The sequence below is a fragment of the Lissotriton helveticus genome, chromosome 5_1 (genome assembly GCF_964261635.1).
Source record: "Lissotriton helveticus chromosome 5_1, aLisHel1.1, whole genome shotgun sequence".
Taxonomy (NCBI): domain Eukaryota; kingdom Metazoa; phylum Chordata; class Amphibia; order Caudata; family Salamandridae; genus Lissotriton; species Lissotriton helveticus.
Window position 1 is genome coordinate 134,141,373 of NC_136065.1, and position 1,153,433 is coordinate 135,294,805.

At 45.3% G+C, this 1,153,433-nt stretch overlaps 2 protein-coding genes across 3 annotated transcripts; both read right to left on the bottom strand.

The window, feature by feature from the left end:
• Nucleotides 1–92,356: 92,356 nt before the first annotated feature.
• CAMSAP1 (calmodulin regulated spectrin associated protein 1) lies at nt 92,357–584,091 on the bottom strand. 2 transcript variants are annotated; one of them, XM_078641882.1, is made up of 18 exons: nt 583,435–584,091; nt 578,650–578,812; nt 465,555–465,817; nt 406,738–406,899; nt 361,054–361,134; nt 336,180–336,321; nt 307,853–307,992; nt 307,671–307,767; nt 260,016–260,196; nt 232,563–232,654; nt 223,329–223,413; nt 220,542–222,969; nt 212,723–212,859; nt 149,963–150,171; nt 149,777–149,879; nt 115,136–115,251; nt 95,681–95,799; nt 92,357–94,471 (listed from the first exon to the last, which is right to left on the bottom strand). In XM_078641882.1, exons 2-18 carry the CDS (start codon nt 578,810–578,812, stop codon nt 94,169–94,171), a joined length of 4,821 nt encoding a protein of 1,606 aa, XP_078498008.1. In that variant the 5' UTR covers nt 583,435–584,091; the 3' UTR covers nt 92,357–94,168. The 2 variants fall into 2 exon arrangements, with proteins under 2 accessions (XP_078498008.1, XP_078498009.1); XM_078641883.1 differs by lacking the exon at nt 578,650–578,812 and having other exon boundaries at nt 583,435–583,579.
• A 327,314-nt stretch (nt 584,092–911,405) lies between these two features.
• On the bottom strand, nt 911,406–1,099,852 carry UBAC1 (UBA domain containing 1). Its single transcript, XM_078641884.1, has 10 exons — nt 1,099,550–1,099,852; nt 1,029,712–1,029,832; nt 1,027,344–1,027,417; nt 1,013,179–1,013,286; nt 1,012,910–1,013,012; nt 1,000,560–1,000,668; nt 991,641–991,875; nt 963,820–963,906; nt 921,046–921,184; nt 911,406–917,110 (listed from the first exon to the last, which is right to left on the bottom strand). The coding sequence occupies exons 1-10, from the start codon at nt 1,099,685–1,099,687 to the stop codon at nt 916,995–916,997; spliced, it is 1,230 nt and encodes a 409-aa protein (XP_078498010.1). The 5' UTR covers nt 1,099,688–1,099,852; the 3' UTR covers nt 911,406–916,994.
• Nucleotides 1,099,853–1,153,433: the final 53,581 nt, after the last annotated feature.

Here is a 1,153,433-nt window from a genome sequence, read left to right on the forward strand (position 1 = left end):
ATAACGTTACAGACTTCAGGAGGTAAGTCAAATGGCCTCAACTGTCACCGCTCAATCTCCAAGCATGGAGGTGGAGACTGGACAGGTTCGGTTGGAGGACCGTTCCCTGTTGCTGCGACAGAAGGTCCTCCTGAAGAGGCAGACGAACCGGGGGATCGACTGACATACTGAGTAGCTCTGGATACCAGTACCTTCGTGCCCAGTCCGGAGCCACAAGGATGACTTGGGCCCGGTCGTGCTTGATCTTCTTCAGCACTCTGGGCAGAAGTGGTATAGGCGGAAAGGCGTACAATAGACCGCAACTCCACTCGCGACGAAAAGCGTCTCCGAGCGAGTGCCGCCTTGGAAATTCCAACGCGCAGAACTGATGACATTGCGCGTTCTCTTCGGTGGCGAATAGATCTAACCAAGGCTCTCCCCATTGCTGAAAGAGGCCTTGCGCCACGTCCGAGTTTAGACGCCATTCGTGATCCATCATGCACTGGCGGCTGAGCTCGTCCGCCTTGGGGTTCAGAGAACCTGCCAGGTGTTGAGCCACCAGGGTCACGCCCTGGCGTTCCAGCCATTGCCAGAGGCGCAGAGCCTCCTGGCAAAGGGTCCACGACCCCACCCCGCCCTGTTTGTTGCAGTACCACATGGCGGTGGTGTTGTCCGTGAACACCTGCACTACACTCCCCCGGACAGAGGGGAGGAATGCCTTCAGTGCTAAACGAATCGCCCGTAACTCCAACAGGTTGATGTGGAGCCGGGCCTCCGCCGGAGACCAGAGGCCTCTGATCTCCGCCTCTCCCATGTGGCCTCCCCAGCCCAGGAGGGACGCGTCCGTCACAAGTACGTGCTCCGGTTGGGGGAGGGAGAGGGATCTGCCGCTGACCCAATGGCGGTCCGTGAGCCACCACTGCAGCTGTCGCGCAGTGCCCTCCGAGATCAGGACGTGGTCGGACAGGTTGCCCTGATGCTGGGCCCACTGAAACTTCAGGTCCCACTGCAGAGCCCACATCCGCCACCTGGCGTGATGCACCAGTAGGATGCAGGAGGCCATTAGCCCCAGAAGCCGCAGCGTCAACCTGACGGAGACCCGGGATAACGGCTGAAAGATGGGAATCAGAGCCTGAATATCCCGGACCCGCTGTTCGGGTGGATAAACCCGAAACCGCGCCGAGTCGAGAACCGCTCCGATGAAGAGGAGCTTCTGAGAGGGGCACAGGTGTGACTTTGGCACATTGATGGAGAACCCCAGCTGGTGCAGGAGATCTGCCGTAGTCTGGAGGTGGCTGACGACTGTCTGGGGCGAGCCCGCCTTCAACAACCAGTTGTCGAGGTAGGGGAAGACTGAAACCCCTAACCTGCGCAGATGAGCTGCGACCACCGCCATCACCTTTGTGAACACCCGTGGGGCGCTGGTAAGGCCGAAGGGGAGCACGGTATACTGAAAGTGCTCGTGGCCAACCGTGAACCGCAGGTAGAGCCGGTGGGCCGGCAGGACGGGGATGTGGAAATAAGCGTTCTGCAAGTCCAACGCTACCATCCAGTCTCCTGGGTCCAGGGCAGCTAAGACTTGAGCCAGTGTCAGCATTTTGAACTTCTCCTTCGGGAGGAAGCCGTTGACATTCACGAGGTCCAAGATAGGGCGTAGGCCCCCTTTACCCTTCTTGGGTACCAGAAAGTAGTGGGAGTAGCAACCACACCCTACTTCTGGCCCAGGAACGCGCTCGATGGCCCCCTTGGCCAAGAGGGCCGTAACTTCCTCCTGCAGAAGTCGCAAATGATCCCCCGATACACGGTGGTTTTGCGGTGGCATGGCTGGAGGAGTCGCCTCGAAGGGGAGGGAGTAGCCCCCTCGGACGATCTGCAGCACCCACCTGTCCGACGTGACAGTGCGCCAGTGGAGGAGGTGATGGCGAACCCTGCCCCCCACTGGCGTCACATGGGCCTGAAAGCACGGACTAGGAGGGTTTTGAGGTGGATGCTGCGAGGGAAGGTGTGGATTGACCTCGCCGTTGTCCCCGACCGCCGGGACGGCGGTTCCCACGGCCGCCACCGCGTTGGGTATTACCTTGCGGAGCGTGGCTGGCAGCACGTGTGGGTACACCCCTTCCGTGGCCACGAAAGGAGTGAAAGGCAGCCGATTGCTGGCGCGGGGCCGAGAGGCCCAAGGACTTGGCCGTAGCCCTGGAGTCCTTAAAGCGCTCAAGCGCATGGTCTGCCTTGTCGCCAAAGAGGCGACGGCCATCAAACGGCATGTCCATCAGTGTGTTTTGGACATCGGCCGAAAAGTTGGCGGACCTCAACCAGGCGTGGCGTCTGACCGCCACCGTCGTTGCCATCGCTCTACCTAGTGAGTCGGTGATATCCAGCCCACACCGAATAGAATATTTGGCTGCATCCCGGCCCTCCACGAGGGCTTGGCCGAGTTTGGCCCGTACCTCCAACGGACACTGTGGCAGCACTTCCGCAACCGTATCCCACAGAGAGTGGGTGTAGCGGCCCAAGAGGCATGCAGTGTTGGAAGACCGCAGTCCCAGACTAAGGGACGAGAAGATCTTTTTACCGTACTGCTCGGACCTCTTGGATTCCTGGTCCGGCGGAGCCGACGGGAATGCCGTCTGGGAATTGGAGGCCAGGCTCTCGGGGGTGGGGTGGGTGGACAGGAAACATGGGTCGCCCGGGGCCGGGCGGTGGCGTCTGGCCACGTTCCTATCTACGGGCGAACCCGTAGCGGGCTTGGACCAAGTGCCCAAAAGAACGTCGGTTAAGGCCTCGTTAAACTGCAGCAGAGGCTCGGCTGAGCATGACTGCGGCTTAAGGACCTCGGTGAGGAGGTTAGTCCTCACGGCCGCGACGGGGAGCTCAAGGCCCAAGGCCTTGGCTGCCCTCATCAACACCATACTATAGGTTGCCCCCTCCTCCGTAGCCACGGTAGGAGGCGAGACAAAGCCAGTGTCAGGCGAAGTGTCTATACCACTAGCCTCCCCAAGTTCACCTGCCCAGTCCTCTTGAGACTGGCATTCACGTGCCAGAGGGTCCTCAGACCCCTCCCAATCCTCCTCATCACCCATCTTCTGGTACTCAGGGTTAGCAAAGGATGGGGCTGGTTCATGGAAAGTAAACTCTCCGAACGGCGTCTGAGCGGCGCCGTTCCGACGCCGGAACCGGGTCGAGGGAGGCGTCGGGGACGGCGCCGCCCGAGGACGGCGCCGGTTGTGAAACCTGAGGGGTCGGCGCCGGGGAGGTCGTTAAATCCACTGGCGACGACGCGGACCTGGAACCGGATCCAGCGGGGCCCTGCAGCGCCGGGCCCGAAGACGCCGGCTGCGTCGGAGCCGAAGCACCCGACAGCGTCGGGGCCGGAGCCCCCGACCCGCCAGGACCCCCAGACGGGACCGCTGGGCCCGAAGGCGCCGCAGAGCCCGTCGGAGGAGAGAGGGCCCTCATGGCCACGAGGAACCGCTCGATCTCCTCCGGCGCCGCGTTAGGCCCAGGGACCGAAGGGTGTGAAGCCGGACGCGGCGCCTGCGACTCCGACGGAGCCGCGTGGGTGGTGCCACCTGAACCCCCGGCCACGTCGCGCGAGCGTCGGGGGGAGTCGGAAGAGTGATGACGTCTCTTCGACTTCTTGTGCTTACCTGACGACTTCGACCCTGAGGAGTGATGTCAACTCCCGGAGCTATGATGGCTCCGCTCCCGCGACCGGTCCCTCGACCTCCGTCCGGACCGGGACCTCTCTTGGCGCGGGGCCGACTGCCGGAGTTCGAGTCGCTTACGGGACCGCTCCCATCTAGCCTTCGAAGTTAGGGCCCGGCAGTCGGAACAGGCCTTGTCGTCGTGGTCGACGCCGAGACAGTGGAGACACCGACGGTGAGGGTCCGTGACCGACATCAGTCGGTCGCAATCCTCACAGGGCTTAAAACCAGGCATCCCTACCGGCACCGTTTCGGAGTCGAAGACTCAAAAAAAAGGATGATCAAAGATCAAAAAGAGTTAGCCAAAAAGTGACTAAGGTACCACTTTTTCCGGATCTGCGCTGCTGGCGCGGAAAAAAGAAGAACTGACGTCAGCACGCAGAGGCGGTGTCTAAGTACTCCGATGACATCATCACGGCACCCACGACGCCGACGACGGACGCGGAGCCGCAGATGACGCCTACCGACGCGCAAGGGTACTGCTACGCAAAAAATTCCGGATCCAGTCTGACGCCTGGGGATATTCTAAGGTAAGGAATCTATCACTAATGTGTCTCTTTCAGATAAGAAAAGTCAATAAGGGTATGCACACATTATCAATTCCTTAACTTTTTTGGGAGTTTCTCACGTGTTGAAATCAGGATAAGGTAGTGTTAAGCAGTGTAGGCAGGGGGTGGGAAGTTCGAGGTTTGGTAACCCACATATATCCAACATTAGTTCAGATGGAGAGCCAAGAGTTCGCTTAGTAGATGTATTGAAGCAAAATGAGAAGTTGGTTGAGATCAAAATGGGACATATGTTCGAAACAGTAGGGTTTCAGCCCCCATTTAAAAGAGTTGTAGGGTTGAATAATTTGTAGCTTCAGTGGAAGAGAGTTCCAGATCTTGAGAGTAATTCCAGAGAAGGTCAGAGCAAATGTTTGCTGCTTATTGAAGAGAGGAGTTTCCAAGTGTAAAAAATCTGTGCTTCCCAAAGGTCATTGGTTGCCTGTCCTGTGTGGAGTGTTTTTTGGGACAATACTGCCCGGTTTGAAGATCCTTCTTGTTTCAATACTTAGTCATCAGGGAGTGATAAGTACAAGTGTGCTGAGGCCAGCTTGGTTGCACCCTGAAGGGTTGTTTTCAAGGGTGTGAGGTGGGTCTTAGAAATCCCAGGCAGTAGGGACACCCTGTAGAGCAGTCTGGAGAGAACCAGGCTTTGGGACACTGTATTGAATTTAGATTCCGGGTTTGATACTTCCCCACAGTATTGGTTGAAGATTGACACTTCTTTATGTTGGCGTGCATGCTGGGTTTCTTTTCCAGTGCAATACAGAGAGATTCAGTATAATTAATGAACAAGGGTTTGCAGACTAAGTGCAGGAAGGTAGGTTATTAGTAGGTGGGGGTAGGTACCTACAGCTAGTAATAATACCACAATCACTAATAAGGTCCAGTCAAGTCTCAATAAATCAATCCTTGCTCAAACCTTGGTAGCTAGCAACGAGAAGTCAGGCTGCACCTAGGAGACAGGTGTGTAAAGCATTTATTTTTATCATCAAAACAGTAAGTAATTAAAAGACCCAATGCAATAAAAATCCAACACCAATTGAAAAGATTACAGAATATTTGTATTTTTAAAATGACACAAAGATGACAAAAATACAATGTAGGGAACCAGAGATATGAATTTTTAAAGAATAAATTGCAGTGTAGTGCCTAATAAATAAACCGCCAACCGCAGCTATCTGGTCACAATTGACCAGATCAAATCTACAAGTTCATGCCATTCACAATGGAGCGCAGGTCGGAAAGAGTTACAGATAGTTTCGCTGAAATTTTACCTTTTCAAGTTCTGTGCCAAGAGTCACATTTGCGGTGACAAAGTTCGCCAGGAGTAAGGAGAGATTCGCTGGTGATGGTTGGCGGTGGCGAAGAGCAGGATGGGCATCACGGATGGACAGGCTGGAGCCTCATGATGGCGATCCATACTGGCGGACATTGGTTGCTGTTCGAAGAGACAAACTTGCACGGCTCGCACTGATTCTTTGGGCGAGCAGTACAGTTCCAGTCAGTACGAAAGGGCCAGTTTGCATTTGCAAAGAGCCATAAAGGCTTGATTTTAAGAGCTACTGATCCACCCAAGGGCCCAAGACCTGAGAGGCACCTCTTGAGGGTAAGGAACTGGAGGCAGACGGGTCCAGGGGATAATGTATGGTAAACTACATTGGATTTTTGTCATTTTGGTGAAGTTTTAAAGCTAAAAATATTCCCTATTTGTATAAATTGGTGTTGGCTTTTTATTGTGTTTTGTCTTTTATTTATTTACCGTTTAAGTAATATTAATAGCTTTTCACACCTGCCTCATTAAGTTAAGCCTGACTGCTCGTTTGCTAAGCAACCAAGGGTTGAGCAATGATTACATTTATTGAGACTTGGCAGGACCTTATTCGTGATTGTGGTATTATTACTAGCTGAAGGTACCTACCTCCACCTACTAATAACACCACCTTCCTACACACTGATAATGAGCATGTCAATCCACGATTTAAACAAAACGAAGGCATATAAGGAGAAACTACATTTTGAGTGGGTTCAGTTAGAGGTGATGTCTCATCCAGGATTGGATGTCTGCTTGGTGAGAAGTTCTGGGTGTGATATCTTCCAGGGAGGATGGTTTGAGAAATAGATGGGTGATAACAGTGTATAGCTGGCAGACTGTATTGGTGTGATGCAAGATAGAGATGAGAGGTTTGATGTTGAGCTTGAAAAGTATTGGTGGGAGCATTGAGCCATAGGGAAAACCCTGTTCTATAGCACAGGGGTCTGAGAGAGTATGTTTACCTTAATTTGTTGGTTTCAGTCTGCGATAAAAGAGAAGAACAAGCTTATTTATTCCCATATATGACCATGTCATATTTTGAGCTTTTGTTCTGGGTGGGGATATTGTCTGCGTTGGATGCTGTAGAGAGGTCTAGAAGGATGAGAGGACATGAGTCCCCATTGTCTGGAATGCAAGGAGTATCATCAATTATTTGTAGCACGGCTGCGTCTCCGCTGTTGCCTTCTCCAAAGCTTGATAACAGGTTCTCGAGTTGATCATTCTCATGGATATTGTGGTTGAGATGCGAGGCAACATATTTTTCTATTACTTGGGTTAACAAATAAAAGGATGTTACTGGTTGAAAGTTGTTTAGGTCTTCATAATCAGCTTTCATTTTTTTTCAATTGGGAGGGGTGTTACAAGACTTGTTTTTAGGCTATTTGGAAATATTCCCTCTTTCAAAGATGTACAGATGATTTTCTTCCAGAGAGGGGGTTCAGCTGTCTTTCATGAGGTGTCCAGTAGCTGGCTGTGCACAGAGAGAAGAGGATTTAGTGTTTGAGATTGTATTCGTCACTTAGGCAAGTATGACCTCTTTGAAAGAGAATTAATTCTATGCAGACTTCTTCCTTGGTAGTTGGTGAACTTGGTCTAATGTACACGATGGAATTGTAGACAAAAACACTCAATCTTTCGTTATGTTGTCATTGAAGAATTGTGCACATTCTTCGCTTTTTCTGTGGGGTTGTTCAGTAGAGGAGGGGTTGACTTGTTGTCTGCCTGAACATTTCAAATAGTTTCTTTTTGTTTGTTTTAGGCTGGTCATTGGTCTGCTCTGAAGGCGTACACTTTGCTTCATTTATTGGTTTTTGTAGACTCTGTGTCCTTGTTGTAGGCATTCGAGGTTTTTAATAGATGATGTTTGCTGCCAAATATGTTCAGTGGCTTTGAGGAATGTCCTTGCTTTGCTAAGATGTTCTGTTACCAGGAGCTGAGTGTTTCCTCTCTCTGTCTTTTTGTCTTAGAGGTGCAAGACCTTTAAGCACTGTAGTCATAGGCTCGGTGGAGTGCTCCACTAATAAATTACCTCTGTGTCCTCGATGACGTGAGTATGGCGGGTGTGATGGTCCTTTCCAGAGAGGACACATAAATGCATTTTGTGTCCCTTACTCAGATTTTAGGTCTCACACATTCTGTCAGTGTCACCTGTAGTAACAATGAACATCATATGCACTTCTGGGAAAAAACTAAACAGGCATGAGGATTCGGCATTGACATAGGAGATGGTTGGTAATGGGAAGCAAAGTCGACATTTTTGGGGTGAATCAGATTTTTAAGATGGTCTGGTTAAAAACTAAACTTTGCGATCAAATCTCAAGAGTTATATCATGGTAGCTTTGATAAAAATGTAAATGTATCGAAGTCATCAATTTTAAATGAAACGCAAAATGAGAAACTATATACCACACCGACTGTTGCAGGCATCCAATTGCCCTTTTGGAGAAACTCTATAACGTGTGCCAGATTGGATTCTAAAGAAAAAACTATTTGAGCGTAGACCACCCAACCATGTCTGAAGGGTGAAGTATCCTGAATAAAACCCCATTCTTCTCTCACATGAAGGACCTGCTTCTATGTTTCCCAACCCAGTGAGTTTCTGACCTTCCGAATTAGGGTTCTCTGATTGACAACAATTTCCTGGATGATGCCGAGAGGAGGAAGGAGTCTGCGGATACATCTTTCTGACTTCCCTACATGAACAGTCAGTCCCTGATCCTGTGTGATTTTCCTGCTACTGAAGGTATAATGATATTCTAGATTTGAACAGCAGAAAATCCCACTTGACCAGGGCTGAGTTAGAAGTTCTTTGTTATTTGGGCCTACTGGCAGTGGAGCTGAATGGAGTGGACTTTATGCATCTTCTGAGTTGAATATAGGACTTTTCTGTACTTTTTTTGATAATACCATCCGTGCTATGGGAAGAAATATGTGAGCAGCATAACCAACGGAAGTGGTCTTCCTAATTGAAACGGATGTCCTGTTTGAGGGACCTTCCCATGTTTGGAATACTGTATGTATGCGTGAATAGTCCAAAGACTTAAGCCAAAGAACATAGGGGAATATTTACAAGCCCCTTGTGCCACTTTTACGCCGCCGTTGCATCACTTTTTTTGACGCAGCAGCGGCACAAAAAATGCGCCATGTTGCGGGGTATTTACAACGTGGCGCATCTCCCAGATGCATCACGTTGTAAAGCCCTGCGCCAGAAGAGGCGTACCATCGCAGGGAGAGGCGTTCTGTCGCAGGAACGCCTCCCAAAAGTGGCTGAGTGAAATCTACAAGATTTCACTCAGTCACTTTTGGGCACATGCTGCGTCAAAACCCTGCGCCTGCTTGAAGCAGGCATAAGGATTGACACAGCATTGTGCACATCGGGCCCCCCTGATCATTGCTAGAGCTGCATCGCGCTTGCGACGCAACTCCAGCAATGCACCGCTTTTACGGCATAGATGCATGACGCATCTGTGCCGTTTTTGCCCCATGGTGCGCCGCATTGTAAATGCGGCGCATCAAATGTGGCGGAGCTGCGGCGCACAATTACTGGCGCATCCCTGCTGATATGCAGGGATGCGTCAGTAATTATAAATCTGCCCCATAATATTTAACACATTATATCTGGCTTTGCAAGAGACCAAAGAAACCTCGACTCCAAAACTACCAGACTTTACACCAAAGGCACAGACAGTTTATTCAACAACTAGGTGCGCATAATACACTTTGTCAGGTGGATTAAGCTCATTTGACCGTTTCAGGAATACGTGTTCTTTCTGCAGCCGCATTAATTTTCCCTCGGCATCGTCCCTCGAAATCCCCCCTTGCCCGGCGCCCCGCTGTTACCTGCACGGACCGCGGCTGCTTGCCTACCCTTAGGCCTAAAGGAGTCATGCGGCATGGTACCCACAGTTAATGCATCTGAGGCACCTCCGCCCATTCAGTGGTAGTGGCTCAGAGATTGCTGAGCACCAGTGTCCAGCTCTTGGGTGCTTTGAAGCCTCGCCTAGCCATTCAAGAAGGGGCACACAACGAGTCGGGGACCTCAGAGGAACACCCCTCCCCAGGTGTGCTAGACATTCTCTGCTGCAGATTCTCACTCAAGATTCAGACCAGCCTTCAGTTGACGTATCCTCTCAAACGCATTTACATTTGTGACCTAGAAAACACATATTATGGATACAGACTTCAGGATGCGCCCATCCAGTCACCGAGTCCTGCACCCTGTGGCATGATGATGCCTGCAGTGCTGCCACCTCTGGGGCTAGTAGGAGACACCCAGGGGTATATTTACAAGGAGACAGCACCACCAGAACGTCACTTTCAGTGAAGTTCTGGTGGCGCTATGGCCTTCTCCATATTTACAAAGCAGTGTTAAGTCATTTGTTGTGGCTTAACGCTGCCTTGTAAATATGGCCTCTTTACACGCATCACTTTGTGTGAAAGGGGAGTGCAATGGGTGTTGCTGTTGGCATTACACTGCAACACCCATTGCTTGTTGACGCTGCACCAGAATTACAAGGATATGGTAATCTGAGGCAGCGGCAAAAACTAACGCCATGTAATAGCAGGGTTAGAATGGTGTGACGAGGAGAAATACTTTTATTTCTCCTCGTTTTTAGGGTTCGGGGCGGAGCTCCGAGATCCTAATGTTAAAGAAAAAAAAAAGTTTCTTTAGGGCTCGGGAAAGACACATTCCTTAGTGCGCGAGTGTGTTTTTCTTATCTGAATGGTGATTGGTTGTCGCGGTGCTGTTTTTGTAGTAGTCTTGATGCCATAGGGCATTAGGCGGCCATGTTGGCATATTCTGTGCGGTAACGCGCACGGCAGAATATTAATCTTAATTAGGAGCTGTCAGAGTGCCCTTGTAATGCAATCCAGATGTTCCAGTGATATTTTTGCAGTTAACGTGGGCCTTTCGTTCAGCTGTGCTCTCGCGCCGCTGCGAATCACGCCTAGCCGCATTTCCACGTCAGGTTTTCAGCCCCTTCTGTCACCCGCGTTTCCCAAGGAAACAGCCAGGCTTCCGGATTCCCACAGCAGCCTTGGATGCTGCTCGTGCCCCCGAAGCCATGCCAGGCGGGGTTGCCCGCCCTCCTTCTGGCCCGCGTGTGCGTGCTGAGAGCGGGAATCCGTTCGACACTTCGTGAATCACGTTGTTTGGAAACCCAAAGCAAAGGCAGGGAAAGGGAGTGGTGTCGCGATGAATAAGTGCTGGGCTTAAATGACTTCTCTAGACGTGAGGTGGGGAAGAAGGGAGATGTAAGCGGTAAAGACAAAACGAGCTCCTGCGCAGCCCAGTTTTGCTGAGTAATATGCAGAATAGGTCGTGGCATGGATGAAAATACAGAGGCGAAAACTTGCGCCATTACTCCCTCTGTAGATTTCAATACGAAGCAATTATCTTATAGTGGTTTACTGAACTGTGCTTGTGGGACCTTATTACCTATAGTGAAATGAGAGTGTACATCTGCTTTCTGAGCTCTGAGGCACTTTGATATAACCAAAGGGGCCACGGGCTCTTCTGTAACACAGATAGCTCCAGGGCACATGTAGGTGTGATCCTATAAAAGGGGGGGGGGGGGGGAGTTGACTGTTGAATGATTGTGATATTTTTGCAGTTAACGTGGGCCTTTCGTTCAGCTGTGCTCTCGCGCCGCAGCGAATCACGCCTAGCCGCATTTCCACGTCAGGTTTTTAGCCCCTTCTGTCACCCGCGTTTCCCAACGTTTGTAAACAGTATTTATTTAAATACATTTTCTGTACATCTGAAAGACAACCGAGTTACCATTATTAACTCCATTGCGAGGATTATTTGGGGGTATTCAATGTTACGATCAAACTATGTCTCTGTGCATATTTCAACCACATAAGTGTACCTCGAATAGAAGGCAATCATGGGATCTACTGCAGGGGTAGGATGGAATAGGGTGAGGAGGGGGACCAAGCTGTCCATACATGCCTTAAATAAGGCCTCTGCATTGTTGAAGAAATCCATGGCGTACACACTCGCAGGGACTGTATAATTGCCTTGTATTCTGTTATGCTGTGGCCAGATGCGCTGCGGGGGAAAAAATGTCAAATTGGTGTGCACCATTGCAATGTCCTTATATGTTTTCCTAGTCTAAGGGGGATGACACTGCTGTACTGCTTGAATATTTAAATCAGAAAGCATCAGTACCACCAGTACTACCAGTACTGTGAGTAGTGAGTAGAGTAGTGAGAGAGTGCAGAGTAGTGAGTGCAGAGTAGTGAGTGCAGAGTAGTGAGTGTAGAGTAGTGAGTGTAGAGTAGTGAGTAGAGTAGTGAGTAGTGAGTAGAGTAGTGAGTAGAAAGTAGTGAGTAGAGTAGTGAGTAGAGTAGTGAGTAGAGAGTAGTGAGTAGAGTAGTGAGTAGTGAGCAGAGTAGTGAGTGCAGAGTAGTGAGTAGTGAGTGCAGAGTAGTGAGTAGTGAGTGCAGAGTAGTGAGTAGAGTAGTGAGTAGAGTAGTGAGTAGAGTAGTGAGTAGAGTAGTGAGTAAGTAGTGAGTAGTGAGTAGAGTAGTGAGTAGAGTAGTGAGTAGTGAGTAGAGTAGTGAGTAGTGCCACGCCTGCAAATTCACCTGCATCCGGACCTGCCCCGCTCCAGCGCCCGCCAAGTCGACCTCCAGCAGCACCCACCTCAAGTGCATCCTGCTCAACACCCGCTCCGTCCACAGGCACGCCGTCGAACTCTGGAACCTCCTAGACGCCACAGCACCGGACGTTGCCTTCCTCACGGAGACCTGGATGAACGCCTCTTCAGCTCCCGACATCGCCATCGCCATCCCAGAGGGCTACAAGATCGTCCGCAGGGACCGCAACGCCAACCAGATGGGAGGAGGCATCGCCATCATCCACAGGAACACCATCCGTCTCACGACCAGCACCGACAACACCCTGACCACCGCCGAACACCTGCATTTCCAGATCCACACCGACCCGAAGACCACCCTCAGAGGCACCCTGATCTACCGACCCCCGGGACCACGCACACAATTCTGCGAGGACATCGCCGACTTCGTCAGCCCGCATGCCCTCCCCTCCGCCGACTACATCCTCCTGGGGGACCTCAACTTCCACCTGGAGAACAACAACGACCGCAACACCAGCACCCTGCTCGACAACCTCGCCAATCTTGGACTCAAGCAGCTGGTGTCCACCCCCACCCACCTCGCCGGACACACACTCGACGCAGTCTTCTCCTCCAGCACAGACATCGACTTCAGCCACGCCACAGAGCTGCAATGGACGGACCACAGCTGCGTCCACTTCACCTCCAAGAGAACGACGACCCACCACCACCAGCAACAGGCAGCCCGCAGAAGCTGGAACAAGATCACAGCAGACCAGCTCGCCACCTCCCTGAGCCAGCACCCTCCTGCCAGCTCAGCGAACCCCAGCCAGGCCGCCGACAACCTCACGAAGTGGATCAGCACCTGCGCGGACGAGCTCGCCCCGATGAGGACCCCGCCCAGCAGACCCGGCAGCAAGAAAGCCCCGTGGTTCACCGACGAACTCAAGAGCTCCAAGAAGAACTGCCGAGCCCTCGAGAAAGTCTGGAAAAGGGATCCTACACCAGACAACAGGACCACCTTCAAGCTGGCCTCCCGGAAGCACCACCAGCTGATCCGCGCCGCCAAGAAAACTGCATTCAAGGACCGGCTGGACAACAACGCACAAAACTGCAAGGAACTCTTCAACATCGTGAAAGAGCTATCCAACCCCAGCGCAGGAAACAACGACATCACCCCATCGCAAGACCTCTGCAACTCCCTCGCTTCATACTTCCACAACAAGATCAAGGACATACACAACAGCTTCAACAACCAAACAACGCACACCAAGACCGAACAACCACCCCCCACCACCACCCTTCACGCCTGGACCCCGATCAGCACCGAAGACACCATCCGGACGATGAACTCCATCCACTCCGGATCACCGACCGACCCCTGCCCTCACCACGTCTTCAACAAGGCCGACGCCGTCATCGCACCCCACCTGCGAGACATCATCAACACATCCTTCGACACCGCCACCTTCCCCGAGAGCTGGAAGCACGCCGAACTCACCGCTCTACTCAAGAAACCCACAGCGGACCCCACCGAACTCAAGAATTACCGCCCCATCTCGCTCCTCCCGTTTCCCGCCAAAGTCATCGAGAAGACCGTCAACAAGCAGATGACCGCCTTCCTCGAGACGAATGGATCCCTCGACCCCTCACAGTCCGGCTTCCGAGCCAATCACAGCACCGAGACCGCCCTCCTCGCCGCCACCGATGACATCCGAGCCCTGATGGACAACGGAGAAACAGCGGCCCTCATCCTCCTAGACCTCTCCGCGGCATTCGACACTGTCTGCCACCGCACCCTAGTACAGCGCCTCAGCAACGTCGGAATCCAGGACAAGGCGCTGGAATGGATCATCTCCTTCCTCGACGGAAGAACACAGAGAGTCCGCCTACCACCGTACAAGTCAGAGGCCTCCGAAGTCATCTGCGGCGTCCCCCAAGGATCCTCGCTGAGCCCCACCCTCTTCAACGTCTACATGAGCCCCCTCGCGGCCATCGCACGCCAACACAACCTCAGCATAATCTCCTACGCCGACGACACCCAGCTGATCCTCTCCCTGACCAACGACCCCGCCGCCGCCAGAGCCAACCTGCACGAAGGGATGAAAGAAGTAGCCGAGTGGATGACGACCAGCCGCCTGAAACTGAACTCTGACAAGACGGAGGTCCTCATCCTGGGCTCCTCACCCTCCGCCTGGGACGACTCCTGGTGGCCTCCCGCCCTGGGCACCGCACCCAAACCGACAGACCATGCACGCAACCTGGGCTTCATCCTGGACTCCTCCCTCTCCATGACCAGACAAGTCAACAACGTCTCCTCGGCTTGCTTCAACATCCTACGCATGCTACGGAAGATCTTCTGGTGGATCCCCACCAAGACCAGGAAGACCGTCACCCAGGCCCTCGTCACCAGCCGACTGGACTACGGCAACGCCCTCTACGCCGGTACCACCGCCAAGCTCCAGAAGAGACTCCAGCGGATCCAGAACGCCTCAGCCAGACTCATCCTCGACATCCCACGAACCAGCCACATCTCCGGACACCTGAGAGACCTTCACTGGCTCCCCGTCAACAAAAGAATCACCTTCCGTCTCCTCACCCACGCACACAAGGCCCTACACGACCAAGGCCCGAGCTACCTCAACAACCGGATCAACTTCTACGCTCCCAAACGCCACCTCCGATCAGCCAACCACCCCCTCGCCGCCGTCCCCCGCATCCGAAGAGCGACTACAGGAGAAAGGTCCTTCTCCTACCTGGCCGCCAAGACCTGGAACTCCCTCCCGACCGACCTGCGCCTGACCCAAGACCACCTCTCCTTCAGGAAGAAGCTGAAGACCTGGCTGTTCGAGCAGTAGCGGCACCCCCCCTCCCCCAGCGCCTTGAGACCCTACGGGTATGTAGCGCGCTATATAAATGTCATTGATTGATTGAGTAGTGAGTAGTGAGTGCAGAGTAGTGAGTAGAGTAGTGAGTAGTGAGTGCAGAGTAGTGAGTAGAGTAGTGAGTAGAGTAGTGAGTAGTGAGTAGAGTAGTGAGTAGAGAGTAGTGAGTAGAGTAGTGAGTAGTGAGCAGAGTAGTGAGTGCAGAGTAGTGAGTAGTGAGTGCAGAGTAGTGAGTAGTGAGTGCAGAGTAGAGTAGTGAGTAGAGTTGTGAGTAGAGTAGTGAGTAAGTAGTGAGTAGTGAGTAGAGTAGTGAGTAGAGTAGTGAGTAGTGAGTAGAGTAGTGAGTAGTGAGTGCAGAGTAGTGAGTAGAGTAGTGAGTAGAGTAGTGAGTAGAGTAGTGAGTAGAGTAGTGAGTAGTGAGTGCAGAGTAGTGAGTAGAGTAGTGAGTAGGACATCACAGGCAGCAGCTGTGCAAGCTTCTTACACTCACAAGGAGACCACAGGCAGCTGAGGTGCAAGCTTCTCACACTCACAAGAACGACATCACAGGCAGCAGCAGTGCAAGCTTCTTATACTCACAAGGAGACCACAGGCAGCAGAGGTGCAAGCTTCTCACACTCACAAGAAAGACATCACAGGCAGTAACGGTGCAATATTCTCACACTCACAAGGAGATCACTGGCAGTACACACCACATGAACACACTCCATAACACATAGCAACAATACATTGGCATTTACAATGCCATTAGCTCAAACTCAAATAAATCCGAGCCCGATTGCATTTCTAATGCTTGTTTCTTTTTCTATGTCTGCAGCACACACAGAAAGAGCAAAACACCATTCCCTGCAATGCAGGCAACCTGGCACTGTGGGGCAAGGGTCCCTGCATTGGCAGTAGGCAGCAAATTTTAGCGACAGCGTTAGTGAAAAAACAGGGGTGCAGAATCCTTGTAAATACGGCGCATCCCTGTGTTTTGGAAATGTCAGAGTGCTGCGCTGCCAAATTGGGTGCAGCTCTGCGCTCTGATATTTCCTTGTAAATATGCCCCTCAGTGCTTATTTTGAACCTGAGGGCCCCCTGGCACTCATTTTTGGGGGCCATCACTTATTTTTCTCCATCAGTTTTGACCCAGAGCAAGAGAGAGGAAAACACATCAGAGGGACAAGAAGAGGAAGAGAACCGCAGAAAACCTGTGGCAAAGGGAGAGAGCAGGTATGAAAAGGAACTTGCAAGAGTGAGAGAAAGGGAGAGAGAGCATCTGGTCGTGGAAGCAAGAGGCATGAGGTGGAATCAATACAATGCAGCCTTGGTATTTGGCACCTTCAATGGTGCCAGGCCTGGGCTTCTGAGCCAGCGTTTTAGCCTGAACACTTTTTCTTTTACAAACTAAGCACTGGAGACACCCACACACATCTGTACCTAGGGGGTCAAAGGATTGTGTGGGAAGTTCTCTCATTCCCTTCACAGCCATTCGGGTGGGGGCATCTTACACCCTATAGGATGCAAATGGACCTTACCACCAAATGAAAGACCCCAGCTGCTTTCTAGGGCCTCTTTTTTTTATGGCAGCTGATCTCAGCAAGCCTGATGTCCTGAAGCTGTGATCTCAGGCTAGTCAGATGTGGCGCTGAACATTTAATACGAGAGATCCTTCCTTCTCCAAGTCTGACGATTCCTTTCTAGACTTTGTTCTAAAAGTTTTTTTTTTTAAATGGCCCATCTTATCCCACATTGACAATTCACATCATGCCATGATAGTCTTTGGTTTTTAATTGTATTATCACCTAGGCTGATCTAAGGTAAATTTTGAGATGAAGTGGAGGCTGAAGGTACCATCCCTTTACCAAACACAGCTGCCCCCTATTTGGTACTGGTGGTCTAATTGGCACTAAGCCAGTCTAGGGGCAGAAACTTGGTATGTCAAATGCAGGGCCATCAGTGGTCAAACTATTGAAATGGTTTGCCACACCTGGGTAAAATATGATTATGTAAGTGGGTTGATGCAGGTAAGGGAAAGCTGAATGGCAGGCAGTCTGTGTGAGGGCTGCGGATGGAATTCCAAAGGCTGAGGAGGAAGATTTGACCTATGCTATGAACATATGAACTAGGCATGTACATCTGCCATAGTCTACGTTCCGACATTCCCATGGCTACCAGAACCTTGGATGTCAATTAAAGTAATCCCGGATAACAGCTGCTACAAAGTTAGATACTCCTGGCCTCAGGCATGCCTGAGGTTTTTGCAGAGCCTAGGAAAACTTCACGTGCCCACACAAACTTAATTTGGAACACCCTCACAGCAGGAGCTGAACATTGCACAAAAATATGTCCTCTGGGGAAAGGGAAAACGTTGCAGACCTGGCCCGATCTGGTGGTATAAGCCATTTTAGCTGTTTTATCATTCTTAACCAGAATGCCTTGCTTAAAAATATATATAACAACATTTTAGAGCAAGAGGGAGGGTCCTGAGAGGGCGGGCCCTAAAGAAGTGAGAACATCTGTTATCAATTAGGGGACTGGACGGAGAAAAGAATCAATGTGGTCAACTCCTTTGGTCGAACATAAGAATTGCTGTTTGGTGTGAAGTTATTTCGCAGGTCAAATTAGGTAAACGTAATGAAACCCTGACCACGTATTGTATTCCTTTTTTTCTACATGGCACATGGAAAGCTTTGTTTCTGTTTTTATTTGATATTTTAACACTAAAACGTGATGTGTCCAGGTAAAGCGCTTGCATCTGGGACTGACTATAAGTAGTACACATTGTACGTCTTATTAGCTATGAGGCATTCGAGTCAGGTCTGTGGTTTGAAGCCATAATACTGCCACTTTTACATTTTGTATACTTTGGTGCCCTCTTGTGGCAATCAAGAAGAATACTGGCGTGGTGGAAGTCTATCAGGCAGACCGACCATCGGAGACGTAAAACTAATAAAAAAAATCGTAATGCAACATTTATATAGAGCTTACTAACCTATATGGGGTGCTGAAACGCTTGCCTATATGAGAAGCACGCTGCACCACCTACGATGTGTAGCTGGAAGGATGTTCTCTTTGTTTTGTGATCCTATATGTGAAGTTTTTCTATGTCCCTAAGTGTGATGACCTCCGAAGTGCAGTTATCATGTTATGGGAGTAGCAGTGTATTTGTTGGATGATGAAATGTAAGAGACAGACGCACAGTTTTATGGTTTTAGATTTGAACAGCTCTGCAGGTGTCTTTATGGTATTTCAGATGGTATAATCGCCTTAGATTGTTACTGCACCGTATTGTTCACTCTGAGATTTTGTGGTACTGAGATGGCATAGCTGGAGGGAGAGAGGAGTGGAGAGATCTGTTGGGAGGGGCATTTTTATTATCACCCCGTATCTGAGTGCCTTTCTGAGATGTAAATAAGCATTCAGATTGTATAGAGATTTGAGACCTGCGGTGGTGGACTATATTAAACTCCCCGGAATTGTTCGGCAGTGTGCGTCAGATCTCTTCAGTTATTCCATGCCTGCTCATTTGGTGGAGCATGTGTTTTTTGACTGTTCAAAGCTGGTGATGGACAGCATCCTGTTTTCTGAACTTGCTTTTGTTGGCTTTAGGACTCTGTGCACTTTACCACTGCTAACAAGAGCTAAAGTTCTTGAGCTCTTTCCTTTAAACATTCTGAAAGTGGCTTACACCCAATTGGCACATTCAATTTACTTGTAGGTCCCTAGGAAAGTGGTATAACATGTACCAAGGGACTGCAAATTAAACGCTACTAGTGGGAGTACAGCTTTTATTGTGCCACCCACTTAAGTAGCCTTTTTAAACATATCTTAGGCCTCCCATTGAAGCCTGTGGGCAGTTTTAAACTGCCATTTTAACCTGGCAAAATAAACCTTTTACCAGGCCCAAACCTTTCTTTTCAATACATATAAGTTACCCCTAAGACTAGGCCCTAAAGAGCCCATGGGGCAGGGGTTAGTGTATTTAAAAAGCTGGACATGTACCTTTAAGTTTTACAATTCCGGTTAGTGAAAAACTGCTAAAATTGTTTTTCACCACTGCAGGAATACTCCTGCCATAGGATCACATAGGGTTGCTTTATTTTATGTAATAAGTGATAACTTCTGATTAGGAGTAGATATAAATGTTTAGTTTGGCCTCTAAAGAATTGTAATTTAAAACCCTCTTTAATGGTAAAGTCAGATTTTAGGACAGAATTCTGAAAATGTGAATTTTAGAAAGTTTGAATGTGTGTGGGTGCTGCACACTGTAATACAATTTTTAGCAAAATTTAATCTGATACGAGTGCTACCTTTGATTGGTGCCTGCTAACACCTAATGAAACATGTATGTAGCCTGGCACCTGAATGGCTGCCAGGGCTCTTGGGTGCACTCTTAAATGAGTAAACTCTTAATTAGCTTTCAACATTTCAATTCTTGTTTAATCAATTATTTGTATGATATATTGAATCAGTATATCCATCGTAATCAAACATTACTGACATTTTTAAACATAAATCAAAGCAAGTTCATGACATTCAATTCATCAACCAAAATATACAATATAAAGTACATCAACCCAATGCATTTCGGGACCTTGTGGCCCCTTCGTCAGGGGTCTGCCAAAGGAAAACATGAAGAAAAGAAGAATAGTAGAAGGAAGAGAAAAAGAGAAAAAGAAAACTCGTTACTCTCGATGTTTAAAGGTTTCTCAGTTACTTGATATTTGCCAGTATTATCATTTAAATGACTTAAGCTCTCATATATTGAGATGCAATCTCTTTATGTATTATTGTGAAAATTGTTATTAGTTCTGCAACAAGGAGTAAATTGTACTTCACGCAAGTTTATTTAAAAAGTGTTCTTAGTTGAGCAATAGGCTTTTTACTAAGCCTGCCTACCGTTATTATAAGGTTGTTCTTGTTGATGAACAGCTTCTCTACAGAAAAACAAAAATGAGTACAGGGTAGCTTACTACACTGCAAGCTAAACATTATTATTTGCACATTGTTAATTCTCCGCCTTTATGGTTACCTGCGAGCCTATGCGTGCCGCGTCGGTCTCGCTTCTGTGATCCGGACAAACAAATACTATCTAATGGAAAAAAGAACCAATTGAAATCTAGGTTCATTTGGTAATATCTGATAAGCATATCTGTATTAAACACCATAGTTTACCTCTTTGGGAAGTTGTATTTGCACCTTTTAATTCTTTTACTTAGCCAGCCTGCAACAACCTGTCAAGAAGTTGAAGACGCTATTTTAGTTCAACTTTACAAAAAGACAGACACGCTGCCTAAAATCGCACACGCTAGCAGTTTAGAAATTGCTAGCGTGCCTCATCCAAAAGCTCGGGTTAGTTTTTACCTGCGGTCCTAGGCAAAGAGGCTTCGGTCCCGCAGAGTTTGTTGGGGGTCGTGGCCTGCAAAAATACAACCGCGTATTATGAGGTTGCAATTTTCAGCATAAATGAAAATGCCTGAAAGCGCCTAATCCTTTCGAAGCAACGCTCTCGCGTCTTACCGAGTTATTTGCTTCTGGCTCCGTCTTACAGGATTCTGTGCTCGAAAGCTTCATGCCTCAATCGGGCTTGTAGTCCTTCATCTATACTAAGGTCGATCCTATCATGGAAATCAGCGAAGGACTTGCAATCATTGCGTAGTGGCCATCTTTGAATTTCTAAAACATATGTTTACTTTAATTTGGGTTTCCTCTAAGATTAATCGGTTCTGTTCAATCTATGGGCTTCCAAGATATACGTCACAAGCGGAAAAGAAAAAGGAAGATTAGGAAAAGTATTCATACATAAATGTAACGATTAACTCAAATTACAAAGATTATCAAAATGTTATTATGAAACTGTTTCATACTCAACCAAATCCATACAAAAAAAAAAACCTTTTGTTAAATGCCTGCCTATTTACAAACTTGAGCTCTGTGTATAGTTATTCCATATGAATTGTTTTAGTGTGGACAAAGTGCTGTTCAACTATGTGCTTATTTACAAAACTTTGTGTGTGTGTTTTACTGTTCGATACATCGCGGGTCTGAATTCACGGGGCTTCAGAACTGGCCTTGTTTTATGACTGTTTAAAGAAAACAAACCATCTCCATTTTATCATTGAGTCCGAAAGGGACAAGTGTCTGTAATTTCCGCATCCAGTAAGCTTCTCTCTGGAGTAGGATCCTTGCATTATCAAAACCAAGCCTTTGCGGAACTTGCTCAACTATTTGAAATCTTAGTTGAGCGATTGTGTGTCTAAATTCAATCCAATGCTGCGCCAGCGGTGATGTGGTATTCTTGAGTCTTATCCGGCTTTTGTGCTCGGTTAACCTCACTTTTAATTTCCTGTCTGTTTTTCCTACATATAGGAGTCCACATGGGCACTTAATGGTGTAAATCACATGTTCAGAGTTGCAGGTTGTGTTATGTTTTAGTTGAATTTGTTCACCAGTTCTTGGGTGTAGGATTACACTCCCTGGTATTACATTGTTGCAATTTTTGCAATTGTGACATTTTGTCGTTCCTTTGAAAATTGTAGGTTCAATGTCTTCTTTACTGAGGCTCAAACATTTCTTTACGATAGTGAATCCAGTTCAAGCTGAGGACAACGAAGAAGTCAAATTTAGACCGAAGAGCACTTTTCTAGCTCCAATTTCACATAAAACACTTGATACCTTCGAAACACTAGTCAAGGCGGACTTAAGCAAAATACATTTTAAACGGAAATTGAGCAATCTAACTAAGGCTGAATATAGTGCTTTACAAGCATTAGCCAAAAACCCTGCAATCGTAATCCAGAAAGCGGACAAAGGAGGGGGTCTAGTGATAATGGATTCTGCATTTTATCTACAAAAAGGCACTGAGCATGTAAATGACACAACAACTTATGTAAAATTGAATAATGATCCAACAATGGAAATAGCATTTAGCACCAAAATACTGGATAAAGCTGAGGAATTAAATTGGATCAACCCAACAATCAAGCGTTACCTAAGACAAATTTACCCGAGAAGACCGAGGATTTATTTCTTGCCAAAAATCCATAAACACCTTCAAGACCCACCATTCAGACCTATAGTGTCTGGATGCTCCTCAATATTCGAAAACTTAGGCATATTCATTGATAGCCACATGCAATCATTCATACAACAATGGCCCACATATCTGGAGGACACTTCTGACTTTTTAAGAAATCTCAAAACTATTGATGTGAAATCAGTGAGTGAATGGATTATCTGCACAATAGATGTTACAGCATTGTACACATCGATACCGCATAAACTGGGCTTGGAAGCCATGGAATGGGCTTTACTAAAAGGAGAAAAGCCAGAAGAGGTCAAATGTATGATCATCCAGTTATTGGAATTTTGTTTAGAAAATAGCTATTTTACCTGGCAAAATGATTTTTTCTTGCAATTGAATGGTACAGCCATGGGCTTTCCTGGAGCCTGTATCTATGCTAACGTCTTCATGGCGAAATTAGAAGAAGATCACATTTTGAAGCATCCGGAGTGGCAAGTAGGCCTGGTCTATTATAAAAGATATATAGACGATATCTTTTTAATTTGGAAAGAATCACAGACAAAGCTGGTCGAGAACATTCAGCATTTGAATACCATTGATCCACGAATTCAGTTCACACACAGTATGAGCACTGAAGCGTTGCCATTTTTAGATGTCTTAGTAGAAATTAAAGATGAGTCCATACACACAAGTGTTTATAAAAAACCCACAGACAAAAATAATGCACTACTATATGGAAGCTTCCACCCTGCAAGTCTGATTAACAACTTACCAGTGTCGCAATTCATGCGAATAAAGAGAATCACGTCAAATCCAGTTATCTGTGAAAAAACCATTGAAGAGCAAAAACAAAAGTATTTGGATAGAGGGTACCCGAAAAAACTTCTCGAAGCACATGTTGAAAAAATTAAAACTATCCCTAGGCATGAACTACTCCAGAAGAAACTTAAAAAAACAAACAAAAGGATGGTATTTGTGACAAAATACTCCACGGCATCTTGGGAGATTAAGAAAATAATAAAGAAAAGATGGGAAATTCTGCAAGCCGAAAAAGACTTCGGTTCTCTTTTTCTTGAGCAACCCCTGTTTGCCTACAAAAGGGCTCAGAATCTCAAAGAAATGCTAAGTAAATCTAATAAATCTAAAGAAGACATTGAACCTACAATTTTCAAAGGAACGACAAAATGTCACAATTGCAAAAATTGCAACAATGTAATACCAGGGAGTGTAATCCTACACCCAAGAACTGGTGAACAAATTCAACTAAAACATAACACAACCTGCAACTCTGAACATGTGATTTACACCATTAAGTGCCCATGTGGACTCCTATATGTAGGAAAAACAGACAGGAAATTAAAAGTGAGGTTAACCGAGCACAAAAGCCGGATAAGACTCAAGAATACCACATCACCGCTGGCGCAGCATTGGATTGAATTTAGACACACAATCGCTCAACTAAGATTTCAAATAGTTGAGCAAGTTCCGCAAAGGCTTGGTTTTGATAATGCAAGGATCCTACTCCAGAGAGAAGCTTACTGGATGCGGAAATTACAGACACTTGTCCCTTTCGGACTCAATGATAAAATGGAGATGGTTTGTTTTCTTTAAACAGTCATAAAACAAGGCCAGTTCTGAAGCCCCGTGAATTCAGACCCGCGATGTATCGAACAGTAAAACACACACACAAAGTTTTGTAAATAAGCACATAGTTGAACAGCACTTTGTCCACACTAAAACAATTCATATGGAATAACTATACACAGAGCTCAAGTTTGTAAATAGGCAGGCATTTAACAAAAGGTTGTTTTTTTTTGTATGGATTTGGTTGAGTATGAAACAGTTTCATAATAACATTTTGATAATCTTTGTAATTTGAGTTAATCGTTACATTTATGTATGAATACTTTTCCTAATCTTCCTTTTTCTTTTCCGCTTGTGACGTATATCTTGGAAGCCCATAGATTGAACAGAACCGATTAATCTTAGAGGAAACCCAAATTAAAGTAAACATATGTTTTAGACATTCAAAGATGGCCACTACGCAATGATTGCAAGTCCTTCGCTGATTTCCATGATAGGATCGACCTTAGTATAGATGAAGGACTACAAGCCCGATTGAGGCACGAAGCTTTCGAGCACAGAATCCTGTAAGACGGAGCCAGAAGCAAATAACTCGGTAAGACGCGAGAGCGTTGCTTCGAAAGGATTAGGCGCTTTCAGGCATTTTCATTTATGCTGAAAATTGCAACCTCATAATACGCGGTTGTATTTTTGCAGGCCACGACCCCCAACAAACTCTGCGGGACCGAAGCCTCTTTGCCTAGGACCGCAGGTAAAAACTAACCCGAGCTTTTGGATGAGGCATGCTAGCAATTTCTAAACTGCTAGCGTGTGCGATTTTAGGCAGCGTTTCTGTCTTTTTGTAAAGTTGAACTAAAATAGCGTCTTCAACTTCTTGACAGGTTGTTGCAGGCTGGCTAAGTAAAAGAATTAAAAGGTGCAAATACAACTTCCCAAAGAGGTAAACTATGGTGTTTAATACAGATATGCTTATCAGATATTACCAAATGAACCTAGATTTCAATTGGTTCTTTTTTCCATTAGATAGTATTTGTTTGTCCGGATCACAGAAGCGAGACCGACGCGGCACGCATAGGCTCGCAGGTAACCATAAAGGCGGAGAATTAACAATGTGCAAATAATAATGTTTAGCTTGCAGTGTAGTAAGCTACCCTGTACTCATTTTTGTTTTTCTGTAGAGAAGCTGTTCATCAACAAGAACAACCTTATAATAACGGTAGGCAGGCTTAGTAAAAAGCCTATTGCTCAACTAAGAACACGTTTTAAATAAACTTGCGTGAAGTACAATTTACTCCTTGTTGCAGAACTAATAACAATTTTCACAATAATTTATAAAGAGATTGCATCTCAATATATGAGAGCTTAAGTCATTTAAATGATAATACTGGCAAATATCAAGTAACTGAGAAACCTTTAAACATCGAGAGTAACGAGTTTTCTTTTTCTCTTTTTCTCTTCCTTCTACTATTCTTCTTTTCTTCATGTTTTCCTTTGGCAGACCCCTGACGAAGGGGCCACAAGGTCCCGAAATGCATTGGGTTGATGTACTTTATATTGTATATTTTGGTTGATGAATTGAATGTCATGAACTTGCTTTGATTTATGTTTATAAATGTCAGTAATGTTTGATTACGATGGATATACTGATTCAATATATCATACAAATAATTGATTAAACAAGAATTGAAATGTTGAAAGCTAATTAAGAGTTTACTCATTTAAGAGTGCACCCAAGAGCCCTGGCAGCCATTCAGGTGCCAGGCTACATACAAATTTTAGAAAGTTGGCATTTTCTACAACCTGTATCATGGGTCACATGACTAGAAGTAGCTGATATAAATATTAGACCCTCTGATGTAACTCTTCAGTACACTCCTGGACCTATGGAAAAAGGACTGACCTGCTGCCAGAGGACTTCCCTGCTGTATGACAATGAAGACTGGCCCTGAGTTATGTTATGTTATGTTAATTTAGTCTTTTATAGCGCGCGGCTACTCCGATAGAGTGTCCTGGCGCTTTTATTGACAGCCTGCGAAAGACAAACACAACACAAAAATAAAAAGACAAAGCCAGCAGAGAAAAGAAGAGCACACTAAAGGGCAAAGAGCCAAGTTTGAAGGCCCTTCCTAAAAGTCAGCAAATTAGAGGTGCTGCGTAATGCCAAAGGCAAAGTATTCCAAAGCTGTGGAGCCCGCAGCCTAAAAGAGCGGCCTCCAATGCGGGCCTTCTTTACTCGAAGAACCACAGCGAGGAACAACGATTCAGATCTCAGAGATCGGGCCGGATGGTAAAAGGCAAGCCTCCTTTGGAGATATTTAGCTCCCGAGGCGTGAAGAGCCTTGTGTGCCAAGGTCAAGGCCTTAAAAACTATCCGCTTCCGGATAGGCAGCCAATGAAGTGACTGCAAAAGGCCGGAGACTCTGGCTCGCCTGTGAAGGCCAAAAATGGCCCGCGCGGCCGTGTTCTGGACCACCTGCAGCCGTTGTAAGAGATACTCCGGCAGGCAAAGGTATAGGACGTTGGAATAGTCCAATCTTGAACCAATTAAGGCCTGCACCGTGGTCTTCCTGTGATCTTCTGAGAGCAGAGGAAGAAAATTCCGGAGCATCCTAAGGAGGCCAAAACAGGTACCCGTAAGAGCAAGGATCTGAGATCTTAAAGTCAGACCATTATAAATCTTGATCCCCAAGTTCTTTGCTAGCTGGGACGATCGTGCTGGAGGAGACATATTAGCAGGCCACCATTCCTGCCAATCTGGGTCGGATAGGCAGCCGAAGAAGAGTACCTCAGATTTATCTGAGTTGCACCTGAGGCTGTTCAGCTGGAACCATTTAAAAACAGCCCCAAGGCACTCATGGATACTCTCTTCATCAAAATCTTCTCCTTTCCCGCACGTAAAGAGGAGCTGGGTATCGTCGGCATAAGATACGATCTGGGCCCCGAAAGACTCGGCCAATGCCGCCAGAGGGGTCATAAAGATGTTAAAAAGAGTCGGGCTCAACACAGAGCCCTGCGGGACTCCGACTCCCAAAGGCGGCATCACGGCAGAGCTAGGTGAGGCCCAGACCGTTTGTCGACGGCCAGCCAAAAATTATCTAAACCAGCTGAGCACCGTCCCCCTCAGACCGATCTCATGAAGTCTGACGAGCAGACCCTCGTGGGGGACGGTGTCAAAGGCCGCCGACAGGTCAAGCATTACAAGCATAGCTTTGCCTCCCGAATCCAGTGCCTCTTTAATGGCTTCGGACACCTCCAAAAGCGCCGTCTCGGTGCTTAAATTGGAGTGACTTAAATTGGAGTGACTCCAACAGTCAGCTGATGGACCTTCTGTTCAGAGCTACTGGAGCACAACAACTCCACAGGCCTGCCTCAACTGCCCAGCTGTCCTGCTGCACTAGACCTGCTGGAGTGAGTTACTGATCTTCAAGTGGTGCCTCCTAGGTCCTGGGCCTTTGTCCGGCATAAGAGAGAGAATGATGCAAATTCCCGCAAAGCATCACCGCACAGCTGCCAGCCTCATCGGAACCGACATAGAAAGACACAAAGCACAGCAAAGCCTCGCTGCACAATCTAACCTGAACCGATGTTGGACGACGTAAAGCAAGGCCACACAGACCGCACAAGGATATAAGGTAAAATCCTCAGTGGGCCAAATTTGGTCATGTGCCCGGCCTGTGCTCCATCATGCTCGGCCTGAACTGGCGACTTTATCCAGTGACAATGCGACCAGATACCTTCAGTTGCGGCTTTGAACCTTTTGCGGCTACTTTTATCTAACTCATTTAAAATTGCATATCCCCAGTTCTGTTAATTAGATTTTTGTCATTCCGGTCTCAAATACTTTATTAAATTTACCCTATTTCTCAAAATTGGTATGGGATTTTTCTTGTGTTGTGTTTTCACTTTATCACTTTTTGTGTGCTGCACAAACCCTTTATACATTGCCTCTAAGTTATGCCTGACTGCTTTTGTGACAAGCAACCAGAGGGTTAAGAGCAGGTTAATTTAGTGACTTTTTGTGTTTCTCCCTGTCAGGAATTGTGATTGTTGCTTAAGAAGGGCACAGATCCCCTCAACCAGCAACCCAATTTCTTACAGTATGCAAATACATAACTATATATTCTCACAGTGAACAATAGGTCGTCCCTTCTTAGCTAATGTGCATAGCAAAGGCAGTTTGCTTGTTGAGTTTCCAGTTCTTGGGTTGTAAGCTGAGCATTGCACTTGATGGTGTGAATGTTTTCTGGGCTCTATACTCATGATATTCTGTGAGGCTATTTTTTGTGAAGCTCTCAGAAGCTTCTTAGCATGAGGACAATCAGTGGTAACTGATGCCTTAGAGCATGTCAGGGCCCCTATCAACTAGTCTTGTCTACCTGACGTGAGCACCAAACAGATCAGTTTTGAGGGTGTGGGTGTTGCAAAGTCATCCTGTGCCCTGTGCATCCCTCAAATGTGTTGCTGCTTGGTACTGGTGGTGACAGACTGACTATCCCTGGGCTCTGTCTAACCAGGCCTAGGGCCAGTGCTATGCTGAAAAAGACACTATGGGTTAGAGTACCCTTATAATTGGCATGACCTCCCCTATAAGGCCCTAGAACATAATAGTGGTTCCAACACAGGGCTGGGGCTCAGAGCAGTAAGGCCAAGCCTCACAAAAGTAACCAACAATATGACTGCCAGTACTGCCAATCTATTTAGTTTCTTTTTCAAGGGGACGTATTGACCTCAAACAATATGTACCATAGATCTGAAATAAATCAATTAATTTTATTTGTATTTCACATATCAAAAACAATTTTTTCTTTTTGTATATTTTCAAAACATGATTTACATTTGCACCTTATCACATCCTAAAAGACCAAATACTTCACATTCATTCTCTCTGTTTCATGCACTCTTTTCATACATTCCTACATTTACCATCCATTTATCCAAACATACACTTTTTCAAAAAACAATACAATATATACATTTTTCATCAATTATTTACACAAAACACCCATGGGATATCTTTTGATAAACTTTTCATTTATGACATATGTAAACTCTCCTAAGGCTGTATGAAGAACTGGTCTACGCGGTTCGAACGCCCTAGATTGAGGGGAGTTCTCATCAGGACCACGTAGCTTAGTACTGCTATGTACAACTGTGTTTCTCATGAAAGAATTGATGTCTTCTAGGACTGTCAATTGTTTGTATTCACTTGAAGACTTTAGAAGGATTGGGGGCCTGGGTCCATTCAGGCAATAGTAGGTCCGCGTTTTCTCATTTTGGATGAGTCCTCTGAATTAAGTTTGCGGGCATTCAGTATTGTGTAGGTCTATTCAACGTGCATTTCTCTTTCTTGTTTCCTGGTCAATAGAACATAATAAGGCAGGGAGATTGAAACTACCCTTAAATCCCTAGTCTATAATATGGCATGGCAGTTTAGAGGCCAGCATCCCTTTCTGCACTTGCATGGGTGCACTGCTGAAGAATGATGTCTTTTTTAAAGTGGCTCTGTGCTACAGGACTGCTTTTAAAAATTAAATTGTGCCCAAACTCAATATTTGTGTTAGGGGCACTTAATAATGGTTGACCTACAATGCTTGGGCATATTAGGTACCCCCAGGGTCTCCCCAAGGTGTTCCAATGGTGGGGGGGGGGGGGAGTAGGCATTTATAAGTAGGACCCTTATAAAATGAGTTTTATATGCCCTGGGTTTAGTGACATTGTACATTTCACTTCCCACATTGTTGTAAAGTGCTTGCCAAAATCGACCTTTGTACTAGGAGCACTGTGGAGTGAGGATCTGCAATATTTTTACATATTCAGAAACACTAAAGTCTCCCCTAGGTGTTCCAAGGGTGTTGGTATAGGCAGGACCCTTATAAAATATGTTTTATAAGCCCTGGTGTTAGAAAAATGTCCCACGTTATTTTCCCATTGAAAATCCCCTGCTACATAGGTTAACATGGCAAGAAGGTAGTAACTAATAATTCCCACTAGGAGAATCGAATCATAAACTGCCCCCTTCAAACACTTCCTAGAATGGTATTGATAAATCAAACAATATGGTTTTGTTGAATTTCCCCTAAAGTGTACCTACAAAAGGTTATACGTCTTTCTGGTCTGTAAGCCAAAATTCAGCCTTCCAGTGGTCTGTCCTGATTGGTCAGAGTTAAGTGGATTAGCCAGGCTCCTTAGATGAGGTGCGACATAGCCCCTGGGGTTAGAAATGTTTTTTGGGAGGGCATGGTTCTGCTACAAAGGGAAGCAGAGCAGCGGGAGGGGTCATAAACCATATTCTTCAATGCAAGGAGGAGACAGGCAGAAGAAGACAGTTTCAATTTACACCTCTCCCCTTTGAACCCAGCCAGATGGTGGGATTAAGGAAGGAACAAGCAGAGGCAAGGGGTAGAGACTATGGAGATTAACAATCCTGGGGTTGTGTTTAGCTAGTTCTTCTCTCCCTACTGGAAAATCAGCCATGATGAATTTTGGAGAAATGGTGCTCTCTGGGAGAAAATAGTGCCACACTTTGGAGGATGTGGTCATACCCTGGGGCATTGCCCTGCACCTAATCGGACAGGAGTGCCCTCCCGCTTGGCCCAGAGAACTTGGAATAAGTATCTGTGAGGGTCAGAACTTCTCGGACTTGCTGCTCAAAACGTAACCCATTTACCGCGGCTGAAAATCCGCCGCGGTGCAGCAGCATTGAAGAGTGGGCGGGCCGCATCGGCCTAAGGACGTGCGCAGCACTACGGAGGTAGTGCTTCCGACGGCCGTTGGCCGACAGAAGCAGCGAATGAGTTAAGAGAGAAGAAGGGCCTACGCTAAGGAGTTTGATTGACACCAACCAGGCCCTGCACTCTGAAGATTGCGCCTGCTGCACACTCTGAACTACAGCCCTGTGGATTTAACTTGCTTCAAAAGGACTAAAGAATGCACTCCCTGCAAGCTACAAGTTAAAAGAGCTCACCTGGAACGTCACCGCCAAGAATCCTCAGCCTGGTGTACTACCAGTGGATTTGCAAGGGTTTTGTTCAAGTGGACTGTGGGAACTGAAGTCCCAAACTTTCAAGAACCATCGTGGAGCTTCCAAACCCTTGGAGTAAGTTTTGGACCATTTGAGACCCTTTGGGAACTTCAGGAAGAAGTTCCAGACTTTTGGAGTAACTTTGGAAAAAAAGCTCCATAAGTGGACCGACTCGACCCAGCCAGCCACACCGGCGACCCTCAAACCCTGAGACGGCCTGCCATCCAGTTTCGTCTCACTGAAAGGCTCTGGATGTCCAACTTCCAGAGTCTGACTGGGAATAAGCTGAAACCCAAGCTGGTGAACCCTCACTGAAGCTGGCCTGGTGCATAGCACTGAGGGACCCCTGCAGAAAAAGCTCAGTAAAAGTTTCTAAGTCCAAATGTAGGAAAGGTGACCGGGACCAACCGCGAAAACCAAGCTGCCCACATTTAACTGCGAGACAGCCTGGAACCCTGGTTCATCCGCCCGGAAAAGCTTCAGAAGTCAGAATACCACATGTTTGACTGGGAGCTCCTAGTAATGCCAACCGGTGAACCATCACTGAATCTGGACTGGCTGAGAGCTTTGAGGGACCCCAGGAAGAAAAGCTCCAAAAAAGTTTTTAAGTCAGAAGGTAAAATCTCTGACAGAGACCTACAGCAGAAGTTAGTTGCGCAGAGCTCAGTTACGGTCATCCTGAAACTTTGACCTTATCTAGTGCGACCAGATGTTTCAATAAGCGTTATAGGTTTCTATGTGCTACATAGTGCTAAATCTTTACAAATTAAGATCTACGGTTCCCTACATTGGATTCTTTTTGTTTTGGTGTCATTTTAAAGATAAACATTTTTCCTACTTTTATTAATATTGTGTATGATTTATATTGTGAGTTGTGTCTTAATTATTTACTGAATTGGTATTTTTAAATTCTTTACATACCTGTCTTTGAAGTTAAGCCTGCATGCTCACAGCCAAGCTACCTAAGGTTGAGCAATGGAATCATTTTCTAAGACTTGTACTGAGCCCTATGTTGCATTAGTGGCCATATTTCCAGTGGTAGATACATTTACCACTACTAATAACCCACTTTCCAACAGTGGGTGAGAGAATATAGTGCCTAATTTATACACATAGTTCCAGGTGGTGGGTACGGACAATTATTATTGGGCCCTTACTTTATGTTTCAGCATCAGAATTAGACCCAGAGGATGAAAGAGGAAGAAAAGAGGAAACAAAAAGTAGGAAAAAAAACTTTAAGGAGCTGAAAAGACAGGAAATGTAGGATAGTGGATAAAAGACATATGGAGGGCAATACGGACCAGAAAGCCTATGTGTTGAAAAACTCCGTCATGAAGTTTGTACCTGGGTATATTATTTTAAATCCCTGACATCGAACTGCAACAGTACTGATGCATATTTGCTTTCTAACTGTTCCTTAGACAGAGTATTAACAAGGGTTTTTGTTGTCTGTTCAATTTTATAGGTTATTAAATAATACAGGAGGAATAGTGGGAATTATGCCTCCAGGCACATTAAATAATCCTTGAGTAATTGATGGCAATGTGAAATTTAACAATGTGTTCTTTTTCTGTTGGAGAAAGGAATAATACGTGAGGACTATGTCATCAAAGCTCTACCAGTCTGCCACTGATGCTTGGACTCCTGAATTAGATATGGAAAATTAACAGGAATGCAAAGAAGTAACAATATAAGATAAACTATGCACATCGTTGAGTACATCACCTTTTGGCACACTCACCCAAGATCAACTATTTTCTGCACCACGCATACAAATTTTACACGTCAGGCATGGTAGTTCATCCACTCGTTTTTTGGTACCTGTAGTTGTGCCACTATAAATGCTGAACTTCAGTTCCTTAGTAACACCTTTTATGGTAGAGACTCTATCTAACTGCAGGTTACTCACCTTAGAATATTCCCCAGGTGTCAGGCTGGATCTTGAGTAGTACCTCTGCAGGCAGTGAGTGGTGTCAACTACTCTACCAAATAATCAAAAGAGAAGGATCACTTGTCCTGTATAACCAAGGTATGCAGGTTTCGTTCCAGCTAGTCCCAAATAAAAAACCCTCATGCACGTGTAGAGTGTGGTAACTTAAGCGGTATATCTTGATTCTCCGCTGTTCTTGACAAGTGTCTGCATAATCATAGGGTTTAGTGGTTATGCATCCTCCACCCGGAGGTTTTACTCTTGGTTAAAAACAGTAGTGATCAGTGACCAGTGACGTGAAGGTGTGAACTATAAAGGTTAAAATCTCGTACAGGCAGAATGGTAAATTTTATTCGTTCTGGATTGAAAATGTTAAAATTAAGTTGTGTGCTAGAGAGTGATTAGGGCTCTCACACACTCTTATTAGTGAATATTGAAGGTCGACATGTTTCAGCCCTTCGTTGCCGGTTAGGTCAAGTGGGCTTTCATCAGAACCGTTGTGCAGGGTGTGTAGAGACCTCGGGCGTCTCTGTGAGTGTTGCGCAGATAGGCTTTTTATTGGTTGCCTATTTTCTGATGATTGAGGAGATGATATGTTAATCCTTCTCCTGGTTGGTCACTAGGTACCTGCAATGAGAAAACAAAAAATAGACTAGGGAATTAGGGGGTCGGGGGGGACTCATTTTTCTACTGGACTAGTATACTGGTAATTCTTACCAGGAACATAAAAACGCTATTAAAGCGAAGCAACTAAAAAATGGCAATACTTCACTTGTACCACTCACACACTAATGGCAAAGGTCAACTCTCCCAAGGATGGGACATTATGTTCAGTATGGCAAGATTTCCCTACTCATTCTATAATGTCAACATGCATTCGATAAAAGGGTTAGCCCATTGGAGTTAGGCTGTTATGTTAGCTATTTCTCGCTACGTGCAGCTTAGTTAGAAGTTCATGGCCCTGATCTTTAATATCATGCGCTGCCGTGAAGTTGCCAGTATAAAGGTAGTTAGTCAAACCTATGTGGCTGTAGAACAGATACGCGGAGTTAACACGTACCCGCCTGGTGTAGTATGGCAAAACTTCTCACAAATGCTGATGGTAAAGTTCAACTCTCCCAAAATAGGGACATAAATTGTAGTCATTCCCCAAAAACAACAGCCCTTAGGGATAGGCTGTCCGGTTAGTTATTACGCATTGCTTGCAGTACGATATAAAGTTCATGCCCCCAGATGCTAAAAATTATGCGCTACTATAACCTTGAGTTGCCGGTATAAAGATAGTTATTATTCATATGCACCTGGAAAACTGATTTGCGATGTTAACACGTACCTGCCTGGTGTGGTATTGTGCCACATCGGGGTCCCAGCGAGTCAAAGAGGCCTACTAGAAGTAATAATATAATTTCAGTACCTATTCCGGTTATAGGGAATACATTACGGTTTTGTTGCGGCGTCTGTTTTTCTCCAAGTGCTACCTGCGGTCTCGTTCGCACCACTTGTGCTGACTCTGCCACTCTGGGTCCGGGATAGTGCGAGCTGTTCCAGGTGGCTGGACTTAAAGTGACGGCAGCATGGCCATCAAAAAAAGACTCCTAAATGTAAATATGGGTCTGTTCTCCCTTTTGTTTGGAATCGCCAAGTGAAATTGTTTATTTTATTTAAAATAGACTTAGGAAGAGGAAAAATATAAATTAGAGAATATCATGGTCCAGTTTAGTCTCACGGACTGTTTGGTGTTCAGATTGTAATGGGCCTTATTTTCAACCACGTGTTGGAATCATGTAAGGTACAGTTAAAAAAAAAACATTGTCTCGGGATATAAGTCGCTGTATGTATTTCACTTAATTTCTGCAGGTGAAAAATGATAGCACACAACTTAATTTTAACATCTCGAATCCAGAACGAATAAAATGTACCATTCTGGCTGTATGAGATTTTAACCTTTATAGTTCACACCTTAACGTCACTGGTCACTGATCACTACTGTTTTTAACCAAGAGTAAGTTAGTTAAAAAGGAAAGAGAGTACCCTTCTAGTAACACCCACAGGAACAGGGTAATAATGCAAAAAAAGATTTGAGTGTTCCCTGGGTTGTTGATTCAAATGGGGAACCAAATTATTCATTCATCTCATTATATTGTCGCTCAGCCTATTCCTCAACCCTGTGCTATAGTAGAACCACAAAAACATAGATTTTGTATACAAAAACTTCAGAATCTTTATTATAAAAAATGTTTGTTTAAAAAGTATTCAATACATTGTAAAACATAAATTCTCCACAGATAGTTAAAAACAATTTCCGTCTGTTCAGTAGTGCCCAGGTTTCGGGTTTTTTTTTGGTCAAATACATGGGCACAAAATGTACAGATTAACACACTTTCCAAAACATCAAATTACAATAAAAAATAATTATAAAATATACACAATTAATACATCCCCTGCGGGGTAGTCGACGCGTTTCGGTGGTTATGGCAATAAGCCCCACCTTCCTCAGGACAGTTCTGATGTACACAAATATCTGTAAGCAGAAAATACCAGTATAAGAGTACATTCACAATATAATAAACTGCTTTATTTCTTCTTTATCATTCATTTTTGTAATTATCCATATTAATTTTGTGGTCCCACTATGCACTAACATTACTGTGATAGCCCTTAGAACCAACCCCCTTAAGGATCCATGTGGCCTTGGACAGATGGACTCATCTACCCCTGCATACATACATTTCCCTCAACTTAAGCATCACGCAATCAGTAGGATTGTATACCTCTTAAAGATATCCCTTTCTATTCAGGACATCTATGTGAAGTAAAACTTCTTTAGCGGCTTATTGAAGTCTCGCTCTACCAACAAAAAAAAGGAATTTATTATTAGCTGGATCATTCGTCTAGCTATCTAGTTTTAGGCTTACTGAAATTCCTCAAACTCATACCTTTTGTTTTTAGGCAAGGTCCTTAATTTTGCTCGCGGTATTTATTCTTTTCTCATTTCTGGCAGTTACGTTCAATTCTGCCCTGTGGGGGATCAGTTTGTCACATTAAATTCACCCTCCATTGTCATTATTTTAACTATTAACTAGATTGTCCTATCATGTTACACACCTTAGTTAGGGTAATCAGGTGTTTACACCGGTGTACTCTTCTGTTTTGTTGTCTCAGTGCTTTTCTTTATTCTGTAAAATTAGAATAATTCCCTTTAGTTACATGGTTGTGCCCTTTCTTTTCGCCCGTCACAGGAGAGCCTCACTCACCTCTTTTTTTCGAGTTCTTCTCAGTTAGCCGTTTTTATTTTGAGAATTTGCTGATTCCAACTCTAGAAAGAGCATGAGTGTGCATTAGTCACTTCCCCTTTTTTTTACTTTTTGGGATTCTTTTTATACTTCCAACTTCATTCTAGTTCTCACCTTTTAGTATCAAGTCTGATTTCCTGATGTGGATAAACCCGCATTACTTCTGCTGCGAATTGGACTTCCTTCAATTGTCCTTCTTGCAGGGGTCTCTATAAAAAATGTCATAATGTTATCCCCTTTGTGCAAACATATTTATGTTTCTATGCTACCCTCGATGCTGTATGGGCATAGTTTTATTTTTATGTATTATCAGCATGAGGAACTCAATGTTTTAATTTTGTAGTTTATTTAACATGCTGTTTATTATGCTCCCACTTTTTATTTGTCTTCTAATCTACAGTGCTTGAACCTGTTTACAGCCTCATATTCACATTGCCCATGTCTCACCCCAATGTTGCATATTTGGTGACATTTTCCTTAATCTTACCCCCATTCGCCACGCGGGCTTTCTGTCAATAATTATCTGTTTATATTTCTAATCGCGTAATCTGGGTGGATGTACCTTTTACCCTTAAGCGCTTACGCCAGCGATGTGTTGGGCTGATGCTCCTGTGAGCAATGAAGGTTCCCGGCGCTGCGCATTTTCAGAACAATTGTTTAACGCGATGGATTATTTATATCCACATTCAAAGTTTAACCGGGCATTATTCCCGCATTATTAAGACACAATTCGACTACCCTTTCATTCTAAGTCTGTGCCTATGCGCTGCTGAAAGATATCGGGCTGAAGGCAGCTATTTCCGATTACGTCTTCGGCTTTGCCTAGCGCTTTTGCCGGTGACATAAATTGACATTTCACCAATGTTACCGAGACAATTCCTCACCGTGTTGCTAGTTGTCTAACCGGTGTATCCCCAAAGTTTTAATTCCTGAAGAAACGCGCTGTTCTCACCAGCTTCTTTTTAAGGCGTGTTGAACTTAGCTCACCTCCCCGTTTTTGCACATGTGACCCCTCTCTTTACTAGACATCGACGAGGTTATCATTACATTCGGTAATCGGCGCCATCTCTGAGTGGTTATCGTTACATTCAGTAATCGGCGCCATCTATAAGTGGTTAGCGAAGTATATAACTGGAAGATTAAGCTCTATTTATTCGACATGATTTATTTTAGTTCACAATTTAAATTCCTTTTACATTAATATTTTAGACTTGAACTCCCCTTATATTATAAGTTCTTCAGATTGATTTAAAGCGCTTCTATTCTCTGTTCCTACTTTGGATTCATGTGCCTTTTTAGACTCTTCCACGTAACCCACTACATGTTAAATAGTCAGTATTCATGAATAGTCCAACCTTATTTCTTATTTATATTTCCCGGTCTTATTAGTAGATGTCCCTGATTTTTCATAGGGAAGGTATTATCGATACAGCCTTTCCCATTCCTCCCGGTTGTTTAGGCCCTCAGTATGTGTTCTGAATTTGCACATAAAAAACTGTTCTCTCATTTTTCGTTTTTTCTCCCAGTTACCCCCTCTTCTGGACATCGTGATTTTTTCCACAACGCACCACCTTAGGTCCTCTACTTTATGTTTTTTGTGCAGCCAATGCTCTGTTAATGGAGCATTGCACTTATTGATCCTAATAGCTGAGCGATGTTCATTTAACCGGATCCTTACTTCCCTTCCGGTTTCACCGATGTAGCCCAATACCATTCTGGCTGTACGAGATTTTAACCTTTATAGTTCACACCTTCACGTCACTGGTCACTGATCACTACTGTTTTTAACCAAGAGTAAAACCTCCGGGTGGAGGATGCATAACCACTAAACCCAATGATTATGCAGACACGTGTCAAGAACAGCGGAGAATCAAGATATACCGCTTAAGTTACCACACTCTACACGTGCATGAGGGTTTTTTATTTGGGATACCTTGGTTATACAGGACAAGTGATCCTTCTCTTTTGATTATTTGATATTGAAATTAAGGAAGCTGAACGGATCACGTCTTCCTCCTCCCCCTCTTCTGATTTTTTGGTCAACCACTCTACATCAGCATTGAAAGTGATGTCTCAGTGCATATATAAGTGCTACTCCAGCGCCATGATATCAGTTTTTCCTGTGACTATTTGCATGCCAGATATGCAGAGCTGCGTAAAAAATTATGGTTTGACCAGTGTGCAGTATCTAATGGGATCTTTAGGGTGAAGAGTTTCTACCAGTAAAGGCATTACTGAAGGTAAGTAACTTGGTCCTCTGTTAGGGACTTCTAACCTCAGATTCTTCACCTTAGAATAGATAACCAAGCAATACCTCCCAGAAGGCGGGCCTGCGAACTGGTTCAAACAAAAAAGTCCTGGAGGACTGAACCGGCAAAATGCCTACCTCGCCGGACCTAACTGTTAAAGCAGTGGTGCTTTGTGAACGTGTGGAGTCACGCCCCGGTAGGCACTTGGCAGATGCCCTGGAGAGGTACCCAGCAGGCTTACACTGCAGTAGTGGCGTTGACCCTGGTAGAATGGGGCCACATGTCTTCGGGAGGCTGCTTCTTAGCTAGTGCATAGCAGATCTTAATGCAAAGTACAGTCCATTGATCGATGATCCACCCCTCCACAGCCTTGCCATTTTCACTCCAGTGAACCTGATGAAACATGGATTGTCCACCCAATGGACTTTGGTGCGATCTCTATAGAATTGCAGAGCTCTCTTTGGGTCCAGGCAATGAAGTTTCTACCTTTCCTTGGAAGAATGAGGCAGGGTGAAAAATGTAGGCTGAGTGATACTCTGGCCGACATAAAGGGGGTGACCACCTTTGGCAAGTAGGAGGCCTGTGTCTGAAGGACCAGTTTGTCAGGGAAAATCCTGGTGTAAGGAGGCTAGACTGACCGAGCTTGAAGCTCTGTGACCTTCCTGGCTGATGTAATGGTCACTATGAAGACCGTTTTGAGAGTCAAGAGTCGTAAAGGACAGATGTGTATTGGCTCAAAGGGAGAACACATCAGAAAATTGAGGACCAGAATGAGGTACCTATGGGGCATCACAAAGAGGGTAGGAGGAAACAAGTGTTGTATACCTTTCAGAAAATGAGTCATAACAGGTGACGTGAAAAGGGAGGGCTGGTCGGGCAACCGCAGGAAAGCCCAAATGGCGGACAAGTACCCCTTAACAATGCCCAGGGCAAGGACTTGCCAGCTAAAGATAAAACAACAACACCTCTGGCAGTGGTGCAGAAGGGGGTCCACATGACATGAGCAGCACCGAGTTACAAACGTATCCCAATAGCAGGCGTAGACCATTTTTGGTGGAGAGACACCTGGCTGCCAAGATGACATCGCAGACCTCTGGAGGATGATTGAAATCTCTCAACTGCTACTGCTCAATCTCCATGCCTGAAGGTGAAGTGTGACCAGATTCGGGTGCAGGACCATGCACTGCTGCTGTCCCAGGAGATCCTCCTGAAAGGGAAGCCTGATCAGAGGACCAAGTCTCATGCTCAGGAGTTTGGGATACCATATTCTCAATGCCAAATCTAGAGCTACTAGGATGATATGGGTCCAGCCGGTCCTGACATTCATGAGAACCCTGGGCAGGGGTGGTATCGGCGGAAAGGCTTAAAGGAGTCCTAGTTCAATGATAAATGGAATGAGTCTCTGACTCCAAGTGAGAGCCACTTTGGAAACTCCAAAAGTGCTGAAATTGAGCGTTTTGAGCGGCAACCCACAGATCGAGCCAAGGTTCTCTCCATTTTTGGAGAAGACCACGTGCCACCTCTGGGTGTATTTGCTATTCGTGATCCACAATGCATCGATATCTTTGTTCGTCCACCCTAGCGTTTAAGGAACTGACCAGGTGTGGTATCACCAGAAAAATATCCTATTGATGCACTCAAGTTCAGAGGTGCAGAGCCTCCTCAAACATATTTCATGACCTCACCCTGCACTGTTTGTTGTGATATCACATTGAGGTGGCACTGTCCGTGAACATCAGAACAAGCCACCCTTTGATGGATAGAAGGAAGGCTGTCAGTGCTAAGAAGATTACTCTCAGCTGCAGAAGATGGAGAAATATTTTCTTGTACTTCTTTAACTTCCTCGATTTGAAGGAAGAGGTCTTACAATGCAAAGACAACTGTCCACAGGAACGGCTCTGAGAGAGGCCCTGAGGTCTGTCCCAGAACCGGGATTGACAATGGCGTTGACTAGGAGATTCATTACCTACTCACGAATCACCTTTGGGTGCATCCACTTGCACTTGACGTGGACCTTGGAGTCAGGACTCAACACTAGGCACCAGAGACAAACCAAGTGGGGATCAAACACAGACATCTGCTACATTACCCGCAAGGGTTGTCAGAGGACATGTCCCTAGCACTCTGGGAGCAATAGCTCAAAAATGGTCGACAAAAGGTCAAAAAGTTGGTCAAAAAATGACCGGGGTAGCTCTTGAGATTGGCTCTGTTGGCACAGAAAGAAGGGAACTGATGTCAGTGTACTGGAGTGGCTCATATATATCTCCGCATTGTCACTTCCAACGTGGTGCCAATTGAAGCCTCTTACCGGTGCACAGAGCTACTGCAAAAGATTTTCCGGATCCAGTCTAACATCAGGTGAATTTTCTAAGGTGAGGAATCTGCAGTTAGAAGTCTCTTTCAGAACAGGAAATTTAGACCAAGTGCAAGCACATAAGAAGTGAGCTACTCATAACCAGACATAGAATGAAGCATATCCTGGTTGTTCTTGTAAAGTACTTGCTATGTCTGTAAGTGAGGCTTGCACTGCTTCTTGTACTTGGGTATGTGGGGGTGAAGCTTCCACTTCTGCTTTATGCATTGTACCTGCTCTGTTTAGGTCAGAAAGGCTTGCTCTACTGATGCCTATTCTGCATTTGTTATGTGTTTATGAGGGAAGCTTGTACTATGACACCAATGCTGCCTTCCATGCACCATGTCGATTTCCATCATACCTACTCGGTACTGGAAGATCTTTCTTGATGCCCATTCAACCATTGGTCTGTTTTCCGAGTCTTCAGTGTTACACCATTAAAAGGTTAGCAACTCATTTATACAGAGGTCATGGTACTACCGAATAAAAAGATAAAAAGTAAAATAAAAAAATAAAAAATAGTCATGCTAAGAAGTCCAGCGATTCTCCATTAAATATATATTTAAGGACACTAAGGACATGAAATAAGACCAATATCACAAGCCTAAGGGTGTAGCCCTGTAGATCCAAACATATTTAAAGACAACCAGGGCTTCAAAGCAGGTTAGCCTTTGTGCAACTGCATCTTCCTTTGGAGAAGGCTCAAACTCTAATAGGCTTTACATTTATTTTTAAAACAAATTTTATTTGGTTTTATGATGGTATGCAGTGACCGAGGCCAACTTATCACTAATTGTCAATGTACAAGTCTTCTTGTACCAATAGAAGAAAATAAAAGAAAGAGAAGATAATAATTAACCTTGGCTAGACTGGGCACAAACTTGACCCCCCTCGCCCCCCCCCACATCTTTCAACCATCAATACATCACGTAGGTCAGGTAGTTATGCCTAGTATATGGAGACTATAAAATTGAGTTGCTTTCCCACTGCATGACTCCACAGTGGGCAGGTCAATGCCTCTATAGTCCGCCCATCGTTGCCATATCCGTTGGTGCTTCTGTGGGCAACCCCGTGCTTGCAATACAGCCAATTCCATTCCCATGCACCAATCTATGGCTTTTTTCCACTTCCCTAAAGGTGGCAGAGCAAAACTCTTCCAATGTTGTGCGATATCCCGCTTAGCAAGCGCGACTCCCAGGAAATATAAGTGTTGCTTATACCTATTACCACCTATTCCATCTGTGCTACGTAACAAAACTATTTTGTGATCGGGCGCGAGATTTGATGAGAGTATCTTGCCAAGGCTGGCCAGTATTTTACACCAGTAAGTTAGGGGAGCGCTGCAGCTCCATACCATACGGAAGAAGGTGCCAGCTTCTCGATGACACCTCAGATATAACGGGGATACGTCACAGGCGATCTCCAGTGTAAAAGGTTCGGTGCAGAAATTTGAACTGAATTAGCCAGTGGCGGGTCGCTATAGCGGCGCCACAAGGATTCGCCAGTGCCTCCGTCCAGTCATCATCTGATAGGTCTGGTTCTAACGTTCTATTGTTGTGCGTGACAATGGTTTGATATGTTTGCTTAATCTTGTGTTCTCCAATATCTCCCATTAATAGTCGCTCTTCCAGCGGATAGAATTATGGAAGTTCTGTCAGTGTTGCTATGTGTGTGGATAGGGCATGTCACAGTTTTAAATATTTATAGAATTTATTACTGTGGAGGTGGTACTCCTCCTGCAGTTGTTGGAAGGATTTAAGAACAGCACCCTTCGTAATGTTTCCTAGTGTAGATATGCCAATGAGATCCCATGCACGGAACCCAGAGAGTGTCCCCACCTGTCGAAGGTGAGATCCCGGCCACAGTGGAATCGCCTGCGTCAAGCCCCCCATCCCATTTGCCGAACCACACATCACTACAGCTGAATCACCACTCTGATGGCAGGTGGGAGACAGCCCAAGCGACCATGGTTGTACAGCAAGTCCAGCAACGACTGGTCCTCCATCACAATTCTCTCTACTGCGAATGCAGGATCTGTCTGGGGATTATACCACTGCGTAGTATGCAAAAATATTCTCTGTCGCTATCCCGCCACAGTAGATGGATTGAGTACCTGCTTGCAGTGCGACACACATAACCACGCCAACCCCACAAGAAGGTATTAAGGAAACCATATAGGTAATTCTGAAGTCTATATAAGATCTGTAGTAATGAGACCATCTTAAAGATGGTCGACCTGCCATACAGGGAGAAGGGAAGAGGAGACCAGGCCCGTACCTCGTCTTTAATTTTGGATATTAGAGGAGTTGTGTTGCGTGCCCAGTGCACCCCCTGATCAGTGGACACAAAAACACCCAAGTATGTGAAGCCATCAGATGCATGCGTCAGTTGTGTCACCTAAGTGCCCCGCCACTGATCATCACAGACCAGGAAGAGTATGGACTTAGACGGATTAGTGTAGAGACCCCATGTTTCTCCAAACACACAGGATTTGCAGAATCCAAGGGCCCGTGAACCTCGGGTCTGTAAGGAAGAACAGGACGTCATCCGCTTATAATGAGATCTTGTCTGACACCTCCCTGGGCCATTGAAAGCCTCGGACCAGTTGATAGGTTTTACATCTTTGATATATGGTAATATTGGACATCTGCATAGGGCCCAAATTACACCACTCTCAAAAGTGTGTGTATACAAAAGAGTATGCCTAGAACCTTTTCACTCTGACCAATAATGCCCTGATTCAAGTGCTGCCCATTCCTAGGCCTCAAATAATTCTTGCCATTCCATAATGATAGTATACTATGGCCATAGTGTACTATCATTATAGAAGGGCAAGAATTATTTGAGTTTCATCATAACATAGATATCTAAAATATGCCAAGATTCATTATCAATATGCCAAGATTCATTATCAATATGCCAAGGCCAACCAATACCAGCATTATGCTGAATGGCTAAAATATGCCAATAATTATCATTAAGCTGGGACCAGCACTAGATCAGGAGAGCGAGCCATATTACCACGAATGCACATAAAATGCAGGGGAATTACCTACATAATGCCTGGGTCAAGGCTATCATGCCATGGATGCCCACAAGAAGCAATGCATTACCACCACTGTGCCAGGGCTAACACGGTACAAGGATTGTGCACCATCATGAGAAAGGTTGTGTTCATTTGAATTAAAATGTGCATTAACACCAGTTGCTCTACACCTCAATTCACACGTGTACACTGACATAGCTTTTGCTATTGAAACAAAATCATTATGTTAAAGTGTGTTCTTTCTGGCTTGGGCAAACTAGGTCTGAGTTAGGCTTTGACGCCATTTTGTTCAAAATGGTTGCAGTATCATGTTGTTCATTCTGTTTTTCTCGCCTGAACCTACATGCAGCAGGACATGGATTATTTATTTCTGTATGACACTTCTCAAAGAGCTCGCTAGAGGAAATCATTTTGCTACATTCTCTAAGATTCTCCCTGCTGCACACTGCTGTACATTCATTCACAATGGTTTTCTGTTTTTTATGTTCCTAGTTGATTCCAACACCTCCGCACGATATTGTGTCAGAAGGGGCAGTATTCGTGTGTAGTGGGTAAATGCTAAGGTGATCGGGTTATGTGACATTCTACAGTGTGATTTCAAGGATCATATCGTGCGGACTTTGCAGTCTTAACATTTCCTGTGCAAGAAAACTGTATAGTAACTCTTGAATTTGTGGGTGAGACAGGGAACATATTAAGACCTTTCCTGAGCAATGGAACGCTACCCGATTTATTACTGATTTTGCAGCACACTTGGGACTTACTATTTCACTGATTTTCGACCATTATTATATCATTTTGCATTTGATAGCCTTAATGTGAAATGATTTATATGTAATTCAGTGAGTTTCTTGTTGCATCTGTATTTGATTATTTCTGTATTGTACCTTTACATTTTGTAATAAACATTTACGGTTTTCTAATTTTTAATCTCAAACGCCCTTTTTGAGTCACTCCTTCCTTATTGCATGTATTTTGAAATGCTGTTTGAATCTTGTATCTAGGGACACATTTCCTCATAGTCTTTGAGGTCAGCACCATCCACGGTCCACTCAACTTTGGGACACCTCTGTCATGCAGATTTCCTAGCGCCCTGCGTGCAACCATTCTAGGAATGCCCAAATGTGGCCCATAATCTCCCCCATTATTCTTGGGCCAGCGCTTTACCATATGTAGCCCCCCCCCCCCAAACTCATGACGACCCACAATATGCCAAGAGTTTCCACCATTTCCAGAGTCAGGATTGCCGAAAAGAGGGGTAATGTCTAGTCATGGATTTGACAACATACAAGTAATGACCCTCATTATGCCAGGGCCAGCTCTGTAGCAGGTGTGGGAAACGAGATGCCATGCCACATAAATATAAAGAATTACTAGCCAGTTTCCAAGAATTACCACCATTATATCAGGGTCAGCTGTATCCCAAGGGTGGGCACAATCATGCCATGTGTGCCCATGGCATACAAAGAATTAAGACGATGCCAGACCAGCACTGTACCAATTGTGGAACTATCCAAGCTTACAATATGCCATGAATTACTAATGTGCCAGGGCCAGCTGTACGCCAAGATTGGGCACTGCTATTCCATAGATGCCCACAATATGCCAAGAATTACCACTATTTCTAGGAAGCACAATATCTCACCTGAGGATGCACAAATATTCCATGAATACCACCATTTTATCATGGCCAGTATTATACAAATGAGAATCAGCATTACAAAAGGAATAATCACAAATCAAAATCACCAAGAAAATCCACCATTATACCATTGACAACATTGCCCAATGGATGTGCACCATCATGCCCATATATGCCAAGAATTCAGACAGATATGTCAGGGCAATATTAAGCGAGGGTTGAGCCCAGCGTTCTCTCATATGCAGGCAGAGACATAGACTGCAGAAGTATTCAATTTTTTAAAATTTTTAGAACACTTGCCCATATCCCGCTCTGTCTGATCTCCCTCCTTTACTGCTACCCTCTTGGTCCTGCTGCTTCACACTCTCTGTTTCATCACATTGCTCTGAGACGCTTTCCCGCTGCACATAGGGTACTGCATCACACTTAGGTCATGATTAATAGGCTAAAAGAATGTGCACCTGCTAATTTACATTAGCTTGGGGTGCACAAATGAGTCCCCCCTCCCACAGGCTCCCAACAATATGAAAGCTGTGGTGTCCCAGGTGGGATCGCGGCACCCCCAAAAAAAATGCCAAAATTGTTCCCTGTTCCTGGCAAGGTGTGTTCCCATAATGCCCTTTGTAAGTAAATTTGCATATGTTTTACAGCTTTGCAGTGCTCTAATCTGGGGAACAAGCACTACCAACATGTTATAGGGGGATGTAGGGAGCGCAGCCCCCTCCTCTGGACACCTCCTTCCCTCCAGCAATCATTTATTAAAAGGTAACCCAACATTTCATGGGGTGTTTACAGTGTGACACCAGGAAAGGTTCATGGGGTTTGAAAACATTCCCAGAGCTAAAGGTTTGCTTTTCAGCTGGGACCTCTTGTGGTTGATCTTATGACTGTATTGTATTGCCTGAGGAGTGTAAAAGAAAGACTCTGACACTATTTAATGTTGATTTATTTAAAGGTTTATTGTTTGACTAGCATTGCAATGCTTGTTATTAAAAATGAATGCCTTGAATATAGAATTGGATTATATCGGTTTATACTGTTTAATCATAACAGGATTACTGTTTTATTAAGGTGGCATCTCTTTGACAAAGCCAATAGGCTTGCCTGATAGGCTTGCCTAATATATTGATATGGCCAGACCTCCATAACGCCAATGGGCCTGCCTTTTACATATTGATGTGTTGACCCCTTGACAAAGCCAGTAGAGTGGCCGTATTTAAAACACCCCATTATAGTGCAATAAGCACTCCCCTTAGCTGGCATTTATGGGGGGAAGAAATTGGCCATCCCCAGTGGGGTTGGGTGCAGGGCCTGTCTGCTACAGGCCAATGACGGTATGATAGTAAGATCACACTTACATTTTTAGTGAATACATAGGGTTTTTGCAATGCAAAAGTTAAAGTAACGTTATAGTTAGGTGGAATAATAAGATCAATCTTTATGTAAAAATAAATCCTAGAAATTCACACACAAAAAAAACCAAAGGTTGAAGTGAAAATGGTTATGGTGGAAATGCCAGTCAAACTAGAGATTGCTGAAATTTGCCAGTTATAGTTTACTGAGCTAACTATAACTTGCAAGTTAAAAATATCCCAAGTCTAGAAACCTGCACACTGGTCAAAGCCAATTTGATGTTGGGGCTCTGTAATGTGGATAGCCATGAAAGCCCCTGACATCAATGCGAGGGATTGGTGCCTATATTGACCCTGCACGTCATTTCCAGAGTGGAACAGCATCAGTGTGGAGTGTGCAGCACCACCCACGGTCATGCAGAAGTACTGCTAAATAGTTTCCAGGTCCAGTCTGACACCTGGTGACTATTCAAAAGGTGAGGAAAATGCAGTTAGATGGACTCTCTACCGGAATGAGCGTTACCAAAGGTAAATAACTTGTTCATCAAGTTATACTTGCAAGTCTCCTTACTACATGCTATTTAATATGGACCAGTTAGAAAATGCCTTTCTTCATTTAGTCATGTCTCCATAAAGTAGAACTCATTTGCTCTAATGTTGAGCAACGCAAAGAATAGAGCCTATAGCCTATGTAAGTCTGTTACTCAACCCTTACCCCATTTACTCTCTGCTGATCATCTCATCTGAATGGATGGACCCTTCATCCAGTGCACCTGCTGTGTCTAAACTACTGAAAGAATATAGGGACATTAAGAGTCAGACAGTAGGATGGTTGATTTGTGGGACAGAATGTCTACCTTAATATGTTTTCAGATATACTTATGTATGTCAGCATGTATTTATATAGACTCAATGAAACATGCAAATAACCAACCCACCCAGAGGCAGACAACCCAGCCAGGTGTAGACAACCCCCCCATAGGCAGCCAATCTCATGCTGCACACAACCTTTTATCACACATGAGGTTGACCGTCCAACCTCCGCACGCAGAACCCCTTAGGCAGCCAACCTCATGCTGCACAGGGCCTTTGTTCATGCTTGGTGTGGGGTTGGCCGCAGGGCCTGTGTTGCAGCCAGGCCCAACTACCAACTCCCCGCAGGCAGGCAACCCCAAAGGCTGTGAGCAGCTGGGTGTTGGTAACAGGTCTTGGCCTGCCACTAGGCCATGTAACCAAACCTCCATCTGGCTGCAATCCCCACACCGTGCACAGCCTTTGACATTTGCAGCGTAGGGTTGACCTTCGGACCCAGGGACCCCATCCTCTGGAGTCAAAATATATATCAAGGGAAAGGGGCATGCAGTCCCCTCTCCACCCCTTAATAGGCCCGGGGACCACAACCCCAGGGGGCACAATAGAATTTGAAAAAAGGTAGGGTAGACCCGGAGGCCTCTCATCCCCCATGGCCAAAATCTTAGGTATGACCCCCCACCCCCTCCTCCAAGCCTTCTTAGACCCACGGAATCCCATCCCCTGGGGACAAATCAATGGGGAAGGGGCTGTGTGGCCCCAGTGACCCCAACCCCGGGGGCCATAGTTTATTTAAAGGGGGAGGGGGCCGCACAGCTGCCCACCCCCATACCAGGGGCCAAAACACATGAAACCGAGGATGGGGGTATGCAGTACCCCTCCCTGAGGCTTATTCGGCACCAGGGACCCCATCCCCCAGGGCCGAGTTATTATTAAAGGGGAGGGGCATGCGGCCCGAGCCTAATTAGGCCCCGGGAACCCCATACCCTGGGGCCGCAATGTAAATAAAAGGGGAGGGAGATCCCTCTCCCCAAAACTTTATAGGCCCCGGAGACCCAATTCCCCGGGCCTTCATTTTAAAAAGGTGAGTGCCCCAGTGCCCACTTGGGTCACCCACCATGCACACATTGGAGGCTGGGGGGGGAGGGGGGAACCAAGGGTCACTGCGGCCCCAGCCAGCTCCCCGCATGCAGCAGAAGCCATAATTGCTCGTGCCCAGAGAGAGCAGGTATTTATGCTGCTCCCTCTGGGCAAGAGCAATATGTTGTTCTGTTTCCCTGTCCACATCAGTGTTTATGGAACATCGGCAGATTGGATTGCACTCTCAGCAGCTCTGGCATAGAATTCCAAAGCTTGGAAGTATGGTACACAAAACCTCTGCCACTACAACTTTGAAAAAACAATAGTTGATGGACAGAATGCAGAACAATGTCATACATTCCCCCCAGTACAGAGATCTGGGCCTAAATCCATAGTTTTTTTGCTCACCATGCCATTGCAGTTTGGACCCAGCCATATGCAAATCAGTCTTGACCGTGTGCCCCAAGGCAACAGTCCAGCCCGAACTGCCAAGCCAGGTCCTCCCTGGACTGGAAACAAGCATCCTAGGACCGGTTTCGGGCTTTCAGCCCTCATCAGCCAGGATAGCTTGATTCCAGTGGCATGGAGAGCAAGGGACTCACGTCTGAGCATATCCGTCCCACTCGGGGTGACAAATGCAAAAACAACAGTTGATGGACATAATGCAGAACAATGTCATACATACACCTCAGTACAGAGATCTGGGCGCCTAAATCCAACGTTTTTTTGCTCACCATGCCCTTCCAGTTTGGACCCAGCCATATGCAAATCAGTCTTGACTCTGTGCCCCATGGAGTGAGCTAAAGAACGATGATGGATTGTACCCAGATCATTTGACTGGGGGTGAGTGCTTGCATTGTTCAACACTCCAATCTCATGTAACACTCTAGGAGGGCATGGATCTACTGCCCCTCCCTGATTTAATGATTAATATCAATTCCTTTAGAGTGGAAAATTGCGGAAAGTCACAAGATTTTCTTTTGAAGGATATTCCTTGCCCGATGGACAGCCATCCCTCTAGATCACACTTTACTCATCATAGACATCCTCAACCTTTTTCTTAAATCATCACAGAGGTGTCTACATGGGAGTAGTGGGCTAACAAATGACAGGAGTGCAGCACTTATTTTTAATGTCCTTCTTTCCGTCATTATTCCTTTTTTTCTGTTAGAAAGTCATAATTTTGCCCTGTTCACCTCCATCTTTTGCTGAATGATACTGGTGGGAATTGACTGACTGTACTATGAGCTCTGCTAACCAGACCAAGGTGCAATGCTATGTTTAAAAAGGTACATGTAATCGGGTACACTTACAATTGGCAAGAACAGACCCTACAAATCCCCAGTAGATAATAGGGCCAGCTGGTGCAATCTACCTATAAATCCCTTGTATATATTAGGGTATAGAGGTTTAGAGGCCCTGAAGATTTCCTGCACTTGCATGAGTGCACTTATGTGTGCCTGCTGTCTGTTTAAATTAAGAAAAGGGAGAGGACCCGGTCACAAGTTTTTGTTCTGCTATCTTTTTTATTTAGAGCAGAGGCATATACTGAGGTATTTAATCCTTAGATATGCGTTTTTTATTATAAATAGATGAAGAAAAAAATTGTATCAATTTATACATACTTCTGACAGTCCGAAGAATTACTCACTGTCCTGCACACAGACACATATATTTACAGATGATTACAAACATACATTACTAAACATAACAGAAAAAATGAATGAAACATTCGTAACGATTTCAACCAAAGAATTCAACAAATAAGATTTTTTTCTTTTGTGGAAGTACCCTGTCCACAATTTCTATATCAGGCCACTAAGATGCTTATTTTTCAATATTTTGGCCTGATAAGCGCAACGGCAAGTATTACAATACACATTCAATTTATGTTTGATTGTATACAAAGCAAAGCCATATGCGCAACCAAAAGACATTCGAATTTAGAACGAATGAGAAGCCTGTAAGCCGACGCGTTTCTGAGCCTGTCTCTCTACTTGTTCAGGCTCTTCCTCAGGGCTTCGGGGCTGGGTACCTATGTAAATATAAGCAGAAGGCTTATTAGAATTGGGACCCTTACTAATGTTGTCACTAGCTTGGTTAAGCATCAATTGTTGTTACCTTGTTGCTCAATTTGAAACTTCGTGTGTTCAATCTCTTGGAGGACTCCTTGTATTCTGCAATAAAAGCAGTGATATAATGTCTGTTTCTTGCTAATGTTTTATGATGCTGTTTATTAACAATAATGGGAGCTTCACTCACGTGGTTTCCAGGCAGGGCGTTTTCGAATAAATTATGGGTTTCAGTATGTGTTGTTGACTGTCGTCAGAGCTGAAATGTCAACAAACGTGTGTTTTTTAATTTTTCCCGGAAAGTGAAAAGCGAGAGCTTCACAGTACTCTACAGGCAAATGAATATGTCAGCACTTACTTATTATTGCTCAGTTGGGCGCGGAGCGCCTAGCTTGTCAAGGCCTGGGGCGCCACCTCTTGACTTTTAATTGTTCTCGGCGCTGAAAAGTATAACTACCGTTGCGTTTTAATGGGACAAATATTTAAACGTCCTTAACGTTTTGTAATTTTTAGTATTAAAGTGAGCACCTACTTGCACTCTGTTTCAGGATGTGCCGGACGCCAGGCCTCTGCTAAACGGGGCGTTACTCAATTCTTTGTTTGTTCCGAGTGTGCAATTAATGCTGAAAACAATAAACGGAACAAGATTCTTAGGATTTGAGATTTCCCGATGTTTAGAAGCAATGTCTAGTTAACGCGCATGAAGGCATTTACCTGTAGAGTCATTGCGAGACGCCGCTATCTGCTTCGGATACCTCTGGTGAGTGAAAGCTCAAGTCTCACGAGAATTTAGAATTTAAACATGTGACTTAATGATTGTGGGACTTGTAGTCCAGAACGTGCATCATGGTTTTACGGTGATCTATACTGCCTACGACCCAGTTACTGATTTTGGCATTCAGTATGTTCATTAAGTCCTGCACTCACGCAGTCATATTTCAAAATTAAATATGCTTCCCTTTTTGATAGCAGTTCTTCTACATTACCTCCTCTAGTTGGGACTTTAATTTTGGATAACACAGACCACTTCAAATCTTTTTCTGTGTGACCAAGGTCAATGCAGTGCTGTACCATCGGCGCATTGAGAACTTTTTGTTTTATCCTAGATCTGTGTTGAGCCAATCTTTGTGAGACTTGTTGCGTAGTTTTTCCAATGTAGAGTTTGTCGCAAGGACAAATAATTACATAAACTACATTTTTACTTTTGAGTTCGTGAATTCCACATGGGTCCACCTGTTACTATGGTGTTCAAAGGTAGAGCCTTCAATGGTGTTTGTACATGAAATGCAATTACCGCATTTATGGTGTCCTTTGACCGGGTCCAATTTCCACAATGTGGGTAAATCTTTTTTCGGTTGCACGATGCCCAGGTCCGCTCGGATTATTTGTTGTCCGATGTTTTTATTCTTTTTTAAGGCGAACAAAGGCTTTGGGAAAGGTATGTCTAAGTTGGACAGCAGGTGCCAGTTTATTAATACAATGGCTTTGAATTTATTAGTCAGTGGGCCGAATTCAGTCTAAATGATACTTATTTTGAGTGTGTACCTTTATATTTGAGTAATGGAATGTTTAATTGTTTTGTAATCGACCACCCTTTTTTTATAACATTGTACTGACCCAGGTCGATGAGGTAAGGGTTTACCCCATTATGAACAAGTAGAGAGACAGGCTCAGAAACGCGTCGGCTTACAGGCTTCTCATTCGTTCTAAATTCGAATGTCTTTTGGTTGCGCATATGGCTTTGCTTTGTATACAATCAAACATAAATTGAATGTGTATTGTAATACTTGCCGTTGCGCTTATCAGGCCAAAATATTGAAAAATAAGCATCTTAGTGGCCTGATATAGAAATTGTGGACAGGGTACTTCCACAAAAGAAAAAAATCTTATTTGTTGAATTCTTTGGTTGAAATCGTTACGAATGTTTCATTCATTTTTTCTGTTATGTTTAGTAATGTATGTTTGTAATCATCTGTAAATATATGTGTCTGTGTGCAGGACAGTGAGTAATTCTTCGGACTGTCAGAAGTATGTATAAATTGATACAATTTTTTTCTTCATCTATTTATAATAAAAAACGCATATCTAAGGATTAAATACCTCAGTATATGCCTCTGCTCTAAATAAAAAAGATAGCAGAACAAAAACTTGTGACCGGGTCCTCTCCCTTTTCTTAATCAAATATTGTCCTACCCGGCCACACTACCGGACATAACCCCCCATATAAAAAAAAAAAATGCTGTCTGTTTAAAGGCAGAACTGATTTGCAGCCTGTCTTTAAAAGTAAATTTTCACAATTGGTACTGACATAGGAAATTTGAACCCCCTAGCCATTATATATGAGGGACCAATAGGCTCTAAGTCCCTCTAATATAATAGGGCATGGAAGTTTAGAGGCCCAGCACATTTCTTGCACATGTATGTGTGCACTGCTGAGTGCCTGCTCTCAGTTTTAAGGCAATATTGTTTTGCAGACTGTCTTTGATTGTCAATTGTATACAAACTCGACTTTGGTAGCACAGGCACTTTAAAAGTGATAATCTACTTTATTTGTACATATTAGGCACTCCCCAAGGTCTCCACCAGGAGTCCCAGGGGTGGAGGGCCATGAAACTATAAGCAGGGACCATATAAAAGATGTCTTATATATCCTGGTGAGGGAAAACCTGTCCATTTCATAGTTTCCCCATTGTAGATGCTTAGCTCCATAGGCTAGCAAAGCAATGAAAAAAGAGTAAATCTCATTCAAAGACTTGATACATTCAACAACTTGCCACTGTTGAATTTATCATGCTTAGTACAGAAGAGAAGTTATAGAACTTTCTCTTCTGCAAGCCAAATTCATTCCAGCCTTCTAGTAGTGTCTGCTGATTAGTCAGCCTTAACAGGCTTAGTTAGGCTGCTTTAATTAGATAAGTAGACTGGCCGGAGTAGAGGTTATCTGATGGAGAGCGCTATGAAGCTGCCGAGAATGGTTTATACAGAGTGGGCTGGGTAAATCAAACTAAGCTCAAAGAGAGCAGATCAGTAAAGAATGCCAGGAGTACCTACCCAAACATCCTTTGCCTCAATTTGACAGAAATTTGTAGAGGTCAGGGGGAAGGAGAGCAAATGGAAATGAGCCACACTGTGGTTTGGTTTAGCCAGCTCTTACTCCTCTGGTGATAAATCATCAATGTTGGATTTTGGAAGTGCAGTGCTTTGTGGGACAAGAAGATGCCACACTTTGGAGGAAGTTGTGATGCTTTTGGGTGGCACCCAACATCTCATTGGACAGATGTGCCCTCCTGATTGTCGCCCCAGAACACTGAATAAATATGTGAGAGCTGCATTGGCTCTCAGATCTGCTACCTGAAACTACAAGGAGGAGGAGGACTACCCTGCTGGAATCTGGATCTGCACCCAAAGGCCTGCACTCTGAATAACTGTACCTGCTGCACAATCTGGTAATACAATCTTGGGGACTGTGCATTGCTTCAAGAAGGATTTGAGTATGTTATGTCTTACTTGTTTGATGTTTTGCTGTTTTCAAATGCTTAACACACCTGTCTCCTAAGTTAGGCCTGAATGCTCGTTGTCAGATACCAGGAGATGAGCAGAGGGCTAATTTAGTCAGCCCTTTACAGGACCATATACCGTGTTCGTGGCCTTATTACTAGTGGTACCCCTACCAATACCCCACTTTCGAACACTTTCATTATTCCTTGTTTCCTTCTTTCTTGCAATGTTTTCTTCCTTTCTTCTTCTTTGGTTCTTTCCTTTTTCTTTCTTGCTTTACTTCCTTGGACTTTCTTGCCTTTCTCTTTCCTTCTTGTTCCCTTCCTTAATTTCTTTCCTTTTTCATTTATTTCCATCTATCCTTTCTTTCCTTTTTCTTTCTTTCTATATGTTTGCTTTGACTTTCCTTCATTCTTGATATCCTTTTCTTTCACTCTTGCTTTCTTTCCATTCCTTCCCCATTGCATTGTTTTTTCCCTTTTCCTGCATTCTTCCCTTCCTTTCTTTGCTTTTCATTCCTTCTTGACTTTTCCTAGTCTTCTTTCTTTTTTCTATCCTGTTTGCTTTCCTTCTTCTTTCTTTCTTATCTTCATTTCCTTATTTTGTTCTAACCTTCATTCTATCATTTCTTTCTTGCCTTCTTTCTATCTTACGTTCCTTCCTCCTTTCCTTCTTTCTTTCCCTCCTTCGCTTTCCTTTGTTCACGATTTCTCTTTCTATCCTTCCTTTTTCCTGTCTTCCATCTTTCTTTCCATATTTCTCTTTTCTCTTTTTCCTTCCTTCTTTACATGCCTTTTCTCTTTCTTGCCTTCTTTCCTTATGTCTTGCCTTTTGTTTTTCTTCCTTTCCTTCATTCCTAAATTCAAGAGGCTGGCAGCCAATAGCAGAACCAATGGCCTTTTTGGGGTTTTATTAAACAGGAGCATTTGATTTAACTACAATCATGTGTATGACATGTTTACTTATAGGGATTTGCAGCCACACGTCATCTATTTCGCTGTAGTTGTGTTATTTACATTATTCTCCAACCCACTCAAGCACGCATCAAGAGGCAATGCATCTTCCCATATCAGCGATTGACTGACTTCACTAGGAGTTCCAGTTTGCTGCACTTTCACAATGATCACATTCACACACAAAGTAGTTCCCTTCAGTGCCAGATAGTATCATAATGTGTGCTTAAAAACATTTTGCCTTTACCCAATGTTTTTTTTAGATTGACAAAACCACAACAGCATCCTAAACAAAATGTTTTGCAAAAGCCACGACAAAACATAGCAAGAATTGACAAAAAGCTGGCGAACAATGCCAAGCCTATAGACTTTGCCAATGCTTGTGCTATATGAGCTCTGCTTCTCACAAGATGATCTGTTGTGAAATCAGGTGCATTATTAGTATTCACAAGTCTCTTCAACAGGCAGGCTCCCACTCCACATCTCCCCCTCAAGCATTGGGCACAGGCAACATCACCCTACAACTGTGCACATTACACTGAGCCCCTAAAACCATCATGTGCTCAGCATGGCACATGAGGGGCATTGGCCAAGTGTTTGCCATCTAAATGATATACCCATTTAAGTAATACTGGCCCATCTACATCCTATGACTAACGTGCTTGTCAACCATCCTTCAGTAACAAAATTAAACTTACCACACCCGCATAAAAATGTAATTTAGATCCACCTGAAAGGTAAGCCCCAAAAGAATTACACAAACAGAAATTCACATGAAGCTGCACACATGTCCATAGCAGGGTCAATTTGAATCCAGGAGTTACAAAAAAAATATTGTCTACTCTACGTTGCCATCCACATTTAAAAGATCCCAAACAAAACCAAACACAATATCAACAGACTACTTTAACTCCAGTCATTGAAGCTTTCAGGACCATGAAGGGAGACCAAATTCTGAAAGTGATTTGGATCCATATAAGTTGTGGAAATGCACTAAAGAAAGGTACATTGCAAATACCGTGACCATTTGTTCAAGTGTTCCACTCATAAAAGATTCTGCAAGCCTTCCCAATACAATATGTCCATCACAGTTGGTTCTAGTTCCTTGCGGAGTTGAATTGCAGCCAATGGAGCTGGTTTCAATGGAGCGTGAGACAACTGTAGAGAACTAAAGTAAAGCACGGTTGGAGGACAAGAAATATGCAGGAACCCCCAGGTCCAGCAAGCTCATACAAGAATGAATCCTGAGATAATTCAGAAGAGGTGTGGGAATCACCTCTTGAGTAGTAAACACTGTTTGCTGAGGGGTAAAGCCTCCCCGGCCATGGTCTACAGCACTACTCCTAGCAGTGGAATGTAATGATATGGCATCAGCGAACATGTATCTATACTCAGTAAGAAGCTTAAGCTGTAAACGAGAAGGCATTTGTCCAAAGTACCCCATTGGAGTCTTCCACATCACTGCATCAACCAAGTGAAATGATAGATTTACTGTTTATGCAGGTTGACATTACGTTTGTAAGTACCAGGGGAGCCAAGTGGAGGGCAAAGGGAGGCATGGAACTCAAAATATTCACTTTCTATCACAGATTACTGGACGTTTCTGTACCATTAACAATGAAGATGCATTTCGAGAGAAAACAGTATATATTGCAAGGGGCAGGCCCAAAAAATGGGGGAAGATCTGGAATCCGTGGAACTCATACCGTGGAGATATTTGTACACCCCCGCTCACCGCCACCCAGAGTCCTTCCCCGTCGCCCTGACCTATAGCCCTTCCGGCTGTGGTATATCGTACTGCTCATATGCAATTCTGCCTCCGCCTCCCTCCCCTCATCTGTATTCAAAGACTTTTTTCTTCTGCTATCATGTATCTCCCGTCCTCCTTGAGCACAGACCTAATGACTGTATTATTACTGTACTGCCTTGCTTGTTTGTTTGATGTATTGTTTTTTTTGTGTTTCAAATAATAAAAAGTTACAAAAAAAAAAAAACAATGAAGATGCAGAAATGTGTCTTATATGTCTAAAGAAGATATCCAGTCTTCAAAGAATGCAAATTAATTTACAGTGCACAGCATTGAGCTCTTGAGGTATCCTCAGGAAACAGGGATTTAACAACCACGGGTCAGTGAATGACTTTAGAGTGAGGGTGGTGGTATGGAAAAGTCTGGGTTAAAAGTCCTTCCAAAAGATCTGATTCATAACTTTCTGAAGACCTAGAGGAAGAGTATTCCATGCTCTACCACCAGTTCATCCACACACTGGCACAACCACAAGGAAGGTCGAACTATTTGATATCACACATTTCTGTAAAGGGAATCAATTACTATTTTAAGGTACTTAGTAATTAGCTAACTGCACGGCAGATACATCTGGCTATAGTCTATAAAAGGGAGTGCTTTGAAACTATGCACAATTACCATTTTCAATTTTCGCTTATAAACGACTTGTTGAGAACTGCCCACTTTACACTGCCTTTAAAAAACACCATCACCTAGAAAGACCACCACTTGCGTGCGCCTTAAGTACCGTCAACAGTGCTAAGGTCTTTACCTGAGGGCCAGCCTAGAGTAGGATGGCTTGGGTCGTCCTGCTACTCATTTTGCAATAATCTGCTATTGCCTCATATATCCAAAAATGCTTATTTATGGCTACCTATTCATCGCTCTTATTGTGTCCTTAACCATTATTTCTGTCCTCTCCTCAGCTGCCTTGCTTGGTGTGCATGTGCTGTCTCTCTATTATCTAGGCTTATCTCTCCCTCACCTGCTACATGGGGTGTTTGGAATGTTTATTTACTCCAAGAAGTTACACTTCTACTATTGGTTTTTACTTTTGTTTTAATCTTCTGCTCCATCGTATTAGTGAATCCAAACCTCTGATCTCAACCAAGATTCCTATGGAAATGACACACTTCCATTTCGCCAACTCTAGATTACCACTTTCCTTCATATTCTTGATAATCCATAATCCTAACTGTCCTTCCTCCTTTTGAGATGAAGCCAACACTTCATTTGGCCTATTCCATCTCTTTCTTGCCTGTTCTTTCTCATTGGGGGCTGCAATCACCATCTTGGCTCCTCTTCCACAATTACTCCCTTCCTTTCTATCTTTAAGATCTCCTCAATTGTACCAGTTATCAGGTTCCTTTGTGGACTTCATTTCTGCTAATACTTTACACATGTCATGTCTATGCCCATCTAATTCCGACATCAGATCTCTTGCCGTCCTCTTGAATTTACCTTTCCCTATCTTAACCTCTTTGGACTTCAGAGTGCCTTACTTACAAAATAACCTTGCTTTAAGGATCTCTCCATCTTTGACACACTGCCTTTCTCAACCTAAGTCTTGTATCAATGCTGATCTAAGTGGCACTCAACTCATTCTCTCTTGCTCCCTCTTTCACTGCAAACCATACATGCACTCTCTTCAGTAAGATTTTTCTTGCTTCTCCCTTCTAGCCTCCCACATTCTCATGCTTCTACCTAATTGCAGACTCCGACCACATTTCTTCCGGTGCAAATCCTACAGCAGCACCTTCTCCCTTCCCTCTAGGTCCTTCCTTATCGTATTTTTCTCTCTGGTTGCTTTCATACCTCCTTTAACCATGCTGCTATTCAACCACTTTCAAAAAATCCTTTGCTGACCCCTCCGTGTCCTCAGGCCTTTTTTTGTAAAACTGACCCAAGATGAAGACCCTTCCAAACCCATGGGGCCCGACTTTTGTTCATGGAGTTCAACAGACGGAAAATGGGGGTCCTGGATTCATAAAATTCTTGAAGTTGGGCTGGGGTTGCTCTGGGAAATGAAGGAAAGCAAAGAGCAGACCCAGTGTCAGACACCGCTCCACAGAAACAACTTGGGAAGTGGGGCATGGACCTGTGGCATTGTTTCCTCCTATCCTCCAAAGAATGGGAGCGACACAGAGAAGACAAAGAATACTTAGACTTCTCCTCGTGAGACTTGCATTTAGTCAAGGATCGAAATAAAGATCGACCCGAGCGACTCTGCGAGTAGTCCCCGAAAACTCCCTCATGAATGGGACCTGGAGCGGTCCCGAGTCGCATGATGACCTGCCAAAAGCTTCCTGGCTTGCTCGTGGATAGGCTTGGGGTTCATAGTCTTGCATTCTACATGGGTCGCAGAGTTGTGGTCCTGCTTCAGGCACTACAGACATACCAAGTGGGTGTCTGTCACATATATCTGTGAAAGGCACCACAAGGCTTGAAAGCAGTAGGCTTCTTTAGGGACATCTCTGAAATATAAAATTGGAAGAAAAAAGGCACACTAGTCGCTTTCGATACGTTAAAAAAAAGCCAGCCAAAAAATTACTGAGGGGGGCTCAACTGGATCCACGCTGATGGCACGAAAAGAAAACTGAGGTCAGCACACCTGGGTGGCACCTTTATAGGCACTACTCACTTCACTTCCAGCACGGAGATCGCCTCGCGGAGCCGAACCACACCTCCAACCGGCATGCAAGGGGATTGCTAAAAATTTCTGGATGCAGTCTGATCTCCAAGGAATCTGCGGCTAGAAGTCTATCAGATCGATGCTCATTTAGATTTTTAATCTATTTAACCTCTTCAGTCAGGATTTCATCTAGTTTGGTCAAACGAGACTGGTCTGCTTGCAGTTCTAACAATGTCAATGCTGCTCCTAACAGTGACCTATGTTCCAAGGTATCTTTCATCTATCCACCTCACGTAACACAGTGGGCCACTCATTCCTTCTCTCGACTCTATTCATTACATTTTTCTGGCACTATGTCTCCTTAGAAGTTCTTTTACATTTCAAATCAGTCTTTTGGTATCAAGGACTACCTCACCACCTTCTTCGATGCCTCTCTAAAGCACAACCCAGGGATGAGTCATTACAGCCCTGTATCTTTTCTCCATCTACACATGTCCCACTCTTATTTCTTATTACTCCACTTGAGCTTCTCTAAGATGTATATGCTAACTACTTGAGTCGGTCTTTTTCTATCTTTGACTTGCTCTCCACAATTGAATGAGTTTCCCTCATCTAACAACTCCTGGATCACATGCACTGAATTTAAAGGATTCCTAAACCAATATTCTCTATTTTCCTGCTACATCCCTTTACCCTTTTTTGTAGTCTCATGCTTATCACCTTCAGGTTTACAATTTATATAAAATCTCCTTTAGCTGAACTTTCTCTGCTGTTAAATCCCTTATGCTATATCTGGTTTTCTCTCACCTCATTTAATGCTCTGCCTTCCACATCGCTCTTCCTACCAACTCAATCACACCCTGGAGATTTGCTTTCACTTTAGTCATTAGTCTGATTTTAAATCTCAATCTATTAGCTCCCCTCGCTCTGCATGCTGTCTGTCTACACTGGATTTATTACCCTACCCCTTTCTCTGTGCATATTTTATGTGCTTGTAGGGTCGCCCATACTATCTCTTTCTTTTTCAGCTCTATGTACCTTAGCGACTCAGAACCATTAGGTTCAGAACCACCTGCAGGTGCCCTCACTTGCTTTAAATAATTCTCTATTAGCCCCCGACTCGTAGACTCCTCCATCATCTATGCTACACTAGTTCCACTAAATTCCATATTTCTGGCCTCAGTCAAAGCTGTGTCTCGGCGACACACTTCAAGATAGTTTTAGCTACTCCATATCCTCTTAACTGCCATTTGTCCCTATATTCAATTCTATCATCCAATAACCTTCAATGGCAGATCTGTGTGTGCATTAGGCAGAAGCGCTATAAAAGAAACTGAAATTAAATCCTAAATTTTGCAGATGGAAGATTATCTCCCTGCACTGAGAGAGAGAGAGAGAGCGCAAATTGACTGACCCAGAAATATCTGTGATTTAGACTCTTGCCTCTTGTGTAAAGTTCGTAGCCTTAGGGTCTATGAAAAAATATTAACAGAGTTTGAATGGTGGTCTTACCTTAAGCAAAATATGTACAACAAACGTTCAAGGAGATATACATGACATTTGACTACTGAATTCCAGTCAATACTTGCATCTTGAAAATTTGATAATTGAATTGTATGGATAGCTGATAGATTTGAGCAAGAAGGGTGGACAGATGTAGTCAACTAGTCTCAATTCAGGATTATTTGGGCCATTGAAAAAATAGAGAATTTACTCTGGTGCAGGTGCCAATTTTATGGAGCCATTTACAGCAGAAGCGTCTACCAAAGGTGGCCGAGTGAGAAAACAAATCCAGTTCAACATTGCTGCATGGAGATCCTACTAGATGAGGAATCTTTAGAAAGTAGTGTCCATTAGAAATATAATAGTAATCAAACTTAATTTTGGAACACAATGATGGAGAGATTAGCACAGTGGATGTTAGTTACCTCAGAATTAATTTTTCACCAGTGATTTGTGTTTGATGCTGATGTGATGCTCATTGTGGTCATAATTTTCGCTTTGCCCCTCAAAGAAGATCATTCACAACCAAATTGTGATTTAGTGACATTCCATTATTTCAGGAGCATAAATGTTACACTCACGCAAAGAGGTATGTCTTCAAGAGCATTCTAAATTTCCATATGAGGGGAAGCACAGTAGAAAGGCATTTGAAAACCTGTCCTTATACCTGGTATCCTTTTCGCCTTCATACCTCCAGTTCTTGCGCATTTTATTTTTGCTGGCCTTAGATCTCTGCACACTTTAGAACTGCTAACCAGTGCTAAAGTGCTTGTGATCTCTCCTTAAAACATGTTAGTTTGTCTTCTACCCAATTGGCATATTTAATTTACTTGTCAGTCACTAGTAAAGAGGCAATACCTGGTCCTGTTATTAAGTTTAATGCTATTAGTGGGTCTGCAGCACCGGTTGTGCGCTCCACTTATGTAGAGCTCTAAACATGTCCCAGGCCTGCAATTGCAACCTGTGTGTTAAACTCATTTCGACCTGGAAAAACAAGCATTTTGTCAGGGCCAAACCTTCCTTTTTAATACATATAAACCACCCATAAGGTAGGCCCTGAACGGCCCAAGAGCCAGATAGATAGTGTGTTTAAAAAGTTGGACATGTACTTCTGAGTTTTGCAAGAGCCAGTAGTGGAAAAACCCTTAAATTCATATTTCACTACTGCAAGGCCGACCTCTCCCATAGATTAACATTGGAGTTACCTTATTACATTTTATAAGTGTAATTTCCAACATCGAACATATAATCTAGTTCATGTTTGGTGTCTCAGGAATTCAAATTTAAAATCCTAATTTATAGTGAAATTACGATTTTGAAAAAGCCCCTTTTAGAAAATTGTCTTTTTCTTGCCATTTAGTGCCTGCAACCTGTCACTGGGTCACATAACTAGGTGTGGCTGACAGTTGGACTTTGTTTATTATTCACAGACTTTCACACAGAATAGAGGGCTTAGGTGTGACTGGATGGGCCATCACAGGCAGGATGGGGAGGGGCTGGGCCCAGCCCCACTTACACTTTAATAGACTGTGCCTTGTCTCCATACAAAGGGCTGCATACCCCTTTGGGCGGATGACATTAGACTTGCACAAAGTGCCAGGTTTTTAGTTTCTTCCTGAACAGCAATGAGTTACTAACAGAGCATAGCTCCATCAGGAGCTGGTTCCATGCTGAGGCACCCAAAAATGTTAGTTATCTCCTGTCAAATCTTTAATGCTGGTACTCTGGGATCACAGCTAGGAGCTTGTTGGTAGAGCGTAAACATCTGGCTGGGTTATAAAAGCTAAATCTAGCTCGAAGGTATTCGGGGCCTGTCTGAAACAGAGTATCATGTACCAATGTCAGAGCCTTGAATTTAATCCTTTCTTTAATGGGCAACTAGTGAAGTCCCTGCAAATGTGGGCTAATGCTTTGTCTTTTTGGCACATTTAGCAGAAGGCGAGCTGCCGCATTCTGGATCAACTGCAGTTTGTCCATAAGATATTCCGGTATACCGAGATAAAGAGCATTACCGTAATCAAGTCTAGAAGTGACTAATGCCTGAATGACTGTTTTCTTAGTAGAAAAGGAGAGTTGGGGTAGAAATTTCTTAAGACCTCAAAATTCCATAGCATGTACCTGACCCGAGGACAAAAGGATAATTTATTATCAAAGGTTATTCCCAGATTTTTTACCGAGCCCTTTTGAGGACCTGGCAGGGAAACATCTGGCCCAATAGTTAGCACAAAGTCAGGTGGGAAAGTCACACACAAGAGAATTTCTGTCTTATCTTCATTACATTTAAGTTGTGCTTAGACTAGCCAGTGGAAAACTGCGGTAAGACAGATGTTAATTTGAGTGCCATTAGGCTCGGATCCCTTACTCCAGGAGAAAAGCAATTGAGCGTAGTCTGCAGAAGATAACATCTTCATTCCAAATTCTTCTGCTAGAAATGCTAAGGTGTAAGGATTACGTTGAAAAGTGTTGGGCTTAGGGCCAAACCTTGAGAAACACCAGTGTCCACTTTCCTTGGGCTAGCCGCGCAGGGCGGAATCAAAACTTGCTGGCTTCTTTCTGCTAAAGAGGATGTTAGCCAGTCCAAAGCACATCCTGTCACTCCAATAAATAAATAAATAAATAAATAAATAAATGTCCTGGAGACGGTCTAGTAGCAATGCATGGGGAATGGCATTGAAGGCAGCTGACCGGTTCAATATGACCATAAGGCTGCTTCCCCTCCCCCCATGTAGGGTTCCTTTGATGTATTACGATACCTCAACCAGTGCAGTATCTGTACTGTAGCAGTCTCTAAAGCCCGACTGGTTAGGATGTAGCAGCTTATTAGCTTTCAGGAAGTTTGACAGTTGCATATTCACTTGCTTCTCCAATATTTTGGAAAGCGCTGGTAAGCAAGTAAATCGGTCTATAAATGGACAGGATGGTTGAGTCCGCCGTTGGATTTTTAATAAATGGAAGGATCTTCACCTGCTTCCAACTATTAGGGACTGAGGCTGTACTTATTGAGGTATTTATAATCCGGTTTAACACTGGGTTGATAGTCTCTGCCGCCAATGCCAGCAATTTCGGGGGAGGCATGGATCATTGGGAGAGCCATATTTAATGACTTTAAGAGCCCTCATCGTGCAGTCCAACTGAACAGAATTAAAACCACTAAGACTTGTCCTAGCTCTTGGAATCTTCTTAGCTAGCCATTGGATCTCTGGGCCGATCTAGGGTAGCAACACTACTACCAGGGTAGCTTGAATGCTAACAATCTTATTGGTAAAGAAGCTTGCTAACATTTCACACCAGTCTATGGAGGCTGCCTTGGTATAAGTGCAAGACGCTGAGGACATAAAGCTCTTGACAATAGAAAAGATCTCTGTAGATCCATTTCCTATGCGCTCCTAAAAGTAAGCTTGCTTCGCTTTGGCTATAGCTGCATGGTGCCTTTTGTGCCATCTTGAACATCTTTGTCTGCTGAACTATAACCCTTCCTCCATTTACGCTCAAGTGTCTTACAATGTTTTTTCTCTATAATAAGGGCAGCCGAAAACCATGGACTAGAAGATGTACTTCTGTGTACGCTGCTCCAGAAAACCAGGGCCAAATTCTCTGTAGCATTTCTAATCCAATTATCACAGTTCCTGAGATAGTCATTCAGAATGTCGGATAATTCTGGGACATGTTACTTTAACACCTTTGAGAAATTGTGTAGATCTATTCTATTAAAAGCTTTCCCATTTCGGGTCAGCACATTCTGGAAAGGGTCCTGCATTACTTGTTGTTGCCACGAAAATCTAATTAAAAAAGGATCCGACCAGAACAGTGGTTGTAGATCCTTCATCTGAATTGGCACGTTAGAACAAACTTGATCCAGCGTGTGTCCTCCTTGATGAGTCTGTTTCGCCACGTACATGCTAAGGTTAAGCTTTTTCATTGTCTATTTGAAGGCCAGAGCATCCGCACTGTCTATTTTGTGTAAATGTATGTTAAATTCACCTAAAATCATGAAATGGGCATATTTAAGGCGAAATGAGAAATAGCTTGATCCAGAAACTTCAGACAAGCGCTAGCAGGACCCGGTAGCCTATAGACTAGCACTCTGGCTCCTGATTGTTGGTGAGATAGAGAGCTACAAAAGCCCATGGCTTCTGCGCCCTACAGGTTCTTCACCCTGGCTCATGGAAACCCCAATCTTCTCTACGGATAATTGCTAGTCCTCCTCCCCTGCCTTCTTGGTCTGACTTTTTATCAATTTTAAAACCCTTCGGTACAGCATTAATGTTCGTAGGGTTCGATTTTTTTGATAGCCAGGTTTCCATGATACGCAGAAAATCCAGGCTGCCTTTCTCTAGAAGGTCATAAATGCTATACGCGTGTTTTTGCATTGAACGTGCATTTATCAATGCAATGTGCACTGGAGAAGTGGCTTTTTTCGAAGAGCGGAGAAAGATGCATTTAACTGTTTCAGTACCCTCCGTGTAACTGAAATGACAATCTGGGCAGTGTATCTTATCCTCTTTAAAAGAGGCCCTAGACTCTATTTGGCATTTGGTCATCGGCGCGAGATCCAGCAGAGTCTCTCTGCTGTAGCGGATGCGCATCTTACCACCTATGAACTCACGGGCAACGTTGCTGGCGCTGGCCGTCTGTAGGATACGGACGGCGCAGACAGGCTTGCCTTAGGCACGCCCGCTGCGCCCATCCATGCAGCGTAACTGCATTTAAGCATGAAGCCCCTGCGACCACTAGAGCACGCACAAGCAAAAAATTGCCAGCTCGATTTGTCTAACCGGAAGGCTCCTTTCTCCTCCCTTCCTGTGCTGCGCGACTACCCTACCAGAGGCCCGATCAGAAAAATACTGGTACGTACAATTATTATTCCAAGATAAAAGTATTAAAAGTTTAAAACATCAAATTTGATTAGTTGCTGTAGAAAACAAGTCAGGGTAATCAAGTGCAGAGTGCAATTCACAAGCAAAAAACGTTGTGCTTAACACGGACCAACCTCCTATATATACTGGACCTCAGACACAACCACTCCAGTACGCTTCTGGACCTGGGGATACTATGCCAGGAAGGACTGCTGTGCTGCTGAACGACTGACACTCTGCTGGACTGCAGCTCTGAAGGAACTCTTGCGCCCTGCTGTGCTTACCTGCTGCCCTCTTGTCTAGGTGAGGAGGACTGGGCCTGCATCTCTTGAACCTAAAGGGACTTCAAGGACTAGTTGGCTGGCTGCCTGCCTGAACTGAAGCTTCAGGGACATAGCAGGCTTCAAACAACCTTGCACTTGGACTCTGCTTTCTGTCAGTCTATCCTGCCACGTAGTGCCACCCTAGTATTGGATCCTTGGAAGTGGGCTTAAGGCACTCTGCCAAGCAACCAGATCGCCAGAGTTTACAATATGTGCTCTTTGGCACTATTTTTACAAAAATCTTTAACATTGAATCTCTCCAGTTCTACTGATTCGATTTATATTGATTTGGTCTTGTTTTATTTATTAAAAGAAACACTTCCTAGCTTGGTTTGGGACCCTTGTGTGTCTTGCCTTCACTTCTTACTGTTCACAAATACCGTACACATTGCCTCCAGGTTAAGCCTGACTGCTCTATGCCAAACTACCAGAGGGTTGAGCACATGTTAATTTAGCGTTGGCTTATGCCTCACCCGGACAGAGATTGTAGTTACTGTTTGACCAGGGCTCACATCCCAGTCAACCAGTAACCCAATTTCTCACACCTGTTTTTTTTTGGGAGAGAAAATCTTTGGCTGCCTCTCCACTGAAATCAAGACTTTGGAGTAGCCAGGAGACATTAGAATGGATTCATGCATACAAGTACAGCTTTATAAATTATTGAACACAGTTTTACAAACCACTCTAGTAAAAAAACTTTGTAGAAAATGGAAGGATGATTCAAGTTCTAATGCCTACAGTCAGGAATGGAATTAGGCTCTGAATGATTTTTAATGTTACCAGATGATTTGCCTTCAGGTCTCACTAGGGAAAGCTTACAAAACCACATCCTGAACAAAGCAAGGTTCCAATTACGTACTTATGTTAATCCTTAAGAGATAAAGAGTAAGGTGCACCAGAATAGAGAAGTGGATAATGAACACCTATACACCACCCCTCCAACCTCAGTGTCAGATTACATTCAAAACCACATATGACTTGAGGTTTCGAACTTGCTAAATCAATGGAGATCTCCAGACTGACCAAATTGGAGGTAGGCGGTATCTGGTCAGAAAGCATAAGGACGTGACAGAATCCTAGAGGAATTGCTCTCTATTTGCCATATTGTGCACACATCAGCGGTAATGTATTCCAACACAAAATAGACATCCTCTGACACCATGGTAAAACCCTTCTGCAGACCCATCAAAAACAGACCTGCATGTAATAATCGCAGGAATTCAATTGGAGAGCTCAGGAACTCAATTCATGAGTGATTGCATGCACATGTTCAGCAAAAAAGGGAAAAAAACTAGAAGCCCTATAGCATACAGTTAACTTTATCTATCTCTATCTCCCAAATCCAGATACTCCACTTTAAATCTAGTGAGTTTGCTACTGGGCCAAACATGGACAATACTTCTGACTAGACATTAAAAAGCATGGTTTAAGTGGGCACTCAGTATTCAAAGAATATTCAAATGTTCAAGGCAGCAGTGTTAAAACTACTAGAGTTCATATTCTTTTGACACAACTTCAAGAATGCTTTACACATCACTGTCCGATAGAGTTCTAAGAATAAAAAGCAAAGGACATTTACTCCTCCTCAACTATTTGTTAAAGATAACACTGCTGTAATCAGACGTAACAGATCTGTACGTTCACAAACATCATTAACCCCTTCAGCGCTGATGACAAAGCCAGCTCGTCATGGGCGTTACCTGCGCTACGCGGATGACGAGCTGGCTTTGTCACAAAACGCGCGAATTTTCAAATTTCAGCGCACAGCGGGAAAACCCGCTAGCGCGGTAGAGGTTAACTTCTGAACATCAAAAATCATACTTCAAGTACTTTTGAGGTGGCTAAAAGGAGGCTTGGCTATTGCAAGTTGTTTTTTCGATTCAGAGGGTAGATAGCCTGTGATTTCGCACTTACTTGGCAATGCGCATGGACACAACCACATTATTGGATTGTTTTTCAAAGAGCAAGTGAGCATTAGTATGGAGTGGTGAGTAGCGTGAATATGGTGATCGTGCAAATGGTGTATAGATGTTAATATTACAGAGGGGTGCAACAAGACACTATCTCAAAGGAGGAGGGTGGGTGCATATGAATCTACAGCACTAAAAGCTACGAACAGATGCTTGCAGGAGAAGTAACATTTTCCATTCATACCATGTGGAGCTGTAGATACACATGCTCTACACAGTCTGCAAGCCGGGCCGAAGACGCCTGAAATGGCAGAAACCGGTCCCCGGAAGCTTGTTTCCTTACCAGTGTAAGAATTGGCTTTTGTAGTCTGGTCTGCCCTGTTCCCATGATGCACTGGGCCAGGGACAGACTAATTTGCATACAGCCAGGTTCTGAAACTGGGATGGTGCAATGAGCTAAAAAACGGTGTTGGATCTAGCCCTGATCTCTTGACTGGGTGAGAGTACTCTGCTTAATTCAGAGACTCTGTCCATCACCACCCCTTGTTGTAAATTATTTTGTCCACCCTAAGCGTGGAAGGGTATACTCAGATGTGAGTCCCTTGCTCATTGCACCATCAGGATTCAAGCAAGCCGGGCCGAAGACGCCTGAAATGGCAGAAACCGGTCCCCGGAAGCTTGTTTCCTTACCAGTGTAAGAATTGGCTTTTGTAGTCTGGTCTGCCCTGTTCCCATGATGCACTGGGCCAGGGACAGACTAATTTGCATACAGCCAGGTTCTGAAACTGGGATGGTGCAATGAGCTAAACAACGGTGTTGGATCTAGCCCTGATCTCTTGACTGGGTGAGAGTACTCTGCTTAATTCAGAGACTCTGTCCATCACCACCCCTTGTTGTAAATTATTTTGTCCACCCTAAGCGTGGAAGGGTATACTCAGATGTGAGTCCCTTGCTCATTGCACCATCAGGATTCAAGCAAGCCGGGCCGAAGACGCCTGAAATGGCAGAAACCGGTCCCCGGAAGCTTGTTTCCTTACCAGTGTAAGAATTGGCTTTTGTAGTCTGGTCTGCCCTGTTCCCATGATGCACTGGGCCAGGGACAGACTAATTTGCATACAGCCAGGTTCTGAAACTGGGATGGTGCAATGAGCTAAAAAACGGTGTTGGATCTAGCCCTGATCTCTTGACTGGGTGAGAGTACTCTGCTTAATTCAGAGACTCTGTCCATCACCACCCCTTGTTGTAAATTATTTTGTCCACCCTAAGCGTGGAAGGGTATACTCAGATGTGAGTCCCTTGCTCATTGCACCATCAGGATTCAAGCAAGCCGGGCCGAAGACGCCTGAAATGGCAGAAACCGGTCCCCGGAAGCTTGTTTCCTTACCAGTGTAAGAATTGGCTTTTGTAGTCTGGTCTGCCCTGTTCCCATGATGCACTGGGCCAGGGACAGACTAATTTGCATACAGCCAGGTTCTGAAACTGGGATGGTGCAATGAGCTAAAAAACGGTGTTGGATCTAGCCCTGATCTCTTGACTGGGTGAGAGTACTCTGCTTAATTCAGAGACTCTGTCCATCACCACCCCTTGTTGTAAATTATTTTGTCCACCCTAAGCGTGGAAGGGTATACTCAGATGTGAGTCCCTTGCTCATTGCACCATCAGGATTCAAGCAAGCCGGGCCGAAGACGCCTGAAATGGCAGAAACCGGTCCCCGGAAGCTTGTTTCCTTACCAGTGTAAGAATTGGCTTTTGTAGTCTGGTCTGCCCTGTTCCCATGATGCACTGGGCCAGGGACAGACTAATTTGCATACAGCCAGGTTCTGAAACTGGGATGGTGCAATGAGCTAAAAAACGGTGTTGGATCTAGCCCTGATCTCTTGACTGGGTGAGAGTACTCTGCTTAATTCAGAGACTCTGTCCATCACCACCCCTTGTTGTAAATTATTTTGTCCACCCTAAGCGTGGAAGGGTATACTCAGATGTGAGTCCCTTGCTCATTGCACCATCAGGATTCAAGCAAGCCGGGCCGAAGACGCCTGAAATGGCAGAAACCGGTCCCCGGAAGCTTGTTTCCTTACCAGTGTAAGAATTGGCTTTTGTAGTCTGGTCTGCCCTGTTCCCATGATGCACTGGGCCAGGGACAGACTAATTTGCATACAGCCAGGTTCAGAAACTGGGATGGTGCAATGAGCTTAAAAAACGGTGTTGGATCTAGCCCTGATCTCTTGACTGGGTGAGAGTACTCTGCTTAATTCAGAGACTCTGTCCATCACCACCCCTTGTTGTAAATTATTTTGTCCACCCTAAGCGTGGAAGGGTATACTCAGATGTGAGTCCCTTGCTCATTGCACCATCAGGATTCAAGCAAGCCGGGCCGAAGACGCCTGAAATGGCAGAAACCGGTCCCCGGAAGCTTGTTTCCTTACCAGTGTAAGAATTGGCTTTTGTAGTCTGGTCTGCCCTGTTCCCATGATGCACTGGGCCAGGGACAGACTAATTTGCATACAGCCAGGTTCTGAAACTGGGATGGTGCAATGAGCTAAAAAACGGTGTTGGATCTAGCCCTGATCTCTTGACTGGGTGAGAGTACTCTGCTTAATTCAGAGACTCTGTCCATCACCACCCCTTGTTGTAAATTATTTTGTCCACCCTAAGCGTGGAAGGGTATACTCAGATGTGAGTCCCTTGCTCATTGCACCATCAGGATTCAAGCAAGCCGGGCCGAAGACGCCTGAAATGGCAGAAACCGGTCCCCGGAAGCTTGTTTCCTTACCAGTGTAAGAATTGGCTTTTGTAGTCTGGTCTGCCCTGTTCCCATGATGCACTGGGCCAGGGACAGACTAATTTGCATACAGCCAGGTTCTGAAACTGGGATGGTGCAATGAGCTAAAAAACGGTGTTGGATCTAGCCCTGATCTCTTGACTGGGTGAGAGTACTCTGCTTAATTCAGAGACTCTGTCCATCACCACCCCTTGTTGTAAACTACACAGTCTGTAGAGCATTACTCCCCAAAGTGTTGGATATTCAGTGGATGATGCAGATATCTAAAATAAAGTTCTTAATACTGTTTGTCCAGCTGACAGGCATGAATATCCACACAGTAATGCTTACTAAAGGTGTGTAGCTGCTTTACAGGTGTCAACCATGGGAAATATTCCATAAAAAAGGCCATTGTTGCCCCCTTCTACCTAGTAGAATGTGGCCTTGGGGAGAACTCTTTTTGATTTAACAATCCATCTAGCTAGGCCAGCTTTTAATACTGTGTAGTCTTAATGAGGTTTTGCAAAAGGAACAAAAATCTGCTGCATTTTAGGAAAAGGTCTAGTTCTGGCAATGTAGTATATGGTTCTTTTAACATCTAAATTGTGAGGGGAAAAAGACTACTATCTTAATTGCTTGGTTGAAGTGGAAAGGAGAGACCACCTTGGAAAGGAATATAGGCTCAGCTCTAAAAACAAACCTATCTGCATGAAATTTGTTTAAAGGTTCTTGTAAAGTTAGGGCCTGTAACTCACTTGAATACCTTAGAAGTTAATCGATATAACGAGAGCTACTTTCCATGAGAGCAACTGCAAAGGACATGAAGCACAAGTTACTACTTGTGTAACAATATATCTGTAAGAGACATTAGTTAGTTATAGATTCCTTACCTTAGAATATCCCCAGGCGTCAGGCTGGATCCAGAAAAGTTCTTCTGCTTAGCAGTACCTCTGAGCGACAGTAGGTGGCATCCTGTGGCTCCGTGTCCGTCACTGGCGTCGTAGGCACCAAGATGACGTCACTGAGAGTACTTAGGCACCACCCATGCGCTCTGACGTCAGTTCTATACACAACTATTCCGCGCCTAAATGCAGAGCCATGCAAGAGACTGACAAATGGTGCAGAAACTAGGGCACTAAAAAAAGGAGAGGACCTTAACCCTAGTAATTAGTTTGCAGAACGGGGAGGATGGGTGGTGCGGGAAGGAATATATCACTAACTAATGTCTCTTACAGATATATTGTTTAGAATAGATACCCCAGAAATACCAACCCCGGTGGAGGGTCTGCGAACAGGATTACACCAGAAAGTCACGGAGCACAGACCGGCCAAAGAAGCAGTCTCTCCGGACTGGACTGTCAAGGCAGTAGTGCTTGGTAAACGTGTGCAGCGAGGCCCACGTTGCTGCCTGACAAATATCCTGCAAGGGGACACCGTGTTCCAAGGAAGTAGTGACTGCAGTTGCCCTGGTCGAATGGGCATGCAGCCCCACAGGAGGCTCCTTCTTGGCCAAGGAGTAACATGCTTTGATGCACAGAACGACCCACTGGGAGATGGTCCATTTGCGCACCGCCCTACCTTTCTTGGTGCCCACGTAGCCAACAAAGAGCTGATCATCCACCTGCAACTGCTGTATACTCTGCAGATAGAATGCTAGCGCACGTTTTGGGTCCAGACGGTGGAGCCTCTCCTCCTCCCGTGAAGGGTGCGGAGGCAGAAAGAAGGTGGGCAAAGTGATGGTCTGCCCGATGTGGAAGGGTGTGACAACCTTTGGCAAGAAAGAAGGACGAGTCCTTATAACCACCTTGTCCGGATGAACAGAAAGGAAAGGAGGGGAGGTTTAGAATAAAGAGCCTGGAGTTCACTCACTCTTCTGGCAGAGATGATAGGTACCAGGATAGCTGTCTTGAGAGTAAGAAGACGAAAGGGACAATTATGAAGGGGCTCAAAGGGAGCGCACATCAGAAAAGATTCAAGTCCCACTGAGGCATTAGGAAGGGTACTGGTGGAAACGTACGCGTAATGCCTTTAAGGAAACGGTTTACAACCGGGGACTTAAAAGAGAAGGCTGATCTGGAAGCCATAGAAAGGCAGAGATGGTCGAAAGATAACCTTTGATAGTGACCAGAGCAGAGCCCTGCTGGGCCAAAGAGAGAAGAAACAGAAGAACCTCAGAAAGCGGGGCAGAAAGGGGATCCACAGTCTTAGCTGTGCACCAAGCCACAAATCTGTTCCACCTGGAGGCGTATACCGTTTTGGTGGAGGGATGCCTGGCTGCTAGATTGACATCACAGACTTCGAGAGGAAGATCGAAAGGTGTCAACTGTCGCCGCTCAATCTCCACGCATGGAGGTCCAGGCTGGACAGGTTCGGGTGGAGGACCGTTACCCTGCTGCTGCGACAGAAGATCCTCCCGAAGAGGCAGACGGATCGGGGGGTCGATGCTTATACTGAGTAGCTCGGGATACCAAACTCTTCGAGCCCAGTTCGGAGCCACAAGAATGACTTGGCCCCGGTCGCGCCTGATCTTCTTCAGCACTCTGGGCAGAAGTGGTATAGATGGAAAGGCACACAATAGGCCGCAGCTCCACTTGCGTCGAAAAGTGTCGCCGAGCGAGTGCCGCCTTGGAAATTCCAACGCGCAGAACTGACGACATTGCGCGTTCTCTTCGGTAGCGAAAAGATCTAACCAAGGCAGGGGCGTAACAAACACCCCCGCAGCCCCCGCAATGCGGGGGGGGAGGGGCCAGGCTTCAGTCGGTGAAGGGGGCCCCCTCAGCTCTTCGGTAGAGAGCTGTGGGAGAGAGGCTTGCACTAAAGCAAGCCTCTCTCCCTCTAAAGCAGGTGCAGTGTGCAGCCTGCTCTGAGCTCCTCGCCCTGACTGAAGAGAAACAAAGTAACAACTTACATTGTTTCTCTTCAGTCAGAGCCACCAGCCAGGACTGGAACAAGGATAGGGTGGGGGCCCTCTGAGTTACAGGTCTGGGATGTGCAGTTAGAGGGCTCTGTAAGTAGGAGTGTTAACCCAGTGATTAGGGACATCTTAAGGAATTTGGGGGCCCCGGGTCAAACGGAGCTCGGGGGACCCCTGTTCAGAACAGTTTTGCATTTCTGATCTTATTTCAGCTCTATTATGCCATCTTTGGCCAGGTCAATGAAAATGCACAGACTCACTCATCTAAATTCTAAATGTTTATTTCTAAAAAATTCAGGGACAGTGAGGTGTGTTTTCAATATTGTAACACAGCAGCAGCTCACTAATATTACTGCAAATAATCTCTTGAGACCCCCTCCCATTTCTCATACATGGGGTCTGGTTTCGATCTAAAAGGAAAATATTTATGGATGTTTTGATGAAACCTAGACACAACATTTGGCTGCAAAATGCCCGTAATAGACTATCACATCACCCACATTAAAAATAAATTAAAGGTAAACTGTATTTAAAAGAATTTGTTTAAAATAATTAGTCAGTCATGAGGGCAAGACTGCAGAACAGAACTGGCTCTGTAAGTGGGCCACTTGAAAGGCTGGGGCCTTAGGCAAAAACCCACTTTGCCCATACGTTAAAACGTCTCTGCATTCGTGCACCTACCTGCATGTACCCACGTATCCCACCCATGAACCCCTACCTGTGACTGCACCCCCCGGCCACCACCTGTGTTTCAAAATTATGGCGTGTCCCCTACCTACAGGGATCAGAAGACGCACTGTGCACCCCAGGTATAGCCCCACCCTTGTTTCCGGGCGAGAGAGGTGCAACCCACGCACCCTATGCAGGACCTTATCAGTAACTAGAAGTGCCTTTAAGGAAAAATGGAAGACGGCCAATCAACAAAAGCCGCCCAGGCACCAGCTGCAGGGGCACTCAGCCGCTCACGCCTCCTCATCATCCACACGGTTTAATAATCCTACGACCTTCCTGTTACTGGGTCAAAAAAGTTGTTGAGAAGACAGCCATCCAATCATTGGCCTCTCTGTAGAGCGCACAGAGCAATTGGTCACTATTCTATTTGCCAATTTGTGTAATGTTTGCGCTGGAGATACACAGCTGTCTTAAGGCTGATAAGGCAAAATAAAATACAGTGTTTATAGGTGAGTGGGTGCATTGTGTGTTTGAGCGATTAAAACACTCTGAAGATCACTACAGCTTCCACAGGTCCCATAATTTAAAAAAATCAATAGTAATTATGTATAGCAAAATAACGGCTGTTACTTATTTATCTTGAAGAGCTAACGATCATTGATAAAGCCAATAGCCCAGGCTGATTTTAGGTTGTGAGTTGTGTTATATATCTGGATGAACATACAGCAATCTCAGAGAGGAACCAAAATACCGATTGGTTGGCATACTATCAGAATCACAGAAATTTAGTTTACTTCTTTAAGTCACAACCTTAATTACATAGACCACCCCCCTTTCAGAGACCCCCGCTTTTTGCATCCCATGTAAAGTCCTTGTCAGTGGCATCAAGAAGGCTCCGCATGGGACTGGCTGCATCATTCTGCATAAGGCCGGTCCCTACACATTCTTCTGCTGGATCTCGATCCTTGTAAGTAAAGTATTTTATAGCGCTTCGCAACCTACTTAATCAGCTCTAGTTAGGGTGACCAACTGGCATGGGTGCACATTCAGGACAGTGAGTTTAAAAATTCAGGACCAAGGGTTAAAATTAAGGACAAAAATTAAGGACAGGAAGTCGGAATGCAGGACAAAAGGTACGTTTTTCAGACACATCAGAGGAGGTTGCGCAAAAGTATATCAGTAAGTACATAGACAACCACTTGAGTACAAGTGAAAATAAGTTTATATTTGGTTGAGCCAATTGTGCACTTCATGGTTTTTCAGTATGCGCAGCTTTGAGCAAATGTGCAGGTCAAAACCGCCCGCCCCACCCCACCTTTCCAGCCTCCCAGGGAAACGCATGATGCCCGGTCCAGCCAGTCCGGCATTGCAACCACCCTCCAATGGTGCCCCTAATCTCCACAAAGACCCTCTCTCATGTGTATTTAATTTCTTTTATAGTGCTACTCATCCCAAGTAAGTAGGACAGGGTGTTGGGTGCGTTACATCACTCACATCATACAGAGACAATGACTCATATAAACGTGAAAGTCAATGTATAGGAAATGTTACTTAAGATAATGGGGGTTACAAGGTGTAACCATTCTTTCATCCATCATTCAGTCTTTCACCATTCATTCTGTCCTTCCATCTGTGTGACCATCCATATCAAATATTCAACCATTTGCAAGCCTATCCATCCATCATTACACTCATCTATCCCTCCACCCACCATTTTACTCATCCATACCTCCATTCATACTTTCACCCTATCCATTCGTACACTCATCCATCCACTCTTCCATCTAGCCATTTAACCTTTCACCCATCCAGCCATACTTTCACTTACTCATTCATCCACACATTCACCCTTTGTCATCCATCCATCCTCCCTTTCTCTCTCCATCCCCTTTCACTTAGTCATCCATCCTTCCATCCATCTACTCATCCACTCATGAATCCATCCATTGACCCCATCACTCATCCATCCTTTCACTCATCCATTCAACCGTTCTCTCATCCATCCACCCTTTCACTCCGTCACTCATCCATCCATCCTTTCTCTCATCCATCCACCCTTTTACTCCTTCACTCATCTATCCACCCTTTTGTCCATTTACCCTCCCTTGCCCTCACTCATCCAGCCTTACATCCACCCTTTCACTCATCCATCCATCGTTTCATCATTTCCTTTATCAATTCATAAATCCTCCGATCAGTTCACTCACCTATCACCCACCCTTTCACTCATCCATCCAAACATCCATCTAATTACCCGTCCATCTACCCTTCCAGGCAAACATCCATGCATTTACCTTCTCTCATCCATCCATCCATCCACTCACTTATCCGTGTATCCTTTCTCTCATTAGCCATTCATTCACCCTTCCATTCATCCATTCACCCTTTCACTAATCCATCCAGCCATCCACCCATCCCTTCACTTATTCACTTTTTCACATTAATTATGACCTGAGCCTTTGTCTGCAGAGTTGCAGACAGAAGGGGCCAATCAAGTGCTTCACCCCTGCTGTAGTTCCTAAAGCAAGGCGTGGGACAGGGGAGGGCTCACTATACCCCTGTACATAGGCAGTCAAAAAAAGGTGGAAGTCATGAGTCATGCATGAAGCTCGGTGCCACTGTGACTTGGTGTTTTCAGGGCTTTAAGTGGGATGAAAAAACTGGGGGGTCTCTCCAAAGTGGGTCTTCGATTTAACTAAGGGCATGGCTTAAAACAACTAAGCTAAAAATCTGTGCTTAGCATAGTGTGCCACCCGACAGGTAATTTGCTGCTTCTTTCATTGCATCCCGATATATAACACAACAAGTAGAGTTACACCTACACGCCAGAACTATTGGCTTTGTCAATGGTTGTCAGTTGCATAAAATAAAAAAGTAGCAAGCATAGCTTTGTGGAATAGAACACTGAAAATGCCTCCGTTTTAAAATGATGAGACGGTGAAAGACCCATAACCCTTTTTTTTTTTACTTGTTTCACCGCCTTCTTTTTGTGAAGCTGATTCTCGTGTAGCAGCATTGGCGTTTTTGTGAATTTCTTCCACCTGACTGAATGCCCTGCCCTAGACCGAGGCTGCAGGAGGCCAACACATGCATTAAGAGCCCAGACTTTCCCATTGTCATTCTGCATGTGGCAATCAGCCCCATACAGAATGAAAATGGGTGGATGGGGCTTGCCTTGCGCTCAGAGGATGAGTGCGTGGTGGCCCCATCAGGGAGGTGAGGCTTCTGGCAGGGGAACAGTTATGTACCCCAATGCCCAAAACTACAGACAAAAGGCATCCGTAAAAGGGATCGTCATGGACAACAGACGTGAGATCCAAATTATGGACGGTCTGTGAAATTTATAGACGGTTGGTCACTCTAGCTCTAGTTGAGTCAAGTGGATCACGTTTCTCTGAAAGAAGTATATGCATTCTCTTTTTTTACAAAGCACAAAACGCAAACCCAACCTGTTAAATGTATATATATTTAGTAATTGTTTTGTAAAACGGAAGCACACAGCCGGTCTGCTTTTAGTCATTTAGGCTCCGGTCTGCTTTTAGTTATTTAGGCTCTCTCAGTACAAAGGTGTTTGATGTATTTCTTCACTAGCTCTGATGTACTGTGCCATTTTGATTATATTCCTTATTAATTTTATAACTGTTCTAGATTGTACCGACTCTGTTTAGGGAAATGAATAACATCGAGGACATGCAGAGGAAGGACTACATATGCCCAAATACATGTTTTTGGTTGCATTGGTTTTATTCGCCGTTGGGGCTTTCCTATGTATTTTTACATTTGTAATTCACTCAATATAGTTTAGTACATAATTGCAGTAGCAACATAACAGTGGTCCTGAAGAAGGCATAGGACACAATAATGTCCACAGGTGCTGAAACAGGTTGACCCTTTAAATCACGAACATCCGACAGTTATTTGTTATAGACTGTCGTGTTTGCACTGTTTTTAGGTTTGACTAGTGCGAGACAATAATAAAGATAGGGTCTCTCATAGGTCAATTTTAATTCACTACATATTCCTCTTTTTTGTGCACTGCATTTCTTTCCCACAAATAGTTAGGTGCTCTCATCTGTATATCCATAGTGTCCCTAACAAAACATCCTCGGGCTCCCCTATATAAGGTTGTAGCCCTTAGTGTCACGATGATGACTGCAATGAGGAGACCCAGATGATGAAGCAGGTCACTTACGGGTGAGTGATGGGAATCCTACTAATTGATAAATATTTCCTGGTATAACAGTTTTCACTCTAGTAACTGGGGTGCACATTTAGTCTGGTATGTATAGGTAGTTACTGCGTTCAGAGTTATTAGTACAGACCCCTGGATACCTATGTGTTTAAAATGAATAACATCTCCAAAAATGCAACATGCTATTGGCTCGAAGGTCAGGGCAGTCTGTAGTTTGTCAAATCTGGTATAGCGAACTTGGTGGGATGTCACATAATTTTTTTTTTAAAGTTTTTATAAATGCAAAGTTTGGCTCTGTCCTCAAATCTATCAGATAGATATACAATCTCCTCTTCCAAAATATGTATATTAAGTTTACCACGTAGTCCATGTCACAAGGAGCCCCCTATTCAGGGCCATCTAATCCTTTTACAAAGCATTGTAACTTGGAAGATATCTATCTGGCAAGAATAGAGAAAGAAGGCTTTACATTTTAAGGATTGTATATTGTATTAATCTTTGCAATCAAGACAACCAAGGAAAGTTTATCAGAGCATATATTGCCAGGATGAATATATTTATTTCACAAAACCGAAACGGCTGACAAAAGAACAAGAAGTTTCTGAAAGTAAACAGTTCTTATCGACATCCTGTTTGCCCTCTGCTCTTCATTTTGATCTACCTGCCATGGGTCGCAAGGGAAGTGCCATGGGTCGCAAGGGGAGTGCCAGGGGTCGCAAGGGGAGTGCCATTAGTAGCAATGTGTCGCAGGTGATAGTCCATGGTTGCATCCTTCCTCCTGGTACATTTCATTGGCTCCTGCCTCTGCTACAGTGCTTCACTAGGAGCCCCTGCCTTGCAGCTTGCACTGACTACTAGAGAAGAGCACAAGCCTCCAACCTCTGGAGGGCCTAGGATGACTAGGTGTCCTGGATTCGCCAGGACAGTCCAGGTTTTTCACCAGCTGACCCATTAGATTTCAACAATTTTAGCCCATGTCCTGGTTTTCAGAGAGGGTCGACTAAAGACATAGGGAGGCATGTTTTTATGGGTTTCATGGGCAGTATGGCGGGTCTCTGGCTTGAGAGCTCTTGACTGGCATGGAGAATAGGGGGCCCCCTCCATGTACTTTGCAGGGGGTTCCCCTCAAGTTTCGATACGCCACTGAACCAAGGCTCTCCCCCACTGCAGAAAGAGACCTTGTGCCACGTCCGAGGTCAGACACCATTCTTGATCCATCATGCACCAGTGGCTGAGTTCATCCGCCCTGGCGTTCAAAGACCCTGCCTGGTGTTGAACCACCAAGGGAATGCCTTGATGTTCCAGCCATGTCCAGAGGCGCAGAGGCTCCTGACATAGGGTCCAGGACCCCATCCCGCCCTGTTTGTTGCAATACCACATGGCGGTGGAGTTGTCTGTGAACACCTGCACCACACTTCCCCAGACAGAGGGAAGGAATGCCTTCAGTGCAAGCCGGATCGCCCACAGCTCCAGAAGGTTGATATGGAGCCGGCACTCCGCCGGGGGACCAGAGGCCTCTGATCTCCGCCTCTCTCATGTGGCCTCCCCATCCCAGGAGGGACGCATCGGTCACCACTGTGTGCTCTGGGTGGGGAAAGGAGAGGGATCTGCCACTGACCCAATCGCGATTTGTGAGCCACCACTGCAAATGTCATGCAGGACCCTCCGAGATCTGGACGTGATCCGACAGGTTGCCCTGATGCTGTGCCCACTGAAACTTCAGGTCCCACTGAGGAGCACGCATATGCCACCTGGCATGCGACACTAGCAGGATGCAGGAAACCTTCAGGCCCAGAAGTCGGAGGGTCATCCTGACAGAAACCCGGGATAGAGGCCGAAAGAGCGGAATCATAGCTTGAATATCCCGGACTCGCTGCTCGGGAGGATAAACCCAAGACGGCATCGAATCCAGAACCGCTCCGATGAAGGGGAGCTGCTGAGAGGGACTCAGGTGCGACTTCGGCACACTGATGGAGAACCCCAGCAAGTGCAGGAGGTCGGCCGTAGTCTGAAGGTGGACGACGACTGCCTGAGACGAGCCAGCCTTCAACAGCCAGTCGTCGAGGTAGGGGAAGACCGACACCCCTGACTTGCGCAGATGAGCTGCGACCACCACCATCGTGAACAACCGAGGGGCACTTGTAAGGCCGAAGGGCAGCACAGCAAACTGAAAATGCTCCTGACCTACCCTGACCCGCAGGTAGCGCCGGTGGGCCGGCAGGACAGGGACATGGAAATAAGCGTCCTGCAAGTCCAACGCCATCATCCAGTCTCCAGGGTCCAGGGCAGCCAGGACCTGAGCCAGAGTTAGCTTCTTGAACTTCTCCTTCCGGAGGAAGTGATTTACGTCCCGGAGGTCCAAAATGGGGCTTAGGCCCCCCTTTTCCTTCTTGGGGACCAGGAAGTAGTGGGAACAACAACCACTCCCTACTTCCTAACCGGGGAACGCGCTCGATGGCCCCCTTGGCCAAGAGGGCCATGACTTCCTGACGGAGAAGAGCCAAAGGATCCCCCGACAAGCAGTGGTACCGAGGTTGCATGGCCGGAGGGGAGGACAGAAAGGGGAGCGAGTAACCGTGACAGATTATCTGTAGCACCCACTTGTCCGAGGTAATGTCGCGCCAGTGGTTGAGGTGGTGACGTATTCTGCCACCCACCGGCATGGGGTGCTCCCTGAAGCTCAGATTAGAAAGGCTTAGAGGCGGAATCATTGGGGGTGGAGGTGGACTGACCCGCTTGCTGGTTACCAGACCCGGCCCTGCGGAAGCCACGGCCGCGGCCATGCTGGTGCTGGTTCTGCACAGGCTTAGCAGAGGAGCGTGCTTGGGCGTTCTTACCCTGGCCACGAAAGGAACAAAACCCAGAGGTGGCAGGGGCCTTCATGGAAAGACCCAAAGACTTGGCCGCGGCGCGCAAGTCTTTAAAGCGCTCCAGGGCACTGTCCACCTTGTCGCCAAAGAGACGGGAGCCATCAAAGGGCATGTCCATGATCGAGCTCTGGACATCAGGTGAGAACCCAGTGGAACGCAACCAGGCATGGCTCCGCAACACTACCGTCGTGGAAATTGCCCTGCCCAACGAATCAGCAGTGTCCAAACCACACCTGATGACAAACTTCGCCGCATCCTTGCCCTCCGCAATTGCTTGGGAAAGGACAGCCTGGACCTCCTCGGTGCACTGAGGGAGAACCTCTGCCACCGAATCCCATACTGCGTGGGAGTAACGGCCCAACAAACAAGCAACATTAACCGATCTCAACCCCAAACTGGCTGAGAACAGCCTGTTGCCATATTGATCCAGCCGCTTAGAGTCCTTATCCGGTGAAGCGGAGGGAAAGGCACTCTGCGATGTTGAGGCCTGAATGACCAGGCTCTCAGGCATGGGGTGAGTGGTCAAAAAGGCGGGATCACCAGGCGCCGGACGATGACGCCTAGCGACGTTCTTATCCACCGGTGCTCCGGAGGCCGGCTGCAACCAAGTACCCAAGAGGACCTCGGTAAGGGACTCATTGAAAGGGAGCAGCGGCTCCGCCGCCGTAGCCGCCGTCTGGAGCACCTCCGTAAGGAGGTTGGTCTTAAGGGTCACCGTAGGAAGGTCGAAGTGGAGGGCCTCCGCAGCTCGACGCAGCACCATGGTGTAGGAAGCGCCCTCCTCCATAGTAGGCGGAGGGGAGGCAAACCCCGGGTCCGAAGACACATCAAGGTCACCCGCAACCTGAACGTCATCCACCCAATCCTGCTCGGCGTCACACTGCCGCGCCAGGGGGTCCTCGGAGCCGTCCCAGTCCTCGTCCGGCTCCAGGGTAGACTGAGCTGGCCGCGGCAGCAGGAGCCAGAGAGGGGCCCAGTTGCGCCGGTCGCGGCGCCAGCCGGGGCCGCGCCGGAGCCGCATCCCAACACGGATCCCAGGCTGGTACAAAATGGTCCGGGAACCGCGGCAGGGCGGGATAAACGGCACCCAGGGCGGCGCCTGGGCCGGAGTCAAGGGCAGTGCCTAGGCCGGAGCCGGATTCCCAGGCTCCAGAGGAGCCGCAGGGACGGAGCCCCTGTCTCCCACATCCGCCTCCGGGGAGCGACAGGGGGATGTCAGAGGGCGAACACGATTCTTCACTTCTTATGGCGTCGCTTACCGGAGTCCAAAGGTGAAGACCTCGAGTCCGAGGAGCGACGGCCCCGGTCCCGCAAGCAGCCCCTAGACCCAGAGCGGCGATGAGGAGTGCCGCACCTCTAGCAACTTCAGGCACGCTCCCACAAAGCCTTCAGGGCCATAGCCCGGCAGTCCAGACAATCCCGGGAGTCATGGTTTCGTGCTTCTAAGGACAATGGTTCGGCCCATCTGAAAAGCACTCTGCGGCCGTATGCCAATACCAGGACATTGCGCTCTAACTCCCTACTTCTCCTAGCAACTCCCAGATTCGAACTCGTGCTGGATGGAAAACATTTGAGGTTTGTGCTACTCAGTGTTGGAACAAGCTTCCGTTTGCCCTACGTGCCTGACAAACAGAATCGGCATTCCGAAAGTCTCTTAAGACCCACCTTTTCTCCATATAATGCTCTCTCTGTTACTACGCCCCCTGTTCCCGATCTATCAGCGCCGGGACGCCCCGTTGGGGCAGCTGTGCGCTTTATAAAATACACAAATAAATAAATGGTCATTCTCCAGGCAGTAGAGGCAGACGTCATGGGGGTCCGCCACCGACATATTACGGTGGCACGATCCACAAGACTTAAAGCCGGGCGCCCCTACGTGCACCATAGACAATAGAGGGAGATAAAAAGCATAGCTGCCAAGGTTTCAGCTTGCTATGTGTGACATTTTAATAATTTCATTGTATTTATGAGTGACATTTCAACAACTGTGAGTGAGACTTTCTCGTGAGCAAAATCAGGCAAAGAAGATGAGGGGAACATAAACATCAGAAATTGGAGTTCATGAGGGACTATGTTTAAAAACTGAAATGTTTGCTGTCTTTCAGCAGGGCATCGGAAGCAGTCAGATCTTTTGAGATCCAGCCTCAGCAGATATGACTGTAAAACAGTAAATCAATGGTCGCCATGAGGACAGGCAGCAAACTGGCGTCACTCAGGGAGCAGCATTTTACTGTTAGCTGGCCGAGGGGGTGAAGTATGATATGGTGAAAACTAAAGTGAACTCGCGGAGGAGTCACTGTCAGTCAACTCTACTGACATGGTACCTGCAGCAGCGGACTCACTGCCAGCACTCATTATCTGCACTCATTCACCTGCAACGCACTGAATTTACATCTGTGAATTTATATGCACTCAGAGACAAAAATCTGTTCATAGACCTCTACACAGGTGAGATTATCGAGGAATGTGCACTCATACACCTGCCATTGCCGCACATGTGAGATTACCACGAATCCTGCCTCTGAATGTGCACATGGACACCTGACATCCTGTGTACCACAATACACACACAGGATTATCTCTAAATGTGTACACATACCTGTGAGCCAGCACTCCCATTTTGAAGCAGAGGCATTTTAGGCGGGAGACAACCAGTACAATGAAGCCATTTTTGGCTTCAAAAATCGTGAGTCTCGGGCCTGAGGAGGGTCTTATCTATGCAAATTTTACTCACCTCAAATGCTTAGCAAGTTAAGTAACTGTAACAGAAACATTTTTAAAGTTTTCTCGGCACGGCAGCCGCATGGTGTTAATCAAAACTCGGGTGGGCTGGTACTTACGAATCATTTGCCTCTGGTCTCCTTAGTCCAGGGCTGTTCTCAGAGTCTACCCGGCTGTTCTCAGAGTCTGCTGCTGTCCGGTGAGTGACAATGTCCTCGGGCGGCCACTGCAACTGCCGGTCACCGACTCCATAACGTGAGTTCGGTAATGAATTTTAGAACGCGGGCTCACAAGATTTTAGACAGCACGCTACGACGGCCCGCACTGGGCAGGTGCGAGGAGCAGGCAGTGCTGCGAGGGACATGATTGCAATGGTGCCCACAAACCAGTAGCCGCCCGAACGCTTCTTCCCAAAACAAACTCCCCACCTTCCTTAGCAGGACGTGACGTCCCCCACGGCGCCAGATGGATATAATCACTGGACACTACCGTGACGTCATGCTGTGAGCCACGCAACGGAAAATATTCAAAATTTAAACATTGTAGCACAGTGCAGTGAGCCTGCCAACAGTCATAACTCAGCTGCAAGAACTAAACCAGAACCAGGAACAGCACGTGCAGTCTCGGGTGGCGCACTGCCAGCTGCCACGCTCTCGATATCGTTTAGGCAGTGCTTCAGTGAGGAGGCTGAGGCACTATACATATGCGTGACAATGCATTTCAGTGCGGTGTTGCGGAACACCACACTGAAATGCATTAGTCTAACGCCCGATGCGTGATGCTTGGCAGGACTGAAAAAGCCTCAAAAAAGTGGTCAAAAAGCGACTGAGGTACGTGCTCAATCCGGATCTGCACTATCGGCGCAGAAAAATAAAGAACTGACATCAGCGCGCATGGGTGGCGCCTAAGTACTCTGTGATGTCATCTCGGCGCCTACGACGCCAGTGACGGATGCAGAGCCACAGGACGCCACCTGCTGGCGCGCAGAGGTACTGCTAAGCAGAAATACTTTTCCGGATCCAGCCTGATGCCCGGGGATATTCTAAGGTAAGGAATCTATCACTAACTTGTCTCTTTCAGATTGGAGTGACTTAAAAGGGGGGCTCTAGGAGTCTTGCGAGTACTAGATTGAGATTCCAGAGAGAATTCTTTTAAATCCTTCCATGAACGCTTTAATGACTGGGATTCTAAAAAGTGAAGAATATTATTTGTTCTGCATGTATGCGGCAATTGCCACAAGGTGTAGGCCTATTGAGGTACAGCCTAACTCAGATTTCTAAAAGTGTAGTAAATAACAATGTTTTGGACCTCTGCTTTACGGCTGGATAGATTTTTTAGAATTACAGTAGAGGACAAACCTTTTCCATTTTGCTGCAAAGGAAACTCCAGGAGTAGATCTCCAAGCTTCATTCGGGGCGGCAATGCATTCCTGTTGGAGATTAGATACCCAAACCTGTAGACCTCAGGTACCAAACTGTTAGATTGAGTTATTTGGAGTAGGAGTGTCTGATCTTGCTCTGTTCCTATATGGGAAGTTCAGGCATGTTGGGGAGCTTCTTGTGAGGAGAAACGAGAAAAAGACATCTCAAGGAGGGTTGAGAACTATGGTTGTCTGGACCATGTGGGAGCCACCAGAATGAGGGTGAGAACCGTTTGTTGCAGCATCTTTACCACGTATGGAAGAAGAGGGAGAGGAGGAAAAGCATTAGCAAATAACCCTGACCAGTTCAACCGTGTGGGTAACCGGAGGCAACGTTTTGGCATTATGCATTTTCAGGCCAATAGGTCTATTTGCAGGAACCCCCAGCATTAGAAGTAGGGAGTAGGACTTGCGGGTGGAGTTTCTGCTGAGCAGATTGGCAAAGTCGCTGTCCACTCCAGACAGGTACTCTTTAAGAAAGTGAATAAGGCGAATTGCCCAATTCCAAATGTTCTGCAACTGTGTAGAGAGCTGTTGAGTCCCATTCTGTTTCTGCAGGTAGTACATGGGTGTCATTGTCTGTAACAGTACTACCCTGCCCTCAATGTCCTTTTGCCTACTGTGTCAATGTGCTTACTCTCTTCATCAGGTAATGGGGCATCAACTGTGGCTTGCGCAGAGTCCCGCATATGGGGGACTCAGCGCAGGGGGGTGCACCACCAGAGAGTTAGGCTACATACCTCCTCCTGTATATGGGATCAGATGGAGAGGGAATTTCTACTCTGCATGTAAACACCATGACCCTCGCTTGGCTTTGCAAAGAACTTGGAGTTTGTCAGCAGCATCCCACTGCGCACTGGAAGAAAATGCAAGGAGCGCTCTGATTTGAAGAATGTTTCAAAGAGGGACCCTTCCACCTCAGGTACCATGTGCACATCTAACTTATGGTAGGCAACTGCATGTTGCAATTCCCCTGGTTGGTGGTGGCACCTTTGGGGAGTTGGGGGGTGGGGGCCTTATAAGGACATGATGTAAATCGGGATCCCCCTGCAGGTCTATATCATATTGCTGTCAGGGGTAATTCATAGGGTGAGAATGGGAGGAGTCCTCATATTCCTCTGGAGGGGTGTATGGGTTTCCTTTGTCGGAGTATGAATGTGGTGTGCCCCTTAGTAAGCATAGTGAAGGGACATGGAATAGGAGATGGAGGAGGCAATGGTGATGGTGGAGAAGGAAGAGGGCTAGTAACCATGTCCTTGATCGGGCGGGTATAGCCTCCAAACAAGTGTGTAGAGCCAGTCCTTTTTCAAATAATTGTAATGGGGTAACCCAGTAACCCTCAGAACCTGAGTAGGCAATGGCAAACAAAAAATTTGGTTCTGTCGGGGAGTAAACAATTTCTTAGTTATATAACATATATTCCAATAACTTTTGTTCACTGTATTATACACTTAAATCACTTGATCACATTTAATTCACTTGTGCACTTTGTTTTGAAATTTATTGTATGGACAACCAATTTTTTAAGTGTTGAAATGAATTTCTGTAAAGGGATTGATGAATAAGAACCTTTCTCTTTTTGAAAAATGTGTGGTGTGTGATTTTCCTATTCAAATACTTCCAAGTATAACTAAGTAAGAAAAGTTATTGGAATATATGTTATATAACTAAGAAATTGTTTACTCCCCGACAGAACCAAATTTTTTGTTTGCCAGTCCTTTTTCAAAGGCAAGTCTTCTCCTAGAAGGTGCCTGTAGTCTCGGAGGTGGAGGGATGGTCATCTTTGGCAGTAATGTTGTGTGCGGAGGGATTAATAAATAGCCATTTTGTTTCTTGTGAAGATGCTCTTGAATTTTTTCGAGATTTGGCCTCTCTGAGATCAGCCCAATCGTGAAAGCAGGTCACGACGCCAATGTTTGTTTTTTTATTCCTAAAATGCAGGCTTGGATGGTGCAATAAGCTTCAAAAAGTGTTGTGGCTTCTTGGTGCTGGATTGTGTCTTCGGATCCGAAGGCTGACCAGATTCGACATGCATTGATGGATCCTTTTTCGGCTCAAACGTCTTCCCTTGAAGCCAACCAGAGCCTGAAGGCGGTGGAGGCCCAGAGCGCTGCAGTTTCTTGTGCACAAGGCTGGAGGCCTGACTCTCAAGAGAGCGGTGCTCTAGCTCAGAGTTTGGTCTCTTATGAGACTTGTGATCTGCTTGGGCTTTGACCATACTACTCACAAGTCTGGGTATTTTCTTCCTCTAAGGTCCGGACTCAGCCAAAGTGGACAGAGCCTCTTCTTCCTAATCATCGGCAATAGATGCACCAGAGCAGCTGAACTCTGGGCTGGGTTGGTGAGTGGAAACGCCCGAAGACTCAATGTCTGGTCACTGAGGAGGCCTGGTTCTCCCATGATATTCAGGGTTTCTTCAGCTGTTTCCCTTAGCAACTTGAAGTGATTCAAGAGTCTGTCTGTGTGATAAAGCAGTTTCAGAGCAGTTAGCTGCTCACTTGCTTGTTTGCTGCAAAGAATTGAGTTTTGCACTAGAAAAACCGCGCAAATTTCCTTTAAATCATTTTAATTCTTGTATTTTAATTTGTGTTTCATTTCATCTGCATTGGGAATGGAGGAGGGAAGTGGGAATCGAACCCTGAGTTAGGACACCTCTCCTATTGCTTTTGCCATTTCAGACTGCCATCTTTGTTAGTCAGCGGTCTAGTTGTTACACCCAGGGGGAAATAAACCAGGACGCGCCGCAAGCGCACTTGACCCAGTTTCAGAGCAGTTAGCTGCTCACTTGCGTGTTTGCCGCTAAAAATTGCGTTTTGCACCGGAAAAACTGCACTGAATTGCTTTTAAATCATTTTAATTCTTGTATTTTAATTCGTGTTTCATTTCATCTGCATTGGGAATTGAGGAGGGAGGTGGGAATTGAACCCTCAGTTAGGACACCTCTCCTATTGCTTTTGCCATTTCAGACCGCAATCTTTGTTAGTCAGCGGTCTAGTTGTTACACCCTGGGGGAAATAAAACGGGACACGGCGCCAAAGGTAAGCCCGTCTGCGCCCTTCAGCGTCCCGGAGGCGACCGGCGACGGAAATGCTGCACAGAGTGTATTGGTGTCTCAAGGTATAATGCATTCCAAATCTGAGTTATTAACTATTGGAAAGAATTTAAATTGTCAACCTCATATCTCGCTGCCGATGGTTGAGATGAACCCAGTCTGTAATTTATGCGGTTGGACAGCCAGTTACAGGAATGAAGGCAGAGCCGCCTTACAGATACCAGGTGATAACGCTCAAGAGGAAGCGAGTGCCATAAAGGCTATTTTGTTTAACATCAGATCATTAAAGAAGAGTTGCAGTTATTTGATCTTTTAACTGATCTAAAACCAGACATTATGTTTCTAACAGAAACCTGGTTAAACGGTGCTTCTAACCCTACTATCACTAATGCGATTATCCCAGGATATAGGATCCTAAGGAAGGATAGACTAGGGGGTAGGGGTGGGGGGGTGTCCATTATTTATAAAGATTTGTACTCTTGCTCTCCACTACCCATTGCAGAGAGAGAGGGAGCGGAGGGGCTAGGCTAGGCTTTGTTTTAACTGTGTCAGCTCATCAATCAATAGCGGGGGTAGTGATTTATCGTCCCCCGGGTACAGCTGTTAAATTTTTAGAATCCGTTAATCATGCCGCAGCCCCGTTAGCATCGAAATATAAGCACTGTATGATACTTGGTGGCTTTAATATTCATATGGATCAAGCAGAGGAACTTGCACCATCCAGACTGTGCGAATCAATGGCGATTTTTATTTTTGGCCCCTTATGTCTTTCAGCCCACCCATGAAAAAGGCCATACTTTGGATCAGGTTTTCTCATCGAGAAATCTAGTGATGGAGGAGCCTCTTCCCTGGATATGGTCTGATCACTTTTTACATCCTCTTGAAATACCAACAGGTGTCAGTCGCCACCACTTTCAAAGTGGTACCCGCCCAAGAACCTTTAGGACCTTTAACAATTTCACTACTGAGCCTCTGGAGAAGGCTATAAAGTTGTGTCCCATTCCTTTTAGTGGAGTACTAGAGAAGGATGTCATGTCTATGGACAATTGGCTTCAACTCCGCTTAGATGAATTAGCACCTATGACGATCAGGGTAGCTAAGGTCAGAAGAACCTCCGCTCCCTGGTTTACAGAGGTGCTCAGAAAAAGTAAAAGCGCATGTAAATGTCTGGAGCGAGCATGGCGGAGAAATTTTGATCCCTCTGAAAAAGTTCGTTATAAACAGGCTCTGAAAGCTCACTATTCTAAGGTGCAAGAGGAAAAGAGCAGATTCCTCACCTCCCAAATTGAACGGGCTGGTAATAAAAGTAAGGAACATTTTAAGGTTGTCAACGACTTCATTTCCCCTATGGCTATGACAAATTCTTTCACTCCGACTAGTGACTGGACGGACAGTCTAGCGCAGTATTTTTACGAGAAGATCAAAGTCATTCAGGACTCCTTTAAAGATTTGCCCTTGGAAGTGAGACCTAACAGAATGACCCTTAGCGGGAGAAAAACTGCGCAGGGAGTGTCTTTGGTGCAATTTCCTCCTATCACATTGGAGAAATCCCTGGAGCTAGCAAGAGCCTTAAAATCGGTCTCCCCGTCAGATCCATGTCCAGCACGTGTACTGGTGTCAATATCGGAAGCTATTAATCCATCAGTCAACCGTGTGTTGAACACTTCACTGGCACAGGGGGAAATGCCAGAGAGTTGGAAGCAAGCCAAAATGCGTCCATTGGTAAAAAAATCTACCGCTGACCCTTTGATGGCTAGTAATTATCGACCAATTTCATTATTGCCATTTGTTTCCAAGGTTTTAGAGAAATACGTTAATACTGTTACCTCAGAGTTTATTGAGGTGAACAATATACTTCATCTGGATGGTGGAGGAAAAGCGGTTCTGGTACTATTGGATTTGTCGGCGGCCTTGGACACCGTGCCCCTACGACCAACTCCTGGAAAGACTCCGGGACTGTGGGATTGGTGGCACGGTGTTAAAATGGTTTAGCTCTTTCTTAAGTGGTCGCCGGCAAACAGTATGGTCACCCCCTTATTCAGCCCAAATGAATTCCATGAAGGTGGATGTTCCCCAGGGCTCGGTGTTGAGCCCCGTGTGGTTGAATATGTATATGACCCCGCTTGCGCTTTTGGCTGAACAACATGGAGCTAAAATAGTGCCTTATGCAGACGACACGTAACTTCTATTTACTTGTGAAAAGAACTGCGTGTTCAGAGGAAGCGAGATAAATAGCTGTCTAACAGAGGTTTTTAGCTGGCTACAGAGGAGACAACTGAAGTGTTAATCTGAAAAATCTGAAATTATCTTTTTTGGCTCTGACCTGAGCATTGAGTGGCGCATGTGGTGACCACAAGACATGTCCCTCACCTAAGTGTTCTGTTACCACAGTGAAGAACTTAGGGGTAAAGATGGATGCTGACATGTCTTTGAATACCCAAATTCAAACCGTGGGGGGGGGACGTGTTTTGGTCTTTTAAAAATGCTGAGAAAGTTTCTTCCCCTGCTCCCAGTTTCTCTCAGAAAGACGGTAGTTCAGGCCCTTATTACTTCTAGGTTGTACTATGCCAACATGCTGTATCTGGGCCTTCCCGAATATCTCATGAGTCGCCTACAGGTGATACAAAATTCGGCGGCTAGAGCTATTTTATTGACAAAACCCAGGGAACCCATGTCCCCTCACCTGAAATCCGTCAACTGGCTTCCAATGAGGAAGCAGGTGCAGTTCAAGGCCCTGACTCAGGCTTTTAAGGCCTTCCATAACTCTGGAGCTTATTATATTAGGAAGAGGATACAGCATTATGTCCCTAAACGTGAACTGAGGTCCACGGGGCAGTATCTGATGACCACCCCTAAATTCCTTCATTCGCGGAGGGGTGGAAGCTCGTTTCAAGTGCTAGCCACTCGTCTCTGGAATGATCTTCCTACGGCTCTCAGACAGACCAGCAGTTTAGGGGAGTTCAGGAGCAAATTGAAGACCTGGTTGTTTAGTAATTAGCGGCTGAGACAGCTTGTGTCCTCTCTGCCTGTTTCTTTGGGTCTTTTAGCGCCGGGACACTCTACGGAGTTACAATACAATTACAATAAAGGGTCTTCTTACAGTAAAAGCGAGACAGGAACCATACTTGTCATCGTTAAGGGCTGGGGACGTTACATACGCTATGGAGGTCTGCCCTGGAATATTTAGCATGTTATCAAGAACCTTTCGTAAATGGTTTCCGTTCCATCACCTATCACCCATGGACATTCTCCAACATTGAAGAAGGGAAGATCGAAGACACAAGGCCCCAAAGGGGCATGGATGACTCAAGGCTACGGGACCATGAGTTGCTTGACAGTTTCCTAAGTACGTGGGAGTGGAGAGATATCGGAAGTGATACTCTGATTAACAGTCTGATTTGGATACAGGAGTGGAGGGGAAACCATGAGGACCTTAAGCTCAAAATTAGAATACAAATCCGGAAGCCTTGTTGTTCTGTCTGAATCAAATGGTGGAGAAAAACAATCAAACAATGGAGTTGGAGCCCATACACATTGTCAACTGTGACTCAAAAAGAATTCTTCAAACAGCCAACAACTTTGTACGTCGGAGTCCAACACTAGATGGCAGGAGTATGCAGTGCATGTGTACCTGCAGCCACACAGGAGTTACATAATCATTCTCAAGTCTTAATTTGACAAAAAGTAACAGAGGCCAGGTAGAAATAACAAAACCCAAATTCAAACAAGTATCAGATTTTTACAGAGGGTAGTACAACTTCTGTTTTAAAATAGATATTAGGTAATGCCAGCTGTGATAATTGGATGAGGCGACGAGAATGAATGCCAACATTTAAAAAAAAATCCTTCATTATTGATTTTATTACATTTCAGTGCTTTCATAAAATAAATATGGTATATAATAGCAAACATACAGTGGTAAGAGGAGAGAAATGAGCACAAGCATGAAAAAGCATGATAACAGAAAAAAAATTACACTCAAATTTGTAGCACTTTAGAAATCAGAGCCATTATTTACAGACAGCTTGTTCTTCAAATTATATACAAGAACTGCAGCAACCTATGGTCAAGTACTTAAAAACTTGCTTGAGGTGGGGGAGGTGTAGAGAAAAATGCAACAGAAACCTTAAATTTCCTCTGGTTAGTGTTCAGTACAATTTTATGCGGGATTTTCTGTCTTATTTTCAAACGAACACAATGTTGCCTACGCCACTATTGTCATGAGAATGCAGTCTTCAGAGTTCAGATTCTTTTTGTACTATCCTACAGTTCCCTTTTCTGTACCAAGTGCATATGTCAAGTAACACTTTAAATAAAAGTAAACATGTGCAAACCGAAAAAAACTAAAAATAAAACAAAAATCTAATGAAGAAAAAACGTTTGTCAGAAATTTGGACAACTTCAAAATTGATGCTATAGTGGTGCTCTGCCAAAGTGCAAGAATGTGCTTGCAGAACCCGAAACACTGTTGCAGCACAAATTAAGACTGTGCTCTATAAGCAAAAAACAAAGATAACTGCACAAACAGCCCCGGCCATTGGAAAGTCTTGATTCTGCGATATTTTTGGGGGTCATAATCGAAAAATCTTCAATTTGAGGCCACATCAACTGAAATGCGATTCTGCGACATAAGAACAGGGTGTCTGAATGTAAAATGCTTGCTTGTTTTTAAATAGGAGATAAAAACAAATGATTCAGTAACTAAGAATACATAAATATCACATAGAAACAACAGTAAAAAAATATTTGAACAACGATGTGTGCACGCTTTGACAAGGTGCTTGTTCAACACCTAAAGACAAAAGACAACTGTGGGATTACACTTCATGACATCATAATCTAGTGAGTGCGGACAGTGACCTGCATTAGTGCATCATTACATATAAGTACCGTGCTCAGTGGACACGTTCAATGTCTAGCACAATCCGACTCTGGGGGAACGGCTCCTCCATGTCAGATGCACTGTCTGGGGCACAGGTACATCAACTTTGTGTTGGTATTCTTGGAGCTAGCCAGGACCACCCGTGACATTACATACCTCTTCATGATTTAATTAGGGCGATTTTAAGCCAAACATGGTTGACGCCCATCTCTTTAAGATCAGATTTTGCAATATTTTTTTGTGACAAGTGAATATAAAGTCAGTTTTGTTCAAAGCAGCATGGTTGGGGCTTCTCATTCCGTTATGGAAGCTTTACTATTGGCAGCAAGTATCTACGTTACAGTTTACCAAACCCTCCTCCTTGCCCCCATAATAAAACCAGTTCAAACAAAAACAAAATCAAAACTTTTTAAAACATGAGTGACCCGAAACTATTCAGAAGTTTAAAGATTGCCAGCTTATAAGAAGGACTGCAGCTGGAACGAAAATGTTCCTATTTCTTAGAGTTAGTTCTTCAAGTAAAAGGAAATGCACCGATTCCAGATCTTGCTGCACGCCCCGCCCCGCCCTCGCCCGCCTCCAGTCCTCAGTAGTTCGAGTGGTAGCGAAATAGCAGAAGAATCATCCACTGAAGACCGCGGAGTGGTCCTGCTCTTATGCGTTTTCATTGGTTCAAGTCTTTGCCAATGACTGAAGGTTCCGCACGTTCCGTACCGCATGAGGGACGCAGGACCGCGCGCTCTCCTGCTGACGTCACAGCCCCAAGCTCAGGGTCATTTCTGAGTCGGGGTTTTCTTTGGCACTGCGGGTCGCTTCGCTTGCCACAGGTGGTTGTGAATCGTGATAGCATCAACACTGACGGACATGGTTTTGGCTGGAATCACGGTGAACTGTTTTCTGTCCGAACTGTATTTGTAGAGTTTGTCTATCATTTTCCGGGTAATGTTCTTTGGCCCTGTCCCAGTGAGCTTGAACATTTCCTCGGATTCGGGGAAGTAGGAATAAAGTGCTCTAAACATGCAGCCCGCGTCCCGAAACAGAATGATGTAATGGTTGGCTTCACATCTCTCGAGTTCCTATTTTTAGGAAAAAAGAAACATTACACAAATGAGATTACACTTCATTGTATACCTGAATATACATCTAAGTTTAAACAAATTATCCAAAACTTCGAGATAAAGGTAATATTTTAACACACTTCACTGCTTAAAATACATCTATGAGACCATTTCTGGTCTTCCTGAAAGGGAACTTGAAAAGGGGCTCTTTCTTCCAGCAAAGTTGTTTTTGGAAACTAAGTGGGAAGGTGTTTGCAGGCAGAGCATCTCAGCATCCATTTAAAGAAAGACCGCGCTACCCTTTGTTTAGGTCAAGCCTGGGCAGCGCATGCGCTGCTCTGCGAGGCATGCTGTATTCAGGTAGGGAGTTGAAGCTCCACTCACTTCCTGCCCATATTTTTTATTGGCTTGTGTAATTGTCCACTGTAAACCGTGGCTGTTCATTGGTCAATAGGCTTAGTAGTCCCTCCTGGTCTCATTTTGTAACCTCCCATACGTGTGTTGTTACTCTGTGGCTTTAATTACAGCCTCCGAGTACTCTTTTCTCAAATAGCTTTGCCATATATAGCACAAACGCATTTGCAATGCAATAGGTCTCACATTTGCGAGAGTTTAAGCTATTGGCATTGAAAATGACAATTTCTTTTATGTGTTTAAAAACGAATAAAACACAAATAAAAGGCATTGTCAACTGCAATACTAATAGCTCATACTCTTGTAAATGCGAGACCTATTGCATGGAAAAGCTTGTTTAAACTTTATTTAGAGCTAGCCAATCTCCAGCCTTTTCAGTTCATGCAAAGGAGGCAGGCGGTTGCATAGACTGCAAGTTCTGTGGCAGTTTTAAAAAGTACATGTTTGGGAACCTACTGAATCATGTTAAAGTAACAAATTGTACAGACTGGCAGATTCTACCAAAAGAGTAGGCCTTGCCCTGGCACAGCTAATTGCATTCGTGTTTGGAAATGAGAAAATGTAAAGTGCATGCTGAGGTTAATGCATCAGCTTCTATAATTGGTCAAGCAAGTCGTATTGCTTAGGGCAAGCTATTCATTTCATAATGACCATACCTTTGACAGAGACTGATACCCTGACACTGGAGTTATTCTAGATGCAAAGCAGCTCACCAGGCACTATAATACCTACGTAATCCATGTGCGAAAATTACCCAGGCAACCCCAAGTTAAAAGTGCTCAATACACTTTCATTAGTCCAGGCTACACTCACCTCCAATATTGAATTTTTCTGTGACTCGTTTACTTTTCCAGCCAAACAACAGTGGGATATCGCATTGTGAATGATGGGCTTGTTCGACTTGCTGCTTGGTTCTTTATAAAGTTTTGGACCTAAAGAGTAGGAGGAGGAGAAATTAAAACATAAATCCATTTAATGAATGGCCACATTTTGATACCACAATTTGCAATCACTTTCTGGAAAAGTGCATTACAACAGAATAGACTAAAAGGTAACTGCAGTTGCATGGTCCCTAAAATTTCACTAAAACGTTGTATTGAGTTATAGACAATCCCATCTTTAACGTTGTGTCACTGGTCTGAGAAAGGAAGACCAGAAAAGACTCTGGTATTCTTGAGATCAAATACACCACTTACTACTGTATTCTGCCTTTATCATTACAAAATGCATACACACCATGGGAATATGTATGGGCCTTTGTATCACCCTATTACACTGCTGTATGCACACTTCAAGCCTCAGTTCCAAAAAGGTAGTCAAATGAAAACAGAATTCCGTACTGCACCTTAGATGGTAAGAAAGCTTGTCCGTTGTTGAGAACATAGGACAAACGCCCTACCAGTGTTCTATTTATCACAGGGACTCTCTCCTGATATCGCCTACTCCGTTAACTTAGAGCTTTTTAAAACAGACCATGAAGAGAAGAATAGTAAAATGTGGGAAATGAGTAGTGCCTCTAATTAACGAGAGCACCTTGCTAAATTCAACACATTCTTAAAGCCCACTCTGCCTCCACCAAACCCACCTGCTATTGAAATTCATGGGGAAAAACAAAACTAACCTAAATGCTGATCTGGCACCACACCCTGGTTGACTTGGTCATCGAAAATTGCTTCTTCCAATGATAAGCGCTAAAAAGTCCATTATCTCTTTTCAAAATCCATCAAGCCTATCATCAAATCTGCCTGTCCCTGCCAGGACTCTCAAAATACAATTTACAACATATTTCAAGAAAGCACTGTGTAAGAAATTGGGTAACAGGTTGTGGGGGTGGGGTAGACCATTCTCAAGCAGCAACCATAATTCTTCTTAGGGTGAAGTCACAAGCACACTGTAAATTAACCTGTGCTCAACCCTCAGGTAGTTTTGCACAGATCAGTCAGGCCTAACCCAGAGGCAATGCGCTAAGTATTTGTGCAACACTCAGCAGAACCAGAAATATTCGAATTTGAAGATTTTAGTAAAAATCGTGCAAAAAGTTGTAAAGTGTCAACTGTGGATATCTGGTTGTGCCAGACCGGGTCAAAGTCACAAGTTCAGGCCAACCACGATGGACCGCAAACCAGCTACAAGGACACAATTAGGCCCCCTGAACAGAGTACCTTTAATCCTGTTCGGAGTACCGTTGAGAGGCTCATCGTTGAATATGCGTTGCACAGCCGAAGTGTTGCATAGGTACTGCGATGCAGCAAGGCTGCAGTGGGAAGTCCTGTGTTGCCGTTGAGGATCCCATCGGCGAAGGGCTTGCAATATGAAGTCTGGCGTCAAGGATGCGTCATGCAGTCTGGTCCATGCATCAGTTTAGGAGCTGCAAGGCTGCGATACGAAGTCCAGCATCGAGGCTGCCGGTGATAAGAGATGCGGGGCCCTGTGCCGAGGATGTGTAACGGGAGCAGCGGTACCGATAAGGCAACGGGGCTGCGATGCAGTTCTTTGCAACAGTTCCGATACCTGAAGCAGCAGCAGCGATGCGTCAGCTCTGCTCGAGATTTGTGCCGTGCAACAGAGGAGATGCATCTGATCCATTGGATCCAGAGGTTTGCAAGCACCAAGGGTCCAGGACTGGCGTGGCGCCACTTGGTAGGGAAGACTCACATATGTCATAGTTCAGATGCAGAGGCAAGGTTGTTGGATGTCCGTTGTGTCCCTGAGGCTTCGGATCAGGAGGCCAGCCAACTAGCCATTGGAGTCACTCTGGGGTTCATTCTGGGTTTAAGAGCTTCATGTCCATTCCTTCTCACACAGGCACGAGGGCAGAAGATCAGCACAGCAAGGCAGCAGTCTAACAGAGTGGCAGTCCTTCAGCAGCCCAGTAGTCCTTAGCAGAGTAGCTACAGGTTTAGAAGTGTACTGAAGAGATGGTGGTTGAGGTCCTTTATTTATACCTAGGTGTGCCTTTGATGGAGTAGTTTCTGTCCTGTAACTCCAGTTCTGTAGTAGGGGTATCTCAGTTATAGTCATAATCTAGTGAATAGTCCCGCTCATGAGCGTGGACCCCGCAGCAATCAAAAATAATCTCTTAAGCTGTCTAAAAATGCAGTCCTACAAGACACTTAAGAGACAATTTAAAGACAGATAATGCAGCCTATATCCACAGGCTGTGCTGTTTGTGGTTTTGGTGTAATGTGTAGTTGAAGTGCTGGACAGTATAGCCTGTGGATATAGGCTGCATTATCTGTCTTTAAATTGTCTCTTAAGTGTCTTGCAGGACTGCATTTTTAGACAGCTTAAGAGATTATTTTTGATTGCTGCGGGGTCCTACTTCTGTAGTAGGGGAATCTCTGTTATAGTCATAATCTAGTGAATAGTCCCACTCATGAGCGTGGACCCCGGAGCAATCCAAAATAATCTCTTAAGCTGTCTAAAAATGCAGTCTTGCAAGACACTTAAGAGAGAATTTAAAGACAGATAATGCAGCCTATATCCACAGGCTACACTGTCCAGCACTTCAACTAGACATTCCACCAAAACCACAAACCGCACAGCCTGCCAAGTTTTCTTCATAGAGAAAAACTTCCCCTTTACCAACAAAGCCTCTGGAATGATAGAGAGGAAGGGGAGGACAGACAAGCCCCATAGGCTGCAATTATGTGGCTCAAAAAGGGATACCGTGCCTTTAAGAAAACTTTCCAGAACTTTCCTGGTATCCCAGAATGCTCAGCAGGTCCCATTTACTTTCAGTTCTTTTTGAAGGCGTATAACGCTAGACCTGTCGCATTTCGACCATGAACATCTTTCTCCACCGGGGAGGAGGGCGGGCGCTTATGACTATAACAGAGATACCCCTACAGAACTGGAGTTACAGGACAGAAACGACTCCTTCTGTAGTAGGGGATCTCTGTGTATAGTCATAATCTAGTGAATAGAATGGCAAGCCCATCCCCCACACCAAAGCGGCGGTGGAGAAAAAGAAGTACAACACCACTACTGTGCGAACAGATTTCGCAGCGAAGCATGCCCAACCTGAGCGTCTGCCCTGGCATCAGTGTCCAGACAGTAATGCTTAGCAAAGGTATGGACCGACTTCCAAGTGGCCGCCCTGCAGATTTCTGCAATGGGAACATTACGTAACAAAGCAGTCGTGGCAGTTTGCCCCTGGTGGAATGAGCCTTAGGTTTACCCCCTAAGATCTTATCAGCCTTTTGATAACACAATTGTATACAGGACACAATCCACCCCGAAATGGACTGTTTTGAGGTAGCAAGACCTGTCCTGACTGACCCATAATTGATAAACAATTGGTCTGACCTACGAATATCCTTGGTTTTATCCAGATACAATTTCAACACCCTCCTGACATCCAGGGAATGTAGAGACCGCTGGAGAGGAGGGATTCTGAAAAAACATAGGTAAAGTTATGGTCTGGTTAACATGCAAACCAGAAATAACCTTAGGAAGAAATTTAGGGTAAGTACGCATAACAACCTTAGCAGCATGAAATACAGTATAAGGTTCTTGGCAACATAACGCCTGAATTTCACTCACCCTGCGCGCCGATGTAATGGCCACGAGGAACGCCGCCTTCCAGGACAGGTGCTGCAACGAAGCCTTATGAATAGGTTCAAAAGGTTCCTTCATCAATCTGGACAGCACCACATTTAATTCCCATGAAGGCGAAGGAAGACGAACAGAGGGAAACACTTTCTTCAAGCCTTCCAAAAAATCTTTGATCACAGCGATCTGGAAGAAGGAGGTCTGTGAAGGGCATTTCCTGTAGGCAGTCAGCGCAGCCAGCCAGCAGTCAGCGCAGCGAGATGAACCTTAATGGAATGAAAATTAAGGCCAGACTGCGCCAAATGTAAAAGTTCCGGAAGGATGACATCTTCCTTACATTCTTGGACTTGCACCAGATGCAAAATCTCTTCCACTTGTACGCATAAGAAGTCCTAGTGGATCTTGGCTTCCTTCAGTATGTCCATACAATCTGCAGGGAGATTCAAATGGCCATATTGCACTATCCCAGGACCCATGCCGCCAAAATCAAAGACGAGAGATTGGGGTGCACCATCTGCCCCCCGAACTTCGTGAGAAGGTCCTGCCGGCACGGCAGTCTAATGTGAGGAAGGAGAGACCGGTGAAGCAGGTCCGTGAACCACCACTGCCTGGGCCATTCCGGGGCAATCAGGATCATCCACGCCCTGGAATGGGCCAGCTTGAGTAGCACCGCCGGAATCAGGGGAATGGGTGGAAAAGCGTACAGAAAGCTGTTCGACCAGTTGATCCATAACGCATTCCCCAGCGTTCCCTGCTGGTAGTACCTGGATGCGAAGCCCCCCTGCTTGTTGAGGTAATACATCGTGGTCGTATTGTCCGTCTGTACAAGCAGAGAGTTGGTCTGGGAGGACGGATGAAAGGCCTTCAGTGCCAAGTGAACAGCTCTGAGTTCCAGAAAATTGATGTGGTAAGTGGGCTCCGTCTGGGACCACGTTCCCTGGAATGCGCTCCCCAGCCGTGGAGAGAAGCATCCGTCACAATAGTCTGAGTGGGAATGTCCTTGTGGAAGGGAACCCCCTTGAGGAGATTCTCCGCTGAACACCACCATTTCAGAGACTGTAGAGAATGCAGAGACAGTCGTATCTTGTCCCAGTTTCCCCTCCTCTGGTCCCACTGATCCTCCAGACATCCCTGCAGCGGTCTCATGTGTAGCCGTGAGGCAGATACAGGAGGCCATCGACCCCAGTAGAGAAGACACCGTCCTCGCTGTCGTAGATGGAGCGGTCATAAGAGCCTGAGCCTTCCGAAGGAGTGATAAACGTCTTTCCTCCGAAGGAGACACGCTTGCTGACAGCATATTGATGGAGGCTCCCAAGTACTGTAGGCATTGGACCGGAGTCGGGACAGACTTGGACATGTTGATGTGCAACCCCAGCTTGTTCAAGAGAACAGACGTCTTCTGGAAGTGTGCTTGAGCTTCCGAGAAGGAGGATGCCTTGATCAACCAATCGTCCAGGTACGGGTAGACAAACACCTTGTTCTTTGTCAGGTGTGCCGCTACCACTGCCATGCATTTGGAAAAGGTCCTGGGCGCAGACTTCAGCCCGAACGGTAACACTGTGTATTGATAGTGATTGGCGCCGACTTGGAATCGCAGGAACTTCCGGTGTTTCTGTGCAATGGGCACATGGAAGTATGCATCCTGTAGGTTTATCGCGCACAGCCAGTCTCCCCTTTGCAGTTGAGGGTAAATCTGGTGCAAAGACAGCATGCAAAAATTTTCTCTGCGAATCCACTTGTTTGCTTGTCGCAAACCCAGAATAGGCCTTACTCGTTCTTGTCCTTTTTGCGGACCCGAAAGAGCCATGAGTATAGACCTTTTCTCCTTTGAGACAGAGGGACGTCTTTTATCGCCCTTTTCCTTAACAGGGTAATCGGCCTCCGCCTGGAGCTCGCACAGCTGAAACTGCGAGCAAACCGGTGGAATTGCTGGAGGCGGGCTGGTGAACCGAAGACTGTATCCATTGCAAACAATATTCAGCACCCACTTGTCCTGAGTAATTTTTCTCCACTCTGCCAGAAAATATTGAACGCTTCCCCCACCGGAGTGGGTAACGGATGACGGGGAAGTAATCGCTCAGGGTCGCGGTGGCAGACTGCTGACCACCCCTGCCCCTCTGACGTTTCTGGAAGGGCTTCCTCTGGAACTGCTGCTGCTGCTGTACAGACTGTTGACCTCGCCCTCTGCCCTGTGCCCCATGCCGTCTTTTGGAACGGGCGGTAGTTCTTCTGGTCCTTGGGCTTCTCCAAGCCCACAGCCGTCAGAGTCTCTGCCTCTGCCTTCATGTGGGCCATCTCATCGTCGGCGTGTTTCCTGAATAGGGTCTCTCCCGAGAAAGGCAGGTTGGCCACCCTCTGCTGGGCTTCAGTGACGTCAATCTGAGCCAAGCGTGGCGCCTCTGATTAACTCCATGGCAGTATCCGTGGACCGCCAGGAGCGACGAGTCTGCAGCTGCGCTGATCAGCTGGTTCGACACCAGCAATCCCTCATTCAGGATCTCCATAAAATCCTCCTTTTCCCGTGGGAGGAGGTCGGCGAACTGTTGGAGGGACTCCCACAGCGCCCGATAATAGCGCCCCAACAGCGCAGATGCACTGGCAGCATTCATGGAGGTAGCGGCCGTCCCGCACACCTTTCTGCCCTGAGACCAACCAGCGACTCTCCTTGTCCGGAGGCACATTTGAGGACGGGGTGGTGGCATGTTGCTTCCTCGCCACTGTCACAATTACGGAATCCGGGGCTGGATCCAATCGGAGGAAAGCCGGGTCCGCATCAGGAGCCTTGTATTTCTTTTGCAGCCTGGAGGGGGCTGCTTTCGCCACCGCTGGAGCAAGGAAGAGCTCCATGGCGGGTTCCACTAATCCAGGCACCAAGGGCAACAGAGGCCTAGACAGGTGCTGCTTGTGGAGAGTCTCAAATATTACGGAGGTCGTAGGCGTGGGCACAGTCAGTTGGATGCCCAGCTTGCTCGCACCCCTCAACAAGACTTCCTGAAAGGAGACCACGTCGTCCACAGGGGATACCCTCGTCTGAGGGGATTCTGAAAGAGTTGGCGAATAGTCTCTTGCGCTGGACGAATCTGTGCTGTACCTAGACCGACCCTTCCTACGGTGTCGTCTGGATTTCGTCGATGAGCGACGGCGACTCCTGGATCTCCCTCTCCGTCCGGAGGGAGATCTAGGTCTTCTAGGCCTTAGGCGTTCCACGGGTGCTTGGGGCGGAGCCTGCGGTGGTGGCCTGACCTCGGCCGAGGTGCCCCCTTAGGCGGCGTAGGGAGGTGAGTCAGTGAGGCCGACCTCGGAGGTGGCGGTCCATGTGGAGGAACAGGAGGGGTGGTGGCGAAGGAGTTTGCGGCGGCGGCTCCTTAGGCAGTGGAGGAGGAGGAGTAGGTGACTTCGGCTTGGGGGGCGAGAACACCACAGACTACACCGAGCCCGGTGACTCCCTCATCTTCCTTGGCGTAGGTGATCGAGAGGCAGCGCCCCCTGTCGGTGACCGACGTCGCCGTCGTGCCCCGGAGGATCTGGAAGGACTCCTGGCTCCAGAACGTCTCCTGGAGGATGATCTCTTCCTCTTAGGCGCCGAGCGCCTCTTCGGCATCGACGAACGCCTCCTCGACGCCGATGAACGTCGTCTCGGCGTCGATGACCTATGCCTCGACGACAGGCTTCGCCGCCTCGACGCTGATGATCTGCTGCGCCTTGACGTCGAATGTGTCCTTCTCGACGCCGATCGCAGAGTCGACGTCTAGGGCGAACAGCGGTGTTGCCTCGACGGCGAGCGCCGACGCCGTCTGGAATCCTTACGACGTCGAAGTGTCGACGACGATAAGGACGTCTTCGGCGGCGACCTCGACGGCGGTCTCGTCAGTCCCCTCGACGACAAACGTTGACGTCGCCTCGACCAAGAGCCCTGGGGAGACGGGGAGCAGATCGCCGTCATGCCTCTCGACGCCGTCTATGCCATCGACGTCGACGGAGAACAGCGACACTTTGTGGCCTTCTTGAAGCCGGGGAGCCCCCCCAGAGGCCTCAGCATGGGCGGAGGAAGCAGATCCAGCATGCCCAGACCCACCTTGACTTTGCAGCCTTCTTTCCTCCAGTCCTTGGAGCCTGATCTTCTTTCTGTCTCTCAGGGTCCTGGTGGAGAAGGTCTGGCAAATCTCACACTTCTGAGGGAAATGAGTAGAAGGGAGGCACAGGATACAACACAGGGTGTGGGTCCGACTTGGCCTTCTTCCTGGAGCACTCCGGGCATTTATCAAACAATGCTGGCATTTTTGACAAAAAAGGAATGCTCAAAATACTAGAAAAGAGGGCACCAAAACACGTAGAGTGTAAACACTCACACACTTAAAAAGTGCAAAATTCTTACAATAAACCCAAAAAAGGGAGAGCTCAATGCTCCAGGGTCCTGCTAGCAGAAGCCGGAAAAAAGAACTGAAAGTAAATGGGACCTGCTGAGCATTCTGGGATACCAGGAAAGTTCTGGAAAGTTTTCTTAAAGGCACGGTATCCCTTTTTGAGCCACATAATGGCAGCCTATGGGGCTTGTCTGTCCTCCCTTTCCTCTCTATCATTCCAGAGGCTTTGTTGGTAAAGGGGAAGTTTTTCTCTATGAAGAAAACTTGGCAGGCTGTGCGGTTTGTGGTTTTGGTGGAATGTCTAGTTGAAGTGCTGGACAGTGTAGCCTGTGGATATAGGCTGCATTATCTGTCTTTAAATTCTCTCTTAAGTGTCTTGCAGGACTGCATTTTTAGACAGCTTAAGAGATTATTTTTGATTGCTCCGGGGTCCACGCTCATGAGTGGGACTATTCACTAGATTATGACTATAACAGAGATTCCCCTACTACAGAAGTAGGGGATAATTTTCTAGAGGTTTACCTTTGACACCCGAAGACATTCTGCCATCCCTGCCCTGGCTCCAGACTTCGGGGGTATGCATACCTTTGTTTGGAGGCAGTACACAGCCTATTCAAGTGTAAGTAGGGCCAGCCCCTCCCTCCCATCCTGTCCCTAATGGCCCATACAGGCTCACCTATGCTCTTTTATGTGTGGCTGTCTAGGAGAAATACACAAAGCTCAACTGTCAGCTCATGTGACCCAGAAACAAGCTACAGACCTAGTGGCGAAGGCCAGAAAATTCTAACTTTCTAAAGTGGGATTTCCAAAATTGTAATTTAAAATCAGACTTCACCATAAGTTAGGATTTTTCATTACAATTCCAAAGAGACTACAATTTAACTGGTTACCTGACCCCATTTGGAAATTATAGCGAATTAAATGTAATAAGGTAGCTCCAATGTTATCCTATGGGAGGTTTAAGCCTTGCAGTAGTGAAAAAGAAATGTAGTCGTTTATCAATTACAGGACAGGTAAAACTTAAAAGTATGTGCTTTCAGTGATTTAAATACACAGCACTCTGCCCTCTGGGCTGCCCAGGATCTAATCTAGGGGTGGTTTATATGTGTTAAAAAGGAAGGTTTAGGCCTGGCAAAAGGTTTATTTTGCTGGGTCAAAATGACAGTGTAAAACTGCACACACAGGCTGCAATGGCAGGTCTGAGGCATGTTTAAAGTGCTACGTAAGTGTGTGGCACAATAAGTGCTGTTGGCCCATTTGAATGTAGGGTAACTGTTGGGGGGGGCAGGGATTGAAATAGTGGTTTGTTTTATAGTATTAGTAGTACTATTTTACGTGACAGTGTAACTTTGGTTTAGTTGGAGAGCATGCAGAGGGGTGAAGTACAAGCACTTTGGTAGGATACACGAGTGGTTATCAAGGAAGAGGTTGGAGGGGGGAGTCAAGGTTGATGAGTGATACTGTATTGATTATTTAGGTATTTTTATTGTGTTTAATAAGCTCACAATGAGCAGCCGGTTGAACTGTTTTCATTGTTTCGGAGACCCCTGATGAAGAGCTTAGGCTCAAAATGCATTGGGCATAATAAAATGAGTCTATCTTGGTGTATGATTGACCTGCACGTGCCATTTGTGAAAGCCTGGATGGGCACACAAGAGGTGATTGAAAATGTTTAATACAGAATGAAGGTGCAATCAAACTGTCTCTGTAGTGATTGTACAAACAGAAATGAAGAAAGAAGATTTTGGAATATCTTTGGATTACAGTGGCTAAAATATGGATAACTAATGAGGAAAAAAACAAATGGGAAGAAGCATCCCTTTTTCAGAAGTGCGACAGGTGGGGACTCGAGAGAGGTGCCCTTTATTATACTTTGTTGGCCCATTAGTAGCATTTAAATTTACAGGACCTGAGCACATGTAGTGCCACTTTACCAGGAATCTGCAAGTAAATTAAATATGCCAATTGGGGATAAGCCAATGTTACCCTGTTTTAAGGAGGGCACACAGGCAATTTAGCACTAGATGGCAGTGGTAAAATGTGCAGAGGTCTAAGGAAGTATAAACAAGATCAGCACAAAAATGGAGGAGGAAGCAAAAATGCTTAGGGGAAAGGCCACCCTAAGGCTGGCAGGTCTAAAACACTGGGTTAAACATTCCATCACAGCGTCCCAGGGGAGCCCTGGATCAAGCCCGCCCCAGGGGAGCAGTGAGTCAAGCCCGCCCCAGGGGAGCACTAGGTTAAGCACACCCCAGGAGAGCACTGTATATAATCATCCCATTCATCATTAAGCCCATCATCTGATAGTTTTCCTTTGAATTCTGTCAGAAGCAGGTCTTCCAGCGCTGCAGGTCTCCCGGACTTTGCTATGCACCTCTGCAGCCTTTGACCTGCCTTGTGCTTGGGATGCCTGCCTTTAGGTTCAGCAAATACTGTACTGCATTGCCGTGCCTATATACTCTTCTTTTTCTGTGTCACCCCTTTCACCTCTGTACATTATATTACTGTGTAGCCTGCCATGTACACCACACTTTTGGAACCGATCACTCCGTTGCTGCTCGTGTTCCCGACACCAAGAACCCCGCCCCCTCAGTGGACCTACTTAATGGAGACTGCAGTGACAAGGGACCATCTATGCTACCTAGACATTATACCTTTACCGGACTCACCGGGATAGTATTGTGCTGCACCTTACTACTTTGCTTTTACAAGTTATGTATACGTGCTTTGACTTGCATTTAACTGATTTATAAAGAACTTTACTTACTGTAAAGCGCTCGGATATCCGCAAGGGTCTTGTACGCGCTCTATAAAACTTTCTAAATAAAGGTAAGCCTGTCTGCGCCCATCCATGCCTAGACCGCACCCACTGCCAGGAAGCTTGGTCACACGGCCACCCTCTGATACTCCTATCTAGCTTCCGGGCGCTTCAACAACAACTGCTGCATCATCGCTCCACGATCAACCAAAGGGCCCTTCAACTGCTGCCACTACCGCTTTACATCCAACACAGGAACCCACGCTGCTTGTGACCCTCCGACCTCTGTCGCCCCTCAACAGATCCAGTCCATGCTGCTCAAGGTCCGTTCCCTCTGTAAACACGTCACAGAAATCTGGGACACCATCACCACCCTCACCCCAACGTGATTTTCATCACGAGACCTGGCTCAACCCATCCTCAAACCCAAACATTGCGACCGCAGCACCCTTTGGCTACAAGGTGACACACAGAGACTGCACAAAGACGCACTGAGAAGGCATCACCATCATTCTCAAGGAAACCCTCCGATGCACCACCATTGAAGATGACACCACAAAAACACCTAAACTTCCAAATCCACACCAACGCAAAGAAAACCAGATGAATCCTCTCCTACAGACCCCCAGGTCCCCGCACCAGCTTCTGCAATGCTATCTCCAAATTCATCTCCCCTCTAGCAATCAACTCCAAGCGCTATATCTTCCTCTGCAACCTCAACTTCCAATCTCGACGACCCGAAAGACACAGAATCCACCAACCTCCTGGAAAGCTTGAGCAACACTGGCCTCATGCAGCAGTTCACCAACTTCACACACAGCGCAGGACACACACTGGACTTCATCTTCGCATCCAGTGACAGAGTCAAGTCCAGCCATGTCACAGAACTAACCTGTAACGACCACAGCATCGTCCACTTCACCAATGCAGGCCCCCCCGGACTCCATCTGCAAGCCCCTCAGCTCCTCCCGTCGCAGATGGAACAAAGTCACAGAAACCCAGTGAAAAACCACCCTCAACACCACCAGGTCCAACACCACCAGCGACCTTGGAACTGGCTGTGCAGAACTTCTCCGACTGAATCTCCAAGTGTGCCGACACAGTTGCCCTATTAAAACGTCTAGCACCAGCAGGTCCTGCAAACACGTCAGTCTGTTCACCGCAGTACTCTGGTCCATCAAACGTGAGTGCAAGAGGCTGGAAAGACCATGGCACTCCAACAAGAACTCCACAGACCGCACCACCATCAAGGCAGCCCATAGCAAATACCACCAATACCTCAAAGAAGCCTAACAAACTGCATCAAAGCAAGCGCCAACCACACCAAAGAACTTTTCAGCATCTTCAGAGAGTTCTCCTGCCCTTCAGCCACCGAAAACATGGTTCGCCCTTCCAAGCGCTCTTCGACACCCTGGTAAACTACTTCTACCACAAGGTATCTGACTTCTAATGCAACTTCGACCCACAACCCACCGACATCGGCCAACTACTGACCCAGACAGATGCCGCCAACATCACCCTCTCACCGCTTGGATACCACTCATCATGCAGAGCACCACAGCCATCATGATGTCCATCCACTCAGGAGGACAGAATGCCCCCTGCTCCAACCACTTCTTCAACCTGGGACACATAGAAATTAGCAGTGCCCTCACGAACATCCTCAACGCATCCATCACCATGGTCACCACCCCACACACATGGAACAGGAAGAAGTCAAACCCCTCCTGAAGAAACCCTTTGCCGACCTCAGTGAACTCTAGAATTTCCACTCCATCTCGCTGCTCCCTTTCCATGCCAAGGTCCTTGAGAAAGCCATCAACCGCCAGCTCACCGAATAGCTGAAAGGAAACAACCTACTCTACACCTCTCAATCCGGCTTCCGCGCCAACCACAGGACCGAGACCACCCTACTTGTAGCAACTTACATCTGAACCCTCCTGGACAGAGGTGAGAAAGCAGCCCTGATCCTCCTTGACCTCTCAGAGGAATTCGACACCGCATCCCACTGCATCATCATTAGAAGACACCACCACATCGGCTTCCACGAAATGCCCTCAAGTGGGACACCTCCTTTTAACAGGACTCACTCCGAGAATCCGCCTAGCACCCTTTACCCCGAGCCCAAGAGCATCATTTGAGGTGTCTCCTAAAGTTCCTCTCTCAGCCCCACCCTGTTTAACGCCTACATGACTCCTCTGCCGACACTGTCCAGACCCACAAACTCAATATCTTCTATTCAGACGACACCCAACTCATCCTCTCTCTCACTAAACACACCATCATCACTAGAAACAACTTCAGGAAAGCCATGATAAACATCTGAGTGGATGAGGTCCAACTGCCTGAACAGAACAAATACAAGACAGAAGTGCTTATCTTCGGAAGGAACATCTCATCGTGGGATGACACCTGGTGGCCCACTGAACTCTGGCCAACACCCACCCCCACAGACCACCCATGCAACCTCTGCATCATCCTGGGCAGCAAACCCACCATGAAGTGCCAGACCAACGCAGTATCCGCCTCCTGTTGCCACTTCCTCCGTATGCTTCGATAGATCTTCAGGTGGATCCCATCAATACCAGGAAGACAGTCACTCAAGTTCTCGTCACCAGCTGACTACACTACGGAGCCACACTACGCTGGCACCACTACCCATCTCCTCAAACAATTCCAGACCACACTTAATGCCACAGCCAAACTCATCCTCAACCTCCCCAAACGTACCAGCATTACCCCCCAATTCAGAAGCCTCCACTGACTCCCCGTCCAGAAGAGATGCCAGTTGAAGATGCTAGCTCACGCCTACAAAGCACTACACAACCAGGGACCAGCCTACATCAATCACTGTCTGACCTTCCACCAACATGCCAGACATCTGCACTTTTGCCGCCCACGTCCCACACATCTCCCACATCCGCCAAAGCCACAGCAGAGTTTGTTCCTTCTCCTAACTTGCCGCCAAGTCAAGGAATTTCCTCCTCCTTCACCTGCAAAGCTTTCCTTCACTCACTGACTTCAGAAAGAGACTCAAGACCTGGCTCTTCGACTAACGACCTGGGGGAACTCAGCGCCTGGATACTGGTGACTATCCGCGCAATACAAGTACTGTCTGATTTGATTCTAATTCAGAGTAAACTGAATCTGAAGAATCCTTAACTCCCATATCCTTAAGAGTAGGTGGGACCAGTGTTTGTGAGACTGTCCTTAGATGCCAGTCCACTGGAGGTGCAGGGGGTGAGGGAGGAGGTGGTGCTGGCAGCAGAGGTGATGGAGGTGGAGGAGTACTAGATATTCCTGCAGGCTGCTGAGGACTCATTTTTGAAAGGTGTCCACATGCTGTAAGGTTGCGGAAAACTTAACAGGGGCCTGCAACACTTCTGAATCTGTTTAACCATCACGATGTGTATAGGTCTGAGGGTGACCCACTTCTGTGGCTGATAGTCAAACTCAGAAAGAGCCTCAAGATTGGCCAAGCTTTCTCCCTAAAACTCTGGCATGTGACTCACATCCAATTCACAGGACTATACACAGTTTCAAAAGCATCCTAATTCAGAATCAAGAATCTGAATGGGAAGGCTTGCTATCATTTGAACGGGTGAAAGGTGATTGATTTGGAAGAAAACTGAAGACTACAGGGTTGATGCAGACGTCGGGAATAGCGACACCCCCAGAGTCATCATTGCTGATGGTCTTGATGTTTAATGTGCTGTGGAAGTCAAAGACTATGTTGGCAGGGCACTGTGATCTCCACGTCATCGATGAGGGTCTAGTCATCATCGTCACAGTCAATGAAGTTTTTTCTTCGCCACAGCGGCTGGAGATAAGTTGAGGACATCCAAAGAGATAGATTTTCAAGCTGAGTTTTGCATATACTAGTGTTTAGCATGCCTGGAAAGTTATTCTGAAGAAATCCAGTCTTATTCTGTGTGGAGGTAGCTGTAGGCGTTTTTTAATGTAAATCCACCTCTGGGAAATCCACGTTTTTGCGCATCTTCGCGGAAAACTTCAGGGAAGCACATTTCATTGAAACATCTACAGGTGAGGGAGCAATCCCTTAGAATGAGGATATCTTACGTTTTGGACACAAAGGGCCAGACTACTCTCTATCTTTCATGATCTTTGAAGGAAAAGTAATATAAATATCAGAGTGCAAAGATTGGTGCGCTGGATAAAGGCAGTAAATAAATTAGTCATTGTGGTCATATGCGGAGATTTTCTTCTGACCACAGGTAGAGCAGGATTTGAAGAGATTTTCTCTCTCTCACTGTTATGATGGCAGTTGCTGACTAAAGAGTAGGACTCCATGGGTCCGAAAATTAGAAATTAGATAATTTACTCCAAAAACTGAAAGCTGAAGATGGGACTTGCTAAGCTCCAGAGTAGACCAGAAGTATCAGATTAAGGTTGATGAAAAATTAGAGCAGGGTTCTTCACAGGGACTCCCCTCGCACATGACTATTGGTAGAAATCAGAGCTGGAGTAGGAGGAGCTATCACTTCCACTTCATTGGCTGGAGTTCGGTTTACTTTAAATAAAGTGGATTTGCTACTAACCAAACACTATGTTGAAGACTATAGCCATTTCAACATGTTTATCACTGTTTAAGATTACTGGGGATTCCCAGCCTGACTGCAGTGAATAATTCAGTCATGTGAATTTATGGAAAATCCAATGCTGAAGAATGTACAGTGCAGGGGAACAGGGTAATGCACAATGAGGTGCATGATGATGTACGTGAGGAGGCAAACACCGCTGCATCGAAAACAAGCATTGGAGGAGCCAACAGAGCTTGCCTTGGAGACCTATTGGCTTCACCAATGATTTTTAGCCATGCTGTGTACATCATCCACGAAGTGATGAAGCACGGTTGAAGAGACACAACAAATGGTCACTGTATGACAAGGTGGCCGAATCATTTTGTAGCTGTGTGAACCATGCATGCACACACCTAAAAATGGCCTTAACTGTTTTCTTTTTATTTACCAAGTTGGATCTATAAATAACAATAAATAGTAGCGCAAAAGGATGTTTTCTTTAATAGGAGTAGGTGAGAAGGAGCAACATGGAGGGCACTAGTGGGGGCATAATCACAAAGGATACAGGTAGGTAAAGTATCGCAAAGAATGCAGGTGGGGAAACAACTCACAGGGCGGGAGGAACAGAAACAACATGAAAGGAGGGGGGTACAGAAGCAATATGGAGGGCAGGGGTGGGGAGAAGCAACAGGAGACGTGGAGCAGGCAGGGGAAAAGCACTCTGGCAAGAAAGCAACGCTGGGGAAAGATGTGCACAAGAGCCAGTGCAACATAGAGGGGGTAGAAGAGAAGCTGTGATATATTTATTATGGGTACTGTATCGATCCCCCTGTTTCTGACCCTTGTCTGGTTAATAATTAACTAGCAGCCATTCAACTGCACAGAAATCCGTTATCTGATTAGCCACACAACGGCACGGAAGCCCGTTATCTGATTAGGTCATAGCGCGTGCCATCATTAGACAAGCACTATTCCTCCAGACCCCTAATAGGCATACGGTGTTCTCAAAACAAATCAAACCTACCACGATCTGGGAAATCCCCACAGCCATTGTTTTGATTTAGCCGAGAACTTCAGTAAAGAATGTGCGAACGATCAAGTTCGTATGACATCCTTATTGACGTATTTATGTCCATCCTTACGTCAATCCCGGCACCTTTCAGGTATAAATAATACCGACATTGCCTTAAGCAAACACACGAGGTGGTGACAAGATTGGAGCAGCGAGACTTGCCGAGGAGCCCAGCTGACAGCGAAGCCCACAGACGCTGCCCCTCCTTTCTGACGCGCTGAGAGAGAGACGCTGCCTTTTCTCCTGCCGAGAAATCCAGCTACGGCGCTTCCAAGCAGCCCTCGCAGGCAGCTGGAATATCAAGACCTGAGATAGAGATACCAGCCCTCCAGCCTTCTAAATCCCAGGTACTGAACTGAATCATCCTTTGTAGAGAATTCTTGAAGCAGACCCTTGGTAAAACAAACTTAACTTAAACTGCTACTTATCTACTCCCGCCACGTATTAGGCTTAGGTCAGGTACATTGGGGTAGGCGTAGTTAGAAGCACCAGTTGAGTACGATTAGTCAATGTATATATGTATGTATCTATTTTATCCATTTTAAGTATCATATGGCTAAGAAACGATATCAATGCTTTTACAGTATTATTTTATAATTCTGTTATTACTGTATGCACTTTACTTAACTATAAGTATTGCAATAATAGCGATTCATTTCTCTTGTATGAGAAAAGAGACTGATCAATAAATAACATCTTTTTATTGAACACGCCCGTCTCTTCCTTTTCTCTACAATCTGGTGAAACTAAGAATGCACTGAACTGACTGAGTAAAATAAGTTGTCTTTTGTTTTCACACGACTCTAGAGATACACTCTTGATTAGGGGAGAGCAAAGTTGTCATGTTCTATGGTTGTCAAACTAAATCCTTTCTTGTCTATCCAGGGAAGTTAAACTCCTCCTTGTCTATTCGAGAAAGTGTCTAGTGAACTCTGAGCTAGCTGGCAAACACTAAACTTTAAGTCTAATATCGACAGTAGAAGACCTAGTTAACTTCTGTCCTACGTCTATACTATTGAAGATATTATTCCAATGCGCAGAGCCTATTGGGATGATAGGAACTACACTACAAAGCATACTGGTGACCGAGAGCAACGCTTGGACTGACCCGGGGAAAGAAGTGCAAGAGTGAGACAGCTGGAAAACCCATGTATTGTATAAATTCAAAAACACAACCAGTAAAACTATACTGGAAGGTTCAACACTTGACTTCACAAACAAATTAAACAATACAACAAGGCACAACCAAATTCCAAACAGAATGTCTGGAGACAGACAATCAGTACTTTGTACTGGTAGAGCCCAGGAGAAATCAGGTTTACATAAGTCATGAACAGACACAAACACGCAACAGAGCAGGAAGATAGCTTAACAGACAGATGACTGTACAGTGGTTTAATACATCAGCTTAAGCATTAGCTATTAGTGTGCCAACTCGAGATAGAACTTTAGTCACAGTATGAACAGCAAAAGTTACTTTATCTTTTCAATTTAATTGTAACAATAATTCAGAGACAATTAGCAATGAAACCAATAATGGGGAGAATTTTATCTACTCCCCTCCAGTGTGGAGTTCCCCAGGGCTCTTCTTTGAGCCCTACCTTGTTTAACATTTATATGGCCCCACTGGAGGAGGTGGTGGCCCCCTTCGGGATTAAATCAGTCACCTACGCAGACGACACCCAATTAGTCGTCTCGTTGACTCAACAAGAGGGATGTCCGGATAATCTTTCGGCCTGCCTTACCGGAATTTTCTCTTGGATGACTGGCTCAAAGCTCAAATTGAATGGAGCAAAAACTGAGATCATGATCCTGGGCCACCAATTTACATCTCTGCCCAAAGCTTTCTGGCCTCCCTGTATGGGCGAGCTGCCTTTGCCAAAAGAAAAAAATCAAAAGCCTAGGGGTGTGGTTTGAGCCCGAACTAACCTTCAGGACGCATGCTCAGAAAGTCGCTGGCGTGTGCTTCGGCCTGCTTCGGGCAGTGCGGAAAGTTCTCCCTCTCCTGCCTTTCCAGTCCAGGAAACTACTGATCCAGGGATTAATTTTATCCAGACTGGATTATAACAACGCCCTACTCCTGGCAGCTCCGGAAGCCACCATTAATATCCTGCAGCGGGTGCAGAACGCAGCAGCCAGGATGCTTTCGGGGGCTCCAAGAAGAGCGTCGGCCAAACCATTGCTGAGAGCTCTCCACTGGCTTCCAGTTCGTGAGAGAATTGCCTTCAAACCATTATGCATTGCCCATAAGACACTCCAAGGCAAAGGTCCTCCGGCTTTTAGGAGCCTGAATCGTCCCTATAGACCCTCTAGGGCCCTCCGGTCGGATTTGGAAAATCTTGCCATAGTCCCAAGAGTGAGGAAGGCCCGCACAGGAGGCCGCCGCTTTACTGTAAATGCAGCAAAAAACTGGAACGTTCTCCCTAGGCATATTCGGACCGAACCCTGCTATCTTAAGTTCCGAAAGTCGCTTAAAACTTTTCTTTTCCCTAAGATCCCCTAAGTACCGGTTCCTCTTTGAGTTTCTTCCTGTTATCTGTTGGGTAGCGCTGGGACGCTCTAGGGCAGCCATGCGCTTTACAAATTAAATTTCATTTCATTTCAATTTTAAATTTGGATGGGTGTGCTAAATAAGCAGTATTCAAAATACAAAGTTTGACTATTGATTAAATACGAGGGCTGAGATGATGGTCGATAAAGTGTAGTCAGTAACTGAGATTCAAAGGGGTAAAGAAGTAAAACGAAACTAAGAAAATGTATATGAACAGTGAAGTTCCAAGACTAAAAATACTATCTAATACTGCAAGAAACACCAACAACAGTGCAATGGTGTACTCAATGGCAATGAGAAGGCAAAGACACTGTTCAAACGCCAAGGAAATAATGCAAAAGGACCGTGAAGAAGAAGCTCACAACACAATAGGGTTCAGATAAGGTTCATGTAGGTTTTTAAAAAGCTCTTTTACCAGCAAACATTACCTGTGTATTCTGCCACTGAAGCAATTGAAGATGCAGTAGAGGCATTTTCCCAATCCCGGTCAACACTTCTACTTGCATTCCTGCTTAGTACCGGTAAGGTTTCCATTGAATCAACACTTTGGGAGGAAAACAAGAGATCGGTAACGTTAGTGTAGGCAAAGTACATAATTTCACTAAAAAAATAGTCTTTGTCAATCAATAAAGTCAGTAATCCAGTAAATAAATAGTAGAATGACCGTCATAGTGATTCTAGTACTATTAGCACCCCTTCAAAAGTGGTCAACACCTGCCTGAGTTGAAGGCAGACTCCTAAAAAGCTTTTATAATAGAACACATACTTTAAAATAATCATGGAGAACCCACGATTGCTCAACCCCCACAAAACCTGTGCTCAGCCTCCTTGGATGTGAGAGTCACCAACTGCCTCAGTCAGTTGCTACATGCTTTTCCCCAACATACAAGGTTGCAGCACACCATGCACTACTTGAAATGGAGGGGTGTTCTGAAAGATAGTGCAGGAACTAAAACAAAAGCGATCACAATAAAGGTTATTTCTTTCTAACTATGTCGTCTTCCTCTACTGCCATCACAAGTGTTAGGTAAACGCAGAGCGCCAAATCCTTGGTGGGGCACACAACGTGTAAGCAGAGGCAGGCTATACTCGAACATGCTGCATAGAACGGCCTTGCCCATAGCTGCACCTTCTCTATTAGACACATTTAGAGAGTAATATTTTCACAAAGCATAGAGAATAGTTCAAGGTGCTACACTGAGTGTGATAGTGACGTGGCTTTGGAAGGTTTGTGCTGCTGTCCTTGCTCTGATGGAGTTGGTATGAGGTTACCAAGAAGCCTGAACCCTCAGATTGTCTTAGAGTTTTGAAATTTAAGAAGCTATCTATATTGCAATAGTGTGTTCACCCCTCTGACTGCAGTAAACCACCACACAAGACAACGGATGCACAGAGAGACTGAAGAAGTTAGTGATTTCCACTTAAAACTCTAAAGTCCTAAAGGTCTCAAACTTGTGCAGTTTCTTCTGTCTCCAGAGTCTTTAGCCAGAGAAGCACGTCTAAACTGAAAATAAAGTGGGGAGAGGGGACAATTTTCAGATTTAAATTCAACTAAATACCTATGGAATGAAGGAAGGGGCCATTTGAAAGACAACCTTGTCCTTGTGGAGAATTAGCTTTTCGTATGAAAGAAGTCAAAGCCTGCAGAAACTCCAAGCAGAGGTGATCTAGATCTCAGAAGGCCAGAAGCTCAGATGGCTTAATCATGAGGAGCAAAGCACAAGTTACTACTTGTGTAACGATATATCTGTAAGAGACATTAGTTAGTATTAGATTCCTTACCTTAGAATATCCCCAGGCGTCAGACTGGATCCGGAAAATTTTGCGTAGCAGTACCCTTGCGCGTCGGTAGGCGTCGTCTGCGGCTCCGCGTCCGTCGTCGGCGTCGTGGGCGCCGTGATGACGTCGGAGTACTTAGACGCCGCCTCCGCGTGCTGACGTCAGTTCTTAGACACAGCTTTTCCGCGCCAGAAACGCAGAGCTATGCCAAAAACCAACACTGGTGCCAATAAAACTAGGGCCCTGAAGGGAACAACCCTAACCCTAGGTATCGGTTCGCAGAACGGGGAGGATGGGTGGGTCGGTAAGGAATCTAATACTAACTAATGTCTCTTACAGATATATCGTTACACAAGTAGTAACTTGTGCATCTGAAAGAGACACGTTAGTATTAGATTCCTTACCTTAGAATAGATACCCCAGCAATACCAACCCCGGTGGTGGGTCTGCGAACCAATACTCACACCAGAAAGTCCTGGAGGACGGAACGGCCAAAGAAGCCGTCCCTCCGGACTTGGCTGTCCAGGCAGTAGTGTCTTGCAAACGTGTGCAGCGATGCCCACGTATCTGCCTGACAGATGTCTTGTAAGGGCACACCCCTGCCTAGGGCAGTGGTGGTAGCCGTGGCTCGGGTGGAATGAGCCCGCAATCCAGCAGGGGGCTCCTTCCTAGCCAAGGAGTAGCATGCCTGGATACACAAGATGATCCACCGGGAGATGGTCCTCTTGTGCACCGCTTTCCCCTTCTTAGCGCCCACGTAACCAACAAAGAGTTGGTCATCCACCCGGAACTGGCGTGTGCGATCCAAATAGAATGAGAGCGCAGGTTTTGGGTCCAGACGATGGAGCCGCTCTTCCTCTTTAGAGGGATGCGGTGGCGGAAAGAAGGTTGGCAAAGTGATAGACTGCCCGATGTGAAAGGCCGTGACAACCTTGGGCAGGAAAGAAGGACGGGTCCTCAGAACAACCTTGTCCGGATGGACTGAGAGGAAAGGAGGTTTAGAAGATAGAGCCTGGAGCTCACTCACTCTCCTGGCAGAGGTGATGGCAACCAGGAAAGCAGTCTTCAAAGTCAGAAGGCGAAGAGAACAGTTGTGAAGTGGCTCAAAGGGAGCGCACATCAGGAATGTTAACACCAGGTTCAAGTCCCACTGAGGCATCACAAACGGAACAGGAGGAAACGTGTGAGTGATGCCCTTAAGAAATCTATTTACAATGGGGGACTTGAACAAAGAAGGCTGATCAGGTAGCCTGAGAAAGGCTGAAAGGGCAGAAAGGTAGCCCTTGAGAGTGCCCAGAGCAGAGCCCTGCTGGGCAAGAGAAAGAAGGAAGAGAAGAACCTCAGAAAGAGGGGCAGAAAGAGGCTCCACAGCCTTTGCTGTGCACCATGCCACAAATCTGTTCCACCTGCAGGCGTATACCGACTTTGTGGAGGGACGCCTGGCTGCCAGAATGATGTTACAGACTTGAGGAGGCAAGTCAAATGGCCTCAACTGTCGCCGCTCAATCTCCAAGCATGGAGGTGGAGACTGGACAGGTTCGGGTGGAGGACCGTCCCCTGCTGCTGCGACAGAAGGTCCTCCTGAAGAGGCAGACGAACCGGGGGATCAACTGACAGACTGAGTATCTCTGGATACCAGTACCTTCGAGCCCAGTCCGGAGCCACAAGGATGACTCGCGCTTCATCTTCTTCAGCACTCTGGGCAGAAGTGGTATAGGCGGAAAGGCATACAACAGACCGCAACTCCACTCGCGACGAAAAGCGTCTCCGAGCGAGTGCCGCCTTGGAAATTCCAACGCACAGAACTGATGACATTGCGCGTTCTCTTCGGTGGCGAATAGATCTAACCAAGGCTCTCCCCATCGCTGAAAGAGGCCTTGCGCCACGTCCAAGTTCAGACGCCATTCGTGATCCATCATGCACCGACGGCTGAGCTCGTCCGCCCTGGCGTTCAGAGAACCTGCCAGGTGTTGAGCCACCAGGGTCACGCCCTGGCGTTCCAGGCATTGCCAAAGGCGAAGAGCCTCTTGACAAAGGATCCACGACCCCACACCACCCTGTTTGTTGCAGTACCACATGGCGGTGGTGTTGTCCGTGAACACCTGCACTACACTCCCCCGGACAGAGGGGAGGAATGCCTTCAGTGCCAGACGAATCGCCCTGAGCTCCAACAGGTTGATGTGGAGCCGGGCCTCCGCCGGAGACCAGAGGCCTCTGATCTCCGCCTCTCCCATGTGGCCTCCCCAGCCCTGGAGGGACGCGTCCGTCACAACTACGTGCTCCGGTTGGGGTAGGGAGAGGGATCTGCCGCTGACCCAATCGCAGTCCGTAAGCCACCACTGCAGCTGTCTCGCAGTGCCCTCCGAGATCAGGACGTGGTCGGATAGGTTGCCCTGATGCTGGGCCCACTGAAACTTCAGGTCCCACTGCAGAGCCTGCATCCGCCACCTGGCGTGATGCACCAGTAGGATGCAGGAGGCCATCAGCCCCAGAAGCCGCACCGTCAACCTGACCGAGACCCGGGATAACGGCTGAAAGATGGGAATCAGAGCCTGAATATCCCGGACCCGCTGTTCGGGCGGATAAACCCGAAATCGCGCCGAGTCCAGAACCGCTCCGATGAAGAGGAGCTTCTGAGAGGGACACAGGTGCGACTTCGGCACACTGATGGAAAACCCCAGCTGGTGCAGGTCTGCCGTCGTCTGGAGGTGGCTGACGACTGTCTGGGACGAGCCCGCCTTCAACAACCAGTCGTCGAGGTAGGGGAAGACTGAAACCCCTAACCGGCGCAGATGAGCTGCGACCACCGCCATCACTTTCGTGAACACCCGTGGGGCGCTGGTAAGGCCGAAGGGGAGCACGGTAAACTGAAAGTGCTCGTGGCCCACCATGAACCGCAGGTAGCGCCGGTGGGCAGGCAGGACGGGGATATGAAAATAAGCGTCCTGCAAGTCCAACGCTACCATCCAGTCTCCTGGGTCCAGGGCAGCAAGGACCTGAGCCAGTGTCAGCATCTTGAACTTCTCCTTCCGGAGGAAGCCGTTGACGTTCCGTAGGTCCAAGATAGGGCGTAGGCCCCCTTGCCCTTCTTGGGTACCAGGAAGTAGTGGGAGTAGCAACCACACCCTACTTCTGGCCCAGGAACGCGCTCGATGGCCCCCTTGGCCAAGAGGGCCGTAACTTCCTCCTGCAGAAGTCGCAAGTGATCCCCCGATACACGGTGGTTCTGCGGTGGCATGGCTGGAGGAGTCGCCTCGAAGGGGAGGGAGTAGCCCCTTCGGACGATTTGCAGCACCCACCTGTCCGAAGTGACGGTGCGCCAGTGGAGGTGGTGATGGCGAACCCTGCCTCCAACTGGCGTCACATGGGCCTGAAAGCACGGACTAGGAGGGTTTTGAGGCGGATGCTGCGGGGGTATGTGTGGACTGACCTCGCCGTTGCCCTCGACCGCCCGGACGGCAGTTCCCACGGCCGCCACCGCGTTGGGTATTGCCCTGCGGCGCGTGGCTGGCGGCGCGTGTGGGCGCACCCCTTCCGTGGCCACGAAAGGAGTGATAGGCAGCCCGTTGCTGGCGTTGGCCCGAAAGGCCTAAGGACTTGGCCGTAGCCCTGGAGTCCTTAAAACGCTCAAGCGCATGGTCTGCCTTGTCGCCAAAGAGGCGACGGCCATCGAACGGCATGTCCATGAGTGTGTTCTGGACATCTGCCGAGAAATTGGCGGACCTCAGCCAGGCGTGGCGTCTGACCGCCACCGTCGTTGCCATCGCTTTGCCTAGCGAGTCGGTGGTATCAAGCCCACACCTAATGGAGTATTTCGCTGCGTCCCGGCCCTCCACAAGGGCTTGGCCGAGTTTGGCATGTACCTCCAACTGACACTCTGGCAGCACTTCCGCGACCTTATCCCACACCGAGTGGGTGTAACGCCCCAAGAGGCAGGCGGTATTGGAAGACCGCAGGCCAAGGCTCAAGGATGAGAAGATCTTCTTCCCATACTGGTCATACCTCTTGGATTCCCGATCCGGCGGGGCCGACGGGAATGCGGTCTGGGAATTGGAGGCCTGGATGACCAGGCTCTCAGGGGTGGGGTGGGTGGACAGGAAACATGGGTCGCCCGGGGCTGGGCGGTGGCGTCTGGCCACGTTCCTATCTACGGGCGAACCCGTAGCGGGCCTGGACCAAGTGCCCAAAAGAACGTCCGTTAAGGCCTCATTAAAGGGCAGCAGAGGCTCGGCCGAGCTTGACTGCGGTTTAAGGACCTCAGTGAGGAGGTTAGTCCTCACGGCCGCGACGGGGAGCTCAAGGCCCAAGGCCTTGGCAGCCCTCATCAGCACCACACTATTAGTTGCCCCCTCCACCGAAGCCACGGTAGGAGGGGAGACAAAACCAGTGTCTGGAGAAGTGTCCAGACCACTGGCCTCCCCAAGGTCTCCTGACCAGTCCTCATGAGACTGACACTCCCTGGTCAGAGGGTCCTCAGACCCCTCCCAGTCCTCCTCCTCACCCATCTCCTGAGATTCAGGGTCCTCAATCAATGGGGCCTGCTCATAAAAGTGAAAATCACCATACGACGTCTGGAGCGGCGCCCATCGGGGCCGTCCTGACGGCTGAACAGGAATGGGGACAGGACCGGAGCCGGCGGTGACACCTGAGGGTCCGACGCCGGGGAGGTCGTCATATCCACCAGCGACGAACCAGATCCCGAAGGGGGGCCAGCGGCGTCCTGCGGCGCCGGGCCCTCGGCGCCGGCGGCGTCGGAACAACTGGACCCCTTGGCGCCGGGCCCGAGGGCACCGGCGGCGTCGGGATAACAGGGAGCTGCGGCGCCGGCGGCGTCGGGACCAAAGCACTGACGGTGTCGGGGCCGGAGGCGCCGACCCGCTAGGACTCCCAGACGGGTCCGCTGGGCCCGGAGGCGTCGCGGAACCCGTCGGAGGAGAGAGTTTCCTCATGGCCATGAGGAAGCGCTCGATCTCCTCCGGCGACGCGTTCAGCCCAGGGACCGGAGGGTATGGAGCCGGACGCGGCGCCCGCGGCCCCGACGGAGCCGTGTGGGCGGTGTCACCCGAACCCCCGGCCGCATCGCGCGAGCGTCGGGGGGAGTCCGAGGAGCGATGACGCCGCTTGGACTTCTTGTGCCTCTTACCTGACGACGACTTCGACCCGGAAGAGTGAGGCCTACTCTCGGAGCTGTGGTGGCTCCGGGCCCGCGACCTGTCCCTCGACCTCCCGTGGGATCGGGACCTCTCACGGCGCGGGACCGACTGTCGGAGTTCGAGGCGCCTACGGGACCGCTCCCGCCTGGCCTTCGAAGAGAGGGCCCGACAGTCGGAGCAGGCCTTGTCGTCGTGGTCGACGCCCAGACACGACAAACAGACGCGGTGAGGATCCGTGACCGACATCAGCCGGTCGCAATCGTCACAAGGCTTGAAGCCGGGCATCCCTAAGGCACCGAATCGGAGTCGAGAGACTCGAAACAGGATCAAAAAGGATTAAAAAAAGTTAGTCAAAAATTGACTAGGGTTACTGCTTTTTCCAGATCTGCGCTTGCTGGCGCGGAAAAAAGAAGAACTGACGTCAGCACGCGGAGGCGGCGTCTAAGTACTCCGACGACGTCATCACGGCGCCCACGACGCCGACGACGGACGCGGAGCCGCAGACGACGCCTACCGACGCGCAAGGGTACTGCTACGCAAAATTTTCCGGATCCAGTCTGACGCCTGGGGATATTCTAAGGTAAGGAATCTAATACTAACGTGTCTCTTTCAGATATCTAAACGTAAGCCCATAGAGGAGCAGAATCTTCCATAGGTGAAGATCATTAAAAGAGGGGCTAACAAAATAATTTACCAAGGAAAAAGCTTCAGTGGCAAACTGTAACACTTCAGTGCAATCCTAATGGCAGAGCAAAATATGGAGGGCCAAAGCAGGCCCAATTGAAGTTGTTAAAACTTATAGATATTTAGGGGTGGTGTTTGATAACAGAGTTTCTTTTAAATACCATTTTAAGGACTTAAGGGCAAAAACTGTGATTTTAACTCATGCTTTCAAATGCTTAAAAAAAATGGTTGAATTGTAAATCATATGACTATATTCTCAAAGTCATGAAAGCCAAGTTACAGCCAACCCTTCAATATGGCCTCACCCATTCCCTGCGAGAAAGATGCAAAGCTCCTAGATCTATTGGTAGTTAAGGCCTTTAAAGCAACCTTTGAAATTCCCAGATCAGTAGGCAAAGCAGGACTAAGATTACAGTTTGACCTCCAGAGAGAGTGCCTGGTATCAGAAGGAGCATTTTTTAAATGTATGTTTTCTATGTTTTTATCAGCCCCTGCATCCCTAGAAAACAATTGCTGGCTGAAAACAGATAAGTCTGCTTATGCTGTCAAATGGAGATCCCATATCTTAACCTCCCTAAGGGATATGGGTCTGCAAATAGCTTGTGAGTTTGGACCCATTAGGTGTTATTAAAAGACCCCTCACACACCAACCTAGTTGGTGTCATGCTTCATCATTGGGGTCCCAACCAGGCGGCCGAGAGCCACCCGGTAATGCTACGACGCCCGATTACAGCGGAGCTGGTGTGGGTGCAAATAATGTGATGTGATATGATACAGTTAGAAATACCTCTCGGAATCCTTACCTTTGTATTTTAATATTGGCGGCCCAGGGTATCGTTAAAATATGTGTGGTGCAACTACTAAAGGAATAATATACCTATGAGTTGGCTTATGTGTGGTGGTCTACATGTTTCAGCCCCCGCTGTGTCATTAACGGGGCTTTCTTCAGGACTAGAACGGTGAAAGGTGAGTGTCGAAAGGTGAAAGTAGCCACGTGAAAAACCAGTGTTGTACCTAAAAACTCGATAAGGTGTGTGGTTTGAAAGAATTTCGGCATACTCAAAGACACTTTAAAATAGCAAAAAAAAAGTTTCAATGCTAAGAAGGTTAGGGCAGAGATCGGGGCTCGGGGTAGAGGCTCATCCTGAATCCGATTTGGTAGTGTTGCGTCCTCTGTTGTAAACCTATCTGTGGTCCCTGTGGTCCCAACATTTTTTCAAACCACACACCTTAGCAAGTGTGTAGGTACAACACTGTTTTTTCACGTGGCTACTTTCGCCACTCACCTTTCATCGCTCCGGTCCTGAAGAAAGCCCCGTTAATGACACAGCGGGGGCTGAAACATGTAGACCGCCACACATAAGCCAACTCATAGGTATATCATTCCTTCAGTAGTTGCACCACACATTTTAACGATACCCTGGGCCGCCAATATTAAAATACAAAGGTAAGGATTCCCAGAGGTATTTTTAACTTTATCATATCACATCACATTCTTTGCACCCACACCAACTCCGCTGTAATCAGGCGTCATAGCACAACCGGGTGGCACTCGGCCGCCTGGTTGTGACCCCAATGATGAAGCATGACACCAACTAACTTGGTGTGTGAGGGGTCTTTTAATAACACCTAATGGGTCCAAACTCAGGCCACAAAACAGTGACAAAACAAATTACACACACATAGTGGGCCCGTCCACATTGTTTAAAAATATTACTCTTCTGGGGAACAGGACGTGCTACTGAAACCCTTGCTCTCCCATTGAATTTTCGAGTCTGCAAATGGCTCTCCAAGACTTGAACATGCTCAACTACAAGTTAGTTTAAAAAAACAGACCAAAGCTGAATCCCTCAAGTTGGATAAAAATGCAGTAGCAGGGGAAAATTATGCATGGTATGTGAAGAACTCATACCAATTTCTACACATTCAGCCATATTTGACAGCTTATTTTTCAGCAAAAATATATATTTTTTAAATTACGAATGGGAATAAATGCAACAAAAGAGGGCACGCAGTCAAGGATTCAGCAGTGGCAAGATTCCCATTGTAGACTATGAGGTTGGCCACAAGAAACATTAGTACATATAGTGTGCGTGTCCTTAACTGATTAACATTCGACATGCCTTTTTGTAACCACTTTTCCTGAAGATTGGGGTTAGATCAGCTCGCCAGGCACTGATTAGGTCACTATCTGGTGAATCGATGCCGCTGTTATGCCAATTGATTAAAATCTTTAACTGCAGCCAAAATTTTATTGATATAACAAGTTTGAGATGTATTATTTTTATTTCCCTGGAACCTAAAAGCTTTTTTATATATATTTTGCTATTTTGTTTAACTTAGTGTTCATGTCGCAAGGGGGAAAATTAGAAATGTAACAATATAAGCTTCCCTGTTACAGTAAATATTGATGCACTTTATTACTGTCATTATACAATGGAATTAGTAATTATTGCACACTGGCACTTTAAAATGCAATATGTGCAATATCTTGTTATAGTAATTATTGATGCATTTTTATTGCATTTTATTCTTGTCTTTATATGTTGTAATTAGTAATCATTGCACATTGGCACTTTAAAATGCAATATGTGCAATATCTTGTTATAGTAACTAATTAAGTATTTTTATTGCATGTTATCCTTGTCTTTATATGTTGTAATTAGTCATTATTGCACGATGGCACTTTAAACTGCAATATGTGCAATATCCTGTTATAGTAATTATTGATGTCTTTTATATGTGCTACCAATGTAATTAGCTATGCATGATTAAGCCCATGTCTGATTGATTTTATTTCCTTTCTTTATATGTACAATGTATGGTGAATTGGTCTGGTTTTGTGACTTAATTATGAATGTATTGGTAATTTCTTAAATCATATTTGTGGTACAGTTTTTAGATATTGTGTAATGTAAAGATGTTTTGATTGCAATGATTTTAATTAATCAAGCAATAAAGATTTATTATTAGTATTATTAATGACAGAGCAGCCAAATTGGAAATGAAAGTCAACATGTTATTTAGAAATAGAGTATTTAAATATCTCCCCAATGCTCATTGTCAATATATTATCAGTGTGTCTCCGTTTTGCCTACTGGTAGAATTTTCAGCTGACTGAAAAACGGCTGTACAAAGGAAAACTACATGAAATCATAAAGATGAAGAAAGTTGTAGGACCCCTTACCATTTTCTCATGGAGAAATCACAGCAGTACTCTATCTGCCCCCTTTCAGAGGATGGGATCAATTCTGTTCTACTACTCTTGGAAACAGGTGCCTCTCTAGTATCTGCAGAGGTAACTTGGGTGTCAAAGAGAAAATAGGTTGCCTGGGTGGAAGCAGCTGGAAAACTGTCCTCTGGGTGACACAGTATGTCAAATCTCTACAAATACATTAGTGGAGACTGCTGTCCAGCGGCGATAGCGCAGGGAATCACCAACCCCGGTGGAGTGGACTAAGCTTTCCCCTGAACACTTTACATTTGAATAGGGGGCTAACTCATCGAAGAGGAGGAAGCAGCAAGAGGCTTGGAAAAAAAGTGGTTTTAGTCTTAAAAGACTGACAGGAATTCAGTGGTTGCAAAGCACACTGCAGGTTGGTTGTTAACGCTTTGAAGCTGTTGCAGTGCTAAATTTGAGCTGGTGGTTCAGCACCAGCACTTATGACAGTCCACCACATGGTAGTGCAGTTTGTCCAATTCTCAGCCTCATGTGTGAGGGGATGACAGGAGCAGAAGATTAATACCCAAGAATTAAAGAAAAGAAGCTTCTTTAGCTTCCTCTTGGGATAAGGCTTCTCGCTGGATGAACAAAAACCATTACAAGCAGCCTCCTCCACCTACATTCAACACCCAGCAGGAGATTGACAACATGGGTAGAGTCGTCAAGCAGATCAGAATCTGAAAACCAGACAAAGAGGGATTTAGTACAATCGTTCTACCAATTTTCTGTAGCAAGATAATTGTGTCCCTTAGCTCCTAGTTTTTCGGAGACCTTTCCCTGGAGCTTAATAACTGGATACTCCGGAAACAAATTGCCAAGTAAAAGTGAAAAAGCAACCATGTACTTTTCCAGGGTTACTCACATCACTTAAATGTGGCCAGAGGGAGCGACTGCCAACTGGGTTGGGAGTACGGTTAGATGGGCTGCCTTTCTGCCTGCCGAAAAAAGAGTTAAATACCACACCTGGCATTGAGGCCCCCATACTGACTTCTTGATTTTTCTTACGCAGGATAGGGCCGACAGATTAATCCACATGTACAGCACACTTTTCTGGAAGGACCTTGTATTAATGGCAGCAGACAGAGCTGAGGCATGCAATGAATCAATGTTCCCCAAAAAGGAGGCGAAAGTTATAGGGGTCAGATGCTGCCAACAACCAGTGACATGCCAAGCATGGGATGAAGCCAGTCTATATGTATGAGCTATCTGAGCAGAAGGAAGAGGAGATAAAGAATGAGAAAGGAGCACAAACGTGAAAAAAGAACATAGGGGGCCCCTTTTGCAATTCTCAGACAGAGATACTGGTTTCAATTCTAATAGACAAACAATAAAAGTGGCCAGTGTGCAGACTCCTCATACAGGAAGGTATCATGCTGCATATTACGTGCACCTGTGGGCATAGTACCAGGGATACAGGCTACTATTATATAGCTATAAAAGCAAGTTTCCATTCATACCGCTAGATCCTTTACAAACTGACAGGATAAGAATGCAAGGGAACCAGGGCGTAGGAGGACCTTATATTCTTCGGGTTATACCAAGAAAAACAAAGATGGAGGTGGCACAGTGGTAAAAAAAAAAAAGCATGGCGTAGCCTACAATCTGTGCAGTGAAGCGGTTATATTTATATGCATGTTTCCCAAGAGTAATGTATCTTATTTTTCCTTGCAACATTATACTGCGCTGTGACAGTAAATGACTTCAATATTTAAACCCTACGTCAGGCTGAAGTAATTTGCCAATGGTCGGCAGTCTAACTAAATTTACATGCACTTCAAGGAAAATCAAGGAAGAACTACGTTTCCCATAATCCATCTGCACTTTTAACAAAGACAGACTATCGAAGAAGTTTCTTTCTTTTTTGTTTTAACATGGATGCGCCCAATGTTGTCCAAGCACTCGATGCTGTCTTGCACTTTTGGCACTTACCTAACTGCTGTCCAGTTTCTCATCCTGATAAAGCTCAGAGGGCAAGAAAATGTTTGATGATTATACTTAAACAAAAGGCTTTTAAAATTGCTGCATGGCAAATTAGAAATAGCTTAACGCTACATCCAGGAGTGTGTCTGCTTTCTTCATTTATTCCAACTAGAACTAGTTAGATTTAAATTAACACACCATGCCTCATTCAAGCTATTACTGACTGGCCTTCGTGAGGCCAAGGTCCTCTGTTTCATGCACTGTTGCAACTTCTTAAAGCATTTCAGCTTTAAATTGGCAATGTACATGAAGATACATTTACAAATAGATGCCCATCTACGAATTAGGTATAGAAAATAGACAACAGGAGCTTAGCACTCTTGTCTAAATAACATTTACAGCATTTCTAGTACAGTGATAATATCGTTCAATGTAAAAAACACATCACCACTCCAGGTAAACCCCTAGGAAACAACCTCAATCTGAATACCTGATTAAATCTTAATTAACATGCACTGAAAACATGCATTAGGACTGACAAACTGTCGCTTCTCTACGCTTAAAACATGTTTACATTTTCATGAATCATTTTTAGTTATTCGTTGGGCATAACTTTCCGTTGACAAGGTGACTTGTGCCATGCTTATAACGTTGATATCAATGACGAATCTGCACAAAACGTCCAAAGAAACAGCATTAGTGACTACGTTTCAGCATGTTAGTTTCACCCAGATCTTTCCAGTCGGAAGGAAGATGCAGATGTTGAAAGTGGATTACAGGGAGAAGTTGTGGGAGGACATCGGAATATTTTGGAAATCAATGGTGAGTCGTACTAAACTAAAAGATCAAAGCAAGTTTTGGAATTCTATTAACAGTTTAGACCACTATCAATTCCAAACAGAAAATGGGGCGTCAATGAATGGCAACTTCACAGTCTACAAACATATCATGATAATAGTGCAGAATACTAAACTTCCTCAGTTAGACTTCAAACAGCCTGTACAAGAAAAGACGACTACTTACAGAACAGAGAGTAAAGAACATAAACACACAAAGCCCTAAATCTGCTCTAAATGATACAGATGAAGCCGCATCCCAGGGCCAAATGGAATAGCTGCTTCTTCGCTCTAGGCCGACAGACTACTGGGAGACGTACGCATTTTTTTAAATCTATCAACACTTACAGAATCATGGCACGGTTCAATTGTATGTCCCCTTTCCAATAAAATAAAGAAAAGGACACCACTCAGGTCCAACTTGCTACCATCTCACAGAGTTACTGGATGTTGAAAGTAAAGCATATAACATAATTTCGTTGAAGGAATTAGAATCATTGATAGAAGTTTTTTTCAAACAGGCTTTAGACCTGGCTACTAGAATAGTACAACACAAAATAAAAGTAAACAAATTCAGATTATCTTGGCACTTATCATTCACAGACACAAGGTTCAGGCTTTGCGATTTTAAACATGAATCACTAATTCACCTTCATCTGCTGCTACCTTGCAGTCAAGCTAGGGCAGAACATTTATATTAATCAGATTAGGCTTGGGAATAAAATCACACTTTGTAAAGATGCATTCAAATAGTGTTTTAATTCAAAGAACATATCAGAACTTTATTGCTGCGTGAAATGACTCCAAATTGTTTTTTTTTAAAAAGCGTTTTCAAATATCTTCATTACCAAGTGTGATTTTAATCCTTTTAAGCAATAACTGTTTGGCAATTCTGTCACATATTGAATTCTAAAATTCCTGTCAGTTTTAATTACTTATAATTTGTATGCAACTTGGTAATGATGCTTACTCGCCACTTCAATATTTTCACCCTTTTGACACCGTAACCCCAGGCTACGTCAACAAAGGACTATCAAACCAGAAACGTTCAACCAAGCCACACGTGGCCACAGTTTTAGACTAGAGACAACCTAGTCCAATCATAAAACTAGCAACGACCTAAGTGCCAAACACATCTATAGCAATGTCTCTTCCATGTTAAAAAACACATGAAGCCCTCAGCTAACTTATACATAACTGTAAAAGCATCCCATAAGTCCTGGTTTCTACTGGATCAAAAACCATCTAAACTTATGCTTGCACCTCCACACTAAAATCACTCCATGAATTCCTACATGTAGCCTCTCAGCCCCCACACAACTTAGCCATAGCGCCCAAGATATACAACAATGAATCTTTTCATAAATTAAACCTGGCACAGCGTCTGAAAATGTTATCCCACCAAACCAAAAGGACCAGCTGCTTCTCCCCAGCAGAAAACATCTCAACACCAAATCTAAATCCCGATCTAAGGACCCCTAGAGGTATCTGTTAAATCCCATAATTACTTCTTGCATTCCAACTTGGCCAACACTTCAATCTACATTAAAGTAGCCCCTCCCCACTTAATGATTACATCATGATGTTCATCTCTGTAAAGCCCATTAGGGCTGGAAGAAGAGTTGCAGTCTTCAATTCAAATTTGGAAAACTGAAGTCCTTGCCACTAACACAAGTTTTAACCCCCATCATACTAATCTTTGCCAACCATCAACTTTTCCATCTTAACATCTTTCTTAATTCTGACCAAAAACATAAGAGGCGTTATTAACACAGGCCTGAGGATGCATGCCCAGGGACGAGTGAAAAAGATGGTAGAAGGTAGGCACAGCCTGCAGTAAAGTGTTCCAGTACTGAGGATGCAACTGTTTCTGAGTGAGTGGCTCCTGACTCTGGGGGCATTAATAATAATGTGCTGGAGAGACTGTCTGATTTTGCTAAGTTAAAGTCCTAAAGAGGTAGCTCTTTCACCTTGGTGTGACTTAAACTCACAATCTGGCAAGTTATTTTTTACTGGCCATGAAAGGAAGAGGGCTTCAAACACTTCTTCTGATACTGAATTTTCGTGCCAGTGGGAAGTTGAGATCTGATCACACTTCCCTTCATTTCAATTTCAGTGCATGCCTCTTTGATGGTAGTGATGAAAACATCAGGTCGCTTGGCATAAGGCCTTTTCAGGGAGCAGGTGTATTTTGGTGACTCTAGACCAAGCCACAAGGTACTTTGAGGTGCTGTCCCTTAGGACTAGTATAGTGCATTTGATGGTAAGAGTCCTGTGCTATGTGATTTTCCTAGAGTGTTGTTCCTCACGGAGGTCAATTTTGACAGATGAAACAACTTCCGGTAAGCCTACATAACAGCTATATGGAACATGCCATGAGCTCTCCAATTGTTTCTTCCACAAGCCAATAGGCTTATTGAGATTCAATAAAAGCCTGAGAGGCACAACTTGGGACAAGAAAAGCTCCTTGTCCATAAGGATATTTGAGCTTGTTTATGTTGGGAAGCTTATCAGCCAAAGAAATTTGCTTCAAGGAAATGTCGGGGGAAAAGCTTGCTAAGTCCCACACAGAAAAGTTTGGCAGACCGCAGAGAATGCCTTAAGTAAGTTGTTGAGCAGCTGTGAAACAGTCACGAATAGACATCAAAAACTTGGTAAGGGATAGCTGCCTTTTCCTTTTTTTTTTTTTATATTATTCTAAAACATGTATGCCTAACCTGGTGAGTAATAGGAGGTCTAAGTTACTTAAGGGACTACAAACAGAAGCTGATAAGAGGAGGAGCAACTTGCTTGCATTCAAAAGAACAAGTTACTTACCTTCGGTAACAATGTATCTGATTGAGACATATGTTAGTTGTAGATTCCTAACCTTAAAATTTCCCCCAGGCATCATTCTGGATCCACAGATTTTTTCTTCAGCAGTAACTCTGTGCGTCATTAGGGGGCATCTGTTGGCTCCCCGTCCGTTGTCAGCATGGTGGGTGCCAGGATGACATCAAAGACCTACACAGACGCCACCTATGCGCCCGGACATCAGTTCTTAACACAACCTTCTGCAGCAGAAGCGCAGACCCATGAAAGACGCTGACCTCTGGTGCTTTAAAACTAGGGCCCTTAGGGGAGTCCCTATCCCTAGAAATCAGTTCACAGAGCGGCGAGGATGGGTAGGGCGGTAAGGAATCTACAACTAACATCTCTCTACCAGCAGCAACACAGCACAACACAGCAGTAAGTCCCGAGGTCGTAGGGACAAGCAGCAACCTTCTCAACTCCCAGGTGGGTCCCCACTGTAGTCAATGACGGGGAGTTGCTAAACGAAGTTTTGGTGAAGCTGTTGACGTTGGTGGGAAAAGCGGGAAAAGCTGGATTTTCCGGCCAAGGAGGTTGTTGTTGTCGTCGTTGATGAGCTGCTGGTCATCGTCGAACCAGTGAAGATTTCTACCTTCGGACTTAGAACTTTTTCTTTAGCTCTGCTTCACCCAGCAGGATGGGCCTGCAGGCTGTAGCCGAAGAGGGTTGCAGGAGGTTCAGCTGAAGAGGATTTGCTGCTGCAGAGAACGTAGCGGGAGATGCAGCAAAGTCACTCCCACCAGCGATGCACCTTCAGCGGATGGGCTTACAGTTGGGTTCTGGTCTTCTGTCAGTTCTCAGAGCAGTTTTGCTGATAAATGCTTTAAATACCAGACTTTGGATTCCGGTAAGCGGATGCCACTCCAGCACTACCACCACAAATGTACAGGACCTATGGTGCTCCACTTGGGGGGTAGGACTCACTCCAGCAGGGGACAGCAGCAATGTTAAAGGCCTCAGGAACTTGTTATGTCCATGCAGCTCACAAGGGAGGCCAGCCAACTAGACTTTGGAGTTACTCTGATGGTCCTTGGTTCAAGGAGCAGGTACAGTTCTCTCTACCAGATGCATTGTTACCGGAGGGAGGTAATTTGTTCATCTGATAGACACTGCTAGTTGTAGATTTCTTACCTTAGAATAGATATCCCAGCAATACCACCCCCGGAGGATCTGCGAACCAAGATCAAACGATAAAGTCCCGGAGGACCAAAAAGGCAAAGTTTCCAGCCCCCCCCGGACTTGGCTATCCAGGCAGTAGTGTCTGGTAAACGTGTTCAAGGATGCCCAAGCTGCTGCCTGACAAATGTCAAGGACTGGAACTCCACGTGCTAAGGCCGCGGTCGCTGCCTTTCCTCTGGTGGAATGAGTATGCAACCCCACCGGATGGTTCTTCTTTGCCAAAGCATTGCATACTGTGATGCATAGGACAGTCCATCGGAAGATGGTCCATTCCTGAACAGCCCAACCTTTCTTGGCACAGATATAGCCAATTGTTGCAAAGTCATCCTGTGCCCTGGGCACCCCCCAACTTTTTGTTGACTGATACTGGGCTTTGTCTAACCAGGCCCAGGGCCAGTGCTAAGCTGAAAGAGACACAGTTAAAACACCTAACATTCACTAGAATACACTATGGTATGGTGGGGTACCCCTGTAATTGGCATGACCTACCCCATAAGACCCTAGTATATAATAGGGCAGGGTATTGAAACTACCTAGAAGTCCCCAGTACCCTCGGGCATAGCAGTTTAGAGGCCAGCAGCTTTTTCTGCACTTGCATGTGTGCAGTAAATTGTGCCCAAACGAGACTGTGGTGGTAGGGGCACTTAAAAATGGATAATCTACAATGTTTTGGCATATTAGGGACCCCCTGGGTCTCACCTAGGTATCTATAAGGTACGCCCTTATAAAATGAGTTTTTATATGCCTGGGTAAAGTGAAATTTCACTTTTCACTCCCCACATTGTGGTAAAGTGCTGCTCAAATTCGATTTTGATGCTAGAAGCACAGTAAAAGGGGAATCTGCAACACGTACGGATTCAGAACCCCTAAAGTCTCCCCTAGTTGCACATGGCGGGGGGGGGGAGGGGAGGTTCCTGTATATATAAGACAATCACTTAAAAAATATGTTTTTGTAAGTCCTGGTGCTGGAAATATGGCCCAACTCATTTTTCCCATTGCAAATACCTTGTTACATAGGTTAACATGGTAGAAAGTTATTGATTAATAACTACTGATAGGAGAGGACTAGACTGGCCATTCAAAGACTTCCCAGAATGGTAGTAGTAAATCCAACAATATCATATTGTTGAATTTCTCCTAAAGTGGACATACTAGAAGTTATAAGACTTTCTTGTTTGTAAGTCCAAATTCAGCCTTCCAGTGGTCTGCCCTGAATGGTCATAGTTAAGTGGATTAGCCAGGCTGCCGTCATAAAGAGCCCCTGGGTTTAACCAGCTCTGCTGGCAGGCCAGTGTGTTGTTCAATAGGAATGCCAGGCCAGGGGGAGGGGTCGTAAACCATGGTCTTCAAAGGCAGAGGGGTAGCCAAAGTGTCAGTTTCCACTTTACGCTTTTGGCCCCCACCAGAACCAGGATTAGGGAAGGTATGTGCAGATGGTAGGGGGAGTCTATGGAAATAAGCCATCCTAGGGGGTGGGTTTAGCCAGCTCTTACCTCCTTGCTGGAAAATCAGCCATTATGGATTTGGAAGATTCGATGCACTCTGGGACGAAATAATGCCACACTCTACAGGATATGGTCATAACTATGAGGAGTTACCCTGCTCCCATTGGTCAGAAGTGACCTCCTGCTTGACCCAGAGAACTTGGAATAAGTATCTGAGAGGGGCAGAGCCCACCAGATCTGCTGCTTGAAACTTTCTGAAGCAAGAAGTGCCCTGCTGAGAAGATTTTGCTGTGCAAGGAACTTTAAGGCCTGACCTCTGAAGACTGCACCATCTGAAACTACATCCCTGTGGATTATCTTGCTGGAAAAGAACTAAAGAGCGGACTCCCTGAAAGCTACATGTTAAAAGAGTTCAACTGTAACATCACCAACTAAATCTACACCTTGGAAAACCATCAGTGGATTTGTGAGGGTTTTCTATCAGTGGATTGTGGGAACTGAAGTCCTCAACTTTCAAGCACCATCTTGGAGCTTCCAGACCCTTGGAGTGAGTTTAAGATACTTTGGGACCCCTTGAGGAACTTCAGGAAGAAGTTCAAAAAGTTTGGAGAACTTTGAACCAACTTAGATGGAGACAAGAGAAAATCTGAAGCCAGCGAACCCTCACCGAATCCGGCTACATGAGGAGCATCAAGAGACCCCATGAGAAAAAGCTCCAGAAAAGTTTTTACGTCCGCTCGTAGAAAAGTCGACCGGGAGCAACCGCGAGAGCCAGGACGCCAGCCTTCCATCGTGTCGGCCTGGATTTATGGGTTGTTCCGCTGATGCAATCTTGAAATATTTTCTAAGTCAGCTCCACGGAAGTTGACCGGGACCTCGTCACAAGTCAAGCTGGCCAACCCTCACCGGATCCAGACTGGCTGAAAGCTTTGAGGGGCCTCGGGAGAAAAAGCTCCAGAAAAGTTTCCAAGCGTGAAGGTAGAAACTGAGACCGGGACCTGCCAGGGGCTGTAGCCGCTCAGGGCTCCATCGAGCCCTGTCTGAAACTTTGACTTCGCCCTGGTCTATCGCAAGCAGGTATCACAATTTGGTGCTATAATCTTCTAAGTGCTATATTTTATTAAATCTTTGAAAATTCATATCTCCGGTTCCTTACATTGGATTTTTGTCGTTTTTGTGTCATTTAAAATATTTCCTATTCTTATAAATTGGTGTTGGATTTTTATTATGTGTTGTGTCTTAATTATTTACTGAAATGGTGCTTTTATATGCTTTACATACCAGTCTTTGAAGTTCAGCTTGTCTGCTCGCAGCCACGTTACCAATGGTTGAGCATAGAAATAATTTACTAAGACCTATGCTCGGTCCTACCAAGTGGTAGTGGCCTTATTGCCAGTGGCAGACCTACATTTGCCCCTACCAATAACCCACTTTCCAACACCAATGAAGAGTTGATCATCCACCCAGAAGTCTTTTGTGCGATCAAGATAAAAAGACAATGCATGGTTAGGGTCCAGACGGTGGAGACTCCTTCTTGGAGGGATGTTGAGGTGGATAAAAAGTGGGCAGAGTGATAGATCGTCCGATATGAAAAGGCGTGACGACATTAGGAAGGAATGAAGGTTTGATCTGAAACGCCACGTTATCCGGATAGACTGAAAAGAGGGCTTAGAAGATAAGGCCTGCAGCTGCCTCACCCTGCTAGCAGAAGTGATGGCAACAAGAAAGGCAGTTTTTGTTAGTCAGCAACCTGAAAAGACAGTTATGAAGAGGTTTGAAGGGAGCACACAAAGTTGAGAACCAGATTTAAGTCCCATTGGGGCATAATAAAAGGAGATGGAGGGAACAGATGAGTAAGGCTCTTAACCCCTTCGGCGCTCATGACAAGGCCAGCTCGTCATGGGCGTAACCTGCGCTACGCGGATGACGAGCTGACCTTGTCACGTAACCAGCGATTTTTGAAATCGCAGCGCGCAGCCGGAAAACCGCTAGCGCGCATGCGGTTAAAGAATCTGTTAGTGATATTAGATTTAAATTAAGATGACGGCCAACAGCAGATCCCGGCTGGGCCAAGGAAAGCATATACAAAAGGACCTCAGATAAAGGAGCAGAGAGGGCTTCAACAGCCTTTGCTGTGCTCCATGCCACAAATTTGTTCCATCAACAGACGTAAACTGTTTTAGTGGCGGGACATCTGGCTGCCAAGATAACATCACCGACTTCGGGTGAAAGGTCGAAAGCTGTCAACTGCCGCAGCGCCATCTCCACGCAAGGATGAAGAACCTTTCCCTGCTGCTGCGACAGAAGATGTTCTCGAAGAAGCATACTGATCAGAGGATCGATGGCCATGCTCAGAGGGTCATGGTAAAAGACTCTACTTGTCCAGTCGCACAAGTTACGTACCTTTGGTAACGATCTATTTGTAAGAAACATTAGTAGTGATAGATTCCTTACCTTAGAATTACCCCCAGGCGTCAGACTGGATCCGGAAAGTTTTTCGTCAGCAGTATCCTTGCGCGTCGGTAGGTGTCGTCGTGCGGATCCGCGTGCGTCATTGGCGCCGATGACGTCGTCGGAGCTACTTAGACGCGCCCACGCTCGCTGATGTCAGTTTTCTTTTTCCGCGCCAGCAAGCGCAGATCCGGGAAGAGCAAGTACCCCAGTCACTTTTTGGCTGAGTTTTTTTTAGGCCTTTTACCTCATCTTTTCGAGACTATCAACTCCTGGTGTGTAGGGAAGCCAAGGTTCAAGAACTGTGGAGACTGTCACAGCATAATGTCCGTGACGGACCCACACCGCGTGTGTGTCTACTGCCTGGGGCGCGACCATGACCACAAGTTGTGCCCTGACTGCCGGGCCATGGTGCCGAAGACTTTGCGGGAGCGGTCCCGAAAGTTGCTTGAAGTTTGGCAGTCGGTGGAGCTACTTAGACGCGCCCACGCGCGCGGACGTCAGTTCTGTACACGACTTGCAGCGCCAGGAACGCAGAGCCATGCAAGAAACTGACCACTGGTGCCATGAAGCTAGGACCATGAAAGGGATAGCCTTAACCCTAGAAATCGGTTTGCAGAAAGGGGAGGATGGGTGGGGCGGTAAGTAATTTATCACTACTAATGCTTCTTACAGATATATTGTTACCGAAGGTAAGTACCTTCGCATCTGAAAGAAACACGTAGATTCCTTACCTTAGAATAGATACCCCAGAAATACCAACCCCGGTGGGTCTGCAAACCAAGATCACACCACAAAGACCTGGAGAACAGAACGGCCAAAGAAGGCAGTAGTGCTTGGTAAACGTGTGCAGCAAGGCCCACGTAGCTGCCTGACAGATGTCATGCAAGGGAACTCCCCGTCCCAGAGCAGTAGTGGCTGCCCTCTCCCTGGTAGAGTGGGCGCGCAACCCCATCGAAGGCTCCTTTTTGACAAAGGAGTAACAAGCCTTTATGCACAGAACAACCCACCGGGAGATGGTCCGCTTGTGCACAGCCCGACCGGTCTTGGCGCCCAGGTAGTCAACAAAGAGCTGGTCACCCACCCGGAACTGTTGTGTGCGGTCCAGATAGAAAGAGAGAGCACGTTTTGGGTCCAGATGGTGGAGCCTCTCTTCCTCTTTTGAGGGATGCGGAAAGAAGGTGGGCAAAGTGATTGTTTGCCCGATGTGAAAGGCAGTGACAAGCTTTGGCAGAAAAGAAGAATGAGTCCTTAGAACAACTTTGCCCGGATGAACAGAGAGAAAAAGAGGCTTAGAAGAGAGCCTGGAGCTCACTCACCCTTCTGGCAGAGGTGATGGCAACCAGGAAAGCAGTCTTTAGAGTGAGGAGACGAAGAGGGCCATTGTCAAGTGGCATCAGAAAAGTAAGAACGAGATAAAAAAGTCCCACTGAGGCATCACAAATGGAACAGGAGGAAACATGTGTGTGATGCCTTTCAAGAATCTATTTACAACAGGGGACTTAAAAAGGGAAGGCTTATCTGGAAGCCTTAGAAAGGCGGAAATGGCAGAGAGATAGGCCTTGATAGTGCCCAGAGCAGAGCCCTGCTGGGCCAAAGAGAGAAGGAAAAGAAGAACCTCTGAAAGAGGGGCGGAAAGGGGATCCACAGCCTTTGCTGTGCACCATGCCACAAACTTATTCCACCTGCAGGCATATACAGACTTAGTGGAGGGACGCCTGGCTGCCAAGATAACATTACAGACCTCGGGAGGCAGGTCGAAAGACGTCAACTGCCGCCGCTCATACTCCACGCAAGGAGGTGGAGACTGGACAGGTTTGGGTGGAAGACCGACCCCTGCTGCTGCGACAGAAGATCTTCCCGAAGAAGCAGACGGATTGGGGGATCGATGCTCATACTGAATAGCTCGGGACACAATACTCTTAGAGCCCAGTCCTGAGCCACAAGGATGACTTGGGCCCGGTTGCGTCTGATCTTCTTCAGCACTCTGGGCAGAAGTGGTATAGGCGGAAAGGCGTACAACAGACCGCAACTCCACTCGTGACGAAAAGCAGCCCCGAGCGAGTGCCGCCTTGGAAATTTCAACGCACAGAAGTGATGACAATGCGCGTTCTCTTTGGTGGCGAATAGATCTAACCAAGGCTCTCCCCATTGCTGAAAGAGACCGTGCGCCACATCCGAGTTGATCCATCATGCACCGGCGGCTGAGTTCGTCCGCCCTGGCGTTCAGAGAACCTGCCAGGTGTTGAACCACCAGGGACATGCTCTGATGTTCCAGTCAAGCCCAGAGGCGCATAGCCTCTTGGCAAAGGATCCACGACCCCACCCCGCCCTGTTTGTTGCAGTACCACATGGGGGGGTGTTGTCGGTGAACACCTGCACTACCCTCCCCACGACAGAAGGAAGGATTGCCTTCAGGGCAAGTCGGATCGCCCGAAGCTCTAGAAGGTTGATGTGGACCTTGGACTCCGCCGGAGGCCAGAGCCTCTGATCTCCGCCCCATCCCAGAAGGGACGCGTCTGTCACAACTGTATATTCCGGTTGAGGAAGGGAGAGGGATCTGCCATTGACCCAATTGCGATTCGTGAGCCACCACTGCAATTGCCTTGCAGCGCCCTCCGAGATCTGGATGTGATCGGACAGGTGCTGTGCCCACTGGAACTTCAGAGCCCGCATATGCCATCTGGCATGATCCACCAGCAGGATGCAGGAGGCCATCCGACCCAAAAGTCGAAGTGTCATCCTGACCGAAACCCGGGACAGAGCCTGACAGATCGGAATCATAGCCTGAATGTCCCGGACTCGCTGCTCGGGAGGATAAACCAGAAACTGCGCCGAGTCCAGAACCGCTCTGATGAAAAGGAGCTTCCGTGAGGAAATCATGTGCGACTTCGGCACATTCATGGAGAACCCCAGCGAATGCAGGAGGTCGGCCGTAATCTGGAGGTGGGAGACAACTGCCTGGGGCGAGCCCACCTTCAACAGCCAGTCGTCCAGATAGGGGAAGACGGAAACCCCTGATCTGCGCAGATGAGCTGTGACCACCACCATCACTTTCGTGAACATCCGAGGAGTGCTGGGGTAAGGCCAATGGGGAGCACGGTGAACCGAAAATGCTTGTGGCCTACCGTGAATCGCAGGTAGTGCCTGTGGGCAGGCAGGACGGGGATATGGAAATGGGCGTCCTGCAAGTCCAACGCTACCATCCAGTCTTGCGGGTCTTGGGCAGACAAGACCCGAGCAAGTGTGAGCATCTTAAACTTCTCCTTCCGGAGGAAGCGATTGACGTTTCAAAGGACTAAGATAGGACGCAGGCCCTTGTCCTTCTTTGGATCCAGAAAGTAGTGTGAATAACAACCACGACCTACTTCTGGTGTCAGAACGCGCGTGATGGCCCCCTTGGCCAAGAGGGCCGCAACTTCCTGCTGGAGAAGTGCCAAGTGATCTCCTGACATGCGGTGGAACTAGGGTGGAATGGCTGGAGGGCTTGTCTCGAAGGGGAGGGCGTAGCCCCTTCGTACAATTTGCAGCACCCACTTGTCCGAAGTGATGTTGCGCCAGTGGTGAAGATGATGGCGTATTCGTTCACCCACTGGCGTCTGATGGGCGAGAAAGGTCGGACTAGGTGTGCTTAGAAGCGGCGACACCGGTGCTGGTGCCGCCGGAGATGGCAAAGCAGGACCCCCAGTCGGGCCCGCGGGACCCAGAGGCTCACCGGCAGGGCCAGATGGCCCAAAGAGTCAGGCCATGTCAGCAAGAAACTCTTGCATCTAGGCAGGCGTCGCACCCAAGGTCTAAAAAAACTCATTCAAAAAGTGACTGGGGTACTTGCTCTTCCCGGATCTACCCTTGCTGATGCGTAAAAAGTAAGAACTGACATCAGTGCGCCTGGGCACGTCTAAGTAGCTCCGACGACGTCATCCCGGCACCCACGACGAAGCCTACCGACGGGCAGGGGTACTGCTGACGAAAAACTTTCAGGATCCAGTCTGACGCCTGGGGGTAATTCTAAGGTAAGGAATCTATCACTACTTGTTTCTTGCAGATTGGACCCTCAAGAAGGACTTGGCTTGATCTTCTTGAGAACTCTAGGTAGAAGTGGTAAAGGCAGGAAAGCGTACAGGGGGCTGAAGCTCCACTTGCGACCTGCTGACACTACACATTTTCATCGGTGGCAAACAGACCTAACTTAGGCTCTCCCCACCTCTGAAAGAGACCTTGCACTATCTCCAGATGGAGACTCTATTCATGATCGCCTAGGCACCGACGGCAGTGTTCGTCCACCCTAGCATTCAGGGTGCCCGCCAGGTGTTGAACCACCAGGGTTATGTCCTGATGTTTCAGCCATGTCCAGAGGCGGAGGGCCTCTTGACAAAGGGTTCACGACCCCACCCCGCCCTGTTTGTTGCAGTACCACATGGCGTTGGTGTGGTGGGTGAATGCCTGCACGACTTTCCCCTTGAGAAAGGGAAGGAATGCTTTCAGTGCCAGTCTGATCACCCAGAGCTTCAAAAGATTGATATAAAGTTACTGTTTGGGGGGCGCTAGTGAGCGCGCAAGCAGTATGGCCGCATTCACGTGAGGCTCCTGCTGCCTGGATGAATATCCTGCATTTATTCTCCTTATTCCGCCACCTTTGTCCTTCCTGACCCCTCTCGGACGGAGAGGCGGCTGTCTGACAGCCTCGGTGCAATTTTTGTGAAACTCCGATCTGCCGTTTCAAGGTTACAACACTCGTAAGCTTTGACCGGAGCTTGGCCCGGAGCTGGCTGCTGGGGCCGGCGGGCTCGGCGACCTACTGGAGGCCGCGGCGCACCACGAGGAGGTAAGGCCCTTAGGTGCCTGCTGCACCGTGGTGACCTTCTACACGCTTCAAGGCCCCCTCCCGGACGGAGAGGTGGGTGTCTGGTGGCATCGGTAAGCTCTTCAGGGAAATCCGATTTGCCGATTTTAAAACACAGCACCTGGGATCTTGGTCGGAGCTGAGCTCAGAACTGGCTGCTGCGGCCGGCGGACTACTTGAGCCCGTGGCGCTCCACGAGGAGACCAGGCCCTGGAGAGCATATTTCGCCGTGGTGCCATCCTTAACGCTTTGCGCCCATTCGGGCCGCGGTGTCCACGCCAGGGAAGCGTACCTTCGAGGGCACCATTGTGAGGCGCATACTTTCAGCCCCCCCTGCGGGAAAAACGCTATTTAATTGTGACGCTAGGAGCAACGTGGGAAGATCAGACCCGGAGAATAGTGATTGTCTCCGCTGGCCCTCACAGAGCACGACGGCTTCTGGTCTCAGAGGTACTGGGGTTGTTGTGGGAGCCCCAGACAGCGGCTGCTTGCTCTGGACCGACTGCTGCCTCCCCCCCCCCCCCACAGCGAGACTGCATCTTGGGGCGCTGCGCTGCCTCCCCTCCGTGCTTAGGGACACACAGCCGGTGAAGGAGAGAACTTGCGCGCGCTAAATGTGCTTTGGCGACTACCCTGCCCCCATTTCTCTCTTGACTCTGGTACATTGACCTCCGGGAAGCGACTTGTTGCCCAGCATATCCTGCCTTTGTTGGGGCTAATATGTCACACTGGTAAACTGACTGTATACTCACCACTGCTGCACCAATTGCCCCCCCCAGGGGCATCGCGGTATTCACAAGGAGTGCGACTAGGCAAGGGGCAGTCATTTGTTCCAGGGCCCGTCCATTGACTCTGTGGGGCCCAAAGGTGCGTCGGCAGAGCCGGGCAGCCAGAATATGAGGAACAAGGCCTCATAGACCTGCTGGGTCTGGAGAGGAGACACTCAGGCAAAGGGAGGGAGGTGCGGAGCAGTCTTTTTTTTTTTTGCAGAGTTTTATATAGCGCGAACTAGACCCGAACTGAATCATGTATCAGAGCGCTTTACATAGCACCAGTTACGTTACATGAGGACGGACACACATTCAGTTTAGGCACGGGGAGATTAAGTGATTTGCCCAGAATCACAGGAGGTTTTGGCGTCGTTACCGAGACCCGAACCCAGGTCCGAGGTCGAGCGCCCTAGCCGTTAGGCCAACTCCTCTCCCCAAAGTCAGTCCAGTGAGTAAAATACAAGCTCAAGTGAGCGGTCTGTCTTCAGATAAAGGAACAGCTTTGAAGACACTTCAGTGAATGAAAATAAGGTGTGCTTTGGGCATCAACAACTTTAAAGAATAAAAACATGCTTTTTTAAAATGTATGCTGAAATGTAAAACAAGCAAGCAGAGCTGTCAGAAAAACGCTCTTTTGGAGTATGCTTCAAATGCCTACTAGCAGATCATTAATAACCATTGTTGGAAACAAAATTATAAGATATAAAAAATATAATGGATTATATAGTATCGAAAGTATCCAGCAGTGTTGTTAACACGCATTAGATAAAAGAAAATATTTCCATTAGAGACACAAGACAAATCAACAAAATCAATATATCAAAATAAAAAAGGACAGTACCATATTGTGAGCTTAACTGCTGCTTCCCTGAGCATTAGACATAAGATAGATGTAACAATACAGAACAATGATAAATTGCACTCTTTTTAGTACTTTGTTTTAACTTGTGCTTACTTGGTGCTCTCTGATATAAACTTTGTAAATAAATATTAAACACATAAATGAATACATATTTAGGATTGTCTTGAGATATCCCGTTTTGTTTCCCCCGTCCTGATGAAACCAACAAACCTATGATTTTAAAAAGGAAGACTGAGATGGAACATACCAGTCACAGCTATTAAACGCTTAATTAATTATAAGAGAGTTTTGAGAACTACTTCGATGGAGATCCGATCCTTGCCACACACCTTTACCATTCGGAAGACTAGTAGTAGTTTTGTACTATGCTAAAAGTCTTCTCCTTGGCTTTTTGTAAATTGGAATGGATATGTGAGCTAAATAATTACAGCATGTTTTTTGGTAGTATGGTCTTCAGAATATCGGCTTGTGTATCTCTTTGGTTTCTGAGTTCTTATTCCCTGTACTGTTAGTAAGGACTGTGAATGTATTTCTGTTGCTCCTAAATCTAGGTGACTAGGCTAGCATTTCTCCAGTATGCTTACCTTCCTCAGCCCACTGCTGTGCTGTAGTACCCGAGTTCAGTTGTTCCATCTTATAGAAGTGTTCTTTTAAACAATCTTTAGCCTTTTCCCACAGTTTTTGTGAATCTGTTTGCAGATGATCTTCTACGATTGCTCTATCTGGGACGCTAAATCACTAAGAGTTTTCTCCTTAGCTCTACTCATCCCAATAGTTAAAAAAAATAATTTCTCCTCTTTTGCCCAGACTATTTCTAAACTTGTGGCAAGATTAATTTTAAAAAACTCTTTATTGTATAGTTTTATTTCCGAAACCAAGTCTTCGTCATGCCAAAGAAGTTTGTTCAATTGCTAGTTAAAAATGTTACCTTTATTAGTACATGTGGGTATCTCGGTTACTATGGTAATATGATCAGAAAACCTAACTTCAGTTGGTGTGGTGTCAGTCTTTAAACTTGTAGGAAAACAATCAATGTGAGTCACTGTGCTCAGTCTTCTAAAAGCAAAAGTATGTTCAATTGGTTTTGGATTATCGATTCTCCAAGGATACATGTTAGCAATTTCAACTTTTGATGCATTAATCAATGCTATTACGTTAGTTGTGATATATTTTTTTCAGGTATCTAAGTTGAGTATCTAAATTAAATGTAAATCCCTCCTAATTATGGTTTCCATTTTGAGAAAAACTCAACTCATCAGGGATATCTTTCTGGAGGCTAGAAAACTAGAATCATGGAGTTTTAATGATGACTTAATTATGCACTTTTGTAATCAATTATCTCTTTGTGTCATACGATATTTTTCCAGACAGCTGCTTAATATTTTAAAGAAAAATTGTAAATATATAAGAATGTAGAGCTCCACTGCATTCTCTCTGTAAAGTCATTGTATATAAAAAAAGAAAAAGAAAATATTAGTCTGTCAAGTGGTAAGGTTATGTAATTTTATCTGTAAAATCATTTACAATATTTGTAATTGCACCTTACTCCATTTCAACTATTCTATTTAAGTACATATCTAAGGCTTTTTTAAACGTCCATCAAAGTGTCATAAACAAATCTAAACATGACTTCACTTTATCCTTGGTATTTCGTCAAATTAGGAATGTTATCCTGGCTAGGGGATCCTAGGAATACTTTTTCATATTATGTAAAACAGCATGTTGCCACCTTGCTAGCTTCTCTATTTGTCTCTCTGTTTCTGTTGAAATAATAAGCTCTAACTGACATTTGTGCTGGGTCTCGGATCATAAAAATTTGGTTTCCATGGCTGTTCAGTGTTCAGTGGTTTTTGCAGCCAGGATGGTTTTCCTGCTCATGAATACCTCTTCTATGTGCTTTAAAGAAAGTCTCCTTTCTACAGCAATGGATATTTCATAGGTTTGTGTACTCGAATTATTAATTTAGTATTGCAACAATTCCAATTCCTGTATACATCATGTATGACCCATACTCTGACCAATGTGGTGGAGAGGGTTTGCGCTCAAATTATTTGCTGCACGCTAAGGGAAAGGGGAGTGTTGAGAGCTTTGTTCAAAGAATACATTTACTTCACAGAATGCTGAGACTTCTTCAAAATAAAAAGTCTTTATACTGTGTAACTTGTTTCGAAAAGATTTTTGTAAAGGAAGATTGACACTATGAGTGCATTTATTGTCTTCACCCGATCGCATTCATCAGAATTGTGACATTTGGAACACTTTCAGCAAAAGTCCTGAGCCAGTAAAGTAATATCTATGTATGTTTTTTAAGCCATCGCCTCAGGAGATGTATTGGTTCACAATACCCTACATCTTTAACAATTAAAAAATTTCAGGTAGAGTTAACATCAGTGTATGAGTACTCTGGAGAAAAAGAATTGCCTCAGTCTGCTTTGGATCCCTCGCTGGCTGCAGTTAAGACAGAGATTATTTTTTGCCACCTTAACAGACATCAGTTGCTTTGACCCCCAACACCAGAGGCCATGCTGCTCACCAAAAGTGTATCATTGCATTGGCATTTTCTTATTTTATCCCATTGATAACATCTTGCTTTATCCACTGACTATTGGGGGTCATCCACTGGGAACTGCTGGTCAAGTGGACAATGAAACAATTCCCAAGGCTTCTTTAGGTGCTTCTTGGCATTCGACTAATTCAGAATTGTAACTTTGGTCCTAATTATTTTTTTTAACTCCAAGTGGCGCCGATCTTTGTGCAGTAGACATCAGAAAGATCCATGTATATCACTATTTGATTATTCAACAGGAAAGATTTACAAATTGTGATCAAAATAATTCATCTTCGTAGAATAGGCTTCCCTTCGGCCACAGCTCACTGCCCAAGGTCATGACTGTGATGGTCCTGTGGTAAAAAATGGCCTTGACTGCTGACTGACTGTGGGCCTCCTCTGGCAAGTACTCTTTTAAAGCCACTATTTGCTCTTTGACCTATAACTTTCCATTACCAAACCTATTAGCCAATTTCTCGCAGTGCTTTCGATATACTGGTTTCCCCAGATCTTTCCTTGCTCACCTTTGGTAGTTAGTCTGGAACAGCACAAGCAGCTCGAGACAATGGGAGGAATTATGCATAGAGGTTTTCAGCCAAACATTGATATAGTTATGAAATACAGAACCCAAAGGTCCACATTATGTTCATGCAAAATATTTGATATAAACAAATGGAGAAAACTGATCAAACCTTACTAGGATTATGAAACAAATAAAATAGCTCTTAGGAATCCATGGTTTAATGAAACCAACAAGGACTGTAAACAAATTGAGAATTGTTCACAGTGTCTTCTGAAGAGTGTTAAATAGTCTAGGCATCTCCTATGCCTGACTTTATAGTTATCACATTCAAAGTGAGGGACTTTCTAAGTTGGTGAAGAATTCAAACAGCAAGTAATTGTTGTATCTGACATATGCCTTCCAACATAAAATAGCATATAGATTTATAGTTTTTTTAATTATATTTTAGAGTTTTATATAGCACAAACTTGACCCGAAGGTATCGGGTATCTGAGTGCTTTACATAGCACCAGTTGCGTTACAGGAGGACATTAATTTTTGTTAGGCACGGGGAGATTAAGTGATTTGGCCAGAATCACAGGATTTTCAGCGTCATTACCGAGACTCGAACCCGGTTCCCCAGATTCGACGTAAACCACCCTAGCCGTTAGGCCAACTCCTCTTCCCAAGATGCAGCAAATAGGGCTACAGAGGCTACTATGAATGTAGTATCAGCTATTGGTGTATGTTGCCATGTTTAGTTATATTTTGCTTTATTTTATTTGTGATATTTACTGATAAATAAGCACTGTATTTGGTGTGCGAATAATGGTTTGTGTGGTTGGTATGTAAGTTATGTATTGTGCTCCTTTTCAGATCTTGTGAATGTCCGTGTTTTTCTCATTGTTTTTATTTCTTAACAATGAATGCACTTTAATGATGGTGTTTCGGTGGACGTCAGAGGTTTTTTCTAAACATGCATTGAGGTGCTGCCAACAAATGCACAACACAACTTGATAAAACTTTGATTTGTTTGATCAGATACTACGTCCAAGAGTTTCCAACATCCAACACTTACTGGGTAGCCAACTCCCACCGCAAGTGGTCTTCAACTGGGCACATCGGTGGTAGGCACAGAGCCTGGCCTCCAAAAGGCCCTGTGCCCAACTTTTCGCAGATGGGCAACACCCACAATGAACAGCCTCTGGCTCTGTGCAGTCGAGGTTGGACGAAGGACCTCACCGGAGAACAATGCCAGCACCCAACCCTCAATGGGCAACCAACACCCACTGCACAGAGACTTCACAGCAGCTGGTTCCCTGAGCTGGCCTCCAGGCCCTGCACCCAACCCTCTGTGTGGGGTCAAACCCAAATGTGCAAGGCCATGTTGAGAGTGGCTGGGGTCCCATCAATTGGCCTTCTGCCAGAGGTGGTGCATAACGTTCAGTAGGAGGCCAACTCCCTCTGCATGTAGACTTTGGTTGCGCACAATAGGGGATGGCCCCAGGTGGCCAGGCACTCTGTGTAAACACCAGCCTGAAGTCAATCTCTGCTGTGCAGGGTCAGCTGTGTGCCTTAAGGGTTGGCAGCACTCATCGAGCTGCAAGCAACTGCAGACAGGCCCTACACCCTCCCCGCATCATGCAGCCAACCCCCATGTGTGGACAACAGTGAAACACAGCAGTGGTGCACTGTATACTTATTTTGCTGGATCCTAAAATCCTGAGGCCCAGGAAGAGTCCAGATTTGTGAATCCATCAAAGGATGTGTAAATACTGCAATAAAAGTCCTTTTTTGATTGAGTGACCGACACGTGGACCCGGGGTCAGGTTATGATCACCCTTCCCCTTATGTCCTTTTATTTCTTGCCAAAAATGTGCTCAGCGCACCATGTAGAGTACTGGCTCCTGCAACAGAACATTCTCTCCGACAGCCAACAAATCAGAGCATGCTTCAGGAGAAAAATGTCCTTGCTCCAATAGCTTGCCTCTTATTTTTTTAAACTGGATCCATGAATCTGCCATAGATTCAAATCTACAGAGGATCCACAAATTAATAATCTAGACATCTCTAAAATGTAGCCTCTTCATGTTCAGACTAGAAGTTATTAAAAGCTAATTTCCTGAAAACTATGAATGGATTTACATACAACCAAGCAATGGAACTTCCTTGTGTAAAATTCCATTTAAGCTGGGCTTGGCGCAATTCCATTTAGCCTTTTTTCCTGTATCGAGGAACAAAGCATGCTTTGGCAGTCAAATTGTGCAGATGTCACTTTTGGGACCCCTCTATGTTTAGGCCCCATCTTGTTGCATCTTCATGCAGCTTGCCGTAAGGTACCGATTCATATGCCAGACTGCCCCACCAGAACCACATCCTCAATAGTATTGGCATGAACCAACATTGCCTTCTCAACAATAGCCAGTGGTTCCTACTCAGCCACCAGCTACAAAAGCTCAGGAGATTAAGACAGAGCTACTCAACCAGCCGCTCCTGATGCTCAGGCTGTACACTCTTTGCAATCTCATGAGCAACCTCAGCACACAAATATGTCCGTAAAATGATGAATGAAGTCAAGCACAAAGGGATGAACTGACGATGACCCCGAGAATGACTTAAAAGATCTGACCACAAACGGCAACCAAACACTTACATGGGATGCTTAGAACCCTTCTGAAGGAGTGTCTCAAGATCATTTTCTATATGATTCTCATCCAAATCACATTGGCAACTTTCACAGCCTGATCATTTAATATCCCAATTCCAACAATGAGATTCTTGTTTGATTTTAAAGACGAGGTCAGAAGGTTGAAAAGATCCAACTCAATCACCTTGGGAAGAACATGTTACCTGTGGGATAGTAAAAGTGTTTTTATTTTCATGTTTAGTTTCCTCTTCCATGACAAACTGACTCGTCACATTTTGATATTGCAAGACTGTTTTATTTTTATATAATTGAGTGCCTTTGACAAATGTTAGCACGGAGCATGCTGCAGGACAATTAGCTATAGTGTGCTTTGAATACCATGACTGGCAAATATCAGACGTTTTTAAGTGTTCGTTTAACCCTAACTAAACACTTAATTATTTTTGTTCTCTGCGGAATAAAAAGTACTGCTAAAACATCGCTGATCTGGAGTGGCTCGTTCTTCACCAGGAAGCCGGTGAGCATTTATAATATATATTTATAATAATTGTAACAGTTTTTTCCCATTAATTTCTTTAGGTTTTAGATACACTAGATTTACCTGCATATTAAGTACCCATTCTGACCAGCAACCACCTGCTCATATATCCTACCATCCATTGCCTTGTTTTTTGTTTGTTTTTTAGAAGAAATACAGAGTAAAAGTGGCGAGCTTCATGAAATTTGCAATTTTAGAAAATGGTGCCTGATACAGGATAGTGTGTCGTGATCCTGAAATCTGTCAAAATCATGAGTTTACAGTGGCAAATTTGTTTATTTAGATTTTTACTTCCGTTTTCCATGCTTCCACAAGACCCCTATTTAGCATCTGTGGTCGAACACCACTCATACTGCCTCTCGCTTTGCTGGGAATTTTCTTTTCTTCTAATTGTGCAAAAATCCCGATTTGGACAAAATTAGGATTTTTAAGATGGCAGATGCTTTTTTTTTTATCACCTTCAAAGGCCAATTTCGTTTTGAAAAATTACACATGCTTGACAGAAATCGCAAATTAAGTCAAATATATGAATATAATAAAAACATACAAAATGTTAAGCCTTTCAAGGCAAAATGGCATCCTTGTGTGCCTCTTATTTCTGAAAAAACGTCAGGATTCATTTACATGAACCAGAGACAAATATGCAGTCTGCCATAAGTCAGTTGAGCGCTTTTTGCAGTGGTGAGCAAATCTCACCACCCTCGTCTCACCATTTTGTGCAGATCTGTCCACTGTGATCAGAGTTACAGGCAAATGAAAAAATTATTTATTAATGGAAAGTTGCCCTGAACCATAACTACTCATACAGGGACACGAGAAATATTGAGGACAATTCTTACCGGTGAGATGGAGTGCCTCCAGAATGTACACTGTCTGCTTCGGTTGTTGCTCCAGAGGCCAGAGAAAGACTGGAACCAGACTGGGCACTACTTAAGTTATCAGCTGTGCAACAAAATAAAGATATTATTCTACTAACCAACAAATCATGGGCAAATCTACTAAACAAGTACATTTATGTCACTTACGGGTAGAAGAACACTTTGTTCCAGAATCGCTGTATGACTCTTCACGATGAACAGATTTAGGCCGAGGTTTCTTGGGTTTGGGTTTAGGTCGACCAAGACCTTGCTCTTCTAAAATCTGCTGCTGTTTTCTCCTTAAGTATTCTTGTTTAATTAGTTCTCGCCGTGCCTTCTCTTCATCTTTCCTTATTCGTTCTTCTTCAGCTTTGCGCCTGAGAGATTATGAACACACAGATACCTTGTTAGTAAAATCAAAAGACATGTTACTAATTTCTTTCACTTGACAAAGTCTGATATGCGGTCTCCTAGCTACAACATCCTGAAGTCAGTATGCTGTCACCTAGCTACAACCATCCTGAAGGTAGTAAGTGGTACCAAGTTACCAGGTGTAAAAATCCAAATCGAGAGAAGATGCACAGTTAAACGTGCGTGCCTGATTAAGCTATCTAACGAGATAGCAGTGAAGGCACTTACATACTCCTATAGGTTAACCAAGTTTGAAAGGGAAATAAACTAAGCAATTCTAACTCTCAATGTTCTCTATGCATGCTCTTTCATTGTTAACAATTAGTCCCGTTAGAGGGGTCCAACTCTTTCACAAAGCAGACTTGCACCACACTTCCCCGAAAAAACATCATAAACAGATGTCATCGCACTGATTTTATTCAATGTTTTATTTTGTTGTTCAAAGTCGGTAGCAGAGTGTGGTCTGTTTCTTCGTCCTTCCATAATTTAGGAGTGTGGTTTGTTGAGGATACGTGCGCTGGCACAATGCACCAGGTGGAATCCTTAGCGGTGTGTGATTCCATGTGTGTGAGTACTTGAAGAGATGGTGACAATGCATATTTGTGGAGACAGCCTGCTTAGGTGGAGACATCTTGATCTCAACACACCAAGGGCTATATTGATAAAGATCTGTATCAGGTGTGTGGAGCCCATTGGTATCCAACTCATATTTTCACTTCTCCCTTAAAACAGTGCATAACGGCAAACATCTGTACTTCAAAAGTATCATTGGTAAATCACACCAAGCAACAGAGCATGCATTCACAGCATCCAGACTCAAACATTCATGGCATGACTTTTTCCTAACAACTTGTTCTTATTAAAAAGGCTTCAAGATGGTAATAAAACAAGACATGTAACCAAAAATGCAAAGCAACCGAGCCTCAAAGGGAACTTGCATAAAGGTAATAACAGAAAATTAATGGTTTCACTTTTACAAGCTAATGAGAACATTTTAATATCAATAAAGGATAGCTTTTAGAGTATCGATAATCAATTCAGTAGTGCATATTGATGCAAAGTGAACTAAGAATATTTACATTAGTAAATTAAAAGCAACACAGGTATGCATTCGTCAAAAAGGTCTAGCACGTTAAATGACGCAGTGCCAAGAATGTGAGAACCCAAAAAGTGGTGTAAGATTAGAAAAATGATTTGCATGCAACAATGAAGAACACAACCGGCCACAATATTATTCAAAGGCAAAGAAAAGGAAAACAATTAAATCAAGTCAAATTATCTTTTTTCTTTTTAGAGGAGTAATTATAATAATTACTCCCTTGATACCTTAAATTATATACAAAAACTAAATAAGTAAGTTAGGCCACACGGCTACATAAGGATAAAAAGGAATTTTACAATATCCTACTAAGCAATAGTAAGCTTCGCCTTTAATTTTAAATTAACAACCAGATTACTCCATATAGGTAATAACCAATGGCAGCTTTCTTGTATAAAAATGTTTTACATTGAAAAAAAACATGGGTTTCCAATTCAACTCTTAATCCACAAAAAGTAATTGACCTTAGATGGTCTAATTTCCTTTAGGTCTCTACACTCCTGCAAAGGTGTAACTTGTATGGGATCACCAAATATCTATGTTTAAATTGGAGACTCGTATCTTCAAAGTATTCTTGAATGCATTTGCTTCATTTTAATATGCTCACGAAAGCCCTATCCTAACCTTAACAAATGAGTTTCAATTAATCTTTAAACACTTTTCTGAACTACTTGTATGCAGTGTCTTCTTGCTACACTAAACCTGTGTAGAAAAGAAAGCAAACAATCACGCAATTTAATGCCATTTTTCTTCAACATGAACCTGACAACTTTTAGACCCTTGAGAAAATGTGTGACTGCACTCTGTCCTTTGCATGATAAAAATGATGTTTACATGTTTGAAAGCATTGGAGATGGCTGCTGTAGGAAAATACCCCTTTTCCTGGTTTCTGGGCTTTGCACTTTCTGGTATTGCTATCCATTGACCAGTGTATGCACTCTGACCCATATAAACATGCAACAATTGGTATACACCTAGCATATTTACTGTACCTACACTACCTAGTAAATGGTACAAATTGCAAACCGGGCCTGTAAATTAAATGGCATTAGTGTACTGCAGCTCGCACTGTGCCACCACTAGAGTGAGAGTGCAAAAACTTGACAACAGATATACTACAACAGACTGTCAGTGCAGTTTTAAAACTGCAAATTCGACATGTCTAAATAACCTCCTTTTGACAGGCCTAAACCTGTTTTAAACATTAAAGAGTCACTCCTGAGTAGGCCTTAGTGCTAAATAAGGAAGGGTACATGGTATTTTAAAGTAAGGCATGTAAAAATTTAAAGTAAAACATGTCCTTACAGTGACAAGGCCCCAAAAGCATTTTTCTCTGTAGCTTGTCCATTAGAAGGCACTGGGATACAAGATTACAATTAAATAATATTATCTCTGCAAAGGAAACTGCTATAAAGTTAATTTTGGGACTTTCTAAAATATGTATTACAAGCCCACTTCATCGGAAAAGTTGGATTTGTAACTATTTTACAAAAGGTACTTTTAAAAAGGCACCTTTACCACCTACAGCCTCTAGAAGCCCATTTGAATAAGCATCCAACTGTGACGGAGCTGAATAGCCCCTTTATTTAGGTGTGAACTTGCTTGTAGAGCTCAGACAAAGGCCTTGGGTGTGGGGAGTTATTCTGTTCCTCTGACAGGACTGCCATCTGGGATAGGCCTAGGAACCTAACTAACTTCAAAGAGGCCTACCCTGTCACAGGCACATGTAGCTAACACCTGGGCATGCCCCTTCTTTATCTTTTTAGTCAGCCAGGCACCAATGCCAGTGGAAGAGGAGCTGTCCACTAACCGATTTTGAGTGAGCACATAGGATGGGTTGCTTTTTTCCCGGGCCTCAACTCAAGGCTGGGCACAAGAAGAAATGTGTTACTTACCTGTAACTGCAGTTATCCAGTATTGGTATCGTTCCTAGATTCACATGCCTGAATCATTCCCCATCGCCGGGATGGGAGGGAATTATTCAGGCATGTGAATCTATGAAAGATACCCTAATACTGGATAAGAAATGCGTTACTTACCTGTAACTGCAGTTATCCAGTATTGGTATCTTTCATAGATTCACATGCCTGAATCATTCCCTCCCATCCCGACGACGGGGGATGATTCAGGCATGTGAATCTATGAAAGATACCCTAATACTGGATAACTCTGCACGGTGGACGAGAGGTTCTGCCATGATAGATTTAGGTAGAGAAGGGGCACTGTGGGTTGGTTTGCAGTGGGGCACACAGGAACTGCTGTAACAATGGGTAGAGATACTCCCAGGAACATTTTCCCTATTGGTTAGTAAAAGGCCAGACGTGGTCACACTCCTCCCAAGACTAGTGCCAGGCATAAATGTGGTACCCTGGACATCCTCTTCAGAACACTAGGAGGACGGCACCTGCTGTTGAGGCCTGTGAAAGACCTGAATGGCTGGGCCTACTCCCACTTGTATCCAGGACAAAGAAGTGGACTCGAAGGATCGGTTGGCTGAATGCCTGTTAAGCTGCAAGAAGCCCTTTTTCCAAAAAAGCTCAGCTGAACAATTCCAAATGGACCTGCCCTGGGACCCTGCTGGTGACTTCTGTCAGAGGGAGTCTTGACCACCAAGTGCTGTTCCTAAGGTTCTGGGACTTTTGTCAGTGTTAAAGTGTACTCCTCCTTACATCCTAAAATACCGGGCTCCAAAGATCTCCACAGGAAGGGACAAACCTTCCAAGTTTGTCTGACGAAGATGCACTGACACTGGTCCAAAGATTCAAGTTGCTCTCGATCTGAGTTTTTCTGCAGGAGCAAATGTGAGTAGCGGGAAATTGTGGAGAGGCTATCAGGCTTTGTGCAACCCTGTTGGTCTCAAGCTTTTACTGCTCTGATGGATGAATCCAAACGCCAAAAAAGCAAGTTAGTCCGACGGTAGAAATCTTCACCGGAACAAGGTGCCAAAAATATCCAGCTGGTGAGGGACCTTCCTGGAGCGTGAATTTAGAATTTCCCCCACACTGAGCTTTCCCACCAAAAGTCCACATCTTCACCGAGACCTCGTTCAACAGCGATCTGGCCTCGTGGAGCCCATTGCAGACACAGCCTACTGCATTCCACCACTAAGGATTTTTTACATTGATTTCAGAGACTAGATAAAGTTAAAACTTCTAACTGGGACAAACCTAGTTTCTGTATTCGACCCAGCCATCACGGTTTGCCGTAAATCATGCCCAAGTCTGGTCAAGGCCAACCAGATGACTGCTGTTAGAGTTTACCGCATTTTAAAACTTTTAAAATTCATATCTACGGTTGCCTTCATTGGATTTTGTATCATTTTGGTGTCTGTTTGTTAAAGTCTTTATTTTTATAAATTGGAGTGGGATTTTTATTGCGTTGTATATTTTTTTTTGTAAACTCTTGTAAATTCTAAATACTTTACACATTTTCTTAAGTTACGCTCGTCTGCTCTGTGCCACGGCTACCAGGCGTTGAGCTCAGGTTTAAATTACTGAAACCTTTATCGAACAGGACAAGAATAGTGACATTACTTGTGGCGGACTATCATCCACCCCAACTAATAAAACACTTTCTGTACATAAAAATAGAAAAATTATGATCAGCAAAGATGTCCATAAGATGAAAAATAATAGAACCATTCTTATCTCAAATCCAAACATGGCTCTCTAACAACGACCAATAGTGCATCTCCCCGAGTGTTTAAAACTTCTAGGCCGCACCATAAAACTGAACTATTTATTAATTCGCAATTTGGACAAATAAAAAACATGTACAACACGACTCTTAAGCCTCCTCAGAAAGATCACACCCTACGTGACAGCAACAAATTTGTAGTTGCTGTTATTTTATACAGGCAATGGCACTGCACTCCTTACTGGTTTCATGAACAAAGAAATAATGACCCTGGAGGATGTCTTTCGCGCGTCTGCCTAGCTTATCACAGGTGAGCAAGCATATGAAAGCCCACATTTAACTGAAGACTTCAAGATTGTAAACACCAAGTAGCAGGACTCTAGGTGAGAAATGCAAACTCTGGACAATACTGCTCAAACTCTGGATTACTTTGCACCACAAACTGCAGTGTGTGTGTGGACAGAAGAGTGGAATATTAATCCTGTTTGGAGTGAAATTCAGACAAGATTAAGTCGAAGATGGATGTGTCCTAGTGGTCAATTTCCTAACAACATTCAGAATATACAGAATGTCTGGTGAAAGGTATGGAGTGGGTGGATATATCTTGCTTTGGATCTCCGTTGAAGGGTCCCTGGAAACAGTGGAAAAAGCTGTGGGAGAGAGGATACCTTCTATGTGCCTCAGATTCCAGAGGCGCTGATTCCAGACGTTACGCTTGTTCTCCTGCAAGCCAATTAGGAAGACTTTCTCCCTGTCTTGCTGCATCATCCTAGAAGTCATCTGGCAGTGTGGATGATGGGAACTGGAAAGGCACGCAATCTATGAATTGTGAGGGTCTATCTAGGACTTTGTTTCTTCCACAAATAGAACACTTCACAAAAAGGGAGGGCATTGTGGGAAAAAAGCTACCATTTCACCAGAAGACTGAAAATGTATATTCCCTGTTGCAAAAGACTAAAGTTAGTTTTAAAAAAAAGCCATAATAAGTAGAGTTCAGTGCTCCACTATCCTGTCACCAGGAAGCTAATACAAAAATAACTAGATCGACTGGTAGTGAGAGGGATACTGGTGATATGCTGTTCTTAAACAAGTAGTGACAGTTTTCCTACCTTTTATGCTACATGTTAAGAAAATACTTTGACCTGCCTCCCACCCCCATCCTTCCCTTAAAAGGTTTAGTGAAAGGGCTCGGTTTTTAAAGAAAATAAGTGAAAATTGACCAAGATATCCAGTGATAGGGTGTAAAAATAACTTGCTTCAAAAGAATTCGCTTTTCACAGAACAAATGCACTGTTTGTATTTTTCTTTAGGCGTGCTTTGGGATCCCATACATGGTGAGGACAACTCAGTACTTGGGACTATAAATGAAGATCGCTTGAAGGATAGTAAAAGAGTCCACCAAAAGAAGGCCTCCTTGTTATTTTGCAAAAGTTTACACATTTTCAGATGCAAATCTTTGAGCATGATGATTATGATCATTTCAATGCAAAAGATGCACAGTTAAATGATATAACAGCATTGCAATGAAGAGGTTTCAAGGAAAGTTAAGGACTCATTTATTTACATCGTGCACCACTTGCATCGCCATCAAGCAGCAGCATTTCCAGAAATACCGCAAAGCAATGTACAACACTAGTGTAGATAGATTGGAACTTGTAATTCCAGGACTTTGGGAGATAATCAGGGTTTCACCATTAAGGCCCGTGGTGATATAATCAACATTCTCTCAATTTCGTTTAAAAAAGGCTGACCATCAGGGATGCCAACTGAGTTCTGGCAATAATCTCAAAGACGGCATTTCCCCTTCTCAGTATACTATGGACCATAAGTAATGGACTTAGCATCAGTTACCTCATACAAATACCTCAAGCCGCAAAACGCACAAACACACCAAACATTCATATTGGTAAAGATAGCTTCACTAACCAAACCATAGGAACCACTACAACACTTGTATGAACATACATACAAAAATAGTGACCAAAAACTCTACAAATGATCCTACTTCACCAAAAAGAGGCTCCAATCTTTGATAGAATCTTGGGGCGCAATGAGTGCAGAAACTTCGCTTTTGCAGATGGGGTACTTCATCACGATTGGAGTAACCTCTCCTATAAACTATTCCTCTGTGAATATTTGGGAATAATCATCTCCTCAACATACTGCCTACACCCTCTTGACCCCAGAGGGTTGAAACAACAAATTCCTGCATGCCTCATCTGCCCACGTAGGATCAACACCAGTTAGCCAAAATTTAGATTTGCATAGCAAAATATCCATTTAGTAGGTTGTTCAGTTACTAAATTGCACTGTTTCGTACAGCCGACAAGGTGCATGAGCTCCAGGATGGTAGTCACTCGGGGTGGGGTGGGGGGTGGGAGGGAGGTGGGGGGCAGCAGATTGGGGTCAAGCGGGGCCAAGCCAGTCCATTTGTCAGTGGAGCCCCCCTGATCTTTCCAAAGCTTACATGTTTAATTTAATTACTGTAGTGTTTATGTAGTCCCGATCCCATGCTTGTATTTTTCTAGTGAGTACAGCTGTGGCTATGCAAATTAAACTGCCTGTTGCTATGTCTAGAGGGCTAGTTGGCATGCTTCTGACGTATTAATTGGTGGTAGTTGATGGGAGAATCATCACACCTGCCATTCAGCCTGGGCTACAAGTTAGTTTTGGCCTGCTTCGTGAACAGCGGCAAACTACCTGCCAGTACACTGTAAGTGACAAAAGCAGATAGGGATCAATGCAAGCGCCGGAGCTGGCCTGTTTTATGCCCTTATCTTTCTCAGAGCATGCCATCAGTGATTTGGGATAGCAGTCTGAATTAAGCTGGAATGGTAGCAACAAGGAGGCCAAAGGAGAAGAAAGTAAAAACACAGGTATAATTCAGTGTCCCGTTTTCAAACAATGTTGTTTTGAGACTCATGATAGATTAAAGTGAAAACATGTAAGGAAAAAATCTCAGTATATTAATTTATGTGTCCGGCGGAAAGAGTAACAAGCATTTACAATGCAACGGTTTCGGCTTTGTAAAAGTTAGAGCTATTGGCATTGTAAATGACAAATTTTTTATTTATGTGTTGGTTTTGAAAACAGATGGATTAATGGCATTGTCATTTACAATGCCAATAGCTTAATCTCTAGCAAATGGACGATGGTTACAAAAATTCTTAAAAAGTGCTCTATAGAATCAGGAGCCGTCGGGGAGGGATAATGAATAGAGATAGAGCCAAGAAGGAAAAACAAATTAAACCAGGGTGTCCTGGTACATCAATTGGGTACCTGCTGACACTGGGGCAGAGAAGTCCGTGCGGGGAGGGCGGGAGCAGGAAACCATGAGTCTGGACCTGCAGTGAAAGGAATAGGGGTAGGGCAGGGGAACACGGCGTGAAAATGTAGGTAAATCTCAGCCAAGAGGTTACCTGTAGCGAGTAAATCCGAGGTGGCTGGGCGGCGAATGATTTGATCCAGTCCACATCAAAGGAGGCAGCTGATGCGAAGTGGGACTGCAATCTGGGAGTAGGGATGACAAACGGCCCGGGGTAACTACCAGCACGTATGGCAGAAGCACACGGGAAAGTACTGGCTGGGGCATCATAAGCTTACCTAGGAGAAGGTTCTAATCGGCAGCACGGATGCCGATGTCTGCAGGACGGGGAAGAAATCCGATCAGGCCCTGCAAGGTAGTGTTTCAAGGGTCCGGGATGTGTCCGGTAGCGAGACTAGTAAAGCATCACACTCTTACTAATCAACGGTTCCATGTTAAATGGAAACCTGCAAGGGGAGGGTGGGGTCACGTGGGTGTAAGGGGACGTGACACGTGGGAGGAAAAGGAGCTGGTGCATGCTCGCTCAGGGTCGTCAAGGGCATGTGTGTGCATGCAATCCACTGCACATCCAGGAGACACGGACAGCGGGAGGGGGGGCGGGAACGGGCACATGGACAGCGGGAGGGGGCACACGCACAGCGGGAGGGGGGCAGGAACGGGCACACGGACAGCGGGCTTCATGAAGTGCTCTCTGAACTGCGCACGCGCATTTTGCTGAACAGGGTACTTAAGACATACTTGATATGGTCGCCTGTCTGTGCTTCAACGCAAGGATGGTATGTGTTCGTCCTTCTAACTGCTGGTCCGAACACGGCGTTCTCGACGCCTCAGTGACCGCCTCCCGACCCTGCTTCTTCTCCTGTTGTGGACAGCTTTGGCGGCTATGCCACGTCCGCCATGATGGATCACAATTCCCCCCTCTTGATACAGCCCGTGGCTTGCCGTTGCATCTGCGCAGTGAAACTGCCTTGTGTGCCCCGTTCTGTAGCCATATTAGAACAAGGGTCGGTAGCTGTTCGAATACGAAGCTACTGCCCGGGCCCCATCTTCGGAGAAATTACCAAAACAAACCTTTAAAAAAAAAAAAAAACACCGCCCACCTCCGCATGAAGTTCTAAAAGGGGCGGAGCTAGGAAAAAATCACCGGAACGCCCACGAATCTGCTCCAACATTTACTGGCACATCTCTCTTCCAATGGCTAGCCTCCATTTATGGAGCTAGCCAATGGAAGACAGATGCGGGTTAAAGCCCCGTACTGAAGAACAAAAGATTTCGCCTGCGCAGTGGACGCCAGGCGAAACCTAAAAAGGGTTAAGTGCATACTGCTAAATACATTTTAGATAAATGATCAAAGATGTGAAAAACAGGTCTTGGGGGAAATGTATTGCTTTACTTTCAATGAAAGGGATCAAGATATACAGCCTTTGCAACAAACAAATAGAATTGGTTAGGATAAACTAATTAACATTCATCTTATAAACTCTTCAATCATCCCAGTGCTATTGAGCTGTAGAGAAGCACTGCTGCACCTCTCCCTCTGTAGTGAGTTCAAGGCTAGTCCTGGGGATCCTTTCCCTGCAGTACCTGGCTCTGGAGTCTAACTGCCTTCAATTTGAGAAGAACCCATTTGAAGTAATATAATATTTGCAAATGTGTTGTGGTTAAACATGGTGTGCTACAAAAGATAAATATGTAGTACAAAGCCCACAATGCAATCCCATGCTATTCAGGCCCAGGTGCAGGCACGATCCTCTTGACGTAGGTTGTTGGATTGTTTCAAAAATCATTTTTGTTAGTGTAGTTGGTAATTTCGCTGAAACGTTTAATTGGTAATAATTCTATTTCAAGGTCGGAAGTGAATGCTCAAGATATGCTTGGCCATTGCAAGCTTTTTGCCAGCAGTTCCTTGCTTTCTGGGATTTGGAACTTTACTTTTGGAGATGATTTCTACTACGTGTTTACAGTTAATAAGACTGTATAGTTTTGATAAATAAATAAATAACTCCTAGCAGACAGTGCAAGCTTTCGTGCGGCAAATAAAGAATGTCAGTTTACAGTGAGCTTAGTGCCTGCCCATTTTCTTATTGTCGTTTGGCTTTCCTGTCACTCATTTGCTTGCTTCTCATTCGTTGCTCATGAAGGCTTTCCTTCCTCATCTTGTGTTTGTCCCTCACCTAGAGCAGGAACGCATTTCTTTCTCATTTATGTGCTTCTTGCCACCAATTTCATGTTGCTCTCTCTTTAACTGTTGCTTCTCGTCTTCCACCCTCGCACCCCGTGTTTCTCGTGTTTCCAGGGGTCCTCCGGATTGTCTCCCCTACCCGCGTCCTTTGGGCTACTTCCCCCTGCGCCCCGATCCTTTGTAAGGCACCCTTTGGTGTGCCCCCCCACCCGCGCTTCAGAATGGAGCGTGCCAACTTAGTAACAAGCATTTACAATGCAGCGGTCTCGCCTTTGCAAAAGTTAGAGCTATTGGCATTGTAGATGACTTTGAAAACAAATAAATGGCATTGTCATTTACAATGCCAATAGCTTAATCTCTCGCAAATGCCACACACAAACACACAGACCCACACAGAGCCCTACACACACACACCCACACACACACAGAGCGCCCCACACACACACACACACACAGAGCCCAACACACACACAGAGCCCAACACACACACACACAGCCCAACACACACACACACAGAGCCCAACACACACACACAGAGCCCAACACACACACACAGAGCCCAACACACACACACAGAGCCCAACACACACAGAGCCCAACACACACACACACATCTGATTTGCTGCATTTATCGTATGTAAAAAAGAATATATAGGCGATTTAGTTTTGTTCAACCACCAGGAGGATCTGTTTATCATACATACAATTTTGATTCTATTGTAGTTACCTTTCACATTGAGTGACCAATGAGAGTTGGGAGTTAATTTGTAACATTCATAGTGGGCAGCCAACATTGTGGTGTCTTGGAACAGGGGATTGTGGTGGCTGATCTCTTCTCTGGCTTGTGCACTTGGCAATAGTGAAATGTGCAGTCGTTTGTGCAGTCGTGTCCTGCTATCGCCATGTGCATGTGGCTGCTTAAGGGAATCAAACAGAAGGACTCCCCCTACCTGGCTGACCTGAGGCAGCCCCAGCCGTGAGAGAGGAGGATGGCTTCTTCCTTCAGCAGCAGAGGTTCCCTCAGCATGGACCGTGAAGGTGGACCCCCAGCTGCTGACTCGCCCCTACGCTCTCGGGGGGCTCTCCCGCCCCCAGAGCTGCACCCCTCAGCCCTTTACCCCAAATGAGCTGTTTACCGCAAATTCACCCCAGCTGCTTTCTTCACCCCCAATGCTGCCCCTCACCTCCGGTGTCTGCACCAGTCTCCAGACCCAGGGGAGAAGCCCCCCTTTCCACGGTCGCCCCTGTCCTCCCTCCTGAGCTGCCCCCACCCCCTTCCGCACCCACCGTCTGCGTAGGGATGGCGCTCAGCACGCCCCTCATGGTTGCGTCTCCTCCGCACTCTCCTCGCTACTTTACAGGCGGCTGCTCTAGAGCTACGTACACCCAGCACAGCCGGAAGTGCGGCCCGGAAATGAACACAAGACCAACGTCCACTTCCGGCCGGCTCGGGCACCACCTTGGAATGGGACTGCGCAGTCGAACCTACCTCTTGAACCCGCTGTCTCAGGGTACAAGACAAAAACAATAAGAAGCAGGGAACAGAGGCAAAAAAAACCAAAACAATAAGAAGCACGGAACAGAGGCAAGAAAAAAAACGATAAGCACGGAACAGAGGCAAGAAAAAAACGATAAGAAGCACGGAACAGAGGCAAGAAAAAACCCAATAAGAAGCAGGGAACAGAGGCAAGAAAAACAAGCACTTACTCTCGGTAGCTCCGGCAGGAAAGCGGACCATGCCACAAAGCCAACCTTCTTTCTCCGAGGCAAAGCAGAAATGCCTCAGAGAAAGCACCGTCATTTTCGGATTCCGGGGTGTGTTTTTCTTTCTCTCCTCTTCCCATTGGCTGGAAGGTAAAATTCCAGCCAATGGGAAGAGGAGAGAAAGAAAAGAGAAAGAAAGTAAAAAACACCCCCCCGAATCCCAAAAAGACTGGGCTTGAACGGAGTGACGCCCCTCTCCTCCAATGGCTGGCCTCCGTTTAGTAAACCAGCCAATGGAGAAGAGGGGCGGGTTCAAGCCCCCACACTCATAACATAAGATCTCTCCCTGCAGGCTACGCAGGTCTCGACCTAAAAAAGGGTTAGCATAATTTTTTAGACATGTGCAGGCACCTCCAAAATGACATGGAGGCTGCATCATAGTGCCTTTTTTAGGTCTTGCCTAGGCAGCGCTTACGCGTTGTCTCTTTGAGACATGCTGTATCTACAATACGGGCTTCAAGCACCGCAAATCTTTCACATTGGTTCCTCTTACTGTCCTTTGTAAACGCTGGTTTTTGTTTGGTGAAGACACTTAGTAGTGCCTCCTTTTGGACTCTTGTATCCTCCCATGAGAACTGCCCCTGTTACATGTGCTCTGACTCTTCAGGTGATTTAGGATACTTTGAGAGCACTCTTTTTTTTTTTTTGTTGGTCTGTCTATGCTCATGTTAAGTCTTGTGTTTACTTCGTGCACCGGGTTGTTTTATTTTGTTTCAGCCCATGAGTTTGAAATGTCTGGCTTTTCTTCCTGTAGTTTCCTGTACGTGTTTCATCCCTCCTGATTATCGTGTGCTTCAAACGTCAGCTTTTCTTCCAGCAAGCATTAGGTGCTAATAAACTTTCAGCCATTGATTTATTTGCATTTCGGATCGGCATGTGTCTGCACTTTTGTAGGACAGGAAGTGCAGATGCAGAGACTCACACCTGATGCCCCAGTTCCAAAGTCGATACAAAAGGGGGTGGTGATGGACGGAGTTGATGCTTGATTCCGGTCTGGGAAAGACATGGCTTGGTAGTTCGGACTGGACTGTTCCCATGAGGCACAGGGTCAGAGCTGATTTGCATATAGACAGTGTCTAACCCAGGGTGGTGTGTAGTGCAAAAAAACGATGGATTTAGGCCCAGATCCTTGTACTGGGGGAATGTATGACATTGTTCTACATTCTGTCCATCAACTATGTTTTTTGCCAGTTCCAAAGTCGGCAGCTCTTGATGTTGTGCTACATCCTCTCACTATAAATATCAGCTTATTTTGGTGTCTTTGTCTCCTTTTGTGTATCTGAGCACACCCTGTACTCAATATCCTGGGGGGTCTGATTAGGTATTATTATCCTGTTTGTTGCGCGTGTCGGCCAACGGCTGTCGCGAGCACTACTTCCATAGTGCTGTGCACGTCCGTTGGCCGACGAGGCACCGCCCGCGCACGGAAACGTCCACACTGCGGCAGATTCTACGACCCCAGGGTAAGTGCTGCTCGCCAGATATTCATTGCATTAACTTGTTGATCAAATAATTAGAAAGCAACTTACATATGAAATGGAAACAGTCCAGTTTTGGAATTCAGGGGCAGCGTGACGGATTTTACAAATGAGTTGGTTGAACTTCATTTGCAAAATACATGCAGTTATGTTTTGCTTCATGCCTGTCACTGATTGCCAGGCATAGAATGCACCAGAAATAACACAAATGTTTAGCGTTTTAAGCTCATAATAATGCTTCTGTGAACAATTTGGCTTTTCATAATCTTAAAAATTTCATTTATTGTATGATTAAGTTTGATCATCGTTTCATGTGCTGTTAAAACAATGATGTCTGTGCGGTTTATTCAGTTGACATCTGTTCATCAAAGCATTAAAACGTTGCAGGAATAAGACATCCTGCTGTTGTGAAATTAGGGGCAGTCAAAACGGAAGCTCTGTGACATGCTGTGCAGCCCAAAACATGTTCCACCACAGCCAGCACCAGTGTGCAGCAGCACACACCAGAGCCAGGTCTCCCATAGCATAGGTCAAACCATGGTCGGCGCTCCTGCAACCACTGATCACACAACGGCCAGTGCACTAGTCCCATAGCCAGTGTTTGTTCGCCACAACCTCACATGTGAGCCACCCACTAAAAGCTCGAGCCAGGTTTAAGCCTTGAGACTGGCTCTGCTCAAGGTCCTGTTTGAACCTGAAACCCATAACAAGCTGAGCTTTCATTTGGCTTCTGCCTGCCTTTCTCTACGCAGGATGTGGCTTACAGCCAGAGCTGCTAATTGGGGAACTGGCATTCAGTATCAGCATCAGCTTAACACCCTGTGATTCTAGGCAAATCACTTAATCTCCCCATACCTATAAACAATTATGTGTTGCCTTGTGTAATGGAACTGGTGCTCATGTAAAGTTCTCCTATAACCTTCTGGTCGAGTTTGCGCTATATTTTGAAATGTGCACTGAGATAAAAACAAACCTTAGCAAAAGGAAGGACATACTGATACCCATTTATTGGCCGATTTGTATAAAGTGAAAAGAGAAAACCTGGAATCATTGTGCCTTCCTCGCTTAAGATGTGTTATCAGGCAATTATTTAACTAAAACTTTTTTTCTTCATTATCGGGAATAACAGTTCATGTTAATAAACTGTGTTTAGTGATAATCGGATATACTAAGGTGTAATCTTGTTAAATAAATGCCCTTTTTTATTTTGAAGAGGCTTTACCACATTTTTACATGCTTTTTTTGCATGATTTACATGGCAAACATTTTCATGGCTTGGCTCTTGCACAGGCTCATACAGGAAATCGTATGGCTCGGCTCTCTGTTAATTAGTTGGTACATCCAACTTTTTATGTATAACTACTACTTACTAGTCTGCATGCAGTGTAAGATTAAAAAAAACTCACATAGTGCTGAGAAGACCAGAGATTATTACATCGAAAGAAGATTTTACATTTGAAATTTTATTTTGAAATACATTTAGTTTCAATGTTATAACTTTTGAAAATAAATGGGTCTGAAAAATGCTAGGTGAAAGTTAAAATTGCAGTAATAATGTGACATTAGGTTTAGGTGAGCAAAAATAAAGAATAATTAAAAAATTAAAGGTAAAGAAGCACTTTGAATTGGGGTTGCTTTATGTGTAAGAAGCGCACTTGGCCACTTGCTTATCAATGGTGTTTGGTTTATCAAAAAAGTTCCTAAAACCATATTGCCACTTGACAAGCAATCACGTAAAACCTTACTCACCATGGCAAGATGAATGTCGTCTTAGCTTCATCAAATAAGTCAGTTAACAGTGGACTGATCTTCAGCCTGTCTGTCAGTGGTGTCCAAGCATAGGTTCACCATTTGCAAGACATAAGGGGGATTACTACCCTGGCAGCACCTAGGATCCTGGGAGGAGATGGATTTGACCATTATGACCTCACTGTTTGTCAGTGGTCAAATGAAGCCAAGATAACTGCATAATAACAGCTTAATCTTGAATCATGCCCAGTTGATGGAAAATGGACTGAATACAAAAAGTTGCCAGTTTTTGCCTAACTGTAATGGACAATAAATGAGGGTAGTCCATCCTTTGTAAATTCAATGTTGTATTTATTTTAGTAGTATCCAGAAGAGAGCCCCACCAGGAGCAGTCTGTGCTCTGCTCAGCCCATTCAGCAACTGATGCAACCATACCAACATTCTAACATTCAACATTCTACACATCACACATCCTTGCTGAGCAGCATACTACATCTTCTCCCTTCTTTGCAATGAGAAGGGAGAACTTAAAGAGGTACAATAAGTTACAAGCAAAATTTAAAATGAAAATATCTTGAAGGGATGGAATGATGAATACATTTTTAAACATGTAATGAGATGATGATTAATATTAAAACATGTAAACGAGAGGTGGATACTTTTTTAAACATGTAAAAGAGTGAATGAACATAAATTAAGAAATAATCCAACCCTTCTTCCCCCTTATACGGAGAGAACAGATTTGATAAAAAATGAAAATGCAGCATGGTAAAAGGAAAAGTGATGTACAGACAAGCAAGAAGAGATATGAAATGTGCGCAACAATGGTGGCGCAACACATGAAGGGTAAAGAATAGAGATTCTAATCACCACCAGGGCACACTGGTTGGCCAGACCAGTGTGGAAGTAGCGAGCAGAAACGGAAAAGAAAAAGAACAGTTAGTGCAGGAGAGGAAAAGAATAGCACTATAGATATGTGAGGCAGGTGTGTAAGGTACACCTAGGTGAATTTTGAAAATAAATCCACTAAACAATATTAAAATGTAAAATCACATACAAATACTATGTAGGGTGAAATACATATTGTAATAAATCCCATGCACAGGGAATGTGTAAGGAAAGTACTGCAAGGTACTGTGAGATTACGCAACAAAGTTGTGTAAAGAAAATGAGCACTGTAATGTAACGTGCAAGGTGTGCGAAAATGGCACACGGCAAAAAAAATGTATTGCCTGAAACTGAAAATGGATGTGGAGTAGGACCACATGAAGCAGTAAATATTTCCCTCAAGTTGAGTGGAAGGTGTGGAAGGTGCCCATACTGTACGAAGTAAAAAAAAAAAAAGTGAAATGCAACATGGGCATTAGAAGTGGATGTACCACGAAAATTATGTGAAGAACAAACATGCGCAAACAATAAACATATAATGCAATGTACTGTGTCAGTGGGTGTACTTTAAAATACAACACATGTAAAACATAGAAATTGAAACTGGCATTTAGAGGAGAAGAAGGTGTGGAGAAAAACCACACAATAACTGGTGATGCGAAGCTAAAGAAGGTGGTGAGAATTAAGTTTCCACATAGTGGAAAACATATGATGTGAACAAGGTAATTGTAGGACCGTCCACCACTTTTTACCAAACTACACAATACAAATGTAATATGGAGTAACAGTTCGCGTTAATCACCAGTTAAAGCAAGTAAATAACAATTATGTCAAGGTTATGAAAATGGTAAATGCCATATGATATGAGTTGAGCTTGAAACATCAACTTCAATTAAATATAACAGAAGGAAAACTAGAAGTAAATTCAATGTTGTATTTATTTTAGTAGTATCCAGGAGAGAGCCCCACCAGGAACAGTGTGTTCTGCTCAGCCCATTCAGCAACTGATCCAATCATACCAACATTCTAACATTCAACATTCAACACATCACACATCCTTGGCTGAGCAGCATACTACACTAACCTAATCAGGTTAATTTGGTATGGTAAGGAGCTGGTGGCATGCTCATGATTTTTGGATAAATTTCCATTTTAATGGGGACCATGGAGCATTCCACGCCAGTATTACTTGATTTCTTCTAACACCAGTATTATTTGATTTCTTCTACAGAAGAACTGTCTCGTCTCAGTGACCAGATTTGCAAATATAACACCTTTTTATGTTGTTATTATTAAAATGAAGGGATTGGAGAAGCTCATCATCAGATGTCAAATGTCTATTCTGTTGGGAGCAGCAACAGCATGCCAACGCAATCCATTGAATACGTCATGTTTGGTTCCATAGGATTGTTTCACAGAACAGATATATTTGAACTGTATGAAAGGATGACTGTCAGACCACATTTAGGAGGCCACAAGGCACCATTAGGCTACTGGGTCACAACTGTGGGGGGTGAGGGCCTTATACCAGTACTGTCCTAAGGCCAGCCTTGCTAAGACTCTGAAACTGGACCAAGTACAAACCTTTCCACACTTGCCTCTCAGTGGTAGCATAGACGAATAGTCACAGGTTTCTATGGGAGATTAGTGTGGGGGTTACTCAGGCTTGAGAATAAATACTATGCCCCAGCAATGCATTAAGATCAATGTCCAGCCCAGTTCTTCTCTCTGTACACAGACAAGTACTTTATTATAAAAAAAAAGGATTTCCACTACGCATTCCTTCCTGAACGAATTCCCGACTCGCAGTCTTTTTGCTCTTAGGTGCCTCTACTGACTAGACTTAAACTTGTCTCTTGTGCCCCCCCTTGTAGCACTCATTCTCCCAGGCCTAGGCCCTTTCAGTCTGTCGTCAAGTCTATCATAGTAGTGCAGAGCCATGTTTTGCCCTCCTACAGCAGCAGGATCTCACTAGCAGCGGTAGCCAGGAGCCTTCACTCGCTATGCAGCAGTCCAAAAGATGTGCAGGGTTGCATTCTGCCTTCATGCAGCAGCAAGATCTCTCCAATGCATCGAGCAGGGGCTCCAGACAGCACACAGCAGTCCTCTTAGGAGCTGTGTGCCAGCCAGCTGCACAGCACCATCACTCACAGGAGCCCCAGAGACTTCTATTGGCTCTATTCTGGGCGGCAGCAGCAGATCACCGCTTGCTCTGCTTTGCGATGGATACCAGACTCGCATCGCGGCTCACTCTGGTGCTATAACAAGCACTTACATCCATCTTTATAGGCCAGGCGCCCACATGCTCACAAACGTTGGTTCATCTGTGCAGTGAAAACCAATTGCTATCTTTGGTGCACAGTGCCTCGAGATTACAATCTCAATTCTTCATGGGGCACCTTAAGGGTACCTCTTGGATCGCTTTGCCTTCAAGATTGGTCCGACCAAACACTTTGCAGGTTTATGGTCACGCAATCCACTTACGGGCACAAGGTCCACCAGCATACGCTTATCACAGGTTCAGATAGTCCATTACAAAGACACACCACTGTGAGAATCTGATGTCTATGACTGAGGTATATGACGAAGATCACACTGTTCGATCCGGCAATACGAGTACTTCTGCACTTTTGCTCAGTCTGTCAGACAGACCCTACGCCAGGGTCAATTACTTCCACTAAGTGCTGCTCCTGCCGGGTTGACACTTCTTTTTCTCGCTCACAGCTAGTAGGTCCTGGCACACTGGACAGTCAGTAATTCTCACTTCAGATCGGACTCTGGGTGGCGTTCTCATGCCTCAGGGGAGTTGGCTGTCCGTGTGACACCAACCCTTGGCTGTGTAGCACGTCCCTGAGTACTCTGTAGAGAATACCGGCCCCGGGAGAAGAGACTGCAACAAACACCAATGCTTCTTGAGCACATATTTTTATACTGCTTCCGTAGGTGGAGTGTGCGTGTGTGTGTATTCCATGTCTGCTCTTCAGAACTGGTTTGGGTTTGTTCCCCTTTAATGTGTCCTTGCCAAGCCACCTTCCAGACCTGGCCTTTGCATGCAAGGATGTTCTACCCAGCCCACCTCTGCACCAGGTGCAGTGCACACCACACAAGTACACAGAGGTGAGAGCAGGCTGCACCCAGCTATTTATGACCTCCCCCCAACCACTTCACATAGACCAGGAAGGGAGACACAAATCTTGGCCCCTCAAAGGACTCCTTTCCCTAACAACGGATACCCCCCTGCCATCTACCTAATGGCAGCTGCATTAGGAAGGGCCCTGGAACTTCTAAATACAGCCTGTCTCCTCTTCCTCACAATAGCGTCTGGTGTTGCCTCATCCCTCTAGGAGGTGCCAACAATACACATATGCTGCCTAGAGAAAGCAACCTCCCTTCCGTCTTGTACTCCCAGTTACGAAAATCGATCCTAGGTATTGAGATAGGGTTAGAAAGCGGCAAGACCAAAAATCAACATCACCAGTATGCAACTGTGCACACAGGACAGGGGGCACGGCTCCATATCATGCAGGGCGCATTCCCTTCCCAACAATGACTAATTTGAATATTTGTTTTTTAACCTTGTTCCCAACACACACCGTCTTTCAATAACATTAACTTGTCATTTAATACAGACCTTCATATTGCACTTCTGTGATTGCCACGAGAAACAGGTGTTATTCTTATCTAATTAATGGTACTCGATTTACCGACCTCGGAAGGATGTAAAGATGGTCTGCCTTAGCTGGCATTTGAAGTTGTGACTGCTACTCCGTAGGTTGAGCTTTGTAGGTAGAGGATGGGGCATAATGTGGCATGTATGGGATGAGATTTGTGAAGGGCGGCGAGAGATACAGCCATATAAGCTGATACTTCTAAGACTACTGGCATCATCTTCAAGATATAATGCAGTGCTCCTGTCATAACCTGAGAATATTTTTTCTGTGCTTAATTGTGGAGGGAAGCACCGCGGGTGGATAAGAGAAGGTTGCATGTCTTGATATTTACGATCTATCTTTGTGTGGGTAACTGATTCTTTATGCATCTGGTATAGGTTTGGGAGTGTTTACTGTATGTGGGTCATTTGTGTGGGAACATTCAGCTCTTTATTACCTTCCAGAATCCCAGCTGTTTGAGGTGGTTTCTCATCTTTGCTGTTAATTAGTTTCAGAGAGAAGTTGTCTGAATGAACAAGAATCACTATCAATGCATGTGTTGTTGAATGGTGGAGCCAGTCTTTAGTGAGTACACCTAGTTTTCATGCATCACTGATGTGAAGGATGGTCCTGTGCGAGAAGGGCTGAGTGACGCGAAGGTGTTTCCCATCTTGGGGTACCCACTGGAACACTCGCCATGCTAGTGCATGAAGCAGTTGTGTAGGTATAGTAGTTCTAGGCTGCTGCATTTTGAACCTTAATGGTGAAACCTAGTAGATGGAAAATGCAGTAAAGTTTTGCAGCACGAGGAAGGCACTGCTGGGTACATGATTAATTTGCAGCGCTGGGGATAAGAATGCTGCCAGACGGCCGTTGGAAAGCAATTCTCCCAGTTCCTGCTGGTGTGGATCACAATTTATAAGGAGTTCATTCTGAGGTGGTGAATTAGCATCTACTGGTCTGTGACTCTGAAGCAGTGGTCCCAGCCAGAGCAGTCTATAACTTTAGGTTTTCGGGTTGGAACATGGATCTGTGTGTTATTGATGTAACGCTACATTGAAGAGCATGAACTCCGGTGGTAAGCTAAGGAATAAGCACTGAAGAGGAGTTGAGAGATGATGAAATCTTGCAACACACCAGAGTCAGTACTGTACCGAATGAAAGAGTATGGTAGAATCTCACTGATACTTGGATTTGTTATATTCTGGAGTACTGAGGTCTTCTAGACTCTGTAGCAGGGTGGGGTCAGTCACTCTTATTTTCTTTGTTGAGGATCTGGGTGACTGTTCAATCATTCACTGGAGACTGGTGGTTAGTTCACCGGTACTGCTGGATTGATGTTTTGTGTCTTCAAGTTCGCTTCACATAGGAGGTATTGAGGACATTTGGGAATATGCCTGAGGTCTATGTCAGTAACAGAATGGGACAGTTTTCTGCAGTTCAAATGGCAGCAGTTTAACAAGTAAATGTCTAAAATACAAATCTAGCATAATTTAAAGCCTAATACATTGTATTGTTTCCAGACAGTGGTGTATGTCATACCCATTCCAATATGCCTGTCAATATGACTTTCTCAATCGGTTGAAAACTCCAACCATGATCAATAACACTGCCCATAATCCCTTTCATTTCAGTCATTGCCAGTGGCCTTAAACCTAGGTTCCTTGCTACGGCCAAAGATCTCACCGCTTTGTCGTAGTTAAAAGCCGCTACCAACAAGAAAGTGTGTGAATGGATGTTGTATTTGTACACAGGGCACGAGTCTGGGGTCCACGCGGGTGGAAGGCATCCACCCAATATTTTCACAGGGTGAACGCCGTCCACCCTGCCAAGAAGTTGGCCCCCACTGAATAATGTGCAGAACTCGTCCTGGTGTAATTTCCAAACACACTTTCAGCAGCACCTGCACGTTGTCTGCTTTCCATCTGCAACAAGCAACAACGTTCAGGTGGGGACGGGGTTTTCTTATTTAAGACTCCTTCTGGGCCCACAACAAAAGCCGAATTTGAGGGCGTCATCAGGCCTCCCTTTGTTGGAGTCTTCTAGGAATACTAACCCCTGTTTGTTGTGGGTAATCAGGCTAGTAGCAGATGATTTAATGTAATGTAATGTAAAAATTATTTATAAAGCGCGCGGACACCAAAGGGTTTCATGGCGCTAAAAAACGGATGTGCAAAAGTGAGAGACTGAGTGCAGTTGTTAATCGTAGGCTTGGCGGAACAAGTGAGTTTTTAACATTTTCCTGAAAGATGAGTAACAGGAGATAGACCGGAGTTCGTGTGGGAGAGAATTCCATAGTTTGGGTGCCAGAAATGAAAACCTGAGGCCACCATGTTTTTTCCGTTTAAAGGAGGGAACGGAAAGAAGGTTGTGGTGTAAGGAACGGAGGTTACGAGATGGAACGTAACGGTGAATCCTAGATGCGATAAAAGCAGGACCATGGCCAGTTAATGACTTAAAGGTGGTGCAGCCGAATTTAAAGATACAGCGTTTTGCCACCGGAAGCCAAAGGAGCCTCTTCAGCAAAGGGGAGACATGTTGGTGTTTAGGTTAATGAAAAATAAGTCTCGCCGCTTGATTCTGAACCAGTTGTAGTTGGCGAAGCTGGTAGGCTGGAATGCCAACGCAAAGAACGTTGGCGTAGTCAAGGCGGGAGGTGACCAATGCCATAATGACTAATATGAAGGCCTCAGTGGTCAGGAACCTGCAAATTTTTCGGATTCTCCGAAGGTGGAAGAAACATGATGAGGTGACTGCATTAATCTGAGGTTTTAAAGAAAGATCCTTGCTCATGATAACCCCTAGACTCTTCATGGAGTCAGCAGGGGAGGGAGCGGAGCCCCAGGAGGGTGGCCAGAAGTTGGGGTTCCATGGATTAAGAGACCCTCCAGTTAAAACAAGCTCCTTTGTGTCGGGGTTAAGTTTCAATTGGCTTTGACGCATCCATTCGCCAATAAAAGTCATAGTAGACTGAAAGTTGGCGATGGATGTGGGAGAAGAATCAAGATTAAAGACCATTTGAATATCATCAGCGCAATTGAGGATAGTGGCTGAGCCATTACATAGGGATCGAATCATGGGTTGCATATACAAGTTAAATAAGAGTGGCAATAAGGCAGACCCTTGTGGGACCCCACAGGTTTATTTCCTAGGAGTGGCTGAGAAGGTGGATAGATGAACAGCCTGGAAGCGGTGAAGTAAGAAGGATCTGATCCACTCCAGAGCCACGCCCCGGATGCCGGCGCCGTTGACACGGTCGATCAAAAGATCGTGATCGACCGTGTCAAAAGCAGCCTACAGATCCAGAAGCACAAGCGCCTGGGTGATATTATTATCGGCTCCCCTCCTGAGCTCGTCCATCACAGCCACAATAACCGCCTCAGTGGAATGCGCCGGCCTGAAACCCGCCTGCTGGGGGTCTAAGAATTGGGAAGACTCAATAAATGAACTAAGACAGTTGGTCACATGAGCCTCTAAAATTTTACTAAGGAACGGGAGCAGGGAGATAGGGCGGAAATTGCTCAACACAAGGGGATCGGCATTGGTTTTTTTTAGAATGGGTACCACTGCGGCGCATTTGAAGGTATCAGGGACAATACCTGTAATCAAGGAGTTGTTAAGAAATGAAAGTAGGGGATCGGGACAAGCCCGGAAAGCTTCTTTTAAAATCTGGGGAGGACAGCAGTCATTTGGGGAGCCTGAGCTTACTCTGTTCAAGAGGGTCAAAAACTCTGCCTTAGAGATCAGAGGAATCTGATCTAACAACAATGGATTTTTACAGATGGTTATGGGGACCGAGGATGGAATAGAAGGAAGGATATTGTTTTTAATAGTGATAATTTTATCAATGAAAAAAGCGTTCAATGAGTCGCACAAAGTCTGCGAGGGGACCGGTTTGGCCAGCACCCGGTCTGGTTGAGTGAGCTCATTAACGATAGAGAAGACATCTTTGGATTTGAACGAAGAATTAATGATTTTTTGAGAGAAATATGTAGTTTTAGTTTGTAAGATATCAATCAGGACATTTATAGAGCGCACTACTCACCCGTAGGGTCTCAAGGCGCTAGGGGGGGGGGGGGGTGCCGTTACTGCTCGAACAGCCAGGTCTTGAGCTTCTTCCTGAAGGAGAGGTGGTCTTGGGTCAGGCGCAGGTCGGTCGGGAGGGAGTTCCAGGTCTTGGCGGCCAGGTAGGAGAAGGACCTTCCTCCTGTTGTCGCTCTTCGGATGCGGGGGACGGCGGCGAGGGCGTGGCTGGTCGATCTGAGGTGGCGTTTGGGAGCGTAGAAGTTGATTCGGTTGTTGAGGTAGCTCGGGCCTTGATCGTGTAGGGCTTTGTGTGCGTGGGAGAGGAGACGGAAGGTGATTCTTTTGTTGACGGGGAGCCAGTGCAGGTCTCTCAGATGTCCGGAGATGTGGCTGTTTCGTGGGATGTCGAGGATGAGTCTGGCTGAGGCGTTCTGGATCCGCTGGAGTCTCTTCTGGAGCTTGGCGGTGGTTCCGGCGTAGAGGGCATTGCCGTAGTCCAGTCGGCTGGTGACGAGGGCCTGGGTGACAGTCTTCCTGGTCTCGGTGGGGATCCACCAGAAGATCTTCCGTAGCATGCGCAGGATGTTGAAGCATGACGAGGAGACGGCGTTGACTTGTCTGGTCATGGAGAGGGAGGAGTCCAGGATGAAGCCCAGGTTGCGTGCGTGGTCCGTCGGTTTGGGTGCGGTGCCCAGGGCGGGGGGCCACCAGGAGTCGTCCCAGGCGGAGGGCGAGGAGCCCAGGATGAGGACCTCCGTCTTGTCTGAGTTCAGTTTCAGGCGGCTGGTCGTCATCCACTCGGCTACCTCTTTCATCCCTTCGTGCAGGTTGGCTCTGGCGGCGGCGGGGTCGTTGGTCAGGGAGAGGATCAGCTGGGTGTCGTCGGCGTAGGAGATAATGTTGAGGTTGTGTTGGCGTGGGATGGCCGCGAGGGGGCTCATGTAGACGTTGAAGAGGGTGGGGCTCAGCGAGGATCCTTGAGGTACGCCGCAGATGACTTCGGTGGCCTCTGACTTGTACGGTGGTAGGCGGACTCTCTGTGTTCTTCCGTCGAGGAAGGATGTGATCCATTCCAGTGCCTTCTCCTGGATTCCGATGTTGCCGAGGCGCTGCACTAGGGTGCGGTGGCAGACTGTGTCGAATGCCGCGGAGAGGTCCAGGAGGATGAGGGCCGCTGTTTCTCCGTTGTCCATCAGGGCTCGGATGTCATCGGTGGCAGCGATGAGGGCGGTCTCGGTGCTGTGGTTGGCTCGGAAGCCAGACTGTGAGGGGTCGAGGGATCCATTCGTCTCGAGGAAGGCGGCCAGCTGTTTGTTGACGGTCTTTTCGATGACTTTGGCCGGGAACGGGAGGAGCGAGATGGGACGGTAGTTCTTGAGTTCGGTGGGGTCCGCTGTAGGTTTCTTGAGTAGAGCGCTGAGTTCGGCGTGCTTCCAGCTCTCAGGGAAGGTGGCGGTGTCGAAGGAGGTGTTGATAATGTCCCGCAGGTGGGGTGCGATGACAGCGTCGGCCTTGTTGAAGACGTGGTGAGGGCAGGGGTCGGTCGGAGATCCGGAGTGGACGGAGTTCATTGTGCGGACGGTGTCTTCGGTGCTGATCGGAGTCCAGGCGCGGAGGGTGGTGGTGGGTGGCGTTGCTGCGGTTGTGGCGTGCGTCGGTTGGGTGCTGAAGCTGTTGTGTATGTCCGCGATCTTGTTGTGGAAGTAGGAGGCGAGGGAGTTGCAGAGGTCTTGCGATGGGGTGATGTCGTTGTTTCCGGCGTTGGGGTTGGAGAGCTCTTTCACGATGTTGAAGAGTTCCTTGCAGTTGTGTGCGTTGTTGTCCAGCCGGTCCTTGTATGCATAGAATTTTTATAATGTTTTAACAGGGTGATATAGATAGTTTTCTCCTTGGGGGTATATTGACGCCGCCAGCGGCGCTCAGCCTGCCGAAGGGCCAGTTTTTCCTTCTTCAATTCATCCGAAAACCATCGCTGAGCATCATGAGGGCGCTTGGTTTTAATTTTTTTCAAGGGAGCGACTTTATCGCTGGCTGATTCCAACCAGCTAGTTATACTTGACGCTTGGTCGGAGATGGAAGCCAGTTCTTTAGGAGGAGAGGAGATCAGGAGACTATGAAATTCGTTCTGGTCAGCCCGCTACCAGTTTTGGGCTAAAAGGTTATTAACAGGGATCGGAGGAACATAAGGGGTCTGAGTAATGATGAAGGAAATAAAGGAATGATCCGCCAAGGACAAGGGGAAATGAGGAAGGGGGGGTGATTGCAATGTTAGCAGTCCAAACTTGATCCAGGATGTGCCCCTTGATGTGGGTAGCTTTATTAATATATTGGGAAAAATTCAAGCCAGTCAAAAGATCCGAGAATTCAACCGACAGGTTTTTTTCACGTGGATCTAGAGGCCAATAGTTGAAATCGCCAATGACGATGATTCTGGCATGATTGATAACGAGTTGAGAGATCAATTCTCCAAAGAGCTGAGGGAATAGAGGCATATAATCAGGGGGTCGATAGAAAAGGGCACAAATAAAGGAGAACTTAGGGGAGGTAAATTTCAAAATAAGACGTCGACACGAGGGAGGCTGACCCTTTCTAAGATGGTAAATTTATGCTTTTGATGGATGATAGCTGCGACTCCGCCGCCTGTTTTACCCTGGGTTCGATTTGATTGAAGAATATAATATCCAGTAGGTATTGCGGCTAAGATATCGGGTGCAGAGTCATCCGTTAACCAAGTTTCTGACAAAAGAAGAATGTCAATAGTATTGGCGTCAAGTAATTGGAAGATCTCCAGTTGATGTTTCACCATCGAGCGTGTGTTTAGATAGGTGATGGCCAATGGGGCTAAGACCGGGGATGTCGGTCTAGAAGGCCAGTGGGGGATCTCAGGGAGCATAACAGATGGTAGTCGCGTGTGTTGGCCGGGGCAAGTAGGTCCATATGTAGTCCATAACATAAATTGATCAATATTGCGACTCACAGATGTTTGGCAAAATGTGCCACAGCATGCAACGGGTTATTAAGTTAAACTGTGTGCGTCGAAATCCTTAACTTTATTAATGCAAACTTCACAAACCCCATCTGTTTTTAAAATTCACTGGCAGATGAGCCACGGGTCAAGCAGAGGTTACTTGGCTCAACCCTGGGGGTTGCAGCCTTTTACTCTTGATGTCTCAAGGCCCAACCTACTATGGATCCTGAGACACTGGGCTAAGTACCCCTTCTGCACTTGATTCTCGGCAGTAATGTGGATGGACAGACCAAGCCATTCACAAACAGCTACACAGTCCCCCTGAAGGCAGGGCTCTAGTGTTTCTTTAGGCGGTTTCCCAGGTCCCACTCCCTCCTAGCGAGAGTGGTTATTCTCCATTCACTACAGGCAACATCCAGGGTAGGCCTCACTAGTAGTCCAAGTTTCAAGAACCCACTCTGAATCTATTTTAAATTCAACAGCATCCCAGTGCCACAGTCCTGCAGCAATGTTGCCCAGGGCAGAGTGGCCTAAAATCAATCTTACCCTCACACTCTGCAGAATCAGAGTGTCTAGAGTTCCTGAGTGTGCCCATTTCACGGACGCTTGAGTGGTAAAAGTTGATCTAAGTAAGTTTACGGAAGGCAGCCAAGGTGGGCTGCACTCTGCAGAGTTCCTCAAACTCAGTCACGCCTCCGCAGCAACCAGGGGTTCTATGTGGCGACTCCTTGCAGAATAAGTCTCTGTTGGTGTGAATCCTTCGTCTTAGGCGGGTGTGCAGAGTCCAACAGCAGCCTCACTGAGGAGAAGACTCCAACCAGGTTGCGTGTTATGTTATGTTAAAGTGGCTTGTATAGAGCACAGCTGCCCCAGCGAAGGGGCGTCCCGGCGCTTTCAGCTACAAGGTGATGGACGCACAGAAACATAATAACAGCCAGAAATACATAGAAATACCATAGGTTACGCTAATGGGAAGAGGAGAGTCTTGACCGCTTTCCTAAAGGCGAGTAAAGTCCATACCACGGATCTGTTCCGGCAAGGAGTTCCACAGCTTAGCTGCCAGGTAGAGGAAGGAACGCCCTTCCGCCCGGCTGCGCTTAACCCGAGGGACACCGACCAACTGCCGGCCGTAACCTGCGCTTGGGAACATACAGAGTGAGCAAATTGCTCAACAAGCTGGGGTGGGCTGATTTCACAATTTTAAAGGATAGGCACAATGCCTTAAATTGAATCCTACTCTCCATAGGAAGCCAATGCAGTTTCCGGATAGTATCAGCAGCAGAGCAGAATCGTGGGAGACCTACAAGCGCTCTTGCGGCAGAATTTTGGACGCGTTGTAGCCAACATATTTCGGCCTTATTAGCCCCAAGTAAAGGAGAGCTGGCATAATCAAGGCGTGAAAGAATAGTAGCCTGTATAACCAGCTGACGTGTAGTGGGATCGAAAATGTTCAAAAGGGGCTTAAGACCCCGCAACAGGCCGAGACAAGTGCCGGCCACTTTCCTAGTATGATCCTGAAAGCTAAGGGAAGCATCCATCCAAACCCCAAGATTTTTTACCAGGGTCTTAGGCGTGGGAACTGCACCCAGAACGGTTGGCCACCACTGCTCGTTCCAAAGATTAACGTTCTTCCCAAACAACAAAACCTCGGTTTTGTTGGCATTAAGTTGCAAACAGTTGGAAGCCATCCAACGAGCAACAGCCGCCATCCCATCTCTAAACCTAGAGGCATTAGGAGAAGAACCTTCCGCCAAGGTGACAACCAACTGCGTATTGTCGGCATATGAGACCATAAAAAGATCCCATAGCCTGGCGACCGCAGCCAGAGGCTGGACATAAAGAATGAACAAAGCCGGGCTCAGGGCGGAGCCCTGGGGTACTCCCTGATCAATGGGATGGGCTTGGGAGAGAAACGGAGGAGCGGACACTCTGAAAGATCTCTCGGTGAGAAAAGATCTGAACCATTCCAGAGCTGACCCGTTCACTCCAGCTTCCTCAAGCCGCTGTAGCAAGAGGTTATGTGAGACCGTGTGAAAGGCGGCACTAAGGTCTAACAAAATAAGTGCCGCACTTTGACCGTCATCAAGAATGGACCGCAGGTGCTCAGAGGTGGCCAAGAGAGCGGTCTCCGTACTGTGTCCCGATCGAAATCCATTCTGAGAAACATCCAGGATATCATTGGATTGCAGGAATTGAGTGAGCACTTTGTTAACATGTGCCTCTGCGACCTTCACCGCCCAAGGGAGCAGGGAAATGGGCCTGAAATTTTCCGGCTTGGACGGGTCCAGTGTAGGTTTCTTAAGAATGGGGGACACACAAGCCTGTTTCCAAAGAGCAGGTACAATAGCAGTGAAGAAGGAGGCATTGATTATATTACGGAGAGGGGCCTGGAAGATGGAAAAGGACTCTCTAAATTGAGAAGGCCTTAAAGGGTCAGAAGGTGAGCCAGTTTTAATTTTACCACTCAACCGAGTGAGCTCCTCCTGAGACAAATGAGGGATGGCTGACAGCGTCTGCCGCAGTCCAGTGTCTGGGGGCACTGGGATAGAGCAAGAGGGGGCTAGAGGGAAAGAATGGTAAATGGCACGCAACTTTTCTACAAAAAAGGTGGCTAAATCATCACACTGCTGTGCCGATGATATAGCAGGCATCGAGACCTTCTTAGACGTAAGATCTTTAAGAATCTTAAAGATACATTTTGCTGGGTTAGGGCTCAGCTTGATTTGACTCGCATAGTAATCAGCCCGAGATTTACATATGGCTTTATGGTACTGCTTGATGAATTTTTTCTCAAGATCATAGTCCCTTCTCCACTCTCGTTCAGCTTTTTTTACATATTTTCCTTAATACACTCAAGGAATCGGTGTACCAGGGGCTAGTGTTAGACGATCGCCCCTTGAACCATTTGGCAGGGATCAGAGTCAAGACCGAGTTTTATCCAGTCACAAAATGAGCCATAGTCAGATTCTGAGTCAGATAAAGGGCCCAGAGGGTTCCTGGCTAGAAAGTCATGTAACTCCTCAATTTTCAATTTACGCCAGGGACGTTTGAGAACCAATTTTACAGAATCGTTGTAACGAGGCTCTATGAGCGGGACAGACATGACAACCAAGGCATGGTCAGTCCAGCCAATAGGAGTAGGTGTATCCACCTTAAAAGACTGAACATTAGAAAATATAGGGTCCAACAAGTGCCCTGCAGCATGTCTCCTGGTCCCGTTGACCCTCTCCGGCATATGGATCACTGCATCTTCAAGGTAAACTCGCTCTGGCCCGTTCACCGCATATTCACGGTAAACGGGCTCGGGCCCATTCGGCAAAGTCAACTCCTCGATGGTGGCCCCTCCTTACATACGCGGTTGCGGCCCACTACTGCACAAGGCTACTGCCCTCACTGCACTGCAGTCTTCTCATGGTGGACCCTCCTGACATACGTGGCCTTCTGCCCTGCACAGGCTCCAGCCCGATCAGCACACCGATGCACACAGCTTAACTCACAGAGGCCCACTTCTGGCATACGAGGTTCGCCGACTTCGTCCTGCACACAGGCAATGACCTGATTGGTGCAGTAGACATCTCCTCAGACCTCGTAAAGGGAGTCCACTCGTCCAGGCTCCACACTGGACCGTGCTCTCTCTAACACTTTCCTCTTCATCATGGGGCACACTGGTCTTGTCAAGCAGGGCGGTGCTGGTGCTTTATGCTCCAAGGTGGGTGATCTTAGATTCCCTGGGTGATGTCCACTCACCCAGCAGGCCAGACCAGCAGGTCCTCCTTACACAACCAGTCTGGCTGCTTGGCAGATGACCATTCTGGGGGTCTTAATCTCCCCTTCTTATACTTCATTTCCAGAAGCCAAATGTGATTTAGAGTTTGAGTCCTTGAATTTTATGTTGGCGTCTGCTTCTTTTGAGGTGCCCACCCCTCTGCCCCCTCTCCCTCTTGTAAGCATTCTGTCTGAAAGTAGTCTGTCAAAGCAGAAGCGACTCCAAAGCTGATAGCCCAGCAACACAAGCCATAGAAGTGACTAGAGCAAGCCACTGAAATAGTGTGCCCTGCACTATCCACATGCAGCAATGTGGTAGCAGCTGACCAGTTGCCACGCCTAATGTAATCATGGAGCCGAGTAGCAAGATGAGCGCGGCGGGGTGCTGAGGCCCGACCACGCAGTGTGCGGTCAATAAACAGAAGCACCTGGATTGGAGTCAGGGCAGCAGAGTGGCTTGGAGATGATCAGAAGGGAGGAGGGAAGTGGAGTACCAGCATAGGTGGCTTACAGCCCGTACTTGCTCAGTTATAATTGTTATATGGAAAGTGAGACTGGGGAATGTTGGACATTGAGGCGTGGAGAGAGGCCGTGTGTTTGAAACCTCTGAGAACAGTTCAGAAGATCGTTAAAAACCCCAATTGATTATCCCCACGGCATCCACCCTTACGGGCTACCCCTCCCCACCCCCTCCACAGTAGCGCACTCGCGCAGCTCATGCATGTGCCTGCCTGCCTGACCGCTCCCACAGTGCCGATCTATTCTTCCAGCGTTTCCCAGCTTCTGACTTTCAGACGCCGGTTTTTGCATTTGCCCCATTGAGCTTGGCGCCTCTGTGCTTCAGAGCTTTTGATTTCGCTGTTTCACGCCACGTAATTCTTCAGTTCAAGGAAACCGTTGTGGTGCAAGAAGCACTCTAAAAGTAGCAGAAGGGGCAGCCTGTATTAAAATATAGTTGGAATACCTATGAGAGGACAGAGCACTGGGGAGGGTGGTGGAGGCGATGACTGCAAATAAATATGTTCACAATTATTAATTTGACAGCTACATTTTCTCCCCTAATTCTTCGTCCTAATTGAGCCCTTCAAGGTCTAGGTAAGAGTATGGAGAAGTCAACCAAAAGGAGGAAACATTCAAATCTACTGATCCGGTCAGGCCTTTGAAGAAGAAGAAGAATGTGACTTTCTCCCTCCCTCAACTACCTCAAAAAGGAATTTTGTCACAAAGCATTTTAACCGTGGCTCTAATCCCCCGGCCGATCAAAATCTGAGAATACAGAACATTAGTGAAGTTACTGCTGGCGATTCAGCTCATGGGGAACGCTGGGAGGATTAGTTGGCTACTAACCTGGAGGAAGGCCCCAGCCTCATCTTCCTCACGCCTTCGCTTTCCAGAATCTCTAGAAGAAGGAGGCTTCAAGAGGTGCGAGGTCCAGCTCGAATGCTTTGGATAATGGGTAACACCTCCTTGACACAATAGCTATTAAGCCATGTGACATTCTCTAATCATGCTGGAGTGTCCTCATCGATTAATTTACAACTTTCTGCATCTTCATCTCTACTGGGCATCTTGGAGACTTTTGTGGAGGCTAGCTCCAATCAAGTCCAGCAAACCAATTTTCTGCAGAAAATCCATTTGGAACTTCCTACGGTTAACAACTGTTTGCTATTTGTAATGAACCCTGCAGTACTCATGGGTTCTGGAAGCCATGAGTACCCAGGAATCCAGTCTACCCCCACTGAGCTCTCCTTGCCAGGAGCATAGCAAGACTCCTAACTCAGTTTACATTTCTAAACGCCCTATGTTTGTTAGGAAAAGATTTTATGGATCGAGTTGTTTGAAATTCTCATCTAACTACTATTTGTCACAGTGTAGGTGGACAAGTAAAAGACCTAGGAAGCTGGGCGGGAGGACAAGCAATAGGGATATACAGAAAGGCAAAGGGGAACAGCTGCAGGTGAGCTCTGGAAGACCTAATAGGGTTCATCCTCAGCTTCCTAGTCGTAGGGCTATGACAGGGTCAAGTTTCAATGTGTCTCAAATATAGAGAAAAATCGGGTAGGTGGTAGGAGAATCCCTGTAAATAATCAAGTACCTTTACAAAAACAAGCATCTGGCCTGAGAGTTAGAGTGGGCTCCAAGGGCACCAACTCGAGAGTTGGAGCAGGTACTAAGAGTACGAAGGCCCTAGACTTAATGTAAAATAGGCCGACAGTAAAGTTGCTGTTAGATCAACAGCCCACTCTTGCGCCGGGGAAAGAGTACATTACTATTAAATGTCGTATGTAAGGGTGAGAAAGCTAGAAATTTGAGATCATGGAATTGGTCAAAGATTTTAGCTGTGTTCCAACAAATCCCCTCACTGTCGGGAATTTCTTTAAGTAATCTAACATAAGTGGGTGTTTTGCCCGGAGAAGAGGGGAGAGAACTAAGATTGACTTGATCTCCCCCCCTGATTGCAAACCGGGTGGTGAACGCAGAACAAGATCTATCTGGAGGTTGGGCTCGGAATAAGGATACCGCCAAATGGTAGGTGTACTTAAAGTGGTGTTGTCCCGACTTCCAGCCCTACTCTCTAAAGAGGGGTATCCCCAAGTAAGTGGGAGTATACATTCCTCTTGAGAAGCATGGGAAAGACCCCCACCCCAGGGCGTGCCTTTCAGAGATTTGGGGTGACTCACGGATAATTTGAGACTTGTATTTATGCATGGCAGGGCCTTCGAGCAATCAAGGTCTTCCCATAGAATTACACAAAATAAAAGGTTCACCCCCCTTTTGTAGCATTTTCAGGGTTTGAGAGATGGGGAAGGTCACTGATTTATAGAAAGAGGAATCCTCTTGTATGCTGAGAATCCGAAATCTGAATATTCATGGGGTTGCCCAGCTTTTGAAATTAGGCGGTTTGTTTAGAAAAGTAAGCCAGCACCATATAGTGTTCCTACAGGAGTCCTAGTTACGAGAAGAGAAATCAGTTAAATGTATGGGTAATAAACAAGGGATAGGTAGGTTCTCCAGTGGTATGTTAACCCTCTCTACTAAGATAGTTAAAAAAATGTTGGTAGTAACCTCCCCAGTCATGAGAGTACAAATCATGCTATGGGTGAAGATAAATGTTTGTAGGCAGTTTGTTTTGATAAATCTATATATACCTAAAGAGGAGCAGCACAAAATAAATGATTGCATTGATACTCTTGATTGCTTCTTCAAGAAAGATGGGGCATTTCCTAAAGCTGTGCGGATTCTGGCTTGGGATTAAAGCTGGGGGTTTTGGAACACTATAATATACCCAATGCCTCTTTTTCAAGAGGCACACTTAAGAAAGAGGAAATGTGTAACTAGTTAGTAGATAATGGACTTATGTTCGAACCAATGCTTTGAGAAGTATACGCTAGCTGTCCAGACATTTTGTTCTGGTTCCTTCGGCTGCCCGATCGATTATATGTTTGTTCCAGCTTGGCAGTTTGGGTATTATTCGAATTTTAAAGCAATGGGCTTTCAGCGAAGTGATCAATGGGCTCTCTCTGGTGACTTAATGTTTTGGGAAACTGACAGGCACTGACATGGTCTTACCGCTAAGCAGGAGTTTTCCTCAGAGGCTTAAAACACACTTGCATCTGCCCTTTTTAACCTTTCTGGGCGCGTACCAAGTGTCGGACAACCTGAATAATAAGGTTTGATAAAATGTGCCAACATGTATTCAAGTGAAATATATGGCCCGAGGGAAAGTCCATGATAGAGGTTGGTTTGACGTGTCCTGTCAGAATATGAAATCTCACTTAAGAAAGGTTACTCGACCGATCAAATGAGGGGTTACAACTCTTTCCAGGGAAGATTTGAGGCAATTAAGGAACCAGTATAGACACCTGCCGAGAGAGAAAAAAAACTGCCTAAAGACAATTTACCAAGGAGACCAGAGAGCCTTCAGGCAAAAGGTTAACAAACTCAGCAATGCACACCATGGAGAGCTTCCCTGTATGATCTGTGGATATCATTCATACCTGGAAGTCTCATACTCACTTTTAAAGCCAACTAATTAAGATCTGTGCCCAAATTTCAGTTTGATCTGCGATTGGTTTTCGGGATAAAGAGATGAAGCTGACAATTGATCACCTTAAGTTAACTAGGGCTGTGGGGCCAGACATTCGGGAGTGCTGACTGAGGTAAACAGCGATTGGCAGGCAAGGGTTTATGCGCACTTGTTAGGTTGGATAGTTACAATGGGATACTAACTTCGTTCATGTAAAGGCAGCCTATTATGGAAAAAGGAATTGGCAATCCCCCCTCGAGTTATAGGCTAATAGGCCTTCTTCATATCTCTTAGAAGGTTTTTGTTTCTATCCTTTTATCTCATTTGGAGAAATGGGTCCAGATAAATAGGATCATTCCCATCGAACAGGGTTTTTTTTTTAGGGAGGGTCATTTTACAGCGGATCACTGCTTTGCCTCGTGCACCATTAGTGAGAAATATGTGGTAGTAAAATAAAAGCTATGTTGCTGTTTTATACATTTTTGCACAGGCTTTGACACAGTTCATAGAGGAGTACTGTGGGAAAAGCTCATTCTCTGGAAAATACCAAGTGAGCTTATTTGTATGATCCAGGCACTGCATAATACTAACTGGGAGCTGGATAGCTCGGAGTGTTTGTCCAGGAGGATTCCTATCTATAATAGTCTACCGGCAGGGGTGTATTCTGGCCCTGACCTTATTTAGTTTATTCTTGGCAAATTTACCCTCATTCTTAATATCATGTAATTTGTTTCCTCAAAGTAGGGACCGTGCATATCCCTTGCTTGCCAAATGCACATGATTTAATTTTGTTGGCCTATACTCCACTGGGTCAACAAAGGAAATTCCCGAAGAATAAGTATGAGATATAACTAAGATAATGGTGATGTAGAACCCCAGTTGAAGAGGGAGATGCATATAAATAAAAAATAAATAAAAAAAAAAAAAAAACACCAAAGGTGGTGATGGACGGAGCGTTGACAATACAAACACTCACCCCCAGTCAACTGATCTGGGTTTAATCCATCACCGTTCTTTAGCTCACTCCGCCACCCCAGTTCAGACATGGCTATATGCAAATCAGTCTGACCCTATGCCTCATGGGAACAGTCCAGCCCGAACTGCCAAGCCATGTCTTCCCTGGACCGGAATCAAGCTTCCCAGGACCGGTTTCTGGCATTACAGCCGTCTTCAGCCGGGCTTGCTTGACTCCAGTGGCAAAGTGAGCAAGGGACTCACGTCTGAGCATATCCTGCCAACTTAGGACGAACAAAGAAAAAACAAAGGTGGTGATGGACGGAGCGTTGACAATACAAACACTCACCCCCAGTCAACTGATCTGGGTTTAATCCATCACCGTTCTTTAGCTCACTCCGCCACCCCAGTTCAGACATGGCTATATGCAAATCAGTCTGACCCTGTGCCTCATGGGAACAGTCCAGCCCGAACTGCCAAGCCATGTCTTCCCTGGACCGGAATCAAGCTTCCAAGTACCGGTTGGTGGCATTACAGCCGTCTTCAGCCGGGCTTGCTTGACTCCAGTGGCAAAGTGAGCAAGGGACTCGCGTATGAGCATATAAATACCTGGGACTTACATTTCTAGTAACTTAAAGTGGGATGTCCATATGAGGAGCAAAAGATGTAGAGCTCAGTTAAAAACCAAGTCTTTAGCTAGGTTTAATCAGATGTATGGGGATATGTCTTTGGCGCCTCTCATTAAACCTTTTGAAGGAACATACCATCTCTTGCTATGTATGGTGCTGAATTTCTTGTACTTGGCCAATCCCTCAATTGGGATGTGGTGGAAAGTACAGTCCTTAAGGGCCTACTAACTTTACCTCCGGCTGTACTGGTCCCGGGTATAAGAAGAGAATTGAATCTGGTCCCTTGTATGTACTGCCCAATTCCTGTTTGTTGAAGTTTTTGAATAACTTAGTGCAGTGTACTGCAAATATCAAAATGATGCTGGGAAGAGATCCTTGCCAGGTATGGGGAGTGGGCCCAGGATGTTCGTCAAAGGATACATGATTTTAAATCCCTTCGCACAATATGGGGTACAATAGAAAGTTGGTCACCCATTCATATAAAAAAGGCACTGAGGGAATCGGACCACAGAGTGGAATTAATGATGGATACCCACCCTCTCGAACTTTTTACCTTTCTGTGAAAACTCAAAGTCACTGTGATAAGCTTGCCAAACTCACTTTTGGAGAGGTGTTTATTTATGCTTACACGTCTGAATAAGCTTCTACTCTTTATTTTCTGCATCTCTTCCTTAATATAAAACTGCATTTCCCTTGTAGCATGGTATATTTCTTTTCTTTAACTATGGTGGTGTTTTTATCTTTGAAATTCGATTTGTACAACATACCTTAGCCATCCTGTTTAGGGAAAATATTTGCACAAGTGTTTATGAGGCTTGCAATGTAAGGTTAAACATGGTTATATTAACCTGTTTCTGGAAGATGGCAGTGCAGAGGCATACGAGGCTGTGCATGCACATAGCTATCTGTATATGGGCATGCCATGCTGACTGAACGGACAAAGCTGTTCTTTGCATACATGGTACGTGTTTATAGGACAATGTGCATAGTCATTTGAGGCACGACATGTGCATAGGAGACAATACTTTTCAAACATGGGCAACGTAAGAGTTTTTAATGAAAACAAAATTATATATATGGTCAAATTTTGTAAATTTACACACAAAAAATACAGTAATCGGACAAAACAGATATTCAATGAAAAGTACAAGCCATTATTTAGAGACTATAACAAAAACGCTCCATGATCGCCTTGCGTACTCATGAGATGTAATCCTCAAATAATTCTAATATCAAGCGGAAGTTGGAAGTGACGTTGCGGACGCCATGCTAGTGGGAGGTTCAGAACGACGACCCAGTTTTGCTTGAGATTCTCGATTCCAGACTCTCAGCCCTTGTCACCCAGCCTCCGACTCTGCCATTAAAAACATTGGTCAGTAGGACGTGCGAGCCTCAGGAGATTCAAGAGCCCAGCTGAGGTACTTGGAGGACGGGGATTGTTTCGCCATGTGGGTTCTGCGTGTGCTGGAGAGTTCCTGTGTCCGGCACTTGGCTGTGGAGGTCAAGAGGATTGGTTATACCACAGGTGGTGCAAGAGAACGAGTAGGTGGACCACAACGCTTTAGGTGCTGGATAGAGCTATGGTGCACAGAAGCAGTCGGCCCAGGTGTCGGTGAGGCTTGATCACCCTATAGCCCCCCCACCTCTCCCTTTTGTGCCACCCCTGTTGCTTCGACAATCTCAGTTCCTTGAACATCAGATGAAGGAGAGGTTGGTGTGTTCATGCCCTCCCTTATTTGGTTCTCCACAAAATCCAGTCCTATTAGGAATAAGTCCCCCCATTTAAAAGTGGTGAAGGGCTCAAACTCCCTTTTCCATTTCTTCCAAAAGGAAGACATGGGGCCCAGTGAGATCTTTCAAACGTTGGCTAAACGAGAGGTCCCACTTGCCTGCTTGAATGCAAGGATTCCTGCAAAACAGGATTCCTTGACTCATTAATCTACACGAATAGGGCACTCAGTAGGTGGAAGAAAGAAAACAAGTTACTTACCTGTAACTGTTGTTCCCCAGTATTGGTAACTTTCATAGATTCCCATGCTTTTGTATCATTCCCCGTCGTCGGAATGGGAGTCTCGGTAACAAAATAACATAGCAGTAGGTACAAAGAGAGAGAAAAAGGCCTAGGCCTCATTCCCTTTTGTAGCATATCTGCCTCTTTTTGTAAAAGAGACCAAACTTAGACATCAGCCAATCAGAAGAGCCTCACCCCATAGAACCCTCCTGAAGGAACTTCAGCGCCTCAGATTTTCGTAGCCGTTGTGTAACAGTCACCATATCTGCTGAAGACTGAGCTTTACTCGGGGAGGTGGGTGGGCGCATGGGAATCTATGAAAGTTACCAATACTGTGGAACCACAGTTACAGGTAAGTAACTTGTTTTCTTGCCCCAGTATTGGAACTTTCATAGATTCCCATGCTTTTGCATCAGAGTAGCAAGCAGTCAGCCATAAGCACATTTTGTGGCATAAATAAACATTGCAATAGCCATTATCACATGAGAACCAAAATGTGCAGAATAAAAGGAAGGTGGGATAGAAAGGAAAGCTCACCAATTAGTGGAAGAGGTTCCTCAGGACCGCTTGGCCTACAGCCGTATCTTCCTGTTGCAAGGAATCCAAGCAGTAATGCTTCGGAAAGGTGTGCACACTGCTCCAAGTCGCAGCTCTGCAAATGTTCTTGATGTGCACTCCCGCAAAGAGTGCCGTTGTAGAAGCCACCGATCTTGTGGAATGTGCTCTAACACTGCTGGTCAGCGGCTTTCCAGCTGAATTATGGCACTGTAGAATGGCACTCTAATACACCTTGCAATCCCTTGTTTGGAAAGAGGGCGGCCCTTCTGAGGACCACCAAAAGCAATAAATAATTGGGAGGATTTACGGAATCCGGAATCCTTTGGTGCGATCCAAGTAAAATTTTAAGCACCTTTGTACATCCAGAGAATGTAGCGACCTCTCCGCTGGTGAAGTGGGGTGCGGAAAGAAAGCTTTAAAAATTACAGGTTCATTCAAGTGGAAGTCCGAGGGCACCTTGGGTATGAATTTTGGATTAGTCGGTAAAATCACAGTGTTCCTTTTGAATTGGAGAAAAGGCTCTTGGATCGTGAGCGCCTGCAATTCCCCAACTCGTCTTGCTGATGTGAGGGCAAGAAGGAGAGCCAACTTCCATGAAAGGAATTTCATATCTGAACGATTTATTGGTTCAAAGGTCCCGTCATGAGCTGTGTAAGGACCAAATGCAATTGCCGTGGGGTAGACACGAAATAAACCTTTAAGAAATTGTTTTATTATCCTGGAAGACCAACGAAAAGAGGTCCAGACGCTGAACGTCTGTATCTGGAAATTGCTGCCAAATGAACTTTTATGGATGAATGGGCCAGCACAGACTTAGCCAGGGACAAAAGATAAGGCAGAACTTGATGAGGTTGTGAAGAGAAGGGGTCAACATCCTCCGTCTTGCACCAAATGCAAAATCTTTTCCATTTGAGACGGTGTGTCTTGTTAGTGGAAGGGGCTCTAGCCTGGGAGAGAACTTCCTTTATTTCATTTGAGATGGGAAGGTTCATAAACTCTCGCTGCTCAGGAGCCATGCTGTCAGGTGCAACGACGCTGGATCCGGATACCGAACTTGCCCTTCGGACATTGTGAGGCGATCTGGAATCGTCCGCAAGGGAATTGGAGGAACTAGTGACAACAGGTGGAGTTCCGTGAACCAGAACTGTCTCGCCCAAGCAGGGGCTATCAAGATCATCCTGCATGGTTCCACCTTGATCTTCCTGATAAGCCTCGGGATCAGTGGTATGGGGTGAAAGGCGTAGACAAATGTCCCTGACCAGGCTATCGAAAGCACATTCCCCATTGACTCTCGGTGGTGAAGCCTGCTTGCATTAGACCGGCATTTCTTGTTGGTCGGCGTGGCAAATAGATCTATCGCAGGCTTTCCCCACTGTCGGAAGACCTCGTCCAGAACTTGTTGGTTCAAGTCCCACTCGTGACTGACTGAGGATGACCTGCTTAGTCTGTCGGCATTTTCGTTTAAAAACTCCAGGCAGGTGCTCCGCCTGTAGTGAAATCCCATGTTGGATCGCCCATTCCCATATTTCTTGAGCTTCCTGAGACAACGGAAGAGACCTGGTTCCCCCTTCTTTGTTCACGTAATGCATGGCTGTGGTGTTGTCTGTCCGGATGAGAACTTTTGAACCTCTTAGACGAGGGGGAAAAGCCTGAAGATTGCCCTGAGCTCCAAGAGACTGATGTGGAGCCAACGAGTTTGAGGAGACCAATGCCCACTGACATGCAGGTCCTGTAGTACTGCTCCCCAACCATCCAATGACGCATCCGTCGTCACAACCTGAGGAGATGGATCACTTACGAAGGACAGACCTTGGGACAAGTTCTCCTGCTGTGTCCACCACACGGCAGCTTTTTTCATTGCCGAGGTGATGGTCACCTTGTCGAACGACCAGTGAACTTGTCTCCACTGGATGTCCAGTTGCTCTTGAAGAGGACGCATCCTCAATCTGCAGTGTGGAATCAGAGGAATTCATGAAGAGATTACCCCCAGAAGGGATTTGTAACGGCATACTGAAAGACACCTTCTTCTTCGTAAGTCAATCGCCATGGTTTGCAGTTTTTCTAGTCTCTCCAAGGTTGGGAATGCCTTCATAAGATTTGAGTCAAAGATGGCTCCCAGGAAGCGTGCTGTCCTTGACGGAACCAGAGATGATTTTTCCCTGTTTAGAGCGAGACCCAAATTCTGGAAGAGGTTTGTGCACACGTTGACCGCTTCCCTCGCAGACTCCCTGGACAGAGCCTTCAGCAACCAATCGTTCAGGTAAGGGAAGACCTGCAAATGATTCTTCCGTGGAAATGCAGCTACTGGTGCCAGGACCTTTGTGAAAATTCACGGAGCTGAGCGAAGTCCAAAGGGTAAAACCCTGAATTGGAAGTGGCTCTTGGCTACTGTGAATCGTAGAAACCTTCTGTGTGCCGGGTGAATTGGTACGTGAAAGTACGCATCTTCGAGATCGAGCGTGGCCATGAAATCCCCTGGATTGACAAGACGTAAAATGTCTTGAAGAGAGACCATCCGGAAGGATAGGGAGATGAGATAGGTGTTGAGCTACCTGAGATCTAAAATTGGGCGCCATTTCTCTAGCGTCTTCCTGACCAGGAAGAACCTGGAATAGAATCCTTCTCTTTGGGCGGAGGGAACCGGCTCTATCGCTCCTTTCAGGAGCATCTGATGAACCTTGAGCCGCAGAAGACGCAGATGTTTTGATGGAATGGCAGCAGGGGGCTTGGATGGTGGGATTTGCGTGAATTCCAGAGTATGGCCCTTTCGAATGATGTTGAGCACCCATTGGTCTGATGTTATCTTGGACCAATTTCGAAGGTATTGTGAAACCCTGCCTCCTACTGATGATTTTGCAGAGGTGGGTACAGTAGTAAGAGCCAGGAGGCCGCTATTGTCTTTTGGACGCATCACGCCCTTGGCGAGCCTGCTTCCCTCTGTTGTTAGGCCTTGAGTGATTTGTAGACTGACCTTGCCTTTGCTGGTACGGTTGATGGTACTGATGTGAACCTGAGCCATATGATGAGTACCTCTGCTGTTGATTAGAGCCTCTGTAGGAAGTGCTCTTGCCCCTAGAACCCCTAAAAGGAGCTTTGCGGTACTGAAGCGTACCCAGAGACTTAGCAGTCTCAGTATCTTTCTTAATTTCTTGGAGGGTGTCATCAATCAGCTTACCAAATAGTGCTTCTCCATCAAAGGGCAAATCCAAGATCTTATTTTGGATTTCGGGCCTGAACCAGGTCACCTTAAGCCACCCCTGGCGACGAAGAACTGCAGCTCCAGCCAAGGAACGAAAATCTGTTGTGGCAATTTCCATGGCACAGTCTATGACTTCCATTGACGTTGCTTCCCCTTCTTGCAAGATCTTTTTTACCTCTGTCTTGGACTCCGGAGGAAGTTGATCTACGTGTGGCGAGGAAGTTGATCTAAGTGTGGCGATCGTACCTGCCCAATAGCGCCAAGGCATTAGCTGCTCTCACCAACAGACTCGCCATTGAAGAAAACCTTTTTCCGGCGTTATCCAGCCTCCTGCCCTCTTTATCCGGAGGAGTCATCAAAGGAGCCGAGGGGTTGCGAGACTTCCTCTGTGTAGCTTGTGAGATTACCGAGTCCGGTCGCGGGTGCCCCGTCAAAGACGCCGGACCATCCTCAGGTGCTTTGTATTTTTTGTCGAGGCGCGGTAGTACAGGGACCACCGTCGCTGGATTTTTCATCGCCTTAAGGCCTTCATCCCACAGATGTTGAACAATAGGGATGGACCTCATTACCTTCCTATAAGGTTCTTTAAAATCATATAAAAACACACTCAGTGGAAGTAGAAGGCATAGATAGCTTGAATCTGCCAGCCGCTCTCTCCATTAGCTTGTGAAACCCCCCTATATCCGCTGGTGGGGAGTCCACCGTATCGGGACACGGAGATGCTGGGTCAGGAGTGACATGCTCATCCAATTCCACCCCTTGACCAGGCCTTTCATCAAAATTTTCATCCTCCTCCGATGAATCATCATGGGTGTCCAATGGAACCGAAGGCTCTTGTGGAACCGGAGTCTGTGGCCGAGATGGTACCTGAGATGGCCGCTGGGGCAGGCAAGTCCTGCATAGGTGGGACGGTAGCAGCAGCAGGTTGTGAACATCTTGATTTATAGTCTTGCAGCATATTGTGAAGGTCCTGCAATAATGATGAAGGAACCGATACCATGTCCTGTTTCGAGTACTGTTGTGGCTGGGAAGAATGATGATGGTGATAACCACATTCCTGGCTGTACTCCCCGTTAGAATCTGTCTCCTCACATTTGACGAGAAGCTGCGAAGGACGATTCGCATAGCCATACGCGTCCTGTTCATGATCTTCTGACTCATCGTCATCCTCCTCTAAAAGCAGAGCTGGAGGCAAGGGGGTAACTCTCCTAGGAGATGTCATGTCCGGTGTGATCCTTGTCATAGAGATGGTAATCCTCTTTTCCGACGACAAAATCGTCGACGATCCAGTCGACAATGGAGTTGTCAATATTGCCGGCGTCGTCGACGGAATAAACGTCGTCGACGAAAGAACACTCGACGACGAGATGGGTGTCGTTGATGCCGTCGACAAGACTGTTGACGCTCCTGCCGTCGTCGTCAATGTTGTCGTCGTCACCACCGTCGACAAACCCTTCGTCGTCACTGCCGTCGTCGACATCCTTGTCGTCGCTGCCGACACTGGTATCACTGCCGTCGACGAGTGCTTCCTCACGTCTATGTCGATTGTCCCGTCGACGAGCCCGTCGACGGTACCATTTCAAGAGCAGGCTTCAACTCCTTAGACGAGGCCTGCGTCGACGACGCCTTCATCGTCGACGACTTGGTACTCCTGTCAGGTTTTTTTTTTTAGGCCTTAGAAGAACGCTCCACAGAAAGAGAAGGGGAAACCCTACCCCTTTTGACTGACCTTCTAGAAGATGACGCAGATGAAGAGTCCACACTGTCACTGGAGACTGTGTCCTTACGGACTTCAACTTCTGGAGCCAGGTCAGAAGCCTACCCTCACGATCCCGGAGGGTCTTGGTGGAAAAGGTGCGGCAGATCTTGCAATCCGCAGCCTTATGGTTAGGATAGAGGCAGTAGATGCAATCCATATGCTTATCCTCCACAAAAAGCCTTTTCTTGCCACAGGTGGAACATGTCTTAAAAAGGGCCTTCTTTTCCTTTTCAGACATCCTGGAAGGAATAGCTAACAATCCTGAAAGAGAAATTCTTAAGAAAACTGCTGAAGAGAAGAGTTTGAGCAGAGCTCAAAGGAGACTCCCTAAGCACAACGTGCGGTAGAAAATCTGAGGCTCTGAGGTTCCTTCAGGAGGGTTCTATGGGGTGAGGCTCTTCTGACTGGCGGATGCCTAAGTTTGGTCTCTTTTTACAAAAAGAGGCGGATATGCTACAAAAGGGAATGAGGCCTAGGCCTTTTGCTCTCTCTTTTGTACCTACTGCTATGTTATTTTGTTACCGAGACTCCCATTCCGACGATGGGGAATGATACAAAAGCATGGGAATCTATGAAAGTTCCAATACTGGGGCAATCTCAATTGCCATAATGGGGATTTCACTCGACGAGATGTGGATATTCAGCGGGGAAAGCGATATTCAGACGTGAGAATTCGCCCTGCAACTTTGTTGTGTAGTCAGCAGAAATCAGCATTAAAGTTTTTTCGCAGTACCCCTACGGATTTATCAGTATCCTACCCTGAGGGTTCACTGACAAAATATCAAAACCACAAATACCGTGGGACATAAATAGTGCGGCAAAAAATATCATGTACAAAAATATTGTTATCCTACACTTATAATGTAATTAACAAGAATATCGATAACAAATATTGCTATACACTAATATCAAACACAAAAATATTGTTTTTTTAAATAAACATAGCAAACATTAAATATATTAACAATAAGCAGTAATATAAAGTAAGGATTATGTTACTTACCTATTAAGCATCTATTCCTGGCCTGTAGAGCTGTAGATTCACATGCTTGGCATACTCCTGCCATCTAGTGTTGAGTCCGGATGTTTGCAAGTTGTTTTTCTTCGAAGAAGTCTTTCCAGTCACGAGGAAAGTGCGCATGGGCATCAACTCCATTGTTAGATTGTTTTCCCGCAAGAGGGCGAGAATGGAGTATGTAAGTGAGTAGAGGTGTCCATGCGTATGCATGTATAAGTAAAAACTGCAACAACTATAGGTTCTCGAGGAGGCGGAAGGGCGCATGTGAATCTACAGCTCTACGTGGCAAGAACAGATGCTTACTGGGTAAGTAACATAATCCGTTCGAGGTATGTGTGCTGTAGCTACACATACTTTGCATACAATATAAAGCAGTATACTTCCAAAGCGGTGGCTAACTGGTAAGTTTTGCAGTTGTTTGAAAAAGTGCTTTAAGCACTGCTTGGCTTACATTAGCTTGTTGGCGTGCTAACACATATACACAATAGTGTTTGGTAAATGTGTGTGGTGTAGAACATGTCGCTCCATATGACAGCTAAAGGTATGTTACCAAAAAAGCCACAGTAGCTCCTATTTTGCAAGTGGAATGCGCTATATAGGGTATAGATAAAATTCTTTTAGCTTTTGCATAGCATGTCTGAATGCATTTGACAATCCATCTTGAACTGCCAGATTTAGAGATGGGATTGCCTTTCTGAGGTGGAGCAAATGCAACAACAGTTTGGTTTTGTAAAACTCTTTGGGCCTTTCTATGTAGTACAATAAGGTTCTTTTCACATCAACCGCGTGAAGAGCTCCTTCTGTTACAGAATCAGGTTATGGAAAAAACACAGGTAACTCAACTGATTGTTTTATATGAAAGGAAAAACTACCAACTCTCCTCAATGAAGTGATTGCAATGAGGAAAGCAACCTTCCATGAAAAACTGTAAAGGACAATTATGCAATGGTTCAAAAGGTGGACCCATAAGCTTTGTTAGGACAATGTTAAGATTCCACACTGGTGTAGGGGGAATTCTTGGTGTTATTACCCTTTTCAAGCTTTCCATAAAGGCTTAGATTACTGGAATAGTGATCAATGCTGCCTGTTTTGCAAATACGCAGCCACCGCAAGGTGCAAATGAATAGATGTATAAGTCACTCCAGTTTGCTGTAAGTGCAACAAGTAATGTTTTGTATAGAAGCATCTAGAAGATTGATGATGATCTTGTTACTACAATAGACAACAAATCTTTTCCATTTTGATGCATAAAAAGCTCTGGTAGTAGGCTTTCTTACCTCCTTTAGAATAGTCATACAGTCTGGTGGTAGATTTAAATAACCAAACTTTATGACTTCAAGAGCCAAGTCGAAAAGTTTAGTTCTTTGGAATTTGGATGCCTGATTTCTCCATGGTTCTGAGTGAGGACCCTAGAGTTGAGATGTAGCTTTTGATGTGGAACTAATGACGGCTCCAACAGGGTGGTGTACCATGGTTGACGGGCCCATTTGAGAGCTACCAGAATCAGTGTGAGGGATGTTTGTCTGAGCTTCCGAACCAGACATGGAATGAGTGGGAGAGACGGAAAAGCGTAGGCAAATGTCCCTGACAAGTTCATCCATGGGCATTGCCTTTTGAGAGTGGGTGTGGGAACCTGGAGCAAAGGTTTGGAAACTTTTGCATTGACGATTGTGGCGAACACGTCTATTTGTGGGAATCCCCATTGTTGGAAGTATGGAAGGAGAACTTTGGGATGAAGTCCCTACTCGTGAATTTGCTGCCTCTTTCAGCTGAGGTCGGCAATCTGATTCTTTAACCCTGGAAGGTGTTCTGCCAGAAGATGCATCCTGTGATGGATTGCCCAATTCCAAATGGCTTGAGAGAGGCGTGACAGTTGGAGAGTGTGTGTCCCCCCTGTTTTTGTACATAGTATACTGCTGTCAAGTTCTCTGTGAGGACTAGGACAATTTTGCCTATGAGGTGAGTTTGAAAAGCTTTGAGCGCTAGATAACTGATAGAAACTCTAGATAGTTGATATGTATACTTTTGTGCTTGTTGCTAAACAGATCTTGTATTGTGTAATACTGGAGATGGGCACCGTAACCTGTCAGAGATGGATCAGCTGGGAGTACGATCAGTGGAATAGGGTCAATGAAAGGCCGCCCTTTTGATATATTCTGTTGTTTCCACCACTGAAGAGAACGATGGGTGCGGCCGCCTAGCAACAATAGATGGGTTAATTGACCCAGCCACTGATTCCAATGAGGTGCTTAGCACTCTTGTAGGGGAAGCATGTAGGGTCTTGCATGGGGTACAATTGTGATGCAATATACCATTATTTCCAGCAGTTGCAGGAACACTCTAGCTGGTAATGTTTGGTTGGATTGAAACTGTAGTATCATAGACTGAATATTGTGAATTCTGGCTACATTGGGAGAGGCTAGAGCTTTGACAGGGTTGAGAGTGGCCCCTAGATAAGACTGCATCTGTGTAGAATGTGATTTCTCTGCATTGACTGTGAAGCTCAATTGATGAAGTAGGTCTATTTTGGTCTGAGTGTGTCGTAACAGTTTTGGTAAGTGCTGGCTTTGATGAGCCAGTCGTCTAGGTAGGGGAAGATGTCTTCTGAGATGAGCTGCGACTACTGCTAGACATTTGGTAAATACTCTGGGAGTAGTAGTCACTCCAAACGGGAGTACTTTGAATTGGTAATGTTTGTCTGATATTACAAATCTGAGGTATTTGAAATGAGCTGGATGAATTGGAATGTGAAAATATTCATCTTTTAAGTCTAGAGTAGACATAAAACCTCCCTTCAGTAGAAGTACCTGTTGGAGGGTTACCATGTGAAAGTGCTCTGACAGTATATATTGGTTTAACTCTCTGAGATACAGAATAGGTCTTAAGGAGCTGTCCTTTTTGGGGTTCAGAAAGTAGAGAGAGAGTAAACCCCTGTCCCTTGGTACTGTATTGGAACTGGTTCTATGGCTCCCTTTAATAACAGATAGCACAACTGCAAGTGGTCTGGCGACAATTTGTTAGAGCGAGGTAGAATGTTTTGGAGGATTGGCAGTAAGCTCCAGGCAATAACCATGTTGGATAATTCTGATCACCCATTTGTCGGTTGTTATATATTGCCAAATGAGGAGAAACTGGTGAAGTCTTCCCCCGACAAGTTCGGAATGGTCGGAGGGAAGAGTCACTCCTTATTAGGGGAAGGGGAGTAAGGGTTGTGTTGCCCTCACCCCTGGCTTTGGAGTTGGTTCCTCTACACCCGCCTCTAAAAAAGCCTCTTGAGGAAGAGGACTGGTTATTACCTTTGTAAAAGAAAGCATTCTGGTCTGAGGGTGTGGTTTTGGACCCTGCTCGGTAAAAGGAGCGGCGAAGGCCTCTGTTTGAAGGAGACTGGAGCACTATGGTGTCCTTTTTCATTTTCTCAAATGCCTGGTCGACCTCAGGGCCAAAGAGACGTTTTTTGTCAAAGGGTGTTTTTAAAATAAATTGTTGGACTTCGGGTTTAAAGCCAGAAATCCTAAACCAAGCATGCCTTCTGAGTAGGGCGCTAGTGTTGACTTCTCTAGCTGCTGTGTCAGCAGCATCTAGAGCACCTCTCATTAAAGAATTGGAAATGTGCTTTCCTTCATGCACCAAGTCTTCCCCTTTTGCTCTATGCTCATCTGGGAGATATTGGAGCAATTGCTCCATTGCATCCTAGTGCGCCCTGTCATATCTGGTTAAAAGGCCTTGCGTGTTCACAATGCGCCAGTGACTGGCAGCTTGAGCATCTATGCATTTGCCAGAAACGTCTATTAGCCTGGATTCTTTATCCGGGGAGGAGCGTCCGAGCATTGGACACTTCCATTGAGTCTAGTGGTAACTGGCCATTAATAAATACCAGATCTGTTGGGGAGGGTTTATATTTTGTATCAACTCTAGGAGTCAAGATGCGTGCAGGCACAGGATCTTAAAAAAAGGTCAGCAGCGCGTCGCATCACACCTTTAAGAATAGGGAGTATTTGGGTCGACCCGTCTGTGGATCCTAGTCTCAAACAAAAAGTCCTCTTCTAAGGATTCTTTGCGTAGTACCACCGCATGGTATTCTGAGGCCCTGGCAATGAGTTCCTGATGAGATACATGGTCATCAAGTGTAGAAGACTTGGCAGGTTAAAGTTCTGGATCATTGTCTAATGGAGGGTCAATTGTGTAATCCTTTCATGGACCTACTAGTAATTGCACGCCCCCCTCAACAATATCGTCAGGCTGAGATAATGGATGTGATGTTAGGTGTGATGTGCAAAGGATTTAAAGTCGGAAAAGAGGGTGGAAGTGGAGGGAATGCTGGTGTTGGATGAAAAGGGCTGATATCAACATTCTTCTTCTTTAAAGAGAATGTGTAATGACTGTCGTCATCAGGAAGCTTGTGTTTATGAGGCAGCTCGGTATGACTATGTCCCGTACCTGGGTTAATAAAAAGTCTCTTTTGTTTGGGATTTAATTTTGGAGGAACAATGTCTAAATCTGGACTTTGAACCGGATGGTTTCGGTTACTGAAGAGGATTTGGGTCAGTTCGGTCCCAAGCCGGAAGGCTTGACTGGGTGTTTCGGTGCGGAGCTGGAAGGCAAGGCGTCGGAAACGTAATCTCTGTGCAGACCTAGGTCAGAAGGCAGTAGTGGTGCCGAAGCCTTAGATTTTTGGGGAGTAGGTTGATGGGACATGGGGTCTTTGGTACTCACATCACCCTTTCCCAGCAGAAGCTATTCGACGTTGAGGTCTATCTTGAGCTCCGAATCCAACTCCGGCACAGAGAAGGCCCCTTCCTTCTCCACCGCTGATTAACCAATTTCTTCTTGCCCGGACTCCTCACCAAAGATATGTGGCATGTCTGTGATGTTTTGACGCTGCATCTCTCGGCGTTGAGCCTGAATATCGCGAAGGGTTTTCTTCGACTGCAAGCTTCGCAGTTTTCTTTGTGCTCCAGTGCAAGAACAAGTTACACACCTGGTGTGAGTTGGTTTGCAAATATTTTGCGTTGCACTGAGCACAGAATTTGGAAGGAGTCTGTTCCATCGACAGAGAGCTGGACTGACGCGGTTAGGCCTGAAGACCGCCCACAAAGCTTTCCAATCAAAAAAGTAGATTTCGTTGACCGGTACATGGAGAAGAGGGAACGCGTAGGAAACAACCAGGGGAACCCAAAGGTCGGCTTCGAACCGGAGCACAGCAATACACGTCCGAACCAGACGGCGGAAAAAACACAATCTAACAATGGAGGTGATGTCCATGCACGCTATCACGAAGGAGTCACCTTACCTGGTGACTGGAAAGACTTCTTCGAAGAAAAACAACTTGCAGACATCTGGACCCCAAACTAGATGGCAGGAGTATGCACAGCATGTGTATATACAGCACACATGCCTCAAACCTTAAATATATTTAAATATTTAAAATTATTTATCAATTTTAGACTTATTTAAAAAAGAACTTGTATATGTTAATTTAAACATATAATTCAAAATTATTAAAAGAATTACAATTAGTTACAACTTACACATTTTTTTAAACATATATATATATATATATATACACACATATACACAAATTACAAACTGTACCAAATAAATTGGAAAACATACCAAATTACTTACACACCAAAGTAAACAAAGCAAAAAATTACATTTTACTAGAAATATATTTTATATTCCAAACACTAATAAATAAATAACATGTTAAATACACAGAAACATCATAATATAAATGTAAACAATATAAACAAAACTATAAAATTGTAGGAAAAATACATCTACTTTTCCCATTCCAATCTCTGCAACAGTAGGGAAATTGCTGGACTCAGGAAGGGTACACATTACTATTCCCAATGTAGTCAGTGCAACACTAGGTAAAGAGTTGGATTACAGAGTGATAAAATGTACTATTCCCACTCCAGTCATTGCAACCATAGGGAAATTGTTGGATTGCGCAGGGGTACAATTTACTACTAACACTCCAGTGTGTGCAACAGTAGAGAGTAGTTAACGTCAAACAAATACAATATTTTAACTACATTAAATAACAAATATAAATATTAAAATTTTAAATATAGAATTTTTTTAATGAAAAAGTGCATTACCATATTTAAATATTTTACATTAAAACAAATATAATTAAGATACCACAGTAAATGTTCACAATTAAAATAACCAATATAAAGTTATTTACAATCAAAAAGCATAAAAATTAACATATATCATCAACATTTTTTAAATAGCTATTTTTAATTTTATTACTTAAATAACTTCCCACCCTGTAACTCCACAAAGTAAACACACCGCAAATCTATCATGAAATTATAATTAAAATTTTTACATAATTAGCAAATAAACAATAGTAATTAACTAAAAAAATCATTATATTAACTTCCCACCCTTTATTCCTAGAAACCCAAAAAGCGCACCGAATATATGTATTTAAAAAATATCTTAATTACATAATTATCAATTTAACAATTAACTACTAATAAATTATGTTGAATGACCTTCTCATCCTTTACCTTACAAACACAGCCTCATATATAACTTAATAAAAAACTGCAAAAACCACAACCCACGCCAAAAGTATTAATACAAAATGTTATTAATTGCACAATTTACATATTTATCAATTAAATAGTTAATATGAATTCTATGCGAGGACCGGAGGCGAGGATTATGCTTTACTCTCTTCGCTTTATTAAATAGCAGCCTTTTAAACAAACATTTCTTTAAGCTTCAACGTAAAGCGAAGAAAAAACTACCAGTCCAAAAAGTTCTTGGGAATGACATCATAACGTAACCAATGAAGTCCAACAGTAGTATCCATCCATGGCCAATCAGGGTCATCATGAGGGTGTAATAGTCCTCTCACCATACTGATCCCCCTCTTTCTTCACTGCTCTCTGCCCCAGTTACGTGTTTCTAATCTATTTCTCCGAAATTGGGATTGAGAGTGTGTTTTTGGTTGTTGCAGCCGTGAAAATGTCCTGCTTGATAATTGCCTTTTATTAATGGCGTTTCCGCTTGTTGTGCTGGTCGCTGGAGCGTCTCACACTCCTTCGCAACCATTCATTGTGGTGCCGCGGTGATGGACCTCCGCCGACTAGCTGGCGCTAGACTCCAACGGCTTCTCGGCTCCTCTTGCGCGCGAGTCCCGTCAGTTTCAATTGTCAGGACCAAGCGCGTGCAGGGAGCCGGAGGCGCCACAAGCCTTGCCTGAGGGACAGACAACCCGTGGAAGCGGTTTGTATGTTTAAAAACATGAATGCCCTGTGAACAGGGTCTGTATTTGTGTTTAGTCCGACTGGCCTTTTTTTTGCCAATTTCACTGACCGCGAAGCTCCATAAAGGAACACACGTCCACAGGCTTCTTTCCCCCTAAGAATAGTGGGACTAGGGGAGCAGTATTCCAGGGGCATATAAACCTATTGTGAAGCTCTGCCCACGCTAATAGTGACTGGAACCCAGTTGTTAAACAGCAGCCTTTGTATGCCATACAAATCTCCCCGAGTGTGAGGGGCTGTTGCATGAGTGACAGCGGGATTGACAGTGGGATTAGATCTTTACCTGAACAGAATACCGTTCCCGAACAAAAGACAAGTCAATAATCCATATTATATCAGAGCGTCAGTGCAATAAAGTGTCAGTCTAAAATCTTATCAAATAGTATTCTTCTTTATTTTCTCATTTCTTACGTTTTCTCATCCTGTTCACAACCGTAGATAAATTACACATTGGTGCAAGATGGCAGATTGGTGTAGATGGTATAGCCAAGATGTAGGCAAAATGTCACCTATATACGATACTATGACGGCGACAGGAGAATTCTCCGAAACTTGATACTTTGATCCACAAACGCGCTGACTGGAATATAAATCTTATTGAGATATTTACAAATCAGGTATGCCTGATTTTCGAGAGATACAAGCTATATTTTGACCCATATTGAACGGGACCACTTACAGGTTTTACCGGGAGTGTGGTGAATCGGTTCTCAGAAATCACGTCTGCCCTGAGGAAGTCGTTGGGCGATTTACCCTAGACGAAACACGTGTTGTCTACAGGCTACATCTATACCAACTACGCTAATGTGCCATCATGAACCAATATGTAATATATCTACGGTTGTGAACAGGATGAGAAAAATTTGAGAAATGAGAAAAAAAAGAAAAATACTATTCGATAAGATTTTGGACTGACACTTTATTAGACTGACGCTCTGATGATATAATTTGGATTATTTACTTTTCTTTTGCTCGGGAACGGTATTCTGTTTTGTATTTACCATGTGTACCTCTAGTAACAGAGGATTGTTGGAACGTAGGTGGCGGTTTCCTTTCTGTTCCCTTGATCACTTTTTAGATATTCGTGATACCCTGACTAAAATATTCTTTATGCGCAAGGTTTGACCTAGCCACGTTTCGAAGTCACATTAGATCTTTACCTGCTCATTTTCCCTTAGGCGCATAACCCAGACAGTCATGGAAGCCTCAGAAGAGGGTTATGAAGACCCCTTAGACAATCTTCCATGGAATGACTCCTTCTTCGGCACTGTAGATGCCTCCATATACCGCGCAGTAGACAAAGCCATAGCTCCCATTAAGGAGCGTCTTGCACAACTTATCGCCTGTGAGTGCACAGAGATGCCAGCCAGCACCTGTTGCACCTAACCCTCTTGCCCCACCAGACCCAGTAAATGCTGATGCAAAACCAGCGAAACGTCCTAGAGAGGACGGGGTGGATGTGGATGTGTTTAAATTCTTAAGGCAAGCCTTTATGGCAAAGTCCCTGCCTACTTTACCGCTCTCAGAAGCAGAACCCCAAGGAGTAGGCCCTCCCCCCATCCCCAGATCTCCAGGAGGACGACCTCTCTGATGAGGAACAAGGCATCAGCCTTCTTGTTTATCTGGACGACATGCTTATCATGGCACAGTCCCCAACTCAGCTGTCGTGCTACCTGCAGACCACAGTGGACCTCTTAGCGCGTGGGGCTTGTAATAAACAAAGGGAAATCCCTCCTGGTTCCATCCCAGTCAGCAGTTTTCTTGGGGTTCACGATCAATTCCGTAACTTCCACCCTCAGCCTACCTTTTCGGAAAATAACGAAAATAAGACAAGAGTTATGCCGCACATTGGCCAGACCTCGGACTTCTCTGTGAGAGATTGCTCGCTTTGTAGGTCTCCTATCCTCCTCTATCCAGGCCATACTTCCGGGGCCTTTACATAATCGAGCCCTGCAGCGGCTCAAGGCAAACAATATCCAGAAGGCTCTCATGTATTCCCAGATGGTAGAGCTCACGGACGAGGTGAGAGAAGAGATTTCATGGTGGCTCTCCCACATGGAGGCATGGAATGGAAGACCAATCTTCGGTTCCTCCCCTGACCTGGTCATAGAATCGGACGAAAGCACCCGATGGGGCACTCGATTTTTCCACAGGACGGTCACTGTCTCTTCAAGAACAATCGTTACACATCAACTGTTTAGAGCTTCTAGCAGGCTCCTTTGTGGTCCGATGTTGGACGAAGGACAGTGAGCAGCCTTGCATGTCACTCAAGATGGACAATGTGTCGGCCGTCAGATAGATCAACCATCTCGGGGGTATGCGCTCCAAAGCTCTCTCAGACCTGGCGACCAGGTTTTTGCAATATTGCCTAGAGCACCAGATTTCCGTGACAGCGCAATACCTTCCGGGCCAGGAGAATCAGGTTGCGGACTGGCACTCCCGCCACCTGAGAGATTTCAGCTTGTGGAAGTTAGATTCGGAAGTGTTTGCAAGGCTACATGCAAGATGAAGTCTGTTCTCAATAGACCCGTTTGCATCCTGCTTGGATTATCAGCTGCCCCAGTTCTTCATCTGGAGACGGGACCCGCTGGCGACCACGGCGGATGCCTTTGCGCAATATTGGGCTCACAAACAGGGATATGCTTCCCCCCCTCGCCATGATCACCTGGACAATGGCTCTGATCAGACGCCAGCGGAAAAAAGTGGTTTTGATCACCCTGATTTGGAGATCTCAAGTGTGGTTTCTGGTTCTACCGGAACTTTCCTGGGATTCTCCAATCTAACTCCCCCAGTTTCCTCATCTCCTTCTCAATCCGGACAGGGTTCAACACCAGTTAGGCCTTGATGGTGCACTCACCCAGATGGCATGACGGATTACAGGGGACAATGGGCAGTCCCAGGACTTTCGAGCCCGGCTCAGAACCTCCTTGACAAGGCTTGGGCGGACAGCACAGTCAAGAGGGACACGGTGTCTGCAACGGGGTTTTGATCCGTTAGGTGTTGAAGTGGTGCAGGTAGCCAACTCCATAGCAAAGCTAGCAACGGAAGGCCTAGCATATCGATCCGTAAATACCTTCAGCTCAGCAATATCTGCCGGACAGAACCCAGTCGACGGAGACCCGGTCGGGGAGCATGTTCTTGTGTGTAGACTCCTTAGGGGAATTAGGCTCTCACTGCCACCATCGCCAAGGTAGTCAACACTTTGGGATGTTAACAGAGTACTAAACCTCTTACTTTCTTGGCAACCAAATAGATTCTTATCACGTAAGGAGTTGTCTACCAAATTGGCAATTTGCTGTGTCTAATCTCCTCCAGAAGAGTCTCTGATGTTTGGGCCCTGGATATAACGGGCAGAATATTTTCACCTTCCGGGGTATCTTTCACAGTGGTGGGAAGGACCAAAACTAATACAAGGATTATAGACTATCCAGTCTTCCCTGACTCCCCAAAACTCTGCGTAGTCCAGTGCCTCAAGGAATACGAACAGATGTTGGCAGAATATCGCCCTCCGGGGGAGAGAAAACCTCTAATTGCATTAAAGAAACCACATTTGGTGGTCACCTCACCCACAATTGCAAAATGGGTCATGCAGGAGGCAAGCATCGACTTGACCATGTTTGGAGCCCATTCTACCAGGGAAGCAATGGCATCTGGAGCCTTTTCCCTGGGGCAGGGTTAGAGGACATTATGAATGCCGCAGATTGGTTGGCAGAATCTATTTTTAAGAGATTCGACTTCAAGCAGGTGCTGGATATGGCTCATTTTGTAGTGAGCAAGCTTTGAACCAGCATAAACCTCGCCTCCGCTAATGACAGACTGAAAATAGTTCCTAGGTCTCGTGTGGGAATGTTTCAATTCTATGAAGGACGCAGAGGCGCGGATTCTCCCGCCCGGCGAGAAGCCATTTCTCTTCATCAAGGACCCGCCACAAGATGCAAGTAAATCATTTAGAATGGACTTCTAGACCTAAACGGACAGTCACTGTAATGCTTTCTCTAGCTTATTGTCTGTGCGACATGCTGCGTACTCAGAGTATCCCTGATCCGTCTCTTTTGTTCTTAGTTTCGGACGGATCCAAGTCAGACCAACAAGATAATCACTGTGGCATGACTCGTGCGAAGAAAGAGGGGGATCAGTATGGAGAGAGGACTGTTACACCCTCATGTGGACCCTGATTGGCCACGGACGGATACTACTGTTGGACTCTCATTATTATTTTTTTCTTCGCTTTATGTTGAAGCTTAAAGAAATGTTTTTTAAAAGGCTGCTATTTAATAAAGCGGAGTAAGGCATAATCCTCGCCTCCACGTCCTTATTATTGAAACTTTCCTACATGAGTTAGGAACATTTTTCATTAATTATAATTAATTTACTTCCCACCCTGTACCCCTATAAACCCCACAACCCCCTACAGCACTAATACAAATAAACTATCAAATGAAATTTAAAAACTGCAAATTTACAAACTATATAAAAAAAAACCAATTAGACAACCAATTCATAACACACTCATTTAAAATATATACTAAAATACATACAAAGATTAATGTTATTTTTGTAAACTATATTAACAGATATATTTAACAGATATTAAATCGATAATCCTGCTCCTCAATATTTTATTTCGTATGAATACGGACCCTGAAATCTCAGCCACGCCGGATTTTGAGCTACTTGGGAGCCTTTCCTGTAACCTTTCTGGGCATTATGTTGAATATTTAGAATGGCTCAAATGCCTGGAAAGAATTGTTTATCTAGTCTCACTTTACGAGAAAAATCTGTTAATAGTTCTGATCATATCCAAGATACTATTTTAACAATCCTGAAGGTTTTGGTTGAGGTAAAATAAGATGAGGACTCTACAAACTGGGTTTCATAGTTGATAAAAGAGAGAGGGAAAGGCAATCCCCCTAATTCGGTTTTAGATGTCCCTCTGAAAAAGCCTACAAAGAGAATGGTGGGCTACCAGTTGGTAAACCAGAGTGTCTAGGGATGGATGACTCAGAACACCCAGACCAAACCCTCTTTTGAAGATATTGGGTTCCAAGTTAGTAAACATAAGTGCTAGACGTTATATGCAGTCTTATTTGCAGAATGAGGACAGTTCTGTTTATTCCTGAATCTTTTTTATCCCTGTTCACCGAGTCCAGCAGTTGTAAGTTCTGTGGAATCCACCACTGCTCTAGGATGGACACCATTCCTATTTTTAAGCTTAAAGAATCTAGTAAAGCAAATACAGTAGATGCCCATAATCGTACTCAGCTTGGAGACCAGAAAAAAAGACTGCTTACTTTGAAAAAAAGAGTAAAACAGAGAATCTCAACGAAACATGCAAGGAAACTTAGTTTTTTAAGAAAAAGGTAGAAGTGTTTCCAGAGAAGCAGGTGTCTACAATTAATGACGGGATTGTAAACGATTTGACGCCCAACGAAGCATAGTCTTCAAAGCAAGAGTCTATTACCATTTACCCTCTCGAAATAGGAGTTGAGGTCTTAGATCCAGAAAATCACCATCCTGCTTCCAGTCAGTTGTCAATCACAGTCAATCCATCTGCTAAACCCTTATCCGGCGGTGGGGGTATGGATTGGGTCTTGTCCAGGGACCACACAAGGGGTTCCATAGTACTCTATGAGGTTGGCCTCGGTTTTTTGTACTGCTGATACTATGTTATTTGTCATGTCCAAATGTACCTTCTACTGTGCTGAGCATGTTTGAAATAAAAAGAATTAAAAAAAATAACCTTACTAACCTAATCAAAGCCTGGGAAAATGGCGTACAATCTTCGCCGCTGACGGTAGCAACCTCTAAGCTTGATTTTGTGGCAGTGTTTAATTATAATATAATTTTGATTGCATGTTTTTAGCATCATGTTTTACTGACAATGAGAATCTTAGGGTGGTTTGAAGTAATGATATGTCTCTTGTTAAGATATCTTATTTAACCACGGGAAACAAAGCAACATTGTTTTTTCAATCTATTGGCAGTAGCTAATTTGACTCTACAAAATAGTGATTTTTTCCAATGTAGAGGAATTGATGTCATAACAGTCCTTTGAAAAAGGACAAGATATGAGCCAAAGTTTGATAGTATAACAATGCTCCCCTCTAATGAGTGTTACTCCCTGCCAGGGAATAAGATCCATCTCTTGGTAGTAAATGGAGGGAGGCATGTTCCTAAGCATGATACTACAGGGTTAAGATCCTCTTTGTCAACAGAGGATGATTTGTCCACATGGAATTGGTTGGCAGGTACCCTTAACTCGTGCTTTTGGTCTGATGTTTAAACCTTATAGTTAATAATAGTTAAAAATAGCTTCTGGAATGCTGATGGCTAACAGATAAAATGGATTTTCTAAACACTTTGAAAGCTGAAGTGAGCTGCATCCTGTAAATGTGATGTACTTCTGATTTAGTTTCAGATGGTTATATTTTTGTTGTTATGCTGCACCCTCAAAAAGAGGATAGGCTAGAGGTTGCACAGCTATTTTATTAAATGATAATCTCAACAGGAATTACTATAGTATTTCCGACTGTACAAATTATTTTCAGGCTGTAAACATTATTCCAACTCGGGTAGAAAATGCAAGGGATTCTATTCTAATTATAAATACTTATATCCCCCTGGATCCCCTTTATAATAAAATGCCTCCCGTACTGCGTTACTTCATAAAATAAGTCACGGACCGGGGGTGAATATCAAGGTAATTTTAGTTGGAGATTTGAATTGTCAAGTTTCTAACTATGCCATCGGCCTGTGAGGATGTAGAAAGAGAAGAAGGATTACAAATTCCAAACATCCATTTCTGTCAAAAATAAAACCAGATAGAAGGGGACTGGTATTTCTGGATCTTCTAAGAAAAAATGACTATTTGATAGCAAATGGTAGGTTCGATTACTATTCCCCTGTTCCCTCTACTCATAAAACTTCGACTGGTGGTGGCATAATTGACTATCTTACGGTGTCCTATTCAGCCTTTAGTCTCTGGTCTTATTTAAACATTTTAGATAGCCCTATTAGTGACCATAGAGCTTTTGTTTTCTCTATAGAGCTCAGAATGGCCCTAGTGGGGCAGAGTAAACTTAAAAGGGGCACCATTAGTTTTAATAAGAGCTCAGGTAGATGCTACTGGTTTCCAGCCGGGGATTCGCAAGCTGAAAGACCTTCTAGAAAAGACCACCAGTAACATAGGTGCCTGGCTCCCTGATGTTATTTATTTTCTCATTTTATGAAACAAGTTGTAAGTAGGGGCGGTTGGGCTTATAAAAGGTCATCTCAAAACGCGCATACTAGGTCATTCTTGGCTTATACAAGGTCATCTTGGAACTCCTCACAATTACCTATCCTTATCTTGAACAAAGAAATAAATAGACTGGTTAGGACACATTTCATCTCCTTCTCACTTGATAAAGTTAAATAATAGCAATTTTGAAAAGGAGAAGATGACAACTAAAAGGTGGACAAAACATGAATCATATTATAAATTGATTGATTTTAGAGAGATAGTTACTCTAGAGTCATCAAGAAAATTCTGCTAGAATATTAGACTATTGTGGAATAATAGATAGATCCTGCCCCTCGCCCATTAGGGAAGACCTATGGAGTAGCTTTATCTCAGAGCTATATGCTACCAACTTTGAAGATGTTGTTTTGGGAGACTATCCTCCTAGCCATAAGAGGGGGGTCAGTGAGTTATGGTCCACCCTCTAGGGCTGAGATCGTGACCTCAATCAGTTCTTTGAGAACCTCTGGAGCAATGGGTACAGACGAGGTCCCGATCTCGGTTTTAAAAAGTAAAGACAATGTTTTGGCAACCATTTTATCTTCGGTCTTTGAATATGGTTATGACAAATTCATTATTCTTGCACTGTGAGTGTAATTATCCCACTTTTTAAAAAGGGAGACTATAAGCTCGTAATTAACAAAAATTGCTTTGTTAGATGCAGTGGGCAAGGTCTTCACTAAAGGTCTACTAGATCCTCTTCAGACGTGGGTTAGGAAGGCATCCATAATACCATTAGAGCAGATGGGCTTCACAAAAAACCATGGCACCATGGACAATACTACAGACCTGCAATTTATTGTAGAAAATATGGGTCAGTTAGAGGTTACCCAGTTTATTCAGCTTTTATCCACTTTTCTACAGCATTCAATAAAGTTGATCGTACTACTTTATGGAAAAAGCTGTATGAACTGGGTATTCCTCAGGACCTTATTATGCATAATTCTTGCCTTGCACTGTTCTATATGTTGTCCGGTCCTGTTGGAAGGGACCTTGGTTGAAGCAGGGTGGCTTGTTGGCCCCACTGCTATTTTATTTTTATACATCTGATTTACCAGCTGCATTTGGGTAATGGTTTAGGAGATCCTCTGAGTATTAGGGGTCGCTCAGTCGCCTGCCTGCTATCCGCAGAGGATATAATAATTCTTGATCATATGCTTAAAGGTTTAAATAACAGCCTTGCTGCTGTACCGCAGTACGCAGGGCCTCATCTTGTGAAAATTAACATTGCTAAAAGCAAAGTCTTATATTTTCGGGCAAAAGTCCACACAACTACTTTAATTACTCCTGGTACCTTGGCAGGGTTTCATTGGAGACTGGGAAAGTTGTGTGTAGCATTTTAAATGATTTGGTGGATATTTTAAACAGCATCTGTAAAGCTTAATCCCAGATTAAGGGGTTGGGTGTATTTTATAGAGCACTAGGGTGGAGGCATTGTTCCTACTTACTATATTTCAATCCGAAATCCTGGCTACTTTATTGCAGTAGAAGTAACTGATGTTGCCAAATGGGGTTTCCTAGACAAAATTGAAGAGCAAATTTTGACGAACTTGGGCAAAATGAATACCCTAGTAGCAGTTGTAGCCTTACAACTTGAATTTGGGTTAAAAAGTTCATTTGTGCAAGGTCTGGCGGGAGTGGTTCTTTAGGGACATTGTATAATGAGTAGTGATTCTAACTCATTAAGAAGTTATATGTGTGTATATAGATGTTTGCGATAAAAATAGAAAAATCCACGTAAGGAATTTCCCATAGGTTTTACTCGTTAACTTAGACTCGAGTCATGTATAGTATATGTCTGTAATCCAAAAGCTCATCTTAACCTGACCTTTTCTTACTTAAGTTTCCATCTGGGTCACCGAGATTTGTGGTAAAAATAGAATAACTTCAGATGGTAAAGAATTCTGGTAGTTTGAGAGAGAAAAAACGCAACAATATTTGGCCTGGAATATGGATAACAGTGTCAGGCGCTTTTGGGTATTACTTCGCTTTAATGGGGTATCCTTAAAAGTTTTAACCTCCAAATGGTAGAAATCATCAAATATATGCAATCTTTTGCAATAATGGTGTCCAAGAGTTGAAACACATGTTTTTTGTTTGTCCCTCCTTGTTATTATATCAATGCAATTTTATGAGACCCTTGTTCTTACAATATCAAGTATGACAGACAGCTGATGCTATACAACTGTAATTTTCCTACTAATAAAATGTTTTGTATAGGAGTAACTTTTTAAAAATGTTTTATAAAATCGGTCTTGAATTTTTAATGTAGTTTTATGTTTTTAGACCATGAATTTGATTGTACCATTGTGGATGATTGAATAGGTATTATTTATCCATCACATTTTGTTATTACATTGTCATACCTCTATGAGACCTCTGTCCTTAAATCAAACATCAACCTTGAACGACAGCTTTTGCCAGTCAGCCATTATTTCCTACTCGTAATGAATTTTGTTTTGCCCAAATTTTTATTATCTTAAATGCTTCTTAAATCTGTATTTAATTTTTTTCATAAGCTTCTTAGATCATAAAATTACCTTGGTGGTTTCTTTTTGAACCTTTTTGATCTATTATGAATGTGTGAAGTTAATTTCACGTGGACCTCATTTGAGTTCCAAATCATGAATGAATAAATAAATGAAAAATAGCGAATTTATGGCTCGAGGCATTTTAGGAATTTTATTGATAGCTGTTAATGATATCATACCTTTATAAAATTATGCTCTTTGAGGGCTTTGCTCTTAAGAATGGTATTCGATAATGTATGGATATTCTGTCAAACTCTAAGCCACGTGTCATTTAAATGGTGACTTCTGTCTAGGACGGGAACTTACCCAAAATTAGGTATTTACTGTATACTATCAGAGTTTGTGTGAATAGGTGCTAAATTTTATATTCTGTTTCTGTCCTTTTCAGATAGAGCTCCAGTCATCGTATAAGACTGATAATATACTTGAAATGAGAAATATGGCGGAAAAGGAAAAGATGTGAATGGTGGAAGTAGGCAGCAATGTATACAGTTTGATAAATAGTAAGCCAGGTCGAATACCAGCCAGATAAAGAAAACTAACTAGTGTGCCACATAATGAGTTAACCAACAAATGGTCATAAGTTGTGTAGCAATAGGCGGGTGAACTTCAAGGAAGTCTGCAACACGAACAGCCCACAAATAAGGGTTGTATGGCTCAAACTTATGTAATAGAAAACTAACATGTGCAAATAATTAGGTTTTGTTATTTTAAATGTCATTTAATTTACCTGGCTTCATCACGCTTTTGCTCAACCTCAGCCTCCAGTTGCAGCTTTCGGATTCGAGCCTCCTCTGCCTTTCGTTGTTGCTTTAGAAGGAACGCTGCACGCTTCTTTGCCAGCTCATCTTCGGCTTTTCTATCATCCTAAAAATTGCAAAATTGACACAGTGAATTGCTTGATTATATACAGGGTATAACACAACAAAGAAGACTACCAAGTTATTATTTTGGTTACCCAAGAATTCGTTCAAATGTTTACTAATCTCAAAAATGCTGAATACAAATAAGGTACAGCAACTTTAACTTTTATAAATTTCACGCAAGTTGAACGCCTGTTCTTTTTAACTGAGTATTGTGATTGAGAAAAGACTCCTCTATTAGAAAATAAACCTGAACAGTGTATGCAATCTCAGGTTTAGTGTGGTATTATGTTAAAAATTTAGATAAATAGCAGATCCACATATACATACAGCAATAGTGCTGGAAATGTAATCAATTACAGTGCGCGGACATTTTAAGAAAATGCACATCGTCCACTTTTCTCAACTCATTACACATACACATTTTGTTTTATTGTCATTGGTGGTTCTAACGAAGGTGCGATTACAAACATGTTTGGTGATGATTATTGGACTCACATTGCAACATAAAATATTTCCAAAATGTTTCTATTGAGTTAGTAAATGCACTATGATAACTCTACAGATCCAGGATTGTCACTCAAAATTTGAAGTGCTGTCATTTTTCATTGGAATGCAACTTTCCTCTCACAAGAAACCTGTTGATTTCAGAGAAAACTATTGGTCTTTAGCACCTAGAGAAAACATGTACATTGGGTGCTCTATAATCAGGTGATCATCATTACAGTTTCTAATCTATCCACCTTGTAATTATAGGGGACTACATTTAGCTATCAGAATTTACATTTATAATAAACTAATATTCACCATTTAATGCATTAGTGCCCGAAAAGGTTATACTAAAATAAAATCCCTAATTATTTTCTATGGCATGGTATTCAATTTGAGGGTATCATCTTCAAATAATTTTTGAAAAAGGAGGTATTCTCTTAGGCTCGCTGTACATTAAATACGTTAAATACCTTGCACTCAAAAATTGTAAAGTATTGATTAACAGGGTTGATAAGCATGAAACATAATAATAGTGGTATATGACAAGGCCAAGAAGGATCTTAAATCATGATAAAAATAAACGACAAGGTAAGTGCTAGTGCATATTTCTAGTTAAGGCTAAATAGAATACCAAATTGTTAACAAAATTATTTGAGCAAAGTTATGTAGATGATGGTGGTTAGCCACTTTGAAGAGAAGACTAAGCAGATTCTACAGATCAATGACTAACCTCTGAAACTTGTATGTATCAATCCCCTCATGCAACACTGGTTTAAGGTGAGAGCTTGGAATGAAATCTGATGAAGACATTGTGAAATATTATCCAATTAAAGTGAATGCTACTTAAAGAGATTATTATGTGAGGTCCACATGGCTGCACTACACAACTCAGAAATTAGAACACATCCTTCAAAGAGTTATTTGCTCTGACAGTGGTAATTGACTATATACTAAAGGCAGTATATTCCAATAAATTCTGATGTCTATGACATAATCTACAATGTGAAATCGGAGATTAACAAAATCAACAAACTGAGGGGAGGGACAAAAGGAATTATTTTTACGTAAAATTCTGACGTGATGAACGTAAATGAAAAAACTGTTGGTATAAGGCTTGGCTTAATGGAAGAGATTTTAGAGCAATTGAAGTTACATTTTTATTCCCGTACTGGCTTAAATGCAAAGGTAATAACATGTTGTGAAGGTGTGGCAGATCCTAGGTTCAATTATCAAAATCATCTCCACTTCAACCATCATGCTTTTTGTAAATATAGCCTAGCTTAAAGAATATGTATTGCCCTAAAAGGAAGCTGCTGAAAGGCCTGGCATCAAACTAAAGAGATATCGGGGTGTGAGGTAGCATCTGGTCTCTCTAGTTAGAAGGGCACAGGGTGTCTATAGCTTGAATGGCTCACCTTTTGAGAGTTGATGTAGGTAAATGAAACAGAATAGCCTTGTTCAAACTTGAGCTATAAAGTTCACTGTGTACACTTCTCCAATCATCCTGGTAAACAACCTTTGTGAAAGGGAGTAAAGGCCAAGGCAATGAGACCATGTAATTGCATGAATATGGGAAACCACCTTTACAATGCATTTTCCATGCAGTACCTTTACCACGTATATGCCTTTACAAAGCAAGTCTTTACGATATAAATATGCATTTACAATAAGACTAAGTATATATCAGGCAAGTGAAACTATATATCTATTAGTATTTAGCGTAAGGGAGTTTTATGGGTTGGGTTTAGGATGTTAAAGCTTTATTTAGGGTTTAGGGGTGGGTATGGTTGAGTTTAACAGTGGGTAAGAGTGTTGGGTGGTAAGGATATTTTTAAGGTTTAGGGGTATGTAAGGGTATTGGGTGGTAAGGATGTTTTTAGGGTTTAGTGGTTAGGGGTCAATAAGGGAATATATATATATATATATATATATATATATATATATATATATATATATATATATATATATATATATATATATATATATATATATATATATATATATATATATATATATACACACATATATGTGTGTTTGTGTGTGTATTTAAATTCAGTGATAAAACCAAGGTTACAGGGATGTTCTAGTTCAGCAATAGAATTATAAAAACCATAGAAATTCACTGAAAAGAAACAGATTATAGGGACGTTCTACTTAGGCTCCGATTTCACTGGTACAAAACCATTTGTATTTTTTAATCTATTTCCTAACTATAACGTCCCTTTAATCTTTGTTTTTTTTAATGAATTCCCATGTTTTTTTTAAACTACTAGGGGTGTTTGCAGAGTAGTGGAGAAAGGGGGAGGGCCACAGCTGAGCTCTCCACAATCCAGGTGTGTGGGACTTACTGGATTGTAGCTGGCTTGTGGATCATGAGAAAGGTTCTACTTTAGAGAATATTCCTACAGGCAAACATTTGAGCCATTTGCTGGTGAAACACGTTCTGAGTGAATTTATTGAGTTATCTAGGCCTCAGGGCCGTGCAGCAGCTGATTACCTCAGAAACGTTAAGGGAGAGGAGATTAGTATTTGGCTTTAGGGACAACCCATTCTAAAGGGAGGAGACAGTTATGAGAGATTTCCCCTTGTTCTCCTACATAGAAGGACAAAAATACAAGCATTTAGGGAAGATTAGTTTTAAGTTTACAATTGAAGGCCAAGGAACCTTAATCTGCACAGTTCCTCCTACATTCTTTCAAGTGTATACATTTATGAAAACGACAAGACCTCATTGATGACAAAAAATCTTGACCCCTCTTTGACAGCCTTCACTATTGTTCGGTATGTCTTCTCCTTTGTCAAGAAGACTCTTTTTAATGACAGACTTCAATGGCAGACTCATCAATGAGTCTGACCCAAATGGTAACCTTTGTATGCAATTCCACTCATGTATATTTTAAGGGTAATTGCTGAACATCCAGATAAAAAATTAGAATAGGATCATCCTCGTGACAGGAGATCAGAGCGCCTGTCAGATATAGCATGCGAGTCATTAAGTGTCTCAACAGGACGTTGAACAATATGTAAAAGAGAAAGGACAGCAAAACCCCTTCTAACATTAGGCCTATGACCAGCACCTCCCTTGCCTTCCATTACACATGTTCTGCATATTCGCAAGGTGACCTACCATACAGATCAACAAAAAACATTTCACATTACCTATACTAGATGATGATAAACTGCAAGACAGTTCTGGCCCAAGCAATGGCAGTGCCTTTCCCTCCTTGGTTCCCTCACTGCCATCTAGTCCAACCAGTATATTCTTCAAAACCCTTGCCTCTGGCACTTTAGACCTCATTGCCGGAAATAGTTGCAATAATTCCTAAAATGTGCTACTAAAAAGTAAACTCTCTAGAAAAGCAAGGCTTTAAAAACTTCAAGAAACAACCCCTAAAATTGATTAAATCCATTGTTATTGGACCACCTGTGTAAAAACATCAACGATTTAAGATATGCACCTACTGCTTCACCTGGACTGTTGGATCAACAGCACACATGTCTTTAGAAAACAGCATCTCCATTCTCAGCCCTTCAGCAGCCTTAAATTCTAGAGTGCCCATCATATTAGTTATTGCTGCAAATGTTGCGGTCATAGTGACTAGGAACTTAAGAAGTTACCACAGACACGATCACCACATAGTTGCTACAATGCATTTTTTACAACGTGTTCTTTTACCACACAAAAATGCTGGTAATATGTGTGTGTATGTATGCATTTTTAAAAACCCCTCTCGATCCTCAAACCCCCAAAAATCCTTACTACCCCATATTTTTTACCTATCAGCCACCGAAAACTCGATCCTCCCACAGGAACTCTGCGATACCCTCGCCGGCAACTTCTACAACAAGATAGCAACAATCTATGAAAACTTCGGACCCCAACCAATCGACTTCCTCAGCAGCCTATCGACCACCACTGCCAACCACCCGCTCCCCGCCTGGGACAACCCAGCACACCAAACACAATCACTCTTAAGAATTCCATCCACTCGGGAGCACCCACCAACATATGCCCCCCACCAGCTTTTCAACCTTGCAGGAGACTAGATCAGCCACTAGTTTACCACCATCCTCAACTCCTCCATAACCACAGCCACCTTTCCAGATGCCTGATAACACGCGGCAGTAAGCACCCCCCCAAAACCCCTCTCAAGAAACCTACCGCAGACTCCAGAGAGCTCCAGAACTACCATCCCATCTCTCTGCTCCCGTTCCCCAACAAAGTCCTGGAGAAGGACATCAACCTCCAACTCACCGAACACCTGGAGAGAAACAAGCTACTGGACCCTTCACAATCAGGTTTCAGAGCCATCCACAGCAGCCAACACGGCCTGATCGCCACAACAGACATCAACACCCTACTTGACAGAGGAGAATCAGACTCCCTGCTCCTGCATGTCCTCTCCATGGCCTTCGACACTGACAACCACCACACACTCATCGATCGACTATGCCAGATTGGAATCACAGACTATGCGCTCATATGGATGGCATCCTTTCTCACAGGCCCCGCCCAGAGAGTCTGCCTCCCTCCCTTCAACACACCTCACAACCCAAGCACATCATCTGCGGTGTACCCCAAGGTTCAACTCTTAGTCCAACCGTCTTAAACATCTACATGACTCGAGAGACCTCGTCAGATCGCACGACATCAACATCACCTCCTACGCCAATTATACCCAGCTCGTCCTCTTGCTCTTAGCGGACCACACCTCAATGAAGGCCAGCTTCCACAACTGTATGAAGATCGTCTCAGACTGGATGAAGCTCAATATGGACAAAATGGATATTCTGATCTACGGCAGACACACCGCTCTCTGGAATGACTCCTGGTGGCCGGTGGAGTTCGGACCCACCCCCACACAGAAAGACCAGCCTGCAACCTCAGCATCATCCTGGACAGTGAACATTCCATGAAACGTCAGGTCAACGCAGTCTCCTGAGCATGCATCCACATGCTCTGTAAAGTTTTCAAGTGGCTTAACATCAGCACCAGTAAAACAGTGATGCAGGCCCTCATCACCAGCACACTGGACTACGGCAACGCACTCTATGCAGGCATCACCAAGGAACTTGTGCATAGCACACTGGACTACAGCAACGCACTCTATGCAGGCATCACCAAGGAACTTGTGCATAGACTCTAGGCGATCCAGAACACAGTCACAAGACTAATCCTCAACCTGCCCAAGGTGACCCAAATCACCTAACACCTGAAGGACCTTCACTGGCTCCCCGTCAAGGCCTAGCTCTTAGACTGATACCTGCAACACAGCGCCTGGATACCCTCTCAAGTGATGAGCTGTGCTATACAAGTACAACTGGATTGATTTCTTATATCTAATACCCCCCTTAGGGTTCGGTACACCTACAAATCACTTACACCTACAATCCTTTTACTACTCCATACCACTACCCACCTCTGAACCCTAAATAACTTACCTTTTACGCTAACCCATCCATTAGTTCTAGTGAAAACACTTACTAACTCTTACCACTATCCAGGCCTGAAAAATGAAAACCCTTCCATACCCAATTCATCTACAACGTATTTTGTTACGTGGCAGAAGTGATTTTTCATATATATATATTCACACGCATACCATGTTATATATATGTATACACACACAGATACACATATATACATACATACACACGTGTATACAGTCATTAAAAAAACTGTTATGTGTGGTAAAGTACTACATTGTAAAAGTAACTTTACAAATAGAATGTGTGGTACTTACCTGTGTGGTAAGCACTGTGTGGTAAGTACTGTGTGGTAATGGTGCTGTGTGGTAAAAGATACATTGTAAAGATGACATTCTGGGGTATGTATGACTGCCAACTGTGTTGGGATTTAGATTATTTTCCAGGTTTAATTCCTAAGGATTGAAGATTAAGGGCAAAATATGCCCTCAGCAGCAATTACTGATGAAGTAATGCACTTCTTCAACGGTAAACAGCTAGCTAACAAAGCATTTTTATGCAGCAAAAGTGCAGGTGGAGATATTTCATGTCATTTAAATGGTAAATGCTCTTCAGTAAACGAAATACATTAATTGCAGACTAGAAAGACTGGTATATGGACTATTAAAGCTCTTGCATTCCTTCAGGCTGGGCTAATGTATCCCTTTTCAGCCACACAGGGAAAAAAGCGTAGACTACATAAAGTGGTCTACTAATAATTACAGCAGCCGCCCTTTTCTCCACATCACAGATAAGGATACCGCCTTTATCAATAAAAAGCCCAATACAGAAACTGGAAAATGTAGAGGACTGCTCAAAATACTGAAATTTACCTGGAGACAGAATTGTCTCATTTATGCTCCCGCATTGCTGGTGGCAGTAGAAAACATTCAACAAGGATTTACAATTTCAGGTACTTCTGGTTAAGACAATATGTATTAATTAGAGACCAATCCTGAAGCTGCAGTAGCAAACAAGGACAACAGAATGCACGTGTTCCAAATGCTTAGATTCCAAAATATTTCCCTTCTACAAATCTATGTGATGCACAACTCCACATGCCAATAAACCAAAAGTATGAGGACTTCATTCACTTTACCATGAACATCCAGTCCAAATTGCAGCATTTGGAGTTCATAGTTTTAAATTAGTGTATGATCTGTGATGGCATCACAAGAACCATGATCAGGGTACTTCGATACCAGGCTGTTAAAGGCACAGTTAGTAAAGGCAGTGCAAAACCTCACATCCCTTTCCCTAAGTGGGGACACATCGTGTCGGAACCCATCCTCCTTCCTTACCCCTCCAGTAGGAATAGAATCTAAAATATTGTAAACTGTTTAAACAAACACCTGTCCACGCTGTACCCATCACTTGGTGCTGCCCTGGAAATATATTGCAGTAGAGCAAAACCACACCCAGTAGAAATAGGCTGAAGCAGACTGCGATGATGTGCTGTAGGTGGTGGCTGCAATTAACTGAAGTCTATAATTTATCAAAGATATGCACCAGCAAGCTAAAGAAGGGTCCTCCATTTCAAATAAGAGTCTAGCATCCCTCAAATAGATGCATAGGTGGGCATTTGAGATGATCATCTTGTTGATTAGTTATAAGAAATAGCTATCTTGATGGCATACAAAAGGTAAAATCTAGGTACATATTACAAAGTATATTAAAGGCACATTTTAAAAAAATATATTTTTTAAAGAACATGCTTAACATGCTTACCTTGAAGAAAAACCCCACACCAGACTTGTTGTCTTCGTTGCTCATGTCTGCAGAATCATCCTGAATTTCATTTTCCTCATCTTCTGGGTCTTTTAAAACGGACAGGTCTACTTCAATAAGGTTTGCTTTTGCTCTTAGCTGGTCATCTATTGGCACATTTTCTTTACCTAATCCATCTGACAAATGCAGCCCTGCAGTTCTTATGTTACTTACATCTTCTCCATTTACCTGTTCATATATAATGTTTGCATCATTGGAGGTAGACAAAACAAATGTCCTCTGGTTGGACTCATCATGCAATCTTACGCTTCCAGTGGAAATGTTGTCGGAAATTCCACTACCTTGAGTGTTAATCTCAAAGGAAGGTTCATCCATAGAGGTGGCAGGAGTTCTCGGAGACTGAAAAGATCGGAAATGAGGAAGAGTTTCAACATTTTGTGTTGGGGTGATCACACGTGAAAAGCTTTGCTGCCTCTCTTTAGATACTTTAGTTTCCGGAGTTCTGGTTCTTGGGCTACGCCCTAAACCAAATCGAGGAGGCTTACGAACACTTCCCATACCTGTAGGTGACAGTGGTTCCACAAAGTGAATTGATGGTTTTACCTTTTGATCTGGAGGACTTATTTTCACACTAGTTGAAGGAATAGCTGGGGATTTCATAAGCAACTCCTGCTGTTGAGAAATCTTCAATATAGCCTGTTGAAGAGTGCTGATTGTTTCATTTAATTTTTCAATGGAAAGGTCACATTCATTTACATCAACTTCTGGAATCACATCCTCTAAAATAGCAGCAGAAATAAGCTTACTTTTATCCAGTTCATCAACCGCAGTAGAGTCTTTAGATCTGTGCTGCTGCACAAAAGCTAGGGTTTCTTGAATGCTTACACTGTTTGCTAGATCAACAGTTTCATTTAGATCTTCCCTTTGCTCATCTTTTTCAAAATATTGCTCAGCTTTAGAGTTCATTGAAACAGTTTCAATATCCTCACCATTTTGTCGTGCAAATTGCATGGAAGTCTGTTCTGGTTTAAGGGGGTGCTGAATACTATCGGGTTTTCCTTTCTTAACAACATGCAAGAATGCAGCTTTGCCCAGCTTAAGACGCTGCCTAGCAGAGAGGGCTTCCATTTTTTTCTTTTGTGCCTCTATTGCTCTCCTCTTTTCTTCTAGCTGCATGTGAAGTTGCACCAGTTCAGAAGCAAGAATGTTGGTATTGTCTTTATTATTCCTGCCAGGGCTTTGTTCTCTTTTCTGTTTCCATGTGGTTAAAGGTGCAGGGGCACACTCGGACCCATCAGGAGTAGTCTTTTGAGAACTGCTTGTGCTGGACTTTGTCTCATAGCTATTAAGTCTTTGGAACTTCCGTTCTGCAAAACTCGTCATTCGGACACTGCCACTAGCCATAGAGACACTACTGAGTTGAGACATTGTGCTAAGGCATGGACTAGAGCGACCACTAGCATCATCCTTATCTTCATGTTCTTTGACCTTCATATCTTCTTGTAGTTTTGCAGATTCAACCTCCCCAACATATTTGCCAGGACGAACAGCAGCTAAATCTTGCTCCACCTCCTCCATATCGAGGATATCGGAGTCTGAATCTTGCCTCACTACTGTCCAAGTGGATTCCTGACTTTGAAGGTTAAGGCTTTTCACACAGGTATCACTTAATTTAGCATCTGCTTCCTCGTCTGCTTTTGAATCATGAAGGAAAAATCCCACCGGTGATTGTCCCAACAAACCAGGGTCAATACTGCTGGTAGCTAAAGGTTTTAAAGTTCCACAAGTAGTTTCTGTTGGGAATTGAAGAGGTTCGGATACAGTGGAATCTGTCACAGTTGTGAACTCGGAGCTGGAGATGGGACTAAAAGTTCTGTTCAATTCTTGGTCAACATGATTGCCATTTACTCTCCTGCGTGAAACGGGCATTTGGGCCTCAATGTGTCTTTTTGCCACGCTCGTTCTTTGCTTTTCCTCCCCACATTCCTCCTGCTTGTTAACTGCACTGTGCTTTTCCTTTGCAGGCTTAAGAACAGCAGGCATCAAAGGCTCCAAGTAAAAACTGTCTGGTCCATTTTCTACGGCCTCTATTTGCCTGTTAGGAGAACGGGAACTTGCCAATTGACTGGATGTCCTGGAGGAAAAGCTTTGAAGTTCAAGTTCACCTGGACTTTGCACCTTATCTGGTCGAATTACTGTAACAAGTTCTTCATCTTCGTCCTCAATATCTACGTTGACCATCAAGGGTTTTCCACCTGTCTTTGCAGGTGTTGGGTGAAGCTGATGCTTTGGTGTCAGGTTAATGATATTGGATGCTAAACTGTCTTTGCTGATTGATCTGGCTAAACTGATGCTGTCACCAGAACTAGGATCAATATCACTGTCATTTGCGTTACTGAGAGCAAACGGAGGGGGCTGAGACAAAGGCCTGGAGGGGAACAAAAAACACCTTGTGTAAGATGGTTACAACTACTACATCAATAATGGTATAGAATAAACAGATATTTCAGAGTTTAATCGGTCTACGCTGAACATCGATAGTCTAGCATTAAAAGAGTTTTCAAAGAACAGTTAAAGCAATTAAAAGTTACAGCAAAGCAAACTATCATGGACAAATGCTTTTCAATGAACAGAGAAAGTGTGTTTTTAGACATACCTGCGCACAGAAATAGATAAAATTACAATTAAAGAAACACTATAGTTACCATGATCACGACACACAACATTTGTTTATATGAAGTTCCCACCAGTTTCAATTTATCAAAGGTAAAAAATGCAGTCTTTCACCTGGGTTTTTTCTCTGGCCAAGCAATTACTGAGCCACGGGGCTGTCCATCAACTCGAGTCAAGGAATTCGAACGATCTCGAGGGCCTAAAACATTGAAAACTATTATTGTTTATTTAACAAGATTTTCAATAGTCTCAGTTTAACACAGCATTCCTTGGCATATTTTGTTCTAAGAAGATTTAAATTCATTTATTTTAACTGAAGTTTTGAATGGAATATGCTACTTACCAGTATGCATCTGTTCTTGGCATAGAGGGCTGCAGAGTGGTACATTTATGAATAGATCGCCATCTGGTGTTGGGCTCGGATGATTGCACTTGTTTTTCTTCTGGAGAAGTCTTTGTCGTCATAGATGACTCCTCCTCTTGGTGTTAGTGCGCATGGGCATCGGCTCCATCCTTAGATTGTTTTGCCATAGTAGGGTTAGATGGAGTAGTGTAGTATAATACATAAAGATATGCCCATGTAAGTGTATCTAAATAAGATAATGTTGGGACAGACACAGGTTTCCGGGGAGGCAGGGAGGGCATGTACCACTCTGCAGCCCTCTATGCCAAGAACAGATGCATACTGGTAAGTAGCATATTCCGTTCGAGGCATATGGGCTGCAGATGGTACATTTATGAATAGATTGTACAGCAGTTACCTCCCTAGCGGTGGTCACCAGTGTCTGTCGCAACTGTTTGAAATAGAGTTTTTAATACAGCTTGGCCCACTCTGGCTTGTTGTGCAGCCTGTACATCAACACAGTAGTGCTTTGTGAATGTATGTGGTGTAGACCAAGTTGCTGCTCTACATATGTCATCTAGGGGAATGTTCCCTAAGAATGCCATAGATGCTCCTAGTTTTCGTGTAGAATGAGCTCTAGGAGGAACAGTTAATGTTCTCTTTGCTTTAATGTAACATATTTGTATACATCTTACAATCCATCTAGCGATGCCTGCTTTAGAGATAGGATTGCCCTTATGTGTTGGGGAAAATGCTACAAATAGTTGTTTAGTTTTCCTGAAGTTTTGTGTTCTTTCTATGTAGTACAAAATGGCTCTTTTGACATCTAGTGTATGTAGAGCCCTTTCTGCTACCGTCTGTGGCCTTGGAAAGAAGACTGGTAGTTCCACTGGCTGGTTGATGTGAAATGCTGAAATTACTTTAGGCAAGAACTTTGGGTTTGTTCTAAGAACCACTTTATTCTGGTGTAACTGTAGGAATGGTTCTTGTATTGTCAATGCCTGTAATTCACTTACTCTCCTGAGTGAGGTAATGGCTATAAGGAAAGCCACCTTCCATGTAAGGAATTGTATTTCGCACCTATGCATAGGTTCGAAAGGTGGCCCCATTAGTCTGGTGAGTACTACGTTGAGGTTCCAGACTGGGGAAGGTGGTAATCTTGGTGGAATGACTCTTTTAAGGCCTTCCATGAAGGCTTTTATCGCTGGTACTCTGAACAGTGATATGTGCTGCCTGTTTTGTAGGTACGCTGCTATAGCTGCTAGGTGTACCCTGATAGATGTGTACGCTAGATTACATTGCTGTAAGTGTAATAAGTAGCAAATAATCTCCTTTGTTGATACGTCCAGAGGGTTGATATTGTTATTAGTACAGTGTATAGCAAACCTCTTCCACTTAGCTGCATAGCATGCTCTGGTGGTGGGACGTCTCGCTTGTTTAATTATCTCCATGCAATTTGGGGGTAGATCTAAGTACCCAAATTCTAGGATTTCAGGAGCCAGATCGCTAGGTTCAATTGTGTGGGATCTGGGTGCATTATTTCTCCATGGTTCTGTGTAAGGTGCATGGGTAGAATTCGTAGCTTTTGATGTGGCACTTGTGAGAGTTGCAGGAGCGTGGTGAACCACGGTTGTCTTGCCCACGTGGGTGCTACTAGTATCATGGTCATTGAGTGTTGTTGTAGTTTTCTGACCACTAATGGGATTAGTGGGAGAGGGGGAAAAGCGTATGCAAATTTGTTGGACCAATTTATCCATAACGCATTGCCCTGCGACAGGTGGTGCGGGTACCTGGACGCGAAGCTTTGGCATTTTGCATTCTGATGAGTGGCAAAGAGGTCTATCTCTGGCTGTCCCCATCTTTGGAAGAATGGCTGCAGTATTTGTTGGTGCAGTTCCCATTCGTGTATTTGTTCCGACTGTCTGCTTAAGATGTCTGCTATCTGGTTTTGGACTCCTGGTAGGTGTTCGGCTAACAGATAGATGTTTTGAGGAATGGCCCATCTCCAGATTTCCTGTGCTAGTCTGGATAGTTGGAGAGAGTGCGTCCCCCCCTGTTTTTGAATATAATACATTGCTGTCATGTTGTCTGTTCTGATCAGGACTGCTTTGTTGGTAACATGTATTTGGAAGGCTTTTAATGCTAGAAACACCGCTAGTAGTTCTAGGTAATTGATGTGCAGTCTTTTTTCCCCGCACACTCCACCTTCCTTGTACTGTGTATTTCTCCATATGTGCTCCCCATCCTGTGAGCGATGCGTCCGCTGTTATTGTCACCTGTGGAATTGGTTCTAGGAACGACCGCCCCTTGGCAATGTTTGTTGTGTTCCACCACTTCAGAGAGCGGTGTGTGCGGTCGTCTACCAACACCAGATCTGTAATCTGTCCTTGAGCCTGATTCCACTGTGTCGCTAAGCATTCTTGTAGCGGACGCATTTGTTGTTTGGCATATGGTATTAGCAGTATGCAGGATGACATCATCCCTAATAGCTGCATGAACACTCTTGCTGGTAGTGAGTGTTGTGGCTGGAATCTTTGAATGATTGTAAGCATTGTTTGGATCCTGACTGGATTGGGGTATACTTTGGCTTTTTCTGTGTCTATAGTAGCCCCCAGATATTGTTGAACCTTGCTTGGTTGTAGGTGTGACTTTGTGTAGTTCACCGTGAACCCTAGCTGGTGTAGTAGCTGAATTGTCTTTTGTGTGTTTTGAAGACATTCCTCTTGTGACTTGGCCTTTATTAGCCAGTCGTCCAAGTATGGGAAGACATGTATTTGTTGTCTTCTTAGGTGAGCTGCCACCACTGCCAGGCATTTTGTGAACACCCTTGGTGCCGTTGTGACACCAAACGGAAGGACTTTGAACTGATAATGTTGTCCTTCTACCACAAACCTGAGGTATTTCCTGTGGGCTTTGTGAATCGGGATATGAAAGTAAGCGTCTTTTAGATCCAGTGTAGAAAGAAAGTCCCCTTTCTTCAGTAAAGGAAGTACCTGTTGGAGCGTGACCATGTGGAAATGTTCCGAATTTATGTATGCGTTGAGAGGTCTTAGGTCCAGTATCGGTCTTAGAGACCCATCTTTTTGGGAATTAGGAAGTATAGGGAGTATACTCCTGTTCCTTGTTGGTGCTGTGGAACCTTCTCTATGGCATGCTTTCCTAGCAGGGATAGTACTTCCTGCTTTAACAGTGTCAGGTGATCTTGTTTCATTGGACGCTGTTTGGGGGGGATGTTTGGTGGGGTAGATGTGAGTTCCAGGCAATAACCATGTTGGATAATTTGTCTCACCCACCTGTCTGATGTGATGTTTTCCCAGACAGGTAGGAACTGTGATAGGCGTCCCCCGACCGGTGTTATATGGTCTGGGGGGAGCTGTATGAAGTCACTGCTTTGGGGTTGGAGAGTTGCGGTTGTTGTTGTTTCCGCGACCTCTACCCTGGTTGTTGTTACCTCTGTAACTACCTCTAGAATTACCTCTGGGTGATGTAGGTGTAAAAGAGATTTGTTGCTGGCTTGTACCTGTATTTTTGGATCCTCCTCTATAGGTGGACCTACGAAAGGAACCTCTTTGTGTCGGCTGTTGCAATGCTCCCATTGATTTAGCCGTTTCCGTATCCTTTTTCATTGGCCTCATCTGTCCCTGTGCCGAAAAGTGTTTTCCCATCAAAAGGTTGGTTCAGTAACGATGTTTGTACCTCTTGTTTGAACCCTGATACCCTGAGCCATGCATGTCTCCTTAACATGATGCTTGTGTTTGTAGATCTTGCTGCAGTGTCTGCCGCGTCTAGGGCGCACTTTATGGAAGTGTTAGTAATTAACTTCCCTTCTTGTATGAGTTGATCTGCCCTCTTTTGATGTTCTTTAGGGAGATGTGTGATGAGTTTTTCTAATTCATCATAATGCGCTCTGTCATACCTTGCAAGTAGTGCTTGCGTATTAGCTATGCGCCAGCTGTTTGCCGCTTGAGATGCTACTCTCTTGCCAGAGGCATCTATTAGCTTAGACTCTTTGTCAGGAGGTGGAGCTTCTCCTGTAGATAAAGAGTTTGCTCTCTTACGAGCGTTTGTGACCACTAGTGAGTCTAGAGGAATTTGCCCTTTAATGTATATTGGGTCTTTTGGAGCTGCCCTATATTTCTTATCGATTCTTGGGTTCAGTACCCTAGCCCTCACTGGGTCTTTGAATATCTCTGATGTATGACTGAGAAGGCCCTTAAGCATTGGTAGTGTTCCTGATGTTCTTTGTGCAGTAGGTAGTGTTTCTAATAAGAAATCCTCTATTTGAGGTTCTGCATGTAGTTCTACCTTGTGATATGTTGCTGCTCTATTAATGAGTTGCGCAAAACCAGTATTATCATCAGGAGGTGAAGGTTTTGAAGGATACATTTCAGGGTCGTTATCGTTATCTGACCCTACATTGTACTCTTCCCATGGGTCTGCCTCCTCTGGGATTGTGTCTTCATCATCCCCAGGATGTTCCCCCTCCCCTGTGTCACTCTCTACATCTGTTGTAGGTGTAGATGGTCGTGTGGGAGGAATATTTGGTCTATTGTGAGGAAGAGGAGAAGATGGTGTGTGTCTAGGTTTTGGAGAAGGGGGAGGAGTTGTATTTGTCCCCATTGTTCTCTTCTTCGGATGAGTTTTGTCGTCCGAATGTTCATTCTTCCTCTTTTTAGGTAGTTCTGTGACTACCTTGCCAGTTTTTGGATCAATAAACAGAGTCTTTTGTTTAGGATCGGTCTTGTATTCCTGTGTCGGTACCGCAGTTTTCGGTTCCGAAAGGTGTTTTTTCTTCTGACTGTCCATTTGTATTTTCGGCACCGAGATTTTATTCGGATCCGATGTCTTCGGTATCGAAGATGTCCCCGGTGTCGAGGGTGTTTGACGTCGAAACGTGTTTCGGTGTCGACATGGACTGCTTCGACTTCGAGCTTTCCTTGACTTGGAGCTTCGGTGTCGATGTGGTCCGTTTATCGGAACCACCATGATGGGAGACCGAGTGTTTCGGTTTCGGTTTCGTTGCCGGGCTTGAAGGCGGGGCGTCGGAAACTTTTTTCGGTTGTCTGACCGGGCTCGAGGGCGGGGTCGACACCGTGCGGGGTCTGTTCTTTGGTAAAGGGACGTCGTCACTCACGGTTTGTTGGACGTCGATTTCCTCGACGTCGGACTCGTCCACTTCAGACCCCGCCTCGCCGGCCTCTTCTTCCTCCTCTTCTGGGTGCTGGTCCTCGAACAGCTCCGGGATTGCTTGTGACTGCATTCTCGATACCTCGTGTCTTCGGGCTCGACGGTTTCTAATCGTCGATTTTGAAGAGAACGCTGCACAGGCCTCACAGTCCCTGGATTCGTGTTCAGGGGACAAGCAGAGGTTGCACACCTCGTGTAGGTCCTTGTGTGGGAACTTAGCACCACACGTTGGACATTTTTTGAATGGAGTCCTTTCCATGGACCCCGGGCTGGACTACTTCGAGTTTCTCGTAGTCGTCGTCCTTCGAAACGCGTCGGTATGGAAGTGAAGTCGCGTTCGATAACAATACCGTCGAATTGGAAAGGTTTACGCGCCGAATATAACCTTCTTTATCGAAGTCGGTCCGGAGCGCTTCGATCCTCATCCGAACCCGATGGCGGAAAAAAACAATCTAAGGATGGAGCCGATGCCCATGCGCACTAACACCAAGAGGAGGAGTCATCTATGACGACAAAGACTTCTCCAGAAGAAAAACAAGTGCAATCATCCGAGCCCAACACCAGATGGCGATCTATTCATAAATGTACCATCTGCAGCCCATATGCCTCGAACATTAACAGTGTATCTTCTGGGAGACTCTGAACTCTAGTAACACAATTCCTTTCTATGAACCTGAGAACCTATTTCCTATTAATATTTATAATGCTTAGTGGATGCATTAATGCCACAATCCTGAACTAAATAGTTGTTGTGCTGTCGGAACGTAGCCTGTTTCTTATAATGTACGTGATCCTAAAATGTAACTTAATTTTGATCCTCAAACTGTCCTTTCTGCATACCTGTTCTTTACCAAAGCAAACTGCTAGTTCCATCATATACAGAGGACATCAAGACGCTCATTCCTCACAAAAGCTACAATTAATTTAATAAAAAAAATTCTAAATACAAAGAAGTCCTGAGTAAAATGTACATCCTGTTATAAAATGAATATAATCCATATTGTATAAAGTTTCATATAGTTCCATCAAGACCTTACAAACGAATGACAATTAGAGTTGCCCTGATGAGCACTCCTGACATAACCCACTTATCTATTAAAGAGATGTCCTACAAAAAATACAAAATGAACAGAAATATGCAAATACAAGTAAAGTGAGAATAAAAGCCCTTCCGCTTTGTCATTCCAAAGTGCTTAGATAACTTTCCATTCAATTCTGGCTATGAGATAGGAACCTTCTAAACTAAAGCACTTTACCAAATAATAATTGCTCCAAAACTAGTGACGTCCATGACAGCTGTAAGACAGTAAGTACAGTCTTAAATATATTAAATATCTATGGTTTTGAATACGGAATGTTGCTATTAATAGTTTTTATTGCTTATTACTGATAATAGGCTGGAAAGACTGCAATGGTAATATTCAAAAGAAACAAAAAAAACTGTTTTATCCACCTTCTGTAACTTAACCGTTAGAAGGAGCATCAAGTATTCATAAACATAAAAAACAGATTCACCTTTATCTCCAGGTTTCAGCTTGAATCCAAACACCTTCAGTCTAGCAGTAGGTGCTGACACCCAAACCACTGACTGTGGGCTGCCTAGATGTCAATGCCTTCCCTAAAAGCACTGGCAGGTGAATATGATCTAAGCACTGCCCAATCTCTCCGATCCACAGAGGTCATGAGGAAAGGACCATTAATTACCAAATACAGTGCAAGATAAACCTCAGATAAGAGAGAGTGATGGTCAATGTGCAGGTACTGTATCAGTCAGAAAAAAGCGGAAAACATCCTCCAGCACGTCAGAGTGTGACCATCCTGAACTTTTGTGCACAGAAACGTGTTAACATAGCACAAAACCAAGAGGGGGAGGAACTTCCTCATTTGTATCCCTTCGCCACCAAGAAATACCCGGCGCAGCAGCTGGCATCTCAATCAGGTGGAAACAGAGCAATAGCCTATTTCTTGGCTAAAGTCTGTAGATTTTCATGAGAATGTGAAGGTGGGAGGAGTGAGTGGAAAGAGAAGGGTGACGGGAGAGGGTCTTCTGAAAAAAGGACAGGAACTCATAACCTGGCAGTCTGCAAGCACCTGAGTGCACATTTTCTCCAGAAATCAAGACTAAAAGCAGGCAATCATGGTACAGAATCAACATCAAAGTGACTAATGAAGTGTCAACACTTGTTGTGGTTGAGGGGCGGGGATGCAAGAAGGTTACTGGTTTATTCTAGCTGCTTCCTTATCCATTACTGGTCCATTAATATTGCAGATGGGATAGCTGTGGGGCTTGTGGGTGCTGGAACTGCATTTCACACCACCAAAGAGCTATCAAAGCTGCCGAAACATCAGTTGAGAAACCCGATAAAGAGCATCCAGGCATGCATGCTCAGCATTACTCCTCGAATGTGTATCATCACTGACAATATCATCGCTGAAATGCAATGTGTGCGTTGACATTTTGTGGCAACTCATAAAGCTCATTGAAAGAAGACAATGTGATTGTGCAGTAGAGCCGTTGGTACAATACCTCAACCCATAATGGATCACCGAATGGGAACACAAGTAACAATGAGAAAAAAGGCAAGAAATGCACCTACCTCAGAAAATGTAGTATTCTTACCAGACATCAAACTAAGTCATATAAGTGACAAAACATATTTTCAGTTCAAATAGTAGCCGTGTGAAAGTCTTCAGTATACTGGGATCCTTCCTAGTAGCCAGAAAATGCGAACTGCCGGACTAACCATACAGAGTGACAGGAAGTAACAGCGTCAAAAACGTATAATGGTGAAGTGTTAATTTTGTATTAAATGCGCAGTCCCCGTTAGCAAGTACAATTTACCTATAGATTTTAAATTTTTTTAAATGCTAAACAATTATATATTTTATACACATGTATTCCGATAACTATAGATTGTTGCATTAAAAGCTAAGAATTGTTGCCTCCTACTTCAGAGTTTTGTATTTTTTTACCACATCAAGAGCAAAGTATAAAGAGAATTCGAGTGAGCCTTCATGTGTGCACAGACACTTTACGCCTGGTGGATAGCAGATTCCCAAGAAATTTTAGTATGCTTTAAAACCTCTAAATTACCAGGACATGGAGTTTTCAACTTAGTTCCATTACTTTATGAAAATATTCAACGGACTACATGCATTTATCAATATAACCGCAAAACTTTGCTAATCGCTAAGGAGAAGCAAATGGAAAGTGAGTGAAGTTCTGGCTGGGCAGAAATAAGCCTAGGAAAGCATTAAGCATAGGCAAAATATGTATTATTCACCTGGTGAAAAATATGCTAGTATAAACTTGCATAAAGTGTCTATAGACCTACTAAACAGAATGCATGCAAGGAATGCACAATTCCAAGTTTTTGATTATAGTCTAGGGCAAAGAGGTGGGCGACGCCAGGGCCACAGCATGAATTAAAAGGCAATATTAAGAGATTAAGGAAAAGGAAATGCAATACAAAGTTGGAAAGCAGGGTGTAGCTGGTCTAGTGCAGAGAGGGCACAGCTCAGGAACTCTGATGGGACTAGGACTGATTCATACATGGGGTGCCCCTTTTATATAATGGCAAAGACTCTACCAACCAATGGCAAGAAAATCAGAATCCCAGTTCTGAAGCATCATTTCCATCGATAGTTTGTCTCTCTGGTCCTCCCTAAAAGCAAAGGGTATTCCCAGATGTATTCAATAGTGTTGTGTGGCGAGACACCATGTATTCCATACACCACAGTCACCTAAAAACGCCAAAACAGGTCTGGAGTTGCTTTTGTTCCCAGCAGAGATAAAATGGAAATGTCCAAACACGTACCTGGGGTCTCCTCTCCCTGTAGTGATTTCTGCTGCTTCTGTCGCAGAGGCAACAGGGGATGGGATGGACTGAAGACAGGACTTCCTTTTCCACTGAGTTAGTAATTTGAAGAAAAGAAAAAAAAAACAATATTAAATGAGTGAAAATCACCAATGTACTAGTAGCCTCTGAAAAGACCGCAACAAGATGAAAACAGTTAAACGGTCCAACGACTTTTTAAGGTTAAAAAGACAATGTAATCATTCAAAATATCATGTAGGATAGAAATTAAAATGTTACTCACCTTTAACTATGTAGATCAGTGGTGACATTTGAAAGTGGTAGGGCGGAAACTGATAATCATACTGCACCGTAGCGAGCGAGCGTAGCGAGCGAGCCCGAACCCCCCAAGGAGGGTTCAGGGGGATTTCCCGCCAAGAAAATTTTGAAAAAATAGTGGAAAAATAGTGCATTTTCAAGCAAATTTGAGAAAGCAGGAAGGTTAATAAAGCAATTGTGAAAGTGCAGGTATTACATTATTAAAGAGCTGTCATATAACATAGGTAGCTGCTTATTCAGTATAACCACAGCCACAGAGCTTTCTAAAAGCCTTCTGTGCTACCTTTCCATGAATCAAAACTTCAATTAGACAAAAAACTCTGATCTCTCTCTCTCGCTTGTGCAACTTAAATGTGGCATTCATCAGTGGTAAAAGCAAGAGCGTGAGGGCTGCACTGGTTTCTCTTAGGCCTAACACTGAAGGATTGGAGTTCCTCATGTAATGCAACTGGTGCTATGTAAAGCGCATTGATACCCTATATAAAACTCTATAAAAAAAGAAAAATACAGACCAAATAAATAAGAGATCCAGAATGGAAGACCCCTCAACAGAATCACACACAGTGTGAACCTAATCTGCTTCTGGGCACGCAGCACGCTGCCCACAGTAACACCATAAACTGGGGCGTGGCAAGAAGAGCACGGTGGATGCACATGGAGGAGTGGCTCTTGACTGTGGTATATTAATATAAATTAAGTAAACATTTTACTTGAGTGCAGAAGCCGCAAAGCTGTCAGAAATAAATGAGCACGTGGGCGGGACTGCACATAAACCACAGACCCAAACTGACAGCGTAAATCAAATTTATTTGGACAACAAATCTGCAGCTTTAGTTCAAGAACACACAGTATGGCAGCCAAGCCTCACTATTACAACGACATACCCTAACTAATAACTCCCCCTGCTTTGAGTCACCCCAGAGTGCGAACAGTGCCCATAAAATTAAAAAATACCCCAAGACATAATTTCTACATCGTCATCTTCCCTCTCACAACCATGCTTCACTAACCCACCCCTCACGAGCCACAAACATATCAAAATGACACAAAAACATGCTCCGCTGTGCTTGCAGTGTATCTAGAAGTGGACAATCGGCCAGAATGTTACTTTGCAATAATGTTCATGCTAAGAGCATTCACTGAATTTTGGTGCAAGGATTCCACACTCAGGACACCTGCCCATAGCTGTCCATACGCAGGAGGCTGCCTAAAGGAACCAGATGCTTCCTTCCCTCTAACCTGCACTAAATGTGGATGTGTGGCTGTAGGAAACCTGCCTTCCTCTCTCTCTATTTCCACACTCTTTTGCTCTCCTAATCATAGATGTCCCACTCTACCTGTGCTGCTTCCCCTTATCCCTGTATCCTGTAGCGTACCAAGGGTTCAGTGAACCACAATGCAGGAAGGAAATCGGACCCTCACCCCACTGACCACTGTCCCATAGTAAAAAACACAACCACTAACCGTGGTGAACATTCCCGTTCCCTCACCCCTGGCACCGCTGCACCTGCAGCACGTAAGGAATAGCCCTCTGAGTCCGCAGTTGAATGATGCATCCAAAAATCTCTCCTTTGATAACTTGGCATCGACTTCCACTCTAGATCACTCTTAGCATAGGAGCAGAGAAATATAGGTACAGGGGTATACAAGGAGAGTAAGACACAGACATGATGGAGGCACACGGACGTAGAGGCACACATGAGGGAGGCACAGGGACGCGGAGACACTGTGAAACAGAGGCACGGGCACTGAGAGTTGTAGGTACTGGAGGAATGGACATAGGGTGGAATAGAATTTCAGGCATAGCCGGACATGCATTAATCCTGGCAGGCATGGGTCATTCCTGTTACAGACGCTGTGGGTAGGTAGACACAGACTCTGTGAAGACACTGACGGCCACCGTTAGTAGTTTATTAGCAGTGGATCACAGATAACTTTTACACTGTACCCTCTTCAAATCTGCACATAACTTTGCATTTTTTATAAAAAATGGCAGTGTTGTGATTTTATTCTTTGTCAGCAAGCCTGAACTGTTCAGATTTTAAAACCTGGGGTTGTTTTTCATCCCAGGACAGTGAGACTCGGAGACGGACAGTCACAGGGAGATACAGGGCGATGCAGGGATCTTGGCATATGGGGAGATGCACAGATGGGGGATTTTTGAATGAGATTGCTTGGATAATGATTCACGAAGGCATACAGGGGCAAAGGAGATGTGAGATTTTGTAATGTTAGGAGAGTGTGGATGGGCAAACGTGTGGATGGGAGGTACGGAGGTAAGAATTCATTTGAATGAGGAGGCATGTCAATGGAGATGATCACTGATCTGAGAAGTGCATTATTGAGGCATGGGGTGCATGCAAAAGAAGCCACTGACGCAGGATGGCACAGAACCTGCACATTGGAGAATGTGAGTTATAGAGACACAGGGTAAGTGGAGGATTAAATGACCCATCTCACTCTAACAACACACTGCAAATGTCTGTCGCGATCCGAAATGCCTCTACCTGATAGAAGTACTACGAGCAAGAAGACAAACAACCTGTACATGGCACTGACCACAATCATTTGGGTCAGGTCTGTGGAAGGTCAAAAGACCTCAAGGATAGAATGCAGAGTGCAAATGCAAGTCAGCCATCACAGATACACAACAGCATGGAGGGCCCATAGAACTGGAAAACACGAATCTATACACAAATTGTTCATTAGTATTAGTATTGCAAGGGTTCGTCATGATTAAAAGTGGAAAATGTCCCTATTACAGTGCTCAGGAAGGAGACTGAAGTGGAAGGAGGAACAAAGAAGAAAATGACGGTAGGTAGGCAAGTAGGAAAGGAATCTCAAAAGGAAAAACAGCTAAAATATGAAATACAAAAATAATAAAAAAAGGTAGAAGAGTGCAAGAAAAGGGAAAATACGAGAAAAGAGAAGAGAGGAAGGAAGGAGGTCCGTGAATACTCCTCTCGCTCGACAAATAGCCAAAAATCTACCAGTTCTGTGATCAAATTAGTGGACTAACTCATGTTTTTAATTGCGTGCATAGAATTACTGGCATATTGAAGTTCATACTGTGCTGCCCCACAGGTTAGCGGCATTGATGAGTATACAGTAGGAAATTCGCTTTGCTGTGACTTAAATGGCCATCTGCAGTGTACCATAGACATACGTTGCCAGACATTCGCCGGACGTCGCCTTTCTTACTGAAACCTGGATGAACGCCTCATCAACGCCCGACATCGCCATAGCCATCCCGGAAGGCTACAAGATCATCCGAAAGACCGCATCAACCAAACAGGAGGAGGCATCGCCATCGTCCATAAGAACACCATCCTCATAACGACCAATTCCGATGATAACCTCACAACCGCCGAACACCTTCACTTCCAGATCCACACCGACCATAAGACCACACTCAGAGGCACCCTCATCTATAGACCACCTGGACCCCGCACACAATTCAGCAAAGACATCACTGACTTTATCAGCCCACACGCCCTCCCCTCAGAGGACTACATTCTACTGGGAGACTTCAACTTCCACCTGGAAAAGAACGACAGTAACACCACCACCCTTCTGGACAACCTCGCCAATCTCGGACTCAAACAACTTGTTGACACCCCCACCCACAATGCCGGGCACACGCTCGACCCAATCTTCACCTCCAGCAAGCACATCTCCTTTATTCACACCACAGCTCTCCATTGGACGGACCACAGCTGCGTTCACTTCAACTACAAAAAGACTACGAGCCACAACCACCCACAACCAATTCCCCGGAGAAACTGGAACAAAACTACCACCGACCAGCTCTTCACATCGCTTCACCAAAACCCTCCTGCAAAATCTTCGGACCCAAACCAAGCAGCCACCAACCCCACACAATGGATCACCCACAGCGCTGACGAATTAGCACCCTTGAAAAACCATCAAATCAAGCAAGGCAGCAAAAAAGCCCCCTGGTTCAATGATGACCTTAAGAAATCCAAAAAGTTCTGTCGCACCCTCGAGAAAGCCTGGCGAAAAAACCCAACCACCGACAACCTGGCCACCTTCAAGAACGCCACCCGCAAACACCACCAACTGATCCGATCCACCAAGAAATCAGCATTCAAGGATCGACTCGACAACAACGCCCACAACAGCAAGGAACTATTCAACATCATCAAAGAGTTTACCAACCCCACCGCCGGCACCAATGACATCACTCCCTCCCAAGACCTCTGCGACTCTCTAGCCACGTTTTTCCACAACAAAATTGCTGACATACATAACAGCTTTGGAGACCAGTCCACCCCACCCACCTCCGAACTAAAACCCCCCTCCAACAACCTTTACGCCTGGAACCCAATCACCACTGAAGACAGCATCCGCCTGATGAATACCATCCACTCAGGATCACCAACCGACCCATGTCCCCACCATATTTTCAACAAAGCAGACTCCGTTATCGGACCCCATCTCCGAGACGTCATCAACTGCTCCCTCAACTCCGCTACCTTCCCGGATAGCTGGAAACATGCCTAACTCAGCGCCCTCTTGAAGAAACCCACAGCAGACCAACCGAACTCAAGAACTACCGCCCCATTTCGCTCCTCCCTTTCCCTGCCAAAGTCATTGAGAAAGCCGTCAACAGTCAACTCGCCGCCTTCCTCGAATCCAACAAATCCCTCGACCCTTCACAGTCCGGCTTCCGAGCCAAACACAGCACCGAGACCGCCCTCATCGCAGCAACAGACGACATTCGAACTCTACTGGACAACGGAGAAACAGCCGCCCTCATCCTACTTGACCTCTCCGCAGCCTTCGACACAGTCTGTCATAACACCCTTATACAACGCCTCAGCAACGTCGGAATACAAGGAAAAGCATTGGACTGGATCATCTCGTTCCTCGCCGGAAGAACCCAGAGAGACCGCCTCCCCCCTTTTAGATCACCGAAGTCATCTGCGGCGTACCTCAAGGATCTTCACTCAGTCCCACCCTCTTCAACGTATACATGAGTCCCCTCGCATCCATCGCGCGCCAACACAACCTCAACATTATCTCCTATGCAGACGACACACAGCTGATCCTCTCCCTCACCAAAGACCCTAATACCGCCAAAACAAACCTACACGAAGGGATGAAAGAAGTAGCCGAGTGGATGAAGAACAGCCGTCTAAAACTGAACTCGCACAAAACGGAAGTCCTCATCTTAGGATCATCCCCCTCCGCCTGGGACGACTCATGGTGGCCACCGGCCCTGGGAACCGCACCCATACCAATGGACCACGCACTGAACCTGGGCTTCATCCTGGACTCCTCCCTCTCGATGACCAGACAAGTCAACGCCGTCTCATCATCATGCTTCAACATCCTACGTATGCTCAAAAAAATCTTCCGTTGGATCCCCACCGAAACAAGAAAGACGGTCACCCATGCACTGGTCACAAGCCGACTGGACTACGGAAACACCCTTTACGCCGGAACCACAGCCAAACTACAGAAAAAACTCCAATGCATCCAAAACGCCTCAGCCAGACTCATTCTAGACATTCCCCGCCAAGCTCACACTTCCGGTCACCTGAAAGACCTCCACTGGCTCCCCGTCAACAAGAGAATAACGTTCCGTCTCCTCACCCACGCACACAAAGCCCTCTACGACCTAGGACCCGAATACCTCAACACGCGCCTGTCCTTTTACACCCCCACCCGCCAACTACGATCGTCCAATCAAGCCCTCGCCGCAATCCCACGCATCCAAAGATCCACCATGGGGGGAAGATCCTTCTCCTACTTAGCGGCCAAGACCTGGAATTCTCTCCCCACCCACCTCCACCTTACACAGAACCACCTCTCCTTCAGAAAACAACTGAAAACTTGGATATTTGATAAGTAATAGTTCCCCCCTCCCTCAAGCGCCTTGAGACCCTCTGGGTGAGTAGTGCGCTATACAAATTTAAACTTGACTTGAACTTGACTTGACGTTTTAAACTTGCAACTTGCAAGGGTCATGAAAGCCTGCTTGGAAAGTCTGCTTAGAAGCTACTAATTACAGCAAATCGTAGCATTTTCAAGCATATTGTGATACAAGCTGTCATCCCATCAGAACAGCCAGTATTTACTTGTTTTTAATGTGCATTGATGGCTCTAGTGAGAGCAGTTCTCATACTAAATAGGAGCTGCTTCTCTCATCCATTGCATCAAGGTTTGTAACTGAAGTCTGTCTAGACTGCTTTGGGTTGGCATCTGCATAAAGTAACTGACAATGGGTGCACAGTAATCTGCGATAGTAACACATTTTCCATATGAAGCCACCCATTGCGCTTTTTCGACTGTGCGTCAGAGTAGATTTGAATACCTGATTGGGACAACATTACACAAACCTTGGACCGATGGAGTTGGACTTTGTACACCAATTGGCATGCTAAGCCCAATCAATTAAAAAATTAATTTTTGCATTTACTCGGCAACATACATATTACTTTTCGGTTAGAAATTGCCCAGTTCCGGTAATTTGTATTTTTTATTGTATTATTTTTTCTATACTTCATATCCATCAATTACAGGTTTGTTAGTCACTCGCTCTAATAGTGTCAATACTGGTAGCACGAGATGGCGCCTTCCTGTGCTGACTAATACATTTTGGCCTGGACCTGTCCTATGCAGCGATCAAAGTGTATAAAAAAAGAAGTGGAAGTATGATCCTGTGCGCAATGATAGTGGGGTTAATGCGTGAGGGACAGGGTCAGACACATAACTAAAAAGAACGAAATAATATGTATCTAGGCTGTTGGACTTTCATTTAGAGAGAACTGCATTATGACGCACACACCTGAAATTAAAAACAAGTGCACACAAAGGTAAATTAAACTAATATTTTCAGTGCAGCAAACCCCCTCATTACAACCTGAGGAAACGCAAAATAAAAAATCTTAGATGCATCGTTCCCCATGGATACCTGCCCCCCCTACCTTTGATTCTATGATGCTATGTTAGTGGTCGGAGTCGGACTTCTTGGTGGAACAGCCTGTAATTAGTCACAAACTCGGGCTCTGTTCTAAAGCACATTCCTGTCTTTTCTGCTTCCTCAGAGAACAGCAATCTCCTTGAGTCTGCAAAGTGTGTCTTCGGAAGTTCGAAGCTTCCCGCCTGCCTGCAGCCTCTACCCCACCCCTTCTCAACTGGTCATAGGGCAGGTACCACCCCCTGTGACGAATTGGGAAAGGGTGGGGTAGAGGCTGCAGGCAGGCGGGAAGCTTCCTTGACTGACGTGGATCCCCGCTGCTACAGGGCTTCAACCTGAAGCGCCCGGGGCAAATGGTATCCACACTTCATCAGGGGGTGGAGACTGGAGCTCGAGTCTATGTATTTGCCGAGCTGATGACCTCACAGGCCTCAGGGCTTTGAGCTCTTCCGCCGGCAAATACATTAGACTCAAGCTCCCGGGCCCGCCCTCGGGCAGAAAGTTAAGGAAAGTATCGGACTCGCTGCCAGTGTCAGCACATTGACAGCCCTGCTCCCAACAAACGTGTGTAAATTATTTTTATAATAATAGATTTACAGAGTTTTTTTTTTACTTTAGCAATGCCGACGCTGGGGGGATGAAAATAAAGGGGGCGGAGCCCCGACGCCCTTTATCAGAAACCGCCGCTGATGTAGATTCACATGTTTTGCACACTTCTGCCATCTAATGTTGGGAGAACACGTTGCAAGTTGTGTTTTTTGAAGTACAAAGTTTAGGTTTTGCGGTGACTCGTGATCCGTTCAAGAGAACCCACAAAGAAGTCGACCTCGAAGCCGGGGGACGGTTCGAGTCTCGGCGAGGAGGACACTCAACATTCTGTGATTAAGGGCAAATCACTTAATCTACCCGTGCCTACCAAAAACGAATGTGTCCATCTGTAATGCAACTGGTGCTCATGTAAAGCGCTCTGATACCCGATGTCTCGGGTCTAGTTCGCACTATATAAAACTCTTAATATTTTTCCTTTTTCTTAAAAGGAGGTGGGAGGACGCAAGTGAAACAGCAACACTACAGGCTGTAAACCGATAGTTAGAAGTAAATAACATTTGCTGTTTGCAGCTTGTGTGGCTATAGATCGCCTGTTTTGCAAAGAATGAAAAAGCAGAGCCATCCTTCCCAAAGCATTGATTGTGTGCAGACAAGGTTTGGCTTTATGGCATTTTGCGCAACCTGAGTTTCCTTGTCAACTGTAATGAAGATTGGATCCTCAATCAGGAACTCCCGCGTGGTCAAGGTAGAAAGAAAACACTCTTTTTGGCTCCAGATGGTGAAGTCGCTCCTCTTCCTTGGAGGAAAGAGGCAGAGCTTAAAAAGTAGGCAGAGTGGGGGAGAGGGGCTGGCTTTGCATTGGCCATGATGGCGGTGTAACTTCGCTGGTTCCGCCTGGGCCTGCGATAAAGCCCGCAATATTCGGCTAATCTCCTGCAGCTGTGGAACAGATTTGACCTGCACTACCTTCCCGGTGCAATCCTGAGTCTGGGGAGGGGTCTTGAACCAGCGTTGGTGCTGCGTCCTGACTGTGGGGAAGACTGGCCTTTACGCGAGCCATGCGACGTGCCCCAGCCAGAAAGGGGGCAGAGTTGCGTCACTTGCCAGCCCGCACGCAAGACGCAGTGTCCGGGAGCCTCGCAGCTCGAGCTTCGGCGTCTGATGCCTGCGAATCTATCACGACACCTGCGCTGTGGGGTTCCGGGTGTGGCACTGCCCGAACCCTGACATCGACACGTCTCCGCGGCCCGAAAACAGCAGATTTTCCTCCTGCACGTTACTGTTGGGCAGCGCCGGTGGACCAGTGTCGGCACCGCCGGATTGTGCCGGTTCAATACGGTACCGGGGAATGTAGACTGTGGACACCCCTCTATTCTTAACATTGCTCATAGGTCAGGGGTTCTAGGCCCGTTCCCCCTTGCATGCGATTCTGACCTGGACCTGGGCCATGAGCTGTTGAGTGTGGCGTAGAATTAGCGGAGGGCCCCATGCCTGCAAAGCTGCTGACTGGCGGTGCAGTGTGTGTGTACTGTGATCCCCGCAACACATTTCCTCCAAGGTGGGCCATCGTGTAGTAGCCGGGGCGGACCCTACATGACTGGCCAGCTGAGAGATACCATGAATCAAATGAAGGGAACCCAGTCGCTTTTTATTTCTACTGCTTATTTTATTTGGAGCAGATACCACCCAACTTTTTTGAATTCGTGGGTGTTGTGATTTATTTATTTATAACCACATTTGCAAGTTGCTTCACTTGGATCAACCAGTGTAATAGTCCGCGTTTTTTTTTTTTGTCAAACACCAGAGGCTAGTGTTTATGTGCAATTTTTACAATAAACGTTCAAACAATAAGACGACAAAACTATACATGTTTACATATATTTACATATAATATACAACAAATTGTTATTGAACCCTACATAGTAACGGCCTGGTGGTAAAAATTGTTAGTATGGTTCAATAACAATTTGTTGTATATTATATGTAAATATATGTAAACATGTATAGTAATGTATAGTTTTGTCGTCTTATTGTTTGTTTGAACGTTTATTGTAAAAATTGCACATAAACACTAGCCTCTGGTGTTTGACAAAAAAAACCCTCTGACTATTACACTGGTTGATCCAAGTGAAGCAACTTGTAAATGTGGTTATAAATAAATAAATCACAACACCCACAAATTCAAAAAAGTTGGGTGGTATCTGCTCCAAATAAAATAAGCAGTAGAAATAAAAAGTGACTGGGTTCCCTTCATTTGATTCATGTGATTACGTTGTCCTACCCAGCGCTCATTTGGACACAACCTCCCCTTTTCTTATATCCAGCTGAGAGATACCAACATCGCTGTGGTTCCCCTAGCCATCTGCGGCCCTGACGGAGCCTAACCAGGATACTCCCTGTTGGGTGTGCTGTAGATCCTGTGGGGGCCGGAAAGTCGCGACTGCCCACCAGAGTGATAGTCCGGAGTGGTTGGACTCAGTTGGTGCGCCCGCTGTGCCATCCGGATTAGGAGCGCTGCAGATAAGTTGCAGGGTGACACACGATGGGATAGGGACCTGGGGTCCTTGGAAAATAGCGCAAAGTAGGTAGTGGTGTCACGTCGGGGACTGGTATGTGTCCCCATCCGGCGCAGACGACGCAATGATTAAACCGAAAGGGGCAACTGTCGTGTCACAAGCAAACAAACTGGACAAATACACAGTCCTGATACACCAACACTCCGAGAAGGGGGCACACGACGACAAGCCTGCTGCAGATGAACCCTCCCTTATCTCAATTATGGCAGCGATCCAATCTGTGGGCACAAACCTGGAAAATAGAATCGATAAGGTCACATAACCTCATGAGGGCGGACATGCGGAAAACCTCAGAGGGTTACTGCGACCGAGGAGAGTATAGGGGAGCTGCATTCTGCAGTGCGCAAGCTGGAGGAATGCATGCAGAAACTGACACCAACATAAATTGATGGCTTTGCAGCTGGATGATCAGGAAGGGAGAGCCCACCGCAACAACATCCGTGTGGTGGGAGTGCCAGAGGGAGCGGAGGGGCCAGCATGGACCTCTTCATTGAAGAACTTATCGTAAACCATCTTAAGCCAAAGAGGTTGTCCCCTCGGTTTTCTGTTGAAAGGGCGCACAGAGCTACCATCCCGAAGCCGAAACCAGGTGCCCCCCACATACAATCATTGTGCGTATACTGAATTTCCATGATCGGGACGCAGTCTTGCAGAGTGCCAGAGTGCGAAGCGATCTCCCATACGAAAATGGGACAGTGCAGTTCTTTTCGGACTTCACTCTAAAAGTGCAACAGGAGAGGTGCACATTCGATGGGGTCAAACGGGCCCTTAGGGAGAAGGGGATCAATATATGATGTTCTTCCCAGCAAAGCTCAAGGTCATGGAGGGTGACAAATCCTCGCTTTTAGAAACGAGCAAGCCTTACAGAGGGTAAGGACTGTCCCTAGGCACTCTTAGATGCACAAAGGTGCGTGGTTGAATGTATGCTAGTACTCCAAAGGTGATTAGAATGATAGTAGTCTTTAATCAGTTCAATTATAAGTTTTTGGCAAAAAGTTCACATTTCGATCATATTAAGTCATATGATGATACAATTTGAACGTAAGTTTCGATCACAAATCCAATGATCATAAAGAATGTACACTCCAAAGGTATATTAATCCCCGATGCATTTCGTGCAAGGTTGCCCTTCTTCAGGGGGAATCTGTGTAAAAAAGAAAAAATGGCCGCAGGGCGCTAAAAATAGAGGAGCCAAAAATTCAGTGAGACCACAAACGAATTTGTGAAGTTAATAGCTATAAAGTGTGCCTGAAAAGGAAAACGAAACAGGTACACCAAATTTAAAAACCGTACAAATTCCGTGCAAAACCGAAGTTTTTAGAGATTTGGTTACGAAGTATTCAGAGAAAGAAGAACCGAATGTGTAGTGAATAACATGCAGAAAGAGTTAGTGCAGTGTCGAAACGATACATGAGAGTCATGACGCGCTCCAGACTGCTTAAAAAGGGAAGGGCTTCTTCGCGCAAGCGAACGCGCTGCGGACGCGCCGGATGCCCGCCGGAGTCACGCCAGAGTCCAGCCCGTCTGCGCCCGTCCGCGCTAGGCTGGGCTCTGGGCGCCGGCTTTCTCCTTTATTGGTGAGCAAATCCATTACTTTAATTATGGTGCTGGCATACTCTTTTGATGAGCTTTATGCTCTACGTGGTACTCCCAACAATAACTGCGCCATCTACCCTTTCCCCCCTACTAGGTTTCGCTGTCCCTATTGTAACCTTTCATTAAAATCCCCTACCATGTGTAGATCCCTGTGCTATCGAGGCAGACGTAACAGACAGGTTAGCCCCAGGATAGTCCCCCTTCGTCCACCGCTAAGTTTCTGGAGTATAAACTGTCGATCCCTGCCACAACACAGTTACAATATATATGAATTTCTTGTCGAACATCAACCGGATGCGATATTCCTGACCGAGACTTGCCTCAGGGACTGCTCAGGTCCGGATATAGCAGATGCCATTCCCTCCAATTATGTTATTCTTCACCAGGATAGAAACTCTGGCAGGGGGGGTGGAATTGCAATTATCTTTAAGAACATCTACACTTGTAAACTGGTTGATGCCACCCAAAATAATTGCGAGTCAGCTCTATTCCAACTGTTCATCACCCCTCAATTTACACTGTCAGGTCTACTGGCGTATCGTCCCCCTGGGACAGCTAGCTCATGGATAGCCTCACTACCGGACCTTTTGGCCCCGGTTATGCTTAAAGCATCTAATTTTACTATTTTAGGAGACCTAAACATACACTTAGACGCTAATGAATGCCCTCACAGAAACCAGCTCCTCTCTACTTTGGAAGCTTTTAACCTCCAGTTACACAACACGGGTCCTACACATTGTGCTGGACATTTACTTGACCCTATTTTATCTAATTTGCCCTTAGATTGTTCCCGTGAAGCTTTACAAATTACCTGGTCTGATCATCTTGCTGTCCCTTTCTCCTTAGACATGGCTGAAATAGCCACTAGATCTGTGACAGCTAAACAGGGGCCTTCCCGAAATTGGGGGAAGGTCAGTATTCCAGAGCTTAATAAACTACTGATTAAAACACTCCCGTCTATTGACGCACCAGTCACTGTTCTTAATAGTGCCACTGAACTCTGGTTAACCAATGCTGTAAATCGGGTACTACCAATTACATCAAAACCCACAGTATCACATCATCCTCCAGCCCCATGGTACTCAGTACAACTTAAGAGTCTCCGCTCACAATGCAAGATCTTGGAGCGGAAATGGAGAAAAGGCTATTCTCCTGAAAGTAAAATCATTTATAAAGAAGCCTTAAAAAAGTACCATAACAGCTGTAAAACTGCCAAGGCTAATTACACTACAAAAACAGTGATTGATGCACAAAACTGTCCTAAGGTGTTATTTTCCGTTGTGAAGAAACTGACTGGTGTGAATTCCGTTCCCCCTCCTCCGGCTCTTGATGCCGTCCAGTGTCAGTCCTTAGCGGACTATTTTATAAATAAAGTGGATCTCATTTATGATCATTTTTCTCCTCCTCCAGAGTCCACCTTTATCGCCCCTAATATGGTCCAGGAATTGGTGAATACCACCACTGATGCCGCAATTTCTATCTGGCAGCCCCTAGACGCCACTTCCTTTGTGTCCTGTCTAAATAGTGTGCGTTCTGGTTCCCCATTGGATGTGCTCCCGGCCAAAATATTAAAACAACTGGACCCTCTTACTCACCCTTTTCTCATCAAATTACTAAACACTTCATTGAGTGAGGCCCAGGTCCCCCTACCTTGGAAACACGCCATGGTGGTTCCTCTACTAAAAAAATCGGGCGCCGATTCTTCCAATCCCGCCAACTTTCGCCCGATATCTTTGCTGCCAATCTTCTCAAAGATACTGGAGAGACATATACATTTTCAACTATCCCAACTGGTTGAAAACACCGCCTTTCTCCATCCTTCTCAGTCGGGTTTCCGGTCTAGGCACTCAACTGAGACAGCACTCCTGGGGGTAACAGAGAGTCTGAGGCACGGTGTCGACCAAGGTAACACCATGGCGCTTATCCTGTTGGATTTGAGCGCAGCGTTCGACACCGTGTCACACTCCATCCTAATTGACTCTTTGAAATCTCTAGGTGTGGGCGGCCAGGCTTTGGCCTGGCTGGTGTCTTTCCTTAAAGACCGGAGTTTCCAAGTGTTCTCTCCTAAAGCTGCTTCCACCATTTGTCCATCTACCCGCGGTGTCCCCCAAGGTTCAATCCTTAGTCCCTTATTATTTAATATTTACGTTAAACCCTTGGCATCAATTGTAGAACAGGCTGGGCTAACCCTATTTTCCTATGCTGATGACACCCAGATTGTCTTCTCCCTATCAGGGAGAGACGAGAACAACATCTCCGCACTCAAGTCTGGCCTCACTCTTGTGGCTGACTGGATGCGGAGAAACTGTCTCAAACTGAATGGGGAGAAGACCGAGGTGGTCATTCTGGGGCGCAATAAACATCTCTGGGGCCCGCACCATTGGCCCATCGAATTGGGAACTGTACCTACACCTCCCACTGTAGTTCGTAACCTGGGCGTCATTATTGACGACAGGTTAACCATGAGACAACAGGCCACCAAGGTCGCAGCCATCTGCTTCTCAACGCTGCGGTGGCTCTACAAGATCTTGTGGATGCTCCCACTCTCCTCTCGTAGAACCGTAGTCCAGGCGCTTGTAACATCTCGCCTGGACTACGGTAATATTCTCTACTTGGGTGCAGATAAAGCTACCTTGCAGGTACTACAGGTAGTGCAAAATGCGGCTGCGCGCCTGCTGAAAAATATTCCTAGACGCACTTCAGCCAAGGCCGCCTTACGCGACCTTCATTGGTTGAGTATGCCTGAACGCATTAAATTTAAGGCACTATGCTATATGTTCAAGGCTAAGCAGGGTAGTGCCCCAGCTTACCTTCAAGGGTTGATAACACCTTACAGACCCATACGTCCACTAAGGTCATCGGACGTGGGAAATTTCATCATGCCAAGATGGAAGCTGACAAAAATGGGAGGTCGTTCCTTTTCTACCTTGGGCCCTAAATATTGGAACTCCCTCCCACTGGCCCTAAAACTCGAGACCAACTTGTTTTGCTTCCGTAAGGCCTTGAAAACTTGGCTTTTTTCTCAACGTGCCCCATAGCCTGCTATGTTTCAACTTAGGTGCAACTACCTCCTTTTCTTCTACAGTCTATCCCTAGCGCCGGGAAACCCATTGTGGGTAGCTGTGCGCGATATAAGCTTAATTATAAAATAAATAAAATAAAATAACCCATTAGGTGTCAACTCCAGTGTTCCAAGGGCGAGGGAGAGTTTAAACGGAATACTTATCGTGTATAAATGGGAGTGACGAGTGATTGGTGATATTGAGTTGGTGTCAAAGTGTATGAAAAAAATCATGCGTATATGGGGAACAATTAAAAATTAAAAAGTACAAAGAGAACTAGTGGCTGAGCCACTTACCGGCCATAGGAGAGAAGGATTAGACGAGCAGTGTCCCGACGGTAAGGTCCGGTCCATGTAGACGGCAACCCGGAAGACGCCGAGCATGCGTACATGCTCCTTAATATTAGGTGCAGGGTGTGGACATAGAAAGCGGACTGTGATAAACAATACGACTGTGAGGATAACCGGTGACGCGGTCGTAACAGATCGTGTACAAAGTAAATCAGGCAAAAATCGAGTGAAGAATGGGAAGCTGCAAGACACCATAGACTAACAAAGTGAGGCATCTAGTGGATGTGTATGAGTGTAAAAGAATGTGAATGAAAAAATATTAGAACAAGTGTAGGAAAAAAGAGAATAAAAAAGTGTGGAAGCAGGACAATATGAAAAAACAATAAGAATGAAAAAGTAAAGTGAAAGTAGAAATCAGAAAAGGAGTGAACAAGTGTGGTAAACAGCACGCAATGGAAACTGAAGGAAAAGACAAGATGGGCAAAGGGGTAAACAGGCAAAAGAGAGATCTGGCATATATGGAACAGAATTATTATAAGTGACAACTATATTCCAGTCTGTCATTAAGACCTTTCGAATGCAGAGCGTGAAGGCGATGTATCCAATATAGTTCACGCTGTAACAGATGTTTGTTATTGTCTTTGTGGATGTGTTTATCCACCACTTCAAGGATGAGAAACCGAATTTGGCTGGGATTATGCGAATGTTGAACAAAGTGGGCGGCAACGCAAGACTTCAGGTTCTTCGTGCGGATGTTGATACCGTGTTCAGCCAGTCTTGTTTTGATTTTACGTTCTGCTTTTCCCACATATGGGAGGCCACACGGGCACTTTAACATGTATACAACATTCATTGAATCGCAGGTGGCATTAACTCGAAGATGTATAGGTGTACCTTGAGTGGCGTGGGATAGTGAATTGCCTAGAATGATGCTGCTGCAGTGTCCACAGTTGTGACACGGTATAGTGCCTTTGAAGGCGTCATTTCCAGAGGTCGTAGGTTGTTTCAATAAAGATTGAATATTTTTGGATCGTTGGTAAGCAAAAATAGGTGGTTTATCAAAGACTTTGTGGAAATCTGTTTCTAATTGTAGTAACGGCCAGTGCTTGCGAATTGACTCTTTGATTTTTGTAGATTGTGTAGAGAATTTAGATACAAATACAGAACGTGTATCTTTGTCTGGAGACTTGTCTCTAAGTTTTAGCAAATCTTGCCTTGATCTGACGGATACTCTGTCTTCTGCAGCTTGAGTGAGTTCTCTCGGGTAACCCCGTTGGTGGAATTTGGTGATAATGGTCCTACTGTCCTGTACATACAAGTTAGAAGTAGACGCAATCCTTTTGGCACGGAGAAGTTGTGAATAAGGTAGATGACGTTTTAGGCTTGGTTGGTGAAAGCTTCGATAATGAAGATAATTATTGCGATCGGTGGCCTTAGTATGTATTGATGTAACAAATTGATTATTGGATAATGAAATCTGTACATCCAAAAAAGGTATAGTTGATGTGTTGAAAGTATGTGTAAACTGAATGCGGTCATTCACTCGATTAAGGGAATCAATGGCATTGGTTAATTGTGTTTCATTGCCTTTCCATACCAGGAAAATGTTGTCAATGTACCGGTAGTATGCACAAAGGAATGGTTGCCAATCTTGATGGTTGAGAATGTGTTTTTTCTCAAATAGGTACATGAATAAGTTCGCGTATGCCGGAGCGGCACAATTGCCCATAGCAACTCCAGATAGCTGCAAGTAATGTTCATTGTTAGGAGATTTGAAGTAGCTGTGATGAAGCATACATTGCATTAATTCTAGGATAAAAATCTGTAAGTCTGTGGGTTTGTCAGTTTGTACCAGGGCAGATTCCAAGGCTTCTAATCCCAAATTGTGGGGAATTGAAGTATATAAGGAACTTACATCTATGGTGCATAAGATGATTGGTTGATCTGAAGGAAGGATGATGTTGTGAAGCTTAATGAGGAAATCTGTGGTATCTTGATTGAATGTGGACATACTTTTAACACAGGCTTGTAGGTGTTTATCAATGTACTTTCCAGATAGAATTACAGGTGCTGACAATGGGTCTGAAAGGTGGCTTTGTGGCATGTTTATGGATTTTAGGCACTAGGTAGAGGTATGGTACCTGAGGATGTTCTTTGATAAAAAATCTTTTGTCTCTTTCTGTGATGGTGCTAGCAGAGACGGCAGAATTGATTATGGTGACCAAAATTTCTTTGAAGCTGTTAGTAGGGTCACAATTTAAGGCTCCTGTATTTTTTAGCGCCCTACAGCCATTTTTTCTTTTTTACACAGATTCCCCCTGAAGAAGTGCAACCTTGCACAAAATGCATCTGGGATTAATATACCTTTGGAGTGTACATTCTTTATGATCATTGGATTTGTGATTGAAACTTACGTTCAAATTGTATCATCATATGACTTAATATGATCGAAATGTGTACTTTTTGCCAAAAACTTAATTGAACTGATTAAAGACTACTATCATTCTAATCACCTTTGGAATACTAGCATACATTCAACCACGCACCTTTGTGCATCTAAGAGTGCCTAGGGACAGTCCCTACCCTCTGTAAGGCTTGCTCGTTTCTACTATGCAACAGCAACTTTTTGAACCAGGAGGTGATCTCCCTAAGCACCTACAAATATTGAACATCCATTTACCCTTGCAGTTTACACTTATTCACCTTGGAGTGCAGCGGTTTTAATCCAATTGTTTCTAAATCCTGGCTTTTCACATTGCCTGCAGAAGTCCAACAGTGGTTGGATGGGGGTCCTTCCCTGACCCACCGACGGAGGGAGACGACAAACTGGTGTGGGAGCCGCTACCGCAGTCTTGAATCCCCGTACCGCCACAAAAAAGAGACGAGGTTGAACTCCATATCCAGGAGCTCCCGGTCCGGGAGTCCCATGAGCAAAGCGAGATACCCAGGAAAATGAAAGACTGAACTCATCTCAATGGTTCGTTATGTGGGTAGAACTGGACTCCAGGTATAGACTTCTCCTTTACAGTCATGGAGGAATGCTACTGTTTATATTCAATTGCATTGATGTCCAGGACACGGCCAGTAGGGCCAGGGCTGTATATATCCCAGCTGTCCTAACTGTGCTGGAGTGGACTTGTGGGCCTCGGGGTGGGTGCTATTGGGTGGTGGTGCCAGGCAGTCCTTTAACACTTTCTTGTTCTTTATGGCGACAGGCGCTTTGGGGATGTGGGTACTTTCAGGCCTACAAAGCAGGGTGGCAGGGAGGGGGGCTCTGTTAGGGTTTTTTCATTGTTTGATTGTTTATGCTTCAGACACATTGCTCCGACATTAGCAGGCAGTGACAGACGTTTTCACATTTCACATGTTATCCGAGAGAGGGGAGGTCCAGCTCTGGGGTGGGGCGGGAGGAGACGCATATGGTTCACAAATGGTGGCACATTTAAGTGGTAAATTGGCAATCCTCTTTTGGTATATGAACGGTCTGGGGGACAGGATAAAACGCACCATGGTTTTACAATATCTCCGTAGGCCCTTCCCCAGACATAGTACTCCTGCAAGAGACTCATCTCCAGGGCACGAATTACTTGTCCATTTATCGTTTTGGATACACACTTCGGGCACATGCAGGCTTTACCACATCCTCTAGGGCACAGCCATACTCATTAAAAACTCATTACCTTTTGTTGTGCACCATACCTGGTGTGATCACTTGGGTCGATTCATGGCCCAATCTGGGAAATGGGAGGGTCAAGTGGTGAATATCTGCTCGGTGTACATCCCCCTACGCCTACATGGAATTACACTCCCTGACCTTAGTAAGCTCTTACTCGATCTACCGCAGGGGACCCTGATTTTGGAGGGGGACCTGAATGATACCATGTACCCTGACGTGGTTAGGGATGCAGGCTCCCCTGGGACCCGAGAACCCAGACATCTGCATACATTCGCAGGAGCTATGGGATTGATGGATCTTTGGTGGTGCCACAACCCCACCCTGAGACACTTCACACACATCTCCGCAGCCCACGGCAGCAGATCTCGTCTTGACTATATATTCACACACAAGCTAACGGGGGACTTTTCGGGAGGGGGGGGTGCCATAAGGCACGCAGAATATCGGATTATTCGCCAGTAGAGGTTCAGCTGTGTGGACCTAGGCGAGATTGGTCTCTTCCGCCGAGGCTAGACCCCTTCCTGTTAGATACCAGGAATTTAGGGACATGTTTGAAGAGCGTACCGATCAGTACTTTGCCGAGACTATGGTCTCGGTATGTTCCGATTGTATCCTCTGGGAGTCATATAAGGTGGTTGCGAGGGACTTTGTGCAGGCGACGAGTGGCACCAAGCACAAAGATAAACGCGCTCAGTGTGAAGCTTTGGAGCGTGAGATATTGGCTCTTGAGCTGGCAATGGGCTCCAAACCAGGAGGGGAAACCGGGGCCAAACACTTACTCAAGCTCAAGTAAAAAGAGCTTAAAGATCGGGGTAAACACTGCTCGTACACATGCGCTAGCCACACAGAGAAAGATCTACGCCCTGGGAGACAAGGCTAACAAACTAAATGTCTGGCTCTAAAATAAGGATAGGAGTCGTAACTGGGTCTCTGCAATCAGAACTAAGCACGGCTCAAAGGGTGGTACAGGCACAGAATTAGCGGATGTCTTTGCTGACTATTATGAGAATATATATCAATCACAGACCACGCGGAGGAGGCAGAGTCCTACGAGTTACTCAAAGATATGGCTTTGCAGACACTTGTGAACTAGGACAGAGTGGCGTTGGACTCGGACTTTACCGTAGAGGAAGTAGAAAATGACATACGTTATTTGCATAGGGCTGGGACCAAACTAAAAGGCATGGTAAGGAAAAAAAAGATGGTTTTAGGCCCAGATCTCTGTACTGGGGTGAATGTATGACATTGTTCTGCATTCTGTCCATCAATTGTTCTTTTTGCATTTGTCACCCTGATTGGGACGGGTATGCCCAGACATGGGTCCCGTACTCTCCACGCCACTGGAGTCAAGCTATCCTGGCTGATGAGGGCTGAAAGCCCGAAATCGGTCCTGGGATGCATGTTTCCAGTCCAGGGAGGACCTGGCCTGGCAGATCGGGCTGGACTCTGCCAGGTCAAGACTGATTTGCATATGGCTGGTTCCAAACTGGTGAGCAAAAAAACGATGGATTCAGGCTCAGATATCGGTGAATGTATGACATTATTCTGCATTCTGTCCATCAATTGTTCTTTTTGCATACGTGACTTGCAATCCGGGAAAGCGGCAGGCCCAAATAGACTCCCCACTGAAATGTACAAGTGAGTGGTGAGTAAATTAGTGCCGCATATACTTAATATGTTTCCTGGTGCAAGAGACGAAGGGCTACTCTCAGAGGATCTGAAGATGGCGATCATTGTAATCATCCTGAAAAAAGGTAAACCTCATGATCTCTGTACCTCCTACAGACCTATCTCTCTTTTAAACTTTGAAGCCAAAGTACTGGCCAAGGTTATTGCAACTCGATTGAGCTCGGTTATCTAATCCCTCATTCACCCAGACCAATCCGGCTTTATGCCGCATAAGAGTACCAGGCTTAACTTACGTCGCCTCTATTGCATTATGCAGATGACACAAAGCAACCAAGATGTGCCTGCCGCCCTATTGTCACTCAACGCCAAGATGGCATTTGACAGCATCGAATGGACGTACTTGTTTGCTGTCCTAGATAGAATCAACAGCAATGGATACGCCTCTTATACACATCCCAATGGCACGAGTTCGAGTCAATGGGAATATATCCCGAGCCATTAGGCTGCATCAGGGCACGAGGCAGGGTTGCCCACTGTCACCAATGCTGTTCGCGTTAGCACTGGAACAGTTAGCGGTATGGATACGGAGGGATCCATTGGTCAGAGGAATCGGACTCAGTGGATGGTGAAAAGAGCACATATCGCTATACGCTGACGATGTCCTTCTGTATGCCCACAGACCACAACAAAAATTCCACCGGCTTATCCACATCATACAGTCATTCGGAACATACTCTGGATACTCTGTTAATTAGGACAAATCCCTAGAGTTTTCGTTAGCGGGGGAGATTCCTCCCTTGACATTTGTGTGCTTGGAGCTGGTGAGGAAAGAGATGTTTAAATATTTGGGCATATGGATAACACACTCTGAGAATGAGTTCATGCGCTTAAATATGCAGTAACAACTAGATAGTCTTCGGGATGATACTACTCATTGGAGAGGACTACCTGTGTCACTGGCGGGCAGAGCAGTTCTCTCAAAATGATGGCCCTCCCTCGACTGCTGTTTGTGGTTCAAAACACATAATTTCGGATACCGGAGACATTCTTCCGCTCTGTTGAATCCGAATAGCGTACAGGGGAGAGGGTGTGGCAGCACCAGGATTGCACTTAAACTCCAGCGAGGAATATATGATGGGGGCTTGCCCGCTCCTAACAGTCAATATTACTGGGCTTCCCAACTCGTTGACATTAATGGTTGGGTTTTCTCCCCGGTGGAGGAACCAGTGGACAGAGTGGACCGGCTAGCAATGATAAATGGAAATTATCGGGCGGAGTTGTATCGGAGACAAAGAAGTAATCCACTCCTTCCGGTACACACCCGCACAGTTATCGAAGTATGGCAGTAGGTGAACAAAATGACCAGGTGGGAGGCTAAGCTCACGGAACAGACCCTTTTATGGGATGGGGCCTGCTTGGGCGAACTGACACGACTTAAGGGTTTTCAGAGATGGAGCCTTATCGGGATCGATTTATTGGGGGATGTTTGGAAGAGAGGCAAAATTATAGATTTTGACACCTTGAGGGAGGAGTTCCGAATGGGGGGGGGGAAGAGTTCCTCCAATACAGACAGCTTAGACACGCACTTCACCGTCATTTAAAGGAGGGCACTCTGATACCGGAGTATTCGCCACTCGAGGACCGCCCTCTTCTAGATCCCATGATCGACAAAGCCATATCATCTCACGTATAAGAAGCTTGTGAATAACTCCCCAGACTGCTTGGGCCCTCTATGAGAGGCAGGGGAGTCGGACGTGGGCCTACTCGAGGACGATGACTGGGCCGAAGCTTTATAGAGCCCCAGAGAAATAGCCATTCAGGCACGCTTTAGGCTTGTCCAGCTCCGCATTCTTAACAGATCATATGCCTCTCGCATGGTTCACGTACGCATGTTAGGGGATGTGGCGAGTCTGGCTCCTTCTTTCACATCTTGTGGTCCTGCCCCAAAATCCAAGGATACTGGGAGGGTATAACCAGAGTGATGACAGAGGTGGTGGAACAGTGTGTCCCACTAGAGCCGAGGTGGCATATCCCGGGAGTCACGGGAGATACAACCTGGCCGCAATGGGCTAAAACCTGGTTCGCCTTGGCAGGCATGGGTGGCCAAGAGAAACATCGCTCAGGCATGGGGGGGGGGCACTGACGACCCCCACACTAAGCCTGGAAAAAAGATTTGGATTGGTGCCCAGGTGTGGAACGGGTGATCTACCAGAGTTGGGGTAGCTCACGTAAAGGTGAAAAGATATGGGCGGCATGAGTGAAATATAGAAGCCAGTGGGCAATGCCACAGGAGGTGCGCTAGCTATTGCCAAGGGGTGAGATGTTCCTATATCCAGATTGTACGTATAATATCAGCTAGTAAGTGTCAAAGATATTCGCCAGGTTCGGGGAAGCCTGTAGCAAATTTTATCCTGTACTGCTAACATGTAATTGATGATGATCTGAAGCTTGTTTTTATGTTCAAAAGAATTTAAAATAAAAAAAAAAAGTAGGCAGAGTGTTGGTTTGACCTACGTGAAATGGAGTGACCACTTTCAGAAAAACAAAAGCCCTCGTACGAAGCACCAGTTTGTCTGGGTAGATGTTCAGGTAAGGAGGCTTGGACAATAAGGCCTGAAGCTCACTGACCCTCGAGGCAGATATCACAACCAGGAAGGCGGTCTTGATAGTAAGAAGCCTGAGAGGACAGTTGTGTAAGGGCTCAAACAGAGCACACATCAGGACCAGATCAAGGTACCTCTAAGACATAATGAAGGATGGAGGAGGAAACATGGGTTCTGACTGCCTCGGAGTTGGCAGCAAGGATCCAGTATGGCCCAAAGGCACACTGAAGGGAGCTAGCCACCCAAATATGGGGTGCTCAACTGGGCGGGCATAACTCCGGCTCCAGAAACTCCGGGAGTCTCTGAGCCAGCACATGCGCAGGCTCAACCACAGAACCAGTCAAAGCATGCTTCAATGGCTTGTTTTTCTAGTGTCAGGACTTACCCGAAAGACCCATCGACTTTGAATGCAACAAACTCCTTGGACTAAGTGATCGCTCACGGGAGCATCACATGTCAAGCTGCCAGGAGCTTGAGGGATTGCTCCCTCAAGGCCTTTAGTTGCATGTCGAAGTAATCATTGCAGGCCTTCGGGTTGTGGTTGGCCTCGAGGAACCATAGGCATACAAAGTGCGGGTCCATCACCGATATTGAGCGGGAACAGGCGCAGCAGGGCTTGAAGCCAGTCTTCTCGGATGACATAACTTGCCACATCAGGAGGAAAAACCTCAACACTACGACAAAACACTGAAAAAAAAGTAGTCTAAAATTGACTAGGGGTAGCTCTTCCCGGATTTTGAGCTAACTGGCGCGGAAAGAAAAGACCTTTGAGCTGAAGTGGCGCCTATATACGCACCGCACATATCCCTCCTAGCGCGGATGATGCCACACCGAGCCAAAAGGTGCAAGGTACTGCTCAAGAAAAATTTCCAGATTCAGTCAGACACCTGGGGATAATTCGAAGGCAAGGAATCTGCGGCTGTAAAGCCTCTATCCGATAACAGTACATTCATTATTTTTAATTCTGCATCTGACTTCAGTGATGTTAGACAGAGCCATGATGCTCGCCTTACAGCTATGCCATGGCAGAAAGTAGTCACTGGTAGGTCTGCTGTGTCGATGGCTGCACTTATGACCTGGTTAGAGACAAACTATCCCTCATGTAAAACTTAAGTGTTGTCTTCTGCCTCTTGGTAGATAGTCCACGATAGTGAGCAAGGATTCCCATAGTGGTTTGTCTTACCTGCCAAGAAGAGCAGACAGGGGTGTAGCTTGGTCAGTAAGACAGTGGGGGGTGTGAGCTTCAGATTTCCCAGCAATCACACGGGATAAAAAAGATTATACGAGTAGCAAAGCAGAAAGGGGACCTTAAGGAGCAGAAGGAAGGGAGAGGAGTGTGGCTTGTGAGGGCTAGTTATAACTCCATATTTGATAAATTAACAGAGACAAAAATGTGTGCGTGTTTTTATTTATTTATTTATAAAGTTGTCTGCATGTGTACATAAAATCCCAAGTGAAATCTGAGCACCTGTACCCAACTATTTACTACAGGATACATTTATTGGGGGGGGCCGGGTGGGGGGGGGAGTGTCGCCCCTGACAGCAGAGTCACTTGCCGATTTGAGGGCTACTGCACCATAGATCTGCCTTACCACAGCATCCATCTTCTTGCTTTCTCTCTCTGGAAGCGCCAATGCCAATGGATGCTTCTTACACCCCGTAGTGACTATAACAGAGTCCAGTTTTGGTTCCTGGTGCAGGAATACAGGATGTTATGGGGCTGGCTTGTATTTCTTGGGGAGACATGGAACAGACGATTTTAAAGTTGCTGGAGTTAAAAAATTCTGTTACGCAAACTCTGTGAAGCTTGTAACCAGTAGTAGTATCGGTTTAGAGAGGCTTGGGGTTCTAATTTTTTCATTATAACTCATACAGTCGAATGGGGCACCTCTATTCGTATGTTGCTGTACCTCTGACAAGGACATCCTGGAAGGGAAAGAATGTCATCTACTGGGGGATGACCTTAATGGAGAGGCCGGAGGCAAAATAGGTGTGTATGATGAGTCCAGTGTATATTCTCTTGATGTACCTGGAGGGGAGGACAGTGTTTACTGTTTGGAGTACATGATGAACAAGGTGTTGGTGGGTCCGATAGTCTTGATACTATTGGAACTTTTTGTGGCACCAGTAACTCAGGCATTGTTGGTGCTGAAGGACCCCAGTACCTGGAAACGGTGGAAGAGTAAGCAGCTGTGAAAGCTGTTATAATGGTCTTCTTCAGGAATGGAAACTCTCGTCTTAGTGGTACAATAGGTTCACCCGTAGGAATGACTGCATCAGAATGAGCCGAGGACAGTGCGTGAATGGAGACCGTAGAGTGTTTCTACGCTGATCATCGATGTGGATCTAGGTTGACTCTGGTGTCATGGACACCATGGAGAGCATTGCTGTTGAGTGCCAACGTCTAGGAGAAGTCATTGTTGAAGGTCAGTGATGTAATGATGTCATGACTTGCCCTGTTGACAGCGTTTTAACTGTTGCTCACGAAGGAGGTGGTGTTGACATTGACTGAGTCAATGAAATAGTTATCATGAAATTGAGGAACAGTACCCGGGTTGTCGTCTATGCAGATGGAAATGCAGAGATTCTCGACAGTAAACACGTTGACATCGACCAGTGCTCTCAACATGTTCATGAGCATCTGGAGCAATGGTGCAATGGTGGTGATGAATCCAGTGTTTTCTCTCCCTGGATCTACCTCTCTGGTGTCCATTTTAGGAGAGGAACTTGGCACATTAGAGTAAGTCCTGTCTCTTTTCTTCCATTTCGTTATTTCCTTTTCTGCTCTCCATTGTTCTAGTTTGCTTCTCAGGTGTATTCCTTCTTTGTCCTAAGAACCATTTGTGCCATTTTTTGACAATAGAGACAGAGGCAGACCAAACATAGTTAATGGCGATTAGAAGCAGCCGTCTCTTTCCCACAGGAGGGCACAAGAAGTGAAGGCATAATGAAGAGAAGAAAATTCCTCAAATACGTTAAAACACAGGGAATTTCAAGCAGTCTTGAAAAGACATGAATGAAGTTGAAAATAAATAGTTTTTTTGAAACACAATTCTCAGAAAAATATAGGTTGAAGAGCTCTTATGTGTCTAGTCAGCATGGGCTGGAAAATAAAAGGTTGTGGCAAACTGGCAGTACATTGAATGCTTGGTTTAAGCTGCTGGCTTCCTTAAAGCTACAGTGTATGCTGAGGACAAATTGTGAACTTTTGACCCCATAGCAGCAATTCCCTTAGTTTTGTCATCACAGAGCACATTTATTTTCTCAATGTTTTTGAATAAATAGCACATTTCTACCCTTAAGTACTGCAATGTGGTTTATGTTTTTATGTACAATTCTGTTCCTGCAGAAATATGCATTTAAAGCTGGTCTGTCAAAGACTTATGGAGATGCCAACAGACTGTTCACCTCTGGGGTGTCTACCACAGATGTCAGCAGATATATACATATGTATACGTCTTGGGGTCCCTGCACGCAGGCGGAACTATTCTATGTTTAGGACCATCAGTGAAAATCCTACAATGCAGAAACTCCTAATCCCATACAAATCAGTATTAGAAGGCCTCCTGCCTTAGGACCTATGTAAATTCCTCCGGACAAGTGGTGGACATAGGATCTTAACTTTTATATATTGTTTTGTAAGTTAAATGAAACAAATGCTGTTTAAGAGCATCAACACTGGAGCTAGTGTAAAAACAGTACCAACTAGCTAAAAAGCTTGGTGATACTACTGTAAAGTAAGATTTGTCTGTAGTGGCTATTCTAAAAGACAACTTCTGGCATGCGCACAAACACACTTACACACTCAGACTAGTACTTCCAACAGTAAACAAGCCCAGGTAAAGGCAAGAAGTCTATCCTTCACTATTCATGTGATGCACAAAAGCAAGGACGGAGGAGAAAATAGAAAAAAACTGCAGGAACTACTTGCAGTATATAACCATCTGCAATAGTCAGCATCCCTGTATTGATATTAGTAGTCACAAAGACAGCCAAAGCTGTAAGTAGCCAGATGCTAAAAAGTTCCTTTGAATAAAGTCGAAATTGATAACAGATATACCAAACTTGAAAAAAATGAACACACTGAAAATATAAAACAGCATCCTTTAAAGTTTAGAAAAACATACTAGACATGAGGATGTAAGAAATTCACACAAAATCAAGCATGAACTGAAAAAGATTTAGGGCAGAAAGCCTGATTAACTTACATAGCATCAGATTCTTCAGGGTGCAGGTAATACTTGCTGCAAGCTTCTGGCGCAACATGAACAGGGGACTGTGCAACTTCTGGAAGAGATGTACCTGCAGGGCTGGCCATGAAACTTCTCTTAGTAGCATTTGAGATTGGGATGGGAGGCCGACTGCTTTTTTGATGCAACGCCGTCTTAGCTGTAAAATTATTAGGTAACAATTTATGTAAATGTTACTCAAATTAGCAACACAAATGTATACAATAGCAGGTTATGGCACTGCATGGAAAAAAAATGAAAAAGCAGAAAATAATTAAAATTGCTTTAGTATAATGACGTGACTTATTTTAACTGGGCTGAATCATGTTTTTCATGCTTCCTTTAATGTTGTACTTTTTTAAATTTCTATGTGCTGCAATATAAGTCAACCTCAGCTAATTTAATTGCACTCTATTTACCAACCTCGAAATAATGAAAGGCTAAGTTGGCCGGTCAGAAATTCAAGCTTGAGACCAGACGATTACACAGCTGTCACCAACAAATGATCTTGACCCAGTATAAGTTATCCTGGGATTTTAAGTAGCGTTCCAGAATCAATATCCTTGCCTGGCAGCTTTCCAACAAGTAACAGTTTGGAGAAGCAACTAGTGATGCAATACTAATCCATAGCAGAGCTATTATTATCTGTAGTGATATATAGCACCACCATCACAGAATTAAATACTTATGGCACGGAGGAGGAGCTTAGCGCGCACCCAAGATGGTCGCGTGAGCTTAGGGCTCCCGGACCTTCGCCACCTCCACCGACTATCCTGCACCCTATCCTGATTTGAACGACGGGTTATTACTGGCACGGCCCTGCTGATCGTTTATCCGTTTTCGGACATCGATTTGGACATCGGGAGCTGACGATATGGACTTTTGAACTTTTCCGGCCTGCTCCATGGTACTGCCCCCGGGTTCGGTTTCTCTGCCAGCCGGACAGTAATTGAACAACAACGGATCATGCGAGCCTCCTTTGCCCGGTGGTCTACTTTCAGTTTCGTTTCTCGTGCTTAGACCTAATTGACTTTGTTTTGATCGCCCTGGCTTGCTGCTTTCAACCCAACCACTATTCACCAACTGGCGACTCGGCCCCCTGCCATTTATCACTTGGTGATTGGTTCTCATCTTCATTTCTATATTGTTGCGGGCGCATCGACTTTAGCCATTTTTACTAGGTCTCAGACTACCCTTCGGGGCGCACGACCTAAGATGGCCACCAAGCCTGAGGGAGAGAAACGCAAGACCAGACCGGCAACGCGAGGGGGCACCGTGCAATCAAATGTTATGGACAGATACACCCTCGGCAAGGGCTCTCCGGGTGGATTGACTAAATCCCCGGCCACTATGGGAGAAGACTCCCCGATGGATGTAGAACTGTCGTTGAGGGACGTCATGGGCGCCATTGCCGGGATGAAGGCCACGCTGGGTCAACAGTATGAGGCCTTGGCCCACAAGTTGGATACGGTCGCTATCAATGTTACCTTGATCAGGGCTGACCTTGCGAAAACCAATGAAAAGGTAAAATCCCTCGATCTAAAGACATCTAGTCTTGTTACTGACGTCTCCGATTTACAGGCAGAGGTCGGTAACTTGCGAGCCGCCCGTGACTATCTCACTCGACGCCTGGACGACTTTGAGGGCCGTGCAAGACGAAACAACGTCCGTCTGGTTGGTGTCCCGGAAACTTCAGAAGCATCCTCGGTGGACCTGCTGGTGGAGGATCTGGTCCTGAATCATCTAGCACCCAAGGGCCTCAGCAAGTTTTTTGCTGTTGAACGTGCACACAGGATCCCGGGTGGTCCGCCTAAGCAGGGAGCCACTCCGCGTCCCATCATTGCTCGGATCTTTAACTTTCGGGACAGGGATGCGATCCTGCAAGCGTCACGCCTATCAGGTCCAACGGCTTATGAGAACACTGCAGTCAGCTTCTACCCGGACTTTACCCAGCAGGTTCAGAAACAGCGACTTGGATTTCAGGGGGTGAAAAAGAGACTGAGGACTAGAGACATGAAATACGCCATGCTTTTCCCGGCCCGGTTACGTGTGGTGTACAACGAACGGATATTTTTCTTTGATCATCCAGGGGCGGCAAGTGACTGGCTGGACACGCTGCCCCCGGGACCAGATCGTTCTGAACATTCTGGACACTCCGGTGGTGCGGAGGGAGGCCCGGTGGAGCAGGAATTGGGGGCGGAATCAGCTCCCGGTCCATCGTATTGACTTTCGGCTGTGGTTAGGTGCTATGCCACTATTGCTTGCTACCATGCTGTCTTATTGGGGTGTGGGCGGGGGGGTGGGTGAGTCTTCCTCCTCTGGGGTTCTTTTCGTAGAATAGTTGTATGTTAGGGCGACAGGCACACTGCAAGTTGGGGTGGCTTTCGAGTCTTACGCAGGGGTGCGGGGTGGGGGGTATGATGTACGGGGTCGTTTGGGGGTTGGGGGTTCCACTTTCCGTTTCATTGTTTTCTTCAAGGCATATTACTGATGATCTCCTGTTGTACAGTGTCGCATCCGGTGTGGGGTGGGGATGGGGTTGATCTCTGGGATGGGGGTTAGGGGACTTAAGGTACTGTGTTGGAACGTTAACGGGTTGGGGGATAGAATCAAACGGGGCGTGGTGTTGCAGCTCTTGCGACGGTTGCCCCCTGATGTGGTCTTGCTTCAGGAGACGCATTTGCTCGGGAATATGTGCCATGCAATGAATAGGCATGGCTATCGTCTCGTCGCGCACTTAGGTTTCACCTCTGGCTCCAGGGGGGTGGGCATTCTGGTTCGGAACTCCCTCCCTCTTGCTGTTGACGACATCATCCTTGATGACAGAGGACGGTACGCTGCCATTGTGGGGCGCTGGGAGGGAAGGGTTGTCACCCTGCTCTCCGTCTACGTGCCGCCGGGTCTTCAGACTACCACTTATGCGGCTTTGGGAAGAGTGATCTTGGGAGTCCCCGAGGGTCTGCTTGTAGTGGGTGGGGATTTCAACTCTGTAGTGTCGGGGATGTGTGATCGCTACCCTCCCCGAGAAATTGCGAAGTCACAATCCTGGTTGGGGGGACTTCCTGGAGGCTTTGGGGCTCATCGACTGCTGGCGCCTGCTTCATCCTGGGCAATTGCAGTATACTTTCCACTCTGGTGCCCATGGCAGTCTCTCGAGACTGGATTATGTGCTGATGCCCTCCTCTCAAGCCTCCTCCATAAGGGAGGTGAAACATCTGGCTAGGGGTATATCGGATCATTCCCCACTGTGGTTGGTAGTGGACGCTCAGTTGGGGTCGGAGGGTAGGGTGGCCCCGATAAACTCCTGGTATCTCCGCGACCCCAAGGTTAGGGCGGAACTAATTAAAACAATTGACCAATACTTTGCTGAAAATGTGGGTTCTGTGTCCTCCTCTGTCACGTTGTGGGAAGCGTACAAAACTGTTGTTCGGGGCCAGGCCCTCTCCTTAATTTGCAATGTCAAGAGACGTAGGCGGGAGGAGGTTGTCCGTGTTGAAACTGACATCACTGTTCTTGAAGGGGAGTTGGAATCCGAGGTTACCCCGGAGAGGCTGCACCTTTTGGGTCTAAAACAACTTGAGTATAGAGCGCTGGTGACTGATGCGGCGAAGGAGATGAGCAGAGAACAAAAGGGACGTCTGTATGATGTGGGGGATAAGGCGGGGAAATTGCTTGCTTGGCTGGATAAGAGGGAACGTGCGAGTCGGGTGGTCCCTGTGATTGTTGATGTGAATGACGTGAGTATTACCGACCCTGCTGATATTGTTGAATGTTTCGCTGACTATTTCCGGGAAGTGTACTCCCCCGTCTCTGATAGACCTCAACAGGACTCCCACTTGCTCCTGCGCGATATCTCGCTGCCACGTTTGTCCGACCCTGAAAGGGATCTTCTAGAGGCTCCGCCTACAGTTGATGAGGTTGTTACGGCCATCTGCTCGGTTCGCTCGGGGAAGGCCTCGGGTCCTAATGGGCTCCCTGTAGAGCTTTATAAGCTCCGTCCGGATGTGATAGCACCGTATCTGCGGTCGATGTTCTTGGAATCGCTGGAGGCAGGCTCCCTCCCTTCTGACCAAAGATTGGCTTCCATAGTGGTGATCCATGAGGATGGCAAGCCACGTGACCGCTGCGCCTCCTTTAGGCCCATTTCATTGATTAACGCCGAACCGAAGATTCTGGCCAAAGTGCTTGCCAACCGCTTGGTCATGGTCATATTTACAACAAGGGGTGGTGATGGACAGAGTCTCTGAATTAAGCAGAATACTCTCACCCAGTCAAGAGATCAGGGCTAGATCCAACACCGTTTTTTAGCTCATTGCACCATCCCAGTTTCAGAACCTGGCTGTATGCAAATTAGTCTGTCCCTGGCCCAGTGCATCATGGGAACAGGGCAGACCAGACTACAAAAGCCAATTCTTACACTGGGGTATGGTGCAATGAGCAAGGGACTCACATCTGAGTATACCCTTCCACGCTTAGGGTGGACAAAAATATTTACAACAAGGGGTGGTGATGGACAGAGTCTCTGAATTAAGCAGAATACTCTCACCCAGTCAAGAGATCAGGGCTAGATCCAACACCGTTTTTTTAGCTCATTGCACCATCCCAGTGATCTGTTGACTGGGTAGGAGTGTTCTGATTAACTCAGATACTCTGTCCATCACCACCCCCTTTTTGTAATTAATTTGGCCACCATGATTGTGGAAGGGTATGCTCAGACATGAGTCCCTTGCTCATTGCACCATCAGGATTCAAGCAAGCCGGGCCGAAGACGGCTGTAATGCCAGAAACCGGTCCCCGGAAGCTTGTTTCCTTTCCAGTGAAGAATTGGCTTGGTAGTTTGGTCTGCCCTGTTCCCATGATGCACTGGGCCAGGGACAGACTAATTTGCATATAGCCAGGTTCTGAACTGGGATGGTGCAGTGAGCAAAAAAACGGTGATGGATCAAGCCCTGATCTGTTGACTGGGTAGGAGTGTTCTGATTAACTCAGATACTCTGTCCATCACCACCCCCTTTTTGTAATTATTTTGGCCACCATGAGTGTGGAAGGGTATGCTCAGACATGAGTCCCTTGCTCATTGCACCATCAGGATTCAAGCAAGCCAGGCCGAAGACGGCTGTAATGCCAGAAACCGGTCCCCGGAAGCTTGTTTCCTTTCCAGTGAAGAATTGGCTTGGTAGTTTGGTCTGCCCTGTTCCCATGATGCACTGGGCCAGGGACAGACTAATTTGCATATAGCCAGGTTCTGAACTGGGATGGTGCAGTGAGCAAAAAAACGGTGATGGATCAAGCCCTGATCTGTTGACTGGGTAGGAGTGTTCTGATTAACTCAGATACTCTGTCCATCACCACCCCCCTTTTTGTAATTAATTTGGTCATGGTCATAGGCGACCTGGTTCACCCGGACCAATCCGGATTCATACCCCATCGTAACACGGCACTTGATCTCCGGCGCCTGCATGGAGTCCTCGCGCGAGCAGCGACTCTGTGTGAACCGGCCATCTTGGCGTCTTTGGATGCCACCATGGCGTTTGATACGCTGGAGTGGCCATATCTTTGGGCGGTTCTCTCTAAATTTGGCTTTGGCCCCACCGTCATCGACTGGGTGAAATTGCTCTACACCGACCCCTAAGCCCAAGTGGTGGTAAACGGTCGTGTCTCGGCCTCCTTTGCTCTTGGTAGGGGAACGCGCCAGGGCTGTCCCTTGTCCCCTCTCTGGTTTGCCCTTACTTTGGAGCCATTGGCGGCATGGCTGCGATGGGAACCGTCCTTGAAGGGCATTAGATGGACTCCGGAGTTTGAAGACCGAATATCCTTATATGCAGACGATATACTCCTATATCTTACGTCGCCTCGGAAATCGTTGATCGTCCTTTTTGACGTTTTGACTTCTTTCCGTAAAAACTCCGGTCTGGTCATTAACTGGTCGAAGTCTTTCATCGATGTTCTATACGGCGAGGCTCCTCTCCTGCCTCGTGGATGTCCTATCTCGGTGGTGCGGGAGGGATTCAAATACTTGGGGATTTTTGTCACCTTGGACCCTGTGCTTCGTTATGAACGCAATTTGTTGCCCCCTCTCCAGCGCCTCCGATGTGACTGCGTGGGGCAGGCTCCCTCTCTCTCCTCTGGGACGGGTGGCGTTATTTAAGATAATGTCGCTCCCTCGATTCCTTTATGCGTTGCAAAATGCACTTGATATTGTCCCTGCCCGCTATTTCCGTGAGATTGAAAGCCTACAGAGACAATTAGTATGGGGGGGCCGTCCTCATATTGCTCTTGCAAAACTGACGCTCCTTTGGTACGACGGGGGTATCGCGCTCCCGGACATCCGGCGCTACTATTGGGCCTCTCAGCTGGGGGCCATTAACCATTGCACTTACGGTCCTTTGCCGAGCCCGGCGTTTGAGATGGATAGATGGCTGCTGCCTGGGGGAGACTACAACAGGGCTCTGTATGCGAAATCTGCTGGCGGATCTCTCACGTGCCCCACTAGGACAGCGGTGCAGGTGTGGCATCACGCTACAGCGGCCCTGGGCTGGGCTGACAGGCCGACCCGTGCTACCCCGCTTTATGCATCGGAAAAACTTGTCTCCCTCTGTAAGTCGAAGGGTTTCGATAAGTGGGATGTGATCGGTATCAGCAGGGTGAATGATGGATGGATCAAGGGTAGAGTCAAGACATTTGAGGAGCTGAAAGTTGAGTATGATTTGAATGACAGAGAATCCTTTCGATATGTGCAAATCCGACACGCGGTTCTGTCTGTATTTCCCCTGGGCTCGGATATTCCGGAGGCGTCCCCGCTCGAAGATCGGGTGCTAGACGGGCATGTCCCTGACAGCACGATCTCACTTATATACAAAAAGTTGATCAATGCCAGAACTGACCTACTGAGTACCCTTTGAGAGGTATGGACTGGTGACGGTCTGGAGCTCGATGACGAGGACTGGCAGGCTGCAATCTCTTCCCCGAAGGAAGTGGCTATTCCGGCGCGCCTCCGGTTTGTCCAGCTCAAAATTCTCCATAGGGTCTACGTGACAGGTCCCCGTTTGGTGCGAATGGGATTCTCTGTGGATGGACTGTGCAGGCGTGGTTGTGGTCTGGTGGGTACGTTTCTCCATATCATTTGGGAAGCCCTGCGGTGATGAGCTATTGGGCTCGTGTGCATGCAGTTATGAGTGAGGTCACGGGTGTGCAATCAATGCCTGAGGCGAGGCGGTGTCTGTTAAATGTCTGGGAGCCGAATGATTACGACCTGGCGCAGCTTCGATGGGTGACCTTGGGTAACATGATTGCTAAGAGAGACATTGCTCAGTTGTGGGGTGCCCAGAGGCCACCGACAATTCTGGTGTGGCAACAAAACATGGACTGGTGCATGTTTAGGGAAAAGACAGTGTATGTTTCCCGTGGCACGCCCGCAAATGGGGGAAAATTTGGAATCAATGGAACGCATACCGTGGGGACATCTGTACTCCCCCCCCCCCCCCCCATTCAGAATTGGATACTGACCTGTCATCCTCCCAACCTGATGTTTCCTCCACGGGAATCTAGATATCTTGCGTATTCCTGGTCTCCTTCCCCCTCCCCAATCTCATCACATACTTTTGACATCTGATTTGAATATGTACTCCCCCCCCCCCCAGCGCCGACATGACAACTGTAATGTATTGCCTTGTTTTCTGTTTTTTCTTTTTATGTTTTTTGTTATTTGCATTCAATAAAAAGATATCTAAAAAAAAATACTTATGGCACGGAGGTCTGCTTCCAGGTTAACATGGCGCAATAGCGAGGGACTCTTTAAAGTGATTGAAGGCAGGAGCAAAATGTCATTGTGCCCAAGTTTCCATCTACGGACATTAATCATACTTGGCAAAACACCCTTCAAAGATAACCATCAGCTCCAATACAATCTCTAGAGAACAATAAGAAAAATACCAGCTGTGCGAGCATCTGATGCTGCCTAACTCAGATAAACACTGGGCCTAGCATTATATCACAGTTCAAATGATTGAATTTTACAGTTGTTAAAAAGCAAGTAGACCAGGTCCACACTAACGACAGATCCAAGATATTAACCTACTGATGCATAATGTAATCAAAATGGATAAGCCCATGGTGTATTGTTTAAGGAGTAGGGCAGACTGCATGCTAAGCACCGCAAGTAATACAGTTAGGGTCATCATACAGTATATCTGAAGGTAAATGCACCTGCAACTCTGAGAAGCACTTCCTCTAATCTCGGAAACTGAGAAGGACAAAGACAATGTTCCTCTTTGTCAGTGTGCAAACTCCAGTTCTTTTATCTTGAATTACATACACGTGGTCTGCCATTTTAGTTGTCTTAGCTAACTAAAGTGGCAGCTATTCTAGAGCAAAACTCAAGAATCCCAAAGTAGACTCTCTTGCATTTGATGTGCGACTACTTCTATAGTCTAAATGTGTCGCTTGTTGATGACAAGCAGTTTAGAGCTCATTTTGTTGAGACATCTGGTGCTGCAGAGTGCAACTAAATGGTAGATTACATGTCAATGCTACACCGAGCCACAAAGACAGTCCTATTGAGCCAACAAAAGAGGTGCAGGCCAATTGTGAACTGATTGAAATAAAAATCCCAGATAAGATTTAGAACATCAAAAATATATTTTACAATCTCACTAGAATTGGAAAACAATCATACATCGAATGCAACTATGTCAACATGCATACCGGTATTTCAAATGTCAGCCTGGATGACTATTTCTGAAAGGCCTGGATCTGAAAATATATGACAGCAACGTTCAGTCGGCCGGTTTTATCTTTACTGTCCAACGCCACAATGGGTGTATACCAGCTGATTACTTTTATCTTGGGCTTTGGAAGAATCCTTAAAGGATGTACACATCGCTCCATGTTAAAAGATTAATATCAACAAAGACCAATTCCTCAGGTACTACTATTTTAACTTCGAAAGAGATACAGACATAGAAAGTCAATTAAAGAACCTTTTCTTGAGATGGGTCCATGATCCTAATCTTTGCTAGATACAATAAGGCAGAAAGCATGTTCTTGGACCAAAAGTGGGCCACTCCACATAGCATTTGGTTGCTCTAATAGAAGGAAGCCAGAATGAAGACTTCCAACGATTTAGCCTATACATGATCTGCCATCAGAAATGTTAACTGGATGGTGCAGACGTTGCAGAAAATATCTGCCTTATTTAGGTTTGCGGGCCTCAATCACTTTCAGTGGCACATACTGCACAAAAGCACTTATTAAAAATACATAAAATAGTCTTTCATGGAATGCCAATTAAGCATCGAGCGGATGTGGCCTAACAGCTAGAGGGGTTGACCTCGGAGCCGGGGAATCTGGTTCGAGTCTCGGCAGGGACGCTAAACATCCTGTGATTCTGAGCAAATCACTTAATCTCCCCATGCCTAACGAAAAAATGAATGTGTGCGTCTATAACGCAACTGGTGTTCATGCAAAGCACTATGATACCTTTGGGTCGATTTTGTGCTATATAAAACTGCCCCAAAAATTCCCTTACATGCTGGTAGAACTTCTTGTTTGTAAGCTACATGTGTACTGAAAATGTAACCCCAACATTGCTGGGAAAATCTTAGGACCCACATACAGTGCCACTAATTCTACCATGCTACACATCATGGAGTATTTGCTGACACCTAGTTCTTATCCACAGCAATAGCAACAGCCATGACCTTGTAAACTACACTGGGGCAAAGCCATATCTATGTGGCTGTCACATCTTTCTGTAGCAGACTTTCTTCTACTGGTTGGCGGGGTGGCATTGCCTCCACCACACTACTTCCGCCTCGCCAAACTCTAAAAAGGGTCCATGGACAGAGACTGTGCAAGACATCTCAATATGGAGACATCGGTTGGGGATTAGTCATCTTGCTTCCAATAAACCAAAGAGATATCCTCAAACAGGAGCGCAAAGGTTAATACACTACAAATTGGTACTTCGAGCTTACCACACGCCAGCTGTGTACCTGATGCACTACCCCCGAGGCAGGGTTTACACACCTGGCATGCCAATGCCACTGATTTCAGGAATATAGGAGGGAGGTGGAGAACGTCCTCAAGGAAATGACTGATAACAGGTTTGAATTAAAACCACTAGTAGCTTTATTGGACTATGTATAATAACTTCAAAAAGCTTACAGGACATTTATTGCTTTACCTCTGCTGCTGGGGAAAAGCAGTGGGGCTATGTGGTGGGGCAAGGGTGTAGCACCCAAAATGTCAGACTGGCTGCAACATCAGCGCAGAGACCTATAGCACACTATTACTGACCAAATCTAAGCTGAAAGCCATCTCGGGCCACTTGGACAATACTTGCAGACACAGATAGAGACCAGCCTTACACAAACCAATGACAATTCCAATAATGATATGTGATCCAGATTGGCCTTCGCCAACTGTGCTTTCAGTGATTGTACACGTGGTGTATAAAAATGCTAACAAAAAAAGCGACCACCTGAATGCTTTTCATATGCCTCTGACTTTATATTCTTGTTATACAACTTGCAACTGTTTTTTTTTTAAAGAACTTTAAATGAGGTCCTTAAACTTTAGAATCTGCCGTACATTTTCTTGTTATCTATGGAGCAGGAGAAAATAAACTAAGAACAAAAACCGTCTCCTTCTAGTACAAACTTTATTTATTTACTTACCTACAGTAGTATAACACATTTGCACCACTAAGGAAACCAGGAATTCTTGGCATTCACAACTCATGAGCCCTTGATTACAACTAGCTGGTGAGAAAACTAAACAACCTCCCACCATGTGGAGAGATGTGCTACGTGACAGTAATAGCCCTAACATATGGGGTCTTGCTCCTTGGTAGAGAACACTTTAATGGCTTTGTTTCCTTGCCCTATGTCCAAGGGTCAATCCACACACCGCTTAAATAAAATGTGAAGCTTGGGAGTGGTGACCAGCGAAACTGTGGCGTACGACTCAAATCAAGCCTGAAGACTGCAAATTCCATCTATAGAGGCTAGGGTGAACTCTGGCCACTTTCAATTCGAGTGCAAGGTAACAAGAATTCATGTCACATCCCCCTGGCAGTAATGCTGTGGTAGTTCCTTTAGAAACAAGCTTATCAAGAATCTCTTGTTAGTTCTACATAGGCTATTGAGATTGTTCTGGGACAAATGGTTGAGATCATATTTCCCAGAAAAAAACGTGCTTAGCTTTCAGACCATGCCTCGCTTGATTTAAAAGTACAGCGATATTAATGACTACACGGAAAACATTGTGTGTTGTGTGCATTGCCCTTCCAGTCGCAATTTGTCCCTGTTGGGCACAGTTTGCACTCCTCAAAACTCCTTTTATAGTCAACTTTGATATTTGGGGGCATGAAAACTTAGAGGCAAAAAGATGATTGTATGTAATAAAGTGCATAAAAGTTAAGTCCTACAAGGTAGCAGTAAAGGCAGAACCAGTGTGGCTAACGTATATGTCTTTGGAACACAAAAACGTTGAGTCAAAAAAAGTCAAATTTTTGCCAATACATTAGTGAACTGAGCAAAGATATTTAACTTCTCTCTAATCCTTATTACTCTTTATTGAAGCTTAACTCTGACATTTGTCAAAATGTTCTCTCAGCCATTATATGGAAGAAATCTCCAACACCAGCTGTGGAGCCAACCCTCCACCACACATTCTTGCATCATCACTTAGGCCTTTCATTAATGACGTCCTACTCCTAGCCTAATCTGAATAGTATCCTTTAATTCAATGCTAACACTATCCCCTTAGGAACATCAGACATAACCTTGTGCTGCTACAAGCAAAAGAGGACAGTGGTTTTATTGTATTGGTTGTTCCACAACTGAAACCGGAGAACTTGATAACAGGCTTCCCATATCTGAACAATGACATTGTGGAGGCCCGTCAGGAATCTTGACCTATAATATGGTCACAAGAGGCAAAAGGCTGCTTATATAAAGAAAAATAGCTAGAATGAATCTCTGGTATGATTCAAATCTTTATATCTGAACATATCGGTTCTAAGAAACGTGCAAAGGATTGCTTTAGCCTCTCTTTACAAAGAATTGTATTTAAAAAACCATGCGTTTGACCTCCTGAAGACCTGTGGTGTATACATTATCAAAAGCTCTATTAGAGAAGACCGAACTAAAATAGTTTAACAGTAGAAAATCATTTCCCTGGACGAAGGCAACTGGGGCATGAAAGTCATCAGCTTGAGGATATTAGAAGATTGCTATGGTAAAATGGAAAGCACATGGATCACTCAGGCGTTGCTGAAGATATAAGGTTCTCCCCATTAACTTATAAGTCAAAGACTGTCTCTAACCATTTTGCCACAAGAAGAAGACACACAGAAAAGACTGAAGTAAGATTAGGAGCCAAGCCACAGGTATTGTAATTTAACAGCAATAGCTTAAGAGACCTCCTGTTACCACCTGGAATCTCTAAGTTGGATTTGGAGGAACCATTCAATAAACAAAAAAAATATCAACAATCAACAGGAACTGCATCACAGTGGCAAAATGTTATATTGGCAAAGTTCACAAGCAACCTAAAGAGATGGCTTCCCCACTGTGCTTAGGAATGGTGGTTGTGTGGGGTGTCAACACCATAGGCAATGTAATGCACTCAGTTGATTTTCAATGGAATGAAGAGCACCTTTTTATTAGACGTGTTTAATGCTGTATCACAGGTGTCTATTATATGGTAATCATCATCATACTTTTCAATATGTCCTGGAGAATCTCAGGCAGGTTACATTTGACCATCAAGCACTTACTGGTATAGTCGTTTTTTGCAAAACTGTTCAGGAAAAACCAGGTGTCAGGTCAATGACCCGGCTTCGAAATAAGCACACAAATTAAGCAACGTTTTTTAATAGTATATCAGCTATTTTTGATGGGCTAACCACATCACAACGAGCCACAAACAAGAAATGGCATATTAACTCAGTGTTTGTTTACAAACTAGAATTTTGTGTCTCATTTCCAGAGTTAATATTAGAACTAACACCAGAACACATTTTTGAACGCGGATTCTAAGTGAGCAACAAGGGAACCACGAGATCAAAGATTTCAAAGCAATCTTTAGATTGAAAGGTCTCAAGTCTATGTATGGCACGGGAGTTCTGCACATGCTAGTCTTTTTGTCGGTATATATTTCCAAATGATTTGTAATTCAAGAGAGGAATGTTGCTCTCTATTATAAGGCTATGGAGTTGGGGGGCAGCGGGAGAAGCATAATGGCAACGTAACTGCAGTTGATATTATGCCAGTAAATAAAGGGGTCCTTCTGACGACTATTACCATTAGTCCGTAAGATCTTTGCCATTATCAGCGTGTGGGGTAAAACAGTAGCAGCAATGGCTTCAAATGCTGTTAATTTAGAGCACAGCACGCAGACCCTCTGTGCTGTGTGCGTCATAAGTGGTCTGGCCCTTTCTCTGTGTGCAGGCAAACTTGCTAGCTCCCTTGTTATAGAATTAGATACTAGCTTTGCATTTGCGACAGAAGGCTGGGGATTTGGAAGGAGAGTGCTGCTAATGGGATAGGACATAGGAACGAAGATGAAATGAGGCGTACTGAACGTAACTTTAACTTGCATGTATGAGGGAGGTGGCCAAGACGGTGACAGCTGAAACGTGTCATTGAAGCCTTTCTCACACCGACTGAACTCAGACCCAATTGATCACCCACGGCCCAAAGTGGACGTTAGCTAACCACACCACAAAAAGTGATGCCGGGACATTTCACAAACATATAAAACAAAAATCAATTTGACCATCATTCTAACTAAAGGAGTCAATAACAAGTCGGAAACACAAAACAGTGCTGTTGGAGGTGACATTCACGATCCCTCTTTGCAAAGATTGATGATTGGGAGGCTTTGCTTGGCCCATCAGATATCAAGGTATTTATAAAGCGCAGCTCTCACCCCTAAGGGTATCCGGGTGCTGAGATTTCGCTGGTCTCAGCTGAAAAGCTAGTTCTCAAGCCCCTTTTCTGTAATTCATTAGGGAGAGTTATGTTTGTAGTTGGAGGTGGAGAGGTGGTTCCAGCCCTTCTTGGCAGCAAGGTAGGAGAAGGAACCACCTCTCCACTGTGGCTGTGACAAATATGGGGGTGTGTGTGCGAGGGCAGAGACGTGGAGTGCAGGTGTTTGGAGGGTTGGTAGAAGTTCACGTGGTGGTTGATGTATGCTGGACCTCGGTCGTGTAGGGCTTTGCAAGCGTTTCAGCAGTTTGTACTGGGATCTCTTCTGGACGGGGAGCCAGTGGAGGTTCTTGAGGTGGGGGGGCGGGTGATGTGGGTTCATTTGGGGAGGTTGAGGATGACTCTGGCTGCTCCATTCTGTATGGTCTGTAGTCTCTTGAGGAGCGGAGTGGTGATACTGAAGTACATTGTGTTTCCGTAGTCACGCCAGATGATGACAAGGGCCTGGGTGATGGTTTTGCTGTTGTTGACAAGGATCCATCTGAAGATTTTTGTGAAGCATGCAAAGAGCGTGAAAGCAGGAGGAGGCAACTGCATTGAATTTGTGTTTCATGGTAAGCTTACGGTCGAGGATGATGCCGAGGTTGTGGGCGTGGTCTATGGGTGTTGATTTGAGCTCAGAGGGCCACCAACAGTTGTCCTACAGGGAGGTGTTCTTCCAGAAGATCAGCATGCTGAGCTTCAGGCAGTTGGTCCTCATCCAGTCAGGGACACTGGTGATGGCATTGGGGAAGTTTGTTGTGGTGGTGGAGGGGCCTTTGGTGAGTGAGAGGATGAGTTGTGTGTCATCGGCGTAGGATATGATGTTCAGTCTGTGGGTTCTGACTATGTCAGCGAGGCGAATCATGTAGGTGTTGAACAGAGTGGGGCTTTGGGACGATCCTTGGGGTGCGGCGCAGATGATGCTTTTGGGTTCTGAGGTGAAGGGTGGCAGGCGGAATCTCAGTTCGTCCGACGAGGAAGTATGCAATCCATTTGAGGGCATCCCCCTGAATGCCAATGTGGTTGTCGGTTGATAAGGGTGTGATCGGTTAAAGCATAGACTGTCGCTGAGAGATTGAAGAGGATCAAGGCTGTTTCCCCGATGTCGAGGAGGGATCAAATGTCGTCAGTGGCAGCTATTAGGGCAGTCTCAGTGCTATGGTTCCACACCGGAAGCCAGATTAAGAGGCATTGAGCAGGTGTTTGGTTAGCTAGTGGGTGATTGCTTTCTCGAGGACTTTGGCGGGGTACGGAAGCAGAGAGATAGGGAGGACATTTTTTAGTTTACTGGGGTTGGCGGACGGCTTCTTCAGGAAGGGTCTTACCTCAGAGTGTTTCCATCCGTCAGGGAAAGCTACAGTGGTTGATGGACATGTCTACGGTGTTTGGGAGTTCATCGCTGATTACTTTGGTTCCCAAGTTAAAGAAATGGTGGGGGCAGGTGTCTGGTGCTCCGGAGTGGATGGAGGACATGATGGCTGTAGTGTTATACGCGGTCAGCGGTTTCCTTGTAGTGATCTGATAGATGGTTTCCGGGGGGTAGGACGGAGGTTGCTGAAGTCAGAGGGTTGGGGGTAGAAGTTGTAGATGGTGGTTATCTTGCTGTGGAAGTAGTCCGACAGGGTGTTGCAGAGTTCTTGGGAAGGGTGAACCGTGGCTGACGGACAGGAGAACTCCCGGACTATGTTAAAGAGATCCTTCATGCGGATGGCGCTAGTTTGGATGTGGTCTGTGAGGGCATCTATTTATGTGTCCTTGATGCATTTGTGGCACTTGTAGAGGGCTGATTTGAAGGCAATTTGGTCGGTGGGGTCTTTGGTGGTACACCATTGTTTCTATAGTCGTTTGCAGTTGTGCTTGATGGTTCTGATTTCTGGTGTATACCAGCTGTCTTATCTTGAAGCTTTGCGGTTTTAGCAGACTTCATGGGGGCAACTATGTTGGCACATTTGGTGATCCAGTAGGAGAAGTTCTGGATGGTCTACTCCAGTTATGATGCAGTGTGGGGCTGTATGGTGGTGAGGGCCTGCATCCAATGGGTCTCAGCCACTTTGGTCCAGCTGGGGTGAGAAGAGCTCAGGTGCTTGGTAGTGGTGCCCTGGGAACCGGTGATGGTGAAATGGACGAAGGTGTGATTAGGCTAGGTGAGCTCGGTGACAAGACCGTATTTGACTGCCACTGGATGAAAAGATTGGGTCCAGTGTGTGTCCTGCGTTGTGTGTGGGGTCAGTGATCAGTTGGTTGAGGCCGATGTTGCTCATGCTTTCCAGGAGATTGGTAGAGTTGGCGTCATTGGGGTCATCGTGGTGGAAGTAGAGGTCACGGAGTAGCTTATACTGCTAGGAGTCGAAGGGTAGAGGGGTGATGAATCCGGAGATGGTGTCGCAGAATGCAGGTCGCAGTCCCTGGGGTCTGTAGGCCAGGGTGCCTCTGATGGTCGTCCTGGCGTCGGTCAGGAGTTGGAAGTTGAGGTGCTCCATGATTGGTGTGGTGTCTTTGTTAGCGGTGCATCGAACAGACTCCTTGTAGATGATTACGATGCATCCTATGTGTTTGTTGGTGAGGTCTCGGTGTATCATCTTGTAGCCGTCGGGTGTTGCAGTGGCTATGTCGGGAGTTGAGGAGGGGTTGAGCAAGCCTTCACACGTTTTTGCATGGAAGACCTTTTTGCTAAGCTCCGACATCACACTGCCAACCTCCTGGAGGACATCTCAAAGGAACTAAAAGAGATGTGACAACCTCGAGGAACTGTAGCAGCAAGTCTCCTTGAAGGATGGCAGTGATACCAGAGAAAAGGGGAGATGTATGCATTCCGGAAAAAAATGACAGACCTCAGAGTTCAGAAGACAGACCTCCAGGACCACCTCAAGGACCTTGAAAACAGATCGTGCTGCTCTAACATACAGATCCAAGGAGCTCCTCGGGTGTAGAGAGGGGGAACATCGAAAACTACAACTTTTCCATCACATCCCACCTGAACTCTCTCAAGAGGACATATAGCAAAATAGGGTGCATGGTGTGGGCCATTTGGTAAGGCCACAAGATAGCACGTTGAACATCCTTATAAGTGTGCACTATTTTCAGCAGAAAGAGGCCATGATGACAGCTACCTGGCAAGGGGGGCCCAATCACTACTGTGTACACTAATCTATGGCTCCTTCAGGACTGGTCTCCTATCACCCTCCAAAGTAGAGGGTTACGCCACCCAGCATTTCTGAAACAGAAGCGGATCACCTATTGTTGAGGCCACCCTTTTTGCCTGATGTTCACTTGGCAGGAGGAGACACAAGCCATTCGCACCCCCTCAGAATCTGGGGCTGTACTGAACCTGCCCGGGTCATGTGGGATCGCACAGTCTTCCCGGACACAAATTGACCCCAGGGAAATAATCTATCAAAAGGAGATGGAATACAGTTCCCAAAAAGAAATCAGCACTTTAAAGCCATTACAGGAGATGCAGCACAATAGGAAAGCTGTCTTAGACCAACTACATCTGGAAAATGCCGTGGGAGAGGGCTACTTTGATCCTATGGGTCAAAGTACTCGGACAAAGTAGGGTCTCCGAATTGCCCCCTGCCTCCTTATGATGCTGTGGGTGGGAAGAATAGGGAACAACACAGAATGCTACAGATTACACAGTGAAGTCAGGAGTGAGGGGAGACTAACACAAATCAAATGCGTGGGCCAACAATGGATCCGATGGACTGTTATGAAAGTCCTTTCCCAGAAGGTGGGAACTTCAATGGGGGTGGGGTGGGATGGCTCTGTGGAGGTTTTCTGGGCAGTTTGTTGTTATTGTTTTGGGATCGATTGGGTACATATAGCTGGCTATCAACACACTTCAGCATCGAGGAAAGGGAGCCTAGTCGACCACACACAACCAACGGAGAAATATGTCTGAAAAAGGAGACCTCTTTTAAAAAGAGATTGGAGCCGGCTTCAATCCTGATGGTTTTCCAGGCGGTTCTTCTTGTTGAGTAGCAAGAAAAAGGAAGGGTGGCCATACTTCTGGTGAAGAAACTCAGGGGAAAGGTGCACAGCTCCCCCACTAAGATTCCCGGCGCCTGTGACGTGATGTATCCCAGTGGCCAATTAAATATTCGCTCTGGTCTCCGTTTATGCTCCCAACGGTGGCCAGAAGAAGTTCATGAGGCAAGCACTCGTGCAAATCATGTTCTCCCCAGATTCTGAGGCACTGGTGGGAGGGGCCTAAATATGGTGATGGGAATGATTTTACATAGGGTGAGTCAAACAGGGTCCCTATCAAAGGCAGATTGGAGTGTTTTGGGAGATTTAGGCATAGCAGACTTTTGGAGGGTACGGAACCCCACAAGTAGAGACAACACATTCATCTAAGCACCATACTAGACCTACGCAAGGCTTGATTCCTTCCACTGGCACAGGGTAAACGGAGTGCTATGATCAACTCTAGAAGTGCAAGGAAACCAGAGGCAGGGCTGCTCCTTAACCCCGCTGCTGTTCACCCTATTTTTGGAGCTATTAGAGGAGGCCATACACTGATATCAGGAGTAACAATGGGAAGCCAAGAATACAAGATCGCTCTTTAGGCTGACACTGTGTTAACCCTAACTAACCCGTAGAGTTCTATCACAGCTATCATGTACAACCAAGGGATATTTTGCCTGGCATCCAGGTTTAAAATGAACACACAGAAATCACAAATATTAAATCTTAATGCACCCAAGGAAACTTGCAAAATCCTACAGAAACAGTTTTCCCTTGCCTGGAAGCACCACCACATACACTATTTGGGGATTAAGGTCTGTTCTTCTACTGATAAAACATCTACACTGAATTACAAATTCCTTCTCGAAAAGGCCTGTAAAAAGCTGCAAAGTTGGCAAATGGGTCCTTTGTCCTTGCCTGGCCAAATACCAGAAATTAAAATGACACTAGTACCCCCAAATACTATACCTTAAGCAGACGTTACTATTTCAACCACCGCTGGGGCTGATAGACAAGCTTATCGCCCGCCTGCAGAGTGAGGCCTGGGAGTCCTGCAGCCAATGCATTATTACATAGCTGCACAACTCTGTAGAGTGGCATCGGTCAACCATCTATCTGATCCCAAGTCAATAGACAGCTCACATCGTTCAAGAAATGGGACATTACCAAACATGAAAACAAACTGTTGTAAATTCCCAAACTCCTTCAGAAAACTGCTCTCCTGGTGAACTCCTTGGGGATCCTGCATAGCTATCCTATCTAGGAGTTCAGGGAGCTCACATGATCCTAATGTTGTGAACGTATCTAGGACCCTATTTAAATATTCCCGATTTATGCCCTTATGTGGTTATAACAAATCATATCCTTATAAAGGCATAAGAATCATATCCATATTTAGTCATAGCCAATGCAGTCCAAATACGGCAAGGCTACTCCCATAGACTCCTAGAAAGTACAACGCGTTCTTTAAACAAACCAAGCCTCCAGCAGCCCGGGAATTTCCCCTGCTTCTGTTTTGATTTGTCCAAGAACTCCTGGAGTCCTAAAAGAACTGCGAGTTCTTAGTGACGTCTTATGTCCAACCTTACGTCGAACTCGGCACCTTCCAGGTATAAATATACCAGCATCTGCCTTAGCAAACACACAGTGGTTTGGAGCAGATCGGCTATCTACTTACCCGACGCCCAGCTAAAACGAGTGCCGAAGGAAGCCGACCCTCCCATTGACGCACTGAGAGAGACGCTGTCTTTCCTCCTGCCGAGAAATCCAGCTCCAGTGTTTCCAGTCACCCTTGCGGGTTGCTGAGAGATCGAGTCCTGAGAAAGAGATACAAGACCTCCTTCATTCTATAACCAAGGTACGGAGCTGATTAGATGCTTAGAGAATTCTTGATTCAGATTCTTGGCAAAAACTATCTTAACTTAAACTGCAGCTCACTTACTTCTTCCCACGTACTAGGCTTAGGTTAGGTACACCGGGGTAGGCGTATTTTAGAAACACCAGTTGAGTACGTCTAGTCAACTTTTATCATTGTATGTATTTTATCCGTTTTAAGTATCTTATGGCTCCGAAACCATATAAATGCTTTTACAGTATTATTTCATAATACTCCTTTTACTGTACGCACTTTACTTTATGATAAGTATTGCAATTGTGGCAATTCACTTCTCTTGCATGAGAAAGAAGACTGCTCAATAAATAACCACTTTTATTGAAAACGCCCGTCTCTCTATTTCTCTGCACTCCTGGTGAAACTAGGCATGCACGATTGACTGAATGAAATAGTTATCTATTGTTTCCGCGACTCTGAAGATATACTCCTTATTCTGGGGGGAGCAAAGTTGTCATGTTTATGCGGTTGTCAGAAACTAATCCCTTCTTGTCTATTCAGGAGAGTTAACTCCTTCCTGTTCACCCGCTCACTTGTACTTAACAGCGCTGACTGCTAGCGCTTGCAAAACCCACTTCTCCTGAGGCGGAAAGCCGGGAGGAAGCACCACAGCTATTTGCACATTTTTTAAAACTTGTATTGATTTTAAAAGTACTTGTTGTTTGTTCTGGGACCTGTGTCCACCGTGAATTCCTGCCGCCGCCATCAGCGGCGAGGCCGCTAGCCACGCCCACTTTGGTGGCCACGCCCCCGCCCACTTGTACTTAACAGCGCTGACTGCTAGCGCTTGCAAAACCCACTTCTCCTGAGGCGGAAAGCCGGGAGGAAGCACCACAGCTATTTGCACATTTTTTAAAACTTGTATTGATTTTAAAAGTACTTGTTGTTTGTTCTGGGACCTGTGTCCACCGTGAATTCCTGCCGCCGCCATCAACGGCGAGGCCGCTAGCCACGCCCACTTTGGTGGCCACGCCCCCCCTTATCCATCTTCCGGCACACACATATAAATGTGCAAACCTAGGAAGCGCAGCGGACGTGCGCAGCGGGCGGGCCGTTTGCGCGCCGAAGGCGCGCCTAAGGCAAGCCCGTCTGCGCCCGTCCGCGACGGGCCGGGACTAGGGGCGTTGGCCCCTGGCCCTTTTTTGCCAGGGCTATCGTACACTTACTCCAGGGAAGCCCTCTTCAGACTCATGCCACCCCAGCATGCCTATTGCGCTACCCTGAATCCTCATTGTGCCCCTTGTACCTGTCCTATTTGCTTGCTCCCTCTTACCTCCCTCCCTTCTACAACCAACATAGCTGCCTCAAACTTCCCTCCCTAACGCCCCAAATCGACAGTTACTGACCAGACCCAAACTAGGATGTTGATCAGCCTAAACTGCAGATCACTGAGCAAACATAGGAGAGAAATTTTCGATCTACTTGTCTCTGAGAAACCCGCAGCTCTCTTTCTCACAGAGACATGGCTAAAAGACCACTCTGGCCCAGATATTGCTGCTGCTCTCCCCGACAACTACACCTATGTTGGGAAAAATAGACCAACAAAAGAAGGTGGAGGTATAGCCATAGTTTATAACAGATTACACTCCTGCAAATGGGAAGACTTTGTATTACCTAACTGTGAGGCAGGTCTGTTTAAGCTTTCGCTATCTCCCAACTTTACTCTCTCTGGGCTGCTCATCTACCGCCCCCCGAGCCCAGCGAATTCTTGGGCAGCCTCCCTTCCTGAGTATATAGCACCGCTAATTCAGAGCTTAACAAACTTTTCCATCATCGGTGACCTCAATCTGCACCTGAATGACCCCATATGTACTACCAGTAGCAATCTCTTACAAGACTTGGCTGCTTTAAATATTTTTTTACATAATTCGGGTCCTACGCATAAAGCAGGGAACCTTCTGGACCCCATCCTTTCCAATCTGGAGGCCATTGACTAAGGCTCCATCACCATTGCATGGTCTGACCACTACATGGTGACCTTCACTATTAAACTAGGTCAGCAATTGAATACCCCCTCCAACCCTACAGAACCTAGACTATCCAGAAATTGGAATAAACTGGACCTTAACAAATTCAATTCCTGTCTCGAGAACACTAGACCTCTCATGGAAGACACTAGTACTGCAACTTCTGCCGCCATAAATATCTGGCTTGCACAGGCGCCGATACATGTCTACCTTTGCGCATGCAAGCGCACAACTTTCATCATCCACCTGCACCCTGGTTCACCGAAGCCTTAAAAAAAGAAAAAACCATTTGCAAAAACCTGGAGCGCAAATGGCGCATAAAATATGACTCATGTTCTAAGCAAAGCTATAAAGCCGCTTTAGCAAAATATCATTCCCTTTGTAAAACTGCCAAAGCTGAACATGTCAATCACACCATCCTTGAAGCAAAAAATCGTCCAAAGACACTCTTCAAGGTAGTACAAAAACTCTCGGGCGCACTGTGTCAGCCCAAAGCTCCCTGTCTTAACACAAATTCATAAATAGTAAGGCCCCAAAGGGGAAGAAAGGGAGGGAAGTGGTGCTCGGGGAAGTGTTAGATTGAGGAAAAGTGACACAGTATCAAAGAAGGTAACCAATGTAATACCAAATTACAGACATAAATGAAAACAAATAAAATACAAAAGCCAATATACAAGGCAAAATTCCAAAATTGTTCAAGGAAGAGAAATTCAACGGTCACATCTAGTTATTAGATAAATCGGGGGTGTGCCGGAATTTCAACAAAGGGAAACAAGTCGACGTTTCGACCCCTAACAGTAGGCCAATTGAAGTCCTTTCACGGGGTCTTCATCAGGACGTCACAAGGGGGGAAGGGAAGGGTGGGGCAGTTCTGTGTGAAAGGAAAATATGTTTTAGTGTATATCACACAAATGAAAAATAAAAGAACGAATTCTCAAAAATTACCATGGAGTACGGCCCAGCCGGGCTCTGTACATGGAAAGATGCGCCACGCTGACTGTCGTGGTCAATCTGATAAAGTGGAAACCTCAAATAAAGAGGAGAACAGATGATCAGTAGGGATTGATAAATCACAAATGAAAACCTGGTTTTATAACCTATTACATACTACAAATGTTGAAGACGCTGTTACCAAATTCTACTTAAGGCAATTGTCAAACATAATTGCCAGTAGAAATCGCATCTTGATTGTACATGGGGGTATATAAAAACCAACATCAGACTACAAGGGATTTCAAAAATACCTTTCGGTCGATATTACTCGAAACGTCTGGGGTCCAAATGGTTTGACTAGTGCGGCAGAGACAAATTCAAAGACAATTTCTGGTTGTAAGATTACTCTCCTATGGTAAACAGAGTGGAGAGAAAATCGTTTACCAAATGGTGCAAGGCGAAAGGATTACTGCGCAGCATGCTACAGATTGCTTACATAAAATGGGGCAGGGCCCGCAGTCTACTTAAGCTACAGAGAATTTCAAACAATACCTTACGGTTTGATATTATTCGGAACCTCTGGGATCCAAAAGGTTTTAATATTGCGGCAGAAACAGATTCCAAGACAAATTCTGGTTATAAAGTTATTCTCCTAAGGTAAACAAAGTTAAGAGAAAATAGTTTACCACACAGTGCAACGCGAGTGGTGCTCTTATTTGGAATACTGCACCACACGCTACCGATCACTTACATCAAATGGGACAAGACCCGTAGTCTACTCAAACCGATTAGGAAACCTCAATGGCTGCTGTGTGCTGGATGAGAGGTTCATAGTCCTTCTCAAGGCAGGAAACAATTCTTGCGCCTGTCCGTATGTTATGGTTTTGTTTTAAGCTGGAAAAAGGGAGGGAGAGGGAGTCGGTAACTCGTTCGAGGTGCAGGGCTTACTGTAAGTAAATAGCACTTAAAAATTAAAAATTACTTACGGGAGAGGACAGTGCGGGCAGCCAAAGTCTGCACAGTTCCTAACGCGAAATCCGCCGTGGCAGCAACGCGGAGTTTGGGGGCGGGGCCAACTAATGTGTCGGAATGACGGAGAGGGAAAAGTGACTCGCGGTTGAAAAACAGACTTCGCAAAACCACATGGTTGGAAATATGACTCTCGTGAGTTTAGTAGTGGTTTCACAATGAATATTTTGGAGGAATAATAGTAATAAGTTCCAAAAAACTAAAATTGGTGCAACTCTCACGCAGGAGGTTAAAAACCAATCTACGGACATTGCAGGTTGCTATTTCACAATGGCATCAGTGAAACTATTAACTGTCGTTTACACACCCAGTATGAATTATAAATTACTCATTGTTCTTGTAAATTGATGGTTATTTAAACAAAACACAACTACATTTTGAAAAATAGTGACAATGGTGCAACTCTCACGAAGGAGGTTGAAGACCAAAGCCACAGGGCATAACAAAATATTAAAAACCTTTGTCAACCATCATAGACCATGCGAGTCTTGGTATTGATGTCATCATCAGTTTATTGCAGGGAACTCGTGCACTTCTCCAGCATGAGAGTGTAACGAGTGTGTGAGACCACTCTTGAAACTTCTCCAGCATGAGAGTGTAACGAGTGTGTGAGACCACTCTTGAAAGAATGGTCTCACACACTCGTTACACTCTCATGCTGGAGAAGTGCACGAGTTCCCTGCAATAAACTGATGATGACATCAATACCAAGACTCGCATGGTCTATGATGGTTGACAAAGGTTTTTAATATTTTGTTATGCCCTGTGGCTTTGGTCTTCAACCTCCTTCGTGAGAGTTGCACCATTGTCACTATTTTTCAAAATGTAGTTGTGTTTTGTTTAAATAACCATCAATTTACAAGAACAATGAGTAATTTATAATTCATACTGGGTGTGTTAACGACAGTTATAGTTTCACTGATGCCATTGTGAAATAGCAACCTGCAATGTCCGTAGATTGGTTTTCAACCTCCTGCGTGAGAGTTGCACCAATTTTAGTTTTTTGGAACTTATTACTATTATTCCTCCAAAATATTCATTGTGAAACCACTACTAAACTCACGAGAGTCATATTTCCAACCATGTGGTTTTGCGAAGTCTGTTTTTCAACCGCGAGTCACTTTTCCCTCTCCGTCATTCCGACACATTAGTTGGCCCCGCCCCCAAACTCCGCGTTGCTGCCACGGCGGATTTCGCGTTAGGAACTGTGCAGACTTTGGCTGCCCGCACTGTCCTCTCCCGTAAGTAATTTTTAATTTTTAAGTGCTATTTACTTACAGTAAGCCCTGCACCTCGAACGAGTTACCGACTCCCTCTCCCTCCCTTTTTCCAGCTTAAAACAAAACCATAACATACGGACAGGCGCAAGAATTGTTTCCTGCCTTGAGAAGGACTATGAACCTCTCATCCAGCACACAGCAGCCATTGAGGTTTCCTAATCGGTTTGAGTAGACTACGGGTCTTGTCCCATTTGATGTAAGTGATCGGTAGCGTGTGGTGCAGTATTCCAAATAAGAGCACCACTCGCGTTGCACTGTGTGGTAACCTATTTTCTCTTAACTTTGTTTACCTTAGGAGAATAACTTTATAACCAGAATTTGTCTTGGAATCTGTTTCTGCCGCAATATTAAAACCTTTTGGATCCCAGAGGTTCCGAATAATATCAAACCGTAAGGTATTGTTTGAAATTCTCTGTAGCTTAAGTAGACTGCGGGCCCTGCCCCATTTTATGTAAGCAATCTGTAGCATGCTGCGCAGTAATCCTTTCGCCTTGCACCATTTGGTAAACGATTTTCTCTCCACTCTGTTTACCATAGGAGAGTAATCTTACAACCAGAAATTGTCTTTGAATTTGTCTCTGCCGCACTAGTCAAACCATTTGGACCCCAGACGTTTCGAGTAATATCGACCGAAAGGTATTTTTGAAATCCCTTGTAGTCTGATGTCGGTTTTTATATACCCCCATGTACAATCAAGATGCGATTTCTACTGGCAATTATGTTTGACAAATGCCTTAAGTAGAATTTGGTAACAGCGTCTTCAACATTTGTAGTATGTAATAGGTTATAAAACCAGGTTTTCATTTGTGATTTATCAATCCCTACTGATCATCTGTTCTCCTCTTTATTTGAGGTTTCCACTTTATCAGATTGACCACGACAGTCAGCGTGGCGCATCTTTCCATGTACAGAGCCCGGCTGGGCCGTACTCCATGGTAATTTTTGAGAATTAATTTGTTCTTTTATTTTTCATTTGTGTGATATACACTAAAACATATTTTCCTTTCACACAGAACTGCCCCACCCTTCCCTTCCCCCCTTGTGACGTCCTGATGAAGACCCCATGAAAGGACTTCAATTGGCCTACTGTTAGGGGTCGAAATGTCGACTTGTTTCCCTTTGTTGAAATTCCGGCACACCCCCGATTTATCTAATAACTAGATGTGACCGTTGAATTTCTCTTCCTTGAACAATTTTGGAATTTTGCCTTGTATATTGGCTTTTGTATTTTATTTGTTTTGATTTATGTCTGTAATTTGCTATTACATTGGTTACCTTCTTTGATACTGTGTCACTTTTCCTCAATCTAACACTTCCCCGAGCACCACTTCCCTCCCTTTCTTCCCCTTTGGGGCCTTACTATTTATGAATTAATGTGATTAAAATTTGTCAATCGACAATCACAGAGCATTGGGTAATAAATCAAATTACCAATCGCAAACTAATCTTGAATCTGTTTTTATAAAATTCCAGTGTATGTTGTTTACAATACACTCTCCTCTCTTACGGGGACCCCTTGATACATGTACCACTTAGCACCCAGGTCCCCGTGACTATATGGGTTTAACCCCCTTTTTGTAACGCCCTGTCTTAACACGGCACAATGCAACTCACTGGCTGAATTCTTCATCGCCAAAATCGATACCATCTAGTCCAATTTTGGGAATTCATCTCCCCTCCCCTCTTTGCCCAGCTTACCCGCCTCAATTTCATCTTTCGATCAAGGGACACCAGAGGACAAAAGCCCCACCCACTCTCTGTCGAACACTTCCTCTCCACCCACGCTCTCCTGTGACTATAGGCTCACATCTGACACCAGTCCTCCAACTGCTCAGTTGATCGACACATGGGATCCGCTCAATATCAAGACTCTCTCCGACATCATCAGTAAAATCAAATCCGGTTCCCCACTGGACCCTATTCCCCCCAAATTCTAAAAAAGCTGGACAATTCCTCCCTAGAACTCATCATGGATCTTTTAAATTCCTCCCTAAGAGAAGCTACCGTACCCTCCGCATGGAAACACGCGATGATAATGCCTTTATTAAAAAAGGCTAATGCCGATCCCAGCATTCTAGCTAATTTCCGTCCTATCTCGCTTATTCCGTTTTTTTCTAAAATCTTAGAAAAGCACATTAACTACCAACTTTCCACCCATGTTGAGTTAAGGGGAATTTTACATCCGTCACAATCCGGCTTTAGATCCGGCTTCTCGACGGAATCTACTTTGCTGGGAGTCTCCGAAAACATCCGCTTCCGAGTTGATAGGGGGGGAAACCGTGGCACTCATTCTGCTTGATTTGAGTGCCGCATTTGATACGGTTTCCCACCCCATTCTTGTCAATGCCCTCCGATCATCTGGCATCACCGGCTCAACTCTCAACTGGCTTGTTAGCTTCTTATCTGACCGCACTTTCCAAGTCTTCTCTTCCTCATCTGCTTCCCTAACTTTTACATCTGCGTATGGAGTTCCACATGGTTCCATCCTGAGCCCCTTGCTCTTCAACCTATACGTCAGACCCCTGGCGTCTATCGCAGAGCAAGCTGGGCTCACCATTTACTCCTACGCAGATGATACCCAGATCATATACTCTCTTTCCTCAGACTCTCATGCCTCCTCATCCGCCCTTTGTTCAGGATTGAGCAACATCGCAGCCTGGATGTTGCACAACAAACTGCAAATGAATGGGGGAAAAACAGAGCTTCTTCTATTCGGCCACAATACAACTCTATGGGGACCTCAACACTGGCCCGCTCAAATGGGCACCCCACCCACTCCTTCCAAATCAGCACGCAACTTAGGCGTGATTTTCGACGACCAGTTATCAATGAAAAACCATGTGGTCAAAACCTCCTCCACCTGCATCACAATCATCAAGTGGTTGCGCAAGATCATCTGGATGCTGCCTGTGGACACCCAGAAAACTGTAGTCCAGGCTCTAATCACTTCACTTCTAGACTGGACTACAGCAACATTCTTCTCCTGGGTGCCAGCAAAGAGGTGACCCGTAAACTGCAAACAGTCCAGAATATGGCAGTACGACTGCTCTGCAAATCACCTAACACTTCCTCCACCTCTAACTCCCTCCGCACACTACACTGGCTCCGCATCGAAAACCGCACGAAATTCAAGGCTCTCTGCATCATGCACAAAATAAATACTGGTCTGGCCCCACCATATCTCACATCCTTGGTTCACCACCACTGCCCCCCGCACGCTGCGCTCGTCTAGCCAACATCTTTTCTCAGTACCTAGAATCAGAAAAGCCAGAATGGGAGGCCGTTCTTTTGCCTGGCTAGCCCCTTCACTTTGGAACTCTCTTCCCCTTCAGCTACGAAAAGAACCCAATTATCTTAGATTTCGCAAACAGGTAAAAAATTGGCTATTTAACTGTAGCTCCCTCCCTTCTGACTTCCCCTCTCTTTTTGTTGGTTTTAGCGCCGGGAAACCTACGGGTAGCTGAGCGCTTTATAAACTTAAATATAATAATAATAATAGGTCACCCCACAGGTCGGTTATTGTAGGTGGAAGAATGTGAAACTCAACAAAACAATAATAATAAACAGTCAAATCAAACATGAATTCATTTCCGGACTCCTTCCTATACTCAGTATGTGGGTAGTTGGCATAGAACCTAAAAAAAGAGCAAGGAGGACTAATTCATCACTAAGCAGCTTGGCCGTACACAATTTAGCAAAATTCACAATCACTCCGAGAGCAAGCTTTGAGAAATGTATGTTGTCAGAACGTTTGTGGATTAGTTCTTATAAGCATATGGTATTTATTTCTGCCCACAGCATGACTGGCGAAGGCCACTAAAACGATCTTACCTCTAGACACAAACTGGAAGTTCAGTTAAATAGACTGCATAATAAGCAACAAACAGTAGGTAAGCCCTCTGGAAACGGTAGCCCTAACTGCTCGGCCAGCAACATAACCTTTGTAGATCATAATAAGGCAATCTGTAGAATCCACAGCACTTGGTCTGACAAGGTAAAAGTCCAAGGCTCGCCTTCAGTCCAAATTGTATATTGTCTCCTAAGGCGAAGAAGGACACATACACAGCAGCACATTAACCTTGTTCAAATTCTTTCAGAATGCTGTGGACAAAGTGTTAGGGGAAGAGTCTTCAGGACCACTCTGTCTCTAACAAATCAAGTGTATGGGTCCAAAAGCACTGTTTACTTACATGCCTAGTTCAAATAGCCACCAATATTTATCTTCTGTTGGTTTTTCCCATTTGGACCAAGTTTTATAGAAGATCAGCTATAATTCGTATAATAAAATAGGCTCAAAAGGCTAATGCTACTGACTGGAATCGGGTCAAGGTACCTGAATTTATAAGGGTGCCTGATAAGGGTAAAGGAGTACAGATCAAGTTGATCTCTCTTAGATAGACTAGAAAGGAAGCAATTTACTGTTGCAAAGAACTCTGGTGGAGGATATCCCGAAAGCCTACAAAATATTTGATGCACAGAGAATAGTGCCTTAGGGCCTTAACACTCAAGTGAGGAGGTTTACAACAAGCTTCCTCTCTCCATGAACAGAAAGTACATCCAAGTAGGAGGCAGATGTGAGGCAGATTGAACTGCTCTGGCAGGGCCAAGATGAAACCACAAGAGACCTTCATATTCATAGAAAAGGCATACAGAAATGGTGCTTCTCAGGCAACATCAGGTTGTCTGCTAGGAGAGTTAAGTACCAAGATATCGACTGGTCTCATCTGGTACTCAGGTCAGGGGTGAAGGATTCAAACACTTAAGCTAATGACACCCTAGTGAAATTCCAAATCATGTGAGAGGTGATTTCGTCTCTCACCACAATGAAAGAACAGAAGCAACAGGTCCTGCTCGATTAACCACTTTAGCAGCTCTTCTGATGGTCAAAAGATTTGCGCAGAGCAAAATCAGTGTTGTTAAATAAGTGCAGACGCATAAGAAAGACTTTCTATGAAAGGAACATTGCCATTTTCAACAATACATGTATGTGGAGGGGTGAACTAGAACCCTCTTACAGGGCTCATAGAGTGATCTTCTCGCCCAACAAGATATAGAAGGACCAGGCAGAACATTAGTCCCAAAGGTTGCGAGAGGGAAGAGGTAGGTAGGATTGCTTTTAATTATCCAGCTGTTGAGAGTGCTCTGCTACATGAGCTGCAGGCAACGCATGTGGACTTTGGTATGCAAGATCAGGGCCATGAACAACCCCTCTCAAACCGAAAGCCTCTAACACCAAACACTTCCACATAGTCTTAACCACAAAACACTCCACCATCTGGATCATGTCCTCTTTGGAGGGCTGAAGGCCCTTGCCAAATTAGAATTCAATGCAGTACTGATGAACTGACTCCTGAGGTCCATTTCTTGACCAGACTTCAGTCAGTCCTTGATGCTGCCCTGATGAGGCAATCGGATCGGATCTTTATTCAGTTTCCAAGCATGAGGGGAAACCCTTAAAGAATACATTGTCACACCTTGAGAATATACTTAATATAATATTATTGTATTCCTAACACTTTAAAATACAAAGTTATCAAAACTAATTTCACAGGTACTGCTTTGGATCAGTTCTTAGCCTAATATCATACAGTTATATATCAAAACCCTCTCCATAAGGAAAGGAGTGAGCCACACACTTACGGTAGTTTAAAATTAATGTATTATTCAGCACTGGCACTTCAGTCCTGATGCATTTCGATAATCCTTTACATTTCTCAAAGGAGAGACAGGGCATCTGTGGGTCCTAACACACACCAGCAAGCAATTGCGCTATTTAAGAGTTTTCGCCCACTGGTGGGTGTCCCGAAGGGCTTCCCGATGGGCTGGCTGTTAAGGCATGCTGGTACTTGTGGTGCGCATTTAAAACCACAAGACAAAAATCAGCGATAACCAGCGCCTATGGTAAGGAAAAGGCAAACACAGATGTGAAGTTCATGGCTGGCTGCACTCGCCATGCGGTTGAGGGTAGACCTTTGGCTTATGCTGCGGTAATAGCGACACACACAACACTTGGCATGTATGATCCCGGAGCACCCAAGCGGGCTTTCGCTCCCTCATTCACCCCTTTGGCTGAGCCTGCACTCCGGGGGCATACTACATTGCAACATTGTCCATTGCGGGACTGGTGGCGCCGACACTACAACAGAGACACATGCATTAGTTACCTCCTTGGCAAGGCCAATACTTAACTACGCACAGAGCCCCGGGTTGATGAACCACACGCCAACGCTGGACTGTCATACGCATGTCCACTCCACTTAGGCTCACACGGGTGTACGACACAGCTACATGGCCCAGGTCTACCCCACTGCCCGAGGTGACATGGTTGCGTCCGCACTGTACACAGCACAATGTAATGTGGTAGGGCCCCGGGGGCCCTCATGCATACATACTGACCACACGGACACACTTGGATAGTTTGTGGGACTGGCTACGGGCACGTGCGCCCGGCCCCTTTTATTGCCAGGGTCACATGTCCACTGACGCCTGTGCTGGATGGGTGTGGAGTGAGTGTAAGACAGCCCTCAGGGAGTGCTTGGTGCTGGCAACAACTACAACAGTGATCAGACAATAAGAAGTTCTAAGTTCAAACAGCAAGGGTCCATGACTTGAACTGCACAGTTAGTGGCCCTGGATGCACTGTGGCCGGCACAGGCACACCGCCACGGGAGCTGAGCGGGTCCTCGATGTCCAAGGTGAATGTTATGGAGTGTTTTGGGGGACAGTGGAAGGTGTTCTTCCAGGGAAAGATGCAGAGGGCAGAACCAAGCAGAAACAGGCAATATGGAGGAGATTAATGCTACAGACTCATTTTTACCACCAAGTTAGTATCAGCTACATGATGAGGAGGACAACCCCCAGGCCATTTACTCAGATGCCACCAAAGTTCAACCAGTGAGTCTCCATGAATGTCTGGGAATAGACTTAGTGGCACCGGAGCTGAAAGGGTAGCCAGTCTGCGATGAGGCCTGTACAATGATATAAACTCTGCCATAAATAAATCAAGACTCAGTTTCAAATGTGTGACCTACTGGACCGTAGTGTAGGCCAAAGTCAGCGGTAGAGTACGTCAACGATAAAGGAGTACTGTGGGGGCCTGTGTCGTGGAGGCCATAATGGTCTGAGGAGGCTTCCAAGGTTGCAGGCCTCGGGCTTTGAGCTTGCATCCGTACGTGGTGGGCCCTCTGACACACGCCGGTGTCAGCAGGTGAGCTGTGAGGTCTGTGTGCTCAGGGACGGGCAAGACCGGTTCGGGTACCAGTGGCCCGGGGTGCAGCAGGCAGACAGGATCGTAGGCAACACCGCTCATGGCAACAGTGTCAGCCTCGTGGCGGGGTGAGAGGCGCAGCCCTGGCAGAAACGTTGGGCATTCCGGAAGAGAACCACGCCCAGAGCTACGTGCTTTTTATTCACACCCCAATACTGACCTGGGTGAGCCGGGCCAGGCCACTCCGCTCACGCCTACAGGGGGGATGTCACAAGCTACATTTCAGCGATCTCATCCACGGGCTGGGGTGACATGGTTGCATCCACTGTCCACTGCACTCCAAACACCAGCAGTGTAGGTCGACATGGATATGTCTATGGTCTGCATACTGCAGTCTGGCCAGCACATCAACGCCACACTTGACATAGTGTACATAATCATTAATGGGTCACTTGCCTCCTTCGCACATGCCTTGTTCCCACCTCTCCCCACATTCTGCTATTGTTTGGCTGAGGTGCCATGCCATTGATGGCTCATGATCATGGTTAGCCCCGGTTACCACAGTAAGTTGTGCTGTTGTGTCTGGTAAGTGGGCATGCTGTCTGGCATGTTTTATGTGAGTTTGTAACGTGTGCATTACCAGAGTTGTGAGTTGCACGATTGGGGAGTTGGGGTGTGTGTGGTGAGTACTTACCAACGAACAGAGCATTTCCGTAGGTGCCATCCTGGAAGCTCCGGTTGATGATGGACTGTCGGAAGATGTAGGACTCATGCACACTGCCTGGGTAGTTGGCGACGACATTGGCGAAGAGTCCCTGGTGGTCCAATATTGCCTGCACATTGATGGCATGCGTATGCTTTCTGTTGCGGAAATTGTGTGCAGTGTCGGCAGGGGGCACAAGTAAGACATGTGTGCAGTCAATTCCCCCCAACAACACGTGCGGGAAGCCAGCTATGGCAAAGAAGCCTTGCTTGGCCTCCAGCTATTCCTGCGCAGTGTGGGGGAAGTGAAGGTACAGGGGTACCAAGCTGATGATATCATCCAAAACAGTTGTGAGGAACTTTGATAGGGCTGGCTGTGAGACTCCTCCGACTCTGGTAGTTGTTGGTTGGAAGGTACCAGAGGCCAACAGATGCAGCACAGCCAGCAGCTTTGTCTGTGGAGGCATGTTGGTTGTCCGCTGTGTTGGCACCGTCGCCTGTGGGCTATGATGTTCAGGATTTGGAGGATGGTTGTAGTTTTCAGCCTGTAGTTGGCATTGACATCCTCTGGTGTTAAGTCTGTGAGGCGGTGCGTTTTCTGAAGGTCTGCTGTCTTTGTCTGCGCTGCCTCTGTGGTAGTCCAAGGGAGCCGCAGGGGGGGAGGGGGGGGGGGGCAGCCAGGGGGTGGTTGCAGGCCTGGAAGGGAGGGGGGGGGGTGATGTGGGCCATTTGGGGCTGCGAGCTGCATGATCGTTGGCTCCATGGCATCTGTTCTTCTGGTGGGACTCTGGGGTGTGCTCCCTTTTATGGTGCAGGTTGTCGTCCGACTTTACACCAGGTAGGAGCAGGTGTTAAATCCCTGCTGCCAACGCGCCTCCTCGCATGTTTTGGGATTTTATCGCCGATCTGGCTGGTCCTTGAGAATGTTACGGAGTGGTGTTTTCGCAGCTTTTTGCTCGGGAACGCCCACTCTACATATCACTCTACATATCATTAGCGTTAGCTGTCGGGGTCATCTGTGGCGATGTTCTTTGCGGTTGCTATCACAGGACCCTATCCATGACGCCCTTCTTAACAGGATTTCTTCCGCTAAATATTCCGTGAACATTGCTCACTGTTTGGCAAACAATGTATCACTTTCTTCCTCAATGAATAATCAGATTCAATTTGACGGGGGTGAGGGGAAGATATGGAACAGCTTTGAGGACTAAGAAATATGGGGTGGCTTCAGGGGCTAGAAGTATAAAATATTTGTAATTTAACAGAGTTGACTCAGGGTTATGGTTTGGCGGTCCACAGAATTCCTTTGTTAGGATGATTAACCACTGTTTGGCACACTTGGATTCCTCCTCCCTTAGTAATACTATTTAGAGGTTGTACGTTTTGCTTATGCCAGCAGCTTGAATCACTGGACACATGTATTATGGGGCCCTTATTAAGAACCACTGAATCAACTGAACATGTTAACATCACGTTTCACAAGATTGTTAAAAAATGTTTCCATATCAGTTGACTTGGACATACCCTCCATAAACAACTGTGTCACAAAATCTTTCGGCATACCTAAGTGTGTATCTCTCCCATCAGGTTGAGAAGTACAGTCCTAGGTTATATATTTTTTACAAGAATAGTTTGCAGACTAACTGGGAACCTTGTTATTTACAGCTTTACATGAAATATTCCCTTGTATCCGTTGTTGTCGAGAACGTTCTCTTTACTTTTTTGAAGGGAGGATCGATATTAATCAAACTATGGGGGTGAGAAGCAATGCTGATTATATAGTCACCCTTGGCAATCAAACCGGTTTGAGGGCTTATATTTTTGAGAAATCTCAGGCCTCCTGCTCTCATGTCTGATCGGTAGCAAAAGGGCCCCTGCACCAGTGTGAACTTCACTTGGGGATTGGTAGGTGCATTGCCATATCGCTATTCTCCTTTGCGCACTTTATATCTCAGAGTTCAAAATGTGCAGCGTGTCAGAGAGATAGGTTGTGATAGTATCTTTTGAGCATGTGTCTTTAGTTGGTGAACAGTTGTAGATTACTTCCTCTTGGCCATGATATGCAAAATAATCTGCAACAGTTACATAAAACAGAAGTAAATACAAAACTCACACAGAATGGATACCCAATATAAGACCTTAGAGGGGGTGGCCGAGCCCAGCCTCATCTGGGCACAGACAGGCCACGTCAAGGCCTGGTGTGTGAAGCTGCATCACGCCCCCCCTTCCCACACGGCCTTCTTCTCAGGCGCTCTGAGGTGTGGGGGATTCTGGGTTAAGTGGTCCCAACTGTGTTCAGTTCAGAATGTGGCCAAACAATGTGTGATATTTATCGGAGTGGGGTGATGAAAAATGTTTGGTGCAGTGCGAGCTGCCACCTGCCTTAAACAATTGTTAATTGTTGAGGCAGTCATCCACCAAGGAGAACCAGGTCATTTTCCACCACTGAAGAAAGGCAACTTGTACTTCCTGACTAGCTGCTTCCTTGCTCAGGTTAAATATAAACATATGATCAATCTGGGCACATTCTGAAAGTCTGCTAATCCAACTGTAGCCACAGGAATAGAGTATAGCTGGACTTGGAGGGAGAAACCTACAGACAGGTAAATCATCTTGAAGGTTTAAAGACAATTTCACTCCGCTGGCTGACGAACAGGTTACTTATCTTCGATGATGCGCTTTCTATGTATATGCACATCTTGTGAATATCCCTAGGCTCCGGACTAAATCTGGAAACTCAAAAGGCAGTGCTTCTGTGCTCTGGTAGGTGGCACCATGTGGATTTGCACCAACTTCATTCGACTTCAGAAGTGACGAACACAGCTGCATATAAGCATCACCTATGTGCACTGATGTCAGTTTCTTTTGGAAGCTTGTTCTTGCACTTGCACAGAGCCCATCAGCAGAACTGAAGGACCTGTGTGCAGGTTCCTAAAATGGTACTTTTTTGTTGTTTTTGCTGATGGATACTTCTAACAGCAGATTCCTCACCTTGTGAATAGATACCAAAGTAGTACTTCCCAAGGTGGTGGGGCTATGGAATTGCTCAGATCAAAAACTCCTGCTGTACTGAACAAGCAAAATGCCCATCTCAATAGAATCAACTGTTGAGGCAAAAGTGTTTTGTGAAAGTGTGAACTGATGCCCACTTGGCTGCCAGGCAGATATCCAGGAACGGCACTCTGTGTACCAACACAGTGCTGGCTTTCCTAACTCTGCTGGAAAGAGCTATCAGAACGTCTGGAGACTGCTTCTCAGCAAATGTACATCAGATTTTAATACGGAGGTCTATTCCTCATTGTCATCTTCTGGACCGCCTTGCCCTTTTTTGCTCCAGAGAACCCCACAAAGAGCTGATTGGTCACCTGATGCTCTTTAGTATGATCGATGTAAAAGCTCAGTGCTTTTTTGGGGTCCAAGTGAGTCTCTAGTCTTTTGAATGAGGAGAAAAAGTTGGAAAAGAGACAGCTTATCTGACCTGAAAAGGCATCATTATCTTTGGCACAAATGCAGCCCATGATCTTAACACCAATTAATTTGGAAAAAAGGAGGTATAAATCAACTGGACTGATAGGGCCTGAAGCTCACTCATGTGACACACTGATATTACCACAACCAGAAAGACAAATTTCAAGGTCAGGAGGCATAATAGACAACTGTGCATTAGCTTGAAAGGGGTACACATTACGCAAGTGAGAACCAAATTTAACTTCCACTGTGGCATCACAAAGGGGTTTGACAGAAACATATGATGCAACCCTTTAAGAAATCGAATCACAACAGGTGATAAGAATAAGGAACATATTCTCCGGTAAATGAAAAAGGCAGAGAGGGCCAGCAAGTAACCTGTAAATAGTGCACAATGCAGGTCATTGCTGGGCTAAAGATAAAACTAACAACAAGACATCCAAGAGCTTGGCTTGCAACTGGTTGTCTGGCAGGCACCACTGCTCACCATACACTGATTTGGTGGCAGAGCGCATGGCTGCCAAGTTTACATCATTGACTTCAAAAGAGATCAACTGCCACCATTCAATCTACAAACAATGAGGTGCAGGTTGCGCAGACTCAGCAGCAAGAGCTCTGTTCTGCTGCTGTGACATATGATCATCCCCAAGTGACACTGATCGGAGAACGGATGCTCCAGCCCAGAAATTATGGGTACCACACTCTCCTGGCACAATACCGAGCAAATAGGATGACTTTGGCAGAGTCATTCCTAATCTTCAGAACTAGGGGCAGGTGAGGTAACAGTGGGAAGGCATATAGGAATCCTGAGCTCCACTACAGGCAAAACAAGTTTCCGAGAGAGCGCCTTGTTGGGAGCTCCAAGTATCAACAGTACACATTTTTGGCAAAAAAAATCGAGCAAGGGCTCTCCCAATTGCTGGACGGCGCCCTGCGTAGCCTGAAGGTGCTGCCACTTGTTTTCTGCTAGGTGTGGCCTGCTGAGATCATCTCCCCTGGCACTCAAAGATCCCACTAGGTAGGTGCAACCAAGGAGATGCCCCGATGACCCTCCTAGTTTGAGGCACAGAGCCTCCTGGCACAGTACTCAGGACCTCTCTGCCCTATCTGTTGCAGTAACACATGGTGATGACTTAGTACATGAAAACTTATACCAGACTCCCTTTACTGGTTGGCAGGAAGGCCTTCAATGTCAAGCGAATTGCCTGCAACTCCAGCAAATTGATGTGGAGTTGTCTCTCAGCCGGAAACCAGAGTTCTCAGAGTACTCTGATCTCAAACTCTCCCAGATGGCCTGTCGAACCAAGTAGTGATGCATCAGTCACCACAGAGAAGCCTGCCCATGACGGTCTAGATCTGTTGGGACCACTGCCACAATCTCTAAAGGGTTGGAGGTCTGTCAAGGCCTGATGCTGCCAATGCACCATGCCCTTGGCAAATCCCCGGAAAGGGAGAAATTGTTGGGAAGGATTGCTAAACTTGTACCGAAAGGTCCAAAGAGCAACTCATGACTCTGCTCTCTTTAAAACTATCCAGGGCAGAGTCTACTTTTTGCCGAACACGTGGGATCCATCAAAGGCCATGTCTATTAGGGATGCCAGGATGATCCATGAAAAGACCGAAGATCTCATCCCTCCATGGCGCTGGAGCAACACACTTTTCCCAGTAGCTCGCCCTAGACAATCAGTTGTGTCTACGCCTGACTGGATGACAAAAGTAGCCACATCCCGGCCATCCTGAATGGTTTGGGCCACGGAATCCCCTAAGTCTTTTGGAACCACCAGTGATCTCACCAGCCATGTCCCAGACTGCATGGGTAGAGCGTCCTAAGAGGAATCTTGCGATGACTGACCTAAGGTTGAGGATGGCCAGTGAAAACATCTGCTGCCCAAGGCTGCCATACGTTGGGATGCCATCTCGTGAGTAGTTGGAAAGGCGTTAATGTTCACTTTACTGTTAAGATGCCTGTACCACCAAACTCATGGCTTGATGAAGACTTTCAAAATGGGGATAAGCTGGAGCTGGTTTATGGCAACATGCAACTTTGCGATAAACCAGAGGCCAAGAACATGGTTGAGCACAAGCGTGCATCAGTGAGGGTCTTTCTGAAGAGCAGTAGAGGTTCAGTTGTTACCTAGCCAAGCTGAATGACCTAAATAAGGACATACATTTCCCCCTCCATAGTGGGGAGGGGGAATTCAAGGACTTTCATAGCTCTCCTAATGACTGTGGCAGAGGAAGGACTTTCCTGGGCTGTTAGTCCAGGGGGGAAAACCAACCCAGCATCAGGTAAGGTATCAAGTCAAATGGCATCTTGCATCTCTGGGAACCAGTTATCTTTATCATAGGGTTGGGCTAACTCATTGCCATCAACACCACTGCTGTCTCTATATGTAGGACTGTGTTTGTAGTCTGAGCCAAAAAGTTGGACAGCGTATGAACAGGAGTGCAGTAATGGTATGGGGTCTAAGTAAGAGGGACTTACGATAGGCTGCGCCATATTGGGATCAGGAGTACCGCCTTGGTGAAAGTTTAGAAGAATTTGTCTCAGACTCCACAATGGGTTGTAGATTCTCCTTCGGCAACAGCTGTGCCTATGTCAATATAAAAGGGACTAGCATAGATTTTGCCACCAAACTCAAAGGCGGTAACAATATATCTTTAAGAAACATAGGTTAGTTATAGATTCCTTAACTCAGAATTACACCCAGGCGTCAGACTGGACCCGGAAAGTTTTTTCGTCAGCAGTACCTCTGCGCGTCGGAAGGTGGCGTCTGTCAGCTCCACGTTTGTCGCTGGCGTCATGTCGCCGGGATGACGTCGCGGCAGCTTGACGCTGCCCTGGCACTCTCACGTCAGTTCTGTACACTACTTTCCACGTCAGAAACGCAGAGCCATGCAAGACACTGACCACTGGTGCCCAAAACTAGGGCCCTGAAAGGGTGTTCTTAGCCCTAGAAATCAGTTCTAGGAACAGGGAGGATGGGCGGTAAGAAATCTATAACTAACCTATGTTTCTTACAGATATATCATTACCGAAGCTAAGTAACTTGTTCATCTGAAAGAAACAGTTAGTTATAGATTCCTTACCTTAGAATAGATACCCCAGCAATACCAACCCCGGAGGTGGGTCTGCGAACCATGTGCACACCAGAAAGTCCTGGAGAACAGAACACCCAAAGAAGCCGTCTCTCCGGACTTGGCGGTCGAGGCAGTAGTGTCTCGTAAACGTGTGCAGCGATGCCAACTTAGCTGCCTGACAGATGTCATTTAGAGGAACTCCTCGTCCCAAAGCAGTAGTGGCTTCCGTCGCCCTGGTGGAATGGGCGCGCAGCTTCAGTGGAGGCTCCATCTTTGCAAAAGAATAGCAGGCTTTGATACACAACACAACCCATCTGGAGAGGGTCTGTTTGTGTCCGACCCGACCTTTCTTGGCACCCACATAGCCAACAAAGAGCTGGTCATCCACCTGGAACTGTTTAGTGCAATCAAAATAAAAAGAAAGCGCACGTTTTGGGTCCAGACGGTGGAGCCTCTCTTCCTCTTTTGTAAGGAAGCGGAGGCGAAAGAAGGTGGACAAAGTGATGGTTTGCCAAATGTGAAAGGAGGTGACAACCGTTGAAAGGAAGGATGGACGAGTCCTGAGGACAACTTTGTCCTGATGTACAGACAGGAAAGGAGGCTTTGAGGAAAGTGCAAGGAGCTCACTCACTCTTCTTGCAGATGTGATGGCCACTAGGAATGCAGTTTTAAGAGTTAAAAGCCTCAAAGGACAGTTGTGAGGCGGCTCAAAGGAAGCGCACATTAAATAGGTTAAAACCAGATTCAAGTCCCACTGAGGCATAACAAAGGCAATAAGAGGAAAGAGCTGCGTTATGCCTTTCAAGAAACGGTTTACAACCGGGGACTTGGAGAGACGGCTGATCAGGAAGCCGAAGAAAGGCAGAAATGGCCGATAGATAGCCCTTGATAGTGCCCAGAGCAGAGCCCTGCTGGGCCAAAGAAAGTTGGAACAAGAGACCCTCAGAAAGAGGGGCAGAATGGGGATCCATGGCCTTTGCTGAGCACCATGCCACAAATTTGTTCCACTGGCAGGCATACACCGTCTTAGTGGAGGGATGCCTGGCTGCCAAGATTACATGACAAACTTCAGGAGACAAGTCAAATGACGTCAACTGCCGCCGCTCAATCTCCACGCAAGGAGGTGGAGATTGGACAGGTTCTGGTGGAAGACCGTCCCCTGCTGCTGCGACAGAAGATCCTCCCGAAGAGGCAGTTGGATCGGAGGATCGATGCCCATTTTGAACAGCTCAGGATACCAGACTCTTCATGCCCAATCTGGAGCCACAAGAATGACTTGGGCCTGGTCGCTCTTGATCTTCAGCACTCTGGGCAAAAGTGGTATAGGCAGAAAGGCGTACAACAGATCGCAGCCCCACGCGATTAAAAGCTTTGTCTAGCGAGTGCCGCCTTGCAAATGACAACGCGCAGAATTGCTGACATTGCACATTCTCTTAGGTGGCGAATAGTTCTAACCAAGGTGCTCCCCACTGTTGAAAGAGACATTGCACCACCTCTGAGTGAAGGCGGCATTCGTGATCCATCATGCACCTACGGCTGCGTTTGTCTGCCCTGGCGTTCAGGGAACCTGCCAGGTGTTGAACCACCAGGGAAATGCCCTGATGTTCCAGCCATGTCCAGAGGCGATGGGCCTCCTGACATAGGGGCCACAACCCCACCCGCCCTGTTTGTTGCAGTACCAAATGGCAGTGGTGTTGTCAGTGTACACCTGAACTTCTCCTCCCCGGACAGAGGGAAGGAATGATTTCAGTGCAAGACGAATCGCCCGGAGCTCCAGAAGGTTAAAGTGGAGCCCGGAGACCAGAGATCTCTGATCTCTGCCTCTCCCATGTGGCCCCCCCCCCATCCCAGAAGGGGTGCGTCCATCACCACTGTGTGCTCTGATTGGGGAAGGGAGAGGGTTCTGCCGTTGACCCAATCCTGGTTCGTGTGCCACCACTGCAGTTGTCGTGCAGTGCCCTCCGAGATCTGGATGCAATCAGACAGATTCCTCTGATGCCTCGCCTACTGGAACTTCAGGTCCCACTGCAGAGCCTGCATATGCCACCTGGCATGATCGACCAGTAGGATGCAGGATACCATGGGGCCCAGCAGCCTCAGAGTCATACTGACCGGAACCCAGGATAGAGACTGAAAGATCGGAATCTTAGCCTGAATATCGGATAAACCCAAAACCGTGCTGTGTCCAGAACCGCTCCGATAAATAGGAGCTTCTGAGAGGGGATCAGGTGGGACTTCAGCACATTGATGGAGAACCCCAGCGAATGCAGGAGGTCGGCCGTAGTCTTGAGGTGGGAGATGACAGTCTGGGGCAAACCCGCTTTCAACAGCCAGTCGTCGAGATAGGGGAAGACTGGAACCCCTGATCTGCGAAGATGACCTGCAACCACCGCCATCACTTTCGTGAACACCCGAGGAGCGCTGGTAAGGCCAAAGGGGAGAAAGGTAAACTGAGAGTGCTCTTGGCGTACCATGAACCGCAGGTAACGCCGGTGGGCCAGCTGGACGGGGATGTGAAAATAAGCGTCCTGCAAGTCCAACGCTACTAACCATTCTCAAGGGTCGAGGGCAGATAAGACCTAAGCGAGCGTCAAAATTCTGAACTTATCCTTAGGGAGGAAGCGCTTGACGTACCCGAGATCCAAGATAGGACGCAGGCACGAGAATGTAGTGGGACTGACACCGCTACCTACTTCTGGGACAGGAACCCGCTGGACGGCTCCCTTGGCCAGGAGAGGTGTAACTTCCTGTTGGAGAAGACCCAGGTGATCCTCCGACATACAGTGGTGCTGTGGTGGCATGGCTGGAGGGGTAGCCTCGAAGGAGAGGTGGTAGCCCCTTTGGACTATTTGCAAAACTCACCTGTCAAACGTGATGGTGCGCCAGTGGGGGAGGTGATGGCGGATCGGGCCGCCAACTGGTGTTTGATGGGCCTGAAATGTCGGACTAGGAAGGCTTAGAGGCTGCTGCAGAGAAGGGGGAGGGGAGTGTGGGCGTGGTTTGTTGGACTGCCCTACCCGCTGCCTCCCTGAACCACGACAGTGGTTCCCACGTCCTGGCAGCGCTAAGGTTGGGGAACTTGAGTCGGCCTGTGGCTCTGGTGGGAACGTAGAGGGGCACCCATTCCGTCGCCACGTAAGGGGAGAAAAGCAGACTGCGCAGGGCGGCTGGAGAGGCCCAAGGACTTGGCCGTAGCCGCCGAGTTCTTGAAATGCTCTAGAGCGTGGTCTGCTTTGTCGCTTAAAAGGCGATGGCCATCAAAAGGCATGTTCATGAGTGTATTCTGGACATCCCCAGAAAAGTCAGTCCATCACATCCAGGAGTAGCGTCCGGCCTAGAGAGTCCCCCCCCCCCCCCACCCCCCCCCCACCCCCCTGGCAAAAGAGCCTGGGAGAGCACTGTCCGGGCCTCCTCCGGACAATGAGGCAGCATCTGCGCCACTGTATCCCACACAGAGTGGGAATAACGGCCCAATTGGCATGCAGTGTTTACCGAACACAGTCCCAAGCTGGCAAAAGAGAAAATCTTCTTCCCAAGATGATCCAGCTTCTTGGATTTCCTCTCAGGTTGGGCAGTAGGGAATGTGCTCTTGGAGGGAGATACTTGGATCACCAAGCTCTCAGGGGTAGGGTGTTGGGAGAGGAAAGAGGAGTTGCCCGGAGCAAGGTGGTGGGGTTGGGCAATTATCCTATCCATGGGAGCCCCCTTGTTCGGCCTGGACCAGGTACCCAAAAGGACGTCGGTGAGGGCTTCATTAAATGGCAGCAGGGGCTACAAAGAGCTCGCTTGCGGTTGAAGCACCTCTGTCAGGAGGTTAGTCCTGACCGCCCATGTAGGGAGTTCGAGTTTGAGAGACTCAGCCGCCCTACGCAACACCACTGCGTATGACGCTCCCTCCTCCATAGCCACGGTAGGAGGAGACAACACGCCAAGGTCAGGGGAGGTGTCCAGATCACTGGCACCACACAGTTATTATTATTATTATTATTAGTTAGCATTTCTAGAGCGTGTGGCTACCCAGAGGCATCCCAGCCCTTGCGGTATAGCAGTGAGAGGGGGGGGTTAGAGACTGAGGTTTTAAAATAGCCTCGTTTTCAGGTGCTTTCGGAAGGTTAGAAGAAGGGTCTCGGAGCGTAGCTGAAAGGTAAGAGTGTTCCATAGCCTGGCTGTGCTATACGAGAAGGAGCTACCCCCACTGTGTGTCTTATGAATTTTGGGGATGATGGCCAGACTCGTATATCTCTTCGCCCGATATTTAGCTCGTTTTAATGATCTATATATCTTTATTTCAGTAATCTTCTCTAAGTCTACGACAAGTATTTGTACTGTGATAACAATGGTGATAAATTGGACGAGTCACTAATCATTGGACTGATCGCCCATCATATAAATACACTATTACGTGCTAATATCGAGGTATAGCCAATGTAATAACATTCTTGGCATTACAAACTGATTAGGAGGGGATGTCTTTACTCATTATCTTCTTATTTGCCTCTTGACCTACTAGAATCCCTATGGTAAAAGGTCTATCCGATCCAACGTCGCAGGCACTTTGTCACAATGGAATGAAGAATTTGGTGGACCTTTTACGTTTGACCAGGAAGTGAGTCCTTAAATAGACTATGATCTTAAAGCCCAGGTCTCTATTAGTAAATAATCTAGGTAGTGTGATAACTTCTCATCATGCACTCCTTATTACAGATTCCTGGTCACCGCCGCATACAATTGAAGATTCCGGGAATCATATAAATATACAGCGTTTGATGCCCTTAGAATTGGGAATAAGGTCAGTGTTTTTGAAACTGTGACCTGAAAGCAAGGACCTGGATTACTATTTGTGTGTGTTTTTTGACACCTATCGATTGGCACGGTGTGGTAATGGGTCTATCTCGCTCTCTGTAAAGACGTTAAAACTTAGTTGATAAAACTGTTCAGGTTTTGTTCTAATACTTCCTACTCCAAATCACCTCCTTTTTCTGGTTCTTCACGTTTCCTTTCTTCTATTTCTTTCCTCTCTTTGGCTAGATGTGGCAAAAGAGATTTTAAACATTGTAGGACTTATCAAATTATTTGCACTTATGAATATATATTAAACAAATGAGACTATACTATTATTTCCACAGCCTTGAGGAAGTCACTTGGTGTGACGAAACACGTGTCGCTGTCGCTCATTTGGACTAAGAATATGAGGATATAACCACCGAATTTAGTCTCCTGAATGTTATATCTCGTTGAGGGGCATTGGTCCTTTCTTGGTCCTTCTTCTGAAATTGTCATGTTCTAAATGTAGTTCTGAATTAAACAATTACTATTTTTGAGTACCTAAATCTGTCTACTGCCAGTGATATTCGGAAAGAATATAAAGTATTTTGTTTTGACTAACTATGAATAAGAAATGTTACTTTTGAGTGCCGGGATATCTGTACAATTGTATGGCCAGACTCAGGCTTGAGGTGCGGAGGAGTTTCCTGGGGTGGTAAAAGGTAATGAGGGAGTTAAAGATGGTGGGGCTTTTGCCCATCAGGGTTTTGTGGGCTATGCAAAGGGATTTGAATTTAATTCTTTCCAGAATAGGTAGCCATGTAGGGCTTTTAGGCATGGCTTTGCGGATTGAGTTCTTGGCACTCCAAGCAGCATCCTGGCGGCACAGTTCTGGGCCACTTGGAGTTTCCTAATGGTAGATTTGGGCACTCACAGGTACAAGGAGTTACCATAGACCAGGCGCGAGAGGACCAGGGTCTGGACCACCGTTCTTCTTGCCCCACTGAGGAGAAGAAGAATTTTTCTCAGCATTCTGAGGATACCGTAACACATACCGGCCACTTCCACGGCTTGCGGATCACATTTTTGTGATTTGTCGAGAAACACTCCCAGGCTTTTGACCTTGGGTTATGGGGTGGGTGCTTGTCCTAGACATGTTGGCCATTGCAATTTGAAGTCAGTGTTGGGTAGATTACCCAGATACATGACTTCAGATTTGTCGCCATTGAGCCAAAGGCAGGAGTTTTGCATACATGTAGCAACCTTCTCCAAGAATGTTTCTAGGTCAGAGGGGGCATTGTGCGGTTGTCTTAGAGAGACCACTAGCTGGGTGTCATCAGCATAGGTATAAATTTGTATACCAAATGGGAGGACAGTATCCGCCAGTGGCCTCATAAATAAGTTGAATAAGATAGGACTCCTGGATGATCCCTGAAGAACTCCATACCTAAGAGGTCGACACCTGGAGGTGGATTCTCCTGAAAAAACTTGAAGTTCTAACACTGATGTACGATTGGATCGATGCTATTGCTTCTCCCGATACTCCTACACTCCCAAGCCGGTTCAGAAGGTGTCGAACGCAGCACTTAAGTCGAGGAGAATGATGGCTACTGCTCCTCCCTGATCCTCTCTCCAGTCCTGTTTACTGTCCAACTGGTCAGTCAGCGGGTCACCTGACACCTCCCAGTCCTCCTCTTCAACCTCTGGCTGCCAATCTGGTCTAAAAGGGACCCCAGGAGTGAACAGGTGCACAAAAACCCCTCTTGGCGCCCGTCCGGCTCCAGGTCCACATCAGGATGGAGGCTGGGGTTGACGCCGGCCAGGGGGCTGACCGGCGTCGAATACGGTATCGTTGCTGGAGGAAGCGGCGCTGGTGGAGGCATATAAAAGGTCAACCGCCGCCGATCCGGATCCAGGCCTGGATCCAAAGGGGGCCTGCGGCGGCGAAGTCCTAGGATCCTTCAACTGAGTCCGCCGGGCCCTGAGGCATGGTGGGGGGTTCGGGCTGCCCAAAGATGGCGTGCAGCGCCTCATAAAACTTTCGAAGTTGGGCAGTGAAAGGAGGGAAGCTCAGAGTCGACTCTTCAGGCTCCACACGCGGAGCAGCGGGAGGGGCACCGCCCGCATTCCTTATCGCGTCCACAGACCGACTGGGCGAAGTCGAAGAGTGACTATGCTTCTTCGACTTACCAGACCCCGAGTGCAAAGACTTGAAAGACTTGGAAGAATGGTGATGGCTTTGCGACCGGGCACTTGACCTCCCTCGCGACCAAGACCTCGAACGGCGCGCAGTCGACTGCCGAAGCTCGAGTAGCTTTCGGGACCACTCCCGCAAAGCCTAAGGCGCCATGGAGCGGCAGTCGGAGCACGACTTGGGGTCGTGGTTGCGCTCCAGGCAAAAGAGGCACACGTGGTGCAGATCTGAAACAGACTATCAGTTGGGAACAGTATCCGCAAGCCTTAAAGCAGGGCATCCTTATGTGCATCAGGGGTCATAGACTCAAAAAGACGTCGACAAAAGTCGCTCAAAAAGTTCAGTGAAAAACTGACTGGAGGTACCGCTCTCTCCGGATCTGCTCTGGCTGGCATGGAAAAAGAAAAAATGTATGTCAGCGTGCGAGGGTGGCGTTTAAGTAGCTGCCGCAACGTCATCCCGGCGACACAACACCAACGACAAACGCGGAGCCGATCGACCCCACCTTCCGACGTGCAGCGGTACTGCTGACCAAAAAACTTTCCAGGTCCAGTCTGACGCCTAGGGGTAATTCTAAGGTAAGGAATCTATAACTTTCTTTCAGATACTTTAGCTACCCAACCTGAAGAAAGATAATAGCAAAATGCAAGAAGAATGTTAAAACAAATGATATATATATATATATATATATGAAAATATCCAATAAGCGAAGGCTGGCCCACGCAATAATCTGTGTAGTGCAAGGGGCAGGTTTCCATTCATACTGTTCATTAAAAAAAGGAACTAGTGAAGATGCACATACACATAAATAGGAAGAGATACAATATGTATGACATATGGCCAGAATGCAAGGCAGTTAGATTAGACTTTTTAAAACAGTTCCCAGCCTTGCTACTGGGTGCAGAGTATCCCACACATTGAAAATAGGAATGAGCCAGGACATCGCCGGTGAAACATAAATTCGCAGGCTGTCAAGACTGAGTAGGGCTCGAAAAAGAAATACATGTGACTGAGTCCCAGAAGCAGGGTCCCATTTAACCAATATTATTAATCACATCCATCAAACAGCAAGCCGAGCAAAACTGCAGAACGATAATCACACTAATACTCTGCTTACTAATAAACTCAGAAAAAAGTGTAACATGCACTATATCACTAATGAATTTGGAGGATTACCATCTTTCAGCTCCTGAATGTCCCTGGGTTGTACGAAGTCAGGTTTAACGATTTCAAACCACCAGAACAGTTCAGCAATAAAGACCATAACATTGGGCTGAAAAATTAATTGGAAAAGTTTAGTCTGAGTTTTTTCATCCATACCCTTTACTTGATATAAAGTATGTAATAATATACCTTACCTTCAACACCATGGGAGAATACAGCATATCTTCCAATGTGAGATAAAAACATTTGTTTAGGTATTCATTTGAGAATTCCCTCAGAAGCTGAATGTTATATAAGCTGTCGGCAATTGAGGTTACTTCTTTCAAGCATATATCTAGGGGGAGGAAAAAAACAAGATGCTTTTATCATCTAAAAATAAAAGTGAATCGTGAGCTACAGAACAACATGCCAGAATATAATGATCATCCTGAATCCTGAAAAAAGCAGAATGTTTGGTTTCACTGGTCTCATTATAGATACTCTTAGGTGTGACTTGAAGCTCTTCCTCTATTTGCAGCAGCCCCCCACACTCCTCTGCACCACTCAGTGCTATAAAGTCCGATTTCAGATCGTATTACCAGCAAAGTCATCAAGACCACATTATACATTTTATTTGCACATGATACAAATCGCATCAGCAACAGGACAATTTCACTGACGAAAGATGCTGGATGCATGTGTTTGGAAAACGCTTTGCCAGGAGAGACAAATACTTCTTTGTTGTAGTGTTAACGAGTCAGCACGTCCAGGCAATGAAAAATGGGATTAGCTACAGCTCTGCCTACTCGTTAAAGGAACCATGTCTTTCCTGCCAAGTCACTCCTTAGCCAACCTTGCTGCTGGTCTTCATGCCCTGTATGCTCCAAAATGGAACCACAGAGCTATCAAACTGGAAGTCTCATAAGGCCATGTTTTACAACCAATGCTGGACTGAATCTCGCTTACTCTGTGCTAACATCAGTCACATGGTTAGAGCATTTTTAAGTAGTGCAATGACGCTGCATAATTGAAAAAGTTACTTCCCTTCGGTAGCAACGTTTCTCGTAGAGACTCTTACTTTAGAATAATTCCTTACTTTAGAATAATACCCAGGCATCCAGTCGGAATTTTTGGGGGAGCAGTACCCCACACCCACATTGCTGCCTGACCGATAGCCTGGACTAATGCAGTGGTCACAGCCTTGGCTCTGGTGGCAGCAGATTTTGATGCAGAGCACTATCCATTGTGAGATGTTCCGTTTCTGTACCAACCTTCATTTTTTGGCTCAGACTTACCCGACAAAGAGTTCATCATTCACTTGGAAATCTCTTATGCGGTCAAGGTAGAACTAAAAATGCTTTTTTTGGGTCCAGGCGATGGAGTCTCTCCACATCTTTAGACACGTGACGTGAATCGTTAAAAGGTAGGCAGGGTAATGGACTGGCCTACATGAAAGAGTTACCACGTTCGGTAGGAAGGATGCTCTAGTCTGAAGAACCAGATTGTCTGGGCAGATGGTAAGGTATGGAGTTCACTAACCCTCCAGGCAGATGTTATCGCCACCAGAAAAAGCTGTTATTATGGTAAGGAGCCTGATAGGACAGTTGGCTAACAGTTGTAAGGGAGCACACATCAACAATGTGAGGACTAAGTTGAAGTCCCACTGTGGCATAATGAAAGGAGCTGGTGGAAACATATGCTGAAGACTTTTGAGAAACCCATTTACAATAGGGGATTTGAAAAGGGATGCTGGTCTGGCAACCACAGAAATATGCATAGAGCAGACAGTAACCTTTCAATGTGCCCAAGGCAGAGCATGCTGCGCTAAGGTAAGAATAAACAAAAGAACCAGGGAAAGGAGTGCAGATAGGGGATCAACGTGCTTAATTGTACACCAGGCCACCAACTTGCTCCAATGGTAGGCGTATACCATCTTGATGGATGGATGGATGGATGGATGGATGGATGCCTTGCTACCAAGATAAAATTGCAGAATTTGGATGGGAAGTCAAATGTGGTCAACTGCTGCCACTCAATCTCCACACAAAGGCAAAGTATGTTCCAGTTCGGGTCCAGAACCCTGTTATGTTAATGGAGCTGATAAAGCGTATGGTTACCCTGGGGTGTCCTGGCGCTGCGCCCTGCCCTGTTGCTGCGACAAAAGATCCTTCAGAAGAGGCAGCCTGATCTGAGGACCAGTGCTCATGCTCAACATCTCGGAATACCAGACTAAGTGCCCAATCTCAAGCCACAAGGATGACTTGGTCCTGGTCGTTCCTGGGTTTCTCCAGAACTCTGGGCAGGAGAAAATGGACATCTTTCCTTGGGCACCGGAAAATTGCGGGAACAGCAACCACAACCTACTTCTGATGCCGGCACCTTCTCAATAGCTCCCTTGGACAAGAGCGATAACACCTCCTGCCAGAGTAAGGAGAGGTGTTAGTTTGTCAGCTTGTCTTAAGTAGGTGGTAGGGGAGGTTCACAAAGGTGAGGAAGTAGCCCCTTTGGATGAGCTGCATAATCCAACAGTGTGATGTAATTGACCTCTATTGGTGCAAGTGAAGGAGTATCCTGGCCCTCACTTGATGCCCAAGATTTTCGGAGGATACACTAAAGGGGTTTGGAGGTTGCAAGGGCCGGGTGGTGGTGGATTGGCATGATCTCTGGCTCCTGTCTCACGTAGCCTGTGGGAACAGCATCCTTGGCCAGGAAAATCTTGAACGATGAGTCACCGTTCTCTCCAAACAACCGATAGCCATCAAAGGGCATGTACATGAGCGAGGTCTAAGAATTCCCCGAAAAGCCAGAGGTTTTCAGCCAGGCCTAAGAGCCAACGATGATGAAATCACTTTCTCGAGATAGTCGGTCAGATTCAGTCCCCTTCGGATGGTGAATTTGGCTGCATCCCTACCATCAGCAATTGCTTTAGGGAGAATGGCTCAGGCCTCCTCAAAGACCAAGGGCAGCATTTGCGCAACCGAGTTCCAGATGGTGTGGGAGTATCGGCCCAGGAGGCACGCAGTGTTTACCGACAACAGTGCCAGGCAGGCAGAACAGAACATCCTCTTCCCAAAAGTATCCCACCTTTTGGATTCCCTGTCTGGTGGAGTTTTAGGGCATATGCCAGGGTTAACTTTGGAGGTGGAGACCTGGACCATCAAGCTCTCCGGGGTGTGTGCTGAGTGAGGAAACTAGGCTCCCCTGGGCCGGGGCAATGGAGGCGGGTGATTGTTTTATGCAAAGGAGCCCCTGGGCAGGGCTTGGACCAGGCATAGAGTAGGACATAGGTAGGGGCTTCATTAAATGGGAGAAATGATTCTGTGGGGGTGGTCCCAACTGAAGCACCTCTGTCAAGACGTATGCCCTGTCACTGAGGAAGTGCGGAGGTCTAGGACTTCGGGGCGCTCCGCACCACCACTGCAAATGAGGCACCCTTCACCATAGCCACGGTAGGGGGAAAGATCAGGCCAGTGTCTGGGGAGGCGTCCAGTCCATTGGCAACCACCAGCTCCTCATAGCATGGGCCTTGGGATCTTCTAACAGATATCCATAAGGGTCAGCAGACCCTTCCCATTCATCTCCCAAACCAGGCCAGTCATATAAATAATAAATAATTTATCTTACTCACACACGAATAGAACACTATGTGAGAAGGATTTGATATTTTGATTCAATCTGTTTAAATTTGCATTTTATTTTAAAGTTACGTTTTTCATTTCGTTTTTTTTTTTCATATAAATATTTAGACAAAACATTTAAAAAAAGAAATCACAAAACCCAAAACATTTACTAATTCTTGTTGCTCCTCCCTTCCGAGCTCATTCATACACCCTATCACTAAAGATCTTTTTCAAACAGACTTCACACACATTCATCCTCCTAACACACTAGTAACAATTATTTTATACAATTTATGCAAAAAAAAAAAAAAGAATCACATTAGAAAACAAAAACATTGTGATGGAAATATCGTTGAGTTTTGTTATGGTTTTCAATATGACAAAATCATATGGCAAAACCATAAGAAAACTCAACGATATTTCCATCACAATGTTTTTATGTTTTCTAATGTGATTCTTTTTTTTTTTTTTGCATGAATTGTATAAAATAATTGTTACTAGTGTGTTAGGAGGATGAATGTGTGTGAAGTCCGTTTGAAAAAGATCTTTAGTGATAGGGTGTATGAATGAGCTCGGAAGGGAGGAGCAACAAGAATTAGTAAATGTATTGTTTTTTGTGATTTCTTTTTGAAATGTTTTGTCTAAAATAAAATGCAAATTTAAACAGATTGAATCAAAAGATCAAATCCTCCTCACATAGTGTTCTATTCGTGTGTGAGTAAGATAAATAATTTATGAATTAGGATCAGCAGCGCTGGCACCTTTTTTGTGATACATATTAGGCAGGGTTTGGCCTTGCTGCTTGGGAGCCCATACCCAGTGGAGAATAGTAAAAGTAGTCATATAAATAAGGCATTAGCTCCATCATGGGAAGTTTGCCGCTCATCTGCACAGGCGTAAGACAATGCAAGTCCGCCTTCATGCCGGAGTCTGTGCTGACCGCGCTGTTGGGAGTCGGCAGTGGCACAGGAGCAGCCGCCGAGCAAGGTTGAGGTGGTTCGACAGGCACAGCTCTGGTTCCATCAACGGATCCAAGGGGCCTGACTGGCACCAGGGGCAAACCCACCGGCGGAAGACCAGTAGGGCTGCTTCAGAGCCCGCAGGGCATGAATGCACTCCAGCAGGGATGGGCCTCTCAAATATGAGGGGCATGGACTCATAAAATTCACATAACTGGGCAATGGTTGCTCCAGCTCTCAGAAACTCAGGGAGGCACGGAGACGGCCTAGGTCCCAACACAAAGCTAGGCCTCAAATGCAGACGTTGTGTCTCGTCAAGCAAGTAACTCACCTTCGGTAACACATTATCTGGTAGAGACGGAATCAATCCGAATTTTCCTTAATTTATAATTTCCCCAAGGCGCAAGACTGGATCTGGAAATTTTTCCCATAGCACGTCCACATGTATGTAGAGAGCACTGCACGACTCGTATCGACAGAGTCCTAATAACTCCAGCGCCAATGTCAATTTCTTGCAGGACTATTTTCCGAGCTCAAAACATGAAGCCACATATAGAAACTGCCTATTGAAACAGCGTGCTAAAATAAAAGACACAATTGTGTTAAATAATCACTGGAATCATGATGTGAAGGACCATAATGAAATCTTTGAGACAAAAGAAGACGCAGTTCGCAGAGAGGGGAGGACGGGAGTGTAGTTAAGGAATCTGTGGCTAGATACTGTCTCTAGCAGACAATGTGTATTCAAAGGCAAGTAACTTGTTGATCTGATAAAGACATCAAGCCAGAGATTCCTTACTCTAGAATCAAATGCCAAAGCCCTACCATCTCCAGAGGGGGGTCTGCGAACTGAAACCATGGAAAGACTTACTATAGCAAATCCAGTCTTGAACAAGAGTAAAAGGTGAGCAATAACATACTCTACCACATAAAAACTCCGGAAAGAACCACAGGTAAGTAAAATCACAAGATATTTAAACCATGGGAGTAAAATACCCATGTTAGTATGACAAATCTGTCAGAAGCCAACAAATAATATGAGTATAAAACTATTCGCACCGCTAACAGGATTCAAACCATGCAGTCTCACCCCCCCAATCACTGTGGACAGAACCACAGTAAAAAAAAGTTATAAAAACATTAAAAGCATGGGGATAACTTTACCTCTGATAATTTATTTATTTATTAGGCATTCTTGTATAGCGCTAACACTGTCACCCAACGGGCATCCTGGCGCTTAGACTATGATGACACAGCACATGATTTTGTCCAGCTACCGCTCTTGTTTATATTGCTCTGGGGAAAAGATGAGTTTTTAACGCTTTTTTGAAGATGGCAAAATCTTCCAGGCCTCTCAGACCTATCGGCAAAGTATTCCACAGCCGTGCTGCGGTGATCCTAAAGGACCGTCCACCCATCCGGGATCTTTTGAACTTAGGTACTACCACCAGGTGAGCCGAGGCTGACCGGAGTGTTCTTGATGGCAGATACCAAGAAAAAAGATCTTGCAACGGGGCCGGGCCTTGATTGTGTAACGCTCTAAAGACCAGGCAAAGAGCTTTAAAATTCACCCGTTGAAAAATGGGGAGCCAATGGAGGTCCCTGAGTGCCATGGTAGAAGAATCCGAGCGTCGTCGCGACGGTGCCAATTTGGCAGCAAGATTCTGTATGCGTTGGAGTTTTCCTAATACAGTAACAGGAGCCCCCAGCAGCAATGCGTTGCAATAGTCGAGACGACTTAATATTATGCTCCGCACTACTTCTGGTCTTGCCTGAGTCGGGAGCAAGGGTAGGATCCTTCTCAAAGAGCCAAGTAGCGCCATACATGTAGCTACCGTTTTGTTTACTGTGACGTCCAGCTGTAGGTCAGAGCTGAACATGACCCCCAGGTTCCGAACCGAGTCAGCAGGCAGACTAGTGCCTTGGAAATCGGGAGGCCAGAAACCCTGTGGTAAGGGTCTGGGGATCCTGTCCATGGAGCAGTGTAATACCTCCGTTTTTAAGCTGTTAAATTGGAGGGAGTTACTCCCCAACCATTCTGCCGTGGTACTCATGCACCGATGGAAAACCTCCTGCGATACCCCTCCCTTACCCTCAAACGAGAAGATAAGTTGGGTATCATCGGCGTAATTGGTGACTGCTATACCAAACGACTTGATCAACCTGATCAGGGGACGCAGATATAAATTAAAGAGGATAGGGCTAATGGCTGAGCCCTGAGGTACTCCTTGCCCAACCCTCTTGATGTTCGATTGAAAGGGTGGCAGAGCAACTACCTGGTGCCTTTAATCGAGATATGACACCAGCCATTCAAGGGCCAAGCCCGACACCCCAGCCTCTCTCAATCTCCCGATCAGGATTGCGTGGTTGACCGTGTCGAACGCTGCCGACATGTCCAGGAGCACTAGAAAGGCTGCTTGGCCCTGGTCGGCACGCGTCCGAAGGTCATCGAGAACAGTCACCAAAGCCGACTCTGTACCGTGTGCCGGTCGAAACTCAAATTGAGCCACATAATAAGACAATGTCACCTAATTACCCCATGAAAATAAACCCTTTGGTCTTATGTTGTGGCCCGAACACCGCACTTTTGAACTTTAGGCACAGCACATAGAGCAGCAGGCCATGACAATGAGCAATACCCTTATGCCATATAAAGTCCATAGCCAGGACTTACCTGTAAATTACACAGAGAAAAACCCACCTCCAGGGGAGAACACATAATGAATGGTCTTATCAAAAAGAAATCTAAGACAACAGTAGCAACTATTGGCATGGAAGCAGTCTTTCCATACGAAAATTAACTAGAGAATACAAATACTTCTAGCATATCTCATATAGTTACATAGGAGCAAAATGATTGACTCCTATTTATCAACAAAAGAAAAACCATATTTTAACAAAGAAAAATAATGCCAAATAATCTGCCGACAATATTGACCTAACAGTATGGAACTATAGTGGGATTATACCACTTAGGAAAGCAACAGCCCTCCAACCTGTCAGAGTAATGCAAGTTACCAGAGACACCACCGTAGAGGAATGGTAGAATAAAGTTGAATCAGATGTTATGCATGGAAAAGAAACCTCGATAACCTAGCGAAAACAGAGGTTAGTACGTGACCTTACTTTTATGATTAGAGACCCATCTACAGATAATCTAAAAAAAGTTCCTCACAATAAAACCTAAAACTTTAAAAGATGTCATAATAGAAGAATCCAACGAGCCATAAAATAAACCCAATTTGTACATGTCATCTAGGGACCACACTTCACAAAGTGTGAACGCAATCACCAACAACTAGAGACAGTTGAATAATTTAAAGAGTTGTCCCCTAGAGAAGCAACGATCCTGTATGATAGTAATAAAAGTCTTCTACAAATGGTAGAAGCCTTGAGGACAACGCCTCTCTCCCTTAAGGCTCAACATGCATGAACATCTTCATAGACAAGAAAAGGTATATCATTATAAGGGACTGTCCTTCAGAAAAGAAGAAAATCTTTAGTAATAACAGCGTAAAAACAACCCAAAAAGCATAAAAAACATTAAGTATCCCTCATACAAGAAGGAATAGAATCGCCTGAGAGACTAAGCCTGCCTGGAGACCAAGAATAGCATGACATAGTCCCAGAAAAACAAACATGCTCAAGGAACATGTACAAACCAACAATGCCTACACGAAGGGGCAGAAGAGGCAATCAACAGCAATGGCTACAACACAGAACCTGAAGAGCAAAACATATAGAGTCTTAAAGCTCACATGATAAACTTTTGGTTAATTATGTTCCAAATCTAGCAAAAGTAGAAAACTTTTACCATCAATCATAAGTAACATCATCTAATGCCTAAATGCAAGGCAAGAACCAGGGGAACAGACAAAGCCATAGCCAAATAAACCTCGGCCTCAGACAACTCGTCACCACACCCACCCGCGCCATCGGCCACACGCTTGACCCCATCTTCTCCACAGGCTCCCACGTTGCCTTCAATCACACCACCGAACTCCACTGGACCGACCACTTCACATTCAAGAAACCAACCACGCACCATCGCACCCAACAGCTGCCTCACTGCTGCTGGAGCAAAGTCACCGAAGACCAGCTACTCACCTCCCTGACCAAGAACCCACCCATCGACCCCACCAACTCTGACGCCACAGCCCTCAACCTCAGATAGTGGTTCGACAACTGCGCCTACACCCTCGCCCCGCTCAAGAAATCCTCCAACAGCCACACCAGAGCCACATGGTTCACCAACAAGCTCCAGGCCTCCAAACGCGCATGCCGAAAACTGGAGAATACATGGCTCCACGAACGCACACCAGACAACCACGCAGCCCACAAGGACGCTACCCGCAGACATCACCACCTCATCAGATTAGCCAAGAGATCCTCCTTCAAAGACCACTTGAATAACAACGCACACAACGGCAAAGAGCTCTTCAGCATTGTAAAGGAACTCTACAACCCCAGCACCAACGCCAACGACATCCCACCCACAGAAGAACTGTGCGACTCACTGGCCATCTTCTTCCACCGCAAGATCGCTGACATCCATGACAGATTCAACACCACGACCGCCCCGACTACGCCAGACTTCCCCTCCCCTGTGAACACCACCAGCGCCAACTGCCTGACCTCCTGGTCCAACGTCAACGAGACACGCAAGATCATGAACTCCATCCACTCAGGATCTCCGTGTGACCCATGCCCACACCACATATTCAACAAAGCAGACACAGCCATCGCACCCCAACTACGGAAGGTCATCAACATCTCCTTCTAAACAGCGACATTCCCGAAAAGCTGGAAACACACCGAAATCAACGCCCTCCTCAAGAAGCCCAAAGCAGACCCCAAGGAACTCAAGAACTTCCGGCCCTTCTCCTTGCTCCCATTCCCGGCCAAAGTCATCGAGAAAATCATCAACATGCAATTGACTCGCTACTTGGAGGACAACATCCTGGACCCGTCCCAGTCCGGATTCAGACGAAACCACAGCACTGAGACTGCCCTCAGCGCCGCCACAGCCGACATCAGGCGTCAACTAGACAACGGCGAAACATCAGCCCTCATCCTCCTGGACCTGTCAGCCGCCTTCGACGCAGTCTGCCATCGCACTCTAAAGACACGCCTCCTAGAAGCTGGAATCCAAGAGAAGGCCCTTGACTTGACCTCGTCCTTCTTCACCGGCAGAACCCAGAGCGTCCGCCTCCCACTCTTCCGATCCGAAGCCACCAACATCATCTGCGGCGTCCCCCAGGGCTCATCCCTCAGCCCGACACTCTTCAACGTCTTCATGGCCCCCCACGCACTAGTGGCCCGCCATCACGACATCAACATCATCTCCTATGCCGACGACACCCAGCTCATCTTCTCCCTCACCAAGGACCCACACATGGCCAAAACCAACCTCCACGAAGGAATGAAGGCAGTCGCCGACTGGATGAGGAGCAGCCGTCTGAAGCTGAACTCGGACAAGACTGAGGTCCTCATCCTCGAATCCACCCCCTCAGCCTGGAACGACTCCTGGTGGCCGACCACACTGGGAACAGCACCAACACCCACCGACCACGCACGCAATCTAAGATTCATCCTCTACTCCTCCCTCTCCATGTCAAAGCAGGTCAACGCCGTCTCCTCCTCAAGCTACAACACTCTCCACATGCTCCGCAGAATCTACAAGTGGATCCCGACCGATACAAGAAGAACGGTGACACAGGCCCTCGTCAGCAGCAGACTGGACTACAGAAATGCACTCTACGCAGGAATCCAAGTCAAACATCTACGACTACAACGCATCCAAAACGCCTCCGCCCGACTAATCGTCAACATCCCCCGCCGCAGCCACATCACCCCCCACCTGAGAAACCTACACTGGCTTCCCGTCGACAAGAGGATCCCCTTCAAGCTCCTCACCCACGCACACAAAGCACTTCACAATACCGGACCAGCCTACCTGAACAGCAGACTCAGCTTCCACACCCCCACCCGCCAGCTTTGCTCCGCCAGCCTCGCCCTCGCCGCTGTCCCCCGCATCCAACGAACGACCTCCAGCGGCAGATCCTTCTCCTACCTCGCCGCCAAGACCTGTAACACCCTCCCCAGCCACATACAGCAGACCCAAGACCTACTCGCCTTCAGAAGACTCCTCAAGACCTGGCTCTTCGAGCTGTAGCAGCACACTCCCCCCTCCCTTCAGCGCCTTGGGACCCTCGCGGGTAAGTAGCGCTCTTTACAAGTACATTGATTGATTGAATTGTGTAGGCTACCAGCTACTTTCTGTGAATGATGCATATGGTCACACAAATACCATAAAAAAAGATTGAGACACTATCATATTAACCAAAACTAATAAGAGGGTCAAAGCACATAAACCTCAAAAGGCAGTCCATATACACCAACACTCCCATGGGGTACAAATTTCAAAACTACCTAACTATGGGGTACCAAACTTTAGAAATGTATGATACCGTACGTCAGAGAAATAACCCGACACAGAGGGTAGAACTCTGAAAAGCCAAATGTGAGATTAACAGTGCACAAGCTGAGAAATCTCAGCTCAACACATATATATTTAGAAATGCTCACCACAGCATAGAAAATATACTCCACAGAGTATGGCACATATGATGCAGGTATCAACTCTTGAACTTGAGCTCTTCAGAGTAGAGAAAAGGGCAAGACCTGTAACCCAGGCCTCAATTCAAAAAACAAAAACAGCTGCAAAAGTGTCACTGACAGCAAGCGCTGAAGGAGAAGTCACAACTTCTTCACCAAGCAGTTAATAATAAAAGACAGAAAGATAGCCACTATAGCGGATAAGATTTCGCTGAAAAGAATTCTGCAGAATAGCTGCTCCATAATTTTCCTATCATCCCGACTGACTGTAAGGGTCATGAAAAACATATGTAAAGAACCACAAGGTTATCTAAACAACCATAAACCTCGGCTTCAAGCAGAAACACCACACTGGTTGCCCCCATATATTATACATATTAAAACACAGCCACTTATGAACACCTCTAGCAGAACAGGTCAAAAAGAAAGAATTCAACCAGAACATTCAAGGACATGTCTAGGTGGCTTTATCAGACCGACCAGCTCTGAATCGCCGTAAAGCTGAATCAACATGTTCACCTAATAAATGTACACAATCAAATGGCACATTTTTCGGGGTATCCTTTACAGGCTCCAAAATCCCAGAACGATGCAGGGTTATGCCGTACAACTGACTGAGCCATAAGCTTTACCTACAGAATCGGTAGTGTCAATAACAAATTCGATGATTGCTTTTGCTGCTTTCCTTTCATCTTGTACCACCTGCAGGAGTTCACTCCGGTTTTTCTCTGAAAGAGAAGGCAGCCGATGCCCCACAGAGACCCATAAAGCATGAGAAAATTTGCCTAAAACACATGCCATGTTTAAGGACCTCAATGTCGAACTAACGGAAGAGAATATATTCCTCCCAAAAATTTCTAGCCTTCTGGGCACTATTTTGTGGAACCATGGGAAGGACACTAGGGTCCAGAGAAGCCAAAGCAGCCTGATCCACCAGCTTTTTTGTAGTAGGATGTTGTAAGAGACAAACTGGGTCACTATGGGCGGGTCGATACCAATAGGCCACAGTCCAGTCAACTGGAGCTCCCGTAACCCATTTCGCCCAAACTCTTAATAAAAGGTCAAGTAGAAACTCGTTATAAGGGAGTGAAGGCCCCACCCTTTCTCACCTTGGTGAAGAACTTCCACCAAAGGGTCTGTGGATAATTCCCCCGAGGGAAGCACAACCTAATACTCCCGCTGTCCTCCTCAATACTGCAGCATAAAAAGAACTCTCCTCTGTTGCCATGCCAGGTGGCGAAAATACACCTGAAACTAGAGAGCACTTTAGTCCACTAACCTCCCCAGTTCAGTCAGCCAATTTTCCTCCAAAAGAGGCTGTACAGTATCGGTCAAAGGGCTTTGACCCCTATATTCTCCCTTTCACCTGCCAAACGGTGTATTCCCTTAGGAAAAGCAGAACAGTTTGAATCAAGCCAGATGGAGAGTTGCCCTAAGCAGACAGCTCCATCGGTGCCGCATCCGGCGCAGTGTCAGCGTCGCCGAAGTCATTGGCTGACCCGACGCCGAAAGTGTAAACCCAGTAGGGCTGTGCACAGGCACTGGGTCAAATTCAATAACGGAATCAGAGGGCCCAACTGTCAGAGGCCGAACCGCACCAGTAAGGATCCAGTCAGGGTAACTCCTACCTCTTGGGAGCCAGAAAGCGCACAAGATGGAGCCAGAGGCCAAACAAAAACATATGCAGGAAAAAATAGTATTCCTGCATTTGGGTGGCACGGGTGGACCTAGTTGGTAGACGGCGGAGACTAACTTACGTACCCGACCATTTGCACTTCGGAGCATTCCTCAATGTCGGCGGCGGCCCCTCGACTGGGCTCTGGACTTTGGTAAGGACTGACGCCACAGTGCCTCAAATAACTATGCCGCCAGAAGTTTCATACCACTCACTCTCAATGCCTTCAGCCGAAGACGCTGACAAGGACCATACTCCTTGGAACCACAGTGTTCTCCAAGGCACCACAAACAGATGGTATGAGAATCTGTGATAGACATCTCTCTGTAACAAGATCCAAAGGTTTAAACCCAAAAGACATCGCAAAAAGCGCACTCTACCCTCAGCTAAACATCAAGATGGGCCAAAAGACAGCCCTCTAACTGCTCGGGTTCCGACTTACAAGCACGAAAAAGAAAAAAACTGACGTCGGCGAAGTAGTTATATGGACTCAGTCGACATGACATCAGATAGACAGCATCGATATAAATAGAGTGGCGCAGACGTGCTATGGGGGGGAAAAAAATCCAAATCCAGTCTCATGCCTGGGGAAGATTCTAAAGTGAGGAATTTGCGGCTAGATGTCTGATCAGATCGATGACTTCGATGGACGTGGTGAAGTCAAAGATCTCTTCGACTTCTTGTGCCAGTGGGACTTACCCAATTTCCCAGACGACCTCTACTACGACGACGACGAACACTTATGGCTCCGCAATCGATCTGATGACCTTCCTCTCGACTGAGATCTTGATTGACAAGGAGCTTGAGGCAATGCTCCCTCAAGGCCTTGGAGTGCAAAGCATAGCAGTCGATGCAGGTCTTGGTGTTGTGGTCGAGCTTCAAGCACCAGAGGCACACCAAATGTAGGTCTGTCGCCAAAATCTGTTGGTGACAGGTACCACAATGCTTGAAACCAGATTTCCTACTTGACATCCTTATGCAACAGGAAAGTCTAAAAAAAAATCTCGACAAAAAAGTCAAAAAAGGGTCAGTCAAAAAACACTGTGGGTAGCTTTTCTGCAGATCTGTGCTGATTGGTGCAGAAGAAAGAACTTACGTCAGTGAGCTGGGTTAGTTCCTATATAGGCACCATGCACATCACTTTCCAGATTCAGTATGAGGATTATTTTAAGGTAAGGAATCTGCAGCTAGAAGTCTCTATCAGAATATGCCTGTACTGTAGTAACAATAAGATGCTATCTGCTAAACTGTTACTGTGTGTCTGCAAGATTTTCAGGAACACAAATTTTGTACAACTTGCCCAATTGCAATACATGATTGGCTGCTCCAAAAGGCCTTAGCAGAGACTGATTAACCCCTCGGCTGCGCTACCCGTTTTGCGGAAGTGCAGCACTTCCGCAAAACAGGCGGGGCCGCGTCGGCCATTGGCCGACGGCAGCACCAGCGAGGTAGTTCAGCTGTCGGCCAATGGCCGACAGCAGCATGGAAGGGGTTAAAAAAGTAATGCGCTGCATCTGAAATTTCACAATTGCTCTGCATATCTCAGCAACTCATGTGATTTGTTGGCCATGCACCCTTCTACCATGTTGTTTTTTCCCCCTCAGGTCTTATAACTATCAGAAAATTACTCTTTGCAATGTAATCATCATTATAATAGGTGCATAATGTAATTTAGGAAGAACACCACAATTTCCTCTCAAGAAACAAGCATTGACAAAGCCAATAGGTCTACAATCCAAGAGCGATTGGCGCTGTCAATGTCACTATCTTTTAACCATGTGTTATGGAGTGGATGTATGTGGTGTGGTGTTTAAATACGTTTAGTGGAATTGTCCTGTGTGGAGTGGAATTATGTGGCATGATGAATTATATGTTGTGGATTGCAATTTAGTGTTGTAGAATGGATTTAGGTGAGTTGGAGTGGAATTGTTTGTTGTGGTATTGTATTGCGGGGCGTTGTGTGGCGTTGAACTGTGTGGCGTTGAGTGGAGTTATGTGTAGCGGAATTATGTGGCATGGTGTGCAGTGGAACATTATGGATAGTAATTATGTGGTATTGTGTGTAGTGGAATTATGCGGCGTGGGAGTGTGTGTCATGGAGTGGAATTATGTGGAGTAGTACTGTGTGTCGTTGAGTGGCTAGGAGAGAAGTGGAATTGTGTGGATTGGAATTATGTGGCATGGTGCAGATATGTAGTATGTGGAGTGCAATTATGTTATTTGGAGCTGAGTGGATACATGTGGAGTGTAATTATGTAGCGTGTAGTAGAATTATTTAGAGTTGAACTGTGCTGCGGGAGTGTAATTATGTGGACTGAGGTGGAAGTATGTGGCATGGTGTGGAAATATGTGGAGTTGAATTTGCTGCATTATAATTATGCAGCATGCCGTGGAATGAAATTGTGTAGATTGGATTATGTGGCATGAAATTGTGAGGTTGAAATGTGTAAGGTATAATGGAATTATGCAGTGTGGATTGTGTGTGGTGGAACTGTGTGGCACTTAATTGTGTGGCGTTGTGTTGCATTATGTAGAGTTAAAATATGTGGTATGAGTCGGGCTGAATTATATGGAGTGGACTGGGATGGGCGGTGGGTGAATGAAGAAGAAAGATGGATGGCGCAGGAGGACATGCACTCAAATGCAAGCTTTCTAAAGCCAAAATAAATATCATCAGCAATGTCAACATGTTTATCTGTCATCTGATATTTGCAAGCAAGGCATTGGAGAGAATATGGCGTAATGGCCAAAGCGATCAACTTTGGAGCTGGAGAATCTGGTTCGAATCTCGGTGCTGGCTCAACATCCTGTGATTCTGGGCAAATTACTTTATCTTCCTCTGCCTACACAAAATCAATGTGTCCTTGTGTTAAGTGCCCCAACACCTTCGAGTGGAGTTCATGCTATATAAAATCTGCAATAAAAACAAAAGTAAGAGGACGGGACAAAGGTACCTGGCCTCCCGGCTCATCTACTGAGCTGGGTAAAGGCACAAAAAAAGGAGGAAGGCAGAACAAGCGAACGCAGACAACAGAGCAAGCTACGATAGATGCACTCTGTAGAGTGGCTCATCAAAAAGAAACAAAATAGCAACCAAAAGCAAGAGCAGTGTAAGGAAACAAGTACTACGGCCATGTTCCAAAAGAGGGTCACATGCAGAAAGTGGGAAGTGGCTAGCAGGAAGCAAGCAAATGGCTTTGAAGCCATCCAGTGGTAAGTAATGGGTGGCCTCCAAGCCAACTAACTGTAAATCTCTAAGAGAGACCTAAATATATGACACAAATTGTTTTGGTACATAAGAGGTTTCCAATATGGTTACCTGCTGTTTCTTATTAGTCAACGGCAGGTATTGCAGTAATAGGATAAAAGGCAGTTTATATGGACTTTTGATTTTTCAAATGTTGACATGGCCCTTTCTACAGGATCATCGCCAAACTTTTTCCCTTCACCCTCCTGTTTTCTGAGCCTGTTTTTGTTGGCTTTTAGAACTCTGCACAATTTACCACTGCTAACCAGTGCCAAACTGCTTGCGCTCTCTCCTTTAAACCTGTTAACACTGGCTTCCATCCAAGTCTCAGGCTTGCCGCTGCAGCCAGTGTGTGCAGTTTTTAACTGCCATTTCAACTTGGCAACCAAAATCTTATCCAGGCCAAAACATTCCTTTTCCATCCATACAAGTCACCCCTAGTTTGGGCCCTAAACAGGCCATGGGGCAGGGTGCAGTGTATTTAAAATGTTGGGCATGTATTTTTAAGTTTTACATATCCTGGTAATGAAATACTCAAATGTGTTTTTCACTCCTGCAAGGTCAGCCTCTCCCCATGGGATAACATATGGTTAACTAGTACATTTAATAAGTGATAACTTTCAATTAAAAGCAAGTAGAAATGTTGAGTTTGGTGTCTAAAGAATTGTAATTTAAAACATTCTGTAATTGCAAAGTCGGATTTGAAGCCACAATTCTTAAAATGCAAGGTTTGATGTGTACAAGGGAGCCAAAGGTGGGACCATTAACTTTGAAAATGTTATGTTCAATTCACAAATTTGAAGAGGCTTCACACTGAAGAATACACTTTTCTAAGATAATCTAATATATCCTTTATGACCCAGACTGCAGGAAAAACAGCTTTGGGATAGACTTCTGCAACAACCTTTGATAGCACCCATTTAGGTTTGATAGAAAAGAATTGTAAACCAGATTTGTTCATACTGGAAGTGTAAAACCATTTGATGTTTTCTTCAACGCAATATAGAAGTAATAGCATCAAGCACTATGCTAACGATGCTGTAGTAAGAGTCAAATGAAAAAGATTACATTGCTCATCAGAACAAATAAAGCACAGCAGAGTTATTTCATGGTGTGTCCTTCCGCATCAAAACTGGTTGGCAGCATATACCTTCGGCAATCTATGCCTAGGTGTCAAGTACATGGCCAGTCAGAAAATGGGTGACTATGGTCTGGTAGTCATCAATATTGAGTGGGACTTCAGTATCCAGGTGGAACAGCTTGTACAGTAAAGGTGCAATTTCTGTGGGAAGATGAAGTGAGGAGCTTACCTATGCTTTTTGAATTACTGAGACCCAGCATAAGACTCTGAAGAACACCCAATATTCAACACACTCTCTCTCTTTGGCCAAATCTTTCCCTGTTCTTGAACATTATGAGGAACAATTTTCTGAACAGTGACTGACCAGTGGGGTCTTTTCTTTATTTTCTCTCTGAGCTTTGTTCACAAAAGTTGAAGGCATAAAGTTCTTTGAGGAAAAACAAAAAATCCTAAACCTCTTACAAAAAAAAAAAACACTAGAAAAATAAGAGGTGTCCCAAAGATGTTAAGTGGTACAATCGGAAAACAAGTGAAAACAACTGAAAAAAAATAAGCAAAACAGTATTCAGGGAAATTACTATCCTAAGTGGACAAAATAATGGTCTGTCATTGCCACTGCAAATTCACTCTGAAAAGTGTTCCAGAATCTCACATAAAGGCAGATATGCTTGGTGTCTAGGGTTATCAAGAAGATAAGAAGGTAAGGGGTCTTCAAACATTCTTGATGCATTTGCAATTCTGATTAGGACTGAGGCAAATATTTCCAGAAGAAATTTGTAATGTAAATCTGTAAAATGTGCAAAGCAGAAATGTCTGGTTTCAGCAAAGGTTATACCTGACCTCTTAAGTGACTGTGTTGGACTCCAATAGAAGTTTCAAATGTTCGCCAGCACTGGTCTTTCATATATTCTTACTTAAGTCTTCAAAAGAAGCCAGGCAAGAGGACTTCATTACAGATCTACTATCGGCACAGTAAGTGACAACACTTCCTGTCTTGTCCTACGTTCAATCATCTTCGCAGGGTGTCCCAGTGACCGGGTGTCCACAGCAAAAAAGGGAGACAGAAAAGGGTACTGCCAGATTGGGCCATATAGGGTCCTTGGGTTGGGCCAGAACCTTTTTCCAGTGAAACCTCCAAGGTAACAATCGTGTTCCTCTCCCAGTACCCCATACTGTCAATCCCACACAATGACACACAGACCAATATGGCAGTAACACTCATATAGCATCCACACAATGCCTAGACCTAACTAAGTACATATCTAACAAGCACACACCCTCAAACTACAGAACATGTATTAAAACTCTTCTTCTTTAATGCTCACTTTACAGTACTCCAAACTCAAGATATTGCAGACTTCACCACCTACCACATGCTTGACTAAAACGTCATTACAGAAAAATGGATTACACCCACATCAACATTCTTCTTCTCAAAAGCTACAGCATCCATCATGAGAATCGCAAGCATAAAACGAGTGAAGGCCTCGCTGTCATCCATAAGTCGTCCTAGGCCTACACCTGAGGCAACAAGCGAGAGTCACCTCCACTCTGCAACTCAGACTAACACCTTACATCTCATCTACAGGCCTCCTGGGCAATACAAGGACATCAGAGATGTGTGCAGATCTCCACATCACTTCATCCATCCAAAAACACCATCACAACCTTTTTCTGTGACTTCTATCGCCCAACAACACAAGCTCAAAATTTTTTTAATTAATAATGCACACACACCCTTTAAACCTCATCTAAGCACTCAGTGATAGAGCACACCACCTGTCAACACACCACAAAGGCCACTTTTCAACCTGGTCTTTTTAGAATCCCAAACAATCCAACGCAATGCAAATCACCCATACTCCTGGACGGGACCTTCCAAGACTTCTCTATCGCCATCTTAATGCATAAACTCAACTCTCGTCCTGCCAATTCAACATCCAATGCGAACACCCTTTTAAAAAAGTTCTTGAAACACTCTGAACATACACACTCCTACAAAAACATGCAACTGCAAGCCAAAACCATCAGCAACCTGGATAAAACCTGTATAAAAGGACCGGGCTGACAATATATGCTCTATCCACAGACAGAAAAGAAAATGGAAGAAAAACAGAGCTCCTGATGACCTCATGATACTGGAGTCCCCCTACTCAACATGGAGACTGCTCATCACACCAGCCAAAGGCAAATTCTATACTATCAATGAAGCCACCAACAGAAGCTGATCACTTTTCAAAACAACCAAACACTGCATCATCCCTCTGAATACTCACTTATCTCACACTCCACAGAAAAGTGTCATCAAATTACTCTCTTCTTAAGTCAAACATACAGATCTGAAGGTACATAAACACCAAGCATGCTTCTCCTAATACACCCATCCATTCTCGTAGAATGCCATCCTTCAAATCCCTCAGAACTCGCCAACATACTCAATTCCCTCAAAGCCACTTCCCAAGAAGAGTAGGTCTTACTTTTGTCCTTCATCAATGCACTCTCCAGGGAAGTGCTCCGAGTCACTTCTCAGAAGCCCTCAAGACAGGTCAGACCCTTCCACTCCTAAAGAAACTACATTAGACCCTCACCAGATACCAGCCCATCAACCACCTACTCCTTATCAGCAAGATCACTGAAAAAGCACATTTAACTCCAAGATCACTTTAATGCTAACTGTTTTAGCGGGGCTACCAATCTGGCTTCAGCACGAAGATCACTACTTTACGCATTGTAGACAACCACAAATGAAGATGTAAATGCCTCTGGATATGGCTGGACCTCTCTGTGCCTTCAATAGTTAACCATCAAGCCTTCAACTGTCTTGGATGAGATTCACTGGAAAACTGCTTCTCCTGTTACCTTTATAATTAACACCAGTTTGTTTGTATGGACATCTCCAGGTCCTAAAAGATCCCAACCACCTAATGAGTCCACCATGGTTCCATACTGTTTTGTCATCATCAACCTCTATATGGAGCCCCTTGTGGCTTTATTCACAAAAAATAGCATTAAGGTTCACGAATATCCAGATGATACACAACTCTAACTGAAAGTCTCCTCTGCACCATACATTGAATGCATCAAACACTTCCTGGAGCATCTCATCTAGAACGAATTGTAAAGTACTCATCTGAAGCTCAACCCATTCAAGACATAGCATCTGCTATTTGCCAACAAATAGCAAAAAAGAGTACAAAAAGAGAAAACGTTTCTTTCAAGAAAACTAACTTCAAAACTGGTGTAGGGATAGTGGTAACAACCAGCTCAATTGCCTCCCAAAGTCCACATTGACACCCTTTAAAAGCAATTTAAATGCCAGAGCACATCCACATCTATGGCTTAAATTAATAAGATAGTAAAAACATTTTTCCCTAGAAAACCAATCACACATATGAGTCTTTCAACCACCTGACATCACTCTTCTCACACCTCAGACGTCTATGGTCATAAATCTGCACCACATCCACATTGAGTTTGCCCAAAACTTCAATTGTATAAAGGATAACATACAACAACCCATTATTATAAAGTGCTCACATGGAATAATGTAAAGTGTTGTTTACCAGACATTTAAAAACATGCAATATTAAAAGATGGAGGCTCAACACATCCCCACTCCCTTCCTCTGTTTGCTCTCTTTCCTTCCATCCTCTCTATATCCTTTTCTCAGACCTCTTTCTCTTCACCTTTCTCTTTTTCTCTCCCTCTTAAAGCCTCACTCTGCTGCACTTAACTTTGGGGAAATTAGGGAAAGTAAAGAGGCACCAAGCACTGTGCTTTCAAAATCGGCCTCCAGTGGTTCCAGCCCACAGGGGAAATGCCAGATGGATTAAAAGACCAGTCGGGCCTTTAGATCATTTAGCGTGGTGTCGAGTTCAAATAAATGGCTAAAATCTGAAAAATATTCTGCAACTATTTTGTTGTTCTTTCCCGTTCACTTTACTGCATAAACAAAAGCACACACACTTTGAATAAAGAAATGAATGCAAGTGAAAGTAACCCAATCTAACTCGGTTAATGCAATCCCTGCAGATGTCTGAGGGTAATCAGAGGGTCACATTACTGAATCCTCGTTGATGCAATGGGGAAGTGTGACTTGTGTGTTTATAGTGCTATAAAGTCTAAGCCTGTGACAGAAAGCACCGAGCGGATACATATATACAGACACATTCATATTTATATATTTGAAAGTCAGCATTACATACAGTATAAGGGTAGGCTGTTGCACATTGATTTAGTCTTTAAAAGCAATTGTTTTAGCTTATAGTATATATTTTAGCAATAGGTACTCAGACCGTGCCTAAAGAATTTTTTTATTTAAGTGTTGATTAAAACAATGAATTGCAGAACTCAGCTGATAACCCCCTTACCTTATCTCTCAAGTAGAATAAATATTTATCACCATGAAGCTTCAATGACTCCATAAATAAAAAAGTGTGTACAGGCGCCCAAGCAGCGTTTGCACTTGGTGATTAACCAATTACACATATTTACGTTTCTTTCAGGTACAAGCAAGGCCCGACTATCTGTTTCTCTCTTCAAGTTCAAGTTCAGTAATTTGTATAGCGCACTACTCACCCAGAGGGTCTCAGGCGCTTGGGGGGGGGGGAGGGTGCATTATTTATCAAATAGCAAGGTTTTAAGCTGTGTTCTGAAGGAGAGGTGGTTCTGTGTAAGGCGGAGGTGAGTGGGGAGAGAGTTCCAGGTTTTGGCCGCTAAGTACGAGAAGGATCTTCCTCCCATGGTGACTCTATTGATGCGCGGAACTGCGCCAAGGGCTTGATTGGATGAACGAAGTTGGCGGGTGGGTGTGTAGAAGGACAGTCGTTTGTTGAGGCATTCGGGTCCGAGGTCGTAGAGGGCCTTGTGTGCGTGGGGGAGGAGACGGAACGTTATCCTCTTGTTGACGGGAAGCCAGTGGAGATCTTTCAGGTGACCGGAAATGTGAGCTTGACGGGGGATGTCCAGTATGAGTCTGGCTGAGGCGTTTTGGATACGTTAGTTTTTTCTGTAGTTTGGCTGTGGTTCCGGCGTAAAGGGTGTTTCCATAATCTAGTCGGCTCGTGACTAGTGCGTGGGTGACAGTCTTTCTTGTTTCGGTGGGGATCCAGCGGAAGATTTTTTTGAGCATGCGTAGGATGTTGAAGCATGATGATGAAACGGCGTTGACTTGTTTGGTCATCGAGAGGGAGGAGTCTAGGATGACGCCCAGGTTCCGTGCGTGATCTGTAGGTATGGGTGCTGTGCCCAGTGCTGGTGGCCACCATGAGTCGTCCATTGCAGAGGGGGACGATCCTAAGATGAGGACTTCCGTTTTGTCCGAGTTTAGTTTTAAACGGCTGTTATTCATCCATACGGATACTTCTTTCATTCCTTCGTGTAGATTGGTTTTGGTGGTGTTGGGGTTTTTTGGTGAGGGAGAGGATTAGTTGGGTGTCGTCAGCGTAGGAGATAATGTTGAGGTTGTGTTGTCGCGCGATGGTTGCGAGGGGACTCATGTACACGTTGAAGAGGTTGGGACTGAGTGATGATCCTTGTGGTACGCCGCAGATTACTTTGGTTGCCTCTGATTTGAATGGGGGGAGTCGGACTCTCTGGGTTCTTCCTGCGAGGAACGAGGAGATCCAGTCCAACGCTTTTCCTTGAATTCCGACATTGCAGAGGCGTTGTATGAGGGTGTTATGACAGACTGTGTCGAAGGCGGCGGAGAGGTCAAGTAGGATGAGGGCAACTGTTTCTCCGTTGTCCAGTAGCGTTCGGATGTCATCTGTAGCAGCGATGAGGGTGGTTTCGGTGCTGTGTTTGGCTCGAAAGCCGGACTGTGAGGGGTCGAGTGAATTGTTGGATTCAAGGAAGGCGGCGAGCTGACTATTCACGGCTTTCTCTATGGCTTTGGCAGGGAAGGGGAGGAGCGAGATGGGGCGGTAGTTCTTTAGTTCAGAGGGGTCCGCTGTGGGTTTCTTCAGAAGGGCGCTGAGTTCGGCATGTTTCCAGCTTTCTGGGAAGGTGGCGGAGTTGAAGGAGCAGTTGATGACATCGCGGAAATGGGGTGCGATGATGGAGTCTGCTTTGTTGAAGATGTGGTGGGGGCATGGGTCATTTGGTGAGCCTGAATGGATGGAGTTCATCAGACGGATGGTGTCTTCAGTAGTGATTGCGTTCCAGGTGCAGAGGTTGTGAGAGTGCTGTTTTGGTTCGGAGGTGGTTGGAGTGCGTTGTTCTTCGGACGACAAGTTATCAAAGCTGTTGTTAATGTCGGCGATTTTGTTGTGGAAAAAAGTGGATAAAGAGTTGCAGAGGACTTGGGAGGGAGTGATGTTGTTGGTGCCGGCGGTGGGGTTGGTAAATTCTTTGACGATGTTGAATAGTTCTTTGCTGTTGTGGGAGTTGTTGTCGAGTCGGTCCTTGAATGCTGATTTCTTGGTGGATCGGATCAATTGGTGGTGTTTGCGGATGGCGTCCTTGAAGGTGGTCAGGTTGTTAGTGGTAGGGTTTTTTCTCCAGGTTTTTTCGAGGGTACGACAAAGCTTCTTGAATTTCTTAAGGTCATCGTTGAACCAGGGGGCCTTTTTGTTGTCTTGTTTGATCTGGTGGTTTTTCAAGGGTGCTAATTCGTCAGCGCTGTGGGTGATCCATTGTGTGAGTTTGGTGGCAGCTTGGTTTGGGTCCGCTGGTATGGCGGGGGGGTTTTGGTTAAGTGATGTGAAGAGTTGGTCGGTGGTGATTTTGTTCCAGTTTCTTCGAGGAATAGGTAGTGGTGGGATGTGGGTCGTGGTCTTTTTGTAGCTGAAGTGAACGCAGTTGTGGTCCGTCCAATGGAGAGCTGTGGTGTGATCGAAGGAGATGTGTTTGCTGGAGGTGAAGATAGGGTCGAGCGTGTGTCCGGCTAAGTGGGTGGGGGTGTCAACAAGTTGTTTGAGTCCGAGATTGGTCAGGTTGTCCAGAAGAGTGGTGGTGTTGCTGTCGTTATTCTTTTCCAGGTGGAAGTTGAGGTCTCCCAGGAGAATGTAGTTCTCGGAGGTGAGGGCATGTGGGCTGATGAAGTCAGTGATGTCTTCGATGAATTGTGTGCGGGTTCCTGGAGGTCTGTAGATGAGGGTGCCTCTAAGTGTGGTCCTAGGGTCGGTGTGGATCTGGAAGTGAAGGTGTTCGGCGGTCGCGAGGTTATCGTCGGAGCTAGTCGTGATTCGGATGGTGTTCTTATGGACGATGGCGATGCCTCCTCCTGTTTGGTTGGTGCAGTCTTTTCGGATGATTTTGTAATTGTCCGGGATGGCTATGGCGATGTCGGGCGCTGATGAGGCGTTCATCCAAGTTTCTGTGAGGAAGGCGACGTCCAGCGATGTGGTGTCGAGTAGGTCCCAGAGTTCAGTGGCGTGTTTGTGGACCGAGCGGGTGTTCAGCAGGATGCACTTCAGGTGGTTTGAGTCGGAGCTGTGTTTGGAGGGGGAGGAATTGGTGTGGTTCCTGATGCAGGCGAACTTGCAGGCTTGGCAGGCGAATGGTCCGTGGGTGTGTCCCGGGGTAGCTATGCAGCATTGTGGGGTGCGTTCGGGGTTAAGGGCTAAGAGGGTGGCGGCGTCATACGTTATGCGAGTGGACAGGGTATTGCGAGGACCAGGGCGACTGGCGCTGGGCGCGGTCGGGCTTACCTTTGGCGCACCTTTGGCGCGCATGGGGCGCGACCGCTGCGCGCGAAAGCATCTGTCATAAATGGATAGTGGAGGGGGCGAGGGAGGGTCAGCTGGTGGAGGGAGCGGGGGTGGGGCTGCAGGGGAGCAGCGGCGGCGTGGACGGGCTAAGGCACAACAACAATGCTGGGAGGTCGTGGGCACAAGATAGACAATCGCAGGCACAATCAGCTGGCACAATATAAAATACGGTCGCAGACAGGCACAATCAGCTGGCACAATAGATGTTAATGCAGGCAACGATACCAGGCACTATGGTAGGGCACAATGCGGGTCGCTGGCACGGAAGGCAGGGCAGGATGCAGGGCACAATGCGGGTCGCTGGCACAGATGGCAGGGCAGGGTGCAGGTCGCTGGCACAAATGGCTGGGGCGAGCTGCGAGAGGAGCGACCAGTTCTGACCGGAGTCTCTTAGCTTCATAGCACATGAGAAGCATCACCCTCTTCATTATCAGTCAGATACAACACAAGGTCTGCATTAGCCATACAGGAATGGTTGTTTTTAACTAAAACAATCAGAACTGTTGTTGTAAAATTATATAGCATGGACAGTCTCCATATACTTCAAAGTATTGGCCCAGGAGAAAGAGGAAAGGAGCCAGGTTCATGGAAGCCATCTAGGAGATGGCCTAGAGGATGGGGGCACAATGTGAGTGTGAGGGGTGGACTCCGGGGTGTCATTCTTACCTGCTGTGAGGAAACAACAGCGACCAGACTCTGTCTCGAGCGGGGAACGGACTATGAGGGTTGGAAGGAGGATAGCCACACCCACCTCATGTTTCCCCACAGCCAGAAGAGGAGCCAGGAAGGGGAGGAGCTAACCCAAGAAGCAGCGGCTCGTAACCACTAAAAAGGGACCAGGAACACGAAGTACCGTCGTTGACCAGTGGAGGAGGCAATCTGTATGAGGAGCCGAGTGCAGGGAGAGATGACGGAGACCGGAGCTATGCCGAAGAGGAGGAGACCGACCATCGCTGGACTGAAGAGTGGTGTTGTCCACCGCAGGAGGCTCAAGAGCGGCCACAAACTCAGGAGAGATGCGGCCGCAACTCAGGAGCGTTGCGGCGGAGCCGGTGAGTGACGCTAGTTCCAGGGAAGGTGGGGGCTGATACGAGGGAGGCAGAAGGAGGGTTGATAGTGGGCACGGGTTGAGAGAGCGGAACCCCTGCTAGTATTACGGGCACGGGTTGGGAGGACAAAACCCCCTGAGAGCATTTCGGGCACAAATCTTTTTCTTTTGTAAGTAAGAATCACACGTCCCTGATATTTGTTTTCCTACTAACCCCATCTTGGCCCCTCTCCGTCTTCACTTGGCAAGACGCCACTGACTGAACAGAACATTCCTCATATTCGGCTTAGGTTACCTATTGTCCACCTGTAAATAAGGTGAAAAGCTGACAACCCTTAGGCATCACCGGGTGCAGGTGACCGGTACTACTATTCACTCCACTCATTACAAACAGTGTCACTGACTGCCTCGGTTTTCTTCCCTCTCTATGAGCCTACGGGAGGAAACCAGCAAAACGGACGAGCTGGAACAAGTCGCACTGAACATCAGCCCTGATGAGGAAAGAGTGGATCAAGCACTCTCCCAACCCCATCACAGGAGAGAGAAGGCCGAACAGGAAGAAGAAGACCAATCTCCTGAAGTAAAACCTAAGATTGTGGCCCCTGACAATAAAACACGACCCTTTGGAAAATATATTCAGCCTCCGCATCTGTATATCCGACCTGCCCTCCCACAGTGGAAGCTCTCATGCTCCACCCCGTGCTTAGCCATGCATCTTCCACTGCCCCAATACTTGCGATCAATTTTTGAAGAGAGGCCCTCAATTTCAAAATAAACATGGACAAACCCAAAATCATTTGTTTTGCTTGGCCAGCCAGAAGGAGGCTACCCATTGTCTTAAAGCACTGCAACCTGGCTGCCTGTCTGCCTCATCTAGTCCACAAGGCAAAGCATCCACTCTAGGGCAGAGTGAGGGTGCACTCCTCCAGAAGGATGGTAACATCAGCTGCCCTTCATGATGGAGGTCCTTACAGGACATCTGCCATGCAGCTACATGTAAAAGTATTATAAATGATAACAGGAGTATGAACCCATCAACCTTGTTGAGATTGGGGTAGAGAATTATATATAAGGAACAATATCCCAAACGGTATTGTTTGCAGAAAGTTATTGAGGATATCTATACAGTATTATCCAAACAGAAAAAGGAGATTCAGTTCAACCACTGTGTGAGGGGTGCCTAGAATCTCGCTGGAGAGTCAACGGCATTTCGATCCGTAGGATTTAGGATCATCATCAGGACAAATGAGGGCTGGTAGCAGTGCGTTTAGGCAACAGGTAGGTAAGGCAGGGGTTGGCAGGTCAAGAATTCCGCGTCTGTAGGGCTGCCTCGATGGACGTCCCGGGGCAGAGGAAGGGTCCAGACTCAAATGATCAGTACTGCAAGGACATATGAGCAATTAATGAATTAAAGTGGTGTCCGGAGCCGCGTGGTCAGTGAATGGGTCTGCGCTGGTGACAGCGTGATCCGCAGGAGAGGGACGAAGGGGAGAAGACCCAATCAAATTTAGGAGTCATAGGTTTACAGAGCCTCGTGGTCCATGGATGGATCTGCGCTGATCTCGGAGTGATCGGCGGAAGGAGGGGGGGGGGGGAGGAGTTAATCTCTTCTTGAGTGAAACGGGCGAGTGAAGCGCTGTCCAGGTGTTGCCATGCAAAAGTAGGCACACCTTCAACAGGTATTACTGCTTGGGGGTAAATGCAATCGCTGACTCAGCAGTGGCATATGCAGTTTTACCATACAAGTTTCAAATGAGCGTGCTTCCTGCTCGGTTCAGATGTTTATGTACTGCTTGCTATTCTAATTCAAACATGTGAATGTATGAAAGATGCAATACTGAGGAAGAAATTAGTTATTTACGTGTAGCTCCAGTTCTCCAACATTACGATCTTACATAAATTCATATGCAACTCACCCACGTCCAAGGTCAGAGGCTCACTGATAGGATGTGCACTCTTCACAACGGTGCTACAAAATCTAAGTAATAGTGGCCTCTAGGGGGAGTAGGAGAACTCAGCATTTACACTTCACTGGCAGGATTTCGGTTGTTTCAAACGAGATGGATGTGCAACAAAAACACTGTTGGTGAGACCTATGGCTATTTTGACACGGCCGTTTTCTTGTAAAGTTAAATGGGATTCTCAGCATGATGACAAAGAATGAGTCAAGAAGGTGAATATATTAAAGAATCCAACGCTGGGGAAATGGAGTTACCAGTCAGTAACTCATTTCCAACACAGTGTCTTATTTTCCTTATGCAAATGTTAGAACAAGGAGACAGCCATATCTCAGAGATTCAAGTATTTACAGTAGAAAAACAAGATAAAATGTATTAACTGTACCATGGTTGAGGGGGTGTGGGGGTTAGACAGTAGGCATGTATAAATATTTCATACTAGAGATACAACAGGAACAACCCATGTGATAGTTTTTTTGCTTTGACTGCATCTTTAAAGATATTTTATCTAAACAGATTATTTTGGGAAACATACTTCTAACAAACACAAATATGTTTTACAGGGCCAGTTAAACATGCATAGGAGTGAGAAGCTCAGGTGTCCCAAGCTGCTTGTCCACGTACCATCCAGCTTCATGTGTTCAGGGCAGTAGTAATGTATGGCAGCCAGTAGAGCAGCACCGTCACTAGCATCTTTCATCAGGTCTTCGAGCAATGGGAAATATGGCAACTGCCGGTTGGATGGGTGATCTCGCCTGTATCGTACCTACAGAAGGAAACCACACTGTTCATTACGCCAGCTACAGTTTGAACGCATTGTTGCACCCCAAGTCTGTTTTCTAGATTTTCCTTCACATAGAAATAAAAAAATCATTCTGTTTTACCTAAACGGGCCACAACTGTAATTAGCAGGAACCACTTCCTTCAGGAATTCGGTTTAGTGAGCACAGCATAAGAGAGATTTCTCAAGAAAACACAACTTTGATGCAGATCCTGTTCAGAAGAACTAAATCCGCTGTCATCATAGTAATGTTAACTAAAACACTACCTTTAATGTACACCGAGAGGTGCCAACTTCTTAATAGTCCTTGTCAACACAAACGTAAGGGCTGATTTTCTAATAGTCCTAGTAAACCTGCATACTGTAGCTCATCAAATACACAATAACTCAAGGGCAAGTGCAATTATGAGGCAAGATGCATATTTTCTTTTCAACTACATAGACCCTAAAAGAAAATAATAAAGATTAAACAATATTTGGGACCATATTTCTACTATATCGAAGGGCAAAACAAATCGTTTCCATGAAAAAAATAGACAATTGCGATATGGACTGAATGAGGTGGAGGTGTGGCAACTTAGAGGAAAAAGACCAGATGCCATTCAAAATGTGTTACAGGCGGTGTCGATTACAAAAACCAAGAAATACCAAATAAATGACTAACGGAAACAGTTTTTGGGGTGGTTGATCCATTCAGAAGGTGGTGAGCTTTATGCATGCTAAGAACCACTGGGAAAGAAAAAAATGTGCGAGATAACGGTTTGTAGGGACGGAAGGGCAATATGCAGTTTACTTCGACATCCTGCCGATTCCCATTATCAATTGCAACAGTAACAGGAACAGAAAGAGAAGCAGAGAAGGCAACTAAAGCCTAAGAAATAGTTTCAACAAAACCTTCTTAGTAGCAAGCCTCAAGGGCAGAAGGCCTGCAAAATGACTGGAAGATGACATTTTACCCACCCAACATATGACTAATTGGCACAAGCCTGGTGGATTCCATGACAGGCATCTTAGCTTTAGTGGATAGACACCAGATCCGTCAGTCCTACTCAGGGTGTAGTGGTGGGAGCGCCATTGTTCTGTCAAATGCCAGCACGTATCTCTAACTAGACCTCAAAGTGCTTGGTGTCCTAAACTGATCATGTAAGCACACATCTCTTCATTTACGTGTAATTCGGTCAACATCGTGGAAGAAAGTGTGAGGCGAGCCCTCGACACCAGTTTGTTTCTATGCAATGCTGCACAATATTATTTCCGAGGTTAAATAATGCACACTTATAAAAACTACAGTGATTAGAAATTAAGCCTTCCCCTTCCCTGAGAAGAATTTCATAATGTGGGTGGTGATGGGTTTTGAAGAGTTTGTGCATTAGTCCCAGCCAGCCACAGCATGAATAAAAAAAAGTAAAGAGGTGGTGCTCAACTCAGTGGCTACACTAAGTCCCCTACTAGGGTGGATGTGTTCCCTTTTAAAATGTTGAAAGCTGCACAGGTCCTGAATCGGATTGCGTTAAGTTGACCACCTAATAGATAATTTGCACAACAAAGTAAATATCCCATAGAAAAACATACTCCAGAAACAAAGAACTGGTGCTTGAAAATTCCAAAACTGTTAAAGCAAATCAAAATGCAATCAGGCCTTCTCGGGGGAAGAAACATTCCTTCAGATATGGAAGGACATTCCTTCAGATATGAGAAAGGCTAATCCTTACATTGTCTTCAAGAGACAAATGAAATAACCCCTATTAAATATACTATTTCTACAACATTAATTAATTCTGTTTCACATCGGTGTCCTATGAAGCTCTTTCTTTTATTTCTACCTTCTAGGTTCGAGATAAAGGTCTTCCTCTTCCTCGTCTCAACCGAGGTACTCCACCATGACAGCAAAAGGTCCATAAACTGTTCTATTTCAAAGACTCTCTACCGGGTCTACATTATATGCATGGATAGTGCAATAATGTGCTGCACTTAAAACACATCTATTGCACAACTTGTATCACTAAAATTTGTTTCAAGTTTAATACATAAGAATATATGTACATATATTCAAGCAATGCGACGCTCAGAATTTTCATTTATTTACCATCTGAGCAGCGCTCTGACATGGACGCCACGAGGTCTGTGCTACATAAAACTTCAAATAAACTAAAATAATAAAGCTACAGTTGTCTAAGAATGACAGATGCAAAAAAGGAAGTATAAAAAGTCAAGTTTTTCTGTAATCCAATATACTGCCGCAACAGGATGAGGGCTCTCTGTCCATGCAGAAACCAATCAAAAATATGCACAAAAATTGTCTCGTAGAATAATAATCATATCATTACTCAACTTTCGCGACATTCAGTAGAATAGATGGTACTGAAGAGACAGTGGAAACCGGTTCATTACTTTCCTTTGGGGGGTGAGGGTTTGGAGCACCAGATGCCCTCAGGCACTGTTGGAACTGCGCATAGACAAGTTTCTTTAACTGTAGGCTCCCGGAGCGGGTACGCTTCCAACAATCGATTAGGAAAAATGTACCGCTACAGTGTACAACACGATTTATGCTGAAAATCTACTTATGTACACTGCTGGCTTATATGCTTTTCCGTGCACTCTATTGCATCTAATTAGCTGAAGTTAGTGTCCCGGATATGAACACAGGGACAGGGATTTTCCGCATTGACTCAGTTTACCTCCCAACTTGCTGGAGCAAACTCCTGCTCCACCAATTCACTCATTCCTCATCTAACCAAATCACCTACTCTGTCACTATGGCTACAGCCACATCATCCTAAAGGCAGACAGTGGTTAGAGAGGTTTCTGCATGAAGAGCAAAAGTTAAGACTTTACAAAAACCGAGATGCCCATCATACGTCATGGTTGTAGAGGGATGAGGATCTGATTTGTGTTAAAGAAATCCCTTGTATCCCGCGATTGCCTTCTAGAAACACGTAAGCACTCTAAAAACAATCAACACTTCAAAATCAAGAAAACAACAAACGAGCAAGGTAAACTACTTTGAAACAAGAAAGGTTAGAAAATTCTGCCTTTGTACAGTTGTCTACAAGGTTTTCAGTTAATTTTATTTCTAGAATTTAAAATGGACTTTAAACATAATGTGAGTAGTACAATTTCTACTATATCGCTGATATGGCAACAAATGGAGACACTGTCAAACTCTGTCATCACCAACATTGTTAATTGTCCTGTAATGGTACCGCTCTTCAACAGAGGACCTACATAGAAAAAAGTCAAGTTTGAGATGCAGAATGGCTTGTTTATTTTTACAAAAATGCTCTAGTCACTACTACCCAATGCTTCGTAACTTGGTGGCATTCAAGCCTACTATTTGTGACCAAGCAATTTGTAAAATATGCGGTCCATATAGCTGACATATAAAACGGAAAAGGAAAGTTACTCAAATGTATTGCACAATTGAACCTTGTGAACTGCTATGGCACACAAATGTGTTTCTGTTAAAAGACAACAGACTCATAAGGGTGAATAGAGGCTTTAGAAGGTCACTGAACGCAAAGCCTAAGGAACTAATTGCAGAAGCATACTTTATTCTGACACCTGACATTTATGAAAGAAATATATGGTGAACTATTATCATTCACTGGAGATTTGTAATGCCACACTTACGGCTCAAAGGCTAACTTCGATAACAAAAAGACGAATTAAGATAGTACACCAAGGAGGAAGAGAACTGATGAGTGAGGTATTGTAGTATCAGGCTGTTTCACAGCCACACAAAAAGAACAAGTTACTTACCCTTGGTAATGCTATTTCTGGTGGGGACTCCAACTGGAAATTCCTCACCTTGTAAATAATCTCCTGGTGTCAGACTGGATCTGGAAACTTTTAGAGCACTCCTACTGCACGCCAGTAGGTGGTGTTTTGTGCCTCTGTACTGATGTTGTTCCTCTCCAGAAGTGACGAACCGAGTCACATGAAAGCACAATCTATGTGGGTGGACGCCAGTTGCTTTCTAGGCTGTCCATGATGTCCTCAACGTCAATAAGCAAATTGTTATGGCCAGTGTGCAGATCTCTAGATTAGGACCTTTTTAGATGTAAACAGTACAGTTCTGAGAAGGGGAGGGTCAGTGAGGAATCTACAGGTAAGATGAAGTATCAACCAGAAAGACTGTTACCAAAGGTAACAAGGTTTTCCACCTGTGACTGGGAAGGAAGTGGAGGGTGAGGCATGGTAGAAGGTATGGAAGGGCATAATCCCTATGAACAATTGTCTGTGATGATTGCCAGCCACCTTTGGAGGAAATATCAGATCCTGGCTCCGACAGGGTGGCTGTGTGCCGGAAAGGACAATACAGAATTTTTGTGGTAGCGGCCGCTGCAGGGGATTGATGCGCACAGTGCCCCTGCTGTCCTCATTGTCAAAGCCACAGCCGCTACCACAGAGGGGCTGAAAATCCTGTTGAGCTGGAGGAGAAGTCTGGCACTGACGGAAGGTGAAACCTTTTCTGCCGTCACGGAGAGAGGAAAATTGTTAGTGGAATTGCTTTCAGAGAGCAAGAAGGCTTAAAGAACATTCTATGGCTCTGCTACGATTGAAACGCTCCAAGGTTGAGTCCACTTTGGCATCAAAAAGGTGACATCCATCAAAGGGACTGTCCATTAAAAAGGCCTGAACGTCCCCGGAAAAGCCCTCAAACCTCATCCAGGCGCGGCGCCAAAGTGTCACACTGTCATGTCTCAGATAATCACTTGTGTCCCATTCTTCGCATATCACAAACTTTACCGCATATTGACGAACCTGCATAGCCCAAGTTGGAGATGCCTACTGGTTATCCAGAACAACTGGTGAAACTTTAGCCACCTTATCCCAAACTTCATGTGAGTAGCAGCCGAAGAGACAGCTGGAATTTATGAATTTCCGATCTAGGCTCTTAGATGAAAAAATTCTCTTTCCTAACATCACTGTTCTTTTGGACTCACAAATGGGGGCAGAGTGGTAGGGAACTTGGTATTGCGGTTGACCCTGCTGGTGGACGCCTGTATCAGCAGAGTTTCTGAAGTTGGATGCCGTGTTAGAAAGGTAGGATCATCAGATGCAAGGCGATAACGACAGGAAACTTATCTTTAAAAGAGCAGCCCTGAACAGGGCTTCGCCTAGGAGCCCAAAAGTGTGTCAAGTAAGTGCCTTGTTAGTGGCTCAGTGGGAGTCTGGCCACAGGGAGAGGTGTGGCGCCGCGGCCAGGGCGACTGACGCTGGAATCTGGGGACCATGGTTCTATCCCCGGCTCCGGCGGCAGGTTAACCCAGCACCATGTGACTCTGGGCAATAGCTCGCTTAATCTTCCCGACGGCCCCCCAGCGCCTAGAGACCCTTACGGGTGATTGTGCGCTTTACAAATGTGGACTTTACTTTACTTTACTTTACATTGTAGAAGATCCAAGAGAATATGTTAACTATTAACGTCTATGGTTGGCAATTGTAGATCGAACACTTCAGCTGCCCCTCTCATCACTTTAGCTTCAACTCTGGAGCAGAAGCCGGGGAGACCAAGCAAGTATCAGCCGAAATATCAAGCTCACAGGCATCCTAAAGCTATTCATACTAGTTTTCTTTATTGTATTGAGAAACAATTTGCCCAGTCATCACAGTTGTCACTTTCAGAATTCATGCCTAAAGGATTACGTAAAGTCTGGGCTCTACCGGGTGGGAAGTTCATGGTATCAGAGAGATTGCGCATTGGTGGGCGCCGGACACAACTTTGTTCAAGGTCGTAAAAGCTTCTATCTGAAGTAATCTCCTGAGTAGGTGCTGAACCCAGACTGAAAGCCCCTGGGGCCCAAAGGCGCACCAAAGGGAACCATTAGATTGCTAAAAATGGACTGCATAGCCTCCCTGAAAGTTTCTACTTGCTGAGAAGTCGCCGGTGGACCTGGGAATTTAGGATGCGTCAGAACAAGATACGGAATCTGCTCGAATGGAAAGCTAGACTGAGAGGCACAGTGACGTCCTTGTGTTCTCCCTGGAGTTCAAGGGTGTCAGGAAAGATTCACTTTTAGCTTGGATTTTTTGTGTTTTCTTTCCGACTTACCCGAAGACTCAGACTGCTATAACTACCTGCCGCAGAAACTGGACCTTCATTTTGACTTCAATCAACCATGGCACAGTCTTCTTGTGTTTTTGACAGAGTTTCGCTTTGCCTTTCCGTATAGACTTGAAATGTATCTGGGTTTAGTTGCCTCAGGCCTTGGAGGTTTATTCTCACCCCATGAACCACAAACCGGCTTTGAGAGGGTCCATTATAGACATCGGTTTGTGACAGACGCTGTGCTGTTTTTAACCCTGTGGTGTTTGGGGTTGACACTTCACTTGCACTCTAGATAACATTTTTGTCAAAAAATCTGGTCAAAGACCAGGGAGAAGATCTGCATCTGAAGGCCCAGCAATGAAGGAATTGACGTCAGTCTGCTTGGGTGACACTTATATACGAGTCTGCTTGTCACTTCTGAAGCAGAACGGCATTGGTGTGGAGGTGCACTCAGCAGCACACAGGATAACTGCTCTAAAGTTTCCCGATTCAGTCTGATGACTGGAGAGCAATTACAAGGTGAGGGAATCTGCAGTTAGAAGTGTCCATCAGTATGGTAATTCATTTACTTTTACTCCAAAATAAAAGGTTCCGACACAACCTGCATGCTCCTGTTTACAAATCAATCGAAGGTAGAATTACAAAAAGTGCAATTTACATTCATGAAGTAAACAACGTAATATATGTGTTGAGAACTAAACGGCTATAAAGGGATACAAGTGAGTAAAAGGCTCAAAGGAATAAACTACAAGTAAGGAAAATATTTTAACTAGAGATGCAACCCAAATTCTTCTGGATCTTAAACTTTTTTTTAACATGTGGTACTCATGATTTATTGAATGCACTGCACATGTCAAGTATACTAAGCCAATTCTGGTAGCATTAGTGCTTAGGAATCATAACTACCAAGGTATTAATTACTTTTACATAGAGGACGGCACGATCAAAATCCACAAAACAATTCATGTTTAACAAGTACATGGTTTTATCCTTTTTCCTCTACTCTGTTTAAATAATAGTCTTGAAATTCCATTTGTGCTCAACGGCTATATTGTAGTGATAGAAATCTCCTACATGGTGAGTACATAAATATGAGTATATAGAACAACTCAACAGGCCTCTATTTAACATTTTCAATTGATTGAAACTTGTGTTTCACTAAAGGGTGTTCTTTTAATATAGAAATGCCTTTAGAGTTTCATCCTCGCATGCATATCGGTCTAAGCCCAAAAGCTACCTTGGTTGAACCGTTTTGGTAAAGCAATCTTAAGTCCTTCATATGTTGTAGTAAATGGTATTCACCACAGTTATAGTAAGAGTACAAGTTATTGGCATGCATTTGTCACTTTTAAATTCAATCTAAATTTGTACTTAGGAAATGGCAAAAACATGCAAAAGGATTAAACAAAAAGGGAGAACCGGCCTTAATAGCAGCCTTAAAATACTTGAAACTGAAAAGCATAACGATAAAGCACACAGCAGGAAAAGAAGCACTAGGCACATTATCTAGACAACATGAGTGAAAACTTATTTGTAATGGTTTGTAAGCTTTCATATAATCAATAGCAAAGCCATCGATTGTCGTCCTAGATATACAACACATTTTAATAAATTGGTTACTTACGGGGCTCTCTCTCACCAATGCAAGGGTCAAACCTTTGGCCTTCAAAGGAAGACAGTGTAGCCCCACACCACTTCCCCACCCTTGCCCCTTCAGCATTTTGATCCACAGTACATTACTGTATGTCAATTTATTAGTTATGAAAATGCTACAATGGTAACACATTTGAAGCCATGTGTATCTACCTGGAATACACATACTACTCAATAGGCTGAAAAATGCTTTTTCAACTCAGGTCAAACGATAAAACTCAGTTTTGCAATAGTTTGTTTAAAATGTTGCAAAATTGTTTGGTTCTCACACAAGAGCAGTGTTCCAAATTAGCATTACATTTACATGTTGTTATACAAATAGGCCAAGTTGCCGAGAACCGATTAAGGTGATGTAGTTACAGAGCATTTTTTGGCAGAGCATGGTAAAAAGCACTTGCAGTATGTTTTGCCAAGCTCGCACTTATCTATGTACTGTAATGTGAATCATACTGTCCCACACAGGCATATTCCACTCGTCCCAGCATGCAGTGAGCTAGGGCATGCATCAAATCGGGCTTACACAAAAACAGAAAACAACAAAACAAATGATGGTGAATAAACATGCCACGCAACAAGCTATATGTCGCACATGGTCCAACATCTACTATGCAATGCAAAGGTGAAATCATGAGCGCTAGTCATACTAAGATGATCTGCATAGTATGCTTAGCTGCACAGACACATTATGTATTGGAGAATCAGGCAGGGGCATACACGGATAAGAGAAATTAAATTAAGTGACCGGGCCAATTTAATGAAAAGGAAAACTATCCAAACTTTAACTGATTAACTGGTATAACCTTCGCAATATCAGAATCGATATCGGCTGAAAAAGGTTCCCCAAAAAGGTTTAAGAATTAGACTCGGGTTATATTCTATTTACCGATAACAGACTTGAATGCCACACTTTGAGTTTCCAATATTTGTCAGTTCTAGATTAAACGTGGCAGTTTTGTTTTGCACAGATGTTAGAATTTCATGGAAGCAAACTCAAGAATAAAAAAGCACCATGGGTTTGTGGATGATAATTTGTGTGAATATCCAACAATTAACTTACAGGTACTAATTTCCAATACCACTTGGAAGGAGACTGTTAAGGAAGCAAGGGAAGGAAGTTAAGCAAAGGAAATGGAGAACAGCAAGTTATAAGCAGAGGCGTCGATGGCCTGAAACTACTGTCAAACGTTTTTCCAGCTGTTTGATGAATCCTAGCAAACAAACCAGTTAGTTTAACATTCCAAATATCACACTGATGCTCATAAAGTGTAAAATGTTAGTCATGCACAGTTCCAATGTCAAACATTGAATCAACACAATTAAATCGATTTGCTAAACAGAAAAAAAATCAATGAGCAATCACGGTCTACAATTTGGCCAGAGTTCTTAATGTATTTTTGTTCTTTAGTTTATTTAACAAAGTTTAGCACAAGTTTCTATTACGTCAACCCAGATTGCTTATCCAAGTTAGAGACCAGGGGCAAATACAATCACATCTGCAAAGCCAAAGAAACAAAACACATAAAAACAACGTTATCCTGGCCATGTGGCGTGGGTCCGTAGTGGAATCCTCTTCCCTCGCCACAAGGTAAACGTCTCATCTGGCAGCCGAGCATTCTTCGCACTACTGGCTAGCTTGTGTCAGTCAAGGTGTAGGGCAGTCATGAGGACACATAACCAGAACCAGAAATCCATTCTTGCAGGTCAATACTCTCTGAACTGGAGAGGAAGGGTCAGCCATCAGATGACTGGGGCACTGACTGACATTATGGATTATACAAATCTAACGTGCTGGGACAGTCAGCAAATTCTGAAAAAATCTGCCTCAGTGTATAAAAGGCCGGGATTGAAACCTTAGATTTTTGCAGAATCACCTGGACACCTGTCAAAGGACAGATCAGTTCCACGGTATCGAATGAGTATGCCTACAAAAGGCATTAATTAGTGCACAGGGCCGACCTACAGCTCTCGTCTGTCAGTAAATTATTTTGTAAAAGTACAACTGGTATCCAGTGGAATGAGCAAGAAACCTGTGTGGAACAGCATTTCATAATCGGTCAAACAAAAACTGCTAAACAAAAAGCAAAAATAACCTTGGAAGACACTTTATTGGGGGATAATAGTTCCATGTGAGACAAAACTTTTCAGATCTTCTGAAAGACTGGTTTCTGTTGAATTAAAACTACATGGGCCTGGGAACATTAAGCAACATTTTTCAATTGAAGGGGCATAAAGCCTTTGATGAAAACTAGGGTCACAAATTGACTGGTTCAAAAGAAAATCTGAAACTCTACGGTAAAGCAAAAAGTGTTGAGAATTATTTTTGCTAGGAGGGCAGTTAATGATTAATTTGCTGGAGAGAATGGAGCACCAACTCTCTTTGTTAACGTATTAGCTACTATGACGCCTCTCTTTCAGGAAAAGAGTTATAATAAGAGATGGTCATGGTCTCGAAAGGCATGTACATGAAGAAAACACTCACTACAAGGAGGAAGGAATACGTGTCCTTTTTATTCATTCCAGGTTATCAAATTACCTTCTTATGAGAAATACAACCTGTAGAGTATTTGAATCACACTGGTGGAATTTTACAAACTGCAAGATTCCACATTTCAGATAAAGAAAAGAATCATGCAAACCAGATGAATGTGAATTGTTTGTGAACATATCAATTTAATGCATTTTTCAATCATTCCGTATATACACATCACTACTGATGATCTGAAAACCAAAACATCCGTGCTGGTATATTTCTTTCTCGGAACTTTACTACTTTCATGAATTTTTGGTCACATCTTTGTAAAATAGCAGGTAGCAAACGTCTCAATGTTCATGTAATCCACTCATTATCCAAGACTAGAACCAAGTAAATTAAACTGAAATATTAATGTTTGGAGAAACTAGGTTTACGGGAAACTCCACTTCGACAATTGCCGAGATGGGAGAGTGAAGGCTTTTCTCTTATTATGATACCACCAATCTTATTGGAAGTCTAGCACTGTGTTTCACGATAGGCAAAGCAGATACTTTTTGTGCTAAACAGGCCAGGGCAAAGCAGTGCTCGAGTTCAGGAACTGTTACTCTTGATCTAAACTTTTGGAACAGAAATTTCACTTGCAATGTAACTTTCAGATAATGACCAGCAAGCCCATATGCAAGAATCAAGTACAGGACGCTTAGATTTTTTACTTGAATGTAAAATGGTCTATTTGAGGACAGTGTTATAGTTAATTTACTTCAAAGTAGTCGCCAGAAGATCACAGTACACCAAAAGTATTCTGCTACGTGCAATCGCTTTGGGAAGGGTCCTTTCCAGATAAGAAAGGAAAATCTGCAGAAGACAACGCGTCTGGTTCCTGTGAATCACTAAAGGTGAGCATTAATGCGTCCGATTAGGGAAAGAAGCTATTGCTTATATCAGAACACAGCTTTAATCTGTGCACCAACACTACATTCTTGAAGCTACAACCTTCAGACCGAGAGTAATTACAACAACCCTAAAACAATACTCCAAGGAGCTTCTTTATGAAAATCTGTGGGGTATTTAGAAAAGGTGGAGCAAAATGGTAGTCAAAGTAAAATCGGAAGTAAAAAAAATACAGCCCAATAAAAAGTATTTGGTTGAGAACCGTGATCTAATGCTGTCCAAAGCGAAATGGATACATATTGCTAACGATCTGTTATGCATCCTGAAGCTGTTGCAGAACAGGACATTGAGTAGGTTAACTGCACATAAAAGTGGCTACTGCAGAGTTGAGATTAAAACCTTGAATGGTCTGACACAAAGCTATGTGCTGGTCCCCTCACTGCTTGATCATAACCAAGAGGATCTACCCTGTACATTAGCAAAGGCACAGGAGTATGCATGTGATTCAGTTTCTTTAAGTGTTTTGTTACGAATTCAAATGATTTATTAGAGCCTAATGTTAAAAAGAAATAATATGGGGCCTGGCTGTAAGTCGACCAATTTTCCTGCAAATTGCAGCAATTTCATACTTTTAAAGTATCAACACACCATCCTGACTGCTCCAGGCAGGTGTACATCCTGACTATCGATGGAACAGAATATCGAGGACAAAATATTGAACTTGAAATATCAACAGGTATATATGGATTTCTACACCCAACTCCTCATATATGTACCTTGGCGATATATACTTTTTCAAGGTACAAAGAAGTGGAATTAGGATAGTAAATGTATAATTCCCTATTTGCACTTACCTTCCAACTTTTGTTCTTAGATATTCTGTTCACAATATACTTGTAGGTTCATATTCAGCAGCACAACCCTTCTGGCAAAAGCAACATAGACGGCTCCGTCGGACTGGAACTCTGACGGGGAGCATTAGGCAGTGAAAATGGGTGGAATGTTTCTCTAAGCTGTGAATGGTGGCTTCCAATTTACCACCTCGGAGGCTTGCACATGACACCTGCAACTGGCGAGTGTCTACAGTAGATTATAACCTGTGCATGAGTGGGACTGTAAATTTGTCAAACCTACATATCCCATACACTATGAAATTTGTTCTGTCGAAAGAGCCTCTAATTGTTCTTTGTACCTGCAAGGCCCGCAGGTGAGAGATGTCCCTCTGGGCCCAATGGGTTTATAAAACTTAAAGCACGACTTTGGGTTTTAAAGAAGGGTTTCTAGTTTCCGAATGGGATTGACTATGGCTGGGGGAAAATGAAATGTACTACATTTGGTGTTCTGCTGTGCAGTGACTATCACCTCTGGTTTATTGAAAATAGCTTCTTAACAATTGATGTATGGGAGTTGAATTAACGATATGCCGGAAGTGTCACTAGAAACTATCAGACTACTGTACTGGAATGTGACAGGCAAAATAATCCTATATAAGTAAACATATGCGCTCTTAACTCAAAAGGTACAAATTAGACCTCACTACGCTCTAGGCTCATGAGAAAGAAAATAAATATGCCACTAAAGAGGCTTCCTGAAATTTCGTACATATTAGTTAAAGAATCGACTGACTTCAGGCACACCTGATCTTGCAGAGACCCAGAAAGTAAATTCGTGCTGGTGCAGAGAACCCATTTGTAATTCATACCTAAATCCATTTAATGTTTATTGGTTGAATTATGATGCCACAGAGATATTTGATAACGACTTTCACAAGAGCAGGGAGCTACATACTACTGGTAGGGTGGGGATTTCAACTTAGTCGCTGACCCTTCTCTGGATAGATCGCGAGTGACTGGTAGATACTCAGGTGTGGCCTTAGTCTCCCTGCTCTATTCCATGGAAGAACTAAATCTTGTGGACATTTGGAGAATTTGAAAAAAAGCAGAGAGAAAATATATTCTATTCCCCAAAACAAGATTTTACGTCAGGACCGGAGGCGAGGATTATGCTTTAATTTCCGTCGAATTATTTTCACAGCAGCTATTTAACAACATCAAACAAAAAACTACTATTCTAAGAAGCACTTAGGAACAGAACAGCAGCAGCCAATCAGCTGCCAACAGTCCAGATCAACTCCCTTGTTCATGGTGTAATTGCCTCTTTCGTTGCACGAGTCCTGCCACTGCACGGTCTTCATGGATCCAATAGAATTGAAACTTTCTGCTACGACAGCTAGGAAATTTTTCATTCCAATTCTAGAATGGATTACTGGTGATCCATGGCCATATATTTCACAGATGTGCAAATGTTTTGGACTGCTCGCCTGTTCTTCTAGACAAAGCTTCTCCAAATGATTTTCACTATGATAGCTCTGAGAGGTGGTGTTCCAGAGAGAATTAGGACAAGACCCTATTGAATTCATAAAAAAGAAAATGTGTCGATAGTTCAACAATTCGCCACCATATGCAAATCTTTTAAGGCAGTGATTATTTTTTGGGGGACTTCCGTGGACCTCAAGTGAATCACTACTGTACGCCTGGGAATCCAGTTTAAGCTATTTCTACAATGTGAAATTCAAACCTGTTTTCAAAGATATAGAAATAAGTACACATCAAACAAAAACCTAAATTAGGAATATTTTAATTCACAAACAAAATATACAAACATTGAAATTTTTATTTTGAGTAAGAAAGTTGGACTTTTTCAAAATATCGTTTCATTTTTAAAAGAAGTGATATGCCAGATTCTAGCAAAACATGTTTTTTGCTCCCAATGCTCCTTTTTTCAATAGTGCATAACAGTGCTTCAATTGAAGCCATCAGTCGTGATTACTATATTCTGTTTGCTGTACGTGCACTTCTGCCACGAATCAAGCTAAGGATACCAACTCAATATTTAGCCTCATTATTTGTATTTGTATATACTCAACTTGCTATTACTTTTTAATTGTTTAAACAGTAGTGGACACCGGAGCAGCGTTGTGGGATATGCATCGCTTAACAATCCGGAGTTTTGTGATCAATCAGAACACAACTACTCAAGATCGAGCACTGCCTAATAGAGGTGGACAAGTCAACAAATGAACAGGGAGAATAGAGCCACTGGTCTGGGTTCGGATCTTAGAGCCCATGCACAAGCCGAGCCCTGAAAATCAAACTTCACATAAACACGATACTTATTAAAAGTGTTACTTTTGTATAACTGGAAGTCTGAACTCGCATATATTAGCAGCTTTCATACACAGTAATGAAGAAAAAGCAGTTCGGTTTTCTGGTTTCACTTTGTACAAATCATCCAATAAATGGATATCTATTTGTCTTTCCTTATGTTGAGGCTTTGTTTTTACCTCAGTGCACTTTTCAAAATATGTAGCCCAAACTCGACCCGAAGGTAACTGGAGTGTTTTACATGAGCACCACTTACACTACTCAAGATCACACGCATTGTTTATAGGAATAAGGAGCGGAAGTGATTTGTCCAGAATCACAGGATGTTTAGCCGATGCAGATTCGAATGTGGTTCCCCAGTTACACATTCAGCAGCTCTCCTCATAAGGTCATATCCTGGGGTAGGCAGGCAGAAGCCACATAAAAGGTCGGCTCGTTATCGGCTCGAGGTTCCAAAAGAACCTTGAGCTGAGCCAGAGCCAGGCTTCAGCTCGAGCTTTCAGTGGCTCGCCCACTTCTACTCCCTAAAGAGCCTGGAGCAGAAAAATGCTGGGACGATCAATGCTCGGCTGCTTGAAGACAGAGAAGCTGAAGACAGAGACATAGCCTGTCTGGAACACAGTGTCTGAGCTAAGCACTACAGTGAGCAAGAGTGGCATTGCCACATCCTTAGCCAGGTTTGTCAACAAACGCAACAATGCTTGCATCACAGATTGCGGAGTGGGGGACTCGGTGCTGCCTGATCAATCAAAATGTAATCCCGGAAGAGCCATGACCTATAATCTGCATAATATTTTTGCTCTTCTACAGCAGCTCTCTCAAGACTTAGCAGCTGTTATTCTTTATGTTGACTTCACTAGTAAGGACCCATTACAGTGACTATTTTTAAGTAGTAGGTGTTGGACAAGATCTGCTGACTGACTAAATTAGAAGATTACTTACCCACCCAAGGATTAGTGGGCAAGTAACATCTTTATTTGCATGATTAATTAAAACCAATGCAATAATGAGAATTGTTAATCAATTGCTCAGAATAGTCGACTATAACTGAAGACCAAAATGTACAGTTCGGGTTTGTTCCCATGTTCAAAATGCAATGGTGCTCCGTGTGCAAACATCACGCGACTAAGACTGTAAAAGATAGTTTGTCAAAAGTAAAACCTGCTTTTAGCAGTTAAAAATTGTTAAAATAACGGCACCATAGGACCATAAAATTCAGTATGGGCAACGGGCAGATGTGCAAAGTCAGCAAAATATAAACTCATTCTACAAATAACATGAGCAGAAACAGTCAAAATTTATCAGAGGTAAAATCGTTTCTTAGCAGCTAAAATTAATGAGATTAAGAGCCCGGATACAATACAATTCTGTATGAGCTACAAAAACCAATGTGCAAAGTCAGCAGCGTTTAGACTCTTACTACAGATGGCAGGGCCCGGTAAGCAAAACCAAGCTGTTTATAAGGTCCATTGAATGTGCAAATTTAGCAAATAACTGAGGAACTCCTATAGACTGTGGGTCATTATCTTTTCAAGTTATTATAGCATCCTGTAGTTTCAATGCGTGACCAAATAAAAAATGTACATGATTATCTATAGCTCTGATCTATTCAGCTAAAGATTGTTACTGGTGTTTAGTTTCTTTAGAGCAGTGCTCAGGAATCGTAAAAGACTGCAGGCTAACTGAACATCTCTGCAAGCAAAGCATGCTTCACTGCCTGCCTGCAAGTTCTTATTCCTTGGCATTGAAGAGGGGCTTTAGCGGAAGTGTGTGTTCGTATGGAAGTTTTCCACATATGCACAGCAGATGTATCATGTCCTCTTTTGCTGCCTCGCACAGGTGGCAACTGAAGGTTGCCAGTGGGTGCTACCATGGTGGTAAATGCAGCAGAGATGGGAGGCTATCAAGTCAGTGCCGAAGATATTTCTTTAACTGCTTTAGAGAACCTGCAGCTAGATAATATTGTGGAGCTGCCCTGGGGTAGCTGTGCAGAGCGAACCATCAGTGTGCCCTTCCCCACAGCATTGCTTTGTCCTCTGCTAAAGAAACCCTTTTGACAGTTTTGTTGACAAGCTGTTTGAAGCTGTTGTATGACCCTGTGGCCTACCGGAGATCTTGTAGGCCCAGTTGATCTATTGACTCTTGCGCAAGTAGGATTTTGCTGCACTGCAGTTTTTAAACAGCAGTTCTTCCCATAAGAGAGCATTTAATGTACTGGGCTCTGCTCTCTTAATCTTAAACCAGCTCTTGATATAAGCGCCTCTGCGTGCGAGTTTTAGCATATGCATACCGAATTTCAATTTTACTTGACCCAGTGAGGTATATATTGGTAAGTTAAAAATCATTCTCGGAGCTCTCCTTACTATTCTATCCAGCGTGTTGGTGTTTCTACCCCTCATGCACCCACCACCGTAGATGATAGTTGAAATGAGCTTTGTCTGTATCACCTGGATGAGTGGTGGGAAACTTGGTCCAGCGAATCTGTTTTTGAGATTTTTTAGTGCTACTGCTGTTGTAATTACTCTCCTGTTTAATGCTCTCTTTGTGAGCCGTGACTGTGCCCTAAGCAGTCTAGGATTACCCCCATATATTTATATTTGTTTACTATTTCTAGCAGTTGTACTGCCAAATGCCAGTTATACGAAAACAAGTTACTTACCTGTAACTTTGGTTCTCCAGTATTGGAAACTTTCATAGATTCCCATGCTTGTATCATTCCCCGTCGTCGGAATGGGAGTCCCCGGTATACATAAAACTAAATCACTAAAACAGAACCTAGGCCTAGGCTCATTCCTGCTTTGCAACCTATCCACCTCTTTTTGTAAAAGAGACCAAAAGAAATGAACAACCAATCAGATTGGCCTCACCCCCTAGAACCCTCTGAGAGAAGCTCAGAACCTCAGATTTTCGTAGCCGTTGTGTAACCAAACCACTGAAGATGGAAGAGGCTGAGCTTTCCCAGGGGAGGCGGGTGGGTCGCATGGGAATCTATAAAAGTTTCCAATACTGGAGAACCACAGTTACAGGTAAGTAACTTGTTTTCTTACTCCAGTATTGGAACTTTCACAGATTTCTATGCTTGTATCAGAGTAGCTAGCAGTTATCCGCACATTTTTGGAATCATGAGTAATATGAAACTACGAACAAAGTCATAGTAAAAATATATATCATAAAGACATTTTCAATGGTCAATAACATACTTAGAAACTTCAGAAAAGAACACATGCGGTTCAAAAATGTGCAACAGCTGATAAAACAGTAACATGGAAGGAGGGATAAAAGAGAAAGCTCACCACTACTGAAAGAGGTTCTTCAGGACTGCTTGGCCGACCGCTGTGTCACTCTGTGTCGCCGCATTCAGGCAGTAATGTCTTTTAAACGTTTGTGTACTGCTCCGAGGGGAGAGAGAGGAGAGAGGAAGGAGGAGTAGAGAGGAAGGAGGAAGGAAGGAGGGAGGAGGGAGGGATGAGAGAGGAGAGAGGAGAGAGAGGAGGGAGAAGGGAGTATGGAGGAGGGAGTATAGAGGAGGGAGGAAGATTGACTGGAGGAAAAATTCTGAAAAGTCCCTTGAGAAACTGTTTAATGATCCTTGCCGACCAGAGTGAAGGGCCTGCAGATGTGCGTCTGAAGCGAGAAATCGCAGTCAGGTGTGCCTTAATGGAAGAGTGAGCCAGTCCCGCTTTTGCTAATGATAGAATGTATGGAAGAACTTCATGCGGCTCCGATTTAAAAGGATGGAGACCGTTGTGCTGGCACCAAATACAGAAACGCTTTCACTTCAATCTGCAAGTCTTATTTGTACTTGGGGCTCTTGCCTGAGAAAGCACCTCTTAACATTCTGCTGAGATATTCAGCCCAAGAAATTCTCGCTGCTCAGGAGCCATGCCGAGAGCTGAAGAGACTGAGGATACGGATGCCAGACTTGGCTCTGGGACATCGTCAGCAGCAAAGGAATTGGCTGCAAAGGAAGAGGAAGGTCCGGGGAAAGAAGGTGAAGTTATGTGAAGCAAAACTGTCTGGTTCTGCTTTGAGCTTCCTGAGAATTCTGGTGATCAGAGGAATGGGGAGAAAAGCGTAAACAAATGCGCCTGACCAGGCCATCCCCAACTATCCCGGATGGTGAATCCTGCTTACATAGAACCGGCATTTCTTGTTCTCCGGAGTCGCAAAGAGATCTATGGAAGGTGTGTCCCATCTGTGAAATCCCTTCTGTAGAGTGAAATTGTCCAGTTCCCATTCGTGGCTGACCGACTTCAGTCTGCTGAGCGTGTCTGCTGCTGTGTTGAGGACACTTGGAAGACGTTCCGCTCTGAGTGATACCTCTTGTTGAATGGCCCACTCCCAGATTGATTTGACTTCTTGTGACAACAGCCGAGATCTGGTGCCTCCTTTGTTTATATAATGCATGGCCGTTGTGTTATCCGTATGTATAAGGACTGTAGACTGTTGTATTCGTGGAAGAAAGGCATGCAAGGCTAGGCGAATAGCCCTGAGCTCTAGCAGATTGATATGCAACAGCCGATGCGGAGGCCGCCACCAGCCGCTTACATGAATGTCTTGCAACACCGCTCCCCAGACTTCGAGAGAGGCGTCCGTAGTTATTATGCGTGGAGCCGGGGCTAGCTTGAAAGAGAGACCCTGAGAAATGTTTCCTTTGGTCATCCACCATGATGCGGCATCTCTCGTGGCCTCGGTAACTGAGATCTTATCGTCGAAGGATCCGTTGACTTGGCACCACTGCAAGTCCAACTCTTCCAGGAGTGGACACATTCTTAATCTGCAGTGAGGAATCAGGGGTACGCATGAGGAGATGGACTGAAAGTGACCTTTTTAACAATCTGGAAGCCATGGACATTAGCTTCTTTTGCCTCTCCACGGTCGGGGAAGCCTGGTTTACAGATGTGTTCAGAATAGCCCCCAAAAATCTGGCTGTCCTTGAAGGACGGAGAGAAGGCTTCCGCTTGTTGAGTGTTAGGCCGAGATTGGCAAACAAGCGTGTACATGTTATGACTGATTCTTGTGCTGCCTTTATGGTAGGAGCTTTAAGCAACCAGTAGTCCAGGTAAGTTTAGACCTGCAGCTTTGGTTTTCGCAGAAAGGCTGCTACCGGGGCTAATACCTTTGTGAAGATCCGAAGAGCAGATCGCAGACCAAAGGGAAGAATCCTGAATTGAAAGTGGCTCTTGGCTACTGTGAAGCGAAGATACCTCCTGTGAGCTGGGTGAATGGGTCCGTGAAAATAAGCATCCTCTAGATCCAGAGTGGCTATGAAATCCCCTGAGTTGAGAAGTGGAAGGATGTCCTGTAGAGAAACCATCCAAAAGGATTGTTTGATGAGATGGGTATTGAGCTCCCTTAGATCTAGTACAGGGCGCCATTTTTCTAGCGTCTTCTGGATCAGGAAGAACCAGGAATAAAACCCTTTTCCCCTTTGAGAGATAGAGACCGGTTCTATGGCTCCTTTGAGGAGCATTTGATGGACCTCTAACCGTAGCAGACGGAGATGTTTCGATACCGTGGTGCGAGGGGGCTTGGATGGTGGTGGTTAGACAAACTCCAGAGTATGGCCATAATGAATGATGTTCAATACCCAACCGTCCGATGTTATTTGTTGCCAGTTGTGGAGGAAATATGAAACTCTGCCTCCCACTGATGACACAGGAAGAGAGGGGGCAGTAGTCCGAGCCAGCAAGCCTCTATTGGCGCTTAGAGTTGTCTCTGCCCTGGCGACCTGGTCTTCCTCTGTTGTTCGCGCGAGAGAAAGACGAAGATTGATTCTGCAGTTGATTATAGGTCGGCCTGTAGGATTGTGACTGGGAACCATACGAGGAGTAACGCTGTTGTTGACAACCTCCCCTGTTTGTAGAGTTTTCTTTTCCCCTCGCTCCTCGGAATGGGAACTTGCGGTACTGCAGAGTCCCTAAGGATTTCGCTGTCTCAGTATTCTTCTTAATATCTTGGAGGGCATCATCAATATGTTTTCCAAACAGCGCTTTTCCATCAAAAGGCCTATCCAAGATTTTATTCTGGACTTCCGGGCGGAATCAAGTAGCCCATACCCAGCCCTGTCGGTGAAGAACCGCCACACCAGTTAAGGAGTGAAAAGCTGTTGTTGCAATATCCATTGCACAATCAATGATTTCCGTCGATGTTATTTCGCCCTCCTGAAAAATCCTTTTAGCTTCTTTCTTTCCTTCTTCCGGCAACTGATCAAGATAGGGAGATAGGTCGCACAAGATCTGGAGATCGTATCGTCCAAGTATAGCCAAAGAATTAGCAGCTCTGACCAGCAGGCAGGACATAGATGAAAATCTTTTGCCTACATTATCTAGACGCCTGCCCTCTTTATCTGGAGGAGTGATAAGGGAAGATGAAGAATTTCTAGATTTCCTCTGGGCAGCTTGCGAGATGACGGAGTCCGGTCTAGGCTGGCTGATTAAATTGGCTGGGCTATCCTCCGGAGCCTTATATTTTTTCTCCAGGCGAGGTAGAACTGGAATGACCGTGGCTGGATTTTTCATCACCTCTTAGCCTTCATCCCAAACATGGCCCTCAATTGGAATTGACCAGACCAATTTCTTATAAGATTCCTTAAAGTCATAAAGGAAGCACTCCGATTCCACCTTGGTCATGGGCAGGTAGAACCATTTGGCGGCTCTCTCCATTAAGTTATGGAAACACCCTATATCTCCTGGGGGGGAATCAACTGGTGCCGGGGCAAGAGAAGCTGGATCTGGAATAACAGTCATCCCACTCGGCATCTGGATCTGGTCGTCAGAGGTGTCATCTTGGACAGTAAGCGTAACAGGTGGAACATCCTGCACTTCCAGCATTGGCTGAGGCTGTGGTACTTGTGTGGCCACGGGACGAGCAGGAGGAATAGTAGTAACTGGCACTCCTACTGGAACAGGAGGTTGTGTTGCAAATCTTTTCCTGTAATCCAAGAGCATAGCTTGTAAGTCTGTCAGTAAGGAGGAGGGCATTCGGACCATCTCCTGATGATAGTCTTGTTGATACTTTGAGGGAGGGCTACACTGTTCAAAATCCTCGTACTCTCCTTCGGAATCCGTCTCCTGGCATTTTACGTGAAGCTGAGAAGGGCTATCAGCATAGCCAAAAGGTCCTTCCTACTCGTCCGATTTCTCTTCTTCTAGGAGAAGTGCAGGAGGTAAAGGAGTCACCCTCCTTGGCGAAGTCATCTCATGTGTGATTTGACGTTTTTTGAGCAAGATCGACATTTTTTCAACCGTCCACAATGGGACTGTCGACGGGACCGGCGAAGACGAATAAAGAAATCACAGTCGTCAACGCAGCTGTCGTCGACGTTGTTGGTGTCGTCACACTTGTTGTCGACATCCTCAACTACGTCATCGTCGACGATACAAATACCACCGGCGTTGAACTAGTCGACACAGAGTCCTGTGCCAGGACAGGCGACGAGGAAACCACTGTCGACGGGGTGAAAGATGAACAAGACTGTACCTTTGGAGTTTTCGTCGACTGAATCGATGATGGCGTCGTCGACGAGAGAGTCTTTTTGGATGATTTTACCTCAGAAGTCAACGATGATGGCTTTCTGAAGGTCTTTGAAGCCGCAGGAGGTGACGTTGGAGGAACAGAACTGGATTTCCTCTGAAGACTTACTCCTTTTGATAGCCATTCCCTCTCCATTACACCTTGGTGAGGAGATTCGACAGGACTAAGCCCTTTAGACCTATCAGAGGTCTTTTTCAAGGCCTTACCTAGGCGTTTCTCAGAAGGTGAAGGAGAAGCTCTACCCCTTTTTACAGACCTTCTAGAAGAGGTCGCAGAAGATGCTTTGTCGCTGTCACTGGAAACCGGCTCCTTTCTTGACTTTAGCTTCAGGACCCAGGTCAAATGACGCCCTTCACGATCACGCAAAGTCTTGGTAGAAAAGGTGCAGCATATCTGACAGTCTGCAGTCTTATGGTCTGGATACAGACAGCAAATACAATTATTGTGCTTGTCTTCAATGTATAACCTATTCTTAGCACAAGTAGCACATGCCTTAAAGAGGGCCTTCTTCTCTTTATCCGACATCCTGAAGAAGTTGTAGCAGAAACGACTGTGAAGACTCTCTTGCGCAACGTGACGTAGAAAATCTAAGGTTATGAGCTTCTCTCAGGAGGGTTCTAGGGGGTGAGGCCAATCTGATTGGTTGTTCATTTTTTGGTCTCCTTTACAAAAAGAGGTGGATAGGTTGCAAAACAGGAATGGGCCTAGGCCTAGGTTCTGTTTAGTGATGGTTTCTATTGCTATTTCATGTATACCGGGGACTCCCATTCAGACGACGCGGAACGATACAGGCATGGGAATCTATGAAAGTTCCAATACTGGAGTAAGCAGTGTGACCATCTCTTTTCTTTCTTCAGCCATTCTGTTGTTCTGAGGCTGAGCCTCAACAACTATATATGCATTTTTTTCTAATCAACAACTATTTTGAGGAGATTCCTTTATGACTGGGCATCAGTAGCATTGGTGCATGATGCACATTTCTTTCCTTAATTCTTATATACAGAGTTGTGTTGAACCTGTAGGAATTATATTTGAATGTGATGTTTTTAGGATTTCAGATGATGACCATTCTACACAATCAATGGCACCTTTTGTACACTGCTATGTCTGGCTGGGACCCTACAGGAGTGGGGAAGTGTTTGCTTTCATGCTTGACTGATGGTGACTGACCACCTTTCCTCCCTTATGGTAGTCATTTACAGAACAGAGTTTCAAAATGATGCAGCTGTTAATACTGCTGGGAACGTGCTGGCAGAAGTACTAATGGTATTGGACTTTCATGTGACTGCACATAGGTCAAATGTGCCATTTACATGTCTCTCTTGCTGTGCTGCTTTGGCTGTGTCCACTTCTACTTTCATTTGATACATTTCTTCATCGCTCTGAGGCTCAAACAAGGTTCCAGTAAAATGCAGATCCAAAATGAAACACCAGGATTCAGATCAGAAAAAGGCCTTCCTCAATGAATGTGTGGCGATATACGTAGGCTGATAGTCTGACACGCCTAAATATATGCTTATTATTTGATACAACCTTTCCTTTGCTTCCACATTTTCTCAAATTCAAGAAAACATTGGCATTTGTTTGAACAGGTCTTCTGAAAATAAATGGAGCCCCACATTGAACTGTCGAATCTGGCAAGAAGCACCAAAGAGAGCCTTTAGAAGGCTTTTGTGCAGGTTCTAGAACATTCTCTACATGGTCTGCAGCTTTTATATCCCACTCATTCTTCTCCATTACCAAGTCTTGAGTTGATACTAATTTCAACAAGCTAGGTAACATTCAGTTTGCTGCTGTCACTATTGCCAAATAAGGTAGTGATGGAAACTGAGAAAATGCGGACTCTTAGTCTGGCGGGTGATATTTTTGTAGAAGCTGAGGCTTCATGTCATGAAAACAGATTTTTTTTAAAAGACTTCCACTACAGATTCTAGAAAACATGAACCAGGTTATACATTCTACTAGTAAGGAAGAATCAGAAACATTCTTAAACATTGGTGGGACCAGCTAGAATATAGTGTGCATTGTCTTTTCTACGCCTGCTCAAGTCCACTTTAGTCTCTGGTCTATTCCTTCGCTGTCAAACCAGAAATACTTGGTGTGCCCCTGTAAGTACATCATCCATGACCAGGTTTATGGTCACTTATCCCAATCACTGCGCTGAACTGAGTTCCAAGATGGCACCCTTACACAATATATGAACGATATGATGCTTTTGTTTCAAAGAGGAAAAACAGTTAAATGACCCATCTCACTCGTGACAACACTTTAAGGTTTATTTCAATTCAGGAAATAAAAGCAAAATCTATGCCTACACTCAGCTTTCTGTGAAAAATACATAAAGGTTTTGAGAGACCAAACTCCTTAGTAAAACTCCTTACTAATTGTCCTCAGTGTCTGGCACAGATTTAATTACTATTAATGAGTTTTATTAGAGTGGGCTTGTCTCTGGAACGTGGAATACTTAACCCAAAGACACATGACAATAAAAATAATCAACATACGGAAGAGATCCGAACTGTAAATTGATTGAACTTCTATGTTCAAATAAAACAGAAGGTTTGGCCATCAAGAGAGACTGATGTCGGCACATCTCGAACAGTATTGAAACAGCAGCACCACACACGAGGCTACAAAAGAGCAACTTGTATATAAGATTGATAACAATTCACGTAAGGCTGAATACGGTTTACAAAGGCATACAAAATATGGATGTGCACTGACTGCCTAGAAATTAGTTCTTTTTTGCTTACTTCATATGAAAGCTGCAAAGGGTTCTCAATGTAGCAAATCAGTTCCATACATTATGGTTTGCACTCTAGGCAATCAAATACATAAATAATATAATAGTGTACATAAACTTGCCTATCGATAGACATACACCATTCAAAGCAAACTGGGCAGTTGTAATAGAAGACAGCAGTCAATCATTTCTGCTTTTATCTTACCTTTTGGTGGCCGGGACTCTCTAACAGCTGCTGTTTTAATCTAAGCTCTTTTTCCATTATTTCTCTCATTTTCAGATTTACCTGAAATAAAGGGGCTTACATTAATACCTCCAAAATCTGAAGATATCTACTGAAAACATTTCTGAACGTTCTGCTCAACTCCGGAGCTAACAAAAAGACAGAAAAAAGTCTATTAATTGTCAGATGTTATGTTTCATGGATTCGCATGCTTTGAAATTTTTCACAAGCAACGTAGAGATAGACAGGCAGATGACTCGACCGGCTTCTTTAGGTATTTATGGGCAAGAGTGCATATACATACCACAAATCAAATTCTTCAAAATCTTTACTACATGGTTAAACTGATCGTATAATAAAAATGTTATTTCCCCCCCACAACATGTTTTGGGCTTGCATTCTTAAAATACAATGACCTATGCACTAACTGCAGAAACTACTGCCAAATTAGTCATGCGGCCATTGTGATTATAAAAATATTGCCTGTAAACCGTTTTAAAAAGTAAAACGCAAACATTTGCAAAAAAAATTATATACATATACAGGAAACAAATTATTAAAAAAACACAACTAAACATTTTAAGAAGTAATCCCGAGCATAATCCATACATTCAACAGAATGGCTCTTCAATTGCAGTTGAATACCTCTAAAAACGACACTACTGATATGCGCATATATTGTGTTACGAGGGAGGGCGTTCAGCTTTTGTGCAAAAAAAGCTGAAGCATTGTTTCACCTTGCAATTCCTTGCTCAGAAAGCTGCAGACCCTTTTTACGCATTACCGACGCACACAAATAAGTGATGTTTTGTTTCTGAAACTAAAAATAGTCCAATTATAGTATGAGGCCTTTGCAAGTATGAGCGGATGAGTCCCGAGGAACATCTTCCATCGTAGGTGAGGAACTACAACGACCAAGATCCTTCATGACGGGGGAGGAAAACGTTAGGGACAGACACTGACAAATCTCGCAGCCAGCAGGGGCGGTGGGTGAGATTTTAAAGTGGTGGGGCGCAAAGTGATTTGCATACAGCACCGTAGCGAGCGAGCGAAGCGAGCGAGCCTGAAACGCAAAAGGGGGGTTTGGGGGGATAACTCCCCCCCAAGAATTTTTTTTAAAAAAAGAAGAAAAATCGTGCATTTTCAAGCAAATTTGAGAAAGCAGGAAGATTAATAAAGCAATTGTGAAAGTGCAGTTATTACATTAATAGATGGCATAACATAGGTAGCTGCTTATTCAGTATAACCACAGAGCTTCATACATTCCGTCCTATTACAGACTCCGATATCAGCTTCAGCAAGGTTTCCAACAGCATAGCACCCCTTTGCTACATACAGATTACAGGTTCAGCCACATGATGAAAATAGCAACTTATTCAGTGTGATAATTAAGGGAGCAGAGCGAATGGAAAACATATTTAGTGATGGGCCGAGCAAAACACAACTAACAAATTAACTTCTTTCATCTCCTTTATTTTAAACCATTTACAGGGCTCAGGTGTTTTAAACCTTGTGATAACAACAAGCTAATTTGGTGAAAGCATACTTAGAAATCTTTATTTATGTATTGTAATTGTAGACTGGACCAAAAAAACGAGTGAAGGGGCTTCACCAAAGCAGATATGAAGATATGGCTCCTTACCCAATGCAGATTTTAACATTACAAAAGCCCTCCCTGTGGGTCTACTGACCTCAATAGTGTCAAGCTGGGCAGTGGCAAATTTGAGGTATAAATCTTTTGTGATGGTAACATCCCCGGGGCTTAAAGTGTCATGTGCAAAGAAAAGGTCTGGCCTTCCTATGTCCTGGAAGGATTCCTTTATATAACGTATCCACTGGATTTTTTTTACCATATTCCAAGGCCAGACAATCTGCTAAGATCAGGCTGGTTAAACCCTTATCTTCACATGTCCACATCTTTATGCAGCAAAGTAAGGGTCTAATTACCACTTGGTCCACCATAGAATCAACCTCAAAGTCTTCATGCACAGACCAGGTTGGCGTACCTTGGGAGACTCGCAGGACCCGGTGCAAAAACTTGTTTTCCACCACATGTAGCCTATGAGAAGGGATGTACCCCCAAACCTCACTGCTGTATAACACTTTCGCAGAGGCCTTGGATTTGCACAATTTTAAAATGACCTCCAGTGCCCATGATCCCAGTCTGCTAGCAAAGGTTCTAATAGCACCCGCAGATTTGTCCAACTTGCTAAGCTTCGCATTTAAGAGGGTTCTCCATTGTAACCAGTCGTTGAATAACACACCTAAGTAGGGAAAGACCGGAACCGTTTGCGAAAATATGGAGACCAACTTTAATACTTTTCATCCGTGTCCCCCGACGTCTGGCAACTAATACAATCACCTTAGCAAAATTAACAGACAGGTCCAGCCTACCCATAAAGGAGACAACGTCGTCTATTAAAATCTGCAGGCAGCTGGCCGTGCGATCATAATTGTCAAGGGATTAAAACACCACATTAATATTTAAAGGCAAGCCTATTAGTTTTATTAAAAGATCACCATCTTAATAATAAAAATAACTTTGATTTGATAGGGAATCATCAGTAAAATCAATGCATTTCAATGCCATATTTAAAGATTGTGAACAATAATAAGAAGCATTGAAATGTTTAACAATAAACATGAAGATTGTGAACATTAATAAGAAGCATTGAAATGTTTAATAAACATGAAAGCAATTTTTTATTGAATGCAATGTTAAACATGTGTTAGAATCTTTCTTCTTCATGTCTCAGTCCTGATAATAGAGCTGTAAGACCAACCACAAAGGGTTCCTGCAGTCGGAAGATGAAGAGCAAATACTCTAGCTTCAAGAATGCTTGAAATTATCACAAGCTTTTCCTGCAGTCATGTCCTCTATACCCCAAGAAACACAGGGTCCATTTTTGTAAGCTATTTTTAGGGGCCGCAACACTCCCTGCAACTTACCCAAGCACTTATAAAATACTGGTGGTATCACTTCCCAGATTTGGGCACCACCATGCAGCAACATTTATTTAAAGTAGCCAAAGAAAGGCAGGGTACGGTGTTCCCGGGGATGGGGTCGCCGGGGAGTACCACAGCTTGGAGAGGGGGTTTCAAGCCTCTTGGCCCATATAAAAATAGATGCGCACCATCTTTGTTGTTGTTGAGACAGCCATTGAGATCTAATCTTTTGATCCACTGGGTCCACTCATCCTATGCTTCAGAAAAGGGGGTGGTGATGAACAGAGTGCCTGAATTAAGCAGGCCACTCTTACCCAGTCCAAAGATCAGGGCTTGATCCATCACCGTTTTTTAGCTCACTGCACCATCCCAGCTCAGAACTTGGCTATATGCAAATTAGTCTGTTCCTGTCCCAGTGCATGATGGGAACAGGGCAAACCAAACTACCAAGCCAATTCTTGTACTGGGAAGGAAACAAGCTTCCGGGGACCGGTTTCTGCCATTTCAGGTGTCGTCGGCCCGGCTTGCTTGAATCCTGATGGTGCAATGAGCAAGGGACTCACATCTGAGTAAACCCTTCCACGCTTATGGTGGACAAAATGATTCAGAAAAGGGGGTGGTGATGAACAGAGTGCCTGAATTAAGCAGGCCACTCTTACCCAGTCCAAAGATCAGGGCTTGATCCATCACCGTTTTTTAGCTCACTGCACCATCCCAGCTCAGAACTTGGCTATATGCAAATTAGTCTGTTCCTGTCCCAGTGCATGATGGGAACAGGGCAAACCAAACTACCAAGCCAATTCTTGTACTGGGAAGGAAACAAGCTTCCGGGGACCGGTTTCTGCCATTTCAGGTGTCGTCGGCCCGGCTTGCTTGAATCCTGATGGTGCAATGAGCAAGGGACTCACATCTGAGTAAACCCTTCCACGCTTATGGTGGACAAAATGATTCAGAAAAGGGGGTGGTGATGAACAGAGTGCCTGAATTAAGCAGGCCACTCTTACCCAGTCCAAAGATCAGGGCTTGATCCATCACCGTTTTTTAGCTCACTGCACCATCCCAGCTCAGAACTTGGCTATATGCAAATTAGTCTGTTCCTGTCCCAGTGCATGATGGGAACAGGGCAAACCAAACTACCAAGCCAATTCTTGTACTGGGAAGGAAACAAGCTTCCGGGGACCGGTTTCTGCCATTTCAGGTGTCGTCGGCCCGGCTTGCTTGAATCCTGATGGTGCAATGAGCAAGGGACTCACATCTGAGTAAACCCTTCCACGCTTATGGTGGACAAAATGATTCAGAAAAGGGGGTGGTGATGACCAGAGTGCCTGAATTAAGCAGGCCACTCTTACCCAGTCCAAAGATCAGGGCTTGATCCATCACCGTTTTTTAGCTCACTGCACCATCCCAGCTCAGAACTTGGCTATATGCAAATTAGTCTGTTCCTGTCCCAGTGCATGATGGGAACAGGGCAAACCAAACTACCAAGCCAATTCTTGTACTGGGAAGGAAACAAGCTTCCGGGGACCGGTTTCTGCCATTTCAGGTGTCGTCGGCCCGGCTTGCTTGAATCCTGATGGTGCAATGAGCAAGGGACTCACATCTGAGTAAACCCTTCCACGCTTATGGTGGACAAAATGATTCAGAAAAGGGGGTGGTGATGAACAGAGTGCCTGAATTAAGCAGGCCACTCTTACCCAGTCCAAAGATCAGGGCTTGATCCATCACCGTTTTTTAGCTCACTGCACCATCCCAGCTCAGAACTTGGCTATATGCAAATTAGTCTGTTCCTGTCCCAGTGCATGATGGGAACAGGGCAAACCAAACTACCAAGCCAATTCTTGTACTGGGAAGGAAACAAGCTTCCGGGGACCGGTTTCTGCCATTTCAGGTGTCGTCGGCCCGGCTTGCTTGAATCCTGATGGTGCAATGAGCAAGGGACTCACATCTGAGTAAACCCTTCCACGCTTATGGTGGACAAAATGATTCAGAAAAGGGGGTGGTGATGAACAGAGTGCCTGAATTAAGCAGGCCACTCTTACCCAGTCCAAAGATCAGGGCTTGATCCATCACCGTTTTTTAGCTCACTGCACCATCCCAGCTCAGAACTTGGCTATATGCAAATTAGTCTGTTCCTGTCCCAGTGCATGATGGGAACAGGGCAAACCAAACTACCAAGCCAATTCTTGTACTGGGAAGGAAACAAGCTTCCGGGGACCGGTTTCTGCCATTTCAGGTGTCGTCGGCCCGGCTTGCTTGAATCCTGATGGTGCAATGAGCAAGGGACTCACATCTGAGTAAACCCCGGTAGCTTGTCTCCTTTCTGGTGAAGAATTGGCTTGGTAGTTTGGTCTGCCCTGTTCCCATGATGCACTGGGCCAGGGACAGACTAATTTGCATATAGCCAGGTTCTGAGCTGGGATGGGGCAGTGAGATAAATAACGGTGATGGATCAAGCCCTGATCTTTGGACTGGGTAAGAGTGGTCTGCTTAATTCAGACACTCTGTTCATCACCACCCCCTTTTCTGAATCGTTTTTGGCCACTATAGGTGTGGCAGGGTATACTCAGACATGAGTCCCTTTCTCACTGCTCCATCAGGATTCAAGCAAGCCGGGCCGAAGAGGCTGAAATGCCAGAAACCGGTCCCCGGTAGCTTGTCTCCTTTCTGGTGAAGAATTGGCTTGGTAGTTTGGTCTGCCCTGTTCCCATGATGCACTGGGCCAGGGACAGACTAATTTGCATATAGCCAGGTTCTGAGCTGGGATGGGGCAGTGAGATAAATAACGGTGATGGATCAAGCCCTGATCTTTGGACTGGGTAAGAGTGGTCTGCTTAATTCAGACACTCTGTTCATCACCACCCCCTTTTCTGAATCGTTTTTGGCCACTATAGGTGTGGCAGGGTATACTCAGACATGAGTCCCTTTCTCACTGCTCCATCAGGATTCAAGCAAGCCGGGCCGAAGAGGCTGAAATGCCAGAAACCGGTCCCCGGTAGCTTGTCTCCTTTCTGGTGAAGAATTGGCTTGGTAGTTTGGTCTGCCCTGTTCCCATGATGCACTGGGCCAGGGACAGACTAATTTGCATATAGCCAGGTTCTGAGCTGGGATGGGGCAGTGAGATAAATAACGGTGATGGATCAAGCCCTGATCTTTGGACTGGGTAAGAGTGGTCTGCTTAATTCAGACACTCTGTTCATCACCACCCCCTTTTCTGAATCGTTTTTGGCCACTATAGGTGTGGCAGGGTATACTCAGACATGAGTCCCTTTCTCACTGCTCCATCAGGATTCAAGCAAGCCGGGCCGAAGAGGCTGAAATGCCAGAAACCGGTCCCCGGTAGCTTGTCTCCTTTCTGGTGAAGAATTGGCTTGGTAGTTTGGTCTGCCCTGTTCCCATGATGCACTGGGCCAGGGACAGACTAATTTGCATATAGCCAGGTTCTGAGCTGGGATGGGGCAGTGAGATAAATAACGGTGATGGATCAAGCCCTGATCTTTGGACTGGGTAAGAGTGGTCTGCTTAATTCAGACACTCTGTTCATCACCACCCCCTTTTCTGAATCGTTTTTGGCCACTATAGGTGTGGCAGGGTATACTCAGACATGAGTCCCTTTCTCACTGCTCCATCAGGATTCAAGCAAGCCGGGCCGAAGAGGCTGAAATGCCAGAAACCGGTCCCCGGTAGCTTGTCTCCTTTCTGGTGAAGAATTGGCTTGGTAGTTTGGTCTGCCCTGTTCCCATGATGCACTGGGCCAGGGACAGACTAATTTGCATATAGCCAGGTTCTGAGCTGGGATGGGGCAGTGAGATAAATAACGGTGATGGATCAAGCCCTGATCTTTGGACTGGGTAAGAGTGGTCTGCTTAATTCAGACACTCTGTTCATCACCACCCCCTTTTCTGACTCATCCTATGCAGCATGTTAGATACATAGATTTTGAACTGTAATTTCTCAAAACGTACTCAACAGATTTACACCAAATAAAAAAATGCTTTCTTGCTAAACATCTAGCTTGCTGCCAAATTTGGAGTATTTCTGTTCAGTCCTTTTTTTCTGCATCAGTGTTCAATTCCCCCTTTTTCCTAGGCCCTGCTTGATGGGCCACCAAAAGAACTTTCCAGGAAAGAACCTAGGTTGATGAGACTATTTTTTGAAAGTTTTGTGAAGATTCATAATACGGCGTCAAAGTTATTGGGAAACCCCAAAATCTATTTCCTATGAAAACATAGTCCTAATTATAACTACCCAGTTGCAAGTGTTACTAGGTAGTGTGTGTATCTATCTAAATATACACAAACACATATATATATATTTATATAAATATATATATATATATATATATATATATATATATATATATATATATACACACACATACATACACACACACACATATATATGTAATAAATACATATATATGTGTATATGTATGTATATATTGCACACCAGGTGCTGTCAGGAAACGCCGTTTGCCTGCCTTCAAGCGCCGGTCCCAGCCGTGGCGACAGCTACCACGATACAGCAAAAGTTCAATTCCACAAGATAGGAACGAGGCGCCACACAAAATTCGATTTCTGGTAGGTTTAATCACCAAACAACAACACGTTTCAGCCGCAGAAAGGCCTTTGTCAAGTTGTTTTACGATACCTCACAGTCACCATTTTGTATGCATGATGTCACAATGGACATAGAAGAAACACTACGGTCCGTAATTGCGGATTTCACCAAAACAAAACACAAACTCTTTTATACATGATTATGTCTCTAAAAATGATTATAAATCATTATTGAAATTCTGTTGTGTGTATTTACATAATTTGGTACCGCAATGCCGATTTGATCATCATGATTCCATTTCTTCACAGATTTAATGGAAAGGGAAGAAAAGAAAACCGAAAGGAATTGCTGGTAAAAGCATCCATGTTCTTTCTCTTCATTAATTTAGGAGAAAGCGACGAAAGGAAACATAGGAAAATATACACCTTAAGTGCTGCCTTCCCAATGACATGTACCAAGTGAATTGTTGAATAGAACATATATACAAACAATGCAAAAAATTATTATAGTACAAGTTAATTCATTAAATTGATTAGACGCTTGGTTATACACATATTCAATTAATGCCAAGTGGCCCATTATTCTCGATGTGCAATAAATGATAGTTTCATATTCAATTGAATATTTAGTCATGTGAGATATGTTTGTTAAAGGGGTTCCTCTAAATCATCCATAAAATATACTGGTGAAACACCCACGTATGATAACAACATATAGCGCAAGATCAAACAAACTGTAAAGACTAATGGGCAAGCATTGGGAACTCATTCAATCAGACACCACAATAGGTAAAACCATTGGCAATTTTCCTGTCATCACATATCGGAGACCAAAATCCCTAAAGGATAAATTGGTCCAAAGCTACCAAAATCCTGAAACAAAATCTACATGGCTTCAAACCACCCAGGAATTGTACAAATGTAATGCCTGTAAGGCTTGTAAATCCATCTCCAGCTGCAAAACCTATAAAATCCACAATGGGAGAGAAAAGTGCCCCTGTTTACTTTTCTTTTTGACCTGATCTTCCTTTCCCTTGAGTATCTCCGTTTCTCGCATGTGTCTCTGTAGCTTTTTGTGTTCATGTAACATAGAAGGTTTGTATAGCACATACTGTGAACTGAGGCAGTTTTAGGAGCCTGGCTGAGTTCAGGTTCTGGATGGGGTTCACAACAGGGAGTGCAGGTGCATGATGGAGAACATTGTATCTGAAGCTTCGGCCAGCGCAGGTTTATCACTCTCCCTGTCAGTGGATCATAAAGGTGTTAATTTTTATACAATCCCATATGTGCCAATTGCAGAGAGATTGTGTGAGAGAGGGCATGGCAAAAGGGAGGTGGATGCAAGGAAGGAGATGCAGAAAGACAGTGAAAAAAACTGCTATAAAAGGAGGTGGCGTAAGGAGATGCAGGCAGAAAAGGGATGTAATGGGCTAGCAGTGAGATACTACAGAGGAAAGTGTGAAGGGGGAAATGGGATGGACACTTTAAAGAGTGCTACTCCTTCTCTCCACAGACCTTATTATTGTTTAATTCAGTCTCATATTTCAAGATTTAATTCATGCTCAATGCTAGCTATTGTCAATATCATGCAATTTCATTCATTTATCTGATACTGCTAGTAAGCACTGGCAAAGACGGCCTGGCTTGGTGTGTGTTTGTTGTTGTTGTGTGATATGCCTGGTTGCAGTATCAGAAATATTAAAGACAGACATCTAGGTACTGCTCATGTGGCATGCTGTGTGAAGCACGCAATTCTCGCTGCCATACATAAGGCCGTTCACAGATACACATATTTTGCCCAAAATAGGAGGTGTGTGAGATTCAAAGATTCCCAACTGCATCGATGTCCAGAGCCATGTGCCCTTCCTCATTAAACCATCTGCTTTTGCATGTGAACATGTACAACCATGCTGGTTATTTTTTCTAATATTAGCCCATTTTGCATATACTTTTACATTTACATGCAGCTGTTTTGGTTTTATTTTGAAGGTATAGTGTTTTTCCCCACAGGTGTTACCTTTCCAACTTCTTACTGCTGGCCCCTTTCATAAGGCAGCTGTTTTTTGCACTAGCGCTAGGAGAAACACAGGGGTGCGCCATATTCTTATGAATACAGCGCATCCCTGCATTTAAAATATGTCAGACCTCAGCAGCATTGCCACATTTGGCGTAGTACCGCGCTCAAAATTTATTTTGAAAATCTGCTCCTGAGTGTCCTACACCACAATAGAGAAAGAGTAGCCAGGAAGGGAGTGATCAGGCTATTAAAATGAGAATGTTAGATGGTACAGCAAAATATAAAAGAGATTCAAACACCTTGGTGTACAGAGTACCCTGCCTATGGAGCGCATAGTGAACCTTTTGCATATGAGAGTCTTTCCTGCTTACAAATAATGTAATGTGAACACCAAAGATTCAGAGACAAGTGCACGGTAGTACTGAGGGGCACAGGAAGCAAGTATATGCTATGAAATCACAGCAAATACTGCAGTTTGGTATAAGTGATACTGCCCATGACATGGATTAAAAAATACTTTGGGCTGAAGTAAAAGTTGCCGTTTTTGGTGCAGAATAATTTACAGCTTTCTACCACAAACGATATTGGCCCTTTATTCAATGTATTCTTTCCAGGTTCTCCTACTGCACAAAGTATACATCAGCACGGACAAAAATAATCTGTATTTTGAACGGTGCAATGGGCCCAAAATGCAAAAATTATGTGATAGCTTTGTGTCATAATGATTTTCTGCTGTAGGGATGTTCGCGTGACTGCACTTTTTATTTTGAGAGGGAGCGTACCAGCAGGTCTGAGCAGATTGTGCTATACTGAAGTGTGACGTAAATCGTGTGGGTGACAGTCTGGATTTGTGCAAATACTTCTGGTACATTATTGTGCTCTGCTGCCTGTCTACCGCCTTCCGTAACTAACGGCATGAATAACAAGGACAACACATCTCTGTCGGCGCCGCCTGCTCCTTAGCGCCCTTTGCCCGGACCCCCATATCCTTTAGCGGTGTGCGCGGCATGTGTCTGTGAGAGACTGAGTGAGGATTGAGGAAGGCAGGCGGCGCAGAAGTTTTTATAACTTGAGCCCATGATGAAACGTGCAGGCCCTCCTCCCTGGCTTGTGTGAAGAAGGAGCGTGCCTGAGTGTGAGAGAAAGTTTACTCGCCTTCCTCACGGCACTCGTCCGCGCCGCCTTTCCTCTTGTTATGTTGGGAGTCATGCCTTTCGCTTTTGTCCCCATCTCTGCGCGTGTGTCCCCGTCAGGTATGAGCACTGAGCAGCCACTGCTTATTAATTATTAATAATAATATTTATTAACTTACCAGCTCGAGTGACGGTCTGTCTGACAACGCCGAACTCAGTGTCAGACTCTAGTGCGCAACTACTGGAAACGTCACGGCGCGCACGTCCCCGACGGAGGGGGGCACAAAGACTACTCGCCCTGGCGCCATTTCAAAGGACGGGGTCCAGCAGACACACCCCCTGGTCCCTCTCAGTCAACTTGACTAAGTTGGCGCTAAGGCGCATGCGCGGGCAAGTTTCCGCCCGTAATTAAATTGCGCAGCAGAGTCAGTCGACTTGTAACCTAACCCAGCCCCACCCCCTGCGCACTCCCTATTCCATCTGGGCTGTCCCGGTCGGAACTCCCGAAGCGCTGCATTTTATTTAGGTGCTCCGTGCTCTCTCTGTTGCAGCCGCAGGTGCGTCCACCAGGCTTAGTGGGGCTACGCCCCTACGCCCCAATGGACGCACCGCTGCTGGCAGCCAGAGGAAAAGACACACCTACCTCTCATGTCTTTCCACAGCACAATACAGAGGCAGAGAGGGATGAGTTGACCCCGGAAGCGGTGTTTCGTCGTCCTTGAAAGGGAGGACCACCTAGGAAAAGACGTCGTTGACAATCGGAAGCGAAGCCCGGAGCGAGGAGTCGAGTGCGGAAGTGCGAGGCGACCAGCAAGAAAGGGAACGCGAAGACGGCGACCGGAGCAGAAAAGAGGAAGAAGAAGCCGACGACCACTGGACTGAGGAGTGGTGGCGTCCACCGGAGGAGGCTGAGGAGCGGCCGCAACTCAGGAGAGTTGCGGCGGAGCAGGTGAGTGACGCTGATTCAGGGGAAATCGGCGAAGCTTTACACGAGGGCGGCGGGAGGCTATCGGGTGAAGGGGGGGCGGGGGGACGCTCGCATTCTGAGACCAACAAGTGAGGAAACCTTGATCAAGATCGTTGGCACATTATTTTATTGTTTATTTTGCACCGCGTTCGGATCCCCTTCACACAAACCTACCCTTTTTACGCCTCCACATCACCTCGCATTTCCCTAATGTCGGAACAGTAAGGAATTCCTAGGACACACCGAGTGTTGGTGAGGGGAGTTATAATAGTACTAGCTCATTGCAGAATTCACTGACGGCCACCATTGTTTTTCCTCTTTTACGAGCCTCCAGTTAAGGATAATGGTGATACATGGATGAAGCCGAGCACCAGTCCCTGGCCACCGGCCTTACCATTGAAGATACAGAGACGACAACACCACCAACCCATTCGGAGGAATCTGAATTTGAGGAAGAACAATCCCCTTCTGCCATACAACCCCACACTGTATCACTTGACAATAAAATACCTGCTGTTAGACGGTATATAAACCCTCTGCGTCTGTATATCGGACCTGCCCCCCCACAGCAAGTATCCAAGAAATGTAGTGATCATTCTGCAGCACTTGTTGAATTTTGAAAGAATGCCTTTAAATAACAAGTTACTACCTTCGTTAACGCCTTATCTGGTACAAACTATCTAGCCATAGTTTCCAACTTTAGAATATTCCCCAGGCATCAGCCGGGTTCCGGGTATTTTTGAGCAATAACCCTGAGCGCCAGTAGGTGAAGTAGGCTATGCATCGGGTGTGTCATCTGCGCAGGAAATGAGATGCGCGGTCCCTCTATAGACACCGTCCTGGGGCGCTGATGTCAGTTACTTTCGCTACTTTCCACACCAGGAGCACAGAGCCACTATTAGAACTAACCACTGGTGTGAAATACTAAGGCCCTGAGAAAGGTGTTCTTAAACTGCAACTGGCTCACTGAGCAGGGGCGATGGGTGTGCCAGTAAGGAATCTGCGACTAGGTAGAGCCTATACCAGAGGTAAGTAACTGGTTCACCTGATAAACAATTCTAGCTGCAGATTCCTTACCTTAGTAGAGATAGCCAAGCAGTGCCTCCCGGGAGGTGGGTCTGCAAAGCCAATTTAAATCAGAATGGCCTGCAGGACCGAACGGAAGTGTCCATTGTGATAGACTAGATTGTCCAGACAGTGTTTGATAAACATGTGCAAGGATGCCCACGTTACTGCTTGGCAGATGTCCATGACAAGCACTCCACAGGATACCACAGTGGTCGCAGCCTTAAGTCTGATGGAATGAGCACACACATCCTCAGGGGGTTGCTTCTTGGCCAATGAATAGCAGATCTTGATGCAGAGCACTATCTTTCTTGAGCTAGTTCCTTTCTGCACAGCCTGCCTTCTCTTTCTTGGCTCCTATATACCAATGAAGAACAGATCTTTCATAAAGAACTCTTTTGTGCTATCAAGGTAAACGACAATGCACTTTTGGGTCCAGCTGGTGGAGTCTCTTTTCCTCTTTGGAGGGGGGAATTGGAGCACAAAAAGGTAGGCCGAGTGATGTTCTGGATTATATGGAAAGAAGTTTATGACCTTCGGAAGGAGGCATGTGTCCAGGGGACCAGCTTGCCTGGGTAGATGGTGGTGTAGGCAAAGTGCACCAAGAGTTCCTGCAATTCGCAGACCCTCGTGGCCGATGTAATCGCCACCAGAAAGGCAGTTTTGATGGCCACTAGTAAAAAATGGAAATTGAGCAGAGGCTCAAAAGCTGCTCACATTAAGAAGGTTAGAACAAGATTTAGACCCCATTGGGGCATGATGAATGGCCTGGGGGTGGGGGGGGGGGGTGGGGGGGTGATGGGCATGCTGCAAGCCTTTAAGAAACCTAGCCACAACAAGTGACTTGAATAAAGAAGGTTGGTCGGATAGTCGAATAGACTGCAAAAATGCAGAAATGGCCAGTAACCTTTAACTGTGCCCACAGCTGAGCCCTGTTGGGCCAAAGATAGAGTAAACAGAAGAACCTTAGAGGGAGGTGTAGAAAGAGGGCTGATGTTTTTAGAATCACACTATGTTACAAACTTATCCCAACGGCACACTTATACCGACTTGGTGGAATGGCACCTGGTTGCCACAACAACATCACAGACTTTAGAAGGAAGGTCAGAAACTGCCAACTGTTGCCGCTCAATCTCCCCAGGTTAAGCCTGCATATGTCCAGGTGCAGAACCCTGCCCTGTTGCTACGACAGAAGATGATTCTCAAAGAGGCAGCCTGATTGGCGGACCGATGGTCATGGTCAAAACCTCAGGATACCAGACTCTTGAAGCCACAAAATAACTTGGGCCGGTTGTTCGTCATCTTCTTGAGAACTCTGGGCATGAGTGGTATGGGCAGAAAGCCGTACAGGAGACCGGAGCTCCACTTGAGACAAAAAGTGTCTGAGTGAGAGTCGCCTTGGAAACTCAGCACGCAAAACTGCTGACACTGCACGTTCTCAGAGGTGGAGAACAGAAGTAACCACGGCTCTCCCCACTTCTGAAAGAGATCTTTCACCACCTGTGAAGCAAAGAAATGTTAGAAATAATCTACCTATTCAGCATAAATTAAACAACAAATAGTCCAAAGAACACGATTAGAAGCATTTATGTCAGGAAAGAAGTGCAAATAAGAGTTAACCAAGCTGATTCAGTTGTGTGCTAAATGTAAAAGTGAATACTATATAACAACGGTTATCCAGTATTGGTATATTTTATAGAGTCACATGCTTGAATCATTCCCCGTCGTTGAGATGGGAGTCTCATGGTAACAATCAAGCAGTAAAAGATTATTGCCATAGGCTATAATGGCCATAAGCCTTGGCCTATCTATGTCCTTATTAAAAACGGACCAAACTTTGAGCACAGTCAATCTGCTGCTAGTACCCTCGAGAACACTCCCAGCAGAGGCAGTTACCCTCAGATTTTCTAAGCACAAGTGAGAAGTAAGAATTTTAAAGTCCAAAGAAGAAAGCCTCTACGGGGAGAAGGGTGGGTTAAATGCAAATGTATGAAAGATACCAATACTGGATAACCATAGATACAGGCAAGTCATTATTTTTCTTATCCAGTATTGGCGTATATTTCATAGATTCACATGCTTGAATCAGAATAGCAAGCAGTACCCTAAAAGATCAAACTGTCAGTAGTGAAAGAAGGAAGACATCTAAGATATTCATGTATAAAGTCTGTAGCAAAACAGAAACATTTGTAAATATCCAAATACCCTTCCAATCCTATAAAGATTATCACATTTGGCATGATAAAAAAAACACTTGTACAATATCCTGTACATGAAGAATTCAAAGGAACATTTTCACATATTAAAGATAAAATAGGTTGTTGTTGCAAACAAGAATCTTGGTCTAGAATTTTACTCCTTTTAAAAAAAAAAACATTTTACAAATAAAGTTAATGAAATAGTATACAGGCAATGTCATGAGAGATTAATAAATTAGAATGTATAAAATCCCTCTGTACCAGAAAGAGACCCACTTTAAATGAGGAGCTGACGCAGTACCACCAGGCCCACAGTTGCGTCTTCACACCGCGTAGACTGCAGACAGTAATGCTACATGAAATTATAGACGCTTTTCCATGTTGCAGGACGGCAAATATTGTCTAGGGTCACTCCAGCGAACACAGCTGCAGATGTGGACACTGCTCTATGCTGTAGTCCTTGTTAAGGGCTTGTAAGCCATGTCATGGCAGAACTGAAATGCTGTAGAGAGCCATCTGGAGACAGTGGCCTTAGTAACTACCATTCCTTCCAGGACCTGTACATAAGCCACCAGAAGCTGATAAGTCTTCTACGGTCTTTTGTTTTTTTTGTAGATAGATCATCGCTTTAAGTCTAGCATATGCAACGCTTATTCTGCAGGAGTCAATGGATTTGGGAAGAAAGATCAGAGTAGGACTGGCTCGTTAAGATGGAACTGGGTTGGAACTTTTGGAATAAAGGTTTGTTTTAGTCTTGGAGACTCATCATTTTCTGTGAAGAAATGGTTCTTTGATGGCAAATGCCTGAATTTCTCTAACTTTCCTCGCGGAAGTAAGAGCCAAGAGAAGAGTTATTTTCCAAGTCAGAGATTTTAGCTCGGCTTTGTGATTTGGCTCAAATGGCTGTCTAAACAATTGCGCGAGGACTAAAATGGGACTCCATTCTGGAGGGGGCGCACGCAGAAGAGTCCCTTCATGAACTGTTTCACTAGACTCGAGGCACAGAGAGGAGTCTGAAGAGACACTCTGTAGCAGGAAATTGAGGAGAGGTGCACCCTAACTGAAGAAAATGTGAGACCTGACTTTGCTAAGGAGAGGATATATGGCACAATCTGCTCGAGGGATGCTTGAAACTGATGTAAGTTGTTTCTTTGGCACCAGCAGCAGAACTTTTTCCACTTTAGTCTGTACGAATTATTAGTGCTTTCAGTTCTGGATGTTGCAAGGATGTCTCTGCATTCCGCTGATACATTCAAGTCCCTGAACTCAGGAGCCAGGCATGCAAATGAAGAGGCCCCAGGTCTGAGTTACATACTTACTCCTTGTTTATGGTCAGGAGAGATTGTGATGGCTACAGGCATATAGGTTTTCCATAGACAGAAAAAGTAGTTCCGGGAACCAATGTTGCCTGGGCCATATTAGTGCTACCAAGATGAGACAACAGAGTTCTGTTTTCATTTTGGTCAGCACCCGGGGAATTAATTAGATGGGGGGGGGGGGATAGAAGGCATAAGCATATATCCCTGACCATCACATCAAAAGGGTATTCCCGCAACAACTATAGGAGAGGGATCCTGCTGGCATAGTATTAGCATTTTGATGTTCTCCCTCGTGGCAAAGAGCTCTAGAGTTAGCTTTCACCATACTTTAAACACTCTGTCGAGCTGGTGATGTTCAAATTCCCATTCGTGCCAACTAGACTCCGCTCTGCAGAGCGCTTCCACTAGAGTGTTGTATAGCCCTTGGAAATGCTCGGCTCTGAACAAGCTATCCTGTTGCTTTGTCCAGTCCACACAGCTCCAGCTCTTCCTGTGATAGTGTGATGGATTTGGTTCCTACTTGCTTGTGGACATAATACATGCTGGTCGCATTGTCTGTACGAACCAGCAAGGAAGTACTAGCTATCCTTGGCAGAAAAACCTGAAGAGACTGGAAGATAGCCTTGAGCTCTAGCCTGTTGATGGGCTGCAGTCTTTGAGCACTTGACCATCTGCCCTGAAGTTGAGCTCCTGCAGATGCCCCCATTCCCCAGCCAACCATATAGGTGTCCGTCGTTAAAATGAAACCTGGGATGATTTGAAGGAAGGTAAGGCCCTTTGAGAGATTTGGCCTGTGACAACCACAACTGCAGGGCTTCCCTCATATGTGCAATGATCTATATCATATCCTCGAAGGATCCCTTGCAGCTTCTGAAGCTCATCCGAAGAGGTCTCATTCTTAGTTTGGCTAGTGGCATCAGGTCTACTGCTGATGAACACATTCCCAGGAGCCATTTGTATGTTCATACTGAAACAGACCTTTTCTTGACATTTTCTTTGCTAGCTGTTGAAACCGTACGAGAGGAAAGCTTTGCACTGAATGGTATCTATTGTAGTTCCTAGAAACTATGCGAACTGACTGGGAAGGAGTGAAGATTTTTCTCTGTTCACAGTGAGCCCTAGAGCTCAGAACATTTGAAGGTACTGTAGTGTAGTTCCTATTATCCCAATAGGCTCTGCGCATTGGAATAATACCTCCAATAGTATAGACCTAGACCAGACGTTAACTAGGTCTTCTACTGTCGATATTAGACTTAAAGTTTTGGGTTTGCCAGCTAGCTCAGAGTTCACTAGAAACTTTCTCGAATAGGCAAGGAGGAGTTGAACCTCCCTGGATAGACAAGAAGGGATTTCGTTTCTGGCAACCATAGAACATGACAACTTTGCTCTCCCCTAATCAAGAGTGTATCTCTAGAGTCGTGTGAAAACAAAAGACAACTTATTTTACTCAGTCAGTTCAGTGCATTCTTAGTTTCACCAGATTGTAGAGAAAAGGAAGAGACGGGCGTGTTCAATAAAAGATGTTATTTATTGATCAGTCTCTTTTCTCGTACAAGAGAAATTAATCGATATTATCGCAATACTTATGGTTAAGTAAAGTGCATACAATAAAAGCAGAAGTATAAAATAATACTGTAAAAGCATTGATATGGTTTCTAAGCCATATGCTATTTAAAATGGATAAAATATATACATATACATTCGACTAATCGTACTCAACTGGTGCTTCTAACCACGCCTACCCCGGTGTACCTGACCTAAGCCTAATACGTGGGCTGGAGTAGAAAGTAGCAGTTTGAGTTAAGTTTGTTTTGCCAAGTGACTGACTCAAGAATTCTCTGCAAGGGGTTATTCAGTTCTGTACCTGAGATCTAGGATGGTTGAGGGATGGTATCTCTCGTCTGTGGTCTCGATATTCCAAGCTGCCTGCAAGGGCTGCTCGGAAGCGCCGGAGCTGGATTTCTCGGCAGGAGAAAGGCAGTGTCTCGTTCTCAGCGCGTCAGGAAGGCGGGGCAGCGCCAGTGGGCTTCGCTCTCTGCTGGGCTTCGGCAAGTCTCGCTGCTCCGATCTCGTCACCACCGCGTGTGTTTGCTTAAGGCAATGTCGGTAATATTTATACCTGTAAGGTGCCGAGATTGACGTAAGGATGGACATAGATACGTCAATAAGGATGTCATACGAGCTGGTCGTTAGCACATTCTTTTACTGAAGTTCTTTGAGAAATCAAAACAATGGCCGCAGGGATTTTCCCAGGTTGTCATAGGTTTGATTTGTTTTGAGAACTCCGTATGCCTTATCAGGGGCTGGAGGAATATTACTTGCCTAATTAGATGGCAAGCGTTATGACCTAATCAGATAACGCGCTCCTGTGCCGTGGTCTGGCTTAATCAGATAACGGTTTCTGCATCATGGGATGGCTGCCAGTTAGTTTGTTAACCAGAATAGGGTCAGGAATAGGGGGATCGATACAGAACCTATAGGAATACATCACACCCACTCCACGCTAACTATGGCCATATTTACGAATCTAGGCATAGTAAAACATACTGTAGAGTATCGTGTATACCTTACCACCCCAAAATACACATAATGCATTTTGAAATTATGTAACATACGGGAAAAAAATAGTCACATATACTATATGCACTCAAGCAGTAGAATAATGTTAAAATAATCACGCATATGTATACATTATTAGTAATTGAATATGAGAATTACACATGAAATGGCTCTTAATACAGAAGAAAAGTTCGAGACCACTTCATCACAGTTCAAAAATATTTATGACCATACCAGCGGGCAGCTAATGTCTATGAAGTTTCTAAAAATAGAAATTAGTTCTCTAAGAATAGTTCTTACTTTAAGCAGAAGGTAAGTGTCCCGAAAAAATTATAAAAATATTTTGGGGCTGCTAAAAAAATTGCTGTCCGTGAACTGGAGGGAAAAATTGTTCTTGCTACTTTATTATTAAAGTTGAAGGCCAAATTCAAGGTGTCGGGAACGCCGTGTGCTAGCTTGCTCAAGAGGCGTTATTTCTGCTCTGGTGAGAACATCATATCATTGAGACTGTCGAAAAAGCTGTCAACAGCTTCCTGTGAGAGTTCCACTAACTCGGAATAAGATGTAACCATGCATTCATGTGCATGATTGTCTCCATTGACGTTTTGATTAGTATTGCTGACAGAAGGTCGTACCTGATCGATGCTGCTTTCATCTTGAACTTCACTACCCCTCAATCGTAGTGGTAAAGTTTCCACGAATGCCGTCATCAGGATTGGCAGCCGTTGAGGGCAGCACAATGCATGAGCCGTTACCGGACCCAACAATGTTTCTGCATCCATTGGCGCATCCGATTGTAGCGTCAGACAGGTGTCCAACACGCATTCTTCTCCGCACAGCATGCACCTTAATACAGGTAAAACACATCTTTGCCATATCGGTCGAAATGAAAGAAACCAAGTCATGTTCAGGTCTCTAAGCCGGGTTAGTCCCAGGATTTTTGATATCCGGTCCCGGTATCCAATGGCTCGGATTGTTTCTTCCCTTGTCGCAGGTGTTTTGTCTGTGACATGGTTTGCCATAACGAAATATAAGGACCAAGAATAGGATTCCTGCAATTAGTCCCAAAATGAGGGGAACTCCTCCAAAAATCGAATGGACGAGGTCTGGAAAAAAAACCAGTATGGCTTTGAATGGTGTTAATGCCCCTGAAAACAATGTCTTAAATACATTTGAGACTCCACTGGTATCAGAAATATTTAAGATTTCATTCAGGATTTCTGCGAAATGTATGGGGGAATTAGTTGATAACAATGAGTGAATCTCTGCAGTCGTCCTTGCGACTAGGAGATCATATGTTTCTTTTGATGACGTGAGCCTGGTCGGCGTCTGAAGAAGCACTGTTTTCATTCTGCTTAAAGTATCAATTCGAATAGAAGTAATTTTCAAGTTAGGCCATGTCCTTGCCTCCCTGTCTGGAAAGGAGCTGGGGAACAATAAGCGTCCACAGCACATGACCTTCGCAGTCGTACTTATGAGATAAGGAACCCCGGGCTGTAGACTACAACATCTGTGATCCACAATTAGGATGTAACTCCCGTTATAGAGTCTTTTAAAGAATGGTTCTATCTGTGATGCAGGTGTGCCTAGCTGGTGACATGAAAGGTTATTTGAGTTCCCTTCACAGGCTCCATGCAAACTAATTCCATTACACAGAAGTGTACCGCTTAGTGACATTGCACAATTATTGCCACTAAGAAACACTTTCTGTCCTTTATTACTGACACATGCATGTGAATAGGGCAAGTTCCATGTTGACTTAATGTACCCTTTTCCTAATTTTTCGTACATGCCAGCCTGTATATATTTTTGGCAGTGTTGAAACCTGAAAGCAGATATCGGAATATTAATTATCCCATGTATTATCCATTCAATGACAGGTCGTTCTGACATTGTCAATGGTAATCTCTCGAGTTTCTCAATGCTCAGGATTGTATAATCAGCACCCTTTTGTGCCATACTGATTTGTTTATCAGTAAGGTTAAATATATTGAATAGTGACGTTGTGTTGATTAAACACCACGGCACATAGCCTGAACGCAGATTTTGTAACGTCCATCCAAGCTGTACAATAGAACGCAATTGCGACTGGCCGTGTTGTAACAACAGTAAGTCTTGCGATATTATGTCGATTGCTGAAGACACAATGCTGTCCAATGAAAAAATTCTGGAGGACAGAGTCATTAACCCATTGTCCACTACAGAAAGCGATTTTTCCAAATTAATACGGTCAATTTCCCGTATACTTTCTGTTGTCTCAATTTGAGTTATCTTCCAGGCCTCGTTGTAAGCTGCATATATAGAGGCTGCTATGAAGCGTTTTTGACGCTGTTTGCGCGGTCCCATAATGAAATCACGCAAGTCAGCACCATCAGTAAGTGAAGTTAGGTGTTGCTTAATTTCTGTCAGTGTGGAAGTTTGTAGCCATTGAAGGCAGAGTTTGCCCACACTGTAGGTGGTGATTATCCCTGGGTGTTGTCTTTGGGAATATCTAGGGTCTGGCCTGGTCAATGTGAATCCCTGTGTTTTGTTCAGGAATCTGTCTTGACAGGTATTAGTATCTGTGGGCCAGATTAACCATTTTTTCCAATCAGGATTTGTTCTGTTTTGGTTTAATACATAGTTTACGTCTATCTCTTCATCTGCAGAGCTATTGCTGTTCATTGTTGGTTTTGGAATAGACGGTTTATTTAAGTCTTTGATTTTGGCTAATCCAAGACAGGTAGTTTGTTGAATAGTGTCATTCAAGAATATAATTTGTTCTGGGATCATGCAGGCTCGAAACAATGATTCTACACCCTGAACTTGCCATTCTCTTGTACCCCAAACACTTTTCACTTCCACATTTTTGTCCCAATAATCAAAACCAAATGTATTCATTTGTTCAAAAAATGAGTCCGAATATATCAATTTTGTGTTTGTAAGCATGGTTTTTGTTCCTGTCTTATTTGACAATTTAAAATAAAATGTTTCAGCTTTACTTGTATTGAACCCTGAAAAATATGAATATTTGTCATAAAAGGTTCTTGAGCTTCCTTTTGGAGGGGTTGCACAATGTTCCCATTGATTATAATTTAAAACATTTCTAGGTTGTGCAGATTTATGTAGAAAATGGTTACCATAGTGGTTGTAGCAGTACATATCATAATTAGACGAACCCTGCAAATAATCATGTTTGGTAAATTTAGCAGACATCACTAGGTCAGACATCATGTCATTAATACTTTCAAAGTCCCAATCATCAGCAAATGAGTTGGATATTGGAGTTTGGATATTTGAAGATTTCAACCGGACCATAAATTTCATAGTCCGTATTGTCCCATGCTACCCCACCCGGTATAGGATTGGCTGTGAAGTTGACTGAAGAAAGTTCTCTTTTCTCGACGTGTGAAGACGTGTGTGGCTTGAGGATCAAGTTGATTTTCTGGCTTGCTGTGTCCATTTTTGCATATTTTCCCTCAATGAAGCGTCCCAAGCATAGTACCATGATGAGCCAAAGTATGAGGATAAATACACCAAAGGACACCCAAAATTCAATCCATGGAGAAATCAGATAGGTTTCTTTCAGTTGTTTCAAAAGTTCCTTAGCTTTGTCTTTAAGGGTTTTTGTTGATGGCTGTGTCTTTGTTTCACTGAGGTCTTCAGAGGAATCATTGAAGTTTATGAAGTAGCCGGATGCTGTTCTATCAATTGTTCCAATTGTTTCAGGATTACTGTTTCTTGCATATTCATTTGTTACTTCATTGTAGGTTGGTGTGTCTCTACTAAACGTTTTTATTTGGGTTTTCAGAGGTGTGAGTTCCATTGCATTGTTGCATAGTCCTTGTTGTTGTTCTGTAGGCGTTTCGAATGTGAGTAGCCTTTTAGTTAGCACCTCTGTACTTGTAGCAAACCTCGGTGTTCTACTACTTATCGGGAGTCCACTTGGCCTACTGTTTGTTATCGGCCACATGATTGTGGTTTTACCAGGTCGATGGATACAACTCGGTTCTCCTTTTTACCAGCAAGCGGCGGTAGTACAACTGATCTTGTCCCGTTAATGGACAAGACAGGAACTGCTTTTCTGTAAGAAGGCCCAAATTCCTTCTTTACCGCGATCTTTTCTCTGACTAGATCCCCGATTTTTGGAATCCAGACAGGTCTTGCTGGGACAGGTGGTGTTTCTTCAGTGGTTGTTGGCTGTTGTTTCAACTTTATGTTACTCAGGTCTTTTCTTGTTTCGATTAAGTCCTGCAAAATAGCCAAACGATCTTTGATATCAAAGCTTTTTTCTTTCACCACTGAAGTCTGACTGTCAAGATCTAAGACTAAAATCCTAGTCCCAAACAATAATTCGTACGGACTGAATCCCTTCAGAGAATTTCTTGGCAGGTTGTTTAGACTACGTTGGACACTTATTAGATGTTTGACCCACCCAGCTCCCGAACCTAATACCTTTGCTGTTATAGATCGCTCTCTGCCTTTGGTTTTTTCTTTACACCATCCCGTATCCCTCAGGAAGGAAGTGAGAAGATTCCCGCAAATGCAATGCTCATTCTGGCCAAGCACTCCCCACAAACCCGAGAGGCAATGGAAAGATATTGGTCAGTACGTAGCATGCTTCTAGCGTATATGCCATTATAGACTTGCAAATCTTGATATAACAGTTCTGGCGTCAGCCGAAAGTTGGGGTCTACATTATAAGTGAAAACTAGTCTCTGTATGTTAATACGACGCATTTTTCATATTGGGATTATTTTTTATTGTTGATCCTTTCTGGTGTGAAACGCCAAGGTAATATACCGTTTCTTTCACCACTGCGATTTCTGTTACAGTTTGGGCAGTTTTTTACAAAAATGGTATGATGCAGGCCCATGCCTGGCCACCAGTACACTGATTGTAATTCTTCCAGAGAATCTTTTAATTTGAGGTGTCTGAGACCCTCGCCCATATGTGCGTCTGCTATTAACAAGCCTCTCCTGTCCATGTTTGGAATTACTCTATCCCCCACTCCAGGGATTCGAGCAAAAGGAACGGAGTTTGCATCGATTATGTATGTATATTTGAGTGGGTAACTGATCGGTAACGCTGAGCAGTCGCCTTTTGATGACGTTTTCACCGCCAGCATTGTTTCACCGTCAATGTATTTTACTGCACGCTTTTTTCTAGCTACGGAAGCCGATTCAGTTGCTACCGTTGTGGCTTTCTCAGCCAATGAATTCCCTGCAACGTGAACGCCATCACGCTGATGACTCAGTGAGTGTATCACGTGAGTCTTTGGTAGTTCTCTTTTTAACAGAACTATTTGTTCCCAAAGCAGTTTTTGCTTTATTGTTGCACCTGTGTCATCTTTGTAACCGTTTTGAATCCATTTCTGCAAATCGTTGTTATATGATTTGACGCAGTAATATGAATCGGACACTATAAGTGTCGGGAATTCGCGATCTGCATTATCTAGCGCCATTTTCAATGCTATTATTTCAGTCTGTTGTTCTGAATTAGTTTCTACTGAGTGTGTTTTTGTTAATAGAGGTCTTAGTATACCTCCGCGCCACACTTCTTTTGTAATCTCACATGTGGGGTTGTATGCTTGTTCTCCCCAAACGAAGGGTTGAGCATGTCCGTCTGTATAGATTACACAAGCGTACTGTCGTAATGGCAGAATGTCGATTGGCAGAGGGAATGTTCTTTCATATTCTAGATATTTTAGTTCCTTTAGTTCCGGATCAAAGTAGTATTTTACTTTGTCCATTGTAATGGAATTCACCCATTGTATCCATTCCGGATTCAATGCTGTTGTTGGTAAATTACACGGGGTTGTTAATGCCTCAAAGGCTGATTCTGCTGTTCTGACTGTGATGTGTCTACCGTCAGCTTTATCTTTTTCACTAGCTATTGCGGTTTGAACTGCATGAACATTGTTTTCTTTAATGCTGAATTTCTTTTCAGCTTCTGTGTACAAGTGTGATTTGAATGCAATTGGTACCTTTTCTCCCTCGTTAGAGGTCAGGTAAGGGAATCCGCATCTTCCTGGGATGACTCGAATCACAAGGTTGCGTGTGTTATCACGTGTTTCTAATTTTGTTTTAATTAACATATCTGTTTGTAAGGATCTCAGAATTTCTGTGTGTATTTGAGTCCAATTGGTTTTTTTAAAATCTGGTTTTATTAGATCATAAAGGGGTTTGACCCTTTCTGCGTAATTTGCAATGTATGTTCTTCCGAAATTTAGGAAGCCTAGAATTGACTGTAGGTTTTTTAGTGTTCTAGGTGCTTGGAGTACGGCACATTTCTCTAGGAAATTGTCAGCCAGGCTTTTGCCTTCACTTGATAATTCATATCCTAAGAACAGGACTGTTAGATGGGCAATTCTAGATTTTTTAAAGTTGAATTTGTAACCCTCTGCTGCGAACCCAAGTATTATGGTGTTCACTCTCTTCAAGTGAGTATCCAAGTCATCATCTGTTAGGTATATGTCATCGACATAAGATAATGCTTCGTCATCATATGTTTGTAGTAACTCTGTTACTCTCGCTGAGAATAATCCTGGGCTGTTCTTGTACCCCTGGGGTAACCGACAGAATTCCTTTTGAGCGCCATTTAGTGAGAACGCTGACAAGTATCTGCTCTCTGGTGCTATATTTTGACAAAAGAATCCATTAAGGATGTCTAATGTTGTTTTATATTTTTTGCGCACTATGTTATTCATTAGTGCAGCACTATGCGAATTTTGCACTGCAAAAGTTTTGCAACATGAGTTAAGGTGTCTGTAATCCAAAACTAGACGATATGAATTGTCTGGTTTGGAGACCGGAAACAAAGGGTTGTTCATTTGTGAGGTGCAAGTTTCAATCACCCCCTGGTATTCTAGTTGATCTAGAATTTCTTTTACCTGTTTTTTAGCTTCTTGCTTGATCGGATACTGCCTTTGTGCAGTAGGTTGTGATTTTAACTGGATTTTGTGTGGAGGAGATTCCTCATCCCATCCCACATGATTTTTATATAAAGCAGGAGCTTGAGCTACTGCCCACTTTCTTGCAAGTGTATATTTTTTATAAATTGGAATATGATTTGAGAAGGCAGGCATAATTATTTCTTCGCCATGTGGGCACTCCCTGACAAACTCTGGTGGCCAATCTTTTTCAGCTAGAAGGATGTCATAGCCCTTGGAGAGATTATCCCAAAAAAGGCCCCTTATTTTTCTAGTCTTATCCCCTTCTATACGTAAAGTTATTTCATATATTTTGTGAGGTTTGCTAACTCTGGTGTCTGCAGTTTCCACTTGAATGTATTCATTCGTGTCCACTGTCTCCAGATGATTCATAAGGACTTTGCGTGCTATGCTCACTTCTGCTGCGCTGTCTAGCATTGTCTGAGCCCACTCTCCGTTTTTCAGCTGTGTCCTCAGTATTCTCGGCATTGTTGAATACTTTAATACTGGCTACCTTCTTCTTTGGAAACTGTAATTTTTTATTTGGATGAGCAGGTTCCTTGTCTTTGGACTTGACGTGCCCTTCCCTGGGTTCCGATCGTCCTCTTCTTTCCGATTTCTGCGAGGAAGTCTGAAAAGATTGAGAGGGACGTGTATCAAAATCTTGATATCTATCAGGTTTCTTTATGTTATCCCTATTTCTAAGGTTGTTTCTTTTCACAGAGGGCTCCCTTTGGGGAGACTTGGGTCCTTGGTCCGGAGATCTTTCTCTCCGCCGAGGAGACCTTCCTCTGGACTGGAATCTTTTTTCTTTTGGATTGGATTGTTTGTTTCCATCCCAGTTCTTCTTTTGACTGTTTAGATTATTTTTCATAAATATTTTTTCAGGACTTTCAATTAGTTGGGGCTTCGCTGGTATTCCACCCAAACTATCTCTACCTAGTTCTTCATAGGATTTTTCTATAATTCTGGCAATTTCAGCTGGTTGGTCTGCTATATCTGTCTCTTTTAACCTCTGGCGGATCGCCACATTCGCTGCTTCTCCTTTTATGTTGGCTAGTAATATTGCCGAGACCTGCTTGAAGTCTTTTAGTAATTTCATACCGAGAGTTAAAGCGGGTTCTGGATCGTATTCGTCTTGAATTTGTTTTAGCACATCTGGTATTACTGACATGGATGGAACTCCATGTGTTTTTGTGTAAATGGAAGCAAAGACTGTACCCCAAGTGTCACAGTCCTCCACGTGTGGTGCGATTCCCATTGGAAGACAGATAGTCAGAATCCTGTGTTTTTCTACCGGGGTGGTATCTGGAAATACCGCCTCTATTTGGGTGATTTTTTGTGCTAACCAGAATGGTATTTGTTCCCGTTTAGCTGGTACTTTACCTAGGCAGGACTGTATGTTCTGTGGTGTAATTTTATTTGTGTTCCCCTGATGAGGGGTCAGCTGTGGAATTTTAATTTCTGGTTGGATTGTTGAAGTCTGCATTACATATTGGACTAATTGTCTATATATTTTGATTAATTGTTTTAGTTGTACTAAAAGTTCTGGTGCAGGCATTTCTTCAATGTCTGGATGTGGTGTGTATCTGGCTAGGACCGGCCACGTTGCTCCTGGTCTACCTAGTGGACCGAGCCTGGTGATGTGTTTGTTGTGTTTTAGGGCGCCATTAAACAAGAGCAGGTGCTCTTGAAATTTTAGTGGTACTTCCACCTCCTCGAAAGGAGTGTACTCATTAGGAGGTTCCTCTATTTTATAATAGTGGAAGTCCTTTGTTACAGCATTTGCTGCTGGAAAGTTTATCCATGAATAGAATACCTCTGTCTGCCGATATTCGTGTGCCTCTATTACGAATATGACTGTACCACCTCTTGGTGTCAGTCCATTTTCTATAAGTTTTAACGTTATAGATCTTCTTATGTTGACCGGGATGAGTTTTATATCCGGGTCATTTTCCTGCAGAGTATTATCAGCTTCTATTAGTTCAGCTGCTAATCTAACTCTCTCTCTTTCATCATCACTTTCTGACATTTTACTGTCAGGAAGGTTATTCTGTTTGTTTGCAGATCAGGTTTCTTATGGAAACAAAGATTAGATGCACAATATTTTGAAACAGTGTATCCTTCAACGTTGATTGAACCAAGAACCATACATAGGAGTTCCCTCCTGCGAGGTTTGGCGGATTTTACCTCTCACCCACTCCAGATGTCTTTGGAGTATTATGGGAAAAAAGGGTCTGAGTGAAAGAGCACGACTGAGTTACTCTAAAGTCTTGCGTTAGTTTTATCGCCTTTCCAAACGTTGGGCGCCATGTAGTGTAGTTCCTATTATCCCAATAGGCTCTGCGCATTGGAATAATACCTCCAATAGTATAGACCTAGACCAGACGTTAACTAGGTCTTCTACTGTCGATATTAGACTTAAAGTTTTGGGTTTTCCAGCTAGCTCAGAGTTCACTAGAAACTTTCTCGAATAGGCAAGGAGGAGTTGAACCTCCCTGGATAGACAAGAAGGGATTTAGTTTCTGACAACCATAGAACATGACAACTTTGCTCTCCCCTAATCAAGAGTGTATCTCTAGAGTCGTGTGAAAACAAAAGACAACTTATTTTACTCAGTCAGTTCAGTGCATTCTTAGTTTCACCAGATTGTAGAGAAAAGGAAGAGACGGGCGTGTTCAATAAAAGATGTTATTTATTGATCAGTCTCTTTTCTCGTACAAGAGAAATGAATCGATATCGCAATACTTATGGTTAAGTAAAGTGCATACAATAAAAGCAGAAGTATAAAATAATACTGTAAAAGCATTGATATGGTTTCTAAGCCATATGCTATTTAAAATGGATAAAATATATACATACACATATACATTCGACTAATCGTACTCAACTGGTGCTTCTAACCACGCCTACCCCGGTGTACCTGACCTAAGCCTAATACGTGGGCTGGAGTAGAAAGTAGCAGTTTGAGTTAAGTTTGTTTTGCCAAGTGACTGACTCAAGAAGTCTCTGCAAGGGGTTATTCAGTTCTGTACCTGAGATCTAGGATGGTTGAGGGATGGTATCTCTCGTCTGTGGTCTCGATATTCCAAGCTGCCTGCAAGGGCTGCTCGGAAGCGCCGGAGCTGGATTTCTCGGCAGGAGAAAGGCAGCGTCTCGTTCTCAGCGCGTCAGGAAGGCGGGGCAGCGCCAGTGGGCTTCGCTCTCTGCTGGGCTTCGGCAAGTCTCGCTGCTCCGATCTCGTCACCACCGCGTGTGTTTGCTTAAGGCAATGTCGGTAATATTTATACCTGTAAGGTGCCGAGATTGACGTAAGGATGGACATAGATACGTCAATAAGGATGTCATACGAGCTGGTCGTTAGCACATTCTTTTACTGAAGTTCTTTGAGAAATCAAAACAATGGCCGCAGGGATTTTCCCAGGTTGTCATAGGTTTGATTTGTTTTGAGAACTCCGTATGCCTTATCAGGGGCTGGAGGAATATTGCTTGCCTAATTAGATGGCAAGCGTTATGACCTAATCAGATAACGCGCTCCTGTGCCGTGGTCTGGCTTAATCAGATAACGGTTTCTGCATCATGGGATGGATGCTAGTTAGTTTGTTAACCAGAATAGGGTCAGGAATAGGGGGATCGATACAGAACCTATAGGAATACATCACAGTACGCATCCGTAGTCTGTGTGGTTTTCAGCGCAGTTGGTGCTTTGAGTAGCCAGTCGTCCAGGTATGTAAATACCTGGGGACCTTGGGATCGTACGGGCAGCGGCTACCGGGTCAAGATACTAGGTAAAAATTATTGGTGCTGATTTGATGCCAAACTGAAGTACTTTGAATTGGTAGTGGGTACCAGCTACCATAAATCTTAGAAGTTTTTGATGCTTTTGACAGTGATGTGATAATTCCATGTCTAGCAAGGTCATGAAGTATTGTCTGTTAAGGCGACGAAGGATCTCGGTGAGTATTACCATTCTGAACATCTGTTTTCTGAGGACCTTGTAGAGATTCCTGAGATCCAATATTGGTCTTCACTCCCCTAATTTCATTTTTATCAAGACAAAATGATACGTATACAGGGATCTCTTCGATTGCTTCTTTGGGGAGCATGACCTGGACTTCCTTGCACAGTAAGTGAAGACGGGGCGCGGGCTCACCTGGGTGGAGCATTCAGTGGTCGCTGAGTGAAATCTAGGGTATCTCCAAAGGTTACAAGGTCTAACATACACTGATCTGTTGTTATATTGTGCCACTGATGTACAGGATTGTAAATCTTTGCACCCACAGGTTGGGAGGGAATCTGGTACCCGGTCGTGATCAATGCTTTCTGTTAGAGTCTCGACCTTAGGATGGCGTTCTGTTGCGGCCTCATTGGCGAGAGAAACCAACTGTAGAAGATTGTATGTTGGAGTTTGATAGTTTGGACGGTATTGAGATGGGCAGGCCTGATACCACGGGGCACTTTGATAACCTCCTTTACAAGAGGTATAACCTTGTCATGTAGGCCCGTCTGAATGGCACTTTCCGGTACTGTTAGGTGCCTAAGGATTTCGCTGTCTCTATCGGTCTTGATAGCTAAGAGCGCCTCATCTATGTGCTTTCCAAACATGGAATCAACATCGAAAGCCATATCTAAGATTTTGTTTGTACTTCCGGCCTGAAGGTGGAAGCCTTCAACCATCCCTGTCTTCTCAGTACGGCGGAACCCGCCAATTGTCCAAAACCGGTATTGGCTACATCCATAGCACAGTCAATGATTTCTGACACTGCACGTTTTCCCTCCAACAAGATCTTTCTGGACACCTGCCTTTTATCTTCTGATATTAGGTCCACCAAAGCTCCCATGTGCCGACCACATCTGGAAGTCATAACGGCCGATAATAGTTAAAACATTGGCAGCCCTGATTGCAACTGCCTCCACAGTAGAGAAGCGTTTCCCTAGAATGTCCATCCTGTACTCCTCTTTATCAGGTGAACTAGTGATTGGGATGGCAGGGTTCTTAGATCTTCTTTGCCCCACATGGGAAATGACCGCGTCTGGGGTGTCCTGTGAGGCAAGACTGAGCTCTGTATTTTTAATCAATTCATTGCAGTACCGGCGGTAGGGTTGCAGGTGTTTACATAATTTTAACACCCTCTTGCAATATGTAATCTATAATAGGGCAGAGCGTACAGACTTCCTATGGTCCTCCTTGAGGCCATAAAGGGAAACAGTCGGTCTGCTTGACTGACCTTGGCAAGTGGAATCTGGTGGTTTCTCTCGCCATTAAGTTATGGAATCTCCAGTATCCTCCGGAAGGGAATCTAATGGCAGATGTGGAGGAGGAGAGGGTGTCAGTATGATGTAATCATCCCAAAGATCTGGCACCAAACAGGATCCGGGAGCGCTCTCTCCTCTCCATCTGAAGCCAAAGTATCCTCTGCCATGGGACCTGCTATGGGGCGAGGAGCAATACCAGGTGTAACTGGCGAGCTCTGTGGGTCTGCTTGAGGTAGCGGTTTCTCTGATTGATCCCCTTATGGTGGAAACCTTTGTCTGTAGTCCGCCAACATTGCTTGAAGTTCTTGAATGAGAGAAGGTGGCAGTTAGGCCATGTCTCTATGACGCGGTTCTGGTTGGAAACCCTGGTAGTGACTAGGTGGGACCACATAGCCCTGTTGATAATATTGTCCTTCATCATGGTAATCCCTCATCCTCATCCTCCTTATCATCATCATCCTCTCGACATTTAACATGTAGGTCTAATGGGCTATGAGCCACACCATAAATACCATTGTCCTCAGAGTTCTCCATGTCCAAGAGATGCGATGGGATTAAAGGCAATACTGACGGGGTGATCATTGATGGAGCACATTCCGACGACATGCTCATAGACCTGATCTTTGTCTAAGTTATTTACGTCGACAATATCTTCGTCGACCGCCGTCAATATTGATCCCAAAGTAGACAAGCTTTTAGAGAGCAAGTCTCTCAACGGTATGGGACCTAATATTGCCGCTGTCTTAGTTGCTGCCGATGACGGTGCCGACGATGTAATGCTCGCCGTAGTCGACAAGTGTGGCAACATCGTCAGCGATGGTTTTTTGCTAGTTTTATGCCTCAAAGGGTCTGAAGAGGCAGCCCTTGCCCTTTCTGGAAGGTGTATTAGGCACAGATGAAGTAGGCTATCAGGAGTATTTCAATCCTTTCTCCTTTTTAGAGTCCATGGTCCCATGGACCCATGAGAAGGTTTGTGGTGTTTCCTACCTTCTCTAGAAGAACTCTTCGGCAACCTGGCTCTCTTGTAAGACTTAGAAGATTTATCACTTTTCTTAATCTGAAGAAATTGCCTTGCATTTAGTGGTCTGGAGCCACAATAACAACCTTCCTTCTGTATCCTTGAGAGTCTGAGGAACAGGTACGGCAGATCTTGCATTCCCTTACCTCATGTTTAGGATGCAGGCAATATATACAATCCTTGTGTGGCTCGTCCACATCAACCCTTTTCCTGCCACAGGTTTTACATGGGCGGAAAAGGCCTCTCTTGTCAGTCATGGTGTCAAATTTGTAGAAAAAATCCAGTAGTTGTAGAAAATACAGAGTAGCATTCAGGAAGACTCCCTTCCACACGACCTGTAACTGCCTCTGCTGGGAGTGTCCTAGAGGGTGCTAGCAGCAGACTGGCTGTGTTCAAAATTTGGTCCTTTTTTTTTTTATATATATATATTTTTTTATTGAAGAAAAGCAGGAGTAAACGTTACACAAGTCTGGTGTCATACTCCATTACATTACAATATTTGGCAGGCGTGTGAGGAAAAGCAGAGAAAGCACTACATGTAAGAAAAATATACCAACAGAATGTATTATATGAACAGGAGAGTCAATACGGTCAATCAATTCGATAAACTACAGTCTGCAGAACCCTTCCACCCACGACTGAGAGAACACGATTCAGGATATACGAAGCAACTCCCACAAAAAGGAAAAAGAAAAGAAAAAGAGGCCATAGAACTAAACTAAGACAAAATAACAACCCCCCCCCCCCACCCTGCACCCCTGCAATGGCTACAGCCTTACCCCACTAGCAGCGTGCCTGTCGCCCCAGAAACGTGCCCTAATAGAAGGGAGCAGGAAAGTGGAGGAGGCGAAAACAAACAGGCCCCCGGTCTCCCGTACCCCCGGCCAGAAGCAAACCACCCCCGATCATAAACAGGACAATATTAAGCAACAGTTAGCAACATCGGGGGAGTTCAAAAGGATTGCCAGACTCCCACACTATTACAAACTACAAATCCCGCGTCGAATGATACCCTTTCGTCAAACCCAGGCAATCAAATCAACCTTGGCCACGTCGACTTTTCGTACGAACCCTCTCCGCTCGGACCGCCATATCAGTAGTGAAGGTGAAATGTTTAACAAAGTCAAAGTCAATTTGGCTGGAAAGAAGCCAAGACATCTGCGCTAGAATACCACAAGTCAAACGGCAATCGTCCGCAAAAGAAAGGTCCAAGGAGAGAGGTTGCAACAGTAAGGAGGGAAAGGACGGTGAATCACTCCCATGGTCTCCGATAAACTTGGTAAAGCGTACAGGAACTTCTCTGTCCATCTCGGGCGGTGTCGGCATTAATCGTACTGAGAGTGTGGTAGTCACGGGCTCACTATCCGTTGCGTGGGAATAGGCTAAGAACGCCAGATCTGGCTGCGGCACGGGGTCCTCAATCACGGGCATGGTCTGTTCCGCGGGTAACAAAACTTGTTGGAGACAAATCGAAGGGCCGGTGTCCGGTATAAGACTGATAGAGTCAGCTTTATCAATCAGTTTCTGGATGATGGCGGTGACCCTCAAGTGGAACGCCCCAATGGCGGCTATTACGGTCAGCAACGATGGCTTAGTCTCCACTCGCTCCATCCCCTCTGGCAAAACAACCGAGCAGCTTTTGAACCCCGGAGGTCGACTACTCCGGGGTAATAGGCATAGGTGGTGCCGTTGGAGACAGTGGGCGCTCTCAATGTCGCAATATCAACACCGTCGCCTCCTGCGAGGGCCCAAGCCCGTCGACCCAGGGCAGGCAGCAAAGCCTCCGGGCAGCGGACCCCTGACCACGGCAACCGGTGCAACGCGCAGTTATACTTCGGATTCAACCGACCATCAAATCGCCATTCAAACCAGGCAGGATATACTCCCCTTCGGGGGACCGGACACGGCCCAAGTCTCGCGGCTGATGTTGTGCACTTCCAACCCGGATGGATTCAAAATTGAGGCCCTGGCTTTCCGCGCTGGGTTAGGCCAAGAATGACACACTGCATATCTTCATTATCCGAAAAGATGGAAATCTCAGGATTGCATCTCCAGACTCAGGAAGTCTTCAGCCACGGGGGAGCCCGGTGCAAATTCAGGATATTTGTCAGGATTGACGAGTGGCTGGCGGAGGTCGGCGGAGGCGGGAGCTTATGCGGCCATCTTTGTTGCGAGCGTAGCTCCTCCTCCGTTTGGTCCTTTTTTAATAAGGACATAGATAGGCTATTAAACCCAAAGCCTATGGCCATTATAGCCTCTGCAAATTATGTTTTACTGCTTGATTATGATACCATGGGACTCCCATCTCGACAATGGGGAATGATTCAAGAATATGAATCTATGAAAGACACCCCAATACTGGATAAACATACTAAACAGCCCAAGTGATACAAGTGATAAAAATATCTAAAGTTGCTGACACATTCTAATTAAATTATACATGAATACATTTGCACAAGCTAAATCTGAATTCTGAATTATAACAGGTTTTTACAAAATTACTTCATAATTGTACTCATTCATGTATAATTTCATTCAAATTTTGGTCCAAAACGCTGTACCAACTTTTCATATTTTTCTCACTTGTATCACTTTCGCCATTTACTATGTTTTCACGAGAACAAAGTGTTCACTTTCACATTTAGTACACAACTGAAACAGCATGGTTGACTGCATATTTGATTTTATTTGCATTTCTTTGCTGACATAAATAGATCTAACAGTGTTAGTTAGATTATTTCTAAAATACTTCCCTTCATTGATTCTTGTTGAGACATTGTCGTATGTTGCTACTTGTTATCAGTTTGGTATCTTCAGTGGAGTTTGAGCCCCTTGTGTTCAGAGAGCCCACCAGGTGTTCCAGCCATGTTCAGAGACGCGGAAGACTATTGACAAAGGGTCCACAACCCCACCGTTTGTTGCAGTATGACATGGCATTGGTGGTGTCCATGAACACCTGCACCAGTCTTCCCTTGATCAAAGGAAAAAAGGCTTACAAAGCCAAGCAAATCGCCCAAAGCTCCAACAGGTTGATGTGGAGCCCAGACTCAGCCAGAGACCAAAGTCCTCTCATATCCACTTCTCCCAGATGGCCGCTCCGTCCCAGAAGCGACGCATCTCTTACTAAAGTCCGCTCTGCGTGGGGAAGGAAGAGGGGACTGTCATGGACCCATTAGCGGTGCATCAGCCACCACTGCAGATCTTTCACAGTTCCCTTCGAGATCTAGACCAGGGCAGAGAGATTTCTCTGAAGCTGCGCCCGCTGGAACTTCACGTCCTACTGCAGAGTCCGCATATGCCAATGGGTATGGGTTACTAGCAGGATGCAGGGGGCCATGAGGCCAAACAAACCCAGGGTAATTCTCACTGAAATCCAGGATAAAGGCTGAAACATCAGTATCATGGCCTGAATAACCTGGACTCAACACTCGGGAGGGTAGGCCTAAAACTGCACTGTGTCCTGAATAGCTCCGATAAAAATGAGTATCACAAAGGGTGTCAGATGTGACTTTGGCACATTGATAGTGCAGAAGGTTTGCCGTAGTCTGAAGGCGCGAGCCTGCCTTCAATAGCCAATTATCAAGATAGGGAAAGACGGAAACCCCTGCCCAGTAGAAGAGCTGCAACCACGGCCATCACTTTCGTGAACACCCGAGGGGTGAAGGGGAGCACGGCAAACAAAGTGCTCTTGCCCCACTGTGAACTGCAGGTAATGTCTGTGGGCAGGCAAGCCGGGAATGTGGAAGATTCCCCTGAAATGCTTCCTCAGCTCACGGTCGTGCTGTTGTTTTGTTGACCCCCTTTTCCCCCAATTCCTCCCTTTCCCCTGTCCGCCTTATCCCCCAGCTGATGCTCAGAGGTTCGCATCCTCCCTTAACTAGTTTAAGGGCCACAACCCATCCCAACCACTGAAATACAACACACAGTCAACAACCTAATGCACCAGGACCTATTTTCCCTGTAAGCTGCGTGCAAGAGCGCGTGTGCAGTCTCCTCTATTCTGCTGCGCACAGGGACTATCGGGCCGCGCACAACTACCAACTAACAACCCCAAGAAACACTGTCCGGACTCAGCTGAGAGTTTGAAATACCTTCTGTGCTGTTGTGTCTGTATGTCACCATTTTGTAAAACCCCTAAGCTCGGTACTCCGCTAATGCACACATGTAGCCCCTTGCATCACATCGTTCTTTTTGTACTTCTAGCCAAGTAGATCGGCTGGTATTGTCGTAATCCTGTCCCTCTCCGCGAGACTACTGGCTACCAAGTCTTGCCATTGAATAGCCTAATTTCAGGCTCGTCACCTTGAGCCTCTTGACCAGGGAGGGAAAGTGGCGTTATAGCCAGAGCTTCTGACCTTGATGCTGGAAAGTCAGGCTCGAGGACAGACATTGGCTCAACATCCTGCGACTCTAGACAAATCACGAAATCTCTTGTTCCTAAAAAAATGAATATAACATTGTGCAACGTAATTGGAGCTCATGTAAGTTTCACAATGCCTCGGTCCAATTTCTAGCTATTTAAAACTGCAAAAAATAAATAAAATAAAGACAAGCAGAGCTTTCCATATGTACGCCAGCTTGATTTAGCAGGAACCCTCGTTAATGATCGCACAACTTACAATCGTTGTGGTACAAGTTCATCTCATTTCAGGCAATGCTTTTTAGTGTTTTTTTTTATTGCATGTTTTTTCCCAGAAACAATCATATGTTTTCTAGGTGTACAATATCGAACTTCAATATCGCATTTCAGTGCAGGTTGGTATACCTTGCATTTTGCAAAGGAGGTTACAGGGCCAGGTACTCCATTAATCAGCTCCTTATTTCTGCAGGCCTTTGTATTAAAATTCTACCTTAAGAGTAGGACCAGAGACCAGCTTATTATTTTTTAACTCATTCATTGCCACAGACCGCATTCTATACCAACAATTTCCTCTCTACTTCGACTACGTGACTTCCAACACTATTCAGTGCCCATTCCATGGTACTTCCATGTCAAGGCTTCACATCAAACTCTCTCCATTTTTGCGGATGTCAGAGTTGTGTCTTTTTTTGGGCATTGTGGTTGTTCATTTTAACTATTTAAGTGGCTGAATAGTGACTTTAAGTTAATGAATATGTTTGGATCATCCTTCAGGGAAACATTTCTGGGTATTGTACCTTGATATGGAAGATCCATTGCATACTTTGTGCAATCCTTGTATCCATCAAAAGTGACCAACTCCTGTGCAGAACCTCACTCTGCCCCACCAAGCTTATAACTGTGTCAAACTAGTCTAAACTTATAACACAGATGTGTCAGCAATCAATGTACCTAGAGCCGAATTTCCATTCTGTTCCATGAAGACTAAGAGGACCAAGAGGACGAAAAAGACCAGAAGCACCAGGACGACTACTACGAGGAAGAGAAGGAAGTCACTAGTGTGATTCTGGGCCATTTGTATTTACACTTAGTGACAGAAGCCACTCCTGGTACAGATGGCTCCTCTACAGTGTCCTCCAACTTTGTCACCCTACTTAAACAATCCTAATATAACCACATTGAAAAGGAAATTCCAGCCATAAAACGTTTGCAGGAACTATGGGAAATACTTTAGTAAACCTTAGAACAAATCCATTTGCACTAAGTTATTATGAAAAATGAGGAAAATCTCAAACTCTCTCTAGAAGCCGGTAGCTTCCAGACTCTGCTTTACGTCACACCCAACTCCATCACTTGCGAAATGTGCGCACATAGGGTTCCAATTTCATCACACAGAGAAAAATAATTAGGAGGAACATTGACCAGGAACCAAACCATGGTGTCATCGCTCAATTGTGATCTCTCAAAAATTAGTCTTGTAACATGCTGTGGAATAATCAAAGCTTAGGTCTCCTGCACTAAGCTTGTGTTACTTATTTCTCTAAAATGACTCATAAGCTTTTGCCTACTGTTTCTCTGCAATGATGTCACATACCACAATGTAACAGAAAAAGAGAACTGTTATTAAAAGTATGAAAGAAAGAAAAAAGGGAATGTGGAAATATGAATCCTGCAAGTTCAACACCACAATTCAGTCTCCCGGATCCGGGGCAGACTGAACTTGCCCCAGAGTGAGCATTTTTCACTTCTTTTTCAGGAAAAGGTTGAGGAGGCACAGGTCTAGAATAGAACAAAGGCCTCCATAATTCTTGGGCACCCGAGAATAGCGGAAACAGTATTCACTACCTACATCAAATGCCGGCACCCTCTCTATGGATCTCTTGGCCAAGAGAGCCAGCAATTCCAGACGGCGCAAGGAGAGCTAGACCATGGTCAGCCGGTCATAAGTAGGTGACACGGGTGGAGGGGTTGTCACAAAAAGGGAAGAAGTAGCCCCTTAGGATGATTTTCAAAACCCAACGGTCCAAAGTTACTGACTGCCACGATAGAGAAAGAGGCTTCCTCATCCATACCTACATTAAGAGATGGGATCAAGCCAGTGTCAGGTGAGATGTCCAACCCATTGGCTTTCGCCAGTTCCTCATACCAGTTGTCATCATTCTCATCTAGGTGAAGCTAGTATCCATAAGGCTCCACAGACCCCTCACATTCATCTCACTCTCCAGGCTTGTCAAAGGCAAAAGGCACTGGCTACGAACCGGAGAGCATGTTCCTAGTCAGCGGCATAACCAGCCTATTAGGACAACTGTCAGGGAATGATTATGGGGATGATACCGCCGGCACTTGAGCGGTTGCTGAGAAAGGTCTCGGTCTCGACAGCGGCTCTGCGCCGGATCCAACATGAGGTCCATGGGGTCCAACTGGCACAGAAGGAGAACCCGCCAGTGAGGATCCAGTGGGGGCCCTCCCGGTCCTTTGGATGCTACAGAGGGGCAGCACAGCCTAAATATGAGGTGCGTGGCTTTATCAAATTCTTTAAGCTGGGCGAGATCTTTCAGGCTCTGGGAAAGTCAGTGAAGGGCAGAGCAGACCCGGACTTGGAGACTCTGCCGAAGTGCGAGACCTGGAGTGCAAATGCTCCCGCACCTTGGCGGAAGACTTCGCTGAGCACAGTGAAGACCTCTTCAACTTCTTATGTTTGTGGGACTTACACAACTTCTCCAAAGACTTTGAGCTGGTTGACGATCGCCGGGTGCAACTCGGCCAACGGTCCAGGGACCTTTCAGCTACCTGGATTTTGAGTGTGGCTGGGTAGTCCGACAACAAACAGTGAGGAGCTTGAGTGTCTGTAGACGAGGGTGCCTCTTAGGGTGGTCTTGGGGTCCGTGTGGATCTGAAAGTGCATGTGTTTGGCGGTGTTGAGGGTGTTGGTAGAGACCCTGATGGTGCTCTTGTGGATGATGGCGATTCCTCCGCCGACTCCGTTGGTGCAGTCCCTGCGGGTGATCTTGTATCCGTCGGGGATGGCCACTGCGATGTCTGGGGCGGAGGCTTCGTTCATCCAGGTCTCGGTCACAAAGGCGATGTCTGGTGATGTGGAGTCGAGCAGGTCCCAGAGCTCGACGGCGTGTCTGCGTGCGGAGCGGGTGTTGAGCAGGATGCATCGGAGCTGGTTGGGTTCAGTTGGGGCGGGCATCTCGGCGTCTTTGATGCAGAAGCTGCAGTTCCGGCAGGTGAAGGGGCCGTGTGTGCGCTTGGGGGCGGCCTTGTGGCAGCTGAGTGGTCGTCCGTGGTTGAGTGCGATGAGGGTGTTGGCATCATACCGGATGCGGGCTACCTGGATGGTGCGTGGACCAGGGGTCGTGGCGCTGGGTGCGGTCCAGGCGGGACGGGCGGGTACGCCTTTGGCGCGCCAGTGGCGCGGTCTCGCAGCGGCTGCCATAAATGGGGAATGGGGAGGGAGGCTGGCTCAGCTGGGAGGCGGGGGAAGCAGTGCCGGCGACGAATGAGAAGCAGGGGGCGGGGCCGCAGGGGAGGCAGCGGCGGAAAATCTGGAAGGAGCGCGAGGTCAGGGAGGGAGGGGGGCTGGGGCCACGGGCAAGCAGGCGGCGAACAAGACCGGAGCACAGGAGCAGCAGGCAGGCGACTGGCAGGTCAGGAGACCAGACCAGAGCACAGGAGCAGCAGGCAGGCAACAGGCAGGTCAGGAGACACCAAAATCGGCACACAGCGGCGGAGCTGCAGCGGGGAGGGGAGCGACCTACCGGATGGGTCAAGGCTAACTGGGCTAACTGTAGCAGATATGTGGTGTAGCTTAGATACAGATTGCACATTCTCAGCGGCAGCAAAAAGATCAAGCCAAGCTTTTCCCCATTGCTGGAAGATGGTCAACATGAAGTTCATCTATCCTGGTATTCAGAGGTAATGTCAGATAGTTTACCACCAGAGAATTTCCTTGGCGGTCCAGCCCCTTCCAGTGGTACAGAGCCTCCTTAAACAGGGCACAAGATATTACCCCGCACTGATTGTTATAGTAAGACATGGCACCTGCACCGGCCTAAGGACGGTATCCTTCTCAGCTCCAGCAAATTGATGTGGAGTTGAGTCTCTGACAGAGACCTCTGACCCCCATCTCTCCTAGATGGCATCCCAACCCAGCAGTGATACATCCATAACCACTCCGAGTGGGGCCTGCCATGGACCCAGCCGCAGACCAGTAGCCATCACTGCAGACCTTTTGCATTATCTGCAGAAACCAGATTATAATTCCCCTAATATTGTGCCTAGTAGGATTTGAAGTCTCACTGCAGAGCATGCATGTGCCACCTGGTGTTTTTGTCTAGCAGGATGCAGGAGGCCAACAATCACAAGAGCCTCAGTCATCAATACTGATATCCAGGACAGAGGCCAAAACATTAGGATCATAGCTGGAATGTCCCAGACTACCCACTCCAGGGGAAAGGCATAAAACCATACCATATCCAGAAAGACTCAGGTGAACGGGAGCGTCTACAAAGTCAGGTGTGACTGACACATTGATAGTGAACCCCAATGAAGTTAGAAGGTTTACCATCAGCAGCCAGTTGTCATGGTAGGGGATGACAGGTAGCTCGACCCCCCCCGAAGGTATGCTGCGACCACAGTCATTACTGAGGGGCACTGGTGAGGAAAAGGCAGAGCTCTGTCAATCGAAAATGCTACCGGCCCACTGTGAAGCGCAGGTACTGTCCATGGGCCCAGAAGACGGTGTTATTAAATTAAGCATCCTGCAGGTCCAACTACACCATCCTGTCTCTAGGGTCCAGGGCAGACAGAACGTGGACTAGCATGAGCACCTTGAATTTGTCCTCCTGCAACGAAGGCGATCAGAGGGTGAAGATCTAAAACAGGAAAAAGGCCTCCGTCCTTCTTCGACACAACACAGTAGTAGGAGTGACACTTCGTTCCTACGTCTGAGGCCAGAACCCGCTCTATGGTCCACTGGCCAAAAGGGCCTGCAATTACTGCTGTAGGGCAGACTGATGTTCCTCCGTCATCTGCTGTGAAGTCAATGGAAGGTTTGTCGGGGTAGAAAGAAATGGAAGAGCGTAGCCCGGTGGACAATGTGGAGGACCCACTAATCTGTAGTGATGGCCTGCTACCCTTGGAGAAAATCAGATCCAGTCAGGGTGGCTGTGCGCTAAAGCGGTTTTGTGGCTGCGCTAAAGTGTTTTTGTGGCTGTGGCTGCTGGAGGGAGCAGGGGAATGGGCTGCATGTTGTCCGGCTGTCTGTCATTTGAAAACCATGGCCTCTGCCATTAAACCGCTGAAAGACCTGCTGGGCTCAAATAGGAGTCTTGCGCTGGCGAAACGGAACTCCTTTACCATATCCCTTCTCTATCCCTCCACTATTCCTATCAATCCAAATAATCTGACTAACATATCCACCACTTAAATTACTTTAATATTTTCACTTTACTAATTCACCACTAATCCTTTATGGGTTCCGAAGTAGCGTGCGACTCGCCGAAAAAGCGCTTTAACACCCCATCAGAGGTAACAAGTGCTACATAAATGCAAAACTTTTTGCCTTCTCTATCCCTCCACTATCCTTCTCAATCCAAATAATCTGACTAACATAGCCACCACTCAAATTACTTTCAGATTTTCACTATACTAATTCACCACTAATCCTTTCTGGGTTCCGAAGAAGAGTGGCACTTACCGGAAAAAAGCGCTTTGATGCCTCATCAGGGGTAGTAAGCGCTATATAAATGCAATTACAATATAATATAAGCAACGAGTGAGAAATTGATGATAAAATGGCCTTGGGGGAGCATAAAAGCCCAAGGAATGCTCTGTGGCTCTGCTCTCTTTGAATCTTTCCAGGGTGAGTCTGCTCTGTTGCCAAAAAGATGAGCTGTCAAATCGCATGCCAATTAAGGATGTTTGAACATCTCCACAGAAGTCTGTAGACCTCATTCAGGCTTGTCAGAGAGAAACACTGTTACCCATTGTGTGTCCTAAACAGTTGGATGTGTTCAGTCTAGAGCAAATAACTGTCCTTAATAGCCTACGGTCGTCCCGAACAGCCAGTAAAACTTGTGCCAAGAAGACCCACAGGTAATGAGAATAGCAGTTTAGGAGACAGCTGGCATTCGCAAATCTCTGGGCCAGGCTTGTATGTGAGAAAATCCTTTTACCAAATGTTTAAATTCTCTTCGATCCACGATCAAGCAAAGTAGTCGAGAATGCATTTAGATTTGTTTTCCTGATGGAAGCCGGTAGCACCAGACTCTCTGAAGTTCAGTGCTGAAGAAGAAAGGCAGGGTCGCCAGGTGCAAGGCGATACCGATGAGCAACCTGCCTGTTAACAAGCAGACGCGGACAAGGCTTTACCCAAGTGCTCAAAGGAGTCTGTAAGGGCCCAATAAATGGCAACAGTGGCTCTGTGGGAGCCTGACCAGGTTACAATAATTCAGTCAGTACATTATTCTTAATGTCTAAGGTTGGTAGTTTTAGGTCCGGAACTTCTGCCGCCCTTTGTATAACAGCAAAGGTGGTGCTTTGTTCTGTGGCAGGAGTTGGTGTGGGGAAACAAGAGACCAGTATCTGGGGAAATGTCCAGCTACTTACATTCCTGAAGTTCCTCATACCATGTTTCCTCATCATATTGAGGAACATTGTTGTCCCCATCATCAATGTCTGTTTATATGCCAAAACGATTGCTCATGGTCATGGCCCTACCATGTGGTAAGGGAAAAGTATTAGAATCTGGTGTTGGCCAGTGGCTGTGTGCCAGTTGGCATGCTGTGCATCTTCTTTCGAAGTTGTAGTGGATTCAGTTCAGAATCAGACAGCAGTATGGGCTGTACCTCCTCATCTGCAGTCGATGCGAGAGGGACTGGTGCTGTAATCAAAGCTTGCACCAGAACCAGTGCTGAACCCGTTGCTGCTCCAAAGGGCACAGACAGTGCCGAGGGCGGACATTGGCAGATGTCAGACTGGAGGCCCCTGCAGATCCATGGAGCCTTAAGTGCCAAATATATGCAGCAAGGCGTCCCTGAAGGCCTCTACTTGCTGTGGCATCATCAACATACCTGGGAATTTAAAGTGCATCAGTTTCAAACTCTTAATCAGATCCTATGGAGCTCAGGAGTGAGACCAGGAGGCATGCTGATGCCCTCACATCTCTTCTGAAGTTCAAGAGTGGTTGGAAGGGCCCGATTCCTACTTTAAGTTTGTGTGCTCTTTTCTTGGACTTAACCAAAGACTTCAACCATGACTACTATCTATCGCAGGAACGGGATCTTCCTTTCAACTTCAATTAGCCACAACGTGAAGTCTTCTCGTCTTGGATGGCAGAGTTTGGCTTCACATCCCCTTTTGGTTCATCTGGGAGCAGTCGCCACAGGCCCTGGAGTAGTGATCTAACCCCAAGAACCACAAACAGACTTAGTGAGAGTTTGTCACTGACCTCTATCTGCCAAAGTCCGTAGACTGCTGTATAAACCCTGTCATTTTCCATTACATCCTGGAAGAATTTCTCGAAAATTCTACTCAAAAGACCAAGATGAACATTCAGATCCAAATTTGACTGCATGGAAAGAAAGCTGTTGCGGTCAGCTCATGGCTGGCATGTATGTGGCTCCGCTCGTCACGAAGTGGAACAAAATCAGCACAGAGCCTCACGAAGTCACCGGCTTGTGCTGGCAAACAGGTCTAAATGTTTCTGGATCAAGTCTGACACCTTGGAAAGGGAATTCAATTAAATTGGGAAGGGTCATGGGAGGAGACAGGGCAACGTCCAGCTCTGGTTATGATTTCTCTCACAGCAGATGCTCCAGCATGTTGTTTTCCACTGAGTCTTTTGGTAGTGGCAGTAAAAGTGGTGAGGGCAGATGCATTGAGCTAGAGAATGGCTAACTAATAAGATGGTGGGTTCTGCAACATGAGACTGTTGTGGTGAAACTGGAGCGTGCTTCCGCCTCACGATCACAGCATCCACACCACCATTCTAACGTGTTCAGAAAGAGTCACAGCCTCTAGAACCTTTTCTGTAATAAGAGCTACTTATTTTCAATACAAATCCTCCCGAGCTACTATTAGAGGTGTCATCAGAAAAGATTACATTAGTGGCCATCATTTGCAAGAATAAAAGCAGCAATCACCTCTGTTCATCAGACACAGTTGTGAGCAGTATTGTATATGATGCTTTGTCAATGTGACATGCCTCTATATGGGTAATACATAACAGCCATGGCTGCAATGCCCCTAGCACCAAGTTAATATTAATGATAGAAATAGTCTCCGTAAAAGCGTTTGGTTTTTATTACTCAAATATTAGATTTGCAAAAGCAACAGTTTTTCTCCATCAGCATATGAATTCTGTAACTACACACAATTTCATTCAAATACACGCGCTCAATTTTGAGATAGAGATAAAGATAGATATAGATATATATCTACATATATCTCCAACCAAGAAAAAGCTGGAGAGCTACCAGTAGCTTACGAGCTACACGTTGGAGAAGCCTGTTCTAGCACAGAAACATTTTCAAATGGTGCTGTGGGTCCTGTGCTGTGCTCACTGCACAAAGGTGAGCCAGGGCTGGAGATGGCTTCAGGGCATTCAGCGACAGGCTGTCGAATAGAGTCATTCACTCACTACAAGTAGGAAGAAGGTGGGGCTAGACTTACACCGCCTACTTCTTCCATCTGTTAAGGGCAGGGTGGATGAGTGGTCACAAAAATACACCCACTACCTCCTTCTGCAAACAGAGACACTAAATGCTCTTTACCTCTGGTCCACCTAATGGGCCAGGCAGTACCACTGCCATAGTAATGTGACATTGCTGCTTGTGCAGACGCGGAGGTGAAGTCTCTCTTGTCCTTAGTCAAATGATGGGATGGAACTACTTCACTGCAATAATCTTTCCCACATTAGCAGCTCTACCTAACATTGCAGATGCTGCTACCACAGTCACACGACACTGTGTGAAGTCCACACTCAGGCATGAAGCCTTTCTGGCTGTCAGTCACGTTATGAGTCACAAATATATGTAGGCGAATAACCTCTTAATTCCCAACCAAATATTTGTACAGTGTCAAATCAACGAGTGGACGGAGCCAAAAGTGAGCCAATTGTGCTTAGTAAAGTTATTTTTCTGGTCATCACAATCTGGCTATTCGGTCAAGGATAAACATATTGATTCTTATTCAATAGAAATATACAATTTAGTTTGTTGCTCTGAAACGGACATAAAACATTTAAGACGACATCTTTACCCCTCTTAAGTAACCCTTTTTCTTTTTAAATGCATTTACACCAATATTAGTGCAACAGACAGCCCAAATGAATGATATTACATGCATAATGTTACCTTATTAATCCAGAAAACCATAGCATCCTCCAGATCATAGGGTAGCTCCTTTGAGGCACTGAACGTAGAAAAGCGTTTGACACTGGCAACCACCTTTTCAATGCTAATCATTTCAACAGTATACGCCATCATTAATGCATCAATCATTGACATGTGAGCACTCTGTGGAGCAAATACGAAAAACAGGTCTTACTTATGCAACCAACATGTGCATTAAGAATATTTTTAATATTAGTATTTATGATGCACTTAACACTTTGTGACTTATTAATCAAACATTCCTTTCAATCAAAAGTACCTATGAGTGCAAAATAAAGCAAAAATATTCAATTTATCTACAAACAATGAAATCCAGAATGGACAAATTTAAAAGTAAAAAAAGGTATCAGGGAAAACATAAAAACGCAAATAAGAACAACTGCAAATATCAATGTCATAATTTACTAGCTTCTCCCCTTAGATTCTCTTTACTAACACCCAACATCTCATATGGCCCTACTATCGATGGATGACTTTATAGAAGAGGCCTGTGGCTTAGTCTAATTTTTTGCACTTTTTCTTCTCCATTCTGAAGGAGTCCTAGATGTGAGGGTGCAGAGAGTTTATCGGATGTATGACGTTACAACGCATACTTTTACAACGCCTACCATTACAACGAATTTTTTACAACGCAAAAACTTTTACAACGCATACCATTACAACGCAAGATTTTACAACGCAAGTACCTTTACAACGCATACCATTACAACGTAAATATTGGTAAGTATATAATATTTTTTTTGATATAAATTATTTTAAATTATTAAAATATAATTAAATTGTATTTAATTTTATTTAATTAATTTAATTTAAATATAATTTAAATATAATTTTAATTTATTTTTACAAATTAACCCTGTACAACAAAAACCCAAAACTGACCCTGAACCCTAAAAAATATTTTTTTAATTTAAATTAATTTAAATTATTAAAATATAATTAATTTATATTTAATTACATTTAATTAATTTAATTTAAATATAATTTTATTTTATTTTTACAAATTAACCCTGTACCCCAAAAACCCCAAACTGTCCCTGAACCCTAAAAATACCCCTTTACCCAAAAACCCAAAACTGTCCCTGAACCCTAAAAATACCCCTTTACCCAAAAACTGAAAACTGACCCTGAACCCTAAAAATACCCCTTTACCCAAAAACTGAAAACTGACCCTGAACCCTAAAAATACCCCTTTACCCAAAAACGGAAAACTGACCCTGAACCCTAAAAATACCCCTTTACCCAAAAACGGAAAACTGACCCTGAACCCTAAAAATACCCCTTTACCCAAAAACTGAAAACTGACCCTGAACCCTAAAAATACCCCTTTACCCAAAAACTGAAAACTGACCCTGAACCCTAAAAATACCCCTTTACTCAAAAACTGAAAACTGACCCTGAACCCTAAAAATACCCCTTTACCCAAAAACTGAAAACTGACCCTGAACCCTAAAAATACCCCTTTACCCAAAAACTAAAAACTGACCCTGAACCCTAAAAATACCCCTTTACCCAAAAACTGAAAACTGACCCTGAACCCTAAAAATACCCCTTTACCCAAAAACCCAAACATATAATATTTTAAAAATAATTATATACTTACCAATACTTACGTTGTAATGGTATGCGTTGTAAAAGTACTTGCGTTGTAAAATCCTGCGTTGTAATGGTATGCGTTGTAAAAGTTTTTGCGTTGTAAAAAATTCGTTGTAATGGTCGTTCGTTGTAAAAGTTGCGTTGTAAAGGTTATTTCCCGAGTTTATCAGCCAGGGTGCAGGCAGTGATGGCGATGTTGATGTTACCGCTGGCTTTGAAGGTGGTGGGGGACAGACAGGGAAAAAGAATGTGGATCTCTAGCAATAAGTCAATAATAAGGTTATGTTTCTGAAAGCCCCTTAAGGCGTGCTGCATCATGGAGGATACTTCAAAGGGGGAGCAATGGTAAGTCTGGGAAGAATACTGGGTAGGAGGGTTTGCGCAGCTCTGAATTCACTCTCTGGGAGGAACAGTTTCACCTTTAGTAGAGTTGATATCAAGCGATCTTGGTTTTCTTGATTCTAGGGGATGAGATCGGTACTAAGAATGCATCAGAGTGGCTTGGTCATGATTGAAAGTCAAGGTATCAATTAGTCCATGTTGAGGAGTAAGGTTTGGTCTAGCTTTTTGTTCTTGACGAAGAACAGAAATGTATGGTTGTTAGGGTCCAGGTCAGTATGAAATGCAGGCTGTGTGCTTGGGGCTTTGGATATCTAGAACGCAGGATATTTTTGTGTATAGCTGTGTGCTATTGGCGTGTTTATGGATTTTTATGCTTTTATTTAGTATGCAGAGGTCTAGGGGGTTCCCTGTAGAGATTAAAGAGGACAGGCAACGTGAGGGAGCTTTTGGGATTTCATAGGTGATAGGGAGCTTTTAGGATCTGGAGCATCCCATGTGAATGGACTAGTGTCAATTGGAGAGGCAGTAGGAGATTCTGTGCAGGACGTTGCCTGTGAACCTCATTCAAGACTCTACGGTTTAACTGATGCTGGGATGGTCAACTTGGAGAAGCTGCAGCAATATCTGAAACCAGTTGGTGCTAATGACGGAGATTGCTGGCGTTTGAAGTGATATCGGAGTTGAGCGCGGCCTAAGTTTATGATGATCTTGATAATGAAAGCATAGGCTAATGATTGTCAGTGACACAAAGATCAACCCAGCTTCACAGCTCTATATGGATACTTAGAAGAAAGGTGCATATTTTCATCACTTTAATGAGCAATACTGGAAAAAATGACCTATTCATTGAACACTACAAAACAAAAAATGGTTTCTTTAATTGTACCGTCAATATCTTTTGGCTGAATATATTTTTACCGCTTTTATAACAATCATTGTCAGGCGCACTTGTGGCCTGCTGTAGTTGCGAACCGTGCCATCCATAAAGTGTACCGCTGTGTGAAAGTCTCCAAAGCATCCCTCCACAGCCCTTTCTCATGATATGGGGGAAACTGTGTGCTTCAAGCACTAACCTACACAGTCTCATGCTTGGAACTAAAATGTGCATGCGCAGGGCTCAGAGCCAATGGTAGCCACGTGCCCCACTTCACCAATATAATGCATTGGCACTGTAATGTCAGTTGATCCCTAAGCATGATGCCGCTGCTCCAAAGGGAGAGAATTTTTACGGGCAAGTCAAATGACCTGCAATTCCAGACAATTTTTGAGACCTGTGTTCTTTCGTTCATTGACAAAGATTTTACAGATGGGTTCACTAAACCTCAGTGGCATTTGTTCCCCTAATTAACTGCGACCAACTTTCCAAACCACACCCTATGCTGAAGTCACTCCACAGATATTAGGAAAAAATATATTTGGGGAAACTGCCAAGCTAATGAAGACATTGCAGGTAACCTATAGATTGTTCAATGTGCAGAAAGAAGCACAGGGCTTAATCAAACAGCCAATAAGTATATGTACTCCAGCAGCAGCCATCATGTTTTTTTTTTGTTAATTGTAATATGCAAACCACAAATACCACAAAACAAAGCTTCAAAAAGCCAACAAATTAAAAAAGCAAGCACCCGCATAAACAATAGAAAACATAAAATATTAAAGAATAATAAGAACATATGCCTCAATTACAAGCAGCACAGACAAATAAAAATAAATAAAAGCACAATATCAAATATAATATCAGGGGCGTGGCCAGCTGTCGATGGGAATTGCTGCACGGTAGCTGTACTCCGTCGTGCCACTCCCGATAAGTCAGTTTTCTCCCATCCGCCCTGGCCCGATTCACACCCTATTTTCGTGTTGGGTACTGGTACATTCCAATGCTGATGTCTCCAATCTCACAATCAGTGCAATTGTTCATGGCATATATGTGGCATCCATTCTGGCTGTCTTCGGCAACGATTGATAACCTGGGACTATTTGATTCCTATTGACTTGACGTGATGACCCAAGGTGTTACGCTGAACACGGCCACGTGGAACGTTAATGGTTTGGGGGACAAAATCAAGAGGGGTGTTGTGCTGCAGTACATTAAGCGGCATGAGCTTGTGCTTGTGTTGCTACAGGAAACGCATCTGGTGAGGAACTCTTGTAGGGCCCTGAATAGGAAAGGCTAAAGCCTAATGGTTCACTTCGGCGTCACCTCAGGTTCCAGAGGGGTGGGGATTTGGCTCCGGAGGGGTTGTCCCTATATCGTCCATGCCACCTGCACCGACCCTGAGGGCAGATATGCTGCAGTGACGGGCACCTGGGAGGGATGAGTCATCAATGTTGTTTCGGTCTACGCCCCCCCCCGGACTGCAGCTGCGGGACGTGGGCCCCCTACTGCTGGAACTGCCTTTGGTGGTGTTAATGTTGGGAGGGTCTTTAATCTTACGAAGAATGGTTCTTTGGACCGTCTCCCGCCCTGGGAGAACCCGTCTAGAGGCTCACAATTGTTGGAGTTCGCGAATGCCCTGGGGGTTGTAGCTATTTGGAGGTGGTTCAACCCGCTGGACACACGCTTCACGTTCCAATCAGGAGTACACAGTAGCCAATTGCGGATTGATTACATGTTCACACATGCCCAGGATGTTCATGTTTTCACGGGATCCAGTTCTCTGGCCCGAGGGATTTCCGGCCATTCTCGTGTTCTGGCGACATTGGGATTCCGCCGAACAGGTTGCCTTTATTCTATTACCATACAGACCCGGGCACTCAAGATTTCGCATATTAAAGAGGTTCTCCGGACTCAGACTATTACTTTGCTGAGAATGTGGGCTCTGTCGACTCGGCAGTGACACTATGGGGGGCTTTTGGGGCAGTCATAAAGGGCAGGGCATTGTCATTAGAGGCAGATGTTTCAGTTCAAGAGTCGATTGCGCGAGATCCTAACCCCACATCCCAACACAGCCTCGCAATCAAGAGCCAGGATTATAGACGGCTCCTTTTTGAGGGTGCCACGGCAAGCTCCCTGGCGTCCCGCCATAGGATTTATGAACAGGCTGAGCGAACAGGCAAGCTCTTGGCGTGGCTCGAGCGGAGGGAACAAGCTGCCGGATGGGTGCATGCTACAGCCGATCCGAAGGGTACACTTCTCACCGACCCTCAACTGATAGCAGACACCTTTGCGGCCTATTATGAGGAGGTCTATACCAGCTCGCCCACATCTCCGGCCCCATTGTCGGCTGACCTCCTAGTCAGAGGAGGTTCAGAAGGCTGTACAGGATGTCCGATCCGGTAAGGCCATGGGTCCCAACGGGCTCCGCATCAAGCTTTTTAAACCCATGTCTACACTCCTTGCGCCACATCTGTTGAATCTATACACTGAATGTTTCGATTCAGGCCTCCTCTCCGCGGATATCCAAACTTCAGCCATTATGGTCATTCACAAACCAAATAAGCCTGTCGAGGACTGTGCATCATACGGCCCCATCTCCCTCTTGACAGTCGAAGCCAAGATCCTGGCTAAACTACTGGCGAATCGACTCCTTCATTATGTAACGGACTTGGTCCATCTGGAGAGAAACAGCTCGAAATCTGCGACAGGTGCATGGGGTTCTCAACAGGATTCCTACTTTAGAAGACGACGCGATCCTATTATCAACAGATGCCTCTACGGCATTTGATACCATTGAGTGGGAATTTCTCTTTGCAGTCTTGGTCCGCATGGGGTTCGGACCCCAATGGATACGCTGGATCCGACTTTTGTATACCCAACCCACTGCGCATGTCATTGTCAATCATTACTCTGCCACTTTTACTCTTCATCGGGGCACGAGACAGGGGTGTCCCTTGTCCCCATTAATCTTCGCTTTAGTATTGGAACCGCTTGCGGTGTGGGTTCGTGGTGACCCGGGGATATGCGGGCTTAAGTGGACGGCATCTCATGAGCACCGGATCTCACTCTATGCAGATGATATTGTCTTGTATCTGGCTTCCCCCGCGCTAACTGCGACGGGTGCTCCATATTTTCCACATCTTATGTGCCCACTCTTGATATCGCATAAACTGGTCCAAATCCCAGATGTATGCATTATGGGGTGCTCCACCGGCGAGTCCTCGGGGCTACGAGATTTCGGTGGCCACCGGGGTTTTCAGTATCTAGGCATCTTCGTCACCCCAGAGGTGACCTCTTCTTTGAAAAAAACTTGCTTGGACCGCTTCAGCGCTTTAGGTCGGATGCCCTCCATTGGCATTCTCTCCAGGACTCTCCTGGGGCGGGCGTCCTTAATTAAAATGCTCGCACTACCGCGTTTCCTTTATGCCTTGCAAAATTCCCCGAACCCGGTTCTAGATTCTTATTTTTCCCCAAATAGAGAGTATTACGGGGCTTGTTGTGGGAGGATCGTACACCGCGAAATGCGATGAACAAGCTTACTATGGGATGGTATGATGGGGGCATCGGTTTACCGGATTAACGACTTTATGATCAAGCATCACAGTTGATCGCAATCAACAGATGGGTGTTCGGTCGTCATTTTCCGAACAGACCATTGGTAAATGGGACAGGGCGATCACAACAGAGCGTTATATACCAATCATGGGAAACTCAACTTAACCGGGCCCATGGCACGGACGGTCGAGACTTGGCATAGTGTCACCAAAAAGTTGGGATGCCATAATAGTTTGACGAAAGAGACTCCCTTCTGGGAACCTGATATGTTCGGTCACCTCAGTACATGCTCCGGGTTTGATAAATGGGATACAATTGGAATTTCTGCGATCGGAGATATCTGGACGAAGGGGAGGCTGGCCACATTCACAGAACTTCTGGCGAAATACCAATTGGCTCAATCCGAAACATTTAGATACTTGCGGATCAGGCATGCTGTATCTTCTGCTCTGCGAAGGAGGGACCCCTCCCGACTCTTCCCCCTTAGAGGACTGGTTGGTGTTGGATCCTATGGAGCGCAAAGCCATCTCACTCACATATAAGAAACTAGTCCACAACTGTGTAGACCGGATGCAAAAATTATGAGTGGGCTGGGAAAGGGACCTGGGGGAGATGGAGGGCGACATGTGGCGGGATGCACTGGCCTCCCCTTGCGGAGTTGCTATTCCCATGCGTATGCGACTCCTCCAGTTCAAGATACTTCACTGGGTCTACTTTAATGCCACATTATTGTTCAAAATAGGCAGACGCCCTGACCCACTCTACCTCCGCCATTGCAATCAAGTGGGTACCTTCCATCACATCCTATGGGAATGCCCTCGAATTCAGGGATAATGGGGAAAGATTACCCGCCAGCTTGCGAGGGCGAGTGGCATGTCCATTGAGCCATTTCCCCAACTATGCCTGCTTAATATTTGGGGTGCGACTGACCTATCCCAAGCCGAACAGACTTGGGCCTCGATGGGCTTTGTCATTGCGAAACGGAATGTCGCGCAAAAATGGGGGGTGGAGGCAGTTGACTGGGCAGAGGATATGGACACTGCAATGATTGCCCAAAAGTCTGTGCTTAAGAGTTGCGTTTGCCCCAGGAAATGGGATCAAAAATGGGGAGGATGGAACAAATATAAGGGAGACATTTGCATTTTCCTCGACGGTGGAGCTCCAGAGGGACAGACAAACACTGATGGCCCAGTTGACAGAGGAGGTGATAGCTTCTCCCCCTTAGATGTATTGTCTTTGCCAATTCCTAGCTCATGCTACCCATCACGTTATGTTCCAGGTTCTTTGGGTGCCATTGTCTCGTTTGAGGGATCAGATATGGTATGGATGTTATGCCTGTAATGATTCTCATTTTGTCTATACGTGGAAGTTAAAATGATGATATCAGTATTGGAGGGGGAAAAATCTTATAGTAACTTTGAACTGCTTGTACCGACTTCCAGTTCCTGCAGTAAATCAATAAAAAAGCTTTTTGTTTTTTTAAATACATATAATATCTGATAGTACAAATTTGCTTTCAATCTCCGAGATGGCAATGCTCATAACAATTTTAGGAGATCGCTTCAAAGTTTTCCCCAAGGTATTGACATGGTTTTTGCTTCCTAGAACCGCGTATCGACTTATCTTTCAGACTGAGTCATTGACACTTGGATCACTGTGGGGAGACTTTAATAGCATTTTAGATAACTTATGACAGGTCGGTGTCCCCTCTCCCCTAAAAATTGCCAGCAACTGTTCGACATCTGGGATTTGAGTGAGACTTGGTGAATACAACGCACCGCATGAATACTCTATTTTCCTGTACACAATATGCACTCTCAATTGGATAGGTTTGTTTGCACATCAGATCTTCATACTCGTGTCTTGACTACTTCATATTATTCAAAATTCTTATCTGGCCACAATCCCCTGTACATAGCTCTGACCTCAGGGTGGATGCCTACCCCAATTTAATTGCAGTTACAATTAAATATATCGGACTATTCGGTGTTCCGTCAAACAGTGGAGGATCATATAGACACAATATTCCCCAATAAAAAGCAAAAGCATCTCCTCCCCATTACTGCAGAAGGAAACATTTAAAGTGTTCACTAGGGGCTTATGCATCATGACTACAGAAGGGCTAGACAAAACCTAACCAGAGACATTTTGTAGCTCAAGACATCTATTCTGGACTTGAAACAGCTTATTCCTACTAACCTAGACAAAGTCGCAGACTTATGCATTGTAAGATTCACCTACTTTGATAGATTAGAAATTCTCTTAGATGTCAATACTACTGCTACTTCTTGGACTGAACACACAACAAGTGGCAGATTTAGTTAATTCTCGAGTACTGAGTACTAACCCCATCTACATAAAATGTAATCCCGGAGTTGTGACCACCCTCTCCCCATCCACCACTCCCATCTGTTGAATTTAGGGTGGTTCTACTGGACCTTCTTCGTGGTAAGATTGCAGAATTGGATGGGCATGTGGAGCGACCTTTGACCCCACCAGGTAGGTCGCTCCCCCTCCGCACAGCACCGCGTGTGCCTCCCTGCCACCAGCCGCCGCTGCTGAGGAAGTTCGAGGCCCTCCACCACCCGCAGGCTACCACCTGCGCCTCATCCCTGGTGGCCAGTGGTAGGCCGTAGGTAGGTTTGCTCATCCTCTGCTTTATTGCCTTTTTGTATTGCCTGTATTTTCATTGTGTGTCTGTGACTGCTGTTGTCTGTCTTCCCCCGCTGCCTGCACGTGGTCCGTGACCCTTTTTCTTCCCTCTGTTCCCCTCGCTGACCCTGTGCTCTCTCTGCCCGGTCTTTACTTCTGTACCCCTTGCTGCCCTGTGTCTCTGCCCGGTTTTCCCTTCTGTACCCCTCGCTGCCCCCATGCCTCTCTGCCCGTTCTGCCTACTGTTCTTAGCTGCCCCAGTACTTCTGTATTCTGGCCTCTGTGCCACTCGTTTATGTGGTATTTCTGTGCCCTTTTTGCCTTCTGTGCCACTCGTTCTTCCCTCGTTTTTGTGCCCCTTTTGCCTTCTGTTCGACTCGTTTTTTGTGCCCTTCGGCCTTCTGTGCCACTCGTTCTTCCCTCGTTTTTGTGCCCCTTTTGCCTTCTGTTCCACTCGTTTTTTGTGCCCTTCTGCCCTCTGTTCCACTCGTTTTTTTGTGCCCTTCTGCCCTCTGTGCCACTTGTTTTTCCCTCGTTTTTGTGCCCCTTTTGCCTTCTGTTCCACTCGTTTTTTGTGCCCTTCTGCCCTCCGTTCCACTCATTTTGTGTGCCCTTCTGCCCTCTGTGCCACTCGTTTTTCCCTGGTTTCTGTGCCCCTTTTGCCTTCTGTTCCACTCTTTTTTTGTGCCCTTTTGCCTTCTGTTCCACTCTTTTTTGTGCCCTTTTGCCTTCTGTGCCACTAGTTTTATCCTCGATTTTGGTGCCCCTTTTCCTTCTGTTACCTTCGTTGTCCCTCACCGCCCTCGCCGCTGTGTCCCCTGCGGCCCCAGCCTCTGACTGCCCACTGCGCATTCGCTGCCCCCGCCTCCCAGCTGCTCCTCCTTCCCACCTCCCCATATATGCCAGCCGCTGGTGTGCAGAAGGCGCCCCCAAGGCAAGCCCGTCTGCGCCCGGACTTCGCCCAGAACCCCTGGCCCCCGCACCCGCCACGACGACCGCCGCCACTACGACGCCAGCACTCTGCACGCTCTCAACTCCAGACGGAGCCACACCTGCTTCAAGGCCACCCCGAAACGCACACACGGCCCCTTCACCTGCCGGAACTGCAGCTACATCACCCTCAGAACCGACTAACCACCCGCCAAGAAAGACCCCAACCACCTCAGATGCATAATACTGAACACCCGCTCCACACGCAAGCACGCCGTCGAGCTCGGAGACCTGCTCGACACAACATCTCCGGACGTCGCCTTCCTGACAGAGACCAGGTTTAACGACTCCTCCACACGCGACATCGCCATAGCCACAGGGCCATCCCAGACAGCTACAAGATCACCCGCAGAGACCGCACCAACGGAATCAGAGGAGGAATCGCCATTGTCCACAAGAACAGCATCATGGTCTCGACTAGCACCGACGACGCGCTCAGCACCGCCGAACACATGCATTTCCAGATCCACATAGACCCTAATTCCACCCTCAGAGGCACCCTCGTCTACCGACCCCCCGGACCCTGCCCCCAGTTCAGCGACTCCATCGCCGACTTAATCAGCACGCACGCCCTGACCTCCACCGACTACATCCTTCTCGGAGACCTGAACTTTCACCTTGAGAACAACAACTCCACAACCCTGATCGATAACCTTGCCAACCTCGGACTGAAGCAACTCGTCACAACGCCCACCCACTCCGCCGGCCACATGCTCGGCCCAGTCTTCTCCTCAAGCCCGTACGTCTCCATCAGCCACTCCACCGAACTCGTCTGGACCGACCACAGCTGCATCCACTTCGCCTTCCAGAAACCCACCACACACCACCGCACCCAACAGAACCCCCGCCGCTGCTGGAGCAAAATCACCGAAGACCAACTACACGCAAACCTCGCTCTCATCCCACCCACTGAACCCTCCAACACCGATGACGCTGCCCACAGCCTCAGATGCTGGATCTAGGACTGCGCCAACACCCTTGCCCCACTAAAGAAACCCCCCCCCCCCAGAGAGACACCAGCAAGAGGGCCAGCTGGTTCACCCCAGAGCTCATAGCCACCAAGCAAGCCTGCCGGAAACTAGAGAAGAAATGGCACAGTGAACAAACTCCGGACAGCCACGCAGCACACAAGGACGCCATCTGCAACTCCCACCACCTCAACATGGCGGCCAAGAGGACCTCCTTCAAAGACCCACTCAACAACAACTCACACAATAGCAAGGAGCTCTTCCACATCGTGAAGGAACTCTCCAACCCCAGCTCCAACACCGACATCCCGCAGTCGCAAGCCCTGTGCGACTCTCTCTCCACCTTCTTCCACCGCAAGATAGCAGACATCCACAACAGCTTCAACACCCAGACAGCCCCAACAGACAGCAACACAACAGACCCTCCGTACACCATCGACCACGACCCCCTGCTAGCCTGGGCCAGCGTGAGCATCGATGACACCATCAAGACCATGCGCTCAATCCACTCGGCTCTCCGTCGGACCCCTTCCTGCACCACATATTTAACAGAGCAAGCAGCTCCATCGCACTCCACCTGCGCAACGTCATGAATCTCTCCCTTGAGACCGCGACATTCCCAGAGATCTGGAAACACGCAGAGATCAACGCCCTACTCAAAAAACCTAAGGCAGACCCAAGAGACCTCAAGAACTTCCGGCCCATTTCTCTGCTCACTTTCCCGGCCAAGGTCATCGAGAAAACCGTCAACAGACAGCTAACCCGATACCTCGAAGAAAACAGAATCCTGGACCCTTCCCAGTCAGGGTTCCGCAGCAACCACAGCACCAAGACTGCCCTCATCCCTGCCAACGACGACATCAGGACCCTGCTGGACAACAGCGAGACCGCAGCACTCCTGGACCTCTCTGCCGCCTTCGACAGCGTCTACCAACACACACTACACTCACGCCGCAGGGATCCGAAACAAGGCTCTGGATTGGACCACCTCCTTCCTCTCCGGCAGAACCCAGAGCGTCCATCTCCCCACATTCCGTTCCAAAGCCTCCGAGATCATCTGCGGCGTACCCCAGAGATCCTCACTCAGCCCAACGCTGTTTAACATTTACATGGCCCCGCTCGCACACGTAGCCCGACCTCAACATAATCTCCTACGCCGACGACACTCAGCTGATCCTCTCCCTCACCAAGGACCCAATCACAGCCAAAGCCAACCTCCACGAAGAAATGAAGGCCGTCGCCGACTGGATGAAGACCAGCCGTCTGAAGCTGAACTCTGACAAGACGGAGGTCCTCATCCTCGGCTCCAACCCTTCAGCCTGGGACGACTCCTGGTGGCCTACGGCACTGGGGGCAGCCCCGACGCCCACCGACCACGCACGCAACCTGGGAATCATCCTCGACTCAACGCTCTCAATGACCAAGCAAGTCAATGCCGTCTCCTCCTCCTGCTTCAACACCCTCCGCATGCTCCGCACGATCTACAGATGGATCCCGACAGATACAAGAAAGACAGTCACCCAGGCCCTCGTCAGCAGCAGACTCGACTACGGAAACGCCCTCTACGCGGGAGCCCCGACCAAGCTCATCAAACGACTACAAGGCATCCAAAACGCCTCGGCACAACTGATCCTCGACGTACCATGCCACGGCCACATCACTCCCCACCTGAGAAACCTGCACTGGCTCCCCGTCAACAAGAGGATATCCTTCAAGCTCCTCACCCACTCACACAAGGCACTCCACAAGACTAGCCCAGCCTACCTCAACAGACGGCACTCCTTCTACATCCCCAACCGCCAGCTACGCTCCGCCGATCTCTTACTCGCCACCGTCCCGCGCATCCGAAGAACAACCACTGGTGGGAGATCCTTCTCCCACCTCGCTGCCAAGACAGGGAACACCCTCCCACTGAGCCTACGACAGACTCAAGACCTGCTGACCTTCAGGAGGATTCTCAAGACCTGGCTGTTCGATCAGTAGCTCCCCTCCCCCCAGCTCCTTGAGACCCTCGCGGGTATGTAGTGCGCTTTACAAAATGATTGATTGATTGATGTGACAGAGGTTTATTCTTTTTTTCCCCAGACAATTGGCACCTGGATTGGCTACGCACTCTGAAGCATTTTTTAAATTAGGTACTCTCCTTTCCCCTTTGAATAAAGCCATTATTCCTACAATGCTGAAACACCATAATGACTCCTCAGATAAGGCTTCCTAACACCCATTATCGATTTTAAATACCGATTATAAGATCTTAGTAAAAATACTAGCTGGTCATCTGTTGCCAGAACTCCCACACATGATCCCGGGTGATCAATCTAATTTTGTTCCTGAATGCATTAGCTCTTTCAATCTTTGAAGGTTACGGAATGTTAAGTGTGATGCGTACAAATTGTTCCACAATGCTGCATGTATCTCGTTCGACTTTGAAAAGGCATTAGATTTCCTTCACTGGGGATATATGCAGAGTTCTGACACGATTTGGAGTAGGTCCATACTGGCATAAATGGGAGCATATTCTATACAAAAACCAAATGGCTCATGTAAAAACGTGGGATTGTAGCTCTGATTCTTGGGCTGTTGGTCAGGGTACTGGTCATGTTTGATCATTATCACCATTACCGTTAGCTTTGGCAAAATAACCCATAGCAGCTCGGTTGCGAAGCCCTATGACACACTTAGAGATAGCGCTTCGTCAACTATACATGCAGTGTCGCTATATGCGGATGACTTGTTGCTGTATGTAAAAAAAATACAGGAGGAGACTTTTCTTCAATTGAGCAACTATTGGGAGACTCATTGGCTCCACACAAATTAGGCCAAATCTTTAATTTTTCCCTGCATACAGGGCATAATGTCTGTTCCCATGTGCACTTGAATCACAGATTGGTGCATGAATATGAGTCATTCTTATTTAATGTTTCCAACTCACCTGAGGATTTGAGAGACGGTAACTTGGGTAGGGCAGTCCAACAGCTTCGGGGACGAAACACACTCTGGACCTCTCTCTTCTGTAGGCCTTGGGTTGGATTGCATTTATTAAAATGGGGATACTCCTTCGCTTGTTATATTATTCTACAAACCTCCCATTACTTATTCCTAGGTGCTTCATTAAGGAAGTCAATAAGCTGCTTAGTAATTTTATCTGGTCTGCAGGGTGCCGTTGGGTGGCTTTGTCTACCATTAAATTACCAGTTGAGGGAGAGCTACTAGCCCTTCCTGATTTTGAGCATTATTATTTAGCTGCCCAGTTGCAGTAGGTATCTCAATGGCTGGTAGGTGGCTCTTTATCTGAAAAGGGGGTCTGTGTTTTCAATTAAAGGGATGGCTCACTTCACTCCTTAATGTTTCCCTCCAATCGTTCACGAACACATTTTCCTGTGTTGTTCTGTTGTGATGTCTCAACAGAACACGTGTGATAACGAGGTCAATTCTGCCCTGTGCTCCAGCAATTCCCCTGCTTAATTCCCTCCACCCACATGGGATAGATTCAGTCTGGTCAAGTTCATTCCTGGACCGACCTGGGTCTGGTCTACGTTGGGAGAATTATGGGTTTGTAGCAAATTGCTGGATTTTCCTACCCTTACGACATACTATATTCTCTCACCTATACACATGTCAATATATGTTCTCCGTGATCTAGTCAAAACTCAGCTACAGAAGTCTATCACACACAATGTATATCAAATGTTGTACATAATGGGCCATTGTGTCAAATTGATTAAATTACTGTAAAGGGCCGATTTATGCCACTGCGACCATTGCCCAATGCAGAACATTCCTTTGGGAATCCTGGGAGCTGAACATGACAAATTCAGTTCATGGTGCCTAATGATATGACTAAAGGTATACTAAAGGTAACTCAGGGGGCTCGTCATAACGGGGAGGCATAATGCGTAGCCATAACATGTACATTCACCAGCTTGTCAAGGGGAAAAAGTAGTGAATGGCAAAAAGACACTCCACATTTGCAACTCATAGGCCTGTCTCACCAAAGTAATGGCAACAAAAAACACAGCTTCATAGTCAACAACCGTAACTGGCAACTGTGAAGGGGCTCAAATGTACACACCATCAAAGAAAAGTAAGGGCAAGATTTAGTTACCGTAGTGGCATTACAAAAGGAATAGAGGGATACAGATTGTTCAACTCTTTGTGCAACTTCATCATAGAGTATATGGACAGGGATTGCTGGCCTAGGAGACAGAGGAACGCCTCCAACTCTGCCCGACAACCCTTGACCACAACTACCGCACTCCCTCTCGGAGCCAGAGAGAGTACAAACTGGAGGACCTCTGACAATCTAGTTCACAAGGGATCAACTTGGTTTTCTGTGCACAATGCAACAAAACTGCTCGACCTCCCAAAGTATACAGACTCCGTGGAGGGATAGCTAGCAGTTAGGATGATATCCACATCTCTGGCAGAAGCTGAAAAGAGCTCAGGCACACCCACTCACTCTGCCGACATGAAGGTAGAGGTTCTGAAGATTAGGGAGCAGAGTCATACTTCCCAGTCTAACTGGGAAAGGAAATCCACACTGAGAGGAAGGAAAAGTGAGGGATATAGGGAGAGGTGCAGAAGGTCTGCATACCACACCCTTCTTAGCCAATCTGGGGCAACAAGAATGACTGCCTTAGACAGGGTTTAGTCAAATCTTTTTCAGAACCCATGGAATCTTGGGCATTAGGGGGTAAAAACATGTAGGGAAGCAGAGTTCCACCTCAATTTAAACATGTCCAAGGCTGTCTCAGCAGATACTAGAAAGCGCAGAACTTCAGGCACAGCGTATTTTCCAAGGAGACGAACACGTCCACTTGAGGAGTGCCCAACAGGCAAAGATATCCAAGAGTACCTCTTGTAGAAATCAGATTCTCTGAAAAAGAGGAAAAGCACAGAGGCGCATAGTGACCAGAAGTGCCCCTATGAACATGAGACGTGAGGGCTCTAGGTGAGATGTGGGCCTGTTAATTGACAAGCAAATGACGAACAGAAGAGCTGCCATCAACTGCAGATAACGCGTCATTACCTCTGCCAACTCAGCTTTTATTAGCCAGCAGTCAAGGAATGGGAAAACTGTGATCCAACTGTCTGAGACGTGCCACAACCACCACAATCACCTAGGTGATTAGCAGAGGTGCCGACGTTAATCCGAATGGAAGTACTACACAATGGTTGTCACCCCAAACAGCAGGTGTTTCGGATACTGCAGTGGCATCAGAAAATAACCGTATGTGTCCTGCAAACCACAAACCAGCCTCCTGCTTCTATCGCCAACAAGGCCTGAGCTAGGATCAATATTTTGAACTGTTCTTCTCGGGTAAAAAGGGCCATAATCCAGAGATCTCAAATTGGACACAAAACTGCCATCTTTCATGGGAGTATCGCGGATAGCATACTTGCCCAATTTCCTGCTCTTTAACACATACAGTGGTTCCGTTGGTAGCTTTTTTCAATAAATGTGTTGGGCTAAATACACCCTGGCCCTACTCGATGGCCTTCCAGGGCGTAAAAGGAAGGATACCCTGCCTCCCACAGACTTCCGGTTCTCTGCTAAGAGAAAACTAGAGCTGCTTCACCTGCAGCACAGAGGAGGAGGCAGCGATGATAGTGGAACGTTAGGACCATCTGCCCTTACCTTTACATCTGCCTCTGTACTGCCTGATGAGGGGATTTTGAGTTTGCTGTTGCTGCTGAGATTGAGCGGATTGCCACTAATGAAAATTGAAGCACCTCAGGAAGCCTTGAAAATGGTGAAATTGCCTATAAACTCTTTGAGGCGGTTATTACATGCCTAGAAATCTAGTGGTTGCCATGCTGGTCTTCAAGCTCTCTAAGGCAGTGGCAGGTTAGTTGACAAAGAGGCAGGAGCCTTCAAACAGAAGATTCAGGAGAATGGCCTACACGTCTGATGACAAACTTGATGTGCAAAGTCAAGAGGGACGCATACAGTTACTGTAAACACCACAGCACGGGCCGCTGTGTCAGTAGCATCTAGTAAAGACTTAATGAAATGCTGAGATGCACCTTCGTCATTCCGAACATCAGAAAAATAAGGCTTGAGGTCATCAGCAAAGTAATAAACAACTAGCTGGACCATATCCTAACAGGGCATTTGAATATCTGGCCAGAGTGCCCTATAGTTCAACTATTTCAACGCTAATCTGCTGAAGTACAAGAAGCTTGCATCTTCAAGTTTTTCTGCTGAAGGGTTTGCTGACAAGGAGGGATACCTAGGGGTTGGGTGACGAGGTCTTCCCGACAACTTACTCACCACTAGGGTAGCAGTGGGTTTCTCACATGCAGCAAGTATTGGATGCAGTAAAGCGTCAATGAAGGGCAGTAAAGCGTCAATGAAGGGCAGCAACAGTTCAGAAGCAGAGGCGGGAGGCTGCAACACTTCAGTCGAAACATTAGTCAGTCTTGATGGATGGCAGGGTAGCTACAAAATCTCTGCTACCCACCCTCACCACTGAGTAAAAGGGTGTAAATTCTGGAGGAGGAGGCCTGAAGGGAAATCCTTCTACAGCTCTGGTGAGGTATCCAGGCAAGTGGGTGAGGTATCCAGGCAAGTGGCAGAAGTGAGACCAGAAACCTCCACAGCTGAGTCAATGGGACAGTGGTGAGCCGCTCTTCAGTATCATAAGGATCTGCACCCTGCTTCCTACATACCCGCATACAAGCAGAAACACAGGAAAAAGGTCTGGTGAGAGGCAGATCGGAACCAACGTGAGGAAGCCTAGGGAGAGCCCACTGATTACACAGGAAGCACTAGCAAAACAAAAGGGCATGATCAAACACCCTATAGGGGAAAGAGGGGGGGAATCGCGATGATCACACACTCTAAATTATGGCACAGAATAACAATACCGATTTGTTAGCAAACCTAAAGATAGTATCCCTCAAGTGAAAGGCCTCAACCACCCGGTCAAGAGGTAAAAGTACCTAGCTCGGACCAAAGGGGATGTCATATTGCTACATGAAACCAAGCTATCCCTTGAGGACGCAGCAATAGTCAGAGCAAGATGGATAGGACAGGTAGCCTGCTCACTGGCGACAGGGAAGAAGCGATGAGTGATCACGCTGATAAATAAGAACTCGAACATAACCATTGGGGACCAACAACACGATGAAGCAGGGAGGCTACTAATAACACAACTGAAAAGAGGGGGCAAAACCATCCAGGAAGTAAACATATATGCCCCAAACACAGATGACACCGCCTACTAGGAGGGAGTCCCGAGGAGACTGGAAGCAATGCCCCAAAACGACATGACGGTGCTGGCAGGTGACTTTAACTTAGCACTAGACTACACATTGGACAGACAAACACAGGCCCAATCCCTCCCACCAAGCTCACACAACATTCTAAAGAACATATGCAACAGATTCAACCTGAAAGACCCATGGCGACTACAACACCCTGACACCAGAGTCTACACCTTTTACTTCAACCTGCACAACTCCTACAGTAGAATATACTACATCTTCATTTCGGGCTCACACACCCACTTAATAGAACACTTGGAAATAGCGGCTATAACTATCTCAGATCACTCATGCATCAGCTTACAGCTGTCGGGGCGACACAACGAGAACCTCCCCCGCAGGTGGAGGTTTAACAATGAAGTTCTGGCAAACCAGGAATACAAAAACAGAATAGAGCAAGCCATTAACGACTACAATAGACATAACACACAAGGCATGGACGCCAAGACCCTGTGGAACGCGCTTAAAGCAACAGTCAGGGGGACACTTATAGACATCAAGGCCAAACTAAATAAAAAAGCTAAGCTACACCTAGACCAGCTAGAAAAAGATATGAAAAACCTAGAGGCAAGCTACATTAAAGACATAAGGAAGTCTAGCGCCCTAAAAGAGTTGACAAAAAAAAAAAATAAGAATACAACAAAATCCGGAGTGAAAGGGCTGGACTGTGGATAAACAAATACAAAGAGATTAACCTCTGCGAGGCCAACAAGGCAGGGAAGATCTTAGCGTCATACCTGAACCACAAAGACAACGCACCATCTCATCCATCACTGACTTACATAACATGCACACACAGCACAGGGACATCCTAAGCACGTTCAGTGAGTTCTATCAAGAGCTCTACAAAAGGGACGAAACAGTAGAGCAAGACAGATGCACTGGATACCTGGACAGACTAAACCTTCCAAAGATAACAAACGAGGAAGAACTGACACTAGGACGTAAGATAAGCTCAGCTGAAATTGAGATGGCGATTAACTCTCTTAAAGACAACAAAGAGCCGGGTACAGACGGTTACTCGGCCTCCTTCTATAAAAGTTTTCGACCACACCTACTCCCAACTATGAAAAAAAGTTTTCAACCACTGCGAGGGTGTGGGAACGGTGTCACAGTCCATGCCGGAAGCAAACATTATAGTTATCCCTAAAGAAGGCAAAGACACACAACTGCCCCAAAACTACAGGCCCATCTCACTTAACAGACTGCAAAATCTATGCCAAAATCTTAGCCTTAAGGCTCAACACGGTACTCCCTCAACTGATAAGCAACTCGCCAGTAGGATTCCTAAGGACACGTATGTCACATGATAACAAGACTCCTGTGCCATGTTCTCGAACAGACCTCAAAGTCTGAAACCAGCTGTGGCAATCACACTTGACGCAGAGAAAGCGTTTGACAGTGTCCTGGCACTTCCTAGAACAGTGCATGCGAGCGTACAATCTGGGAGATAAGCATACGCGGAAAGTGTTGGCACTGTACGCACACCCCAGTGCACAGATAGCTATCAACGGGTCAGTCTCAGAACAATTCACCCTTCAGCGAAGGACAAGACAGGAATGTTTCCTGTCCCCTGGGCTGTTTTTACTGACTTTGGAACCCCTGATCAGGGATATTGGAGCCAATAGAGAAATGATGGGGGTCACCATCAACGAGGTCAGAGCCAAACTAGCAGCTTACGCAGACGACATTCTCAGTCACTGAGAACCCCAAGTCCTCCATCACTGCCCTCATGGAAACCACTGTTAAATACTCAGCCCACTCCGGCTATAAATTAAACAGAGATAAATCGGAATGTATGCCACTTAACATCCACACCACCAGAGAGGTACTAGACAACTCAGGACTAGCCTGGCAACCCGGTTTCGTCAAGTATCTAGGGATTCAATTAGGCAAAGACCTCAAAACCATACACGACCAAAATAAGAAACTAATACTAGAAAAGATAAAAAAATCTTCTGGAGTCCTGGTCGCCCAAATTCATAACATGGTGGGGGAGGATAGAGACAATTAAGATGATGATCACCCCGGTGATCAACTACCTGGCGGGAATGCTTCCACTTACTCTCACAGACGAATTCCACCGAAAAACGGACCAGTTCATAAACAAGTTACTATGGTGTGACAAAAAACTGAGGATAAGCCTGAAAAAATTAAGACTAGATAAGAAACCAGGAGGACTAAACTTGGCAGATTTCAGAACATTCCAGACTGCCTTTCTAGCGAGACAGGGAGTCTATTGAATCCTGTCTAACCAGGTTTACACGCCGGTCTAGTTCAGGATTGAGAAAGCCATACTCAAAATCTCGACCCAATAACACTCCTCACTGCAAACAAACAGACACAAAACACTAGGCCAATATTTAAAAACACTAGATAGGCCCTGTATAAGGTAGACCAAAAACTGGAGCACAGCGTTAAAAATTCTAACTGGGAATCTCTGTTGGCAAACTCAAAGATAAAATATAGGGGGAAACCTCTAGCCATAGACTCATGGAAAAGGCTTGGGATCTCATACCCAGCCCGCTGGACGAAGGCGGAAGCCCCCACACCTTCAACATACTAAAAAAAACTGCATAACCTACCAGATATAGAACTCTACACCTTCCTTAAAATCAGAACAGCCCTAACCAAATCAAAAATAACAAGACAAACCCTCAATTATCCAGTATATGGAGAATCTGAACAAAGTAGGCCACCAGGTTTCCCACATCTACAGACTACTCCGTCCCAGTTCCTCCAAGCCTGACAATAAAACAACCAGAAACTGGGAGACGCATCTAGGTACCGCACTTAGAAAAAATGAAAGACACACCCTCTGAACTTCCCCATCGAAAAATTTGATCTCCCCGGTGTTAGCTCAGACAAAATTCTGGCTTCTGCACAAGACCTACTGGACCCCGGTTCGCTTAGCGACCCTGGGTCTGAGGGAAAACAACCGCTGCTGGAATTGTGACAGAGAACAGGGGGAACCTGGCACACCTCATCTTCCACTGCACAAAGGTCAAAAAACGTTGGAACATAATGTTCACCTTCATAAACAAAGCTTTAAGGTGCACACTTAAAGAAGAGTTTGCCACACTCACCACCACATTTATAACATCTGAACTTGACACGCAACATGACAGAGACCTCCTAGATCTCCTGCTAACAGCAGCAGTCAAAATAGTACTCACCAAATGGAAGAACACCTTCAAGGGGTGGCTCAACTGGGTGACATACCTGAGAGGAGCAGACATCACAGTCTTACAAAACACCTCATGGAGAAAACCCAACAGGGGTATGTGGGCATCCTTGGACAAGTTTCTAGGCCCTTACGAACCCCCATGACAGTGCTAGTCAGAAATATTCAACACGCCCACTACCACACCACCCACTAGAGCAGAACACCCTCCTCTCCTCCCCCCCTAAACTTTTCCCTCTTTCCTCCCTCTTTCTTTTTCTCTCAGAGTAGACAGATGGACAGGGGGTCGGTCAAGCATATACTTTGATGCAACCCAACCAGTCTGACTGATACCCCCAGCACAAAGCACCAAAGACTATTTGTTATATGTGTTAAAGTAGTAAAGCAGGGACGGACAAGCTTATCTGATTTAAGGGTAAACTGTACTGCCAGCAACTAAGCCACGTGGGCTGTCACCCCTGTATTGACAAAGTGATAACGATTATATGTTATATGTCATAGGTTGCAAGTGTAAAAACCAATACAATTTTTTTGTAAAAAAGGGTGTAGTGGACGAGTCGTAATATGCTATGAGAGAGTTCTTAACGTCTAGGTCAGAGATTTGTTCATAAATAGCAATTTTACATCTTTCTTGAAGGAGGTAGTTGAGGGGTTCAGTCTTATTTCAGGGAGAATGGAGTTCAAAATTATCGGAGCGATGCAAGAGGAGGCTCTGTTGTAGGTTTTTATTTTGGAGAATCTCCGTGTTTAGGGCAATAGAGTGCAGAAGCTTCTAGAAGGTCTGGAAGGTCTGGGACCTCCCATAAGGTCAGGTTTCTGAGCGAGGTAGCTAGGGGTATTGAAGTGTAGAGGTTTTTGGGTCATGCATGCAATTTTCAGTTGAATTCTTGCTTCGTAGATTAGCGAATTGAGGGATTTCAAATCAGGGGTGATGTGATCATTTCTTTTTGATCCAGTGATGAGCCTTGTAGCAGCGTTAAAGAAGGCTCCTAATGGACAACCTGGGTATAACTTTTGAGGAAGGATTTTAATTTCCTTAAGATGTTTATTTGATAGTTCACTCCTTTGGTGGCAGCACTAATGTCCTTCTGCATATTAAGGTTCTTATCAGGAGTTATTTCCAGTGATCTTGCGGGTCTTACCATGGTGTCCCTCCGTGTGGTGCATTGGCTCCAATTCTGTAGGATCATTGGCATGGAGCTCGTGTGAATGGGGTCTAAGAAAGTGGGGAGGCAGTGGCCTTGGTGGTAGAGCCATTTGTGCTGCCAGCAGTAGGCACAACATTACATAGCTATGGACCAAAGTTGAGAGGTGAGCTGGGACCGCACCAGAGACTGAAAGGTCTGAGCTGAACAATACTGGTGCAGACACGAAAAGCATGAACATAGCCATGCCACACAGCCGCACAGGGCCTAAAAATCCGCCAGAAGAGGTTGGCGCTCTAGAAAAGACGCCAAATATGAAATTAAAAACCGTTGCCGGATCTGACCCTGCAGCTGGAAAATCGGGGTACGATGCATAGGCATTGAAGACCATTGAGGCTGGACCAGTTGGCCTTCAGGTTGCAAGGGCAAGACCAGGGGAGAATCCATCAGGTGCACTAACTCAGAAGGCACCACAGGCCCAAACTCCAGCTCAGGGGACGAAGGTCCTTTGGAAGTCTGGGGTGCCTGGGTGACTTACATCTTTAAGAGTGCTTCTTGTGCTTTTTATGTTTCCCTCGCCCGCTTGAGTGAGAATTAATTGACCTCAAGCAAGTGAAGGAAACCAGGCCAGCCTCATTTGTCGTTGTGGGCAAGCGCCATTAGAAGTTGTGCTTCTGTCTCTTTAAATGCATTTGCATACTTTGGCAGGACTCTCATAACTTGGAGTCATGGTCCAAAGCCATTTAACACAGGTAAACAGAGGAAGTGCTGGTTATGACCATCTGTCCCTCCCAGTCCATACATGCCTTTAAACCCCCGAAAATTTGGAGGGGGGAACATCGTGGCACTGCACTAAAAAATAAATGTATTGAGGCACTAAAGCATGAAAACTCTCCATACCTTATGTTTTGTGTTCCTCATTCCCCTATCCATTACTTTATTGTAATCTTCGAATGAAGAACTGTGAAACCGAAAATTCTCCAAAACGGAAAAAGTGATCTGACCCTGTTGTGCAGGGATGAGTCATATATGGCTTCTGTGACATCAGCAGGAATCACTTCCGGTGCCGACATGGAGCCAGCGCCCCATACCAGTCAAAGGACTTCAAAGTTTCCGAATCCAGTCTGGTGCTTGGAATTATTCAACGAGTGGGGGTTCTGAGGGTCGAAGTCTCCATCAGAAGCTATTTATTTGAAATCAATTCCACATGAAAGGCGGTTCAAAAAATATTACGTCCAGATGTTACGGAGAACAAGTGGCTTAGAACTTTTTAGACTGTAGTGCAAAGCCTTGCTGATATCAAGTGTCTCTTCCGCCTAACACCTAGGTAGGCATACCAAGCATTAACTGGTCTATCTGGAAGTTCCAATCTTCCCCTTCAAATAATGAATGCATGCTAAACATTGCTTTGGGTGCTATGCAGGCAGCGAGCTTTGAAAAGCAATTTAATAGCTATCAGCAAAGATGGTAAACCATATATGCTCTCACATACTTAGAATTAGATTAGTGAGAGGTAGGCATCATTGCTCTGCACCAGGTGTCTTGCAAACCTTGTTGAATAGATTGTCCCAATATTCAATCCAATTCTACTAAGAGAAGATCTTTGATCATCTATACGTTTCACAGGCACTAGGCAGTTTTGAAAGGGTATTAACAGACTTTCATGGAGTATCAAAGAAGACACCGCCCCTTTGCCTCCTATCCTGTAAACTTTCACAGTGTCTTGTGGGAAGAAGAGCAGCACCAGTCCCAAGCATTCGTGTCAAAATTCCGGAATATTTTTTATTGTTGGTCTAAATAAAATGGCGGAATTATCCGTCCATAAGAAAATGTGAAAATGTTTGTAATCTCCACAGCATCGAAATATGAGGGTTGTTTTATTATGTGTGCTATTATCTCATAGTACTGTGCTTGAGAAGTATTTTTCTGAGGCTTTCAAACAATTTGGGGGAAATAATTTACGGTGTAGCAAAAGATTTGGACAAACATACAATTCAGAGATTAAATATGTTCAACACAAACACTCACATTACTTAACTGCCCATATAAAGGAACACTTATTTAACATCCTTTTTCATTGGTCTCTAAGGTCTGGTTATCATCGCAACTTTACTATGTAAAGTAGACTTTCCATATTTGCTGCTAAATCAATGAGTAACCAGACATTTCCTTGTCCTGCAGTGTCAATTCCAGGTTCCCCAAATCTTACTGGATAAAGGGACAAGATTCCAACTCTCCATTTAGTACCACATTCCTGCGTCAGACTTCCGACCCAGTTTCAAAAACTGGCTGAAGGCGTCACGCACAACATGGCTTTCCACTTACTTTTGCAAGTGGACATAACAATCCCATCTGCAACTACAACACCAAACTGCCAACAGAAGGGTTCATAGCTTTATACACAAGTCACCTTCAACAGCAAAGGATAATGATGTGATTGCCCCTAATCGGCCTGTCTAGAGAAAGGTCAGAGTGGGTTCTTCACTGCCAAAACATTTAAAGATGATTTATGTTAATAAAGACACGCATAGTTTTGAATCTAAGATAATTGATATGCATTTAATAAATCTTGCTCTGGTCACCCTAGATGATAAAATTGCATTTGACACAGTACCTTACAACTATCTGCTCAGTACCCTAAACTACATTTGGAAACAATTTTTTAGCTGGGTGAGTCTATCAATGGCACAGATGAAAACCAACTCCACAATCTCAGAACTAGTGACTGGTGAGGCACTATATAGGGATACCCTCTCTCTTCACAATGACCAATGAACGACTGACTGGTGTGCAGACTAATGATATAAAGGAACAAGCGTCCCTAAACCAAACATGTATATATTATTACTGGAAGCAACAATTATGCCCAGAAGCAATCTTCACTAGACATATTAAAATCACATTTATTTAACAAATTAAATAGGTGGGTGGAGACACCAAACACAAATGCCACTAGATTAAACAAACAAAAGGGTTCAGGCAATAAGGTGTGACATTAATAAAAAAAATGCTTAATCACAAATAAATCTACAGCAGCACTTCTTCCCCTATGTTCATTACTTTATACAGTTTATAGGGTCAGTGCACGAGAGTCAACGGCCTTTCAATCCTTACACAATAACAGGATCATAATCAGGACATTACAATTCATGCCTGAAGTTTTTCTCAATGGTAAGAGAGAGTAACTGAAAGGAAGGAAGGATTAACTGAAAGGAAGGAAGGATTAACTGAAAGAAAGGAAGGATTAACTGAAAGAAAGGAAGGATTAACTGAAAGAAAGGAAGGAGTAACTGAAAGAAAGGAAGGAGTAACTGAAAGAAAGGAAGGAGTAACTGAAAGAAAGGAAGGAGTAACTGAAAGAAAGGAAGGAGTAACTGAAAGAAAGGAAGGAGTAACTGAAAGAAAGGAAGGAGTAACTGAAAGAAAGGAAGGAGTAACTGAAAGAAAGAAAGGAGTAACTGAAAGAAAGAAAGGAAGGAGTAACAGGAAGAAAGGAGTAACAGGAACGAAGGAGTACCAGGAAGGAAGAAAGGAAGGAAGGAAGGGAAATATCATCAGTTGCCATTGGGAAGATACCGATATATTACACGATAAGCCGCACTCACAAATGTGAGAAGCATTAAGTGCCTAGGGCCAAGTACACAGGTGGGCCCAAACAAAATGAGAGGTGCTCACCATGCGAAGAACCGAGGGCGCAGTTCAATAAGAGAATTAGATGCAACCAGACTGTGCCAACTGCTTGTAATATAACCGTGGAATTACTACCAGACGTCAACTGCAATTTATCTGCTGACTGGAACGGAATGTAGGCGTGAAATTGATGGTAGATGCAGGACTGATATAAAAACTGTCAACCTTTTATGATACAGAAGGTAAATTTCCATTTTTAGAGTGAGTAGCTTCACTTCAATGTATACAAATGCTTGAAAGGATAAACTGAAGACACCATAAAACACATACCATTGCACAGCCCACAAAAGTTAAAAGTTCTGACAAGTAGTAAGAGACATGAATATGTTTCAGTGGTAGAGCTGCATATGTAGGGTAATGGGAGATGTATTTATGAAAGTGATTTACACAACCTTTAGAAACGCACACTATGTTTGAAGAACACACAGGACATTCCCTAAGAGTATTATACACTTATGAAAGCGGCAAGGGACACCTGGAATAGGTTTCTGTAGACACCCTCAGAATTGTAAACCCTTTAAAAACTACAAGAACTGATAGAGAAGATGAAGCAATAACTGTGCTCTGAAAAACAATATGGAGTAATCAGATGAAAACGGATTTGGGGGTGACTAAATGGAAGACAAGTATTCTGAAGAAATAACAGAAGGAGAAGAAGCTTTTGTCCATATAAAAATAAGCCCACAAGTAATACTAGATTTATTATTTGGTGTTTTTGTAAAGCCCTAACTACCACCAAGAGGTGGCCTCAGAGCATTTCAGCAGTGGGACAAATAATTTGCTTATACAGTGCAAGAAGCTGGTGCAGATCTAAAACCAGTCAACCAGCTACAGAAACAACAGTGGCAATGTTGCAGGGATTCTGCGAATACACTGAACTATGCGCAGGAATATGGAACCTTGGTGTATAGGGGCTAAGCTTTCCCACCACCTTAGTGCCCACGAACCCAGGACCAACTAGCTATAGTGTCTCACTAGATCTCCTACACACTCACCAAGAAGCAAATGATTAGACACCCAGAACACAACACTCCCGCATCTCTCAGGAATCACGGTAACAAGACACCTTTTCACTCACCCTCCAGTACCTGTCCACAATTAGAACAGACTGAAACACAAGTATAGTTTAAAATGTTTATTTTAACTATTGTGTTCTAAAATGCAGTATACAAGCCACAGCCAGCAGAAAAATGCATAAAACTAATACAGTTAGCATTGCAGCGAGGCCATATATCATAAAGGGAGATGTTTGACTGTCTTTATATGATGACAAGGACTATAAAGCCTGCCCACCCTCCCCTTGGTAAGAAGAAGTATTATTATATAATGGAAGATCTCTAGGCTTTGTCAGCAGACCCCATACCTTAGTGCCTAGATGGTATATCGACATCACAGGAACCTCATTGCTCTTCTCCCTGGAAAGCTCACTCTCCAAGTGTGCGTTACCTAAATATGCATCCCCATAGGATCAAAGCATGAGTTTCCAGCAGCAGCTGCATTAGCATGTCTTGTCTAGGTGCTAGGGACTGACCAGATCAACATGGGGCATTGTTTATCGACCTTGCTCACAGTGTTCAGACTAAACTCCAGGAACAGGCAGAGAACGAACAAGGCAGACGGTTCTCATGTGAAAGGCATAAACAGAGTCTTGCACAAATAAAGCCATGTAGCAATGTGTGCAAAAGCAGCTTAATGGCAGCTGGGCTCATGCTATATAGGAAAACAGAATGCAACGGTAAGCAGAGTCACAAAATGCTTGTAAAAGAACCAAATCGAAAAAAGCATAAATTCTAATTTAAAAAGTATGTAAGGCAAGTCCTGAAAATTCGCCAAATTGCGTGAACCGTGGAATGCAAGCTGTTCCAAAAGGTCTTCCCAGTCGTTCATAGCAAAGAGGGACGCCATCCAGTTGAGCAGTTTGAAGAAACACACGTGCTCCTCATAATGCAATGCCTCCAGGAGCATACCAAGGTAACTTGTGTGATATTCAATGAAATTCTGTTGTAAGAAGCGCTGTGCAGCCTCACAGGTATTCCAGCCTGCCAACACTCCAAGTGCTTACTGCCGCATGCATCAAACGGCCGTCCCCAGAACAGGCCTGGTCATGGGCCAACAACGGACCCATTAACAGATCATAATACAGGTCAAACAAAGCCATGTAGCAAAGTGCGCAAAAGCAGCTTCCTGGCTGCTGGGCTCATGCTAAATTAGCGATCTCAACAATGTCCCTATCGGCAACGTGACAGCAAGACAGTCATTGTCAGGTGAGTCACAAATAACGACAAAGCTATGAGGAGACAGAGGCCAGGAGAAGGAAGGCCGGTCCTGGTTGTCTGACTGGGAAGGTCTCAGGATCAAAGTAAGGTAAGTTGGAATGAGCCTTGGTAATGGTGTCTGAATGTCTAGATGGAAAGAGGAGTATTAAATGAGCATCTGAATTTCACGTAATCCTTTTTCAGGCTCATTCAATTCAAAGTACTGCTTAGAACACGTCACACCCAACTCTACAATTAAAATTACCCTATTACGCAGGATATATCCCTAAAATGAAGTACATTAAAAGTAAACTACATACATATTAAATGGTCCTGCCATATAGTGCAGTGGCATGCTAAGCGAGTAGACAACAATGGCATTCTTTCTAGGCCTATGTCAGATTAGAACCAAAAATGCAGTGAGGAATAATGTCACAACACATAAATCAAAGATGGGAAAACTTGCAACACCCACTCGGCGTATGAATAGTAAAACACCTACAATAGAAGACTAGCCCAAATGTGTATAAAAATGGGAAACAGCAGAGGTAATACATATGAGGAATATGAAGACAGAAGAGAAGCTCCAGGACTCGCAGAATGGCACTCGCACAATATCAACTTCACCCTGAGAAAAGGGTTTTAATTTAGATACAAGAGTAACATTAGAAAACTGAATTAGCATACCTCAACACATGGAAGGGTAATCACCACAGAATCTTCCACTAAGGAGTGGAAACTGCAGAGACATTCAAATGATTCAGGACCTTATGAAATTGAACGCCCCAGACTGGCAGGAAATCTAGGTTGTAAAAGAAGTTAAATATTTGATTCCTACCTGGCATTAGGAGAACATGCTGGTATTCTTTTGCTTGCTGTATTGAGTTTGCTTAGATTAATTATAATGTTCCTTTAAAAACTAAGTAGCGATCTTTAATGTAGATTTACATTTATAGAATTCACAAAAACATCCCAGCATTTATCCCGGAACTCACAGACTGAGAATTCCAAAACGGAATCAAATTTACTCATGATAATTTCTTCCAAAGTCGAAAATCTGCCTAAGTATGACATGCAGAATTTTTCACTTGCACAATTAACTTTCTTTTTGAAACGGCGAACAGGTTTCCCTACGTAGAAACTCTTTCCCCTATAAACCCAACCCATTCTGCACTCTGGAAAGGTACTTACTTCTATCTCTTTCTGGAGGACATATGCTTATTTCCAGGATGAGGCAAGTGGTATGTGAATACCTATAAATGTACATGCTTGATTGTACTCTTTCTGACTTGAACCACAAATTTAGCTCTGTGAAAAATCGAACACTGGCAGATTTTCCAACACTGTATGAACTATACGCCTGTAAAATTAACACATTCTGATAGCCTATTAACTTACAAATCCCTAGTTTCCATTATGGGCGGTCAAGTACCACTTACTTTCACAACAAATGGTGACGCTCAAACCAAATGAAAGACTCAAGGAAGAAATAACCACCAACTTTATCCAAGAGCCATTAATTACGCCACCTGCTGACAAGACCCCATGCGATCAGTGCCACAGAAGTCACTACAGTAGTTATCTCTTAGACATGAACACAATAATATAGAATGAATGAATTACATTGCAAGTATTGCAACTGTTTTAAAAGCTTTACAAAGTTCTTGCTGAATCACAGCGGATACAGATGAGAAACTGCTGGCTGTATGGATTTAGCTTCAAACCCACTGGGGACATACAGAATAGCCACCAAGAGTACCACAAAAATGCTCTGATTATATGAAACAAAATGTTCTAAACCAGCTTAAGCCATTATTTAATGAATTCTCTGTTCAGCCTTGCCATGGCTTTTTTTCATTCAATTAAAAGTATTCAGATGCTGATCTCTCACTAGCACCGCTAAATACTGCCTTCCTGTCCAACATAATCATGCCACATGGCTGGGTAAATCTATACAATATAGATTTAGCAGAGACCTTTATCAGCAGTGTTCAACTAGCAGTGAAGGGGTAGACATTTTTTTGCGTTTACGTAATGTGCTTGCAATTGGATCACGCACTTGAGTGCTAATCAGTAAATACATAACCAGAAAGGGTTTTCTTTTTTTTTTTTTTTTTTAAATATGGCCTGCAAGGCCTAATTAAGTCAGTTTTAGCACCCCTAGGTCCACAACAGTGTACAAACACCATAATTTATAAGGCAAAATCTCATCCCGAACTCAGATTCAGCAACCATCAGATTTTACGCCTGCAAATCTGATCCTGTGGCCAGTCTGTGGGCATAGGTTTACCAATGAAGATGGGTGAGCATTCAAAAGCTTGAAACTGTCTAGGTATTCACATATTGTGCAAGTAGTTTTCACCAAAAAAAAATGTACAGATGTATCTGTCAACGACTGGAGTAGGGAGCACATTACCCTGCAAGCATCTATTCCAGCATGCATTGCTGCAGATTCACATGCTGCGCACACTCCTGCCATCTAAGGTTGGACCCAGACTTTGCAAGTTTTTATTTCTCACTGAAGTTTTATAGTTGGCGACGTATCCCCTTCCTTCTCAAGGTATTGCGCATGTTCAACGGCTCCTTTGTTAGATTATAATGTTATTTCCTTGCCATACAGGAAATGAGGATATAGTCTACTAAGTTATCACTTGCTGTTGAATATGCTGAAAGTTTTGGTATTTGAGTCACCATCTAATACCTGCCGGGGAGGCAGGAGGGTACATGTGAACCTGCAGCACTACACACTACAAATACATGCTTACAGGGTAAAGTAACATGCTCCATTCGTAGCATGTGTTGGCTGCAGATACACATACTATGCATAGACTGTAAAGCAGCACTCCTCTGACTGTGGCTTTAGGCAGCAGATGGTGCATTTGCTTCAAATAATGTGTCTATAACTGTTTGCCCACCACAGCTTGTTCTCTGGCTTGCACATCTGCACAACAGTGTTTAGTAAAAGTGTGTGGGTTTGTCCATGTTGCTGCTTCACAAATGCCCGTTAGCGGGATATTTCCTAAAAACACATTGATGCTGCCTTCTTCTGTTGAATGAGCTCTTGGCATTGTAGGTAGTGTTTGTTTTGTTGTAGCAAATATGGATACATTTTACTATCCATCTAGCAATTCTTGCTTTTGATACTGGATTGCCTTACCATGAGTTTGAAAAATCTACAAATAGTGTTACCTGAAGGTTTTTGTTCTTTCCACATAGTACATAATAGCACGTTTTACATCTAGTGTATGTAATGTTCTTTCTGCGACTGCTTCTGGTTTTGGAAAGACACCACGCAAATTTGACATTTAATTTAATGGAAAGGTGATATTACCTTTGACAGAAACTTTGAGTTTGTGCGTAGGCTAACTTTGTCCTATAATGCTACTCAATAATGAGTGCATGTATTTCGTTGACTCTTCCTAGCGATGTAATACCGACAAGGAATTCCACCTTTCATGTTGGGAACAGTGTTTTGTATTTGAGCATTAGTGCAAATGGTGTAAACGTTAGTCTTGTTAACACAATGTTTAGATTCCACGTTGGTACAAGAGGTGTGCGTGGTGGAATAACTTAAGTTCCTCCATGAATGTTTTTATAGCAAGTATACTGAAAAGAGATTGGTGTTTTCGGTTTTGTAGGTATGCTGTGATTGCTAATAAATGAAGATGTATACACGGGTATGCTAAATCTGCGTTCTGCAGCTGTAGTAAGTAACATACTAGTTGTTGTTCAGATGGTGAGGATGGGTTTATGTTGTTTGCAGCGCAGTAGTGGAATTATTTTCCATTTTGCTGCATAACAGGCTGACTGTTCTGGCCTCTTTCAAAATGCTCATGTATTCTTGAGGTAATTCTAGATACCCAAATTCTAGGACCTCAGGAGCCAGAATGCAAGATTCAGTTGTTGAACATTGGTGTGTCTCACTCTGCCCCCACTGTGAGTGAGAAGATTTGGAATGTTGGGTAGCTTCTCGTGACGTACTAGGCATAGCTCCAGCAGATTTGTGTGCCAAGGTTGCCGTGCCCATGTTGGAGATACGAGTATCATAGTTAGTGAAGTCTGTCTGAGTTTCCTGACCACATATGGAATGAGTGGGAGAGGCGGAAAACTGTATGCAAAGATCCCTGACAAGTTCATCCACGGAGCTTCCCTTTTGGATTGTGGGTGTCTAGATGTGAAGTTTTGGCATTTTCTACAGAGGCGAAGAGATCTACTGTTGGTGTCCCCAACGTTGGAAGTTGAGGGCGGAGCTAGCCGAGCTGAGAGATGGCCGCGTAGTAAGCGAGCTTGTCTCGGACGCCACGAAATACGCAATAAACTATGCATATAAAGAGCTCCTTGAACTGGGAACAAGCCGGACCAAGTATGTGACACCTCCAGCCCTGACATCTTGATGCCATATGGCCCTGTGAGATCCTGCAGACATCGAGAGAGGCTGACTCGCAACTGGGGCCTGGTGGGTAAAAGCGAAAGCTGAGCACCGGACTACAGTGCGCAGGAGCGCTGCAACGTGGAGGTGGAGCCGACCCGCAATCGGGCCTGGAGGAGGGAGACACCGCCAGTAGCTCGAACGCTTGCCTGCCATGAACGGAGCCCCCACTGCCCCCGAGGCATGTGCCTGGCACTGTCAGATGCGAAGAACGTGAAAAGAGGACGGTAAGGCGCTGTTGTGGCAAACCACAACCGTAGCACTTCAGGTTAAGGGGACAGCGCCCATTATGGAAATGTTCGCCTGGTGAATGGCCCAATACCCACGCATATTAGTCTATGCACGCATCGATGCTGACATACCTCACGTAACAGGACATTGACATGGCGAGACCCATGCGTAGAGTCTGCTTCAGATTGGCCTGATAGACAAGTGTGTTGCAGAGACAAGATTCGGCTCCGGCTAGCGAGAACTGAGAGACTCCACAGCTTCGCGGCCTTTTCACCACGTGCCTTACTGGGCCCAAGATAGCTTGTTGGTGCTAGGTCAAGTAACTGCAAACTGCTGCACACAATATAGGTACCATAGAAGAGGACATGAGCTGTATGGGGAACAGCTGCTGGTGACACTGCGATATTGCATTTGAAATCTGGGAACTGCTACACATTGCTATACCGGCCAAAAAGCGGGCGATTGTGCGCCTCCGCCTGCCGGGAGTAATAACGAAGACTAAAGACTAAGAGCGACAGGACACCTGGGGGGGCCTGTCTGAGGCAAGAGGTGGCCGGCAGTTGATTTTCCTCCCCGTGAAGACATATCCCCGATCTACAAACAAACTTGACACAAATCTGTGAGGCGGTGGCCTCAGCCGCAGCACGGGCGGTACCTAACAGCTGCACAGAAAGCAATATTCACAGGGAATTATTGGGCCTAGTAGGTAGATTTAAGGAGGGCCGGACTGCGGACAAGATGACACTGGACACCGGAGGGGCATTGCTGACGAGTGAGATGTAATGAGTCAGGAGGAAAACTGTGTACACTAGGTGCAAGCAGCAGACAGTCAGGATCAGCGGAGTGCCATTCACCTATACAGATCCTGCGCAGGGCAGGGCCAAGCAAGCCCATCAGAATAACACCGTGGAAAAGCCTGGGCGTGCAACATCTGAGGTCCATCGGGGGGGGGGGGGGGGGGGTTGTTGTATTTCCTTCCTTAAAGTGCGGACTCCGTCAAGCTCAACACTATGGGCAAACCAGAGAGAAATAAGCTGAAGCTCAATTTTGATCAGTCCAAAAAAACAACAGAAACAAGCACAGATGAACACCAGCCACCAATGCAGGCAAAAGCATTGGCCAGCAATATCACAAATAACGACGTGCAGGCCATGTTTTCCACTATCCAAGCTGCCCTCACGAATATCGATGGCAAGATTGACTCTCTCACATACAGAATGGACCGCATGTCCGAACATATGGACCGGCACACGGAAAGGATAGATATGGCTGAACATCGAATATCCGAAACTGAAGCTGCCCATAACCAAATGGAAACTAAACAGGGCAAGATGGATAAACAACTGGCAGTGCTAACGGCGAAAGCAGAAGACCTAGAGGCAAGATCCTGTAGAAGTAACATGCACCTGAGGAGCATAGCAGAAACAACAAATACAGGAGCCATGGAACAATATGTAGAGCTGCTGCTGATCGCCCTTCTAGGCAGGGACAGCTTTTCTGATGTCTTCATAGTTGAAAGGGCACACAGGTCCTTAGCAGCACCTGGTTACATTGCAGCATGAGGAAATGGAGATCTCTCTGTATCCTGACTTTACACCAACACTACAAGAGGCAAGGAAGAAATTCGATCTGGCCAAAAAGAAGCTTTGGGACCTAAACATCAAGTACACAATGATATATCCCGCCAGACTTAAAGTAATGAAAGATGGCAATTCCAAAATTTATAATAAACCCAAAGACATTCTGAAATACCTCCAGCAGAAAGGGTCGCAGAGCGCAAGAAGGTGGTCTCCAAGAGAACGGCTGGAAGAACAAGCAGCCACATCGGACGTTGAGTGACACCCGGGAGCCCGAGTAGGCTGATGTTTGTTTCTTACATAATAGACCATTTGTGACACTTACAGCACACATTTCAACACAGAACAATTGAGGTACTTAAGTGATATTACATCGCGGTGCGAGGCTACGGGGTCTGAAATCATGTCACAGATTGGATTTACAGGTACCAGTGCATTGCCCAGAGGTGGGGGTAGCTGGCGACAATGTACTCAATTGTGAGGTGACCGTGGGTGAGGGGTAGCAGAGACTGTTAATCATTACACATGCATCAACCCTAGACCCAGACAGCCTGGCGGTGCTCCCTACGGTCCCCCAACAAATTACATCACTGAAGTAAGTGCTGTACTATACTATAATCTGTGGGCATCACTGGATGCTCTGTAGTGCATCAAACATATACGAGATGGCGTCCCCCTTGTAGACTCATACAAGTATTAGGGATGGGCAGCTCCCGCCCTCTAGTGTGTACCACACCAGTTAGTTTTTTTTTTTGGGGGGGGGGGGTTCTCTAGGGATGGGGGGCCGCCGGAAAAAGACTAAGTACATGTTTGTGGGGATTGTCTCTGCTGATAGGGATATGGAGGAGTGGGAGGGGGTTTCATACAGAAACTTTCGACCAGCAGCAGAGGCGCAGACAAGTACATATATGGCACTGTAAGTTCTTACCGATATCAGCAATTAATAGATGGCAACAGAAAGATGAATGGCTGATACTCCGAAACATCATAGAACATTGACGTTAATGACCTGGAATGTTCAAGACTCCATAACCCACAGAAAATACGAAAAGTCCTAGCCTATCTAGACAGACATAAGGTGGATGTTGCCTGTATACAGGAGACACACTTGACAGACCTCAGAGAGCATAAGATAGGTGCCAAATGGACTGCATACAAGATGGCATCCTCTTATTCCTCATATGCAAGAGGGGCACTACTGTTAGTCAAACAAAATACCCTATTCAAGCATATTAAATCTATCAAAGATGATCAGGGTTGTTATATTATAGTGCAGGTTGTTCCTGATTTTCTTAAGAACTCTACACAGGAGTGGTATCGGCGGAAATGCATACAGAAGCATGTGGTAACCTTGCATGTTCTCGGTGGTGACAAATAGATCTTAACAAGGTTCTCCCCAATCTCTGACAAGACCTTGTTACATCTCTGGGCGGAGATGCCATTTGTGATCCGCTAAGTATCCTGGGCTGAGTTTTTCTGCTCTGGTATTCCGAGAGCCCACCAGATGTTGAACCACCAGCAAAATGTACTGATGACGTTCTAGCCACAACCAGACATGCAGGGCCTCTTGACAGAGTCCAAGATCCCAACCCGCCCTGTTTGTTGCAATAACACAAGGCAACGATGTTGTGTTGTTCATGAACAGCTGTACCATCTTCCCTTGATGGAAAGAAGAAAGGCTTTCAATGCCAGGTGAATCACTCTCAGGTTGATGTGGAGCCGAGACGTCGCCAGAGACCAGAGTCATCTTATCTCTACCTCTGTCTGCCGTAGTCTGGAGGTGGGAGACGACTGCCTGGGGCAAGCCCGCCATCAACAGCCAGTCGTCGAGATAGGGGAAGAATGGTACCCCTGACCACCACAGATATGCTGCAACCACCGCCACCAGGTGCGCTGGTGAGGCCAAAAGGAAGCACAGTGAATTCAAAATGCTCATGGCTCACCATGAACTACAAGCGACACCCGTGGGCAGGCAGGTATATGAAAGTGGGTGTCCTGCAAGGCCATCACTACCATCCAGTCTCAAGGGTCCAGGGGAGACAGAACCTGAGCCAATATGAGCATTTTGAATTTCACCTTCTTCAAAAAGAAATTGAGAGCGCACAAGTGTAAAAGGTGGTGGACCGGGTAGACGAGGCTTATGAGAGGCATGGCCACAAAAGTACGGAGTACCCTGTTGTCCTTGGTGGCTGGTAAATGGGGAATGGTAATTGTTGGTAACTGGTAATTGTTGGTAACTGCTAATTTCTACCTTAGCCATGTAATGGACGAAAGGCAGAATGGGGTTGGCATGGGACCATGAAGAGACAAAGACCGAGGCAGTAGCCCGAATATCCTTAAAGCGTTCCAGCACGGAATTTGCAAATTGGCAGGGGCCATCAAAGGGCATTCCATTATGGACATCCCCTGAAAAGCCAATAGATCTCAATCAGGCATGGCGTTGGGAGTGGCACTAAGGATACACTCGCTTTGCCTAGAGAGTCAGTTCTTTCTAGTCCACAACGAATGGTGAACTTTGCCACATCCCTGACATCAGCGGTAGCCTGGGTCAGTATGGTTCAGGCCTACTCCAAAACTATGGAGACTCTTTCGGGTGGTAAGGAAGGGAACATGCCGGGATTGACTTTGGAGGTGGCGGCCTGAAGAACCAATCTTGCCGCAGTGGAGTACTGGGAGAGGAAAGCTTGAGCCCCATGCACAGGCGGTGGGCAATTGTCCTGTGCACAGAAGCCCCAGTGCAGTGCTTGGCCCATGTCCCAAGCAGGACAGCTATGACTTCATTAAAAGGGAGAAGAGGTTCTGTGGGGGTGTCTACCGGTTGAAGCAAATCTGTCAAGACGTTTGCCTCAACTGCCACTGAGGGCTGCGTAAGGTCCAGGACCTCAACAGCCCTTACCATCACCATGGCAAAGAAAGCCCCTTCCTCCACAGCCACACTAGGAGGAGAGACTAAGCCAGTGTATGTAGAGGTGTCCAGACCAATGGCACTCACCAGTTTCTCATACCAGTCTTCCAAGGGGTTATGGTATCAATAAGGCTCCTAGGATCCTCCCCAATCATACTCCTCACAAGGAGTGTTGAAAAAAGCAGACCCTGTCTCGGATTCAGAAGGTTGAGTGCTAGTGAGTGCCAGAGTCGATTCCGACCCAGCTCTGTATTGGAGTCTGGTATGATAAGGGGTTCGGCACCACCGTGGGGCATCAGCAGCACTGGGAACTTGAAATGGCTCCAGGGAAGGTCACAGTCTCGCAAACCCAACTGGTGCAAAAATTTAGAGGGGGCACAATCAGATTCCATGGGGCTCGAAGGCACTCCCGTGGTATCAGCCCGCCCAAACAGGATGTGTGTGGCTTCAAAGACCCAGAGGTGGGCCCCACTGCTGAAGCATGGAGGCGGGGCCTAGAGAGATGATGTCATTCCTGCGCCTCGAACGATGACTTGGACTCAAGCTGCAAAGTCGAAAAACACTTCACGTCTTGTATTTGTGAGACTTACACAACAACTTCATGCGCGATGAAGAGCACCTGGGGCAGCACCGCAAACAGGCCCAGGGCCTTCCACACAACCGAGACCTAATGCATTGCGGAGTCAAATGGCAACTAGCAACCAGAAGCTTCAGGGATTGCTCCCGCAGAGCTTTTGGGTTCATAGAGTGACAGCCTTCACAGTCCTTGGAGTCGTAGCCCAGCTCCCTGAAAAAACGACAAATCAAACTAGGCAGCAAGAAGACCTCCTGGTTCAACGATGACCGTAAGAAATCCAAGAAACTGTCGCTCCCTCGAGAAGGCCTGGAAAAAAGACCCAACCACCAAGGACGCCTTCAAAAACGCCACCCGCATACACCACCAACTAATCCGAAATGCCAAGAAAGCAGCCTTCAAGGACCATCTAGATAACAACGCCCACAACAGCAAGGAATTATTCAACATTGTCAAGGAATTTACCAACCCCTCAGCCAACTCCAACGACATCACCCCTTCTCAAGCCCTCTGCGACTCCCTAGCCTCATTCTTCCACAACAAAATTGCTGACATCCACAACAGCTTCGACAACCAACCCGGAGACCAACCCACCCAATCCCCTGCAGGACCACCACCCCCCCTGAACATCCTCAATGACTGGAAGCCAATCTCCACTGAGGACACCATCCGTCTGATGAACTCTATCCACTCAGGATCCCCCACTGACCCTTGCCCTCACCACATCTTTAACAAAGCAGACTCCATTATTGCACCGCACCTCTGAGACGTCATCAACTGCTCCCTCAACTCCGCAACCTTCCCGGAAAGCTGGAAACATGCCGAACTCAGCGCGCTCCTGAAGAAACCCACAGCTGACCCCACCGAACTCAAAAACTATCGCCCTATCTCACTCCTTCCATTCCCGGCCAAAGTCATCGAGAAAGCTGTCAACAACCAGCTCGCCGCATTCCTCGAAACAAACAAATCCCTCGACTCCTCACAGTCCGGCTTCCGAGCCAAGCACAGCACCGAAACCGCCCTCATCGCAGCAACAGACGACATTCGAACTCTACTGGACAATGGAGACACAGTCGCCCTAATCCTCCTCGACCTCTCCGCAGCCTTCGACACAGTCTGCCATAGCACCCTTCTACAGCGCCTCAAAAACATCGGAATCCAAGGAAAAGCACTGGAATGGATCACCTCGTTCCTCTCCGGAAGAACCCAGAGAGTCCGCCTTCCACCATTCAAGTCAGAGGCTACCGAAGTCATCTGCGGCGTACCTCAAGGGTCCTCACTCAGCCCCACCCTCTTCAACGTCTAAATGAGCCCCCTCGCGGCCATCGCACGCCAACATAACCTCAACATCATCTCCTACGCCGACGACACTCAACTGATCCTATCACTCACCAGAGACCCTAACACGGCCAAAACCAACCTACACGCAGGAATGAAAGAAGTAGCCGAATGGATGAAGCACAGCCGTCTGAAATTGAACTCAGACAAAACAGAAGTCCTCATCTTAGGTACCTCCCCCTCCGCCTGGGACGACTCTTGGTGGCCAGAGGCCCTTGGAAAAGCACCCATCCCGACGGACCACGCACGGAACCTGGGCATCATCCTGGATTCCTCACTCTTGATGAACAGACAAGTCAACGCCGTCTCTTCATCTTGCTTCAACATTCTTCGCATGCTCAAAAAAACATTTCGCTGGATCCCTACCGAAACTAGAAAAACAGTCGCCCACGCTCTGGTCACGAGCCGACTGGACTACGGAAACACCCTCTACGCCGGCACCACCGCAAAACTCCAGAAAAAACTACAACGCATCCAGAACGCCTCAGCCAGGCTCATATTAGACATCCCGCGTAAAGAACACATCTCTGATCACCTGAAAAACCTCCACTGGCTTCCCGTCAATAAGAGGATCACTTTCCGTCTCCTAACCCACGCACACAAGGCACTCTACGAAATCGGACCCGAATGCCTCAACACATGACTATCCTTCTACACCCCCTCCCGCCAGCTACGATCCTCCAACCTAGCCCTTGCCACTGTACCTCGCATCAACAAAACCACCATGGGAGGTAGATCCTTCTCCTACCTAGCAGCTAAAACTTGGAACTCACTTCCCACTCACCTTCGCCTTACTCAGAACCACCTAGCATTCAGAAAGCAACTCAAAACGTGGATATTCGACAAGTAACTCCCCACCCTTCTTCAAGCGCCTTGAGACCCTCTGGGTATGTAGCGCGCTATACAAATCTTCTGACTTGACTTGACTTGACTTGAATCAAAGGCAAACCCGATAAGGATCGGTCACATGCATCTGAATCAGCAATGTTGAAACCCACATGTTTTTGGGTGACATCCATAGCACAATTGGAGGAAGATCTCAAAAAGAGTCTCCATAGTGTAAAAAATGAGTCCCAAAAAAAGTGGACAGAGGTAGCTCTCTCTGGATCTGCGCTGATGATGCCAAAAGAAAAGAACTCATGTCAGCGCACAGGGGTGGCATCTATATAGGTACCTTATATGTCACTTCCAGATTGGAACAACGTGGAGCCGAACGCCACCTAACGGCACGCAGAGGTACTGCTCATGAATTTACGGCTCCAGCTGGACACCTGGGGAATATTCTAAGGTAAGGAATGTGTGGCTAGAAGTCTGTTACAGAAGGTAAGTAACTTGTTCTTCTGACAGAGATTTCTAGCTACAGGCTTCTATCATTTTGAATAGATACCAAAGCAGTAACTATATGGAGGTAGGTCTGTGGATGGACTCAATCCAGAAAGTCCCATAAGACTTAGCGGGCAAAAGGACGATCTTGGCAAATCAGACAACAGTGCTTTGCGAACGTATGGAGGGATGCCAACATACCTACCTGGCTGTGAGGAAGGAGGTTCCGACACCTCCAGGAGACTACAGGATCCAGAGGTCCCCGGGACTCTGCACACATGGGACAGCCGACGGTCACGCGGGAATCAGGAAGTTGGATTACCCATCTCTCGTCTTTCTTCACAGAACGCTCGGGAAGACAGTGAGGGCGGAGTTGACCCCGGAACAGGTAGCGTGGCCGCTTTGAAAACCAGCGGACAGAGAGAGGAGAGCGCTTCATCCAGCGGAAGCGGAACCCGAGAGGAGGAGCTGAACACGAAAGCGCCTGTGGAGTCGGAGAATCGGGGACGCGAGGGGGACGCGAGGAGGACGCCGGAGACGAGGACGGAGAAGACGACCACTGGACAGAGGATTGGTGGCATCCACCGGAGGAAGCTGAGGAGCGGCCGTAACTCTGGAAGAGTTACGGCAGGGTCGGTGAGTCATACCGCTTCAGGGACATTAGAGGGGGAGGTAGGGAGGGTGTAGAAAAGCACGGGAGATTGTTGTTTGTTTGATTCTCCATTACTGTGGTGCCGGGGTATTCCTACACTCGACTATCTCTCTTTCCACTGCCTTAACGAACCGAGAGCACTTTTGACTTAAACGAACCCAGAGCAATTTTGTCAACCGATAAGAACCCCCCCCCACCCACCCACCCCCAACCCCCATCCCTCAACCCTATTCTTGGTCATAAATCCCTATCACCTTCGTTTTCCTATCACTTGGATATCACTCTGAATCCACCGGGTGTTGGTGACGGAAGTGTAATCTCCCTCCACAACACGGCTAACGACCCTCATTCTTCTTTTTCTCCTACACGTACCTCCGGATTCGGACATCATCACGGAGAGAGAGGAGATCCAAGCCCCGGCTTCCGGCCCCATACTGGAAGATATCAAGAACCCTGAGGAGTCAGAAGAAGACACCGGCCTTTCCCCATCACCTCACCCCCCTGTACTTTCTGCCAATAAACCAGCCACTGTCAGACAATATATTCAGCCTCCGCGTTTATATATCCGACCTGCCCTCCCACAAGTGGTGTCAGAAGTGGGATCCCCTGGAAAGATGGAGGCTGCCTTGACGAAAATGGCGGAAAATCAGGAACACTTGGGCAAGGTCATGGAAAGATTCTTGAGTGTAGTCGAAGAAGATAGAAGCAAAATACAGAAAGTCTTGGAAGGACAAGGACAAGCACATGGTACTGCGATGGATAAACTTGCAGAAGCTTTGGGGCAACTGCGAGGACACACCACACTTCCCTCTATGGTATTGCAAAAATAAGTCAATGGAGAAGACCCCGATTTTTTCTTTAACAATTTTGAAAGAATAGCTAATGCTGCATCATGGTCCGCTGACAAATGGGGCCAGTACCTGGGTCCACTTTTATTGGGGGACCTACAGGCCGCCTACGAGGCTGCTACCGTTCAAGGGGTAGTTCCTTATGCAGAGATAAAACGATGTATAATGGAGAGACTGGGTATTGATGATGAATCATACCGGATCAAACTCCGCCAAATAAAAGAGGGCCCACAGGAAACACCCCGAGCATTGTTTTTTAGGGTAAAAGACATGACCGATAGAAGGTTGAAGCCGGCCACCTCTGACAAAGACGGCATCATGTCCAAAATATACCTAGAACAGTACTTGGCATCCCTTCATCCACCCATCCAACGATGGGTAAGACAACAAGCCAATCTTACACTGGAATCTGCTATCGAAATAGCCAGTGCCTATAATCGAGCTCACGAAATTCAGCGAACAAAAGAGGATGGCACCTGGAAGGCCACCGGACCAGGTGGTACTAAACCCCAAAGACCACCCTTGGTGAAAAAACCAGAACCCATCACTATTGTGCCTGGAACCCCGGGGACACCCGTGATAAGAACACCGTCTCCAGGACCACAGTGTTTCAACTGTGGTGGGCTAGGACATATTGCCCGCTTCTGTCCTCAAAAGGAAGAACCTATGGAAATAGGGATGGCAAGGAATTACTACTGTTCCGCTAACGATCAGGTTCTTCCCCCTTATCATTGTAAGGTACTGATTAATTGACAATACGCCACACCCCTGGCAGATACAGGTTGTAGACAAAGTGTTGTTAGACCCCAGGACTTGCAACTAGGGATCGGCCCTGTTGATGGAGTCGTAGCAATTCGATGTGTTCATGGAGATACCAAAGAATATCCCACCACCAAGGTTCGGATACAACATCCGTATGATTCCGGTACCTCTTTAAAAGTGGGCCTCATACCCAATCTCCCGGAGCAAGTTATTCTTGGAAGCGATTATCATAAACTACCACAAATGATAGCCCAACCGCCCCTAAACGAAGACGAGTGGTGGACCACAGCCCCATATGCAGGAGAAGAAAACCCAGAATGGATGACGTCCAAGACCCGGAAAAGTAAGAAGCAGAGAAAAGCAGAAAAAGGAAGAATCCCCACAGCATTGCCGATTGTACCCAAAGACAACCCTTGGGAAACAGACAGGAACTTTAGGGCTGCTCAACAAGAAGACCCTGTTTTACAAGAAGCTTGGAGGGTGGCTCTAGATCAGGAAGACCCCCTACATGTAGGTCCTTACTTTTTTACTAGGAATGGGTTGTTGTATCGGAAAGGGAACCCCTCTCAGACACCTCAGTTGTTAATACCCACTCCTTTCAGGGAAAAGGTGTTGTTTTTAGCTCACAGTCATTTACTGGGGGGACACTTTGGGGCTGAGAAAACTGAGAAGCAAATTACGGAGAGATTTTACTGGCCAGGGATTTATCAGCAGGTAAAACAATATTGTCGTGAATGCCCTGTTTGCCAAAGAAACAATACCTTTAGGCCACCCCCAGTTCCACTTCGTCCTCTTCCCATTATTGAGGAACCATTCAGTAGAGTAGGAATGGATATCATTGGCCCCTTATTGCCTTCACGTAGTGGACGTAGGTATGTGTTGGTCCTAGTTGACTACGCCACTAGATATCCTGAGGCAGTGGCACTGCGGCGCCCTGATACCACAAATATCGCCAAAGCAATGATCACAGTCTTTTCAAGGATCGGGTTTCCAAGAAATTTTGACTGACCAAGGGACCCCTTTTGTATCCAAAGTGATGAAACAGGTATGCACACAATTGGGCATACATCAGATTAGAACCTCCGCGTACCATCCGCAAACAGATGGGTTGGTGGAACGATACAATGCCACCATAAAAACCACCCTGAAAAAACTACTCTATCTAGAAGCCAGGAAATGGGAGGATATGTTACCTTTGGCTCCATTCGCCATAAGATGTAAAGTACAGAAGAGCACAGGATATTCCCCCTTTGAGCTATTGTTTGGTCATAAACCCCGCACCTTGCTAGACATGGCTCAGGAACAATGGGAAAATGAACCCGATAATACTCGGCCCATCGTGGAGTATGTTTCTAACCTGAAAACACACTTAAGCCAGATCCGTGCCATTGTTAGAGCCAATCTCGAAAACGCCCAAATAACCCAAAAAGCCCAATATGATCGGAAAACGAAAGAGAGGACTTTGGCAGTGGGTGATCCAGTCCTTCTTCTGATGACCTCATTAGACCACAAATTGATAGGACAATGGCAGGGCCCCTATATTGTAACAGAAAAAGTGACCCCAGTTACCTATAGGATCATGATAGACCAGAACCGGAATGTCTCCCAAATATACCACATTAACTTACTTTAAAAAATGGGGGGCCCATACCAACCCTGATAGCTGAGAAAGAGAACCATTGTTCACCCAGTGTATTGACCCAACGTTGTCTGATTCGCTAAGGCATAGGTTGTGTCATACCCTTATGCCCTCAGGGAAGTCTTTTCTACCACACCTGGTCTCACGTCCTTGATAGAACATTCGATCAAAACCGCACCCGGTAAAAAGGTTCGTCTAAAACCCTATAGAATACCCGAAGCCCGTAGACTAGTCATCAAAGAAGAAGTCCAGAAAATGCTAAACATGAACATCATAGAACCCTCCGTGAGTGAGTGGAATTCTCCAATCGTACTCGTACCGAAACCGGACGGTTCGGTTCGTTTTTGTATTGATTTTCGTGAAGTTAACAAAATCTCTGAATTCGATACCTACCCCCTCCCTCGAGTGGATGAGATGGTAGAGAGAATAGGAAAAGCCAAATACATCAGCACACTAGACCTCTGTAAAGGTTATTGGCAAATACCCCTGAGAGAGCAAGACAAAGAGAAGACCGCTTTTTCCACTCCAGACGGACTATCAGTTCAAAGTTTTGCCTTTTGGGCTCTATGGAGCCCCGGCTACATTTCAGAGAGCCATGAATCACATCTTACGTCCACACGAGCAATATGCTGGTGCCTATATTGACGATATTGTCATCTATAGTGATGACTGGTCCCAGCATATGGAACACCTGAAGACAGTAATTTCAGCCCTGGGACAACAGGGACTTAAGATAAACACTGCCAAAAGTCACTTAGCAGCCCAAACAGTGAAATACTGGGGTATCTATTGGGTGAGGGAGTCATTCGACCCCAAGAATCTAAACTAGCAGCCATCTCCAAGTTACCCTTACCTCAAAATAAGAAAGATCTTCGTGCGTTCATGGGCCTACTCGGTTATTACCGAAGATTTATTCCTAACTTTTCCCAGTTGGCAGCTCCTCTCACCAATTTATTACAGAAAAACGTGAAGACTGAAAGTCTGTTAAAATATCCCACCCAAGAGGTCTTACAAGCCTTTCAATCCCTCAAACAATCCTTGACTTCAGATAGTGTATTAATCAGTCCTGATTTCACCCTACCTTTTGTTCTACAAACTGATTCGTCTGATCAAGGGTTAGGAGCTGTCCTGTCACAAGTCAACAAACAGGGAGAAGAGAAGCCCATACTATATATCAGTAGGAAGCTGTTTCCCAGAGAGCGCAACTATGCAGTAATTGAGAAAGAAGCACTAGCCATCAAATGGGCCATAGACACTCTAAAATATTATTTAGAAGGGAGGGAGTTCACTCTTTTCACAGATCATGCCCCTCTAGAGTGGATGGAAGGGAAACAACGAGCGGGTATTGAGATGGTTCCTAGCGTTGCAACCCTACAGGTTCCACACCCGACATAGAAAGGGGACAGAACAAGGGAACGTGGACTTCCTATCTAGATATCCCCAAGACATTTTCCCCAGTAATAAGACAGCAAGGGAAAGGGGATGTGAGGAAGGAGGTTCCGACACCTCCAGGAGACTACAGGATCCAGAGGTCCCCGGGACACTGCACACATGGGACAGCCGACGGTCACGCGGGAATCAGGAAGTTGGATTACCCACCTCTCGTCTTTCTTCACAGAACGCTCGGGAAGGCAGTGAGGGCAGAGTTGACCCCGGAACAGGTAGCGTGGCCTCTTTGAAAACCAGCGGACAGAGTGAGGAGAGCGCGTCATCCAGCGGAATCGGAACCCGAGAGGAGGAACTGAACACGGAAGAGTCTGTGGAGTCGGAGAATCGGGGACGCGAGGAGGACGCCGGAGACAAGGACGGAGAAGACGACCACTGGACAGAGGATTGGTGGCGTCCACCGGAGGAAGCGGAGGAGCGGCCGTAACTCTGGAAGAGTTACGGCAGGGTCGGTGAGTCATACCGCTTCAGGGACATTAGAGGGGGAGGTAGGGAGGGTGTAGAAAAGCACGGGAGATTGTTGTTTGTTTGATTCTCCATTACTGTGGTGCCGGGGTATTCCTACACTCGACTATCTCTCTTTCCACTGCCTTAACGAACCGAGACCACTTTTGACTTAAACAAACCCAGAGCAATTTTGTCACCCGATAAGAAACCCCCCCCTATTCTTGGTCATAAATCCCTATCACCTTCATTTTCCTATCACTTGGATATCACTCTGAATCCACCGGGTGTTGGTGACGGAAGAGTTATCTCCCTCCACAACACGGCTAACGGCCCTCATTCTTCTTTTTCTCCTACACGTACCTCCGGATTCGGACATCATAACGGAGAGAGGAGATCCAATCCCCGGCTTCCGGCCCCATACTGGAAGATATCAAGAACCCTGAGGAGTCAGAAGAAGAAGACACCGGCCTTTCCCCATCACCTCACCCCCCTGTACTTTCTGCCAATAAACCAGCCACTGTCAGACAATATATTCAGCCTCCGCGTTTATATATCCGACCTGCCCTCCCACACTGGCAAATGTCCAGGACAAGGACTCCACATGCTAATGTAGCTAAAGCAGCTCCTGCCCTAGCAGACAGCCTGCACTCCTTCCAGAGGCTGCTGTTTAGCCAATGTGGAGCAGATTTTAATGCAGAACAAGATCCAGCGGGAAATGGCTCTCTTCTGCATAGTGTTGTCTTCTTTCTCTCCAGAGAAACGCACAAAGAGCTGATCTTCCGCCCAATACTCTTTATAAATGATCTATTTAAAAGCTCTGCGCTCTCCTAGGGTCCTAGCGATGACTTCTCACCACCTCCTCCGAGGTGTGAGGCGGATCATAGAACGCTGGCAAGAGGTTGTTTTGACCAACGTGGAACTCAGTCACAACTTTAAGTAAGAAAGATTCCTGTGTTGGCATAGCCAGTTTATCTGGGGAAAAAGGTGGTTGACCCAGTGCTTGAAGCTCACTCACACACCATGCCGATGTTACGGCGATGAGGAATACTGCCTTGAGGGTGGGTAGCGGCTCAAATGGGGCACACATCAGAAATGTGAGGACCAAAATGAGGTCCCACTGCGGCATCACAAAGGAAGAGAGAGGAAACAAATGTTACAAACCGTTCAAAAATGCATAACAAGTATACACTTGAATAATGAGGGCTGATTCAGCAAACACAAACAGGCCAAAAAAGCCAAAAGGTAACCTTTAACTGTGCCCAGTAAAAAACAGAGTGAAAAAAACATCAGATAATTTTGCCTGGATGGAGTCTATCTGCCATGCACAGTACCATGCTACAATCTGTTCCTATGACAAGCTTATACAGTTTTGTCGAGGGACACCTAGCTACCAGGGTGAAAATGACCACCTCCAGAAGAAGATCGAAGGTGTTCAGCTACTGCCTCTCAAGAACCCTGACATGTAGGGTCAATGGCAGGCCTTGCCAGAGGGACAGGCTGATCAGAGGACAGATATTCGAACCAAGGAGTTCCACATACCATGCTCTTCGCGACCAATCAGGGCCACTAGGTTGACTTGGCCTGGGAGTTCCTAAACTTTGAGAACTCTAATCAGGAGGGGTATCCACCGAAATGTATACAGGAGTCCTATGTTGCACTTGAGGTGGTACAAGTCTCCAAGCAAGAGACTCCTTGGAAAATCTAACTCGGCCAAAGTACTGACATTGCACATTCTCAGCCATGGTAAACATCTCAAGTCAATGTTCTCCCCATTCACCTAGGAGACCTTGCGTCACTGCGGGGAGCAATCGCCACTTGTGATTCCCATACACGATGACAGCTGAACTTGTCCACCATGGAATTCAACAATCCTGCCAGGTGGTTCACGGCCAGGATTCTGTGGTAGTCTGGCCATTTCCAGAGTTTTAGGGTTTCCTGGCACTGGATCTGTGAACCCATTCACCCAGTTAGTTGCAGAACCACATGGTGTGGTATTGTCCATGAGCACCTGAACCAGCCTTCCCTTAATGGATGGAAAGAAAGCCAACAACAAGCAGATGGCCCTCTGCTTTAGAAGGTTGATATGGGGCTGGGACTCCGCCAGAGACCAGAAACATCTTTATTTATTTATTGAATTTATAAAGCGCTAATCACCAAAGGTCTCTAAGCGCTGCATCATAGAACAACAGTCCAAATTCCGTTGTGTCACTAAGCCTGACATCAATCCTGGCAAACCTGGTTGAACGCCTCCATGAACAATAGAGTCTGAAGCCTTTTTCGAAATGGGAGCAGTCTCTCTTCCTTGCACATAACGTCTGGTAGCATAATCCACATCTGGGGACACAGACCGAAGAGGCCCAGCCTCCAAATGTCGCCAGGCTGACACGAGGGCAAGCAAGAAGACTGGCCTGGGATGAACGGAGCTGGCGGGCCGGGGCATATGGCTTCAAACGATCCTTGATATATTTGGGGGCTTCACCAAACAAGGATTTATGTGCAATGCACAAGCCCTTGAAGCATACCCTTTGCTTGATAGTCAACCAGTGCAATTGCCGCAGCAAGGGGGTAGCATGTGTTCTACGGGGCCTTTTAAATATTAGCCTAGCTGCAACATCTAATCATCCCAGATCCCATCTAATACTCCCAGATGGCCACCCCATTCCAGAAGCAGTGCATCGATCACCATGGTCAGCTCTGGGTAAGGAAGGGAGAGGGATCTGCCACCGAGCCAATCGCAGTCCAGTAACCACCACTGTAGATCTGTTGCAATCTCCTAAAAAATCTGAACATGTCCGAGAGGTCCCCTTGATGTTGGTCCCACTGAGACTTCAGATTTGAATGCAGACTCTGCTTTTGCTGCCTGGAGGCCTCGACCAGCAATATGCAGAATGTCATCAGTCCCAGCAGCATCAAAATTGAACTCAATAAAATCTAGGACGAAAGCCGAAATATGGGATCATAGCCTGAAATCCCTTTCCAGGGGGAAAGACACTAAAACCAAACCGTGTCCAGAATGGCTCAGATGAAGGGGGGTTTATGAGAAGGATTGAGATGTGACTTCAGCAAGTAGATAGTGAGCCACCAAAGATGACAGGAAGTTTGCATTAGTTTTGAGGTGGCTGACTACTACCGCGGTGAGCCTGCAGTTAACAGCCAGTCGTTGATATAGGGGATTATTGGCACCCCTGACCCCCAACGGTGTGTTGCCACCACATCCATAATTTTCGTGAACTGAGGGGCGCTGGTGAGACCAAAGGGGAGCAGAGCAAACTGAAAAAGCGCCTGTCCCACCACAAACTGCAAGAAGAGCTGACTAGCCTGCAGGACAATGATATGGAAATAGGCGTTCTATAAGTCAAAAACCAACATCCAGTCTCCATGGTCGAGTGTAGGCACGATCTGGGCCAGTGTGAGCATTTTTAGTTTTTCATTCCCGAGATGGATGTTGAGAGAGTGAAGGTTTAAACAGGAGAAATGCATCTGTCCTTTTTGGGCACCAGAAAATAGAAGGGACAACAACCACGTTCTATCTCTAGCATGGGCACCCTCTTTATAGCCCCTTTGACAAAAGAGCTCACACTTCTTGATGTAAAATGAATAGTTTGTCCTCCAACAGTTGCCAATGGGGTGGGAGAGGGGGGTGAGCCCCAACTCATCCAAAGAGTCAGAGCATAGCCTCACAGAACTCTCAGATCTGTTTTGGCAATGGAGATGGCCCCGGAAGTTCTGGTTGTGCTGGAACAAGTTGCGGGATAGGCTCAGACTTCAACCAACTTTGGGAGCGAGAATTATTGTGTCTTAGGAGAGAAAGTGGCAGGAAGAGTCTGAGCTTTTTCTTGGACTTACCCAACTACTTTAATCGAAACGAAGAACGTCCCCTGGAATGACTCCAGCAACTTCTGGATTTGGAATGGGACAGGGGTCGAACTTCTGAGCGGTCCCATCGCGGAGAGTTCTGTTGCTTGGCAATGTAGAATTTTACATCGCAGTCTCAGATGGCCTCCAGGCTCATTGACGCCCAATCGCTGCAGGTCTTAAAGTTGTAAACCGACCCCAGGCTCTACTGGCAAACCGGAGGAGGGTGTGTCAGACATTTGTTTCCAGCAGTTCCTAAGTTTAAAACCTGTCGTTTGGGGAGGTGACACTTTTTCTTGCACACCGTTTTACAATTTTAGGAGAAATCTTGAAGATACGAGAGAGAGTTCCGAATCTATGTCTGGCAGCTCAGAAAGAAAAGAACAGATGTCAGCGTGCAGGAGTGCCACCTATAGAGGCTCTGAACATCATTTCGGGAGCAGAATGGAGTCAGTGCGGAGCCACAAGTTGCAACTCACTGGCACTCAAAGGCACTGTTGACAAGTTTGCAGATCCAGTTTGATCCCTGGGGAATATTGAAAATGTAAGGAATCTGCAGCTAAAAGTCTCGATCAGAAATTAGGTCACACTCCATACAAGATGCTCTTTGGAGTATCTATGTATGTCCCCAATGTTGAGTCTCCTGGAAAGGTGGTGGTAGAAAATGAATTTGACTTGGACCATCGTTTCAGTCTCTTCCAGAGTGTTGAAGAGGTCAGACAATCCATCTTATTTCAAGCATTACGACTCTGCCACCAGCTAAGATAGTTTACAAGGCTGCTGTTTGACCTGACAGCGTCAGGGTGGTATCACTTTTCTGACCATGATTTTGCTGGCTTTAGAACTCGGTGCACTTTGCCACTGCTAACCATGTGCTCTCTCCCCTAAACATGGTAATATTGGTTCATCCCCAATTGGCATACTTAATTTACTTAGAAGTCCCTAGTAAAGTGCACTACAGGTGCTAAGGGCCTGTACACGAAATGCTACTAGTGGGACTGCAGCACTTATTCTGCAACCCACTTCTTACTGTGCAATCTACTTAAGTAGTCCTCTAACCAAGGCTCAGGCACGCCATTACAGAGTCATTGTTTACACTGCCATTTTGATTAGGCACGATAAACCTCTTGCCAGGCCGAAACCTTTATTGGACTTATAAGCCACCCCTAAAGTAGGCCCTGGACAACCCACGGAACAGGGTGCAATGTATTTAAAAGGCAGGACATGTACTTTTAAGTTTTACATGTCGTGGTAGTGAAAAACTGCAAGGTCTATCTCTCCCATACCCTAACATTGAGATTACCTTACTGCATGTTTTAAGTGTAATTCCCAATTGTGAAGAAATACCCTTTCCAAGTTTGGCGTCTCTGAAATCACAATTTAAATTTACAACTGATGGTGAAGTTTAAATTATAGTTTCGAATATGCCATTTGTAGAAAGTTGGCCTTTTCTTACTTTAGCCATTTGGAGCATGCTGCCTGTCTCTGATACATGTCGGGGGAGGGTGAATTTGGCGTGGTCAACAGCTGGGCTTTGTGTATTCCCCCTGGACGCCCGCACACCTAGGTGTCACTTGATGGGCCATCCTGGCAGAATAGAAGGGAGGATCTGGACCCAGCCTCACTTACAGCTGAATAGGCTGTATATTGTCCCCACACAAAAGGCTGCATACCCGCCTGAAGTAAGGAGCCAGGGCAGGAAGTTAGGACCTCCATGCACTTCAAAGACCTCTCGCTGAAGTCTCCCCCACTTCAAAGGCACAGATATAAGTATTGGACCTCAGACATCACTACTTCAGTATACTTCTGGACCTGTGAAGACTGCCAGGAAGAAGGACTGCTGTGCTTCTGAAAGACAGCCACTCTGCTGAACTGCTCCTTTGCTGGACTCCTGCCTTGCTGTGCTGCTCTGCTGCCTGTTGTTCCCCTGCCTGGGTGAGAAGGACTGTACCTGCATCATTTGAACCCAGCTAGACACCAAGGGATAGCGGACTGGCTTCCTAATCTGAAGTCCCAGGGACATGAAAGACTTCTAACTGGCCTGCTTCTGCATATGAACTCTGCCATCTGGAAATCAGGCCTGCCAAGTGGTCCACCTCTGTCTTGAACACTTGGAAGGGAGTCCTAAGGTGCTTGCTTCAGCAAATTCAACACATCCTCCGGAACCGGCACAGCGGCACCGTTGCATGAATCAGAACTGCCGCACCTCCCTTGTTGGGTGGATCTGAACCGGCGTATCGCTCTTGTTGCATAACCGGAATTGGCGCATTGCCTCTGCGGCGTGGATCGGCCCAGACGCAATCGATTTTAGAACCACCACTGCACAATGTCTCCGCATCTCCATTAACGGCATCCTTAACACTGAATCTCCACATCGCTTTTCTGAGCCGACACATCGCCGCTGCTGCGCAGATTAGGACTGGGGCATCACCCCTACTAGGTTGATCAACACAGATACACAGCTTCGGCTGCAACCAGCATATTCGATCGTCAAGACAGCCAGGATCAAGGTACTTTTTTTTTTTCCAGCAGCCCGCACTTGGCCCCTGTACCTAAGCAGCACTCCATTGTGTTTGGTCTGAGCTTTTGACTGTCCCGGTCCAGCACAACAAGATAGCCCAAGCAAGTGTTTATTGCTTCTAAGCTCTATTTTACAGTTTATTCTTTTAAAAAAACATCTCTCAAGTTTAACTTATTGGATTTTTGTCATTTTGGACTGGTTTTATTTATTAAATTAAGTTTTATTTTTCTAACCAGGTGTGAAATCTTTTTGTGGGGTGCTTTCACTGTTTTACTGTTTGAACCATTACACAAATACTTTACACAATGTCTCTAAGTTAAGTGCCAAGAAACTAGAGGGTGAGCACAGGTTAATTTAGGGTTGGCCACCTTCTTACTCTGACTAGGATTGTGATTGCTCATTGACTAGGGCTCATACTCCAGTCAACCTACAACACAATTTCTAACGGTTGTATGACGGCAAAAAGCTAGTAAAACATTGCATGCCTTTACAACTCAGTGGTTACCCCTCTTTTGTTTAGCACGCATATGCATTTACCTCGCATGCCATTACCACACATTACTACGGTAAGCTTAAATGCAAGGTAAAGGCATGCGTGGTAAAGGCATGCGTGGTAAAGGCATGCGTGGTAAAGGCATGCGTGGTAAAGGCATGCGTGGTAACGGCATGCGTGGTAACGGCATGCGTGGTAACGGCATGCGTGGTAACGGCATGCGTGGTAACGGCATGCGTGGTAACGGCATGCGTGGTAACGGCATGCGTGGTTAAGGCATGCGTGGTTAAGGCATGCGTGGTTAAGGCATGCGTGGTTGAGGCATGCGTGGTTGAGGCATGCGTGGTTGAGGCATGCGTGGTTGAGGCATGCGTGGTTGAGGCATGCGTGGTTGAGGCATGCGTGGTTGAGGCAGGCGTGGTTGAGGCAGGCGTGGTAGAGGCAGGCGTGGTAGAGGCAGGCGTGGTAGAGGCAGGCGTGGTAGAGGCAGGCGTGGTAGAGGCAGGCGTGGTAGAGGCAGGCGTGGTAGAGGCAGGCGTGGTAGAGGCAGGCGTGGTAGAGGCAGGCGTGGTAGAGGCAGGCGTGGTAGAGGCAGGCGTGGTAGAGGCAGGCGTGGTAGAGGCAGGCGTAGTAGAGGCATGCCTGGTAAAGGCATGCGTGGTAAAGGCATGCATGGTAAAGGCATGCATGGTAAAGGCCTATACGTGCTAAACTAATGCAGGGTAACAAATGCGTGGTGAAGGCACTGCGATGTAAAAATCGCATTGCAAAGACAGTTTCCCATTTCTAACAGCTTCTGATTGGTGGCTCCCTAAAGTGGGAATGGTTGTTTAAGAAAAGATTCCCAGTAAACAAGTGTTTGTGCCATCTTACAGGACACCCGTTCCTGGGGTAAAAGGCATACCAACTATAATTCTGTCGCTACTGCTTAGTTCAAAAATAGAACAAGAAGGTGTTGATCCATCACATTAAAAAGAATGATATGGCAGATTCTGCTCAGCAGATCCTTGTAGATACTAAAGTGCCCTCGGAGTAAAACTTTAAAGTCTCTCGCTACTCTGAAGGCGCTACCCCTTGAAGAGAACAGTCATGCTGAAAATCCAAGTCCCAATCCGGGTACTGCAAAACCAACAATGTCTCTAGCTTTATAGCAATTGCCAGCTTCCACAGAGAAACCTGATGCTGCGATTTCAACAATCCCAACAGTATCAACAACTGCTATGGTTTACCATGAACCACCAACTGGTTTCATTAACATCAATTAAAATTATGCCTCTGCAAGAAATAACACTTTGAAATCGATTCTGATTGAGTTAGAGGAAGTACCTACACACGTTACAATTGTTTAAACCCACTGCTGTCTCTCAGTTTGGTACTGGTTTCCTGACAAGTATTTCATACCGTGTGGTCCTATTTCTGGATTGCTACTGAGGGTTTCTTCTTAAATTCTATCATAATACTGATTACAGTATTGCAGTTAATAAATCGACATTACATTCCCGATACAAACGACTGCTGTTTCCTGTGGTTGAAGAACTGCAACCACATTCTTCTTCTCACAGAGCATTTCAGGATCATCATGCTGTGAACATCACCTCACATCCTGTGCTAGACAGCGTAGTTTGGGAAAAATTTCCTTTTGATCAAGGGACCTCCGGAACAGTTACATCACTTGTGTTTTAAAACAATCTTGATGAAATAATACCTGGTTCCTTTTCAGATCAACAGGACATAAAGGCTGTTAAAAACTTACTAGCATATATTATGTTAGACAATGAAGACCCTTATTAAAATGTTGACTATCAAAGAAATGTATTATCTTCGAACACCACTACAAAGATACTACTAATTATACATAGTAGAAGCATTGTAGGATTCCTCCAATAAATAGCCATCCAAATTTGCAAAAGGAATTCCCTTATTTCAAAGGTATTGACAGGTCAGACCCATCAGCCTTCTATTATATATACAAAAAAAAAAAAAAAGAAAGCCTCAAAAGAACTGGATTACCAATCACAAATCGCTATATTGCCATAGATTTGTTGAACTCTTACTGTGCAAGGCTAGGAGTGTTGGAAAGAAAATGTTGAAAAGTATTTGAGGAACACAATTTTACAAAGTCTGGGCAAAGAAGCTTTATTTAGAGCATGTATAATTCCCAAAGAAATGTTCCTGAACAAAAACGTCCAGCAGATCACGTGTCTGGAATTTGGATCCATTGGAGACCACATGTCTGGAATTTAGATCTATCAAAGACTTAAAGGAGCCTTTAATTCTAAGCCAATTCAACACAGTTTTCAAAGTGGCAAAGGAAAGAAGACATTACAGATTCCCAACTAAAGGACACAGATCAGAATGGTAACTACGATTCGACCATGTTATAACCTGATAGGATATCCCTATGACCAACTGATATTGAAATATGCAGGAGTCAATTTCTTTCAAAGACTCCTGGTTCTTTAGCTAATCCTTCAGACCCCTGGTATAATAAATATATACGCCTGCAACTGTCATTGCATACAGTTTGACTAAGGTTTGCAAACAATAGTTATTATATTCCAACATTGCAGCTGTGAAGGAGCATCTGTCCAAAACTAGTGCAAATATGCAATTAAATGATTCCCTCCTGGGTCTTCACCAAGCTTCATACTTGTAGTAAGGTATGCAATGTATAATCAAATGAAAAGAAATTCAGAAAAAAAGCTGCTGCAAGATTGACAAATTGACAGAGAAATTATGCAAACAACATTTAAAGTTATTGATAATGGCAAGCATGCACACTCTAGTCTATATTCACTATAATATCCTTTCCCCTTGACCTTCTAAAAGACGACTTACATTTTCTGCAACATGGACAGGCTCAGTTGAGATCTATTACACATGTAAATTGGGTGTTACCAACATTACAAGTGCCTTATCAGCTCATTAACTCGATTACCATGTTTGAACCAAATAAATTGACATCTACAGAAAGAATCAGGGCTAAAAATGAAGCCATCTATATCCCCTTAAGTATACAAGAAATGACTGCCTTAAACAAGCATTGAACTCGGACTGTTCTTATCTCGTTTCTTAGCCACTGTCATACTACAGACGACAGGTCAACATAATGAGTATACTAATAGTGTTGCAAGTGCCTCACATTTTGTGGCAAAGACCCCTGGATATCATGGACATTACATGATACCAATAGTAATTGGAAAGTAACGAACCAAGTTCGGATCATTTGTACAGTTTATCCCCTATTTCTTAGTGCTATTTTTCAGCGTGTTGTTCATTTATGAAAAAGAGTCAGGAATTTCACTGCGTCCCTAAACTCATTTAGGGAGACAATTAATGAACAGAAAACACTTCCTACACAGTACTGCTCAGTGTGTAGCACATGGGTTGCAGTCTAACTGAAGTTCAACGTTTGTACTTGTGAACTGAACTAAGCCCATGCACCAGGATGTTAGAAATCAGAACCCTGCACCTCCGGGGTAAGGGAGGTGGGTTTGGATAGGGCAAAGCGTGTGACAAAGATAGTTAGTACACTTTCAGTATTGGTATCCTTTGACTCATTCGTAAAAAAAAAAAACACTGAAGTAACTGCAACCTGCTGAGCATGATGAGATACTGGAGTGCTGAGGGTCCTTAAAGGTGCAATGTCAATTTTCATGTTAACATAACTGCAAGCCCATGTGTCTACAGTGCCAGGAGTCTTTCAACTACATTTCCTTTAAAAAGGTTTGTGACTACAGTTTTTAGAAAAAGTTACTCATTTCTTGAAAATGTTCTAGTCTTTATTATTCTGCCTTTTTTGAAAGCAAATCAAAGGAATCACCCAATGTAGCTTCTTTTACAGGCTGTAAAAATGCTTGACGTTACATGAAAAGATTTGGCCTTCCTGAAGAGAAGGCGAAATGGAACACAAAAGAAGATATATTTCAATGAAGTGCTTTAGGGTCCCGTATGGGGGCAGGACTGTTTGTTCACTGCTTATAAATATTAATGGAGATCCCCTGAAGAAGAATATCCTTTTGCAATGGAAAGAAGTACAAGTGTTGAGTGTGGCTCATTTATATTTGCAAATGCAACAACAAAGTATTTGGAAGTAAAGATCGTATATCTAGAGATACACTCTTCAGGGAGAGTCTAAAGAAAAATATCTCTAAACTAAGCAACCACACCTTGGTCCATTAAGGCACATTTTACATCACAATTCTAGGGAGAAGAACAAACTCGTATCCAATCATAGGACATAAGCTCGATTTCTGCTTCATAAGAGCTTCCTAACACCAAGCTGTAAAACACAGGGATGGTCGATTCCATCTTCTTGGTCTCTTATTTTGACCCCACCTTATGATCCCTTGCTGCTGCTCTTCTTATCTTCCTTCTCATTCTGTCAAGTTTTGGACCTTAAAAGCCAATGTTACCCATCACAACATCAACCCTAGCTCAGAGTACAAGATCTAGTCAACCACCTTCTCTTTTTAAACAAAGAATACGTTATTATTCTGCAGTGAGTAAACGCATTCAATCGATGATATTTCGCCTGCCTTGTATACTCGTGATCTTCCCTGATTTTTAATGGTTTCACAATTGATAAAAAAAATATCTTAACAGAAGAAATAGTGGCATCCTGTTGTGTTTACCTATGTATGAACTTGATTTCAAATTAGGGGGTGGGATCCCTATGTAGGGGGAAGTAGTCATCATGCCTTTTACACTAGCAGCTGTGACTGTTAATTTTATATATCGGTCCTGTAGTAGTGATCTGCTCTGTATTCTTTAGCTCATGTCCGATGTGCACTGTTGTTGAAGTTTCTACTTGTTGCAATCCATTTGCTCTTAGTCAATGATTTTTTTGTGTTCTGTTATCATCGCCTTTAGAAAGGGCTTGAAAACCTGGCTGTTCCAGAACTAGCTGACCGTGTAGACCCCCGCTGTCCATAGCGCCAAGACACCTCCGGGTATATGTGCGCTTCACAAATTAAAATAACATAACATTATATGTAAAGCTTGTAAAAAAAAAAAAAAACTTTTTCGAATTTACATTTATGAAGGCCATATTTTATAAATATGGACTTGCCTAAACATTAAAGATTTAGAATAAAAATTAAGGTACGATTTTACAATCAACTACAACGTACGTGATTAAATATGTTGCATCGCAATAGACTATGTAAACGTAAACAGTAGTATTCCTGACAGTTCTACAATAGTTTGCACTAACCATTTTGATGGGCGCACTGCTGAGGTCGGAGTCAGATACAGGTGTGTCGTCGCTCTCCATGACGTAAATCCCCTTCCGGGAGAGAGCCTGGATGACTGGCTGGTGTCCCTGCAGGGCGGCCACCTGGTCCCCCTTCAGAATGAGGCTGCACACGCGACAGTACAGCTCACTGGACAGCAGCACTTTAATCACCGGGGGTTTAATGTGCTCCTGCTCGTACTGGTCCGTGTAAAACGGGTCCTTCAGATCCTCCGGGATGTTCTCTGAAAAAGATGAACGAACAAAGGTTACCCGTATGCGTCTGAGTCCACAACAAGCAAGATCGGTAGACTACCTCGCTCAAAACATGAGGCAAAATTAAGCAGTCGGTCCTTGAACCTCGAAACCCAAAACGTACTTATTTAGATGAAAAGAGCCGGCTTGGCAGCGCACCTGTCCGAATAACCAATGCTTTAAAACATACACGAGAGTGGGCTTTAGCGCCAGCTAGAGGAGGAACTGTCTCGCTAGGTGCTAAGGAGAGTTAGGTGTGTCATTCCGCCTCCGGGCGAGTACTTGCAACCCATGAGGGACTATGTTCATCTAACTGTCTGGCATCATCACACATTCAATTCTTTATCTCATCGATACAGTGTAGAAAGACAGCAGCCGTCTACGCCCACTGCAGCACGGTTTATTAATGTATTTGGTGAGAAAAAAATTCCTTATAGCTTTGTCATGCATTGACAACTTAATAACCTTTACCTAAAAACAGAAAAATTTAAACAAGTACACAGTCAGGCTAGCCACGGGAGAGGATGATTTAACTACTGGCAGCAGATATTCTACATTAAAATTGCACTTAAGGTGGCAAAAAGGGGTCAACAACTGTTAGCTCAAAAGCGGTAACATACCGATAACTTAATCTAAACATTCTATTCTGCATTCTATGGGGGGGGGGTTAACTTTGGAAATCCTATTATGGCAATGTTCCATGCAAAATGCGTCTTCCACTTAACACAACATAAAAATTGTAACGTCGATCTCTGAACTGCGGTAGCAGACCACAGTAGGTGGTGTGGTAATAAATTATTAATAGCCAGCTAAGCACGGCGAATGTCAAAGCAGATCTCTTCCGGACAGACTGGTGACTGATGCGGCGAAAGGGAAAGGAAAACAATGCCCTCGCAAAATGATGTTTCAATGTCCCTTATCCTAACCACCCAAGTCTCCTGTCTCCCCAAAGAGCTTCCAACAATATCTTAATTGGAGCTCGCTGGTGTATTTTTTTTGTCTCAACAACTTCATGTTTCCTTCTTCAAAGAAATAATACAGAATGACTTGGAAACCGGGATAAAATGCCCAAAAAAAAAAACGACAAAAGATGCTTCTCTCGGCGTGAACAGAAAACCCTTCGTCCAAGTGAGCTCGTGCAAAAGCCCATAAAGGCAGACTAGCAATACAATGAGATTAGGCGAAGTAGCTGCAGTTCGGTACATTATGCATCTGTAAACTGAATACGTACACTGCCATGCACAGATTCAAGTTTCATAACTATAAAAAAAAGCATTTGGGCTCTGTCGAGGATTGCTTTGTTTTGTCACTGTATTTAGAAAACTGTATTGATGTGGAGCCACTTTGTTCTGGTGTCAAAAAGCATGCCCTTAAGCCCCAGCATCTCAGGGAACTACTTTTTCAGTGAATGTGTGCCTTCAAAAAGAGAACTACTTTTAGTGTGAGTGTGCTCTTTGTGAAAACGATTGCCGCCACTGACATTGAAGTTATCTTTGGGGAGACCTAAAAAGTTAATGCAGATTGAAATTCAAATAAGTAAACCAAAAAACTCAGGATATATGTGAGAATGACAGAAAAACAGTGTGTGAGAAAAAGAGTGTGTGTGTGGCTGTCTGGGAATAGACAGAAGAAATGTGAAAGCTAAAACAAGCCCACAATTCAACCGTGTATTAAAATGACAAAGAATGTGATGAGCTAAGGCTATTTCTTTGCAACACAAGCTTCTAAAGCGACACTACAATTTAAAGTTTGTACCAGCAATAAGTGGCACTACAATTAACAGTTCATTTTACTATTTTATGATAGAAACTTTCTTTTAACTTGAAATTATGCAAGTACCAATTCAATCGCAACTTTAACCACAAGCACTATGGCAAAATAAAATGGGCAATTTTTACTTGATGTTAGATCATTAACTGAGCAACCAAGTTAGGACACGAATACATGCTCAATGTAAGCACTCTATAACAGGTCGAAAGACGCATCAAACAGCCAATAGCACAGGTTGAGAAAGAAACACTCAGTTGGAATAACTCCTAGCCCACTCTATGCATTTAAAAAATAGGTAACAGGCCATTGACAGCTATGCGGTCAAGCCGGACCTAAAAGTGGTAGAGGTCCGACAGGAAAATAACGAGGTAAATGCTCAGATTTTGGGGGCGTAAGAAGTAAAAGATATGTAATGAATCATGGGTATAAGAACGCCATGCGTCTTAGACAGCGGGAGCACCTACTGGCAGATAAGTTCATCATCTCTCAAGTCGCATAAAGCCCCATTCTGCCACAGAACTAGAGTGACCATTGTCCTGCTTGCTGTAGTTCCTATGAGTCAAAATGGCACCTGTCACACCATAAGTCTTTCTTAGCCACAGTCACTTGAGATTTCGTCTCAGGTAACTCCAAACCCCACAGTTCCAGTTTGTGCCGCGATGTTTTTGAAATACCCAGAAGATGAAGATGAAAGCCTGGGGGCGGACACAGCAACTACTGGGGTTCCTTGCCGGTATACAACCTTTACAACGCAACTTTTACCACGACCTACCATTACCACGCATTTTTTACAACGCAGGATCCATGACAACGCATACCATTACCACGCATGTATTTACAACGCAGGTACTTTTACAACGCATACCATTACAACGTAAGTATTGGTAAGTATATTATTTTATTAAAAATATTATTTGGTTTTTTTTGTAAAGGGGTATTTTTTGGGTTCAGGGTCAGTTTTGGGTTTTTGGATAAAGGGGTATTTTTAGGGTTCAGGGTCAGTTTTGGGTTTTTGGGTAAAGGGGTATTTTTAGGGTTCAGTGTCAGTTTTGGGTTTTTGGGTAAAAGGGTATTTTTAGGGTTCAGGGTCAGTTTGGGGTTTTTGGGTAAAGGGGTATTTTTAGGGTTCAGGGTCAGTTTTGAGTTTTTGGGTAAAAGGGGTATTTTTTGGGTTTAGGGTCAGTTTTCAGTTTTTGGGTAAAGGGGTATTTTTAGGGTTCAGGGTCAGTTTTCAGTTTTTGGGTAAAGGGGTATTTTTAGGGTTTAGGGTCAGTTTTCAGTTTTTGGGTAAAGGGGTATTTTTAGGGTTCAGGGTCAGTTTTCAGTTTTTGGGTAAAGGGGTATTTTTAGGGTTCAGGGTCAGTTTTCAGTTTTTGGGTAAAGGGGTATTTTTAGGGTTCAGGGTCAGTTTTCAGTTTTTGGGTAAAGGGGTTTTTTTAGGGTTCAGGGTCAGTTTTCAGTTTTTGGGTAAAGGGGTATTTTTAGGGTTCAGGGTCAGTTTTGGTTTTTTGGGTAAAGGGGTATTTTTAGGGTTCAGGGTCAGTTTTGGGTTTTTGGGTAAAGGGGTATTTTTAGGGTTCAGTGTCAGTTTTGGGTTTTTGGGTAAAAGGGTATTTTTAGGGTTCAGGGTCAGTTTTGGGTTTTAGGGTAAAGGGGTATTTTTAGGGTTCAGGGTCAGTTTTGAGTTTTTGGGTAAAAGGGGTATTTTTTGGGTTCAAGATCAGTTTTGGGTTTAAATTTAAATTACTATAAATTAAATTGATTAAATTAAATTAAATTATTTAAATTAAATTAAATTAAATTAATTAAATGAAATTAATTAAATTAAATTACATTATATTAATTTTAATTAAATTAAATATTAAAAAATATTATATACTTACCAATACTTACGTTGTAATTGTATGCGTTGTAAAGGTATATGCGTTGTAAATACATGCGTGGTAATGGTATGCGTTGTCATGGATCCTGCGTTGTAAAAAATGCGTGGTAATGGTAGGCGTGGTAAAAGTATGCGTTGTAACGTCATACATCCTCCTTGCCTGCTGAGCCGCCAAGGTGATATCAAGGGGCGCTAGAAGGTGCAAGCTAAACGGGATAGAGGAGAAGAGTGGACCGTGGACCGTTGACCTAGCGCGGTCCTCCTGCTTTATTAACAAAGCATCAGCTGGTTGAAGTGACCTTTAGCTATGTGATACAAAGTCACTGGGAATCTTCCCTGTTTGGACTATTTTGTGTGACCTTGCTGCCCAGTAGCGTAGTTGGGGGTGGGGGTCACTCTTTTTGGGGGCAGCAGAGGTGGGCAAGTTGTGTCTGTCAACTACCACCATCTCCCCACCCCCAATAACAAGTCGCCCGTCAGCCACCTCCCTGCCCCCTCGAATAAGTAGTCGGTCGGATGCCACAAACCATCCTTCTGCTCTTGCCTGCACAAGCGGCAAAGTCAGAGCCCACCCCGGGTAGTAGTACGTTTAGCTACGCCACTGTTGCTGCCTCACAATGCCCCGCACAACAACATGACTAGATCAAAGGTTTAAATTGATCCACAAAGGACTGCACTAACAAAGGAGAACAACCATTGACAAGAATGTCTCAGTAATGGAGGGCACTTGGACCAGTTGAAAGTAAAGATGAAGAAGCAGCAACAGTTTGACGTTGAGATGCAAAGATCAAGGTCCTACAAGTTTCACCCCATGACAAGAGGAACATTTGAACACTTGAGCATACTTTCCCGAGGTCACGGGCCAGTAGATGATTTTGAGGCTACATTGGAGGTAAAAGGGGAAGTGAGAAATCCAACAAAGTGATGGGATAGCTAGTGTTTGGACTTTCATGTGGAAATGGGTTAGACCAGATAGCGTCAGTGACCAAAAAAAGCTTTTAAAAGGGGGATCTTCATTTAAGGGGATCCCAAGCTTTGTATTCCCAGACGCAAGTCACAAAACCCAGAACAAGTAGGAAGAACTGCAGAAGATTAAAACTGAAATGTTTACTCTTAGGAGGACTCTCATTTTCCTACCAAACCTTGAAATGTAGCACTTTCCACTTCATAGAGTCTAGTTCAGACCAAGAGGAGTGCCCATGGCCCAGGTCGCTTGAGACTTTGAGGTTTGGTTTATATGCAGTGCAATGCATTACCCCTTATTTGGCTTGGGGTTTCAGAGACAGTATTTTCAGAGAGGTCCCTTTTTGGATGTGTTTTATTTTCCCATTTCCCTCCTCTCCCATGCCCACATTCCCTCTGTGGACATTCAAAGTACAGAGCCGTGTGTAAGACGATTCGAGATTTGCTGAGAATGGGATGGGTGACCGCGTTTTTTAAACTAATTACTTCATGCAGCTGACTTTGTATGTTAGACTCCATAATAAATGGCAGATTTTTTTTTATAGTAAGCACCTGCTGTGCAGATACCAGCCACTCTAGATGCACACTCCCCTTTATGTACAACAGATTAAAGATGACAATTTCCTATTCTAAGCACCTGGGTTTTAAAACAACTCCAATAATCCAATAATATAAAAAAATGATAGTCCCATAAAGAGTATGTAAAACTTAAACCAATGCAGATAACGATTCCAGAGTCTCTCTATAAAGAAAACCTCAAGGTCATCAAAAGATGGCCAGCATGTGAGTGGAGGCCCTTAAGGCACATGGAACGGGAGGGAGAGCAAGGGAGTTGGCAATCTAGGATTTTTAATCAGGAGATATCCCCTTAACCATGGTCCCCATACTCCATCTAGAAGACAAATTAATATATCATCCAAAATGAGCTCCAAGCCAACTGCTTACAAAAGTAACGCGAGGACACAAACCATAATCATTTCTTTGCTACTAGATACTTTCTAAACAAATTCAAAGCAAGACAATAAAATTATAGAAAACAAAAAATGTGGTCCCTTTTCAGGCAACTCTGATCTAAACATCCGATTTCAGTCAAATGTCTCTCTGTATTTATTGAAGACAATCTGCTCTCGGACTACGTAACAGATTGCAACATGGCCATTGCCCTAAAGAAGTACCAACAGTTGTCCTGGTGCTTCTGTTATAAACTGGGAGTTACAAGTACTGGAATGCAAAGATTACCCTAATCCTGAATAAGAGTCTTAGCCATCTGATAAGGAAACTGGACAGTTCCTAATCAAAGTGTTGTAGAATTCTTCTGTTGCCGAGACTGATCGGGTTGGATGCTACCAAAGCCAACAGGTAAACAATGTTAGGATTCTAGGGGTGAATAGTTAGTTGGTGGAAGAAGTGATCGGGTAGTGGCTAGTGAACTGGTCTCCAAAACATAGTATTGTTATTACTATTTTTGAGCATTCTGAACTGTTGCTTTTCAGGATGCAGGTTGGAATGTAACCTTAAAAGAACTCATTGGAAAAGGCATAGAATGCCCAAAATTCAGTCTGTACTAGAAAATAAAGAATGAAACTAATAGGTCTCACCTGTGAAACCTACTGGCGTTGCCAATGCTTTTGCACACACTACACAGCACCAGATGCACATGTATCTATGTCAGCCAACTTAAAATGGATTAGTAAAACGTTTCAAAAAGCATTAAAAGATGGCCAACACAGATGTGCATCCATTTACACCATAGGTCATTGGACCTGACTGTCAAATAACACAAAACCAACATATGCCAAGCACAGCCATCTTGGAATAGTCTGAAAATAAATTTAAGATGGCCACCCACCAGTAGCGCAGCAGGGCAAGAAATTACCAAAAAAACACTAGGGGAGTGGGGTTCAAGAGGACACCAATTAGAAGGGAAGGAAGCAGGGGGGAAGCGACAGAGGAAATAAAACCCACTCACGCATTGAAAACAAGGTAGGTCGGACACCAGGAGTTAAGGAATACATCATCCAATTAAAACAGAGCTCTGGGTGGGATCAACACAAGTATAGGAACGAAAGTCATTCAATCAGGAAAGAAAGGCCGTCAACAACGTTATCCAATCCTGATTAGGAGGACGAAAGAAAGTTCACTTAAAGCATATGTTACGTTTGGAAACATAACTTACTTTTTGCCAACAGCCAGCTAAAGCGATCTGTAGCCAAAACCTAACAAGCAGTCTCAGCATTTTTAAATAAATGTACACTTAGTTATTGAAACAGAAACAAAAGTCCCTAAACAAGCTCACTTTTTAAACCTTACATGACACCGAAGGACTTCGTGCCTCTTCTGATTCTTCAATGCGAGTAAACAAAACAGACTTAAGTTTGACATTCTTTACAGAAACATTTTCTTTCATACAAGAAACTTTGAACTCAACCCTTTCAAAACAATGCAAATATTATAAAACTAGAATAAAAAAATGTAATATAAGTGAATAAGGTAGCACACTAACTCTGAAACACCAGCTAAAGTTCTTTATCACATTGTAAATGTACCGATTAGTAAAGCAGGCAGAGCAAGACAAACACATTGAGGGATTTCCACTAATTGTTATAATCTAAACAGATGAACCACCCAGAAAGTATAATGCTCGGACTAACTCAATCATACAGATCATCTGGCCATCTTTCCATATGACTTCGAAGGTTGCCTCTTCCTTGCAAATCTTGAATGAAATATGTTATGTTATGTTAAAATTTCTTATACCGCGCACGTACACCGAACGGTTTCTTGGCGCTCATAAGAGATAAGGCGGTCACGGGCAAGGGAATCATTCATATGCTGCTACAAAAAGGAACGTCTTCAATGTCCTACGAAAGCTTTCATAGGAAAGACAGTGACAAAAAGAGGAAGGAAGAGAATTCCAAAAAGTGGGGGCTAGGAAAGAAAAACAGAGACCACCATGTTTCTTGCGTTGAATTTGAGGAATGCTCAAGAGGTTATCAGCAGAGGAACGAAGATTGCGAGTTGGTATATACCGCTTGAGGTTGGAAGAAATGAACGCAGGTGCAAGATTGTGAAGGGCTTTAAAGATAGTGCATCCGAGTTTGAAAGTGCAACGTTTAGCCACCGGGAGCCAATGTAGGCTCCGAAGTAAAGGTGAAACGTGCTGATGCTTTGGCTGATGGAATACTAGGCGAGCGGCCTGATTTTGGATCAGTTGTTGCCTCTGGAGTTGATAGGAAGGAATCCCTACATATAAGATGTTAGCTAAGTCAATCCTAGAGATGACAAGAGCAAGGATGACTAAGATGAGGGCATCTCTGGTGAGGAATCTACAGATCTTACGAATCCTGCGTAGGTGGAAGAAGCAGGACGATGTTACCGCCGAGATCTGAGCCTTCATAGATAAATCTCCAGAGATGACAACGCCGAGGCTTTTCACCGTATTGACAGGGCAAGGGGGGGCTTCAAGTGATTGGGGCCAGAAACTGACGTTCCAAGGATTGGCCAGCCCGCCCACCAGCACAAGTTCGGTTTTTGTGGGATTTAGCTTGAGCTGGCTGTGTGCCATCCAATCAGAGATGCCTAGCATGGTAGTTTGGAAGTCTGAGGGAGGTGGGAGAGGAATCAATAGGGAAAATCAACTGTAGATCGTCTGCATAATTATAAATTGTTGCAGGGGATGTGCGAAGGGAAACCATGAGGGGCTGCATGTACAAGTTAAACAGGAGGGGGGATAATGCTGAGCCCTGGGGAACCCCACAGGAAAGGAGGAAAGAAGAGGCACAGAAAGTAGAGAACGCTTGTCCAAAAAAGAGCGGATCCAGTCCAGGGCAACGCCCTGAATGCCGGCGTTTCCGACACGGCCGATCAGTATCGAGTGATCGACCGTGTCAAAAGCCGCCGACAAATCCAGTAGGACAAGAGCTTGATGGATATTGTTGTCGGCACCAGTTCTCAGAGTGTCCAAGACGGCGGTAATAACCGCATCGGTCGAATGGAGCGGTCGAAAGCCAGCCTGATGGGGGTCCAGAAAGGAGGAACTCTCAATAAATGCGCCCAAACATAGGGGAGAAGGGATATAGGCCTGTAGTTACTCATGACCAAAGGGTCAGCATTGGCTTTTTTTTAGAATAGGTAGCACCACTGCCTGTTTGAAGGAGTCAGGGACTACTCCAGTGGCCAATGAGGTGTTAAGGAGAGTCAAGGCAGGGCCAGGACAGGCCAAGAAAATATCACGGAGTATCTGGGGGGTGCAACAATCCTTAGGGGACCCAGAACTGACTTTGTACAGGAGTCTCTGGAACTCGTGAATAGAGATTGGGGGAAAAGAATCCAGAAGCTGCGGGTTTTTGGGGGGTAGCGGAAAAGAGAGAGAAGATGGGGGCTGAGGGATATTTCCTTTGATGGTAGCAATTTTGTCCTGAAAGTATGTATTTATTTCATCACAGAGGACCTGGGTAGGCGTGGGAGGGAGAGTCACCCGGTCAGGGAGGGAGAGCTCATTGACAATAGAGAAAATTTCTTTTGTCTTGGCGGCGGACTCCATTATTTTACGGGAAAAATAAGCTGTTTTGGCCTTGAGAATAGAGGCTTTATAAATTTTTAGGAGGTTCGTGAATTGCAATTTGAGAAGGGGATCGTAATTTTGGCGCCATCGGCGCTCCGCCTGGCGAAGAGCCAGTTTATCGCATTTAAGCTGATCCGTGAACCATCGCTGGGCGTCATGAGGGCGCATTGCTTTTATGGATTTTAAAGGGGCTAGGGAGTTGCAAGCCGATAGCAGCCAGTGTTCAAGGGAAGAAGCTTGATGAGTGGCTGAGCCCGAAAGCATAGGAGCTGTGGATGCCAGCAAAGAGTGAAATTCAGGTAGGTTCACTTTCTTCCAGTTACGAGCTAGAACGTTAATTGTAAGGGGGGCACGGCGAGAAATCGATAAGTCAACAGTGAAAGATATAAAGTAATGATCTGACCAAGAGCATGGAGTTACCCGGGGGGGCGAAATATCTAGATTGGCCGTCCAAACCTGGTCCAAAATGTGCCCCTTACAGTGAGTAGGTGTCGAAATGAGTTGCCGGCAATTCATGCTTTTAAGAAAATCTGAGAACTCTTCCGATAGGCGGCTTTCCCGTGGGTCATAGGGCCAATAATTAAAATCGCCAATGATAATGACTTTAGCGTTATTGATAATAAGTTCGGAAGTGAGAACCCCAATCTGTTGCGGGAAGGAGGGCATATGGCCAGGGGGTCTATACACAGGGACATAGGTGAGGGAGGACCTAGAAGAGCAAAGTTTAATAGCAAGAAGTTGTGTGTTGGGGATTGCAGTGCAGGCTACGGTGGAAAAAATATGTTCTGTACGGATAATGGCTGCGACTCCGCCACCAGCTTGCCCCCCAGGACGATTGGATTGTAAGATGTAATAGCCAGTGGGGATGGCCGCAAGAATGTCAGGAGCTGAGTCGTCGGAAAGCCATGTTTCAGACAGAAGTAAGATGTCCACAGCACTGTCATCTAACAGACGGAATATTTCCAGCTGGTGTTTCACCAGGGACCGAGTGTTAAGATACAAGATGGTCAAGGAAAGTGTCCTGGCTGAAGGTGGAGAGTTGGTCAATGGTGCCTTTTCAGGGGGATAGGGGAAAAACCCAGACCCATTGAAAGAGAGGGAAGCAGAATACCACAGTCGTGAGCCGCTCTGGCGGCGCGATGAGATATAGGAAATGCTTGCCGAAGAGCAAGTAGATCGGCAGACGAGTATCTATAAGATAGGGCAGGGTGGATGGCCGCTGGGCGCGATCGGCCGCGGACGGGCGCAGACGGGCTGGACTTAGGCGCGACTTCGGCGCGTAGTCGGCGCTCCCGCTGCGCTCGTCCGCTGCGCTTCCGCCATATTGCCATGTTATAGAGAACCTAGGTGAGCCACTGGACCGCTAACCTGCGCTGTGTAGAGGCAGGGCGGAAGTGGTACTGACAATGCGGAAGTGACGCTCGAGAAGTCGGCTCTCCGCGCAAACGGCACTCTGCCGGGGCGGAACGGGGCCTGGAGCGATCAGCAAGCAGGTGAGAAGCCCTCACAAGAAAGTGCAAATAATCACAATTAAAATAACATTACACGCAAGGTTTGTTTTTTAAAAAGAATAAAGTGCGGTAAAATCAAGCTAGTAATCAGCTATCAGATGTCAGCATATCAATCATCACACAGTAGCAGCCACAATCGCCGCGTCTGTCAAGTGAGTTGCATTGTTATGATATGCTCTAGAACCAATAGTTTTGTTAAGGCCTGAATTTGTAATTATTTGTAGTGCAGGATTTCCAATTTAGCAAGGTTGTGCACCACACAAACTCTCCAACCAATAACATATCCTTCACTGTCCACTCAAAGAACTCACCCTGAATTCATACAAGATGTAAGCCTTTTCACAATACAAAAACAGCCCTCCCTCTGCAGCACATAAGTCAACCTTGTGCTCACGAAGCACAAACGTGATTCTTTCCCAGACGCAAGAAGCGTGCATCCAATGCCAGATTTACTTTTTTTTGTTAGGTCTGGGTTAGTCAAGACATTTTAATTTTACTAAAATTATGTGTTTAACATAGTTACTTAGATCCAGCCTTCATCCTTTGGTCAGTGTTTACATTCTTCTTCCGCCCACTCCAGCATGCATTAAATAGAAAACCCGTTGCGTATTAAAGCTGTCAGCTGCACGGTCTGGGTTGTAAAAACCAAATCTTTCAGTACATTCTAAATCTCTCCTCGAACACTGTAACACAGGCCCTTCAACGGGTTTTATTAAGAGGGTATATGACCTGGCAGTTGGGGCTGTGTTGTTCTTATTAGAGCAGTACCAAGCTAGGTTTGCTTATGTTTGGTCGGCTATAATGGGAGAGTGAGCACAAAAACAACCGATATGGATGTGGCCCAGAGTAATTATCTACAAGTTTTTTACCCATCACTTAAAAAAAATGTTCTTTCCGGTAATTCAACCAATAATATTTATGTGCGAGTTTAGGGTGGTCTTTGTGCTTTTTTAATTCTTATTTACAATGGACTAAACTGGAGGAGTGCATTTCCTTCAATGGTTTGCAGCTTTCTGGTTAGGCTGGTGCGATATGTGACAGTTATGCTCTTGAGGGCCCTTGGACAGCCAAGGACGTTTCGCCTCTGGTTAATGTGATCTTAGCAAGTCTTGTGCTTCTTGCATCAGACCTGCACAGCAGCGGTCTGGTTATCCTCGGATGTTCTGAAGGACTTTATCTTCCTGCTTAAGGTGTGCAGTGGAAACTTGTAAGTCAGATGGAGGTAAAATCCTACACCTATTGGTACATCCATTCTAGCTTATTGACGTCTCTTGCATTACCACAGATGTTGCTGTGTCACTAGGTTATGTTGATTCTGTTACTATCTGTAAAGGTTTTGCAAGACCACACAGCTTCATAGGTACCGCAGAACGCCTCGATTACACTGGGATAAGTCCTCATGTCCGGCTGCCTGCTCTGTCTGTTCAGACGTCAGTATATTAGACTCTGGAATACTGCACATACTAAATAAACTAGCACCCATGCGGGAATCCAGGAAACGATCTCAAATGGAGAAATGGTACACACCTCAATTGAAAAACCTCAAAAGGGATTGTCAAAAACTTGAACATCTCTGGAGGCAGTCTAAAGATAGCGCATCTAAACTACGTTATGTTCTTAATCGGAAATTGTATAACCTTGCTATAAAAAATGCAAAAAGAAATCATTTTTCCCTGCGTATTCAGGAAAACAGTAATTCAGCTAAAGAGCTCTTTAAAATAGTGAAGGAGCTCAGTAAACCATCTAGCATTTCCCAAACACTTACCCCCTTGGTCGAGGCATGTGAACGAATTAGCACTTTTTTCGCTGAGAAAATTAAGAAAATTTATTCCACCTTCCCTCCCCAACACTCCCATAACAACACAGACAGACCTCCTAATACTGCAATCACAGCAACTGCCGTGACTGGTCCGCAGGACCTAGGTACTATACCCACCCTAGCTGGCTTTGAGCCATTTACACCGGACGAGGTTCTAACAGCTATGAAAACAGTTAATCGGGTTCCCCGTCGGACCCCTGTCCCCATTTTGTGTTTTCCAAAATTGCTCCCACGATCTGTCCCCTGATTACTCAGCTTTTTAATAAATCATTAAGAACCGCTACCTTCCCGGACGTTTGGAAGCATGCCTCCGTGATTCCGCTTTAAAAAAAAGCTGGATCAGACATTCTGAATCCCAAGAACTACCGCCCTATCTCCCAGCTTCCTTACCCCTCCAAAGTCTTGGAGAAACTGGTCAATGGACAGCTGACAAGATATCTGGAAACAAACCTCCTTCTGGACCCTTCTCAGACGGGTTTCAGAGTCAACAATAGCACGGAAGCAACGTTGCTGGCAGTGTCGGATAGTATCAGATGCACCACTGACCAAGGCGGGGCAGTGGCACTGATACTTCTCGACCTGTCAGCGGCGTTTGACACGGTATCCCATAACTGCTTGTTGAACATCCTTAATAGTAAAGGAGTCCAATCCACTGCACTAAGTTGGTTGCACTCTTTTCTGAGCAATCGTACTCAGGCAGTACATATGGGACAGGCCCATTCCAAGCCTAGCTCCATCGGTTGTGGAGTCCCACAGGGAGCCTCATTATGTGGGAGAGGTGTGGCGCCGCGGCCAGGGCGACTGACGCTGGAATCTGGGGACCACGGTTCGATCCCCGGCTCCGGCGGCAGGTTAGCCCAGCACCATGTGACTCTGAGCAATAGCTCGCTTAATCTTCCCGACGGCCCCCAGCGCCTAGAGACCCTTACGGGTGATTGTGCGCTTTACAAATGTGGACTTTTTACTTTTACTTTATTAAGCCCCACCCTTTTCAATGTCAATATGTCATCTTTGGCCGACATTGGAAGGAAGTGGGGCATCGGCATCTGCTCCTATGCGGATGACACGCAACTGATTGTGGCTTTGGACGAGAGACCAGACATTATCAAATCTATATTACATGACTGTCTCTCGGAAAAGGCCCAGTGGATGCATTCACATTATCTGAAGTTAAACGCCGGAAAATCCGAGATCCTGCTGTTTGGTGGCGCCAAACGGGTGTGGGACGATTCGTGGTGGCCACCTTTGCTTGGTATGGCCCCCACCCCTAAACCACACGCTAGGAATCTGGGCGTCATTATGGATGATGCCCTGTCCATGAAAGATCATGTGCGATCCCTCTGTGGCAAAGGTTTCGCCATCTTGAAGCTTCTTGCCAGACTATTTCCCTGGATACCCCTGGACTGTAGACGTTCAGTTACTCAAGCCTTATTGGTTAGTCACCTTGATTATGGCAATGAGCTATTTGTGGGTATGAATGAGTACATGTTTTCACGCCTACAGTTATCGCAGAATTCAGCGGCCAAACTCATCTGTAACAAGGGCAGATTTGATTCGGCCTCGGAATGCATGAAGAAATTGCACTGATTGTCAATGCGCCAGAGGGCGGACTTCAAACTGCTCTGCCATGCCCATAGGGTCTTAAACAAGACTGGCCCTACTATTCTTCAAGGAAAGATTGAATTTTACGTCCCCACAAGGAACCTTCGTTCACTCCAGTCTGCCCTGGCCAGGACTAAACGAATTCATAAAGTAAGGACAGGTGGTCGCTCATTCTCCCACTTAGCATTAAAGAAGTGGAATGAGCTTCCCCCAGACTTAAGACACACCTCCAACTACATCCTGTTCCGGAAAAAATTAAAAACTCACCTTTTCCCACATTCCTAAATGTTCCGCTAGTGTTAGTCCCCAGTAGTTCCTGCCCTGTATAAGCGCCTTAATATCCCTCGGGATGAGTGTCGCGCTCTATAAATACCGCAAATAAATAAATGTCAGTGGTGCGGTTGCCGGTGACCAGGTTACCTCGTGCTTGACAAGGAAGATCGTTGCTTCCTAGAAGAGGAAACAGGTGGGAATGCTTCGGTTTTTTAACTCCTTAGTCTTGGCTGCTGATTGATTAGGGGAGGGGGCAAAGAGATGTTGAGACATTTTATGCCATCTGTTGGATGGAACAATAAATAGAAGAGCCAGATACTTAATTTTTATTAGGTGCGACTTAACAGAACACCTGTCTGTATGCCTATTGTTACCAAACCTTAATAAAATAAACTTTGTGTGGTGTGGCTCCGTCCAGTTTCTCTTTGAACGTTATGCTGTTGGTTGTATCATTGCGCCTTCTAGGAAGGGCTTCTATTGGAATACATGAACTCCTGTAAAAATGCAAGAAGTTCACTCAGTCATGAAACGTTTTGCCACATTTGCTTCTTTATTGCAGATGTAGCATTAATACTGAAATTGCCCTAAGCTTTGGTAACGCCAGTAGATCGGTCTTTAATATGCTAAATATCATTTTTGCATATAGCACACGCAAACAGTATTTTAGCATGCCTGTTTGCATGTCTTAGCACACTGAACCCCAGCCTATTGGCTTTGCCAATGCCTGGTACACCGGTGGCCCTTCTGCCATTAGTCTTATCATCTCCTTTATTTAATTTTTAAGAGATTCATCCAAATAGCTGAAACTTGCATTTGCCCACGTGGCATTTAATGCACCTGGGCTCACATACCCAATAATTTGATTCTACCCGGAGGCCTATGTGTGGACACATAAGCACACTTCCACGGAATGCTCAAGTCTGGCCTGTGACATGTAAATGCAGATATAGGGGCACACCCAGAGTGCTGCAGTCCAACCAGAAACTTGTAAATTCGCACATAGTTGCCCATTCACAGTCCTTCAATCCTCCTAGTGCCCTGTGTATGGACGCGTAGGCACAGAGCGCTAGAATCTGCTCAGTGATCCTCAGATGGGCACATCTATAGACCCAAAATAGGCCCTCTGACTTAGAAGTGCACACAGTGGACCGGGAAATCATCACAGTGGGCTTGTAAGCTCTGCCATACACTTATAGGGGAATGAAATGAGAGACCTTCAGGTACACTGAGGGACCACAGGTTCTCTTCCCAACAATGACCAGTGTGCAGGAACACCGATTAATTTGACAGTGACCAGGGTGTGCACCCGAGAGGACCTGGGCTCTAAGATTCTTGGACTGAACTCTGAAGCCAGGCTACTCCTACAAGTAAAGCCATAAGCCCACATCTCCCCTGCCGGGTTCCTGTTTGCCAGAAGATGCACATCCAACCCACTTTGTAGCACCAACAAAACAATACATGGAAAAGGACCACTTATCATCCGGAATAAAATCACCAAATACATTCAACAAATGGACCTCTGCTCCAGATTGGCTCTTCACCACAAAATCCTACTATACAAGGAAAAAAAAAAAAAACAGATGGGACATCTTTCTCTGTTTAAGCAGCCAAACTATGGAATTCATTACCCCCAAATATAAAATCCACAGATAACCATCTTATCTTCAGAAGATTACCCATGGGTTAGCTCTTTCCTGCATTACCACCATACTCAAACACAAATGTAGAGCATAACCCTGTGTATATAAACATTTAATTTGATTATATGTATTAAGAAAAGTGTACTTATTTATATAAATATGCATAATATATACTTGTGTATCTTTACTGTATTACTTTACTTCTACTGTAAAAAAAAAACTTTGACTCTCTCCAATGCACTAACCTATATTTCACCTTTTACCTCTCTCAATATTTCCTCCACCTCCACTCTCCAATTCATTCAAACCTCATCCTACTATGATCTGCAAATAACCCTTTCTTGACTCTTCCCTCCTCTATCCCTCCTTGGATCACCACAAACATCATTTTAATACTATGATCTCCCAAACAACCCTTCTAAATTCTTCCCACACCCTTCCCTCCTTTGACTCATCCCAAAACTAATTTTACTACTAGGATCTCCTAATTCATTTCTAGAGATTCTTCCTTCCTCTATCTCTCCTTATACTAACCCCAAATCTCATCTTACAAATTATGAGCTCACCATAAACACTTTCTAGACTCTTCACTATTCTGTCCCTCATTATCCTTTTCATTACATCTAACAGACTCACATGTCCACCACTCAGATTAACTCATATTTAACTATACAAATCAACCACTAATCCTTTTTGGGATCTGGAGTAGCATGCTACTTGCTGAAAAGAGCTTGGACGCCTGGTCAGGGGCACTAAGCACTATATAAATACATTGGTTTCAAGCAAATGGGTGGATCCTGTTCGAAGGGAGGCCACAAAGACAGTACCCAATATGTGTAAAAAAAGTGGACTACAAAATGGTGGGAAGCAGCTAGCTTAAAGACGTACTTAGAAGCAGACAGAATACCAAGGGGCATTTGAATACTAATATTTCCCCCAGTGGAAACAACCAAACCTGACCAAATCTCCAAATGGGAAGAGAATTTGAGAGAAGCATCGAATAATATGATTCGACAACTCATCGACATTGCAGAAGAGTAACATAAATATAAAACTGAAGTGCATGACCTGACGAAAAAAAATTGAAGATTCAAATTGGGAGGACATAACCACAAAGAACTACGAGATCCTCAACAAAGTCATTGATAAATACAGGGAGGAACGAATACAACGAAAAAACAGTAAAATTTCGTGGGGACCAACTGGACTACCATTTAGGAAGGGTTTACACCTTCGCGAAATGATACGACAACATCACCAAGAGGATCACTGCATCGCAGGCACGACAACAACAAGACTCAATCACAAGTTCTAAAGCAGAATCTCCAGGCAACAAATTAACAGCTTCAACATCACAATTGGGGTACATTTTTTTAGAGGAAGATTTAAGACATCGTCTGGGGTCAAAAGCCATCCTACACAAGATACCAGTGCAATAACAGAAAAGGCACAACAGATCTCAACATCAACCACAAAAGGAAGAGTAATAACAAAGGCCAGGAAGAAACAAGAAACCGAACCGAAAGACCAAACAAGTTGATGATCAACATCTCTGGAAACAAACCACTCACCATAATATGAAATGGCAATAAATCAAGACCTGTCGTCCAGTCCTGTGGCATTCTGGGATCTCACAAAAACCACCATAGATCTTTTCAAATTTACCCACAAACTAAAATTAACATCTTTTTTTCACAATAGATCGCCTACTCCCAGAGATGTAAGACCACCCATCACCAACTCCCTGACAGAGCAGGATTTGGACAACATTCATTTGATTACCACTAACAGACGATGAGGAAGTTCAATCCCCATCTACACACACTGTGGACAAAGAACTGAGAATTGACATTACATATGCTGTACAGAGCAATATGCGCTAAATCCATCTTTTGTCCCTAACTACCAACCGGCAACACCATTGATCTCTTCTATACAGCCATTAGTAAAGACCTGGCTCTGGAATACAATAAATACTAGAAGAAGAAACGCTACTTACTAAGAAACTTGGAACCTCATGAAACCAAAGCTGTGGAAGACCTGAGCAGAAATCCAGAAGTAGTGATAAAAGAGGCTGATAAAGGAGGGAACGTGGTCATACTGCGCACTGAAGGTTACATTGCAGAAGCACTAAAATGAATGAACAACTAGAATTTTCCCTGGTTTCACAAAGGACCATAAAAAAAAGGGATTGGATCAATTGCAACTCTACCTATTTGAGCTATGTAATAGCTGGAAGATCTACTCTTTCAAGAGGAATGGTCGCATCGGACCCCCCGTCATTTTATTCTGGAATGTTGCCACATGGCATTGAAAGAAAATTATTTTGAATACAATGACCAGCTCTTTTTACAGTGCCATGGAACCTCTATGGGCAGCGCCTTTGCTCCATCGGTAGCTGGATTATATGTCAGCCAATTCGAGCAAAAATGCGTCCTACACAATGATAATCCATTCGTTTCCAGTGTATTATACTGGAAACGATATATTGATGACGTTTTGCTAATTTGGGACATCAGAAAAGATTTGAAAATGTTCATCGATTGGCTCAATGGTCAAGATCGATGGCTGAAATTCACGTTCTCTGCGAGTAACCATAGTATCGATTTTTTAGACCTGACTATCTTCTGTGAAAATGGAAAACTAGAAACAAAAACCTATACAAAACCGACTGCTAAGAATAGCCTTTTGTCGTATCTGAGCTACCATCCTCAACCTCTAAGAGATAATCTCCCATATAGCCAGTATTTACGACACAAACGTAACTGTAGTAAAAACAGTGACTATGAACAACAGGCACTAGTCCTAAGCAAGAAATTACGAGCCAGAGACTACACACCACGGGTCATCTCCAAGTGCAGAAAAAGGGCACACAATCAACCGCGTGATTGCTTGTTACAGACTTATGAGAAAGAGCCAGTTAAAGATCTTGTGACATGCATAACGACTTTTTGCCCAGCAACATATCAGGTCAAAAAATTGATAAAGAAAAATTGGCCTATTATCACATCGGGCCCATATAATTGGCCCAAGCCCAGATTCGCCAACAGGAGGACAAAGAACATCAGAGACGTTCTAGTCCATACACGTCCAAAGAAGAAAAAATCAACACCGTCGATCACCAGAGATGTGAATATGGCCCCAGTGACAGGCCATCATTACCCCTGTGGGATGTGTGGGGTCTGCAAATTTACCAGTAACACCAAATCATTACAACTTACGGAACACTTGCTTTGGACTCAACGTCAACATACAAACTGTAATTCCACACACGTGGTATACCGGATAACTTGCCCTTGCCAACAGCAATATATAGGTATGACCTGCAGGAAGGTTAAAACCCGTATAGGTGAGCACAGAAGCAATGTTAGACTGAAAAAGAACACTACAAAACTTTGTACACATTTCGTGGAAGCAGGACACACTTGTGACGATCTCAGATGGACTGTCCTCAAGATGCTTTATGACAAAAACACCAACGCGGAACAAATTTTGTTCGAAAAGGAACAAAGATGGGTGAATCGTCTTAAAACACACGTGTCGGGAATGAATGATAATATTCCTTGGCACCATTTCTATTAATTCCCCAGCTATCACATCGAACAGAATTAACAATCCCACTGCAGGGTGTTGTACTGTCCCACTGTCAAGTCACCTTGAACACATACCCTTTACCCTTAACAACTAATGTGAAGGGTTAATTACTGGCCCTCAGAAGAATTAATGGTCCACTCTCAACTTATACCGAATGTTCATTCCTCTGATATTTATAAACATATTTGAAGGGAATAGTCTAGTTCCAAGACACGTCCGCAGTCTTCTATCAATATTTCATTATATTGACGGCTATTATAATAGTCCATTATTCTCATTTAGTGTGCACCACGTAAGACAAACTTTGTCTATATGACCTGTGTCTAGAGAATAAGTGCATGAAGCTAGTGCTTACTAACCTGGTTACATTAAACACTCACTATTGTATTTTTCCAATAGCCCAAGAGTAAATACATAAATTTATTTCTCAACAGAATGTATTGCAATTAGAACCTAGCTGGAGTTGCTTGACGATAGTCTCTGGAGGATAGGTATGTAGATTACTCTCTTGCCTACTAGCCAGGTCACATTAACAATTACTTATTTTAATATTCCTGGAGAGCATATGAATATATTGAAATTTTCTTAAAGTGTGGGTGGCTATTGGAAATTAGTTCAATCTACTCGACGAAAGTCTTTTTTCTTGAAGAATTACCTCTTCTATGTCCACGTGGGAGCCTTTAGGCGAGGTGAACCGACCGCGCCCACTGTTTCCAGGGGCAGAGTCAGCACAGGAGCACAGAGACTCCACGTGGGTAAGAATGGCGTTCCCGATCCCCCGCGGGAGCAGCGCCTTACTGCCATTTATAAGGTATTTACATAGCGCTTTATTTATTTCCCCTGCTTTAGCAAAAATCACCACCTAAGTGACTCTTCGCGCCCTGAAGAGGAATACTTTTTTCCAATTGAAGGTATTTCTAACGTTATTTTTCCAGGTTTCAAACGCGTATTAATGCATTTAGTCGTAATGTTAACAAGATACTATGGACCTTAATCCTGTAACATGAATGTGTGCTTGACCATATACATGCCGTATGGGTGATGATTCAAGAATCCATTAATATATACCGGTATTATTCAATATATGTTAAATCGGTCTGCACTAGTGATTTTGTTGACCTTCGGCAAGTGACCAATACATGCTGGTATGAGTAAACTATTGAATATGCACTTTTATACGAAGAAATGCTGGACCCCAATTTTTTTCATGATGTATAGGGGGTGAAGAAAGAAGCCCATTATAACACACAGTGGACATTTTACCGTTCTGCACTAGTTGCAGTAGTTACTCTCGGTGTAGACTTGAACCCAGTTGCCCCTCTCTTCACTGCTCCCCTTAGCTTTAGTGCACCGAGTGTTGTGCATGACAATTAAATAAGCATCTATTGATTAAAATGTTTGCCTATGGATTTGTAAATTACGAAATATGTTTTTACAAGTGAAATATGCCTAGTATACTTTCATATGAGAACAGTATGATGTTTTTGTTCTTGTTCCCAATATGCAGGAATACGAATTTGTGAATTCCTTCACGTACAAGAATACTGCACAAGTTGTGTGAGTAAACCCCCCCCCCCTTGTTTTGTCCTGACGAAAGCTCTTCAGAACCCGGCTGGGCCCATAAGATCTGAAACATGTCGACCGTTCTATAAAGTCACATATGATAATCCAGTAACTCGATTATCGAATATACCGAATCATTTTTACCAACAGTATCCACCTTTTTCTAATAAAATTCCTATTTTGGTGAGAAACTGTTTTTTAATTCGCCCTCTAAGTTTGTTCCATACCTCATCCCTCTGGAGGTGTCACAATATTCCTGGACACTTCTACTTTCGCCAGAGGTTGCCTCGGGTGAGGCAGGCATATTACTCTTTTGACGACCCGATGACTATGCCATGACGCTAGATGAGGGTCGGAGAAACAAATACACCGCATCGTTACAATCTTAAGCGCCTATGAGGGTTGTCAAATATAACCAATGGTTATAGTAGATACCAGTGTCCTTTTCTTATTGATTAGGAGTTTACCACAATGCCCACCATCACGTTCCAAAGACACTTCAGAAACACTAGTACCTCTTAACAAACAATATATCTATTACCAATGAAATAGAAAGATTTCCACAAATGGGTTTCAGAAGAGCCAGATACCTCAAACAAATTCTGTGCAAGTCAGAATTTCTGGACAGAAGACCGGGACAAAAAACAACCTTCCTGTCCAAATCGACAGGCTTCTATCGCTGCCACAATTGCAACGCATGCAAATTGGGAATGAATAAACAACTAGAATTTTCCCTGGTTTCACAAAGGACGATAAAAATAAGGGATTGGATCAATTGCAACTCTACCTATTTGAGCTATGTAATAATTTGTCCATGCAACAAACTGTATGTGGGAAGCACAATAAGACCGCTCAAGCTCACAATTCTGGAACATTACCGCAACTTACATAAACCAGAAATTAGACCACCTTGACTGAACATTTCAGAGAGTTCTATCCTCATCAAAAGACTTTCAAATTCTTTGGGATGGAACAGATCAAACCAAAAGCAAGAGGAGGAGATCTGGAACTGCGAAAGAGACAGGGAGAGAGCGAATATATTATGCGCATGAGTACAGTCGCCAATGGCTTGAACAAAGATGCTAAAATGCACTATTGGCTCGAATGACTATACTAGTCTATAGGATCGGAGGTTTCAGAAAAAGAACAATCATTACTAGGTTTTCTTGTAATGCTGAAATGCACTATTCGCTCTAATGACTATACTCCTCCATTGGTTCGGAGGTTTCAGAAAAAGAACAACCATTACTATGTTTCTTGTACTAACAATATCTCATCCCACTTGGCAGGTCACTAAGGATAGTTGATCTTGTGGGTTATATAAGGGACGTTTCTTTCTTTTCCCTTGCCCCTCTCTTTCCCCCCCCCCCACCTACCCTACCCCAGTTTTTCTGTTCAGGAAGAACTCTACACTCACAAGGATGAACAATAGTTACTTACCTGTAATCTGTGGTTCTCCAGTATTGGTGTCTTTCATAGATTCACATGCCTGAATCATTCCCCGTCGTCGGAGTGGGAGTCCCACGGTACATAAAAAAGCAATAAAATGCTATAAATATATAGTAATACCAATAGAAATGAACCAGGAAGTAAAACAGCCAATGGTACAGTAGGCAAAACACTTCCACATCTATGACTCTCATAGTCATTATGTATAGTCCAAACTACAGCCAATCAGGCGCCAGCACCCACCAGAATGTTCTCCCCAGAGGCTCAGGCTCTCAGATTTTCTCGCAAGGAGTGAAGGTAAACCATAATAGCCTAAAAAGCCTAAAAAGCCTCTGAGGGGAGGTGGGCGGGTTGCATGTGAATCTATGAAAGACACCAATACTGGAGAACCACAGATTACAGGTAAGTAACTATTGTTCTTCTCCAGTATTAGGGGTGTCTTTCATAGATTCACATGCCTGAATCAGAGTAGCTAGCAGTACATATCTTTGCTGAACACCCAGCTTGTCAGTTAGTAATGCAAATAACAATGCAAAGTGAATATACACATATCGTATAAAGCATAACATCATGCAATCATGGAAATATGTGAAAACATAACATAAGAAGCGTCTGACAGCAGAAAACAAGGAGGTGGGAAACAGAGGCTCACCTTAATGAAACAGATTCCGTAGAACAGCTCGACCCACAGAAGTATCAGCCTCGCTGATGGACTCTAGACAGTAATGTCTGGTAAAGGTATGGCGACTCGCCCAAGTAGCCGCTTTGCAGATCTTCTGAAGAGGGACTCCAGCAAATAAGGCCGTAGATGAGGAGACTGCTCTTGTAGAGTGCGCTCTGGGCGCAGATAGTAAAGGTCTCCCAGCCTGTGCATGGCAAAAGGCAATGGCAGCAGATATCCATCTTGCAATAGTCTGTTTTGATACTGCCTGCCCCTTACGAATCGCACCGTAGGTAATGAACAACTGGTCAGAGGTGCGTACAGTAGAAGTTCTTTGTAGATAGAATTTAAGACATCTTCTAATGTCAAGCGAGTGTAAAGCTCTTTCCGCAGGAGTTTGCGGGTCTGGAAAAAATGATTTAAGAACAACAGGTTCGTTCAGATGGAAATCCGAAGGTACTTTAGGAATGTATTTGGGATTTGTGCGAAGTATGACAGAATCGCTTGTGAATTGGAGGAAAGGATGATGAACAGTGAAAGCTTGGATATCACTAACTCTCTTGGCGGATGTTAAGGCTAAAAGCAGTGATACCTTCCACGAAAGATACTTCAAGTCAGCTCGATGGATGGGCTCAAATGGGTGACGCATGAGTTGACCCAGGACCACATTCAGATGCCACAAAGGAGGTGGACGACGTACGGGAGGGAACATTCTAAAGAGGCCTTTAAAGAACTGTTGGATAATTCTTGCTGAATACAGAGAATTGGACCCATCCTGTCGATATCTGGATATTGCAGCCAGAAATACCTTTAAAGTAGCATGGGACAGACCTGTTCGTGCCAACTGCAAGAAAAAAGGAAGAATTTCCTCAGGCTTTGCCAAAAAAGGGTGAACACCTGCTGAACGGCACCAGATACAGAAGCGTTTCCATTTGAGACTGTAAGTCTTGATGGTAGCGGGTGCTCTAGCTTTGGCCAACACCTCTTTACAGTCTGCCGGGATGTTCAAGTGTGCAAACTCATGGTGTTCAGGAGCCAAGCCGCTAATCTCAGCGATGCTGGGTCCGGATGGAAGACTTGACCTTCCTGAACACTGAGCAAGTTCGGGATTGGATGTAACTGAATTGGTTTGCTCTCTGATAGTAGGAGGAGCTCTGTAAACCAATACTGGCGCGGCCATCTGGGCGCGATCAGGATCAGTCGGCAAGGTTCCTTCTTCATCTTCCGCAGAACCTTGGGGACTAACGGAATCGGTGGGAAAGCGTACGCAAACATCAGGGACCAATCGATGGAGAACGCATTCCCCAGAGAATTCTTGTGGGGGTGCCAGCTGGCGAATCTCAGGCATTTGCTGTTGGTACTTGTCGCAAATAGGTCCAGGTCTGGCCAACCCCACTGATGAAAGATGTGGTCCACTGTGTCCTGGTGAAGCTCCCATTCGTGGTTGGTGATCGTTGTCCTGCTGAGTGCGTCCGCAAGGACGTTTTCCGTTCCCGGAACATGCACCGCATGCAACTGTACATTGTGGTGAAGAGCCCATGTCCATAATTCCTGCGCCTCTTGAGACAGGAGAAGAGATCGAGTTCCTCCCTGTTTGTTGACGTAGTGCATACTTGTTGTGTTGTCTGTTCTTATCAACACATTGGTGTTCTGAATGATGGCACAAAACGCCTTGAGGGCAAGAAAAATGGCTCTGAGTTCCAAACGATTGATGTGCCACAGTTTCTGTTGCGCAGTCCATTTGCCACTGATCGTGAGGCCTTGTAGATGAGCCCCCCAGCCCTCGAGGGATGCATCTGTAGTGATGGTGAGACTTGGTGGTTCTTGAAGGAACGCATGACCCTGACTGAGATGACACCTCTGTGTCCACCACAGAAGAGACTCCTTCATGAGTGGTGTAATTTGAATGAGGTCCTCGAAAATGCCTGAAACCTGTTGCCATTGCAAGGTTAGTTCCTCCTGAAGCGGTCTCATTTGAAGCCGGCAATTTGGAAGTAATGGAATACAAGCCGATGCCATCCCTAGAAAGGATTTGTATAGTCGGACAGAAACTGACTTTCTTTGCATGAGATCTTGCGCTAGCCGACTTATTTTCATTTGTCTCTCCTTGGAGACGAAAGCTTTGCATTTGTGAGTGTCCAACATTGCTCCTAAGAATGCTATTCTTTGAGACGATTGCATTTGGGATTTGGAGAAATTTATTGTCAGGCCTAGAGACTGAAACAGGTGGAGACACTGTTGAAGGGGACGTCGAACGGTGCCATGAGAATTGGCCTTTATAAGGCAATCGTCCAGATATGGGAAAATTTGTATTCCCTCCAGCCGGAGGTGCGCAGCTACTGGAGCTAAAACTTTCGTAAAAACTCTTGGGGCTGACCGTAGTCCAAAGGGAAGGACTTTGAATTGGTAGTCCCTGCCAGCCACCCTGAAGCGAAGGAATTTCCTGTGGCGAGGTAGGATGGGGATGTGGAAATATGCATCTTGGAGGTCTAGGGTGACCATGCAATCTCCTGGTGTTAGAAGATGCAAAATTTCTTGAAGAGAGAGCATCCGGAATGTCAATTTCCTTAGATATTTGTTTAATGCACGAAGATCGAGGATCGGGCGCCACTCCCCGTTCTTCTTTCTGATCAGGAAGAACCTGGAGTAAAATCCTAGTCCTCTCATCCTCTGAGGAACGCTCTCGATAGCTCCTTTTTGTATCATCATTTTGATTTGGGTAAGCAGCTCCTTCAGGTGAGCTGGAGGCGGGCCCTTTGGCGGTACATTTGGGGGGGATTTTTCGAATTCTAGGGCATGGCCCCTGGCCACAATATCCAGGACCCATTTGTCCGTTGTTATCAACTGCCAATTGGAGTAAAATTTGGATATTCTTCCGCCAAGTCTTTTGAGAGGGTGGAAAGACGGTGGTGGCAGGTGAAAAGTTTCATTGTCGTTTGTCCTTGCCGCGGTAGGTAGCCTTACCCCTGTTTGGGGTGTATTGAGATCTTTTCTGCCCATAAGACTGGTAGCGCTGAGTCTGGTAGCGCTGATTACCCTGACGGTATGAGGATTGTTGATGTTGTTGCTGGTATCCACCTCTATTGAAGGACGTTCCTCGTCCTCTCGCTCCTCGAAAGGGCGGCTTGTGGAATTGTAGAGTGCCTAAGGATCTGGCTGTTTCGGTATCCTTCTTGATAGTTTGTAAAGCCTCCTCTACCTTGGGGCCGAATAAATATTCGCCATCAAATGGCATGTCTAGAACTCGGTTTTGTACTTCCTGTCTGAAGGCAGTGGAACGTAACCACCCCTGTCTACGGAGAACCGCAGCTCCTGCTAATTGGCGAAAACCTGTAGATGCAACATCAACAGCTGAATCAATTATCTCTTCAGAGGTCCTTTGACCTTCATGGAGAATTTGGAGTGCCTCTGCCTTGGATGGCTCAGGGAGGAGATCGATGAATGGTGAGATGTCAGACCACATTTGACGGTCGTACCGTCCTAAGATGGCTAATGCGTTGGCAGCACGGACAGTCGTTGCAGCCATGGTGGAAACTCGTTTTCCTATTGAGTCTAGGCGTCTGCCATCTCTATCCGGCGGCGCCGTAACTGCAGAGGACGGATTTCTGGCCCTTTTCTGAGCCGCCTGGACAATTACCGAGTCAAGTTTTGCTTGTCCAATAAGACATGCAGGCGTCTTGTCTGGAGCTTTATATTTCTTATCAATTCTTGGCAAGACTGGAGGAATGGAAGCCGGCGTTGACATCACCTTAACACCTTCCTTCCAGATGAATTCCACGATGGGTATTGTCCTAATTTGTCGCCTGGGCTGATCTTTAAAATCGTAAAGGAAACATTCTTGTTGTGTATGCTCCATTTTCATATGAAAACGTGCGGTTGCACGCTCCATCAGCAAGTGAAAATTCGCTACATCAACAGGAGGGGAGGCCGACGCAGTCTGAGGAGATGTTGAAGGAGATTGTACCGGATAGTCCTCCCACTCCGATAAATCATCCACTTCTCCTTCTTCCCGTTGGTCGTCATCTTCCGAGGATTGCGGGTCCTCTTCGTGAGCAGGTTGTGGGTGTGAAGGTGGACACACCGATGGGAGCACGGGTGGAGGCGTTTCCGAAGTTGGAGTTGCCTGTCCAGAACCTGCCGATTCTGAAGGGGGAAACCTCTGATAGTAATCGTCCAGCATAAATTGTAAGTTGGATATTAAATCCAAAGGCACTTGAGCAACAGGGGTACTCACAGGCATCGATACCTCAACAGGAGAGTGAGAATCATCATATTCATCATCTTGAAGTTTAATATGTAACTCCGATGGACTAGTAGCTTGCCCAAAAGTATTCTGGACCATCTCATTGTCACTGTCAGAATCCAGCAGTTGGTCTGGCACTTCAGAGGACACCTTGTGAGGTGAAACACGAAGGGGTGAAAGCCTCATTACAGTGTTGCGCAGTTGTTCTGCTGCTTGCCCTGGTGTTAAAAACACAGTCGACGGAGACCACACCTGTAGTGCCGTGCATGAGGATAACTGCGGCGTCGTCGGAGGGTTAACTCTCGATGGATTTGTCGTCGACGGATCACCTCTCGTCGACGGGACACTTTTCGCCAACGGAATAGTCGTCGTCGACGGGACACTCGTCGTCGACGGGACACCCTTCGTCGACGGGACACTCTTCGTCGACGGGACACTCTTCGTCGACGGGACACTCTTCGTCGACGGGACACTCTTCGTCGACGGGACACTCTTCGTCGACGGGACACTCTTCGTCGACGGGACACTCTTCGTCGACGGGACACCCTTCGTCGACGGGACACTCTTCGTCGACGGGACCGTCTTCGTGGACGAGTCACTCCTCGTCGACGGTGTTATTTTCGTCGACGGCGTAGAGCCTGACGACGAGCTCGTCGACGGAGCCTTTTTTTGTCGGCGGTAAAGCCTTTAACGGCGTCGACGACGAGGCGTCGACGACGGACGTCGACGAAATAGGCCTCACAGAAACAAAAACCATCGTTGGAGACGCCGTAGACGAGGACATAACCATACTAGGTTTAGGAGATGAAAATGTTACCGTAGATGTCACTGAAGTCGTCGTTCTCGTCGACGAGGAAGCTGAAGAGGACTTCACAGGAGGCGGAGATGAAGTCTGTGGTAACATCCTCTCAGAAGATATGGGAAGCTTGAGTTTTTTCCCCTTTGTGGAAGCAGAAGCGCTTTCCATGCCCTTGGAGGTGGGGACAGCCTGAGAAGTGGAAGGCTGATCCAGTCCTTTAGCAGGTGGTTGTTTTTTAGGCAGTTTAGCCTTGGGAGATGACATTCCCTCAGGCGCAGGTCTCTTCCTGGAGGCTGAAGTGGAAGCAGAGGTGACACTTCCTACCTCAGAAACAGGATTAGAAGAATCCTTTAGCCTCTTCAACCACAGCAGTAAACGACCCTCTCTATCCCTGAGAGTCTTTTGAGGCATGGTCCTGCAGATCTTACAGTCAGAGGCCTGGTGATCTGGGTAGAGACAATAGATACATTTCTTGTGTGGATCTTTCTCAAAAAGCCGAGGCTTACCACAGCAGTCACAGGCTCTAAAGAGAGATTTCTTTGAAGACATCCTGAAGAAAAGACACAGATGAAGTTAGAAGTTAGAAAACTGAGCAGAGCTCAGGGAGACTCCCTTCACACGACGTGCGGTAGAAAATCTGAGAGCCTGAGCCTCTGGGGAGAACATTCTGGTGGGTGCTGGCGCCTGATTGGCTGTAGTTTGGACTATACATAATGACTATGAGAGTCATAGATGTGGAAGTTTTTTGCCTACTGTACCATTGGCTGTTTTACTTCCTGGTTCATTTCTATTGGTATTACTATATATTTATAGCATTTTATTGCTTTTTTATGTACCGTGGGACTCCCACTCCGACGACGGGGAATGATTCAGGCATGTGAATCTATGAAAGACACCCCTAATACTGGAGAACTACCTTTCCCCTCAAGCTACAGCAAGTAAGAATGTCCCAATTTTGCTGAGGAATTATTTGACTGTCCCATGTATGAGCATGCCTTTAATTTCCAACCTCTCCCTGACTGACCCCCTTCCTTTGATTGAGAACCCAGCACTTTGGCTGAATCCGTGTATGATTTGACTGTCTTCCTTTCCCATACCTATACCGTTTTGTACCTGTTTTTGTATTTGCTCCCTGGTTATCTTTGTAATTCCTGTTCTAATTTTCTGGAACCTATTTAAAGCGCACAGCAGTATGCACTTCTAACTCCTGACCTTAACAGACCTACCATGCCCCGTTGTGTGTCCATTTCTTTATCATTATTTTGGCTGTCTTGTCACTTTATTTTATTTTTATCTAGTTACAATCGATTTGTATTCTACTTCAAGGACTCTAACACTTTGATATTTTTTTGCACGCTAAGATCTCAATTTTTGACCTTTGCCCACATGTATTTATTATATTTCGGTTGATACTTCCATACTCTTATAATTGGCTCTCTGGAGACCTATGTTATTACTTGGAATAGCCTAGGATGCCCCCTTTGTTCAATTGTTTTCTTGATTGTTTTGCGTATTTCACTTCTTCTAATTATATTTTCCACTTGCATTAGTGCAGTGTTTAGTTTCGCCCATATTCAACGTCCTGACCTCACCTAGTTCAACTCCTCACTCCTCTTTTCCGCCTTTGCCTCAAGGATGGTATATCTTCTTTTCCATGCCGTTTTCGTTGACTCCACTAACACGGTGATGATGCTTGATGTCGCACCGGCCTTTCTTAAGTTGAAAGAGACGCGCACCTCAGCTTCATTTACCGGGACCGCAGGGACAAGACTAAACGCGCTTTCAAATTGTGTGAGTATTACACTTTCTTTAGATTTACCGTCACGAAGAAAGGATCAGATGGCCTCTGACTCTACTTCATTGTAGCATCTCCAATGCGCATTATTACCAGGGACACCACTACCTGCCGTAATCAAAGTCGCTGCCTCTGATTTGTATGATCGGGTGACCTTTCACTTGACGTGATTGTAGCCCTTTTCATGCACAACCTTTACTGTAGATACCACCACCTGTCGTAATGTAATGGCTGCCTTATTCCACTTTCACTATCCCGTGACTAGAGGTCACTCGTCACTTGTAATTGCGGGAACCAGCGTGTACGTTGGCCCCGCTGTTTAATTATGTTCCCACTCACTTGCATTTGAAGGAGCACTCTGGTCATTTAATTAACACGGATGACGCACAGTGCGCTAGCTGGTTCCTTTTGTCCATTCGTTATATCTCATATTTTAACCACGCCTGCAGGACTGCTGGTAACTTTGAGCGTGACCTCGAACTCCTGACCTCATCCCCCTCCCCCTCTCACATGGCGATGTCCTGCCCTGGTTACCTTCATTTTCTGACCAACAATTATGATCTATTTCTTTGCGTCTTTTGATTTCAGTCCGTTTTTCCTTTATCTCCTAAGGATATATAAAATATGGATGAATCATTGGTGAGTTCATCAATTTAGCTATAAAGTGTTTATGTGTTTTACATAACGAGACTGTGGTGGCATTATGAATGTACAAGTGTACCGGAATGTACAAATATTTAGCGATAAGGTGTTTGTATGTCTTACTTAACTAAACTGTGTTGGCTCTATGAGTATGCAAATGTACCGGAATCTTCATACATTTACCTGCTTTTGGGAATTATTCCCAGACCTCATATTTTTTACCATTAACGCATTAACCCTTTTTGGGAAGCTCGAATGAACTATACAGTGTGTTCTTCGTAGTACTTGCTCGCTCTCTCCACCACTCCAAATATGAAGGCTAATCGCTAAATCTCACTAAGCCTATTGGTCAGATTGCATTCACACTGAATTAGAGCATTATTTTTGCCTTGCCTTTACTGATTATCCAACCATATACCTATTTCCCCTATTATGTAGCGTTAAGAGCTGATTCATTAGAGGATGCACTATATCGTACACCTTGGAGCAATGCACCTCATACCAATGACCACCATATTACTTATGTTTTATGGATTTCGTTTTTTGTATGTTGACAACTAACTATGCTACACCTTTTATGTCCATCTACTTTCCTCACTTGCACATATAACCATCCTCACTGATTTGGGAACGTGTTTTCACCTCTAAACACACATTGCTCTGCTTTTCTATTTCCCTCTCTGCTTTTTCGCTTTTCCATTTTCCCTTTCCTTCTGGTTTTCGATTCTCTCTCCATCTCTCTTATCTAAGTCACTCCCATAAATCTGACCTCATCGCACTTGAGTCTTCGTCTTAACCCTCTACCCCCTTTTCTTATAATCATGGTACTTATGACTTTGGACTAATCATGCATTTATTATGTACAGCCTTAAGAAAGCCCTCGGCCACTTAGGCGCCAAATGCGAAACACATGTCAGCTATTTGCTTTTCTTCCTTTCCTCTGTCTGTGAATGTGCACCAAATAAAAGGATAAAAAAGACGTTTTTGACGACATAATTCTTACCACTACAAATATGAGTGCATCTTTCTGCCTCAAAAAAACCTGGCAACTATATAAATACAATTGCAATACAATACAAAAGAATCACCGCTCATCCTACACGCATGATAGCACATAGCTCACTTGGCTCTTCCCTTACCAAGCACTCACATAGATACACTGTTCACCCTGCACTCAGATATTCGAAACACTCTGCCCCCATGCAGATACTCACCTCATCCTACACGGTCTTCTCTCAGTACTCACAATACAAGCCACTCACCCTGCACTCACAATACACCGCACATCAAAGGGCTGCCACCTCCCTTGACATGCTTAGTTTCAAGACTGCTGTTGTGGAGTGCTTGCAGATCCGATTCAGACAGCAGTGCTGAGGGGTCAAGACAGTCCATCCAATGAATACCGCGTCTTTCGATCAGGCTCAGCTCCACTAATTTTTATCTGGATAGGCTAACGGCGTGCCACAGCGGGCCCAATTTTTGGCTGCTTCTGGAGATACCTCCACCTGGATCCAGCGGCGAGGGGTAGGTGCTATACGCGCAGCTCAGGAACTCCCAACCTTGCGGTGGAAGATCCTACCTGAAGCTTTACCCGCTGGATACTGTTGTAATCTGACAATTCCACTTTTTAGGGTTTTGCAGCTTTACACAGGCATTTCAACGGAAGAAGGGTAATATAGGGATAAGGAAATACATTTTCTCCCCTCCACCCTCCCCTTTGCTTCCATATATTTTACTTTTCGAATCACACTACTGTATACACAATATTTATACATTAGGGACAATGATTCTATGTAGACAGTGAACTTAATAGATACTTGCTTAAATAGTTCTTTGGTCCTGAAGAATCGCCTGTTAATGAACAATAGCGAGAAACATGTTGACCGAACAATAGCACTCTCTAGAGGGTCCCTGGAAGCATAATATTCCAGCCTTTACCCTCTAGAACCTTTATTAATTAAAGCACGGGACCGCCAGAATAAGTTGTTCCTTGGTACCCTTAGCTTTATTTTAAACCACCCCTACACATCTACAACCCTCTCTGGCCCCACACCCGCATTTCATCCATACGGCAGTTGAAAAAAGATCTCCGCTAAAGAGCCCCTCTTTGAGGTGTTGCCCGTTGGGTATTGCACCGCCGACCCAACAAGGAGCAGGCCCAAATGATGAAGCAGGACACCTGCAAAGGTGTGTGAGGGCACTAAATCCAACAAGAAATTCTTCTTTACCCAAATAACATCCTCCGCATTACATGACTCATACCTAACTCCCTTTTCACCACCCCTTTTCTAGGAATGGCGCAGCATTCTTTGAATTCCTGTAGTTCTGGGCTTTGGCTGTCACTGGACCTTCTACTCTGGTTTTGAGTAGTAATAGTCCGTTCCTCCTCCTTTTGAATAGATGCTTCTGGAGGTAACCTACAAGCCTTATATTACATCATGTAGACTTCCAAACAGGCACCATGATACAAACGATAGATTCTGTGTTTATAAAGAGCATGTGGAGGGAAATGGTAAATTGAGCCAAGGTTAATTTGAGGGTTTAGGGCTAAGTAGTGGTAAAGGGATGTATGGGGGATTTTATGGTTAAGGGGTGGGTAATGGTAAAGGGATGTAAGCAAATGCAGTCTTAAGTTAGCTTCCATGAAATCCATTAGACAAACACTGAATAGCAATGATTTGCGAGTTTAAGTGTATCACTGGAAACAATGTCCGTGTTTAAAAGGAGGAAAGTTGTCATCCTACACACAGGCAGACACTTATGGGGGCTCCAAAAAAGCTTCCTAAATGGAATGGTGTCTAGAAAGAACTACTGGAAATGGGTTTGAAATCACCAACTCTTCAGGCTGCAATCACCCCGTCCTTTGCACAGGAGTCTGGAGACACCATATTACATGAAAGGGTAAAGTGTTATAACCATATTGCTACCCTCTCAGACTGAGTAAAAGGAGTAAGGAAGGTATGCAAGAGGAGGTTAAGCAACAGGTGACAAAGCAGATTCAAAAAGTGAAGATGGGCAGAAGAAAATCCCCAAGAGCAAACATTTAAGGGTTCAAAAGAAGTGAGGGCATTCAGAATAATCTGGTCTACCTCCAAAGAACTTCTATCCCATTCAGGATGACATTTAATAATAATTTCAAGATAAGGCCCCACAACAAGATGCCACCTTTCACCCTAGACTGACTAGAAGCTGGTTGCGAGGCACACAGCCAAATCCATGATAGCTCACTCTGGGTTAATCTCTCCTTTAGTCTATTAGAGCACCTACACAAAACTTTCCAGGAATGCTGGCTGTGGATTAGAGCGAACAGCAACTCATCACAACAAGCTCCAGACCTCCAACTGGCTCACACATCGACTTAAATAAATGTTAGAGTGTCTGTCTCTTTTACAAGAGTTAGCTGCCACTTACAGCGGTTGGTGGCAACCCCCTATGGGGCCCCATTTAATCCAAGGTCAATGAATATCAGTGGTATGGGAGGCTCAGAGGTCCCTCATTATAATCTGCAGGAGGGCCCAATAATGCCATCAGCAGACTAAAACCTGCCTGTTCCACTTATATTGGTGTGTGTGTAGTGCCAAACTTTCATTAATGAACTCCAATTTTCCTTTTGTAGTTTACATTTGAGAGCGGTGTTCAAGAGGACCTATATTCTGCATGTTTCTACGTGCTTTATAGCTTATGTTAGAACACTCAGGAGTGTAACCAGGCCCCTGCAGCCCCGACAGTGCAAGAAACACTAAGAGGCCCCTCAACCATTCAAAAGGCCCCATTCACCCCAAGGTCAATGAATAACTGTGAGATATGGGATGCTCAGGGCCAAGGTGTACCAACTTCACAACACCTTCAATAGTTGAAGGAGAAGTTACAGGGCTGGGCTACAATATTTAACTCGAAACAAAGTGTAAAAAATATTTTTCCATGAGTTTTCATCTCTGGCAGCTGTCAGTGTAGCCTGTGTGTAATGGGCTCTAGTGCAATAAATAAAATGGGCCCCTTTTGAACTGTGAAATACCACAATAATCACGGTTCAGTGGGTTCCTGGTGCCACTACAACTGCTGTACCCTGGTATCTCTTGCCTTCTGCTTACCATTTTACCGGTCCTATCCTCACCCCAACATCCCTAGCCTCCACTCAAAGTATCCAATCTCTCTAAAATAGATCACTGCTTCACAATCTATATTCAGTACAAAAATTAGCAAAATCACAATCTCGATATGGTTTCCCCTTTCATACTTAAAACAGTTAACACAAGTAGATTGCAGTTTAGGATGTGTTCACAGTTGCACATATGACCCAACTAATACATAAAAAAAAAATCAGAAAGGATATGTTTAAAATGAAAATAAACGATTGTACATGAAGTTTTAATTATGGATCATTCCCGAATCTTTGGAGCATCCCAAAAACAGGAGCAAATGGTCAGTATGTTTTTGTGGGAAAGGTGTCAAGACCTGCCCCTCGCCTGTTCCTGCTGGCATTACAGCACACACGAGTGGCTGCTCTGACTGGAAGTGGGAAAGGAGCGAGGAATGGGGTAGAAGAGGGGTTCTCTGCTTTAAGGGGCAGAGACTGGACACTGATGAGCAGAAGAGAGATGCCAGAGAAAAGAAAAGGTGCGTTTGTCTCAAAGAAAATGAGAAATGTCCAGTTGAACAGCAGCGCCTGCCCTGAACTCCGAGGACGTGAAGGAGGAAGACAGGAGCGGTCTGTCAGGAGGGAGGCGGTGGCTAGTCAAGGGAGTCTGTGCCGAGTCCCGGGCGACGGTGGGGTTAAGTCATACTTGTTCTCCGACAGGATTTGCCAGATGAACAATACATAACGTGCGCTACACACTGCACGATGAAATTATATCCTAGTGCTTCTGCTGCTTACATTAAATACTGCTGCTCTCCTAAAACGCCAAGAAAATATAATGTTATGCCAGCTATACCGCGGACGGCTCACGCGCAGTGTTAGAAAAAAGAAAAAGAAGGAGCTTAACAAATAGGATTACGGCACGATGAGGGGTTCCCTTTGCACGATGCCTTGATAGGTTCTTTAAATGAGGCAGCAATACTAAGTAGATAAAACCCACCAGGAGCAAATATGATGTGTGATCCAAGCACACTTTCAGTGCTAGCACAAAAATCTGCCCAATTAAATGCAGTACTCAATATAACTAACATGTAGGCAGACCCAAAGCCCTGCTCTCAGTCAGATGTTCTTTTCAACCTTTTTATTCCGATGAAATCTGGCGACAAATCACAGTGAACGACATTGTTTCCAGAAAGACATTTCAAACGTATCCCAGATTAACAATATAATATGCCCTCTTTAAATTGCAGAGAGTATGTCAAACCAAACATGGCAACATATTTATATCTCATTCAGATTGTCATTGCCTTTTAAACATTATTATGGAGAAAAAAATATTTTGTTTTTGAGCAGAGCCCTGCATTTACTTGGCAGCTTAGAATGTCTGAACCAAGGTATCTGATCATCCGGATTATAGTAAATTGTTCTCGATTTTCTGAAAGTCAATTACAATGCTAAACAAAGCAACCCAGGTATTTTGAGTTACCCTTGCTATCCAAATTTGCTAAACCACAATTAAAATAGACACAAATACATGTAATGACCTGCCTTTAAAGAAACCCAATCACTGTAGCTGGTTTTACATCGACTTGGTCAATAGGGGTTAGAGAGAATGATGCCTAAATCTATGTTCATCTACTGAGCTGTTTTTCCATTCCATTTAACAAACTTTATTTTGGTCAATGTAGACCATCAAAGGTAGATGATACAAGTGCATATATAACTGAATTTCAGCAGTATTAAAAGTTCATCAAAAGCAGATTATAAAAGATAGTTACAATGTATTTTAAGTTAATCAAGTGTCATTACAACAATAATTCAAATAGTAAAAACAATTAAAAACAGGTTAAAAAGTTTAAAAAGTCAAGATGAGACAAGGTACAAAGAGAATTGTTTAAGGTTGCTGTGGTGAATTTAACAACACCCTACACGTATGCCACATAGAATTGAGGAATCGGGACACGGCAAAAACTGTGGGGGGTCGAGTATCCGATCTCAGTATTCTATATGCCTCTGAGCACTGCCTACACCCCAGATTTCATACAAAGTGGTACGAGCCACTGGCGTCATTCTGTTTTATAGCCAGGGCAAAAGAAAAAAGAACATGAACATCAGGGATACTGTAAGCAGGACAGCCAAGGGAGGGAGCTTTTGACCATTGGTTCATAAATGCATTAACAGGCAAGGTCCCTATTCTTAAACTGGATTTATAGCTTCCTTGCCATGGAAAGTTGTATATCATTCAGAAAAGGCTCAAAAAGGTACTGAGCTTTAATATTAAGGAAGTCAGCAGTTAGGTGCCCAAGTTTAGTGTTCCCCTGGATATCGGCTAGTCTGAACGATCTATAGGCTCTTACTAGTTCTAGTCGTGGAATTACTTCCTCTGGATTACTCCATAGGTTAGTAATGCCTAGTCTGTGGCATACATCTTTTATATACACAAGCCAAGGGAATTTTCCGCCCCCAGGAGTCCCATTATTCCCTTTAAGTTCAGACTAGTAGACTACTAATTCAGGGGTCGCCCACAGTCTATGCCAAAAGGTCAATGACCTGAGGCCAATCTCATCCACAATAGGTCCAGGCATAGTGGGATGAGGGGAGTGCTTGGAGGTAGGACCAAGAGCTGTCTCATAAATTTGTTCTCTACTTTGGCCAATCCGCCAGAGGGACGGTGACCCCAGAGTTCCGCCCTATACATTACAGCACTCTTTACTTGTACTTTATATATCTCAGCCACCGTGCCAGGTGGTTTATAAGAGGATTTCCTAAAGGTTTTTGCAATTCCTCCAACCATCTGCGCTAGCCTCAAGCTTGCCTTGTCTAATTGCAGGAACCATTCAAATGTTTCGGACGTGACACCAAGGTAGTCGAAGACAGTCACCCTCTCTAGCGGGGTGCCATTTAAGGAGGGGTTTGGACAAGATGCTTTGGCTGGGTTAAAGACCATACGTTTGGTCTTTGATGTACTTATCTCCTGTCCCAGGTTTTTACAAAATAGAAACTGTCAAGAATCCTTTCGATGCCCATGGGGGGACTTAGATAGCAACAAGTTGTAATCCGCAAACATCATTGCTGGCACCATGCACCAGCTTTGGGGCGTTGTTGTCCACTACCTCATTTAACTGGGCCACCAAAGCATTGATAGAGACAAAATAGGGTAGGGGCTAGCACACACCCCTTCCTTACGCCTCGATTGACTGGGAAGCGGGGGTCTGTTCCCCGAATTTCCCATACCGGACTTGGTCAAAATTACCTGCATGCAATTGCATGATTTATACAACAGGTAGGGCGGGATACCCAGTTGTTCAGGAACCTCCCACAATTTGGCTCAGGGGACCAAACTGAAGGCTAATTTAAGATCAACGAATATCAACTAGAGAATGCCACCCTCTATTGACAGTCTCCAAACATAATAATTGGAGCCAGAAGATTTGGTCGATAGTGGAGATATTATTCCGAAAACCAGCTTGATGCGCACTCAGAATTTCACGCTCTTCCATCCAGGAGTGGAGACGCTCGAGGAGAATCCTAGCAAACAATTTGAGTGACGTCAATCAGGCTGATCAGCCTAAAGTTGGTGGGCAGAAGAGGTGAACCCTTCTTAAAGACTTGGAAAATGGCAGCCCCTAACGAGGTGTCCGGGATATTCATGCCATTCACAATGGCTTTAAATATTGCCCAAAATAGGGTCCCCATACATTAGGTTCCTCCCGAAATAAATCTCCAGGAATCTTGTCTAGTCCGGGGGCCTTTCCAAGGGGAAGCTTCCTGATTGCATTTAAAACTTCTGTTAGAGTAAACCCTTGGGGGTCTTCAAAAACGGTCCCTGTGATTACTTAAGATGTTTCATCTTTGAGTTCTAAGGCTCTCTTGGTGGAATACAGAGCTTGGAAGTGAGACTTCCATTCAGCTGCGGCAATATTCGGCTCTAAGGCAAAGTTCTCTATACTAGTGTCTGGCTCACTAGTGACCAGAACATCTTCATGTCCCTATTTGAAAGTGCTGTTTTAATGGCATCCCATCTTTCAAGCTCCCAGTTCTTCCTGGCTAGCTTGGTACTATCTCGATAAAGGGCCCTGTTTAATTTGATTAGGGATTTATCCTCACTTTTGATAGCAGCTATGAGGGCAACCTTAGCCTTGCAACAAGAATTATTAAACTAAGTTTGTTTGGCACCCTTGTTTGCTTTAGAATGCATCAGGAGGATACAAAATATTGGTCAGGCTAGTTGTCAATTCTGCATGGATAGCCTCAAATCTACTAAAAGTTTGAGGAGAGTTAAGTGACAGGACAGCCTCCTCCATTTCCATTAAGGGTGAAATAGTTAGAGAATATAGTGTGACTGCCTTGTCTGATGACTGCTTGAGTGTTCCCCATCTTACTCTCCTTCTATTGTTAGCAAGTGTTTAATTGCTTCCTAAAGAGGTGCTAGTGGCCGTAGGATTGTAAAAGTCTGGAGGCTCCAGCTCCAGTGTTAGCGCGTTGTGGTCACTGTCATGTATCGGTATGACAGCGAAGTCGACAACCCACTGCCAAAAGCTTGTCTTCACTAGGATATAATCCAACAAAGACAATTGTCCTGTTGTATTAAAGGTTAGTTTCCCTGGCTGGTCTGACTTGGTATGGCTGTTACACGCCCTCAGGGAATGGGATAGTGTTACTGCATTAACCAGGGGGGTCAAGGCCTTTACCGCTGGAATTTGAGGATTGGGAATTAGCCAAAGACAGTTCTCATTACTAGGGGGAGCATATGCAGGGGCAGCAACGGGGTCGAATTGGGAATTGAAATCTCCCCCTATGTTCAGCCTTGCATTCGGGGGTGCTGATTCGATGAATGTGTTTAATAGATCTATGGTTAGGGATTCCTGTGTAATGCTTACTGGAGGGGAATAAATGTTGATGAAGGCTATTTCGATCCTAGAGGAAAAGTTGAGTAGAGTAGAATACACTGGATGTAGTCAGGTAAGGTGTTCAGCCCGCTCAACAGTACAGTCCAAGTGAGTAGCAACCCAAGTACATAAGCCCCGAGGGTCTACCTCTCCCCCCCCCTCATAGCCAATACATTGAAAGTTGCATAACCCCCCTCACAATGTCCTCCTTTGCCCAAGTCTCCTGAAACATACACACATCATGGTTGCCTTCATATTTTATGGCACGACACAGAGGCCACATTATGCAAAACTCCTTTATTACCACTGCTCAGTAGCAACAATTGAAGAACATAGAACTTCAATGAACATTCTAAATAGCTATAAAGTCCCTTGGAGACCATCCATCATCCTTCTTTGTTGCTGCTGCTCAGAAAGAGAAGTATCTCTCCGACATCCTTTGACTTATTTCCTTATTTTGACACTTCTATATGTGGGTAATATCTTGTCTCTTGTGAGAGATTGTTGTGGTTTTAATGCAGGACCCCCGCTTTTTCTTTGTAGGGTTTCCTTAAGATATTTTATATTGTTAAATTGAACCCTTTTGATATCCTTTTCTAATCCCTGCGTAATCGTAATGCCTGTATATTTAATACTCATCTTATTGTGGTAGTAATCGCATTCTACTCCTTTCTGATAGAAATAATTAATTCCGGGCCTATTTTGGACCGGACTAGGAACCAAGTTTACTTTTAAAAAATTTGGCGCGAGGATTAATCTTTCGCCGTTTCCTACCTTAGCGCGCTGCCTTCTGCTCTTCATTTTTTACGATGGTGTGATCGAGTGCCTCTTGAACACTCGAACCGCGTTTTAGGCAGCATCATCGCGGCATTAAACATTTTCTCCGATCCCCTCCGACACAACTATGCTTGGCAAGGGTAACATTAGAGGAATTGACATTAGAAACGTCGCTTACGTGCGTGGTGGCCATTTTGAGAGCTTGGGCTCCCCCTCATTGTTTTTTCATTCAGAAGCCATTTTAGAAGATTGGGTTTGCATCTCGGTCATTAATCCCTCGATCGAAGTGACCGTTAGATCGTCTTTCTCACCGGACATCGTCAATTTACGGCGCTTTCTCGAGTCACTCTCTAAATTCATTATATTTATACCAAAAATCATTATTCTTGTGGAAATATCCTTAAAATAAAAATAAAAATGTCTGAGCCTTTATCTAATATCGAAGGGCAACTAGAGAAACTTGTTAATAAGGCCTTTGAAAAGGTACTTGATTCTATTGATGAAACCATTACAAAAGGCTAGAATCCTGGACATCCCCGCGCCCTTCTACTAGCAACTATCATTCAAGAGCAGTTAAGGCTCCCAAGAAACGGGCACTTGGAGGAAAAGAACGGAAAGACTCTAAGAAGGCTAAGACTACCTTCGCCCCTTCTCGCCCTCAGGGAGGTGACAAGAATGGCACTTCGGGCACCCCATATGGGCAAGATGAAGGCCGAGAGCCCCCTATCGATATTGATACTGACGATAGTTCAAACCCAGAAATAGATTTATCTTACTCCTCTGATTTTAACAATGATGAAGAAGAGGCGCAGACAAGGGAAACGGGGAGCTCAGATGGGACATCAAAGGTCCTAGATAAAAATATGGGTCTACTGGACCCCTTTGGAAATCTTATGTTTGATCCACTCTTGATTAAACACCCTTTGTCCCCCCGAGTGGACCCCTTCCCAACATGTGGGAGACTATCTTTCCTTCTGGTTGAGAGAGCAATTACGCAAGAGGTCCGGGCTAGGCTTCGCTCAGAATGCCCCAGACCCTCCCTCCCTAATAAAATAGCTACAACACCTGAACTTGACCCTAAAGTGGTAACCTTCATATCTAAGACCTCACGAGACCCAAGAAAAGGATTAGATAAAGGCCTCAGGTCCTGTCAGGACCGCCTACTGGACACGATTGGCCCCATAACAAAAATATTTGAGATGGCGGAATCGGCATATCTGGAGGACCGCCAAGTCGACCCAAAAGAACTGAGAGAGTGGGTCCAAAGGACCATATGCCTTATTGGCAATGCCAATACAGCCTTGTCCATAGAAAGGAGGAAAGGGGTCTTATTTAAGATCGATTCTTAGCTACTCGAACAGGCAAAAAACGATGGTGGCCAGAATACTCAAGGCTTCCTTTTTGGCGAGGAGTTTATAAAAGATATGGCCAGATATGTCGGGGCATTTAGCTCTATACAAAAATCCCAAAAGGATATTAAAAGAGTGTTTCAAGATCGTGTTTTTACACGGGCCGGGAGAATGCGGGGTCGTTTCCCCGGCCTTGGAAACTCAAATTCAAGACCCTTCATGTCCCGTGGAGGCGGGAGGTACAACAACAACTCAGGCAACTTCGGTCAATTCTATCCCCAGAGACAGAGAACTTGTGTTCGACCCTTCCGAGGCGAACGAAGATAACGCTCCTTCTCTACAGGTAAGAACCTTGTCAGACCCTTCAGATACCCCTCCAAAAGGTGGGAGGGAGGCTACTCCAATTTGCTGGGAACTGGAACTTGGTAACCAAAGATCCGTGGGTCCTCAATACTGTGAAGGGTTGCCAAATAGATTTTATCGACACTCCTCTTCAGACGAGAACCCCCAGAGAAATCACTTTTTCTACCAAGGACAAGGCGTTAATATCTCAAGAGGTTCAGGAACTCTTAAAAAAGGGTGCAATCATCGAGAGCTGTCATGTGGGTTTCCTCAGCTATATATTCCTTGTAGAAAAGAAAAACAAAGAACAAAGACCGGTGATAAACCTGAAAGAACTCAACCAATGGGTGGTCTACAAACATTTCAAAATGGAGGGAATACACCTCCTAAGGGACGTTTTGAGAAAGGGGGACTGGTTGACAAGACTCAACCTGAAAGACGCCTACCTGACGATCCCAATCTGGAAACCCCATCAGAAATGTCTTCAATTCACATGGGAAGGCCGCTCATACCAGTTTTGCAGTCTCCCTTTAGGCCTCGCTTCCGCCCCCTGGTGTTTCACCAAAGTACTCCGACCCGTCGCCACTTGGCTAAGACAAAGGGGAGTGAGGATGATCATTTACCTCGACGATATCCTTATAATGGGTCAGTCGAGAGAGACTGTTTTACTTCACACGGACCTCGCAATACATCTCTTACAACACTTAGGCTTCGTTATAAATTTGAAAAAGTAATGTATAATTCCATCTCAGCAAACTCAATTTCTGGGTTTCTTGGTAGACACCGTCAAGACAGAACTTCGTCTTCCGAACGACAAAGTGAGGAACGTGAGGAAGGAACTCAGGAAAACACTTGCTATGAAGGTTTTTCCCCTGAGAATTTTGGCCAAAATCCTGGGCCTTCTTTCCTCCACGATTCAAGCGATCTTCCCGGGCCCACTACATTATCGGGCACTTCAGAGATTAAAAGCGGGATACTTGAGGTCCAATCGGTCCTACTCCCAACTGATCTCACTAGACCAGGAATCGAGAACCGAACTCCTTTGGTGGCTGAAGAATTTAGAGGCATGGAATGGCAGGGCCATTTTCGGGGAAGTGCCAGACTTGATAAAAGAATCAGATGCGAGTTTAGAAGGCTGGGGAGCGAGATGAGGGAACTCGTCAACAGGGGGTCGTTGGACCCAGCAAGAAAAAGAATTGCATATCAACTGCTTAGAGTTACTAGCAGGTTCATTTGCGATTCGTTGTTTCACTCAAGATTCGATGAAATGCTGTGTAACTTTACGAATGGACAATGTGTCCGCAGTTCGTTATGTCAGCAAACTGGGAGGTCCTCACTCCAAAGATCTGACAAACTTAGCGAAGGGCCTATGGAACTACTATTTGAGCAAAGGTATTTCAGTTGTAGCGGAACACATTCCCGGATTGAAGAACGAGGTAGCAGACTGGTATTCGAGGAATTTCAAAGACTCCAGCAATTGGAGACTGAACAGAAATGTATTCCTAACCATCCAATCAGAGTGGGGTCCATTCAAAACAGACTTGTTTGCGGACCGTCTAAACACTCAACTGAAGAAATTCTTCAACTTGGAGACCAGACCCTCAAGCTCTGAAGGTAGATGCCTTTCTTCAAGACTGGACAGGCCTAGCTCCTTATGCATTCCCTCCATTCTCAATGCTCCCTCGCCTTCTCCTTCATGCTCGACGTTACAAACAGAGCATGGTCGTGCTAACTCCTCTTTGGAGATCTCAGGCTTGGTTTCCAATCATTTTAGAAATGACCATAGATTTTTCCATTTTGATTCCTTCCTTCAAGGAAATCCTTCTAGATCCAGAGGGTCACATTCATTCCCTTGTAGAGCAGGGCCTTCTAACTCTGACGGCATGGAAGATTTCAAGAGACAATGGAGAGTCCCTGGGCTTTCGTCAAATGCTTTCAGACTCATTTCTGAATCGTGGGCATCTGGCACAAGGAAAGCTTATAGACTGGCATGGAACAAATGGATTCGCTGGTGCATTCAACGATGTTACGATCCCATTTCAACTGATCTAGTCAATGTTATTAATTACCTTTCGGACCTTTTCACTTCAGGTCTGTCTTACAGAACTGTTAACGTTTATAGATCCGCGATCTCGGCTGGTCATTCCTTAATTAATGGAATATCAATTGGCCAGAGCCTCCTAACTAAAAAAATTATGAGAAGCATGAGGGTCCTTGTGGGACGTTACTCTCGTTCTTCGGACTTTATCATCTTGGGGAGATAATTCTCCCTTTCTCTTAAACACATTTCTTTTAAACTTACTATGTTATTGTGTCTAATATCCTTTAGGAGAACCTCAGACGTGAGAGCTTTAGATGTCTCGAGTAGGGCTTTCCAACCCGAAGGAGTTTGCTTTTAAATCAAAAGAAGAACGAAGACATTATCCTCCTCTATCTTCTACCCTTTTTTTCCTGGAAATGAAAGACTGTGTGGTCAAATGTTTGAAAGAATATGAAAAAAGAACCCAATACTTAAGATTGAATGAGTCCAAACTTCTAATCTCATATAGATCCCCTCACAAAGGAGTTTCTGCTCCAACTTTAGCTAGATGGGTAAAGAATGTCATGCATGAGAGTGGTGTAGATGTCTCTGTTTTTGGTGCTCATTCCGTCAGAGGTGCTGCGGCATCAAAAGCATTCTGCATGGGAGGGGGACTACAAGATATCTTTAAAGCTGCAGATTGGTCTAATGATAGTATGTTTAAATCTTGTTATTTTAGACCAATCCCTAATGTGATTGATAATGTTCTTAATGCACTTTAAACTTGCATGATATGGACTCCTTGTCTGCCATAAAATTTAGATTTTTCACAGCCTACTGGGCAGAAATTCAAGATTTTATTAAGGAGACCGAGGCTAATATTATCCCTCCTCTTTACCCCCCTTTATAAGGATTGATTTTATGACATTTTATTCTTCTTTTTCAGAATAAAATTGTGTTTCTCCTTCGGAGTACTTTGGAAAAGTTTATCTTCAGTTTTTGCTCATACCTGTCTTCTTCATGAGGATCTTTCTTCGCAGCTCAACAAGAAGGATGATGGATGGTCTCCAAGGGACTTTATAGCTATTTAGAATGTTCATTGAAGTTCTATGTTCTTTAATCGTTGCTACTGAGCAGTGGTAATAAAGGAGTTTTGCATAATATTAGCCTCCTTGTCCTTAATAAAATCCCGATTTTCTGCCCAGCAGGCTGTGAAAAATCTAAATTGTCCCCAGTCTAGGCAGTGCAATTTACTTTTTATTCCAGCAATGTTCCATGATAAAACCCTCCGCTTATGGCCGGGGTTAAGGTTGCCACCATGTTCAGTATGACTATTAGGATTGGGGCTTTATTTATTTGTTACAATTTGTAAAGCGCGCTAATACCCATGGGTGTCTCGGCGCTATGGACAGCGAGTAAAACCAAGACTGTAGACTATTGGCTGAATAGCAATGTTTTGTCATTTTCCTAAAAGCAAGTAGGGTCGGGCTAGATTTGATGGGTACTGGAAGGGATTTCCATAGCCTGGCTGTAGCGACAGTGAATTGTGTGTCACCCCATGAGACTGTCTTGGTGCGGGGGACCCTTAGCAGGTTTGCGGTGGATGACCGTAGAGTTCTGTTAGGGATGTAAGCACCCAAGGCATCCTTCAAGAAGACAGGTCTGGAATTACGTGATGCTTTATAAGCGATGCAAAGGGCCTTGAATTTAATGTGGTTTTTATTGGAAGCCAGTGATATGGTCGCAGCACTTTTGAGATGGGTTTGTACTTGGGGGTTCCTGATAGGATTCTGGCCACTGAGTTCTGGACTAGTTGTAATTTATTGAGAATGTTGCTCTGTGCATTTATGAAGAGACCATTACAGTAGTTAATAGTAGACATGACTAAAGTACTCACTAGTGTCTTTCCAGCACTGAGTGGGAGGAATGGTAAAAGCTTTTTTATCATTCTTAGTTTGTGGAATAATGAAGAGACCACTTTTTTCCATATTAGCGGATAGATTCCTGTTTTGAACATCGCGTTACAGATGTTGGAGAGGCTGGGAGCTATGAGATCAGAGATGGGTTTGAAAATAGCGGGTGGGCAGGGGTCGTTGGCCGATCCTTTGAGTGATCTCTGGCTGGGCCGTGGACGCTACTTCGTCCACTTCCAATAGGGGGCAACTCCTAGCTAAACTAGAAGTTAAGAGGTTGGGAGAAGGGAGTGCTGAATTGTTAAGGAGGTCTACACCAATCCTGTTATAATCTGGGGCTCCCGATGGGATTAAAATTGTTGGTCCTCAGTTTCATCTCCATTACTACCAAGGACATACTGAGTCTACAGCCCACTATTGCTCACCCCTAATACCCAGATGGGCACCCAGGTCCCGGAGCTGGAAATGTGGCCGCCTTGCAGCGCGAGTCAGTCCACCTCCTCAAGGGCCCCATATCGATTTGTTACTGAGATGTTAAAGAGAGGTCTAGGGGGTTGGCCTTCTATTGGATGGAATTCAAACCGGTTTGTTGGGGCCCTAGAAATTGGGGTCTAAGATAAGATGTAATTATGGGAATAGAAAAAATCCAGAGTATGGGCTTGGACCCCTGTGGGCGGTGCATAGGCACGAGCGAACTGGCCTGCTAAGGTTTATGCAGTCAGGGGTTTACTAAAGTTCATAACTATACAGTCAACTTGCACTGATTTTGGGTTCTTACCCACCCACCCAACTCTTCGAACTATTAGAATTTCTCCTGCTCTGTCAGAGGATAACTGCTTGTGCCTGGTTAGCCATAAAAGGCACTTGTTCCTTAGGTCAAGCTGAGTTTCTTTCTGGCCATTTTTTAACTCTGGTACACCAGTTAGTATGATAACATAAGGGAATGAGGCTAGGGATAATTTATAGTCTGGGTAGCCAATAGTACTGGTCCTGTGTCCTCTGGCTCTACAGGATCTAGCCTTTCCCTGCCAACCACATGCTCTAAATGGGTGGGCCTTCTTTAAGAGTCCTCCTTGTTGGGAGCAGGATTGTTGCTCCCTTTTGCATTGGTAAGGCTCCTCGGATCTTGTGCCGGGTGGATACGAGGCTTTTCTGGGTGAGACAGAGCATTTTCAGCTGGCACAATGGTACGGGCCTCTGCCCTACCGGCACTCATTTGGTCAGAGGAGGATACAGCCCTCAGAGAGCCACGCTTGCCTGGGGAGTATTGGCCTACACTGTCCGTCTGGAAAATATGATCTTTCCCCTTTTCCATAGCGGGGGTAGTGCTATCAGAGGGATTGGCCTGACTGCTCCGACCTGTTAGTTGACCTGTGCCTCGGTGATTAAGTAAGAGCGCAAGCTCTTCCTTCACAATAACTCTCATCTGGGTCTCTAACTTCACTATTAAGTTCCTCACCCAAGAAGGACAGTAAAAAGCGAATTGAGGGTTAATGGGAAATTCAGTCACTCTCCCAGTACTAGCTAGTTCATCTTCGCTAGGTTTTAATTCTGAGTTTTTCCTTCTCTTAGCTCCTGCCCTTTTTCCAGTTTTACGTCAAATGCCCTTGGATGAACTAGTGGTGGGGTCACCTTTACGGGTTGCTGGCTTCACTGGGGGTTGTTGTGGTGATGGAAGAAGTGACTCAATTGTTCCAGACATAGATTCCTTTAGCCTAGATGTAGATCCAGGGATTATTGGTTGGAAAAGGTGTGGCTCAGACCCCTGACAGAATATATCTGGAGTTAGGGACAGGCGCCTCTCCGTCGGCTCGATTTCCGTCGATACCACTCTTATAGCCCTCTGATGCATGCTACTAATTGAGGTTTGGGGTAAAGTAGCCGGAACAGGCACCTGAAGGTGTTTTTTGTCTGCACAAGTACGCTTGCCCATGTTCGAGTCAAGAGAGGGTATCATACCACCTCACCTCCAATGTAGGCCTAGAAGGAATAAAGTAGATTTGGGCACAAGACAATTGTTACATTTAGAGAAGGGGATACAAAAGATACAATCTAGTAGGCCCGTTAGCAAAACAACAAAAAAATGGTGAGCAAGAGGATGTCAAGGAGTCGATAAACATGAGTGGAAAATGTCGCAGTTGGTGACCACATAAAATGTAGCTGGGGCGGGTTCCACAAATTGTTCATATGGGTCACTGGGTTGCAGGTTCCCTGGTTCCACCACCAGCTCCCAGAGGTAGATAAAGGGAATATGTTGGCAATTCTGCAATACGGTCTGAAAGTACAGGGTGCAAGCAATTAAAATAGAGGTCCAAAAAATAGTCTTACCAGCTTAAAGGCACAGGAAAGTCAAAATCAAGTGGGGTAGCCCTGCCCTGTTTCTTCCTGGCAAGGACGGGCCTGCCCTTGGCCCGGGCGCCACACTCGCCACGTGGTGCGAGGCAGCACTTTAAGCGCAATGGTGGCGCCTGCCCCTCGTGAGCAGCAGGAAAGCAGGAAAGAGACCAGTTGCACGCTGGACCTTGTGGTCCCACCAAGGTCAAATGAGTGTTTCTAGGAATGCGGGCAGCAGGCTGGAGGTGCTCCCTGAGACTGCGGTCCCGCCAGGCATCAAACAAAAAAATATGCCCCAAATCTAGCCAAAAAGCAAGAGCATTTGCTTCAATTTCTTAAGTTAACACTAAAGTAAATCATTTGAGTCTTGTGAGAGATCCCCTTCAAATTATTAATTTTAGCCACACAATCTGCCCGGTATTAAGCGCCTTCTAAATAACTGTCTAGGCATAATGTACTTTAAATAAGCTACAATGTCCTAAATGTTTCAGAGTTTGTGTCTTTGTTTAGATTTGAGAATGGGGGAGATCAACACTTGAAATGGCACAGAAGGGCCCACCTCCACCCAACATCCTCACAGAAGAACTCTATAGCGCATCGCTGAAATACATCATGCTAACTATCTCGACAACAGAAGGCCACCCACCGTAAACGGACTCAGCCAATGAAGACACTAAACCTCATCCTCTGCGACTTCCTCGGTTCTGACTCATACAAGTACTGAATGTCGCAGGCTCGAGCATCCTGTTGAGGTTTCTTATAAGACAAGACTCCCAAGAGGAGCGCCCAAAATCTGAAACTGAGAGCATGACATAAATCACATACTCATTGCTTGCGAGGATAAAAATGCATAGGAAGGAATACCACCACTGCAGAGATCTCCTCCTCACCAGGACCTCACCTTCAGTAACAGTAACTGCTGGTTTCTTCGTAAAGTTGCCAAACTGCCAGGTTCACTCATGTGAATAAAAACACCCGAGAATGAAAGTGCAACATGGTAGCTACTGATGCACACCTATTGCGGATGGCACAGACTCGCTGATTGTGCAGGCGGATCTTACACAATTAAGACCACACCATGAGTGCAACAAATGGGACATAGGAAGAAGTATATTCAAAGCATTTTCTTTATTCTAATTCCAGTAGGAAAGAAAAGGCGGATGCTACACTCTTCACACGAAACATCAGACTACTGTCATTACAGATTACACTGATTGCTAGTTACCATAAATAGACTCATTCCATATCGTCCCTACCCTACTCAATGCAACGTGGTTGTAATACGGGTGTTCCAATAGATGTTGCTGTGAGTTTTGGGGAGAATGATTTCTTAACCCTGTGGTTCACTTCCATCATCATGAAAGTGATGAGTCTCCAGGCTTCAAATTATGACCTGAACCTTCATACCAATACCAGATCAACAGTACATAACCCTTGCCCGTCATAAGCAAGCACACCGCTTGCAATATGTGAATAATACATTCATTCAGGTTGTACATAATGCACATCTTGGATACAATGCTACAGATTGTTGGATATGTGGTTTCCTGCAAACTTCATTCAAAAGGAAGGCACCTCTTATTCCTCTACCGTTATCCTATAATGGGTCTTATAGTGCCTGGTGGGAATTGAATTTTGCTTCTTATATCAAAGTTACTAATGAAGCCGTACATAGCCAGCTTAGGGATCACCTTTATTATCTATGCTGGTCAGGTGCTGTTAGAATCCATGGCACTATGGAGGAGAAGGAGTAAAATTTACAGGCTATGATAACCCCTCTATGTTATTATCCTTTAAAGAGAGAAAACTGTCCAAAGTGGCTATGATGCCCATACCTGTGCATTCCCATGATGCCCCCTTTTGTGTTCAAGGTGAAGGGCCCCTTGTTGTTGGGAATAGTATTTGCTCCCATACAGTGATATTAAATTGCACTAGTTCATCACTTGTGGCTTCACCACAAAACACCTTTTTTGTTTGTGGTAATCAGGCTTATGTCTGGCTTCCTAAAGGATGGTCAAGCAGATGCTACTTTGCATTTATTCTTCCTCCCACTTACCTTGCACCATATCACAGGACACATCGATTTAATGAACGGAAAGTACAAGTTGACCAGAGAGATACCATGCTGCAGCAATTTATTGATGCAATTAAGGGTATAGTGTCTTTTTGGGGTCTTTTGGCCAATAGTGTACAGGTGCACCAATTGATCAGAGTAGTGGAAGCGGTTATTAATGAGAATACTGGTGCACTCAGTAATATTACTGTAGAAATGCAAGTTACCAGTCTTGTTTCCCTTCAAAACTGGATTGTATTAGACATTTTTAGCAGAGAAGGGGATGGGTATGCAAACTAATTGCCAGATCCTGGTGTGTATATATCCCAAATAACGATCCTAATGTGAATTTGGCTATTCAAAAACTTCACAAAATCGCTGCTGAGATACATCAGGATACCGGAGACTGGACTTGGTCGGTTGGTTTAGAGAAGTACTGATCACATGGGTTTGGAAACGATTAGTGATAGCCTTGGTTATAGGAGGGATTATTTTAGGGTGCTGTCTATGTGTCAGTTGTTTTCCCATGTGTTGCAGAATGCTCCTTTCAGCCTGGAAGCCCCCTACAGTTTCTATTCCACCACAGAGTATGCTTATGATGCAAGAAGAATATGGGATTTAATGAACATTAGTGTTCGTGCCCTCACAGATTAGCCTTCTTACAAAAGCCCATTTGTTTCTTATTTTCTCTGTTAACAATCCTATAATGGAGAATATTTGAAAATGTAGTACTGTCATAATATGAGGGGCCAAATCAAGTTAACTATTACTGATTCTATAGGTTAGTGATAGCAGGCAATTGGTAAATGTTGAACTCATGTTCTAGGACCTTTTGAGGAAAAGGTTATATAATATGAAGAGGAGTACAGACATTATTTTAAATCCACCTGATTTTGTACAATGTTGTTTGAGGAATTTTCCATGCAGGTTCTGACATTGTGCATGTTTTTATTTTTTCTCTCCACGTCCTTGGAAATATACTGAGTGGTTGTTAGAATAATGACACTTTGATAATCATTTGTGCTTCTCTGAGATGGAAAGTCACGCTGGTCTTTTTCCATTCAATTTGCAATTAAGCGATGGCTTGTGATCACTTATCTTGAAAATATAGTGTGGCTAGCTATTCGTTTTGTAAATATAACTAGAAGGACATTTCCAATTGATTAGGGGGAGGGAAATGAAGTCTAAAGGCAGGCTTGTTTGAAGTTTAGTATCAATAGGAAAGGAGAATTATTTGTGGTTGTTCATTACCTACACGGAACAGCTTTTTCCCGGTTGGTCTTGCATCCGATTAAGTTTGAATAAACCAATCTTTTACTTCTGACTCCCTGTACTCCTTTTGAATTTAAAGTGGACAAGAGGTGAGTTTCTCAGGGTCTCCATCCTTCAGTACAGGAAACAGGCTCCTTTGGACAAGAATCCTGCTTGAAGCCATATGCATAGGTGCTCGTCTGAAAGATGCCCTGATGTGGGCAGATAAGATAAGGTGGGTCAAAAAGGAATGGCAGGGCATAGCTTTGTTCAACGATTTGAATAACCCAACTGTCGGATGTTATCTTTTGCCACCCCTGAAGGACATTTCTGATCCTGTCTACTACAAGGTGGGTGCGAGCCACTAAGGGCAAACTAAAGTGACTTCGAGGATACTGCCTCAGGGCTGGGGGAATGGGAAGCTTGCGGCCCCTGGTAGCCAGGATGATGTCTACTGAATCTCCACCAAGACAGCTAAAGGGCTGGTGTGCCTGTTGTGCAGGTGGTGGGCCATGGCACTCTGAAGTAGCCTCTTAAGCAGCAAAACTGTTGAGGGTACTGTCTCCGTGCATCAAAGAGGCCTAAGAAACACGCATTGGCCTGGCTTTCTTTGAGGAATTCCGTACAGAATCAGTCTTCTCGACACACAGGTAAAATCTGTCGAATGACAAATCCATTAGAGAGGTTTGCACAGCCCTAGATAAGCCTGTGGATCTCATTCAAGGGGGAGACCACAGCACCACGCAAGTAACAACTGCTCTGCTGAAGCAGTCAATAATGTCTACTTCAGAAAGGAATATGCATTTGCCTGCATCCTAACCATTTTAAATGGTTTCAGTCAGGTAGGCACAAATTCCCCAGGGACTGTCAGCAGGATCTTGCTAACCATGTCCCAAGAGGCATAAGACTATCTTAACAGCAAACAGCTGGCAGTGACTGATCAGAGGGCTAGGTAGGCAGATGAAAACATTGGTTTCTCAAATCCTTCTATTCTCTTTGGCTGTCTGCAGGGGGTGGGAATGGGTGATGGGTGGTAGGGAATGAGCTGGGGTTTACCTTGCTGGTGGAAGCCTGAACCACCAGACTCCAATGCACTTGGCATGGCAACCCACCTGTTCACTGGTGGACAAGAACACGGCTTAGACCTAGTGTCTATTAAGGTGTCAGTCAGGGCTTTACTGAATAGCAGTAAAGGCTCAAGGGAAGTCTGCCAGGGTTGCAAGGCTTCTGTTACATGTGGGCCCTAACTTTGATGGCAGCTTTAAGTCCAATACGGTCAAGGAAGAGCGTACAACCCAATGTATGGGGAAGATACCAATGCTTGTCTGCTGCAATTCCATGTAAAGGTTGTCATCATAGTGTGTGGGCAAGTACTCCCCACCTCCACTATCATGGCCGAAAGCGGATTAACTCTGCTCAGAGTTGGAACCGAAAATTGGTTGGAATGCTAGGGTGTGGCTCCAAGGAAAGACATGGTTGTGGCTTGAAACTGGGATTAAGTGCATCAGTACTCCTTCGGGGTGTGACCTCAGTCAGGGTCGAGCCGAATTAGTCCCGGAGTCAGATAGGTCTATTGAGACAAGGTCTTCTTCCAGCAGTGTCTGGGCCAGTATTGGCATCACAAGGACAGACTTGCTTCTGGTACTAAATTGGAAGACTGCTTTAACGTTGTAGCAGAACCAGAGACGGGTTCAGGAGGCACTGATTCCACTGAGGATAGATGTGCTGCAGTCAATCGACTAATGGACTCAGCGGATCCTTGCTATACCAGAAAAGTGCCAAAGATCTGCAACTGGGCCTCTCTGTTTTGAAATCAATGAGGCACGGAAACTCTGGTGTATCTGGATCAATTACAGAATGGGCTCCTCAACGGGGAACCGGGAGCAAAACTAAGAGGCACCACGATGTCCTTGCAATTTCTCCAGATGAGTGGTGGGACTGGAATGAATCCTGCTTGGCCTTCTTGTGCTTCCACTCGGACAACCCCGGAAGACTTGGACCGTGAGGACGTCATGTTGCGGGAACAGCCCGGAGAATCAGCCTGCGCTGACAAAAATTGAGCAGGACTGAGATGTCTGCGTCTTCTTTCAGTGTTCACTTCAAATTGCTGGTTCACCTTCGGATACATAAGGTCACACTTCTTGCAGGACTTGGAGTCGTGCCTCAAACCCAACACCACAGACATACCTCATGGATGTCTGTCACAGACATTTTTTTAAAACCTGTAGTTTTGGGAGGGGACACGGTTCACTGGCACATTGGAACAAAGAAGAATTTTGAGAAAACAAATAGTCAACTGATGTGGAAAAAAAGTAGGAACAAGCCCCGAATCTGCGTATGAAGAAACATTTTCGCAAGTTTTAGGAGCTCATTACTGTAGTTTTAATGCACTTTTCAAATATGGGAGAGTATTTTGCTGAATTCGAAAAAAAGACTTCAAAAATTACAAACATTGCAAAGTATACCAACTGGCTGCCCTACTGAAAGCCTCTATGTCACCACCTACCTACAGTCTCTATTTTAAGAGGCGTATGCACTTTCTAAAAAGAACAAAAAGGTGGTCTGCTGCAAAGTTCCGACTAGGTCGCCCTTCTTGGGGCCTACCTTGATAAAAATATGGAACCCCCAACTATTTAGTCTATGCAGCTTCTCTACTTTCTTGTAAGCAGGAGAGGAGGAAAGAAAGGTTAGCAGCGATAGATTGGCCCACACAAAAAGGTAACACATCTTGGGCTGGAGCACTGATTCTCCCTAGAAAAATCAAAGTTGTGTCCGGTTAGTTTAATTCCCATGCAGAAGTAATTCTAATGGCGAAACTGCTATCAGGTCAGCCTCAGAAGCCAGCATCGGCTCAAATAAGAACGCAATTCGAAATGTCAAAAATAGATTGAGATGGCACTGGGGAATAATGGGAGGTGTGTGAAGACAGTATTCAGACTTAAGAAACTTAATCAACATCAGTAATTTAAACAGAGAACCCAAACAACCTTTTGAAGTGCCTAAAGAGAGGCTCTGCATGGCCAGAGATATAGAAAAATTGTACAATGTCCAAGATCCCTGCTCAAAGCAGATCTATGTCCTTAAGTGAACACCTGGTAATAAAAGTGTCCTGTAAACACTGACTCAGTAGACGGTCAGACTGCATCTGTCGCATCTAGGTGAGATAGAAATAACTGATTCCCCTCTCTCACTTTCCAGACACGTGGATTTAGACCCAGAGACCTGGACTGTATTCAGGAAGAGATGATATTCTGTGCGTGGAAAATAAATTCAGAGGACAATCACCCTTTACCAAACACTCTCCTCTTCTAATCTGGTGCAATAACGATCAATTGTGACTGGTCAAGTGTCACTAGAGTAGGCAATGAAAAAGGAGTAGAGACAAAGTGGAGTTGAAAAGCCCACTAAATCCGAAATAGCCCCTCCCCCCATCCCCCAACTTGAAGAGGGTAGTGGAGTGCACAAAAAGTGGCCGCATTGACTCGGGAGGGAAAAAGTTCAATTGAGTGTGGCCTTTGTGAAAAGAAATCACATGAACCACCTCAGGGTATAGGGCTCACTCTGGCATTGGTTCAGGATGCAAAATGTGCAATTGAGGGTGTCCTCGTTGGGCAAATAAATCACATGAACCAACTCAGAATGAAGGCTGCACTCCTAGTATACCACATGCATCAATCATTGTCACAGTGAAGACAAAGACGCCCATACAAAGTAGACAAAACCCTTCCCAATCTACTGGTTTACAGTAAATGCAGTAGCTTTGTCCATATGTTCTTGAACTTCAAACTAATGGATGGTATCAAAGCTTTCAGTGTGAAGCAAAAAGTCGGACTGTTCTAGTCACAACCACCAACTGCTGATTACTTTTTCAATCAACTGACCTCCCCAAACAAAGAACCACCTCTCACCACTATCAACCAGGGAAGCAGAGATCAATATTGCCTACTGCCTGTCACAATGTCTTCATGTATTCACCACTGCAGATCTGCTAACAAAACTGGGTAGACTGTCACTCTTCCCAAGAGGTACTCAATTTGCTGACACCACTGGTATGGTCTCATCTGAGAACAAAGATGACCCCAGCAGAATACAAAATTAAGAGACCTAAGAGCCTGAATACTTTCAGAACCGGAGGAATGCCATCAGATGAAACACTGAGATTATAGTGCCTCTAGAAATTTGATTTGGCATAACCGTTCTATCAACCTCCATGTACAGCACTGCCACAATGAACAAACAACCCTTTGGTGAGTGGAATGCAACTATGACATGTTGACATGTTGACAAAAACTCAAACAACGCAACTAGTTGCTCATTTGCTGCAGGTGAATGGACATCAATTGAGGAAAGCCCGCCTTTTTCATGCATATACAGAAAGAAGTACACAACTACCCTGCAAAGATGTGCAGACAGCATGGCCCAGACCTTAGGGAAATTCCATAGGGCCAGCATCAAAGCAAAAGAACTAGAAATGTTGAATTCCAACTACAAACATCAGGTATCATTTGAGATGTTGGAAGATCAAATGCAGAAGCAGCAGTCATGTTGACCCAAGACCAACATTACCTGTGTGAGGGCTAGACTCTGGAGCTTCTCTGTTCTCAAGTATGTTTTGAGGAGACCGAGACACAAAGTAGGTCGAAATATGCCACTCTTCATGGGAAGCAGAAAATAGCTGGAATAACAGCCCAGACCTTTCTCGGCCTCTAGGACCCTCTTCACTGCATTTTTTTTTAAGAAGAGCAAGAACCTCTTGCACCAAAATGGGGATGTGGAGAAATGTTAATTAACAGAGGAAAATTATAAACATCGCACCCAGAGAGGGAAGGGTATGACCATGCTGGATTATCTGGAGGACCCGCTGGTCCAAGGTTACATCCCTTGAGCTATCCAGGACAGCAACATAGGTATTCTACTGGCTAAAAGTTGTGCTCATTTGAGAACAAACAAAAGTGTTTTTATGGGTGTCTGCAACTGAGGAAGAGGAAGATTGCTGGTGTGGTCTTCCTTCTTCACTCCCAGTTCTCCATTTCAAGCAAAAAAACTGTACCTGGATGCTGGTCTCCTTGAGTAACCATAAAAAAGGCAGTATCGCTGGTGGAACTCTGAAGCTCACCTTGGCCATGCTTTGCTTGAAATGTTTAAGAGAGGTATCGGTCTTCTCTCAGAAGAGTCACTTCCCCCTCAAACAGCACATTCATAAAGTTAGTCAAGATGTCCCCCGAGAATACAATAGACTACGTACTGCCACAGAACTATCCTAGGGTGGCATGGGCTACAGGGGCTACAGTGGCTACTGTATCAAGGCCAGCTTCCAGTGCTTGTTTATAGCATCCTAACCAACTAGGGGAGTACGGCGATTGCCTGTGATCTTTCAAGCAGACTGTAGCAAGGTCAGTCATTTTTAAATGCGTGGGTGGAGTTGTCTGAATAAAAATAAGCTGCCAGGCACAAACACTTACGTACCCAATGCATGCAGGCATTGTGAGTTCACGTCAGAGGCATCTATAGTAAAGTGTTTGCTTCAAACTTAGTGGATGAACAGATCCACTACCCTCTCTCTGATGGATGAGTAGACTTACATGTTGAATCTTAAGCCAGTGGCATAGAAATCCATGATACGTACATACTTACAGCAGGCTTCAAAAAGGGTTTCTCCCATGCCATGATGGATCCAATAAGGCTTTGTTATGACATGTCCGGGGAATGCATATCGGACCCACACAAACACTCCATGAAGGTACATTTCTGAGCCCAAACAATCAGCCTTCCTCGTACAAGCCATGAACAGAGTCTGGTGAGTCAAGGAATTTTAAATGCAAACTCACCGTGGCACCACTGCTGGCACCAATAAAAGAGTCACAATTGGATGCAGCAGCCCTTGTATCCCATGGCCAGCTTTGTCTGAGGCACAGAAACTGGCATCCTATATATCCATAAGTGGGGACTGGCTGGCTCCAAATCCATCTGATGCAGCAGGAGATGCACCAAACGGAAAAAGAGAAGACTAATATCTGCAACCTAGTCTGCTTAAACACCAATTTGCGCATTACAGGCTCATAGATTACTCTAAATCAACCTGCCCCTTCGTAGTCTCACTCACAATATAATAAAAGTGTTTGGCAATAGTTGTACATTACAATTTTACACAAGGTTTACTACTGTGACGATCAGACAAGCTGTTGATCGGATAAGTAATGGTTTGAAACACCCTGAGGTAGACTAGGTTCTATGTGTACTTCTGTAACAATATTTTTAAACAGTACATCCCAATTGTTTTTTGCAGATGACAACTGCCCCCAGCCCTGCTATGGCACTACTGGATTATGTTAAAAATATTCCCCAAAGCTTCCACAATTTCATATCTTTTGTTCTACATCTTGCGAAACAACAGGGGTCTTCTTACTTATGTAACAGAATGAATGAAAGATCTTTTATACAGTAATGACATGGTGGATATATAGGTCTCAACTTTACCACTTATCTCACACTTCAAAAGAAATCTGGGCCCCATTACGAACATATTTGTTAGCGAACAGAAGCCATAGTCAATAAAATCCTCCCAGTCTTCATTATCACCTCATATATTGTATATTATAGTGTGGCACTCCATTCCTCTTTACACAAAGTCTTTAATAACTATTTTCTTTGTCATTTTCTTTCACACAGCATGTAATGGTAAAGAAACTGAATACTGCTGCATCTGCATAAAATATATGTGATGATGTCCTGTAATTCTTGAAATGATGGCGATTATACAGATATATTTATATCGAGAGAGAGACAGATATATATATATATATTGATCTGGTGAGCAAGGCGACTGAGTTGGCCGAAACGCGTCCGATCGTGGCACTCTTGATTCACTTGAAAATGGCATAAAAACTTTTCTGCAACACGCATGTCGGAGTGAAGTGTCCGTTTCTCCTGGAAGGTGCTGTGCTATGCGGCATGCTTTTGGAGCGTTGATTGATATATATAAGCTCCGCTTGTCGGAGCGAAACGCGTCATGGAGGGCAGCTGCCCGAAATTTGCACAAATAAACAACTTATGACTGCTTGCATCTCACCGTGATTAATGGCCCGTTATTGAATGAAGAGGTCGGTACCTGCTTGGTGCCGCTTGAGAATCAGCGGTTCAGGACTTATAGATATATAGATATATATATATATATATATATATATATATATATCTATATCTCCCGCATATCCATATGGTATACGCGGTTACAATTATATACGAATATGGATCGGGAAGACAGTCCAATATGGTAATCATGTAACACACATTGCACTCTTCATGACAAGTCATTCTGTAAAAACTAAGAGGTGAACATGGACTACATTTTTCAATTTTTTAATGCATATTTATTTTATATTATTAGTGTAGTATTTGGTAACATACATATGATTATAGACGAGGAAGACAGTCCAATATGGCGGCCATGTAACATTGTTAGTCTTGCGAGATTGCTGCCCTGTCATTAATGCCTAATAATAATAATGTATTTAACATGTCGTTTGTTGACTACCTTTCACCCAGGAGCAAGGCTGTCTGGCAAAAACACGTTGGGTATTTTTTTCGTGATAAAACTTGGAGCGTGTGTTATCTGCTATACCATATGGACATGTGGAGTGCGAAGTAAAGGGTACCTTGTGTACTGTTAAGCGCAACATCCGGGATTGAAGCAAAGACTACTTATAAATTATTGCGAATCTCCTGTGTAGCCCACCCTATTTTAATAAGGCCTCACCTACCGCCTGTCGATAGGAATTACATGCCATGGTGTTTTGGATGAACACGACACCAGAATTGTTGGATTACCGAGAAACATCTGAGACTCTCTCAGAACGCAGTTTTTAAGAAGGGAGGCTGGACTGACAAAAATGGTATGGTACCCCAATAGAAGCAGCTGTCTACCCGGTCTGAGGACAGGGTGTGACAGTCCGCTTCTCTGAGAGTTTGGTCTTGTTTATTTGGTTCTCTTTACCCACAAAGGCAGGGGTAACATCATAACGGGTGGGATTTTGGCCAGTGAACCTAGGTGGTTATGGTTGACTTGTGCAACCAGTACAGAAAGGCTGTACTGATGGATAAACGCCTTGACAAGCAACAGAGATGCCAGGTGGCAAATGGAGATCACCACACTATTCTCGGCTTGACTCGAAGGGCATACAATGAAAATCAAGGCAATAATGCGACTGCTTTCACACTCAAAAATATGAGAGGTTTTGTAATCATGGTCTCATATCACCCATGCTTCGACTATGGATCTTTGGTCATGTTATGTTCCGGATTGTAACTGCACTACTGTGTTTATGCATATTCAATAAAAAGGTTTCCCAAAAAATAAATATTAGAGGTTGGAGAAATGTTCATGAAACTGCTTTTTTAGGAACAAAGTACAAAACCACATTTCAGTCTCAGAGTCAGCTTAATATATGGCGATTTTGGGCAATTTACACTGTTTATGGCTCATTATCTGTCAAGCGCAGGTTAAGAGCTTTTCTCAGTAAAGAGCCAACCATATTGTAATATAATTTAACAATGCTTGGTTTTTACTTTGATGTGTAAAGCATATGCTTTATTTATGACATCTGTGGCATCTCGTTTTGGAGGGTTGTATAGGCTTACAGGCACTTTTTTTTTTAACGTTTTTGTTTATGTTTAGCTACACAATAATTATGTATTCTGTCTCCAACTGTGCCTTTTTCGGAACACATTAATGGATGTAAACTATTTCCTCATGTGTTCTTGCAGGCACCAGGGTCATGAATTCAACGGTTCAGCAGGTGCAGTGGCACAGGAGTCAAAGGGTTTAGGTATCCCACTAAGCACTGATTATTGCGATATTTTACTACTAAACAAGCAGCCACAAGGGGTTATCTTGCAGGCACTAGGCTCATGATTTAAATGGTGCAGGAGGTGCAATGCCACTGGGGTAAAAATGTCTAGGAAACACACTGAACAAAGATTACTGATCTATTTTACTACTAACCAAGCAGTCAAGTGAAATTACCTTTCAGGCATTAGTGTCATGATTTCAATGGTGAGCAGGTGCAGTGGCAAAGGGGCCAAAAGCTCTAGGAAACCCACTGAACACTGATAATTGCTATATTGTACAACTAAACAAGCAGTCACAAATGGTTACTTTGCAGGTACTAGGGTCATGATTTGAATGGTGCAGTAGGTGCAGTGGCAAGAGGCCAAATGTTATAGGAAACCCACTGAACACCAAATATTGCTATATTTTAGTACTAAACAATCAGTCAGGAGCGCGATCTTAGTTCTTTCTTTTGTAACCATTGTACCCAAAGTAACACATAGCCTAAATAATGACTGTAATAAAAGCTGTAACCTATTGGACTATTCTTTCTACCTAAAACGTATGTCACATTACGTGCATTTATAAAGGCACATTCTCATAGTTTTTATATGGTTCTAAAATGTTTCTGAACCTGGACAACTAATACCTTGGCAAGGGCATTTTCCATTCTATAACATTAGCACTTCATTCGTTGTAAACACTATATAAATACTTGCAACTTCCCATATGTAACTCCATACCAAGCTTTGGTAAAGCCAATAGTTCTCGCCTATTCAAGATCTATTCAAGATCTTCGTAAATGTTTTTTTAGTCATTATACAGGAGCGCTAGCTTCAGTGTAGCATAACTTAAAACTTTAAAAAAGCGCTAGAACGTGCACAACACGGGCTGTGTCATACAGGTTTTTTTGCATTACTTTCAGCCATTTGCACCGTAGGTAAAAAAAGAAATTAGCAAAATCAATAAAACTCACATAGGTAAAGACCTATTGGCTTTGCCAATGCTTGTTCAGGAGTGCTTCTTAGAGTTATTCTTTTGACCAGATATGATCGAGCAACAGTCTTACGTCTTGCCTTGCTGCTGAACAGGTTCTCTGCTCGGGCCATGAATGTTTGCTCTAGTAAGCTGGAATGGGCTGCCTTTACTATCTCACGTTAAACGTTTACTTGGAAAAGCTAACGTTTGTGAATCTACGACTGTAAACATTGCATGAGAGAGTTGCAAGTAAAAACGAAAGGTTTACAAGCACAGCACTGACAAGTTGGCTGACTGATATCAGCAAAATAATGAAAGCTGTAAAGACAGGGCTGAAAGAATGCTGCTTCTATTTTTCTGACAACAGTCACGCCTGCTTGCCTTCGTGCATCTTCACTGTTCATTTACTTCAAAGATTTCAACTAATACGACTTCGTGCAAGATTTTTGTCTGTGCCCTGGAATGCCCCATGTACTCAACACCATTACAAAATATGCTTTATTGAAAAATGGACACAAATAGTATAGTAATATGTCATTTGCAGCGGAGTGTAGAGGGATTTTTTTTCAGACAAAATTTTAACTAAGGTTATGAACCCTGGCAATATGGCTTTAGGCTTTTTTTTTTTATTAATCAGGAAACGAACCAATGATGCTTTATACTTCCATGATGAAGTGTCTCAAACTGGAATAGGTCTAGCAGCCTTGAGTTCATTTTTAAACAAGCACAGGGTAATATTTTTTCTTTTAATGTTAAGGGAAGGCTGTGTTTATTTACATTATAATCATCAGGCTGCAGGTAGCAGAGCCTGATAATGAGCAGTGTCAGCAAGATGTATGGGCCACACTGGGTAACAGAGTTGAAGAACTGCAGTACTTAACTGTTACATAAAAGTCCGTGTGGCCTCAATATTGGAGAGTGAGCAATAAAGTGATGTTTCGGAGTGCTTTGGAATGGGAGAAAATTAAACTATAAAGTTACCTTCATGATTAACCCTTCATCTTCTCCCATTTCAAAGTGTCACATTTACCAACAGGCTTTATGCACACAGTGGCCATTAGACACTGTTCCATATTTATAACAAACAAATGGTCCTTTTTTAATAGAAGAAATTTAAAGTGAAGAAAATGTTTTCTATGAAATATTAAGTATTAATGTCTTTCTCCATTTACAAGTAAGCCAAATAAGTCTTGATGTTTTATGAAGCATATTTATTCACTTACAATCCCTACCATTTAAACAAATGTATTGATCTGTTATAAAAGTGGTGCCATGCCGACATGTGACTTAGAGTGAAGATGCTTTGTGTTTGTAAATGTGACATTTGGAAATGGGAGAAAATGAATTAATGGAATCCATATACAGAAAGTTAACTCTTCAGTTTAATTTTCTCAATAAAGTGAGTGCCATATTTAAAAGTGAAAAATACAGCAATTATTTCCAGTTGAAAAACGTAAAGTGCAGACATTTTTTTATATTCTGAACATTTTTGGAAATGTTTCTGCACTTTACATTTCTGCCATTTGTGTTATGCATATAAAGGGCAATATATGGAGAAAGATATATCCTGTGGCACAAGTAAATATGACACAGTCTCTACGTCGCCCATACCACTGACAAACATAGAGCAGCCCTGTCATAGTGCCGCTAGTCAGTGTCCCTAGTCAAAGTATTTTGTTCAAATCATAACATCTGGGTCTATGGACACATTAGCAATAAAGTCAAGTATGCTGGGGAGTCTGGTAACAATGCACGAGTGGCTTAGACTTCAGTAGCTCATGATTTTCATAGATAAGAAGTAGTTCGCACAATGGAAAAGGTTGGAGACACCTGGTCTACTAATAGTATTAGGCCAAGTGATCGCCCTCCACCACAGACTGTGGGAGTTGAAAATTCTAAGAAACCTAGCAGACCTAAATGTTGCTCAAATGAGGTACCGCAGCCCACTTAACATATATTCCTCCAACTGGTCCAAATTGAGTCCTGCCAAACCCATTCTCTTCAATCCACGTGGGTAGCCTTGCTGTGGTGACTCACCACAGACATTCGAACTATTGTTGTGCTAGGAGCCAAATGTTCAAGAGCCCTTGGCTCAAGAAAAAGCGCAGTCATGACATACAAGCAGCAAAGTCACCGGAAATCTAATCATTAACCCTAGTGACCGTAATGCTCGTTACTAAGCCTCTTTGATTTCCAAGGGTCCACTCCAGCCTTTACAGGTACCCTTCTTTTTTTACCTAGGGTCCTTTGGAGAGCTACACAATTCCAAGGCCCCAATCTCAGGCCTTCATGGTCAGATCTTGCACAGTGTAATTACTCAAACTGTAGCTTCTTAGAACTCACTCTTTCAAAGTCCTCATTTCATCATGTGGTGTCAGCCGACCTCCGTCTAGATGCACTGCTGATCTCCACTGTATGCCTCAGGCGAGCTTTCTATCCATCGAAGCACACCAGTCTGGCACTCTTTAAGGCTTTGACAAGCACACCATATACACACTGCACACCCAATGGCGGCTAGCTAGCATTTCGCATATTTTCAAACTTGCCTGTTGGGAAAGAAATCCTACACACAATTTTTTTTTAATTTGCATCATTTGGATAACTGGTCCTTAAAGTTTGATTATTTGGACTGTGTGTGCAATGCTACTACCCTTGCAATGTACAATGCGAACGCTTTCACATCAAAAATATTTTGCAAATTAAGAGTATGCCTTGAAACATATTAGAGTCCTCAAAAAGTGCTTATCAGCACAAGCGAGGACTTGAGTTTCCGCTGCAACCTGTAACCACAGTCAGCGCCTGGCAGACAAACTGAAACAGAATACTCACCAGGTCACCAGTGGGCTCTGCAACGTGCTCGGTATAAAAATAGGTCCTGGCTTAAAACAGAAACAGGGGATTCACTAATGTTATACCTGCGAGTTATACTTAAGCCTGGTATTAAAACTGCGGCGAGATAGGGTGTGGGACTTTACAAATGACTGCACTGAAACGGGGCTGTATTTATTTCTACTGTTCCATCCCTTTGAAAGATTGTCTAGACTTCCTGCACTAGGACACATGTGCACGCGTCCACTCTTTCTGCCGCCAAGAGGGGCTTCAATCTGCAGGCCCACAATCCACGCCTAGGGGCTTAGCTCTAAAGGTACAGGCACTCATTCACATACTGGGTCAAAGTATACAAGAGGGGCTTCAATCTGAAGGCCCACAATCCACGCCTAGGGGCTTAGCTCTAAAGGTACAGGCACTCCTTCACATACTGGGTCAAAGTATACAAGAGGGGCTTCAATCTGCAGGCCCACAATCCACGCCTAGGGGCTAAGCTCTAAAGGTACAGGCACTCATTCACATACTGGGTCAAAGTATACATCAATAAGAAACCCGTGGCTAATACTAACATGGCTTTCTAATACACTGCTCATTTATTGAACCCATTAACTTACCTAAACATTTTTAGTAATAATAACACTTTTGAAACGCAGCAGACAAACTATTTTAGACGATTAGAAATCCTACATTAAAGCGCTGTTATAGGAAGCGAAATTCTCAAAAAGAGCTCTGGTTTGACATCAGTCAGTAGTCTGGTTGAAAAATGCAGAGTGCAAGCTTCATGTAATGTCTGCAACAGAACACCCCAGTAAATAGTGCTTGGTTCAAATGGACATGGGGTCAAAACACCACAGAAACTGTCGACAAGCAAACTACAGTGATAAACCATTAAAGAGGTCACTGAGGAACGAGTCTCTGCAAACCTATCGTGCTAGTACCTCACGAGGTATAGAAATATGTTAGTGTCCACGCCAAGTCCAGAAATGATGGATGGCAACAACAGGGTTTTTATCTGCCCATTACACGAATAGAAATATCTACTACAAGACTTCCCTGGAAGTAACTAAACTGGTGTCCAACGTGTGCCTTCAACTCCGACACCGAGAGCACGCTGTGTATATACATGAAATGCAGGACCTTTTTCCATATTTAATCATGCAAGGTACGATGGAGCAGGGGTACTCACACACTTCTGAAGAGGGCTGCACTCATGAAGCAAACTAACCACAAAATCGTAACACATCTGTTCACCCTTCTGAAACACATACAAATAAATACTTTGAAAGGATATCTTCTCCTATAAAACATTTAAGATGTTTGCCACTCCTATGATGCAAATACCAGCGATCCTTCAAATTATTCTAACAGGGAGTGTTTTTGAAGGTAATTTTACAAAGGTATTCTAGGAGTCCTATATTAAGAGGGAATTTTAATTATTTAGTTGCAAATGGTGTATACACATAAGACACTGGAACTAAACGGAGAGGTTTCAAAGATATGGCAATGGTGGATAAGCTGGCCCTTGAATGGTTCAGATCCTTTCTATCTGATCGCTCCTTCAGGGTCATCACTCCCCCCTTTGAATCCAAACCTCATGCGGTGGCCCAGGGCGTCCCCCAGGGATCGGCCTTAAGCCCCACTCTTTTTAACCTTTATGTCCAGCCGCTGGCTGATGTCGCCAAGCGTGGGAACCTTTCCATCGTGTCCTACGCTGACGACACGCAGCTTGCGGTAGCGATTAGTGGGGCCTCCGATCTCGAGGCGGCTAAGTTCCGTGAGGGACTTATATCTGTGGCCCACTGGATGAATGATAACTTCCTACAATTGAATGCTAAAAAAACCGAGGTGCTCATTGTAGGGAAACAAATTCATCTGTGGGGTGACAGCTGGTGGCCACGTGAGCTCGGTCCTACCCCTACCCCTGTCACTGAAGTTAAAAACCTCGGGGTGTGGTTTGACTCCCAACTAAGCTTTTCCATTCACACAAAAAAGACCGCGGCATCTTGCTTTGGAATCCTGCGTCAACTTCGGTCCACTCTCAAATTCTTTGACGCTCCTACACGCCAACTCATTGTGCAAGCTTTGATTCTGTCTAAATTAGACTATGCCAGCTCTCTTTTTCTCGGAGTCAATCAGGCTGAGCTCTCCCGTCTCCAACGCGTCCAGAACGCTGCCGCCAGGGCTCTGGTTGGTTTGCCTAAATTCTGCTCAGCTAGGAGAACCATTTTTAACCTCCATTGGCTCCCGGTGGCACAGAGAATAAAGTTTAAATCTCTGATTTTGACATTCAAAATCCTTAAGCTTTCTTCTCCTCAGATCCTGCAGCAACTTATTCTTCCTTATGCTCCAGCTCGTCCTTTGCGGTCTTCTGTTCTCCACCTTGCCACTGTTCCCCGTTTTAAAAGATCCAGGATTGGCGGCCGCTCCTTTCGAGTCCTTGCCGCCAAACTGTGGAATTCCTTGCCCGTCCACATCCGTGCCATCGATGAGCTTCTTGCTTTTAGGAAGGCGGTTAAAACTTTTCTCTTCCCCATAGCCCCCTAGTCCTTTGTCGTTGTGTTGTGTTTTCCACCTCCTGTCCGGTTTTAGTTCTGCACTAGCGCCAGGACGCCCCTTTGCTGGGGCAGCTGTGCGCTCAATAAATCAGGATAACATAACATAACATAACAAACAAAAAAAGATGATGGAGTGCTGAAACTTTCCAGCCACTCACCCCCAGTCAAGAGATCTGAGTTGTATCCATCGTTATTTTGCTAACTATGCTACCCCAGTTTGGAACCAGTCAAATGCAAGTCAGTCTTGACCCTGTTCCTCATGGGAACATTCCAGCTCGAACTGCAAGGCCAGTTCCTCCCTGGATTTCACTCCTCATCAGCCAGGCTAGTTTGAATCCAATAGCACAGTGAGCAAGGGACTCTTGTCTAGGCACACCCATGACCACTTAGGGCCCACTGAGCAAACACAACAAGATGATGGTGCTGACGGGGTTTCAAAGACATCCTGTAGAGAACTAGGAGCCTCCCTCTAGGGAGTTTAAAATATTCGTACAATGGCACATTTTAAAGTACATATTACTTTGCTCAAAAACTAATAGGTTTTAAATATCACTAAATGTTGGTGTAAAGATGCACATCAAAAAGTATTCTAAATTAGTCATTCCCTCAAAGCACATTTTACCCAACACACCTTCCTCATTACTCTTCTTTCATCTTTTTCATACTCATGTCTAACTAATGGGTGGCACCCGTATAAGGGCCAAAGTGTAAGATTCGTTAGGGCACATGTATTTGGTAATCACATATCAGTAGGCTCAATATGTAGGGCATGCATAGCATTGGGTATGTGTACCAGAGTTGCCACAGACTCTTACGCAGGGACTCCCACTCCCCCCAAGGTACTGAGAAACCCAGCCAACAAGGGAGTGAGCACCTAAGAATGCAGGGAGACATTTCCAACGCATATCTGTCAATGGTACTACTAGTCCTGGGCAACAAACAAAAAACCCAACTTGATTCAACCCAGACGCTAACACACCTTTGCCATTTGCAAACTTTCTCAAGGCACTGGTATACTTAAGTTACACTGATCCACTGTACTACAAACCTGCCAGCAGCACCCAGAGAAATTACAAATTTCACAATAAAACCTGCAAAGAATTCTTATGTAAACTGTCGGCTTTCAGGTATTTACTCACTGGGCTGACAACAAAATCACTAGTGCTTGTACGGAGCACACGTGCTGTTGTTTACAAAGGCGGTACAAAAGGGGGTGGTGATGGATGGTGCATCTGAATCAATCAAAAACTCACACCCAGTCAAAAGATCTGGGTTTAATCCATCACCGTTCTTTAGCCCACTCTGCCACCCCAGTTCAGACATGGCTATATGCAAATCAGTCTGACCCTGTGCCTCATGGGAACAGTCCAGCCCGAACTGCCAAGCCATGTCTTCCCTGGACCGGAAACAAGCTTCCGAGGACCGGTTTCTGGCATTCCAGTCGTCTTCAGCCCGGCTTGCTTGAATCCAGTGGCAAAGTGAGCAAGGGACTCACGTCTGAGCATACCCTGCCACACTTATGGCGGCCAAAAGCGGTACAAAAGGGGGTGGTGATGGATGGTGCATCTGAATCAATCAAAAACTCACACCCAGTCAAAAGATCTGGGTTTAATCCATCACCGTTCTTTAGCCCACTCTGCCACCCCAGTTCAGACATGCCTATATGCAAATCAGTCTGACCCTGTGCCTCATGGGAACAGTCCAGCCCGAACTGCCAAGCCAGGTCTTCCCTGGACCTGAAACAAGCTTCCGAGGACCGGTTTCTGGCATTCCAGCCGTCTTCAGCCCGGCTTGCTTGAATCCAGTGGCAAAGTGAGCAAGGGACTCACGTCTGAGCATACTCTGCCACACTTATGGCGGCCAAAAGCGGTACAAAAGGGGGTGGTGATGGATGGTGCATCTGAATCAATCAAAAACTCACACCCAGTCAAAAGATCTGGGTTTAATCCATCACCGTTCTTTAGTCCACTCTGCCACACCAGTTCAGACATGGCTATATGCAAATCAGTCTGACCCTGTGCCTCATGGGAACAGTCCAGCCCGAACTGCCAAGCCATGTCTTCCCTGGACCGGAAACAAGCTTCCGAGGACCGGTTTCTGGCATTCCAGCTGTCTTCAGCCCGGCTTGCTTGAATCCAGTGGCAAAGTGAGCAAGGGACTCACGTCTGAGCATACCCTGCCACACTTATGGCGGCCAAAAGCGGTACAAAAGGGAAGACATGGCTTGGCAGTTCGGGCTGGACTGTTCCCATAAGGCACAGGGTCAGACTGATTTGCATATAGCCATGTCTGAACTGGGGTGGCTGAGTGAACTAAAGATTGGTGATGGTTTAAACCCAGATCAGTTGACTGGGGGTGAGTGTTTGATTTGTTCAAACGCTCCGTCCATCATCCCCTTTTGTATCGCTTTGTTCGCCCTAAGTGTGGCAGGGTATGCTTAGACGTGAGTCCCTTGTTCACTTGGCCACTGGATCCAAGATAGCCTGGCTGATGAGGATTATGGATCCGAAACCGGTCCCAGGATGCTTGTTTCCGGTCCAAGGAAAACATGGCTTGGCAGTTCGGGCCGGACTGTTCCCATAAGGCACATGGTCAGACTGATTTGCATATAGCCACGTCTGAACTGGGGTGGCTGAGTGAACTAAAGAATGGTGATGGATTAAACCCAGATCAGTTGACTGGGGGTGAGTGTTTGATTTGTTCAAACGCTCCGTCCATCATCCCCTTTTGTATCGCTTTGTTCGCCCTAAGTGTGGCAGGGTATGCTCAGACGTGAGTCCCTTGTTCACTGGATTCAAGATAGCCTGGCTGATGAGGATTATGAATCCGAAACAGGTCCCAGGATGCTTGTTTCCGATCCAAGGAAGACATGGCTTGGCAGTTCGGGCTGGACTGTTCCCATAAGGCACAGGGTCAGACTGATTTGCATATAGCCATGTCTGAACTGGGGTGGCTGAGTGAACTAAAGAATGGTGATGGATTAAACCCAGATCAGTTGACTGGGGGTGAGTGTGATTTGTTCAAATGCTCCGTCCATCATCCCCTTTTGTATCGCGTTGTTTACAAAGGGACACATTTGGCCCACACGGTCCGTAAATTAACAATCAGTTGTAAAGAGGAATGAGGTCATAAACTAAGTTCAAGAGACTTGAAATATTCTTTTTACTTAGGATAGACGGTATTTTATTAGTTAGTACACCAACCTACAATCAATTGCTCATTAATGTGTTGGTCTTAAGATAGTCTGGTGGCAGATGACGTGAATTAATTGAGAAATGTGCATTGTGAAATTAAAAACCCATAGTTTGTAATTTCTGACACCTGCATCCATTTATCTGTTGGAACCTGTATCAAAGGTATTTTGTGGTTTAGACGGTGTGTGACATACAGATCCTTAGTCCCCTGCATTTACTACCAACAGTGCAATACAAATTTTACCATGAACAGCGAGTGACGCTAGATGTACGGGATAGATGAAAATGGTCTGAAAAGCTGGTCTTCCATTTAATTAAGTCGCAATGATGTGTACTGCTTTACCAGACGTTTGATGGATTTGGCAAAATGATACCACAAATGAAACTTTATTACATGTCCATAGAGTAGCTTTGTCCTTCTCCACAATAGAGGCTAATGCAGTCACAACTGGACAGGGCCATGACTGTGTACCAATGTTCTAGAATGTCAAAGTGCTGCCCATGACTATTTTCATAGTAAACATGGGGGGTCTCAGGTTCTTGAATCAGACACGACTGGTGACGGAGCAGGGTTTTGAGAAAATAAAACCTGCTCGGATTGATTCCTCAATAACTTTTACTAATAGTGTGCTGTGAAATTAACGTGCACAAACACAAGAATACGGGGAAATGCTTTGCGCATTCGTACACCAATGCGGAGACTAATGCATGCAAGACTAGGCCGCATTTGCGTTCTGCTTCTAAATAAAATAAATAATGCTGCTTTTGCACATTAATGCTCTTGTTAGAAACATAACATGGGATAGTACAATGGAGAGTGGTAAACAGTGAAGTACATTTCGGGAAATTAATAATGTCTGTGTTCTATTCATGATAGTGAAACGAGTCTGTGCCTACATTTCTGCATGCCAGTAGAGGGTTAAAAAGAATTATTAAGAATAAAGGAACCGAAAATCGAGCTCTGACAGAGAGAGAAGGAAAAAGGCTGATTACCTTCAAGAAATATTTGTTTGTCTGCCAAGTAACGGAAGGATGGCCATGAGAACGAGAGGAAATGTACAAACCTCTTCCGCAGAAGCAGCAGTAGTGAACAATGAATGTCTAGTGATTTGCAACATGTTGCTTACTAGAGGAAATGTGTATATAAATGTTGTGGTTAATGTAATGCGGTTTATATTAGACAAAGAGCTCTATGAAAAATATGAATGGGACTATGGTGGTGTGATAGAACATCCCCACAAATCAGCCAATGAGAGACTGACTTTCTGTAAACGTTTCAACTGTGGGTTTGACAAGTAGGTTTAGGGTATAATTCAGGTGCCTTAGGGATTGTGGTTTGAGTAGCGTGGAGAAGCGTTGGGAAGAGTGCGAGGGAGCTTAGAGGGAGATCGTCGCTGTCCGTCGGTTTGCTGAGGCCTACTTGCTTGCTGTCTGTCCTATATTCCAGTATCCTGATAATCTTTGTTTTCCTGAATCTATCTCAGGGAACCCCTACTATCCCTGTGGCCAGGGGTTAGTATTTCTCTATTTTCTTTAGGTTAGTATTAGCTAAATGATCCGTACTTTGCATAATAATTTTTCAAATGTATCTCGTCTCTGAAAATGATTGTCTCTTCGACTATCCACTTCTTCATTTGCATTTATACATTTGTTATGAGTTTGACACTATATGCATTGATGAATGTTTTTCTCTCTGTGATTAATGCATTGTTTGCCTTGTGAATCTTTACACGTTGAGCTTTTATTGACTACATTATTTGGTGATAAACATTATTAACCTTACTCCGAGCTTGTGGTTATTTAGTAATATAAATAGTTATTAGTATTACCATCAACTGCTCAACTTTAGGTCCATCGACCAGAAGAAGGAAGCTGATGATGCAGGCTCAGTTATGTATTTAGAGTGTAAGTTACGAGTCTGTATAATGGACAACTGATTTAGAGTGTTCATTAGTCTTGAAACCTACCCAGTGTCATTCAGCGGATAGTGTTGGGTAAATGTTGTATGGGCCTGTGTGTTATTGATTATCGATCCCCAATTGGCGCTGGATCACTGGTAAGAGCTACTTCTTGAGAAGTGAAACAATGCTGGCGAGAGGAAGTCCCCAGAAGCCTAGATTTCTGCATGATTTATCCTTCTAAGAGTCAGATCTGTTCCTGAGGCTCAGCCGGGAACACGCGCGCTAGGCTAGTCGATACATTTGCGATTGAAGCTGTGTATTTTAAATACTATGTGACAGTGTGTCATTGATGTTAATTTAAAAATTATTTTTGGTGACAGTGTGATTTCGCAGCTACTATCTAACATTCTGTTGAGCTGAAATTGAAGCGATTCTTGTAATATCTTAGCTCCGGCTAAAACGCTGCTTACAGCGCGGCCCGCCATCTTGGGTGAACTGCGGTCAGCACGCTAGTCTTTAGCATCCTCTGACTCACTTCCTCTTCCCTAGATCTTACTCTGCCTCCGAGGAAATGCACGGATGAGTGCAGCGGGCGCACCTGATGCGCGCCGAAGGTGCGCCAAAGGTAAGCCTGTTTGCGCCCGTCAGCGTCCCGGAGGCGTCAGGTGTCGGGCGGATGGTTGGATCTTTAGCCATCACTTCCGGTAAAATGTTTATGTATGAGTCAGGCTATCTAAAAACTCTAAGGGACAATACTGGCTGCCGCTGTCCTGTGCTTCCCAACAACTTTAAGGGCGACTTTCGCTGTTCTAGTTGTGGATGGACTCCTTTTAACGATCCATCAAGTAAGGAATTTCCGTGCTCCTTCAATCCGGCTGTCCCGGTTCTGACAGGGGAAAACCTTCAAAATAATTACCCATGTTTGTTACTCAATACGCGGTCTCTGGGCAAACATGCTTTTGACCTTTTCAATCTTCTATCTGAGTCCAATCCCGCATGCCTTTTTTTGACTGAGACTTGGCTTGGAGATTCCTCTAGCCCTATCTAATGCTCTTCCCCAAAACTATTATATTCTGAGTAAGGATCGGGCGATGGGTAAGGTTGGGGGAGTTGCTATTGTGGTTGAGAGTCGCTACACTTGCTCAATTGTTCCAACGGAAGATATTAATGGGGTGGAGTCACTTGGCTTTTGTCTGTCTTTCTCGCCCCATCAGTCTTGCTCCGGGTTACTGTTGTTTAGGCCACCTGGTCATGTTGGATCTTTTCATGACGAACTTCATATTGCTATCTCCTCAATAATTGTGAAGTTTAAGCATTGCTTGCTCTTGGGGGATTTTAACATTCACATGGATGTGGCAGATGTGGTCGATACTATTAAACTCCTGGATGTCACAAATCCATTTGGCTTGACCCCTTATCTCACTACAGCCACTCACAATAAAGGACACACTTTGGACCAAATTTTATCCACTATTCCAATCATCTCTGCCCCTGCTCTACCTTTGGTGTGGTCAGATCACTATTTAGTGAAATTTGACATCGTACGTGTGTCCAAATCAACCATCAGCGGCCCCAGTCTGCAGTCTACTGCCACCCATTCCTACCACCGTGTATCGCCTGACATGCTAGCTCAGTCTTTGGCCTTACACCCTTGCCAGCTCACAGGTGATCTGGATTAGGACTTAGATCTTTTTCAGACCTGGCTCACACAACGTCTTGACGAGCTGGCACCTCTTTCCACTGGCCACAAACATAACTCTCGAGCCTCGGCTCCTTGGTTTACTCCAGCGTTACACAAAAGCAGAAGGCTCTGTAAGAAAGCTGAGAACTTGGCGTAAAATTCATGAAGTTCCACTCAAGGAGGCATATAAGGAATGCATTAAAATTTACCATAAAGACATCATCTCTGAGAAAAAGTCCTATTATGCCAAAAGAATAGAAGCAGCAGCTAATACTAGTAAGGACATTTTTACTATTGTTAAGGAATTTATTTCCCCCTCAACCTCAATCTCCAAATTCTCTCCTTCGGAACTTTGGATCAAACAATTGGCCAATTTTTTTTCTAACAAAATTAAAAACATTCCGGCATCATTTATGCTGACATGCCCACCTAGTGATCCTGGCCCGATTCTATATGCCCCTCCCTCTAATTCTGAGCACCATTTGCTCACAAATTTTACTCCCCTTTCCCCACAATTATCATTGGAACTTCTATCCAAACTAAAATCGGGTTAACCGATGGATCCTTGCTCTGCAAAGTTTCTTTCCAAAATAGCGCATGTCATCAATCCCATAATCAATCCGGTTCTTAATCATTCTCTCAATACCGGCATTGTTCCTAGCACTTGGAAAAAGGCTCTCATTCTCCCATTATTAAAGAAACCCATTCTTGATCCCCTTGCTCATTCTAATTATAGACCAATCTCACTCCTCCCTGCCTTCACAAAAGTGGTTGAAAAAACATGTCCATTCCACCCTCTCTAATTTCCTTGAGGCTCATGATATCCTCCACCACACTCAGTCCGGTTTTCGCTCAAATTTGAGCACGGAAACGGCGCTGTTGGAGGTCACTGAATCTATCAAGGAGGTCTTGGACAACGGAGGGAAGGCGATGCTGGTTCTGCTAGATTTATCGGCGGCTTTTGATAACGTCCCCCACAACCGTCTTCTTTTAAGACGCCAGGAGATTGGTTTGAGAGGGACGGTATTCATTTGGTTTGTGTCTTTTCTATCTAACCGCCAACAATCAATCTGGGTCCCTCCATTCTCAGCCCCAGTTCCACCTCTGGAGGTGGGAGTCCCACAGGGATCAGTCTTGAGTCCTACTCTTTTTAATATTTATATGTCCCCCTTGGCTGCCTTGGTGGAATCTTATGGAGCCCAGATTGTATCTTACGCCGACGATACGCAGCTACTTTTTACCTGTGACAAGAATACTGATTTCAATGGCTTTAACATCATGAGCTGCCTCTAGGCTGTTTTTGCGTGGTTCCAATTGAATCAACTAAAGTGCAACTCTGATAAATCAGAGGTTCTTTTTTTCGGCTGCCCCCCTGATGCCAACTGGAAATCTTGGTGGCCTGATGATGTTTCCTCCATCAGCTGCTACTCCCATGGCGAAAAATCTGGGTAAGAAAGTGGATAATGGACTGACTCTCAAACCCCAGATTCTTGGTGTAGTGGGACAGTGCTTTGGCCTTTTAAAAATTCTTGGGAAATGTCTTCCTTTTTTGTCACATGTCCATAGGAGGATCACGGTACAGACCCCGATTGGATCACGATTGGATTACGCTAACATACTTTATCTAGGCCTCCCGGAGTATCTCCTCACGCCTACAATCTGTTTAAAACTCGGCTGCAAGAGCAATTTTTGGCCTCAGTCGTAGATCCAATACCTCTGTTCTTCTAAACTCGCTTCATTGGTTGCCGGTGCGTAAACGCATTTTTTTAAGACTCTTACTACGGCGTTTAAATCCCTTCATGGCACCGGCGCCTTTTACCTAAGGAACAAAGTACGATTCTATCATCCCTCTAGATCTTTACAATCCGCTTCCCAAGCGTTGGCTATTGTCCTAACAATTAAACGTGCTCGCATTGGGGGACGTTCATACAGACTTCTGGCACCCAAACTGTGGAACAAACTGCCGCTGTCTCTAAGGAAGCTAGACAACCAGCTCTCCTTTAGGAAAGAGCTCAAAACATGGTTGTTTGGACAATAGCCTCCTGTGTTTTTCCGGTTTTTGCCCTACAGATCTGATAGCGCCGGGACACTCTGCCCGAGTAGCTGAGGGCTCTATAAGACAACCCTTAACATAACACATAACATAACTGTCTTAAGGAGTTCTATTGTGACTGGTGACTGACAGCAAGTAGAATGGATGGCTGCTTGAGTGAGTGAATGAACGAAGGCAGCATTTGACCTGCTAGATAGCAAGGTACTAAAGTACATGACAGCGTTGGGGTAGAAACTTCAAATAGCTTTATTTACAACACGTACTGGGTGGAAAAGGGACTATCACAGTGAGGTGCAGGTTAGCTACAGAGCCACAAGAGAAAGCATCCTACTGTAGTAAACGGGCGCACTAGAGGAAGAACTAGAAACCAGACATGGGGGCCACCAGTGCGAAGGAATAGTTATAATTCAGGGCCTACCTCCAGAGATAAAGGAAATAATGCCCCAACAAGGTAAAAAAGCTTGACTTGCGTTCCACCGACTTGTGATAGTATTTTAGAAGCTCTGACTGGCTTACAGTGTTTCTGGGAGGGTGAAGGAGAGCCTCCATAGGCTTGTAAAGCCTAACCAGGCTCAGATAGAAATTAAGCATATTCACTCATGGTGCACTCCAAAAATATCCAAGATATCTACGATCTGACAGCTGACACAGGAATACACAACCAGAGAATAAAGGACTTACTCAAAAAACAAAGTATGATTAGAAATTATTAACTTGTAAAATGACGACTACTACAGAGGAGCTCTGCTAGTCCGTATATATATATATAGAGAGAGAAACAACAAAAGGGAGATCATTAAGACTAACGGAGGGTTTGACTGCACAACATTTTATTAAAACCCAAGCACTCTTAAACTCTACTTTCAGGATCCAGATGAGGAAATGACGTGAAGTGGAGCTAATTTTAAGTTACATTGTACCGTGGGTTCAGGAATATAACGGTGCAAGAAAGAACCATATAAATAAAGTTCAGATAAATTAAGACAGGATGGTGCACATCTTAGCTGCATTGCACGTGCCTGAACTAATTAAGCAGCAAAACGTGTGAGGATTGTCCCTGCCCATTCCTACCTGTGACACTCACCGCTGATTAGAGGCACTAAGAGTTCCAACCTGTATGTTAGGCAAGTTAAAATGAGTCTCTAGGTTGATTTATACATGTGCAAAAATACACGCCTTTAAATGATTAACTCGGGAACTCCGTTACGCTAGCAGCTGTGTATCTGATGTTAAGAATTCAGGTCGCTGATCCTCACTGCAGAGAAAAACAAACAATGGCAAAGCCAATAGGTCTTGCCTTTGGGGCCTTATAAGTGTTTAGCTAGAGTTGCAGCTCAGACATTATTTTCCATAGTCCACATCCCCTGCCCTACAGCAAGTGACCAATGTCATCCCCTCTTTCAGAATTTAATTAGTCCCCTACCTACAAAGTCACCAGACAGTTCGACATTGGCCATCCCGACCTACCACACTGTGTGGATTCCTCTTGCTTATGTGGCATCAGCATAGTTGCATAACAGCTTATTTCCAAAGTCGTTTATCTTTTTATGTTCCCCTCATTAAACCAGATCTAGTACAAAAAGGAACTAAACCTTTCTTCTGCACAAAGACCTCATTTACATTACTGAAATTCATTCACTTACACAGCTATTGACTCTGGAAGCAATGAGTAAAATTAAAGGTAAGTCAAGATTGATGGCTTTCAAAGACACCGAGAGGAGATGACAAACTGCTCACAAAAAGCATTTTTCATAGGGCAGCAAAAAAGTACTTTCCCAGAAGACACCTCTTTTGCACGATCTAGCCAATCGAATTTGGAAAGTCACCCAATAATACTTCCAAAATCGTGTGCTAACAATTCTTGCCTCAGTATGCTCTAAATACCTGAGACACTACTATGTGATGCGTGTCACTTACGCTTCGTCACAGGATGAACAAAATATACTCTGGGAAAGGAAACAGAGCGAGACAGGCCCTAATTCTATCTTATAAGAGTGAAAAGAATCTGTGGCCACCATGCTTATAACTCTCGCTAAAAGGGCTTTGGTCCTTCACCGACCAATTGGCGTGTTGTTGAAATATAGGGCCTAAGAGACTAAACGAACGTACAAGCAATTTCTATCTTCCAAAGCTAACAGAATACAACACAAGTTGTTTGCCACTGAACAAGACGACCATTAATGAAAACCGTCCTTTATATCAAAAACTGTGAGATGAGGGCAATTCACATAACAATGAAATAATCTGGAAAAGGACAACAGACTCCAACTGACTGTGAGAAAGACTGAAAAGGTGCTGATCGACTCCTTAGTGGCTCGACTCAGGGGCTTTACATACTTCATTTGCTTGAATCTCTACTACTTTAAAGGAAATACATGAAATATCTGGAGATCCAGTTGTATTCCAACTTCTTATTTTAGTTAGATTAGACATTACAGTCAAGAAGTTGTTTTTCACATCGACTTTACAAGTCTGATTTTAATGCCAACTGGTGAATTCACTAAAATCTTTAGAGCCAGGAATGACTGGCTGAAATGTGATGTTCTGCAAGTTAGCTTCATGCCCCAAATCCAAAACAGCATTGAACACTGCTGATCACTTATTGAAAGAACTTCATCAACGAGATCACGTCTCCAAGGTAAGAAGGGAGGCTCATGTGCCAGGCAATTCAAGACTGGTTAACATATAAAATAATCAAACGTAAGTGCAAAATTCACTAAAAGGAAGACATTAACTGGGGGCCACAGAGAGACAGTTACAATCAGCCTATCTGGTCCCTCCTCGGATCCCAAAATGTGCCAGACTGGGTAAGCACAGCTACTCTTACTAGGCACAACTCATGATCTGACATGTTTTTACAGAATTTATCTGGAAGTTATCTGGAATTATTTCCTTGCTTGTTATGGAAAGCCAAATCCGCAATCTACGACTAATGAGTTTCTGTATTGTCATTGGATAGCTATCTGTCGGTCAAAGCTGGACATTCAGCCCATAAAAGGAAGTTTGATTGCTTATTTTATGACTGGCAATAGGACAATGGTGATTAGTTGCAGTTCTTTCGAAATTTGTTTATGCTGATTTCAGCATAGCGGCTAACTTCAAAACAGAGTTCAGAGAAATCTGTTAGGGCCCCTACCTTATCAATTATCTGCCACATCTGTAGTGGATTGCTCCTTCCTCTCAGAGGCTCCTTCCCAGTGCCAAGCACTGTACTGTATTAATGCACATAAAAGTGGAGACTAGACCTCAGGGGGAGGCCTAGGGAGATACCAGCCCACGTGCGAAAATAAAAACATGAACACTGGTTAATATTTACGAATACCTAGGTTTGCAAGAAAAAATAATCCTAGCTCACGAGGTTCGACTTACATTGGTTAAACCTGGAAAGTGTGGACAGGTGCGGCAGTCCAAGCACTGGGCAGAGATTATGGCATTAGACCTTCCTTAATCTCTAATACTTAAGAAATCATATGGTTGATCAGTATACTTACATGCTTTGTAAAGACCAGAATTCTCAATGCTGGCAATTTGTAGCAGCAACAGAGATGGCTAAACTAGAAGCTGGTGGGCTAACAAAGGATGTCCAAAACTTAGCCCCAGCTGAAGGTAAGTACTTCCTCACTCTGAGCTGCAACTTCTTTCTAGGACGCATAGCTAGGATGGTGCTAGCAACAAACGCAGACATCTAATGTCCCTAGACTACCCCATGCAGAGATTCTTACAAATAAATACTATACAAGCAATGATAACAACACAAAAGCCTTAGAGACGGCAACAGGCCACAAGAAGAGAAATCACTAGTTCTGTCTTCACAAATTAATATCAGTGCCAAATTTTCTCAGACAGCGGTGAAAACATACAAGAAACACAATAAATAAATTCTATTCAATAGTCCAACTGATCACAGGAACAAACACCAAAGACGTCCGATGATTAAAATAAAAAATCGTAAAGGAGACTCGACTGTAGCCTACCATAAACACACACTAAAGCAACCTTCAAAATAAATACTACTCTATTTAGTAGCAAATAATATTGGAACTGGACTATTTCAATGGCACGATATATTGTAACTGTCGACAGCAAGATTCATTCAAGAACTAAAGTAATTACAATTGTTACATGCCAAAAAAGAATAATCAACTACTGTGTCAAAAAAATACAATCCAAAAATTAATGGACTACAATATTACACTAAATGATTTCGGCTATAAATTAGAAAGCACAACATTTCAATCAACTACTTAGTACTATCAGAAACACAATAAAACTTACTTCCGCTAGTCTGAGCACAACTGAAAATTAACTACCACTTTTACCTGGAATACTGCTGTTTCGTTGACAATGTTCTCAAATGTAAAAATGTTCACAACAAACTCCGCACACCCAAAAATATAGGTGAATGCGTTTACAAAATCACAAATTAACATGCCTCGTTCATGCACAACGTAATTATTCAATAGAAAACTGAAGTACCAAAAGGGGCCACACAGTACAGCTGGTAAAAATTGTGAAAATCAAATATGGAAAAACCATGTTCACGCCTGTATCGACACTCGGTGCAGGATAAAAAGGTAGCCATCAAGAAAAGGGAATGTTTTCAGATTGGTACTTCCAAGCAACTTCATAGACAACTCAAGCTTCACTCATGGATTAAATCACTCGAGAAGCCCCAGTGAAAAAAGCCTCTTTAAGGACTGCTAAGCATCTTTAAGCCGACACATATTTCATGGGTCAGTAAACCGCTGTCCTGATGGTTTGTCCGACTGAAACACAGAGTCTGACTTATGGGAATGGAGGTGGCGGGAGGCTAGTCAGCAGGTCAGAGTTGACTATGATGGTTAGATGACTGGTTATCATATGGTCCTTTATTTAACATTATCCAACTTTTTTTATCACCGTATCTTAGTCCACTTTGGAACGAGTGCAGTAAGGATGAAGTACCTGCTCCTAAATAATAGCAGGGAGAGCATTACTAGTCTGTGAAAGGGTGACTCAACCACACACGGTGTATTCAGGACAATCAGAGTCCAATTAGGAAGTAATTGGTTCAATCCTATCCTGGGCACATTACTCACCAAGTTCTGAAATGCCGCTCCTCAGTGGAATGCCTAGTGGAACAGGTTGGTAATCTAGTTTTTTTTTTATATACGCTCTCAAGAAGGTGCAAGCTGATAGTAGCAGTCTCCTCTAGCAGTTGAGATCTGCCCTCGTAGTCTAGGCTCACATTGCTCCCCATTCGTCGTCCTCCACCCCTACTTCCTCCAGCACTTTGAAACAGGAGTCTAGCACAATGACCTGGGCTTTTGTAACTCTTAGCCTCAATGATTCTCTAACAAAAAAAATAGAAATGAGGGCCAGAGGAGGTTTAAAGACCTACAGGGGTCGACTCCTCTAATCAAGAAACAACAGACAAGAGACCCCTGGGTCTACGTAATGTGCAAGAGTGCTAAGGGGATGTCCCTTTTAAAGGACGGTTTCCCTCACCCACGGGTCCCTTGTGTTTAGTTGGTCACCGATTCTCTACCCACAATAACTGCGACCTTTTATGGCCCATATGGTGAAGTCCATATTCATTCTTCCAAAATCACTTGTCAAACTACCCTTAAAAGTTTAGGCGAGAAATTTTGTCTAAGAAAGTGTAAAGTATCGTCATCGTCCAGCTTGTCTGATTAAAACACAGCAGTTCAAAAACAGGGAAGCTACAGTAGCCAAATTAACATGTTGAGAGTTCACTTTGTAACTTGCGTTGGGCCTCAGGTGTAAAACAGCACAAGATTTAAAATCACAGGGATGAAATTCTAGTAAATTTTTAACTGCTCATCTTCTCCAGTGGCAAGATATATTTTATATAGACACAGCTACTAACAATACATGGTAACAAAACACACAAACACTAAAGATGCCACCACAGTTGAACAAGAAGCTTTACATTTCCTGCATTCATTCCTAAGAGCTGGAATGCCTCCAAGTTAGACAACCACTGAATCTCGACCTCAAAAACAAAATACTGGCGATTTGTCTGTTTTTAGGGTCGAGCCTCCGAATGCATGCGCTTGCGCATGCGTCTCGGTGCGAGACGCTGCTGTAGTCAGTAAAGGGCTTGGAGCCCACCTGTGACTAACTATTTGTTGTTTTCACGTCATTCTTCTTTACTGGCAAAGAAGTGCCATTCTACCTTCCTCTCTATATAGGTCTACCCTTTTTCCCCCTCTTCTTACCATCTGCTATTCCCTTCTGTCTCACCCTTGCACATCCATCACAATCCTTTTACCTAACGCCCTAACACTTAAACCTCTCTTCCCCGTCTCCAAAGTCACTCTCTCTCTCCTCCACACTAAATCCACTTCTTCTAGATCATTCTTCTAACCCACTACCCTCCAGACTGCCAACCCCTCTCAAATCCACTACTGTCCAAGTGCCCCCCACTCTCTTTGTAGACAAGCCTACCTCCATGTGACACCAGCAACTAACCTCCACCTCTTTTTCCACACTTTCACCAATTCATTTCAGGGGTTAAAGTTTCCATCATGGATAAGATACAAACAACTAGCCAGGGATCTTGATGCTACATGGAAGGTGAAAAAACTGCTTGACTTAATTGGGAGCGTCTCATGACAAATTGACAAAAAAGAATTTAACTTAGCTCATGAGCACTTAGAAACAATAGCTAGACTACAGCAATAACCTGATGCTTTTGGTGTGGCTCCCTCATATTTCACAATGTTGATCAACCAAGCGGCGCCGATTTGATCAGACTTCACTAGTAAGAGGAAACAGGTTCCACGACAGTTGCATCAGCTTCCAGAAATCCCATGTACTGAATTAAAGGCATTTTCCTTGAACCATCAGGCCACATATTCTTCCTTTCAAAACTATTTAAAGATATCAAAATTTACGAGTAAACAATTAACATCTGAAAAAATGTTTGATTTTTGTGCCTAAAATTGCAAAGGTGTGAGCTAGATGAAGATGGTTATTCTATAAACTGGCAATGATGTGACTCAGCCATCCAGACTTTATGAGAAGGATAGATAACCCAAAGACCAAAATAAAGATGTCTTATCCTTTACCCTGCATGTGTTTTTTGGAAATGTGGAATATTGTAATGCTATATTGCCCAGTCGGGTATGTAACATTATTTTCAGAGCTTTATAAATACTTAAGATCTGCAGCTTACTGAAAGAGAATTTCAAATAGAAATGACTGGAAGAGCAGTAATGAGTGGTCAGATAGCAGATGGCATTGCAATGCAATGTGTTTACATTGGCAGTGCATTTAAATACTAAGTCTTCCCCCGGCAAACAGCACATACATGCACCTTCAACTTTATTCCCAAAAGCCACCAAGAAAGCTTCTTCTCAAGTCTTGGCCTTATTGGACTATATCACCCAGCCCTTGCCCCAATAGGCCATGATCACGATTACTGGTAGTATGAAAATTGCATGTACCTCGTTCTATGCTCACTACTCAAACAGATCCTTCTCGATTTCTGTGATGTGCCATCCCAGCCCTCAACCATTTCCAATCTGGCTTTCTCCACGCTCCTTCAGTCCAGCCCGTGAATTTATTTTTCACTCTCGCATCAAATCTTCTTTAGATTTTGGAAATCACCCGACATGATCAAAAGCATGTTCCCCTCCAATTCTTTCTACACACTTCACATCACCTCACAGGGTGCTCTTTTAAGTGCACACATTAGACAGGCCCACTATGCTTGATGCTTCACCACCAACATAATTCAACAGCTGGCGCAATATACATTCTTTCACCCATCAACTGTTCCACTACACCATAACCCATACTGACATCCTGGTGGTCCTAAACACTTTAGATTAATAAAAAGCCTTCTTCATCACACCGAATCCGCGAAGTTCTCAACTGTCCACCTTGCTCAATTTTTAATCTCCCACACTTACTCTCAAACTACCAAAGCGAGGTTTGCTAGCCCACAGCAAACAATAAGGTCCTGTAGAAATGTATTATTTTATACTCAAGCTGCCATGAACTCACCATGTTCAAAACACTTACACCTGCAACCCACACCACTCCTCACTCTAAATTTCTGAACGAGTCATTACTCAAAGATAGCATGTGTGTGCAAAGATTTTCCACTCCTATCCTCTCCCAGTCCTGATATTAGAAGCCTCACAGCTTTCATTTATTTCTATAAAAGTCTTCTTCCAAGCGCAGAACGCATCGTACTAACTGTCCAGAAACCCTACCTTGTGCAGTATCTCATTAAAGATCTCAAATTACTTTCTCGTGCTGTTGTGCTAGTTATGTAGGATTTCAACTGTTCACTAAACTGAATTCTATATCAATGTATTTCTATTGACGTAGATCACTGCTACAACAATCTGTGTACAGCATATCTGGTTCAGTGGAGTTAAATCAATATTAAAATAAAGAATACAAAGCAAAGTGCTTGTTGAGCCCTTAAAACTGTACTTCAGTCGTGAATCCATAAAGTCAAAAAGGTCTTTGGAGGAAAATCAAAAATGTAACATTTCCACCCAAAAATGTCCTGTCTCCGAAGCTGCTCATGCGGTCTGCTTCGATGTCTGGCTCTCTTACCTCCGCATTAGTGTAAACAACTTTTATTTAGTACCTGAGAGTAATTAAAGACTACTGGTTTGATACAATTGACATTGGCTACACATAGGAGTTGGCAGTCGTTAGTTCAAGGAACTAGAGGTACAAACCATATTTCAAAGTAATCCAGCCACCTACACTGAATCCACAAAGAGACAATTTTTGCAGATTGTGCAAAACATAGTCATCCTTAGTTCACATGAAATAAGAACAGAAAACCATAGATTGTCAACAATGTATACACTTATGAATTTATTCAGTTAATTTGCATTTATGAAACCAGTGTTTGACTAAATATTTAAGATGTTCCTGTAAGGAGTGACACTCAGAGCCCAAGTTCGTTTATCAACACCTACTAAGCATCCTTCATTAGACAGTTAAAATAAATAATTAATTTTATCAACAGGAATAATGCATTTTGAAAAAAAACAATGGGACTGCTTATCTCCGACAAAATGGAAATCTCTTTGCAACTGCGGGTGAACTTACAGAATAAATTGTATTCTTTAACAATGGTATTTGACACTGTCTCAAAGGTCAAATAGACATCAAATGATAATAAGCAATGTACTAAAATCTTGCATTTCCAGAGGAGGGCATGTCTTGGTGGACTGTAAAAAGGCAAAACAAAAACAGCAGCCATGTACAGTATACATTCAACAGCTGGCAAGTCATCAATATCTGGCACTACTCTGCCAGCAATCAGGTTTCCCTACAAACACAGGTATGTTCTATACAGACAGCTGAAATATCAAATGGCGAGTGATCCTGCAAGGACTGACTTGCAGTTTTTTCCACGTACCCATTTTAACACATTGCAATCTCTAATATAAAAACTAAGAACACAAATACCTTATATAATAATTATTAAAAGTCCTTTATTCACGCTTATTTCCTTACTAAAAATAATAATTGGACCCCACAATAGCAGCCAAGTGGAGGTTTCAAGGTTTAGGATCTATACAAATTGTGCAAGAAACATTTTCTGTTTTTGCCCAGGAGAACCAAGCACTACACAAAACCTAGAAAGAGACATTTCTTAAAAAGTAAATAACTTGGAGCAGTGGTTCGTAACCTGTGGTCCAGGGACCCTTGGTCATCAATGACTGCTTAGAAAATTCATTTATATTAACAGATTAATAAAGTGTATATAAATTAAGAACTAAAATGTAAATTTTAAAAGCTCTGTGAATGTGAAGGAATTTGAAACTGGATGTAAAAATCAATTTAGTAGATTGATTTGGGAGTGCAGTGTAAATGCATCAAACAGAATGCAGTAAGGATGATGAGCGACCAACTGGATCTAGAACCCTTCCAATCTTCCAATTCAATTTATAATTTTTATTTTTTTCTATATCAGTTTGTGGTCTCTGCCTGCCAATAGTGATTCAGTAGAATTCACCGGATTCCAATAATGATTCAGGTGGTGTCCCCAGGTTCCAGTAATGATTAAATGGAGGTCCACGGAAGTCAAAAGTTTAGGAACCCCTGACTTAGGATATCCAGTGCATTTAGTTTGCATTGAGCATGCAAGTTCCTCCTACCCACAATGAACACGTGTAAAAAGATATACCGTCCATGTTAGAAAAAAATAAACATAAAATATAAAAAAATATAATTAGCCCCAAATGTCACAGTATCCAATGTTTATACACTGTTGATTGTATCAAGTATGCAATCACAAAGCGCATGAAAGGAGGAACCCAGAACTGGAGTAGAGCAGGGTTTGGGAAAAATAATACCCATGTTAAAAAGGCCGTCGCTTTCAGTAACCAAGCGCAACTATAGATTTCTGAAAAGAGAAATCCATAGGGTGACTTGTGCTGGTCCTGCAGTATGTACCAAGCCCAGACGATGAACACTAGTCACAATAAAACTAATTAACTGCAACACCCCGTAAAGACTGTTAAAATATTTTCCAATAAAGAATTCCATTGCAGCTTAGATCGATGACACAGATCAAATGATGCTGTGAATGCCAACAGGCAGATGTACATAGATCATGATCACAAGCAAGAAGTGCAATTCTAAGAATAATCCATTGAAGGTCACAATAAAGCCTTTCAAAAACTGAAACTTACGCAAAAAAGCATCAGTTTTAAATATAAAAGTTCATGTTGAATGGTAAAAAGAATGTGACAAAAAGAAAATAAAGCAGATCGCGATATATCAAGTTACGGAGGCAGTGAGTGAAGTGTCGCCTTTGTAGAATACAATTGCTCCCACCACTGAATTAGCACACAGAAGCAATGCCGAGATGTAAAAATACCTTCACATAACATGAACTGGACGGATTCTCAGTTCCTAGAAAATAACAATCTAACAAGACTTTCATAAACTCTGTGTCGGACATGGTCAGGCTGCAGCAGAAATCACTGGTAACAAAAAATATCCTGTTCTTATATTAGTTTATTAGGAAACAGAAATTAGACTCCTAGCAAGTTCAGAAAAATAAGTTTACTAATAGTTTATTACTAGGTGGAGCCTGGGCAGAGCATGTGCTGCTCTGCAAGCATGCAATATTCGAATATGGAGTTGAAAATGCCCACTATCCGCCCATATTTTTCATTGGCTTGTGTCATTGTCCTTTATAAATGCTGGCTTCTGTTTCGTTAATAGACTTGGTAGTCCCTCCTTAGTACCGCCTTGTCTTCATTGCAACCTCCAATGAGGATTGGCCCTTTTACTTCTGTTGTTACATGGTATGTCTGTAAGCACTATTTTCTTTAATCAGTTTCTCCTACTGGTGGCACGGCATACTTTCCTGCAACTTTCAGCATGCCATGCGCGCTTTCACTTTCCAAGCAGCCTGGGACAATAGCGGGCGCTTCTTTAAAATGAAATTGGTCTTGCTTTTACAAGAGTTTCAGCTAATGGCAATGTAAATGACAATGGCTTTTATTTTTGTGTTAATTATCAAAACAGATAAATAATAGGTATTGTAATTTACAATGCCAATAGCTTAAACTCTCGCAAATGCGAGGCCTATTGCATTGCAAATGCTTGTTTGTGGAACAGGGTTGTTAAACTGTAATCTAAAATCTCAATACTTGGGCAGATTCTACTATTCATTTACAACAATTAGTTTGTTCGACAACACGTCCAATGTATTCTAAAAGTAAGCTGCAGATATATTCAAACGTGTAAAAGCCCGCCTTTTAATCATTAGTGTTTACTGCCACCTATAATGGACATACTGTAGAATTAGGAGTTCCGTAGGCGCTGGCACGAATCTCCTATCATCTTATCACATTTCATAAACCACAAACTGCTAATGGATTAGCAGCATTTGGCTTCCCTCGTGTCCGAGGAAACCGTATTGATAACTGGTAACGTGACCGGCTGAAGGGATAGCACAAAGATTCAGTTAGATTTATGCCGGAACCATTTGTTTACATTTTGCCTCACCATTCTACTTTGTGTTTTTCAGTGACAAACAACCTACTTTTCTCATCTCGCTCTCTATGAAATCTATGCTTCCAGGCCGATGTATAACTCGAACAGGAGACACCAGGACCTTTCCGGCAATCTTAAAAGAATGAAACGTGCATGTCTTGAAGGCAGACGTTTCTGTAGTCTGACGCAGGCTATAAGCATGGACGTCAAATCACCAAAATGTTAGGGATAGCAGGAGTGACCGCATATGCCATTTGACTTTAACTTTCACACAAACACACATGCTTACGCATACACATGCATTCACTCATACACACACACTCTCTTACATATAAACACTCACCTGCAAGCACGCACACAACATACAGTTAAAAGTATTTTTTACTTAATTTAGCTGCTAGATAGGGTCATTTTCCAGCTAAATGTACTACACTAATAGTAAATAATATAGTATTATTCACTATTAGTGTACGGAAAAAACTGAAAACAAGGAAAGAGATGCTTCAACAACACACATAAGAACAAGCTACACCTGCCACCTCTGAGGTCAGGGGTCGCAAAGGCAGTTCCAAGAGTCGCAAAGGGCAAGCCAGGGGTCGCAGCTGCAACCCCTAGCGACCCCTAAATGACGTCCACGGCTATAACTGGATCAGAGATTGACGCTCTCCTGCCAAAAGAATATCAAGCAATGCAAGTCGGTTTTGAGCCACTGCTGTAGGGTGGGAGGCAGCTCCATTAAGATGACCATTCTGGGACAGCGATAGCTTGAAGTAGTTTGTTAAGTCACAGGTTGCTCTCCTCATATACCCAGACAGTTTAAAAACCATGACAAACCGGGAAAACCTCAAATACAAGACCAAACAAGTCCTGCATCACATCCCGATGGATGAAACTGTATGTCATCTTCGCAATTAGGACCACAATAGAGCTGGATAAAGAAAGGGCGGTACTAAGTTATCTGCACATCTCCAAAACAGGTTCGCCTTTCCAACACACCACGATTGTGGCTTTACCTCAAACACGATACACCTTCTTGCCATAGATTGCATTTCTTTACTTGAGCAAAAGTAAGTTACACTGGTGTTATTAGTGTAAAACCCAACTAGTTCAAGAGCATCAAGGATGATATAAGGATGATACAGACCAATTTCAAACATTCGGGTTAGCGAAAATCTTGGCGCGGCATGGAGGATTGGGGGCATAAACAGGTCAAGTTATCATAAAACAGTATTTTCTTAATGCAATTATTAAACTAATTAGTTTGAAATTCAGTATGTTACAGTTTTAGCCCACTGATGTGAAAATAACTATGTCTAGGACACAGAACTGCACCCATCATTTAATACATTTTAGGCGACCTGAATTATAGAGGATTATTCCTGGCTAAAAGCCATCTTAAGCTAGGAAAGTCTTAAGAGTGTATTAATCCGTTAGAAATACCACTGTAAATCAGACTATTAAATTGTCCAAAAACACAAAGAAAGAAAGTGACAAGATACAGAAATGTTAACTAAGAACCGAAGAATTAAAATACATGAAACATTTTCAAAATTGAAAGAACATCTCTAGACTAGAAAATCCTTTCCACTCTATTAACAACCTTGGTTTCTATGACAAAAACTACAATCTAACCAGAGGATGAAAACAGCACTCCTCAACATCCTCGTGATCACGTTATGCTAACAGTCGTCAGTGCTGGTGCCTTTGGAAAGATCAACAACGTTTCATATACTCAAGTACAAATAATTGTTAACCATTTCGCTGCTAGGCCTTTTCCTCCCGTGTTAAGCCTTTTTTGGCTATTTGAGGTAGTTTGCGCTTAGGCCCCTGTAACTTTTTGTCAACATAAGGTATCCACGTCAAACTTATGTCCTTTTTTCCAACACTCTAAGGATTCTAAAGGTAACCAGGGTTTGTGGATTCCCCTGGAGAGGACCCAGAAATTAGCCAAAATACAGCTAATTTTATTTTATTTTTTAAATGGGAAAAAAAGCGCAGCAGAAGAAACGGTCTGTTTTTTCGCTGCAAATGACATCAACAAAGGATTTGTGGTGCTGATATCACCTTCTTCTCAGCTTTCATGGACAGGCAGACTTTTGTCAGAAAACCAACATTTTCTACACAGTTTTGCCATTTTACTGGGACATAGCCTATTTTTGAAGTTTTTGTGCTTTCAACCTCCTTCCAGTTAGTGGTAGAAATGGGTGTAAAAGCAATAATGGATACCGGAAACCTATACATTTCTGAAAAGTAGACAAAACTCTGTATTCAGCAAGGAATGATTTGTGTAGATCCTTCAAGGTTTTTTTTAATAGAAACTAACAGTTGAAAATAAAAAACATATTGAAATTGAGTTGAAAAAAACAGCCACTTATACCAGCATTGTCACCTGTAACTTCCAAGTATAACAGATATTTTTAAATCAACATACCGTTACATCCGCTGGACCCTTCTAGTTGTGGGGATATATAGAACTTGTAGGTTCACCAAGAACCCAGAGAACCCAGAGCCAATTACTGAGCTGCGTATTGCAATGGTTTTCCATAGTGTACTGCGTACATAGAAATTCATTGGTAAAATATAAAGTGGAAAATAGGTACCAAGGAAACCTATATATTTCTGAAATGGGAACAAAATATAGAGTTTAGAAGCAGGGATTATTTGCACATCTCCAAAATTGTGGGTACCCATACAAGCATGTGAATTAGAGATCGTTTTTCAAAATTAAATTACTTTTTTTTTTTTACAAATTGTTTTACATTTGATAGGCAGAAATGCAAAAAGGTCAATTGAGAATAACCCTTGCTCTACTATTCTGTGTTTCCCTGAGTCTACCGATAAAAATGCTATCTTGCTTGTGTGATTTGGCCTAGTGCCACGACAGGAAACGAGCCAAAACGCAACGCGGACACATCACATTTTTCCAGTGAAAACTGACCCTTTTTTTGCAATGTGCCTAGCTGTGGATATTGAAACCTAGCTTAGCCGGCACCTGATGAAACTTAGCAAACCTATAAAAAAAAAATTTAACTAGACCCCCCTGGGGAATCCAGGATGGGGTGACTTGTGTGGCTCTCATCAGGTTCCGTTACCCAGAATTCTTTGCAAACCTCAAATTTTGTCCCCAAAAAACAGTTTCCTCATATTTCTGTGATGGAAATTTCAGGCATCTGCGTGGATCCACCATCTTCCACACACCTAGCATTCCTGAAATCCTCCCAATAAAAATGGTACCTCACTTGTATTGGTGGGCCAAGGGCCTGCGACTGGGAAGTGCCAAAAACGTAGGGTTTGAGGGGATAGCACAGTGAACTCTAAGCATTATATTATTTTTAAAATACATTTTTAGGCGATTCTGCATTGGACACCCACACAAGTGAGGTATAATTTGAATCACGAGACCAAGGGGAACTCTGTGTGGTAGCACATTTGTGCCTAGATGGCCGCTGAACCAGAGAGCAAAAACGAGGTGGAAGTGCATAGCGTCTGTGTTTATCCCTCCGTTGCTGTTGGTCATATGAACCTCTTGAATTCTACTCTCTCCTTTAGAGGTATTTTCATATGTCCTGTCTCGCTTCGTGTTCGCTTAAATGTCCTATTCGTGTTGCTTCCTCCTCAGGAAAATCAAGAGGTTCATATGACCAACAGCAACGGAGGGATAAAAACAGACGCTATGCACTTCCATTAAGACGAGACAACAAAGCTTTAATGTCAATCATGAGGATTCAGGGAACAATAAAATAAAGCCCTTTCATTCTCTCACCAGGAGACGATTCCCAGAGTACAACTGACACGACTATTGGAAGGCCTGAACCTACACAAACCAGCAGGTGAGGGGTCTACAATAAGCCTTGAGAGGCGTTATGTCTGAGTGCTTTGTAAAAAATTGGAGCAGACATAAGGGTATTGAGACAATGTCTATTCCTCTTTCAGAAAAAGGCAGGAAGCCTCTGCATGTGTATGCAGCTTAAAGAAACCGGTACATAAGCTTGATTAAAAAACGCAGTAGTTAACATTTAAAACAACAAAAAAAACAACAACAAAAAAAACGCAGTAGTTCACATAAATGCTATGTAGAGGGACACACACTTAAACCATATCATTACATCTACAGGTGTAAAGATGTCCTACAACAACTTTGTCCAGCCCTGAAGAAGACCTTACTATAAAATTTACATTTTGGTCCTAATTTGAAACGGCAGAAATGCGTCGGCATCAAACTAAATAGTGGTTCGGAGCAAAATTTTGAAGAGGAAGAGACTGACCCGCTTGGGACTTTCCAGTGGCATGAATTCCGCCCCCACAGTATATTTGGTGTAAACAACCTCCGACCCGATACAGGACTTCCTATTCAGGATACACCGATGGCAAAGAGATACATGGTCCCGGTGTAACGTTTTATTGTAAATATAAGTAGGACAAATAAGAGACAGGCATTCTACGTTTACTTTGTGATTTACTGATTCATACAAAGCATTTAGTGTGTAATGTTCAAATGCGTATGATTTGTTTTGTATATAATCGTTATAAATTTCATCGAGAAATGATTTAAATGTGTATATGTTGTATAGACTAATGTTTTATATATCAATGTGTTTTGTACAGATATGAACTTAGGAGAGGTGCAAAAGTATGTAATGAAGGAGATTCTCAATTTGTAAAAATATTGAATGAAAAATACAAAATCATGTGTTAATGCCCAAAATCAATCTAAAGGACTATTGTGGCAATAAGAAATAGTGTGATCTATGGTACCTGAGGTATTTCTGTTTATAAACGTATTAAGATGTTAAGAGCAGCTCCATTCCGTACTCCCTCATCAGACAGAGTGATAGACTTGGAACATATGATGTTAGCATAATTACGTTTTTTTATTTATTAAGGCTCTACGCATTCTGTATGGGAAGATGCTCGAAAGACATTTAAAAAAACACTTTTCAGCTCGTTTAGCTTTAAAAATGTCTCATGCCCCATGATACTTTGATCCTAGTCCCAGAATACACAGATTACTACCTTTTTGTGAAATGACTTTATAAGTGGGGGACTGGGTAGATCAGACCTTCTAAAATGTGAAATTACAACTGGCCCGCAACAGCAAATCTCAGTCTTAAACCCACTGATTTATATGGCTATTCTCCTGCATCTAATAAGTGCTCAGCTTAAGGAATTTCTGAAACGGTCTCAAGTGTATATTGTGCACTGCTTACAAGTGTATAATATGCACGTCATCATTGGCATATAATGCTCGGGGAATAATAATAGAGACTGCTGAAAGCTCTCAAAGAGACCTTTTTCTAAACAGAAAATTAGCACTTGGATAAGAGCTTACCATTCTATCTTTCTGAAGTTGGAGAAAGGGTGTAGAGTTGATATTTCTGCATGTCATCATTAGAATGTTAGTTGTGCATGATGTTAATTCTGTCTATCAAAATGACTTATTTGAGAAGTTCTCAAGAGTATTATCTGATGATCTAGGAAAATTGAAGGACTTCTCGCATAAAATTATTTTAAAGAAAAATGCTGTTCCAGTGGTACACAGGTTAGAAGTGTTCCCCATCTAATGAGAGAGCCATTGCAATGTGAACTCAAAAAGCTTCTTGCTCAAGGAATTATTGAACCAATTGAGGCCTCTGAATGGTTGGCTCCGATTGTCGTAGCGCCAAAAGATGGGAACAAAATTTGTTTGTGTGTGGACTTGCGTGATTTAAACAGGAATATTCGGATGGATAGGCAACCTTTGCCAAATATTTTGGAAATGCTTACAGCTATGGGAGGTGGTACTGTTTTCAGTGTAATAGACATGTCTTCAGCGTATCATCAGATAGATTTGGAAAGGGGGTCGAGACATCTTGCCTCTTTTGTTACGCCGTTAGGGGCATTTAGATATTGTAGGATGCCTTTTGGTTTAGCATCTGCCTCTGCGGTATTTCAGAGAGTCATGGAAAAGATTTTTGGAGACATGAATGATGTTTTATGCTTTCAGGATGATGTCTTGATTGTGGGGAAAGAATGTGCACCATGATACGATTCTGAATGAGGTGTTGAAAAGTATGGATGACATTGGATTGACTATAATGAAAAAAGGATAGGGTAACATATCTTGGACATGAAATTTGCAAAGATGGTATTAAGCGTAGGAGAGTAGGGTCTGCTTTCCTATGGTCATCCAAATTTTTGCTTTTTGCTTCACTGGTTTTCGACTTAATGTGGCTGTGGGCCTGCTAATCAAACCCACAGCCCTGCTGTTCTCTCTCTAAATTTCACACCATGTACTTTAGGTACATCACCAATTGGGATTTGGGTCACTCATATGAGTCCCTGTACAGTGTACCATAGGTACCCAGGGCATAGGTGCACCCAAGGCCTACCAGGGGCTGCAGCATATCTTTTGCCACCCCTGGCTGGCCATCCAAACTGACACAACTGGCTAATCACTCAGCTGGGGCAAGGTCGTGTAATCACCCCTTGCTTAGGTGTAGTATTCCTATACCTACCATTATATATAGACACATATGCACCTATAAGTTACTCCTATGGCAGGCCTTAATCTGTGAGATGGTGCTCTAGCATGAGCTGAGCCTGTCTGCAGCTTTCGGAACCATGCCCTTATAGCTGTTCTATGATATAGCCATACCATATACTCTTAAGTGCATTATAATCCTTGCGGTTATTGCTAACTTTGGTTTGGCTTGATCACAACATGTCGTGTAAGGTGTCATACGCTTTGGAACACTACCCCCTCGCCAGTTCTGGCGACGGGGGTAGCATTCCACCCTTCTAGAGGGAAAAGACATGTTGTTCCTACTAATCCCGGTTAAAGTTAACCAGAGCCTCAGCATCACAAAATGGATGCTGCTGCCACAGACACAAGTCTGACCTCCTGCTGCTGGGAGTCCTTCCAGCGAGGGAGGCTTGGACAATAGGTTTCCTGTCTTGGGAGGTGCTAGCACCACCCCAGACAGGCTATAGTTTATTGGGGCAGGGAGGGCTGAATGAAATGAGACACTGCCTGGGGCACACAAGGTGTCCCATGCATAGTCCACTTCAAACCGGTGCTGGGGCACTCCAGCCCCGGCGTGAAACTGAACAAAGGGAAAGGGGTGTAACCACCCCCTTCCTGGGTCCCACCCATAGGAGGGACCTAGCAGGTAATCCAGCCCCTAAATTTGGTATATAGGTAGGAGCTGAGTCCCAAGACTTTAGATTTATCCTGACTGAAACTCTGAAACGAAACTCTGGACCTTCGACGATATACTGCAAGAAGACGACTGAAGAATCTCCCTTGTGGTCAAGGAGTGACCACCCTGTGCAAGCAGGCACCATCAAGCGAGCCCGAGCACAGAGCCTGACAAGACCCGGACTTCCAGACTTCCAACAGCCCGATCCACAGTCACAGCAGAGCTGAGACCTGTGGAGGCGACGTGGGACCAGCCATCTTGGAAAGCCAGGGAATTGCTTTCCGTGCAACTTCTGAGGCACCCTCGAGGTTGTGCATTGGGGATTGAGAAGCCCCAGCCCAGAGCACCAACTGCACCGAAGATCAGCCCTCCACACTCCACGAGTTTTGCTTGGGGCCCTTCTGCATTTTCCTGCTCGACGCGTCTGTCCGCTCACCTGCCCGTTGGCTAGCGGCCTCTGTGACGACGAACCTTCGAATTTACAACGCTGGTCTGGTTGCTCCAGACTGGCGCCTGCTTCTCTGAAAAGGAGAAGCCCATCAGACCTTGCTGGTCTGATTAAGAAGCCATCTTCGATTCCTGCGTGGGTTGCCTTTGCCAAGACTTGTTGACTCCAATCCGGAAGCCGACACCGCCGACAGCGAAGCCTTCGTGGGACAGTCCGTATCCAGCTCCTGGTCGTCGTTGACACCTCCTGGTCCACGTGGCTGCAGAGACAAGCTTCACGACATCACCTGATTGCTTCGCGACATCGCCTGGTTCCTTCCTGGTCACTGGCTAGTGACCCAGACTCTGTCCCCTCTGCTTTCAGGTACTCTTCATCCTCGATCCGCCCTTGGATCCACCCGGACACTTCTCTCCTGGTCGCCTGCAGCATCTTTCTCCAAGGCTCCATAGGAATCCGCGACGAAACCCGACACACTTTGACACCTATGCACCCGCTTCCTGTGGGTGAGGTAACGCGAGTATTTCGGTACTCCTGTGGGTATTGACTATCCTAGTGTCCTAGTTTCAAGTAGCTTTTCCCTAGTCCATCCGGAAGTGTCCTAAAAGAACTAGTTTCCAATTCTTTCGTTCCCATTCCAACTCTATGGTAACTTGCGTGCGTATAAAGACACTTCACGCGCATCCCGTGGGCCTCCTGCTCCCTATCCTTTGGTAGTACAGCGTAGCCCCAGAGAATCTCCAGGCCCTAGGCCTTTCCTTTGTTCATGAAGTGGTTCTTATATCACTATTTTAGTATATGGTTCGAAGTGCCCCTAGGGCATTACTGTATTTTGTGCAACTTATTGTATTATAATTAAGTATCTTGTTATGTGCTTGTGCCTCTGACCTCATAAAGAGTTCAGAGGATTGGGTTAGAAATAAATACATATATATGTTGATATACAACCTGTGTGGTGTCCCTTCACTTGGTATTAAAGGGGTTACATATGGTGAAACAGCTGGCTTCACATGCCCTCTTGAGTTTAGCCTAAGACTGCTTTGTCCATGCTACCACTAGGATAGCTGGTCTATAAGGTTGACTTTACAACCATCACCATAAGGGTTGTTTGGACTGGTGCAAGGTGCTCACTAGAATAGTGAACATCATATACCAGGCCAACTTCTCACATTAAGCCTAAAAAATGTATCATTGTTGCAGTCAGAGACTCTCCCATCCCGAAAAATAAGGATTAACTTAAGTCATTCTTAGGACTTGCGGAATATTGCTCAAAATTGGTCAAAGGTTTTACAGAAATTGTTGAACTATTGAGTTTGCAGATGAAGAAATGAGTTATCTCTTCTTGGAATGGTGGTTCTGATAAGGCATTCAAAAATATAAAAAAAAGTATCATTAGTGATCCTACTCTTGGCCATTTTAACGTTAAGGATAGAACATTTGTTACAACTGATACAAGTGCAATAGGGATTGGAGCTGTTTTGACTCAGTTGAGCAATGGTGATGAAAAGATCATTGGATTTGCTTTCAGAAGATTACAAGATGCAGAATTATCATATTCTGTAATAGATAGGGAAGCCTTAGGGTGTTGTTGGGGATCAAGCACTTTAAGTACTTTGTATGGGGTCTTCCTTTTAATGTGCAAACTGATCATAAACCGTTAGTTCATCTTTTCAAAGGAGGTAGAGGGTTAGAAGGAAATGTTACCCCTACAATTTCAAGATGGATTTTATCTGTTCTCGATTTCAATTTTGTTGTTGAATATGTTAAGGGTCTCAAGAATGTGGCAGCGGACGATCTATCAAGGATGCCAATTGAGGGTGTGGAAAATATTATGGATGACATGATTGATGTAGTACATGATGTTAAAAGAGTTGAACATGCTTTTAGCAAGGAAGAATGGACAAGGGCAATGTCAAACGATGACATTCTGCAAGAAGTGATTACGTGTGTTTCTCATGGGTGGCATCAAAACAATATTGAAGATGTTAAACTCAGAAGTTTCTACCATGTTGAGGCCGAATTGAGTGTATGTGAAGGAAAATTGTTGAGAAGATATCAATTTGTACCACCAGTAAGTTTGAGAGGGAAAATTATAAATATTGCTCATGAGGGACACTTTATCAGAAACATGACTAAGAGAAGGGTTCGACAGTCGTATTGGTGGCCTGGAATGGATAGAGAGATTGAAGATGCGGTAAGAGAATGTTATGCTTGTGCTCAAGCGGAGAAAACAAAAGTTATAAGGCAACCTCCACTGGTATGTACATCTTTTCCTAAACGTCCATGGGAAAGAGTGCCAATTGATTTCTAGGGCCAATTGCTAAGCTTGGTTCTCGCAGTAGGTTTTTGATGGTCATTGTTGACTACCATTCCAAGTGGTTTATAGTAGAGAGCACAGAATTTATAAATACTCAAAAGGTTGTTGATTTTATGGAAAGAGTGTTTATGAATTAAGGGATTCCTAAGACACTGGTGTCAGATAATGGTGTTCAGCTGGTGTCGAGAGAAATGCAGGAATTTCTTTCTAAATTTGGGATTATTCATGAGAGAGTTGCTTTGTTTAGGCCACAAGCCAATGGTTTGGTGGAACAAATTAACAGACTAATTATGGACAATATCCAGTTGTCCCTAGCTAATGGATTATCATGGCGTGATAAATTGAAAAAATTTGGTGTGGTCTTATAGCATTACACCACATTCGATAACAGGAGTTTCTCCATTTATATATTTGAAAGAATGTGAACCTGGTTTCAAAGAGGTTCCCTGTTGGTTGAAAGTGAAAGATTGTGTGTGGGTTGACAGAAGTGCGGTCGAAGATAAAGTATTTAAAATGCAAACTGAGTCTGCTAAGTATTATAATGGAAAGAAGGGTGTGAAGGAAATTGAATTTGAAATTGGTGACTGGGTGACCGTAAAACGTGGTGGTGTAGCTACAAAGGGTGATAGCAAATTTTCTTCACCGATACAAGTGAAGTCTGGAAAAAGAAATGTTATTCTTTCTGATGGATCAGCCAGGAGTACTGGAAACATATGTAAATGTCATGCTCCAGGACACGTTTCTGAAAAATTATATTTTTGGAATGTAAAGATGGAAATTTTATTATATCCATTTAAGTTTATTTTTATATGTAAAAATGTATACATTTTTGTTTAATATATATTAAGTAAGGAGATGTGTAGAGTTGATACTTCTGCATGTCATCATTAGAATGTTAGTCATGTTGCTAGGATGGAATGTTAGCTATTGATTATAGGAGTTAGTCTGTGAGCAGTGAAGCTGTGCCGGAGGTATCTACCTTTACTCTCCAATATAGCAATTTATCTTTCATCAAATTGACTGGAAATTGGATCTTTTCAAAGGGTCCATACAAGACAGCAAGTATATAAAAACAACACATACATACCCCAGATGTAAACCTTGAACTCTCACTTTAAAAACTGGAAGAGTGATAATAGGGTAAACAGCCTGATTTTGATAGCGAACAGCACTATCAATGGCAGTCAGGTGAGGCTAGCGATTAAAAACAAGCAAGCGGATAGACAATCACCGTGTGAATTATCTGCTTTTAGATGTACATTAAAATTGCCTCTTATTGTGAAGATTTTGGGTGAAAACAATAGAATGATGGGTGTTTGTAGGTCTTTTTTTTAATTTTTATTAGAACAAGTTTTATTGACATTTTTATAAAAGAAAAGCATATGCAACATAAAAAACATAAAAGAATAATAAAAAACAATATAAAAAAGATATACTGTGACGTTCTAGTGAGATTCAGATCGAAAGAAAAACAGTATAAACGGGGAAAAAGAATATAAGGAATGATGTAAAAGCATGCATTGATCACTATGTAAGTCTGGGTGAACTATAGCAAGGAAAAATCAAACGATTTATGGGACCTGGGGCAATGAGTGGCCACTCTGGAAAAAACTGGTGACACAAGAGAAATGGACCTGGACGATTTGGACCACCAAAGCGAATTACGCACAAAAATGTAGAATTGCAAATTCACCTGGAAGATCTCGAAAACAAATCACGGCAATCAAACATTAGAATTAAAGGAGTCCCACTCCAGGCAGATTCGGGGAATGTAGAGAACTACGTGATCTGTCTATTCCGCCATAACGTACCAGAGTTTGCAGAGAAAGAAATTATCTTAGATCGCTCACACAGGGCCAGCCTCCCATCCAAGTGCCCAGGGGCGCCTCAAGACATCCTGACTTGCATGCCCCACTATCGCCAAAAGTGGGGCCACAATGTCTGCAATGTGAGATCGGTGCTCGATCACATTCGATGGAACGAAGGTGTAGCTGCTCCAGGACCGGTCCACCATCACGTTGCAATGCTGTCGGGCACTTAAGCTGGCCACCCAGTTTCTACGAGAGAACAGGGTCAGATACAAATGGGAGCACCCCTTGCAGTTCATCTTCACCTGGAAGGAGTAGTTTCTGTCCTGTAACTCCAGTTCTGTAGTAGGGGTATCTCTGTTATAGTCATAATCTAGTGAATAGTCCCGCCCATGTGCGTGGACCCCGGAGCAATCAAAAATAATCTCTTACAGTGTCAAAAAATGCAGAAAATGCATAGACACTTAAGAGAGAATTTAAAGACAGATAATGCAGCCAAAAAGGCTACACTGTCCAGTACTTCAACTAGAAATTCCACCATAAAATCCACAAAACAGCAAAGCCTGTACAGATTTCCCTTGCTTAACAGCAAAATCCCTCAGGAATGATAGAGAGAAGAACCTGGACAGACAAGCCCCATAGGCTGCCATTATGTGGCTTAATTAGGATACTGTGCCTTTAAGGAACCTTCCAGAACCTTCTCTCAGTATCCCAGAATGCATTGCAGGTCCAACTTAGCCTCAGTTCTTTTTGAAGGCGCAGAAAACGCCAGACCTGTAGCATTATGATCATGAACAACACTCCACCGGGGAGGCGGGAGGGCGCTTATGACTATAACAGAGATACCCCTACTACAGAACTGGAGTTACAGGACAGAAACTACTCCTTCTGTAGTAGGGGATCTCTGTGTATAGTCATAATCTAGTGAATAGAATGGCAAGCCCATCCCCACACCAAGCGGCGGTGGAGAATAAAATAACGCCACTACTGTGCGAACAGATTCCGCAGCGAAGCCTGCCCAACCTGAGCGTCTGCCCTGGCATCAGTGTCCAGGCAGTAATGCTTAGCAAAGGTATGGACCGACTTCCAAGTGGCCGCCTTGCAGATCTCTGCAATGGGAACATTACGGAGCATAGCTGTCGTAGCAGCTTTGCCCCTGGTGGAATGAGCCTTAGGCTTACCTCCTAAGGTCTTATTAGCTTTGTAGTAACACAACTGTATGCAGGACACAATCCACCTCGAGATGGACTGTTTAGAGGTAGCAAGACCTGTCCTGACTGAGCCATAATTGACGAACAATTGGTCTGACCTACGAATATCTTTAGTCTTATCAAGATAAAACTTCAGCACCCTCCGCACATCCAGGGAATGTAAAGACCTTTCCGCCGGAGATGAAGGATTCTGAAAGAACGTAGGCAAAGTGATAGTCTGATTGATATGAAAATCAGAAACAACCTTGGGAAGAAACTTAGGGTGAGTACGCATAACAACTTTAGCATTATGAAATACAGTATAAGGTTCCTGGCAACACAATGCCTGAATCTCACTCACCCTGCGGGCCGATGTAATGGCCACGAGGAACGCCGCCTTCCAGGACAGGTGCTGCAACGAAGCCTTATGAATGGGTTCAAAAGGCTCCTTCATCAATCTGGACAGCACCACATTCAAGTCCCATGAAGGCGAAGGAAGCCTGACAGGAGGGAACACTTTCTTCAAGCCTTCCAAAAAATCTTTGATCACAGGGATCTGGAAAAAGGAAGTCTGTGAAGGGCCTTTCCTGTAGGCAGTCAAAGCAGCCAGATGAACCTTAATGGAATGGACATTAAGGCCCGACTGCGCTAGATGAAGCAGATATGGAAGGATGACATCTTCCTTGCATGACGTAGGGTCATAGTTCTTAGACTTGCACCAGATGCAAAACCTCTTCCACTTGTAAGCATAGGAAGTCCTAGTGGAAGGTCGGTTAGCCTCCTTCAGTATGCCCATACAATCCTCTGGGAGATTCAGATGGCCATATTGCACTATTTCAGGAGCCATGCCGCCAAACTCAAAGACGAGAGGTTGGGGTGCACCATCCGCCCCCCGAACTTCGTGAGAAGGTCCGGCCTGCACGGCAGCTTCATGTGAGGAAGGAGAGATCGGTGAAGTAGGTCCGTGAACCACCACTGTCTGGGCCATTCCGGGGCAATCAGAATCATCCTCGCCCTGGATTGAGACAGCTTGATGAGAACCGCCGGAATCAGGGGAATTGGTGGAAAAGCGTACAGAAAGCTGTTCGACCAGTTGATCCATAACGCGTTCCCCAGCGTCCCCGGCTGGTAGTACCTGGAGGCGAAGCCTCGGCATTTGCTGTTTTCGGCGGTGGCAAACAGATCTACGTCTGGAGTTCCCCACCTTGCGAAGACTTCTCCTAGTACTTCGTCGTTTATGACCCATTCGTGGTTTTCCTGCACGATTCTGCTCAGTTCGTCTGCCTGAACATTCTGCACACCTGGCAGATGGGTGGCCGTTATCGACAGTCCTCGAGCCAGAAGCCAGTGCCAGATCGCCTGCGCCTCCTGCGACAGAGTGCGCGATCTCGAGCCCCCCTGCTTGTTGAGGTAATACATCGTTGTCGTGTTGTCCGTCTGAACAAGCAGAGAGTTGGTCTGAAAGGACGGATGAAAGGCCTTCAGTGCCAAGTGAACAGCTCTCAGTTCCAGGAAATTGATGTGGTACGTGGACTCCGTCGGGGACCACGTCCCTTGAATCTGCAGGTCTCCGGAATGCGCCCCCCAACCTTGGAGAGACGCATCCGTCACGATGGTCTGTGTGGGAATGTCCTTGTGGAAGGGAACGCCTCTGAGGAGATTCTCCTTCGAGCACCACCACTTCAGAGACTGAAGAGCATGTAGAGACAGTCGTATCCTGTCGTCCCAAGAACCTCTCCTCTGGTCCCACTGATCCTCCAAGCACTCCTGCAGAGGTCTCATCTGTAGCCGTGCGTGTGGAGTGAGAAAGATGCAAGAGGCCATCGATCCCAGTAGAGAAGACACCGTCCTCACAGTCGTAGACGGAGTTTCCATGAGAGCCTGAGCCTTCCGAACGAGTGATAAACGTCGCTCTTCCGAAGGAGACACGCTTGCTGACAGCGTATCGATGGAGGCCCCCCAAGTACTGGATGCACTGTACCGGAATCGGGACCGACTTGGACATGTTGATGTGCAACCCCAGCTTGTTCAAGAGAACGCACGTCTTCTGGAAGTGTGCTTGAGCTTCCGAGAAGGAGGAGGCTTTGATCAACCAATCGTCCAGGTACGGGTAGACAAACACCTTGTTCTTCCTCAGGTGCGCCGCTACCACTGCCATACATTTTGAGAATGTCCTGGGTGCAGACTTCAGTCCGAAGGGTAGCACCGTGTATTGATAATGATTGGTGCCGACTTGAAAGCGCAGAAATTTCCTGTGTTTGCATGCAATGGGCACGTGGAAGTATGCGTCCTGTAGATCTATGGCACACATCCAATCTCCTCGTTGCAGCTGAGGGTAGATCTGATGCAACGACAGCATGCGAAACTTTTCTCTGCGAATCCACTTGTTTGCCTGTCGCAAATCCAGAATGGGCCTGAACTCGTTTTTGTCCTTCTTGCGGACAAGAAAGAACCGAGAGTAAAGACCTCTTCCTCTTTGAGACAGAGGTACGTCTTCGATCGCCCTTTTCCTTAGCAGAATGTCCGCCTCCGCCTGAAGCTCGCGCAGTTGATACTGCGAGCTGACGGGAGGAATCGATGGAGGAGGGCTGGTGAAACGTAGACTGTATCCATTGCAAACAATATTCAGCACCCACTTGTCCTGAGTAATTTTTCTCCACTCTGCCAGAAAAAATTTAACGCTTCCCCCCACCGGAGCGGGTAACGGACGAGGGGGAAGTAACAGCTCAGGGACGGGACCCGGCCGGGCCCTTGGTCGCGGTAGAGGACTGTTGACGACCTCTACCACCCTGTCGCTTCTGGAAGGGCCGCCTGTACTGCTGCTGCTGCTGCTGCTGTTGATGTTGTCCAGCAGACTGCCCCCTTCCACGACCCTGCGACCCAAACCGACGTTGGTACTGTCGGAAGGGTTTCTTTTCCTTGGGCTTCTCCAAGCCCACTGCCGTCAGGGTCTCCGCTTCGGCCTTCATCCTGGCCATCTCATCATCCGCGTGTTTCCCGAAGAGGGTATCTCCGGAAAACGGGAGATTCGCCACGCGTTGCTGTGCTTCCGGTTTCAAGGACGTCAACCTGAGCCAAGCGTGGCGTCTCTGGTGAATCCCGTGGCAATATCCGTGCGCGGACAGCAATGAGATGTCCGCTGCGGCGCCGATGGCCTGATTAGAGACCAGCATCCCCTCCTTGACGATCTCCACAAAGTCCTCCTTGCGGTCTCGAGGGACAAGGTCTGCGAACTGCTCCATCGAGTCCCACAGGGACCGGTCGTAACGTCCCAGCAAAGCCGAGTCACTGGCAGCCTTCATGGACGAGGCGGATGTCCCACACGCCTTGCGACCAGCAGAATCGATCCAACGGCTCTCCTTGTCCGGAGGCACCGTGGACGCAGGGGAGGTGGCATGAAGCTTCCGTGCAGCAGTCACGATGACCGAATCCGGTACCGGGTCCTTCCTCAAGAAGGCTGGGTCTGAGTCCGGAGCCCTGTACTTTTTTAGGATCCTGGAAGGTACAGACTTCACCGTTGCCGGCGTCAGGAATAGCTGTTCGGCGGGCTCAAGGAGCCCCGGCACCAGAGGTAACAGGGGGCGAGACAAGTGCCTTTTGTGTAATGTCTCAAATATCACCGAGGTAGAAGCCGTAGGTGCTTCAACCTCAATGCCCAACTTCGCCGCTCCACGCAGGAGAACCTCCTGAAATGTGCTTATATCGTCTATCGGAGACACCCTAGTCTCCGGCGAATCGGACAGCGTGGGCGAGTAGGAACGGGTCCCAGATGGAGAACGTGACCTGGACCGACGTCTCTTGTGATGACGCCTGGATCGTGAGGAAGATCCACGGCCACTCCTTGATCTGTCCCGTCTCCCCGAGCGAGACCTAGACCTCTTGGGCCTCGGGCGCTCCTTCGGCCTCCCAGGGTCAGGAGTCCTAGGCTTCTTAGGAGTCTTCTTCGGAGGCGTCGGAAACTTAGGCATCGACACCGCCCTCGGTTGGACCGGGGGTGGAGGAGCAACCGGACGCGGTTTCTGCGGAGCCGGCTTCGGAGGTGGGGTAGGGGCCTTCGGAGGCGGGCCCTTCGGCACAGCAGGCCGCGGAGGAGGCGTAGAAGGCTTCATCGGAGTATCCACCCCGGAATGCGCCGTTCCCGGCGAGCCACCATCTCTTCCGGAGCGTGGGGAGCCCCCCACAGTCCTGGGCCTGTCCTTAGGACCTCCAGACGTTGAAGACCGGTGTCCAGACGACGACCGATGTCCCCTCGACGTCGAACGGTCCTTCGGCGTCGACCGAATCACACTTCTCGACGTCGAACCGTGTCTCCGTCTCGACGTCGACCCCGACCAGATCGACGAGCCACGGAACCTCGACGACGGGCGATGGTGCCTCGACGGCGACCTCGACCTCTTCGCCGGCCTCGACGTCGACTTCTTGGATCGCTTCGACGTCGACACTTTGGACCTTCTCGACGTCGACCTCTCTGACCTTCTCGACGTCGATCTCCTAGACCGTCTCGACGTCGGTCTTTTGGAATGCTTCGACGTCGACCTCTTCGGCGCCGGAGACGCCTTCCGTCTCGACGGCGACCTCGACGACGAGGATCCCCTCGACGACGATGTCCTCGACGGCGAACGGCGGTGTCGCCTCGACGGCGAGCGCCGACGCCGGGCCCTCCGATGTCGACCACTCGACGCCGACAGCGACGACGAGGATATCGACACCGGCTTCGACGGCGGCCGGAACACGTTCCTCGACGTCGACGGGCGACGTTTTCTCGACCCAGAGCCCTGGGGAGACCTGGAACTGGCCGTTGACCGTCCCCTCGACGTCGTGGTCAGCGCAACTGACCCAGACGGAGACCTTGGGCGAGGGCTGGTCTTCCTGCCCCTGGGGAGCCCCCCAGAGGCCTCAGCATGGGTAGAAGGAGCCCCTCCTGACCCACCTCGTGCCTTCAACTTTCTCTCCTCAAGTCCCTGAAGCCTGATCTTCTTCCTCTCCTTCAGGGTCCTTCCAGAGAAGCTTCTGCAGATCACACACTCCTCAGGAATGTGGGAAGAGGGAAGGCAGAGAATACAGACCTCATGGGAGTCTGACCTGGCCTTCTTTCTTGAGCACTCAGGGCATTTGTCGAATAATGCAGGCATTATGGACAAAAAAGAGTGCAGAAACACAGAAAGAAAGTCACCAAAGTACTTTAAAAGTACCAAAAATCGAAATCAGTGTAAAACACTAACAAAAAACCCTTGAAAAGGGAGAGCTCAATGCTCCAGGGTCCTGCTTGCAGGAGCCGGAAAAAAGAACTGAGGCTAAGTTGGACCTGCAATGCATTCTGGGATACTGAGAGAAGGTTCTGGAAGGTTCCTTAAAGGCACAGTATCCTAATTAAGCCACATAATGGCAGCCTATGGGGCTTGTCTGTCCAGGTTCTTCTCTCTATCATTCCTGAGGGATTTTGCTGTTAAGCAAGGGAAATCTGTACAGGCTTTGCTGTTTTGTGGATTTTATGGTGGAATTTCTAGTTGAAGTACTGGACAGTGTAGCCTTTTTGGCTGCATTATCTGTCTTTAAATTCTCTCTTAAGTGTCTATGCATTTTCTGCATTTTTTGACACTGTAAGAGATTATTTTTGATTGCTCCGGGGTCCACGCACATGGGCGGGACTATTCACTAGATTATGACTATACACAGAGATCCCCTACTACAGAACAATGTGACACACATAATCCGCAACATGGAAGCGGCCCAATCAGTCCTGGGCTTGCAAGCCCTGCAGGAGAAGGGCGCATGCTCGAAGCCATGGAGCCCGCCGACCTAAACGCGTGCGACGGAGCACACTCATCTACCAGTGTGGAAGAAAACAGATAAGGCCATGGCGGCAGTGAGCCGTCAAGAGAGAATGGCTTTGCTCATTAGCTGCAACACCAGGGACCCTCATCAGACAAAGATATCTTTCAAGGGGCTGGCTGAGGGACTATTCACAACCAGTAGTACTGATTGTGGCACCCACGCTGTTTGTGGCTCCCCCAAACAAGCAACCGGGGCCTGGATGCCTTAGCCCCTCACACCAAATCACCCGGCACAGGCGGAACTCCAACCCCTCCCCGAAACCAGCAATGGCTCATTCAGTGACATGAGCCTCTAACACCTAATGATTCATGTTCCCAAAAGGGGAATGACTGAGGTTCACAGTTTTGTTTACAATCCCACATCCCTTGTTCGGTGACCCACCTGCTTGGCGACCTTCTTTACACAGTGATACTGTCTTACCAGTCAAAGGGGAGTCGTTGGTAGCCGACCCTCTCTCTTCACCACTGGCACACCCTCCTATGGTGGTACACAGTTAAAATTCTAAGCCTAAATGTTTGTGGACCCAATGCCTGGGTAAAGTGGCTAGCGCTCTTCTCTGTGCTTAGAGACTCCAACTGTGACATCTGCCTTATACAAGGAACAAACCTCCTCAAGGGGATTGGAAAACACAAGCAATCCTGCTGGTGTGACGCTCATACTTCTCCGAACCAGAGAAAAAGGCAGGAGTGGCGATCTTATTTGCAACCCACTTCCAGGGTCAAGTCCTCCAGACACAGGCAGAGCTGCTGGGCAGACCTCTATCGCAGATTTCTAGTGAACGAACACACTTTTACATTTGCCAACATTTATGCCCCTAATGTTCACCAGGAGGACTTCATCCTAAATGCCATAGAACAGGTGCTGACTACCCATGATGCAAACACACTGACAGGGTCAGGGTGAGACTTTAACCCATACTCACTCCTAGACCAGTCAACACACAAGATGGGGCAAACTGGCATACACGTCAACAGACCACCATTGGCTAGGGGAAATAGGACTGGTAGACGTGTGGCGTGTAGACAACCCTACCGCTAACGACTGGGCCCACTAAACCTATGCAAGGATAAACTATTTCCTGACATCGCTTGGGAAACACTTCAAATTCAAGTATTACATCCGGGATGGTAGTCTCCTATTCAGGCATCATGATCACCACATTATCAGCAAAGAGGCTAGTTAATGTAAACCAAAATTGCCCCCTTTATGTTTTGGTTCTACTTAACCTTCTTTGAAAATAGGCAGCTGTCGAATTTAGTGCCCTTGCATTCTAAATATTAAACCTACATGCTGACATTTTCAAGAACAGTTACCTCTCCATTACTTCCCGGAACGATTCCAGTATACATTCCAGTCAGGAACTGTGTGATAGGCTGGCTAATTTTTTTCTGAATAAAGTTGAGACTATTTTCTCAATGGGTTGGTGGTCTCAGTGGTAGGGAGGTCTTGAATTCATCCTCTACCCTATGCCCTTCACTGGATGAGTTTACCCCCTTATCGGTGGAAACCACTTATAAATTACTGTTGGCCGCTCGATCAGGCTCCCCGGACGATCCCTGCCCAGTGGCAGTGGCTCAGCTTGGCGCTTGGCCTAATTCACGTGTTCTCACATCTATCTTCAATATGATGTTGGGAACTGGTCAATTTCCTAAACCTTGGAAGGTGGCTTCGGTTTTACCCCTCCGAAAAAAATCCAATCTTGATCCTAAAGACCCAAACAGTTTTCGTCCTATATTGCGTCTTCCTCTGCCAGCAAAACTGATAGAGAAGGCCATCAACATACAGCTGAGTGCTTTTCTTCGTGAGACCAATGTCCTGGATCCCACACAATACGGCTTCAGAGAGGGACATAGCATGTAGTCAGCCCTCTTTAAAAAGACTGAGGAAATCAGGAAGACCATGGACAGGGGTGGCAAAGCGGCCCTTGTCCTGCTGGATTTGTCCGCGGCCTTTGATACGGTCCATCACGACCTTTTGATGGACCGGCTAATGACTTGTGGGGTCCAAAATAAAGCGTGGAAACTCCTTCAATCGTTCCTCTCAGACCAAGTTCAGGTGGTGCCTCTAGGTGATTACCAATCGAAACCATTTGTGCTGCCTTCCGGGGTCCCACAGGGGTCCTCGCTTAGTCCGACGTTATTTAACGTATACGTCTCGTCTTTGGCTCCACTCATTACTGGTTTTGATCTCACAACCTATGCTGATGACACCCAAATTGTGGTGTCTCTCATAACTGGACAGGAACTTGGGACTGAGAGACGTTTTCAGGACTGCATGGAAGCAGTAGGCAAATGGATGGGGGACAACTGTTTAAACTTGAACTCTGATAAGACAGAGGTGATTTTATTTGGTAATGACCATCACTTTTGGACGCCCAACTGGTGGCCACCATCGATGGGCTCTCTTCCTACACCTAAGAAGAAGGCCAAGAACCTGGGTGTAATTATGGACGATAAACTCAACTTTGGAGACCAAATTAACGCAGTTTCATCAAAAGCAGCATTTGTTATTAAAACAATAAAAAATATTCTGCCCTATTTGCCGTCAGGTAGTCAACAGACCGTAGTTACGGCTCTGGTTTTATCAAAGCTTGACTACTGCAACGGCCTTTATTTAAACATCCAGGAACGTTTTATGAATAAGCTCCAGATGTTGCAAAATGCTGCAGCTAGGCTGCTCACTGGTACACCAATGTTCGCCTCAATTTCCGGAGGTATAAAAAAACGTAATTGGCTTACCGTGAGAAACAGGGTTTGTTTCAAGGCACTGTGTACGGTCTATAAGGCTCTTCATGGTACCGGACCAGAATTCCTAATAAAACAATTGACATGGTATGCACCTTAAAGGAATCTCCGCTCTTCTAGAGCCAAGTTGTCTACCGTGCCAGTCATCAAAAAGGCCACTTGGGGAGGTAGAAGCTTCGTTCTAGGGGCAACGAAGGCTTGGAATGACCTTCCCGTTTATCTCAGACAGTCTACTGATCTAACATCTTTCAGGAAGGGCCTGAAGACTTGGCTGTTTGACAAATAGTTTGGTGCAGACTTTCACACCTCCTCGCTTTCCTCACGCCTTCTGTTGGTATTTGTGTATTTGTAAAGGTAACAAGCGCCAGGACACCTCAGGGTAATCGTGCGCTATATAAGTTATCATAACATAACTTATACTGAGAACCCTCCACCCCCACAATTCTCCAACTACTTTAAGTTACAGACCTTCCCTTTTTACTACAAACTACCAACTGCATAGCCAAAGCTATGTACTGTAGCATACATGTCTTAAAGTTGAATAGGCCCACTCTTCTATCTTCGAAGCTGCTGTGCACAGCCTCTACTCCTTTGTTCAAATTACCACAAACTTCTTCAATCTGACAATTTATCTCAGGATCAGGCCTACAAACCCAGATTCCAAGCTTACTGAAGCAGTAAACAAAAGAAATCCTTGGCATCTTAACCTAATGCATACATTTCTTTAAATAACCATGTAATCTGTTTTTGGTAAATAAAAGAATAAGTTAAAGTGTGTGTGTTTTTTTTAAATGTTTTTAAAGTGGTCCGACAAAAACACAATGAAAATAAAATCTCGTTAAACAAGTTAAAATTGATCAATGCAGCAAAATCAAATTCAAATCAGTTGTCGGGTCTATCAATTACATTTATATTCATCCCAAAATGCACTTATTTTATGAAGGCATTTTCCATCTCTCACAGATTTCCCTGAAAACTCAGTGTTGTCTCTCTCTGGTTTACCAACAACTGAAAAACCAACTGATGGCATTGTGGTTGCTGTACTTGTCAAACGACTAATCTAAAGCTGCATTCCGTCGGCATCAGCCAAACCAACAGGTGGCATTAATTCAAAATACAAAACCTCACTCACATGCATTCACACAAATCCCTTCTCAATGACTGCTAACTGGAAACTCGATCCAATCCAAGGGTGTGTGCACATCTTTAAAGAACAGAATGCCAACCATCAACGACGTCACACAACTTCAAGTGCCAATATGCCAAGCAACGTGAATCCTGCTGGCTTTGCTCAAGATGTCAGTGAAGTAAACATCTTTATTTTCATCTTTGGGAAAATATTAAATTAGAATAAATTAATCACCAGGATATGGCGACTCTGCAGCTTCGGTGACAACAGCACAAACTGACAGCTTGTCAATGGCTTGGTCCATCTACCAATAAAAAACGGCTGGTGAAGCAATAACAAGTGCCGCAGCTGCTCACGCAGGAATTACATTTTGTAAGTTCTCATTTACGCATTGCAATAACTAAGCACTCCCCTGCTCTACGATGATTTAAGACGAAATATGTCATATCTAGCAAACATGTAGGGACTACATGCAGCAAAATAAGGCACATTTCACAAGTAGAAATAACAAAGACGTCTGTTGCTTATGCACTAAAGTAATTTCATAGTTAACATTTAACATATAGCAGTAGTGATGGCCTAATTTTGACATGCAACTGAGGAAGGTCTTCGAGTATAACTCACCAGTAGCAAAGTCCAAGGGTTCTACCAGCCATGTAGTAATTTAATATACTGGAACTCACATGAAGCAATAAATTTGGCCTCAGCAAGTAATTTTGTAGATTAACTACAGCTCAATGTAGTTTAGCAGCTTCTAAATCATGTGAAGCAATAACTAAGGATTGAGGACCAATGCAGTTAACGGTGCAGGATTTTTAATTCAACTGTAAGAAAACTGCAGCCACTGTTGCAGAGGCCCAAAAATGGTACGTGAGAAACTATCTGCAGCTTAGGAGGCTGCAACTCACATGTCACAATAATGAAGCCCTCCAGTTAGGGTGACCAGGCGTCCCCGTTTTGCCATGACGGTCCCAGTTTTTAACCAGCTGTCCCAGCAAATTTCAAGAAATGTAGCTCATGTCCCCGTTTTTAAAGAGGGTCGACTGAAAACGGTGGGAGTTGTTTTTTATGTTTTACAAAGCAGGGATAATTAGCAATTGTTTCAAGAAAGCAATTTAATTAACAGGCAAGCTACTGGGTTTAAAAATTTAATTTTATGTATGTTCTTACTGCCTGTTCTGTAATTCTCTGCTGAGGAGCGCTCTCATTCTGATGTAAAAGTGTAGTCCTTCGTCTATTTGTGTGAAATGTCCCGGTTTTTGGCTTTAAAATTCCGGTCACCCTACCTCCAGTGGCAATGCAGTATTTATTTTCTTAGGTTGCCCCATGACAATAAGTTGGTTATACTCAACCGTCATCAATAATATGGCCCTATTCGGGCCATGCAATAATTTAGGAAGTTATAACCCACCTTTACAATAACTAAGGCCTCTGCTTGTCTTTTAGCAATCTGTAGCTTACATACAGGTCATTTCCACAAATAATGAAAAGCTTTGCCTGACATGCAGTTATTTTTTAGGTTATAATATTCCATTAAAAATGCTCAAGGAAACTGCTGGACATTCAATCCATGGGTTATATATAATCCACCCTTACCAACAAATAAAACGTGTTCATACAATAATTGCTTAGGGAATAATCAACCCTCAACAATAACTGAGATCAACGCTGCCTAATAAGTCATTTGGAAAGCCAGAATGAAAATTGCGTATAATAATCAATCAGTGGCTTCACAGATTTTAAATCAGCCATAGCAACACTAGACACTTGCTGCTCATGTATTAACTTATTTTATTACTGACATTTGCAAGAAGGAAATGCGGCCTCTCGTGTTCATGTAATGATCCCACATATGCTGCTGCTCATACAGTAACTTTGCAGCTTATAATTCACTACTTGCAATAAGGGTGTGGGCTGCCCATGCAGCGAAGGTATTTTGTGGACTGTAATTCACATGTAGCAATAACCGAAATCTGAGCAAGTATTCTTGTAGGTTAATGATTCAGGTGTTGTGTTACGCCTTCCCTGTGCTAAATCGCACAGCAAACATTTCAAAGCAGAGGATAATTGCAAAGCATTACTAAGACATTAAAGACCCTTCTTTATCAAGAATCATTTCTGTCCTTTTAACCTCTCATGTCACACTATCTGATGATTCTTAGCTGGCAAAGCGCGGAGATACCCTTACGGGATTGATTCCAGCGCTATAAAAGAAATTAAATAAAATTAAAATAAATAGACTTTCTAACCATTACCAAGGGTCATCGGGCAACGATCGACGAAAATGTTGCTCTCAAACATGCAAGATGACTGGAGTGAAGAACGGCCAATGCATCTGCAACCAGAAAGAATGAAGTGCTCGAGAACAAAGACTGTTTTCCGGTGACTCCTTACCAAGTCCATAGGCTTTAGCGCAGATCCACTGCAAATTTGCTGCAATTTTGGCCCTGAAAGAGTCATACAACTCCAAGGGGACAATCTCCACGGCGCATTCTGCCAGAGAATCCATGTTTCTTCTCGTGCTTTCGCCGGAAGCACACAAGTCCACGTCCACCATCTAAAAGAAAAGCAATTAACAAATCAGCTCTGATGCACAGTCGTGAAACGCCGCTACACCCAGCATGCTACTTCAGCTCCAACAAAAGGCCTCGACATATTTTGTTCTACATCACCATACTCCACAAAGGCCGTGCAGGGGTTACACGTCGATATCTGACAACACTGTGGCCTACATTTGAAGTTAAAATGTAGCCCACCGCATAAAGAGGGAGATTAAAAAACGTGTCAGCTATTAAACCCGACAGCGCACCTGCCTCGCCTTTAATCCCTTTCAAGGAAGGGAATCAGGGCTGTAAGATCCGCTGCCCGTGTGTTCAGCATCCTGTGAAATGAGATCGAGAGCGCGCAGCACTCCAAAAACATCCTCCGACTGTCAGAGAAAGGGCTGCTTGGCAGCGCCGCCCACTGTGGATGTTCAAGGGTCATAAATCGGCCGCTTTACGGCCAGACCAAGGCAGCTTTGTGCGCACATTGATGCTTTGCAGTGTCAAACACTGGGTATCATTCTTTTTTTGAAATCGAGGTTCACTCCCGTTTCAATAAATAACTCTATAAAAAAACGCCCATGATAAAAAGGTGATTATTACAGACCAGTATCTCTATGCTACTTCTCCTATAATGAAGGCATCATCACAGTTAGCAAGAGAGGGGTGGGGGTGTCGGTGTAAACACCTACGAAATGCCGCCAGGGGCTTCCCCAAGGGCTGTGCATTAAGAATATGAAAGAGCCGGAACAGGGGATGCCTCCATAAAGGGGCGGGGAAGACGTCTGAAAATAACAATTTGCAGTTCGGTGCATAGCAAACTCATTATACATAACATATTAATGCAGGGAGAAAGCAAGCCAGCGTACACCGCGACAGGAGAGCCCTGTCCTGAATGAAGGGGAGGCTGGCCACATCTACAAGAACTCTTTGACTTGCAAACAATGCCATCCGCCCTTGGGTGCCGCCCATCCTTGGGCACTGAGCTAGTGAAATAAGACACGAGGCTACCGGAAGTGAACAGAGAGCGCAGCGCCCACTGTGGATGAGGACAGTCCATGTGTTACCTATAGCAACTGGCAAGTCGTTCACCTCAAGTAAGGTACCACGGGCAAACGAGGCACATTTTCTACCAATGTTGCCGGAATCGATGTAAAGCAGTCACAGCTTCTGCTCGGAGGCACAAGGCAAATCTGAACCCGTCATTCATACTGTGAAGCACTACAAGGTCTCGGGCGCACGCTAGGCCACCAGAGTTTCTGCTGATGTTCTACAGCGTGTCTATGGGCAGCAGAGACTTGGTGTTCACATAGTAAAGGGCCTGGGCAGTACGGACGAGGATTGAACCCATACTCTGCACGCAGTACAAGGTCTGACGTGTACTGGTCACACACACTGTTCATCGTCTGGTCAAATTTGACATGGAATTGGCATACATACAGCTCATACAAGTTAGGGCCCGAGCACTACTGGCATGGAAGGATCATAGGGCGAGCTCATGGACCACTGGGTCTGGACAATATTGACATCATGGACTGGCGATACATGCAGCTCATGCCTTTCTGGCTCTGGACAGTAGCCGTTGCCTGGTCATGCATGCACATCGGGGCATTACTGAGATGGAATGATGATAGGTAAAGCTCCTGTACCACTGGGTCTTGATAATACTGGTGTGGAATGGTCATATATAGTGCTCTCGCACCTCTGGCTAGTACTGCCATGGACTGGCCATGCATGCACCGAATGCACCACTGGGTCTGGGCAGTGGGTTAGTGGAGAAGTGTGGCTCAATGGTTAGAGCGGCAGACCCTGATGCAGAGGTCTGGCCCGGGACCAGGGTTCAATTCCTGCCTTGGCTGGTCTTGGCGGATCTTGGGCTCATAATTCCTTGGACCTGATTTCTCGCCTCGGTGCCTACTCTAAACATGGGTCCCACGCTGCAACTCTGGGCAATAGCTTGCTTAGTCTCCACAACGGCCCCCTACAGCGCTAGGGATGCCTGGTTGCACCCTGGGGATGCCCAGGAGTGGACATCTCACGGGGAAAAACCAGGAAGGGTACCCTAGCGGTATGAGTACAGTGCCAGGACACTCAGGAGTATCAGTGCGCTTTACAAGTACGTCTACATTATATTACAGTACTGACGAGGAATGGTTCAACATACTACTCATGAACTTTAGGGCCTGGGTAGGACTGACGTGGAATGGTCATGTAAACTACTGGTGCACTTCAGGGCTTGGCCAGTACAGACAAGGCTGATCATATATACAACTGATGAACTTCAGGGCTTGGCCAGGACTGACGTGGAATGGTCCTATCTACTACTGATACACTTCAGGGCTTGGCCACTACTGACACAGAATGGTCATATATACTACTGCTGCACTTCTGGGCCTGGCCAGTACCGACGTAAAATGGTCATCTACGTTACTGATTCACTTCAAGGGCTGGCCAGTACTGACATGGAATAGTCACATATACTACTTATGCATTTCAGGGCCTAGCCACTACTGACGCAAAATGCTCATACATATTACTAATGCACTTCAGGGCCTGGCCAGTACAGATGCAGAAGATATATATATATATATATATACACATAGCACAAACATGGACTGGTCAAACATACTGCAAATGTCCTACATGGTCTTGGCAGTACAGGCCAGGACTGGTCATAAATATTGCTCATGCATGCAAAGGACTGAGCAACATAAATGTGAACATGCAACTCGCACTGTTTATCTCTTATCAGTTATGGGGAGTTTAGTGATGATCGAGACGAGCACCATACACATGAACCGGTCATTCATATTGTTCGTCTATGAAGGTGCGTGGGCAATACCAACCTGGACAAGCCATACAGTACACTCTTCCACTCCCGAGAAGCAAAAATTATCGGTTCATGCATACTATTCATACATTAGATGTGAATCAGCCACATTCTGAGCATACTCGGACACCTTATAGCTGACCCAGTCATGCATTACACTATGAGCAGGCGTATGCTACATTCAGCCCATGTCCTAAGGGCTCTTGTGGGTGTTTGTTGTGGTTGCATTTTCAATCCTAATGTAAAACATCCTGGCACGCAAACTACATGTCGATAGTGTATCTAGATACTAGCCTCTCTTATCTTATCTAATATTGTAAGTGAAAAGCTATAACAATGATGAACTGATGGTGGATGGGGCCACATTTGTAGAAAGAAACGTGACATGGTTCTTTTTCAGTCCATTAAGTTGCAACGGAGTAGAAAAGGTGATGGCCTTTCAAATACTTCTGTATCAAGTTAGATTTAAAGGTGACATTTCTATAGGCAAGTTAACTATAGCTCAACTGAGGGGGAAAGACCAGGCATGGATGGTTAGACCTCAGAATTAAGAGCCAGCACGGCTAGTACTCAGGTCAAACCTTCCCAGGAACTAAACTACATCGAGACGTCCTTAATTACCTGATAAATACTACCAATGACCCAGGACCTGCTTACCTTCAGAAGACTACTCAGGACCTGGCTATTCGAGCAGTAGCAGCATTCCCCCCCCCCTCTCCCTCTCCCCCTCCCCCGCTCCCAGCGCCTTGAGACCCCCACGGGTGAGTAGTGCACTTTACAAGTGTTCTGATTGATTGACCAATGTAAGTCCTTAATTTCACCACCAACTTAGGCATTCTTGCCAATTATTACACATTTGTAGACCCAATGAAAGGCCTTTTGCCCCCACCACCTAAGTATACCTTTAATAGAAAGATGCTCCACTGGCTCTTTTTTGCTTGGCATCTTGTTTCCAACTCCCTTTTTTACTTTTACAAACTAAAATATTCTTAGCCAATTAATTCAGCCGAGGTAACTAAGAAGTCAACTGTTGCAATACATTAGGGAAGGCATGGCTTGGCAGTTCGGGCTGGACTGTTCCCATGAGGCACAGGGTCAGACTGATTTGCATATAGCCATGTCTGAACTGGGGTGGCAGAGTGGGCTAAAGAAAGGTGATGGATCAGACCCAGATCTTTTGACTGGGTGTGTTTGATTGGTTCCGATGCTCCGTCCCTCACCACCCCCTTTTATACCGCAATACATTAGTCTATCATAATATACTAGAGGCTGGAATCATGCTGTCCTTCTCACTGTGAGCATACAATCACCCTAGATTCACCTTACTTATCTCAGCCAATGTACTACCCTGGCACCTACGTGGAACTCAATTACTGCCTCAACTTCAATTACCTATACCTTCTGGTCCTTAGAGAACGAATACCACCAATAATTGAGGGACTCGTTCCCTTCTACCACTTAAGTTTTTAAGGCCAATGTCGACCCTAATTGAGTGTGTGATGTCGCCTTTGGCTATTAACCAGGGCCAGTAAAGATACCAGTGTAAAGTCACTACTTGCCTTGGCAGTCGTTATCCTACGTATAATACTCCAATATTACATGTATTACAGGCTCTACGGATTCAGTACAGCCCCACTGTCTTACGGGATCCACAAGAAACCCCAAAAGAAGGGCTTTGTCATTCATTATAACCCAGTTCCAGCTATGACGTTGCTTAAAGAACATCCCTTCCCACAGGCCTGGGATCAATAACCACGAGAAGCAAACCATCAATACAAGACGGGAGGGAGACTCCGGCAAACCCACCTTTCAAGGCTCCTCCTGCAGCAGGGAGGCAGATGAGGGGGGATTCAAAACATAAATAAATAGACAAGGTCAGCTTTGGGGCGTCTTCCGCTCGCCGGGCTAGGGAGGAGGCTGTCGATGTGCGTCTCTCCCCCGGTGTATTCCTTCTCCTCTCCGCCTCCGGGGCCTACATGACACCCGGTCACAAAACGAAAAGCAACACGATCCCAGGTTGAAAAAATAACACCCGTACGATGAAAAAGATAAAAAAAATATACAAAAGAAAAAAAATAGTCAGCAAAATGCAATCCACCAAACGCCAGAATCAGTTGCGGGTCCTCCGTGAATGAATGGCTGCCCCCGGCCGCGGCTGCTCCCGGGATGCCGGGCCAGCGGCGTGTCAGCGCGGCATGGCGCCGGCGCGAGGCCGGGGATGCGGGTGCGGCCTGTCGGCCGCCGGTCTCTCCGGGCGTCCTGTCGTGCGCCGAGCCCCCGGTTTCGACGGCCTGTGTGTGTGTCCCTGCCGCCGCCTCCTCCTCCTCCTCCTGCTGTAGCTGGTGGCTGCTGCCAGTCCGTTGGCGGCGGGGTGGGAGGGGAGGGAGCGGGCCTAAAGTGCGCAGGCGCGGCCTGTGCTCTGAGGAGAAACTCCCGGGGCAACTGTCAACTTGAACCGGGCCCAGAGGCGGGGAGGAGAGCCGGGCGAGAGGAGTGCGCAGGAAACACACACGGGAACACCGGCGGCTGCTGCAACGTAAACAAAATAAAAGGTGTTTATGAAATTACGCTGTGATGCGCGTCAAGTCTACTGACGTATATGAAGGAGCAGAACAATTCAATTTTAGGACCATTCAAAATAAATATATAAACGACGGTAGGTTGTTGATTGCCTTAATGAACTATATCTTGCTCCAAAGCAGTTCAGTAGGGAATTCATTTCTCGCCACAAAAAAAAAATACATGGTGGATGTTCCCAAGAATGTCATAAATGATAACCCGGTATGTCCTGCACCTGCCCACCTAGGTTCTCAGAAATCTCAAATTTCAGAGAATAAATTGTCATGAGAGAGCATTAATTAAGCATCAATGATCACATTACAGGAAGCGGCACAACATGACTTTTGAACCAATGGCATCACAGGCAGTGAAATTACCGGAAGTAACTCCACTCCAGTACCCTTGCAAGTAGTGCATTCAACTTTCACTAGTTTTGACATGTTTACAAATAATAATCTCAAAAGTTGCAAAGCTAATTATGTGCTACACTTAAAAAACCAAAATTCACGAGGTGGTTTAACCTGATATCTGTCAGAGTTTTCCCAATGCATCTCACAACACAATAAATAAAATGCGATTAAAATTAATTCTATTTTTCGCATTTATGAATAACGGAACGGGACTCTCGACAAGCTCTTCAATCAGATATAATAATAATGAAGAAAAGTGCCTATAACGATGGTCGCTAGAATGGCACTAATAACAAACATTTGCAATGCAATAGGTCACGCATTTGTGAGGGTTTAAGCTATTGGTATTGTAAATGGCATTATTTATCTGTTTTGCTAATCAATACATAAATAAAAGGCATTGTCATTTACAGTGCCAGTAGCTCAAACTCTTGCAAATACGAGACCTGTTGAAAGAAGCGGCCGCCATTGTCCCGGTTGCTCGGAAAGTGAAAGCACGCATTGTATTGTGGTATACTTGTATAGCGCAAACCTGTCACCACCAAGGGCATCCTGGCGCTTCGACCCATGATCCAGCAAATTCAGCAGCCTAGCCTGTTCTAGGGAAGAGGTAGGTTTTCAGCGCCTTCCTAAAGGCTAAAAGATCCTCAAGACTTCTCAGGGATATTGGCAGGGAGTTCCAGAGTTTGGCCGCCGCTACTCTGAACGATCGGCCACCCATCCTCACTCTCTGGAAACGCGGAACTATTAGTAGCCTGGATGAAGAGGAGCGTAAGGCTCGGGATGGAAGGTACCAGGCAAACATTCTCCGCAGAGGGATTGGGCCCAGGCCATGGATAGCCCTGAACACAATGCACGCTGCTTTGTAGCGAACGCGTAGATGGACCGGCAACCAGTGGAGTTCCTGTAACGCTGCCGTGGCAGAGCTGTAATAGGGGCGGGAGAGGGCGAGTTTGGCAGCCATATTTTGCACCCTTTGGAGCTTGCCCAGAAGTGTTACCGGGGCCTCCAGAAGTAGTGCGTTACAATAGTCGAGTCGACTTAGGATGGTACTTCGCACTACTTCGGGCCTGGCTTGCTCAGGGAGGAGGGGTAAGACCTTGCGCAGCATGCGGATCAACATCATGCACGTTGAGGTGGTCTTATTTACGTGCAGATCCAGCTGCAGGTTGGGCCCAAAAATGACACCCAGATTACGTGCCGATTGTGCGGCTGACACCGTCTCTGAAAATGACGGGGGCCAAAAATCGTCTGGGAGATCTCGGGGAACTCGGTCGTTAGAGCAGTACAAGACCTCTGTCTTAGTTCCATTGAACTGTAATGAGTTCAAACGGAGCCATTCCGCTGTAGCCTGCATGCACCGGTGGAAGGTCTCCAATGGGACTGCATCCTGTCCCTCCAGTGAAAAGACCAGCTGGGTATCATCCGCATAGTTAAATGCGGAGATCCCAAATGATTTGATGAGCTGGACTAGAGGGCGGAGGTAAATATTAAAGAGTATAGGGCTGATGGCTGAGCCCTGAGGTACTCCTTGTCCTACTCTCCGCTCCTCTGAACTGAAGGGGGGGAGCGAAACCCGTTGCTGACGGTTGTCCAGATAGGAGATTAACCAGTCCCTGGCCTTATCTTTGACCCCGCACTCTTCCAGCCTCGAAATCAAGGTAGGATGGCTGACCGTGTCGAACGCGGCCGACATGTCGAGCAGCACCAAAAAGGCTGCCCGACCACTGTCGACTCGCGCCCGCAGATTGTCTAACACGGTCACCAACGCGGATTCCGTCCCATGAGCTGGGCGAAAACCGAATTGCGTCTCGTCCAGCCAGGTGTTCCCTTCTAAGAAGCCGGACAGAGTGCGGGTAACCAATTTTTCCATGATTTTAACTGGAAAAGGAAGCAGGGAGATTGGTCGGTAGTTGGAAAGGCAAACAGGGTCAAGCGTAGGTTTTTTTAAGAGCGGAGATACCACTGCCTTCTTCCAGCAGCCCGGTACCGTCCCTGTTTCAAACGACTGGCAACAGATGGAATGCAAGGGCTGGAAGAGATCCTCCTGAAACACCTTCCAGAGTTTTGGAGGAAGAGGATCAAGAGGCGAGCCGGATGAAATCGTAAGGGCAAGGCTGCCAAACTCCTCCAAGGAGGGAAGGGGAAAGCTACTCAGCTGGGGTCGACTGGCCGCAATCGCCGGAGCTCCCAGGCTGAGGGCCGGGTCCAAGGAGGGAGGGGAAAAGCTACTCAGCTGGGGTCGACTGGCCACAATCGCCGGAGCTCCCAGGCTGAGGGCCGGGTCCAAGGAGGGAGGGGAGAGGCTACTCAGCTGGGGTCGACTGGCCTCAATCGCCGGAGCTCCCAGGCTGAGGGCCGGGTCCAAGGAGGGAGGGGAGAGGCTACTCAGCTGGGGTCGACTGGCCTCAATCGCCGGAGCTCCCAGGCTGAGGGCCTGGTCCTCTGGTCGGGGTCGACTGGAAGGCGTGGCCGGAGCTTCCAAACAGAGGTGAGCAGCCCTCTGCAGGGGTCGACTGGCCACCTCCTCCGGAGCTCCCAGACCAGTAGTGGACTTAACTGGGTCCTGCAAACCCTCCAGGATTTTACGGGTTTTCTCCTCGAAGGCATCAGCAAGTGAGTCACAGAGAGCTTGCGATGAGGGGACGGCGCTAGCCACACACGTAGGGTGGGCAAGGTCCCTGACGATTTTAAAGAGGGCCTGTGCCTTGTTAGGGGCCTGATTCAAGGTAGATTCAAGATAGGTCACTTTGGCCATCTTGATCTGAGCCTTGTATTTTTGTATAGCGGACCTGAATACAGTTTTCCCCGAGTCTAAGTACTGTTTCCCCCAGGCCCTTTCTGCGCGTTTACAGTCAAGTTTAAGCTGGCGTAATTCGCTCTTGTACCAAGGGCTAGCTCGATTCACCCTCCCTCGTGACTTCTGAAGGGGTGCAAACTTATCCAGCGAGCTCGATACGGACTGGCAGAAGAGAGTATAACTCTCTTCAGCTGTGTTGCCAAGCTTAAAGTCCTTACCTAAGATGTTCGGCAGTGGAGAGGTTTTAAGAATTCGGGACCAAGGTCTCTCTAGCTTGGCTAGAGATAGTCCAGCCTTTCGTGAGATATGGTCTTCTGAACAAAGAGAGAACGTAATCAGAAAGTGGTCTGTCCAGAACTGGCACTTAATATCATCTAATGATACCCATAGTGGATCCGCAAATACTAAGTCCAGAATATGACCCTTCTGATGCGTGGAGGCATTCACCAACTGTTCCAGATTGATATCCGTGCATGCTTGACTAAGGGAAGAGAATGCATTGTCCAGTGAACCGCCTGCCCACAGATTAAAATCACCAAGAATCAATAACTTGGAGTGGGAGCTAGAGAGTTCGTAGATCAGGTCAATGAGGAGTGATATGGAAGGTGCCGGTCCCGGGGGACGGTAGCATAGGACACCCGAGCAAAGTATCAGCTCCTGCTGTTTGACTGTGAAACCCATCAGTTCAAATCCCGGTACTTCTCGAATCTTTAGCTGGGAAAGGGTCAGCGAGTCTCTATAAATGAACCCGATTCCCCCTCCTCGATTGAGTGGGCGTGGGGTGTGACTGATTTTATAGCCTGAGGGACAGGCTAGGCCCAACTCAACCTCACAGTCCTCCCGAGTCCACGTTTCTGTGAGAAACAGGACATCGAGTTTTTCTGATTCGATGAGGAAGGCAGTTTCCGTATAGTGCTTGCAAAGGGATCGGACATTAAGCAGCCCACAGGAAATTCGCCTCATAGTTGGTTGCCTGACCGGGTTCTGACAGGGTCTGAGTCTGAGCACGCTAAATGTTGCAGGAAAGTATGCCATACCTGCAGTAGGAGAAATTAATTAAAGAAAAGAGGGGCATATTAGCAAGGGCAGTATCGTTGCTTTAGCGGCACTTTTTGACGCCAAAGCAGCGATTTTTTTTATCGCCCAATGACCAAGCTGTTGCTAACAGCAGTTAGCGACAGCGACCGGTTTGGGGTCCGCTTTGCATGTCAGCGATATTTATCGCTAATGACATGCAAAGTGGGCATACCCAAACTGGTAGCGACTGAAAGCAGTCGCTAACACAGCTATCGTCTATTAGCAATACCGCAACGCGATAAAAAAAGTGTGCTAACCGCGATTAGCGCCAGGATTTTACACCTGGTAAAAACCTGACTTAGCCATAATAGTCAATGGGAGGTGGATTCTATGGCTAAGTTCCCACCTGCCTATTAGAGAGATTTTCCTTGGCGAAAGGATTTTTATTGCTGGAAATCTCACGTTAAAGATGTGATTCGCCGCTATTGCTGGATTTTCTATCGCCGAGGAGATAACCGTTGGTAATACTGTGTTAACTCCGCGATGAAATCCAGCGATAGGAGGCGATAAAAAAAATCACGCTAAGCGCGGTTTGCGATAATTATCACAAGTTGTTGCTAATATGCCCCATAGTGCTTACAGACTAAATGCATTGTTGCATTATGGTGAAAATGCAATAAAGATATATTTAAAAAAATCTTCAGAAAATCCTTACGGAGTCTTACATATATGGGTGGGTGAGCCAAAGGACTCATGTTTTTCTTAAAGTGAATAGCTTTTATTGCGCACAGTAAGGAGTTTTCTATGTATACATCACAATCATAACTGCTTATTATGATGTGATGCGCAGGAGGCGTGGCATGTTTATGCTGGATTTAGAAGAGTAGTTCTAGCGTATGACCCTCCAGTGCATGGAAGTGCCGTTGGTAAGATAGTGTTTTGCCAACTATATGGTTCTGATGCTATGCTGCGCTAAAGAGGGCGTGAGGAGTCTAATATATGCTGTCTGTGGATTACCTTTTAATTGTGCCTGAAAACCAGTGCATAGTGATCCTGCTGAGTGCAATGTGGGGCTGATCAAAGCCCAATTAAAGGCTATTGGACATGTGTTGGTACGCGTGATAATTTGGAGTAAAAAACCCTCATACCTCACTAAACCATTATAAAAGAGGCAATGGCACACCTAGTTAATCCCTTATATAAAGTGTACCTGCCCATCCTCCCACAACTCACTTATGTATGTTCTCGTCAAAGCCACAGCAAGCTCTGACTTCCTTCATATACCCCACTTTGGATCTGTCAGAGGAAAATTGTTTGGGTCAAAAGACAAAATAAACCACGAGGTCTACAAATATTCCTTTAATTTTGAAGGGTACCCGGAATACTTAGGAGTGGAAGGCTTGAAGGTAGGAACGTTGAAAGACCTGAAATGTACTACTTGGCATATGGCAGCATTCTGAGACCTTATGGTCCAATTCGAAGGTATGTTGCTGAAGGACCGTGTCCGGATCTACACCAGGATCCTTGCCGGAAACAGAATCTATTGGTGTCACAACCTACATAGGTTGTGACACCAAACACAATTTTCTGTTTCTGGCATGGATCCTGGTGTAGACTCTGTTCTGGTCCCTGATCTGGACGCTTACCAGTAATCCAGGACTGGGTCTTCCACTGTATGATGTACGGGCGATTGTTTACAGAAGACACATTCAACCACATTAGATTATGTGGTAGGCAAGTGCCCTGAAGAAGCTGCTACCTTCTCAGGAGGAAAAATCCAAAGGCATAAATAAACTTCTTTGCTAGATGAAGAATTGAAAGGATTAAAGAAAACCATGAATCCTGAATCCAACAATGACATTCTTCAGGAGCAAGTAGTCAGGATCAGCAAGTGGAAGAAGTGATGAAACAAGTTAAGTAACAAGGCTTTGTTGTACCACACCCTTCAACCAGAATGAAGCCTTTATATAATAAAACAGGAAAAGGAAAATACATAAAAAATCCCTTGACTGGAAAGCGAATTACGTTACTCGAATTGACGCCGTGCTTTATTTACTGACGAGTACGGCAGACCCACCATTATTCGGGCGGTGGATGTGTACCATACTAGGTCACACGCGGGGAGTCATCGAGAGTGAGGTAGGTGAAGGACGCCGGTTTGAGAGTGACACACCAGCTCTTTATCCAATAGAGCGGGACGGCATTTTGTAATGGCGTTTTTCTCCCTCCTTTGCCTCCCGACAGCACTCTCTGATGTGAAGTAACCCCCGCCACCGGTCCCATGAAGTGAGGCACAGTCCGCTCTCACGTAAATATCTCCTTTTAGATATGTTGCGCCATTAATTCCATTGGGTGTTTTTTAACCTTCTTTTAAGATATGCCTCGAGTCTTCGAGCCGTTTTAATGATAACTGCACACTTTCATTTGTTGTTTGTGATAACTTCTAATTTGTGGAAAGTCGTATTAAATTTACAGACGCCACACAGCCCATGCCGGGCACACAGGGAGAGAGCGAAAGGGCGGAATGGGCCATAGCTAATACCCTCTCCTTCCTTCTGTAATGAACTACACATTCGTTTGTGAAATTAAAACATCTGTCCTGTATAAAAAATATTAAAATAGTCTAAGGACAGGTGTTGGGACCCATGAATGGGTTATAAATGTGACGTGTTTTAACCTGGGTGAAGAACAAAAATACGAATAATTTTGGGATGTAAATAATTGTATGCACTGTTTCTAAAAACCTTGCTTGTACCACCTTTTCCCCTGTTTATTTATCCACAGGTTATGGACACCTGAAAACTGTAGGGTGATCCGATACAAGAATCGTGAGTTTTGAACCATCTCTCCTTTTCAAACACTGAGGTTAGGGCGCGCCTTAGGGTGCGTATACCGCCCAGTGTCTCTACCACTTAAAAGTCTCGGTCCTGAAGAAAGCTCAGCCGAATTGGCTAATCATGAGCAGAAACATGTCGACCTTACGAGATATGTATGGGACATTTTGACTCAAATTTAAAGTCAAATCCGTCCACATTTGTTTTTAAGGTGTGCTCCTTCTGACCTCTATTAAAGTATAATTTCGGCCAAAACCAGCACTCTTTTAACTTGCACTTACATCACATTTTTTTGCACAGTTCACTTAAACCAGCTCCACTGCAATTGCAGGTGTTGCAGCACACCAGGCAGGCATTCGGCCTGCCCGGTGAACAAAACCCAATGATGAAGCATGTCACCCACTAGACGGGTGAGTGAGGGTTTTAAAAACAAATAGTTTTGTTTTTCTTTATTGCGCATTCACTTCTATTTTCCTTTTTCACCTTGCATTCTCATATGGTGGCTATATAAAGTCTCCAGAGAAGTCACTCCTCTGTTGTTTGATAAAAGTTGTTAAAGGCAGCAAAACATATCACAATGTAATAAGCTCTTAATTTGATCCAATAACTAAAGGTCAGTTTTCTAATTTGGCATATACAGTACTCAATCACAAATGCAGTCAAGTACTGTTGGAACTGGGGTCACCAGTCCCCTAGGGTAGCATGGCACGAGCGGGTAGGCATCCGAAAGCACATGTGTTAAGCGATCATGCAGCACATACTCACACTGAGACAGAAACCTGGGCACGCAATAAATGACTCCACTCCAGAGCTTGTATAAAAACAAGTGATTTGTATTAAGATAAATAATCAGATAGATAGAGCAGGATCAGGGAAATCATAAATTCATTTAAAATACATGTGTCTCAAAACTTGCGATCAATATTAGATGAATAAATATCCGTTCTGCAATAAATATTAAATATTGGATCAATAAATAGTTAAATACATTTTTAGTGGGACACAGGCCCAACCTACGCCTTGCTTCTTGGTCAGTACCTGAAAGGAATACATCTCAAAGTCATAAGAACAACACTGCATTAAGCATCAATATCCATTTCCTCAGGTAAACAAAGGGACAGTTCCATAACAGAAACATCTCCCCGCTGTAGGAATAAACAATTCGTTAAGTGTAGTTCAAACATTTCCTTAAATATGAAACATTTCCTTTGCCACAAAAGTATGTGAACGTAACTCTCCTCCTGTAATAGGAGTTAAACATTTCATTAAGAATAATTATTCCATATAACAAAGTTGGGCATCCCTTTGGGAGAACTTCTCATTGGGCCCAGCTAACCATTGCATTAGCCAGCACTAACTAGGAGAAAACATTGCAATCTAGGTAACCATCCCCTTGTGCAGGTTTAACTGTATCAGGGCTACACCAACATTCCATCAGGGAAGTAGAAATCCCTACATTGAGCAGGTGTAAGTAGATCTCTGTTATAGCAGGGGTATGAGACCCTTCCCTGGGCAGGAGTAAACATTGCCTCAAATGAGGTCAACACCTTTCATTAGGCATAAAATATTTCTTTAGGCATCACACACCATCCTATTACCTGATGCCTGAACAGGCAGGGCCTTCCCCCTATTAATCAGGAGCTTACAGGTAAAACATTTCCTGCAATAGTGATAATCAGTTTAGCAGAAGTAAAACACTTCACTGAGGGTAAAACATTTCATTAACCATTTCCTTAGGCAGGAATGAAAGTCCTATGGCAGGAATAAAAACACGCCACTGCGGATAAAACATCTCATTAGGCAGTGTAACTATATCCTTATAGCATTAACGTTCCCCTACTCAGCAATCAACAGTTAACAACTCTTCAAGGCAGAGATAACCATTTTTAACAGGCAAGCCTGAGCTTAGAAGACTTGGTTTATGCATGTAAAGCCTTTTAATAAATGTAAACATTTCTTTAAAGCAAGGAGCACCTCACTCCATAACTGTGGGCATGTGCTCCACCTTTCAACCAACATGAATAAATGTTTCATTAGTCAGCAGACACAGTTCATTATGCAGCTGTTGGCGTTTCCACCCCCAGGCCAGGATCAACATTCTAATTCCTACATTAAGCAGGCATAAACCTTTCAGCACCCAAGAGTAATCCTGTAAATAAGTAGAGGTTATAACACTGGGGCAGGGGTGTAATAAAACTTCTATAGTTCAGAATAATCCTGGTTCCAAGCAGGAATAACCACTTCAAAACTCTTCCCCAATCATAGGTAACATCCCCCTAATCAGGAGTAAACATTACAGGGAAGGAATCAGGCATAGGCATTTCATTAAGTAACTTATAAATAGAACATTACTCATTGCTAGAGAGCAACATCTCATTAAGCAAGCACAGGCCTTGCTTTAGACTAGTAAAACATTTCTGTTAATTAAGGTGAACATTTCAATAAGCAATTCAGTAAAGCATTCTCAATGAGCATTTTACTATGCCTTGGACTCCCCTATGCAGGGCTAAGCCATCGCAGGTGAACTCAGTATGTCTTTAGTCCTACGCCGGAACAAGGGCCCAAACAGTTCATGAATGGCAAGCCTGTCCTCAGGCATAAACAGTAACTTAACGGCCTCCACGTCACTAGAGGCACATAGGGGCCAACAGGTGGGCACTTAAGGTCAAAAATACAGCGTTTCTCTGGGGCCTACAAGAGAGCGCTTGGAGGCACAATTACAGCGCTTCTATGGGACATTCAAGAAAGCGCTTGGAGTGAAATTACAGCGCTTCCCTGGGCACTACCTCAGTTCCTCACATGACAGCGCTTCAGCAGGCAATCAGGTTTAGATAATAGCACCCTTTGTTCCGTCCCATCCACCCCGTTGAGAGTTTAGTGTTGGCGTGATGTTTCTTGCGCCCTTGTAAATAGAAGCTTAGTTTCTTGTTGGCGTGATGTTCCTTACGCCCTTAGTTTTGTTGCTTGGTTTCTTGTTCCTTGAAGGGGGGAATAGTTTGGTGGCTGGTGTTCCAAGTTCTTCTCAGCCAATCCCTTCAAGTCGTCCCTGGGGGTTCCCTGCCGCGGGGTTAGGTCAGTGGGGGGGTACAGGAAGCCTCAATACTTGTAAAGCAGCACATTAGGCCCTGTCATTCCAGCATCATAAGACCCTGCCCTGACCCCCACTGCCTATCCTCCTGCGTAGGTACTTCCCCAGGTCTCCCCTTAGTCCCTCTGACAGGAAAGTTTACCTTCCTTTCCTTATACAGTGCCAGTTGACAGTTGGCAGTGGCAGTTGGTGTCACCTCACCTGTTCCAGAAGGTTCCAGGGGGTTCTAGGAGGTTCCACCATTCTACCTGTGGGCAGGCTGGCAGGCTAAGTTGATACATTGTTTGGAGGGTTCCAGCCAGGCCCTAGCCACTAGAATGCGCCCACTAAACCCCGCTGCAGCAGCAGTGGTCAGTGGCAGCCATGTTAGGGGTATAAGACACCTGCATCTTAACATCAGTTTCACAGTACACAGGGCTTTCCTCACTACACAAGGCCTATACATTGTTGTTACCATGAGGGCATTCTGATTTAAAAGGGAAATAAAAAGGCGAAAATATTTGGGGAAAGGGCCAAGTCTCACACATCTCCCCCCCAGCCAAAAGCCAGGGTAGACCGATCATTCCCTTGATGGGCTTCCCTGCTTGGGGCGGAAAAAGGTGGACGCAGGCCCAATACCACCATGACATTCTCGCTAATCCAACCACCCCACTGGTGTTCCTAGTGGGATGCGGCCAGGACAGACCTCCAATCCAGATGTCTCTGGCCCTTACTCTCTCTCAGAGTGGGGGGCAGTCGCCCCAGGCCCGTGGTACCTTTTTCCACTCTCCTCCTCAACCTAGGGTCTAAACCCTTAAGTTGAATTGGTGACAGGGGCGAGACCTACCTCTCCCTGCACCCCCTCCCAGGGTTCCGCACCCTCCCACCTGGAGTAGTACCCCTGAGAGTCACAACCGGGGGAACTCTGAATACAGAGATTCCTCCCGCCAGGTCAGGCAACCCCTGAACCTGGCCACCCAACCCAGGATCTTTAACCCCGTGGCTGGACCGGTGCCAGAGGAGAGTCCTTCCTCCCTCTGCACCCAATGGCTGGTCCGGTGCCAGAGGAGAGTCCTTCCTCCCTCCGCACCCCCTCCCAGAGTTCTGCACCCTCCCAACTGGAGAGATACCCCTGGAAGTCACATCGGTAGGGTCCTTAGTTACCGGTACCCCACCCTCCAGGTCAGGCAACTCCTGAACCTGAATCCCCAGTCCAGGTTCTACACTCTGTGACTGGTCTGAACTCTGAACCTCGGGTACGCTGCCACCATTAGGAGTACCTGGCGCACATAATTCCAAGGCTTTCAGCTCTAACTCTGTTAGCTGAAACCTGTGCACCAGCTTCCTTTCTTTCATTGCAAGACTCTCACTCTCCCTTTCCTGCTCTAGCATCTTTGACGACGCACACCCCCCAGATACTCTACTCCCTGCCCCAGAACATCTTCCCGGTAGCACATTGTCAAACACAATTTCGAGTAGGCCTGGGTTTTCTGGTGTGCCCGCCTCCCTGGGTGTGACCTGCCCCTCCTGTCCCCATCCCCTCTCCCCTCTGGGTGGGCTCCTACCCGTGCCCCAAAGTGGTACGGAGTTCCTTCTTCCCTCCGCCCAACAGGCACCCCCATCCCCTGACACAACACTCCAGTGCCAGGTGAGGACTCAGATAATTCAGGAAAAAGGTTCTAGGATGTGGCGACAGAATGAGGTCCAACAGGCCCTGATACACTCACAGGCTAGACAGTGGAGGGGTCAATTACTAAGGCTTGCACACACAATAATTGTGCAGCCCAATTGCTGTGCACCCTGTCCCAATGGAGGGTGCTGCATGGTCACAGGTCCTGGATCCCACCGCTCGACACCAATATGTTGGAACTGGGGTCACCAGTCCCCTAGGGTGGCATGGCACGAGCGGGTAGGCATCCGAAAGCACATGTGTTAAGCGATCATGCAGCACATACTCACACTGAGACAGAAACCTGGGCACGCAATAAATGACTCCACTCCAGAGCTTGTATAAAAACAAGTGATTTGTATTAAGATAAATAATCAGATAGATAGAGCAGGATCAGGGAAATCATAAATTCATTTAAAATACATGTGTCTCAAAACTTGCGATCAATATTAGATGAATAAATATCCGTTCTGCAATAAATATTAAATATTGGATCAATAAATAGTTAAATACATTTTTAGTGGGACACAGGCCCAACCTACGCCTTGCTTCTTGGTCAGTACCTGAAAGGAATACATCTCAAAGTCATAAGAACAACACTGCATTAAGCATCAATATCCATTTCCTCAGGTAAACAAAGGGACAGTTCCATAACAGAAACATCTCCCCGCTGTAGGAATAAACAATTCGTTAAGTGTAGTTCAAACATTTCCTTAAATATGAAACATTTCCTTTGCCACAAAAGTATGTGAACGTAACTCTCCTCCTGTAATAGGAGTTAAACATTTCATTAAGAATAATTATTCCATATAACAAAGTTGGGCATCCCTTTGGGAGAACTTCTCATTGGGCCCAGCTAACCATTGCATTAGCCAGCACTAACTAGGAGAAAACATTGCAATCTAGGTAACCATCCCCTTGTGCAGGTTTAACTGTATCAGGGCTACACCAACATTCCATCAGGGAAGTAGAAATCCCTACATTGAGCAGGTGTAAGTAGATCTCTGTTATAGCAGGGGTATGAGACCCTTCCCTGGGCAGGAGTAAACATTGCCTCAAATGAGGTCAACACCTTTCATTAGGCATAAAGTATTTCTTTAGGCATCACACACCATCCTATTACCTGATGCCTGAACAGGCAGGGCCTTCCCCCTATTAATCAGGAGCTTACAGGTAAAACATTTCCTGCAATAGTGATAATCAGTTTAGCAGAAGTAAAACACTTCACTGAGGGTAAAACATTTCATTAACCATTTCCTTAGGCAGGAATGAAACTCCTATGGCAGGAATAAAAACACGCCACTGCGGATAAAACATCTCATTAGGCAGTGTAACTATATCCTTATAGCATTAACGTTCCCCTACTCAGCAATCAACAGTTAACAACTCTTCAAGGCAGAGATAACCATTTTTAACAGGCAAGCCTGAGCTTAGAAGACTTGGTTTATGCATGTAAAGCCTTTTAATAAATGTAAACATTTCTTTAAAGCAAGGAGCATCTCACTCCATAACTGTGGGCATGTGCTCCACCTTTCAACCAACATGAATAAATGTTTCATTAGTCAGCAGACACAGTTCATTATGCAGCTGTTGGCGTTTCCACCCCCAGGCCAGGATCAACATTCTAATTCCTACATTAAGCAGGCATAAACCTTTCAGCACCCAAGAGTAATCCTGTAAATAAGTAGAGGTTATAACACTGGGGCAGGGGTGTAATAAAACTTCTATAGTTCAGAATAATCCTGGTTCCAAGCAGGAATAACCACTTCAAAACTCTTCCCCAATCATAGGTAACATCCCCCTAATCAGGAGTAAACATTACAGGGAAGGAATCAGGCATAGGCATTTCATTAAGTAACTTATAAATAGAACATTACTCATTGCTAGAGAGCAACATCTCATTAAGCAAGCACAGGCCTTGCTTTAGACTAGTAAAACATTTCTGTTAATTAAGGTGAACATTTCAATAAGCAATTCAGTAAAGCATTCTCAATGAGCATTTTACTATGCCTTGGACTCCCCTATGCAGGGCTAAGCCATCGCAGGTGAACTCAGTATGTCTTTAGTCCTACGCCGGAACAAGGGCCCAAACAGTTCATGAATGGCAAGCCTGTCCTCAGGCATAAACAGTAACTTAACGGCCTCCACGTCACTAGAGGCACATAGGGGCCAACAGGTGGGCACTTAAGGTCAAAAATACAGCGTTTCTCTGGGGCCTACAAGAGAGCGCTTGGAGGCACAATTACAGCGCTTCTATGGGACATTCAAGAAAGCGCTTGGAGTGAAATTACAGCGCTTCCCTGGGCACTACCTCAGTTCCTCACATGACAGCGCTTCAGCAGGCAATCAGGTTTAGATAATAGCACCCTTTGTTCCGTCCCATCCACCCCGTTGAGAGTTTAGTGTTGGCGTGATGTTTCTTGCGCCCTTGTAAATAGAAGCTTAGTTTCTTGTTGGCGTGATGTTCCTTACGCCCTTAGTTTTGTTGCTTGGTTTCTTGTTCCTTGAAGGGGGGAATAGTTTGGTGGCTGGTGTTCCAAGTTCTTCTCAGCCAATCCCTTCAAGTGGTCCCTGGGGGTTCCCTGCCGCGGGGTTAGGTCAGTGGGGGGGTACAGGAAGCCTCAATACTTGTAAAGCAGCACATTAGGCCCTGTCATTCCAGCATCATAAGACCCTGCCCTGACCCCCACTGCCTATCCTCCTGCGTAGGTACTTCCCCAGGTCTCCCCTTAGTCCCTCTGACAGGAAAGTTTACCTTCCTTTCCTTATACAGTGCCAGTTGACAGTTGGCAGTGGCAGTTGGTGTCACCTCACCTGTTCCAGAAGGTTCCAGGGGGTTCTAGGAGGTTCCACCATTCTACCTGTGGGCAGGCTGGCAGGCTAAGTTGATACATTGTTTGGAGGGTTCCAGCCAGGCCCTAGCCACTAGAATGCGCCCACTAAACCCCGCTGCAGCAGCAGTGGTCAGTGGCAGCCATGTTAGGGGTATAAGACACCTGCATCTTAACATCAGTTTCACAGTACACAGGGCTTTCCTCACTACACAAGGCCTATACATTGTTGTTACCATGAGGGCATTCTGATTTAAAAGGGAAATAAAAAGGCGAAAATTTTTGGGGAAAGGGCCAAGTCTCACAAGTACCCTATCCACCAAACTCTTGGTCCACCTACTTCGTTTATATATGGGTGACCAACAAGCTGTTCATTTACTGAGCTTTCATTGGCACTGTCAATGGAATACTTTTTCCAACGGAGTATGGGACGTTGGAGGAAGGAAATTACATCATCCACCGTATTTAGGGTGTATACTGTGATGCACTCTTTTTCTCTCCATCACCACCAGGATAAACCTGGTGTGAGAGACAGCAAAATAAATAATTACCCCCACACCCTGGAAGAAAATTTCCACTGTGTTGTTGAGGGTCATTAGTGGAGTTTGTTTTTGAAAATTAAAAAATGTTAAAAGTTTCTTGGGCGGCAATCAAAACCGATGGTGGCCGTCTCCCAAGTTTTTTATTTCTTAAGGGGGACCACCATGAGGGTGGTCCCTTTCAACATACAGAGATGGTCAGTGGGCCGGTGGTCATCTCTGAATTTGACAGTTGTTCTTCAGGGTGGTGGCAGTAATGTTCTCTGCCACCCTGACGGACTGTACTGCATCCACCAAAGCCTTATTCAGGCCCTAAGTCTAAGTAACAAAATATTGGTGATCAGTAGATTTAAAGTAATGCTTATGCGGATTATGAACATCAAGTGTTAAGAAATTTGGAAATGGCAGTACTTTGAACATCTTTTGTTTATGAATGAGACATTTTTCGGCTGCTTGGTAAAAAAGCAGGTAATTTAGTGCTGTAGGCAGATGCCTTGGTTCGGTGTAAATTTCTGATTTCTTGGAAGTCTCAAAAAATTCAAGGATTACTCTCCAGGAGCTGCTGCTGTCACAGCTTTCCAGGCATGCCCACATGCATGGGTATTTATACTCAGTGAAATGCAACAGCTGTACATTTATTCTTGAGTAAATATAACTAACAAGTGCACTTACTTTTTTATTTTTTACTCCTCTATGGGGAACATATTTTTACAATGCAGAACCCCTTCACCTACTCTTATGCTTTTAGAGGTATGTCCTCTAATTCACAATCTGAGAAGGGACTTCTTCCCATAACAGGAATAAATCGCCGTATATTCTTTTCAGAACAGGAAACTGAGTCCCAAAAATTGGTACTACACCATCAGATCTTATCTTTTGATCTGTTGAATCCGTGCATCCTCCGCATCCCAGTACCCACATAAATTGAAAACCTAAATTTCTCAAAAACTACCAAACGGATTTAAACCAGATTAGAAAAACACACTTTCTGATCTAGCATTCTGCCAAATTTGGTGTTATTCCGTTTAGCCATTTTGGGTGCAGCTAAATTTCCTATTGGAACTTGCATAGGGAAAATATATTTTGGTATCCCATTCCCCCTCCCCCCCAAGCCCCCCCACCCCCTCTGCCATTTTTCTCACCCCCTGCTAGACGTTTTACTCCGAAGGCTTCCAGGAAGGAGCTGAGATGAATAAGACTATTTTTGGAAACGTTCGTGAAGAGCTGTCAAACTGAGCCAAAGTTATAAGCAACCAATTTCCTATAGAAATGTAGTATTAACTATAATGCTACTGAGTAAAATGCATGCAATAGGTCAAACACATTCTATGCAAAACCTTCTCCACACTTCTGATGAGAACACTAGGTAAGCAATTACCAGAGAATAAAGCAAGAAAAAAATAGAAACTATTTTTAATTAAGTCCTATGCAATACATCACATATCTATTTGTTTAGGTATGGATGCTGTTTTTGCTGCCCAACACCATCTGTGCAAGAGGTCAGAATGTAGACCTGGCTCATGCCAACCAGTGGCGGGGTCGTATATGGGAGGGTTGTTAGGGAGAGGTGCACAAAGCATGCCAGCACTTTTCACGCATAAATTGGGCCTGTGGGGGAAATGGTTCAGACATTTGGAACCATGGTGGGACTTCCCAAGAATCGACGCTGGGAACGAGAATCCACAACCACCTACAAAGCCTCAAAACAACAGGAGTAATACACTAAAATAACAAAGGAAATTCATATATTAACAGGCATCACAATTAAATGATGGGTATGAACACCCAAACATTGGTTGAGGGCCACAAAATCTAATCTTCCACTGGAGCACCATCATTTTTGGCTGACTGATCACCAGGCTTTCAATAAACTAGCCAATGAACCATTATCATTTGTGAATGGTGCTCTGTATAAAACACTGTAAAATAACATGATAAAATATGTAGGGCTCCTCTTTCAGATGAGGTATAGAGGGATTGTCTTCTTGTGAATTTGTTGTCCATACAGGTGTGAGGAGTATGTGTGTGTGTGTGTCTGTGTGTGTGTGTGTACTCTTTTTGCAAGTAAGTTGTTACTACAGTTTTGCAGTTTATGTGCAATATGACCATGTCTTCTTCACGGTGCTGAAAAAGCGCTTTCCTGCAGTAAGGGTTTAACGTGCTGGTTTGTTTGAAGCAAAGTGCCCGAGTATCTTCATATTAGTAAAGCACCTTGCTAGATACTGGATGCCAGTGCAAGTAGGCTCTATTTTATGACAAGCTGAGGGCACACTTGCAGGGACTCTCATACACCATGTGGGCCAGGAAAGGGCTCTCAGACTAGTGTAGGATGGCCTACAGGGTTAATAGAGCCTGGGGTAATCTTATTACTCATAGTGAAGAATTGCGGGCTAGCACAAGACATTTGAGGATATCGGAGAGTCAGTAGAGAAGGTCTGAAGACAAGCTACTGTGAACATCAGGCCTGTGTGATGTGGTCTAAGAGACAGAAAAAGTGTCATGGGCTCTGGAGACTACCAACGTGGTACTAAGGGTCTGTGATGGCTAGCTGAGAATCAAAGAGGCCAGATGCCAGGGCTTCTGAGAGGTACGTTACTGTAACATGGACCTGGATAAGTGTCTCATGTCTCCTCTGAGGACAGATTTCCCCTGTTCTATTTGCTAACATGCGCAAACACCAATTGTGTGTTGCTGATGTGTGGTTCGTGGCTGGCTTGGGACTCCTGAGGGAAGGCGGCTCCGGGGCGGCTTGTGGCCTCCCGATCTTGGGGTCGCGTTGAGCCGAGCTGTGCTGATGGGCTGCTGAGCGGCCCAACTCCCCTGTAGAGGGAGTAGGAGTGTAGATCGGCTGCCCCACCACTACTGCATCTTATTAGCAAAACTGAGATTGCCAGCAGTCCTAGATTTCAAGAGCCATACTTTTTGGTGCTACTATGAGGACAAGAAGTTTAAGAGCCCAGATTCTGGAGAAAGAGGGCAGATCTGATAAATTTGTCTCATGTAGATCCTCAGTCTAAGTATCGATAATAGCGGACAAGCTAATGAGGATCCATGAAACCCCCTAGACTGACTGCAAATCACCTAGCATCTCCCTCACCCAAGAAACACACCTTGAATTACTCTTTACAGTGTAAAAAGAAGGACGGGCAGCACCAGCAACTTCAACACCAAACAGCTGTCTTAAAGCCACAACCCAGCCCACTACAAAGGCAAAGAGCTTAAGGGTTCCCAGCCCCACTAAAATGGCCTCCTACTTTTCTACAAGAAAATGCCCAGGAAATGACCCAAATACTATCTACTTAACTGGATTGTATTCATTCAGGGGATCTCATAATATCCTACATAGAGCAATTTACTAAAAACGAATCAGGTCTATTCCTGGCTGTCAAATGGGAACTCAAACAATATCTTATCAGTGAAATTCATGGAATTTAACAAAAGTTTGGGGTGAGGATCAACTGAAGCTTGGCAAAAATAATCCTTGCTCATGGTCTGCTCTTGTAAAATAAGAGAAATGAATGTTACTATGTTCATACACAAACTTTTATCATAACTGTTAAAAAAGGGGAAACATTGGATGGGACATCTAAAACCCATATGGCCTTTTGGTCTATTATGAAGGTGTACCAGTCAAACAAAGATAATGAAGATCTGTTAAATTTGAAGGTCAAGGTGCAATGCGAGAATGGAGTGAAGGAAGTGGATGGCCAATGTTGGTTCCTAAAACTGACACAATGAAGGCAAATAGGACTGGGGCTGGCTCTCATCTGTATAACAAATAATTAGGATATCTCAGCATAGGACTTAAGCACCACTAAATCTTCTATTCGAGAATCACCCTAAAATAAAGGATCTAGTGTTTGAACCTACAAGGCTGATGTCTGTTAAGTTGGAACACAATCGGTCTTAAACAGAAAGTTGAAGACAAGGAGTGCATGGTCTTTATTAAATCTTATGATTTCTGTTGCTATCAGGAAACATGGTTGAGGGAAGAAAACATAATGGACAGATGTACAACTTACAGTGACTCTGCCTTAAAAAGTAAGAAGGGTAGATACAGGACTGACCAAGCCATATGGAAGTCTGTTTCTCTTAAAGTTGTCTTGTAATCATAGCTAATCCCCAAAACAGCAACTTACTACATGTTTGCTTGGAAAGTGAGACCTCAATTGTGGACATTTTTCCCCCGACTGGCCAAAATAAAAACAGGGTTGAATTACTTTAGAATTTTGAAAAAAACATATTTGAGATTAGAATTCTAAAATAAATACACCGACTTTGTAGACTGTGTAGACTGCAAAATAAGACCACATCAAATGATGCTGGGCCTTCAAATTGTCATTGAAGAGAGAGTTTGGAGGCTTCTGGATATGGTAATATACTATCTTGGGAAGTATAAAGATGGGCAATTGTTTGTTACTATGATGGCAATCTGTGGCTTTCATCCCTTAATTGAGTGCACAAAATCAGACATGTCTGTGATTGAAATATTTAGGTCAAATAATTGCTCCAGCCTAATTGATTTTATGCTAATCAGTATACAATCTTGGCATCTAGTTCATGACATGATTGTGCAACCAAGATTAGAAAGCAATTGCAATCCCTTCATCACATAATTCTTATTTAATACCCTTGGGTCTATTGCCAGCAGTGTGCAGAATCTAATGCCTACATCTATCCTAGTTTAATTATACTGAGAAACTAGTATATGCCCTACATTACCATCATGAGCAATGTACACTGCCATGAGGTATTCCCAGATATGAATAACCACTTTTGGCCTGATTACAAGTTGCTTGGAATATTCCGACCCATGCTTTAACCACTGTTTATGCTTGGGTTGGAATTACGAGTTTGAATGTATCAAATTCATCAAATGTATTAAACAACTCAACCTTTGATAAATTTCGGCAGTTCATACCTGTCGAAATTTAACAGAGGAAAGCATTCGATATTTTTCGTATCATGCAGATTTTAGTGCTTTAAACATCAACATCCGCATGTTATTCCCCATAAACTCATTATAGGTGTTATTAAACACACCTGATACATCATGTCATCCCATTGTATAATTATTTATCAGGGAAGATAAGCAACGCCTCAACTCTTAATCAGGCCCTTAGATGTCAATTCTGAGACAATTCAAAAAATGGACTAATCCAAACCAATATGGACATTGTAAAGTTCCACTCATGCTCATTAAAAAATTGTTTCACAATCAGAAACAGAACAAATGTAACCACGGAACTTGAGTGACACGGTGAGGAATGCAGCAAAAAAAAACACAGAATGGTAACATTACAAACAAGACGCATGTTAATTCATGGGAAAATGACCCAAAAGAGTTAAGGAGAGGCTATACTTCCCCAAGAAGAAACAGCTAAAACATTGAGCCTTTGTAAAAATATGCTGCAAGAAAAAATTAGTCCAGAGAAATTATGGGGATAACAAAATGAGAATATAACTATGCACCCGCCGTGATGTTAGATCGGGGAGTGGGTGTAGCAGAATGGCTGCAACATTTTATCTGTTTATATAAGAATGGTAAATCATTGGATCCTTTTGGAGAATATGATCTAATGCATGTTTTTGATCTGTAAAATAACCTCGACTTCACTTCTGAGGAAGTCGTCAACGCAATTCGGAGCAAGAAACCAAATAAAAGCAGTTGGCCAAGATAGGATACTCACATACATTTATTCAAGTGGTCTTGCCTTCTGGGCTCCCTGTTTGAAAACAGTTTTTAACCTTGTGTGTTTCCCTCTTTAAAAACAGTTATGAACTTTCAGGGGAAGTACCCAAATCATGGAGATTGTGGATTGCATGTCCTATTTATAAAAAGTCTCACAAGCAGAACCACACAGATTGTGGATTGCATGTCCTATTTATAAAAAAGTCTCACAAGCAGAACCACACAGATTGTGGATTGCATGTCCTATTTATAAAAAGTCTCACAAGCAGAACCACACCATATTGCTTAATTTCACTGCTGGATGGAACCAGGAACATTTATTGGAATCTTCCACTCAATTGCACAGAGCACTGGATTGATGAAGCCCACATCCTGGTTGATCACCAGGCTGGCTTCCTAAGTTGTGTTGAAACAACGGTCGAAATCAACGAGACTTTATCTAACTTGTACTAAAGATGTGAATATTAAGAATACATAGGCATATGCATCAAAGTAAATACCGGTCGCAAATGGGCAGATTCTCAGTACCTACTGGTACTCGCAAATTGCTCATGCAATCTCCAATTCATTCCTATGGGCCTGTAGGCCCATAGGAATGAATGGTACAGCATTCCTTAATTGCGACTAGCAATTTGCAAGTAGCAATTAAGGAATGTTTAGGAATCGCTATTTTAATAGCGATTCCAGCATGCATAGGCTTTTGCGATTCCTAAATAGCGATTCCTTAAAAATCGCTATTTAGGAATAGCAAAAGGCTACGTTGATGCATCTGCCAGTAAGTCTTTCTCTCTGAAAGTAGAGTCTTACTATGACACAGCATAAAAGACCAAGGGCCACTCAGCATTCTGCTTATTGCTTTCCAGAATGAAGTATGAATGTGCAGCTAAATATCCAATAAAAACTAGAGTTCGACAAAGATGCTTATTGGCCCCTACACTTTTTAATCTATATATAAATGACGTGAGAAAGTATCTTGAAGATCTTAACCTGGATTAACCAATCATGGAAGGTAAAAAAAAAGACGACTCTTCTTTCTCTTTGTAGATGATGTAGTACTCTTGACAAGAACTGAGCTATCAATGCATCATCTGTTAATAGGTTTTGAGCTGTACAGCAAACAGAAAAAAATACTATTTGTGTCAACAAAAGCAGTTCACAATCATGAAACCAAAGAACAGCTCTAAAGAAAATATTTGTAATCAATAATGTAGAACCAGAACATGAGATTAGCTTCCACTATTTTGTGATACGGGTTGATTGTACCCTTTCCTGGAAAAAACAAAGACAAAAAAGTGCTCTAATGAGGCAGAACATGAGTGCTGTTCTACGATGTAGGTCAAATGTTGTAGGTAGACCCATAAAATGAATACAAGTTCATCAGCGATCAATGTGGCTTATCAATGGGGTTACAAACAGGTCATCTCTAAAGAACTGAAAACAACATTTTCGAGCTATGCTGCATCTTGGCCCATTGACACCAATGGAAGCTATGAGTTGAACATGGCCTTCATGGTATCAAAGCCAGTATTCAATTAAGACTGGTTCTCTATTGGGGTACATTCTCCACCAGTGGTTCTTAACCTTTTTACAACTCTGAACATCCACTTAATCATTACTGGAACCCGGGGACCCCCACTGAATCATTATTGCAATCTGAGGACCCCCACTGAGTCTTTACTGGAAGCTGGAAACCCTAGCCTTAGTAAGTTTGATGATTTAAACTTCAAAATAATACACAAATATACAGAAACGAGCATTCATCAAACAAATACACAAATTATGAAATATTTTATTAAATTCACAAACAAATGTAAAATAGTCAACATTTTAATAGGAAGCTTGGAGCTTTTCTAAATTCAGTTGACGCCACACATCTTCCATGCTATATTCTCTTTAACGCACTTGCTAGACTGTTCCCATTAATCAGTTTGATGATATTAACATAAGTTATAGCCTCCTTCACATTTACAGAACGTTTCAGAATTTCAATTGTACATTTTGCTTGTTTATTTATACACACACTGAATCATTATTGCAATCTGAGGACCCCCACTGAGTCTTTACTGGAAGCTGGAAACCCTAGCCTTAGTAAGTTTGATGATTTAAACTTCAAAATAATACACAAATATACAGAAACGAGCATTCATCAAACAAATACACAAATTATGAAATATTTTATTAAATTCACAAACAAATGTAAAATAGTCAACATTTTAATAGGAAGCTTGGAGCTTTTCTAAATTCAGTTGACGCCACACATCTTCCATGCTATATTCTCTTTAACGCACTTGCTAGACTGTTCCCATTAATCAGTTTGATGATATTAACATAAGTTATAGCCTCCTTCACATTTACAGAACGTTTCAGAATTTCAATTGTACATTTTGCTTGTTTATTTATACACACACGTTAATACTATTTAGTGTTCTGGGCAGTCGTGGACCCCCTACGTAGGCTATGTGGACCCTCAGGGGTCCCTGGATCACAGGTTAGGAGCCACTGCTCTGGACAAAATTCAATAGCATGAAACCTACTTGAATTAGCTTAAGGATGTATTAAAGTCTAGCAGTTGTAAAAGAAAAACATACTGGCTGTAGTACATTCAACAAGCATTCAAAGCTATAGGTTGCTCACATTTCTGGGATACAAATCGAACAAATGAATAAATGCAGTGTCAAAATCATCACAGAAGAACTTTTGGACAGCTATATTAAGCTCATCTCATTCTCTAGCCTCCACCGGGAAAGTCTGTCAGATGTCTTATTCACTGGGGATGAAACTCTATGGCTCCTTTGACACATATTTAGACCTCTTACAACACAAGTTAAAGAGAACCCTGTATATAAAGTTGAGGTTGGAAGTATTACCTTTTCTTGAATATATTGATGTGATTAAGCCTGTTTTTACCTTTTACTTCGTTCCAAAATCAATTGCTGCTTCGATTATTAAGACGGTAGGTCACCTGCATTATTTAAATAAGTTATATTGTTTCTTTTACAAATCTAATTTCTTAAGGGCATTGCTTTCAGCTGAAACAATAAAGTAGGGCTTTGAGGACGGTTTGAGGCTGCCTGTTAGAAGGCTGAGGCAGTAAAGGAGTTTTACAAACTGGGCACTGGCAGAGTGTGAAAGCACCATCTAATGGTCATCTGAAAATGAGGGGAAAAGGATATCCTTACTACCAGGAGTGGGTCACGTATAATCAGGGCCAGACATTGAACTAAAAGCAGCCCTGCCAAAATGTTCAAACACGCCAGTAATATCTCTCTCTCTCTCTCTCTCTCTCTCTCTCTCTCTCTCTCTCTCTCTCTCTATCTCTCTTAGTTTTGTTCTTTCTTTCTTTACCAGTCCCCCCTTTTGTTTCTCTCTCTCTATTTTCCACTCGCTTGTTCTCTCTCTTACCCTCTATGCTTGCTGTCGTAGACCCTAATGAGCTGGAGAGACTTTCTGTAGGCCTAGTGGCAGCCTGGGGACTTCAAGAGACATCCTCCATTGCCTCCAGGAACCAAGCAAAATGCCTGTTGGGTTCAATGACCAGTCCGGCCCTGATGATAATCGAATGTTGGCATCAAAGGAGTGTTTGAGTCATGGGCAAAAGTATCTCAAGACTGGCAGATGTCCTCTAAGAGTGGATGAGGGTGAAAGTATCAGGACTGGCAGATGTCCTCTAAGAGTGGATGAGGGTGAAAGTATCAGGACTGGCAGATGTCCTCTAAGAGTGGATGAGGGTGAAAGTATCAGGACTGGCAGATGTCCTCTAAGAGTGGATGAGGGTGAAAGTATCAGGACTGGCAGATGTCCTCTAAGAGTGGATGAGGGTGAAAGTATCAGGACTGGCAGATGTCCTCTAAGAGTGGATGAGGGTGAAAGTATCAGGACTGGCAGATGTCCTCTCAGAGTGCATGAATGTGAAGGTATCACAGGACTGGCAGATGTCGTCACAGAGTGGATGAGGGTGAAGGTGTCTCAGGAGTTGCAGATGTTATCTCAGAAGGGATACAGGGTGAAGGTATTTTGGGGCTAGCAGATTTCCCCTCAGAGTGTCTGAGGGCACATTTTTGGTTGGCTGGAGTATAGTCTGAGATCAATCTCTTGGAGTTTGGAGAGGTTCTGTGAGTGCAAGACGATGTTTTGTGAGAACTGGTTAAAGTAATGTGGGAATCAGCTAAGAGCCCCTCAGAGCAAGTTGACCATCTCTAATGGAAAGTTCAGAGACCTCTTAACAGCAGCATAAAGTTCCTTTGCGGATCTCTGCCAACCACAGTAAATTCCTGTCCCCACACTTACCAATCTGTTGCCAGTGTAGTGCCCGTGGCATTTAATGCTGAACGTGTGGGGATAGGGGCATGAACAACTGAACTGCAGGGTTGTTGCATCTTTGAGTTCAGCCTCAAATAACCCCCCCCTCCCAACTTCTAACACACTGAGATGTATGAGATGTGATTAAGGCTGTTTCTTTTTTACTTTGTTCTAAAATTATCAACAGTATTCAACATTCCCCGTTAAATATTTCTGCAGGTTATTTCACTCAGAGGGGATGGCCCAACATTTTCTCAAGGAGGGGGCTCTATATAAAAATATTTGAAGACCAGCAATGTCCAATATTATATTAAAATATCCCTCGATAAATGTTAGATTGCTTAATGCACAAAGCATTTCCTTTGCAGAATTCACAGACAACCACAGTCTAGACACAGCATACTTAACAAAACATAGCTACATAAAGACTCAGACCCTATTCTTAGATCAGTATTACCACCTAGTTCATATATCTAGATTACTTTTTGGTGGAGTGACTGCAAGATGCAAATCTAGCCTAGCACCGTTTAAAACAGAAGGGACCCAATTGACAAATCTATTTGCACATGTAAGACAGACTTAGACATGGAAATATCGTTACCTAAGAGTGTAAAGCCAATTTTTTAATTCAGGAAAATTGGTGTTACACTTATAAATGTATTTTTCTAATCACTCAAAGATTTGTATAAGTAAATCTGCGAGTGGAGTGTGGCGTGGAGTGAGCAGTAAGTGGCCAAAAACACTTGTGAGTTCATGAACACTTCACATTTATAGCTGGTTATTTGCAAACTTTTCTCAGCCCCTTTACCACGTAGAAAAAGTCTGAGATTCTATTTACTGTCAAAGGTTGCAGAACATCCCTGACAAGGACTGCAAGAAATCCCTTTCCACGGTGGGAACTGAAAGGTAACATCTCTCAAATAAAAAATTGCTGGTGGTGTAGATAAGGCTTTTCTCCAAATGGCATTATATTTTCCCATTGGAGAAAAAAAGGAAGTAGAAGTAGCATTTACAATTTCGGTGCCAATTTTCGCACGAGAAAATAAATATATGTGTGTATATTTTTATTTGAGTAAATGAAATTTTTTTTTTTTCCAGGAGTACTCTTGCAAGCCTGTGACTGTCAAAGGTTTCAAGGCATAACCTGAAAACGTTTGGAAATTCTAAAAAGTTCGAAATCTGCACCTGTAGTAGGTCATAAACCTATGGTAATGTTTTGGGAACGAGGAGGTTGGTATTTAAAATTATTGTTAATCGTTTACATAAAGTCACTAGTGCCTTCTAGGCACCAAGACTTTTAACGGCAACGTTTGGGTCTGATTTAAGTACTTGTAAGTATATTGCTAATACTCAGTGCCAACATTAAGGGGTCCATTATGATATCGGGCGGTTTGCTTCCGCCGGGGTGGCGGTAGCCACCGCCAGCCTGGCGGGATATCATAAGCAGATTTCCCCCCCCGCCATATTAGTATGGCGGGGGGGACCACGGCAGACGGAGAGACCGTCCGCCGCTTTTCCGCCCCGGTCGCCTTGCGGCCGGAGCGGAAAAGGAATAATATGGTGGCGGTGTCTAACAGACACCGCCAGCCATATTATGATGTCCGGTATTCAGTGCCTTTCCGCGGCGGCGATGCCGCCACGGAAAGGCATGCGGTCTTCACTCTGGGGGCCCCCTGCGGGCCCCCAGAGTGAAGTACAGGTGGGGGGTGCACATGGGGGGTACCTGTGGTACCCCCCTTCATTGTCATTTACAAAGCGGCAGGCACCGCGCGGTGCCTGCCACTTTGTAAATGACAATGTGAAAGTGCATTTTCAGCATTGTGACGGGCGGTGCAGAGAGCACCGCCCGCCACAATGCTGAAAATACAGGATGTGCCCGCCACTGCGGCGGGCACATCCTAATACCACCCCCGGGACCCCCGCCCTTATGGCGGGCGGTCCCGATTTACGATGGGATGATGGGCGGGCAAAGTCCGCCCGTCATCCTATTGAAGCCCTAAGTTGGTTTAGAAACCCCTAAGGTAAAGAGGCAGCAAACCTCTGATGAGTGCAGCAGCATCTGAAACTTACATAAAAAAGACTGCATAGTACATTGGCTCAGATCTCTTCTCAATACTAAAATTCAAGTGTTGCATTGGTCGGACAATTCTGCAGAAACATTTAAAATTAGTTTGGAGATAATGGTTTCTTACAAGCAGATGGAGGGGACTGTGTGAAGTGGTGATCTAGGGAAAGCTAAGTGTGGCATGCTGTTACCACACCTTAGAAATATATTAGATCTTTGTCTGCACTGTACTGACCCTGAATTTAGTTTAACACTCTACTGTGGGATGCTACAGAGAGGTTGGAGGTACTAGCACCCAACAGAAACCAACAAATCAGGATACTGATTTAAAAAATATATATTAAATGTCATAATGCTGAGTTGAGATTGTTTAATGCTGCAGATGTCTCAGACACAAAAAGAGAAGCAGATAATCCTATCTCTAAACATATATTAAAGTTTCAGCGCACGTTGGATAAATGTCTAATAGGGAAAAATCAGCATACTGCATCCCCTAAATGTGAAATATTTATTGCTAAGAAAATAAAAATCTTTGCACTTTAAATAAGAAAAACAAATAGAGCGAAAGATCTTCATAATCAATGTGATGTGTATTTGTAAAGTGTATTATCACCCGCAAGGGTATCCTGGCGCTAAGCAGATGTGTGTGCCTGGCCCTCCCTATGGTAGGTTGGTTAATTGAAAAGCCAGGCCTTTGGCTTCAAGATGATAAGAGGATGCTCTGATGTGGAGTGGGAGGTTTTTCCATGCTTTAGGAGCTATGTAAGAGAACGCCAGTCCTACTGATCTGCCTCCGTGTATGTGTGGGGTGTTTGTGAGCAGCATTCCTCTAAAGCAGAGGTGTCTGAGTAGTTGGTGGAAGGAGATTCAACTGCTGAGGTAGGTTGATAATACGTTATGCAGTGCCTTGTATGTGTTTGTCAGGAATTTGAAATTAGTGCGTTTGTGTAGCAAGAGCCAGTGGAACTCCCTGAGGTATGGTGGGATGTGCATTCTGTGTAGGAGGTTGTGGATGAGTCTAGCTGCCAATTTGGAGGGTGGAGCTGAGCGGTGACTGTTGATGCACTCCGCAGATGAGTTTGCAGGCTTGGAAGAGTAAGCTTCCAGGCTGACAGCTTGTGTTCTATTCATTAGGAATGCGCAGATCCAATGGAGAGTGGGTCCATGGATGTCAGTCTTGTTCAGGCTCATGATGAGGATGTGGTGTCTTACTGTGTCAACTGCTGCAGAAAGGTCCAGGAGAATGAGGGATGCCATGTTTCCTTTGTCAAGGATCATGCAAATGTTTTCTGTTGCAGTGGTGAGTGCAGTTTCTGTTCTGTGCTTGGGCCATGATCCAGATTCTATCAAGTCAAGGAGCTGTAGTTGCTGAGATGGTTGCTAATGCGTCGGTTTATTTGCCGGGTATGGTAGGTGGGAGACGGGTCTGTGGTTGGAAAGGGTGGCTAGGACAGCAGATGTGTTTTTAAGCAGGAGTATGAGGGTGGCAAGTTTCCAGGCTTACAGGAATGTGGCTGAGTCGATGAAGGCACTGAGGATGATATTAGCGCTTTTCTGATTGGTTTGAGTCCTTTGATGAAGGCGTGGTGGGGGCAAGGGTAGCTAGGGCCTGAATGGATGGTCTTCATGGTAGTAGCAATTTTGACTGTTGTGTAGGAGGGCCACGAGGTCAGGGCTCATTCTTTGACTGTGATGCGAAGTTGGGGTTCAATGCGGATGGGGTCCGTTAGTATGTCGAAGATGCTGTGCATGGAGGTGATTTTGTGACAGAAGAATTCCGAGAGCTTGCTGCAAAGGTCTTGTGAGGGGATGATGTTGTTGGAGGTAACAGATGATGCAGTGAAATCTTTGATGACCGTGAAGTTTGCCTAGTTTGCCTAGTTGCTGTTAGTGCTGGAGTTGAAGTGGGCTACAAGACCTGTGCACTTGGTTTTCCGTATCTGCTAGTGGTAGCGTCTTTGTGCTAACATAAAGATGTTTTTATATGTAGTGTCTTGATTTGTTCTCTATTTGTGCTCCAGTTGATTAGAAACACATTTTATCAGCCAAAATTCATCTGTGTACCAGCTGACCCATGGTCAGGCTCTTGCCTTTGGGGTGCGCATGAGGGGTGACTGAGTGTTGATTCATGTGGTGACCCAGCTTTTTAGGTTCTTGATGGCTTTCAGTAAATTGCTGGTGTACTCAGGCTTTTGCGCAGAAAGAGTGGAAGCCCACTCTTCTTCTATAATGCTTTTACATCTAGAGCGGGCGATTTCAGTGGTGGTAGGGTTGTGGTGGTGCAGGATGGGTATGCTGAACTGACAAGGGCGTGGTCTGTCGAGGTCATAGTTGGTTGTTAACTGTGATGTTAATGATTGAGGAGAAAATCAAGCCCAATAGGTGTCCGGTGGTGTGGGTGAGTTAGGTAATGTGCTGGGTAAGGCCAACATTTTTGAGGGTTCCAAAATGGGCTGTAGAGTTTGGGTCAGTGTGATCTTCTAGATGAAAGTTAAGGTATCCCATAAGGATGATGGTGCTGATGTTGATGAAGGGAGCGACACAGTCTGGGATGTAGCTGGCGAAATTGGTGAGGGATCCAGGTGGTTTGTATATGAAGGTTCTGCATAGGGAGAAGGTGTATGTGATGCATCACTTGAACGTGATTTGTTTCATGTAGCTGGTGAGGGTGTCCATGTAGGCAGTGCGGTTGATGCTATCTTTGATTATTATGGTGACTCCACCTCCGTGCTTGTGCTGACAGTCTTGCCTGGTGACCTTGTAGCCAGCAGGGATGGCTGTAGAGACCAATCACACAAAATTGAGAGTAGGAGAAAAATAGGCCATATCAGACCAGGTCGTCCCTGAATGGCCATTAGGCACAGACTCGTAGGAAAAAATGGAACATAAAATGGAACAGCATTAATAAAAACAGGCTAATTATCATGATCTGAAATGCACAAACGGTGATGGGCTTGCAATTTATCTAACCAAAGGTGATGGCTCAGGGTATCATCCCAACCCATCGTTCTTTTGCTCACCATGCCACCTCAGTTTGGACCCAGCCATATGCAAATCATCGCTTGATCCTGCTCCTTAAGGAACACTCCAGCCTGAACTGCCAGGCCAGGTTCTACCGGAACCAGAGCACAAGCTACCCAGGACCGGTTTCACCCTAGTTATGGGATCATCAGCTTACAGCTTGGTTCCAGTGATACAGTGAGCATGGGACCCATATTTGGGCATACCCATGCCACTTAGGGTGGTAAATGAAACACACAACTGTTATTAATTAGCATGATTCAAACCAATGCAATGAATATTGATTGCAATGCTTCACTTGAGTTAACAGTGCATCGTCATCTTTAATAATTTCATCACAATCAAAGAGATAGGAGATAAAGTGTGAATTACATGCTTCTTTTCTTCCACCAAAAAGGCTGAGCAGATGCAATGTAAAAGGATAATGTCTTGCTTTCAGTGCCCACATGTTCTACAGCTACTACAAATAAACATTTGAATTAGGACCGTTGCATGTTTACATGTAAAGCAAAAAATATAAAACAAAAGTTCTTTCCTCTTACTTTTAGGGCCAAACTCTTTATAAGATAAGACTGGGCTAGTTGGGATCTAAATGTTTGCAATGTGTAATTGGACCATTTTCTACACCTGAAGACTAATATATATTGCCCACAAATGAAATCAAATTCTGTTGTCCCTTTAAATCGGTGTTAAAGGGCATATAGTTTATATTAGACCCAAAGTAGAGGAAGGAAATCAATAATTTAGCGAGGTTAATAGATAGCTGTACTGCGTATTAGGTGCCTGTAACTTAGGGGCAATACTTTATTTCCCTATAAGGGAAGGCTCGTCAAAGACCATTAATTTGCTAACTTTGCAATATGGATTGTTAAACTCTGTAGTCTTTAAAGAGTCTCTAGTGAACATTGTATCTAGAAAACATTCACATTTTTCAGAAAACACAAAGGGGTCAATTTGCAAAAGCAGTTATTGATATATGGGAACTATTCTTTTACGCACTCTTATATGCTTTTGTGAATCAGCCCCCAACATATCCACTCCCTATTAGTGAAAGTACAGAAAGAGCACAACCCTTTATTCTTTATTAATTATATGTGAATAGTTCCTAAATGTTCCAAATGTGTTCCCATTTTATTTTTTTGTATTTGATCAGCCTTATTTAGAAGAAAAATACTGAAAAATTGAATAGCATAATATAACAAACGTGAACAGTGAATGTATAAGGGCCATATGTATGAGCACATTTTCCCATAGACACAGAATGGGAAAATCCCTTTGATACATCTGGCCCTAAGTACGTTAAGAAGGTAAAAGGTTCTAAAACTGTTCACAATTTTAGCATTTTCATTGGGAAAGAAGGTTGACAAAAGGTGGGGTGAAGGGCTAAATACAAACCAACAATTGAAGATCGAATAGCAGTATGACGCAATAAATACAATACAATTCAATAATTAAAATACATGGTTGATATGATAAACTATAATAGGTAATAGCAAAGAAAGTTACAGTTGATGGAGGTTTAACATTTTTAGAATTTGTATAATTAACATGTTGTTTAACAGCAAAATCTAAATAAATTGTTAATGGGGACCAATATAAATCTCTATCAACATGTGATCTGCACGAAGGAGTAAAGGCTATATCTAATCTATGATAATGACAAACATTATACCATCAAGCTTCGGAGGAAATGTTAGTAGAACACTTCCAATTCGTTGTAACTTGTTGAAAAGCCTTGGCTAACATGAGGTCAAATAATCCTTTTTTATGTGAGCTTAATATGACAGTATCGGATAAGCGCCTGTAAAAAAGATGTGGATATAGGACAATACAAATTAAACATTCTTGTCAGTTGGGACAAAACTTTCTTCCAGAAAGAGGCAGTGGAAGGGCATAAAAAGAGAAGGTGCATCAGATTGTAGTGTGGGTGCCCGCATGAGCGACAAGCTTTTTAATTGAATTAGAAAAATTGCCTGTGGATACAGGTGTAAAAAATAATCTATGATATTAAAAGAACATAAATTAAGTAGTGGAGGCTGATCTGGAAATTTGTAAGGCCCTAGATCAGATATTGTTAAAAAAGTAGATGGTCCAAGCACATCTCAAATCTGTTTCCGAGCTAAACTCTATCTTTTGGATCTAGAATGATCTGGGGTGAAAAATTATTTACAAATAGGGGAGGCCTTGGGAGTGAGTGTAAGTATTTTTAAAAGTGAATTATCGGAATAAGGAGATGTAGAAATTGATGCAAGTGATTAAAAAACATCTAGAAGACATGTATGTTTAAATAACAGTGGCGATATAGTAATGTACTTTGAAGAAAAAGATAAGACTTCTTTAGGAGAGAACTGTACAAGTAAGGAATGTTCTATATCAAGCCACAGAGACATGGATGGAAAAGAATTTGAAAGGAGCCATTTAAAGGGCCTGTTGAAAAACAAAAAGCTTTATGATAAGTGCGAAAGTCTGTAAAATTGGAACTCTCTACCGTTTTGGGTTTAATAAGAATTGATAAGGAAAGTCTACATTTTTTCTTGTTCCAGAGAAAGTTGGAAAGAGAGATGTAATGTTTTTTAAAGTAGATAAGTGGTATGTGTACTGGAATCATGGACAAAATATATAACAGAATATGAGTAATCTTCTTAAACCTTCTTTCATATTCAATGTAACTGAATTTGTAATAAAGTTGGCAAACCATATACCTAGATATTTAATCTTAGAAATATTCCAGTGGAAGTCAGTAGATTCAAAAGACTGTTTGACACAAAATTTGGTAGTGGTCATAACTTCTGTTTATCAGATTTAATTTTATAACCAAAGACGGAGGAGAACTCAGAGATTTCATGAAGTAAAGCTGGGATTTTAATGTCAGGATTAGAAATGAAGAAAAGAATATTATCCGCACAGGCAGAACGCTTCAAATGATTATGATTAAAGGCTATTGTATTGAATTCAAGATAAAAAGGGTTCAAGGGCTAAAATAAATAAAAGGGGGGATGAAGGACAGCCTTGAGGAACTCGTCCTTGGAATGGGAAGTTTTAGGATATGTGCCCGTTGATCAACACAGAAGCCACTGGAGCATTATAAATTAAAGATATAAGCGAAATAAAATTGGGGCCAAAGCTGTGCCAAGTAAGGGAGTGAAGTAGAAAGGACCGGTCAACTTTTTCAAATGCCTTATCCTCATCTATAGTGAGGGCAGCTAAGAAATATGTAAGAGAAGAAGCTTTATTTAATACATAAAAAACAACCTGGAATTGTCTGAGGTCAGTCAACCCATAACAAAACCAGACTGTTCCTTACCTTTCAATTTGGAAAGAAATGGATCAAGCCACAAAGCCAGTAGTTTGGCGAAAATATCTTAATCTACATTTACGAGGGAGATGGTCAGTAATTTTCACACTGCAAAGTATGACGACCTTCCTTGTGTATAAGGCCAATCGTTGATTCATGAAAAGTACCCCCAGCTGAACCAGTAGTTTTGAAAATGTAAATAGTTGCAAAAGTTTAGGAAGTATTATATTTGAAAAGTGCAAATAAAACTACCGAAAAACTATCTTGGCCAAATGTTTTACCTTTCTTAAGTAAGTTGAGCGCTTTGAGTATTTCTGAGACTGGCAACTCCGTTTCAAGGGATGTGAAGTTAAGAGTATCATGGGAAGGAGAGGGAATGGAATTGAGGTAAGTCTCAAGAAGAGAAGAGTGAACAGGGGAATCAGGGGAAAAGATCTTGTTGGTAGTGATAGAATGGAAATAAATTACATTTCTCAACCCTAGTGATCAGTTAATTTAAAACAATTTTGGCATAGACCTCAGGTGAGTGAAGGGTGAATAAATGAAAAACTACTTTTAAAAGAAAGGGTGGGAGAAAGAATAGATTGGTTGAGAGCAAGTGGGGAGAAGAAGGCAACATGGAGAGTGTGGGATGAGTATATTATGGGATCGAGGTAACACTCAAGAGAATTATAAAAGGGATGCTACTTCAAAGCAGTGAAATAAAGAAAGTCCTTAAGTGGTGAGCTGGCCATGGAATTTGGAGTTGTAATGGTCTTTCCTGCTGCTGTTCTAGCAGAAATATTTCCTGGAAGACTGAAAGTCAGTGAATCTCATGAGATAGCCTAAGTTTATGCAGCTCTAAATCATCTGCAAATTCCAAATCACAAACATCTTGGTGCTACAGTTTGGGGGAATAAGTTCCTAGTGCCACAATGCGTGAAGCTATAACCTTGACCGTCACTCGATGGATCAATGGTGGTGAAAACTCTCTTAATGCAGTAGCAGCCAGTAGAGTCCCGGGTGAACTGGTAGTAAAGTGCCTTGAATGGTGGATCCACCGACCAATCTTCATTGCCTCTGAAGAAAAGCAGAGAAGAGCTGCCTGTCCCCCCGGAGCTGCCTGTCCCAAGATGGCCGCCAGCTCCAAATGAAAAGAGACCTCGTCAGAACTGAGGATCCCATTTAACGCATAAAGGCCCCCCGCCATCGGAGCTGGGAAATTAAGAATAAAAATAAAATAGAAAAGCATCGACCAACTATGTCGCTCCTCCCAATGCCTCCACATTATCCACGCTAAAGGCCGCCTGACCCTAAAATGGCCGCCACCTGGGACACCTAATAGAAAAGGAAAGCAGACTCCAGTGATGACAACTGATCCATAACTGCAATTCCTTGCAAAGGGGCAGAGGAGGCCCCTATTTACAACGTTTTCCTCACAGTTAACCGAGTGAATTAAGTAAATTAAGTAATTTAAGGAACCAATTTCCCCTAGTGATGGGTCCCTGGAAACAACTATCGACAACACCCTTCATCCAAGTATTCTGTTGATCGCCCACCTCTGGGGAACTACAAACCTGCTAGACAATTAAGGAGGCCCCTATTTACAACGTCTTCCTCTCACTTAACTTAACGAACCTATTTTATTAAAGGAACCAGCTTCCCCAATTGTAGGGACTCTGGATACCCTTTTTAGAACATTGATCTTTCTAGTTCTCTGGTGAGCATCTACCTTGGGTACTACAAATCTGCTAGCAAATCAAGGAGTTTCCCTTCTCGAAGCACTCCATTACGCAAGCACGACGCCTAGACCCAAGGAGACAAATGCAGATCTCTTGCTCCACCATAATGCCTCCGTCCCAGCGCCTAGACGTTCACCCCAGCCCTGCACCCAACCAGCTATCTCCTATGGGACAGAATACCTACGCCATTACCTTCCCAGATAGTATCTCCTTCAAAGCCAAAAAACGCCTCAAACAGAATTTAATCAGACAACACCCTGAAACTCTTATCGTGGACTCCTACCATTGCTCAACGAGAGGACTGAGAAAAACAGACTTCATTTTCCATACCACCCGACCAGACGCCTGGGTCACCACCTTTAATTCTCTCCTTCCAGTCTCCAAAACCACCGTATCAGAACACAACCGGAAACTAACGATCTCCCCCCTGAACCAACAGTCCCTGACCGGAGACATCTCCATCTCCATCTTCAAGAATGGCACCATTCTAATCCAGGCGAAAGATGACAACCTCGATTTCTTCGACTCCCTCTTTCACACTCTTAAGACGACCACGGCTCTCTACCCACTACATACAGGCCCCACCTCCTCCTGTGACCCTCACCAAACTTCCAGCCCGCAGAGCATGCCTCACCCACCACATCAATATCCTCCCCTCGTCCTTAATCACGTCAACATCCACCCATCCCTCAGAGCCCCTCCCCCCTATCCCACAACCCCAAGCGCCCGCCCCCTCTCCCAATATTCCAGAACCCCCCTCCCACCTACATCCCCTAACGTCCTCCCCTTCTCCCAAACTTCCAGGACTCCCCCACCCCCCCACCCCTCCCACCTCCCTCCCCCCTCTCCTCGTCTCCCGCACCCCCACAGGATCTCAGTCACCTCCCCTTAGAACTCCCAGCCCCCCCACCGTCTTTGAATCACAGCGCCCTGCGCGATCCCTCACTCCCACTGCTCACGCCATCCCCCGTAGCGAAGACATTCTCCTCCCCCAAAGAGACCGCAACCCCCTTCCCTCCCTACTCCCCGCCCATCCGAACTCGAAAGTCCAATCAGACCCCCCAGCTCGATTACTCCCCCGAATAGTAACTCGCCCAGCAACCCCGCCCACCACCCTGCCCCTGACCAAAAATACGCGAAAGCTAACCCCGTGCCTCCCTCTCCCGTCTCACTTCCCAACAGTATCTCGCCCCAAACCTGCTCTCCCTCACTAGAGGTCCCACAATCGAACCCCAACCTAGACCCGGTCCCCTCGTCACAGACCCCCCCAGTCGACGTCCTGCTACACGACCTCTCCCACACCAAACCCAACTCCACCCAATCGCCCACCGACTCTACAGCACCTAAACTGTCACAACGCCTGGACTTTCTAGAAGCCCAGATCGCGACTCTGATCCTCGGCCTGAAAGAAACACTATCCTCCCTAGAGAAACTCCAGCACCCCTCCCTGAACGCCCCTCCTCCGCGCCTCCAGCCGCCTCCCGCCAAGAATGACTCTCACACCCACACAGCATCCTAGCCCCTCACAGGCTCCCAGCCTCTTCTCTCTAATCCCAGTACTGAGACTCGAATAGACAGGCCTAGAAGGACGGCTCCCTCCCTCTCGCCACAGGAAGTGACCTCCCTCATCACCTCCTTTGAAAACACGCCTAGGCAGCCTGCTCAAATAATGCCCCCTGACCACCCTCCCTTCTCCTCAATTCAAGTCATTACTGGAGTGGGAAGGGAACCGCCCCGTCGTAAAGCTGCCAGACCTCCACCCTATCTCTCTTCCTTACCCAGAGCTACATCGGTCAATCATATCTCACAGGTCGACTCCCAAATAAACTGTATGCTCATCAATTGCAGATCCGCCGTCAAACATGCAACAGAAATAGCCGAAACCATCCTCGCTCAGGACCTGGACGTAGCCTTCATCACTGAAACATGGCTGAACACTCTATCCTGCCCCATCCTGGACACGCTGGTGCTGCCCGGGTTCTCAATCATACACAAAGACAGGCCCATTCACAAAGGCGGCGGAATAGCTATTATCCATAAAACCGACATCTCCATCACTGAATCTCCTGCCGTCTTCTACAACTCCTTTGAATCCCTCGCGGTCAACATCAATTCGCCCCAACACCCTTCACTCCAATGCCTTCTCCTCTACCATCCCCTGGGCAATACCTCCGAATTTGGCGCTCAGCTGACGGATCTGATCACGCAAACAGCTCTCAACAGTGATTTCAGTATAATTCTGGGCGACCTCAACCTAAGATGGAATGTATCAAAAAACCCGCTCATTCAATCCCTCAACACCCTTATTCATGACCTTGACATGACCCAGCACTGCACAGAGGAAACCCACCATAGAGGAGCTACCCTGGATGCTATCATCGCAGATAAAAAGACAATTTCAATTGACCACATCATCCCAGTAGACTGGTCAGACCATCACGCCATCCTCTTTCATATCAATCACCCGGCGCTCTCCGTCCCTCCCACACAAACATCCCCCAAATGGATCAGAAACTTATCGAGAGTACCTCTTGACAAGCTTGAAGAGGGCCTCAGCTCACTCCTCCCGACCACGACAGAACCCCTTTCAACCACAGAACTCACCTCGCTCTACCATTCCAACTTGGAGCTCGTCTTAGACCAGCTGGCACCAAGGAAACTAAAAAAACAAAGAAACATCCCCTCCAGATCCTGGTTCTCCACTGACATCAACGACGAAAGAAGACACCTAAGATACTTGGAAAGATCCTGGAGGGCCAACCCCTCCTCACGCAACCGGGACCAGCTCAAGGCAGCCCGCAAAAGCTACTATAACCACATCAAGAACAAAAAGTCGTCCTTCTTCTGCACGGCCCTTGACAATGCCAAAAACCGCCCCAAAGAACTTTTCAACATCATCAAGAACCAAACCTCCATTCCGGTAACAAGAGACATGGTAGCGTCCAAATCCCAATGTGACGACTTTGCCAGCTTCTTCAATGAAAAAATCGCGAAAATTGACCGATCTCTCGGCACGTTGCCCTCAGACCACCCCGCCTCAACTTCCCATTTAAGACCGACAATCACATCCACTCGCTGGTCCTCCTTCCAACCTATCCAGGTTGAAGTGATAAGTAATCTCATAGCCTCCGCCAAACCCTCAAGTCACTCCCTTGATCAGCTTCCCCCGAGAGTGACCAAAGACTTGAGGCTCACTCTAGCCCCTATTTGGGCCAAGATCATCAACAGCTCTCTGAGTGAGGGCTCCATCCCGGACTGCCTTAAAATAGGTCAAGTCACGCCTCTACTAAAAAAAACGGGTCTTGACATACAGGATATGAATAACTTCAGACCAGTCTCGAAGCTTCCACTACTATCCAAAATCTTGGAAAGATGTGTGCTGGCGCAACTTTCCCAGCACCTAGAGAATACAAAGCTTCTAGACCCACATCAATCAGGGTTCAGAAAAGGCTGCAGTACTGAAACCGCAATACTTAACATCCTAGACGATCTTCACATGTCGCTCGACTCCAACCATTGCAGCCTTCTCATCCTCTTAGACCTATCGGCTGCATTTGACACAGTCGACCATGCCCTACTAATCAATGTCCTAAAGGAGAGAGCAGGCCTCGAAAAGACTGTCCTAAAATGGTTCTCCTCCTTTCTTAACAACCGCACACAAAGAATAAAAATTAAAACTTGCGAATCAGACATTCTTCCCATCAGCAGAGGAGTTCCTCAAGGGTCTGTTCTCTCTCCTCAACTCTTCAACATTTACATGGAGCCCCTCACCTTAATTCTAAGGAAAGCTAACATCCCCTTCCACCTTTATGCGGACGACACGCAACTCTATCTGGAAACCACATCGATCTCGGACATCCACAGACTGAACCACACACTTACTGAAGTTCAGCTCTGGCTTTCTTCCAACCACCTCAAACTCAATGAGGAAAAAACTGAAGTGCTCCTAATCTCTAACAAAGAAGAGAACCCCCAAATCCTTGATTGGCTCAAAGCCTTAAACGCTCTAAATGTGCCGCTTGTTCCATCGAACTCCATAAAATCCCTAGGGATCACCCTTGACCCCAAATTGGATATGAAAGAACACATCTCAAAAACCGCCAAAAGTGCCTTCCTGAACCTGAAATTGCTCTACAAACTAAAACCATTCCTCCCCACAAAAGACTTGAAACAGGCCACGCAGGCTCTGGTCCTCTCCAGAATTGACTACGGCATTGCCACTCTGACTGGAACAGCCAAATCTCACCTACGTCCTCTGACCTCTACCCTAAATGCAGCTGCAAGAATGATCACGGGAACAAAGAAATATGAACACATCACCCCAGCTCTGAAGGATCTGAAATGGCTCCCCATTGACCAACGAGCTAGCTGCCGCACAGCTTGCCTCACACACAAAGCCTTGCATACGGGCAAACCGGAATACCTGGCCAATAAGCTCAAAAGGGCCGGGCAGTCTAGAAACCTCAGAAGTTCCAACACGCTCCTACTCATTCCTCATTCTCAACATCGAGCAAATCCTTCGCGGGCAATGCTCCCAAGATATGGAACACCATTCCCCCACACATCAGAATTACCACATCCTTCCCGAAATTCAAGAAGCTACTCAAAGGCCTCTTCCTTGAGCGCTCCGGAACCAACTAGAACTTAACCTAGACTTTATTGTTTCATGTCCTCGCTCACCCCTGAGCTGATTGACTTGCCTACGAATCTCCGCCCTGGTTCACGCTTGGCTGCTATTGTATAGAGTGTACTCACTCCTGTGTGCATTGACCTGCTTTTTGTCCGCATTATCTGTCTAACTTATGTATATTTGCTGTGAAGCGCTCTGATACCCTCGGGTCCAGCCAGCGCTATACAAAACTTTAATAAATAAAAAAAATAAAAAACACATAGAGACCATTTATGTGGAAAATGCATTGTTCTTTAGGGCATCTTCATAACGCATCCAATTCTACCCACTTTTGGAATGGGAAGAGAGTGATTGTAATGATCTGTAGCTTGCACTTACTGTACCATACCTTTGTCAGGCTGCTTAGAGATAATTTTTGCCCCTTCGAATAGTGCAAAGGGCCTGCGTTTAATCCAGGAAACTAACTTTGTCATGATGTCACAGAAATCCCATGAAGTTTGGAAATGGTGGCAGCCATTTTAAAGTTATTGAATATAAATTCTTTGTGGTCCAAAATGCCCTTGTTAAACAACTGAGATGTATTGTTGCTGCATCCAGGACCTTCTTGCTAGAACTTGTTGAAAACTTTGGAGATTGTTGTTAACGTTTTTGGAAGTTATTGAAGTCTGAACACAGAGACGTTTTCTTTAGGAATCCAAGTGTATTGTAGAAATAAACTCTATTGGTTAAAGTAGTGTTTCAGAGATATCCCGAAAAGTTAAAGTGAAAGCGATAATGGAGGATAGTATTGTGTCTTCTATCACTCCAATAAATGCCTGGATAGGTTTTACGACGCAACTGCTAATGCATGCTGCAGCATTAACATCCAGAGCTAGCCAAACATCCCAATGGCCTGGGGCAAGGATGAAAAAAACACGTAGATCAAAGAAAAGATCTGAGAAGTGAAATTAGGAAGGCCAGGAAACCTGGTACAGCAACAATTGTATGGGAAAAATAATATTTGAAAAAGCAATATAACAAACAACTCTGGCAACAAGGGGAAGAAAGTCCGAAGATTTCTGGGTGGATCTTTTGTTCAACTGTAAACAATCAAATACCAGAGCCTTCTGAACAAGAATTAATGGCATTGGTAGGGAAGGAAGAATAATAAACACCTCATGTGTTGCAGAATAAGACTGGGTGGCTTACTAGATGAAGATCTTTGGCAAACAAGAGTGCTACTTAGTGCACGAAAATTGTAAAGTAGTCAAGTCAGACTGTGTAAAAAACCCAGTAGCGTGGCTATAGAGCAGTAGCCCAACTCCTCTAGCATTCTCACACTGTGCATCGGCAAGAGTGGTAAAAGTTATTATGGCTGGTAGAGCCAGGCAAGCTATATTTAAGCAAGATCTGAAATACTGGGCCAGGCCGATAACGGATGAATAATCCCAATGAACTGGAGGGGATCGATAATAGATCCAATTTTAAAGGGGGGATCAAGAAAATCCACCAAATTACAGGCTAATAGTGCTTACCGACTCAGAAGCAAAAAACTACGCCTCACTAGTCCTGGAAGATTTAATCGATTGGTCTAACACCAATAACTTGATCCCACTCCACCAGACAGGGTTCCAGAAAGGTTATGTACCACCGTCAATAGGCTAACAGTAAAACAATTGCTAAGAAATGTAAACGCTGGAAGAAAAAAATTCTTCTCTGCTTTACAGACCTAACAGTAGCTTTTGATCGAGTCGACAGAGCCGTCTTGTGGGGAAAACTAAGGCAGAGGGGCATTCAGGAAAAAACCTCATGAGCTATTGAGTTATTATACACTGATACATGGATTCAAATCAAGGTGGCAGACAAGACTGTCCAGACAAATACCTACAGCCAATGGCCTCAAGCAAGGGTGTGTTCTTGCCCCGCACCTGTTTAACCTTTTCATGGCTGATCTATCGCCGCAGCTGGGTCATGTAAATTCTCATCCTCTGAGATTGGGACCATTGACCCTGACACATCCCTCATATGCTGATGACATTGCACTGTTGAGTTATACGAGGGTGGGACTGCAAAGATCAATCAAAGAACTTGTGGTAGATCAATGAATTCGAAATTATTGCAACTAAGACAAAAACAATGTCAATATGGAATAGACCCAGTACCCCTCTTAAAATCAAACTAGGAAATGGAAGCATAGAAGAGGTAAAAATTACAAGTACCTAGGATTATACTTTGATAAGAAATTTAACGTTCAAGCAGTATAAGATGAGAATAAACAATGTTTTAACTCACGCTTTTTGTGCTCCTACCAAGAAACTGGGGTCCTCATTTATAAAAAGTGTCACATCGCTGTGACAAAGCCTCGATGCAACACTTCTTAGTGAGCCCTCCTTGCCCCACGATGGATGAGTCATATTACAGTATTACATATGTCGCAAGGAATGACAGATACGTCAGTATGACTGACGTATCTGTCGGAGCACTAATGATGCATTGCTGGAGAGAGTCTCAAAAGTGACGCACCTCCAGCAATGTGTCCTTTCACATGTGGCAAGCACCATGTGAAAGGGCATGCATCAGTCTTTTTTGACGCAGTAACGTCCTAAAGTGGCGCAGTGATTGTGCCACTGCTACGAGGCCTTTTGCGGGGGAACACCCCCCGTATACCTCATACCTGGCGCAGGTATAATGTAGCACAGGGCTTTACAAAGTGACTCATCTGATTAGATGCGTCACTTTGTAAATATGGCGCAACGTTGCTCATTTTTCCACCGCCAGTGCGTCACAAAAAGTGATTCACAAGTGGCACAAAAGTGACACAAGGCATCATGCATAAGGCCCTGGATGGCCTTCCTTTCAGCCACTGTTAGCAATCATTACTGCAAAATTGCTACCAACGCTGGCCTACGCGAGTGTGGTTATGCTCGGCAAAGACGCACAAATCCTGGATAAACTCCAAATAAATATCTTTAAACATGTTTTTCGGCTTCCCCACAACGCTTGTCCGTCTCGAATTTGGGCTGACACAACAAAGCATTGCACATTCATGAGCTGCGGTAGGCCTTGGGCTTGGAGATGTGTTGGCAGAGAAGGGAGGGTGGCTGCTGAGTGTGGACGGTGGTTGTGCAATCTCATGTTTGGTAAAATATCAATAAAACTCGTTTATTAAAAAATGGACAAAGTGTCATGTTACACAAAAATCCACAGTGCGGAGCATCTGATTTTTTACAGTCAGTACTTTCTTTTCTGTTTCCTTGGCAGTTTGAATGTTTACTGTCGTTCAGACACAGGCACCATAATCACATTTTCAATCATGCAAAGGCAACGAGGTTAATGGGCTACTTTGGAAATTCAGAAAAGGTCACCATAATCCAGTTAACTTTCAGAACAGGAAGAGTCGCCATAACATTGTTGTCAATAATCCAGTAAACAGAGTTCAACAGTTTATAAATGATGCTCATTAAAGAAGTCGGCGCAGAAGCAGGCATGAACAGGCACAGCACTGCACTGCTATCGCCCTCAGTCAAATCTCTTTCATTTGTCGAAAAAATACATCTTTGCAAATAAATCATATGCATGCGTGGTTTAGGAGAACACCTTGGTACAGTTATGCAGGTCTGGAGGGGTTTGCTGCATTAAATGTTGGTTAAAACAAATGGGAACATGGAATGTATACAGTAGATGCTCCCCTCTCACTTTTGATCCCCACTCACACCAAACCTCCTGTCGTGTCGTGACCTCAATAACGACAGACAAATGTATACTTATTCATTGGAGCTTTATTGCCTGCTGCCATTCAGGTCCCTGTCCCTACACTAACTGCCCTTTCCTGTTCATACTCCGCCTCTTCCCTCAGCCCCGATGCTCCTCCCATCCCAACTACTAGACTGCATAACATTACATCTCCCCCTTTGTTAACAAAACTTGAACCGCTTCTAGTCCATTTCTTCGATTAATCTCTTTGGTTTGACAATGTCTCTTCGTGGCCTAAAACAGGGTCCACTGTCGGTCAGCGCATTTCCCTGCGACTGGCCAAACCTCAACGACGGGCTTGGTTGATTTGCTTCACCCATGTCTGGTTGCACTGTGTCTTTCTCAAGTATTTCCTTCATACCTGATGTGCATTTCTGAAAGTGAGATGCATTGCGAGTAATTCTTCTTTGCTCCGACTCAGCCGTAATCATGGTGCCTTTGTGCTGGGTAACGGTGAGGGGTTCATCTTTGAACCTACAGTCCGTCTTCTTGGTCTGTTCCTGTTTGACCACTACACAATCTCCAGTTTGCAGAGAGGGAGGCCTGGCATGCCGTCGGGCATCAGCGTATATTTTCATTCTGTTCTTCTCCGCACAGTCAGCCTTGGCAGTTTCGTGATGAATGCGTGTCGGGGACACCGGTGCCAGAGCTCCTTCCCACGTAGAAATCCTTGTCCTGGTGGATCGACCTAACATGAGTGTGGCAGGGCATTTTCCGGTGGTGGCGTGTGGAGTGGTTCGATACGCCCTTAACACTTCATTCAGAGCCACCTGCAAATCTTTCTTTTCTAGCGTAGCCTGTTGGAAAGTCTTTTTCAAGGTGGCCATGAATCTTTCAATGGTGCCATTTGCTTGTGGCCACAAGGGGGTAACCTTCCGATGTCGAAAGTTTAGGTGTTTCGCAAAATCACTGAATTCATGGCTATTGAAAGGAGGGCCATTGTCCGTTTTGAGTTCCTTGGGAACGCCCCACGCAGCAAACACTTCATCCAGTACTGCTATTGTACTGGACGCATTGGTGGATGACACAAATTGAGCTATTGGGAATCGCGAGTATTCATCCATGATTGCCACCACATACCGACCAGATTGGAGGGGTCCATAGAAGTCCATGGCGAGTTCCTGCCATACTTCGTCCGGCAATGGGGTCATCTGAAGGGGAGCTGGAGGCTCGCCTGATTTTACCAGTTGGTATTGTGGACAGTCTTTCAAAGTGGACTCAACTATTTGCTCTAGTTGCGGGAACCAAACCCTCTCTCTTAGTGTTCTTTTGGTGGCAACCACTCCTCTATGACCTTCGTGTGCCAGGTTAACCACTCCTTGGCATAGCTGTCTAGGGATGACGATCCGGTGGTCCCTCAGCAAGAGCCCTTCTGTGGTGGTTGACAGCTCATCCCGGACGGGACGGAAGGCTTGCATCTCATGACGTATCTGTGAGTCTTTCATTTCATCCTCGCTCTCATGTCTCCATCGATGTGTGCACAACCGGCGCATTACTTTCTGGAGGAGGTTGTCTTGGGCCGTCGCCTCCCTGAATGCCTCAAGGGGAACTGCGGGCGGTCGGGCTACACTTACCACAAAATGTATGTACTCTTCAGCCATCGATGAGCGTGATTCATGGGATGTCTGTGGATGTCTGGACATGTAGTCCGCAGGATTCTCACCCTTCTCGGGTTTGTGAATGATTGTGAAGGTGTATTCCTGCAATCTCAGACCCCACCTCTCAATGCGGGGTGGCATCTTGGCCTTGGGGTTACCAAAAATAGTGACAAGAGCTTGGTGGTCCGTGATCATGGTAAAATGTTTGCCAAAGATGAACACATGGAAATGTTCACATGCCCACACAACCGCTAGGCTCTCTTTCTCGGGCTGCGAGTAGGCTTTCTCAGTGTCTGAGAGGCTGCGGCTGGCGTATGCCACGATGTAGCGTCGCTCCGTGTCGTTGTCATATCGAGCCAGAATGGCGCCAAGACCCACAGGACTGACATCCACAGTTATTTCCGTCTTCCTTTTGGTGTTGAAATAGGCCAGATTATCCACTGACTCCACTGCTTGCTTGATTTCTTGGAATGCCCTCTCACACGAGGGGCTCCACACAAACGGTTGTCCTTGCTTTGTGAGAGCACGAAGGGGATGACTGATCGTTGCATAGTCTTTGATGTATCTGGAGCAGTAGCTGGCCATGCCCAGGAATGATCGGACATCGCTGACATCTTGAGGGCTCTTGGTGGTGTTGAGCGCAGTCACTTTTTTGGGGTCAGGCTTCATCCCAGCTCCTGAAAAGACGTGACCAAAGAACTTGAGAGTTGACTGATGGAACTCGCACTTGTCTTTGTTCAACGTTAGGTTTGCTTCCAGGACGGCATGACACACGCGGTCCAGGGCCTGATCATGTTCTTGAGTATTTGATCCATACACCAGTATATCGTCACTGTAGTTCAGTGAATTTGGGATGTGCCTGATGGTTTGACGGATCACCTCTTGAAAGATTTCCGCTGCGGAAGAGATTCCGAAACTAAGGGCCCCATTAGGATAGCGGGCGGAAAACCACCCCGCCCGCCATGGAGGCGGAAAACAACCGCCCGCCATGGAGGCGGTTCAACCGGCAGACAAATTAGGATCGTCCGCCAGTACAGACCGACCGCGGCGGTAGCGGTGAAAATGAAACCGCCCGGCGTGTGCGGTGATGACAAAACACCGACCGCGGCGGTCGGAAAAGCAGCGGAAAATACAAAACCGGCCACAGGGACAGCGGAGACACCGCACGTGAAATTACGATATCCCCGAGGGTGTCGCGGGCGGAACCGCAGGCACCGACCGCCGCGGTCGAAGGCAGGATTGCATGGGAGAAATGGCGGCCAAGCACCAGCAAACTCACCGCAGCGGACGAACATGAAATACATGGCGGTCGATGTCAAAGCACCGCAGTGATGCCAAATACTGCATAAACAAAGTAGCCCTGCCCCCAATAGATACAACACACACACACAGATACAGAAATGTCAAACAAATATACAAAACAACATAACCACACCCACAACACACCTGACAACCACAATCCAATTGGACACACCCACACAGCTGAGTACAAAGCCACCCCCTCCACTCACCACAATCCTTTGCATCTTTCCTGAACAGAAGGCCACACACCACATCTGAGAGGAGAGGCAAAATCGCACACCACACCCACCCACCCACCACCACCATCAACACCACTAACACACCATCACAATCAAACCCCCAGCACATAACACACCTCATCACCACACCCCTGCACCCACACACCCCTGCACCCACAAACACCTCAACCCCCCCACACCATGACATCACAAAAAATGCCAAAATTCACAGAGAGTGAGTTGACAGTCATGGTCAACGAGATTGTGAGAGTAGAACCACAACTATTTGGGAACCTAGTCCAACAGACACCATTAGCCACCAGGACACAAATGTGGGAAAGGATAGTCCAAAGGGTGAATACAGTTGGGGCCACCCCAAGATCCAAGAAGGAGATCAGGAAGCGGTGGCATGATCTCAACAGGGTTGTCAAGGAGAGGAGGAGCAAGAACTGGACGCTGGCAAACGCGACTGGCAGTGGCCCTCCCATCCCACCGAAGACATTCACACCATGGGAGGAGAAGGTGCTTGCTATCCTGCTACCTGAGAGTCTCACAGGAGTAGCCGGGGGAGCGGAGGCTGGTAAGTACCGACAAATGTGTAACACCACATTGAGATTTACCTCCTTGCAATACCCAACCACCAATACACTGTCCATCCCTAACCAACATGTAGCCAGCCATTCTGCTGAGGAGGCCTGTATGGGGCCGGAATGTCAGTACAACATGCCCCCCTGTCCCAGAGCCAAGCAGCATGGAGGCCTCCCCAGCCAGGAGCAAGTGTCAGCCATTGCACTGTTTAACAAACAAACTTACAGGTAGGTAGCCATCTTCACTTGGAGGCTGTTTGTGGGTGTGAGGGAGGGAGGGAGGCCTGTCTCACTACTCCCAGTATGCCCCCCTGTCCCACAGCCCAGCAGCATGGAGGCCTCCCCAGCCAGGAGCAAGTGTCAGCCATTGCACTGTTTAACAAACAAACTTACAGGTAGGTAGCCATCTTCACTTGGAGGCTGTTTGTGGGTGTGAGGGAGGGAGGGAGGCCTGTCTCACTACTCCCAGCATGCCCCCCTGTCCCACAGCCCAGCAGCATGGAGGCCTCCCCAGCCAGGAGCAAGTGTCAGCCATTGCACTGTTTAACAAACAAACTTACAGGTAGGTAGCCATCTTCACTTGGAGGCTGTTTGTGGGTGTGAGGGAGGGAGGGAGGCCTGTCTCACTACTCCCAGCATGCCCCCCTGTCCCACAGCCCAGCAGCATGGAGGCCTCCCCAGCCAGGAGCAAGTGTCAGCCATTGCACTGTTTAACAAACAAACTTACAGGTAGGTAGCCATCTTCACTTGGAGGCTGTTTGTGGGTGTGAGGGAGGGAGGGAGGCCTGTCTCACTACTCCCAGCATGCCCTCCTGTCCCACAGCCCAGCAGCATGGAGGCCTCCCCAGCCAGGAGCAAGTGTCAGCCATTGCACTGTTTAACAAACAAACTTACAGGTAGGTAGCCATCTTCACTTGGAGGCTGTTTGTGGGTGTGAGGGAGGGAGGGAGGCCTGTCTCACTACTCCCAGCATGCCCTCCTGTCCCACAGCCCAGCAGCATGGAGGCCTCCCCAGCCAGGAGCAAGTGTCAGCCATTGCACTGTTTAACAAACAAACTTACAGGTAGGTAGCCATCTTCACTTGGAGGCTGTTTGTGGGTGTGAGGGAGGGAGGGAGGCCTGTCTCACTACTCCCAGCATGCCCCCCAGTCCCACAGCCCAGCAGCATGGAGGCCTACCCAGCCAGGAGCAAGTGTCAGCCATTGCACTGTTTAACAAACAAACTTACAGGTAGGTAGCCATCTTCATTTGGAGGCTGTTTGTAGGTGTGAGGGAGGGAGGGAGGCTTGTCTCACTACTCCCAGCATGCCCCCTGTCCCACAGCCCAGCAGCATGGAGGCCTCCCCAGCCAGGAGCAAGTGTCAGCCATTGCACTGTTTAACAAACAAACTTACAGGTAGGTAGCCATCTTCACTTGGAGGCTGTTTGTGGGTGTGAGGGAGGGAGGGAGGCCTGTCTCACTACTCCCAGCATGCCCCCCTGTCCCACAGCCCAGCAGCATGGAGGCCTCCCCAGCCAGGAGCAAGTGTCAGCCATTGCACTGTTTAACAAACAAACTTACAGGTAGGTAGCCATCTTCACTTGGAGGCTGTTTGTGGGTGTGAGGGAGGGAGGGAGGCCTGTCTCACTACTCCCAGCATGCCCCCCTGTCCCACAGCCCAGCAGCATGGAGGCCTCCCCAGCCAGGAGCAAGTGTCAGCCATTGCACTGTTTAACAAACAAACTTACAGGTAGGTATCCATCTTCACTTGGAGGCTGTTTGTGGGTGTGAGGGAGGGAGGGAGGCTTGTCTCACTACTCCCAGCATGCCCCCCTGTCCCACAGCCCAGCAGCATGGAGGCCTACCCAGCCAGGAGCAAGTGTCAGCCATTGCACTGTTTAACAAACAAACTTACAGGTAGGTAGCCATCTTCACTTGGAGGCTGTTTGTGGGTGTGAGGGAGGGAGGGAGGCCTGTCTCACTACTCCCAGAATGCCCCCCTGTCCCACAGCCCAGCAGCATGGAGGCCTCCCCAGCCAGGAGCAAGTGTCAGCCATTGCACTGTTTAACAAACAAACTTACAGGTAGGTAGCCATCTTCACTTGGAGGCTGTTTGTGGGTGTGAGGGAGGGAGGGAGGCCTTCTCACTACTCCCAGCATGCCCCCTGTCCCACAGCCCAGCAGCATGGAGGCCTCCCCAGCCAGGAGCACGTGTCAGCCATTGCACCCTGCACACTCACCTTACAGGTATGTAACTACCGTATATCTTCATGAAGTGTGTGTGTGTAGAAATCAAATAACTATTGTACGCAATGCACAGACAATCAACCTTTATGACTCCATGATGTGACTCTGCACTATGTAATGTAACACGGTGCCATGATTTGTACAACTGATGACAGCAAATTGCACTAGTGTACAGACAGCTGATGATACGCAGATGACACAAACACTGACCACTCCCCATCTACTCCACAGGTGATGAAGAACTCACTGCTGGGGACAACACCAACGACCAGCAGAGCCAGTCTCCACCTCCGGCACATGGACTCACAGATGCAGACTCCCAGGACAGTTTGGATGATGAGCTCCAGGCCGGCCCATCTGGTGTTCCACAGAGCCAGAGGTCCCAGGCCCCCATCCTCCCCACCACCACCTCTGCTGCAACAACAACGCAGCAGACCCCTGCTGTCACGGCCTCTGCCTCCACCGCAACCACCACCGCAGCCACTGCCACCAACACCACCACTACCACCAGTACCACCTGCAGCACCCTCCCTGTCCCTAGGGATGACCAGCCCACACCAACAACTGTGGAGGGCAGGGAGCCAGTGCGTGGCGCACCAGTGGCGAGGGAAGAGGTCCGTGGCAGCAGCGCAGGCGGGAGGGCCAGGGTCAACACCAGACCTCGGGAGGAGTGGACACCATCCCTGGACCACTTCACCAGAGTTGTGGATGCCTACCAAGAGGTCCAGGGACAAAGTGGCCGGTCGGATGAACTATTAAGGGAGCTCATCCTGCTGATGAGGTCCATCGATAACCGCCTGGGACAGATGGTGGACCTCATGGGCCAGCAAGTGGCGTTGCAGAGGGACAGGCCTGTGTCCCAACCATCACCGCCGTCCCCTCCTGTTGTGCAGCAGGATGACAGTCCACCATCCTCCCCTGCGCCAACAGAGAGGGGCGAGTCCTCTGACGCCGCTGGCCATTCAGCAGGCCCCCCACCGCCAAAAAGATCTAGGGGGCGTCCAAAGAAGAGCCTGGGAGTCTCTGGAAGCAAAGCACCTGCCACACGCCAGTCACGGAGCCAGCCGTGAAGACAACCCTCTCCCCAACTGCATTCACTGTTTGGACTGTCTTTCCCCACATTGCCTTGGCAATGGCACCTGTCTGTTGAACTGGGTCACCACATCCATGTGGTGTCTACTCTTGCATCTCTGCGACCATGACTGTCAACTCACTGCTCATTCACCACCTTCCTGTAAATATTCCCGCACAATTCACATGTCCACCCCGTAAATAAAATACCTGACACTCCAGATTTGGTGTATTGAATTCTTTAGTGCAGTATTTACATTGATGATAATGTCCATGATGTGTAAACATGATGTACAGTATGCAGGGCAGGAACACTCTGGAGCACCTAGGGAGACACAACAGAACTACAGTCACTGGTCTCATCATGCCAACACACACAGATCACTGCTCCACAAATATCCAATTTATCACAGGTACACTACACATTGTCTAGCTGATATGCACAAATACGGTCCAGAATACATCTCCGTACGTAACGTCCATTACAACAATACCATACATAGGTGACAGAACATGTGGCTATTGGGAACATCTGCGCATATCCATTCACAACAAAAGCTACCACACTAGACTATGTAGACGTTGTAACTTGTCACACACCTTCAAGTGAAGTAGCGTTGGATTAGCTGCTGGCGTAGGTCAACTCCTTCCTCCTCTCCACTGTCCTCATCACTGGATTCAGGTCCCTGAGCAGGTTGTGGCCTTGGTTCCTCACCATCGTCCAGGAGCAGGGGGACCCCCTTGTGGATGGCCAGGTTGTGTAGCATACAGCATGCCACAACAATCTTGCACACCTTCCCAGGCGAGTATGCGAGTGCGCCTCCAGTCCTGTCAAGGCACCGGAACCTTGACTTCAGCAGGCCAAAAGTCCGTTCAATTACCCGTCGTGTCCTGCCATGGGCCTCATTGTAGCGGATGTCTGCTTGTGTCTGGGGATTCCGGAGTGGGCTCAACAGCCATGGCCTACTGAGATATGCAGAGTCCCCTGTGAATGAAAATGTTGTACGGCCACAGTAAAGCCAGTGACACATAGCACGTGAATGCAGTAGTGTAACTCACCCACAATCCAGGCACGTTCGGGATGCAGATTCTCCATCATCCGTGGCACCATGCTGTTCCTCATAATGAAAGAGTCATGGGCCGAACCGGGATACTTTGCACACACATGTGATATTGTCATGTCCGCAAGGCACACCACCTGCACATTCATGGAGTGGTAGTGTTTGCGATTCCGATAAATGTGCTCCGTCGCCTGCGGTGCCACCAGAGCCACATGGGTGCAATCTATGGCACCGACTACATGTGGGATGCGCCCAAGTGGATAGAAGTCCCCCTTAACGGCAGCCAATTCACGTCCCCTGGGGAAATGTATGTAGCGATTGCGATATATCATCATGGCCTCAAGTACATCCCTCAGCACCATGCTGAACATGGGCTGCGACATACCCCCAGCGTTAGCCACGGTCTCTTGGAAGGAACCAGTCGCAAAGAAGTGTAGTGCTGCCATTACCTTGTAGGTGGGTGTGAATGCCGTAGGATAGTGACGGCGAGGCTGCAGGTGGGGCTCCAATAGATCACACACGATCTTCAATGTCGGTCTGTCCAGCCTGAATTTCCTGATGATTGCCTCATTCTCCATGTCCTCAAGCACAATCAACTGTCGTAGGAGATTTGGCCTCCTCCTAGTTTAGGATTATAAAGAATAGGTCAATGACAAGCATCATGAGATGGCCATAGCACAAAGCATCAATGATGTAATGGGAAAACAACGAGGGCCAGAGAGATGCATGGCACATCTGGTTATATGGCTGGCCAATAGCTACACACAGAGGGCAGGCCTCTCCAGTGACAATACCCAAGTGACAGTAACACATCGGGTAATGTGAAAGTGGATATAATGATTGAACTTTTGACATGCGCAGACATGGAGCTACTAGAGCCACAAATGTAATGTGACTTAACATGTCTGTCATACCCATCTGCCGTACCTGCCACACCTCAATGCATCATGTACATTCTGCAACCATTCATTAACACAATGATCACAGTAGCAGGGACACTTCTGGTTGTGTGCATGATCAGTTGTGAATCCACAAGTCAGGTACGATACAATGCAGTGCCACCAGCCCGGTCAAGGTCTGCACTGACCAACAACACATTAAACCGCACTACATCTATGTAGAGCACCTGACGTCTGTCAATCATCATCACACATCAAAACCCTTACTAAAATGGCACAAACACATGCTAAAGTGGCTCACACTGAACGTGCGTCCTCCTGTGGATGCAATGGCTGTGTGGCATCGTGTGTACAATGATGTGCCCTACACCATGTAGCTGCAGGGTACTTATACATTGTCCAGGATTGACATACACAGCAATGTGTAAGAAAATGCCAGAACCTACCGCCGGTCCCCGGCGCTGTGACCCCAGCACCACCATCTACCCAGCCAAGGTAGCCATTGGCACCTGGACTTGTGTACATGCCGGTGGCTATGCTCCGCCACATGAGTCGCGGTACCTACCGCCGGTCCCCGGTGGTGTGACCCCAGCACCACCATCTACCCAGCCAAGGTAGCCATTGGCACATGGACTTGTGTACATGCCGGTGGCTATGCTCCGCCGCATGAGTCGCGGTACCTACCGCCGGTCCCCGGCGGTGTGACCCCAGCACCACCATCTACCCAGCCAAGGTAGCCATTGGCACATGGACTTGTGTACATGCCGGTGGCAATGCTCCGCCGCATGAGTCGCGGTACCTACCGCCGGTCCCCGGCGGTGTGACCCCAGCACCACCATCTACCCAGCCAAGGTAGCCATTGGCACATGGACTTGTGTACATGCCGGTGGCTATGCTCTGCCGCATGAGTCGCGGTACCTACCGCCGGTCCCCGGCGGTGTGACCCCAGCACCACCATCTACCCAGCCAAGGTAGCCATTGGCACATGGACTTGTGTACATGCCGGTGGCTATGCTCCGCCGCATGAGTCGCGGTACCTACCGCCGGTCCCCAGCGGTGTGACCCCAGCACCACCTTCTACCCAGCCAAGGTAGCCATTGGCACATGGACTTGTGTACATGCCGGTGGCTATGCTCCGCCGCATGAGTCGCGGTACCTACCGCCGGTCCCCGGCGGTGTGACCCCAGCACCACCATCTACCCAGCCAAGGTAGCCATTGGCACATGGACTTGTGTACATGCCGGTGGCTATGCTCCGCCGCATGAGTCGCGGTACCTACCGCCGGTCCACAGCGGTGTGACCCCAGCACCACCATCTACCCAGCCAAGGTAGCCATTGGCACATGGACTTGTGTACATGCCGGTGGCTATGCTCCGCCGCATGAGTCGCGGTACCTAACGCCGGTCCCCGGCCATGGAGGCGGTTCAACCGGCAGACAAATTAGGATCGTCCGCCAGTACAAACCGACCGCGGCGGTAGCGGTGAAAATGAAACCGCCCGGCGTGTGCGGTGATGACAAAACACCGACCGCGGCGGTCGGAAAAGCAGCGGAAAATACAAAACCGGCCACAGGGACAGCGGAGACACCGCACGTGAAATTACGATATCCCCGAGGGTGTCGCGGGCGGAACCGCAGGCACCGACCGCCGCGGTCGAAGGCAGGATTGCATGGGAGAAATGGCGGCCAAGCACCAGCAAACTCACCGCAGCGGACGAACATGAAATACATGGCGGTCGATGTCAAAGCACCGCAGTGATGCCAAATACTGCATAAACAAAGTAGCCCTGCCCCCAATAGATACAACACACACACACAGATACAGAAATGTCAAACAAATATACAAAACAACATAACCACACCCACAACACACCTGACAACCACAATCCAATTGGACACACCCACACAGCTGAGTACAAAGCCACCCCCTCCACTCACCACAATCCTTTGCATCTTTCCTGAACAGAAGGCCACACACCACATCTGAGAGGAGAGGCAAAATCGCACACCACACCCACCCACCCACCACCACCATCAACACCACTAACACACCATCACAATCAAACCCCCAGCACATAACACACCTCATCACCACACCCCTGCACCCACACACCCCTGCACCCACAAACACCTCAACCCCCCCACACCATGGCATCACAAAAAATGCCAAAATTCACAGAGAGTGAGTTGACAGTCATGGTCAACGAGATTGTGAGAGTAGAACCACAACTATTTGGGAACCTAGTCCAACAGACACCATTAGCCACCAGGACACAAATGTGGGAAAGGATAGTCCAAAGGGTGAATACAGTTGGGGCCACCCCAAGATCCAAGAAGGAGATCAGGAAGCGGTGGCATGATCTCAACAGGGTTGTCAAGGAGAGGAGGAGCAAGAACTGGACGCTGGCAAACGCGACTGGCAGTGGCCCTCCCATCCCACCGAAGACATTCACACCACGGGAGGAGAAGGTGCTTGCTATCCTGCTACCTGAGAGTCTCACAGGAGTAGCCGGGGGAGCGGAGGCTGGTAAGTACCGACAAATGTGTAACACCACATTGAGATTTACCTCCTTGCAATACCCAACCACCAATACACTGTCCATCCCTAACCAACATGTAGCCAGCCATTCTGCTGAGGAGGCCTGTATGGGGCCGGAATGTCAGTACAACATGCCCCCCTGTCCCAGAGCCAAGCAGCATGGAGGCCTCCCCAGCCAGGAGCAAGTGTCAGCCATTGCACTGTTTAACAAACAAACTTACAGGTAGGTAGCCATCTTCACTTGGAGGCTGTTTGTGGGTGTGAGGGAGGGAGGGAGGCCTGTCTCACTACTCCCAGTATGCCCCCCTGTCCCACAGCCCAGCAGCATGGAGGCCTCCCCAGCCAGGAGCAAGTGTCAGCCATTGCACTGTTTAACAAACAAACTTACAGGTAGGTAGCCATCTTCACTTGGAGGCTGTTTGTGGGTGTGAGGGAGGGAGGGAGGCCTGTCTCACTACTCCCAGCATGCCCCCCTGTCCCACAGCCCAGCAGCATGGAGGCCTCCCCAGCCAGGAGCAAGTGTCAGCCATTGCACTGTTTAACAAACAAACTTACAGGTAGGTAGCCATCTTCACTTGGAGGCTGTTTGTGGGTGTGAGGGAGGGAGGGAGGCCTGTCTCACTACTCCCAGCATGCCCCCCTGTCCCACAGCCCAGCAGCATGGAGGCCTCCCCAGCCAGGAGCAAGTGTCAGCCATTGCACTGTTTAACAAACAAACTTACAGGTAGGTAGCCATCTTCACTTGGAGGCTGTTTGTGGGTGTGAGGGAGGGAGGGAGGCCTGTCTCACTACTCCCAGCATGCCCTCCTGTCCCACAGCCCAGCAGCATGGAGGCCTCCCCAGCCAGGAGCAAGTGTCAGCCATTGCACTGTTTAACAAACAAACTTACAGGTAGGTAGCCATCTTCACTTGGAGGCTGTTTGTGGGTGTGAGGGAGGGAGGGAGGCCTGTCTCACTACTCCCAGCATGCCCTCCTGTCCCACAGCCCAGCAGCATGGAGGCCTCCCCAGCCAGGAGCAAGTGTCAGCCATTGCACTGTTTAACAAACAAACTTACAGGTAGGTAGCCATCTTCACTTGGAGGCTGTTTGTGGGTGTGAGGGAGGGAGGGAGGCCTGTCTCACTACTCCCAGCATGCCCCCCAGTCCCACAGCCCAGCAGCATGGAGGCCTACCCAGCCAGGAGCAAGTGTCAGCCATTGCACTGTTTAACAAACAAACTTACAGGTAGGTAGCCATCTTCATTTGGAGGCTGTTTGTAGGTGTGAGGGAGGGAGGGAGGCTTGTCTCACTACTCCCAGCATGCCCCCTGTCCCACAGCCCAGCAGCATGGAGGCCTCCCCAGCCAGGAGCAAGTGTCAGCCATTGCACTGTTTAACAAACAAACTTACAGGTAGGTAGCCATCTTCACTTGGAGGCTGTTTGTGGGTGTGAGGGAGGGAGGGAGGCCTGTCTCACTACTCCCAGCATGCCCCCCTGTCCCACAGCCCAGCAGCATGGAGGCCTCCCCAGCCAGGAGCAAGTGTCAGCCATTGCACTGTTTAACAAACAAACTTACAGGTAGGTAGCCATCTTCACTTGGAGGCTGTTTGTGGGTGTGAGGGAGGGAGGGAGGCCTGTCTCACTACTCCCAGCATGCCCCCCTGTCCCACAGCCCAGCAGCATGGAGGCCTCCCCAGCCAGGAGCAAGTGTCAGCCATTGCACTGTTTAACAAACAAACTTACAGGTAGGTATCCATCTTCACTTGGAGGCTGTTTGTGGGTGTGAGGGAGGGAGGGAGGCTTGTCTCACTACTCCCAGCATGCCCCCCTGTCCCACAGCCCAGCAGCATGGAGGCCTACCCAGCCAGGAGCAAGTGTCAGCCATTGCACTGTTTAACAAACAAACTTACAGGTAGGTAGCCATCTTCACTTGGAGGCTGTTTGTGGGTGTGAGGGAGGGAGGGAGGCCTGTCTCACTACTCCCAGCATGCCCCCCTGTCCCACAGCCCAGCAGCATGGAGGCCTCCCCAGCCAGGAGCAAGTGTCAGCCATTGCACTGTTTAACAAACAAACTTACAGGTAGGTAGCCATCTTCACTTGGAGGCTGTTTGTGGGTGTGAGGGAGGGAGGGAGGCCTTCTCACTACTCCCAGCATGCCCCCTGTCCCACAGCCCAGCAGCATGGAGGCCTCCCCAGCCAGGAGCACGTGTCAGCCATTGCACCCTGCACACTCACCTTACAGGTATGTAACTACCGTATATCTTCATGAAGTGTGTGTGTGTAGAAATCAAATAACTATTGTACGCAATGCACAGACAATCAACCTTTATGACTCCATGATGTGACTCTGCACTATGTAATGTAACACGGTGTTGCCATGATTTGTACAACTGATGACAGCAAATTGCACTAGTGTACAGACAGCTGATGATACGCAGATGACACAAACACTGACCACTCCCCATCTACTCCACAGGTGATGAAGAACTCACTGCTGGGGACAACACCAACGACCAGCAGAGCCAGTCTCCACCTCCGGCACATGGACTCACAGATGCAGACTCCCAGGACAGTTTGGATGATGAGCTCCAGGCCGGCCCATCTGGTGTTCCACAGAGCCAGAGGTCCCAGGCCCCCATCCTCCCCACCACCACCTCTGCTGCAACAACAACGCAGCAGACCCCTGCTGTCACGGCCTCTGCCTCCACCGCAACCACCACCGCAGCCACTGCCACCAACACCACCACTACCACCAGTACCACCTGCAGCACCCTCCCTGTCCCTAGGGATGACCAGCCCACACCAACAACTGTGGAGGGCAGGGAGCCAGTGCGTGGCGCACCAGTGGCGAGGGAAGAGGTCCGTGGCAGCAGCGCAGGCGGGAGGGCCAGGGTCAACACCAGACCTCGGGAGGAGTGGACACCATCCCTGGACCACTTCACCAGAGTTGTGGATGCCTACCAAGAGGTCCAGGGACAAAGTGGCCGGTCGGATGAACTATTAAGGGAGCTCATCCTGCTGATGAGGTCCATCGATAACCGCCTGGGACAGATGGTGGACCTCATGGGCCAGCAAGTGGCGTTGCAGAGGGACAGGCCTGTGTCCCAACCATCACCGCCGTCCCCTCCTGTTGTGCAGCAGGATGACAGTCCACCATCCTCCCCTGCGCCAACAGAGAGGGGCGAGTCCTCTGACGCCGCTGGCCATTCAGCAGGCCCCCCACCGCCAAAAAGATCTAGGGGGCGTCCAAAGAAGAGCCTGGGAGTCTCTGGAAGCAAAGCACCTGCCACACGCCAGTCACGGAGCCAGCCGTGAAGACAACCCTCTCCCCAACTGCATTCACTGTTTGGACTGTCTTTCCCCACATTGCCTTGGCAATGGCACCTGTCTGTTGAACTGGGTCACCACATCCATGTGGTGTCTACTCTTGCATCTCTGCGACCATGACTGTCAACTCACTGCTCATTCACCACCTTCCTGTAAATATTCCCGCACAATTCACATGTCCACCCCGTAAATAAAATACCTGACACTCCAGATTTGGTGTATTGAATTCTTTAGTGCAGTATTTACATTGATGATAATGTCCATGATGTGTAAACATGATGTACAGTATGCAGGGCAGGAACACTCTGGAGCACCTAGGGAGACACAACAGAACTACAGTCACTGGTCTCATCATGCCAACACACACAGATCACTGCTCCACAAATATCCAATTTATCACAGGTACACTACACATTGTCTAGCTGATATGCACAAATACGGTCCAGAATACATCTCCGTACGTAACGTCCATTACAACAATACCATACATAGGTGACAGAACATGTGGCTATTGGGAACATCTGCGCATATCCATTCACAACAAAAGCTACCACACTAGACTATGTAGACGTTGTAACTTGTCACACACCTTCAAGTGAAGTAGCGTTGGATTAGCTGCTGGCGTAGGTCAACTCCTTCCTCCTCTCCACTGTCCTCATCACTGGATTCAGGTCCCTGAGCAGGTTGTGGCCTTGGTTCCTCACCATCGTCCAGGAGCAGGGGGACCCCCTTGTGGATGGCCAGGTTGTGTAGCATACAGCATGCCACAACAATCTTGCACACCTTCCCAGGCGAGTATGCGAGTGCGCCTCCAGTCCTGTCAAGGCACCGGAACCTTGACTTCAGCAGGCCAAAAGTCCGTTCAATTACCCGTCGTGTCCTGCCATGGGCCTCATTGTAGCGGATGTCTGCTTGTGTCTGGGGATTCCGGAGTGGGCTCAACAGCCATGGCCTACTGGGATATGCAGAGTCCCCTGTGAATGAAAATGTTGTACGGCCACAGTAAAGCCAGTGACACATAGCACGTGAATGCAGTAGTGTAACTCACCCACAATCCAGGCACGTTCGGGATGCAGATTCTCCATCATCCGTGGCACCATGCTGTTCCTCATAATGAAAGAGTCATGGGCCGAACCGGGATACTTTGCACACACATGTGATATTGTCATGTCCGCAAGGCACACCACCTGCACATTCATGGAGTGGTAGTGTTTGCGGTTCCGATAAATGTGCTCCGTCGCCTGCGGTGCCACCAGAGCCACATGGGTGCAATCTATGGCACCGACTACATGTGGGATGCGCCCAAGTGGATAGAAGTCCCCCTTAACGGCAGCCAATTCACGTCCCCTGGGGAAATGTATGTAGCGATTGCGATATATCATCATGGCCTCAAGTACATCCCTCAGCACCATGCTGAACATGGGCTGCGACATACCCCCAGCGTTAGCCACGGTCTCTTGGAAGGAACCAGTCGCAAAGAAGTGTAGTGCTGCCATTACCTTGTAGGTGGGTGTGAATGCCGTAGGATAGTGACGGCGAGGCTGCAGGTGGGGCTCCAATAGATCACACACGATCTTCAATGTCGGTCTGTCCAGCCTGAATTTCCTGATGATTGCCTCATTCTCCATGTCCTCAAGCACAATCAACTGACGTAGGAGATTTGGCCTCCTCCTAGTTTAGGATTATAAAGAATAGGTCAATGACAAGCATCATGAGATGGCCATAGCACAAAGCATCAATGATGTAATGGGAAAACAACGAGGGCCAGAGAGATGCATGGCACATCTGGTTATATGGCTGGCCAATAGCTACACACAGAGGGCAGGCCTCTCCAGTGACAATACCCAAGTGACAGTAACACATCGGGTAATGTGAAAGTGGATATAATGATTGAACTTTTGACATGCGCAGACATGGAGCTACTAGAGCCACAAATGTAATGTGACTTAACATGTCTGTCATACCCATCTGCCGTACCTGCCACACCTCAATGCATCATGTACATTCTGCAACCATTCATTAACACAATGATCACAGTAGCAGGGACACTTCTGGTTGTGTGCATGATCAGTTGTGAATCCACAAGTCAGGTACGATACAATGCAGTGCCACCAGCCCGGTCAAGGTCTGCACTGACCAACAACACATTAAACCGCACTACATCTATGTAGAGCACCTGACGTCTGTCAATCATCATCACACATCAAAACCCTTACTAAAATGGCACAAACACATGCTAAAGTGGCTCACACTGAACGTGCGTCCTCCTGTGGATGCAATGGCTGTGTGGCATCGTGTGTACAATGATGTGCCCTACACCATGTAGCTGCAGGGTACTTATACATTGTCCAGGATTGACATACACAGCAATGTGTAAGAAAATGCCAGAACCTACCGCCGGTCCCCGGCGCTGTGACCCCAGCACCACCATCTACCCAGCCAAGGTAGCCATTGGCACATGGACTTGTGTACATGCCGGTGGCTATGCTCCGCCGCATGAGTCGCGGTACCTACCGCCGGTCCCCGGTGGTGTGACCCCAGCACCACCATCTACCCAGCCAAGGTAGCCATTGGCACATGGACTTGTGTACATGCCGGTGGCTATGCTCCGCCGCATGAGTCGCGGTACCTACCGCCGGTCCCCGGCGGTGTGACCCCAGCACCACCATCTACCCAGCCAAGGTAGCCATTGGCACATGGACTTGTGTACATGCCGGTGGCTATGCTCCGCCGCATGAGTCGCGGTACCTACCGCCGGTCCCCGGCGGTGTGACCCCAGCACCACCATCTACCCAGCCAAGGTAGCCATTGGCACATGGACTTGTGTACATGCCGGTGGCTATGCTCTGCCGCATGAGTCGCGGTACCTACCGCCGGTCCCCGGCGGTGTGACCCCAGCACCACCATCTACCCAGCCAAGGTAGCCATTGGCACATGGACTTGTGTACATGCCGGTGGCTATGCTCCGCCGCATGAGTCGCGGTACCTACCGCCGGTCCCCAGCGGTGTGACCCCAGCACCACCTTCTACCCAGCCAAGGTAGCCATTGGCACATGGACTTGTGTACATGCCGGTGGCTATGCTCCGCCGCATGAGTCGCGGTACCTACCGCCGGTCCCCGGCGGTGTGACCCCAGCACCACCATCTACCCAGCCAAGGTAGCCATTGGCACATGGACTTGTGTACATGCCGGTGGCTATGCTCCGCCGCATGAGTCGCGGTACCTACCGCCGGTCCACAGCGGTGTGACCCCAGCACCACCATCTCCCCTGCCAAGGTAGCCATTGGCACATGGACTTGTGTACATGCCGGTGGCTATGCTCCGCCGCATGAGTCGCGGTACCTAACGCCGGTCCCCGGCGGTGTGACCCCAGCACCACCATCTACCCAGCCAAGGTAGCCATTGGCACATGGACTTGTGTACATGCCGGTGGCTATGCTCCGCCGCATGAGTCGCGGTACCTACCGCCGGTCCCCAGCGGTGTGACCCCAGCACCACCATCTACCCAGCCAAGGTAGCCATTGGCACATGGACTTGTGTACATGCCGGTGGCTATGCTCCGCCGCATGAGTCGCGGTACCTACCGCCGGTCCCCGGCGGTGTGACCCCAGCACCACCATCTACCCAGCCAAGGTAGCCATTGGCACATGGACTTGTGTACATGCCGGTGGCTATGCTCCGCCGCATGAGTCGCGGTACCTACCGCCGGTCCCCAGCGGTGTGACCCCAGCACCACCATCTACCCAGCCAAGGTAGCCATTGGCACATGGACTTGTGTACATGCCGGTGGCTATGCTCCGCCGCATGAGTCGCGGTACCTACCGCCGGTCCCCGGCGGTGTGACCCCAGCACCACCATCTACCCAGCCAAGGTAGCCATTGGCACATGGAATGGAATGGAATGGAATGGAATTGGATTTATAGAGCGCATGGCTGCCCTTGAGCGTCCCAGCGCTAACACAGTTAATAACAGAGCGAGTGAGGAAGAAAAGTTTAGGGAGCTTTGGGGAAAAGGAAAGTTTTAAGTGATTTTCTGAACTTAAGGTATGAAGGTTCCTTCCGTAGGTCCCTGGGCAGGGCATTCCACTTTTTTGCTGCATTCAGCGAGAAGCGACGACCTCCCGTGCGGGCCTTCCTTACTCTAGGAGTAACGGCCAGGTTTTCTTCATCAGATCGAAGGGCACGAGTGGCTTTGTAAGGACAGATCAATCCCCTGAGGGCTGGGGGGCCGTTACCTTGGAGGGATTTGTAGGCAATACATAGTGATTTGAAGGAAATTCGCTCCTGGATTGGGAGCCAGTGCAAGGCTCTAAGCAAGGGTTTAGCAGAAACCCATCTAGGGACTCCCATAAGGAGCCTTGCTGCGGCATTCTGGACCCGCTGTAAGGTGTTAATCGTGGCCAGGGGTGCCGCCAGGAGGAGGGCATTGCCATAATCCAGTCTGGCCAGGATTAGGCCCTGAATCAGAAGTTTTCTTGATTCGAAGGGGAGCAGGGGGAGGACCTTCCTTACGGCCCGCAATGATCCAAAGCATCCTCCAGCCACCTTCTGCGCATGGGTCATAAAGGTGAGTTGGGGTTCAAACCAAACCCCAAGACTCTTGACTTTCTCCTTTGGGGGTGGTGGGTCCCCCATACAGGGAGGCCAATGGTCGGAGGACAGAGATGGAAGTGGGTGACCCATGACCATAATCTTGGTCTTCGCTCCATTGAGTCTAGGTTTGGAGGCAGTCATCCAGGAGAAGATAGCTGACAGGCAACTTGACAAATCAGATGGGTGTCCCCTTTGTTGTGACAGCGAGACGATGAGTTGAGTATCGTCTGCATAACTAACAGATTTGATCCCGAAGGGGGCTACTGCCTCCTCTAACGGGGCCATATAGACATTGAACAGTGTGGGGCTCAAGGAGGAGCCCTGCGGCACCCCACACTGCAAGGGGACGGGTTTGGACATTGAGCCATTCTCCCAAATCCTAAACGATCTTTTATCAAGGGAGGACTCGAGCCATCTAAGAGCCGACCCTGTAATGCTCACTTTGGCAAGACGCTGGACCAAGGTTGGGTGGTCGACGGTATCGAATGCAGCGCTTAGATCCAGGAGGATCAGAGCTGCAGATCCCCCTGAATCTAAGATGCATCTTGCTTCTTCAGTAGCCACCAGAAGGGCAGTGTCTGTACTCTGACCCGGGCGAAAACCAGTTTGGGAGTCGCTCAGGAGACCATTCTTTTCCAAATAGTCTGAGAGCTGCCTATTCACCAGCTTCTCAGCCACTTTGCCCATTCCTGGAAGCAAGGAAATTGGGCGGTAGTTGGCCATGTCCAAGGGATCTAATCCTGGTTTCTTAAGAAGTGTTTTAATTTTAGCTTGCTTCCAGCTAGGGGGGACAGTGCCTGTGGCGAATGAGGTGTTTAGGAGCTCTGTGGCCTTAGGTGAGATCGTCCCCAAAATTTGTTTGAGGATGTGCATAGGGGCTGGGTCAAAAGGAGAGCCACTTTTTATGATTGTTAACGTGTTACTGAAGTCTTCCCTGGTGATAGTACTGAAGGCCTCGAGCTGGGGACTGGGAGAAACGGGGGTAGGGGCTTCTCTCGAAAGTAGGGTGGGCATTTGGGGAAGGCTATCTAGGATTTTTTGAATTTTGCTGTCAAAAAACTCCGCTAACTGGTCGCATCTAAGTTCGGGGTCCCTGTGTATGGTTATTGGGGCAGGGATTTTGAGCAATTGATTAACAATTTTAAAGGTTTCCCTGGAGGAGTTAGCTGAAGTTTTAATTTTCTCCTTAAAGAATTCTGCTTTAGATTTCTGCCGTGCAGCTTTGTAGAGTCTAAGAGCGGCCTGGTAGGAGGTTTTACTAAGAGTTGACCAATCTTTCCTCCACTTCCTTTCTAATTTCTTACAGGTTTTTCTGAGGTCTCTCAGTTCAGTTGTGAACCAGGGGGATTTAAAGGTACTGCTCTTTTTAGTTTTTAATTTAAGAGGAAGGACCGTGTCCAGGGAGCTAGTGAGCCAGTTATTAAAGTTTTCATCCGCCAGGAGTGGATCAGGTTCTGTGTCCGGAGTCGATTGTTCAAGGGCCCGAGTGAGATCTCCCACCGATAACCTCGGCCAGTCTCTCTGAAGTATACGAGGGCACGTGGCCCGATCTGTTTCAGGGTGGATTTCCCAAGAGAAAGGGACCAAAAAATGGTCGGACCACGGTAGGGGCAGAGGAGATTGAGCTCCTGGACTTGTGTACATGCCGGTGGCTATGCTCCGCCGCATGAGTCGCGGTACCTACCGCCGGTCCCCAGCGGTGTGACCCCAGCACCACCATCTACCCAGCCAAGGTAGCCATTGGCACATGGACTTGTGTACATGCCGGTGGCTATGCTCCGCCGCATGAGTCGCGGTACCTACCGCCGGTCCCCGGCGGTGTGACCCCAGCACCACCATCTACCCAGCCAAGGTAGCCATTGGCACATGGACTTGTGTACATGCCGGTGGCTAAGCTCCGCCACATGAGTCGCGGTACCTACCGCCGGGCACCCGCGGTGCATCACCGCCATGGCGCATTGCATACAGCCAATGGCATGGGTGGTCGCTGTGGCATGATGCATATTTGAAAATAGCGGAAGCTGTGCTCCACCGCCGCGGAGCCGGTCATTGGATGCTTTTGAATGATGCACTATCGCGGTAGCGCACCCCGGACACCCGCGGTGCGTCACCGCCATGGCGCATTGCATACAGCCAATGGCATGGGTGGTCGCTGTGGCATGATGCATATTTGAAAATAGCGGAAGCTGTGCTCCGCCGCCGCGGAGCCGATCATTGGATGCTTTTGAATGAGGCAGACCCAGACAACCAATTGTAGCAGCTTATTAGCTTCCTAACTACCCCAGGGGGCTATAAATCTGTGGGAGTGAGCCACACATTCCCACTGCTCGCAGAGCCTGCTGCCTGGGACCCTCTCCTGCTGCTGCCTGGAACCCTCTCCTGCTGCTGCCTGGGACCCTCTCCTGCTGCTGCCTGGGACCCTCTCCTGCTGCTGCCTGAGACCCTCTCCTGCTGCTCACAGAGCCTGCTGCCTGGGACACCTCACAACTCACTTCCGCCACAGGTCTGCCATATCCACAGGGATGTCAAGAACAGATAAGATCCGTGCCAGTCCATTCACGAGTGAGGAGCTGGATGTCCTTGTGAACGAGGTGCTGGCACAGTACCCACGCCTGTTTGGTGGCCCCAATGTCGTGGTAAGTCAACATGAAGGGAGCAGTAGGGCAGGGTGGTGTCAGACGTGTATTCATGATGCTGCAGTATGTGCTTTTTGATGTGGGGTGCAGACAAACACTGACAGACAAGATGTTTCCAGGTGGTGGGAGTGTGTGTTTTGCATTGTGACTGTGTCCTAGGCCTATACTTGTATGTGTGAGTGGGATTTGCTACTTTTTCGGGCAGACATAACCTACGGTTGTTTGCCTTGTAGCTACCTGGACAGTGTCCGCTTGTGATGTAATTTCAGGGTGCCCCTGTTGTCATAGTCAGTGTGCCCCACAGAGTAGGTTCAGTGGCTGCCCTGCCAAACGTTGTCCATCAGCCAACTTACATGCTACAGTTGCTTCACACTGATTAGTGGATATGCCCCATCAATGCCCTGTACTATTTCTGAATTACACAGTGCTGTCAATGCATTTGTGTTGAAGCATCATTCTTTAGTGTGATTATCATGGAGACTACGAACCTCAATGTGTGCATGCATTCACTAATGTTTATGCCATGCAGAGTGGCCTTGTGAGGGTACCCCCAGTTCTGGAGGGAGGGAGGTCACTGTGAGTCCCGATTCAGTGTCTGGCTGCTGTACTGATAGATGCTGACATATGACATTGTGTAAATGTTCATTTGGCCTTCTTTACTCTCATTCCTGCAGCTCAAGGTACACCAACGTAAGGCTGTCTGGAGGGCCATAGCAGCAAAGGTGCGAGCCCTGGGGGTATCAAACAGATGACACACACACTATCACAAGAGGTGGGAAGACATCAGCCGGCTGGCTAAGCAAGTGGCAGAGATGACCTTGGGGATGGTACCACGCACAGGGCGTGTGGCACGGCGCACCATGACTCCGCTGATGGGACGCATACTGGCAGTGACCTATCCAGACCTGGATGCACGTCTGAAGGGGCTTCAGCAGCAAGACAGAGATGGTGAGTATCCGGGGAGGGAGGGAGAGTTTGTCTGGGAGTGGATGCATGTGTAGAGTGCCTGTGGCAGCGGTTACACATGTGATGTGCGTGTGCTGCCATGCTGTGATATATGATGTGAGTGGCAACTGTGATGTGTGTCTGTATGAGGCATTGGCCCACCATGGCCTTACTGTGCAGCTCCTGCCTGCAGTTTTCACTCCTTGACAGATATTTTGTTGTCCACATGGTCACTCTTCTTTGTGATGGTGGGTGAAGTCCCTATTCTGCCATACAGCTGTGTCCACTTAATGAGTGTGACAACATGTCTGTCTACTTTGCATGCACCTTCATGGTAGTGGCCCACACATCTGACGACAATGTGAACCCAGATTGGCACATGGTGATTGTAATGGCCTATTTGACAATATGGCATGTGTAGACAATACCGGTGTGTGTATTCACCTCTGGATCCCTTTTGGTCTGTAAGTGGTGATGTTTGTTGTGGCTACATCATGTCCATGGGGCAGGTCAATGTGGGCTGGGGGAACACCATCCATGGGCAGGGTGTAGTGCTGTGTGTCATCGACATTGGTCCACTCCTGCCTGTTTGTCCGCATGACAGGCACTGTTGTGGTCTATATGGTGTGTATCTGCACAGTGATTGGAGGGTGTAGTTGTTACCATGTAGCTCTAGGCCTCTCATGTGCTGCATTGATCTGATATCGTGTGACCAGACAATGACACTTACACAGCCATGTTTCTGTCACTAATGCAGATTTGCAAGACACCACGGCGGAACATGATCCTGAAAGTGGTGGCGAGACCAGAACGACAGCGGCAGCAGAGCAAAGTGAGACGGAGCCAAGTGACACTGACCACACCAGCGCTACTGAGGGTGACAGGAGTATGCATGATGAATCTGTGGCTGAGACACAGAGTACCACTTCATCTGAGGGCAGGGGGGATGCGTCCCTGTTAGCAGCCACAGGAGATGGGGAGTCTGCTGCTGCATCAGACTACCAGCGGCCACTGCCCACCCTCCCATCCACTTCCTCTGGGGCTGCCCGTATCCGTGTCACTAAGAGGGGACGTGTGACATTCACACATGGCACCGCTGCACCTGCACCTGTCCCCCCTGCTGCCCTCAGTGCAGAGTGCGTAGATCTCCTGCGGCAACTTTGCGTGGGCCAGACCGCCCTGCTCAATGCCTTCAGTGCACACGATAACAAATTAGGCCAGGTTCTGGCATTCATGAAGGGCATACACTCTGACGTGGGTGGCCTACATCGTACACTCCTGTCATTGTCAGGTACAGTGACGTCAGCCCTCCAACAGGCACATGCCTCCTTTGCAGCTCAGGTGCCTGTGACGTCCACCCAGTCCGTGGCCACATCAGATGACAGTGAGCACTTGGGACATACATCAACTAAACGATACAACACTAGGAGCACAGGTCAGACCCAAAGCAAACAATCCCGTCCACAGACTCCATCCCCAAAGAAGAGCAGGCCCCCCCCAATATGCACAGACAAGGTGAAGTCACAGAAGAGCAAGGCCAGAAGAGCATTGTGTCAGACACCAGGCTCACATGCTGCAGAGGCATCACCAGAAATTGACTCAGCTATGCCCACAGAGGATGTATGGGATGTCTTGGCTACACCTGGGGAGAGCACAGGGACACAACCACCTACCACATCAACCCCAGAACAAAGTACATCGAGGCAGGTGGAGGGAAGCCCTGTTGTGACCAGCCCAGTCATTGTGGCAGAGGAGACCCCTGTTGTGACCAGCCCAGTCATTGTGGCAAAGGAGGGCAGTGTTGTGTCCAGGCCAGTGACTCAGGTAGAGGAGGGCAGTGTTGTGGCCATTTCTGGCAAGAAGGGACAGGAGGGAACTGTAGACACCACCCCTGGGGTAAGTGGGAAGGTCGTCACTGTGGGGGGTACACCTTCCAGAGAGGGTAAGGTGGTCCGGAGGCGTAGCCAGCCCAAGCGTACTGCAGGATCAAGCACTTCTCCAGAGGGAGTGCCAGTGTCTGCCCCTGATGTGGGACAGTTGGGGGGTGTGCCGGTGGTGTCAACGCCACTTCCCATCCATCCCATGACAGGGAGGCAAATTCATATTCCGAAGAAGTGGAAGGGCACCCCTCCAACCTCTCCCACCCACACTGTGTCAAGGGCGTGCATGACTCCACCTCCACGTGCCACGGTGCCACCTGGTCCGCACAGCCCTCCACCTTGCAGGCCCTCTGTTATAGCCACATCACATGTCCCTCTGTCACACCAGTCAAGTGGACCTGCAGTCCCTGACACACAGCCAGGTCCCACTCCACATGACAGCCAGGAGTGAGTTGTCAACACCCTCAGACGCCTGTGCCACACAGAGGTGTGCTACTCTAGACCATTGTTAGCGATCTGGGTGTGTTCCTGGGCCTGTTGCTCTGATGTACTCTGCCCTGCTCTGCCAAGGACTCTGGGCCTGTTGCTCTGATGTACTCTGCTCTGCCAAGGACTCTGGGCCTGTTGCTCTGATGTACTCTGCTCTGCCAAGGACTCTGGGCCTGTTGCTCTGATGTACTCTGCCCTGCTCTGCCAAGGACTCTGGGCCTGTTGCTCTGATGTACTCTGCCCTGCTCTGCCAAGGACTCTGGGCCTGTTGCTCTGATGTACTCTGCTCTGCCAAGGACTCTGGGCCTGTTGCTCTGATGTACTCTGCCCTGCTCTGCCAAGGACTCTGGGCCTGTTGCTCTGATGTACTCTGCTCTGCCAAGGACTCTGGGCCTGTTGCTCTGATGTACTCTGCCCTGCTCTGCCAAGGACTCTGGGCCTGTTGCTCTGATGTACTCTGCCCTGCTCTGCCACGGACTCGGGGCCTGTTGCTCTGATGTACTCTGCCCTGCTCTGCCAAGGACTCTGGGCCTGATGCTCTGATGTACTCTGCCCTGCTCTGCCAAGGACTCTGGGCCTGTTGCTCTGATGTACTCTACCCTGCTCTGCCAAGGACTCTGGGCCTGTTGCTCTGATGTACTCTGCCCTGCTCAGTCAAGGACTCTGGGCCTGTTGCTCTGATGTACTCTGCCCTGCTCAGCCAAGGAATCTGGGCCTGTTGCTCTGATGTACTCTGCCCTGCTCAGCCAGGACTCTGGGCCTGTTGCTCTGATGTACTCTGCCCTGCTCTGCCAAGGACTCTGGCCCTGTTGCTCTGATGTACTCTGCCCTGCTCTGCCAAGGACTCTGGGCCTGTTGCTCTGATGTACTCTGCTCTGCCAAGGACTCTGGGCCTGTTGCTCTGATGTACTCTGCCCTGCTCTGCCAAGGACTCTGGGCCTGTTGCTCTGATGTACTCTGCCCTGCTCTGCCAAGGACTCTGGGCCTGTTGCTCTGATGTACTCTGCCCTGCTCTGCCAAGGACTCTGGGCCTGTTGCTCTGATGTACTCTGCCCTGCTCTGCCACGGACTCTGGGCCTGTTGCTCTGATGTACTCTGCCCTGCTCTGCCAAGGACTCTGGGCCTGTTGCTCTGATGTACTCTGCCCTGCTCTGCCAAGGACTCTGGGCCTGTTGCTCTGATGTACTCTGCCCTGCTCTGCCAAGGACTCTGGGCCTGTTGCTCTGATGTACTCTGCCCTGCTCAGCCAAGGACTCTGGGCCTGTTGCTCTGATGTACTCTGCCCTGCTCTGCCAAGGACTCTGGGCCTGTTGCTCTGATGTACTCTGCCCTGCTCTGCCAAGGACTCTGGGCCTGTTGCTCTGATGTACTCTGCCCTGCTCTGCCACGGACTCTGGGCCTGTTGCTCTGATGTACTCTGCCCTGCTCTGCCAAGGACTCTGCACTTCCCGATTGTGTTTGACCAGTGCATAGTCTGTGCCATTTGTACATGATTTTGTGACTTGCTGGTGTCTACTAATGTTGTGTAGCTACATCTGTGCAATATGTGAATAAATACAGTTACTTATGGTGTGTTTTCTCTGTCTCCTTACTGATTAAAGTATTTTTCTTGTTTGCATATGCTTGACTGAGTACCATGCTCTATTTTGTAAATCACCATAGCAAGGCTCTATGTGGCCATATGATTATTAGACAGGGGGGACAGGGTCTTCAGTCCATTCTGGCCCTGCTGATGTTGTACTGTGTGATGGCTATTTTACAGGCCATGCAGTTTTCGTGTTGGTGAATTGCTATTGCTGCATACACTGTTCACAGGTCACCTTGGGGGACACTGGCAGCACAGGGTGTGCAGCTGTGCTGTGGTTTAGTCGATGTCTATGATGTGATGAGGTGTGTGTGTTTTCCTTTCTGTGTGCCCAGGCGTGTATGTGTATTGTGTTGGCCCTTAGTCCTGGTGGCATGGCTTACATGGCATGTGTGGTGTTGGGTGTGGCAGAGGTGTTTGTAGTGTATGTATGTGTGCCCCTGTATGGTGTGAGACACACATGTGTCAGCCAGGAGTTGTATGCCTGTTGTTTGTTTTGTCTTGGCCTGTGTGGATGATTGTATGCAATTGTGTGGGCTGTGGGGAGTGCACTGGTGTTGTGTGTTCGTTGTCAGCCAATCCTGCAGTGCCTGTGTCCCTGGTTGTGTGTCGCAGTGTGTGTGTATTGTGCTTGTTGTTACAGTGCTTGTTGGTGTGCATGGGGGTGCACGGGATAGGCACCTGGCCTGTGACTAGCTCGGGTGGGGTGCAGTGTTGGTCGGGGTGGTGTGTCACTGTGATGTTTGGGACCTGGCCATGCCTTGGTGTTGCCCTGCCTTCTGCATAGTGCGCATGTGTTGACCGCGGCGGTGACGTGTCCGTGACGTGACGTTGCTGCAGGTTGGCGGATGTTGTGTGTTCCGGATGCCGTGGGGTGCCTTGTTGTGAGGTGGGTGATGTGTGGGTGCCCATGTAAATGTGTTGTGCCCCCCTGCAGGATGCCAGTGTTTTGTTTGGGCACTGTGTCGGCATGTGAGATGTGTGGTGCATATGTGTAGTGGCGTACCTGCGACGGCGTCCGCGGCGGCCCATCTGGCGATAGTGTTGCAGCAGGTACATGACCGGATGCATGTGGAGGGCTGGGTCCATGGGGTTCATGTCGGGTCTCGGCCTTCGTGCTCCGCTGTCGACTTTCCGCCTGCTTCAGCTGTGCGGTGTCTCCGCTGCCGTGCGTCTGCTTGTTTGGGCCATCCTAATTTGTCGAGCGGGGCGGACGTCATCGGCCGCGGCGGAGGGTCTCGATTGGCTCCAGCCGCCGCGGTGGCGGGCGCACCTTGATGGCGGAGCGCGGCTCTCCGCGGCGGACGGGAAATGACCTGTGTTTACCTATCCTAATGTGGCGGACGTGAGTTCCGCTGCTCGCGGGCGGAAAAAGCTGTTTTTCCGCCCCGCCATCGCCGCGGTGGTGCCACCGCCCGACATCCTAATGGACCCCTTACTCTTTTATAGCGAAATAGACCCAAATGTGTTGCGAACGTTGTGATGTATCTCGATTTTTCATGTAACTCCAATTGATGATATCCTTTATTGAGATCTAATTTGGAGAAGACCGTGGCTCCATTTAGCACTGCTATCATGTCGCTCAGTTGAGGCCCTGGATGTCGCTCCCGTTCAATTGCAGTGTTGGGGAGCCTCATGTCCACACATAATCTCACTTTCTCAGGGGTGCCCTTCTTGGGGACGATCACCACAGGGGACACCCATGGTGTGGGACCGTCTGTTTTTTCAATAATGTCCGCTTGAAGCAGTTCCTGAATCTCGTCCTCCACTGCCTGTTGTAGGTGAAAAGGGACTCGCCGTGGATGTTGAGCAATAGGACGCACCTGGTTATTTATGTGTAAGCGAACCAGGCACTTATTCATTTTTGCCAAGTCCTTGGAAGAGCTTGGGAAACTTCCGGACAATGTCGGGATTGTCATGTACTCAATACAATATTTCGACCAGTCTGAGTCTTTCAGCTGTGGGCAAACTGAGGTGACAATCAGCCTCCGGTCCATGGATGACGTGAATGTAGGCTTGAATTGTTGTAGACTCATGTTTAAGTGTTGTAGCGAACTTGCCCAGACAGTGAAGTGTTTTTTTTCGACATCCAGGTGAATACTCTGACGTGCGCAGGGCTTAACGTGGGCTGCGGTCTCATCTTGTTGTATTCAGTCACTGGCATGTAGTTTAGCGACGCTCCACTATCAAGTACAAATTTAGTGGCGTGAGTCCCCACTTCGATGTCCAGCGGAGGATTTTTTTTAGTTGATCCGGGTCTGCCACCATGCAGACATATTCGTCGGTGTATTTTGTCTCTCGAGAAGTCGACCTTGAGTCCCTGGACGTTGACCGCCTAGTCCAATGCGAGTTGTGAGACTCTCTGCTGGAATGTGACGAGCCAGAGGACGACACTGCCCTGTCTTGCACAGCTTTTGCATGGTGTCGCCTTTCATCCGTCCGAGATCTAGTTTTTTCACTCTTCCTCTCCGTGTTGTATACTCCACACATGATTTCGAAATGGTTCATGCGTCCACATTTACGGCACTGTTGCCCCATCGCTGGACACGTATCTGTGTGTGGGAAATCATACCCACATCGATAGCACTTCCTTGTACGTTCTGGCTTCCTGGTGTAGCTCGATCTCTTTCCTCTCCTTCTCGAGTCGTGGCGTTGATGACTTCGACGTGTGTGTCTAGACGCTGGGCGAGACTTTCTCTGATGGTCACCAGACCTTCTCTGAGGGCCGGAGCTTTGAGTCCAGTACGCCTGCTCCTTTTTTTCGCCCCGTCCTGTCTCCATAACCTTTGCATGTTCTTCTGCCTGGTCGTGCACTCTTGTCATCTCTTCAATCTCATCGAGGTTATGACTCTTTCTCAGCAGTCGCCTGCGAAGGGTTTCTGAATGACATCCATCGATGACTTTCAATCGGATGGCATCGTCAGTTGAAAAGGAGTCAAAATTGCAATATTGTGATAGTCCACGCAGTCGTGAGATGAAGGTGCTCATCATTTCTTCTTTATCTTGGCGGGCCTGATGAAACACATACCTCTCGTAGTCCACATTTCTTTTGTGTACAAACGTTTTGTTAAGTGCATCACGCACTTTATCATAGGTCCCTTTATCATCTGTCGGTAGTTCTTTGATCACTTTCCCAATTTCTTTGCCAACAAGATTGCGGAGTGCAATTAGTTTGTCCCTGTCTCTGGCGACTTTCGAACCCTCTAGGTAGTCTTCAAAATCTTCCAACCACTCCTGCCACCGAGGACCCATACTTCCGCCCGCCACTAGTGTCAATGGCTCCGCGGGGCGTAGATGAGAAATGATGGGCACGGCAGGAGCAGCCACAACCGCGGCTGCACCACCTCCATTTCGAGAGGGTGAAGTTGACATGGCTGGTCTGACGTGATATCAACGCACTTGTGCTCTTTAGGGCGCTCACCTTGCACTGCTCACTGCTTGTTTGTTATTTTCTTGTCTCAACCAATGCTTGTTGGATTTTTCTTCTGGTCTTTACCAATGCTTGTTTGGTCTTCGCCAGTGTTTGTTTTGCAGGTATCAATGCTTATTTATTAATGTCTGACACTGCCTGACCTCAAATTGGCTGCTTGCAATCCACACATAGGAGATGTCCTGATAGCTGCCTGACTTCAAAATGGCCGCCGTTACTGAACTCTCAGCTCACACGAGACTTCATCTCCATTCATTCTCTCAAGGCTGATTCTTTCTTCAGGACTCACCGGCAGCCCGTCTCAGGGGCAGCACTCTCCAGATCTCCACACCTTTTCTGCAGCTACCACGTTCAGGTAAGGTTGGGGTGGGCTCCCACCTTGCTTCTTTAGGTCCCGCGCTCACTCGGCGACAACTTGCCGAATCTCACGCATCGGGGGTGAGATCCGGATGTCGTGTGCCACTCGAACTCCGTTTTCCACCACGCTCGATGGCACTGGTCAGCAGGCCTTCTTGGGGCAGTACCCACTATCAGGGGGCAATCTTCTACAACTTGGGGTGGCAGGCAGAGTCAGAGTGGGCTCCCGACTTCTGCTCTTTCAGCGCGTGCCAACTTGCAAGCATCGGGCGTGAGTCGCGTTTTTGGCGCGATCGAGCGCTTTTTCTCTCAAGCGCCCTGGCGCTTGTTATTTCGGCTCCTCTTGGACTCCACACAGTCGCCAGACTGGGGAACAGGGTCACCTGCAGCTGGCCTCTCGATCCAGGCGGCAGCCTCACTCTTCACAGCAGCACTTCTCTTTTTCAGACCCTGCTCGGGACAGGACGCTCCTGCAGGGTTCTGTGGGTGGTAGACACACCTAACCCACCCTCATCGCCAGCTGTCGTGTCGTGACCTCAATAATGACAGACAAATGTATACTTATTCATTGGAGCTTTATTGCCTGCTTCCATTCAGGTCCCTGTCCCTACACTAACTGCCCTTTCCTGTTCATACTCCGCCTCTTTCCTCAGCCCCGATGCTCCTCCCATCCCAACTACTAGACTGCACAACATTACACCTCCTACCAGCAGAGATGGGGCTGGTACCAAACCCGCTGGCAGAGGTGGACCAAGAAGTGGCAATTAGCAGCGCCAGTGGTCAGTGCCAGGGGTGATTATTAGATTAACAAAAGGTACCTCACATAATTCGGTCCAAGAAATATATTTGACAAAAGATCAAAGAAAAATATTTATTTGATCCAAGTTGGATGCAATCCACCGGTTTCAATGGGTCTTTCATAGAAACATTTTTTAGCTTACATAATTGTTATTATACGCATGAGCCAACGCAATTACAAGAAAGCAACATTAGTGAAAAGATGACAGAAACTGATAAATTACAATGAAACAACACAATTCAAAAACATATGTAAGCCATGCAATTAGTAATAACCCCCCCCCCCCCCCGAAAAAAAAGAAAGTTGGGATAGCTTTAAATTCTGATAATATAAGAAATGGTCACAAACTATCCATGTAAACACCAGTTTGTAAAGTTTTTTTTTTTTGGGTGGAGTACATGCCTTACTTAATCCGAAAAAGAAAAGGAAAGAAAATACAGGGCTGGGAAAATCCTTACACAGTGATGCAGCAGTATTAATCCTTAGCTGAAATAAGCCTCCCATATCACATTAGTTGGTGTCCTTATTTTCCCTTTTTTTACAGATGTGTTGGCGCGTTTCGACCCTTTGTGCTTCTGGGGCTCCCTCAGGACAAAGAAACCTGTGAATTATTATGAAGAGAGGGAATATGAGTAAGTGCCAACTTTTTATAAGGGAAAACCCATTAGCCCTAAAAACGGGCTGGAGGTGACAGGTGTTTTAGCACCTATTTATCATGGATAACAAAAGGCACGCTCAACTGGGCAAGCAGTGCTGAGTGGGTGAGATATGAAATTCACTCGAAAGAAACGTTCTCGCTTCAGTATTATCTCACGCTGTTCCGCTCACTCAGCTGGACGTGGGGGGATAGAGTGTACCAAAGATGTTTTCATTATTCCTTCTGTGGTCATTCATGGGCTAGAATTTTCTACTCATTCTTTTAGCTTTGTTATTGGTGACCATGTGTGTGGACATAAGCATGCAGTAATTTGAGGGCTTTACCCTATGCAGTAAGTTGAGGGCTTTACCCCATGCAGGTGTTCATGGAATTTGTAGTCCACAAATGGTGGAGTTTCAGCTTTACTTGTTCTTCTACTTTTTTAGAGAGGGCAACACGCACATCTCCTTTGACATAGTGATTGCATACAAATGGTCCAAGATAGCTGTAAATGCGATGCAACCTTATCAAAGCTGTACCAAGGGGTCAATTAGCAGCTTTTCAAATTCACTTGGCCTCCCAATTAAACACCCGTATGGAATGTGCAGATGTCATGTGGTCTGATTGTGAAAGTCCAAGGGATGAAGGATTTAAAGAGTATCATCTAATAGTGTGGGTGGTATCAGATCAAGTGCCACTAGTGATGGGAAATGTATCTGATCATACTGAAATTGAGAATTATCTTTTCAGACTTTTGAAATCTCATTTAGTCTGACGGTGACGGTGTCAAATCTGAGTATAAGACAGGCTTCTTTTTTTGTAAAGAAGAATTCCATATCGCCTCCTCTTGGATCCGTTTTAAAACATCTATGATCAATTGAAGTCGGCTTCACTGCACAAATGTTCCAAAAACGGTTTTACCAGGGAAGCAGTCATATCCTTGCATCTGATCCTCTCTTTGAGCTGAATGATCCGTTTGTCGATTTGGTTAGTCTTGTCAATGTGTAGTTTGCAACATGAGCAAAAAATTCCCTAAATTACATATTTTGTCCTACAGTTGGAGTAAGAGCTGTGAGTACATTTTTTGTTATTATACCTGGTGGAACATCCTGCAATTGTTTGCGAACACAAGGAGCAGTCCTCACATCTGTGGCGTCCATTAATGGGTGATGGAATGAGACATTTCAGAGCAGTCATAATGGAAAGTTTTAATTCTATTAAGGACACAGAAAGCTTTACTTTCTTCGGTTTTATTAAAAGCAGCCATTACTCATAAACCCAAGGGAAAAAGTCACAGTTCAACAAAACATTAACATACAATCAAATGCTGCCAGGACCCCTCTATAGTCCCACGCCTCCTCTTTCTTCTTGCGACTGCAAACGGAGAGTAGCATCCTTAGTCCTGTTTTGACCCCCCCTCCCCTGATCGTAAGGTCAAATTGAACAAATATGTATGAAACTTGATACCGGTTTACCTGTGTAGTACAAATCAATGATTGTGCACCAAATATTCTCAATTAGTAATGCACAATGAACATGTGAGAAAAGGAATTTACATACTTACCCAGACGAAAGCATATCCCACTCAAGGGAGGAAAAACAATGTGGTGGGTTAATCCTCACCTCCTTGTCCTCAATAGAATTGAAACTTTCCGTTACGATAGCTAAGACATTGTTTATTCTATGGCAGGACCGAAGGTGAGGATTATGCCGGTTTAAAGCTTATCCACAACCAGCGAAGCAATAGTAGGGACTGGCTTAAAATAAAACCTTTTAAAAGTGGAGTCAGACGACCAGTTCACAGCATTGAGGATATCCTCCAGACGGCCTCCGAGGAAGATTGGAAGCCATCACTCCCCTGGTAGAGTGTGCTTCAAACACTTTGGTGTCAATGACAGCTTCCACCATAGCCCATCAGACCAATCTGGCGACTGCAGGAGGAGAGACCACTCTGAACAGTGTGTAATCAGCAGTTGTCATTCTCCATAGGGACGGATATCGCTTTCATGGCCTCATAAGCCTTTATGCATCTTACCTCACATAGTTTCGGGGAATCTGGAAAAGAAAGATAGTTAACCACATGAGAATTACATTTTGTACGTCTTGAAATATGGACGGTGACACCTTTTGGGATAAATACTCTACCTGTCATACCCAAAGCTCTGACATCTGAGACACGTTGGCAGGAGATAAGGCAGAGAAGAATTGCTAATTTTGCCAAAATTTCCTGCCACAATAGGTATCTATTTGATGACCAGGAATAAGTTAAGGACCTTGTTCACGTCCCCCGGAACAGAGTATCTGGGTTCCAGAGGAAGGGAGCGGTGAATGCTCCTCCAGAGCTTTTGCACCAACAGGTGATGGCTCACCTGTGCAAGGCCCTTCGAAGCCAAGAGACGAAGAAGTTCATGATGATGACAGTCTCTGCCCCCACGTGATCAAGACTTTGTGTATGACACCAGCCCATCCATCGAGTCCATGCAGATCGATAACGCTTAACAGTGCTGTCTGCCCTTGCCTTGGAGAGGAGGAATGCAGCGTATCTCAAACGGGTTTGGACTTTCCAGCATTCCCTGTAATCCTCATTGCCATAAGAGACAGAGACCCCTCCATCACCAGAGGATTGGGATTCTCCTCCGGATCTTGGAGGAGATCCGGAAACAGGGGTAGAGGGATTGGAAAATCCAAAGAAAGTTCCTGAAGAACTGGATACCAAGCTTGTGATCTCCAACTCAAGGTCACCAAGACGACATCCGCCGCTTGATGCCTGACCTGGGCTGAGAGGCGCATGATCATCTCAAATGGAGGGAAGGCATAGCTCAGCTCTAGTTGCCCATTTTGGGGGAACGCATCCGTGGCCACTGCCTCCGGGTCTGGGGATCCAGGTGGGATGCAAAAAGTTCTACTGAAAACTGACATTCACAGAAGGCTTGGAAAACCAGCAGATGTAGACGCCAGAGACTCGAGTCTCTGAGAGGACTAAAGTGATAATCGGCTAGCTGGTTGACTGTCCCTGGGAGATGCTCTGCCTTTACGGAGATTTGATTCTGCAGGCATTATTCCAAAAAGTTGCAGGCTAGATCCACAAGGTTTTTGGATTGAATCCCTCTGAGGTGATTTATGTATCGGACTGCTGCACCATTGTCCCTCTTGAGGAAGACACAACACTGCGCTCGATCCTTGGCCCAGCAGCAGACCACGAAAGACCCCACTAGGATTCCAGGCAATTGATGGTCATTAATTTTTCTTGCGCTTACTATCTTCCGCCAATGAAAAATCCCCACACTTTGCTCCCCAGTCCGTGCCACTGGCATTGGACTCTATGACCAGGTCCGGAAGGGAACCGAATATCGCTCGTCCATTCCAGGTCTCCATGTGGGCTAGCCACTATTGGATCTCCTCCTGGGCATCCTCCGATAAGGGGACCACTAGAAAGTATGTCAGCCCCTTCTTCAGATGAGAGCCCTTCAGTCTTTGGAGGGCCTGATAATGAAGGGAAGATGGTTTAGATCGAGGATGACAGGAGATCCACCACTCTTGCTATTTGGCATAGGGAGGTGGAGGGCCGGGTTGCCAGGCAACGCAGTTTGTGTCTGAGCTTGGTGATTTTCTGTGAAGGAAGGCTTAGGGTGGCCCAAACCGAGTCCACCATGAAACCTAAGAACAGCATTGATTGAAAGTGGAAAAGAGCCGACTTCTGCTGGTTTATTATGAACCCCAGGGACTCTAGGAGCAAGAACGCCATCTGCAGATGTCGCAAGAGTCTTCAAAGGCATTGGTCCATTAGGGGAATGTCGTCCAGGTTGATAAAGAGTTGGATACCTCAAGCCCAGAGGAACTCTACTCCTGGAAGCATCACCTTGGTGAAGCACCAAGAAGCAGAGAACAGCCCGAAAGGGAGTGTGGTTAGTTCGGAGGTCTCCCCCTGCCATTGAAACTGGAGGAAGTGGTAGTGAGGAGGAAAAACGGGACTGTGAGATAGGATTCCTTGCGATCCAGACGTGCAATCCAATCGTTGGGAAGGAGAAGATGCTGGAGCAGATGTATGCCCTCCACCTTGAAATACCAGTAAACCAGCCATTCATTGAATTCCTTTGTGTTGATTACAGGCCTCTGGCCCCCATCCCTCTTGTCTACGACAAAGAGATTTCTTAAGAACCCCCCAGGGTGAGTAGGCGTCTTCACAATTTCAACTTTGTGTAGCAAATCTGATACCTCCAAGTCCACTAGTGTGGCGTGAGTGGGAGAGAATACCAGGAGGATCAGGGTTCTTTCCTGGTAAAGAGAGCCATAAAACTCTATGTGAAAACCCCACACTGTTTGTAGGACCAAGGCATCAGATGTGAGGCCCTGCCAGTTTTGGAAGAAATTCCCAAGTCTGCTTGAGGCGCTGTTGAGGGAAGGACTGACCACTCATCTGAATGGTTCTCTGGGTATTGCCACTGTGCCATCCTCCTCTAACACTGCGATGGCTGGGGATACCTCCCTCTCCTGTTGTCTGGTCCTCTGGAGGGAGCTTGGTTCTGAGCGTGTCCGGCTGAACGACCCCTACCCCGGCCAGCCCGGGCAAAAACTTGGGGAATAAAGATGCGCTTTATGGATGCTTGCGCCTTATCCAGGGAATTAAAGGTTTGCACGGTGAACAACCGTTACAACGAAACTATTACAACACACTACCATCACAACGCGGTCATTACAACGCAAACCATTACAACGCATTGCGCTGGGGGGCGCTCTAGGATAGGGAATAAGTTTAATTTTCTATCCAACACCTTCCCTAGTGTCCACGGGGACTGGAGTTGGAATAGAAAATTATACTTACCACTATCCAGCACCTCTAAGCGCTATGCGTTGTAAAGGTTTGCGATGTAAAAACCGCGTTGTAAAGGCAGGCGTTGTAATAGCCTGCGTTGTAACGTCATACATCCGGTTTGCACAAACTTGCCTAATTCTTATATGAATGGTCCCCAAAAAAACTCCCTTGGGCAATGGGGCCTGCTTCGGAGGTGGCTAGGTCCCCCAATTTAGGATTGATCTTGATGAGGAGCGAACGGGGTCTCTCCATGGAGATGGTGAAATTTACGATTTTTGGAGGATGATGGCCCGCTGGGCCCAACCAGATATAACCTCGGGAGAGATAAGGTTCCCTGATGCCTTGACATCCTCAGCCATTTTCAGGATGGGGGTTAGGGGGCATGCCAGGCCCAAAAGCTTGCCAGGATCGTTCGATCCCCTTTTTGGAATCTCACATGTACTTCCCCAGGAAAGTGGCCATGCATTCATCTATGCCCGGTGTGAGGGCCACTTTTTTTCTCCCAGCTAAGGGCATGGGCACTCCACCCACAGGAGGTTCCAGACCTCTTTGTCCAGTGGCTTAAGCAGCTGCCCAGCGACATAAGCTGCTTTTTTTCCTGGAGGCACCCATTCCAAGGACCGGGGATGCAGGAGGCTCTGGGGATATAACACACCGAAGTGTCCTTGGTAGCACTGTCCGCCGGCTCTTCCTGCATGTGGCGGGGTTAGGGGCACCTGCTCTCACTTTAGTGTATCCGGGGCCTGAGGAGGTGAGGGTGGACTGGGGAGACAGGGCACCCAGGGGTTGCAACCCTGAGTGACCGGGTCCTATGGAATTCAGGGGTGAAGGCTGCTCACGAGTCATGAAGTCCCACTTCAGCCTTTCAAATGCACCTAAGTCAATGCAAGAAAGGGGGTCCATTTTCCGTTTAGAGAGCATTGGGAATTGAACAAGGCTTTATGTACTTTCTGTACTTTTGCTATGATTAATGATTTGTATGCCATTGTCTCATCGTCTTGTAAAGCGCTCCGATACCTGCATGGGTCAAGTTCACACTATATACAACTTTTCTATTAAATAAATACATAAAATAGAAGGGGCATAAGCCCTAGGCTGACTTCACTCCCAGGGAGGGGTTTGAAGCAGCTCTCTGCGTACTGCAAGAGTGTCTTCTCCAAAAGGGGCACTGATTTCGTGATGGATGCTTCCATAACCTTGCAAAAATGATCGTCAATGGGTAGGTAGGTAGTGGTATCCTCCACCAGGTAAGTCTCCTCTACATCACTCATATTAGCCCTAGTAATGACAAGGTATGAAAAAAGGGGAATTCCTTACTGGATTGGTTCCAGGGAAACACAGGGCTACTGGCAGGCAGACGTATGCTGGGCCCCCAGTGATTCAAGGGATATATAGAGTGGGGGGCTTCCCCAGCCAATTACAGTAGCCCAGAGGACAAGTAGTAGGGTAAGGCCCTACAGAACACTGCACACCCACTCACACTACTTTGGCATGTATGTCATTTCTCAAACATTTTGGGAGGGGATTGTCACTGGCTCCATCATCTGACACCGCTAGTGTGCAACAGTCTGCTAATCTTCATAGAGAATGTGAGTTATCATAAGGATATTTACAAAATAAGCACTGAACACTGATATAGGGCTATGAAAAAACAACGCTGGCACAAATGATGACACATCAATAAAAGTTCACAAAATACAGATACTGGGTTAATAAAAACACACTTACAAGGGACTTGGTTCTGGACTGGCTGATTTTTTTGGTTTTGCAGAACATGGATGCAAAAACCGATTATGAACTGTCAATGTGCTTCTATTCCCATCACCTTTTTTGGTGCACTGTATACATACAATCAATGAAATTCTGTTGTCATTTCACAATTATGTCCATTCTTGGCATCATTGGACTTGGTTTCCTGTTATTTTCACTGGTATTTGACGCACAAGCTATGTCGGGTTCAGATTCTTTTCTCGTGGCATGTGTTGGTCTACTCAGCAGGTACAATTGTATTGTATATAATCATTAGTATAGCGCTTACTTCTACAATCTGGCATGCAGAAGTGCTTGCATGCATGAGCAGCACACTACACCATATAGGGTGGGTAGCTTAAAGGATTTTTTCTTTGTTTTGATCCTATGTGGAAAGTGTTTCCATGTTGTACGTGATGACCACTGAGGTTCGGTTATCATGTTATGAAACGCAGCACGTAGCAGTGTGGTGGATGATGAGGTGTGAAAGACAGATGCGCAGCTTTATGGTTTTCAGTATGCTGATAGCTGTGAACAGTTCTGTCTATGGTATTTCATATGATATAGTCTGCTTAGCTGGTTTCTACACTGTGTAGTCTAATTTGAGATTTTGGGTATACTTGTGGTCCAGAGCTGGCATGGCTGGAGTGACAGATAAATGGAGAGATCTGTTGGGATGGGCATTGCTATTATCATCCCGTATTTGAGTATCATTGTGAGATGTAAAGGAGCAGTCGAGAGTATAGCTATTTGGGACCTGTAGTGGTCGACCTCTGAATTGTCCAGCGGTGCATGACAGATTTCTTCAGTTATTCCATGCCTGTTCATTTGTTGATGTCTGCTTTTTCAAATGTACAATGCTGATGATGGACAGCTCACATAGCACATATGTCTTAAGTGAATATAAGAGGTATACATTACAATTTCCTACTAACCACTGAGTACTATGGGTCCTGAAACTGGAGTGCACAGGGTGGTGAAGGAAGTTGATGCTCAGTTTACAATCTCCATAGTTGTAGACTGGCCCAATACACACTATGCAATTCCAATGTGTCAGATCATGGAATACTATTTCAACTGTCACACAATACTTTGCGATATAATCAGGTAGCATCCCATGGTTGGGTAGTGGTCCGCCCCTTTATTATATTTTTTTAATGTCCAGTTTCCAATTCTCAGTTGAGTTCCTGGTGCAATGGTGCCAGGAAAGAGAACTACCATCCGCATCACCAGCTAGGAGCAGCAGCACTTCATGTTTCACGTTCTTCCATTCCTACCCACGTCCCTCAATTTCCCATTGCATTTCACCCCTAAAACCAAAACCCCCATTCTCACTCATAAACCCTCCTCCACCTCCCTCACTGCCACATTTATGGTTTATTTCTCCAGGAACTAGCATTGACATAAGGCTTTCTGTGGGCAACAGTGAAAACAGCATGCCTTTAAAGCATGAGATGCCCCACTTCCCATCCCAAGATCTGCAGCCACTACCACCATTACACAAGCACCAGCATAAAGTGCACACAACCAGATGCCAACATCTTTGCTTTCATGGCACATCCACTTCCCTTCACCAGCAGCTTTTTACAGTGCCTAATGGTTGCTTCCGCAATGCTGCAGAGGCAGGAAGGTGCGGCACAGCTGTTCGTATTGAATCAGGGCCAAGACTGACCTGCTGGTCTCCGTCTACAGGGGCAAAGTGGGTGAAACACAATGAACTGGAATGTCTCTGTCTAGAATGGCACAGTGGGTGAAAAACAATTAACTGGAATGTGAGCCAAGTATCAAGAGGCCCTAACCTTGCAATCCAGATCCAGCAGGAGTGATGTGTTTCCACACTTCCTCAAACCCACTGAGAGCCATACAGTGACAATATGTTGCTTAGACGTAGACTTGGGATGAGGGGAACAAGGGGAAAGAGAAAAGAGAGAGAAATAGAGCCACTTGACATCGCCACTCAACCTGCTTGCACAGCTGAGCTTGTTTAGCACTACTGGATATCTAGAGGCTAGAGGAGACTTTTAGTATTTATATCATACTGACTCCAACACCTCCCTTCTGGTATTGTATATGATATGATGTTATGCATCTCTTTATTTTCATCTCTCTTTGATAGAATTGAACTCTGTGTCCTCCTAGAGCTGAAACACAATTACAATGTACATACCATATGCAAATGATATTCTGAGCTAATATGCATTCCTTGTTAAAGATAATTACCTTCATAGTTCTGTGGGTAAACTGTCACATAATAAATATGCATTAACATCATATCATTCACCCAATAGCCAGCAATCATTTACCAATCTAAAGCAATACATTAATGCTGTCTGTTTCCAACAACAGGTACCAAAGTCTGTGCAAGTTGAGGATTTGGTTTCACACCTCTTAAAGAAAAAAACAAGTTGCAAACATAGAGTTCATAATACTTAGTAGAGGAAACAAACATGTACAAATATAAGAGTTACAAATCTTTAATAAATGACTCCTCAAAGTGCATCCTCTACATCCCTGAATGCGAGTGTTGTGCCAAAATACTTCTCTGACCCCAAATCAGTCTTTTGCTGACATCCAAGCAATAACACAGTGTCACGTTTCAGGAATTCTGACAACAAAGTACCGGCTGCTGCAATTATGTATCATAACTGCCTGGCAAGGATGCTATGGACAACAACAAACTTATACTCTAAGCATTCAAGATGACCACCATCATTTGCAGGTCTTGTGAGAGTCCTGTGGCTTCATGGGTTATGTGGCCCTTCTTCTCTTCAGCCATGCGTTTGTTGTAGAGTGTCCCAATTTCCTCATCTGCTCCTGCCTTTGCGTGTGTTTAAAAGGTTTGGAGTAACATGGATACGCGCTAGACTGGCATACAAAGATAAACACTTCCTGAAGACTAGGATACATATCTATTTATAAGATGTATGTGATTTCAAGTATTACACTATTACTTTATTTTTTTGTTATACTTTCCTGGTAAATAGCACAACTAGACACCCACTATGAGAGGCCTAAATCTATCTTCAGGAATGTAGGGGCTGATTAGGAGTTTGGAGCAGTTACGCCGGCTCACCGCCTAAACAACTGTGCCAACCCCGCGCAACAACTGCCCACTGTATTACGAGTTGAACTCTTGTACGGTGGCCGGTGCTACGTCTTTCACATGGTGGTGCCTGAAAAAAACAGGCACCGCAACTAGAATGGCAAAAATGTTCCAGCATGGATGGTGACGTCCATGCCGTGCTGGAACTTTCGGGGAGTACAGACAGGGGGTACATGTTGTGCCCCCTGAAAGTATCCCCATGGCGGGGGGGCATTGGGGGCCCTCTCGGGCCCCCTTTCTTCCTCCACTGCCAGCCTTTTCATGGCGGTACTTCCGCCATGAAATGGCTGGCGGTGGCGGAACTTGTAATATGCTCAGCGGGACTGCGCCATCTTACATTGTGGCAGCGACTTTCAAAATCGTAATGCGGCGGATGGTGGATTGCCACCGTGAGGCTGGTGGTCGGAAGACCGTCAAACTCAAAATCAGGCCCTAAGTTTCCTCAATTGTGGTCCATGTCAAATATTCCTTCTGAAGTACAGCAAAGCGCATGTTTTGTCCTGGCCTGTGGTTTGCCTATCTCCTGTCCAACTCAACCCGCAAAATTATGCCATAGCTCCCACATCAATATTTTACTGTTACAATCCCAATTATGCCCTCAAATGATGCCAATGCTCCCACACCTATAACTTCAAGCTAAAAGCCTGAACCTAAGTTGAAAATAAATGACTTGATGGAAAGCGCTGTCATAGCTTAAGCCTGCTAATTGTCTCCTGTGAAATAACAGTTGGGAATGTGAGCATTAGATGTAAGCAAGACCAAGGAAATAAACATATTGTTTGTGTAATCATTTTTGTATCATGTGTGCTTGAAAACTATGTTGATATTTTAAATTTGCATTTCTATGCAATATTATCCTTGGAAATAAAATATTCTAGACACCACCTGCACTGTGAACTCACCTTGTTGGTCAGTGAGAGGTCACTGCAGCACAGTGTGTGAGGATGGAAATAGTTGGTTCATGCAGGTAATTCATAGGCAGCCTGGTAACAGCATGAGAGGGACCACAAATTCACTACTCCACATTCGTTCCCAAAAATAGGCAAGCAGTGCTCGAGAGATGCAATACGAGACGAGCAGGTGGATGGCACTGCCTTTACTAGGGCGCCCACAGACCAGTGTCATCTCTTAACTAAGAGGGTCCTAGTCCAAGTCAGGTATCCCACTTCTACAACCTGTATGCAGATATGCATTTCAGTGATCTAAGGCAGGGGTAAGTACATTCACCAGAGAAACCCAAGGTGCATTCCCCACAGGTGCATGGCCTTGGATGCACAGCGCCCACAGAGTTAACTGCAATCCACTTAATCCTGCTTTCCTTTGCAGTACTTCGGAGTGCTTTGAATCCCTGTAAAGAAGGTTGTTAATGATGTACAAGACACCCAAGCAACCAGGCATATAAGAAGACAAACAAAAAAAAAGCAAACAATCAACCGCCAACAAACTCCAATCAACAACAAGTAAACAAAAAGACTAACACGAGAAAAAAATAATCAAAGAAACAACAAACTAGCAAGCAAATGAGTAAGCCAAAAGTAGAAAAACATGCAAGCAATCAGTCAAACAACAAAGTGGGAAACAAAAATGCTAACAAACAAGTAATCCATCAATATCAGAAGAACTGCTTGTAAACCATGCACACTTGTACAGAGGAGGCAGCGAGTTATAAGCACTGTCACAGAACAGCAATAGCGTGCTCGTTGACTTGGCTTCGTGACGCCTGTTTTAGGATGAGCAGTGTGAGCCTCGCCATTACATTTCAGTGACTCAGGTTGGGTGTGCTGGGTTTGGGTAAATTACTTTAAAGCGTTAGTATTTACAGTAATTGGTGACAGTGATCCCTTGAAGGTAGATCCCCGCCCAGCAGTCAAAGGGATCATCCCCACTTTCTTGGCTGCCAACCAGCAGTGCAATTCCTGTCACTGCAGTAGTTTATGCAGGCATACAATGGGGCAATCAAACGCAGGTTGAGCGTATTCAATCCAGGGTGACACACTCAGGTAAAGCTGCGAGCGAAAGCCACCTCGGTGATTGATCTGGGCAGGTTGCCTCTTATTGATGCGTCTGTAGTCTGTCGCTGCAATAAAACTTTCCTGGAATTTAGAAGTGGCTGTTGCATCAGTGTTGTGTGTAAAGAATGAAAATCCAGTTCTTCTTACGCAACCACCAACAACAAGGATTCATTAATAACATTACCTTCTCTTCATCTTCATCCCAGTCCTTACCTCTGGAGCGACTGCTCTTGTTGGGCAGAATAGCCACCAAGTACAATATGGTGAATAATATTTGGACGCACAACGGTGGGGTTATGTCCTACATCAACCACCAGGGAGGCTCTCAGGTACATCCTCTGCAGTTAATGTTTGAGGGGTTTTATATAGCGCATAGCTGCCCACGGGCTTCCCAGCGCTGCGGAGAGGCGGTGTTGTGCGAAGCATTTAATGGATCATCATGGGAACAACCACGTCTTTAGTTGTTTCCTGAAGCTGAGTTCATCTCTTAGCAGTCTCATTTCCTTAGGCAAGGAGTTCCAGAGCCTCAGGACCAGATCCAAAAAAGATCTTCCTCCCCATCTGGATCTTTTTATCCTTGACAACTTCATGAGAAGGTCTGATGATGATCTAAGAGACCAGTTAGGCACGTATGGGGTGATGAGTGTTCTGAGTAGAGCTGTGTTCTTGTTGTTCATGGCTTTGTGAGCCAGACATAGAGATATGAATTTGAATCTGGTTTGAATGGGCAGCCAATGGAGCTGTTTCAATGTGGCTTTCACTGATTCTTGTCTGGGTATTCCTCGGAGTATCCTAGCCGCCGCATGCATTTTGGACCACCTGCAGTCTGTTCACCACATATTTAGGAGACCCCAGATAGAGGGAGTTACCGTAGTCCAGTGGCGAGACTGCCAAGGCCTGTACCACGGTTCTCCGAGTCTGTTCAGGGATAAGGGCTAGAATCCTGCGGAGAATCCCAAAGCAGGTGGCTGCTAGTTTCCTTGCTTGTATCTCCATAGAGAGAGATTGTGGTCCAGCCACATCCCGCAGTATTGTGCTCAAGAGAAATATACGTGGACCAAAATAATCTCCACTCTCTGAGGGCAGTGTTTCTGGCTCAGAGGGAGAATGGACCTCGACAAGATCTTTCCTTTGTTGATATCCTTATCATGGGAAACAGCCATTACAACGCAACTTTCACAACGCACTACCATTACAACGAAACTTTTACAACGCAGGATCCTTTATAACGCATGCCATTACAACGCATGCCATTACAACGCAGATGCTATTACAACGCATGCCATTACAACGTAAGTATGGGTAAGTATTTAATTTAATTTTAACCCCTACACTATCCAACACTTACCCTACTATTACACCCCACTGGAGTTAGAATAGTAATTTTAACCCCTACACTATCCAACATTTACACTACTATTACATTCCCATTAATTAAAATTAAAAAAATACTTACCCATGCTTACGTTGTAATGGCATGCGTTGTAATAGCATCTGCGTTGTAATGGCATGCGTTGTAATGGCATGCTTTGTAATGGATGCTGCGTTGTAAAAGTTTCATTGTAATGGTATGCGTTGTGAATGTATGCGTTGTAACGTCATACATTCCCTTATCATTGACCCAGACTGTGTTGCAGCAAATAGTGAGGGGGTTTGGTCTCCCAGAGATAGATTTGTGTGCAACCAAGCAGAATGGTATTCTTCCTAGCATTTGCATGATAACACCATGTCAGGACGCATAGAAGTTGGACACATTTTCTTTCCCATGGCAAAGGCTGCTCCGTGCTTTTTCTAAATCATATGAATCCCACGGGTATTTACAAATGATCAAGGCAGTCCAAGCAGAGGTATGACGAAATGTCTCATGATGGAATGGGTTTGCTCGATTTTCCCTTCTCCTTCAGTTAGGGACCCAACCCCAATGTCTCATACTTAAGGTTTCTTATCCTCTGACTGGGGTTACAGCTGGTTCATTCAGCTCAGGCTTGACACCAGTTGGCGGTATGACTCTTGAGAGAGAGTAAATCGTGAAGCAAATGGTTACTCATCTAGGGTAGTCTCCTTGATTCATCAACAGTCCAGATGTCGACCCACATTAAAATCATATTCCCATAATTTGCACACCTAAATAAAATGGTTTAAGACTAGGGATTCCTTGAGGGTATCAACTGTTTTCATGTGTGTTCTGGATTTCGTAAAGGACATGTTTTTCCTGTGTCTAGTAGTTTAAACCCTCCACTCTCAGAAGGCAGTGATAAGAAGTTGGAGAAAATAGTTCCTTTAGTAGCTAGTTTTTTTAATAGTTTATTTTTGAGAACTTTTGAAGAGTTCCTTTCGAGAAGACTCGTGATTCTCTGTCTGGTCGCTTCTTGGGATATACAACAAGTCCTTCAGACTTCGCAAGAGAAACTTTTTGAGCCTTTAGAACAGGAGGATCTCAAATTTCTATCTTATACTGTCCTTTTCCTGGGTAGCCAGTTTATCAGATAGAAAAATTGGAGAACTGGGTGCTCTGTTGTGTTCAGAATCCTTCATCAGATTATTCCCCCCAAAAGTTGTCCTGTGACCCACTACAGAGTTTGTTTGAAAACTCCTGTCTTCTTTCCTCTATGTGAATGATTTAGTCCTTCTAGTTTATGTGCCCTCTACATCTTCTCCGGTTACATACTCTGGACGTATACAGGGCACAGAAGGCCTGTTTGGAGGAGACAGAATCATTTAGGAAGGTAGACGGTTTAGACTTCATGCTTGTGACCTTTGGATTTTCAGGGTCAGGCCTGCGACAATCAGTGTCAACTCCCTGCAGATCCTTAAATGCACCATTGTAATAACAAATGAAAATCAGAGTCAGGCTTTAACATGTCAAGAGGAAGGAAGATATACAAAAGGAACAGCAGTTTCTTGGATAGTAGTGATGGGAGCTTCAGTGATAGACATTTGCAATGCAGCAGCTTAGCATCCCCCATAAATTCATGAGACATTGCAGACTTCAGTTGGGTGGGGGAGAACTTCATCTGCTTCTTTTTTTCATGTGTGTTTAGTTCAGAAGAATTAGACACATAATATATTTCTGAATAGCATACATGTTACCTGTGGTTAATATGTGATAGTTGATCACTATGCTTGGGTATCAGCTCCAGAAGTAAGCATTATGATGGGCTAAAAAAACAAGGATGTAATGACCCAGTTATTTACCTGGTAATCTTCATTACTCTGAGTTGTGGTCTTCCTCATCACAGTCCTAGTTTCCCATTCCTCGCACCCTGTAGTCTATTTATCAGCTGCAAAGGAGTGGTATAAATTGGGATTACAGGAAGTGGTGATGTCTGGTTTCCTGCTTTACAACAGACATGGGACTATAGGCAGCCATATTAGAGGGATGAGAAACGGTCTAAGGGCCAGATTACGAGTTTGGTGGTCCCGAAACCATGTAACTCGTGGTGGAGGTCCCACCGCAGAAACCTCACCTGTCCCATCGCTGTATCACGAGATTGTGGGATTGCTCTCGGAAAGACCACAATGGGACCGCCTGCTTCAAGTCAGTGGAAGCTAAGGATTAGGAGTGCATACTCACCCACTACCTGTTCTTCCTGTCATACTTCAACGTGGATCCCTTTCTCCATGCCCCTCTCTTCACAGCAGCATCTGTACCCTGAAGAAAACAATCCTGTTAGCGCTGAAATACAGATAAGTCAATTTTGTACCATATACCCATTGACTGGAATGGGCACATATGGGCCAGACTCCAGCAATGGGTAGGTGGTAGTTTTACTCATTTGACATGCATCTGTGTACATTCGACACTTGTTCAGTCTAAATATATACACATGCATCAATAAATTTTAAAAAACATTGACCACCACCAGGAAAACTGCCGCCGACCCAGTGGAATACTCGTAATATGGCAGGTGGGAGACTGCCGCGCAGCAGTTTTCTAGAGACCATGGCCACGGTGGTCGGACCACCATACTTGTAATCGGGCCCTTGGGGTTTTTACTTCGTGATTACTCTTTCCAGAGCAGCAGTCGCTCTAGAACTAAATTAACACTATTGAGAGGAAGACCCAAAGTCAGAATAATTGTATTTGTAATTGTATTTATATAGCGCTTACTACGCCTGACGAGGTGTTTGAAGTACTTTCTGGCGAGTAGCATGCTACTCTGGAACCCAAAGGATTAGTGGTGGATTAGTATAGGGAAATATAAGTTGTTAATTTGAGCGGTGGACATGCGAGTCTGATAGTTTGATTGAATAGGATAAAGGAGGGATAGAGGAGGGAAGTGTCAGATTCTTACTCACGTTTCTGCAGGAACGCCATGCAAGTATGAGAGATCCCAACTTCCCCCGGTCACTGATATACCCAACAAAGTCAAAGCAACACTAGTATACCAGGGGAAGAAGGGAAAACAGGGATGGAAAAAGGACTGTTACCTAGGATTTCTGTTCTTTTTCTTTTCTTTCCCTGTTATTAAACGGGTGACTTTGTGCACCCTCTTGCATGGGTGACTTTTGCACCTTGCATTATTTATTTATTTATTTATTTATTTATTTAAGTTTATAAAGCGCACAGCTACCCGCAGTGGGTTTCCCAGCGCTAAGGGACAGACTAAAGAAGAAGAACTAGTATGCTGATTATGCTGAAAGGAAGCTCCAATTACTGTTGAAAAAGCCAAGTTTTAAGTCCTTTACGGAAGCGAAAAAGATTGGTTTCTGTCTTTAGGGTCATCGGAAGAACATTCCAAAGTTTAGGACCCAAATAGGCAAAAGAGCGGCCTCCCATTTTTGCTAGCCTAAATCTGGGAACGGAAAAGCCACCATTCCCGGAGGATCTCAAGATTCGATTTGGCTTTTAGGCCTGGATGAGGCCCTGGAGATATTTAGGAGCTGCACCTTGTTTAATTTTAAAAACATGACAAAGGGCTTTGAATTTGATTCTATTTGGGATTTTGAGCCAGTGCAGGTCATGGAGTGCTGGAGAGGCAGATATTCTCCTGGGGACATTGCGAAGCAGCCGAGCAGCTGCGTTCTGAACAACCTGAAGTTTTTTTTATAGTTGCCAGATCAGCTCCAAGGTAAAGAACGTTACCGTAGTCCAGGCGGGAAACAACCAACGCCTGGACTACCGTTCTTTGTGTGGAGGGGGGCAGCATCCACAGGATTTTTTGAAGCCATCTCAAGGTGGCGAAACAGATAGAGGCTACCTTTACAGCCTGCTGTCTCATTGTGAGTTTCTCATCGATGAGGAACCCGAGGTTGAGTACTTCTGTTGCAGGCTGAGGGGTAGGTCCCGTTTATTTGGTAAACCAGTAAACCAGTAAAAATCCCTGCCTAAAAAAAGATAAAGTGTGTAAGTTTAGAGAAATATATAACTAGTAAATAATAATATTGAGGAACATGTGTGGTATTCTAGTACCTAGACATTCATCTTCTTCCGCTAAATGATAACAGAGTTATTCCAGTACCCTTTGTCTGCAGTAAGGGAAAGGAAGAATATCAATAAAGTATACCTACACTTATAGAACAGATGTCAAGAAGGGGAGTACCCTAACACCCAGCTAAGACTACTAGTGACACTTAAAAACAGGAATCTAGATAAGGACTTCGGTTCCTTCATATCTGGTTCAAATAAACACGGGATCTGTTCTTGAGCATTTCTTAAATCGTCCTTAGAGTCAGGAAGATATAACAGAGAATTCCTTATGACTTTCAGGAATACTCTAGAGAATTTAATAAACAAAAGACAAGGAAAAAACAAAAAAGAACGAATCTCCAGGGACCAGGTTCCCAACAGATAAGTATATGGCACTTCTATAAGGAGAATATTATATGCAGCGCAAAAGCGCTGTTACCGTCTTGTTAGAAAGTGAAATGCTGAGTATATTTTAGCTGTCGGGAAGTAAGGGCAGCAATGCCGCAGAAGCCATCGGAGAGGGACATCAGAACTGCAGAGGGATTAACAAAATGCCTGGGGCCACAAGGAGAGGTTGCAACAATTCGAGGAGCAGAGACGCCAACACCCAGCATTGAACCGGAAGCCCCCCAGGAGTGACCCAGAAGTGAGGCACGATCCTGAACACTAGAACGCAAAGCGTTTCAGTGCTGGATCAGAGGAGGTATACACTCCTCTGCCGGTACCCGCAATACATCGTGGCGGGACCGGCATTCATGATAGGAAGAGTCTAGATAGTGTTATTTGGGAGATCATATTAGTTAGATGAGGTTTGGTATACGTCAAAGGAGGGATAGAGGAGGGAAGAGTCTAGAAAGAGTTATTGGGGAGATCATAGTAGTAAAATGATGTTTGGGATTAGTAAAAGAAGGGATTCAGGAGAGAATATTCTAGGAAGTGCTATTTTTTAGATCACAGTAGTAAAATGAGGCGTGGGGTGGGTCAAGGAGGAATAGAGAAGACAAGAGTCTAGAAAGGGTTATATGGGAGATCATAGTAATAGACTGAGGTTTGAGGTGAGCTAGGGAGGGACAGAGGAAGTAATAAGAAAGGATCTTAGAGAGATCATGGTAGAAGAATGAGTCAGAGACTTTAGGTAGAGGATATGTTGACAGACGTGTAGGATCAGACATAGAGTAGTGCATTGGAGGGAGCTTAATGTTTTTTTTGTTTTATCTTTCCTTTTTTTAATATATAGATACATAATTACATATAAATGGTATAACTGTCTAAAGGAAAATGATAGAGATATAAAATTGTGTTGCTTAAAATTCCATACGTGCAAGGATGGATAAATAGTTAGAAATTCAGATTTTCTCCCGGCTGAGCCCAAGTGGTTTCTGATCTCAGGTGAAGAGGCCTGGCCTAGATACGTGAGACTATGGCTGGCATTAGCTGCAGTTTTAGCAAAACGCAACATCACAAAAAGTTGGGGAACGGCCGCCTCCCCCTAAGAGTGACTGAGTGGAAAACTGACTTAGACTGGTGTCGGCAGGCGGAAAACACAATATACTTAAGTAGAGGTTGCCCACGGAAGTGGGAGAAGATTTGGGGGTTCTGGCGGGCATACCAGGGACTGTAAGGGAAGGGAGTAGGGCTCCAATGAGAAGAATGCTGATGCTTTCATTATCCTATTGTAATGACCAAACAGATGTGGATTGTATGAGTTGTAGATCCGTAGTGAACTGTGTACTTCATACATTGTATGCTGAGCACATTGCAATAAAAAGAGTTTAAAAAACAAAACAATCTGATTTTCAGGTGTTGCTGTATGTAGAAGCTGATTTATTTGTGTTTTTCTTTATATATGTATATATACTTATTTAATTTTTGTATTGTATTTTTTCAATTTTATTATATATTTTATTATTATATTTTAATAGTGAAGCACTTATAGATACAATTGTTAAGATCATATTTACACATTGTAGTAGATAAATACATAAACAGAAATCCATAAGCATCTAATTAAATAACTTACATTGAAACTATGAAATGGCCTGTATACATGTTAATAACAACAAAATAGATGTTCCTTAGGCCAATTATTTAACCTCAATTTCACAGTTATGCAATTGTCACAATAGTGAGCATAAATTTAGTTTTTCAAGGCAGTACAAATCTTAAATCATTTGTATTTATTAAATCCAGAAGATATATGAACACATTTTTGGCAACTCAAATGGGTATACTGTATTTTCAGTTTGTAAAAATATGTACACAGTACCACAAGACACTTTTGTAAAGAATATGGACAGTATTAACATAACTTCCATATATACATAAATTTTGTAAAGATTATATACACAAAATTATAAATCACTCAATGTTGATGCTATTTACAAAGAAGTGCCGTTGCGTCGACGTTTCGGTCTCATACAAAACAACATAACGAGACCATCATCAGGACATAGCTTGCGCAATGGACCTATAGTGAAACAATATAAATATCATTCATAATTGAATCTGTCCATCATCTTGAAAAACAACAACTATATAGGTCTACCCACACCGAACCGATTATTGGAAAGATATTAAATAAGAAAGTGTCAACACCTGTGTCCAAGGGTTAAAAAAGGGGGGGGCTATTTACAAATGTACATATATACACAGTGGTCATGTCCCAACTCGACATGCACCCACACCATAGTGCCACCATATGAGTCAAGAGATATAGATGCATACTCACTGGACAACCAATGGAATGAACTCTAATCCTGTTGAAAACACAACAGATATCCAACAATGTCTACACTCGTCAAACCAAATGAGAATGGACATGGGCAATACCATATCAGCGTTAATAACAGGAAAACAACAACAGGGAGGTCCTACCTTAGAGAGTGTCTTAACGATCACTATCACGTAGGGGCACTTGGCTCTGCTCCACTTTATCTGTGATAAAACAAGCGCACAGTCAGCTACATATCATCTTATTCAAACTAAGGCGAAACCGAAACTCTATCCAACAAGACAGGGAGTACTTACTTGACAGCGAGTAAATCAACAGCCGAAACAGTCAGGGTCGGAAAAAACGCGAGCCGATGCTGGCGTTTACCCAGAGTATCATGGGCAAGCTCGCGGTCACGTGGTGATGCGTGATACGTCATGGCGGCCATTTTGGGATAAAAATAGTGCCTGACTATGCCATAGGACAATGTTAAGGGCCAGGCAGGATAGCAAAGAATCAAACCTGACGTCCAACTTGAGAGCTCGCGCTCACATGGTATAGTGTGATAAATCATGGCGGCCATAGTGGGACAAATATCACGCCTGACTTAGCCTATCACCGCTATAGGGGGTCAGGCACAGCAACAATAATCAATACAATCGATCCGAAATAATGAATTGAATGCCACTAACCAATCTTAGATCATTCCAGGGATTAGTAACACTAACAGTTAAGGCAAAGATTACTGTCCGGCACAACAGCATTAATGAATAAAATGCCACTAACTAATCTTAGATCATTCAAGGGATTGGTAACAGTTACAGTTAAGGCAAAGAATTATAAAAATAGTAGTCCAACTTGCGACTACAACAAACCATCATTGCTAAGGTATGGAATTCAGAAGTTTACACAGATAATTTCAACGCAAAGTTGCCAAAACCTGCTACTCAACCAAGGAGTTTAATCCCTTGGACACAGTGTTGGCTGACCAAATCCACCTATTTTCTTTCTGTGTCAGTAGACGGTCAATGTTACATCTCCTTTTTGACTGTCTAACAGTCTCCAAAACAAACCATTGCATATCACAGGGTGTATGTTGTTTTTGTAAATAGTGTTCCACTAAAGGGGCTGTTTCTATCTTGCATCTAATTCTAGACTGATGTTGTGTGATTCTTTTCCTTACTTCTTGTGTGGTTTTTCCTATATAGTATAGCGAGCAAGGACATTTAATGCAGTATATAACATTTTTTGTCAGACAGTTAGTGTGGTTTCTTAAAGTCCAGTTTTTTCCATTAATGCAGCACGTCTTAGTTATTGTTGTGGTTTGGCACGCAGTACATGAACCACAGGGAAAATGTCCCATTACCGGTGGTAGGCCCCAGATGTTTTGGATGGTATTTGCGATCGGTTCTTTATATGCTTTTACCAAATGGTCCCTTAGATTACGTGCCCTTTTAAAGGCAAAACGTGGTATTGGCAATTGTGGTTCAATCTTTCGGATCAGATGCCAATTGTTTGTTATAATTTTCTTGATACGGTTGGAATCCGATCCAAAAGTAGTGACACATGTTATTATGTCAGGAGCAGGATCTGGTTTAGTGTTTCCTTCAAGAAGTGACTGCCTATCATAATACCACGCTCTTTTCATTGAGCGTTTTACAAGTCTGTAAGGATAGCCTCTCATTACTAGTTTGGTCTGCAGTATTTTAGCCTCTGTGAAATAGTCATTCCGTTTGGTACAGTTTCGTTTGATCCTTAGAAACTGTCCAAAGGGCAGATAATCACGTAAGTTACGTGGGTGGTGGCTCGTATATTTTAGCAACGTATTGCGTGCTGTAGGTTTAGTAAAGAGACTTGTGGATAAGTGTCCTTCATTATCCCATATTTTGAGATCTAAGAAATTTATCGATTCTTTGTCATATTCAATTGTGAATTGTAAATTACTATTCTGTAAATTCAGCCAACTGTGAAAATTCTGTAATTCTGCTAATGAACCGTCCCAAATTAAACAGACATCATCTATGTATCTTAAATATTCCAAAATATGGTTCTTAAATGGGTTGTCCTTATAGATCACTTTTTCTTCAAATGCAGCGACATATAGATTAGCTATGTCAGGGGCAAAAATTGCCCCCATTGCCACTCCCTTTATTTGTACATAGAACGTGCCATTGAAAATGAAATAATTGTCGTTCAATGCAATTTTGGCACATTCAGTAATAAATTCTGTTGGAACTTGATGTGGGCGAGGTCTGTTATTCAATACATCAGTGATTACATTGAGTGCCTCTGTTTGGGGTATATTAAGATATAAACTTTCGATATCCATAGTTGCCTCTGTTTGGGGTCTTCCCTATACACTAAATTGGAATTAAGGTGTCAAGGTCTTCCCTGTATACATGTTAAGCATAAAAAAAATATATATATATATATATATATATCAAAAAAATACCCTTTCAGGCATAGAGTGACGAATAAAGTATGCAAAAAAGAAGCAGAGAACTCTGGGTAGTTCTCAAGTTTATGTGGAAAGCAGTTCCTGTATGGAGCACTCTCAACACCAGCGACACTCTAGATCTGCTCACCTCAAATGTCTGCTTTTCTATCAAAGTCTTTAAGCATAGGATTAGCACAGTGCTATCCACGCCGAGATAGAAATGGACAAAGTCTTTTGCCATTTCTACAGCAAAGTTTTTAAGCATAGGACTAGCAAAGTGTTGTCCTTGCCGAGCTATAAAATGACAAAAGCCATTTTTCACTCCGGGCACAATATTACAGCTTTGAATTGGTAAAATTCCAACCTGCGGGGTCCGGTGCATGAGGGTTTACGCAGGTACCAAGCGGGTGCCTAACATACACGGCGGTGTGCCATTTCGCTACCACCCCCCTCCCGAAACCCATGGTGCTTTAATCATTAGCGCTTTCTAATAAACTCGGTTCCACTCCAACGCGATGGAATCTTGATACAGTGTTTTTTATTATATAATCTCTTTTAACACTAGTAACCCCAGGCTAGGGTGGGCCTTAGCACGCCCATATCACCGGGGTTCATGAAAACACTTTATTACACCGTATTACACTTTATTTCACTGGTACTGACGAACGCCTGATATACCACTATCACATAGGCAGAAACATGTTGACCCCACATTAGGATAAAAACAAGACTTTTAATTTTGGTCCATTATCCTACACACTTGCTTTTATCCATGTCCAATTGGTAAAACTAATAAATCCTTTTTTGACACGATTGGGACATTTTTAATTCACTTAAATATCACTTCACGCACAAAAAACTCCAGCTCCGCAGCAACCTGGCGTTGCAGCACACTAGGGTGGCATTCGGCCACTCCTGGTGGAGCCCGATGATGAAGCATGTCACCAACCAGGTTGGTGAGTGAGGGCTTTCCAAATAACCTAATAAGGTTTCCCTTATATTTAACCTAGACTGTGAGTTTTGCTACATGCTTGCTCTTATTCTAGTAATTATTGGTGTGACGCTCCTCTGTTGTTTTTTTATTTTTTTGAAAATACCAACCAAGAAAACCTGAAATGAATAAAAGCAACCCCAGACACAGTGAGAGAGTGCTCCATAAAGGAGCTGCTTTCCACCTAAACTTGAGGACTACCCAGAGTTCTCTGCTTCTTTTTTGCATCCACTTATACCACAGTGGGTTCATTAGAATGTCCCGCTGCTGTAATTGCAACACATATCATGTCCACCATCCGGGTCTACCGTCCAGCTGATGAATTTCAGGTGTCACATGTCCGCTTCAAGCGACGGTGCATCTCCATGGCTGGACTGCCCATTTAACATCCACAAGAAAGGTTGCCCTCGATTGGAGACGCACACACAGGTAGGTTTTCAATCCTTTTAATGGAGACTAAAGCAAAGCCAGCAGGAGGCATAAAATCATTTCAAAACCAGCCTGACGCGTTTCGGGCTACACACCCTTGTTCACAGGCAAGGTTGGAGTTAAGCAGCGATTATCAGTCACCTGATGGGCATTTTAAATACAAGTTCCACCCCCAGTGGGCATTTTGCGAGTGCAAAGCATTATGGAATAGGTAGTCCTGCACATTGTACCCAAGTGGGTTTGTCGTTGCTCCAAACAAAATAAAACTACTCATACCCCAGTGAGTTGATTAAAATGTCCCGCTGCTGTAATCGCAACACATATCATGTCCACCATCCGGGCCTACCGTCCAGCTGATGACTTTCAGTTGATGTAATCACAGGTCCGCTTCAAGGGGCGGTGCATCTCCACGGCTGGACTGGCCGTTTACCTTCCACAAGAAAGGATGCCCTTGAGTGGAGATGCACACACAGGTAGGTTTTGAATCCTTTTAATGGAGACTGAAGCGAAGCCAACAGGAGGCATAGAAAAAAGCAGCCTAACGCGTTTTGGGCTACACGCCCTTGCTCACAGACAAGGTTGGTGGCCGTAACGCGTCATTCCGCCATGTGAAGAAAAATAAAGCGGATTCAGCACAAATCTTTGGTGTCCGTGGCCCTGTGGTGCTTATACAGCGCGTTGTCTGGGCCTGGTGTTTTGCATATAAAATCATAAGTAATATACATTTGCTAAGCAGACCTAAGGAATACCTATATATTTTTGTTTTCTTTCTTTCTTTCTTTCTTTCTTCCTTTCTTTCTTTCCTTGTTCTTTTCCTTCTTTCTTTCTTTCTTTCTTTCTTTCTTTCTTTCTTTCTTTCTTTCTTTCTTCAGTAGGAGTAAAGTAATAAAATTTATAGATACATAATCACTGTTTTCTATGGTAATGGCTATGGTTTGCATGGTGTCCATTTAGATCTCTAATTTATGTGACTGCCATGTAAGTGCGTTTATCGCTGGCATCAGAGAGGAGTTTACGGATATCATGGTTCATAGTAAAGTCAAGGTTTTTTCAAAGTTGCCGTCATAAATGTTGTCATGTGACTCTTCCACATCATATATCTTGCTAGCCAGGCTTTGAACGGGACGTTGTGCTTCTCTCCACAATATGTTTGGGCTTCTGCCACATCCATCTTGCTCAGATACCTGCAAGGCTACTGGGCCGTTTTCCATCAATACCTCGTCTGTGTATTCAACGTGTACTTGTGCAGTTGTCCCATACTTCCTTGGCTGTTGAGAGCCGGTGGTGTCAGTGGGTACTACTGTCTTGGGTTTATCATAGAGATGTTTTGGGTTACACCTCTTTGCCCATGCCTTTTTTAGAGTACACTCTCAAACTTTTTTATCCCACTTGAAGAAAATATACCCTCGCTATGCCCTGGGGTGATTGAAGGTGATGAGTCCCTAAAATAAAGACTGCCCATTGGTTACGGTCTAATACAGGATTCCCTGAGGACCTGAATAAGAAGAAGTAGTAATTAACTTTAGAGACCCAGAGCTTGTTCATAATTTGTTGCAATGTTTAAATCATTTGGCTAAAAATCATGTGGGTTTACCAGCCCATCCACTTGACTTTTTCTATAAACCTATGTCTCTTTGGGTAGCCAAATACCTAAGGGCCCAGAAAGTGCAATTCCCTCTTTTGCATACACAGTATCAGTCAAATGTTCCTGTGAGTAATCGCTTTGACATAATGAGTGACTTGGGTATGATAGACTAACTTCTACGTTTGGGTAATAGGACTAAACAAGATGGGGAGAGGGAAGATCTGTTTGACTTAGAGCCACAGATAAAGGAGGTTCAATCCGGTATGGTTACTGAGGAGTCAAATGTAGGGCCAGAACCCCCACAGTTGCCAAGGGGCTTAACCCTTATTTCTTGGAATATAGCAGGTGCACACTCAAGGAAAAATAACCCAGACTGGTTAGGGTTTGTGTCCACTTTTGATAACTGTTGCCAAGAAACTTGGATTATAGAAGCCCTTCATATTGATGGTTATCATGCCCTGGCTGCGCCAGCCATTCCATGGCAGGCTGTATTTGCTAAGGGTGGCTTTATCACTTTTGCATCTGTTCAATTTCCAGTCCTCCAAAATTCGCTAATATGGGTCTCTCCTTTCTTTTTGGTATCTTTGTTATCCTTTTGCACGGAGCACAACATCTTATTGATGAATATTTAGTATAACATTTTTAATCAAAGCGTGTGTAATGCATTAGATGAGTTAGGGCCCGATGTAGGTAAATCTGATTTACCGACTCTAGAATACCGATTTTTACCGATTCGGTATTCTAGATTCGGTAAATCAGATGTAGGAAAAAATTCGGTAATTTTTACCAAATCTGTATGATTCGGTAATTACCGAATTGGTATTTACAGATTCGGTAATTGCCATTGATTTCTATCGGCCTTGAGGCCCATAGGAATCAATGTCAATTACCGAATCGGTAAATACCGATTCGGTAAATTTACCGAATCTGTAAATATACCGAATCTGTAAATTTAAGGCCCCCTACATCTGTAACTCCAAATACCGGTCGACCGGTATTTGGCCTCCTACATCTGGCCCTTAGTTTCTTGGAGGACTTTTTTCAGCACTTGAACCACAAGGCTGTCTTAGTATGGGTTAGGAGTTTTAATATCTCTTTATGCCATTTTAACAGGGGACATTTGTGTGGTCAATTTGATGGAAATGAAGGAAATAGATCACACTATAGATACACAGTGTATGGTGAAGCACTAAATACTCTTATATTGAAGTATGACCTACCTTTTAGCAGTCACAAAACAAGGACCTAGGAACTAAATGGGCCAAAGTTAACTGTGGAGTCTTCAACCAAAATGTCGTTAATGAGAATATGGACACTGTTTTATCTTGTTTATCACAGAATTCTGATCACTCATCTCTATTGGCTGGGTTTGAGAATTTATGCAGATCTATTTAAAATATTTTGACTACATACAGGGCCCCTTCAGAATTCCCATCATCACATAGATGGTTTAGCAAGGCATGTACAGATGCCCATAACATTATGAAGGCTGCCCTCAAATCTAGAAACCCGATCAGTACGTGAGAAATGCTAGGTGTTGATATAAACTCACACTAGAGGAGAGGAAAAATGAGATCAGGACCAAATCTTGGGAAGATCTTTTAGTGGCAGCAAGGGTAAGGGACAATACTAAGTTTTGGGAAGTAGTAACTCACCTATTTTTCAGATCTAGCTGTTTGGAAGGTTGAGGCCCTGATTTTGGCAGATCAAATGTTTGATCCATGTTAACGAGCTGCTGCAAACTCCTGAAGCCTCAGCTGGTAGGAACATCTCAAATCAGAACCCGAACGGTCTAACCATCCCTACAGAGCTTAGTGAACTTCTATTAGCTATAAATCGATGTGCCTCGGCTAAAGCTCCAGCTCCAGGTGGGGCCCCTGCGGTCCTTTGCAAAAGTAATGTGCATTTATGGGCCCCTATGCTAACAAACGCATTAAGGAGCTTTATGGCGGGCTCTATTCCAGACACCTGAAGGTCTGCTTATATTGTTCCCATGTTTAAAAAAGGGTGCTGGAGTCTCTCCTGCTTGCTATAGACCAACCTCTCTGTTAGATTCAAGTGTCAAGATCCTGGGGCGAGTGCTTTTGTCCCGACTGGAAAACTGGGCCAAAGAAAATAAGATCTGGTCTGTCGCTCAATTTGGTTTTAGACCAGGAACTGGCACATTGGAACAATCTCTAAATCTTTATCTTATCGCAGGGAAATACATTACAGCCAAGAAGGGTGCATTGCACATGGCATTTATCGATCTAACAAGTGCATTTGACCTAGTTAATAGATCAAAGCTTTGGATGATAATGGAGGTGATGGGGGTTGATACCAAACTCCTTGCTCTTATAAAATGGCTTCATTATGACCTAACAGTAACAGTTCGGTTTGGATCATATGGGGAAAACACTTCTCAAAGTATCTCCAAATGGGGTGTGAGACAGGGGTGCAATTCTAGCCTCCTTCCTTTTCCTGTTATATAAAAATGGGATTAGTAAACATCTCGCATGGGCAGGAAAGGACATGCCCAGGATAGGAAACCAATCCAGACCCATTCTGTTGAATGCAGATGACGTGGTATTGATCACCTGCTCTGCAAATGGCTTGCAGGTATAATTAGATTTCTTTTTTGTCTTACATGAAAGACTTTTACTTAAAAGTGAACCACTCTAAAATTTACATTATGACCTGTGGTCATTCTAATACTAAAACATTTTGCTATGGGAGGTATACCCCTGGAGAAGCCAGCTAATTTTAATTATCTAGGTATTTTTTTTTAGTTCATCCCTTCTTTGGAAATCTCTTCTTCGTACGAGAGCACAGCAATTGGGTAGGAATATTGAGGCAATTTTTAGATTTGTACAGAAATGAAAGTATAAGCCTGTTGAGGAGCTGATAAATCTATATAAAAGTAAATGCATCTCAGCTAGTTCATATGGTGCGTGTTTGTGGGTATTTTGTAATGTGGGTCCTCTCCAACTAATAGAAAATGGTTTTACCTACAGATTGCTTGAAGTACCTAAAGGTACCTCCACATTTATATGACATGAGGAGTTGGGATTATGTTATGTGGAGGACTTGCTTATATTGTGGATTGAGTGCTGGGGGAACCCAAAGGCTGCTCTAGTTAGGATTTGTCTCACTGACTGCCTACTCATTGATAAGGCTAATTAGGTACCCTTGTTTGCATATCTGAAGGTTAGTGGTGGCTGCTCCAATTATGGGGTGGTGGTGCAAAGTGGGGCAACGAGAGTGCAAACACAGGGGAGGAGGGGTTAGGATAGAGGGGACAGTGTCATCCTCCTGATTCACACACTTTGCATGCTCCGCAGAATCGTTAGATGGATCCCAGCCAACACTAGAAAGACCGCCACTCAGGCCCTCTTCACAGCCACCTCGACTACGGCTATGCTCTCTACGCCGGCATCCCCTCCCGGCTCCTCAGGAGACTCCAGACCATACAGAACGCTGCAGCCAGACTCTTCCTGGACCTCCCCAAACGAACACACAACGTCCCTGACCTTCGAGACCTCCACAGGCTCCCCATCCATAAGAAATGCCAGTTCAAAATCCTCACACACACCTACAAAGCTCGCCATGACCTAGGACCTACCTACATCGACCATCAACTGAACTTCCACCAACCCTCTAGATTCTCCACTTCTCTTCTCTAGCCCTGGCACACACACCCAACATCCGTCGTAGATGCAGCGGTGTTCGCTCATTCTCCCACATCACTGCCAAGACCTGGAACAACCTCCCCCTCCAGCTCCGTACAGCCCCCTCGCTGGCAGACTTCAGTAAGAGACTCAATACCTGGCTCTTCGACATAGACACAGCACCCATATACCCCTAGGGGTGCCAGTGTTGCGCTTTAAAAATGCTGATTGATTGATAGTCATTGCTGTCAATCACCAGGAGTCTCAAACCGTGTTTATCATGGATCGTCACACCCAACATACCACATTTATCTTACCCATTTTAGATTAAAGACTATGAACTTTAAGGTTGCAATTCCATTACAAAGCAACTGGCAGCATGATTTACCCGTGTCACAGCAACAAGGCCTCGAAACAGAGGCACCTCTGTCCTCCTTTCTGATTCCTGTCTGACGTAGGTCAAACGCAAGACAGTTCTAGTTTTTTTGCAGCAACTCAACATAAGAGATTTGTAGTGCAGTGTTACATTTTATTAAAACAGACTTAATAATCATGAAAAGATATGAATATAATGTAACCTTGCTTCTCTGTCAGACTATGATTTTTAATAGCTGTTTACCCGTTTGTACCATTTGTAAATGTATCATATATTTATATGTAAATATTGTTTTTATGACTTTTGTGGTATTTACCGAATAAAAATTTGAAACTGAGAGTAAGTTGGTGAGCTTTGTTGGTCTTGTAGATTAGCCTTGTTGTGTAAAAGACAACGATGCAAAGTTGTGAAGAGTGGCATGTTGTTTATTTTGTTTGTGTCTATTTAGGGTGAAATGTGCATGGGTCAGGGGCGGTGGTGGTGGTGGAGCATTTGGGTCATGTTTTAAGGCTCTAAATTGTGCAGGGGAAGAGATGTGGGTGAATGAGTGTTGTTGTTTTGGGGTGTTTGTGGTAAGTGTTGGTAAAGATAGAGGATTTGGGAGTAAAGATGGTTTAGGATCTGTCTTATTTGTGTAGTCATAAGGTTGGGAGTGGGTGTTTGTTTCTATTTTGTGGCGGAATATAGAATGAAGCAGTGTGTGTGTGTGAGAGATTTTGGTGTGCTCATGTGTTAGTGTTATGTTTTGTTTATGTGGAGTAGTGAGATTATATATTGATGTAGTGAATTGCTGTGAATGATTTGAATGTAAAGTACTGTTGGCGAGAGAAGTTGCTTGGTAAAGGTGGTGGTGATTTGTGTTGGAGGGTTATGTATATGGTGTGTGAGAGGGGATAGACGGGGATTATGAGTGTTTGTGTTAGATTTGGTAGCAGGAAGAGGTAATGTGTGGTGGAGTGGGGTGGAGTGGGGGGTAATGATGGTTTGGTTACATGTTTTTAGTAGAAAGAGGAGTAGGGTGTTGTTGGTAGTTGATATGATAGAGTGTTGAGTATTGGGTTGGTGGTGATGGGAATGGGTCTGTTAAGAGTATAAGTAGAGGGTTGAGCTGGTGTTCTGTATGAACAGAAAGGGTGTGTTTGTAGGGATTAAGGTTCAGTATAAATTGGGTCTGTGTTGTGTTGGTGATATGTGGATTTGATAGTGGTATAAGACAGAGTGGTGGGTTGTGTTAGAGTGAATGTGAGATTGTGTGGTAGTTGGGGTAGTAGGGTGTATAGTTATGCTTTGTGGGGTTTTGTAGAGGTTGTTGTGACATTGAAGCGTGGAGAGGGTTTGTTTGTTGTAAATGAGTAGTGTGCATTTGCTGAGAATATTACTATGTTGGAAGATGCGGATGGGTTAAGGTGGTGGCTGGTGAATAGCAAACAGGGAAGCATTTCCGGCCGAGGCCCAACCTAGCCCACACAGGCAACTGCCCTTGTCCTCTCTGCCATAGCCTTGATGCCTGGACTGAGAGTCCCTGAGCCATATGGTTAAGTAACCATAGGTCGGGTTACCTTTGGTCAATGAGAACCCTAGCCCTAATCCTAACCAATCGGGACCCTAGCCCTAAGCCACAGGACCAATGAGAGACCTGGCTCTTTCAACTGATCACAGGTCTAGCCCTAGCAACCAATCAAAAGCCAAACCCTAAGAAAAGCTAGCCCTGTTGGGCAATTAGAGCTCTAAACCTAAGCCCTAAGTCCAATCGAAATACTAGTTATAGAAACCAATCAGAACCCTGGCTCTATCGGCCAATCAGAGCTCTAACCCTAATCACTAAGTCCAATTGAAACCCTGGCCATAGGAGGCAGTCAGAGCACAGATGCAATAACCAGTAAAAACTTATATAAGGGAAGTGGAAGCACAAGCACAGGCTGGTGTGCGGGGGCAGGTGGTGCTCCAGAAGTCAGAATCTTCTTGGATATAGGAGGAACTGCACCAACCTGACTGACTACAAATCACAAGCCTCAGACTTGAAAACCAAACTCACCTATCGGAATTATCCCGTCCGTATCATTGACAGAGTGATGAAGAGAGCCCGGAATAATAATAGGGAGGCCCTACTGAAGACAAGACACACAAAGATGAGGAGGCCAGACCCATTTGTGTGACCACCTACAACTCTCGTTCAAACAAAATATCTAAAATTGCCAATAAACATTGGAGGTTCCTCAACAGCGGCAATCTGAACCTTGACAAACCGCTGTTCGCTCACGAAAGGGGCAAAACCTTGAAGGATATGCTTGTTCACACATGGCCACGTTCAGATACAGCCGCAACCAATGAGAACCCCACTCTTCATCCAATCCAAAGCCACTTTCCATGTGGGAACAGCAGCATGTGCCACCTCACCAAAAAAAAAGCAAACATTTTAGGTTTAGGAATGGCGGTGAATGGGAACAAAGGGAATTTACTAACTGTAACACCCGGAACGTTATTTATATGATCACATGCTTCGGCGGTTTAGAGTACTTCGGAATGACATCACGACCAGCAAAAATCCACATTGGGGAACACAAAAATAATGTCCGGTGTAAAAAAAGCACAACAAAGATGGCGACACACTTTCTAACTGCAACACACACAGTGAATGATCTCCAATGGACATTCATAGAGCAATTACAATCAGAAAGTGGCCTGTTGGAAAAAGAACAACGCTGGGTGTTCCGTCTGGGCACCAACGTAACAGGCCTAAACGATAATATACCATGGAGCAATTTCTCTTGAATTAAGACCAGATATTGATTACCACCTTGAATAACAGGAAATTACTGGTTGGTTGGGGATCACCCCACCCTACTAATCTGTCTTTCCGTACCCACAGCGTGGGTTCGCAATCTTTATCTAAAATATGTGCTTTGATTACCCTGGTACAGGAGACAATGGGGATTAAGAAAAATAGCACAACTCTGTTTTGTTTGATTTGTTTTATATCGTTTTTATAGGTTTGTCATTTCCACCACGATGGCTTGTTTCCTAAAACTACCAACAAGAGCCTGTGATAAAAATATATATCGATGGTCCATTAATACGTGACAATTTCTCCATTTTCTATGGTCTGCTTTCGAATAGCTGTGCACTAGACATTGCCTTTTTTCACACAGGGTTTAGTACACCCTGACAATTAATTGATTTTGATAAACTTTCTTATTCCCAACGAGCGCTGGCCATGAATTGGCTATCTAGGTTAAATCTTAAGTCAGCGTTCTAGTTCAAACAACGCCCGTGGTACAACTCCCCGGGTTTTTGCCAATCTGCTCTTTGCTACCAATAGCGCAAGGTCGGAAGCGCTCCTTGAACAATCGCTACCGTCTTAAAACGAGCGTTCTAGTCCAAAACGCACAGGAATCCACAACTTCTGGGTGGACCTGCAATACTACTTACAGGGCAATGGCAGTCCCCGCAACCCCTCTAGTGTTTCAGGGATGGAGCGCTCCTTAGGCAAACGTACACGCCGATTGTGGCGGGAACGATATGACCAATTAAGCCCAGCATAAATAAACGCTCCGATCGACATGACCGCATCGACGGAGCCGCGAGGGAACGTTCCTGCGAGGCCGCATTTCGGTACATGTGAGTACGGCATAGCCACTTCAGAGAGGCCTGATCTGTTCCAACTGACTGTGTACATTGACCGGATACAGCAGTTCTGAAAACAATTTTTTATTTACAGAGTGCAATGTGCACAGGGTCCCTTTCATTCTAAGACTCATGAGGCCACTGGCTTCTAAACAACAAGTATGTGATCTTTTTCCTTCCTAAACTGTTTTTCTGATTTTAAGAAAATTGCTGTCCACCCTGGGACATAACTCTTTTAGTGTGAGTGTTTTTTGTTATATGTATGTACGTCTTGTATCTGTCCCAATTTTACAGGACACTGCACTAGCACGAATAATTTGTAGTTTACTCCAGTTATAGACACTGTCTTTATCACTCATACAGGTCACGAGTACTACATCTGGAATATAACTTATACACTTGATTTTTTCCTATATTGTGTTTCTTTTTCAGATTGAGACTAAGGAAATTCCTTTTTACTTATAATACTGAGACCATTGTGTCCCATTTTCTGTAGCCACTGTCTACACATATTACTGATACAGTTGAGATTGTCACACCATACATGTGAGTAGGGTAGGGATCTGTGTACCCGTCCTGAAGAAGAAGCAGCACGCTTCGAAACATGTTGACACACGCAAGAGGTTTTGTACATTAATACAACAAACCTCCACTTCACACCATTTTAATATTACCGGCACCAAGTCTTATTCAATTTTGTATTCCTATGATGCTAGATATTTTTTAACATTCACTTACCACTGACTCCTGACCCTACCTCTCACCACCTCTCTCACACCACACATAGAGATTACATCAGTGCTCCGTCGTATTCGTTGGTAGCAGCACTCCGCGTTCCGTAGAGGGATGCAAAGACCCCTATGAAGAAGCATGACACCAAGGGCCCTTTTGGTGTGCGAGGGGTATTTAAAAAACATGATGTGCTTCCCACCAATGTAGGAAACACCCTTGTCCCATAATCAGACTTCAATTATTGCAATCTTCCTTGGGTGGATCTTTTTGTTTACTAATAATTATAAGGGGAGACTGTATCCACCCCAGGTGTTCGTGTAGGACACCGACTTTCCACTCCCTCCTTTGTTTTTGTCTTCTCTCTCTCCTTGGATACAGACATGCTCAATCCACACTTTGTAGTCCTGTTCATACCTGCAGGTAAGGCCCAAACCTAAACCACTAAAATGATTGCTTTTTGTGCACTTAAACAAGCCACTTTTTCTAGCCCAAAACAAGGGCTACATATACTTTCCAAACACCGTTTTAACCACAAAGCATATCAAGCAGTCTCTTAAATAAATTCTGGTTAGACTCAGGGGTGTATTTTGCCTTTTTTTGCTTGTAAGAAAAAGTGGGGGTGGGGGATTCCTTCTAGAGGCCTTAGCACAGTATTGGGAAAAACCAGAAGAGAAATTTAAACAATCACGGGTAAAAGAAACATCAGTTTACAAAGTACAAATTGCACATAATCCAAGACATAAATTTGAAGGGTCACGGGTAGAGGAAAATGGCAGTTTTAAAGTTTCAAAATGCACAGTCTGTGTTCTTACCACCTTTTTAGGTCGAGCATTCGAGACCTCTTGTATATACTTTAGTATATACTTATTATATACTTATATGTGTATGTACTCTCTTAGGGACTTTTTTTCTGTTCAACTGCCTCTATTTAACTGTTTTAATAGAAAATGACCAGCAGAGGTCAGCAAAATAGCAGAATTGCTTTCTGCTGAGGGGCTTTCTTTTTAGGGCTCGGGCCTCCGCCTCCACGAAGTGGGGAGGCGGAGCTTCCCGAGATCTTATGCGTTCATAAGAAGAAGGAATTCAGAAAGGGCTCTTTCCAGGCACATTCCTTAGTGTTTTCTGGTATCTGCCTAGTGATTCGTCTTTGCTGTGCTGTTTTTTTTGTAGCGTTGACCTGATAGGCTATAAGTAATTTACGCGTGGCCGATGTGGCATATTGTGTGCGCGAACGAGCACGGCCGAGTGATTAATCTTAATTAGGAGCTGTCAGAGTGCCCGTGTAATGCAATCCAGATGGTGCGAGCGCGTTCACCATGGCATTGCATACAAAAAGTCATAAACACACACACACATGGCCGTGGCATCATGTTACAGTTGGCACGCGCACCGGGCGGGAAGCGGTGGAGGTCGTGCAGCTTTAAAAGTGGTTTTAAGGGCCTCGGTGTTTGTTTGCGCCTCCTGTGGGTGGGTGCAAGTCCGAGCATATTTATTCAGGGGATGAATGGGTTTATCGCGGTTTCGGCAGCTTGCTTCTTTCATTTGGAGTTTTACTGTTCCAGTGCCGAGGAGCTGTCAGGGGGATAAATCTTGCGTTCGGCGAGCATGTCGATTTGTTCCCACCCATCCCAGAGGCTTAGTATCGAATTCAATGTACACATATTTAACCCACACTCATGCACGAAGGGGTATTAGTCAGCTATTGACAATAAATACTGATTTTCATTTTATTAATCGGTTGTCTTTGCCTTGTGACTACCAGCGCTCGCTGTCCAACGGAGAAGCGCTGGTTTATAAATCAGGGACACTCGATTTTATCAACCTCAGAAGCATGAAGGCTTGAATCTTCATACGGAATTCTGCAGCAGGTACACTATTCTCCTGAGCTGCCTACACAGTTCTGAATGCATTGTTCTATTAGTTGTAACTTGCAAACGTTCCAAAGAAACCAGCATCCTTTTCGAAATGTATCAACAACATAAAATGAGTAACAGGAACTTAGGTCTGAGGTAGTAAAAAACATGTCTACAGATTGTTGTTGACGCGTAGCACTAGGAATTGTTTGAAAGAAGAGAAGACAAAATGTAAAGGTAAAAAAAACAGCTTACCTATTGTAGCATGGCGCCTTGTGAGCTAGGGGTGCTTTAAGGGCGCAGTGCAATCTGAATCAGCTTGCACAGGAGTTTCAAAATGCTGCCAAATAGGAAGCGCTATATAAATGCAATTTCAATATATCAGTGCAAGCCGGCTCCAATATTGTGCGTACATTTCTGTGCGGGTTTCGTTTCTAACTTGCGAGACACGTTGTTTTTCGAGCTGTGACTCCCTCACTTAAAATGACTTCGGTTTCTTGATTCATATGCGCCAATCATTGTGGCGCCTAGATGCGGGTCAGCTAGCATTAATAGAAAATTACGAGGGTCAGAAAAATATGCAATTCTGTCACTTCGGATGCAGGGTTTACAGCATAATTATGAACTTGCCACATTGGCCACATAATCTGCCTCATAATTAGCACTTTTATTAAAAGTAGTGAGTGCAGAGTAGTGAGTAGAGTAGTGAGTGCAGAGTAGTGAGTAGTGAGTGCAGAGTAGTGAGTAGTGAGTGCAGAGTAGTGAGTAGTGAGTAGAGTAGTGAGTAGTGAGTAGTGAGTAGTGAGTAGAGTAGTGAGTAGTGAGTGCAGAGTAGTGAGTAGTGAGTAGAGTAGTGAGTAGAGTAGTGAGGTGAGTAGAGTAGAGTAGTGAGTAAAGTAGTGAATGCAGAGTAGTGAGTAGAGAAGTGAGTAGTGAGTAGAGTAGTGAGTAGAGTAGTGAGTAGAAAGTAGAGTAGTGAGTAGTGAGTAGAGTAGTGAGTGGAGAGTAGTGAGTGGAGAGTAGTGAGCAGAGTAGTGAGTAGTGAGTAGAGTAGTGAGTAGAGTAGTGAGTAGAAGGTAGAGTAGTGAGTAGTGAGTATAGTAGTGAGTGGAGAGTAGTGAGTAGTGAGTAGAGTAGTGAGTGCAGAGTAGTGAGTAGTGAGTGCAGAGTAGTGAGTAGAGTAGTGAGTAGAAAGTAGAGTAGTGAGTAGTGAGTAGAGTAGTGAGTAGAGTAGTGAGTAGAGTAGTGAGTAGTGAGTAGAGTAGTGAGTAGTGAGTGCAGAGTAGTGAGTAGAGTAGTGAGTAGAGTAGTGAGTAGAGTAGTGAGTAGAGTAGTGAGTAGAGTAGTGAGTGCAGAGTAGTGAGTAGAGTAGTGAGTGCAGAGTAGTGAGTGCAGAGTAGTGAGTGCAGAGTAGTGAGTGCAGAGTAGTGAGTGCAGAGTAGTGAGTAGAGTAGTGAGTAGAGTAGTGAGTAGAGTAGAGTAGTGAGTAGTGAGTGCAGAGTAGTGAGTAGAGTAGAGTAGTGAGTAGGACATCACAGGCAGCAGCTGTCCAAGCTTCTTACACTCACAAGGAGACCACAGGCAGCTGAGGTGCAATCTTCTCCCACTCACAAGAACGACATCACAGGCAGCAGCAGTGCAAGCTTCTTACACTCACAAGGAGACCACAGGCAGCAGAGGTGCAAGCTTCTCACACTCACAAGAAGGACATCACAGGCAGTAACGGTGCAATATTCTCACACTCACAAGGAGATCACTGGCAGTACACACCACATGAACACACTCCATAACACATAGCAACAATACATTGGCATTTACAATGCCATTAGCTCAAACTCAAATAAATCCGAGCCCGATTGCATTTCTAATGCTTGTTTCTTTCTTTCTGGCAACTGCCTCTATTTAACTTTCTCGATAGAAAATGACCATCAGAGGTCGGTAAAATACCAGAATCACTTTAGCATTCCCTAGATTCCACTCCATACAAATTGTCTGCCACGAGCACCCGTAGACAATAATATTTTTTCAAATGTTGTATTTTCAGTGATATGACCACCGAAGGCCCTGATTTTGTATTAAAAACAGAGCTTTGGACTATACCATTTCCCGCTGAAAGGCAATATTTCTCTCCATGTGTTCCCATACCTGGTGTGCCACGCAGTTTGGTGCTTACTTTCTCTCCATGTTAAAGAACAGTAGATGTTTCAGGCTAATGTGCTGCATAGATAAATACATATAAGGTCCCTAAGGCGAGACTGATTGCATTGTAAATGCTTGTTTGTTTTTGCTGACTAGGCTGTTTAGGGCTCAGAGAAGTTGAGGCTACAAAATGGAGGTGTCTGTCTTGAGGTTCTCTCCACAAAAGTAAGGACCTGTACAAGTATGAGGAGAAATCAGGCCTGCTTGGAAGCTTAATGAAGATTACCAGAAACCAAGCCATTAGCAACTCCTCCACCTTCCTCGTCCCTATCTTTACTTACATGAGGTGAGTCCTCACCCACAGGCAGCTAAACCGTCTGACTGGGATGAAAGCTCTTTCCTATTTCCACCAGGGGCGGATTACAGGTTAGACATAGCAGTATCTGTAATATATCCCCCCGTGGATTACGGCTGGTCCCATAAGCCTGCACCTCATATTTTCTGGTGCAGTAACACACAGCTAGTTTGAGCCAGAGTTTACACACCCGGCACAGCTGAATGCAGATCGGATAGGGGCACTGCAATGCATAAAGCGAAAGCCTTTGTGAGCGCCATAGTTGGTCAGTGCAGCTGTGTGCCCAGCAGCCACGGTCTGTGGAGGGAGTTCCGGTGGGGCAGAAAGGCAGGGTGGGGGAGGGGCAGAATGGGGGGTGCTAAAAACCGGAATATGGATAATTGGAGGTAAGTAAACAATTTAATAAATAAAACTCCCTCCACAGGCCGCGGCTGGTGCCCAGTAAACCTGGGTCTCAGTCTAAGCTCCTGTAGAACAGGGTCAGTCCGATGTGTGATAGGTGACAGGGAAGGATTATTTTATGGATGGTTGGATCCATTTTGACTGGTTTGCTAAAGACATGTTGAGGACATTCAAAAATTTGACCTAGGAATGCATTCCGCCCGTGGCTTTGTGGTTGGTAACTCTGGTTTCTGGCTTTATTTGCTTTAGGCTGTCCAGTTTGAAGTTCATCCCTCCCTTCGCCCAAACCTTGTTTACTGTATTTTTCCACAAAAATGCTTTCTGTACACAGGTCTTTATATCTTGCTCTTATCTTGTCACATTTGCTGTCCACTCAAAGACAGAGGTCAAATGTCAGGCTCTCTCTTCGAGGGAGCATGGTGTTTATTTTTTTTTCTCTGACTGCAAAGTGAGAGAATTTATGTGACAATCCTGCTCAGTACCCATGTAAGAACAGAGGGTGTAGGATGTTTTTTCTAGCACACAACATAAAACAAACATTGGCAAAGCCAACAGGTCTCATCTTTGAGACTATTGCCTCTGCCATTGCCTTTTGTTTTAGCCATGCAGCATAGCTAAAAAAAGATTTTTAACGAGGACTGTGATGCATCCAGTGCTAAAGGCACTTAAAAAAAGAGCACATTAGCCCTGGCTGCATCATAGCGCTCTTTGGAAATTAGTTGTAGCCACACTGCAAAGCATCCGCATTGCTGTACAGCATAGCTACAACCCATTACCAAAAGCCAATAGTTATTGCATAGGAGAGAGATATTGGCTTTGCTAATATTTGATTATTTTACTTAACACTTCCTTGTTGCTGTTAAGTGTACTGTTGCGCATGCGCGTTGAATGCACCTGTTCCCATCTTCTTTGCCGCGGTTCATGAGGGCGTTCTGCCGCTCGTGCAAGCAAGTGGGGCACTGGGCAGGATTCTGCCTCTGTGGGCCCAGCCGCTCCCTCCTTGAGTGTTCAAGGAAGAGGTGAGAAAAGGCTGAGTCAGAGAGATGCTGGATAAAATGAGACCCGGCAAGAATCTCCAAAGCTCTCAGACAGTAACCTAATCCTGGCGCATCGCATCGTCGCTGTGGCTTGTGGTTTTGGCAACGGGGGGTTGTTGACATCACCGGGGAAGTTGCCGGCCCGACTCCGTGTTAACAGGAGCGGTGTTTGAGAATAGACACACCGCGCACCGGGACCGGCTCAGCTCGTTTCTGAGTCATGCCGGCCAGAAGGCTCCGGGCGCTGCTCGGGCGCAGCTCTCAGGAAGGACGAAAGGCATTATTTATGGATGTGTCGGTGGGTTTATATATAGCGAGAAGCAGGTCCTTGGGGGCCTCAGCGCGCTGCATTTGCGTCCAAGGTTCATAGGTGAATGGATTGAAATAGAACAGCGAGAGCATCAGAGACAAACACAATAATAACACAAATTAAACAAATACATTTAGAGTATTACAGTGATAATTAGAGCGAATACTAGGGGGTGGGAGAAAGAGCGAATTTTCCAGCCCGGGGCATGCACAGATGGGCTGTGGAAGGGGAGGCCACCCCGCAACTGGAAACAAGCATTGGCAAACCAAGAGGTCTGTCGTGTGGTTACTAGCTTTTTGGCTTTGTCAATGCTTGTTTTGTCATGAGTTTTGCAAAACGGTATTGTTGGAGGAGCGGCTGGGCCTACTAACAAAAAGGGCAAAAAGCTAAAATATTTATTTAGTCCCAAATTGCATCCATTGCAATAGAAGTGTCTGGCAGATCAGGGAACTACTTTGTATATGACAATGCTTATTGTGAAAGGCAAGAATACCGTCACTCACAGAGAAGTCAGCTAGCTAGAAGTTGGCTAGCTCGCTGCACTATGCAGTGATCTGTAGTGGCCAAAAGACAAATGTGAACGACTCAGCAAAGAGAAGCGGCTGCTACGGGGCAGAGCGGTGAGGCAGGGAGGGGGGATAAAAAAAGGTAAACTCCACTTACCTGCAAGCCGCCTCCTCTCCTCCATCTGACGCAGGAAACCAGGAAAAAGGAAGCCCACAGGCTTACAGACTCCCATAGCCAATCACGATGCTGCTGTCACCAGGATGTCAGTAGCGTCGTGATTGGACTGAGCGCCGTGGTTCGGCACTCAGACAGGGACTGGAAGCCTTTGCATGTTCTCCACATAAAGCTGTGCAATGCAGTTGGTGGAGAACATACAAAGTGCTCATGACTGTTTGGCCGGCCCAAGACAAAGACCCCAAACCGAAGTCAGAATGTCCAGTGGGATGAACTTGGTCCTGTATCCTGTCTGCGCTCCATCTGGGTTGGCCTCCACTTGTAACCTTGTGACCAGATACCTGAAGTTGGTGCTCCGTGCCGCTTGGTGCTATTTTTACCTAAAATTTAAAAACTCATATCTCTGGTACCAATTATTGGATTTTTGTTTTGGTGGCATTTTATTTATTGAAATCTACTGAATTGTTTTAACTTGGCTTGGGATTTTCTTGTATTGTGTGTTCACTTTATTACTGTTTGAGTGCTGCATAAGTACTTTACATGTTGCCTTTAAGTTAAGCCTGACTGCTTTTATGCCAAGCTACCACAGGGTTAGGCAGAGGTTTTTTGAAGTGACGTTTGTAGTTCACTCTGACAAGGATTGCGATTATTACTTGAGGTGGGTTCTCATCCCCTCAAGTATAACTCGGTTTTCTTACACACAAGTACTCTGGTATGTCCTGAAAATTGTAAGAGTGCATGATGGGTATTTTTGGGATTTTAAGGCAGAGAACTTGATGTTAGGCAGCATTGTGAGGTTAAGACTGGAGTAATGTGATTGAAGAGTATAGGGCATTAGAACAGGTTCACGCTGCACATTAAACAGTTGTAATTTAGGGTGGTTCGTTATGTGACCTTGCCCGAAACACAACCAAGCCACTAACGCAACCAGTCAAAGATTAGACCTCAAATTGGTGTTCTTGATGTTTCTCAACAGTGTGAGTTTGATTTGAGCTCTCTTACATTTCTCTAGTCTTGCTTTACTTAGGAAATAAGTAAACTTTACTTCAGTTTATATGTTTTGTGTCGGTCATGCTCACACAAGAAATTAACAAACTTAGGCCCTCGTCCTATGAATCATGGAAATCCCAGTTCGGCGAGTAAGTGGAAATGCCAGCCGAACCAGGATTCTGAAATCTGCATTTATTAAGCTATCTCCGGAGTTTCTGAGGACACATTTCACCAGGTACAACATGGTGGAATATGTATGTAACAAATGTTCATTCACCATACAGTGACCCCATCACATCACCCCTCTTTTCATATTAATGCCATTACATCACCTTTTATCAGTTCAAAACCCAACCAGTACAGTTTTCAAAAAAGCTTACAGTAAGTACAATAAATCCTAACATTTCTTGAAATTACCTCAAAATAATGATATGATTAAAAAAGCAAAGGCTAGTTTATAAACAAACAAAACTAACAGCGTGAAGTGGGACTCCTTGCATGGCGATTGTGTCAGAATACCATTAGCAAATCTATCATCTGTCATGAATATCGTGTTATATAATAATTGTTTACAAAAATCGGCTGCTAAACCAATCATAACAAAATATCCTTTAATATCCTCATGTGATTTTGTTGTTGCCTTCATTCTGACTGGGCCTGAAATCCGATTTGAGCGCCAACTGGAATTTGCCCCAGCAACATGATTACAATTCTTAACAATTCTTCCCATTCTTTTTCGCCTGTACATATTTCGCTTGGTAAATCTGGTGGAATTTGTGCAAGGAACAGACTGCAAATTCTGAGTCTGAAGTTTGGAATGGAGGAAAACATGCATTATTACTGCATGCATACATGCCAGCATTTCTGTACAAGAAAGTGGGAGGTTTTGAAAAAACAATTTGGGGTATGTATTATCCCCATTGACTTCTATTGAAGGAGAGGCAATTTCAGGTGGGAAACAGCTAAAATAAAGCTATTTTTGCTTAAAAATGTAGGAGTCTCACTCCTGGGCCTGTTGGCATGTATGCTGCAGTTTCCCTTTTCAAAGGTGTGAAGGATGTTAGTATTTACTGGGTTCACTAAGCCATAAACTCTTAAGAGTTTACACCTACAATGCCTCTGGTATGCACAGAATAGTGGTTATGTGCAGTTAGATGTGTTACTCCACAGCCGTCCCTTTAAATGTTTAACTCACATGCCTGCTGTTGACATTCCTCCAAACCGCGTAGGCTGAGGTCACGTGCTATGGAGAAGAACCGGAAACCATCCTGTGCTGGCGGCCTGCTGCAGGGACTGCAGGTTCCAAGACTCGGTCTCCATCTGTTCGAATGCTTGCAGAGTCCTGTTTATGAATCGAGCCTTGCGGTTCAGACAAGATGTTATATTTCCGGAGCAGTTATTGGCCAGACTCGCTGGCGCATCATTTCACTGTTCCTGCATCCAGTACCAGTGCCATGTGACACTATTAGCTATTTGATGCTTTGTCTGGGTGGGGGAGTCGGCCTTAACCAGAGGTTATTGTCTTCTCAGACAGCTGGTGAAGTATGGCTGGAGTAGAATCAAGAGCGTGGCACAAACAAGCATTGGCAAAGCCAATAGGTCTCGATTTTCAGACTTATTGGATTTGTCATTGGTAAACAGCTATGCCGTAGTGTAGAGCATTATTCATGCTGTGAAGCAGGCTGAAGAAGAAACAAAACAAAAATGGTGCAAGGGCTCGGCCTTGTCAGCTTGTAGGTGCGCACACAATGCATGCGTGCGGGTGCTTTTTTCCTTCTTTTTATTTACGGATCCAAGTTGGATCTCTACATCAAAACAAAAAGTTAGCCGGTGGGGCAAACAACAACAGAGGTGCAGGATGGGGCAGCAACATGGAGGTGAAGGAAACATGACGGGGGTGAAGCCACACTGTGGGAGTGGGTCAGGGGCGTCACTAGGGTTGGTGTCACCCAGTGCGAGTAACTCATGGTGTCACCCCCTCACGACTTACCCCCATGGACCTCGTTTGTGACAGAGCCAAAGAAACCTTGTCCTACACGACTTTCCGGTGGTCATCCTGCTACCGTGTTGTTCTCTTCTTCTCTCACCTCCTTGTATCCGAGTTCCCCTCCGCAGTCCCGGGCCATTGGAATATAAATTCCCTCCTCCCCTTACACCGGCAAAAGAGAAAGAGACCAGGAAGCAGGACTCCTTGGTGCCCCCGGGGCTCCCACACAAGCCCCCAAGGTCTTTTCCTTACAGTACTCCCCTACCAGGCTTGGCCGATCGGGCAGTGCTGCAAAGCGCACAAGGTGGGGAAAACTACATTTTGCAGTGGAAAGAATTCCATGGAACAGTGTTCGGCTAAAGCACACCATGACAGAACCGCTTTGCTCCGCTTCCGCTGATGTAAAATGCCGGTTTAGCTGCTCGTAACCTTACTTTATAAGGACCACCCGTGAAGGCAAGTTGCTGTCCCTTTTCGATTTTTTAACATCAAATAATATGTGTCTGTATTGTCACTTCTCCTGTGTCGACAGAGAGCCAGTTATATGGCTAAACATATTCTAAGAGTGGGTGAGACACGTAATGTGTAAAGTGACCTAGGATTGAAGTATCCCTTTCAGCTCAGCCAACCTAAATTCGATGCACTGCATACCGAAGTGCTGATTGGCTGCAGAGTACACTCTTAACAGTGATTCCGGGAGGGGGCGGCATGGTTGTTAAACTGCGGGGAGCGTTTCACTACTTGGGTTTAGCGTGTCTCCTCATTGGTGGTTGTTTACTGATGCCTCGTTGAGTCTTTCACGCAGTTCTGTCACAGCTGAGCAAAGGCGTGTTGCCGTATGTTTTTTATTTGAACAGAACACGCTTTTTCAGCTCCATGCATGGCCAAGGTTTTACATTGCTTATGTGTGACGTGTTCGTAATTTCAGTGTAATTGAGTGACATTTCAACGACTATGAGTGACACTATCGCTACTTTGTCACCACTGACCAGAGTGCGACTTCAACTATGCAGCTTGGCGCAGGGCTCCTCAAAAGTACTGTGTACAGTGCAAAGAGACTAGACTGTGTGTGAACGTCGGGGTACTGGCAGGCAGCTTGTCAAGACTGAACTTAAACCGCTACTAATATAAACCATTATTACCGATCAAATTTAGCAGACACTGTGCGAGATTATACACCCTAAAGTAATCAAAGGTTCTGGTCATAATAGTCCACCGGAGCGCAAGAGAGGAAGTCTACTGAAAGGACTGGAGGGCCCATTCAATGGCAGAGGCGACGCTGCATAATTTTTCCAGCAGCCAACACAGTATAACCATTTGGTGTCACCCCAGGTACTGGTGTCACCCGGTGCGGTCCGCACCCCCGCACCCCCCTAGTGACGCCACTGGAGTGGGTGTTGGGCAGCGATCGTTCCTCCGCTATGTAGGAGGAGCGTCACCCCCATGCATTCAGCCCCAAAACTCCAAAAATAAAACTATAATAACACAGGTTTTCTTTTTCAGCACAAACGAGTCCGGCCCTGGCAAAGTGCTCGGCCGGCCTCCCTCTCCACCCCCACCGAGGGGTTGAGGTGCAGCCGAGCTGTAACAAAAACGGCCCCCAGGGGCCCAATATCGGCCCCCACCCTAGCAGCCCACCGGGGAAACGCCCGATGCCTGCTACTGCCAGTCCGGCCCCGCTTGGGAGTTGGGCAGACGATGACAGGCCGTGAGACTGGAGGGGACGTGGTGGGCAGCACTGCTGTCAGTGCGCATGTGGGTTTGGCTGGCCGTCTCACGCTGGTCAAACACACATGCACACTGAGCTGTCTCAAGCCCTGGCTGCCTTGCCGGGCTGGATGCTGCAAAGCACAGGCTGCTAGTCTCTCCTGACTCTGTCTTCAAACATGAGAGCAGCATCAGGATTGCTGAATTGGGAAACAGGTGTAATATGCTTTTTTTCCAATCTGCTTGTGGAATGAAATTGTTTATAATAATCAACCAAAACCACACCTCGGAACCAGATAAACAGGTGACTTTTGGGTATTTCGAGTAGATTGTGTGGTTCTCCCAGGTACATTATCATCCAGGGAGAATCACAAGAATAGTGTGCATTCAAAGCAGTTTGTGGTTCATCGCATGATTTCTAACAGCCTTTCTCCTGTTTTTCATTTACGGCAGGTGAAAATGACTTTACTAAGTCTTATTCAGTCTCGCAGCTGAAAGAATGCTTCAGTGAAAGATGGCACATGCCATTTTAACACAAAAAATCATAATGGTGTAGAATGGGCCACTTGTCCTGTATAAACAGGGTCTTGGTTGTGTTGATACTGTCATTAAAAAACCCTCATATACGTACACAGGCAACTGGCGGCATATCTTGATTCTCCGCCTGGGTTATTACGCCATCATCATTGGGTCTTTGGTTGTATATATGCTGACCTCCACCTTGAGGAATACCAACTGGTTTATCAGTAGCGTCCAGAAATAAAAAACGAGGGTGTGCATGTGCTCGGGTGTGGTGAGGCTAAAATTCTCTACATCACTTTATCACAAAAATGTATTGGAGAAGTCGTGATGTAGGAAATAAAAAATAAAGAAGTGCGTGGGTAGACCCAGTTACTAATCTACCGCACTATTATTTATCAACATCTTTCAGCCTCCTGGTGTATTCTCAAGGCTTTCGTACGGACCGGGTTGTGTTTAAGAGCGCATTGTGGCTCCTAATCTAGTGGTTAACTTGCCACTCTTCTTGTATGAAGTCAGATCTGTGGTATCTGTAACTCTCTGCTGCCGATATCGGCTTCCTCGGGGTGCCGAAGAGCGAGGTTAGAACCTTAATTCGGTTCCTGCAAGTAACTAACTTGTTTGGGCTCTGTGCGCGCGGGGCACCATGCTGGAGAGTTCAATATTTGACTCCGGCCCCCTTCTGTGGCATCGCAAGGATCCGGGAAAACCCTTGCAAGACAGTAAACCCCAGGGATGCACCACCTGAAGGCCACTTGTGAGCTGGTGTAGCTGGCAATACGGTACGGCCATAAGGGTAAGGAGTGCCATCATTTGTATGATGCCAGGCACCCATGCAAAGTGCAACCCCTTGAGAATGTGCACAGTGCGCAATGGTTATTACAGAAGGGGCTGAGCAAGCATCTGTGGCCATTCTGCAAGAAACAGCAGTAAATGCAGGAAACGCTTTTTATTCCAGGTTATTCCATCTTCTGAAAACTCACTACAGGCCCATTGCCCAAGTATTGGCCCTCTTAGACCTTCTGCTTTATTCTTGGCATGCAGATACCGCTGTCCTCCAACATAATCTTTTTTTGAGCCCATCAATACCATTGGCTATTGCGTCTTACCCCACCCACTTCCTGACTTACAGCCTGAGTTTCAGGTGTCAAGTTAGTAAAGTTAGTAAAATCCTGGACAATCTATTCTCTTTGTACATGGATCTCCTCCATCTCTTTCTCGTCTGCCTTCAAAGAGATACCGTAGTTGGCTTCCTCATCCTTCCCTTTATGGACTAATTAAATTACGCCTACATCCACCTGCTAACCTCCCTGCTCTCCCACCTCTGAGGAGCAGAGTATGTAGTAGGCAGACTACTATGTGGTTGGAGAAAGCGGGAAAAGTCTTCCCAATGCTGCTCACTTGAAGAGCTTCTGCATAGCTGTTCAGGTTCAGGACTATTAGCAATTCAAAGATGTCCATGCCCTCTAGAAAATGGTTGCATTGTGTCCCAAAAAGTAGCCTGCAGATGTTCTGTGGACTTTAAGAGGGTAGCCTCCAATGATAGGAAGACAAACTAAGTTGATAGATTTTTATGATGCCTAGGCAGAGTTCTGGAGTTCCCTTCCTTCAATCTGCCTCAGATTAAGAATAACATTTTATGCTGAAGACACCTGAAACAAGGTTCTTGAGTCTGACCTGATATACTTAAGTCCACACCACACTTTCCAGTTCAGTAAATCTCTCAGCAATAAAGGATTAATTAAGTAGTTTTAGTCGCATCTTATAGATACGCAACCTGTTGGACTCCATCATCACCAACCATCACCGCCAATAAACCGTCCTAAATGTTTGCAAATGATTACATGTAAGCGCAGTGTATCTGGCAGCAGGAAACACAGTGTGCCTCAGATTAAATGTATTTGATCACATGACTCCTGCTGTCTGTTGGGGGTCTGATTCTGCTGGCTCCCAGTAAAACTTGTGGTAAATTCAAAATTACACTCAAAAGCACAATGTGTTCTTCTTTTAATGTCACTGGATATTTCTTCCATGTGGCTCCACATTCTTGGATGGACCTTTATGTCTGGCCATTACTTCTCGATTGCCACAGGAAAACATAAGCAAGACCAACTTCACAGCCAATAGATTCTATTAAAGAGCCTAACTCCCTTTCCATTCGACATCAAGAGAACACTGTCTGCACCAGGAAGAGCCTAAATCATACCTTCAGCTCTGGTCTGGATCAGGGCAACCTGCCCACAAAAACAGGGAGAGGGTCACATACACTGAAAGTCAGTATGCAGTGTCAAGCGCACACAACCTGAGTTTATTCAATGGTTTGTGATGTGTTCTTTGATGGAAGGATAAGACCAGACTTTTTTTCTTTTTTTGTTTGTTCCTTTCCTTGTTTATTGTATCACAAAAATGGTATTCATATAAATGCAAACCAGCCGACACGTGTTTCGTCAAAAACGGGGTTGACCCGTGACTCTTCAGGGCTGTTGAAGTTAGGCTGAGATCAGTATCGTCGGACCGGTGATAATTCCAACCCGGTCCTAATCGGGCGTCGGTGAGTAATGTCCCCGTGTGCGCATGGAGATGGTGCTCCTTATACCCAGGAATGTTACTTGTGCCGCCGTTCAGTATACGGTCGGTCACAGACGGGCAAGCAAATCCGCTTGACCCATCGTTGAGGCTTGTCAGTAAGCCGGTTGCGGTGAGGTCTGTCAGTTCTCGAAAGTATGGTGGAGTGAAAGTCAGCACCACCCACTTAGCAAATGTAGCTGATCCGAATATGTGATGTTACAACGCGATCAAAATTATCGCGGTATGTAACATCGCAGCTGTAGGGTGCTGGATTTAGAAGTAGTAAGATTTACTATTCCACCAGTCTATGTACAGTAAGGAAGGTGTTGGAAGAGTAAATCTAACTATTCCTTAGGTTATAGCGTCCTCCAGTGCAAGTCGATGTAACGCTTGCGTTGTAATGGCTGCGTTGCAACTGCATTGCGGTGTAATCACTGCATTGTAAAGGATGTTTCCCAGCTGATCCACTAGAAGGTCGCTGCAGAGATCTCAAGTCTCACTCATCCTGAGTGACAATCACACAATTAAGGGTTGGGTTTCACTGTCACTCACACCAGGCTCAATCTCACATTTGGTGAAGAAGGCTACACCAGAACTGCAGATGTGCCTTGTAGTTGAGCTCCTAACAGAAAAAAGTAGCAGGAACCTCGTGGCCCAGGCGGTGGCAAGCAAACTCTTACATATCCTACCAGAAAGCTCACGTGCAAAAGACAGGTTTGGTGTCACAGTGGTGTTTTTTAAACACCCTCCCCTGGCAACGGGGTCATATTTAATGTTTTCAGGATACACGTGATTCTTTACTGCAGGATCATGTGTCTTAAGAGTTGGCTTATATTGCCTTAATATAGCACCGAGCCTGGCACGGATCAAAACATCCTTGCAAGGACGCACTTTAAAGTGTTTAGAAGGGTACAAACGGTGCTTAAAAAAGTAAATACTTTAACCAATAATGTTTTTCAGCAGGGACTGTGTCATATAGGTTGACTTCCAGCCTGTCTTGGATTTTCAGACCAACATCGCTAAGAATCCTGGGACTCGTAGTTTCGATATTCTAGTTTTAAGTATGGGCCTACACACCCCAGCATGCTTAGAGCCGCAGGCTAGAAAATCAGGGCGAAAGCTCCCCTCAGGAAGAGGGTCATTTGATGTCTATTCGTGTACCTGCAGCCGTCACACGTGACAGGCATGTGTACGTGCCAAACACAGGGCCACGTGCTGCGCTCGCGCTTGCTTGCTAGCTTGCTTTCCCCTCCCATCCTGCTGCGGGAGAGACAGCGCACACGCTGTGCTCGTGTGATCAGCCGTGCTCTCTTGGCCTTTCCCCGCTGAACCGGTGCCAGTGACAGTCAATCCCGGCCTCTTCATGATCCGGGCTCTGAGGGGCTCCCTGTGTTCGAGCAGAGGCAGCTATTGTGTGCGAGTGACACTCCCCCAGCTGCTGCACCGCCACTGGCTGCAGAGCACAGTCTATGAATCACTGATGCTGGCCCCGCTGCAGCAGCATGGCGCCCGTCTCCATGGCAACCCTCGGATGAATCGGGCCCACTTCGAGGGATGACATCACAGGAGGAAAATGTGAATAGAGACACAAATGGTCTATATGGGCCCTGGTACACAATGAGGCAACGCTGAGGGACAGGGGCAGCCGGGCTTGGGTACAGAGCTGGGGCCACCGCTCGAGGGATGCTCCCAGGAAGAGGCGGCTGCGATTCGCGAACTGCTTCTGTTTATTTTTAATTGCTGCTTAAAGAGAGAACATTACATTCTTTCCTCATTCACAGAGAATTTGATTGGTCGGCAGCCAGTTCCCATTCCATCTGCTGTCAGTTTGAGGCTGCCTCAATCAAAAGCAAAAGGACATTTTTGTTTCAGTGCCTAAGCTGGTCTCCATTAACACTATTAACGGATCCAATTTGATACTTATCCAGTTATTTATTTTGTGGGTTTATTAAACCTTTAGCCCTATTTTATGGGGGCTCGGAACATGTGTAGATGCAGCACCCATATATTCAGCCAGCATTCACTTATCAATAGCACATTCATTATTTAGTGATCAGTTTCTGAGTTTCAAAAATATGAGATCATAGTAATAAAAACCCATTATTATTTAAAACATACTTCACAAAGTGCAAGCTCAGTTCAAAATTATTGAAAAATATATGAGCAACAAAAATAAGCCGTAAAATAAAGGAGCTTATTCTGTGAATGCTAATTTAAAAGATCGTTAAATACCATGTCATTAAAACCGTGCTAATGTTTCCTAATCAGGACAACTATGTAGTAAAAAAAAAAGTCAGCCGTTATACTGGGAATAACCTCTGTCGGCACTATACTACTCCTGACTTTTATAGAATGCACGGGAAAAAGACATTTTAGAACTATCGTGTACGGGAAGCCCCAGCACCCCTTGATATCAAGTTGTATCCTAAAGTTACCTCATGTCAATGTATATACTTATGTTAATATTCTATGGCTGTATAATGTACCTACCTCATATCACCGTGAATCGTTATGCTATACAAGATGTAACTATACTACCTCATGTAAATGTGAAGCGCTCTGATGCCTAAGGGTCTTGTTCGCGCTATACAAAACTCTTTAAATAAATAAATAAATAAACGGAAATTTAGGCCATTTTTAGGCCCGGGTCTGATTTGCTGTTCTAGAGTGGACCAAATGCACGTGCAGCAGCTCTGAGAGTTATCCTGCGGGTGTAAATTTAGCTCCTAGCATTCCTCCTAAGAGAAGCGTGTCTCAGGGGAAGAGAAGTCACTGAGAGTAACACTGCATGTCCGAGTCACAAAATGTGACATTTCCGACTTTTTGGGAATTCACAAGGTTTCTTGATGTATTCCTGGATCCCTGTAGCTGTGCATTGTGCCCTGCATTTCTTCCTAGGAAAAGTCCAAGTAAAACTCAAAACTCCAAGCAAAGTAGAACTTTTCCACCTGCGGTGCTCCTCATACACTGACAAAGGCAATTTTGTGTTTCTTTTCAATAATTTGGTGGCAAAGCTATATTGCACCTGATGGTTACTAACTCACTTCATGGTTTGATGGTCAAGATCTGAGTCCTCTACTCTGATGGATGGTTGTCAGTTTGTTGGAGTGGGTGGAAAATTTGGATTTCCTGCCAACCAGTACCAGAAGTGGATCCTCTCTAGAATCAGCAATGGAAAGCCGTAACAACACTTTCTAACAATGCAGAGAAAATCTTAGTGAAACCAACATGCTGAGATTAACCTGCACCTATTTCAGATTCCTTCAAACATCTCCAAGTACTGCTAGCTGACTGTTGAGTTTTCAGTATGCCCCTAAACATTTAACCATGCATTGATTTGACCACAGGCACCTTTATCTTTATTTATACCTCTCCAGATGCTGTTAACTGATTGAAGGGTCTTCTTTACTCCCTCAAACATCTATACACGCATTGATCTGACTACAGAATTCTCTGTCTTTCTTTAAACATGCCTAAGCCCTGTTATCAGAACGAGGAGCCGTCTATATTACCAGAAACACCTAAAGGCACATTGATCTGATCATAGATGCCGCTATCTTTCATAACCACTTGGCTGCTAAGGGGTTTTCCCCTCCCGTGCTGCAGATTTATGTTTCCCATTATACAATGACGAGTTGACCTTGTCATGAGCACAGATTCAGTGTGCCTCATGACGAGTTCACCTTGTCATTAGCATGCAAGTGGTTAAACATCTCCAGGTGTTGTTTTCTGATCACTGAGTCTTTTAAACTACCAGAAACATATAACGTCGAATTGATCTGACCACAGTCTTTCTTTAAGCATCTCTAGGTGCTGTTATCCTCAAACATCTAATTATGCATAATCTGACCACTGATGCCTCAATCTTTCTTCAAACATCTGGAAGTGCTTTTGTCTGATCGCAGAATTTTATATACACATTCATACATCTAAACATGCATTGCTTTGACCACGGACACCTCTATCATTCTTCAAACATCTCCAGGTGCTGTTATCTGATCACAGTCTCCGATAAACCCTTAAACATCTAAAGATGCATTGATCTGACCACAAACACCTCTATCTTTCTTCAAACATCTCCAGGTGCTGTTATCACATCGCAGTCTTCTACAATCCCTCAAACATCTAACCTCACATTGACCTGACCAAAAACACATCTGTCTTTCTTTCAACATCTCTAGGTGCTGATATCCGATCACAGTCTTCGATAAGCCCTCAAACATATAAAGATGCATGGATCTGACCACAGACGCCTCTATCTTTCTACAAACATCTCCAGGTGCTGTTATCTGATTGCAGTCTTCTATACTACCAGAAACATTTAAACTTGCATTGCTCTGACCACAGACTCCTCTATCTTTCATCAAATATCTCCAGGTGCTGTTTTCCGATCGCAGAGTCTTCTATACTACCAGAAACATCTAACCTCACATTGATCTGACCAGAAACTCCTCTATCTTTCTTCGAAAATCTCCAGGTGCTGTTATCAGATCTCAGTCTTCAATAAGCCCTCAAACATCTAAAGAAGCATCAATCTGACCACAGACTCCTCTATCTTTCGTCAAACATATCCATGTGCTGTTATCAGATCGCAGAGTTTTCTATACGCATTCATACATCTAAACATGCGTTGCTATGACCACAGACACCTTTATCGTTCTTCACTCACCTCTAGGTGCTGTTATCTGATCGCAGTCTTCAATAAACCCTCAAACATCCAAAGATGCATCGATCTGACCACGGATGCCTATAGATTTCTTCAAACATCTCCAGGTGCTGTTATCAGATCGCAGTCTTCGATAAGCCCTCAAACATCTAAACTCGCAATGACCTGACCACAAACACCTCTATCTTTCCTTAAACATCTCTAGGTGCTGTTGTCAGATCGCAGTCTTTGATAAGACCTCAAACATATAAAGATGCATTTCTCTGACTACAGACTCCTCTATCTTTCTTCAAATATCTCCAGGAGCTGTTATCCAATCGCGGAGTCTTCTATACAACTGTATATTCATCTGTAATCTTCCATATTTCAACTAATACATTTGTTATCATGTGTCTTCTCCCCAAGCTAGGTTCCAACTTTCCAAATTACCTTTTATCCAATGGTACCACTGATCATTGATGTTCGTACAGTCTCACTGTTATCTGTATCATCATTTGACAATGAATGAATGTCGGAGGTTGATTATATTTCTATCCGTATTAAAATGAGCTCTTATAATCCATCATGTAAAGTGTTCTGTCACCCTTTCACCCCCACTGGAAAAATAAAATGAAAATAAATGGAGTGTAAAGGGCCCCAGTGGCCCTCCTGGCACCATAATGTGCTACACCGTCCCTAAAGTATGTTGGAGAGTGGACATGTACAAGCCATGCATGGCCGCGGAGTGCACTATTGGCATTTGTGCATAAGCACCCTATGCTTTGTATAGAAAGGGTTTGTAGGTCTCAAGACTTCTGCTGCAGGTGCAGTCTTGACACCGCACTCATCTTTGAGCAGGTCTTCAGGCCACTACACATATGAGGCCGCCTTACTAACATTAGGAATACCTTTTCCTGATTGCGATTCTCTCCGAATCGCAATTAGGAAGTCAGTATTCCTAATGTATGAAATAGCGAATCCCTGTGGGTCTCAAATAGATCTACCTCATGCATATTAATAAGGTAGGTTGTAATTTGAGACCCATTAGGAATAGCAGCTATCACAGGGATGGTGGCTTGCTGAGGTCAGTAGACCACCATATCTGTGATCGCTTTTTAATGAAGCAATCTTTTTTAAAACATTTTTTTAAATACAGCTCGTTTTCTTTAAAGGAAAACGGAATGCATTTAAAAAGAAAAAAATAAACTTTGCAGTTTCATATTTGAAGAGTAAACAGTGGTCCAAGGGACCACTGCATGCTCTTAAAAAATATGTGTTTCCCATTCAAAAAGGGGAAAGGGTCCCCTGTGGACCCCTTCCAATTTGCAAATGGGTTACCACCTCCTTCAAGGAGTCTGGTAAAATATGAATGATTTACCACCTTAATTTGCTTGCAAAACATTCATACATCTCATTCAGATTCAGTATTTAGAAGGGACACCCTAAACACGCCCCTTTCAAATACCGAATTGCGAACACAAATTTGGTATTCGGACACCGACACGTGTACTGGTTTGCAATTTGTGTTTTGTACATATGTAAAAGTATTTTTGCGTGGGAAATAGCCCGATCAGCCGTTCCCGAAAGCAAAAATGCTCCATACATGTGGCCCCTATGGTGTAGTGTGGTAAAATGTCTTTTAAACATTTTAAGTAAGTGTAAAAAATATTCTTTAGGCGGTACTGACTTTTTGTCCAACAGCACTGTGCATTCTGTGACTTGTCATTTAACTGTGGCAGTTTTAAGTCTGGGTTTAAGGATCCCTGCATAGACAGTGCAGCTGGCTAAATCGCCAGCAGTGGCTGAGCTGTCGTCGAGGCGCTATATTTAAGAACAGGAGCGAAACAGAGTAGCAGGAGCCACGGATTCTTTGCTGCACAGATGTCAGGGACAGGTACTGATTTCCCAATAATCCATAAGACCTTGTCTGCCAATCGGTGTGGGAGGGAGGGGCAGTTGCGCAGCAACAACAACGCCTCGTGGACAAAAGGATTCTCGTCAGACTTCGAGACAATATTCATTGGAGAGTGTTATTATTCTCAATGGGATTTGACACCCATCTGGCAGGAGGCGAAAACAATTAAGTCTGGCGCGGCCCAGTGGTATTGATTTCTCACAAGCACACACATAAACCACATTTTTTTGCAAATAAACTGGGTTGTTTTAGTGCCCTGGCCCCTGGCTCCAAACTGCCGAGCAGCACCAAATGAGGAGACGCCCGAATTGCCCTGCTCAGGTGCTCCAGGCTGGCCCACTGTTTTTCCACTTTTCTGGTCCCACAAATTTGCTTTTAGTTTACAAATGTGTATAAGCGCTCTCTTGTCAAGTGCCTCGTGACTCTCTCTGACCATTAATCAACCAGGAAGTGCTACTTACACCAGGCTGGATAGCATCCTTTCTCACCAACGAGCCCACGCCCTTCTCTGATACTGAGGCATTAACAAAGCAACACCTTCGCCTTTTCAGGATGGTCTGACCCTCACCCACTCCTTCATGTTTCTGTGTCGACGAGAGTCCAGTATTGACCCACATCAAGGGTCAAATCTTGGGCAGAGCGTGAGTAGGTTTGGTGAATCCATTGGAATAGTCCGCCTCTCATCACAAGTCTTGATGAGAGAAAGATTCCTCCAGAACTCCATCACTATATTATTTTTATCTTGACCCCCTTTGAGGGAGGCAGCTCCCAAGAAGGCCATGTGTCACTGTGTTTTTAGGTTTAGCCTACAGTGTGCATGCGCCGTCAGTGAAAGCTATTGTTTTTTTTGCTGACATTTTTACATTTTGTTTTTTAGATGAATAATGAAAAATGGTACGAACTCGCACCCACAACAATACAAACATTAGTAGCATCATTTTAGCCATTATACATTTCACAAGCAGGTACATTGGGTCAGCCAGGCAGATAGCCACAGTGATACAGGGGCAGGCAATTGTGAATCATGGGCACTAAGCCTGGACTGGTGGGGTCTCCCATCCATCTTCCATTAATTACAGATCATAATACATTATCCAGGTACCCCATATCTTATAAAATTTCCTCGGACACCCTCTGTTCTTGTAAGGGATGTATGTTGTTACAACGCATGCTTTTTCCACGCATGCCTTTACAACGCAGGTATTACAACGCAAGTCGTTACAACGACTTACGTTGGGGGGCGCTGGATAGTGAATAGTTTAATTTACTATTCCAACTCCAGTCCCCGTCGATAGTAGGGAAGGTTTTGGATAGTAAATTAAACTATTCCCTATCCTGCAGTGCCCTCCAGCGCAAGTCGTTGTAACGACCTGCGTTGTAAAGGTACTGTGTGGTAAAAGTTTTGTTGTAAAGGATGTTTCCCTCTTGTAAGTGACCTCAGCCGTCATATACATATCCATTCTAGCCCCCAACTCCCGAGGGGACGGGACTTCGGGGGCCCCCAATGTTTGGCTACATCTCGTTTTGCCACCACAAGGCCCAAATTACAGAGCGTGAGCTTGGTATGCTGTACATCCACATTCGTGGGTATACCAGGGAGAGCATATTTAGGCTCTATGTGAAAGCACGTCCCCATGATCTTTCCCTATTCTGCCTGTATGGCTATATGAGATGGCAATCCCAAGGTGTGTGCAGGAAGGACCCCCATCTCCCCTACATCTCAGGCATTCAGGGGAGTCAGCTCTCCTAGACTTATGCAATCAGGCTCGATCATGGTAGACCCGATGCAGAATATTAAATTGTATGATCCTCAGTCGTGATTTGATCGCCACCTCTTTTGGGTGCATTAAAACTGCCTCCCAATCTGTATTATCCAGGTCTCCCAGTACATTTTCCCATTTTCTCCTCATTTTCATCAGGGAGTCAGGCATATTATTTATCGTTTTATAGATATAGGAAGGAACCTTTTCTCCTACCCTCTAGTGCGGCATATTCGGGTACTTCATGTGCGCCCAGACCTTCTGCAATCCATGCAGGTCTAAGCAGCATCGATTTGAAATACTGCATGTCACTGAGTTGGTAAACACGCCAAAGGGAGCTGAAGGGTATAAAAACGCCATCTTTAAGGAGATTACCAGGTTTGGATATCCCAATGAGGTCCCAGGCCCCAAAACCTCTTAACTTCCCAATTTCCTTAAGCCACACGCCGTCCACAATGGGGTCTCTAGTCTCCCAACGCTTACGTTTCCCTGCTTTGGTTCAAACCTTCAGTGTCAACTGGGTTGCGGCAGCAGACGTCTTGCTCCTTTTCCCCTGTAAAAATAATAAAAGTATGACCTGTATTAGAACAGGGGGGCATATTATCAACAACTAGCGATATTTATCGCTAAATAAGCTTAGCGTCATTTTTTCTATCGCCGTGCATCGCCGGATTTTATCGCAGAGATAACGTCCTATTAGCAACGTTTATCTCTAAAGCGATAAAATATCCGGCGATAGCGGCGAAATGCGTGAATATCGCTGGGAATCCAGCGATATTCAGGCATTAACGCCAATAGGGTCTTAGCCTGAATATCCACCTCACATTGGATATACAGGCTAAGAAGTGGTCTGAGCAGGCGTTAGGTTTTGAAGATATTCGCGCTTAGCGCGAATATTTCCATAGCTACGCCTGCATTAATAATAGGCGATAGCGATGTTAGCGACTGCTTTCAGTCGCTAACAGGTTGGGTACGCCCACTTTGCATGTCATTAGCGATAAATATCTCCGACATGCAAAGCGGGCCCCAAACCGTTCGCTATCATCTAAAAGCTGTCAATAACTGATGTTAGCGACAGCTTGCTAATAGGGCAATGAAATTATCGCCGCTTTGCGGCCGAAAACAGTCGCAAAAGCGGCGATAATTTCATTTTGCGTGCCTTGGTAATATGCCCCTGGGTTCTTTTCGGCGCATATGTGGGATGGTCTCCAGTCCAATACCCCCAGTCATTAATTACAATCAGATGAGCCGCCCAGTAGTAACCTTGGACATCTGGGAGGGCGATACCAACATTGTATTGATTACGTTGTAGTGTCTTCAGTGCCACCCTTGGGTGCCCAACGTTCCATAACAGTTTACAGACTTCCTCATCCATTCTAGTGAAAATTTTGGTAGTGTGATCATTTTAAACATGGCTGCTCAGCCCAGTAATGTTAGCGGTAAAGCCGTCCAGTGGGCGAAAGCTATTGTTAATTTAAAAAACAGGCTTAAAACACAGGCTTACCCACACCACTCATTGGCTCCCACATTGGCCTCATTCTCTTGCTTCTCATTGATCAGGGCCTCCTGCTGCTTCCAGTTCTTCCTTCGTCTATGGAGCTTGGACCAAGTACAATTTCTAGTGTCTGCAGCTACGGTTCTTTCACTGTCTGCCGCTTTTATGTTTATTTTTATTTTTAATCTTGTACTCCTTAAGAGTGTATTTGTTTGCACCACCCTCCCGATCCCTCCAACCCCATTTTATGTCCTTGTTGTTTACTCTGTCCCTCCCTACCCTTCCGCTTCATTGTTGCTGTCCCTTCCGCCCACCAACGTCCGAACAAAAAGCGATATTATGGCAGCGCTTAGTGCATTGTTTTTATTTTATGTAAGCTATCTTTAAAAACAATAACAAAGCCAAATTACTTATGTAGAGCTATTTAGCTTTGTTAATGCACAGCAGCACGGGCTGTTGTGCAACATGGCTTAAAGTAAATAAAAACAATGCACTATGTTGCAGTCAACACTGGTTGCACCTTTTTTTCTTTACTTTGAGCCATGTTGCACAGCAGTTTGTGCTGCTGTGCAATATCTTAAAACACTGACAACGTCAATAGATCTTGCAGAGGTGAAACGTATGGGCTTTGCCAATGCTTGTTTTCTTAGGACCTTCATAGCTGTGCTACTTTTCTCTGAGCCCTGCCAGGGAGGCTGGGCTGCGTATGGCACTTTGGTGTTTGAAAAAAAAATATTTACGTACTTGGCTTCTGCTACAGCATAGTCCAATTCACATGCTAACTATGCCTTTGGCCATTGTAGACTCTTTGTTATGTGGATGGATAGGTCTATTTTGAGTTACTCACCCTGATGCTGTAAAACATAATTTATCTGCATGCCACTGACAAACATCCCACTCTGCAGTCTGTTTGCTAAGTTAATTGTATGGAGATAAGTCTACTATGCCCATAGAAGCGGTAAACAGATGCCAGCAAACAGACTGGGCGAGTGCACAGAGCACCAGTGGTGGACAGATAGGTAAAGATATATATATATATATTTTAATCTGCCCACCCCATAGCTTTGGGATTAAAAAACTGCAACGCTGGGGGCTTGTCAAGAAAAATAATAAACTTTCTCCACCCACCCAGGTCATCAACGATAGACTTTCACACCTGGAGAAAATGTTTATATTCGTTACACATTGAGTACACTAAAAGTTTAGCAATTAGAGCTTGGACAGGTTAAATTCATCCCACACCTGGATCAACTACACTGGTGGCACACACACACACAACTTAAAAAACAACAGGGCGTGTTGTTGTGAACCTCTCAACCTGGGAGGTGTACACCTGGTTAGAAATTCTTAGCACCAACAGGGTAATACTTTTCTACTCCTCTTCGGAGACTAGTGTCTCTCATTGTTCTGTATAATGACTTAGGCTAAACCAGATTCAGAGTGTTAGGAGTCAGGGTCAGATAACCCTACCAGAAAAGCTCTTACTAGTGTAGTATTTTATGAAAGAACCTTCACCCTGCCTCCTAAAAGCAATAAACCCACGCAGATTTGGAATTTTACAACAAAATGTTATTTATTATGTACTTACTACCAGCACATAAACCTTGTGTATCAGAATGATGGTAATACTTGTAGTAATACTTGTAGTAATGCTCTGGAATTCTTTGCCCCCATTGCTGAGGCACATTCCTAACCATCTGTCCTTTAGAAGGAAGTTAAAAACATTCCTTTTCTCACAAGACTGATGTTCTCCTTCGCAATCACTATAGTCTTATGTCCCTGGTTGTTTTATGATACCTATTCAGAAGATACGCGCGGAGATACCCCTTCGGGGCTGATTCAGGCGCGAAATAAGCATATAAATAAATAATAAATAAATAAATCTCGGCAATGATATACAACAAAATGAGCATTTGGAAAACATAAAGCATTTTACATCATACATCCCAACTACCAGTAGTACATTAGTCTAATCCATATCTAATGCACATATATGTTATCAGCCTCATGGCTTTTGCATTGGCTGAGTTGTTAGTAAGCACCCTACTAATTTTAGGACAAGCAAGGTGCCTATTCCTGTATACCTCAGACATCTCACCATCCTGCAATTGGCTAATGGCCCTCCAGCATCTCTTCTCAAGCAATCAGTCTTCATGGCTTCTCTTTGTACCTTTCTCCCTAATGAGAGAGGAGGGAGGGGTTGCTATGCAGCCTTTCATATCTGCTCTGTAAGGAACAAGCAATGTTTCAGTCAGAGACATGCTCGAAAGATCGCCTTCATTTTTCCTTGTGCCTTCTAAATGTGTTCTGTGTGAGGCCCAATGACCTATCAATATTTAACCCCTTACACTTAGCTTGCTGGACAGCAGAATGGAATATTCCTGTTTGCTGCATTTTTGTTAGCATGACTCATGTCCACCTCCTACTAAAATAATATGGCAATCTCGCACACTCTTTGACCTAAGCTTTATACACACATACACTAAAGGGTGAGTACCTCTTAATTAGACCAGTTTTGTACATAACATGTATTTATCATCAAGAAAACCCTGCCGCATATGTCAATCTTCACCTGGAGCACCCATTCTGATTGAATGCTTACATGAAGTCAACCACGAGGTGACCAATATCCACCTCAAACTTAACCAAGGCAACAACAAAGTCCTTGCATTTATAAGTGTGAGTAATCGTGATTCTGATGTACAATTCCACGAAGCCAGGCCTAGTATGATGTTAGCACATTCTATTTGTTAGAAGGGCAACACTTGTTTCCCTTCAATGAGAACACAACAGGGCTAGAAGGCTGTGTAAATGGAGTGTGCTGTGCTGTAAAAACATATATAGGATAAAATATACAACCCCACACACTTGTATATTAACTCAATGACTATTTGCAAGAATATGTTAGCAAGGCCACAAGGGAGCATGTCTGATGCAATGTAAAAGAAGTTAATTAATTTAACAAAGGGACACAAAATTATCTGAGGAAACTCTGAGTCCATTTTGTTCGTTTAAGAGAATAGTAGAAGCAGCCACGATAGATAGATAGATAGATAGATAGATAGATAGATAGATAGATAGATAGATAGATAGATATGTATATATAGAGAGAGAGAGACCGTCGTACAGACAGACCAATAAGCAAGCACAAAGATATACAGGCGTGCAGACTGGCAGAGAGCCAGACAACAAAGCACACCAACAATGAATAATCAAGATATTATAAGGTTGAATGCCTAAATGTGCTCACAGAATCCCAAGTGTCTATCCATATCTTGACAATGTATAACTTTGCAATTTTTTTATTCCTTAAGAATAATAATGTCCTTCACACCAACCAAATCAAACAATAGAGAAGTGAACTTTGCTTCTGCTTTTGAAAATAGTCTAGAATATTTCAGAAACCCATGAACTGTGGTGCAATCGGATCATACAAATCAAGACACCAGTATGGGTATAATATCCAGTTCATTATACCTACATACATTGTGAGCCTTTGTACAATATATCACATTGTAGTTTTACTCAATCCATTTCCAACATTATAAACATCTAGTGAAGGAAAAAAAGTCTTCTTTCCACATTTCTTTACACAGTCCTATGGTAGCAAGGTTTATCAACAATAGGGATTCTTAATATTCTCATTGTTTGATAGTACCTATTGATTCCCATTCACTGGGTGGCCCTTTTAATGTTGTAGTTGTTCACGTGTGGCTACATCATATAAATCAGACTGCAGAGACACACAAGTATAAAACATCTTGTATCAATGTGCCTCATGCTTTTAATAATGACCTATGATCCTTAGTTGCCTGATTGTGGCCTGCATGTGCACACAATCTCCCTGTACCTAGGCCTCACCATATATCAACATTGTGATAAGCAAAGCAATTCTTTACTGAACAAAACCCCAAAATATTTTGGGCATGAAACCCTGAGCCACCATCAAATGCACCTGTATCATCTCACAGTGTCCATCATAGGCCATATTCAAAGCTCCTAAAATGCAAGGTCTCAGGTTACCTATTATCTGGATCACCCAAAGGCATTAGTCACAATAAAGGTTGTCCTCATCGATAGTCCAGTAGGTCGACGATTCAGTCCCAAGATAGTCTTCAGGACCATCATCATCATCGTCTGCCAGGCTCTTGTAATAAAAACAAATCAATAAAAATATGTACATACATACAAACACATTCCTTTGTTAATTGTGGTCTGCCGACGAGCACCAGAATGCCAACGGTGCTCAACAGGGGTGTGGAACCACCTCCATATTCCACTTCCTTCTTGTAAGGTAAAAAAAATCGACATTCAGTGATTGGTGTTTGCCAAATATATATATAAAGCGCATAGCTTGACTCAAGTCCCCTGAGTTCTTCCTCTCTATCTCCACCTCTAGAGTTCCTGAGACAGAGGCAACCCCACAGTACTTTATTTTAGTTTCATCTCCATTGTGAAATTTATGAAAATGTCTTGCTACCAAGTAACTTGTGTCATTGTTTCTAACCAATCAAACACAAGGAGATGATGGACGGAGAGCTGAACCTTTTCAGACACTCACCCCCAGTCAGAGATCTAGGGTGAATCCATCATCCTCCTTCACTTTGCCACCCCAGGTCAGACCCAGCCATTTGCAAATCAGTCTTGACCCTGCTCCTCATGAGAACAATGCATCCCGAACTGCCAAGTCAGATCTTTACTGGACCGGAAACAAGTATCCTGAGACCGGTTTTGGGGTAACACCCCTCATCAGCCAGGCTAGCTTGAATCCAATGGCAAAGCGAGCAAGGGACCCACGTCTCGGCATAGCCTGCCAACTTAGGGCGAACAAAGCAAACACAAGGAGATGATGGAGGGAGCGCTGACATTTTTCAGACACTCACCCACGGTCTCAGATCTGGGTTGAATCCATCATCATTCTTTAGCTCACTTCCCCACCTCATTTCAGACCCAGCTATATGGAAATCAGCCTTGACTCTGCGCCTCATGGGAACAGTCCTGACCGAACTGCCAAGCCAGGTCTTCCCTGAACCGGAAACAAGCATCCTGGGACCGGTTTCAGGGTAACACTCCTCATCAGCCAGGCTAGCTTGAATCCAGTGGCAAAATGAGCAAGGAACCCATGTCTCGACATACCCTGCCAACTTAGGGCCCACAAAGCAAACCAAACACAAGGAGATGATGGACGGAGCACTGAAACTTTTCAGACACTCACCCCCTAGGGATGTATGACGTTACAACGCATACTTTTACAACGCATACCTTTACAATGCAGTTTTTACAACGCAACGTCCTTTACAACGCATTCCATTACAATGAATTTTCTGAAAACTACCTTTACAACGCATTCCATTACAACGCATACTACCTTTACAACGCATACCATTACAACGAATACCATTTCATTGCATGTATGGTAAGTATTGGATAGTGTAGGGGTAAAATACCTATTATAACTCCAGGGGGTGCAACAGTAGGGTAAGTGTTGGATAGTGTAGGGGTAAAAAATACTATTCTAACTCCAGGGGGTGCAACAGTAGGGTAAGTGTTGGATAGTGTAAGGGTACTATGTGTTGTAATGGTATGCGTTGTAATGGTATGCGTTGTAATGACTGTGTTGTAATGACATGAGTTGTAATTGTATACGTTGTAGTGTCATGGGTGGTAATTGTTGCGTTGTAATGGAATGCGTTGTAAGGGATGTTGCGTTGTAATGACTGTGTTGTAATGGGTTGTGGGTTGTAAAAGTTGCGTTGTAAAGGTTGTCCCCCCCTAGTCACAGATCTGGGTTGAATTCATCATTTTTCTTTAGCTCACTTCGCCACCCCAGTTCAGACCCATCCATATGCAAGACTGATTTGTTTGGGCTGTAATGATTCCACTATTTATCCCTGATCTAATTTGAAATAGTTTTGGTTTGGCATGTTGTTGAAAGCAAATCTACAAAGCAATCACAAACTACACTCCTGCCTTTTTGGATGATACAAACATGATAAGAAGGGTGACATTCATTAGTTAATAAGGAGTTAACAGTCTCAAAAATACAATAAAATATGAGAACATACAGCTACTTTTTATTGCAAGCTCATCCACACTTGAATACAGCTCGTAAATTTAAAAGCGATAAACCTATTAAATCTTCTAAAGGAGCTGTAATAGAGAATTAGGCACTCGCTAGTCTAGGCGTGGAACTAATTACTGAGACCTCAAGCCGTCCAACTGTACGTAGGTTGCAAAAGCAATCAATGGACATTATGCATTATTTTAAATCACCTAAAGCGTACAGTAAATCATTGATTTCTAACAATATTACTAGTGATCAAGGATACAGTGTTATCAAGGGTAATGACATCAGAGAAGTCATTGCTTTGTCTAGTAAAGACTCCACTGAGGAGACTAAGGAAGGCAATGCGCTGAATGCAGAGGATCCAGCCGGCTCAAAAGATCTAGACCACGGGTAGGCATAGTACGGCCCGTGGGCCGCCAGCGGCCCGGCAAGCCTTCCTTGGTGGCCCACGGGCCTTGCAGACATCGTACCGGTGTTTTAAAAAAATAAACTACATTGTGCCTGCAAACACTGCCGGTCGCAGCAGTGCGACTCTAAGAGACTCTGCTCTGTGGGGCCGCGGGGTTCCAGTGATTGTCAGAGTGGAGATGCAGGGGGCTAAGCAGAGGTGAAATACAGCAAGGCCACAGTAACATGCACATGGTCTTTTTAAAGACCTGTTAAGTACTCGGTGTGGCTGTGTGTGTGTCCAGTAAGCTGTCTCAGCCCGGGCTGACACACAGGCAGGGTGAGATGGCAGAGGGAGGTAGAGGGAGGAAGACAGAGGGAGAGGAAGGGAGGGAAAGGGAGGGAGACAGGGGGAGAGGGAGGGAGACAGGGGGAGAGGGAGGGAGACAGATGGAGATCGAGGGAGAGAGAGGGAGGGAAATGGAGGGAGACAGAGGGAGAGGGAGGGAGGGAAAGAGAGGGAGATAGAGGGAGGGAGGGAAATGGAGGGAGACAGAGGGAGGGAAAGGGAAGGAGAGGGAGACAGAGAGAGGGAGACCGAGAAAGGGAGAGGGAGGGAGACAGAGGAACGGACACAGAGGGTGAGAGACAGAGGGAGACAGACAGAGGGAGGGAGACAGACAGAGGGAGGAGGAAGACAGAGGGAGGAGGGAGACAGAGGGAGGGAGACAGAAATTTGGAGACAGAGGGAGAGGGAGGGAGACAGAGGGAGGGAGGGATAGAGACAGGGAGAGGGAGACAGACAGAGGAAGGGAGGCAGAGGGTGACAGACAGAGGGAGGGAGACAGAGGGAGGGAGACAGAGGGGGAGGGAGAGAGAGGGATGGAGACAGAGACAGGGGGAGGGACGGAGACAGAGGGTGACAGACAGAGGGAGACAGACTGAGGGAGACAGAGGGACAGAGACAGAGGGAAACAGACAGAGGGACACAGAGGGAGGGAGACAGACAGAGGGAGGGAGAAAGTCAGAGGGAGGGAGACAGACAGAGCTAGGAGGGTGACAGAGGGAGGAGGGCAACATAGGGAGGAGGTGCGACAGAGGGAGGAGGGCGATAGAGGGAAGAGGGCGACAAAGGGAGGAGGGCAACAGAGGGTGGGAGACAGAGGAAGGGAGACAGAGGGAGGGAGACAGAGTGAGGGAGACAGAGGGAGGGAGACAGAGTGAGGGAGACAGAGGGAGACAGGGAGAGAGAGAGGGAGAGGGGAAGGGGGAGGGAGAGATGGAGCGAGAGATAGAGAAGGAGAGAGTGAGATAGAGAGAGGGAGGGAGACAGTGAGAGAGATAGAGAGATAGAGAGAGAGAGTGAGAGAGATGTGTGTATGCCGGGTCTGGTGGCTCAGTGGACGAAGGCGTCCGCTGCAGGGACCTGTGATCAACCTCATGGTCAAAGTTTGTTTTTGTTGTCTAGCCCCGCCCCCTCCCCCACTAATCCCACCCCCACCTGTGCGGCCCTCGGACACAAACCACACTGTAAATTTGGCCCCCGAGAGAAAGTTTGTGAGTACCCATGATCTAGACGATCTAAATGAAGTAAATTGGAGCACAATAGAGGAAATGCCTGATGAATGCTTGCATTTGGCTCTGCATGATATACAGCCTGAGCTAATGGGGACCGCTGGTGACAGTATCATTGGAAAATTGATTTCGCCATTGACAAGTATTTTTTATCTCTAGATTCGTGAAAGCTGAAGGTAAATCAAAATATGCAAAGAAAACAAAGATAAGCGGACTGTTGACCAAATATCACCAAAGTCCCAGCCCGATTTAAATGACTCTGACACGTAATTTAAGAAAACAAAGTTCTGCCTTACCCATAACCCCTGAGGTAATAATCATAAACGACCGATTACCAGTACTTCACGATAATGGGGTAAAAAGAGGTGCCAGTGAAAAGGTATACAGTCCACCTCATGAGAGAAGGAATGTTCGTTGTTCTGCATGTGATGCATCCTCAATGTCGGAGGAAACCATGCAAAACGAGGATTGTTATATATGGCCCCTGGCAAGGAGCTTCCTCATCATGATTTTATTAATATGTCTAACAAGCATCACAGATTAGCACCTAGAAATCATGTAACAGAGATGGGCCAAAAGGGAGATCTGATTTTAATTAAGCCTCTGGTTGATGCGTGGAGGGATACAAAATCAGACACAGACATACATAAAATCAAAGACTCTGATATAATGTCAACAAGAAATACAGATGTGCCTGTTACTAACACTAATGACTACACTAAGGGCAATAAAGAGTTGCATACTCGATGCAATACAAAAAACAAAAGTGATGTTAAGATAAACAATAACTGGGATGTTAATGCAACACCAGTTTGGTGGCCCAAATTAAATGCATTATTGTCGTCAATTGTCCAGTCTGTCCAGATGCATTCAGATAAGATGGACACTCAGATTGAGGTGCTGCAGACTTTAGCAATGTATACAGTGGCAATTGACTCCACATTTCACAACTTAAACCCAATGATATATAGAGTACAGAATGAAAATAGAAAATGGGAAGAAACATGGAGCTGCTCTGCCGTCAAGTAGGTGGTAACCCATTCGCAAATGGGAAGGGGTCCCCAAGGGACCCCTTCTCCATTGTGAATGTTTGTAAAACCATTTATAAGAGCAGGCAGTGATCCCACGGACCACTGCCTGCTCTTGAAAAAATGAAAAGAAAACTTTTCATGTTTCTTTTTGTAAAGCATCTCGTTTTCCTTTAAGGAAAACAGGCTGCTTTACAAAAAAAGATCGCTTTATTGAAAAGCAATCACGGACATGGCGGTCTGCTGATCTAAGCAGGCCACCATCCCAGTGATTTTTACGATTCCTAGGGGGTCGCAAATTGCGACCTACCTCATTCATATTCATGAGGTAGGTCATTTGTGACCCCCTAAGAATTGCAAAAGGTGTACTATACACCTTCATACATTGCATTTTGCGATTCCCTAATCGTGAATCCTTGTGATTCGCAATGAGATAATCGCAAAATGCTATATACATACCTACATCTGGCCATAAATCACTAAACTATGTGCAGCGACACAGGCAGACAGGCTGCAGACTACAGACAGGGGCTCAGAGCCCTGAAGAGTCACACTGGGATGATCAATAGAGGAATCAGATTGGTATTTCTGCTGCACGCAACTACACACTCTTACCTCCAACTGCAACTACGAATATTACACTTTACGGGGCATATCATCAAGGGCTGAAGATATAATTATCGCCGCTTTAGCGTCCGTTTTCGGGCGAATAGCGGCAATAATTATATTGCGTGTTTCCTTGATTCAGCTCCCGTTTTGTTCACGCCTCGCTTTGCATCTCTAATGAGATGCAAAGGAGGCGTGCCTAACAAAACACCATGGGAAAATACCGCTACCCCAGCTTCGTGATATCATCAACGAGGGGGAGCGATATTTTAAATCCCGTTAACTATGCCTTAACACAGGAATTTAACGTCTGTTAAATTCCTGACTAAGGCATAGCTAACATGGGAGGTGGATTATGGTGATACGACCACAGGGTCGTTTCACCAAGGCTTGCTCCATTTTCGTTGTTAATAACGCGTTACCAGGGCGATAAATTCCTGCAAAAGACTGCGATAAATAAACATGCGCTAAGCGCGCTTTGCGTTTATTTATCGCCGTCCTAGTAAATATGCCCCTTAATTTTTACACCAAATGTATCACACCCCTGTGAAACCTCCTACGTTTGCGTTGTATAAAGATCCCACTTTTATACGATGTGGGGCAGAAGAGGCAGATTGTGCACACCTGGCCTTGCAGTGCACGGCCATAAAAGGTTGTTGGAATCCGGTATGAGATGCTCTCGCTGTTATGATAATGGAACAAGTAATATGTGATTGGGTCGTTCGCCTGTTGGGTTTGGCTAAGAGACACAAACCAGCTAACTGGAGTTTGTATCTGTCGCCCTGCTATTGGCAAAATGTAGAGTGTTTCTTCGTTGGTGCAGTAGGGTTCCGCCCACCAAGAAGACCTGGTTGACAGATATGACATACTGTAAATCCCAGGTGGAACTTTATGCAGAGGAGCTACCCAGAGCGTCGAGACCCAAAGACATCTGGGGACCCTTGACAACACATCTGTTGGCGCACTCAGAAGAAGAAAATTAACGGGTGCGGAGGGGAGAGCTGCCCAGGGGTACACCATTGTTCACGGTGTTGTAGCAGAAATGCACGTGTAAAGGACATGCTCTGATTTGTATGACGTTTCTGGATTGACAAGTGGGTACGTGCAAGTTTATGTCGTTCCTGATTTGTGATACGTGTTGTATTGTATTTTCTAAAAAACACTTGAACAAAAAAAAATGAAATGCATGCCTAATTCATGGTAGAGGATGCTTTCCAGTTTCAGTAGGGTCATGCAGAAGAATACGTGTGCATTGCAAATGTTATGGAACTGCCGACAATAAAAGGGAATTCTATAAATAACTCTAGATTTATTTCAGGTGCACATGGCAGTGATGTGAGTGATGAAGCCATAAGTAGGGCAGCCTGGATGCTGAACAGACACTGGTCCCCATCAGCTGGGATTGCAAGTGTTGTTGTGCAACTCTTCCGTTGTTCATGATGTTACAGCATCTGAGAAGGGAAGGTGCGGTGGAAAAGATACTAACGTATTTTAAAGAACTGAAGTATTGAGTCATGTATAGATGCACAGTTCTCGGTGCCATTTACAGGGGAGAACAATTTGTCATAAAGATAAAGGAAGTTAATCAGAAGCATGTAAGAGAACGGGTGCAGGGTGCACTGCATGGTAAAATGCTTTTTTGTACGAGGCTAATAAAAGCATATATGTATAAGGTATTTATTTATGTGTGTGTAATAGATGTAAGCACTTATACTGTTGGCGCAGCCCCCATTTCTGTAGACCTAAGCTCTTACTTAGAATATTAATAACTCGCTCCTAGCATAATAGCAGTATGCAGCAGCTGAGGGGCTAGTTTTAAAAGCATGTGTGGAGGGCAGTTTACCCCCCAGTTTCTCACTTAAAAGTGAGGGGAGAGGAGTTGGCCTCGACCTCGGACCTGGAGGAACTGGGTTCGAGTCTCGGTAACGACGCCAAAACCTCCTGTGAGTCTGGGCAAATCACTTAATCTCCCCGTGCCTAAAATGAAAGTAACTGGAAAATGTAAAAATGTAACGTAACTGGAAAAATATGTAAAGCTGATTCGGTTCGGGTCTAGTTCGCGCTATATAAAACTCTGCACAAAAACAAAAAACAAAAAAAAAGTCAAATAGTGGAAAAACTGGTAACAGTATTACTGATGAATGTCTTTTGAAATTGTTACTTCACTATTAATAAGTTTCTCTTGTACGTAAAACCCCAATTAACAACAACATCATGGGCCGGATGTAGGAGGCCAAATACCGGTCGGTAACGGCCGATTTCGGCCGTTACCGACCGGTATTTGGAGTTTCAGATGTAGGGGGCCTTAAATTTACCGATTCTGTAAATTACCGAATCGGTCAATTTACCGAATCGCTAATTTGTGGTGTAGGTGGCACTGAAAACAGTGCCACAGGCCCTTCGGAATTCGTTATTTACCATCAAATACTATTTGATGGTAAATAACGAATTCCTGTGTAAATGCAAGTACACCTGTGCCCTTAGGGCATGTATGTGTGCCACATGGCACACAAGTCTGAATCAGGGGTGCAACAGGGTGTCAAAGTGACACCCTGTCCCCCTTGTCAATTCGGTAATTTTACCAAATCGGTATTTACCGATTCGATAATTGCCATTGGCTCCTATGGGCCTCAAGTCCCATAGGAATCAATGGCAATTACCGAATCGGTAAATACCGATTCGGTAATTACAGAATGTTACAGATTCGTTAAAATATTCGGTAAAAATACCTACATAGCATTTACCGATTTGTAAATACCGAATCGGTAAAATTCGGTATTTACAAATCGGTAAATGCCATTTACCTACATCTAGCCCCATATCTCTAATGCTTTCTGGCCTGATAAGTTCAAGTCAGAAAACAGATCTGACTTAAACACTATTGTTTTGTTACTTCTCATGTATAGTTTATTTTGTGTCTAATCCAACCACCGTGCTCCGATCAGATGCATGCTCCAGCTCAACCCTTTAGACATCTGTACCACATTTATTCAAAAAGCATGTCTCTGCTCACAGATTCTTGCAATCTTCTTGGGAAGACAACAGCTGCCTATCTTCAAAAGGACCACACAGTAATCAGGAAGTGGCATGACCAGCTGGGACTGCTGCCTTGAGTGTTTGGAGAGAATGGGACTTCCAATACTAGTTCTGTCCAAGGGGTGGTCGAGTGTAAGCCCAGTGTCTCCATTTGCCATCATGGAAAGGCTTTTACTATCCCTGCTTCATGACTGTGGGCTCTGGGCAGTTATCGATAGGTCAGAAAAGGACAGTCCCATATCTGACATGGATGTTTTCTTAGGCAGGAGTGTTCTGCTTGATTACACTTCCTCATCCCTTGAGTCGTTTTGCAGTGTAACAGAATTATCCATCATCAATCAGTGTGAAAGCGACCCTTTGCCCCAGTTTTTAAAATTAGTAATCATAATTTATTTATAAAGTTTTGTATAGTGCAAACATGACCCAGGCCAGTACAGAGCGCTTCATAATTAGGGTAGGTAGGATAGAATAGTGGGAAAAGAACATTAGTTACAAATAAGTGCAAGGAGTAGGCATGACCCTGGCGCGATTCAGAGCGCTCAACATTTGAGGTTGGATGGATCCAGTACTGAGAGAAGGGCAATCAATACATATACAATCCCAATATGTGCATAGCCTGCCAACACTGTTAAACACTGGAGTACAAGCATGCAATATACAATCAAGGCATCAGAAAAGAGGGCAGAATGTGGCAGCAGACCCAAGGCCTATGTGGCAAAAACTTGAGCTTTATGATAAAAAAAAATGTAATTCCTTTTTGAAAGGTGTGGTGGATGGGATTTGGTGTACTTCTGGATCAGGTAATGGGAGAAGACCAATCCATATATATAATACAAACATGGGCAATGGCCTGCTAACACTGTTATTCCCAGGTGTACAGCCATGTAATAGACAATCAGAGCATCAGAAAAGAGGGCATTAATGAAGCAGCAGAGCCAAGGCCTTTAGAGCAAGAACTTGATCATTAGGATTTTTTTCACTTCCTTTTTGATAGAAGCAGTGGATGGGATTAGACGGACTTCCGGTGGAAGAGAGTTCCAAATCTTCGGGGCAATGCCAGAGAAAGCTCTGTTACTCATTTTCTTTTTGTGGAAAATCTGTAGTTTCAGGAGCAGTGAGCTTGCACTTCGAGACGGATGGCCACCCCCTGATAATTCTAAGTTTGAGGCTGCATAGATGGGGGTCTTGAAGTGCAGGGCTTTGTGAGTCATGCATGCACTCTTTAGCGGTATTCTAGCTTCATAAGGTAGCCAGTTTAGGGATTTTAAGGCTGGGAATATGTGATCTTTTTTGTACAAGTAATCAATCTGGCTGTGGCATTAATGGAAGCCCTAAGTGGGACCAAGTTTTGTTTGACAAGACCACAGAGCGTGACACTACCATAGTCTAGCCATGGCAATACTAGAGCTTGAACCGCCCGTTTGAAGTCTTCCTGTGGAAGCAATGGTTTGAGACTCCTTAGAATCCTAATCTTGTGTTTAGCTTCCTCGGTTGCATTGCTGATATAATTCTGCATGTTCAGGTGCCTGTCTAGAGTGATTCCTAGCGATTTGGCAGACTTAATAATGTGGGGGGGAGTGGTTGAAGGCTGTAAGATGTTTCTTCCAGAGGTCAATCTTAGGAGTGTGGTAGGGGGAGGGATGGGAAGGAATTTTGTTTTGGAGGTGTTGAGCATGAGGTTGTTTTCAGTGAGTCAGTTTTGAGTGCTCAACAAGATGGAGTTGAGTGAAATAAAGTCTTCCGAGGAGGAGACTTTCAGATAAAGTTGAGTGTCATCCGCATACATATGAAAAAGAATGTTCGCGAGTTCAAAGCATTAGCTAAAGTTTCCAAGAATAAATTGAAGCGTATGGGTGAAAGGGCAGACCCTTTTGGAACCCCCCATAGATACTGAAGAAGACTGAGATAGGGATTGGTTCACCTTGACTGTTTGAGAGTCTGTTATAGAGGAAGGAAGTAATCCATAATAATAATGAGAAATTAACTTTTCTACCCAATTTAGGTCATATTGTGGGAGTAGGGCAATTCTAAGAGGATAAAACGGGGCCTTATGAGTTAAGGCCCCGTTTTATCCTCTTAGAATCGTTGGCTGTTCTCTCAATGGAAGGCAAATTGTGGCTTCATTCTTCATAGGTAGCTAGATTGTATGGTGCTCGGTAAATCTAACTACCAAAGTAACCCATTTTTTGGGCTCTTACAAACATGATCCACCCAAAGAAAAACCATGTAAGCCACCTTGTTTTAAACGGTATACAAGGTCAGGAAGGGCAAAAACAGAGCCTTGAATGGGGAATCAGAATTATTGAACTAACCCAATCTAGTTTACGGAATCATGAATGTACAGAGAGAAAATAAAAAGTCAGTGAGATGTGCTATCTAATCTCAGGAAGAAAAGGATTGGTTAGAGTCATTGGAAGCTTGCACAAGCATGAATGGAAGGAGGTTCTGTCTATTCATAAGAAATAACGCCAAGGACTGCCTGCCACATAATATTGTGTCTCCATTGATAGCTGGGAACAATATATCATATCATTACATATGTCACCTGAGCGGCTTTTACATCATTCTTTCTTACCAAACAAAGAGACTTCCAGCAGCACAAACATCCGTCAGTCACCTTCCTCATATTGTATACAGTTTAAAACCACCCAAAGGCTATGGCAGAGGGTCAATTACTCACTCTTTACTTAAATAAAGTCTACATCTGACCCTGCCAATTTCAGAGTGCTGGCATTATGAGATGTTGAAGCCAGTTTGTTTTTAAATATCTTGCGAGATTAGTTAAAAAAATGGTCCCAAATGTCAAATGTAATCCCTATAATCAAATAGGGTTTCAGACAGGTTATGTACAAAACACAAATTATGTTTATTTTATAGACTTTATGTCTGTATTCAACAGAGTAGAGAGTGTAACCACCAGTGCTTCTTGTCCAAATAGACGTCAGCAACAACAGTTCATGATACAGACTTTTTGAAAAGTCCGTATCGTGGACTGTTGTTACAATGACCACTTTAAACTCAGTACGCTGAGTCATACTATCCATTACGTTATTGAGTTTCATTGTACGTAGAGGACTCGGGCTATTACTTTGGGCCATCCACGGGGACTTATCACCTTGGACATTTGTGGGACATTATATATTTTACAAGCCGATTACTTGCATTACAAGCGATTTTATGATTGGCCCCACTTGAATTGACTTTTGGGCATATTGACTATCTCATACAGATTCAAGTACACAGACTGATTGGACAAGAAACAATAGCGTACTTGCATTGCAAGTGATCCTATGATTGGTCCCATTGAATTGACTTTTGGGGATATTGACTTTCACATATAGATTCAGGTACACAGACTGATTGGACAAGTAACAATAGAGTTGAGGCCTGATGAAGTTCCAGCTGTGGAACGAAACGCGTTGGCTTATGTCTAATTTTAAATTTTGAAACCTAATAAAAGATATATTTTTTGGACACACTTGGAGCTTAGGGACTTTATTCTGGTGCACCTTTGCTTTCACACCTTTCACACGAGAAGAGATAGATATCATGAACCAGGCACTAAAGAAAACCAATCATTGGCTAACCAGTAACCATCTGAAGCTTAAACCACATAAAACCGAATTCCTGCTGATCTGCCCCCAGAAAAGCTCCACGAACATTCTAGAGTGGGCCAATCTGATCACAGCATTAAACTGTACTCTGAAGATTGTTGATTCCACTAAATCCGTGGGAATTATTCTGGACAAAAATTTGAACATGCTATCACATATTAACACAATGGCACAAAACGCCTGGTTCCATTTAAGCTACCTCAGAAAACTGAAACCATTTTTAAATAAGTCAGACCTCAAAACAGGAGTTCAGGCACTTGTCATATCAAGGATATAATATGGGTGCACAATGCTAGCCGGTCTTCCCAAGATCTCAACAGCGCCACTGAAAGCTTGTCTTAATGTGGCCACATGACTTATAACGGGATCCAAACAATTCAACCACATCACCCCTCATTTGAAAGCTCTCAACTGCCATTCATCACTCACAAAGCGGTACATTTCCAAACACCTGTGTACCTAGCCCAAAAAAATCACTCTATCTGGAGGATGCCCTATCTCTAGGAGCCATGGAGATCTACTACTGAAACCGGCCCGTTTTCATCGGAAAAGAACTTATGACCGAGCGTTCTCTGGCGCTGCTCCTAGAATCTGGAACGCTCTCCCTCCCAGCATTAGAAAAATCCCATCCATCTCTGCATTCAAAAACGAAGCCAAATCCTTTTATATGAGTAAATACCTCCCATAATCTCAATAGACTCGCCAGCATCATGGATCCTTCCTGATCAGTTACACGCTACCTTTCTTTGAACATTAACCTTTTTGTGGTTTGTATATTTGTATATTAAGCTTAATGTTTTTGCTCTAAATCATTGTACAACAACTGATGACTTGGTAACATAACTGTTTTGGAAATGAAAATGTAAAATGCTCTGACACCCTACTCAGGGTCATGTTCAGGGTCATGTTCGCGCCTATATAAAACACCAAATAAATAAATAAATAAATGTTAATTATCTGAATATCTTATTTAACCTAGCAAGTGTTTTACATATGTTTTAAATTACAACTGTGGCACTACTCCAGTGATTAACACCTATTCAGTTTCTTTCGCCGGGACAGGTTGTTCTACTTTGACTGAACATTATTTATGATTTCAATTAATCATAACAGTAATAATATAAATTGTTTGCTGGTGATGAATTAATTTATTATGGTAATGAACACCAGTCATTTTATTGGAAGGTTATTACACATCTTGAAGTCAACTTGCATTCAACTGCTTTACACAAGTGTTTACATTATAATTATTCGAGTTTGGTACCAGGTATGGAAAGCACTGGCGGTAAATAGCAACTTCATGAGCACAAGATGTAATTGCCCCTTAAGAAATTAATGGGGACACTAGTTTTTCAGACTACTTTCTTCTAAACGTTGTGCCCTGAAAAACCAGTCATCAGCATTGTATGGCAAAATGTTTATTAATAGCACAGCTGGGGTTCAGTACAGGGCATCAGGTATATGCATGACATTTTCGCGTTACACAGCATTCTAAAGTAGTGTTTCCCAAACTGTGAGTCTCGAACCACTGGTAGGTCGTCAGCCATTTTCTGGTGGGTTGTAAAAGAGAAAAAAGTAAAGATGCATCCATATTTTGTATTCATCTTATCACGTTTGCTGTGCGTCAAAGACAGAAGTCATGTCAGGCTTTTAACATGAGGATTGGTGTTTACTTTTCTTTCTCTGACTGAAAAGTGAAAGGAGCTTTTAAAGGGAACTATGTGGCAATCTTTCTGGCATACAGGGAGTGTGAAAGGAAAGGCTATAGGATTTCATCTTTTCGTAACATAGAGCAAAATGTACATATCTGTAATACATTTCTGTGTACACGTTTCATAATGCATCATCAGTTAGAAAACCAAACATGAAGAACATTTTCTACGTAATTTCAAGGGTGATGGAAACAAAGGTTTTCATAGGATCAAAAAAAATCAAAACACTTCACTTGATGATGCACAACTGATAAATATTCACTGAACCCCAATTTCAACACATTATGTTATGTAGTATTATCAGTAAAACCATATGTCAGTATGAATTTAGTGTCTATTTCAGTGGAAAATGTGTTGTTTGTAAATGGCAGCGTGCTACCGCACAATGCCTTGGTAATATATCTGCGACAGTGTGCTCTAAAATGCACCACCAGCTAAATACTTCATCCGTACCATTTCCCTGCTGAATAAATTTCCTCCACTTTGTGTGAAGCCATCCTTAGGACTCAAGTGATATAACATTGATGTCAGCACCCCCACTGTGAAATTTGTTCCAGTAGGTGCTGAACTATGGCCCTAAGTTCAGATTTAAAAGAACACCATTGCAAGTATTCCCAAGCAAGAGCCTGGGTGAACCTTCCAGCATTTTTGTTGCCGTTTTCTTTTACTTCACAAATAGATTTCAACAGAAAATGTGCTCACTACCCATTATCATACCCAATCATCCGACTTGTGTATGACTTTTGCAAATAATGCAATATAAGAAAAACGGTATAGGTGAAAGGATAAGCACAGAGAAATAAATGTATATATTAGTAATTGTCCACCAATTCACAAAGTCCGTTCACTCAACCACAAGGGATCTACCGTTAGGGCCCCAAACAATCCAGAAATTCACTATTACAGCTGAAGGAGCGTCGTATTATTAAAAAAAAAAAATTTGTAGGTTCAAAAGTGTTGATTCCCAAAGTTCTTTATTGAAGTCAAGTTCATCAAATGATGGCGACAGCGTTTCATCAAAATCAAATGCTCCAAAATAATCCAAAAGCATAAAGTATACAGATCACAATACAGCCAACACATTTCGTCCGGCATCGGACATCATCAGGGGTCCAAGAACAATAACTGTATAAGAGTAGAATCAATGCCGATCTGTATCAATGTACTGTACAGCAGCTGCCTCCGGCCTCCCAATTAAAGTGTGAACAACTCAAAAAAGAAACACTTGACCCAGTGGGAAGGAGGCCAGTTTTATGTTCAACAGTTCAATAAATTCTTCATTTCAATAATGTAAACCCTTATCAGGCCTCAGACAGGAACGTTAGCTCTCTTATGTTTAATGACACCGTGCACGCAGGCAAGCTGACAAGGTACCAGTATCAAAGATCAACCTACGCCATACGCGTTTCGGGAGTCTTGTTATTCCCGTCTTCAGTGGCGCTGGATAAAGACTGAGAGCAAAAGTTCTTTCACGCGCACCTTCATTTGAAATACTTGCCATAGTGGGCGTGGCCAAAACAAAGGCTTCTGGTATTCGTAGTACTTATGGTGCGCTGAATGTGACCAGTCACTGAAGAAGGGAATAACAAGACTCCCGAAACGCGTATGGCGTAGATTGAACTTTGATGCTGGTAACTTGTCAGCTTGCCTGCGTGCACGGTGTCATTAAATATAAGAGAGCTAATGTTCCTTTGGGCTTTGGGGCTTACCTGTTTGTTGGAATATATATATATATATATATATATATATATATATATATATATATATATATATATATATTACCTAATGGCGATAGCCAGTAGGTATATATAGTTAGGATTGTTTTCCATAGGGAAATCGCAACATTCTATTGGGAATAACTTTGGCGCCGGTTGAGGAATCTTCCTGACATTTTCCTTAACTTTGCCTCGCGGCGCTCCGGTCCTTCCCTGAAAGTTTGGGGGGATTCGTCAAGCAGGGGCCGAGATAAAAGGGGGTCCCAAAACGTGTTTTCCCCATGTTAATTTCCATAGGGCGGTTGGACTCACTTTTAGCCCGAACGGCTGAATGGTTTTCCACCAAACTTGGCAAAATTGTAGGGACTGGTAGCCCGATGTGCCTTTGCTATGTCTCAAGATATGTGCTCCAGTGGTTTTTATGAAAATTAACTTTGAAAAAATATATATTGGGCTACATTGGGCTATATATATGTCAGAGCCCAAATGTAGCCCAATGTAGCCCAATGTAGCCCAATGAAGCCCAAAGATGGCCACCAGAGACAAAAAAAAACAAATGTAGCCCAAATATCAGCCAGATGTAGCCCAACTATAGCCCAATGGCAGAATGTCCCAGAGTGTTCTAAAGAACAACTAGAGCGCTAACAGTCTTACTTATGACAAAAGTATGGCACACCTGAAGTCATCGTGATTGGAATAAAGTGTTAACACTTAAAACATTTAATTTGCAAAGGAACAAAATGAGGGGGTTCATTTTGCCATAGAAATTATGATTAGTGCTGAAGAAAGAAAAATTAGGGCACATTTTGAGTGACTTCTCAAATCCTCTTATATTTCATTAAAAAAATTCTGATATGCAGTCTCCCAAGATAGCCACCAGAGACAAAAGAGCCTGTGCTTAAAAACTCTGTTAGCAAAGCAGGCATTTGAGATTTAAAAAACGTTTTAATATATAAAAACGTTATCCGCTAATAGAATTAGCATTTAAAAAACCTTGCGAATTCAATGAAAAAACCATAGGTTTCAGGCCTTATATAGTTAGGAATTAGCATTTAAAAAACCTTGCGAATTCACTGAAAAAACCATAGGTTTAGGCCTTATATAGTTAGGAATTAGCATTTAAAAAACCTTTGAAATTCACGGAAAAAAACATAGGTTTCAGGCCTTATATAGTTAGGAATTAGCATTTAAAAAAACCTTGCAAATTCACTGAAAAAAACATAGGTTTCAGGTCTTATATAGTTAGGAATTAGCATTTAAAAAACCTTTGAAATTCACTTAAAAAACCATAGGTTTCAGGCCTTATATAGTTAGGAATTAGCATTTAAAAAACCTTTGAAATTCACCGAAAAAAACATAGGTTTCAGGAGTTATATAGTTAGGAATTAGCTTTTAAAAAACCTTTGAAATTCACTCAAAAAACTATAAGTTTTAGTGGTGTTATAGTTAGCTGGACATTTTACTCATACAAAACCATTGAAATTGCTCCTATATAGTTAGTTGTACTAACTATATTTCGCACACCCGCAAACCACTGCTGATGATGTCACATATTAGATCATTCATGACATGGTCAGTGACATCACTGATGACATCTCAAATGACATCACTGATGACATCACTGATGACATCATCCACGTGACAATCACATACACCTTTTCATACACTATTACAATTTTTCATCACTCTTTGTAAAATACAGAGTATCATATTTAAATCCATTGTCACAGCAATACAAGTATCTAAAAATCCACTCAGTGATTCATAGATGTATACACACATCTAATCACTTACCTATGGATTCACTCATACATGCTGTCAATGAACAATAGAACACTATCAAAAATACTTATACATCTATATCGACATTAAACAACAGCACGCATCCTATTCACATATGAAGTCATCCTACTCACTTATGCAAACAATGGATCATACTTACATATTTACTTAGCAAAACACTTATACAAACACCACTTCTTCTATTCATTTAGATAGTAAGTCATACTTAGTGAATTATAAAATCATTATTACAAGTATACAGTTATCCATACAGTCACTCACACAATCATTGTGTCTTATGTATACTTATTTATATACAACAACTGACACATACACTGCCTTTTATTTTTCTAGTTTGTTGGACCTGTACCATTGAGAAATATATTTGCTCATCACCACACCCATAAAGATATTCACTCACCCAAACAACTGTTAGAACATGTAGTTTTAACTTCATATATCTACTGAATCAACTATTCACACATCTTTGGACAGTCACAAACCCCCCACCGAACCGCACACACTTTCACACTCCCATACAAATACTCAGTTAACTAATCAATAACTAATATAGACTTTCACATAGCTAGTAACCAACTGTAGAATCAGTTTACACAACAACTGACAACGTGATACAGATATTCACACAGTTTAGTCACTATCCACTATATTAAGTGAGACATTATAAATTGGTCAAGTAAACAGTCAATTACACTGCTACTAAATCCTCCATCAAATATTTATTTATATATATCCACTTATTCTTCAATGCAAATTGCTATATATATAATGCATATTTAAATAACGAAGCAAACCACATTCACTGGATGATGTCATCAGTGATGTCATCAGTGATGTCATTTGAGATGTCATCAGTGATGTCACTGACCATGTCATGAATGATCTAATATGTGACATCATCAGCAGTGGATTGCGGGTGCGCGAAATATAGTTAGTACAACTATCTATATAGGAGTAATTTCAATGGTTTTGTATGAGTAAAATGTCCAGCTAACTATAACACCACTAAAACTTATAGTTTTTTGAGTGAATTTCAAAGGTTTTTTAAAAGCTAATTCCTAACTATATAACTCCTGAAACCTATGGTTTTTTCAGTGAATATATATATATATATATATATACAGCTGCTGAGAAGGTATCTAGTGTCCAAAGGGAAGACCTTTTATATAACAAACCACCAGAAGAATTGGTCAGATTAGGTTCATAACCACGTATAATATACAATCATGGGAAGTACGGAGGAGCCTTATCAAATTTTGGGAAATTTTAAAATTAGATGAAGATCTAAAAGAAAGTATTGGCAATTTCCCTTCACTAACATTTAGGAAAAATAGATCTCTTAAGGACATCCTAATGACCAGTGCAATCAAAGACATTAATAAAGCCAACCCAATACAAGGCTTCTACACCTGCACTAAGTGTAAGGCGTGCAGGTTTAGTACCAACTGCAAATCAGTAAAACTCTGTTCAGATAAAACCTGCCTTTAAAATTATGAGACACTTCAATTGTGAAACAGAATATGCAGTGTATGCATTGAAGTGTCCATGTAATCTATTTTATATAGGCAGTTCTATCAAAAAGGTCAAGATACGCATCCTTGAACACCTAAGAGCCATTTCCAATAACGATAAACAGTACCCCTTTGCTCGCCATTTCAGTACAACACATAAACAAAACCAAAATCTCCTAAAATTGTGTGTGCTAGACTCGGTCCCTTTCAATGAAAGGGGCGGGAATCGTTTGCTCATGTTACGCAAATTGGAATCCAGAATGATAATCAAATATAATACCATGAAGCCTTTTGGGTTAAATCAGGACGAGGAAATGGTAATACTCTTTAGATAAGGAATGAACTAACCTATACCGTACCTATCTGCTGTTGCACTTTGTTTTTAATGTTTTACCAAGTTTCTTTTTTCACTATTTGTGTTACACACAGTGGTCTCTATTTTTAATAATTATAAATATTATGATTTTGTTACAGATGAGAAGACTGCTTAAAAATCAATGCAGTTGAATTGAGGGAATTGAAGCTCATCCATTATGTGGTGGGAAGATAATGAAATTAGGACCTTTATTTCCACTTCTTTTTTTATAAGATAATTCAATTACAAATTTGGGCATGACTGATGTGTCAGAGACACTAGAAATATCGCTAGTACTTTTGAAATTTTGCAACCCCACTTGCGTACAATCAATTCGCAATGCCCTTGTGTATTTACATATTTCAAACAAACTGTATTTCATGTCCACTGTTATTATGCAAACCGCTATAAAATGCCTAATAAGTAATAATCTGAAGTTAGCTTTCTGTCAAAACGTTATTCTACCGAAATGTTACTTGTAATGTTTCTTCTATGTCTATGACAAATTGAAACCACTGTACCTTTAAAAATGTAAACTCACTTGCAAAATGTTACCCGTGATCAAGGAGTGAAGTAACTCCGAAACGCGTTGGGCACCCGTAGACAAATAAAGCGTTTTTCTGAAAAACGAGGCCACGGCACCAGTGAGGTTTTCTTTCTCGTGTACTGGATTTCGAGTTGATATATATATATGGCATGATTGCGTATTATTTTTCATATAAGCAAAAATAAAGGCAAGTTTCAGAAACAATAAGCGCGCTGAAGCAGCAGATAAAATGTTCGATCAATGCTGTTCTCATAATAGCGCCGGGACTAGCTTAGGAGAAGGTGGAGTAAAAGTGACACATACAAAAAAGATACTGTGGGATAAATTGTGGAAGGCTTTGAAAACTGTCTGTTCACTAAGGAACTTATCGAAGGCTGCAAATGTGCCAGTTTTAGAATCTCTGTGAGTCCTTACTTAACACTTTCAGGACTCCTGGTATATCGGCCTCCGGGGCCGGCTACCAAGTTTAAAAACGCCCTCCTGGAAATAGTCAGCTCGCTCGCCGCGGGTCCGGCTAATTTTAGTATTTTTGGGGATCTTAACTTGCATTTTTATTTAATTCATGACAGTGAAATCTGCAGCTTACTTGCAGACTTGGCTGCTTTTCAGCTGGACCAATTAGTATCTGCTTCTACTCATACAGCTGGGCATTTACTAGATCCTATATTTTCCAATATTCAGCTTTCTAAGGTGGATACGCCTATACCTATGGGCTGGACTGACCATGCTTTGGTTGTAATGTTTGTCCCGCTCACTGTGCCTTGCAATTCAGACATCGTAAAACCTGTCTTTAAACGCCCTTGGCGTAAGTTGAAGCTAGAGGAGTTTCATGATTTCCTCGCTGTCAACCCTTTGGGACCGTTATATGATTCGGAGTCCGATTATGGCTCGTTCTGTGACTGGATAAAACATGGTCTTGACTCCTTGATCCCTGCTAAATGGTTTAAGGGGCGATCTTCCACTACTAGCCCTTGATACAATGATTCCTTGACTATGTTAAGGAAAGCATGTAAAAAAGCCGAACAGGAGTGGAGAAGGGATTATGACTCCGAAAAAAAGCTATGCTACCTTGCTAATATCAAGCAGTACCCTAAAGCCATCTGTAAAGCTTGTGCTGCATACTATGCTAGCGAAATCAAGCTGAGTCCTAATCCAGCAAAATGTATTTTTAAGATTCTTAAAGACCTTAGGTCTAGGAAAGCCACGGTGTCTACTATATCGTCGGCACAGCAGTGTGACGATTTAGCTACCTTTTTTTGTAGAAAATGTTTGTGCCATTTATCAATCTTTTCCTTTAGTCTCTTCTCATTCCATCCCTTTGCCCCCGGACACTGGGTCTCAGCCGACTTTGGCAGCCATCCCGTTTATGTCTCATGAGGAGCTCACTCAGCTGAGTGGTAAAATCAAAACTGGCTCTCCTGCTGACCCTTTGAGGCCTACATAGTTTAGAGAGTCATTCTCTATTTTTCAGGCTCCACTCTGCCACCTAGTTAATTGCTCCTTTTGCACTGCTATTGTTCCTGCACTGTGGAAACAGGCTTGGGTGTCCCCCATTCTTAGAAAACCTACATTGCATTCTTCCAAACCGGAAAACTTTAGACCCATTTCTCTTCTTCCTTGGGTGGCTAAGGTTGCAGAGGCACATGTCAACAACGTGCTTACTCAGTTCCTGAAATCCAATACCATCTTGGATACATCTCAGAATGAGTTTTGACCGGGCCATAGTACGGAGACTGCTCTCATGGCCACTACTTAGCACCTGCGGTCCATTCTTGATGCTGGTCAAAGTGCGTCACTTATCTTGCTAGACCTCAGTGCCGCCTTTGACACGGTCTCGCTTGACATCTTGCTACAGCGGCTAGAGGAAGCTGGAGTGATCGTGTCGGCTCTGAAATGGTTCAGATCCTTTCTGACTGAAAGATCGTTCAGAGTGTCCGCTCCTCCGTTTCTCTCTCAGGTCCATTCCATTGACCATGGGGTACCCCAGGGCTCAGCCTTGAGCCCGTCATTGTTCAATCTTTACGTCCAGCCTTTGGCAGCTATCGCCAGGCAATGGGACCTTGTTATGGTCTCATATTCCGACGATACGCAGCTGGTTGTCACCTTGGCTGAAGGGTCTTCCCCGAATGCCTCTAGGTTTAGAGATGGTATGGCGTCTGTAGCCGGATGATGGCTACCAATTGTCTGCAACCTAATGGTTTTGTTGGTCGGGAAAAACGCTAGCCTGTGGAGTGAGCAGTGGTGGCCATCTGTTTTGGGCGATGTCCCCACGCCAAAGACTTTGGTCAAAAATCTTGGGGTGTGGATGGACTCATCTCTTAGCTTTCAGGACCACACCAGGAAAGTTGCTGGCACATGTTTTGGCCTTTTGCTTGGTCTTAAGCCCCTTTGAAAGTTTTTCGACCCCACTACACGCCATCTGGTTGTACAGGTGACCATTCTATCATGCCTGGACTTTGCCAGCTCTCTTTTACTTGGGGCAAATAAGGCTGAAATACTTCAGATGCAACGTGTCCAAAACGCCGCTGCCAGAGCCCTGGTAGGTCTCCCGCGATCCTGTTCTGCGGCTGACACCATTCGGAGGCCGCATTGGCTTCCTATGGAGGAGCGTATTCCATTTTAGGCACTGTGCCTTTCTTTTAAGATAGTGAAACTTGCCAATCCCTAACTTGTTGAGTAAATTGCTTGCTCCATATGTTCCCTCCTGCAGGCTGCGTTCAGTGGGGCAGCAGCTGGTTGTTGTCTCACGGGTTAAGCACAGCAACGCAGGAGGCCGTTCCTTCCGCTACCTGGTAGCTAGGTTGTGGAATTCTTTCCCGGAACAGATCAGCGGCACAGACTGTCTACTCGCCTTTAGGAAAGCTGTTAAAACCTTCCTCTTTCCTTTAGTCTAGTTTACGGTATTATGTCTGTTGAAACGGTTTTAGGTTGTTGTGCCTGTTACACTTCGTAGCTGGAAGCGCCGAGACGCCCCTTTGCTGGGGCAGCTGTGCGCTATATAAGACGCAATAACATAACATAGCATGTGGGAGGCCACCACACTGCAGAATTATATAGAAGTTGAGAGGATCCGCATATATATATATATTTTCGCTCGTCCGAGCATTTCTTCACTCAGATTGTGTTAGCAATTTCGCCCAAGAACCCACCAGGAGGCCGGGACCATGCAGCGGTTAGGAGGTATTCCACTTCCTTCTGGGTGACCGGGATTCCTGTGCACACCCCCCCGACGAACTCCCGGCTGAGAGGTTTCTGCGGTCACAAAGCAGGGGACTTGAGGGGGCGCTGGATTATTGATTTGCCCTACCTGCCATCATACTTGGAGTCTGTGCCTGCCATCGATTCCCTCTCCGCGAGTGAAACCCTGCCGAGCATCTCCTTCCCTAGTTGGCACCATACCGTGGCATTCTGGGATTTGCAGTCTTTGCCTACGGGACTGCACGTGGGAGCTCAAAACCATCAGGGGGCGGAGTAAGGTGGACCTATGCAACATCGAGGCAGGTTTGCCTACGCCACAGCAGAGCAAGCAGATGGGAAGGAGCGCTGACGAAGGCACACATGCCGAAATGCATTCGCTTCGGACATTTCTTTTAATAAAGTGCCCCTTTGAATCCTCTGCCTGGGTCACTGTTTCTTTTCCTCGGAGGAGAATTTTCGCTCATATATATATATATTACCTACTGGCGGTCGCCAGTAGGTAGTTATAGTTAGGACCTAGTTTCCATAGGAAATCCGCAACATTCTATTGGGAATAACTTTGGCACCGGTGGACGAATGTTCGCGAGTTTCTCAAATTAGATGGCCCGCTCCGCTCTGCTCCTTCCCTGAAAGTTTGGGGGGGATTCGTCAAGCGGGGGCCGAGATAAAAGGGGGGTCCCAAAACGTGTTTTCTCTATGTTAATTTCCATAGGGCGGTTGGACTCACCTTTAGCCCGAACGGCTGAATGGATTCCCACCAAACTTGGCAAAATTGTAGCCTGATGTGCCTTTGCTATGTCTCAAGATATGTGCTCCAGAGGATTTTGAGTAATTTAGGTTAAAAAAAAATGTATATATCTATAAGCGCGCCCCGGTACGCGCACCGGGGAGCGCACCCGGCGCGCCACGCGAGTACGCGAGCGGAAAGCTGATTGGCTCTCGGGCGTCTGTCAACATTCCAAACAGTCCGGAGCGGCCGCCATCTTGTGTCTCGGTAGGAGCGAGACACAAGAGGTGGCAAAAACAAAGGGGGAAATGACCATAAGGGGGCAGGGCAGACCCCCCCTGACCCTCTAGGTTTGATGTGGGGGCTATAAAAGGGCCCTGTGCTTTCTCACTCATGCACTCCACTTCACTTACTCTTCTTCATTTTTTTAAGAACAGAGCTCTTTGATGAGAATTGGAGATAGTTATTTTTTTCTTTTTTTAGAACAAAAACAAAAACAGGGAATGGGAAACTGCTCAACAGGAGCAAAAAAACAAAACAAAATTAGGGCTGGAAACGGCAGCGATGGTTATCCAATGCTCGAACCATGAGCAGAACACTTTGTTCCCCATAGCAAAGTAACTTATTGCAATATCTGCATTTAATAACGCCTTTATTAAAAGCAGGCTGGATGTTGGAAATCTGCTCTTGTGATTGCTCCCTCCCTGATGCAGTTTGTCCTCCGGTTGAAGTAGAGACCTCATCACTGGGAGCCTCTCGTGCCAGAGCCCTGACACTTTCCCGGGCAAAATTCTGAGGGTGCCTCCTCTCCACATGGCGAATCATTGTGGAGTTATGAAATGAATATTTCTTAGTGGGGTCACCCCGTGACAGGCCAGTGTGACAAATCCTGCACTCCACTTTTGGAGCATTTACTTTTTTCTGGTCATCAGGAATAGAAAAAAACTTCCAAATAAAGTGTTCTTTTACTTTCGGCTGAGGAGCCTCTTCATCAAGAAATTCATTGGAGTCCTCTTCACTGCTGGATAGTCTGGCAGCCATGATAATCCAAGATTTTATTCCCACAAAGATCCGACAGCAAAAAGGCAGGTCTTGCAGTCACAAAAGTGAAAAAAGAAGTGAAGGAAATGGGTGGGGATTTCATTCTTTGTTAAAAAAACTGTTAGGAACCAATGAAAAGTGTTATTTTCAGGTCACATGACCCGACGCGCTTAGGCTACGCGCCCGGGGCGCGCCCCGGGGCGCGTAGCGTAAGCACGTCGGGGCGCTTACGTTGCGCGATCGTATGCGCTTGGGCGCTTCCGGGTGCGCTTACGCCGTGCGTCATAAGACGCATCTCGCGGCTACGCGATACGTGTCTTATGACGCGCGGCTACGCGAGACGTCACAATGTTCTTTTCGATCGCGGCAATAGAGCTAACGGGACGCTCACTGGTACACGCACCGGGGCACGCCGCAAGACTGCGCTTACCGGTGCGCTCACCGGTACGCGCACCGGGAGCGCTTCAGGGCAAAAAAAATAAATAGTATTACATAAATATACAATATAGGATTCATTATAAAATAGAAATTAGCTATTAAAAAACCTATGAGATTCACTGAAAAAACCATAGGTTTCACACCAGTTATAGTTAGGAATTAGCATTTAAAAAACCTATGAAATTCACTGAAAAAACCATAGGTTTCACACCAGTTATAGTTAGGAATCAGCATTTAAAAAACCTATTACATTCACTGAAAAAACCATAGGTTTCACACCAGTTATAGTTAGCTGGAAATTTTACTCGCATAAAACCATTGAAATTCCCACGTTATAGTTAGTTGGACTCACTATAACTTGCGCGTGCAATGCACTGCTGATGACGTCACATATTACATCACTCATGACATGGTCAGTGACATCACTCATGACATCACTGATGACACCATCCTTGTGACAGAGTGACAGACCTCCTTTCACTGTAATGTAACCCTTGAAACACATATTCAAAAATAGAAACTAACATTTTCAAAAAAATGGAGATACCCATACCAGTTACAACAACCAATTCAATAATTCCACCATCTATATACACATCCACTCATTCACCAAAAGTTCTATATAGTCACTCATACATATACTCACTCATCATATGTAGTGATACACCTATACATCCTCTTACACACCGACAGTCATCCAAAAGATACTCTCACACATACTCACACATGTTAATAAACTATTGAACATCCATTTATTTGCATATACAGCTATACACACACTACCACTTTACTTCTAAGGAAACTTACACATACTTACTCTCTTAAATAATCACTTATAGAAACACATACTAATTTAAACAGGAACTCTTACAATCCCTCACTCTCACATATACTCACTTATATACATCAATATTCACATATACTAGATTAAAACATATGTAGTTACTGATAAAGACACTAGTGAGACAGTCATTCACTCACTAACCCACACATATACACACTCATCCACCCATACAGTCCTGCACATATGCTGTCTTCAAAACACATACAAAGAAGAGTCAGTCATTCATGCATGTATGTGCTAAGTAATACCCCCACCAAACCATACAAACACTCATACTCATACTAAGAAAAACATCTAATAACCCATATACATACACATGTAGCTACTCACCAACCCATGCAGCCACTTATACACAAAGTGAAACACTAATGCATATATTTAAATATTTAAACATTACTCTCTAATATATGTATTCACTAAGATACACTTAATAAACCAGTTAACCAATCAATTAAAAATAAAATATCCATGTAAACACTTATTTAAACATTTATTCTTCCATCAACTTTTACATATACATATATAACACATATTTATTTTTCGGAAAGACACACATTCACTGGATGGTGTCATCAGTGATGTCATGAGTGATGTCACTGACCATGTCATGAGTGATGTAATATGTGACGTCATCAGCAGTGCATTGCACGCGCAAGTTATAGTGAGTCCAACTAACTATAACTATAATTTCAATGGTTTTATGCAAGTAAAATTTCCAGCTAACTATAACTGGTGTGAAACCTATGGTTTTTTCAGTGAATATATGAAATTTATGAAAACGTGGCCACGGCACGAGTGGATTTATTTTTCCTAAAAACTGGGTTAAGTTGGAATTTATGGGAGTGGCGTTCCCTGCCGTGTTGCCCGCCGTGACTGTGGCTTGGATTTCTGCCAAAAACTATGTCGTGATATATATATATATATATATATATATATATATATATATATATCCAGGCTTCCACTTTCTCACCTTCCAAGAAAGCACAGCACTCGCAGGAGGAGGGTGTAGATCTTTTATTTCCCTCAGAGAACCAGACGCGTTTCGGCTACTGCCTTAGTCTTTGGTACAATAGCGCGCCATTTTTTTATTATTTAAATACCCTTCACGTGCATGTCATGGAGATAGACAAGGGACAAATCCATGGTCGCCATCTTATAATGGTTTGTTTGACATTTTTGACATATCGGTTTTGCCCTGAATGGACCTTCCCATTTTCCATATGCAATATATACAATACATTTTGGTTGTATATTCACAACACCACTTGACATTGGTTAATGATGTACATTACATTACGCCCTGGATGGGCCTTTTACGTTCGTCAAACATGTATTCACATTTTGCCCGCTGACAACATAGATCTATTTGCGGAAACAGTTTCAAAGGAACTAAGGAAACTGGAACAAAGAGGACATAAGGAGAAACGTAGGAATGTAACATCTGGACAGTGGCAGGCCATAAACAACCTAAGAAATGATAAAGATTTGATTGTGAAATCGTCCGACAAAGGGGGAAATATTGTCCTGCAAACTTACGAAGACTACAACATGGAAGCGATGAGACAATTGCAGGACAAACAATGTTACCAGAAGGTGGGAAGGAAAGAATATTTAAACAGTATCACGGAATGCCATGAGATGTTGCAAAAATGGCATACGAAGGGGATAATTGCAACGGAGGAATATCTTTACTTAAGAAATCTGAATCCGGTGACACCTTGTTTTTACCACCTTCCCAAGGTACATAAGAACAGTTCCAAACCCCCAGGACGACCAATCGTAAGTGCACAGGGAAGCCTGTTAGAACATTTGTCTATGTACATTGATTACTTTTTAATTGATCATGTGAAGAACTTACGTAGTGCTGTGCTTTCTTGGAAGGTGAGAAAGTGGAAGCCTGGATTATAGCGGGGGGTTGTCACCCGCGCACAAGCACCCGTGGCAAGAGTGCACGACCTGGCAACATTGGGAAGCGAAGATATATATATATATATACATATATATATTAATGGGAATTAATATGGGAAACGCATATCTTTTGACACCATAGGTTTCACACTCGTCATCAGTGATGTCACTGACCATGTCATGAATGATGTAATATGTGACATCATCAGCAGTTGATTGCGGGCACGCGAGTTATAGTGAGTCCAACTAACTATAACGTGGGAATTTCAATGGTTTTGTATGAGTAAAATGTTCAGCTAACTATAACTGGTGTGAAACCTATGGTTTTTTCAGTGAATATATATATATATATATATATATATATATATATATATATATATATATATATATATGACATGATAGGTTTTGAGCAATAAAATTTAAAGAAGCACCAGAATACTGGAGTCCATGCCCGTTTGTATCCTTTGGGAAGCGGCATACATGGGACATAAAGTTTGCAATATATATATATATATATATATATATACATAATATATATATATATATATATATATATATATATATATATATATATATATATACATATATATACACATATATATTTAAATATATATATGTATATATATACACAAATATATATAATATATATATATATATATATACATATATCATAATATATATAGTAAAACTTTGCTTTCCTATACAAACTTACCTTTAACATATTTTTGTCCTTGATATGGTTGACACAATATATTGTCCACAAGATATTTTTTCTTCAATATTTTGTCCAAACACCACATTGGCAGCATCTCCAAAAAGGGTTGACCCCCTCCCACATACACACAATAGCAGCTCCTCCCATGGCACTGATTGTCTCTATGAAGGAGAAAGCTCCACTGCCATCGCCACAAAACACACATTCTTTCCATATTTTTTTACTACCAGTATGGCAGAGGAATATGGTTTGCAGCGGGTGGTAATTCAGCCAGTAAATATCCATATTAGACCAATGTTCTCATTCCCACATAAAATGCTCTCCTAGCCTGGGGTGGGTCCTATAACTCCCCACTGCCCAACACAATGAAAAGTAAATAAATAACACACCTGCTGGCATAACTAACTATCTTTAGCAGATATCCCATTTCCCCAGGTAGGTGCAGGTACTTCAGTTCAGCTAGCAGCAAGGATGACTTCAGCAATAGACTCCATCAGAAATAGATCTGAGTTTAAAGGGCCTTGGATACAGCATTTTAATTATGCACAAGGCTGATGTTTGGGCCCCAGAAGTGGCTGTGGTGTTGGGTATTATCATCAGAGCTCCTAAGAGCCCTTCTTTGCCTTGCCCTGCTGTGTGTGGCTCTACACAGTGCCTTGTGGGAGACACACAGCAGCTGCTGGCTCAACTGTGCCTCCTCTCTGTTGCACAGCTGCCAAGAGCAGGTAATGATTTTTCCATCAATCATGATCTATTTATGAGTCGCTAAGTGAGGGAAGAGGTCAGGGAGGGAGCCAGGCTGCTCTGGACACAGGGATTCTTCCAAGGTTGTGAGCAATCATGAATATGGGTAAAAGTATTTAAAGCAGAGCTGCAGCCAAGGAGACACAGCCGCTTCTATAGTTGGGAAGGTCAAAGTCCCATGACAGAGAGAGAATGCTTCATGAGAGTCTGATGCGGGATAATTGAAGACATTTTGGAAGGTATGTGATAGGGTGTTTGGGAGCTATGTAGTGGGCTCTGGGAGGGGTTTCTGGGTGCTATGCAAGGGCCCATTGTGGCTGTGTAGGAAACCATTAATGCAATGTAAGACCAGTACTTTAAATGGCTTTTGCTAGTATCTACAGACCTGAAGAGCCGCCCTAAAATGTTGGTCCACAGAGCAGGGTAGCAGGCCATGTGCTGATGAATGTAGGAGGGACAGCGACATCCACCGCTATGGGATACAAGATGGATTAGAGCCATAAAGACAATTGGTGAACTCTAACTATCTAAAATTGAATGCCTTAAATAGCAAGGTTATGCTTACTCATAATTCTCCTAATATGTGAGATGCTACTTTCTGGCCCCAGTGCTTGGGGTTGCCCTTAACCCTTCTACGTCTGTTGGTAGCCTATTTGGGTGTTCTCCGGGTCTCTTGATGGTCCCTCAGGTTGCCAGTGTATGCAAAACCCTTTTTGTTCTATATCTAATCTCTGTGTAGACTCTTTCCATAGTTGCACCTCTCACTTGTAGTCACAATAGCAAATGCAGTTATACAAGCCAGAACAGATTATTGTTACCCCATCTTTCTATGATGATCAGCTTCGATTTTATGCAGTCTTCAGTCTATCCAAAATGTTACAACTAGAGTCATTTAAGATCTTAAGAAATGTGATTTTGTATCCAACAACCTGTATAGTCTACAGTGTCTTCCAGTATGCAAAAGGCTTTGTTTTAGCATCCTCTGCAATGTATTCAACATTTACCACTTTAGCCCTCCTCCCTGGGTGGCTCATAAATGTGCAAGATATTGGCGTCCCTGCTCTCTTTCAGCTGCCAAGAATGTTCTTTCTTCTATCCCCACATTCCACTAGTTATCCTGGAGGGGTAAATTGTTCAGGGTACCTGGCACCAGAGTATGGAAGAATCTTCCACTGAAGTTTAAATCCCAATAGAGTTTCTTACAATTTCAGAAACAACATAAAACCTAGGTGTTTGATCAATTACCTTTTTTCTACTTCTCCTCCTTTGCTCCAGTGCAACAGTGCCTTTTATTTTCCAAGAGACGTCTTCCAGGAATGCATGCATGCTCTATAAATGATCCACATATTAATTGGAATAGCTCCCCGGGGTATGGCTGACTCGAGTGGTGTTGGACAATTTTTTTTTTATTATTTTTTTTTATTGTAAATTTTTTATTAAAATGAAAAAACAACATACAAGGCAAAAAGGAAACAATGTACATGGACATGTGTTCACCGGGGAGGACACCTAGGCACAATGTTACACAGTAGATCAATGGCACACAATGTGGGGGGGGGGCCAGCAGGGAAACAAATTGAGAACAACATAAAGCACACAATATATGGAATGTCGGCTCAGAGGGACAGGGGGACTTCGGGGATTTCCACAGATGGAGGCGAACATATATTTCCACGGTATGCGTTCCATTGGCTCCAGATGCTATTCCATTTTCTAGGTTTGCCCCGCGCCACATACACAGTCTTCTCTCTGAACATACACCAGTCCATATTCTCCTTCCATACCGAGACCGTGGGCGGCCGCAGGGAACTCCACAACTGCGCAACATCCCTTTTGGCAATCATATTCCCAAGGGTCGCCCACTGCGTCTGGGCCACACTATAGTCATTCGGCTCCCACACATTCAACAGGCATCGTCTGGCCTCGGGCAGTAACACCACTCCCGTGACCCTACCCATCACGGCATGCACATTATTCCAGAACGTCACCACCTCCGGACACTCCCAAAGTATATGGAGGAAAGTTCCAAGCATCCCACAACCACGCTTACATAACCCGTCTGAGGAATAACCCATACGCATCAAGTGCGTACCAGTGATGTATACACGATGTAAGATTTTGAGCTGAACGAGACGGAGACGGGCAGGAATCGCAACTTCTTTAGGTGAGGACAATGCAGCTTGCCAATCCTCGTCGTCCAGCTCCAAACCATCACCGGTCCAAACCTCCCTAAGACGCACCAGCATATCCACCCGGGTGTTGATCAACTTCTTATATATCAGGGAAATGGTACTGTCGGGGACGTGGCCGTCAAGGACCCTATCTTCAAGGGGGGAGGACTCGGGGATGACGGTACCCGCAGGGAGAGCCGAACTCAAGGCATGGTGAATCTGTGCATATCGGAAGAATTCCCTGTCACTCAATTCATATTCTGCCTTTAATGCTGCAAAGGTCTTGATTTTGCCCCCGACCCAAAGATCGCTCACGCAGCTAATACCAATCATATCCCATTTTTCAAACCCTTTCGTTTTCCAGAGACATCCCAACCTTTCAGAAGCATACAACGGGGTCGCACGAGTCAATCGATCTCTCCATCCCACAGACGCATTCGCAGCATGCCACACGCGTACAGCTATCTTGGTGGGGCCGGATAAATCCTTGCCCGCCGCCCTGGAGTAGAGCGCCCGTCTGTAGGCCCCGCCCGGTAGCAAATATTTATCCATCTCGAACGCCGGGTTAGGAACAGGAGCGTATTGCGCATGATTAATCGCACTTAGCTGCGAAGCCCAATAGTAACGCCTAATATCCGGCAGCGCTATACCCCCGTCATACCAGGGAAGAGTGAGTTTAGCGAGGGCAGTACGCGAACGTCCGTCCCAGATTAACCGTCTCTGCAGGCTCTCGACCTCTCGAAAGTAGCTCGCCGGAATAACATCGAACGTATTCTGAAGCGCGTACAAAAACCACGGCAGGGCCATCATTTTAAAAAGGGCTGCGCGCCCGAGCGGTGAAAGAGGCAACCCGCGCCAGCGCACAACATCAAGTCTCAATCTTTGAAGGGGAGGGAGCAGATTACGTTCATAGCGAGCCACAGGGTCCAAAGATATAAAAATCCCCAAATACTTAAAGCCCGTCGGAGAGACCCGAATGGGGCATCTGCGAGGTAAAGGAGGGGGACCGCCCGAGAGCACGTATACACAGGATTTAGCCCAGTTGATCACAAGGCCCGAATTCTTCCCAAACGAAGTAAGCACGTCGAACAAAACATTCAGAGATTTTCGAGGGGACGTAAGGTACAATAGGATATCATCGGCATAGAGCGAGACGCGATCCTCAAAGTCCGGGGACAACTGGATCCCCTTAAGCGAGGGCTCCCAGCGCAACCAGGCAGCCAGCGGCTCGAGGGCAAGCGCGAAAAGCAATGGGGACAACGGGCAGCCCTGTAGCGTGCCCCTCCAGAGGTCAAAAGACGCAGAGACTCGACCATTCACAACCACCTGCGCCAATGGCTCTGCATACAAAAGTTTCACACAGCCGATGAACCCGGGGCCGAATCCGAATTTCACAAGAGCGGCCCAAAGATAAGGCCACTCGAGAGTATCGAAGGCCATCGTAGCGTCCAAGGAAGCCAAGATGGCTGGCTCACGAAAAGACGCCGCCCTCGCGAGAACACCGTGCAAGCGCCGCAGGTTGAGCGCCGTGTTACGATGCGGGATAAAACCGGACTGATCCGGATGCACCAGGTCGCTAATAACGTTCGTCAGGCGGTTAGCCAATAACTTAGCCAGAATTTTCGGTTCCGCGTTTAGAAGCGAGATTGGTCTATAAGATGAACAGCGATCCCGCGGCTTCCCCTCCTTGTGAATCACTACGATATTAGCGAGACGCTGGTCACGTGGAAGGGAGCCAGAGTCGCAGGACTCTAGGAACATATCACGAAGATATGGAGCCAATTTGTCTGGACACAATTTATACAGTTCAATGGGCAGACCATTAGGACCCATGGCCTTGCCAGAGTGCACCGAATGAATGGCGGTAGCCACCTCATCAGCCGACAGCACCGCGTCCATCAGGTCCCTGTCAGCCGCAGACAGGCAGGGCAAAGTAATATCGCGGAGCAACAAATGAGAGTCGGCCTCCGGCCTGTCAGAGACCGGAGCATACACAATTCGGAAGTGCTCCGCAAAGCATTCAACGATTGCAGCCGGGTCAGTCACGCACACTCCGTCAAGGTTCTCAATCACAGGAACTACACGACTCGCCCTTTCTTTCTTGTCCAGCCACGCAATCAATTTATCCGCCTTATCCCCAACATCATACAGTCTGCCCTGCTGTTCCCTGCTCATGACCTTCGCAGCATCAGTAACCAGGGTCCTATAATCCAATTGTTTGAGGCTGAGGGAATGAAGCTTGGCACGGGACACTCCGTGCTCCAAGTCACCCCCCAGCGCGGCTATCTCCGCCTCCAGACGGACCACTTCTTCATGCTTACTTTTCTTGGCGTTAGCGATCAGAGATAAAGCCTGCCCACGTATCACAGTCTTAAACGCTTCCCACAACGATGCAGCAGATGACACAGACCCCACATTTTCTACAAAATAGTGATCGAGGGATTTCAACAACTCGGCACGGGTCTTGGGATTGCGAAGAAACCAGAGGTTTATAGGGGCGACCCGGCCCTCATTACTCATAGAGGTATCCATGCTAAGCCAGACTGGGGAGTGGTCGGATATGCCCCGGGCGAGGTGTCTCACCTCCCTAATGGAGGAGGACAGCATCGTCGGCACCAGAATATAGTTGAGTCTGGACAGACTGCCATGGGCTCCAGAGTGAAATGTGTATTGCACCTGATCCGGGTGCAGCAACCTCCAACAGTCTACCAGACCGGTGTTGGACAATCTTGATGTCAAGTACTGCAGCTGTCTTTGGAAATACAGACACCGGGAACTACTCACGGAATTTCCAAGGACCACCTCCTCAGTTTTGGACATTCTCCAGGGACAGGGAGGTGGAACAGTTAAGGCTTTCCCTTAGAGGTGGTGCACAATGTCTAATTCAGGAAGCACACGTATCACTCATAAGAAATATAATATTCAAGCAGTGTTATTCTAGTGGAGAAATATGTAATATTTTTATTTTCATTTAGATTATATCCTGTGGAGATGTTGGAGTTTAGAGATCAGAAACTCCAGAATAACAACTTATATAATATTGCTGAAGTGCAAATGGGAGAGCACACAGTCACTTGCTATTGTAGAATGCGTACCAAAGGGAATAAAAGAGAGTATTTTCCTCAACATTTTCATTCGCAAAGAGTCTATGAACCAGATCATTTGGACTTGGGCAGTGAGCGAGAACTCATTTTACTAGAAAACCAACCTGATTCTGGACGTATCATCAGTGGCGGCTGGTGATCTTTGAAACTAGTGAGGCATAATACTTGCCAAGAGTTCACCCCATTTTTTAAAATTTGCCTTGAGAATTCCCCAAATGTTAAACATTATCTTCATTGTGCCAATGCCAGTATTTTGTTTTGGGTACCACCATTATGACAAGAATCACACTGACTATTCTAGTACCAGAATTTTGACATTGATATTTCTGATATACCATGGGTGGGGTGTATGTCAAAAATGACCTCCAGTATTTTAAAGCTGGAATTTTATCATGGTTTATTTTCCTCAGTTCACGCACTCAGTCCCAATATGCCATGGCTGCCCTCTCTAAGGCAAATAATTATCTCCAGTAGGCAAGCAGCAGCGTTTTGCTGTAGGCGTCCCCCTGTGCCAAGAATTTCCTCCAGTATGCAAGCGCTAGCATTTTTTTTATAGGGGCCACATACCAATAATTACTTCTAGTATGTAAGGGCTTGCATTTTGCAATGGGTTCCCTTACTTCGGCCAAGAGTTATCTCCAATATGTCAACGGCAGCATGTTTCCTTGGGTGCTGACACAAGCCCAGACATTTACTGAGTATGTTATGACTAGCTGCAGACTCACAATCATAAAACATGCAAACAAACACACTCTTACTCACGCACTCTCTCTCACTCTCACTTGTACTTACTCCCTCTCACGTTTTCTCTCTTTCCACCTCATTCAAGGTCACACTCTCCTACTTACTATTTCTCACTCATAGTCACTGACGCTAAATGTTACTCACACACAAAACAAACTCCTACTCATTGGTTCTTGCTCTCTAACACACTCTTCCTTTCACACTCATTGGCTCTTGGACCTGGTGCAACTGCACTTGCTGCACCTTTGATCGTTACATCCCTGACTCACTTCCAAACCCTCTCACTATCTCCAGTCACCCATTCCTTCTAACTCATTCCCACTCCCTCGCTCCTTTACACTCACTCTCACTTATTAATGCAGACTCATACTCAGATTCTCACTTTCACTCTCATTAACACTCTTAAAAAGACACACAAACACACTGTCACTAAATCTCGTTCACTCTCAGTTACTCAAAAGCACACTCACAAACACACATACATCCACATAGAAACATCATTTTTTTACTTACCTTGCTTCATTTGCTGGCACCTTGGAGAGCAGCAGCAAAGCAGGAATCTAGGGCTGGACATTAGAACCAGCAAGCCATGATTCCTAACACTAGGGGCCCGATTCACAGAACTAACTTAAGACAAAATCCTAAACTTACTATTTTTGATATTCACAGAAGGAATCTAGTAGTAGTAAAGTTAGGATTTTGTCTTAAGTTTGACTTAAGACAAATGATAGAGCGCGCAAAGTCGCGTTAAGTGCGAATCCTTGCTCATCACAAACTTAGGACAGACTTAAGAAAGACTTAAGACAAACTTAAGTTAGGATTTTGTCTTAAGTTTGTCTAAAGTCTGTCTTGTTTGTCTTAAATTTGTCTTGTTTGTCTTAAGTCAAACTTAAGACAAAATCCTAACTTTACTACTACTAAATGCTTTCTGTGAATACCAAAAGTAGTAAGTTTAGGATTTTGTCTTAAGTTAGTTCTGTGAATCGACCCCAACGAGTAGCCAAACAGGTAAGGCTTGAAAAAGGAAAGACCCATCTCAATCATTCCCCCATCTTCTTGAAATGACTGCAAGCACAGGCCTATAAGAAGCTGGGACAGTGCTTGGGATCCCGCCCCTGCTGCACTGTGTGGCTCCTCATTGGCTTCAGGGATCCATTGACGTGTGTACTGACACCCACATTTTAGTGGATTTACTGTGCTGCCTGAGGCATCACATGTGCAGTATATATGCTGAATGAATTGAATTGTACCTCTGTGAGGAGCTCGTACTTGAACCACGCCCCTCACAGGTGCAATCCAGACATCCACCTACAGACTGCTGTGTTTTTAAAACAACACTCATCTGGGTCCTGTCTGAGCACTCTCAGCCCCCCTCCTTCTCCTGTCATGAAGAGCCTGCAGATGAGGCCTAGAGGGCTGACCTGCACATTTGCAGCAGTGTGCATGAAGCATGAAAGTTGTGTGTTCATGAGCACTGCTAGGTGCAATCACTGCCACCAGGGGCAACTTGCAGTAAGTGGCCCCTCATGGGAGGCAGCGTTGTGCCCTAAAGCTCCTGATAGAGCCGCAACCGCATTGCATGAAGAAAAGTTGTACAGAGATACAAGACATTGGCACACAGGCCTCATAAGAACATCAGCATTGGTTGAATAATGGGACGCGGAACAATGCAACCTCATGGGCCTCTTGGGGAATTCACCATTGTGCAAAAAATGGGGCCCTGCTCATGACACTGCAGAGCGCGCGCTCGCTGCCGCCTGCAGACATCAGCACTGCTTGTCACATGAAGGCGCACAGCACTGCAGAGCGCAGGCGCACAGACGCACAGGCATCTGCACCAACCCATCAGGTGCTCTCTCAGCAGCAGCAGAGTGAAGCCCTGGGCACCAGAGTTGCTCATGGGGCGGGCCAGGTCTGACTGACAAGTGGCTGGAGGCTCACAGCATCAAAGGTTTTGGGCTCTGAGATCTCCTCACAGCTATGATCTGAAACGCTGGCCTTGAGCTCTGTCCTGACAATGGCAAACCCTCTCCTCGAGGGCAGTCCACCTCCCTGCCTCTCTCAGCAACATCAAGTTTCTTGTTTCCTCCAGAATCCTGCCTCAGGTCCCTATCTTTGACTATACAGGCCTACAACGTTCCTTTATTTCAAAGGTGAAAACTGGATGAGCACACAAAACATTCTTATAGCCAGTCAGAAGACGCTGACCTACAACCAACTTCCTAGTCAGATTCAAAGTTAGCTCCAAATGTTTAGGAGAACTAGTTCTGACAAGAATCATTTTCTTTTAAGGTGTGTCACAGCTCTGGGACAATGAGCAGAGAGGAGTTAATACACTTGATTTTGGACTGGAACCCAGACAACACCCTAGCCAGTCAGGCTAGGGTATGATGGCAGGTAACCCATTCTTCTTTTAAATGTAAAGACTTTCCTATGCTTGTGGGTTACTTTACTATATTATTCAGGTGTTGCAGTTGTCACGCCACATACATGTGCATCCTAGCTTCACCAAGGTCTCATTAAGCATGAGTGTATCAAAATTGATGAGCAAATGTGATTTGACTCAACATAATCAACGTGATTTATGTAGTGCACAACATTCCCTCCAAATAATGCACAATAGCGAACCTACAGATCCATTTTGTAACCCACACAGTAGTTAGGTGAGCAAACAAAACCGATGATCAGTGGCCCAAGTGAACATGCACCAGACAATCCCTGGAAAAAGCTTGTACATTAGTGTATTGGGTTGCCCTTGCTATTTTGTTCTGTTTGTTACGTCAGGGACAGACCCACTTAATTTGGCTGGGTCCATTCTCAATGAGCAAGAAGGGTCCTTCCTGCTCCTTTCTCTTGGATGAGAATTCAGGCGCTTAGTTTTACAAAGGAGTCAAGAGAAGATTCACACGCTTAGTTTTTACAAAGGATTCAGGCGCTTAGTTTTACAAAGGATTCAAGGGATGATTCAGGCACTTAGTTTTACGAAGGATTCAAGAGAGGATTCAGGAGCTTAGTTGTTACAAAGGACTCATTCAAGAGAGGATTCAGGCGCTTAGTTTTTACAAAGGATTCAGGCGCTTAGTTTTACAAAGGATGCTAGAGAGGATTCAGGCGCTTAGTTTTACAAAAGATTCAAGAGAAGATTCAGGCGCTTAGTTTTACAAAGGATTCAAGACAAGATTCAGGCGCTTAGTTTTACAAAGGATGCTAGAGAGGATTCAGGCGCTTAGTTTTACAAAAGATTCAAGAGAAGATTCAGGCGCTTAGTTTTACAAAGGATTCAAGACAAGATTCAGGCGTTTAGTTTTCCAAAGGATTCAAGTGCTTAGTTTTACAAAGGATTCAAGACAAGATTCCGGCGCTTAGTTTTACAAAGGATTCAAGAGAAGATTCAGGCGCTTAGTTTTACAAAGGATGCAAGAGAGGATTCAGGTGCTTAGTTTTACAAAGGATGCAAGAGAGGATTCAGGTGCTTAGTTTTACAAAGGATTCAGGAGAAGATTCCGGTGCTTAGTTTTACAAAGGATGCAAGAGAGGATTCAGGTGCTTAGTTTTACAAAGGATGCAAGAGAGGATTCAGGTGCTTAGTTTTACAAAGGATGCAAGAGAAGATTCCGGCGCTTAGTTTTACAAAGGATGCAAGAGAGGATTCAGGTGCTTAGTTTTACAAAGGATGCAAGACAAGATTCAGGTACACAGTGTTACAAAGGATTCAAGAGAATATTCAGGCGCTTAGTTTTACAAAGGATGCAAGAGAGGATTCAGGTGCTTAGTTTTACAAAGGATTCAGGAGAAGATTCCGGCGCTTAGTTTTACAAAGGATGCAAGAGAGGATTCAGGTGCTTAGTTTTACAAAGGATGCAAGAGAGGATTCAGGTGCTTAGTTTTACAAAGGATGCAAGAGAGGATTCAGGTGCTTAGTTTTACAAAGGATGCAAGAGAGGATTCAGGTGCTTAGTTTTACAAAGGATGCAAGAGAAGATTCCGGCGCTTAGTTTTACAAAGGATGCAAGAGAGGATTCAGGTGCTTAGTTTTACAAAGGATTCAAGAGAAGATTCAGGCGCTTAGTTTTACAAAGGATGCAAGACAAGATTCCGGCGCTTAGTTTTACAAAGGATTCAAGAGAAGATTCCGGCGCTTAGTTTTACAAAAAATTCAAGACAAGATTCAGGTACATAGTGTTACAAAGGATTCAAGAGAATATTCAGGCGCTTAGTTTTTCAAAGGGTTCAAGAGAAGATTCAGGTGATTAGTTTTTCAAAGGGTATAGTAGGGCACTTTGTTGTGTTTTAAATAAGGAGTTCCAGAAGACTTGGATAGGTTGCAGATGATAAGTTTATTCTTCTTAGATGGTTAGATAGGTTTTCCAGTAGATATACAATCAAAGCCCCACCAGGAGCACCCTCTCTGCTGCTCAGCCCAGGATCCAACTGACAGTCCACTCACAGAATACCAAACATCCCAATGACATCACATTCACACTAACACTCTACACTCACTGGCTGAACAGCAGAGGCAGAGACACGGGGAAGATGTAAGGTAGAAACCGTAGATATAACACACTTGTCATCAGGCTCATGACAAAAAGAACTCTTGTGCAAGAAAACATACAAGGGCTGCCAGATGGGTAAGGTAAGGAGTTTGTTGTCAAGTGGCTACTACACAACAGATTTTGAATCCTAGAAGGTGGATAAACAAAATACATCCACCCTGTGACATACTCCAGATCTCTTATAAGATGAAGTATTAACAAAGCCAATAGTTCTAAAAAATGTATACTGTTGGCAGTTTCTGTAAAGTGTGCAAGGATATATACATATATATATATATATATATGCACCAAACCTCCTTCCAAGAAGAGAGACAGTGACCCAGGAGGAAACGGTAGGCAACACTGTTTAATTAACACAGATGCGAATGCATTTCGGCAGCCTTCTGCCTTCTTCAGCACCCAAAACGATCCGTGAGTAAAGTCTCATGCTGCAAGTTAGTCCCTCATATATATATTTCCTATGCATAATAGGTCCCAAATTAGGAAGAGCCATCCGGAAACAAATCGCTTGCAGCAGTATTTATTCAGGGTGACAGCGTGCCAGCACAGGGACTTCAAACAGGTAATGGATGGCTCTTCCTAATTTGGTTTTGTGAATGGCTGGAGATGTAACGGCCTGCCAAGGTCGTGGTAAGAGCCTACTGCTGAAGAGGCGGGTCCGCGGCGGCATCATTGATGCTGTCGGTTGGCGGAACGGAAATGAGCATACACCTATGCAGGAAGGTGTGCGCTCACAGCTTGGTGACAACAATTACTTTTGGCGCAGATCTCAAGCAAGGTCACCAATTATTAAAGGACACTAAGGCGGGAGAATGCGAACCCACTATGGTTGATCACGGCATGGACTACGTATCCCAGAATGCCGAGAGGCCACGCCCAACCGGGCGGGGAGTTACGATAAAAACAGTAGGTGCCTGAAATCGCCTTCCCCCTGCATACCTAACAAGCCACTGATGAAAGGACTAACAACCTGGAAACGCGTCTGGCTTTTAACTTTGGATATTTTTACCTGTTTGAAGTCCCTGTGCTGGCACGCTGTCACCCTGAATATTTGTTTCCGGATGGCTCTTCCTAATTTGGTTCTGTGAATGGCTGGGGATATATATATATATATATATATATATATATATATATATATATATATATATATATATATATATATATATATATATATATATATATATATATATATATATATATATATATATATATATATATATATATATATATATATATATATATATATATATATATATATATATATATATGTCTCACACAAGGTTGCCCTCTGAAGAAACACCGCACCCGGGAGAGTAGCTCCTCCATCATGCCGGCAACAGTGAAACTGGCCCCAACCTTCATCCAAATCAAACGCCAAACATGTTTCGGACTGGAACGTCCTTGATCACTGGCAAGAAAGGCAGGCAACAGCTGATTGTGGGAACACCTGCATATTTTATTGAAGAAACTGTCCCGCCCGTCTGGGCGTGGTCTCCAACCGGCATGTGCCGTGTGCCGCTAAGCACTATGGTATTAGCAGTCCCAACAACTCTTACACCCCAGTGGGTGCTGTTGAATGTCCCCAGTAAGTATATGTACAATACCCAAGTGGGTTGATGCAAGGCAAGGCACCCGGAACACTGCTAATATTCAAGTCCCGCATGGTTGGGCTCCCCCGGTCCTTACAAGTCTTCGTTTCCTAGGACCTGGAGCCGATGAGATCACGGCGGGGCGTTTCTGCGACCGGGCTGGCCGCTACAAAATGTCTCACACAAGGTTGCCCTCTGAAGAAACACCGCACCCGGGAGAGTAGCTCCTCCATCATGCCGGCAACAGTGAAACTGGCCCCAACCTTCATCCAAATCAAACGCCAAACATGTTTCGGACTGGAACGTCCTTGATCACTGGCAAGAAAGGCAGGCAACAGCTGATTGTGGGAACACCTGCATGTGTTTCTTCAGAGGGCAACCTTGTGTGAGACATATATATATATATATATGTAGTTATAGGTAGTTATAGTTAGGACCTATTATGCATAGGAAATCCGCAACATTCTATTGCCAATAACTTTGGCGCCGATTGATGAATCTTCGTGAAATTTTCCTAACTTTTGGCCAGCTCAGTTCCACTCCTTTCCTGGAAGTTTAGGGCTGATTCGTCAAGCAGGGTCCGAGAAAAAAGGGGGGGTCCCAAAACGTGTTTTCCCCATGCAATTTCCCATTGGACCTTTAGCCACAGCTACAGCCCGAACGGCTGAACGGAATTACACCAAATTTGGCAAAGAGGTAGTCCTCAGTTCAGACTGGTGCCTTTTGCTTACATGGTGTCAATCTGTTCAGTAGTTCCTGATAAAATTACACTTAAAGTAATTTATATATCAATGGGCGCGGGGGATCCGCGGATTGTGTGAGGATCCTCATCGTACCATAAGCTCACCCTTCAGATCACGCGTTGAATGCTAATTGGCTAATTGGCTGTCAAGTGGTTGTCAACATTCAAAACCAGGAACTGTTGGCAGCCATTTTGTGCCTCGGTAGAAGCGTGGCTGAGGAAGTCAGTGGAATATGTGTGCAAAACGTAGAAAGGGGGCAGGGTAGAAATAAGTTTACCCTCTAGACCAGCTTAGGGGGTCCCAGAAGGACACCAAGGGCCTACCATTTCTTTTTTTTTTAAAACCCCGGCAGGTGCGTGTAGGGTGCGCGGACTCTGCTGTAAAATAAATAAAATAAAATGGAGCTTTTTTTATAATTAGCCTCTGGGGGTAAATACCGGGGGCAAAATTATTAAATTTTATGTGGGGCCCAGAGGGGCCCCCCAGCCCCGGGGATCGTCACCCTCCGGGCTCAAAAGAAAAAATGGTGGGGGGAGGGGTCCAAGGTCCCCAAAGAAGCGGGGACCACCACCCCTCGGGGCTTTATATATTGTGGGAGGGGAACTGCTTGCCCCCACTCCTGGTGCACTGGAGGGCCCCGTTACCCCCCGGGGCTACAAACAAAATGGTTGGGGGCTGCAAGGTCTTCAAAGCCCCGGGGACCACTACTCCCCGGGGCTTTATGTATTGTGGGAGGGCCGGCTCTTGCAGTGTCCCGGGGTGTCCATCCTGCCCTCCCATAGCAAGGAAATCTGTTCTGTCTTTCAAAATCTAAATCTGATTGCTTTTCCACATGGGGAGCTGCATGTTATTAGCTCCCCATGTGGAAAAGCAATGCCGGCTCCCAAACGCGTAGAAGTCCTGCACCAAAGGCGCTGGAGTCACGCACCATACAGGTTATGAGTCGTGCATCCAGTGCCGTACTGAGCACTGCGGTGGGTGCGTGACTTAATTTTATCATAAAAAAACAGCTCCTATCAGTAATTTGTAATATTCCTGGGGACCCTATCCCCCGGGTCTTATAAAACATTTTGGGGAGCGTGGTGGGAGCCACAATGCCCCCACGGTCCTGCCAGCTCCCATCGTTCTTCGGGAGCCGGCATTGCTTTTCCGCAGGGGGAGATGCTAACTTGCATGTGGAAAAGCAATCTGGTTTAGATTTTGAAAGTGAGAACAGATTTCACTGCTGTGTCTTTGAAAATGCAAACTAAGTTTCCTATGGGAGGGCGAGAGCCGCGAGACTCCCGCCTTCTCATAGCAAACAGCAGTGTCCCGGGGGTAGGCACCCCGGTACACTGCAGGAGTCGGCCCTGGGGCGTTGCAGTCCCCAGGGACCTCGATGGTTGCAGGCGGAGGGACACGCAGTCTGCCTCCCCAAATACAGAAATACCCGGGGGTGGTGGTTCCCGGGGCTTGACGGGGGTCTTTGAGGTCCCCACACTTCTAATTTTGCAGGGGGGGGGCCTTAGAGTCCCCCACAACCATTTATTTTATAGCCCTGGGCTGGCTCTCGGTCTTGTATAGGGAACAGCAATGTTGAGAAAATCTTCCGGTAAGATAACATAGGATTTTGAAGTCCATTTTCTGCGTTTTTGTTGTAATTTGCAGGCGTTAAAGCGATGACAATTTTAACTCCGTCTTTGTAAATATGCCACTAAGTTTTGTATTGTCGCCAATCTCGTCTTTCATTTAAATAGGCAGGAAGTATTTATTGAAGTGCATTGTGAATCATGAAGCAACACTGTCTAATTGTGATTGATAAAGAATTGAATGAGTTGTGTACTTGTTTTGCTCGTAATGTGCATAGGGGCAGATTTACAAGTTCATTGCATTACTATTGCATCACTTTTAAGATGGGAAAAGTGACGCGAAAGTGGCTCAAGGGGATTGTAAATGTGGTACACAGTGTTCTGTTTTACTTTGCTTTCCTTTCTGTAATGTAGAGGAGCCTGGGTAAATATAACGGTTTCTGTACAGCCAGTACCTTTCAACTCTACCGCCAAACGGTTTTCTGCCTGTTACCATAGTAACAGTTCATGGAACACTTAAGTGAGCACAGAGGTTAGAAGTTCACCACACAATGTTGCTAATCGTAACAGTTACTATGATGGAGTTATTTTATTTTATTATTTTTTTTTTTTTTTAAACCTTTATTGTGCATGAAAAGAACAAATACGGGCCCACAACCGTCAGGTCGGACACGATACTTTAACGCACAAATGCAAGCAAAACAGTCCCCCAGCGGAATCAGGTAAATTAGCAAAAATCAATGGACATTACAGTGAAGAGACGCATGGCGCCGGGGAGAAGGAACAATGAAGGTTACATTTTAAAGTTTTCTGGTCGAAATAATTCAAGAAAGAATAAGAACAAAGGAATACTGAGCCCGTACACTCGCCACATTACATGAGCAGGCGGCATCAATACAAAAAACCAACAATGGAGGTGAATACAACTGACAAAATGGCGGTACAAAGAAAACTACAAAAGCAGCAACCAGGATTCACGTACCCCCAACTGTGCCACCCCCCCCACTAACCCCTATCGCGGACCCAGAAAAGAAACAGGTAAAGAAAGCGCAGAAAAATAGTAAATAAGGCCCATAGAAACTAAATGACAAAAACTAAAACCCTCCCCCCACCCTACAGCAATGCGGAGGCTACGGCCTACCCCCCCCCCCGGCAGAGTGTCTGTCGCCCACTAAGGAACCCGAAATATAGACAAGAAAGGAAGAAAGAAAAAGGAAAAAATAAAGAAAAAGGAAGAAAAAGCCCTAACAGCAGAGAGAAGGGAGCGAGGAAAGAATAAACCAATCCACAACTCCCAGAAAAAGAAAAGATGAGGAGGAGCCAACCCAATATCAGGATCTCCCGGACATCCCAGTCATATAAACCATCTACGCCACATGCAGCAATAAATTTGGAAGACATGAAACAAAAAGAGGGTCAAAATCTGTTACACCCAGTACCCCGGGCCAGCACACAACCCCCCGCCAGTACATCAGGAAGAATAAAGAACCGGACATATCAAATAAATCGTAGGCAGGGAAAGACAGCACCTGAAACGCAAGCAACACAAAAATAAAACAAAAATGTGCAGTTCAGTCCGGATCTCCGCTAGCCGAGCAACCAAAACCAATGAGTAAAAGAACCGTCAGCCCTGTCCTGAACGTCCAAATTTCTCGAGGCACGGCCACCACTGCGAGTACTCCCCAGGCAGAATCAAGAAAGGCCGAGAAGAGGGCTAGTCATACATATGCACGAACACCACCGGCCCAATAAACATTTCCCACCCCAATATTGGCAACAAATATAGTCAGCAGAAGGTTAACAATTAGGGAGAGCAATTCACATTTCGTAATGAAACAGGCCGAGGTCGGATCCCACACAATCTCCACCCACCAGCCCAGCAATTCAACAAAGGGGACCGCCTAGCCCTGGCCCGATCTGGGGCTCGCCCTCTCACCCACTCTCCGTGATAGTCCAGTGCAGTCCAGGTTGACGAGATAAAATGGCCGCCTAGAGGAGGGGGGAGGGGCATGTACTTGGAAAGAGCGTCGCCTGTCCCCAGAAAATGAACCTCCCCTGGTCACTAGCTTCTCCGATGTATCCAAGCGACAAAAGTCACAGAGCAGGGAGGTCAAAGTCCGTGATAAAGGAGCAGATGAAGAGGCATGAGGACAGGCAACTGCCATCCAGGGCTGTGAAGCCATGAAACAACACATACAGTCAGGCACGGAACAAAGGGGAGACAATGCAGCAGCGACAGACCTGGTGGGTGGCAAACAGTCGTTACAAGCCGCAGCAATAGCTACTGTAACCTCCACAGCAGCACTCTGAGGCAGCGGTGTGCCGATAGATTGTAGCAATTCCAAGTCAAAACTTTGTCGAGGATGGAACCCCTGCTCTCGACATAAAGCACGGGCACACGCATCAAGTTTAACACCCAGTACACTGTAGTTGTGCCTCACCGCCGATCGCAGCTCACCCAAAGTCGTCAACATGTCTTGATATGTCCATTCAGGCTGTGGTTCACATAGTTCTGCACTCCCGGGGGAAGTATGCACCCCGGCCCCCTGCACGCAAGTGGGCTCGCTGTTCCACGATGAGGGTGCGTAGTCGTCCGCACAATGGCGAGAGGCAGGCATCGCCATCTTGCCCTCAATCCACCGGAGCGCTGGGGGGGGAAGGGGGTCGCAGGGCACGACCGATCAACAGCTGTCGTTCCCCGGGTACACTATATCCCCTGCGGTCCGCAGCGTAATCGGGAATTCGCCGGCAGTGCGGCGAGTCAGGCAGACCGAGCGGGGCTCACCGATGTCGGGCAGAGGAACAATAGGAGCCGACCAGAATCATGGCGGCCACGGACAAAGGACTCGTAGACAAAGCACGTCTTCCACCCTGCTCCGTGCAACTCAGCGCGTACAAGGCAATTCTTGGCAGCAGGCGGTGGCCGGGCAGTCTGCGGAGGAAGATGATGTTTCGCTATCGCCCAGCCCCCGCGGCAGAGCGGCCGTGTCCAAGCACGCGAGGTCCAGCAATGCCCTGCAGAAGAGGCAAGGTCCCGGGCCAGGGCGGTCCGTCCGATAACGTCTGTTTCCGGGCGGGTGGAAAGGTCGGAGGAACACCATCAGAACCAGCTCCGCTTCCCGCACGTTTCGGTTCAAGAGACACCAGGATGACATGCAGGATTGAGGTGCGGGATTCCGGGGCCGGCGGTGCCGAGAGGCTGCACGTCCGCTCAGGTCGCCATCTTGGCTCCTCCCCTACTATGATGGAGTTTTAAAAGTTTTCCATAGGAACCGTTAGTCGCAGCTATAGACTCCGGTAAAGAGCTGGTAAAGAGTTAGCCTCAGTATTATACTTTAAGTTCTAAATATCATTTCTATTTTTAAATGTTTTCTAACTATATCCTTTTCACACTAAATAATAGTGAAATGTTGTCAGAAAAAGAAGACGTGTGTACCTTTTTTAATTAACTTTTATTAAAACAATAATAAATAACTGGAAACGTAACTAAAAGATAACAATGTAATAAATAACTAGAAACATAACTTTAAAAAAACAATTCAACAAAATGTGATATGGACTCCAATACAAGTAGGGTAGGTAATCTGCAAAAGAAAAATGAAAATAAGTGTTCAAAATTAGATCGATGTGACTAAATGAGGTCAAACATTACAAGTTAAGGTAACACGTGGCGTATTTACTTATTTTGATGTCTGCAGTGCCTGATACATTTCACTTGTCTTGTAGGCCCACGTTCAAGAGGTGTCTGTATGGAAGTGCGTACTGCGTTAGATTTACACTATGGATCAACAGGTACTTTAAAATGATTCAGAGATGAGACAGAATTAGGTGAGAGATCAAGTCATTATGGAGGACAATATTCTTTAGGGCTTATTTACAAGACTCTCGCGCCACTTTTGTATTACTTTTCCCATGTTGAAAGTGACGCAAAAGTGGCGCCAGGGGCTTGTAAATAAGCTCTTTTATTTGTAATGCATTTAATCGGAGGCATTGTATATCTAGGCCGCTCTGTTTACCTTGTGTAAACACTGTGACCAGCAGAGTTCACAACTTGAACTCAACTTTGGTTCTTCACGGCAGAGTGGACAGCAGCGTTCATAACTTTAAAAGAGAAAGAGAAATGATGTGAGAGATAGTGAGAGAGAGAAAGAGAGACAAAATTGACATTAAAACTGGGAGAGAGAGAAAGTTATAGATGGAGCAGTTAATACTGGAGAAAATACTCGTAGCTCACCTTTTGCCTCCATTGTGTGTCCAAACACGTGCTGGTTTATATTGCACCCTCCAGTTTAGTGATCTGAAAGATAGTATATAGAGTTAGTAATAGTATAGTACATACAACTGCGCACGTATAATTTTGCTTCATTTTTTTTTACACTCAGGATAATGTATTTTATTAAGTTTCACTGCAAGGAGGTGTCTGTGCACTGTTTTTCTTCCAAAGTAGTATATCCCATGCACTCCCACTGCATAGCGGTGAGTTCTCAATATTGCGTACCTACACTGTTGCAACCTATTGACTCGCAGAGTCCGGAGGGGAGTGTTTTTCTTGGGAAGTCAGAGGCAGATTTAGAAGCTCCTTGCGCCACTTTTCTCATGTTAAAAGTGACACAAAAGTGGCGCAAGGAGCTTGTAGATCTGCTCCTCAGACTGTTGTAACCTATCTATTCTCACTGCTCGGAGGTAATTGTACATTCCTACACAGTGAATCTTCTGCACACTACCCACTCTCTCCTTTCACAGATAACTTGTTGTTTCGGAAACAAGCTTCTTTGCTCACCTTGTGCCATTTTCGTGATTCAAAGAGGGTCGAAGCAGGCTTTTCAGAAGTTGTTACAATGGCCATACATCATCGCAAAATACACAAACGTAGAGCTTTGTAGGTTTGGGGGGGGTGACGCCAATTTGTAAAACACATCCTGTCAGATAAAAAGAAAGTTAATATTGTGCGTCATTTCTTTATGAAAGGAGAGAAGAAGTGAGAGAGTGACTGAAAAGAATATTCGCAGCTCACCTTTCTGTCACCAGTGTGTTTTTCACCACGTGCCAGGACATAATGCACCCTGAAGCTCTACATCTAAAAGATAGTAAAAGAAAGATGTGTTGATTGGTATTTGTTACTATCTTAATGTGAAGTACAATAACATCGCCCTTTCACATACCTTCCCTCCCGCACTTAAAAACAATTATTTGTACAGTTTATATTCCGGACGTTTGACCGATTATAAAAACGTTCCTGCTATTGGAAAAATATATATATATTAATGGAATAACATTTGGTATATAGGACTGCGTTTGTCTAAATCGCTGCGTCACCTTTTTGTATCCAGCCTGCTGCAGCCCATCAACTCCCTCTGATGCACACCCAGGCCTCACTGCTCACCTTTTCGTGGACAGGACATCTTGTATATCATGCACTCCCGCTCTGCCACGAAGAAGTCTCACATATGATGCTGAGTCTTGATATCGGTATGGCTAACAACATACTCGTGCTCCCATCATCATTGCAGGTTACTCAGCCGCTCAGTGACCAAAGAGGCCCTCTGTACTCGGTGGTTCAGGCCTACATGAGGCGTTTGAACCAGTAGGAAGGGCCATCACAGCACTTGGGATGGGAGCAACTCTAAAATGGCATAGAACACGTGCACCCTGTCTTTTTTATTGGTAGGGTCACGTGTGTAGTGACGCATGCGCTGAATGGGTGTGGTGTGGGTGTATACCAACCATGAGGGAGTGTGTGTGTGCGGTTCTGACAACTAGACCTGGAACTAAGAAATCACTACATTGCAAATTTGGGCAATGTTTCGTTGTTGTGTTTTCCTGGAAGCGTAAGTGGAGTGGGCTGGCCTGACGTATGCCACTGCTGCGCAAGGCTGTGAACAATGATTCCAGAGCTATGGGCATGGTCCCGTCGTGAGCTATATGAGAAATCAAGTGATTCAGGTGTCCGTTTTATAGTACTGACGTCACCCGGGTCTTAAAAGCAAATGTGTCATTATATCTGTAAAGTCCCACAACTTTGCCAACATGAAAGGTACGGGGTATCACTGACTCTATATTCATCCATAGTTTCACACATAAAAGATGGTGGACAAGACGCATTTCTGCGATTATGAATGTTTGTTGTACATTCAGTGGAGTGTTGTAGCTGTAGTAATACACGGCTGTGAAAGGTTTAAGTTGCAGTTTTTGCAACATGAAGGGCAACTAATATATATACGTATGTGGTTATTCAGGTACACTGTAGAACTTGGTGCTGGAAATCAGTGTTCGAGGCTCGGAGTCGTGTCCACATCCTGTTATTGTAGATTAATGACGTAATCTACGCCTGCCTGAAAATGTACTGTAAATATGGTGCTCATGTAAATTGCTGATATAGTTTTGGGTTGTTTTTGCGCTACATAAATATGCTAAAAAAAAAAGGAGGAATAGTTCACACTTACTGTCACAGGTAAGATGGTTGGATACGCTATTTATAGCACAATGTAATGTGGTAGGGCGGAGGAGCAGAATTTTACAAACATAATAAATACACAAAAACAGATAGATAGTTGAAGTGGGTACGGGCACGTGTGCTCGACTCCATTTTATTACGTTGTTGTTGGTAACAAGTAGAATAGTAATCATGATATCATACACAGATATTCAATCGTAAACGGTTTATGACTTCTGCAGTACAAAGGTAGGCGCGTTGTATGCAAAATAATACAGAGAAGATTCTATCGTAAAGGGTTCATGAGTTGTGGTGCACTGAGGTAGGGGCGGTTTGTGTGGAGCCTGCGATGATGCTTGGTCCAGGTAGATCGCACTGGTAAAAATGTGTTTTAAGTATTAAATTTAGCCTTAACAATTTATCCTTAACAAGGGCATGTGGCGATTATTTACGGTGCACTGAGTTAGTGGTTAGTTTGGTCTTTATCGTGTGCTCACCCTGCGATGATGCGTGGTCTGAGCGTGCTGTACTGAAATCATTCACTGTTGCATACTGGACTATATGAACTTTGAGAGGGGAAAAAAAAACTAGCATCAATGGTTATCAATTGCTATGCAAACTAGGTGTACTGATTGCTCCCCATAACAAATTAAACAATTACACTTCACGCAGTGCATTCTAACTTTCACAAATTGGGGACGTATGTTTGGTGACGATGTGGAAGGTGATATCCCAGAGGTACTTGGGGGCAGATTTACCAGGCCCTTGCGCCACTTTTACGTCACTTTTAACATGCGAAAAGTGATGCAAAAGTAGCGCAAGGGGCTTGTAAATCTGCCCCTTGGTATTACCGATGGTGGAGGTACATTTTGGCGCAATCTTCTACATTCCTTGCTATCATAGTTCACAGGATGCAACGATTGAAGGTGCGTGCGCATACTAGCAGTGCAACAGCACTATTTTTTTCTCTGCTTTAAATAAATCGAGGCTGAATTTAATGCTGTCTGTAGTGTAGATGAAAAGGTAAATTCAAGTTGTGAACCTTACTGTGCAGAGTGTACATCGAAGCTAGTAGTCAGTACAGTTATAGAACAATGCTTTTTTTCACTTATTTTAACAAAATCTGAATACATACAGTATAATTGTCTCTGCATTAAATAAATCAAGGTTGAATTCCCTACTGTCTATAGTGTAGATGCAAAGGTGAATTCAAGTTGTAAACCCTACTGTCTGCAGTGTAGATTTTAGGGTGGAGTGCATCATCTGCAATCATAATTGAAGTGGAAGATAGAACATGTATGCAGCGTGCATTTTATTATTCAACTACTAAAGGGATATTGTGTAGGGTTTGATAGGTGTTATACTTAGTTTGTTTTCCACTGAGTTAGTGGTACCTGAAACAATGGGTAGGCTGTACTGATAGTAATGTTTTTTGTCTTGTGAATTCTGGCTTAGTAAGGCCATGTGGCGATTTTATGTAGGTTTGAGTGACGTTACTTTCTTTGGTACTGCAGTTTATAAATAATGAATGAAAACACAGTTAAATTCTGCCTGAATACGGCCATGTGACGATGAATTATGGTGCACAGTTAGTAGTACCTTTGGGACTGAGCGTGCATGTAACTTGCGATGATGCGTGGTCCGGATAGGCCGCAGTGGGGGTAATGTTTTTTGACTATTGAATGTTGCCTTAATAAAGCCTCGGGCGTTTATTTATGGTGTACTGAGTTAGTGGTACGTCTGGTGTTTAGCGTGTGCTCACCCTGTAATGATGCGTGGTCTGAACGGGCTGCACTCAAAGCATTAAATGTTGCATTCTGGACTGCATGTACTTTGAGGGGGGGAAAAAACTACCATCGATGGTTATCAATTGTTCTGCAAACTAGGTCTACTGATTGCTTCCCATAACAAATGAAACTATTGCACTTTACGCAGTGCATTCTAACTTTCTGAAAATGGGGACGTATGTCTAGTGGCGATGTTGCAGATTGGGAGCATTTGGTTTTCTTTACCGTTTATAGTCAAGTTGTAAACCCTGCTGTTCGCAGTGTAGATGTTAGGGTGGACTGCATCATCTGCAATCATGGTTGGAAGTAGAAGATAGGACATATATAGAATACAATATTAAAATATGTATATTTCCGGGACATTTAAAAGGGATAGTATGTCTCACCGTGACATAAAACTCTTCACTCTTCTTTGCGATAATTTTTGTGAATTTTAACAAAATCAGAACACATACAGTACAATTGTTTCTGCATTAAATAAATCAAGGTTGAATTCCCTACTGTCCGTAGTATACATGCAACGTTGACTTCAAGTTGTGAACCCTGCTGAGTGTAAATTGAAGGCAGTAGTTGACACAAACATCGAGGAATGCTTTTTTGTCACAGTTATCAAAATCTGAGAACATAGTACAATTGTCTCTGCCTTAAATAAATCGAGAATGAATTTAATGTTGTCTGTAGTGCTTAAACACTGCAGGTATCAAGTCGTGAAGTCTGTTGATCGCAGTGTACATTTGAAAACAGTACTCAGTACACTCATTGAGGAATGTTTTTTGTGGCATCCTTTAGCAAAATTGTCTCTGCCTTACATAAATCAAGGACAACTTGAATGCTATCCGTAGTGTAGATGAAAAGCTGAATTCAAGTTGTGAACCCTGTTGTACGCAGTGTGGATTGAAGGCAGTAGTTAACACAGACATCAAGGAATAATTTTTGTCTTTTATTTAAACAAATTCTGAAAACATATAGTACATTTGTCTCTGCATTAAATAAATGAAGGCTGAATTTCCTACTGTTCATAGTTGAACAAAATATGACGTCGAGACTGAATTCAATGTTGTCTGTAGTGCTTCTGCACCACTGATATCAAGTTGTAAAGTCTACTGACCGCACTGTAGATCAAAGGCAGAAGTCTTTTAGTCTCCTCATTTCTCTCTTGCGAAGTTTCTGGATCTTTTGTCTGAAGATGTCTCCTCAAATTTGCTGTTCCACACAACTATTTTTTTGTAGGTTCACCCCTGCACAGCATTGACTTGCAGATTTTGGAAGTGACTTTGGCAGCATTAACTTTCTTCTGCATCGGAGGAAAAGTAAAAAATTTCCAGACAATTGATGTATACTTCTCTGGAGGGGGAGGTTGAGGCACAAATTCAAGTTGTGAACCCTGCTGTCCGCAGTGTAGATTGAAGGCAGTTGTTGACACAGACATGGATGAATGCTTTTTGTCACTTATGTAAACAAAATCTGAAGACATATAGTTCAATTGTCTCTGCATTAATTAAATGAAGGCAGAATTTCCTACTGTTCAAACTTTAAGAAAATCTGAGGACATAGTACAATTGTCTGTGCTTTAAATAAATTGAGACTGAATTGAATGTTTTCTGTAGTACTGATGCACAACTGGTATCAAGTTGTCAATGCTACTGACTGCAGAGTAGATTAAAAGTAGTAATCAGCACAGATACCGACGAAACATTTAGATCCAAAGTTGAATTCAAGTTGTAAACCCTGCTGTCCGCAGTGTAGATGGAAGGCACAAGTCGATACAGACATAAGTCTGCGGTGGTGTGGTGCTGAGTTCGAAATGGGCCTGTATCGAGGAGGCACGCGGTCATGGCGGCAGCCACGTGGCAGGGTGTGGACCTTCGCTGCGGTGCAGTCTCTTCTCTTTGCAGAAGTGAACCACGCCCAAGACGTAGCCTAATTATTTATACTCCTCTGTTGACGTTGTTTACGTTGGACTAGCCCACACCGCTTCTGTTTCAAAGGGGTGTCAGGGGGGGTGAACACAGCTACATTACTGAAATATTCCCCAGAGTCTGAGATAATATGGTTGCGTCCATTATTCAGTACAGTACACGTATCAATGGTATATCTACACACTGAAAAGTTTTTGATTTATATAGTCAATTGTGTATAGTATTTCACTGGTAGTTTTAGCGTTGTGTACATTATTGTTGATGTTCGAGTTCTTTCCCTTATACATACTTGGTTGCCACATCTCTGTAGATTGAGCTAGTATACTGTTGAGGGGATGTATTATTTTGAAAAGGTCCGTTGTCCTGTTTTGCGCTGACTCTGAGGTAGTAGGGGGGAGGGGTCCGTGGGGGTGGTTGTGGTGGTCGAGGCGCTGGGAATTGTGATTTTGTGGGTTGTCGGAAGTGTATAATTAGAACCTCTATCAGATATTGCTCTTTAAACATAGGTGTGAGTTGGATGTAATTCACGCAGTACATTTTCGACGTTGTTACAGTAGTTAAATGTTGATGTTAATTTGTTAGTGGTAAGTGGAACTATTGCCTGATTTTTTAGGTAGCATTGCAGATTTGGTTTCTTGTTGAAAATATGGGGAAGTGGTCAACATTATAAGTAGGAATTGTCATTTAAAAAACCTTTGAAGAGGGGCGTGGCTAGCAGCCTACGATGGCGGCCACATCCTAGAGAGGCTCCCGAGCCGAGGCGGCTTCCCGCGACAATCCGCACTAATTATCCTGTAATTTACCGGCTTTGTGGGGCGTGCCGGACCTGGAGTCCGTACAGCAATCAGCATAGCAACTTTGGGGTCGGCGACGGCCCGAACGACCATCGAAGCACCAGACGGATGCCGGTGGGGAGCCAGGCCTAACATCAGTTTGAAAGCAGCGGAGCTGCGGCACAACGATAGCCGACCGGAAGTGCCCTAGTGGCGGTGGCGAGTGGCAGGAAGTACCGGCCCGTCGGAGGTGGTGCCCGGACAATTAGCAGAACTCACCTCCGGGACCTGAACACACGGAAACAGTCCCGCGACACCTTTCAGCGCCCTACGGACCCGCAAGCTCCGGCAAGGGGCACGTACAGAGGGGCGGACTGCAGATGCGGAGCCGCCATTTTACCCGCGGCGCGAGTGAAGCATCCGGACTCCCAGTGGCGGCCATCCGCGTGGAGTAGCAGTCACCACCAGCCGGGGGGAGCGGTTCCTAGAGGACTCCCTTCTGGGGCTCCATCAAGCACAAGTGAGGCCATCCGCTGGGGAGGCGCTGTGTGAAGCCGGGAATGCCCCGGTGACTTGTATACCGAAGGGACCCGTGACCCAGCGCCGGTGACGTCACGCACAACACCACTGATCCCTTCAACGGGCCCAATACAGGGGTGAAGACGCGGCAGATGGCCCGATTCGGCGGCGCTACTGGAGGGGGGGTCGCACAGCCTAATTTAGATTCTGGAACCATCCTGCAGGTGGGATTTACGGAACCACTCACCCACCGGCAACTTACAGAAGACACTACTCTCTCTCACTGAGCGCCTACCTACACGCCTTAGCGCTGCAGACGGCCGGACGACGCACGGACGACCCGACCGCTGGCAAACTGTGACATCTGGCAGCACTGATAAAAACCACGTCATGACCCACAGGGGCCCCAGGAACAGCTCTACCCAGGCCAAGTTGGACAAATTTGCGTATGACAAACAGACGCCGCCCCAGGAACAACGCAAAAACACCGGGAAAATGGCGGAGGTCGAGGGGGCCAAAAAGGCCACACTTGAGGATGTCCTGGCGGCATTGGCCCAAGTGCAAGCGACGGTGGGCGCCACGGCCACTGAAGTCACCTTAATGCGGGCGGACCTCCAAAAAATAAACGAGAGGGTCAAACAGGTCGAAGTTGTTACTAAATCTCTGGTCGAGGATGTGTCCGAACTTCAAATGGCAATGGAGCACCTGCAAGCCGATAACAAACTGCTCAAAGACAAGCTGGATGACCAGGAAGGCCGCTCCAGGCGCAACAATGTCCGAATTTTGGGTGTGCCGGAATCGGAAGACACGGGGGCAATGGACCTCTATGTGGAGGACATGATCAAAAACCGACTCCAGCCCAAGGGACTCTCGAACTTCTTCTCAGTTGAAAGGGCGCACCGAATCCCGGGAGGAAAACCTAAGACGGGAGGCCCGCCTCGGCCGATACTGGCTAGACTGTTCAACTTTAGAGACCGCGATGCCATACTGCAAGCTGCGAGAGTGGCACCGGCCATTCAAATTCAGAACTCGAGGATTGCGTTCTTCCCAGACTACACGGCTGAGGTGGCCAGGAAGAGGAGGACATTCCTGGAAGTGAAAAAAACGTTAAGGGAGAAGGAACTGCCCTACTCGATGATTTTCCCGGTGAGGCTGAGAGTAGTAGCGGACAGAAAAGTGTGGCTCTTTGACTCCCCAGAGGCAGCCCGAGACTGGCTGGAGGGATGGCACACTGTAGGCCGGCAGCGCAGAACTCACGGACCGGATCGTGATCGTAATGGAGGCAGTAGACATGGCTCACAAACTTCCGGCCGAGTGGAGGAAGCGGAGCGCTCTCCGTCCCGCGGCCTCGCCGAAGCAGATGGGAAGGGATGATTCCTACCCCGGGATCTGTACTAAAGACTATCGCCGATCATTGACTTCCTAGTTCAAAAGCTGTACATGGACTCTGGCATGGTTGCACCGAAAGCTCGCAGGGTTGCAGCCTGCTCGGGTGGACGCTCTCCCCCTTACACGCAAGTACACTGTTTATGGGAAGGGAGAAGCACTCTGCTCAGTTGGGGGGGCGGGCAGTTTAAAGTCCGTTAGGCAGGGATGCAGGGAGAGGGGGAAGGGGGATGGGTTGTTGTTTTTTTGTAATTAGGAATTTGTATGTTAGGTCACGGAATAATGTCAGGCTCCTATCTGAGTCAACCCCGAAGAGGAAAAGAGTGAAGGGGAACACTGCCTCAATGGGGAAGTCCACCATCCCCCTAAATGTCTATACACCCATTGCCAATGCTACTTCTACCCACCGACACCCCATGGTACCCATAGTCCCGAATGGCTGACTTTCCAATGCATGGCGGGGGGACTGCAGACACCGAGAGAGAGTGTCCCACCCTGCGTCTAATGACGTGGAACGTGAGAGGGCTAGGAGACAAGGTGAAGCGGGGACTAGTCGTAACCACGATTAAGAGACAAAAACCCACCATAGTGCTCCTGCAAGAAACTCACTTAACAGGGGGGGCTATTAAGGCCATGGATAGGAGGGGGTACAAAATGATGGTCCACTCGGCATTCACGTCCGGCTCCAGGGGGACCGGAATCCTGATGAAAAAAAACACGCGGTTTATCCCCCTACAAACCAAAACTGATGATCAAGGCTGCTTTGCAGCACTGCAGGGGCAGTGGGAGGGGAGACTCATTAGTCTGGTTTCGGTATACATCCCACCGGCACTACACTCGGTACAACTCCCTAAACTGGGTGATTTTATCCTATCTCTCCCAGAGGGGGAGGTCATCCTCGGAGGGGATTTTAATGCAATCATGGATACACAACTCGACAGGTTCCCGACACCAGTTTCCAGGGGAGGGGTCCCCCGTCTCCAACAATTCCTAACAGCCATGGGCCTGGTAGATATTTGGAGGCACCTTCACCCCACGGAACAGACATACACTTTCCACTCAGCAGTGCATGGAAGTCTGTCTAGGATCGACCACTTCCTAACCCTAGGGGAGGGACTCCATTATATAGATGCGGTGATGATTCACCCCCGGGGGATTTCAGATCACTCCCCACTGACTCTCACACTTTCCTCCCAGACACCGTCCCGTAGGCGCATATACCCCATACGACCTGCCTACCTCAAACTGCCCCTGATTCGCAAGACTCTTAAAAAGACGACGACACAATACTTCACTGAGAATGTCCACTCTGTAGGCTCTGCAGAGGTCCTTTGGGAGGCTTATAAAACGGTTCTACGGGGGCAAGCTATAAACGCCATCACGGGGTACAAGAGAGAACGATCCCGGGAACTAGCTGACCTGGAACTAACCTTGCAGGACTTGACTACAACTCATGAACGGCTTCCCACTCCATCCACACTACACGCACTTAACTTACAACAACAGTTATATAGTGACCACATACGCTTACACGTCAAGAACAGCTTAACTGATACTCAGAACAGGATATATGAGGTGGGTGACAAGGCGGGGAGAATGTTGGCATGGCTCGACAAACGAGAAGGGAATTCAAGGGGAATCCAAAGATTGAAGGATGACCAGGGAGAGATATACACCAACCCAAGGCACAATGTGGAACTGCTCGCAGACCACTTCGAACGGGTATACACCCCTGAGAGTACAGTGACGCCTGAGATGGCCAGAGCAGTGTTAGCTCCAATCGAGGTTAGTACACTGACCCCGGAAATGTCAACAGAGTTGGAAGCAGACATCACCGCTGAAGAAATACAACTGGCGATCAGCGCCTTAAATCCGGGTAAGGCAACGGGACCCAATGGAATACCAGTGGAATGGTACCAGGCGATGCCTGAAACCCTCAGTACACATCTACTGGGAATGTATAAGGAATGCCTGGAGAGGGGTACACTTCCACCGGATCAAAGGGCGGCAACAATAGTAGCCATCTCCAAGCCGGGCAAACCACCTGCAGAATGCTCTTCCTACCGTCCCATTTCACTGCTTAACGCAGAAGCCAAAGTTCTTGCCAAACTCCTGGCAACGAGACTGCTGCCCCACTTACCGTCTCTTATACACCCGGACCAGTCCGGATTCATGCCTCATTGCAACACTGCACTAAACCTACGCAGATTGCACGGGGTGATGGCTCGGGCAGATTCGGTTACTACTCGAGCGGTCATCTTGGCACTTGATGCTAAGATGGCCTTTGATCTCGTGGAGTGGGCCTACCTGTTTGAGACGCTGTCGCGCCTGGGGTTTGGCCCCCGCTTTATAGCGTGGGTGCGATTGCTCTACACTGACCCGATAGCACGGGTGGTGGCGAATGGGCATACATCACGAGAATTCCATCTGGGCAGGGGCACACGACAGGGCTGCCCCCTGTCGCCATTGCTGTTCGCAATCTCGCTGGAACCACTTGCCACTTTAATTAGAACATCGCCCCAACTTCGGGGTATATGCTGGAGGGAGGGGTGGGAAGACCGGCTGTCTCTATATACAGACGACATGCTGATATACTTAACCAACCCTGACAGCGGAATCCCTGCACTCCTACACCTCTGCGATACCTATGGAAGGATATCCGGATACAAGCTGAATTGGGGCAAATCAGAAGTGTACATCCTGAAGGGAAGGGCCCCGGTCCTTGCAGCAGACTGTCCTTTACGGATAGCGGGTACCTCGTTTAAGTACCTGGGCATTCAGGTCACCACTGACCCAGTGGAGTTTATGGACAAAAATCTGAAGCCCCACTTAGACAGGCTCAAACGTGACGTTCAATTCTGGTCGGGACTCCCGTTGACGCTTTTGGGGCGGGCCGCGCTTTATAAAATGATGGCCCTACCAAGACTCTTATATGTTCTTGAAAATACACCCTTTCCGGTAGCCCCAAGGTTCTTCCAAAAGATTACAGCGTTGGTATCTACCCTACTATGGGGGACCCTCCCAGCGCGCATTGCCCAATCCAAATTGCATAGAGGGTGGTTTGACGGTGGTATTGCCCTACCCAATATAAAATTATACTACTGGGCGGCACACCTTAAACCCATTAACCAATGGATCCACGCACTACAGACTGAACCTGCTTTCCGAGCAGACAGGACGCAACTGGGCACTGCCACACTCCTGGCTCCGCTATACGACCAACGTAAAACCCGCACATTAGTGGGCCCCACTAGACTGACGGTAGCAATATGGCATACAGCGACGGCAGCCCTGGGTTGGAAGGGTAAGATCACCAAATTAACCCCGTTGTGGGACTCTCGAGTCCTTGGCAACATGAGAAATAGCAAAGGCTTCTTGCACTGGGATACAATAGGAATGTCCACCGTGGGCGATCTTTGGGAAAGGGGAGGGGTGATACCCTTCAATAGACTGCAAGAAATATACGAACTCAGTGACAGGGAGCTCTACAGATACATCCAGATCCAACACGCACTGCGCACGGCCCTACCCACGGACACAGACCTGCCAGAGTCTTCCCCGCTGGAAGACCGCCTCCTTACTGATTTTATGGTGGAGCGAGCAACATCTTTCACATATCGCAAATTGCTTAACAATCTACCAGACCCAATGCTTTCCCTGAAGGTGAAGTGGGAGGGGGACACAGAGGAGATGGATGAACATGAGTGGAATGAAGCATTGTCCTCACCTAAAGAAGTGGGCATCTCAGCACGGCTGAGATTAGTACAATTGAAAATACTGCACAGGGTATACTATACGAGGACGATGCTGCACCGTATCTCCCGGGCACAGCACCCCTATTGCCTTCGGGGATGTGGGGAGGAGGGAACGTTCTTCCACACCATATGGGACTGCCCCCGGATCCAGGAATATTGGAGGCAAATAATGCGAACGATCTCGCAAACACTAGACTTATCCCTAGTGCCAGAACCGAAGAGATGCCTATTAAACGTGTGGGCACCTACAGATATTACTAGGCATGGGCGACTATGGGCCACGGTGGGACTGAGTATAGCGAAACGTGATATTGCACAAAGGTGGGGAGTGGCGGAAGTACCAACCAAGTCGTCCTGGTGTCTAAACATGGATAAAGTGATGATAACCGAGAGGGCGGTGTACTCCAACCGCGCCTGCCCGGGGAAATGGAATAAAATCTGGACCAAATGGAATGTTTACAGAGGGGAAATCTGTGACCCCTTGCCAGAGGACGACCTAACAGAGTCAGATGAGGAAGAGGAGGAGGGCTAAACTCCTGGGCGCCTTGTGAGGAAGGGGAGAATGGAGGATAGGGTACGTCGCCACATTAACATGCAGGGGGTTGGCGTGGGGGACCAATGGACCATTACTTAAAAAGGCTGTAAACTCGAACACGAGCATTGTAGTCGGGGGCGGTGGGAGGGCATGAGAGGGAAGTCAGTTAGAGATACGACGATGCAGGGGCCACAATGAATCCGTAATACCACTTATATGACCACATTACTATTCCTGACTGTTCTTTTAAGTTTTTGTTGTTTACGGGGGGGGGGGGGGAGAAAAACATGTAAAATCAAAAAACAATACTCACTGGGATATTTTCGCTTGTAATACACCCTTTCCTTTTAGCAGCGGACATAATGAAGGCATATTTATGGATGTAACATTAATTGTGTACGGTTATCATATGTCACATCAACTGCTATAGCGGCCAGCCCACTGGGATGTAGGCATTTCGCTGTGTAAACTGAAGGTATAATAAAGGTTTTTGTAAAAAAAAAACCAAAAAAAAAAACCTTTGAAATTCACTAAAAAACCATAGGTTTCAAGCAGGTTATGGTTAGGAATTAGCATTTAAAAAACCTTTTGAAATTCACTGAAAAAACCATAGGTTTCAAGCAGGTTATAGTTAGGAATTAGCATTTTAAAAACCTTTGAAATTCGCTGAAAAAAACATTGGTTTCAAGCAGGTTATAGTTAGGAATTAGCATTTAAAAAACCTTAGAAATTCACTGAAAAAATTATAGGTTTCAGGGGTGTTATAGTTAACTGGACATTTCACTCGTACAAAACCATTGAAATTCCTCCGTTATAGTTAGTTGTACTAACTGTAACTCTCGCGCCCGCAATCCACCGGTGATGATGTCACATATTACATCATTCATGACATGGTCAGTGACATCACTGATGACATCATCCACGTGACAATTAGATACACCTCATCATACACTACTATAATCTTTCATCACTCACTGTAAAATACAGAGTAACATATTTGAATCCATTGACACACCAATACAAGTATCTAAAAACCCACTCAGTGATTCCTAGATCTACACACACATCTAACCAATTACCTATAGATTCACTCATACATGCTGTCAATGATCAATAGAAAACTATCAAATATACTTATACACCTATATTGACATTAAACACCAGCACACATCCTATTTACTTAAGCAGTCATCCTACTCACTTATGCAAACAATGGATCACACTTACATTTAGACAGCTACACACTTATACAAACACCACTTCATTTATTTATATAGATAGTAACTCATACTTAGTGTGTTATGAAATCACTATTACAAGTATACAGTTATCACTGAGTCTTATGTACACTTATTTATATACAACTGTCACATACACTGCCTTTTATTTTTCTACTTTGTTGGACATGTACCATTGAGAAATATATTTGCTCATCAGCACACCCATAAACATATTCACTCACTCAAACAACTATTATTACATGAAGTCTTAATGTCATATACCTACTGAATCAACTATTGACACATCTTTGGGCAGTCACACCCCCCCACCGAACCACACACACATTCACTCTCCCGTACAAATAATCAGTTAACTAATCAATAACTAATATAGACTTTCACGTAGCTAGTAACGAAATGGTGCAGCAGTTTACCCAACAACTGAGAAAGTAATACAGATATTCCCTCAGTTTAGTCACCATCCAATATATTTAGTGAGACACTATAAATTAGTCAAGTAAACAGTAAATCACACTGCTACTAAATCCTCCATCCAGATATTTATATATCCACTCATTCTTCAATGCAGATTGCTATATATCTAATACATATTTAAAAAACAAACCAAACCACATTCACTGGATGATGTCATCAGTGATGTCATTTGAGATGTCATCAGTGATGTCACTGACCATGTTATTAATGATGTAATATGTGACATCATCACCAGTGGATTGCAGGTGCGAGAGTTACAGTTGGTACAACTAACTATAACGGAGGAATTTCAATGGTTTTGTACAAGTGAAATGTCCAGCTAACTGTAACACCCTTGAAACCTATGGTTTTTTCAGTGAATACATTCTAGGGGTGACTGAGCGACTCCGACACGGTATTGATAGTGGTGAGACCTTTGCGCTTATCCTTTTGGATTTAAGCGCGGCTTTCGATACCGTGTCGCATTCTATTCTATTGGAGTCCCTTCACTCCCTTGGTGTTGCTGGATCTGCGCTCGCCTGGGTGGCCTCATTTCTTAATGAGCGCACATTTCAGGTATTTTCAAACAAAGCTGAATCGGCGATCTGTTCATCTGCTTACGGCGTCCCTCAGGGGTCTATATTGAGCCCTTTGTTGTTCAATATTTACATCAGACCCCTCGCTACTATCGTAGAGGACGCCGGTCTGTCCATATATTCATATGCAGACGACACGCAGATTGTGTTTTCCCTGTCTAGCAGCAGGGTTCAGGACACCTCTGCCCTTAAAATCGGCCTCTCTCGTGTTGCGGCCTGGATGCAGATCAACCTGCTAAAACTCAACGGTGATAAGACTGAGGTTATCACACTTGGCAAACATAAAGATCTGTGGGGCCCTAGACACTGGCCCAGTGACATGGGTCCACTGCCTACCCCCGTGCCAGTTGTTCGTAACCTCGGTTTTCTAATCGACGAGAAACTCTCGATGCGACAACAGGCAACTAAGGTTGCTGCAATCTGCTTTAACACCTTACGCTGGTTGCAGAAGATCCTATGGATGCTGCCTGAGTCTACTCGTAGAACTGTTGTTCAGGCTCTTGTAATGTCCCGTATCGACTACGGCAATGTGCTCTATTTAGGAGCCGACAAAGCTACAATGAATATACTCCAGGTTGTACAGAACTCAGCTGCCCGCCTTTTGTGCAATGTCCCACGAAGAATGTCTGCAACGCAAGCCCTGTGTGACCTTCACTGGTTAAAAATTCCTGACCGTGTGGCCTTTAAAACCTTGTGTCTTCTGTTCAAGATTCGTCAGGGCTCTGCCCCCACTTACCTGCACAATCTTGTTCAGCCTTACCAGCCCAGTCGTCCTCTCAGGTCATCAAATCAAGCCAATCTTGTAATTCCCAGAATCCGTCTGGCAAAAATGGGAGGCCGCTCATTCGCCCATTTGGGGCCGAAGATGTGGAATGCTCTTCCGTTGGCGCTAAAAACGGAGACCAATCTTCTTGCTTTTCGCAAGAAGTTGAAAACTTTTCTGTTTTAGCTTGATCACTGTTCCTGCTCATCCCTTTCTTCAGCAATTACCTGTCTTTCTTCCCTAGTCTGTCCCTGGCGCCGGGAAACCCATTACGGGTAGCTGAGCGCAATATCAATTCAATAAATAAATAAATAAATAAATAAATACATATATATCTATTGGTCAATAACTAATATTAATGAGTTGAAATCTTTGCCCAGGCAGTATTACCATCTGTAAAAAGTACAACATGATGGAGTAATACTAACAAAAAATGTGCCACATTTTGCTGAATATTTTTATTTTTCTTGCCGCATAATTTAGTCAACTCTGCCGCATAATTTGACACTCTTCTGCCACATAATTCCAGCGGCCCTGGTTATAAGTGAAGCTGGCATTGGCGTTTCTCTGTTTGGTGCCCACTCAATTAAAAGGACAATGGTGTCTCCAATGTGTATATTTCAGCTATTTGCCAGAAGGCATTTCATCAGCAGCAGATTGGTCTAGAGAATCTATTAAAACTATTGTATGGCAAAACAATCGATCATATGTCTTGCAATGCTTTGCACAGCCTTGTACTTATCATAATCAAGATCGGGGTGTTTGGACTCCATTAAAGATACAGAAGAAAAAGATTATTCCCCCCCCACCCCCCACACCTCTCCTGAATTTTACTGTTTATCTCTTTCTTCCAGTTTAACTTGGACACATATTTCTACCTGAAGATGAGGTTATGCCCACTGGTGTGCTTTTGTTCAGGTGGTCTGAATGCAGACTCCACTCTCACGTTGTCACAATAACAACAGAGACAGTTTACCTTCATATAGCTTCCAAAGAACTTTACAAGACTGATCTAATAGAATAGTAAAGAAAAGGATGATTTGCTGCTCTACAGAGATTGCTATACATTGGATTGGCTGCTGGTTGGTGCTCATATTGTGAGGTCAGTGGCCTGATAAAATGCTGACTTCTTATTGCACGGGTTACCGTGTTTTTTTCTTCATCCAAGTTACGTACAGTTTTGATTTCTTTGCTGCTAGAGTTAATAGTAAACAAATCAAGTCATAAACTTTGTCTCAGTGTCTTTAATAGAATCTGAATCTCCTTTCACTTTAGTGGGGAAGTTTTTGCATTGTAGAACATTGGGCCAAAAGCTCGACACCACAAGCACAGTATTTGCGAGGCATGAAGATAATTCAGTACCTCCTGAAAGGGGAAGAGGAGGGATAACATTGACATCACCAGCCTAAGAGCAATGCAACATTTAAGGGCCATATGATGCTTCAGTTTTTTTCCTCCAAGGCCCCAAAAACCCGAGCGTCCAGGCAGCATCTAGGCAGGTGAGAAAACAGAGCTCTGGATGGAAGTTGAAATGAGCGCGAATATCTTGGATCCCAGTCAGCCTTGCCCTCAGGTTTGCTATAGACAGCCCACTTTTTCAAGCCCCTCCTCCTGGCAAGTATTTGCTAGTTTACAAATGGGCACTCTCACAACTCCGGTCCTGCTCAGGGCGTCGACTGCATGCGGAAATCATGGTAGCACTTTGCAAGCACAGGCTCGACCTAAGTACCTACACGGCCGTGCTCCAGGAGCAATCAGAGGGTTTTACCCGCTCCTCTGGCAAGGTAAATGTAAATGTAAAGGGCATTTCTACAGCGCAACTGTTAATCCGAAGAGTGTCCCGGCGCTCTGCACAGACAGTGGACAACCAAGGGGCGAGGGGAACAGAATCAACTATTAGAAAAAAGCGATGTTTTTAGCGTCTATCCGAATAAAGGAGTGGGTTTGATGCATTTTGGTTCCAGAGGTAGATTATTCCATAAGGACAGTCCCAAGAAAGAGAAGGACCTGCCCCCCATTCTGGATTTATGGATCTAAGGAATTTTGGCCACTAAGAGATTTGTTGAGCTCGGACTGGGAGGGATATAGAAACTGATTCTCGCTCTCAGGTACCCTGGGACTGTCCCATGCAATGCTCTATGGATTAGCAATAAGATCTTAACCCCATGGATGCTCAGCATATTCCCCTCCTGTGCTGAGAATTCTTAAATCCCACCCATCATGACGAGCTGGGCTCGTCATGAGCGTGCGAGGAGGCTACTTCATGACGAGCCCAGCTCGTCATGAGTGTGGAAGGGGTTAAAGGTAAACCTCTTCCTAATGGAAAGCCAATGCAATTCTCTGAGAAGTGAAGACTCATGTGTTTTCAGAGGGAGGCTGAGCACTGTTCGGGCGGCTGCATTCTGAGCCACCTGCAGCCCACTAATCAAATAATCAGGCAGGCCCAGATACAGTGCATTGCCATAGTCAGAAAGTGCATAAACTTCCTCAGCACACATAATATGCCAAAGAAGGTCCCCACCACTGCTTTTACTTGTGAGAGAAAGGAAAGCTCCCCATAAAACTTAATGCCTTGGTTTTTAACAGAAATAGTAAGGATAAGTGGTGGAGGAGCATCCTTCTACCAAAAGGTCTGCCAAGGCTCTTCCAATCGTAAACCAAAGAGGAGCTCAGTCTTTCCCATGTAAGGTTCCGTGCTCTCCAAAGGGGAAGGGGTGATTTTGAGGTGCGTGTTCTCGATTCCAGTGATGTAGTGGGCGATACATCCACGGCGTCCTCACTCAGTCCATGGCGTCGGGTAAGTCACCCCTGCTCACAGTACCCGGGCTGTGGCCCAATTCATACAGCACAATTATTTCTGTTAGCCCCTCCTGGCATGCAGGGTTGCACCACTGCTAACCAAGATGCCGGCCTTTACCTCACGGCAGTCTGTACCAAAGCAGCTCCTCCTGTCATACAGGGCCACCTCTACAGTCCTGTACAGGCTTTGGCCCTCGTCAACAGGCTGTGTTTTCCACAGTGGCTTGTCCTGCAATATGGGGTTGCCACAACAGTGCTGCAGAGGCTTACGCCCTTACTGCAAGGCGCTCTTTTCATAGCTATCTTCATAGTGGCCTTCTCCTGGCATATGGTGGCTACCCACTTGAATCTGCACACAGGCATTGACCTGACGGGTGCAACAGTCATCTCTTTACAGTTTTTGGGGTCTGAAAAGCCCCTTCTTATAGTCCATTTCCACACAAAATGAGAAATGAGATATAGGGTATTTGACGTTTTATGTTAAGGTGTTACTTCTTTGAAGTACATACTTCTCCCATTTCTCACTTCCTATTGAAAGGCCGTCAGTCACAGCAGGAGAGACTCCGAAGCTGATAGTCCCACAACACAAACCTTAGAAGTGACGGGAGTTCACAGCTGGCTGTCAGCAACAGTGATATGTGCATCAAAAGGTTGGACTCCCAGCCCCGCTCTTTATGATTCTCTTATCAGCCCCATTTATTTCCTGAGATGTGTCAAGGCCCCTACCATGTGATCAATCACTGAATCAAAGAGCACCTTTTGATGTGTACGAGGTGAGTCACTCTCTCCCTTTTCCTGTGTGTTCCACCTAGCTCACAGGAATGCAGCAATGGACAAACCTGTCTGGGGGGATTCCTGAACCGCCTCATGTCTTCACCAGGCAGGCCTGAGCTTCCCAAAATGGAACTCAGGACCTCCATGTAATGTACCATTACAGGCATACTTGTACTGACTGCATGTACAGAGCACACACTCTAGATAGCACTGTTACCTCCATGTATTGTGCCACCCTAGGCACACATACATTCAGTACAGACATTCATTCCGCATTCACAGTTTAGTACTGTAGCCTTTCTGTATTGTGCCACTTGCAGACACACATACAGCCAGCGCACACATTCACCATGCACACACTGCACAGCACTAAATCTTTCATGTATTGTATTCCTCGCAGGTACACATACACCAAGTACATGCATTAACCATGTATGCACTGCATAGAACTACATCTTTCATGTACTGCACTACTCAGAGTTACACATACACCCTGACAGTTTTGGCAGCCAATAATCTGAGGATCGAAGCCTCACCTCTCAATACCCTCAAGTCTGACTGCTATAATAGCAGAGATCATCATGGAGATCAAAGGAGGGAAGGAAAGGAAGGGAACAGTGGGGAGGGAGATCTAAAAGGCTAATAACAACACTATTGTCAGTTGTTATAAAAGACCATTCCCCCAATAAGTATCACCTCCCTAAACCAGTACCTGCAAAACAAAAGAGCAAACTGCTAGTCTTCACCATACGTCCCTCGAAAGTAGAAGACGTTATGATGCTTCTCTAAGAGTGAAACAATAAACAGTATCTGTTACCCTTGCCTTTTTCAAGAATACCCTATATATAGTGTTTCAGTAGTGAGAAGCCTACAACGACCAATACATACCAACACATACCACTGCCTTACATCACAGGGAAGGAATGTCAGGAACTCTCACGGAAACCCTGTTAAAGTGGTAAAAGAATAAAATGTGCACATATATCGGTGATGAACAAATTATTTAATTAATCAACATAGATATTAGTCTTGCACTGTATCCAACAGCATGAGGTTATGAATCATGAGAACCATGCACATTTGATGATCTTGATCCTGTCACCACAATTTGTTAGCAAAATGTAAAGTCTACCAAGAATATTCGAACGTCATACACAAGGTAATTCCCCTAATCTCAAGAGCCGACACTTACGTGAAAGAATGTTATTGCTGATTTAATAACAGATGTTTTTGTAGGCATTTCTTCTGCATGAGCCCACTAGGAAATGCTGAGCTCCCCAACTAAAGGTATTCCACATCAAAACTCCTAAAACAATGACCAGGAACAACCGTCCTTGATTGCCAGCCCAGTAACAACATACAAGTACACAAAGCGAGTGGAGCTCACCGCAGTCCTTAAGCTTTACAGGAGCTGAGGATAGAAATTAGTCGGTGTGTAAGGCAACCTTACCGCACAACTCTACTGCAATCCTGGGCAAATTTAGAGCCAAAAGCTGGACATGAGTGAATAATCGGCACCAGCCCCGATGTGGAAGGGCCTTCTAAGGCGAACTCCATCCCCTGCTCACTAATGTACAGTGCGTCTAAAACATAAGTGTTCATGGCTAATGTTTCCTTGCCATATTGCGACTTCTGGTTCTCATCACGGGTCCTGAAAGCATTCATTGCTTCAAGCTATGGCCACACAAAATCTCCGGGACACACCCAGTACATGCACCCGCAATACACACTGCACAGTACTGCTCTAACCCTGCACTGTACCCTTGCCAGGCACACGTACAACCAGTGCAGAGTCACAACTCCTGCACTGCACAGCACTTCCCATCTACATGATGTGGGCCAAGAGCGAGTTAGCACACAGCAGTGGAACTTTAAAAAGTGATTGAGACTAAAGGCCTCATTCCAGTAGCACAGGTTAAAAAGGACCTGTTCACTCCTACTGATCACTACATGGTATGCTGCCACCACCATGGGCGTGCTACTTAACTCCAGGTGAAGGTTGTAGCCTTTTCATCACTATGAGGGTAGTGCTTTGGGCACCCATCCCGGTCCAACAAGACCGCAATCCATGAGCAGGGCAATGTCATTGTGCAAAGGCATGATCCGTATTTGCTTATGACAACGAAAGTAGCATTGGGCCTCCAGACAGCAGTACTGGTGGGCACTCCGAGCAAGGGTACACGTCCATCACCATGCAGAGTACATTTTCGTTCCCAAAAAAGTGTAAAAGTGTGTGCACAGATTTACTTTTCTCTTTGAATGTACACTTATTTGCAATGCAAAACATTCCCATTAGTGGACTGGGAAAGCTGTCCAGGTGCAGATTTCCCACCATAATACTGGGAAATGGTATGTCTTCTCATTTCACCAATGCGTAATTGTTCCTTATGTATAATTACACGTTGCTGGAAGGCTGCCCAATGACCATATGCATATTATTTTCCTTTTTTTACCCAGATAATCTTTCTTCTACACCCTCACCAAGTTTGAGGCCTGATCTATGCTCCTTCCCAACTCTTTGCTGGAGTAAAATTTTAACCGCATTATATTGTGGGAAAGGGTCAGTCATATTGAAATTTATGAATAATCACAAACTCACAAGTTTGTGAACATTCACAAACCCTCCACCCCTTAGATGTAGCTTACCACTGTGTGATTCTACGCACTTGTGAGTTAGAATTGCACAGTAGTGTAGCTATTTACACATTAAGGGCCTTATTTATGAGCCCTTTCGCTGCCGTTGCGTCACTTTTTGTGACTCTGCGGCAGCATAAAATATGCCCCACACAGTGCCCTATTTACTAAGGGGAAACACCCGGTCACTGTTTTTTGATTCTGCGACTTTATTTTTTAGAGCAGAATTGCACCCTAAGTGATTCAATCCTTAGGCGCTTAACTTATTGTGTATGAGATATTGAATGGAAAGTTTTTTTTAACAAAAAGTCCGAGGTTTACTCGTTGTCCTGCACAGAGGCGTATATTCACGTTGACTCACACGAGTGATTTTGTGGCAGATGGAAGCAGCATTGAAAACTGCAGCACACGCGGCAACCTTTAACTGAGACTGTAAAGGGTAGCACCCCCACCTACTGAAAAACCCGGCATTCGGCATGCTTGTGAACCGAACTAAATAAACGGTGAACCGCAAACAAAGTTAAAAGAGGTGGCGGAATTCACTTCCCCTCCAACCTCGCCTAGGAAAAGCACGGTGCACCGCGTCTTGGTAAACAACAATAAGTATTAACCAACTGCCTAAACAAATAATAAGAAACATCGACTGGAAGACATGTATGACCCCAAATCCATAGCACAGAGAATTGTTTCAGTCAAGATCCCCTAAGGAACGGATCAAATCAGCATAAAATTTTACGATAAGGTACCCAACTCAAAGCCCTGAAGAAGAGCCCGATAAATAAAACACGGACTCGGAAACGCGTCGGCTTCTTACACATTCGCTTTAATTTCGAATGCTTTTTTTCTTTTTCATATAAGGCTTGTTCAATGTGTCATAGAAACAAATTGAATATAAGCGAACTGCATGCCTTTATGATACCAGACCAGAGTTGCAACAAAAATTGTATTATAGCAGTCTGGTTGAAATAGTCAGTAGGGTACTATCACAAGAAATGATATTTCTGATTTGTTCGGTCAAAAGTGTTTAATGTTTTGTCTTTTGTATTGTAATAATTGTGTTTGATATGTGTAAATATACTGTTTTCAGTACTTGCAAATATACGCCTCTGTGCAGGACAACGAGTAAACCTCGGACTTTTTGTTAAAAAAAACTTTCCATTCAATATCTCATACACAATAAGTTAAGCGCCTAAGGATTGAATCACTTAGGGTGCAATTCTGCTCTAAAAAATAAAGTCGCAGAATCAAAAAACAGTGACCGGGTGTTTCCTCTTTTCTTAAAAAATAGTACATGTTGTCCAACCCGGCCACAGTGTAGGACACAACCCCATTTTTTTAAAACTATTTACTAAGGGAGCATCTAGGCAGATGCGTCCCTTTGTAAACCCCTGCACAACATTATACCTGCGTCAGGTTAATGCATGCAGGGTGGGCGTTCCCTTGCAAAAAAGCCTCATAGCTAGGGGCTCAGTGAAATCTATTAGATTTCACTACACCATTCTAGGATGCCACTGTGTCAAATCCTCACGCCTGCTTGAAGCAGGCGTAAGGAGTGAAGGAGGCCCTTTCACATGGGGATTTACCCATGTGAAAGGACACATTGCTGGAGTTACGTCTGTTTTCAGACATACTCTCTGGTCGGAGGCCTACTCTCTTCCCAACAGCTCCGCTGTGCTCTTCTCTGCCATCCATCTTCTGATCCCCTCCTCCTGGTAGGGTTCGAGGCCTCTCCGCTCTGTGCCTGCCGCTGCCCACTCTGCCCATACCTGACTGCATTGCCTCTGTTATTGTGCCTAGTACCCATTCTGTTGGTATTTTGTTCGTTTTTGTGCCCTATGCCCTTTTGTTGGTATTTCATTTTTTGTGCCCTGTGCCCTTGTTGGTATATCATTTTTTGTGCCTTTTGCCCATTTTGTGTGGTGTGTAATTTTTTGTGCTTTGTGCATATTTTCATTAGTTTTCTTGTAGCGCTTAATTTTATCCTGGAATTGTCTTCCTCCCTCTGTTTCCTGCCGCCGCCTCTGCCCCCTCGGCCCCTCACAGTCCCCTCTCCCACCTCCAAGCTGCACTCTCCTCCCCCCTCCCTACTTAATGGCAGCCGCTGCGGGGGAGTGCGAGCAAGACCTCTGGTCTGTGGCCTGCTCTCTCCCAAGCAACTCCCTTGTGCTCAAATCCGCTGTCCATCCTCTGATTCCCTCCTCCTGGTAGGGTTTGAGGCCACTCTGCTCTGTGCCTGGCCCTGCCCACTCTGCCCATACCTGCCTGCATTGCCTCTGTTATTATGCCTGGTGCCCATTCTGTTGGTATTTCTTTCGCGTTTGTGCCCTGTGCCCTTTTGTTGGTATATCGTGTTTTGTGCCTGTTTTGTGTGGTGTTCGTTTTTTGTGCCTTGTGCTTATTTTCATTTGTTTTCTTGTGGCGCACAATTTTATCCTTGGGAAAGTATTCCTCCCTCTGTTTCCTGCTGCTGCCACCGCCCCCTAGGCCCTTCCCACCCTTACCGTCCCCGCGCCCGCCTCCCAGCTGCACTTCCCTTCCCCCTCCCTACTTAATGGTGGCCGCAAGCTTGTCTGCGCCCGTCCGCAACCCAACCGCGACTAGCGCCAGGAACCATGGATCTCCCACCATCCACCTCTACGACGCCTCCACTCTCCTCGCACTCAACCCCGATCACCACAACATCTGCCAGCAAGCCACGCCGAGCATGACCCAAGGCCAGTTCTCCTGCTAGAACTGCCACCAGACCTTCACCACCGTCTCGGACACCAACACTACCAATACCAACACCACCTACGCCACCTCTTCAACGTGTGCTTGATGCACAGACACGCCACAGAAATCTGGAACCTCCTTTACTTGCTTTCACCCGACGTCGCCTTTTTCATGGAAACCTGGACCAACGCCTTCTCAGCCCCCCGACATCGACGTCGCCATCCCAGATGGGTACAAGATCCAGAGAAAGGACCGCCCCAACCACCCGGAAGAAGGCATCGCCATCGCACACAAAAACTTCCTGCGTCTCACCACATTTAACTTCCCCGCTGCCGAACACCTACACTTCCAGGTCCAGATCAGCCCTAACTACACTCTCTGCTGCACCCTCGCCTACAGACCCCCCCGGCCCGAGCTCTCTTCGCTGATACCATCACCTACCTCATCGGACCCCACGCAATCACCACCATGGACTACATAATTATAGGAGACCTGAACTTCCACCTCAACAACATCAGTGACCCCAACTCCGGAGCCCTCTGCGACAACCTCGCCAACATCGGGCTGAGACAGATGGTCACCATCACAAGGCAGGACACACTCTCGACCCCATCTTCGCTGGAGGTGGCAACGTCCACTTCAGGAACACCACGCAGTCCCCCTGGACCAACCACCACTGCGTACACTTCCTCGTCAACAAACCCAAGCCACTCGAACCTGCCCCACGTCCACCGCACAGGAACTGGAGCAGAGTCTCCGAGGAACAACTCAATTCCACCCTCAATAGCAACACCCCCTCGCTGTAACGGATGCCAACCACAGACCTTTGGAACTCCACACTTGGATCACCAACTGCACAGACAAGCTCTCCCCGCTGCGCAACCCCGACAAGCACCGCCCGAGGAAAGACGCCTGGTTCACCACCGAGCTCAAAGAAGCCACACATACCTGCAGACCCCTGGAGAAAAACTGGAGAAACACCAAGACACCCGAAAACCACACCACCTACAAGGAAGCCATGACAGACTACCACCAACTCATCAGAACCACCAAAAGAACCTTCATCCACAACAGAATCCTCACCAACTCCAGCAACTCCAAGGAACTTTTCAATTTCATCCAGGAATTCACCAAGCCCATTAGTAAATCAATGGACATCACCCCCTCCCAGGACCTCTGCGACAAGCTCGCTCCTACTTCTACCTGAAGATTAAGAACCTCTGCAACAATTTCAACGACCACACACTCTCCCCCATAGTCACTCCACCCCGTGGCAACACCAGCCAGACCCCCATCTCTGCCGGGACTCCAATCACGACTGAGGAGACCGCCGCTACGATGAAGGGCATCCACTCCGGGGCCCCCACAGACCCCTGCCCATCACACATATACAACAGAGCCGCCACCACCATCGTACCCATATTACAACGGACCATCAACAACACCTTCGAGACTGGCTCCTTCCCCGGCCACTGGAAACGTGCACAAGTTAAGCTTCAGCTCAAAAAGCCCTCAGCATGTCCCGACGGACCTCAAGAACTACCGGCCCATCTCGCTCCTCCCTTTTGCAGTGAAAGTCGCCAAGAAGACCATCAACGCAGAGCTGACAAGGTTTATTGAAGAAAACACCATCCTCGACCCTTCCCAATCTGGATTCCGAAGCAACCACAGTACCGAGACCGCCCTACTCGCCGCTACCGACGACATCCGCACCCTCCTTGACCAAGGCTACACCACAGCCCTGATCCTACTTGACCTGTCGGCAGCCTTTAACACCGTCTCCCACCACACGCTAACAGCTAGACTACACGACGCCGGCATACAAGGCACCGCCCTCGACTGGATCAGATCTTTCCTCACCAGCAGGAGCCAAAGGATCAGACTTCCACCCTTTCTCTCCGAACCAACCTAAATCAACTGCGTAGTCCCTCAGGGATCATCACTCAGCCCTTCCCTCTTTAGCATCTACATGGCTCCCTTCACCACCATCGTCCGACAGCACAGCCTCAGCCTAATCTCCTACACCGACGACACACAGCTCATTCTCTCCCTCACCAAAGACCCAAACACCACCAGACTGCACTTCCAGGAAGGAATGCAGGATGTTGCAGCAAGGATGAGCACCAGCTGCCTCAAACTCAACTCAGAGAAGACAGATGTCCTCATCCTCGGAAACACCCCCTCAGCACGGAATAAATCCTGGTGGCCCACTGCCCTCGGCACCCCCCCACCCCACAGACCACGCCAAGAACCTCGGCATCGTACTCTTCCTCCCTCTCCATGAATCGCCAGGTCAACACCATCACCTCCAGCTGCTTCAACACCCTCTGCATCCTCCTTAAAACATTCAAGTGGATTCCTTACCCCCCCGAGGCAAGGAAGACAGTCAGCCACGTCCTCATCACCAGCAGACTGGACTATGGAAATGCCCTCTACGCCGGCATCAACAAGTCTATACTACGCAAGCTCCAGACTATACAGAACACTGCCGCCAGACTCATCCTCAGGATCTCCCGACACTAACACATCAGCCAACACCTACGCAAGCTCCACTGGCTCCCGTCGAGAAAAGGGTCACCTTCAAAATACTCACCTATGCCTACAAATGCCTACACAACACCGAACCCCAATACCTCAACAACAGAGTCACCCTTCACGTACCCAAACGAAACCGCTGCCCCACCAACCTCTTCCTCGCCAAAACCCCGTGCATCTGCAGAGCCAGAGAAGGGGGAAGATCCTTCTCCTACCTCGCAGCAGAGACCTGGAACGAGCTCCCCACTGACATCAGACGGGCCCCCTCCGTTAACACCTTCAGGAAGGCTCTGAAAACCTGGCTCTTTGACTGAATCTGACCTGCTGACCCCCCCCCTCCCCACCCCCCAGTGCCTTGAGACCCTCCCGAGTGAGTAGTGCGCTTATAATCCAGCTGATTTATACTCCAGCAGTGCAACAATTTTGCGCCTATAGATACGTCAGGAATACTGATGTATCTGTAAATCTTTGCGACATGGAGCGCCGTACAGTAAATACCACGCATCCATGGTGTCGCAAGGATGGCGCTACAGTAAGTGCTGCTTCACTGGTTTCTCCCCCACCCCTGCAATGCAACACTTTTCATAAATGAGGTCCTAGAAGTATTTTTTTATGGACATCTGCCAGAATCAAATGGAGCTATTCAAGACTGTAAAGGTAATTTTTGAGATGTAAATGGTTTTGTGAATCGTGCCCCACTTGTTTGTCATTTACATACGGTTGCCTCATAATTTTATTCCCTGCGTTATATCTGCACGTAACTCCAAAAGTTAGAAGTGCTTTATCAGAAATTAGCAAATTATACCTACTAAATGTAATTTACACACAGATTAAGGCAATTCTCTGTGCGTTCATCCTTGGGTTCCAACGTCACTGGCTTACACCATACAAGGCACCCTAGCCAGAAGTATTTGTAAAGTGGATGTTAAAGTCATGTTTTGGGACCGTACTGACGTCAGAAGACTCACCATCATAACCACGGGAAGTGGCGCGTGGGTATGTGCCAGCTGAGGTGGACCACCCACCATCTGCCAGGGCAACCTGATCCCCGCTGGCATTCAACCCTCGGGGCATAGAAGAGCACAGACCTGGTGGTCCCGAAGACACCTGCTGTCAGAGACATGTCTCTCTCATGCAACCTCATCCATAATGAAAGGCAGTGGAGCCCCCACGCCTCCCTCCTGGGGATCCCCTCACGTCCAAGGCTGAGCCGCGGTTATTGTGGACAAGTGGATGGCCGCAGGGGGTCCATTAAGCTGCATATTACAAGTCATAATAAAAGGCATCGGAGTCCAAGTGTGGCAGGGCCCGTGACGCAGCAGTTGCTTGCCTCGAGCGCCCCAGGAGGCCTCGCGCCGGCCTACTTGGAACACTGCCTTCCAAGACTCACACACACAGCTTAACTTGTGACTGAAAGAACCCGCCCTGAATGACTTATGAATGTTATGCCGTTTATAAACGCATCAATAATCCGACAGCAGTCTGTCCACAGAAGCAGCTCAGGGCTTTTAAGGCCACTCGAGCAGAATCACGGATTACACTGAACATGCGCAGCCGGTGACGGGTCCCACACTGCGCTTTCCTTGTTCATGACGCTTCTTATTTTATTACGTGCACCCACTCTGGGTGGCATCTACTGTGTGCACGAGCCAAGCAGATTTCGAGTTCAGAAACTACGAGGGGTCTCTTTCCACCTATGCTGACTGTGTGTCCATAAAGGGGGTCTTTAGCATAAACCGTGACATATGGTCAGTAACAGCATTATGAGCTGACAGCCAGAGCTCGCAGGTCTGCACCCTTAACAGCAGTGAGAGCCATGGGAATGCCTAAGCCCTGATAATTCTAAACATATTCCAGAGGATCGCTGACTGTCCATGCACAACTTTTGCTCCTCTGCGGACGCTGTCTAGATATAAATGTTGCACTGGTGCAGTGTAATTGTGCACAAACATTTGCTCCAATCGATGACTGCAAAAATGATATTTGCACCGAACGACCAGTGCAAAAACATTATTTTTACACTGTTCAGTTGTTGAAAATGTTATGCTCTGTCATAATTTTGCATAACACATATTATATATATATATATGTGATCAAGGGCTTCGTAAGCACGAAACGCGTCATCAGACCGTGCTGGTTGTAATGGTGAAATAAACATCTTACTTCAACAAAAAATAGCAAGGGGTCAATGGCAAACACGAACTAAGTTAAATCCCTACACAGTGGCTGAAAAGAGACAGGAAATGAACTACTGGTGTGTGTAGTGCGAATCACACATAGGGTCTCCTATCTCTTGAGAGAAGATTCCCATCAGTCACCACTCGGATCCTTCACCCTCAGAGATAAAATCTGGGACCAAATTTGCATTCGAAGAACATTCTCTCACTTTAGAGAAACAGCTGATTGAGAAGAAATACCCGAAAAGACCGATCAAGGCTGCTAAGAAACGTGCTTCAAATAACAATAGGGAAGGCTTATTAGAACTATTGCCTCCCAAGCCAACATCAAAAAGGATAACATGTGTTAATACTTTCAGCACAAAGTCTAAATCAGATCCAAAAAATTGTGAGGAAGCATTGGGCGATCTTAAACACCGGGAGTGACACTGCCACTTTACCTCCTCCGTTGTTCGCCTTCAAACGTGGACGTAATGTTAAAGATCAGCTGGTTCACACTCAACCAAAATACACGAGTCCACGACCGATAGGGACTTTATGGGATATGCCAGCGGTCACAGGACACCATCCCTGTGGCAATTGTGTAGCTTGCCCTTTAACAAAGAAGTCTACACAGATTGATATTGGCACAGGTCGTCCTTGGGAGCAGCGACGATTCACAAACTGCAACAGTCAAACTGTTATCTATTTGATTACATGTCCCTGCAATAAACAATATGTAGGTATGACTACGCGTAAAGTGAAGATAAGAATCTCTGAGCACAAAAGCTCTATCAGATGCTGTAAACAGGCAACAAGACTGACCGCTCACTATATAGAAGTTGGCCATTCACCAACAGAGCTCAAATGGACAGTCATTGAACAGCCCATGATTCCACCTCACATTACTGACATTAGTGGCTTTTTATTTAAAAAAGAACAAAGATGGGTGTACAAACTCAGATCCGACAAAGAGGGCCTTAACGAGGAAATTCCTTGGATGGCACTTAAATGAGGACACCTGACAGCGTACAGAATGAGTATGTTCAGAATGACTGCATGTGCATCTATTCTGATGCGTTTTTCGTGTCCTATTTGACATATCTTTGGATGCCTGAGGGCTATATTTTTATGATGCACCAGCAAGATAGCGAATTGTTAGGCTTTTTGCTAGATATAGCACTTGTTAACTTAGTGGCAGTACTGTAAATAAGAGCGTGCTGTCCCATGAAATATGCATGCTTCATTCTTTTACGCGCGCAGAGAAGAGCTAGCTACTTTTTGACACTGATGACAACAGTAACGCATCAATATCGATATTGTCTGTCATAAGGCACTTTGTCTCCTTGGGTGCTTGTTTTAATCCTGATACGCTTCAAAGACATGATTGACCCATACAGTGCACTTTAAGTCATTCTACATCGAATTACAACGTGCTAAATAGGTGCAAAGAGAGGGATATGCGCGCGCAGCTAGAAACAAACTCCATTTCCCATGATGCCATGCACGTCGCGCACAGACGGACGTCATCTGGTCGCAGTTGCTGCCGGTGACGAGGAGGAAATATAATGGCAGACTAAGCGCCGCGTCGGTACCTCCCACTAGAGCCCAGAGGGACGCCCGGGGTACCGACGGACAGGTAGGCGCATTCTCAATTTCTTTATTAATCTTTCAGCATTAATTGGGTGGCGTTCGAGTGCGCCATTAGTATGATCCTTGAGAGTTACACCCTCCTCTGACAATGTACGGAGAACTGCACTTCTTTATTAATCTTTCAGCATCAATTGGGTGGCGTTCGAATGCGCCATCAGTATGAGCCTTTAGAGTTACACCCTCCTCCGACACTGTACGGAGATTTGCCCTCTCAACACCTTATTTTGAATATGACACGCTCAGTAAGCACAGTTTACTGAACCGAGGGCTCTGGCATACGCTCATTTGCAAAACCGTCCAGTTGCGACCTATCGACTCCGTTTTTGCTCATCTGTGGGTCGAACTGCTTTTAGAGACCTTGATTTCCTTTTATAAATGTTTCTTTAATACGCGTGCTTATGGAAACAGTAGTGGAGTAATTTGGGCTGTTTAGGTTGTTTCCAGTGCACCTATGCAGCAACTGGTTCTTTACCATTACTAGAGCCAAGACGCTAAAACTATATGTAACACTCATACTATGACACTTTGACACAGCAGTAATTGTGTAATGACTGTCGGTGTATTCTCCTCAAATGGATTTGTGGCTTACGATTGTTGCTGGAGTATCGTGACACCCTGGGTGTCCTAACTTTCCTTCTTATTTATTTCTTTCGCTACTTTAGAGCGGTGCCCTGTTTTACCTGCGCTGTGGCCAGGTGAGGTGGGACTTCTCTCTCCTGCCAATTTGGTAAGTGAGCAGTCATGAGCTTGTTGCTATGCACAGTGGTGTATGATATGTACACGTTGGGTACGACACTTCTGCTATACAGAAGAGATCTATTTGTGTTAGAAAAAATGTTTTTCAACACAGGGCTCTATATCTAATTTTGTATGTACTTTGTTTTTTCCCTTCATGTGTGTCTCATCGTGAATGGATTCATTCCTGGCATTGAACTACACAGTCAGGAGAAGGACGGTATCACTAGATCTCAGGTGATATCTGTTTATTTTTTTCCTTTTCCCACTAATTTTTTGTAAAGCAGTAGCGTTATGGTCCTGAGGAAGCAGCTAGATACCACGTGGATCTGATCAGTCTGCAGAAACATGTCGACCTCTCTTTTCCAACAGTGGTTATTTGTTTAGACCACTATGCACTCATTTTTAATTTTAGGATTGAAGTGAACCTTGATAAATAATTTTTTCACTTCTCTACCTAATTTTATAATTCTTTTCACAACTTCACTTTGCACTTCACTTGTTCAGCACTGCTTTTGGTCACCATAATACACCTTGTTTTCCCCTCACACTGGACACCACAGGTAGGATTAGGCTTTCTACATCTGCCAGTCCACTGTGGGTCCCAGATTTTATCTCTGAGGGTGAAGGATCCCAGATGATGAAGGGCGGATCCGAGTGGTGACTGATGGGAATCTTCTCTCAAGAGATAGGAGACCAGCTGATCTTTAACATTACGTCCACGTTTGAAGGCGAACAACGGAGGAGGTAAAGTGGCAGTGTCACTCCCGGTGTTTAAGATCGCCCAATGCTTCCTCACAATTTTTTGGATCTGATTTAGACTTTGTGCTGAAAGTATTAACACATGTTATCCTTTTTGATGTTGGCTTGGGAGGCAATAGTTCTAATAAGCCTTCCCTATTGTTATTTGAAGCACGTTTCTTAGCAGCCTTGATCGGTCTTTTCGGGTATTTCTTCTCAATCAGCTGTTTCTCTAAAGTGAGAGAATGTTCTTCGAATGCAAATTTGGTCCCAGATTTTATCTCTGAGGGTGAAGGATCCGAGTGGTGACTGATGGGAATCTTCTCTCAAGAGATAGGAGACCCTATGTGTGATTCGCACTACACACACCAGTAGTTCATTTCCTGTCTCTTTTCAGCCACTGTGTAGGGATTTAACTTAGTTCGTGTTTGCCATTGACCCCTTGCTATTTTTTGTTGAAGTAACTGTTCTTAGGGATAGTAGTACTGTTGGGTCGTTAAGCCATCCCTCAGACCCTCTTTCTCCTGGTTTATTGAATGAAATAAACATCTTGCCTGTATTCAGTGGTCCGTTTCTCCTTCTTCGCCGCCCGCGTGTGGAAGTGGTAGGAGTTGTAATTTGAAAAATAAAATTATATATATATATATTCCTTCACAACGGCGTGGTCATACCGAACAAATAGGCGCACTCATCGATTATCTTCGGCCCAAGTTTATTTTTCAAAGTCCCCCCCCCCCCCCCTCATGCCGACAGACGCGTTTCGGCATGGAACGCCTTTCTCAATGTCAGTTCAATATATATATCGAACAAACACTCCAAGCACTTCCACCAAAGCCTCGGCGGCGAAGAAGGAGAAGCGAACCTCTTAATTTTCAGGCAAGATGTTATTTATTCAACCGTGTAAATCCAAATCAGCATAGACAGATGCTGCGTCAATACATATTGAAACGTTAAGGTAACCATAGTCACGTTAAGTGAACTATAGTTAATGAAGGCCTCAGTTTAAATAATAAACACTAATATTTAAATGTTCTTATGGCTTCTGTGTTTTTTCTCTCGTTTGAGGAGCCAAGCTGCAGCCGTTTGAAAAATTAAAATGGTACAGATGTTTTGGTTTCCAAGAGGATTGTTTATCCTGTGTTCTTAGAGACTGAACAGTGATTTTCTACACCTGTGTATGGGATTAGTTGCCCGTATCGTACTGTATCATCCTGCTATAAAGTATCCCTTGAAGGCCATGCAGCGGAAACCTTCCATTGTGTGATGCCTGGGAAGGAGAATGAAAGTGGCTTATATTAAATTTTGGATTCTGATTGGTCCTCTCTCCATGAGAACCATGGAGAGTGTTCTTTCTTGTCAAACATTGTGTGTTTTAATTCTGCTTTGCTGAGCTACTTAGATTTAAACAAGTCTTTCCATTCTCTTGAGACTAGACGTCTCTGCTCCCTGTCAAAGAATTAGAATCCTGAGCAAATCCGTTCTCACTTAACTAACTGAATCTTTATTTGATTCTGCCTTTTAGAGGCTTTAACACCTGACAACTTCAGCTTGACTTCTCTATTTAATTCCCTGATTTTCCTAGTGTAGCATGTTTAGGTAAACTTCCCTTTATGGGTAAATTATTTCTTCTCAATTTTGCTCTATGATAACTCTTGATATTTTGCTATGTATTGTTGATTTTAATTGATTTGAATTCCAGAATAATAATTTCATGCTGACCATTTATCTCTGATGACTTTAATGACTTGAGTTTGCAACTTTGCTAATCTGCTAATAAATCTTCATAGTCTGCAAATGTACTACACACAGTTATCATTGTGTGGAATAATGGGCTTTACTGTCATTGATGCATGGTAGATTTGTTGGTGGTAAACCTCAGCCCGGACTGATGGTCCTTTTGCGCGAGTGCAGCTTGAGCTAGTGTTTGCACCAACAATCTGCACAGTGCAAATCCCATCCCAGGTGGAACAAATTGTTTGATGTGACATTGTTTGGCAAACATACTGTATTCTGGTAGGATGGCTCAATGAGTCCAACTGATAGTTGAAATTCCATTTTGTATTTCTGGTAATGTTTACTACATGATCATCACACCCCTCTGCCTCAACTCTGGTAAAATTGGCAAACCTCGATTCTGGTTGTTGGCCTTACTTTGATTGAAGCAAACAAACACACAAATGATGGACGGAATGCAGAACAAATCAAACATTCACCCCCACTCACAGATCTGGGTTAAAACCACTGTTCTTTTGCTCACCATGCCACCCGAGTTTAGACCCAGCAATATACAAAACAGTCTTGACCCTGCTACATGGGAAAAGTCCAGCCCGAACTGGCAAGCCAGGTCCTCCCTGGATGGGAAACTAACACCCTGGGACCAGTTTCAGAGTAGTACCCCTTCAGCAGCAAAGCGAGCTTGAATCCAGTGGCACAGTGAGCATGGGACCTACGTATTGGCATACCCATCCCACTTAGGGCAAAAAATGCTGGGCTAACAATTGATGGACAGAATGCAGAATAAATCAAACATTCACCCCCAGTCAAGATATCAGGCTTCTGGATGCAAACATCGTGTGTTGAAGATGGCGTTCATAGAATTAAATGTGTGCTTAACACTGCACCCACATAGCTGAATGGAAAATTTCTATTCTATATAAGGCCGGATCTATGACATAATATCGACAGACAGAATATCTACATACAAAAATATCGACACAAAAATATCGAAATCAAAAATATCGGAGTTATATCTTCATAAAGGTAAGTACAAAAATATCGTAAAATTAATATCGTAGTACAAAAATATCGAAATTAAAAATATCGTTTTTTTAAATGTATTAATAATAATGTAAAAATAATTTACAAATTCATATAATTTTACAAATATTAAATAAAAACATTAAAACATATTAAAAAAATTATAACTAATACATATACATTTAAAATAAATTAAAAACTCTACATATAAATTAATATATATACGTACTCCAGATATTGCAACAGTAGGAAATTCGTTGGATAGCGTAGGGGTAAAAATTACTATTCCCACTTCAGAGGGTGCAACAGTAGGGAAAGCGTTGGATAGCGTAGGGGTTTAAATTACTATTCCCACTCCAGAGGGTGCAACAGTAGGGAAAGCGTTGGATAGCGTAGGGGTAAAAATTACTATTCCCACTCCAGAGGGTGCAACAGTAGGGAAAGCGTTGGATAACGTAGGGGTAAAACTTACTATTCCCACTGCAGAGGGTGCAACAGTAGGGAAAGCGTTGGATAGCATAGGGGTTTAAATTACTATTCCCACTCCAGAGGGTGCAACAGTAGGGAAAGCGTTGGATAGCGTAGAGGTAAAAATTACTATTCCCACTCCAGAGGGTGCAACAGTAGGGAAAGCGCTGGATAGCGTAGGGGTAAAAATTACTATTCCCACTCCAGAGGGTGCAACAGTAGGGAAAGCGTTGGATAGCGTAGGGGAAAAATTACTATTCCCACTCCAGAGGGTGCAACAGTAGGGAAAGCGTTGGATAGCATAGGGGTAAAAATTAGTATTCCCACTCCAGAGGGTGCAACAGTAGGGAAAGCGTTGGATAGCGTAGGGGTAAACATTACTATTCCCACTCCAGAGGGTGCAACAGTAGGGAAAGCGTTGGATAGCGTAGGGGTAAAAATTAATATTCCCACTCCAGAGAATGCAACAGTAGGGAAAGCGTTGGATTGCGTAGGGGTAAAAATTACTATTCCCACTCCAGAGGGTGCAACAGTAGGGAAAGCGTTGGATAGCGTAGGGGTAAAAATTACTATTCCCACTCCAGAGGGTGCAACAGTAGGGAAAGCGTTGGATAGCGTAGGGGTAAAAATTAATATTCCCACTCCAGAGAATGCAACAGTAGGGAAAGCGTTGGATTGCGTAGGGGTAAAAATTACTATTCCCACTCCAGAGGGTACAACAGTAGGGAAAGCGTTGGATAGCGTAGGGGTAAAAATTACTATTCCCACTCCAGAGGGTGCAACAGTAGGGAAAGCGTTGGATAGCGTAGTGGTAAAAATTAATATTCCCACTCCAGAGGGTGCAACAGTAGGGAAAGCGTTGGATAGCGTACGGGTAAAAATCACTATTCCCACTCCAAAGGGTGCAACAGTAGGGAAAGCGTTGGATAGCGTAGGGGTAAAAATTACTATTCACACTCCAGAGAGTGCAACAGTAGGGAAAGCGTTGGATAGCTGAGGGGTTTAAATTAATATTCCCACTCCAGAGGGTGCAACAGTAGGGAAAGCGTTGGATAGCGTAGGGGTTTAAATTACTATTCCCACTCCAGAGAGTGCAACAGTAGGGAAAGCGTTGGATAGCGTAGGGGTTTAAATTACTATTCCCACTCCAGAGGGTGCAACAGTAGGGAAAGCGTTGGATAGCGTAGGGGTTTAAATTACTATTCCCACTGCAGAGAGTGCAACAGTAGGGAAAGCGTTGGATAGCATGGGGGTAAAATTACTTCCCACACTACTCCCCCTTTAACACACAACACACTACACATACAAAAAACACAATTAATATAAATTTCAATTAATCAATTAATAACAATTAATATTACTAAATCGATGTAATTATAAATGAACTAATTAACACATATTAATTACTAATTAATTAACAATAATTAACCATAAATAAATACAATCTCTTTAATTAATTACATTTAATTATATCACACCCTATCCCCCTATAAACACACAACCCACCACACATAAATAAATCACATCACGTAATCACTTAATAATTATTAATTACCAATTAATTATTAATTAACAATAACAAAAAAGTAAATATATTAGCACTTTAACTCTAATTAATTTAATTTACTAATTAATAATATTTAATTACCAATTAATTAACAAAAAAAATTATACATTAAAACATTAACTCTAATTAATGTAATTAACTAATTAATATTAATCAATTACCAATTAATTATTAATTAAAAATATTTACTAAAATATATTAATTAATTAACTAATTAATATTAATTAATTACCAATTATTTATTAATAAAAAATATTTACTAAAATATATTAATTAATTATTATTAAATTACTTCCCACCCTGTTCCCCTATAAACCCACAACCCGCTCTGATACTAAAACGCAAAATGTAAACAAAATTACTAATTTTCATACATACATTACAAAACATATTTAACAAACATATAAACAACATAATAAAATACATAACACTAAACAAAATTTCGATATTATTAATTTCGATATTAGTAACATACATACCTTAAAAAAACGATATTCTGTCTGTCGATATTTTGGACATCGATATTCTATACAATCGAAATTAAAACATCGATATTATTGTATATCGATATTTTAATTTCGATATTTTGTCTCACTACCATAAGGCCAACTTGCCAGATCTCCATATTTTCAGAGTTCCCAATCTTAAACTCTCCACAAAGGAAGGCAAATATGTCTCTGACTAAGTGGCAAAGTCTGGAATTATTTCCTAGCGCAGCTTCAGGATGTTTCTTTTACTTCCGTTGTTCCGGTTTCTGTGCTATGGTAAGCGAGTTATATGTATAGTGTGTCACAAGGACAACCCTCTAAGTCCACGAGGACCAGGATCAGTGGGTGGGTTGACACCACTCCCTGTTTAGTTCACTCAATGTGCTGTAGCAGTGAACACAGTCAGTGATACCTTTTGTATCATGTTTTAGAATATTGGAATGCTGAGAGCTCCATCAACCCGTTGAGTGCTGCCGTCAGCCGTTGAACATTCGGAGCACTACCTGGCTGGTGCTGCGCACGTTCAATGCTCGACGCAGCCCCGACCGTGCTTTAAAACGGCAGCACTGCCGCAAAAAAACAGGCGCAGTTAAGGGGTTAAAGACAATGGAGTGGTTCAGCCGGTATTAGCCCGAAACCCAAACATTCCAATGTTTTTCTTTCTGTTTCTCCCTTTTTAATTTAGGACATTATTCTGTTGGTGGGTGGAATGTTCTAATAGCCTTATAGCCCTTCTGCCTTGGACTATACTACTGTACTGCTTAATTCAGAAACTCTGTCCATCACCACCCCTTGTTGTTAAATATTTTGTCCACCCTAAGCGTGGAAGGGTATACTCAGATGTGAGTCCCTTGCTCATTGCACCATCAGGATTCAAGCAAGCCGGGCCGACGACGCCTGAAATGGCAGAAACCGGTCCCCGGAAGCTTGTTTCCTTCCCAGTGTAAGAATTGGCTTGGTAGTTTGGTTTGCCCTGTTCCCATCATGCACTGGGACAGGAACAGACTAATTTGCATATAGCCAGGTTCTGAACTGGGATGGTGCAGTGAGCTAAAAAACGGTGGTGGATCTAGCCCTGATCTCTTGACTGGGTGAGAGTATTCTGCTTAATTCAGAAACTCTGACCATCACCACCCCTTGTTGTTAAATATTTTGTCCACCCTAAGCGTGGAAGGGTATACTCAGATGTGAGTCCCTTGCTCATTGCACCATCAGGATTCAAGCAAGCCGGGCCGACGACGCCTGAAATGGCAGAAACCGGTCCCCGGAAGCTTGTTTCCTTCCCAGTGTAAGAATTGGCTTGGTAGTTTGGTTTGCCCTGTTCCCATCATGCACTGGGACAGGAACAGACTAATTTGCATACAGCCAGGTTCTGAACTGGGATGGTGCAGTGAGCTAAAAAACGGTGGTGGATCTAGCCCTGATCTCTTGACTGGGTGAGAGTATTCTGCTTAATTCAGAAACTCTGTCCATCACCACCCCTTGTTGTTAAATATTTTGTCCACCCTAAGCGTGGAAGGGTATACTCAGATGTGAGTCCCTTGCTCATTGCACCATCAGGATTCAAGCAAGCCGGGCCGACGACGCCTGACATGGCAGAAACCGGTCCCCGGAAGCTTGTTTCCTTCCCAGTGTAAGAATTGGCTTGGTAGTTTGGTTTGCCCTGTTCCCATCATGCACTGGGACAGGAACAGACTAATTTGCATATAGCCAGGTTCTGAACTGGGATGGTGCAGTGAGCTAAAAAACGGTGGTGGATCTAGCCCTGATCTCTTGACTGGGTGAGAGTATTCTGCTTAATTCAGAAACTCTGTCCATCACCACCCCTTGTTGTTAAATATTTGGACTATACTATAGCCTTAGCGCTCGATGTAGCGGGCTCTACCGGCCATTAAAGGCCTGCTCCAGCTTCATGGAAGCAGGCCTTTAATGGTCGGTAGAGCCCGCTACTGAGGGCTTTAAGGCTATTAGAACATTCAGCCCCAAGAGGGCAGAATGTTCTAATTTGTAAAAAACAAAGGCCTCTCCGAGACTGAGGGGGTTTAAATCCCCTCTGGCTCCTAGAGGCGTTTGTTCACAGCAACAGCTGTGAAATGAAAAAACATTGGTATGTTACACTTCGGGTTTCTACCAGCCATTAGAAGCCCAGAGCACTCCATTGTCTTCAATGGAGCGCTCAACATTCCAATGTTCTAATAGTTGTTAAAGGCCCTCAGCCTCGTTATAACTTGGATTCAAGGTCTTTAACAACCAGCATAGCACTCATCAGTGGCTATAAGTCTATATTAGAACATTGGAATATTGAGAGCTCCATTGAAGACAATGTAGTGGCTCAGGTGTAATAATTGGTGGTATTCACCTTCTGCTCCAACATTCCTCCAATGTTTGGCCTGATTTACTTTTGTGTAAGTTTAAAAATAAAAATTGTTGCTATTTATTTAAAAATAAGTGTATGACTGTGGAGAAGCCGCAGTCAGGGCAAAGACTCAGCACATAATAAAATCAGCCTGTGATAGTACTGTTTCGGAGCTATCATCAAAAGAGTATACACTTTTTATTTTATTTTGCACCATGATTATCTGCATGAGAAATGAGAAGGATTCTCATCTCTTTCAAAGACTTTGATATTTTTTGCATTATGTTTACATTGCATAAAGGTAGCGATTTGAGATCAGAAAGTGATTTTTGGTATTTAACATAAACTTTATAATTCAAATGAAGGTTCGTTATATGTCTATTTGAGAAAACAACCGTGAATACATGTTTGAGGCTGGAGGTATGTTTTCCCAAAACAGAAGATATTTACAGTTTCAATGGTAGGAGTAAAATAATTCTAAACCCTTATGACCTTGGGTTCATAGATATAATTTATGGTTTCAGTTTAAGGGATTCTTAAACTTCCACCAGAAAATAGAGAGACTGAGAAAGATATTATGAAGGTATATACTTTACAATTGTCATATCTGTAATACATATACAATTTGATGACATTCTAAAGATCTTACAGTCTGATTTATAGTTTGGTGGATAGGTAACTACATCACAAATGTAACAGCTATCGCGTCCGCCAATCTCTATATCGGGCCCTATATCTTGTCTTTAGACATCTTCTGTGACTCAGTGCCAAGTTGTATGATAAGTCAGAGTGGCATGATCCAGTGTCTCTGTTTCTCTCTCTTATACTGTTCACCTTCCCTGGGACTACCGTTAACCAACATACTGATTTTGTGTACGGTTGGCTGTGTATTAAGAGAGGTGCTGAAAGATTCATGCTCTCGTTGGAATTGGGTGTGAGGTTGAAGACCTAAAAGGGTGCATTTGGTGAATTGGGATTAGAACTCCCGGTTTTATGGTATTTTTTTTTAACATTTCCATCTGTATTTATCCATATTTATTTTTTGGCCAACTAATTGGTATTTATCCATATTTATTTTGTGTTTTGAGAATAGTTGGAGCAGTAAAATGGTATGTTTCCACGTTTATTTAACTCTTGGACGTTTACTCATACATGGATGCCTGTCATGTTTTACAAAATTAAGGAGCCCCTTATAGCAAAAGACTACACTCACAGGTGCATATAAGCGTTATACTACAAATATGTATTAGCATATGCCGGTATTTAAGGAAATCCCTTCCTGTTTTTTAACTCTTCACGCTGTCTATCTGCTCAGCTGTTGTCTGGAATTCATGAAAGACCGCATGGACAATCTCTCAAAAGAAGCACCTTTTTCAGTATTTTTCAGCATTCAAAAATAAGTACAGACGGGAAACACATTGTTTTTTGCTGTATTTTTCTGTAAATATCAGTAAAAACAGAAAACCAGAAGCCTTAATTGTGATGCTAACTTCCAAGGCTCCTCCATTCTTAGAAAGTGGTGTGGTTCTGAGTGACAGGAGATTAGAGCACACACCTTAATTGGGGGAAATTGTGCTTAAGGCTTAGAGAACCACCGCAGGCGGCAACGGTGGGACATCTGCTTCACATATATGGGTGATTCTTCAGACACACATCTGCTTGCACAGGTCCTCCCAGTATTCTCTAGGCAGAAGAACATAGGAGCCCATTATTGGTGGCAGCACAACCTCCAGCCATAACACACACTCCAGTCTGAGACTTATCAGGTTCTTAGTAAGAAAGAGCTGGTAACGGGCCAAGACTACTGGTAAACCTTTTGCAACCAAAAGATCCTGACGGCTAGCAAGTGGATTAAGTTGACAAGCCACAGTAATGAAGTCTGACGAATACTCAGGGAGGAATCACCGGGGGAACATTACAGCCAGGTAGGTTCAGTGTGTAACTGGTATTGTTAGCCTGTGAAGAAGCGAGCAAGCCAAGCAAGGTAGACACCATAGTGGGGAAGGAAACAAAGAAAGAAAGAAAGAGTGAAAACAACAAAGTTGTCGACAAGGAGAAAGCAGTGGCCGATAACTATGAATTCAGAAAGCTATTCAACAAAGCAGTTGTGATGCATCTGGCCATTGATTCTGCTAGACCTAGAATCCCCCTTGACGCTCCCGAATTCCCTCAGGTCTTTACTCTGATTGGTCTCTTAACCTGGAATGCTTACCTGAACAATTGGTGCCCAAGCTGCCACTGACCAGCCATCCATAGCCTCCAATCTCTCTTCTCCCCGCTCTTTCCTTGTAATGGCCGTCTCCTGCTATTGATGGTTTTGTGTCTCCTAACACCCCTGATGCTGACACCAGGGTACAAGCTTAAGTGTTTTCTGAAAGTCTAGGACTTGGAAGCTGGTCTCACTGATTGAGTTTGAGTCTATACCTTGGAACAATGTGTCACAGCTTGAAACTTAGCCTCACTCTTTGAGTATGATCTACTGTTTCTGTCTCTATCAGCCATTGTAGAATAATAATACAACTGAGACGTACCCTACTAGTGAAAGATACCACAACCTTATCTCAAGCTCTCTCTCTGCATAGAAGATTGTGTTGAAAGGTGGCGCAAGGAAAACGCGAAGGCTTCAGTAATATTTACAAAGTCGTACATGGGGTGATGTGCGCCACCTTGCTTGGTTTTGTAAAGAAATTTAACGGAATGTAGCGGCTTACGCTACGTTACGTTATATTTCAAGCTGGGAGGATTTCCATGGGTAGAGCCTGGGATTTCCCGTGCATGCACCCATGGATCTGACACAATTCCAGATTTACAAAGGTTGTAGAAAAGGGATTGTGTAAAATTGGCAACCTTCCCAGAGGATAGTGTAACAAGGACAAAAATCTTTTTTTCCTCATTATTTCCTCCTTCTTTGCGTGAAGCATTCTACCTCACAAATAGAAAATGCCTCTTTGGATTGTTTTGTGCAGGAAGGCATTACTTTCTGCACAAAAACAATCCTGCTCATAGCGCAGATACTCTTGCACTATGGTGCAAGGGTGCCTGTGTTTTTTTTTTTTGAGTTTTATATCGCTCAAACTAGACCCCAGACATTGGGTATCAGAGCGCTTTACATGAGCGCCAGTTTCGTTACATGAGGACACATTCATTTTTGTTAGGCATGGGGAGATTAAGGGGCTGATTTACAAGCCCCTTGCGCCATTTTGCGTCACTTTTAACATGGGAAAAGTGATGCAAAAGTGGTGCAAAGGGCTCATAAATCTGCCCCTAAGTGATTTGCCCAGAATCACAGGATATTGAGTGTCATTGCTGAGACTTGAACCCAGTTCCCCAGCTTCGAGGTCGACTGCTCAAGCTGTAAGGCTACATCCTCCAGCGCAAGGCAGCACACAGTTTACCAGCTCAAGAGATCAGAAATGTTCCATATCTTTATAAATATGAAGCCTTTCACTCTCACCCTTTCATGCAACGCAGCACAGCACAGCAAGTTCCCTTCCTGCTCTGTGTTGTTTGAAATAAAAGTAAATATGCCCCAATTGTTAGATATGCTCTAACACCATGTGACTGGAAAATGGTATACAAAGGTTATTTCAGTTACTTGCCCACTATATGGTGTTGTGCCAAATAATTACACAAGTGAACTGAAAAAACGTCACACTACAGTATTTCACAAAAAGTACACACTAACTACAGAAAACCCTAACAGTAATTATCTAATATGTACTGTGCAAGCTGTGTTACTTTCCGTTGCCACACTTTCTCAAGCTATGTGAGAAAAATGCGAACATTATTACGTTCAAAGATTGTAAGTGAAGACCCTTCTAAATGGGTTTCCTCATAGGAATCCATCAAATTACAATTTTGCCAAATCATTTTGAGCCATTTAAATGTATATGGATTTTTCCCAGTTATTTTGCGCAGAATAAAACTCACCAGTGTGAGAACATACTCAAATTGTGCTGTATTATGCTTATATATATATCCGTGATTGAGAAATGCTAGTAACTATATATATATATATATATATATATATATATATATATATATATATATATATATATATATTACGCATTACATATTATAGCATTAGCTGAAAGCCTTCCTGGGCCTTAGCAGGCCACACCGTGTACCGTGTTGACCATTGAGCATTTCCAATAAGTGTGACCTTGTTTTTCAAACCTGGCAAGGGAAGTGGGATTTTTTTTAGAAGAATAGTGCCAGTATTTGGGGATATGAATGGTATCTTCATGACAGTCCTGCACTTCCTTGATGGAAAGATTCTGACCCCTGCACAACAAATATGTTTATGCTGAAAAGAACATATTTCTATCACTTGGTCATATTACATTGACTTGTATGAAGAGAAATTGTATATGTACTAGGGCGATTTTACTAGTGTTTTAGTGCATAGCTCCGACCATTTTTTAGTGAGAGCAATGGTCAGTTAAAAGGACAATTGTCTTGTGATCTTTTTCTTTGTCTCTTACTCTTTTACATTAATGGTTAGCTGGACTTTAGGCTTCCGGGCAGGTTGTGTTTTATAATCTTGACACCAATTTAGTTTAGGTGAAACACTTTGCATTGTTTCGTTTTTCTGAGAACACATGCAAACTGCGGCATAAATACAAAAACAGTCCAAAACGTCACAAAAGTTATACAGTTTCAGTCAGGGAAATAAAAACTTTGCACTCAACTTTAAAAATTATTTTAGTGAAAAGTCAAATAAATTTAAAGACACTGATGCTATAATCTAAAGGTGTAGGACAGGCTTCAGGTGTAGAAATGTGTTAACATTATGAATGTTTAGAAAAGAATCGCTTTTTTTTAACTTTCTACGTAATTCAGGAGTCCACTTACCTATAGTATGTTGGAGCACCATTAAAGAACTGTAAATTATATTATATCTTCCCCGCTGCACTCTGAGCCACTTCATAGCCCACTTCAGTAATATGTCAGAAGTATCAGTTATCCCTCTAGAGCTCGTTACTCGAGACGTAAATGAAAAAAAACAAGCCAAGAGTCAAATGGATGCATATTCAACTAACAGCTCTTTTTATTGTATATTTTATTTTTCTTTAATAAAGTTGCATCTATCAATGTGTTAGCTGCCTGAGTTAATCAATGTTGAATGCAAAATATACCCTTTTTATAATTCTTGTGATTATAGCCAATGTGGTAATGCACTAACATCTGATGGGGAAACTGGAAAATGAATTTAAGAGAGTGAATAGCAGATTCAGAAGGGCTGAGCCAATGCCAGATTTTCAGGATATTCACATAAGATAAATTTTCGTGCTGTCAATCTACATGGACTATATTTAGTCAGTCTGTGGTGATCTGAAATGCTAGCGTATATCCAGCCTTCCTGGATACATCTGGCCGAGTTGTACACTGAAATGCACTAACATCTATAATTGTTGGCAAGTGTCCGAAAAGTTTCCCCCCCCCCCAAGGCTTTCTCAGGTGGAAGCTGCTGACAACAACATGGGTCTGGGCGTGTACTTTCTAACTCTCTCTTCCTCCTTTTTGCCACAAGCATGCTTTAAAGCATACAGAATGCCAATGAAAATATTGTACTGTAATCAGTGGTTTAGCAGGGCTTTTTAATTTAGAAGTTCAAACCATACACAACTAATTAATGTTTTAAAAGCTGTTACCAGTTCCAGCAATTAGAGCAATGGCATTGGAACAAACAACCACGCTCAGCCAATGAGATCACTGCATTGGCCCAGTGCCCTTACAAAGCGTGCAATGACATGATTGCTCTAAACTCAACGAAGGACTGGGTGGCAGTTTTCTCCTGCTTTTTAGCATCCAATCACATTTACAGAAGGATTGTCGTGAAGAGACGAGATGCATCCTTCGTGTGTAGATTTTTATGTGTCTACTACCATCTTTTACACAACTTGTCGTTGTTAAAAATTGTGGGAAGTAAGGAAACTGACTTACAGATTGGGAAGGACCACACATTGAGGACAAATGTGGAAGTGCTGATTAGAACTTCGAACCTCCCAGTTCCACAGTTAACAATTTAGGGATTACGATTTCAATGTAACTTAGAGTTCAACGCAATTGGAAAATCCTCCGCTTTCTGTAGAAAGCGCTGAATCCTCCACTGGAGAGTTTCCTTTGGTGTGGCATCCACTAAAGGTATGTCAAAGGTAATCCCTATAGGGATTCTCCACTGGATTAGAATCCTCCAATGGAGTATTTAGCACTTCCTCCAAAAATCTGGAGGGTTTTCTTTTACCACCTACGTCTAGTCAGGGCCAAGGATTCCAGCCCGGTGAGGAATGGACACTTGTGGAAACTGAAACGTGAGAATGGACTTGTTTTTATTCATTATCTATTTATTTTAGGTCTTATCTATCCTGTTATCACTCCATAGAGTTTGAGCACTGCACAAGCGAATTATTAATTCCAAAATTGGAGCAGATGGGCCATTAACTGTTGACGGAAGCCCATCAAGCTGTGGTTTGATCTGAGGGTACCAGGAAGTGAGTTGCAGAAGGTGATGGTGCTGGCCCCTGCCAATGACTGGTGTTGAGTATGGGAGGTTCAGAATCGAGGGCTTTCTAGAAGGACTGCCATGATCACCTACAGGCTCTTACTTTCCATGAATGGTGCAAGAATTCATGAGAAGGGCAGAGCTCGGCCCAGGCAAATGGGAAACAAATGAATTCTAAATCATATTAATTATTTCCCTTATCAAGGAATTCCCCATCTTCTAACTGAGAAGCATCCTGGCTTCCAATTAAACAATGTAGGGAAATCCCAAATTAAAGCATTCTATGTTCATCAATAGAAGAAGCCTGAGAATGCAATAATGGTGTTATTTAGTTACAACTAACATTTTACATTTCAATGTCATAGGTATTTTCTCTTATGTCAGAGTCAAATGTGCCACCACAAAACACCATGGTTTCTCTAGTATGCAGGTTGTGCAATTTTGCTTCTTGTTTTGTACATCTGTGGTTAGGAGGGGGTGGGCGGGTGCAGGAGATTTCCAACCTCTAAAATGCACAGGAAGTTCAACATAGAAAAAATGCTTTTATTACCAGTCCTTACGCTGTACTAAGTTTTCATCTTCTGGCAAATTGGGTATCTGCCCTCTGCCCAGCGTCATTCACGAACATTTATTTCTTGTAGTGTCCGGGTGCTTAAATTCAGACCAGTAAAATACCTGGAAATTGCACAAACTTGTCTGCCACAAGTGAGGATGCCAACAAAGAGAAAACCCTGCGATTAGAAAGCAAAGAGGCAAATACTACGAGGGACACCATACGAATCTGCCGCTTCAGGCAAAGGAAATATAATCACATTTAACTGAGAAGGAGGCTGGCCTTTCTTCACTGACACTAGTGGAGAAGTGTGGCTCAATGGTTAGAGCAGCAGACCCTGATGCAGAAATTTGGCCCGGGACCAGGGTTCAGTTCCCCACCTCGGTGGGTCTTGGGCTAAAAAATTCCACAGACCTGATCATTCTCGCCTCGGTGCCTATTCCAATCATGGAGTCCCACTCTGGGCAATAGCTTGCTTAATCTCCACAACGGCCCCCACAACACTAAGGATGCCTGGCCTCCACCTTGGGGGTACCCAGGAGTAGACACCTCACAGGGAAAGCCAGGATGGGTTCCACAGCAGTATTCGTACAAGCGCCTTGAGACCCTTGCGGGTGAGTAGTGAGCTATACAAGTATCAATTTACACGGGCTCCCACACTGAACAGGACATGACATGGACATACCTGAAAAAGGGATCCTTCTATTACTATTAGCTGGACTTAAACATCACTGCAGGCAAGTATAAGAGTCAGTGCTAGCAAAGCTGGCTAGCACTGGGATAGGAATGTGCCCATCACTAGAAGACCTTCTTAAACATCACCTGAGCGAAAACACAAGTCATTGTTATGTTATGTTATGTTATGTTACATACATTTGTATTGCGCACAGCTGCCCCAGCCAAGGGGCGTCCTGGCGCATGGCAGGTAATATGCAACACCTACAGGAAAACACAACAGATAAAGGGACAAAAGAGCTGGTTTATAAAGCTTTACGAAAAGCTAAAAGGTCATCTAGTAACCGCAACTCTACCGGAAGAGAGTTCCAGAGCTCAGCTGCTCTGACCCGGAAGGATCGGCCACCAACCCGACACAACCTGTATCGAGGGATCACAGTAAGTGCTTGGCCCAAAGATCTCAAGGACCGGGTAGGCACATACCAGGACAGAAGGTCCACAAGAATTTGAGGACCCCCTCCCCTCAAAATCTTGAACGCCAGACACAGCACTTTAAACTGGATTCTTGCCCTGATAGGCAGCCAATGCAGTGATCTCAATGTGCCGGAGACGGAACTTGTTCGGGGTAAGCCAACAATGGCTCTCGCCGCGGCGTTCTGAACGCGTTGGAGGCGGGTAACCTCAGCCAGATTGGAACCTACTAGGAGAGAGCTTGCATAGTCCAGGCGGGATAACACAGTAGCCTGGACTATCAGCTGCCTGGTGCGATGGTCAAAGAACTTCAGGATGGGACGCAGCGACCGTAGGATGCCAAAGCAACAGGCCGCGGTTTTCTTCGAGTGGCCCACAAAACTGAGAGCAGGGTCCATCCATACTCCCAAGTTCTTTAATTCAGTGACCGGAAGGGGGGCCGGCCCCAGCTCAGCAGGCCACCACCTGTCCCCCCATAGTTCCGCTCTCCTACCGACGATCATGATCTCCGTTTTCTTAGCGTTGAGCTGGAGACAGTTGTTCTTCATCCAGCTTGTCACCGCCCTGAGTCCACTCTGAAACCTGGGGGCGTCCCGGTCCGGATCCCCGCTGATCGTAACCGCTAGCTGAGTGTCGTCAGCATATGAGACCATGGTCATGTCCCATTGCTTGACGACCTCAGCCAGCGGTCTCACGTATATATTGAACAGCGTGGGACTCAGCGAGGAGCCTTGCGGCACCCCCTGTCTCAAAGGATGGAATTGGGACTGGAACGGTGGCCCGGCAACGCTAAAGAAACGATCGTCAAGGAAGGACCGGAACCACTGGAGGGCAGGGCCACCCAGCCCAATCTCCTCCAGGCGATGCAACAGGATGGGATGAGAGACAGTATCAAACGCGGCGCTCAGATCTAATAAAACGAGCGCCGCAGTCTGCCCCGCGTCCATCACCGTGCGAAGATGTTCAGCCATGGAGAGAAGGGCGGTCTCCGTGCTGTGGCCAGCACGGAACCCGTTCTGGGTGGGATCCAAGATGTTAGCATGGATGAGGTGGGCCGAAAGAACTTTGTTGACATGGGCCTCCAACACTTTGGTCGGCCAAGGGAGCAGGGAGATAGGCCGATAGTTTTCAGGTTTATCTGGGTCCAGAGAAGGTTTCTTTAAGATGGGAGAGACCACCGCCCGCTTCCAGCTAGCGGGTACCGTGCCGGACTCCAGCGAGATGTTAATCAAGGAGTGTACCACGGCCCGACCCACGAACGACTGATCTCTAAAGAGAGTTGAGCTGAGCGGATCAGCGGGGGACCCAGATTTAACCTGCTGCGCCAGGAGGTCGAACCCTGCAGATGTCAACGGGGGCAGCTCATGCAAAAGGGTATCTCCATAGATGTTAATCGGAGACTCAACTGGAGGCCCTATAAAGGGGAACGTCTTATAGATGTTTTCGACCTTTTCATGAAAAAACAAAGCAAGGGCCTCACAGTGAGTAGTGGAGCCAGTCGTCGGGGCACCGGCTCGTTTTGCTAAAAGATCCTTCATCAGTTTGAAGATGGTTTTAGAGGGGTTGGGGCTGTTGCAAACTTCAGCAGTATAATAAGCTGCCAGAGCTTGGCAAACAGCCCGATGGTAAATTTTGACAGAAGCGAGATAAATAGCTTTTTTCCCAATATCGTACGCCTTCCGCCAAGCCCTCTCTGCTCGCCTACAGCTACCCTTGAGTGTACGTAAGGCACCATTGTACCACGGACTTGAGTCCCTCGAGCTGATCTTGCAAGCGGTGATTGGAATAAGGGCGTCAAGCGCCTTAGAGATCCAAGCGCAGAACCCATCGTATCCTGTGTCAACATTTACAAAAGGTTCTAATGGCTCCGCGGCGAGGACACGATGTAAGTCCTCCAGCCGTAGCTTACTCCAATGCCGCCTCGCGACCAACTTTGCAGGGGGGATAGTAGTCCTTCCCGGCAAGGGGGTACAGATGACAACCAAAGAGTGGTCTGTCCAGCCAAGGGGTGAAACGGCGGTAACAGAAGCATCTACCAAGTTCGTGAAAAAAGGATCTAAAATGTGGCCACCAGTATGAGTAGGCTGTCGAACCAATTGCGCAAGCTGAAGGGCCTCCAAATCCGCAAGAATACCACATACCGTAGGGATGTTAGGTTTATCGAAGTGTAAGTTAAGGTCACCCATGATGGAAAAGTTGGGACAACCTACCACCAAGGAGCTGACCACATCGGGGAAGGCAGCTCTAAACGGCACTTCGCTCCCAGGGGGACGATAAACCACCATCCCCGAGAGTGAAAAATGTGGGGTGACTAGAATCTTAAACATCGCACTTTCACACCCCGCAATGGTCAAACCCGACCAGCTGCAAGTAAAGCTGGATCGGATAGCAAGAGCAATACCCCCTCCCCTAGTAGATCGATTAAGGGTAAAGACAGAAAAGTCAGAGGGGAATGCCAGGTTGATAATAGCCGCATCGTCATCCTTCAGCCACGTCTCTGTGATGGCCACGATGTCCGGGGCCTCTTCCTGTAACAGGTCAAACACGGCCTGATGATGCAACACCAGAGACCTGGCATTGAGACTGAAGATGCGAAGGGCATGCTCAGGGCGATTGCTACAAAGAGCAGCCGCAGGGTTTGCATGTAGGATTGAAGTAGGAGGATCCAAAGTCCACCTGCAGCAAGCGCAATGATAAGGGCCAGCTAAAGGATGTATAGGGGGAAGACTACAACTTACAGTCCGGGGTCCTAAATCCCGCAGAGTATCACTGGAGTACACCAACATGGCAGGAAAAGCCAACCCGCTCTCCAAACCAACAGGGTCTGCCCTGAGCCCTGCGCGTCCTTAGCGCGGACGGGCGCAGACGGGCAGGACTCAGGCACGACTCCGGCTAAGCGACGCCGTCCCACTGCGCGTTCCCGCTGCGCGGAGAGGACGACTTTAAATAGGCGTTCCTTTGAGCCGAGCGAGCGTCGATACGCTCCAAGATGGCGCCCGCCAAAAACGCCAAAGCCCCAATCCAAGATGGCGCCTAAAGCTGAGAAACTGGAACCACCCTAGGAACCCGGACCCGCCAAAACGGCGGTGCGTTGTAATCTTTTATATGCGGTAAGAGGGAGGTGGGGAATCTTACCCAGGTCCTGCAGAAAGCAGGGGAAATTAAGAGCTGAATTACAGCTATTCTAAAAACAAAGAATTATTAAAAAGCACAGCACTCGTAGCAACGCGCTACAACAAGGTGGTAGAAGCAGTAACTGACCAGACCCCTTTTTTTCCCATAATACTCCAAAGACGTCTGGAGTGGGTGAAAGGTAAATATCCGCCAAACTTCATAGAGAGGAGACTCCTATGTATGGTTCTTGGTTTAGTCAACGTTGAAGGATACACTGTTCCAAAATATTGTGCATCTAATCTTTGTTTCCATGGAAACCTGATCTGCAAATAAACAAAATCTTCTTGTCGGTAAAATGCCAGACAGTGAAGAAGAAGAAAGGGAGACAGTTAGAATAGCAGCTGAACTGCTAGCAGCTGATAATACTCTGCAGGAAAATGACCCGGATATAACACTCATCCCGGTCAACATAAGAAATTCTATAACTTTAAAACTTATAGAAAATGGGCTGACACCGAGAGGTGGTACAGTCATATTCGTAATTGAGGCACACGAATATCGGCAGACAGAGGTATTCTATTCATGGATAAACTTTCCAGCAGCAAACGCTGTAACAAAGGACTTCCACTATTACAAAACAGAGGAACCTCCAAATGAGTATACTCCTTTCGAGGAGGTGGAAATACCACTCACATTCCAAGAGCACCTGCTCTTGTTTAATGGCGCCCTAAAACATAATAATCACATCACCAGGCTCGGTCCACTAGGTAGACCAGGAGCAACGTGGCCGGTCCTAGCCGGATACACACCACATCCAGACATTGAAGAAATGCCTGCAGCAGACCTTTTAGCACAGCTAAAACAATTAATAAAAATACATAGGCAATTAGTCCAATATGTAATGCGGACTTCAACAGTCCAACCAGCAATTAAAATTCCACAGCTCACCCCTCACCAGGGGAACACAAATAAAATTACACCACAGAACATACAGTCCTGTCTAGGTAAAGTACCCGCAAAACGGGAACAAATTCCATTCTGGTTAGCACAAAAAATCACTCAAATAGAGGCAGTGTTCCCTGATACCACCTCTATTGAGAAACACAGGATTCTGACTATTTGTCTTCCAATGGGAATCGCACCACACGTGGAGGACTGTGACACTTGGGGTAAAGTCTTTGCATCCATTTACACAAAAACACATGGAGTTCCATCCATGTCAGTAATACCAGATGTGCTAAAACAGATTCAAAATGAATACGGTCCAGAACCTGCTTTAACTCTTGGTATGAAACTACTTAAAGACTTCAAGCAGGTCTCGGCAATATTATTAGCCAACATAAAAGGAGAAGCAGCAAATGTGGCGATCCGCCAGAGGTTGAAAGAGACAAATATAGCAGACCAACCATCTGAAATTGCCAGAATCATAGAAAAATCCTATGAGGAACTAGGTAGAGATAGTTTGGGTGAAATACCGGTGAAACCCCAACTAATTGAAAGTCCTGAAAAGGTATTTATTAAAAATAATCTAAACACTCAAAAGAAGAACTGGGATGGAAATAAACAATCCAATCCTGGAGAAAAAAGATTCCAGTCCAGAGGAAGGTCTCCTCGGCGGAGAGAAAGATCTCCGGACCAAGGACGCAAGTCTCCCCAAAGGGAGCCCTCTGTGAAAAAATACAACCTTAGAAATAGGGATAATATAAAGAAACCTGATAGATATCAAGATATTGATACACGTCCCTCTCAATCTTTTCAGACTTCCTCGCAGAAATCGGAAAGAAGAGGACGATCAGAACACAGGGAAGAGCACGTCAAGTCCAAAGACAAGGAACCTGCTCATCCAAATAAAAAATTACAGTTTCCAAAAAAGAAGGTAGCCAATATTAAAGTAATCAACAATGCCGAGAATACGGAGGACACAGCTGAAAAACGGAGAATGGGCTCAGACAATGCTAGACAGCGCAGCAGAAGTGAGCATAGCTCGCAAGATCCTTATGAATCATCTGGAGACAGTGGACACGAATGAATACATTCAGGTGGAAACTGCGGATACCAGAGTTAGCAAACCACATAAAATATATGAAATAACAACATTGCGTATAGAAGGGGATAAGACTAGAAAAATAAGGGGTCTATTTTGGGATAATCTCTCCAAGGGCTATGACATCCTTCTAGCTGAACGAGACTGGCCACCCGAGTTTGTCAGGGAGTGCCCTCATGGCGAAGAAATAATTATGCCTGCCTTCTCAAATCATATTCCAATTCATAAAAAATATACACTTGCAAGAAAGTGGGCAGTAGCTCAAGCCCCTGCCTTATATAAAAATCATGTGGGATGGGATGAGGACTCTCCTCCTCACAAAATCCAGTTAAAATCACAACCTACTGCACAGAGGCAGTACACAATTAAGCAAGAAGCTAAAAAACAGGTAAAAGAGATTCTAGATCAACTTGAATACCAGGGGGTGATTGAAACTTGCACCTCACAAATGAACAACCCTTTGTTTCCTGTCTCCAAACCAGACAATTCATATCGTCTTGTTTTGGACTACAGACATCTTAACTCATGTTGCAAAACCTTTGCAGTACAAAACTCGCATAGTGCTGCGCTAATGAATAACATAGTGCGCAAAAAATACAAAACAACATTAGACATTTCTAATGGATTCTTTTGTCAAAATATAGCACCAGAGAGCAGATATTTGACCGCGTTCTCAATAAATGGCGCGCAAAAAAAATTCTGTCGTTTGCCCCAGGGGTTCAAGAACAGCCCAGGATTATTCTCAGCAAGAGTAACAGAATTACTACAAACATATGATGACGAGGCATTATCTTATGTCGACGACATCTATATAACGGATGATGACTTGGATACTCACTTGAAGAGAGTGAACACCATAATACTTGGGTTCGCAGCAGAGGGTTACAAATTCAACTTTAAAAAATCAAGAATTGCCCATCTAACAGTCCTGTTTTTAGGATATGAACTATCAAGTGAAGGCAAGAGCCAGGCTGACAATTTCCTAGAGAAATGTGCTGTAATCCAAGCACCTAGAACACTAAAAAATCTACAATCAATTTTAGGCTTCCTAAATTTCGGAAGAACTTACATTATAAATTTTGCAGAGAGAATTAAACCTCTCTATGATCTGATAAAACCAGATTTTAAAAGAATCAATTGGACTCAAAAACACACAGAAATTTTGAGATCTTTACAAACAGACATGTTAATTAAAACAAAATTACAAACACGTGATAACACACGCAACCTTGTGATTCGAGTCATCCCAGGAAGATGCGGATTCACATACCTGACCTCTAATGAGGGAGAAAAGGTACCAATTGCATACAAATCACACTTGTACACAGAAACTGAAAAGAAGCTCAGTATTATAGAAAACATTGTTCATGCAGTTCAAACGGCTGTAGCAAGAGAAGAAGAAAAATCTGACGGTAGACGTATCACAGTCAGAACAGCAGAATCAGCCTTTGAGGCATTAACAACTCCATGTAATTTACCAACAACAGCATTGAATCCAGAATGGATACAATGGGTAAATTCTATTGCAACGGACAAAGTAAAATACTATTTTGATCCAGAATTAAAAGATTTAAAATATCTAGAATATGAAAGAGAATACCCTCTGCCAATCGACATTCTGCCCTTACGACAATACGCCTGTGTAATATATACAGACGGACATGCTCAACCCTCAGTTTGGGGAGATCAAGCATACAACGCCACATGCGAAATTGTAAAAGATGTGTGGCGCGGAGGTAAACTGAGACCTCTATTGACAAAGACACACTCAGTGGAAAATAATTCAGAAAAACAAACTGAAATAATAGCGTTAAAAATGGCGCTAGATAATGCCGATCGCGAATTCCCGACACTTATTGTGTGCGATTCGCATTACTGCGTCAAGTCATACAACAACGATTTGCAGAAATGGATTCAGAATGGTTACAAAGATGACACAGGTGCCACAATAAAGCAGAAAGCGCTTTGGGAACAAGTAGTTCTTTTAAGGAAAGAACTACCAAAAACTCACGTGATACATTCAGTGAGTCATCAGCGTGATGGCGTTCACGTTGCAGGGAATTCATTGGCTGAGACAGCCACAGCGGTTGCAACTAAATCGGCTTCCGTAGCTACAAAAAAGCGTACAGTAAAATTCATTGACGGAGAAACAGTACTGGCGGTAAGAACGTCATCAAAAGGCGACTGCTCAGCACTACCGATCAATTACCCACTCAACTATACATACATAATCGATGCAAACTCCATTCCTTTTGCTCGAATCCCTGGAGTGGGGGATAGAGTAATTCCAAACACGGACAGGAGAGGCTTGTTAATAGCAGACGCACACATGGGTGAGGGTCTTAGACACCTCAAGCTAAAAGATTCCCTAGAAGAATTACAATCAGTGTACTGGTGGCCAGGCATGAGCTTGCATCATCACATTTTTGTAAAAAACTGCCCAGACTGCAACAGAGATCGCAGTGGCGAGAGAAACGGTATATTACCATGTCGTTTCAGTCCAGAATGAATCAAATCAACAGAAATAAAAACCCAGTGTAAATATTGCGTCATATTAACATGTAAAGACTATTTTTCACTTATAATGTAGACCCCAGCGCTCGGCTGACGTCTGGACTGTTATAAAAAGATTTGCGAGTCTATAATGGCATATACGCTAGGAGCATGCTACGTTTTGACTAATATTTTCCATTTAGCCCTCAAGCTTATGGGGAAGCATGGCCAAATGAGCATTGCATAGCGGGACTCTTCTCACTTCCTTCCTGAGGGATATGGGATGGTGTAAAGAAAAAACCAAGGCATAAAGCTATCTATAATGGAAAAGGTATTAGGTTCGGGAGCTGGGTGGGTCAAACATTTAATAAGTGTCCAACGAAGTCTAAATAACCTGCCAAGAAATTCTCTGAAAGGACTCAGTCCGTACGAACTATTGTTCGGGACTAGAATGATGATCCAAGATCTTGATAGTCAGACTTCAGTGGTTAAAGATAAATGCTTTGATATCAAAGATCGTTTGGCTATTTTACAGGACTTAAATGAAACAAGAAAAGACCTGAGCAACATAAAGTTGAAACAACAGCCAACAACCACTGAAGAGAAACCGCCTGTCCCAGCAAGGCCTGTCTGGATTCCAAAAGTCGGGGATCTAGTCAGAGAAAAGATCGCGGTAAAGAAGGAATTTGGGCCTTCATACAGAAAAGCAGTTCCTGTCTTGTCTGTCAACGGGACAAGATCAGTAGTACTACCGCCCCTTGCTGGTAAAAAGGAGAACAGAGTTGTATCCATCGACCTGGTAAAACCACAATCATGTGGCCGATAACAAACAGTAGGCCAAGTGGACTCCCAAGAAGTAGTAGAACACCAATGTTTGCTACAAATCCAGAGGTTCAAACTAAGAGGCTAATCACATTCGAAATGCCTACAGAACATCAACAAGGGCTATGCAATAAAGCAATGGAACTTAAACCTCTAAAAACCCAAATAGAAACATTTAGTCGAGACACACCGACCTACAATGAAGTAACATATGACTATGCTGATGAAAGAAAGGAAACTTCTGGAACAAAAAGTAATCCAGAAGCAATTGGAACAATTGACAGAACAGCATCCGGCTACTTCATCAACTTCAATGATTCATCTGAAGATCTGAGTGAATCTAAGAAACAGCCATCAACAAAAACTTTTAAAGATAAAGCAAAGAAAATTTTTCAACAACTGAAAGCAACCTATTGGATTTCTCCATGGATTGAATTTTGGGTGGCCTTAGGTGCATTTATCCTCATACTTTGGCTCATCATGGTACTATGCTTGGGACATTTCATTGAGGGAAAATATGCTAAAATGGACACAGCAAGCCAGAAAATCAACTTGGTCCTTAAACCACACACATCTTCACACATCGAGAAAAGAGAACGGTCTTCAGTAAACTTCACAGCCAATCCTATACCAGGGGGTGTAGCATGGGACAATACTGATTATGAAATCTACGGTCCGGTTGAAATCCTGAAGTATCCACGCCAATTCAAGATCTCATTGAGTGACTTTGTTAAACCAAGCACATTTGATGATGATTGGGACTTTGAAAGTATTAATGATATGATGTCTGACCTAGTGATGTCTGCTAAATTTACAGAACATGATTATTTGCAGGGTTCGTCTAATTATGATCAGATGTTCTGCTACAACCACTATGGTAACCATTATCTACATAAATCTGCACAACCTAGAAATGTTTTAAATTATAACCAATGGGAACATTGTGCTACTCCTCCAAAAGGTAGCTCGAAAACATTTTATGATAAATATTCATACTTTTCAGGGTTTAACACATGTAAAGAAGAAACATTTTATTTCAAATTGTCAAATAAGACAGGTATGAAGACCATGCTTACAAACACTAAATTGATATATTCAGATTCGTTTTTTGAGCAAATGAGTACATTTGGTTTTGATTTCTGGAACAAAAATATTGAAGCAAAAACAGTTTGGGGTACAAGAGATTGGCAAGTACAAGGTATAGAATCATTGTTTAGAGCCTGCATGATCCCAGAACAAATTATATTCTTGAATGACACTATTCAACAAACTACCTGTCTTGGCTTAGCCAAAATCAAAGATTTAAACAAACCGTCTATTCCAAAGCCAACAGAGTACAGTAATAACTCTATAGATGTAGAAATAGACGTGAACCATATATTAAACCAAAACAGAACACATCCTGACTGGAAAAAATGGTTGATCTGGCCCACAGATACAAATAACTGTCAAGACAGATTCCTGAACAAAATACAGGGGTTCACATTGACCAGGCCAGACCCCAGATATTCCCAAAGACAACATCCAGGGATAGTAACCACCTACAGTGTGGTCAAGCTCTGCCTTCAATGGCTACAAACATCCACACTGGCAGAAATTAGGCAACACCTAACTTTACTTACAGAAGGTGCTGACTTGCGTGATTTCATTATGGGACCACGCAAACAGCGTCAAAAACGTTTCATAGCGGCCTCTATATATGCAGCTTATAACGAAGTCTGGAAAGAAACTCAAATTGAGACAGCAGAGAAAATACGGGAAATTGACCGTATTAATTTGGAAAAATCACTTTCTTTGGTGGACAATGGGTTAATGACTCTGTCCTCCAGAATATACTCTCTGGACAGCATTGTGTCTTCAGCAATCGATATAATATCGCAAGACTTACTGTTGTTACAACACGGTCAGTCACAATTGTGTTCTATTGTACAGCTTGGCTGGACGTTACAAAATCTGCGTTCAGGCTATGTGCCTTGGCGTTTAATCAACACAACGTCACTATTTAATATCTATAACCTTACTGATAAACAAATCAGTTTGGCACAGAAGAGTGCTGACTATACAATTCTGAGCATTGAAAAACTTGAGAGATTACCATTGACAATGTCAGAACGACCTGTCATTGAATGGATAATACATGGGATAATAAATATTCCGATAACTACTTTCCAGTTTCAATACTGCCAAAAATATATACAGGCAGGCCAGTATGAAAGGTTGGGTAAAGGATACATTAAGTCAACATGGAACTTGCCCTATACACACGCATGTGTTAGTAATAAAGGACAAAGTGTGTTTCTTAGTGGCAATGATTGTGCGAGGTCACTAAGCGGTACACTTCTGTGTCAGGGTATTAGTTTGCATGGAGCCTGTGAAGGGACTTCAAATAACCTTTCATGTCACCAGCTAGGCACACCTGCAACACGAATAGAACCATTCTTTAGGAGGCTCTCGAACGGGAGTTACATTCTAATTGTAGATCACAGATGTTGTAGTTTGCTGCCCGGAAAACCTTATCTCATAACAGTGACTAGGAAGGTCATGTGCTGTGAACGAGTATTGTTCCCGAACGATTCTCCAGACAGGGAGGCAAGGTTATGGCCCAGCTTGAAAATTGCTTCTATTCGAATTGATACTTTAAGCAGAATGAAGACAGTGCTCCTACAGACGCCGACCAGGCTAACGTCATCAAAAGAAACGTATGATCTCCAAGTTGCAAGGACAACGGCAGAGATTCATTTACTGTTATCAACTAATTCCCCCATACATTTCACAGAAATACTGAACGAAATCTTAAATATTTCTGATACCAGTGGTGTCTCGAGCGTATTTAAGACAGTGTTTTTAGGAGCTTTAACCCCATTCAAAGCCATACTGGGTATTTTTCCTGACTTTGTCCATTCCATCTTTGGCGGACTTCCTCTCCTTTTGATCCTGTTATTTCGCTATGGCAAACCATGTCACAGACAAAACACCTGCGACAAGGGAAGAAACGATCCTAGCCATTGGCTACCGGGACAGCATAACTAAAGTCCTTGGACTAGCACGGCTTCGGGACCTGAATATGACTTGGTTTCTTTCATTTAGACCGATGTGGCAACGTTGTGTTATGCCTGTATTAAGGTGCTTGCTATGTGGCGAAGAATGCGTGTTAGACACCTGTCTGACACTACAATCGGATGTGCCAATGGACGCAGAAACCTTGTTGGGTCCGGTAACGGCTCATGCATTGTGCTGTCCCCAGCGGCTACCAATCCTGATGACGGCATTCGTGGAGACTTCACCACTACAATTGAAGGGTAGTGAAGTACGAGATGAAAGCAGCATCGATCAGGTACGACCTTCTGTCAGCCATGCTGATAATAACATCAATGAAGGCAATCATGCTCATGCATGCATGGTAACAACTTTTTCCGAGTTAGTGGAACTTTCGCAAGAAGCTGTTGACAGTTTTTTCGACAGTCTCAATGATATGATGTTTTCACCAGAGCAGAAAGAATGACTTTCAGCAAGCTGCACACGGCGTTCCCAACACCCTGAATTTGACCTTCAAGCTTAAAAATAGAGCTAACTGAAAAAAAAAATTCACGGACAGTGGGACATTTTTTTCTCTCCAACTCGAAAAACATTTTCTCACAATTTTTTGGGACACTTATCTTCTGCTTAAAGTAGAAACTATTCTTAGAGAACTGAATTTCTATTTTAGGTACCCTAGAGACATTAGCTACCCTCTAGCATGTTCGTGCATATTTTACGTTGTGATGAAATGGTCTCGCACTTTTTCTTCTGTATTAAGAGCCATTTCATGTGTAATTTTCGCATTTATTCAAAGATTTAAAAATATGCGTAATAGATTTGCAATATTATACTGCTTGTGTGCATATAGTAACTATTCTCATCTTTTCGTGTATTTCGCATTTCCGGTTTTCAGAATGCATATGAATGTATTTTGGGGTGGTACGGTATACACATGCACTTTTAGCTTTTTACTATGCCTAGATTTGTAAATATGGACATAGTCTACGTGGAGTGGGTGTGATGTATTCCTACGGGTACTGTATCGATCCCCCTATTCCTGACCCTGGTTTGGTTAATAATTAACTAGCAGCCATCTAACGGCGCAAAAACCCGTTATCTAATTAAGCCACACCACGGCACAGAAGCGCGTTATCTGATTAGGTCATAACGCTTGCCATCTAATTAGGCAAGCGATATTCCTCCAGCCCCTGATAGGCATACGGAGTTCTCAAAACAAATCAAACCTACTGCGACCTGGGAAAATCCCTCAGCCATTGTTTTGATTTCATCGAGAACTTCAGTAAAGAATGTGCGAACGAACCCGTTCGTATGACATCCTTATTGACGTATTTATGTCCATCCTTACGTCAATCTCGGCACCTTTCAGGTATAAATATTACCGACATTGCCTTAAGCAAACACACGCGGTGGTGACGAGATCGGAGCAGCGAGACATACCGAGGAGCCCAGCTGAGAGCGAAGCCCACAGACGCTGCCCCGCCTTTCTGACGCGCTGAGAACGAGACGCTGACTTTTCTCCTGCTGAGAAATCCAGCTCCGGTGCATCCAAGCCGCCCTCGCAGGCAGCTGGAATATCAAGACCTGGGATAAGAGATACCAACCCTCCAACCTTCTAGATCCCAGGTACAGAACTGAATAACCCCTTGCAGAGAATTCTTGAGTCAGACCCTTGGCAAAACAAACTTAACTTAAACAGCTATTTATCTACTCCCGCCCACGTATTAGGCTTAGGTCAGGTACACTGGGGTAGGCGTGGTTAGAAGCACCAGTTGAGTACGATTAGTCAAATGTATATATGTATGTATCTATTTTATCCATTTTAAAGTATCATATGGCTCAGAAACCATATCAATGCTTTTACAGTATTATTTTATAATTCTGTCTTTACTGTATGCACTTTACTTAACTATAAGTATTGCAATAATAACGATTCATTTCTCTTGTACGAGAAAAGAGACTGATCAATAAATAACATCTTTTATTGAACACGCCCGTCTCTTCCTTTTCTCTACAATCTGGTGAAACTAAGAATGCACGTACTGACTGAGTAAAATAAGTTGTCTTTTGTTTTCACACGACTCTAGAGATACACTCTTGATTAGGGGAGAGCAAAGTTGTCATGTTCTATGGTTGTCAGAAACTAAATCCCTTCTTGTCTATCCAGGGAGGTTAAACTCTTCCTTGTCTATTCGAGAAAGTTTCTAGTGAACTCTGAGCTAGCTGGCAAACACAAAACTTTAAGTCTAATATCGTCAGTAGAAGACCTAGTTAACCTCTGCCCTAGGTCTATACTATTGAAGATATTATTCCAATGCGCAGAGCCTATTGGGATAATAGGAACTACACTACAAAACGTTGCGACATAGTTACATTCTGACACATCTATGGAGATGCGTTACGGTGTAAGGCCCTGCGCCACATGAAACCTGCATCAGGTTCCGTCGCAGGAACGCCCCTGAAAAGTGACTCAGTGAAATCTACAAGATTTCACTGAGTCACTTTACCAACACTGATGCGTCAAAACCCTGCGCTTGCTTGAAGCAGGCATAAGGCTTGATGCGCCACGTTACAAATAGGGCAAGTTGGAAAAGTGCTGGAGTTGCATGCTGCACGCAACACATTTTCAGCACTGCGCCAACTTCATGCCCTAGATATGACACACATCTGTTTATTACTGTACCATGGTGCGCCGCATTGTAAATGCGGTGCATCATGGGTGGCGCAAGGATAACCTGGCGTGCCGTATCTTTCCTGGCGCATCTCTGCTGATTTGCAGAGATGCGTCAGGCAATATAAATCTGCCCCGGAATATCTGCGGAATGTTTGTGTGTTTTCAGGAAGAAGATCTGAACTCTACCTCCAGAGAAATGACAGGGCAATACGCCACCTCTTGCTATGGCAGGTATTATCTTTAAACGTAACTGTTTTAGGGCTTACTTATTTATTTTTTCAGGTTTATGCTGGACTATCAGGTAGAAGTGATCACTCTCATAGCAGTAAAAAAATCTCTTAGGGTGGCTTGGAGATCTCTTTAGCATGCCCCCTCCACCTTACTTTTGCTAGTCCGCTCACAGGCCCTTGCATTTTAGGTTACTTAGGGCCTGATTATGAGTTTGGCGGTTCTGGACTGGGCCGCCACGCCAGTGCCCGCCCCAGGACCGCCACATCCGTAGTGAGACCGCCTAACAGATTAGGGGTTTTCTGCTGGTCTGGTGGGTGGGCCTTTAGCATTCCCACTGCTGTGCCCATTAAAAAGGCACCGCAATGGGAACACCAAAGCCCGTTCCTGCACGGAATGAACTGTGAAGTCCATGCTGTAAAGGAAAGGTGGTGCATGCAGACAGGGGGGCACACCATGTGCCCCCCCTGCAGGCATTCCATGGCCCTAACGTAACAGGGGGCCCTGTAGGGCCCCCTTAGTTCCCTGGATGCCCGGCCTTTTAATAGTGGGCTCACTGCCATGAAAAGGCTGGCAGTGAGGAAAATCGTAATATGCGTGGAAGTGCTGCAATGGCACTATCAGAATATTACTACCTGACAGCACTGCAATATCGCTGGGGAACGCCGATTTTCCGGCGGTTGCAGCAGTCCTGAGGCGGTTCAACTGCCAAACTCATATTCGGGTGATCGGACCACCGGTGTGGTGGTAGCCACCATGCCGCAGCTGGTTTGGCGGTCCTAAGGAAAGCCAAACTCTTATCACCCCCTTAGAAAGAAAATCGCTTTCCATATGTGTTGCATGAATACTACCTGTTGATTTCCATATGGAGCCATCATGTTTTAAACATTTGTTGTAATCAAGCGCAATGGATGTAGAAACCAGATAAGATCCTGATGACATATAAGGATGTGACGGGGAGGGTCGCCCATCCGTGGGACAGAATCATATATCGGACTGGTGGTCCGTCGCCCCCCTTTCACCTACTTCTGTCCCCTCTCTACAGCACCCTGCTCCATACTCCATGGAGGATTGGCATGTAAAGGACACCGATCCCCTATGGAATTGCGAGGAGTTGAAGAAGTATGGTCCCTTTAACTGGAAGGATCGAGACCCCTCCCCTGTTGAACGTCACCGTGCCGGCCCCGTCAAAAGGGGGAGGAACCCAGGAAGCAATGGACAACGTTTCCCAGGAGGACGGAGAACGAGAAGGTGAACGAAGGAAGTGGACGAGACCAAAGAGCGAGGAGGACTAGGACGAGATGGACCCGACCCAGAAGACCAGAGGGGACCACGAGAAGCCAGGAGGCCACCGTCTTCAAGAGTCGCCCCGCCACGCTCCCGCGGGAGGAGCGTCGCTCCAACAGGTATGGGACAAAGTAGCGGGTTGGGTGGGACGGCGTGTCCAACCTACTGACTAAGTACCCGCGTGTAAATACTTGTACATCCCGTGTAAAGTCTCCAGAAACCCTCCCCTTCTCACGAGCACTTTTGAAGCACTCCTATCGTTGCTGTAAATATCACGTGACCACTTGGTTTCCCTCACTCCCGGTCCCTGTCTCCCCAGAGCCCAAACAATTATCTAAGCCCCCTCCCTCTGTCTTTCCTTTCTCTTACGGCTGCCGAACCGGACGGAGGACCTACCTACAGGGCCGGCTCTAGGCTCACGGTGGCCCTGGGCAGGGAGCGTAGGTAGGGGGCCCGGAAGAGGGGGTCCGGGCGGGGCGAAGCACGCAGGCCAGTAAAGAGGGGAGGGGGTCAGGGTGTTTAGAAGTGGAACAAAGCCGGAGGCCGCCAAATCCCTGCCAGGGGCCTCCACGCAAATATGTATCCATCCTCAGAGGATTAATATATTAAGGATATATATTGGCGTGGTGGCCCCTGGGGTTTGGTGGCCCTGTGCAGGTGCACAGCTTGCACATGCCTAAAGCCGGCCCTGCTACCTACCACCCCTGGCTCACCCTGGATCCTCTCTAGAAACCAGCCACGGACCCTGCAGCTTTTGCCCGAGAGAGGATAACAAGCCGGAGATGGAGGTCTTACACAAAAATGAAGCCATCTCTTAAATCACTACTCAAAGTCTCTGACTCAGTCACTCCCTCCCCTTCCACCCCGTTACAAAGGATGATTCTTTAGCAGGATAAAGTTCAGAAGTAGTTCAGGATGCTTTACTTGTTACAAATATGACAACAGATGAGTCACATACTTGTCTGCTGGTCAAACTGCTAGTTCACAGATAGACAAATACTGACCTATGGACACTCCAAAACAGAAAGAAAAGGATGCTCCAATAACAAGATGCCTTTGCTTGATTTGTAAAATAATGAGTGCTGGTGCTCAAAGTTCTGCTCAGAAGCATATGGCCGGCTGCGCTGTCTTAAATCCACTACGTGCCCCTCAACTCCACGCTCTCTTGCAGGTTCCAGCTTTCGCCTTTCAAAATAGGTTTTCCTGGTGTTCTTTGTCCTTCTTTGTCTGATCCCCCCTCTTGCTCTCAGGAATGTCACATGAGGACATTTGAGTGCCGGTACCCAAAAATGATAAACAGACTAAGGGCTCATTTGTTGGTGTGGGAGCCCTGTCCTAAATCATTCATGTTCTGCCCATCCAACCCAACTCTTTTAGCGGCAGGAAACTCCTGAATTTGTGCTGGGTGAGTCTCAGCATTATGGATGGTTGACCTCCAGCACCGGATGACCATCACTAGAGTCAGTCATTTGATTCCCTTTCCTGAGACAACCATATGAAGCATGGCGGTCCAAGGCAAAGAAATCACTTAATGACCCCCATGCACATGGAGAATATTCCATGCACACCTGGGCCGTCCAACCTTTTCAGAAGAGAAACAAAAACAATGAAAGAATTGCTTAACAAACTGGTTTGTGCACTTGGTCCTCACATTGGGGATGATAACTATTCCAGGCATGTACATTTAAGTACAACATGTTTTCTAATAAGAAGACTGAAATGGATAGCCATCATTTCATACAATGGCAGAAGGCACCCTGTGGAATTAAGTGCAGCATTCACAAAAGGTCAAGATATCTGAGGAGCAGCAGGGCGAGTCTAAAGAGGAAACAGGCTTTCTATCTCTTTTTAATATATTCTCTATCAAACAGATCATTGTGGATCCATGAGATGGAGATAAGTCTGCTTCAAAGCCTATCAAAGTGCTGAGTATTTAGAGGTAAAAAACCTTTACAACGCAACTTTTACCATGCAGTGCCTTTACAACGCAACTTTTACAACGCAAACCATTACAACGCATTGCGCTGGGGGGGCGCTCTAGGATGGGGAATGGGTTTAATGTACTATCCAACACCTTCCCTACTATCCACGGGGACTGGAGTTGGAATAGTAAATTAAACAATTCACTATCCAGCGCCTAAAAGCACTATGCGTTGTAATGGTATGCGTTGTAAAAACCGCGTTGTAAAAGCATGCCAATGTAAAAGCATGCGTTGTAATGTCATACATCCATATTTAGATGCAGGTTCTGGAAGCGGGCTATCCTGCAGCTGCATGATGACAAGCATTGCTTCTATAACATATGGCTCTATCATAAACCCACTCTTTTTTCTTTCCACCATGCATATCATAGTATTACACTAGCATTACATAATGGATCCTGATGCAAGCTTATCATGGAACTACTAACGAGTTACCTGTTTCTAATACATCAAGAATCTGCAGTGTGTCCTAGTGACACTGTTATAAGGCAGGCTGCATTTTAGATGAGGGATCTTTGGACACAACCAAAATAAATATTTGTGATGGGGACTTCAGGGCTACTACTTTCCTTGGATACAATACTCTACCTCTGGCGAGATCATGCCTTTCTGGAAGACGGCTCCAACTCAAAACCCACTGTGCACACTAAACATAAACCGGTGCAGGTACTATCGATACAGGCTTGTTGTATTTCTCTCTCTATAACTTGATCTGGGATTAGTGGGGCCTATACTTGAATGAATATAACCATTCTTCTCAGAACCTCTCTTGTCGGATCTTGGGGTACAAACAAAATCTACCATCCACCCGAAAAAACATGAGCGCAGTTGGTCAGCCCACACATGCACACCCCTGAGTAGTTGGCAGTGTTTGATTGGCCTCATTTATAAAAGAAACACCCAACTTCTCAAAATCAGTCAATCTTGATATGTGTACTCAGGTTTATTTCTCAATTCATAATAGAAATACATGTCAACATTCCATTAAAACAATGAGCACATAAGCACAACCTATACTAGAATACTATGGCGCTGAAATAAACAATCTTACAACAGTTCTCTAAGTGACTGCATGACTCAAACATGAAATAACCAAAATGTTCCATTAGTCATATCCACATTCTATTGTTTCAAACTTTGCAATGTTGAACCAAAAATAGAAACCGTCACCATGGTTGTTTTGTTTAGTAATACACTGAAAGGAATGGGCTCATATTTGTTGAAAAATGGTGAAACTAATTGATACAGAGAATGTATTGCTTGTTTCCCTTTTAATGAGCTAATATGGTAACTTTATCCTCAAACTACAGTGTTCTATCTATCTATCTATCTATCTATTCACTGAAAAACCCAAAAGTGACGTTATAGTTAGGAATTGTAAGAATAGCTAACTTACATTAAAAAAAACTCAGAAATTCATTAAAAAAAACAAAGTTCAAAGGGATATTATAGTTTGGTGAGAATGTCGCATAATACACCATTTCTAACAATCTGAAACTAACAAAACCACTGAAATTCACCAGTTAGTTATCTCAAGTAACTATAATTCATACCCTAAAGTAATTATAACTCGCGGCCCAGTATTACCAACAATGGTGGCATTTCAGATGTGATTAGGGATGTTATAAATGTAGTCAATGAATATGTAATGAGTGATTTAATTTCCAAGGGTAAAAGAACTAGAAGTGTATGGCGAGGGCCCAAATTATAGTTACTGGTTTTTGCCAGTTTCAAATTGTATGTTTTACGTGACATTGTCACATAGCTATAACGTCCCTTTAACATTTGGTTTTTCAGTGAATTTCTACGTTTTTTAAAATGTAAAGTTAGATATTCTTACAATTCTCAACAATAACATCACTTTAACCTTTGGTTTTCAGTGACGTTCTAGGTATTTTTTTAACATAAAGTAAGATGTCCATCGTAAAGCACGGCGGGGTGGACGGATGCAGGGTCTGGCCTGCATTGCCTGTTGTGCTGTCCCAGTCAAAGCTTGCTGCCCCTGTTCTCCTTACTCCTGGCCCTCTAGTGTTCAAGTCCACACCCATTTCCCCTCTCCAAACCCTGTGTGGCCGTTGTTCTGCCAGAGCCTTTCCGCCTGCCCTGCATAGTTAGCTTGCTGCCCCTACACACCTCCTCCTTGACCTCTGTTGTCTGAGTCCTTGCACCTGCCCCCTCCTTCCTGCTTTGCATGGTCTGATGTGCTGCCGTTGCCCACCAGTTAGCTTGATGTCCTTGCCCACTCCTCCTGCCCTCAGTTGCACGAGGCAATGCCCCTATCATTGCCCTCCTACTTAGCCTCCATTCTTAGCTTGCTGCCCCTACCCTCCTTCCCCATGCACTCCAATGTCTTTGTGGCTGCCCCTGTTCTTTCCCTTTTGCCCACCATGTTCCATGGACCTGACACTGCCCCTCCTGTCAACTCTGTTCTGTTGACCTGCCACTGCTCCTCCTGTCTGCCTAGCATGGTCAGTTGGCTGCCCTGTTTCCCTGCCCCCTCCACCCTGTCTTCCATTGTCCGAGTTCCATGCCCCTATTTTCTCCCTCCTCTGCACCATTCTCTTCTGCCCTTCATGCTCTGTTGTGCAGCAACTGCTCCTCCTGCCCTCTCTGTGTGGCCTGCTGTGAAGCCCCTGCCTCCTTCCCCTGCACTCTCTTGTCTGTGTCTAGCCCCTACCACTCCCTTCTGCAGTCCATGGTTCTTTGTGAATGGCCCTGTCCCCTCCCTCTTGCCCAGCATGGCTGATATGCTGCCAGTAACCCACTTGCCATACATGATCTTTTGTGCTGCCACTGACCATCCCTCCTGCCCTGTGTGGTCTGCTTGCTTCCCCTGTCCCCTCCACCATCCCTCCGTTGCCTGTGTGTATGCCATTACAGTCTCCCTGTTGCCCTCCATGGTGTGTTGTGCTCGCGGTGCCCATCCGGCCTGCTCTGCATCGTTAGCTTGCTGCTCCTGGCATGCCTCCTTGCCACCGTCCCTCTGTTTTCCATGTGCAGACCCCTATCCCCTCCCTACTGCCTTGTCTGGTCCGTTGTCATGTCCATGGCCCATCCCTCCTGCCCTTCAAGGTCTGTTTAGCTGCAACTGCCCCTCTTGTCTGCCTAATATGGTTAGCTCGCTGCCCTAGCCTCTTTCACACTGCTCTCTATTGTCCATGTTCATGGCCCTGTCCCCTCCCTATTGATTTCCATGGTCCATTGTGCTGCAATGCCCTCTCGCTTGTCCTGTGTGGTGTATTTTGCTGCTGCAGTCCCTGGCGCCTGCCCTGTAAGGTCAGTTTGATGTCCCTGCCCACCTCCCTCCTGCCCTCTATTGTCTGAGTCCATGTCGCTATACCATTCCTCCTGCCCTCCTGCCCTCCGTGCTCCAATGTACCATACATGCCAACATTTTGAACTTGGTAAGAGGGAGATTTTGAAAAAACAAATTTGGGAATTAATTTTCCCCATGACTTACATAGAAAAATTGAGCTATTTTGGTGTGTGTAGGCTAAAATAAAGGCCTTTTGCGCTTAGAAACGTTTTGAGTGTCCTGCCTGATTCTGGTCTGTTGGCATTTATGGTTGTAAGGCCACTATCTCTCCCAACTGCGCCAATTGTCTGTTGTATTGCCACAGCCTCTCTTGCCTTTCCTGTATGGTTTGTTTATTGCCTCTGCTCCCCTTCCCCTCCACGGTCCACTGTTCTGCCACTGCTCTCCCATCTGTCCAGCATGGTCAACATTCTTCCTCTGCCCCCTGCAGCGTGGCATCAATTTTCCGAGTCTGTACCCCTGACCTCTTCCTCCCCACAGTATTCGAATGAACAACTAGATTGTCATCATTCTATATTACAAAAGTGTGGCATGCCATAACTCATCTTGATGTAATCATAACTGTATTATCTTTCCTTTATGAATTATAAAAATGAGGGGGTCTTTTTCCCATAGAAATGATGGTTAGTACTCTAAAAAATAACTAGGATACATTTTCTGAGTTTCTTATAGCAACAAAGCGTTTTTAAATTATTTGCTATATTTATGTTTTTTATCAAGTTGATCACTTGATTATTTGTTGCACTTAGGGGAGAGGATGTGATGTTATGGTCACAGCTGGCGACTTTGCAACTCAGGAACCAGGTTTGAGTTTCGGTGCCGTCTCAACATCCTGTGATTCTGGGCAAATCACTTAATCTCCCCCTGCCTAAAACACCCGGTAAGATCAATAGGTTTTTTGCGACTACTGCAGCAATATGTCCAAGAAGATGTGGGGAACTTAGGACATACAATTTCCATATGGTGTGGGCCTGCCCCTCCTTGGTGGGGTCCTGGAAGGCAGTGATGGATTGTGTCATCAATGATACCCAATGGGCAATCACTTGCACATATGGCTTGTCTCCTTGGAGGATTTCCACACCCAAATAAATACAAAACCACTACTAATTTACTGACCTGGCCTTAGATACTAGTGAAACGGAAGTTAACAATGCATTGGAAAGCTACAGGAGAACTGAGATTGGTTAAATGGTAAGCATAACTGGTTAAATGGGCAGGTCTTGGAGGTGATGTGCTGCTCCGGGCACTGAAGAGAGGGCGGGGAACAACTGATAGAGCTAGAGCAGGGGAACACCTGATGGATAGTCTTAGGGCCCCAGACACTGACATGCTGAATGGTTCCTTTCTATCTGCTGAGGACTCAGGTTGTGAAAGCACCCGAGTATCCTCTAACCCAGAATGGGGCATCATGAGCTGAGGTCTGAGCACATAGGGGATGATCTGGACTCTTAAAAGCCAGTATGGGTTTCTACGAGAGACAGCACGGCAAGGAGTAAAGGGGAGGAGCGGGTTTATGTGGAGAGGTTTGTTGATTAATAGCCGAGTCAGGCTTATACTATGTTAAAATATGCTATGCATCCTGGCTTTGTATGAAGGAAGGCTACAGTCAACCTATTTACTCTGTACTAATGCAGTGCATAAGGAAATAAATACTCCAGATATGATATACCTGAACTGCTATTGTATTGTATTTTCTGTCGTTGGGCTATACTTGGGCTACATTTGGGTGATATTTGTGCTATATTTGTGCTCTTTTGTCTCTGGTGGCTATCTTGGGAAACATGTTTTGTTATGAAGCTCCCTAATTTCCTCATTTACTGTAATATCCTCAGTAGAAAATGTTTTCAGTTTCCACTTCAATGCCATCAAGATGGTGTTCAGATGTGCCACACGTTTGGCATAAATTCAGAATGCTTGCACTGTAGTTGCTCTTTTGAACACTGTGATAAAGCTGCTGGTCACCAGGGAGTCAACTGGCAGTCTACTGCTGGTGTTCAAAGTGCATGTTTCAGTCTACATGTCAGAATGTTTTAATGAAAAAGAAGAGGAAGATACTTCAGAACGTATTTCAAATGTGTCCTAATTTTGCTTTCTATAGCACTAACCATAATTTCTATGACATATTGAACCCCCTAATTTTGTTCCTTACTAAAAGAAAGGTTTTAAGAGTTTCTCGAGCACCTTCCATAACATCTAGGAGAAAATCATGAGAAAACAATTTTCTTTCAAACATGATTCATTAAATCCCATCAGAAGGTCAGCATTTTTCACAGAGTAAAATCACGTTAGAACACACCACAATTCCAAAAATTAGTATGTACCACCAACAAATGATTTATATTGTAACTGAAATCTGTTATGGCCCTTTATACGTGCTCCTTTTTGTGAACCCTAAAAACCTGCCATTGACTACACTGTATTTCAATAGAGGTACTGTGCCAGCTGCCTGTAACGGCTGCCACAGCATGTTATGCATGTTGTGGTCAACCAAAAAGGGGGGGGGATTGGGACCCCGCTACATGCCCTATGGGATCTTGCTGTGCTCACCCTGCTCCCTCACATATTTTTTTAAATTAATTTACAGGACACATTGGCCAAGTCCCTGAGTCTTGGAATGGCTGTCAACACAATGTTCAGGTTGAAACCAACCAATTAGGATTGACAATTTCCACTTGAATTGGTGAAATCAGAGCATATCTGGACATCAACTGTTCAGATATCTATTTGAACTTTCATTTTTTTAAATCTACAGAATGGATCTACACCAAATCACAAAAAGGACAATCAGTGTACCAAGATCTAGCTTCCTGCCTAATTTAGTGTAATCCTGTTCAGCAGTTTTTGCTGTAGCCCTGTCTAAAGAAGTCTATGGAAAATGCATGGGGATGATGCATTTTGGGACCCCACTTTTTCCTCTTCGCCTGCTTTAAGGATCACCCCTACAACTTTCCGTGCACAAAGTATCACCTTTTTGGAAAGTTTCATGGAGTTTCATCCAACAGGATCACACAAAAAAAGTTGTCTATGGAACAGCTGACCTAACTATAACTACCCAGATGCGCCTGTCACTGGGTAATAAATATATATAAATATAGAGACTCTCGCAAAAGGATATATATATATAGGCGGTTTTGGTGTTGGGCACAGAATAAAAGAAATTTGCACCATCTTCGGGTTCCTCTCGTCTTGTTTCTACGCATTTTGAAGACGTTGTATGCCATCTATATGTATATAAATATATATATATCCAACCCTAGTTTGCCTGGAAGAAAGAGGAGCCTATGAGCAAGGTGAAGGTTTCGGCATTTAATTCTTTGTAGGAGCGCAGCTTGCGAAATGGATGCAAAAACAGCAAATTCAATGAAAGTCAGCCTGACGCGTTTCGTATTGCTACTTCTTCAGAGGCACTGACTCGGGCTTCATGGCAGACATATTTTAGGCAAAACCACGGCAGTAGTACCCGCCCAGGTGGGCGTGGCCGGTCGCAGGGCTTCATGGTACCTGTAGTGTGATGTCCTGTCCTCCTTCAGTGAGTAGTCTGCCTTGGAGCACACAGTTGAAGGAAGGGATGAAACCACAGTGGGGTAGGCAGGAGATCCAGCCACAATGGTGATGGGATATATATATATATCCTCTTGCGAGAGTTTCTGAAACCAACTGCTCAGATATACAAATATATTTTAGACTTACTATCTCAAAAACTACTGAATGGATTCGCACCAAATCACAATCACACCAAATCACAAAAATCATGCTTTGATCTATTTTTGTTCATACGTTTTTGCGTTAGCGCTGTAAAAAAGGCACCTGCTTGACGGATCATCCCAAGACTTTCTATGCACAAACCAGACAAAAAGTATCACTGTGTTGGAAAGTTTCGTCAAGATTTTTCAGATGGTGACAAGGTTATTAGCAAAACAAAAAAGTCATATGTTATGGAAAAGCTGACCTAAACATAACTACACAGGGGTGACCGCTACCGGGTTATCTATCTATCTATTGATGTGCTGACCCCTCAATAAAGCCAATACACACTCCGCTTTTTATATTTTGGTATTGCGACCTTATGACAAAGTCTGTAGGTCTGCCCTACTTAAAATGACACTCTTTATATTGTTACATGAACTAGTAAGCTGTGCACTGCGGCGAGTATTGGACCCAGGGACCTGGCACAAGCCCCCACCGTGCATGGCGTTTGGCATCTTACTTTACCTTAAAGCATAAAAAAATTCACTGAAAAAACAAAGGTTGAAGTGACATTATAGTTAGGAATTGTAATAATATCTTATTAAGAAAACCTTAGGGGAAAAAAACTAAATGTTAAAGGGACGTTATAGTGAGGTGAAAAATGTCAGTTAAAACATAGCTAGGCTGTCCTGTTTTCAGTTTCTATTTTTGGTAAATTCTGGTGGTTTTTTTTCAGTGTTTTCAATATCTTAAAAAACAGTTGTTCTCAGTGGTTACATATTTTCACGCCACTAAAAACAACATAAATAGTGTTTTTCAGTGTTTATGGAACATTTTGCTTTTATCATTGCTTGCTTTCTGCACTGAAAGAACATGGTATATAGACAGTGTACGTATAGTGTATATGAGGTCCAAAGAGATTTTTGCAAATTAATCATATTGTAGTACACCATACAATACTTCTTCAGTGAGTCTTTGGTCATGTGCGCTCGTGCTTTCCTTCCTAAGTAAACTTCTGTGAAAAGGCCCTCTCAGCATTCATAGCCCCTTGGGCTGAGAACCGTCAGCTAAGGGACACAGTCGGAATGACTCTCTCTTTGATGCCACATAAAGCACGAAATGATAAATATTTGTGTTTTAGTTCCTGGGCATAAGAAAACAGTGCACCAGAATGTACTAAAACGTCAGTAACATCCCTCATTAACTCTGAAGATTGTAAAGATGCTTTCAGCATACCATCTAACAAGTGGCAAGGATCTCCTATAGGGAATCACTTCAGCTCGGGTATCAATTTTGACAGGTCATTACACAAATTTTTTATATGCGTAGCTGATTCACTACAAATACAAACAATATCACTCCATTCTTTGTTGAACTTGGAAAGAACCTTTTTTGCAGAGCATAACAAGTGACACTGCGATCCATGTTTTCCAAAAGTCTGGTGTCACATTTTCACCACTATCCCAGATGCTTGGTGATATATATACTTGTCACTATACCTTCCATTTAATGTTTAAAGCCTGAGGTGTTGGCAATTCACCTACTATCAATACTGACCCACTAGAAACTATGGTCTGATGTATTAAGGGTTTTTACCCATTCTCTGTAGGTAAATGTGATGACACATATTAGGAAAGATTTTTATGAAACTAGCCATTTTACCTATCAGTGAAAGAATCAAATGCAGCCAAAATATCAAATGTGAGTTTTATATGTCCTGATTCTCTACAGTTTATAAAATAATTAAACTAAACCTAAAACGGGAAACTAAACCCTGTATCTTTAGACCAAAGGCCATAAAACTGAAAAAGTAAAAGGAAGAAGAAACAATATTTTAGTGGCATCCCTAAAGAACAAAACTCAAGCAGAATAATGTTAGCCAGTCTTTCTTACTGCTAGCTTGTATAACAACGTTACATTTTATTGACCCCTTCAGTAAGAACAAAATGAATCTTTCACTTTCATTTTCCTTTCTTTGAATGGCATTTAGTTTGTGGTTGTGCAGGTGTTTTTTCAGTGTTTATATGTTTTCACCGGTGAGGGCTATTTTTCTTTCAGTGGGGTTTTATCAGTTATTTTAGGTTTAAACCTAAAACCCCACAGCCTAAACATAGCATTTTAAATTAACAAAACCAATGACATTTACCAGTTATAGTTATCTCAAGTAATGATAACTTGTGCCCTTCTCACTACAAGAACTTGAATCTTCCCTCTTTTTAATACATTTAACTGCTTAGGACTTCTTTATCCTACAACATTTTGATGAAGTGACCCACCACCCCACATTCTAAACATTTTTATTACATAGTTGGATCACTTTCTCTATCGTGATTACTGCTTCCACATCTGTAACACTTGTGTTTGTAATCATCACTAGACTTGAGCACTTTATCTTTGAATTTGTCTCTATTCTTGTTTTTCTGAATATTAATCTAGGGAGATTCCGTTTGCTGCCATGGCATGTCCCTTCAAAAGTTCAGACTTATGCCCAATTGCCATTACGCCCTACAACTCGTCATCTCTGTTAACCCAGTCTTTCTTGCAATCCTGGATGATTAGCATGCATGACTATTGGTCTGTAATTAACTCATCATATAAGGTACCAAACTTACATGTCAACAAAAGGTCCTGTAGACAAGTTTCTTAATCAGTTCATTCTTATGTTGTTTCCTCTGGAAAGGTTGAATTTGTTTATTGTAACATACACTTTAGGTGTGCAGTATGTTTCCGGGTCAAATAATGCATCCACATACACATTTCTTTCCCTGCACCCTTGTGCCTCCCTATTTTGGGGATTAATCTTAATCATTCTGAGCCCAAAGAGAGCAACAGGATTATCTTTTGCCTTTTTTTATTTTCTGGCGTTAATTCCTCTGCTTAAAATGTCTCCACAATATTTACACAAATAATTATTTCATTCTACATATGGAAACTGAAGTGAAGGGTGCTTAAAGAAAATTCTATACAGGGGGTTGAAAGATCATTGTTGGGATGGAAAGGTCTTCTGTTTGGTAATGGACGTGCACTCCTGCCATGAGCCCCCAATTGTATTGATGTTTGGATCCCTAATGCTGATTTTTGTTGTCATAGGCAAATAGGCATCAGGCATGTATGCAATGACATAGGCCTGTCTCACAGATTGCAGTCTTGCTGGACTGGGAAGGGCGCCCACAGCGCTACTCTCATAGTGGTGAAAGACTATTGCCTTTACCAGGACTGTAGTGATCAGTAAGAGTGAACAGGTCCTTTTCTTTTTTTTTTTTTGAAAGACCTTTATTTAGCATATCACATAATACATTCCTCGCCTACAACCCCACAGGGCCGGCCAACAGTAAAATCAGCAATGTAGACAAGAATTTAAACACAGCCCAGACCGTCAACCCGGGGGTACGGTGGCGTTACAGAATGTACAACTGTGAGGTCCTGCAGGTTAATGATGGACAAGGAAGTTCATATTTTCAGTTTAATGCATATCACATGGTCGATGTGTGTAGGTCACTAGAAAGAAACAAACTAAGAACATCCCCCCCCTCTAACTTGGTCGACACGTTACACAACTGTAAGGTTCAGAACAGTTCAGGTGCACATGTATGATTACTAAATTAGTACATGTGCTAGGAATCAGGTCGCGTCTGGCATGTCCAGTGAGCCAGACCGTGTAGTCAGCGGGGGCTCACAGATGTACCCCCTATATTCGTTCCACTTGGACCATATTTCCACCCATTTGCGAGGACAGCCTCGTGAGACATACACCGTTTTCTCCTGCAGCATGGACCAGTCCATGTCACATTTCCAGTCTCTTAGTTTCGGCGGATTGGGAGCACCCCACAGTCTGGCAATATTGCGTTTAGCCATCATCAGCCCAAGCGTGACCCAAAGCCTCCCCTTATGTGACAGGTCAGTTGGTTCCCAAATGTTGAGCAGACATCTTTTTGCCTCCAGCCGTATTTCCACTTCCCACACCTCTTGCATGCATCGGACCACCCTCCCCCAGTATAGTTGAATCTTTGGACACCCCCAAAGGATATGGAAGAAGGTACTCTCTGCACCACAACTCCTCCTGCAGAGTCCATCCCCACCTCTTCCCATTCTCTGCAGCTCTGCACCTGAAATGTAGATCCTGTGAAGTATCTTCAACTGAATTAGGCGCATTCGGGCTGATATTGCTACTTCCCGGGGGGACGCCAGAGCATAGGTCCACTCCTCCTCATCAATTTCCAACCCATCAGCCACCCACTTCTCTTTTAGGGGAAGGAGTATGTCGGGGGAGTTATTAAGTAGTTTTTTGTACGTGAGGGATATAGCATGTTCCGGAATTAGGCCATCTAACAACCTGTCTTCAAGAGGTGAGCATACAGGTAATGTAGTGCCTTGTGGAATGTTTGCCTGGAGCGAGTGTCGCAACTGTAAGTATCGAAAGTATTCGGTGTGTGCCAGATCGTAGGTTGCCTGCATGTGCTCGAATGTGTGTACACCCTTGGGTCCCCAGACGTCTCTGATATGTGAGATCCCGATCAGGTCCCAATTCCGGAATCCCTTAGTTTGGCACAGGTTGCCTAATTTGCCCGAGGCCCATAGCGGCGTGGCCATGGTGAGGACCCCGGACCAGCCAAGTTTTTTTTTTTTTTGGGCTATGTGCCATATCTGTACCGAATGCTGCGTAGGTCCAGTGAAGTGATGTTTACCCCTCCTGGAGTAGAGTGCGATTTCGTAGTTCCCACCCGGGAGTTGCCATCTGTCCATCCCATAGGCCGGATCATTACCGTCCCCATAGGTCCCTTGATTAATAGCTGAGAGATGAGCCGCCCAGTAGTACTTTCGTATGTCAGGTAGGGCTATGCCTCCGTCATACCACCCCAGTGTGAGTTTTTGCAAGGCAATACGAGGGGCGCCCGCCCAGAGGAGGGTACGTTGAGCGGCGTCAACAGCCTTGAAGTAGGCGTCAGGCACTAGGTCAGGGTAGTTTTGGAGGGCATACAGGAACCTGGGCAGCGCCATCATTTTGAATAAGGCAGCCCGGCCTAGCAATGACAATGGCAGATCCTGCCAAGATTTGGCGTCTCGCTGGAGACGCCGAAGGGGAGGCAGAAGATTACGTTCATAGGATAGGGCTTTGTCCGTGGAGACGAACACTCCCAGGTATTTGAAGCCGTCCTCGACCACTGTGACGGGACAAGTGGCAGGAAGCCTCGGGGACTCCCCTCTGAGGACATAAAGGTAGGATTTGCTCCAGTTGACTTCGAAGCCGGAGTTGTGACCAAAGCTGGCGAGGATGTCCAGTGCAGCGATGATTGATCGTCGTGGCTTGGAGAGGTATAAAAGAATGTCATCAGCGTATAGGGAAATTTTATCTTCCCATCCCTCCACCCACTCTATTCCGTGAAGGTATACGTCCTGTCTAATCCAGGCAGCCAAAGGTTCAAGGGAGAGGGCGAACAGGAGAGGGGAGAGAGGGCAGCCCTGTCTAGTGCCCCACTCCAAAGTGAAGATCTCCGATACTCTATTATTTACTAGGACCTGTGCCAGCGGTTCCGAATAGAGAAGACGAACCCACGACGAGAATCGGGGTCCGAAACCCATCTTACGCAGGACGGCGAACATGTATGGCCATTCTAGGGTGTTGAACGCCATAGTAGCGTCCAGGGAGACCATCACCGTTTCCTACGTCAGTCTATGGCGCTGGCCAAGCACCCCGTATAGGCGTCGGATATTGAGGGCCGTATTCCGGTGCGGCATAAATCCCGACTGGTCAGGATGAACCAACGTACTAAGTACTGGTTTGAGCCTATTGGCAAGTGCCTTCGCCAGTATTTTCGGCTCAGCGTTTAGGAGCGAGATCGGTCTGTATGAGGCACAGTGTTCAGCCGGCTTCCCCTCCTTTGGGATTGCCACTATAGTGGCGATGCGCTGGTCGCGCGGCAGTATTCCCTTCTCTCTACTCGTCTCGAACATGGCTTTTAGGTGCTTACTGACTGTATCTGGTTTGATCTTGTAGAGTTCTATCGGGAGGCCGTTAGGACCCATTGCCTTCCCAGGCCGGAGTTCCATTATCGCCCGCTGTATTTCGGTCTCTGTGAGGGGGCTATCAATAGTCTCTCGATCTGCATCAGAGAGACACGGCATTCGGATATCAGCAAGGAGGGCAATAGAGTCTTCCTCTGGCCGGTCAGACACCCTCGTATAGACCTGTTTATAGTGTCTAGCAAACTCCTCCACTATCTCACGAGGCTCTGTGAGAATCACTCCGGATTGCGCATGAATTAATGGGACTACCTTCTTGGCTTGCTGTTTTTTATCTAACCAGGCGATGAGCTTACCAGCTTTGTCACCCTGGTCGTACAATCTACCCATTCTGTGTCTAGCCACCGTCTGGGCCTCCAGGGAGACCAGCTCTCTGTATTCTGCCAATTTGACCTGCCACTTGTGCCTTACCGTCCTGGCCCCCTTCTCAAGAGCTTCAGCCTCCAGTGTAGCAAGGTCCGCCTCAACCGTAGTGACCTGACATTGCCGTTCCCGTTTTTTCCCCGCGATGGCTGAAAGCGCCTCCCCTCTAATCACCGTTTTGAATGCCTCCCAAACCGTGACAGGGGAGTCTACCGATCCCAAGTTCTCTTCAAAGTAATTGGAGATGGAGGTGTCAAGTTTCTCCCGCGTGTCTTCGTTCTTTAGGTGCCAGGGGTTTACTGGCGCTATACACCCCTCCCTCCTGGTCCCGAACGTAATATGTGTAGTAATAGGGGAATGGTCCGAAATGCCCCTGGGTAGGAGCGTGGCCTCCCGTATTATAGTGTGGTGCTGCAGGACGGCGAGGATATAGTCAATTCGAGAGAAGGTATGATGTGGCCCTGAGAAGAAGGTGAATTGGCTATGTGTGGGATGAAGGTGACGCCAAACGTCGGTGAGTCCAAAGGCCTCAAGAAAGTCAGCCAACCAGAGGCGCCCTTGGGGAAGATCCCTGGGGGGCTGTCTATCAAGGAGCCCCGATACCACAGAATTGAAGTCCCCGCCCAGGACCAATTGACCTTCGGGAAGGGAGAGCAGCAATTTGCCCAGGTCTGTAAAGGCCTGGGCTTGTAAACCCGGCGGGATGTATGTCGAAAGCAGGTTAAGCGTGTACCCCTCCCAGCGTCCTGTGACCACCGTGAAACGGCCTTGTGGGTCTACCTTAGTACTGTCTATGTGGAAGGGCAGCGAGCGGCGCATAAGTATCCCCACTCCCCTGGAACCTGATGTGAAGCCCGAGTGTGAGGCGAGAGTATAGCCCCACCTGTTAAGTGCGTGACATGTGTTACCCAGTAGGTGGGTTTCTTGCAACATTACTATGTCCGGTTGGTGTCTTTTAAGGAATTGAAGAACTATAGTGCGCTTGAGCCTGTCCCCAAGCCCATTGACATTCCAGCTCATGATTCTCAAGCTCTTTTCCCAATGCCTAGCCATAACCATTGCTTTGTAAACCAGTCCAATCGTGCCTCACTGAACTGTTGCTGACTTCATATCTCAATACATCGTTCGACCATAACAAACCCCCAACTCCCCGTCCCTCCCCGGATCCCCCCCAGTGGTCACTACTCGACCTGGAACCCCCCCGGCAAGCTCTAACATTACAGACAGCCATATGTGATTCAGACAGTCCCCTTGGTCCCCACCCTCTCTGGACCCCAACCATCCCGCCCACCTCTGCAATAACAAAATCCCCCCTCCCTGCCCCCTGCTCCGTGGGTTTCAAACTACCCACCACCCCAATTAGCAGAGCGCCTGTCGCCCAACCCGACCCCGGTGATAAGCCGAGGAACTTCTAGCTCGGGAAACACGTGGCCAGTTCCGTCCCGGCCGCCCCCCGGCAGTGTCCCAGGTCCTTCAGTCCCTCAGGCCTCGGGTATGCAAGCAAAGTAAGGGAACCCGGCCCTCAATACCTGGGCCAGCCCCAATCCGCCCCTTCGGAGCACCCAGTCATACCAATAAACACACTTTATACATTACTGTCCGGCGTTCTGCAAGTCCTGTGTGCTCCGGTGCACCGTGCTGTGTTTTCTCCGGGTGAGTCCCAGCGGGGACTGGTAGACCTCGAGCGCCAGGATCGTTGACTTTGCCCCCCCGCTTCAGCTCCCTCCGTCGCCGATCCCGGAGAGGGTTGTCCGTTGTCTCTCCACTGTCCGCCATTTTGGTGAGATGGGACCACAGCCAGCTTCGCGTCGATCCAGTCCTGTACTGATGCCGGCGAGGTGAAGAGATGGGATCGACCATCGTATAGAACTTTCAGTTTCGCAGGAAGAACATCATGTATCGAACTCCATGTTCTCGGAGCGCCGCCTTGACCCCCTGAAAGGACCGCCGTTCTTGTTGCACTTGCAGCGTAAAGTCGGGGAAGAACCGTACCGTGGACCCCTCGTAGTGTAGATCACCGTGTTGCCTGGCAGCCTGTAGTATAGCGTCTCGGTCGCGGTAGTTAAGGATTTTGGCAATAATTGTTCGCGGTGAGGCTCCAGTCTTGGGCTTGGGAATCGGAGCCCGGTGGGCCCTTTCTATAGTGAAAATCTTGGAAAGTCTCTTTGGCTTAAGGTGACGGAGTATCAGGTCCTCGAGAAAAAGCTCGACACTGTCACCCTCCAGTCCTTCCTCCACTCCCACCACGCGTATGTTGCTCCTTCGAGCCCTACCTTCCTGATCATCGAGCCGCAGTGCCATCTGACGGTGCTGGTGGACCAACTCGTTGACCCTACTTGTGAGCTTCTTCTCCGATTCCTGGAGGGTCTTAATGTCCACCTCATTGGCTTTTGAACGGTCCGCAGTTTTCCCCAAGTCGGTGCGGAGTAGGTTCACCTCGATGGTGATTTTGTCCATCTTCGTTTCGAGGTTGGTGCCAAGTGTCTGGATCGCGGCCATGATGGACGTTAGAGAGGGTTCCGCCTTTCCCACGACCTCCTTCGTCTCTCCCCCAGGCTGTGTTGGGGTCTTGGGCACCGTATATTGGTCCAGTCTGTTTGCCTGGGGCACTGCACCCCATTTGGGCTTCATGCTCGATCTGGTGCCTCTGGGGTCCGACAGTACGTCGCCCACCCTCTTCCTGACCGTCGCCAGTTCTGGTCCACCCTTCGCTCCAGCCGATTCCAGGCAGAGACCGAGATTCTGTCGCACAGTAGCTGCCGTCTAGGCGCTATGGTAGCGCGGGGGCCCACTTCTAGGGTTGTGGCCGAGATGGCACGTCGCGATCCGACACCTCCCTGGTCCGTCAGACGCTTCCAGCCGGTCCTCCCACCGTCAATGTTCTGGGGCCGGCCTCCGCTAGAGCCGCGGGACGTGCACGGCCCACAGTGCCTCCTGTAAACAGCAGTGGAGGGCAGTCAATTCACGGTAGGCTGGGAGCAGCCCAGGCCAGGCTTTCTCACCTCCTCCCTCGCCGTAGCCAAACTGTGTGTGGCCGTCCTATTTAGCGCTCGGGCAGTCAAGTCGCAGCAGTCCCAGGTCTGCCTTATGCGATGGGTCACTCTGGACACCCCGCCACACGTCCCAGGCTGTCCCGTCGTTTTCGCGCCGCCGCCGAGGCCACGCCCCCTTCCTGTGCGCCTCTCAGCCGCGGGCCGGGGTAGGCCGCAATCCGGGACCTCGAGTGGCGAGTACAGCCGTATGCGGGCTCCAGGGGTGAGATGGCGGGCCGCCGCTGGAAGTCGCGGCCGTTTTTTGGAAGCCTCCGAGGGTCCGGGAAGCCCGGATTTCACACCGAGTGTTCACCTTGCCTGAGGGGGCTGGGGGCTGCCGTCGGAGAGCCTCCCAGCCAGGATTTAGAGCGGATATTGAAAGGGGACACTGATGGTCCCGGCGGAGCTAGGGATTCAGGCGGCCATTACCCTCGGCGCCTGGCCACGCCCCCGAACAGGTCCTTTTCAACCTGAGTCACTAGAGTGAGGCCTACAAGCTCACTCATTTTAAAGTTCCGAAGCTGTGTGCTCAACTCACCCTTGTCTTACATATTTTTGCTGTGATGTGTTGCACACTGCAGGAGTGTTGTATCTGGGCTGGGTGTATGTGTGCCTGGGAAAGGTACAATACAGGGATACTACAGTACTGTGCAGTGCGTGCAGGTTTAATGCATGTGCTGGGTGTATGTGTACCTGTGAGTGGTGCAATACATAAAGGCTGCAGCGTGTGCATATTAAAAGCATGTGCTGGATGCATGTGCTCCTATGAGTGGTACAGTATATGGAGGATACAGTAATGTGCATTGTGTGTGTGCTGTATACACACACTTGGGTGCATATGTGCGTGTGGATGGTACAATACATGGAGGGTCCTGGGTTCCTTTTTGGGAGACCCAGGCCTGCATGGTGAAGCACGGAGAGGAAATAAAGAAATCTCCCCAAACAGATTTGTGTATTGCTGCATTCCGGTATGTCTATGTGGGGGTATTTGTAAAGCGCACTGCTACTCCAAGGAGTGTCCTGGCGCTAGATGCTGAAGGGTAGCAGTGGGGGAAGGGGGGATTAAGGGCAGGAATAGAGCCAGATTTTCCGTTTTTTCTGGAACAGGGGCGTAGATTCAATGATTCTAAGGTGGAGGGGCATTTTATTCCGGGGGGATGGACCAAGGCAGGAGAGAGCCTTAACCCCCATACTGCCCTTCTTAATATGGGGGGTTCTTTGCTAGCAAGAGATTTGAGGAGGGAAGATTTCTCAGTGGCGCATAACATGAAATCCTGGGTTTAAGATATCCAGGTATGCTAGGTAGGACACACACTGGAGAGGGGAGAGCCAGGCTTCCCCTGTACATTTCAAAGGGTGTTTCTTGATTCAGTGAGAGGTGACTAGGAAGGGTCCTGGGCACATCCCAGAAAGGAGATGGGGCTGATAAGAGAATCATAAAGAGTAAAGCTGGAATCCTTGGGCTAATATTTTAGTGCACATATCACTGTGGCTGACATCCTGGTGTGACCTCTAGTCACTCGCATGGCCTGTGTTGTGGGGCTATCAGGTTTGGAGTTAATTCTGCTGTGACAGACTGCTTTTCAAGAGGAAGAGGTAACAGACGAGTGGACACTTTAAAAGAAGCAGAGCCCCAACATAAAATGTCAAAGACTCAGAACCTAAATCACATTTGGTGTCTAGGAATGGACTATATGAAGGGAAGTTCGAGAACCAAAAAATTGTCATCTGCCAAGCAGTCGGCCGGATTGTGTGAGGAGGAGAAACTCTGCCTGTGACTAGGACTGGGGGCCACAGCCTGCTAGTCTCCCTGCTGGGTGGGGGTACATAACCCATGGAAACTAAGATCACCTGCCCTGGAACCTGGAGCACCATTGTCTGCATGCTGCCCTACGAGGAAGAGGTGATCCCGTATGCTGGAAGGGGCCATCATGAAAAAGACTGCCGTGTGGTAAAGGCCGTAGCCTTGTACATTAGAGAGCGGTATCCCTGTATGCCAGGAGGAGCCGCTGTGAAGGACTTCACTTTGCCGTTAGGGTTGGAGCCCGTGTTGCTATGAGATACGATGACACCATATGCCAGAGTGGATCACAGGGAGCATCAAGAACTGTGAAATGATGTGCCTTTTCTGGCTATAAAGTGAAAACACCATGTAAGCATTTGCGTACCATCAACCAGGTGAGGTACCCAAAACAGGATTGTTGTAGCCATACCCCCACCAGGAGAAGACCTGGACACTTATCCCACAAGAGGAGTGGTCACTTTGGGAGCACAACTGCCAATGAGAGACTCTGCACCCGCAGAGTGTAGCCACATGGGCCATGTATGGTCGATTCACCTGAACTCAGCTGCAGTTGCTGCGAGCGGACGGGGCACAATCAGGAGCGCCAGACACTTTCCACCTGCTGGTGCAGGTAAAATTGTTTTTGGGTCTGTTGGCCCTAAGGAAACTTGTTGCTAAGTTAGCGAAGTAGCGCTGGAACACTGTTGACTTTAATTTGGAGTCAAAGTGGACTCTTGTGACATGGACTGGTAGTGGGTTGAGGAAAGAGTGGGACAGAGAATTGCCATAGAAACACTAGAGCCCCGATCTCAAGGGAGGCTGGGTAATTATTTGTGAATGTCATATTTCTCTTTTGTATGGTATACAGTAGAGATAAAATACTTCCCTTTTTTTCATAAAAGTGAGCATTTAGCTGGACAATGATTTATTGCTGCTGTGTATATTTTGAGTTGTGAGCCAGTGTTTACCATCCTGTATCCACATCTCCCCAACCGAGAGCTTCGGATTGCTTGGACCATGCTAACCCTGAGAGTCAAGTGCTGAAGGGGTACTTGGCCCAGTTACTCAGAATTCATCCAGCCCCGGGACACCAGGAGTAAAAATCCTAAAACTCCAAGGTTGGGCCCAGTAACCCCTGGAAGCCCTGTGACCCTCTGTGAGGGGTTCTGACGTTCATCTTTTGGGCGCACATTGTTATAAAAGCAAAATGATGACACAAGTCAGCTTCCTTTACCATTACAGGTGTGTAGTTCCTTTTCCACAGAGGAATGTAATTTAGTTCAAAATTGAACCTTAGCAGCAATTTAACACTTTGTTCTGTTACTTACTGTGCCCATCAATACCGACTTACATCTGTTAATGGCTAATGTCTGCACTTCATAGCTGTAGAATATCTTAGGCACCAGAGGCAGTTCCTCTTTTAGGGCAGAGGAGTGTCACCCCGCCTCCTGCGAGCACAGCAGCTGCAGCAAACAACATAATTTAAACAAGCAATAGCAAAGTCAATAGGTCTTGCCTTTGGGACATTATAAGTGTTTAGCCAGAGCTATTGGTTTTTCCAATGTCTTTAAGCTATGTTGTAGAGAGTGTGGTTGCTATGCAGCATATTGAAAAGTAATAAAAAAAGATAAAGATAGTGTTATAAGCATTTTTGTTACCTTATATAACCAAGAGGACATTATGTACAACTGAATGACCCCATTAAAAAAAGAATTAATATAAAAAATGTCTTCTATATTTTTTGTTCTTGCAATGCTGGCAACGTCTTCCTGCCTTTTCTAATGCTTATTTGTTATAGCTTTTATTTGTTATGGAGGGTTTGGAAATAATACCTGAATTACAAAACAAGCAGCGGATAGACACTAGTGGAGAACGGCAGATTCCGAGGGCAGAATGGGTGGTGCTGAGTAATGGTGAGGTGGTGGTGTGCTAGTGTAGAGGGGATGCTCAGGTGATACTGAGTGATACTGAGGTGGTGCTTAGTGATGCTAAGTGATGCTGAGGTGGTGGTGCTGCACTGGTATTCAGCTCATGCTGCACTGGTGATCAGGTGATGCTGAGTTAGTGCTCCGCTGATGCTGAGGTAGTGCTGTGCTGGTGCTGAAGTGATGCTGTATTGGTGGTGAATTGTTGCTGAGGTCGGACTGCACTAATGCTGAGGTGGTGCTGTGCTGGTGCTGACGTAGGGCTGTGCTGGTGGTGCACTGATGCAGAGGTGGTGCTGTGCTGATGTTGAGGTAGTGCTGCGCTGGTGCTGAGGTGGTGCTGCGCTGATGCTGAGGAGGTGCTGCACTGATGAGGAGGTGGTGCTGGGTTGCTCCTGAGATGGTGCTGTGCTGATCCTTAAGTTGTGCTTTGGTGGTGCTCAGATGATGCTGAGTGATACTGAGTTGGTGCGGAGTGATGCTCAGGTGGGGGTGCGATACTGATGCTCAGGTGATGCGGAGCTGGTGCTCAGGTGGTGCTGAGTGGTGCTGTGCTGAGGTGGTGCTGCACTGATACTGAAGTGGTGTTGTGTTGGTACTGAATTGCTGTTGAGGTCGGGCTGTGCTGGTGCTGAGGTGGGGCTGTGCTCGTGGCGGAGCATTGATGCCGAGGTGGAGCTGTGCTGATGCTGAGATGGTGCTGAGCAGATGTTGATGTGGTGCTGCACTGGTGCTGAGGTGGTACTGCACAGATGCTGAGGTGGTGCTGCACTGGTCCTGAGTGATACTGAGGTGGTGGTTTGGATGTGTGGAGGTGGTGCTCAGTGGTGCTGAGTAATACTGAGGTGGTGCTGAGTGATACTGAGGTTGTGCTAAGTGATGCTTTGCTGGTGCTTGGGTGGTGCTCAGTGATGCGGAGTTGGTGCTGTGCCTGAGCTGAGGTGATGCTGCACTGGTGCTGCACTAATGCTGAAGTGGTGAGGCATTGGTGCTGAGTTGCTGTTGATGTGGTTCTGTTCTGGTGCTGAGGTGGTGCTGTGCTGATGCTGTGGTGGGGCTGAGCTGGTTGTAGTGCACTGATGTGCACTTGTTGCTGTGCTGATGCTTAGGTAGTGCTGTGGTGGTGTTGAGGGATGAGATGCTGCGCTGATGCTGAGTTTGTGCTACACTGCTGGTGGAGCACTGTTGAGTTGGTGGTACTTTACTGGTGCTGTGCTTATGTGGTGCTGTGGTGGTGCTGTGCTGATACTGAGGTGGTTCTGTGCTGATGCTGTGCTGGTGCTGCACTGGTGCTGAGTGATTCTGAGATGGGGCTGAGGTGGTGGTGTGCTTGTGTGAAGGTGGTGCTCAGATGGTGCTGAGGTAGTGCTGAGTGACGCTGAGGTGGTACTCAGGTGATGTTGTGCTGGTGCTCAGGTGGTGCTGAGGGATGCTAAGTTGGTGCTGAGGTGATGCTGCACTGGTGCTCAGGTGGTGCTGCACTAATACTGAAATGGTGCTGCATTGCTGCTGAAGTGTTGTGCTGGTGCTGAGGTGGTTCTGCACTGATGCTGTGGTGAGGCTGTGCTGGTGCTGAGTTGGTGCTGTGCTGGTGGTGGTATAATGATGCTAAGAAGATGCTGCGCTGGTGCTGAGGTGGTGCTGAGTGATGCTGTGCTGGTGCTGTGCTGAGGTAGTGCTGTATTGGTAGTGAGGTGGCGCTGCACTGGTGCAGAGGTTGTGCTGTGCTGAGGTGTTTCTGTGCTGGGGCTGAGTGATGCTAAGGTGGTGGTATGCTGGTGTTGTGGTGCTCTGGTGGTACTGCGCTGATGCTGAAGTGGTGTTGTGGTGGTGCAGAGGGGGTGCTAAGGTGGTGTTGCACTGCCTACATGCAGGATATATTGTTAAGTAACCTTCCACTACATGCCATATTTGGAGAGCATGACTAGGCATCCCTGGATACTGATTTTATTTCACCAAAGATCGAAACCTAAAAGAAAGCATCAGAAGTAGAATGCGTGCAACTTAAAGCTGCTTCCATTTTTATTTTCAAAAACACAATGTAAATGGGTTAACCCTACCATCGGCCATCTTCCTAAACTACACTTCCATTAAGTAAGTATAATATTTAAGGTTTGGACCTGTGAGCTAATGAAACCAAAAATGATATAGGATGGAAAATTAAATAGCCTCATGGGTGAAAAAGCACTTGTGAAACCAAAGACAGTGTAAAACAAGATAAGGACATGCTTTGCAGCCCTCGGCTGATCGCGTTTTGAAAGCCAAGCAAGCCGAGGCAAAAGAAAAGTAGTATGCTGAATTTTACATATATGGCCGACAGTGAAATGATCCATGTAACAGGGCCAGTATCCAGGGCGTGACCAAAACAACAAAAGGAGGGACAAATGCATACTATTCATCAACGAAAACAAAGGAATTTCGTAAGACACCTGACGGAACAAATAAAAAACGGATGGGCGTGCTGAAAGCCCTTGCAGTAGATACAGCATGTCTCGAGAGACAGCGCATGCTCTGCCTAGGCGAGACCTAATAAATGGTAATGGTCATTACCATTTTTTTTAAAGTGAAGTGCATTTCGAGTATGAGGGCAGGGCCATTCCGACTTGCACACTGTTGCTTAAAGTGCAAAGTGCACATGTCGGATTGGCCAGCTGTTTTGCGATGGCCAGCTCGACATGCACACTTCAGAGGCAGTAATGTGTAAGCTGTGTAATAGACTGCAGACACAGGCTCCTAGTCTCAAAAGGAGTACTGACTTAGTCTGCTCCGACCAATCATGGTGCTACTCTCATGCTGAAAACGGAATGAGAACAAATCCAGGAGTGGATAGGTTTGTGGCTCCTTACTAAGTTCAGAGTCACCTCCCTCCGTGGTTCTGGGAGCAGCCAACAGTGTCTTCTCTGAAGACACCAACCTGATGGTGGTCCCAGATACTGACATCCGCAAATTCTTTTATCACGTAGTATTGTTGTAACTATTTGGTGCTTGAAAGATTGCTCTCCTTAAATGCATTACTTAACTTCTTTTAGGCGCACTATCTAAGGTGGCGCTGCATGCTTTCCGTACTATTCCACACAGGACTTTTGTGGTATGAAGTGGCAGGGCTCCCTGCTTGTGTGTATACTTGGTGGGTGAAAATAAATGTTCATCTTGTTTGACAGTTACAATTTGCTCTTCCAGCTGCTTCTATATTTCTCTTGGGCTTGAATTCTTTTATATTGTCCATAATTTTAGGGCTCCCCTTGCTGACATTTCTCTGTATTTATGCAAGTTGTTTTGTGCTCCAGTGACACATGAAGGCTGCATCAGACTCTATCCAAGAAAAGACAATCGGCCGGCATACTGTAAACTCAGCAGCTGATATTTACCCTGGGCCCGATTCACAGAACTAACTTAAGACAAAATCCTAAACTTACTACTTTTGGTATTCACAGAAGTTAGGATTTTGTCTTAAGACAAATTTAAGACAGACTTAAGTTAGGATTTTGTCTTAAGTTTGTCTTAAGCCAAACTTAAGACAAAATCCTAACTTCTGTGAATACCAAGAGTAGTAAGTTTAGGATTTTGTCTTAAGTTAGTTCTGTGAATCGGCCCCTCTGTTCCTAAAATATAGCTATTTTTGGATTGAACAATTTGGAGTCTCCCACCCAACTTGGGTCTATCGGCATGTATGAGTTTGCCGTGAGCCCCAAGACCTGCTGCTGCTAATTGACACACCACTTTCAAATGTCACTAGCGCCACTGATAGAAATACAACTGACAACAGCCACAATGGCCGCTCCAACATGATATTATGTGGTTTTAAAATCTATACCCATCATAACAATGCTCACCAGCAGTGGCATTAGTCATGCATGAAGCTGCCACTTGAAGTTGAGGCAATATGCAATGACGTCTCGCGATCCTAAGGCTGTCTCGTGCAGGAGGTCACATTTATTAGCAGTCCCACAGCCATTTGATGGCAGTTTATTGACAACGTTTTTTACTCACGCTTTGTCATTTCCTCTGGCAGAACCTGTAATTGGATATGCCGTGTACCATGAGCTTAACTTTCTGGTTCCATCACATTGAAATGTGTTAATCCTCTTTATACACAATGGATCACAGAGGATTCCCAGACCAGTTCTTCGTTTGTTGCTCTTTAATTAGTGCTCATCACCATCTACACAACCCATGGATAAGTCACTGCTCCAGTACCAAATGGTGGTGTCTTGAATGTAGGAACGTTTGGCATGTATGAGTGAGAATGGAATTTGATGATGTGTTGAGTGATGAGCGTGCATAGGAATGTTTCAATTGAAAACAACACATACATGAATTTTTTCTGAACTGGAGTATTTTTTCACCTTATTTGGACAAAGTATTGGAAAAAAATATTGTGGTACAAAAATATTGTGTCAAGAATAGCGGGATAACAAAACTATCGTTGACGGTAAAAGTCTCTTTTTGAGTGCTATTTTTAATATATCGCTTGTGTTAATTACGATGTGATTTTCTGTGGTGTGTTTGATTGTATGCGCCTATTGTTTTTTATTTGTGTTTTAATAATAACATTTTTTAGCTATGAAATTGTTGAAATTTGTATTTTTGTATTTGTCACTTCATGGTTTAAAGTTTGGGAGTAGTAGTTAATATTTTGAAAAAGATATCTATTATTAATAGTAATTAAAATATTTTTGTATGTAATATTTAAATATGCATATATATATACACAAGTTTGTAGTTTTGGTTAATGAGTTTTTTAGATCAAAGTTTATTTCATTTTATAGTAATTGTGTATTTAAAATGTTTAATTTGTATTACATTATGCAAAGTGTTATCATTTAAAGTGGATAGTTTAGATTTCACCTGTTTAGCATCCAACACCTTCAAATAGCCTTAGATTTGAGTGGGAATAGCGAATGTTACTCCTTTAGCGCCCAACACCTTCCTCCAATTTGCTTTAGATTGGAGTGGGAAAAGTAATTTTCACCCCTGTAGTGTCAAACAACTTCCCCAAATTGTTTTAGATTGGAGTTGGAATAGTAAATGCCACCCCTTTAGTGTCCAACACCTTCCTCAAATAGGTTTAGATTGGAGTAGGAATAGTAAATGTTACCCCTCTGGTTTCCAATGCCTTCTCCAAATTGGTTTTGATTGGAGTGAGAGTAGCAAATGTCGACCCTTACGTGTCCTACACCTTAACCAAATTGGTTTATATTAGAGTGGGAATAGAGAATATTACCACTTTAGTGTTCAACACCTTCCCCAAATTGGTTTATATTGGAGTGGTAGTAGTAAATGTCAACCATTTAGGGGCCGATTATGAGTATGACAGTAAGGCGGCGGGACCGACCCGCTTCCGCACCGCCAAATCCGCATGAGAACCGCACATCGTATATATACTTTTTTTAGTCATAGACAGGGGGTTCCTTTGGCGTTCCCACGGCAGTGCCTCTAAAGTAGGCACTGCAATGGGAACATCAAAGGAATTTCCAGCACGGCCTGGACTGTTAAGTCAATGTTGTGCTGGAACTGGGGGGTGCATGCACACAGGGGGGCACATGTTGTTCCCCCCTGTGTACATTCACATGGATTGAGGCACAAAGGTGCCCTGTAGGGCCCCTTTCTTACTTCACCGCCACTGTTTTCATGGAGGAAAGATCTCCATGAAATAAGTGACAGTGAGGAAAGTCGTAAGATGCATGGAGGGACTGCTGCAGTCCTGACAAGCATATTACTGGCTAAAATCCGCTGTGCCACTGCCAGAGTGGCAGTTCCCTGGAGGAGTTGGTGGTCCGAGGGTAGCACGACCGCCAAGGTCGCAAAGTGGAGGTCTGACCTCTTCCATGCAGGTTGGATGCAGCTCTTTGATGACAGTTCATAGCTCAATATGCTAGATTACATATGTAACTTAAGAACTGCACAGTAACAAACGAATCTCAGTGACAAAAGCAGGAACCCACTGAGCTCTGCACATAAAATACTGTTCTTTGATATGCATGGTACACATTCTTTGCAGCAGGAATATTAAACCTCTGTGCTACCGTAATGATTCAAAACTGCCACTAAACAAAACTCTCATCTCTCTCCAGCAGGTACATTAGTCACCAGAGTTCTCATGACACTTTTATTGTTGCATGAAAACTGCTGGATATACAAGAAACTTTGCAGTGCCAGCCCCCAGTAACAAAACAGCCCCACCCTTCCAGCCTCCCAGGAAAACGCCGATGCGGGTACGGCTAGGCCGGAAATGCTACCACCCTCTAGTATTGCCCCTCATCTTCACATAGACCCTCTCCCATGTATATTTAATTTCTTTTATAGTGCTACTCAACTGAAGTATGTACAGCAGGGTGTCGGAGTGCATTACATCACATACATATTATATAGAGACAATGACTCATAAAAGTGAAAGTCAATGTATAGGAAATGTTATCAGGGCCGAACTGGCCATAGCCGGCACTGAGTATTTCCCCGGTGGGCAGCCAGGGTGGGGCCATTTTTTGTCCCCTGGGGGGTCGTTTTTGTTACAGGGCCGTTTTTTAAGCATAGCTGCAATATCGTCCCCGTAACAAAATCGGCTGAAACTGTCCCTGGCAAACAGCTCGGCCGCACCCCCAACCCCCCCGAGCGGCCGGCCAATCAGTTTGCCAGGGCCAGTTTTGGTTCCCAGTCTGGCCCAATATGTTACTTAAGACATTGAAGGCTATAAGGAGTAAGAGTCAGATGTCATCCATACTGGTAGGCAGTGTCGTGTGTGGGCGGGGCCACACGGGTGGTGGTCTGGGGTGCAATATTCTTAAGGGTGAGAATTTTTAAAGAAAAAACATTTGTGGTGGCAGGGACCTGAGTCATGTCGGTGCTGTTGTCTGCAAGTGCAGGTTATGTTGTCTTGCCTGCCTTTACCCTGCAGAAGGGCTGCACAGAGCCGTGCTCCCATGAATCTCTCATGGCCACAGGGCAGTTGGAGGGCTGCTTGCGTTGTTTCCCGTGGCAGCGAAACGTCTCTTGTTGTACCACGGCGCCCTCCAAGGAATTCATTTCTGCTTTTTGGCAGGCAGATTGAGCATTTCAAGCCCGAGTTCCGTGCTTGCTCCCTGACATCATGTGTCGGTTCGGGATGGCGAGTTAAGTCACCTAGGAGGGTGACATCCATTCATTCTTTCATCCATCATTCAGTCTTTCACCATTCATTCTGTCCTTCCATCTGTGTGCCCATCCATATCCAACCCTATTCAACCATACCCAAACCTATATATCATCTATCCTTCTATCCAACATTTCACTCATCCATCCCTCCATTCACCCTTTCACTCTTCCATCCATCATCTATCCATCCATCCATCCTTTCACCCATCCATACTTTCACTCATCCATTCACACTTCCACCCATCCATCCAACCATTTACCCTTTCACCCATCCAGTCATCCTTTCACTTACTCATCCATCCATTCACCCAGCCACTCATCCGTCCATTCGTCCATCCATTCACCATTTCACTCATCCATCCATGCTTTCTTCCAGCTCTTCACCCTCCATTTCACTCATCTATGCATTCTTTCATTCATCCATCCATCCTCACATCCTTCTTTTCACTCATTCATACACCAATTCACCCATATTGCATGTCAATCATCCATCCATACTTTCACTCAGCCATCCATCCTCCCTTTCTGTTTCCATCCCCCTCTACTTAGCCATCCTTTCATCCATCCATCCACCCAATCCATCCACTCATTGACTCAGGAATCCATCTATTGACCCTATCACTCATCCATCCTTTCACTCATCCATCCATTCTTTCTCTCATCCATCCACCCTTTCACTCATCCATCCATTCTTTTGCCGATCTACTCTCCCTTTCACACATTCATCCATCCTTACATCCACCCTTTCACTCATCCATCCATCCATTCACCCTTTCACTTATCAAATCATCAATTCTTCCACCATTTCACTCACCCATCTGTCCATTCACTCACCCATCATCCACCCTTTCACTAATCTATCCAGTCTTTCACTCATCCATCCACCCTTTTACCCATCTATCCACCCTTTTACCCATCCATTCACCCATAAAATAAATACATTCAAAATTCCATATTTTTAAAGCGCGACTTATCACCCCTAAAGGTCCCCAGGCGCTGGGGTCCGTTGAGGTAGATGAAGTGAGCTATTGCCCAGAGTCACATGATGCTGAGCTGCCGCCGGTGCCGGGGATTGAACTGTGAGCCTCGAGTTGCCGAGTCAGTCCCTCTGGCTGTTGCACTACACCGCTCCCTCCGTCCGCCCTTTTTACCCATATATCCTCCCCATCCATACACCCTTTTACCCATACATCCACCATTCCACCCATACCTCTATTTATTTACCCTTTCTCTCGTGCATCCTTCCACTCACTCATCCATCCATCATTTCTCTCATTATCCATTCATTCACCTGTTCATTCATCCATTCATCCTTTCACTAATCCATCCAGCCATTCACCCATTCCTTCACTTACTTACTCGCCCACCTTTTCACATTAATTAAGAGCAGAGGCCCATCAAGAACTCCACCTTTGTTGTAGTTCCTAAAGCAAGGGGTGGGTGGGGGGAGGGTTCACTATGCCCCTGCACATAGGCAATCTGAAAACTTGGAAGTCATAAATCCTGCATGATGCACAGTACCAGGATGTGAGGTGACTGTGACATAGTGTTGTTTCCAGGACTTTAAGTGGGTTGAAAAAACTTGGGGGTCTCTCCAAAGGGCGTGTCCGATGTAATTAAGGGCATGGCTTAAAACACTGTAGCTAAAAATCTGTGCTTAGCATAGTGTGCTACCCGACTGGTATTCTGCTACTTCTGTTATTCCATCTAGATATATAATTCATTACAACTACAACAAACCTGGACTATTGGCTTTGTCAATGGTTGTTAGTTGCCTAAAATAAAGAAGCAGCAGCTATGACTGCCTTGTATATAATATTGAAAATGGTTCAGATATAAAATTATGAGACTGTGAAAGACCCATAACTCCTTCTTTTTAAGTTCTTTTGCTGGCTTCTTTTCATTAACTGGATTCTGTACATTTCTTCCATCTCATGAGGTGCAACATTTTTCTTTATGTACTGTTAAAACAGAATGCACTGCCTTAGACCAAGGCTGTAGGATGCCTATCTCATGCTTTAACAATCCAGACCGGCCCATTGTCATTCTGTATGAGGCAATCAGCTGGCATACAGAATGAGAATGGGCGGGGTGGGGCTGCTCTTGTGCTCCGAGGATGAGTGCGAGGCGGCCCCATTAAGGACTTGAGGCTTCTTGCAGGGGATGCCCAAAATTACGGACAAAAGGCATCCGTAAAAGGGATCATCATGGACAACGGACTTGAGATCCAAATCATAGGCGGTCCGTGAAATTTACGGACGGTTGGTCACCCTAGTCAGGCTGTGTAGATCTGTTGTCAGGTTCAGGGCTGGCGCTTAGGCATGGGCAGCCATGGGCAGCTTCCCAGGGCCCCGCGCCTGCTCGCACCCATGGGGCCTCGCACCTTAGAAGACTCCAGAGTTTAGAGTCCCAGGGGGCCCACTAGGAGTTTATATATTTTTTATTTTTTCAATCAATCTCCCCTGCTGGCCTCTCGCTGTGGGCTTAATGGCTGCATCTGCATGTCGATGACAGCAATTAGACAGGTAATTAAAGTGCATGTGAAGTGCGCATTGCAAAAGATAGAATGGCGGTGCATCACAATGGAAACTGCTCACCTAAGAGGGGAAAGGATGCAGAGAGGGGAAAGGGAGCAGAGAGGGGAATAAAAGGGGTAAGACAAACAGAATAAAGTGAAGGTGGAGCAGATATGTGTGAGTACTGCAGTGAGACAAGAGGTGCATGCATAGGAGCAGAATTAGCACGTAAAAGTGGATGGAGCAAGGCTTGAAATGTGCTGAGTCACTCAAGTCTTAGACCCGTTAATAAATTTAAATGGACATCGAAAAGGGCCCCTATCTGGCCTTATATTCTTGTCCTTAACTTTGCCTGCAAAAACATTGATCCAGTGTCAGCACAATGAATGTATAATACGTTAGCAGGGTCAAACTGGCCTATAGGGCAATCGGGCTGTGCCCTAATCTGTCAGGCAGGGCATTAAGTGGGCCAGCAGTTCTAAAAAAGCAGGTGCTGAGACGGGTCCCTATCGGGCTCTCCATTTTTGCCCTCACCCTCGAGTGAAAATAACATCTTAACTCTGCAGTCATACCACCCTTCACCGCCTTTGATGTACTTCAAAGAGACTCGTTATAGTTCTTTCACAGTCTCATCATGTCAGAACTGAAGCATTTTCAATATTATTTACAACAAAGCCCTAGTTGTTGCTTATTTATCTTATGCAACTACTAACCACTATTAAAGCCAATAGCCCTGGCTTGTTGTAGGTGTAATGTTGCAGGTGTAATGTTGCGTGTTGTATTATTTATCTGGGGGGGAATGACAGAAGCAGCAAAATACCAATTGGGGGGCGTACTATGCTATGTACAGATTCATAGCTTTCATGTTTTCAAGCCTTGCCCTTAATTACATCGGCCACACCCCTTTAAAAGACCTCCAAGTTATTTCATCCCACTTAAAGCCCTGCTGTCAGGTCAGTATGTGGGCCGTTTTTTTGGCTATTTGTTGGCATGCTTTATGGTCAGGTGAGCAGGTTTTTACTGTTGATTTTCACAAACTTTGCCTGCTGTAAACTCAACGCAATAATCTTCCATACTTTACAAAAAATGTGTTTACAAGTTGAAAACTGCCTTTCTTTGCAAACATGGGACACTTTTGTAGCTACCTAACTTACTAATGGGGGCCCCTTTTATTTTGGTACCAGGGGCCTAATTTCTAGCCCAGTCTGATGCTGCATGTTAGGCAGGGGCACGTGAAATATACGATTGTTCAGCTGCGATTTTTTGCATAAACATACATTTGCCACATAATCCATCATCTGCTGCATAATCTACAGATTTTAACAAAAAAACAATTGTTTCTACCTCAAATTGTTCAAAAGGTACTAAACATGCTGTGACACGTGTTACTGCGTGTTGGAAGCCCCTTTGCAAGGCTGGAATAGTCAACTTTCTTTTTCCCATTGCTCAATTTGGGTGTTAAATTTGTACTTTGGCATGCAACCAATGCCCAGACAGTATTACCAAGTTTTAAAATGACAAACAAAATAAGTAATACTATTTCAAAATGTGCCACATTATGCCGCATAATTAGCTTTTTTCTTGTCACATAATTTACTCACCCTGCCACATAATTTAGCCCTCTCCTGCCACATTATTCCAGTGGCCCTGATGTTAGGGTAATCCATGGCATTGATTTTGTTCCTGTTTATATTTCATATGCTTTACTTAATCTTGCCTTCTCCTAGAGTGCTAGCTATTTCCAGGATGTGTGTTTCTGTATTTCATTTCACAGCATATTACTCTTGGATGATGCACACTTTGTACTGAGTTGCCACCAGGTGTTTATGACAGGCTATAGTTGAGCACTTTCGAGTTGTGGCTGCAAGCAGTACAACTTTCACACTGTTCCTGTCTGTGGATCAAAAAAGTTTCAGAATACATGATCATTCAATACATGGCCTCTCTGCAGAGAACAAAGAGCAATGGTCCTGTATTCCTGTTGTAATTTTGTGCAAATGTGTGTGAAGGAGCTACTCAGTGGTCAAAACAGTGACAAGGTGAAAGCATAATAATGTGTTGGTACTCTTAAACAGCTAAAACCCATTGACAAAACCAATACTACTGGCTGTTTTAGGTGTATGTCAGCTGTTGTGTTATTGTTCTGGATTCAATCACAGAATGCACAGAGAGGAACCAAAGTACCAGTCAGATGGAACACTATGGGAATCACAGAAATGTAGATTATGTGTTTAAGCTACGCTTTTAATTACTAACCCTGGGCACAATACTCCGCTACGCCAGCGGAGTATGCAGAGATTTGCCAACTCCGAGCTCCGCTGGGACTGCGAAGTTTAGCAAAAAACTCCAACTCCGCGGCATAGCAGAGTTTGCCTTGCCACCCACCCCGCTTTCTGGATTACCTGGTCACGCTGGTGCTTCCTTGCCCTGCCCGGGCTGTCCTCCTCCTCCTGGCGGACTCCAGTTCTCTCCACTCCAGGCTCTGATCCCCAGACGTTCTACTTCACTCTTGGGAAAACTGCACATGTGCGTGAATTGCGCAACTCTTGGGAAGACTGCGTATGCGTGTGAATGCGCAGTAGTCCCAAGAGTGACGTTGAGCATAGGTGTTTTGTTTTGCCTGGGGAGTTGAGAGAGAAGTTAGCCATGAGGACAGCCAGGGCAGGGCACGGAAGCACTGGCGTGACCAGGTAATCTGCGGCGGCATCAGGGTGGGTGGCAGCAGGGGGCGGTGCAGAGCAAAATTCTTCGGAGTTGTTAGCCAACTCCGTGGAATTCCGCAAAGTGACACTCCGCCAACTCTGCCCAACCTTATTAATCACACACCCCTTTTAGAGAACCACCCAATCTTTTCAGCCCACTTAGAGCCCTGGGCTGGCGGAAAGGGAGACGGGGGAAGAGGAGAGATAGATGGAATGTGCAGAATCAATGCTAACAAGCTGGTGGAGAGGTGAGGAGATGAGGTGAAGGTCATTGCATGCAAAAGACAATGATGTAGGAGTAGAATCCACACAAGAAAGGTAAGAGGCAGGGAGACTGGTGAACTTAGAAATGTAAGGGGTCCCTAATAAAACCTACAATAATTTGTGATGGGCCAGGCAACCTTCACCATTCCCAGTTGTTTGGAGGTTTCAACCTCCCCAAGAATACTTTGAAAAGTGGCAAATGATAGTATTTGTTGCTCAGTTTCCATAACAAGTGGTCAAGAAGCCACATGTGTGATCTATTCTAACCAGTCTGCACCACTTTCCTGTCCCTAATTCTCATGTAAGAACTGCACTCCTATCGTTTCCCTTCTTCCGTCTGTAATCCCCACTTTCCAATGTGCTCCATTTTACCTTTTCAATGAACACACTTTCCTGTCTGCAACATTCCCCCCCAGTAATCATCACCTCTCCTTATTGTGTACTGTTCTCTAGTGTGCAACATTCTGCTCTGTACCCTCCTTTCTCTTTGGTACACCATTATAACTCTATGTGTACCCTACCTGCATAGTCTTCTCTTTTCCTAGAGGACAAAGGAGCGCGCGCCATTTGCATGAGGGTCCTAATGTAAACATTACTGCTAAAGCGGGTGAAAATTCTTTTTGCAACTATTTCTGCCATACCTGGGTCAAAATGACCCTGAACAAAGAGGATGCTAAAAGTCATCTGCGTCTGGACTCAAAGTATACTGTTTAACTTAGACTGGGGAACCACCCAGGAATTCAACATTTCAACTTACTTCGGAATGTGGGTTTGTGTAGGGGATGAATCATATTTCAATTTAAATTGCAATGGTCAGCAGGTCACAACTTTTACTTGGCTATCAATAATACATATTTACAAGTCTTAGTACTGGTAAATGTGCGATATTAAGGGCTATGTAAAAAAGTTATTGTTCCATTTACTTTTCTTTGCAATTGAAGTATTCCTATACCTTGAAATGTGTTCCTACTCGAGGTAGACATTGCCATTCTAAAATAGTTCAATCAAATTAATATATGTCTGATTTACACCAAGGGGTCTTACTGTTTTGCACATAATATAAGTTTAAGTTCAAACTCGGAAATAGGAAATACTTCAGCAAAGGAGGTACATGGGAGAATACTGCCAACATACCACACTGATCCATTGTCCTAGTTTTTAAAATAAACTCAATGTAGAATCATGGTTACTACTTAGAGCACAGCTTTCCAAACTGTGTGGCGTGACACGTTACTGTGTTGCGACCGACACGTTACTGTGTCGCGACCGACACGTTACTGTGTCGCGACCCACACGTAGGTGTGTCGCGCGATGGCGCCATAGCACTCCACCCCCCCGCCCTCCCCCAGGAGTGCTACGGCGCTGCTCATGGCCCTTGCTGGGACACATTGATATCGGAGCTGCCTCTACCCTACCATCCCAGGCACTCACTCCGTTGGTACACACAGAGTTCAGGCCGGAGAATATTGAATGTGATTGAAGCTGCGTGATGCTGTGACGGGTGTGGAAGATGAGAACAAATGATACCCAGTAATACAGTGTATCAACTATAACGCGAAAGCAGCTGGTCGGACAGACTTTTTCATGCCACGGTTTCATCCTTGCTCTCTATTTCAGATGTTTTAACCCCTGATGGACTGGAGGTAATACAGGATTGCCTAAAAGAGCCTGCGCTTTAGATGACATCTGCATGGAGTGGTGTGGCTCACTGGTTAGAGGCGGCAGACCCGGAAGCAGAGAACGGCCCGGGACCAGGGTTCAATTCCCGACGCGGCAGGGTCGTGGACCAGGGTCAGCGGACTCGATAATTCTCACCTCGGTGCCTACTCTAACCAGGGATCACACTCGGCAACTCTGGGCATTAGCTTGCCTCATCTCTACAACGGCCCCCCACATTCGCCGGGGATGCCTGGTTTCACCTTGGAGATACCCAGTAGGGACCATCTCACAGGGATAGCCAGGACGGGTTCCCCAGCGGTCTACAGCACCACAACGCCTCAGGGCAGCAGTGCGCTTTACAAGACACATACATTTACATTTACATGATTGGGGGGAGGGAGAAAGGGGGGTCCTCACGGAGTAATTCTAAGAAAGCAATTACATTGATAAATAATGGTAGAAAAAATCCTTTACGCTTTACCACGCAGCTTTTTCCAAACTTTTTGTTGTTGAGCAAACTAGAGCCAAAGGTATCAGAGTGCTTTACATGAGCACCAGTTGTGTTACAGACGGACACTTGCATTTTCCTGTGTGTGGGGTTGTGTTTGGGTGTGTGTGGGGTAGTGTATGTGGGGTTGTGTGTGTGTGGGTTGTGTGTGTGTGGGTTGTGTGTGTGTGGGGTGTGTGTGTGGGGTGTGTGTGCGGGGTGTGTGTGTGGGGGTGTGTGTGTGGGGGTGTGTGTGTGGGGGTGTGTGTGTGGGGTTGTGTATGTGGGGTTGTGTGTGTGTGGGTTGTGTGTGTGTGGGTTGTGTGTGTGTGGGGTGTGTGTGTGGGGTATGTGTGTGGGGTATCTGTGTGGGCTGTGTGTGTGGGGTTGTGTGTGTGGGGGGTTGTGTGTGTGTAGGGGGTTGTGTGTGTGTAGGGGCGTTGTGTGTGTGGGGGGTTGTGTGTGTGGGGAAAAGATGGTGGGGTTGTGTGTATGGGTGTGCATGTGTGGGTATGTGTGTGTGGATATGTGTGTGTGTGGATATGTGTGTGTGGGGTTGTGTGTGGGGTTGTGTGTGTGTGAGGCTGTGTGTGTGTTGGGTTGTGTGTGTGGGGTTGTGTGTGTATGTGTGGGGTTGTGTGTGTATGTGTGGGGTTGTGTGTGTATGTGTGAGGTTGTGTGTGTGAGGGGGGTTGTGTGTGCGGGGTTGTGTGTGTGTGTGTGGGGGGGGTTGTGTGTGGGGGTGCGGGTGTGTGGGTGTGTGGGGTGTGTGGGGTGTGTGTGTGTGGGGTGTGTGTGTGTGTGGGGTGTGTGTGTGTGGGGTGTGTGCGTGTAGGGGTGTGTGTGTGTGGGGCCCGACCCCCTTAGTGGTTCGGGCTTGCTCGCTGCGCTCGCGTTAACGTGGCCCTGAACATTTTTTCACAAAAAGGTGTGTCACCAACATGAAAGGTTTGGAACGATGTGACTTACAGAATCCATCGTTATTTACATGTGCAATAAGGCTATGTTGTTGGACACTCAAAAAGCCAACATGCTGTGACAGTCTTCTCAGGAGAGTGACACTGTATGATCATGGGTGATTCTCGGCTCAAAGATTTTTCACCCCGTGTGATCGTAGGCTAAGAAAGCTGATACAATGTGTGACACCTTGCACAGCATGCCAAGGCTCTAGTGTATAAAAAAAACCTGGCCAGTGGTGAGAAAAACGGACAGGAGAAACCACGAGCAGTCGACAGTCCAACTTACCAACTGGTATGGAGACAGGTTTCTACGTGCCAGCTCTTCTCTTTTGGTTCACTCAGTCCTCAAGTCTGTGTCTCTGCACATGAGTTTGCTGACAGCCCTGTCAGAAGACAGGATAGAATCAGGGACTGACCCTTCCACAGCCCCACTCTATCATGGGTTCTGATAGGGCTTGGAGCGACACGGCTACAAATGTATCACCACCAAGCATGTTCCTATATTTCACAGGCGTGCACTTCAGGGAGCATGCACTGTTTCTCTTTGGCCTGTGAATGTGTGAAGGGTGCGGAAGGAGCGTAGCATTGATTAAAGTAAACATGCAAACTGCCTGTTATTTTGGGTGTTTATACTTTTTGCCTTTCATAGCTGTTCAAAGCTGCTTCTTTTTGTGCCTGTCGATACTTTGCAGCTGTGCTCTAACGCCCTCAGGCACCAGCCGCCACTGGTAAAAGGACTGGGGAGAGTGGGACACTGGAAGGTTAGAGGTGAATGTAAAGGAGGAAAACAAGATTAGAGACTGGGGAAAAAGTGGTGAAGATCAGCACATGGAGAGGAGAGGTAAATGTTGTACGGTCTGATTCAGCAAGAGGAGGGTAGAGGTGGGAGAGAGGTGAAACATGAGTAGAACATGGAGGGAAGAGGTGAATCTAAAGAGTGCAGAACCAGCTAAAACGTTGAGCCTGGAGGGAAAGGTAAAAGGTGCGAGAGAGTGCATGAATGGGTGCAGCAGATATAAAATAAGCAGAATCAGGAGGAGACCATAAGTGGCAGATAGAAGGAAGGGTGAGAGATGGATATAAGCGGGCAGGATCACCAAGAGCAGGTAAGAAGCTGGGTAGGGACGCAGGGGAGATGAGTTGTTACAGGGGCAGAACCACTGAAAAAAGGATTAGAGGCTGGGGAGAGATGAGAGATCAAGGGGCCTATTAGGATGGCGGGCGGACTTTCATCCGCCCGCAACCCTAGCAGTGCTGGGACCGTCCGCCAGTGGTGTGGCGGTCCCGCACCGGCAATTAGGATGCCACCGCCACAACATTGTGGTGGGTGGTGCACACAGCACCGTCCGCCACAATGCTGTGGCTGCACCTTGTGCATTTGCATGCACAATGTGGCAGGCACCGTGCAGTGCACCCTCCACCTCCCCATTACCCTGGGGGCCCACAAAGGGCCACCACATTCAGAGACAGCTTGCCTTTCCATGGCGGCAACGCTGCCATGGAAAAGCACATCTACGCCTAATTTGTAATATGGACACCGCCACCATATACAGCCCCTTTTCCGCTGGACTCGTCGACCGGTGGAAAACCGGCGGACGGTCTTTCGGTCCGCCGGGGTCCCCATCGCCATCGTAATGTGATGCGGGCGGAGGAAAATGTCGGGTGCATCGCCACCGCCATACGGGCGGTAGCTATCTGCCCGACATACTAATAGACCCTTAAGTGTCAACAGGGAGGAGAGAGGGGGATGAAAGAGTGTTGTATAGCATTTTAGGACCCTAGTGTAAGTTTCCCGTTTCATGCCCTTATATAGGTATAAATCACCCTATCCTTATATAGGCATAGAAATCATAACCATATTTAGACATAGCTCATGCAATCCAAATACAGCAGGGCTACTTCCACTAGTTCCGAAAATCCATAACGATTTCTTGGAAAACTCGCCTTCAGCAGTCAGGGACTTCCCCTTGCTTTGATATTGATTTGTCCAAGAACTCATGGAGTTTTCAAAGAACTGAGACTCTTTGATGACGTTATTATGTCCAACCTTACGTCAAACTCGGCACCTTCAAATATGCCCACACTTGCCCTAGCAAACACACGGTGGTTTGGAGCAGTTTGATTATCTACTTGCCCGACACAGCTCGCTGCAGCAAGTGCTGAAGGAAGCCAACCCTCCAGCAGACGCACTGAGAGAGACGTTGTCTTTTCTCTTGCTGAGAAATCCAGCTCCAGTGTTTTCAAGCTCCCCTTGCGGGGTGTTGGGAAATCGAGTCCAGAGAGAGATAGATACCAGACCTCCTTCATTCCAAACCAAGGTACGGAGCTGATTAGACCCTAAGAGAAATCTTGGATAGATACTTGGCAAAAGAATACTAAACCTATGCTACACCTCACTTACTTCTTTCCTCGTACTAGACCTAGGTTAGGTACATCTGGGTAGGCGTATTTTAGAAGCACCAGTTGAGTACTTTTAGTCATTGTTATTTATGTATGTATTTTATGGCTTAGAAACCATACCATGCTTTTACAGTATTATTTCACAATACTCTTCTTGCTGTACGCATTATACTTTACAGCCAGTATTACGATTGTAGCAGTTCATTTCTTCTACATGAGAAAGAAGACTGTTCAATAAATACTTTTTATTGAAAACGCCAGTCTCTCTATTTCTCTGCACCTCTGGTGAAACGAAGCATGCACGATTGACTGAGTGAAATATCTATCTATTGTTTCCACGACTCTGAAGATACGTTTTATCTTGGGAAACAAAGTTGTCATGTTTTATGCGGTTGTCAGAAACGAATCCCTTCTTGTTAATTCGAGAAAGTTTCTAGTGACCTCTGAGCTAGCTGGCACTCACAATTAAGTTTAGTATATTCAATAGAGACCTAGTAGACATAAGTCCTACGTCAATTCTATAGTATATATTATTCCAATGCGCAGAGCCTATTGGAAATATAGGAACTACACTACAAGAGGAGCAGAATCAGTGAGAATAATCAGTCGGGTAAGGATGAGGTAAAGTGTAGAGCATGGAAGAGGGAGATGGATGTAGGAGATTCAGAAACAGCGAGACAAGGCTAGAAGCTGGAGGTGAAAGGGAGAGATGGATTTTAAGGGGACAGATGAGCAAAAAAAGGGTCAAGGTCTGAGTGAGAGACGAGAGGTGAAGGGTAGCGGGAAATATCCTTTACAACGCAACTTTTACCACGCAGTGCATTTACGACGCAACTTTTACAACGCAAACCATTACAAGGCATTGCGCTGGGGGGCGCTCTAGGATAGGGAATACGATTAATTTACTATCCAACACCTTCCCTAGTGTCCACGGGGACTGGAGTTGGAATAGTAAATTAAACTATTCACTATCCAGCACCCCAAAGCGATATGCGTTGTAAAGGTTTGCGTTGTAAAAACCGCGTTGTAAAGGCATGCGATGTAAAAGCATGCGTTGTAATGTCATACATCCAGGGGTAGCACATGTATGTGAGCTGGTCAGAGCGGCAGAACTAACAGAGAACATAAGTGAAGGGGGAGAGAAAGGGACTAGTGAGAGGTGCATGTAAGAGGAGCAGAATCGATGGGTAGTGTTAGAGTCAGGCAGAGATGAAGTAAGAATTGAGGATAGAGAATACTTTATTGTTTAAAGTTTACATAAAACCATATAAAATAATTAAGTTACATAAAAGACATCACTAAATACTGATTAAAAAGCTCCATTAAAAATGTAAGTATTTTTCTCCCAGAGCTTAACTGCCTGCCTCACACACTTTACAAGGTTTCCCACCACTTTTACAGAACCACCGTTAAAGCACAATAATACACCCTCTGGTATTGTTCTTATGCCCTCAACATTAAACTTTGACTTTAAATATTTTTTTCGCATGTCTAGTAGGGTTGGGCATAGACACATTATATGTTCAATGAACACTTCGGGTAACTTGCATTTCCTACATGACCTGTCCGTGCAGCATTTTAGTTTCCATGAACTATCAAAAGCCTTAAAAGGGAGATTAAAAAAACACCTAAATCTCACAAACATGGTCTTGTTCTGAGGCCACACATTAAATTCAAAGTAAGGTTTCCTTGAGCTAGAAAATGTGTCTATAATATATCTGCTATGCTTCTATCTGGAGGATGCATCAATATTCCTACTCAAGGTTAGGCTTTTCTCTCCATTTTTTATCACTAATGTTTGTACTGATCTAGGCATGGATGCCAGTATCGCTATCGAGGGCAGCTTATATTCTTCCTGTAGCTCTTCTGTAGATATAAGAGACAGAACCAGTAGGAAACAGGACAGTGCTCGGGGGCATAGGAGAGATGGATGTAAGAGGGACAGAATACACGAGGTACGGTAAGAGTCTGAGAGAAAGATGAGAAAAAGAGTAGAACATTGAGGGGGAGGTGGATTTAAGAGGGCCAGGAAAGATAAGATACTCCGGGAGGATGGGAGGGGAGAGATGGATGTAAATGAAGCAGAGCAAGGAAAGAAGTTATGAGGCTGGGGGAGAGATGAGAGTTGAAGGGGAGCGTATGGATAAGATGTGTGGATATAAGAGAGACAGAACCAGCAAGGGAACATGAACAGGGTGAAGAAAGAAGTAACTGTGGGATGAGGATGGAAGCAAGCAGAACCACCCAAAGATGGTAAGAGGTTGGGCGGAGGGAAACAGGAGGGGAGAGGAGGAAGTTAGATAGGCAGAACCAGCAAGAGAAACTTGAAGCAAAAAAGTAAGTCTGAAGGAGAGGTTAAAATGCTCTAAAGATCTTCAGCTGGCTCACAACATAGTATCTTCAGGCATACCTTGTTGAATCTTTCTCAAAAACTCTAGAAAAAAGAAATCAACTTCCAAATTTCTTTCATAAAAAGTAATTTACTAATTGACATTGTGCTGGTTGGCTTCTGGCAACTCTAGGAGATTGAAGTAGCATTTTGTGCTGAGTCAGATGATTTGTGGCTGTTCATAGAGTTAGAGCAGCCTTAATATTACTAACCCTTAGCACCACATTTGACATCGGTTCCCGGCCAGTGCTTATAAATCAACTAGTACAACCTGGAATTTAAGGTATTTTCCTGGTGTGGCTTACCTCTATGCTATCTGGGAAATCTGAAATAATCCACTCACCACCTATTTCTGTTACGTATTAAACCTCTGGCTTGTGAATTTTATTGGGTCTCCGCTGTTTAATCTTTATCATCCCAAGTTAGCCTAACTCATACAGTCCTTTGGTTTCTTGCTGATATCTTACGCATATTTACACCCAAACATGATTTCCCTCAGTGGCAATCAGGTCTCTGACGGAGAGTAGGTTTATACATGCATGCTACCAGTTTATTTCTGAATGAAGACAAATTAATTAAAACCTTAGAGGGACAAGTCAAAGGTTCTCCTTTTTAAAGGCTCTCATACTATATGGTGCTCTCTTTGGTGGCTGGTGAAAGTGGGTCAATCGCCCACATTGGTAGAGTCAGCAAATAAATCTTGGATTTATTTTCCAATATTTTCCCTTTTTTTTCAGAACATATTAACCATGTTTCATCCACTTGCCTTTACTACAACCATAAGCAACAGAAAATCGTTCCTTTACTCTCCTCTCACTACCGTGAGGCTGTTGTACAGTCAATTATCTCCTCACTATATTAAGCAAATTCCCTGTTTCTTGGGCTCCTGCCATTCCTTTTTGCATTTGGTACTCTTCAAAACAGCGCTAGGCTCCTCATCTGAGATGGCTGCATTGCTAGGCCATTTCTTCTCTCCTTTCTGCTGGGTTTTTGGTCCGAAACCCTCTGTCTTCAAGGCACTATCCATTTGCCGTTTTGCACTGCATTAAAAAGGTTCTCTCTTTCTACAGCACTCCTTACGTTCATCCCAGAACCCCATACTCTGTGCCAACCAAACTCCTGTGTAATCCTAAAATGTAGATGGCTCTGATTGGAGGCAGATCCTTCTCCTTTCTAGTTGTGCAGGACTGGAACTATCTCCCTCTTGAGCTATGGTGTAACTCCAGTTTTTTGGAAAAACACTTAAAAATGTCCTTTTTCCACATTAGTAGAGTCTGCACCTCTCCTTTGGACATCTCTTAGTGCCAGAATGCCCGGTTAGCATATCAGTTTAATTCATCCCATTCAATAGAACAATAACCAAGTTGAAATAATTTACTGTATTTCTACTTAACGCCTTAACAGCGGCGTTTTTTCCGCCGCGGTGCGGGCGTTCTATTAGGTGGGTGGGGCTGCGTTGGCCATTGGTCGTGCGCAGCACTGGGACGGGCAGGCTCCCATCGGCCGACGGGAGCACGGAAGGGGTTAATAGCGATTTCATATCTATCTGCGCATTTTATTAGGATTATTAATGCTATTTTAACCATATTATTGATATCCAAACTAGGTAAGTAGTTTCTTGCAAAGCAGCTTCATCAATGCCATATAAATAATGGCCAATTGATATTACTTCCTATGATGTTACTTCCTCGGAAGTTACATTTTATACAAATTTTAGGGGCCTTGCATGTTCCTATTCTGCCCGGGCCCACATATCCTAGGACCAGCCCATGTCAGGTTATGTGCCCTTTGACATGTTATGTTGGCTCTTTGTGAGGAGGTGTCCGTCTTTTGTCACGTTGCGTCTGCCATTGTCATGTTACATCTGTGTTTATCAGATTATGCCTGTCTTTCCTTAGGTTGTGTCCCCCAATTTTCAGGTTACATTTGCCCTTTGTCAGGTTGTGTATGTGCTTTGCTAGGTTATGTCTGTCCTTCGGCACTTAAAACAGAGAAAAAACACGTTTTGTGAGACAGGTGAAACCCATATGTTTGGGGGCCCATTAGGTGGTAGGGAACATATTTTTGTTTGATTTAGTTTTGTGGTGTTATTACTCCGAAGAACCGGTTTGTGGGCACCAGCTGCTTTGGCCTAGTTTTCGTGCTCTGAGGGGTTGTTCTGGAACAAACAATTATCACTAGCCCTTCTATCCAGGGATGCACTGGGCACTCAAAGTAGCCATCGCAGTTTTCTCAGACCAGCCCCTGGGAAAGCACTGCCTGGTCCCGGGAATCTGGAAACGCTTGTTTGCTGCTCTTGTTATTTGGGCCGATACTGCAGCACCGCTGCAAAACCGACCCCATCGCTGCAAAACCGACCCCCACCATTTCAGCCTCCCGGGGAAATGCCTGATGCTGGTATGGCCAGTCCGGTCCTGTGTGTCTGCATACCTGCCAACTCACTCAGTACCACCGTGTGACACACGATATCAGCTCCCATCGCAGGTCTCCAGGTGAGAAGCCGATATCGCATTGTGGCATGGAAAACAAACTAAAACTACCTGTAAATAGTGGTTTTCCAGCTCGTTTTCAGAGGCTTGTCCAGTAAGGGGTGTGAAAACAGCCCAGGACATCAGCACAAGCCTCCGCAAACTTTGCTTGGAGGGGGCGGAGGGGAGGGGGGTAGTAGTGGAGCAGGGTGTGGTTAAAAAGTGCCTCCGAGTCCTATGTACTTCTCCGCAGGAGGACCAGCCCCCTCAAGGCCCCGCCTCCTCTTCACACCTGAGATTGTTCTTCAAGTTGGCAGGTATGTACGTACCTGTATTACAAAGAGGAGTTACTGCACTCTTTGCTAGTGGTTTGCATTCATACACAGTTCTCATCCCAGCACAATGACAAAGTTTTCACCGCACCCTCACGTTCCGATCCCTTCTTCACAGACGTGTCTATCATCTCTGTGTATCCATTCCAAGGTTACTAAGAATGCAGAGCGTATGGTGCACGTACTCGAAATGGGACTATAAAAGAGGCACGTCACTGCTTTCAAGCAGTCGATGTTCCTTTCTCTGGCCTCTTTCTGTTTACTTTCCAAAATGCCTCCGCCCGACTGATCGTCAACGTCCCCCGCCACAGCCACATCACCCCCACCTGAGAGACCTACACTGGCTCCCCGTCGACAAGAGGATCACCTTCAAGCTCCTCACCCACGCACACAAAGCACTCCACAACGCCGGACCAGCCTACCTGAACAGCAAACTCAGCTTCTACACCCCCACCCGCCAGCTTCGCTCCGCCAGCCTCGCCCTCGCCGCTGTCCCTCGCATCCAACGAACGACCTCCGGCGGCAGATCCTTCTCCTACCTCGCCGCCAAGACCTGGAACACCCTCCCAACCCACATATGGCAGACCCAAGACCTACTCGCCTTCAGAAGACTCCTCACCACCTGGCTCTAATCTGCTGAGATCACTGATCTCAGCAGTGATCAATTAGCCAATAGGAGTAGACAAACAGCACGCTGGTCAGCGTATCTCGCTCTACACGGGAAAGTGAACTCTTCACTGTAATTTTACTGCCCTTCAAATATTAAAGTAAGCCAACAAGTCAAAAGCACATCCTGCGTCATTATCTACTTTAGATTATAATCCTGCCAAGGGAAAAAGGTAGCTCTAAGGTATAGTTTATTATTACTCGATAAGAAGGCATGGGTCCACCCGACTAGTATGAAGTACCAAGTATCCACTAGTTAACTTCTTCTGAGCCGGCTTCTGCTTTCTGGATTGGACCCTTTGAACAACTCATCACAGGTAAAAAACATCAGCATGGCAAGCATCAGCCAATCAGAAGATGAGACTCTGATAAGGACAAGTGCCAATCATGTGACGCACATGAGCACATCAAATGCTATGGGTGCAGGAATGAAGGACTCCCAGTCCTGTTGGCTCATACGCTAAAAACAGTGTGCCGATTGGCTGTGGGTCATTGCACATGACCTGTTCACCGACTTCCGCGAACAGGAACAATACATCTGACATACTTTCTAGATGATGATAAGCCACTTTATTATAGACAGATGGAAAACAAAGAGCATGGCTTCTCATGGTATTTTTGAAGTAGAAAACCTGCAATTTTAAAGTTACAAGACACCTGGAAGTAGAACACCTGTAACTTTAAAGTCACGAAACACCGTAAAAGATCGGGTGTGTTTACACTCTGCTCGATAACCAGATTTGACACTCGTTCAACAGGCTTGTTTATTCTCGTGAAACTGTCAGGTGCTTGTAAACAGGACGAACATCGTGAGCTACGTGCTTAAGGCAACACCTCAAAAGTTATGACCTGAAAAGATTCTGAAAAAAATCAGAAAAAGCACCCTGTGCCTTATTTTTAATGCTGTGTTGTGGCCACAAAGGCTCAGATTAGCAAAATCTGAGTCCTTGCAACCACAAAATAGCATTTGGTTATGTCCAAAACCCAAAACCCAAATTGCGAGTCAGTAACTTGTTACCAAATCACAAAATGTTTAACTACAATTCAAATCGCGAATTGAAAGGGGCAGGTTTTCAGTGTTGCAAATCATAGATAAATCACTGATAACCCACTTGCATACAGAGAAGGGCCCGGTAGGGACCCCGTTGCCATTGTCAATGCCACAAAATTAATTGTTTATGAGTAGGTAGTGGTTCCTGGGACAATGGCTAACAAGTAATAAAACTAAATATATTATATTATATTATATATATATATATATATATATATGTCAAAAATCAAGGTTGCCCAGGTAAGGATGCCGCATACTTCAGGGTTAACACACAAGGCGCCGCAGGTAGCAGCAAGATGCGTAGGCTGACTCGACCTTTCCACAGCCAAACGCGTTTCAGGCTCCCATGAGCCCTTGATCACTGGCGGGAAGTACACAGGAAACGGATTGAAGGAACAATTTATTTATTTGCATTTATTTGCATGAAAAGTCACGCCCATGTGGGCCCGAGGTATGCTGGACTTGGTCGTTTTAAAGTGCTGCCTCGAGACTTGCTTTTCCTCTAACCCAGTGGAAACCGCTCCTGCGTCTTAATTAAATGAATATTCCTTGTTAGGAGAAAGGTGTAGCAGCGCCGCCTCCAACCACCCCAATGAGGATGCCCTGACGCTGCCAGCGGACCCCGGCACTTGTAACCACAGATGCCATTGGGACTTCGGGGGCCTGAGCCGCAGGAACATTGGGGCGGTTGGAGGCGGCGCTGCTAACTTTCTGTGAATAAATAACGGAAATGTTCCCCTGGAGTGCTTTCCTTCTTTCATGGAAACTGTTGATATGAAGGAGACTGGCGAGTAATAGATTGTGCGGGCACACCCCCGCATCTAGAAAGCACCCGTCGGTGAGTGCTTCACGCTGGTGTTTTCGTGGAGAGTATTTGATATACGTGGAGCACCGGGAGGTGAAAACTATTGAAAGGACAGGATACGCTGTAACAGGCGGACGCCCGAGCCGAAAATCATCGGGCGAAGTCCGGGTAAGACGCCGGCTGGCGGCTTCATTATACATTTTCACCGCACCACGACAGGGGAGGAGTAGCACGCTATTGGAGACATTTGAGTCATCTATGATGGATATGTACTGTGAATCGGAGAGCCGGCAGGCTGCCTCCAGTATGTTTGGGAAGAAGGAAGAAAGGGGAGAACGCAAACAGGATTCGGGGGGGCCTGGTAAGACAAGCTTCCACACCAATTGCGCAGCGCTCGAGAGGCTCTACGAGCGTGAGATAAGGAAATGGTGGGAAGGCACCTCGTTACAGCAATATATTGAGGTCAATATGGTCCCAAGGGGACTCAGAATATATACTGTGCCAGCGTATGAATCCCCAGATCCCCTTTCTTCTTGATGAATGGGCCGAACATACTGCACAGTCGTGCAAAGGAAGTCTGCAACTTTTAGTCAAATTTGCATGGAGTGACAGAGATAAAGCTTTACATGACATTGAGGAGTTGGAGGAACTTCTCAAAAAGGAGGAAGATCAAGTGAAATTAATGGAATTTAAGGAACAAATGAAAAAACGTTTGAAAGCTTATGAAGAGAAAATTAAACTAAGAAAACAGAGTAAATTTGAAAGAGACGAGGAGGATTATGCCCAAGGAAGGGTGCTAACTTTCGCAAAGAAATATGACAATCCTAGGAAGGAATTGTTGAATAAAAACAGAGTGACAGTGCAAACTGGGGGGGAACCCAATATTACCTCGGAATCGGAGGTAACGGAGAACGAATCCTCCGGTGATGAGCGGCAAAGTACCTTACGATCGGGACTGGTACGTACCCCTTTTCGGCAGGAGTTCCAACTAATCCGCCAATCGTGGCAGAAAGGTGGCAGGGGCAAACCGCCGGAGCAAAGTGGAAGAGGAAGACAAGGAGGGGACAAAGGGGTAGGAAGAGGCGCTGTCCCCCCCCCCCCCCCAACGACCAGGAGCAAGAAGATATACAACAGGAGACGCTAATGGGCGATGACAATCTCACCATTATCAACCTGACTGATAAAAAGCTCACCGACATGGAAGAGTCAGTTCTAAAGCTAGGACTAACGTTTTGTCCCCAGAGAACAATGGAGTTCACCCAGACACGCATTGATCTGTTCAAGTTTACGCGTAAGCTGAAACTGCATAAGTATTTCAAAATAAAATCCCCATCCACGAAGATGAAAGAGAGGGTGAGCAGTCACTGTGAAACTGACAATTTACAAGATATTGATCTAAATGCCATCATGGTGCTTGAAGAGCTGAGGACTGGGGCTCCAGATAACTCACTTACCACCATAAGTAGATCGCAGCAATTGGAAGTTACAGGTATTGAACAGTGTGGAGGGAACACGCACTTTAAACCTGTCTCACAGTTTTTGCCACAGACAATGCCAGACGCTATAGACACGTTCACTGATGCAGTAGTAAAAGACTTGGGCAATCTGAGACGAAAAAAGAGAATTCCGGGAGGCAACAGCTGTAATACTAGGAAGGACAACAATTTTTCCTTTAAACAACGATTGGCCCTGCAGACCCTCAAAAATGACAAAGATAAGGGTGGAAATATTGCCCTGCAAACGAGGGCGAACTACGATATAGAGGCCTTACGACAGCTGAACGACCAAAGAAATTATACGAAGATCGATGCCAAAGAGTACTATTCTAGCACAGTGGATTATCATGCATTGATTACCAAATGGCATATGAAGAATCTTCTGAATATGGATGAATTTTTGTTTCTAAGACGTGTGAACCCCACTATTCCCACTTTCTATCATCTCCCTAAAGTACATAAAGACCGACTTTGTCCACCTGGCAGGCCCATTGTGGCATCACAAGGGAGCTTAGCAGAACATATGTCGATTTATGTAGATTTCTTTCTTTAACACGTAAAGGTTTTGAGGTCATATATAAGGGACACCACGGACCTGCTACAACATTTGGCATCTTTAAAGTGGGATAAGAACTACAAACTGATAGTACTTGACATAACAAGTCTTTACACCTCAATTGCACATATGGATGGTCTGAGGGCGCTCAGATACTTTTTGGGGAGACGTCCACTGAAATATGCATTGCATAATACTCTGATTCTAGAGTTTGCGAATTTTTGCTTGACTAACAACATTTTCTTGTTCCAGGCACAGATGTTTAGACAGACCTCGGGCACTGCGATGGGCACCTGCTTCACCCCCAGCTACGCGAATTTATTTGTGGGCTGGTGGGAGGAGCAGGTGGCCTGGAGCGATGCCAACGAGGAATGGACCAATCAGGTGGTACGATGGTACAGTTTCATCGATGATCTTTTCATCGTTTGGAATGGGCCATCAGAATCAGCACAGGAGTACATCAAGAGCCTCAATATTAATCAGGTCAATCTGGAATTCACTGGAGAAATTAGTTCTGACTCGGTGAATTATCTAGATTTAAACATCTATGTAGATGAGGGACAGCTGAAAACCAGATTATACCGGAAAACCTCTGCAGGGAATTCTGTCCTGCATGCTTCAAGTAGTCACCCACAGAATCTGGTAAAAAGTATCCCTTATGGGGAGTTACTAAGAATCAAGCGGAATAGCACAGATGAGGGAGAATTTCAGAAAGCAGCCAGGGCTTGCCTGGGACGTTTCAAAGCTGGATGGTACAGCAACCAAGTGTTAGAACAAGCATATCACAGGGCTAATGCCCTTAAGAGGGAAACATTGCTGTTACCTCCAGCAATTGGCATCAAGAAGACGAGTGACTCAGACAATGAGGGAGGAAAATTTCGTCTCATCACTACTTACTCCAGTAATGCAGGAGACCTGAAAAGAATCATGAGAAGGAACTGGAATATACTCAGAAGTGATGGAGTGATAGGATCTGACTTACCTTCCAACCCGTTAGTGACCTTCAGAAAGGCTAGGTCGCTCAAGAATGATCTTGTCCATAGTCATCAGACAGATAACATGGCCTCACCTTTTGGCAACATGCAAGGGTTTTTTCCGTGTGGGAAATGCAAGGCGTGCAAGGGCAGTAAAAGGGTCCTTGCCTATGATATTCCGATTACTGGAGAGAAGAGGTATATTAGAAAATTTCTTACCTGCACTAGCCCCTATGTAATGTATTGTCTAGTATGCCCCTGCGGCCTACGTTACGTAGGGAGCACCATTCACCCTGCCAAGATCAGGATATTGGAGCATATGAGGGCCATTGGGAAGGGAGATGAGACATACCCTGTGGCACGCCACTTCGATAAAGTCCACAAACGGAACAGAGATCAGCTGAGCTTCTTCTGTTTAGATCAGGTTCTACCCAATCCCCGAGGAGGAGACAGGGTCCTCAAACTGAGGAGATTGGAATCGAGATTCATTATCGACCTTCACACTAAGGTTCCATTAGGTTTGAATAGCAGTGGAGAACTGGCAATACATCTGGGAGAATAAGTAGTGATTATTTGACTCATAATGTAAATAGGAATAGATCTGTGATTTGTTGCATTGTATATTTGTATATTGAATAGTGTGTATCTAGCACTTGTATAGATCTGGGTGGAGCCAGATTGGAATGGATTGTTCCTTTTTATTTGAATTGATTTCATTTTGGGGTTGCTATGTGGAATGTATATAGGTTTTGCATGGGTATATATATATTTTTTTCCTTCTGAAGCTTCTTCTTCTACTCCTTTTTCTCTCTCAATTTCTTCAAGTTCTACTTGTCTCTACTCTTTACGATTTTCTCCACCCCTTTCTTTCTTTTCCTCTATTTTGAGGGTGTATTTAGGACCCATGTTGAATTTTGATTTTCGGTTCTAGTGATTGACTATTGTGAGAGGACATGGCCCATACAGGGCTAGACTGTGACCAATATTGGTTTGTTTGTTTGTTTATGTGTAGCAGTGCCCATCTGAGGGCTTGATTGGCATTTAGGAGCAGGTTTTATGCATATATAATGCAGATCGGCTTGCTTTTGGGAATGTCTAAAATGGCGCTCTATTAGTGAAGCGCGAGTCAGTCCTTTCACTATGTCGACACAGGAAATGTATGTTTAAATAACATGGTGGTCAGGCACTTCGGTAAACATTGACGAAGATTGGATACCGAAACGCGTCTGTTGCTGAAGCTGTGCTAACTTCCTGTGAATAAATAACGGAAATGTTTTCCTTCTTTCATGGAAACTGTTGATATGAAGGAGACTGGAGAGTAAAATATATATATATATATATATATATATATATATATATATATATATTTTAAACGTCCCCTTTTCATTTTGGGAAAACAGGTTGAGTTTAAAGAAAAAAGAAGACTGCTTTATTCAAATGCAATTACAGAAATGGGGGTCTGAAGAACCCACCTGGCCATCATTCCTGTGATGCCAGCGATTCGTAATGAGTCGCAAATTACAATCTACCTCAGACACCTTAATGAGGTAGGTCGAATTGCGACCTCCTACGAATAGGAATTTTGTGAGCCAACGTTTGAACATATGTTGGTTTGAAGAAAAAATGCATTCTGTAAACATCAGTGCTCAAATTGCGACTGCTTTTATTGAATGCAATGTATGGATAGAAGTCCCCATGTAGTGACTTTGCATCATTTGTCTTTGTGTGCAGAGCGAGGGGAATGGTCGCACTCACTCATCGCCGAGCAACAGCCAAGATGAGCCAACGGATACAAATGCTCATATTTCCATGTTGACAATCACAAAGCAGGAAAAATACAGAAGTAAAACCATTTCTTCCGTCTTTTGGTTTGGCTGATGAACTGGGGCTGTACCCTACTTGGTACAATTTTAAAGTCCATTAAAACCCAGATTACTCTATAAAGTTTTTCATTCACAATCCGGGCCAGACTCCTTCCAAGGAGCAGAAAGGACCCTTCACCCCATCCGAGTACTCAACACAGGACCATCATGGGATTATCAATGGCCAGAGTCCACACCTGTCCAAGGCAACCGAACAGGAGCCCATTGGCGAGATGATCAGTTGAGTACAAATTAATTAAATAACAAACAGGCAGATGCATCAAAGAAAATACCGGGAGCAAACAGGCAGATTCTCAGAATCTGGCTGTTTGCTCCCGGTATTTTTGCATTTGGGATGCATCATCCCAAAAGCAGAAATCGCAATTTAAGGAATCTCTAAATAGCGATTCCTTAAATTGCTCTTGCATTTAAGGAATCCCAAAATGAGATTCCTTAAATGCAATGCATGAAACCCAAAACAATAGCGAATTCGCGAATAGGGGGAGCAAATTACCATGAATTTGAAATTCGTGGGAATTTGCTAAAACTTTGAAAAATGCACTTTTGTGCATTTTTCAAAGTTACATGTTGCGCACACACATGCCCTTAGGGCATGCGTGTGTGTAACATTTGTGCACAGGTCCATTTCAGGGGTGCAACAGGGTGTCCTTTGGACACCCTGGCACCCTTGAAATAGCAGAACATTAGCGATTCTTAGGCCCATAGGAATGAATGGGAATGCCATTCCTTATTAGCGATTAGCTATTACCGAATCGCAAATAAGGAATTTGTAGGAATCGCTAATAACATTGCGATTCCTACATGCATCCCGTTTTGCGAGTCCTTAATAGCGATTCCTTAAAATTCGCTATTAAGGACTCGCAAAACATAACTTTGATGCATCTGCCAGTATATCTTCTGTAGCACACAACATGCCTGCCTTCAGGAGTATAAATCAATCATGTTCCATCATGATGACGAGCAGCCCTACTGCACACCTTGCCGAATGTGCAGAACCCAAGGAGAGCACTGTGGATGCCAAGATAGGTGCAACACATAGTAAATACAAATGGCAAGAGAATATGGCTGCCGCCATGTACACCGACTATTCTAAACTGCCAAACTCCTGAGTGGGCCCATGTGACGTAAACGCTATTTGGGAAGTGATTTCTGATGTATGGTGTTAAAACAGAGGTTTCGTGTAGGGGTGGATGACAGCCCCAAAGGAGAACGGCAGATAGGAAGTCAAACTTCGAAGGGCAGTGCAAAATAATCTAAACATGAATGTGAGTTGGTTTTACATTAAAGGAGCCATCCAGTGAATAACGACACAAAAGATCTCCAAACCCAAGGAGAGGTCATCAAACAAACATTCTAGAATGCCTGTTATCGGTGATTGTTAGGATAGGGGGATGGGAAAAGAGAACTTTTTACTCTATATTGGGTTAGTGGGCACCTTAAGAATATCTCCCATGATCTGGCCATGCACTCCAATTGCATTGTTGCCAGTCCCTGACCTCTTACTTCTTGTGACAAGGTCACTGTCATAGTGATCACACTTGATGGAAATTGTGACTGGTTGACCAATCATCTGGAAGCGTGTCAGGCATCACCGCTAATGTTTATCATCTAAACTGCACCTTATGATGCCAGTTTCACACATGCAGAGAAACCAGGGCTGCACCCAGTGCTTTTAAAAATCCGACCTCTCATAGTAAAGGGCCGCTGAACTGAGGACATTTTAACCACAGGAAACAAATTAGTGAATGGATTATTGGACAGAGAGAGAAACAACTGGTGGAGATAGCCAGAAACTTCTCAACGTTGCTTGTAGGTAACTAGTGTTAAATAAATAAAACAAGCATTTACAATGCAATGGTTTCGCCTTTGGAAAAGTTAGACCTATTGGCATTGTAAATGACAGCATTTGTATTTATGTGTTGGTTTTGAAAACAGATAAATAAATGGCATTGTCATTCACATTGCCATTAGCTTAATCTCTGCAGTCACTCTGCACTCCCTAGCACTGCAGGCAATATTTGTGGTGCTATCAGGGAAATCAACATTAAAAACATACCCGCTAGATCATAAAATAGGCAACAAAACATTCCAGACACTGACCTGTCATGACTAGCACTTCTTGCACTGCCAGATTGCCCTAAACCAGTCCAAATCTGAACCAATCCTTTGTTCTCTAAGCAGCTTAATCACCACCAGCTCACCTTCTCTCATTACGCAATCCCTCCGTTGCTGGCTTGGGGGCATGGGTGCTATTATATCATTTATATCAGATCATTGGAATTATGTGGCAGGGGAGCATCACTATATGCAGCTGATTTGACTACATTTTACAGTAAGAGAGGCCAAATTATGCGACAAATTGCAGTACATTGTTTTATAGTATTACTTCATTATTTTGACATTTTAACACATAGTAATACTGTTTAGGAAAAGATTATGTGGCAAATGCGGTAAATCCATAGTTCTGGGTAAACAGCTATGGTGGGAGAATCGCGTAATTCCAGTGGACCGCTTTATGTCCCAGGCTCCTGTCATGTTCTAATGCAACGTCGTGCGACATATGTGGTAGTCCAAGAAACAGTGAAGAGGTAACAAAAGCACTCTGACTGAAGGTCCTTAACTTTCTTCTTCCAGGTACTAACTACACTACACACGGCCCCTCTCATGCCAACTATCTAATGATTTCACTCATGAATCAGGGTTCAGGGAGCAGCAGTGGGAGTGCCTATTTGTAAAGGCAAATAAATAACAGCTGCAAAACAACAACTGAAATGTATTGCAGAAACAGGCTCTGTCTGTATTCGTCCATGAGCCACATAGATCTCACGCAAGCCTTCGCCAAGGGAATTCGGCCGAGAACCAAGACCCGGGCAGAGGCACTCTTGAGAGATTTAACTGTGGAGAACGGCCCTCCCTATATGGAGACACTTTTCTTTAGGAACATGTCGGAAACATTCATCTGACTGGCAAACATGTACGCACGCTTCCTTCTCAGCTCGCCGATAACATCTCAGGGCTCCCGAGGCAAACATACTGTAATACATATTCCACAGAACAGCTGTGCCTAAAAAAAACTCGAGGTCAATGAATGATTAGGTCTGCAAAATGCACGAGCAACTTCGCCCAAACGAATTAATATTTCAAATGTGGGTACTGGTTCTGGGAGCCCTACCGCTTTTGATATGTGTGTTTAGATGTCTGTTTCGAACACCAAACTTCCTTTTTCCCCCTTTTCTGTGCTGCAAAAAAACACAGCCTTCAGATGAGTCATAAGGCATACAGATGTTACTCTGCTCTTCGTGTCTGAAGTGGCAAGATAGCTCAACGGACAAATGCAATGCCGCGCCAGGGGTACTAAGCGCTATATAAATGTGACGACTTGCAGAAATGTATGACACAATTGTGCTACTGCTAGCTGCGCACGCATGACTGTGCCTATTGGACTCACACACAGGAAACGTGGCTGCAAAGCACACCAACCGACCCAACAGTGTATAATCAGTTTAGTATGTGTCTATTCTGGGTACTCGCTTCATCCTTCAAACTGACGGCGGCAGGAATGTTAGGACAGATAATGCCATGTAGCCGATTCAAGCTTATTTGGGAACGTATTAACCCGGTGGTAAGGCAGTTAAGACAGCAGCAATGCGAGTTAATGCGCCTGCAGTAAAGATCAGAATATAATCACAAGGCGCTACAAACCACCTTCAATTTCCGATGTTTAAGAAATAAATACCGCTTAATGGGGTCACGGTAAGCTATTGCATGTGACACCAAGAGCTCCGCACAAATATTAAAATATCAATGAGCTCATTAAAACTGTTGTAAACCACACATCGGATTACCTCCTCCGACCTCCTTCGCTTCCCCAGGACAATTCACCAGCCCATACCTCGGCATCTGCAGGCAGCATGCGAGAGTCGGATTGCTTGCCCTGCACCCGATTTCTTATCTAAAGTTTATTTTCGTGCACGCGAGGAGAGAGGATGGTAACTGCAGGTGACATGTCACTGACTCGACCCCGGCCCCTCTGACCGGTCAAAAGCAGTGTCTGGTCTGAATAGCCCCATTACAGCCTCAAGAGCCGTCCGGCGGCTGGCGCTCACCCACCTGCAGCAGCGTGGCGTGCAGTTCGGTCTTGTCCAGCTGGTGCAGGTTGCCAATGAAGGGCCAGGGCGGCGGCCCGGGGGGCAGGTTGGGATCCCTCTTCTTCCAGGAGGCCAGAAACAGGAAGAGCGCCAGGGCCACCAGGGCTCCCGCCACCAGCAGGGAGAGCATGGTCGCAGCGCAGCCTCCCTGACTGAGCTCGAGCACACACGGCACCTGTGAGCGAGGACTGCTGTCTCCCCTCCCCCTCGCCTCGGCAGCAGCACGTACACACGTGGCTAGGCAACCGACTATCTCTGTGGGCCATGATGCTATCTCAGCCATGCGGCCTGCTGTCTGATGGAACTTACTGGCTTTTCCCTTGATGTCGCGCGGCAGCACTTTTGCGGGGAGGGGGAGCGACCTCCGCAGCAGCGGGAGGATGAGGCTGCGCGCTCCACACTGGCCTCGAAACGAAGGGCGCCTCCACCGCTGCCAAACGCAGCAACATGCGGGAACGAACCAGAGCGAGGTTCTGGGAAATGGAGATGCGGACCTTCGTGGGAGAAGGGTTGTTTGAGGGAGAAGTTAAAATACTGAAATAAAACACCGTTGGCAAAAAAAAACAAGTCCTTTCTTTGTTACTCTCGTTTTTGTTCGTTTGTCTTTTTTTAAACAAACTAAGTAAAGTTATTTATGAATTCAATTCATTATGGCTGCTTCCATGTTACGATTCACAGGTAAACCTTTTACTTTCCTTCAATCGAAGTAGAGGGTATTATGGGGTATTGCATAGACTTATGGAATGCATTATGTTGACGGTAAAATAAGCCCAAACCTGATCGGTAGGCTCAGGCAAAAACAAGTCAAGTCCCGGGCCGGCAGCCAATCACAGCGCGGCCCGGGGAATGACGTCACGGGGGTGTCCCGGGCCGGCAGCCAATGACAGCGCGGCCCGGGACAAAGGGGCGGGGCTTAAAAGAAAGCCCGAGAAACGCCCCCGAATCGCGTTTTCCCCGAGAAAGCGCGATTGACAGCCTCTGTCTCCCAATGGCTAGCCTCCATTTATGGAGCTAGCCAATGAGAGGCAGAGGCGGTGCCAACATCCATACTGTAGACAAAAGTTTTCGATCTGGGAGGGGCACTTCGTGCCCTCACCAGGTCGAAACCTAAAAAAACTGAAATGAAGCATGTCTCTCCAGTTCTTTTTCTTGAATTCACATCAGATGGAAATTAAACTCTTTCCACCAGGAACAAGGTGCTACAAGACCATATAGACGGCTTAGTTTAGGATTTTAGGACTTGCTTGATTTTTAGGTCTTGCTTAAAACAACGCACATTGGGCGAGAGGAGTTGGCTAGGGTGCGCGATCTCGGACCTGGGGATCTGGATTAGAGTCTCTGTATTTACGCTACACATCCTGTGATTCTGGGCAAATCACTTAATCTCCCCGTGCCTAACAAAAATGAATGTATCCTCATGTAATGCAACTGGTGCTATGTAAAGCGCTCTGATACCCGATTCAGGTCTAGTTTGCGCTATATAAAACTCTGCAAAAAAAGCCAAGAGATAACCCCATCACAAGAAGGCTTGCCCGGAGTCAATATGTGCAACAGGGCAGCAATAATGGTAGGGCTCAGAGATCATCCAATGTTTGTGGACACCAAAAACAATGGGAACTTCTATTGTTTTTAGGTTGTGGTTGCGCTGTGCTTGAGAAATCTATGTTTTTTATTATAAACTTAAAAGGGACTTACTCCTTCTCTCTTTCCTGGCTTCTCATTGGTTCCTGTGCGTGCTACTTTCCTTTCCTCCATTTCTATTGGCTATAGCATATTTTCCCACTTTAACAATGCTTGTTCCCCATCTGCTTTTCTTATCAGTTTCCCACCGCAGAACTACTGTTAACATCCATTTTGGTGGAACAACATTTTCATAGAGTTTTGCCTTTTACTCTTGGAGCATATTTATATAACAATTTATCACCCGGAGAGATTAAGTGATTTGCACAGGATGTTGCCCGGCGCTGACAAGACTCGAATCGGGATCCCAGCTCTCGAGTCAGCAGCTTTGGCCGCTGCGCCACATCCTCTCCACTCCTGTGTTGTCAGGGAGCTCTTTCCTTCTTCCGGACGATGATTGATGAAAACAGCTCTTTATTCATTACATAGGCAAAACAGATGCATTACCAGTGCTTGCTCAGGTTTTTTTTCCAGGTTAATTAGGTATGTTTTGACCATTTTTAAAACTTTTTTTAGAGAGTTTCAGCTGGTTCACAGTCTCCTGGATACAAAATACTTCATAAATAAAAGGCACTGGCAAACCCTCTAGATCTGCCAGACCCCTGACAATGCTAGTTGGTTTTTCAAAAATGTTTTTTAATATTTATTGCAAAAACATAAAAAAATGGCCACCCTTGCTTCTACATGAGTGCACAGCAAAGGCAGACATCTCCAAATGTTTTTTAACCACTCAGCTGCCAAGCATTCTTCCTCAAGCTCCTCTTACCACCTCCCTAGGTCTAAGCTGTTTTTTGGCTGTTTGGTGTAGTTCACTCTTCGACTATCATAATCTCTTTCCACAAACGATATCCACCACTAATTTATGTCCTTTTTTCCAACATCCTGGGGATTCTAAAGGTGCCTAGTGTCTGAGAGTCCCTTTGAGGGAACTGAGAAAATAGCCAAAACCTAGCTAAGATTTCTTTTTGGTGAGGGTGGGCAGGAGGGGAATGGGGGAAAAGTGCTGTGCAAGAAAGTATTTTTCTTTTCTTCTAAAAATTACACCAACAAATGATTTTCTGTGCTAGCATCACCATGTTCCTAGATTTCTGGAACGAGCAGAGTTGTATTAGAGGCAATTATCCTACGACCATTTTTACATTTTTCTAAGAGGTAGTCCATTGTTCTTACTTTTTGAGGTTTCAACCTACTTGCAAGTTTAAGTATGAAAAAATAGCCATTGGTGACATTTTTAAGTGTATTTTATTTCTTCACAATGGCAGCTTTAAGAAAGCAATATACCATTAAGTCCAATAGACCCTACAGGTTGTGGAGAAATGTACGTTCTCTAAAAACATGCAAAACCTAGAGCCAACAACTCGGCTGCAACTTACAGTAATTTTTCATTGTGTACTGACAATCTAGCAATTCAGATGATAAAATATAATGAATAATTTGAAAGAAACCTATGTATTTCTGAAAAGCGCACAAGGTACAGAGTTTAGGAATGGTGTTTTTGTGTACATCTCTGAATTTGAGGTTATCCATACTATCTTGTGATTTGTGGGGCATTTTGCAAAATATATTCTTTCTTGCACTCTGGCTTGCATTTGAAAGCCAAAAATGGAAAGAAATCCAAATGGTACTAACATTTTTCTGCTTTTCTGGGTTCACACACAGCTCCCACACAATACCCAACTTGTGTGGCTGGGCCAGCAGCGGCAACACAAAGCACTCCAAAACGAGACCTGGAGACATCACATTTCACCCAATAAAACCAACGCTTTTTTCAATGTGGGTAAATGTGGAACTTGTCCCTAGCTCAGCTGTTCTGTAAGCTTTATTGTGCTCTGGGTGGGATGCGAGCCATTTTGAAGTATTTGTGCTAATAGGGTGTTTATCTTTGTTGGTTTCTCTACTCATTGAGGCCAAGGAGTGTTGGACAAGTGTTGCAGCTAATGTACTGTGGTGGCCAGTAGAGTACTCCCATGGGAAGAACTGATGTTTAGGAAGGTTCCTGTTATTGATGCAGAAATGGTTGCCTTTGATAGAGCCGCAGAAATATCTTACCTGCATTGGCAGGAACTAGGTGATGGTCCACAGAACACATCACCGTAGGCTGCTGCCTAGAGTTGGTGTGAGGGCTCTGGTCACAGCAGTATTGAGCTTCAAAGCTTTTTTTTTTCTTCTTTAATCAAAAACGATGATTGGTTTGGCACTTTTGTGCTTCCGCTTTCACCGATTGCGGGTATCATTTTAGGACCGATGGACACAAAGCACAAGTTTACATTAGATTATTTAGTCTATTTAAGGCTATTTGAACAAAGTAAATTGCTTTATCTTGCCCTTCTGTGCGCTTCTTTAAATCTTGTATCCTCTTTAGCGGAGGTGAGGTTTTGTTCTATATTCTCTAGGCGCTTGTATTCTAACACACTGTAGAACAGCAATTAAACAGTTAAAAAGAATGATGTGGCATTAACAAATCTGGATCCTTGATGAGCATAGGATGCAAAATAAAGCATCAGACTTTAAATAACTTTTATAATCTGATAACTGAATACAACCCCATCACAACCACACCTTCTAACACACTTAAGAAATCATGTTTCTAATGGAGTTGCCAAAAGGTATTGTAGAGAATAAAAAGGAATCATAAATTTTGACCTTACGACTGAAACGTTTTAGGATTGAACTTCAACAAATGTAAATGTAGGGTACAAGTCACACCTTAATTGGAAGACAGCGGTGCATTCTAATATGGGGGGCTAAGGGCTCCCTGGCATTCTTGTGGCAGAAGTACTCCCAACCATACATACGCTCTATTTCTGCCCCCTCTCCAACCCTCCAAAATATGGTCTTGTGTCCTGTGCCAATAAAGCAGTTAACAAACTTAATCTTTCAAGTTGACAATGAGCTTGGCATGGATCCCCAGATGTCATCAGCCACCTCTCCCCCCTGCTCAGTCTACATTGCCTTAATTACATAATGACCTTCCTCACCAATGAAGGTGAATATCTAGCCATTTTGATTCTTATTGATAGCCGTCCGCATCAACTTCCTATATTTGGGTCTGCCTAACTTCTTGTTAGTCTGTAAGTGGCCTAGCCCCTAATAGGCTGCTAGGACTCTAGCATGCACTACGAAAAGCAATATTCATCTTTAAACATTTTAATTCATGTCTTTTTTCATATTTTTTTCATTGTATTGATTCATGCCACAATAATTTACATTTAGTACATAATTCAAATCGTGAAATCATAAACGACGAATTAGCAATCGACCTTACAAATAACTCAAAATAATAACATTCACATAAACCCAATGCATTTCAGGACCAGTTAGTCCCTTTGTCAGGGGTTCTGTTGGGTAAAAAAACAAATAAGGAAACTTGTTACACGCGATGCTGACAAAAATTCTTCTAAGTTACATTTTTATGTTGTCACTGTTTAAACATTACGAAATATTTATGAGGACACACAGCAAGTGCTGAATATTAGATTCTATTCACAATTATAATCACTAATTTTATGAATGGGAATTTAAGTTGTGATACAGCCACACATCATATGATATTCTTAACTGGTAATGAGAATAAATTTAAAATGAATTTTTGAAGAAAATTTCTGTTAATTAAACATATGCCTGAGCAGAAATTTAGACAGAATTCAATTTTGACCTACTTTTTAACTTCTCGGAATCTGAAATTAAAAAATAAAAATAACTTGTAGTTTGTGATTTAGATATTTAGGATTCATTTGCTGTTAACTAGAACATGGTATATCTCTCACCTCCAGGGTTCGTTTGTTGTATTCGCGTTTGTAAAGATTACTACCAGTCTGTAAGGAACAAAATATTATTAAGCTATTTGTTCCTGTTTATGATAATGATCAGAAAATGTGGTTACAACGATATATCTTGTGTCCTCACCTCATAGGTTATGAATATCTCCCTTAGTTAAAAAACGAAGAACACCCTTGTCCTTGACAAAACTGTAGGGAGTTAAATCGTGATACTCCATTAGTTTCAAATTTCGATCATGCCGTCACCCTAAAACATAGTATTTAAAGGAGAGTGCGGGCTTACCAGCTGTTGGCTGTGAAGTTTAGCGATAATTTGTTAGGACAATTTCAAGCAATTTAGCACCAGGCTGCCAAAACCATCATGGGTGCCTCTAAATTTGGTGATGCAAAGGCACTTCCTTGTCATCTTCACTGGCTTTTCATGCTTACCACGATCCCTTTCAAAGCTTTGTCACATTATATGAATCCACTGATAATAATGCTCCCCTCATTATACAGCAATCTCTTCAGCCACGTGAACGGTATCGCCTTCTCATGTCATTGCCACCTACTCCAATGCTTTTAGAAATTGCAATTTGGGGCAATATATTCTCAGTGCTGGCGCTGTGGAAGTCCACTCGCTCGAAGTGTTTGCCACAACAAAGCTGCAGAAATTCAGGTGCTAACTTGGACATTGGTACTCCAGCACCATGAAACCACACCAGTTAGAATAAATAATAGGATTGGAACAACAGCTAAAGTCTTCAAGAACAATACAGAGCAAAGTGTACTTCCAAGAGATCTGATGTACCTCGTGTTCAACAGAAGTATCATTAGGGGCTCACAAAATATTACAGTAGCATATGTGAAGCTTAAATCCCACCTTGCATCCAGTACATTGCCGGCTGCAGTATTGTTTTTTGTAGCGGAGGACGATTCTGTTTCAAATGGAAGGAGTGGGTGAAGGCCATAAGCGACATTTCAGGTCTTTTCCTGCAATCTAAGGAGGAAGGTTCTTGCAAGTCTGGGACCCTCAAGCTGCTCTTTAAATCAAGGACAGGTTCCGCAGGACATCCCATACAACCCGTAAAGCACTTGGAGGTTGAAAACATATGTAACAACAACATAAGAGTGACTAATGGTGCAAACAAAAGTACATTTCAACTTTGCAACCATCTGTACAAAGACACCAAATAACAGAAGACACAGAAAGGTGTAGTTAGGTGAAAAGAAAAAAACTTTTTTTCTTAAAAGAACCCTCACTCACCAACCTAGTTGATGACTTGCTTCATCATTGGGTTCCCACTGGGGAGACCGAATGTCCCCCCAGTGTTCTTCAACGCCTGATTTACAGCGGAGCTGGTTTTTTTTTGACATGGAGTAGTGAGGTAGTGCTCAAAGTGTAGTGTATGTGATTTAAAAGATAACCAACTGTACCCCGTACTGACTTTAATAAAGGGCCAGCCGGCATCAATAAAACAAGTGAACGGACACTTGGAGGTTAGTAAACTTGAACCACGGTGTCCTAAAATGTGGAGGTCGACATGTTTCTGCTGTTGTGTGCCTATTCAGCTTAGCATTCCTCAGGACCAAAGAGTATCCCCCGGTGGTGTACACATGCTAAGGCGTACCTTATCCGTGGGGATATGTGTGTTTAAAAATAAAAAGACTCACGGTTTTACCCGTGTGGGCTCTCCCAGAATTCTCAAGGGCCCGCAATCTGCAAAACATAAGGTTAATGCATGAACAGACAACATGTAAATAACATTATTACAAAACATGAGCGATTCACCTATTGTGCCACACTCTGTTGTCCCTTAGATGTAAATTTCACCATTTATAATAGCCTCTATCACCCATCTGTGGTTCCAACTAATGTAGTGTCACAAATTAGCCTAATTACCAACTGATAGTGACCCAAAATTCCATGAGTGTTATTGTTTGGCAGTAGGCTACATAATGAGACTGTGTAGACCCAATGAGCATATAGTTGTCAATTAGGTTATATGCTCCCGAGTATTGCCGTGATTCTTGGTTACTCAATTTAAATGAAAATTAAATAAAGTAAAATAAAAGTGCATGCGCTCGTAATATCGCTCTCAAAAAGGAAAGAGGCGAAAAACGTTAAAAATGGAAGATGAGGTAAGCATTCCAACTCACTATCAAAAGTAGTCAAATTTGCTACATGGGCTCCCACGGCAGGGAAAACCTTCACGCCGTCCCTAACCTGAGGAGGAAAACAGAGTAAGCGCGTTAGTCAGCCCACAAAACCACGCTTATGTACCCTCGATGCCTACAGGTTAAAATGTTGCCACTTACTTGTAAGACGGCAACTCCCCACAGACTACCTAGTCTGTATCACATCCGCGGCCCGAATTACTCGGAACGCCGGCGAGATGCGGAAGTAAATGCATCTTGCCGCGGTCACATGGTTGCCGACGAGGCAACGGCGTGTCGTCATGATCTGTAAAGTGAAACGAACCTAAATGGAAGAGTCATGATAAAATGATATTAACAAACTTATAACAGAGGTTGTTTCTGTCATAACAAACGAATCATGACTGCTTGGTAATGATGATAAAAACCCATCGGTCACTTAGAATTCAATCGTCACGGGAAGTATCGCATAAAGAATACCCACGGCGAGAGGAGCCGATCAAGACCCGTTCTCCAGTTCAGATGGGCAAAACTTTATTAACAAACTGCCTTGAATAACAGAGGCAAAAAGGGGGCACTTTTAGTTACTCATTGTGGGAGGTATAATATTACAGACATCCACAGCGAGAGGATATGACAAAGATCCTATTCTCAAGTAGGAGTGCACATAGCTTTAATCAGTTCATTCGCAAAGCTTTATTAGCAGTTGAACTCTATGGACAATGGTGAAAAGGGGCTCCTAAAGATGCATTAAATCTAAGGGTTGAAAAGATTGGAAAAGTAAGGAGCCACAGTCAAGACCCTGGGATGTTATTCTAAATTAACAGGGGTTATTAGCTGTATAACAAGGGTCAAATACTGTGCTTGTGCTATACCCCATGAGGTTAGGTGATGAAAATTGGGGGCAATGTTACCCCAAAGCCTTAAGCTAACCTTCTACCAGGCGGTCACCGCCTCATCACTGTTCCCCAAGGAATATCGTCGTTGAGTCCTAACTGGTGGCTGGAAAGGCGGTAAATCCACCTATGTTCTTTTTCAAACAAGCCACTGTCAGTACCTTGATGGAGTTGTTCAATAATAGTCCATCTAATGTCGTTTGGGGTAAGCTTCATTTGTAAAACATGGATCGTTAGTTTGGTGGTATGTCTCTGGCATCGAATATTACTACGATGCTCGTAGATGCGTAATTTGATTCGTCTCTTCGTCATCCCCAAATATGTCAGACCGCAGGGGCATACAATCAGATATACAACGTTGCATGAATTGCGATTGGTATGATTGCGTTGTTGCCACTGTTTCCTGGTTCTAGATCTAAAGTCTTAGTGCTTGTGGTCAAGTGGCAAAAGCTACACCCACCACAGGGAAAATGGCCAGTAACCGGAGGAAGGCCCCAAGCGTTCAGGACACTGTCCTCTTTATCCCTCTGATGATTTTTCGGGCGTGTATGGACCAATGAATCCTTCAAACTTCTTGCCCGTTTATAGGCAAAGAGGGTTTTTCCCAGTCATGTTTGTTGCTCTTGAGTATATTCCAATGTTTATTGATGCAACGGCTCACAGCATTAGAAACCGAGTTGAAAGTAGTCACAAATGTCAGGGGCACATCCTCACTATGGTCTTTAGGATAACTCTCCAGAAGGGCATCCCTATGCTGATTCTTGGCCCTTTTACAGCTTTTGTTTAGGATATGATTCGGATAGCCCCTTGATTGCAGTTTGTTGGTTAAATCCCGGGCTTGTTCTTTGAAATCCTTTAGCTCACTGCAATTCCTTCGAATTCGAAGGTATTGGCCAAATGGGAGGTTCTCCCTCAAGGGTCGTGGGTGGAAACTCGAATAGTGAAGGAGATTATTTTTGGCCGTAGGTTTATAGTAGGTATTAGTCCATAGCTGATCTCCTTCCTTGGTAATGGTAACATCCAAAAAGACAATTTTTTCTTTTGCATACTCATGTGTAAACCTCAAATGTGGGTCACAGGTATTGACCCAATCAAAAAAGGTGTGCAAAGTCTCCTCTCCCCCTTCCAGACAATCAGTAAGGTGTGCAAAGTCTCCTCTCCCCCTTCCAGACAATCAGTACATCATCAATGTACCGTTGCCAAAGGATTACATTTGATGAGAATGGATTGTCAGATGAAAGGATGTATTTACACTCAAAATCATAGACATATAAACCTGCTACACCTGGGGCAAATGTACTGCCCATAGATGTACCTGTGGCTTGAAGGTAGATGTTCCCTTTATATTCAAAAAAGTTGCATTTGAGTGCCAAAGTGGCACCTTCAACTACAAAGGAGCGGGAGGTGGAGAAATCCCATGTGGACTGTTCCAAAGCATCTGTTATCACCTTGATAGTGTCGCCTTGTGGAATACAAGTGTATAGACTTTCTATGTCTAATGATACCAAAAAACAGGGTTCTTCTGGCATCGTGATAGTTCGTAACATAGCTAGGAGACTTTTAGTGTCCTTAATGTATGTGCTGGTTGTCTGAATGAGGGGGTCTTAAAAAGAAGCGACCCGGGGGAGGATGTACGTTCTTATGTGTTTTAGGAAGGGTATAAAAATAAGGTGTTTTACCTTCCGAAGTAGTCAGAAAATCAGCTTCCTGCTTTGTAATTTGTCCATCACGTTCTGTTGTTGTTACTAGTTTGAAAATTTCTCTGAGAACGGCTGAGGGGTCTTCACTGAGGTGCACATAGTTAGTATTGTTATTCAGCAATCGTCTGCACTCTTGGTCATAGTCTTCCACATTTTGAAAACATAACCAGAATTTATACACCTTGGGACGGTCCACTCTTCACCCACCTTTTGATTTCAGTAAGAGAAAGCAGGAAATCAAAGCCTCGTATTCGACCCGTGACTTTCAAGTGCACTGCAAAGCATCCCTTCTTTTGCCAACTGAACCACAAAGGAGAAGCTTGGTCTTCTAGGGAAAGGCCTCAAGCTGCTTTCAAAAGATAGTTGTTCAAAGACAGCCTGGAATAACCCACACCTGAAGACCCTGTGAGATGGAGATTATCAGTACATCACCTGCCCGCTCAATATGCACACCATTGCGACAGCCTATCCCTAATGGCTTTACTATATCTGCACAACCAGGCTTAACATCCGCCTCTGAGGTGTAAATACTGCTATCGGACTTCCCAAGAGTTATGCTTCAAGTATTTTTGTTGCTTTACTAGGTTTTGTTTCATGAAGGCAGACAATGCTTCAATGTACGAAGTGTGGGGTGGGGAAAGTTGGGTAGGGGGACTTTCAATGGTTTTACATGGAATGTTTTTTGTTAAATGTGTACTTTTCTTCCAGATTCTAGCTCAGTGAGCCGCAGTGGCGTAACACAGGCACCCGCGGTGCAGGGGGGCCCCTAAGCACAGTACTCTTTTCCTTCACAAGTCCCTCCTCTGACAGTGACCAAGGTGCACGAGGATCCCCAAGGGCAGTACATTGGGATCGAGGGCCACATGGCCTCCAAGCCGTACAGCCTCATCTCATGTTATGCCCCTCCACAGTTGCTGCAACCTACCTTTCAGGCATTGCAAGGTTTTCTGGTGTCATTGCCCTTGGGACCACACTAGTTGGAGGAGACTTTAATGCTGTGCGTGACCCAGAGAGAGACACCTCCATCGACCCCCGCCCTGGCAGTAGGACCGCTCGGTTGATTCCCTCGGTCCCTCCCCCACTGATCAAATAGGGGGCCGTATGCAAACCCTCACTAAGAGGACTGCTTAAAGGATATGTCCGCAGACCGGAGTCAAAGCAGCATGAACGGATAACTGATCTGGTAAGTAAGATACTCACTCTGGAATGCCAGGCTCAGCAATCCAGCTCAGGGGCGACACAGTGCCTTTTGGAACTCACGCACACTGAACTGAGGCAGGTCTTCTTTGTGGAAGCTCCCAGTGCTGTAGAACCTCAACTCAGAGTCTACGAATCGGGAGACAAGTCCAGTAAATTACTATTATTATTAAATTTATAAGGCGCTTAGCTACCCGGAGGTATTCCGGCACCCAGGACAAATTGCAGACTGAAAAACCAGCACTTAGTGGTTGAATAGCCAGGTCTTAAGGCCTTTGGGGAAGCTTTTGTGGCTCACTTCGTGACGAAGTAAGGAGGGTGGAGAGTTCCACAACATAGGAGCCAAATACGAGAATGAGCGACCTCCCATACGTGAAAGTTTAAATCTGGGCACTAGGAAGTTAGCTTGAGATGAGAAGCGAAGAAGACGGGTGGGAGGATATGTCTGGGCTAAGGCGCAAAGGTAGTGTGGTGCCGTGCCTAATTTAATCTTATGCATGTAACATAAGGCCTTAAATAACGTTTGAGGCTCATTCCTAAGCCAATGAAGGTCACGCAAAGTGCCTGAGATGGGGGGATGTTTAGGGTGCATGGCGAAGTGGTCTGGCCGCAGAATTCTGTACTACCTGCAACTTACGTACTAACTCCCTATTCGCTCCTAGATATAGGATGTTGCCGTAATCCAGCCTTGACATAATCAAGGCCTGGATAACTATTCTTTGAGTGGGTTCAGGCAGCATCCATAGTATCTTGCGGAGCCATTTGAGAATAGTGAAACAAATGGATGTGGCCTTAGCTACTTGCTGTTTCATAGTAAGCTGATCATCAATCACTATGCCCAAATTACGTCCAGTCTGCACAGGTTTAGGAAGTTCACCCATGTCTGGTGGCCAATGGTGCGGGCCCCGGAGATCTTTATCTTTTCCCATGATCAAAACTTCCGTCTTTCCTCCATTAAGCTTTTACCAGTTAGTGTTCATCCAACTGGCGATTTTATGCAGCCCTTCCTGAAGGGATGAAACTCTGGAGTTTTTATTGGCAGATGGTGAAAAAAGAAGCTGGGTGTCATCTGCATAAGAGAAGATTGACATCTCAGCCTCTTCTGGTGGCTAAAGGGCTGACAAAGATTAAAGACCATAGGGCTAAGTATCGAGCTCTGTGGTACTCCATAAGGAGATGCATAGGACTTGGAGCACACTGATGGGGAGAAGACCTGCAACGTCCTGTCAGTCAGAAAGTTTTTGATCCATTCCAGAGCCGGACCAACAATTCCCAGGGACTGGAGCGCTTTTAAAAGGGTACAATGAGACACCGTATCAAAGGCGGCACTTAGATTTAATAAGATAAGTGCAACCATTTCCCCTTTATCCAGACGCTGGCGTATTGTTTCTCTAACTCCTAAGAGAGTAGATTCTGTGGAATATCCGGCTCTGAATGTTGATTGGGATCCGTGTAGAATGTTATTAACTTCCACAAACAGTGTAAGCTGTTGGTTCACGTGTTTTTCCAGGATCTTAGAAAAAAACAGGAAGTAAGGAAATTGGAAGGAAGTTTGAGGACACAGCTGGATCCGCATTTGGTTTCTTCAAGAGCGGGAGAACCATTGCATGTTTCCATTCTGATGGTAAAATGGCTTCCCTCAGCGAAGCATTAAGTAGTTGCATAACAATCTTTAATGCAGAGGAATTTCGTTTTTGAAAAATATTAACTGGGGGAGGGTCGTTAGGGGAGACAGACTTGACTATTTAAAATAGCATTAAAGGACAGAGAGTCTAAGGGTTGCCAATTTGTTATTTCCACATTAGCAGCCGAGTCCGGGGGCCCAACTGGGTTGTTACCGGCAAGACTGGGAGGGAGATGGATCCATTGTGTGCTGTTCCTTATTAATATTTAACGTCTCCAGTTCTTCATAGATCTTTTCGACTTTTTCGATAAAGAACTTCGCCACAACTTCGCAGTGTGCTTCATCAAGTGTGGGAGGCAAAGGTTGGCAATTTGCTCCTGAGAGATCCCCATCCAATTTGAATAGGACTTTTGCATTATTGTGCCCAGATGTAATAGTTCTATTCACATAATCGGCACGCGCTGCTTTACATAGAGAATGATACGCTCTCTTGGCAGTTTTATAGCAGTGTTTGGATTCTTGGGTACAATCCTTCCTCCAGCATCTTTCCAAAGCCTTACATTTGGTTTTTTCGATTTTCAATTTTTCGGTGAACCATGGGGCAGGAGGACGATGATTATTTAGTTTCTTAAAGGAAGTAGGGAGGCAGGTGTTCACAGATTCCGTAATCCAAGTGTGAATGGCCACTGCATCCGAGATCTGGATGGAGGAAATATCAGGAATATTGCTCGCAAGAAGTTAGTTTAAGGCGTCAATATCTAGGTTCTTCCAATTTCTATTCCTAACTTTAGGTAATGAGGTGGCCAGGCTGTTTGTCCGTGAGTCCAGCTCCAAATTTACCAAAAAACGGTCAGACCAAAGTTGGGGCAGGGCTTTTTGGCTTGAAATATTGGGTGTTAGAAAAATGGGGTCTAACAAGTGACCCCCTGCTATGAGTAGGGCCTGAATTGCAAAGCGGTATATTCATGGCCTCGAGATCGGCAATCAAGCTAGAGCCAATCTTACAAGTAGGGTCGTCAAAATGGATATTGAGGTCGCCTACGATGGTGGAATTGGCTGCCTTGAGTAGGAAAGGGGCAATAATGTCTGGAAAACTTGCAGCCCATGGACCTGCTGCACCAGGGGGACGATAGACCAGAAAGCCGGTCAGCGTGAACTGGGGAGTGAGGAGGAGTCTAAAAAACCAGCTTCACAACCTTCACAAGATGGTGTTTCCCATTTGCATGAATAATCTTTTTTTTAAATAATTGCAATACCGCCCCCGATTTTATCTTCTCGGTCCTTCCTGATCATTGTGTAGGTTGACCAGAGCTTTCATGAAGCCTTGTTTCCGTAAGGAAATTTGCATCTGGCTGAGGTTGTGAGTTATCGAGAAGGTCAAAAATGTTTAGCAAGGGATCTACAATTAAGGTTGAAAAATAAGAACTCTTTAGGTTGAGTTTTAGTAGTGCATCTCCCAGCTAATGATGGAGTGATATAGTTCAGCTGGGTAGTATTATTTTGCACCTGTGATGTCTTATGTGAAGACGTACAGGTGAAATTACAACATGGGCATGATAAAAAGGGGGTGTTGAGCTTAAAAGGAATACAATTTGCCTCAGGTCTATTGTACAAGCTATTAAGGTAACTGGGGGAATATTTATTTACCGCTATAGAAGAAGGGGCAGGGGTTGTGGCCCCTGGCCCCGTAAGGCGCAGACGGGCTTGCCTTTGGCGCGTCCGCTGCGCAGAGCAAGAGGCACGAGTTTTAAAGCCTCCAAAATCAGCTGCCTGCTGACGTCAGTGCTCCGCCTCCCCCTGTCTCTGCCCGGGAAGATGGAAGACCGCTGCTCCCTCCACAACAATCGGGCGAACCCGATGTGGACCGGGGAGCAAGCGGCAGAAGAGAACAGGTAAGGAAGTGTGCACAAAAGTTAAAGTAATTCGCCCCAGAAATACGTTTATTTAAAAGATTAACACAGCTAGAGCTACTGCTGCTTGCAATCACGCGTCCGCTGCGCGGTGAAAGAAGCAGGAGTTTTAAAGCCTCCAAAATCAGCTGCCGGCTGACGTCAGTGCACTATACTGGCTGGCAACCCGGGATGTGTCTACTAGAGTGGTACCTGCGATCAGTGACCCGGCAGGTGACCTCTGAGAGGAGTTACCAGAGACTGCCCAGGCACACTCAGCATTCTATCAATATATCTATGTGCCTCCTCAGGAAAGAATTTCCTATTCTCAGTTATATCACACTGCCCTCAATCGCGTAGGTGCCTAGCTCAAGACCTAAACCGGTCTTTGACAGAGGAAGAGATGGATTCAGTTATCTCCTCACTCCTGTCAGGGATGACCTCTGGACCCGGTGGGTAACCCATTGAATACTGTAAGAGATTTTGCTTCCTCATCATGCCCCATTTACTGAACTTCTATGCAGATGCAATACAAAAGGTATAGTTTCCAGCCGTTCCTTACTGCGCTACTATTGTGGTTATCCCTAAAGAGGGCATGCCCCCAGACCACTGGGACTCATACCAGCTGATCTCAATAATTAACGTGGACATTAAGATTTTCGCCAATATTTTGGCGGCTCTCTTGACCTGTACCCTAACCTACCTTATTCACCCAGACCAGTACAGATTCATGCAGGGTAGGAGTACCTGTAACTGAACTGACACGGTCTCATTAGAATTCCTGGAGGTGGTCCTGATGAGGGCAGGTTTAGGATTGCACTTTCAGAGAATGGTTCAGCTACTTACCACTGTTATTCGCTCTGGCCATGGAGCCATTGGCTCGTCTCATTCCACACACGGACACAGGGGTGGAGATGGGGAGCAGGGATAGAAGACTGAATGGCACTCTATGCTGATGACATTCTACTGTTCCTTAGAGACCCTCCCCACCCTCCGGCCTTGGGTACTCAATGCCTGGAGATCTTTGTCTTTAGAGGGAAGCCTCTGTGTCAAAGCTAGTAAATCCATCCTTGTAGAGGTGAGGGGTGACGGAGAGGGTCGTTGCTGACGCCTGGACATTGCCCTGCGACGTCACACGTTTAAAGATTTGGGGATACATATATCCCACCTCCCTGACTTGGCCTGGGAACTCAACTTCCAGGGCCTGAGCTTGGCCCTTGATCGGGGGTCTCATCTGCTGGAAGTAACTGCCGCTCAATCCTATGGGGCATATTGCAATCTTCAAGATGCTGTCTCCCCCGATATCTGTACGTACCAACGAACTTCCATATTACATTCTGCAACAATGGTTCGGATCCCTGACCTCCAAATTAACCTCCTTTTTCTGGGCTGGAGACCGCCACAGAGTGGCTTTCACTTTGGCATGGAAATCGCCCTTTGATGGGGATTTAGGTATTTCAGAAATCTATGCTTGCTATCTGACTGCACACCTGGTCCCCATCAACAAGTGGTTTACTTGAGGATGAGATGACTTGGTCTACCAGCGGAATGTCATTTTGAGTGCCTCAGGCGTCAACTTTGTGCAGCCAAGTGGCGATACAGTGCTGGAAGGCATCCCTGCGCCTGATCCGCTGGGACCACAGACTAACGGTACATAACCCCTTATGGGGGGGGGGCACGTGACTGCAACACTTTTCTGCCCTGGAGGGGCTCCAACAGTGGGACCGCATAGGCATCACATACCTGGGAGACCCCCTCAAAAATGGCGATCTCATGTTCTTCCAGTAATTGAAAGAACATTATTCCCTAGTAAATACGCAATCTTTCTGATTTCTCCAAGTGCAACATGCTCAGGGGGCACACCTAATCCGTGACATTTAACTACCAGAATGTAGCCCCCTCGAGGCAAAAATGAGACGGCTGGGGCAAGGAGCAATAACCCAGATCTATCGCTCATTGATTATTCACGCTTCAGATGGCCTCGACTCCCTCTGACAGATGGACTGAATGGGTGGGTGACTTTGATGACACCGACTGGAGGGAAGCATGGTGGCCCCCAGGGAACTGGCAATATCTGAGCGGCTGCACATGATCTAGGTTAACTCTCTCCATTATCTGTCCTCTTCCCGCATGCAGCAGATGTTCCCCGACACCCATCCCACGTGGGCACGCTGTAGATTACCCGCTGCTGACTTATTTCATATAGCCCAGGCTGAGACCCTTAAGGACTTGGGTGGTGCTGGAGGTCCTGGGACGCCCCATTGAGTTTACCCTCAAGATAACCTTACTGGGACTGATGGAGGAGTTGGGTGGTCCTCTTGCTGGGAGACTCTTCCTGGGAATGGCCTGTTTAGTAGCCAGGCGAGACACACCAGTTTCTGGAAGCAACCAAGACCTCCTCCCTCCCCGTTATCAACATGGTGCGCGGACGTTGACTGGTGAGCACAGCAAGTAAAATCCATTGTGAGGCCCGTAGATAAACATGAGAAAGTGTGGGGGTAGTGGTGGGCATATCAGTCTTCCATCATGAGTGGGAGAAGTGATCTGTAGACTGTTGTACCTGTAGCTGTGGATCTGCACAGACATACTTCTTCTCTTTACTTTGTAATTCTCTTAATGTATGGATGATACTTGCTGTATTTTAATTTAAAAATTAAATAAAGTTGATCATTTAAAGAAAAGAAAAAAAAGACCGCCTAGAAAAGTAAAAGAAAATGTAGGCTGAGGTCAGGGTGTCTCCCCATGTGTCATTGAAGAAGAGTTCTATTCCAGGTTTTTGGGTGTGGTTTATGAAATTCAGAAAATATTATAATGTTAAGAAGAGCGATAATTTCAAAGAACAATGGATAAAGTTTTAATGATGGCAAACAACTAACGGGACAATAAAAGATCATAGCACTATTATTGACACAGTCGAAACATCAGTTTTAAAAAGTGCTGTAAAAATGTATTATAAACTTAAAAATTATGGGTTAGTAGAAGATTTGCAGAAGTGACTTCCATTTCATTTAGTCAATGTAAAAAGTGTTCCATAATATAATCCACCCCCACACCGTTACAGAGGTACCACCATCCCGAAAGTGATATGCTTGGTGAAGGTGGAAGCACCCTGAACCTTGAGTGGTGACCCAACCAGAGAAGGTCTACCTAGCGACTGTGATTTTTGGTTCCCTGCACCCAGAAGCAATTCGCTGATCTACAGTTTCTCCTGCTCCTATTTACCCGTGCTGGTGATTTGTTAGTTATGGCTGTTCGTGAAAAAGTATTTACTTTACGTGACAGGATAACTGGCCAGGACTTCTTTTCATTATTCCTCCTTTCTTCTGGCTGACGAGGACACCCCAATGGGTCTTGAACTCTCACCAAACAAACTTACCTCTGAGATTCGTAGCATTACCGATATGTCTCAATTCAAGTAGAGATTGAAGACTTGGTTGTTTAACCAAGCCTAAATTGATTAGGCCTTCTAGTTGTGGGCAGAGGTGCAGAGCGCCAGGACACTCCTTGGAGTTTAAGTGCGCTTCACAAATGCCCATTTATTCACGCTCTGACCAGTGAGAGTCTTGCAACCCGTTGAGTGACTCATACCTCCTCTCATGACGTCTAGATTGGGCATGCAGGTAAAGGGTGTGTTTCCTGTTTGGGCCAGTAACCAGAACCCAGGCTATTGCACACTCCTATCCTGACTTTCTCCACTTTTTCAGCCTCTAATACTCATGTCACCGCATAGGTTCGGAGATTGATGCAGACTATCATCCTTTGGAAGCACCTAGGTAGACCCATACAGGAGAGTCGATAATCGATGCACTGCAGCATTTTGCCCCCATAAGAACTTATGTCTCATCCTGGTAGCTTATTACCTGCATTCAGGGGGTTGGGCCTCTTTCTGGGTAGGAGTCTGCACGCGCACACACCCTGTCATAAGAGTGCCTCCAGAGTTTGGGCTGTTGTCACTACTACTCCCTCACTACTCAACACTATCCCCTGGCCAATGTCTCTCTGGCTCCAAGGGGAGTCCATTTGGTAATTATCACTGGTTGTTTAACAGTGCTTTCAGTGATTGGACTTTTCCCACTCACTGATTTACTAGATATAATACATTTACAGGGTTTCTTAGCCGTCCCTCCAAGTAGTCGGCTTGTGCCACTCACCCTGGTGCTATATCCATTGGTTCCGTAACAGCGCTTCCAGGGACTGGCATGCCACTGCCCTGGGTGAACCCATAAAGTAATTCTCACTGGGCGCTTAACACAGCTATCAGATAATTGGCTTATCACTTACTCTATCTTACACCCAGGGTAAGTAACACGGCTACCAGTGGCTGGGATTCTTTTGGTCCAGAGAGGACTCCAGAACATACTCCCAGGTTACTTCCTGGGTGATTCCATTTGGTATAGTCTCTGGTTGTTTAAATAGTGTTAAAAGAATTGGTCTGCTTTCGCTCGTAGAGGACTCCATATAATAAAGTCAGTGGCTGTTTAACAGTGCTTCTAGGGACTGGACTTCAGCCACTCGTGTGGGACACATATGGCACTCTCGACCTCACCTCTAACATGCTGAAGGACGGTCTGTAAACCCGTATGACTCTATATAGTATTTCAGCTGGTTGCTTCTCAGCGCGACAAGGAGCAGGCTTCAGTCACTCCCATGCACCTCCATTTGGTGTCCATTGGTTGCAATAGTGTATCCAGGTTAGGTCTATGGTCAGTCCTTAATGCCTCCATTTGGTATCCACTTGTTGTTTAGTAGCGCTCACGGGATTGGACTATTTCTGAATATTACCACTCCAACAGATGGTATCTATTGACATACCTTTGTGACACTCACTGCAACACTTCATGCTTATGTGCAGTGACATTCTTATATTGTGGTTAAAGCAAGTCTCCAAACACCACACACTTTATACAAGAGGTCCCATACAGGTCAATGAACCACCCACCCTCTTTCCAAGCAAGTACTCAGTAAGGACATCCAAGAACCCGTAACTACATCAAGAGTGTGAAATGCTATACAAATGCTACGATACAACTGCTCAAAATTTCCAAAATAGTCAGCACCATTACAGAAAACACACCAAGAAAAAAATGTAATACAATTTATTGATAGACATTTTTCTGTTTAAATTAAAAGATAATAATTGAACAATTTGGATTTATTTGTACTGTTTTAAAGTGCTGTTTAACGTGGGACTGAGGAAGAAACGTAGTGTCAAAGAGTAATTTCTTCAGTGTGAGAAAACAAAATAACACTGTCGAGAGGAGAGATGCAGAGTTTATATCTTACCCTTTTCCTAGCGGTGAGTGACCGCTTGTAAACATTGGCTAGATGCAGCGTGAGTGAATGTACAGAAGCAACTAGCATTAACTGCAATCTGTAGACAAACTGTGCTCTCAAAACATGAATCTACTCGATAGTTGGAGCTATAGACTTAACTGAAACAAATTTAGAATTAATCTCTGCGACCCTTCCTCTACTGCTTCCATGTATGTCTGCTGTAGATGCCATGTCCGCTACCAGGGAAGCCTCCGAGTCGGCTACTTTGGCACAATTCAACCAGCAGACGTATGAAGAGAGTACCATGCAGATTTCGAAGGTGCTGGGTTATGGCTGTTTTCTTCTGAGTTTTGGTTCAGAGGTTTTTATGAACAATGTAGAACCTTGGCCACATCTACGTACAACATTTCCGTTAGAAAGAAATCCTGATTTAAAACTGGTGCTTTCCGCCTCGTTCATGGTAGAAGAGTACATCAACACTCCCGCCTGTAAGCAGGGTTACCCGGATGCAAACTGTAGAACTTGCCTACAATCTGGTTACTAAAGGGAGAATTGTATCACAGTCTGGACGTTCATTCACATTAACAGTCTCAACCATCACATTTTAAAGAGTAGATGAAAACAAAATCAACAAGGACAATGGTTAGTGAATGAAAAGAATGGAGATATGAAGGTGCCTTGGCGGTACAAGCTTAACTACAGCAAACCTCTCCTTTACTTATCCTATTCAAGTATGTGACATTTTTTAAAGACTGTACTATCAAACAAAAAGGCAATGTGGAACTGGTGACGAAGCAGACCTTAGCCAGGATACAACAAACCCATTAAAAAATATGTTGAACATTGAGTGCTATTTTTAGTAAAGCTTATGAGAAATTGGATCCACGTTGCCATTCTACATATTTTACTAGTGGGCATATTTTGCATTTAAAAAACATTCTTACCAATGGTAGAAGCACCCCACACTCCTCAATAGATGCAAAATGTAACAGAAATTAGTTTTATGAAACCGGTTTATGTGGTGGAGGGCTGCCATGTTTGAACTGTACGTTAGCCCAACAGCTTCATACAGACTGTGCAAGTCACTTTAGATTTCCTTATATCCATCTAGTGGAGAACATACGCGACCACAAGAACAAAATCTTTGTTGAAATAAAATTCAAATAGATACAAAATGAGTGATGATGATGCAAGATTTTTTAGGTCAGAGGATCAAGAGAAAACTTCTCTAACTGAAACGCCTTGAGGGAAGGTTTCACTTTGGGTGAGGTTCCTTACAAAAAAGCCTGTGCCTCTATGAACAAAGAGGTGTCCGAGAAAGAGTTGGTTTCTTTGTGCACCCCAAGGGTAGTCAAATACAGTTTAAAAAATCTATTTAAATGGCGAATTAAACTAAAAATCGGTGAGAGACGAAGTTGCGAAAGGTAAAAACGCAGGGACAGTTACTCCAAATAGAAGTACAAAACATTTTTAGCTGATGTCTGAGGACCCAAACTGCTAACTTTAAAGACTGTAGCCAGTTCTGGAAAAACTGTCAGCTGCTCATCATAAAAGAAGATTGATGAATCAGAACTGATCTCCCAGCCAGGTCTATGATTAACAGAGAGGAGTTCCACTTATGAGAGGACTCGTAATCACTAAATTTCTACTATGGAATGGTGCAAAGAAATTCAGATCAAGTAAGAGGCATGCAGCCACATTGTTAATTTTCTCGTTTCGAGTACTTGGTTCAGACAAGGCAGCACTGGTTTATTTAGATGACTAGAAAACATGGCTAATGTCCTCCTGTCCCTTCTCGGCATTTGCAAAACGAAATGGAGCGAACTGGGATTTGTTGTTAATAAGAAAGACTTTCCAGTGATCCAGTGATGAAACTCTTCATTCGTGATCACAGTAAATCATAACCAGAATTACAGGAATCATTACATGGTCTAATGCCGGAAATGGCTCATCAGGAGACCATGCAAATATTAGAGTCAGGAAAATGTAACAGACTTGGAGGACTATTTGGAAATGAGGCAGCACTGAGCGGAGATTACTTGGTAGGGCTCATATGCAGGTTACATCCCAATGTATGTTTTAAGGAAATGAGCAACTATCATAATGTGCTGGTGTAGGACAAAAACGTGATGAACAGTAGAGTTGACAGTATGACAACCATCTTATGAGAAATAAATGTCCTTGTGGAGTTCTGGTCAAGTTTGTGTTTGAGGTCATGAGAAAAATGTTCTGGCTTCACCGGCAGTCCAGAATATTTGCTAACAAGAGATTACATGGTTTGTTTGCGCTCATTATAACTTGCAGAAAAAGGTCACATGGAAGAAATCCAAATAAAGTATTTTATCCCTAATACTGTGAATTTGCCTCCATACAAGTGAAGAAAACTCTGACTCATACCTCAAGATATGAAAGATTCTGTCACTATTGGCCGGAGGATAACCATTTCTCACCTGATCTCCAAAGATAAGGGTAGGAGACCTTTATCTTTGTTCCACTGATATAGAAATAGAAGCAACTTGAAACTGCATTACAAAATCACCAAAGATCAATATTTGATATTACCTGAGGAAGGAGTTTCTTCTTGCAGAAGACAAAGAACGTGCTGTAATGTTAAGACTTATAGGCAGTCACCGAATGAAGGTTGTGGAAGGCAATTAGTATTCATCAGCATAGGGCTAATGGGCCGTATTCAGACATATGTACACAGCATAATCACCGATGATTTAAGATGACTGCCATGTGCTGCAGGAAAGAACTGGGATGAAGCAGTCACAGGATGTTGAAGTGGGTGGATTCATCATAGGACCAGCAATATTTGAACTGCCAAATTCCAAACCTTTTTGAAAAAGTATCAAGATAGGATGTGATCAAGGTGGGAATGCAATGAGTGGTTTAGCCCAACACAAGAGACCTTGGAGTTGATTAAGGTAGTGTAAGTCGCAATATCACAAATGCCCTTGAAAGAACATTGGAGGCTCATCCGAATAGTCAAACCTTAGGAGAATAGACAGAGGATAGTCAGAAAACAGTACCAAGAGTAAAAGATGTGAGTCACTAACAGATCTAAATGAATGAGCATCTCTTGCCAATTAGGAATGTGAGGTAGATGGATCTATAAAGTCCCCTGCGCAGTATACAAACACTGACGTTTCTTGACGCAACTCCTCTATAGCCAAAGATCTTCTGCAAATATGAGAAGTATTAAATGCATCAAGATGGAAGAAGATGAAGAGAAGCAGCTGGAAAGAAGCATCTTGTCTTACAAACAAATGTACGAATCCTCAGCCATCTGGATGACACTTCATAGAGAAACCTGCGACAAAGGAGAACAGCTTGACAATGGGATTACAAATGCATGCTAGCTGATATGAATATCTTCGATTTATCAAGGAATCATACAGGAGGAAGTGCTCCATACAAAAAAAGTACCAAGGAAGTTATGGAGATAAAAGTTTCAACTCCAACATACTGGTACACGGATTTATTAGAAGCATACTGTATGAACAATTGGCTTAATCCAGTTCAACCTGCATATACTAAAGGATTAACTATACTGCTCGTTGGTACTAGAGTCTGGCGAACACTGGCTGGGGCAGCCATATAAAGTCTTATTTGGGAAACCATCCTTGATTCAACAGTTATACGCACTTGAGAGTATGCTTACTATGTACATGTAGTAGGTCTTTTAGCTAAGGAAAGGTCCCTTACACCGTTGGAGGACAAAAAAGAAGGCCAAAGCTATAGACCTGGTCCTTAGAAACACCAACTGATGCTCATATTATTACTTTCCAAAATGTATGGCCTCACAAGTAGATAAACTCTGGCACTGGAAAGCAAAATACGTTACTTAAACTGAGGACTCTTGCATACCATCAGCAACGTTACTGTGTATTGCACATCAAGCCAGAACAATGTCGGGTGCAAAAGATGGGTGCAAAAGATAAATGACTAGACAAATCGAGATAAATAGAAGGGGAAATGCAATGAAATTGTTCACAACCTTTGTACAGCTTGATGAATGAGCGAGTAGTAGACATTAGAAACAAACCACACCATAACTAAATAAAATCTCAAGGCCAAAATATTTCCTGAGAAAAAGCTGAAGTAGGCAGGTGACAAAAAGGACTGCTCTACCACCGATTAGAAATAGGAATAGATCATGCATGGGGGTGTGGCCAGAAGCCACAATTGCTGCACACAAACCAAGCTCCCCAGCTTGCCGATTTGAAAAATGTGTACATAGATTAATAATGTTTTTGGAACCGAGTCCTAATCACTGGGAAATGTGAAGAATAATAAAGTAAAAATTACATGGGTTGCCTAGAATTTCAAAGTAAAAACCTTCAAGGTAAAAACGCCTCAAGAACAATGATGTCGAACATTCAGTCTATGCATTGACGTGATGACCATTGTTTGAGGAAGTCTTGTGGAACAGAAATTCTATAAAAGTAAGAAAATCTTTAAAAGTTATTTCAGCAGTCAAACGCAAAGCCCGATTTTACTTCCAACACTGCTAATTCACTCTTTATCGGGTATAAATGATGCCCAACTTTTGGATTTTCAATTGCATTCACCTCTACCACAAATTATTCCTAAAATATCACCATCCAAAGTTTCGCTGTTAAGGTTGCACTTCTGTTCAACACATATTGATGTGATCTTTGTTCACTATATTCTGAAGAGATCAGTTATACCGACACAATTTGGAGTCGGTCAGTAAAAAAGTCACTTTCACATATGTCGTAACCAAGAAAACTGGGATTGTGATATGGTTTGAACTACCAAATTTGACTACATTTTTGAAGTTGTTCTTTTTGGTAATACTTTTGTAACATACATACATACATGTGAAAAACTTATTATAAAACCCAGTTGGGAACACCATGAAATGTACAAGGCTAAAACAGATATTGTTCATAGTTAAAGGCCATCTCAAAGGGCAGCCATGGCGGTAAAGTACCTGGGACTTGAAAAAGCAGCGTTGGCTTGTAGTATATCCAGATAACATCGAATTTCTCCCTCCAAGTTGTTTTAAAAAAAAGTTTCAGGCCAATGCTTTGTTGTTTCTCAAAATTGTTCTATTCTTAAATATATCATTTTCTCAATCTAACACCTTAAAGCAAAATAAAATTCTTCAAACCACTTTCACTATCACTAGATCCACAAGGCAAATAACTTCAGGTTGGCCATAAATACACACACATACATTCTCCAACGTGGTACAGCAGAGTAAGCCACTGTTCACTCCTCAAAAGCCATCAATCTCCTGCAAAACCTCCCCAAAACCAATGATTTTCACTTTGTTAAAAAACTTGAAAAAACTGGAAAGGAGTGGCGTGGTGAGGGATCGGCAGGAAGCAGTGACGTGAAGCAGAAGAGGGTTGGAAACCCATCCACTACGTGCGATTAAGAGTCTGGAAGATTCTAGAAATCTGAAGCATCACTGGGCCTGTTTCCGGGTCGTTCATCCACTGAGTGCTGTTCAAGGGATTTTCAAGCATATCTTCAAATGCTGTTAAGAGGCAGAAACAATAAGTTATTCTTCTAAATCATTACAGTACTATTAAGCCTTCAGCCCCTTTACGTGACCACCTTGCCCCTTGTCATCATAGACACGGTTTCCAGTCTAGGTTCTCTCACCAACATATAACTTCTATCAGGTGCATTAGTTGAATTATGGCAAATGGCATCAAACCAAGACTACAATATCCAGACTGCATCAAGGTGTCACAAAAAAGCATGCGACTAGACACAGTGCCTGTGTTAACATGGATGACATTTCCCTTCTACAAGTAGGGCCGCCTTCCCTTTTAATCAGCAAATGATTTATTATTAGCAGGGAAGGACCTTCCAAGTGTAGGAGAGAAAGAAGAATGGAAGCAAAGAGTATGACAACAGAAATGTTAAGATGAACTTTCTTAAATATCAGACTTTACTACTTGTCCATTTAAACATAAAGATTACTCACCAGTCCACCATATAAAGTAGCAACCATGTTATTAAGCCGAAGGTGAGCCTACTTGCTTGCAGGGCCTTCAGAATACATACCCTTCATGCACAATCACTATGGTTTGGTCCTGAAGGAGTGCGTGTTAACTATAATTAGAATAGTTTCTGTGTGTCAAGAATCTGCACTCAACATGTGACCTCAGCTTACAGATGTATGCAAGGGCACATTGGGAACTAGGGACAGAGGAAGACGTTTTTGCATCAGGATAGCTTTCCATTGGAAGGCCCAAAACCTAAATTACAAAAGATGGGGCAGTCCCCCCCCCCACCCCCCCCCCCCCCCCCACCCCCAAGACAAAACCAAGGCTCCTTCTATTGCTACTCATGGGAGGGACCAAGGCTCCTATCTTCATGGTCAGAAGTTGGAGAACCTGCTTTTCTCTCGTTTGGAAGAACTAGGCAAGACTTGTAACCATAGCCCACGCAATCCATGATCAAGGAGTAGCTTAAGTATGGCTATTGTAGTAAGAAATACTTGAAGTATTTGGGCAATGGCAGAAATGCGCCTCAGTGTGTAAAGAGTCGACAGGGTCTAGGGGCATCATACAACAGAAGGAATAATTTATGGCAGACACATTAGAATATGGTTTTCATTAATGCGGGATAATTTCAGTACCTCGGCTAGCTCTCAGTACAAAAAACATTATACAGAACACAGACTATTGCTACAGTGTCAAGCATTAGAGATCGAAATATCAGCCAAGGGTGTTCTTGGCCACATCTCAAGAGAGGGAGACTCTTGTTTCAGCTATCCGCGAGCTGGGGGTGCAATGAGGAGGAAGCGGTTAATTCGGATACACATTTCAGCAGTCCCAAGAGGTACAGCTCAAGGAGCTAGTCACTGGGGAAGGAATAACCTTTGGATGGAAAATTGCCCTCATTTACAGATTACAGCTGCATTAATATGCAGGTTACCTGACCATTACAAATCTATATACAAGCACAAAGAGCCATGAAAAGGGCAATGAAAGAGACAGTAGGAGTCATGGAATGGCAATCTCCAGCTAGGAGTGCACAGCTGCTACTTCTAACTTCAGTGCCCCACTCCCTTTCAAAGGTTTTTTTTTACTATCAGAGTTTGCCAGCATGACACTGCCTCTTAGCCTCACACTGTCTGCTCTGGGCGCAGCGCTATTAGTGAATGGAAACAAGCAACTCTTTTCCTAGAGCCGTCCTGAAGCCTTGATAATGAAAATATATGTCATGTATCAGAGTTGTACTCTGCAATGAAGCAGTATGTGCTCTGAGGGGTCACAGACACAATTACATCGAAAGTCAGAGCCTCTCGTCTGGGCAATGTTCCAAGGAGGGCAGAGCCAGTTTTCATGCTAAATATTTCAGCCGTGGCCACTGCTAAAGTCCTTAGTCAGCGGCTTTCAGCCTATTAAACCCAGCCAGCCTTACAAAGGCTGACCGGCGACAGCCAAATATCCTCCTGACATTTTAAAGGGACAACTGCATACACCAGCAAGGCTCTCTTTCCTTCATTCGGATTGATCCCAATTCACACTCTAAAAAAGCAAACATCCCGCCAATGGCACAATTTAGGAATGAGAGTGTTACCATTTTTGGAAAGAGTTCCACAAAGACGTAAGCAGATTTTTTTTTCTACCTTTGTTATGTTTACAAAACCACAGTATGAGAAACAAGCATACATAGTAACTATCAGCAGGGGACAGGTGCTGAAACATGGTTGGAAGACTGCTCTAATCATATGTAGACAAATCAAAATTTAACGAAAATAGGAAAAGGTAAGGAACAAGATCCATTTGATACAGACGAGGCCCTGCATCATGAACCGTAGCAAAGATATACAGAGAAGAGGAGATGCAAAGAGAGCCAAGGAAGTGACCAGACTCTTGCCAGGAAGGGTTAAAGATGGCAGTATGTGTTTTCAGGGAGAGGCAACCCCATCTTGCATCTGGCTTGAGAGCACAACTGTCTGCATTACCTATGGTTACCAATGTTTTAACATACATCAAAGGGCCTTTGGCTGTTCCGCACAGGAGTATTACACTCTCACCTCACACTATTGGCTGTTTGGTGTTGATGATGGTCAAGGGTGGGGCAGTGGTGGGGAAGAGCTAATGGGTGTCATGGAGAAAAAGCCATAACATTAAATTTTTACACTCAATTCCAACTAAGAGATCTTGAGGTATACCTAACATCGAAGGACGCAGACTCCTTTTCAGGTGCCTGGATTGCCTTGGTCTACGCCATATGCCTCATCAAAATGGCAGCCTTATCCTCTAAAATATCTGGGCTGTTTTTCCCAGCCATTGTTAAAGCAAGGGGCTGAATTTTAGTTAGGCAGACGAGTTACTCCATCACAAACATGACAGACATCCCATCGACATTATTACAAATGTGATAGGATAGAATGCAGATGTAATGAGGCAGGCAGGTGATCTGTCGTGTTTCTGAAGGAGTAACCCATGTACAAACTCTCAATCAGGCACCAATACATCACATTTTCAGCTACAAATCTCACTCTGGAGGTGATAGGAGGCCATCAACAAATGTTCAACAATGAGCGCCCTTTTGAAAATGCTGTATAAATAGTAGCTAGAATCAAACCATAGGCTATTGAGTAGCTTGTCAGAGTGACCCTTCTGATGCATCTCCCTTCTCACTCCTAATTGTTTGGCTCTTTCCTATGCATCATGGTCTCTGCTTGGCAGGCAGAGTGCAGCTCCTTTTGGGATCACAGAACTTCCTGCTAGTGAGTGACCACCTGGTCGAGTAATGACAGCAATGTTTCTGCACAAACTACCAGGTGGCTGTGGAATTAGGCGTTCAAATAGTCATTGTGTTAATGCCTGCAGAGGCACGGTTTAGACTCAAATCTCACATGATTCTAAAGTTATAATCCATCTTCCAATTGTCTCTTCACGCATGGAAGGACTGATGTCTTTTAGTCAGTTTTCTGCCACACAAGTACCATATACATACATCATTACATACATACCAAGACCCAACACATTGGCTCAACTACATTCAAGTATCTTGGCATGTTAATGGCTCCGTCTACTGTTTGTGCGATTTACCACCTCCATATCTACACACCATCTCCTTTGTCTTATACACCTTCTTTCTTACTTAGAAAGTTGAATGCAACTTTAAGGTCGACCGAAAGCAAGCGGAGGTGTTTAGTATAGTACTGGGAGTATGCAAATCAGTGCCAAAGTTTGAGAATGTGGAAATAAAACGGGTAGCACCTTTAAGTAGTGTAGAACTAAATCTATGCCATGAACCCACACCCTACATAGCACAAAATCTGTACACTGACCAGCCCAGTGTGACACTAGTCAGTAGGGTTAAGAAAGGCGACATTATCTTCACATATGCAGACTGGTTTCTGGTTTTACTAGAACCCTGATACATATGCTAATATGTTGAGTAGGAGTTTCGGTATGCCGAGACGCTGATAATACTCACCCAACAGTGTTTTGGGATTGGTTAGGCCGAGCTGTACCACTGGATTGTCAAGAATGGCCTGAAACAAGGGGCTGGAGGTATCGATTCCTTTGTCCAAATCTTCTGCGGAGGGCTTTCTGTCACCTAGCAGCCATTCACACTACAAAAGGAAACAAGCACATTGACACTTACGACAGTCCCTCAAACACACTAGAAACGTCAAGGGCTTTACTATTAGTATTAATGCACTTTAACGAAAGAAATATATTACAAAGAAGCATGTTTGAAACACCTGCATGCTGCAGACACCCACATCACAACTGACAGCATTAGGGTTACTCAAATCTATGGTCTAATCCAGTTAGAATAAAAAATGCCTATCATATCGATCCCGGTATATCACAGGGGAAATAAAGGGTGGGGGCGGCGGTGACCTATTCTGCAAAGAAGGGGAATGTAACATAGAAGTAAAGCTTAGTTTGAGGCCTTACAATGTGGTCAAGTCCATATCTTTAGATTCATTTTGCAGTTTCCGGTCCTGCCCCAGGTTACCAGAATTCCCTCGAGGCTTGGAAGAAGAGGGCCCGTCTTTGGAGTACTGTTCTCTTAAGCTAAGAGACTTTAAGAAAACGAATATCCACATCATGTGGTGAAGGATCATCCTACATATATTCCCAGTCAGGAAACAAATTCACGAAACACTATACCAGCCAGCAGACACTGCTCAAAACCTGCCTCAGGCACTGGCAAGCATCAAGATAAGGAATTAAAGAAGGGGGTGGGTAATCTAATAGATACCATCACTAAACATCAAATCAAAACTGAAGAGAGGGGCAGGGTTTTAGGTCTCTTTGTGCAAAACGAGTTTTTGAAATCTTTTTGGGACTGCCTATGACATGGGTTGAATAGGCCCACAGGGGTTAGGTTTAAATCAGATGGGTTCAAAGCGATGGTCGGAGAGAAAGGTTTGGAAACCCATATTTTCTTCCATCATGGCATCGGAGTCAGGAGTGATTTATGGTTTTTAACATTTGCAACCCGAGAAGGGGTTTCTTTCATACCTTAAGCAGTGCTCAAATGAGCAGATTCTAATGTCAGAATGGGGCGAGCCTGCACGCAGTCTCCTCGCCTGTAAGACCTATTGGCTTTGCGTATGTGTTTTAGTCATGCTTCAAGGCTGCTGTGCATCCAGTTTAAGACGTGGTAATGCCACGGCATGTTTTAGGCATACACAAGTTCAACCTGTACGTGGGTACCTACAAAAGGACAGTTAACATTTTTTTTTACAGATCTGAGTTTAATCGGTAAATAAAAATGTAAAAATATGTATACAACATGAGCGGGTTTGTTGGAAGGCAGAAGTGAAGCAGCACAGTGGGTGGGAGGAGAACCAACATGAGGGAGAGAATACGGGTGAACGATAGCAACTTGGCTTGTGGAGAAAGAGAAGCACGTGGGTGACTGGGAAAGCAAAGTAGTTCCATAAAAACGAGCAGAGGCAGAAATAGAAGCCAGACAATCAAACAGATGGAAAAGAGGGTGCGCCCCACGGAAGGAACAAAAACAAGATGAACTGGCTGTAAAATGAAAAGCCATCCAATAGAAAGCAAGCAAATAAATGTGACAGTGAAGATAGCCAAGAGTAAGCAATGGGTAGGCTCCAAGCCCCTGTATGTATGGTCTTGGTAAGACCAGAATATGTCTTGTGCACTCAGCCTCGTAGGCAAAACCTAACAAGCATTGGAAATGCAATAGGTCTCGCATTAGGAAAGTTTGCGCGATTGGTATTGTAAATGACACTTTTTTTTATTTATGTGTTGGTTTTGAAAATAGCAAAATGAATAGCTTTGTCAGTTACAATGTCAATAGTTTTAACTTTCGCAAATGTGACACCTATAGCATTTGTAATGCAATGTGTGTTGTATTTACGTGACTTAGATGTATTGATATTACAAATAACAATGGCTTTTAATTTAGTAAATAATGTGGTGGTGGATGCGGTGGTGGTGCATGTGGTAGATGTGGTGGTGGTGGATGTTGCGGTGGATATCATGATGGATGTGGAGGTGATGGTGGTGGATGTGGTGGTGATGGTGGATGCGGTGGTGGTGGTGGATGTGGTGGTGGATGCGGTGGTGGTGGTGGATGCGGTGGTGGTGGTGGATGGGGTGGTGGATGTAGTGGTGGTGGTGGATGGGGTGGTGGATGTAGTGGTGGTGGTGGATGGGGTGGTGGATGTAGTGGTGGTGGTGGATGTAGTGGTGGTGGTGGATGTAGTGGTGGTGGGTGTGGTGGATGTAGTGGTGGTGGGTGTGGTGGATGTAGTGGTGGTGGGTGTGGTGGATGTAGTGGTGGTGGATGTGGTGGTGGATGTGGCGGTGGATGTGGCGGTGGATGTGGCGGTGGATGTGGCGGATGTGGCGGATGTGGCGGTGGATGTGGCGGATGTGGCGGTGGATGTGGCGGATGTGGCGGATGTGGCGGTGGCGGATGTGGCGGTGGCGGATGTGGCGGTGGTGGATGTGGCGGTGGTGGATGTGGCGGTGGTGGATGTGGCGGTGGTGGATGTGGCGGTGGTGGATGTGGCGGTGGTGGATGTGGTGGATGTGGTGGTGGTGGATGTGGTGGTGGTGGTGGATGTGGTGGTGGTGGATGTGGTGGCGGATGTGGTGGTGGTGGATGTGGTGGCGGATGTGGTGGTGGTGGATGTGGTGGTGGTGGATGTGGTGGTGGATGTGGTGGTGGATGTGGTGGTGGATGTGGTGGTGGATGTGGTGGTGGATGTGGTGGTGGATGTGGTGGTGGATGTGGTGGTGGATGTGGTGGTGGCGCATGTGGTGGTGGCGCATGTGGTGGTGGTGGATGTGGTGGTGGATGTGGTGGTGGATGTGGTGGTGGATGCGGTGGTGGATGCGGTGGTGGATGCGGTGGTGGTGCATGTGGTGGATGTGGTGGTGGTGGATGTGGCGGCAGATGTCATGGTGGATGTGGAGGTGGAGGTGATGGTGGAGGTGGTGGTGGATGTGGTGGTGGATGTGGTGGTGGATGCGGTGGATGTGGTGGATGTGGTGGTGGTGGATGCGGTGGTGGTGGATGCGGTGGTGGTGGATGCGGTGGTGGTGGATGTGTTGGATGTGTTGGATGTGGTGGTGGATGTGGTGGTGGATGCGGTGGTGGATGCGGTGGTGGTGGATGTGGCGGTGGATGTGGCGGTGGATGTGGCGGTGGATGTGGCTGTGGATGTGGCTGTGGATGTGGCTGTGGATGTGGCTGTGGATGTGGCTGTGGAGGTGGCTGTGGCGGTGGATGTCATGGTGGATGTCATGGTGGATGTGGCGGTGGATGTCATGGTGGATGTGGCGGTGGATGTCATGGTGGAGGTGATGGTGGAGGTGATGGTGGAGGTGATGGTGGATGTGGTGGAGGATGTGGTGGTGGATGCGGTGGTGATGGTGGATGCGGTGGTGATGGTGGATGCGGTGGTGATGGTGGATGCGGTGGTGATGGTGGATGCGGTGGTGATGGTGGATGGGGTGGTGATGGTGGATGGGGTGATGGTGGTGGATGGGGTGGTGGATGTAGTGGTGGTGGGTGTGGTGGATGTGGTGGTGGTGGATGTGGCGGTGGATGTGGATATAGCGCATACTTATGGCATGACTAAAAAAAAAGCAAGCTGGTTCTGAGACGCTGCGGGCTCTTAATGACAGATGAAATCAGCAGCATTCCTGGATTTCTTAAAATTTGTCGGAGGGGAGTGGGGCCGTGGGCTTTGCAGCACTCATGAGGCGGTTTTATACATTTTGGTTATCCATTCGTTGTGGGGAAGAGATAGGGAGATTACCAGTGACGGAGGGTGGTGGATGTGGTGGTGGATGTGGAGGTGGATGTGGAGGTGGATGTGGATGTGGAGGTGGATGTGGAGGTGGATGTGGAGGTGGATGTGGAGGTGGAGGTGGAGGTGGAGGTGGAGGTGGATGTGGAGGTGGAGGTGATGGTGGATGTGGTGGTGGCGGTGGATGTGGTGGTGGTGGATGTGGTGGTGGATGTGGCGGTGGATGTGGAGGTGATGGTGGATGTGGTGGTGATGGTGGATGTGGTGGTGGATGTGGTGGGGGATGCGGTGGATGTGGTGGGGGATGCGGTGGATGTGGTGGTGGTGGATGCGGTGGTGGATGCGGTGGTGGTGGTGGATGGGGTGGTGGTGGTGGATGGGGTGGTGGTGGTGGATGGGGTGGTGGATGTAGTGGTGGTGGATGTGGTGGAGGAGGATGTGGCGTTGGATGTGGCGGTGGATGTGGATATAGCGCATACTTATGGCATGACTAAAAAAAAGCAAGCTGGTTCTGAGACGCTGCGGGCTCTTAATGACAGATGAAATCAGCAGCATTCCTGGATTTCTTAAAATTTGTCGGAGGGGAGTGGGGCCGTGGGCTTTGCAGCACTCATGAGGCGGTTTTATACATTTTGGTTATCCATTCGTTGTGGGGAAGAGATAGGGAGATTACCAGTGACGGAGGGCAGGGCGCAGACCTTTGCAGCTGTGAGCGCATTCAATTAATGAAAAAAAAAAAAAAGAAGACACGGCCGGCCGGCCGTGAAACTGAAAGCACGGTGGGCAAGAGATGGGGAGATTACCAGTGACGGAGGGCAGGGCGCAGACCTTTGCAGCTGTGAGCACATTCAATTAATGAAAAGAAAAAAAAAGAAGACTGGCCGTGAAACTTAAAGCACGGCCGGCCGTGAAAAAGCCTTTGATGCAGCAGGGGGTAATTAGGGGAGGAGAATGGCTGGGATGAGGCAGAGCGCAAAGCAATTAATTCAGCAGGGGGCGGAGCAGGAAGAGCTGCTGGCGGCACCAAGCTGACGATTTGATGCTGTGCACGCGCATTTTAACTAATTGCGCTTGCGCATTGAGTTAAAAGTACACATGCACTGCATCAAATCGCCAGTCTAGGTAAGCTCTGTTTAAGCCCCTATAGTCTCGCTCTGCTCAATGCGCATGCGCATTGACAGGCGAGACCTAAAAACAGACCATAGGCCTGATCTAAAAGGCAACCATTCAATTTTCTTACCGCATGGCATGGTTTGCTATTGGTTTAAAAAGGTTATACAGGTGTGCTTCAGACATTTGAATCTCAAGTGTTATTTTAATTGAATTAACATGCCAATATTTAAAAAGAGTCGATTATATTTTGTCAAAAAATGATGTGAACCGATAATGGTGATAACGTTTCAGCAACACTGTTTTGAAGCCTCTCACATGTTACACTCACATTATTTGCATGCTCCTGCCATCTAGTGGTTAAAACCAAATAGATCTCAATTTAATGGGCATCAAGAGAACCAATAATCTATGGTAGGTGTGGATATCACCGATCAGCAGGACTGGGAACCCAAAGCAGCCCTGGTAAATGTTTTCAGACAAGCAATCGTATGGTGCCCAGCAAGGTTTTTTTTTTTTTTGGGAGGGGGGGGGGGGGGGGAATGGGAGGAGGGGATGGCGGATGTGACAGGATGTCTTCTCCCCCCCCACCCACAAAGAAAATGTGGGAAAAATGGTGCCTTCTACAACACATTTATTATTATATATTCAATTGTATTAGCTTTTAGAGAATAGCAAATTATGACATTACTGTGCACCAGGATACGTCAATCTTTGTTGGGGCTCTTAATTATTCCCTCGCTAGCTACAACAGTGCCTCTCATCTTTTCATAGCATCACCCTCACATGTATTGTATTTGTTTTATAGCACCCTTCATAACAGTGTTGGGTGTTGGAAGACTTTATATCACACACATATAGAGACAATGAATCACACATGTGTAAATCAGTGTACAGAAAATGTTACCCAAGGCAAAAGGGACTACAAGGTGTAGGATTCACATGCCATGCACACCGATAGACACGTTTTAGGAGTGCATGGTCTGAAAGCACAAACTCAGGATTCAGAACATAACACAGCTTTGCATGGGTAGAATTATATTTTTATTAAAGTCCACCCTAACCACTGTTTAGCAACATCAGGATAATGAAACAAAGGGAAAACCCATAATTTTCGAACTCATACCATGCAGCTCTTTGATAGCAGTTCATAGCTCACTGTGCTAGATTACGATTGTAACTTATGAACTATACAGTAACAAAAGAATCTCTGAATGTTAGAAATGGGGTTTCTGGTTGGCTAGGCTATGCATCTAAGCCAGGCAGAATCCGCGCCTCTAGTCAGGGTAAGGGAGTCACACACCCAAGATAGCCCCTGCTCACCCCTTTGGTAGCTTAGCACGAGCAGTCAGCCTTATCCCAGAGGCAATGTGTAAAGTGTTTGTGCAACACACTCACACAAGTGACACAATAAATATACCATAAAAGAGACCCCACACAAAATTATTAAAAAAAAATATTCTGTACTGCATATAAACATAGACCAAAAGAACATGAACCAATAATTACTTTGCCCTTTGGACAATGGTCAAAACATCACAGTTAGTTCAATAAGATACAGACTTATGTGTTGCACACGTCATAAAAGCCCAATCCTTGCGTATACAAGGAAAATCCTGAAGAAATTTTCATTATCCTGACAATGCAAGGCAAAAACGACACATAACATCAGGGCATACAAAGGTTAGAGCAAGCTCACATAACTCACCAGGTTTCATCATAGTACATAACCACTAAGTAATCTCAAACATATAGGGTAAATCACCTACAATACAAACCCATAGAGACATAATACCTGTGCTTCTATTACATATTATGCAGTAAAAGATGAGCCCTTCTGGGGACAAATGCGGATATGAACAGTGGGCTGCAGGAACACCAGCGCACCTATTAGTGACAGTATGGTAATTTTGGAAGCAAAGCCGCCAGAGCAGAGATCAACAAAATGGGGGTCCTCTGATGCAGGTTTCTCCCCGTAAAACTCTGTATGCCCAAATGAATGCCCCAAAGGTAGGTGTAGACACCCTCCCACCATGTGCAATCCAGCGGGGAGACAAAGGCAGCTACCTGCAGCCAAGCGGAGCAGCTGCTGAAACCAACACAACTTTCTAGGTTACTGAAGTCAACGTTGAAGCGTGTTCGGGACCCTCTGGGGCTTCGCAGACCGCTGTTTAACAATACTCCTCAACGGGGCTGCTCCACTTGAAAGAAAAGTTATCAAAATTAGAAGGGAGATGCTGCTGTGAATTCGGCAAGAAGCCCCTGCAGCGGTACTCAGGTCTTACGTGCCGGTCACGAGGTATAAGAATAATAAGAGTGCCTGCGAGTACCACACTCCATTCCCAACAGCGTCAAGTAACACTCTGGCCAGCCAACACAACAAGGGGTACTGACAAGGGTAGAATGATGCTGCAAGGAGCACTTCAACACTCGCAAGGGGCAGCAGGGCAATCCATTCTCCCCTCCCTGCACTGGGCAGATAAATGGCCCTCACCACGCGCTAGTTTAGAGGGATCATCGTTAAAAGGGGCGGCCCTCTCCACATGCTGCTCCAGGGCCAGGAGGCGTACACAGCGCTCACCACGTGCCAACTTTTGAAGAGTACACCGGAGCAGTATACAGCGCTCCTCACACGCTGGGTTTTTTAAAGGGGGAAATCAAGCACTCGCCATGCGCTCGAGAGAGAACAGAGGCCAGGAGCAGCAAACAATGTTCACCCCGTGCTGGGGCTCTGGAGAGAACTCCTGGGTAGTACGAAGGGGCAGGCAGGCCAATGAAGCATGTAGGCTATATGGCAGTTCCTCCTGGCAGCCCAGCACTGCCGAATGAAGCCAGCGTCATGGAGCACCTGGCAGCAGGTAAACAATCAGAAAAGCAATCTAGTGAGTCCTTTGGCCACCCAGCAAGTAGCAGGGCAACAGCAAAAGAACACTCCGAATGAGTCCTTTGTGCAGCGCAGTCGTCGTCCTGATGGAGGTTCAGTCCTAGTTCCCAAAAGGAATATATCTGGTAGAGACACAGTCTAGCTGCAGATTCCTGAACTTAGAATATCTCCCCGGGCGTCAGACTGGATCCGGAATATCTTTTTTCCCCAGCAATACCTCTGCACGCCGGGAGGGGGCAGCGCCCGGCTCCGTCCTGACGTCGTTCACGGAAGTGACGTCAATGGAGTCATGCAAGCCCCTCCCGGCGTGCTGACGTCAGTTTTCTGCAGGAAACGTTTCCGCACCACAACGCAGAGCTGTGCAAAAAACTGTGATAGCATAGGAACAGTGTGTTATTATAGGAACAGTGTGTTAACAAAGAACAAAAATCGTTGAAAAAGCACCCAGTCCCCCGAAGGGACTGAAAGGAGGTCACAGAGTACATGCTGCGAACAAGGGCCCAACAAAATGCCAAGCCGTGTGCCACCTCGAGGGGGCAACAACTGCGGCATGAAAGATATGACAAGCCAGGGACAGCTTGTCACTACAGGAGGGAAATTAAAAAAACACAATATTGAAGCAACATGCTGCAAAACAAGTTACTAGAAGTGAACGACCACTAGAAAGTTCACTACACACCCCCTCCAGAGATTTAAGGACTGTAGCGCCAAAGAGAACCCAAACCAACCGACTGCCAGAGAAAGAACGAGGCATACGTGTGGGCGGTGGGAGGGAATTAAAAACAGAATAACTCCTCGTGTGAGGAGCGCAGGTGGAACAACATGAGAAGTAGGGAAAAGTATAGACCTGAACCACCTTAAAACATGGACGGAGTGGAGAGCCAAAGGGCCCCACCCAGAACAACACACCCTACCCCAGAGTGAGGTGCGAGAGCTCACCTTCGGAAGACCAAGGCCACCAGAAAGTGGGGCTAGGTGGAAAAAACATCATATGAAAAGGCCTTTGCAGAGTGGGGAGGATGGGCGGGCGTTAAGGAATCTGCGGCTAGACTGTGTCTCTACCAGATATATTGTTACCAAAGGTAAGTAACTCTTCCATCTGATAGAGACATCTAGCCGCAGATTCCTTAACTTGGAATAGATACCAAAGCCATACCCCATAGGAGGAGGGTCTGCGAAACAACCACCAAGTTCAAGGAGAACATATTCTTCAACTGCTGACGAAAAACAGTGGAAACCGCAACCCCAAGACAAAGGGCATGAGACCCATGACCCACCTTAAGGAGTATGAACAAGGTAAGGTAAAGACACCAAATCAGATGAGGGACGGTGTGAGACCTCTCTCACCCAGACACATACGAAAGGAAAACAGAACTAGAAGTTCCGCGCCAATGTAAGAAACAATGCAGGGAGACCTTCAAGAAGGATCCAAGCATTGGTCCCTATAATCCAAGAGGAACGAAGTTCCATGGGTCAAAACAACATGACAACGGTGGAGCATACCGCCTGAACACACACCACATTGGAAGCCACAAGAAACAGGGGACAGTGGGAAGACTGTCCACCTCAGACCAGGAGCCGCAGCATAAGGCCCGTGGGTGTAAGAAAAAACACATTAATGTGTACTGCCGAGGACATGTGACAACAGTGGCAGGGCCGAGCCCAGAGCCTAGTGCCAACAGAGACAGAGGAGCCACCATTGAGTAAAAGCTCAGGAGGTAGGCATGCAGCTAAATGAATTAAAAGGCACAACTGAGAGTGGATAACCTGCAAGGCTATGAACACATAGAGGACATTATCCTGAAGGAAAGAGTAAGCAAGAATGTCTGACACCAAGGCAAAAAGACTTAGCGTGCGAGCCTCCCAGTGGCGTGTAGAATCCAAGATATACCCACAAAGAGACAGGAATGTTGATACACGTACGTGGAGTGACTCATCCTAAATTGGGGAGTCATGCAAGCAGTACCACAGCACCGGTGTACTGCGTAACAGTTAAGAATGCAGAAAAAATAACATGGTCCCGAGGGGGAAAGAATCCTGGTCTCCCGTGAGACAGCGGAAACATAGACCACAAGACTGCCCATAAAGGATAGAAAGAAGGCACAGACAGAAGCCTGGCGCCAAAAAGCCTACACCCCAAAAGACCGACACCGTCGCCCAAAATGGAGAACGTCGAGAAGAACACACACACACTAATGCTACCTAAAGAAGCACCTGTGCCAGAATGGGAGTAAGAACGCACAGCCAGAAAAACATCAGGGATGGAGCACAGATCCAGTAGCAGAAAGGCATAGACCAGAGCCACTCCTTGAGAACTAGGAATATGCACAAGACAGGAAGGGTCAAACCGGACCCCATGTCCCGCAAGGAACAAGGTACCGGAGACTGTGTCAGGGGAGACCTGCCACTCCCGGCCGCCCCCCCACCCCAGGGGCGCATGTCCACCGATAGACAGGCAAGACGTGCACAGCGAGGTTGCAGTAACACGCCAGGGTGATAAAACCCCCTACAGAGGCGAGGAGGTATTACGGAACAACCGTAGATGACTAATGGTAACCCTTGGAGAGAAACCAATCCTATGGATCTCATCAAAGGAGACATACTACAACAGTAGGAAGAGTCAGCTTGCGTCAAAAGTTCCTGGCAAGGAAGAGTAGCAATATGATCATTAACAAATACTCCACATAGGGTATGGCACAATCCAACAAAAGAAGGGTCCCTCTTGAGAGAAGCTTGTAAGCAGAGGCTCAAATGAAAGGTAGACACAGCTGAAACAGCTGTACGAAAATAAGTAAACAACATGGCTGAGCAGCCACAAAACCCATCTGCAACTCACAACGTGTAACCAAAAATCCTCCACGAAGATTAGAACCGAGGAAGATACATAGACAGGAGGCGCCTGACCGCCGAATCAGCATGTGCGTCCAAAAGAGTGACCCCATCAAATGGTATATCTCTAAGCCGCTCCTGACCATGCTCTGGGAAACGCAACCACGCATGGCAATGTATGACAACCTACGTGGCCATAGTATGACCCACAGAGGTCGTGGTGTCCATGGCATACCAAATAGAAAAGTGCGCCATATCATGGCCATCACGGATTAGTGAGCCACATCGGAACGAGAGTTCTCCGACAAAGAGGGGAGGAACCATTCAACAGCGTCCCAAAGGGCAAATTGAGCCAGAGCAAATACACACAACGTGTTGAGGGATCGGAGCCCCAAGCTGTTGGATGCAAACACATCGTGGCCATATGACTCCAATCACCGAGACTCCCGAGTGGGAGGATACAACGGAACAGGAGTTACAGAGAGAGCTGCCTGAAGCACAAGTCCTCTAGCTCCAGGATGGAGGGTCAAACAGGCGGTGATCGGTCGATGTGCCACAGCACGATCCAAGGGGTCCCTCGAGGAGGGCTGTGCCCACGTTCTGAGAAGGAACGTTAAACAATGACTTCGCAAAAGGGATCAATGGTTCCATGTTCCCCGCGCCCTGGTGGAGAATATCCAGCAAAGGCTCCGAAGGACTAGAGACTGAGGGCAGCTCCATTCTTAAAATGTCTGCAGCCCTGCAAACAGCCCTGACAAACGTCCCACTAGCCCCCTTCGCCCCGCGAGGGAGTGATAGCAAGTCATCGTAGGTGATGGACGCAAGCTAAACCGACCCCTTAATAGAGGCTCAGCAGCAGGATGACTAGGCCAATGCTCCACTGGCGCTTGCGCTGAAGAGCAGTGAAATGACTCAGGAGGTGGTGAACCCACCGGGACCACCTCCTCCACCAATAAAGATGGAGACGGGATCGGCATAGAGGACCTGTGAAAAGGCCCCGACCGCTCGGAGTCAGACCGGCGTTGACTCAACATTCCCAGAGGTGGAAACCTGCGGGAGAGATTACGCCGAAGCTGTGTCACGCACTGCGCCGCAGTCCCCTCCAGCGACACCGCAGGGAGCCTCAGAAGGCTGTGCGACAGCGCTACGGAAGGGCTAGAAGTCGTGGGATGCCCCTAAGGGCTGTGTCCCGACGATGCAGCGACTCTGGTGTCAGAGTCAAGGCACTCGGTTGGAGCCGAGGGTAAACCCACCGGTGGTGTCCCAACCGGACTGTAACACAACACAGATGGTGAGGGTCTGAGGGGAAACTATATTTAAAGACCTAGTAAACCAGCCTACACCCTTTCAATTAAACTAGTTACAAGAAATAAAGACTGGTGGCGGTCTATGTTAAACACTGAAGACTGAGCAAGTAGATAGAGGCAAGTGCCAGACATCGCCTGCAGATCCAGCGCCTCGACGCTGTCTTAGCGCCCATTGCCTGTCCTGTGAGAGCGCCTGGTATCGTTTTAATAGCAATTATATTGTATGTCTATTGCGCTGCATTGATTGCATTTTATTTGTCCCCTTCAGTGTGTCGTGACCCAGTTTCACTTCCCCCTACCTCCATTTGTTGTGCTCGTGGCCCGTGTCTCCTCCCCGCCTCCCAGCTGCCCCTCCCACCCACTAGCCTAGTTAGAGCGCTCCTCCCCTGGATCATTGTGACCAGCTGGACTCGCTCCTCGACGGTCGCTCCTTCTCGCTCCCTGCCTCACTTCCCTTCCTACCGGCACCCCTCCTGCTGACTACAGTCTGAACCACATTCTGCAGCGCCAGACATCGCCTGCAGATCCAGCGCCTCGACGCTGTCTTAGCGCCCATTGCCTGTCCTGTGAGAGCGCCTGGTATCGTTTTAATAGCAATTATATTGTATGTCTATTGCGCTGCATTGATTGCATTTTATTTGTCCCCTTCAGTGTGTCGTGACCCAGTTTCACTTCCCCTACCTCCATTTGTTTTGCTCGTGGCCCGTGTCTCCTCCCCGCCTCCCAGCTGCCCCTCCCACCCACTAGCCGAGTTAGAGCGCTCCTCCCCTGGCTCAATGTGACCAGCTGGACTCGCTCCTCGACGGTCGCTCCTTCTCGCTCCCTGCCTCACTTCCCTTCCTACCGGCACCCCTCCTGCTGACTACAGTCTGAACCACATTCTGCAGCGCCAGACATCGCCTGCAGATCCAGCGCCTCGACGCTGTCTTAGCGCCCATTGCCTGTCCTGTGAGAGCGCCTGGTATCGTTTTAATAGCAATTATATTGTATGTCTAATGCGCTGCATTGATTGCATTTTATTTGTCCCCTTCAGTGTGTCGTGACCCAGTTTCACTTCCCCTACCTCCATTTGTTGTGCTCGTGGCCCGTGTCTCCTCCCCGCCTCCCAGCTGCCCCTCCCACCCACTAGCCGAGTTAGAGCGCTCCTCCCCTGGCTCATTGTGACCAGCTGGACTCTCTCCTCGACGGTCGCTCCTTCTCGCTCCCTGCCTCACTTCCCTTCCTACCGGCACCCCTCCTGCTGACTACAGTCTGAACCACATTCTGCAGCGCCAGACATCGCCTGCAGATCCAGCGCCTCGACACTGTCTTAGCGCCCATTGCCTGTCCTATGAGAGCGCCTGGTATCGTTTTAATAGCAATTATATTGTATGTCTATTGCGCTGCATTGATTGCATTTTATTTGTCCCCTTCAGTGTGTCGTGACCCAGTTTCACTTCCCCTACCTCCATTTGTTGTGCTCGTGGCCCGTGTCTCCTCCCCGCCTCCCAGCTGCCCCTACCACGCTCCGCCCCCCTCCACTCACCATTTGAGACTGATGAATGAACGCGCAGCGTCCACGCGCAGCGGTCGCGCCAAAGGTAAGCCCGTCTACGCCCGTCCGCGCCTGGACCGCGCCCAGCGCCAGACCCCCTGGCCCCCGTACCACCCACCCCACCCGCATTACATACAACCCCTCCACCCTCTTAGCCCTAAACCCAGGTCGACTCCCCAACTGCGCCCAAGCTGCCCCTGGACACACCCATGGACCATTTACATGCAACTCCTGCAAGTATGACGGCACCAAGACCAACTCCCCATCCACTAACACAAAACAGAGATCCGACACCAACCACCTAAAATGCATCCTGCTCAACACCCGCTCGGTCCACAGACACGCCATCGACCTTTGGAATCTACTAGACACCATCTCTCCGGACATCGCCTTCCTAACAGAAACATGGATGAACGCCTCCTCAGCCCCAGACATCACCATCGCCATCCCGGACGGCTACAAGATCATCCGAAAAGACCGCACCAACCAAACAGGAGGAGGCATCGCTATCGTCCATAAGAATTCCATCCGCATCTCAACCAGCTCAGACGTCAACCTCACTAGTGCCGAACACCTTCACTTCCAGATCCACACCGACCCCAAGACCACACTCAGAGGCACCCTCCTCTACAGGCCACCAGGACCCCGTGCACAATTCAGTGAAGACATCATTCTATTGGGAGACCTCAATTTTCACCTGGAGAAAAGCAACGACAACAACACCACCACCCTTCTGGACAATCTCGCCAACCTCGGACTCAAACAACTTGTTAATACCCCCACTCACCACGCAGGTCACACACTCGACCCTATCTTCACCTCCAGCAAACATATCTCCTTCAGTCACACCACAACTCTCCATTGGACGGACCACAGCTGCGTTCACTTTATCTACAAAAAGACCACAACCCACAACAACCCTCAACCCACTCTGCGAAGAAACTGGAACAAAATCACCATCGACCAAATCTCCTCATCGCTTCTTCAAAACCCCCCTGCCCACTCTTCAAACCCCAACCAAGCAGCCATTAACCTCACTCAATGGCTAACCAACAGCGCCGACAACCTAGCACCCCTGAAAAAACATCAAATCAAACTAGGCAGCAAATACGCCCCCTGGTTCAGCGATGATCTTAAGAATTCCAAGAAACTCTGCCGCTCCCTTGAGAAGGCCTGGAAAAAAGACCCAAACACCAGCACCAGGGACGCCTTCAAAAACGCCACCCGCAGACACCACCAACTGATCCGAACTGCCAAGAAAGCTGCTTTCAAAGACCGACTCGACAACAACGCCCACAACAGCAAGGAATTATTCAACATCGTCAAAGAGTTTACCAACCCCACTGCCAATTCCAACGATATCACTCCCTCTCAAGCCCTTTGCGACTCCCTAGCCTCGTTCTTCCACGACAAAATCGCAGACATCCACAACAGCTTTGACAACCAACCCGCAGACCAACCCACCCAACCTTCTGCAGTACCTTCACCCCCCCTGAACATCCTTAAGGACTGGAACACAATCTCCACTGAGGACACCATCCGCCTGATGAACTCCATCCACTCAGGATCCCCCACAGACCCATGCCCTCACCACATCTTCAACAAAGCAGATTCCATCATAGCACCACACCTCCGAGACGTCATCAACTGCTCCCTCACCTCTGCCACATTCCCGGAAAGCTGGAAACACGCCGCACTCAGCGCCCTTCTGAAAAAACCCACAGCTGACCCCACCGAACTCAAAAACTACCGCCCCATCTCGCTACTTCCATTCCCGGCCAAAGTCATCGAGAAAGCTGTCAACAACCAGCTCGCCGCCTACCTCGAAACCAACAAATCCCTCGACTCCTCCCAATCCGGCTTCCGAGCCAAACACAGCACTGAGACCGCACTCATCGCAGCAACAGACGACATTCGAACTCTACTGGACAATGGTGACACAGTCGCCCTCATCCTCCTCGACCTCTCCGCAGCCTTCGACACAGTCTGTCATAGCACCCTGTTACAACGCCTCAGAAACATCGGAATCCAAGGAAAAGCACTGGAATGGATCACCTCGTTCCTTGCCGGAAGAACTCAGAGAGTCCGCCTCCCACCATTCAAGTCAGAGGCCACTGAAGTCATTTGCGGCGTACCACAAGGATCTTCACTCAGCCCCACCCTCTTCAACGTATACATGAGCCCCCTCGCGGCCATCGCTCGCCAACACAACCTCAACATCATCTCCTACGCTGATGACACTCAACTGATCCTCTCACTCACCAAAGACCCTAACACCGCCAAAATAAACCTACATGAAGGAATGAAAGAAGTAGCCAAGTGGATGAAGCACAGCCGTCTGAAACTGAACTCAGACAAAACAGAAGTACTTATCTTAGGTACCTCCCCCTCCGCCTGGGACGACTCTTGGTGGCCAGAGGCCCTTGGAAAAGCACCTATCCCGACGGACCACGCACGGAACCTGGGCGTCATCCTGGACTCCTCACTCTCGATGACCAGACAAGTCAACGCTGTTTCATCATCTTGCTTCAATATTCTTCGCATGCTCAGAAAAACATTTCGCTGGATCCCCACCGAAACTAGAAAAACGGTCACCCACGCACTGGTTACAAGCCGCCTGGAATACGGAAACACCCTATACGCCGGTATCACCGCAAAACTTCAGAAAAAACTCCAACGCATCCAGAACGCATCAGCCAGACTCATACTAGACATCCTGCGTAAAGACCACATTTCTGGCCACCTGAAAAACCTCCACTGGCTCCCCGTCAATAAGAGGATAACATTCCGCCTCCTAACACACGCACACAAAGCACTTTACGAACTTGGACCCGAATGCCTCAACACACGACTTTCCTTCTACTCCCCCTCCCGCCTGCTACGCTCCTCCAACCAAGCCCTTGCTGCTGTACCTCGCATCAACAAAACCACCATGGGAGGAAGATCCTTCTCCTACCTGGCGGCTAAAACCTCGAACTCACTTCCCACTCACCTTCGCCTTACTCAGAACCACCTAGCATTCAGAAAACAACTTAAAACCTGGATATTCGACAAGTAATCCCCCACCCTTCTTCAAGCGCCTTGAGACCCTATGGGTATGTAGCGCGCTATATAAATTAATTGAATTGAAGTGCATGAGTGTTAGAACATACAAGTGTATGAATGGGAGGAATTGAATCCCATCAGCCCACCCATATGGCGGAGCCTCATCATCTGGGATTGAGTAAGGTCATGGTCCAGATAAGGAGACACACCTGATGATGTTGTGTGTGTTTTTCTCCAATTCTCCAAGACCACCAAGATGGATCCGACCCAGAGTACTATGCGTGGGTATGATGGTGTTGGAAAATAAATTGCAGTGAAGAAAAGTGTGAAACAAAGATCAAAACAAGTGCTAGTTAAAATTGGCTACCATGATGTGGGAAAATATTTATTAGGGATAAATCATGGTGTCAAGATTAAAAGAAAAAGTGTATAACAGTCTGAAATAATGACTGTCCTATATAGTTGGTATCATGGTCAACATGTTTCTGCCATGCAGGGGCATCTCCCCTAGAAGGTCTACTTGAATCTTAAATCTTACTAAACACTTTTTATTCAGTACCCTCGTCTCATGACTTTTCCTGTAGGTCTATTGGTTTCTTTCACCTTTACCTGATGGGAAGGGTAGGTGGATTGTGGGAGGGTCTGAGCAGACCTCAACCTGCATACCAGACAGTGGCTTAAGTTACCTGCAGACCAGCCCACTGCTTAGGTTACCTACATACCAGACCACTGCTTAAGTTACCAGCAGACCAGAGCACTTCTTAAGTTAACTGCAGACCAGACTACTGTGTTGAAGATACCAGAAGACCAGTCTACTGCTTAAGTTACCTGCAGACAAGACCACTGCTTAAGTTACCTGCAGATCAGACCGTGGCTTACTTTACCTGCAGACCATATTACTGCTTACTTTACCTGCCCACCAGATCATTGCTTAAGTTACCTGCCCTCCAGCCCACTGCTTAAGTTATCTGCAGACCAGACCGCTGCTTAAGTTACTTGCAGAACAGACAACTGCTTAAGCTCTTCACTGCCAGGCCTTTTCTCGCTCCTGTGCAAAGCCCTTCTGTGGCTATTTAGGGTAGTTTGCGCCTAGGCCCCCATAACCTTTTGTCCACATAAGGTATTCTTGCCTAATAGGTGTCCTTTTCTTCCAACTTGTTGAGGATTCTATAGGTACCCAGGGTTTGCGGATTCCCCTGGAGGGGATTAAGAAGTTAGGCACAATACAGCAAAAGTTTGGATATTTTGGGGGAAATGGGAAAAAAGTGCTGCAGAAGAAAGCCTCTGTTTTGTTTCCTGCAAATGGTACCAGCGAAGGGTTTGTGGTGCTAAAATCACCATCTTCCCAGCTTTCAGGAATAGGCAGACTTTTGTCAGAAAAACAAATTATTTTTTTGCACAGTTTTGCCATTTTACTGGGACATAGCCTATTTTTACTATTTTTTGTGCTTTCAAGCTCCTTCCAGTTAGTGGTAGAAATGGGTGTGAAACCAATAATGGATCCCGGATAGCTATACACTTCTAATAAGTAGACAATTCTGAATTCAGCAACTGGTAATTTAAGTAGATCCTTTAAGGTTTTCCTATAGAAAGTAACAGTTGAAATAAAAGAATATTGAAATTTCGTTGGAAAAAACAACTGTTTGTGCATACATTTTCACCTGCAACATCATTTGGAAGGCAGAAATGCATAGAAACACAAACTGCAGTTAACACGTGTTCTACTATTCTGTGTTCCCCTAAGTCCACCGATAAAAATGATACCTCACTTGGTGGTCCTAGTGTCTGCGACATGAATTGCCTCAAAAAGCAACGTGGACACATTAAATTTGTTTACTGAAACCGGACCCTTTTTTTGCAATGTGCTTAGCTGTGGATTTTGGGCTCTAGCTCAGCCGGCACCTAGGGAAACCTAAGAAACTTGTAAATTTTTGAAAACTAGATTGGGAATCTAGGATGGATTGACTTGTGTGGTTCTCACCAGCTTCTATTACCCAGAATCCCTGGAAAACCTCAAACCTAGTAAAACAAAACCATATTTTCCTCACATTTCTGTGATGGAATGATCAGGAATCTGTGGGGAGCCACAAACTTCCACCCACCCAGCATTCCCCCAAGTCGGCTGATAAAAATGGTACCTCACTTGTGTTGGTAGCCTAGAGCCCGTGACAGGAAATGGCTGAAAACATATTGTGGAGACATCAAAATTATTTTTCATGAAACAACCTGGTTTTGCAAGGAAGTCCCCAGTGTTTTTGGTCCCGGGCTAGGCGGCCATCTAGGGAAACCTACCAAACAAACAAGTTACTTGCCTTCGGTAACGATGTATCTGTATGAGACATACATTAGTTAAAGATTACTTTCCTTAGAATTACCCCGAGGTGTCAGACTCTTCTCTTAGCAGTACCCCTCCGCGTCGGTGGACTCTGCGTCCGCTGTCAGTATCTTGATTGCCGGGATGATGTTGCGGTGCCTACTTAGACACCGCCCCGCGCGCTGACGTCAGTTCCGACATGACTTCCCATGCTAGAAGCGCAGAGCCATGCAAGACATTGACCACTGGTGCACATTACTAGGGCTCTAGAGGGAAGTCACAATCCCTAGAAGTCAGTTCACAGAACGGGGGAGGAAAAGTGGGGCAGTAATGGAATCTATAACTACTGTAGATCTCTTACAGATACATCGTTACTGAAGGTAAGTAACTTGTTCATCGGAGAGAGACCAATAGTTATAGATTCCTTACCTTAGAATAGATACCCCAGCAATGCCAACCCCAGAGGTGGTTCTGCGAACTAAGTTCACACCACAAAATCCTGGAGAACATTCCGGCCAAAAAAGCCGTCTCTCTGGACTTGGCGATTCAGGCAATAATGTTTGGTGAACGTGTGCAAGGATTCCCACGTGGATGCCGATGTCAATGAGCAGAACTCCACGTCTCAAAGCAGTAGAGGCTGCCGTCGCCCTGGTAGACGGGGCGCGCAGTCCCACTGGAGGTTCCTTTTTAGCCAAAGAATAGCAGATCTTACCAAGAGATGGTATGTTTGTGCACTGCCCGATCTTTCTTAGCGCCCACATAACCCACGAAGAGTTGATCGTCCAACTGGAAATCTTTAGTGCGGTCAAGGTAGAAGGGCAGCGCACGCTTTGGGTCTAGACGGTGGAGTCTCTCCTCCTCTTTGGAAGAGTGCGGAGGTGGAAAGAAGCTATGCAAAGTGATGGTCTGACCAATGTGGAAAGAGGTAAAAACTTTGGGTAGAAAAGAAGGCCTATTGTGAAGGACCACTTTATCCGGATGGGCTGCAAGAAAAGGAGTCTCTGAGGATACAGCCTGAAGCTGACTCTACTGCGAGCAGAAGGGATGGCGGGAGTGAAGGCAGTTTTTAGTAAGAAGTCTAAGAGGACAGTTATGGAGTGGCTCGAAGGGAGCACACAAGATAAGTAAGGACAAGATTCAAGTCCCATTGGGGTATAAAGAAAGGAGGAGGAAAGCGATGAGTAATGCCCTTTAGAAATCTATTTACACAGAGATGAGTAATACCCTTTTTGAAATCTATTTACAATAGGGGACTTGAAAAGAGACGGCTGAAAAGGAAGGCGAAGAAAGGCAGATATGGCCGAGAGGTAGCTTTTAAGAGTCCCCAAGGCAGAGCCCTGATGGGCTAAAGAAAGGATGAACAAGAGGACCTCAGAAAGAGGAGCAGAGAGGGGATCCAAAGGCATTGCTGTGCACCCTGACACAAACTTGTTCCATCTCCAGGGGTATACTGTTTTAGTGGAGGGACGCCTGGCTGCCAGGATGACATTACAGACTTCGGGAGGAAGGTCAAAAGCTGTGAACTGTCGCCGCTCAATCTCCACGCAAGGAGGTGGAGTCTGGACAGGTTTGGGTGGAGGACCGTGCCCTGCCGCTGCAACAGAAGATCCTACTGAAGAGGCAGGCTCAAGAGCTCGGGGCACCAGACTCTTTGTGCCCAGTCCAGAGTCACAAGAATGACTTGGGCCCGGTCGCACTTGATCTTTAGCACTCTGGGCAGAAGTGGTCCAGGCGGCTGGGCGTACAGGAGGCCGCAGTTCCATTCGCATCGAAAATCGTTGCCAAACGAGTGCCACCTTGGAAATTCCAACACACAGAATTGCTGACATTGTGCGTTCTCTTCGGTGGCAAACAGATCTAACCATGGCTCTCCCCACAGCTGAATGAGACCTTGCACCACCTCCGAGTGAAGACGCCATTCGTGATCCATCATGCACCGACGGCTGTGTTTGTCCGCCCTGGCGTTCAGGGAACCTGCCAGGTGTTGAACCACCAGTGACATGCCCTGATGTTCCAGCCATGTCCAAAGGCGAAGAGTCTCTTGACATATGGTCCACGACTCCACCCTGCCCGGTTTGTTGCAGAAGAAAGGAATGCCTTCAGTCAGAGACGGATCGCCTGGAGCTCCAAAAGATTGATGTGGAGACAGGACTCCGCCACAGACCAGAGACCCCAGATCTCCGCCTCTCCAAGGTAGCTGCTCCATCCCAGCAGTGACGCATCCATCACTACTGTGAACTCTGGTTGGGGAAGGGCAAGGGGTCTGCTGCAACCCAATCCTTGTTCATGAGATACCACTGCAATTGACATGCAGTCCCCTCAGAGATCTGGACGACACCAGAAAGATTCTCCCGATGCTGCGCCCACTGGAACTTCAGGTCCCTCTACAGAGCCTTCATGTGCCACCTGGCATGATCTACCAGCAGGATGCAGGAGGCCATGAGGCCCAGCAGCCTCAGAGTCATTCTCACCGAAATCCAGGATAGAGGCTGAAACATTGGCATTATAGCCTGAATATCCCAGACTCGCTGTTTGGGGGGATAAGCCCGAAACTGAGCTGTATCCAGAACTGCTCCAATGAAAAGGAGCTTCTGAGAGGGAATCAGGGTGACTTCGGCACGTTGATAGTGAACCCCATCGAGTGCAGGAGGTCCACCGTAGTGGAGGTGGGCGACAACAGCTTGGGGCGAGCCCGCCTTCGACAGCCAGTAGTCGAGATAGGGGAAGACTGGAACCCCTGATCTGCGCAGATAAGCTGCGACCACCGCCATCACTCTCGTGAACACCCAAGTGGCGCTGGTAAGGCCAAAAGAGAGCACAGTAAACTGAAAATGCTTGTGGCCTACCATAAACCGTAGGTAACGCCTGTGGGCTGGCAGGACGGGGATGTGGAAGTAGGCGTCCTGCAGGTCCAATGCTACCATCCAGTCTCCGGGATTGAGGGCAGACAGGACCTGACCAAACTGAGCATTTTGAACTTCTCCTTCCGAAGGAAGCAGTTGAGGGCCTTGAGGTCTAAGATAGGATGCAGGCCTTTGTCCTTCTTGGGTACCAGAAAGTAGTGGGAATAGCAACCACAACCTACTTCTGGCACAGGGACCCTTTCGATGGCTCCCTTAGCGAAGAGTGCCGCAGCTTCCTGGCAGAGTAGGGCCAAGTGATCCTCCGACATTTGATATTTGATATTTGAAGGAGTATTTCTAAAGCGCGGCGGTCGCTCCGGAGGGAGCATCATGGCGCTGAAAATCCTTAAAACCAGAACGAGGGGTGGGGAGGAAGGGGCTAGATAGCTGCTTTGGTCCAGTCGTCAGAGAGGTTAAAAATCCATGTTTTGAGAAGTTTTCGAAAGGGTTTCTCTAGGGTCTGCTGTCTTAAGTGAATGGGCATGCTGTTCCAGGCTTTGATTGCAAGGTGGCTTAGGGTTTTCCCCCCTTTTGACTTCAGGTTAAACCTGGTGCTGGCCATGAGATTTTCTTGTGCGGAGCGCAGCGCACGGTTCGGGGAGTAGTGTGGGAATCGCCTGATTAAATATTTGGGGCCCGTTTTGTTATAGGCCCGGAAGGCAACAGTGAGTATTTTAAAGAGTATTCTTTTGTACAGGGGTAGCCAATGAAGAATTTTAAGGGCTGCCGAGATTGAGGATTTGCGGGGTAGTTTTAGGACGAGGCGTGCTGCGGTATGTAGGATACTTTGGAGTTTAGAGAGAGTGGACTTCTTGGTCCCAGCCAGGAGGCCGTTACAGTAGTCGATACGCGAAATAATGAGGGCCACTGTTACCGTTTTTCTGGCCTCAAGGGGGAGAAAGTCGAAAAACTTTCTTAGTGATTTGATTATACCGAAGCATCTACCGGCCACTGTCATGACATGCTGGTCAAATGAAAGGTCAGAATCAAAAAGTACACCAAGATTTCTAGCAGTGGTGACGGTCTGGGGGGGGCGACAGAGTTATCAGGCCACCAGAGCGCAGGGCAGAAAGGGGTGTTCTTTCCAATGGGGAGGATCTCTGTTTTACTAGAGTTACACCGGAGGTGGTTGGAGTCCATCCATTGGAAGACCGCAGTGAGGCAGTTTTTAAGATTGAGCTCAGCATTGTTGGAGCTGTCATCTAGGGGAACGATCAACTGACTATCATCGGCATACGAGGTGATAGGTATGCCGAATGATTCAATAAGGTTGAGGAGGGGAATGAGATAAATATTAAAAAGCAGGGGGCTCAAAATGGATCCCTGAGGTACTCCCGATGAGACCTTTGTCTCTTTGGATTGAAAAGGGCCCAATGCGATAGTTTGGGATCTATCGCTGAGAAAAGAACTGATCCATGATAGTACAGTGTACCGTGCGACGCAGGTGAGTGTGACCCACTTGTGGGACACCCCCGCGCCGCACGGCCACCAGCTGCTGCGTGTGCCCCCTCGCTCTGCCTAGCTGCCTGCCTCGCCGACGGCCTCGCGGCCGCTCTGCTTCTCCCCGTGTGCTAGTTCGTCAGTTTCCTTTTGTTTTGACCGTCACTTGTGCTTGTCTGGAATTGTCAGGATTTCTGTTTTGCTGTTTTTTCCGCCATTTGTGCTTGCTTTTTGTCTAGGTTTCTGTCTCTCTGCCTCCTGTGATCGTTTCTGACCCTCGTTCCCTGCCTCCTTTCCCGCCTTCCTCGCCGCGCTCCCTCCCCGCTTCCCGCCACCGCCATCAGCCCCGCCCCTTTCTCTTCTGTACCCTCCCCGCTCCCGCCTCCCAGCTGCTCCGCCCACTTGGCCTTAAATGGCGACCGTGCGACGCAGGTGAGTGTGACCCACTTGTGGGACACCCCCGCGCCGCACGGCCACCAGCTGCTGCGTGTGCCCCCTCGCTCTGCCTAGCTGCCTGCCTCGCCGACGGCCTCGCGGCCGCTCTGCTTCTCCCCGTGTGCTAGTTCGTCAGTTTCCTTTTGTTTTGACCGTCACTTGTGCTTGTCTGGAATTGTCAGGATTTCTGTTTTGCTGTTTTTTCCGCCATTTGTGCTTGCTTTTTGTCTAGGTTTCTGTCTCTCCGCCTCCTGTGATCGTTTCTGACCCTCGTTCCCTGCCTCCTTTCCCGCCTTCCTCGCCGCGCTCCCTCCCCGCTTCCCGCCACCGCCATCAGCCCCGCCCCATTCTCTTCTGTACCCTCCCCGCTCCCGCCTCCCAGCTGCTCCGCCCACCCGCGCACTTCGCCTTAAATGGCGACCGTGCGAACGCGCAGCGGTCACGCGCAGCGGTCACGCGCAGCGGGCGCGCCGATTGTGCGCCGAAGGCGCGCCAAAGGTAAGCCCGTCTGCGCCCGTCCGCGACCGGATCGCGACCAGCGCCAGGACCCCTGGCCCACGAAGACCCCGACCGTCCCGCCGGACGTACTCCGCCGCCACCCTCACCGCTCTCAACACCGGCCGACTCCCAGAATGCCACCAAGCCACTCCACGACGCACCCACGGACCTTTCAGCTGCCACGCCTGCAAGTTCGCCTGCATCCGGACCAGCCTCGCACCAGCACCCGCCAAGTCGAACACCAGCAGCACCCACCTCAAGTGCATCTTGCTCAACACCCGCTCCGTCCACAGACACGCCGTAGAACTCTGGAACCTCCTAGACGCCACAGCCCCTGACGTTGCCTTCCTCACGGAGACCTGGATGAACGCCTCTTCAGCTCCCGACATCGCCATCGCCATCCCAGAGGGCTACAAGATCGTGCGCAGGGACCGCAACGCCAACCAGATGGGAGGAGGCATCGCCATCATCCACAGGAACACCATCCGTCTCACGACCAGCACCGACAACACCCTGACCAGCGCCGAACACCTGCATTTCCAGATCCACACCAACCCGAACACCACCCTCAGAGGCACCCTGATCTACCGACCCCCTGGACCACGCACACATTTCAGCGAGGACATCGACGACTTCGTCAGCCCGCATGCCCTCCCCTCCGCTGACTACATCCTCCTGGGAGACCTCAACTTCCATCTGGAAAACAACAACGACCGCAACTCCAGCACCCTGCTCGACAACCTCGCCAACCTGGGACTCAAGCAACTGGTGTCCACCCCCACCCACCGCGCCGGACACACACTCGACGCAGTCTTCTCCTCCAGCAAAGACGTCAGCTTCAGCCACGCCACAGAGCTTCAATGGACGGACCACAGCTGCGTCCACTTCACCTTCAAGAGAACGACGACCCACCACCACCAGCAACAGACCGCCCGCAGAAGCTGGAACAAGATCACAGCAGACCAGCTCGCCACGTCCCTGAGCCAGCACCCTCCTGCCAGCTCAGCAGACCCCAGCCAGGCCGCCGACAACCTCACGAAGTGGATCAGCATCTGCGCGGACGAGCTCGCCCCTCTGAGGACCCCGCCTAGCAGACCCGGCAGCAAGAAGGCCCCATGGTTCACCGACGAACTCAAGAGCTCCAAGAAGAACTGCCGAGCCCTCGAGAAAGTCTGGAAAAGGGAACCGACACCGGACAACAGGACCTCCTTCAAACTCGCCACCCGGAAACACCACCAGCTGATCCGCGCCGCCAAGAAAACAGCATTCAAGGACCGGCTGGACAACAACGCACACAACTGCAAGGAACTCTTCAACATCGTGAAAGAGCTTTCCAACCCCAGCGCAGGAAACAACGACATCACCCCATCGCAAGACCTCTGCAACTCCCTCGCTTCATACTTCCACAACAAGATCGCGGACATACACAACAGCTTCAACAACCAACCAACGCACACCATGACCGAACAACCACCCCCCACCACCACCCTCCACGCCTGGACCCCGATCAGCACCGAAGACACCATCCGCACGATGAACTCCATCCACTCCGGATCACCAACCGACCCCTGCCCTCACCACGTCTTCAACAAGGCCGACGCTGTCATCGCACCCCACCTGCGAGACATCATCAACACATCCTTCGACACCGCCACCTTCCCTGAGAGCTGGAAGCACGCCGAACTCAGCGCTCTACTCAAGAAACCAACAGCGGACCCCACCGACCTCAAGAATTACCGCCCCATCTCGCTCCTCCCGTTTCCAGCCAAAGTCATTGAGAAGAACGTCGACAAGCAGATGGCCGCCTTCCTCGAGACGAACGGATCCCTCGACCCCTCACAGTCCGGCTTCCGAGCCAATCACAGCACCGAGACCGCCCTCATCGCCGCCACCGATGACATCCGAACCCTGATGGACAATGGAGAAACAGCGGCCCTCATCCTCCTAGACCTCTCCGCGGCCTTCGACACGGTCTGCCACCGCACCCTAGTGCAGCGCCTCGACAACGCCGGAATCCAGGGGAAGGCACTGGAATGGATCATCTCCTTCCTCGACGGAAGAACACAGAGAGTCCGCCTACCACCGTACAAGTCAGAGGCCACCGAAGTCATCTGCGGCGTCCCCCAAGGATCCTCTCTGAGCCCCACCCTCTTCAACGTCTACATGAGCCCCCTCGCGGCCATCGTACGCAAACACAACCTCAGCATAATCTCCTACGCCGACGACACCCAGCTGATCCTCTCCCTGACCAACAACCCCGCCGCCGCCAGAGCCAACCTGCACGAAGGGATGAAAGAGGTAGCCGAGTGGATGACGACCAGCCGCCTGAAACTGAACTCGGACAAGACGGAGGTCCTCATCCTGGGCTCCTCGCCCTCCGCCTGGGACGACTCCTGGTGGCCCCCCGCCCTGGGCACCGCACCCAAACCGACGGACCACGCACGCAACCTGGGCTTCATCCTGGACTCCTCCCTCTCCATGACCAGGCAAGTCAACAACGTCTCCTCGGCGTGCTTCAACATCCTACGCATGCTACGGAAGATCTTCTGGTGGATCCCCACCGAGACCAGGAAGACCGTCACCCAGGCCCTCGTCACCAGCCGGCTGGACTACGGCAACGCCCTCTACGCCGGGACCACCGCCAAGCTCCAGAAGAGACTCCAGCGGATCCAGAACGCCTCAGCCAGACTCATCCTCGACCTCCCACGAACCAGCCACATCTCCGGACATCTGAGAGACCTTCACTGGCTCCCCGTCAACAAAAGAATCACGTTCCGCCTCCTCACCCACGCACACAAAGCCCTACACGACCAAGGCCCGAGCTACCTCAACAGCCGAGTCAACTTCTACGCTCCCAAACGCCACCTCCGATCAGCCAACCACGCCCTCGCCGCCGTCCCCCGCATCCGAAGAGCGACTTCAGGAGGAAGGTCCTTCTCCTACCTGGCCGCCAAGACCTGGAACTCCCTCCCGACCGACCTGCGCCTGACCCAAGACCACCTCTCCTTCAGGAAGAAGCTGAAGACCTGGCTGTTCAAGCAGTAGCGGCACCCCCCCCCCCCCAGCGCCTTGAGACCCTTCGGGTAGGTAGCGCGCTTTATAAGTGTCACTGATTGATTGATTGACAGTGTCCGAGATGCCAATGTCCATCAATCTGTTGATCAGAATAGGGTGGGATATGGTGTCGAACGCCGCCGTGAGGTCGAGAAGTATCAGAATGGCTTTCTTCCTCTGGTCATGTAACGTTTTAATGATTTCGGTCAGTTCGATCAGGGCGGTTTCAGTGGAATGTTTGGGCCGGAAACCAGATTGCTGAGGGTGAAGTATGTTGTGAGTTTCTAGGTAGGATTTGAGTTCTTGGTGGACTAGCTGCTCTGTTATTTTTCCCAAAGCCGGGAGAAGGGTGATTGGACGAAGATTGGTCAGATCCACAGGGGATTTATTGGCTTTCTTCATGAGGGGTTTGACAACACCCTTTTTCCATAATCGGGGAACAGCTCCAGAACTGAGGGATAGGTTAACTATGTCATTGATAGTAGGGTTTATCTCGTCAATAATTTGGTGGAGGATCTTGGGGGGACAAGGGTCGGACATGAGATGGAAGGATTGTGGCATGGAGGGAGGGGTAGCCTCGAAGGGCAGGGAGTAGCCCATTCAGACTATCTGTCAAACCCACCTGCCCAAAGTTATGTCTTGCCAGTGCGGGAGGTAATGGTGAATCCTGCCACCCACTGGCTTCTGGTGGCCCTGAAAGGTTGGACTAGGAGGGTCCGGAGGCTGCTGCAGGGGGGGGTTACAGGTGGACTGGCCCGCCCCCCTGGCCCCCAGACCAACATCGCAGGGTCCAATGTCTTCAACCACGCATAGGCTGGGTAGCTTGCGTGGTCTAGTGGCTGGATTTCTTGGAACGTGGTGGGGCACCCCTTCCGTAGCCATGAAAGGGGCGAAGGGCAGACTATGTGGGGCAAGAGGTTGCGGTGAGACCCAAGGATCTGGCTGCAGCCCTAAAATCCGTGAAGCGCTCAAGCATGGAGTCTGTCTCGTCACCAAACAGGCGACGGCCATCAAAGGACATGTTCAAAAGGGTGGATTGGACATTCCCAGAGAAACAAGACGTCCTTAACCAGGCGTAGCGCCTCAAGGCTGCTAATGTGGAAACCGTTCTACCCAGAGATTTGGAGGTATCCAGCCCACATTTAATTGTGAACTTAGCTGCGTCTCTACCCTCTACCACTGCACGGGTGAGACGGCTTTGGTCTCCTTCGGCAACTGTGGCAGCACATGCGCAACCGTATCCCACACTGTATGGGTAGAACAGCCCATGAGGTATGCAGTGTTCACCGACAGCAGCGCTGAGCTGGTGGAAGAAAACATATTCCCAAGGTGGTCGAGCTTCTTGGATTCCCTATTTGGGCGAACAGTAGGGAATGCGCCCTTAGAGGACGAGGCTTAGACCACCAAGTTCTTGGAGGTCGGTGTGGGGAGAGGAAAAGTGTGTTACCCGGGGCCGGGTGGTGGCATCGGACAATCATCCTAGCCACAGGAGCCCCTGTGCTGGGCTCGGACCAAGTGCCCAGAAGGATGTCGGTGAGAGCTTCATTAAAAGGCAGCAGGGATCCGAAGAGGCCGCTGACGGTTTAAGTAGCTCTGTCAGGAGGTTAGTCCAGACTACCACAGTAGGAAGCTCCCAGCCCAAGGCCTCAGCCACCCTACGCAATACCACTGCTTACGAAGCTCGCTCCTCCGTAGCCATGGTAGGGGGGAGAGCATGCCAAGGTCTGGGGAGGTATCCAAACCACTAGCATCATCCAGTTCCTCTCGCCAGTCCGGCTCTTCAATCTGGTCAGCCAGAGGGTCTACAGACCCCTCCCAGTTCTCCTCACCCTCCTCTGGTTGCCACTCAGGGCGGTAGGGAACACTTGCAACGAACAGTGGCACAAATGTCCCTTCCGGCGCAGATACCGACGTCGAGCGACGTTGATCTGGCGCCATGTTAAACTCGGGGGTGAGGCTGGGGTCAGCGCCGGTTGGGGGCACAACCTGCACAGGGGCTTCATCACTGAAATCGATCCGGATCCAGGCCAGGATCCTCGGGGGCCATCGGCGCCGGAGCTGCAGTTATCGAAGGCCCAGAGTTTCCTGCTGAGTTTCGGGGCCGGAAGGCACGCCAGCAGAGTCGGGCTGCCCAAAGATGCTGTGAAGCGCTTTGCGGGCTCCGAAGATGGAGCTGGAGAGTAACGATGCTCCAGGTCCCGCGTTTCGTCGGCTGACGGACGGGGAGAAGGCGAAGAGAGACAATGCTTCTTCAACTTCTTCTTGTGCTTAGACATACTCGAGGAGTGCGATGACGAGTGGTGGTGGTTCCGTGACCGGTCACAAGACCTTCCTCTCAACCAGGACTTTGAACGACAAGGAGCGGACTGCCAGGCCCCAATTTGTTTCGGGACCGATCCCGCAAAGACTTCCGATTCATGACCCAGCAGTTACTTCGGGTCATGGTCGCGTTCTAGGCACCAGAGGCACACAAAGTGCAGATCCGTCACGGACAACAATTTGTGACCGGAGTCACAAGGATTGAAGCAGGTCCAACGAAGGGACATCCCTCGTACTACCAGGAATCGAAGACTCAAAAAAAGTAGTTGACAAAAGGTTAGTCAAAAAGTGACTAAGGGGGCAAGCTCTCTCCGGATCTGCGCTGGCTGGCATGGAAAAAAAAGAACTGATGTCAGCGTGAAGGGGCGGCGTTTAAGTAGGCAATGCGATGTCATTCTGGCGACCACAACGCTAACGACGACGCAGAGTCGATCGACACGCAGGGGTAATGCTAAGAGAAAAGTTCTCCGGATCCAGTCTGACGCCTGGGGGTAATTCTAAGGTAAAGAATCTAGAATAATGGCTTCTTTAAGATACAGACCTTTCTGAAAACTAGACACTCGAGGGAGTTCAAGGAGGTATGGTTTGGGTGGAAACCCCAACGTTTTCTTAACTAGAAACACCTGCATAAATCAAATTTAGATAAAGGAATCACATTTCCCTCATGTTTCAGTGTGGGATCAATGGGGCGACACAAACTTCCTACCAATCAGTGTTCCCCCAGGTCTCCCGATAAAGACGGCAGATTGGGGGCTAAAACTGCCATCTGCACCGAAGGAGGGGGAAAGAAAGACTCTGGCAATTTGTGCGAGGCGTGGGAATATTATAGTGCCCATTCTGGGCAGCCCCCACCCAAATTTTATTTAAGAAAAGAAAAATCATCCCTGGTGACTAATTTTTGGGCGGGAGGTACAAAGACTGGCAGTTTTTGGGGAGGGTGGTGGTATTTTAGTGCCCATTTAGGGCAGCCACCACCCATAAGGACAAAAAAAATAATCCCATTGTCTAGTGGGCTTTGTGACCCACGGGAGGGGGGGGGGAGGGTTTTGGGGGCTACTTCCCCTATCTGTCCCTCCAGGAGAGCAGAAAGACTGAACATGCCCAAATTAATATGAAGGGAGCATAGACCCTTGCCCAAGGGCCGGCTTCCCCCTCCCTAGTGTCTAGTGGTGGATCTCTGCTTGGGGATCTTCCCATCCCTGCTTGGTGATCGCCCTCCTGTGAAGATCCCCAAGCAGGGATGCACTCGGGAAAGGTACCATTGGAAAGGGGAGATCACCCCCTTCCAAGGATACCTCTCCTGCGTGTTTCGGTGCTCGGGGGCTGAGATAGCCCCACGAGCACCGAAGCAGTGAAACTGAAACAAGCCAATCGTCTCGTTTCAATTTTCATGCAATGACGTCAGCGTGCCATGCACCCGATCGTCATTACATTGAAGAAAAAATATACCTCGGGAGGTTGAGGAAGCTCTTCCCCCATCTTCTGAGGCAAAAAAAAAGACGAAATTCCTCTGATGTTTACAGCAGAGGGATTAGGCGGTGGAGTGCTGAGGACGTTACCCTAACGTGCCACAGCTGAGGACATAACCGTTACGTCCTCTGCTCTTAAGAGGTTAAGTTACTTGCAGACCAGACCACTGCAAAACAGTCCTCTGGTTATGTTCCCTGCAGACCAGACCACTGCTTAAAATACCTGCAGAGCAGACCACTGGTTATTTTATCTGCAGACCAGATCACTGCTTGTGTTACCTGCAGAACAGACCACTGGTTTAGTTTCCTGCAATCACTCACATTCTAGCCCTTTCACACCTTTGAATGAGATGATTCCCAAGCGTTAACACATACAGTGGTGTGGATTCAACCAAAGAAGCTAGGGAAACAAGCATTGAAAATGCAATAGGTCTCGCAGCATTAGAGTTAGTGCTTTTAGAATTGTTTATGGGTTTTTTTTGTAAATCTTTAGCATTTTTGTTTCCTGTAGCCAATGCTAAAGAATTTCAAAAAAAAAAAGCCATAAACATTTCTAAAAGCTCTGAAATGCAGTCTGAAATGCTGGATATATATTCAGTACAGATACACTATATTGTTAATGAAGACATAGGATATTATATGTTGTACTGTATACACACAATTAGATGGGAACGTGCTGTGTGTGTCAGCGATTGAAAGAGACTGCACTCAGAGTTGCTGTGCGCATCAGCGAAAAGATTGCAGAGTAGACACGCAATACTTGTACTAAAGTGTTGTGCGATTGTACTGTAGGCACACAATTTAAAATCCAGCTAAACGCGTCAGCAGAGTTGCTGTGCGCATCAGCGAGTGAACTGTAAACTAGACACGCAGTTTTAAAATCAAGATGTGCGTATCAGCGAAAAGATTGCAGGGTAGACGACCAAATACTTGTACAAAAGTGCTCTGCGTGTCAGCGAAAGAACGTAAAAGTCTGCACTGGGCACTGCTGTGCGAGTCTGCAAGAAAGCATGGAGCTGCTGTGCGCATCAGTGAGAGGTTGTGTGAGGGTGAGTGGGTGTGTGAGGGGTGGGAGGTTGTGTGAGGGTGGGAAGGGGTGTGAGGGTGAGAGGGGGTGTGAGGGTGAGAGGGGGTGAGAGTGTGTGTGAGGGTGAGAGGGTGAGAGAGGGTGAGGGTGTGTGAGGGTTGAGGGTGTGTGAGGGTGAGGGTAAGGGTGAGGGGGTGTGAGGGTAAGGGTGAGGGGGTGTGAAGGTGAGGGGGTGAGAGGGTGTGTGAGAGTGAGAGGGTAAGAGGGTGAGAGGGTGTGTGAGGGTGAGAGGGTAAGTGAGGGTGAGAGGGTGGGTGTGGGGTGAGAGGTTGTGTGAAGGTGAGTGGGTTTGTGAGGGGTGAGAGGTTGTGTGAGGGTGAGAGGGGGTGTGAGGGTGAGAGGGGGTGAGAGGGGTGAGTGTGTGAGGGTGAGAGAGGGTGAGGGGGTGTGAGGGTGAGCATAAGGGTGAGGGGGTGTGAGGGTAAGGGTAAGGGGGTGTGAGGGTGAGGGGGTGTGAGGGTAAGGGTGAGGGGGTGTGAGGGTGAAACTGAGGGGGCCGTAAACACCCACAATGTGCATGAACATTTTCAATTTCTTCCCCTCGGTTTCACATATTTTTAAATGTATACTGGGCTGATCCAGGTGTAAAAAGTGCTGAACGGCGAAAAGCTCGTGTGAAATCCCTGCGTTTTTTAGAAAGTTATGGAGTGGAAGGAAATATTGACTTTGGATGGTAATGAGGAAGGAAAAAAGCGTTGTTTTATATGTAACCTACGCGCACACCTACACATTTGAAGGATACGGTCTGGCACTCAATAAATATTGTTACTTTCCATTTTTGGAGGTGTTAGTCTATTACATCGAGATTTAAGACTTTTTATTTGTATAGGGCCCTGTGGCCATATTTTATATCAATTTCTTTTCAACGCACGTTCATTCAAGCAGGAAAAAACGACCACCAAGGGAGGGTAGTTCATTTATTAATTATGTATTTATTTATTTATGGCTCTTGTGTCACAGAAGCCTTGAATCCCCAGCAACGAAACCAATGAACGGATGGGGAGGAGTTTTAACATTAATCCTCCCCTGAGCAGGTGCTCTGCACCCCAGTGGATAGAGTTTCCAATCGGTGGAAGACTTCAGTTTGCAGAACGCAACTTTTCATAATACCCAGTTCATGCAAGTGCCTAGAGGTTTGCAATGTTAATAATACAGCACCTCTTAACATCGTCCATTTAACACAAGCTCCTAGTGGCCGTTCAGGTTGCAGTGTCAATAACTCGGCGCTTCTCACAGCACCCAGCTCAAGCAAGCGCCTAGAGGTCCTTCAGCTTGTTTTGCTGATAACTCTGCATATGGAATGGCCTCTAGGCGCTTGTATGAACAAGGTTCTGGTGAGACGTGCTGATGTATTAGCACCACAGTCTTGTGGTACTGTAGGCGCGTGTGTGATGCTGAGAAGTAATTATTAGCGCTGCATAGTGAATGGCCTCTAGGCGCCTGTATGAATGGTGCTGGGGAGAAGGGCTGATTTATTAGCAGTGTAGTCTCAACCCGCCGTAGGCATTAGTATGGTAAGCGTATGAAGTACCGAATTATTAGGACTGCATATCGTAAGGCCTCTTAGCGCTCGTGTGAAACACGAGCTACGAGAGGCACCGATTAATTAGCCCTGAAACTGAATGTCCGCTACGGGCAGGGGTAAATTGTGTGTAGGTGATAGGTAGAGACGTGTTTACCAGGCAGAAGCACTGAATGATAGGGAATCTGAAAGGCCTCTAGGAACATGTAAAACAAGAAGTGGGCAAAGAGGTGTCACCAGGGAGACGGGGAGAGGAAGGAAGAAGAGGGAACGTGGAAGGAAAGTGAATGCAGCAGGGGGCGGAGCGGATCGCTTTGAAGTACGTTTTCACAGATACATGGAAAATCACTAATTCCTGCACATTACAGGGGGAGCGGATCCCTTTGAAGCATGGCCTCGCGGCCGTGAAAGAAGTGTGTGTTAATTAGGGGGAGGAGAAGTGAGGCCGAGTGCGCTGGGGAAGCAACAGCAACAGATGCTTTAATTTGAAGCTCTCGGAGGCAGGCGGCTCGGATGATAACACCGGAGGGTGGTGGCAGTTATGCCAGTGAGTGCTGGGAGCACTGGCTGTGATGCTGGTGGCAGCAATGCTGACGGCACTGGCGCTGCTGCTGGCGAAGCTACCACGGATGCTTGCTCCAACACTGTTGATCCTGGTAGCACTGTTTATGGTATAGCTAGTACTGCTGGCAAAGATGCTGGGGTACTGGAGGTACGGATGGTGGCAGCACTGCTGGTGATATAGGCAGTAAGGCTGGCGGTAGGGGTGCTGGTGGCACTGACAACGATGCCGCTGATGGTAAATATGATAAGGGCAGTGATGCTGTGGAATACATACGGAGAATCCTGCTGAGAGGTATCTGAAGGGTAGATGTACTGGCAGTGAGGCTTGCATGCTGGTGGTCGTGGCACCGATAATACTGCTGAGAGGCGTCTGAAGAGCAGTGGTACTGGCAGCGAGGCTGTGGAATAAATACTGATAATACTGCAGAGACATATCTGGAGGGCAGTGCTACCGGCAGTGAGGCTTTCGGCAGCGACAGTAACAGTGAGGATTGCACGCTGGAGTCAGCGGCACAGAAAATACTCCCGAGAGGCAGTGGTACTGGCCTCAATGAAAGCATGCTGGCTCCTCTGATAGTAGTGGTACCGGTAATGCTGCTGAGAGAGATGACCGGAGTAGTGTTACTGGCAGTGACGGAGTTGGCAGCAGTAGAAGAGAAGCGTGCACTGCCGGCAGTGGTACTTCTGAGAAAAAGCATTAGGGCAGTGGTAAAGGCAGTGACGTGTTTGGCAGTGGTAGTACCAGCAGAGGTGTGTGAATGCTGGTGCAGGTGGCAGTCGCACTGCTGAGGGAGATGGCAAGGGCAGCGGTGCTGCCAGTGAGGCGTGCATGCTGGGGGCAGTAGTTGTGGTACTGATAATACTTCTGTGAGACATCGTAAATACAGTGGTACTCGAGGTGACGCCGTTGGTACCGATAGTGGTAGTACCGATGCTTGCATGGTAGTGGTACTGCTAGTAAGGGCAGTGGTACGGGCAGTGATGCTTTTGGCATTGACAGTACTAGCCGCGATGGTGGCAGCAGTACTGCTGAGAGAGATCGTAAGTGCAGTGGTACGGGCAGTGACGCTTTTGGCAGCGTGATAGTAATAGCGGTGGCAGCAGTACTGCTGAGAAAGATGGTACGGACAGCAGTACGGGCAGCGGCGCTTTTGGCAGCAAGAGTAGTGGGAGCAACGCTTGCAGCGCTGGCGGCGATGCTGCTGGCAGTGATGGGGATGACTCCGGTGCCAGTAATGACACTGACATCCAGGGAGACTGGCAAAGGGTGGGGGTGAGGCGGGGGGGAGGTACTCACGTGGGCTTCTGTGGGAAAATTAAGCCCTCGGCCCCCAGCGCGCACAGGGACAGCAGCAGGACCATGGCCGCCAGCGAATAAGTGCAGGAAGAGACGCGGCTCAGAGACCCCGGCAACGTCATCTTTCCAACAAGAGCAAAGAACAACAAGCCTTTCACCGTAACACGGCTGGCAGGGGAGGGGGCGGAGAGGGGAGAGGTGCGACACGGCAGTAGGAGGAGGAGGGGGGAGGAGAGTAGGGGAGGCACGGCCTAGCGGCAGGCAGGCAGGGGAGGAGAGGAGGAGGGGGGAGGAGAGTAGGGGAGGCACGGCCTAGCGGCCGTGCAATCAAGTAGTGAGGGGGCGGAGCTGGGGGAGGCTGTGAGAGAGAGTAGGCAAGGCAGGCGGCTGGGGGCATGTGCACGCGCTTTTAAGCTCAATGCACATGCGCATTGAGCTTAAAAGTCACGGGCACTGCAAGGAATCGCCACGATTCCTTGCAAGTTAGATAAAGTCTGGATGAGCCCCTATAGTCTCGCTTGCTCGATGCGCATGCGCATCGACAGGCGAGACCTAAAAACGTATTAAAAGAAGTTCCTAAACATGGATTAATCCCACTGGGAAAACGCTATGAAACCAAACCCAACAGAAAAGCATTTAAAGATGTAGTGACCCCCGGTGGCCACATTGTAGAATACATCAAAGGGAACACCCAGAAGACTGGACGTGGTCCCGCCATCACATCACAATTCGCGGAGAACAGTCCTGATCTGCTAAAGGACCTTGACGTCAATGTCCTCTTTGGTGGAAGCGGATATTTCGGCCTTGAAATCACACAACAGCATCATTCCAGAATCTTTTTTTTTTTGTTGCAGTTCTCAATCTCTTTGCCTGGGACTTGCTACAAGCCGTCATCCCTTCCGAAAAGGAAAGAAAACTGAAAAAAGTCTGCCTTTTGCTAACGCTGCTTTTGATTACACTACAGCCGTGTCAGCAACTTACAGTGTCCGTAAAGGAAACAGGGGCCTACATGTGATGCAATACTCTTATGCAGGTGCTATGCTGACCCTACTTCATGCAACTATATGGTTGTAAATTCAACAATTGCTCAGAACAGTTCTCCTTAAAAAATGAAAACCACAGAGCGCCGACTCTAGGACAAATGTCGATGGCAATTCAAAGAGCAATGGAAATGGACCAGGATGGATAGACTTCCAGCTAGTACCACAACGACTAATACAAACTAAAGAAAAGGTGGCAAGAACATGCAAAGCACGAAATGTAGAACAGATCTGCGATTTAAAAAAAGGACAAAACTAAGGTAAAAGGCAACTTAAGCACAAAAACGGAGCGCAACAAAAACTCACAGAATACAAAGAAATGATGTCAATGTTTTAAGTCAGCCACCAAACAGATGACCGTGATGGTGAAAATGGGAAACTATAAATGTTGCTACATTCTGGAGGGAGTGGTGGTGAGGAGGGAGGTGGTATCAACTATCAATTTCTTTGGGCCCCCATGGTATCCTATACGTGCTGCCCAGATAAACACGTTGGCAAGCTCTAGCTCCAAGCTGGGGTTGTTTTTATTTATTTTGAAAGTTTTATATAGCGTGAACAAGACCCTTGCGGGTATCGGAGCCTTTACAATTGTTCAGAGAGCAGAGACAAATAACATCAATAATATCAGTCAAGAAAAATACAATATAATGGTGCAGCAAAGACTAATTAATGCTTTATTAGCCAAGCTAGCTTGAAACCAGTGGCATAGCGAGCATGCCACTAGATTTGATACCCGCAAGGGTCATGTTCCTTAGAATTACCCCCAGGCGTCAGACTGGATCCGGAGAATATTTTCTTCAGCAGTATCCCTGCGCGTTGATAGGTGGCGTCGGTTGACTCCGCGTTAGTCGTTGACGTTGTGGTCGCCAGAATGACGTCGTGGTATCTACTTAGACCCCGCCCTCGCGAGCTGACGTCAGTTCTTTACACAACATTCCAGGCCAGAAGTGCAGAGCCATACAAGATACTGATCACTGGTGCACAAAACTAGGGTCCTGAAAGGGATTCCCTTACACTAGAAGTTGGTTCGCAGAACGGGGAGATTGGTGGAGTTGTAAGAATCCATAACTAGTCTGTCTCTTATAGAGATATCGTTACCGAAGCTAAGTACCTTGTTAATCTGAAAGAGACAATTAGTTGTGGATTCCTCACCTTAGAATAGATACCCCAGCAATACCAACATCGGAGGTGGGTCTGCGAACCAAGTGCACACCAGAAAGTCCTGGAGAACTGAACGACCAAAGAAGCAGTCTCTCCGGACTTGGCTGTCTAGGCAGTAGTGTTTGGTAAATGTGTGCAATGAAGCCCACGTAGCTGCCTGGCAGATGTCATGAAGACTCTACGTCCCAAACAGTAGTGGCTGCCATCGCCCTGGTGGAATGGGCACACAGTCCCACTGGAGGTTCCTTTTTTCGGTAAGGAGTAGCAGATTTTGATGCAAAGGATGACCCATCGGGAGATGGTTCATTTTTGCACGGCCCGACCTTTCTTGGGGCCCACATAGCCAACAAAGAGCTGGTCATCCACCCATGTTCTGAGCGATCCAGATAGAACAAAAGCGCACATTTTGAATCCAGACAGTGGAGCATCTATTCCTCTTTAGAAGGATGCGGGGGCGGGAAGAAGGTGGGCAAAGTGATGGTCTGTCCTATGTGGAAAGAGGTAACCAATTTGAAAAGGAATGAAGACCTAGTGCGAAAGACCACTTTGTCCGGATAAACAGCCAGGAAGGGAGGTTTAGAAGAAAGGGCTTGAAGCTCACTCACCCTGCGAGCAGAGGTGATGGCAACTAGAAAGACAGTCTTAAGAGTCAGAAGTTTGAGAGGACAGTTATGTAGTGGCTCAAAGGGAGCGCAAATAATATAGGTGAGAACCAGGTTCAAGACCCACTGGGGCATCACAAAAGGTTGACAAGTGAGTAATTCCCTCATAGAAGCGATTTACAATAGGGGACTTGAAAAGAGAGGCTGGTCAGGCAGTCAAAGGAAGGCCGAAATGGCCCAAAGATAGTCTTTGAGAGTGCCCAGAGCAGAGCCCTGCTGGGCCAGAGAGAGAATGAAGAGGAGAACCTCTAAAAGGGGGGGCAGGAAGGGGATCCACAGCCTTTGCTGGGCACAATGCCACAACATTTCTTCCATCTCCAGGCGTATAACGTTTTGGTGGAGGGATGCCTGGCTGCCAAAATAACATTGCAGAGTTCGGGAGGAAGGTCGAAAGCTGCCAACTGTTGCTGCTCAATCTCCATGCAAGGACGTGGAGGCTGGACAGGTTTGAGTGGAGGACTGTCCCCAGCTGCTGCGACAGAAGATCCTCCCGAAGAGGCAGTCTGATCGGAGGATCGATAGCCATGTGTAATAGCTTGGGATACCAGACTCTTCGTGCCCAATCCGGAGCCACAAGAATGACTTGGGCCCGGTCGCACTTGATATTCATCAGCACTCTGGGCCGAAGTGGTATAGGCGGCAAGGCGTAGAGAGGAACGCAACTCCACTTGCGACGAAAAGTGTCGCCTAGCGAATGCAGTCTTGCAGTACGGCAGACATTGCACGTTCTCGTCGGTGGCAAATAGATCTAACCAAGGCTTTCCCTACTGCTGAAAGCAACCTTGCACCTCCTCCGAAAGGAGATGCCATTCGTGATCCATCATGCACCTGCAGCTGAGTTCGTCCGCCCTGGCGTTCAGAGAACCTGCCAGGTGTTGAACCACCAGAGATATGCCCTGATGTTCCAGCCATCTCTAAAGGCGGAGAGCCTCTTGACATAGGGTCCACGACCCCACCCCACCCCGTTTGTTGCAGTACCACATGGCGGTGGTGTTGTCCATGAACACCTGCACTACTCTTCCCGGGACAGAGGGAAGGAATGCCTTTAGTGCAAGACAAATCGCCCAAAGCTCCAGAATGTTATGTGGAGCCCGGACTCCGCAGGAGACCAGAGGCCTCTGATCTCCGCCGCTCCCATGTGGCCTCCCCACCCCAGCAGTGATGCATCTGTCACCACTGTGAACTCAGGCTGGGAGAGGGATCTGCCGTTGAACCAATCCTTATTTGTTTGCAAACACTGCAATTGGCGTGCAGTGCTCTCTGAGATCTGGACGCAATCGGAAAGATTCCACATTTGCCACCTGGCATAGTCCACCAGCAGGATGCAGGAGGCCATGAGGCTCAGTAGCCTTAGGGTCATTCAGACGGAAACCCGGGATAAAGGCTGAAAGATCGGAATCATAGCCCGAATATCCTGGCTGCTCTGGAGGATAAGCCCGAAACTGCGCTGTGTCCAGAACGGCTCAGATGAAAAGGAGCTCTTGAGACGGAATCAGGTGTGAATTCGGCACATTGATGGTGAACCACAGGGAATGCAGGAGGCCGGCCGTAGTACGGAGGTGGGAGATGACAACCTGGGACGAGCCCGCATTCAACAGCCAGTCGTTAAGATAGGGGAAGACTGGAACCCCTGATCTGCGCAGATGAGCTGCGACTACCGCCATTACCTTCGTGAACACCCAAGGGGTGCTAGTAAGGCCAAAGGGGAGCAGAGTAAACAAAGTACTCATGTCCTGCCGGACATGAGTAGGTAACCCCAGTGGGCCAGCAGGACGGGAATGTGAAAATTAGCATCCTGCAAGTCCAATGCTACCATCCAGCCTTCAGGGTCGAGAGCAGACAGGACCTGAGCCAGTGTCAATATCTTGAACTTCTCCTTCCGGAGGAGGCGGTTGACGTTCCTGAGATCCAAGATAGGATGCAGGCCGTTGTCCTTCTTGGGCACCAGAAAGTAGTGGGAATACCAACCATAACCTACTTCTGGAGCAGGAACATGCTCAATGGCTCTCTTGGCCAAGAGCGCCGTAACTTCCTGTTGGAGAAGGGCCAGGAGATCCTCCGACATGCGATGGAATTGGGGAGGCATGGCTGGAAGGGTAGTCTTGAAGGAGAAGCTCCTTTGGACTATCTGCAAAACCCACCTGTCCTACGTGATGTTGAGCCAGTGGGGGATTCGTGACCCTGAAAGGTCGGACTAGGAGGGTTTGGAGGCTGCTGCAGAGGGGGCGCTGGTGGACTGGCCCACCCGCTGGCCCCCCCGACCCACAGCGGGATCCATGTCCCTGGCCACGCAGAGGCTGGACAGCTTGCGCAGGCCTGTCGCTCTGGGTGGAATGTGCCTGCGGGGCGCCCCTTCCGTAGCTACGAAAGGGGCAAAAAGATAGGCTGCGCTGGGTGGGAGGAGGAAGAGAGCCCCAAGGATCTGGCCATAGCCCTAGAATCCTTAAAGCGCTCAAGCATGTTGTCTGCCTTGTCACCAAACAGGCGACGGCCATCAAAGGGCATGTCCAAAAGTGTTGTTTGGACATCCCCTGAAAAGCCAGTGGATCTCAACCAGGTGTAGCGTCTCAGTGCTACTGATGTGGAAATCCTCCTGCCTAGTGAGTCGGCAGTGTCCAGCCCACATCGGATTGCGAACTTCGCTGCGTCTCTCCCTTCGGCAACAGCACAGGAGAGCACGGCCCAGGCCTCCTCCAGGTACTGTGGCAGCACCTACACAACCGTGTCCCACACCGAGAGGGAGTAACGGCCCAAGAGACATGCGGTGTTCACCAACCGCAGTCCTAAGGTGGAGGAAGAAAACATTTTCCCAAGGTCATCCAGCTTCTTGGATTCCCTATCAGGTGGTGTGTTAGGGAATGCGCCCTTGGAAGTCGAGGCTCTCAGGGCTGGGGTGTTGGGAGTGGATGATGCGGTGGCGTCAGGAAATCATCCTATCCACAGGAGCCCCTGTGTTGGGCTTGGACCAGGTGCCCAAAAGAATGTCCACGAGGGCCTCATTCAACTGCAGCAGGGGCTCCGAAGAGGCTGCTGCCAGCTGAAACACCTCAGTCAGGAGGTTAGTACTGACTGCCATTGTAGGGAGCTCGAGGTTTAAGGTCTTCGCCGCCCTACGCAACACCACTGCGTAAGATGCACCCTTCTCTGTAGCCACGGTAGGGGGAGAAAGCATGCCAAGATCTGGGGACGTATCCAGACCACTGGCCTAACCAAACTCCTCTCTCCAGTCTGGTTCTTCCAACTTGTCTGCTTGAGGGTCCACAGACCCCTCCCAGTCCTCCTCACCCTCATCTGGTAGCCACTCAGGGCGATGGGGGAACACCAGGGGAGAACAATGGTACAAAAGTACCGGTCTGCGCCAGTCCCGATGTCTGTCCGGCTCCGCGTCTACATGGAGGGGGGAGGCTGGGGTCGACGTCGGCTGGGGACGCAACCGGCATCTGAGGCGGTGGAGGGGTCATCACTGATTCGCGCCGGAGGCGTCACGAGGCCGACCGGCGCCGATACGGATCGAGGCCTGGATCCTAGGGGGCCATGCTGCGATGGAGCCGAAGCCGCCGGCATCAAAGGCCTAGAGCCCCCAACCGAGTCCGCGGGGCCCGAGAGCGCGGCTGCGGAGTCGGGCTGCCCGAAGAAGGACTGCAAGGCTCCGTAAAAGCTTTGAAGCTGGGCAGGGGTCACTCTGGCTCCCGGAAAGGGAGGGAAGGCCGGAGTCGAACCAACAGGCTCCGCGGGCAGAGCCGGATGACTACTTCCGCTTCCTGCGTTGGAAGACTAAGAGAGAACGCGAAGAGCGACAGTGCTTTTTCACCTTCTTTTTGTGCTTCGACTTACCCGAAGACGAAGACTTGGATGAAGAGTGGTGGTGACGACTCCGCAACTGGTCCCGAGACCTCCCTCTCGACCGGGACCTCGAACGGTGTGGAGCGGACTACCGGGCCTCGAGTAGCTATCGGGACCGCTCCCGCAAAGACTTCGGGTTCATGGCTCGGCAGTCGGAGCATGACTTCGGGTCGTGGTTGTGCTCCAAGCACCAAAGACACACAAGGTGCAGGTCCGTAATCGACATCAGTTTGTGACAGGAATCACAAGACTTGCTGGTTCGAGGACGGGACATTCCTGTGTGCACCAGGAGTCGAAGGACTCAAAAAGATAGACAAAAAGTCGCAAAAGAAGAGTCAAAACGTGACTAGAGGTACCGCTCTCTCCGGATCTGCGCTAGCTGGTGCAGAAAAAGAAAGAACTGACGTCAGTGCGCGAGGGCTGCGTCATTCCGGTGACCACGACGAACGCGGAGTTGACTGACACCACCTATTGCCACACAGGGGTATTGCTGAAGAAAAAATTCTCTGGATTCACACACACACACACACACACACACACACACACACACACACACACACACACAGAAACACACAATGCTTAATTTAAGCTGGTGGTTGCAAGAAGGGGGACGCCTATTGATTGTATAATGTGCACCAGTACTTACAGCTGCGTCCTGCTGGTTGCTGTTTACTCTCAATGCATCAATGACTTCTTTCTCATCGAATCCCATCTCCATAAGTGCAACAACGGCCTGTGGAGAAGAGATACAAGCTTTTATTGTATGGCTCTGCTCAAGAGTACTCCTAGACACACCATGCATCAGGAAGCTACAAGGCAGGACCACAAACAGGCCACGGACATGGCAATACTTTAATAGTCATACAATCAAAACAAGAAATATTCAAAACTAAATATATGATGGACACACGCTGGAAAGGACATGCCTTTCTGTTTTTTACTGTGACAGTTAATTATTTTAGTGTTTACACAGCCTGCACATTCTACCAATATACCGGTTATGTTTGATCAGCGATTCCATAGGAGCAGTATAGATCAAATATCAGTCTTGTGGAGGCCTCAGCCAGATCTGTGCAGCCTATGATAGAGCTCCCCATCTGTTAATTACATAGCCTGAAAGACAGCTCTGCTAGAGAGATCAAAGCTTTCAACTTCTTAGTCAAACGACTAATATTGCAGCTCTGCGAAGACCAAACACTAAGTTTCTGAAAGCGAAGATACACTTCTGATGCCTAAAAGCGAAAGTATGTGGAATCTCTGGGGTGTGACAGCCAACTACGCCTTTCATTTGAGTGCCAACTGAGGCACAGGAGTCATAAGTAATGTCGACTGCTCCAGGAAGTAGATCAGCTTTCTAAACTAAGAGCTGAGGAGATGTGTAACCTACCGGGCAGATAGGCTTCAAGAGTCCTCTGCATACAATTTCTGTGCCACGATAATCGTCAATTGTACACAATGTTTCAGGGGTGTATTAGACCCATTGATAAGTTTGATTGAACAATATCATTTCTTTGAAAACCGAACCCGCACCTTTAAACAATTCAGGATTCCTTGTGCTCAAACCCATCATTCATTCTCATAGTTCCAAATTTAATAAAATCCTTGGGAGAGACACACACACTCCAGAACACAGACCGGCAAATACTCTTTAAATCCCGTAAGGTTTCAACCACGCCTGATATTCTTGCAAATGCACTATGTGCCATCAAATTTTTATTTCAAATGCTCATGGCTCTTCCACACTCCTCCCACAACCCTCCGTGCTATACAGCACCAAGATTTTTTATTTTTATAGTTCTGGTACACAGAGTGGCATCTGTTGAGCAAGCCCTTTGCTACCAAATCTTAGATAGAGATATAGATAATTATATATATATATCTATATATATATCTATATCTATATATCTATATATCTATATATCTATATATCTATATATCTATATATCTATATATCTATATATTATATATATATATATATATATATAATTTCTGGGTAGCAGGAATATCGCCCAGCGATTAACAGACTGTTACTGGTCCCCACCAGTATGTTAATTTAACATAGCAACACAAATACGGAGTATTTATCAGTAAAACAAATTGAACACTCATGAGAAGTTTCTCTTTGTTACTCTTTATTTTCATTCTCTTGATGGGTCATATATAAACAGCAATAAAGCCAACACGTGTTTCGCGCACACTCGTGCTTCTTCAGGGCTTTTTGATTCTCTTTCGAATGTTATCATGGATGGATCCTATATTTTATATGTAGATTCTAGTCTCCAATTCTAATTATTTACTTAATTTTCCCTTTGCATCGTCTTTGATTCCAATGTCTGGTTATTCGCCTCTCTCCACTAGATTCCACATTATGTTTGGTTGTACCTCCTGTATGTTTTTCTACAGATAACCACAGCTGACCTCTGTGTTTAGTTACTCAATGGTCAATTGAACTGCTACTGAAAGAACAAGACTAGTTCTACATTGAAATTGACTATTGCTTACTGCGATAATGTTATTGGGATACTGTCTGTTTTAAGCCATTGTTTACTACTAATGTTATTGGGGTACTGCGATAATGTTATTGGAGTACTGTCTGTTTTTTTTGTAAAACATGGAGTACTGTCTGTTTTAAACATATTAGAGTCTGCTACAACTGAGCATTTGGGCTAATTCAGAGCTAGACAGATTGCTCTCAACTTTAACATTTTTATATAAGAAAATTGCTTTTTGGTGGACCAGGTAAACTGTAGTCATGTGTTTTGTCACATGCACACCTCAACTCAGTACAGATGTATCTCTAGAACTATTCTGAGGGAACTAACCTACAGAAGGGCACTGCATTAACACATTCCATTTATGAATCACAATGGGAGTAACCAAATAGATGGGGAAGAGAGGCTTAGGTTCTTCCAGTGCCCAGTATGCTGTCACCATTTTTTAAATTTCTTTATTTATTATTATGGATTTGCAGGAGTTGTTACAGTGCAAAATGTTAGACGTCTCAGAAAGAAAAATCAAAGAAACAAACACTTTGATATTATTACACATACAAGACATAATTCATAAAACTGCTCCAAATTTTCAGCAAATGTCTTTTTGTTGCTCTGGATTAAAGCATATTCAAGATGACCAATCTTTTTCACTTTCTCCGGCAACTAACCTAATGTGGGCGTTAGAAGAGATTTCCATAAAGTTATTATTTTTGAAAGGGGGATTGTAAGAACATTCTTTAAACTCTAAACTTCTGAAATTATCAAGCCAATTTTGTATTTGGAGCTTTCTATGAAATTATGCCTCCAATGTCCCACTGAATTATCTGAACAATGTGGATATACGGGTGGATCTCAGAACAAAACGCATTAACATTTTTGAGAGTCAAATAGAACATCTACTTAGTCACAAACTATATTTGGTGAAAGTTGAAACCATGATTGGTCGTATATGATAGTTTTGTAGTTCAAAACCATGCTGAATCATTCAGGATTAGCCATTTCTTTTTAATTTGCAAAATTTCCTTTGGTGCCTCAGATAGGAAGGGAATGTTTTTTTAGATTTGAATGGGCCAAAGAAAAACCCAGAATCTCAATCAAGGTCCTGAAAAAAATTACAAAAATTGGGGAGACAAACAGGTTCCTGATCTTCAACAGTATTAAGCCATAGTAGTTATGCATATGTGTCAATTTGCCACACGTATTGAAACTCATTTTTATTTTATTTTATTTATGGGTTTATATAGCGCTAGAATCGAGTTGGTTTATTTTCCTTATAACCAGCCACAGCAGATAACTAAACAGATGGCAAATACCCAGGTTATACGGACTCAGCAGATCACTTTTAAAGTATAGATATGGTTAAGTCAAAAGTCTGTTTTTGGTATTGCTGGCTCTATATACTTCCAAGTACTTCTTAAAAGTTCCCCAGTGGAGTCTCCAACTTCCGCACAATTAATACACACATCTTTGCGTCAAGGGCAGTGAAAACGCACCTGACTTTCAAAATTGAGGGTCTCCCTGAAACTTGATGGCCTTTTCAGTGTCTAGGAGACTGGCTCTTATGAAAATTATATACTTTTACAACATGTCCAAATCATCCGCTATAATCAGGAATTTCCTGGTTCATCATGAGACCAAGACTTGTAGAATGGCATCATCAAGTACTACAGTTTCTTCAGGCAGGAATTCACTTTTATTAACAATCAGTTATGAAGCGTAGACCAAAATTTTCTGCTATCCCAGAAACATTACTACTACTGCTAGTCTTCAATTTGAAAGGCAAAAAACAGTGGTGACTCTGAAATTAAGAAAGATCCTGAGCTTTTGGATGAGGATACTATGAAAATATGCACCCTGTACATTCATAGTGCTCTGCCAATAAATCTGAATACATTTTGTCAAGGAAAGCATTCTAAATGAGTGATAATAGTGATCACGCCAGACAAGATTACATAAATGGCCACCACATGCAATGTTACCAGCAGTGATCACCTCAATACATGAGGCAGCATTGCCAACAGTAATGTGAAAAAGTTTGTATCAATTTGGAATGCCTCTACATGGTCCATGCATGATAGCCATAGCTGCAAAGCTCCTGGCCAAGGTCACCCAAGGCACAGTAAATAATGAGCCATTATTATATTAGTGATTCATCTCCACAATGCCTCATGATTTACCGTAGCAGTGTTAACATCTTTTAATATATTTTGTAACTCCAACCACTTTTCTCATAAGATCAGGTTCGGAGTACAGAATATATAAGAAATCTTTTATCATGACATGGTCCAAAGAACACACGCTCACATCCCCATCACATCGCAGGGATTCCCATAGCTAAAGTCACCAATTTTAATTATTTGGTGGTTTTGAGATCTCCAGATTGTAGTTGGGGTAACCTTTTCTCCCATAGAGCAGGTAAATTTGAGGGAGCAAGTGATGCAATTTTTAGGTTCTCAAAAAAGACTTGGATATAAACCCATCAGAGAGCTTATTCCTCTCTATAAGAGTAAGTGCATTTCCCAGGGCACTTATAGGGCTGGTGTCTGGGGTCACTCTCGGGCAGGAAATCTCCAAACAATGGAAACCTAATTCCTCTGCAGGTTACTTGCCATGCCGAGGAGAACAGCAACTTTTATCATTCATCTGGAAGTTGATTTGGCATTTCTGGAGGACCTAGTTCAAGTTGTCCCGCTGTTGCTATGATTAACTATCTGGCACTCGCCCCATACAGCATTCAGTCAAATAACCTTGCAGACTGTCATATTAGATTACACAACCACAATCCCATGGCTCACTTATGTCTATAGCTTATAGGACATTTTTTTTAACAAACCTCAAGAAATCAATGCAAGCTTGAAAAAATTGGTAAAATCCCTTTTCACTTCATAGAGACCACATTCCAGGCTTGTAAAATATCAGTCCATGACCTCAGTCGCTTGTTATTTAGATCCGAGCAGACTAAGGGCCGGGAACGTAAGGTACCTTACAGGATTACGAACTTTAAAAGTAGATTTTATTTGACCCGTTTTAGATTGGGTATTTTGTATTTCCTGGCAGCCCATCCTAAGCAGGGCGATGGGGTTTCTAAGCAATCTCTGGCCAATTATAGTATTTTTTGCAGTTTTTGTTCCAGACCCAGGAAGGTTTTTTTATGTCAATTACTGTGCTCTTTTGGTTCTAGTCCTTTTTCTGCCTGTTTGATTAGTCTCCAACTGTTAGAATCTGAATTTTGTTGTGCAGCAGTTTTGGGCTATATCCGCCAAGCCCTAAAAATAAGGAAGTCTGTGACCTCTTTTATAAATTAATGCTATGTTTAATCACTTTGTATTGTGGATGGGATTTCAAAATGGTATTGTGCTTGGTTTGTGATTACACTGCAATATTTTATCTATTTAAAAAATGTGTGTTTATGATATTTATTCTTTTATGGCCTTGTGCCGACTAAAGCTTTGAATCGAATAGAGTACAGAATATACATCCATCTACATATTTCTAATTTTGCGATACAAATATTAATACAACCAAGCAAAAGCTTCTAATTTGGTAGACCGGCTGCACACAGAAGAGCTACTTACAGGTAGCTGGAGAGCTAACAGTAGCTCATGAGCTACTCATTGTAGATGCCTGCACTAGAAGAAGCATGAACGTCTTTATGGTGTCTCTTGGTGGAATTTGAGGAGTTAATTGCATTGTAGACATTTGGCTAAATATTACTTGGGTGTTTGGCCTAGAAAGGGGAAGTGCATTTCAGAGTTCTCCGAGCCAAATGTGGAAACAAATGTGGAAAGGAGGTGTTTACAGAGTACTTTGTTGAAGTACTTTACTGTTGAAGCTTTGTAGATGTCAAATGTCCTGAATTTGACTAGGCCCTGGATGTCAAATGTGTCTTTTGGTACATTGACAGGGTTCTCAATGTCAATGCAGACCTTGACCACGAACAAATGGCAAGAGAATGTGGCTGCAAAGCCCCCAAACTCACCTGAGAATAAGCAACTCTTTTAGAATTGACTTGTGCCCTAAAACAGAGCCGAGTAACTTAAGAAAGGAGTCTCTTACCCAGGTATTCCACACATAAGAGGCCACCACTCCTTTTCGGCAGCAATATTTCTTGGCTTACTCATGCCTGCAATAAGGACACATTTTCTCTCCCTCCTTTCAAGTCCCATGAGACATTTTCTCCCAAAAAGAACATTCCTCTGAGGTGAGTAAATCTGGGAGAGACACTGTACATTCAAGGGGGTTCTTTTCAGCTTTTTCCATCCCAAAAAACACTTCTCAAACAGCATTAGCTTCTTGAAGCCAAAACATTGTGAAAGAATACAAAAAATTAAATGAGACAAGGCTGGAAAAATAATCCTGTCCCTAAAGACACAAGTAAAGACAAAAAGTCTTAAATAGTGTTAAATTAGGGGCGTGGTTTAGGCGCCGACCGGGATGGCTGCGTGAGCGAGTTGCTCCGCGCCGAGTCACGTCTTTCTCCTGGAATAGCTGGCCCCGCGCTACCTGGCAGCTGGAACTGTGCTTCGGCGGGGTCCCTGAACTAACGGGGAGCGTCTGACCTCCGTCGGCACCCTGGGCGCAGCAGGCGGACGGACCTGGCATCCTGATCGGTGCGGCCGGAGGACAAAGCCAAGATGGCGGCGCCAAGTGAGCGAGCGCTCGGAGAGCGGCGCGCTGTGGGGTGCTGAGCGATCTGAGGCACCTGGGGTCCTTTGAGTAGCAGTGCGCTGGTGGGGGATCCCAGGAAGCGGGACCGGAGCACCGGAGAAGGACGGCGGCGCTGCCTTGGCGCGAGCGGCGCCCCTCCCCCACCTGCTCGCCCGGACGGCAGGAGAGTGAAGCCCTCACTCGCGCTGCACCGGTGGCGGCGCTGCTGACGACTGTGGCCGACCCCTCCCTGGGGATATTGACGCAGAGGCCGTGTGCTGAGGGGGCAGCTGCCCAGAGCGAGTGGACGCCCGGTTGGCCGCAGGAGGGGGTGAGGCAGTGTGTGGACCCCGCAGTGCGCTGACGCAGCACGGATTGGTGCCGCCGGGGGCGGGGGGGCTCAAATTGCCCGGTGGGGCGACCCCTGACTATCGGTCTTCCGTGGAGGCTCACACCCCTGGCCCCTGCACTTTGGCGACGCACTGAGGATATCGGTGGGGCTGCGTGGAGTCCGTTCTTGAGCTGTTGGTTGGCGACGGAGCGCTGGGGAAGGACCATTGGCGCCGTCTGGAGACCGGGGAGCTGCGCACCTTGTGGTCTGCCATTGGACTGTGCCAGGTGGCCCTGGGCGCGGAAAGGACGGAAGGACGGCAGCAGCCGACCGTCATTAAAAGAGGCTTGGGTGGCACGTTTCCCGTCGTCAAGATGGCCGCGCAGGGGGCTGGCCTCGCTGCGCCTCATGAGCGAGGTGACGGAACGACCGGGGCCGCGGATGGCGATGTCCTAACGGAACCCTCGCCGCAGGAGATGCGGCTGAACCTCCGTCTTGATGCCATTCTGGCCGCGATCACTACCACCAAGGATGAGCTGCACCAGGATATTGCGCAGGTGGCGTCCGGGCTTGGCTTGCTGAGAGCGGACCACGCCAAGCTCTCTGACCGTGTGAAATCCAATGAACAACTGCTCCAGGAGCTGAAACCGGCGGTGGTCACGGCGGAGCACAAACTTGATGACGTTATCCACCGACTGGCGATTCTGGAGCGTCGAGCAGAGGACGCGGAAGGACGCAACCGCCGGAACAACGTGAGGGTGGTGGGGCTTCCAGAGAAAATTGAGAAGGATGATGCGGTGGCCTACTTGGAGGACTGGTTCCACACGGTGGTGGCGCCGGAGGGCCTCTCCCCCTTCTCCCTGGAGAGAGCGCACAGGGTGCCCGCGAGGCCTCCCCTGGAGGGCCGACCGCCTCGACCGATGGTGGCCAGACTGCTGCACTACAAGGACCGGGATCTGCTGATCCAAAGGGCGAGAGATCATGGGCCCTTCCAAGTGGACAACAGCAAGGTGACGATATTTCCGGACTATACGCAGGAGGTGCAGCGGAGCAGGGCGTCTTTTCTGTCGGTAAAGAAAGAGCTGAGAGAGGAAGGGATTCAATACTCCTTGCTTTTTCCAGCCAAGCTGCGGATCATTGTTGATGACAGAGCTCACTTTTTCCAAACACCCGATGAAGCATGGTCCTGGCTGGAACTGTATCGTGCAGGGACGGATCGAGCACACAGGCCCGCCAGGGATCGCGAGCAGCCGGTCAGGGTCAGGAAGTCGCAGCGCATCCGCTCCCGGAATAGGCGCCAACGGGCCGAGCGAGAGGCGCAAATACTGGCCGATAGACAGAGTGCGCTGGAGGCCACGGCGTCCATCACGGGCTCGCAGCGGGATGACGCCTCCAGAGGTTCGGCTTCAGAGGGTGAAGGTGTGAAGTCCGGTGATGAAGGCTCGGAGGTGGTGGGAGCTCAGGGGCCGGAGGTTACCCCACAAACATCAGATGGTATCTTTAATGGCTGAAGCTCATGGCCGCTGAACTTCTGTCAGGTCTGGACGCTCCTGACTTCTATTGGACTGCCAGGTATGGGGCTGCACTAGCAGTATGGGGCTGTGGGCGCGGGGTGGCTGCTCTGTCGTCCTGGTTCGGAGCTCCATTGTCCTCATTAGACCCTTAAGGTCTTCTGTGGTGTCGACCACAGATTAGTGTGATGTGTTGGGTGTTTGAGGTTTGGAACGGGGCTGAAGCTGGGTTATTAGGCCCTGTCCTGGGGAGGGGGGGGGGGGGGGTTGGGAGTTATGGGGTTTGTGTTGGAGGGATTGTACAATTGCTGCGATGCGGGTCACATTTATTGGCGTGAGCCACTGTTGGGATTGATGCTCTATGGGGACGTTACCTAATTTGAAATGTGTCACATGGAATGTCCGGGGTATTCGAACTATGGTTAAGCGCCACAAGGTACATGCATACTTGGTGAGGCGGGGCGTTCAGATAGCGATGCTTCAGGAGACTCACTTGACACAGCAGGAATGTGGGGCTTTACAGAGGAGGTGGCGGGGTCAGGTGTTTGGCACGACTTACTCAGCGTTTGCCAGAGGGGTATTAATATGGATCAGAGCGGGCACGCCATTCCAAGTCACGAGTCAGAGGATAGATCCGGAGGGTCGCTATGTGGTGGTGGAAGGACGGCTGTGTGGTAGGGAAGTGGTGCTGTGTAACATCTATGCCCCCAACGCTGATCAAGCACACTTCTTTGAGGGTTTGTCGCGCTCACTAGCGTATTATTTGGCGGGCCCTGTATTGCTGGCGGGGGATTTTAACTCCATTTCAGATGTGCTGCTGGACAGGTCACACCCGCCTTTGGTAGACTCCCCAGTGCGCAGACTTGCGACCCACAGGCGGGACTGGCAGGAGAGGTGGGGCTTGGTGGATGTATGGAGGGCGCAGCACCCCGAAACTCGAGATTATTCCTACTTCTCAGCACTGCATGATCTGCATGTTAGACTGGATTCGGTGCTGTGTTGCGAATCTCTAGCGCAGGTGGTGGTTCACTCTGAATATTTGTCTAGAACCATTTCGGACCATAACCCACTGCTGATTTCTGTGCAATGGCAGCTGGCGAGATCGGCGGTCCCTACGTGGAGACTTCGTCCGGAGACGCTGGAGGATCCGGCGTTCTGTGACACGGTCCGACAGGGTATAGACGAATACTTCACGGTCAATGCTGGGTCGACAGCGACTAGAGCGAATGAATGGGATGCGATGAAAGTGGTGGTGAGGGGGGTGTGTATGGGGCGGTTTCTGACTGTGAGAGGAACAGTGCTGAATGACCTCGCGAAGGTGGAGGAAGTGCTGAGAGGGGTGGAACGGCTGCGACCCGAGCAATCGGAGCTGCAAGACAGCTTGTTGCGTGCTAAAGAGGCGGTGGCAACTGAAACGGAGAGACTGCGGTGCTATGACTATAAGTTGTATGCGGTGAAAGTGCATGAGGAGCGAGATAAAGTGGGCACGCTCCTTGCAAAGTTGGCTGATCCGAACCCTAGAGGTTGTCCGGTTATGAGTGTGCGACAGGAGGATGGGGAAGTGGTTTATTCGCAGTCAGCGGTCCTGGGGCGCTTTCAGTCCTACTACGCGGGTCTGTACACCGGCCACCTCGAAGTGGACGCCGCGGACATTGGCGATTATTTAGATCAGATCCCTTTGCCGGTACTGGATGAGGAGGATGCCCGGGATCTGGGGGGCCCTGTCACCCTAGCGGAAATCAGAGGGGCGTTTTGTCATATGGCGCGGAACAAAACCCCTGGGGTGGATGGGTTGCCGATCGAGTTCTACGTCAAATTTATGGAAGTGCTGGCACCCAGACTGCAGGTTGTATATGCGGAGGCGAAACAATTGGGGCGGTTGCCTGACTCTATGACGGAGGCGCTGGTTGTGCCCCTGCTGAAGCCGGGCAGGGATGCTTTAGATGTTTCTTCTTTTCGTCCGTTGTCTATGCTGACTGTAGATTATAAGATTTTGAGCCGAATCCTAGCCACCCGGCTCCTACCACTGATGACCTCTTTGGTGCATAGGGATCAAGCGGGATTCATCCCCTCTAGGAGCACTTCGATGAATGTCCGTCGGCTGATTGGGGTCATTGATAGTGCTGCCATGGCGGATCCAGGCCCGGTAGTGTTGACGGTTGATATTGAAAAGGCGTTTGATAGCTTGGAATGGGATTTTTTAGATGGCGTGCTGTTGAAGTTCGGGGTTGGGGAGGGGTTCCGGGGCTGGACGAAAGTGCTCTATTCCTCGGCTAAGGCGCGGGTGCGACTGGGGACCTTGGTCTCTTCGGTTTATCCGGTCGGCAGGGCTGCTCGCTATCTCCTCTGCTCTTTGCTCTAGCGGTGGAACCACTGGCGGCGCAGGCGAGAACGGGAGTGGTTTTCGACGGGATTGCGCAGGGACTTGACTCGCATTATATTTCGTTGTATGCCGACGACTTGTTACTGTACCTGGCGGACTCTGGAAGGGCTCTTGAAGGCGCGGTGGACATGTTGGGCAGGTTTGGGAGGCTCTCAGGCCTCAGGGTGAACTGGACTAAGACATGTGTGTTTCCGCTGCGGAAGACCACGCTCTGCCCGCAGCTCACGAGGCCGGTAATGTGGGAACCCTCTTGTTTTGTTTACTTAGGAGTGCGCATCTACCATGACGCGGCGGACCTCCTCGAGGGGAATGTGGGGCGCTGTATTAGGGCGCTGAGAGGCAGTATGGACTTCTGGGCCTCTCTCCCGCTGTCTGTACTGGGCCGTGTGGCGCTGTTGAAAATGGTGGCACTCCCGAGGCTCCTCTACTATTTTAGAACGCTGCCGGTGTGGATCCCGCAGGGTATCTTTCGGGAGCTGAAGATGTTGGTGACTGGCTTTCTCTGGGCCACGGCCGCAGGCGGGTGGCATTGACCACCCTGATGAGACCCAAGTGTGAGGGAGGGATGGCCGTCCCCGACTATGAGTTATACTATCTGGCAGCGCAGCTCCAGGTCCTGACGCAGAACGTGGCCAGAGAGTTCAGGGGGCCTGAAGATGGCCGGGGGGTCGGCATTCAGAGGCATGTCTTGTCGTCTATCGTGATGCAACAGAGACTGGCCAGTAGGGACCTCACGATGGAGGAATGGACGCTCAGATTGTGTTGGAACAGGCACCTGAAGAGGGCTGGGAAGCGCCGGCCATACGCACCGGAGATTCCGCTGGGAATGCTCACTGCCTTACCGCATGGAGGTGATTGGTCCCAATTGTTAGAATGGGAGGATCTGGGTTTGCAGATGGTAGGAGACCTTTATGTGGACGGGACGCTGGCCCCGTTCCAAACCTTACAAGAGCAATTCGGCCTACCGAGTGGTACCTTCCTGTTGCATGCAGCGGTTGTCGCGGCCCTGCAGAGGCATTGGGGCGGTGGATTGGCTGAGCCGGAGGTGACGACGGTGTGCCAATATGTAGTGATGGCAGCGGGCACCGTGAAGGCGGTGACCTGCCTCCACAATAGGATGTTAAATGATGGTCTGGCCCCGTTGGTTGAGCTGAAGTCGCGTTGGGAGACCAGCGTCGGTAGACAGATCCCGGACTCTGTATGGGGTCAGGTCCTACACAGGACCTGGAAAGGGACGAGGAATGCGAGATTCCAACAGGTGCATTATTTTGTGCTCCATAGGGCATATTTGACCCCGGAGAGGTTACGGCGACACTTCCAGGTGCTTGATGCCATGTGCCCGCGATGTCTAGAACCTGAGGTGGATCTTGATCACATGCTGTGGGGTTGCCCGTCATTGGGGGACTACTGGTCTGAGGTGGGGGACCTCTTGAATGCTGTTACGGATCGGGAGGTAGACTTTGACATGGCCGCATGCCTGCTTCTTTGGTTCCCGCATACCAAAAAGACCAAGGTTACGAGCAAATTCATTGGGTTGGGACTGATACTGGCACAGCGTGAAATCACTTGGCACTGGAAGTCTAAAGAGGGGCCGTCTGTACGGAGGTGGAGGAATGAATTGGTGAAGTGGTCGAGCTGTGAGAGTGTGTTACGAATGCGCCAGGCGACTAGAACTGGCAACGAGAAGAGCTTGGAACTGGCACGGTCCTGGGAGCTGGTGGTGCAGGCATTAAGGGACTACATAACCGAAGGCGAGGACACTGATCAGTAATGTCCAGGGATTCCGTGTGGCTACTTGCTTGTCAAAGCTTCCTGATATTTGTCACCCGAGAGCAGGAGGGGGATGGTGGAACCCGTATTAGCAGCAGTTGAGGGGGGGGGTTGTTCTGGGATAAAAGCAGAAACGAAGTGTTACACTTGCCCTGTGTCCCGAATAGGGCGTGCACCGAGGTACCTCCAGTGAACTGACTCGTTGAAGCGCCGCCCAGCCTCCGGGATGTGGGCCAATCGGCTGTGTATTGTATTATTATTGCACTGTATGATGGGTGCCGTTGGTGTATGGGTTGGTTTGTTGGATGTTTTTATTCCTGATTCTGCAATAAAAATATATTTAAAAAAAAAAATAGTGTTAAATTATTTATTTGACAGAAAATCAAAAATGGCCGAAACCCAGAGCTAAGGATCTTGATCACATGAGTTGATCAGGAGAATGGCGACAAGCTTCACACTTTGGCATGGAATATAGGGATGAAAAGTCTAAATACATACATATATATATATGTTGCTCTAATACATTCCTGTAAAAAAAAAGTATAGCTTTCACAAAAACGGGTTTTAAGCAATCAAGGTCTGTGTCATGGGCATAACAGTCCTTGGTCTATTTCTACATTATACAGACATAGATGTTAGATCTTCAACCATGTTATAATGCAAACTCCACTAATGGATCATGATGCATGCATGTAGTTCTCATCAATTCACCAAGCACTGTACCATTTACTCCTAAAATAATGACTAGTCCTACTTTTGGTTCCCCAATATTTGTATCATTGGATCCCTCTGGTGGGCTTAAATTTTGTAATATATTGCTCGATATTGGTGGCCGGGGGACAAATTTCCTTCAGATCTTTTTATTACCAGTGATTCCAAATGTCAAAGGTTACAGATTCTATCACCACTTTTCTCATTTCTATCTACTTCATAAACCGTGAAGAACCTTAAACCATTTGGATTACTTTTATGTTCCTAGTCAATCTTTCACCATTGCATAACTGGAATCTTCTCTTAATAGCTCTACATTGAATACGTCTTTTTCAGTTTGCTGGTCATGATTCATATGCATTTAAGTTAACAGAGACATTCCAGAGCATAGATAACAAGTCTGCCATTGCAGGCGATTGTTTATGCCCATTATTACTCTATTCAAAATTCTTTGTTGTATCCCGGTTTTACACTCTCTGCAATTGTTGAAAGTCTTAACTCCTTTACTTTTGTCTTTCCACTATAGCGCTTCATTTATTGAATGCAGAAATGGCTTTGCACTATTACACCTTTAAATTATTTGAATTTTCTAAGAGCAACAGTTAAGTTTTTATACTTATACAGTAGAACAATTTTGTTTTAGACAGAAGAATTTCCCATATGGAATGCCCTGAGCCAGATTATGAGGGTGTAAGTGTTGGGCATGCACGATAGTGTTAGTTGCTGTGGATTTTGGATGCAAAGTTATCTTTACTTTCCCACTGCTGACACATTTTCCCGGTCATGGAAAGTTATTCATTGTTCACTGTTCACATGAAAAATTCAAAGTTGTCTCATTTGCAGTTGATTTGTGTGTTCTACAAATTGTGTTCTTTCACCATTCCAGATTACCTGAGATCCATGATGAATCTCAGTCATGTTACAATTTCTCCAGAAACCTCTCACTGCTTTCACTCCATGCCATTTCCTTCTCTTGCTAGTGCAGTATGAGACTGCATAGCTGGGGATGAAGGTAAAACTGATTGCAGTTCTGTAGCATTGTTTGTGTATTTCATGATTAAAGATAAAGACACATCTGAATCATTTCCAATAATCAAATATTTCTGTGAGCACACGCACACACACACGCACACGCACACACACATATCACTGAAAAAAAAAAGGTTAAACAGAAGAGAGTTGGGTGAAAATATCAGTTAAAACAAAGTGTTTTAAACTAACAACAACTAAAATTCACCAGTTATAGTTATCTAAAGTAACTAGAATGTGTGGTCAAAAGAAACTATCCCTGAGCACTAGCCATGTACAGTGTTGTCATCAATGATGTAATTTCAGATGTTGCAGTAATATCCATGATCTCATAGAATAGGTCATGAGTGGTGTAATATAGGAGGCAATTAGCAGTGCATGGCGAAAGTGCAAGTTATAGTTATTTTAGAGCATGAGTTGGAGTGAACAACACACTCTTTAACAAGTCATTGGGCCCTTTTAACCCTCATTGACTTTGATGGTCAATGGGACTCAATGTCCAAAGGCACTGCAGAATACTCCCTCCACCCAGCCCCCTCTTCCCAAAAACACAAAATAGTCACGCAGGTGCTGGCCACCAGCAAGCCAAAATATAACCACTGCATCTCTCTCTCTTCCAGAGAACACTCAAAACTCACTTTGCACACCATTCCCTAGATAACAGGGCTCTTCTATTGTTCTCCTTCGACCCCCCCACCATGATTCTCAACTCTGTTTGGTTCTTACAACCCAATAATTCAGAAACCCAGCAGGAGAAATAAATTATAAATAGATGCCATGGGCACCGATTCAATAATTCTGATAATATATTTGTAATTGTGTAATAGCAAGCAATATTGTTATGAAAGGAGGTGTTCTGGTAAGGAAAAAAAGGAAAATATACTTGAACCCACTGGAAGGAGCAAGAAATATGATGTACAGGTGAAACTACACATTTCTAGATATTTAAATGAAGAGAACGATTGATCAGTAGACATACTAGCAAATAAGACAAAAGTTCGTACAATTCATTGGTTAAAATAATGTCTTTAGGGAATCATGTGGTACTCTACCTTGTACCCATAGATGGTGCAAATATGACAAGAGATAGTCCTTCACAGATGAGTACATTGTTAATAGGAGCACACTTACTGTAATTTTTAAGAATAAGATACAGCTTATAAAGGGTTGTCTGAGTTTTATTTATGTTATCTCAATTCAACCCATATCGGATTCACAATAAAAATGGCAAATATATGTTTCGTCTGTGGGACTTTGTCAAGGCTATGCAGCAGAGTCCTGAATGATGCAGTATGCATTATGAAAAGAATGTGGTATTTCATGTACTGGAAATTGAAATATTAAAAGAATGCTGTAGTGGACAAATAAACTTTACTCAGGTAGCAGTTACAATTAAGTTGCAAAAAGTGGTTGGAGGTGGTTGGTAGCCTAGTCGTACAGGTATGTAGAAAAATATTGTTTACAATCTACATCATGGGCCTACTTCAGGTTAACAACAATACAAAGTTATGTCTTCACATTTAAACTAATCTTTCGATCGGATTCTGCAAACTAGTGAGGGAGGTAGTTGTCCAAGCTACTTTTAGTCCACTATCGGAGGAATAATAAGGTTTTTTTGAGGCCTTTCCCAAGTCTAAGAAGGTTGGGAGTTCTCTAGATCATGTAATCGCAGAGGCCACCGAGCGTGTCCAGAGGGAGTTAAAGCAAGGGTCCTTTGACAGTAGTACTCAATATACCAAATTTGAAACAGAAAATGGGCAGCACCTGAAATACTTTCACTCAATGACTAGACATGGGCAAACAAACAAGCTGTGACTCAAGTGGCTGGCAACCAGAGAGATGGCCAGGAACTCCAGCCACTTCCAGAGGAGCAAAGACTTCTTACTCAAGACCGAACACCCACTCTGCCCTGCTTGTTGCAGTACCACATGGTGGTGATGGAATCTTTGAGAGTCCTGTGCTTTGCGCTTGGTGGAATGAGACAAGAGAGCTGTGTTTGGCACTCCAACGCATATACGTGTTGACACTGCACATTCTCAGCAATGAGGCAAGAGGCAGGGCTCTCCCAATTGGTGGAAGACATCCTGTGCGTCTGCAGGATGGGAATATGGAACTAGGCATCCTGTAGGCTACAATCGCCTGGATCCAGAGCAGATTGAACATGGGCCGGCATGAGCAGTCTGAATTTGCACTTCCACAGTAAATAATTGAAGGATTGACAATCTAAAATGCCTACACCCTTTTTTTGGCACTAGGAAATAATGGGAATAACACCCACGTTCGAGGCATGTGGGCTGCTAAATTCATATCTTTTGCATTAGATCGCCGCCTAGTGTTGGGTCCGGATGATCGCACATTGTTGTCCTGGAAGAGTCTTCGAAGTATCCTGAGATAGGTGGCTCCTCCCCTGGACTACAGTGCGCATGGGCATCGGCTCCATCCCCAGATTGTTTTTTTCCGCCATTGGGTTCGGATGCGACCTCGACGTCTCTCTGTCGGAACCGAGAAAAACTAGCTTTTTTACGGCCAAAAGGCCTTACTTTCATTGCGTCGGTATTGTTTGCGCACGGTCTCGAGTTCTTCCGTCTCTTGGAGTCGGAATCTACGGAGTCGTATCACTCTTCGAACATCGAGGCCTTCTCATCGCAACACGACCGCAACTTTTCAGCATGGAGCGGAGCCCATTTAAATACTGTCCCGTCTGTGGGTCGAAATACCCACATATCGATGTGCACCCGGTCTGTAACAAGTGCCTCTCGCCGGACCACAACGAGGACAACTGCATGGCCTGCTCCAGATTCAGGTCAAAGAAGACACTCAAGCTTCGGCGCGCGGTGCGCCTTGAGGCCAGACAAGCGGCCCCGGATCCAGAAAACATCTTTGGCGAACAAGAAGAGGAGGGCCAGAGCCATCATCTTCAAATTTCACCGCCCGCGACGGACATCGAGGCGGATCCGGAAGACGACGACGGAGTCGTGGGTCAAGGCCTTGAATACGTCGACGAGGTAGGGGACGTCGAAGAAGTTTATGGGGCCGCGGAAGATAGCTCAGGGGATGAGCTATGCCCCGAAGGTTACGCGGATCAGGCTCGGGTCACGGGATCGCCAGTCGGCCTTACCCAAGACCCCGTACCGCAAGCCACGGCCCCGCCTTCAGGCCCGGCCACGGACATACTTGCTGCGCAGCACGTATCGAAACCGAAACTGAAACCAACGGTATCGACTACACCTAAAATGGCCGACCCGAAAACGAAACCGAAACTTACGGATTCGAGCGTCCCTAAGATGGCGGCCGTTCCACCAAAAACACCAAAACTCGCTGCCTCATCGACTCCGTCGGCCCCCGGTCCACAGAAGTCGAAGAAAACTGTTGATTCGACGGTGTCGAAATCGTCGACAGAGGAGGTTTCCTCTAAGAAGGGAGTTCGGCACGGGTCGACCGGTGCGACGCCGTCAAAGCCCACCAAAGCCAGCGACAAGACTCCGGTTCCGACTGGGACTTTGTTAGTCGGACGCGTGGTGGAGACGGAGCCGGCAAAATCACACGGATCGAAAGCTGGAAGCTCAACACATCGGTCCAAGGACTCTGTGTCTACGGCTGCAGCATCAACGTCTAAGACTCAGAAGGCCCAACAAGACGTCGGATCCGAAGGCAAGGTGAAGGCCTCCTCGTCGGCGCCAAGTGCCACTGTGAGTGACGTGTCTTCCATCGCCTCTTCACTACAGAGAATTCGGGAGAAGGCCTCAGCTACGTCGGGTCCGACGCCATCGCCGCAGAAGCCGATGGACATGCCGGCAAAGCCTGCTGGAAAACTTCTCTTCCTTCTGCCGCCGAAGGAGGCACCGAAGGCCTTTACGCCAAAATCGGCGCCAAAGACATCGGAATCGTCAACGTCTGGAGCACCTTCAGGTCGCCTACTCGACTCAGGTGACGATTCAGAGCGTTTTATCGACGCAGAAACGGGCAAATTGACCCTTTACAAAAGAAAGATCACTTCACAACCAGTGGACTCCTATGTTATCCCACTGAAGAAGAAAAGGCTTGCACAGGATGCTTCAGCCCTGATGGAACCTATACAGCCTCCTCCTAGACGGAGCCCAACACCTTCCCCAGAACACTCTGAAGGTGAGGGATATGGAGAAGATGACCAATACACTTTCCCCATCAATGAACCCGATGCACAGCAAGATTCCTATGATGACATAGGTGACCAAGGCACACAAACTGTGGGGCAGGACCCACAGCCTTTCAGTGCACGTGCATCCCCAACAGAAGACTCTGCAGGTTTTCATGCACTCATTGAACGGGCAGCAGCTAATCATGATGTGGACATGCATGCTGACCCAGTAGAAGAAGACTTTCTATTTGACACTTTTTCAGTCTCTGAAAGGACAGTAAAGACACTGCCTATGCTCAAAGGGGTTCTTAAGCATGCTGCGGACATCTTTAAAGAACCTACCAGGGCGAGGGTGGTCAATCCACGCATCGAGAAGAAGTACAGACCAGCACCTGCAGACCCTGCATACATTCGGGGACAGTTGCCGCTTGACTCCCTTGTGGTTGCAAATGCCCGCAAACGGGCGAACTCCCAAACAACGGGTGAAGCTCCTCCCCCGGACAAGGAGTCAAAAGTGCTGGAGGCAGGGGGCAAAAGGGTAGCTGCGCAGGCTGCCAATTTCTGGCGTATTGCGAATACACAGGCACTATTGGCACGTTATGATAGGGCGCATTACGACACCCTAGAGCAAGCTCTACAACACCTGCCTCCGCAGTTTCAAGAGGGTACCAAACTACTTATAGAGGAGGGCAAACTTATCTCCAATGCAGCCATAAAGTGTGCACTTGATGCCGCAGACACAGCAGCTAGGGCTATTAACACTAGCGTCATGCTGAGACGACAAGCGTGGCTCCGCATATCGGGGTTTAAACCGGACATTCAGACAACCATACTCAATCAGCCCGTCAATCCTGATAGACTGTTTGGTCCTGATGTTGACACCACCCTCGAAAAGATTAAGAAAGACAACGAAACCGCTAAGTCTATGGGGGCCCTACAATCACAACAGTTCCGGAGCAACACTTTTCGTCGCTCAGGTGCACGTGGCGTCACCCGAGGACAGATGGGTCAACAATCTCAGTTCACTAGAGGTGGAGCACAGTCCTCGTACCCCAAGCAAAACAAAGGGGGTTATCGGGGAAACAGCACCAGAGGACGTGGCAGAGGAAACAACAATTCCCGCTCCTCTGCCCCAACCAAACAGTGACTCTCTGTCACTGCCCCCCGACCATTTAACACCTGTCGGGGGGAGACTCCAGCAGTTCCTGCCAGTCTGGTCAAACATCACCACAGACAGGTGGGTACGACAACTTGTCCAGTACGGTTATTGTCTAGAGTTAAAGTCCACTCCACCCAACATTCCACCAAGGCAACGGCCTATGTCCGCAGAGCATTTGCACTTATTGCAGCAGGAAGTAGTGGTGATGCTGCAAAAAGGAGCAATCGAGCTTGTGCCAGTGGAGGAGGAAGGCACAGGGGTATATTCCCTGTACTTCCTTATTCCAAAAAAGGACGGATCTCTCAGACCCATTCTGGATCTGCGTCCCCTCAACCTGTATATACTGTCAGAACATTTCCATATGCTTACACTGCAACAAATTCTTCCCTTGTTAAACCAAGGGGACTTCTTAGCAACCTTAGACCTTAAGGATGCTTATTTCCACATTCCACTACACCCGTCCCACAGAAAATACCTCAGGTTCACTATCCACGGCAAGCATTATCAGTTCAAGGTCCTACCCTTCGGAGTGACCACAGCCCCAAGAGTGTTTACAAAGTGTCTGGCGACAGTAGCGGCGCACCTCAGGAGGCAGAACATCCATGTCTACCCCTACCTAGACGACTGGCTCGTTCAAGCCAAGTCGGAGCGACAGTGCGCCGCGGACATGTCAACTACCATTCACCTCCTTCACGATCTGGGCTTCTCGTTGAACTACCCAAAGTCGCATCTTCAGCCGGCACATGTCCGGCAGTTTCTGGGTGCGACGATCAATACCCTGACGGCCATGGCTCAGCCAAACCAAGTCAGGATAGACAGCATGCAGTCTCTAATCCAAAAATTCAGACCACAACACTCGCTTCCAGCGAGAGTGTTCATGCAGTTGATTGGCATGATGGCCTCCTGCATCTTCATAGTCCCTCACGCACGTTTTCATATGCGTCCGCTCCAGGAGTGCTTAGCAAATCAGTGGACACAGGCTCAGGGACAATTGACAGACCTAGTGTTGGTTACCAGTCGGGCATACGACTCTCTGCATTGGTGGACTCCACACAACCTTTGCAAGGGCCGACTGTTCCAGGAGCCAGTGCCACAGATTATCCTGACAACGGACGCATCTCTCCAGGGATGGGGAGCTCATCTGCTCACTTACACAGTGCAGGGACTATGGACGACGCAGCAACAGAAGATGCACATCAACTATCTGGAACTGATGGCAATCTTCATGGCGCTCAAGTCCTTCAAGGTACATCTGTGCAACAAGGTAGTGTTAGTCCGGACGGACAACATGACCGCAATGTACTACATTCAAAAGCAGGGGGGCACCCACTCGCCACAGTTGTCTCATCTGGCTCAGAGCATGTGGAAGTGGGCCATTCAGAGGAACATTTTCCTCATGGCAGAACACCTCCCGGGCAAGGACAATCTGATGGCGGATCTGCTCAGCAGATACAGCCATCAAATGCACGAGTGGGAGTTACACCCATCTGTACTCCGCCCGTACTTCCAGCAGTGGGGTCATCCGGAGATAGACCGGTTTGCCACAAACGAAAACGCAAAATGCCAACACTTTGCCGCCAGGTTCCCTCACCCACAGTCGCACGGGAATGGGATATGGATGAACTGGTCAGGCAGATTTGCGTACGCTTTTCCGCCAGCCCCTCTGATACCGCTGGTGGCAAGAAAACTAAGGCAGCACTCGATGACACTCATCCTAGTTGCTCCAACGTGGGCGCGCCAAGCATGGCACACCACGTTTCTGGAACTCTCGGTGGTGCCGCATCAAAGGCTGCGCCTCACGCCCAGACTTTTGACGCAGAACCATGGAGACATTCAGCATCCAGATCCGCAACAGCTCAACCTGGCGATCTGGCTCCTGAAGTCCTAGAGTTTGGATACCTTCACCTACCTCCAGAATGCATGGACATCATTAAGGAGGCAAGAAAACCGACTACCAGAGCATGCTATGCTGCAAAATGGAAGCGTTTTGTCATTTACTGTACGGCCAATAACATCAACCCGCTAGATGCATCTATCCCTAATATCATTTGCTATCTGTTACATCTTTACAACTGCAATCTAGCGTACACTTCCATTCGGATACATCTATCCGCCATAGCGGCTTATCTTCAGAACAGGCAGCATCTCTCTGTCTTCAGAGTGCCTGCCATTAAGGCTTTTCTTGAAGGTCTGAAACGAGTCATTCCCCCAAGAACACCGCCAGCTCCGGTGTGGAACCTCAATGTGGTCCTCACCAGGCTGATGGGACCACCTTTTGAGCCACTACACTCGTGTGAACTCCAGTTCCTAACGTGGAAAGTAGCTTTCCTAATAGCTATTACGTCATTGAGGCGTGTCAGTGAGCTGCAAGCGCTCACTATCCAAGAGCCATTCATTCAGATTCATCCAAATAGGGTGGTACTACGTACTAACCCCAAATTCCTTCCGAAGGTGGTGTCACAGTTTCATCTCAACCAAACTATTGACTTACCTGCATTCTTCCAAAACCCACAAACGGTGGCGGAAAGAATGCTTCATACTTTGGATGTCAGGAGGGCGTTGATGTACTATATTGACAGGACACAACACTTTAGGAAGACGAAACAACTTTTTATTGCCTTCTCGCCACAGCACAAGGGCAACCCCATTTCCAAAGCAGGAATAGCCAGGTGGATTGTTAAGTGCATCCAAATCTGTTATCAAAAGGCTAAACGTACCTTAACGATACCCCCAAGGGCGCACTCCACACGCAAATTGGGGGCATCCATGGCTTTCCTGGGGAACATTCCTCTAGAAGACATTTGCAGAGCAGCCACGTGGGTTACACCACATACCTTTACAAAACACTACTGTGTTGATGTGCATTCCAAGCAGCAAGCAGCTGTAGGACAGGCTGTTCTCAAAACACTTTTTCAAGTTTCTGCAGCTGGCACGGGCAACCGCCGCTAATGGAGGGACTGCTATATATTCTATGCAAAAGATATGAATTTAGCAGCCCACATGCCTCGAACTGAATATGCTACTTACCAGTAATGCATCTGTTCTTGGCATGTAGGGCTGCTAACATTCATATCGCCCACCCTCCTCCCCGGTGCCTGTCGCAGCGGCAGACATATTCTTGCATTCAATCATTAGCATGGACATCCTTTACACTGTACACTCCATCTCTGCCACAATGGCTAAAAACAATCTGGGGATGGAGCCGATGCCCATGCGCACTGTAGTCCAGGGGAGGAGCCACCTATCTCAGGATACTTCGAAGACTCTTCCAGGACAACAATGTGCGATCATCCGGACCCAACACTAGGCGGCGATCTAATGCAAAAGATATGAATGTTAGCAGCCCTACATGCCAAGAACAGATGCATACTGGTAAGTAGCATATTCATTTCTATCTCCGAGGCCAGGACCCTCTCCATGGCTCCTTTCTTCAAAACAGGTGTGACTTCCAGCAGCAACATTTGTCCGCTGCTCTGACATAGGCGGAAGAGACAGTGGGTCAGAAACGTATGGCATGGCATACCCATCTGGACTATCTGTGATACCCACCTATTGGATGTTATGATTAACCACCTGTGGAGGAATTCAGTGATCCTGCCTCCCATGGGGTGGTCAGGAGCTGTGAAGGGCAAACTAAAGTGGCTTGGAGGCTGCTGCAGGAGGGAAGTAAGCTGCCTTTGCTGGCCTGGCAGTTGTCTGCCGGACCCCCTACCCTGACCCCCAGCAGGACTGGGGTGACTGTTGTTGGAGGTAGTGGGCACTGATGTTGAATAAACGAGATATGCCTAACAATGCCTTGCAAGGTCCGAAATTGCTGGGGATACTGCCATCCGGGTATGGAAAACCTAGGGAGCATGTAGCAATGAGAGTGAAGGGGCAAGGGAATGAACCCAGAGCGAGGGAAAGGGTCCAGCCAACTATCGTCTTGTGGGTCCAGACAGAAATTATCATATTGTGGGGAAAAGTCAACCCCACCATCAACATCACAAAAAGCTTCCTGGCTCTGGTCAACCCGATCGCACAGTTGTTGGAGCACTAGAGTGCAGCTCCTATGTAAAGGAGCTGTCTTATCAGAGTTGAGGTATAGGGGATGGCCTCGTAGGGACTGAGCTTGAGAGAAGCTTTGGTCGAGACAGATTCAGATCAACATTGGGTAGAACAATGGGATTGTACTCTGGCATATGTGCCGGCACTGATGCCGGAGGAACTTGCATGGATTGTGGTGTTAGGCATGAAATCAGCACCAGAGTCGAACCAGAAGTGGGTTCAGGAGGCACAAACCATGCTGAGGGAGAACCCTCTAGTGGTACCCCCTATGGGGGCCTCAATGGATCCATGGGGCCCGAAGGAGCACCAGAGGAAGCCAGTAGGGTGCGAATACGTGGGACATGGCATCCTTAAATGCCTCAATCTGGTAAGGCATCACCAATAGACCAGGAAACTAGGGATGCATCACAATCCAATGTGGAATCAGCTCCTCATTAGGGTACCAGGAGTGAGACTGTGGGGCCCCATTATATCTTTGCGGCTTCTCAGATGGTGTTTCTTTTTGGATTAAGACTTACTTGAAGACTTTGATCATGATGTTGGAGGACCGGCCCTGAGAGGAATGGATCCATGCCCTCGACTTTGGGTGGGAGTAGGCCTTACTGGACTTCCTTCAGTACTCAAATACGTAGAGCTTTAGTTTGTGGTCCTGGATCGCCTTCAGGTGCCTTTTGGTCTCCAGGACAGGGATATGGAACTAGGCATCCTGTAGATCCAACATCCAGACTCCTGGATCCAGAGCACACTCTCCTCTCACAACCTGGAGTCATGGCCAGCCACCAAAGACACAATTCATTGGGATCTGTCACATACATAGGTTTGTGACAGTCCCTACAAGGGTAGTTTTAGGAGGAAATGAGACAGTAAGGATTTGGGCTTGGCGCACAGCCGGTTGTATCACGTTTAAACACGTGTTAAGGTGATTTGTCAGTTTTAAGGTGCTCCTACAGGTGACGCAACTGTTCGGGTGCGTCCTAAATGGAAACGGAGTTGAGTGTGCTACTGGAATGTAGGCACATCCCTGTGGTGGGCACACTTGTCTGGTTCAGTGCACCAGGAACAGTGCAGTGAATTCCGAATGAAGTTCAATTCAAGAAGGATATATAAGGTTCCAAAATTTATTCAATGTTTTCCGTTAGAATAAGTTTCATATTTTCATCATATGAATCATCAAAACGATAATTTTTAGCGACATCACAACGCTAAATGGGCTCCAATGCATTTCGGACAGGAAGTCCTTTTTCAAGGAGCACTGCAACAAAAGAATAAGCGGATTCTAAATCAATGAAGGTCCTAAAACAGCAGCGTGTTACGTGTAACAAAAGTGTTTGGGTGAGTCAACCTCATGCAACCCTGGAGCGGTAAAACAGGAGAAGAGAAAGAATCCTGGTGTTTAAATGATCAATAGTGTGCAGGAGGGTGAGTTGGATGTGCGGGAAAGTGAGAGCTAACAATTAAAGCACAAGAACAGTGAAATGGTGGGGTTTAAACAGAGAAGTGGACTGCTCGACGGTGAGTGAGACTTACGTCCTCGTTTATGGGGGTGCAGGCGAATAGCGGTCATGCTTGTCATTAAAGGAAACGAAACCCGGTGGGGTGAAACTTACTTCGGTTGAAAATCACCTGGCGTTCGGAAAACGGGTGTCAGGTACAGCAACTCCGCGGAGTTAATGCGGAGTTTGAGCAGAAGGGTGATGGTGAGAGTAGAAGAAGGACTACTACGAGCGAGTGAGAGGCTGGAGAGTGACGGGATGTGTGCGGCCATCTTGGAAGGGGGTGAGGGTAAAGAATGACAGTACAGATCAAAGGTGAAGATAACAGGCAAAGATAAACAATCAGCAGAACATGTTGCATTTTATCCATGTTCTGCTCTCCAGCCTCTCACTCGCTCGTAGTAGTCCTTCTACTCTCACCATCACCCTTCTGCTCAAACTCCGCATTAACTCCGCGGAGTTGCTGTACCTGACACCCGTTTTCCGAACGCCAGGTGATTTTCAACCGAAGTAAGTTTCACCCCACCGGGTTTCGTTTCCTTTAATGACAAGCATGACCGCTATTCGCCTGCACCCCCATAAACGAGGACGTAAGTCTCACTCACCGTCGAGCAGTCCACTTCTCTGTTTAAACCCCACCATTTCACTATTCTTGTGCTTTAATTGTTAGCTCTCACTTTCCCGCACATCCAACTCACCCTCCTGCACACTATTGATCATTTAAACACCAGGATTCTTTCTCTTCTCCTGTTTTACCGCTCCAGGGTTGCATGAGGTTGACTCACCCAAACACTTTTGTTACACGTAACACGCTGCTGTTTTAGGACCTTCATTGATTTAGAATCCGCTTATTCTTTTGTTGCAGTGCTCCTTGAAAAAGGACTTCCTGTCCGAAATGCATTGGAGCCCATTTAGCGTTGTGATGTCGCTAAAAATTATCGTTTTGATGATTCATATGATGAAAATATGAAACTTATTCTAATGGAAAACATTGAATAAATTTTGGAACCTTATATATCCTTCTTGAATTGAACTTCATTCGGAATTCACTGCACTGTTCCTGGTGCACTGAACCAGACAAGTGTGCCCACCACAGGGATGTGCCTACATTCCAGTAGCACACTCAACTCCGTTAGTTTTAGGAGGAGACATTCCATTGCTCACTGGCAAGAAAATAATTTGAGTAAAAACTTGTCAACTGAAGAGAAAAAAGTTAGGAGCTAGCTCTAGATCCACGTACAAAGGCACTGAAAGAAAGACACCAGTTATCACTTACGGGGCGGTGCAGAATCGACGTGGAGTCACAATGCCACCTACTGTTGTGTAGAGGGTATGCTGAAAAATCTTCCAGATCCAGTCTGGCCCCTGGGAATATTCTAAAGGTGAGGAATTTGGGTTAGAAGCATCCACCAGAAATAAAGGAATTGACAACCCCATGCTCAGTGGTGCTTATATGCAGCTCCACTCCATCACTTCTGGGGCAGTACAGAGTCAACCAACCCCATATACCAGTACGTGGGAGCACAGCTAAGGAACATTTCTAGACCCAGTCTGGCAACTGAATATGTTCTAAGGTGAGGGATCTGCAGTTAAAAGTACTCCTTCGAAAGGACATTTCTGTATTGAGCTGGATTTTCATCAGATCCATAGGACCAAGAAGGGACGATTTCATTTTTCAGCACTATCTTGACTTCATGGACAGAAAACTAGGTAAGAATCATTTCATGAAGAGATCTAGAACGTCCCTATGTTCTTGCAGAAGTGACTGCAAGTAAAAAAAAGGTTTTCTCCCCAAGATGACAGCTAAGTATCAAAAGAAGCCATTTGTTCAACTGGTTATGTATCACAGCTACAAGAATCAGATCCAACAAGCAAGTTGGATCTCAGATTGGTGTGCCTTCTTAATAGGCTCACTGTTAAGGAAGAACATGTCTGCTGGTTAACTGAATAGACAGCAACAACCAAGATGTCATGTTTATAGCAATTTACAAGGATTTCTGAATTCACTAGGATGGTTAATAAAAATGAGGACGCCATCCGATGAACGGATTGAGAAAAAAATATAGATTCATTACAATAAGGAAGCCACATGCTCCTTTAACTACAGTAAGTACAGTTATTCCAGGCTGCACACAATAGTAATTATTGGTACTGAAAGATTTTTGTTTTTTACTGACAGATTCGAAAAACCAATATATGCAGAAGTTAGTTTTTCAGGAACTAGGTTATGAAGTTTAGCAAAGGAAGGCAGGATTGGAGAATAATTCCTTCCTGTTGAAGTAAGAGATTTGGAACCTGAGGTTTCACAATCCTTCACATGTCTGTTTGGGGGTGGTCAGAGACATGTACTACAAGAAACCGAGATACATAGTACATTTTCGAAACAGAGAACAAATTATTTAATAGATCCAGCAGTTGAGTATTTATATAAATTACCACAACTTTGCAACAGATCTATTTTACCAATGGTTTGGGGAAATCTACTTGGTAAAATAGACTTATGGTTACAATGGATGTTTACAGCGCTTTTCATTTCCTAGAATGAAGGCATGTTTCACCACTTGCATGAAAAACACATTACTCATGTCATTATACACTCACTAAACAATCATTATACAGCTCACCAGAAGACTCCTAAAAGGACACTAACTTCATATAACCAGAACTGTGATAACACACTAGTGTGGCCTAGATAGAAAGTGTAAAGCATTCTTACAAAACTTCAACAACCCAGCCCTCCCACAAGAAAAGCTCCACGGCAATGCCAATGTACATACTCGTGAATCGGGACGAAATTCTCTTTTCCTCCGGATCTTTTTGAATATTTCCGTTAGTTCGTCCTTGATAGTCTCTGCGCTGGTTTCTAATTTTGAATTGGCTCCTGCTTCGGCACCAGATGGAGCTGGAGCTGCAGCTGCTGCCTCCAATATGGTTTGATCCGGAAGTGGCACATCAGCTGTGGGGTCATCGGCATGTTCAATCAACCACTCCATGGCCTGTGTTACAGACATACTGTATGAACAAAATCAGGAGCAAGAGCTTTAAAATGCAACACAGAAATACATACAAGCCAAAGAAAAAGACTTCAAATAAAAAACAGTATTTGTAAAGTAATGAAAGAACTTACGCCACCTTAAAGGAAGGTGCAGTTTTATCATTTCTTTTTTATATTCACCACTGTGCGCATACTCAAAACTGAATTAGAGAGCAACACAGTGTCAGTTACCTGATACCCAATAGAAAGTGACTTAGTCATTAGGGGTCAAATAAAATAAGTATGCAGTTCCTGAAAGGCAAGGGAAATGAAGTTAGCTAAGTGCGGAAATGTCCTCACTTAACAGCAGGAGGAAAGGGGGTTTCCTACTTTCGGAATTAGGGCCCTCACACACCCGGCCAGATGGGTGCCATCCTTCATCATAGGGCTTGCTCCTCGTCAGGTCGGCGCTGCAATACCAGACGGGCACCCTATGATGGGCTCTTTGGCGGAGATCTTTTATTCCATGCCGTTTGGTGCCGTGGGTGTGAGGGATCTAGCCTGCCTACTACCTCAATACGAGTGTTGGTTTTTGCAAATCCTTATCTAACATTGGAGGTGCTTACACCATACCACCAGGTGCAATCGACCTTTCCTGCCTTACGTTGAATATTATGCACTTCATTGACCCCCACTTTTTCTAATACACTGGAATTACCAGGTGTCTCTACCTGCCGGGAGTCGATGGTGTGAGTCACCAATCTAACTTGGGTGAGTCCACTAACATATAATTACGGGTTAACGTACCCGGTGTGTTTTTATTCAGTTTTCTTCATCATTGATTCGCCACTTACTGCACGAGCATGTCACGTTTGCGTGACGCATGTTTGTGGCACCATTATTATATCACCAACGCGGTCTCATGCGCACAATGTATGGCGAATCATGTAGGGGACGCATACGTTATGGATTGAACTGCTTCTATTCATGTCATCTAATCATCTTGATTTGTTTTATCAGGTTGGCCTTCATACTCACAGGTACCACATTTAGGGTGCTGCTTGTGGCTATGACAGTTATTTAACTAGAAAACTAGAACTTGTGTAGATAGACTGTTTTTAGGTCCTGATGAATTGCCGCTCGATCTTATGACACTAAGGCAAGAAACATGTCAACCACAATGTAGAGCGCTGTATCCGGACGCATCATATCAGGAGTGCACCCGATCTATATTTTTTAAACAAGTTGGAAACCATATTGAATAAAATTGTTCTAGTTGGACTTCCATTTCCAATGTAATCCTTGCACTGTCCATTGACCCACACTTCCCACATTTACACCTTAAGTCCCTCAGACCCACGGCACCAAATGGCATGGAATAATAGATTTCCGCCAAAAAGCCCCTCATAGGGTGCCAGTCAGGTATTGCAGCGCCAACATGACGAGAAGCCAGCCCTATGATGAAGCACAACACCTGGCTGGCTGGGTGTGTGAGGGCCCTAATTCCAAAAGAAGGAATCCCCCTTTCCTCCTGCTATTAAGTGATGACACTTAGCTAACCTCATTCCCCTTGCCTTTCAGGAACAGCATACCTATTTAGTTGGCCTTCATTTGGGCATGTATGCCGGACCTCAATAAAGCCCTTAGTCCCCCCCCTTCTTCTTGTAGTCTAGTCATTAGAGGAACAGCCAACTGACCAGTTACTGAAATGAAAGTATAATTAAGATGGATTACGTCAACTCTCTACAATCATTTGACTCTACGGTTACAATCGGCAAAAAAACAATGATATACTAACAATTATCTAGTAATGTTCTTACTTATTGCTTTGTGCAGAGACCTTTTGTAAGTGCCTTATTCTTGCAGGGTTACAACATAGATAAAAATAACTTTAAAAATGAGGCATGTAAAGAGCTTCACTATAATCTGTCCCAGGTTTCATTTGGATGTGGATCCTGTAGAATTTTAAACCCTTAATGGGAAAGGACCTTAGGTAATCTGTTTAATGGATATATATTTACACATCTATATTCTCTCATTCATGCGCATATTCTCTCTCAATCACGCTCATATTCACTCTCTCTCATTCACGCTCATTCTCTATTCATGCTCATATTCGCTCTCATTCTCTCGCTCTCCTGCTAACATTCTCTCCTGCTCATATTCTCTCCCGCTCTTCCCTGCTCATATTCTCTCCCGCTCTCTCCTGCTCATATTCTCTCCCGCTCATATTCTCTATTCAAGCTCATATTCTCTATTCACAATCATATTTTCCCTCTTGCTCTCTCACGCTCTCATTCATGCTCATATTCACTCACTCTTCTCATATTCTCTCTTCTCATATTCTCTCTTCCCATATTCTCTCTTCCCATATTCTCTCTTCCCATATTCTCTCTCTTCTTGCTCTCATATGTGCTCTCATATTTTCTCACTCTCATATTTTCTCACTCTCATATTTTCTCACTCTCTCCCCTCATATTTTTTCTCTCTCCTATTCTCTCTCTATCCTCATATTTTCTCTCTCGACTCATATCTCTCGCCTCATATTTTCTCACTCTCGCCTCATTTTCTCTCTCTCGCCTCATTTTCTCTCTCTCGCTTCACATATTTTCTGTTTCTCCTCATTCTCTCTCTCTCTCCTCATATTTTGTCTCTCATATTTGCGCTCATCTTTTCTCTCGCTCTTCTCATATTTTCTCTCTTCTCATTTTCTCTCTCTCTCTAGATACATCTATATATATATATATATATATATATATTCACTGAAAAAAAACATAGGTTTCAGGGGCGTTATAGTTAGCTGGACATTTCACAAGTACAAAACCACTGAAATTCCCCCGTTATAGTTAGTTCAGCTAACTATAACTCATGCGCCTGTGATGCACTGCTGATGACGTCACATATTACATTTCTCATGGCATGCTCAGTGACATCACTGCTGACATCCAGTGAATGTGTGTTTTTCTGAAAATTAAATAGGTTTTATATATGTATATCTCAAGGTCGATGGAAGAACAAATGGGTATGTAAGTGTCTAAATGGATGATTTTTTTAATGAAAATTGATTGTATAACTGACTGATTAGGTGTATAGTAGTGAATACATGTGTTAGTGAGTAATGTTTAAATATGTAAATATCTGTATCAGTCTCACTTTTTGTATAAATGACTGCATCGGTTGGTGAGTAGATACATGAGTGTCTATATGGGTTATTACTTGGTTTTTCGAGTATCAGTAGGAGTGTGAGTGTCTGTATGGTTCGGTGGGGGGGTATTACGTAGTGCATAGATGAATGAATGAGTGACTCACTGTATGTGTTGAAGACAGTATGTGTGCAGAACTGTATGAGTGGATGAGTATGGGTGTGTTAGTGAGTGAATGACTGTCTCAATAGTGTCTTTATGAGTAACTACATATGTTTTAAACTAGTATATGTGAGTATTGGTGTATATAATTGAGTATATGTGAGAGTGAGAGATTGGAAGAGTTCCTGTATAAATTAGTATGTTTTTCTATAAGTGATTGCTTGAGAGTAAGTATGTGTAACTTTCTGTAGAAGTTAGTGTGGTGGTGTGTGTATAACAGCATATGCAAGTAAATGGATGTTTGATTCTTTAATAATAATAATAATACATTTTATAAAGCGCATGGTTACACTGGGAGCAGTGTATCCCCGCGCTAAGTGTGACTGGCCTAAACAACAGATGGATCAACCCCACCAGGTTCTCCCCTATTAACCTCCTCAATTTCTAGCCAGAGGAAAGAGGTAGGTTTTAAGTTGTTTCCGGAAGATACGTTCCGAGACTTCTGATCGCATTTCATGTGGGAGTTAATTCCAATGTTGAGCAGCTTCTACTCGGAAGGAGCGTCCGCCCATCCGAGCTCTTCTGAACCTAGGGACCTTCACCAGCCTTTTCCCGGAAGATCTCAGGTCCCGGCCCGGGATGTAAGGGTTCAATAGATCCAGCAGATAGGACGGCCCCTTTCCCTGCATGATACGGTGACTGAACAGTAAGGTCTTATAGAGCACCCGTTCTTTAATCGGAAGCCTGTGGAGGGATTCCAGGGCTTTCTTAGATGATGCTCTTCTGGGTAATTTCAGGATCATGCGGGCCGCCATATTCTGTTCCTGCTGAAACCTAGTGATACATCTGTTATTGGCTCCCAAGTACAGAACGTTCCCATAGTCCAATCTCGAGGTAACCAGAGCATGGACTATGGTCTTCCTGGCTGTCGTGGGGAGTAGGTCCAATGTTTTCCGCATAGTTCTCAAAATGCCAAAGCATTGGCCAGCCACCCGAGTGGTATGCTGCTCAAAGGAGATCTTGCTATCTATCCAGATACCCAAGTTCTTCACTTGTTCACTAGGTGAGGGTAGAGGCCCCAGCACTTGCGGCCACCATGCCGAAGTCCACACCGATGGTGCATGTCCCACCACCAGCACCTCTGTCTTACTGCCGTTTAATTTCAGGCATGAAATTAGCATGAGTGACTGTGTGTGAGTAACTATGAATGAGTGGCGGTGTGTAAAAGGATGTATAGGTGTATGAGTACATATGATGAGTGAGTACATGTATGAGTGACTATATAGGACTGTTGATGAATGAGTGGATGTATATGTAGATCTTGGAATTATGGAATAGGTTGTTGTAACTGCTATTGGTGTCCATTTTTTGGAAAATTTTAGTTTCTATTTTTGAATGTGTGTATATCAAAGATTATATTAGGGTGAGAGGAGGTATGCCACTATCACAAGGATGATGTCATGAGTGATGTCATTTGAGATGCCATCAGTGATGTCATGAGCGATGTCACTGACCATGTCATGAGTGATGTAATTAATGTGACGTCATCAGCAGTGCATTGCGGGCACGCGAGTTGTAGTTAGCTGAACTAACTGTAACTGGGGAATTTCAATGGTTTTGTACGAGTGAAATGTCCAGCTAACTAGAACGCCCCTGAAACCTATGGTTTTTTCAGTTAATTTCAAAGGTTTTTTAAATGTTAATTTCTAACTATAACGCCCCTGAAACCTATGGTTTTTTCAGTGAATTTCGAAGGTTGTTTAAATGCTAGTTTCTAACTATGCCTACAGAGGTAGGACATGTGAAAAAAGAAGAAAAATCGCACAGAAAGAACTAAAAAAATGCAGAAAGAAGCAACAGAAGTCCTCAAAGACAAAGAAAAGCGCAGGAAGAAGCAAGACGTGCAGAAAGAACAAACAGAGGAGCAGAAAAAGCCTTGTTGCAAAATCCTGTACCTTCAACTTTTTCAGACGGGTACCGGTTGGTAACTGAGTCTGACTAACCAGTCCTAGAGTCAGTGCTATGTTAAAAGTCACTTAGAATACAGTTAAAAAACCTACATACACTAGGGAACACTATGCGTTGGGGTCCCCCTGTGATTAGCATGACCTCCTCTGTAAGCCCCTAGCCTAGTATATAATAGGGCAGGGGGATTAAAGCTACAGCTTAAAACTCGCCACAGGGTGCGTTTGCACACTGGTGAAGGGGGGAAAGGCCTGAGATGACGTGTGCAAACACGACCTGTGGGCGTTTTAAGTTGGGGGATAAAGTCCCCTTGAATTCTGAGGGTCCCTGGGGGCCAACTAACCCACCAGGTATGTCCAGTAAGTGCCACAGACGTGCATTGCAGAGATGTCTAAAATGGGGCATGGCCTCAGACTACCTCTCTGCAACGCAGCTCTGTGGTGCTTACTGGAGGTACATGGTGGACTAGTTGGACCCAGGGACTCTCAGGATTAAACAGGACTTAATTCCCCAACTTAAAATGCGCCACAGGGCGTGTTTACACAGGTCACCTCAGGCCCCGTCCCCTCCGTTCACCACTGTGTAAACACGCCCTGTGGCTGTTTTCCTTTGGGAAATTAAGTCCCGTTGAATCCTGAGGGTCCCTAGGGTCAAGCTAGCCCACTAAGTACCTCTAGTAAACGCCAGAGAGCTGCGTTGCAGAGAGGTGTAAAAAGGGGCGTGGCCTCTGAACACCTCTCTGCAACGCAGCTCCCTGGCGCATACTAGAGGTACCTGGTGGGCTAGTTGGCCCCCAGGGACCCCCAGCATTAAAGGGGAATTAGTTCCCTAACTGCAAATGCGCCAGGGGCTGCAAGTAGGGGGCGTGGCCTCCGGCGCGATGCCGGACTTATTTTTTAAGAAGGGTAGCCCCCCTTCTTTTCCTAATATTATTGGCACTGGGAACCCATCCACCATGGCCTGCCCCAATTTTATTTTTTTTAATAAAAAAAATTTGAAAGGGGGCCTTGTGGCCCCCCTCCAGAGGCGGGGCTGGACTGGCCATAGCGGGCACCGGGCGATTCCACGGTAGGCCGCTAGGGTGGGGGCTGCTTTTGGTCCCCTGGGGGGCCGTTTGTTACCGGGGTCGACAATATAGGCCCCCGGTAACAAAATCGTCCGAAACCGGCCCTCTCAAACTGCTCGGCAGCAGGGGGGGGGGGGGGTACAGCTAAGCAGTTTGCCAGGGCCGATTTCTGTTCCCAGTCCGGCCCTGTCCAGAGGCCATAATTGGCCCCGGTGACCCCATCCCCCGGGGCATGGCCATTTTTTAATTTTAATATGTATTTGGAGGGGGGCTGCCGTGCCCCCCTCCTCAGGCCTTTTATGGCACCGGAGGCCCCATTCCCCGGGGCCGACCTTTGTTTTTCTTTTAAAAATATTTTTGTGGAGGGTGAGGTGGGGGGCGCGTTGCCCCCCCTCCCGGGCAACTAATAGCCCCGGGGACACCATACCCTGGGGCTGGCCTTCTCTGTTGGGGACTGTGGGGGGGGGGGGGTCTCCAATCCCCCCACGGTCCCGCCGGCTCCCCGCCTCCTGCGGGAGCCGGCATTGCTTTTCCACACGGGGAGCTGCTAATATGCAGCTCCCCATGTCGAAAAGCAATCTGCTTTGGTATTTGGAAGAGAGAGCAGGTTTCCTGCTCTCTTCCAAATACGAAAGCAGAGTTTACTATGGCAGGGCAGGACCCTAATGGCTCCCGCCCTGAAATAGCAAACTGCAGAGTCCTGGGGTGGGCACCCCGGGACACTGCAGGAGCTGGCCCTGGGGGCTGTCGGTCCCCAGGGCCATGACAGGGCTCCAGGAGGGGGGCCACGCGGCCCCCCTCCTACCATTACCAAAGCCCTGGGGAGGTGGTGGTCCCCGGGGCCCGTAACAGACCCCCCACTTTTAATATTTAGAGCCCCAGGGAGGTGGCGGTCCTCTGGGCTGCGGGGGGAGGGGGGGCCATGAGCCCCCACAAATATTTTCTTAAAGCCCCGGGAGGTGGCGGTCCCAGGGGCTTGTGGGGGGCCTTTGAGCCCCCCATGTATTTTAGAAGCCCCAGGGGTGCGGTCCACGGCGCTGGGGGGGGCATGTGAGCCACCCACAAATATCGTAAAGCCCCGGGGTGGGCTTTGAGCCCCCCAACCATTTATTTTAGTAGCCCCAGGGGGTGGCGGTCCCCGGGGCTGGGGGGGCTGAGAGCCCCCTGCACATATTACTTTAAAGCCCTGGGGGGTGGCGGTCCCCGGGGCCATCTTTGGCCACCCCATCACTATACAAATGATTGCCCTCGGGATTTGGCCCACCCGGGGGCTAATTATTATCAAAGCGTGGAAGCCCGCGCTTCGTTTTTTTTTCACAGCCGGACCCACGCACCCTGTGCGGATTTAGACAATTTAAATTTTTTTTTTTTTAAATGTGTTGGCCCCTGGGGGTCCTTGTGGGACCCCCTAAGTAGGCCTAGGGTGTTTCGACCCTGCCCCCTTTTCGCGTTTTGCGCATTTCTTTTACTGATTTCTTGTGCCTCAGGAGTGTTGACAGCCAATTAGCATACAGGTCGTGATCGGGAGGGTGCGCGGATCCTCCGCGGCCATAGATATATATAAAGTGTTTTTCTTTTGATTTTCTCAGCAACTACTGAACGGATTTACACCATTTAAAACCAAGGGTTCCTTCTGAACCAAGAGCTACCTTTTTGCCATATTTGGTGTAATTCCGTTCAGCGGTTCGGGCTGTAGTTGTGTCTAAAGTTTCCTATGGGAAATTGCATTGGGAAAACACGTTTTGGGACCCTCCTTTTTTCTCGGCCCCCGCTTGACATATCACCCCAAAACATACATACATACATATATATATACACACATATATATATATATATACATATATATATATATATATATATATATATATATATATATATATATATACACATATATACACATATATATACACATATATATATATATATATATATATATAAAATATACATATATACATATACACATATACATGTATATGTATATATGTATATGTATATATGTATATGTATATATATATATATATGCATATACATATATATATATACGCGCATGCATGCACACACACGCACACACACACACACACAAAATATCTCTATCTATATGGGACTCAATGGTAAGGCAAAAGTGTCAAATCTAAATGAGAAAAAGGACTAACCAGCAAAACACTGTCCTAATTATTGGCAGTACACGTGAAATACACAATATGTTCTAACCCATTTAGCCGCAGAATCTCCCAGTGCAGATTTGATAACTCTAAGATATGGCAACCACAGAATCAATGGTAAAGCAATGTAACATATGAATGTAAGTAAAATCTAGCAACAAAGAAAACAAAAGGTGTCTTACAACATTTATAATTAACTTTTCATATTTATAGTAGGTACCCACTGATTTATTCGAAGCGCTTTCATGGCTCTGCTTTCTGGAAACCCCATTTCTGTCAGCTGTCTCAATGCAGTCTCATCAACCCGATCTTCGTCATCCTCGTCCAGCATGGCTGCCATAAAAAATGCCAATGACAAAAGGCGAGTTTAGTTAATGAACGGAGCAGTGAGCAGCATTAATGCTTCAGATGATCAGTTTTTCTTTAGCCACTTCTACCAAGGCCCTGGCAAGCAGTTGAGACAGTATGTTTGCTTTCCATGGTGTTTGAAAACAGCTGAAGACATGGGTAGAATCCCAGCAGTTTTAGGACAGTTTGATTGCAAGGGGCAAATTCTTCATGGTGCAAGGCCAACACATGGTCAAGAGACAATACAGGTTTAGAGGAAAGTCCCTTCCCCTGGTATGGACGATGGACAGAGTTAGGCTAATGACAAAGGTACACAAGGCTGATTCACCAAAGCAGAAAGGGTGGCAGATGATCACACACCTCTGATCCCGGATGACTTCTCAGCTTTGAATGCCTATTCCACCAATAATGCCTCCACAGTCTCCTATTTGCTATTGACAGGCCAGTGGGAGGACAAAGAAGTACACAGTAAACATGGATACTGCCCTCAACCGCTCAAACCGAGGGTAGCAATGACAGTCAGAGGTACTAAAGGACAGCAGCTGATACGTAGGGCTACCCCTAACTGATAGCCAAGACTACCATTTTTAGAAGTCCGCATTTATAGGCAGTGTATAACAGTAATTATCCAATGTAAGCTACTGAAAAAGTGTCGGAAGCTTCAGATTTCATTCCCAGTGAGCAGTTTCATTAGTTCAGCAAAATCTCAGTCAGATAATCATTTGCTGTTTAGGTTGCAAATCCATTACCCCAACAGGGCTCACTAATGAACTGATTTTAAGTGTGGTGGCTAGTCTGGCCTGGCGGAAGACACATGGTCATGAAGCAAGATCTCTGCCAGGCAGGTGGAGAGAAAGTGTTTCACTAGAGTCTGCATCATAGTGGCACTTTAGGTTTACACAAGGAGATGATGGACAAAGCGCTGAAACTTATCGGACACTCCCCCCGACCCGCCCAGTCACAGATTTGGGTTGAATCCACCATCGTTCTTTAGCTCACTTCCCTAGCCCAGTTCAGACCCAGCTATATGCAAATCAGTCTTGATCCTGTGCCTCAAGGGAACAGTCCACTCTGAACTGCCCAGCCATGTCTTCCCTGGACCGGAAACAAGCATCCTGGGACAGCCCTCATCAGCCAGGCTAGCTTGAGCTTTGGGAAGAGTGATGGCAGTATGTGCTATTGTAGTGTGCAAGTCCTTGTCAGGGACAGCATCGCTAGAATTCTGGCATTCTGCTCTGAGATATGTTGGGCTGAATCCCAGATAGCTGATATTGGACTAAACACAACTATGGATTGAATGTAGGTGGATGTATACTCTTGGAGAAGAAGCATTCTTGGCCTGGGCTCCTGTTGTTGGTACGTGGACTGAGCTCACAGATTTGCAAAAAGGAGAAAAATGGCCAATTGATGATACATATCTGTGGAACCCAATTGTTAAGCAATCAGGGCTGTGTTGTGCAAACCTGTTTTTAGAGTAGCACTAACGAACCAAAGGGCAGAAATCACTAAACCCAAGTGATGTAAAGTGTCATTAGAACGCAAGGGCAGGCCAGACCAGTCACCGGCCTCCTTGAAAAATGTAAGAAGTCAATGGCTGTTTTGCATTCATCATCATAGTTCTCAGAGGCACAGATGTAATGTTTCATGGGACCTAGAGCTAGCCATTGGTTTCATAAAAAAAATGGCTTGGAGGCCATGGTGGCAGAGTGTGCAGTATCATAAATAGCAATTAACCCCTTCGACGCTCATGACGAGCTGGGCTCGTCATGCAGTAGCCTGCTCACACGCTCATGACGAGCCCAGCTCGTCATGAATAATGGGTTTTTGTAAATCCCAGCACAGGGCTGTAAATCTCCTAGCATCGATGCGGTTAAGAGACCATGGGATTTATTCAGTATACCTGCTGATGGTTCTCCTTTGTGTCTATCTTTTGTAGCTAGATGGCTGCAATGTTAGTGATACCTTGCATCAGACTCTACCTGGAACATTGGACCTACCTATAACACGTTGTTAACCCTCCATCACAGGAATTCGAACTATAGATCCCAGATCGATCACAGTGACCATTCCAGCCAGAGAACGTAGTGGTGGCTGCTCCTGACAAATCTACCATGAGGGATTTCCTTCAGACTGCCCTTCCTCTGATTTGTACTGGATACCGTTAAGATAAAGAGGCAGAACAGGCTCGCTGATTTGATTGCAGTTCTTCAGGCACTTCAGCTTTTGGTCATGCCTCTGATTGAACAGGTATTAATGTCCTACACAAATAACACTGTGACAAAGACTTATTTGAACAGACAGGAACGCAAAATTAAGAACCCTAGGTAGAGTGGCTTTTCAGGCTCTGATATGAGCAAAGGGAAACCCATCTCTATTTTCTGATGTACACATGATGGAGGTGGACACCGTCATGAAATACGGCTTGGGTAGGTTGGTCGCCTTAATCGAAGGAGTTTTGCCTCTTCATACAGAGCTGTGAAGGTGATTGGGAGACATGGAAAGAAATTTTCACCTATGAAAACTATACTACCCTTAACAAAGTATTAGTTCCATATTACACAAGAAAGAGGGCATGGAGCTAACTGGAACCTCCTATTTGTCGTCTCTGAAAGTACCCCAATTATGTTTTTAATGCAGAACCTCAACCAATATATATATTGTCAAAAGAAATCAGGACTTGCACTTTCATACATCATGTTCTTATTGGTACATAAAGGCACACAAGATATAAGTTAATACTTTACATCCATATTTCTAAAATAAATCATGTAAAAGTGTTGGAAAATTATATTCAATTCAGTTTGTAAAGGTTTAAATTTAGGCCTTTAAAGGTGGCGAACAGCAATGCAGTCTCACACCATTCGGAATGTTACTGCTTAAAGGAAATACTGAAATTCATCACTGTAGAGCAACGAGCTACATAGAAGTTTTCTGTTCCCTGGTTCTCAGAACAACAAAAAATAAGTAAATACAACTTATGCTAATGGGATCTTTGCAACCAGGACTACATTGCCCATAATTCCCTGGGTGCTGAGTAGGCAGGGGAGCCGCGATGAGCCAAGAGGGCACAAAGTACAGCCCAGATACCAACGGCATGGGATTCAACTTCTGCTGCTAGGGGCTTCAGAACTCAGACTACATTGCCCATAACTCCCTGGGAGCTAAGGAGGTGCAAGGTAGGTGAGGGAGCCAGGAGGTGCCGAGTGGGCACATAAAGTGGAGTCCAGATACTGGAAGCGTAGGATGCGTGTAGGCGCGTGCCCACGTGCAGAAAGGCCCAACAGTGTGCCCGTCATAGTCTGTAGAAGCATAAGGGCCATCTCTTGTTGAAGTGCAAGTCTTCATGGGACTATCCTATTAGAATATGTATGTATGTATGTATGTATGTATGTATGTACATGTATTTATATAGCGCAAATCACCGACACGGTATCTAAGCGCTTGCTTAGGGAACCCGTCCTGGTATTCCCCTGTGAGATACCCCGGCAGGGTATCCACAAGGTGAAAGCCAGGCATCCCGCCGCGAGGGGCCGTAGTGGAGATTAAGCAAGCTATTGCCCAGAGTCGCAGAGTGTGACCCCGTGAGTCGAGTAGGCACCGGAGCGAGAATAATCGAGTCCGTGGAATGTTTCAGCCCGAAACCCGCCGAGGCGGGGAATCGAACCCTGGTCCACGGCCGATCTCAGCTTCCGGGTCTGCCGCCTCTAACCACTGAGCCACGCTTCTCCACTTATATGGTCTTTCCCCTCATTTTAATATTATTTGGTGCAAGGGTCGATGGACTCCCACCACTGTGGCTGCTCAGATTTTTCTGGTATCGTGTTGGAAGGAGTTGTCATGGGGAAACGGAAACTAATGGCTGCCACATATAACCCTGTCCAGCAATGCAACCCTGGAAGGGTTTTTCGCATGGGCTGGGGGGTTCATTTATTAAGATATTCAAATAGCAAGGCAGCGTATCTCTCTCACTGCAGATTCCTGGGATCAAGCATTGCCACTTGCTACCTGCCCTAACTTCCTTGTCACTAACTGGTCCTGTTGCCCTAAAATGGGTGGGCTTTGTAATGTTATTTCTGTCATGCTCTCTATTTCCGCCCTTTCCAGCTTTTCCAACTGTTCACCCTTGATGGGGCAGGCCACAGTAGCTAAAAGGGAAAAAAGGGGTACTAGTCTATGGAACCGTGATCTACTTGGTAATCTACCCAGTGTTCACCTAGCCCATGGAGACACTATAAAAGATTTTAAGAATGATATCATCACACGGATTAATGACAAGACAAAAATTACTTTGGGCATGTGTCTCGCCCCCTCTTCCCACTTATTTGCCTGTCTAGAGTCAACAGAATCGAAATTGCATGTCATTGGATCGGTTGGAGAAACAACCCAGCCGTAAATTACATATCAGGATAATATCTTTACCTCAAAGCTGACACATCCAGCAGAGTTCAGGCCACAGGCGACTGACGAGGGAAGACTAATCGGTCTGATCCCCGCCAAATGCCACCCGAGTGAGTTGGGTGTCATTGATTTAGCACAAATGGCAGTCGAGGGGGAACAGCCCCACCGCCATTGATTGTGCAGGACACCCCCTTCTTTTTGGATTTTCTTGCTGCTGCAGATAGGCCAAGTAGGGTCAAAATAGCCTCCGTTTGTAATTTACCACCAGCCGCCTGCCCATATCTCTTAGCAAATGTGCCAACACTGGCTGAAAACACAGTGGAAACTACGAGGCTTACCATTGTCAATTTATTTGCACTTAGGGTAGGGTAGGGTGGGACCTAGGGTTAAGAAATGTAAGGGCGACTGTTTACTGTCCATTTCAGGAAGCAGCACTTCGTTGGTGAACTGCTTCATTTGCTTCAGATTTTTTACCGTATAGGTCAGCTTGTCAAAAGACGTGCCACAAGGATACTGGGTTTAATGTGGAACTTGAGGGTGATTTCAATGCTCAGCTAGGAAGCCAATCGTCCTTTACTGACATGAATTTATTTGAGGGTGTGGAGTGAAGTGGCAGAATCCAGGGGCAGTTTGTTGCACCCCTGCATCTTAGAGTTTGACCTTAGTAATGCCACTGCACTTGTTGATACCTCGCAATCTGGAACCCCTAATTATGTTACAGAAAAAACCCAGTCCATGATTGAATATATTCTCTCTAGGCATCTTTTGATACGCTTAATGGAGGGAGTCTAGTATTTATAGTGACCTAATCCACCAACAATTGCTATGGCTGTCCCTAGAGGGAAACTAGCACATATGTAACAGCAACAGAAGCAGCTGCACCAGGTGCATTTAAGCCAATTTGTTTTTAAGACTATACGAAGCATCTTTATCGCCAATTTCTGCTGTATCTATGTCAACGTGCACTTCGATAGAAACTGATTGGATTGGGGAACCAATCAGCATAGCTGGGGGCAGAGCCTGCTAGAGCTCTCAGCCTATTTAATGGAGGCAAGGGCACACGCACCAGTAACAGAAGCTGCTCAAGCCTCATTTTAGCTAATTTGTTTTTAAGACTGGAGCATTTGCACATTTCTAGAATAAACTGAGCACTTTATCGCAGGTTACTGCAGTAACTAACTGTGCAAACGAGTGCTTTGATAAACACTGACTGGATTGGGGGAACTAATAAGCATAGCAATGAGCGGAGCCTGTTGGAGCTTTCAGCCCATTTAATGGAGGCAGCGGTGTGGGCGCACACAGTAGGTAAGCCATTGGCACGCCAAAGGCAAGCCAATCTGTGTCTACTCCTCAGATTACCTCAGGCACCTCTACTCGGTAAGTTCCAAATTAGATCCTACCACCTTGCAATGTCTTCTCACCCAGCCATATCAAAGGCCATACATTAGACCAGGTCTGGTCCACTGATCTCATGGTCACCCTCTGCGTGTGGTCCAATCATTACCTTATTAAATTTGCACTAACTGGCTTGATCCCTTCAAAACCCCTCCCCTGGATAGGTGCTAGAATTGTTTGCAGAAAAAAGTCCAGATTAGATTTCCACTCCTTTTGTGATACCCTGGCAACCACTCTACTCAACATAAACAATAGTACAGGCTGTCACAAGTAAGAAGTCACCAACTGGCTAATAGAAGCCAGCAATATGCATGCCCTCCTCCGAAAAACCAAAAAGGCCAGGCGTCACGATGTGTCTAAATGGTTCTCAGAAATAAAATCAGCCAAACTCAAACTCTGTTGCGCTGAGCGTACTTGGCGGAATCATTACTCACTTGACAAAGGAAGCCTTCTCACTACACCATAAAGAATATAAAAAAATTAAATTGGCAAGCTAAATCAGCCTTCTTCTCGACTAAAATCTTAAAACTTTTTGAACAAGTCAAAGGAAATCTCCGGAATTGTATCTAAATGATCAGATCCCAATAGATTGACCACTCCTATTTTACCTACTCAGAGCCTATGTGACACACTAAATTCCATCTTTACTGATAAATTCAAGACGATAAAAGATAGCATTTCACCAAGTCCCTCTTCTAACGCAACATCAACTGAAGACAGAAACTCGATCACACTGTCAGTTTCCGGCTCACAGCAAGGATTGTCTTGTGGACCTGCTGACCAAAGTTAAGTCAGAATCCCCAAATATACTTGTCCCCAAAAGATTATAAAACAGCCTTTTCCTCTTCCCAGACCTTGTTGCTGGTCCTCTTCGAGCTAGCGGCAGCCTTTGACATGGTCGACCTTGAGCTCTTGGTGGGCCGTGTCAGAGCAGTGTGCATGCAGCACACATTGCTTGACTGGATTATCTCCTTATTAAAAGCTCAATCTCAATTAGTCCGGCTGTCTCCCTTTTGTTCATCCAAGGTCCGACTACTCTTTACAATTGACAACTCCCTTAAATCGAAAGAAGCCTTCCAAAATAGGATGCTGTTCATCCGTGACTGGATGAACAGGAACCAACTAAAATTAAATTCTGACAAGACAGAGATTGTCATAACCAGCAGCAATTATGATGTGTGGAACACCTTATTCTGGCCCTCTGCGATGGGTACACCCCCCTCCGCCCGCACAGGAACTCAGTAAAGAGTGAGTTCTTATAGACAAGAATCGGTCTATGAAACCTCAAATAGGGGCAGTAACTTCTTCCTGTTTCCTGCAACATTTGCAAATACCTTACAGTCAATGCCCTCATTCAGGTTATCATCACCGTAGTCATCTGGAGGATACACTACGCAAACTCTACACCTAGGCTTTCCAAAAGGCCTCAATCGAAGACCCCAACTGGAGCAAAACCAGGCAGTCAGGTTAATGTTCCAACAGCCTAGAAATAGCCACACCACCCCCCTTATGAGATAGCAACATTGGCTGTCAGTAGAACTATGGACCGTCTAAGACTGGTTGCATAATTTTTAAATCCCTCTATAATAAAATCCCAGCCTTCATATCAGCCCTAATACAAAAATATACTCCCAATCTTAACTTTGGATCTATTAATTTGAATCTTTTTACAATCCATACGTTCAAAAAGAAGAAACTAGGCGGCTCCAGATTCTCTGTACCTGCCCTCGTATCTGGAGCTTCTTCCCACTTGAGATTAGAACTACCCCAAGATATAAGAGATTCTGGCAACTATTAAAAACATGGCTCTTCATGCAAGCTTATGACTAAAGCCATGAGCAGTGATTCTGCTACCTAAGCACCAAGAAACCGGACTGATAAAGATAATAGACGTAGGCTAGCTTGGAGAGGTACAGACCTGGCTGGGGTTCAGCGCAGGCTCTGCGTAGCTCAGCTACCCTTAATTAATAGGTTTCTTACCAGTGAATTTTTTTTTCCTAAACACAGATAATGGTTTTTTAAAACTGGGTCAAATTATCAGAACTTTATTTTACTGAAGCTGGTTAGGTTCCGGGTTAGTAGCTCTCAGTCTTGGTTTGATAGAGAATGAAGGATAGCCTGCTCCTAATTACAAAAAGCTCTCCAAGTTGACCAAAGGGATGTAAACGCTATTGTAAGGATATTGGAGCTTGGGATAAGCTAGTTACTTCCTGCAAGCTGAAAGTCACCAGGCTATTTGGGCACATCAATAATCACAAGTTAATTATCGGCCACAGGACAACATTAGTAACGCACATACGCCCGACAAATGGATTGCTCATTTTAGCAAGATTAATACCTCGGGTGACGGTGACATGAGTGGGACTGATAATGATCAACCGCCACCTACTTATTTCATGGACATTGAATTTTCGATGGACAAGGTTATGGACCAGAACCGGGACTAGATGGTGTCCAAAGGGATATATATAAACTTACTCTTGTCCCGCCTATTGCATACTACATTAATCTGGCCTGTAAAACCGGTCCACCTGGACCTGTATAATGGCCATTATTGTTCCATTGCTCCAAAGGGGAAAACATAAGAACCCCAGTCTATAGAGGAATCTGGTGCTCTCTTTAAGCTACAGTACGGCTTTAGAGCTGGGCAAGGGACAATGGAACAATACCTTCATTTGTACTCCTGATAGGAAAATACACCATAGCAAAACAAGGCTCCATTAAAAAAAAAATCATTTATGAAGCGGTCTGTGCCTTTGATAACGTGGTTAGGTCCAAACTATGGGTAATACTGGAGTTGATCAGGGGTTTGTAGGTTTTTTGAGGGGCTTACATTATGATCTGGCGGCATCTGTCAGTTATAGGGAAGAAGGGGAGCATACTGAATCATTGGGCATGGGCCGAATAGTTTGGGATGGCCGAGTACTTGCCTCTATTCTTTTCCTTTTGTATGTTAATGGGTTAGATGTTGGCCAACTGTGATATGCCAGTTATAAAGGGCAGGACCATTCATTTGCCAACATATGCGAATGATATAGTTACACTTTCCAGAACGCTAAAGGGATTTAAAACTTTGAAGGAAGGTCATTGATTTTATGGCCTTGTCGAAACTGGAAGCCAATCTCACCAACACGTTTGTAATGGCTTGTTGCTCCGGAAATCCGAAAATGCATTCCTTATTTATTGATGGTAAACCTAATATGAAAACCAGTGATTTATTTTACTTTACTTGTCACTTGGGACTCACAAGGCATCTGGTCTCCATGTATAGCTAAAGTCAAACTGCATCTTTCAAATTGTATTGGGTTTATGACTAATCTAGCCTCGTTCATAGGTAAGAAGCCAATTGTTCTCTTTCTAGATGTTTATAGGAGGAAATGTCTTCCTGTTTTAACCAACAGGTCAAGCCTGTGGGGCTATAAAAAAGTTCCTTGTTTGCAGCCTGTATAGAACAGAGTATGTTAAAGGCTTTTGGTCTCCCTCCATGTTGTCCCAGCCTAGTTTTTCACCTAGGACTTGGTCTACATTATGTGTAAAATAGCATTAATTTGGCTCCTCTTATTAAGGTGTCCAGTTTGGAGCAATCCCCATGCTTCGTTTAATAGGGAGGTTATGGAGGACTGCCAGTCCTGGGAAATGGGCTATTGAATCCCTTAGTTGGATTATATTAATGTGTACATTAATGGATAGGCAGAATATTTCAGGTGAGCTGGGAAAAGGGCACAGGTGTTGGATCAAAAAGTCTTTTTGGGACTAGGGGCAGCGGGAGTTCATCAAGGTCCAGAATCGGGGTTATGTTCTGACCCAAACCCCACGATACTTGGTGCTATACCGGGATTTTGTGGTTAGCACATGGGACAGGACAATTTTACCCAGATTTTGGCTGGGGATTATTAGAGGTCAGTTATGTTTCCCACTTGCGCAATTCAATTCTTCCTCTAATTTTTTCTGTCTGTGTGATGAATGCTCTCCGCAGAGTTTGCTCCAATTTCTTTTCTTTTTTAGATACTACCTTTGTTTTGCCAGATTATTTTTAATTCCAGTCTCGAGGGACTTATCTAAATGCAGACCTGCTCTGCTGTATTTCCAGCTGTTGTATTTAACAGTGATTTGTACTAATATCTGGTCTTTGGAAAAAATGCCTTCCCATTCAGGAAACTTTTGGCTGTTTGATTTAAGGAAAAGTGTCACTTTTGATTTTTAACACTACATTTGTATTAATATTTGAATCTTTTTAATAATGTAATATATGATTATGAAATGTTTCTGCTTTTATGATCACTACTTAATCAAATAAAGCTATTTTGATTAAAATAAATAAAAATGCCACCACACGTTTGTTTTTGCCCTGTAGGCTAGGATTCATAGCTCAGACGTTTGCGCAAGTATCCCTTATATTCTCAAATACTTGCTTCAGATTTCAAGCCTCAAGTAATTCTGGTGGCTCCTATATGCCATTGGATATTGTGATTTCCTATCCTTTGAAAGGTGGTGGCTGCTATACTGTGGGTGTTCTACCTTGCTCCTGGCCACCTTTGTCCGTTAACTCTGAATAAACTTCAAATAGTAGCTTAAATGAAACGAAGGATTAAAACGGTAGAGTTTAATTTAACATCTGGTTAGTGCAATATATGTGTGTAGTAGAGGCTCCGTATTGAAGGGCTAGTACCATCACTATGCGCGGTTTCAAACAAGGTGTGAAATGCCTAGCAGGCTCAGTACTGTAAATGGGGTTTGGTGCTCGAGTTGGCTTTGAATTGAGCTTGATCAGCTCAACAGAGGGAGTCCAGTTGGTGATGATCACACTTTGTACTCTCCATATTAAACAAGACCCTCTTTGAACCTCTAACAGAGGTTCTCTTAAGTCAGCTCCCCCTTCTTCTACGTGGAATTCACCATGGTCTGTAGGTAAAAATACGATCTCAAGTTGCATCGCCTCTTTATTTTAAAGTCTTTCAAGGCACAGTGAAATTGAATGCGGGTTGAAATTTTGTCACCTAGGTGGCTCACAGTGCTTCCTTGCTTTTGTTCGCAGATCCTTACTTTCCCCAAAAAACGTGTATTGGAAGGAGATTTGCAGGACGTTTCCACCTTTGTGATTGTTTGAGGATTTTAGTTCACATCAGAAGTGCATGAATTAAATGGCTTCTTTCTGCGGTAGAAGGGCTAACTTGAGTCATTTTGAATTGTTACTAAGGTGCAGATGTAGAGTTCAAGTGAGTAAAACAGGAGTCAATTTGAAGTAAAGCCTCTTACTAGACATAGGCTGAGGGGTCTCACTGTTTGGATAACAGCCGTTACTGAGCCTTTCCTGCTCTTCTCTCATTGCAGGTCGGAAGTGTGCAGTTGTAAAATTTGATTAACAGTAGTGTGTGATGTGGCACACATCTACATTAGGTAATAAGAAGGTCTTTTATTTGTTGCCATCTTTGTGCATTGTTACTGCGACACATTGGTGAGCTATATGTAGCCTTTTCCAAACTCTCAAAGTAAAAAACGAGAAAAGGCAATGCATCAATCTTATTACTCAGATTAAGCTTCTTGTGTCTCAGTTCTTGGAAGCCAAAGTGCTGAACATGATTGACTTGTGGAGCCAGAGAAGTACTGCTGAAGCAGCAACTCAAAAGTTGTGTTCAGATGGAGGGGATGAGTTTGGCCCAGAGACAGGTTTGTCCTCAGTTTATTTGGGGTAGGTAGCAGAGTTCCAATTTCTGAAGGCAACAACAAAACACAGAAAGTAATGACTTATGAGGGAGGCTGGATCAGAGTAATGCAATTAGAAGTAAACACCACACTACAACTCTCCACGGCAATAACCTTCATGCACACCCAGATGTCCTAACACTGGTCAAACATAAATTAATCTCCACAGGAACATTACCAAGGCCATAACAAATCAAGAACCCCCCCTTCCCAAAACACGCCCTTTTCTAGACAAATGGCAATATTTTGTCTTTAGGCTTCAACACCGGAGTCTGCCATGCCAGCCTGACGGCAAGTTGAATGAATGCCCAACTCTGCTGACACCACTTAGTTGCCCATCAAATACTTATCCACAGTCATCTTTGGAAGTACATTCATGAAAACATTGCTACAGCGCCAGATTTGGCTGCAGCATGGAGACAAGCTATGGCATCTTTGAATAATCATATATCAGTTGATGGCATCAAATCGGAGGCTCGGTTCAGTTAAAGTGCCTCTCCGATTGAAGCCAGTGAGTAGAGAACAATATGGTAATAAGTTCATAATGAGTTACATATTTTGCAAACTGCCCTGCAGTATGTTTCGCACTGTCCCCATTCTGTTCCATGAAGACATTTATATAAAGATGTATTTTTTGGAGTGTTCCGTAAAAAAAGGGCTTAGGTTACAAGACAAAGACCAACAAAAATAATCAAATGCAATTTAACAAAAACACAGAAAGTGCTCATACCATTCGCCTTCTTGAACAGTTCAACAGCATCGGGGTTCAGTGCTAGTAACTTCTGAGCAACTTCGATAAGGGACACTAAAATCTTCCTCAGCTCAGTCTGGAACTGTAAAAAGAAAACAATCCCAACACTGATATAGGTGGCAACAAAGGGTACGTCTGCTGAAGTTATGACCCCAGCCTTTTTAAATTCAAAATCCAACAAGATTACCACCACTTGTAACAGAATGCTACTGTGCCATAAGCTGCCAAGTAAACAGATTCTGACTTACATCTCTCATGTTGTGATGGGCGACAGTCCTGTCGGCATTATGGGATGAAAGGCCAGTTGTTGCTTTCACAATAGCTTCTTTATCCGGTGCTTTCTGCTCTTGTTTCCTCTATGAGCAAAGAAAAAAAAAGAAAAAAGTTATATGGACCACCTCCTTTTTGCAGGTGAGAGCTTGAGAGCGTGACAAATGCCATCATGGTCTTTGCGCATGTCCGAAAGCCAACACTCAAATTGCCTCGTAGTTACAAAAGGATTTACGAAAGAAGACAAATGGGAGGGGGTTCAAACCAAATGGGATGACACTATTGTGATCCTGTGTGGAATCACAGACAACCATAGCTTTAAAAAAGTGTTCGGCACATGCATGTGTGGTGCCGTTTAATCCATAAATAGGGATAAAGTTCCAGTTGCATCTCCACTTCAGATCTGGAATCAGTATGATGTTTATGAACTACCAATACACACAATTTAAAAATACCACCCATTCTCATCTCAAGTAGAACTAGGGTCACACCATCAGCCATGAGTTATTAATCATTCCAAAAGTTTACACTAGTTGTGTTTATAGAAACATCCAGAAGGGCACCAACATTTATAAACTTTAAAAAATATCCATCATCCTTTTACAATATTAGGAGGCTCCATGATCATCTTACAAGGCTGACTTGACATTCTGGAAAGGATCATCTCCACAAATTAAAATTATCCAAAGGCACTTTGATTAAACAACTTTATTTCTTTGTTCTGCCATAGCGGTTGAACTTGCTAATCATCAGAAATCTTGGCCATGAATTACTATCCAAATTATACATTTTGCTTCCTTTACGCAGTATACTACAAAAAGCATTTGCAATGCAATAGGTCTCGCAGCTATGCAAGTTTGAGCTACTGGCATTATTAATGGCTATGCCTTTTATTTTGGTTTTTAAAACATAAATACAAGGCATTGTCATTTACAATAGCTTAAACTCGCGTAAACGTGAGACCTATTGCATTGCAAATGCTTGTTCATAATGTGGACTCTACTTTATGTGGAAGAATGCTGTGTGTTCTCAGAAATCCCCCCAAAAAATAATCATTGCCTAAATGCAAAAATATTTTTGGGCCTCAAAAACCCACATTGCCTAAGCAGTCACTGAACTGAAGGAACCACTTGGCATGTAGATGTGCTTCTATTGAAAAAGCGGAATGCAGCCACTCACAGTCCGGGCTTTATTTGGGACGGATATCAGGTTAGCAAAACCGACTTAGAAACATGTCCCCACCGGGCCGTATGTTCAAATCATCTTACATGCAATAGTACTTTTTCATACAAAAGCCGACTCTTGTATACTGTGAACTCAGTCCCCTCTAGACATCTGAGTGAGTTTAGGTCATGCGTTGGTGTTTATAATCTACATGGCGCAAAACTCTAGAATAGAAGCTGAATGCAGCGCACGTTTCCCAAAGTGTTTGTCAGTGGCTCATTAAGCTGTTCAAAGTTCATGCACTACTGGATCCATTGCCTCTTTGCGCAGTTCACAGAGGAATGGCCACATATATGCGAACTGTGATTGTCAGTCTAAAGGGATGTGTGTAGAATGTACAAATCTGTCTACCGACAGGATGAATATAGAAGAAAATGCAATGAGTACAGGTGAGTGAATGGGTGTGGGGGGCAGTGGTGTGAAGGACATACAAGGAAGCAAGTGCATAAGTCGACAGCGAAAAGAAAGGACTAATGAGGTGTGAGATATTCAGATGGAAGATTTCAGATCGACAGGTAAAAAAAAAAAAAAGAAGATGTACATGTTTAACAGTGAGACTGCAGAGGAAAACGGTGCAAGGATGACCGGAGTGATTGACACTCTGAAAACCTTTTCAATTTCACTGACCTTTGTAACGCTTCATTTAATGTCTCATCTTTTCAAAATTGTTATTCATGTATCTAATTCTGAGGACATGCACCAGTGAAGCCAATGTGTATGGCTTGTTTTAGACATAGGTCCGTTATTGTGCGATATGTCTAGGCGCAAACATAGAAAGCTTAAAGGGGCACCAACATTTTGATCAGCTGCCACAAACTAGGAAACTGGATTTTAGTTACCATTAAATACGTAGACGGGACTCTTGGAAAGAATTCCTAGCTACACTTCTTTGGATACTGTCGTTTTCGATCCGACCCCCCCCCCCCCCTACACCTCCCTCACACACACACACATTTATTATTGCTCTTACAGTGGAGTTATAAGCCCTACATTATACATATAATTCTTAAACTCTACCATGGGAAGTTCGGGCACGGTTATCAGAGTGAGAGGGGAGGGGGAGTCACGAGGAGGATCCAACGTCATACAACTTCCAATAAAAGCAACGGAAGATTCTGGCCTAACGAAGAGCTACCACAACAACGTCAAGCACTGAAAAACATAAGTCTTTACTGGTTAACGCACCACATGGTAGTGGCCCTGTCACTTAAAGTCACTGCATGCTCCTCAGCACATCTTGTTTCCAGTACACAGGAGGGGGAGCTTGGGAGGTTTAATGCGGGTGTGTTAGCACTTACTTCAACAAGCCGCGCCAGGCATCGGGGTCCAGCTACTCCTGCCACTGTCCGGTGGAGACCTCCGCGTCCGACCTGGGGCCCTACTGCGGCCTACGAGCCGGTGGGACTGCCACTTTTTGTGGCAAGGATTGGAGGGCTGTTGCTGGGACTGACCCGCCCGGCTCCGTGTTGCTGCCCACCGAGGCAGACCGCGTTGGGCTCAGTGGGTGAGGGTGCCGGCCTTCTCTTTGGAGCAGGAAGTGGACCATGGGCCAGATGGGCTGCAGAAGCAGGCGGCCCTATGCGGGGACAGGACACGTGTACGGAGTGCACATCTCCTATCCGTACGTGTGGACGCCCTGTCCCCCTTAGGCCAAGAACCCAACAATAGGCCTCGCCAAGGCGAGCAGCGCATGCGCTGCGTCCCTAGGCGAGACCTAAAAAGAAAAACAAAACACTAGCAGCACTACATGCCTAACAATTAACAGTGAGTGAAAAGTAAAATTGAAGGATACATTTACTTGCAAACTGTCCAAATAAAACAGAAAGGCAGTACCCTTTTTGGAAGGGCCTGGAGCACCCATAGAAGAGACACTTTGAACTTGTGAATTACTCAGTCAGAAAGGTACCTAATGTAGTGAGAACTGAATGGCTGAAGGGCGTATTACAGCCTCTTGGATCCTTTCACTATCATATCAAAAATTCACTTTGAGCCACATAGGCTGATATCCAAACGTGTTCGTCATCTGGCACCAGTTGTGTAACGTATGTACACAAGTAAGCAGTATATTATTTCCAATGCTCTGGCAAATATTTTATAAAATTATTTTTACAGGCGGCACTAACTGGCAAAGAGACAATGGTTTGCATGGGCATGGAATCGAAATGTACCTTCTAGGGATGTAAATACTCGCAGAGCTCTGCAGGAGAAGCAAAAGGTGCCCCTTTCTGTGTTGGATTATATTCGGACACTTGGGGCCCCATTAGGATGGCAGGCGGTTCGCCCCCGCCAGGCCGGCGGTAGCCACCGCTGGCAGGGCGGGGGTGATCCACCCGCCATCCGTGCCGGAATGACCCCCCCGCCATATTATTATGGCTGGGGGGTCCGCGGTGGATGGAAAGACCGTCCGCTGCTTTTCCCCCCCTGGTGGGCGGAAAAGGGTTCTATATGGTAGACACCGCCAGCCATATTAGAATGGGCATTTTACAATGCCTTTAACGGGATTAAGTTGTGTCACATTTTCGTGAGGTACCTTTGCATTAAAATAAATATTTGTTTCTTTCAAACTGCTCCTGCACAACCTTCTAATACTTCCTGCCAGCCTCCACAATCAAGTGTGTAGGAAGGCACCTCAGACTTCATGATCATTAACTTGACAATTGATGCACATTTCCAAGAGCAGTGCCAATTTGGTAGTGGCTTAAAGAAATGCTTTCCGCCAGCTGATGGACAAGACCAGCCAAATACTTCTGTAAAAGCTACGGCTAAGCTTCCACAACTCCCTAGGAAGACCTGTTGGGAGTGCAAACCAAGGAATCTTTCTATCTCCTTTCCGTTACATAGGCAACTTCAGGCCTACACGGAGGGAGGTGCTGTGGGTGCAAGAATCAACAACTGAAAAAGAAATTCAGTTGAAAGAAAAACAATCTGTCACCTAGCTCATAAAAATTAACAAGCATTTGAAATGCAACAGGTCTCGCATTTACAAGAGTTAACTATTGGCATTGTAAATGACAATAGCTTAAAGTCTTGCATTGTGAATATATATATATTTTTTTTTAAGTGGAGTTTCATGGAGTGTCAGAGTGGCTTAGAGGACGCAGTGGTGCCAAGTGCATTGGTTTTGAGTAAAGTGGTGTAGAGTGCATTGGCGTAGACTGCAGTGACAGAGTGGCGCAGAGTAGATTGCAGTAGCATTGTATGGAGTGGTGCAGAATAGAGTGGCGTAGAGTGTAGTGACACAGAGTAGATTGTTTCAGAGTGGTGTGAAGTGGTGCAGGGTAGAGGGAAGTAGTGCAGGGAAGAGTTCAGTGCCTTGGAGTGGAGTGGAGTGGATTGTCAGAGTACAGCAGAGCATAGTGGCCTGTAGTGACAGATTGAAGTGTTTCAGAGTAGAGTGTTGTAGAGGGCAGTGGTGTAGAGTGGCATAGAGTGCATGACTGTAGTGGCATAGAGTCGAATGGCATAGATAACAGAAGCATAGAGTACAGTGAAGTAGAGTGTAATGTGGTATACAGTGCAGTACTGTGGCATAGAGCATAGTGCCGTAGAGTATTGCAGAATATAGTGGTGTAGAGTACTGTGGTGCAGAGTAGATTGATGTAGAATGCAGTGATGTAGAGTGCATTGGTTTGGAGTGCAGTGGCGTAGAGTGGAGTTATGCAGGGTAGAGTGGAGAGGTGCAGTGGTATAGAGTGCAGTGGCGTAGAGTGCAGTGGCGTAGAGTGGAGTTATGCAGGGTAGAGTGGTGAGGTGCAGTGGCGTGAAGTGCAGTGGCGTGAAGTGCAGTGGCGTGAAGTGCAGTGGCGTGAAGTGCAGTGGCGTGAAGTGCAGTGGCGTGAAGTGCAGTGGCGTGAAGTGCAGTGGCGTAGAATAGAGTGGCATAACGTGCAGTGTCAGAATGCAGTGGTGCAGAGTGGTTTTGAGTGCAGTGGCGTGGAGTGATTACAGAGCAGAGTGGCATAGTGTGTAATGGAGTACAGTGCAGAGAAAACTGGTATATAGTTCAGTGGGGGAGAGCACAGTGTTGTGGAGTAGTGTCACAGTGCATTGGCACAGAGTAGGGTGGTGTGGAATAGAGTAGCATACAGTGCAATGGTGTGGAATGGCATAGAGTAGAATGTTGTGGAGCAAAGTGGTGTTAAGTGCAGTGGTGCAGAGCGCATTTGCTTACAATATAGTGGAGTTGAGTGGCGTTGAAAGCAGTTTCGCAGAGTACTGTGGTGCACCGTAGAATAGAGTGGGGCAGAGTGCAATGGTGTAGAGTATAGTGGAGTAAAGGTGGGGGTGTCGAGTAAAGGTGGGGGTGTCGAGTAAAGGTGGGGGTGTCGAGTAAAGGTGGGGGTGTCGAGTAAAGGTGGGGTGTCGAGTAAAGGTGGGGGTGTCGAGTAAAGGTGGGGGTGTCGAGTAAAGGTGGGGGTGTCGAGTAAAGGTGGGGGTGTCGAGTAAAAGAGGGGGTGTCGAGTAAAGGAGGGGGTGTCGAGTAAAGGAGGGGGTGTCGAGTAAAGGAGGGGGTGTCGAGTAAAGGAGGGGGTGTCGAGTAAAGGAGGGGGTGTCGAGTAAAGGGGGTCGAGTGCATTGGCGCAGAGCAGAGTGGCGTACTGTTGAGTGGTGCAGGGTAAACTGATGTGGAGTGGCATACAGTGGAGTAGGGTGGTACAGAATTCAGTAGCATAGAGTAGATTGTTTCAGAGTAGAGTGAAGTGGCGTAGAGAGGAAGGCTGCTGGGTGGTGTGCAGTGCTGTAGATGCAGTGGTGCAGAGTAGATTAGAGTGGGTTACAGTAGATTGACGTACATTGCAGTGGGGTAAAATGGAGTGGCATAGATTGCAGTGATTGCACAGTAGAGTGGCATAGAGTGTAGTGGCGTATAGTGCATTGGTTAGGGTGCAGTAGGGTGCAGTGGCGGAGAGTGCAGTATTGCAGAGTAGAGTATCATAGAAAAAAGAAGGGCAGAGAGGTGTGGCGTGCATTAGCGTAGAGTAGAGTGGTGTTGAGAGCAATGCATAAATTACAGTGGTGCAGAGCAGAATAGAGTGCCGTAGAGTGCAGTGGCGTAGAATGTTGCAGAGTTGAGCATAGCGGCGTAGAGTACAGAGTAGATTGGAGTAGTGAGCTGTGGTGTAGTGTGCACTGATTTTGAGTAAACTGCTGCAGAGCACATTGGCGTAGAGTGCAGTAGTGTGGAGCGCAGTGGTTAGAGTAGAGTGGCATTGAGTGCAGTGGTGTACAGTGTAGAGTAGATATGCATAGAGTCGAGATTGCAGTAGCAGAGTGCAGTAGCGTAGAATGGAGTGGCACAGAGTAGAGTGGCATACAGTGCGGTGGCTTAGTGTGGAGTGGCGTTGACTGTATTGGAGTGGTGCACAGTAGAGGACAGTGGGCGGGAGTGGTGCAGAGTAGAGTGGCGTAAAGTGGAGTATGCATGGTGTGGTAGTGCAGGTAACACATTTTCAATTGAAATGACCATTACATTTGCAGACATACAGTTTCACTGATAAACCTATACAGCGCACAAACGATTAAGCGTGGAAATGTGATCACTAAGTGTATTAATTTGTTTTGACCTTATTAAAATATTTGTTTCAACCACACTTCAGAACTACCAAAAATGTGCTTCATTTGAGCTTTTCTAGTTCGGATATATTATGAAATATCTGAACAGGTAATTTACACACATTTTGAAAAAACATAACATCCTACATAATTATCTCTCACATGGGTAATAAGCAGGATAGCCACATAAATCCTCTCACTTTGAAATCAGGAAGAAAAGTAAACACCAAGCTCCCTTGGAAGATAGAGCCTGACGTTTTACCTCTGCCCCTGAATGCACAGCAAATGTGACACGATAACAAGATGTAAAGACTTGTTTACAGAAAGGAGCACTGGTTTAAAAAGTACAAGGGGTCATTGTAAACATGCTTTGCTCCACAGAAGGTACAAACTCATGCTGGACCGCCTAAAACAAATAAATCCAGCAAACAGAAAACAAGCAACTATGAAATACGAACCATAAAGCCAATGGTAAGCAATGGGCGGAATGCATTTCCAGGGAAGATTTCTACCTAGAAAATGCCTTCAGGTTACAGTACTCCTAACAAAATCTCGTAGCTGTTGGCAATTTCTAGACCAAATCTGGACAAATCGCCTATGTGTGCTAATCCAAAATAGCTTGCATGTTATCACCCACTATTTGCAATGCTGCTTAAAGACACAAAAGTTCTCAAACATGCGAAGCAAATGTTAATTTTTGCACCAGACATAAAATGAAGGGTTAAGTGTTGAAATGGACTTTTTAAAGGGGACCATAGGAAATGTTAGTCCAACTTGCAAGAGTATACAGTCAGACAGGCCATGAGGGGAGGGTTTGCCCAGATGAACAAAGTTATGTTTGGACTAAAAACCTTTTTTTATAGAGCACAATTTTTTCGAGTCGTAGTGGTCTCTAATCTGAATCTGATGAAATCTCTGTAAAGTCTTAAGAGCTCCTCTTGAAGCCACCAGGAATAGGAATGAAGAGGAGAAAAAAGTCTCCAGGTGGAGAAAATATTTCGCTGCCAGCTCTCTGGCTGCAAGCTTACCAGGTAGAGTGGACAGAATCCGCCAGTCAGTTCCTATAGTGCAGAGCTCATAGGAATCAAATCTATTCAGAGGGTGATGGGCACAGGATGAGATTGAGGAAGGAACGAGGGTCCAAATAGGTCTTCCTAGGAATAGTTTCCACAGAGATGAAAATGCTATGAGGGGGAACGGGAAACCAAATGAAGCAGATCGATCACTATTTGCCAGATAGACTTGTATTTGGTGGAACTGGGATCTCAAAAATAGCAGGTGGTGTTTGTACCCTACAACCCAGAAAGTGTGGGAGTTCAACAATTTAGAGTTTTCTTCAGGCTGCGTGCCTCGTGATCAAGCACCACTTGATCACGGTTTGCATTCACTTTTGTAATAATTCTGGCACAAGCTCTGAGCAACAATAGAGGGAGTAGATCTTCAACACGGTTACTGGGCAGGTGTTGTCTCAACAGAACTTTCAATATGTTCTGCCAGCTCATTAAAGGGGTCTGGACTGATCACACTGAAATAGCAGAAGGTTCACAAGGAAGAATAAAGACAACCTGGAGGGGAACCACCACTTTTTACAGTAATAACTGGTTCTGCCCTGAAGATGCATTCAAAGCATACATGTAAGACCTGTGCACCATAGCTATAATAGGCTGACTTCAGGAACATAGTCCATACATGGTTAGAAAAGAGTAGGCAATAGTTACACTCAACTAGGGGACAAAGATGCACTTTGGGTGCTCTATATGACCAGCAGCATAGGGGGATTTGTTCGTAAATTAAATTAAATCATGCAACACCTCCAATGGACTCAATCAAACAGTAAAGTCGACTAGTGAAGGCATTACAAGGGAGGGCACCACAAGTTAAAATAGCAGAAGGGGGACACAGCAGATCATGTCATACAACAATATATATTGCTTCTATGCACATTGACTGCTGTACAACTTTCACAACCCCGAATCAACCTAGGTTTAGCTGGTAGAGATTTTTCACCAGGAATCGTGAACTTTCTTAATTTTCGAACATTGGGAGATAATGGGGCCACTGGGCCTAAGGATACTGATAGATTATTCAGTCCATATACCGCATTGCTAATAATAGTACTTTAAAGGGCTGCATAGGCTTGAAAGGTTAATGAAAGAAAGGTGAAGCAGGCTGGTAAATTGTTAGACTTAAAGGATTCACTCATAAGGTATAGTATATCAGAAAATAAGCTACATTGATGTTATTAAATTCAAAATACAGCCACAAGCTAAGTAGGTAAATTCTTGTGAAGTTATTATTCATGAAGTTGCAGGCTCATAACATTTTCAGGATTTTTCTGACATGACTGAGGTTGAGGATCTCCTACCACATGTGAAGTTAAATGCTTAATAGTTTTGTATTCAACGACATAAAAATTACTTCACCCAAGGAGGACTGCGGTGGACAGTATTACATACTATGTGAATGCCAAGCAAGTACAGTGTTTAGGTAGTAACTCCGTTCATCACTATTTAAGTGCCTTGTTAAGAAACACAATGAAGAGATCTATGGCGAGTTACACCCGGTACCGACATTTAATGAACAAAATAACGTATGGATGTTCAAATTGGTATTCATATGGTGTTTCAGCACTACCTATCTCTCTTTTGCATGAACTTGTAAAAAACAGTCTGGTCAAGAGAGCTCCAGAGAGAGTTAGGCTTTCATGTCAAATTAACACAGTGCGAGTTCTACATACCAAATGAGAAAGCTGGTGAAAAACAAGCTTGAAATAACTTGATTTTCCAAGTCAAATACTATGATGGCGAAAGAAAGGACCACTAATTATGCTCAGGTATCCAAAAGCTGCGCTACACTGCTCCTGCTCTAGTAAACTTAGTCACCCTGAAGGATTCAAACACCACATCACCAAATGAATGTTCTGCTATGCGGCTGACAGCCTCTGTTAGCCTCAATCAGCTCAAGACCTACTATCACGCAGGCCCTCATCTCCAGCCTACTGGACTACTGCAATGCTCTCTGTGCAGGAATCACAAATCATCTCCTCTGACTACAGACGACACAGAATGCTGCAGCTAGACTCATCCTGGATCTCCCTAAATGAATCCACTTTACCCCCTACCTCAGGGAACTCCACTTTCTCCCAAATATGCCAGTTCAAGCGCATGACCCACGCATACAAGACCCTAATCAACTGCAGATCCGCCTACTTTAACCGCTGCCTAAACTTCCGCCAGCCCACCAGACACTTCTGCGACCCTTTCTCTAAACCTTACTCCCACATCAGCTGAAGCAGGTGGAGAGGTCAATCCTTCTACCTAGCAGCAAAGACATGGAATCAGCTACCCTTTAATCCACGTTTCTTCCCATCTCTTCCGGAGTGCCAAAAGACCCTGAAGACCTGGCTATTTGGCTACTCAACTGGACCCTGCCAGCGCCTGCATACCCTCAAGGATGACTAGAAATGCTCTACAAATCTACTGATTGAACCTCTCTATTCAATTCCTCATTATTAGACCTGGCATACTCGAAATGGCATTCCCCCAAACATTTTGCCTTCACCCTTCCTGCTTTGCTGAATTCGTTTTTGTTGGCTTTAGGACTCTGTGCACTTTACCACTGCTAACCAGTGGTAAAGTACTTCTGCTCTGTCCTTCAAACCTGCTAAAACTGGACTACACCTATTTCGCACATTTTGATCTACTTGTAAGCACCAAATGATAGTCCATTTAGCTAGGGCCTGCAGCACTCATTGTGCAACCCACAAAGTAGCCATTTTAAATATGTCTCAGGCCTGCCAATGCAGCCTGGACTGCAGTTTTAAAATTCCATTTTGACCTGGCAAATAATTCCTTTTGCCTGGCCTGAACCTTCAGTTTTAATACTTATACGTTACCCCTAAAGTAGTCCCTAAAGGCTCACAGGACAGGGTTCACGGTATTTAAAGCATAGGACATGTATACTTAAGTTATACATGTACTAGGAGTGAAACACTCCAAAAGTCGTGCTTCACCGTTGTAAGGCTTATCTCTCAAATTGACCAACTATGGGATGTCTTATTACATTTAATACGGGCTAACTTTGGATTGGGAGCAGATTGAGACATGTTGTTTAGACTCAAATGAATTGTAATTTAAAATCCTCTTTAATGGTAAAATCAGAGTTTAAGTCACAATAAAGGTGTGGATAGGATGGGCCATCCTGGCAGAATGACTGGGAGTAGCTTTGTCCGACCTTACTCACACTTCAAAAGGGTTTGCATCATCCATGCACAAAGAACTTCTGCCCCCTGTCTTGTCACTCCCAGACAGTTTGGAGCCCTGTAGGAGGAAGGGGAAGAACTTTCAAGAACCAGAAGTGACGGTAGGACAGGAAGCCCACCTCCACGCAAAAAAGCTGGCACCAGACATAAATGTTGGACCTCAAGAGCCACTCTCCAGAACACTCCTGGTCCTTTGGAAATTAGAGAAAACGGACTGCCCTGCTGTCTGAGAAGAAAAGACTAGACCTGCTTGCTTAAATCCCAGGCTAACTAGAGTGACTTCAGCGGTCAACTGCCCAGCTGACCTCCTGCAACTGGACCTGCTTGAGCTTCTGTGGAAGAAGAGGTAAAAATAGTGAAGTTTGGGTTCCTCGAAACTAGTCTGTTTGCGTCAAGACTGAGCCCCCACTACGACAGACAATGCGAAGCACCAGTGAAACCTGTTCTTTGCACGGACAACTGTCCGTGGCAACTGAAGATCTGCACTTCTCGCTATAGCACCAACAGCCCACGACAACTGCCATCATGAAGCTACAGCAACAACGGTCTGCAAAGCTTGACTGGGGCTTCGCACTACAGTAACCACGGTCCGAGATACCCGACCAGCTCTTTGCACTACATGGATGACCAACCGCCACCCTCAATCTCCGCCCGCATCCTCCTCCACTGCAAACGTAACTCTTTGTGGCAGACTTGAAGGTAACTTTTCAGCTGGACTAATCTAATCCCTGTATCGAGGGGAGTCTGAACTTGAGACTTTTCCCCAGTCTAGTGTTGCAACCAGAGGACTGCGAGTGGCACTTTGTGCTTTTGGGCACAATTTTCACTAAAAACTCTAAAACTAAATATCGATGGTTCTACTTTTGGATTTTTGTCATTCTGATATCATTTTAATTATTATCAAATAAATCTATTTTCCTAAATTGGTTTGAGATATTTCTTGTGCTCTGTTGTCACATTATTACTGTTTGGGGACTGCATAAATACTTTACCCATTGCCTCTAAGTTAAGCCCGACTGCTTCTGTGCAAAGCTACCAGAGGGTTAATCACATATTAATTTAATGACGTTCACCCTGATAAGGATTGTGATTGTTACCTTAATGGGGCGTGCACTTCCCTCAACCAATAACCTAATTTCTTACACTCATATATGGATCTGAAATCTGGATTTGTAAAAGCTGTGATCTCCTTTTCTCGGGAGTCATTTAGCAGCACACCCACAGATGCAACAATCACACTCACCCCACCATGTTGGGCAACTGAGGACCCATTTCCAAAATTGTCCACACGAAAAGCCAGATTCTTTAATCTGACTCACTCTAATCAACTAAGAAAAGCTTACAACTGTTTGTAAAGTCGTCTTTGTGTACCGAAGTCATTTCCATTCTTGATAATGGCAAAGTGGGAGCTATTCAAGCACCAAATAATAAAAATGCTATAATGCCCCTTTAAGTTAAGATTTACAGAGTTATTTTTTCTTCTGCTCTGGTCTCTTATCTGTGGTCTCATCTATTGCTGTGATCTAGAATGAGAGCTGGTGTTTTTCATTTATGCTATTGTTCTTCTGAATTATCTGCAACTACTACGGCTTTACATGCTGAGCTCAGCGGAGGCCCTCTACGAACGTACAGGGTGCATTGAAGAGTCTGGACAACTGGAATGTCCTACTGCAGTTAATAGTAGTTCTCAATAGCACAAGAAGCACTGCAAACAGAAATAGGTATTGGTGCTAGCTTTTTTGCTTTGCCAATGCTAGTTTTGTTTTGGCAATTTTTGGTGGGGTATGAAAAAAATAACTTTTTACAAAGTTTGTAAAACGTTATTACTGGTGAGCTAATGGACCCTCAACAATATATAATAAAATATATGAACTAAAGTAAAAAAACAAATTAGGTCTGAACAAGTGCATTTGCACTAGAAGTTCCTGGCACTGAAGAGAATGATCTGTGTCGAGGTGTTCCATGTGAAAGAGAAGAATACTGTCACAGTGAAGCTGTACAACTGCTTTAGTGACCATAACTCACTGCCCCATGCTGCAGTAGGCGAAAGAAAAACTTGAATGACAAATAAAGAGCAATGGAATAATAAGGCTGGATGAAAACCCCTATAAATATGTACATCATTTTAGTAAAATAAAAAGGTCTTGGCTAACACCGGCCCTAAAAATGAGACCAGGGCCAGTAATGAGCTGGCGATTATACTTTTATACTGTGGTCATAAGCACCGCCCATAGCATGGGGAGGTCTATTGGTCTGCCTGACAGAAACAAAGTAGCATTTTAACTTTCAAAAAGCATTTAGCACAAATAAATACAATTACATACATACCTCCTAGCAATGGTGTACTTAAGGGTTACCTCATAGGAGTCCTTCAAATATACGTGTTCTCCATACCACAACCACAAAGGACTATATATAGATCAACTGTTTATCAAGCCAAACATAAACGTCATTGGAGGAAACTGGAGGATAAAAAACATTTCAGTACTGGTGTACTTTAATAATTTCACTTCTATTAAAATGCACAGTGGGTCAAGGTTTATTCAGCAGTTTCATATAAAAAGTGCTTTCTTGTACACATGACCTGTGCAAGCCCCACTCGTCACCAGTGTGGCGGTAATAGAAGAGCAAATGGTTAGGGTTTCATACAACAGAAAAGAAGTGCAGGGGCATAACAGGACAGGAGACGCCCACAAATACATGTATATTCAAGCAACAAATCTGGGGGGTTGCCAATAGTGAAATACGATCCATTAAGGGAAAGAGTATGAAAAAGTTTTGCATGTTGTGTTTGTTAACTTTGTGGCATAGAGCGTCACACTTTTAGGGGAGTTCAATCTCTCCATTACTTTCTCATGCAGATTCTAACCACAACTGCATTATTTTTAAATACATTTGACCAGGGTTGTAAAATCAGTTGACTGGATTCGTTCATATGTTAACAATAAATATCTATTTTTGGTTTCCCGTGATTCGAGGAGAGTGTGGTAATTATACAAGAGGCTCTTACACTTCAACTTGTTCACCGGTCACAAGCACAGCTGGTCACATGGCACACATTTACGCCTTTTGTCAAACTATTGAAGAAAAGATCAATTAACTTACTTTTTCTTCTGCTGAGACTTCAGTCATTTTAGGAGGGGGTGGGGGAGCCCGCTTTTTTATCAACAACAAGACATCTGGTATTATAAAAACAAAAAAGGTAGAGGAAATGAGTTGTACACAGCTAACTACTTTTCAGGTAAATTCCATTGTAAACAAGCATTTGCAATGCAATAGGTCTCGCATTAGGAAAGTTTGAGCTATTGGTATTGTAAATGACACATTTTTTATTTATGTGCAGGCGGAGCTGTGCAAGGAAGGGAGCAGTCCACTGATAAGATCCGTGGATTGACAAATGGGAGCCTAGCATGAAAATGTGAGTTGCACAAGAATACACAATTCAATCAAGTAGGGAAAATGTGATTCACACCCATGCTTTTAGGCCTCAGTTCTATAATATATACTTCACGCCGTATCTGCCCCCTCCTCTCACACTGTGGTGATTCACAAAGGTAAACATACACTTTTGTGTAAGTTTACTATTTTTTGACATTCACGAACTGCAGGTAAATATTAAGGTTACGGCTCCCAGTCTAGGCGGAGAATGCCACACAAAGATAGGCCTGCCCCCGACTGCCGAGTCTCCACACTCTTAAACCTACTAAGATTAACTTGTAATGAGTAAATAGTACAAAAATAATAAACTTGGTCAAAAGTGTATATTTAGCTTTGTGAATCAGGCCGACATACTAAATCAAAGCCTTTCACACACAAAGCACGTAAGGGCTCCTTTGGAAATTCACTGACCGATGCACAGAAAGGCTGAATCGGTTGTTTTGGGGTAATTGGCAAGTGCTTTCTGCAGGCATTTAATTTAGGTAAATCCCACAGTAATCCTGTAAGGACAGATCATTAATATGTCCTTGAGGACATCTCCAGGGCGACAACAAGTCTGTTGTATGTGCCTTCAGCAGTGGCACCATCACCCTTTCCTTGGAACGTATTTCAGCATCAAACCCTCCCCTAACAGGCGTCTCTTTCACTCGGTACATTCAGTGCATTCTCCTTTTACTTCCACCTGGGCCTCAGGGTATTTTATTTGGCATAAGTAGTCAGAGTGACTGTCTGTCTGCTTCCTACAGCGTCTGCCGGTGCTCATTGCGTCTCGCAGTGTCAGGGAATGATGGCTTGACAGTCAAAGCCATTGTTATCACTCGAGGAGTGGGTGGGGAAAGAAACCGACAAATCACGGGGGACAGTGTTGTGCACATCACTCACACTGAGTGCAGAGGGATCTGTGCTGCAGAATGATCACCTCACACCCCTGAGACCAGCACTGCTGGCCGCGGACCCACCCGTTCTCAAGAGCTCTTGTTACACTCTTGTTTCAGGCAGTCAAGCCGGGGTTAACAAAGTTAAATACCAAAGGCACTTTGTTAACCCGCCCGCCCCATCAGGAGCCATAAACTGGGCATGATGACGAGGACCCACAAGACGGCAACTCTGAGTAGAGCAGTAGGAATAGTTTATCAAATCGATATAAAACAAGTAATGCCGCGGGGCACATAAAGCTGTCTTTGGCCTTCTGGTCACAGGTTCGAACCCCAGTGAGCCTTTTACCCTTCGGAAGTTGATTCAAACACTACCATCAGGTTGGATAAAAGTAAGCATCTGTTATTCAGCGCCAAGAAGCTGCACAATGGTAAAGCCGACACAACCACTCTAAAAACAACGAGCATTGGCCACCTGACCCGGCCGGGAGTTGTGGGTGCGCGCGCATGCGCGAAAAAAAAAAACAAGCATTGGCCGCGCTGCAGTAAAGCCGCGAGGCAGTGAAAGTGGCAGCAGGGGGAGGGGCATGGACGCTTTCCTTTCGGGAGCGTGCGACCATATGGCGCCACCATATGGCGCCGTACGCTCCTGAAAGGAAATCGCCAAGATGTGCACGTATTGTAAGCAATGCAACGCGTGCACTTCTTAGCTGAAAAAGAGCTCTGCCGATGGCATTAGGTCCCCTCCTATGCAACGCATGCGCGTTGCATAGGACGAGACCAAAAAAACGGGTAAGTTAATAGGCATTCGACAAACTATTCCGTATTTTTAAGCATTATTTCCATAACTACTCATCTTACTGCAATGTAAAACAGTCCCCAAGTCAGAAAATACCACAGGTATTACAGTTGAAACAATTAAAAAACAAAACAAAAATATTAAGGCAGGAACAACCATGTTTGTAAATGTTCTTAGCAAGGAATAATGAAACGCCCTCATTGAAAGACTGGTGGAATGGGAACCCAGATTAGACATCACTCGGTAAAAGAGGGAATGGGCAGCCAAAGGATGATGAAATAGATGGTCTACGGTCTGAAGTGAAAATTTGTTTTAGACTCTAGATGAAGGATGATTGAAGACCGTCTCAGTGCTGACCTACCTTTATCCTGAATGTTTTCCTCCACCACAGTCTTCGTATCGGACAGCACTCGCTCAGACGCTGCATGTATCAGCTTATGATGGGTGACACTCTTTGGGTCTTCTAAACTCCCTTGGACACACTACACGAAAGACAGTCATTAAAAATACAGATCTTAAGGTATTTATAAGACCAAAGAAAAGTAATGACTTTGCAAAGACGAACTTCACAGCTTGCAATTAGTGGTATTTTGTTTCTGAATAAAAACCCTACCAAATGATTCTTCCATGGACTTATCTAAAAATCAATATTTTGTACTTTGAAAGTTGCAGGTATAAAAGAGGGTGTTTTATTCAAACATTTAATAGACTCAAAATAAAAAGTGTGCAACTCTATTACTGGTAAAAGTTAAGTAATCAAAAGGTTTTACCTCAGGGGTATTTTTCTCTGATGTATGTGAAGCTCAGATACAGCAAATATGTGCAACAACCATTTTGAACTGAAGAGGATTCTACAGACGTGCTGTATTGTAGTCCATTTTGTCAGTAGTAATTGATTTAAAACACAGATGAACAAATCTACTACAAAGATCAAGAAATTCACTGCAAAACCTTTTTAAAGTATTGTTACTGGAGGAAAGAAGCTCTTAATGAAAATCAGTTTAAAGGCTAACAGCACTGGGCTCCTAGTTTCACCAACGTCACTGTTGAGGTAGAGGCCACAATCACAAGGAATAAAAGGTATGAATACCTTCTATCAAAATGTTTGTTTTACTTGTAATCTGTATACCAGGTAAAAAGCTACTTTGATCTTCATGCATTATTTCTTTTACAGCAATAGTAAGACTGTTTGCAAAACATTAAGAAAGTAACAGTCAGCTTTCAAAAGACTTATGGGCCTATAAGACCCCGAATCTTTGTTTTATCATAGTTGTTAAGAAAGATAACTATAGACTCAAATAAGATTCAGGGTCTGTACCCACCATCCAGATTTCATTGCAATAATGTTCTTAAAATATACTCAGTTGACACTGGTTTATAAAATGTGATGGGCATTACAATAGTCATTTTAATTTGCTAAATTATCTAAAGTGAAGAGAAACTACTCCCATAAAATACGTGAACTAAATTCTTGGATCTGCTCAATAGTTACATTTGGAATTGAATTTGATGAAGCAGGGATGTGGAATTCCTATAGCCCTACGCCCAGGACATATTGTTTGGGGTCAAGGGCAACAAGTTTTAATGTGTATTTTGTCCTTGGGACAAGTAGGCCCAACCCCTTGCAGCACAAACCCTTTGGTTGCCAGTTTGCAGTACCACATTAAGGGTCAGGGAAGGACACTGCCTGCAGTTAAGTTAATGTTTGTGTGCATATGTTAATGTTGTTCAAAATTGTATTTATGGTTCATTAATTGAAAGCCTTTATTATTAGGATGAGCGCTGTAAGTAAATGTAAGTTCTGAATGCACTACTGACAGTGGTTCTAGTATAAAAATGTGTACGGTTTCAAAGTTTAGCAATATGAGGCTATGCATAATGCTACCAGAATGTTCGGATTAGATGCGCATATTAGCAGAACTCTCAAAAGTGCACCCATGCATTAGGTGCAGCTATGTCTTTCGTGAATTCACAAGAATTTACAGAAGTAGGGCAAGAAATTGTACTCCTAGAAAATATTTGTGAACTGCATTTTAGCATGAGCAAATATGCATGTATAGATTTGCTAATGCGAAAACCTGAGTGTTTTCAAGTTCATTTTCCCTCCAACCACTTTTCCCCCAACTCTGAAAGAAGGTTTACCTCTGCCATTGTCAGGAGTAAATTTCCAACATTTCTCAGTATGGGAAAATATTAGAGAAGAGTTGCTGAAAATCCTTAAAAGTTAGTAGGTTTGCACAGACTCAAAAGGGCATTCCAACCCTGGATCTATTGCTTGCCACTACCTTCAGTCCCAGTATGTATATCTGCGGAAATGTGGCAACATATAGGGATTGCTAGTATTTAAACACTACTATGGTATGAGCCCTGCATAATCAGAGAGGCTATATAAGAGCTCCAACATAATGAGATTGGTGCCATAACGTATTGCTGGCACTACATGGCACCAGAGGGACAAGTGGATTTTGTTGCAGGACAAGTAGATTCATGAAGCAAACTGCCCCATGGACAAGTAGATATTTTAATAAATTCCACACCCCTGTGAAGATACTCCGTAATCTGATTTTCACTACGACTGGCCTCCAACTTGATATACTAATTTCTAGTGGTTAAAAAATACAAATAAATAAATAAAAACCCTGTATAAATGTGATGCTCCTAATGCATTGGTGTTAGAAGTCTAATCAACAATTTTTAATTATTCTATTCGGATTATTCCCCACTGTTGCACCCATGCTAATAGTTTCCCTGTATATTCACTCTCTTAATAAGCACACTGGCCTGTTTTGTCATTCTACAGCTGTTACTGTAAACAGAAATCCTTTAATGTCAGTTTTGCTTTGTCCCAATTAGATTGAATCTCCGGGGAACCACTAGCTAGTGTTCGTGAAGCAGCCTGTTCGTTATATTGAGCATTTCAGCATGCCTTTTTGTACTGTACAGTAGGTAATTATATGGGCTCTTACAGTGGCTGCAAAAGAGATCCAAATGTTAGCAAGCTTGGCTGCACTAATATTTATCTTGAAGCATTACCTAATGGAAAAAGCACTCTCTTCTTTGAAAGTCACACCTGCAGCCTAGCAATACCTAAACTCCTCCATTTCATCTATTAATTCCACCATCCACCTACACGAGCTTGTATTTAAACCCCCACTGCCTCCACTATCACACCTAATAAAACTGAAGTAAATGCATAGAATGTTTTTCTGGAGGACCCAAATCTAATCCCAAATAGCAGCTGGATTAACCACTAACCTTTAGCTCCCAGAGCAGCATGCTGCCCGGCGTAAAGCTTTTCAAAGTATCATCATGGGATAGTAGGCGTCATATAAGTGCAATTGCAATACAATACAGAACCCCTCCCCCGATCTGCGCTTATACTTATACTATGACACTCAGCAGTTGGGCGATTGTTTGTAGTTCATGCACGGTGCATAATAATTATCTTCTCTGGACCGACATTCTTACACTCACCCAAGTTAAAAATGCTACAGGTCATGCCTATTCCCAGTACTGTACTGTCCACAGCAATAAACCACTCACAGAACACACACACACACACACATTTCACAACAAAAGAAAAACTCAAAGAAAACTTCACTGAAGAGGAATGGAATAACTGAAGAGATCTTTTACATGCTGCTGTGGACTTTGGCAGATCATGGAGGACATTAAGTTAGACCCCCACTGAATATCCCAATAAGGTATATACAATGACCGCTTTTTGACATTAACAAAAGCGATCTGATGTGGGATGATAATTAACAAAATCCATCTCAGCAGATGTCTCCATCATATCTCCTTGCAACCTATTCTGCTAAGTATAATAAAAGTTTTAAAAATATCTGAAAATAGACAATCCAGTGCAGTAACCACAGACGTGGACTAGGATTATAGGAAATAGCATAAAGGGACCCGTAGAGCTGTTCAAAGCAACCGGCCTAATGAAAACCTTGTGCTGTGCACCTTGAGCTGTGCATCTCTCACACTTCTTCATCCATCACACTGCTAAGCACTGTGACCCATAATAATACGATAACTGCACCTCAGTGGCCAACATGGAAACACTTCCCACATTTGTCTACCTCAAAACAAATTCGACACAGTTACAACCGAATAACATACACAATGTAGTGTGCTACCCAGGTAGGCATGCGCTTCAGCACCCCACATGGGAGAAGTAAATACCATATAAATGTTGCAATACAATACCTATTTTACAGCACTTCTTTGCAACCTTAATGTCGCATACGGAAATTACAATTACCAGTCTAATGTAGGAGATGTGTACATAAACAGATCAATAAAATATATACATGATGTAAGATACAGATTTAGACAACTCTTGAATTATTCAATTGTATCTGATCAAGCAACTGACTGAAGGTTATACAGTATAAGATTATCCTGGAACATGTTTTATTCTCTTCCGCTGCCCCTGATGTTCAGCTTTAAAATCTAGAGAACATAGGCATGCACCGTGACATAGGTGGTTCCAATCTAAGAGACTTTGATAACGTGATATTATTTCACAGAGGTGGAATTTCCAAAAGGATGGAAAAGATGCCACACACGTATTTCCCAAACAAAGAAAAACTCAAAGGAAACTTGAATAGAAGGGTAAAAGAGAAAAACAGAAACGTAAAACAAAGACAGACCTAAAAATTCAGAGAAAAACAAACTTAGTACCACACCTCTATCAGCAACATTATCCAGTGAAAACAACATCTACCTTCAGTGTATTCGCTGCTTTGCCAGTTCTCATCGAGTATCCGCCTGCTATATCAGGAACACACACTGAACCTGTGATACCTTCCTCCGGACTTAATCAGAAGCCTGTTGCTCTCTTTAGACCATTTTTCATCCAGCTTGGATCCTGCTGGGACAGAAATGCACTACCCCGTACTCAATCAATAATATAAAACCCTGTACTGCTGCTGGTTATGGTCAACATACCTAGTCGGTTCAGTCTACCAGCACAAAGTGGTCTTGAAGACAAATGAGTGATCACCCTATGCAACCTCCACACCAATGTGTCTCACTAGGATGGTAAAGAGGTAACCTTATGTTCTATGCCTAAAACAGAAATCATTTATTACGATTGGAGCGAAATTACACGGTGTTAAACTGACACAGGGAGTCGCCTGCAGCTCTCTGCTGACTCATGCGAACAGTGAATTGAACCGAGCAGACATGGCTCTCCATGGAGAGCATGGCCTTGGCAGTGGTCAGTCGCTGGAGATCATTTCTTTTTTTTGTTTTAAATCTTTTGGGCTTTGAGGGTAGGAGTGCAATTCCATAAAGAGACAGTTGTGTTCATTGTAGAACATGACACCAGTTTATTTTATTTGTATTTTATTTGGGTAGAAAGCAAAGGGTTGAAATTGCGAAGGGTAGTATGGCAAGGTAACCGAATGCAGGGTATGCGTTCAGGGTTAGGGAATAGGAGGCATGGCAAGAGTGTGGGTGGGTTAGGTGCCAATATAGGAGGTGTAATGCCTGGTAGGGGGCTAAACAGTTGATTCCAGGTTTCTTGGCTCTACTGTGGCTCTTCCATACATGTACAATAGATGAAAGCAAGGGAAGCTAAAATGGGGGGCCATGTATTACATAAAACTGTATAAGGGTAACCAAGAATAACTGGGATGGTTTTCAACTTAGGGTTGTAACAGACATCTCGAACTTCTCTCTTAGTGATCTAATTTCGCTCAGAAGCTGTCCGTGAAAAATACACCTGCTAATAACATTTGGTGTTCTATAATTCTATATCTTTATTAGTATCTGTAATCGAATTGCAGGGACCCAGCTTCTATTCGCAGCCACCAAAATAAAACAAACACATTAAGTTGTAAACAAGGCCACATAGATATCGTAGAAACCTAAAATACAGCTAATCTTGGGTAAATGCTGAAGGAGGTAAACAACAATATATGTATATAAAACAATAAATTAGACTTGGACAGACGAGATGACAAGAAATCCAGTGAGCAGGATGGAATAAGAGGAAAGTGAAGTCCTCCTGTTGCTCATGTTTTGTAACTTAGGCGGGCGTTGGCTTTACACTTCGTTTTTTTTATTCAGGTTAGGATGTTTTGGGGTGGATCTTTTGACCCACACACAACAGTATAAAAATCACGATAACAGATGCCTTAACACCCAAACCAGAATGCTTTATACATTTTACTATGAAAATATTTATTTTCCAATAGTCCACTGCTTTGCTCTCCGCAACTATATAGTACCTCCTTGGCACCACATCACGTCTCAAAAATGACATTAAAAAATATTTTGGACTTTCCTTATAAAAACTTAAGTTTAGTGCTGAAAAAAAATATTCCATAAATGAAGATTTCACACATCATAATAGCTGTATTATCATGTAGCAGACCGGTTTTCAAACCAAATTTTAACAAGTGAAGCATAAACCTGTTCAGCAGCTGTACTTGCAAGCTGTATTCTTCGTCTTTGCGCTGCAGCACTCTGTGGGAGAGTAATGTCTTACATTTTGAAACTCAATGTATTGGCCTCAAATTATTTTCCACATATTCAGTATTTCAGAAAAGAACATTTTTGCTTTTCTTTATTCACTTGCAAAAAAATGTGTGCACAATATTGGGACAACTAAGTTACATCTCTGCAGCTCGATTTCAGTGTGCTCTAGATCTACCATTTATCAGTGTAAAACACATTTGCTAGATGGATACTTGCCAGGTCGGGAGGAAAATACATCTGAATTCTGTTTTAGATCGTCTTTAATCAGTATGTTGACTGGAAGATCCCACTTGCTTCTGTATTCCTGTGAATCCACTTGCTGCAGCCGTGTTAAGTAAAAATCCAGACTAATTTCCTTACATGGCCCTTTTGATCTGGGGTCTCTCATCGCTTTACTGAGTCTACGCAGTCAAATGCTGCAGACATATCAACAAATGGAGTCAAATGAGCCAGCTTTACCCCGTACAGCACTTCTGACCCAGCAATTGAAATACTAATCCATTACATTACCCTTTAAAATAAAATATGTTTCAAGTGGCTGTTTTTAGGGAATTTAGAGAATATTTAATTAATTAGTTTCTAAACAGATGTTAAACACATTGGCCAAATGACAGACTACGTAGGGCTGTTGTGACAGGCATTTGAAGCAAGGCTGGCAGTCTCTTTAACTGCCAGCCTTGCTTCTCGTAAGCAAGGACTATACGTACAAAGTGCGTGTTTATGCACCGCTTGCAGGTTTTCAAAACAAATGAATAAAAAAGTCAGTCATTTGCAATGCCAATAGCTCCAACTCTCACAAATGCGAGACCTATTGCATTGCAAATGCTTGTTAGAGCAGGTACGATCTGGTGGCATTTGTGCTTCTGGAAAGATTCTTGCTCTATTGGGTGCGTTGCGCCATCCTGTTCCTGCGATGGCTCTTCTGAGCAATCACGGTTATATTTTGTTATTTTGCAAATTTTTTCAGTAATTTGTTTAGATTTGTTCATAAACCTCTTTGAATTAATCAGGGTCTTTGCAGAGAAGCATTACTCTTAAGGGAAACCAAAACAAAGCTAAGGAGATTGGAAAGGTTGTGGAGGAAATCCAAGCAGGATATAGATAGGAATATCTATAAGGCCTCCCTCCATCATTATAAAAAACTCATGATCCAAGCCAAAGCGGACTACTTTGAGTCGCGCCTAAGCAAGGCCACTAATATTCAGAAAGAAACCTTTAAAGTATTGGCCGAGCTGAGTAAGAAGCCTGATAATACCAAGGCCCCTTTTGACTGTAACACCTTCCAGACCTACTTTCTGGAGAAGGTGAAGACCATTGTCCAGGAGATAGAGAATATGGCGGCAACTGGGACTGCCATCGCTTTAACATCCAAAAAGGCGAGCGATTGTTCTCTTGAAGTGTTTCCAGAGATGGATACACCAATCTTGGAACAGCTGATGGGTAAAATAAAATCTGGCTCCCCAGCTGATCCATGTCCACCTGAGATCTTTCGCATCGCGCGTCCCCTATTAGAGGAGTATATTATCTCTCTCCTCAATAGATCGCTAGACATGGGATATCTGCCGAGTGAACTTAAGGAGGCGCGGGTAAGACCCTTATTGAAAAAACTGGGGTCGGATCCCGCTGTGTTAAAGAACTACAGACCCATCTCCCAGCTGCCCTTTCTCTCAAAAATCCTTGAGCAACACGTTCTTCAGTCCCTGTCCTGCTATCTGGAATCTCACCACCTACTCCATGATAGACAGGCAGGTTTTCGAGCCCATCACAGCACCGAGTTGGTGATGCTCTCGGTGCTGGACGAACTAAGAGGTAGGGCTGACTGTAAGAAAGCGAGCGCCCTGATTTTATTAGATCTATCAGCGGCGTTCGATACGGTCAGCCACACCCTGCTCATGGATAGATTGAAGAACTTTGGGATTAAGGGTTTGGCGTTTCAGTGGTTGGAATCCTTCCTTACAGGAAGGACCCAAAGGATACAACTGGGGGATGAAACATCTGAGGTGGGGATTCTAGAGTGTGGGGTACCGCAGGGGTCGGCCCTGTCCCCGCTTCTATTTAACCTATACCTGCAACCACTGATTACTGCGCTGGCTGCGATGGACTGTAAAGTCTTTAACTATGCGGATGACACGCAGTTGCTGTTAAGTATAAATGACACCACGGCTGCGCAACTCCAATCCCAGAACATCTTGAGGTTCACGGTGCAATGGATGACGGATAACCTCTTAAAAATCAATCCGGAAAAAACTGAGATCTTGGTTATACCATCCATTTCCTCACCTTGGAGTGACCTCTACTGGCCTATGGAGTTGGGTCCTGCCCCAAAACCAAGCCTGGCTGTAAAAAGCTTGGGGATTAGATTGGACGCTGATCTGTCGATGGCTCCTCAGATCGCGTCGGTGGTAGGCAGCTGTACTAATATCATCCGGCAACTGCGGAAGTTATCCCCTATCCTCTCAGAGCCCATGATGCGACTAAGAGTAACTGCCACTATCATTTCCAGAATCGATTATGGGAATGCTCTCTATCTTGGCCTACCGAAAACCCTTACCAATAGGCTCCAGGTCTTGATGAATGATGCTGCCCGATTGATCTTTAGACTCCCCAGGAGGTCTAGAGCCACTCCTTTATTACAAAGCCTACATTGGCTTCCAATTATAGAGAGAGTGGAATTTAAGAGTTTGTGTACAGCTCATAAGGCTATCTATGGTAAGGCCCCGGCCTATATCAAGGAGCGCCTACAACTGTACTGCCCGGTGAGAACACTTCGGTCTTCGGACTCACAGTTGTTGACCTGTTCTCGCTACAGGCTAGCGACGAAGGGAGGGAGAGCCTTCTCAGTATTGGTTCCCCAGTTGTGGAACAATCTGCCTGGAGGGCTGCGTGAGGAAGGAAACCTTTTAAGATTTCGAAAGAGCTTGAAAACGCTTTTGTTTAGGAGAAGCCTGAGCATGGCATAATCCACTGCTACTCTTTGCTCTGACTTCGTTATGTTATTGTCCTGTACCATCTTTTCCGGGCGCTTAGAGACCTGCAGGTGATTAGGCGCGGTATAAAATTAAAATAACAAATAACAAATAACAAATTCCACCTACAAATGCTGAACAGCCACAATATACGTTTTAGGGTGAATTCCTTTCTTAAAGCTGCAGTGGTTTGTAGAAAATCAATGGAAGGTTAGCTTATGGAATTGTTTGCGACAACTGTTACTGTACATGGTGTTTAAAAAAAAAATCAAAAATTTTGAGTTACTCGAGGGTTGAGAATCTAAATTTGCCTAGCAGTGTAACGGTAAGTTTCAATTCTATTAAGGACACGGAGGCGAGGATTATGCTTTTGTACCTTCTCCGCTGTTTTATTACAAAAGTCACAGCAGCCAAAAACAAACCAAATAACAACAGCCCTACCTTAGGACCAAGGATATGGGCAAACAGAAAAGAAATGTCCATTAACTACAACTCCCATGAATCACATTAGGCAGTCCATATTATAGTCCTTTCTTAGTCTCCACTGCAGCTAGATAGGACGTCCCTCTCATGACCTCTTCCTCTTTCTTCGCGCGAGGCACGCTATGTCATCACTGATCCTGCTTGGCACCCTCATTTCCTATCAAGAAAAATTGCCACAGCATCAGCAGTGAAAGGGCATCCAAAGCACGTAAAGTCAACATCATCAAGTTACATCCACATGAGACTGGAAAACCTGAGTACTTACTGCAGTACGGGCGGGTAATCTCCACAGGAGACCGGGAGGGATAATCCTCGCCTCCGTGTCCTTAATAGAATTGAAACTTACCGTTACACTGCTAGGCAAATTTCGATTCTATGTCAGGACCGGAGGCTTCAGATTATGCTAGTTTAAAGCTTACTTACCACTAAATTGGCAATATCAATCACTGGTTTGAAGTAAAACCTCTTAACGGTGGAGTCCGAAGACCAATCCGCAGCTCTAATCTGGCTCCTAAAGAAAAAGCTTTCGAGGCCATGGCCCCTCTAGCTGAATGCGCACCGAACTGTTTCGTGTCAATGCCTGCTTCCTGCATGATCCACCGTACCCATCTGGCGATGGTGGGAGAAGAAACAGCCTTGTGTGGCTTACGCAGGGCGATTAGCAGCTGTCGCTCACCCGGAGGGCGAAGTTCGAAGGTTAGGTCCTCATAGACCTTTAAACACTGAACCACACACAGTTTGGGAGAGTCCGCGAAGCATGGATAAGAAATCGTCTTTGAAGCACACTTCGTGCGACGCCCCAAGGTGAAGACCACCCCGTCAGGGGAAAAAAACTCTCGCCGTGACATCCAAGGCACGAACATCCAAGGCACGAACATCCGATACTCGTCTCCATGAAATCAGACATAAGAGCATAGACAACTTTGCCGAAAGTTCCTTCAAGGACAGATACTTATTCGACGGCCATGACAAGAAAAGATTCAGCACTAGGTTAACATCCCAAAGAACCGAATAACGCGGTTCTGGAGGCAAAGATAGGCGAACACCCCGCAGTAGGCGACAAACAAAAGGATGCTCTCCTAGTGGTGCTCCCGCCACTGGCTGATGGCCCGCTGAGATCGCCGATCGCATCGATAGTTCGATAAACCAGACCTGCCGCGGCCGACTCCGCCAGATAGTTCAATGAAGGAACGACGCCTGCGACCAAGGGATCCAGGTTTCTTCGAAGACACCAGCGGGACCACTTATTCCAGGCAGAGCAATAACGCTTTGTCGTGCTGCCTGCCCAGGCCTTCGAGAGGAAATCGTCAGCTGGTGTCGAAAGGCCCGGGAGCGACCAACGTCGCCCGAAAGTCTCCACGCCATGAGGTGAAGAGAGCTCTGAGTGAGCAGATGATGGAGTTCCCCGTCCGCGCTGAGAAGAAGCCGTGGAAACCGGGGAAGTAGGATTGGAGAATCCCAGGAAAGTTCCAGAAGAACCGGAAACCACACTTGCGACCTCCACCAGGGGGTCACCATTACCACATCCGCCTGTTGGCGGCGGAGATGGGCCGCCGCTCTCAGTATCATCGAGAACGGGGGAAACGCGTACGACTTCTCTCTGCTCCAGCCCTGGAGGAAGGCATCTGTGGCTTCTGCTAGAGGGTCCGGCCTCCAGCTGAAGAAACGTGGAAGCTGGAAGTCCAGACGGGACGCAAAGAGGTCCACTGAGAACGGGCCCCAGGTATCGTCCAGCCACTTGAACACTTGTGGATCGAGTTTCCATTGACTGGAGTCCCTCAGATATCGGGAATGCCAATCCGCCACCTGGTTGTCGTGACCCGGCAAGTATTCCGCCGTCACCGACACCTGGCGCGCTAGGCACCAATTCCAGAAAACCTTCGCCAAGTCCGAAAGGGCTTTGGAGCGAGGGCCTCCCAGATGGTTGACATATCTCACCGCTGAGATATTGTCCATGCGAAGCGAGACACAAGAACGAACCGTGTCCTTGGTCCAGCATTGGACCGCGAAGGACCCGGCCAATAGCTCCAGACAGTTGATATGGAGCTCTTGCTCTTCGGATGACCAGGCGCCGCCTGTAGAAAACTCTCCACAGCGAGCGCCCCAGCCCGCACGGCTGGCGTCGGACTCTATCACCAAGTCTGGGACAGGACCGAAAATCGCCCTGCCGTTCCAGGCCTCCATATGCGTGAGCCACCAATGCATTTCCTCCTTCACCTCGTCCGATAGGGTAACCACCTGATCGTACGTCAGGCCCCGTCTGAGGTGATGCGCCTTGAGGCGTTGAAGGGCTCGGTAGTGCAGGGGCCCCGGAAAGATTGCCTGGATGGAGGAAGACAGTAGCCCCACCACCCGGGCAATCTGACGGAGAGACGTGTGCGTTCGCGAGATCGTCTGGCGGAGGATGTGACGGATCTTCCCTAGCTTCCGTGAAGGAAGGCTGAGGGTGCATTGTATGGAATTCACGGTGAAACCAAGAAAAACCACCGACTGGGATGGAATCAGAACGGACTTCCCGCTGTTGATCACAAACCCAAGCCCCTGGAGTAAGGAAATGGTCTGGCGCAGCGGTAGGTCCAACTGCTCGGGGCATTGAGCCATCAGCAGGATGTCGTCCAGATATACTATCATCCGGATACCCTGGCTCCGTAGAACCTCCATCGCCGGCCGAAGAAGCTTGGTGAAACACCATGGGGCTGAAGAAAGCCCGAAAGGAAGGGCGGTAAACTCGAACACCTGACCCCCCCACCGGAACTGCAAAAAGCAACGGTGCGGGGGATGAATGGGAACCACAAGGTACGCATCCTTGAGGTCCAGGCGTACCATCCAATCGTTCGGAAGGAGCACATCTCTCAAAAGATGAATACCCTCCATCTTGAAATGCCGGTAGACTAACCAACCGTTGAATTCTTTGAGGTTGATAACCGGGCGTTTTCCACCATCCACCTTGTCCACCAGGAACAAGTTGCTCAGAAACCCCGCCGGGTGCCGAGTAGAAAGGCAGATGGCGCCTTTGCGAAGCAGGTCTGAAACCTCTTTGTCGACTAGGCGTGCGTCTGCTGAAGAGAAAACGATGGGAGGAGGAGGCCTGACTTGTCGGGGCTGATCGTAGAATTCTACGTGGAAACCTCGGATAGCCTGTAAAACCCAGGCATCCGCCGTGATTGCGGCCCAAGCCTCTGGAAACAAGGCTAGACGACCCCCCACGCAGACCTCGTCGGCTGAGATTACACTCACCGTTGGAGGCGTTGCCAGCAGTATTCTTGAATCCACCACGGCCACGGAAGCGTTGTCCTCTGGTAGGATAGAAGTTGTTGTAGCTTTGCGAGGAGTTGTACTGCCCTCGCCCGGAGCCTTGATTTCTGGTGGTCGTTTGCTGACCACCACGGCCGGTCGCGCGGCCCCCTCCGCGACCGGCCCCCCTGGAGAAACGCTGGTGGAAGACCCTTTTGATGTTTGACTGGGCCCTATCTAGGGACGTAAAGGTATTAACGAACTTCCCCAGTTCCTTAATAAAGGGCTCTCCAAATAGACCTCCTTGGGCCACTGCCCCCGCCTCAGAAGAGGCCAGGTCTCCTAGTTTAGGGTCTAATTTAATCAGGAGGGACCTTCTGCGTTCTGTGGACAATGCGCAGTTCGCATTCCCCAGGAACACCACTACTCTCTGCGCCCAGTTAGAGAGGACCTCAGGGGAGATGGCCGCCCCGGACACTTTGGCCTCTTCAGCCATGTCCAGAATCTTTGTTATGGGGCCTATGGCATCCAACAGCTTATCCTGGCAAGCCCGCCAGGAACGATCAATCCCTTTCCGAGGGTCCTTAACAAATTTCGCCAAAAAGGTAGCCATTTTTGGGTCCAACTCAAGGGTCAGGGCAACCTTCCCTTCAAGCGTAGGCCTGGGGCATTCCCGCGCAAACAGCTCCTTGCCTCTTTTTCTAAGGGCTTGCAGAGGCGGCCAGCGAAAAACTTCGCCACCTTCTCCCCAGGGGCCCAGGCCGCCGACCTCGGATGTATTATTTCGTCCGGGTCCAGCATACCTGAACTATCCTGTGGAATCTCGGTGGCAGAGCCCGAAGGCCTCCAAGAACGCTCTGACCCTTCGTCATCATCAGTGTACGCCGGGGAGGTTGGCGCCGGTGACAAAGGGGCGGAACTGGCAGGGGCTCCCGAGGGGCCCGGGGCTGGGGAGGACGACGAGGCGGGATCTATCGCCTTCGCCAAGAATGCGTCGCGCAGTCTCTCGAAGGCGTCTTTATCCACACCACGCGCCCCACTCGACACCCCTTCTTTACAGGGTTTCTTAGGGACTGGGGGGGGGAACTCCCCGTCGGGGCCGTAGGATTAACTGGGACCCCTAGATGTGCCTGAGTCACCCTCTCGCACTCCTGTAGGATACGTGCCGAGAGGCGTTCCTCCATAGGCCCCACTATCTCCGTAACGCACCTATATATAGAACTATCTACGGCCTGGTAAAACTCATCATCATTGAGGTAGCCCTGTGACTCCTCATCCTCATAATACTCGTCCCCCATCTCTACCAGGTGCCTAGCACTACCACACTGCCCCACGTATGAGAAGGGCCAAAGTCTAGTGGAAGGACAGGGTCACAGGCTATAGCCTGTATAGGAATTTGGGGCAGAAACAAGCCTGCACGTAGATGATGCCCAGTAGAACCGGGGATGTAGGGGGCACTCACCCCACTAGCGCGCTGGCCCTCTGTAGAAGACCGGGCCTCTGTCGCCTCCCTGCGCGCTAGCAACCGTTTAAAAGGGAAGCCTTACGAACTTGAGTGCCATTCAACGCCCGTAGGCGGCAGCGCGGTTAAAACCGCAGTACAGACCCCAACGGGGCGTCAATAATGATAATGTGGGGCTTTGTACCGGCTCAAAGAGCGTCAAGGTGAGGCGACCGGCCGAGCGCTCTGCAGAAACGTTCTCCTCAGCGCGGCTCTCTGACGAGACACCGCGCCGAGGGGAACGAGACGCTTTGGCTCCCCCTAGTGGCCGGAGGCGGACGAAAAAAGGGCAAAGGCGCGTAGGAGCAAGAAATGCTCCCGCGACTGACAATGGGCTCTGAAAGAAAAAACTGAGCACAGTAATAAACCCCACAATAAGAAAACCAACAATCTCAGACACAGAAAACCCCCATTAGTCCACAATCAATACAAATTGAGGAGAAAGGGAGGAAAACACTTAACTGGCTGCGAAGCAGCGAAGAAAGAGGAAGTGGTCATGAGAGGGACGTCCTATCTAGTTGCAGTGGAGACTAAGAAAGGACTATAATATGGACTGCCTAATGTGATTCATGGGAGTTGTAGTTAATGGACATTTCTTTTCTGTTTGCCCATATCCTTGGTTCTAAGGTAGGGCTGTTGTTATTTGGTTTGTTTTTGGCTGCTGTGACTTTTGTAATAAAACAGCGGAGAAGGTACAAAAGCATAATCTGAAGCCTCCGGTCCTGACATAGAATTTGTCTGTAAATTGTATTTATTATTATATGATATATTTATGACCTGGATATGGACGTATCCATTTATTTACTTATGTTGTTCCTTATTTTTTAAAATCGTACCGTGTCTATACTTTTATGGCTATGCTTGGCCGAAAAAAATATGTTTTTGATTTGATATAGAGCTGCAGTACAGAGAAATATTATATAGGTTCTGAAAAATAAATTCAAAGGCACAAAAATGACTAGATGCTAGACTCCAAGCGCTCAAAAAAATACTCTTACACATGGTGAGTAGAAAAGTAAAATCATCCTGCTAGGTAAACAGACACTTAACAGTGCCACTGATTTCCCGGGACGCCACAACAAACGGCCCTAAAAACAACCAATAAAGTCGCCATGAAAATGGTCTTGCCGCTTCCGTGGTGAGCATGCTTTCAGCTTTTTCAAATTTTAACTTTGTAGCACATATGATAAAACAGTTACACTGCTGCTCGTCCTGCAGCTCTCCTGTCACATTCTGTTTATAGCGCTCCACAATGTATGCAAAGGTCACAGCGTACACTCTGTATAGTGCTTCCGATATAGATATATACATGTGTGTATGTATATGTATATATATTTTCACTGGAAAAAACAAAAGGTTACAGCGACGTTCTAGTTAGGTTGACGTTTTACCCACACAAAACCATAGAAATTAAGCAGCTATATTCAAACTTATGTAAAACTATTACTCGTGGCCTAAAGTTAATTATCAGCATAAGTTATAGTTTCTTCAGATAATTATAACTAGAAGTGTAACTAGAACTGCTGAATTTCTATGGTTCTGTGTGGGTAAAACAGCAAATTCACTATAACGTCCCTATAACTTTTTTTTTGTTGTGAATTTCTATTTTTTTAACAAAGCAATATATTAAATGAATACTACTACCCCGCACAGCTAAAGCCGACACAACCCCCATGTTGCGTACTGCCTTCGTCCATGCCGGCGGAGGTATGGTGTGTGAGGTTGGTTCTTTATTGGGCTTCAAATCAGCGGATCCATCCCAGATTTACAGCTCTAAGAAAAAAGACCCCTCTAAGTGTCCTATAGGTCAGGATACCTGTATCCTGACCCCGTATGTGTGTTTTTATTTATGTTTTCTTCCCGGGGGCCCAGCCAAGAAACAAAATGTTGGCCGGAACTTTACTTTCAGGTTGCAGCCAATCAATCAGGGCCTTGCTTTTCGCCCAGACCCGCGGATTTGCGAAGGATCCACGTCCCTAAATATCTAAATATTACTTCACTTAAAAACCCTGAAACTACTGAAAAGATTACCCCAAATCACAACAAGCATTTGCAATGCAATAGGTCTCACATTTACGCAAGTTTAAGCTACTGGCATTGTAAATAACAACGCATTTTATTTAGGTTTCAAAAACCAAAACATAAATAAAAGACATTGTCATTTACAATGCCAATAGCTCAAACTCGCATAAATGCGAGACCTGTTGCATTGTAAATGCTTGTTCAATATTATATACAAGTCATAGTTGCTGCTTAATTATCTTATGCAACTAACAACCATTGACAGAGTCAATAGTCCTGACTTGTAGGGATGTTACTTGTTGTATCATATCTGGTTGCTGTGACAGAAAAAGCAATATATATGTCGGGCGGCTCACTATGCTAAGCAGACTTTTATTGTATGTGTTTTTAAGCAGCACCCTTAAATACATTGGCGACGCCCCTTTGAGAGACCCCCCCAGTATTTTCATCCCACTTATAGCCCTGTTCATAACCCAAAGGAACATTTCTTAAAACGTCAAACCACAAACAAATATTAAACCACAAACAGCTTGGCTTTCAAAGCAGCACAAGGGGATGTGTGGGTCAGTGTCACAGCTGCTAAGCTGACTGACTTCATGGATATCACCTATAGCAGGTGCAAGATGGACCACGTAGGCCGTGGTGGAAAGGGGGGGACTGGAACTACAAGTCCTAAAATGTAAAGTGCTGCTGGATGGAAGCCAAGACAGGCTGCAGGTGTCACGCATGACACAGGGCTATTGATAATTTATTCATTTAGCACTGTATGTTTCGAACGCCCTTGTATTCTTTTGGTATACCTGGTCATTGGTAGCTCAGTTGACAGATAAATAAATAAATGATGAAAATATGCGCGCGGCTACCGCACCATGGAAACTATAGTCCAGCGAGCAAGGGGGGCGCATATTGCATCTCCCGCTCCTGCCCAGAGTAAACGTGCTCAGGACTGGAGGTATGCGCAGCTGTTACCGATCCTCAGCTGCCCAAGCAGCGAGCGCCGTCTCCGTATCCTGCCTCTGCGCTTATTGTACCTGAGGCAGCGGGGAGTCAGCGCATATCTGCAGAGAGGAGGAGGAGGAGGAGAGCTCCGGGGCGCCGTCTCTTTCAGAGAGCTTCCTCCCACATCACACTGGTGCTGATCGGAGGAGGCAGGAGAATTGTAAATTGTTGGTCAGTGAGAGAAGGGATAGCGGCTCCTGAAAAGCTACGCGAAGGGAAGACAATGAGGGTGGCTGCTAGGGAGGCCGCGCCAGTGGGGCGCGTAACCCCTCCCACCCGCTGCCTTCCTCCGACCCTTCTTGTCTCCTGGGTGATTAAACAAGCCTGAAAGCATCCTTGGTTACACAGGCAGCACTCTGTGCAGCAGGGCCATTGTTTGAGCGTGTAAAAGTGAAAGCGCGGTGGGAGCGCGCGAGACGCCGTGAGCGTGCACATCTGCTGTCTGGGCGCAAGCTGAGATCGCTAGAGAACACACGCCGTGAGCTTGCACATCGGCTGTCCGGGCAAGTGCACATCTCCTGTCCCCATTCGGACGCAAAATCCACAACTATAGATCTGGCCAAGGCATGCAGCGCATGTGCTGCATCGCTAGGTGAGGCCTAAAAAGCACAATCTGCAGACCAAGATCTAGCTTTTTGCCAAATTTGGTGTAATTCCGATCAGCGGTTCGGGCTGTAGCGGTGTCCCAATAGACATTGCATGGGGAAATATAATTTTTGGCATCCCCCGTTTCTTGGCCCAGCTTCACAAATCACCCCAAAACTTTCCAATCAGCAGCTCAACTAACTTGCAAACTAGTTTTGAAAATGTTGTGAAAATTCATCTAACCGCACAAAAATTATTAGCAAAACTCTTATCTATATCAATATATATCTATATATATTCATATTCCAACAGCTCTTCTATCGCCAAGGACCCCAAACCCGGCAGGGCAGGCGTGGCTGCAAAAGATGGAGATTCCTGTAATTAAATCCAAAGAGAACAAGCATTGGCATAGCCAATAGGTCTCGCTTTTGGGACCTTATGGAAGTATTTAGTTATGCAGCACAATATCCTTGGTGCAACAACATCAACTGTTGCATGGCTAAACACTTATAAGGTCCCAAAGGCGAGTACTATTGGCTATGCCATTGCTTGTTTTTTAAATGGTCACATACCCCATTGAACCCTTTTGCCCTAGAGGAACGCATGAATTGCCACTCTGGGTGCAGCTTAACATTGTTAAAATAAATTAACCTCATTTGCATGGATGGGCAGATGGACGACAAGCAGAGGAGTGCTTGGCTGGCAGAATTTTACCAAAACAGAGCAACTCTGTTAGTCATTGCCAGACTTTGAGTAAACCATATAAGCGTATGATCTACGCCTTGTGGTGTGTGCCGCATTGTCGGTAACGAGGGAGCTAAGGGACTGCCTATTTCATCACACTTGTGTGTTTATGGCTATATGTTAGGCAGTCCTTCTTTCATCCTGCCTCCACCTGTTTGAACCATAAAACTTTGCCCTTTGAGGCAGAACACATGCCTGATTTTCACAAAAATCTTTACTAAAGTCAGACAAAAGAAAGACAACTGTAAAAGCCATTAGTCTGAAAACAACAGAATGTAAACCTATCCCAGTCCCATAATATACCCTCTGCACCGCAATCGTTCCCTCTCCTCCTACATGGAACAGACTGACCTTTAACCTCTCAGGAAACCGTTCAAACAAAAGCCTCGGTCCTGGGTCACAGAGTAACCCGATAGGCCAGGCTGCCGTGCCATTCACAGAAAAAGTTCAAAACAAACTTAAGAGCAGGGTTAGCAGAATTGTTTCCTTTTCTAAGAGGAAAGGGGAGGGGCGTATTTCCCCATCCCTCCAGGTCAAGGACTGGATTTACAGGCCAGTCGTTAAAGCCTAGAGAAGAGGGTTGCAAAGGGGTCTGCGTTTTTTGTAGTCAGACAGCAATCGCAATATTTGCAACTGCAGACAGATGTGTACATCCGGACTTACATGACAGGCCATGTGTGCAATGTTCTGTTTCACTTTTATTTGTTGACCAATTGTCACACGAAGAACTGATATTTATTCACATTCAAAAAGTAAACATTGCAAATTGCGGCCACTACACTAGGGTACGGTATGAATGATGGAAAAAAACAAGAAAACCACGCAGACAACTGGGCTTCTGGCGACCTTTTTCAGAATTGTATGGCGCAAGCTGTACCCGAAAGTATTGGAGCACTATACGCGAGCACCAGTTACGTTACACAAGGACATATTCTTTTTTTTTAGGGTATGGAGAGATTTAGTTATTTGCGCAGAACCACATGGCATTGAGCCGACGCCGAGACGCGAGCCTGGTTCCACAGTCTGCAGCTCTGGCCGTAATCCTACATACTCTGCACCTCTTCTTACCTCTCACACCCCCATTACTCTTCTCTCTAAAGGGGTGTTAGGGTGTGTGCCTCCTAAAATGTCTTAGAGTTTTAGGAGGTGGTGGGAGGGGGGCATACAATGGGGCACTGATAAAGTACAAGTATATTTGCTCAGAATATTTACAACTGACTTTGTACATATGTGTGCATAAATCTATACTTCGCTATAGCTATATACACACATACATACAAAGTCAAGTTTGACAAGTGGTTGGACAAATTAAAGTGTGGCAAGCAAGGTGGCGTATAGCCTGTTTTTTCTCTGTCACATCCTACATTCAGCAGCTGTGGCGGTGGTTGGGGGGAGTGCAGGCTTGTGGGCGGGGCGGAGGACAAATAAAAGTGGACTGCATAATCAGTAGGTTTTTCCAATTTTGTATTTGTTAAACAGCATTCTTCAAACACATGTTTAAGGATTTTAATGTATACTTTGTTTCCTCACAGTAACATTATCTGCATATTTTGCTAAGTAGCTGCTCTCGTCCGAGATTTGAGTGGGCGTGGTTAAGGATAAACAGAAAGCAGAGGGTCTCTCAAGGCTGCTCAGCGGGAGTTGGTGGTGGGGGTGAGGGTGGGGGGGGTGAAAGATCGGCACATCAAGTGGAACAAAATTGTGAGGCAAGCTCCTTACAGTCTTGCATCATACAAAAATGGTTCTGTGTACTCGACCGCTAGGAGGTGATGGTGGGGGGATGATGGCTGAGAGCCAAAGCTGAACAGCACCAAAGGGCAAGCATGAACGAAATAAAAAACAAGCACGATGGAGCATGCCACTGCGTGCAGAAGAAAAGAAAGGTGGCGCATGTTTTATGCCTGGTGATACCGCAAGCCCGGGAGTTGTGTGCGCAAAAATAAAAAGAAATTTTAAAAAACACACAAGTGGTGAGCGAGTTGTGTGTGCGCGCATAAAGGACAATTTTTAAAAAGCACGCTAGTGGTGCGCGCGGAGCAGCAAAAGTGAAAGTGATCGCGTTCCAGATGGCGCCTCAGGCGCTGAAAGCTGGCGGCTGCGTGTGTAACCGCAAGCTCTAGGCCATAGTGGTAGCATTTTCTGAAGCTCTTACTAAAAGTCTCGCCAGAACACCGCATGCGCTGGCTCAGGCGAGACCTAAAAATGCCACAGCCCGGATCCGGAGAGGACAGCATTTTACTTTAAACTGGCACAGGCTACAGCAACTCTTTACCCAGACGCGCTTCAGCGGGAGGCCTTGTTCACAGTTAAGTAACAGCACTGACAAGTCCCAGGTGTTTAAATAGTAATTATGTCACATACCTATGTGTTTGCACACTACACTTCCCATAACTCAGTGCATATTGCAGTACAATGTATGTACTGCCGCAATAGTGTCTTTCCATACTGCAATGCTGTTTCATAAATATTCATACACAGGCATGGTTTGCATTGTCTTAAAAAAGGAACTTACGCACTTAGTTCATTTCTTGTTGCTGCCAAAAGTATATACATGCGCATAGTCCAGATTCTACCAAGCAGAGCCTCGCTTGTCGCCCTTTCTCACCTCCAAAGTAAAAATCGCCAGTGATCCGTAGGCTTACAAGGAGGTAAGCGGGTCATGCCCCACTCATTAAACACTCCAACAGCTCTCTGCGGACAGCCACAGAGACACACACACTTTCCTCCATTCTCCAACACTGCCGCTCTCCGTTTCGGTGGGTGCTGCTACCTCGCCGAGGCGATTCCGTGTCAGTATGCAGACCTATCCTTGCAGAACAAAGACAAAGGCCATAATATCGAAACATGTTTGTTAGCTATGGTGGAATTAACTTATTTGCATGGACTCCTGAGTGATATATATACACACACACACACACACACACACACACACATATATACACTGCAGTACTAAGTGTTCTGAATATATGTAACATGAAATAGCTATATATATATATATATATAGCAGGTGCTCTTAATAACGAGTGCAGAACCCGGAGACCGATATTTGCAGCGAGTCACGCCACTGAGGAAGGGAACTCACGTTCCTGAAACGCGTCTGGTTTTGACTTTTAATTGTGATGGAAGCTTTCATTTCGTGTTTTCCTGCAGCTGCTTTGATTAAAGCAATCACGAATTATCACGTACCTGTGGCCTTCCTTACAAGGGCTCCTTTTGTTGTGGATTTAATGCGGCTGATGCCCAGTCGCGAGGAAAGCCCACCGCGCTGCGGGCCAGAGATGTGGGTCACAGAACTTCATCTAGCATACAGGAGACGGTGTTGTGACAAGGCAGCTATGAACAGCAGTGAACAGAGAAATTAGCTGTTCGTCAACCCACTGGGGTAAGATTGGTATCATTAGCTGCACGTCGGACTAACTCACTTGAGGAACACTGTTGACTGACACTACGAGTACCAGAAGGCCAGAGTGCTGGCCACGTCCACTGAGGCAGGTGCTCTTAATAACGAGTGCAGATCCCCGAGACTGATGTTTGCGGCAAGCCACGCCACTGAGGAAACGCGTCTGGTTTTGACTTTTAATTGTGATGGAAGCTTTCATTTCCTGTTTTCCTGCAGCTGCTTTGATTAAAGTAATCACGAATTATCACGTACCTGTGGCCTTCCTTACAAGGGCTCCTTTTGTTGTGGAGATATAGATATAGATATACATATATATATATATACATATATATATATATATACATATATATATACATATATATATATATATATATATATATATATATATATATATATATATATATATATATATATATATATATATATATCCTACTGGCGATCGGCAGTGGCTCATTATAGTTAGGAACATGTTTCCATAGGAAAAGTGGTTTTAGTTTTGCCAATAACTTTGGCACCGCTTAATGAATCTTCACAAAATGTTCTAAACTATTCCCCTTTTTGGTTCAGCTACTGTCCTGAAAGTTTCAGGGTGATCCGTCATGGAAGGACAGAGAAAACAAGCATTTACAATGCAATAGGTCTCGCATTATTAAAGTTTGAACTTTTGGCATTTGCATCGGTGCGTAAACAAGCACTTTGTACTTATAGTCCATGCTTATGAGAAGCAAGGCAGGCAGTCTCTTTTACTGCAGGCCTTGCTCATTGTAAGCAAGGACTGTACGTTTAAAGTGCGTGTTTATACACCGATTGCAGGTTTTAAAAACATATGAATAAAAGGCATTGTCATTTACAATGCCAATAGCTCAAACTTTAATAATGCGAGACCTATTGCATTGTAAATGCTTGTTATAATTATTATCTGCCACGGCTCTGCATCTTTGAGTACCCTGGGTTTTCGAGACTTCTGAATAAACACAAAAAGGTGTAAATGTACTCTATCAGAATAAGCATATGGAAGTACATATGGCTAGGGATGTATGTAACTCGCATAATTAATTGTCTGTAGCAAAATTATGCGTATTAATCGAGGGGTGTAACTCAGCATTTAGTGCTATTTTGGTACTGCAAAATGCACCTTCACATCCAAAATGAAAGGGTGCATTGTGTACAAAGACAGTAGCACTAAAAGCAACAACACATGAACAGCAGCTGCCACTTGCTCTCTGTTCCTGTACTCTCGTATTATGCATTTGTGCTCAAAATTAAGCCAGTGGGTGTGATTTTCGGTAATCTAGCATCCCTTGGGTAAAGCAAATTTACCCCAATAATAAAATTTTGCTCAGGCATCCATGTGACTTTAAAAAATTTAAATAAAGTTTTGTTAGTCAGGTCCTGTGGCCTTATTTACTTACAGGTAAGGAAAAGAGTTCTCCCAATTTCTAAATTTCTAGCACATGGAAATACACCCACAGCATAGGGCGAACTGCTCGAGATGCCTGTATTTATGCAAAATACCAGAGCGCTTCGAGGCTTCTGAGGCTGAAAGTGAATGTAGATGGTAATCTCTGATGCCTCTAATAGAAGGAAAGAGGCCGCATTCAATGAGTGTCCAGCAGATTTTTTTTTCTATGTGAGCTGCCTGCCCATTCTGCTAAGAGTCACAGGGTGAGATCTGCAGAAGCAAAGGTCAGAGGCGGACCCGCTAATTTATACGCAGCCATGTTCTCCAGATGTATGAATGGGACCTCTGTTGGGTTTTAGCAGGAAGAACGAGGATGTGGGAGATCATGTTTGGAAAAGGGAAACGCAGGGCTGTCTCCTGAACTCTACAATGACACTGCGGCTCCAAAAGGGGCCTCGGACTCTCGCTCACCCGAGTCCCGAAAATGGTGACACTTTGCAGAAAGATAACAACAATGTTCATAAATGCCAATAATCATTAGATTAATACATCGGAACAAGAATACGAATGACCATCATCATAACTGGAGAAGCGTGGCTCAGTGGTTAGAGGCGGCAGACCCGGAAGCTGAGATCAGCCGTGGACCAGGGTTCGATTCCCCGCCTCGGCGGGTCTCGGGCTCAAAATTCCACGGACTCGACAATTCTCGCTCCAGTGCCTACTCGACTCACGGGGTCACACTCTGCGACTCTGGGCAATAGCTTGCTTAATCTCCACTACGGCCCCTCGCAGCGGGATGCCTGGCTTTCACCTTGTGGATACTCTGCCAGGGTATCTCACAGGGGAATACCAGGACGGGTTCCCTAAGCAAGCGCCTTGATACCTTCGGGTGATACGTGCGCTATATAAGTCGCAATACGCAATACATATAGCACTAATAACAATAATAAACACAAAAGTATATTAAATGTCCTTGCATGCGTCCGTGGTGTCTTCTGAAGCAGTGATGGCGCGAGGCTCGGGCTCATTAATTACTCAGGCTTTCTTTCTCAGAACGTGTTGATAATAAAGAGCAGGCGTATCGGTCAATCGGCTCTTCCATCCACAAATGCCCTGTCTGGCAAAACACATACTGCCTACTCTGTTTATTATTTTGTTTGACGACTAGCTCAGAGTGAAATACTAAACAACAGATGACATCAAACATGAAGTGACCGGCGGACTGTTACAAAAAGCAGGAGGCTGTGAATAAAGGGCATAGGGAGGGACATTAAAAGACAATATAAGGCAAGACGATCAGTAATCAGCCAGACTGCAAAGGCTTCTGGGAGTCCACTAGGAGTCCTAGAGCGAACTCACCGTCTCAGAACCTGACCTCTATTCTGCGCTAGGCCACATAATCCGACGAGTCATTTACTGTTTGTTTCACTGCAATTCCTTGCACTACTCCTTGATTTGCTCATGTCAAAACTGAAACTAGGTCTTGTATCCCGGCTATGAGGAGGGCGGGGGCTGCCCGCACATGCGCGGCATTTCTAACTTTTATTCTGAAGAGCCCCAGTTACAAATGCCGCGCATGCGCGGGCAGCCCCCGCCCTCCCAAGTCCGGCAGCTGAAGTCCCGGGTCCCAGGAGGGGGCACGGGTGAAGAACATCGGGAATCCCGGTGAGGTAAGAGGGGGAGGGGGGTGTAGCTGTGTGTGTGCGCGTGTGTAGCTGTGCGTCTGTATGTATATGTGTGACTGTGTGTCTGTTAGCTGAGCGTGTGTATATGTGGGTCTGTGTGCCTGCGTGGGTGTATGTGTGCGCATGCGTGAGTGTGGCTGTGTGTGCGTGCGGGTGAGAGCCTGTCTTGCTGTGAATCTGAGGCAGGGGATGTGCACGGCGCCGAGCTGGGCGTGCGCGCCCATGAGGTGAAGTCGACGCTCGTGCCCGGCCCCTGTCTCAGATTCCCAGGAGACTGGCGGCTATAGTTGTCGAGCTGGACTCCAGCATGCTTCGCATGGTTTCTCCTAGCTCGACCTAAAAATGGGGGACCCAAAAGGCATTTTCCCAATGCATTTTCCCGTACGGATTTTGAACACGACTGCAGCCCGAACCCCTGAACAGAATTACACCAAATTTGTCAAAAAGCTAGATGTTGGTGAAAATTCGTTCAGTGGTTTTGGAGATATTTTGGTTTAAAAATATAGATATCTTGGGATGCGGATCCTTGCAGTGGACTTGCGGTTCTTCCTGATATTAAATTGGCTGCCCACACTTCAACTAGGAAGTGTTGGCAGCCATCTTGGGACTCTGCTTGAAGCAGAGTCCCACAAAAAGTGTAAAATAAATAAAGAAAACAAGCATTTACAATGCAATAGGTCTCGCAGCATTAAAGTTTGAGTTATTGGCATTGTGTATGACAATGCGTTGCATAAAATTTTTAGCAAACTTTGAATTGGTGAGCAGTGAGTGTGTGCAAGAGTATGCTGTTGCTCACAGCTGTTATTATTCACACAGCTCTGATGATGCACCTCATGCACAGGGCTGAAGCAGTTATTCACACAGCTCTGATGATGCACCTGAGCACGGGGCTGACGCAGTTATTCTTCACACAGCTCTGATGATGCACCTGAGCACTGGGCTGACGCAGTTATTATTCACACAGCTCTGATGATGCACCTCAGGCACTGGGCTCACAGCTGTTATTCACACAGCTCTTATGATGCACCTCAGGCACGGGGCTGACGCAGTTATTATTCACACAGCTCTGATGATGCACCTCAGCACGGGGCTCACAGCTGTTATTATTCGCACAGCTCTGATGATGCACCTCAGCACGGGGCTCACAGGTGTTATTATTCGCACAGCTCTGATGATGCACCTCACGTACGGGCTCACAGAAAGTAGGGTGAACTGTTTTCCTTATATTAAAAAAGTATGAAGAAGTCGTGCCTCTGAGATCCCAACAGGAGCACCATATCACCCTGGTGAATGCGATTAGGGTCCCACAGAGTCTCCCATCTCTTAAATCCCTCTGTGGTGCCGGGTAGCAAACATTCCCATTCATAATATATTTTTGATACAATTTTCTTGTGTCCATTGCTAGTGTGTTTAAGAGGTATGGGGACGGACATTCCCTCGTGCATTTCCATATGTGAATCATAATTCAGCCTTGCACACACCGAGACAGGACCCAAGCAAACAAACAACAAAATAATTCAACAAATGCTTTTTGAAAGGTAAGGCCAGCATGTTAGAAAAGCGGAACAGAGTGGGTGTATCGAATTTGCTCGAGACAATCAAGTGGCTGAATTATGTAAGAGAACCTTCCATTCTCATAACTAGCTTTCACTTTCAAAAACCCTATTGCCAGGCAGATTGGGGTGCCTATATAAATACAGAGCCCCGGCATATAAAATGAAGCTCCTGCACATTCGTTCACTGGAGACAGCTGGCAGCAAGCGAGTCAATGAAGGGAGAGAAGACAATTCACCACACCAGTCTTCCCCTTAGTTCGATCTACTACTGGGCAATCCTGACCTCGCCATACCTACACTCTAAAAAACTGTTTCGGTGACCTATGTATGCCTTCATTGTAGGATGAACAAAATACCTCCCAATACAGAAAAACTTTTTTTTTTTAAAGTCTTCTTCGTCACCAAACCCCAAATGGCTCCCTTCTTTCGATGCTGGTCCCCATTTCCAGTCTCCTCCTGGGGGTTACCCAGATATTATAAATTCTAACTCCTTCAATCCCCGCTCCTTTAGACAACCGTTTTGTATTTTTCAGTAATCGCCTGCGCTGCCAAAGAGCATGGTTTCTGCCTCGAAAGTATAGACAATGCCAAAATTAACCTCTCAAGAGTTAGGGCAGAAGTAGTGTGGCTCACTGGTTAGAGGCGGCAGACCCGAGAGCAGAGGACGGCCCGGGACCAGGGTTCGATTCCCGGCGCGGCAGGTTTCTGGACCAGGGTCAGCGGACTCGATAATTCTCTCGCCTCGGTGCCCACTCTGATCAGCGTTCACACTCGGCAACTCTGGGCATTAGCTTGCCTCATCTTCACTAACGGCCCCACCAGACCGCCGGGGATGCCTGGTCTCACCCTGGAGATACCCATTAAGGGACCATCTCTCAGGGAAGCCAGGAAGGGTTTCGCAGCGGTCGAAGCGCCTTGGGACCCTACGGGTAAGTAGTGCGCTATATAAATGCCTATACATTTACATTACATTTACATTCAAAGTGAGGTCTTAAACTGAGTTACGAGGCCATTCGCGACCATTAGGAGGTCACTCTCAATTGTAATGTAAGCCCCCGGAGACAATGACATGTATAAATTCGCCCTTGAAGTGCAACAGATCCTGTAACAAATTGAGTTGCAAAATGTGAAACGCGTTATTTGCAACAGCCAGCAATGCTCTTATTTTGGGGAGTCTGGCAGTCAAGATGCATGGAATAAGACAAAGACCAAGAAGAAGAAACTGTACACTGAAAAAGTGAGTTACTTTAAAACTCACTGCAAGCCACAGATGCCATGCGCGCAGTTGTGATAAAGCATGCAGCTGTTACCTAAGCAGACTGGAGAAATTGGGACACACTGAGAACTTTGCGCCACAAACACTCGTCCTCTCCTCAAACAAAGGAGCACAAGACGTGAGCGAAACTGAAACCTTCCGTGGGGCGGGAATTCAGTCTTCGGAAGCCCGCGCACGCAGAGTGCATGGCCAAACAAGCAGTGCTGGTGACGCGGGGCTCCCATGCCCGAGGGAGAGCCCCGCGGAGGCTGCAGAACTCTACAATGGAGGTAAGTGGGGCTTAGTTGTAGGGGGGAGGGGTGTCTCTGTGTGTGTCTCTGTGTGTGTCTCTGTGTGTGTCTCTGTGTGCGTCTCTGTGTGCGTCTCTGTGTGCGTCTCTGTGTGCGTCTCTGTGTGCGTCTGTGTGTGCGTCTGTGTGTGCGTCTGTGTGTGCGTCTGTGTGTGCGTCTGTGTGTGCGTCTGTGTGTGCGTCTGTGTGTGCGTCTGTGTGTGCGTCTGTGTGTGCGTCTGTGTGCGTGTGTGCGCATGCGTAAGCAGGGGGAGGTGTGGTTGTGTGGTACAGCTTTCCAGGAGGAGACAGGAGCTGGGCACAGCGACCGCGTTCACGTGCGCGTGGCCTGCTCAATTCCGAGCGCGCGGCCAGCTCCTGTCTCCTCTCCTGGAAAGCAGAGTCGCTGACAATAGGTTCTCTGGCGAGACTGCGCTTCGCGCGGTTAACGCCACGAGACCTAAAAAAATGAGGCAGGGTACCTCACAGATATGGTGGGTGGTTTCCACCGGGAATTAAAAAGATTTCATTTTCGATTTTGCTGCAAATTTACAGAAAGATCAGCTGACTCGCAGCAAAATTGAAAGAAAAAAAAAACACAAAAAACAAAAAACAAAAAAAAACACCAGCGTGGGCTCCCGTGCTTATTTTAAAAGGAAGCCATCAGGTGGGCTAAATCCCAGGGACATATGAAAAATAAAGGAAGGGGGCGCATGGGCCCACCCCCAGGGTTCAATGAAACCCCGGGGACCACCACCTCCCAAAGATTTTTATTTTAAATTATGCAGGGGGTGCTCGCACGGCACCCCCCGTGACCACAACCTCCCCAGGGCTTCTTTACTTATTGAATGGGGGGCTCTAGGAACCCCCCACCCCGCCCTCGGGAGCAGCTTCATGAGAAAACATTAGAGGCCCGGGGCAAATTCTAAAACAAACCCCAAAAATAAATAAAGGGGAGCAAAAGATGGCCCTGGGGACCACCACTTCCTAGGGCCGGCTCCTGCTATGTTCCGGGATACCCACCCCTAGGGCATAGCTGTTTGCTATGACTTGATGAGAAATGCCTTCATTTTCTGAAAGCGGAGCACAATTGACTTTAGAGAGATGGAGCTCCATGTTAGCAGCTCCCTCTCTGTAAAAGCAATGCTGGTTCCCGCAGGAGGGACAGCGGGGCTGTGAGGCTCCCTCCATGGCCCCCCAACAGAGTAGATGCCCTTGGTGGAACTGGTTGGGGGATAAAGTCCCCTTGGTTGCAGCAGGCCCTTTGTCAACAAGTCCTCCTGTTACCTCCAGTAAGTGCCACACAGCAGGATTGCTAATAGGTTTTCGGAAGCCACACCCTCTTTCTCCAGTACTCTGCAAAAGCACTTCCTGGCTCACTGCTGGTTGTGGGATAGCATGCTGAGAGTTCTTGGGGACCCAGAAGCCCTCCTGTTACCTTCAGTAAGTCCAGCACAGCAGGATTCCAGAAAGCTGGTTCAGAGGACCTGCCCATTTTTCCACCACTCTGCAAATACAACTACTAATTTTTTTTTAACTTAGAAATTCACTAGAAAAAAACAAAGGTTACATGGATGTTATAGTCAGGCTCAGGTTTAATTTATACAAAACCAGTGAAATTCAGCAGTTATTGTTACGTGAGCCAACAAGAACTTACTCCCCCGCAATGCACTGCATATTACCTCACATATTACATCACTCATGACATGGTCAGCTACATCACTTATGACATCTCAAATTACATCAACCACAGAACCACTGACACACCCATACAACCTCTCGTATGCCCACTCACACAACCACTCACATACCCATTCACAGATCCATACTGGTACACACACTCCTACTCACTCCTCCATATAGCCACTCACACACCCACTAACTCAAACAGCCACTCACACAAACATTTACTCACCCATACAATTACTCACACAACCAGTCACTCACCAATACAGCCCCTCACACAGCCACACAGCTACTCACACACCCACTTATTAACCGGCAGTCCCTCACACACCCACTCACCCATGCAGTCAACACAGCCACTCACAGAAGCACTCACATACTCACACACAATGTCACATAAATACCCATTCACACAAATACCCATTCTCCATACAAGCACTCACACATCTGCTCACCCATACAGCCATTCACACCCTCTAAATCCCCAATAGTCACTCACACACCGACTCACTTTACCAAACATCCACTGAAACAGCCACTCACTCACCATTCAGCCACTTACACAGCCAGTCACTCGCTCATACATCAATTCAGACACCCACTCACTCACCCATAGTCACTACGCACCCAGTTACTCTCCCATAGAGCCACTCGCACCACCCTCACCCATCCAGCCACTGGCATGCCCACTCGCTCACCAATACACCCACTCACACACCATCTCACTCACCCACACAGCTTCTCACACACCTATACACACAAGGATACATATAGTCACATGTTAGCAATTGTTGTAACTCAGTAGTAGTGCACGTGGTATACTAATTTAACACACACACACACACACACACACACACACCCTCCCACACACCCTCCCACACAACCCCCCCCCCCAAAAAAACTCAGAAGGAGGATATTTTAGCTCAAAAACCACGCCAGCTCCCATTTAGTGAAGGGGATACCATGCACAACTACTTTAAACAATTGGTGTATTGACCAATCCAATTAATAACAATATTGAAGTCTCATCAGCACACATTTCCAAATGTCTTGCAGTAATTTACTTAATTGAAGAGATGCTTGCCTGAAGCCTAATTCGCAATATATTAAAGCACACTGTCTTTGTGCTGCAATAATTTATCATTTTGGATTGAGTTGCTCTTGATCGCTAGAGGGGTGTCAGATTGCATTCGAGAGACCTCCGTCCTTTGCAGGAAACATTCCTACAGGCATAAGCATTAATGTGCAAGGTAATATGGCATGTCCTCTCTCCCTGCACTGCATACTTGTAATACAATACATGCCAGTGGTCCTGACTCATGCAATGCACCACACAGCTCATTCATCCAGAGCAAGGGATTCCCAAAATAACACCACCTTGGTTTCTATGCGGATTATTTCAAGGAGAAACTAAATATTCCTTTAAAGGCAGAATATACACAAAATATCATCAGTTAATACAAAGGAACTGTCTGAAACCATTAAGAAGGCGAAGAAATGTGCCATGTGATGCAAACTGCGTACGTTAAGGAGTTTGACCAATATATCATTTTACCCATCGTGAAGGAAGCAGTTGCTACAGCATTTGCTGTTCATTTAGAGAGTTTGTGTAGCACGCTTTCTGCCATGAGCATGGCATGAATTCAGGGTCTCAGTAAGGAGCTTGGAACCTGATGGACTTGCAGGGTGTAATTTACAGAGGGGCAGTGATGGCATTGTTTGGTGTGGCAAACTACATTTTTAGCCGCGCTGATATCGGAAACACGAGCTCCTGTCCTTATATATAAAAAACTCTTTGTTCCGTCACAAAGACCATGCACCGCATAGTGCGCTATTTACATTGTTAAAGGACTGCCCGGTTCAACATGGGTGATCCCCTGATGGTGAAAAAGGGACATGGTATTGATCTAAGTTATGAGATTTAGAAAGATCATTTTTAACATTTGGAGGGTGTTTTTAATATGTTGATTACTTGTAAGGTGGAGAAAAGACCTGTAGGGTTCTGAGCGGCATCTCTTTAGCTCAGCATTTAATTAGATAGCTCTTTTGTGTTTTTATTTTTATGTAATCTTGAAAGAATAGAGTTGTTAGTCCTGAGGAAGGGGACTAGTAGTGGTCTTTTTCCACCGAAACACAGCTATGTAACTTGGAATATTGAATCTGTGTGATCTGGGACTGGAGAGCTTAAATTCCGTTTAACATACAAATAACTTTCAACCACAGATCCAATGGATCAGTTTGTTGATTTATACACATTAGATTGTGTTGTATCTCTTCTGGTTGTTGTTTATCGTGGGGTTTACTTATTTTAACATTGGAGCATTTGCGCCGTACTATGAAGACACATTCTTCTTTTTAATGTGCTGTGTTTTTTAGAATCGTTTAAACTAGATGCTCTGTTTGATCACTACTGTATTAAGGGTACATACATTCTGCAAATGTTTTTTAATAAAGTATAATATTAAACTTCTGCACCCATATACTGATTTTGTTATACTGGTTTAAAAGTGACTGTATGACAAGTGTGGCGTGAGTGTTAGTGGAGAGCGAGTAGATTAGTGTTCAATGGGAAGAAAACCTTTGGAGCAAATTCCGGTACCTCCACACCTTGGTTTCAAGGAGCCGGAATCAGGTTGTTGGAGTTGAATCCTCTGTGATTGTAAGTGGAGCTGAATGGCTGGTCTTTTGAGTGTTCTTGATGCGTACAGTCTGAGGTCTTTACCAATTTGAGAGTGTACCGTCTGCAAAAAGTGGTAGATGGATCGGCCGGCTGTTAGTGCATGCATGAAAGAGTCATGGTTGTCTTATTGGCAGTTCACAGTTTTCCTTTACTGGTTGTGCTCTCAGTGAAGGCCCACTAACGTAGGAGGTTTCTCAGAGCAGTCTTGTGACTATTTTATATAATGTGTTCTGTTTAATTTGTTATGTAATTGTGAGCCTGGTGATAGCCATTTATATGGGATATTTGATCTCTCTTGGATGTATGATCAGAGTTCCATCTAATGTGTTCTGCTGGATGAGGTGTTTTTTCGATATGGATGGTGCTCTTAAGGCAAATTGACATGCAACTGGATGGCGTGTTGGAGAGGAGTCAGGTGTATGCGTAGAATTCTCCTGTGCAGTATGTCCAATATGTTTAGATACATTTATCATGTATGTTGTTAGATATTAATTGTGCTGTTATGAACTATTTGTTACCTAACCACATGGAGTATCTATGCTGTGGTTAAGAAAACGGGATTCTATTAAAAAAAAATAACGTGTTGCATGATTTTAGTGTTACTTCGGTGAGAGTTAAGTTGAAAGTGCAGCAATAACAAACTAAAAAGTGGATGTGTAAGGATACTTTCGGGGTTTTCGGTCTAATGCTTCCTGTTGGAGCGATGATCTTGCAATGTGGGTAAAGGAGGTGAGATCCTGCAGACCGGGTAATCGGGGATTTTTATGTTGTTAATCTTAATAGTATGAACAATGAACTTTCATCAGGGAATCAAATCCATGGATGGTTAAGGGGTCAGTGTGCCACTGGATCAGGTAATGACAAAACAATAATAATGAACAATGGACCACAAGTGCCATATAAACTCTGAATTTTAAAGTCATAAGCCTAAACCTTTTCACATTGCAACAACCGTCTTGACCTCAGAGAGCAACATGGAAATACTAATGTGACAATTTATACTTCGATCATTACAGTCTGGATAATTAAAAGAGTGTGAGTGATCTAACAGTGCAGTACAATATCTAGACCAAACCAAGGACAAGATCATGTTAGACATTAAAAAATATCACCTTCACTCTGGATCAATCCCATTACCACCCTAAAGAGGCTTAGTGCCAATGTGAAAAACAAGGTTATAAATGCTGAGTTTGTGTCTATCCCAGGTTTTCTCTGATCTTTTCGTATCCTGTGGGCAAGGCCAATTATGTAGGCAAACTGAAGCAAGATGTAACAGAACATGAAATTCAGATAAGGTTTAGACTGGCCTGGGCGTCTTTTTAATTATGCCAGAGAAATTCATGAAATTCCTAATTTTCGTGTTGGGGGAAATTCATGAAATTTCCCAAAATTACACAGTTGTGAATAATGTGTTTACCTAAGTGCGCATTTTGCATTAAAAAGTCTTGACAGACACCAGAGGGAGACTGTTTCGCCGAGAAAATGAATTGCAATCAGACATTTTAAATTCAAACCAGTCTCTTGCCTGTATCGAACAAGACTTTTTAATACAAGGTGTGTGCTCAGGTAAAAAAAGTTAAGTGCAATATCAGCAATTCACATGTTGCAGTAAAAGCATAATTCCTTTAAATCTTTACGGAATATCACGAGAAAAAAAAAGTTTTAGCTAGAACCAAAATAATTTCTTAAATAGTATAAAGCATGTAAACACACGTTTTTGATATTAGGCCAGGACTATTTATTGAAGTAAACCGTTTTCTCTGGAGCTGAAAACCCACAAAGATGTATTTCTCAACTTAAAGCTCGTCTTTAGATATGCGCCTGCTTAAGTACAGGGCGTTCTTGTGGCAGATCAGTGCTTATGTCACAGATCGAGATTTAACACGGGCAGTACAGGTGGACGCTTGAGTGGAATCCTGTGTATCCGTTACTTTATCTTGGGATGGGATAAGTTGCCAGAACATAGTAAGCTTTTCTAGAGGAGTGTATATATAGTCAGGAACTTGCATGCAAGCAGAGTTCAGACTGGTGGTCCGCCAAGTGCAAGGGTGTCGTCCTTTAGCTATACAAATGGTGCTGCTGACAGGCTTTTAACTAAGTGGAAGGGCGCATATACCTTTTCTTCTTTCTATATGTAAACTATTTACTTTAACACCATTGGTGGGCATTACTTAACTGAATGCAAACGTGAGGTACCAAATGTTGTATAATACTTCTGTTCAGCCAGCATCAAAGCACATGACGCATCGGGGGATTAGCTGATCTGCATAGCACTGAAAATTATCATAATGTCGAAAGTAGACAACAAAACATGATTCTCATGGTCAAACAGTAGAAACGTTAACCACTAGGCAACAACATTAAATATTTACCAGAATTGTTATGGATAGGTATATACCTCAACATTAATACTGAGAAGCATAATAGTTGCAGTTATTACGAAGTTTAAGATTATATTACATGTATGGAATTCTAAACCCTCTGATGTCACAGTCTAGCCAAATATGTTATGGGTGTTCAATGTAGAAATTGTATGTGTTTCATGGCGGGGGTGTTGAACATTATCAACAGGTTTTTGGTGTTGAGATGTCAGTCACAGAGAAGAGTGAAAGAGGGGCATGCTCTGTAGTTGGTAAAGGTGAGTGCTGGGGTTCAAAGGACGTCGAGAAGTTTGTTTCAGGTGTGCTTCTCTTTGCCTGGGGGTTCTCAACATTTTGGACTGTAAGTAGTTGGCCTTTCACTAGTGGCATCCTTCTTATTGTTTCTTCAGGTAGGCAGTCTAAAAGGATCTGCGAAGACTGAATCTCGGTCCATTCCAAGACTGCATCTGAATGACCTGAAGCTCTTTATTCCCAAACCTAGAATTAGAACTCGTTATAGGGTGCTGGAAATAGTCTGCAGAATGAACAAGACAACGCAAAAGCACCTCAAACTCATTACAATCCCCTATACCTCCATTTCCCCTTTTTCAACTCACATTTTTAACGTCACCTCTTTCTATGCTTCTCTCACCATCATAAGTCTTTATTTTGATTTAGAAATCATAAAAGACAGCAAAAAAGACTATACAGTTACATATTTAAAAGGTAAATCGGTAACATATCAGGCAGCAGTTTATCATATACCATAAATCGTTAGAAAATTATATCAAATTATAAGCCGTCCGACTAGTAAGTAAAACAATAGGTTAAGTACATTAAATAAATAATGTAATATGTTTTAGCATCCATTTAAAAACACATACAACTCATTATACACATTTAAAAAAGTTTTAAGAATGGAAGATAACATTTCAAAAGATTACACTTACAACATATATCTATATATATACATTGAGGTGGCACGATCACAATAAATAACTTTAAAAATGGCACAAATTATCACTGTAAACATAATTTACGAGCTCGGATTATCCACATCCAGTGGAGAAACTTCGCGACGGCTATAACCACAGGCTGGGAATTATTAGTACGAAGCATCCTTAGGGACTCGCAGCCCGTTTTAAGACTTTATATTCGGGACAGATAAAAAGTATATGACCAATGATTTCCCGTTGAGTGGGGCAGAAAGGACAACTGGGACTATGTCCACCGCTCCATTTTGCAGTAAAGGTATAAATGGGTAGTGTTCCAACCCTAAACTGGTGTTATTTCTTCCTGTCCCCGGGGGCACTAATCCAGTCCCAGTAACCCTCAAAAGCGGTAGTGTTTTAATTCAATAAACTCCACAATTAGAGATGGGCTGGTACAGCGACCAAATCTTTTTAGTGAAACCAAGTTCCAATACAGATCTCTAAAAGCTTTTCTAGGTGGGAATGTATTGGCTATTGGATCTTCCCACAAAAAAGATAAACCCATAGCATTGTATGTTGCCCTTGCCTCCCTCATCCAAGGGATTTTATGTGCCCTATCTGCATTTCTAACTTCAAGGAATGCCCGTGCATACTGGGAGAGTTCTGGAGTGACCCACAATCTCCTCCAGTATGCTACTGGTCTGTAACGGGCAATATCCTCCAGGCATTGTGATCCTAAATCATAGAATAGGTGGGTCAAGGGAGTTGATGCGGGAAGACCTGTAATTCCCCACAAGAATTTGTTTTGCACACCTGTCAGTCGGGTAAGATTACTGAATCCCCACAATTCTGCCCCATAAAGAACAGCTGCTCCAATCTTAGCATCATAAATTTTAAGAACTGGGGTGATAGGCCTAGTGTGGGAGAGGTAAAACTCTTTGGTTAGGGCTCCTGCTAATTGGGCATGTTTCGTGACCAGCTGGTTAGTGTGATGTTTCCAATCTAATTTAGAGGCTAGGGAAATCCCCAGGTAAGAAAAGACCTGAGTCTTTTCAAGTTGTACCCCACTCATGGCCTCCTTCCCCCTAACAAACTTGGACTTATGCAGAACCATAAACTTGGTCTTACTTACGTTTATGACTAGTCCATAATCTTTGCAGAAAACCTCAAAGACCTCTATGGCCTTTTGCAGGCCTTGTTGTGTCTTTGAAATTAGTAAGGTGTCACCTGCAAACATCAGCAGGGGGATCAACTTACCATCTATCTTAGGGGCATCAGTTGGTTGTTGTTCATAATAGTTGATCACCCTGTTGATCTATAATGAAAAGAGGGTCGGTGCCAGTACGCACCTTTGGCGTACTCCCCTAGCGATTGGAAATTTGTCAGTTACACTCCCCTGTTGATTCTAGCGGACTTGGGCAAAATTGTCCTCATGCAATTTAATTAAAAAGGACAAAATATCCAGAGGCATGCCCTGATCTACAAAAGGTGCCCACATTTTGGCTCGTGGCACCATGTCGAACTCGGATTTAAGATCAACAAAAGCCGCAAAGAGTGTATGCCCCCTAGCACTACCACCCGCCAATATATTAAAATAAATCTAAAAACTTGATCGATCGTGCTTGTATGACTGCGGAACCCGGCCTGGAGAGGTGACAGGACTTCTTGCTCCTCAATCCACCCTTGGATTCTCTGCAGTACAAGCCTAGCTACCACCTTCTGTATGCAATCAATTAAACTGATCGCCCTGTAGTTTCCCGGATCTGAGCACTCCCCCTTCTTAAAGATCGGGATGATCTCAGCACCCTTCCAGGAATCAGGTATGGGTGAGCCGATAGCAATGCCATTTACAAGAGATTGATGCCCAAACCTCCTTGTCATGCATAAATATATCGGCAGGGACAAGTCCAGACCTGGGGCTCTACCCTTGGGAATATTGTTCAGTATCTTACTAACCTCTATTTTATCAAAACATAGTGGCATCGTGGGATGATATCCCAATCAGAACTAATAACATCCTCACTCATGTCACCAGCCAATTCTGTTGATGCAAACTGGGACGCATAATGGGAGACCCAGAGGTATGGCGAAACGTAATTTATCGGTTCGCCCCTGATAATCCCCCTGCCCCACTTGACCATATCCCAGAAGGAGCACATAGATATTTCTTTACTTGCATTAAACAACTCCCTCCAGTAATCCTCGTCCCATTCCGCATCATATTGGGCTTTTTTGTAGAGGGCACGAGCATTCTTAATTTTATCTCTATCTTTTAATTTAACAGCATTAGCTAGGGCTTTATATGTGGCCCTACACAACTTCCCATACCATCGGTCCTCCTTTCTAAGAGGCCTTTTCAGTTTATTTGGCACCTTTTGTATAAAAAAAGACCTTAATTGGCTAAAAAAAATGTATGGATCGGATTAAGTTCCACTGTTGCTTGGACAGTCAATTCCCTCATTGCAGCTATTTTATCTTATTTCATTAAACAGTTAGCCCATCTAATTCGTCTGGTATCATTAGAAAGGGCAATATCCACACAATCTGGGAGACCCTCTTGGTGGTAAGATTTAAATAACTTGAATGATAAAATTAAAGGGTCGTGATCACTCTCGACCCATTCCACTATCACCATATCCTTAATATTGGGCCAATTCTCTTTATTGATAAGGATATAATCAATACTGCTCTTACATGAGCCATTATTGAAAGTAAATGCACCTTGTTTATCAGAAGCCATTCTTCCATTTGTTGCACGTAGCCCATGTCCTAAACATAGAACTTTGAGCTGGAGTGCAGCCTCTGTCCATTTTTTTAATAGGCGCTACTGTCAACTGAGGGATATTCCATAGAAGATCATCTTCCAAAGTAAGATCAATATCATTGTTGTCCAGTGGTTTGAAACAATTCAGATCCCCTGCTACTATAATGTTACTTTTACTACAATCATTTTCAAGGAGTGCGTCTAATTGTTCAATGGTGTCAGTGGATTTACCCCCCGGCAATCCGCTTGAATAAATATTAAAAACAAAAAGATCCTTACAATATGGGCATTTAACTTGGATTATTAAGATATCTTTACTTTTAGTATCCAGTTGATGGATTGAATACCTACTATCCTGTTTAACCCATGTAATTAATCCCCCCTTTGGTCTCCCTCGCAGACTCGGGGTAGCTGGAACATAAAAATTAAGATATCCATGTTTATACTCCGGAGCAACCAGCCAGGTTTCCCGAAGTAGAATTAGATCCATAGTATCTAGAAAGGACTACCAATCCAACGATGTTACCTTATTTCTAAGGCCTGCCACATTCCACGAGACCATTGATGTTACATCAGGATAAACATCAATATTTTGTGGAGCGAAAAGACCATTATCCACCTGACCTCCGTTGCATCTTTCCCCTTTTTGGTGGTCCTCTTGTAACTGACCAAGAGTATGGTCAACTCCACTCATTAATACAGGGTCTGCCCCAGATGGGGAATTTACTCTCCCTATGCAGTTGCTTAAGTGTGGGCTCGCAGTGTCGATACTAGCGGGACTAAATTCCACATTGTCCTCGCCTGGTTCTTATTGAAGTCAATCATTATTATCCAATGAGCTAAGGATATCAAATCCATTGCTGAGTGGAAGAAAATTAATGAGAGGAACTGCCTGTGGTGTATAATTCCTTCTAACCTGCGCTCCTGAGTGGGATGATGGATGATAAAAATAACCCAGTGGTAGAACATTTATACAATCGTGATGGATCCTAGCAGATCCTGTCTGCCTAAGGATATGCCCTACCAGCTCCGGAGAGCTAAAATTCACCACAACACAATCCCCCTGCAAGCCCTTCCTTATATGCCCTACCCATGCAACCCTGCGTACAATCTTAAAGTTATTAAATAAATGTTCTCCTAGCACTGTTTTATTATTTAGAAAGTGGAGGGCCTTGTTTTTAAGAGTGGACCAATGCTCCTCCTCTTTATCATGGAGTTTTGGGACATTTGCCAGGATAATGGAGTAAGGACATGTCCCCGGGGGGAGGTGAAGAAATACTTCCCTAGAGGAGTTATTTGCTGTCAGTTGTAATCTCCCTGTAGGACCCTTCGGGCTAGTCTTGACTGGAGGATTGATATTTGGTGCCACAGGTGGTATTTTAGGTACCATAGTTACTAAATCCACCGAAGGGCTCCCCAATGTAGTAGTTATCGGGGCAGGGGTGGTATCGGGACACACTGCTGATATGTGTAACCCTCTATTAGGTAGTTGCTCACTAATAAGATGTTTCTCCAGAATATCTAATCTACGATCTAGTAGGTCGAGTTTCTCCATAACTGGATGTACAAGTGCCCTTAATATTCCCTCCAAGTGCCCAATTAGCTCTGGCATGTTTCCCTCACTGACAGAGTTTGGTGCGGATGTCGAGGGCTTACTCCCTTCTTGCACCAGGGGATGGGATCTCTGCGGTGTTGCTTTTTCAGTTTGCCAACCCAACCCAGATGCGGAATTTTTGTTCCTAGCTTGTTTTGCATGTTGGCGACTTCCTTTCGGAGCACTATTGCTTTTCTTTTCCCTGGATGATCTTTGCTTCTAAGAGCTGGAGGAACCCTTTGACTGTCTAGTACGTGCAATAGCGGGGGAGGGGGGAAGGACTGGACACAGAGGAACATAATGAGTCTGACATATGTGGTACTAACACCGTATCACGCCGAGAGGGCGATGCTATCACTTGCAGAGTGTCAGGGCACAGAAGTCTACTTCCAGTAACCTCTGTACCCTGAGCTAAATCCAACATGTGATTAAGTGGATCTAGCGAGAGCCTCCTCTCCGTGAGCTCTATCTCTTTGGACAAAGCAGATTTGGCCCGTTTGAGAAAGGCATCCATCGTTCTTACACCCCCGCCCCCTGTCCCCCCCTTTCCGACTGGTTTTACTCATGTTAGCTATAGTACCTGAACACAGAACAACATGCAGTGAAGGGAAATACAAGCAATACGGTCTTTCAAAACACTTAACTAGACTTAGAGTCCCATACAGCAATGGCAGTGTTAGGGGGCTGACCCAGCCTGGCCTCTTCTGGACCCCGATGGCCACAGATGGCCCGCCCTTTGACAGGGTTTAGTCCGGCGCTGCCCGGGCGCGATCCAGCGACGCGGGGGCTGGCTGATATTTAAAGCGCCTCCGGGCGTGCAGGTGACGTTGGCGGCTTCCGCCGCGAGGGAGCCTGGTGGTTGGAGCCCTCCTCTCGGCGGCCGCAAAGCTGGTGAAATGCGGCGGCAGGAGGACAGGCTGAGTGAGGGCGCTAAGTCCGGGAGCCAGGAAAGTACGTTTAAATCCCCCAAGAGTTTTGTGCTTCTCTCTTTAATAGATATACATCTACATCAACCCTGTCACTTTAATGCAACCTCTATCGCTTAACTACAGTATCTACCTCACATCATATTTGTATACTTTTCACCCTATATAAATCTTTCTCGCTACCTCACTGCTGGTTACAGGATCGGTCCTTCTAAACATTCTCCTTTTCCACTCTTCTACCCCACCAAACACTCTCTGCCTTTCATCTCTCTATATACAATTCAGTACCTCACTTCTGTAGCCGTTTGCCTCGTTCCCTTTCTCTTTTACACGTTCAACCTTACCTCTCCCTTCCACCAACCTCTCTGTATATTTTGTTTGATATCTTACAATGATAAATCCTTAGCCATCTCTTTAACTATTTCTCTAGCTAAGTCTTCCTTTTTTTACCACTCCATATCTTTCTTTCTGGCTACAGGTCTCTGTATCTCCCTATCGCACCTATCTACTTACCCGATCTACAGTTCTATCTCCATCTCACCTTCTTTTTTCTCTTACTCAACAATCATTTTACACTCTATACAGGGTAGTGTAGGAGGGGCAAGGCAGAGAATTAAGGAGAAAATACATTTCCTGATACAGAATGACGAAAACCACATAACTGAATATTATTTGGCACAACAAAAGCTTGAAATAGCTGAAAATGGATAATACATATAAAGTTGTTATGAACAGAAGGGGCAAAAATAGGTCCTGCTGGAGCCCAAACATCTTAAAAGAAGTACTGCAGACCCATAAAAGCCCCATATGAACAGACATACAAAATGTTTTTATTAATCTTTTTTGTTGGACACGGCAAAACTAAAGCGGTCTCTAGGCCAGGACTGTCATAAGTAAGACACTTGAACAAGTTCCAAAACTATCCAAGGAGTTCACTAAATTTAAGCTTTTAAAGACAGATTTCATATTAACGATTCTGATGGAATATAGTTTAAAAGGATACAAACGTTTCGAACATGTGATATATGGTGCCTGGGGACATTGTCGACATTGCTAAGTTAGCATGCGCTTCGCGGCCATGATGCTGCTTTTACGCACGTTACTACATAACTTTGTTTTTGCAACACTCTGTGCCTTTCACATGAGAATGGGCTGCTTTCTCTTTCTCAGCCTTTCCTAGAGTTAACATGATGTGCAAGGTCGATCAACAATGCCCCTTGTTATTCTGTTGTGACAGTCATAACGTGCTACACACAGGTGCAGTACTGAAGACTCGTGCTTTGATATTACATTGATGCATGTTTTAACATACTTGGAGAAAGCCATTCCATGGAGAAGAGCTCTGCTGTTCATATGATGTAAACCTTCCATACAGGCTTTAAGGTATGGGGTCTGCTGTCAAAGCCCAAAGATCGTCCTTTTTTATAAATAAACTTCTTCTAGTCAAGGGGAGGGTGGTTAGGCCAAAAAGCCCTTATTTTCACAGTCTTTATAAAATGACTTCTCCCTTTGTATTCTATGGAATTGTGACAATGCTAACTATGCTGAGTTTATGCATTTTGCTGCTAGTAGTGGCATGTATACTATATTGTAGAGCACAAAAGTTAAAATAAACATTTTGAACTATTTCAGTGACTGCCTATTTTTATTGTGGACAAGTACGAGTGAGTGAGCGAAAGAGCACGTCTTGCTCCCGCGATTCCTGAGAGAGTCAGTAAGTAGTGTTGTGTTCTGGGTTGTCTAATCATTTGTAGCTCCATGTATTTGGAGGAGAACGAATGAGACACTACAGCTAGTCTGTTTAGGATTTTGGGTACTGATGTGGTAGTTTGGTACACCCCTATTCACTGAGGTACTGTTTTCCTGCGCATAGTTCTGTGTATGTGCAGAATCCCTGCAACACAAGGCATATTTGTGTTGTATAAGGAATGTTGTACAATATTACACTCATGCTCTTATTAGTAACGGCTGTTCAGATATCCATGGTCAGCTAATTTATTGTTGTGTGTGTGTTTTCAACGAATTCAGCAGAAAATATTCTATTTTAGCTCACATTTTTTTTTATTTTTTTATTGTTGGACATTGTTAATATTCGGATTTGCTTGCATTGCGAGATCAGAAATGCCACAGGAAATGGGAGATCAGAAATGCCACAGGAAATGGGAATGGATTAGGGGAAGCGAACATCATACAAGCTATAGACCTGGACACGCATGTCCATCCCCTTGTCCAAGTCGCATCTTTAATGCAGTTGGTTGGCCAGACTGACATTACATCCCAACATCCTCCATGCAGCAAACATGAAGTGCTATTTAAACACAGGAGCTTACTAGTCACAGCACTTTGGTAACTGTTGTCGTTCCTGAAGCCATGTCTTAAGTACTCCGCCTTCCATTTTGCTTCTACTATTTTGACTTGCTTCAACTGGTGACTTGTTAGTTCGCCCTGAAAAACCTGCCTGTATTCCCTCATGGATCACTACCTACCATTACGATCTTCCTGGCCTTTCAACGCTTAAGACTTCGCCTTCCATACATACCTACAAAGCCTACCTTTTACACGCAAAGCTAAGTCTTTGCCTACTTTTTCAAGAATGTGGCTGCTCCCCCAACACACAGACAACACATACAGACTCAAACAGAGGACACACAACAAATGCACTCTCCGGCATGTGGGTGGTGTAACTGCAAAAGTGTGTGCATACATAGATAGATTGAAGGAACAAAGAGATATTGCAGTATGGTAAATATAATATATTTGGTGTTACTGGTGTCGATAATTTGAAATGTTTTCTTTGCTGCAATGGCATGCCTTAATTGACATTTTTCTACCATTTTGTGTTGCAAATGTGTATATCAAATAGCAACCTTTCTGCTGTCTCCAAGGCCTGAAATTGGCACAGATAGGCCCAACTAAAAAGCCATGCAGCTGGTTTCAAATCTGCTCTTTACTGTAGGTGCATCCGCCAGTTCAAACATCTAATGCTAGCTAGAAGCTTAGAGGTTGCAAATACATAGGTCGCTTTTCTTTAAGTTGAACAGCGCTGAATTACGCACAGGCAAGTGCAGGAAATGCCTACTTCCATTCTATGATTGTGGGGACAGAATTAAGTTATCTGACAGCAATGATATGAGCAAATGAATCGTGCCGGATCCAATGCCAGATTGCTAAGATTACTACATTTATCTAAAGTGGATATGCTAAAAAATCTGGCATGGATCCGGTCCTCCAGGACTGACTTTAGAGAACCCTGCTATATATGTATAGGCTTTGCTACCAGAATAGCTTTATCTCCGAGCCAACGACCAAGTCAGCCCAAGGTTCATTTCTAATAGGCTTCCTCTTTGAAATATGATGCAAAAGTGCCCCGTGAACGCCAGAGGCTTTTTTCGCTTGTGCTTTTAGAAGGGCAAACTTTGACACCATGTTAACTTTCAAGTCGTTCAAGTGTTCGGCTACACCACAGCACTGTGAGAAAGACTCTATAAAAAGCTACAGAAATGCAGTGTTAATGAAGCATCAGATTTGCAACCGGTGAATTTACAGCTGAGAAAGGAGGCGGGCACAGAAGACGACAAACTGCTGATGATTTAGCCGTTCACAAAAGAGAGTATCACTCTTACAGCAGCACAATAGTATCTCCCTACAGGAGCCAACAGTGAAAAGAAGGAAGTCAGCTCAAGAAAAGGCCTGAAAAAGTTTCACCGTTCATGCTAAGCAGTGTAGCTTAATAGTATATTAGAAAACAGAGAAAACACCACACCACCTTCAAGCGCTGATGAAACCAGATGCTGATTCGGTCACTTGGTCATTACGTTTTAAGCTTTGCAAAGGCTGAAATGATCTTTGCAGTATATGTACCCTTTACAGTCTTAATGGGGATATGAAGTATGTCCCTGTATTTCTTACATTAACAGATAATCTAAGATAAACTTTAACTAATCAATGAAATCAGATTGAAACATTTTAAAACTAATACAGAGAAGGGTGGTGGAAGTAAAGCAAATGTGTTAATGAAATTAGTGTGAAAACTGCTTACTTCCCTGTAGTACAGGCTTTTCACATCTGGTCAGTCTATCTTTTTTAGTTTCCAATGATTCCGAACTGACCCTTAAATATAAAGCCAGGATACTAGCATCAAAACAAACGAACACAATTTGATCAAAAGAGACTATCAAAATAAGTATTAGGCTAATCTAAGCCTTCTTTAGAATTATTACAGAAAAGCATGTGAATTCGGCCAAGTGACTGTACTACAATGTTTCATTAATAGTAGCATGCCTCAAGGAACACAGAAGATATTCAAAGTCAGCTGGAATCAGCATGGACACACCCAGTGAGTAGCATTACATAGAAATTGAACCAATGAGCAGTATGATCCTGAAAGCAAAATTAATATAAAACGATTGTACAATTTTAGCACTTTTGTCAAATCAAGATGGAGGGATTTGTCCTCGTTAAGTGATAAATTGCCCATGACAGAACAGAGAATAGAATAAAGGTTTTACCGATCACAGTACCGTTAACGTTAAGAATTTCAAATTACATGAAGATAGGGGTCACGTGTAGAAGATGTTATATGCTTCTTAGCACGACTGGCCAAATTGGATTACTCCGGCCTTTTTCTGCAACAGCAGCTAAGTAACTCTTCAAGATCCAAACTCTGAAGATATCTTTCTGGTTTAAGAGTACCTGTCCTAACTGTATCATGAGATCCAATATTTATTTTCTCTTTAGACACTTCCTACATAAAGTGTGTCCTTCAGAGGTTTGTAAGGGTCGAATCAATGCTAAATTTTTAGTGTAGACATGGACCACATTTTTAAAATGGTTACATTGAGAAAAAAAATCTTTTTTTTGATGTCCACGGAGTATTATATCTGAGCAAAGCCACCACTGTAACGTAATAGTTTACAGACAGGGTTGAGTTGAATACATTTTACGGATTAAAAATAGAAAAAGACTTCTCATTTAATATAATATCGTCGCTTTTTATAAAGTAAATTTTTTTACAGGAAGATAGTAACATAAGGACATCTGGAATGTTCAACACTTTCGTTTCTTACTTCGTGCACTTGAGTTATTCTCATGCCTCATAATGTATCCATACATACAGTACGGGCAGGATAGTCGCACAACAATTAACTGTATATATTTCATATCACACATGTATTTAGAACAAGTCTAAACACTTTGGTTTTGGTGCCTGTGAACTATGACCGCATGAAAACACCAGAGGCTAAAGTCTTTCAAAGAAGGCCCATAAGATAAGCTGTTCATGTACCCTAACCTGCTCAGATATGTGAAAAGTGGGAGGTCAGCAAAGTTGCATGCTCTTTCAGAGGTTCCAACTGATGCACCCGAGACAAACATTCGTGCTGTAACCATCAGTGTCAAAAAGCAAAAAATACGTCGCCAAATTTCACAGACTACTTCGTCCATGCAGAAGTAAACTAAAAATACAGCACATGTTGATAGACTCAGCCTACCTTGACATCGCCTTCCTCACGGAAAACTGGATGAACTCCACCTCCGCCCCGGACATCCTCAACCCAGACAGCTACAAGATCAACAAACCGGGAGGAGGCACCGCCATCGTACACAAAAGCACGCTCCTCCTCACCACCCATTCGCACGGCCACTCAATCAACATGAAGCACCTCCACTTCTAAGTCCAGACCAACCCGACCACCACCCTATAAAAGGCACCTTCATCTACAGACCCCCCCATGAACTCAGTCCATCCATCCATCCATCCATCATTGACTTCATCGCAGCCCACGCTCCTGCCACCACAGACTACATCCTCCTCTGCAACATCAACTTTCATCTGGACAACTCCAATGACAAGAACACCTTGTCCCTGCTACAAAACCGTGCCACCATCTGACTCAAACAACTGGTCACCTCCCCAACCCACTCAGCAGGACACACGCTCGACCCAACCTTCTCTGCAGACTGCATCACCTCCAGCCACACCTCAGAGCTCCTTTGGACCGACGACAACCACTGCGTCCATTTGGACCAAAGACAACCACTGCGTCCACTTCTCCTTCACAAACCCACCGAACACCATCACGCCCACCACTACCCTTGCAGAAGTTGGATCAAGGTCACCGAAGAACAGCTCACCACCTCCCTCAGCAAAAACCCACCACCGACATCCACGGATGTTAATACCTCAGCATGGAACTTCCACCAATGTATTTCCAACTGCGCTTACATTGGCTCCCCTATAGAAAGCCCCAGGCAAGCGACACTCCAAGAAAGATAGTTGGTTCTCTCCCGCCCTGCATGAGTCCAGACCCACCTATAGATGGCTGGAGAAGAGATGGAGGAGCAGCAAGACCCCAGAAGACCACTCAGCCTTCAATACTGCTGTCACCGCACCCCACCACCTCATTAGAACAACAAGGAAAGCAGCTCTACAAGAAAGGATCAACAGCAACGTACTCAATAGCAAATAATTGTTATCCGTAGTAAAAGATTTCGCCAAACCCAGTACACCGACAGCAGACATCCCACCCTCCCAAGACCTCTGCAAAAACCTCAGCATCTTCTTCCACCGCAAGATTAAGGGGATATACGACAGCCTCGATACCCAAGATCCCCCCTCAGCCCACTCGCAACTACTGCACCAAACACCGGACCCTAGCAGGCCCTGCTCAACTGGACCCCCTCACCGCCGACAACCTCAAGATCATGAAGAGCATCCACTCTGGAGCATCCACGGACATCTGCGCACACCACATCTTCAACAGAGCCGGCACCTGCATCGCCCCCGAACTCAGCCACACCATCAACTGCTCCATCAACTCTGCCACCTTCCCGAAGACTGGAAACATGCAGAGATCAAGCCCTTGCAGAAGAAACCCTCTGCTGACCCGATGGACCTCAAGAACTTAGGACCCATCGCTCTGCTCCCCTTCCCAGCCAAGATCATCGATAAGGCCATAAATGCCCAACTTTCCGAGTTCATCGAAGTAAACCACATCGTGAACCTCTCCCCATCCAGCTACTAAAGCAACCACGGCACCAAAACCGCACTCCTCGCTGCCAGACTACGTCCCCACCCTCCTTGACAGAGGCGAAACTGCAGTCCTCATCCTCCTGGTCCCCTTCAGCACAGTCTCTCACCATACCCTATGCACAAGACTCCATGACGCTGTAGAAAGCGCACCTCTGCGCTCTGAAAAATTCCACTCTTGTCCACTTAAACCCAAAGGAGTGCAGGTAGTCGGAAGTAAAACAGAGCAGTTTATTCACGCGTAAGCGGGTGCAAAACCAATAAGGAAAAAACCTGTTCTGTGAAGGTAATGAACAACAAAGAATTCTCCTTTCATATTTATATTATATTTCAAACGAGTCTGCATACAGACTCTACTCCCGTAATCCATTGGAAATGTCCTTCCAGTTATACATACAAAAAGAATAGCTGACCACACTACATTTTCAAGGTAAGTAATGTAAGAAAGAATCCCAGGCCATAACGAATTGCAAATTGAAGTGAAAAGAAACGTGGCTTTACATTTCAGAGAAGCACAAATGATTAACAAGGTGTAATTATTCTAGCAACCATTCAGTACTTTTCCAAGGGCATGGAAAGAAAAGAATGCACAATGTCAGCATGTACATGGAAAATTCCTCAGACAACGTTGTACAAAGTCAGGTGGATTAAACAAAATGTCTGCACTCATGTTCATATTATATAACCTTTTCCTCAATGCCGGCATCCGCAACAAAGCCCTGGAATGGATCCACTCCTTCCTCACCAGTTACACACATAAGTCAGTCTGCCACCGTTCTACTCTGAACCCACAGAGATAAAGTGCGGAGTGCCTCTGGGCCTCTCCAACATCTACATAGCCCCGCTTGCAGCCATCGTAAGGAACCATGGTCTCAACATAGTCTCCTACGCCGACGACACCCAGTTGATTGTCTCCCTCACCAACGAACCCACAGTCACAAGAACAATTTCAACGACTGGATGAAGGCTGTCGCCACCTGGATGAAAAACAGCTGCCTCAAGCTTAACTTAGAGAAGACTAAAGTCCTCATCCCCTGCTCCACCCCCTCTGCCTGGGACGACACCTGGTCGCCCGCAACACTTGGAACCCCCCCACACCCACAGACCATGCACAAAACCTTGGCATCATCCTGGAATCTGCCTGTTGCAAAATGCACTTCGAGTAGCCCCTAGCTAGGAACCTATTCTTCGCATCTTGTTTTGCATTCGGGAAATCTTTCTCAGCGGAGCAATTTCTTTTGAGGCGCAAATATTCACCATATGGTACGTTTTTAATTAGACTCCTTGGATGGTGGCTTGCCGCGTGTAACACGGCGTTGCCCGCCGTTGGTTTCCTATAGAGTCGGGTCTGGAGACTATCATTCTCTACAAATACCTCTAGGTCTAGATAACATACACTTTTTTCATTGATGTTACTGGTGAATCGCAGATTCAGATCATTATTGTTCAGTGAGACGATGTATTCCTCGGCCGAGGTCCTATCGCCACGCCAAACAATAAAAAGATCGTCTATGTATCTAGTCCACATTAAAATACTTTCACTCCACACTTCATTAGTCCCTCCCCATGCCTTGTGCCTCTCCCACCAGCCCACGAACAATTTCGCGTAGCTGGGGGAGAAGCACGAGCCCATAGAAGTGCCCCGTATTGGTCTATACAGTTGGCCAGAAAAAAGGAAAAAAATTGTTATATAGACAGAATCTAATCATGGATAATAACATGCCATTGTGTGCCTGGAATTTATCATGTTTCCTATCCAGGAACCACTTTGTTGCTGTCAGATCGTTTTCATGATCTATACATGTATAGAGATTGACAACATCTAATGTTATTAGTAGCATGTTTGGTTCCCAAGAGATACTGTCCATTATGCGAAGGAAATCTTGCGTGTCCCTCACATAAGAGGGCAAATCCTTCACAATGGGCGCAAGGTATTAGTCAATGAAGCGCGAGATATTCTCCAGCAGGCTCCCGATTGCCGAAACAATCGGCCTCCCTGGTGGTCTCTTGGCGTTTTTATGGATTTTTGGCAAGTGATAAAAGGTGGGCAGTGCCGGAAATTCACAGTGGAGAAAAATATATTCATCTGTACTTAACATACCATCTTCTTTCCACCCATTTAGTAGTGTTTGATATTCTATGGTACTTTTCACATATTGTTATTTTTTTACAGTGATATAGCACTCAGTGTCTTTTAATTGTCTTGCTTCTTGTTCATAAATCTCCTTACTGAAAATAACGATATTCCCACCTTTGTCCGAGGGCTTTATCTAAAAAAAATTATATATAGAGCAATACAGGATGTGAGGTAACATCCAACGTTATTGGTTACTTTAAAAATGATGAAAAAATGTAAAAAAGGTGATCGTGAGCAAGGTGCAAGCAGCACTGAAACGCGTTGATCGTTTATCTTTGTTTCCATGCTGAAATAATTAATAAAAATATTGTGGAGAGACAGCGCGAGTGCGCCCATTACTTTCGTGAATTCGGAGGTGCTTTGATATTTGGAACGGCGAGGTTCCGCCGTAGGGAAACGCACCCACACTGAGCGCTTGAAGGGCTGGGAAACCAGGAACCAGCGTGTGAATAATATATATATATATATATATATATATATATATATATATATATATATATATATATATAAACGCTGTTAGCTTGTTTTAGAGCATTCAGGTATGTGGTAAGACAGAATTCTTTGGTCAAAAGATAGCTGATGCAGCGTGAGAAAGGATTGTTGCTGCTCTGTCTCGAAAGGTTTATAAAGCGGTTTCCAAACAATCAGAATCCTATCATTCCAAGGTGAGAAATTCCATTTAAAAATGAAGAAAAATCAAAACACCTGTCAAACTACAGAGGGGTGTGCATTCTATCAAACTCAAATGAAGATCAGTATCTCAAAGCTACATCTAGAGATCTACAGCACTTTGTCAATACTGTAAAGGTTAGTGTTCATGATTCTATTACAATGAAAGGACTGGGCAAGTATGGTTTCCATGGAAGGGTAGCCAGGAGAAGAAACAGTGGCTAAAAGTTGTCTCTTTGGCGAGACCTATAAACACCTCTCTGCAAAAAGAGCACTGCTGAATGGCTAAGGTTTGCAAAACAACACCTGAATGCATCACAAGACTTCAACAATTAGGTCATGTGGACAGAAGAGACCAAGCTGAATTGCTGGTCTATAATGCACAACTACTTGTTTGGCTAAAAACAAACCCTAGATGTCACTAAAAGCAACTTAGACCAACTATCAATCATGGTGGTGAAGAATTGATGATTTGGGCCTACTATGCACCCAGAGGACCTGGATAAAGACAAAATGAAAAGTGGCGTGTTGTCACATGTGGCTTCCTTTCCTTACTGGTAGGACATGGTGTGGACTAGATTAAAAACAGAAATTACAGAGTGGCAATAAGGCCTGTGTTGCTGTGGTTTGCTCAGACTTTCCATTGAAAATCCATCTTTATTGTGCTAGTACTTTTTGCAGCATACAACAAATCTGCATGAAACCTTCCAAATAAATGCAAGTATGTTGGGTTCTTCATGACAGCTTTCATACTGATCAGTCACATGGAAACGTAAAAATATAGGGTGGGATCCCAAAATTGGGATTTTCGATTTTAGCTCTCATAGGATTATTTGCCACTTGATACAGAAAAAACAACTGAATGAAATTACACCAGACTTGGAATTTAAATAGTAATTTACTCAAGGAAGTGACTTTTTGCCAGGTTTTTTGTAAATCTGTAAAGTGGTTTAGTTTTAGAGAAATTGGCATTTAATAATAATTTTGCTATGGTCTAGAAATAAAGAAGCTGTTGGGCAATGGTTTCTAGAAAAAGATTACACAGGATGGCTGAGCAGAGCAAGGGGGCTTCTGAGTGACAGTGAGATTCTGTAGAACTACTCAAGTCCCTCAACAAAATTCTAGCACTGCTCTTTATGGGAGCCAAGTGCCTTTGGCGTGCCAATGAGCAGGACGTTGTCTCTTGCGATGCAATACAGAACAAAGGCAGGTATGAATGTTATAAAGTCTGCTTATGTGAAGAACAGTTTTCACTGTTTTTGAATTCTCCAATATATTGAGAAATACTCAAGATAAACTACAAAAATCATTTTCCACAAGCAAAATTGTAGAAGTGTAAAATTCTGCTTGATATATAACGCAAATGTAAATTAGCCCCACTTAATAATTTGTTATGCACCTGAAATGTAAGTTCCTCGGGAAGAAGTCATTTTCACGCCCATAAAATATTTGGGTACCTACCATTCACAGCAGCAGATTTTCGTGCATTTCCAAGGAGACAACTACCAGCAAATTATTGTTACATACCCGCACACTTATGATACGGGAGTGTCCACTATCTTTTTAAAGGTTGACCCTTGCAGGAATGCTCACAAAGCTGTTTTGTTTGTGGGTTTGAAAATCTATCAATGCGGAGTCTATAAAATCAGGAATGAGGCATACTCCTATAAAATCTTTTTGTGCACCGAATTTAAACTTAACAGCACAAGAACCTTTTACACATCAGACCTAATATGCATCATTCAAATCAAATCAAATCAAAGTAAGCTTTATTCGGTTTTTAGTTTAAAACCATAAAAGCAACAAGAAAAATACATACGTACATAGATGACTCATATCATTTACAAGGTTAAAAGAAATCAACTAATAAAATAAACGAAAAACAATTTAACTAATCAGCTAATCAAAGTACGTGCATAATCAAGACTAAATAAAAAGTGCGGAATTAATAGTACGAGGTACACGGAATCCCCTTTCACCAAGAAAAATGTTTCAATGTTTCAATGACATTAGACTGGGTAACAAATTGTACCGGGGGCCTGGATAAAAATCATGCAAATCCCAAATGCAAATGGGGCCATCTTCTTCTTTATGCTGGGTGGAACGCAAGTAGGGGACAATGTTCCTATCCTTAAACTTTATCAAAATCAAGTCCCCAGAGATGGCTTTGGGTAGCGTACCTAGCCACCCCACCCTCCTGACACTCAGGATTCCGCCATCTAGTGCAGGTGGCAACGGTCTTTTGTGTTTTAGCCAGAAAATTGCTTTATTAAGCAATTCCTGGTGTGTTTCAGGTTTTCCATGACTCAATGCAGGGACCCCAGAAAGAACAGTCACGAATGGGGCGGCTTCGGGCGGTAAATTAATGCAATGTCTTCTTTCTAGTATGGTCCTGGGAGCTCTATGAGGTGCAAGTATGGGGTTAGGAGTAGCATTCCGGCCACTTGGAATGAGTTTAGTGAAGGTGGGTTCAAGAGTTTGAATTTTTCTGCATGCAGAGGTCTTAGGTTTTTCATAGTTGATAGCGGAAGTAGGGCGAGTAGGTGTACCAATTTTATCGGTTGATGAGTAGTTCTTTTTTATTATTATTGTTTCAATACGGGTTAACCTGTCCCCTAGATCGTTGATTTTTATGATCAGCGGTGATAATGCCGAGATTAATAATTGCTCGATCTGAGCCAGTAAGTTCTTAGGCGGTGTTAGTATAGTAGAGTTGGAGGGGCATAGTGAGGGGCTAATGCACATTTTGTCCGCATCAACATTAGATAGATTTCCACCGCTGGCATTATCTTTGTCCTCATCATACTTCCTTTTACTGGATGATCCTTGGGATAGAGTGTTGGCTTGAACATGGGTTCTTTTGGGGGATAACGGTACGTCCAGGAGGGTGCAGTTAAGTTGGTCAGCATCTTTACCCATTTTCAGGGGGGTCAAAGCGTCCGGGACATACTTTGTGCCACAGAGGGCGTTCAGCTCCTCCCAAATAGACATGACTAGTGGAAATCAGGACTACGTAGGAGACAATGGACAATTAAAATGCAGAAATTATAGGAAGGTTAAAAATTTCAGTACCTCCTCCTCCAATGGAATCAAGAGGGGTGGCCCGTCCCGTCCTCCTCTGGCCTCTGAGGGCCACAGAGGGCCCGCCCTTTGCCCGGGCTTAGCCCGGCGTCCCGCTCGCGTCCCGCGAGGCGGTGCAGAGCGCTGTTTGTAGGCGCCTCCTGGCGCTTCTGGGTCGTCGGAAAAGCAGCGCCGCCGCTAAGGCAGCCGGGAGTTGCAGTCCCGGGGCGGCGGCGCTGTCACAGCAGTGTCAAGACTCCTGGCGGTGGCGGCGTGTGCGGAAGAGGACTCCCTCGCCCCCAGCACAGGTAGGTGTGTGCCTCCCCCCGCTCCGCCGTGCAGAGCGCCGTTTGTAGGCGCCTCCGGGTCGTCGGAAAAGCAGCACCGCCGCTAAGGCAGCCGGGAGTTGCAGTCCCGGGGCGGCGGCGCTGTCACAGCAGTGTCAAGACTCCTGGCGGTGGCGGCGTGTGCGGAAGAGGACTCCCTCGCCGCCAGCACAGGTAGGTGTGTGCCTCCCCCCGCTCCGCCGTGCAGAGCGCTGTTTGTAGGCGCCTCCTGGCGCTTCTGGGTCGTCGGAAAAGCAGCGCCGCCGCTAAGGCAGCCGGGAGTTGCAGTCCCGGGGCGGCGGCGCTGTCACAGCAGTGTCAAGACTCCTGGCGGTGGCGGCGTGTGCGGAAGAGGACTCCCTCGCCCCCAGCACAGGTAGGTGTGTGCCTTAACAGCACAAGAACCTTTTACACATCAGACCTAATATGCATCATTCACAATTGTTTGATACCCACAGCTACCAGGACTTGATGCTCCCAAGCCTGGGTTTCCACTTCCCAAATGGATGTATTGCAGGAGCTGTAGTCTTGGTTCACTTCAACTAAACCCATTAAACTTGAGAAGCTGCAAATAAAGCTTTGTAAAAGGAAAACCTAGAATTGGGAGAGTCATGTTACAGTGATACAGATACATCTTCTTACCCTTGGTATGGATTTATTAATAAGGGAAACAAGTCTGAGAATATTACAAGCCTTTTACTTCCATGACAGACACCTACTAAAAATATCCATGGATTCTGAACATCACCCAGAAAATTAATTGTCAAATTCCCATGTTACCTCCAGATCTTCTCGCGAGTGAAATCTTCCATTTCATATAAATGTATACAAAGGGGGAAAGCAACTATGACAGGGGCCAATACATTTCAGTGAAATACATACCCAATTAGCATCACATAGATTCATCCATTAGGATTTCACGATTAGAAGAATCTTTATTGTATGATTAATTCAAATCTTTACAAAAAATAGCAGTAAGTGCATGTTAGAAAAGGTGATAATAAAATGCATAAAATCTGAATAAAACGACATGTTTAAAATACAGAGATAAGATCAAAAACGCAACAAAGACACTGGTTGTCAAACATGGAGAGGCAAAAACTGCTCTAATGCATCATGTTCCAACTGAAAATGAGTGTAAACATATGTATGATTGAAAATGCAGGTGTAAATGGTACCGACTGTCGATAGTACATGAAGCCTGATTCATACTACGGTCACTTCTCTGGTTGAGCGTATGAGCATTCCAACAGCAGCATAAAACTTCCCAATTAGTGCCAGCTCCATCGGGGCAGTGGTGATAGATATGCCTTAGAGCCTCCTTACATGTTCTAACACCATGGCATATGAACATAGTTCTTTGGGTCAGCAAAGCTGGTCAACAGCAAATTACATGTTCCGCTGATTCTGTGGGGTATTGACACAGACAACATCCGTTGCCACTAGATGACCAGTTTTTCCAGTGGGCTATATAGTCTTGTATAGGCAAAGTTAAGAGCCTCACTCTCATAACATTTTGAAGGGCTTGCCGTCCAAAACCTGCTTTTAAATAGGGCTGGCATGTAGTGCTTTCATGTGAGGTACTTAGGCCTTCTACTCCTAAGACTGATCTGTTCAAGATCTAGTTGCCTTGAGATGCTATTGCCACACTTTTTTAGGAAGATCTTTAAGCTATACTTTGTAAGTAGTATGTTTGGGGAAGGTTTGAATTTTAGTCCCAAGGTTTGTTTTTCAATCAAGAGATACCTCGCCCAGCGACTGTTGTTATCTGAGAAGATCTCCTGTAGTGCCGCCCTGATTGTGCCCGGGCAGGCATTGTTCACATTATGTTGGAGTTTGACCATGTCTTTTTTGCATTCGATGTCCATAGCTGTGATGTTAAACTCCAAACGGACATTGATCGCTTAGTCGTGTAAGGGAGCTTAAAGACTTTTCTGTACGCCATTATGCATAGGCCTTCACCATTATTGCTAAACCTTTTCTAGATAGCATCCCAGGCAACAAATAAATGAATGTGCCAGTATACATATGTACATTGGCCTTTGTTTATTTTTTAATATCAAATGGCCTTCACGCACAATGCTTCCTATTACACCTGTAGTGCACATGACCACTGTTTTTATACACCAAACAATAACAAAAGGTACATTATCTCATCCAACACACAATTCTCTTCACATACAGATCAATACATCAATGTGCACAGTATTTTACATCCAATACCGCCATGTAATTCCAGCAGCTCTTGCTGTATTCATAGAGTCCCCAAGCAATGCCACAGGTGAACAGACACACAGCATGCCTACGGTTTTCAGCATCCAATACCCAATGTAGACACATAGATACAAAGAGCCAATTGTAGACCTACAATGCAGTTCATATAGGTATTTTGTCTCACAATTCCCCTACAAACACTCCAGTGCCTATGGTGAACAACCCTACTTTCATAGCCAAAATTAGAGCCCAAGCTGCCTTTGCTGTACTTTCATAATCCCCAAACAATGCCACCAGTGAAAAGACACAGGGGATGCCTACAGTTTCCCAATTCCAATACCTGATGTAGATACACAGATGCAATGTGCCAATTGTAGACCTACAATGCAGTACCTATAGAGATTTTGGTCCAAATTTTCCACGCACACACTCCAGTTCCTTCGGTGTACGAACCCTACTTTCATAGCCATGATTAGTGCTCCACACAATTATTACACATACTTTTAGGTGGATACAGGTTTATACACCGAAGGACCCCAATCTGGTTTCAAACAACATTCTGCTTTCAGTCACACCTGGTTCCTGGTTTATGCAACACCAATGCCAATACTGAAACAACTCTGCTGGTAAAGTCTGTGCCAAACTGAGGGCCCTATGCCAGGGTGGTGCGAGGAGATATTATGGTAGGCTTTGTCACGAAGGAATTAGAGAAAGAAGGGAGACTTGTGTCAGGCAGGTAGAGAAGGACTTATCGCTGGAAAAGGCTGTCTCAAACTATGAGGCATCTGCATTAGCTTGCATCAAGAAAAGGCATGCGCTAATAATACGTAGGCAGAGACCTGGGAAATTGAGTAGTCTGTAACTTCATTGGCAGGAAACACTTATCAGATAGGGGAAGAGGTGTGTAAGGGAATGGTAAGTCAGGCTAGGGCCTGTGTCATGCAAGCAAGGACTCATGCCAAATGGATATGAAACAATCGCAATGGAAGTCACTGTATTTCTCAAAGATGAAATTGTCAGTTTCATTAAAAAAAGGTTGTTTTTAAAGTCAGGCGTCCTGAGCTACCGGCCTGAACGGTATACCTATAGCGCTGTTTAAACGCATCCCCATATTATGTTATAACTTATTAATCTGCTTTTCAAAAGTGATACAAAGTGGCTAGATCCCACAATATTGGTAAGGTTGAATTATACACCCAATCAATAAACAAGTACGAAAGAGAGCTGGAAGAGGAGAGTGAGAGCAGAAAGGAGAAAAGAGATAGTGAGAAGAAAATAAACAGAGCAAGAGAGAGAAGTGAAACCAGAGGATGGAAAAGAAACGAGAAGAGGCGGTAAGAGAGACACATAGACGACATGGTGTGGAGAATAGGAAAGAGAGAGAAAGAGAGGGAAATGAGAGAATTGGAAAGTCGGGCGGGGAGACGGCAGGCAGAGAAACGACAAGTGGGAAGGTAATAGGGAAAGAGAGACAAGAAGAGGGGACGACACCGATGAAGGAAGCAGAAGACAGTGGGGAAGGGAGTGGGAGATGAAGAATATGGAGGAAACAGTTATAATGGGATAATGAGAGCAGTCTGACATGGGGAGCGAATGAAGAGAGGGTCGTAAGAAGAGAGTAAGGGAAGAGACAGTGACAGGACGGGGACACATAGCCTGCATGTGTGAGAGGGCACAGGAATAATAGAAGAGAGAAGGGAACACAACGGACAAGGGGCTTATGAGAGTGTAAAAAGCAGTAACGAGTTGCTGGAGGAGAAAGGGTGCACCGTTGTCCGATGACGCGGGCTGACATCACATGCCAGAGGTCGAACTAGGCTTGAACAAGACCGACCTATATCTTCATCCTCCCCAGGTCAAGAAACGAGTACCAACGGCTTACTCGATGCTTATGCACAAAGAGACTAATTGCTGAATATATTTGATATTTATTTCAAGCGGTTAGTTTTAACTCCATGAGTGTGTTACAGCTGTCATTTGTAATAGCCTTGAGCTCTGAGCTTTTACGTGCTGTTTTTGCTTTCTCTGCCAAAAGTACCTCCAATCACGTTAACGATAAAAGACTCGACATCAAGATTTTCGCTTTATATGGCTGCGAGGAAGACGGCCTCATGCTTTATTAATATAGCACTTTTATAGCCAACAATAGACTCATTCATCACGGAGAAGAGGGGCTCTGACAAGACGAATAGGCCTCATCAGCTGTAAATAACCCAGGGAAACAAACATGGGCACGTCAAAGTCAGAAAGCATGTTGTTTATGTTCAACAAGCCACCATGCAGTACGTGTGCACCAATAACAACTCTAGCATAAAAACACCCGATTAGGTTCTTTGTGTCTGGCTGTTGCGCGGACAAAAAGGAAATACCAAGCACTGAACAGCAATATTTTATGGGTCTTATTTATAGACAACAGCGCCACAAAGTTATGAAACATAATGCATTCCAACCGGAAGGAAGCACAATTGAGATCATATTTATTGGCATAAAAAAGGTAAGAAAGCGCCACTACAAGCAGACTGTAGACGAAATTTGTGAATAAATGCCCACGCTATGGAATTCCTATAACCCTCTCCAGGTGCACTTTACTCGGATGTCAAACGTTACAGTCAGCTCTGGGGCAGCTCGAGGCATTTCCACTGCTGCTATTTTTCATGTAGAGAGCAGACAGACTGCGATTCAAAACATGTAGCAAGACCTTGCCTTGCAGCGATCACCCCTCCTGGAAAGATGGGGCTATTAGATCTATCAAGCGGAGTGAAGGAGAGTTATTTGATGACAGATGGAAAGATACTGCAGCCCCTCCATTTCTGAAGATACCCGCCTGGGCGCTCGCAGGAAAACAAACAAGTATAGACACTGTCCCTGGATCTGCGGTTCGTGCCCATATCAGGGCCGGGGAGGAGACGGGGTGGGGGAGCGAGGCCTGCTCGCGCATGCGCTGTCCCTGGATTTGCCGCCGTAGTTAAGGGAATGCTGCAAGACTCATGCGGCGTATGGAGGGGGCTACTAACTCATGCAGCCGCCACCACCGCGGGGGGGGGGGGCGTGTGTGTCTGTGTGTGTGCCTGTGTGTGTGCGCGCGTGTGTGTCTGTGCGTTATCCACCTTCTGGTAATCTGGGACAGGAGATGTGCACGGCGAGTGGGTGAACGTGTGTGCTCACATGGGAAAATCGACTGCGCGTGCCCATCCCCCGTCTCACATTCCCAGGAAGTGGGTAACAAAAGATGCTTCGCCGGATGCAGCGCTTCGCGCTGCTTACACCAGCTCAACCTAAAAAGGGGACAATAAATTATCCCACACATTATCGCCTCCGGGAACTTAAGGATGCAGTAGTAAGGATATTTTGAATATTCTTATTGAACAAGTTATCCACCTGGGTAAACAATTAAAATACTGCTAGCGACAAAGCAATTCGTAAAAATAAATTTCTCTAGCTTTGTAACATAGAATATATTACAACCATTTATAAAGTAAACCGTAGCTTAATTTCCATTTATGAAAGTGGCGAATGAATCGCTCGTTATTGCATCTTATAGAACAGATTTACACAATGAAACATGGTTAAAAATCAAACTGTCAAGCAAGAACAATCTATTTCCCAAGGTGTGTATGAAAAATGGAGTGAAGAAAGGGTGCACCCTAGTCCCACTTGTTCTCATTATACAATTCAGATTTATCATACTTCGATTCTTCAGAAGGTCTAAAACCAAAATTAAGCAACCATCCTATCACTCAATTAGCCCATGTTGATGATTTAGTCAGTTTCAGTTTCATACATCTTTATTTCGAGATATTTCATCATAAAAGACATCATAAAAAATGATAACCATAAAATTGCTCTATACATAATATACACATTTTCCCCAGCATAAAAACATTTCCCATGATTGGTAAAACCTTGTAGGCATTAAAATATTTCTTCATACAAAGTCACAATATAGTGCTTAAAACAAGTCTTACAAGTTCATAAAACATGATTAAATCCATAGTTAAAGACGTACAGAATTTGATAAAACTAAAAACTATCATTAGTTCGGTAGATCAACTAGCTTTGGGAGTGTCTTGCTCTAATGATCCAAGCCCACCCCAGAAATTGTGCTACAGCTATCGACACAAGCTCAGATGTGTTGGTTCTTAGGAGCCATAGCGCCTCTGCACGCACACGTGTTCTCAACTTGAGACATACTGGTTTGAGCCCTTTTCTCCGGGGGGCTATGTAAGTTGGACAGACAAAGAAAATATGTTCTAGCGATTCTATTTGGTCAATACACCAAGGACAGTTTACGGATGTCCGACTCCTCCACTTATATGTAAAGGACCTCGCAGGAAGCGTTCCAACTCTGAACTGATAAAGCTTCCTGTCATTACTTCTAGTGATGGTATCCCAGTAGTCCCCTAGTTGGGGGTCTAGCTTGTGTGCCAAAAACCGACCAGACAAAGTAGATGACTCTGTCGTCACTGCGGAATAATATCTAACAGACGCCCAGTAAAGAGTTTTAAATTCATCTTTAGCTGTAAAAACATTAATTCTGGGGTCCGACCACTGCAAACTTAGGCCCATATCACCCAATATGGACTTCACTTCTCTAAACCACGGGAGATTACCAGAGCCTGTGATTGATCTACGTTCCGAAATCTCATTAGCAAGGAGAGGCAATTCCGGAGTTGACCATATTCTCCTCCACAGTGCTACCATCCTATACCGTGCTAAGTCTTTGATGGAGTGACAGCCCATGTCCAGGCGGAGGTGTTTCATTGGGGTTGATTGAGGAAGACCAACTAAGTTACGTAAAAGTTTGTTATGGATTCTAACCAATGGGGATAAGTCCATGAAGCCCCATAAGTCCGCACCGTATAGGATTGCCGAACTTATTTTTGCGTCATAGATTTTTAGCGCTGGCATTATCCTTTTGGTTAGGGATGTGCTTTGTTCCTTTAATAAGCACCCTGTTAACCTAGCAGATTTGAGACAGAGTGCATCAATCTGTGGTTTCCATCGCAGCCTATAATCTAAAATCACCCCAAAATAGGTCATAACTTCCACCTGCTCAAGTTCAGTTCCATTCATTCTAACGTGGCTCTTCAATGGCCTGTTTTTCATTAAAACCATGAATTTAGTTTTGCTCACGTTCACGTGTAACTCGTTAAGTTTGCAAAAATCCTCAAACTTGTCTAACGCTAATTGGAGTCCCTTTTGAGTTTTAGAGAGGATAAGAGGATCATCTGCGAAGATTAGAAGTGGAAACTTAGTGCCGCCCAAGGCTGGAGCATCTGTGGGCGTGTCTGCTAGAAACTGCACAACTTGGTTGATGAATAACAAGAACAAAGTTGGTGCGAGGACGCACCCCTGTCGGATGCCACGAGTGACAGGGAATCGCGCAGTCACCTGCCCCTGTCTACCCCATCTAACCCTCGCAAAATTATCCTTGTGCAGTCTAATTACTATGTCCAGGAGTTCTTGGGGCATTCCCATGTTTCTTAGAGCGACCCATAACTTATCTCTTGGGACAAGGTCGAACGCGGATTTAAGATCCACGAACGATGCATAAATGGTTCCTCCACCAAGGAACACCACCTTCCAATATATCAAGATGAACCTGAATACCTGGTCAATAGTGCTGATGTTAGATCTAAAACCAGCTTGCATCGGGGATAAGATTTTCTCATTTTCCATCCAGACCAGTATTTTAGCCAGCACCATCCTTGCTATAACTTTCTGTAGTGCATTTATTAGGCTAATCGGGCGGTAGTTCCCTGGGGATGAACGGTCCCCCTTTTTAAAGATGGGTAAGATTTCGGCCCCTTTCCATGAATCTGGGATCCGAGCCCCCCTAGCAATAGCATTAGCTAGCATCATGATGTATGGGACCCAATTCAACAGATCAAACTTGAACAAGTCAGCCGGAATACTGTCCATACCTGGAGCTTTCCCACCTTGGACCAAACTCAAAGCATTCTCTGCATCTTTGCTCGTGAATACTAGAGTCGCACTTGGCATTGATGACTCTGGGTAGGGGCTGGCCAGTACGTGAGGTTGATCCACCTCAGAGCCCCTAAACTGTGAAGCGTAGTGCTCGACCCAGTCCTCTGCAGGAACATGATTCGCCGGGGTTTGAGAGTATGTTCCCGCCCCATTTAACGACCTGCCAGAACTTAATCTGGTTAGAGGACCTGCATGCTTCATACAAATCCTGCCAGCGACTATCGTGCCAAGCACTCTTAGCCACCCTTTGGGCCTTTTTATACGCTGTTCTAGCCTTTCTAATGTCAGCAACCACTTGGGTTTTTATGGCTTTGATCAGTGAGCTATGTGCCTGTCGGGAAATATTTTTGTACCATTTAGACCCTACCGTTATAGAAACGGTTCCTGGTTTGGCTGTTTTGATAAAAAGTTATTTCAGGATGTTAAACAGCTGCTCATGATAATTACTTATGTATACCAAAAACCCTGGGGAATTGGTTTGTGCTTGAATAGCACTCCGGGTAGAAGAGGTTTCATGAGAGACCCTATCTAAGATGGCAGGATCTTCTAATACCCTGCTCCATCGGACCCTGCGTCTATCATTGGTTAAAAAAACTTCTGCTGTAGCACAATCTGTAGCGCTAGAGCGCCCTGGACTATCGTCTAATTTCAGGGTTAGGATCAACGGGTTGTGGTCACTTTCAGGACGTGTAGAAACTAACATATCATTTAAAAGTGACCAGTACTCAATTTTAATAAAAAAAGGATCAATCCTGCTAGTGCTGGTGCCATTGTCAAAGGTTGCCCGACCATTTTTGTCAGAAAGTGATCGGCCGTTAGCTGCTCTCAGCCCCCATTCAAGGCACAGTCCCAGCCAATGGAGAGCAGCCTCAGTTCCCCTTTTTATCGGGTTTTATCGGTAAGTTGTGGGACATTCCATAACTCATCTTCTTCGGCATAAATGTCCTCACTTTTAGAAAGAAGGGGTTCAAAGGTGCAGTTTATGTCCCCAGCCACAATTAAAAACTTGTCCCTCCCAATACCATCAAGGAACAGGTCTAGTTCATTAATGATTGCCGGACACCGCCCTCCTGGTAAACCCCGTGCACAGATGTTAATAATGAAGATGTCCTGGTGGTTTTCTTTGCTAAGCTTAATCCCAAGAATATCGGGATTATGTACTATCAATTCTGCCGCACTGTAGTTGAGAGACTGGCGGACCCAGATCGTTAATCCACCAGACGCTCTCCCTTTATTTCCCCGTATGGCGGGTTTGTAAAAGTTTAAGAACCCCACACGAAAAATAGGGTCAGTAGCCAAACTTTCTTGGAAAATCATTATATCCTGCTCATCTACAAAATCAGCCCATTCACTTATGTCAAATTTCCCCTTTAGACCTGCGATGTTCCACGAGACTATTTTAAGTAAAGAGTCCTGTGTGGACAGTAAATTATGTTTGGGAGCCTTCAGTGGTATATCTCTGACTTTGCTATGCGTGGATCGCGGGGGGGACCTATCCACCCCCAGGCCAACAACCTGGCCACCCATGCCCACCTCAACGGGCCTGCCATCTTCAGGATCGCTACTATCCATCAACCCGGCCTCTGAAATGCTGGAGCCCACGCACGCCATTCCCGAGCTAACAGACAGAATTTCACAATCATGTTTGGGCGAAAGTCAATCTACACCTTCCAAGCCTGAAAGGGGTTCAAAGCAATTAAACAAGTAAGGATAATGTGGAATATGAGGTGCCCGATCAGAGGGAAACCTTCCAGTAGGATTTTGCCGTCTAAGCTTGGGTGTGTGTGAAGGGGGACCGCAGAGACCTTTGGGATAAAAGTATTGTAGGCCTAAAGATTGAACGTCGCCCACCCTACCAAACCTAGGCTCTCTGCGGACAAAAACCACCACCCAAGGGTCCCTAAAGTTAATTATGATGCAGTCTCCCTCTAAATCCTTGGGGCAGTGTCCCACCCAACTCACTCTTCTAACATTCAGGATCTCCATTCTAAAGGAGGGAGAGAGAGTCCTATTTTTATTTAACCAAAAAGAGACTTTGTTTTCCAAATCCCTATATGATTCCGTTTTGTCCACCCCAATAGCTGGAACTCCCGTCAGTATGATGGTATAGGGAGCAGACTCGGGGGGTAGGTTAACACAAGGAGGACTCAGTTTGTTAGCCTTTCCTTCCCCGGTTGACTTATCTCTTTGGACTGGGTGCAAATGTCTGCATCTCTCGAAACAGGCTGCGTGCTAGGTGCTTCACCCTCCTTAGTAGCCCTACCTCTGAGTTTAGCCATAGGGCGATTTCGTGTGGGTTGATTCCCCAAACATGGCTGACCTAGCTGTTTATTTGATTGTGCAGTAGGGACTGGATTAGTCACCTTTACAACATCACTAGTTCCTTTTGCCTGGGGATCTTTAAGTGGGGCTGTGGAGCTTTCCAAAACTTTTACTAATTTGTCCAGAGTGTTAGAATTAGCTTAGACTATCAACTCCAGCTGATCAAGTTTGGAATTGATCAGCCTCGTTCGTTCCAAAAGGGGCAGCATCAATGATTTGACAAGAACTTCCATCTTGCCTAAAAACCCATCCTCAATACTATGAGTGTGGTGTTGAACAGTACTATTAGAGGGGGCCGTTGTGGTGTTAGGGGGGCTAGATAGAACAGGTGAGGGCTGTGATGTACAGTTTTTTTTTTACACTTTTTACAACAACGCCTTTCTGGGGATCAACCCCTCTTTTCCCTTTACTTGGATTATTTAAATCTCCCATATTTTGAACTTTCTGAAGAGGGCTAAGTTGCAAGGAGCACTCAACATCTCCAAGAATAGGGCTACTCGAGGGCGTACTGGTAATGGATCTATTTAGTGTAGAACAGTTCGCCTCAATAAAAGGAGCTGCCACCATGTGCTCTAAACCAGTATCTTTGTTAATTAAAGAGGCCCGGTTGCTTGTAATAATGGGGGATGCCGCTGAGCCAATGTCACCTAAGGACAAGCGTTTACCCTTAATAAGATCCACTGATAAGCGCTTTTCAGCTAAAGCAATTTCCTTTTCTAGGATGCCGGTTGCCTGTTTAAAAAAGTTGCCTAGGGTTCCCGATACCACCCCACTCTTAGTTGTAACTTGGACAGTTCTCTCTTTCCCAGAGCGTAATGCCATGCTGACCCAGACCTTTAGTACACAGAAAGATAAATATATAAAACCATGCAGTTACAACTTAAACATATGACAAACCAAATGTTAGGGGGGAAGCCCGGCCCGGCCTCGAACGTCCTTGGACGGCCTAAGACGGTCCCGCCCTTGTCCCGGGACGCTCCCGCACGCTCCCACGTTGCGGTGATCAAGGTCTATTAAATAGTAACCGAGGTGGACGAGGGCGGGACTTCCAGACGAACGCGTGACCAGCTGTGTCGGGTCAGGCAGTGACTCCTTGTACTTGGAGACCCTGCAGCGTTTGGCGCGTTCTTCAAACTAGCCCTCACGCCCCCAGTGAGCACACACAACTCCCAGGACATCAGCGGCTCCCTCAGAAGTCCAAGACCGCAATGCGGCGGTGCGGCGAGGTATAGGTCCAAATCACCTCTCACTGCGACAGCAAATACGTTCCTTACTGGGCGGACGCAGAAGGTATTTCTTCAGCCCTTTGAATCAGAGGGTAAACCTCTTTTGTGTGGAGTGCCTCAGGGCTCTGCCCTGAGCCCTCTATTTTTTAACGTCTATTTAGGCCCTCTGGCTAGGGTGGTGGAATCTTGGGGTGTCAGAGTAATCTCTTATGCTGATGATACTCAGCTTGTGTTTTCATTTAGAGATCACTCTGACACCAATTTTTCCAATTTTCCTAACTACCTTAGTAACATTTGCTCCTGGATGGCCTCTAACCATCTAGTTTTAAATACTGACAAAACTGAGGTTTTATTTTTTAACCAAAAAACGGCACTTCCCAGTACTCTGTGGTGGCCAACAGTATAGAATCAACCCCCGGTCCCAGTCCAGACTGCTCGCAACCTGGGCTTCCAATTTGACAATGCCCAGTCTTGCAAATCCCAGATCAATAAGGTCTCATCAGCCTGCTTTGGCAAACTACGCATGATCCGGAAGATCTTTCCTTACCTCCCTTTGGATTCCCGTAAGACCATTGTTCATGCCCTGATCACGTCGCATTTAGATTATGCCAACAGTCTTTATGCGGGCGCACCCCTTTATCTTATTGAACGTCTACAAATTGTACAAAACGCTGCTGCGAGACTGATCGGAAATATTCCTTTTCGCCACTCGGTATCATCTTACCGGAAAAAACTGCACTGGCTTCCCATCTCCCGCCGCATCCAGTTCAAAGCTCTGATCCTGGCCTTCCGTGCTCTCAACGGGTCAGGCCCGGTATATCTGAAAAAGAGACTCAAACTTTCTCAATCTGTCAGATCATTGAGATCAAACAGCCTTCGCCTCCTGGTGGTACCTAGATTTCGCCGTGTCAGGAGTGGGGGCAGAGCGTTCGGAGTAGTTACAGCTAAACTCTGGAACAGCCTTCCATTGGATCTGAGGTTCATTGAGTCGGAGCCTTTGTTCCGACGCAAACTCAAAACTTGGCTGTTTACCACTTTTTAAGCAGCATCCTCTTCTAGCATGTGATCTGTAGCGCCGGGACACCCCCTCCTGGGGGTAGCTGTGCGCTTTATAAGCTTCTTAAATAATAATAATAATAATAAATAATAATAAATACAAAGGGCTCCACCCGGTCACAGAGTCACAAAGAGTCCCGAATGCGGTGGTGAGCAAGGGAGATTTAACGGTGCTGTGCGGGCGGGGCTTCCAGCCGAACGCGTGACCAGCTGGGTCAGGCAGGGACTCCTGGTACTTGGAGTCCCGGCAGCGTTTGGCGCGTTCTTCAAACTAGCCCTCACGCCTCCAGTGAGCACACACAACTCCCAGGACAACAGCGGCTCCCTCAGAAGTCCAAAACCGCAAAGCGGCACCTGCGAAGCGGGTGCGGCGAGGTATAGGTCCAAATCACCTCTCACTGTGGCAGTAAATACAAAGGGCTCCACCCGGTCACAGAGTCAATATTTCATTAACGTCATTTGTAAAGGCTGAAAGAATTACGTTCCGAGAATGGCCTACCAATAAATCTAACTAAAACCAAAATATTGTCCAAGTAAAACCACAAAACAAACAGGCTGGATATGAGGTGAGGAGCATACCGACCTAGTTAAAAATATATATATGATTACAGGAAATAACTACGGATAATAAATTATCTTGGGCTTACTATATTCTTAAGAGAAAACAGAAATCAAATGTTAAAACCAAATCAGTCAAAAGATGTGTGAATATTATTGACGGAAGAGCAGTATGACCTTCAATTATCACCTTTAACTCCATGCTCATTCACTTACTATAAACTTCGCCAGCACTTAACCCTAAAAGAGCACTAGTGCTGAATAAAATCGGCATGCAACATATTAGATCCCTATTAAATCTACTTACCTCATTGCCACACTGCAAAATCAGACATGAAATCAATCTCACATCATTACTGTTCATATCGATGAAACAGTTAACTATGTCTGACTGTAGCAGAGCCAAAACTGACATCTTAAAAATGTAAATCTTTGCTTGATTAAAGGCGAATCAAATAATAATTTGGATCTACATCTAACCAGTTTCAAAACATCTATACCAGAATATAATCTTTCGCAACTGAACTTGCTTATCAGTATGAACAGTGAAGCACAAAGAAATAATAGGAACATTCTGAGGCAAAAGAATTAAGTAAGTGGTGTATCATCATTGTGAAAGTGCAAATATTCTGAACTAACATGTCTTAATCAACTGTAAGGCAAGAATATGTAGATTCATTGGTTCCAGCAATAACGATGAAATACCCAAGACTTAGACTACTATGTATTCCATTACCACGGTTTTAATCACAACAGACATCTCCAAGTGGATGTAGGCTTTGTCGCTATAAGGATGAGTTCCTTGACCACAAAAGTTGTTTGCATCCAAAATAATCACACTAACATATAAAATACCTACGTGGTCCATTCAAAGAGGCAAATATAAGGTCAATCAAAGAGGGGACCAGGTATTGTTTTACACTACAAACAAATTCTTTCATTATCAAATGTATGTTTGGACGTTGCCTAGAAATTGTCACGACAGTCTTCTAACATGAATTTAAACCTGTGTGATTATAAAAGAGCATATTTTACTTAACAACTGAATCACAAGGCTGATATTTTGTACAAAATGTCCTTCACCCATTCTTTTAGTTGCATGTTTGCCTTAACTGTACAACTTATTGTAATTGATTTGTTTAAATACATTAAAATCTATCACCAATTATAAGACCAGGAAGAGTCTTTACCAGTAATCGTTGTGACAATTTCGGTGGGTCTGTTTCAGAAAAGTGTACTTGTCTGGCTGGGAGTGGCTATGGCAGAAAGAGGCGAGTCCCACGTTGAGGGAAGGAGAGGTCAGTGTGAGCCTAGAAGAATTTAATGCCAGGCTGAGGATATAAACTTAGCTGGCCATTGGCTGTGTTCGGCTAGTAAGCCGATGCACGTATGTACTCTTCACCTATGGAGGGACCTGTGTGAAGGGTGAGGCTAGTAGAGGTAAATGCCAGGCTGAAGTAAAGAGCATTGTAGGCTTCAGTGTCAGGCTGAGGCTGGCAGGGGCCAGTGGCACTGAATGGCACCTGTCGGATTTTGAGAGGCCTGTGGTAGGGAGTTGTACCTGCAAGTCTTGGAGGGGCAGCGGTAGATTCGGAATGAGACTGATATAGGTGAATGGCAGGCTGAAGCAGGAAGGAGGTAGGATGGGAGAGGTCACTGTCAAGCTGAAGGTTGGCAGGGGCCAGTGGCAAGGAATGGCACCTGTCAGTCCTGTGTCAGACTGACAGGGATATGTCAAGGGGTTCTGTTAGATGGAGATGTGTTAGGAAGGGGCTGATAGAGGTGAATGGAAAACTGGACCATGAGGAATCAATATCAGGCTGCGGGGGGAGGGGGGGCGGGGTAGCATCAAGCAGAGGGTAGCAGGGGCTCGTGGCAGGGAAATGCACCTGTCAGATTTTGAAAGGCCGGTGTTGCCCAGAGAGGCTTATGTCAGGGTCTGTACTTGTCAGCCATGGAGGGGCCTATGTTGGGCAGGGAGGGGGCTGTCAGTGAGGGAGGTAGCTGTGTCAGGGTGCGCCCGCCTGTGTGCTGTGCCTAAGAATAGCCGGTTGCCCTTACGTGCTTGAGGCAGCGCTCCTTGAGCCGCTCGATGCTGCTGTCCTCGGTCACCTCCTCCAGCCACTCTGCGCCATCCATGGTGCATACGGTGACCCGCAGCACCTTCCCGGCGAAGATCTTCTCCTCCTGCACAAACATGGTGGCCCCGTCTCAGGCCGGGCTTACGAGGCTCCGCCTGGGATCCATGCAAGCCGGGCTATGCTCCCCGGCCGCCTCACACGCCTGCTGGCTTCACTCCCCGCTGCAGGCGGCCCTGCGCACTCTAACCGCCGGAAGCATACCACGCGGCATGCTGGGAACGGTAGTTTTTCTGTAGCGCCCCAGACACTGCTGCTGTCAGTTCTCACTAAAGGCAGTATAACAGAAAGAGGACTGCGCATCCGTCTTTCAATGAAGTCAGTCCGCGAACGAAAGAGAAGAAATACGTAAATGTCAGAATTTAAGGCCGAGAAACTTGGAAACATTAATCCCTTTCCCTTTTTATAATAACATTCTCTAATGTACTTTCTTACCTTCCAGTATTTACACAGTTGTATTATATTTAAATGTTCAATAGTTCAGTCTTCTTATCATTATATATTACATTCTAATCATTAATACAAGTTCATGTTTCTCTGTTATCCTTCGTTTTATCTTTTTTTACGAATGTATTCATTGTAATATTGTATACTCATATCTTTACCTGAACATACTTTTTATTTGTATTTCTGTGGTCTTTATCTTTAATAAAAATTATTTAACAATAATTAGTCTAGGCTATTACCATGATTGCACCTTCTGAGTCGACTATTGTCACAGTGTCCTTGTTAGCAGTGCTGATTAAATGTGTAACTTTAGCAACATTTAAAATCAATGGGAGCGTGATATCTACAGAAACAACTACAAAACTATTTTTCTTAAAGCTTATGTGTAGACTTAGTTTTGTACATTAAATCCAGACTCCTCCAAACTATTTCTTTTTTCGAATGATGCCTACAACTCTATAATCAGGTGGTATGTTACTATTGCAAGGCAACCACATTTTCAGATTGCTTCTGCGTGACAATACCAGGATGTAAAAGTGTGACACTTCTAACGAAACTTAATAATGATTAAAATCAAGTTTAAAAATCCATGTAATATGATAAATATCAGAAAGCATCACCAAACATGCCAACATTTTAGAAGAGGAAAGTGGGAGATTTGAAACTAATAATCAGGAGAATGAATTTCCCCTATTGAATTATATTGAAATACAGGCAATTTTAGGTGGGAGACAACGAAATTTAAGCCATTTTTGTTTCAAAAATCGCATCACGTCTATTAGCATGTATGTATGTCCTTTGGCACAACATGAAACTCTAGAAATAGTCTTGAAATAACTACAACATACGTCAACATTTAAAAGAAGTACGTGGGAAATTTTAAAGAACTAATCAGTAGAATGTATTTCCCCCTTTGACTTGGATTGAATCAGAGGTAATTCCAGGCATGATATGTAAATCTTAAGGGGTCTTGAATCCAAGACCCCTGAACTGTTTACTCTTGGGTTACAACATAATCATACAGTAGGCAGTGATAAGTAAAATACAAGCCAGTGCCATTTACTTTTTGTTCAAGTATCCTGCTTAATTGCTCTGAGGGCGAAGGCTCTACAGAACCAGGTCATTTAAACCTGCAAACATTTTAGAACAGGGTACTGGGAGGTTTTGGAAAAAAATTGGGGAGCTTATTTTTCCTGTTGACTTCCATTGAAGCAGGTGTAGTTTTAGGTTGGAGACAACGAATGAAGCCATTTTTGCCCTCATAAATTGCGAGTCTCCATCCTGAATCAGGTCGATTGGTATATAAATGCTTATTGCGTCACCTCTTTCCATATTTGGGCTCCTATTCTGTCATTAGTGTAGTGTTGTGTGAGTGAGCAATGACGGAAACCTTTCGGTTCCTGATTGACTCTGTAGAACTGTGACGTATGCGTTAGAGCGTAGTGAAGTGAATGCAGGTTTAAAATGTTGGGTTTGCAGTTACTTGCAGAATAAAGGCGTGTTATACTAAGCTCCATGTGTAGCGATGTTATTAGTGGGTACCCAGGCTGTGGAGGATGCTACAACTGGTGCTGAGATAGGGATAAAACCCGAAGATCGACAGAGCTCCCCCATCGAGTTTGCTGTGATCAAGCAAACTGCTTGTGCATGCCACTTGGGCCTCAGTTAAAGTGCCGAATCGACACTGCTGTATGTGGAGTCAAAGCGGTACAAAAGGGGGTGGTGATGGACAGAGCATCTGAACCAATCAAACACTCACACCCAGTCAAAAGATCTGGGTTTAATCCATCATCATTCTGTAGCCCACTCTGCCACCCCAGTTCAGACATGGCCATATGCAAATCAGTCTGACCCTGTGCCTCATGGGAACAGGCCAACTCGAAGCCTTCCCTGGACCGGAAACAAGCTTCCTCGGACCGGTTTCTGGCATTTCAGCCGTCTTCAGCCAGGCTTGCTTGAATCCAGTGGCAAAGTGAGCAAGGGACTCACGTCTAAGCATACTCTGCCAACTTATGGTGAACAAAGCGGTACAAAAGGGGGTGGTGATGGACGGAGCATCTGAACCAATCAAACACTCACACCTAGTCAAAAGATCTGGGTTTATGTATGTGGACTCAAAGCACAACTCCAGCCTGAATAAAGCATTTTAAGGTAATGAAAGCTTCACTGAGAAGTCTACACATCGTTAGTCAAGACCCTGCTGGGAAGGCCATAAAAAGAGGTACTGCACTACTATGCAACCTAAAGCTATACATGATATGGAGTAAAAACGCTTAGGCGGATGCAACCAGATTTTGAAAGAGCAGCAAATTGTGAGATCAAATTGCAAGATAATGCTGCAAACAGAAGCGCTGGGAGGCAGAGATCAGTCAGGTGTCAGGCAGTACAGAGAGATGCTTACAAGAAAAGCAGTTCAAATACAAGAAATGGCTATCTGCTTACCAGAACTGAGTAAAGAGAATCATCATATTGAAAGGCTGGGTCGAGGGGCCCCAGAAGGAAGCACCTGGGGTTCTGTTTGCTGAGCCGTTCATTAACGAAGAGGCATACCACCACAGCTGATGAATGGGGCTCAGAACAACACTAGAGGTCTCCGAAGATCGGAAAGCCGAGATCGGCGATCAGAATCGTGAACGTTTGCTTTTCCAAAGGAGATCAAGACGGAGGTCACGTGTCCTATAATTATCAAAGATGACCAAGAGGCCAGCACATCCCAAAGCCTCAGAGATGGTCTGCATAAACAAGATCACCAAGCATTGTCAGAAAGAACATTACTCTCCACATCAGTAGATTCCACCAATAGTAACAATACTTCTGCCTTCCTGAAACCATCGCAATCATTTGATACAGCCAAAAAGCAGAATATTGGTGACAGATGGACTGCTTGGATAGAGACATTTGACATTTGATGATTTCATTGATGCACTAGAGGAAACAAATAATAGGAAGATTATCAAATAGCTTAAGAATCTAGCTGGTGAAGTTGTAAAAGAACTATATGCTGGGGCGACACTTCGCCCTAAGACCAATGGCACAGCAAAGTGCTATTTGCACAATTCATCCTATGTATCCAATTTTTATCCTCATTCTCATTCTTTTCATCATGTTTTTTCCTTTTTCTTAAATCTCTGTGTAGTTCCACACGTCAGACATAATGCCAGTTTACGTTTTCTCATGTTCAGGTTTGTCCATCCGGACCTTTTTCCAAGGACAAGTACAAACGCACAAATTCATCAGAGGCAGTATTTTATTGACCCAATGTATTTCGGACAATTCCAGCCGTTCGTCAGGGGTAACTAGAAATATCAATGAAACAGGCATTATTATAAATTACAACACTGTAAACTCCAAACAATATCACAATTCATAATGAAATGATATGTTTCTGAGCAGAGGCAGGTATGTAGAATGGCAAAATATTGTTTGTTATTGAACTGATTATTACACAGGAGAGGAACATATTATGAAAAAGGTTGTTTTCAATGGGAATTGAAGTGCAGCAAATTCATTATGGTTTGTGATATTGTTTGGAGTTTACAGTGTGGTATTTTATTATGATGCATGTTTCATTGATATTCCTAGTTACCCCTGACAAAGGGCTGGAATTGCCCAAAATGCATTGGGTAAATAAAATACTGCCTCTGATGAATTTTTGTGTTTGTACTTGTTTTGGAAAAAGGTCCGGATGGACAAACCTGAACATGAGAAAACTTTGTAAATTAGCATGATGTCTGATGTGTGGAACTACACAGAGATTTAAGAAAAAGGAAACAACAAGATGAAAAGAATGAAAACGAGGATAAAAATTGTATACATAGGATGAATTGTGCAAATAGCACTTTGCTGTGCTATTGGTCTTGGGGCAGAGTGTTGCCCCAGCATATAGTGATTTAGTACCCAGGTGCCATTAGGTCAAGGCACCAAACCAAGTGAGCACTCAACATTGGATGAATTTTGCGGACTAACAGTGATGAACCATGAAAAAAATAAAAAACGTTGTGCATTCCCCACCATTAAAAATGTAGAAGGTGTAAACGAAGTCATAAAGAAAATACTGCGATTTGACGAAATCACATGCAAAAAAGCCTTGAATTTCAAGTTCAATCCAATGCCAAATATAGATTACAAAAGGTACATTTTCAGTCAAGAATGAAAGAAAGATGGTGAAATGATCAATGCATTTGTTGAGAGACTGGATACGTTCATTAAACACGGTAAGTTCAATGAATTCAATGATGAGGTATCTAAATGCCTCAGAGTTATTGACAGATGCCTGTTAGATTCATTCAGATGACAAATGCTGCGAGAAACATTTAGTGTGGAATGAGTTCCCATGGCTGCCAGAGCCGAAGATTGTGCTGATCCACATGCTCCTAACAATGTAAAAAGTAGGCCAAAACACAAGGCAGCAGGACTCAGCGTGATGTCTCAGCGGAAGAAGAAGTTGTGCTTCAGGTGCGAATTTTCATTTCCACATGAAGATAAATATCCCACCTTTGAACAGGTGTTCAAATGCTGTGGGAAGGAGAACCATTTTGTGACGTTTTGCAAGGAAGGGAGAATAGAAGTGCATCATAGTACGAAGAAAAAATTACTGCGCAAATGCTTCAGAAACGATGCTCAACGCATGCCTACAAGGCCAAGGGACCAAACGATTCGAGACAAATCCACACCAAACAAAGTTGATCATCCTCTAAATTATTGTCAAAAAGTTGTTTGATATCTACATCAAGTGAAAGTGAAGACAATGGTTGTTGAATGTTGATGTTTATCTCGGAAAAATGTGCGCCTGTTGGACTGGCCACATGTGAAGAAAAATACAGGTCATAGGGAAGTCAACATAAAAGAGCACGAAAGTCATTCAAACATCGTCTGAAGATTACACTAAAGGTAAACAGTTGCTCAATACCTTTTATTATTTAGTAAACATATTGCCTAAGAGAAAAAAATACAATGATACTATCTCTATTGCCACGACTTAAGTCATCGAAACTAAAGTGTATACATGGGTGGCATTGCCATTATAACAAAGTCAAGGTTCATTTGAAGCATCGATGAAACACAAGAAAATGAAAGTATAAGCACCAGTTCATGTACTTCAGGGAATGGCATCAAGTGCCCGTTTGCTCAGTTGCAGGCCAACTACTGATATGGGACTGATATCAGTGAATTACAACATGAATGCTCATCACAAAATAGTTAGTCAGTCCCTTCCTTGTTTCATGGCTTTGGAAAACTCAAGACTATGAAGGTACAGCTACACATTAATGAGAAGAGCCATCCTATTGCTCAGGTACACAGACAAACTGCATTTCATTTACAGGAAGCTGTTGAAAAAGAACCTGAATCATTCCTCAAACATGATATCATTGACCGTGCCACTGGTCCAATACCCTGGGTTTCTCCCATAGTGGTAGTGGCCAAAAAGGACAGTGAACGAGCTGTATGCCTCTGCAATGACATAGGTCAAGCAAACAAGGCTATTGAACGAGAACAACATCCAAGTCCACACATCGCCGACATGATAACTTCAATTGAATGGTGCAAGGGCCTTCTCTCACTTTGATTTGAATAAAGGATATCCTCAGTTGGAACTCAAGGAGAGTTGAAGGTAAGTTACAACCTTTTCTATGCATATTGGTCTGTTCTGATACTAAATACTAAGTTTCTGTGTGTCATCAGCTGTAGAGCTGTTTCAAGCTGTCATTCGACGTATCACACAGTCTGTCATGAATGCGTTTAGTTATATGATGACATATTGGTTTTCAGAGCTGCACCGAAGGAGCATGATAAAGTTCTCATGCAAGTGTGTCATTTACTTGGGGATGCCGATTTGATTTTGAATGCTGGCAAATGTGAGTTCATAAGACAAAGCTAAAATTATATGGCCATATTTTTTCTGATGGGGGCATGAGACCGATCCAGCTAAAGTGAAAGTATTGTCAACTGCCATCCCCCCACAATATTTATCCATGTTACATTCATTCCTTGGCATGGTCATCTACTGTTCTAGATATATACAAGATTTTGCCACAGCAAGTGCTCCATTGAGAATTGAGGAAAAAAAAAAGTTTCATTTCATTGGTCCCATGAATGTGAGGAAAGCTGCAAAAAGATCAAACAAACTATTGAAAATGCTCCTGAAATGGCATACTTTGATAAAACGCTTTATACAGAGGTTGTCATTGATTCTAGCCCAGTTGGGTTAGGCACAATTAACACACCGGACACCCAAATGCTTAGAGGCATATTGTAGCATATGCAAGCAGAAGTTTGTTCCAAACTGAAAGTTCTTAGTCACAACCTGAGAAAGTAAGTTTGGAAGTGGTGTGGGCTTGTGAACATTTCTACATATTCCTATATGAAAAGCCTTTAACGATTGTGACTGATCATCAAGCGCTGTTGACCATCTTTGGCAATCCAAAGGCCAAGATTCCTCCGTGGATTGAATGTTTGGGTCTATGATTCCAAGAATACAACTACACAATTTTGCACCGTCCAGAAAGATCAAAACCCTGCTAACTACTTGTAATCCTGTGACTCTCCCGAGCAGGATTTCAAAGAGGGCGCCCGCGACTGGCCGCCAGGAAGAAGAAATCAGCATTCTAGAGGACGCGACCCAAGCACATAAAAAGGAAGGAAGTACAGACGAGGAGGTCAATGAGGGACGGAAGAAGAACGCCTAGTCGGCTTGAGGGGAGATGGAGTACCCTTTCTGAGACAGCTGAAGCCTACATAAATGTAATTGTGAAATCCAGCCCACCAGTTGACATTTTTTTGGAACAAATTGTCACTGTCATGAGTCAAGATAGTGACATTTTAAAAGTGAAAGGTATTATTGCACATCATTCTTGGAACCAGCACACGTGGCTAGTGGCTGTGAGTATCAGAAGTTTAAAAATGTAAAAGATGAACTGTCTGTTACTCAAGAGGGCGTTATCCAGAGAGGTTTGAGAATTGTTATTCTGAACAGTCTGCAACAACAGGTAATTGAAGTGGCCCATGAAGGACATTGTGAAATTGTTGCCACAAAACGAGCTCTCCGTGACCGAGGCTGGTTCCCTTATCTCAATGAGAGAGTTGAAAGGGAATTGAATGCCTGTCATCTATGCAATTGCCTTTCATCAAAACCCACTCTACACACCTTAAACATGTCAGAGTTTCCAAATCATGCATGGGAAAGAATTGCTGTAGACTTCTTTGTTCCTTTTAAAAATGTACATCACCTAATGGTGATTGTTGATGAATACTCCAGCTTTCCATTGACAGAAGATCTCTCATCCTCCACTCAAGAAAGAGTCATTGAGAGATTAGATGGCATCTTCACAACATAGGGTGTTCCTGCAATCCTATAATTTGTCAACGGCCCACCTTTCAACAGTCGAGAATTCAGAGACATTCTCACTCTTCTTAACGTGAAGCATCAGAAGAGCACATCTCTTTGGCCCCAGGCCAATGGCCTCTTTGAATGTTTCATGAGTACTCTTAAGAAAGCCGTTCAGTGTATTGTACTGTATTGTAAAAGATCAACTTTAAAACTGTCTTGAATTCCACTCTTTGAGCTTGTCGTTTGACCCCTCACTTGAGAACAGGTAAAAGCCCTGCAACCTTGATGTTCGGGTGAGCCATGATGACCAAGTTGCCTCAATGAACTAACAGAAGATCAAGTACTGAGGAAGAAACCTCAATAAGAGACCTGGATCATAAAAGGATAATGAAGGTAATGAAGATAAGAGCCAACATACAAAGGACATTACCTTCACTAGGGATCGAGTGCTTGTCCGTCAGCCTATAAAACGGAAATCTGATACTCTTTCAATGCTGAACCATTTCATTTTATGACCAGCAACGAACACATGGTGACTGCCCAACATACTGGAAAGTCTATCATACGAGATTCCTTGCATTTCCGATATGTGGCTCATCAGGCACCTATGTCAATGTAGAGACTGAGTCTGAGAGAACAATTGGAGATACACTGACTGCTGTTGTTCCTCCATTGTCAACGCAGATCACGGACACTTCAACTGCCTATCCCTAAGACAGGGATCCGGACGGGTGATCAGACAGCCACGAAGACTCATTGAAGAGTTATACTTGTATATATCTGTAAAAAAAATGTTTTTTTACTTAGAAGTGTCTTGTGAGTTAGCAATGACATAACCTTATTGGCTCCTGATGGACTCCATAGAAATGTAATGTAAGCGTTAGAACGTAATGAAATGAATGCAGGTTTAGAATGTTGAGTTTGGGGTTACACGCAGAAGAATAAATACATGTTATACTAATTTACGCATGTGGTGTTGCCAGTAGCTGGTAGCCAGGTTGGGAAGGACACTACAAACATGTCTTGTGAATGTCGCTGCAGTTGTTTGCTATCACAGCTCCTGCTCTTAGATTCATTTAGGCTAGAGGGTGAGGGAATAGTGGGACTGTGTGAGCATGCAAGGTGTGTAAGGCTGGATTGTCAGTTCAGCTGACCAGACAAGTCTCAGTCACAGTGCTTAATTTGCAACCGAAAGAGTGATAGTGCCCGAAGCTCTTCTCAGAAGCCCGCGGCCCATGCAATTATGTTTCAACATGCCAAATTCCATCAGTGGTGTTCTTAAGTCCACCTCAGGCCATTTTAATACACCGATGCGATACAAAAGGGGATGATGGATGGAGCGTTTGAGCAAATCAAACACTCACCCCCAGTCAACTGATCTGGGTTTAATCCATCACCATTCTTTAGTTCACTCAGCCACCCCAGTTCAGACATGGCTATATGCAAATCAGTCTGACCCTGAGCCTCATGGGAACAGTCCAGCCCGAACTGCCAAGCCATGTCTTCCCTGGACCGGAAACAAGCATCCTGGGACCGGTTTCGGATTCATAATCCTCATCAGCCAGGCTATCTTGAATCCAGTGGCCAAGTGAACAAGGGACTCACGTCTGAGCATACCCTGCCAATTTAGGGCGAACAAAGCGATGGATTAAACCCAGATCAGTTGACTGGGGGTGAGTGTTTGATTTGCTGAAACGCTCCGTCCATCATCCCCTTTTGTATCGCTTTGTTCGCCCTAAGTGTGGCAGGGTATGCTCAGACGTGAGTTCCTTGCTCACTTGGCCACTGGATTCAAGATAGCCTGGCTGATGAGGATTATGAATCCGAAACCGGTCCCAGGATGCTTGTTTCCGGTCCATGGAAGACATGGCTTGGCAGTTCGGGCTGGAATGTTCCCATGAGGCGATACAAAAGGGGATGATGGACGGAGCATTTGAGCAAATCAAACACTCACCCCCAGTCAACTGATCTGGGTTTAATCCATCACCATTCTTTAGCCCACTCAGCCACCCCATTTCAGACATGGCTATATGCAAATCAGTCTGACCCTGTGCCTCATGGGAACAGTCCAGCCCGAACTGCCAAGCCATGTCTTCCATGGACCGGAAACAAGCATCCTGGGACCGGTTTCGGATTCATAATCCTCATCAGCCAGGCTATCTTGAATCCAGTGGCCAAGTGAGCAAGGGACTCACGTCTGAGCATACCCTGCCACACTTAGGGCGAACAAAGCGATACAAAAGGGGATGATGGACGGAGCGTTTGAGCAAATCAAACACTCACCCCCAGTCAACTGATCTGGGTTTAATCCATCACCATTCTTTAGCCCACTCAGCCACCCCATTTCAGACATGGCTATATGCAAATCAGTCTGATCCTGTGCCTCATGGGAACAGTCCAGCCCGAACTGCCAAGCCATGTCTTCCATGGACCGGAAACAAGCATCCTGGGACCGGTTTCGGATTCATAATCCTCATCAGCCAGGCTATCTTGAATCCAGTGGCCAAGTGAGCAAGGGACTCACGTCTGAGCATACCCTGCCACACTTAGGGCGAACAAAGCGATACAAAAGGGGATGATGGACGGAGCGTTTGAGCAAATCAAACACTCACCCCCAGTCAACTGATCTGGGTTTAATCCATCACCATTCTTTAGCCCACTCAGCCATGTCTGAAATGGGGTGGCTGAGTGGGCTAAAGAATGGTGAGGGATTAAACCCAGATCAGTTGACTGGGGGCGAGTGTTTGATTTGCTGAAACGCTCCGTCCATCATCCCCTTTTGTATCGCTTTGTTCGCCCTAAGTGTGGCAGGGTATGCTCAGACGTGAGTCCCTTGCTCACTTGGCCACTGGATTCAAGATAGCCTGGCTGATGAGGATTATGAATCCGAAACCGGTCCCAGGATGCTTGTTTCCGGTCCATGGAAGACATGGCTTGGCAGTTCGGGCTGGACTGTTCCCATGAGGCACAGGGTCAGACTAATTTGCATATAGCCATGTCTGAAATGGGGTGGCTGAGTGGGCTAAAGAATGGTGATGGATTAAACCCAGATCAGTTGACTGGGGGTGAGTGTTTGATTTGCTGAAACACTCCGTCCATCATCCCCTTTTGTATCGCTTTGTTCGCCCTAAGTGTGGCAGGGTATGCTCAGACGTGAGTCCCTTGCTCACTTGGCCACTGGATTCAAGATAGCCTGGCTGATGAGGATTATGAATCCGAAACCGGTCCCAGGATGCTTGTTTCCGGTCCATGGAAGACATGGCTTGGCAGTTCGGGCTGGACTGTTCCCATGAGGCACAGGGTCAGACTGATTTGCATATAGCCATGTCTGAAATGGGGTGGCTGAGTGGGCTAAAGAATGGTGATGGATTAAACCCAGATCAGTTGACTGGGGGTGAGTGTTTGATTTGCTCAAATGCTCCGTCCATCATCCCCTTTTGTATCATTTTAATACACCACCAGGCACTCTTTGCCCCTTTGCCACTTTATCTCACTATTGTAGGTTCCTGCTTTCTCTCTTTTTGATTTTTTTCATCTTTCTCTCCCTCCATCTTTATGATTTGTGTGTGCTTCCCTCTCTTGCTCTTAGGTTTGTCATATGGTTATTTTTTATACCAGCTTGACTGGTATTTTAATGTCCTGCTACGACAAAAATGTGAAAAATCCCCTAAAGCCAGCATTTTTCCTATTATCAATACATGCTTAAAAGAGTAAATGATGGAAGAAAACACTTTAAAATGTGTTCTACTGTGGCCCTATTTACTCCTGACTAATAATTGAAGTAAAACTTTATAAATAAATAAAATAAATAAACAAAAATAGAAAGGCCATGTTAATACGTGAAATAATGCAGTTATTTTTCACTGGGAAATATTGCAATCCTACGTGCTCAGGGGAAATATCTGATGCGTAAAAATAAATGCAGGCCACCAAAAATAAGTGCCTTGGCCCCCAACAGCACCCACCGACTCAAATTAAGCACTGCACAGTGACATCTCCTTTGTCCACTGTAATTTGACTCTTAGGGGGCTGACTCAGTGTGTCCTTCCCTAGGAAGTGCTACTCAACTGCCCAGTTTCTGCAAAGAGTAGGGCTATCCACTTTCAGCCTCATAATATTTGACACTCTGTGCCAATATGTAATCATGGTAACTGTTAACCTCTCCTCGACCTATGACCGTGGGGCTGCAAATAGTGGTAGAAGTTACATTTCAAAGTATTTTTCAGCGCATTAACTAATTATTTTTATTACTGACTTGCACACAAACTGATGCACACAACTGATGCTGAGCTCAGAGGAGCTTTTTAAATTGCGTGACAAAATGTACCATTGTGGTAATCGAGGAATGAGTAGCTATTTGCCTTAGTCTGACTCCTGTTGGATGACACTTGGAAGAGCTGCTAGTGTTTTGATATTGATCTGGTTTTCTGAAACTCTTGCAATGGAGCATGTTATTAATCATGACATGGCGGCCGCGAGGCCTCTTCATGGCGGCTCGTCGCCCTAAACATCTTCCTTCCCTGCAAGTAAATGCCTGAGCCCCCAGTGAGAGCATGTCTGAGGGGAGATATGGCGATATGGCCGCTCTGTTAGCCATAACGCTGCTGCCAGAATACAGTTGACTCTGGGACGGGGAGTCCTCCTCTTCCATACCCTTCGGCACACGCGACCCCCTGGGGAGTCTACCTGCAGACGCGCTGGCGTGGACGCCAGTCTCACTCAAAACACTAAACCACACAGACTTAGGGTCCAACATATGGGGATTTGAAGGAGTGGTGACGGAGGCAGCAATAGAAAAGAACACCCTCACAGGCAGCTGGGAGGAAAAGTAAAACCGAAACCGCCTTAGACACGGGACAGCCTAAGGGGTGCCACAGTGAAGTGGAGAAGACGACATAACAACAGTGTTCACTCCAGTGGGCGGTGACGGGAGCCTGCGTCACTACACTCTGTTGTCTCAACTCTGTGGCCTCAACTGTAAAGCTACCTTTGTATGATGCCTGGTGGAGCTACCTCGCGGACCAAAGGGGAGATTAACTTTGGACTCCCTCCTTTGACTATCACCTACCTAGCCGGACTTAGGGCAAACGCTCCCGCGTCTCTCCGGACCTTATCTTTCCCCTCTCTCTTCCCCCAACCCTCTCCCTTCTCCGCTCCTACTCTTACCAGGTTCTGTCCTCTGCCATCACCGGCCCCTGCCCCTTGTCCCCACCCTGTCTCTCAGTGAACCTCTTCCCTCGACACTTGAGACCGAACTATTTTGTCTGATGCCCGATGAAGCTATCTGGTTTAGCTATAGGGGAGATGGGCCATGGATTCCCTCCTTGGTCGTCACCTACCCAGTCGGTCTTCAGACAGACTTCCTTTCGTCTCTACGGTTGTCTCTTCCCTTATCCACACTTTCTCACCTCCCCTACCCGCTACTTTTCTCTCTCCTTTCTCTCCTCTCCTAATGTATTGCTGATTGTCTGATATAATTTGTAATTGTCGATATTTTTCTGTTATATTGTTGAACCACATTGTTGCACTTCCCTTCGTCTCTCCTGTCGTCTCCTCCCGCATCCTCCCTCTAGTTATGTCTCTCCTTCTCTCCTCTCTCAATGTATTGAGACTGAACTATTTTGTCTGATGCCCGATGGAGCTACCTGGTTTAGCTATAGGGGAGAAGAGCCGTGGATTCCTTCCTTGGTCGTCACCTACCCAGTCGGTCTTTAGACAGACTTCTTTTCGTCTCTCCTTATTGTCAAATCAAATCAAATCAAATTTAGCTTTATTCGATTTATCTGGAGAAATCATAAAAGCATACAAATACATTTTATACAACAAATTTAAAAAGTTTTCCCCATCGAGAAATTTATAAAGAGACTATAAAACAATTTTCCATTTGTAAAAAGTCAATGATGAAAATATGGCCGGAAGCCTCGTGTTAAAGCGGCTAATAAAATTTAAACATGTAAGGTTTACATCATAGAGTTTCTGTATTTCATCACTGACGTTAAAAAGCGAGAAACAACAAAGATGACATACACCTCATCAAGCAAGAGTAACTTCAGATATGCATCTTTACATGTTCTTATGCCCCAGCGTTTAAGCAATGGTAAGAGGAACAATTTCCTTGGGGCAGAATACAGATTACAGAAGAACATAATGTGAATATTACTTTGTGATGAATGATCATCGCATGGGCAAATTAGATTCGGCGAAATCCAATCGTTTTGTTTTGGAAGAGTGACCATACGGAAGAAAGTGCCTAACCGCAGCCTAGTAAGAAGCATACGAGGATAAGGTGCAGTTTCAATCCTGAGGTACAATTGTAAACCTTCATTAGGGGTAATTTTTTGGTAACTCAGGGTGGTATTTTTGAGTTTCTCGGTGTCCCATCTGACACTTTCCAGGTGTGTAATTAAAAGTTTTTTGAGCGCTGGCCTAGACAGATGTTCTAGGGACTCTGGGTCATCATAGTATTCAGGATGTCCAATTTTAGAGAACATCAGCCGGACGTGTCGTAACCATTTGATTTTGGGTGCAGCATCCAGGTTCATACAGTCCGTGATGAGTTCTCTATTAAATTGGCATTCCATAGTGGTCCAGATTTTGTGCCAGAGCAAACACGGTGATAGCTTTATAGTGTCGCTAAGGTATTTAAGGCCAGTCTCAATATGGGTAATAAAAGTTGAAGTAAATTTGCTCACACCTAGTAAATAGCGAATAAAAAGATTCTCACAAGTTTGGAGTGAGGACACATTTTCAAAGCCCCATAGGCCTGCTCCATAAGTGACTGTCGCTACACACTTTGCTTGGTAGATCTGTAACATCTCGGCAGTTGGTTTGCCCCCAATTTTGGCTGCAAAAGTTCTCAGAGCCCCAATAGCACGAGTAAAGGCAAGCTTCCTAGCAGATACTGCATGTTTCCAAGCTCCTTTCCTCTCGAATACAACACCCAAATAACAAAAAGTGTCTGTACTCTCAATTCTTTGCTCGTCAAGATGTATCGAGCATTGTGGCTTTTTGTTTTTTTGGGTGCATGGCATGGAGAAAGTTTTAGAGATGTTCACTTTCAGATTTCTTTTCCCCATGTAGGATGAGAATTCAGTTACCGCTCTTTGCAACCCTACCTTGGTCCTGGACATAATTGCCGCGTCGTCGGCATATAATAGGATGGGTACAGGCCTACCATTAACGGCTGGGTAGTCACTTGGCTGATTTATTAGATGCTCTACAATAGAGTTAATATAAAAGCTAAATAGAAGGGGCGCAAGTATGCAGCCTTGCCTAACCCCTCTATTTATAGCAAATTTCTGAGTACATTGCCCCTGGGTCCCGAACCTCACTCTGGCGCCGGCATCTCTATACAATTCTTTTATAAATACGACAATGGTAGGATCCACCCCAATATGTTCCAATGTTGACCAGAGCTGCAGATGATCCACACAATCAAATGCTGAGCTAAGGTCAACAAATGTGACAAACAGGTCCCCTTTTTTGGCCTCGGTATATTTGGACATCAATAGAGAGAGATTTAAGCATTGTTCCTGGGTACCCAGTCCCTTTCGGAAGCCGTATTGGAGTTCCGAGATGACCTTTTTTTCTGTCTCCCAGTGCTGAATTCTCTTAAGGACGATCCTTCCTGCGATTTTCATGAGGCCGTCCAGTAAGGATATAGGACGGTAGCAAGCAGGATCGTCCCTGTTTCCCTTTTTAAAAATGGGCACTACAATTGCGTCTGACCAGGTGTTAATTAAGCCGCATTTGTTTCCCATATTTAAAACGTTAGTTAACAGGGGAGCCCAAAATTCAAGATTTGTTTTATAAAGATCCACTGGTGTGTGGTCGGGGCCAGGGGCTTTCCCTGAGGGGCTTTCCCTGATTGCATTTTCAACTTCTGAGGTGGTAAAAACCAGATCAATTGGGTATGGGGATGCTGGGTGGTCACTTAACAGATAATCCTGAGTTGGTTTGTTCAAGGATGAGATTACCTTTTGGTGGTTCTGGGTGTCCCCCTGGCTGTTGGTGTAAAGTTTGCCATAATGTTCTACCCAGAGCTCTGCCGTGATTGCTACATCCATGCAGTTGTCCGTATCATTAGTGTTATATACTGATCTTATAACTTTCCAGAAGAGGTTAGTGTCCTTGTTCCTGGCAGCTTCCCCCAAAGCTTCCCAGGCCTCCCTTTTCATCGTTGCTTTCCGATGATTAATTTCCCTCCTGTACTCTCGTCTGGCCTCGGAAATTTGAACCCTATTTCTCGGAATGATGTTTAAAGCTTTCTTCAAATTCTTTAGGGCGACTGTGCACCTGGAATCAAACCACCCGCCTGCATGTTTCCCATTCTTTTTGTAGCTCTTGGTTAAAATGTTTTTTATGTACAGTTGGATATTAGCAAAAGCTGCCATAATCGCCTTAGGATCAATATCTTCCTCTAAACAGACAGATATGTCTGCAAAGCAAGATGATATGAAGTTGTGAAAGAAGATTATAGGGTTCAATTTCTCCCACTTTATCACATAGCCATTTATCTTTGTTAAGGTAACCTCTAGTGGATAAAGTGTACCGCTAGATTCCTTTGCTTTCTCATCTGAGAGCCTAAGCCCGAAGGTAATAGGGTAATGATCACTCATTGGGTCGTCCCCTATCTCCCAAAAAGTTAGAAAATTGGGTTTAGTGGGGGATATCAGTGCAAAGTCGATTGTAGTTTCACAGCCTCTTCCATTGTATGTTGGGGCAAAGGGAACTGGGGGGGAGCATGCCTGATTAACGAAGGTGAGATCAAAAGAGAATATAATACTGTTTAGGAGAGACCCCAGATTGGTGTGTGAGAAGTGGAGAGGGCCATCCTCCTCATGATCTGTAAGGCCGCACAAACCTAACTCAGAAGATGGGCAGATGGCACAGTTAAAATCTCCCACCCAAAGAACTGTATGGTCTCCCGTATTTTGATCCCTCACTTTATGGATGTGATTAGACATTTTATTCAAAATCAATTCCATTTCGTTTGCTGGCATATTGTTATAAAAATTCACCAGTATAATCTTTTGTGTGGTGCCCCATTTAAATGAAAGAATTTGGAAATATTGGTCAGAGTGGAAGTTATATACCTTTATATCCCCTACATTCGAGGTGTATATGCACAAACCCCCTTTATTTCGACCCTGTGGAGAGGGCACAGCGGGTGAGTGAAATGTTCGATACCCCATAATGTGCCTTTCCTCTGCAAGCCAAGTTTCTTGCAGGCAGAGTATACCATGCTTCTGCACGGTCTCCAACCAGGGTGTGTGCATGATCTTTTTGCCCAGGCCTGCTACGTTCCAGGATAACAGTGAGTGCTTTAATTCACTAACTTCCTGATGTGTTTGTCCCACGTTCCCCATTACGCCTACCGGGGCTTGGAAATGTGCCCTATCTAGATGTTGTGTGGCCCGCACTGATAGGGGGCGCTGAAGAGGGCAGGGTTGTTCCACCACCAAATGAGTTGGATTGTTGACATTAAGTGGTGATTTATCACTACTACTGCCATTCATTGAGTGATTTTGGTCACTCGACCGGGGTAGGAGATCAACGGTTCCCAGTCAATCCACCTGATCTAGGCATTCAAACCTGTTCATAGTGGGTGCTCCTTCCCACCAGCTGTTAGTGGGTTGCCATCCCTGCCCGTGCCCCTTCCCTCTCTGATTGTGGGCTATAGTCCAGGCCCCAGGACACTCTACTACCTGTTTCGGAGGGTAAAAAAAGGTAAGGGGTTTAGTGACAATGGCTTGTTTGGTCGCATATGGATCCCATGTGGTAATGAGATGGGCGGTATGGGGGTCTGCAAATGACACCACGATGCAGTCTCCTGGTATTGATTTATAAGTGCGACCCACCCATGGGACTCTCCTGGCCATTAGGACCCTACCCCTGTTGTTGTGAGGGAGCTGCCTATTAACATTTAGCCAGTGGATCACTTTGTTCTTTAAGGACCACTGGGTTTCCACAGTGTCAGTGTCAAGCGGAGGAACCCCAGCCAAGATAACAACATAGGGTCCGGCCTCAGGAGGGAGGTCAATATAGCCTCCGCGAAAATTCTGATGATTTTGGTGTAGGTAAGGTCTGCGCTCTAAAAGGGGAGTGATAGGGTTGCTTGCCTTCTGGTCAGCTCTAGAAGAAGATTTGGGCTGCACCTTTTTTTTGTAGGAATCTTTCTCTGATATTGGTGGATTAGATGATGGGGGGTCAGCGACATTTGTAATTGTCCGGGGTTTAGGGATTGGAGTAGGTTTGGGTAATGGGGGGGGTAATGATGAGGACAAAATTAAGGGGGCATGGGGTGCCTCCTTAGAGACTTGAGCCATTTGAATGCCAGTGTCACCGGCTGGTACAGGTTGGATGCCATCATTTCTAGCCTGAGGAGCACCCTCAGTGATTTGAGGATATGTTGCTTCTAGCTGTTTTAGGCTAAGTGTGGCCAGGGATACTAAGGTTTTGTCCATTTCAAGAAGGTGATTCTCAATACGTGACAGTCTGAGTTCAAAAGGTGTCAATAATTGTTTTAAGGTAACCCAGACTGTTTTGAGAAAGTCATCATCATCACCCGCTTTATCAGTGTCCCTCCCTAACTCATTTTGCCCTCCCCTTGTTAAGTTATCGCCAAGGACGACAGGATTCTCTAAAACAGGGGCAGTAACAGAGTTAGAATAAGTAAGATTACTATCACCCCCTGTTAACTGGGTAGGTGGAGGTGGTATTTGTTTAGGCTCCCCTGTATAAGGCAGGGTTCTTCTGTGATTGAAAAACTGCTGCCTTGCAATTTTAGCTTTCTTGCGAGCATGGACAAGTTTTGCATAGTTTTTCTTTTTCAGACCTTGGCGATGTAGGTTTTTGCTTTTTATTACAGAAAAAGAGGGAGCTGGAATGTCTGGCCAAATGGTAAGATTTCCCTGTTCAGTAGGCAATTTGCCCTCACTAGATTTGGAGATCGTGGGTGAGAAAATAAAAGAAGAGTCTAATGGTAAGGGAGAGGAGGGAACAGGGGGGTGATGAACGTCAGCGAGAATCAACAGGGGAGGGGGGCATGAAAGCTGTTGGGGGGATACAGCAGACGCAATGTTTCCCAAGGAAGATTTTTTAGAGTTAGTGAATGTTTGGGAGAGTCTGCGGGCAGCATCTAACTCGATTGAAACCCTCTTCTGCATTTTTGTTATTTCGGCATCTATGGCCAAGTTAGTTTTTACTAGAAAATCATCCAAGGTACCATTTGTCTTAGTTAAACCCAGCGCAGTCTTACTGCGACTCCCCCGAGTACACATAATGTATGACAGTTATAATTTCTGTGGAGTACTCACTAATCTCAGAGTCCAGGCACGATAACAATGGCTAGAACCAAGGGGGGAGGGCCAGGCCAGTCCTCTTAGTCCTCGAACGGCCTCAAACGGTCCCGCCCTTGTCCCGGGCTTCTCCCGGCGCCCTCCCGCGCGCTCCCGCGCAGCGGGGATGTTACTTCACTTTTATGCCTATGAGATTGGTGGATGAGGGGGTGGAGCCGGCAGGGAGAGCAGCCCAGGTGGTGACGGGCGCGCGGGGACTCCTGGTCCTTGGAGTCCCCCGCTGGAAGCTCGCAGCCCTGCCGGTCAGTGGGAACGCCCAACCCCTTGAAGGAAAGTGCAGAGTGGCAGCCGCAGCTAACCGCGCAGCGGGACCCGCGAAGCGGGTCCGGCCAGTTGTAGCGGCAACAGCGGCAGCAGGCAACAGGGTCACAAGAAATCCGAGGTGAGGCTAATGTCCATGTAACTTGCCAAAGGAATCCGCTCGCAGGGTTTTCAGCCGCTGATTAAAAAGAGGTAGAGTGGGGGTGGAGCCGGCAGGGAGAGCAGCCCAGGTGGTGACGGGCGCGCGGGGACTCCTGGTCCTTGGAGTCCCCCGCTGGAAGCTCGCAGCCCTGCCGGTCAGTGGGAACGCCCAACCCCTTGAAGGAAAGTGCAGAGTGGCAGCCGCAGCTAACCGCGCAGCGGGACCCGCGAAGCGGGTCCGGCCAGTTGTAGCGGCAACAGCGGCAGCAGGCAACAGGGTCACAAGAAATCCGAGGTGAGGCTAATGTCCATGTAACTTGCCAAAGGAATCCGCTCGCAGGGTTTTCAGCCGCTGATTAAAAAGAGGTAGAGTGGGGGTGGAGCCGGCAGGGAGAGCAGCCCAGGTGGTGACGGGCGCGCGGGGACTCCTGGTCCTTGGAGTCCCCCGCTGGAAGCTCGCAGCCCTGCCGGTCAGTGGGAACGCCCAACCCCTTGAAGGAAAGTGCAGAGTGGCAGCCGCAGCTAACCGCGCAGCGGAACCCGCGAAGCGGGTCCGGCCAGTTGTAGCGGCAACAGCGGCAGCAGGCAACAGGGTCACAAGAAATCCGAGGTGAGGCTAATGTCCATGTAACTTGCCAAAGGAATCCGCTCGCAGGGTTTTCAGCCGCTGATTAAAAAGAGGTAGAGTGGGGGTGGAGCCGGCAGGGAGAGCAGCCCAGGTGGTGACGGGCGCGCGGGGACTCCTGGTCCTTGGAGTCCCCCGCTGGAAGCTCGCAGCCCTGCCGGTCAGTGGGAACGCCCAACCCCTTGAAGGAAAGTGCAGAGTGGCAGCCGCAGCTAACCGCGCAGCGGGACCCGCGAAGCGGGTCCGGCCAGTTGTAGCGGCAACAGCGGCAGCAGGCAACAGGGTCACAAGAAATCCGAGGTGAGGCTAATGTCCATGTAACTTGCCAAAGGAATCCGCTCGCAGGGTTTTCAGCCGCTGATTAAAAAGAGGTAGAGTGGGGGTGGAGCCGGCAGGGAGAGCAGCCCAGGTGGTGACGGGCGCGCGGGGACTCCTGGTCCTTGGAGTCCCCCGCTGGAAGCTCGCAGCCCTGCCGGTCAGTGGGAACGCCCAACCCCTTGAAGGAAAGTGCAGAGTGGCAGCCGCAGCTAACCGCGCAGCGGGACCCGCGAAGCGGGTCCGGCCAGTTGTAGCGGCAACAGCGGCAGCAGGCAACAGGGTCACAAGAAATCCGAGGTGAGGCTAATGTCCATGTAACTTGCCAAAGGAATCCGCTCGCAGGGTTTTCAGCCGCTGATTAAAAAGAGGTAGAGTGGGGGTGGAGCCGGCAGGGAGAGCAGCCCAGGTGGTGACGGGCGCGCGGGGACTCCTGGTCCTTGGAGTCCCCCGCTGGAAGCTCGCAGCCCTGCCGGTCAGTGGGAACGCCCAACCCCTTGAAGGAAAGTGCAGAGTGGCAGCCGCAGCTAACCGCGCAGCGGGACCCGCGAAGCGGGTCCGGCCAGTTGTAGCGGCAACAGCGGCAGCAGGCAACAGGGTCACAAGAAATCCGAGGTGAGGCTAATGTCCATGTAACTTGCCAAAGGAATCCTTATTGTCTCTTCCCTTATCCTCACTTTCTCACCTCCCCTACCCAACACTACTGTTCTCTCTCCTTTCTTTCCTCTCCTAATATGTTGCTGATTGTTTGATGTATTGTGTAATTGCTGATCTTTTTCTGTTATATTGTTGAACCACATTGTTCCACTTCCTTTCGTCTCTCCTGTCCTCTCCTCCCGCATCCTCCCTCTATTTTATGTCTCTCCTTCTCTCCTCTCTCAATGTATTGAGACTGAAGTATTTTGTCTGACACCCGATGGAGCTACCTGGTTTAGCTATAGAGGAGATGGGCCGTGGATTCCCTCCTTGGTCGTCACCTACCCAGTCGGTCTTTAGACAGACTTCTTTTCGCCTCTCCTTATTGTCTCTTCACTTATCATCACTTTCTCACCTCCCCTACTCCACACTACTTTCCTCTCTCCTTTCTCTCCTCTCCCAATGTGTTGCTGATTGTTTGATGTAATGTGTCATTGTTGATCTTTTTCTGTTATATTGTTGAACCACATTGTTCCACTTCTTTTCGTCTCTCCTGTCCTCTTCTCCCGCATCCTCCCTCTATTTTATGTCTCTCCTTCTCTCCTCTCTCAATGTATTGAGACTGAAATATTTTGTCTGACACCCGATGGAGCTACCTGGTTTAGCTATAGAGGAGATGGGCTGTGGATTCCCTCCTTGGTCGTCACCTACCCAGTCGGTCTTTAGACAGACTTCTTTACGTCTCTCCTTATTATCTCTTCACTTATCCTCCCTTTCTCACCTCCCCTGCCCCCTCCACTACTTCTCTCTCTCCTTTCTCTCCCCTCCTAATTGTATTGCTTATTTTTTGATGTATTGTGTAATTTGTTGAACTTGTTCTGTTACATTGTTTATTCTCATGTAAAGTGCTCTGATACCTTCGGGTCTAGCCAGCGCCATATGAAACTCTTTTAAATATATATATTTTTTTTTAATAAAAAATACTTTGTGGACCACTGAATCATTCATTGGGAACCAGCGAGTTAGGAAATAGTACACATGTTAATTATATGGCTTTGAAATGGAAAATCACTATGAACCTTATTATCACAATTATAATGACAGCTGCTAAGTTCATCAACTTCACGTGTGACACCTTCCATTCAGGGAATGATTGTTCATGTACAGGAAGGTGTCCCTTCCTGCACATAAACGATCACTAATGGCGATTTGTAACTTATATGTGTGCTGCAGAATGCAGCACATATAGAATCTGCAACTCATCAATATTTAATGATTGTTTATGTGCAGGAAGGGACACCTTCCTGCACATGAACAATCACTAATGACAATTTGCTCTTTCTATGTGTGCTGCAGAAGCACACAGAAACAGCAAAAACGAGGATAAATGAATCATTTCTCCTCATTGCGGCAGTTTAAGGCCTGGTTATCCCTGGCACTTGACCTGAAGGTTTTGAAGCGCTATACATGAGCACCAGTTACATTCCAAAAGGTACCATAAATGTACCTGATTGGTTCAACCCGTGTTACACTTGCACAAGTGTATTGTAATTATGACTCTAATTGTATTTTCCATCATAAAAGAAGCTTTTCCCGAGAGTGTTGAACTCACTCTCCTCTGATCTTTTGGAGGCGACTTTGTTGGCCTGACCTCTGATTTATGATGCTTTGTAATTGAGCTGAACTATACTTTGCTCTGCTATTTTATTAATATACTTTATTCTGGGCTACATGCGATCTCGTTATTTAAAATGACTAATTGACTGACTCTAACCATTTTAATATGTGTTTCTTTTTCATTGTAAACCCTAAAATGCTTTGCTATTTACATTGAGATTTGCACTGAAATTTGTTGATCAGGTACAGTTGAGGAACAACAAAATCTTTGGGAGATTAATACCACTCTGGTTCATCAGAAGCGGTTTAAATTTGATCATAGTAAAAAAAAAGTGTTTTCAACAATGAGGCAATTGCAGGAGTCTTTCCCTGTGATTTTTAGTAAATTGTGCATTTAAAAACACATGTTTTTATTAAAGCATCTTGGACTCATTCCTTCAGTCTGGGATCTGTGGACTCACTGTCCTAGACTGTACCTGTTTCTATGAGGAGGGGGAGGAGGAGGTGCGGCTGGATGGCCAGGCACCATATTAGGCGTATTGAAGCCCGCAACAAGCAGTCTCGTAACGAAAGTAGAGGGGGCCCCCCTTCAAGGTACACAGATGGGCCTCCACTCAGATTTAATCCAGAGCTCTCAGACCTGAGTACTGTGCTGATGGGACTTCCTGCAGTTCGGGGTCCCCGCCGTGGGGGCTGCAGAGGCCTGTGCTATGCCCCCTGGCAACAAGTGACGCATCTTGGACTCTTTTCTGCAGTGCGGGGGCTATGGATTCGATGCCCCAGTCCGCACATGCTTCTGAGAAGAGAAGAAGGTAGGGTCAGATGCCCAGGCACCATATTAGGCGCATTGAAGCCTTTAAGAGCGGGATGCTCCCAGGCTGTGGCCCGTTAAAGACCGAGCCAAGACAGTCCCATCTGAGCCCGTCAGAGACTTATAGAGGTTGGGCTACCAAACATGGCCACTTTTCAGCCATCCAAGATGGGAAAGAGGCAAACTACCTCCACCAGTAAGGGTAAGCTGACTAGTAGTGTGGCCTTGCTCATGAGTGCAATCATGGGGCCATAAACATGGAGATCAGCAACATGAAGGAAAACTTGATCACCAGGCACCAAGCTTCCAGGGCCTTCCACAGTGGCCCTGTGACTACTCACAAAGGAAGTGGTGGTCTTGTCCCGGAGTCAGATGTTTCTAAGGCGCTTCCAAATGTCCCATTCAATCCTTGTATCGGAAATTATTCCTTGACTATCGATGTCATCACTTGACCATGGAGCACATCCCCTGCCACAAAGACCCAATGACATCTCGCTCCTTAAGACAGAAGGATAAATCCAAGCCAAGTCAGCAGAGGGCACCTGAGAAAGACCGTCCGCCAGGCCTAGTGGGAGCTTCGATTAGGGCATGGGAGCCAGGTGGCATTAATAAGCGGATCCAGGAATCTATAGCTAGTCCTATGCGGTCATTTAACTCAATAAAAGAAAGTTTCAGTGCCATTTTTGATATGTCAGTTTCTATAGAGCTGGCTTTTTTGACTCAGTAAAGCAACTTCATTTAATACAGGACAATTTGTGTTGTGGGATCTAAGTGGAAGCGGGGCACGATAATAAAGTTCTGCCATGGTACTTACACATGAAGGCGAGTGGACAAACCAATAGTACAATAAAGGGACCATGCCCAAGCAGTATAGAGCAATGGTTTCACTGATCGCTCCCACTGCTTAAGGGTAGAATCAGAGGAACCTGATGGAGTTGAACAGATGAATCATCGTTAATGACCTCTTGCTGTGACAGCGACACCTTATGTTCTAGTATTAAAGGATGTTCCTCAGAAAGACAGTGATTGTAAAGAGGGATGGAGAGAACTATGGCATAACGTTAAACACTAGTTGGCCATTAATCTGGGTAGGGACTCAGATCTGTTAAATGTCATCAATATGGTGCAACGTGCCCCTTGATCACCACACTTTGTGGAAAGAATTCTAGCTATAATAGCATCTAAGGCAAATTTAATAAGCACAATTTCTATTGTGCCCATGATTTATATTTTATAGACAATAATGTAGCTCAATTATTTAAGATTTTAAGTCACAATCCTCGAAATACCACTCTTAGAAAGTTGTAATTTTCTTATCTCAGCCATTTAGTGCCGGCAGTCTGTCTTGGGTCACATGGCTAGGTGCAGCTGACAGTTGGTCTTTGTGTATTGCTCCCACACAGTGAGACAAAGGAAAGCTAGGTTTTGGCAGGATGGGCCACTCTGAACTTAACGAGGGGGAGGGGCTGTCACCTACCACACCTGTATATCAGAAAGGCTCTGCCTGAGTACTCACACAAAGGGGTTGTTACCAGTCCTTGTGTCCCTAGACAAGCTGGGGCCAGGGCTGGGAGGACGGGGATTTCTGACACCTTAGGGTGGGAGGGGGGTGAGTGTTTGAAGCCTCTAAAAACGTCTCCTGCCTCAAAATGGCCTCAGGGTATAAATTTTGGACCTCAAACCTCAACACCAAAGTACACTTCTGGACCTGTGGAAGACTCAGAAGTAGGACTGCTGTGCTGCAGGAAGGACTGCCACTTTGCTGCCCTGTTGTGCTGCCCTGCTTCCCTGTCACCCTCTCTTACCTGAGTGAGAAGGACTGGACCTGCATCTTGAACCCAAAACCACCAGAGTGACTCCAAGGGCTAGTTGGCTGACCTCTTGATCAGACACCTCAGGGACAGAACAGGCTTTCTCCATCTTGAACCCAGCACCTAGACTCGGTCAGCTGTGACTCCCAAGTGGTGCCACCCCAGTCCTGGACCCTTGGAATTGGGCCACAAGGTGTTCTGCCAGTCAAACTGTGGTGTCAGTAGAACCGATGTACCGCAATGCATCGTCTACTACACGTTGCTGTGTATCGCCTCACCAAACTCCGCATCAGGACTGCTCCCTGAAGCATTCCTGGTGTAGGACCTCACATTGCTGCCGACAGCCTCCATGGAACACTGTGCAGTGCATCCTTGACATGAGCCTTCTCATTGCAAGTCCCTTGTTGACGGCATCCTCAACGACGATTCAGGATTTCGCATTGCAAGCTCAGGATCTTCTTCAGAACCAGCTGTGCAACAATGCATTTCCAAGGCAGGACTTCGCATCGCAAGCCGCTTGTCAATACCATGCTCGACAATGACGCAGGGACTCGCATCGCAGCTTTGCAGCTCCTACAAACCATCAACGATGCAGGACCTTGCCTCACTCCGCAACCAGGATTTATGGTATTTTGGTCAGCACGTCTCACTGGGTCCCTGTAGCCGGCTCCTTCATGATTGTCCTGAAGCTGTGACTTTCTCCTGGTCCAGCATGACCAGAGTTGTTGCTTTGAGCTTTTGCATTGTGCTTTTTGGTGCTATTTTCATTCCAATCTTTAAAATTGCATAGCACTGGTTCAACTGATTGAATTTTTGTCAGTTTGGTCTCAAATTATTTATCAAAGTTTTACTCTATTTTGTTACATTGATGTGCGATTTTTCTTGTGTTGTGTTTCACGTTATTACTGTTTGAATTGCTACATAAATACTTTACACATTTCCTCTACGTTAAGCCTCACTGATTTTGCGATACCAGAGGGATAAGTGCAGGCTAATTTGCGGTTTGCTTGTAACTTCACCCTAACAAAGAATTGTGGTAACTGCTTGAGTGAGTTTCACCTTCCTCAACCAGTGACCCAGCTTCTTGCAGGGCACATTTCATATAGACCTGTGTGCTTCCTATTGTTCTGTGGCTATCCCAGAAAATCAAGTGAGTGCAAAAGGTGGGCAGGGTGGGGAGTCTAGTGACTATGATTTTTGTGACTATACCTGGTTTGGGAAAAAAATGTTTACTGGTTCCCAGTTATATCAGTGTGTCCTACTTGAATATAAGAGTTTTGTTTTTATTAAGTACTTCAAAAATGTATTTGATGATACAAGTGCAAATGTTATCAGGGATTTAGACAGAGATGTGCAAAAATGTGTGATCTTAGTTGAGGGAAATTTTGATCTTGTATGGGTAGGGGGTTTTAATGTGCACTGTGCGAACAACCATCAAAGGAGGTCTGTGGTTTGGGTGACATTGAGTAGACATGACCCACTTTTCACATAATACTTATGGTGATGCCCTTAACAATTTTATGATTAAATGTAATCTTTACCATGTGAATAACATCGCCTTTGTTGTACCCCATGTCCCATACTTTCTCGGCAGAGGCATTACTTGTACAATTGATTATGTCTTGGTCACATGAAATTGTGAAAGGTTAATACACAACTTTCAGGTTCGCACAATGATATAGTGGTTGGCAAATGGAATGGGCTGACGGATAAGTAGTGCAGTAACGATTCTAAAAAAATATTAGTTTTTGTCTTTGGTAAGAATAAAACACCTGTGGACTCATATCTGGATGTCGCAGCCATCACCAATTTGATTGCATACTCCTATAGTCTTTTATCAGAAAAAATCTTACTGGCCCATACAAGACAGACTCTAAATCGACATGGTCAAGGGGTGGTTTGATAATTCTTGGGTTAAGATGCTCTCAAAAAAGCCCTTAATATTACTCCTAGGAATCCCCAATTTTGTAAGAAATGCCTGAAATTCCTAGAAAAATGATATCATCAAGTGGAAAAAGATTAAACTTGGGAGGCACATTTGTGTGCCTGTAAGCTGAGGGATAGCTCAGTTTTTTGGAGGGTAATTAATCCCCCCTTTTTCAGAGCTTCTGGAGCTTCCACTAATAAGACTCTGGTTCCACCTATGGATTGGGGCAAACGTTTCTCCTCCAACTATTCCTTTGATCCCTAAGAAGGTTAGAATGATCAACAGCTAGCAGAGTGGGTTAGGAAAGAAGACCCTGTTATCAAATTTTCTCTCGTGGAAATGGTTAATGCTATTTTAAATCAACAGGAGAGGGACAGCTCCAGACCCCGAGGGTGTACCCTTGTATTTGTTTCTTGATGAGATAGCTCTATGGGCACCCATTAACAAATGTCTTAAATGCTGTATGTTGCTCTCAGAATCAATCATTGTCTCTATCATTAACAAGCATTTGCAATGCAATTGGTCTCGCATTTACGAAACACTTGAAAATGTGAGACCTTTTGCATTGCAAATGGTTGTTTGCAAAAGCGTCCCATTCTGCACTTTCAGTTTGTGCCCTTTTCCTTATACACTGCTTGTCTAAAGAAGGGGTGTGGCCGCCATTAATGTGAAAGTGTGGCATGGGGCGATTTACAAACAAAAGTTAAATACAAAATTGATAAAAATCATGCGACTGCATCGGTGCCGCAAAGTGGCCGCAAATAAACCAAAGGAGCGGCCACCACTGTGGCGTGCCGTGCTATGAGGAACAAAATTAAGCCGTTCGAGAGAGCGTGGTGAAAAGCATTCAACAAAATACTTCTCAGAGGCTGTAATTAAAGACTACCGTACACCAACACACGTAACAGGGGGTGTCCTCATGGGAGGTTACAAATGAAGTCAAGGCAGTACTGAGGAGGGACTAACAAGCCTATTAACGAATTAGAAGCCACACTTCACCAAGGACAATGACAGAAGCCTATGAAAAATATGGACGTGGAGTGGGTGAGGCTTCAAGTTCATACCTCAATACAGCAGCTTCCCTCTCAGAGCTCGACCTAAAAAGGAGAACAAGCAGACCCTAGATGCTACAGACCAATTTCTCTTTTAGATTCACCCCTAAAGATTGTTGGAATAATGTTATTGTCTTTCCTAGAAGATTGGGCAGTTGAGCACAATGCCATCAGCGATGCACGATATGATTTTCGCAAAGGGATAGGCACTATGGAACAGTGCCTGAATTTGTTCCTTTTCATTAATAAATATATGATGGTCATAAATTATTCCATATATTTCGCTTTTATCAACCTTACATGATGTGCGTTTGACTGTGTCAGCCATGCCAAGTTGTGGGTTGTAATGAAGGAAATGGGTGTAGAGGAGCTGTTGATCACATTTTTAAGGCACTTGTATGCAAACACAAAGGTAAGAGTGGGGTTTCTGAAAAATGAGTACCGATAAATTTGAAATACATAGAGGTGTAAGGCAGGCGTGTGTCTTAGCACCTTTTCTCTTTACATTATACATAACCAATATTTAGAAATCACTTGTCTCAAAGAAAGAAGATTATGTGCAGGTAGGAGCGCATTCCCTGCCTAACTTGCTCTATGCTGATGGCGCAGTTCTCATGACGCGAACAGGAAATGTTCAGCAGTGCCCCCTGGATAATTTGGTAGCCATTATGGACAGCTTTATTTAAGAGTTAATTCCAGTGAAACCTATATCATGATTTTAGGCCGAGCCAAGAAGAAAGTGGATTGTTTTTTTTCACAGATGCATAAAAGCAAGACTGACACTTTATCCTATCTGGACCAACCTTCCAATCGTTGGAATAATTGTTCCTACTTGAAGCACACTAAGAGGGCACATTTTGAGAAGTAAATTGTGGCTATATTGGGTTTGCCACAAAATTGGGGTGTAAACCTGTTAAAGAGATGTTGGATATTCATTCTGCAAAATGAGTGTCTGCTTGTTATGGGGTGGGTATTGTGGGTCAATGCCTTCAAAGTCTTCTAGCCGTTCCAGCAAGTTGTTCCTCCACCTTCTGCCATCAGGAGTTAGGTGAACCTTTTTCAGAAGATTGTTTACCAATTGCATCTCTGATAATATGGCACTCTATATGGACTAACCCAGCCGCAGGTTTCCATGGAGCCTTTGCCAAGGACTGCTTGAGTCTGGATGCAGCTGGTGAGATCCTATGGTGTAATGGCATGCGATGTAAAGGCAGTTGCGTTGTAACAGCGGCGTTGTAAAGGTAGTGTGTTGTAATGACTGCATTGTAATGGTTGTTTCCCTCTAGTAATATCTACCCATAACCACGCTTCACTCTCTCCAAAGCAACAGGAGCATTCATGTCATTCACAAGAATGATTCTAGGAAATACTAAACCCAAATAGCAAGAGCCTACCCAATTACGAGTCAGGTTGATGTGGAGCTGCTGTGGTGACCTCTTTACAACTTCAGGCCACTGGGGAGGATCAGCGTGGCTGGCCTGCATGCAAGATACCCATATTTGGCAGCTGCAACCTCCCAAGCAGGGTGCAGACAGATGCCCAGTCACAGCAGTTACATCCTTTGAGCCAGCTCTTTATCAGTGAGTGTTTCTAGCAGGTGCAGCCTCTGGGCCAATCAGGGAGTGCTGCTTTGGTGGCAACAAGGGATCTACAGCTCCAACACCGGGCAGCAGCAACATCAATCTTTTGACCCCACTGCAGTACGACAGACACCATGTTGATGCTTCACTTGGGGCGGTTTGACAGGAGCTGCTAGGCACACAAAGCGATCTCTCACAGCACGGATCACTTCTGACTTTACTCTTGAAAGTCTTAATTCAGTTCACTACAGGAACCACTTGGGGCACAGAGGTGACCCCTCTCAATACCGGTCGCTCCTGGTTTTTCTACATCTCTCTGTCAGCTTTCTATGGGTGTTCCTCACTTCAGGAACACACTGAGCTTCTCCTCCTAACCAGTCTCGCCTCAGGTTTAGGAATTTTCCCTTCTTCTCTGAGCATGTAAGCAGGCTCCCAGGTTCTGGACAGAGCCTCAGCTATTCCAGCAAAAGATGAAGACTTCAGGTGAAGTCCACTCACCTCTGGGAGAGTGACTGTTATGAATGAATGGATGAATGAACAAATGAATTTAAGATTTATAGTGCGCCTGGTTACTCCAAATGGAGTGTCTCCGCACTATGATCTTATCAGAGTCAGGCAGTCAGGAGCAGGTATGCTTCTTGCTCTGTCTAAAGAGCCAAGTCTTCAGATTTCTGCGGAAACTTGCCTCCAACTGTTCGAGTCTTAAGATGAGTGGCACTTAGCTTCAAAGCTTGACTGCACAAAGCCCAAAGGAGCAGCTCCCCAGACGTACACGACGTACTCTGAGAATCACTGCCAGCGCTGTTTCTCCAGACCTGAGTACTCTGGAAGGAGTGTAGGCATTGATCAGGGGGAAGCGATAGTTGGGACCCCTCCGGTACATTATCCTGTCCGTGAGACACAGAGCTTTGAATGAGATTCTGTGCTTAACTGGAAGCCAGTGCTACTCAGTCAAACTGAACCTAATAGAGGTTCATTTTGTAATTCTTAAAAGCATCCGGGCTGCTGCGTTTTGTACTCTTTGAAGCAGTGCCAGTCTGCCTCTTGAGGTCCCCAGATATAGGACATTACAGTAGTCATGCCGCAACACCAGCAGGGCCTGCGTTACTGTTTTTTGTGCAGCAGCTGGTATTAGCCTCAGAAACTTCCTTAACAGCCTCAGTACTCCAAAACAAGTGCCCACTGTGGCCCTTATCTGACTTTCAAATGATAGTTGAGCATCGAAGAGGATGCCTAAGTTTTTCACTTTAGGTTTAGGGCTAGTGGTGAGGCCCAGATCCGCCGGCCACCAAGCAGAGGACCAGATATAGGGATATTTCCCCACCACCAGCACCTCTGTTTTATCTGCATTTAACTTCAAGCAGCTAGCCTGCATCCATGAAGCTAGGTCAGAGAGACATGATTTAAAACTTGCTGCAGCCCTATCGTCCTCATTAGCTAGTGTGATAACAAGCTGAGTGTCGTGATCGGAAGACACCATTCTTACAACATGTCCCTCAATAATGTCAGCCAATAGGTGAAGGTATAGTTAAAAAGAGTCGGGCTCAGTGCCAATCCCTGGGCCACTCCCTGCTGTAAAAGGGATAATGTCCGAGGTATATGTCTTCTGAGTTACCTGGAAAGAGCGCTTATAGAAAAAGTCTGCAACCAATTCAAAAGCTCTACCCTTTATGCCCTGTATCCACAATTGATCCAGTAGCACCTTGTGAGAGACTGTATCTAACGCTGCGCGAAGGTCCAGCAAAACAAGAGCCCCTATTTTCCCTTCGTCGGCCACTTTATGAAGTGTCTCTGAAGACAGCAGCAAGGCTGATTCCGTACTATATTGTGGCCTGAAACTCGATTCGGTTTTGTGAAGGATATTATTCTCTGCGATGAAATCTGTCAGTTGGGAATTGACGTGCTTTTCAGCCAGTTTTGCCAGGAAAGGGAGCAATGAGGTAGGGCAAAAATGTTCTGGTTTGGAGGAGTCAAGAGATGGTTCACCATTGCGTGTTTCCAATCTGCCGGAAGTTGGCCAGCTACAAGCGACAGATTAAGCACCAAACATAATCTGGAAACCAGTGTTGGTAGCCCCAGTTTCCAAGTAGCTGGAGGCACCGGGTCTAGTGGTGATCTAGAATTGATTTTTGTAGCTAGAGAGAATAACTTTTCTACTGAGATGCTCTCAATCTTGAAGGCGCCATCTGGGAGTGGATTAGAAGTCCTCATAGAGGAGAGCCCCTGATTATTAGCAGTATCAGGACAAGATGCATAAATCGAGGATATTTTATTCAAGAAGAAGTGGACAATCTCATTGCAACTGCTCCTACTCAGAGCCCTGACCGCTGATACCCTATCCAGGGAAGTGAGAGATTTGACAATTCTAAAAATCTCTTGAGGAGCGTTCTTAGCCTTGTCGATCTTTTGTGTGTAGAATACCGTCCAAGCCACCCTGATCTTTTTATTGTATTCCTTTAGTGCAAGCAGATAAGTCTTTTTGTCTTGGGAACAATAGTTCTTCCGCCAGTTTCGTTCAAGGTGCTAGCATAGTTTTTTAGATTGTGTGAGGCCCTCCATGAACCAGCCTGCCAAAAGTCTGGAACGAGAGAAATGTTGTGTTTTACGCGGCGCTATCATACCTAATGCTTCCTCTAATGAAGAACTAAAAGATAACATAAAGGGCTATTCCTACCAATAGCCCCAATCCCAATTACCAAATAATCAGTCAGTTGGCAGTGAAGAATAGTTCAATAATTTATTAAGCAAAATACTCTATAGAGGAGCCTTTCCAACCCTCACCCATCAGGTGCGCGGAGAAGACTGTTGGCTTGCAGTCAAACATGAGGTTATATACTTTTCAGTTCAACACATATGATCACTGTAAAAGGAAAAATACAAGTTGGCCCTCGAGCTCCAGGGAAGGACCATATATGGCACACATGATTAGTTCAAAGCTTTTAACTATTTATTCCTGGGAAGGTCAGGAGGGGTGACTCCCTTTCGTCTTGGTGCCCGGGAGTGTAGGCACAGCGCCTCCAGGAATGCGCTTATCGCACCCAAAACCAGATGCGACCTTGAGTCTCTGGACAGTCGAGTAGACAGCCTACGTTCAGCTGCTCCCAGTAATTCAGACGAACTGGGGCCTAACAACTACCGGAGACTAACACGTGATCAGAGCCCATGTTTGAGCATAGGCTCAGAAAATGGCGTCTGTATGGTTCTTGTCCTACTCTATTAGCAGTAAATGTGCAAGGAGCGGATAAACGTTTTCCTTCCTGTAAATGTATATATATCAAGCAAAAAAATACACATAGATGCATCATGCTAACATAATATAGGTCCGATACTGCTTATGCATGGGAAATCTATTTTTTTATCCCTCACTAATCATGCTGAGACTGGCGTCCTGTGAGCAATTTTCTAGACATGGAGCCCCCCTGAATAATCTTAGACCAATTTCTAGTTTTGATGGATTGGGCCTGTGATGGTTTTGGTGGGGGATGGGTAGCCAGAATCTGAAAAGGGATAGCATATTGATCAGCTCAACCAATAGGAATCGGGGAGGCAACTTTCACTAAAACAGGATGTTCAAAAATGGGTTCAAGAATGTGCCCCCATTTGTGTGTAGGTTACTGTACCAGCTGACAGAGCTGAAACGGCTTTAAGTCCTCCAATAATTCTACACTATTGAGTGAGGTTGGATCATCAAAATGTAGGTTAAGGTCCCCTAAAATTAGGAGATTCGAATGTTGTGCAGCAAAAGCCGGAATCCTATCAAGTAGAGCTGAAGTGAACAAGGCAGCTGCCCCAGGAGGCCTATAAATCAACAGGCCATTGAAGGAACAGCGGCTGAGAAAATTAGGGAAAAGAAGGCTGCTTCTTCCCCGCTGATCTGTACTTCTGAGAAATTGCAGCGTAGCTGTTGCTTGTATATCACTGCAGGCCCGCCTCCACTTCCCTGTGGTCTATCCAACCTAGTAATAGCATAGCCCGTTGGGATGGCATCTAGAATGTCTGGAGAGGACTGATCATGGAGCCAAGAGTCTGCCAGGAAAAGAGTGGTCATCTGCCTAGACACAATCAGGTTGGGAATTTCAAATCTATGCTTGGGGTGGGGTCGGCAATTTAATAGAAAATATTGGGCTGCATTTGGGCTACTAGCAGAGTTAAAAAGACTCGAGCGTAACACAAAGGGACACCCATGGCATGTATTTTGCCCCATATCCCCATATTATGCAGGCATCCTTCTGGGTAACGCAAAACCAAAGGGGACGATGGACGGAGTGTTGAGCATTGCAAGCACTCACCCCCAGTCAACTGATCAGGGTTTAATCCTTCATCATTCTTTGTCTGCCTCCACCACCCCAGTTCAGACATGGCCATATGCAAATCAGTCTGACACTGTGCCTCATGGGAAGAGTCCAGTCTGAACTGCCAAGCCATGTCTTCCCTTGACCGGAAACAAGTATCCTGGGACCGGTTTCTGGCTAAACTGTCGTCATCAGCCAGGCTAGCTTAAATCCAGTGGCAAAGTGAGCAAGGGACCCACGTCTGAGCATACCCTGCCAACTTAGGGTGAACAAAGCAAAACCAAAGGGGATGATGGACGGAGTGTTGAACATTGCAGGCACTCACCCCCAGTCAACTGATCTGGGTTTAATCCTTCATCATTCTTTAGCTCACTCCACCACCCCAGTTCAGACATGGCCATATGCATATCAGTCTGACACTGTGCCTCATGGGAACAGTGCAACCCGAACTGCCAAGCCTTGTCTTCCCTGGACCGGAAACAATCATCCTTGGACCAGTTTCTGGCTAATCAGCCGTAATCAGCAGGCTAGCTTGAATCCAGTGGCAAAATGAGCAAAGGACCCAAGTCTGGGCATACCCTGCCAACTTAGGGCAAACCAAGCAAAACCAAAGGGGATGATGGACGGAGTGTTGAACATTGCAGGCACTCACCCCCAGTCAACTGATCTGGGTTTAATCCTTCATCATTCTTTAGCTCACTCCACCACCCCAGTTCAGACATGGCCATATGCAAATCAGTCTGACACTGTGCCTCATGGGAACAGTCCAGCCCGAATTGCCAAGCCATGTCTTCCCTGGACGGGAAACAAGCATCCTGGGACCAGTTTCTGGCTAATCAGCGGTCATCAGCCAGGCGACCTTGAATCCAGTGGCAAAGTGAGCAAGGGACCCACGTCTGGGCATACCCTGCCAACTTAGAGTGAACAAAGCAAAACCAAAGGGGATGATGGACGGAGTGTTTAACATTGCAAGCATCCACCCCAGTCAACTGATCTGGGTTTAATCCTTCATCATTCTTTAGCTCACTCTACCACCCCAGTTCAGACATGGCCATAAGCAAATCATTCTGACACTGTGCCTCATGGGAACAGTCCAGTCCGAACTGCCAAGCCATGTCTTCCCTGGACCGGAAACAAGCATCCTTGGACCGGTTTTTGGCTAATCAGCCATCATCAGCCAGGCTAGCTTGAATCAAGTGGCAAAGTGAGCAAGGTACCCACATCTGGGCATACCCTGCCAACTTAGAGCAAACAAAGCAAAACTAAAGGGGATGATGGACGGAGTGTTGAACATTGCAGGCACTCACCCCAGTCAACTGATCTGGGTTTAATCGTTCATCATTCTTTAGCTCACTCCACCACCCCAGTTCAGACATGGCCATATGCAAATCAGTCTGACACTGTGCCTCATGGGAACAGTCCAGCCCGAACTGCCAAGCCATGTCTTCCCTGGACCGGAAACAAGCATCCTGTGACCGGTTTCTGGCTAATCAGCTGTCATCAGCCAGGCTAGCTTGAATCCAGTGGCAAAGTGAGCAAGGGACCCACGTCTGGGCATACCCTGCCAACTTAGAGCAAACAAAGCAAAACTAAAGGGGATGATGGACGGAGTGTTGAACATTGCAGGCACTCACCCCCAGTCAACTGATCTGGGTTTAATCGTTCATCATTCTTTAGCTCACTCCACCACCCCAGTTCAGACATGGCCATATGCAAATCAGTCTGACACTGTGCCTCATGGGAACAGTCCAGCCCGAACTGCCAAGCCATGTCTTCCCTGGACCGGAAACAAGCATCCTGTGACCGGTTTCTGGCTAATCAGCGGTCATCAGCCAGGCTAGCTTGAATCAAGTGGCAAAGTGAGCAAGGTACCCACATCTGGGCATACCCTGCCAACTTAGAGCAAACAAAGCAAAACTAAAGGGGATGATGGACGGAGTGTTGAACATTGCAGGCACTCACCCCCAGTCAACTGATCTGGGTTTAATCGTTCATCATTCTTTAGCTCACTCCACCACCCCAGTTCAGACATGGCCATATGCAAATCAGTCTGACACTGTGCCTCATGGGAACAGTCCAGCCCGAACTGCCAAGCCATGTCTTCCCTGGACCGGAAACAAGCATCCTGTGACCGGTTTCTGGCTAATCAGCTGTCATCAGCCAGGCTAGCTTGAATCCAGTGGCAAAGTGAGCAAGGGACCCACGTCTGGGCATACCCTGCCAACTTAGGGCGAGCAAAGCAAAACCAAAGGGGATGATGGACGGAGTGTTGAACATTGCAAGCATCCACCCCCAGTCAACTGATCTGGGTTTAATCCTTCATCATTCTTTAGCTCACTCCACCACCCCAGTTCAGACATGGCCATATGCAAATCAGTCTGACACTGTGCCTCATGGGAACAATCCAGCCCGAACTGCCAAGCCATGCCTTCCCTGGACCGGAAACAAGCTTCCGAGGACCGGTTTCTGGCATTACAGCCTTCTTCAGCCCAGCTTGCTTGAATCCAGTGGCAAAGTGAGCAAGGGACTCACGTCTGAGCATACCCTGCCCCACTTATGGCAGCCAAAAGCAGTACAAAAGGGGGTGGTGATGGACGGAGCATCTGAACCAATCAAACACTTACACCCAGTCAAAAGATCTGGGTTTAATCCATCACTGTTCTTTAGCCCACTCTGCCAACCCAGTTCAGACATTGCTATATGCAAATCAGTCTGAACCTGTGCCTCATGGGAACAGTCCAGCCCGAACTGCCAAACCATGCCTTCCCTGGACCGGAAACAAGCTTCCGAGGACCGGTTTCTGGCATTACAGCCTTCTTCAGCCCGGCTTGCTTGAATCCAGTGGCAAAGTGAGCAAGGGACTCACGTCTGAGCATACCCTGCCACACTTATGGCAGCCAAAAGCGGTACAAAAGGGGGTGGTGATGGACAGAGCATCTGAACCAATCAAACACTCACACCCAGTCAAAAGATCTGGGTTTAATCCATCACCGTTCTTTAGCCCACTCTGCCACCCCAGTTCAGACATGGCTATATGCAAATCAGTCTGACCCTGTGCCTCATGGAAACAGTCCAGCCCGAACTGCTCCGTCCATCATTTCCTTTGGTTTTTCTTTGTTCGCCATAAGTTGGCAGGGTATGCTCAGACGTGAGTCCCTTGCTCACTTTGCCACTGGATTCAATCAAGCCGGGCTGAAGAGGGCTGAAATACCAGAAACCCGTCCTCGGTAGCTTGTTTCCGGTCCAGGGAAGGCATGGCTTGGCAGTTCGGGCTGGACTGTTCCCATGAGGCACAGGGTCAGACTGATTTGCTTATGGCCATGTCTGAACTGGGGTGGCAGAGTGGGCTAAAGAATGGTGATGGATTAAACCCAGATCAGTTGACTGGGGGTGAGTGCTTGTATTGTCAACGCTCCGTCCATCATTTCCTTTGGTTTTTCTTTGTTCGCCATTAATTGGCAGGGTATGCTCAGACGTGAGTCCCTTGCTCACTTTGCCACTGGATTCAAGCAAGCCGGGCTGAAGAAGTCTGAAATGCCAGAAACCGGTCCTCTGTAGCTTGTTTCCGGTCCAGGGAAGGCATGGCTTGGCAGTTCGGGCTGGACTGTTCCCATGAGGCACAGGGTCAGACTGATTTGCATATGGCCATGTCTGAACTGGGGTGGCAGAGTGGGCTAAAGAATGGTGATGGATTAAACCCAGATCAGTTGAGTGGGGGTGAGTGATTGTATTATCAACGCTCCGTCCATCATTTCCTTTGGTTTTTCTTTGTTCGCCATAAGTTGGCAGGGTATGCTCAGACGTGAGTCCCTTGCTCACTTTGCCACTGGATTCAAGCAAGCCGGGCTGAAGAAGGCTGAAATGCCAGAAACTGGTCCTCGGTAGCTTGTTTCCGGTCCAGGGAAGGCATGGCTTGGCAGTTCGGGCTGGACTGTTCCCATGAGGCACAGAGTCAGACTGATTTGCATATGGCCATGTCTGAACTAGGGTGGCAGAGTGGGCTAAAGAATGGTGATGGATTAAACCCAGATCAGTTGACTGGGGGTGAGTGCTTGTATTTTCAACGCTCCGTCCATCATTTCCTTTGTTTTTTTTTTATACTATAAATACGGCCCATCCAAACTGTCGCAAGAAGAGCACAATGAAAAGTGTTGCATCGCTGTTTTCAACCAGCGATGCAGCACTTTTCATAAAAGAAGCCCTCTGTGTCTACTTATTTTCCTTTGGGTGAATTTGCATACCCTAGGCACCTTTCAAATCCACAGCATGTGGGGGAAGAAAGTACACACTTTGGCCTGGATACATTTTCCATCAGAATGTGGTAAATGGGGGTAAGCCTCAGTGGTACACAGGTTCATGTTGTTACTAAATGGAATTTCTTTTGCTTTACTTATTTTCGAAAATGAAATAATTTTGTTCGTAAGTATCAGTTTGTGATTAAAGCATTATTTTTGTCCTGAGTTGCAATTCTTTGATTTTAGCTAATTCCTATGTGCTAGTCATTTCGTATGTGTTTTACTAACCCCATAAAATGGCTGTCATTGCTATCATGCGCTCAGGTATCTGACCATCATATGCCATTGAATTCCATAATGTGTCCAGATAGCACAGTTCATCCATTTTATGCCTTGACCGTCCATGCTGTGCCTCATACCTCCCTCATGGGCTGATTAATACCATCTGGTCCCAGGAGTGACCACTGTTGAATAGGTCAGTAAAGACCATGATGTGCTGCTCCAGACCTATACTCAGTGAATGGCAGAAACATCTTACGTGGCACAAGTGCAATTATGAGACAAATGTGGACATCTGAGGACAGAAAAATATACGTCTAAGACAGTCTCGTCATGTGTGGTGAATGTATGTGTAGTAATGTCATACATTCCAAAGGGGAAACAGCGTTTACAATGCTGTAAACCCAACGCAGTACCTTTACAGTGCCGTCATTACAACGATTGCGTTGTTACCACGCGTGCCACTACATCGCAAGTCGAAACAATGACTTGCTGTAGGGGGCGTGCAACACCAGGGAATGTATTGGATTTTAAATCCGACACCTTCCCTGCTGTTGCACAAACTGGAGTAGGAATTGTAATTAATAGTATTCCGAAGTCCAGCGTGCCCCCTACAGCAAGTCGATGTAATGACACGCGTGGTAACAATGTGGTCGTTACAACGACCGCGTTGTAAAACCATGCGTGATGACTGTATGCATAGTAACGGCATACATTCTTTCGGGGGGTCCAAATGCCAAAGTTCTTAGACTACCTCTGGACCACCAATATTTGTGTATTTTACATGGGGAATTCCCAAGAGGCAGATCACAAACCCTTTATTCAGATTCTTTGTTCGATGGAAGGTTCCAAAGCCTGGATTTAAATCAATTTTTTTAAATACATTTATGAGTTCCAGAGAACTGATGGCCTGTGTACTCCTAGAGTGACATTGTAGTACCCAAGATAAATAACAAATAAAGCTACTAGAGGCATGCATATATAAGACATCATTCTGTCTGAACCCCTAATCATTATTCCTTGGGGTTTACCAGGCTGTAATTCTACACACTCATGGCGGAGTATTACACAGTACTAACACAACAGCTGTCTTTATGGCGGTGAGACCTGTGCAGCCGCACCTGGCACTGACTTTTTGGGGGCGCTGGGTTTTGAAATAAAACACCTACTGCAAAGTTTTCTGTGTGTCCAGCAGATTTCAGGCAACACTAAACTATCAAAATAACTTTTTGATTAATGTTCCTGATGCAAGAGGGATCAGAGTTTTGTCTAGTGATGTCTGGCTCCTCATAAAGTAGAATATCATGCAGATCACAGAACTGTATTCTATGTGGATAGCTCAGTGAGTTAGGATTTCTGCTTTTGTCACAGAAATCCTTTTATTTCTTGCCGTACAGTCATCTAAGAGCTGCATGCAAACTGCATAATATAGGTGAGAATGTTATGTTTTTCCCTGGTCTTCTATTATCTGTTCCTTATATTGCTGAAAAGAGTTCTTTTGGGTAGAAATACATTCTTAGTAGTAAAGCCAACCTTCAACCAGCGCTTGTAGAAATACATTCTTATTAGCAAAGTCAATCCAACATGAAATGTATGTGAGAGGGGGCTATGGCCTGGTGAGGGGCACCGATGTATTGTATTGTAGTGTAATTGTGTTTATATAGCGCTTACTACCCATGACTAGGCGTCGAAGCTCTTTTTCGGCGAGTAGCATGCTACTCCGAGACCCATAGAAGATTAGTGTTGAATTAGTATAGTGCAACATGCAAGTACATTTTAAGTGGTGGATAGGTTAGTCAGTTATTTGGATTTGGAATGATAGCAGAAGGATAGAGGAGGAAAAAAGGTTTGTATTCAGGGGCGGCTGGTGACATTTGAAAGTGGTGAGGCGTAAACTAATTTGCATATTGCACCGCAGCGAGCGAGCGAGCCCGAACCACCTTGCATCCATCCATACATCATTCATGCATCCACCCATCCATCCATCCACCCACCCACCCATCCTGCATCCATACATCATTCATTCATGCATCCACCCATCCATCCTGCATCCATCATTCATTCATGCATCCACCCACCCATCCATCCTGCATCCATCATTCATTCATCCACCCATCCATCCATCCACCCATCCATCATCCATCCTGCATCCATTCCTGCATCCATTCATCCATTCACCCATCCATTCACCCATCCATTCATCCATCCATTCATCCATCCAGCATCCATCCATCATTCATTCATGCACCCATCCATCCATCCACCCACCCACCCATCCTGCATCCATACATCATTCATTCATTCATGCATCCACCCATCCATCCACCCATCCTGCATCCATCATTCATTCATCCACCCATCCATCCACCCATCCATCATCCATCCAGCATCCATTCCTGCATCCATTCATCCATTCACCCATCCATCCACCCATCCATCCTGCATCCACCCATCCATCCACCCATCCATCCACCCATCCATCATCCATCCATCATCCATCCTGCATCCATTCCTGCATCCATTCATCCATTCACCCATCCATCCATCCTGCATCCATCATTCATTCATTCATGCACCCATCCACCCACCCACCCTTCCTGCATCCATCCATCATTCATGCATGCATCCATCATCCATCCATCCACCCATCCATCCTGCATCCATCATTCATTCATCCACCCATCCATCCACCCATCCATCACCCATCCTGCATCCATTCCTGCATCCATTCATCCATTCACCCATCCATCCATCCACCCATCCATCCTGCATCCATCATTCATTCATCCACCCATCCATCCATCCACCCATCCATCCACCCATCCATCATCCATCCTGCATCCATCATCCATCCTGCATCCATTCCTGCATCCATTCATTCACCCATCCATCCATCCTGCATCCATCATTCATTCATGCACCCATCCACCCACCCATCCTGCATCCATACATCATTCATTCATGCATCCACCCATCCATCCACCCATCCATCCTGCATCCATCATTCATTCATCCACCCATCCATCCTCCATCCTGCATCCATTCCTGCATCCATTCATCCATTCACCCATCCATCCATCCACCCATCCATTCATCCATCCATCCATCCTGCATCCATCATTCATTCATGCATCCACCCATCCATTCACCCATCCATCCATCATTGGAACACTCATACTGTGTAGATTTTTCTGCGTGCTGAGCCAGAGCCAATGATAGTGAACCAGACACAAAATATAATTGTTGATCCATGTTTTTTAAAAATTAGTTTGTATACCCATCTTGATTGAATGTAAAGCGCTCTGATATCTGAAAGATCTTGTTTACGACTTTTAGTATGCACATGCACCTCTGCTCTGCGTGGTGCAGCATTAGCCCATTCAACCACCTTGGCCTCGAGCTTGCTTTGTCGCCCCACCTGCTTACCCCTCACTCAGATGTACGATCTCGTTCAGTGTGGAATCGTCTGGCGACAGATGCCTCTCCTCGCGGCCTGCATGACTCGTGGATACTGGGTTCCCAATCGCTATGGTTTCAATAAAGGACCTATATATCTTATTTTGTCAAGATCGATATTCTCGAAGTGGTATTGGCAAAGATGGTAGTCAATACATTCGTTTTATACATACTTTTCCGATATTTTTCACTGCCCCATGAGCTTGCAGGCGGAGGAAGTTTTGCTCGGTCTACTGGAAAGATAAATAAATGTTGCCGCCCCCACTGTTAGATGTGGTTCGTTCTTATTGTGACAGAAAAATGGCCCTGTGACCCATTTATTAAAGACTCGGGGTCCGAGTCTATTACTTACGTTACCAGCATAGCAATTCGCCTATCGTTCCTACCGTGCAGCTCCGAGGATGTGTGGTCACTCGTCTGCGCGCTAGATATACTCTGCTATGTCCTTCCGTAATGCTCATTGCTTCAAGTGAACGCCCAAGAAAAAAGCTAGAACGCTCAGTCCTAAGATGGCCGCCGCTATTCGGCACAATGTCAGGATTGAGGTCGGAAGTCTTTTCACGCTTTCTATGACTAGCGTGGAGGAAACGAAGGATCTTAAATTGTCGGTATCCAGTGTAATGTACTACTAAATCTCAAAAATGGATGATTTTGAATTATGCTCATGGGTCAAAGTATAATGTAGTCGTGTTATTTGAAAACAAATTATTTTTCGAAGTATCCAATGGGTCAAAACTGTCAGTTGCCAGGGGGTTCCCTCAGCAGGGTATAGTGACATGTCCCTTTGAATATATTGGTACAGCCCAAGGTTTATAAGATTTAACTCCCACCCTGAACAAGGAATAGGTGGTAAAATTATATATCAGTTACATGGGGGTCAAATGATGACGTCCAAAAGGAGTCTATTGGTACAGCCCAAGGGTTATAAGATTTAACTCCCACCCTGAACAAGGAGTAGGTGGTATAATTATATATCAGTTACATAGGGGTCAAATGATGACGTCCAAAAAGCGAGGGGTCACAGCTGTCCCCACGGTATGTCATCGTTCAGTCCCCTTTTGTGGGATTGGATGCGGAACACCCATCTTTGTTCTTTCTCCAGAAGGAACCTTTCGTTATTCACTTGCTCTATCACAGTCCAAGATATTTCATCAGGTTTGTGGTTCATCTCTAGGAAGTGATTAGTGAGTTTCGTGCTGGTTTTTCTGCATTTTATGGTACTCTTGTGCTCACCTATCCGGATTTTCACTGCCCTGCTCGTCATGCCTACATACTCCAATCCACAGGGGCATGTGATAAGGTAGACCACATTGGTACTATTGCAGTTGCTAAAGCCCCTTTGCTCCCAGGTCGTCCCATCACTGAAGGTTAGGTTGTTGCTTTTCTTCGTGAGACAACAAACTTTGCAGTTTCCACATGGATGGTGACCATGTACAAAGTTAGGATTTTTTTGCACAGTGTTGCTATTTGTTTTGGGTCTTGTGTGGACTAATACATCCCTTATGCTCTGTGCTTTCTTGTGAGAGAACATCGGTTTCGGGATTTGCAACCCACCACTGGTTAGAATCTTCCAGTTCCTGTTAATGATCTTAGTCACTTGGTTGGAACAGGTGTTGTAGGTAGTGACGCAGATAGGTCTCTTGTCCTCCTCTTTTGGTATTTTTTCTTCCAGAAGGCTCTCTCGGCAGTTGTTCTTTGCCCGTTTGTATGCCTGATCAATGATCTTGTCAGGGTACATTCTAGCTTCCAACTTCTTTTTCAGGTCTCTAGACTGCAATTTGAAGTCACCAATCTCTGTACAATTCCTGCGGAGGCGCAGGAACTGGCCGTAAGGGAGATTATCCCGCAGATGTCTGGGGTGGAAGCTGTTGTACAACAGTAGACAGTTTTTAGAAGTGTTTTTAAAGTGGGTTGTGGTCATTAGTCTGCCTTCCTTGGGGAAGATGTTCAGATCCAAAAATACCAAGTTACAGTTGGAGGTGGTACTGGTGAATTTCAGATAGTCGTCTTGCAGATTCAACCAGCTCAGGAATTGTTTGGAGGTCCTCTCATCTCCATCCCAGATGATCAGGATGTCATCGATGTACCGTTTCCATACCTTGATGTTATCTCTGAAAGGGTTATTTGGATGCAGTATTTTGGTCACTTCCAGGTGGTGTACATATAGCCCAGCTATGCTGGGAGCAAATGTGCTTCCCATACTGCAGCCGTGTTTTTGTAGATAAAGGATACCTTTATACTCAAAGAAGTTTTCTCTAAGGGCTAGGGAACAACATTCCATCACCACATTCCGTGGTGTCTGGTACTCCCAGTAGTCTTCAAAAAGGACATCTTCCACAATCTCCAAAGTGGCATGATGTGGCAAGCTAGTGTAGAGACTCTCCACATCACAGCTGATTAATAGCTGGTTGTTGGGATCAAAGGTGATATTTTCTAATAGGTTCAGTACATCCTTCGTGTCCCTGAGGTATGTTGAAGTTTTCTGAACAATTGGTCTAAGGAAAGCATCTGCAAACCTCGACAAGGGTTCCAATATTGACCCGATGCCGGATACGATGGGTCGTCCCGGAGGGTTTTGTAAGTTCTTGTGTATCTTGGGAAGGGTGTATAGGTAAGGGGTCCTTGGATTCTTTTGGCACAGGAATTCACCCTCCTTCTTGGTAATCCAACCATGTGTCACGGCTTCCTCTACCATCGTGCTGATTTTTGTTGTTATCTTATCCGTTGGATCCATGTGAAGGATTTCATAGTTCCTTTCGTCTTGGAGCAGTCTCATACATTCAGTATCATACTGGCTTACATTCTGTATCACAGTTGCGCCGCCCTTATCAGCCGGTTTAATCACTATACGTTTGTTGTTGCTCAACTCTCGTAGTGCTTGTCTTTCTTCGTTGTTTATGTTCTGAAAGGTACTTCTTTCCCGTGGGTTTATGTCTTCAAGTTCCCTCATCACTGATTTCTCGAAAGCCAGTAGTTCGATTGGTAGGGTATTGTTCATCGGTGTGAATGTAGATTTTGGTCTGAGTTTTGTATCGCCAGGTTCATTCTCATCTTTTTTGTCTCTAAAGAAGACTTGCAACTTCAGGCGTCGCATGAATTCCTGGACTTCCTTGCATAGGTGAAATTTGTCCATATTGGCAGTAGGTACATACCCCAAGCCTTTTTCCAGTACCGCGTTTTGTGCTTCTGTGAGTTCACAATCTGAGAGGTTTACCACCAGACTTACTTCTGGTTTTTCTTGGCGCCTGTCATGCTTCTTGTGGCTACCCGTGGGGTCTCTTCCTCTCCTGTGTTCCAGTGTACTGAAGTGCCCCTCCGGTTCCTTCCCCTGGTTTGTCCTTGGCGGCCCCTAAAAAAGGCGCTGATTGGTCGAAATAGCCATAGTCTTGTTGTTGATATCCCCACACGGGAAATGGGCCCTGTGGGTGTTGAAATGGGGGTTGTGGACCATATTGTGGTTGTTGAGGATACACCATATGTGGTTGAAAATTGTTCCACCCTCTTGGACCGCGGTAATTTGGTCTGCGGAAATTCCTCCTTCCCCCTTGAGACCTTGGGCTCTTGTTGCGACTTGAGTTGGACCCACTTGATCCAGTGTCCGATGATTCATCGTCTGTGTTTTCATTAACAGATTTGTAGTCATCTTTAGTGTAAGGGTATACTCTCTCTTTTGACCATCGGCTGTTGTCTTTTTTTAGTTTCTCATATTAACTATTCTTCAGGGTGATTTCGAACTCCAGTCCCGCGTCGCACTAACTTCTGCCCGCTCTTTTCTTTTGCAATGCTAACTGCCAAATCAGGAGATTGGATGCGCAGGGTGTCGGCTAACCCTTGTTTACTTACTCTATATCCTGCCACTTGATAGGGCACGGGGCGACTTTGCAAAAAACGCGTCACCGCCCGAGCAGGATCCTATCTCCAGACGCTTGCACCACATTAGGCATGCGCAGCATGCCTAATGGTTTGTTAATGTGAGTGAGGGGCGACGCTCCTCACTCACATGCGCAGACGGACCATCTTCTGGACTCCTCGCCTGCGTGTGCTGTGCCTTGACACATGCGCAATTTCACCCGTGACTCACAGGCCGGTCGGAAATGTAAACAGACAAATTCGTCTGCTTACATTCCTGTTGCGCAAACTGCAGTGAGCCGTTTCTTTTGTAGGGCGCTGCCCCGTTGCCCCTATGGACCAGCCGCCACTGTTTGTATTTATATAGCGCTTGTTACCCCTGATGGGGTGTTAAAGCACGCTACTCCGGAAGCCCATAAAGGATTAGTGGTGAATTAGTATGGTGAAATATGAAAGTAATCTCAGTGGTGGATATTAGTCAGTTATTTGGAGTGAGAAGGATAGCGGAGGGATAAAAGGGGAAGAAAGGTTTGCATTCATACAGCACTTGTTACCCCTGATGGGGTGTTGAAGCACGCCACTCCGGAACCCATAAAGGATTAGTGGTGAATTGGTATAGTTGCATATGGAATTTGAGAAGTTATCATGTTAGCCTGTTAATTTTGATTGAAAAGGATAGTGGAGGGATAAAAGAGTGAAGGATTTTTGTTTTGTTTTGTTTTTAGGTCTTAGCAGTAGGAGGCGGCTTTTGGATGAGTAAAAAGGAGTTTTGGAGAGGAGGAGTCAGAGGGAAGAGTTTAGAAAGGTTTGTTTTGGGAGATAGGTATAGTAGAAAGATGTGTCAGATCATACAGGGAGGGGTAGAGTAGGAGAGAGTCAAGAAAGGGTTATTTCAGGAATCATAGTAGTGGTATGGGGTTTGGGATAAATGAGATTGGATCTAGAGGATATATTGATAGATGTATTGGCTGAGAAATAGTGTAGTGCATTGGAAATGCTAAATTGGAAGAAAGTGATAAATATATAGATTCACTAGCAGCCCGTCCCGACGTTGTCCGGGTATGAATTGCTGCCGGCCAGTAGTATATTGTTTTGTAGGATTTCGTTTTGATAGCATTTCTTATCTGTGACAGGCCTGTGAAACGCTCCGATTCACAGTGCACTTCTGATGCACTTAAGAGTGCGCGTTCAGTAGTGTGTGAACTCGAGTTTCCCTACTTTATTTTTCCTTGCAATATTATATAGCGCAAACTCGACAACATGGCATGAGCAAAATTTATATTACAGAAGAGCACATTCATTTGTGGTAGGCACGGGGAGGCAAAGCGATTTGCCTGGAATCACAGGATGTTGAGCTGATGCCGAGATTCGAACGTAGCTTCCCAGCTCTAAAGTTCGCAATTCTAGAACTTGTGGCGGGAGGTGTGTCTAAAAGTGTATGTCGGTACTGGCCATCAATGAGAGAGACCTGTGCATTTTTCAAATCGGTGGTGAAAAAATATGAGTATGTTGCTGGAGATGTAGGCAGCAATGCCACCAATGTACTTACCGGGGGAGGGTAAACACCCATAATTCCGCATTTTTTTTTTCCGCATACCATCACTCCGCATACTTTCATTATGAAAGTACCATGACTCCGCAATGCCATTATAACGCATGGCATTACATTTTATATGCTTTTACCACGCATACATTTACAACGAAATTCGTTGTAAATGCATGAATGGTAAAAGCATGTTTTTTTTAAATGTTTGGATAAGGTAAGTATGGGTATAGGGGTATATGTTTTGGGGTACTGAGGTATATGTTTTGGGGTGTTTGGGTATTTTAAGGGTTCAGATATAGTTTTGGGTTATGGGGTACAGGGGTCGTTTTAGGGTTTAGGGATAGGTATGGGTTTTGGGGTACAGGGGTATTTTTAGGGTGCAGGGCTAGGTTTGGGTTTTGGGGTATAGGGGTAATTTTAGAGTTCAGGGGTAGGTTTGGGTTTTGGGGTACAGGGGTATTTTAAGGGTTCAGGGCTAGGTTTGGGTTTTGGGGTACAGGTGTATTTTTAGGGTTCAGGGCTAGGTTTGGGTTTTGGGGTACAGGGATATTTTAGGGTTCAGGGGTAGGTTTGGGTTTTGGGGTACAGGGTTATTTTTATGGTTCAGGGCTAGGTTTGGGTTTTGGGGTACAGGGGTATTTTTAGGGTTTAGGGATAGGTTTGGGTTTTGGGGTACAGGGGTATTTTAGGGTTTAGGGCTAGGTTTGGGTTTTGGGGTACAGGGGTATTTTTAGGGTTCAGGGCTAGGTTTGGGTTTTGGGGTACAGGGGTATTTTTAGGGTTATGGGGTAGGTTTGGGTTTTGAGGTACAGGGGTATTTATAGGGTTGAGGGCTAGGTTTGGGTTTTGGGGTACAGGGGTATTTTTAGGATTTAGGGATAGGTTTGGGTTTTGGGGTACAAGGTATATTTATAGGGTTAAGATGGGTTAGTGTTTAAGGGTGTTGGGGTATTTTAAGGAGTAAGGGTGGGTTATGATTATGGGGTGCAGGGGTATTTAAAGGGAGCAGGGTGGACACCCGGAGCTGGAATGTACAGAACCTGGGAAGACAAAACAATGAAATATTGGGCACACCGCTCGCTTTTTTTTCTCCGTAATCCCGCGCCCCGTACACGCCCACGCCACAGCACACGCCCACAGCACACGATATGAGGCAATGCATGAAGAGCGGAACGTACCACACACCCCCAGCGTTTGTCACGCCCCCAGCACACGCCCACAGCACAACGCAGACACGCCCACCAGGGACTACTTTGCTGGCACGGTTCTTTTACCTTTTAAATGTATTTGGTGAGCGTCTGCATTGCCTATGTCCTTCTGCTGCAACTTCCCTTTCCAAGGCTGTATTGGGTGTTGTGATTGGTGCTGTGGTTCCTGAGATTACCCGCCTCAAATGTTTGGGCTCTCTCTTTATTATATTAGTATAGATAAGTACCTTAAGTTTGTGGATGTGGATGGTGTGGGCTGGGTATTGCTAAATGGGAAAATGGGCAGCATTTCTGGCCCTGGCCAGTCTCGAACAGGCTCAAACAGGCAGCAGCCCCTGTCCTCTCCGCCCTTAACAGGCTCAAACAGGCAACTGCCCTTGTCTCCTCCGCTCAACGCCCGGGCTGAGACGCACTAACTCTGGCCTTTTATAGCCCTAGTTATCAGGTGACTCCTTCAGCCAATGGGAACCCTAGCCCTAACACTATCCAATCACAACACTAGCCCTAAAATCTACAACCAATAGGAGACCAGGACCTTACAGCCAATCTTATCCCTAGTCCAAGCACCCAATCAGTTCAAAAACCCTGATCTCTACGTCCAATAGAGGCCCTAGCCCTACCAGTAGTCCCAACCCAAGTCCAAGCAACCAAAGGTACAGGAAGCCCTAGTCCCTACTTCCAATAGAAAGCCTAACCCTACTGTTAGTCCCACAACTAGTCCAGCAGCCAATCACACCAGAAGCCCTAATCGCTATTTCCAATTAAAGGTCTAACCCTAGCCCTAGTCCCACCCTACTCCCAACAACCAATAACATAGGAAGCCCTAGACCCTACTTCCAATAGAAATCCTAACCCTAGCCCTAGTCCCAACCCTACATTGATTGAATCACAGACCCAGAAACCAATCAGAACCCTCAAATACCCACCCAATGAGGACACTAACCCTAATACAATAGAAACACCAGCTACAAGCACCAATCAGTGTACACATGTACCAACCACTAGCAGACCATATAAGGTCCTGGCGACCTCAGACAAGGTTTGCTGGCCAGGGAGTTGGAAGCTGCTTCTCCTGTTCAGAATCTCCTAGGAGACAGGCAGGCTCAATCCACACTTTGGACTTCTGCAGGTAAAGGCCTCACTAACTTGAAATCTAACAATACTGTTTGAATAAAACTTTACTCCCTCTCCTGGCCAGAAAACGAAGTGCACAGTCCCTAGTAAACACAGTTTAAACAGCTCACAGAAGCACCCTCTGATGTAGAATATCCCTGTTGCTGGGGCGGGGGGAGGCTGGGGGGCAGGTTTCACTGGCTTGTGAACACAAAATGATGGCTGGGGTGCCCTGTTTTAACATACAGGTCTTACCACAGAGCAGAGGAGAAATTTAGAGGGAAAACTGAATTGTCAAGAGGAATGAGAGGGATAAACGTCAGAGTTTGGTCTGAAAATCCCACAATTCAACACGTTAAATGGAAGCAATCATGGGCAGGGAAAAGCTCAAGTTTAAACACAAAACAGGTGATAAAATATGCAATCACAGGCAGGTTAAAACTACAATTTTAAACTGTAACAACCACAGGCAAAGACAGTAATCACAGAAAGGGAAACTCGTTTTTTTAACAACTTTTGTTTTGGGGAAGAGACAGCACTAGTCTGTCTCCTTACCACTTCCTGGACTCTGCTCGCTGCAATCTGGGGCACAGGAAGGCTTCAACTCACAAGATAGAGGAGAATGATTTGGGGTGCACCCAGCAAAGCCTTAAGGGGTCCGGGCAAGTGTGAGGGGAGGGCTCAAGAGTTGCCTGCTAGCTGAAGAGCTAATAGTCTGCTGGCCTGGGGTGAGGGCTGGGGAGCTGCTTCTCCTGTTCAGAATCTCCTAGGAGACAGACAGGTCAATCCAGCCTTTGGACTTCTGCTGGTAAAGGCCTCACTAACTTCAAATCTAACAATACTGATGGAATAAAACTTTACTCCCTCTCCTGGCCAAAAAATGAAGTGCACAGTCCCTAGTAAATACAGTTTAAACAGCTCACAGAAGCACCCTCTGATGTAGAATATCCCTGTTGATGGGGGGGCAGGGAGGCTGGTTTCACTGGCTTGTGAACACAAAATGGTGGCTGGGGGTGCACTGTTTTAACATACAGGTCTTAGCACAGAACAGAGGAGAAATTTGGAGGTAGAACTGAATTGTCAACAGGAATGAGAGGGATAAACTACAGAGTTTGGACTGCTAATCCCACAATTCAACCCGTTAAATTGAAGCAACCATGGGCAGGGAAAACCACAAGTTTAAAACACAAAACAGGTGATAAAATATGCAATCACAGGCAGGTTAAAACTACAATTTTAAACTGTAACAACCACAGACAAAGACAGTAATCACAGAAAGGGAAAATCGTTTTTTTAACAACTTTTGTTTTGGGGAAGAGACAGCACTAGTCGGTCTCCTTACCACTTCCTGGACTCTGCTCACTGCAATCTGGGGCATACATTTAAAATGTTTGTACTAAAAACTCACTACCTTGAGCCTAAAATCAAAAAATCTGTCCAATCCCAGGTTGTAATGCTGACGTGATACCTATATGGCTACTAGTGATCGAAAAGGTATGTGCAGATCATACTGTACATTTCTTACATGGTAGGCAAAAATATAAATGTGGGAATAGTATCTACCCACGACCTTTCATAGTTTGACAGAAGATGCAATATACTTATAAACTATATGGAAGACCATGTTTGTTTGTAGTAATTGTAGATATAACAGTGCAGGTCTGCATTGTTTATTATTTAGGCTGATCAACACAGGAACAAGTACTGCCTTCTTGTTCCTATTGTGCAGTCGTCAAAAAAAGAAAAATGCAACTGTGATGGAGCAGAAGCCGAATCGCAAGGACACACTGTAAGGTCCTGTTCACAGCTAGCTGTCGAAGGGTAAGCAACTAGTAAGTGTGATATGCTAAGGCGAAATCTAACTAGATAGTAGTGATATGAACTAGAGATGGTGAGCAAATATGGTTCGGTGACCGTAGATGTTACTACCATACCATATAATTTAACTGATCGTTTGCTAAGCTCCCCCTCCTCTCCTTTTGTTGTCGTGTTGTCCATTCATTCTTTCTTAACCATGGCTTTCAAGTGCCTAGTGATTCTCATGGGTTATTAAAAAAGATCTTGTCTCCCTATTTAATTGAGTTGTGTTTTTACATAGTCCATCAGTGAATACTGCCTACCTTGTCTAACTTCAAACACTTTTTAATTATTGCTTTGGTTAGTACTGCTTCCGGGGGATTCCAAACTGAAAATCATAGCATATGTGGCGCTAACAAGACAAGATCACTTACATAGTCGAGACCCAGCTCTTCATGACAGATGGATGATGGTACAGACTTAGGTAAACGTAATAGTTTGCATGCAAGTTTGTTTTCAGCGACCTGTAATAGTGAGGGCACTTGTGTTCCCCATATCCCCACTCCATAGGTGGCTGCTGAAACACATCTAGCCTTATCTATGTTGAGCAGTACACCCATGGGGGAGGAACATAATTTCTTTGTAAACTTATGGATAGCGCCAAATTATTTTCAAATTGGGAGCATCTAAACCAGCCAAAATGTTTCCAGTTACAATCCTTACCAATAGGTATCCCTAGGCAAGTAAATGTGCTCACTGTCTCAAATCTTGTACCTTGAATATGGAATTATTTCGTCTTCCCGTTGGGGCAGCCACAGATCATGGTAAAGGACTTTGTTTTGTTAGTTTGCAACCATAGGGATCCCCATGTATGCTAAAAACCCATGCATTAATACGGCAATGGCTCTTGTCCCAGCCCTTCCCAAATCGGACACAATCTCTTCTAAATATTTCTCCAAACCATTGATGTAAATACTGAAGAGAAAAGGGGCAAGGACATAGCTTTGACATACACCCTTCCTGATGTTAAAAGAAGGGGTACACTCCCTTTTAGAACCAGATGGGACAAAGAGGCAGGGTATTATTAGATCCAATATTGGATAAGGCCATCTCCCTAATATATAAAAAGATGAATAACACCCCTGACCCCCCTTGGAGCTCTCCGAGAGGCGTAGGAGGCCGAGTTAGGCGACAATTGGACAGAGGCAATCCTGAGTCCCCAAGGTCCCTGCCTGGGAGGTGGCCATAAGAGCACGCTTCCGCCTTGTACAACTTCGTATTTTACACAGATCATCTAACTCTAGGGTGCTGTTACACAGAATGGGTTGTGGTGCTACTACACATTGCACGATAGGCTGCTGTGAAGTGGGCCAAGAGGCAGATCACAAACACTTTATTCAGATTCTTTGTTCGATGGAAGGTTCCAAAGCCTGGATTTAAATCAATTTTTTTAAATACATTTATGAGTTCCAGAGAACTGATGGCCTGTCTACTCCTAGAATGACATTGTAGTACCCAAGATGAATAGCAAATCAAGCTACTAGAGGCATAGGGGTTAAGACATCATTGTGTCTGAACCCCTAATCATTATTACTTGGGGTTTACCAGGCTGTAATTCTACACACTCATGGCAGAGAATTACACAGTACTAAGGCGGTGAGACCTGTGCAGCCGCACCTGGCACTGACTTTTGGGGGCGATGGGTTTCGAAATAAAACACCTGCTACAGAGTTTTCTGTGTGTCCAGCAGATTTCAGGCAACAATAAACTATTAACCTAACTTTTTGATTAATGTTCCTGCTGGAGAGGGGTCAGAGTTTTGTCTAGTGGTGTCTGGCTCGTCATAAAGTAGAATATCATGCAGATCACAGACTGTATTCTATGTGGATAGCTCAGTGAGCTAGGATTACTGCTTTTGTCACAGAAATCCTTTTATTTCTTGCAGTACATAAGCTGTCATCTAAGAACTGCATGCAAACTGCATAATATAGGCAAGAACGTTTTGTTTTTCCCTGGTCTTCCATTATCTGTTCCTTATATTGCTGAAAATAGTTATTTTGGGTAGAAATACATTCTTATTAGTAAAGCCAACCTTCAACCAGCGCTTGTAGAAATACATTCT

Bases quoted from the DNA above. Each gene is read 5' to 3' on its own strand.
- UBAC1 (XM_078641884.1), bottom strand. From the start codon at position 1,099,687: ATGTTTGTGCAGGAGGAGAAGATCTTCGCCGGGAAGGTGCTGCGGGTC. The intron at 1,013,287-1,027,343 runs GTAAGTTAATTG...CTTTGCTCATAG, and splicing joins AAGTCTCAGCAGAAGAAAAA to AGGAAACAAGAGCAGAAAGC. The intron at 1,000,669-1,012,909 runs GTATGAGCACTT...TTTTTATGGCAG, and splicing joins ACTGTTCAAGAAGGCGAATG to CCATGCTGGACGAGGATGAC.
- CAMSAP1 (XM_078641882.1), bottom strand. From the start codon at position 578,812: ATGGTGGACGTGGACTTGTGTGCTTCCGGCGAAAGCACGAGAAGAAAC. The intron at 223,414-232,562 runs GTACGTGTTTGG...TCAATGTTTTAG, and splicing joins ACAGGGAGAGGAGACCCCAG to GCCCTCGAGATCGTTCGAAT. The intron at 149,880-149,962 runs GTAAGTGACATA...TTTGTTGCACAG, and splicing joins AACAAAGTGTTCTTCTACCC to CTGATAACTTAAGTAGTGCC.